The sequence below is a fragment of the Macaca fascicularis genome, chromosome 2 (assembly GCF_037993035.2).
Source record: "Macaca fascicularis isolate 582-1 chromosome 2, T2T-MFA8v1.1".
NCBI lineage: Eukaryota > Metazoa > Chordata > Mammalia > Primates > Cercopithecidae > Macaca > Macaca fascicularis.
This window is the reverse complement of record NC_088376.1, coordinates 61,991,495-63,144,927: the sequence shown is the minus strand read 5'-3', so window position 1 is coordinate 63,144,927 and position 1,153,433 is coordinate 61,991,495. Positions and strand designations below refer to the sequence as shown.

Genomic DNA, 1,153,433 nt, shown 5'->3' with positions numbered 1-1,153,433 from the left:
TCCATGTTTAAATGCCAATGGAAGGAAATGCAGCAATTTCTTGTTATTCTGTTTACAGCTCTCATTCTGCCTCCTGACATCTGGATGATGGATTTCTTGCAAGCCTATGTTTCTTCCCAACTGTAGCATGGAAAATTTTTTTCACACACCACATCCCAACTCAAACCTTAACTTGCCAACATCATGATGTCTCCCATTTGAAACGGCCTCCTTTGGAAACATTATCTCCTTTGGATAAGTGTGTAGTCTTTCTGATGACCTCCCTCTTTAAAATATACCTGGGATAAAGCCGGGGATGGTGGCTCATGCCTGTAATCCCAGAACTTTGGGAGGCTGAGGTGGGCGGATCACGAGGTCAGGAGATCGAGACCATCCTGGTCAACACGGTGAAACCCCGTCTCTACTAAAAATATAAAAATATAAAAGTATAAAAGTTAGCTGGTCGTGGTGGTGGGTGCCTGTAATCCCGGCTACTCGAGAGGCTGAGGCGGGAGAATCTCTTGAACCAGGGAGTCAGAAGTTGCAGTGAGCCGAGATCACGCCATTGCACTTCAGCCTGGAGACAGAGCAAGACTCTGTCTCAAAAATAAAATTAAATGTACCTGGGATTTGTTTGATCAGGTATGGTAAGGTGACTGGCTCGGAGACAATTGCCTTGAAAGAATAGCTTATTACACTTCCCCAGAGGAGGAGGGATGCCATGTCATGCAGGGCCCAGTGGGGAAGCACCAGGGTTGGTAAACGGGCAGAAGGAGTGAGATAAAAGCATGGGCCAGAGTCTTTATTGTGTTTTTTGCACACAATAAATATATATGCTGGGAGGATATGATGAGCACATTTAGGACTGGATAGTAGGCTGAGGCTGGCAGATCACCTGAGGTCAGGAATTTGAGAACAGCCCGGCCAACATGGTGAAACCCCCTCTCTACTAAAAATACAAAAAAATTAGCCAGGTGTGGTGGCAGGCACCTGTAGTCCCAGCTACTTGGGCGGCTGAGGCAGGAGAATTGCTTGAACCCAGAAGGCGGAGGTTGCAGTGAGCCAAGACTGCACCATTGCACTCCAGCCTGGGCAACAAGAATGAAACTCTGTCTCAAAAAATAATAATAATAGTAAACAAATAAAATAAAAACAAATAATATAGTTTCCTTCCCCCAACTCCTCTACAAGATGATATCTGGGAATATAGATGATTCTAGATTCATGAGTGTTCTCTACACCCTTAGTGGTCTGTTGCTGATTGTCTGCTCTGGACAGGCCCCTAAGCAGATGCATACACAGATCCCTGAGTGGATGCATGGACGAGCTCCTAAGCTGATGCAGGGTCAGATCCCAGAAAGAAGATGCATGGACAGGCCCCTAAGCTGATGCAGGGTCAGATCCCTGAGCAGATGGATGGACAGGTCCCTAAACAGATGAATAGACAGATCCCTGAGCAGATGCACGGACAGGCCTCCAAGCTGATGCAGGGTCAGATGCCAGAGAGGAGATGCATGGACAGGCCCCTAAGCAGATGAATAGACAGATCCCTGAGCAGATGCATGGACAGGCCCCTAAGCTGATGCAGGGTCAGATGCCAGAGCAGATGCATGGACAGGCCCCTAAGCTGATACACAGTCAGATCCCTGAACAGATGCATATTCAGAGTTCTGAGCAGATGCATGGACAGGCCCCTAAGCTGATGCAGGGTCAGATCCCAGAGAGGAGATGCATGGACAGGCCCCTAAGCAGATGAATAGACAGATCCCTGAGCAGATGCATGGACAGGCCCCTAAGCTGATGCAGGGTCAGATGCCGGAGCAGATGCATGGACAGGCCCCTAAGCAGATGAATAGAGAGATTCCTGAGCAGATGCATGGATAGACCCCTAAGCTGATACACAGTCAGATCCCTGAACAGATGCATATACAGATGCCTGAGCAGACGCATGGACAGGCCCCGAAGCTGATGCATGCAGAGGGGCAGCTGGCCCCATTGGGTCTTCTAGAGCATCTGCTGGCACACATTTGAAGTCTCTAGACCAGCCATTTGCCTCTGGCTGTGGAGGCCCCAAATGTGGTGGCTTTTGTCTGAATTCCAGCCTCTATCAGAGACTATGGAAAATCTCTATGCTCTGCGTCAATCAAGTGTGCCAAGCAGAGATGATGGAGAAAGAATATATTGGTTTGATATTTCAGAGTATTATTTGCCTTTGGGTCCCCCCTTCAGGTGTGTGTGTACTCAAAGGCAGGCATATGCAGTCAGAAAGGGTGAACTGGGTTTACTTCATGAGGATCAAATGACTTATTGCCTTGATTTGCAAAAGGAAGGTACTAACATGGATATTAGTTGTGAAAAGACATCATCTAAAGCTTCTGGAGAGATGACTGCCAAAAAGAACGAGAAGATACATTACCTGAGATGGTTTTTAATAGAGCAAGGTATTAATTTGGTCCAACTGAAGTTCTCAAAGTCAAAATGAAATTATAGCCAGGCCACATTGATTGGCCCCTAGCCAAATCCACACCTCGGAAGGAACCCTGCTGTTCCAGAAGACAGCAGTTTGCTAAGGTCACCTGTTTCAGTAGAAAGCAGGAAAAGGATGTGGTAGCAGCATATCAGAACCTCATCTTACGAGCTTCAGGTTTAAATCCCTGACAGGGAAGAAAGTATATTTATTGTTGTTGCAGCTGTTAACATATTTTAAAAAGAAATAAATGGAAAGGGAATGATTTATCTTCTGTTTACAGCTTGTGAAATGGACTTCTGTTTTTACTGACCTCCTCAGCTTTCATTCCCTCTCCATTTCCTCTTGAACCCTCACCCTCCGTCGAGCACATCCTCAGAGACACTGGAAATGGAGGTGTCCAATTCTTCCTGGCCAAGGTGGCGGCGGCAGGGGCAGTGTAGGCAGACTCTCCTTTATCCATGCTGTAGATAAAAATACTGCAGGGAGAGGGATGCAGAGAGCTGGGGTGGGAGTATAATTTCAAAGATGGTGGTCAAGAAGGGCCTCACTGAGATTTAGGATTTACCTGAGGCTCTTCCCTAAAATAAATATTGCTCTACCCACAATCTTCCTCATCTCAGTCTATGGTTTCACCACCCTTTCAGTTATGTTAGTGAAAAAGTAAACAAATAAAAATGAACAACATGGAATAATCACTCCCATTCTCTCACATCCCACATCGAATCAGTCATCATTACATCCTGTTTACCTTCTAAATAGATTCAGCATCAGACCATCCCTTCCCTGCACAGCTATCAGACTGACCAAAGCCCCCACTTCTAAACGGTCTCTCTGCTCCTGCCCTTACATCCTGTCATCTATTCTCAGCACCACAGCCAGAGGAACCTCTACAGGTAGAAGTCAGTTGATGTCACTCTTTTCAAAACCTTCTAAAGCTCCCCATCTCACTCAGAGAGAAAGCAGTCTTTATCATGACCTGCAAAACCCTAACTGATCTGGCTTCCTATTCAATTACTTCTACGACCACATTTTCGGTTATGTTCCCCTTTGCTCATTCTTCTCAGCTGCCTGGCCTTCTGTTAATCCTCAATGTCCCTGTGCAATCTTATGTCCCAGGGCCTTTGCACATGCTGTTCATAGTTTCAGATATTGAATGGCTCACCCATTCAATTCCTTGAAGCCTGTGTGTTTTCTCTGGACTTCTTCAGCCGTGTGGGCACAGGCAGAGTAGGCAGAGAGCTGAGGTTGACCATGGGAGTTAAACTGGATAAAGAGAGCAGTGAGGAGAAGAGGGGCTGAGAGACAGTTAAAAGGCAGTAGAATGGATGAATTATCAGCTCAGTGAGGTACTGGAAAGAATGAGATGTGTTGGGGCTCAGATTGTGATACCCCTAAGTATGGCACCTTAGCATGCTGAGTATTTTGAACTGAAAGAGACTGTAGCGCTTCAGCAGCAAGGTCCCTCTGCCCTTCTCCTGCCCTCCTGTGTCTCACCCCTCTCTCTCTCCCTAATTGAGTCGTAGAAACCAGAACTCCTGTTCTCTAAAGCTGACCATAGCAACTAGAATCCCTATCTCCAAAATCAAGCCATACGACCTAAAAGGTGTATACTTGCAGCCTGCAGCTCAGCCGTTTGCCTCTGACTGTGAAGGCCCCAAGTGGTGTGGCTTTTGTCCCAATTCCAGCCTCTACCAGAGACTATGGAAAACCTTTATGCTCTGTGTCAACCAAGTGTGCTATGCAGAGGTGATGGAGAATAAGAATATATTGGTCACTCTCTCCCTTCTCCCTTGAAGACCTTCATGTAAGAAGTATTCTGTCCTACTCCATAGAGGAGGAAATGCTACACAGAGAGACCAAGAATCTGAACACACAGGCCTTGCTGGGTTTTCCTCTCAGTCTATTACCGTTAGATCATACCTTTTTGTCTCATCACACTTTTACATGGCTATCCATTCTTCATAGAATCTAAGCTTAAAAACAGAATGTTTTTCCTGGGTCTTTGAGTCTTCATTTCTGAAGTGTCCTTTGTCACATAAAAATGTGATTAAATAAGTTTGTTATGCATTTCTCTTGATAACCTGTCTTTTGTTATAGCAGCGTTGGCCATGTCCCTTATGATGAGTGAGGAAAGGTATCACTCCTTACTGCCCCTACAGATAGAAAGATAGGAGATGGTGTTGGAGGACAGAATGCTTGGGATTAAGATTAGGGAGAGGTTGTTGTTGAAAATGCAAAATTGGGATATGACTCTGAAAGTGAGTAGCTGAGGTCAGGTTGGGAACAGGATCCTGGAAGAGAAGACAGGAACTGAGAAGCCAAGAGTTTGAGAGGATCATCTTTGTGGATGTTGAAATCCCCAAGAATTAAGGCAAGAGTAGGGTTGGAGAGAGTGATAGCGAGCTAGCAGCTAGAATCACCTGGTGGGGTGTGTTCCAAGAGCTGGGGAAAACTGCAAGCAGTAGAGGTGTGGAAGGGCCTGCCAGAAGACCTGAGATTCAAAGATGCTGGAGGGTGCAGCAAGTCAGAAAGGAGATGAGGCCAGAGGATCTCCCACTCCCAGCCTCAGGGCCAGTGGCGTGAGGCCTGGTGGGGGCTGTAGGGGAGCTGTTAGAGCAGGAAGGCAAGGACTGCATTTACAGAAGAGGCTGGGGATAGAGAGAGTTTTGCTGATGACTGTGAGTTTCCAGGGGATGGCTTTGGGAGTTTGGGAATGGTGAGGAAAAGGTCAGGAAGGGATGTGATTTTGAGGTTCAGAGTGTGGGAAAGGGAGGTGATCTGAGTCCTAGGATAAAAGGCAAAATGAGATGAGTAACAGTGGTAAAACCCAAATTCCTTCTGCAGCTGCCGTGACTCAGCAAATCAACTAGTCGCCGGTTATTATGAGCAAAAATAACATTCAAAAGTATAAAAGAAATACATGCTCCTGGAAGAAAAATCCAAATAATTTAGAGAGGCATACATTGGAAAATGAAAATCCACCTCTCCCTCCCAGTCCTACACCCAGAAGTAACCACTGTTAACAGTTTCTTGGGTATCCTTGCATCCATTTTTTATGCATGTACAAGCAAAAACAGTAGGTTTTTTATGGAATAATTTTATACAGCTTGGTCTTATCCATTAAAAATACACTTGCTGTACTTTGTCATACATATATAAATTCCTCCATTCTGCTGCATAGTATTTTCTTATATACAATATATTTCCCCAGTCTTCTGTTGTTGGCCATGTATGTGATTTCCAATTTTTTGCCTTACAAACAGTGCTTCAGGGAACACTGTTGAGAATAAATCTTTATTTTATTTCTCATTTTATTTATTTGTGCTCACTGGTTAATATTCATATTGTTACAACTATTAACCAATGAGCACATATATACATATACAGTGTTACATATTGTTGATATTGTTGCATTGTAACATATTCATCCTGACAAAATAAGAAAACATTTCTAACATTAAAAGTACAGGACAGATATAATACATAACTACACACACACTACTGGGATTGAATATGTGTTAATGTTTTACCATAATTGCTTTAAGTCTTTAACTTTACTAGGTGTGGCTACCTTGCTTTTCCAGGCAGTTGTACTAATGTATGGTCCCACCAGCAATTATAAGTGTTCACATTTTCCCACATCTCTGACAACACATAATGTTGTTAAGCTTTTGTTTTGCCAGGCTGCTGGGTAGAGAAAATCATACTGCATTACTTCAGTTTCATTCTCCTGTTTCAAAAACTATTCAAATGTTTCTTGGCCATTTGAGTTTCCACCTTTATGAATAATCTGTCCTTCACATTTTCCTGGTTCTTCCTGGCAATATGCTCTTCCAAAAGGATACAGGATTAGTTTGCCAAGTTCTATGAAAAACCATTGTTTTAGCTATAGCTCTTTGCATATTTTTCCATTTGTTTTAGTTATGTCAGCAGTAGCCTTTTTTTTTTTTTTTTTGAGATGGAGTTTTGCTCTTGTTGCCCAGGCTGGAGTGCAGTGGCACGATCTCAGCTCACCACAACCTCCACCTCCTGGGTTCAAGTGATTCTCCTGCCTCAGTCTCCCAAGTAGCTGGGATTACAGGCATGTGCCAACACGCCCGGCTAATTTTGTATTTTTAGTAGAGATGGGGGTTTCTCCATGTTGGTCAGGCTGGTCTCGAACTCTTGACTTCAGGTGTTCCACCCGCCTCAGCCTCCCAGAGTTCTGGGATTACAGGCGTGAGCCACCGTGCCTGGCCGGTACCCAACTTTTTTGGCACCAGGGACTGGGATGGTTCCAGGATAAAACTGTTCCACCTCAGACTATCAGGCATTAGTTAGATTATCATAAGGAGCGCGTCACCTAGATCCCTTACATATGTAGTTCACAATAGGGTTCATGCTCCTATGAGAATCTAATGCCATTGCTGATCTGATAGGAGGCAGAGCTCAGGCAGTAACGCTCCCTTGCCACTCACCTCCTGCTGTGCAGCCTAGTTCCTAACAGGTCACGGACCAGTACCAGTCCACGGCCTGGGGGCTGGGGACCCCTGCTCTACACCCTTTACTTTGCACAGTCTTTTTAGAGTTGACATTGTATCATTTTGTGTGTAAATATTGTTAAAAAGAAATATAAAAATTTTACAGTCATAGAAGTCTATTTACTCCCCTCCATGCTTTTGCACTAGTTCCTATATGTAACACATATAAACCCATAAATGTTATAATTTTTGCTTGAAGTATTACTGTGTATTTTTAAGGAACTAAGAGGAAAAAGTAGTCATTTATATATATCCACATCTAGTTACTATTTCATTGCTTTTTTTTTTTTTTTTTTTTTTTTGAGGCAGAATCTTACTTTCTTGCCCAGGTTAAAGTACAGTGGTGTGATCACAGCTCACCGTAACCTGGAGCTATTGGGCACAAATGATCCTCCAACCTCAGCCTCCTGAGTAGTTGGGGCTACAAACACATGCTACCACATCTAGCTAACCTGTTACTTACTTACTTACTTACTTATTTTTGAGAGAGTCTTGATCTGTCGCCCAGGTTGGAGTGCAATGGCATGATCTCAGCTCACTGCAATCTTCACCTCCTAGGTTCAAGAGATTTTCATATTTTTAATAGAGGTGGGGTTTTGCCATTTTGGCCAGGCTGGTCTTGAATTCCTGGCTTCAAGTGATCCTCCTGCCTTTGCCTCCTAAAGTGCTAAGATTACAGGCGTGAGCCACCTCGCCCAGCCTAACTTTTTTTTCTTTAGATATGGAGTCTTGCTATATTGCCCAGACTGGTCTTGAATTCTTGGCGTCAAGTGGTCCTCTCACCTCAGCCTCCCAAAGTACTGGGATTACAGGCATTAGCTACCGTGTCTGGCCTTTATTTCATTGTGCTTTATTCCTTCCTAGAGATTCTCATTTCCATCTGGTACCATTTTCCTTTAGTTAGAAGAAATTCCTTTAGCCTTTCTTGTAGTGCAAGTCTACTGGGGACAAATTATCTTGTGTGTTTTGTTTTTTTAACCTGAAACTATATTTTGCTTTCTTTCTTGGAGGATATTTTTCTTGGATGTAGAATTCTAGGTTGATAGGTTTCATTTTTTCAACACTCTAAAAGTATTTTCCACTGTCTTCTGGACCTCGTAAGTTACTTTTCAAATCATCAGGAACTTTACCCATTGTTCTCCTGTAATGTGCTGCTTTTATATTTGGTTTTCAGCAGTTTCACCATGATGTGCCTAGGTGTGGTTTTCTTCATATTTATATTGTATGGGATTTACTGAAATAATTGAATCTGTTAATTTATGTTTTTCACCAAATCAGGAACTTTTTCATCCATCGTATCTTCAAATAATTTTCTGCCTCAGTCTCACCTTTCCTTTTGGGACTCCCAGGGCATGTTTCTTTAACTTTTTGATATTGTCCTTTAGAGCCCTAAGAGTTTGTTAATTTTCTGCATTTTTTTTCTGTTCTTAAGATTGGATGATTTCTATTGATTTATATCCAAGTTAATTGACTTTTTATCGTCATCAGTATTCTGCTGTAGAATTTTAATTTTAATTTAAACTTTTATTTCTGCTTGTGATTTTTAAATGTCAGAATATTATTGTGTTTGAATTTTCAGTGATTCTTTTTGAAGTTTTTATTACTCTGTTGGGTTTTTTTTCCCATTTATTGGGAAGATATACCCTTCTATTTTGTTGAGCATAATTAATATAGATGCTTTAGATGCTTTAAAATCCTTGTCTGTTAATGCCAAACTTTGGATAACACTGGGATTGGTCTCCATTGATTGTCTTTTCTCCTGACACTAGATCACATCTTTTTCTTTTCTGCTCTTCATACGTCAAATCTTGAATTGTGTCTTGTACGTTGTGATATGTTGTGTAAATTCTGACATTTGTTATATCCTTCCAAACTTTTGCTGTTTTTGTGTTTGGAGGCAAGTAACTAGATTGGACTCAAGCTGCAAACCATCTTTTGCTTGGCAGCTCAAGTTTCAGTTCAATTCTGTCTTTCTGTGAGTTGCCCTGAGTCTGCCCCATGAATGCTGAGAATTGGATATAAAATAGGCTCAGGATCTGGGGGTTCCCCTACTCAGATTCTTTCCTTTCTGGGATTCTCCCTTCATTTTCTAGTGTATGCAGCTGCTCGAAACTCTTTCCTCTGGTTTTCCAGCCCACAAAAACTATGCTTTTTTCTATCATACTTTTAGTACTCTGTGTAACACTGACCTCAGGCTAAAAGCATTAAAAAAAGGTAAATCACATTTTATTATTTCCTTCTTTTATAACTTCCTTTCAGAATAGATTAACTCTCTTGTTCACTGTTCAGTGTCTTCAGATCATTCTGTGTGGGTGTCCACATATGTATTACGTGTGATATTTTCTCCAGAGGTTATAGTTGCCTGTGGAAGTCATATCCAGGGAAAGCTTACTTGTTTACTTGGGCACACTGGAAGCAGAAGCATTCATTCTTTTTTTTTTTTTTTTTTTTTTTTTGCATCTTTAAAATTAGAATATGGTGGAACATCTTTTTATGTGTTTGTTTATATTTGCATTCCTTTATAAAATCAATTATCTGTTCATGTCCTTTGGCTATTTTTTCATTGTTTTTTTTCCTTTGGTCTTTTGATGTGTAGAAGCTCACAATTACCTTTCCCAGATTGTTATTTTCTTTTGACTGTTCACTTTTAACTATTAGGAAGCTTAAATTTTTTATGTAGTCAAATTTATGAATCTTGCCTTTAATGATTTCTGGAGTTTTGGGTCATGCTTAGAAAACTTTTCTCCACCAAATACTAAAATAACTACTTTTAAATATTTTAACACTCACCTATTTAATCTATTTATAATTTGTCTTAGTGTAAGTATTTAGAAACTGAACCAGCTTATTTTTCCAAATATGTAACTAATTATGCCAATTTGATTTATTAGATAATTTATCTTTTCCTCACTGATTTTATACTGCCAACTATTTTACTTTTATATTTCTATTATCTTCCTGCATTTTCTCTTAAAATTTATATTTCTGACTCTTTTCATCAGTGTATATTCTACTTCTTGCTTTTTTTTTTGATGGCGTTTCATTCTTGTTGCCCAGGCTGGAGTGAGTGGTACGATCTCGGCTCATTGCAGCCTCTGCTTCCCGGTTTCAAACAATTCTCCTGCCTCAGCCTCCTGAGTAGCTGGGATTATAGGTGCACACCACCACGCCTGGCTAATTTCTGTACTTTTAGTAGAGACGGAGTTTTGACATGTTGGCCAGTCTGGTCTCGAACTCCTGACCTCAGGTGATCCACCCGCCTCAGCCTCCTAAAACGCTGGGATTACAGGCGTGAGCCACCGTGCCTGGCCCTCTTGCTCCTTTTAGGATGGCTTTCATTTTTGTAACGTTTATATCTTTATTTTCTTTTTATTGTCCTAAGACTCTGCCATCTCACTCTTCAACGATTTTGTCATCTTATATGATCTTATTTGATCTCTCGAATTTCTTCTTTGAGTTTTATTTCTTTCAGAGTTCATATCTATTCCAGTTTCTTTGAGGGCATAAAGAAGCATTTGTCTGACATTTTCTTCTGTTTCTGAAGTGATTCTTCTCCTGTTTCTGAAGTGATTCTTCTTCTGCTGTGAACCATTAATCTGTGTTTTGCTTATTCTTTTCCTTCCCCCAGCTTCTGCCAGTTTTGAACCACATTAATTTATCTGACATTACATCCCAAGTTGCACTGATGCAGGATATAATATAAGGGGTGAGAGTGTAGACCCTGGAGCTGTAAAGGCTGGGATAAAATCCCAGCTCCACCACTTACCAGTTCTGTGACATTGGACAACTGAGTTGGTGTCATATTATCTGTCTTACAGGGCTGTTGTTAGGATTAAAATGTTTAATACAGTGTGTGGTACATAGTACTCAATAAATACTAGGGAAAGATAATTCTGGTTATTATTTTAGCAAGAAAGCTATAATACTTATATAATTTTGGTGTTATCTAATTAATATATGGACACAAGAATGCTAATTTAGTTTTACTTTTTGGTTAATCCAAAAAAATTACAAAATAGATTATTTGTGATATTTGTTATTATCCACCAATAAAGAACTATCCCCATCTGCTGGCCACACTCAAGAATTAAAAATCAAAAGCTGTTCAAATACGGTTGTTGGAATATTTCATTGTGTAGCCACTGTGACTTGGAGCTGTCTTTGTAGCAAACAGCCTCTCTCTCTCTCACCTACACAGTCAAACAGATTAGCATCTTGTCACACAGTGCTGGGTAATTGTTGATACACTTATTTAGTTGGAGGCAAACATTTATTTTCATTTGGGAATTTAGATTTGTCTTAGGTACAGGCTATATAGGTTTCCCTTCTTGCTTAGCTTGGCTATTTCATAGGTTTAGCTTTCCAAATCTTGAATCTTTGTCCCAAGAAAGGAATTTCCCCTAATGTCTTTTTTATTTTTTCCCTTCTTAAGACTCACTGCAGTTAACACACAGAATATTCCTAACTACCATCAGTGTTTCACTGAAAAAAAAAAATCTCTTAACTGGTCATTCTCTCTCTCTCTCTCTTTTATGAAGATGTAAGAATTGCTGATAAATGAACTGTTGGGGAGAGTTCTATTTAAGTTCTACCTGCAGTCATTTCAGACTGAATAATGAAGGTCAATAGGTCTTGACCTTTGAGTTTTGACCTTTCTGAGATCCATACATTTCATCAGAGCTTTCTTTGGGGTACAGAAAAGTGGCAATCCAGACCTGGCTCTTTGGGGAACTTCCATTGCTGTGGGTCGCAGGGATTGGCTCAGGGCAGTGACTCAGGTCGGTGTAGCAGGAGGGAAAGTTGAAGCAGCACCAGCTGTGGATGCTGAGAAAGACCCCAGACCTGCCTGTGGCATTTCTGCATAATTGGTGTCAGCCTGTTTGCTCTTCTGGCCTTCTTGTTACCAGGCAACAGTGGGCCTATTCTGAGCTGACTGAGAGGTTGCTACCCTCCTCTGCCTTCCACCTTCACATTCATCGTGGCCTCCTCGCTGTGTGCCTGCTCCCAATGGCCTCCAGCTCTTTCTCTATCTGGATTCCCAGGGATTCTTTCCTGAGCCCAGCCAGAAGACAAAGGGACTCTCTTACTCTTTATTCCAAAGGATACACCTCTTACTACTTCACTTTCACTCCCTACCCCATACACAGCCTTCTGATGCTACTGCAAACCCTTTCCACCATCTTCTCTCCAACTCCTCCCAAGCCCATCTGCTGTTCCTTCACCAACTCTCTGCATCTCTTCCCACTCTGCCCCAGCCTCTATGCCTTCCCAACCGCTCTCCTGGTCCCTCACTCTACCTTCACAGGGCCTTTCTTTTCTGCACTTTTGTAATGTCTTAGGCTGTTTTGTGCCTACCGATGACACACCCTAGTTTTTTACTACTTTTTTTCCCTCCGTGTTCCTGTGACACCTCATTTGCTTCTCAGATAACCCCTCAACACAGCATCCTATCATTTTTGTGTCTGGATCCTTCTAGTCCAGACTCAGGCCTCACAGATATCAGGGACTGTCTTCTTCCTGGTTGTATCCTCACTTCTAAGAACAGCCCCTGGCATACAGTAGACCCTTTTTATTGAGCAAATGAATATTTCTGTCATTCCAAATCTTCATTTGTTGATTAAATTTCTCTGATGTTTATTTTCTCTGATTTTATTGTCCAAGTTTTAAAATAACTTTCATTTTGAAGTACTTTTAGACTTTTTAAAAACTTACAAAAATACTGCAAGAAATTCCCATACACTCTTCAGCCAGATTCCCCACATGTTAACATCTAAAATATCTACAGTATGATGATCAAAACCAGGAAGTTAACACTGATGCAATACTATTAACATCTCTAGATATTACTCAAATTTTCTCAATTTTCCCATTAATGTCCTTTTTCTGACCCAGGATGCAAATCCAGGGTCACACATAGTATTCAGTTTCCACACCTCCTTAATCCCCTTTAATCTGGTACAGTTCCTTCATTTTTCTTTGTCTTTCATGATCTTCTAACTTTTGAAGGATACTTGCCTTGCCAATCATTTTGTAGACTGTCTCTCAAATTCATTTTGTGTAATGTTTTCTTATTATAATAATCAAGTTTTACATTTTTTCCCAGGAATCTCCTTCACAGTGCATCATATCAGAGGGTATATGATGTCTATTTGTCTTATTACTGATGATATTAATGTTGATCTCTTGGGTAAAGTGGTTCTAGCAGTTTTCTTCAATCTGAAAGCATTATTTTTCCTTTGTAATTAACAAGTATCATGCAGGAATATGTAACTATACTGGTTCTCATCATACCACTGACTTTAGTATCCTTTGATGATTCCGTATTGCGTGATTATTATTATGGTGTTTTCCAAATGGTGGTTTTCTATTTCCAAGATTTTAAATGGGGCTGGGGAAATGATTTTCCCATGGTGAACTGTCAGGGTCTAATGCCAGGCATGACCCTAAAGCATTCTCTAAATGAGACTTGAGCATTTCAAGTAGCACTCTGGGTCACAGATCTCTGTAAACGACTTCAGTGTATGGACTGCTCCCTTGCTCTTTTCTCCCCCAACCCCCAAATCTCCTATTTGTGGACACAAATAGGCTCTCCTGATGGGATGGTAGTGTTCCTGATGAGACACCAAGAAGGGCTATCACAAGTAAATTGATCATGACTTAATTATTAATTCATGCCCTTAAAGTACATACTGTGGAGATTAATGCTCCTAGCCAAAAGATCCTTGGCTCACATTTTTAGAACCACTGTCTTAAAGGACAGCTGCATAGGCTAAGATCAAGGTAGCATATAATAAACCAAGACTTAATGTCTTTAGGGAATACGCTTCACAATCCATTATGAGCTATGTCATGAAATCAATGACCTTGGGATCTTTTCTAAAACATTCAAGCACAGAGTTAATGAGTTTAGGGAAGGAGTTGGAGGTGGCATGACATTTTAAAATGCTTAAGACACTGGATCCTTGACGGAATGCTTGTTAGATTCTGTTATTTCCTGAAGTATAGGGTATTTATGATCTACAAAAAGTTTCAAATCCATAGACAGTGTCAGAAAAGAAAATCTTTTCTTTTATCATGTTTGCAGTAGCTAGTTTTCAGTGTGACCAAGTCTGGGTTAATTATTCCCTGATTAGGAGGTCAAAGTGGTACAATTCTGAACTGTGTTTAGGGGACTGCAAAGCAGTCCACCAGAATTCCTAGCTGTAGGAGGACTCCTTGGGAAAATCAGGTAAGTGTATACTGGGATTCATAGTCAAGACTGAAATGAAGAAAAAGTAGCCTGCCTTTGACCCTGTGCTGGGATCAGTAGGCTGCTGAGGCAATTGGTGTCACCAAAGCAAGAGAGAATCCAAGTCATGGGCCTGGTTCTAGATTGAGTTTCAGTGCTGGAGGAGTAGCTCAACAACTGCCCTTCACCACATTACCTGCCCAGAAACCTGGGAATTATAGAGATGAATGAAAAAGAACAAAAGGCCTCAGTTTGGCTGAGAAACACGTGACACTTGGGGGACCAATCACTGCCCTGGCTTTCTCCTGTGTGAGAACACTGTAGGCAGAAGCTGAGGATGGTGTGTGCTACAGGGATGTGGCGAGGGCTGGCAGCAGCCCCAGGGTGACAGTTACGAAGGCAAAGAGAGTTCCTGCCATCATTAGAACCCCTGCCTGCGACTCCTCCGACCCATGGCTGGTATAGTCCAAGAAACAATGGTTACCTTCATGAATAAATTAGAAGCAAACATTATTTCCTCTTTTTGTGAAATTCCTTAATGCTGATTATTATATCTTCTGAAATCTATAAGAAAAGGTAGTCTTCCCTTGAGTTGGAACAGAGAAATCTTTATGCTCAAGTGACAGTGCTAAGTGAATTGTTCAAAATCTTTTAGGAATTAAACAGCCTAACTACTCAAAAGCTGTTTGTCATGAGAACCATATTCTCAACAAAGGCCTTCTTTGGAGCCGTAGACTTTGGACTGAGTTTAGCCTTTGGTAACTCATAAATTCTGGTCAGCCGTTGAAGAGGCCCTTTCTGAGGGTAGCTCTGCCCAAAGGGATAGCACTATCTAGGGAGGACTTCTCTCTCTTGTTTCTCAATAGCATCTCAGGGACAAAGATCTCACTTCACAGCTCTGAACTTCAAGATGACAGGCTCCTTTTAAGGCCTGGCTTCATCCAGCTGGATTCTCTGAAAGAATGACCACAGAAAGCACTCAAACATATACATCACCACTGTGCACAATAATTTGAAATAACCAATGCGCAAATGGGACACCAGGCTGGGTACTTGTCATGGGGGAGGAGGACGAAGTTAGGTCCTCGTCTATCACTGAGCAGTGAGCTAGGTGATGCTGAGACATGTTTTGCTTAAGACCTGTGTGAATTCTATCAGTCAGATCCGTCAGTCAACCTGGCCTCTCTTTGGCACAGCTTGATTTGGAAAGACCTTGAAGAGGCCTGAGAGACCCAGGCTGGAGGGAGGGGTAGTGACTGATCCCCTGCCAAGGCTATTTTCATTAGGAATATTAGTATTGTTTCCAGCATAGAAACCATTAGATACACAATAAGCGTCCTTCCTCTCCTAGAATACCCTGGGAACATACCAAAAAGAGAAGATCTGGTAAAATAACCTTTCACTGAATGTATTCATTCATTTAACTAATCACACTGCTGTTCCGCGAATATTTATTGAGTGTCTAGTAAGTGGCAGGCACAGTACCAGGTGCCAGGAATGACAGCAGTGAACAAGACAGACACAGTCCCACAGTCCCTGCCCTTGGGGAATTTGCTTTCTAGATGAGGGAGACATCATCAATACATTAATCAGATATATTGTGGATAACAGTGCTATAAAGGAAATAAGGCGGGTTAATGCAATGGAAATGGTTGGGGTCTAGAGGGCCCCCGATCTGAATGGCACGACAGATCCTGTTGTGCGAACACCTGAGGCATGTGAATTCCAAGCAGTGGGAGTATCCCAGGCACAGCCCGGTGGTAGGACCATGATGGAACTGTGTTTGAAGAGCAGAGAGAAGGCCAGTGGAACAGAGCTCAGAGAGCAGACGTGAGGGGGGCTGGAAGGTGAGGGTGAGATGGTGAATCTAGACAAGACCAGAGAGACAGGGAGAGACTGGATTGTGCAGGGCCTTGCAGGCCACGCGAAGTCTCCTCAAAGAAAACTAGGAAGTTATTCAGGTCAGTCTTTAAAAACTGTCTTCTCTAGGGACCTCTGTTTTATCTGAAGTCCAAGGGAGCAGCAGAAGGAGCAAGGCTCTGCCCCTCCCCCGGAGCCCCCACGTCCAGCTAATATGCCTCCCTCCCCGTTATCAGTTTTGCACAAATTCTGTGTAAGATTAGCCTCTCAAAGGTTTCAAAGTTGTGATAGGTTAAAGATGGACAGAAATTCTTTCACTCCCCCATCAAAAGGTGGAGTTTTTATTTACCCTGCCTTTGAAACTGGGCTGATTCTGTGACTGCTTTAACCAAAGACTGTGGTGGAAGTGATGCTGCACAGCCTTGAAGAGGACTGGCACTTTCCACGCCCTCCTTGACTGATGGGCTCTCAGAGCCTTCACTGCCGTAGACTAAGGTCTATTCTACTGAAGAGGCCATGTAGCAGACAGCCAAGCAACCAGCAGACAAGGAGACCTGCGGCACTGCCCCACGCCCTCCACTGGACCATTCCAGCCAGCCCCCATAGCCCCCATCCATCTGTGCCCTCTCGGCAGATGTGAAGAAGCGTGGGCATTCCGTCTCCAGCAGGCATCATCTGGGGCAGAGACGAGCAGATCCTGGTTGCCTTGCCACGGACCCCAGAACTGTGTTCAACATAAAATGGTTGCTGCTTTAATCCACTTTGCTTAGGGGCAGTTTATTACACAGCAATAGATAACTGAAGGAAAAGTTTAAACAAAGAGGTTGAAAACCACTTCTCCATACTGTTTTCCATAATGGTTGAACTAGTTTACAATCCCACCAACAGTGTAAAAGTGTTCCTATTTCTCCACATCCTCTCCAGCACCTGTTGTTTCCTGACTTTTTAATGATCGCCATTCTAACTGGTGTGAGATGGTATCTCATTGTGGTTTTGATTTGCATTTCTCTGATGGCCAGTGATGATGAGCATTTTTTCATGTGTCTGTTGGCTGTATGAATGTCTTCTTTTGAGAAATGTCTGTTCATATCCTTTGCCCACTTTTTGATGGGGTTGTTTGTTTTTTTCTTGTAAATTTGTTTGAGTTCTTTGTAGGTTCTGGATATTAGCCCTTTGTCAGATGAGTAGATTGCAAAAATTTTCTCCCATTCTGTAGGTTGCCTGTTCACTCTGATGGTAGTTTCTTTTGCTGTGCAGAAGCTCTTTAGTTTAATTAGATCCCATTTGTCAATTTTGGCTTTTGCTGCCGTTGCTTTTGGTGTTTTAGACATGAAGTCTTTGCCCATTATATGGAAAACAGTATGGCGATTCCTCAAGGATCTAGAACTAGATGTACCATATGACCCAGCCATCCCATTACTGGGTATATACCCAAAGGATTATAAATTATGCTGCTATAAAGACACATGCACACGTATGTTTATTGCAGCACTATTCACAATAGCAAAGACTTGGAATCAACCCAAATGTACATCAGTGACAGATTGGATTAAGAAAATGTGGCACATATACACCATGGAATACTATGCAGCCATCAAAAAGGATGAGTTTGTGTCCTTTGTAGGGACATGGATGCAGCTGGAAACCATCATTCTTAGCAAACTATCACAAGAACAGAAAACCAAACACCACATGTTCTCACTCATAGGTGGGAACTGAACAATGAGATCACTTGGACTCAGGAAGGGGAACATCACACACCGGGGCCTATCATGGGGAGGGGGGAGGGGGGAGGGATTGCATTGGGAGTTATACCTGATGTAAATGACGAGTTGATGGGTGCAGCACACCAACATGGCACAAGTATACATATGTAACAAACCTGCACGTTATGCACATGTACCCTACAACTTAAAGTATAATAATAATAAATAAATTAAAAAAAAATAAAATAAAAAAAATAAAAAAAAAGGGCAAATGCATTAAAAAATAAAAATAAAAAAGAAAACCACTTCTCTGAGCAAAATCAATGGTTTTACAAAGACCTCAGAGAACTCTGCTCTCACAGCTGGGAAGGCAGTGGAGTATGATGGAGAGGGCAAGGACTCGAGAGTAAGATGGTCCTGAGGCTGAGTCATGGCATAACCTTGAGATTCTTTGCCGCTTTGTTTCTGAGACACACAGAACGATATGTACTGTGAAGGGTTAATGTGAGACTTAAAATCAGACATGGTGTGTGAAGACCTTGGTACATACTAAGAACTTGACATGTTGTAACTATCGTGTGGTCATCAGGGCCCTTCCAGGGCTCCCAGCCACCTGGGTTAGGAGCCCACCTGGTGGGCCAGGCCCTGTCACTGCCAGAACCCAGGTGAAATCACAGGTGTGGGAAGTGGCAGGAGGAAATCTGTTACCCAGACTTACTGTTGAGTTTCCTTATGTGTTAATGTGTTTCATGAAGACGGTATTTCATAATGTTGAATTAGGATTGAGAATGGTTTTCCCTATTCAATTCTCTTTCAATCCTGATAAAATCTAAGCAAAATTGCTACTACAGCTTTAACATCTCTCTAGCCCTTGATGATCTCTCTTCCCTCCTTCCTTTTTTTTTTTTTTCATTTTGACAGAGAGAGTATAACCTCAGGTTTAGAGTGTTTGGCAGGCAACAGTATATAACTAGACTAATATAGATATCATTTAGTTTTCACTGTATTTGTGTTTTTTTATATTACTAGTTTCCTTTTTTTTTTGGACTTGATATAAAGATTTTCCTGAAAATGAAGGAAGAAAAGTGAGTCAATTTAAAGAAGACTATTAGATAAGAAATACACAGGTACGATGTGACAAAGATTGTGATGAAGGTATGCGGTTGACTGATGCAAATGTTGCTCCGTTGAATAGCCCCCAAGCTTTGTCTATGGGCCTACTTTGGGTTGTCATGTGGGGAAAAGCTGACAAAGCCACTGTGTGTGTGAACTTTCCCTCTGCCTCCTCTGAGGCCCATGCACCCTACAGTCCCCCACAACCCAGAGTGGTCCAGCAGAGGTGACAGGAGAGGGCAGTAGAAGGGAACAACAGCTTCATGCTTAAGATCCTAACACACAGTTGTTAAGACTCTTTCAGCCAGCCCCAGGCATTTGGCCTCTTGGTCTCTAAGTTCTTTTCAGAGCCAGGCTGGCCCATGAGCCATGCACCTGGCCCGGGACTCCTTCCCCGGGCAGTTCTGTCGGCTCAGCTCTCCCTGACCTTCTCCTTGTCTGCAGCTCTTCCCTCCCTAATGCGCTCAGCACTTTTAGCTGTTCTGTGATAGTCTCAAAGGGCGTGGGGATGAGAGCTTTGCTGAAAATGTGCATCTTCTGCAGAAAAGGGCCATGGAACACTTAGAGAGGAAAAGGACAAAAAGATCAAAGTGGTTTTGGAACAGAAGACGGAATGAGGAGCTATAAAATTTGAATGAAGAGGCTGGAAAAAAGAAGCAGGGGAAGGGAAATGGCTTTGTTTGGTAGTTAGAGCTAAGAAAGGAGAAATGATAAGAACAAGGATGGAAGCCCTTTAAACTAAGGGGCTGCTTTAAAACTAAAAATATCAATATGATAGTGATTAAGCTATCACAAACTACTATGGCGTGGATCTCAAGCACTGAAATCAAGTATAGCATTTCCATCTATCTATAATACAGTGTTTCTATGGTCCTTTATCCTCCCAGGTATCTGCTGTTATGTCACCTCCTCCGTGAGGTCTTCCTGGACCACATCATCTGAAATAGCAATCTCCTTTTCTGATCCCTGATCCCACTGTGGTTTTCTTCATCACATCCCTACATGGAATTTTGTTTGATCATGTATTTGTTATTCTATCCCCATTAGATAGTAACTCCATGAAAGCAGGGACTTTGCCCTGTCACTTTCTATCTCCAGTTCCTCTGGCACACAGAAGGGATTCAATTAAAAAAAAAAGTCAGAGGAATGAATTCAAATAGTTAATGTAGGCTGGGCACAGTGGCTCACACCTGTAATCTCAGCAATTTGGGAGGCTGAGGTTAGCGGATCACTTGAGACCAGGAATTTGAGACCAGCCTGGCCAACATGGCAAAATCCTGTCTCTACTAAAAATACAAAAATTAGCCGGGCATGGTGGCATGCACCTGTAGACCCAGCTACTTGAGAGGCTGAGGCAGGAGAATTGCTTGAACCTGGGAGGCGTAGGTTGTAATGAGCCGAGATTGTGCCATTGCACTCCAGTCTGAGCGACAGAGCAAGACTCCATCTCAGAAAACAACAATGACAACGACAAAAAAAAAAAAAAAGTTTTTGTATATAAAGCCCCTAATATTCTATGGAAAATACTAAGAGCAAAAGACAAGTCAGATATGAATTTTGCCCTCAACACATGGTCTAATAATTATGATAATCACTGTACATTTTAGAGGGCTTCTATGTGCTAGGCACTTTATACACATTATGTTATCTTTAATAACTAGTAGCGATGTTCAATGTAAACATATTTAACAAGTATTATAGAAACTGACCTATCAGTACCATGAACTGGCACTCCGACATATTAAATAATATTGCCAAGATCTGAGAACCAGAAAATGACAGGGTCAAAATCTGAATGAAGGTGTGCCTGACTCCAATGTGCATTCTTCTAGGTGTACTACTGCCCTTCTTGGAAATACATGTGAGCACATGTATTGAGACTCACAGTTCTTTGATGCTGGAGAACATTGTTTTATGTGTGTCATAAATAGTTGTCAAAAGACAGATTTTATGTGTGCACAGAAATAGTATCTTTCCAGCATCAGAGAACTGTAAGTCTCATTGAAGAGCTAAGGACTTTGGACCAGTTAGGAGCTGGGGAGCCAGCCAGCTCCTTCTCTCACAGCCATCTTAGCTTCAAGAGGTGCTAGGTTCAATGTCTATACAAAGAGAGATAGGAGAGAAGGGCAAGAGGAGTGGGGGAGAGCTGAGCAAGCAGATAACTTTGAGGAAGTTTATAGAAACTGGGAGAATAGGCAGAGAGAGCCCAGATCCTTGGATAGTTTGCTGGTTCCCACAGGGCTGTGTTCCTCCTCACCTCTTCTAAGTGACCTCCGTCATGAGGGAGTCCAGCCCAAGGAAGCGGCAGCAGGCTGAGCTCTCTAGGATAGGCTTTTCTCAGGCCTGGCAGTGCAATTGGAATTTTCATCCCAGATGATACCTAATAGAAACAGTATCACCACAATCAAGGAGAATTGGAACCTGGCCTTCTCACCGTCTGCAGAGCCTGTGCCTTTGGTAGTAACAGTTAGTGCACACCAAATGTCCATGTGCTCCCTCTGTTTCCCAGCCTTTCTTGCAGTTCACGGGTGGCAGAAGAGATGTGCCACTTTCAGTCTTAATGCCTCTCTTCCGCTGCTATGGCGTTAGAGTCACCTTTTCCAAATTCATAGTTACAAGGTGGCGGTCAGCCTCCTGACTCGTGACCAGCAACCATAACAAACTTGTATTGTGTTAAACCATTGAGCATTCGGGTTTGTCTGTTGCAGAAGCTAGAGTTAATTACCTCAGACTAGTATGTCTCCCTAAATGCGCTCTGCACTTCCTAATGAATCTGTAATGATCACTGCTAACAACAGATGTATCATACACTTTCATATTAACAGTGCTTGACTTAAAATTACATGGGCTTGGCATATGGCACAATTTTATCTGGTCATATGCCAGAGAAAGTAACAATGATGGAATTAAATCTGTGCTTGTGCCTCTACAGTGCTGTGGCACTATACGATAGCTTCCTAAGACATACCTATAGATTTTATACATCATCTGGGTAGGCAGACATTTTTGTATTTAACCTGCTAGGGAGATACTGTTCCCACCATGTTACAGAAGGAGAATGAACCTCAGAAAGGCCAATTAACCTGCCCTCAGTTGCATGGCTACTGAGCAGTGGAACTGGGCTTCTAACCAGGGAGCACTGATTCCAGAGCCCATTCCACAGTGCCATGCTTCCTTGACTGACAAGTTGCCTCTATTTAATTCACAAATAAGACTTGGATATTAACCTCAAAAAGAATAGAAGCCAGATGAGGCAACTAGCTGAACCCAGGTAAGATAGAAGGCAATATTAAAAAACACCAGTGTGAATGAAACAGATTTGAAATACTACAGGTACCCAGATAAGGGGAGAGAGAGAGAGAGAGGAATGCATGAGTGGGAACTCAAGGCTTCCCAAAGCTTAGAGAGCTGAGGGATGCCAAGAAGGATGGAGAAGGTAGGGGCAAGAGGAAGGAGGAATGTGTCCTACATGAGGGAGAGCATCCCTTCAGGGCCTGGGGACAGGGAGGGGGAACCAGCCAGGGGCATCAGGTGACAGGGAGAAAACTGATGTGGCAAAATGAAGGCTTTGTATGGAGATGAGTGGGATGGAGGCCGCAGAACAGGAAGCTGTGGAAAGCCTGGCTGGGGAGTTTGGAGTTGACCCTGAGGCAGGGCAGAGCCGAGAAAGTGAAAATAAAGGAATCAGTTGTTTGGAGGAGACAGTCTAAGAAAGATTTTGCCGAGAAAGTGAAAATAAAGGAATCAGTTGTTTGGAGGAGACAGTCTAAGAAAGATTTTGAGTATGTACTTCTTTTAAAAATGGAATTGATTTGCAGGCAGTTAAAGGTAAAGGGATTTGACTCAGGAAAAATGAAGATCCAGGATGTCAATTTAGAAGATATTCCGTGGTTGCAGTTGGCACCAAAGTGAACCCTGTTTTCCTTCCTGAAGACCAGTCGACCCCTCCAATGACTTACCCTCTCCTAACGTGGAATGGAAAATGACCGAGGATCAACAGCTGTCCTTGGCCTTTATTTCAAATCACTTTATCTCCCTGGCCTCAGTTGCTTCACTTATGAGTTGGCAGCATTGGACCTGGCAGTCTCCGGGTGGTGGCTGGCCATGGTGATGGCAAGCTCTTCATTTATGTCTACCTTGTTCTGCTTCTTTTCATCAAGCCCTTGCTCCCCCTCCTTTTTCCCCCTTTGGAGGGTGTCTTGGGATATATGATCAGATTTCCTCTTTGAGGTCTTTGGTTAGGTGGGAACATAGCGCTCGGGTCCTGACTGCCTATTCTTAGGTTTGGGCCAAAGCTTAGAGTCTCAGGAAATATAGTTCTCTTCAGCTGCAGCCTGTGAGGAATTGCTCCCATGCTGAGATTTGGGAGACCCTAGAAGAGATAAATGTTCAAAAACTACCTCTGTGAGTACACACTGAAATATTTATGGATAAAATGATACAATATCTGGGGGAGTGGGTCATGTATGAATGAAACCAGATTGGCCATGACCTGGTAATTGCTGAAGCTGGGTGATGCTACATGGGGTTTAACTGAACTGTCCTGATGACTTTTGTATATATTTAACATTTTTCCATAATGAAAAGTTGAAAAAGACACAAAAACACACTTTTTTTTTCATGTTGTGGTATTCAGAAAACTGGACAATTGAGTCTCCAGAGAGCACAAGTTGAATACCCACAAGGCAGTATCCATAAAGCACCCCGATATGTGGGACAACAGTAAACTTGATACAGCTAAATAATTGACTGTACATGGTAGGGTGTCTCTGAGCACACTGGCCTTGGATGCCTTGTTGATGGCCTTGGATGCCTTGTTGACCAGAGTATCTCCCTTTATTGTGCGCTATTTTCCTGTCTGACGACTCCACCTTCCACTTCTTTCTCTTTCCATTTCTTCATTGGCAAGTTAACTTTCTCCCATAGGCAGAGGGAGCTTCTCTTTGAGGAACCATAGAGGAAGGATGAGAGAGCCCTCCAAAGCTGCAGTTTTCAATTTTTTTGACCACAACCCAGTGTAAAAGATATATATTTTTATCATCATAGACAACCATAACTAAAATGTAAGTTTCACAAAATAACACCCTTTACCAAATGGGATACATTCTGATATTTTCTCTTCTATTCTAGACTAGTCTATTCTATTCCATATTTTAAAAGACTGTCATGATCCACTAAATGTAAATCACTAATAAATTCAGGATTCCTAATGGGTTGCCACCTGCATTTTAAAAACAAAATTGGTTAGTGGAAAAGAGATGTTGGGCAGGAAACTTACCATTTAACTCATCTGGCCTGGGGTTGAAGTCACAGGCAGCTGGATTTCATTTGCATCTGACAGTGGAGAAGCCCTCCATACTTTGTGTGGGTGTTAAGGTCAGATCTACAGTGCTAGCCAAGGATTGACTAGAGTATTAAATTTCAGCAGATGTGTTAATTGATGTGCTCATCAATAGGGAGAGATCACAAGTCACAGGCTTAAGATGGGAACTTTGTTGAACTGGGCTGTCACATGCCATCTTGTAGTTTTAAGGCAGGAAAAAAAAAACAGGAAAAAAAAAGAAATACCTCTGTTATACACACCACCACTATGACTGTTGCTCAGAGAAGACACCAGGCAACAGGGTAAGGCAGTACCTTCAGAACTAGGTAGATCTGAATTTGGACCCCATAAACTACTAACCATGTGACTTCAGAAAGATTACTTAATCTCTCTGAATCTCAATTTTTCTCATCAGAATAGGAGAATGATAATACTTCATTAAGTGAGAGCATTCTGTATAGCATCTGGCCCAGAACCTGACCTGAGGGCAGACCCTCAAATGTTAACCCCTTCTTCTCCTTGCACAGAGGCTCTTTAAGGTTTCTTTCAAAGGTTGTCAATCTAGTACACTATATGACAAATCTATCACTCTACTTTGCTCAGAGATTTACTGGAGGGGGAAGAGAGCCAGGAGAAAACCCAAACAGAAACAAGTGAAGTGCCAGGAGAGAAGCCACATTTTCAGACTAAGTGACCTAGGCAGAGCCATTCACCAACTTTAGCTCTCCAGTTCTCAGTCATGAAATGAAGATGGGGGAAATCCAGTTCTCAGTCATGAAATGAAGATGGAGGAAATGCTATGTTCTCCAAGAACTCTTGACTCATATTTCCTAAAGATAGTTGGCTTCCTGGGCACCAACTCAGACCCAGTGAATCATAATCATTCTAAGCCAATGTCCAGTAATTTACCAAGTCCTTTCCAGCCTGCTTCCTAACCATATCTCAAGACAGCTCATTCTCTCCTCCCCACCGCCCCTACTTCTGTACCCTTCCCACTCCTGCTTGCCCTTTTCTCCTGTTGACTGCATTCCTGGCTTTCAGACTTGCTTGTTCTTCACCCAGTCTTCACTCTGCAACCAGAGAGACAGTTTTATCATGCAAATACGACACCGAGACTGCTGTCCAAAGCGTCTAGTGATTCCTCTTTCTCCTTAAAATAAAGTCTAAACTCTTAACCTGTCCCCAGGGCTCATCTTGATCTTCTCAACACCAAACCTTGCTCTTTCTTTTTTGATCATCTGTCCCCACCCCTGGACTGTCAAGTCTGGGATAGTGGCAGCAGTGTCTCTCCTGCTGTTGATGTAGGCCCAATGCCCAGGACATGGCCTGATGCAAGTCAGGCACTGAATGAAAAAGCAGTTGCTGAACTCCAACTAATCTTTTTCCATAAAACGATAGCAAGTGACCTATTTTCTGGATAAAATAAATTCCACGTGCTATGGCAAACTGTCTCTTAAAGTCCTTATTGTGTTCTCTGCTGGCTGTGTAGAGACTAAATCAATTGTACTATAATGTCCATTATTTTATATTTTGGTACAAGGATGCTTTCAAGGATTTTTGGGGGGGTTTTGAAGAACAAATATGATTTGGGTGCCGTTTCCATACTCCTCAAATACTCTAAGTGGATAGTGAAGCTGTTCTTTATTTCTAAATCCTCATCTCGCGCAGACATAATGGCCAGAGATTTCCCTTAGCAGGAGGAATGTCACGCATTATGGTTTTCACTTCCATTTAACTGGATTAAGTCTTTGTTGAAGAGCTTTATGCTGATTAGAGATGTCTGAATATGAAGTGCTCCTTGAACAAAAGTTATGGGTAGTCACATCAATTTAATTGAAAAATGTTCCATAATTAAGGCAAAACCACTTCACTTAAATAATTAGCTTGAAGTGGTCATAGTAACAGAGATCATAGATTTGCTTTTATTTCCTCTGTGTCACTGGTGCCTGCCTGACAAAAGAACACTGGTGACATGGTATTCTATAGAAAATTTTGGGCTTAGCAATTTAGGGTTCTGTGCCATATAAGTACTGTCCAACTCTCTTCCTAAGAAGGCACCTAAAGAGGTGTCAAAGTGCAATAATCACCAGATCATGATTTATTCATAAAGTTGAGTAAGCATTCAGAACACAGTGTTCTGGAGAGAATATGGGCGGTTCCACCACACTTAGTAGTGCACACTGGAAGAATTATTTCCAGAGTTTTCTAGAGTAGTGATCTTCCCATCACTACTGATTTAGGATGCTGCAAAATCTTTGGGGTGTCAATTGCAGGTGATTCACTGTAGGCAAAGGATTAGTAAATTATCAGTTAGATATGTGTTCAGAAGCTCATAGCAGAAAACCCAATTTATAATAGCTTAAACAATTTCCCTTTGACATCATCAAATGTCCAGAAGTAGATGGTTATTTGTCTTGGTTCAGCAGGTCCAAGATCCAGGTGTTTTCTCTTTCCATCTGCCGTCTTGTGATGTTGCCTTCACCCTTGGGCTCCTCCCGCCCTGGTCACAAGCTGCAGTACCAGCCATACATCATCAATCCAGGTGACAAGAGGGGAAAAGGCAGGTAAGCCACAGATAGCATCCTTTATCAAGAGAAAACAAGGGTTTCTTAGACCCCTCTACCTTGCTTAGATCTCACTGCATGGCCACTCAGGTCAGGAAATACAGGACAGTGGAGGACAGGAGTTTCATATTTGCTTTAGACCTAGTCTTATTGTAGGATAAATACAATGGACAGCAAAAATTTAAGGATACCCTTAGAATGACCCTGTAAGGCAGATGCACCTGAATGTGTGTACCATGCTAGGGAATCCGGGAGTGGCCAACTCAGAGACTTGCTCCTTTTCTATGAGGAACATCTGAGTGCCTGGCACATCCTATAGAACATGCACTGTGCAGGGTATTGAGGCTCTGGGTTTTGGATTAAATGAAGATTACCAGGCAGAAGTCATTAGGGGAGAGTGTTAAGTGAAAAGGCAATATCAACTGCATGATGTGTGTAGGTGGTTGCAGTTTTCCTGCCCAGCCCATCACCACTGGGCCATGACGTTATTTTGTCCAGCCCATGGCCCCGGACTGTAGGCAGGTAGATATCTTGCCTAGCCCACTGCCACTGGACTCTCTGCTTTGTATGTAAGCCCCTGGATTTAATAAAACCCTATGTCTTGTTTGCTGGCTCTGAGTCTCTTCATCGGCCTCTAGAACCTGGTGTCTCTTCTCTATCAAGGTTAATAGGGGTTCAGCACAACAACTATCAAGACAGGTCTTCCCTTTTATTCCCTCTTTTTAAAAAACAAATATTTCTTTGTAAACTATGCATTCAACAAAGGACGAATCTCCAGAACCTATAAGGAACTTAAACAAATCAGCAAGGAAAAAACAACCTCATTAAAAAGTAGGCAAAGGACATGAACAGACACTTCTCAAGAGAAGACATACACGTGGCCAACAAGCATGAAGAAATGCTCCATTAATATCAGAAAAATGCCTGTTAAAAAACACAATGAGCTATCATCTCACATCAGTCAGAATGGCTATTATGAAAAGGTAAAAAAAATAACAGATGTTGGTGAGAATGTGGTGAAAAGGGAACACTTATACACTGTTGGTGGGAATGTAAGTTCGTTTAGCCCCTCTGGAAAACAATATGGAGATTTCTCAAAGAACTAAAAATAGAACTACCACATGATCCAGCAATCCCACTACTGGGTATCTACCCAAAGGAAAGTAAATCATTTGATCAATAAGACATCTGTACTTGAATGTTTATTGCAGCACTATTTGCAATAGCATTCAGGGAATCAACCTAAGTGTCCATCAATGGTAGCTTGGATAAAGAAAATGTCTGAGGCAGGAGAATGGCTTGAGGTTAGGAGTTCAGGACTGGCCTGGGCAACATAGCGAGACCCCCTGTCTGTATGAAAAAATTAAAAATTAGCTGGGCACGGTGTTATATGCCTGTAGTTCCAGCTACTTGGCAGACTGGGGTGGGAGGATGACTTGAGCCCAAGATATCAAGGCTGTAGTGACCTATGATCACATCAGGCTGGGTGACAGTGGGAGAGAGAAAGAACGAGAAAGAAAGTAAGTAAGAAAGAAAGAGAGAGAGAGAAGGAGAGAAGGAGAGAAAGAGGAAAAGAAAAGAAAGAAAGGAAGAAAAGAAGGAATGAAGAAAGGAAGAAAGCAAGAAAGCAGAAAATATGGTATATATACACTCTGGAATACTATGTAACCATAAAAAAGAATGAAATCATGACCTTTGCAGCAATATGGATGCAACCAGAGACCATTATCCTAACTGAATTAATACAGAAACAGAAAATCAAACACCATATGTTCTCACTTATAAGTGGGAGCTAAACAATGAGTACACTTGGACATGAAGATAGGAACAATGGACACTGGGAACTCCAAAAGGGGAGAAAAAAGGATGGAGGAAGGGAGGGAGAAAAGGGTTGAAAAACTACCTATTGTGTACGATGTTCACTATTTGAGTGATGGGTTTCATGGAAGCTCAAACTCCAGCATTATTCAATACACTAGTGTAACAAACCTGCAAACGTACCCCCTGAATTTATAATTTAAAAAAATTTTTAAATAGAAAACAAATATTTTGTAATATTCTTTTATCCTTAAAGGCAATGAATAAATCATATAACCCATTTAAATTCATAATTTCAAAGTAATGCCCTAACTGTAACATAGGAATTAGAGGAAAGTAGCCCAAGCAGGACCTACCCTCACAAGACCTCTTATCTTGGAGGAGGAGAAGGTGGAGAGATGAGCATCCATGGGGAAGTCAAAGTGGGTGACAGGAGGACTCAAGGCAAGGTGTTAAATCTCAGTCCCACCAGTGTCAGAGCCTGGCACAGGGAGAAGCCGTCCGTGACACTCACTCCCAGCTCCCAGCAGAAGCAGACGGCATCTCCAAATAAGAAGCAGATTCCTAACCAGGGCGGTCATGGCTGAGGAAGGGTTAGATGCCCCAAGAACCTTGGGGTACACAGGAAACTCAGAAAAGAAACATCTGCAAAGCTTCCTCCAGCTGCCAGGCCCCTACTTCCTTCTTGAAACAAGAACTCTAATCTGGAAAAGCAGGATTAGAGAAAATCTAAACCGTTTATGTCAACAGTCCTACGAGATTTGATCAGGGATCCTCACAGTTGTTGCTAGAATCTATCTCACCTTCCAACGTTGGACACATAGAGACCGATCCTTTATATGGAGAAAAACCACTGGACATATTAATAGATATTTTTAAAGACACAAGAGGAGCCTAACCTGAAAAATCAGAACAACAATGTTCCCTTCTGAAAGTACTACTTCAAGCCCATTAGGAAGCCTTAAGCTAGCCCTAATTCGTATCCAATAGGGAGTCAAGGGCACATTGCGCTCAAGACACAGGAGCAGGCAGACAGGAAATGGGGAATGATTGGGGCAGGAAAATTGTTTACATGTTGCAGTGGATTGAATGTGTCCCCCCAAAATCCATATGTTGAGATCCTAACCCCCTCAATATGATAGAAGTGGGAGGTGGGGCGTTTGGGAGGTGACTAGGTCATGAGGTTGGAGCTTGCACGAATGGGATTAGTGTCTATATATAAAGGACATCAGAGAGCTCCCTCACCCTCTTTCTCGAATGTGAGGACATAGCGAGAAGATGGCAGTCAGCAACCCAGAAGAGGGCCCTCATCAGAACCTGACCCTGCTGGCACCCTGATCTCTGCTGGCCTCCAGAACTGTGAGCAATAAATTCCTGTTACTTAAGTGCTATTCAGTCTATGGCATCGTGTTACAACAGCCTGAACTAACTAAGGTACATGTGAAAGACACAATGTCATGGCTGGAAATATAGTGGAGACAGTCAGTGGAGATACAGCTGATGCTAAATAGGGCAAGAAGACAAATCAGACATTTTCCCAGAGTTGAATAGAGGCAAAAATGACATGGAGAAGAGAGAATCCATGATGCACAAGTCCAAGAAATCCAAATCTATAAAACAGGGAGGGACTTCCAAAATGAGAAAACAGGGCAGATGCTGTGATTACATCCAAGTGGAAAGTTACTGTTATTTTCTTCTTCATACTTTTTGCTTTGCTTTCTTCTCCTTCAAATTATCATGGAATGTGCTACTTATAAACTCAGAAAACTACAAACTACAAAAAGCATACAACTCGGACAAGAAAATCTGTATAGAGGCCATATTTTCTCTGCCTTTTGAAAGAGAAAATATTCTTTTTAAATTTTTACTTTTTAGAGACAGGGTCTTCCTCTGTCACCCAGGCCGGAGTGCAGTGGCATGACCATAGCTCACTGCAGTCTCAAACTACTAGGCTAAAGTCATCCTTCCTCTTCAGCCTCCCAAGTAGCTGGGGCTACAGGTGTACACCACCATGCCTGGCTAATATTTTATTTTTTGTAGAGAGGTGGTCTCACTGTGTTGCCAAGGCTGTTCTTGAACTTCTGGCCTTGAGTGACTCTCCCACCTTGGCCCCCCAAAAGTGCTGGGATTACAGGCATGAACCATCGCACCCCACCTGAAAGAGAAAATCTCATAGAACTACGGGAGGATCCCAGGCTAAAGCCCAGAAATTAACACGTATGACTGTAATTTTCAATCAAAGGTGAACATCAGCTGCAAGAGAAATGCCCTGATAGGTTTACTCACTTGCTCCTAGGTCCCTTTCACATCTGGGGAAGGCTGAAGCAGTTTGGCTGACTGTAGTCCTCCTTTTGAGCAGGCCACATGCAACCTCCCTCATCTCATTGACTGGGGCACCCACCATGGATTGGGGCTCCCTCCTCTAGAACCCTCTGGCATAACCACAGTTATTGCCTGCAGTCTGGGGCTAGCATGCTGCTAGTGAGGAAATGGTCAGAGGTTAAATGCCAGAGTGAATCTGTGAGTTTTATGCAATGGAAGCTGCAGACCTTCTGTGCCAGAGAAGCCCTAACTTCGGTGGCTCAGGTCACACTCAGAGTCAAGGGCACCAGATGAGGACTCATTGCAACTCTTACAACTGGAAAAATAGCTCATATCACTGCTCTGTTAATGGTGTCTAAATGAAAGGAAGGGTTTCTCACTGCATGGACTTTGCAGTGGTCCACAGTTTTCTTTTAAGCAGAGTTAGGCAGACATTTAATTTTTTCATGGCCATCAATGAAAACAGCATTCCACTCTTAAGTCATTCATTGCACTTCCCAGGTTAGTATTTGCTCTGTGACACATTGCCCCTTAGAGGAAGCAGAGGCATTGCTCTTTTAAAGTGAATAACATGGACTGTTTTTTTCATACTCAAATGTGAAATGAATGAAACATGTGGCTAACAAGCAATTACAATTTCAGTCTTTCTCTTCAGCATAAACCTTAGGCATATCTTAACAGGATTGAAAATGCCAGCATGTGGTAAATAAAAGAATTCATCATGTCCTCACTCTTAATGATAATTCAGCTGAGTGTAAAATTCTGTCCAACTCATGAGTGGATAAACAAAATGTGGTATGCCCATGAAATGGAATATTATTCACTAATAAAAAGAAATGAAGTACTGATACATGCTGCAACATTGGATGAACCTTGAAAACATTATGTTAAGTGAAAGAAGATAGATCCAAAAGGTCACATAGCATATGATTCAATTTATATGAAATAGCTAAGATTGGCAAATCTATAGACATAGAAAGTAGGATAATGGTTGCCTAGGGTTGACAGTGGGGTGGGGAGATTGAGGAATGGTAGCTAGGGTGTGGGTTATCTTCTTGGGCTAATGAAATATTATAAAATGGGTCAGTGATGGATGCATAACTGCGACTATAATAAAAGCCATTGAATTGAATTATACACTTCAAATGGTTGCATTGTATGTGAATTATATCTCTATAAGCCTGTTTGTTTGTTTTTAAGTAGCCATGGGCAGTCATTCTTTTCTGGGCATGTGCTTATATTTAGGACACTGTTTTTGGTCTCCTCTTTGTGGCCGTAATATTCCGAGCTTGTTTTTAATGCCTTCCTTTCATTGCCCTATTTGAAATCCCCTTTTCGTTTTATTGTACTGAGCTTTTCATTTGCCTTTCAGCTCTGCTTGCTCTCCTAATTTTGGTGAGTCTGTCAACCTCTTCTTTCTCCAGCCCCTGGCAGTCCTATCGATAGGCTTCCTCCATGATCTTGCGTAACAGATGAGACAGACCCACGTTCTCCTCCATAGCAGCTTTTCCTTGGACCATCAGAGGAGCTTGGTTATTTATCGGTACTGTAACTACCTTTTGTGAGTACAGTTCTTTCACAGGGCAGCTTTCTCAGTCACTATTATCCTTGCTTTTCACAGTAATCCTGTGAAGTGAATACAATAAGGGTTATCCTCCTTGTTTTACATGTGAGGAAACTGAGCTCAAAGAGGTTAGCTGGGCTCCAAGTCACACACAGGATCATACAACTCAGATCTTCTATTATTCTTTCCACTGATTCAGGATTTCCCAACATAAAATTCTAGGATTAATCCTTTACTCTAAATAAATTGTTTTCTTTAATCTCTGTTCTTATCTCATGTTTATTGAGCAACTACTATGAGTCAGACACTGCTAGGTGCTGGAGATATGTTTGAGAAAAAAGATAGGGTCCCAGCCCTACAAACTATCAGAGAAAGTAGACATGCATCTCTCCTTACCTTTGCCCAAATAGTATCTCCACCGCCACCCAAGACCCCCACCTCCCATCTCGCACTACCACCCACCATCTGACGTGACTTCTATCTCCTCTCTAAAGGTTAATGTCTAACTTTGAAGGTTCTCCCACCTAGCATAACATACTTTTCTGAGAATACACAATATCCAGGGGTTTTTCTCTACTTTCTCTTGTTGTTACATACAGGTTTTAAGTGAAGGCAACCATGAGCTAAGTGCTGTTCCCTGCCACTTTCAGAAAAAAAGAAATAAATGATCCTCTGAGCCTGAAAGGGCTCAGAGCAGAGATATGCAAAGTCATCTTAAAGAGAGAGAGTGGCTCCCAAGTTTACTGCTGGTAACTTGATTGAATGTACTAAAGTGTCCAAAGAAGGAAACTATCATGAAGAGGGGTTGGTTAGCCAGGGAAATTAGAAAAGGGACAGTCCCTGAAGCAAATGTTACTGGTGCCATTCAAACGTCACTTAGGGAAGGGGGTGCCCAGCCAGCATGCAGGATAGGAATGGCTATTGTAGAAATGGTCCAGTGGCTACCAAAATCTTCTGGGACCAAGCCCCCGATTCATATAACTCCCATCTGTTGCTCTGAAACCATGCTGACCAGATAACCACCAGTTAAACTGGCTTCCCCTGCTTGCCTTTGGGGAAGAAGGAGATGTTCAAGCTGGCATATTATCTGACCTACCCATCAGTTCCTTTCTCTCTGGAAGTTAATAAATGAGCAATGGCTTTGTGCATCAGCATGGGAGTCTTTGGGAGGTGGTTAGGTCATGAGAGTAGATTCCTTATGAATGGAATTAGTACCGTTATAAAAGAGGCCCCAGAAAACTGCCTTGCCCCTTTGATCATGTAAGGACACAGCAAGAAGATGCCATGTGTATTAGTCAGGGTTCTCTAGAGGGAAACAAATATATATATATTTGAAGGCTCTCCCACCTTCAATATATATAAAAATATATATATTTTATATATAGGGAGGGGGAGTTTATTAAGTATTAACTTACATGATCACAAGGTCCCACAATAGGCTGCCTGCAGGCCAAGGAGCAAGGAGAGCCAGTCTGAGTCTCAAAACTGAAGAACTTGGAGTCAAATGTTTGAGGGCAGGAAGCATCCAGCACAGGAGAAAGACGTAGGCTAGGAGGCTAGGCCAGTCTCTCTTTTCACACTTTTCTGCCTGCTTATATTCTAGCTGTGCTGGCAGCTGATTAGATTGTGCCCACCCAGATTAAGGGTGGATCTGCCTTTCCCAGTCCACTGACTCAAATGTTAATCTCCTTTGGCAACACCCTCATAGACACACACAGGATCAATACTTTGTATCCTTCAATCCAGTCAAGTTGACACTCAGTATTAACCATCACACCATATATGGACCCGAAAGCAGTCCCTCAGCAGACACCAAATGTGAAGGTGCCCTGAGCTTGTACTTCCCACCCTCCAGAACTGTGAGAAATAAATTTCTGTTGTTTATAAGTCCATCAGTCTATGGACTGAGACACACGAGTCAGCCTTCAGTCAAATCTAGAACAGATGAAGTGACTTATCTCACTAAAACCTCACAAAAGCTGGTGTTTATCTCACCAAGGCCAATGACAGAACCCTGCACCACCCTAAATCATCAATGAAAATAGCACTTTATGTGGCTGAGTAGGTGATACACCCACTTCCTTCAAACCCTAAACGTAACAACAAATGCTAATTGATTGATGCATTATCCTAGAGGGAAGACTTGAAGAAAACTCAGGCCTGACCCTTGCTTGCCTGAGGCTTAAGCCCTTCCATAATTTTGGTTGCTGTTATTAATGTTGCTCTTGTAGTAAAGCCAAATTATCAAGGCTATGGCATTTGTCAAGGGAAACCTGGGAAGAATGATCATTTGAACAAAAAGGTATTTTTATTTTTATTTTTATTTTTATTTGAGACGAAGTCTATCACTCTGTCACCCAGGCTGGAGTGCAGTGGCGCAATCTCAGCTCACTGCAACCTCCACGTCCTGGGTTCAAGTGATTCTCATGCCTCAGCCTCCTGAGTAGCTGGGACTACAGGCGCACACCACCACACCTGGTAAATTTTTGTATTTTTAGGAGAGACTGGGTTTCACCATGTTGGCCAGGTTGATCTTAAACTCCTCACCTCAGGTGATCGCCCTTCTTGGCCTCTCAAAGTGCTGGATTACAGGAGTGAGCCACCACACTCTGCCAAAAATGCATTTTAAAATATATTTAGTTGTGACTATATTTAATAGACAATATCTTTACTCAGTATTTAATGTAATTTTCAAAAGCTGAATCCATTTTAAAGCTATACAATTTGGAACTTCAACAAGAGTCCATCTGTGGAGGTGGACCATCCACATAAGTCCCTGTGTCATTGCATATGGCTCCACTGTACAGAGGAAGGGTAAATGGCTTGTTTAAACAAATTTTTGTGTGTGTGTGGTGGTGTATCTAAATTTTATTATTTGACCTTGTATGTGTTATAGAAGTTCATTTAAATACTGAAACATCATTTATTGGAAGAAGAAGTAACTATTTTAGTCCATAGAGACTGTCCTGAGTCACCTTGACAAGCAAATTGGCCTCGATGACAGAGCTCTGCACAGATGCAGGAAGGTATACTCTGGTGGCTAGCTGGTAATGATAAATAACGAGTTCCTTACATTAAGGTCTCTTCTAATTTAAGAAAGAAAAATAACATTTGGTGACACAATAATTCAGGGGTATCTGTGTTTTCAGGCACAGACAAAATTGGAAAGATCTGTGAAGATTAAAGGAAATTTTAGAATTTTCTATAATGTACACTGTCTTCTAGGAGGAAAAAATAGTATCAGGTTGAGATAAATTAGCCTAATTCTGTTACCTGAATGTGTTCACTGGTAGATTCTTTCTTCTATTTGTTGACTAATTGAATGTAAATTCCATAAAGGGCATTGGATTCATTTTTCATTTGAATAAAAGGAGCTCAATTTCCTACAAGAATTGGCTTGCTGAGAATTCTTAACACACTGCTAAAAGTGCTCTAAATTTGCAATTCAAACCCCAAGGGATGCCAAGCCTCACGTGATGAACACACACACACATACACACATAGACGCACACATACACACATAGGCACACACACACACACACGACGAGTTAAATTTAAGAATATTTACATCATGAAATAAATTAGTTGTCAGATTATTGTGAATTACAGATCCCCAACAAGAAAGGTAATTCAGAGCTTCCTTTTCCCTCTTAACAAGTAGGTTAGCTTTATGAAGAACATACGAAGAAAATAAACAGTCTAAGGAGTAATCATTACATTTCCAATGGCTGGAAGCTTTTGGCAAAATGAGGAGGAAATTTAAAAACACATCATAATGTGGGAGAAAATTTGTAGTTTTAATTGGGAATGTACTTGAACAAGTAAATTTTAGTTTAGACATCGGTAAACTTGAATTTTAATCTGAAATTAAATCCTTATGGAATTACACTATCACATCCATGGTTTTTTTTTGTTGTTTTTGAGACAGAGTCTTGCTCTGTTGCTCAGGCTGGAGTGCAGTGGCGTGATGTCGGCTCACTGCAACCTCCACCTCCTGGGTTCAAGCGATTCTTCTGCCTCAGTGTCCCAGGTAGCTGGGATTACAGGTGCCTGCCACCATGCCTGGCTAATTTTGAAAATATTTTTAGCACAGATGGGATTTCACCATGTTGGTCAGGCTGTTCTCGAACTCCTGGCCTCCAGTGATCCACCTGCCTTGGCCTCCCAAAATGTTGGCATTACAGGCGTTAGCCACTGCACCCAGCCTCTCCTATGTCATTTAATCATCTATTTTTATGTAGGGTTTACATTACGGCAAAAGAAAAAAAATAGATATGGCTCCTTCATTCTTCCATGACAGCTAAATGAATGTCTTTTTTATTTGAATTCTTTAAAATTTTACTCTAAGTTCCACGATACATGTGCTGAACGTGTAGGTTTGTTACATAGGTATACATGTGCCATGGTGGTTTGCTGCACCTATCAACCCATCATCTAGGTTTTAAGCCCCACATGCATTAGGTATTTGTGCTAATGCTGTCCCTCTCCTTGACCCCCACCCCCCAACACAGGCCCCGGTGTGTGATGTTCCCCTCCCTGTGTTCATGTGCTCTCTTTCTTCAACTCCTACTTTTGAGTGAGAACATGCGGTGTTTGGTTTTCTGTTCCTGTGTTAGTTTGCTGAGAAGTCTCTGTTGGACATACAATTATCTAAGGCCTTCTCCCATGTAAAGGCCTCCCAGTTACCCTCTAGTCAAACAGATGAGTGTCAACTCTACACTGCTTGCTGGGACCTCATGTCATTCCACAGTCCTGTTCTTGTTTCTAGGTGAATCATACAAGTCAGTATACTCAGGGTGAAGAATCTCTGGGTATCATATACAGCAAGTCAGCAGAATCACCAAATTTAGCTTGGCAGGATAATGCATTAGTCTGAACTGTTTCACCCAGTGTCTTAGCCCTAACCTGTAGGGAAGCCAGGTCTTTTAACCTGAGACTTGCTTGGCAACTTGAGCTGCAAATCCTAAGTGCTCCTCTGTAACCTCCTGACATCCATGCCATTTGTCCCATGCCTGGTCTATCTTGAACTCCTAGGTCTTCAGGGTCTCTCCAGCCTGAACCTTTACCTCCATCAGTTCTTGGACTTCTTATTCTAGTTCTTTTGAAGTTTTTGCTCTTCTTGCTCCCTTTTTTCTCAGTCTTCACAAATAAGATCTTGGGACCCATACTATCTGTTAAGATGGGGAAAAGAGAGGCTAGCTGCCTCTGGGCTCAGAAGTGCTAGTGACTGGATCCTTCCTTCCTAGCCTCTCTCCAGAAGAGGGGGAGGAAAGGGTTTGATAGGTGGGTGGGATTTTACCTGTGGAAAAGTAAAGACATTATGAAAGCTAGTGAAGCCTTTTTGGTGAACTTTTAAAATCAAAGAGTTTATCAAAGAATCATGGGAAATTTGACTGGGGAGCTCTGGGTTGGTGTCTCTGATTGGTGGCTCAGGTAGGAAGAAGCCAAGAGCAGACTTTTTAGGCCCTAGGCTCCAGAAATAAAGAGAGCCTCCTGGTTTCCTTCTCAATGGTCTCACCTACTTCCTAAGCCTGGAGGAGGGGCAGGGACTCTGGTAAAACCTGGCCGTAAATCTTCCTGTCGGTTTTGGTTTTCAGGATCCTGACCCATTATATGTGGTGCTAGAGAGCAAGAAATTCTAAGCAGTAAAGACTTCCACCGCCCAATGGTATGGGAGGATATTCATTCTTGTCCTAAAGCCCACTGTGTTTTCCCATCTTGTAATGGGGTGGTCATCTAAATAAAGTTCCACCAAGCATTATGACCTGGCATAGTCCCATTGTCCCAAACCACTGTCACCACCCAAATGTTTGTGTCTTGCCTACAAATGTCAACCAAGTCTGTTGGTCACCTATCCTAGCATGCCACCTGTACTGAGTCCAGCAGAATTCCATAAGAGCCATTTATGTATTTTTTTTTTTTTTGCCACAGGCAGAGGAAAAGCTGGCCCTTGATGTTCCTAAAGCCAGCCCCTGCTATCCACAAGCTCCCTCGAACCCCCTGACCTTCCCAGGAGACCTTATCTTGGACTTGTCACTTCCATTCATTAAGGACAATATAAACTTGAGAGCTGTTGGGAAAGGCTATTTTAGTAGATCCCAAGTTCTGTGTGACCATGGCTATACAAGGCTGTGGGGTGGGGCCTGTCACTTCATTCCAGTTGTTCTCACTAAGCCTCGGCCATTAGAGACTCCTCTAGGAGGAAAGCTGTCTTCTTCTGTGTAGATGCTTCATCTACAAAAAGCACGATCTCATGTTTGTGGGGCCCCTTCTGCACCCTTGAAGTTGTCAAGACACACATGTGAGTCATCTGGGGGCACTCCGTCATGACAACTCTTCACCCAGTTCTCACCTCACTGAGCAGGCAAATTAGTTTTATGTTAGGGTTGATAGCATTTATGCTTCAGTTCCTTTCGATGCATGTATAACTGCTGAGCCACCAGAGATCTAATAGGTACCACATTCCAACACACAAGCTTCCAGAAGACTTAGCAGAAAAGTGCTTACAGACTCTCGAACTCTTCACCTATGTCAAGGGCACATGAAACATTGACGAGAGTAGGGACAGAAAGTTGGTGAAGTGAATTTTTGGAAAGCGTTGTTGGTGCATGAAGAGTCTGATCCCCAATAAAGAGCAAGGACTCCTCCCATCTCAAACCCAATGAAAGGGGCTTCAAGACAACCTTGGGGGAAAGGGGCCTCCCAGAGCTGGGTCATGGCAGTCTGGGGTCAACTTTGAGAAGTGAAACTAAATGTTGAAGAGTGGGCTGGCCAACAGTTTTGGTTGTGAGCAAAGGAGTGAGACCCGGATAGGACCAGATGGCACTCACAGACTTTGTGAACACATGTTTCGTGTGCTCCAAATGTAGGTCACAGCATGAGAGAGAGCTGGGGGCAAACAGAGCTGAGAGGATGTGAAGGTCTGGCTGGATTCCTAGAGGCTGGTATCCGAAGTCAGGTGCCAGCAGATTAGAGATGAATTCACCTGGGGCATGATAGCTGCCAGCTGGATAACCTATGTTCTTGTTTTGGGGAGTCAGGTGGGGGTGAGCACAGCTCTCCAAAGAATCCACAAAATACCCACAGGAGGAAGCCTGCACTTTAAACACCTACCAGACCTAGAAAGCTTGGAGCCAGAAGATGACAGAACAAGTCAATTCAGAACCTTTCTGTGACCCTCTGACCCTGGAGAGATCAGAAGCTACTGCAGCAAAAGGGCGGGGCCAGAAATTAGCAAGGCTGGGGCCAGAGAGACCAGCACAGGCTTTCCTCAAATTGAGGTTTCCTGTCAGCAGCGAGCCCCGGGTGGGCACAGACCCAAGAGGGACAGCTTCAACTTTAAGTCACAGTTGGAGTGTTTAATTTGATCCTGGCCAGATATATTAAGAACAGTATTGATGTGAGAGGGGATTTGTGACTTAAGAAGTGAACAGAGAAGTTGTAAGACCCACCTGATCTTTTATGCAGGGCATGGGGAGAAGGAGTACCAGTGACATTTTAAAGGGACAGTGGCAGGCAAACTTAAGTTGCTATGTGCCAATATTCCAGACGATTCACTTCTTCAATGTGCCTGTAACATATCTTTATAGTTTGCTTCATATAGTCAGCATACATTTATTGATTTATACCCAACACTGAGAACACAAAAGTGAAACATAGTCAGGATTCCTGTCCTTGAGGAATTCATGGTCTTGTCAGGGAAGTGGACATTTTCTCTACAATGAGTCTGAGTCTGAGTCATTTACAACTGTGTCTGCTATAGTGGTCTTGCGTAAGGTTGAATTGAATTGCATAATGCCAAACCCACAGAGCCTCTCTCTCTCTCCAAAGTTCTTTATTTTTTATTTATTTATTTTTTTAGAGATGGGGGTCTCACTGTGTTGTCCAGGCTGGAGTGCAGGGGCCCAGTCATAGCTCACTGTAATCTTGACCTCCGGGGCTCAAGTGGGCCTCCTGCCTCAGCTTTCCAAGTAGCTGGGACTGTAACATATGCCACCATGCCTGGCTAATTTTTTATTTTTATTTTTTGTAGAGACAGGGGCTGGTCTAAAACTCACGGGCTCAAACGAGCCTCCTACCTTGGCCTCCCAAAGTGCTGGGGTTACAGGTATGAGCCTCTGTGTGCCTGACCACTGTCCCCAGAGTTCTAATCTAAGGCACACCAACTCAGGAAAGGTCAGGTGCCTCCCAGCTAGTCATGCCTTAATGCTGTGGCTCATTGTAAGTGGTCCTTGCTATTTGCAGGCGATGCACTCGCCCAGTAGGAGGACACTGTGTCTATGTGTTTCCTCCCAGGTGAAATGCAGGGACCTTGGTCACCACCCACTGAGAGTTATTCCTATGAATTGCAGGTGTGAAAGCTGAGCAGTAGCAATATCTGGACATGGAGAGAGCCACGCTTACTGTCCTGAGAGTCACAGGGATGATAAAGAAAGAGGTTCATGTAGAGCTTTCTTATGCAGCAGAGAGGAGAGAAAAGAGCACTGGGTGTGAGTAAGAAGACTGACCAGAGGAAAGGGATGGAACAGGCCAATGTGTTTGGGACAGTCTCTCCTCTTTACAGACTGAAGTTGTCAGGGGCTCTGCTGAGCTGCCAGGAGTTAGAGCAGCCAATGAAAGCAACAAGCCAAAAATGAGAGTCACAGTCAAGCCCTTAGTCACTTACTGTGATTGTATAAGCAAGAGCTAAGACCAGAGAAAGCGCCAGCTCCCCTGTGTTCCATCTTCCCCGTGGAACAGTGTATCAGTGGAGGCTCAGGTAGATCAGCATGGACGTAAAGGAGTGGAGGATCATCTCACCCCCAAAAGCTCTGGCAGCTTTATGGAGGAGCTGGGGGTGGTGTGCGATAGGGGGCATAGCAGGTAAGGGCTCAGAATGGAGAAGCGCTGAGTCAGAGCAGAGAAAAGTGGCTTGGACGTTCCCTGATAAGGAGCCCTCCAAATGGAGGCACCTGGGCTAGGAATCAGTGATGCATAACAGCGCGGGCAGCTTCCCCATGAGGCCTGCCAGGCTAAGCCTTGTCATTGCTCATAGACAGGCCTGAAAAATCACCCACAGGATTTTGGCCTGGAGGTGGACTTCACAAGAGTGACTTGATGATGCTGCTAACACAGATCTTTATGACAAAAAGCCTGTAGCTTCTACAAAGAGTGAGAAACAGACAGGCTCCTAAGGACTGAGACCTTTCCCCCACTTTTTTTAAAATTAAAAAAAAAAATTGAGACGGAATTTCACCATGATGCCTAGGCTGGTCTTGAACTTGAAGCTCGGGTAATCCATCTGCATTGGCCTCCCAAAGTGCTAGGATTACAGGTGTGAGCCACCACACCAGGCCAGGGCTGAGATCTTAAATCTGAAACACTTTCTTCCCGCAGTGTCACTAGGAAAACGAATCCCCTCTTGGATCTGGCTTTATCCAGGAGGGTTTGGGTCATCCCCTCTATGGGGACTCAGGGAGCCAGGAAAGCCTTTGTGGAAACCTGTGCCTTCCTTCCCTTGACCAGCTCCCCTCCCTCCTGAGGAGCTGAAGTTCCCTGCCCAGTGCTCCAGAGTTCATGCCACCCTGTTGGGGTTACAGGAGGGACACTGAACCCAAGGTAATGCCTGTGTTATATTAAGTGAAGGTGAGGGTCATTTTAATCAAGCAATTGCCAACTCTGGGGATTTCTGGGTTATGGAGTAGGGTTCGGATCTGGAGTCAGAGTGTCAGGTTTAGAATCCCAGCTCTGCATCCTACTGGCCATGTATCTTGGGTTAATTATATAAATTCACTGAGCCTCAGTTTTCTCATCTGTAGAATAAGCATCTCGCCAATACCAGCCTTATGCAGTTGTTAGAGAGAATTAAATGAGTTAATGCACATGAAGTGCCTAGCCTATGCCCAGCACACAATGTGTGTCCAAAGGCAGTCATTGATTTGGGCTTATTTGACTATCTGGGGGAGAGGAGCAGCCGAGACGGAAGAAAAGTTGAGGGTGCAAGTGATGGGCATTTTGCTGCTTCATAGCTCCATGGAGGACGTTACTCTTGAATCTAGAAGCTCAATTCCCAGAGAGAGAAGAACTTTTCCTCAATCAAGGGTAATAGAGTAATTTCAGCTCCCTGCTTGAGTCTTCTTTTTCAAGGTAAAGAGTTGTGCCATAGAGTGCTGTATGATAAACACACATGGTAGCAATAACTTAAGCATACCCTGATAATGACCCTGTAGGGCAGGTGCACCAGAGTGTATGTTCCCAGCTAGGGAATCCTGGAGTGGCCAACCTGGAGATTCATTCCTTGTCCATGAGGAGCATCTGGGCCTGCAGCCCATCCCATGGAACATGGGCCTTACAGGGGATCAAGGCCCCGAGCTTTGGCTTGAATGAAGGTTGCCAGGTGGAGATTGTTAGGGAAGCAGTGCTAAGTGAAAACGCTACATAAACTGCATGCCTTTTGCAGTTGGGTTCTTCTGCCCAGCTCACTGTCACTGGACTCTCTGCCCTGTATGTAAGTTCCCAGTAAAAGTCTATACCTCATTTGCTGGCTCTGGGTCTCTTCTTTAGCCCCCTGAAACTGGTGCCTTTCCCACTGGAGTTGATTGGGATTTGGCACATCAGGCACGTGGGCAGAAGAACTCGTTTAAACCTAGAAGGGATTTCCCACTTGCCTACGAGTAAAGTCCATCTAAGAGTGGCTGATACTAGATGGCTTCAAGGAAGAAAACCAGCCTGGTTTTGACAGTCCTTATTTGCTACTATTCATAGTAGTGAAAGCATAAATGATTTAGGATTAACTCTGGAGACATCTTCTAAAAAAAGAAAAAGATTTTCTGCTCTCTACAATAGTGATTATTCTTTACATTGGCCCATAATACTTTATTAATAAATTAAAATTATGTTCTGAATGAATGTTTAATCAACGCAAGTTGAACAATATGGTCAAAATATCCATGACCACACAAAACAACAACTGAGAACTCCCTTCTCCAGATTGCCAACATGCCTTACCTGTTCATGCTGCTTTGCCGACTCGATGGCTACTAACACTGCCATTTCAAGTTCCACATATATCGTGAGTTACTCTTCACCATTCTTGCCACATATCTACATTACATTGGCTTGCCTATTAATGAAACTATATGCTATTTTATTAATTTCACACATGGGTTGCACACATATTCTCTTCAAGTTGGGAATTTGTATTTGCAGTTGAGATGGGGTTTCACCATGTTGGCCAGTCTGGTTTCGAACTCCTGACCTCAAGTGATTTGCCCACCTTCGCCTCCCAAAGTACTGGGATTACAGGCGTGAGCCACTGCCCCTGGCTCAGAATCTGCTTTAAGTTCCAGAATTCTATAATCAGATTTTATTTCATTTTTGTTTTTAGGATGCATGATTATAGATGAGATGGAGGGAGTTGGGAAAGGTAGGAAATGATTACAGAAACATTTCTTTAGTTTGAAATTGTAATTTTATGCTCTAGGGGCCTTCTATTAGTTCTTGGCACTGCTTTTGCTAGAGTCTTGGGTGTGATTACTCACCACCATGCTCAAGAGGAAAACCAAACAGCCAAGGGATCAAGAGCAAACTAAACAGCCAAGGGATCAAGGATACTCAGCCAGGCTGCACTCAGGGAACAAAAGCCCAGCTAAGCCCCTGAAGGGTCCAGGGAAGGAAGCAGGACAATTGAGGCACTCCTAGGAAAAAACAAGCTGAAAGAAATTGAGAGGCTTCCTAAGAAAAATTATTAAGGGAGAAAGGTATGAGTTATATGAACAGTAGAAACTTGATAAATATGACTGAAATGGAGCTTACTTATTTTGATAATTATAATGTATTGTCAACCAAGTGTTGGCAAGATTATGCATTCCAGGCTGGGTGTGGTGGCTCACGCCTGTAATCCCAGCACTTTGGGAGGCCGAGGCAGGCGGATCACGAGGTCAAGAGTTCGAGACGAGCCTGGCCAATATGGTGAAACCCCATCTCTACTAAAAATATAAAAAATTAGCCAAGCATGGTGGCATGTGCCTGTAGTCCTTGTTACTCTGGGGGCTGAGGCAGAAGAATCGCTTGAATCCAGGAGGCGGAGGTTGCAGTGATCCGAGATCACACCATTGCATTCTAGCCTGGAAGACAGAGTGAGACTCTGTCTAAAAAAAAGATTATGCATTCCAAATAGTTACAGATTAACATTATGGAGGGGAAAAGGAGTGTTTATCATAATTGTGTGTGAATAGATAGAGGGCTGAGCAAAGTAGGCATAAGGAAATGTAAGGGGAATATCAGGATAGGAAGAAAAACACTTCCAAACTTGATTGGCTGTGAACTAGCCTTGCAAGGATAGCAGTGGTGATGACTCTGGAATTCAACAGTTATGTACCTTCTCTTGGGACCACTGATGACTACAGACATGATGTATGACAATCACCCTGGTGATCTCAGAGAGCTTTTGGACCTCTAGGTTTTGGCCAGCCCAGCATCCAGAGTGTCCTTCAGGGAACTAGCCCTCCTCCAAAATATGCAGCCTGAGGGAATGTCAACCATGTCTCCTCACCTCCACCACAAGAGGTGTGCATGTGTGCAACGCAACTTTTACATCAGTTAGACTCCTGGTCGCAATTACTGTGGACTTGCTGTGTGCCAGGAACTGTTCTTCAAGCTTTACATATATGAACTCATCTAATCCTCAGAACAACTCTATGAGGCAGTTACATTTTTCAGATGATCTAAGTGAGGTAAAGAGACGTTAAATGACTTCCTCAAGGTCACACAGCTCATAAGAGGAAAAGCCAGATTTGAACCTGAGCAATCTAGTTCCTTCTGGCTGCAGGGAAGACAGCGAAAGAAACTATTTTAATTTTTCCAGCCTTTAAAGCAGAGTAAGGCAAGCAAAGTTGGGAGATACTGAATGAGTCAACTGTGATGTCTGCCAAATCTGTCTGGTCAGTTTCCTCTTCCCCTGTTGTTAATTATTTCCTCCTGTCTGTTGTGGCTTTGTATGTGATTCAAATAATTCTCCAATGTCACACTCATTGCTTCATGAACCACATCTTTTATGAGACTTGCAATTTCACTTTGCAATTGATTGCACTGTAGTCTTTGTAGTCATGAATATCATCTGAAATTGGCAGGTACATTTACAGTATCTGACAGCCGATGAGAGACTGACCCCAGATCTTTGACTGATAGCTGGTATGGGTACTAGTGTGTTTGAGCAGGGATGTTTCAGTAGGGGATGATTTAAATAAATGGACAGCTCAGGAGGACATTTTAATAACATATTTACTTTCCTACATAATCTGGTAACCCAAGTTCTTATATAATGAATACTAGGATCATGATTTGAAATTTGCAGATAGCAGGATGAAATCACTTTTGTCAGACCCAGACAAAATAGGGCCAGAAAAACCTGAAAGAGAGGAGGTCCATGCTTTCATGTATGAGATAAGAAAGTCCCAGGATTTTCAGCTGGCACGGTGGCTCATGCCTGTAATCCTAGCACTTTGGGAGGTCGAGGTGGGTAGATCACCCAAGGTCAGGAGTTTCAGACCAGCCTGGCCAACATGGTGAAACCCCATCTCTACTAAAAATACAAAAATTATCTGGGCATGATGGCACGTTCCTGTAATCGCAGCTACTCGGGAGGCTAAGACAGGAGAATCACTTGAACCTGGGAGGTGGAGGTTGCAGTGAGCCGAGACTGCACCATTGCACTCCAGCCTGGGGGACAAGAGCAAAACTCCATCTCAAAAAAAAAAAAAAAAAAATGTCCAAAGACTTTCTAGAAGCCCTTTTACACCTCCTGCTTTGATAAGGCTTATCATTAGATATGCTTTAGAATTGGCAGTAATTCAGACAAGATGTTCTCAGAAGAATGCTTGCCCAGTAGTGGAATCTCCACCAATAACTGACAACAACTCTGGCTTTGAAACTCTGGAGTCAATGAACTCTGTTCTAAGCAACTTATGTAATTCTCTTTTTGCTAGTAAAAGCTCCCCTTATCCTTCTCTCACCAAACGGGCTGGTGGCTTGCCATTCTGTGCATTCCAGATTATAATCCTGAGTAAATGCAACATATTTAGACATAATTTTCTGTCTTTATTTAAGTTGACAATAAGAACTTCTTGAATGTGGTACACAGTAACCTAATTCTTAATTCCCCTCAGCCCCATATCTGCCTTAAGGAGGATATTCAAAGAATGTGGATGCCATTAATAATGACAACAAGAAAGATCTGTAGGCTTGAGGCCCCCTCGGCTCAGCCTCATGCATTCTTCAGTCCTTCAGGTTACCCCTCTGTCCATAGCTGGGTTTGATGTCCATCAGAATTCTTCAGTGTCAGCTGTAGATACAGCTCTCCTTGAGCCACTCCTGCTGCCTTAGGTCCCTCTGTGGCTGACCACAGAACCTGACTGCAGTTGCAGTCTTGCTTGTGACTTGCCTGGAGACCCTCTATCTGTTGTTCACCAAGGAGTGTCTGTTGAGCAGCTGATGCTGCTGTCTTTATGTGGAAGAAGATCTCTTCAACGAATGTTTCACAATTCTTTTTTAAGTCCTGCAATGGTGTCATTATTCCCTCAGTCTTCTGTGATTACATGAAGACCCTTAGACCATGAAGAAATTTGGAAGGAAGCAGGCAGTGTCTTACTTACCCTCCGTGAAAATTAAAATGATCACTGTCATATATCTATCTATCTATACATATATATATACATGTTGAAGATTTTATTCATTGATCAGTGAAGGGATTGAATCAGGCATACATTACAACCTGAAGAATAGACATTTATAGATCAAGAATAGTGAAATGGGCCAGGTATGGTAGCTCACATCTATAATTCCAGAACTTTGGGAGGCTGAGGCAGTAGGATTGCTTGAGGCCAGGAGTTTGAGACCAGGCTAAGCAACACAGTGAGATAAAAAAATTTTTAAAAATAGTTTTAATTAGCTGGGCATGGTGGCACACCTATAGTGCCAGCTACTTGGGAGGCTGAGGCAGGAGGATCACTTGAGCCCAGGAGTTCAAGGTTGTAGTGAAGCACCACTCACCGCACTCCAGCCTGGGTGACAGAGCGAGAGAGGGAGACCCTATAACAACAACAACAACAACAACAACAATAACAAAAACGGAAATGAATATATATGAATGTATAAATGAAGACAAACTAGTTTTCCTGTAGAGGTAGGAGAATCAAGTGGACCTCTACCAGAAAGGACAGATTTGCATGTGGAAGTGAATCATTTTGCATTGCTATCAATGAATTACAACTTAAAAGGTTGTAAAATAATTCAAATGCAATAAAAGATTAGAATCCTATAAACTGGAGGGCTACCTTTTAGACAGTGTCTAATTTTCCATTGAAATACAATTCCTTTTCTCTAAGTTCCAAAGCATCCCTTTCCTTTGACAGTCAAGCAAGGCATCCTGGGGCCCCATCGTCATTGGGATAACCTTGATGTCAGGGTTCCTGAGGTTACCACTAAATGTTCTTTTTTCCTTGTTTCTCTCAGGATGATTTGGTCCTTATGTAAACTGAGGGCTCCTGGTGTCCTGCATTGGGGCTCAGAAAATGACACCCCCAATATGGAACTTTGACATGTTGAACTAAAGAAACAGACTCTCTGTTCACCCCTCAACCCCCACCCCCCCAACCATCCTCTCTCCCAAAGCACAGAACGAGGCTGTTCTCTGGAGTTTCCTTATCAGCCTAGAAACTGGAATCACCAAAGGGGAGCATAATTGCCTTCAATCACCTCTCTGAAATGTCATAACCAGAGAATATTAAAATTCATCGCACCAAGGAAGAAGCTGAAAATTATACATCATACCTAGAGCCCAGATGAACTTCAATCCCAACGATTGTCAATTCTCTGATCCCATTCAATTTCTAAAGGGAATTATTTGCTAGCCATTGTCTGAGCATTGGGCCCATTCATTTTTCCTTTTTTATTTTTGAGATGGAGTCTCACTCTATCACCCAGGCTGGAGTGCAGTGGTGTGATCTCGGCTCACTGCAGCTTCTGCCTCCTGGATTCAAGCGATTTTCCTGACTCAGCCTCTTAAGTAGCTAGGACTACAGGTGCCCGCCACCATGCCCAGCTACATTTTTGTAATTTTGGTAGAGACGGGATTTCACCATGTTGGCCAGGTTGGTCTTGAACTCCTGACCTCGTGATTTGCCTTCCTCGGCCTCCCAAAGTACTGGGATTACAGGTGTGAGCCACTACACCCAGCCCATTTTTTCCTAATGATCATTTACCACTCAAAAGAATTGTCCACGTCCCTCCCCATGTCTTCCTCCCCTATGAAGAAGGGTGTATAGGCACCCGTACCATGTTGGGTTATTGGGTAATCATTCTCCTCTGAGTCCCCGTACTATGCGTGTTAAATAAATTTTGTATACCTTTTCCCCCCAATTTATCCATTATTGGTTCATTTTTGTGAACCTTCAGAGTGTGGAAGGGAAACTTTCTCTTGTCTCCTACACTTGCCATAACCTGCCAGAGTTCCTATATGGGGCACATAGGTCAGGCCTCCCCGGGACCCTCACTGTAATGACAGATGCTTCATTCGTATTTTTGTATGATGTTTGGATGGGGTGCATGGCTCATTGGTTGCAGTGGGGGAGGCTGCAGGGAAGACATGATGGGACCAAATTGTGAGGCGCCTTCTGTGCCATGCTAAGCTGTTTGTTCTTGACCTCAAAGGCAAGGGAGAGCAACTGCAGGCTTTTGGATAGGTCAGTTAAGTGAGCAGACTGGATTTGAACCAGGTAACTGGAGGTGGTGTGAAGGACACATCCCAGTAAGGAAACTGAAGATTTTTTAGGGGGTGGGAGGGGTGAAGTAGAATGCAGGGGTATTGGCTTGTGGAATTGTCTTGAGTAAATGGAAATACCTTTTGTTTTGTTTTATTTTATTTTATTTTATTTTATTTTGAAACAGAGTTTCATTCTTGCTGCCCAGGCTGGAGTGCAATGGCACAGCCTCAGCTCACTGCAACCTCCACCTCCAGGGTTCAAGTGATTCTCCTGCCTCAACCTTCCAAGTACTTGAGATTACAGGTACCCACCACCTCGCCTGGCTAATTTTTGTATTTTTGGTAGAGACAGGGTTTCACCATGTTGGCCAGGCTGGTCTTGAACTCTTGACCTCAGGTGATCTGCCCGCCTCGGTGAGAGCCACCACACCTGGCCGGAAATGCCTTTTAAAGAATATTCGCACACCTTTCACTCTTCTCTTTAAAATATCTCCAGATTTGCTGCCCACTATTCCTCCCTGCCTTCTTAGGGCTTCTCTCTAACAGTTCCTAAGCAAGGAGAACATTCAGCCACCATCCTCAGTCCAGTGCTGTGACTCAGTTGCACCTGAAATGTTTGAAAGGGCTCATGCTCCATGTAAAGACTGTATATGTCTTCAGGAAGAGGGCCAGGGGATGCCAAAGGCAAAAAGTCGGAAAAAGTAAGGAAATTATTTCTATTCAGGCTATTGGAATAGACAGAATACTCCAGGTGTAAAGATCAGAGGGTCTTAGCAGGGTTATCTCTTCTTAGACTTTGATAGGAAGGAGTAGACAAGTTATAGGGATGGCGATCTGGCAGGAGGGGTTGTTTTGTCATCAGGGGAAGTCCCTGTCTATCAGTTGAACAAGAAACATTTATCTCTCTGTGTTTAGCTAGTTTTAAAATTTTGTTTCTGGGCGAAACAACAGGAGACAATTCAGTTAATCATTTCTAAGAAGGAGAATAGGAATTGGGAGAGTCTGTATCTGGCCCTTTCATAGGTAAACAATGGGGTGCAAATTTTATCTAAGTCATATTAGAAAGGATGGAGGATTTCAGAAAACAAAAGGTCCAGGACTGGGCGTGGTAGCTCACCTCTGTAATCCCAACACTTTGGGAGGCCAAGGTGGGAGGATGGTTTGAGGTCAGGAGTTTGAGACCAGCATGGGCAACATAGTGAGACCCCATCTCTACACAAAGTAAAAAAATTAGCCAGGCATGGTAGCACATGCTTCTAGTCCCAGTTACTTGGGAGACTGAGGAGAGAGGATGGTCTGAGCCCAGGAGTTCACAGTTACAGTGAGCTATGATCGTACCAGTGCACTCCAGCCTGAGCAACAGAACAAGACCCTGACTATTGGGGCTGGCGGGGAAGAGAGAAAATAAAAAGTCCAACAAATTAATCCTCCCTGTTTTCCAGAAGCACTGGACTCAGGAAAGTTCAATATTGTCAATTATTATGGATTTATAGATCCAAACCCAGTGTGAAGAAAAGAAGCCAAATGTTCAGTGTTGATGAAGAGTCAAATTCTATAAAATACTTGAAGAGATTTATTCTGAGCCAAATATGAGTGACTATGGCCCCTAACAGCCCTCAGGAGGTCCTGAGATCATGTGTCCAAGGTGGTTGGGCTATGCTTGGTTTTGTACATTTTTGAAAGACTTAAGACATCAGTCAATACATTTAAGATGCACATTGGGCCGGGCGCGGTGGCTCAAGCCTGTAATCCCAGCACTTTGGGAGGCCGAGACGGGCGGATCACGAGGTCAGGAGATCGAGACCATCCTGGCTGACACGGTGAAACCCCGTCTCTACTTTAAAAATACAAAAAACTAGCCGGGCGAGGTGGCGGCGCCTGTAGTCCCAGCTACTCGGGAGGCTGAGGCAGGAGAATGGCGTGAACCCGGGAGGCGGAGCTTGCAGTGAGCTGAGATCCGGCCACTGCACTCCAGCCTGGGCGGCAGAGCGAGACTCCGTCTCAAAAAAAAAAAAAAAAAAAAAAAAAGATGCACATTGGTTCCATCCAGAAAGATGAGACAACTGGAAGCGGGGGTTGGAGTGGGATGGGGTGGGCTTCCAAGTCATAGGCAGATTCAAAGATTTTCTGATTGGCAATTAGTTGAAAGAGTTTATCCGAAGACCTGGAATCAATAGAAGGGAGTGTTTGGGTTAAGATAAGGGGTTTGGAGACCAAGGTTCTTATTATGCAGATGAAGCCTCCAAGTAGCAGGCTTCAGAGAGAATAGACTATAAATGTTTCTAACCAGACTTAGAGTCTATTCTATCAGTCCTAAGGTCTCTGTTTTAATGCTAATGTTGGTCAGCTGTGCCTGAATTCCAAAGGGAGGAGGGTATAATGAGGCATGTCTGACCCTCACTTCCATCATGGTCTGAACTAGCTTTTCAGGTTTACTTTGGAATCCCCTTGGCTGACAGGAGGGTCAAGAGGCGAGGTCCATTTAGTTGGTTGGCAGTGCTTAGAATTTTATTTTTGGTTCGCACTAGGAAGAAGCTGGAAGGCAGATAACCCTGCTCCCAATATTGCAACTCTCTCCTTTACAGGGATGAAGACATCAAATGCCTGTCTGCACCAGGCAGGTTCCATTAATGAATGGGTAGTGCTGGGCACCAGGGTAACAGGGAAAGCAAGTGCCCTATTGAAAGTGGGGAAATGAAGCTGGGGATGGTGGCTCACACCTGTAATCCCAGCACTTTGGGAGGCCAAGGCAGGCAGATCACTTGAGATCAAGAGTTGGGGACCAGCATGGCCAACAGGGCAAAATCCCATCTCTACTAAAAATACAAAAATTAGCCAGGCATGGTGGAACACACCTGTAATCCCAGCTACTTGGGAGGCTGAGGCACGAGAATCGCTTGAGCCCAGGAAGCTGAGGTTGCAGTGAGCCAAGATTGCACCACTGCACTCCAGCCTGGGTAACAGAGTGAGACCCTGTCTTAAAAAAAAGAAAGTTGGGAAATGCTCCTCACTTCCATATGTGAGAATGTGAGCCCAATATTGAAAGGACTTACTTCCAGTTTTTTTTTTTTTCCAGAAAAGATGGAAAATCAGATTTTTTAGCAAAATCTCCTAATTAAAACATTGAAGCTAAAATGGCTGGGTGTTGTGGCTCATGCCTGTAATCCCAGCACTTTGGGAGGCAGAGGCAGGAGGATGGCAGAGCCCAGGAGTTTGAGACTAACTTGGGCAACATAGGGAGACTCTATCTCTACAAAAAATTTTTAAAAATTAGATGGGTGTGGTAGCATGTGACTGTATTCTAAGCTACTAGGGAGGCTGACAGAGGAGGATCACTTCAGCCTAGGAGGTGGAGGCCACAGTGAGCTGTGATCGTGCCACTGCATTCCAACCTGGGTAACAGAGCAAGACTTTGTCTCAAACAAACAAACAAATACCCAAAATACAATCAAAGCCAAACAACAACAAGAAAACATCAAAACTAAACAAGAAAACATCAAAACTAAAGTAAATTTTAGGAAATCATGTCAAAAGAATGACAAGCCACTGTCAGGCTCAGAAAATGCTATCCCAAAGTATTTTGAATGGAAGGGGACCGGAAGGCCTCAGAAACAAGATCTCTTCAACATCTTGATCTCCTCCCATTCTCCTGTCTTCCCAACTACCCTCTGCAAAATTAGTTATAGAAACCAGAATTCTTCTTCACCAAGTTGGGTCACAGAAACTAAAAGTCCTCTTCCCCAAAGCAAGTCATAAAACATAGAAAGGTAACTTTGTCCCTTCTCTCTTGAAGACCTTCATGTAACAGGTGTCCTAACCTCTACTGGAGAGGAAAGGAATGCTACGCAGAGAGACCAAGAAGAACCTGAACAGACAGGCCTTGAGGGGTTTCCCCCTCAGTCTATTACCATTAGATCATAACCTTCTGTCCAATCACAGTTCTACACGGCTATCCGTTCTTTATCCAACCTAAACATAAAAACAGTTTCCCCTGGATCTTTAGACCTTCACTTCTGAAGGCTCTTGTGTCACACACAAGTTTGATTAAATAGATTTGTTATGCTTTTCTCTTGTTCACTTGTCTTGTGCTTTAAGAGTGGTAGCTGTCCCCCTTCTATGGGAAGGGAAGATATCACACTTTTCTACCCTTATACCACCAAGTTCAACCTCCCATCATGATGTTTTCCAGATACAAACTCATTTGATCGTACTTAACTTTTTTCAACATCCCATAAGGGGGGCACAGCAGCAATTGTTACATTTCGCAGGGGGAGACACGGTTGCAGAGAAGTTGAAGTAACTGCTAGGGTCACATAGCTGATACACTGCCTTGCCTGTATTGGAAACCAGCTCTGCCTGACAGCAGCTGCTGTTGCTCGGTACCACACAGCCTCCCTAGAGGCTGGTTCCCAAGTCTTCTCTTCTGTTAATAGAAAAATGGGATAGTCATCATTTTATTTTTCAATTCTAAGATTCTGGGCAGCTTCTCTAGTTTCATTTGCAATTCCACAGGGGAATCTAGCAGGTTTGTAAGTTACATCCTCGCTTACTCATTTTAGAAAATGGGTGATTATATTCACTCTCAAGCTGGTTGGCTGACTTTTCAAAAACCGTAGTCTCCCACAGTGAAGAATCTAAAATGACAATCAGGACCTTAAGAGACGCGAAGGTGAAGAAAAGACAAAATAATAATTCTAATTGTTCTATTGATCTCTTGGCCAAGGAGCAAGATAAAAATCAATTATAAATAGCAATAGCTTTTAACTCATTGAGCTATCTTTTCTCTTAAAATCAAGATAAAAGCCAAATTGTAGATAGCTAGAGATAGAATAAATGTTGATTTCCAGAAAGTCCCCTTCCGCAGTCATATGAGTAACAAATAGATTCTATCAGGGCTCAGAACACAGTGTCCCAAAATATGGCACCTTGTCATGCTGAGTACTTTGAACTGAAGGAGATTGCAAAGACTCAGAAGCAATGTTTCTCTGACCTTCTCCTGCCCTCCTGTCTCCCACGCCTCATTCTTCCCTGAATTAAGTCATAGAATCTAGAGTTCCTCTTCCCCAGGGCTGATCATAGAAACTAGAATTCTTCTCCCCACGAACAAGCCATAAAACCTAGAAAGGTCACTCTCCTCCTTCTCTCTTGAAGATTCTCATTCCAGAGGGATCCTGCCCCATACCCGGGAGGAAAGAAATGCTACACAGAGAGGCCAAGAAGAATCTGAACAGACAAGCCTTGCTGGATTTTCCCCTCAGTCTATTACCATTAGATCATAACCTTCTGGGTTTCACCCTCAGTCTATTACCGTTAGATTATAACCTTCTGTCCAATCACATTTATACATGGCTATTCATTCTTCATTGAATCTAAGCTTAAAAATGCAGTTTTCCCTGGGTCTTTGGGTATTTATATTTCTCAAGGCTCCTGTGTCACATAAAACTTTGATTAAATAAATTAGTTTTGCATCTCCCTCATTAACCTGTCTTTACAGAATGTTGGCTGTACCCCTTAATATGGGGAGGAAAGGCACACTTCTCTTATTTACCTGGGCTCTCGTTATCTTATTTACCTGGGCTCTTAAAAATATCAGCTACAATCAGAGGTTGTAAGAGAGCCTCAAGAAAGATGGCCTTTCCAAAAGCATATTTCATCTAGTGGGAGCTTGTTGTATTTTCTTGCCCTCTGTTGAAACTTTTATAGTTAAATGATGTGACAAAATAATGACACTAGCTTCCGTTTTGATGATGTGACAAGATAATTATATTAACTTCTGTTTTTCCTTTCTCCTTGCCTTACTAAGGGAATTTTATTTTTCTATAGTTTGGGAATAAAAGCCTAGAATTTTCAGAATCTGGGAAGGCAGCTAATAAATGTCACCCTCTGAAAACAAAAATCATCAGAATAAAAAAAGGATGACATTAACTGACTTCTGAGGAAATAACACATTGACGCAATGATTGGTAAGTGGGAGGCAGTTTAGATCAGAACATTTCTCAAAGTGAATTGTCACTAGAAACCTTCCTGAAAGAAAGAGTTCCATGGTCAAATATTTTCTCAAATGCTGAGTTAAATAATGTTCAAACACGTTTGTTTATTGTAGTACTTCTCAAAACCTTTAATATGCTCATGTACACTATTCTAAGAGAACCTATGGTATACAGTATTTTCCAAATGTATGTTACCAGAGAATTAATTTTTGTAGACAAACCTACTTTGAGAAACTTCTTACTAGAGTATTTTCTTAATTTCACATTAAGGGATTCACATTATCTACCTGTTTATATTTCTATAAATAATTTATACAAATAAATTTCTGTTATTAAGTTGATACGAAAAGATTATTTATACAAATGAATTGCCACATGTCTCAGTATGTGCTGTAATTCCACTCTGAGAAGCAGGGTTGACAAGGAGAGTGAGAGAGTAGGAAGAATTTGAGCCAGGCTCCCTAGGTGTTTCTCTATAGCAGTGTATTAGTCTGCTCGGGCTATCAATCTAAGTGGCTTGAACAACAGAAATCGTTCTCTCAAGTTCTGGAGGCTGGAAGGCCAGGATGAAGATATTGGCAGGACCGGTTTCTTCTGAGGCCTCTCTCCTTGGCTTGCAAGTGGCTGCCTTCCCCTTGTATCTTCCTGTGGTCTTTCTTCTGCACACATCTGTGTTCTAGTGTCTTCCTTTTAAAAGGACACCAGTCATATTGGATTAGGGCCTACTCTAATGACTTCATTTAAACTTAATTGATCTGCGAATGCAATTCTATTCTGAGGCACTGAGGAATCAGGACTTCAGCATGTGAATTTTGGGTTGACTCAATTTAGCTCACAACAGTGAAACCACCTTTGCAAAAATATGACTGAGATTGTGAAAGAGATCTAACCTAATCAACTCCATCTTGGTTCTAACCTTTAAATTGTCCTTGTTCCTTCCTGGGTGTAGGCTGAACTAACTTTGGGAGGAACTTAGTTTGTAGTTTAAACAAAGATGATAACAGCCCTTTTCCAAAACAAACCTCCTTCTTGCGTGGGGACTAGACTGCCTTTGTAGGACTAACAAATTAGCCACAAGATCAGAAATTATGGTTTAGGAGTCATGCAGCTGGAGGCTACGAGATTCTGACCCTACTTAAACTGCTCCTAAGATCAGTGCTTCAGATATTTTGCAGACCCTGCACTGGATGGATCAGCTGGCACCACCCAGATCAATAAACTGGCTCATCTGATCTTGTGGCCCCCACCCAGGAACTGACTCAGTGCAAGAAAACAGCTTCAACTTCCCATGATTTCATCTCCTACCTGACCAATCAACACTCCTGGCTCACCGGCTTCCCTCCACCCACCAAGTTGTCCATAAAAACTCTCTGAATGCTTGGGGATACTAATTTGAATAAAAGTAAAACCCCCGTCTCCCGCACAGTGGGCTCTGTTTGAATTACTCTTTCTCTATTGCAATTTCTCTGTCTTGGTAAAATGGCTCTGTCTAGGCAGTGGGCAAGGTGAACTCATTGGGTGGTCACAACAGTGGGCTAGGGCCATAAAATACCAAAAGCGGCTACACATTCCATGGAGACCCGAACATTTCTGCACTCCATCCTGGTCCTTCTTGAGCAGGCTCTGAGCCTGAATTGGTTTTTCATGAGGATGTTTCAACTAGGAGGAACCAGCTTCACAGCCAGACACAATCTCTTGAACTGTTCTATTTCCCCAAGAAAATAAAACAGTTAATGCCTGAGCCTGCTCTGTGAGATAATCTCTTGAAAATTTGGCTAAGTTGATTCAGTTTGCTGGCCCTGATACACTAACTGCCCTTACCTGGGAGTCGAGGGGAACGACTTTAAGGATCGGTGATGTGGCAGGGGCTATTAACAATAATGGCTCCTATGTCCTGAATTGTGTTGGGCATTCTGCATCAGTGTTGTCTCGTCTGTTGCATGTAACATCTCTGAGATAAAGGTGCTATTATTGCCTCTAGATTACGGATGAGGAAACTGAATCCTACAAAATGTAACTGCCATAGTATAACAAATAGGAAAAAATTTGAAGTTTCCTATGCTCTGAGCTACAATGTTACATACAGTTTAAATGATCTCAGTTGGTTTTGTAGGGGAGGAAAAACTCCTTCTATCGTTTTGGGATGTGTGGCTGGGAACTATGAATCGAACTGACAGAAAACAGATTAACAGGAGCAAAGGCATACAACTTTTATGAACGTTTTTACATGCACGAGAGGTTCACAAACTCAGGGGCGTGTATATCGTCCTAACAAAACATAATAAGTTGTGAAGGAACTAGATAAAGGAAAAGAGGGTTAAACCTCCTAGGCACAGTGAATTTTGGGAAGGCGATGAGGAAATGTATGGCATATAAGGATTGTTTAGTAGGGCTTGTTATGCAGACTCATTTTGGTGCGAACAGTCAGGCTCCTCTCCCTGGTATGGTACAGGGGGATACCTTAACAAATGGAAATCTATGCTTTACTTTTAGGCAAAAACGGGGAGGGCAGAGAGGCCTTCCCACATCTGCTGTTTTGCAGCTGCCTTCAGCTAAAAGTAATTTTTATGCCAAAGTGGCATATTTTGGGGCAACAGTCATATTCCCTTCAGTTTCTACAACACTTTGAGGCAGGTCTGATTAGCCCCATTTTTTCCTTCGGCAACTTAATGTTAATTTTTCATTTTTGTGAGGACACAGTAGGTATATATGTTTATGGGGTACATGAGATGCTCTGATAAAGGCAGGCAATATGAAATGATCACATCCATGGGGAATGGGACATCCATCCCCTCAAGCGTTTATCCTTGGTGTTACAAACAATTCAATTATACTCTTTTAGTTATTTAAAAATATATAATTACTATTGACTATAGTCACTCTGTTGTGCTATGAAATAGTAGGTCTTATTCATTCTTTCTAAGTGTTTTTTTGTACCCATTAATCACCCCCACCTCCAGCCCAGCCCCCTCACCAGCCTCTGGTAGCAATCCTTCTACTCTCTATCCCCATGAGTTCAACTGTTTTAATTTTTAGCTTTCACAAATAAGTGAGAACATGAGAAGTTTTACTTTCTCTGCTTGGCCTATTACACTTAACATAATGACCTCCAGTTCCATTCATGTTGTTGCAAATGACAGATCTCATTCTTTTTTATGGCTGAATGGTATCCATTGTGTATATATACCACATTTTCTTTTATTATTATTATACTTTAAGTTCTGGGGTACCTGTGCAGAGCATGCAGTTTTGTTACATAAGTGTACAAGTGCCATGGTGGTTTGCTGCACCCATCAACCCATCACCCACATAAGGTATTTCTCCTAGTGCTGTCCCTTCCCTAGCCCCCAATCCCCAGTAGGCCCCAGTGTGTGATGTTTCCCTCCCTGTATCCATGTATTCTCATTGTTCAGCTCCCACTTATGAGTGAGAACATGTAGTGTTTGGTTTTCTGTTCTTGTGTTAGTTTGCTGAGAATGATGGTTTCCAGCTTCATCCATGTCCTTGCAAAGGACATGAACTCATCCTTTTTTATGGCTGCATGGCCTTCCATGGTGTATATATGCCACATTTTCTTTATCCAGTCTATCAATGATGGACATTTGAGTTGGTTCCAAGTCTTTGCTATTGTAAATAGTGCCACAATGAACATACATGTGCATGTGTCTTTATAGTAGAATGATTTATAATCCTTTGGGTATATACCCAGTAATGGGATGGCTGGGTCAAATGGTTTTTCTAGTTCTAGATCCTTGAGGAATCGTCAGACTGTCTTCCACAATGGTTGAACTAATTTAAACTCCCACCAACAGTGTAAAAGCTTTCCTATTTCTCCACACCCTCTCCAACATCTGTTGTTTCCCGACTTTTTAATGATCGCCATTCTAACTGACGTGAGATGATATCTCACTGTGGTTTTGATTTACATTTCTCTAATGACCAGTGATGATGAGCTTTTTTTCATGTTTGTTGGCTGCATGAATGTCTTCTTTTTACAAGTGTCTGCTCATATCCTTCACCCATTTTTTGATGGGATTGTTTGCTTTTTCTTGTAAATTTGTTTAAATTCTTTGTAGATTCTGGATTTAGCCCTTTGTCAGATGGATAGATTGCAAAAAATTTCTGTAGGTTGCCTGTTCACTCTGATGATAGTTTCTTTTGCTGTGCAGAAGCTCTTTGTTTGAATGGTATTGCCTAGGTTTTCTTCTAGGGTTTTTATAGTTTTAGGTCTTATGTTTAAGTGTTTAATCCATCTTGAGTTAATTTTTGTATAAGGTGTAAGGAAAGGGTACAGTTTCAGTTTCTGCAAATGGCTAGCCAGTTTTCCCAACACCATTTATTAAATAGAGAATCCTTTCCCCACTGCTTGTTTTTGTTGGGTTTGTCAAAGATCAGATGGTTGTAGATGTGTGGTGTTATTTCTGAGGCCTCTGTTCTGTTCTATTGGTCTATATATCTGTTTTGGTACCAGTACCAAGCTGTTTTGGTTACTATCGCCTTGTAATATAATTTGAAGGCAGGTAATGTGATGCCTTCAGCTTTGTTCTTTTTGCTTAGGATTGCCTTGACTATAAGGGCTCTTTTTTGGTTCCATATGAACTTTAAAGTAGTTTTTTCCAATTCTGTGAAGAAAGTCAATGGTAGCCTGAGGAAGATAGCATTGAATCTATAAATTACTTTGGGCAGTATGGCCATTTTCATGATATTGATTCTTCCTATCCATGAGTATGGAAGGTTTTCCATTTATGTGTGTCCTCTCTTATTTCCTTGAGCAGTGGTTTGTGTAGTTCTTCCTTGAAGAGGTCCTTCACATCCCTTGTAAGTTGTATTCTTTGGTATTTTATTCTCTTTGTAGTAATTGTGAATGGGAGTTCACTCATGATTTGGCTCTCTGTTTGTCTGTTATTGGTGTATAGGAATGCTTGTGATTTTGGCACATCGATTTTGTATCCTGAGACTTTGTTGAAGTTGTTTATTAGCTTAAGAAGATTTTGGGCTGAGTTGGTGGGGTTTTCTAAATATACAACCATGTCATCAGCAAACAGAGACAATTTGACTTCCTCTTTTCCTATTTGAATACAGTTTATTTCTTTCTCTTGCCTGATTGCCCTGGCTAGAACTTCCAGTACTGTGTTGAATAGGAGTGGTGAGAGAGGGCATCCTTGTCTTGTGCCGGTTTTCAAAGGGAATGCTTCCAGTTTTTGCCCATTCAGTATGATATTGACTGTGGGTTTGTCATAAATAGCTCTTATTATTTTGAAATACATTCCATTGATATTTGGTTTATTGAAAGTTTTTAGCATAAAAGGGTGCTGACTGGCGAAAGCATTCTCTGCATCTATTGACATAATCATGTGTTTTTTGTCATTGGCTCTGTTTGTGATGGATTACATTTATTGATTTGCGTATGTTGAACCAGCCTTGCATCGCAGGGATGAAGCTGACTTAGTCATGGTGGATGAGCTTTTCATGTGCTGCTGGATTCAGTTTGCCAGTATTTTATTGAGGATTTTCACATCAATGTTTATCAGGGATATTGGCCTAAATTTTCTTTTTTTGTTGTGTCTCTGTCAGGTTTTGGTATCAGGATGATGCTGGCCTCATAAAATGAGTTAGGGAGGATTCCCTCTTTTTCTATAGTTTGGAATAGTTTCAGAAGGAATGTTACCAGCTCCTCTTTGTACCTCTGGTAGAATTTGGCAGTGAATCCATCTGGTCCTGAACTTTTTTTGTTTGGTAGGCTATTAATTACTGTTATTGGCCTATTCAGGGATTCGACTTCTTCCTGGTTTAGACTTGGGAGGGTGTATGTGTCCAGGAATTTATCCATTTCTTCTAGATTTTCGAGTTTATTTGCGTAGAGGTGTTTATAATATTCTGTGGTAGTAGTTTGTATTTCTGTGGGATCGACGGTGATATCTCCTTTATCTTTTTTTTATTGTTTCTATTTTATTCTTCTTTATTAGTCTGGCCTGCACTCTATTTTGTTGATCTTTTCAAAAAACCAGCTCTTAGATTCGTTGATTTTTTGAAGGGTTTTTCGTGTCTCTATCTCCTTCAGTTCTGCTCTGATCTTAGTTATTTCTTGTCTTCTGCTAGCTTTTGAATTTGTTTGCTCTTTCTTCTCTAGTGCTTTCAATTGTGATGTTAGGGTGTCAATTTTAGATTTTTCCTGCTTTCTGTTGTGGGCATTTAGTGCTATAAATTTCCCTCTACATACTGCTTTAAATGTGTCCCAGAGATTCTGGTACGTTGTGTCTTTGTTCTCATTGGTTTCAAAGAACACCTTTATTTCTGCCTTCGTTTCGTTATTTACCCAGTAGTTACTCAGGAGCAGGTTGTTCAGTTTCCATGTAGTTGTGCGGTTTTGAGTGAGTTTCTTAATCCTGAGTTCTAATTTGATTGCACTGTGGTCTGAGAGACAGTTTGTTGTGATTTCTGTTCTTTTGTATTTGCTGAGGAGTGTTTTACTTCCAATTATGTTATACCACATTTTCTTTACCCATTCATCTGTTAATGGACTCTGAGGTTGCTTCCAAATCTTAGCTATTGTGAACAATGCTATAACAAACATGGGAGTGCAGATAGCTTTTCAAAATACACATTTCCTTTCTTTTGGGTATATAACCAGCAGTGGAATTGCTGGATCAAATGATAGCTCTATTTTTACTTCTTTGAGGAGGCTGTAAACTGTTTTCCACAGTGGTTGCACTAATTTACATTCCCACCAACAGTGTACGAGGGTTCCCTTTTCTCCACATCCTTGACAGCATTTATTATTGCCTGTCTTTTGGACATAAGCCATTTTAACATTTTATCTGGGGTGAGGTGATATCTCACTGTAGTTTTGATTTGCATTTCTCTGATGATCAGTGACATTGAGCACCTTTTCACATGCATGTTTACTATTTGTATGTCCTCTTTTGAGAAATGTCTATTCAAATCTTTTGCCCATTTTTTGATCAGATTATTAGATTTCTTCCTATACAGTTGTCTGAGCTCCTTATATAGTCTGGTTATTAATTCCTTGTCAGATGGATAGTTTGCAGATATTTTCTCCCATTCTGTGGGTTGTCTCTTCACTTTGTTGATTCTTTCCTTTGCTGAGCAGAAGCTTTTTAACTTGATGTGATCCCATTTGTCCATTTTTGCTTTGGTTGCCTGTGCTTGTGGGGTATTACTCAAGAAATTTTTGCACAGACCGATATCCTGGAGATTTTCTCCAATGTTTTCTTGTAGTAGTTTCATAGGTTGAGGCCTTATATTTAAGTCTTCAATACATTTTGATTTGAGTTTTGTATATGGCAAGAGATGAAGGGCTAGTTTCATTCTTCTCCATATGGATCTTCAGTTTTCCTAGCACCATTTATTAATGTCTTTTCTTCAGTGTATGTTCTTGGCATCATTGTCAAAAATGAGTTCACTGTGGAGAAATGAGTTCACTGTGGAATTATTTCTGGGTTCTCTATTCTGTTGCACTGGCATATGTGTCTGTTTTTATGCCAGCACCATGCTGTTTGGGTTACTATAGCTCTGTAGTATAATGTGAAGTCAGGTAATGTGACTTTTGTTTTGTTCTTTTTGCTTAGGACCGCTTTGGCTATTCTGAGTCTTTTTTGGTTCAATATAAATTTTAGAATTGTTTTCTTTATTTCTGTGAAGAATGTCATTGGTTTTTTGGTAGAAATTGCATTGAATCTGTAGATTGCTTTGGGTAGTATGGACATTTTAATAATATTGAGTCTTTCAATACATGAACATGGAATATTTTTTCATTTTTTGGTATCCTGTTCAATTGTTTTCATCAGTGTTTTATAGTTTTCATTACAGAGATCTTTCAGTTCTTTGGTTAATTCCTAAGTATTCAATTTTATTTGTGACTATTGTAAATGAGATTGTGGTTTTTATTTTCAGATTGTTCACTGTTGGCATACAGTGATTTTTGTATGTCGATTTTTGTATCCTGCAACTTTACTGAATTTATCAGTTCTAATAGTTTTTTTGCAGAGTCTTTAGGTTTTTCCAAATATAAGATCATATCATCTGCAAACAAGGATGACTTGACTTCTTCCATTTCAGTTTGGATACCTTTTATTTCTTTATCTTGTCTATTTTTGCTATGACTTCCAGTACTCTGTTGAGTAACAGTGGTAAAAGTAAGCATCCTTGTCATGTTGCCATTATTAGAGGAAAGGCTTTCAGTTTTTCCACATTCTGTATGATACTAGCTGTGGGTCTGTCATGTATGGCTTTTATTACATTGAGGTGTGTTCCTTCTACACTCAGTTTATTAAGGATTTTTATCATGAAGGGATGTTGAATTTTATCACCTGCTTTTTCAGCACCAATTGAAATAATCATATGGTTTTTATCCTTCATTCTGTTGATATGATGTATCACATTGGTTGATTTGCATATGTTGAACCAGCCTTGCATCCCAGAGATAAATGTCCTTGGTCATGACAAATGATGAATGATTTTTCTAATGTATTGATGAATTTGGTTTGCTAGTATTTCGTTGAAGGTTTTTGCATCAATATTCATCAGAGATATTGGCCTGTAGTTTTCATTTTTTTCATGTGTCTTTGTCTGGTTTAGGTATCAGGGTAAAACTGGCAATATATAATGAGTTTTGAAGTATTCTCTCCTTCTCTGTTTTATGGAATAGCTTGATAGGATTGGTATTAGTTCTTTAAATGTTTGGTAGAATTCAGCATGAAGCCATTGGGTCCTAGGTTTTTCTTTATTGGGAGAATTTTTATTATGGCTTTGATCTAGTTACTTGATATTTGTCTGTTTAGATTTTGGGTTTTTCCTGGTTCAATCTTGGTAGGTTGTATGTGTCTAGGAATGTCCATTTCTTCTATATTTTTGAATTAATTGACATATAGTTGCTCATGGTAGCCACTAATGATCTTTGAATTTCTGTTGTAGTGTCCATTGTAGTGTCTCCTTTCTCATTTCTGATTTTACTTATTTGGATCTCCTTCTTTTCTCTTTTTTTTTCTTTTGTTACCCTACTTAAAGACTTGTCAATTTACTAAAACTGTTCAAAAACCAACTTTTTATTTCATGATCATTTGTGCTATTTTCTTCATTTCAATTTCATTTATTTCTGCTCAGATTTTTATCATTTTTTTCTTCTATTAATTTTGGGTTTGGTTTGCTCTTGCTTTTCTAGTTTGTTAAGATGCATTATTAGATTGTTTAAAGTTTTTCCTCTTATTTTATGTAGGCATTTATAGCTATAAACTTTCCTCTTAGTACTATTTTTGCTGTATCCCATAAGTTTTGGTATATTGTGTTTCCATTTTCATTTGTTTCAATAAATTTTTTAATTTCCTTCTTAATCTATTTATTAACCCACTGGTCATTCAGGAGTGTATTGTTTAATTTCCCTGTATTTGTATAGTTTCCAAAATTATTCTTGTTATTATTTTCCAGTTTTATTCTATTGTAGTCAGAGAAGATGCTTGATATTATTTTATTTTTTGAATGTTTTAAGACTTGTTTTGTGATCTAACACATGGTCTATCCTTGTGAATGATCCATGTGTCAACAAAAAGAATGTATATTCTGCAGCTGTTACATGAAATGTTCCATAAATGTCTACTAGATCTATTTGGTCTATAATGCAGTTTAATGACTTTCTGTCTGGAAGCTATGTCCAATGCTGAAAGTGGGGTGTTGAAGTTCCCAGCTATTATTGCTTTGGGGTCTATCTCTCTCTTTAGCTCTAACAATATTTGCTTGGTATATTCAGTGTTGGATGCATATATATTTAAAATCATATCCTCTTGCTGCATTGACCCCTTTATCATTATACAGTGAGTTTTGTCTCTCTTATAGTTTTTGTCTTGGAATCTATTTTGTTTGATATAAGCATAGTGACTCCTGCTCTTTTTTAGTTTCCATTGGCATGGAGTCTCTTTTTCCATCCCTGTATTTTCAGTCCATGTGTGTCTCTATAGGTGAAGTGTGTTTCTTGTAGGTAACAGATCAATGGGTCTTGTTTTTTTTTATCCATTCAGCAACTCTGTCTTTTGATTGGAGAATCGAATCTATTTACATTCATTGTTACTACTGATAAGTAAGGACTTCTGCATTTTGTAATTTGTCTTTTTTTAAAATTTTTTTTGTGTGTGTGTGTGTGTGTGTGGTTTTCTCTTCCTTCTTTCTTTCCTTTCTGTCTTCCTATAGTTAAGGTGATTTTTCTCTGGTGATATGATTTAGTTTCTTACTTTTTATTTTTTGTGCTTCCAATGTGTGTTTTCTGGTTTGAGGTTACCATGAGGCTGGCAAATACTATCCAATATATGAGCATTTTAACCTGACAACAACTTAACACTATTTGCATAAACAAACAAACCAGCAAAAAGAAAGTAAAAACTCTATGCCTTAACTTCGTCTCTCTACTTTTTAACTTTTATAAATAGTTTCTATTTATATTTTATGGCACTGTGTATGTCTTGAAAAGTTTTTGTAGCTATTATTTTTGGATTGTTCATCATTTAATCTTTCTACTTAGGATAAAAGTAGTTTACACACTACAGTTACAGGGTTATAATACTCTGTGTATTTCTTTGTACTTATTATTGCCAGTGAGTTTTCTACCTTCAGGTGATTACTTATTGCAGATTAACATCCTTTTCTTTCTGATTGAAGTACTCCCCACTTAAGCATTTCTTGTAGGACAGGTCTGGTGTTGATGAAGTCGTTCAGCTTTTGTTTGTCTGGGAAAGTCTTTATTTCTACTTCATGTTTGAAGGACGTTTTTGCCAGATATACTATTCTAGGGTAAACTTTTTTCTCCTTCAGTACTTTAAATATGTCATGCTACTCTCTCCTGGCCCATAGGGTTTCCACTGAAAAGTCTGCTGCCAGACATACTGGAGCTCCATTGTGTGTTATTCATTTCTCTTCTCTTACTGCTTTTGTGGTCCATTTTTATCCTTGATCTTTGCGAGTTTGATTATTAAATGCCTTGAGGTAGTCTTTTTTGGTTTAAATCTGCTTGGTGTTCCATAACCTTCTTTTACTTGGATGTTGATATTTTTCTTTAGGTTTGAGAAGTTCTCTGTTATTATTCCTTTGAATAAATTTTCTACACCTATCTCTTTCCTTACTTCCTCTATAAGGCCGGTATGTCATAGATTTTCATGAGGAGGGCAGATAACTTGAAGTCAGGAGTTCGAGACCAGCCTGGTCAACATAGTGAAACACCGTCTCTACTGAAAATACAAAAATTAGCTGGGCGTGGTGGTGCACACCTGTAATCCCAGCTACTCAGGAGGCTGAGGCAGGAAACTTGAACCTGGGAGGTGGAGATTGCAGTGAGCTGAGATCACACCACTGCACTCCAGATTGAGTGACAGAGCCAGACTCCATCTCAAAAAACAGAAACAAAAACAAAAACAGAAAACACCAGGTGCAGTGGCTCACATCTGTAATCCCAGCACTTTCGGAGGCCGAGGTGGGTGGATCATGAGGTCAGGAGATCGAGACTATCCTGGCTAACACAGTGAAACCCTGTCTCTAATAAAAATACAAAAATTAGCCAGGCTTGGTGGCAGGTGCCTGTAGTCCCAGCTACTCAGGAGGCTGAGGCAGGAGAATGACATGAACCTGGGAGATGGAGCTTGCAGTGAGCTGAGATAGAGCCACTGCACTCCAGCCTGGGCGACAGAGCGAGACTCCATCTCAAAAAAAAAAAAAAAAAAAGTCTTAGATTTTCCCTCTTGAGGCTATTATCTAGATCCTGTAGGTATGCCTCATCATTTCTTATTCTTTTTTTTATTTTGTCTCCTCTACTTTCAAATAGTCTGTCTTCAAGTTTGCTAATTCTTTCTTCTGCTTGATGAATTCGGCTATAAAAAGACTCTTACGCATTCTTAAGTATGTCATTTGCATTTCTCAGCTCCAGAATTTCTGCTTGATTCCCTTTAATTATTTCAATCTCTTTCTTATATTTGTCTGAGAGAATTCTGGGTTCCTTCTCCGTGTTGTCTTGAATTTCTTTGAGGTTCTTCAACACAGATACTTTGAAATCTGTGTCTGAAAGGTCACATATCTCTGTTTCTCGAGGATTGGTCCATGGCGGCTTATTTAGTTCATTTGGTGAGGTCATGTTTTCTTGGATGTTGTTGATGCTAATAGTTGTTCTTTGGTGTCTAGGCATTGAAGAATTAGGTATTCATTATAGTTGGCACTGTCTAGGCTTGTTTGTACTCATTTATCTTAGGGAGACTTCCTAATATTTGCAAGGACTTAGGTGTTGTGATCTACGCTGTATCTGCTTTAGAGGGGTCCCCAAACTTAGTAATACTGTGGTTCTTGAAGACTTGTGGAAGTACTGCCTTGACAGGCTTGGACAGGATCCAAGAGAATTTTCTGGATTACCAGGCAGAGACTCTTTTTCTCTTTCCTTACTTTCTCCCAAACAAATGAAGCCTCCTGTTCTGAGCCACCTAAAACTTGGGGAAAAGTGACATAAGCAGTCCTGTTGCCACCACCGCTAGTCTGACCCTGAAGTGGTCAGACCTAGTGCCAGCACAGCACTGGGTCTTGCCCAAAGCCTACTGTAACCACTCCCTAGCAACTGCCTATGTTTGCTCAAGGTCCAGTGGCCCTACAATCAGCAGGTGGCAACCCAGCCAGGACTGTGTCCTTCCCTTCAGAGCAGTGGGTTCCCCCAGAACCTGGGTAGGTTCAGAGGTGCCAACCAGGAGTCCGGCACTAGAATCAAAAACCTTAGGAGTCTAGCTGGTATTCTATTGTACTGCAGCTAAGCTGCACTCAAACCACAATACATAGTCCTTTCCACTCTTCCCTCCTTTTTTTTAAAGGCAGAGGGGCCTCATCCCAAGTACACCACCACAGGCCATGGTACTGCCAGACTATCATTGATAGTCCCTCAAGGCCTAAGGGCTCTTATGTCAGCTTGTGAATGCTGCCTGGCCTGGGACTCACCCTTCAGGGCAGCGGGCTTCCTTCTGGCCCAGGGCAGGTGCAGAGATGCCATCCAAGTTAAGCCCTGGAATTGAGGTCCCCAAGAGCCTCCTTGGTGCTCTCCCACACTGTGGCTGTGCTGGTACCTAAGGTGCAAGATAAAGTCCTCTTTACTTTTCTCTCTGCTTTTCTCAAGCTGAAGGAGTTTCACCTTGCAGCCACCAAAGCTGATAAAGTGCTGAGTCTCACCTGAAGCCGACAAGTCTCAGAGGCTCTCTCAAGACACTTGACGTAGTACTTGGGTATCACTGCTTGTTATTTAGCACCCAAGGGCTCTTCAGTTAGCAGGTGATAAATGCTGCCAAGACTGGGTCCTTCCCTTCAGGGCTGCAGATTCTCTTCTGGGCCAGGGTGTCTAAAAATGTTATCTAAGAACTAGCATCTGAAATGGGGACCTCAAAACTTTGACTGATTCCCTATCGTGCTGTTGCTGAGCTGATATCCAAGATGGAAGACAAAGTCCTCACTCCTCTTTCTCCTCTCCTCAAGCAGAAGTAAGGAGTCTCTTTTGGAGCCACAAGCTGTGCAGCCTGTGGTAGGGGAGGGGTGATGCCACTCCCTTAGCCACCCCAGCTGGTGTCTCAGTATGTCATGTGCCTTCCACACCCCAGGTCCACTGTCTCTGGGCCCAGTTCAGCACTAGGACTTGCCTAAAATTTGCAGTCCTCATGGCCAAGACTGCCTTTTCAGTTTACTTAGAAACCCAGGGCAGTTTAGTCCTTGGTGGTGAGGTTTGTGGGAATTCAAGTTCGGACTGCTGGAATCAGCGATTCCCCTCTGGCTAGGGCTGGTTTAAATATTCCCTTCATGGGTGGGCAGCTGAGTTTGGTCCAGTTAAACAGGGAAGCGCTGAGTTCAATGCCTCAGAATTACTATGTTCTTATTCTCCCTGCACAAAGAAATGCTGTCTGCCTCATCTGCTGCTGTGGAGTGGGGAGGGGTAGCACTGGCCATTCAAGACGTTTTTCTATCTCTTCAGTGCTACTTTCAGAGATATGAAGATAAAACCCGTTACTATGAGGGTTAACCTGAGAGTTGGTTCTTATGCAAGCGATTTCCCTGTGTAGATAGTTGTTAAATTGGTGTTTTTGTTGGGGAGACGATCGGTGGTACCTTCTATTTCACCATCTTGCTCCACCTCTCTGCTTCAGCCTCATTTTAGAGATGAGAAAAGTAAAGCTAAGGGTTACAAGGTTTATAAACAGAAACTAAATTATAAGCCGGTGTCTATGACTTCAAAACCACTAGCATGTGTACCATGTAAATAAAATTTTCTTTAAAATTACCATTTTATTGCATAACAGTTTTAGATATATAGAAAAACTGTAGAGATAGCTCAGAAAATTCCTATATCCTCTGCACCTAAGTTCCCCTCTTATTAACATCTCACATTACTATGGCACGTTTGTTACAAATAATGAACCAATACTGACACATTATTATTAACTGAAATCCATACTTTATTTCAATTTCCTTAGTCTTTATTGAATATTCCTTTTCTGTTCAATGATCCCATCCAAGATGCCACGTTACATTTCCCTTCTGTGTCTCTTTAGCTTCCTCTTGGTTGTGACAGTTTATCAGACTTTCCTCAGTTCTGATGGCAGTTTTGAGGAGTACTGGTCAAGTAGTTTATAGAACGCTCCTCAATTGGAATTTATCTAATGTTTTCTCATGATAGGACTGGGATTATGTGTTTTGAATGGAAGACCACGGAGTAAAGTGCCATTTTCATCACATTATACCAAGGATACACACTATTACCATGAGTTACCACTGTTGATGTTGGCTTTTGATCATCTGGCTAAGATACTGTTTGCAGGTTTCTTCACTGTGAATACATATAATTATTTTGTCTGCCTATTTTCTCCTTGGTCTTACTTCATTTTCACATTTCTAGATAGTAGCAATCTCTGAACTTGTCCTTTTACAATAATTTCACATCATCCCATTGTCAACTTATCATGTGTACTAGCTGCTTGTCATTCTGCTATTTCAGTGAGAGGTTTGTTCTTGCCTTTGTCTTGTGTGTGTGTGTGTGTGTGTGTGTGTGTGTGTGTTTTGTGTGTATGTGTGGGTGCACATGTGTAAAAGGGAGTAGGTAGCTTGTCGCGAACCTTTTATTCTGTCTAAGGATTATGCTGACCAAAAGTATAGAGTCTAACAGGGCTCCAGCACTGTGTCCAAGCAACAGCAATCAGAGGGCACTTGGGAGGTACCTAGACTGAGGCATTGAGGGGAGATGAAGTTTAGAAAAAGCTCCCTGAGTTGCAGTTTTCTCAATGGTAAAATAGTAAGATTGTGAATGCTAAGGTCCCTTCCCACTCTGGAACGAGGAATCTGGGGTCTGTAGGTTGGAAAATAAGCCTGGTTCTCTTCCTGTACCAACTTTATTTCTTCAGCAGTTCATTACAAGCTAAAGCATTAGCAAGAATCCCAGCTCATAGTCCCTGGGGGTATTTCCTTGGCTAGAGTCTCTGATTTAATGAAGAGATAAACATTTCTTGTGGAAACAGATCTCAGCTGATTGCTTTGCCCACACTTGCTTCCTTGAAGCAGCTCTGCCCTGTTTCCTCTTGTCCCTGTTGTGTTTCCTACTATCTTCCTTATGCCTTACCATCAGTAAGACACAGTAAGACTTGTAAGACTTCTTATTTATCCTCTGGGAGCACTTTTGTAAACCCAGGTGGGAGCTCACTCAGATTAGGCATGTATGGTATTTAATTTGGCCATTTTGGTTCAAGGCTCTTCCCATTTCTGTAATTATTTAAGGTAAAAGTCAGAGTATAAAAATTTTCATTTCTGCTTTGTGAACTTGAGAAAATTGCAGTTAATTTTTCTCTATCCTTGGCCATTTGCCACACAAATGAAACTTTCTTGTGAAATTTATGCCTGCTGATAACTACTTTTTGTTTCTTTAATTAAATCTTATATGTTAACTAAGTACCAGTAAACATTTACTGTATAAGCCTGTTGCAATCTTTCTGTTTTTGGCAAAGTACCCTTGCACTCTGCTATGTAACAATTAACTTTTTGCAAGCTAGCAACTTGTCCATTTACAATGCACACTGAATATGCTAATAATGATTGCTTCTGGATAGAAAAGGAAAAGTCTAGGAAGGTGTCGTCTTGTCCCACTTTGTCTTGCACTCATTTCTAATCTTCGGCAACTGAAAATTGAAGTTCTTTTTCCATCATTCTTTTTCCCTCATTTTCTCATAGCCCCATTTAAGACAAAAACTTTCACTTTGTGCGTTGTCAATTCCTCTGGGTTCACTTACATCAGCTTTGGCTGGATTCATGTTTAAAACATTTTCAGAGGACTAAATAATTTATTTGAAAGCTAGCGGCAAAAGACACTTAAAAAATTAAACCAAGAGAATAGGTTTGAAGGAAAAAATGTTGCTGAGAACCAAGATGTGTTCTCTAAAGGAGAGATCCCCATTTCCAAAGCAAAAGTAAATGTCATTTAAGTGTGACCTTCATACATATGATTTCATGAATCTTGTTTGAATGTATAAATATGGGTCAAAATATGCCTGAATAATTAAATATTTCTTTAAAATATTGGCTTAAAAATCCTCTAAGTTTTGATACTATCTTGTTACTTATGTTTGTATCACATTGCAGTTGTGAAAAGATTCACTAGCTCTTTGAATAATAATTAAATACTCTTCATGCCCAATGTCAACAAATTCAGATTTTGTAAAACTGTATTGGATTTTTTCTACTTTATTTTTTATTACAGATTCATCGTATCTTACTCTACTCTGATGTTATCTAGAATTAATTCTGCTTATACTTAACAAAGTTTTCCTTTTTCTAGCAAATTTTATTTAGGGGGACTAGTCTCAAAGTTTTCCCCCCAAAATTCGTGTTGGTTTGCCAGAAAAAAACTGAGGCCTTGAATGAACAGGCGCTGGCTTTTCAGGAGCAAAGCTAGAAATAAAAAACCAGGAGGTAGCTGGGCGCAGTGACTCATGCCTGTAATCCCAGCATTTTGGGAGGCTGAGCTGGGCAGATCACCTAACTTCAGGGGTTCGAGACCAGCCTGGCCAATATGGTAAGACCCTGTCTCTACCAAAAATACAAAAATTAGCCAGGCATTGTGGTGCATGCCTGTAGTCCCAGCTACTCAGGAGGGAGGCAGGAGAATCACTTGAACCTGGGAGGTAGAGGTTGTAGTGAGCCAAGACCATGCCATTGCACTCCAGCCTGGGCAACAGAGCAAAACTTTGTCTCAAAAAAAAAAAAAAAAAAAAAAAAAAGAAAAGAAAAAAGAAAAAAAAGAAAAACAAACAAAAAAAACACACAAAAACCCAGGAGGTTCATTGGACTTTTCATGGGCAACTGACCTCCACTGGGCATCTGCCAGACCCTCAGTAGGAACAACTGAAACTGGGAAATTAGAACACCAACCCGATTTGCCCTTAAAAATTTGCAATTTAGTATGCTCTGCCTCTCATTATAATGTCATGCTATTTACATACATTATTTATTTGAAAACAGTCCCAAAGTCCAAAATGGTTGGAGGACAACTGAGTTTATTGTATTTTATAATTTGGGAGTCCGTGAAAGGAGAAAAGATGTGGTACATAGGATCTATGTATATACATAATTTGCAATCATATATTCATGCCACTTGCAAATTAAACTGTTTTTATAATAATTTTTCCTTTTTTCGACACAGGCTCTCTGTCACCCAGGTGGGAGTACAGTGGCACAATCATGGTTCACTGCAGCCTCGACCTCACTAGAAGGATCCTCCCACCTCAGCCTCTCGAGTAGCTGAGACTACATTTGTGCACCACTATAACCGGCTAATTTTTTAATTTTTTATAGAAAGGAGGTCTCCCTATGTTGTCTGGGCTGGTCTTGAACTCCTAGGCCCAAGTGATCCTCTTGCCTTGACCTCAGTGCAAAGAGCTGGGATTACAGGTGTGAGCAACAGTGCCCAGCCTATGATAATAATAATACATCCACATGTTTAAAAAAAAATCAAAACATACATTTGGATATAAAATGAAGATAACTTCCCCATTCTAGCTATGGCTGTTAGGAACATGTCTATTCTATGCAAGACAGCGATTCTCATTCCTGACTGCAATCTATGAAGGTATGAAATAATACAGATACGTGGTTCTTTACCCAGAACTACCGAATCACAGTACCTAAGATTGGGAGCAACTGTGTTTTAAAATCTGTAGAGGTGATTCTGATGTGTGCCTAGATTCGAGATCCAATGGTTCATCTGCTACTTTAACTTTTTACTTATTTATGAAGTTATCAAGTGTTTGGGTTTTCCTGGGAGTCCTTATCTTTACCTTAGGATCCCTTAAAATTCTGGGCTCCTATTTTGGTCTCTAAAAGAAATACACACAAATCAGAGGGAGGACATACTTGCCCTCAAGAAAACTCCCCCTTGACCCTAGAGGAAGCACTGTGCAGGAAATATTGGTGAAAATGTAGTAGTAAAACTGTGTCCGCAATTGGTGGGTTCTTGGTCTCAACTGACTTCAAGAATGAAGCCGGGTACCCTCGTGGTTGAGTGTTACAGTTCTTAAAGATGGTGTGTCCAGTTCGTTCCTTCAGACATTCACATTTGTCTGGAGCTTTTTCCTTCTCGTGGGTTTGTGGTCTCGCTGTCAGGAGTGAAGCTACAGACCTTCGTGGTGAGTGTTACAGCTCTTAAAGGCAGCACATCTGGAGTTGTTCATTCTTCCGGGTGGGTTTGTGGTCTCGCTGGCTTCAGGAGTGAAGCTGCAGACCTTCGCGGTATTACAGCTCATAAGGTCTGCCTGGCTTCAGGAGTGAAGCTGCAGAGCTTCGCAGTGAGTGTTACAGCTCATAAGGACAGCGTGGACCCAAAGAGTCAGCAACAGCAAGATTTATTGCAAAGAGCGAAAAAACGAACATTCCACACTGTGGAACGGGACCCCAGGACGCTGCCGCTGGCTGGCTCAGGCTTTTATTCCCTTATCTGGCCCCACCCACATCCTGCTGATTGGTCCATTTTGACAGAGTGCTGACTGGTGCGTTTACAATCCTTGAGCTAGACACAGAGTCACAGAGTGCTAGTACTCCCAGTCTCCACAATTGTATTCACAAACCCTGAGCTAGACACAGAGTGCTGATTGGTGTATTTACAATCCTTTGGCTAGATATAAAAGTTCTCCAAGTCCCCATCCGGTTCAGGAACCCAGCTGGCTTCACCCAGTGGATCCTGTGCCAGGGCTGCAGGCGGAGCTGCCCACCAGTCCCAAGCCGCGCCTGCACTCCTCAGCCCTTGGGCTGTGGATGGGACCTCGCGCCACGGAGCAGGGGGCGGCGCCCGTCGGGGAACTTCAGGCCGCGCTGGAGCCCACTGCAGGGGGCGGCGCTCAGACATGGCGGGTTGCAGGTCCAGAGCCCTGCCCCGCGGGGAAGCAGCTAAGGCCCGGCGAGAATTTGAGTGCGGAGCCGGCTGGCCGGCTCTGCTGGGGGACCCCGGGCAACCTCAGCAGCTGCTGGCCCGGGTGCTAAGCCCCTCACTGCCCTGGGCCGGCGGTGTGTGGGGTCCGCTGAGCCCACACCCGCCGCAACTCACACGCGAGCGCAGCCCCATTTCCCACCCGCGCCTTTCCCTCCACCCGCGTCTCTCCCTCCTCACCTCCCCACAAGCAGAGGGAGGCTTCTTTGGCCTCAGCCAGCCCAGAGAGGGGCTTCCACGGTGCCGTGGCGGGCTGAAGGGTTCCTCAAGCGCTGCCAGAGTGGGCGCGGAGGCCGAGGAGGCGCTGAGAGTGAGGGCTGGTAGCACATTGTCACCTCTCAAAACCACGATAATAGGCCGGGCGTGGTGGCTCACGCCTGTAATCTCAGCACTTTGGGAGGCCGAGGTGGGCGGATCCCGAGGTCAGGAGATGGAGACCATCCTGGCTAATATGGTGAAACCCCGTCTCTACTAATAATACAGAAACAGTACCCGGGCATGGTGGCGGGCGCCTGTAGTCCCAGCTACTCGGGAGGCTGAGGCAGAACAGCCTGAACCCGGGAGGCGGAGCTTGCAGTGAGCCAAGACTGTGCCAGTGCACTCCAGCCTGGGCTACAGAGTGAGACTCCATATCAAAAAACAAAAACAAAAAAACGAAACAAAAGCAAAAAAAACCCCACGATAATGGTAGCAACATTAACATCAATCAGAAAACAACAACAAAAAACTGTCCATAAACCCTTTATTCATCCCAGTAAATCAGACTACTTTCTTTTGCTGTCGAAGTTTGTATACATAAACAAAGGAAACATTGATGAAACCTTCCAGCGTATGTTTGCTTCTCTCTCAGATCAAACCAAAATACGGAAAGAGTTGGTATTACCAGATGCTTAATCAATTACCCAAAACCATTGGGCTTTGAACTTTCTAAAGAAATAAGAATGCTTTTCAAATTCCCTTTACCAGGAACTAAATGTGACAATGCTTTATCCTCAACTCAGCTACTTAAAATCACCAACGAATGCATTTTAATTTCTTTCAAGGTACTATGTTCTTCAAAAGATGATCTCAAATCTATCCTTTTTCTTTTATCAGAAGCTTATAGGCTTCAAAACAACAATGATATATTTGAGGCTATGTGTTATAGTGTGCAGTTCTGAGTTTGGATTTTTTTAGGTATTTATTTTCAAATCTAAATATTTTAAAAAATTATCTGCCTATAGCTCCTGACATGTCAAAGTGGCAACATTTAAAATCAAGGATTTGATTTTTTTTAAAATCATTTGAAAGACTTAGCATCTCTCATAATTGGAGTTTGTGTAGTTTATTTGTGTTTTATTACTCTTAGACATATGGCTAAGCAATTTTATAAGATCCACAGGGCTATTGAGAAATGTGAGCCCTCTGCAATTCCCTCAGGTTCTTTTTGGCGCCATCAATATTTTATTGTTTACCATTTACTTCATGGTTTGGAACTCTTCCTGTCTTCCTCTCAACCCAATAAAACTCTGTAGTTTAAGCAGCTCAGGAAATGAGGGGGATGAGGTTGGTTTGGATCTTCTGAAATAGAGGGACTGCATAAGAGCCTAATGCCTAATATAAGAGGAACCTTTCTGACTCCTGAGCCCATGATGAAGAGATTTGGGGCTGGAGTTGAAATACAGGAGACTGTGCCTTTTATGAAAGAAATCTTCTCTGGTTTGTGTAGAACTTTAGTGTTTTGGACATAAAAACATGATCCAGAAAATCAAATGGCACACAAATATGTTCCAGAATTTATAAGGAATGTTCTGGACTCAGACTCTTAAAAACAGTGAGTTTAATTGGGGACCCATTTTATCAATTTACAGGGTGCCTTTCCTTGACTGCTTGCCCAATAAAAAGTGGGATTTTAATTTTGAAGTTGCCTTCAGCGTCTAATGAAAATATGTCTCTAATTAACAGTGACTTGGATGACTTTTGTCACTGCACTACACAATAAACCTTTGTAGTGCTACCTTGCATGCTAGTGGTAAGAAAACTATCATGCATCTGCCTGTATGTACTTCACTTCAGACTTGTGACTGGAAGCATTCTTTAGATAAAATAGTATTATCTTATAAAGTTACATGTCAGTCTCTTTGAGATTAACATTCACAAACTATGTAAGAGTGAAGCATATTTTTGTAAAGCATTCATACTATAAAGATTTCCAATATCTACCATATCCCAAGTGCTGCCCCAGAAACTATAGAAGCAGAGATAAGAGACGATCCCTATTCTCAAGGACCTCAGTGTTTCTGGAGAAGCCATTGGGTGGAGAGAAAACCGCTGATGATCCTGCTGTGTAGTGACTTCCATGGTCTGGGGCTCTCCAAGGGTCTGTGGGAGTGAGGGAGGCCCTCCTACCTGCTTCCTCATAGGTCCGTTAATCTTAAAGTTAAAAATCCTTTTATTGATGTGACTTTAACTTGGACTCATGGGACTCAAAAAAGCTGTTATACTCATGGTTGTAGTTTACTAAATATATATAGTTTGTGAAACATGTTTTAGTACAGTGAAAGAATATACATTAAAATCAGCAAAGGGAAAAGGTACATGGAGCCATCCCCTCCCAGTGAAGTTGCGCAAGAATGTGCTTAACTCTTCCAGCAACAATATGTGGCAACATGTGGGAAATGTTGTCAACCAGGGAAGCACATCCAGACATTGGACTGGGGTTTTTATTGCGAATCAGCCATGTAGCCCTTGTGTGACTGGTCTCAGATACAAGACACTAGCTCTTTTCCCAGAGTAAAAATAAGCATTCCCTATATATAACATTATTAGAATAAACCTATGTGGTTAAATGAGTCTTGCATGGCCCAAGACCTCAGCCATATGAAAGTACTCTCATCAAGCAGAATATTCTAAGGGCTCAGAGGTTGGCTCCTAGGAGCTGGCCGATGGCCAGTTCTGACGGTAAGCTAACTGTACTAACAGTCCTTGCTAAGTATTCCACATGATATGTCTTATTCTGATCTATTCTTGGGGTGAATGTAGTAATACTGTATCTGTTTAAGTTACAAGTGTCCCTAGAGAATGCTCTTAAGACTGGAGGTCCATAAGGTTACTATAAACAAATCTCCCCAGTGGCCCAGCAGGATGTAGTTATGAAAATTCCTAACTTAATTATCTCTTTTGTAGGAGAGGTAACCTGAAAAATAAAAGTCAAAGAACTGGAACATTACTAGAGTTCCACTCAGTCACTAACAATTCATTCAGTTTATCTGATGGCTAAAGTGTCTCCCAGAGCAATGCCACTCAGGTATGCAGATTTCTGTTTGACCTTGTAGGGTTCCAAAAGGAGGGGTAATCTTGGCAAATATATAGCTTTTCTTTTTCTGGCATCTAGTATAATTGTTCTAAGAGACAGGATCTTTCTATTGTGCTAAGCCTCTCTAGAGGCACAGTTGTAATATTGAATTTCCCTTGCTGCATAACCCACTTTTTTATTCTCTTCCTTCCAACAATAGTGTTGCTCCTTCTCTCCACTTGCCATTGATTTTTACCCAGACTTTTCCACCTGTAGAAGAGATATTAGGTTCAACAACTGTGCTGGTCCAGACTGCAGGCAGCAACACCACTCTAGCAAGTACCTACCTCTTAGACCACTAGTATTCATATAACGTAGGAGTACATAGGTACAGACCAGTGGGCTCTCTCAACCACCATGCAATATAGCTGCATTCACTGTCAACCAATTATGCCAGATAAGGTGAAGGCACCATCCAAACCATTAGGCCCTCTGGAATTCTGGCATAGATATTTAAAGGCTTAGTTACACTTTTTGCTTAGAAATCATCCCTACTTCATTCCTGTTTCTGGCACTAGAGTTGCAGCCCTGCTGGCAGGAACACTGTATCAGTTAGGAAAAGAGGAAGTTAAGGTGATGTGGGAATAACTGTACAGTCAAGGTAGCATTCTAGTCACCCACTTTCTCCCAAATCCACCAGAAAAGCAGAGGAATCTACTGACTGGAGACCCTCCCCTGGCCCCAATCAGGTTGAATCTGAGCACCCAAGAATGAAAGTGTGTAAGCCAGCCCTGCATGCCTTTTCTCCTCATGTTTGGGACAATAAATGTTTCCAGTGCCCCTGCCAGTTCTCTATCAAGCTATTCCTCTGAGGCTGATAAGCAACATGATGTATCCACTTGGTGTGATACCTCTTTTTCCACTGTTGGACATTATGGGCAGTAGAGTATATTCTTTGGTTTAAAGAAATGTAACTCAGTGGTTTTACGTGGTGTAGTATTTTTGCTCCATTCCTTTTATGGTGCGTCCACCCCTGGGTATGCAAAGTGTGGTCTGGAGTGTCTATTCCTGTCAGGCCCCATTCCAAGGCAACTGGCACTGAATGGCATAATAAAGTCTCTTGGTCAGCTCTGCACCAGGGACCTACCCTGAGGAAATGTGCCCCATTACCTCCTGCAGTGTCTGTCTTTCCTGCTGACAGACAGGCCAGTTCTTGGCATTTTGTGCCTCTGAGGGTGCAGAGGAATATGTGTCTATGATTACCCCTCTCTGTATTGCTGCCACTCCTGCACGTCCACTCACTTCATGGACCCAGTTGGCCACCTCAAGTAAGTGCATCAAGATTTTGACTTAAAGTTGCAGTCACCTTTCAGTCTAGGAAAGAGGTTCTTCTCATGAGCATTGATTTCTCTTAATTAATGCATCCCTTAACTTCTTTATTTTGAGAAAAAGTCTCGCTCTGTCACCAGGCTGGAGTGCAATGGCGCGATCTCGGCTCACCACAACCTCCGCCTCCTGGCTTCAAGTGATTCTCCTGCCTCAGCCTCCTGAATAGCTGGGATTACAGGCTCCCACCACCATGCCCAGCTAATTTTTATATTTTTAGTAGAGATGGGGTTTCACCATGTTGGCCAGGCTGGTCTCAAACTCCTGACCTCAAGCAATCCGCATGCCTTGGCCTCCCAAAGTGCTGGGATTACAGGCGTGAGCCACTGCGCCCGGTTGCATTCCTTAACTTCTTATTGATGTTCATAGGGCCATGATCCATATGGACATTTCTTTAAGAATTCAGTTTTCCATTGCCCATCTTCCTGACCGTGTAGCCATCCATTAGCCAATGCCCATGAGGTGGAATGCACCCAGACTTTGGGGAATTGTTCAATTCTTCCATCACCGTGAGGAAACCAGGAGGCAATCAAGCCACTGAACTTATTTGTTCTCAACTTCTTCAATTAGAATTTTTGCATTATTTGTTTATAGTGCAGAGCCTTCCAAACAGGATGCTGACCATCCACTGTGAAACTGTTATCTGTAAACCAAGCAGCTTTTCTTGACCAATCAAGGACTGTTTATAAGGACCCCACCCCCCCCCCCACCAGGTGGTTATACAATTTGGTATTTTCTCAGAGGGTTCCAAAGTGTGTCCTAGAGGAAATGAGGCTACCCATTCCTGCATACGATGAGAACCTCCTGGTATTCTTCCAGTAGTATGCTCCTGTATAAACCATTTCCATTTTATTACAGAGTCAGCTCTTCTGGTCAATGGCTTCCTCATCAGAATTTTTCTCTGACATCACCCAAGACATCATAGGTATATCAGATTTTAAGATTATCATATGTCTTTCAGTTATTGGAGCAGTTTCAATTAATGCCCAAAAAATCACAACACAACAGCAACACAAGAATTGCACAATAATGACACGTACTATACTGCCACATCTGGAAACTTTCTAGTTCCCAATTCCAGTGGTCACCATCAGGCAGCACGTATGCGCTTTTTTTTTTGTTTGTTTTTGAGACAGACTCTCACTCTGTCACCCAGGCTGGAGTGCACTGGCACGATCTTGGCTCACTGCAACCTCCACCTGCTGGGTTCAAGCGATTCTCATGCCTCAACCTCCCGAGTAGCTGGGATTATAGGCACGTGCCACCGTGCCCGGCTTATTTCAGTTTTTTTTTTTTTAATTAAGTAGAGACAGGGTTTCACCATGTTAGCCAGGCTGGTCTCAAACTCCTGACCTCAGGTGATCCACCCACCTCTACCTCCCAAAGTGTTGGGATTACAAGTGTGAGCCACTGCATCTGGCCCACTTATGCACATTTTATTTATTTATTTATTTATTTATTTATTTATTTATTTATTTATTTATTTTTTGAGATGGAGTCTAGCTCTGTCGCCCAGGCTGGAGTGCAGTGGCCAGATCTCAGCTCACTGCAAGCTCCGCTTCCCGGGTTTATGCCATTCTCCTGGCTCAGCCTCCCGAGTAGCTGGGACTACAGGCGCCTGCCACCTCGCCCGGCTAGTTTTTTGTATTTTTTAGTAGAGACAGGGTTTCACCGTGTTAACCAGGATGGTCTCGATCTGCTGACCTTGTGATCCGCCCGTCTCGGCCTCCCAAAGTGCTAGGATTACAGGCTTGAGCCACCGCGCCCGGCCCACTTATGCACATTTTAACTTCAGTCTGTAGAAATGTAAGTTGCAGATATTTCCAAAGTCAGAATATGGATTTTTTAAGGGCCTAATATTCATTCAGCCATCACTTCTTACAATTCAGACAGTTGGCTATTGTGAAGAGTTCCATTCAAATACAGCCTTCCTTCAGAGACTCTTTATTCTTTTTATTTTTTGAGACAGGGTCTTGCTCTGTTGCCCAGGCTGGAGTGCAGTGGTGCGATCACAGCTTACTGTAGCCTCAATCTCTTAGGTACAAATGATCCTTCCACCTCAGCCTCTGGAGTATCTGACACAACAGACACATGACACCGTGTCTGCTTAATTTTTGGATTTTTTGTAGAGATAGGATTTCACCATGTTGTCCAGGCTGGTCTCCAACTCCCAGGCTCAGGCAATCCACCTGCGTGGGCCTTCTAAGGTGCTGGGACTACAGGCATGAAACTATTTTGCACAGGTCAAAACTGAAGCTCAGACAAGATCAGAAACTTGTTCAAGGTCACAGAGTACCAAAACTCAGGGAGGAAAAGACTCCTGGTTTCCTGGTTGTCCAATATCTATTCTTCCCTTTATTTATTAGTAAAATCTGTAAATTTTAGCTGAGCACATGACTGCCTAGTTTAAAATCAGCATTCCCAAGCCTCCCCAGGATAATCTGCAAAACTAAGTTCTGACAAAAGGGGTGGGAACAGAAATCATTCATGCTCTTATAAAAAAGGGGCATGTGCTTTTATTCTTTTCTCCTCTTCCCACTGGCTACAAAGACGACTAGCTTGTGGGAACAGGAGAAACCCTGTTGATGGTAATTGTCAAACAGATCCACTAGGATTTGAAGCCACGTTTGTCAGGTGCTAGAGCCTATGCTGTATTAGGGTTTCAAAGGAAAGAGTGTTTGAAGAATTTACCAAAACTTAGAGGTAACCTGTTCTAGGGATGCCAACAGGCTTTGGCAATGAACCTACATGAGGTTGGACATAGGCTCCAATACTTGCTAATTAAGGAACCATGGGCAAGTTTCTTAATCTCTCTTTTTTCTTATCTGGAAAATGAGAATGACAATAGTAGCTACATCATAAGGAAGATGTTAGGGCAAACAAGATAGTACATGTGAATCAGCTTAGCTAGCACTATTGCTGGCTACCTTGTACAAAGTAGTAAGTATTATTATTATTATTATTATTATTATTATTATTATAGCTATTCATCCACTGTAAAATGTTCATAACACCAAAGAGGATTTAAGATACTGTATTTAAAATGCTTACCACAGTACTTCTTATATGGTAAAGACTCCATAAATGGTTAAATATGTACCAACATTTATATATTTAAAATAGAAAGGATTTCTTTCCCTGCAAAAGAGTCAAATAAAATGAACATGAATAAAATTATTCCAGTTGAGATTTCACTGTAGTAATATTTACCATCATTTACTTGCAAAGCAGAGATGGCCTAACAGTAAAAAAAAGAAAAAAAAAAAAGCACTCATTCTTTTTTCACTGCTTCAGCTGACAACTTATTTCATTGGGCAGGATTTGCCAACCATATTTGATCTGAGACGTGAATTTAAAATTGTGTTGAAAAGTCTTTCACTTTATGTCATAACAATAACAGAAAACTAGAGACTGAGGATTCATGACAGATGATTTAAAAAAAATGAAACCCATAGGGGGTGTGACCTCTTATTAGAAGACAGAGAAGAGGAAACAAAATTTGTATATCTTTCTAGAGAAAAAAGCAGAAGAGACTCATTATTTAAGAAACTCAAGGCCAGGTGCAGTGACTCGCGCCTGTAATACCAGCACTTTGGGAGGCTGGAGTCCAGGAGTCCAGAAGTTCGAGACCAGCCTTGGCAACATGGCAAAACCCTGTCTCTACAAAACATACAAAAATTAGCCAGGCACAGTGGTGTGCAATGTAGTCCTAGCTACTTGGAAGGCTGAGGTGGGAGGATCACTTGAGCCCAGGAGGCACAGGTTGTTACACTGAGCCGAGATTATGCCACTGCTCTGCAGCCTGGGTTAAAGAGCCAGACCCTATCTCAAACAACAACAACAACAACAACAACAAGTCCTCAAAATAAACACTGATCTTGAGAAGAGAAGACCTGAAATCTGGTCTTGTCATTGTCCTTCTCCTTTAGCTACCATTTACCTCCTAGAACTGGATGAAGAATTTTGTAGAACTTAAGAAGTTCATTTAAATGATCGTCATTTTATTTCCTCCGAAGAGTGCAAAAGAAACACGTGAGATTCTCTCAATTACTTTCTAGAGAAGACTCTTAATAAGGAAACTATTTTAATCAATTCCTTCCATCTGGGTTTCTGTGGCATTAATATGCACCTCACCACTGACATTAATTATTAACTTTTCCTAGTAATAGTTTTACGATGCCACTAAAAGGGAAAGGGGATTACTTTACTGATTCTGGGTCAACATCTTGGTGGCTGAATCAATTAAGTTAGGTATGTATTTATAGAGCATTACTAGGGCAGTAGGCAACACCTTTTCAGGGGAATGACACATTACAGTGTTTAACTTACTTTCACACACATTAACTACTTGACTGTGGTTACAGGACTGCATTGTGAAGAGCCTGAAGACTTGGAGTTTCTTAGACTGGTCACTCCCAGCCTCTCTCTCTTCCCATCTGTAAAATGGAGATCACACTACGTTCCTTCTTTATCACAAAGAGTTGTACTGTGGCTCAAATGAAAACACATGCAAGGGAATGCTTTGCAAATTGTAAAGCCTTGTGTATAAAGCAAGCATCATATTTAAATACTGTAATATTAAAGATGAGGAAACAGGGGGTATAAAATATTCCTGTCCTTGGTAAAGGTAACTGGGCAGGTAGTGGCACAGCTGGACTCCCCAACTCTTCTGCCCCCAAAATATGCAGGAAGTGGAGTCTGTTACGTCTTTGGCCACACAGCAGCTGAACTCCCTTGCTTGTGTTTTGAAGCCTCCCCTCCTTCCTTAGGCACACCTCTGCTCTCATTGCTTAAACTGAAAATGCCACTCCCTCTCCTGGTCTCCCCTAAGCTGAGGGACAGGCTGTGGCCTGGGTCACAACAACCTTCTGTATCTGCCTTGGATTGAAAGCTAGAGAATGAAGAAAGGGCAGGCCCACATGGGCTGCAGGGTAAGGGAGGAGGAGATGGCAGCTCTGCTGTGAAAGCAGCTCTCCACTGTTAGTGGTGCAGCCTTCTGTTCTTGCCTGCCACCTGCTGACCCAGGCACTGGGCTTGTCCCCTCTGTGGAGTGATGTGGGTGTTGTACCTGATGGCAATATTCCCAGATCTGGCTCTCTGGCTTTCTGGAGAGTCTGTGAGCTACCCAGTGGCTTTAAAATGACTTCTTCTCACTCAAACATGAATCATACAAATCCCTGGAGGGTTGTGTTGAAATGTAGATTCAGATTCAGTAGGTCTGGGTGGGCATAAAACTCTGCATTTCTTTTTTTTAAATTAGTTTTTGTCTTTAGGCACTAGTCCACTATGAGAGATTCTGCATTTTTTTTTCTTTCTTTTTTTCTTTTTTTTGAGACAGGGTCTTGCTCTGTTACCCAGGCTGGAGTGCAGTGGCATGATATCGACTCACTGCAACCTCCGCCTCCCAAGTTCAAGCAATTTTCCCTCCTCAGCCTTCTGAGTAGCTGGGACTACAGGCATGCACCACCACACCCCAGTTAACTTCTGTGTGTGTGTGTGTATTTTTAGTAGATATGCGGTTTTGTCATATTGGCCAGGCTAGTCTTGAACTTCTGGCCTCAAACGATCCACCCACCTTGGCCTCCCAAAATGCTGAAATTATAGGTGTGAGCCACTGTGCCCAGCTGAGACTCTGCATTTCTTTTTTGTTGTTGTGTTTGAGACAGAGTCTTGCTCTTGTCACCCAGGCTGGAGTGCAGTGGTGCGATCTTGAGCCACTGCAACCTCTGCCTCCTGGGTTCAAGCGATTCTCCTGCGTTAGCCTCCCCAGTAGCTGGATTATAGTCACGCGCCACCACGCCCCGCTAATTTTTGTATTTTTAGGAGAGACATTTTGTATTTTTAGGAGAGACATCATCATGTTGGCCAGGCTGGTCTCAAACTCCTGACATCAAGTGATCGGCCCAACTTGGCGTCCCAAAGTGTTGGGATTACAGAAATGAGCCTCCGCACCCGGCTGAGAGTCTGCATTTCTAACAGGCTCCCAGTTGATGCCACCGCTGGCCTGACGTCCCCCACTTTGCACAGCAAGGTTTCACTCAATTTGTTTTTGGCTTAAACTAACACTCTGACTGATAGCTATAGATTCCAGCATCTAAAAACTTACAATGTATGGGGAGGCAGCATTTACACATACATTACCAAAGCACACTAAAGGACATTATCCAGTTTTTCTGGACTTGTAACACCCTATGTCATCTTTGGAAAAAAAGTTAAGATGGTATTTAATTTGTAAAATCAAAACAAGTTAGAGGCCTGGTGGGGAGCTCATGTTTGTAGTTCCGGCACTTCAGGAGGCAGAGGCGGGCAGATTGCCTGAGCCCTGGAGTTGGAGACCAGCCTGGGCAACATAGCTGGACCTCATTTCTACAAAAAATAAAAAAATTACGGCTGGGTGAGATGGTTCACTCTTGTAATCCCAGCACTTTGGGAGGCTGAGGCAGGTGGATCACTTGAGGTTGGGAGTTCGAGACCAGCCTGGCCAACATGGTGAAACCATGTCCCTACTACAAATACAAAAATTAGCTGGGCATGGTGGCAGGAGCCTATAATCCCAGCTACTCAGGAGATCAAGGCACAAGAATTGCTTGAACCTGGTAGGCAGAAGTTGTACTGAGCTGAGATCATGCCACTGCACTCCAGCCTGGGTGACAGAGTGAGACTCGGTCTCAAAAAATAAATAAGTAAATAAAATAAAAGTAAATACATATAATAAAATAAAATAGGCTGGGTGTGGTGGCTCACACCTGTAATCCCAGCACATTGGGAGGCCAAGGTGGGCAGATCATGAGGTCAAGAGATCAAGACCATCCTGGCTAACACGGTGAAACCCTGTCTCTGCTAAAAATACAAAAAATTAGCTGGGCGTGATGGCATGCACCTGTAGTGCCAGCTATTCGAGGTAGACTGAGACTGAGGTAGGAGAATCACTTGAACCCAGGAGGCGGAGGTTGCAGTGAGCCGAGATGGCGCCACTGCACTCCAGCCTGGGTGACAGAGATTCCATCTCAAAATAAATAAATAAATAAATAAATAAATAAATAAATAAATAAAATAAAAAATAAAAAAATTAGCTGAGCATGGTGGCACGTGCCTGTACTCCCAGCTACTTAGGAGGCGGCAGTGAGAGGATCACCTTGAGCCCCAGAGGTCAAGTCTGCAGTGAGCTGAGATCATGCCACTGTCCTTCAATCTGAGTGACAGTGCGAGACCTTGTCCAAACAAGCAAACAAACAAACAAACAAAAAGAAGTTAAAGTGTGCTGATGGATATTTTATTATTCTGTAAGAGCCCTCGAGTTAATTGGAGACACAGTGTCAAAGAAGATCTGGCAATCACTGTATAATGTAGTCACATCTTGAGATGCATGATTATATGGGGATATAAGGGTGTAAGTGGCAGGAATGATGACTCCCTGGCTAAAACTACTTTCCTGAAATCTCTTAGTCACACACTCCCAGTCTCTTTAAGTAACTGAGGCAAAGTGATAAAGTTTAGCCAGATAGAAGGCAGAAGCAGAACGAATGTATCCCTTACGTGTGTTGATTGATGTCTTATGTCTCTCTAAAGTGTATAAACCCAAGCTGTAACCTGCCCACCTTGAGCACATGTTCTTAGGATCTGCTGAGGCTGTGTCACGGGCCATTGGTCACTCATATTTCACGCAGAATCTTTTCAAACATTTTACAGAGTTTGACTCTTTTCATCAAAAACTGGCAAGATTCATTCACAATGTAAGTTTAGTGTCTTAAGTAATCTGGGGCTGCCATGAAAACATACCACCAGGACCAGGTGCCTTAAATGACAGCAGTTTATTTCTCATAGTTGTGGATGTTGGTAAGTCCAAGATCAATGTAGGGACAGATTTGGTTCTTGCTCAGGGTTCCCTTCCTGGTCTGCAGATGGCCTTTGCCATCTGTTTGTGTGTTCGTGACTTCTTGTGGGATAGAGAGCTCTGATCTTTATTCTTCTTATAACAACACTAATCTCATTGTGAGGGTTCCATCCACAAGACCTCATCTAAACCCCATTACCTGCCAAAGGACTTACCTCCCGATCCATCACATTGGGGATTAGGGCTATAAACAAAAAATAAAATTCTAAGCCTTCTGACTAACTGAATGAACTCCTTCTCAGAGCCAAGGGCACCCAAAGTCAACCTGAAAAACTAGTTCAGGTCATGATGAGAGGTGGGGATTGGACTTCCTTCATTACACCCTCCTCTGGTTGGAATTCAGGCACAGATGACAAGTATTAACATTAAAACAGAGATCTTAAGCCTGACCAAACAGACTTTTTTTAGCAACAAGACACCAAATTTCAGCCTGACTCTAGTATAGCATCACATGACATAGCAGGGCCAGAAAGAAATCTGAGTATTTTATCTCAAAATATGTTTCTTTGATGTATTTTGAAATGGTCCTGCAAGCTGTCTCTTGTGGGGAGATCTACATTCTGTAGAGAATCCCCATTCCTTTCCATATCTTTTCCCTAATCCAGTAGAGAATTAACTGAGAGTCTGACATCTTTTTAGGTCTGGTAAGAGCCTGAAGCCTGCTACCTGGAGGCTTCATCTCTCCAATAAAACCTTGGTGTCCACAACCCCTTAACTTAGACATTCCTTTTGATTGATTCCAGGCCTGTAGATGGTAAGTAACTCTTTTAACCCATTGCCACTAAAAAAATCATTGAATGCACCTGTGACCATGAAGCCCACCATCCCAAGTTGTCCTGCCTTTCTAGACAGAACGAATGTATCCCTTACTTGTGTTGATTGATGTCTTATGTCTCTCTAAAGTGTATAAACCCAAGCTGTAACCTGCCCACCTTGAGCACATGTTCTTAGGATCTGCTGAGGCTGTGTCACGGGCCATTGGTCACTCATATTTCATGCAGAATCTCTTCAAACGTTTTACAGAGCTTGACTCTTTCAGCAACAGGTTTTCCACATAAGAATTTTTTGGGGGGTACAAACACTGGGTCCATAACAACTAAGCTAAAGATTCTTTGATATGAACATTTTGGTTTCAGTGTTAGGAGTCTGTCAGTTCTGGATACAAACCTCTGTTGCCAGCAGTAGTGTGATTTATAAACCTGGAATAGAATTTTAGTTGGTTTACAGATCCCAAGAAGTAAATGAAGGTGTCCTTGTTGGTGGGGGGTCTCATGGTCTGCAGGTGAAAAATCCACCCATACAGGAGTATCTAATCCCAATCAGTGGGGAGAGGAGTTCTCTGCCTCTCCAGAATGGCAGCGGCCTTTTCTCTTCAAGTCCTTTCTTTTTTTTTTTCCTGTGGTAAGAAAATACTGGAGACTGGGTAATTATTAAAACACAGAAACGTATTTTCCAGTTTTTGAAGACTGGAAATTCAATATTCGCGTGAAGTTTAGGTATCCTCACATGCACAAAAGAGACCAAATCCGTCCTCTAAGTGCTTTTGAGGAGGACGCTGGTGCAGCACTGAGAACCTCCCAGCCCTCAGACCTCATCTCCTCCAGGCCCCACTCCTAATGCTGTTGCACTGGTGATTATTTTCACTGGGGTGTTGGCAGGGACACAAACATTCAAACCAAAGCGTCTTTCCACCTCATGGAAGATCCAGGGTAAGTGACTCTAAGCCGGGTTCTGCAGAGTCAAGACACTCACAAGGCACACAGCGTGGGTAATGTGGGCTTGCCCAGCAGGCAGGCGTTTCTAATCCGGGATCACTGGTGGCCCCAGCGGGCACTAACCTGCAGCCACCGCCCAGCACCCGCCCCAGTCGTCTTCCGGGCAGCGTTAGCCTCAGGGTGCCCAGCGCAGCGCCCCGCATGCAATCTCTCCTGCAGCCATCCTGGGCAGAGAGCGCCAAGGCTCCCTGGGAGCCCTTCCCTGGGTCAAGGAGAGCAGGTGAGCACAGCCTGAGGACTCCAGGCAGAGAAAAGGTGGACGGCGTTGAGAGCAGAGGGCAGCTGGGCTCTATGTCCCATGGGCAGCACATGCTGTGCCCTGTCAGTATCCCCAACCTCGGGCTCTGATTCTAGTGTATTCCCAAAAAGTCCTCAGTGTTTGAAATGAATATTGGTCCAAATTACAAAAGGTTAAAACATTAAAATTCAGATGCTTCCTTGGTGCAAAATAATTATACATGCTTATAATAGGGAAACAGTTCAAATTTCACATAGGTCTTAATTGACTCCAAATAAATCTCTATGGTTAGAGTATTAATATGTCTATGCTTCAGAAACAACACCACAGCTTTGCGTGAGAATCCCGTTTACTTCCCAGTAGGTTTCAGATGTCTTAAAAACACGATCCTAGACTACTGCTTCAAGAGACCCAAGTAATCACATCCGCTGACTTCCAGGTTGCCCTCCTAGAAGCAGGTCAGGTGCCTGGAGGGCCCCTCAGCATCCCCTTAAAATACTCTCTCCCCCAATGAGCCCCCACCGCCGGAGCAGCCCCACTTTTGAATGCTTTACTAATCCAGATGTAAGGTGACATTTCTTTTCACAAATGGCTTCCATGGCTAAGGACTGAACTGGTCCAAGCCCCTCTCTATGGTGGTTTTTATAAAGTAACAGGACCTTATTGTGGATATTCAAGTTTCTTTCAAAATAAAACACTGCTATAAATCCATAGAATGTCCTCCCCTCTGAAAACTTGTGCCAAATGGGGAAAGCAAACAGCAAGAACGCGATTGTGCTGAATAAATGTGGCTGAACAGCTAGGCTTCCTAACTGTAGACTTACATCAGCATTGGAACAAATTAGATCTAAATCTACAGTGGGCTCCAGGGTAGAGCTGAGGTCCCAGCTAAGAAGCAGGAGGAACCATGGAACTCAGAGCCTGGAATCCAACCCCAGGGACTCTGTGTTAGCATCAGTGGCTGCAGAGCCATTGTCAGGACTTTTCAAACCCAGGCAAGTAGGCAGGAAGGTCAGGAACCCCTGTCACCTGAAAACACACAATCCCAGCAGTGAATCCCTTATCCACCTGGGATCAAGCTCTTCAGCAAGCAGTCTCCTGTATCACCCCAAGGACACCCAGAAAATGGGTAATGGGCTAACCCAATTTCTGGAAACCACCGCCCTAATGGAAACACATTTAAAAAACCAGCGGCCGGGTGCCCTGGCTCACGCCTGTAATCCCAGCACTTTGGGAGGCCGAGGCGGGTGGATCACGAGGTCAGGAGATCGAGATCATCCTGGCTAACGTGGTGAAATCCTGTCTCTACTAAAAATACAAAAAATTAGTTGGGCGTGGTGGCGGGCGCCTGTAGTCCTAACTACTTGGGAGGCTGAGGCAGGAGAATGGCGTGAACCCTGGAGGCGGAGCTTGCAGTGAGCTGAGATTGTGCCACTGCACTCCAGCCTGGGTGACAGAGCGAGACTCCGTCTCAAAAAAAAAAAAAAAAAAAAATCAATTGTTGTGTTCTCTAGAGAGAATGGAGTGAAGCGAGCTTCAGCATGAAAAAGCAGGAAGAAACTTTTCCCCTAAAGCAGTAGAGCAAAAGAACCCCGACATGTGCAGAAAATAACACTTCCAAGAGAGATGCACAGGCAAGGAACAAATAGGAATCTGTCTGGCTTTAAATAAAAACAAGCTTTCCCACCCATGCAGGGGAGAAAACTGTAATCATTTATGTGGCAAAAGAGGAAGGGGGTTATGCAGGTTGACCTAGTGAACGGACTTACCCTGGTTTATTCTCACTCAGCCTCAGACTAAAACCCAAGTATCACAATCAACTTTTGGCAAAAAGCCAAAGGAATAATAACCAAGGATAGGATGCTTTAAAATATGGCCTGTAAGTAAGTAATAATACAAAGACACATGAGAGGTGTCAAAAGGCAAATTTACTTTCCTTCAATTCATCCATAATTTAGGAATTCTTCCAATAACTTAGAGAAGATATAGCCAAGTTATGAATTACTACACACACAATGCCAGGATAGTGGCAGTGTATATACAGACCAATAAAACCATTTCACCAGCTAATAAAAGCCAATGTGGCCCATTATTCCCTGGGTCAAGTACTCTTCAAGACAGCATGATCACTTTAGAAAAACCAAGGGAAAACAATTTCTGAGTAGCATTCTTCCCCCAAAAGTACATGATCCCAGAGTGAAAGTTAATAACTGTGTCCTTTGGCCTAGTGATTTCTGGAAGGTGGCTGAAACTTGAAGAGACTCATTGAAGATGGAGTGGCTTCTCCAGTGCGATAAGGAAATCACCTGTGAGCTTGCAGACCAACATTACAAGGTGGGGGAGAATTGCATTCATTTCTAATCTCTTGAGGCTTCAGCATCCAAAGACCAGAGAGTAGGAAAGGAAACTTCAGTGGCCTTCCTGGCAAAGTGGTCCCAGGGAGTTCGAAACGCTTGGCCAGCATGTTTGAAAAGTATCCAGAGAGATCATAATATTGACTTCTGATACAATCTTCTGGGGATGTTTTCACACTTTTACATGATTTAAGGAATAAAAAATTTAATAGAATTTTAAATAAAACCTCTCCAAATTTCTGAGGATTCTCAGAAGGAACATGACATTTGTTAACCGTGGTAACAATGTATAACCAAAGTTTTGAATTGATTTGAGCTCAGTTTTAACAATGTACTAAGTCCAGCCACAAAAAGAGAAGTGCTTGAAAACCAAGATAGGAACCCTGTTGTTTTCTGGATCAAGACCAGAACGACTCCCTCCAGCCCTCCCTGGGCTCTGCTTTCTCCCTTCCCCTTTGCCGGTTGAGCATCACTGGCACCACCCAGTGGCCCCCATGACTCCTACTTCAGTGCCACGGAAGGCTCAGAAGGCTCAATGCTACCAACCCAGTCTCAAGTACCAGAGTGACATGATGGACCCCTTACTGAGCTTGACCACCTGCCTTGTCTCCTTTCACTCTCATCGCAGCTCAAGATACAGGGGGTTTTGCATCCATTTGGCAGATAGGAACACAGAGGCTTCAAGTTGTGTTAAGACTTTGCTTATAGTCGGAAAGCTAGCCGGCACTGGGGCTGGGCATTCAACCCTTCCTCTGACCCAGGTGCACACATTGTCCTTATGAAGAGGATGGCAGTACTTTGCTTGTTGTTTTATTTGCATAACTCTCGGAACCCAAGCTTATAAATAACCAAGCAACACATTCTATATTACACATTTGCTATTCCCAAAGACATAGCTTAATTCCAAATAAATGACCAATACAATTTTCTAAATGTATTACAGACTTAAATCTAAGACATCAAACTATGAAACTACTACAAGAAAACACTGGAGAACTCGTCTAGGATATTGGTCTGGGCAAAGAATTCTTGAGTAATGCCCCACAAGCACATGCGACCAAAGCAAAAAATGGACAAATGGAGTCACATAAGGTAAAAAGAGACGAAGGTGGGAGGATCGCCTGAACCTAAGAGTTTAAGGTTGCAGTGAGCTATGGTTGCGTCACCGTACTCCAGCCTGGGTGACAGAGGGAGACCTTATCTATTGTGTGCAAGTGCCACAAAGAAGTTTATGTAACTGCTGATCCAGGCTCCCTTGGTAAAGGTGAACTTGAAATTTAGGTTTCCTGAAGTCAAGACCCAAGAAAATATTTTTCTACATAGGAAAAAAAAATCAATCAAAGAAGAAAGGTATAAAAGTAAATTATCAGCCAAGAAAGATGGCCAGCCTTTGCCATGCCAGTGTCCCTGCAGTTCGTGGTCAGGGAAGTCCGCAGAAGCTAATGTGATCACCTCTTCCAGATTCCCAGCAAGTATGCATGAGGCCCTTCTAGTGAATTTACTTTGAACAATGTAAACCTCATTAAATAATAGCACTTCTTCTGAAATTGTGGTAATTACACTTCATTGGTATTATTTTTATACCAAGTTGAAGATGATTTTCCAACTGAAAGTATTATGTGAATGAGATTACAGGAATCATGCTTTACCTTCTTAGGAACAAACTAAAAACTTACTATTTAAAAAAAGTTAAACTTTCATATATATTGCTAATTACAAGGATAACTTATTTGAAAAGCACTAGAAATAATACAAGCTAGAAATATTAGGAGTACTTTGAGTTATAGAATTGACACCAAACTATAATTAATCAAGAATAATTATTATAGATCGAATACTTCTTTAAAACCAGACATTCTTTTTGAATCTGAACGTGTGATTTTCAGTGACCATTGAATCTGTCTGCTTTGCTTCTTTCAGTTCACCATCCACTGCTGCAAACATTACGATTATACTGGTGATCAGTACAAGTATGAAAGGAGTTTCAAAAACCCCTAGGCTGATTTACACAAAAGTTTGGAAAATGTGCTGAAACAGTGAAGCTTTCTTCCATATTCTGGAAAACTGGTTCCATTTTGGAGTATCCAAACCATCGCCACTCAGGCCACACTGCCTTGCGCAAAAGAGGTGCTTCATAAATATTTACTGTGACAAGATCCAGAATGTTGAACCCATGAGCCCTAGGTGATTTTTAACTTAAAAAACTAGTATAAAATGGGTTAACCTGGGAGGGCTGTCTTATTTGAGGAGCTCTAAACTACGGAGAAACCTCAAATCACTCTGTATTTGACCCAAACACCTCAAATGGCTTCCCAGTGTATTCTAGGGCACTTGCTTCTCGAATCTTCAAGAAGCAAAGGAGTCACGTGGGATTCCTGCCTAGTGTAGGTTCTGATTCTGCAGGTCTGGGGTAGGGCTATGATTTTGCTTTTTGACAAGCTCCCAGTTGATGCTGATCCTCTGGTCTCCTAGTTTGTAGATCCTGCATTTTGAGTAGCAAAGATGCAGAAAAGAGGTGGCCTAGGCTGAATGTGGGGCACCCAGTTCCATGGCCAAACCTGCTTGCCGGGATTCACCCCACCTCTGGATAACTCTTCCTCATCTGTTATTTTCTTTTCACGTGTAGAAAAAAACCCTGCTCCATAGATTTGAGGATGTGGCACATGGGATTTTCTGTAGCAAGCTCCAAGTTAGACCCCCCACAGTGGTGGCACCCACCTGCAGTCTTAGCTACTGGGAGGGGAACTTAAACAAGACCCACTTCAATGAACAGGTATGCTTGACCACAAAGTCTTCAACATTTATTATTCATTTCCACTGGCATTACCTTGTTAAAGGGCTCGTTATTGGTTGTTGCATACACATGAAGAGTCAAAAATGGCTAAAGGTAGATAACATCGTACGGAATCAGGAGCCCATGGAGGCGCAGTGTTTCTTCACCTAGACTATCCAGTACTGCAGGAGAAAGAGAGCTCATGTACCAGTTGATATGGGTTGCAGAGTGAACCACAGTATCTTCAACTTTTCGAAATGGGAGACATTGAACACTACATTGGCAACATGGTCTGTTAAAATATGATAATTGGCTGGGCATGGTGGCTCACGCCTGTAATCCCAGCACTTTGGGAGGCCGAGGCAGGTGGATCACTTGAGGTCAGGAGTTCAAGACCAGACTGGGCAACATGGTGAAACCCTGTCGCTACTGAAAATACAAATGATTAGCAGGGCGTGGTGTTGGGCACCTATAGGCCCATCTACTCAGGAGGCTGAGGCATGAGAATTGCTTGAACCCGGGAGGCGGAGGTTGCAGTGAGCCAAGATCATGACCCTGTACTCCATTCTGGGTGACAGAGTGAGACTCCTTAAAAAAGAAAAAAAATGAAGATAATTAAGTGTTAGAGGTTTTGTATTGGGTGTAGACGGTGTGGGTGCATGTACTCACGTGCATGCACATGCCCACAAATTAAACCTTAGCAGGTAAGGCGCGGTGGCATACACCTATAATCCCAGCACTTTGGAAAGCTGAGGCTGGTGGATTGCCTCTGGAGCTCAAGACCAGCCTGGGCAACATGGTTAAACCCCGTCTGCCAAAAGAATACAAAAAGTAGCCAGGTATGGTTGCCTGTGCCTGTAGTCCTGGCTGCCATCAGCCCTCCAGGCTCCTTATGCAGTTCAGACATGTGTTTGGAGGTAAGAAAGGCACTGACAACTGGTTTCAGGTGACTTTAAAAGAGAACTATTCTAAGAGTCTCCATCTCGCAGGAGCTTCTTTCAGTGTGGCCAGGGCCCTCTAGGCTCTCACTGTCCTTCTTCCATCTCCTCCCAGCCTCCCTGCACTTGCTGTCCTCCAGCCACTCCTACCCATTTCTCCTTGAAGGCATGCTCCTGCCTCAGGGCCTTTGTACTTACTGTCTTCCCCCACAAATAGCCCTGTGGCTCACTCCCTCATATCTTCTGGTCTCTGCTCAGATGTTGCCCTATCAGAGAGACTCTCCTGACACAGCCACTCTCCCCTTTCCTTTCTTTCAGGGAATGGGCCCCTCCTGGCATCCTGCACATTTTAGCATTTGTCTCCTGTCTCTCCCCACTAGAATGCAAGCTGCAGAGGAACTGTACCCCTGGGGCCTGGTAAGTGCTCAATGACCACTTTTTCAAGGACCACATTTCCATAATATTAAAATGTACTGTGAAAGGGAACAGCAGTGAATTTTCCTGTTGTCTGCACTGGCCACGTGTTGCATGAGCATGTGCCTCTACGTGTGTAATTGAGCCTCTCTGTGCCTCACTTTCCTTATCTGTTAAATGGGAGTTACAATATTATTACCTCCACAAAGTTATAGAAATTAAATCACAGGTACGGATTGTGCCTGGCAGGCAGCAAGCACTCGGTGAGTGTTAGCTATCTGATATTAACTATTATTTTGCTATGGAAATGGGTGGGGACCATGTAAAAATGCAAGACTTCAAAAGTAGACAACAACCCTCTCACTTGGGGTTCACACCTCATGTGTCACGAGATGGGCTTTGGACCTTCCAGATCTCAGCCACCTTTGGGAGGGTCACCTGAAGGGAAGCTAGGCACTCCTGCTCAGCATGATTGGCAAGGTCCTTATGCCAGCACTAGTGCCCAGAAGGTGCAGGCAGTTCCAGCCGTTGCCACATATGGTGTCTAGACTACTGATCTATCAGGGCAGTGTCTGGGGTACCAGGGGATGGCAAGAGAACCAGCTTTTTTTTTTTTTTTTTTTTTTTTTGTATTTTTAGTAGAGATGAGGTTTCACCTTGTTGGACAGGCTGGTCTCGAACTCTTGACCTCTGGTGATCTGCCTGCCCCAGCCTCCCAAAATGCTGGGATTACAGGTGTCAGCCACCGCGCCCAGCCTTTAATACTAACTTCATTTTGTGCTACCGAAGTCCTACCCAGCCTTGACTTGGCCCTTCTCCACCAGTCTTACCCCTGTGCCTGCACATCTAGAAGGCTCACATGCACAAGTTCAATGATACAACAGTGCAGAAAGCTGCACTGGGAATGCCATTTCTCCATTGCCCTACTTGCTCCTTTCTGTTAACCCATCTCCAACCATTCCAGGCTCCACTGCCCACTACCAGTCTCCTTTCCACCTTGAGAACCCAGGGAGGGCATCTAACCTACTCCCCAGTCTGTGAGTAGGACCTCCACCTCAAGAAGGACCCGAGATTTCTCTAGCCAACCTCACAGATGCACCCCAGGTATACTGCTGTCCAGCACAAGCTCATGGCCTCACTCCCACACCTCCCAGTTTTACTGACATGACCTCACTCTCAACTCAGGCTCAGGATTAAGTGAGGAAATATAAGGAAGACATTAGCACTATTCTCAAATCTTTCCCTCCCTCCACATAACTATAGACAACCAGAACCAAGGATCAGCAGGAGACACATGGAAGAACAAAAGGATTTTAGTATAATGATGACAATAGTAATAATCGCAACTAATAGTAACTTTTAAAAAAGAGAGGGCCGGGTGGGGTGGCTCACACCTGTAATCCCAGCACTTTGGGAGGCCGAGGAAGGTGGATCATGAGGTCAAGAGATCGAGACCATCCTGGCCAACAGGGTGAAACCCTGTCTCTACCAAAAATACAAAAATTATCTGTGTGTGGTAGCACACACCTGTAGTCCCAGCTACTCAGGAGGCTGAGGCAGGAGAATCGCTTGAACCCGGGAGGTAGAGGTTGCAGTTAGCTGAGATCGTGCCACTGGACTCCAGCCTGGCAATAAAGTGAGACTCTGACTCAAAAAAAAAAAAAAAAGATAGGAGATGGGATCTCAGCTGGGCACAGCCCTCATGCCTGTAATTCCAGCACTTTGGGAGGCTGAGGTGTGTGGATCACTTGAGGACAGGAGTTCAAGACCAGACTGGCCAACAAGATGAAACTCTGTTTCTACTAAAAATACAAAAATTAGCTGGGAGTGGTAGCACACGCCTGTAATCCCAGCTGCTTGGGAGGCTGAGGCAGAGATTTGATTGAATCTGGGAGGCGGGGGCTGTAGTGAGCCAAAATTGCACTACTGCCCTCCAGCCTGGGAGACAGAGTGAAACTCCATCTCAAAAAAAAAAAAAAAAAAAAAAAAAAAAGGAAATAGAGTCTCATTATGTTGCCCAGGCTGGACTCGAACACCTGGGATCAAGCGATCCTCCCTCCTCAGCATCCCAAGTAACTGGGAATATTGGCAGAAACCACTCCGTAAGCATATAGCAGATTTTTTGATTGCCCACTATGTGCTAGGCACTGATTATATATTTATCCTTTTACATATATTTACTAGTTTACATATAAGTAATTTCACATGTATTTGTATGTGTGTATACAGATGTATAGATAAACACACCTCACATTATCTCAATAATGTCAGTGTGGCTCGCCTAACCAGTTGAAGATTTTAAGAACAAAAACAGGTTTCCGGAACAAGGAATTCTGCTTTAAGACGTTAGCACCAAGATTTGAGACATGCCAGCCCCACCCAATCACACAGACAATTTTTTGATACAGATCTCTTATTAATATTACATATCTCTCACTGGCTCTGTTTCTTTGGAGAACCCTGATAGACACAGGAGAACTGGAGATGGACCATTCACAGGAGCAGCAGGAGGAGGAAGACAGACACAATAGTCCCTAAGCTAAACATGGTTCTGGGAGGCTGTGATGTGGAAAAAAATTAGGAGAACCAGGTCTAGGACCCAGAAAGGGCAAGACCAGCCCAAGTTCCCAGCAGGAGCAGAAAAGGACCCAGTTTCCCAGGAATCCTAGAGAAGGGACAAGGCGGGCAGTTCTGGCATCTTCCTAGCAGAGCCACTGCTCTCAGATGAAGGCAGCATGGTGATGTCATGCTGGTTTTTTGGGTACTGAACTCTTCCTGGAATTCTCCTGAGGAATTCTGAATGCATCAGTCCTGAGGGCCGGAAAGCAACACCGAAGGTACCTTATGGAGGAGACAGAAGGACAGAAAGCAACGCGCTGTGAGTCCCCGCTCCAAGCCAGTCCTGTCCCTGGGCTCCAGTCTTACTCTGGCCTATGCTTTCCCCACCTTTTCCACCTGGACAGCTTCTGTTCGACCTTTAAAATTTCACTCAAGAGGTGCCTCTCCAGCTTTTCGAGCTTTGCTTACCAATCCTGGGTACCCAGGGCAGATGGTGATGATGGCCAGGGTCCTGTGCACTGTGCACAAAGTGCTGCTTAGGAAGTACTTCTGAGCATGAGACAGCTCCATCAAAGGACACTCCAATGTGGACAACCAGCAGGAGGCCACTGGACCCTTCCATCTAAGGAAATGCTAATAAATAACCAAAGTGAGCAGCTCACAGGAGCTAGAACACCGCCTGAAGTCACCCTCAAAACTCCTGGGCTAGAAATAAAAGGAATCTGCTGATGAAGTCAGCACAGGAGGGTGAAACAAGCCCAGGCACAGCCCAAGCTCATGTGCCTGAGGACAAGGGGGCAGAAGAGCCCGCAGGGTAGAGGGCACCCGGAGCCAGAACATAAGGAGAAGCTATAACTTCTCATTAGGAAACGGGATGGCTCCTGAGGCTCGTGGCAGGCAGTGGCTGTGCTGACAACAGCACCTCAGTGCCCAGTGGGAGCCACACCTCGAGGCATCGTCAGGTTCACACACAGAGGGCCCTCGGGGCTGAGACGCTTCCTCTGACACCCACGACCCTATTGCCCAGAACAGCATCTGCTGGGGAAGTGAGGACTGTACACTCAACCAACACAGACACTCTCGCATTTGTTAAAAATAATCCTCTAGAATGAACATACCAAAGTAACAGTGGTGCTCACCTGCTCGGGTAGGAGAGAACGGGGAATGGAGCTGAGGGGGGACATCACTGTGCACCTTTTCAAACTTCAAAATGTTCAACCGACATGAGCGTGTCACTTACTGTTTTAAAATAAGTTTAACATAGCAGCTTCTGAGCTGGAAGTCAGAGGAGAAGGAGTGTGTGGGTATGGGTGCTGGTGCCTGGCAAGAAGCAAGAGGGCACAGCGAGGTGAGCCGCAGGGGGTGAGGCGGTCGGCTGCCCACTGACCTCAGGAGCACGACTGACCAGTCCTGAAGCTCAGGTGGAAGCAGAACAGCCATGACCCACAACTGAGGCTGCAGAAACACTCTGGATAAGCAAAAAGGGAGGTGAGATATGGAGAACAGAAGATTTTCTACGATGCAAGGAATTCATGCCAGAGGATTTTATTTCCTAATCCCTCCATTTCAACTCTGGTTCACAATTGAATTCAGTTTAGGTTTAAGCACAGATTTGTTAGTAAGAATTTCGAAGGAGATAATCAGTTTGTGATCATAAGAAAGCTTACTTGGATAGATCTAGGTAACAGGGGAATTCAAAATCAACACCAAATTAGACTGTCATTTCCAAGGAAACGCAGTGGCGATCTTTTTCATTATTATTTCATCTTCATGACTTGAATAGAAAATGTTGTTCGAAATTTCTGAAAATGTTAACTGTTCAATTAGTTACACTGAAATAGAATTTCTCTCAGGCAATCTGTGAAAGCTACAGATCAAGATGAAAAGCTCAAAAATATTGTACTTCATCCCAAGAGGGCTCTTTAAATGTAATCTCTATCCTTGGAAAACAAGCAGTGAAAGATCAAGGATCAGCCCCAGCAGAAAAACAGGACCCACCACGCTACCCCCTCCCCCCCATGAAGGAGCACACAGGGAGGGCTGCCCACAACCTGGAGATTAGAGTCCAGAGGGGCAAAGCGGCCAGAGAGAGCTGTGCTGTGCGGTGGACGGTGCTCTGCCGGGCCTGCAGCACCTGACCTCTGCAAGGCACCAGAAGATCCTGGAAGGGCATGACCTTGCTCAGGTCATGGAGTCAAGTCCTCTAAGGCTCTCTTCTCTGCCCGAGGGAAGAGATGCGACCAGGACACGAGAAAGGGCCCAAGGAAGCATGTGCACCTGATCTCATGTGGACAGTCATGGCTGGAGGTACATACCAAGCTTTGCTTTCCACACTAGTGCCAGGCACAAAAGAACAGATAAGCAGGGGCATAGACATGGCAGAAGACCAGGTGGGGCACCTGGTCATAACTTTGAACCTGCCCAAAGTTATAGTAAGCATCGAGAAACCACTTAGGAGTGGCTACTGTTCATAGTAAAAAGACACTATGTACACAAATAGTTAGAAAAATCAGAAATAATAATGTGTAAACAGAGCTTAAAACTGTAATACTTCAAGGCCTTTGGACTCCTAGTTTGCCTAACCCATGTGAGGTGGATGAAATGGCTCAGACCACTCACAATGATTTCACCTGGCGTTCTGCAAGCCAATTCTTCTTAGGAAAGTTAGGGTTGTCCACAGGCTGATCTTTTACCAATATTATAGCAGAGTGCAATACAGTTAGGTCGTGCAAATCATCGCAGCTTGATACCAACGCAGTCTTACAATGGGCGAGGCACTGCATATCAGTGCTTCCAACATGTGTGTCCTTTCGATCTGGCAATTCTCTCTAAGGATTGACCTGAGGAAGCAAGCAAGAGCACAAACACATGCATCAACAGATACTCACGGCAGTGTCACAATCAGGTCTAAAATGAAAATTCTGCAAATTATAGGATCATTGACGAGCTGTGACTTTAACCTCTCCACCTCACTTCCTCCTCAAGGAAAAGAAAAACATCAACTCCTCAAGATCTATTACATAAGATTCATTGACACCGAAGATACTCACTTTGAATGAGCTGTGCACCGAGGCCCACTGTGGATCCTTCTTTCATTTTAAATAGCATTGCTGTTGCTGGTCACACAAGACCCTCCTGAAAGAGTCCACAGTATTGGTGAGCTATTTATTATCATTCAGGTGAAGGAAAATAAGTGATCTTTTCTTCTTTACATTTCTCCTCATTTTCTGAACTTTTGCAAATAGTATATAAAACCCTATTAGAAAGAAGAATAAACAAAGCTACGGGTGTGCATCTGCAGGTGTCTTCTAAATGTTAGGAGGTCCCAGCGTCACCCATGAAGGTTCCCAGATTACGCCTATAATCCTGCTACTTTGGGAGGCAGGTGGATAGCTTGAGTTCGAGATCAGCCTGGGCAACATGGCAAAACTCCGTCTCTACCAAAAATACAAAAATTAGCCTGGCAGGGTGGCACATGCCTATGATCCCAGCTAGTCAGGAGACTGAGATGGGAGGATTGTTTGAGCCCAGATGAGCGAGGGAGCCAAGACTGTCCCTGTACTCCAGCCTGGGTGACAGAGCAAGATCTTATCTCAAAAAAAAAAAAAAAAAAAAAAAAGAAAGAAAGAAAGAAAGAAAAAGACTTCTCTATTGCCTTCAATTAGATGAACCTGCAGAAAATAACAATAATAAATACAATATCTAGAAGAATTATAAAGCAAAAGTTTTTACCAAAATTATCCTTGTTAGAGGATTCTACAAAATAGCACCATAAAAAGATAAAAAGGCCACTGTCAGGCAGGGGACTCCAGCAACAACCTAGGTCTTTGGAGCAATGCTGAAGCTGTGGTTACTTCCAGTGACCAAAATGCCAGTCTTCTAAGAAGCGGTTATGACTTCGAGAACTCATGCAATTATTAAATATCAAAAAGGCTTTCATGACAGAGGAAAATGCTGACAATAGAATGTTACATGAAAGGTACATTTAATTATCACATTGAATATAAACACCTAGGTCAACATCTCAAGAAGGGATCTTACCAGAACTATCAGCCTCATCCTGTTTCTCCAAGAAAGCCAGTGGAGACCTTCCATTCTGTCCCTATTCTAAGGGAAATGTCAGTTCCCAGGGGCAGGGCTCTTCCATGGATCTGCAACTCAAGAGGAAGCCTCAGAGGCGCAGGCTCTGGGAGCACCAGGTGGCAGCTACAACCCAGGAGGGCACTCGAGTGCAGTGCACTTAAACACTCCAGGTCAACTGTGGAAGGCCCCCTAGCTCAGGCAGTGGGATAGGAGACAGGAATGGGTTTATTGACTTCATAGAGTATAAAAGTAAAAACAAGTCAAATACACTCTCCCAAAGAACAAATTGAGGTAACAAAATGCTGGCCCATGATGAGATCCCAGATAAACATTAGGGGTCACCAGGGGTGAAGGAAACTGGCAACAAGTCAGGGGGCCAAGACTCAAAGCCTGACAAGACCACTGGGCAATTTCCTGGACTTCCTGAAAATTCCACGTTCCTGTAGAATATGAGGGAAGCAAGAGCTGCCCATGAGCTCTTGACTGTCACAGGATCATACCCAGTTTGGGCTAGAAAGACCCCCATGAGGAATCCACCATGGTGAAACCAGTTAAATTGCCCTTTTCTGAGTCACTCTGTGCTGCAGGCACTGCCCCGCCCCCCTTCCACTAAGACCTGATGGAAGACAGATTAAGGTGGCTTCTTGCTGACCTTGCGGTCACCGGCTACACAGACCAAGAGCAAGCCAGTGCACCGGGCCAGGTAAGTACGCAGGGCACTCGCATGGACACCCAGAAGTTTCAAGATCTGACCTTGGAGAGACCAGGTCCAGGAGGTTGCCGGGAAGTCTCCAGCACACTGGCCTCAGCCGAGTCACAGGAATGTAGGCTCTGCCATGCCCGGGAGCCCGAGATGCAACTTCAAGGACAACTGGAGCCAGAACACTCGGCCTCACGTGGAAGGTGCCTCCTGATCACCAGTATACTTGATGTAGCACCAGCACACGGAGATTAGGTGAGAGTGGGCTCTGGTGCAAAGGTAACAGTGCTGGGGACCTGCAAGCCAGTCACTGACCAGAGGTGGATGCGGCCTGCTGGATAAGGGCAGGGGGAAAGGCCACAAAGTTAAGGGCAGGTATAAGACCAGGTGACTGAGGCCTGGTGGGTGAGGCTAGATGGGTAAGGCACTAGGTTAAGGCACAGAAGATAGGGCAAGGTGTTTAAAACAAAGTGGGCAAGGCCAGAAGAATAAGATTGGTTGAGTATGACCAGGGGACTGGTAAGGCCATGGGGGATCTCTAGGTAAATAAGGCGCGGTGGTATGAACAGAAGCTAATGCCAGGGAGGTAAGGCCAGGAGGTTGCATCCAGGTTCATATGGTCGAAAGGTTGGTGAGACCAGGTGGGTAGGTCCAGATAAGTAAGGCAAAGAGTAATGCTACAGGAGTAAGGTGAGACATATAAACCAAAGGGGTATGGCCTGATGGGGGAGGCCATGTAGATAAGGCCAAGATGGGCAGGTGGATAAGGCCACTAGGTTAATAACTTGAAATTGAGGCCAAGTGGAAAAGGCCAGAGGGGTAAGTCCAGGTGGGCTGAACCAGGTGGGTAAGGCCAGCTATATAAAACTAGGTGGTTAAAACTAGGAGGTTGAGGCAGATTAGTGAGACCAGATATGTAAGACTATGTGGGTGGGGGCACGTGGGCAAGGCCCAAACAGTAAAGCCAAAAAAAAAAGAAAGAAAAGATGGGAGGAGGGAAGGAGGGTAATGCAAAAATGGTAAAGCTCTGGGGATAAGGCCAGGCGGTTATTTAGGGCACAAGATTTAAGGCCAGGAGTCAAAGCCAGGTACATATGTCCAATTAAGTAAGGCTAAAGAGTGAGGCTGGGGTTGGGGGGAGGCTAGAGGAAGAGCATGGCCTGGTGGGTAATACTAGGTGGGTGAGGATAGGAAATTAAGGTCAGGTGGATAAGGTCAGGTGAGTAACACCAGGTGGGTTAGGGTAGTGGCCTAAGGCCAGTGGAGTAAGGATAGGTGGGTAAAGCAAACCAGTTCTAGTCACCTGGCTAACCTTAGTAGATATGGCCCACATGGGTACCACTAGGTGGGTAAGGCCACCAGGCTAATGCCAGGTGAGTAAAGCCAGGAGAATGAGACCAATTGGGTTAAGGCAGGTGAGTACGGCCATAAGGTTAAGATTAAGTTAGTCAAGAGGCTAATATGGCCAGGTGGGCAAGCCAGGTGCATAAGGCCAGTAGATTAATACTGTGTGAAACCAGGAAGTTAATAAGACACGTGTTTGAGGCCGGGGGCAAAACCATGAGTTTAATAACTTATAAGTTTAGTAACTTATAAGTCTACTGGCCTTAAACCAGTTGTTTTAGGCCAGTAGACTTATAAGATCATGTGGGCAAGGACAGCGATAAGACCATGTAGGCAAGGACAGTGAAATAATATCAGGTGGTTAACACCAGGTAATTAAGGCCAAGAGTGTAAGGCCAGGAGGCTAAGGCCAGGTGGATACAATCAGAAGGTAAAGGCCAAATAAAAAGTTGAGTTGGGTAAGGGCCAGTGAGTCAGGCCAGGAGTATAAGGCCAAATCTGATAGTCATATGCAAAGGCCAGGTGTGTAAAGTCTGCTGAAGACCAGGTGAGTAAGCTAGGTGGGTAGACCTGGTCTAAGGCCATGAAGCGAAGGCCAGCAGGCTAAGGCTTACTGAGAAATCCAGGGCAGTAAGGCCAGGAGAGTGAAGCTACAGAGCTAAGGCCAGGTGATAGGTCCAAGGGGCTAAAAGACTAGGGGGTAAGGACTAGAGGATAATGCTAGGTAAGGACAGGGGAGTTAAGTCAGAGGTAAGGCCAGGGTCGTGCCAGGCCCCCAGCTGACTTCCATAAGGGTGACACCATGTTTGAGAGGCCAAAGAGGAGACCTAGAGCCAGTGAAGAAGATACAGGGTTTATCGAGAGGCCTTACATACAGGGTGGTCGAGTGGCATTGGGCTGGACAGGAGAACTGCTACCTTTTGTAAAAAGTATGCTGTTTATGTAGCATTTTCACTTAGCACCCTCTTCCTAGCAATCTCCATCTGGCAAACTTCACTTAACACACCACAGGGTCCGGATCTTCTGCATGATGGGCTAGGAGTTCAGATGTTCCTCGTAGATAAGGAGTAAATCTCTGGGTTGGCCACTGCCAGATTCCTTTGCTGGGAACTCCGAAAGCACATTCTTTTTAGACTGCAGCGTCATTCTCAGGGTATACTTAAGTGAGGTCATTGCTGTCAACTGCATCTGGCGTACAACTGAATGTGTGGGGCCAGATGTGGTGGCTCATAGCTGTAATCCCAGTGCTTTGAGGGTCAGAGGCAGGAGGGTTTCTTAAGCCTAGGAGTTCAAGACCAGCTAAGGCAACATAGCAAGACTATCTCTACAAAAAAACTTTTCTTTTAATTAGCCAGACAAGGTGGCACGTGTTGGTAGTCTAACTACTTGGGAGGCTGGGGCAAGAGGATCACTTGAGCCAAAAGGTTTAAGGCTGAAGTGAGCTGGGATTACACCATTGTACTCCAACCTAGGCGATAGAGCAAGACCGTGTCCCTAAAAAAAAGGTGAGGGTCGGGGGTTTGTGTATAAGGCTAGGAGATTTATTGTGCCAGGTGAGCAGAATCATAAGAATAAAGCTAAGTGTGAAGGCTGTGAGTTCAAGTCCAGGTGTATCAGATAAGAATTTTAAGGTCTTTAGGTAAACACAGGAGACAAGGTCTGGTCCATAAGGCTGGCTAAGGAAAGCTACATGGTTGACACCAGTTGGGTACAATTAGATAGGCAAGGCTACATAGGCATGGGCAGGAAGTGAACCTAAGCTGTGGAAAGCCACTTTTGTTTGTTTTTCAAGACAAGGTCTCACTCTGTTCCCCAGGCTGGAGTGCAGTGGAACAATCAGCTCACTGCTGCCTCAAACTCTTGGGCTCAAGAAATTCTCCTACCTCAGCCTCCTAAGTAGTTAAGATTACTACAGCAGCTGGGCTCAGTGGCACGTGCCTGTAATCCCAGAACTTTGGGAGGCTGAGGCAGGTGGATTACCTGAGGTCAGGAGTTCAAGACCAGCCTGGCCAATGTAGTGATACCCTATCTCCACTAAAAAATACAAAAACTAGCCGGGCATAGTGGCACATACCTGTAGTCCCAGCTACTCAGGAGGCTGAGGCAGGAGAATTGCTTGAGCCCAGGAGACTGGGGTTGCAGTGGGCCAAGATCATGCCACTGCGCTCCATCCTGGCCAACAGAGCAAGACTCTGTCAAAAAAACAAAAAAAGGAGACTACCATGGCTGCCTAATTTTTATATTTTTACCCTTTGTGGACACTGGGTCTCACTATATTGCCAGGGATGCTCTTTAACTGCTGGCCTCAAGTGATCTTCCTGCCTTGGCCTCCCAGAGTGCTGGAATTACAGGTGTGAACCTCTGCTCCCGGCCTTAAGTCTGATTTTATAAGCCAGCTGGGTGAAAGCAAGTGAGTAGGACTAGACAGGCAAGGCTAGCTGGATAAGACCAGGGAGATAATGCAGGAAGGGTAAAGCCATGGGGATTAAGCCAACTAGACTGAGGTCAGCAAATTACAACCAGGTGGGTAAGAACATGCGGAAAATGACAGGAAGTTATGGCCAGTTGGGGAAGGATTTTTAGGCAAGCTCATGAAGACGGGGTGAGTAAGGCCAGGAGGTTACTAAGGTCAGATGGATAACATCAAGTTTGTCATACCGTGAGGATAAAATAAGATGATGAAGGCAATCAGGTTATTAATAAGCTTGGCTGAGCTCAGCCAGGTTGTTAACACCAAGTGTTTAAATCCAGCTGCATAAAAGACTATTTCAGTAGCCCCAGGCTTGGAAATCAACAGGGGAAATACCCAGGAGGATTAAGGCACCAAGCTGGTAAAATAATGACAGGAGGCAAATACTAGGTGGGGAAGACAATGCGGGGACGGTGAGGTGGTGAAGGCCAGCTGAATAAATCAGGTGGTCAACACCAGTAGGGTATGAGGCCAACAGAGGAAGTCATGCTGGCTGAGGCCAGGCTGCTGAAGAGGGTAGGTGAGTATGGCCGTGAGGTTAATGACATGGTTAACCAGAAGGTTAAGGACAGCTGTATATACCAAGTGTGAAGGCCGTGTTTGCTCAGATTAGGTGGGAAAACCTGGTAGCTAATCCAGTTTCTTAAGGCTGTGAGGTTAAGGCTCATAAGATTAAGCCAGGTGAGCGAGGCTAATGGGGTCTCACCAGAGAGAGTGTGGAAAGGCCAGAGTGTAAAGACAGGGAAGTAAGGCCTCATGGGTAAGATCAGGTGGGTCTTGGTGGCAGATTGAGGCCAGCAAATTAAAGCCAGGTTGGTGAGAACAGGCGGATGATGGTAGGAAGTTATGGCCAGGTGGGTAAGGCCTAGGGCCATATGGATGAAGCTTGTTTAACAATGCCATGAAAATAAGGTGATAAAGGCAATAAGGTTGAAAAGGTCTGCTGAGTAAGGAAAGGCTGTTAAAACCAGGTATGTAAATCTGGCTGAATAAAAGACTATTTAGGTAACACCAAGCCAAGTAGGTACACCAGCTAAATCATCACAGGAAGCTAATACTGGCTGGGCAGGATGGTGAGAGGAAGGCTAGGAGGTGAAGGCCAGCTGAACAAAGCTAGGTGATTAACCCCGGATGGGTATGAGGCCAGCAGATTAAGTCATGCTGGCTGAGGCCAGGCAGGTGAATATGGCAGGTGAGAAAGCCTATAAGTTTAATTAAGGCCAGGTGGGTAAGTCCTAGTAAGTAAGATCAGGTGGGTAAGACCAGGTGGGAAAGGCCAATAGGTGAAGGCCAGAAAAGTAAGGCCAGGGGAATGTCCAGTGACTAATGACACCAGCTTAAGGTCAGTGGGGCTGGGACAGGTGAGTAAGACCAGAAGGTTGAGTATAATTGTGAAGGCCAACTGGTGGTTAAGCCTGTTAGTTGGGTAATCGGGTTGGTAAGGATGTGAGGTTAATGCCAGTAGGGTATTAAGTGGGTGCGGGGGTAAATCCAGGGAATAAGGGCAGGAGCATAAGTCCAGGAAAGTAAGCCTATGGAGGTAATTTTAGCAGGGTAAGGCCAGGCGAGTATAGCCTGGTAGATAAAACTAGAAATTAAGGACCAAGTGTGAAGGCCATATGGGTAACCTATGGTAGGTAAGACTAACGTTAAAACTAGGTAGGTAATACAGGTTGTTAAGCCCATTAGGTTACGGTCCATAAGGTTTGCCCAGGTAGATGAGGCTGATGGGGTCTGGCTAGGGCAGTAAAAAGAGGTGGTAAGGCCAGTGAATTAGGGAAGGAGAGTATGGTCCCATGCGTAAGATCAGGTGGGTCTTGATGGCAGATTGAAGCCAGCAAATTAAATCCAGGTGGGTAAAAACAGGTGAATAATGGTGGGGAGTTATGGCCAGGTGGGTAAGGCCAGGACGTTTAAGCCAGGAAATGAAGCCTGGGTCAGTAAGGCCAAGAGTTTCATAGGGCCACATGGATGAAGCTTGTTTAAGAATACCATCAAGATAAAGTGATTAACATAATGAGGTTAATCATGTCTGTTGAGTAAGGCCACGTTGTTAAAACAAGCTGCATAAATCCACCTGAATAAAAGACTATCTGGGTAATAACAGGCCTGTCAATCAAAGGGAAACAACCAGGAGCATTAAATCCAGGTCGGTAAGCCAGCCAATAATAACAGGAGGCTAATACCCGGTGGTGAGGGGAAGGCTAGGAGGTGAAGGCCAGTTGAGCAAAGTTAGGTGATTAACTTCACCTGGGCCAGCAAATTAAGTCATGCTGGCTGAAGCCAGGCAGGTGAATACAGCTGATAAGTATGGTCCTAAGTTTACTAAGGCCAGGTGGATAAGGCCAATAGAAGAAGCTCAGAAAGTAAGGCCGGGAAGGATGATCAGAGGATAATGACAGTAGGCTAAGGCCAGTAGGACTGAGAGAGCTGAATAAGACCAGAAGTTAGTTATGAAGACCAACTGGTTAATGTTGGGTAGGTAAGATCAGTTGGGTAATTCCTGTTGGTGAGAACATGAGGTTAATGCCAGTAGGGAAAGGTCAGAAGGGTAAGGCAGGTGCATGAAGCCTGGGGCGTAATACTGGATGAGGAAGGCCAGGAGGCTAATAAGGCAGGTGAGTAAATCGACGTAGGTAAAACCATGAGGTTAAGACCAGGCCAGGAAGCCAAGCCATTTAAAAGGCCAGGTGGATAAGGCCAGCAAGTTAAGGCCTCCTGAATAGACCTAGGAGGCCAACTCCTACTGGGTAATGCTAAGAGGTTAAAGCTATGCAGATTAGACCAAAAGGTTAAGGCCATGTGAGTAAGAACAAAAAGTTAAGGCCAGGTGGAAAAGCCAGGTTGACAAGCTATATTGGCGTTCCAGGTTGGCAAAGCCATGAGGTTAAGGCCACTTGGATAAGTCTGTTGTTAATGGGAGGTGTTTTAATCCAAAAGCAACGGGGAAGCCAGCATGTACATATAGGAAATAAGGCAGGGGAGTAAACCTACGGCTATACATCCAGGGTTACTACCTGGTAGATAAAACCAGAAGGTTAAGGATAGTTGTGTCAACCAAGTGTGAAGGCCATCTGGGTAACCTATGTTCTTTAAGACTAGGTAGGAAAACTAGGTGGCTAATACAAGTTGTTAAGGCCATGAGGTTAAGGCACTTAGGGTTAGGACATGTGGGGAAAGCTAATAGGGTCTGTCCAGGGCCCTAAGATGAGGTGAGTAAGGCCAGGTGTGAGGGGCAGGGGAGTAAGGCCCCATGGGCAAGATCAGGTGGGTCATGACCAGTGATTGAGGCCAGCAAATTAAAGCCAGGTGGGTAAGTACAGGTGGCCAATGGCAGGAAGTTATGACCAGGTGGTTAAGGCCAGGACTTTTAGGCCAGGAAATTAAGACTGGGTGAGTAAGGTCAGGAGTTTAATAAGGCCAGATAATGCCAGGTTCATAATACCATGAGGGCAAGATAAGGTGATGAAGGCAATGAGCTTATAAGTTCTGCTGAGTGCAGTCAGGTTGTTAAAACCAGGTGTTTAAATCCAGCTGAAGAAAAGACTGTTTGAGCAACCCCAGGCCAGGATATCAATGGGGGAACTGCCCAGTAGGATTAAGGGCAAGTTGCAAAACCAGCCAAATGATGACCTGAAGCTAATGTAGGTGGGTAAGACAGTGCAGGGAAGGCAAGGAGGTAAAGACCAGCTGGATAAAACCAGGTGGTCAACACCAGAAGGGCTTGAGGCCAGCCGATTAAGTCATACTGGCTGATGCCAGGCAGTTGAATACAGCATGTGAGTTTGGCTGTAGGGTTAACGAAGTCAGGTAGGGGAGACATAGTGGGTAAGACCAGAAGGTGAGCAAGGCCAAGTGGGAAAGCCCAGGTAAATAAGGCCATGTGATAACATCAAAAGGTGAATGATGTGAAAGTAAAGCCAAGGGTCAGGACAGAGGATAATGACATTAGGTTAAGGCCAGTAGGGCTAGGAGAGGTGAGCAAGACCAGAAGTTTAAGAGTAATTGTGGGCAGGGCACAGTGACTTGTGCCTGTAATCCCAGCACTTTGGGAGGCTGAGGTGGGTGGATCACTTGAGGTCAGGAGTTCAAGACCAGCCTGGCCAACCTGGTGAAATCCTGTCTCTACTAAAAATAAAAAAATTAGCCATAAATGGTGGTACATGCCTTTAATCCTGGCTACTTGGGAGGCTGAGGCATGAGAATTGCTTCAACATGGGAGGAGGAGGTTGCAATGAGCTGAGATTGTGCCACTGCACTTCAGTCTAGGTGACAGAGCAAGACTCCATCTAAAAAAAAAAAAAAAAAAAAAAAAAGACTGAAGGCCACTGGGTAAGGCTCGGTTGGTAAGATCAGTTTGGCAAGTTTGGTTGTTACGAACATGAGGGTAAGGCCAGGTGGGTAAGCCAGGTGCAGGGGATTGATACTGAATAAGTCCAGCAGGTTCATAAGGCATTTGGGTGAACCTAAGTTGGCTAAACACTGAGGTTAAGACCAGGTCAGGAAGCCAAGCAAATGAAAAACCTGGGTGGGTAATGCCAATAAGTTAAGGCCTCCTGAATAGAGCTAGGTGCCTACTCCACATGGGTAATGTTAAGAGGTTAAAGCTAGGTAGATTAGGATAGGAGCTTAAGGCTATGTGAGTTAGAATGGAAGGTTAAGGCCAGGTGGGAATGCCAGGTTGGTAGCTATATTGGTCATCTAGGTTGGTAAGGCCATGAGGTTAAGGCCAGGTGAGTAAGTCCAGCTGGCTAATGAAAGGATTCTAAATCCAGGGGTTGGGGAGCAGTGGTAAATTCAGAGAATAAGGGCAGGGGGATAAGGCCCGGGAAGTAAACCTAGGGAGGTAAATCCAGTGGTTTAAGGCCTGGTAGATAAAGTCGAAAGGCTAAGGACAATTGTGTAAACCAAGTGTGAAGGCCATGTGGGTCATGTATAGCTGGTAAGACTAGGTGGGAAAGCTGGGTGGCTAATCCATGAGGTTAAGGCTCATAGGGTTAGACCAGGTGGGGAAGGCTAATGGGGTATGGCCATGGCCCTACAATGAAGTGGATAAGACCAGAGAGTAATGGCAGCCAAGTAAGTCCTCATGGGCAAGATCATGTGGGTCTTGACCAGAGATCAAGGCCAGCAAATTAAAGCCAGGTGGGTAAGAACAAGTGATTTATGGTGGACGGGAAGTTATGGCCAGGTAGGTGAAGCCAGGACTTTTAATCCAGGAAATTAAGACTCGGAGAGAATGGCCAGGAGGTTAATAAAGCCAGATAGATAATGCCAGGTTCATAATGTCGAGAGGATAAGACAAGGTGATGAAGCCAATGAGCTTAATAAGTTCTGCTGAGTGCAGCTGGGTTATTAAAACCAGGTATTTAAACCCAGCGAAATAGAAAACTATTCCTAGGCTGGGGAAACACCCAGGTGGATTAAGGGTAATTCTCCAAACCAGTCAAATGATGACCTAAGGCTAATATTAGGTGGGCGAGACAGTGTGGGGAAGGTGACAAGGTGAAGGCCAGAGGAATAAAACTAGGTGGTAAACACCAGAAAAGTATGAGGCCAGCAGATTAAGTCATGCTGGCTAAGGTCAAGCAGGTGAAGAGGGCAGGTGAGTATGGCCCTAAGGTTAATGAGTTCATGTGGGGAAGCCCTAGTGGGTAAGGCCAAGTAAATACGGCCACCGGGAATGCCACCAGGTGAAGGCCAGGAAAGAAAAGCCAAAGGCTGGGACAGGGGATAATGACACCAGGTTAAGGCCAGTAGGGGGGGCAGGTGAGGAAGTCTAAAAGGTTGAGACTAATTGGGAAGGCCAACTGGGTAAGGCTGGGGAGGTAAGATCAGCTGAGTGATTTGGGTTGGTAAAAATGGGATGTTAATGGCACTAGGGTGAGGTCAGGTGGGTATGGTAGGTGTGTAAGGTCAGGAGATTCATACTGGATGAGTAAGGCCAGGAGGTTCATAAGGCAGGTGGGTAAATCTAAGTTGTCAAAACCATGAGGTTAATACCAGGTCAGGAAGCCAAGCAATTGAAAAGTCCAGTTGGCTTAAACCAGTAAGTTAAGGCCTTCCTGAATAGAACTAGGTGGCTAACTCCACCTGGGTAATGCCGAGAGGTTACTACTAGGCAGACTAGGTCAGGAGGTTAACACCATGTGAGAGTTAGAATGACAAGGCCAGATGGGAATGCCAGGTTGGTAAGCTATGTTGATCATTCAGGTTGGGAAGGTCATGAGGTTAAGGCCAGGTGGGTAATATAAGATGTCTAAGTATGGGGCTGGGGCTGGGGCATGGAATTGAGGGTGAAGTTAGGGGAAAAGGGCAGGGGGTGATAAAACCAGGGGAGAAAACCTAGGGAGGTAAATCCAGGGGGCTAATCCCTGGTAGATTAAAAACAGAAGGCTAAGGACAGTTATGTAAACCAAATGTGGAGGCCATGTGGGTCACATATAATCAGTAAGACTAGTTAGGAAAACTAGGTGACTAATCCAGGTTGTTAAGACTATGAGGTTAAGGCCCATAGGGTTACACCAGGTTTGGAAGGCTAATGGGGTATGGCCAGGACTGTAACATGAAGTGGAAAAGGTCAGAGAGCAAGGGCAGGGGAGCAATGGCAGGAATTTCATAAGGCAGGTGGGTAAATCTTAGTGGGTAAAATCAGGTAGATTTTGATGGAATATTGAGGCAAGCGAATTACAATCAGGTGAGTAAGAACACGTGGACACAGCAGGAACTTATGGCCAGTTGGGTAAGGCCAGGATTTTTAGGCAAAGTCATGAAGACTGGACAAGAAGGGCCAGGAGGTTAATAAGGCCAGATGGCTAATGTCAAGTTTGTCATACCATGAGGATAAAATAAGGTGAGGAAGGCAATCAGATTAATAAGGTTGGCTGAGTTTGGCCAGGTTGTTAAAACCAGGTGTCTAAATCCAGCTCACTAAAGGACTATTTCAGTAACCCCAGGATGTGAAATCAACGGAGTAAATACCTAGTAGGATTCACGGCAAGTCACCAAGCCAGTCAAATGATGACTGGAGGCAAATACTAGGTATGTAAGACAGTGCAGCTAAGGTGAGGAGGTGAAGGCCAGCTGAATAAACCATGTGGTAAACACCAGGAGGATAGGAAGCCAGCAGATTAAGTCATGCTGGCTGAGGTCAGGCAGCTGAAGAGGGTGAGTGAGTATGGCCTTAAGGTTGATGACATAGTTAACCAAAGGTTAAGGACAGTTGTATATAACAAGTGTGAAGGCCATGTTTGGTAAGACTAGGTGGCAAACCCTGGCAGCTAATCCAATTTGTTAAGGCTATGAGATTAAAGCCCATAAGGTTAAGCCAGGTGAGTGAGGCTAATGGGGTCTCACCAGAGAGGGGAATAAGGCCTCATGGGTAAGATCAGGTTGTTCGTGGCGGCAGATTGAGGCCAGCAAATTAAAGGGCGACATAGATGAAGCTTGTTTAATAATCTTGTGAGGATAAGGATGATTAAGGCAAGAAGGTTAATAAGGTCTGCTGAATAAGGCAAGGTTGCTAAAACCAGGTGTATAAATCCAGGCGAATAAAAGACTATTTTGGTAACACCAGGCCTGTCAATCTAGGGGAAACAGCCAAGAGCACTAAAGCAAAGTCAGTAAGCCAGCTAAATAATAACAGGAGGGTAGTACTGGATGGGATGACAGTGAGAGGAACACTGGGAGGTGAAGGCCAGCTGAATGGAGCAAGGTGGTCAACATCAGATGGGTGTGAGACCAGCAGATTAAATCATGCTGGCTGAGGCCTGGCAGGTGAATACAGTAGGTGAGTAAGCCCAGACTGCTTGAGACCCGCCTGGCCAACATGGTAAAACCACGTCTCTACTACAAATACAAAAACTAGATGAGAGTGGTAGCACACGCCTGTAATCCCAGCTACTTGAGAGGCTGAAGCAGGAAAATCTCTTGAACCCGGCAGTCTGAGGTTAACAATGAGCCAAGATGGTGCCACTACACTCCAGCCTGAGTAAGAGAGCAAGATTCCGCCTAAAAACAACAACAAAAAGACTAATTGTGAATACAACTGGGTAAGGCTTGAATGGTAAAATTAATTTGGGGCTGAGCGCAGTGACTCATGTCTATAATCCCGGCACATTGGGAGGCTGAGGCAGGCAGATCACCTGAGGTCAAGAGTTTGAGACTAGCCTGGCCAACATGGTCAATATCCATCTCTACTAAAACTACAATAATTAGCCAGGCGTGGTGGCAGGCCCCTGTAATCCCAGCTTCTAAGGAGGCATAGGCAGGAGAATGGCTTGAACTCGCGAGACAGAGGCACAGTGAGCTGAAATCACGCCATTGTACTCCAGCTGGGCGACAAAAGGGAAACTCTATATCAAAAACAAAACAAAACAAAACAAAACAAAAAAGAATTGGGCAACTGTGTTTGGCAAGGACATGAGGTTAATGACAGTAGGGTAAGGCTAGGTGGGTAAACCAGGTGAATAAGTCCAGGGGATTCCTAATGAATGAGGAAGGCCCAGAGGTTCATAAGGCAAATGGGTAAATTTAAGTTGGCTAAACTATGAGGTTAAGATTGGGTCAGGAAACCAAGCAATTTAAAAGGCCAGGTGGCTAAAGCCAGTAAGTTAAGGCCTCCCTGAATAGAGCTAGGTGGCTAACTTCAAATGGGTAATGCCATAAGGTTAAGCCTAGGCAGATTAATCCAGAAGAATGAGGCCATGAGAGTAAGGATGAAACGTAAAAGCCAGGTGGGAAGGCCAGGTTGGTAAGCTATGTTGGTCATCTCGGTTGGTGAAGCCATGAGGTTCAGGCCATCTAGGTAAGTCCAGGTGGCTAATGCAAGGTTTCTAAGTCCGAGGGTGGGGGGTAAATCTAGGGAATAAGGGCAGGTTATTATTCTAGGGGAGTAAACATAGGGAGGTATATCCCAGGGTTAAGGACTGGCAGATAAAACCAGAAGAATAAGGAAGGATGTATAAACCAATGTGAAGGTCATTTGGGTCATGTATGATCAGTAAGACCAGGTGGGAAAACATGCTGGCTAATCCAGGTTGTTGAGGCCATGAGGTTAAGGCCCATAGGGTTAGGTCTGGTGAGGAAGACTAATGGGTTCCGGCCAGGGTGGTAAAATGAGGGGGGCAAGGACAAGGAGTCAAGGCAGGGGACTAATCATGGGCAAGATCAGGTGGGTCATGACCAGAGATTGAGGCCAGCAAATTAAACCTAGGTGGGTAAGAACAGGTGGATAATGATGGGTGTGAACTTATGACCAGCTGTGTAAGATCAGGACTTTTAGGCCAAGAAATTAAGTCAGAATGAGTAATGTCAGGGGGTTAATAAGGACAGAAGGATAATGCCAGGGTCCTAAGACCATGTGGACAAGATAAGATGATGAAAGCAAGAAGATTAGCAAATTTGGCTGAGTGTGGCCAGGTTGTTAAAATCAGGTTTATAAATCCAGCTGAATAAAAGACTATTTGGGTAACAGCAGGCTGGTAAATTAATAGGAGACACATGCAGGAGAATTAAGGCAATGTCAGCCAAATGACAGGAGGCTAATACTAGGTGGGTAAGACAGGTGAAGGGAAAATAAGGAGGTTAAGGCAAGCTGAACAAAACTAAGGGGTAGACATCAGATGGGCATGAGGCCAGCAGATTAAGTCATGCTTTCTGAGATCAAGCAGGTGAATATGAGTGGTGAATATGGCCCTAAGGTTAATAAGGTGTGCTGGGGAAGCCCTAGTGAGTAAATCTAGATAAATAAGGCCACATGGGAAGGTTAATAGGTGAGGTCTGGGAAGGTAAGGTCAAGGGTCAGGACTAAGGATAATGCCACCAACTTAATGCCAGTAGGGCTGGGAGATGTAACATCAGAAGTGGGGACTAATTGTGAAGGTCAAGTGGGTAAGGCTGGGTAGATAAAATTGGTTGGGTGATTCAGGTTTGTAAAGACATGAGGTTAATGACAGTAGGGTAAGGCCAGGGGGGTAAGGCCAGGGGGCTAAGCCAGGTGAATAATTCCAGGGGCTTCATACTCAATGAGGAAGGCCCAGAGGTTCATAAGGCAGATGGGTAAATCTCAGTTGGCTAAAGTATGACATTAAGACAGGGTCAGGAAACCAAGCAATTTAAAAGGCCACGTGGCTAAGGCCAGTAAGCTAAGACCTCCCTGAGTACAGCTAGGTGGCTAACTCCATGTGGGTAATGCCATGAGGTTAAAGCTAGACACATTAATCCAGGAGGATGAGGCTATGAGAGTAAAAATAAAAGGTAAAGGCCGGGAGAGAAAGCTAGGTTGGTAAGCTATGTTGGTCATCTACGTTGGTGAAGCCATGAGGTTAAGGCCAGGTGGGTAAGTCCATGTGGCTAATGCAAGGTTTCTAAGTCTAGGCGTGGGGAATAAATCTAGGAAATAAGGACAGGAGTATTAGTCTAGGGGAGTAAACCTAGGGAGGTAAATGCAGGAGTTAAGGGCTCGCAGAAAAAACAGGTGATTAAGGACGGTTGTATAAGCCAACATGAAGGCCATTTGGGTCATGTATGGTCAGTAAAACCAGGTGGGAAAACATGGTGGCTAATCCAGGTTGTTGAGGCCTGAGGTTAAGGGCCATAGGGTTAGATCTGGTGAGGAAGACTAATGGGGTCTGACCAAAGTGGTAAAATAACAGGGGCGAAGCCAGGGAGTAAAGTCAGGGGACAAAAGCCTCATGGGCAAGATCAGGTGGGTCATGACCAGAGATTGAGGCCAGCAAATTAAACCTAGGTGGGTAAGAACAGGTGGATAATCATGGGTGGGAACTCATGGCCAGGTGTGTAAGACCAGGAATTTTAGGCCATAAAATTAAGTCTGGGTGAGTCAGTCCAGGAGGTTAATATGGACAGAAGGATAATGCCAGGTTCCTAAGACCATGTGGACGAGATAAACTGATGAAGGCAAGAAGGTAGTAAGTTTGGCTGAGTGAGGTCAGGTTGCTGAAACCAGGTTTTAAATCCAGCCGAATAAAAGACTATTTGGGTAACACCAGGCTAGTAAATTAATAGGAGAAACATGCAAGATAATTAAGCCAAGTCAGCAAGCCAGTCAAATAATGATAGGAGGTGCGGTGGGTAAGACAGGTGAAGGGAAGGCAAGGAGGTTGAGGCAAGATGAATAAAACTAGGGGTAGACACCAGATGGGCATGAGGCAGGCAGATTAAGTTATTCTGTCTGAGAGGTGAATACGGCCGGTGAGTATGGCTTTACGGTAAGGTTGGCTGGGGAAGCCCTAGTGGGTAAGGCCAGATAAATAAGGCCACATGGGAAGGTCAACAGATGAGGGCTGGAGAAGTAAGGCCAAGGGTCAGGACTAAGGATAATGCCACTAAGTTAAGGCCAGTAGGTCTGGGAGATGTGAGTAACACTAGAAGTTGGGACTAATTGTGAAGGCTAAATGGGTAAGGCTGAGTAGATAAAATCAGTTGGGTGATTCGGGTTTGTAAGGACAAGAGGTTAAGACCAAGTGGGTAAGCCAGGTGCATAAGGCCAGCAGATTATTGCTGAATGAGTAAGGTCAGGAGGTTAATAAGGCTGGTGGGAAAATTTATTTTGGCAAAACTATGAGGTTAACACCGGGTCAGGAAGCCAAGCGACTGAAAAAGCCAGATGACTAAAGTTAGTAAAGTTAAGGCTACCGAGTACAGTTAGGTGGATAACTCCAACTGGGTAACACTGAGAAGTTAATGCTAGGCAGATTAGTCTGGGAGGGTGAGGTCATGTGACTAAGTATAAAAGGCTAAGGCCAGGTGAGGAGCCCGTTTGGTAAGCTATTGAGGGCATGAGGATAAGGTGGGATGGGTAAAGTCCAAATGGGAAATGTAAGGTGTGTTAAGTCCGGGTGTGGGGGTACAATGAGGTAATAAGGGCAGGTAAATAAGTCCAGGGGAGGAAACGTAGGGAGGTAAGTTTAGGAGAATTAGACCAGGCGCTAAGTTCCGGAAAATAAAACTAGAAGGTTAAGGAAAGCTGTGTAAACTAAGCATGAAACCCATGATGGGTAAGTCTAGGTGGAAAAACTAGGTTAGTAATCCAGGTTGTTGAGACTGAGGTGAAGGTCCATAGGTTTAGGCCAGGTTTGGAAAGCTAACAGGTTCTGGCAAGGGTAATAAAAAGCGGTGGGTTGGCCAGGCGCGACGGCTCACGCCTGTAATCCCAGCACTTTGGAGGCCAAGGCAGGCAAATCACAAGGTCAGGAGATTGAGACGATCCTGGCCAACATGGTGAAACCTCATGTCTACTAAAGATAGAAAAATTAGGTGGGAGTGGTGGCATGTGCCTATAATCCCAGCTACTTGTGGGGAGAATTGCTTGAACCAGGGAGTCGGAGGTTGCAGTAAGCTGAGATTACACCATTGCACTCCAACGGGGCAACTTAGCGAGACTCTGCCTCAAACAAAAACTAATAATTAAATAAATAAATAAGTAAATAGGCTGAGCACGGTGGCTCATGCCTGTAATCCCAGCACTTTGGGAGGCCAAGGCAGGCGGATCACAAGGTCAGGAGATCAAGACCATCCTGGCTAACACACTGAAAACTGTCTCTACTAAAAATATATATATATAAAATTAGCCGAGTGTGGTGGCAGGTTCCTATAGTTCCAGCTACTCGGGAGGCTGAGGCAGGAGAATGGTGGAAACCCGGAAGGCGAAGCTTGCAGTGAGTGGAGATTGCGCCACTGCACTCCAGCCTGGGCGACAGAGAGACTCTGTCTCAAAATAAATAAATAAATAAATAAATAAATTAATTAATTAATTAAATGAGGTGGGTAAGGCCAGGGAGTAAAGAAAGGGCATTAAGGTGCTTGGGCAAGAGAGGGTAGGTTTTGACAGCAGATTGAAACCAGCAAATTAAAGCCAGGTGGGTAAGAACAGGAGAATAATGGTGAAAATTATGGCCAGGTAGATGAGGCCAAAACTGTTAGTAAGGCCAGGAAATTAAGGCCAGGTCAGTAAGGCCACGAGTTTCATAGGGCCACAAGGATGAAGTTTGTTTAATAATGCCATGAGGGTAAGGTGATTAAGGAAATGAGGTTAATAATGTCTGGTGAGTAAGGTCAGGTTGTTAAAACCAAGTGTTTAAATTTAGCTGAAGAAAAGACTATTTGGGTAACCCCAGGCCAGTAAATCAATGGAGATATTCCCAGTAGGATAAATGCCAAGTGGTCAAGCCAGCTAAATACTGACAGGAAACTAATACTAGGTGGGCAAGACAGTGTGGGGAAGGTGAGGAGGTGAAGGCCAGATGAATAAAACCCGGTAGTCAAGACCAGATGGGTGGGAGGCCTGCAGATTACATCACACTATGCTTACTGAGGCCAGGCAGGTTAATATGGCAGGTGAGTATGGCTTTCAGGTTAATCATGTTGGTTGCAGAATGTCTAATGGATGAGGCGAGTAGTTGGAGAAGGCCAAGTGGGTAAGGCCAAGAAAATATAGCCATGTCAAAAGGCCAATAGGTGAAAGCCGGGAAAGTAAAGCCAGGGACTGGGACAGCAGATAATGACACTAGGTTAAGGCCAGTAGGGCTGGGACAGCTAAGTAAGACCAGAAGGTTGAGACTAGCTGTGAAGTCCAATGGAGTAAGGCCAAGTAGGTAAAATTAGCTGTGTCATTCTGGTTAGTAAGGACGTGATGTTAAGGCCAGTAGGGTAAGGCCAGGTAAGTAAGCAAGGTGCATAAGACCAGGGGATTAATACTGAATGAGTGAGACCAGGAGGTTAATAAGGTAGGTAGGTAAATCTAAACTGGCAAAACCATGAGGTTCTAGCAAGGGTGATAAAATGAGGTGGGGAGATTGAGGCCAGCAAAGTAAACATAGGCGTTTAAGAAGAGGTGGATAATGATGGGCAGGAACTCATGGCCAGGTGTGTAAGATCAGGACTTTTAGACCATGAAATTAAGTCTGGGTGGGTGAGTCAGGCCAGGAGATCACTAAGGACAGATGTATAATGCCAGGCATCTAATACCGTGTGGACAGGATGATGTGATGAAGGCAAGAAGGTTAGTAAGCTTGGCTGAGTGTGGCCAGGCTGTTAAAACCAGGTTTATAAATCCAGCTGAATAAAAGGCTATTTAGGTAACACCAGGGCTGGTAAAATAACCAGAAATTGCAAGAGAATTAAGGCCAAGTCAGCAAACCAGCCAAATAATGACAGGAGGCTTATACCACATGGGTAAGACAGGTAAAGGCAAAGCAAGGAGATTAAGGCAAGCTGAATAAAACTCGGGAGTAGACACCAGATGGGCATGAGGCCAGCAGATTAAGTTATGCTCTCTGAGACAAGGCACCTGCCAAATAATGACAGGAGGCTTATACCACGTGGGTAAGACAGGTGAAGGGAAAGTGAGGAGATTAAGGCAAGCTGAATAAAACTAGGGAGTAGACACTAGATGGGCATGAGGCCAGCAGATTAAGCCATGCTCTCTGAGACGAGGCAGATGAGTATGGCCCTAAGGTTAATAAGGTTGGCTGGGGAAGCCCTAGTGGGTAAGGTGAGATAAATAAATCCACATGGGAAGGTTAATAGGTGAGGTCCGGGAAAGTAAGGCCTAGGGTCAGGACTAAAGATAATGCCACTAGGTTAAGGCCAGTACGACTGGGAGATGTGAGTAAGACCAGAAGTTGGGACTAATTGTGAAGGTCAAATGGATAAGGCTGGGTAGATAAAATCAGTTGGGTGATTCGGGTTGCTAAGGACATGAGGTTAACGACAGCAGGGTAAGGCCAGATGGGTAAGCCAGGTGGGTAAGTCCAGGGGCTTCATACTGAATGAGGAAGGCCCAGAGATTCATAAGGCAGATGGATAAATCTAAGTTGGCTAAAATACGAGATTAAGACTGGGTCAGAAAACCAAGCAATTTAAAAGGCCAGGTGGCTCAGGCCAGTAAGTTAAGGCCTCCCTGAATAGAGCTATGTGGTTAACTCCAAGTTGGTAATGCCCTGAGGTTAAGCCTAGGCAGATTAATCCAGGAGAATGAGGCCATGAGAGTAAGAATGAAAAATAAAGGCCAGGTGGGAAGGCCAGTTTGGTAAGCTATGTTGGTCATCTAGGTTGGTGAAGCCTTGAGGTTAAGGCCAGTTGGGTAAGTCCAGGTGGTTAATTCAAGGTTTCTAAGTCCAGGGGTAGGGGGTAAAACTAGAGAATAAGGGTAGGGTACTAGTGTAGGGGAATAAACACAGGGAGGTAAATCCAGAGGTTAAGTCCTAGCAGATAAAACCAGAAGATTAAGGACGGTTATGTAAACCAACATGAAGACCATTTGAGTCCTGTATGGTCAGTAAGACTAGGTGGGAAAACATGGTGGCTAATTCAGGTTGTTGAGGTTATGAGGTTAAGGCCCATAGGGTTAGGTCTGGTGAGGAAGACTAATGGGGTCTGGCCAGGGTGGTAAAATGAGGGGGGCAAGGCCAGGTAGTAAAGGCAGGGGACTAAGGCTTCATGGACAAGATTAGGTGGGTCATGACCAGAGACTGAGGCCAGCAAATGAAACCTAGGTTGGTAAGAACAGGTGAATAATGATGGGCAGGAACTTATGACCAGGCGTGTAAGATCACGACTTTTAGGCCATGAAATTAAGTCTGGGTGAGTAAGGCCAGGAGTATGAACAGAAGGGTAATGCCAGGCTCCTAATAACATGTGGACAAGAGAAGGTGATGAAGGCAAGAAGATTAGAAAGTTAGGCTGAGTGCTAGCCAGGCTGTTAAAACCAGGTTTATAAATCCAGCTGAATAAAAGACTATTTGGGTAACACCTGGCTGCTAAATTAATAGGAGAAACATACAGGAGAACTAAGGCCAAGTCAGCAAGGCAGCAAAATAATTACAGGAGGCTAATACTAGATGGGTAAGACAGGTGAAGGGAAGGTGAGAAAGTTAAGGCAAGCTGAATAAAACTAGGGGGTAGACACCAGATGGGCATGAGGCAGGCAGATTAAGTTATTCTGTCTGAGACCAGGCAGGTGAATACGGCCGGTGAGTACGGCTTTAAGGTTAATAAGGGTGGCTGGGGAAGCCCTAGTGGGTAAGGCTGGATAAATAAGGCTACATGGAAAGGTCAATAGATGAGGGCTGGGAAAGTAAGACCAAGGGTCAGGACTAAGGATAATGCCACTAGGTTATGGCATGTAGGTCTGGGAGATGTGAGTAAGACCAGAAGTTGGGACTAATTGTGAAGGCTAAATGGGTAAGGCTGGGTAGATAAAATCAGTTGGGTGATTTGGATTGGTAAGGACATGTGGTTAAGGCCAGTAGTGTAAGGCCAGGTGGGTAAGCCAAGTGCATAAGGCTGCAGATTATTGCTAATGAGTAAGGTCAAGAGGTTAATAAGGCCAGTGGATGAAATTATTTTGGCAAAACCATAAGGTTAACACCGTGTCAGGAAGCCAAGCAATTGAAAAAGCCAAGTGGCTAAAGCTAGTAAAGTTAAGGCCACCGAGTACAGTTAGGTGGATAACTCCGACTGGGTAATGCTGAGAGATTAACACTAGGCAGATTGGACTGGGAGGTTGAGGTCATGTGACTAAGAATAAAAGGTTAAGGCCAGGTGAGAAGCCCGTTTGGTAAGCTATTGACATGAGGACAAGGCAGGATGGGTAAAGTTGAAATGAGAAATGTAAGGGGTGTTAAGTCCAGGTGCGTGGGGACATTTAGGTAATAAGGGCAGGGAAGTAAATCCAGGGAAGGAAACCTAGGGAGGTAAGTTTAGGAAAATTAGACCAGTCGCTAAGTCCTGGAAAATAAAACTAGAAGGTTAAGGAAAGCTGTGTGAACTAAGCATGAAACCCATAATGGGTAAGTCTAGGTGGGAAAACTAGGTATGTAATCCAGGTTTTTGAGACTGAGGCGAAGGTCCATAGGTTTAGGCCAGGTTTGGAAAGCTGATGGGTTCTGGGAAGGGTGATAAAATGTGGTGGCTCACGCCTGTAATCTCAGCACTTTGGAGGCCGAGGCGGGCGAATCTGGAGGTCAGGAGATCGAGACTATCCTGGCCAACATGGTGAAAACTCATGTTTACTAAAAATACAAAAATTTGGTGGGCGTGGTGGTGCATGCCTGTAATCCCAGCTAGTGTGAGTCTGAGGCAGTAGAATCACCTGAACCAGGGAATCGGAGGTGGCAGTGAACCGAGATCATACCCCTAAATAAAGACAGGAAATAAAGACAGGAAAATAAAGCCAGTGAAATAAAGACAGGAAAATAATACTAGGTAGGCAAGACAGTGCGGGGAAGGTGAAGAGCTGAAGGCCAGATGAATAAAACCAGGTACTCCACACCAGATGGGTGTGAGGCCAGCAGATTATGTCATGCTATGCTTACTGAGACCAGGCAGGTGAATATGGCAGGTAAGTATGGCTGTCAGGTTAATAACGTTGGTTGCAGATGGTCTACTTAGTGAGGCCAGTAGTTGAACGAGGCCAAGTGGGTAAGGCCAAGAAAATACAGCCATGTGAAAAGGTCAATAGGTGAAGACTGGGAAAGTAAAGGCAGGGTCTGGGACAGCAGATAATGACACAAGGTTAGGGCCACTGTGGCTGGGACAGCTAAGTCAGACCAGAAGGTTGAGATTAATTGTTAGGGCAAACTGGGTAAGGCTGGGTAGGTAAAATCAGCTGTGTCATTCTGGTTGGTAAGGACATGATGTTAAGGCCAGTAGGGTAAGGCCAGGTAAGTAAGCAAGGTGCATAAGGCCAGGGGATTAATACTGAATGAGTGAGGCCAGAATTATAAGGTAGGTGGATAAATCAAAGTTGGCAAAACCATAAGGTTAAGGCTGGGTCAGGAAGCCAAGCTATTTAAAAAGTCAGATGGATAAGACTAGTAAGTTACAGCCTCCCTGAATACAACTAGGTGGCTGAGTTTAAGTGGGTACAACTAAGAGGTTAAACCTAGGCACATTATGCCAGAAGGTTAAGGTCATGTGAGTGAGAGTAGAACATTAAGGCCAGGTAGGAAGGCCAAGAAGGTAAGTTGGTAATCCTGGATGGTAAGGCCATGAAGTTGAGGCCAGGTGGGTAAATCCAGATGGGTAATGCAAGGTTTCTACATTCAGGGAGAGGATATCTAAGGAATAAGTAAAGGGGGATAAGTCTAGGTGAGTGAACCTAAGGAGGTGAATCCAGGGGGTTAAGGCCTGGTATATACAACTAGAAGGTTAAAGCTTCATACTGGATGAGTAAGGCTCATCCAGGTTAATAAGGCAGGTGGGTAAATCTAAGTTGACAAAAACATTAGGTTAGGACAGGGTTAGGGGGCCAAGTGATTGAATAGTCTGGGTGGCTTCAGCCAGTAAGTTAAGGCATTCCTGAATAGAGGTAGGTGGCTAACGCCACCTGGGTAATGCCAAGAGGTTAGTACTAGGCAGACTAGGTCAGGAGGTTAAGGCCATGTGAGTTAGAATGAAAGGTTAAGGCCAGATGGGAATGCCAGGTTGGTAAGCTATGTTTGTCATCCAGGTCAGGAAGGTCATGAGTTTAAGGCCAGGTGGATAGTAAAAGATGTTTAAATAAAAGGCTGGGGCTGGGGCTGGGGCTGAGACTGGGGCATGGGGTTGGGGGTAAGCTAGGGTAAAAGGGCAGAGGGATGATAAAACCAGGGAAGAAAACCTAGCGAGGTGAATCCAGGGGCTTAAGTCCTGCTAGATAAAAGCAGAAGGCTAAGGACAGTTGCGAACACCAAGTGTGGAGGACATGTGGGGCACGTATGATCAGTAAGACTAGGTGGGAAAACTAGGCGGCTAATCCAGGTTGTTAAGGCCATGAGGTTAAGACCCATAGGGTTCGGCCAGGTGGGGAAGGCTAATTGGTCTGGCCAGGATCATAAAATGAGGTGGATGTGGCCAGAGAGCAAGGGCAGGGGAGCATGGCAGGAGCTCATAAGGCAGGTGGGTAAATCCTAGTGGGTAAAATCAACTGGGTCTTGATGGGAGATTAAAGCCAGCGAATCACAACCAGGTGAGTAAGAACATGTGGATGTTGGCAGTAAGTTATGGCTAGTCTGGCAAGGCCAGAATGTTTAGCCAAAGTCATGAAGACTAGGTGAGAAGGGCCAGGAAGTTAATAAGATCAGATGGATAACATCAAGTTTGTGATACCATGAGGATAAAATAAGGTAATGAAGGCAATCATGTTAATAAGGTTGGCTGAGTTCGGCCAGGTTGTTAAAACCACGTATTAAATCTAGCTCAATAAAGGACTATTTCAGTAACCCCAGGCTGTGAAATCAACAGGGGAAACACCCAGTATGATTCACAGCAAGTGTCCAAGCCAGTCAAATGATGACTGAAGGAAAATACTAGGTGGGTAAGACTGTGGGTGAGGAGGCAAAGGCCAGCTGAATAAACCATGTGGTAAAGATCAGTAGGGTATGAAGCCAGCAGATTAATTCATGCTGGCTGAGGCCAGGCAGCTGAAGAGGGCAGGTGAGTATGGCCATAAGGTTAATGACATGGTTGACCAAAGCTTAAGGACCACTGTATACACCAAGTGTGAAGGCCATGTTTGGTAAAACTAGGTGGGAAAATCTGGCAGCTAATCCAATTTGTTAAGGCCAAGTATGTTTGTTAACCTTACAGCCCATAAGGTTAAGCTAGGTGAACGAGGCTAATGGGGTCTCACCAGAGAGGTGGTAAGGCCAGGGTTTTTTTTTTTCCCCAATATTTAAAGTTTTGTACTTTGTAACTTTATCATTATTTGGAGGAGGAGGTGTTTGGCATAGAAAATGCATTATTTGGTATGATGCTTAAGTTTCACATACAATTATTTCTTGATTATCTATTTCCAAACTGAAAAATAATGTATATTTCACTTAAATGGGGAAAACTCCTGGGCATATTTATGTATATTTTCAATATCTTTGTTGGTGGAAATTCTATTTTCCTGAAAATCTTAGCAGGTAAGAACAGATATGTCATGAAAAACTTTGACATTTCTGTAAGCTCCTTTCATTTTGCTCAGGTCAGAAGTGATGGTGCAGTCATAGAGATGGAGAATCTTCAATCATCTATAATTTTTGCAGAGTTTTTCAACTGCATCCAGGGTGACATTCTAACAGAAACTGAATTTTACACATTCCAAACCAGTATAACAATAATTAGCCACTGAACAACCTGTTTATTTCAGAGTCAAAAAGGCCTCTTCTGGGATAAGGGATCTCTGTATAATCTAAATCACTAGTTCTCAAAGGTAGATGAAACCAGAAGGCTGAGGACAGTTGTGTCAACCAAGTGTGAAGGCCATGTGAGTCATGTATGGTTGGTAAGACTAAGTGGGAAGGCTGGGTGGCTAATCCAGGTTGTTAGGGCTGTGAAGTTAAGACCCGTAGGGTTAGGCCAGGTGGGGAAGGCTAATGGGTTATGTCCAGGGCCCTAAAATGAGGTGGGTAAGACCAGGAATTAATGGCAGCACAGTAAGGCATCACAGGCAAGATCATATGGGTCTTGACTAGAGATCGAGGCCAGCAAATTGAAACCAGGTGGGTAAGAACAAGTGGTTAATGGAGAGTGGGAAGTAATGGCCAGGTGGGTAAGAGAAGGACTTTTAGACCAAGAAATTAAAACTTGTTGAGAATGGCCAGGAGGTTAATAAAGGCAAACAGATAAACGCCAAGTTCAAAATTCCATGAAGATAAGAAAAGGTGATGAAGCCAATGAGCTTAGGAAGTTCTGCTGAGTGCAGTCAGGTTGTTAAAACCAGGTGTTTCAATCCAGCTGGATGAAGACTATTCCCAAGCTGGGAAATCAATGAGGGAATCACCCAGTCGGATTAAGGGCAATTCCATGAAGATAAGAATTCCATGAAGATAAGAAAAGGTGATGAAGCCAATGAGCTTAGGAAGTTCTGCTGAGTGCAGTCAGGTTGTTAAAACCAGGTGTTTCAATCCAGCTGGATGAAGACTATTCCCAAGCTGGGAAATCAATGAGGGAATCACCCAGTCGGATTAAGGGCAATTCTCCAAGCCAGCCAAATGATGACCCAAAGGCAATATTAGGTGGGCAAAACATTGTGGGGAAGGTGACAAGGTGAAGGCCAGCAGAATAAAACTAGGTGGTAAACACCATATAACCATGAGGCCAGCAGATTACATCTTGCTGGCTGAAGCCAAGCAGGTGAAGAGACTAGGTGAGTATGGCCCTACGGTTAATTAGGTCGGGTGGGGAAGGCCTACAGGGTAAGGCCAGGTAAATATGGCCACTGGGAGTGCCACCAGGTGAAGACCAGGAAAGGAAAGCCAAAACCCGGGACAGAGGATGACACCAGGTTAAGACCAGTAGGGCTGGGACAGTTGAGGAAGACTAGAAGGTTGACACTAATTGTCAAGGCCAACTGGGTAAGCTGGGGAGGTGAGATCAGCCTGGTGATTTGGGTTGATAAAGATGGGTCATTAACGACCCAAGGGTGAGGTCAGGTGGGTATGCTAGGTGCATAAGGCCAGGAGATTCATACTGGATGAATAAGGCCAGCAGGTTAATGAGAAAGGTGGGTAAATCTAAGTTGGCAAAACCATGAGGTTACGGCCGGGTCAGGAAGCCAAGAGATTGAAAAGTCTGGGTGGCATAGGCCAGTAAGTTAAGGCCTTCCTGAATAGAGGTAGGTGGCTAACTCTAACCTGGGTAATGCCAATACATTAATTCTAGGCAGACTAGGCCAGGTTAAGGCCATGTGAGTTAGAATAAAAGGTTAAGGCCAGGTGGGAATGCCAGGTTGGTGAGCTAAGTTGGTCATCCAGGTTGGGAAGGTATGAGTTTAAGGCCAGGTGGGTAATGCGAGATGTCTAAATATGGGGCTGGGGCTGGAACTGGGCGTGGAGATGAGGGTAAAGCTAGGGGAAAAGGGCAAGGCGATGATAAAACCAGGGAAGAGGCCGGGTGCGGTGGCTCACGCCTGTAATCCCAGCACTTTGGGAGGCCGAGGCGGGCGGATCACAAGGTCAGGAGATTGAGACCACGGTGAAACCCCGTCTCTACTAAAAATACAAAAAATTAGCCGGGCGCGGTTGTGGGCGCCTGTAGTCCCAGCTACTCGGGAGGCTGAGGCAGGAGAATGGCGTGAACCCGGGAGGCGGAGCTTACAGTGAGCCGAGATCGCGCCACTGCACTCCAGCCTGGGCGACAGAGTGAGACTCCGTTTCAAAAAAAAAAAAAAAAAAAAAAAACCAGGGAAGAAAACCTAGGGAGCGGAATCCAGGGGCTTAAGACCTGTTAGATAAAACCAGAAGGCTAAGGACAGTTGTGTAAACCAAATGTGGAGGCCATGTGGGTCACATACGATCAGTAAGACTAGTTGGGAAAACTAGGTGGCTAATCCAGATTGTTAAGGTCATGAGGTTAAGACCCATAGAGAGGCTATGGTGGGGATGGCTAATGGGGTCTGGCCAGGGCTATAACATAAGGGGGATAAGACCAGAGAGCAAGGGCAGGGGAGTAATGGGAGGAGCTTTATAAGGCAGGTGGGTAAATCTCAGTGGGTAAAATCAGGTGGGCCTTGACAGGAGATTGAGGCAAGCAAATTGCAACCAGGTGAGTAAGAATACGTGGACATGGCAGGAACTTATGGCCAGCTGGGTAACACCAGGATTTGTAGGCAAAGTCATGAAAACTGGGCGAGAAGGGCCAGGAGGTTAATAAGGCCAGATGGATAATGTAAAGTTTGTCATACTGTGAGGATGACATAGGTGATGATGGCAATCAAATTAATAAGGTTGGCTGAGTTTGGCTAGTTTGCTAAAACCAGGTGTCTAAACCAACTCAAAAAAGGACTATTTCAGTAAACCCGGGCTGTAAAATCAACAGGGGAAATGCCCAGTAGAATTAAGGACAAGTCGCCAAACCAGTCAAATGATGACTGAAGGCAAATACTAGGGGGGTAAGACAGTGTAGGGAAGGCGAGGAGGTGAAGGCCAGCTGAATAAACCAGGTGGTAAACACCAGTAGGGTATGAAGCCAGCAGATTAAGTCATGCTGGCTGAGGCCAGGCAGCTGAAGAGGGTGAGTGAGTATGGCTATAAGGTTAATGCCATGGTTAACCAAAGGTTAAGGACAGTTGTATACACCAAGTGTGAAGGTCATGTTTGGTAAGACTAGGTGGCAAACCCTGGCAGCTAATCCAATTTTTAAGGCTATGAGGTTAAACCCCATAAGGTTAAGCCAGGCGAGCAAGGCTAATGGCATCTCACCAGAGAGGGGAATAAGGCCAGAGTATAAGGACAGGGAGTAGGGCCTTATGGGTAAGATCAGGTGGGTTGTGGTTGCAGCAATTTAAAGCCAGGTGGGTGAGAATAGGTGGATGATGGCAGGAAGTTATGGCCAGGTGGGTAAGACCAGGAATTTTAGGCTAGGAAATTAAGCCTGGATCAGTAACGCCAGGAGTTTCAAAGGGTTACATGGATAAAGCTTGTTTAATAACGCCATGAGAATAAGGATGATTAAGACAATGAGGTTAATAAGGTCTGCTGAGTAAGGCAAGGTTGCTAAAACCAGGTGTATAAATTGGTTGAATAAGACTATTTGGGTAACACCAGGCCAGTCATTCAAGGGAAAACAGTCAAACGCAACAAAGCAAAGTCACTAAGCCAACTAAATATTAACAGCAGGGTAATACTGGATAGGGATGACAGTGAGAGGAATGCTGGGAGGTGAAGTCCAGCTGAATAAAGCAAGGTGGTCAACACCAGATGGGTGTGAGACCAGCAGATTAAATCATGCTGGCTGAGTCCTGGTGAATACGGTAGTGAGTAAGCCCAGGCTGATTGAGACCTGCCTGGCCAATATGGTGAAACCATATCTCTACTACAAATACAAAAATTAGCCGGGTGTGGTGACACACACCTGTAATCCCAGCTACTTGAGAGGCTGAAGCAGAAGAATCGCTGGAACCCAGGAGTCCGAGTTTGCAGTGAGCCAAGATGGCACCACTGCACTCCAGCCTGGGTGACAGAGCAAGACTCCACCTCAAAACAACAAAAAGACTAATTTGTAATACAACTGGGTTAGGCTCAGTTGGTAAAATCAATTGGGGGCTGGGTGCAGTGGCTCACACCTATAATCCCAGCACTTTGGGAGGCTGAGGCAGGCAGATTACCTGAGGTCAGGAGTTTGAGACTAGCCTGGCCAACATGGTGAAACTTTGTCTCTGTTAAAATATAAAAATTAGCCGGGTATGGTGGCAGATGCCTGTGATCCCAGCTACTCTGGAGGCTTAGGCAGAAGAATCGCATGAACCTGGGAGGCGGAGATTGCAGTGAGCTGAGATCGTGCCATTGAACTCCACCCTGGGTGACAAGAGGGAAATTCCATCTTTAAAAAAGAAAAAAAAAATCAACTGGGCATTCTGTTTGATAAGGACATGAGGTTAATGCTAGTGGGCTAAGGTCAGGTCAGCCGAGTGAGTAAGTCCAAGGGATTCATACTGAATGAGTAAGGTCCAGAAGTTCATAAGGCAGACGGGTGAATCTAAGCTGGCTAAACCATGAGGTTAAGACTGGGTCAGGAGACCAAGCAATTGAAAAGGCCAGGTGGCCAAGGTCAGTAAATTAAGGCCTCCCTGAGTAGAGCTAGGTGGCTAACTCCAAATGGGTAATGCCATGAGGTTAAGTCCAGGCAGATTAATACAGGAGAGTAAGGCCATGAGAGTAAGAATGAAAGGTAAAGGCCGGATAGGTAGGCCAGGTTGGTAAGCTATGTTGGTCAACTAGGTTGGTGAAGCCACGAGGTTAGGGCCAGGTGGGTAAGTCCAGGTGGCTAATTCAAGGTTTCTAAGTTCAGGGGTGTGGGGTAACCTAGGGAATAAGGACAGGGTTATTAGTCTAGGGGAGTAAACCCAGGGGTTAAGTCCTGGCAGATAAAACCAGAAGATTAAGGACAGTTGTGTAAATCACGTGAAGGCCATTTGGGTCACGTATGGACGGTAAGACCAGGTGGGAAAATATGGTGGCTAATCCAGGGTATTGAGGCCATGAGGTTAAGGCCCATAGGGTTAGGTCTGGTGAGGAAGACTAATGGGGTCTGGCCAGGATGGCAAAATGGGGAGGCAAGGACACGGAGTAAAGGCTGGGAAATATGGCCTCATGGGCAAGATCAGGTGGGTCATGACCAGAAATTGAGGCCAGCAAGTTAAACCTAGGTGGGTAAAAACAGGTGGATAAAGATGGATGGGAACTTATGGCCAGGTGTTTAAGATCAGGACTTTTAGGCCATGAAATTAAGTCTGGGTGAGTAAACCAGGAGGTTAATAAGGACGGAAGGATAATGCCAGGCTCCTAACATCATGTGTACCAAATAAGGTGATGAAGGCAAGAAGGTTAATAAGTTTGGCTGTGTGCAACCAGTTTGTTAAAACCAGGTTTATAATTCCACCTGAATGAAAGACTATTTGAGTAACACCATGTTGGTAAATTAATAGAAGAAACATGCAGGAGAATTAAGGCCCAATCAGTAAGCCATCCAAATAATGACAGGAGGCTAATACTTGGTAGGTACACAGGTGAAGGGAAAACGAGGAGGTTAAGGCAAGCTGAATAAAAGCAGGGGGTAGACACCAGATGGGCATGAGGCTAGCAGATTAAGTCATGCTGTCTGAGACCAGGCAGGTGAATATGGCTGGTGAGTATGTCCCTAAGGTTAATAAAGTTGGCTAGGGAAGCCCTAGTGGGTAAGGCTAGATAAATAAGGCAATATGGGAAGGATAACAGGTCAGGTTTTGGAAAGTAAGGCCAAGGGTCAGGACTAAGGATAATGCCACTAGGTTTAGGCCAGTAGGGCTGGGAGATGTGAGTAAGACCAGAAGTTGGGACTAATTGTGAAGACCAAATGGGTAAGGCTGGGTAAATAATATCAGTTGGTGATTCGGGTTGGTGAGGACTTGAGGTTAACAACAGTAGGGTAAGGCCAGGGGGGTAAGCCAGGTGAATAATTCCAGGGACTTCACACTGAATGAGTAAGGCCCAGAGGTTCATAAGGCAGTTCGGTAAATCTTAGTTAGCTTAACCATGAGGTTAAGACTGGGTCGTGAAACCAAGCAATTTAAAAGGTCACATGGCTAAGGCCAGTAAGCTAGGACCTCCCTGAATAGAGCTAGGTGGCTAACTCCAAGTGGGTAATGGCATGAGGTTAAGGCTAGGCAGATTAATCCAGAAGGGTAAGGCCATGAGAGTAAGAATGAAAGGTAAAGGCTGGGTGAAAAGGACAGGTTAATAAGCTATGTTGGTCATCTTGGTTGGTGAAGCCATGAGGTTAAGGCCAAATGCATAAGTCCAGGTGGCTAATGCAAGGTTTCTAAGTCCAGGGATGGAGTGTAAATCTAGGGAGTAGGGCAGGGGTATTAGTCTACGTTAGTAAACCTAGGAAGGTAAATCCAGGGGTTAAGACCTGGCAGATAAAACCAGAAGATTAAGGACGGATGTGTAAACCAACGTGAAGGCCATTTGAGTGATGCATGGTCAGTAAGACCAGGTGGGAAAACATGGTGGCCAATCCAGGTTGTTGAGGCCATGAGGTTAAGGCCCATAAAGTTAGGTCTGGTGAGGAAGACTAATGGGGTCTGGACAGGGTGGTAAAATGAGGTGGAAGAGGCCAGAGAGTTAAGGCAGGGGACTAAGGCCTGAGGGGCAAGATCAAGTGGGTCATGACCAGAGATTGAGGCCAGCAGATTAAAGCCAGGTGGGTAAGAACAGGTGGATAAAGATGGGTGGATACTCATGGCCAGGTGTGTAAGATCAGGACTTTTAGACCATGAAATTAAGTCTGGGTGAGCAAGGCCAGGAGTTTAGTAAGGACAGAAGGATAATGCCAGGCTCCTAATACCCTGTGGACAAGATAAAGTGACGAAGGCAAGAAGGTAGTAAGTTTGGCTGAGTTCGGCCAGGTTGTTAAAACCAGGTGTATAAATCCAGCCGAATAAAAGACTATTTAGGTAACACCAGGCTGGTAAATTAATAGAAGAAACATGTGAGATAATTAAGCCAAGTCTGCAAGCCAGCCGAATAATGATAGGAGGCACGGTGGGTAAGACAGGTGAAGGGAAGGCAAGGCGGTTGAGGCAAGATGAATAAAACTAGGGAGTAGACACCAGATGGGCATAAGGCAAGCAGATTAAGTCATGCTATCTGAAACCAGGCAGGTGAATACGGCTGGTAAGTATGGCCCTAAGGTTAATAAGGTTGGCTGGGGAAGCCCTACTGGGTAAGTCTATATAAATAAGGCCACATGGGAAGGTCAATAGGTGAGGTCCATGAAAGTAAGGCCAAAGGTCAGGACTTAACCACTAGGTTAAGGCCAATAGGGCTGGGAGATATAAGACCTGATGTTGGGAATAATTGTGAAGTCCAAATGGGTAAGGCTGGTAAAAGCAGTTGTGTGATTCGGGTTGGTAAGGATGTGAGGTTAACAACAGTGGTTAAGGCTAGATGGGTAAGCCAGGTGGGTAAGTCCAGGGGCTTCATACTGAATGAGGAAGGCCCAGAGATTCATAAGGCAGATGGGTAAATCTAAGTTGGCTAAACTATGAGGCCAGGACACCAAGCAATTTAAAAGGCCAAGTAGTTAAGGCCAGTAAGTTAAGGCCTCCCTGAATAGAGCTACATGGCTAACTCCAAGTGGGTAATGCCCTGAGGTTAAGGCTAGGCAGATTAATCTAGGAGAATGAGGCCATGGGAGTAAGAATGAAAGGTAAAGGCCAGGAGGGAAGGCCAGGTTGGTAAGCTATGTTGGTCATCTAGGGTGGTGAAGCCATGAGGTTAAGGCCAGGTGGGCAAGTCCAGGTGGCTAATGCAAGGTTTCTAAGTCCAAGGGTGGGGGGTAAAACTAGGGAATAAGGGTAGGGTACTAGTGTAGGGAAGTAAACATAGGGAGGTAAATCCAGGGGTTAAGACCTGGCAGATAAAACCAGAAGATTAAGGACGGATGTGTAAACCAACGTGAAGGTCATTTGAGTGATGTATGGTCAGTAAGACCAGGTAGGAAAACATAGTGGCTAATTCATGTTCTTGATACCACGACCTTAAGGCCCATATCATTACATCTCGTGAGGAAGACTACTGGGGTCTGGCCAGGGTGGTAAAATGAGGGGAGCAAGGTCAAGGCATAAAGACAGGGGACTAAGGCCTCTTTGGCAAGATCAGGTGGGTCATGACCAGAGATTGAGGCCAGAAAATTAAACCTAGGTGGGTAAGAACAGGTGGATAATGATGGGTGGGAACTTATGACCAGGCGTGTAAGATCAGGACTTTTAGGCTATAAAATTAAGTCTGGGTGAGTAAGGCCAGGAGGTTAATAAGGACAGAAGGATGATGCCAGCTCCTAATACCATGTGGACAGGATAAGGTGATGAAGGCAACAAGGTTAGTAAGTTAGGTTGAGTGTGGCCAGGTTGTAAAACCAGGTTTATAAATCCAGCTGAATAAAAGACCATTTGGGTAATACCAGGCTGGTAAATTAATAGTAGGAACATACAGTGGAACTAAGGCCAAGTCAGCAAGGCAGCCAAATAATTACAGGAGGCTAATGCTAGGTAGGTAAGATAGGCAAAGGGAAGGCCAGGAGGTTAAGACAAGCTGAATAAAACTAGGGGGTAGACACCAGATGGGCATGAGGCCAGCAGATTAAGTTATTCTGTCTGAGATCAGGCAGGTGAATACAGCTGGTGAGTATGGGAGTATGGCTTTAAAGTTAGTAACATTGGCTGGGGAAGCCCTAGTGGGAAGGCTATATAAATAAGGGAAGGTCAATAGGTGAGGTCTGGGAAAGTAAGGCCGAGGGTCAGGACTAAGCATAATGCCACTAGGTTAAGGCCAGTAGGGCTGGGAGATGTAAGACAAGAAGCTGGGACGAATTGTGAAGGCTAAATGGAGAAGGCTGGGTAGATAAAATCAGTTGGGTGATTTGGGTTGGTAAAGACATGAGGTTAAGGCCAGTAGTGTAAGGCCAGGTGGGTAAGCCAGGTGCATAGCTGCGGATTAATACTGAATAAGTAAGGTCAGGAAGTTAATAAGGCCAGTGGGTAAATTTATTTTGGCAAAACTATAAGGTTAACACCGGGTCAGGAAGCGAAGCCACTGAAAAACCCAGATGGCTAAAGGTAGTAAAGTTAAGGCCACTGAGTACGCTAGGTGGGTAACTCCAACTGGGTAATACTGAGAGGTTAACACTAGGCAGATCAGGCTGGGAGGGTGAGGTTATGTGACTAAGAATAAAACACTAAAGCCAGGGGAGAAGGCCAGTTTGGTAAGCTATTGAGGACATCAGGATAAGGTGGGATGGGTAAGTCCAAATTGAAAATGTAAGGTGTGTTAAGTCTGGGTGTTGGGGGACATTTAGGTAATCAGGGCAGGGAAGTAAGTCCAGGGGAGGAAAGCTAGGGAGGTAAGTTTAGGAAAATTAGACCAGTCACTAAGTCCTGGTAAATAAAACTAGAAGGTTAAAGAAAGCTGTGTGAACTAAGCATGAAACCCATAATGGATAAGTCTAGGTGGGAAAACTAGGTACGTAATGCAGGTTGTTGAGACTGAGGTGAAGGTCCATAGGTTTAGGCCAGGTTTGGAAAGCTAATGGGTTCTGGCAACGGTGATAAAATGAGGTGGGTTGGCTAGGCATGGTGGCTCACGCCTGTAATCCCAGCACTTTGGAGGCCGAGGCAGGCAAATCACGAGGTCAGGAGATAGAGACCATCCTGGCCAATATGGTGAAACCTCATGTCTACTAAAAATACAAAAATTAGGTGGGTGTGTTGGCGCGTGCCTGTAATCCCAGCTACTTGTCAGGCTGAGACAGCAGAATCACTTGAACCAGGGAGTCAGAGGTTGCGGTGAGCTGAGATCACACCACTGCAGTCCAACCTGGCAACACAGCAAGACTCCATCTTAAAAAAACAATAATAAAATAAATAAATAAAATGAAGTAGGTAAGGCCAGGGAGTAAAGAAAGGGCAGGAAGGCGCCATGGGCCAGAGTGGTAGGTTTTGACAGCATTTTGAAACCAGCAAATTAAAGCCAGGTGGGTAAGAACAGGAGGATAATGGCGAAAAGTTATGGCCAGGTAGATGAGACCAAGACAGTTAGTAAGGCCAGGAAATTAAGGCTAGGTCAGTAAGGCCACGAGTTTCATAGGGCCACGTGGATGAAGTTTGTTTAATAATGCCACGTGGGTAAGGTGATTAAGGAAACGAGGTTAATAATGTCTGCTGAGTAAGGCCAGGTTGTTAAAACCAGGCATTTAAATTTAGCTGAAGAAAAGACTGTTTGGGTAACCCCAGGCCAGTAAATCAATGGAGACATTCCCAGTAGGATAAAAGCCAAGTTGTCAAGCCAGCTAAATAATGACAGGAAACTAATGCTAGGTGGACAAGACAGTGTGGGGAAGGTGAAGAGCTGAAGGCCAGATGAATTAAGCCAGGTACTCCACACCAGATGGGTGTGAGGCCAGCAGATTACATCATGCTATGCTTACTGAGGCCAGGCAGATGAATATGGCAGGTGAGTATGGCTGTCCGGTTAATAATGTTGGTTTCAGAAGGCCTACTGGGTGAGGCCAGTAGTAGAATGAGGCCAAGTGGGTAAGGCCAAGAAAATACAGCCATGTGAAAAGGCCAATAGGTGAAGGCCAGGAAAGTGAAGCTAGGGCCTGGGACAGCAGACAATGACACTAGCTTAAGGTCAGTAGGGTTGGGACAGCTAAGTAAGATCAAAAAGTTGAGGCTAATTGTGAAGGTGAACTGGGTAAGGCTGGGTAGGTAAAATCAGCTGTGTCATTCTGGTTGGTAAGGACATGATGTTAAGGCTAGCAGGGTAAGGCCAAGTAAGTAAGCCAGGCGCATAAGACCAGGGGATTAATACTGAATGAGTGAGGCCAGGAGGTTAATAAGGTAAGTGGGAAATTTACGTTGGCAAAACCATGAGGTTAAGGGTGGGTCAGGTAGCCAAGTTACTTAAAAAGCCAGATGGTTAAAACCAGTAAGTTAAGGCCTCCCTGAATACAACTAGGTGGCTGAGTTTAAGTGGGTAAAGCTAAGAGGTTAAAGCCAGGCATGTTATGCCAGAAAGTTAAGGCCATGTGAGTGAGAGTAGAACATTAAGGCCAGGTAAGAAGGTCAGGGAGGTAAGTTGGTAATCCTGGATGGTAAGGCTGTGAGGTTGAGGCCAGGTGGACAAATCCAGATGGATAATGCAAGGTGTCTGCATCCAGGGAGGGGATATCTAAGGAATAAGTAAAGGGGGATAAGTCTAGGTTGAATGTACCTAGGGAGGTAAATCCGGGGGTTAAGTCCTGTTAGAAACAACTAGAAGGTTAAAGCTAGGAGGTTCATACTGGATGAGTAAGGCCAGTAGGTTCATGAGACAGTGGGTAAATCTAAGTTGGCAAAAACGTGAGGTTAAGACCGGTTGGGAAGCCAACTGATTGAATAGTCTGAGTGGCTTCGGCCAGTAAGTTAAGGCCTTCCTGAATACAGCTAGGTGGCTAACTCCACTTGGATAATGCCAGGAGGTTACTACTAGGCAGACTAGGTCAGGAGTTTAAGGCCATGTGAGTTAGAATAAAAGGTTAAGGCCAGGTGGGAATGCCAGGTTGGTGAGCTATGTTGATCATCCAGGTTGGGAAGGTCATGAGGTCAAGGCCGGGGTGGTGATGCACAATGTCTAAATATGGGGCGGGGCTGGGGCATGGAGCTAGGGATGAAGCTAGAGAAAAAGGGCAGGGTTTGGAAGATAAAAGCAAAGGAAAAAAATCTAGGGAGGTAACTTCGGGACCTTAAGCCCTGTTAGATAAAACCAGAAGGCTAAGGACAGTTACATAAACCAAGTGTGGAGGCCATTTGATCACATATGATCACATATGATTAGTAAGACTAGTTGGGAAAACTAGGTAGCTAATCCAGTTGGCTAATCCTTAATCCTTAATCCAGGTGGCTAATCCTAAAATCATGAGGTTAAGACCCATACAGTTAGGCCAGGTGAGGAAGGCTAATGGGGTCTGGCCAGGGCCTTAACATGAGGTAGATAAGGCCAGAGAGAAAGGGGAGGGGAGCATGGCAGGCGCTTCATAAAGCAGGTGAGTAAATCTTAGCTGATAAAATCAGCTGGCTCTTGATAGGAGACTGAGGCCAGCAAATTACAACCAGATGAGTAAGAACGTGTGAACAATGGCGGGAGGTTATGGCCAGTCGGGTAAGGCCAGGGTTTTCAGGCAGTCATGAAGACTGGGTGAGAAGGGCCAGGAAGTTAATAAGGCCAGATGGATAATATCAAGTTTGTGATACCATGAGGATAAAATAAGGCGAGGAAGGCAACAAGGTTAATAACGTTGGCTGAGTTCAACCAGGTTGTTAAAACCAGGTGTCTAAATCCACCTCAATAAAGGACTATTTCAGTAACCCCAGGTTGTGAAATCAAGAGGGGAAACACCCATTAGGATTCACAGCAAGCTGCCAAGCCAGGCGAATGGTGACTGAAGGAAAATACCAGGTGAGTAACTGTGGGGAAGGCGAGGTGAAGGCAAGCTGAATAAGCCACGTGGTAAAGATCAGTAGGGTATGAAGCCAGCAGATTAAGTCATGTTGGCTGAGGCCAGGCAGCTGGAGAGGGCAGGTGAGTATGGCCATGAGGTGAATGACATGGTTAATCAAAGCTTAAGGACAGCTGTATACAACAAGTGTTAAGGCCATGTTTGGTAAAACTAGGTGGGAAAACCTGGCAGCTAATTCAATTTGTTAAGGTTATGAGTTACAGCCCATAGGGTTAAGCCAGGCGGGTGAGGCTAATGGGGTCTCACCAGAGAGGGGTTAAGGCCAGGGTTTTTTTTTCCCCCAATATTTAAAGTTTTATACTTTATAACTTTATTGTTATTTGGAGGAGGAGATGTTTGGCATAGAAAAATGCATTATTTGGTATGATGCTGAAGTTTCACATACAATTATTTCTTGATTATCTATTTGCAAACTAAAAAATAATGTACATTTCACTTTAATGGGGAAAACTTGGCATATTTATGTATATTTTCAATATCTTTGTTGGTGGAAATTCTATTTTCCTGAAAATCTTAGCAGATAAGGGCAGATATGTCATGAAATACTTTGACACTTTTGTAAGTCCTTTTATTTTGCTCAGGTCAGAAGCGATGATGCAGTCATAGAAATGGAAAATCTTTAATCGTCTACAATTTTTGCAGAGTTTTTCAACTGCATCCAGGGTGACATTCTAACAGAAACTGAGTTTTACACATTCCAAACTAATATGACAATAATTAGCCACTGAACAACCTCTTTATTTCAGAGTCAAAAAGGCCTCTTCTTGGATGAGGATCTCTGTATAACCTAAATCACTAGTTCTCAAAGGTAGATGAAACCAGACGGCTAAGGACAGTCGTGTTAACCAAGTGTAAAGGCCATGTGGGTCATGTAGGGTTGGTAAGACTAGTTGGGAAGGCTGGGTAGCTAATCCAGGTTGTTAGGGCCATGAAGTTAAGGCCCATAGGGTTAGGCCAGGTGGGGAAGGCTAATGTGTTATGGCCCAAGGCCATAAAATGAGGTCGGTAAGACCAGGGATTAACGACAGTGGAGTAAGGCCTCACAGGCAAGATCATATGGGTCTTGACCAGAGATTGAGGCCAGCAAATTGAAGCTTGGTGGGTAAGAACAGGTGGATAATGGTGAGTGGGAAGTAATGGCCAGGTGGGTAAGGGAAGGACTTTTAGACCAGGAAATTAAGACTTGGTGAGAATGGCCAGGAGGTTAATAAAGCCAAATAGATAAAATGCCAGGTTCGTAATACCATGAAGATGAGATAAGGTGATGAAGCCAATGAGCTTAGCAAGTTCTGCTGAGTGCAGTAAGGTTGCTAAAACCAGGTGGTTCAATCCAGCTGAAGAGAAGACTATTCTCAGGCCTGGAAATCAATGAGGGAAACAGCCAGTCAGATTATGGGCAATTCTCCAAGCCAGCCAAATGATGACTCAAGGGTAACATTAGGTGGGCAAGACAGTGTGGGGAAGGCAACAAGGCGAAGGCCAGCAGTATAAAACTAGGTGGTAAACACCAGGTAAATATGAGACCAGGAGATTAAGTCTTGCTGGCTAAAGCCAAGCAGGTGAAGAGGGTAGGTAAGTATGGCCCTACGGTTAATGAGGTTAGGTGGGGAAGGCCTACAGGGTAAGGCCAGGTAAATATGGCCACTGGGAGTGCCACCAGGTGAAGACCAGGGAAGGAAAGCCAAAACCCAGGACAGAGGATAATGACAGCAGGTTAAGACCAGTAGGGCTGGGACAATTGAGGAAGACTAGAAGGTTGACACTAATTGTGAAGGCCAACTGGGTAAGCTGGGAGGTAAAATCAGCTAGGTGATTTGGGTTGGTAAGGATGGGTCATTGACGGCACAAGGGTAAGGACAGGTGGGTATGGTAGGTGCATAAGGCCAGGAGATTCATACTGGATGAGTAAGGCCAGCAGGTTCATAAGACAGGTCGGTAAATCTAAGTTGGCAAAACCATGAGGTTAAGACTGGGTCAGGAAGCTGAGTGACTGAAAAGAACCTAATGGCTTAGGCCAGTAAGTTAAGGCCTTCCTGAATAAATGTAGGTGACTAACTCCACCTGGGTAATGGCAAGAGGTTACCACGAGGCAGACTAGGTCAGGAAGTTAAGGCCAGGTGAGTTAGAATGAAAGGTTAACCTGGGAATGCCAGGTTGTAAGCTATGTTGGTCATCCAGGTTAGGCAGGTCATGAGGTTAAGGCCAGTTGGGTAATGCAAGATGTCTAAATATGGGCCTGGGGCTGGGGCATGGAGTTGGGGGTAAAGTTAGGGAAAAGGGCAGGGGGATGATAAAAGCAGGGAATAAAACCTAAGGAGCTGAATCCAGGAGCTTAAGGCCTGTTAGATAAAAGCAGAAGGCTAAGGACAGTTGCGAACACCAAGTGTGGAGGACGTGTGCGTCTGAGCCTGGGCGTCTAAGCAAGACTCTGCCTCAAAACAACAACAAAAGACTAATTGTGCATACCACTGAGTTAGGCTCGGTAGGTAAAATCAATTGGGGGCCGGGCACAGTGGCTCACACGTATAATTCCAGCACTTTGGGAGGCCAAGGCAGGCAGATTACCTGAGGTCTGGAGTTTGAGACTAGCCTGGCCAACATGGTGAAACTTCATCTCTACTACAAATACAAAAATTAGCCGGGTTTGGTGGCAGGCACCTGTAATCCGAGCTACTCTAGAGGCTTAGGCAGAGAATCGCTTGAACTTGGGAGACGGAGGTTGCAGTGAGCCAAGATCGTGCCATTGCACTCCAGCCTGGGTTACAAGATGGAAATTCCATCTCAAAAAAAAAAAAAAAAAATCAATTTGGGCAATTCTGGTTTGTAAGGACATGAGCTTAATGCCAGTAGGGTTAGGCCAGGTTAGTAAGCCAGGTGAATAAGTCCAGGGGATTCATACTGAATGAATAAGGTCCAGAGGTTCATAAGGCAGATGGGTAAATCTAAGTTAGCTAAACCATGAGGTTAAGACTGTGTCAGGAAACCAAGCAATTTAAAAGGCCAGGTGGCCAAGGTCAGTATGTTAAGGCCTCCCTGAGTAGAGCTAGGTGGCTAACTCCAAGTGGGTAATGCCATGAGTTTAAGGCTAGGCCAATTAATCCAGGAGAATAAGGCCATGAGAGTAAGAATGAAAGGTAAAGGCCGGGTAGGAAGGCCAGGTTGGTAAGCTATGTTGGTCATCTTGGCTGGTGAAGCCATGAGGTTAAGGCCAGGTGGGTAAGTACAGGTGGTTAATGCAAGGTTTCTAAGTTCAGGGGTGAAGGGTAAACCTAGAGAATAAGGGCAGGAGTATTAATCTAGGGGAGTAAACCTAGGGAGGTTAAGACCTGGGTTAAGGGTTAAGACCAAGGGTTAAGACCTGGCAGATAAAACCAGAAGATTAAGGACAGTTGTGTAAACCAACATGAAGGCCATTTGGGTCATGTATGGTCAGTAAAACCAGGTGGGAAAACATGGTGGCTAATCCAGGTTGTTGAGGCCATGAGGTTAAGGCCCATAGGGTTAGGTCTGGTGAGGAAGATTAATGGGGTCTTGCCAGGGGGGTAAAATGAGGGGGGAGAGGCCAGGGAGTAAAGGCAGGGAACTAAGGCCTCATGGGCAACATCAGGTGGGTCATGACCAGAGATTGAGGCCAGCAAATTAAACCTAGGTGGGTAAGAACAGGTGGATAATGATGGGTGGGAACTTATGGCCAGGTGTGTAAAATCAGAACTTTTAGGCCATGAAGTTAAGTCTGGGTGAGTAAGGCCAGGAGGTTAATAAGGAGAGAAGGATAATGCCAGGCTCCTAATACCATGTGGACAAGATAAGGTGATGAAAGCAAGAAGGTTAGTAAGTTTGGCTGAGTGCAGCCAGGCTTTTAAAACCAGGTTTATAAATCCAGCTGAATGAAAGACTATTTGGGTAATACCAGGCTGGTAAATTAATAGGAGAAACATGCAGGAGAATTAAGGCCAAGTCAGCAAGCCAGCCAAATAATGACTGGAGGCGAATACTAGGTGGGTAAGACAGGTGAAGGGAAGGTAAAGAGGTTAAGGCAAGCTGAATAAAACTAGGGGGTAGACACCAGATGGGCATGAGGCCAGCAGATTAAGTCATGCTCTCTGAGACCAGACAGGTGAATACGGTTGGTGAGTATGGCCCTAAAGTTAAGCAGGTCGGGTGGGGAAGGCCTACTGGGTAAGGCCAGATGAATAAGGCCACATGGGAAGGTCAATAGGTGAGGGCTGGGAAAGTAAGGCCAAGGGTCAGGACTAAGCATAATGCCACTAGGTTAAGGCCAGTAGGGCTGGGAGATGTGAGTAAGACCAGAAGTTGGTACTAATTGTGAAGGCCAAATGGGTAACGCTGGTTAGATAAAATCAGTTGGGTGATTTGGGTTGGTAAGGACATGAGGTTAAGGCCAGTAGGGTAAAGCCAGGTGGGTAAGCCAGGTGCATAAGGTCAGCAGATTAATACTCAATGAGTAAGGTCAGGAGGTTAATAAGGCCAGTGGGTAAATTTATTTTGGCAAAACCATGAGGTTAACACCAGGTCAGGAAGCCAAGTGACTGAAAAAGCCAGGTGGCTAAAACTAGTAAATTTAAGGCCAGCAAGTACAGCCAGGTGGATAACTCCAACTGGGTAAGGCTGAGAACTTAACGCTAGGCAGATTCTGCTAGGAGGCTGAGGCCATGTGACTAAGAATGAAAGGCTAAGGCCAGTGAGAAGGCCAGGTTGGTAAGCTATGGAGGCCATGAGTTTCAGGCCAGATGGGGAAATCCAAATAGGAAATGTAAGGTGTGTTAAGGTTGGGTGCAGGAGGAAATCTAGGTAAGAAGGGCAGGGAAATAAGTCCAAGGGAGGAAACCTAGGGAGGTAAGTTTTGGAAAGTAAGACTGAGGGCTAAGTCTTGGTAAATAAAACCAGAAGGTTAAGGACAGCTGTGTAAACTAAACATGAAACTCACAATGGGGAAGACTAGGTGGGAAAACTAGGTAGGTAATCCAGGTTGTTGAGACCACATGGTTAAGGCCCACAGGTTTAGGCCAGGTGTGGAAAACTAAAGGGTTCTGGCAAGGGTGATAAAATGAGGTGGGTAAGGCCAAGTAATAAAGAAAGGGCAGTAAGGTGCCATGGGCAAGACCAGGTAGGTCTTGACGGCAGATTGAGGCCAGCAAATTAAAGCCAGGTGGGTAAGAATAGGTGGATAATGGCAAGAAGTTGTGGCCAGGTAGGTAAGACCAAGATCATTAGTTAGGCCAGGAAATTAAGCCTGGATCAGTACAGCCAGGAGTTTCATAGGGTCACATGGATGAAACTTGTTTAATAATGCCATGAGGGTAAGGTGATTAAGGAAGTGAGGTTAATAATGTCTGGTGAGTAAGGCCAGATTGTTAAAACAAGGCATTTAAATTTAGCCAAAGAAAAGACTATTTGGGTAACCCCAGGCCAGTAAATCAATGGAGACATTCCTTGTAGGATTATGCCAAGTTGCCAAGCCAGCTGAATAATGACAGGAAACTAATACTAGGTGGGCAAAACAGTGAGGGGAAGGTGAGGAGGTGAAGGTCAGATGAATTAAACCAGGTAGTCAGCATCAGATGAGTATGGGGCCAGCAGATTAAGTCATGTTATGCTGGCTGAGGCCAGGCAGGTGAATATGGCAGGTGAGTATGGCTATCACGTTGATAATGTTGGTTGCAGAATGCCTACTGGGTGAGTAGGCATTCAACAAGGCCAAGTGGGTAGAGCCAAGAAAATACAGCCATGTGGGAAGGCCAATAGGTGAAGTCCAGGAAAGTAAAGCCAGGGGCTGGGACAGCAAATAATGACACTAGGTTAAGGTCAGTAGGGCTGGGACAGCTAAGTAAGGTCAGAAGGTTGAGACTAATTGTGAAGGCCAACTGGGTGAGGCTGAGTAGGTAAGATCAGTTGGGTAACTCTGGTTGGTAAATATATGATGTTAAAGCCAGTAGTGTAAAGCCAGGTGGGTAAACCAGATGCACAAGGCCAGGGGATTAATACTGCATGAGTGAGGCCAGGAGGTTAATAAGGTAGGTGGGTAAATCTAAGTTGGCAAAACCATGAGGTTAAGGCCAGGTCAGGAAGCCAAGCTATTTAAAAGGCCAGATGGGGAAGGCCAGTAAGTTAAAGCCTCCCTGAATACAACTAGGTGGCTGAGTTTAAGTGGGTAAAGAGGATGTCCATGTGAGTAAGAATGGAAGGATAAGGCCAGGTTGGTAAGCTCAGTTGGTAATCCAGATTGGTAAAGCCATGAGTTTAATGCCAGTTGGGCAACTCCATATGGGTTTAGAAGGGTATCCAAGTCTGGGGAGGGGAAATATAGAGAATAATGAAAGGTGGACAAGTCCAGAGGAGTCAACCTAGGCAGATAAATCCAATGGGGTAAGGCCCGGAGATTAAGGCCTGTAGATAAAACCAGAAGGTTAAGGACATTTGGGTAAGGCCCATAGGGTTAAGCCAGGTAGGGAAGTCTAATGGGGTGTGCCCAGTGTAGTAAAATGAGGTGGGTGAGGCCAGGGTGTAAGACCTCATGGGTAAGATCAGTTCGATACTGACCAGAGAATGAGGCCAGCAAATTAAATAGCTGGTTATAAACAGGTGGATAATGGCAGGATGTTATGACCAGGCTGGTAAGCCCAGTTCTTCTAGGCCAGAAAATTAAGACTGGGTAAATAAGGCCAGGAATTTAATAAGGCCAAGTGGATAAAGCCAGATTATGAGGATAAGATAAGGTGATTAAGGCCATCAAGTTAATAACATCTGGTGAGTAAATCCAGGTTGTTAAAACCAGGTGTTTAAATCCAGCTGAATAAAAAACTATTTAGTTAACACACCAGGCAGGTAAATCAATGGGGAAACTTCTCAGAGGATCAAGGCCAAGTCAGTAAGCCAGCTAAATGACAGGAGGCTAATTATACATGAATGGGACACAGAGGGTACCGTTTAGAGATGAAGTCTCTCTGAGTCAAGGTAGGTGGTTAACAACAGATGGGTATAAGACCAGAAGATTAAGTCATGCTGGGTGAGGCCGGGCAGGTGAGTATGGTCATATGTTTAAGAAGGTCGGCCGGTCACGGTGGCTCACGCCTGTAATCCCAGCACTTTGGGAGGCTGAGGCGGGTGGATCATGAGGTCAGGAGATCGAGACCATCCTAGCTAACATGGTGAAACCCTGTCTCTACTAAAAATACAAAAAATTAGCTGGGTGTGGTGGCGGGCGCCTGTAGTCCCAGGAGGCTGAGGCAGGAGAATGGCGTGAACCTGTGAGGCAGAGCTTGCAGTGAGCCGAGATTGCACCACTGCACTCCAACCTGGGTGACAGAGCGAGACTCTGTCTCAAAAAAAAAAAGAATGCCACATGGGTAAGGCCTAGTGGGTCAGGCCAGAAGGTGAATAATGCCAAGTGGTTAAGGCCAGGTAGATAAGGCCAGGAAGTGAAGGCCAGCTCTATAAAGCTATGTGGTTAACATCAGGTGTGTAAATTGAAGAGGTTAAGGTAGGTGGGTAAAATTCAGTTTGTAAGGACAGGAGATTAAGGCCAAAAGATTAAGGTCACATGGGTAAGGCCAGAGGTTAAGACCAGGAATCTATAGCCGTGTGGGTCAGACTGGAATGTTAAAGGACAGCTGTGAAGCCTCTGTGAATGGGGTTGGGAGGTTCAAACCAGAAGGTTAACATCAGGTGAATAACATCAGCTGTTTGAGGTCGAGTGGGGATGTCTGAGAATTTAAGGCCAACTGGGCAATGCCAGGAAGTTAATGTCAGGTAGGCATGTCCTGGAAGTTGAGTTTTTGGCCAGGTCTAAGCCATACCTGGGTTCCACGTTCAGCAATTGTAGTATTCCTTGCTTATCTGCAGTTTTGCCTTTTATGGTTTCAGTTTCACACGGCCGAGCGTCTCCAAAAATATTCAATGGAAAATTCCAGAAGTAAAGAATTCATAACTTTTAAATTGCAGGCAATTCTGAGTAGCGTAATGAAAATTACACCATTTCTAGCTATCGTGCTCTGTCCTGTCAGGGACATCAATTATCCATTTGTCCACCATAATTGGACAAAGATAGATGTGTTCGAGTAACCTTTATTTTGGTTAATAATGGCCCCTGGCCAGGCATGATGGCTTTAGCCTGTATTCCCAGCACTTTAGGAGGCAAAAATGAGCCCAGGATCAGTTGGAACATACGAGTTTCAGACCAGCCTGGGCGACATAGCATGAGTCCATCTCCACAAAAAATTATTTTTTTAAATTAGCCAGGCTGGGCACGTAATCCCAGCACTTTGGGAGGCTGAGATGGGCAGATCACGAGGTCAGGAGTTCGAGACCAGCCTGGCCAACATGGTGAAACCCCATATCTACTAAAAAATACAAAAATTAGCCAGGCACGGTGGCGCATGCCTGTAGTCCCAGCTACTCAGGAGGCTGAGGCAGGAGAATCGCTTGAACCTGGGAGACGGGGGCAGAGGTTGCAGGGAGCCAAGATCATGCCACTGCACTCTAGCCCTCTAGCCTGGGCAACAGAGTGACACTCTGTCTCAAAAAAAAAAAAAAAAAAAAAAAATTACCCAGGCATGGTGGTACATGCCTGTGGCCCCAGCTACTTTGGAGGCTCAGGCGGGAGTATTGCTTGTGCCAGGATATCAAGGCTGCAGCGAGCCATGAGTATGCCACTGCATTCCAGCCTGAAAGACAGAATGAGATCCTGCCTCATAAATAAATAAATAAATAATGCTCCAAAGCAAATGAGTAGCGATGCTGACATATTGTCCTAATTCTTCTACTTTACTCTTGTTGATCTGTCACTGTGCTTAATTTCATAATTAAACTTTAACATAGGTATGTATGTATAGAAAAAGAGCAGTATATCTAGAAGTCAGCATTAGCTGTGGCTTCAGACATCCTCTGGGGTCTTGGAACACATCTCGGAGGATGAGAGGGGACCACTTACTGTACAGTATGAGGGGATCAGCTCCTCATCTTCAGCTTCCCCTACTTCTCATGGGCATGTCCCTGTCTCTGAACATTGGTCTGGGTATCTGTGAGGCTCTTAGTGCAGCACATGTAAGGCCACTATTTCAAGTTAGTGAATCTCTTGCACAATCACCGTCATGGTCTACTGGAGTCACTGGGACTAACTTACCTGCACACTGGACAAACAGTAGCTGTCAAAGGACAGCTGCCTTCTCACTTGATCAGTGTCAAGGCCATGCCAGCCCGCAGGTCCCTTGCAGATCATTGTTCTCCATGACAACCCCATTTCATAACTCCATAAGAGGATCATTTTGCTACTGACTTCTTTCTTCACCATGACAACTTACAAATGAAGGGACACTGTGTAAACTGCACAGGATCAGGGACTGCAGGTGGGAGGTGGTGGCATTCCCTGCCTTTGGTAGGAAACTGGGTTTACACATTGGTGGAGATGAGTGGAGCGGAGGCTGCTCCTCATCCCCGTGGCAGCAGAACATGCAGAAGACACCTCGGAAACGGGATCTGTTCACTGCCTAGTGCTGAGTCCTGCCTCAGTGGAACTCCGGCAAGTTGGGCCCCATCACAGAGGGACAATGCCCGAGGATGCAGCACGCTCACACACATTGTTGTTGCTCAAAGAAATCAGTTTCTAATAGAGGAGGTCCTCTGCATCCTGGGATTCAAACAACCTTGGATCAAATAATTCGGAAAAATGAACACAAAATAACAAAACAAAACAAAAATACAAGCAAAAACACTGTAATATCTATTTACACAGCAAAAAATTGCCTCTACCTTGCTCCTGACAATGTTGTATGAGCCTCGCGGAATCTGAGACCCTAGTTTGTAACCTCCCATGTCCTATCCTATGTGAGTCTCTTCTCCACTGTCACTTTAGACATTAAAATGGTCCAAGGTCATCCAACAACTTAATCGATGAACGCCATTATCAGTACAAGAATATACATCCAATTATAGCCTCATTATGATTTAATATTAAGTTAGTCTTACAGGTCAATGTTTAGTCAATCATACAACCACAAAGATGGACTTGAAAAAATTATTTGTTACACCACCCGAAACATACCATTCACAGGAGTCTTTCTTCCTTACATTTCATAGCACATAGGCTCTCGCCTACAAGAACTTGATAATGAGTATCAAAACACAAATTGTTATATTTTTTAAATATGGTGCTGAAATTGCTATTTTTTTTAAGATAAATGCTCTCGACTTATTTTCCTATGAAGAATTTATACTCAAGATGCAAACCCACCAAGAGGTCAAGCTGCCAAAGAAATCAATGCATAAACTGATGGCAAATGTAGTCAGCTACAACTATCCTTAATTTCTCTTAGAAAAACCATGCTTAACCATTTGTGTTTGTAGTTACTGGAAATAAAAGTTAACTATTCTCTTCTATCTTTTATTAAACTATACCATTAGTAGCGGCAATAAAAGTAAAACACGTGTTCCCAAAACACATCACTGCTGGAAAAAGCCAAAGCAATTAAATATAAGAACTAAAAATTTGTTTTTTTCTTTTTTCTTTTTGAGATGGAGTTTCATTCTTGTTGCCCAGGCTGGAGTGCAGTGGTGTGACCTCGGCTCACTGCAACTTCTGCCTCCTGGGTTCAAGCGATTCTCCTGTGTCAGCCTTCCAAGTAGCTGGGATTACAGGCATCTGCCACCAGCTAATTTTTGTATTTTGTATTTTGATAGAGATGGGGTTTTGCCATGTGGGCCAGGCTGGTTTCGAACTTCTGACCTCAAGTGATCTGCCCACCTCAGCCTCCCAAAGTGCTGGGATTACAGGCATGAGCCACCATGCCTGGCCGAGAACTACAAATTTGAATACAATGACTTTGCTTCATTTAGCACATCTTTCTAGTGCTCATGGAGTGCCAGGCTTTACAAATGCCACTGATTTAAGCTCAGGCACAACCATGGAAGGGGGTCCTATTACTGCCATCTTTTAAAAGAAATGCACAAGTGACCACAATTCTTGTAACCTGAAGTTGCACTCGTTGCCCACACAACAGATGCAAACTCCTCAGCAAGAAAGAGGCTGTGCAGAAAGGAGATGGTGCCCCGCCCACCCTTCCCCCACTACTGCTCCTCCAGTTTCCCCTCCCAGCCACTCAACACCCTGGCCACATGGCCCTGTGGTGACTGTGTCTTGTGCTCAGTCCAGGAGACTCTTCCTCTGGAGATCCATAGGACCCCCAGGAGGGGACTGATGAAAGGAGGTGTGAAGACATTCCGGTTACTCTGGAAGGTCCCTGTGTGGAAGGAACGTGGGGTCAGCACACCGGTGGAAGAGCAGCCAGGCTGGGCACAAACCCACAACCTCAGTGCGGCCTGTGCACACCTCCCACTTCCGCTCACCCCTCCTGGCTTGACTCTTCTCGCACTTTCTAATTTACTGTACACTTTACTTATTTTTTATTGCCTATTATTCCCCAACTGAAGTATAAACTCTGTAAGGGCAGGAATTTTGCCAGGTAAGAAAAGTGCTGAAGCAAGTGCCCTGTAGTCTGGACAGAACAGGCCCAGGAGGGGTCAGGGAGATGCAAGCAGAGGGTCAAAAACTTCTTAAAGGGCTGCCTCATAAATAATTTGGGCTTGAGGACCCTCGGGTCCTCATCACAAATTCTGATCTATGCCACTGTGGCAGGAAAGCATCCAAAGATGATTGTAAACAAATCATCGTGGTTGAGTTCTAATAAAACGATGTTCCAATAAAAAACTACTGACAAGAACAGGCGGTGAGCGGGATCTGGCCCCAGGCAGTGGCTTCCTAGCTGAAATGCAGGTGATGTTCCAGCACAGAAGAAAGAAAACACCAAGATGGGGGCCAAATAACAGTATGGAAGAGGAGAGATTTTAGTAAGTATAATAATGACACAAAAATCTGAAAATGAGGCCACAGAACAAGAACATTGCAACCAATCTCATTTGTAGATATTTATTACCAGGCACATTGAAAACATCCACTAATGGGGAACTGGAGACAAAGCCACACATGGACACATTAGCAATCTGCACATATTACTGGCCACACTGCCTCAGGAACGCACATGGTAAGGTTAGCGCCCACTCTGACCAAGTTTTTCCCCACACATACATCTCAGCTCCATAACCAGCATCATGATTAGTCAAAGGTCAGAAGCAAAGGACAGGCAGGAATACTGATGCCACCTGATGGTAGCTGCACCAGTTCCACAAGGTAACAGAAAGACACAGACAAATTCATCACTCTTTGCCTCCATGAACATCAATAGAAAAAATATATCAGTAGCTTTCCTGTACATGACCAATAACATGGTAGAAAAAATAAAAAATTAGGCCGGGCGCGGTGGCTCAAGCCTGTAATCCCAGCACTTTGGGAGGCCGAGACGGGCGGATCACGAGGCCAGGAGATCGAGACCATCCTGGCTAACACGGTGAAACCCCGTCTCTACTAAAAAATACAAAAAACTAGCCGGGCGCGGTGGCAGGCGCCTGTGGTCCCAACTACTCGGGAGGCTGAGGCAGGAGAATGGCATGAACCCGGGAGGCGGAGCTTGCAGTGAGCTGAGATCTGGCCACTGCACTCCAGCCTGGGCAGCAGAGCGAGACTCCGTCTCAAAAAAAAAAAAAAAAAAAAAAAAAGAAAAAATAAAAAATTAAATCCTTTTCACAATAGCCATCCAAACACAAATTACCCAGGAATAATTGTAATATTAAAAACGTAGGTAGAGCCAAGAAGAAAGCTCCCTAACTTCACTGCGGGATACATTTAATGACTGGAAGAAACATATCCCATGTTATAAAGCAGAAAACACTAATGCTGCAAATTAAAATGCATAGTACAAGCACTTTTAATCAATACCACAAATGTTGGGTGTGATTTTAAGGAGCTGAGAAACAGATTTAGGGCCGGGTGCAGTGGCTCACACCTGTAATCCCAGCACTTTGGAAGGCCAAGGCAGGCAGATCATTTGAGGTCAGGAGTTTGAGACTAGCCTGGCCAATATGGTGAAACCCTGTCTCTACTAAAAATACAAAAATTAGCCAGTGTGGTGGCGGGCACCTCTAATCCCAGCTACTCGGGAGACTGAGGCAGGAGAATCGCTTGAACCCAGGAGGCGGAGTTTGCAGTGAGCCAAGATCGTGTCACTGCACTCCAGCCTGGGCGACAGAGCAAGACTCTGTCTCAAAAAAATGAAATAAAATAAAATATCCAACAGACAATGAAAAAATACCCAAGCAGACAGGAAGGAAAAGTTATGACCAAAAAGCACAACCACAAAAACAGACACACAGGGATCAGGATGATGAAATCGCCAGGAGTAAACCCTAAAAAATCTATCATTAATATGTCCAATATATTAAAGATCAAGGTTGAGAATTTCAACAAAGGAACTAAAAACCATAAAAGACATCAAAAGGAAGTTCCAGAGCAAAAAAATACATTAATTGTACAGTAACTCCTCACTTAATAGAACCTGTGTCTTTAAGCAAACCTACAAATAACAAAAGGAATCTTAGCATAGGCTAATTAATATAAACCAGAGTTAAATTCCTCCAGCATATTTCCGGTCACAAAAATGTCACCAAACTTCTAAAGAAAGATTAAAAACATTTCTAACATTATACATTAAAATAAATATGAGCTATATATCCACTGAAGATTAATTAAAACAAGACAATTACTGAATTTTTGGTGAATGAGTGCGTGATGGTGATTGTAGAGGTGGTAGGTTAAAATCAAGAATAGGCTGGGTACGGCGGCTCAGGCCTATAGTCCCAACACTTTGGGAGGCTGAGGTGGGTGGATCACCTGAGGTCAGGAGTTTGAGACCAGCCTGGTGAATATGGTGAAATTCCGTCTGTACTAAAAATACAAAAATTAGCCAGGTGTGGTGGAACGTGCCTGTAGTCCCAGCTACTCGGGAGGCTGAGACAGGAGAATTGCTTGAACCTGGGAGGCAGAGGCTGCAGTGAGCTGAGATTGTACCACTGCAGTCTGGCCTGGGCAACAAAGAGAGACTCCATCTCAAAAAATAAATAAATAAATAAAAATAAAATAAATGTTTGCAAAGCCACAGATGGAGGGAGCACCTCCTACCACACCACGCAGTCATGATCACAGATATGGTGACTGGATGCTTTCAGAGCACATTGTTTATTGTCATGCATTTGTAAAATTATCTTATGTTTTAGGAATTTTTATTTCATGATAATTTGCATTTATTCGTTTTCCAACCTGCTTATTGTATTTCAGGGTCTCGGGTAGTCGGAGCCTATCCCAGCAGCTCATGGCACAAGGCGCAAACCGATCCTGGCCAAGACGCCATCCCATATCAGGGAGCTCTCACATATGCCCACTCTCACTCACTGAGACTGTGACCAGAGACCCAGATTCACCTCAGGGGTGCAGCTTAGGATATGGGAGGAAACCTGAGTACCAAAAGAAAACTCACAGACAAGAGGAGAACATGCAAACAAAACCCAGACAGCAGCCGTAGCCCTGGCTGACAGCTTTGTTTTCTCATCAGTGTTATAACAAAATGAAGTTATTTGAGGACCTGCTGTAGATGAGATGAAGCTAGAGAAAATATCGAGGTTTCAGGAGTTCAAATTCAGCCTAGGCAACAGAATGAGATGCAGTCTCTGTAAAAATAATTTTTTAGGCTGGGTGTGGTGGCTCACGCTTGTAATCCCAGCGCTTTGGCAGGCTAAGGTGGGCAGATCACCTGTGATCAGGAATTCAAACCAGCCTGGCCAACATGGTGAAACCCTGTCTCTACTATAAACCAAAATTAGCCAGGCGTGGTGGCGGGCACCTGTTATCCCAGCTACTCAGGAGGCTGAGGCAGGAGAATTGCTTGAACCCGGGAGGCAGAGGTTGCTGTGAGCTGAGATCGTTCAGCTGCACTCTAGCCTGGGCGAAAGAGCAAGACTCTGTCTCAAAAACAAACAAACAAGCAAACAAACAAAAACGAAGGCACACAAAATGATGTAAAAACCCCTAACAAATGTGTAATTTGAATGGAAGAAGGAAAAAGAGACTAACGCAGAAGCAATATTCCAAAAGAAATAGGCAGAATAATCAATCAATAACCTCTTCATCAAAAGAAACCCTTACAAATTTTAAAAAAGCAAGTCAGAGACAGGGACATGAGCAATTTTTGCATACTTGTTTGCATACAAACATATTTGCAATACATAGACATGAGCTAGTTGTATGTCCAAAATAGACAAAGAAGCCCTACAAATCACCACACAAAGCAAATAGCCCCCTCTTTTTTAAGAGATGGGATCTTTTGCCCAGGCTATGAGCAACACAGGGTCTATGCTGTGTTGCCCAGGCTGGTCATGAACTCCTGGCCTCAAGCTATCATCCCATCTTGGCTTCCCAAAGTGCTGGGATTATAGGCGTGAGCCACCGCGCCCAGCCAAACAACACATTCTTTCAAGTGGACAAGAGATTCTAACAGGCATCTGATGATAAAGGTCATCTGAAAGCCAGCAAGCACAAGAAAAAGTGCTCAACATGCTTAATCACCATGAAACACAAATCGAAACCCCAATGCTAACCAACACACACCAAACAAAATGGCTAAAAACTGTTGTATAGTGACATCACATGCTGTTAACCAAGGAACAGGAGAAGGCTCCCATGTGCTGTGCATTCTGGAAAACTGTTGGGCAGGAGAGGAAGACCCCAAGGGCTCACCACCTGCCCTACCACCCCGCCGTGCCGCCCTGTTTAAACACTCAACAGGAGCACACACAGATGTACACCAAAGCTTTGGCAAGATGCTCAAAATTAGTTTGTCATTATTGCCAAAAACAGGAAATAATAAAATTCCTTTAACAGTAGAAGAACAGATAAAGGAGGTGCATTCAGGAAACAAAGTATTGCTGTTGGAAGCCTAGCTGACTTCTCATACGCTTAACATTGAGCATGAGAAGCGAACTCCCCAGAGGGAGGGCACTGCCCAGGAGGATCCTGTATGGCTTGTAGCGTCTCCTGGGTGGTAGTGACACAAGTGTACAAGGTTTTAAAAAATCACTGTATTTTTTTAAAAAGCTCTATACTTAAGAGCTGTGCATTCTATAGTATGTGATCATTCACATTCAGGTTTTTTTCAGTCATAAGAATCCTTGAGAAAAATGGACAAATACCCATAAAAACAGTAATAACCAATGCAAAAATACAGTGGGGAAAAACTCACTGATAACAGCACTTAAAAATATATATAATAACCTATAAACTTATATGCAAGGTCAACATTTATAAAATGTTAAACTTTCCTGAATATCATCATTTTTAAAACTAAAGAAAAACTTTACCCAAATGGACAGTCAGACCATGCTTTGGATAAGAACTGTTAAGTCAATTAAAGCACAAACACCTCCTGAGAAAATACATTAAAGACCCTAAGCTGGGAAAACATAAGCCACTGCATTCCATCCCATTCACACTGAGAGAAATGCAAAGGTAAACCTCCGCTGCTGGACTGTCAGAGATGTGAACAGACAAAAACTTGGCTCTGGTGGCCGGTTCCTGCCCACCCCCACCAGTCCTCCCTCTGTGATTCCACCACCAAGAACCCGGCAAAAGGAGATGTCCCCCAGTTCTCTCACTTTCTCTCCCGTCATGACCAAGAGACACCAGGTGCTTTGACTGCTCTGTGAGCTGGGCAGCTGCATTTCTCTCGCAGCCTTGAACCCAAGCTGGGGCCGTGAATATTCCCAGGCACAAACCAAGATGTTTGGATTGTTACCAAAATGCGGAAAGAAACTGGCACCAGCCCTGAACCAAATTCCTGAACCTTTCCTATAAACTCCATACCGTGACACCCTTGACAGGGACATACCTAAGCAGAACATCCATTTCTCTGGGTGTCTATCCGGGCATACGCTACAGCACCTGGTAAGTTCCCCTAATGAACACTTTGGACCAATCGCCCTGGAGCTTGGTGCTTCCTTCTTTGGAGTCCCAGCAAGTCCCATTTCCACATGGACTGGGGCACTCCCTTGTGGGAATTCCTCTGCCAACAAATTTAGGGCAACTCCAGCTGGAGGTTCAGCCTGAGGAAATGAGAGCCAAACTCAATTCTAGTATATTAATCACAGATATGATTAAATAATGACAAACGATTGCAAACAACCTAGATGTCTCTTCGGGTTGCTATACCAAAGCACCAAAGCCATGGTGCCTTACAAATAATGGATTATTTCTCACAGTTCTGGAGGGTAGAAGTCAGTGATCAGGGCCCACTTTCTGGTTGCTGAGTCCAGTTCCTCGCTGAGTCCTCACAAGGTGGAAAGAGAACAACCTCATGATGGGGCCTTCTTTAAGAGACTGTATCTTATTGCAAGGGCTCTGCCCTCAGGACCTTGTCCATCCCTAATCACCTCCCAAAGGCCCCACCTCCTAACACCATTGCTTTAGAAGGATAGGGTTTCATCATGTAAATGACATTCAGTTCGCAGTCCATCAACGGGATGGATTAAATGAGGGTACATCCAAATAGCATACCCACACAGCCATAGAAAAATAATCTAGACGCTTATACAAACAAGCTCTTCCAATGTTGAGACAACCGGGGAACTCCAAACACTGCCTAGGTGACAATAATAATGAATTATTGTTAAATGTTTCAGTTATTTTTTAAAAGTTCTCTTTGAGGCCAGGTGTGATGGCTCATGCCTGTAATCTCAGCACTTTAGAAGGCCGAGTTGAGTGGATCACCTGAGGTCAGGAGATCGAGACCAGCCTGGTCAACATGGCAAAACCCCATCTCTACTAAAAATACCAAAACTTAGCTGGGCAGGGTGGTGGGTGCCTGTAATCCCAGCTACCTGGGAGGCTGAGGCAGGAGAATTGCTTGAACCTGGGAAGTGGAGGTTGCAGTGAGCTGAGATCTCACCATTGCACTCTAGCCTGGGTGACACAGTGAGACTCTGTCTCAAAAAATTTAAAAAATAAAAATAAAAAAAGTTATCTTTGAAAGATACAAACTAAAATATGTAATGACTATTTAGTGAAATGATTACCCTAGCCATGCACAGACAGTTATCTAAGACAGTGATGGGGATGAAGGGCATCAACATAAACTCTCTTCTTTTGTGTTCCTCTGAATGGTTCCACAAAGTTTCTCCAGCCCCCTTCCCCACCCACCCAGACGGAGCCTCGCTCTGTCCCCTAGGCTGGAGTGCAGTGGCACAATATCAGCTTACTGCAACCTCTGCCTCCTGAGTTCAAGTGATTCTCCTGCCTCAGCCTCCTAAGTAGCTGAGATTACAGGAATGCACCACCACGCCCGGCTTTTTTTTTTTTTTTTAAGTGGTGGTGGGGTTTTACCATGTTGGCCAGGCTGGTCTCGAAGTCCTGACCTCAAATGATCCACCCAAATCGGCCTCCAAAAGGGCTGGGATTACAGGTATGAGCCACCACGCCCAGGTTTTTTTTTGTTTTAAATTAGAGACTGAGTCTCAATCTTGCCTAGGCTGGAGTGCAGTGGCACTATCTCGGCTCACTGCAACCTCCGCCTCCCGGGTTCAAGTGATTCTCCTGTCTCAGCCTCCTAAGTAGCTGGGCTTACAGGTGCCCACCCTCGTGCCTGGCTAATTTTTGTATTTTTAGTAGAGATGGGGTTTCACTATGTTGGCTAGGGCAGTCTCAGACTCCTGACACAAAAGCTTTTTTTTTTTTTTCCCCTGGCTGAAGGAGAATTTGTACTATTGTAATTATTTTTAGGTACAGAAAACAGTGTACATTTAAGCCAGTTAGTGGCAAGTTTTTTAGCCTTCGCCTTTTTGAGCTTGGTGATGTGGGCCACAGACTTGGGACTCAGGACATTGCCTCCCCAGTGATGGCGGATCTCATCGTGTCTGTCATTGTAATTAGTCCTGTTAGCTTCCACCAGCTTAGCCAAAGTACCTTTTTCTTCTGAGATAACCTGTGTGAAGGTGACAGTGGTGCAGGTCTTCCTGTGGACCAGACGTCCCAGTCTTGCCTTCCCCTTCATAATGCAGTAAGGGACTCCCATTTTACAATAAAAGGCAGGCAAGAAGACAACGAGTTGGAAGAAAGCATTAGCTGAAGAATGTATTTTGACCAAAAGCGGTAAATTTCAAAACTAGCTTGGTAGCAATTGCTCAGGGTTAAAAAGTTCACGGATTTGCACTTCAAGGTTGAATTCAGTGAGAGATTCACATCATTACAAAAAAGCTTTTTAAAACCACGTGTTTATATTTACTGACATAAAAATCCAGGACAAATTGTTGAGTAAAAGAGCAGAAAAGATAATAAACTAAATTACATGTAAAATTGTGTAATCCATGTGAGAATTTCATCACACACCTGGAATGTTTTCCTCCCAGTCACCAAAACGTTGAGTTGAGCCACCTTGCCTGTGATTTCAGGAAACTGTTTACTTCTTCTTTTTTTTTTTTTTTTCTTTTAGACAGAGTTTTGCTCTTGTTGCCCAGCCTGGAGTGCAATGGTGTGATCTCAGCTCACTGCAACCTCCGCCTGCCAGTTTCAAGCGATTCTCCTGCCTCAGCCTCCCAAGTAGCTGGGATTACAGGCATGCACCACCACACCCAGTTAACTTTGTATTTTTAGGAGACAGGGTTTCTCCATGTTGGTCAGGCTGCTCTTGAACTCCTCGCCTCAACTGATCCTCCTGTCTCAGCCTCCCAAACTGTTGAGATTATAGGCATGAGCCACCACACCTGGCCTAGCCTGGAAAAATTTGCACATGATCTAGGAGGTTGCATTAAGTGTCTTTAAAGGTATTTTACATTGTAAGCCATTGCAGCACTTTGGGAGGCTGAGGCAGGCAAATCACCTAAGGTCAGGAATTTGAGACCAGCCTGGCCAACATGGTGAAACCCTGTCTCTACTGAAAATACAAAAAATAGCAAGGCATGGTGGTGGGGGCCTGGAATCCCAGCTACTTAGGAGGCTGAGGCAGGAGAACCCAAGAGGCAGAGGTTGTGCAGTGAGCCGAGATCTCTCACCATTGCACTCCAACCTGGGCAACAAGAGCAAAACTCCATCTTAAAAAACAAACAAACAAACAAAAAACGTATTTTACATTCTGGATCCATTCATCCATTCGACAGAAATCAAAACTGGATATTTCAGATACGATTTAGACAAGAAACTGGAATAAGTGGACTGACTCTCCAAGAATAAGTTTTATGCCTGTAGACAAAAGATTGCAAAGTAAAGCTAGGTGCCATGGCTCATGCCTATCATTCCAGCACTTTTGGAGGCTGAGGCGGGCAGATCACTTCAGTCCAGGACTTCGAGACCAGCCTGGGCAACATGACAAAACCCTGTTGAGAGGTGACAACACGCTAGCAGCCCTTGCTCTCGGCCCCTCCTCAGCCTCGGCGTCCACTCTGGCAGTGATTGAGGAGCCCTTCAGCCCGCCACTGCACTGAGGGAGCCCCTCTCTGGGATGGCGGAGGCGGCTCCCTCTGCTTGCCTGGAGGTGTGGAGGGAGAGGTGCGGGTGGGAACCCAAGCTGCGCCGCAGGCTCACAAGCCAGCACGAGTTCCAGCGGGCGCAGGCGTGGGCTCAGCGGCCCCGCACTCGGAGCTACCGGCCGGCGCGTGGGCCCAGGGCAGTGAGGGGCTTAGCACCAGGGCCAGCAGCTGCGGAGGTTGCACCGGGTCCCCCAGCACTGCAGGGCTACATGCACAGCGCTGGAATTCACGCAGGGCCTCAGCTGCCTCCCTACGGGACAGGGCTCGGGACCTGCAGCCTGCCATGTCTGAGCCCCCCACCTCCGCAGTGGGCTCCCAGGCAGCCCCAGCCTCCCCGACGGGCACTGCCCCCTGCTCCGTGGCACTGGGTCCCATCAACCACCCGAGGGCTGAGGAGTGCAGGCACTGGGGACTGGCGGGCAGCTCTGCCTGCAGCCCCTATGCTGGATCCACTAGGTGAAGCCAGCTGGGCTCCTGAGTCTAGTGGGGACTTGGAGAACTTTTATGTCTAGCTAAAGGATGGTAAAGGCACCAATCAGCACTCTGTGTCTAGCTCAGGGTTTGTAAATACAATGATCAGTATTCTGTATCTAGCTAACCTAGTGGGGACTTGGAGAACTTTCCTGTCTAGCACTCTGTGACTAGCTAAAGGACTGTGAACGCATCAATCAGCACTCTGTGTCCAGCTCAGGGTTTGTAAATACACCAATCAGTACTCTGTGTCTAGCTCAAGGTTTGTAAATACACCAATCAGCACTCTGTATCTAGCTAACCTAGTGGGGACTTGGAGAATTTTTCTGTCTAGCACTCTGTGTCTAGCTCAGGGATTGTAAATGCACCAATCAGCACCCTATCAAAACAGTCCAATCAGCGCTCTGTAAAATGGACCAATCAGCAGGATGTGGGTGGGGCCAGAAAAGGGAATAAGATCAGGCGGCCCTAGCTAGCCTGCAGCAACATGCTCGGGTACCTTTTCACAGTGTGGAAGCTTTGTTATTTCACTCTAAAATAAATCTTACTGCTCCTCACTCTTTGGATCCACGCTGCCTTTAAGAGCTATAACACCCACTGCAAAGGTCTGCAGCGTCTCTCCTGAAGTCAGCGAGACCACGAACCCACCAGAATGATAAAACTGTGGACACATCTGAACATCTGAAGGAACGAACTATGGACACACCATCTTTAAGAACTATAACACTCACCGCGAGGGTCTGCAGCTTCATTCTTCAAGTCAGCGAGACCAAAAACCCACCAATTCCAGACACACCAAGTATACAAAATATATACAAAAATGGACCTGTAGTCCCATCTTGGGAGGCTGAGGTGGGAGGATCATTCTAGCCCAGGAGGTTGAGGATACATTCACCTGAGACTGTGACATTGCACTCCACACACTCCAGCATGAATGACAGAGCTACACTCTTATCTAAAAAATAAATAAATAAATAAATAAAAATTGCAAAATAAGTATACCGTTGTTTAAATTTTAAATGAGGTGTTTCAATGTATATCATATTTTGTTATTTTCCATATGAACTCATTTCTTCAATAGCTAAACATTTACGATTCCCTAACATGTAAAATAAATATACACAGCTTCTAAAAACATGGTAGAAGGCCAGGCACAGTGACTCACCTGTAATCCCAGCACTTGGGGAAGCCAAGGTGGAAGCATTACTTGACCCCAAGAGTTTGAGACCAACCTGGGCCACACAGGAGGACCCTGACTCTACAAAACAATTCTTAAATACGCTTAGCATGGCGGCATACACCTGTAGTCCCAGCTACTTGGGAGGCTGAAGTGAAAGGATCACTTGAGCCCAGGAGTTCGAGGCTGCAGTGAGCTATGATTATGCCACTGCACTCTAGCCTGGGTGACAGAGTGAGATCCTGTCTCAAAAAAAAAAAAAATAAAATAAATAAAAAATAAAAAAAATGGCAGGAAAAATGATTGATATGGTAAAATACTGATAATACATTCAAGTGAAAAGGAAGATTAGAACAAAATGTCCAGTACATTCACATCTTAGAAAAGTATGCCTTTGTTACATATGGCTAAATAGAAATCCAACAGGAGTATACTACAAAATCCTAACAATTCTTCCCAGACATGAACTAAGAAAATTTTATTTTCTTCCTTTTGTTTTCCTAGGATTTTCCAAATCTTCTAAAACTAAGATTACTTTTATTTCTTCCTTCTTTTTCTCCCCCCCGAAACACAATCTCACTCACTGTTACCCAGGCTTAAGTGCAGTGGTGCGATCTCGGCTCACTGCAACCTTTGCCTCCCAGGATCAAGTGATTCTTCTGCCTCAACCTCCAAAGTAGCTGGGATTACAGACATGCACCACCACGCCCAACTAATTTTTATATTTTTGGTAGAGACGAGGTTTCACCATGTTGGCTAGGCTGGTCTTGAACTCCTGGTCTCAAGTGATCCGCCTGCCTCAGCCTCCCCAAGTGCTGGGATTACAGGCATGAGCCGCTATGTCTGGCCTAAGACCCTTTTTATAATCAGAAGAAATATTGCTTAAGTTTTTGTTAGTCTTTCAAATTCTTGTGGAAATGCCACTAAATGGATAATCAAAAAATGATTGTGTCAGAAAAGGCCTTTGAGGCTACATGAGCCCATGGAGGTCACTCAGTGAGACGAAAACTCAGTTTCTGTGGTGAATAGACTACAATGACACAGAATAAACCTGGACATGACTAAATTTCTGCTGCAGGGTAAACCACAGAGGAGCGCACAGCACCCCTGTCACCCAGGGGTGGAAGGACACCAAGGAGGAAGGGAGGCAGGGCAGAGCTGGGGGGAAGCTCTGGTAAGGTCAAAGCCTGGGTTGATCCTGTTCAGATTTCTGACTTCTTTCTGCTCATTCTCTATCAGAGCTGCTCACACTGTCTCCTTTTCTCAGACCCTAGGGCCTAGGCGACAAAATGTTATTTAACGAGAGATCAGGGTGCACAGGACAAGCAACTGTGTTAAAAGGTGCTGTATCCTAGAACCACAGGGGACTCACAGTGGTTTCATTCCATCAAATACATTCTTTTTGGCTGGTGTAAATATAGGATTTGATGAAAAGGGTCCTAAGTTCAAATGACAGAATTTGATAAGAAGACATAGATACAACAGTTAATTTAGTTTCTGAGATAGGGTATCCCTCTGTTCCCAGACTGGAGTGCAGTGGCACCATCACGGCTCACTGCAATCTCGACCTCCCAGGTTCAAGTGATCCTCCCACCTTAGCTTTCTGAGTAGCTGGGACTACAGGCGCTATCGTCACACCCGGCTGTGTGTGTGTGTGTGTGTGTGCGTGTGTGTGTGTGGAGATGGGATCTCTCTATGTTGCCCAGGCTAGTCTTGAACTACTGGACTCAAAACGATCTTCTTGCTTGGATCTCCCAAAATGCTGGAATTGCAGGTATGAGCCATCATGCGCGGTCTTGAATTCTTAAAGTTACCTGTACCACATGTGAATAGAGTTTGTGATCTCTGCAGGAACTTTTAAGTCATAATCAGCATCCACCTGAGAACCTCATAGCAGAGTAAGGCTTTTGCAGGAATCTCAGCCAGCCTAGTAAATATTCACGAAACGCTCACTCTTTTCCAGGCCCTGTGCTGTGTACAAAGATGCAGATTCCTTAGTAGTTGTCGATATCCCACTAACTATGATCATTTGAGTAGAAGGTGCTTGGAGATGAGGGGTCATCAACTCCAATATCTAATTCAGACAATGTCCACCCCCAGCCCATCTGGCACCAACCCCCTAGGCACTCTAAGACATTGTTGCCAATTCTCTCTGAGCAACACTTGAGAAACATAGTCCCTGATAAACAACAGCAGAAAGCTACACTGCAAGCCAAGCTAAATCAATTCCAATTGTAAATTTTCTAATTGTTTGACAACGAAAAAATACACAATTTAAATAATACCAGGAACAGGCTGGGCAGTGGCTCATGCCTGTAACCCGCAGCATCTTGGAAGGCAGAGGTGGGCAGATGACTTGAGGTCAGGAGGTCGAGACCAGCCTGGCTAACATGGCAAAACCTGGTCTCTACTAAAAAAAATACAAAAATTAGCTGAGGGTGGTGGCATGCGCCTGTAATCCTGGTTACTCAGGGGGCTGAGGCCTGAGAATCACTTGAAACCAGGAAGCGGAGGTTTCAGTGAACTGAGATTGTGCTGCTGCACTCCAGCCTGGGTGACAGAGTGAGACCCTGTCTCCAATAAATAAATAAATAAATAATACCTAGAGTGAAGAGCTTTAAAAACAGATGTATGTAAGGCTGGGCACAGTGGCTGATGCCTGTAGTTTCAGCAATTTCGGAGGCTGAGGTGGGCGGACCACCTGAGCTCAGGAGTTTGAGATCAGCCTGCCCAACATTGTGAAACCCCATCTCCACTAAAAACAGAAAAATTAGCTGGGCGTGGTGGTGGGCGCCTGTAATCCCAGTTATTCAGGAGGCTGAGGCAGAGAATCGCTTGAGTCCGGGAGGCGGAGGTTGCAGTGAGCTGAGATTGTGCCATTGCACTCCAGCCTGGGCCTTAAGAGTGAAACTCCATCTCAAAAAAAAAAAAAAAAAAAAGAAAAGAAAAAGAAAAAAAAAAAAGCGCCAGGAATGATGGCTCACTCCTGTACTCCCGGCACTTTGGGAGGCCAAGGTGGGCAGGCAGATCACGAGGTCAGGAGTTTGAGATCAGCCTGGCCAACATGGTGAAACCCCAGAAGGCTGAGGCAGGAGAATCACTTCAATCCAGGCGGCAGAGCTTGTGCACTAAGCCGAGATCTCTTGCCATTGTGAGAGGTGACAATGTGCTAGCAGCCCTCACTCTCAGTGCCTCCTTGTCCTCTGGCCTCGGCATCCACTCTGGTGGCGACTGGGAAGCCCTTCAGCCCGTCACAGCACCATGGGAGCCCCTCTCTGGGCTGGCTGACGCCGGAGCCTCCTCCCTCTGCTTGCAGGGAAGTGTGGAGGGAGAGGCGCAGGCGGGAACCAGGGCTGTGCTCATGGGCCGGTGGGAGTTCCGGTGGGCGTGAGCGTGGGCTCGGCGGGCCCCACACACAGAGCGGTGGGCGCACCACTGGCCCAGGGCAGTGAGGTGCTTAGCACCTGGGCCAGCAGCTGCGGAGGTTGCACCGGGTTTCCCAGCAGTGCCAGCCGGCAGGTGCCGCGCTCAAATTCTGGCTGGGCCTTAGATGCCTCCTGGCGGGGCAGGACTCGGGACCTGCAGCCCGCCATGTCTGAGCTCCTCCCCCTGCGGTTGGCTCCCTGGCAGCCTGAGCCTCCTAGATGGGCGCCGGTCTCATCGACAGCCCACGGGCTGAGGAGTGCAGGCGCGGCTCAGGACTGGCCGGCAGCTCCGCCTGCAGCCCCAGTGCAGGATCCACTGGGTGAAGTCAGCTGGGCTCCTGAACCGGATGGGGACTTGGAGAACTTTTATATCAAGCTCCAGGTTTGTGAATACACCAATTGTTACTCTGTATCTAGCTAACCTAGTGGAGACTTGGAGGACTAGCACTCTGTGACTCTGTGTCTAGCTCAAGGATTGTAAATGCACCAATCAGCACTCTGTGTCTAGCTCAGGGTTTGTAAATACACCAACCAGTACTCTGTGTCTGTCTCACGGTTTGTGAATACACCCATTGGTACTCTGTATCTAGCTAACTCTGCATCTAGCTAACTAGCACTCTGTGACTCTCTGTCTAGCTCAAGGATTGTAAATGCAACAATCAGCACTCTGTCAAAACGGACCAATCAGCTCTCTGTGAAATAGACCAACCAGCTCTCTGTAAAATGGACCAATCAGCAGGATGTGGGTGGGGCCAGATAAGGGAATAAAAGCAGGCTGCCTGAGCCAGGCAGCTGCAACCCGCTGGGGTCTCCTTCCACACGGTGGATTCTTTGTTCTTTTGTTTTTTGCAATAAATTTTGCTACTGCGCACTCTTTGGGTCCATGTTGCCATTATGAGCTGTAACGCTCACCATGAAGGTCTGCAGTTTCACTCCTGACAGCAAGACCGCGAACCCAACAGGAGGAAGAAGTTCCTTCCAGACACATCTGAACATCTGAAGAAACAAACTCCGAACACCCCATCTTTAAGAACTGTAACACACCGTGAGGATCTGCTGCTTCATTCTTGAAGTCGGCGAGACCAAGAACCCACCAATTCCGGACACAATTGCACTGTTGCACTCCAGCCTGGGTGACAAGAGTGAAACTCCATCTCAAAAAAAAAACAAAAACAAAAACAAAAGACCAGGTGAGCCAGGTGTGGTGGCTCATGCCTGTAATCTCAGCACTTTGGGAGGGCAAGGCAGGCGGATTATGAGGTCAGTAGTTCAAGACCTGCGTGACCAATATGGTGAACCCCATGTCTGCTGAAAATTCAAAAATTAGCTGGGCATGGTTGTGCTCGCCTGTAATCCCAGCTACTCAGAAGGCTGAGGCAGAAGAGTCGCTTGAACCCAGTAGGTGGAGGTTGCAGTGAGCCAAGATCGAGCCACTGTACTCCAGCCCAGGTAACAGAGCGAGACTCCATCTCAAAACAAAAACAAAACAGATACATGTGGAAAAAGTCACCAAAAGCGCATTGAATTAAAAATGAAATGATTGTCCTTATTTCCCATATTACCTCAGTTCGTCAGTAAGTATCAGGCTGGGTGTGATGTGTCATGCCTGTAATTACAGCACCTTGGGAGGCCGAGGCGGAAGGAGTGTTTAAGCTCAGGAGTCTGAGACCAGTCTAGGCAGCAGGGCAAGAGTTCATCTCTGCAAAACATAAAAATAAAAAAAAATTAGCGAGGTGTGGTGGCGTGCACCTGTAGTCCCAGCTACTTAGGAGGCAAGATAGGAGGACACTTGAGCCGGGGAGGTCAAGGCTGCAGTGAGCTGTGGTGGTATCACTGCCTGGGCCACAGAGTGAAACCTTGTTTCAAAAACAACAAACAGAAACCAACCATGTGCAATTCTTCACCATGTCAAACATATTGGGAACAAGAAACAAAGAAGTGGAAGTCTCAATTCAGGGGTAGCTATTCCTAGCATCTTGCTAGACTTTTAAAGGTACTCAGTAATACACTATAGCTGAAGAGCGAAGCATGTTTTGTTGTTGTTGTTGTTGTGTTCCAAGACAGAGTCTTGCTCTGTTGTGCAGGCTGGAGTGCAGTGGTGCCATCTCAGCTCATTGCAACCTCTGCCTCCCAGGTTCAAGTGATCCTCCTGCCTCAACCTCCCGAGTAGCTGGGACCACAAGCTCACACAACCCCGCCCAGCTAATTTTTTTGTATTTTTAGTAGAGATGGGTTTTCAACATGTTAGTCAGGATGGTCTCAATCTCCTGACCTCATGATCTTCCCGCCTTGGCCTCCCAAAGTGTTGGGATTATAGGTGTGAGCAACCGCACCTGGCCGCTACTCCCAGCTACTTTTAACATTTTTTTTGGCCAGGCTCAGTGGCTTACCCCTGTAATCCCAGTACTCTGGGAGGCCAAGGCGGGTGGATCACAAGGTCAAGAGTTCAAGACCAGCCTGGCCAATATGGTGAAACCCCATTTCTACTAAAAAAAAAAAAAATTATCCAGGCTTGGTGGCAGGCCCCTGTAGTTCCAGCTACTTGGGAAGTTGAGGCAGGAGGATTGCTTGAACCCAGGAGGCGGAGGTTGCACTGAGCTGAGATCGCGCCACTGCACTCCAGCCTGGGTGACAGAGCGAGACTCCCTCTCAAAAAAAAAAAAAAAATTCTTTTTTCTTAGAGACAAGATCTCACTATGTCGCCCAGGCTGGTCTTGAACTCTTGGCCTCAAGGCATCCTCCTGCCTTGGCCTCTCAAAGTGCTGCAAGTACAGGCATGAGCCACCCTGCCCAGCCAAGACAATCATTTTTTAAATGAAATGTTACCTACTAGTCACCAAGGAGTTAGAATTATTTTCATATGTGGCTGGAAAATATGGTATTTATTTTTAAAAACTTATAGTGTTTTCCTTAGATATCTTTTATAAAAATATTCAAACGTTTATGTGTGTTTTAGAAACAGAATAGTGGACATAAGATTTACAATTGATGCCAGAGCCCACACATGCCAGCTGACAACCACCTGACTTTCTCTGAAACTGACCCAATAGTCCCAATGGCATTTTTTTTTGAAATTAGAAACTTACCCTTCTGATCTAAAAGCTAGAAATCTACACTTGTTTTATCTGAGCTCCTTCCTCAGCAAAAGACCTCCAGACCTCTCAAAAAGTACCAAAGACCTCAGACTTAGCAGCTCATCGGCTCCAGACAGTGAGACGTCTGGCCCCTCATTCTTCATGACTGCTTCCTTATTAACCACCTGAGTTCCCGTTTTCCCACACATGGTTGCATTTCTCCCCCACTATTTAAACCCCTAATTTTAGTTGGTGAGGGGTGCAAATTTGAGATTGGTCTTTTACTTCCATAGCTGCAGCACCCGATTAAAGCCTTCTTCTCTGGCAATACTCACCTCTCAGTGATTGGCTTTCTGTGCTGTGAGCATCAGGACTCAGGCCAAAGCCCTGGTGGTGTGGTAACAGCTGCACATCTGCATACATGTCTCTGCTGCTCTTCGGCCTTCCTGCTGCACTTCACACCTCCCTATTCTGGCATCTCCTAATGACCTGCTCTTCCTGACCTGGCCCCCCGTGCCACCTAGTGACTGCCATGAGCAGGTCAGACCATGCCATTGGTCACCAACTGGCCCTGCCTGGCACATAGGCACCCTGTGAAAGTTAAGAAAATGGATGTGAGAAAGAATGCAGTGAGGCTATCGTTATATCAGGTGTTTCTACTTTGTTCACACAGTCAGGAATCTGCTCACGGGCCCATATAATATTATAAACAAAAATACATATACCAGCCAGGTGTGGTGGCTCACGCCTATAATCCCAGCACTTTGGGAGGCCAAGGCGGGTGGATTACCTGAGGTCAGGAGTTCGAGACCAATCTGGCCAACATGGTGAAACCCCATCTCTACTAAAAATACAAAAATTTGCTGGGCGTGTTGGTGTGCACCTGTAATCTTAGCTACTTGGGATGCTGAGGCGGGGGAATCGCTTGAACCTGTGAGGTGGAGCTTGCAGTGAGCCAAAATCTCACCATTGTACTCTAACCTGGGCAGCAAGAGTGAAACTCCATCTCAAAAAGCAAAAACAAAAACAAAATGCATCTACCACAGGATGCACTAAAAGTGTCAAGTTCTTTTAGAAGGCATCTTAGCAGAAAGAATCCCTGAAGCACACTAGTGAGGTCCAGCATTTTAAGTAGAACCTCCATACTGCTCACTCCCCTTCCCACTCCCCACCAACCCCACTCACATCCCTACTCACTCCCCACCACGCAAGCTCACTCTCCCATTTGGTGTCCCTTTTGTGTGATATCTTTTCCCACTGTTGCACACTATGGACTGTAGAGTGTGTTTCTTCGTCTAAAAAAAGATAAGCCAGTGGTTCTGCATGGTACACTATTTTTGTTCCATTCCTTTTATGGTGTTTTAAGCATTTGCGTCTATTACTGGATGTGCGAAGTACAATCGGGAGCAAGTGTCTCTTCGTATCAGGACCATTTTATAGTCTTCCAAGGTGACCAGCACTGAATGGGCACCTGCAGGAAATCTGCCCTGTAATCATCCACAGTCTTCTGTCTTTCCTGCTGGCAGACAGGACAGCTCTTGTTGGCATTTTATGCTTCTGAGGGTGCAGAAGAGTATGTGTCTGTGATCACCCCTCTCTGCATGGCTGCTGCTCCCCAATGTCCACTCATTTCATGGGCCCAATTGGCCACCTTGGGTGTACCGTGATACCCACTTGGGGTTCCAATCACTTTCCAGTCTGGGAAAAAGGTTTTTCTGATGGACATTAACATGTCCTATTTAATGCATCCCTTAAATTCCCATATGATTTCCATAAGGCCATGTTCCATATGGACGCCCCTTTAACAATCCAGTTTTCCACTGTTTCTCTTCCTGACCACATTGCCAGCTATTGGGCTATTCCCATGAGTTGGAATGCACCTAGATTTCAGGGCTTTAATTGTTCAGTTCTTCCATCACTGCAAGAAAATAGCATGCAATTCAGCTCACTGAGCTTTACTTGTTCTCAACCTCTTCAATTCGTTTTACCATCAGTTGGTTACAGTGGCGAGCTTTCCAAACAGGATGCCGACCATCTACTTTAGAAGTGTTAATGTAAACCAAGGAGATTTTTATTGGTCAGTGGAGAGGTGTTCATGAGACATCATCAGCCACATGTCAATAGGATCTGGCAGCTCCTCAGATGGTTCCAAAGTTGGTCCTAGAGGTAATGAGCCTACCTGCTTGTGAATATGATGCAAACGTCTTTGCATTCCTCCAGTATCATGTTCCTGTATAAACCATTTCCATTTTATTACAGAGTCAGCTCTTCTGGGCAGTAACTTCCTCATTAGTGTTTCTCTGACATCACCCAAGACATCGTGGGTATTTCAGATCTTAAGAATATTTTATTCTTCAGTCATAGACTGCTTCAGTCATAGGAGCAGTTTCAATTAATGCCCCCCAAAATAGCAACCCAATAATTGTCTCTGAAATGAGACATACCATATTGTCCCATCTGGAAATTTTCTGGTCCAAAATTCAAGTGCTCACCATTAGGCAGCACTCTTGGGCTTTTACCATAGACTCTAGTCTGTGGAAATGCAATTTCGGATACAGGTGACCCTGGCTATCTGTGGGGAATTAGTTCCAGGACTCCTCCCTAAGGGGATACTAAAATCACAAGGAACTGAAGTATCTTTTTAAAAATGACATAGCATTTGCATATAACTCATGTACATCCTTCCCCATACTTTAAATAATCACTAGATTACTCAATAACTAACATAGAGAAAATGCTATGGAAATAGTTGTTCTATTATTTTAAAATTTGTATTATTTTTATTGTTGTTTTGAAAACATTTTCCAAATATTTCATATATATACACATATGTGTATATGTGTATCTCCCAGGTTCAAGCAATCCTCCCACCTCAGCCTCCTGAGTAGCTGGGGCTACAGATGCATGCCACTACGTCAGACTCATTTTTGAATTTTTTTCTTTTTGAAACAGGGTCTCATTATGTTTCCCAAGCTAGTCTTGAACTCCTGGGCTTAAGCAATCCACTCTACTTGGCCTCCCAAAGTGCTAAAATTTCAGGTGTGAGCTACCACATGCAGCAGCAAATATTTTACACCTGAGGTTTCTTCAATCTCCAGATATGAAGCCTACAGATAAGAGTGCTGACTGAGGCCAAGTAAGGTGGCTTACGCCTGTAATCCCAGCACTTTGGGGAGGCCCAGGCAGGTGGATCACCTGAGGTCAGGAATTCAAGACCAGCCTGGCCAACATGGTGCAACCCCGTCTCCACTAAAAACACAAAAATTAGCTGGGCATGATGGTGGGCACCTGCAATCCCAGCTATTTGGGAGGCTGAGGCAGGAGAATTGCTGGAACCCAGGAGACGGAGGTTGCAGTGAGCCAAGACCGCACCATTGTACTCCAGCCTGGACAACAAAAGCGTAACTCTGTCTCAAAAGAGAAAAAAAAAGAGTCCTGACTAAACTTCCAAAATCGTATCAGAGTGGACCATAAGGGCCTAATATATATCCAGACATCACTTCTTGAAATTCAGTCATAGACTGCTATTGTGATGGCTCCCATTCAAATACAGGCTTCCTTCAGACAATCTTAATGGATAGGAGCTCACACTCTTTCCAGATGCAGAATGTGTCTTCCAAATCCAAACAACCCACCCGACACTGCTTCTCACAGAGTTCCAGTGGTAGGTAACAAAAGCAATCTATTTTAGCTGTCTGTGGGATGTGATAGCTCCTGCCCAGGTTATGCCTGAGAATTTCATTGTTGATATGGACTCTGGGATCTTTGCTGGATTGGTCAGCTAGCCTGTGCTAGTCATGACTGTCACTACTGCATTAAAGTCAACCCTGGCTTATTTTTCAGTTTCTGATGTGATCGCAGCATTAGCGATGTAGCGTATCGACACAGCAGTAAACTGTGAAAACGATTGAAGCCATATCAGTAACTGCTAGTGCTGTAGGCAGGACTACTTTATTTTTATTTATTTATTTTTTATTTTTTTGAGACAGAGTCTCAATCTGTCGCCCAAACTGGAGTGCAGTGGCACGATCTTGGCTCACCGCAAGCTCCGCCTCTCAGGTTCAAGCGAAGCTCCTGCCTCAGCCTCCATAGAGTAGCTGGGACTACTGACGTGCACCACCATGTCTGGCTTATTTGTTTGTTTGTTTGTTTTGTTTTTGAAATGGAGTTTTACTCTGTCACCCAGACTGGAGTGCAGTGGTGCAATCTCAGGTCACTGCAATTTCCACCTCCCAGGTTCAAGCAATTCTACTGCCTCAGCCTCCCGAGTAGCTGGGACTACAGGCGCAAGCCACCACGCCCAGCTAATAGTAGTGGTGGGGTTTCACCATGTTGGCCAGGCTGGTCTTGAACTCCTGACCTCAGGGTGATCCACCCGCCTTAGCCTCCCAAAGTGCTGGAATTACAAGTGTGAGTCACCGTGCCCGGCCAGGACTACTTTATTCAAGTCTGGAAAAATCTACTGTAGTCTTGATGAACCACTTCCCTTTTCATGGGCCACACAGGACATTTGCACAGAAAATTTGTTAGTACCAGCACTCCAACTTCTAACATGTCAGCAATTAAAGTGGTATTCTCTTTTTGTCTGCTAGGATTCATCCGACACTGGGTCAAATTAACAAGCTATGTGGGCTCAGACAATTCTACAGGTTCCCATTTAGTATGCCCAGTTAATGATTGCAGAAGGGCAAACTTATATACCTTTGATTTTATAATACTAGGAGTGGGAAGTGCTCCCAGTCAGATGTAATTCCATCTAATAATACACTTAGGTAGAGGAGACACAAGCACTTCACTGAAGTCCGTTCTAACTTTCCAATTTTTATCTGAACTTTCACCTTCATCTCATCAATCTTTATACCCCCAGATACTTCCTAGAAAACTGTCACTCAATTAGGACCTCACCAACAGGTTTTGATAACATAATGCATTGGGATCCTGTGGGAAGGACTCCCAAAAGTTTTTCTCCACTCCGTGTCCACTATCCTCACACATATGCACAAGCCCTGGGTCTGCTGTTGAGGATCAGGCCAAGGGACTCTGACCCCTGCATCAGTCTTTGTCCTGATTAATGTGTCTGATCCCTAGCCCCATGATTTGAGGTCACATTTGTCTCTTTTTTTTTTTTTTTGAGATGGAGTCTTGCTCTGTCGCCCAGGCTGGAGTGCAGTGGTGCAACCTTGGCTCACTGCAAGCTCTGCCTCCCGGGTTCACGCCATTCTCCTGCCTCAGCCTCCCGAGTAGCTGGGACTACAGGTGCCCGCCACCACGCCCGGCTAATTTTTTTTTTTTTTTTGTATTTTTAGTAGAGACGGGGTTTCACCGTGTTCTCCAGGATGGTCTTGATCTCCTGACCTCGTGATCTGCCCGCCTCGGCCTCCCAAAGTGCAGGGATTACAGGCGTGAGCCACCACGCCCAGCCTTTTTTTTTTTTTTTTTTTTAGACGAAGCCTCACTCTATCGCCCAGGCTGGAATGCAGTGACCCGATCTTGGCTCACTACAACCTCTGCCGCCCGGATTCGAGCAATTCTCCTGCTTCAGCCTCCTGAGTAGCTGGGATTACAGGCGCCTGTCACCGCAACCGGCTAATTTTTGTATTTTTAGTAGAGACAGGGTTTCACCATCTTGGCCAGGCTGGTCTTGAACTCCTGACCTCGTGATCCAGCCACCTTGGCCTCCCAAAGTGCTAGGATTACAGGAGTGAGCCACCGCGCCCAGCCGGATTTCTCATTTTCATCTTTGCCTTCAGTCTTTTCAAATTCCTGCAAACTCAGGTAAATAGGGTGAATCTGTTTAGGGCCCTTCAATGTTAGAACACCAGCAGGGGCGCCTGTGAGTCCCCTGAACCTTCCATAGGGCTGCAGTATTTCTTTTGAATCATCAATATTCAGCTTTTTCATCCCAGTTCTTTTTTTTTTTTTTTTTTTGTCGGGGGGTGGGGTAGGGGATGGAGTCTCGCTCTGTCACCCAGGCTGGAGTGCAATGGTGAGATCTCGGCTCACTGCAACCTCCACCTCCCGTGTTCAAGTGATTCTCCTGTTTCAGCCTGCTGAGTAGCTGGGACTACAGGCATGTGCCACCATGCCCAGCTAATTTTTGTATTTTTAGTGGAGACGGGGTTTCACCATGTTGGCCAGGCTGGTCTTGAACTCCTGACCTTAAGTGATCTACCCACCTCAGCCTCCCAAAGTGCTGGGATTACAGGCGTGAGCCACCATGCCTGGCCCATTCCAGTTGTTAGTTAATATTTGAAAATTTCTACCCTGCTGGGATAAGTGTCTTGACTATTTCCTTTGACTTTGCCCATTCTTTTGTGACTGGGCATCATTTTCTTGGCATCTGTAAGACCCATGAGGGGAAACTGAGATAACAAATCTGCTATGATTTCTTGAACTGGGCTTGATTTGCAGCAGTAAGTTTCCATGGGATTCCTGTGCAAAAGGAGCTCTCGTAATCACACTGAGGCAGGAGATCAGCAGGACTTGTTTTTTGAGCACTGGTCACAACCCAGCTGATTGAAACAGGATCCGGTCAAAAAGGATGCAGTAAAGAAACTGGCCAACACCACCTAAAACCAAGATGGCAACAAAAGCAACCTCTAGTTGCCTTCACTGCTCATTACAGGCTAACTGTAATGCATTTGCATGCTAAAAGACACTCCCACCAGCAAGTGACAGTTTACAAATGTCATGGCAATGCTCTGGGAAGTTACTTTACACGGTTTAAAAGGGCAGGAACCTCAGTCTCTGGAACTCCCAACCTCTTTTGTAGAAAATTTGTGAATAACCTGCCCCTTATTTAGCTTATGATGAAGGAGTAGCTATAAACACAGCTCCCCAGCAATACCCAAGTGCTGCTCTGCCTATGGGGTACCCTGCGCTGTCTATGGAACAGCCATTTTCTTGTACTCTCTTGTTCTAATAAACTTGCTTTGCTTTCACTTTACTCTGTCAGTTTGCTCAGAAATTCTTTTCTGTGTGAAGTCAAGAACTTTACTGGGCTGAGCTCCAATTTGGGGGTTCACCTGCTCAATATCTAGGTGCTATGACCTGGTTAAGGGACATATGAGGGGATGAACATCCCAATCATTATAAAGTAAGTCCAGCCAGGATTGGATATGTGGCAAATCAGCTGCCTCTTCTGGGGAGGCCACTTAGCATGTAAAGGAGGGAAATGTCGATTTACCTTCTCAGGGTAAACAAACTACAGTGGCGTTTCTCCATTCCAGCAGGCTAGCTGACTCCTCAGGGACAACCTGCCATGTGTTGGGATCACATACAGGCATCTTTTATTGTTCCATAATAAGCTTGTGAGTCCTGCAGCAATCCAGACATGCTCTTCTACTCCGCAGCATTCAAAATCTAGAAGGCTGCTCCTCAGTTAGCCACTCTCACAATCCATTTTGGTAAAACTTCCTCAGGAAGTTGCAGATACCTATCAACAAATGAGACATTCCTTCACATTTTATCCTCTGCTTTAGTAGCTTCTTGGGTTTGCACAGCCTTGCCATCCTGACTTTGCAACAGTGTTATCTGTTGTTCAGGCACAATTTTTCCCTTAGAGAGTGGTCCTGAGACTAATAACCATAGCTCTGACCAGCTGAAATGCAAGCGTAGCACAGCACCGGAATCTGTCCCAGCACTCTCCTTTACTGTCATTTTAGCTATTACAGATAAAAACCACTGAAGGAGGCCAGGCATGGTGGCTCACGCATTTAATCCTAGCACTTTAGGCGGCCAACTGAGGTGGGTGAATCATTTGAGGTCAGGAGTTTGAGACCAGCCTGGACAACATGTCGAAACCTCATCTCTACTAAAAATACAAAAAAATTAGCCCGGTGTGGTGGTGCATGCCTGTAGTCCCAGCTACTCGGGAGGCTGAGGCAGGAGAATGCTTGAACCTGGAAGGTGGAGGTTGCAGTGAGCCAAGATTGCACCACTGCACTGTAGCCTGGGTGACAGAGTGAGACTTTGTCCAAAAAAAAAAAAAAAAAAAAAAAAATCACTGAAGGATTTACACTTTACTTTGTTTCTCATTGTTTTCCATTTATTTATGTATCTGAAGAGTCAACACCTTGGGAGTTGGGGTCATCATTTCTCAGTCCCATTGACAACTACGCCTTCAGTAACAGACATCAGGGCAGCTGCTGTCTTGTTCCTGTTTTGAGAGACAAGACAATTAAATTGTGGAGAGGTTATGTAGCTCGTTCAAGGTCACACAGCAAGAAAATGACAGAGGTGGTATTTGAAACCACACTTATCTGACTTCAAGGGCTTCTCCTTAAGCTTTAGCAACACTTTCTCCTGTGAACAGATTCTAAACCTTAAAAACTAGAAGCTGCTCATGCCTGTAATCCCAGCACTTTGGGAGGCTGAGGTGGGAGGATCTATTGAGCCCACCAGCTTGAGACCAGCCTGGGCAACATCACGAGACCCCCAGCTCTTAAAAGAAACCTAGCTGAGTGTAGTGGCATGCTCCTCCTGTTCCAGCTACTCAGGAGGCTGAGGTGGGAGGATTGCTTGAGCCCAGGAGTTTGAGGCTGCAGTGAGCCCTGATCATGTCACTACACCTCAGCCTAGGTGACAGAGGAGAACTTGACCCCTCAAAAACCACAAAGAAACAAACAAAAACCCTAGAAGCTTCTCCCATCCCACTGAGCATTCCTTACATCATTCCATGGGGATTCTACTTTTGAGGCATAGCCCTCTTTTCTCTTTGGGAAGGCGCAGTCCTCTTGATCTCTTTCAGTTTTGCATGTGTTTGGGGGCCAGAACATCCTTTGGTCTCTCTTTTGGGCTTCTTGTCTGTTTGTACCCAGGACCTCTGCTGGGCACAACATGGCAGTTCAAGTAGACCAATGATTCTCAGCCTTGGCTGAACCTTGGAATCACCCAACGACCTTTAAAAAATACGAATGCTGCTCCGGACAGGTGTGGTGGCTCACGCCTGTAATCTCAGCACTTTGGGAGGCCAAGGCAGGTGGATCACGAGGTCAGGAGTTCAAGACCAGCCTGACCAAGATAGTGAAACCCGTCTCTATTAAAAATATAAAAATTACCTGTGCGTGGTGGCAGGCACCTGTAATGCCAGCTACTTGGGAGGCTGAGGCAGGAGAATCGCTTGAACCCCAGGGGGTGAAGGTTGCAGTCAGCCAAGATCGTGCCACTGCACTCCAGCCTGGGTGACAGAGCGAGACTCCATCTCAAAAAAAAAAAAAAAAAAAGGATGCTGGTGGGCCGTGGTGGCTCATACCTAGAATCCCAGCATTTTGGCAGGCTGAGGTGGGAGGATCACTTGAACCCAGGAGGTCAAGGCTGCAGTGAGCTGTGTTTGCACTCCAGCCTGGACAACAGAGGGAGACCGTGTATTTAAAAAAAAAAAAAAAAAGCAAATGCTCAGGTTTCACCCTAAAGACTCTGATTTACTTGGTTATATGTAGTGGGTTGAGCAGTCATTCCTATAAAGGTATGTTCATATCCTATAAGCTGTGAAATTTAACTTGTTTGGAAAAAGGCTATTTGCAGATATAATTAAAGACCTCAGATGAGATTATCACGGCTTAGTCAGTGAGCCCTAAATCCAACTACACGTGTCCTTGTAAGAGATACCCAGAGAAAAGTCCCATGAAGAAGAGGAAGAGGTCACGTGAAGATGGAGGCAGAAATCACAACTATGCAGTCAGAAGGCAAGGAACATCGGAATAATCAGAAGCTGGAAGAGACAAGGCAGAGTTCTTCCTTACAGCTTGTGAGGAACTCGGCCCTGCCGACATCTTGATTTTAGACTTCTAGGCTCCAGAATTGTGACAGAAGAAGTGAGTGTGGTTTCAGCCAACACTTTTTTTTTTTTTTTTTGTAATTTGGTTATTTGTTGTGACAGACACAGGAAACTAATACAGTTGGTGGGCGGGGGCAGGGCCTGGGCCTTTGTACATTTTTTATTTTTTATTTTTTTTGAGACAGGGTCATCCATGTTGTCACGTGGATCAGTCCTTTCTATCTGTTTGTCTGAAGAAGCAGAGTATGGTAGAAAAGGCTCAGGCTTCAGAGACTATCAGACTTGGGTTGCAACCAGCCACCTAGAAAAGCTCAGAATGTCAGTTCGGTTACTCCACAGTCGCACAGAGGAGGAACAGAATTCCTTTACCTGGAATACAGATGCCTCCTCAATACTCTCTGGCATCTGCTCCCCCAGGGCTAGATTGAAAGGAAACTAGACATCAGAAACAGCGTCTCCCTGTTCAGGGACACAGATACAGGGCAAAACATCAGAACCTCACTGCGGCCCTCTGCTCCTGTCCTACTCGACACTTCATCAGCCCTGATGACAAAGCAGCCACAGGTGTCCATCTGGAACCATTCTTTGTCCTTCCTCAGCCCAGTGTTTCCGGAGGTGCTAGTGAGCCCTGGGATAAACTCCCCCAACACAGGCATGTGGAGGGAGATGGGAAGGCAGGAGAGGAAAGCAGCAGGATAATTTATAAATTAAACAGAGAAGCAGAAGCAACACTACAGTTATAGCCCAAACAGCCTTAGAGACACAAACTACTTAAGATATAGATACCTATATGCAGGCCCACAGAGCTTTTTATTTTCTTACCATCAGGTTTATTTATCCTGGCTGTTTTCATAGTGTATCAAATATTTACTCTGCTAAAAAATGATAAAAATACAATTAAGAAAACATTATGATAGCCAGGCACACGTGTGTGCTTGTAATCCCAGCTACTCAGGAGGCTGAGACAGGAGGGTCATTTGAGGCCAGGAGATCCAGTCTAGCTTGGGCAACATAGCAATACCCTGTATTAAAAAAAAATTAAAATTAAAAATTAAAAAGAAGACATTTTGATATTGCAGAAGCATTTATACCCTAAGCTGAGGAAAACTGCCAGAGGGAGATGCTTCTGACATGCCCTATTCCAGTGGTCCCCAATCCTGGATGCACATTAGAAGTGCCTAGGAAGCTGTTAAAAAGGTACAAATGTGGGCCGGGAACTGTGGCTCACACCTGTAATCCCAGCACTCTGGGAGGCCGAGGCAGGCAGATTACCTGAGGTAAGGAGTTCAAGACCAGCCTGAGAAACATGGTGAAACCCCATCTCTAATAAAAATACAAAAAATTAGCCAGGCATGGTGGTGTGCACCTATAATCCCAGCTACTCAGGAGGCTGAGGCAGGAGAATCACTTGAACCCGGGAGGCAGAGGTTGCAGTGAGCCAAGATCGTGCCACTGCACTTCAGCCTGGGTGACAGAGCGAGACTCTGTCTTGGAAAAAAAAAAAAAAGGTGTACAAATGTGGCCAGGTGTGATGGCTCAGTCTATAATTCTAACACTATGGGAGACCGAGGCAGGAGAATCACTTAAGCCTGGGAGTTTGAGACCAACCTGGACAACATAGTGAGACCCCCGTCTCTGAACCATCTCTGAAAAAAAAAATGTGTAATTAGCTGGGTGTGGTGGGGTGTGCCTGTAGTCTCAGCTCCACCAGCTTCAGAGTCTGAGGTGGGAAGATCACTTGAACCCCGAAGGTCAAGGCTGTAGTGAGCTGTTATCATGCTACTGCACTCCAGCTTGGGTGACAGTGAGAACCTGTCTCAAAAAAATAAAAAATAAAAAAAGTACAAAGGCCCAGGCCCACTCCCCGCCCCCACTAACTGTATTAGTTTCCTGTGTCTGTCACAACAAAAGACCAAATTACAAAAAAAAAAAAAAAAAGCTTGTTGGCTGAAACAATACTCACTTCTTCTGTCGCAATTCTGGAGCCTAGAAGTCTAAAATCAAGGCGTCGGCAGGGCTGAGTTCCTCACAGGCTGTAAGGAAGAAGTCTGCCTTGTCTCTTCCAGCTTCTGATTGTTCTGGTGTTCCTTGCCTTGTGACTGCATAGTTGCAATTTCTGCCTCCATCTTCACGTGACCTCTTCCTCTTCTTCATGGGACTCTTCTCTGGCGGCTCTGCTGTGAAGTCAGCTGCCCACTGTTAGCAGTGCAGCAGTGCAGTGCCTGGTGACCCGGGCACTGGGCTCGTTCCCTCTGTGGAGTGATATGGGTGTCGTACCTGATGGCAACATTACCAAATCGGGCTCTCTAGCCTCTGGAGAGTCTGTGAGCTATCCAATAGATTTTTTTTTTCTGTAATTGTTTTTTTGAGATAGGGACTCACTCTGTCACCCAGGTTGAAATGCAGTGACAAGATCATGGCTCACCGAGTCTCAATCTTCCAGGCTCAAGCAATCCTCCCACCTCAGCCTCCCAAGTCACTGGGACCACAGGTATATGCCACCACACCTGGCTAATTATTTTATTTTTTGTAGAGACAGTACCTCCCTATGGTGCGCAGGCTGGCCTTGAACACCTGGGCTCAAGGGATTCTCCTGCCTCAGCCTCCCAAAGTGTTAGGATGACACGTGTGAGCCACCACGCCCAGTGCCCAGTAGCTTTTGCATAACTGTTTCTCAAACAGTAATCAAACAAATCGCTGGGGGAGTGTGTTGAAATGTAGACTCAGGGCTGGGCACGGTGACTCACCCCTGTAACTTTGAGAGGCTGAGGCGGGTGGATCATGAGGTCATGAGATCGAGACCATCCTGGCCAACATGGTGAAACCCCGTGTCTACTAAAAATACAAAAATTAGCTGGGCATGGTGGTGCATGCCTGTAGTCCCAGCTACTTGGGAGGCTGAGGCAGGAGAATTGCTTGAACTCAGGAGGCAGAGGTTGCAGTGAGCCGAGATCACACCACTGAACTCCAGCCTGGGTGGCAGAGCAAGACTCTGTCCCCCCTCCCCCGCAAAAAAAATGTAGACTCAGATTCAGTAGGTCTGGTTGGGCATGAGCCTCTGCATTTCTTTTTTTTTCTTTTTCTTTTTCTTTTTTTTTTTTTGTGTGTGTGTGTGACATTGTCTCGCTCTGTCACCCAGGCTGATGTGCAGTGGCATGATCTCAGCTTACTGCAACCTCCGCCTCCCAGGTTCAAGCGATTCTCCTGCCTCAGCCTGCTGAGTAGCTGGGACTACAGGCATGCAGCACCATGCCCAGCTAATTCTGTATTTTTAGAAGAGATGGGGTTTCACTATGTTGGCCAGGCTGGTCTCAAACTCCTGACCTCAAGTGATCTGCTGGCCTTGGCCTCCCAAATGGCCTTTAGGGAGAAAACCAAGATTTGCTTAAATATACCACTAAAGATTTCCACCAACTAATATCAGCATCCAAAAAGAACTTCTTAGTGTTGATTTCTTGGCTTCACCTGCCTTTTCAGGTGTGATAACAGAAGACAGGAGTCTATGATACAGAGAAAACAGACATGGAGAGAAAACTGAGTAGCATTTGTCATATCAAATTTCAACAATGGGGCCGGGTGTGGTGGCTCACACCTGTAATCCCAGCACTTTGGGAGGCTGAGATGGGTGAATCACTTGAGGTCAAAAGTTCGAGACTAGCTTGACCAACATGGTGAAAACCTATCTACTAAAAATACAAAATTAGCCTGGCATGGTGGTGCATGCCTGTAATCACAGCTACTTGGGAGGCTGAGGCAGGAGAATCACTTGAATCCGGGAGGCGGAAGTTGCAGTAAGCTGAGATCGTGTTATTGCACTCCAGCCTGGGCAATAAGATAGAAATTCCATCTCAAAAAAAAAAAAGAAAAAAGAAAAAAAGAAAAAGGAAAAAAAAAGAAAGGAAAATTCAAGCATGGGCTTTGCTGACCGGGATCCCCAAGTACCCCTACTTGGCCAGGCGTGGTGGCTCACGCCTGTAATCCCAGCACTTTGAGAGGCTGAGGCTGAGGCAGGCAGATCACCAGAGGTCAGGAGTTCAAGACTAGCCTGGCCAACATGGTGAAACCCCGTCACTACTTAAAATACAAAAATTAGCCAGGCGTGGTGGCAGGCACCTGTAATCCCAGGTACTTGGGAGGCTGAGGCAGGAGAATTACTTGAACCTGGAAGGCGGAGGTTGCAGTGAGCCGAGATGGCGCCACTGCACTCCAGCCTGGGGGACAAGAGCAAGACTTCATCAGGAAAAAAAAAAAAAAAATAGAACTACTCCTACTTGGATCTCAGCTAAAGGAAAAACACCACCTGTATAATTTTATACCTTCATGGGTTTAACCAAACATGTTGGGAAAAACAGTAAACAAATATATTTTTAAACCCCATCTCTACCAAAAATACAAAAATTAGCTAGGCATGGTGGTGCACACCTGTAGTCCCAGCTACTCGGGAGGCTGAGGCAGGAGAATCACTTGAACATTTAGATAAGGAAGTTGAGAAATGTTACAGGATTTCCTCAAGTTCCTACAGCCAGAAAAGGGCAGTGCTGGGTTGGAACTCCACTTAGCAGTTAAAGTTCATGTAAGTAAGCAAAATGCTAGCTTGTCGTCCAACAAAACTATGTGAAAATGAACCCTAGCTCTTCACTTAAAACCCAGCAGCCCTGTGTGAGCTATGTAATCTAAAAGAACCTCAGTTAGCTCATGTGGGAAGCGGGGCATAATATTTTTCTTGCACTGTTATTGGGATGTGTAAATAATATAATTTGTTGATGCTCTCCAGCCAGAAACCACTAGGAACACATCTATAGTTAAGAAAGTTGGGTTTAATTCTCACTGCAAAGAGGGAAAATGCAAACAATGGGAAATCCTGGGGGTGTCTCAGTGAGAGGATGTTAGAAAATGTTATTAAAGGATTTAGGCTTTGGTTAGCTGCTTTGGGAGAAGTTGAAGAAAGCATAGCTTTTCTCTGGGTTGGATAGGGTCAGGAAACTGGGGTAATTTTATGAATGTGTATCATCATAAATCTTACCCATAGGGAAAGCAGACTACACCAAGTCTGAAGCTGTAATTGGGGCTGAGTGTGGTGGCCCACATCTGTAATCTCAGCACTTTGGCAGACTGAGGTGGGAGAATTGCTTGAGCCCAGGAGTTTGAGACCTGCCTGGGCAATGTGGCAAGACTCTGTCTCCACAAAAAATTTTTAAAAATTAGCCAGGTGTTGTGGCATGTGCTGTGATCCCAGCTACTCAGGAGGCTGGGGTAGGAGGATTGCTTGAGCCCAAAAAGCTGAGGTTGCAGTAAGTCATTGTACCACTGCACTCCAGCCTGGGTGACAGAGCGAGACTCTGTCTCAAAATAAAAGCTATAACTGGCAATGAAGCAGCAGCCAGTTCTATTAGCCAATACAACTGCTATATTTGTGTGTACGTGTGTGTTTTTTTGTGGCTTGAACAATGTTTATACTTTGTCTGTTTTCAGATACGACGTTGCAGTGGTCTTATTCTGGTCTAGATCCATCCTGGTCACAGAGGAGTCTTGTCTAACGGTGCTGTGGGAAATTGTTTTTGTTCATGTTCAACAGGAGAACATGGCCCAGGATAGTGCCAGGCCAGATCTATTTCAGAATATACGGTATTCATCCCGGTGCTGGACTCACAGGTGTTGGAACCACAGGGGTTATGACTCTAATGGTGTATACCCAAATGCCATCCCAGACCTCTGAACCACAGTAACACAGGCAGGTGCATTCTGGAGAGGCTAAAAGACAGATGTCCCATCAGGGAGTAATGACTCATTTTCTTCCTTAGCTTCAAACATTACATGAAGCCATTTCCATGAAGTCAGTGGTATTTCAGCCCAGCGAGAATTTTGGACACAGCAAAGAGGGGCCTGCAAGTTAGATGACCTATCTTGTGCTCTGCCGTTGCCTCCTTCATGCAGCAAATATGTAGGGTGTGTCTCAGAGCTGGGCTAGATACTGCGACACCCACCACCTCACGAAAAAGGCAGAGAAGCAAACAATCTAGCTGAAAAAAAACGTAAAAGCACATAGTGTTCAGTGAGGGCAGTGGTGCTCACTCTTTCCTATGTAATGGAATCACCTGTGAATCTTTTAAAACACTAATGGCTGGGGTCCCATCCTACTGAGTGAAGTGATCTGGGCTTCCACTCGGGGCTTCCAGCTTTTAAAAACTCCCTGGGTGATTAGTGTGCAGCCAAGTTTGGGTACTATTGGTTTAATCCATCATTTTTACAGGTTTGGAGAGGGGTTTTGGGTGGAGGTGGGAAGTGGGCAATAGGGGGTGTCACAGATGTCAAATTGGATAAAAACTTTTGTCCCTCAATCCAGGCACTTGCATTTAGATGTAAAACCTGGCATAGTATTTCAGGGTATTTACAGATCCCAGGAAGTGAACCAGGGAATGCCTGTGAGCCGTGTGGTCCCCAAGTGAGAAAAGTCCAGCTGCAGGAGTGTCCACCTCCAATCGGGGTGACAAGAGCTCTCTTGTCCTATCCAGAATGGTGCTGGCCCTTTGTCTCAGTCTTTTTGTGCTGTAATAACAAAGTACCCAAGACTGGGTAATTTGTAAAAAGCAAAACAACAACAACAAACCAGGAATTTATTTCCCACAGCTTCTGAAGTCTGGGAAGTCCAAGCTCAAGGTGAAGTCTCCTCAGGTGGCAGAGAGCAGAAGCACACAAGAGACCAAACTCCCTCCCTCAAGCTTTTTTACAAGAACACTCAGACATTCACAAGAGCTGAACCCTCAAGCCTACTCACCTCCTGAAGGCTACACCTCTAATACGGATTGAACTTTCGCATGAGTTTTGAGGGAGAGCCATTCAAAGCCTAGCACCCTTCGACTTCAGAGAAGCTCCGGCCCTGCTCTCACCAAGCCGGTTCCCCCTAGGCAGAGCGCCAAGAAGCAGCCCAGGCGATCCCAAGGCTCACAAGTGCTCTCATCAGGCTGCGCGCTGGCCGGTCAGTGCACCAGGGCAGGGCCGCCGCCCACGCGCGCTTGGTTCAGGCAGTCCAGGCTGCCCCCACTGGCGGCTACAAAAGCGCGCCGAGTCTTCCTGTCCACCCAGTCGCCCCACATGTCAGCGGTTGGTCGCCTCGCGGTGCAGCGCTGGGCACGCAAGCCCCTCCCGCAGCCATTCGCAGCACAAGCACCACCCGCAGCGACAGAGCTAAGAGCCCCCACGCCGCAGAGGTCGCGCGGAGCAGGTAAGCGCAGCCTCCTGGGTGGGGAGCCACGGAGGAGAAAGGGCGGCTGGGTCCCACGGTCCCGCCAAAGGACAGGCTATGCCCTTTCAGTACCCCCTCATCCCCGGCTCTGTTTCTAATCTAGGAATAAACAAGAAAGTCCTTAGTCTTTGAAAAGAAAATGATTCCCAAATACAAAACAACAACAACAACAACAACAAAGTTAAAAAGTGAAATATCACATGTTTGTTTGGCTTAAAATAATTATACATGCTTGTAATGAGGGAAATCAAAAATTCACAAGCCTCTTGATTTAAAATAGTTTAAATATCTTTGGCTTGGGATTATGTGGTTACTACCCTTCAGAAACAATGTGCCAACAAAACATACCACAGCTGATGGGAAAGTGGTTTACTTCCCATTAGGTTGCAAATGCCTTAGAAACACACTCCTGGACCACAGCTTCAAGAGACACAAGCAGTCACCTCATCTGCTGGTTTCCAAACTGCCCTGCCAGGAGCAGGTCAGGGACCCCACAGGGCTCCTCAGTAACCCCTCAAAATCCTCTCCCATCAATGGCCCCACCAGAGCATCCCTACTTTTGAATGCTTGTCTAACGCAGGTTCCAGGTAAGATTTCCTTTCACAAGCGACTTCCATGGCTAAGGAGAAATTTAACACTCTAGAACTAGTCCAAGCCCCTCTCTGCAGCGGTTTTTATAAGCAGTGGAGCCATCTTGTAGATTTCTAAGCTTGCTGGAAAATAAAACACTGCTATAAATGCATAGAGCCTTCTCCCTTGTGAAAAGGAAACTCCTGCCAGAGGTAAAAGCAACAGCAAGAATAGCATTGCTCAGAGTAAGGATGGCTAACACCAGTCTTCCTCCTGGGGATTTACATCAGGATTGTAACATATTAGATGTAAATCCACGTGTGGGCTCCAGGGTGGAGCTGGAGTCAAACCCAACTGTTGCTAAAAGCCAAGGGAATTACAACTAAGGAACAAGATGCTTTAAAATATGACTTGTGGCTGGGCGCAGTGGTTCACACCTGTAATCCCAACATTTTGGGAGGCCAAGGTAGGCAGATCACCTGAGGTCAGGAGCTCGAGACCAGCCTGGCCAACATGGCGAAACCCCCTCTCTACTAAAAATACAAAAATTAGCCAGGCGTGGTGGTACATGCCTGTAATCCTAGCTACTAGGGAGGCTGAGGCAGGAGAATCGCTTGAACCCAGGAGGCGGGGGTTGCAGTGAGCCAAGATCACACCACTGCACTCCAGCCTGGGAGACAGAGCAAGACTATGTCTCAAAAAAAAAAAAAGGCTTGTAAGTAAATAATGATACAAAGAAGATACATGAGCAGTATCAAAAGGCAGGTTTTTTTTTCTTCCCTTTATCCATAATTTAGGGATTCTTAAAATAGCTTAAGCAAAATATATCCAAGTTGTTAATCACCACATGCATGATGCTGGGTGGTTAATTTAATTGGTGAAATGGTTTTGTTGCCTCCGTAGAGTAGCAGTATCTATATGGACCAACAAAATCATTTCACCAATTAACAAAAGCCAGTGTGGCCCATTGTTCTCTGTGGCAAGTCTCCTTTAAGAAGTGACATGCACCTGTACTCCTAGCTGCTTGGGAGGCTTGAGGACTCCTTGAGCCCAGGAGTTCCAGGGTACAGTGAGTATAATTTGCCACTGTGCTGCAACCTGGAGGGCAAAAACCCCGTCTCTACTAAAAGAAAAAAAGAAGAAAAAGGAGAAGAAGAAGAGAAGAGAAGGAAGTTTTTCCTTGGTTCTTTGAAAGCTCTTTCTGAGTAGCATTCCTCCCCCACTACAAGTGTAAATGATTCCATGGTGAAAGACAAGAAAAGAACTTCTCCAATAGGATGAGGTGGTCTCATACCAACCAAAGCAACCAAGGTTTGCATACCAACATTGCCAGGTGGGGGAGGATTGCATTCATTCCTAACCTCTTGAGGCTTCAGCATCCCAAGACTAGATGGTAGAAAATCTCAGTAGCTCTCCAGGCAAAGCTGGCCGGGGGCGGGTGTTCAGACTCGCCTACCATGTCTGAAAAGCATCCAGAGAGATCATAATGCTTTGACTTCCGATATAACCTTTTGGGGTGTTTATGTACTTTTACATGCTTCAAGGAATAAAAAGTCTAAATAGAATTCTAAGTGCAAAACCTCTCTCTGTACTACTGAGGATTCTCAGACAGAAGAATACATTTGTTAACCACGGTAACAACATATATAATCAAAGTTTTGTATTGTTTTGAGCTTGGTTATAACAATGTGCTACATCCATACACACACACACAGAAGGAAGTGGTTGAAAACCAAGACAAGGAACCCTGTGGTTTTCTGGATCAAGACCAGGATCGACCCGCTCCAGTCCTGCCTGGGCTCTGCTTTCTCCCTTCCCCTCTTTGCCGGTTGAACATCTCTGGCGCCACTTAGTGGTCCCCATGATCCATGCTTCAGTGCCCCAGAGGGCCCAGAAGGCTTAATGTTACCAGCCCGGTCTCAAGTACTAGAGTGACATGACCGCTCCCTTACGGAGCCTGACCAACCGCCTGGATCTTGACGTGCATGGCCTCCTTTCACTCTCACCACAGCCCAGATCATGGGGGGTTTGTACCCATTTCACAGATGGGAACAGAGAGGCTTCAAGTTAGATTGAGACTTTGCTTACACTCCCAAAGCTAGCCAGCACTGGGACTGGGCTTCCAACCCTTCCTGTGACTCAGCTGCACACACCATCCTTACTAAGAGGATGGCAACCCCTTGCTTACTGTGCATTTGCATTAACTCTCTGAACCCAAGCTTTTAAATAACCAAGCAACACATTCTGTACTATGCATTTGTTATTCCCAAAAGACACAGCTTGATTCCAAATAAAATGACTAAGTTTATTTCCTGCTCACCTTCCAGCACATCTTGGACTTCAAGAGAGATGACGTCATTCAAGCACTTACATAAATTCTGTGTTGCGGCAAGGCTCTGATCCTTTTCTTGTCACTTCTTCAGCATCCTAAACTTGCACATGATAACATCTGTTGTCCTCCATCGGATATCATCAGTATTGCTAATCTACAGTGCCACATTGGCAGTAGTGATTTTTTTTTTTTTTTTGAGACAGAGTCTCGCTCTGTAGCCCAGGCTGGAGTGCAGTGGCACGATCTTGGCTCACCGCAAGCTCTGCCTTCCGGGTTCATGCCATTCTCCTACCTCAGCCTCCCAAGTAGCTGGGACTACAGGCACCCGCCAGCATGCCTGGCTAAGTTTTTGTATTTTTAATAGAGACGGGGTTTCACTGTGTTAGCCAGGGTCATCTCAGTCTCCTGACCTCGTGATCCGCCCACCTAGGCTTCCCAAAGTGCTGGGATTATAGGCGTGAGCTACCGTGCCCTACCTGGCAATAGTGATTTTTATCCACTTTTTCTCCAGGTTCCCAGAAAGAATATTCAACTTAATATCTATTTGGGTGGGAGGGCAGGGTGTTAGTCTTTGCTTCATCTAAAAGTAAATGAGGAATTCAGTATCTCCTCTGACCACTTCAATCACTTATAGACATGTATAATGAAAATATATTCTTCTTACTTAAAAAAGATTACCTGACGTCAGGAGTTTGAGACCAACCTGACCAACATGGTGAAACTCCATCTCTACTAAAAATACAAAAATTAGCTGGGCCTGATGGTACATGCCTGTAATCCCAGCTACTTGGGAGGCTGAGGCAGGAGAATCACTTGAACCTGGGAGGCAGAGGTTGCAGTGAGCCAAGATTGCACCACTGCACTCCAGCCTGGCTAACAGAGCGAGACTGTCTCAAAAAATAAGTAAATAGGGTGGGAGTGATGGCTCATGCCTATAATCCCAGGACTTTGGGAGGCTGAGACAGACAGATCACCTGAGGTCATGAGATCAAGACCAGCCTGGCCAACATGATGAAACCCCATCTCTACTAAAAATATAAAAAACTAGCCGGGCATGGTGGCAGGTGCCTGTAATCCTAGCTACTCAGGAGGCTGAGGCACAAGAATCGCTTAAACCCGGGAGGCGGAGGTTGCAGTGAGCCAAGATTGCGTCGTGGAACTCTAGCCTAGATGACAAGAGTGAGACTCTGTCTCAAAAAAATTAAAAAATAAATAAATAAATAAAACAAAATAAAAAACTATGCCATGATTGGTTACTTTAACCACATTTATTTACTTATTTTTTTTTAGACGGGGTCTCGCTCTGGAGTGCAGTGCCATGATCATGGCTTACTGTAACCTCTGCCTCCCGGGTTCAAGCGATTCTCCTGAGTAGCTGGGATTACAGGCATGCACCACCATGCCCAGCTAATTTTTGCATTTTTAGTAGAGACGGTGTTCGACCATGTTGGGCAGGCTGGTCTCGAACTCCTGACCTCAGGTGATCCACCCGCCTTGGCCTCCCAAAGTGCTGGGATTACAGGCGTGAGCCACAGCGCCCAGCCTAACCACTTTTAAAATATATTTAAGTGCCCCCAATATCACTGCTTTCTAAACTATTTCAAAAACTGAAGGGTAATATTTGTATAATAATAAATTGTTAGAGTGTAATATTCACAGTGGTAATTCAGGTAATGAGTATTTTACAAGGCAGAACTAATTAGGTTGGAATAAAACAAAATCAGACACCAACAATAACTCATGTGTCTCAAATAGTGCCCTTGCCCACCTGTCTTTATCGAAATATTAGCTCTACACACTGACACCACCTTAGGAGCCACTAAACAGAACAGCAAGCACTCTGAATTTTAGTCTCTGTTACACCATTTCCTGGCATTTGGAGGAAAAGCACATTCCACAGAAAAGTCATGGGATGGTACTATGTGTTTCGTATCTGATTTTAACATGTGTTATCTCTTAGGTACAGGGTCATACACTTGGACGGTATGATATTGTGAAATATGTATTTGGTCTTCCTCATCTTTTCCCGACACATATGTCCTTCAATCCTTGGAATCTTCTGTGCTAATGAGGTGACTGGAGGCTGAGGGCCTCTAGATAGCCTCAGGGTGGGAGCTCGTTGTGGGAAAAATCAAGGTCTGATTAGAGGGTTAAGATTTTCAGCCCCAGCCCCCAACCTCCAGGGAAGGAAGGGGGGCTGAAAATTGAGTTGATCATTAATGGCTAATGATATAATCAGTCATGCCTACAAATGGAAGCTTCCATAAAAATTCAAAAAGAGGCTGGGTGCGGTGGCTCACGCCAGTAATCCCAGCACTTTGGGAGGCCAGGGTGGGCGAACCACGAGATCAAGAGATCCAGACCATTCTGGCCAACGTGGTAAAACTCTGTCTCTACTAAAAATATAAAAGTTAGCTGGGATTGGTGGCGCAGCTTGTAGTCCCAGCTACTTGGGAGGCTGAGGCAGGAAAATCAGTTGAATCCAGGAGGTGGAGTTTGCAGTGAGCTGAGATTGCGCCACTGCACTCCAGCCTGGTGACAGAGCGAGATTCTGTCGGAAAAAAAAAAAAAGAAAAATTCAAAAGGACTGGGTTTGGAGACCTCCTGGGTTGGTGAACACATCTATGTGCTGGGAGGGTGGTGTACCCCAACTCCATGGGGACAAGCTCCTAGGATCGGGACCCTTGCCAACTTCACCCCATGGATCTCTTCATCTGTATCTTTTATCATATTCTTTATTTTTTAGGCTAGTCAGGTGAAGCTTTATTATATTCTTTAGTAATAAACTGGTAAATGTGTTTCCCTGAGTTCTTGTGAACTGCTCCAGCAAATTAATTGAACCTGGGGAGGGGCATGTGGTAACCTTAATTTGTAGCTGGTGGCTCAGAAGTTCTAGAAGCTCAGATCTGCAACTGGTATCTGAACTTGGGGTCAGTTTTGTGAGACTAGTCCTGAACCTGTGAGATCTAACACTATCTTTAGGTAGGGAGTGTCAACATTGAGTTGACTTAGAGGACATCCAGCTAGTGTCCACTGGAGACCCTGCTGGAAAATAGATTGTTTGGTGTCTGGGGTAAACCTTCCTCACATTTGGTCACAGAAGTATTCTGTGTTGATTGAGTGAGAGCAGAAAAAAAAAAAGGAGAAGAAAAAAAAAAGCTTTGGTTTGGGTTTTTCCTCTCTATCTCCTGTATTGCACAAAAGGGCACATATGCCAATAAAATGTCTGCCAATAAAAGCCATTGACCCCATATAAATACTAGCCCTATCATTGAGCTGGTTTTTTCCTTAGCTGGTTGTGCTACAGGGTAGCACAGCTCCCTGGTTGCAGAGTTTTAGTTAAGGATCCTTGAATTATTTCAAATACTGGAGGGGAGCAAGAGGTGAAAGAAACTCTTCTTGCCCTTTCATCTGCAGCAACTATTTATTAAAGTGCATTTAACGTGTTTGCTTGGACTCTTCACCACTTCACAGGTTTCCTCTCTGACCACTTTCTATACTGAAGAATGGGCTCCAAGGGATGGCCCCTGCCACCTAGTGGCTTCCTGATGTATGGCAGATTGCTCCTGGCTTTCAAATTTCCACACTATGAAAGATGTCCAGGGAGCCTATGAAAAGTCCAAAATATGGCCGGGCACAGTGGCTCAGGCCTGTAATCCCAGCACTTTGGAAGACCGAGGCGGGTGGATCACCTGAGGTCAGGAGTTCAAGACCAGCCTGGCCAACATGGCAAAACCCCGTCTCTACTAAAAAATACAAAAAAAATTAACTGGGTGTGGTGGCAGGTGCCTGTAATCCCAGCTACTCGGGAGCCTGAGGCAGGAGAATGGCTTGAACCTGGGAGGCAGAGGTTGCAGTGAGCTGAGGTTGCGCCACTGCATTCCAGCCTGGCGACAGAGCAAGACTCCCCACAAAGAAAAAGAAAGAAAGAAAAGAGAAAAGAAAAGCCCAAGACCTCAGGGCCATCCCCAAACCTACTGTTATCAGATTTTGAATCTATCTTTTTTTCTCTTAAGGGACAGGCACTCACTCTGTTGCCCAGGCTGGAGTGCAGTGGCATGGTCATGGCTCACTGCAGCCTTGAACTCCTGGGCTGAACTCCCGAGTGGCTGGGACCACAAGTGTGTGCCACTATGCCTGGCTAATTAATTAGTATTTATTTATTTTTATATAGACAGAGGTCTCCCTGTGTTGCCCACGCTGGTCTTGAACTCCTGGGCTCAAGCAATCCTCCTGCCTCAGCTTTCCAAAGTGCTGAGATTACAAGCGTGAGCCACTGCACCTGGCTGAGTTTGGGATTTTAACTTGCTTTCCAATATATCTTCTGAGTCAAATGTTTCCCAAACTTAAGTCATTTGCCTTCCATTGTCATGATTTTTCCCATACTCATATGCTAGGTGAAATGTGATTTCCTCAATATTTCTTCAAATTCATAACTAATATAAATGGAACATTGGTATCATTTGCCATATGAAAAGGAGGTCAAAAAAGAAACATTTAAAAATTTATTTTCAGGAATTCCACCTAAAACAATTTTCTATATCATTCTGTACTTTGGAAAACAGTACTTCAGGAGTTCCTTCTGGACACTTCTCTGTGATTGAACACCACATTCTCTGTTTGAAATTTAGCTCCTTTTCTAACAGGTTTCTATGTTTCATGCAGAACTTCCATAGTTCCTTTTGGTGAAGATGCCTTAATAGTGATGCATGGCCTCAATTAGCCATTGGTGTAGGCCTGAAAAAAGAGTGGAGACCAGAAACATCTTACAGTGCTAATAATTATTAAAGAAGATTCTAAGGCCGGGCACAGTGTCTTATGCCTATAATCCCAGCGCTTTGGGAGGCTAAAGCGGGTGGATCACAAGGTCAAGAGATCGAGACTATCCTGGCCAACGTGGTGAAACCCCATCTCTACTAAAAATACAACAATTAGCTGGGTGTGGTGGTGGGCGCCTGTAGTCTCAGCTACTCAGGAGGCTGAGGCAGGAGAATCACTTGAACCCTGAAGGGGGAGGTTGCAGTGAGCCGAGATCACGCCACTGCACTACAGCCTGGCGACAGAGTGAGACTCTATCTCAAAAATAAAAATAAAAATAAAAATAACGCAATGTCCCAACTAGGACTCTTTATGGATCAGAAATTTTAGCTCGAATAAATAGGCCTGGGTTTTTTTTTTTGGGGGGGGGGCGGGTGGAGGGTGTTGTTTGTTTTGTTTTTAAGACGGAGTTTTGCTCTTGTTGCCCAGGCTGGAGTGCAGTGGTACCATCTTGGCTCACTGCAACTTCCAGCCCCCTGGGTTCAAGCGATTCTCCTGCCTTAGCCTCCCAAGTAGCTGGGATTACAGGTATGTGCCACCATGCCCAGCTAATTTTGTATTTTTATTAGAGATGGGGTTTCTCCATGTTGGTCAGGCTGGTTTCGAACTCCTGACCTCAGGTGATCCGCGCCTCAGCCTCACAAAGTGCTGGAATTACAGGCCTATTTTAAAGTGGCTAATTGAAGGGTAAAATATCGAGAGCAAAAAATCAGTCACATCCATAGGAAAGGCTGAATTCCAAAACAACTGAGAATCAAAAACCATTTCCTTTTGAAAGATAAAGACATGATGGGAAATAATGATCTGTAATGATCATAATTCTGTGTCTTGGAAAACAGTCATCAATGGATGACTGGTGCAGAGCACTCCTTCTGCATCATCATCAGTACTTACCAGATCATCTGTCCACATATAACCTGATGAATACCACAGAAACAAGTTAAAAAATGATTCAAAAGTTATTCAGATAACTAGATGTATGGAATACCTAACAGATCCCTTATATCATTACATTTATGCAGCAAAATAAAAATTCTGGAGGACAGAGGCTGGGCACGGTGGCTCATGTCTGTAATCCCAGAACTTAGGAGGCTGAGGTGTGTGGATCACTTGAGGCCAGGAGTTCGAGACCTGCCTGGCCAACATGGTGAAACCCCATCTCTACTACAAATACAAAAATTAGCTGGGAGTTGGGGCACGAGCCAGTAATCCCAGCTACTTGAGAAGCTGAGGCATAACAATCACTTGAACCTGGGAGGCGAAGGTTGCAGTCAACTAAGATTGTGCCACTGTAATCCAGCCTGGGCGACAGAGTAAGACTCTGTCTCAAAACAAAAACAAAAAAAAAAGTAGGGGGGCGGTGCTGGGCTCGGTGGCTCATGCCTGTAATCCTAGTACTTTGGGAGGCCGAGGTGGGCAGATTGCCTGAGCTCAGGAGTTCAAGACCAGCCTGGGCAACATGGTGAAACTCTGTCTCTACTAAAATACAAGAAATTAGCCGGGTGTGGTGGCACATGCCTGTAGTCCCAGCTACTCAGGAGGTTGAGGCAGGAGAATTGCCTGAACCCGGGAGACGGAAGTTGCAGTGAGTCAAGATCACACCACTGCACTCCAGCCTGGGCGACAGAGCAAGACTCCATCTCCAAAAAACAAACAAACAAACAAACAAATTTTGGAGGACAGAAGAAAGAGAAGAGTGGGTTAAAACTCCTTTGATGTCCAGCTACTAAGCCCCTTGTGATGCTTTTCAGAATGATATGATAACCACCACTGGGCTGTGTGTGTTACTTACTGGGAAAGATGTGAAATATGATCCAAAATGTAAAGGATGCAGAAATCAAATCAATCAAGCTTCTGTACTGCTAAAACAGACAAACCAAACCGGTTCCACACCTGGCTGAGCACACTGACTATTTGAAGTGTTCCCACACTAGCTGTGCACCCCACTGACCTCCAGGGATTTGGGCTGTGGGTGCCTGTGGAACCAGAGCTGGCACCTCTGCTCCAGCAGCTGGGGCTTTTGTTTTGCTTAGTCAAATCTTTAAATGTTATAATGATGGGACAATTATGTTTTTTACTCCTCTGTCCCCAGCTCTACCCACCCCACCCCACAAATCAGAGTTTATTTATTTATTTAAAATTTTTTTTAGAGATGGGGGTCTCTCTATATTGCCCAGGCTGGTCTTGAACTCCTGGGCTCAAGTGATCCTCCCGTCTCAGCCTCCCAAAGTTCTGAGATTACAGGTGTAAGTGACCATACCCGGCCAAAATCAGAGTTCTTATTCAAGATACAACTTACATTATCTCAGTTTTCTGTCCATATAATTTCCTCAGAATCCATTTCAACCAAAAGTAATTTAAATTCCACTGGTTTCTCTGGATACACTTCAATATAACTATTTTATGTTGTTAAGTTTTTGAGACATGGTCTCACTCTGTTGCCCAGGCTGGAGTGCAGTGGTGCAATCATAGCTCACTGCAGCCTTAAACTCCTGGGCCCAAGAGATCCTCTTGCCTCAGCCTTCCAAGTAGCTGGCTACAAGTACACACCACCACACCAGGCTAATTTTTATTTTTTGTAGAGATGGAGGTCTTGCTAGAGGGCCCAGGCTATTCCTGAATCTTGGTATGAAGCCATCCTGCTGCCTCTGTCTCCCAAAGTGCTAGGATTACAGGTGTGAGCCACTGCACCTGGCAAACGTCATAATTTTAAAAGTGAATCATTAATATCAGTTTCCTTTAAGAAAACTTTTTAAATTAAAAAGTTGTATTAATTCAAAATATACAGTATCAAGATATAAAATGATGACAATTAGAAGGGTTAGATTGCTTGAGTGGTAACTGAAACTTCGACCTTGGGAATCCTCATCTGGAATCACACATCTTCTTTTCTTTTGCTACCAGCCCCACCTTCCAGACCCTGTTTTACTACTTCATTGAGGCTTCTAGCCCCTCACCTCCATTTTTCCAAAGTCTTATTTTTCTGCCCTCTCATAGTTTCACAGTGCTTCATGTTTCAAACTGGGACATGAGCTTACTTACCATCAACAACCATTGCCTAAGAGCTTTCTAATCTCCTCACCATCTTTGCCTAAATCATTCTCCAATCTGGAATTGACTCAGCATTTACACAACTAAGCTAGGGGTTTAACTGCCTCTCCTAATAACATGTTTCCCTAACAAACCCTCTTATTGAGAGGTGACAACATGCTAGCAGCCCTCACTCTTGGTGCCTCCTCGGCCTCGGCATCCACTCTGGCGGTGCTTGAGGAGCCCTGCAGCCTGCCACGGCACTGTGGGAGCCCCTCTCTGGGCTGGGCGAGGCCCAGAGGGAGGAGGTGTGGGCAAGAACCGGGGCTGTGGGGGGCACTGGCAGGCCAGCATGAGTTCCAGGTGGGCACAGGCTTGGCAGGCCCTGCACTCGGAGTGGTCGGCAGCCGCTGCTGGCCCTGGGCAGTGAGGGGCTTAGCACCCAGGCCAGCAGCTGCAGAGGGTGCACTGGGTCGCCCAGCAGTGCTGGCCTGCCAGCTCTGTGCTCAAATTCTTGCTGGGTCTCAGCTGCCTCCCAGCAGGGCAGGGCTCCCAACCTGCAGCCCACCATGCCTGAGCCTCCCCAAGGAGCGCTGCCCCCTGTGCTGGCGCCCAGCCTGATCGACTGCCCAGGGGCTGAAGAGTGCGGGTGCATGGCGCAGGACTGGCAGGCAGCTCCACTTGCAGCCCTGGCGCAGGATGCACTAGGTGAAGCCAGCTGGGCTCTAGAATCTAGTAGGGAGTTGGAGAACCTTTATGTCTAGCTAAGGGATTGTAAATACACCAATCAGCACCCTGTGTCTATCTCAAGGTTTGTAAATACACCAATCAGTACTCTGTATCTAACTAACCTAGTGGGGACTTGGAGAACTTTTCTATCTAGCACTCTATGTCTAGCTAAAGGATTGTGAATGCACCAGTCAGCATTCTGTCAAAATGGGCCAATTAGCGCTCTCTAAAATAGACCAATCAGCTCTCTGCAAAATGGACCAATCACCAGGATGTGGGTGGGGTCAGATAAGGGAATAAACGCAGGCTGTCCGAGCCAGGCAACGGCAACGTGGTGGGGGTCCTCTTCTATGTTGTGCAAGGTTCGTTTTTTCTCTTTTCATAATAAATTTTGCTGCTGGTCACTCTTTGGGTCCATGCCACTTTTATGAGCTGTAACAATCATCGCAATAATCTGTAGCTCCACTCCTGAAGCCAGCAAGACCATGAACCCACCGGGAGGAATGAACAACTCCAGATGCGCCGCCTTTAAGAGCTGTAGCACTCACCGCTAAGGTCTGCAGCTTCACTCCTGAAGTCAGCGAGACCACTAACCCACCAGAAGGAAAAAACTGCGGACACATCTGAACATCTGAAGGAACAAACTACGGACACACCATCTTTAAGAACTGTAACACTCACCACGAGGGTCGGCAGCTTCATTCTTCAAGTCAGCGAGACCGAGAACCCACCAATTCTGGACACATTATCGCTGTCGGGTTGCTGTTGTTGTTAGAGATGGAGTTTTACTATGTTGCTCAGGTTGGTCTCAACTTTTGGGCTCAAATGATCTGCTCACCTTGGCCTCCCAAAGCACTGAGATTACAGGTATAAGCCACCGCACCCGGCCTTATCACTATGTGATGGACAAAGAACCTCTGAGAAGCTACTCTACTTGCTCAAATCGTCATCTAGGAAAGGGTGAAACTAAAATCTGAGCCCAACCTTCTGGCTCTAAAGTGTGATCTCTGACTCTCACTACACAGATTGGGCTTTCCCTACTGGCCGTATGCGCATGGCTTCACCGACTTACATTATCCTCCTAGTTTACTTACCTGGTCTTATTCATCATACTTTACACACCTGACCTTTACATCTGGCCTTCAGACTTAGCTTACCACTTCTGGTTGTACCTGCTGGTCCTTACCCAACTACTGGCCTTAAGCTTCTGGTTTTACCAATCTGGCCATACCTTCCTGACCTTGTCCCCCTGGTCTTACCCCCCTGGTCTTACCTACCTGTTCTTACTCACCAGGCCTTAAACTCCTTGCCTTACCAGCCTGTTTCTATTAACCTTCTGGTGTTACTCACCTGGTCTTAACCTCATGGTCTTACCCACTGTGCTTACCCACCTGGTATTATCCACCTGGCTTTGATCTCTTGGCCTTAGTGATTTGGCCTTACCTGGCATTAGCTTTTGGCCATACCACGTTGCCTTAACCTAGAGTTCCTACTTAGCCTTATCAGCCCCTTAGTCATACTCACCCAGTCTTACTCTGCTGACCTTGCCCACTTTGCTTTAACCACCTCACCTTAACCTGGTGCTCTGTCCATCTAGCTTCACCCACCAGGTCTCACTCACCTGGTCTTACTGCCTGCTCTTAACCTTGTGGCCTTTCCCTCCAGCTTTTCCCGCTGCCCTTATCCAGCAGGCTGCATCCACCTCTAGTCAGTGTCTGGCTTACAGGTCCCCAGCACTGTTACCTTTACACCAGAGCCCACTCTCACCTAATCTCCGTGTGCTGGTGCTATGTCAAGTATACTGGTGATCAGGAGGCACCTTCCATGTGAGGCCGAGTGTTCTGGCTCCGGTTGTCCTTGAAGTTGCGTCTCAGGCTCCTGGGCATGGCAGAGCCTGCATTCCCGTGACTCGACTGAGGCCAGTGTGATGGAGACTTCCCGGCAGCCTCCTGGACCTGGTCTCTCCAAGGTCAGATCTTGAGACTTTTGGGCACCCATGCAGGTGCCTGACCTGGTGTGCCAACTTGCCGTTGGTCTGCGTAGCCGGTGGACACATGGTCAACATGAAACCACCTTAACCCGCTTCCCATCAGGTCTGGTGGGAGGGATGGGGCAGTGCCTGGAGCACAGAGAGGCTCAGTAAAGGGCAGTTAAACTGGTTTCGCTGTGGCGGATCCCTCATGGGGGTCTTTCTAGCCCAAACTGGGTGTGATCCTGCGATAGTCAGGAGCTCACGGGCAACTCTGGTTTTTCTCATATTTTATAGGAACGTGGAGTTTTCAGGAAGTCCAGAAAACTGCTCAGTGGCCTTCTCAGGCTCAGTCTTGGCCACCTGACTTGTTGCCAGTTCCCTTCACCGCTGGTGACCCCTAACGTTTATCTGGGGTCTCATCATGGGGTCAGAATTTGTTACTTTAGTTTATTTTATGAAAGAGTGCATTTGGGTGTATTGGAATTGTTTGTTTTATACTCTATGAAGTCAATAAACCCATTCCTGTCTCCGATCCCACTGCCTGAGCTAAGGGGCCTTCCACAGTTGACCTGGAGTGTTCAAGTGCACTGCACTCAAGTACACTCCTGGGTTGAAGCTGCCACCTGGTGTTCCCAGAGCCTGCGCCTCTGAGGCTGCCTCTTGGGTTGTGGATGCATGGAAGAGCCCTGCCCCTGGGAACTGACATTTCCCTTAGAATAGGGAGATAATGGAAGGTCTTGACTGGCATTTCTGGAGATGCCAGATAAGGCTGACAGTTCCTCTAAGATTCCTTCTTAGGATGCTTGCCTATGTGTTCATAGTCTATATTATAAACCTATGGTACTTTTCATTTAACATTCTATTTTTGAAAATTTTCCTCTGTTATGAAAACTTTCTTGATGTTTAATGGATTCTCCACTATTTTCTGGGAGACTGTGGCATTTTGGTAACTGGAAGTAACCACAGTTTCAGCATTGCTCCAAAGACTTAGGCGTTCTTCTGGTTGTTGGTGGAGTTTGCATGTCAGTCATGTATCTGCTTCTGATATTTTATAGAAATGTTTGACAAGGATGATTTTGCTAACTTCTGCCTTGCAGTTCTTCTAGATATTGTACTTATGATTATTATTCTTTTCTGCAGGTTGGTCTAATTGAAGGCAATGGAGAAGTAAGTCTTTATAGATAAAAAATCTTAGTTCTAGAAAAGGTGAGGGAGGCTGTTTTGGAAATACATCCATTCATAAATATATTGTTTGATGTATTTATGAATTTGATGATATTTAAGCCTCTCAGTACTCTCAGTTACCCTTATGGGTAATCTTAGGGCTTACAACATTTAGGAGACACCTGCAGATGCACAACAATAACTTTGTTTATTGTGGTTTCTAAGTTATTTATATGATTTGCAAAAATTCAGGAAATGTGGAATAATGTAAGAAGAAAAGAAAGATCACATGTATTTCTTCTGCCCGTAGATAATGAACACCTCACAATGCTGTAGACTCTTCCAGGTTCCTGTGTGGCCAGCCACAGTAATGCTGTTTATTTATTATTTTATTATTATTATTACTATTATTTGAGATGGAGTTTTGCTCTTCTTGCCCAGGTTGGAGTGCAGTGGTGCCATCTCCACTCACTGCAACCTCCACCTCCCAGGTTCAAGCAATTCTGCTGCCTCAGCCTCCCCAGTAGCTGGGATTACAGGCATGCACCACCATGCCCGGCTAACTTTTTGTATTTTTTTTTTTTTTTTTTTTGAGACAGAGTCTTGGTCTGTCACCCAGGCTGGAGTGCAGTGACGGGATTTTGGCTCACTGCAAGCTCCGCCTCCCAGGTTCACGCCACTCTCCTACCTCAGCCTCCCGAGTAGCTGGGACTACAGGCACCCACCACCACGCCCGGCTAATTTTTTTGTATTTTTAGTAGAGACGGGGTTTCACGGTGTTAACCAGGATGCTCTCCATCTCCTGACCTCGTGATCCACCTGCCTTGGCCTCCCAAAGTGCTGGGATTACAGGTATGAGCTACTGTGCCCGGCTAGTAATGCTGTTTAAAATGAAAGAAGGCTCTACAATGGGGCCATGGTGCACACCTCATATGAAGTGAACATCTTCCGTGTCTGTAAGTTTTATGTATGTATTCTAATAATTCTTGAGGAACCTGTATTTTTCTGTTCCTAGAGGAATCTAGGGAGGAAGTAAGGTGGAGAGGTTAAAGTCACAGCTCTTCAATGATCTTATAATTCACAGTTTCTGTTTAAGTCCTTAAAGTGACACTGTGATGAGCATCTGTGAATGTATTTGTGCTCTCCTGGCCACTTCCTCAGATGAACTTCTAGGCAGAATTGCCAGGTCGAAAGGGTACACATCTTGGAAACATTGATGTGGGATGCCTTTCTCTCTCTCTTTTTTTTTTTTTTTTTGAGACGGAGTTTTACTCTTGTTGCCCAGGCTGGAGTGCAATGGCATGATCTTGGCTCACTGCAACCTCTGCTTCCTGGGCTCAAGCGATTCTCCTGCCTCTGCCTCCTGAGTAGCTGGAATTATAGGCATGCACCACCATGCTTGGCTAATTTTGTATTTTTAGTAGAGATGGGGTTTCTCCATTTTGGTCAGGCTGGTCTCAAACTCCCAACCTCAGGTGATCCGCCCACCTCGGCCTCCCAAAGTGCTGGGATGACAGGCGTGAGCCACCGGCCAGTCTCATTTTAAGACTGCATTGGTGTGGAGCTATGATAATTTGTGCAAGACAATTGAAGTGCAATTTATTGTAATATTGCTAAAGGTCAACTTGTGGAAAAGTCCACTTTGTCCTGAGAAGAACTGGCTTGCAGGAGGTCAGGTGAGGTCCTTGGCATGCTCTGAGCCATCGTGTCCACTTCTATGTGTCAGGCAGACTATGAGCCCAAAGGTCTTGAAGTATTACAGTTTTAGGTTTTGTTTAAACATAAGTTATTTCTGATTTTTCTAATTATTTGCATATACAATCTCTTTTTACTCTTAACAGTGAGACCCTAGTAAGTGGTCTCTTAATGCTTACTATAACTTTGGGAATGTTTGAAAGTGGTGACCGAGTCCCCCACCTGGTCTTCTGCCATGTCACTTGGCCCTGCTGGTCCATTTGTTTTTGGCCAGTGCCAGTTCGGGAGCCAAACCTTGTCACCTACCTCCAGTCCACCTTGCCCTGGGGAGTCAGGTGCAGATGCTTCTCTGGGCCCTTCCCAGTGTCCTGTTCTGATCTTTTACCTGGTGCAGGGCAGAGGGGCTTAGAGGACTTGACCTCATTAACTGAGCAAGCACATGTTCTCCCTGAAGCCTCCTGGTGCCTGGCAGGGGTCAGGCACTGTACGCCAGTCAAGCCAACACATAATATTAACCATCACAGGGCCACTTGTGCCTCTCTTCTTCTTCCTCCTGCTGCTGCAGATAATTCATTTCCAGATTTCCCCTGTATGTATCAGGGTTCTCTAGAGAAACATATGCATTTATATGGAAGATATAGAAAAGATTCATTTCAAGGAATTGCCCTGTGTGATTGTGGGGACCGGCAAGTCTGAAATGTGCAGGACAGGCAGGAAGTGGGCAAGAATTGATGCTAAAGTCGAGGCAGAATTCCTTCCCTCTAAAACCTCAATTTTTTTCTTAAAGCCTTCAGCTGGTTAGTTGAGCCCCACCCCCATCATTGAGATATATGTGAAGTGTTTGTGCTTATGTAGACCCACATAAATATATGCATATTAGTCATATATGTAAATGAGAATATATGGACAGTGCCTAGCACACAGTGGGCACTCACAAAAATCTGCTACTAGCCGTGTGCAGTGTTGCCCACCTGTAGTTCCAGCTACTTCTGAGGCTAAGTCAGGAGGATCTCTTCAGCCTAGGAGTTCTTTGAGTTCAGCCTGGGCAACATAGTGAGATCTTGTCTCAAAAAAGAAAAAATATGCTGCTATTAGCTGCTATTGTTATTGTTCTCTTTGTTAGTTCAAATCTTTTTCCTTCCTCCATGTAACAATTGCCGATCCTTGGTTCTGGTTGTCTATAGTTATATGGAAGGAGGGAAAGATTTGAGAATAGTGCTCATATCTTTCCCTATATTTCCTCATTTAATCCTGAGCCTGAGTGGAGGGTGAGGCTGTGTCAGGGAAATAAGGAGGCTTGGGAGTGAGGCCATGCGCTTGTGCTGGGCAGGCCTGTGCATGGGCGCACCTGTGAGATCGAGTAGGAGAGATGTCGGGTGCTTCTGGAGGTGGAGATGAGACTTGCAGATTGGGGAGTAGATTAGATGCCCTCCCTGGGCTCTCAACATGGAAAGGAGGCTGGGAGTGGGCAGTGGGGCCTGGGGCATTAGCAGTGGGAGGTGGGATGACAGAGAAGAACGAGAAGGCCAGTGGAGAAATGGCATTCCCACTCCAGCTTTCTGCAAGGTTGAATCATTGCAGTTGTGCATGTGAGCCTTCTAGATGTGCGGATAGAGGAGTAAGACTGGAGAAGCAGGGCCGAGTCGAGGCTGGGTAGGACTTGGGTGACACAAAACGAAATTAGTATTAAAGCCAGACTTGTGATTTGAGCTCAAATTCAAACAATTAAATTCTCTGTTATCCATTTTCAAAGAAGAACAGGCTCCTTTGATGTGAAACAGACTGGCTGTGGACTCAGTGAGAATTTAGAAAAGAAATTGAGTTTGGATCTGTTTTACAAAATGTATGATTTTTTAAATAAATCATTTGTACTCTTTATTCAGTGTGTGCATTTCCTGACCTTTGTTTTCATTTAAGAGAGGACAACAGTTCTGACAGCAGTTCTGGAAGTGAGTCTGTTAAGTAAGATATAAATTTCCTTAATTACAGAAATTACATAGAAACCTTTATTTTTATTTTAAATTGATACACCCATCACTTATTAATTATTGTTTCCAGATGTATTAATTACAAGCATGGTTTTAGACAGCATTGGTAAAGTAGTTATATGGCAAATAAAATAACTTCTAGTTGGCAAGGAAAGTGAAAAACAGGATAAGTTCAAGCAAGACAAGACTCGTGTCTGTGTTTTAGAACCTTCAGATCAGCCTAGAACCTTCTGAGACAAGGATTCTGAAAACTTTTAGTCTTTATTTGCCATTTTATCTTCAATGCTGTTTTTAAAAGCTGGTTCTCTTGCAACCCCTGGTCCCCCAACACTGCCCTGATAGGCTAAAAGTCTAGGCAGCAGTTGTGGCAACAGGTGGAACTGCCTGCACCTTCTGGGCACTAGTGCTGGCATAAGGACCTTGCCAATCATGCTGAGCAGGAGTGCCTAGCTTCCCTTCAGGTGACCCTCCCAAAGGTGGCTGAGATCTGGAAGGTCCAAAGCCCATCTCGTGACACATGAGGTGTGAACCCCAAGTGAGAGGGTTGTTGTCTACTTTTGAAGTCTTGCATTTTTACATGGTCCCCACCCATCTCCATAGCAAAATAATAGTTAATATCAGATAGCTAACACTCACCGAGTGCTTGCTGCCTGCCAGGCACAATCCGCACCTGTGATTTAATTTCCATAACTTTGCGGAAGTGATAATATTGTAACTCCCATTTAACAGATAAGGAAAGTGAGGCACAGAGAGACTCAATTACACACGTAGAGATGCTCATGCAACACGTGGCCAGTGCAGACAACAGAAAAATTCACTGCTGTTCCCTTTCACAATACATTTTAATATTATGGAAATGTGGTCCTTGAAAAAGTGGTCATTGAGCACTTACCAGGCCCCAGGGGTACAGTTCCTCTGCAGCTTGCATTCTAGTGGGGAGGGACAGGAAACAAATGCTAAAATGTGCAGGATGCCAGGAGGGGCCCATTCCCTGAAAGAAAGGAAAGGGGAGAGTGGCTGTGTCAGGAGAGTCTCTCTGACAGGGCAGCGTCTGAGCAGAGACCAGAAGATATGAGGGAGTGAGCCACAGGGCTATTTGTAGGGGAAGATAGTAAGTGCAAAGGCCCTGAGGCAGGAGCATGCCTTCAAAAAGAAATGGCAAGGAGTGGCTGGAGGACAGCAAGAGCGGGGAGGCTGGGAGGAGACAAAGGAAAGGGCAATGAGATCCTAGAGGGCCATGGCCACACTGAAAGAAGGTCCTGTGAGACAGAGACTCTCAGAATAGTTCCCTTTTAAAGTCATATGACCAGGTGTCAGTGTCTTTCTTTCTTTTCTTTCTTTTTTTTTTTTTTTTTTTTCTTTTTTTGAGACGAAGTCTTGCCCTGTTGCCCAGACTGGAGGGCAGTGGCACAATCTTGGTTTACTGCAACCTCTGCCTCCCGGATTCAAGTGATTTTCCTGCCTCAGCCTCCTGAGTAGCTGGGACTACAGGTGCCCAGCACCACACCCAGCTAATTTTTACATTTTTAGTACAGACGGGTGTCATGAGCATCAGGCAAGGAATGGCCATTTTCACTTCTTTTGTGGTGGAATGTCATCAGTTAAGGCAGGGCAGGGCATTTTCACTTCTTTTGTGATTCTTCAGTTACTTCAGGCCATCTGAGCGTATACGTGCAAGAGACAGGGGATGCGATGGCTTGGCTTGGGCTCAGAGGCCTGACAATGGGGTTTCACCACGTTGGCCAGGCTGGTCTCAAACTCCTGACCTCGTGATCCACCCGCCTCAGCCTCCCAAAGTGTTGGGATTACAAGCTTGAGCCACCATGCCCGGCCCTAGTGCCTTTCTTACTTCCAAACACGTGTTTCTGAACTGCATAAGGAGCTGGAGGGCTGATGGTAGCCAAGTGTCATCGTGAGCACTGTGAGACTCTAGCAGAGTTCTGGGGTCCTGGTCACCCCAGATGACTCTCGAATGGGAGCAGCTGCCCTCCAGTTGCGATGCAGGTCTCCGAGATGAGTGACTGTAATGAAGAGATTGATGATGACCCCATGTCCTCAGACCTTCATTGTTTCCGCAGAAGGGAACTGGGAGAGTCTTCCACCAAGGAAGCTTTTGTGAAGCAGTGAGCTGCCTTCCTGTTTTCTGTAATTCCCCCCATTCTCCGGTGTGCTCGTGGTGAGAGGACAGGAGGATTGTGCTGAAGGGTGATGAGAGAGCAGGAGTGGTTGCAGTTCTGGAAAAAGATAATAAAACACTTACCTGCCTTAAGGCAGTGCACTAAAATGAAGAGGCACGTTCAACAGCATTGTCATGCATTGGACCTCTGAGGGGTGTCATTGAATTGACCACTTGGGATGTGTAAATGTTTATTTAAAGTTGCCCTTGGCTGTAAAGCCTGAGGTGGATGCTGGAGTAGTCAATGACTAACCCAGGATGGATCTGTGCCAATACACAAGTGACAACATCTTTCACAGCTAAAGAGTGGGAGGATAAAGCCTTGCCCACAGATCGCTGTCACACAGGTGCAACCTTACATTTTCCAAAATAGTCTTTGAAGAGCCAGCATTGTTGAGTGGCATGCACTTTTTGAATTATGTAATCTGGGCATATTGTATACATTTATTTTAAAAATTTTGTTTAAAAATGCCAATCACATTTATTTTACTTTATACATATAAGTAACATTTTTTTTCTATCACATATAATTTAATAAAATCCAATCTCACTGTGAACACTGGACTGCTGAAAATGCATTTTTACTATAAAATAGGATTCTGTAAATTGCTTTAAGAAAGCATTTGTTGGCTGGGCACGGTGACTCACGCTTGTAATCCCAGTACTTTGGGAGGCTGAGGCGGGCAGATCAGGTCAGGAGATGGAGACCATCCTGGCTAACATGGTGAAGCCCTGTCTCTACTAAAAATACAAAAAATTAGCTGGGCGTGGTGGTGGGCACCTGTAATCCCAGCTACTTGGGAGGCTGAGGCAGGAGGATGGCGTGAACCGGAGAGGCAGAGCTTGCAGTGAGCCGAGATCATGCCACTGCACTCCAGCCTGGGCGACAGAACGAGACTGCATTTCAAAAAAAAAAAAAAAAAGAAAGCATTTATTGATATAGTACTTCTATATTGTCTATGTACTTTTTCCCGGACACACACAGTGAACAAGTGATCACTGGGCTCCTTTCCTGGGCACAGTTTTTGTAAGTAATTGTGAAAGCAGGATACCTAATATCTTTGATCATTTAAGTTTTTACATAAAACTAACTCTAGTGGGAGAAGAACAAAGGCGCATAAGTCACGTTCACACATCTTATGTAATCACTTTGATTGTTCCCTTGGGTAATGATGCTTTGACAGAGTGCTATTGAGTTCTCTTCCTTCCTTCCTTCCTTTCTCTCTCTCTCTCTCTTTTCTGTCTCTCTCTCTCTCTCTTTCTCTTTCTCTCTCTTTCTCTCTCTCTCCCCCTCCTAAGCTGGAGTGCAGTGGCATGATCTTGGCTCACTGCAACCTCTGCCTCCCGGGTTCAAGCAGTCCTCCTGCCTCAGCCTCCCAAGTAACTGGGATTATAGGTGTGCACCACCACGCCTGGCTAATTTTTGTATTTTTAGTAGAGACGGGGTTTCACCATGTTGGCCAGGCTGGTCTCAAACTCCTGGCCTCAAGTGACCCACCCGCCTCAGCCTCCAAAAGTTCCGGGATTACAGGCGTGAGCCACCGCACCCGGCCTCTTAGTGCTTTTGAATGAAATAAAAACCCATAATAATTGGAAGACATCTTCTTCTATGTAAAAATTAGAACTAGGCTGGGCGCAGTGACTCATGCCTGTAATCCCAACACTTTGGGAGGCTGAGGTGGGTGGATCATCAGGTGTTTGAGACCAGCCTGGTCAACATGGCAAAACCCCATCTCTACAAAAAATACAAAAACTAGCTGGGCATGGTGGCATGTGCCTGTAGTCCCAGCTACTCAGGAGATTGAGTCAGGAGAATCACTTGAACCTGGGAGGTGGAGGTTGCAGCGAGCCAAGATGGCGCCAATGCACTCCAACCTGGACAACAAGAGTGAAACTCCATCTCAGAAGAAAAAAAAAAAAAAAAGAAAACAAAAAAAATTAGAACTAAACATGTAATCTTATTTGTCCAACATAGACTGGTAGACTCGGAGGGAGTATTCCACTGTTCAGAAACTGAAAACTTTATTTGAGGTCAACAGAAAAGAAGTTGAGATCAAGTATCATGTTTTGTCCTGCAGCCAAATATGTAGACTTTGTTGTTAAGCCTGGCTTGACACTGGACCTTTGATTGATGTTAACTGTGACTCACCCTTTCTTGCCTCCTTTCAGTTTCCATATTCTCTCTGCGTGTGTCAAAAGTGGTTGTTTGCCAAAAGTTTAATTGTGTGCATTGTGTGTTTGTGCATGCCAATATGTATGCAACCCATACAACGCCTATAACACCAATTTAGCTTCATATTTTAACAGACCACGATTCCAGCATCATGTCAAAGTCTCACAGGTTAAAAGTTCTGTGTCCACATTAGAAGGTACTGTGGATCGCTGTGTAGCCCATGCCAAATGGCACATGAGCTGTCTTTTTCCTCTGGGTCCTGGTATTGTAAACAAAGAAACAGTGTGCCATTATGGGCCCTTGATTCTGTGTAAAGTCATTGATCTTTACCCATCTTTGACTTGTTTTTTTGTTTTGTTTTGTTTTTTTTTTTTTTTTGAGGCAGTCTTGCTCTGTTGCCCAGGCTGGAATGCAATGGTGCGATCTCGGCTCACTGCAACCTCTGCCTCCTGGGTTCAAGTGATTCTCCTCCCTCAGCCTCCCGAGTAGCTGGGATTACAGGCACCTGCCACCATGCCTGGCTAATTTTTGTATTTTTAGTAGAGACAAGGTTTCATCATGTTGGCCAGGCTGGTCTTGAATTCCTGACCTCGTGATCCACCTGCCTCCGCCTCCCAAAGTGCTGGGATTACAGGCGTGAACCACTGCACCTGGCCTCATCCTTGACTTTTAACACGTACAGAGCAACCAATAACGAGTCCTTCCTCAAAGTAAAGTCAGTGAAAATGAAGAATAAATGTCTAAGACTTTGTGGTTAAACGTAACTCCACACTGAGGTGAGTCCTGTCTCTGTTTATTTAAATTTTCTTCCACTGGGGGCTCTAATTTGGAGCTTCCTTGCAGAGGATTGTGTGCTGCATCCTCAGATCCATGGTACCAGGTTTTTTCCACAAGTGAAAAGAAGATAACAGATGGGAAAGAGCTGTCCAGAATTGGTGTGGGTGCTGGCACCACGCCTGACCATGGAGAGGACTCCCCCATATGTAACCTAGGCCATCTATTTTCTGCAGGCTTGCTACTTAAAATGGGGTCTGGAAACCAAGGTACCATGAGGATCAGCATCAACTGAGAGCAGCTTGTTAAGATGTAAAATCTCAGCCCCTCTCCAGCCCCGCAGCATTGGAACCTGCAGCAGGCAGAATTCCAAGGCAACTCTTACTCACATCAGAGTTTGAGAAGCAACTGCTCTAGAATACACTAGGGAGCCATGTGAGATCTCGGGGTCAAGTGTAGAGTGACTTGAGGTTTCCCCTTGGTTGAGAGCTCCTCAAATAAGACAGGTTAGCTAATTTCAGAGCAATTTTTTAGATTTAGAAAGTTGGGGTCAGGCGCAGTGGCTCACGCCTGTAATCCTAGCACTTTGGGAGGCCAAGGCAGGCGCATCACCTGAGGTCAGGATTTCAAGACCAGCCTGGACAAAATGGTGAAACCTCTTCTCTACTAAAAATGCAAAAATTAACCAGGAGTAGTGGTGTGCACCTCTAGTCCCAGCTACCTGGGAGGCTGAGGCACAAGAATTGCTTGAACCTGGGAGGAGGAGGCTGCAGTAAGCTGAGATTGTGCCACTGCACTTCATCCTGGGTGACAGAGTGAGACTCTGTCTCAAAAAAAAAAAAAAAAAAAAAAAAAAAAAAAGAAAAGAAAGAAAGAAAGGAAAGAAAAAAATGAAAATTGGGTTCATTTTGGGTTTTGTTGCACAAATATATATATTTAAGCAGCTGTTAGGTGCAAGGCATTATGGCCTGAGGGGAGGTTGTTTGGATATTCATAATGGAACGAGATTCCTAGAATATAGAACAAAGCTGCAATGTTTAAACCATTTTTCTAAACTTTTGTGTAATTCAGCATGGAGGTCATTGAATCTCCTTTCTCATCTGTGCCTATTATAAGTCCAGTTAGAATGAGGGTAGACGTGGAGGGTGAACTGAATGTAGCAAAGTAGACAGATGCAATGGTGACTACAAATCACACTTTCAGATTTGAAATGTGGGGTTGACAGCAGTTGAAAAATAAGGATTAGGTCTATAATAAACTGTCTTTATTAATGAGCTATAGTTTGAGTAATTAACACAAATTCAGAATAAGTAGTATATTTAATGAGTTTATGTTTTTAACAAGTACATTAGGTTAGTTAGAAAGGCCTCATGCACACTTCTGGGAAGCTAGAATAGCTGACCATGTTCAGCTAATGTGGAGGGAGGTTCCCCCAGGAACAACAGGGACAATGACATGGGAAAGGCTGGATTTCCTTCCTGGCTGATGCTTTACACCTTTCTTCTTGAGTTGATTATTTTTTTCCTATGTAGAAGATTTCTTGGACTTGGCTTTCAGAAATTCAGAAAACCTAAATTTAAAGTTCAGCTTTATCAAGGGAGCCTGGATGAATGGTTACGTTAACCTCTATGTGGTCTTTGAACAATACATAGAAAATATCAAGGGATAGTTGTAAAAATGAGGATAGAAACATCTAAAGTGCTAAGTAGAAAGTAACTGAGTAGAACGGAAGCCTGTAGAGTAGAAAAGTTAGATTGAGGGTTGAGTGTGGTGGTTTATGCCTGTAATCCCAGAAATTTGGGAGGCCAAGGTGGGAGGATTGCTTGAGCCCAGGAGTTCAAGACCAGCCCGGGCAATTAGCAAGACCGTGTCTCTATAAAAAATTAAAAATTAGCTGGGTGTGGTGGCGTGCGCCTGTAGTCCCAGCAAATTGGGAGGCTGAAGAGAGAGGATAGCTTGAGCCCAGGAAGCTGAGGCTGCAATGAGCCACATCACTCCAGCCAAGGTGACAGATGGAGATGCTGCCTCAAAAAAATGGAGTTAGATTGTATTTGCATGAAGGGCATGTAGTTAGCCTACAGGTATGATGCTAGTGCTTATTTAATTTTCTGAAATCTTTTAGAAGAAGGTTGCTGGTGCCACATGGAGTACCTGTGTTCTTTTTACTGTGGAGTTTGTGCAGGAAGAGGTTTGGAGATCCAGGAGCCTAAAGTCAGATGACAGGTGCCTTGGCCTCTGTGGCATGTCTCTTTGGACTCTGTGAAAGTTATTTCATTGCTGTGGCTTTCTAGAATAATATGAAGATAACTGTAAGGTGCCACATGCACTGCTTGGACTCTTACAGTTCTGACAGTTATTCCTGACAAATTTCAAAACCAGAGTCTGTTTCTACTTGTAGGATATTTCAAAAATATCCCCTAAGAAATTAATGACAATGGAGAAGCCTCTTGTTTGCAAGAATTTATTGTAGAATGGAAATAAATACAGAGTGATAAGTGAACCAGAAGCTATAATTACCCTAGAAATACACTTTTTTTTTTTTTTTTTTTTTTTTTTTTTGAGACAGAGTCTTGCTCTATGGCCTAGGCTGGAGTGCAGTGGCAGATCTTGGCTTACTGCAACCTCCGCCTCCTGGGTTCAAGTGATTCTTCTGCCTCAGCCTCCTGAGTAGCTGGGATTACAGGCATGCACCACCATGCCTGGCTTATTTTTGTATGTTTAGTAGAAATGGGGTTTCACCGTGTTGGCCAGGCTGGTCTCGAACTCCTGACCTCAAGTGATCTGCCAGCTTCGGCCTCCCAAAATGCTGGGATTACAGGCGTAAGTCACCACGCCTCGCCCAGAGACACATATTCTAAAAACCAACTTGAATTAGCAGCAGAGATGTATATCCCTTAGATATGGTATTTTTCCTTCCTTCCTTCCTTCCTTCCTTCCTTCCTTCCTTCCTTCCTTCCTTCCTTCCTTCCTTCCTTCCTCTCTCTTTCTCTCTTTCTCTCTTTCTCTCTTTCTTTCTTTCTTTCTTTCTTTCTTTCTTTCTTTCTTTCTTTCTTTCTTTCTTTCTTTCTTTCTTTCTGTCTCTCTCTCTTTCTTTCTTTCTTTCTTTCCCTCTTTCTTTCCCTCTTTCTTTCTTTCTTTCTTTCTTTCTTTCTTTCTTTCTTTCTTTCTTTCTTTCTTTCTTTCTCTTTTCTCTCTCTCTTCTTTTTTTTTTTTTTTTTTTTTTTGACAGAGTCATGCTACGATGCCCAGGCTGGAGTACAATGCCATGATCTTGGCTCACTGCAACCTCCGCCTCCTGGGTTCAAGCGATTCTTCTGTCTCAGCCTCCCGAATAGCTGGGACTACAAGTGTGCGCCACCATGCCTGGCTAATTTTTGTATTTTTAGTAGAGACAGGGTCTTACCATATTGGCCAGGCTGGTCTCGAACTCCTGACCTCAAGTGATCTGCCCGCCTTGGCTTCCCAAAGTGCTGGGATTACAGGAGTGAGCCACCATGTCGGGCCAGATATGGTATTTTCAATGTTTCAAAATAGTGTATTGTGTTCTCACATTTTATAACCCTATTTCTGAGAAAACCATTGTTTGCTAACCTTGTAGTTTATTCCAAAGAAGCAGTTTTGGAGGATTTTGCAGAAGTGGCATCATGGGAGGGCATTTTCTGAATTCTATCGGCCCTGGTGATTGTCAGAGACTCAGATGATCCTTTCAAAGTTTCTAGGACTAGGAATGGAATGAGAGAGGAGTCAGGTTAAGGCAATCAAGTGGCGATGGCAATGCCCAGTGCAGTTAAGTGCTTTGTTCCTGTATTTCCACCAGACTTGCTGTCGAACCTGGAGAGGAGCTGAGGAGGTGGGAGGCAAGGGCCAGTGCATGTAATGGGGTTCAAATTCCAGTTCCACACCTTCCTAGAGGAGGACTTGGGCAAATGGAGTAGCTCCTCTGAGGTTCTCTGTCCATAATATAGTGATAAGAGGGTTTTCTGGGGGAAGGTGGTATTCAGTGAGGGGAGACAGCTAAACTGTTAGCTTAGTTCTGTAAATGTTCTCCAATTCCAGGTTGGAGAATGATTCAAGCAAGCAAAAATTATGAGGAGGTTGGAAAGCTCCAATGAAACCATGGTCAGTAGGTGGTAAGCGTGTGTTGCAGTTTGATAACATGAAAGACTGAAACAGAGGGAGCTGAAAAATAAGTCTTTAGAAAAACAGAGTTTAGGGACTGGAAGCCTCAATGAGGTAGAAAACCAGGGTGGAGAAAGGAGGGACTGGAAGCAAAAGAAAAGCACGTGTGTGACTTGAAAGTGAGATTTCCAAGGTCATGGTTTCAGTTACCGCCCAAGCAATCACTGACCCTTCTAAATTGTCATTATATCATATATTGATGTTGTATTTTATTAATTAATACACTTTTTTTTTTCAAGACAGAGCCTTGCTGTGTCACCTAGGTTGAAGTGCAATACCGTGATTATGGCTTACTACAGCCTCAACTTCCCAAACGATCCTTCTAACCTCAGCCTCCTGTGTAGCTGGGACCACAGGCATGTGCCACCTTGCCTGTCTAATTTAAAAAAATGTATTTTTTTAGACATGGAGTCTCACTATTTTGCCCAGGCTGGTCTCGAACTCCTGGGCTCAAGGAATTTACTCGTTTTGACCTTCTAAATCCTCTCAGATTATAGGTATGAGCCACTGTGCCCAGTCTAAGTAAAATTTTAAAAATCTCCTTTTCTAAAGAAAATTGAATTTGTTGATAGTAAAGTTTTAAAATTAGGAAGTTATATTGAAATGTATCTGGTGCAACCAGTGGATTTTAATTTATCCACTGGTTGCATTTGATCAAAATGGATTCTGAGGAAATCGTACGGATAGAAAACAAAGAATATTAAGTTTTATCTTCAGTAAAAACTCTAGTTTTCAGGGTGGAGTGGGTGGAGCTGAGGGTAGAGAAGGGCGAGAAAACAAATATAATAATTGTCTCATCTCTATCACGTTTGGAGATTTGATGGAGTGAAACAGAGCCCAGCTGCTGGAGCAGAGGCACCTGCTCGAGTCCCACGGACACCCGCAGCCCAATCCCCAGAGGCCAGTGGGGCTCACGGTGAGTGTGGGGCTGCTTCAAACAGTGGGCGTGCTCAGCTGGGAGTGGGTTTGGTTTGGCTTCGCTTGGTTTGGTTCAAAGGGGCAGAGGTCTGCATCTCAGCTGTCTTAATGTGAATGTGGGGTCTTGTGACAGGGTCTCTTCTGTATCATGGGGGTGGATCTGCACCCTGCCTGATGGCCCGACTGCTTTGCCAGACCCTGCCTGCTTGGTCTTTACCAGCTTGCTCCCGCTGTGTATGATTACAGCGTTGGCATGGGACCGCCTTTCCCCTGTTTCATGTTGGTACTGGGAAGCCCTTTTGCAACCACTCCTTTAATATCCTCCTCTCTCCTGGGAGAAGCTGGAGAGAGCTACAGGTCGTGGGGACCTCCTCTGGGAGAAGGAGATGGAGAAAAACACCAGATCCCCTCCATCTTCTGCAGCTGTTTTGAGTTTGATTTCTTATTCTATTTCAAGGAAGTTTTTTAGAATAACAGACACATGTATAATAAACACATTTTCAAACCTAAAGAGGTGCAGTGGAAGTGAGACCACTGAAATTCACTGGCTCCATGTGGGGGTTCAGGGCCGTAGTGTCATCATCTACAAATGTCACTGAGGTTTCTCCTGCCATTGATACAAGTTTGGAGTAGATATTATTTCTGCATCATTTACATTTTCAGTTATGATACTTCACCTCTTTGTCAGCATCACACACAATTCAGTGTTGACTATGATATTCTGAAAAGCACACAGGCCGGGCATGGTGGCTCATGTAATCCCAGTGCTTTTGGAGGTAGAAGTGGGTGGATCCTTGGTGCCAGGAGGTTGACACCAGCCTGGGTAACAAAGTGAGACCCCCATTTCTTTTTTTCTTTTCTTTTCTTTTTTTTTTTTTGAGATGGAGTCTCTGTCTGTTGTCCAGGCTGGGGTGCAGTGGTGCTATCTCGGCTCACTGCAACCTCTGCCTCCCAGGTTCAAGCCATTCTCCTGCCTCAGCCTCCCGAGTAGCTGGGATTATAGGCTTGCACCACCATGCCTGGCTAATTTTTTTTTGTATTTTTAGTAGAGACAGGGTTTCACCATGTTGGTTAGGCTGGTCTCAACTCCTGACCTCATGATCTGCCTGCCTCAGCCTCCGAAAGTGCTGGGATTATAGGCATGAGCCACCACACCTGGGCAAGACCCCATTTCTATAAAAATATTTAAAAATTAGCCAGGCATGGTGGCATGTGCCTGTGGTCTCAGCTGCTTGGGAGGCTGAGGTGGGAGGATAGCTTGAGCCTGGGAGGTCAAGGCTGTCATTAGCCATGATGGCTGCAGTGAGCCATGATGGTGCCAGTGCACTCCAACCTGAATGACAGAGTGAGATCCTGTCTCAAAAGAAAAGAAAAGAAAAGGAAAGAAAGAAAGAAAGAAAGAAAGAAGAAAGAAGAAAGAAAGCAAAGCAAAGCAAAGCAAAGAAAGAAAGAAAAAGAAAGAAAGAAAGAAAGAAAGAAAGAAAGAAAGAAAGAAAGAAAGAAAGCAAAGCAAAGCAAAGAAAGAAAAAGAAAGAAAGAAAGAAAGAAAGAAAGAAAGAAAGAAAGAGAAAGAGAGGAAGAAAGAACACAAATGATTTTAGTAGTTGGACATTAAAGGAGTTTTAACTAACTCTTTCATTTCTTCTCTCTCTTAAAAAACTATATGTTGCCTACAAGAAATTCTATTTCTTCTGTCATGTGGAATTTTTATTTTGCTCCATAAATGTAATGACATCGGGATATCATGGATCTGTTTTCTGTACATCTACTTATCATTTAAATAACTTTTGAATCGTTTTTCAACTTCCTTCTATTATATCCATCAGGTTATATGTGGACAGATGATTTGGTAACAACCAATGCTGACACAGAATGAGTGCTATGCACAGGTCATCCATTGATGTCTGTCTCCTATCATGTCTTTGTCTCTCACAAGAAAACTGTTTTGGCACTCAGTCATGTTTGGAATTCTCAGTTTAAGCATAAGCCTCTCCTATGGATGTGGCTGATTTTTGCTCTAGATGCTATCCCATTCAATTAGCCAGTTTAACACAGGCCAGTTTATTAAAAGCTAAAATTACGGCCCTGTAAAGAGGTCGTTTGGACTCTGTATTTCAGGAATTGGGTTGTTTTTCATGGTATTCATTGCCATGTTCAAATAAATGAACCTGAAAGATGTGACTACTTTTTCATCACTGCAGATGCCACAGTAATAGAGATATTTAACTGGTAGCAACCAGAATAACAGATATTCTTCTATACTGAGTTTCTTGGCTGTTTAAAAAACTGCTTTATAATACCTCTGGTTTATTTGTTTAGAATCTATTTTAATAATATTTTGCATTGTAAGATGCTTCTGGTCTCTGCTCTTTTTTCAGGCCTAAGGCAATAGCTAATTGAGACTATGCATCAATATTCAGGCATCGTCACTAAAGGGCACTGCGGAAGCGCTGCGTGAGATGCGGCACCTGTCAGAAAGGGGGCTGCATTTCAAATGAGGAATATCGTATTGTATCACAATAAAGTTAGTGTCCAGAGGGAACTTCCGCAGTACTGTGTTTTCTAATGTGCTGAGTGATATTGTAGATTTTTTTTTTTTGGCTGGAATTTCTATGAATACATTTGAAGTAAAAGTGTTTTTTTAATATTTAATTTTGTGGCTGGGTGCAGTGGTTCATGCCTGTAATCCCAGCACTTTGGGAGGCTGAGGCAGGCAGATCACGAGGTCAAGAGATCTAGACCATCCTGGCCAACATGGTGAAACCCCGTCTCTACTAAAAATACTGGGCGTGGTGGCGCGCATCTGTAGTCCCAGCTCCTTGGGAGGCTGAGGCAGGAGAATGGCTTGAACCCGAGAGGCGCATGTTGCAATGAGCCAAGATTGCTCCACTGCACTCCAGCCTGGCGACGGAGCAAGACTACATCTCAAAAAAAAAAAAATTAATTTTTTTGGTACATAGTAGGTGTATGTATTTATGGGATACATGAGATATTATGATATAGAAATGCAATGTGAAATAAGCACCTCATGGAGAATGGGGTGTCCTTCCCCTCAAGCATTTATCCATCGAGTTACAAACAATCCAATTACACTCTTCAAGTTACTTTAACATGTACCATTATTATTGACTGTGGTTACCTTGTTGTGCTATCAAATAGTTGGTCTCAGTCATTCTTTCTTATTATTTACTTGGTACTCAAAATACAGTGTTTATTTTTATACTTCCTTCTCCATATACCTTTGATAGCAGTATAGCAGTGTTTTATTTACAGTAATTACAGGTTTTTTTTTTTTTAAACAGAGTTTCACTCTTGTTGCCCAGGCTGGAGTGCAATGGTGTGATCTGCAATGGTGTGATCACTGCAACCTCCGCCTCCCGGGTTCAAGTGATTCTGCTGCCTCAGTCTCCCCAGGAGCTGGAATTACAGAGGTGCCCACCACCATGCCTGGCTAATTTTTTGTACTTTTAGTAGAGACGGGGTTTCATTATGTTGGCCAGGCTAGTCTCGAACTCCTGACCTCAAGTAATCTGCCGACCTCGGCCTCCCAAAATGTTGGAATTACAGGTGTGAGCCACCGTGCCCACCCTCAAACTCATATTGGAAATTTAGAGAGATTGCCAAGACCCTAGAATTTTGCATGTTTTCGCAAATTGATTTCATTAGTTCAAATCTCATACCACTTTTTCTAATTGATGGTTCTTACAACTTGACAGGTGACTGAGTTCAATATGATCAGAATTGAACCATTTCAAAAAGCAGCGCAAGTGGCAACTGCTAGAAACCAGACTAACTGAGTTTGATCCCCCTCTTCTGCTCCTTCCCTCTGATGGAATTCTCATTTTCCCTGGCCTCCCGCATTGACATTCATCCAATGCCCATGCTGCTGGATCAGCCTTCCTGGAGCCACATCCAGCTTAGAAAGATGAAGGGTTTCCAACCTTTTTGGAGATGACAATGTGTTATCAAAATCAACAAATTAATAGATTTGCTTCCTTTGTGTATTTTTTGCAATGTTCTGTGAGATATCAAGCCACTTTCCTGGTAGTTTCTTATTCAGTATTTCACCGAACTGCTTTAATAAAAGATGGTCAGGCCTCAACCCTAACAGTCACTTTCAGATCTTGTTAATAAGTTGGGTTTATAATCTGATACAGGTTTTGAGATGGCCCTGAGAACTTAGGTTTTTCGTAGGCTCTCTGGGCAACTTTCATGGGGCAGAGGTTTAGAAAGCTGGGAACAATCTGCCAGGCATCGAGAAGCCACTAGATGGCAGGGCCATCCCTTAGAGCCCATTCTTCAATCTAGAAAGTGGTCAGAGAGGAAACCTGTGGAGTGGGGAAGAGTCCAAGTAGACACGTTAAATGCAAGTTAATAAGTGGATGGTGGGGCCGGGCATGGTGGCTCAGGCGTGTAATCCCAGCACTTTGGGAGGCAGAGGTGGGCGAATCACTGGGGACAGGAGATTGAGACCATCCTGGTTAATGCGGTGAAAACTCATCTCTACCAAAAATACAAAAATTAGCCGGGCATGGTGGCGGATGCCTGTAGTCCCAGCTACTCAGGAGGCTGAGGCAGGAGAATGGTGTGAACCCAGGAGGTAGAGCTTACAGTGGGTTGAGATTGCGCCACTGCACTCCAGCCTGGGCGACAGAGCAAGACTCCATCTCAAAAAAAAAAAAAAAAAAGTAGATGGTGAAGATGAGCTTAGGCGTTGCATCCTAGTGGGAGAGTGGGAAGGATTCCTGTCACTTCTCACCTCTTTCTAGCTTTACCGCCAGTATTTGAAATGCGTGGAAGGTCCTTAACTGAAACTCTGCAGCAGTCAACTGTGCTGTACTATAGCACTACCACTTTAAAAAGGTGAAAGTAGGAAAACTAGCTCAATGAGAGGGCTAATATTTTTATGGGGCAAATGATTTGAGTTGGTAGACATATATGCCCTCCTACATGATATAGGAGATAGAGTGCAAAAACCAAACCAAGTGTTTTTTCCTACCCTCACTCACCACACGCTACTCCTCACTCCTCACATGCCAACCAAGCAAGCAATTTTTCTGCAGATTCTGCAGTGCACACCAGCTGGGTGTCCTCTAATTCAACTCAATTCTGACACTAGCCATCTGGAGATACTGTCAGGTCCCACAAGACTGTCCCCCACTTCAGAGCCAGTTATAAGACTGAACTGCCAGAACTTCTGATCTACCGGCTACACATTGGGGCTCCCAAGACTCTCCCCAGGGGTTCGATTAATTTGTTACAGTGGCTCAAAGAGCTCAGGGCAACACTTTACTTACATTTACTGGTTTATTAGTTAGATGTATAATAAAGAATACAGGTGAACAGCCAGATGACAAGATACTCAGGGAGCTATCTGGAATGGTCCCAGCACTGGAGCTCCTGTCCCTGTGGAGTTGGGGTGCACACACTCCCTGCATGTGGATGTATTTGCAAACCTGGAACTTCTCTGAACCCAGTCCTTTTGGTTTTGTAGAAGCTTTAATTTGTAGGCATGATTGATTTCATTACTGGCCATTGGTGATCAACTCGATTTTCAGCCCCTCCTCCCTCTCTGCATGGGGTGGAGCTGAAAATCCTAACCTTCTAATCCAGCCTTGGTTTTTACTGTGACCCGCTGCCATCCTGAAGCTATCCAGGGGCCCTCAGCTACCAGTCACCTCATTAACATATAAAGGTGTATATGCTAATTACATAGCATATATTATTATGTTATATAATTATACTAATATATAATTACATCTATAATTACATGCTATATTATGTATGCTATCTAATAATATAATTAGCATACAATCCTTTATATGCTAATATGTAATTTTGCTATATAATTAGCATATACACTGCAAACACTCCTTAGATTCTACGGATTTCAGGAGTTTTATGCCAGGAAAAGATAAGGAAGACCAAATGTATATTTCACAAAAATCACACCTCCTAAGTGTATGACACTTCCTAAGAAATTAGCAGGTATTACAAATCAGATACAAAACAGATATAACTATCCCCTGAGGTTTTTTTTTGAAATGTGCATTTCCTCCTAAAACCAGGAAATGGCATAATGGAGATGAGAATTCAGATCTCTTGCTTTTCTCTTCAGTGGTCACTGAGGTCACTAAGTGTCTCAATGTGCTGCTAACATTCTGATAAAGACAGATGGGTAAGACCAAAGCTGTATTTCTTTTTAAGCCACTTGAATTATTTTTGGTGTCTGAATTTTTCAAAATTCCAACCTAAGTTGTGCTGCCTTCAAAACAGTCTTATTATTGGAATTATCACTGTGAATGAACATTATACTCTAACAGTGTAATATTATATGAAATAATACCGTTTAGTCCTTAAGATTGGTTGGAAAACAGTGATTGGGGGGCATTTAAATCTACTTTAAAAGTGATTAAAGTAACAATGCTACACTTTTTTTAAACTAAGGAGAGTATATTTTCATTGTAAGTATCTATTAATGATTGAAGTGTTCAGAGGAACTCCTGAATTCATCATCTGTGTTTAGATGAAGCAAAGACTAAATTTCCTTAACAGTTACTCAGTTGATTACCCTTGCTGGTGACTTGAGGAAAGAGTGGATAAAAACTGCCACTGCCAGCCAGGCGCGGTGGCTCCCTCCGGTAATCCCAGCACTTTAGGAGGCTGAGGTGGGCGGATCATAAGGTCAGGAGTTCGAGACCAGCCTGGTCAGTATGGTGAAACCCTGTCTCTATTAAAAATACAAAAATTAGCTGGGCATGGTGGCACATGCCTGTAATCCCAGCTACTCGGGAGGTTGAGGCAGGAGAATTGCTTGAACCCGGGAGGCAGAGGTTGCAGTGAGCCGAGACTGTGCTATTGCAAACAAAACAAAACAAAAAAACTGCCACTGCCAATCTGGAGTTGGATGTTATCAAAACCGGTGATATCTGGGAGAGGGCAGAAGATGTTACCATCTGCAAGTTTAGGATGCTGAAGAAGTGTCAAGAAAATGATCAGAGGCTTGCCCCAGCCCAGAATTTATGTAAGTGCTTGAAAGACATCATCTCTATCTCTCTTGAAGTCTAAGATATGATGGAAGGTGAGCAGAAAATCAACTTAGTTATTTGTTTGGAATCAAGCTGTGTCTTTGGAAATAGTTATAGAACGTGTTGCTTGGTTATTTATAAGCTTGGGTTCAGGGAGTTAATGCAACTGCAAAAACAAGCAAGGGGCCGCTGTCCTCTTAGTAAGGATGGTATGTGCAGCTGAGTCAGAGGAAGGGTTGGAAGCCCAGCCCCAGTGCTGCCCTAGCTTTGGGACTGTAAGCAAAGTCTCAACCTAACTTGAATCCTCTCTGTTCCCATCTGTGAAATGGGTGCAAACCCTCCTTTGTCCTGGGCTGTGGTGAGAATGAAAGGAGACCATGCATGTCAAGATCCAGGCAGTTGGTCTGGCTCAGTAAGGGAATGGTCATGTCACCCTGGTACTTAACACAGGGCTGGTAGCATTGAGCCTTCTGGACCTTCTGTGGCACTGAAGCAGGGGTCATGGGGGCCACTGGGTGGCGCCAGCAATGTTCAACCGGCAAAGAGGGGAAGGGAGAAAGCAGAGCTCAGGGAGGGCTGGAGGAGGTCGTTCCTGGTCTTGATCCGGAAAACCACAGGGTTCTTTGTCTTGGTTTTCAACCACTTCTCTTTCTGTGTGTGTGTATGGATGTAGCACATTGTTATAATTGAGTTCAAATCAATTCAAGACTTTGATTATTATATGTTGTTACCACAACAAATATAGTGTTTTTTTCTAAGAATCCTCAGTAATTCAGAGAGAGGTTTTAACATTCGATTTAGATTTTTTATTCCTTGCCAGGCGCGGTGGCTCATGCCTATAATCCTAGCACTTTGGGAGGCTGAGGCAGGCAGACCACGAGGTCAGGAAATCAAGACCATCCTGGCCAACGTGGTAAAACCCCGTCTCTACTAAAAATACAAAAATTAGCTGGGCATGGTGGCGCATGCCTCTAATCCCAGCTACTCAGGAGGCTGAGGCAGGAGAATCACTTGAACCAAGGAGTTGGAGGTTGCAATGAGTCGATATCGCGCCACCACACTCCAAACTGACGACAGAGCCGGGCTCCATCTCCAAAAAAAAAAAAAAAAAAAAGTATGTAAACACCCCAGAAGGTTTATATCAGAAGTCAAAGCATTATGATCTGTCTGCATACTTTTCAGACATGGTGAGCGAGCATTCTGAATCCCCGGACCCACTTTGCCTGGTGGACCACTGAGGTTTTCTGCTCTCTAGTCTTGGGGTGCTGAAGCCCCAAGAGATTAGAAACAAATGCAATTCTCTCCCACCTAGCAATCTGGGATGCAAGCTGAAATGTGAGCTCCTCATCCTCTGGAGAAGTTCAGCTGGCCAAACACTACTTTTCTTGGACTTTCATGGTGGAATCATTTACTTTTCGTGGGGAAGAATGCTACTCAGAGATAGCTTTCACAGAACCAAGGGAATAATCTTTTCTTGAAAAAGACTTGCCTCAGGAAATAATGGGTCTCATTGGCTCTTGTTAATTGGTGAAATAGTTGTTTTGGTCTGTGTAGATATTGTCAGTACCTCAGCATCATGAGTGTGGTGGGTGATTAATATTCTGGATATATTTTACATTATTTGATCCATAAATTCATAAATCATGGATGATGGGAAGAAAAGGAAATCTGCTTTTTGACACTGCTCTTCTTTGTATTATTTACTTACAAGTCCTGTTTTAAAGCATCCTATTGCTTGGTTGTCATTCCTTTGGCTCTTTGGCAACAGTTAGTTTTGATCCCAGCTCTCTGGCTCCTAGGCCCAGGCTGAGTGAGTGCCAGCCAGGGTAAACTAGTTCACCAGGTGTTCACACAGGTTCAGGACAACCTGCATTGTCCCCACAGCCCTTTCGCCACAGGAATAATTATGGTTTTCTCTCTTCCAAGGATGGGAAGGTGTGTTTTTATTTAAAACCAGGAAGATTCCTATTACTTCCTCATCTGTGCATTTCTCTTGACCAGGGATTTTTCTGCACATGATGGCTCTCGTTTGGTCCTTTTGCTGTATTCCTTTAGGGGAAAAGTTTCCTCGCTGCTTTTTCATGAGAAAGCATGCTTCACGCCGTTCTCTAAAGAGAACACAGCAGTTGCTGAATTTTTAATGTGTTCCCATGAGAATGGTGGTTTCCAGCGGTCAACCTAGCCCACTGCCCGTTTTCTGGAAGTCCTTCTTGGGGTGAACCAGCACATGGCTTGCTGAAGAGCTTGATCCCAGGGATTCACTGCTAGAATCATGTGTTTTTAGGTGACAGGTGTTCTCAGCCTCTCTGCCTACATGCCAGGGTTTGAGAGGTCCTGATAATGGCTCTGCAGCCACTGATGCTAACACGGAGGCCCTGGGGTTGAATTCCAGGCTCTGAGTTTTGAGATTTCTCCTGCTTCTTAACTGAGACCTCCATTTCCACCCTGGAGCCCACCGTAGATTTAGACCTAATTTGTTCCAATCCTGATGTAAGTCTTCAGTTAGGAAGTCTAGAGTTAGTCAGCCACCTTTATTCCTTGCAATCCCATTCTTGCTGTTTGCTCTAACCTCTAACCTAGCACAAGTGTCCTTTTCAGAAAGGAAGACGCTCTATGCATTCATAGCAGTGTTTTCTTTTTGAGCAAGCCTGGGAATCAACAGGTGGTTCTGTTATAAAAACAACTGCAGAGAGGGGCTTAGAGAATTCAGCAAGTTTTCATTTTTCCTTACCTATGAAAACGTTTTCTGAAAGGAAATCTTACCTGAAAATATTCAAAAGTGGAGCTGCTGTGGTGGGGCCATTGAAGGGAAAGGGATTTCAAGGGCTTACCGAGGAGCCCTGCAGGGCCTCTGACTTGTTCGTGGCAGGGCAGCTTGGAGATCAGATCAGGTCATTATTTGAATTTCTTGAAGCTGTGGTGCAGGAGTGTGTTTCTAAGACATCTGCAACCTAACGGGAAGTAAAACACTTTCCCGTTCATAGGTGTGGTATATTTATTGGCACATTGTTTCTGAAGCATAGGCATATACTCAGACCATAGGTATTTAAATTATGTTAACTAAATCAAAAGGTTTATGAATTCAGATTTTTCTCTATTATGAACATGTATAATTATTTTAAACTAAGTAAGCATATGCATTTTCAATTTTTAACTCTGTTTTCGTAATTGTGAATAAGTTTCTTTCAAAGACTAGAGACTTCTCTTTTTAATTTTATTTTTATTTATTTATTTCTTTATTCTGAGGTGAAGTCTTGCTCTGTCACCCAGGCTGGAGTGCAGTGGCATGATCTCAGCTCACTGCAACCTCTGCCTCCCGGGTTCAAGCAATTCTCTGCCTCAGCCTCCTGAGTAGCTGGGACTACAGGTGCACACCACCACACCCGGCTAATTTTTGTATTTTTAGTAGAGACAGTGTTTCACCATGTTGGCCAGGCTGGTCTCAAACTTGTGACCTCAGGTGATCTGCCCACCTCGGCCTCCCAAAGTGCTGGGATTTCAGGCATGAGCCACTGCACCCGATTGAGACTTCTTTATTTCTATCTAGATTAGGAAAAGACATGAGAATCATGGGGGCTCATGAAGATTCCCTTTGTCTCTGTATCATTTTTAAGTTCCTGGGGCTGGGAACACAAATACGTGGGTAATACTACATTGCCTAAATCTGAAGTTCTCACAGTTGAGCAAGAGGGAGAAGGGAGATACATAAATAATTGGGATGATAGTTATATGGTTATGGGGAAAGCGTTCCCTTGACTTACAGTGACTTTAACATGAGCGTAGCTGCTGGCACAGGCTGAGACCCCACCACTTAAGATGTTAATGATGTGAGCTGACATAATCTTATTGTTTATTATTTTTATTTTTTGTAGAGATGGGGATTTTGCCATGTTGCCCAGGCTGATCTTGAACTCTTGGGCTCAAGCAATCCTCTGTCTCGGCCTTCCAAAGTGCTGGGTTTACAGGCATGAGCCACTGCACCCGACCAACTTAAATAATCTTCTTCACTTTCCACATCCATAAAAAGAGTTATTAGAATGATTATGTTTATTTGTGGTAAACTCTTAGGAACATGCCTGGCATTTAGGAAGCACAATTGAGCAGTTGCTACTACTTTTTTTTTTTTTGTCTAAAACAGAGTCCATAAATATACTGTTTTTGATATTACATAGATTTAATTCATACTCATATTTTAATGTAAAATTGAAAGATCCATAAGTATAACTAAAGTTTTTGTGCTTGTTCTCACCACATACATTTCACAACGTTTATACACATCCTACTTTACTTTTTAAAATAAAATATTTCAAGTACATGAATTCAAGTTTTGGAAAATGAAGCCAGATTTTTTTCCTTACTTATCATATTGTAATGCAATTTGCTTTAAACTAGGAAGCCGAATTATGCTTCCAGAACCAAAAGTGTTTTTTAATTTTTAATTTTTTTTTTTAGATGGAATCTCGCTCTGTCGCCAGACTGGAGTGCAGTGGTGCGATATCGGCCCACTGCAACCTTCACCTCCTGAGTTCAAGCAATTCTCCTGCCTCAGCTTCCTGAGTAGCTGGGACTACAGGCACACACCACTATGCCCAACTAATTTTTGTACTTTTAGTAGAGACGGGGTTTCACCATGTTGGCCAGGATAGTCTTGACCTCTTGACCTCGTGATCTGCCGGCTTTGGCCTCCCAGAGTGCTGGGATTACAGGTGTGAGCCACCGCGCCTGGCCCAAGATGTTTAGTCCTCAAATAAGGATAATAACCGAATGGTCCAGTGTGACACAGGGAAGAGGACTTATGATGGCTGTGGGTGCTGGTCCCCAACAAAGCTAGTGTTCTTTTCTTTTTGTCTGTAGTTTCTTATCCTCCTTTGGGTGTCTAAGGGTCTTTTACATCTCTTGAGTTTTTCAATACTCACCTTTGGATGTCTGGCCAGACCGTGTCCTAGAACTGTTCTGTCTCCTCAAAGTCCTGGACCTTCAATGGGGCAGCTGGCAACTCAGTATGTTTCATGTTAATTCTCTGATGTGGCCATTCTGAGGTGTCAGATACACTTTCAAGGTTTAGTTTCTTTTGAATAAAGTAATTTGCTAATCAAACGAATCTCCAATTGACTGGGGAGTATTTTTTTTTGAGGGGGAGTTCCTTGGTTTTGCTCCTGGCTGGGCTCAGTGGCTCACGCTGTAATCCCAGCGCTTTGAGAGGCTGAGGTGGGCGGATCACCTGAGGCCAGGAGTTTGAGACCAGCTTAGCCAACATGGTGAAACCCCGTCTCTAAAAATAAAAAAATTATCTAGGCATGTGGTGGGTGCCTGTCATCCCAGCTACTCAAGAGGTGGAGGCAGGAGAATCGCTTGAACCTGGGGGATGGAGGTTGCAGTGAGCCGAGATCACGCCACTGCACTCTAGCCTGGGGTAACAAGTGAAACTTGGTCTCAAAAAAAAAAAAAAAGTTACTGTGCTCTCCACCCTTTGTTCTTGGAAGGCAGAGACCCTACCTTTTGCCCTCATACTTCACACCGGGCAACTGCTTGTCCTGACCACACTTAATACGCTGAGTGCCATGGGGGCACAGTGTATCAGCGGGTTTTCTGATGTCTTGTGAGAGCTTTAACAAATTTATGTTGAGTAATAACTAGGTGCTGGCACTGTGTTGTGTCATTTAATCTTCAGAATAACACAGTTAATTAGGTCCCACAGTTTTCTGAATTTCATCAATGAGGAAATAGCAGCAAAGAGGAGGTAACCAATTTGGTACAGGTGCCTAGCCCGAAGACTAATAATACATTTCAAAATGTGCTTACATTTATTGCGCACTTACTATGTGCCAGGTGCAATGCTAGCCCTTTGCACGAGTTGTTCCATTTTACCCTTTCTCTGATCCTTTGAGGTAGGTCCTAGTATTACCTTCCTTTTTCAGAAGAGGAAACCAGTGGGGAGCATTGGGATGATTTGGTTGCAAGCGTATTACACAACTTGTAAATTGCAGACACGGGCTTAAAAAAAAGTGAAAAACTAACCATGTAATAAAGACTGGAATGAATTGTGAAGCTGTTACTGCATCCCATCATGTTTTTGAAGCATATCCCATGTTAATTTCTAGAACAGAAGAAACACACGTGTTCTTGTGTATAAACCCAGTTCATAGAAGAGACAGTCCGCTTGTCCCTCCTGATTTCTGGGCCCAGACAACCAGTAGTCACCATTCCAAGTAACAGGTGGCCGCAACTCTACAGCCTGTTTGTCTCTTCTCACTGTCAAAGCTGCTGAGACCCCAGACTCGACACTTGAAAGAAACCCATGTCTGTGAAGCACTTGTGGACCATTCAAGAGAAGGAGATAGGTGATGGGATCTAGCTTCTGATGGTTTCTATTTTATTAAATGTCTAATAGGGCAAGAATCTGAAAAACGAGAAATTTGTCATGCAAGAGGACCTGGGAAGGAGATAAAACATTTACAGGGGTAAAGATTGGGATTCAGTTGGGAGGAGTAACTGAGGAAATGGGTCACTCAAAATATTTTATGTTTTAGGTCCTTTATCTATTAAGGAAGAATGGATTGTCAAAGCCTTAACATTGCATTGTATTGTGTCAGGTGAATTGCTATGGTTTGAATGTGGTTTGCCCTCTCCCAAACTCACGTTGAATTTTTTTCTTTTTCTTTTTTTGAGATGGAGTCTCGCTCTGTTGCCCAGGCTGGAGTGCAGTGGCGCAGTCTCGGCTAACTGCAAGCTCCTCCTCTCCCAGGTTCAAGAGATTCTCCTGCCTCAGCCTCTCGAGTAGCTGGGATTACAGATGTTCATCACCACGCCTGGCTAATTTTTGTATTTTTAATAGAGATGGGGTTTCACTATGTTGGCTAGGCTGCTGTCAAACTCCTGACCTCAGGTGATCCATCTGCTTCAGCCTCCCAAAGTACTGGGATTTGAGGCATGATTCACTGCGACTAGCCTCACATTGAAATTTAATTGCCATTGTAACAGAATAAAGATGTGAGACCTTTACGAGGTGATTAGGCAATGAGGACTCTGCCCTTATGAATGGATTAATGCTGTCATCATGGGAGTGGTTATAAAAGGACACGTCAGCACCCCTTTGCTCACTCTCTCACCTTCCGCCATATGATGACATGGCACAAAGGCCATTGATGCTGGCCCGTTGTTCTTGGACTTTCCAACCTCCAGAGCAGTACAAAAATAAATCCGTGTTCTTTACAAATGGCCCAGTCTCAGATATTCTGTTACAGCAGTACAAAGTGGACTAAGTCATGAAGCCTAAAGATTTACATGGTTTACAGTGGTGGTCCCCAACCTTTTTGGCAGCAGGGGCTGGTTTTGTGGAAGACAGTTTTTCCATAGACCCAGGGGGCAGGGGGCAAGGATAGTTTCGGGACAAAACTGTTCCACCTCGGATTATTAGGCATTACTTAGATTCTTATAAGGAGCACACAGCCTAGATCCCTTGCATGTACAGTTCACAATAGGGTTCATGCTCCTGTGAGAATCTAATGCTGCCACTGATCTGAGAGGAGGCAGAGTTCAGGCGGTAATGCTTGCTCACCTGCCACTCACCTCCTGCTGTGGGGCCCACTTCCCAACAGGCCATGGACCAGTATCAGTCCATGGCCTGGGGATTGGGGACCCCTGGTTTAGAGAATTGAAAAGATGGAATTTAACATTTAGCTCATCAAGAGCACATCTCTTAAGCCAAAGTAAGGCAATCATCCATGTGGTTCAGGTAAAAGTTCTATACAATTTTAGACAAATGGAGAGATTTTCTGGTTGTAAATTAGGGACAACTTTTCTCTCAGCGACCAAAGGGTCACAAAAATTAGAATAATTAGGCTAGAAGGCCTCTTAGTGACATTTTTTTCTGGTTGAAGAATATTATGATGTATTTGTCTAATGCACAGCACACTTTTAGACTCATGTTGAACAAAAATAATAAACCCTCAAAAACCATGACTCACTTGGCTCCCTTAGTAGTAAAGCATATCTTGTCTTACTAGGATCCCTTTAAAATGAGATGAAAGGAACTAGGAAAGGAATAAGAAGAATATTGTGGCATTCTTTCCAGAGTAATTTTGTTGAAGTCTCATCAGAGTTTTCAATTTTCCCACAATGTGTATTTTAACACTTAAAAGTACATTAGAAAAATAGGAGAATCACTTTAATTCAATAATTTTATTTTTAGAACACTTAAAAAATATTTTTCAAATCCACTTGATAAATAATTTAATAAATATAACATAAATAAATATAAGTTAGTTCAGATGCTTTCATGATCACAAAGTTATATAAATAAATAATTTAAAATAAATTATGCTTACATGTTTGTTTCTACAAACACTTTGGTACAGAAATAGCTTATAAGTTCTTGCCCTTCTATTAAAGTGAATGTAAAACGCCTTCAGGATGGACATTTTCCCTTCTTGGCAATTCATTCATGAAAACTGAAAAGCAATTTATCCACAGTAAATGTCAAAAATACTTGATCAGAGGTATCATGTGGATGTAATAGTCTCATCCTTCTTTCCCCCTCCCTAGTTCTTAATCCACATCCTATCAAAATTTCTTCATTTCAAATTTTTATAAAAATGACAACGGTTTGGAGAGACCTTGCTTTTTAGGAAGCATTCAGATAGCTCATCACTCTATCAATAGTCACTGCCCGAATTCTGAAAGCATGAAGAAGTATGCAGAGCTTGATTTTAGTTTTATAAAAATCCGGTTCTTCAAGGGAGGATTTTTGTGGCACAGTCTCGCTGTTGAAATTCAGGGCCTAGGAGAATGAACAGTAAGCATGACTTACATCGTATTCCAAAATTCAAATATTCATTCATAAAAATGAGTGAAGCCAGTACATGTGTCAGAGCCTGCAACTCAGTCCCTTATGCCACTCCTAACCCAACCCACATCTACTCTCAGCCAGATTACCAGGCAGAACCTGAGAAAAGAAATACTCATTTTCCAAGCACAGCCATCTTCAATGAGCTCAGAAAAGACCCTTGAAACTATTTAGAAAAAAAACATCAGTGGGAGTTGTGTCTTAGAAAGAAACAGTTCCTTTAAAATGACATCTGCTGCAATATCTAATTAATTTTGTATATGTTACATTAAAAAGCCCACTTCTGTTTAGCACAGGGAGGTGATAGATTGCTATCGATCAGAACTCGCTATCAGTAACAGGCCTGTTTACTGAAGACATGCCATTTGTGTCAGATAAACCTGGCAATGAATTTCCCAAGTTTAGCACTTGGATTTGATAACACAATATAATTTGCACCCTTGATGAATAAATACTTTCATATCTTCCTCACAAAAAGTCTAAAAGAAAGCTAGAATAAAGTCACCCCATTTTATACCAGAGGAAACTGAGGCACAGAGGGGTTAAGTGGCTTGGGAATAGTTGTCTGGTTACTGGTAGAATTGATTCTAGCACCCAAATCACCCAACTCTTGGTCCTAAAAACAAAACAGCAACTACAGCTCTCTAGATGGTAACGTTTTTTGATACTTGGATAAAGCTCATTGCCTTTCAAACAAGTAATCTGGCACATGCACGCGCGTACACACACACACACACACACACACTCACACACGAAAAGAATAAAAGTAAATCAATTACTTTTCAGACAATGATTTCTGCAACCATATTTTTATCCTGTGTCCTAGTCACCAAAGCAATCACCCTCGCTTATATAAATATTTGCTTTATATTAGCATCTGTGTTATGGTGATTCGGAACATTACAAAGCAAGTTCTTGCCTATGAATAACATTATAGACGCCCCAGATGATAGGTCATTCTTTTATTTGGTTCACATTTTGGTTCACAATGGGTCATAATCAGGCACCAATCTTGCTTGTTTTTCCAGCAATATTTGCAGATACGCAAGCTGGCCCCTTGTATGCACATCCGGGAGCACATCCTGGAGCCTTTAGAGTTGAGTGAGAAGGTAAGTGTAGTGAAATCCTCTTGAAGGATTTTAAGAGGCAGAGCCTCAGACAAGTGGTTTAACTCTCCTAAGGTTTGGTTCCCTCCTTTGTGCAGATCCCATATGGTTGTTTTGAGGCTGACATAAGAAAATGCACAAAAACATTTGCAGAGTGTGGGGGATACCACAGAGTGAATACTTTGGAGTCTGCTTTTCATAATGTCATCCGCTCACATTTGTGCTCCCTATAGGGGGCACCCTCAAGGCTGTCTCCTTGAAAATGTAGGTCTGTCAGGCCTTTAAAAGGCCTCCACCAATCCAGGAAGAGCTGATTTTATACCTCTTTATTGAGGACCCTGGCTAGGTATCTTTAGCATGAAAAAGGTGCTCTCACTGATAGAATGAAGTCTTACCTGCATCAGCTCATCAATAACTCCCAGTATGTTTTGATCTAGAAAGATCTGCCTCTTAGGATCCCTCAGAAGCTTTGCATTCATGGTCTTGAACTCCACTTGGTACATCTTCAAGTCTTCATAAATACTCCTAAGGCACAGGGCCTGGGTGACATGACAAGATGGGGAAGTATCCTTTGAGATGGGCTAAAAACATTTCTCCCATTGCATTTGAGGAAAGAGCTGTGTGTCTTACCATCATAAAAGAGGTCTTTCTGGAGGCCAGGCAACTCCCATTCTAGAAGAAAAAATAAACAGACATCAGCGATATGAATTCATCATACAGGCTGAAACTTTTCATTTTTTTGACTTACAGTTATGAAAGAAGTCTCTCTGGAATTTAGGCAACTCTCATTCTAGAGGGAAAAACATCATATATCAAAGTATTAAATCTTAGTATAAATCTGTCTGACTTTTCAGGTCAAACTTTTTTTATTATGGTGAAAACACATATCATAATATTTACCATGTTAACTATTTTTAAGTGTTAAGTATATTCATATTATTGCAAAAAAACCATTTATTTTTATAATTTTTCTCCCAAATCTAACTTCGGAAGTAGGACCAGTTAAAGTCCCATAATGATGGATACCAGAAACGTGAGTTTTTAGAAGCAGGTGAGATTTGATGCACAGCTTTTAACCACACTGCAAGTTTTGGGAGGAAAATCCTCTATACCTTGATTAATTCCAATGGTAAACAGGCCTCTACTGTGCTGGTTTTATCTTTTGTGATATCTTCATGATCAATCTCTTCAGAAGTGCAAGGGTAAAATTCTAGAATTTGTCTGGCCTATGAAAAATGAAAGAGAAACTCAGTTTATAACATTGATAAGGCACCTGGCACCCCACAAGGCTGGTACGCCAGGGTGCCAGGCAGGCTCTGGCTGGCTGCCCTTGACCTCTGTTGCTTTGACCTGCAGGAAATTCTGGTTCTTCATAACACAAAAGGAAACAGATTCCTTACATTCTGTCTCTCACCCTCCTCTCCCTATGCTTGGGGCATGTTTCTCTGGATGACATATTTTTTCATTATGTAAACACAATAAATCATGTCATCAACCTGTGCTAACCAGCCTCCACACTTCACTGTGACACTTGCTTCTGGTGAAAACTGTTTCTTCTTTTGCTAAAGTGACTGTATTCTATGAATACCTATTTCAAGTATAACTTCTAAAGGGGCAACTATTAAGGTCACAGCTTGATGGGTATAACAAACATGCAAACCCTTAAGACAAGCGAGATTTAATTTGCAGTGCACACATGCGCACACATACGCGGAGATGTCATCTTAGTGTGTTGGAAAGCACCGCTGGGTAAAATTATGAAATGTATCTTAGGAAGTAAAGGACTGTATGATTGAAGATGACGATCATTTTTCCATTCAACAGCCTGATGGGTGCCAGGCGCTCCATTAGGTACTAAGAACATGACAGAGAAGAGGACCATGTATACCCTCCTGGATTGCAAGTTTAGCTGCTGAGACAGACAAGTGCCCAGATGGACCAGGAGGCATCAGTAGGTGAGACATGGTGAAAAGGGCATGAAGCTTCTGAGGAGGGGCAGGAAGGGAAGCGAAGCTTCCTAGAGATGGGACACCTGCATTAAGAGGAGTAAAATGTCATCAATGGAGGAGGGAAATTTCAGACAGAGGTAACAGCATGAGCCAAGAAGCAAGGCCTGAAAATTCAGAATATGTTTGGACACAAGTAGTAAAATCCCTTTCTGTGGTAGCTAGACCAATGCTCCGCCTCCAAAGACATCCACCTCCCAATCCCTGGAACCTGGTAATGTGCTATGTGACCTGCCAAAGAGGAATGAAGGTGTAGATGACATTCAATTTGCTAATCAGCTGATCTAAGAGTAGAGAGATGATCCTGGAGTATCTGGGTGAATCCAGTGTAAGCAGTGTCCTCAAAAGTAGAAGCGGGTAGAAGGTCAGTCCAGAGGGAGCAGCATGAGAAAGACTCAACCAGACATTGCTGGTATGGACAACGGAAGGGGCCACAAGTCAAGGAATGTGGACAGCCTTTAGACCTGACAAAGCAAAGCAACACATTCTCACCAAGAGCCTCCAGAAAGGGCTACAGCTTTGCTGACACATTGATTTTAGCCCAGTAGGACCCATTTTGGACTTCTGATGCCCAGAGCTGTAAGATAATAAACTTGTGTCATTTAAACCCACTACATTTGTGACAGCAGCAGGAGGACATGAATACACCATTCCTGGAGGTGTTTAAATAGACCTAGGCAATGCCACTATTCTGAGCAGGTTCTAAAGAGTTAGATTTGGAAGTGTGAGTCCAGTGTTGTTCTTGAGGTCTTTTCAAGAGAAGCTAGAAATTTGAAATCTCAATTGAAAGGTTCAGTTTTTGAATAGCATCAAACTAAAAAATAAACATATAGCCCAAACTCTACAAAACTGTGGACTGGATATGGCCAGTGAATCACTTGCATCTACCTCCTTTGTTTCCTACTGCAGCAAATTTGACAAATGATGTACAAAACATTACACTGATTTCTATAATCTTTTGACTGTACTGGGAGTAGAGGCGTCAGCTTTTGCACAAAAAACACCCATATGAATTGGAGCACCTACAAGTTATCCATTTTGAACCTTTCTTCAGGAAACAAAGCAGTTCTCACTTGAGCCCCCTGTCTAATGAAGATTCATTGAATTGTGAGGAGCAATGCACAGCACATTATGAAAGACTGAAAGGGGAAAAGAGCCCTTTTGGAAGGCTTGGTGGCATTGAGCTTATTTTAAGATATTCATAAGGCAACAAGCTAGAAAATACGCAAGAAAAATTTCCTAGAGATCAAAAAGGCAGAGGACATCTTTTAAAACACTAGCCTTTAGCCTTTGCAGCAATAGCCACTGGAGCAGTTTTTAACGGCAATGGTTTTTACATTAAAATATGAAACCTAAAAGAACAAAGCTGTAAATAAAATTAGGTAACTCTTCCCTAGAAAATGAAGGCCGCATGTGCACTGTCATAGTCCTCCCTGAGAAGTGTTGCTCTGAGAAGGAACTGTGTCACCAAGTAGAAGCTGGTGGGCAGCAGGAGGGACAAGGCTATTTCATCTTTGTACCCCTGCCCCCCAACACAGAGTATGCACCCAAGTAACTATTTCCGGGTTTGATCAGTGATGCAGAGAAACCATGTGGACCTGACACAATTCTATCTCTGTTGGCAGGCTACAGGAACACTGCAAATATCCACTTTACTCTGTGTAGACAGAGCCAAAACCAACATCATTATAATTTATTATTACTCTTGCTTTCTCTGGAGACACAATTTCACTAGGACTCTTTAACACTTGGGCCATTTGTAAAGTTCCCTCTCCTGCTGTTGACAGCTACTAATGAACCTCCACAATTTCTCTGCAGTTCCATCAGGTACCAGAGGGTAGGATGAGAGGCCCCTTCCTCAGGGAGGGTACAGGTGCACAGCGGAGAAGACAGGAAGAGCTCACCTTCTGAAGCGTATTGCTGGCGGCCTTCAGCAGGTTTTGGGAGTGGTGAAGGCACGGGAACATTTCTGGGCCTGGGGTGGCCACGGAGAGGTTTCTGGCCAAACTGAGGTAGTCCAGGAGGACTAGGGTGGCCACAAGGAGGAGGCCTGGAAGGGAAGTGAGGAGCAGGTGGAGGAACTTCAGCCTGGATGGCCTGCCTGCACCACCTTCCCTCCATTCTAGCCACCTTCACCCATCCATTTCTGCTTGGCACCCACCTCCCTCCACCCATTTCCAACACTTTTCCCTCAACACCTGAGAGATGACTCAAGTTATTACAAAGCGCCACTCTATTCTAGGACTAGAAGCCAGCTCCTTGTGAGGGTTTAGGGATGAGCTTGGACAAGGGTGTCGAACCCAAAAATCACCCAGAGAAAGCCTTCATGTTTTTGATGAGGGAAACCCAGACCAGGTGGTGAAGTGGCTGAGTCAGACTTGGGACCCAGTGTTTTAAAAACAGTGGAGTGAGAAAGCCTGACTTGTTTGTTTTTTTAAGACGGAGTCTCACTCTGTGGCCCAGGCTGGAGTGCAGTGACACAATCTAGGCTCACTGCAACCTCTACTTCCGGGTTCAAGTCATTTTCCCGGCCTTAGACTCCCCAGTAGATGGGATTACAGGCACCCACCACCACACTCGGCTAATTTGTGTATTTTTTAGTAGAGACGGGTCAGGCTGGTCTTGAACTCCTGACCTCGGGTGATCTGCCCGCCTTGGCCTCCCAAAGTGCTGGGATTACAGGCGTGAACCATTGCACCCTGCCAATCCTGACTTTACAACTAGCTAGGATCTGGATCTGCCTTCTGTTTGTAGCTGAGGGATCCTAGGCAGGAAAGCAGGAAATCTCCCATGCTGGGCCTCAGTTTCTCCTCTACGAAGTGGGCATAATGATAGTTCATCAGGCTGTTTCGAGATGAAAAGAGACATGCCCTATTTAGAGCATGGTGAGACCCCTATTCTTATTCCTCTTTGCAGGAGAGGGCTGCTGCTATTCCAGTCTCTCCTTAGGCAGACTTGAGTTTCCACCCCCTCTTCCCAAGCAGCCGCCCCTCCGCACTCGAGCAAACCAGAGCCCTGGCGAGCTGGGTACTCACTGCGCGCTGGACACATGCTGAGCCGGCACTGCAGGGGCTCTGGGCGAGCCGCTGGATGCAGACCTGTGGCCGTGGCAGGTGAGGGCGGTGGCTGCGAGGCTGACCCAGGGGGCCACATTTTTATAATTGTCTCGAGGCGCGGCAGGACTTTCCCGGGACACTGGTCTCTTGCTTTCTGTCTCTTTCTCTGTCTCTCTCTACATCAGCTTTTCGGTGACACGTGCGGTCCCGCCGGCCCGCGGGGCTTGCGGCGCTTTCGGATTAACTCCCGGGGTGCCCGGCCGCAGCCGTTCCGGGACGGCCCCGCCGCCTCCAGCTCGGCCCAAAATGAAAGCGAAATGTTCGCAGTTACTTCGCGGGGTCCACAGGCGGGCGAGACACCCCGCCCACCACCCTGGGTCCCCGGCCTTAGCCGGACGCCCCTTGTCTCAGCCTCCCCGCCCCGCAGCTGTGCAGCGCCCCCTGCCGACGTAGGGAGAGGAGTGCCTCCCACTTTCCATGTCCTGCATAGGGATGGGCCCTAACCACAACCTCCAGCCTACTACTGGAAGGGGTAGGCAAATCATTCACTCATCATCGTTCCTTCAGATGGCTCACTAGATGCCAGGTCGACGTTGCACTAGGTGCAGGACACCCAGGGAGAACAGGACCCTCGGGGCATTGCCACACTAAATCAGACTCAATGCCTTTTGTTCACAGGTCTTTTCTGAAACCTGAAAAGGGATGAGAACTGACTGACTATGCAATTACTACTCTTGTAGAGAATCCAGTTTACCGATGGGATGAATGCACAGAGTCCTGGGAGGAAAGACCTAGAGAAAGAGTCCACGCTCAGCCGGAGCAACGGGGTCCAGGAGTCAGCAAAGACTCCCGGGAGCTGGGGCCCCAACCTGAGTGTTAAAAACAAGTAGGCATTAGACCGCGTCCAGCGGGAGGGCACGCAGGGTTTAGCCAGGGGAAACAGGGATCAGAAGCGCAGTCATGAAGGGTTGAGGGAGGTGGGGGTCTAGGTGTCCTTGCAGGTTGTGAGGCTGGAGAGCTGGATGGGGCCGTGCCATGAGGGCAGGGGATGCCATACTAAGGAGTGTACCTTCTGTGCTGGGAGTAGTGGGGAGTCTTCCTGGGTTTTAGGCAGGGAGATGTGGCAGAATTTGCATGATGGGAGGATCCCTTCAGCCACATCGTGACGGATGGATCCAGGGGTCAGGAGTGGAGCAGAGGAAAGAGTTGACAAGGTGTGGCCAAGTCCTTATTCAGTATGGAGAACACAGGGTGATCAGGAGGGACTCTCAGAGGGCCTGTGGGCCAAGGCTTGGTAGCTCCTCAGGTGAGAGGGACAGGAAGGCCCTGAGAATGGGGAATGGAGATTGTTCTCGCTTTACAGGGATTACTGTATAAGAGGACTGAGTTTGGAGGAGATGGTGAGAAGTTCCATTTTGGATGTGCTGGGTTTGAGGTTCCTGTGGGACTTTTTAGTTCAGTTGTTCTTCCCACAGGCATTAGTCACCCTAGGCGTGGGTAACGGGAGGATGTGTTTGGTCTCTGACTTGGAGCTTCCAAAGGGCCTGACTATGCCCAGGCCCCAGGGCCTAATAATTGGAGCTGCCTTCTGGTTGGCTCATCCGCTCTCAAAGCTGATGAAGCACCGCTGTGGGGAGTTTTAGGTGTGTGTAAGAGAGATGGTTGATCTCTAAGGCCCCTTCTAATGCTGCTGTGTGTGAATTCCCCCGGGGATACAGAGTAATCCATTGTCAGAAACAATTGCATTTAGCAGTTTGTGTGAAGCAAATGACAGGCGCAGAGCTGTGTTGTGGCTACAGGGGTTTAGTGTGGAGTTAAATGTACTTAAAGTCAGGATGAACACAAGTGTATCACAACTGAGCTGTTTCTCCCCTGGAAGGGACATCTCCTATATAAAAGTAATTTCCATTGCTTAGATGAGCACAGGGCTCATCTGTTAAAAATGGATTCTTGGCTACCGGACACAGTTTCTAACTTATATTTTTGTGAAACAGTTTCTTGATGCGCTCCATGTACTCTAGCTAAGATAAAATGAAAACCTTCTTCTAGGAATACATGATTTTTCTGTAAGCGACAGTCTTTGCTCACAATCACCACTTTACAGTGTGTAGCATTGTCATGGAGGTCTTGGCCAACACTATAAGGAAAGAAAAGGAAATGAGAGATTTAAACTTGGAAAAGAAAAGGTAAAACTGTCACTTTTTACAGTTGATATACAAAAAGAAAAAATTAATAGACTATTAGAACTAAGAAGATAATTTAACAACATCGCACAATACACATACTAACTTTAAAAAAATCAACCAATTTCTGCAACAATCCGTCAGAAAATATAATAAAAACAAGATGACATGCATAGAAGCAGCCAAACTATAAAGTAACTGACTGTAGATACAGAAGCAATACAATGGCTAAGAGTATGGACTAAACTATGTTAATCCAGGTTCTGCTACTTACTTGCTGTGTGTTCTTAGGCGAGTTATTTATGTCTCTGGGCTCAGTTTACTCATCTGTTAAATGATGATAATAAAAGTACCTACAGTATAGAGTTATTATGATTATTACATGAGCTGGGATAACTACAGAATAGTGTTTGGAGAAAAATTATAAAGTTCAGTCAAGAATATAGGGTGATTTAATTAAATAATTCTATACACTTGGGTGGAAGGTTTCTCTATATAGAAAGCTTAAGTCTCTTATCATTAATTCACATGCTCAATGTAATTCCAATATAAGCTACAAACAAATTTTCTCAGAAACTTAATAATAAATCTACTCTAAAATACAGATGTAATAACAAAATCTATGACTAAGTTAAATAAAATTTTTGGGAGACATGGTTTTGCTGTATCACCCAGGCTGGAGTATAGTGGTGGCACAGTCACATCTCACTGCAGCCTTGACCTCCTGGGCTAAAGTGATCCTCCCACTTCAGCCTCCTGAGTAGCTTGGACCACAGGCAACACCATCATATCCAGCTAATTTTTATTTTTATATTTTGTAGAGACAGAATCTAGTTTTATTGCCTAGGCTGGTCTCAAACTCCTGGGCTCAAGTGATCCACCCACCTTGGCCTCCCAAAGTGCTGAGATTACAGGTGTGAGCCACTGTGCCTGGCCTTAAATTAAAATACTAAAGGAATAATGAAAAGGGGGACTAACCCTATCACATGTAGACATAATTTAAAGCCATAGAAATTAAAGTAGTGATATTGGCAACAGATCAGGCATATGGACCATTGAAACAGAGTAGAGAAATTATAGATAGATTTGTATATTTGGGTATTAAGTATAAGGTAATATGTATGATTCCCTGATTAATGAGGAAAACATGCAATATTTAGTAGAAAATACTCAAAGGGCTGGGCATAATGGCTCACACCTGTAATCCCAGCACTTTGGAAGGTCAAGGCAGGAGAATTGCTTGAGGTCAGTAGTTCAAGGCCAGCCTAGGCAAAAACTCCCTATAAAAATTTTTTTGAAAAAGAGAACATGTACAATGTATGATGAAAAATAAAACTGGACTCCAATCTAAAACAACAGAGGTGAATCCATTTGGAAGTGAATTAAAGACCAAATGTGAAAAGTAAAATTGTTACAGTAGTAGAAGAAAATATAGAGGACTATCTTTGTCCTTTATCTCTTAGGACACTTAGAAGTGGGAAGGACTTTTTTAAACTTAGAAGTGGGGAGGACTTTTTTAAAACTTCTAAAGTTCCAAACCATATGGCAAAATACTGATCAATTGGATTACATAAAAATTAAGATTTCTGTTGTACCCATTTCTGCTATGCATGAACCAAATGAACAGACAGCTGACAGGTTGGAAGAAGATATTTTTCAGTGTCTAAAGCCAATCTTTTCAATGTCTAAAAACAAGGAACTCTTGTAAATCAGCAAGAAAAAGACAGAAACATTAGTGAAAAATGGGTAAAGCTCATGAATAAGCAATTTAAAGAGAAGAAACCCCAAAGACTAATGAGCATACCTGGAGGCTCAGTTATATCTGAAAATGCAAATGAAAACAAGAATGAGATATCTCTTTACATCTCTTAGACTGACAAGTGGAGAACACTGGATACTGGTAAGTGTTGGGAAAATGGGGGACTACAGGATCTATTATACCACACCATGCCAGTAGATGGACATGGCTGTTTTGAAGGGTATTCTGGCATTCCTTGGCCAGATTAAGTATATTCACACCCATGACCCAGCTGTTAACCCTGGGTGTATATCCCGTGGAGATTCTCATACAGGTCCACAAAGGAACATGTATGAGGATGTTCATGAAGTCATTGTAGTGATGGGGAACTGGAGGTAATGTAGCTGCTCATTACTGGGGGAGTGAGTGAGTGGAATGTAGGACTCCACTTCATGGAGTATTCTACAGCAGTTAGAAGTAATAGACTAGATGTACATGCTGTAACATGAATATGTATTAAAAATATAATACTGAGTAAAAACAGGAAAACAGAGTAAGATCTCTCTATATAATGTATAAGTAGACAATTAAAACCCTTTGGGGCTGGGCACAGTGGCTCACGCCTATAATCCAAGCACTTTGGGAAACCAAGGAAAGTGGATTGCTTGAACCCAGGAGTTTGAGACCAGCCTGGGCAACATAGGGAGACCCCATCTCTACAAAAAATACAAAAATTAGTCAGGCATGGTGGCAATGCCTGTAGTCCCAGCTACCAAGGAGGCTGAGGTGGGAGGATCACTTGAGCCCGGGAGGTCGAGGCTGAGTGAGCCATGATTGTGCCACTGCACTCTAACCTGGGGAACAGAGTGAGACCCTGTCTCAATTAAAAGAAAAGAAAAAGGAAAGAAAGAAAAAGAAAAAAATGGGGGGCTCAGATTTGTTTTTGGAATTCAAAATACTTGGAATTTAGAAAAGGAAGAGGTGGCATCGCATAATCAAGCACAATAGTTCTGCAGCAAAATGTAGGAATAGTTACATCGAGTGGCTAAAGAACCCCAAGTAACCCCTTGTTGCTTCAGTCAGATTTCGCTGTTAAATGAGTTAAGAGAAAACTTCTGGTGTCCAGAGCTGTGTAAGTTTAAGAATTGTGAGTAAGTAATTGTGGAACTCTATTGACTTAAATGAGAATGATATATTCAAAATAGTATACATTATACAAAGACACAAACAAAAGGATATATGTTAAAGACATTAGGATAGATCCCACTGGGGAGTGAGGGGAATGAGAATGAGGACTAGTGATAATGAAAATATATAAATACATTTAGATGTTTGTATTTGATGAGGACAAATAATGTCATGGATTAAAGAATATGGTCCACTCCATCCTCTTCATCAGAAGTCCTTTGTTCAAAAGAGAGATAGACACCCTTTGTAAGCAGATGACTCAAGGTAGTTGTTTGCAAACTTCAAATTCAGGTAGTTTTCTTTCTTTTTTTTTGAGATGGAGTCTCGCCATGTCACCCAGGCTGGAGTGCAGTGGTGTGATCTTGGTTCACTGCAAGCTCTGCCTCCCGGGTTCATGCCATTCTCCTGCCTCAGCCTCCTGAGTGTCTGGGACTACAAGCACCTGCCACCACATCCAACTAATTTTATTGTATTTTTAGTAGAGACAGGGTTTCACCATGTTACCCAGGCTGGTCTCGATCTCCTGACCTCGTGATCCGCCCGCCTCGGCCTCCCAAAGTGCTGGGAATTCAGGTAGCTTTTATTGTTAGTTATTCCCTTCCCATTCGGTTTGAGCTATGAGTCAGTCACGCATCCTTATCACTGAGAGACAAGGGTCTTTGCAAAAACTTGACAGCGGCCGGGCGCGGTGGCTCACGCCTGTAATCCCAGCACTTTGGGAGGCCGAGGCGGGCAGATCACAAGGTCAGGAGATCGAGACCACGGTGAAACCCCGTCTCTACTAAAAATACAAAAAATTAGCTGGGCGCGGTTGTGGGCGCCTGTAGTCCCAGCTACTCGGGAGGCTGAGGCAGGAGAATGGCGTGAACCCGGGAGGCGGAGCTTGCAGTGAGCCGAGATCGCGCCACTGCACTCCAGCCTGGGCGACAGAGCGAGACTCCGTCTCAAAAAAAAAAAACAAAACAAAACAAAAAAAAAAACAACAAAAAAAAACTTGACAGCATATATTAAAGGTCTATTTCTGTGGTTCTCTGTTGGAGATCTTGCTCTCCAGGGGACACTTGGCAACGTATGGAGACATTTTGAGTTGTCATAATTGGAGGAAGGGGGTTGCTACTGGCATCTAGTGGGTAGAAGAATGTTGCTAAATGCTGCTGAACATCCTACAGTACACAGAATAGCCCCTCACCCGCCATCCACCCCCCCAAACAAAGAATTTTGTGATTCAAAATATCAGTAGTGCTGGAAGAGAAACCGTGGCTGATGTGAGTAGATAGCTCAGTATGCCTGCCTTCATTGTTATTTTCCCTGACAAGTAGACAAGGTCAGAGTCATAGGCCCTGAGCAGAAGATTTGGGACTATATCTTTGGTGCCATAATTTAGGGTGGCAGCTCATCCTCAGATGAAGTGAGATCCCAAAGAGACTTGTGATCAGTTGACACTGTAAATTTGCATGTGTAGGTCAGCACTGTAAATGTGAGTTTCCTTCATAAAGTAGCAAGGTCTCTGCTGTCACTTTTCCTGCAGTTGTTGTCTGTAAATGTCTTTCAACTTGAGCATAAATCAGCTGGTGCCCACATGGCATCAATCTGGGCTCCAATTCTGAGCTTCAATCCTGAAAGGTGGCCTGTCAGGGTAAGAAGCAGAGCTCTGTGTTCCTTGTTGAACACCAGCCCGCAGTATTACATGCTGAGGAGCCTGGTTCTGTGGAGCTCTTTCTTCTTTGCTGAAATATCTGAGCAGGAGGGGGAGAAATAGTGAGTAAGCTGAGCTAGAAAGGCTACAGCACTAAAGGAACTTTGGGCCTACAATCAAAAGACCTAAGTTCTAGCCTCTTTCTGCTACTTGGTACCTATGTAAGCCGGGGCAATCCACTGCCTTTTCTAATTTTCATATCAGCAAAATGGAGATGGTAAACTTTTGTTGTGCTAGTTTTGTCATGTAGATCAATTATACAGTGAAGAGGTAAGAATTTTGTAAAGTAGTAGAATGTCATCAATATTAGATATCATTCTACAGTGAGTGAGAGTGAAGTATGGTTATTAATTTTGGATTAAGACACACATACAGTTTCTTCCAAAACTACTTCTTTGCTCTCTTTGAAATATTAAGTGGCAGCTTCTCAATAGCGGTGGAGGGGAGTCCTAAATATTCACAAGACAGTGTCTATAGGTGAGCTATCTATATTGTTTTTGAAAGACTTCAAAAATCTTGACAACAGGCTTCAAGAAAAAAAAAAATCCAGAAAGGTGTCATTTATTACTTATTGATGCTCCGGAAGAAAGATTTTATGAATACTTTTGCAAACTTTTCTGCATCTTGGGACAGTTTAACAACTTCTCTGAATATGATACAACACCCAGGCATTGTAGTCTCGTGAATAATTAAGATCATCTGATGCCCAGACATTATAAAGAAAAAAAAAGGAGAAATTTGACTATAAAAATCAAACACTTCTGCTAGGAATATTATAGACAACTTTTAAAGAGAAATCATAACCCAGAAAAAACATTTACATGAACGTGTAACAAACCAAGACCTAATGTCAGTATGTAAATGCAAAAGTCAATAAGAAAAAGGCCAATAATTCAATTCAAAACTGTGCATAGGATATGAACAGACTGTTCAGAGAAGAAGATACACAAGTTACTTATAAACATATGAAAAATACTCAGCTGCACTGATAATTGAAGAAACGCAAATAAAAATAATAGATATAATTTTTAACCTGTAGTTTGCAAAGCTAAAAGTTTGATAGTTTGTAAAGTGTGTAAGGGTATGTGGAAATGTGTAATCTAGTGAAATCTATTTGGAGGGATAGTTGGCAATAGCTATCAAAATTAAAAATGCACATACACTTGTTCAGCAAATCTACTTCTAGTAATTTATCCTATAAAACTATTTGCATGTATGCACAAAGACTTATTTCCATTAAAAGTATCATTTTTAGTATCAAAAAACTTGAAATGCTTCAAATGTCTCATTAGCAGGAACCTGTTTAAATAAAACATGACTCATCTTTTCAAGGGACTATTATGCAACTATTAAAAAGATTGAGGCAGATTTATATATATGACAGGAAAAATCTTCATTACTTGAAAAGTCATGCAAAATCAAGGTTCAGACTAGTTATAATATGCTTCTATTTGTACAGAGAAAAAGTATATCAATGTACAGACATATGTAGATACAGGTGTAGTATAGATATAAATCTATGCTTATAAGAGTAGTGACCATTGCCTCTAAAGAAGTAGATTGAGTCTTTGAAGTAGGAGGAAAACCTGACTTTTATTGAATATGCTCTGTACTTTTTGAATTATTTACCATACAAATATATTATAGCTTCATTTATTTTTGTTTTGTTTTTATTTGTATTTTAACTGCTAAGACAGCTGCTGCAGCCATTCTGACGGCTTTTAGCAGAGAATTTCCTCTATGTAGCAGCATTCTTGCAGGGTTTACCATGTGAACATCAAACATTGAGTCTGTAAGTAGATTAACTCTCTACTCTCAAGTCAGGGGCTTTGTGTCTGACTCTAGCTATCCATCCATCTTTTCATCTATCTTTTCATCCATCCATCTATTCATCCATCTATCCATCCATCCATCCACCCACCCACCCATTTGTCTTCTCACTCTGTTTTGTAAGTATTCTGCATGTGTACTATGCACATTTAAATTTAGAATACCATTTTAACTCTATTATATGTACTAATATAATCTAACTGGCTAGAATTTTTCTGCCCTGTGGCCTTGTAAAGTGGAAAGACTATGGGCTTTGCAGTTCAGGCTAAAATCAGTTTCCATCCCTTTCTAGCTGTGTGATCTTGGTCATTTCCTTAATGTTTCTAAACTTCTATAAAATAGGGAGAAATACACCTGCCTGGTGGGGTTGTTGGAAGGAGCTATTGAGATACTGTGTACACAGTGAGACAGAAGGTAGAGCACTGTAACACAAGCATCATTGCCCTGAGCAGGCTGCCAGTTTCCTTTCATGGCATTGATCTCTAAACAGTGACTAACAGGGCTTTAAATACTCCCTCAAGGGTTCATCACATGCCCTCTTTGGTGAGTATTAGTAATACTATGATGATATTTGGGCTCCTAATGTGGAAGAAAAAAGAGTATTCCTAGTCAAGGTCATCTTTTTTTTCTCTTTATGATATGAAAATTTCTCAACATGAGACTTGCAAAGCAGGCTGCTGGCACTAGCTTTTTAAACTTCCCAAACAGCCATTTTTATTGTTTTATACAGTCATTATTCATGTTTAGCTTCCAGTGTTTATCTCTTTTTTTCTTTTTCTTTTCCTTTTCTTTTTAGAGACTTTTCACTCTGTTGCCCAGGATGGAGTGCAATGGTGTGATCATAGCTCACTATAGTCTGAAACTCCTGGGCTCAAGCTATCCTCCCACCTTTAGCCTCCTGATAGCTGGGACTACAGGTGTGTGCCATCATGCGTGGATAATTAAAAAAAAAAATGTAGATATAGGATCTCACTATGTTGCCAAGTCTGGTCTCAAATTCCTGGGCTCAAGTGATTTTCCCACCTCAGCCTCCCAACAGTGTTTTTCACTCATTTCACTTGTATATGCTTTTCCATCAGTGATAATGTTTCTTCTGCCTCAAGAACAAATGCCTTTAGACTTTTTAAAAGCAAAAGCCTGCTGACAACAAATTCCCTCACCTTTTGTTTGTCTGAAAATATTTTTACTTTGCCTTAATTTTTGAAATATATTTTTGTTTGGCAGTTATTATCTTTCATCACTTTAAAGATGATGTCACAATGCTTTCTGGCTTCCATTGTTTCTGTTAAGAAGTTAGCTGTCAGTCTTACTGTTGCTTCTTTGAGGTAATTTGTTTGGGACGATTATCTGACTGCTTTCAGAATTTTCTTTTTGTCTGTTTTTCCCTTCTGGCAATTTACTTACTACCTTTCTATGTGTATTTTTTTTTGTATTTATCCTGCTTGAGATTTGTAGCATTTATTGAATCTATAACTTGATACCTTTAACTCAGCTTTGGAAAATTCTTTGTCATTACCTCTTCAAATGTTGGACCTATTGCTCCCAACTCAATTTCACTTTCCTACCCTTCTGGAGCTCTGATTACATGTCAGACCTTCTCCTGGTTTTATGGTATTGCCTACATATTTTTTTCTTTTTAAAAATTCTTGGGTGCTTCCATAGGGATATTTTCTACCAACCAATCTTCTAGGTCACTAATACTTTCTTCACCTGTGTTTAAACTATTGTCAAATTTATTTATTGAAGTTTTAATTTCAGGTATTGTATTTTACAGTTTTATAATTTTCACCTTTTTAAAAAAAACATATAGATTTCGGTTCCCTAGTGAAATTATTTGTCATCTGTTTTCTTAAACATAGTAATCAGTGTTATTTTATATTCTGTATCTGACAGTTTTAGCATCTGGATAATCTGTGTGTCTGTTTCTATTGTGTTTTTTTTTTTTTTTAATCTCTTGTTCCTGTCTTTGTATGCCTGTAATTTTAAATTGAATTCTGGACATTCCATAGGAAAAACTGTAGAGGCTCTCTATGATGTTAGTTTGTCAGGCATCAGAATGAAGCAGAACACTTTAAAACAATCAGTAAAAAAGCTGATTTGAACCTGAGTTACAATGCTTATGAAGGCTGATTTATGTCTGTGTAGTGTTATTTTTAGGATGTAATTCTATTAGTTCCTGCTAGAAGCAGGAGGTGATTACCATGGTCCTTCTGCTTTGGTGGACTCTGAACTCCAATGTTTATTTACTGAGCACTATGAGACAACCTCTAGCTCTGCTTCATTTCTCAATCTCTTAGCAGTCACTTTTTGTTTTGCCTCTCTAACTCTTGGCCTGCTCTGGGTGTGCTCACAGTTCCAGTTGCAAAGTTGAGCCCTCAGAGTGATTATGACAACCAATGATCTCCTCCTCCTCCTTTCAGACATAATATACTGCCCTTCATACTAGATGGGCTGTGAGGGACCTAGAGTAATAATAATAATAATAATAATAATAATAACCTGTGGCATAGGCTTTGCAATTATCATCCCCATTTTTATGGCTAAGGAAACCGAGGAACAGAGAATCTAAGTCAGTCACTGAAAGTCATATAGCTAGTAAATAGCAGTGCTGGGATTTGAATCCATGTGGTCTGAGTCTTGAAGCTATTTTCTTAACAGAAAGGTAGACCTTCAAACAAGTTTTTATTGTTGAGAAGGCTAGATGGCATCTTTCTTTCCCCTCTCCCTCCAAATCTGTAACAAACAATGACAAATATGAGAAACAAAAACAAGAGCCTTTTATACCATAGCATCCTTCAGGAACCCATGGAAGTATTCTTCATTTGTGTACCCTGCACATCTTGCATAGAACTAGGCACATGGAGATTCATAATACAATGTTTTGATTGGCCAGGCCCGGTGGCTGACACCTGTAATCCCAGCACTTTGGGAGGGTGAGGTGGGCAGATCACGAGGTCAGGAGATTGAAACCATTCTGGCTAACACAGTGAAACCCTGCCTTTACTAAAAATACAAAAAATTAGCCAAGCGTGGTGGTAGATGCCTGTAGTCCCAGCTACTTGGGAGGCTGAGGCAGGAGAATGGCTTGAACCCGGGAGGCGGAGCTTGCCGTGAGCAAAGATCGCATCACTGCACTCCAGCCTGGGCGACAGAGCGAGACTCCATCTTAAAAAAACAAAAACCAGGCCGGGCGCGGTGGCTCAAGCCTGTAATCCCAGCACTTTGGGAGGCCGAGGCGGGCGGATCACAAGGTCAGGAGATCGAGACCACAGTGAAACCCCGTCTCTACTAAAAATACAAAAAATTAGCCAGGCGCGGTGGCGGGCGCCTGTAGTCCTAGCTACTCAGGAGGCTGAGGCAGGAGAATGGCGTGAACCCAGGAGGCGGAGCTTGCAGTGAGCCGAGATCGCGCCACTGCACTCCAGCCTGGGCAACAGCGTGAGACTCCGTCTCAAAAAAAAAAAAAAAAAACCAAAAAAAACAAAAACCAAACAACAACAAAAAAAGTTTTGATTTCCAGAGCTTAGATCTGAAGTTGTATTTTACTACTTGTCCCTGGTGCTTTTCCTGTGTTACTGCAAGAATTAAGCAAAACGTATGTGAAAATAAAATGTAGGATTGCATAGTACAGACTAAAGAGGTAGTCTGGGGCAAAGTCTAGCCTGTGCCTTGTTTGTCAAACTGTGATCCTTACTGCAGAATGAAGGAGGGGGTACCTTTTTCTTATTCAGGTTCTAGGCAACTCTAAGATAGAATTTTTCCCTAATCCATCTCACTGGGCTAGTTTCCTATCCTTTCAGGCAGAAAAAATTGGCTGAGAAGACAGTCTAAGCCCAACTGTTTATTATCACATATCTCGGCTAATTTGGTGACCCGCATGGGAAATTTACAGATCTGATGACACTGAACTTAGAGTAAAGAGAAGGAAAATAGGACAGGAAAACACTGGATATATTTGTATTTCTTACAGGTGCAAATCTGTTGAATCAGTTTTCTGTTCCCAAATACTTCATTCAGTGTCAGACTGAAGCTTTTTTTATTTAGTAGATTCCCAGAGAAGAAACTCCAGATGAAAGCAGCAGCTAGGACCTCTTATAATATCCTACAATTTCATTTCCCCTGTTGTTTTCACATCATGAAATGCCCCAGTATTTAAAGACACGAAGTTACCCAATGTCAAAAAACTCCAAAGAGTTTAGAAGAACAAATTCTGAATATTTATCCCCCTGGTAGTAATATCCTTTTAGGCAATGGACACTGAACAGTTTTGAGTGGTTTCTCTCCAGAAGCTGAATACTAATGTTCCCACGCCTAATAAATATGTAGTTTATAAAAAGATTAAGCAAATGTATGCCCATAAAGCAATATAAAATAATCTACTTTGTATTTAAATAGAGCTAAACCAATTTCATGCAATTGTTTCAGGGCATCCGTCTGACAAACAGCTTTTTCCAAGTGATTCTGTTTATCTTGGGATCATCTCAACCAAAAATTGTGGGAACCACCAAACAAAAAATTGACTGAATTTACACAAAATTCCAGAAAGACTTCCAAATTAATTGGAATGGCTTTTCTTAGTTAAACTTCTCAAGGACATTTTTAAAAGGCTTATAACATAGAACTCTTTTGGGGTGCTGAGGACCAGACTGTGGCAGATTGATGCCTGTGAGGTCTGCTTATGATGATTAATAATGAAACTATTTATGTGGACTTCACCTTTTTCTGAAAAAAACTTATTTTCCAGGTTGAAGCCATTTCCCCTTAAATAAATTTGTTTCTTTTGGAATAATAAGGAAATATATGCCATTGTTAAAATAATATGTAGAGGGCAGAAAACACCTTTCTGAAGAGCCTTTTGCTTCCAGTGGTAACAGGCTATTATTTTTAGAATACTGAGATCTCTTGTGTGGATAGAGTAGTTGAGTGACTTCAGCTATTAAACAGTTTTATTAAACAGGGAAACTTGGTACTTTTTCCAACTGTGTTTAGGGGATTTTGTACCCAAATATTACCCTGGCCAGGAGTGATCTGGGGAAGAGTGATATTACTGGTTACTGGTAACAGTTGCTAACATTTATTGACTATATATGTTATAATGTTATTATAGACAATTTTACATTATTGCTTTATTAAATTCTCATAGGAACCCTGTGAGCTGGATATTATTACTACCCCTGTATTATAGACAAGGAAACTGGACATTGGCAAGGTTAAATAACTTTCCTAAGATAGTAAAGCTGGGATATGAACCCAGCATATTTTTGCTGCCCTCTTAAAATATAATGGGGTGAGAGGGCTGCTTGAGGGTAGGAAAGTATAAATTAATACGACATTTTTGAAAAGCAGTTTTGGAGTACTTATCAAAATTCTGTAAAATTAGCATACATTTTCATCAACTAATTCCACTTCTAGGGCTCCAGTTTCAGGCATTAATCAGAGATTTGGACAATGATTATGTACAAGAATGTTCACTGCAACGTTATTTACAAGACTTTACAATAGAGGAAAAAAAACATACTGTTTTCCTTTTTCCTCTCACAGTCAACAGAGAACACTTCTGTGACCACATTTATGATTCCCCCCACTCCCCTGCCAAAACCAAGGGATTCTCCAACAGATGCCAACTGGGTATGCTATAATTCAATTCTGAGGCTATCTACCTGGAGACAGTGTCAGATCCTACAGGTCTAGGGCTGAGTCCAATAAGATTGCCCCCACTCCAGGTGCCAAACACAAGTCCAGGCCACCCCTACTTCAAACTGACTGGCTGCAAATTGAGGTTCCCATCATCTGCTCCTTGGATTCCATAATTTGCTGGACCAGCTCACAGAACCCAGGGAAATGCTTTATTGTATTTACTGGTTTATTATAAAGATATGACAAAGGATACAGGTGAACAGCCAGGTGAAGGGATGGATAGGGTAAGGTTTAGTGGGGCATGGAGCTTCCATGCCCTCTCTGGTTATGCACCCTCCCAGCACCTCCACATGTACAGCTCATCAAATCTTATTGTCCAAGAGTTTTTATAGAACTTGATCTCCACTAACCCTATCTTTCCTAGAGGTTGTTGGTAGGCCTGAAAGACCAACTTTTGGAGAAGTAGGGTAGATATGGGGAAGCCTTGATTGTAATGCTCAGGACTTTCATTTGTTTGATAACCAGTTGCCCTCTGCCTTTGGAAGCTGACTGTTAGAGGGGAGAATCTGAGGGCAAGGACCAGAGAGCCGGCTTTAACCCATTTATGCTGGAGGTTACAAATTTTCTTGGTGAAAATCAGACCTTGGCAATGACCTTGAGCAGTAGGATATAAATCACTCACACAAGTTTAGGGTTCCAATAATGGAACACTAGGCATAAATAAAAGATTGGCTAGACAGGATCAAAGAGAGGGGCTTTGGTCAGGAGGTATCTTTAGGCTTGGCATTGGACTGGATATTTACAGGTGTGTGAGTGGGGACGAAATGCACAAACGCAAAGGAAACTCTGAGGCTTTAAGCCTGAGTGATCGGGAGAGTGATGATGCCATTTAGTGGTTTAGGGAAGAAAAGGAGGAAAAAAGTAGTGCATAGACACTACTCGTTGTCTACCCAACAGTCATGTCCCCGTTCTTCACAGAGCCTAGATTTTGTCAAATGGTTAACCCATCCTGAGCCCCTGAGGAGTGTCCTAGTTGGTGTAAGCCAATCAGCTCAGGGCATCCCTTTGCTGACTGTTCTTGGTCCAGGTGTAGACATGGCACTTAAATTGGCTGTTTCATATTGAGTGCATATTTTGTGGTTGGGGATGCATACAACGTATGTTGGGAAGTACACAGAAGAGTAGGGTAACTAAATACCCAGAATGAAAAGGGAAGCCATAGTGAATTGGAGAGAATCAGGGAGATCTTGGAGAGAGAAAGGCTCAGAAAGCCCATCCCATAGAGTTGTTTCTGAACCCCAGGGCTCACCCTTGACCTGCATTTGTGTACCTCTGACTATAGATAGAATACCAGACACTATGAGAAGATAACTATGGGATGGGGTGGCACATGAGACAGATCCAAGTAGCTTTGCAAAGGCTTTGTAAACTGAACTGTCATTAAAACTATAACCCACAGAAGTTGGTCAGGCTTTTGATCTGAACCCAACTAGGTCAGTTGCCTGCTAAAACAAAAATATCAAAATTTTCCATAGGATTTAAACAAGACTCTGAGTCTCATAATGTAACATTCAGAATGGCAAGAACACAATCCAAAATTGCTCAGTGTACAAAGAACCAGGGAAAATGTCGACTTCCATGAGAAAAGATAGACAACAGATGCTAACACTAAGGTGACAAAATTTTGAAATTATAGACTTTAAATGTTATATAAATGCATCACAAAATAAGCACAGTCTTTAAATGAATGGAAAGGTAAAAAGTCTCAGCAAATAATAGAAAATATAAAAAGAACCAGATGGAAAATTTAAAACTAAAAAATACAATAACCAAAATAAAAACCTTTTCAGATAGTCTGAGTAGCAGAATAAAGATAACAAAGAATCAGTACATTTGAAAAAAGATCAATAGGAATTATCCAATCTGAACAACATAAAACAGGACTTGGCAGAGGTGGGAAGGGGAGAAGCACTCTCTCTCCTGTGGGAGAACATCAAAAAGTCTAAATTTATACCATCAGAGTCCCAGAAAGAGAGTAGAAGGAGTAAACTTCAGAAAAAAATATTTGAAGACTAATGAGTGAAAATTTCCTAAATTTTGAAAATGAGCAACAGAGATACAGGACAAGAATAAGGCAAAAAATAAATGTCATAGAAGACATATAAGAATTGGAAAGTTTTCAAGACACCTGAATGCCTAATACTGTCCGTTTACTCATTGTGTAACCTTGGAGAATTTTATTTATCTTTCCTCATCTGTAAAATGGATAGAATAAGGCTAAAGATAAGAGTGTCATGAAGACTGAATGAGATAATCTAAATAAAGCACTTAACACCAATTCCTGACTCACAGTAAGTGCTGGATAAATAACAGTTTGTTTTTTTAAAGGGGATGGAAGGAGATCAGCAAAGGTTTTAGGAATGAAAAGGACTCTAAAGAGAACCCAGAGTTTTGCAAGGTGAAGATGATCCTCCGAGACTGTTTTGGTAGCATGGTCAGACTACCTTGAATTGAAAAGTAATTAAGAGCAGTGGAAAGGGAGAAAGTTGGCATAAACTTTTGGACAAAGTTTGATGGTAAGACTTGCCTGAGAATGCAAATCTGATAGAATATACCCAAATCTGATAGAATATAGCTGGGCATGGTGGCGGGCACCTGTAATCCCAGCTACTTGAGAGGCTGAGGAAGGAGAATCGCTTGAATCCGGGAGGTGGAGGTTGCAGTGAGCTGAGACCATGCCACTGCACTCCAGCCTGGGCAACAAGAATGAAACTGTCTCAGGGGAAAAAAAAGAAAGAAAGAAAGAAAAAGAAAACAACATCTACCTACATTATATGTTTATCTCTTAATTGGTTTCTAACTCATGAGAGGGAGGGGCTGTTATTTGCTGGTCCAGTTAAAACTCCAAAACTGGAGTAATTGGTTGGAGAAAAATTTATGTCCTAACACATGCAATATATGAAGAATGACCTCTATAAATGTTTAACTAATACAAATTAAAATTAAGACACATGATCAAATTTTTGGATTGAGGAAGACTGTCTAAGATTAAAAGCAAAGACAAATATCCCTAGGCAAAGACACACAGTAGCTCTAACAAGATTTTCTCGTAGTGTGTAGGCCAGGCACAGTGGCTCATGCCTGCAATCCCAACACTTAAGGAGGCTGGAGTGGAGGATCACCTGGGTCCAGGAGTTTGAGGCCATCCTGGACAATATAATTGGGTCCTCATCTCTACAGGAAAAAATCAAAAATTAACCTGGCATGGTGGTGTGTGCCTGTAGTCCCAGCTACTTGGGAGGCTGAGGTGGGAAGATCAACTGGCCTCTGGAGGTCCAGGCAGCAGTGAGCAGTGATTGCTCCACTGCATTCCAGCCTGGACGGCAGAGCAAAATCCTGTCTCAAAAAATAAGTAAAATAGGCCGCGTGCGGTGGCTCATGCCTGTTATCCCAGCACTTTGGGAGACTGAGGCAGGTGGATCACTTGAGGTCAGGAGTTCAAGGCAAGCCTGACCAACATGGTAAAACCCCATCCCTACTAAAAATACAAAAATTAGCGGGGTGTGATGGTGCATGCCTGTAATCCTAGCTTCTCAGGGGGCTGAGGCAGGAGAATCACTTGAATCCAGGAGGCAGAGGTTATAGTGAGCTGAGGTCAGGCCATGGTGCTCCAGCCTGGGTGACAAAGCAAGACTCTGCCTCAAATAAATAAATAAATAAATAAATAAAATAGTGTGTATATACATTAATAAAAAAGCAAAAACAACAAAAAGGCAGTTATTATTGTTAGTAAATGTTATACGTAATTACTACATGACATTTAATAATAACATAGACAAAATAATCAAGAAAATGAACATTTCAGTAGATGGATAGAAAAAATATTAAGAAGGAATTCATAAAAAGAAAAATACAAATAGCTAATGAATATGTTTAAAAAGTCATATACACAAAAGAGCAAAGAGATGCAATTAAAATGAAACACCATTCTTTGTCTATCCAGCTAGAAAATAATTATAAAATGAGAATTTGTAGTCCTGGTGAAGGTATAATGAAATGGTCACTGTGAGTAGTAGGAACAAATCAGAGCAACTTTTCTGAAAAGAAATTTGGCAACATTCACTATGAGTCTTAAAATGTTTATACCTTTTAACTCCAGTAAATCTGGTAGTCTACCCTAAGGAATTTGCAGAAATGCAAAATAACAGCTATGTCCTCAGATTTTTGTAATAACGAAATAAATGGAAAAATATGTGTTAATATTAGTGAAGATTAAGTACATTATCACCTAATGGAATATTATGCAGCCATTAAAATTAGGCTTACAAAGAGCTTTTAAATATCACCTAAGGACATTAAAAAATAAAACTGTGTAACCTCTCTGTTTAAAAAGAATAATAATTTAAGGCAGCTTATGAGCAGACTTGAAATTTAGCAAGATTACCTAAATTAGAAGCAGATGAGAAAAAGAGAAGACAAAAAGAGTAGGAACAAAAGACAAGCTGCGAAGAACCTATTACAAAAATGAAAACAATTGCTGGAGTCTGAACATTGGCTATGAGTGAGTTGAAAATCCCACTCTATGCAAATCCAAAAAGGAAAGGTGTTTTAGAACATCACAGCATGGAGTTTGCTGGGGAGGTAACATAAGATAAATACACAAGGTTTGTCAGGCATGACTGAGGCGCATGTTTGGTTTAGCAGTACGATTTTACCGTGGATCCACTAGGCAGATGTCTGTGATTTTCTACGGTAACTCTCAACAGCCTGAAAATAGCAGAAGCCACAGCATCAGAGGCTGAGAAAATGATGATGGATAAATTCAAGTTTGAAAGTTGAAACAATAAAGTGGGAGGACGCTGGGGTGGTGAAGGCATCTGGGGTGCTTTCTGAGCAATCATTTATTCATTCAACAAAAAGTTATTGAACAAATACTGTCTACCAGGCATTGTCCTAGTCATTCTGATGATACATCAGTGAACATAACAAAGATCTCTAAACTTTGTTAACAGATAAAGTGGGATGAGGAATATATAATAAACAGAATACATCATGAATACAATAAAATTGTGTGCTTGAGAACAAAGGAAACTAAGGAGCAGGGGAGAGGGAATTGGGAGTATAGTGTGTGTGTGTGTGTGTGTGTGTGTGTGTGTGTGTGTGAGAGAGAGAGAGAGAGAGAGAGAGAGAGAGAGAGAGAGAGAGGGAGAGACAGAGGCTGGGCAATAAAGACCTAAAGGAGGTGAGGGAGTGAGTCATGAAGATATCTTGGGGGAAAAGGTCAAGGAGTGAGAGCATCTGGACCACTAGGATCTAGAATAGGCAGCGCAGAAAGAAAGGTGAGTCGAGGACCTGCCTTATATGGAGAAAACAGAGATTGGGTAGGTACAATTTATTAGGGAAAGAGAGAGCAGTCAGGTGGTCATCAGCCAGAGTGGGGAACTCCTGAGCCTGGAGTCAGAACTTTACAACTCTCATCTTAAATCTACTCCCTTTGCTCACAGAACTACTGTTAAATGTTCCGGTGACACAGTCTGCAGTGGTGCACCCCTCTCCCTGCTTTGAGTTCAGAACAACTGCTAGGTGGGCATACTGAAAATTAAAATTTCACAGGAGAGAGTTTTTTGGTCAAAAATTGTATAAAAAGAATTGAGTGACTCCCACATTCAAATATGCCTTCTTTAGAGGTTTAAAAACAAAGATAGAGGCCAGGCATGGTGGCTCACACCTGTAATTCCAGCATTTTGGGAGGTCGAAGCAGGTGAATCACTTGAGGTCAGGAGCTCAAGACTAGCCTGGCCAACATGGAGAAACCCCGCCTCTACTAAAAATATTTTTAAAAAATTAGCTGGGTGTGGTGGCAGGCTCCTGTAATCCCAGCTACTCAGGAGGCTGAGGCAGGAGAATTGCTTGAACCCGGGAGGCGGAGGTTGCAGTGAGCCGAGATCACTCCACTGCACTCCAGCCTGGGTGACAGAGGGAGACTCCGTCTCAAAATAAATAAATTAAATAAATTTAATTAAATTAATTTAATTTAATTAAATACATAAATAGATAAATAGAATTGTGAGGCATGTAATTGTACCAGTAAGATGATCCCAACATTGTTAGATAACACCATCCAAAATCATATGCATAGAAAAAAAGGATAGAAGAAAACACCAAAATATCTACTGTAGCTGGACATCGTTGGGTAGTGGGATTACACAAACTGTTTTCTTTATTTGTTTCTACTTGTTTTACTTTTAATAATGGCTGAATAATTTTTACTTAGAAGTAGGCTGTTTTTAGCAATGTTGGTTTAAGTATAGTCCTACTAGACAAGAAGAAAATGCAATAAACAGTACAAACAGATAACTAACATAGGAAATAAAAATAGTAAAGACATGGAAATATACTCAACATCATTAATTACCAAAGAAATGAAAATTGAAACTTTAAACATTTTTATTTTTTGCTCATTAAATTGGTAATTTAAAGAAGATTTATAATGTGGAACTAAAAAAAAATGGAGGCGAAATAATCAATGAAATCATTTGACAAAATTTCCCAGAACTAAAGGAAATTGAAGGAGTCTACCGAGTGGCCATCAACATAGATGAAAATAGACTCTGCTGGGCACGGTGGCTCATGCCTGTAATCCCAGCACTTTGGGAGGCCGAGGCGAGCAGATCATGGGGTCAAGAGATGGAGACCATCCTAGCCAACGTAGTGAAACCCTATCTCTACTAAAAATACAAAACTTAGCCGGGTGTGGTGGCTGGTGGCTGTAGTCTCAGCTACTTGGAAGGCTGAGGCAGGAGAATCTCTTGAACCCAGGAGGTGGAGGTTGCAGTGAGCCGAGGTGGCGCCACAGAGCTCCAGCTTGTGTGACAGAGCAAGACTCTGACTCAAAAAAAAAAAAAAAAAAAAAGAAAGAAAGAAAAGAAAATAGACTCATACATATTCTCACAAAATCTCACAACACATGGGACATAGATAAGATCCTACAAATGTCTAGGGAGAAAAGAAAACAACTTATGTAGAAAGGGCTTATGAATCAGAACGGTTCTGGATTGTCCAACAGCAAAACTGGAAACTAAAAGAAAAATGAAGAAATGTCTTCAAAATATAGGAACAGAATAATTTCCAGCCTTTAGTTTTCAACCTACCAAGTTACTAATCAAATGAGGATAGGCATTTTCAAAATATCATAAATTTACCTCTGATTCATTCTTTCTCAGGAAGGCTATTGGTGGGTGTGTCCACAAAACTGGGGCATCAACTAAGAAAGAGAAGAGCTGAAGGAAGAGGCAGGGAAAGAGCATATCTAGACTGATGTTAAAGAAAGACCTTAGGCCAGGTGCAGTGGCTCTCACCTGTAATCCCACCACTTTGGGAGGCCAAGGTGAGAGGATGGCTTGAACCCAGGAGTTCAAAACCAGCCTGGGCAACATAGCCCCATCTCTACAAAAAATAAAAAAATTAAAATAAAAAATTAAATAAAAATAAAAATAAAAAATTAGCGGGGAGTGGCCTCGGCTACTCAGGAGGCTGAAGTGGGAGGATCACTTGAGCCCAGGGTGTTGAGTCTGCGGTGAATTGTGACTGCGCCACTGCACTCCTGACTGGGCAACAGAGTGGGACCCTGTCTCGAAAAGAAAAGAAAAAGAAAAAGAATAAAAGAAAGACCTGCAAATGCCAGTTTAGACCAGAGGTCGGAAGTCTCCAAGAGAAAATTCTTCAGGGCTCTGATTTTATAAATACCTGATGCTTCTAAGCACCTTAAGAGGAATTAAGATGAGCCATAGAGACTTTGTGATTGATGCAATAGAAAGTACGTTTGAAAATAAAATTAGTAATTATTAACTTTAAAAAAACCCCACAAAGCTGTACAGGAAAGGAAATATAAATCCTAGTATCGCCTCTGACTCATTTCTGACTAATGTCTAAGATGTCATTGGAATGTAAATACTGAGTATGTCTCTAGTCGAATTGTGATATGACTCTGTTGGGAAGGTAGGGTACTGAGAAGGGCTATGTGTATGGTGGAGAGAAGAAAGTGAAATCCTTTCCTTTTATGGAAGCAAATTTAGAAAGAACACCTAAGCCAGTTACCCCTTCTCTTTCTGGACATTCTCATGTTTGGATGGGGAGTTATTAGAAAGGCAAACAGCCTGAGGATAAAGGTGACACACTGAGGATAGCAGAATGGAAAGCAGAAACTGGGCCCTTGATGATCTGTGACTGAATTAATGAATCCCAGAATTGGTCTACCTCCAATCTATTTGTGTAAGGTCCTCTGATGATACTGTGAGCCTCTATGGCTTCCACATTCAAGTACTTTGCACGGCTATCTCTGCAAATTGGCACAACTTCTAGACAAGGCATATAAAACTCCAGAGGCCATCAAAAAGGTCAATGTTAATGATAAGATACTATTAAGCACTGACAATATGTATGTCCTTCAGGTTACCTGAAGATTGATAACCCTTTCCGACTATGAGTTTTACTGCCTATGATCTTAAATCTTTGCATCCACAGAATTATTAAAAGAAAAATATGACTTTACTGAAAATAGCCACGCTAATGTTTATGTACAAGTTTATACTTTCGAAAAATAATTTTGACACATGGCAAGTAACTATTCTAAAGAAACACCTTGTTACGTGCTACCTACTTCAAAATGATAAACTAAGGAAGTGAGTAAGACCATATATAAATTTCTACAAGAACTTTTAAATACAGTTGACCCTTGAACAACATCAGTTCGAACTGTAAGCGTCCACCTATATGCGAATTTTACAAATATATTTAAAAACTTTTTGGAGATGTGCAACAATTTGTAAAAATTTGCAGATGAACTGTGTAGCCTAGAAGTATTTCTAAAATTAAGAAAAAGATATGTCATAAATGCATAAAATATACATAGACACTAGTCTATCATTTACTACCGTAAAATATTCAGAAATCTATTATAAAAAGTTAAAACGGGACTATGCCCGGCTAATTTTTTATTTTTTGTGGAGACAAAGTCTCACTCTGCCAGCCTGGGCAACATAGTGAGGCTCTGTCTCTACCAAAAATAAAAAATTAGTCAGGCACAGTCCCAGCTACTCAGGAGGCTGAGGGGGGAGGATGGCTCTGAGCCCAGGAGTTCTAGTCTACAGTGAGCCATGATTCTGCCACTGCATTCCAGCCTGGGTGACAGAGCAAGACCCCGTCTCAAAAGAAAAAAAAAAAAGAAAAGAAAATCACCCACACAAACACAGACTGTACATGGCACTATTTGCAGTTGAGAGAAATGTAAACAAATGTAAAGATGCAATATTCAATAATAACTGCATAAACTAACAGCAACAATACTCTAATCCTATACTACAGTAACAATTTTGTAGCCGCCTCTTATTGCTATTGCAGCGAGCTCAAGTATTGCAAGTATCTGCTTAAAATGCCATTGTGACGCTAATCATCTCCAAGTGAGCAGTTCATTTCTCCAGTAAATTGTGGATTGCAGTAGAAAGTGATCTCTCCCAGTTCTGCTGTATTTTTCATGTGTAGTGCAATAATGTAAACCTGGAATAACACCATGAGATGCACATGAAGTGCCACTAGTGATGCTGAAAGTGCTCCCAAGAAGTGGAGAAAAGCCATGATGTTGCAAAGAAAAGTTGAATTGTTTGATCTGAACCACAGATTGAGGTCTGCAGCTGTGGCTGCCTGCATTTCAGGCAGATCATTCACCTTATATACAGACAAGGTAAATCTATGGTGTCAATAGAGTACACTGTTGTACATGTATTTTTTCTTCCATATGATTTTGATTCTCTTTCTTTCTTTCTTTCTTTCTTTCTTTCTTTCTTTCTTTCTTTCTTTCTTTCTTTCTTTCTTTCTTTCTTTCTTTCTTTCTTTTAAATTTATTTATTGTTATTATTATACTTTAAGTTCTAGGGTACATGTGCATAACGTGCAGGTTTGTTACATATGTATACTTGTGCCATGTTGCTGTGCTGCACCCATCAACTCGTCAGCACCCATCAACTCGTCATTTACATCAGGTATAACTCCCAATGCAATCCCTCCCCCCTCCCCCCTCCCCATGATAGGCCCCGGTGTGTGATGTTCCCCTTCCCGAGTCCAAGTGATCTCATTGTTCAGTTCCCACCTATGAGTGAGAACATGCGGTGTTTGGTTTTCTGTTCTTGTGATAGTTTGCTAAGAATTATGGTTTCCAGCTGCATCCATGTCCCTACAAAGGACACAAACTCATCCTTTTTTATGGCTGCATAGTATTCCGTGGTGTATATGTGCCACATTTTCTTAATCCAGTCTGTCACTGATGGACATTTGGGTTGATTCCAAGTCTTTGCTATTGTGAATAGTGCTGCAATAAACATACGTGTGCATGTGTCTTTATAGCAGCATGATTTATAATCCTTTGGGTATATACCCAGTAATGGGATGGCTGGGTCATATGGTACATCTAGTTCTAGATCCTTGAGGAATCGCCATACTGTTTTCCATAATGGTTGAACTAGTTTACAATCCCACCAACAGTGTAAAAGTGTTCCTATTTCTCCACATCCTCTGTAGCACCTGTTGTTTCCTGACTTTTTAATGATCGCCATTCTAACTGGTGTGAGATGGTATCTCATTGTGGTTTTGATTTGCATTTCTCTGATGGCCAGTGATGATGAGCATTTTTTCATGTGTCTGTTGGCTGTATGAATGTCTTCTTTTGAGAAATGTCTGTTCATATCCTTTGCCCACTTTTTGATGGGGTTGTTTGTTTTTTTTCTTGTAAATTTGTTTGAGTTCTTTGTAGGTTCTGGATATTAGCCCTTTGTCAGATGAGTAGATTGCAAAAATTTTCTCCCATTCTGTAGGTTGCCTGTTCACTCTGATGGTAGTTTCTTTTGCTGTGCAGAAGCTCTTTAGTTTAATTAGATCCCATTTGTCAATTTTGGCTTTTGCTGCCGTTGCTTTTGGTGTTTTAGACATGAAGTCTTTGCCCATGCCTATGTCCTGAATGGTACTACCTAGGTTTTCTTCTAGGATAGAAAAGAGAGAAGAATCAAATAGACGCAATAAAAAATGATAAAGGGGATATCACCACCGACCCCACAGAAATACAAACTACCATCAGAGAATACTATAAACACCTCTACGCAAATAAACTAGAAAATCTAGAAGAAATGGATAATTTCCTGGACACTTACACTCTTTCAAGACTAAACCAGGAAGAAGTTGAATCCCTGAATAGACCAATAGCAGGCTCTGAAATTGAGGCAATAATTAATAGCCTACCAACCAAAAAAAGTCCAGGACCAGATGGATTCACAGCTGAATTCTACCAGAGGTACAAGGAGGAGCTGGTACCATTCCTTCTGAAACTATTCCAATCAACAGAAAAAGAGGGAATCCTCCCTAACTCATTTTATGAGGCCAACATCATCCTGATACCAAAGCCTGGCAGAGACACAACAAAAAAAGAGAATTTTAGACCAATATCCCTGATGAACATCGATGCAAAAATCCTCAATAAAATACTGGCAAACCGGATTCAGCAGCACATCAAAAAGCTTATCCACCATGATCAAGTGGGCTTCATCCCTGGGATGCAAGGCTGGTTCAACATTCGCAAATCAATAAACATAATCCAGCATATAAACAGAACCAAAGACAAGAACCACATGATTATCTCAATAGATGCAGAAAAGGCCTTTGACAAAATTGAACAGCCCTTCATGCTAAAAACGCTCAATAAATTCGGTATTGATGGAACATATCTCAAAATAATAAGAGCTATTTATGACAAACCCACAGCCAGTATCATACTGAATGGGCAAAAACTGGAAAAATTCCCTTTGAAAACCGGCACAAGACAGGGATGCCCTCTCTCACCACTCCTATTCAACATAGTGTTGGAAGTTCTGGCTAGGGCAATCAGGCAAGAGAAAGAAATCAAGGGTATTCAGTTAGGAAAAGAAGAAGTCAAATTGTCCCTCTTTGAAGATGACATGATCGTATATTTAGAAAACCCCATTGTCTCAGCCCAAAATCTCCTTAAGCTGATAAGCAACTTCAGCAAAGTCTCAGGATACAAAATTAATGTGCAAAAATCACAAGCATTCTTATACACCAGTAACAGACAAACAGAGAGCCAAATCATGAATGAACTTCCATTCACAATTGCTTCAAAGAGAATAAAATATCTAGGAATCCAACTTACAAGGGATGTAAAGGACCTCTTCAAGGAGAACTACAAACCACTGCTCAGTGAACTAAAAGAGGACACAAACAAATGGAAGAACATACCATGCTCATGGATAGGAAGAATCAATATCGTGAAAATGGCCATACTGCCCAAGGTTATTTATAGATTCAATGCCATCCCCATCAAGCTACCAATGAGTTTCTTCACAGAATTGGAAAAAACTGCTTTAAAGTTCATATGGAACCAAAAAAGAGCCCGCATCTCCAAGACAATCCTAAGTCAAAAGAACAAAGCTGGAGGCATCACACTACCTGACTTTAAACTATACTATAAGGCTACAGTAACCAAAACAGCATGGTACTGGTACCAAAACAGAGATATAGACCAATGAGAACAGAGTCCTCAGAAATAATACCACACATCTACAGCCATCTGATCTTTGACAAACCTGAGAGAAACAAGAAATGGGGAAAGGATTCCCTATTTAATAAATGGTGCTGGGAAAATTGGCTAGCCATAAGTAAAAAACTGAAACTGGATCCTTTCCTTACTCCTTATACGAAAATTAATTCAAGATGGATTAGAGTCTTCCTTCCTTCCTTCTTTCCTTCCTTCCTTCCTTCCTTCCTTCCTTCCTTCCTTCCTTCCTTCCTTCCTTCCTTCCTTCCCTCCCTCCCTCCCTCCCTCCCTCCTCTTTCTTTCTTTCTTTCTTTCTTTCTTTCTTTCTTGCTTGCTTGCTTGCTTGCTTGCCTGCCTGCCTGCCTGCCTGCCTTCTTTCTTTTTTTTTGAGACAAGGTCTCAGTCTGTAGCCCAGGATGAAGTGCAGTGGTGGGGTCATGGCTCACTGCAGCCTTGGCTTCCCCAGGCTCAGGTGATTCTCCTACCTCAGCCTCCTGAGTAGCTGGGACTACAGGTGCATGTCACTATGCCTGCTACTTTTTCTATTTTTTGTAGAGACAGTGTTTCCCCATGGTTAGTCTCAAACTCCTGAGTTCAAGAGATTCATCCACCTCAGCCTCCTAAAGTACTGGGATTACAGGTGTGACCCACTGTGCTTGGCCTCCATATGATTTTCTTTTTTTTTTTTTTTTTTTTTTTTTTTAAGACAGAGTCTTGCTCTGTCGCCCAGGCTGGGGTGCAGTGGCCGGATCTCAGCTCACTGCAAGCTCCGCCTCCCGGGTTTAGACCATTCTCCTGCCTCAGCCTCCCGAGTAGCTGGGACTACAGGTGCCCGCCACCTCGCCCGGCTAGTTTTTTGTATTTTTTAGTAGAGACGGGGTTTCACCGTGTTAGCCAGGATGTTCTCGATCTCCTGACCTCGTGATCCGCCCGTCTCGGCCTCCCAAAGTGCTGGGATTACAGGCTTGAGCCACCGCGCCCGGCCTATGATTTTCTTAATAACATTTTCTTTCTTTTTCTTTTTTTTTTTTTTTGGAGATGGGTCTTGCTCTGTTGCCCAGACTGGAGTGCAGTGGTGTGACTATAGCTAATTGTAACCTTGAACTCCTGGGCTCAAGTGATCCTCCCACCTCAGCCTCCAGAGTAGCTAAGACTAGACTATAGGCCCACACCACTATACCTGGCTAATTAAATTTTTTTTTTTTTTTTTTTTGGTAGAAACAGAGTCTTGCTATGTTGCTCAGGCTGGTCTTGAACTCCTGGCCTCAAGACAGTACTTCCTGGGATTATAGACATGAGCCACCACACCTGGCCAACATTTTCTTTCCTCTAGCTTATGTTAAGAATATATAATACATATAACATACAAAATATATGTCCAGTGATTGTTTCATGTTTTCAGTACACCTTCCAGTCAACAGTAGGCTATTAGTAGCTAAGTTTTTGGGGAGTTATATGCAAAAGTTATGTGCAGATTTTCGACCGAGAAAGAGATCCATGTACACATTGTTCAAGGGTCAATTGTGCTGTATATAGAATTAAAAAAGAATTTGTAACCTCACAGGACAAAATAATGAAAATAAAAATAAAGATGAAAATAGGTAGAAATTTTTAAAATTATGAAACTCACCTTTATAATAAACAATAATAATGTTGAACAATAATAATGTTGAAAGTAATCTTATAAATATGTTTGTTGGATGGGTGGAAATCCAAGGAAGCTTCAATCTCTAAACCTTTATCCTTAGCTGAAAAGGAATTCATTTATAACCAAATACACAATAGTGATAATGTTTATAACTAGTAAGTTTCCTGGATATGCTAGGCACTATATTCAGTATTTTATTTGCAGTTTTATCATTTAATTTTCACATTTATCTCAGGAAGGGGGTATTGTTATTCTCCCCATTAGGCTTGAGAAAAGTGTAGTTCATAGAGGTAAGATTTGTGCTTAATTCCAGAGCCTGGGTTCTTAACCCCTGTGCTGTATGCTCTTTCATTAACTATGAAGAAATCTGAAATCAAATACAATAATAATACCTCATCCATTTTCTAATAGATTTCTACATTACCTATTTCAGTGTAGGTTAATATGGGCCCGACACTCTGATTGCAGGTGCACACATTCTAGAGGCCCCACACCTCATATTCCCACAGCTCCTATCTCTCTTCATGCACAAATGTACTTGACCCTGGGCTGGAAGTACTGTATAAAGGCTGCTTCATATTTGCTTGGGATTTTAGTATTCTGTCTGAAGGTCTTTCACTTATTCACCATGTGGTGTGTGATGTCTGCTTTTGAATGCATGTGCCCAGCGACCACGGAGTGTGTCTGTCTCCATGCTTGTTACAGAGTTGTCACAGTCATCAGCTTTGCCAATCATTCATTCAACCTATGGGTAAAGAAAAAATGAGTGGGTTGGAGGGCCTCAGTAAGGGGAAGACAGTGTTCATACCCGCCTCATGTACGGAGCCTGGGAGCTGTCTGAACCAAGTACCCAGGGAAGCATTGGCCCTCCCCACACCAAGCACAGAGACACACAGAGTCTGAATTCTCCTGATATGGCCAGTGCTGACCCGCCACCCTCCAAAGGTGTTTCATTTGCTTATCGAGGAATCAGAATAAAATGGCTTGTGAATAATGTCCCAGCATGCTCCTGATGAACCCCAAAATGAGATTCAAAAGCATTAAACAGGATTGGATTGTCAATAAATGATATGTAAGAACATTAACATAAAAAGCTTTTTTATCTGCCTCAGTTATTTAATCTCTGCCCAGTTCAGATGTGCATTTCCCCTGCCCTGCTGTTAATACATACTGACATCTGAAGTGAAGCGGAGGTTTCCATATCCTTTGGAAATGGAAATGGAGGTATGAAGGGAGCACAGAAAATAGAAATGATGAAATGCTGTTCATCATAGTAGTGCTAATTAAAAATGCGCAACAGTACCACAAGGGCCATGAATTTATACAGTGGGTCTTCTGGATGATAAAATGTTAGTCCACCCTTTTGTCCAACAGAGGAGGGAATACAACCCAGAGAGAGGAGACAACTTGCTAAGGTCAAAGTGATGATTTATGTCAGGGTCCAGAACAGAACCCAGGCCTTCTGGGAGTTCTTTCCCCTGCTCTGCAAGGCCTTCCCTAGCAAAATACTCTGTTGTCTGTTAATTCATCTGCAAGAGACATTCTCACACGGTGCCAACAAGTGCATGGTTTGGTTGACAGGCACATCCATCTTGTGATAGACTGGTCTAATCTTTCTGCCATGCACCCCAACTCCTGGCATCATACTTGCTCAGCCATGTTCTATTATTTCTGAAGGGTGGATCATGGGTGAGTTTATTTTTTTCCCTTTTTCTTGTTTTTTAATTTTTAAAAAAATTTTTGTGGGTACATAGTAGATACATACATTTATGGGCTACATGAGATGTTCTAACACAGACATGCAATGTGAAATATTGTTCCTTTCTTTTTTAAAAAGTTAGTATTTACATTGTTTCTCCTATAACTAGTCGGTATTTTTTGTGTGCTTTAAAATATAATATTTTAAAAAGGATTTCAAGGTCCAAATAGGATCATGAGAATAGGTGGTTGCATCAGAGTAGAGTGTTGAAGCTGGGGGAGAGGAGGTGTAAATACTTTAAGGCCAGGTTGTCAGCTGATTTGGCCATGTAGGTGTTGAAGTGATGATGGTGTGAGATGGATCAGAGTCAGAGAGAAAACTGGGCGTCAGGTGCCAATGTCTTCAATAAAGGGGCAGGGGTGTAGGGGGTAGAAATCAAGAAGGACAGTGGGTACCTTAGCAAGGCAGCATAGACTTCAATGGAAAATAGAAGAGTTATACTCTTGAAGCAGCACTGATGCACTGAAAGCGGGGGAGAGATGTGGATGAGAGTCAGAGTTCCACCAAGAAAAGGGGATTGAGTGACTATTTTGTTTGGAGTTTGAAGGTATAGGGAAGATTAGTTTCTCATTTTCTATTCTTTTTATTATAAAATATAACACACATAGAAAAAAGTACGTTAATACCTAAATGTACAGTATAACAAATAATTATAAAGCATATAGCCATGTAACTGCTGCCCTGTTAAAGAAATAGCTTATTGTTGACACCTCAGAAGCACTCTGTGTATATTCTCTCTTTATCATATCCCCTTCCCTCTGGAATTAACCACTATCCTGACTTTTAAGGCAATTATGTCCTTCTTTTACATTTATTGAGGGTTTTTAAAAATTCCACTTTTCCTGTCTACTCATTTGGAAGTTATACATTACTTTTGATATGAAAACCTGTATCCTTAATATATTAAAGCCTAGCGTTATCCTCCTTAAGAGCAATAAAAAAATTAGGATACGTTTTCCTGGTATATATGTTATTATCATCATATATTTTAATTCTGTATATTTTAAAAGCACACATTATTATCATTGTTGTTTTATACTGTCAGTGTTCATTTAGCTTTATACACATACTTCCTACTTTCTTTGCTCTTTTTTCCTTCTTACAGTTCAGAACTCTTTTTGCAATCATTCTCCTACTCTGAAGGGTGTCTTTCAGAATTTTCTTTCACATGGGGGTGATGATGGCAACATTGCTGTTTTGTTAGTTTGAAATGTCTTTATTTTATTCTCTTGTGGGGTATATTTGATGAGTATAAAATTGTAGGTGGCAGTAATCTTTTAGCATAGTGGAAATAATCATTCTATTGTCTTCTTGTTTCCAGTATTGCTGTTGAGAAATTATATGCCAGTTTAACAGATACCCTTTTGAAGTTAATCTGTCTTTTTTACTCCTCTGAATGCTTTTTGAGGTGTTATCTTTGCATCCAGTTTTCTGTAATCGCTGTTAATAAAGACATACCTGAGGCTGGGTAATTTCTAAGGAAAGAGGTTTAATTGACTCACTGTTCTTCATGACTGGGGTGGCCTTACAATCATGGCAGAAAGTGAAGTAGGAGCAAAGTCGTGTCTTACATGGTGGGAGGCAAGAGAATGTGTGCAGGGGAACTCCCCTTTATAAAACCATCTGATCTTTTTTTTTTTTTTTTTTTTTTTTTTTTGAGACAGAGTCTCGCTCTGTCGCCCAGGCTGGAGTGCAGTGGCCGGATCTCAGCTCACTGCAACCTCTGCCTCCTGGGTTCACGCCATTCTCCTGCCTCAGCCTCCCAAGTAGCTGGGACTACAGGCGCCCACCACCTTGCCCGGCTAGTTTTTTGTATTTTTTTAGTAGAGACGGGGTTTCACTGTGTTAGCCAGGATGGTCTCGATCTCCTGACCTCGTGATCCGCCCGTCTCGGCCTCCCAAAGTGCAGGGATTACAGGCTTGAGCCACCGCGCCCGGCCAAAACCATCAGATCTTATACACTTATTCACTAACATGAGAACAACATGGGAAAGACCTGCCCCCATGATTCAATTACTTCCCACTGGGAATTATGGGACCTACAATTCAAAATGAGATTTGGGTGGGGACAGAGCCAACCCATATCACTCATTATGATGTGTGTCATTTTAGTTATATTGCTTAAGAGTTGTAGTGATTCTTGAATCTGTGGATTGATAGCTTTCTCGAATTCTAGAATATTCTTAACCATTATCTCTTCAACTTTAATCTCTGCCCCATTATATCTAGCTTCTTCTGATACCAATTACATGTACAGTAGACTTTTCGGTCTATCCTCAATGTTTCTTTTCTTCTCTTCTGTGATTCCCATTTTTATGTCTCTCTTCACTACACTGTGGATACTTTTTCTGGCTTATATTCCAGTTCACCAATTTTCTCTTTGGCTATGTCTGGACAGCTGAAGAGAAAGCTGGATGCCATCTGGAGGCTGAATGAGCCTGTATTTATTCACTAAATTTTTCTTTGTGGATTGCATTTTTCTTTCACAGAAGTTCTATTTGGTTCTTTTGAAATGTGTTATTTTGTGTTTTATGGTTTTTTTGTTCCTTCAGATATTTTCAAGCTTGTCTTTGTAACTTTAAACACCATAAGCATATGGTTTTTGTCTGACAATTTCAATATATGAAGTCTTGCATGTGATTTTTATTTATTCTGGTGCATATTGCTCTCAAGTTGTTAACTAGGATTGTGTGCTTACCATTGTATTTGGAAAAAATTATAGTTTACAATTGAAGGCTTAGGATGACTCTCCAGAGAGAATTTTCTGTGTTTGGGATCTTTGTCCACTAATAGTCAAGGACCACATTATATCAAATTTAAGAATTGTAGTTCCCAGAATAAGCCAGGTCAGCCTTATTCTGAGTCTGTAGTCCTTTGAGGTTCTAGCTTACTGTGGGCATGTTTGTGTGTCTCCTGTCAGATCCTTTGTCTTGTGCAGGTCTTGGGATTGATAAATGTTCCTTTTGCCCCACAAGGACATCAATACCAAAGTTTATACTTTTCAGAATAAGGCAAATGCCCTCAGTTGCTTTTCTGCTTATTTAACTCACTAGGTTCTCATTTTCTCTTCAGTTTTGGAGTTCCTTGCTGTCTTCTCAGCTTTTGGATGTTTTTAAGAGTCTTAAATGTAAATTTAGCTTTAAAAAAAAGTCATTTCTAGTGGAATGTTGTTCCAAATAACCTATGATCTTATCATAAATAAAAGATTTAGACATTTTCTTACATAAAGTGAGAACTCTAAAGGGAATTGTAGGAAGTTTTCTTAGGAAACAAGGGTCATAGTAGAAGGAGGTGGAGAAAGAAGCTTTAAGAAATATAGAATTAATGATATATGAGATACTAGAAATCCAGAGAGGCTTACCATTTGAACTATGAAATATGAGGAATTACGGTTTAACCGGTCTCTAAGATCCCATTCGTATCAGTCCCATAACTGGCCAGACATGGAGACTGGGGCTATGAGCACCAGCTTTGCTGGGAATGCAGACAGGCACTGAAAAGGCATTGTTCTAGTGATCCTGAAGATTTCTCTCCCTGGTAGTTTGGGAAGGGAATTCTTTAGTTCCAAGAATGCTCACCTCGTGAAAAAAATTAACAGCAGCACTAGGCGGCTTGGAAACCTCTGTGTCCTCACTATAATTTTGGATAACATCTGCAGTAGAAATTATGAACATTACTCATGTTAAAGGACCAACTATTCATTTTATAATTTTCAAAGATTATAGAAGTTTGTAGTTGTGGCAGTATTTTACGGTACATCATTTGTGGCCTCTGCAATGTATAAAATGCTGAAATCCAAATCAGAAGACAATCCCAATTATAACATTGTTTCTATGGGAAAATAGAACATGCTTCTTAATGTTATAATTACAGATATATTCACATATGTACAGAAAAAAATTCCCTAAGAAAACATATCAAATTTTGACAGGAAATTTGTTTTCTAAAATTTATCAATAAGTATGTATTATTTGAATAATCAAAAAATAATAGAGGTTATTTTGGAACAGAAGCAAGGTGCCGTCTACCCCACAGCTGAATCAGAACAATCCACAAATCTTCTGTAATGTGGAATTGGAATGCAATGACACCATCATTTAGAATTAGAACATACCAAAGAGTAAGTATTAGGAATATGGGGGAATGTATCTTATGTTCTCTGGTTTAGGGAATAAAGTCAAAAGCTTATTGAGGACAGGCTCCAGGGTTGTCTTGTTATCCCCAGTGCTTAACACTGAACTGGGCACAGAGTAAGGAAGGATGATAACAAGATTAACTCACCTTCAAAGGATTAGGGAATGTTTTAAACATGTGCTGCAGACTATGAAGGCAGTAAGCATTTGTTCATTAAATGCATGCTACCTTAGGCACTAGGCTTACTGTGGTGACTCAGAAATGCAGAGGACCTAGTCCTTATACCCGAAGAGGTACAGACTAAAGGAGGAGACAGAAGGGAATCTGGAAATCAGGTGACAGCAGGACATGTTGTGGAAGAGCTGAGGAGGAAGGAAGCTAGCATGAGAATGGCGCCTTATGAGGTGATTTCATTGATCACTGATTTGGGTGACAAATGCTGGCCCTATTGTTAAAACAGCAGTCTAATGAGATAGGGTTTTATTTTTATTTATTTGTCTTTTTGGAGACGGAGTCTCACTCTGTCACCCAGGCTGGGGTGCAGTGGCGCAATCTTGGCTCACTGCAACCTCCACCTCCCAGGTTCAAGCGATTCTCCTGCCTTAGCCTCACTCTGCCACCCAGGCTGGGGTGCAGTGGCACAATCTTGGCTCTCTGCAACCTCTGCCTCCCAGGTTCAAGCGATTCTCCTGCTTTAGCCTCCCAAGTAGCTGGGATTACAGACGCGCATACCACACTCAGCTAATTTTTTTGAGTGATTTTAGTAGAGATGGGGTTTCACCATTGTTGGCCAGGCCGGTCTTGAACTCCTGACCTCAGGTGATCCATCCGCCTCGGCCTCCCAAAGGGCTGGGATTATAGGCGTGAGCTACCATGCCCAGCTGAGATAGGGTTTTGAAGGACCCATCTAGGTTTGGCTTGGCCTCAGATAAAGTTCTCTCACTGCCTGTCCTCCATTGCCTGACATTCCCATTATAGCCTACCCCTTTAGTGAATTGCATTATTTGCTCCAGAGTTGTTAAAATATGCATGTGTCTTGTTGAGATGATCTAAGAGTACCTCATATCCCCCAGACACCCCAGGATGATGGAGGTCATCCTGACTCCTCCATCTCCCTTGCCTCACACCTCTGCTCACTCTTCACGTCCTGGAGATTCTTCTTCCTCAGTGTCTTTCACATCTGGCACTTCTTCTAACTCTCATGGCCACCATTTTAGTTCAGGCAACAGCCCCCGGAATTATCTTCTTGACTTCAGGCTCTCCTCACTGTGCTCCATTCCGTTGCCTGATTGATTCATCTACTGAAAATAGTATTCAAAAATCTTCAGTGGTTTGTCCAAGCTTTTAATTTAGCATTCAGGACCCTTTGTGAGCTGATTCCAGCTGGCTTTTCTAATTTTGTGTGGCAAATTAGTAGTTTCATTAGGAGATAGATTAGGCAGATGTAAGAAAAAGACTCCAAGTATGCTAGCATAAACATGATAGGTGTTTATTTTTTTCAAAAGCAAAAATCTGAGTAGATGGTCCAGGGCTAATATGTGGTTTAATAGTGACAGGGCAGTGGTAACCTGCCTTCAAGATGGTCCCCAATAATTCCTGCCTCCTTCTGTTCATACATTTGCAGAGCCCGTCTCACGATGTACAAAGGCAAATACAGACAAATATCTTTATTTATATTGTGTGATGATTGATTTTATGTGTCAAGTTGGACTAAGGGATGCCTAGATAGCTGGTGAAACATTATTTCTAGGTGAGTTTGTGAGGCTGCTTCTGGGAGGGATTATCACTGAATCAGCAGATTGAGTGAGGAAGCTTGCCCTCCCCAATGCAGGCAGCCATCATCCAGTTCACTGAGGGTCCACTGGGATAGAGAAAAATGGGGGAGCAATGGTGGATTCTCTCTCATTTCTGAGCTGATATATTCATCTTTTTCTCCCCTCAGACATTGGAGCAGCTCCAGGTTCTTAAGCTTTCAGACTCTGGGACTTACACTAGCACCCCCTGCCCTCCCACACCTACTCCCCCACCCCAGTTCACAGGTCTTTGGAGTCAAACTGAATTACACCACCAGCTTGCCTGCTTCTCCAGGTAACAGATGGCATATTGTGGGACTTCTTGTGAAATGAATGAAATCAAACATTTTCTATCTATTCAGATGGTTACTCACAGCGTTAAGCAGTGCCCTCACAACCAGAGGTAATATACAGTCACATTTATGCTTCAAAATTATTTTCAGTTAAATACATTAATAAATGATGAGTAACATCAAGAGGGGTGTGTACCCCCCATTTCCTCCTTCATCTTTTTAATTAATCACCCCATCCCATTTTCTGTTGGCTCAGAGATAGAAAGATTTGCATAATATCCTGGTGCCGTGGCTGATAACGTCCTCTTTGTTAGTTAACTCTTAAAGGAAGAGTCATGTAAAAGCCTGTAAATGACCATATGAATTATGCATAAAGGACTCAACTCAAGCCTTGCATATAAAATGGGCATTAAGAACGCAACCTTGACTCTCCTATTCTTTTATAAATAGACTCTCACAGGGCTTGCTAGCCTAATTTGTACCCCTCTCCTAAGCACAAAATGGAGTTTGCTTTGTTGGTTTGAACTAATTTACAAAATTACTACTAAGAAAATAAAATTGTATAAATGCAGTGGCATCTGGTTAATAATAGTGTCTTTAAAATATTTTATGTATCAGGTTGGTGCAAATGAAAAACCACAATTAAGTTTGCACCAACCTAATATCTTGCACAACATTATATAACATTCCACACACAGTGACTGATGAAAGCTAACTTCGTCTTTTCTCGTGGAGACAAGAAGAACCAGTTTTAGACTGGTGAGAGACTGGCTGAAGAGCCCAGAGGGAACCAGAGGCAATCCATACTTGTATTAATCAGGGGATGCCAAAGAAATGGAACCAATAGGAGGTGGGTGGGGAGCCTGTGGTGGAAGTCCTAGCCCAAAAACCAGGAGTCTCAATGTCTGAGGGCAGAAGAAGATGATATCCCAGCTGAAACAGAAGAAAATTCACCTTTCCTCTGCCTTTTGTTCTGTTCAGGCCCTCAATGGATTGGATAATGCCAATCCACATTGATGAGAGTGGATCTTATTTATTCAGTTTACAGATTCAAATACTAACCTCTTCTAGACACACCCTCAGAGACACACCCAGAAATAAAGTTTTACTAATGATTTGGGCATCCCTTAGCTAGTCAAGTTGTTGCATAACATTAACTATTGCAATGCTTAAATTCTGTCTCCTGTTCTCCAACCATCCTTCCTATGACCCCTTTAAGATCAAAACTGCATCTCCACAGCCTGTGACATGGCCTTGCCTAGCTTATCTAACTAATTTTGTGCCACCCTCTCCCTTGCCCATCGCTTTCCACCCTTTAGCTTCTTTCTACTTCTTGAGCACATGAAGCTTATATCTACCTTAGACCCTTTGCATTTGTTCCTTTTGCCTGGAATGATCCCACCATCCTATCTTGACCTTTCTAATTCCTTTTTTTGGCATTTATGTTTCTTGTTAAATGTCATTTTCCCAGAGAATCCATTCCTGATCACCCAATCTGAATTAATAGTTCTAATACATAACTTGGTTTTATTTTCATCCTATCTGTTCCTGATATATCCTTGTTATTTAATCTTTTTGTTGTCTATCTTTCCCCTACCAAACTGTAAGCTCCACAGGCAGGAACTTGTGTGTCTTATTCTCCATTGTGCCTCCAGTGCCTACAACATTGACTAGCACTAGCAGACACTCAATGTTTGTTGATTGAACAAATGCCTTTGTTTTAGTTTGAATCAGTCATATTGGAAAAATACGTTGGTTTATTTCCATTTAAATTGATTTAGTCATTTTATAAAAACAAGTCTTTTCCAGTTAAGGTCAATTTATAGCTTAATAAGAATTAATAAGTGAACCAACCTAAGCTTCAGCAATTAATGTGCCATACCCCTTACATGAACAATTCAGATTCCTGACTCGGATACCCAAAATGTCATTTGAGTTACAATTGTTAGTTCTGGGACTGTCTTACCTTTTTCTGAGATCCAAGACCCAACTCAAGCCCCATGTCCTCTGTAAAGTGTTCTTTGACCACCCCAGACCACAGAATTGCTCTCCTCCTCTTCCTCTTCCCGTTTACAGCATTTAATATACCAGGTGCTCATAAAGCCTTGGATAGAGGTGACTCTTAGATAGTCTTGCTCTATGGAGAGGTATTTGCAGGTAGGTTGTTAACACTTTGAGGGCATGGTGAGGATCTATGTATGTCCTTTATTTGTCCTGGGTTTCTTGCTTTGACACCTTCCCACAGTGTTTGTCCTTCGGATATTCTTTAAATATTCAACTTCAGTGGTTTATTCCTCCAGTTTTGTTTGTTTTAAAATAAGTGTCTTCTGCTGGCAGGAATGGGGTTCCAGAATGGACTGGTCCTAACTTTGGCCATGGTCAGTGGTAGTGGGCAGGGCAGAGTTAAAAGCTGTGGCTCTTTCCGGGATGTCAGAAGCATGCAGGGCACTTCACCTTTTCTTTGCAGTTGAGATCATCCAGTGACATCATTCTTAGCCAGAAACTGGTTGTAAAAAGACAAGAACTAGATCCCTTTACTTCCCATAATAGCTTTCTACAAAGGAAGGAGATCCTGCCAGCTGAGATAATGCCTAATTTTAGCTGATGCTGCTGGACAGACTCATGATGGTTTCTCCTCTCCATGGCCAGAATCCAACTTAGCACCCCTTTACCAGATAAATAATGACACATTAGCAAGAGACTCCCGGTGTCTTCTTGCCCTGAAAAGGGGTTTGGACCTTAGGAAAAATCGTGTTGTAAGTATAAAGATGTGGTAAAGATCCTACTTTTCTCAACAGCAAACAAGTCTTCTCCTTCCCTTGGAGAAACCTGTTACTACTGAGTGATTCTTTTAATAAGATACTTGGCCTGAGGATGGGGGCATTTGAATTACAAACATGGGTCCTAGGACCGATTTCTAATGAGAGTGAATTCAGATGATTGAAATGCGAGAGGAAAATCCCTGCCCTCAAATCTTTATTACTGGTAAGAAGCTTCTACCCTATGGATGAATTCCTTTTCATCTTGAAAGTCTTTCTCTCTTTTAGCATTTTTGTTAAAACACAACTCTCCCAGATAGGGGTAAACTCTGAGGCATTCATCAGGTGATGAATTATGGGCATAGACCCTGTATATTCCCTGGAGTCCTATAATAATATAACTGTCCTATATTGGCAGAACTTATTACATTGTTTTTTTCTCATGTCTGTGACCTCACCAGGCAGACAGGTATCCTGGAGAGCAGATCATATATCTTATCCATCTTATCACTCCCAGGTCCCAGCACAGCACCTGGCACATGAGAGGTCCTTGATACATATTTCTGAATGAATGACTGACATTACCTGATGCATCCAAATCTAAAAGTCAACTTAACTGAGAATAGAACACAGATGCTGGAGTATTTGTGGAGAAAGGGTCTCTGTAGTGAATGGTATAATGAGCCGCAGACTTCTGAATCTTCCGTTCTTGGCCACGGGAAACACAGATGGAGATAAGGATATCTGCCTCACCAGGGAGGAAGTGAAAGTTCCCTGGGAGCTCTATCTATATCTTTAAAAAAAAAAAAAAAAAAAAAAACATGTATTTTCTCTTTCCTACCGACAAGCCAAGGCTCCTCCTTCTATGACTGTGATGACTAAGAGAAGTAGTTTCATCTCATTGCTAATCAATAAAATTCTCTTCTTGCTAAAGCATTTGGAGTGGGAATTCTAAAGATACCCCTGGGAACAGCTGCTTCAATAAACGGGGGGGGGGGGGGGGGGAATTGATATAGTCTTCAGGGTTGCCTGTGCCTGAGATAATGGCAACTTGATTTTCTCAGGTCATGTCTCCTCCTGCAAGAAGCAAGCAGTGTTTCCTTGCCGACCACATGCTAAGGGCCAGGGTTGTGGCTGACTGTATAACTGAGGAATATTTCCATAGTGCACGCTGTGACAGAACTGGAGGCCCCAGCCCCAGGCAGCCCTCAGCCCTGGACAGCCCCCATGGCTTTCCAAGCCTGGGGTGAGGCAGGACTGTAGCTGGTGGAATTCTGGTGCCTTGGCTGAAATGGCCCATCTCCTAAAGCAGGAGGAATCAGTTCAGCAGAATGCTTTTTGAGAATTGCCAGCATGCTGTCAAGATGCATATTTGTCACTGAGGGGTGTGTGGGTTCCTGTGGCACTTCTTTTCTTGGAGCTGTTGTGGCTTCTGTTTAGGTTTAGAAACAACAGCAACAACAATAATCTTTGTTAAGCATTTACTACATGCTAAGCAGAGTTCTAAGTGTTTATAAATGTATGAGTTCACCGAGTGCTTACAATAGCCCTATGAGAAAGAAAGGCACAGTTTAAGGGCCACACCTTAGCAGTTCTCTCCTCATTTGAGAGTGATGTTTTATAAAAAGGTCTCAGCTTTTATGTTTTCCATCTCAGAGGGTCTCCATGGTCCTGGCCCTGTCGTCTGATTTGCCTCCCTCTTCATGGCTTCCTCCTCCTGGCCCTTCATTTCCACTGTAGCAGATCTGACTGTTGATGTGACCTTTGTCTGTCTGAGTGCCCTGGGCTCTGGACTTACAGCACACAAACCAGCCTCGCCTCATCCTAGCACCCAGCTGGTCTCTGAAACCCCTACCTGGGGCCAGATGAGTGGTTCCACAGGCTTCCAGGGTCTGGAATTAGAGAATATGGTTGGGTGGAAACATCAGGTCCTCTTGCTAAAGCGGATACTTAGCAATGGGCAGGTCTCCCAGTGCTAAGTATTAACGTGCTTAGGAAGCACATTAATACTTCATTTTCATCATCTGGGGGTTCTCTCCATTTTCTGAGATGTTAGAGAGTAAAATGCAGCCATAGGTAATAGAGTCGTTTCTTCTTTGAAGAGTCATTATTATCACTCAAAATTCATAGTTTATATTAGGGTTCACTCTTTGTGTTGAACATTCTGTGGGTACAATGCATCTTGACATGTATCTACCATTACAGTATCACACAGAATAGTTTCACTGCCCTAAAAATCCTCTGTGCTCTACCTCCTTCTCCCATAACCCCTGGCAACCACTGATCTTTGTACTGTATCCATAGTTTTGCCATTTCCAGAATGTCATAGAGTTGGAACCATTAAGTATGTAACCTCATTTTAAATTCAACCTCCTACTTTTCATCTGTTAATTGTCTTCTTTGCTAGACCCTTTTCAAATACAATGTTTGGCTCCTGAGGTATCTTAAGTAATCACATTGTGAGCAAAACCTATAGGCTTCCCCCAGATTGAGTGATCCAAGAGAGAGCAGGGATGAGGCCACAATGCCACTCAGGACCTAACCATTTCTATCATATTTTATTTGTTAGAAGTGAGTCACTAAATCCGGTCCATGCTGACAGGAAGAGGAATTGGGTTTCACATTTAAAGGGATGGATATTGAAGAATTTGTGGACATATTTTAAAACCACTGAACTTACGTTGTATGTTCTTGTGCAGTCTGGACTCTTGGGAAAGTGGAGATTGAGAGAAAATGATAGATAGATTGAGAGAGAGAGAGAGAGAGGTGATTGTCTGTTTCCTGTTGTTTATAACCTTGCTGGTGGGGATTCTGCAGAGTCCCAAAGCAGCGCAGGATATCACATGGCAAGGGGGCTGAGCGTGCTAATTTGCAAAAGTGCTTACTCAGGTCTCTCTTCCTCTTTTATAAAGACACCCATTTCCCTCCCATGATAACCCATTAATCCATTAACCCATTAATTAATCAATAAATGGATTTATTCATTCATGAGGGCAGAGCCCTCATGATCCAGTCACCTCTTAAAAGCCCTATCTCTCAGTACTGCCATAGTACATTGGGGATTAAGTTTCAACATGAGTATTGGAGGAGACATTCAAACCATAGCAGTGGTGTAGTGGAGAGAATAATCTATGTAGCAGCAGAAGACCTGGCTTGGTCACTGCTCACCAGTTGGCAAACTGCAACTGCTCTGAATCTTAGTTTTTTTTATCAGAATTATATAGTCAATCATGCCTCCCTACAAGCTGCCAAGAACCTAATAGAGGGCTAAAGATTACGTTTGTGAGCCCTATTTGCGCACCACAAAATACTATGCAAACTCAAGCTACTTTTATTTTACTTAAGTGGGCTATACATGTGGCCGAGGGAAATATTCATAGCAAAATTTTTCTGCACACAAATGTCCCCTATTCTCCTATCCAGTCACCCACCCTTTTTTCACCAGACAGTACAGGTCTCAGAGCTCCTGCCCAGGTTAATTTCAGGATCAAATGCCAGGGAGAAATTTGTAGAATCAGGTCTTTTTGTTACATATCCTTTCCCAACCTCATCCCAAAAGCCTGGGTGGAACATTCTATGCAAACTGTAACCCCTTTTCTTGTAGAAACAAGTTGGAAACATCTCTAAGGTCAGATAGACTTGAATTCAGAGAGCAGATTCAGCATTTTGTTTTTTTGTGCTAACAGATCATTTCATATGTAGCCATGTCTCCCTATTGTTAAGCCTTATTTGATTTTCTGTTTTATTCACTCACACAGTAGCAAATTTTCAGCTCAAACATCAAAATGATATAAGGCCAGACTTGTGTTGTGGGGATGCTATAATTTTCTTCCCTTTAAACTCACCCACCCAGTTTCTAGGGGATGGGAGACAGACTCCAACTCTTCATAGGGAAGTGACAAGTTTCTCAAAGAGCATGAATGATTGGAAATTATTTTTAGCCAATTTTGGAAAACAGAGTCTGTCACACTCCTAAAGCTTCTGGTTCCTCATCTGCAAATGAAGATAACCATATCTACTCCACAGGCAAGGGTGACATTAGAGGTATTTAGCCACAAGTACAGGATGGTCACTGACCAATCACAACAGTCGCTGGCATTAACACTTTAGTCCTGGATCATGCAACAGTCCTGGAAGAGGAAAGGTAATGGTAGAGTGTGTATGCATGAGTGGGAGGGGGCTGTTACTCAGTGGGGTCAGGGCAGTGTGTATATACCAACCAGTAAACAAATACTTATGTAGTTTAACCATTTACTGTTGTGTAGTAGCTGAGTGTCAGCTTTGCTGCTAGGATGATTTTGAGGATTAAATAAGATATTGCATATAAGGCACTTGGCTCATGGTAAATACAGAATACATGGCAGGTATTATAGCTGTTTTTGGTAATTTTCCATTCTAATCTGCAGCATAGAAATTAAAATCTTAAAAACATAAGGCCCTAATGTTTTCTCTTTCTTTTAACATAAGGACAGACTCCACTTCCCAAGAGCTAATACATTATGCAGCATCAAAGGTCTTTAACAGAACAAGTAGATGACATTTCAATGGACAGATTATTCTTAAGAAATAAGGAGTCTTGGTTTTTATCCCTCTTATTGGAAACCATGAGTCAATGGCAGTATTGCTTCGTGTAAGTCTCTTTCAACACTTATACAATGCTTAAAAAATTCCTAGAAGTTTTGATATAAGTTTTCAGTTAATTAATGTGATACAGAAGAGAAACAAAAGAGTATTACCCAACTAAAATTTCAGAAGGGATTTCTGTGACTTCATACAGAAGTGTGAGTTGCACAATGGAACCCCATATCCTAAAATTAAAATAGGCCAAGAGGTACAGAGTCCAGATCTATAGTTCCTCATAGAATAGCAACATTTTCTAATAATGAAATTATGCTTATAGGACCTGACTCACGAACACATTTCCTGGACATAAACGAGCTCCCCAGAGTTGGACTGGCAGATATCTGAATTATCTTGAAAAAGGCTGATTTATGCTGAAGGATTTTCCACTGTGCTGGGAGGCCCTATTTTTGGCCATGCCACATCAGTTGGGAAAGGTCAGACAGTGGGTTCACTGATAATGGTGATAGGAATGAAAGCTAACTTCAGTTTTCCACAGCTTCCCAATGATGGGACTCAGAAAGTGATACGTCAAAGACTGGTGCTTTGACATACTGAGAGGCCTTAGAAGCTGCCTCAGAACCAAGGTCCCTCTAGCCTTGCCTTGTTCTTTCACCTGAAGTGCAGGAAGGGGCTCTCTCTGGAATTCTCTTATCTGACTGAGAAAAACTTCAGAAAGAATTGGCCAGAGGCAGTGGCTCACACATGTCATCCCACCACTTTGGGAGGCTGAGGCAGGTGGATCACCTGAGGTCAGGAGTTCAAGACCAGTCTGGCCAACATGATGAAATCCCATCTCTACTAAAAATACAAAAATTAGCTGGGTGGCACATGCCTGTAATCCCAGCTACTTGGGAGGCTGAGGCAGGAGAATTGCTTTGAACCAGGGAGGTGGAGGTTGCAGTGAGCCGAGATCGAGTCACTGCACTCCAGCCTGTGAGACAGAGCAAGACTCTGTCTCGAAAGAAAATAAAAAAAAAGAATTGCAGTTGTCTTAAACCCCTCCCCAGGAATCTCATCAAATAACCGGGAGAGATTAACCACCAGAGAAGAGAAGAAACCGGAAGTATCACCACACCCAGACAGACTTTTCTTCTATTCTTCTAAGGGCAGCTCTGAGAGGTAACTTGGGGGTCTTTTTCTGCATAATAAAATAACCTTTGTTCCCGTGCAATTTTTCCCCTCAACTTCCCAAAGAGAATTATTTACTAGCTATTGTCCTAGCATTGGGTCTATTCATTGCCCCATTTTCCTCTCTCCTGTGAAGAGGGAATTTAAGTTTCAACCATACAGCCCCTCTTTGAGTTCATATTTTGTATGACTCCTATGCACACATGTGCATATAATACATTGGTTATGCTTTTCTTGTTAACCTGTTTTTGTTGTCGTCGTTGCTATGGGGTGTTGGCTGTGAGCCTCTGTGATAGGGAGGAAAGGGATCACTTCCTTTCTGCCCCTATAGCAAGAGTTTGGACCAGAATTCATCTCAGGATTCTTCTTTCCTCAAAGTCTCTGAGAGTCTCCATCACTCTTCTTGATGCCTTTTCGAGTATTTCTGTGGCTGCTGTAGGCTCCATACTCCATCTCTGCAGGGTCTGAATGGAAGCTGCTACTGCCATGGTCTCCTCTGTCCTAAGGATTAACCTTAAAGCTATCTCAGTGAGGACATTATTGCTGGGGAAGTTCACACTTAGTGGACTAAGAGGACATAGGCCCTCCCCTCCAGTGTTACATCTCCTGAATTAGCACAGAAAGGATGCTGTGTAGTCTCAATTTTTAACCACTCTCTCTCTCAACGATTGGTACTAATTCCACTTGGAGCAAAGTTGGGGTACAGCTGAGAGGCATCAAGCAGTTGTCCCCTAGAAATGTCTCTCCTCATCAACTTTCAACTGGTTTCCAGTATGGCATCCCAGCATCTTCTCTGGCTTTTGGGTGTGTTCCTGATCCCCCTAGGGATGTTCTCTCTGAGAAACTGGGCTTGACCCCTTTCTCCCTTGCTCAGGAGTCTGTCCCAAATATAATTCTTCTTTCTCTCCCAAGTGTTCTTTGTGTTCTAATGCAAGTAATTGTCCTATGGGCAACTCTCACTGGTGGCTGTAAATATGGGATGGGAGCACACATCTCCCAGATCCTTCACTGTAACTTGAAGACCTTCACTTAATCCTGGTAATTGCAAGAGAAGGAATTCTAATTTCAAAGCCAGACATGCACTATGCAAGCAAATCTCATTAACCCCCTGGTTAATGAAATAACTTAGCAAATTTAAATGTGGTACATCACCTGTGGTGGATCTTAAAAAATAGCAGATTTGCTCATTTTTTAATTCACCAAACATTTAGAAAGTGCTCAAAACTACATATAAGGCACCAAATTGTGGGAACGCAGGGGTACATAGTTCCAGGCACAAGGGACTCACGATTTGACGAGAGACAAATAATGAGATTGTGACATCTCTGCATGGTCAAGTTTCAATGGGAGCACAGATTGGGGCCACTTGCTCAGCATAGGTTCACCAGGAGTCTGCACCCAAAACTCAGTGCACAACCCTAAAATAAGCAGAAATTTAAAATTTGAAGCCTTTTTAGGTGGTTAAGAAAAAGCATTTTGTAAGTGATCACTCATGTTTTTCCTGTCTCCTCCTTGAATTGAGGATCAAAGATTGGGAGAGAACCTTCAGACACATTGAGAAATCTGAGAGGCTATTCTCAAACTTGTACAGTGAGCTGTTAGGTTGGTAGAAAGTAAAACTTTGGAAGTGTTTCCAACTTAGCCCAACAATTGTGGAAATTTGATAGTCTGTGTTTTAAATAACTTTTTACTTTGAAGATCAAGGCCAGTGTTATTTCAACCAAAAGTTGCTGCACAAAACAGTACTTACTCATACTGTATGAAATGCACTTTATTTTGTCTTTCTCTTTCCCTCTTCCTCCTTCCTCCCTCTTTCCCTCCCTCCTTGCTTCCTTTCCCCCTCCTTCCTTCGCTTCCTTTCCCTTCCCTTCCCTTCCTTCTCTTCTGTTCCCTTCCCTTTCCCTCCCTTTCCTTCCCTTCCCTTGCTCTACCCCTCTTCTTTTTCTTTCCCTATTTCTTTTTTCTTTCTGTCATGTTGGTTACTACTCAGTAAATTGATCTAACAGATAACTAATGTTTTAGAAACATTGCTGTAGAATACTAAGCCAAAACTTCGAGTTGACAGTCAACCCCTTCCAGCAGGTGAATGACTCATAATGAGATGCTATCTTCATATCTTCAGTCCCGCTCATCATGTCTACAGTAAAGGCAATTAGAGCTCAGAAGTCAAGGTTAGATCACTGGCTGGGTCACAATGGCTCACCTGGAGCACTGCTCTGCTCTGTTCTGCCCAATTGAATCAATTAATTTTTCTGCCTGTGGTTGATGAGGCTTGCAGGATTGGCCAAAGCAGACAGTTGGTGTTGCCGTGTCATATAATAATTTTATTTTGTAATTCTCAGAGCTTACTTGGACATAATAAGCCTAAATACTTGGGAAGTACTTTAAAATGTATTTGGAGCCATTTTTAGGAAAATTAGCTTCTGAATCAATTCATGATTATAAAGAATACTCTGGTCATGGTGAATATATTTTCATTTCTTGGGCTGAGCTTCAGTAGTGGTTAGCAAAGTCCTACTCAGTGTGCTGCAGTGGTGGGGTTAACAAGGTCTGAAGTCAGGCTTTGGTGTCACTAAGCAGTTTGAGCCCCTGTTGGCTCATCTGTTAAATGGGGATAATGATAATCCTGCTGGCATGGGAGTGTTGTGAGGATTAGATGATGGCATGACTATAATGTGATGTACTTGGTGGCTCATGGTATGCACACAGTGGCAGCTGAGGTTCATTGTTGTTATCATGCTGCACTTCTGCAAATTCATTTCCTTACTTACTTTGCTCAGGTCAGCCGTCCTTGCTATGACTATGGAGACTCAGTTCAGCTGAATGTAGATACTTGAGATGTTGAGACTTCCTTGTTTAGATTCTTCTTGGTTCCTCCTTCAGGACCACCATCCTTAATTTGTTGAATGACAGGAGAGAACCTTACATTAATAAGGAAGAGAAACTCCCCACTGCTCTTCAGGAGGACACGTAAGGGAAAGTGCCAAGTTCAAACTTCCCACAAATATCTTTATTCAAATTTTTTGGGGGATGCCCTCCACCTAGTAGACTTGCCCCTAAGTGAGAGGTACTGAGAGAAGACTCTTGGATCTACCTGAATTTGGATTAAAGGCTAATGGTAATGATTGTGATTTGAGGAGGAGGAAAATGAGGAGAGGTGAGGAGTTCTATGAATAACGGAAATACTGACAGTTTTTACAAACATTTATTGTACACCTACTGTTCATGTTGCCCTGCACTAAAAAACACGGATGCAGACCTCCAGGAACTGGTCTTCTAACTGGGGGTTAAAATATAATGATGTATATTGACATTTAAGAGCAGGCTGGGTGCAGTGGCTCACACCAGTAATCCCTCCACTTTGGGAGGCCATAGTTGGGGAATTGTTTGAGGCCAGAAGTCTGGGACCAGCCTGGGCAACATAATGAGATCCTGTCTCTATTTAAAATCTAAAAGTAAAATAAAATAAACGTTTAAGAGTAATCCAAGAGAATTCATGGGCCATTGGATAATGTACTCCATGTCTGATACTTGATGCAATATGCTATGAGTTCTAGACATTCTCCAAACAGGCCCTGTTCAGGAGGAGGGACTGAAGCTGAGTCTTCCTAAATTGTAGACTCTAGATAAGTGAACAGGATGGTGAGGGAAGTGTATAGGGTGTAGAGGAGTGATCTTGGGAGAAAGGGAGTATAAACTGGGGTGGACCACAGGGTGGATACTTGAAAGAAAAAAAAACTGAGCAGGTAGACTGAGGCCAGATTGCACAAGGTAACCAAGATGTCTGTTTTTAAAGACCAGATTTGTTATGTTCCTGCAACAAACCTTTCACTAGTGTTACTAATAAGCAATGAAAGGACCAGGGCTGGATTAAGATCAACTGATGCCCTAAGCACAGCACGATAATGGTGCCCTTGCCTCTTCTATTGCTTAAAACAAAGGATCTGTTACACAACTCAGCTGATGAGTTAAATGCTAGTCAGACCCAGTACTTGTGTTTATATTGGATGGAAGTGAAACTCTCACACCATGAGATGGAAACAATGAGATATCTGATGACAGCTTCATGCCAAACTTTTAAACTTTAGTCACTTGCCATGCCAAAGAAAATATTTTTTAAACAATGCAGATTAAAGGCGAGGATGGCAGATAAAGACAATTACAAAAACATTCTACTGAAATCAAGAGTGGTAGTGAAAGAGTGAAGGGCATGAAACCCACGGGAAAACTCCATGGGCGGAAAAGAACAAGGAAAAGAAGGGGACATGAATACTTTCTAGGCTTATATAATGAGTCTGGGATAACTGGGAGTGGATAATTGTGAGCTTCTTGAAGGCCAGGTCATTGTCTCATTCATCTTTTTATCCTCAGTGTTTGAACCAGGATCTGTCACATAGAATTCAAATTAATAAGCATGTATTGAATGTCTACTATATGCCATCAGTCAGAGCTGGGAATAAAAATATGAATAAGACCTGGGCCTTGCCTTTAAGATTCTCATTGTCTGGTATGGGAGACAGGTATGTGAAAAAGCAAAACACAGTGTGATCAATTTATATAATTATATAATAATGTATTTTGTTATATATAATATATAAGTATAAATTGAGTAATGCTACATGTATAAAAGTTGAATTTTTATAGGAGAAATATAAAAACTCTTATCCTGCCCTATTCTTCCCAAGGTGGATTGTTTCCAGAATTGAGAGATCACTCACACTTGTAGGTAAAGCGATTGTCTTAGGAAAGGATCAGAATGAATGTAGCCAGGCTCATACAAACGAGTACACTTGCTTTCTTCTATTACCATCTATTTCACTTGACTTTCTCTCCTCAGGGGTGGTAGGGTGAGCAGAGTTCTAGGACCAGAAGCAGAAAAGGATAGGTTGAGTCTCTCTTGCATCCCACCAGGGTGCCTTTCTTTGGCTTTAAGGACTAGGCAGGCCTGGACTTCAGAGGCTTCCTGGGAATCTTTACCACTCATGTCCTGACCACATTTACACCATGGTGCTTAGCTTGAATCCCTGTCCCATTGTTGATAATATGCTTTTAGCTTTATAGTCCCTCTCAGAGCACTTGCATGCACATTATTTCATTTGAAACTGACAGGAGCCCTTGCTCTGTGCTTTGTTTTTACAGATGAGGCAAATGTAGCTCAGATCCCCAGACTATAAAAGGCCTCTGAGCTGAACCAGCCTGTTTGATTTGACTCAGAAGCCACAGTTGTTCCTCCCCTGAGAAGGGGGCATATATGCCTATAAGCATAGAAATGGACTACTTTCAATTTTTTTCATAAAGAAAATAGCCTTCATTTTTTTCTAGTGCTATAAAATCCAAAATGCCCAAGCAAGTTTGTGTGTGTATGTGTGTGTGTGGTGTGTGTGTGTGTGTTCTACAAACTGTTTATTAGGTAACAAAACCCCTCAGGAAATGTTAAAAGTAGAAATATTAAAGACCATTTTTCTTAAAAGGCAGTAACATCAGACATTAACAATAATGAAAAGAGAAAAATAACCCACCACTAAACCAGGAATTTAAAAACATTATCTTTGAAACTACAGAGCAAATAACTGAAATTGTAATAATATCAAGAAAATAACAACAATGAAAAGTCTTTATTTCCCTAGTCTATGATTTAGCCTTTGCCAAATCATTACTCAGAGAAAAATTAGAAATCAATCCAGTGTTATATTAGGTAGCTGTTGATACAAGTTTGATAGTTAATATGGAGAAATAAAACAAAAAGATGTAAAAATGCATATTGATTTAGTCCTAACTGAGGGTCACTTGTAGTAGAAATATTTTTTCTGATTGTGTTAGGTCTTTTCTCTAAGGATTACCAACAGCTCTACAGAAGCAAACAAGTTTTCATATACAAAAATATCCCCATAGCATAGAGAAATAAAGTTAATTCAGTAAACAAATATGAATGCTTATAGGTAATGGAATAAAGGTGGTCACATAACTCAGATTTTTAAAGAAAATTCTAACTTATAATGATTAAAAATCACATAGCTGATGATATATACATGTATAGCTAAATCTATTTTTTACATGAATTTTTGCTTCAATAAAATACTTTGTTAAGCATACCACTGAATGTGACTCATAGGTCAGAAGATGATTTGTCATTAGACTTTATGTACTAATTTTTAGTTTCGAAAAATATAGTCATCATATGTAAAAGAAAAGATATATTAGCTTTTGAATTAGAGTGTCCTTAAGGTAGACTGGCCCAAAATTGACTTCAAGTGGACCAGATTGGTACAATGCAGGGCTATATCTGCAGAATGTGGCAGAACTCAGATGGTGAACAACTAGGGTGCTACTGTCAGGGCAGGACTCTGTAAAATCAGCATGATGCTGGCCATTGAGTCATTCCTTTCTGCCTGTCCTTGCCAAGGTAGATTGCTTCCAGATTGGAGAGATCGGTCAGACTTACAGGTGTAAAGTGATAGTGACCACAGCAATAAAACCAAAAGTAGTGCCAGGACAAGGAGTTAAATAGATCATTACAATAGGGACATTTATCCATCATGCTGAAGAGCCCCAAGCTGCTAGTTTTTTTTTTGTTTGTTTGTTTTTTGTTTTAACTCTTAGAATTTTAAACTTGTTTTTATACTTTTACGCAAGTTCTTAAAATTTTGAGAATTATGCGTGATATAAAAATAAATTGGTGCTGGGCACAGTAGCTCACACCTGTAATCCCAGCACTTTGGGAGCCTGAGGCAGGCAGATTACGAGGTCAGGAGTTCAAGACCGGCCTGACCAACATGGTGAAACCCCGTCTCTACTAAAAATACCAAAAAACTTAGCTGGTCATGGTGGTGCGTGGGCCTGTAATCCCAGCTACTCAGGAGGCAGAGGCAGGATAATCGCTTGTACCTGGGAGGTAGAGGTTGCAGTGAGCTGAGATCTTACCACTGCACTTTAGCCCGGGCAACAGAGGGAGACTCTGTCTCAAAAAAAAAAAAAAAAAAAAAAAAAAGTAAATTGGTTCTTAGTGATGGTATAGAAGTTACTTACAATGAGGAAGATTGTAAATTTCAAGGCACAAACCACAGAATGTCTCTTCTAGGCATTGTGAGGGCATTTCAACTTAACATTTCCTTTCTGCTTTTGATAAGTTATTTCTGAGTAGATACAATATTATTATAAATAATAGTAAATACATATGGGGCACAGGATGCATGGAAAGCTTCAGGTTTTTTTTAATATCTATTGGTTGATGCATTTTCTTGGCATCCACAGAAGGCAGGAGGAGGCAGATGTCTCACAGATGCATGGGACACTGAGGCACAGCTATGTTAAATGTTATCTGGTACTAAAGCCTCTAGAATAGATGCCCCTTGAAGCAAAACTACTGCATAAAAACCATACTGTTATTAAAAACTATGTGATATGGTTTGGCTATGTCCCCACTCAAATCTCATCTTGAATTGTAGCTCCCATAATTCCCATGTGTTGTCGGAAGGAGCTGGTGGGAGGTAATTTTACCATGGGGGCAGGTTTTTCCAATGCTGTTCTCACACGATAGTGCATAAGACTCATGAGATCTGATGGTTTTATAAAGGAGAGTTCCCCTGCATATGCCCTCTTACCTGCTGCCATGTAAGAAGTCCCTTAACTCCTCCTTCCTCTTCCACCATGATTGTGAGGCCTCCCCAGCCATGTGGAACTGTGAGTCTACTAAAACCTCTTTTTCTTTATAAATTACCCAGTCTCAGATATGTCTTTACTAGTAGCATGAGAATGGACTAATACAGTAAGTTGGTATTGGGTATTGGGACGCTGCTGTAAAGATACCTGAAAATGTTGAAGCAACTATGGAACAGACAGAGGTTGGAACAGTTTGGAGGACTCAGAAGAGAGGAAGATGCAGAAAAGTCTGGAACTTCCTAGAGACTTGTTGAATGGCTTTGACCAAAATGCTGATAGTGATATGGACAATAAAGTCCAGGCTGTGGTGGTCTCAGATGGAGATGAGAAACTTGCTGGGAATTGGAATAAAGGTGACTCTTGCAATGTTTTAGCAAAGAGACTGGCAACATTTTGCACCTGCCCTAGAGATTTGTGGAACTTTGAGCTTGAGAGACATGATTTAAGGCATCTGCTGGAAGAAATTTCTAAGCAGCAAAGTGTTCAAGAGGTGACTTGGGTGCTGTTAAAAGCATTCAGTTTTATGTATTCCCAAAGATATGGTTTGGAATTGGAGCATATGTTTAAAAGGGAAGCAGAGCTTAAAGTTTGGAAAATTTGCAGCCTGACAATGTGATAGAAAAGAAAAACTCATTTTCTGAGGAAAAATTCAAGCTGACTGCAGAAGTTTGCATAAGTAACAAGGAGCCAAGTATTGATTGCCAAGACAATGGGGAAAATGTCTCCAGGCCATGTCAGAGATCTTATCGTGGCAGCCTCTCCCATCACAGGCTCAGAGGTCTAGGAGGAAAAAATAGTTTTGTGGGCTTGGTCCAGCACCCTTCTGCTCTGTGCAGCCTAGGGACTTGGTGCCCTGAATACCAGTTGCTCCAGTCATGACTAAAAGGGGCCAAGATACAGCTTGGGCCGTGGCTTCACAGGGTGTAAGCCTCAAGCCTTGACAGCTTCCACGTGGTGTTGAGTCTGTGGGTGCACAGAAGTCAAGAGTTGAGGTTTGGGAACCTCCACCTAGATTTCAGAGGATGTATGGACATGCCTGGATGTCCAGGTAGAGGTTTGCTGCAGGGGCAGGGCCCTCATGCAGAACCTCTGGTAGGACAGTGCAGAAGGGAAATATGGGGTGTGAGCACTGCCTAGTGGAACTATGAGAAGAGGGGCACCATTCTCCAGACCCCAGAATGGTATATCTACTGACAGCTTGCATCATGCGTGTGGAAAAGCTGCGGACAATGCCAGCTTGTGAAAGCAGCCAGGAGGGAGGCTGTACCCTGCAAAGCCACAGGAGCAAAGCTGCCCACAACCATGGGAGCCCACCTCTTGCATCAACTTGACCTGGATGTGAGACATGGAGTCAAAGGAGATCATTTCAGAGCTCTAAGATTTGGCTGCCCTGCTGGATTTCAGACTTGCATGGGGCCTGTAGCCCCTTCATTTTAGCCAATTTCTTCCATTTGGAATGGGTGTATTTACCTAATGCCTGTACCCCACATTGTATCTGGGAAGTAACTAACTTGCTTTTGATTTTACAGGTTCATAGGCAGAAGGGACTTGCCTTGTCTGTGGATTTTTGAGTTAATGCTGAAATGAGTTAAAACTTTAGGGAACTGTTGGGAAAGCATGATTGGTTTTGAAATGTGAGGAGATGAAATTGGGGAGGGGCCAGGGTGGGATGATATGGTTTGGCTGTGTCCCTATCCAAATCTCGTCTTGAATTGTAGCTCCCATAATTCTCATGTGTCATGGGAAGGACCTAGTGGGAGGTAATTAAATCATGGGGGCAGGTTTTTCTCATGCAGTTCCCATGATAGTGAATAAGTCTCGTGAGATCTGATGGTTTTATAAAGGGGAGTTCCCCTGCACATGCCCTCCTGCCTGCCGCCATGTAAGATGTGACTTGCTCCTCTTTCACCTTCCGCCATGATTGTGAGGCCTCCCCAGTCATGTGGAACTATGAGTCCATTAAACCTCTTTTTCTTTATAAATTACCCAGTCTCAGGTATGCGTTTATTAGCAGCATGAGAACAGAGTAATACACTATGGATACCAAATTTTATTTGATTCAGGTATTTTGGGCCAGAAAACAAGACAGCAAATGACCAAAGAGCTTCTATTTTGTGAGACTCAACCAATCAGTCAAGGTCTTCTGTGCATATGACTTCTCTAAAGAGCCAATAATCCTCTTGTATTGGAATCTTTTGGAGAGTTCTGTGGAAAGGTGTATGCACAGGTGGGAAGCTCTCTTTCATGATTTGGATGAAAATATGCTTGATTATAATAAATAGTTTAAAATATTTTAGCCAGGTGTGGTGGCTCATGCTTGTAATCCCAGCACTTTGGGAGGCTGAGGTGGGTAGATCACTTGAGGTCAGGAGATCGAGACCAGCCTGTCCTACATGTTGAAACACTGTCTCTACTAAAAACAAAAAACACTAGCCAGGTGTGGTGGCATGCACATGTAATCCCAGCTACTTGGGAGACTGAGAGGCAGGAGAATTGCTTGAACCTGGGAGGTGAAGGTTGCAGTAAGCGATGATCGTGCCACTATACTCCAGCCTGGGTGACAGAGCAGGACTCCATCTTAAAAAAAAAATAATTTTAAGTAGCTTTGGGTCAAAAGATATAACTGGCTAGAGTATAGTGAATATATGACTTGGGAGGTGAAGGAACTAGATCAGCATTTCTCACACTAAGTTCCTCTGCATAACAGTGTTCCATGAGATAATACCTGGCGTTCACCGAAAAATAAGAGTGGGATCCCTTGGGCAGATTTTGAGAAAATAATTACTCTCTTAGAGATTTATAGTGCACACCAAAACAGTAAAGTTTCTGAGAAGTCCTGCAGATTTGTATTTAGTTCATGCATTCAATCAACAATACTTACTGTATACCTGTTATGTACCAGGCACTGTTTTAGGTATGATAAACTTAAACATAGCATTTGTGCCACTTTCTTGACCATGAAATCCTGGTTTTTGTAATATGCTGACATGACTTGTTGCAAAGAGTGGCATTTGGGAGATGTTGGCTAGGACTTCCTCATATTTTGTTAGCATTTGGCAGTCTAAGATAGATGCCCCTTAAAGTAAAGCCACTGCATGAAAACCACACCAATATTAAAAACTATGGGTACCAACTTTTATTTGATTCATGTATTTGGGGCCATAAAACAACACAACACATGGCCAAAAAGCTGATTTTCTCCTCCCAGAGAAGAGGAGCCTTCTTTAGGGAGCTGAGTTGTGGTGTTGGAGCTGATCAGTAACACTGGGTAGGATTTGCCCATAGGCTATAAAATATGAAATTGAAGATGAGACAGCAAATGAACTAGGGCTGAAACAAAAAACAAAACCTGCATCTCAGGACAACTGAGTAATCCACCCAGAGACTGTGGGAAAACTCTAGGTTTGGGGGAACAGAATGGCATTTTTGGAAACAGAGCTAGAGAGAGAGGGGGCTCAAATCAAATGTGATGTGAGAGAAGCCTAGAAAATTCTCAAAATCTTTGATGCCTGGTTATCAGCATTTTTACAGGGTGATGGTGACCTTAGCCATGGTGGCTAGGGGACTATCAAGGACAGATGTGATAGCTAAGATAATGTGTCCACTCATATGAACTTGTGTATTTTACCAGTGATCTTAATTCTATTAAGCAGTGGCCAATCGCTGCATGGCAGCCATTTTGAAAAATGACAACTACAGAGAAAGTCCTAGAATGAGTTTTACATAGTTTTGAAGCACAAGCAAGCTTCACAATTCTTCAAATAGCTTTTGAAACAGAGGATAGTAGTTGAAGGAAGGGAGTGTGCAAAATGGGTTAAGGCAGGGGTCCTCAGGGCAGGGGCCCCCACCACTGGGCTGTGGGCTGGTACTGATCCATGGCCTGTTTGTAACCAGGATGCACAGGAGGCGGTGAGCAGTGCCAGTGAGCATTACCGCCTGAGCTCTGCCTCCTGTCAGATCAGCAGATCACAGGAGTGCGAACTCTACTGTGCAATGCATATGCAAGGGATCTAGGCTGTGCACTCCTTATGAGAATCTAACTTATGCCTGATGATCTTCAGTGGAACAGTTTCCTCCCGAAATCATCCCCTCCTGCCACCCCTGTGGAAAAATTGTCACCACAAATTTGGCACCAATCCCTGGTGCCAGAAAGGTTGGGGGCCACTAGGTTAGGTGACCGAGTGGCTAGTTAAGTACATTTTCTCATTTTTCCTCTGCGGATTTTAAAAGATCTTGCTCACCATTTTTCACATAACTTTTTATATATTTAATGACACTTAACAAGTCATCTCCTCCCCAAAGTCCCGTCAGCATCTGCGGGCTTTTCTTCTTCAACCCGTTTCTCCAAATGAAAAAAGAATTCAATTACTGTAGCTTTCCTACTTAATGGTCAATTTCTCAGCCCATTTATCATTTTCATTGATTACCAAAAGAGACTCTTGGTTTATGAACTCATTTTTAGGAGCCAGACTTAGTCAAGGCTGGTCCATGCTAGTGCATGCTAGTCTCACATGCATCAATCAATACTCTTCTCCTAACTGGGCACAGTGGCTCACACCTGTAATCCTAACACTTTGAGAAACTGAGGCAGGAGGATCACTTGAGCCCAGGAGTTCAAGAGCAGCATGGAAAACATAGCAAGACCCTGACTCTACTAAACAATTAGCCAGGTGTGGTGGTGTGTGCCTCTAGTCCCAGCTACTCAGGAGGTTGAGGTAGGAGGATTGCTTGAGCCCAGGAATTTGATGCTGCGTTGAACTGATTATTGTGTCACTGCACTCCAGCCTGAGCAACAGTGAGACCCTGTCTTTAGAAAATAAACAAAAATAAAAATAAACGCTGTCTTCTCAAAGCCCAGTGCCTGGGTAAACCTTAAACCTAGATACTTGAGTTGTGGTATTCAGAGATGGGGAGATATGCTTCCATGGAAGGATTTTTACTGTATACATGGTTTGTAAAATAACTCCTTGTTTCTTGCTTGAGATGTGCTCATCATTCCTGTGTGTATCATTCAAGACATGGTTAATATTTACACGTGTCAAGTTTTCATCAGTCTTTTCAAAATGGCCTTTGAAAGGTAAAGACTAATGGGAACTTTTGAACACTCAAGCCTCATTTCTTCCTGAAGCCCCTCTGAGGATGAAGCCGCATGCAGGCAGAAACAGAGGGCTCTGTCTGGCCCAGAGGCCTGCCTCATGAAACCCTTGTTCCTGAACAGCAAGAGGAAATCCCGCTCCCCCTGGCTCCACTCACAGAGCCACAGTTCACATTTGTGGTAGTTTTAGTTTCCTTCTTTGTGAGGTAAGCAGCTTTCTCCCAGCCAAACCCGTGTCAGCACCCCTTCTTTATTTTGGCTTCCAGAATGAGTGTTGGAGTCCTGCTGTCACTGAGGGCAAGGCCTGGACTTCCTACAGGCCCCTCCCCACACAAGATGAGCTCACGGGCCTTCCCCTGTCCTGTTTCCCTCACTGTTACTGCTGAACCTTGTGGGGTTCACACCATTCTTTTAAAACCATTCTTTTTGAGGAATGAGACTCTATCAGGGTGAGTTGTTTGCGGGAAGTAATGCTGTTTCAATGTTTTAGTGTTTTGGCTGACACCTGCCTGGAGGCCAAGAGAAAGTGAAAGTTCATGTTTACTCTTTTATGGGAAACATCCACCTCCCTCCTCATACTTCTTCCTCAAAGGCCTGGCTTTGGTTCCCTCTAATGTTCACTATAGCAAGTGGGCCAGATGGAGCTTCTGTTGGTTGACTATGAAATGGAAGGCTTGGTTTTTTGCAAGACGTGTGATCGACGGAGCCCTGTTGAAGCCTTTAAAACATAACCCAGCTGGATCCCCTAACTTACTAATCACAGCCAGGACAATCACAATTTCCAGCATCCATTTACATCGAAGCTCTGTCGCTCCTCCCCAGGCAAGCTAGAGTGCTCAGAGGAGGCCTATCTGAGGAGGTGACGGCAATCTCAAGGGCCAGCTCTTTTTTTTTTTTTTCTTTTTTTTTCTGAGATGGAGTCCTACTCTGTAGACCAAGCTGGAGTGCAGTGGTGCGATCTTGGCTCACTGCAACCTCTGCCTCCAGGGCTCAAGCGATTCTCATGCTTCAGCATCCCTAGTAACTGGGACTACAGGTACGCACTACCACATCTGGCTAATTTTTTTGTATTTTAGTAGAGACAGGGTTTCATCATGTCGCCCAGGGTGGTCTCAAACTTCTGAGCTCAGATGATCTGCCCACCTTGGCCTCCCAAAGTGCTGGGACTACAGGCATGAGCCACTGCACCCGGCCAGGCCAGTTCATTTTTATACTTGAATCATGGCCATGGAATGCTGAGTCAGACACACTTTTGCTTACATAAAACCCAACACTGGCTTCTGCTGTCCTCATAAGCACAACTTCTAACTTGGTTTACAAGCCCTTGGTGACCTTGCCCATCCTTGTCCCACCAGCCTCCTTTCTCCGCATTCCATTGCCATCCTATCCCTCACATTTTTCACAGCATTCCCTATTTAAAAGCTGAGGATTTCTTCACAAACCAAGACCTCTGCATGTGTTCCTCTCTCTGCCTCAAATCCTCTTTCGCCCAGTTCTCCTTCCTCTAAAGTCTGCTTGTTTAAACTCCATTCATGTTTTAAATCTCAGATTTCCTTCAGAAAGTCTTTCCTAGTCCCCCCCAGACTAGGCTAGGCTTCCTAGCCCTATAATCATTAGTCTTTGTTGTGATTGCCTCTGTCCCCATTGGACCATCAATTCTGTAAAGCAGGGGACCGTATTTGCCTTATTTACCACTTGATCTCTGGTACTGAGCACAATGCCTGGCACATATCGTCTGCTTAATAAATCTGGGATGAATGATGGTTTTAAACTGGCTGTGGGTCCCTGAAAGCAGTAGCAGAGTTAGAAGGCTTTTCAGACCAGGTTCCTTGTATTGCAGGGATATGAAATAGGCTGATGCTGACATGGTTGGGACCTAGAAACATCAGCACAAAGGAGACGAGCCTGTCTTGTTCTTCTCTGACAGCAGGAAATAGCTGCAAAAATGTGCTGAAAGGCGAGGAGTGGTGTGTGTGCAACCCAGGCTCAGAGCTGGCAGGCTTGAGGCCTCTGTCCACATTCCACAGGCCTGCCTTGTTCAGGGCCAGCTGGAGTGGTTCGCCTGAGAGACCCCAGAGGGGACTTTTGACTTGACATTTCATGAGGGCCCTGGATCTAATCCGCAGATCTGTCTCAACCCATCTGTTGAAGTTTCTCCACTCAAATGTCAGTCCTAATTGGAGATTGATGATTTGTTTCCTCAAAGTCAGGCAAAGGCCAAAAGAGGCTACAGGACTTGGTGAGAGAGGAGTGGAGAGGGCTCAGCTGGAGGATGGGGGCTATTTGCTTGACCTCCATTGTGTCTCCAAGGGCTTTTCTGTGTGACATGGGAGATGCCGTGAAATCACTCTCCCAGGCTGACTGAAGGCTGGGAGAAAACAGCAGAGAACAAACTCCTCTCTCGTTTGTTGGCTGGGCTGCCACTGACCCCATTTCTGCTCTCTGCCTCAAGACCAGGCCTTGTCTGGCATGCTGGGTGGTGAAGAGGGTATCCTGACAGGTATGTGGGAGAAGGGCTGGTGCCTTGCAGCGGACCAGAGGCCTGGCAGCTCCCAGTGGGCTCACGTCCTATTCCCCATTTAGTAAGACAGACAGGTTAGTGGTCAACAGTGTGGACTCAGAAGCTGGGCCATCAGGGTTTGAATCTCAGCCCTGACATTTATGCCTGGCTATGCAATCCTAGGCAAGTTACTTAAAAGTTCTTTGCCTCTGTTTCTTCCTTTGTACCTACCTCATAGTTTCAAAGTCCTTAGAATACTGTAAATATTTAGAATACTGAAGCAGCATTTTCATCTATAAAACGAGAGGATTGGACTCAGTGAACTCGAAGAACCCTTTTGATGTAAAACTCACAACCTGCCTGGCTTCAAATCCTGACTACACCACAGACCAGCTGGCATTCTCAAGGGTAGGGACTGTACCTGTACCTGGTTCAACTCTGGTGTGACCAAAGTACCTGAGACAGCACCTGGCACATAATAGGTACTCAGAAAATGTTGCTATTGTTGGTTGTTTTTTAGAAATGGGGTCTCACCCTGTTGCCCAGGCTAGAGTCCAGTGATGTGATCATAGTTTACTGGAACCTCAAACCCCTGGGCTCAGGGGATCATCCCGCTTCAGTTTCCTGAGTAGCTGGGACTACAGGCACACACCACCATGCTTGGCTAATTTTTATTTTTATTTTTGTAGAGACAGGGTCTTGCTATGCTGCCTAGGCTTATCTCAAACTCCTGACCTGAAGTGGTCTTCCTGCCTTGGCCTTCCGAAGCGCTGGGATTACAGGTGTGAACCACCACTACTGGCTGGTCTATAATCAGGGAATTTTGAATGGGTGGTGCATGGATGAGAATCCCAGGAAGAGGTATAAATAACTGTTATGAAGCAATGAATACTGGCTTGCCTTGGCCCAGGGGCCAAAGACTTCAGGAAGAAGAAAAGGCCTTCTCCACCTTAACAGATGGATTTATGGTCTTGAGGAGCACCGAAGCCCTGAAGAAAAGGGGGGGAAACTAGGGTTTTGGAGACCAAGAGTAGAAGAATATGCAGAGGAATCCACCATACACTATGGCCTGCCCTCCTGAGCCAGAAGGCTTCCTTCCTGCTGACCTGGAAACCAGCTGTCCAGCAGAATGGAAAAACAGGTGGACTTAGACCCAGAGACCTGAATTTGAATCCAGCCCTGCTCTTCTCTACTATTGTGCCATGGCACGGAGCACACACATGCCATGCCAGGCAATTGATTTTAATCAACTAGACAATGATATTTAAAGCACTTCATATAATATTGAGAGAATGAATGGGAGCATCACTAAATACCTTCTCAGGATGCCAAATTTTGTCTTTGACATGAAAATATTTAGTTTTCAAAGTCGTTGTAACATACCTTCCCATACACAGAACACCCCTGCAGGGCAGGAACCTTTCTTATGCCCATTTTGGAGATTTGATTCAGAGTGATCGCTCAAGATCTGCAAGCTATTTTGAACTCAGGTCTTTGGACTGCAAATTTTTCTTTCCCCTCTGCCTCCCAGTATGCGCATGAATCTCTAGACTGATGGGAGACCTTTTAGATGATTGAATAAGGAAGAAACCTTGAGAACATATATGTGGGTTAGAAGTCATTATGGCTCTGAAATCTCAGGCTGATGCCATTGTTAGTGGGTAATGGAGACAGAGCTGAAGGACCCACGGAACTGGCCGGCCCAGCTATTAACACCTCAAGAAGCTCAGCTTGTGCATGGATGAGGCATCCAGGAAGGCAAGACAAGGTAGATGCCAGGCTCATAGGAGGGAGATTCTTCTAAAAAAGGGAAAGCACTGGAGGGAAATAAGTATAATTGCTTCTCATTTGAGATATTCAGCAATGTCTGATGTGTATCTCCAGAGAGGATACTTTCAGTTTAGGGGAGGATTTGAGAACTTGGTTTGAGGATTCTCAGCCTAGCATGAACAGTGAAGAAAATCTTTCATGCCTCTGTACAGAATCTTCACCAAGCAACATTCATTCATTCTCAACTCCAAGTACCTACTATGTGCCAAGCACAGTCCCGGGCCCTTTCGGGTGGTACAAAGTTGATTCAGCTGTTGTCTCTGACCTTGAGGAACTCCTGGAGGCTTAGTCATGTAGTCAGGATTTGAACCCAGACAATCTGACCCTGTGCTGCAAATTAGCACCGTGCTACCTCTGTTAGAAAACACACCCAACTCGGCCTGGAGGAATCCGGGAAGGCTTCTAAGAAGGAGTATCAGCTTTGAGTTGAGTTGAATTGAATTCAGCAAATGGATGAAAAGGGAAGGACGTTCTAGGGTAGGACAATGTGTTGAAAGGCTAAAAGGTATAAGGAGAGGAAGGCATATTCAAGGAAATGCAAATAATGTGGAATGACATAAGAATAATGATAACAATAGAAAGAGGTTAGATTGTGTGTAGGAAGTAGAAGGAGAGGAGGCTGGGGACTCGAGATGGGCACAAACCACAAAGCACTTTAAACTCCATGCTCGGTATTTTGTCTCAATGGTATTGAAAAGTGATAGATATGTTTTGGGCAGAGCAGTGACATGGCCAGCACTGTGACATGGGGCATTGTGTGTGGGAGCTTCCTCTAGGGCAGCGGGTCCCAAGCCCAGTCATTTACTTCCTGGAGTAACCATTTTTTCTTTTTTGGACCCACTTCTTCTCCAGCCTTCCTCATCTCAGTAAATGTTACCCACAAATGTCTGTGTCTCAGGTGAAAAATCTAAGGGTCATCCTTGATTCCTGCTTTTCCTGTACCATGTACATCCAATCCATCAGCGTGGTCTGTCAGATGGCTCCTGAGCCCATTCGCTTCTCTCCATATCCATCATTTCTGGCCTGGACAACTGTGTCTGCTTCCTACTCAGGAAGGAGGCTTCCTGCCTCCTTGCAATCTAATCTCCACATAGAAGCCAGGGGATCTTTGGAAAAATCTGATACTGTCTGTGATAAAGAATAACTTGAGGAGGTATACAGGGGACATAGCACAGAGCCAGATTGTCTGGGTTGAAATCCTGATGACACCATTAAGAAGCCAGGAGTTCCTTTTTAAAAACAAAACCTTTTTTTTTTTTTTTTTCCCTGAGACAAGGTTTTGCTCTGCTGCTCAGGTTGAAGTACAGCGGCGTGATCTTAGTTCACTGAAGCCTCGGCTTCTTGGGCTCAAATGATCCTCCCACTGCAGCCTTCTGAGTATTTGGGACTACAGGCATGCACCACCAAACCTGGCTACTTTTTAAATCTTTTGTAGAGAAGAGGTCTTACTAGGTTGCCCAGGCTGGCCTCCAGTGAACCTTCTGCCTAGGTCTCCCAAGGTGCTAGGATTATACATGTAGGCACTGCACCTGGCTGTCCCCCTCTTAAACCCTTTTCAGCAGCTCTTGGAATTTCATTGCCCATGGAATACAATCCAAACTCCTTTTGATGGCTATGGGAGTCCTGGCTGCCTCTTCAGCCATCTCAGGCCAGTCCGCTCACTCCCTTGTCAGCAGGCTCTGGCCAACTGGCCTTCTGACCCTTTCTAGAACTTGCCAAGCTCTTTGTGACTCAAGACTTTGCACTTCCTATTTCCAATCCTTCCCTGAACAGTTCTATGACCTGCTTCTTCTCCACTTTCCAGCTTAAATATCGTTTTCAGGGAGGCTATCTGCATACCTCCTCAAGTTATTCCTTATCACAGCACCCTGTGACTTTCCTTCATAGCTTATTTTATACAAATCTTTTCATTTTATTTTTTTTTTTAGATGGAGTCTTTCTTTGGTTGCCCAGCCTAGAGTGCAATGTCATGATTTTGGCTCACTGCAACCTCTGCCTCCTGTGTTCAAGAGATTCTCCTGCCTCAGCCTCCTGAGTAGCTAAGATTACAGGAGCCCACTACCATGCCCAGCTAATTTTTGTTTTTTTTTTTTTAGTAGAGACGGGTTTTCACCTTATTGGCCAGGGTGGTCTTGAACTCCTGACCTCAGGTGATCCACCCTGCCTCAGCCTCCCAAAGTGCTGGGATTATAGGCGTGAGCCACTGCGTCCAGCCTGAAAAAAATATTTATAATCTTAATTTGATCTTTCTGCTTAGCTATTTGATGTCTGTCTTTTCCTGGGAGAATGTCATCCTGCCAGTCTTTCCACTATAGTGCCCCGAAGCCTAGAACAGGGGCTGGAGTGTGTAGGCATTCAAGAAATATTTGTTGAATGAATGAATACGTGAGTGCAACTTAATACTCCAGAGCACAAGTTTTTTTCTTAAGTTATCCCTCTCATTTTAATAAGGGAAGAGATGCTGAGTGGAAGAAAAAACCCACACAACGATGGTTTTTCCCCTTTAGTCTTGTCTTTCTCCTTTGCGAGCCTTCACTTCCTAGTTATGAAGATGAATGTCTGACACCTTTTTTTTTCAATTTTCCCCAAGATGCTCTTTCAGAGTGTTGACTGGTTGAAACCTGTGGCGACAGCTTTCATCAAGTCCAAGAGGTGTTGCTTGCTCCTGCTGGTCAGAAAACAGCACTGTGTCATAGCAGGGGAACAGAAACGAAACCAGACCATGCTTGAGTGCAAGCTGCAGAGTGGAAGGGACTTAAGAGAGCCTTTCAGGCCCAGCCCCGTTGCGGTATAAATGAGGAAACTGAAGCTTTGAGAGGCCAAGGAAACAGAACCCATTTTCTTTTTCCTGACTCCCCTCACCCACCACACCCCACCCCTTACCTTCCCACTCCCAGTGAGATCCTGGATCTGAGTTGACTGGTGACACTGTCACCCTCTTGTCCATTCCTCATCAAGATTTGTTCTGATGGGGCCATGAAAGACTGTGTTGTCAATAGCCTGTGTGACCTTCTTGAGCACTTAGGGATGTGTCTTACATCTCTGAATACCCTCAGCAACTCTAATTTTGGTTATGCCTTCCATGAATTTAGTGAAACTTTAGGGAACGCTTATTTTTATTCTTACCCCTAATTGTGCCCTATGGGTTAATGAGGTTCCTCATTTTACTACTTATTTTGTAGCAATAGAACTTTACTTATCTTCAATTAACTTCTTGTAAAATCTAAGGCAGGAACCACCACAAGCAACTTGAGAGTCTTATTTAGCTCAACTGTCTCAGGGCAAGTGTCCTTTGTTGAACTCCCACAACTAATTTGAACTAATTGGCAACACTAACAATTGGGCAGTTTTGCATAACAATTTGAGATTATGTCTTCTCTTGGGAAATAAGAAAACCTGGCAATTCTGGGACCATGATCCTTCGTGGTAACAGTTAGCTGGAACTGAGTAGAGGCTGCCCCATTTAGACCTGGGGAACACCCAGTTTAACACAATCATCACCACTCCTCATTGCTTTACATGCAGCTGCATCCACTCAGTTACTTTACTTGCCCAGCTCCTGAAAATATTTTGAGTTTTTATCCCTGAAATATCCTTCCAAAGCATTCTGGAACTTGAGATCTGTGATCAATGACCACATTCATGATCTATGGATTTTTAGTATGGTGTTCTTCAGATTTGGCCTTCCTCATGTGACACCCAGCTTCAGAGACTAGGGCTGGCTGCTCTCCACTGGGGGCATGACCATCAAGTGCTTCCTCTAGAACAACTGCGAAATTTAAAACAAAGTTAGTCCAGAGGGATTTTGGAAGCAGGATGCAGAATGCAGAAGAAACTCAAGAGAAGGAGTAACAACCAAGTTAGGAAGGGTGCAGGTGAAAGTTCAGAGAATCCTAGTCTTTAACTAATATCTATTAAGGTTTTACTATATTCTAGGCACAAAGTGCTAAAAATAAAGGTGGCTACTGCCACCCATTCCCTATCATTACTATCTGTTTCTGCTCCTCCTACTCTTCTGAAGTTGCTGTCTCAACGGTCTCTAACAATCTCTGCTGTGGACTGAATTTCTCCCCTCTCCCAAATTTATATGTTGAAACCCTAACCTCGAATGTGATGACATTTGAAGATGGGGGCTAGGAAACAATTAAATTTACATGAGGTCATGAGGAAGAGGCACTCGTGATGATATTAGTGCCCATATAAGAAGAGAAACTAGAGAGCTTACTCTCTGCACCATGTGTGGACACAGCAAAAAGATGGCTGTCTTCCTGTGAAGCTGCGAAGAGGGCCTTCACTAGAACTTGACCATGCTGGCACCCTGATTTTAGACTTTCAGCTTCCAGAGCTGTGGGAAAATAAATTTCTGTTGTTTAAGCCACCCAGCCAATGGCATTTTGTTATGGAAGTTCAAGCAGACTAATACAGTCTCCTAATTGACAGATCCTGTGGTCTTTATCATATGTGGATTCTCTGAAAGGGAAGATATACTCTACTGCTTCACTCACATTTCTTAGCATTAATGGGACATTCTCCTCTTATATCTTAGGCTGCTTCTAAACTTCCTTAACTTAATCATGTCTCCTAAGTCATGTTATTCAAACAAAGTAACATTTGGTTCCAAGGATTTGGACCTGGTATCTTTTTGGAGACATTATTCAGTCTACTACAGACTGCTATTGATTTTAGTGTGCTAACCTTGAATTCAGCAACATTTATCTGAAGAGTCAACTTTATATAGACAATTATTTCATAAGCAAATTACAATTTTGTGTTTACTGACTCAAAACATTTCTATTCATTCTCCTTTTCCTTCTGTCTCTCCTCTCCCTTCTTTAGATCCTCTTCCCCTTCCTCCTCCTTCTATTTTTGGTCTAATTTTCTTAATTTTGAATAATTTTTTTTTTGTATTTTTAACAACTTTTTGAGACATAATTCACATACTGTACAATTGACCCATGTCAATTGTAAAACTCAATGTCTTTAGTGTATGTATACAGCTATTCAACCATCATCATGATCAATTTTAGAACATTTTCATCACCCCATAAAAAACTGCATATGCCTTAGGTGTCAAACCTCAGTGCTTCTTCTCCAAGCCCTAAGCAATCACTAATCTGTTTTTTTGTCTTTATAGATTTGCCTATTCTGGAATTTCATATAAATGAGATTATATAATATGTGGCCTTTTGTGTCTGGCCTCTTTCACTTCTTGTGTTTTCAGGCTTCATCCATGTTGTTGCATGCATCAGCATTTCATTTCTTTTTTATTGTGGTAAAATATAAATAACCTAATGTTTATCATTTTTAACCATTCGTAAGTGTATAATTCAGAAGCATTAAACACATTCACAATGTTTTATGACTGTTACTGCTATCTATACTCAAAACTTTTTTATTGTCCTCAAAAACTCTGTAGCCATTTTATAAGTCTCTCTTCCCCTACCCTCCAGCCATATAAGTTGAATCATATAGTATTTGTTTTTCTGTGTTTGGTTTATTTAACTAAGTATAATGTTTTCAAGGTCCATCCATGTTGTAGCATATGTCCACATTTCATTCCTCTTTATAGCTGAATGATAGTCCATTGTATATATGTACCACATTTTGTTTAGCTGTTCATCTGTTGATGGATATTTGGGTTGGTTCCACCTTTTGACTGTTACGAATAATGCTGCTATGAACACTGTTATACAAATATCTGAGTCTCTGCTATTTTACTGAGTTATTTTCAGTTCCCCAGGAGTGGAATTGCTGAGTCATGTGGTAGGTCTATATTTACTGTCTTGAAAAATCACCCTGGGCAATATGGTAAAGCCTCATCTCTATAATAGATATGATAAAATATAAAAAGCACCACCACCAAACTGTTGTCTACAGTGACCACACTTTTATATTCCCACCAGCAAAGTACTAGGGTTCCAGTTTCTTCACATTCCCGTCAATATTTGTTACTTGCTGTATTTAAAAAAATTATAGCCATCCTAGTAGATGTGAAGTAGTAACTTATTGTGGTTTTGATTTGCATTTGCTTTTACTTTATGACTAATGATGTTGAGCATCTTTTAATGTGCTTATTGGTCATGTTATGCCCAGACCGTTTATTCCCCGAAGAAGACCACCAGAGTCCAGAGTCAAAGCTAAGCAGCAAGGATCTTTATTACAGGTTCGAACCTGGAACTCTCCCTCGCTCGTGAAATGAGACGGGCAGGAGAGCTCCCCCACTGAGCTCCGAGCAGTGTTATATAGTCTAAGAAAAGTGGGCATAGAGTTATTATACAAATCAGATATATGATTGGCTAGTGTTTGAACAAGGCGATTTGGCTAACTATGATTGGTTCCCGCCATTTCTGATATTTTGGTTCAAACTTTGAGGCGGGAGAGCAGGTTTATGGCAGCAAGAGTTTATCTTACTTAAACACGTCTTGTGACCTTGCCTCAGAACTTACAAAATCTCTGGTATGTGCAAAACAAAATCTCTGGTACGTGCAGAAAACCAGGTACTCACAGAACTTACGAAATCTCTGGTATGTGCAAAGATTAGAGAGCAGAACAAGGGTGTAGCGGGTGGGTGGCGGGTACACATCTATCTTTGTGTCCTTTCATTTCCCCCTTCTCATAAGTAACTGGATGTCCAATCTTGGATTTCCAGAGTCTTATAATATAGCCTCACTTTCTGGGTGCAGGAGAGGCTGGTGATGGCTACGGAGGACCATTAGTTGGATGGTATCAAACCTTTCTCTGACAAATTGTAAAATTTTATTTACCACACAGGGGCTTATAGTGAATAGAAGTAGTAAAGACATTAGGGGGCCTAAAAGGGGTGCCAGAAGGGAAAACATTGAAGAGCTCCACCAATTGTTAGCGGCTGTAGTGAATTGTTGCTTTTTCATTTCTAAGCTTAGTTCGTGTAGGCGTTGGACTCTTTCCTCAACTAACCTTGACTCATTTATATAGAAACAGCATTCTTCTTTGAGGAACATACAGGTACCTCCTTTCTCAGCCGTGAGTAAGTCTAAGGCTCTGTGGTTTTGAAGGGTGACCTGTGCTAGGGAGGTGAGCTGCCGCTGAAGGGAGGCTAGGGAATAGGCGGAGTCTTCCATAGCAACAGAGAACTGTTGTAACAGCTTGTCGTTTTCTATCATGGAGTGTTGTAGGGCCCCTCCTGCTAACCCCGCTGCGACGACAGAGGTGGTTAAGGATATTCCGGCAATTAGTGGTAGAAAAACTACTCGTCTATGTCGCGCAGTTTCAGTTGGGGCGGTCCCTGCCCAGCCTATGAACTCTGCCGGGGTCAGCAGGGTCAGTCGGGGAACTAGTGTAACAGGGATGCACAACTGTCCATCAGAGATGCTTTTGGACAGAGTTTTTAACAGAGTCATATTACACCAGAAGAACACACCAGGGGGAGCACGTATGGGGCTATTAGGGTATGTAGCCGTCTGGTTGCAGAGGCTGCTACTAAATGCTGAATAACAGTAGGGGTATTTCTCTTGGTATGGGTCACGGTACAGGGCTACATCAGGTATTGCAACTGTTGATGAATTAGAATCTGGCATATAGTTTGTGGGTGGGGAGGAAAGGGGAACAGCGGTTAATGATGGTCTTCCTAAGGTTGCACACATAAAGCAAGAGGACAGGTCGCCTAAACCGGTGAGGTTGGCAAATGCTAGCCCTTCTTGTAATAGGGTTAGCCAGGAGAAGGGCTGCAAGTCTTGTGATAGCTTGGTTTCCTGTCTGTGGATTTGTGTATGGATTAAGGGTCGAATCTGGACTAGACTCCGCCACAAGTACAGGTGGCTACTAGGCCAGCTACTACTGGCATCGTAGTAGACTGCCCCATGTTGGGGCGATGTCTACCGGGAGTGCCCTGGATCTGTTATTATCCAAGTGAATATGTTGGGAGTCCCTGTCGGGTAGCGAGTCCTGAGGAGGTTAGACTTTCTCGGGTATTCGTCCTATACCTTGGCTGAGTGCATTTTACAATAGTGGTATGGGCAACCTGCATTCTGGTGCCACCAATAATTCTTACAATTATATTCAGTCTGATCATATTCAAAACAAATCATGGGTATCCCCGGTTGGGCAATTTGGAAATTAGTGAAATTGAGGTAAATTGGAGTATTGCACCCGGAGGGGGGGCAGTCTGCACTAGCTAGCAGTTTACCCGCTTGGGGGGTTTCCCCGGGGTGAGTTTTGTTCTCATAGAGCCAGAACCTCCAGACATAGGGATTAGACGGCGCAGCAGTTAGGAGAGTCAGATGTATAAGGCATAAAAGCATAGGCAAGCTAGACATGGTTACGGCTATGTGGGTGACGGCGCAGGGTTAGCTTTAAGGGATTGTTCTTAGCTTTGTCTACAGTCCATGTAACCGGTGCTCCAGATGGCTCGAGAAGGTCGGATGTTGGGTCCACTGGTTTGACGTGTGTGTAGTGGATCCACGAAGCGATGCCTTCTACTTTGAGAGCGGTGGCAGTAGTCAGGAGTACTTGCAGTGGTCCTTTCCACCTGGGTTGAAGAGTTTCTTGCCGGTGGCGCTTGACTAGGACCCAGTCTCCCGGCTGGAACGGATGAGGCGTCGGCGGAGGTCCTGCCTCGTACAGTTCTCGTAGTCTGGGCCAAATTTCCTGGTGAATTTTCTGTAAGGCTTGTAAGGAGAACAGGAGCTCAGAGACATTTTCAGTTTCAGGTTTGAGTAAGTCATCTTTTAGACTGGGGACCAGGGGTGGGGGTCTGCCATACATGATTTCATATGGTGTGAGGCCCAGTCTGTAAGGGGTATTTCGGGCCCGGAACAGAGCGTAGGGGAGAAGTACTACCTAATTAGCGCCAGTCTCCATGGTCAATTTAGTTAAGGTCTCCTTCAGAGTCCGATTCATCCTTTCTACCTGTCCTGAGCTTTGGGGCCTATAAGCACAATGTAATTTCTAATTTGCCCCAAGAATGGAAGCCAAATCCTGACTTACCTTAGCAACGAAGGCTGGTCCATTGTCTGACCTTATTTGGACGGGAAAGCCATACCTGGGGAGGATTTCTTCCAAAATTTTCTTTGCTACAACCTGAGCAGTTTCTCTCTTAGTTGGGAACACTTCTGTCCATCCTGAAAAAGTATCTCAGTCTCTGACATTACAGCCGCTCCTGCATACCGCTGGCCTTGGTGGACGTAGCTGCTGCCATCAGTGAACCAGGTGAGTTCTGTGTCGGGGAGCAGACGATCTTGCAGGTCCTCCCGCACCCCATGCACCTGAGCCAGTATCTCAGTGCACTCATGGAACGGGGCGTCCAAGTCTGGATTTGGCAGCAGTGAAGCAGGGTTTAAAGAGGTTGGGGGCAGAAAAGTTATTCTGAGGGGGTTTAACAGCAGTCCTTGATAGTGGGTGAGCCGGGCGTTACTCATCCATCGGTCCGGCGGCTGCCGGAGGACGCCTTCAATGGCATGCGGGGTTATAATAACGCGCAACTCTTGCCCTATGATAAGTTTATCAGCGTCTTGGACCATTAGGGCGGTCGCCGCGATTATCCGCAGGCAGGGTGGCCAGCCAGCAGCCACTGAATCTAATTTTTTTGACAAATAGGCAACTGGCCTCTGCCAGGGGCCTAGGTACTGTGTTAACACGGCTTTTGCAACACCCTTACTTTCATCTACGTATAAGTGGAAGGGCTTGGAGACATCAGGGAGCCCCAGCGCGGGGGCTGATAACAAGGCAGTTTTGATTTGTTGAAAGGCCAGCTCAGCCTCTTCCGTCCAATTGAAGGGCTGCCGTTCCTTTGTTGCCTAGTATAGGGGCTTGGCTAACTCAGCAAATCCGGGTATCCATAACCTACAGAACCCTGCCGACCTCAGGAATTCTCTCACTTGCCATGTCGACTGGGGTCTAGGGATGCGTAGGACTGTTTCCTTTCGGGCTTTGGTTAGCCAGCGTTGCCCCCCTTTTAATAGGTACCTCAGATAAGTTACCTCCGACTTGCAGATCTGAGCCTTTGTTGCTGAGGCTCGGTAGCCTAGCTCCCCCAGAGTCTTCAAGAGGTCCTCAGTCCTTTGAACACAAGTTTCCGGGGATCTGGCTGCTATTAAGAGATCATCAACATATTGCAAAAGAGTTATTTCAGGGTGTTGCCGCCGGTACTCACCCAGATCTTCATGAAGGGCTTCATCGAACAGGGTTGGCGAGTTCTTGAACCCTTGTGGCAGCCTGGTCCATGTTAGCTGACCGTTGATGCCCCTCTCAGGATCCGTCCATTGAAATGCAAAGAGTCCTTGACTTTTGGGAGCCAGAGGAAGGCTGAAGAAAGCATCTTTTAGATCAAGAACGGTATACCACTGTTTTTCGGGATGTAAAGCACTCAGAAGGGTGTATGGATTGGGCACAGTGGGATGTATGTCCATGACCCTTTTATTAACTTCTCTTAAATCCTGTACTGGCCTGTAGTCCATACTGTTGGGTTTATGAACAGGTAACAGTGGAGTATTCCAGGATGAGTGGCAAGCCCGTAGGACTCCCTGGTCTAGGAGTCGGCGGATATGGGGCGTAATTCCTTCTTTTGCCTCCAGGGGCATAGGATATTGCCGAACCCGAACCGGGTCCGTCCCTGGCTTAACTTCCACAAATATGGCAGGTCGATGTTTAGCTAGCCCTAAGCCCCCAGTTTCTGCCCACGCTTCAGGGAAACGCTGGAGCCAAGAGTCAATTTCCTGATCGGGGGGCTTTTGCTCTTGATGGAGTCTGTACTCATCTTCTAAGGTGACAGTCAGGATAGATATTGGCCTGTTTTGGGAATCAGTTATCTTGGGCCCTTCTGGCTCAAAGTGGATTTGGGCCCCCATTTTTGTCAGCAAGTCCCTCCCTAGTAGAGGGCAGGGGCTCTCTGGGATGACTAGGAAGGAATGGGAGACTTTTCCCGTTCCTAAGTCTACAGTCCTCTGGGTTGTCCAGGGGTATTTTTTGATGCCTGTGGCCCCGTGCACCCAGGATGTTTTCTTAGACATTTTTCCAATTGGTTTGGTTAGGACTGAGCGTTCCACCCCAGTATCGACCAAGAAGCGAACTGGGGACCCCTCCACTTGCAAAGTTACCCTGGGTTCGGGGAGGGGGTCCGAACCCCGTCTTCCCTAGTCAGAGTCCTGGGTAACGAGTACGGAGGTAGGGTTAGCTGGTCTCCGTTTCTTTGGGCAGTCTTTAATCCAGTGACCACGTTCCTTGCAATAAGCACACTGATCCTTTTCTAATCCTTGCCTAGAGCCTTGCTTTGTCTGCTTTCTGCTTTGGCCATTCCCTGCCTGGGGGAAAGCTGCTACTAAAACTTTGGTCATTTCTTTGGTTGCCTTGAACTGTTTTTCTTCTGGAGTATCCCTATTATTATAAACTCGCTGGGCCATCTGAAGGAGGTCCTGAATCTGCTTTCCTTCTAAACCTTCTAATTTCTGGAGTTTTCTTCTAATATCTGATGCTGCCTGGTTTACAAAGGACATTACTACCGCAGCCTGATTTTCTGGTGCTTCCGGGTCCATAGGGGTATACTGTCTGAAAGCTTCCATTAATCTCTCTAAATACACAACGGGGCTTTCTGTCTTACCTTGTAACACAAAATATACTTTAGCCAAATTGGTGGGCTTGCGAGCTGCAGCCCGGAGACCCGCCATTAGAGTCTGGCGATAAATGAGCAGTCGTCCCCTATCTTCTGCCGTGTTGTAGTCCCATCTGGGCCGGGTCAAAGGAAAAGCCGCGTTAATGAGGTCAGGATTTGCAGTTGGCTGGCCGTCATCTCCTGGAACCAGCTTTCTGGCCTCAACTTGGATTCTTTCCCGCTCCTCCGTTGTGAACAGGATTCGGAGGAGCTGTTGACAGTCATCCTAGGTTGGCTGGTGAGTAAACATGACACTGTCTAACAACCAGGTTAGATCTTTGGGATTATCGGAGAACCGAGCATTTTGGGACTTCCAATTGTATAAATCACTAGTGGAAAAAGGCCAATACATGAGACGGGAGAGCCTGGTATCATCGAGCGATCCTATTTCTCTGAGAGTCAGGGCTACGGTGGAGTCAGGGAGTTGGGAAGCTTGGTCCTGCAGTACGCGGCCTCGCGTTCGGCCGGCCGGCCCCCCCGGGTTACTTTCGCTCTCGGCTGCTTCCGCTTCTCGGTTTCCCTCTACGGAAGCACCACCCTGGGGGACTGGGTCCTGCGGGATAAGGTGCGGATATGGTGGGGGAAGTGTGGGTTCTAACGTTAGGGGGTCCTGGCTGTCTGGCAGCACAGGGGCCGAGGGAGCAGAGGGAGTCCTTTGTCTTGTAGGTCGCATTACTAGGACCTTGCAAGGCTCAAGGATGAATGGAGTTATCCAGGGCGGTGGGTCTTCCACAAGATTTTGCCACACTAGAATATAAGGAATTTGATCAGGATGTCCTGACTGCCCTGGCAGGAAAATCTTAGTTTTTACCTTCGTAATAATAGAGAGACAGAAAGTTCCTTCGGAGGGCCACCCTACGCCGAAAGAGGGCCACTCCGAATGGCAGAAAGTAACTAGCTTTCCCTTCTTTAGTTCTACGCTTAAGTTACGCCCCCGAGCCTTCACATCCTTAAAATTGGTAACAAGGAGTGAGAGCGGCGTGCTCTGGTTGTTGCCCATCTTTGGACTGCTCCTACAAAGAGAAGGAGGGACGAAAATGAGTGTGAAGCAGAGGGGAGTATCCGACAGGTCCGGTCCTGGAAGGGGAAGAAAAGGTTTTATGTTTCGTTTTGGACTTACACTTAACACTTAACAATAATGGACAGACAGTGAGAAACGATGAGCCTTCGCGAGCGCGTGTCGGACTTCCGACCTGAGTCAGACGGGGCAACCAAGGATGGAGGCCCCCAGATGGGCACTGGGGGACGTCTCCCACCAGTCCCGAGTGGCTGTCTTTTAGTGCGTCCGCCAAGACCATGCCACTTATAAAACAGACCAATACAGATTACAGATTACGGATTTCGCGAAATTTCAGGGAGACAGACAGAGACAAAGACAGAGACAGTGACAAAGCCGGCTTACCTACAGATTAAGATCCATTGACTTGGGGGTCTGGTGGGCTTGGGGGAAATCCCAGACGAGCCCCCATTTGTTATGCCTAGACCGTTTATTCCCCGAAGAAGACCACCAGAGTCCAGAGTCAAAGCTAAGCAGCAAGGATCTTTATTACAGGTTCGAACCTGGAACTCTCCCTTGCTCGTGAAACGAGACGGGCAGGAGAGCTCCCCCACTGAGCTCCGAGCAGTGTTATATAGTCTAAGAAAAGTGGGCATAGAGTTATTATACAAATCAGATATATGATTGGCTAGTGTTTGAACAAGGCGATTTGGCTAACTATGATTGGTTCCCGCCATTTCTGATATTTTGGTTCAAACTTTGAGGCGGGAGAGCAGGTTTATGGCAGCAAGAGTTTATCTTACTTAAACACGTCTTGTGACCTTGCCTCAGAACTTACAAAATCTCTGGTATGTGCAAAACAAAATCTCTGGTACGTGCAGAAAACCAGGTACTCACAGAACTTACGAAATCTCTGGTATGTGCAAAGATTAGAGAGCAGAACAAGGGTGTAGCGGGTGGGGGGCGGGTACACATCTATCTTTGTGTCCTTTCATTCATTTGGAGAAAGCAGTTTTAGGAGTTCCTTGTATATTCTGGCTAGAAATCTCTTATCGGATCTATTATTTGCAAATATTTTCTCCCATTCTGTAAATTGTCTTTTCACTTTCTTCGATGCACAAAAGTTCTTAATTTTGATGAAGATCAATTCATAGTTTTTTATTTTGTTGTCTATGCTTTTGGTATTATATCCATGAAGTTGTGGCCGAGGCATGTCATCTTATTGCCAAATAACACTCTATTAAACAGATACACCACATTTTATTTATCAATTTATCACTTTATGGACATTTGGGTGTTTCTACCTTTTGGTTATTTTGAATAATGCTGTTATAAACACTCGTGCATTCATGTTGTTATATGGACATATGTTTTTATTTCTCTTGGATATATACCTAAAATAAAATTACTGGGTCATATGGTAACTGTCTGAGGAACTGCTAGGCTGTTTTCCAAAGTGACTGCATCACTTCACATTCTCATCATCCGTGTATGAGGGTTCCCACTTCTCTACATTCTCACTAACAATTGTCACTATCTGACCTTTGATCATAGCCATCCTAGTGAGTCTGAAGTAGTGACTCATTGTACTCATATTTATGTGCATATGTTTTATTTTGTTTATTAATACACAAGAGGTTAGCTTGTATTTACAGGCCTTTATTTACATTTCCTTAGTGACTAACGATGTTAAGTGTCTTTTCATTTGCTTATTGGCTATATCTTATTTGAAGAAATATCTATTCAGATCCTTTACACATTTTTAAATTGGGTTGTCTTTTTGTTATTGAGTAGTAATAGTTCTTTATATATGTGAAAATAAGTAACCCAAAATCTAAGCTATTGGAACTCTAAATTATTTTAAGCCTGAAAGGAATGTGATTATGAAGCCTGAGTCCCATGACAGGCAGCTATAACCTTGGCAGCTATATCCCAGGAAGCTATAACCTTTGCTTCTCTGATTATAGATTAGCCTTCTTCCTTACCTGCATTGTTTTGCAAAGTATTGTAAGTGACTGAAAGGTGCCGGGAAGGCCTCTTCTCTCATCACTGTGGATCTTCATTATAAATTAACTTCCTTTTTCTCACACACAGAGTTCATAGCTATCACACTGCATTAAGATGGAATGTTAAATATACTCTTTTAAATTGGAAAGAAAATCAAAACAAGCCATACAGAAAGAAAACAGACTGTAACTGATTAAATTGTTGTAACTCACAAACCAGCTTTGTATAGAAAATGCTATAATCTTGTTAAATTTCTTTGTGTCATGCCTATATAAGCAAGAACTTAACTTTTAACTTTGGAACATTAACCCCATTTCTCTGGAATCTGTGTCATCTGCATGGCCATTCCAGCTTTTTGCTTGAATAAACTCTTCAAAACTGAATTCTGATCCTTTCAATTATATCAGGTTGACATATATTTTAGATACAACTTTCTTATTAGATGTACAATTTGCCAATATTTTTGTGAAAGTCTTTTTTAATGTATTTGTTTTGCTTCTTGAATTTTCAATAATTTCTTCATTGACCATGGATTTTATTTTAAAATTTAAAAATCTGTTTATTAATTTTTAAATATATATTTCCTTGTAAAAATAATGCTTGTTCAAAAGCTTTTAAAAATAAGGAAATGTAGACATTTTAGAAAGTTCTTGCCCAACTTCTCTAAGTATACAGAACATACATTTATTAATTTAAAAAATAGTATTATATAAAAATGTATATAGGTGTGATTTATATATATATATGTATGTATACTTAAACACATGATTGTATGATTTACACACCTACCCTGCTCAAATCTCACTGAAACAACAGCACAGATATAGCTCCAAAGAGATCAAAATATGAAAACAAATCCTGAAAAAGGTAATGAATGATAAAACACAAAGAGAGAAAACCCTATCAAGTTCTTAAGAAATGATGGGGCCGGGCGCGGTGGCTCAAGCCTGTAATCCCAGCACTTTGGGAGGCCGAGACAGGCGGATCACGAGGTCAGGAGATCGAGACCATCCTGGCTAACCCGGTGAAACCCTGTCTCTACTAAAAAATACAAAAAACTAGGTGGGCGTGGTGGCGGGCGCCTGTAGTCCCAGCTACTCGGGAGGCTGAGGCAGGAGAATGGCGGGAACCCGGGAGGCGGAGCTTGCAGTGAGCTGAGATCCGGCCACTGCACTCCAGCCTGGGCGACAGCGAGACTCCGTCTCAAAATCAAAAAAAAAAAAAAAAAAAAAAAAAAAAAAAAAAAAAGAAACGATGGTACCAGTTACCCAGGAAGGTGACGGTATAAAGCAGCTGTGTTGAAAGAGCTAACCATCTCTGCTTCCTTCCTGGCTTCAGTCAAGAGTTAATTCTTCTGAGAAATGAACCAGGGAGGCTCCAAACTTGGAAATACCAGACAAGGAAATTTCTCCAGGATATATTGGTAAGTGAAACAAACAAACATGTTATGGATACATACGAGCAAATCTCTTGTATATTAACCAAACAAAACATATGTACATAAATATAACAGAGAAAGTGTGGAAAGATACACCCAAAATCTGTAGCCACATTAGAGTTTTTCAGGACTTGGTTCTAGGGCTCTTCTGTTCTCTAAATTCTCTCCCTGGATGATTTGATCCAATTCTGTGGCTTTAAATGCTGAAGACTCCCCAATGTTTTTCTTCTTTGGGTGCAGCTCCAACTCTGACTCAGCATAAACCAGTCAGGGGACTGCATTCTGCAACCACAGTGGTTGGTTTAGGGATGGGGATCTGACCCAGGGATATCAGTCCATGGACTGGATGGGGATATGAGCCAACGACCCAGTGGATATGAGCCCTGCACCCATCTGAGTATGAGCCCATGGACCAGATGGAACTTTGAGGTAGATCCTTTCAGGTAGCTTTGAACCTGAGAGGAAGACAGGTCTTGTAGCATTCTTGCTATTGACTGCATCAGTTCACATTGCCACCAACTGTTACTAATCCTGGGTGTCAACAATTATCCCAATGTGTTAGAAGAATATACACTAGTTTACATTTTGTTTGTTGTTGGTGAGATTAAGCATCTTTTTATACTATATAACCATTTGTATTTCTTTTATAAATTGTCTATTCACTTTGTTTTGTTATTTATAAACTGAATTGTTGATCAGTTTCTAATTGATACCTAAGAGGTTTTAAGACATTGTGAATAAAATACCTTTGTTATATGTGCTACAAATATATGTAACATGTGGTTTTAAATAACTTTTTTCTAATTATTTTAATGCTATTATTGATACTGAATGTGTCCTGGGACAGTCACTAATCTAATAACCAATAAATTTATATGGGAATAAAAGAGCGTAATAGGCTCTTTCCTAGTGTTTATTCCCCTAGCAGCATTTCCCAATGCTGGCTTAGTGTATATCAGTAAAATATGAAAATTCTCCTCCACTGACCATTAAAAGTATGAAAGCACAGACTAAATTCTTATTAACATTTTAAACAAATGGAGCAAAATATTTATACACTTCTTTCCTCTATTTTTCACTGAAAACACAAATTGCATTGAAAACAGTGACTTACTATATAATTTACCGTATTAAGAATAATGTGAGTTCATATCTTAAAAATCCATTTAGTGCTAAGTTTTTGTGGTCTTTTTGAGTTCCATGGACCAGCAGTTAGGATGTGTAGATTCATCTGACTAGCAAATAGTATAATAAGAATGAGTAGAAAACTAGCCAACTTTTATAAGCATCGATATAAAGTGTGAGGCATCATTCTAAGTGTGCTACACACATTATGCCCTTTATTTCTTAAAATAACCCCATGAGGCAACTACTATCATTATCCCTATTTTCCAGATGAAGGAGCAGGCACAGTGAGGTTAATTAGCTTATTCAAGCTCACATGGCTACTTGAACTTAGATAATCTGTGTTCACTAGCACTTTAAACAACGCATTCTTAGTGCTTTCTTTTCTCTTCTTTTGATTTGTTTGTCTTAACCTTGATTTTATCATTTAGCCCTATATGGTGTATATCTGAGTTTGTGTTAGATAGCAAGACAGTGGGAAAGTATATTGGGTTCTCCAAATGGGGTTGGCCCATCTTTCTATCTTTTTAAGATACTAAGAATCATTTAAAATTCTCTGTGGAGCCTTCTGCAGCCCTTGAAAGAACTGAAGTCGAATTCTGGAATAATTGTAATTTTGACCTATACTTAGAATATGGTATTCACTGAGTTTGTCTTTATCAAACTGGTGGTTGGTTGGTTCAGATGATCAGAAAGGCAGATCCAAGCAGTCTTGGCAAGTTTATGGGGCTCCAAAGTGTCACTTTAGGGAACGTTGGCCATTGCCTGGAGTCAGGTTGAGCTAGTAGGCTGGCCTGGGCAATAAGGGCTTACAAGGACCTGGCTACAAGAGCTGAAGGGAAGCACTAGGAGAATCCAGGTCAAGGGCCCTCTGATTCTTGGATGCCCAGCTGGGGTAGAGTGGTGCTTTGTCACTAGGCCTGTGGTCCAGCACAGTGGGGGCACGATAGCTCAGGAGGTAGAGGTAAGATGGGCCTGAGGAGCTCCCAGACATGTATTTGAGAAGCATGGTGGCCACTGGATCATTCTGAGTAGATCTGTGATTATTTCATAGGGCACAATTCTACATCTGGAAGAAACACGACTCTCAATCTGCTGCTTTCACTCCCTAGCTCCACCATAGTGCTAGTAAGAAAATTTCCTGGCCAATAGGGAACCCCAAAACAATCATGTTTTAAAATATTAATAAAAACTGACATCTACTGAGCTCATAATATGGAACAGGCATGATTATAATGCCTTTCACATGTACCAATTTTCTGAGACAGGTATTGTAATCCTCTTCTGCATTGTACAAGTAGGGCAGGTGAGGCAAAAGATGCTTGTGAAAATTGCCCAAGGTCATACAGCATGTAAAAGGGGTAAGGGTTGGTGGGGAAAGAATTCGATCCACGAGAATTTGGCTCCAGATGCTGCATATCAAGCTATTCTGCTATATTGCCTTCTTACTATTTTAGTAAAATGAATTTTCTCTCTGGGTTTAAGAGGAGCACTAAATACTAAATTTACTACATTCCTTTTTTTTTTTTTGAGACAGTCTCCTTCTATCACCCAGCCTGGAGTGCAATGGGGGGATCTCGACTCATTGCAACCTCTGCTTCCTGGGTTCAAGTGATTCTCCTGCCTTAGCCTCCCGAGTAGCTGGGATTACAGGTGCCTGCCACCATGCCCAGCTAATTTAGCAGAGACAGTTTCACCAGGTTGTCCAGGCTGGTCTCGAACTTCTGACCACAGGTGATCCACCCACCTCGACCTCCCAAAGTGCTGGGATTATAGGCTTGAGCCACCGCACCCAGCCTATATCTGCTACATTCCTTAGAATAAAATGTCAGTCTCAAAACAGTAGTTGCTTTCAGCCCCACAGATTTGTCTCAGAAGTCTAATTGTACACATTCCTATGTGAGGCTGTCATTTGTCTGAAGGTCTTCAACTTTAGATTTTCTTGGGCTGAGGAAGGGCTTAGGTCTCAGCTTTTAATCCACAGGAGGAGATTTTATTTATCCTGTGGATAATTAATACATATTTTTCATTGCTGCTTCCCTTGTCCAGTTGGGCTTATCTTGCCCATGAAGTTGCCCCTGAAGAACCAAGTCCGACTGTGTACGCTGAGAGATGTCTGGCTACTTCCTGATTGACGGTTCTGGCAAGGTGGCATTGGGCCCTGGCTTTTCCTCTGAAGGTGTCATCACTTATAGGAAAATGTCCCCTGAAGTCCAAGGATCAACGCTGCTGGAACACTGACAAGCTGAACAAAGGACAGCTGCTTTTCATCAAACCCAGACTTCCAGACTTCCAATAGGGTAGAATAAGCAAGTCAGCAAGTCATCTTCCTTGGAAAAATGATAAAACTAGGTGATACTGTCAACAACAGTCATTTCAGAAATCTAGAAATTGACCAAAGGCAAACAACAAACTGAGAAGCATTTTTTTTTTTTCATGAAAAACGGCTCTATTTCTGCAAAAATAGTGGTAGTCTATGGCTTCTCACCCAGGACTGCTTCCCTCCCCACCCCAGCTCAGTCAGTACAAAAGTACTGGCAGCATGAGGCAGATTGAACAGACCTGAAGTTTCATCGCTGGAAGAAACTCACTCCAGGTTTGGCAGAGGGTGAGAAACGTACTCCCAGCCATGTTGTCAGGTGACATGGTGATCTTAGGGCAAGTGAATAGGGAAGGCCAATGATTCATTAACCAGAGGTTGCAGTCCTGGTTGGGGAAAGCATCAGAATGGCAGACAAGCTAGAAATTTAGTAGGGATATGCTGGAAATGAGACAACCCCAAAGGGTCTTGACCCCAAAGTTGTCCACACACCTCGGCTGCCTTCTGAGCAGGTATAGGAAGAGACTAGAGAAGACCTAGGCTATCCACACATCCCTGGCTAACCCAGGCTGTAAACCTACGGAGGAGACATAAAAGGTGGATTGATTGCTAATGGGCACATGGGGGATCTCACTGGGTTGATAGGAACGTTCTGAAATTGGATTGTGGTGATGCTTGCACAACTCTAAATTTATCCCAAATTGCTAAATTTAACACTAAAAAGGGGTGAACTTTAGGGTATATAAATGATACATCAATAAAGTTGCCATAAAGCATTCATATTGTAATAAATGGCTCTAAGAAATATTGTTTTGAAATTTTTCCTTTGGTGTATTATGGCACTCCAAAATCAACTTCTGTCAGAACAATAATTAACTATTTCTGGTAATAGATATTGGTCATCTACAATGATTTCTTCAGTCTTTTATGTCCTGCATAAAAGCTTAGAATGCTTTAAATTTCTAAGACCATCAATAGCCAGGACTCACCTGAAAACTATATATATATTTAAAAGGATGTATGCTCTGGGACACCATATGCCAACATTTGTTGAGCCCACAGTTTGCTACAGAGGTTGGGAGATGTACTATTTAAATCTAACTTCCTCAAGGGTCTCACACTATTACAATAGTAAGCTAAAGAGATAGAAGAAGTTTATATATAAAATCTCAGTACTGGGATGGGCTTGGTAACAAATAAGATGCTGCCACTTACATTTGATAAATTAGAAAATATCTATTGCATTCATTATTGGAGGCTGACCCTTATAAAAACCTTGTGGGTACTGCAAAGACAGGGAAACTGAGGCTCAGAGTAGTTCAGCAACTTGTGTGAGGTCACATGCCTCATGTCAAAGCCCAGACTTAAATGTGTGTGGCTAGGCTGGACATGGTGGCTCACACCTGTAATCCCAGCACCCTGGGAGGCCGAGGTGGAACACACTCCTTGCTTGTGTCCAGGAGTTCAAGACCAGCCTGGACAACATAATGAGATCTCATCTCTACAAAAAATAAAAAATTAGCTGGGTGTGGTGCCACACCCCCCAAGTCCTCAGGAGGCTGAGGCGGGAGGATTGCTTGAAATCAGGAGGTTGAGGCTGCAGTGAGCCGAGATCACGCCACTGCACTCTGCCTGGGTGACAGAGTGAGACCCTGTCTCAAAAAATAAAAATAAAAACAAATAAGTGTGTGTGGCTGATTCTCATGCAAATATTGGTGAAGATCCGGTAGTGATGTAAATTGGTAGAACTTCAACGGGAGATAACTGCAATATCTGTCAAATGAAAATTGTGTATATTCTTTGTTTCAGGAATTTCACCTCTAAGATGTTTTTAATATAGCAGAAATGGTTATCCATAAAGAATTAGTTCAATAAAGTTTTATCTGTAAAATTGAATGCAATGCAGCCATTAAAAAGGAGGCATATCTGAGTATACTAATATAGAATGGTCTGCAAGATATGTTAAGTTTTTTACAAAAGCTGTTCCTCACACTTCCTTGTGTTGTTTGAAAAGACATGAAGGCTCAGACAGGCCTTCATTGTGACTTGCCCAGGATGAGTAGCAGGGCTGGAATTCCTACTCAGGAGTCTAGATTTATAGTCTTCCTCTTTGCTTTATCTTATTTCATAGATGCCTCTGTTGCCAGAGCCATGGAAGGGCTTTAAGGAGTGGAAAGACAGGTAATTGGGTTTTCCTTTTTGAAAGACTATGAGGAACAATGTGGAGGATGGACTGGAGTTGACCTAAGTGAAGTTTCGGACTCTGGGTAGGAGGTTTTTATAGCCATCCTTATGAGAATTGATTACTCCACTAGGGCATTGGCCCTAGAACTTCTGAGGAGGAGAAGGGTGTGGATTTACTTAGAAGGCAACAATGACAGGACCTGGTAATGATTATATTTGAGGTGGTACAAGACAAGGAGTCAACAATAAGTCCCAAGTTTCGAACTTGGATACCTGGACAGATGGTAGGGCTGTTTGCTGAACAAGAGGAAAGAGGAGAAAGAGCAGTTTTAGGGGAAACAATCATGGGAATAGATCTGAAGTGTCTTCCAGAAGCAAGTGGAAAATGCCGGCTTAGAATGCAGAAGAGCTCAGGGATGGAGCTAAATACCAGGAAGTCATCATCTGAGGTTGAAAGATTGCTATGAAAGGATCCCTTCTTTTGGGTTCCTTGGCCCCTAACCCTGAGTGTGATTTCCAGGGTTTCTTATTCGAAGGCCATGAGCAGAAACTTCCCACGGCATGTCACCTCATCCAAATGCCACAGAAATGAAAAGTGAAACCACCAGGGACAGACTCAGAAATCAAAACAAAACAAATTCTCCTCTCAGAGGCTTGGTTTCCATTTGTGCCAGTGTAATTAAACAATTCTTTCTTTCTTTTACTTGGAACTCTTCATTTGACCACCAGGAACTTCCCTCTGGCAAGGGCAACAGCCACTCCAAGGACTTACCCCAGAGATTTCAGAGCAGAAGCAACTGCGTTTCCTCTTGAACTGTTATTTCTCTGCCCAGTGAATCTTCTTGACTATCATTCCTCTAACCCTTCATGGGAAATTTGACCTCTGGGCTCTATAACAGATCTCAAATTCATAGTGAAACTGTAGAAGACTCCCATTCATTAAAAATTCCATTCATACTTTGCATGTGAAGTCAAGAAACCACATTTTGGGTTGTAGAGGCAGCCACTCAAAATGATCCTCCTGACCAGTTGTTCCTGTTACAATGTACATTTCCTGTGAATTCCAAGGAATTCATGAATAGTGGAAAAAAGAAGCATTTTCTTATTTCACTTTTTATACAGACACTAAAGCTTTGTTGGGAGGTTACATGGGCATGGGCCAGGGACATTTTCTCAGTGGCAGCTATCAAACTGGGGCTATGATAAAGTATCATGGATGCAGAATTTGTCTGGATTCAAGGTATCTAGAGATTGTTTACTTGCTACAAACAGGATCTAATGCTGACTAGATTGGTGATCTTGGCAAGCCACTTCATCTTTCCAGACTTCATTTTTTTTTTTCTCTAAGTAAAAGAGAAATGGGATCAAGTGGTTACTAAGTTCCCTTCTGGGCCTAAAAATGTTATGATTTTATAAATGACACTAAACTAATTAGACAAATACGTTTTGAGAGCTTATTATGTGCCTGTCACTCTGCTTTGTCCTGGGGAAACTTAGGACAAAGGCCACAGTACATTGCCCTGGTGGGTTACAAGATGATGTGTTCCAGGAGCAGCAACGGCCTGAGCTTTCTATTTCTCTCTGTCACGTCCTTAGTTTGCTCAGTGTAAAATGGAATCAAATTCCAACTCTTTATTTCTATCTCCTCCACTCTTGTGGAGGGCAGCAATTTTGTCTCTTTTATTCTTTGCTGTGTCTCCAATACTTGGAAAAATGCCCAAAATATTTTTGGTGATTGATGTACATGGTGCAATGAGGTACAAGTTTGAAGGATACATCTAAATGTCGTGGAAGAATGAGCTACAGGAATGGTTTTTACACTGCAGTATGCTTATCTCAGAAGAGTTTACAAAGACTTTCCATGCATGTGTGTGCATGGATAGCTTTGGGGGAATCAATTTCCAGATCCTGAACTTCCACATGAACCATTTCCCAAAGCTGATCTGTCTGAGTGTCCACTGACAGAGTTGTCTTGCCGTCTTCTTTCCCCTCTTAACTTTCTACACTTGCTCTCCTCTCAGTCAAAGAACTAATGAATTTTTGTTTTCTAGTCTTACTGAGATGCATTCTCTCAGGTGGTAAAAAGAAACAGAAGAAACCTTTGGCAGTATAGGTACAGGCTTGGGTCAGTAAATGGCTGTAATGACTGGCTAATAAGTTTTTGCAAGTCAGAAGGTCTCTAATTCTTTGTTGCCAAGAAAATTCAAGTAGAATCTAATGGAGTTTTCAGCTGATAGATCATTAAAAATAATTTTTGATGCATCCAGGTGTCGTGGCTCACACCTGTAATCCCAGCATTTTGGGAGACCAAGGCAGGTGAATCACTTGAGGTCAGGAGTTTGAGACCAGACTGGGCAACACAGGGAAACCTTGTCTCTACAAAAAATACAAAAATTAGCCAGGCATAGTGGCATGCACCTGTGGTCCCAGCTGAGGTAGGAGGGTTTTGTTTTGTTTTGTTTTGTTTTGTTTTTGAGACTGAGTTTCACTCTTGTTGCCTAGGCTGGAGTGCAGTGGCATGATTTCGGCTCACTGCAACCTCCGCCTCCTGGGTTCAAGCAATTCTCCTGCCTCAGCCTCCTGAGTAGCTGGGATTACAGGCATCTGCCACCATGCGCAGCTAGTTTTTGTATTTTTAGTACAGACGGGGTTTTGCCATGTTGGCCAGACTGGTCTTGAACCCCTGACCTCAGGTGATCCACTTACCCCAGCCTCCCAAAGTGCTGGGATTACAGGCATGGGCCACTGTGCCCAGCTGTGGGAGTATCTTGAGGCCTAGAGATGGAGGTTGCAATGAGCCAAGATCCTGCCACTGCACTCCAGCCTAGGTGACAGACCGAGACTCTGTTGCACAAGAAAAACAACAAGAAAACCCAGTAATTTTTGATAATAGATCACAATGTGATTTTGGTGTATAATTCAAACGAAACTCAAAGAATTGATTGACATTGCCGTAGCAAGACGTTTCCCATTTTCACCTACATATTTATAAAGTTTTCTCAAGGTTTACATCTATAAAAACAAATAATAGAAATGGAATTGATGGAGAATTCTGTCTCAGTCTGTCAATAAATGTTCATCAACACATACATGAGTGAACTGGAAAAGAAAATAGGCTTCTCTTTCAACAAAAGGCACATTTTCAATACAGTTTTCCTATTTATTCTACAATTTTTATCAAAGTTTATAACATGTTATTTTAATCAAGTGATGATTAGTAATTATAATAATAACTCAATATAGAAGAATTTTATTACTTATAACTTTGTGGTCACAGAAAATGTGAAAAAATTTAGGTTGATGTTTATATACATATTCTGGTGCAACAAAGTTTGATAGGATGATCAATAAAACATTTCTAAAAATGAAATAAAATTAAATTAGGACTAAATTCTGAGGGAGAATTAGGGATGGAAATAAATATAAATTCAAGAATAAAGGATAAAAAACTTCCAACAGTTAAATAAGAGCTCATTTATTCATTTTTTTAAAAAATTGGATATAATGGTCAAATTGCTCTGGTTTATATTCCATTGACTATATTTAAAAGATACATTATATTGGATATATCAGATATCTTTAAAAATTTTCATATTGAGAGTGATCTGGAAATATTTTTGCAGTTCTTTAAACATATGATAAATATTTTGAGATCAACGTAGAAATATGTGAGTATTACGTGGCTCTTTTTTTTTTTTGAGACAGCGTCCAGCAGCTGTGTCACCCAGGTTGCAGTGCAGTGGCATGATCATCGCTGCCTGCAGCCACAAACTCCTGGGCTCAAGCGATCCTCCTGTGTTAGCCTCCTAACATATGGCTTTAAACATTTTTCTTTTTTCTTTTTTTTTTTTTGAGACCGCCTCTCACTCTGTTGCCCATGCTGGAGTGCAGTGGCATGATGTCAGCTCACTGCAACCTCTGCCTCCCAGGTTCAAGCGATTCTCCTGCTTCAGCCACGCAAGGTGCTGGGACTACAGGCACATTCCACCAAGCCTGGCTAATTTTTGTATGTTTAGTAGAGATGGGGTTTCACCATGTTGGCCAGGCTGGCCACGAACTCTTGGCCTCAAGTGATCCTCCCACGTCGGCCTCCCAAAGTGCTGAGATTACAGGCATGAGCCATCGTGCCCGGCGGGCTTTAAACATTTTTCTGGGGGCTTTGCAAGCAGCAAAGCTTAAAGACCATCAGGCTAATAGTATAAGTGCAGAATTCTAATCCTGACCCAATTGTCGAGCCCTGGGAAATGCCCTTCTTAACCCCTCTGCATCCATTTCTCTTTCTGTAAAATAAAAATCACACCTCCTTGCTTTTCCTTATTCTTAGGAAACTTCTGAGATCATAAGAGATAATGAAATAATGTGAAAAGGTCTAAATTATTTCCCGGGGGCAAGTTGAACACCTCTGGGAAATTGCAATAACTTTTTCAGGCCAACAGGATACTGGTTAGTTCCTCAAAGAGTGTAAATAAAAGGTATTCTTATTACTACTTCTACTTTACCACTTCCCATGTTCCCCAGCTTTGATTCAGCCATTGGCCATCCAACCTTGTAGAGTTAGTCTCTGCATCTCTGTGCCATAAGGTTAGCAAGAAGGAATCTAACTCTATTTCAGGGCTAAGTCCAAGATTCTACCCTGATGTTCAGTAAGTTAAACCACAGACATATGCAACAGGAAAGCCAAAAACCTAAACTCCCTTCCTAAACGGCAGTGGGAGCACATATTTCTTAGCACAGAAAATACTGATAGAAGTTCTGCATATTGCCACCTATTCAGATAACCGGGAATGGTCAGCCCATACCACATGGACCTTTTTCAGCTTGCGAGGCCATCTGTCATCTGTCTTGTACTCAATCCCTTTCCTCTTAAAAAGATGCTTATAATTTTGTAAATAATTAATGGACAGTTATAACTTGAGCCTGTCATTTCAGTTTATAAAGCATATTAGATTCTGATATCTAGCAGGCTTAATATGCTTCAGAACTGGCTCTGTTAGAGACCTTATTTGAACACTGAATCTCAAGTGGGGGCTTTTAAGACACTTGCCGTCTTGAAAAGACATGGAGTTTTAAGTTGTTGCATAAGGTCTTAGAACTGGTGGAGAAACAGATTGGTGAGGAACTGCGTGGGTAGTGAGAAGCTAGGAGTAGGATTTCTCTATGAGATGGTATTGAACACTTATTCATTCGCCTCTTCAACATGTTTATGAGTGTTTATTTACGTCCTATTAAGTACAATTTTCTGGGCTGGGCATGAAGAAACACAGATAAATGACCTTCCCTGCCCTCAGGGGGTTTATAGCAAACAGGATAATGACACGATCAGCCAAATAATTTACAATGATAATCAGAGAAACTTGACTATTATTGGTATTGACATCTGAAAGGAATAGCTCCCTCAGTGCTCATAAAGTTGCCATTGTGTAATGTAGTAAATATCAGTCTGTCAGTAAACATAACAATGAATTTTGTGGGGCTCTTTCTTAAAAGGATTTTCAGTGTTGAACAATGTCATATAGATAAAACATTGGTTAATAGAAGTAATGTGTTTTATATAATAAATCCAGATATTTTGAAATCTTAGAAAAACTAGGTCAGCCTAGGCCAGACAAGTTGTCAGTATTTACTTAGCAGTGAATCCCTTTAGTCGGGGCATTTGTTCCTCATCACTCCTTGTAGTCTTGCATTCAGCTTGCTTCAGTTATGTGTTTGTCTTATCAGTCTGTCCCCTATATGCATTTATATTTGTGACCCGTGGAAAGATGTGCATGACCAGGGTCTGTCTGGCTCTTTCCCTCTCTACACTTTTCAGCTTCCATATATGTTAGTGCACAGTGATTTCTTTTCCTCTTCCCAGTTGCCTCTGACAGCAGTTTTCTCAAATATTTATCCAATTCTCTTTCAGTCTTCTTTGAGGAAGGAGTGCTCACATTCACTCTTCTGCTCTTGGCTTCAGAACCTGGAAGGTAAAGTCACTGACTTCCTGAAAACCCAGCAGCTCCACCTGCAGTGGGGTGTAAGGTCTGTATTTATGGATGACTTGCATGACTGGCCTGGAAACTGATGCCAAAGGAATTCCCATGAAAATGCTTTTGTCTTGAGCCAAGGAGCCTGGGGTAAATTTGAGTAAAGAATGACCATGACTACTTGTTTCAGAAATTGTAAGTAGCCCCAAGATTTGGCTTTCATTTTCTGGTGTGATGTGAAAGAAATGTTGCTTGCCCAGTTAATTGGTAGTAGAGGAAAATCCACGCAAGCACCTGAAATGAGAGTCATTTGTATGTGAACTTCCTACTTTCTTTAAAATTCAGAATTCTCAGAAGGACAAGTGAGTGCATTTGGCCCCAGGTAGCAAGTGCCGATGCTCTAAAAGCATCATGTGAAGTCAGGTCAATTGGGATGTTTTACAGGAGCAGTTTACTATCTCTAAAACAACTCTTTGATGATTTTACAGCCAAGAATTCTTGACAATGAGCAGAATTTAGGAAGTGATACACATGTGTGTACTTTTAAAAGAAGGAAGTGGGCTTTTGACTTTTTATTTCAGTGGATTGGAGAGGGCATTATTAATACAATATTGGCACACTGTCTGTCTATGTAAATTAGTGGACTGAACTGAAAGAAATGATAGATTTTGCATGTTCTCACTCATATGTGGCAGCTAAAAATTTAAAACATTGAATTTATAGAGATAGAGTAGAATGAGGTTACCAGAGGCTGGGAAGGGTAGTGGGGAGTGGGGGACAAAGTGAGGATGGCTAATGGGTACAAAAACATGGTTAGAATGAATAAGATCTAGTATGCGGTAGCACAATAGGGTGACTACAATAAACAATAATCTATTGTTTATTTTTAAATGATTAAGAGTGGAGTTGGAATGTTCTTAACACAAAGAAATGATAAATGCTTGAGGTGATGGATACCCCAATTACCCTGGTTTGATCATTACATATTAAATGCCATACAAAATCATTACATATATCTCATAAAGATATACAACTATTATGTACTTATAATAATTAAAATAAAAATAAATAAGAAGGAAGTAAGAATGAGAGCGAGAAGACCGAAAATACAATTTAGATTCAAAACCAAGATGAATTAGCTAGGACTCTTTCTTGTAAGGAGCAAGTGAACAACACATTTCAAATGTGGCCAAAAAAGTATAATTCAAAACTTTTCGTGTTTTATTGTTTATTGTTGGCTGTGCCCCTTCCCTCCAAACCACATTCATTTATTTATACTTTTTGAGTTATTCTTGCTTACATGTTTGTGGGAAGGTAGCCCCCCAGATCAGCTTGGGAAGTAAGGGAACCTAAAAAGAAGTTTGTAGGTTGGGCTCAGCGGCTTATGCCTATAATCCCAGCACTTTGGGAGGTTGAGGCAGGAGGATCGCTTGAAGCCTGGATATCAGCCTTGGCTACAAAGTGAGACCTAACTCTACAAAAAATTAAGAAAAAACTTAGCCAAGCATAGTGGCATGTGCCTATAGTCCTGGCTACCTGGGAGGCTGAGGCAAGAGAATCACTCAAGCCCAGGAGTTCGAAGCTGCAGTGAGCCGTGATTATACCACTGCATTCCAGCCTAGGTGACAGAGCAAGACACTGTATCTTAAAAAAAAAAAAAAAAGTTTTTATATATTCACGTATTGCCCCCCGATTCATTAAATCTCAGGTATTTAGCCCCTTCAAAGCTGCCGCTGACAAATGCCCTGTAAGCCTTAGCACACATGGGGTGGGCCTGGCTCTGAGCTTCACTGGGTCTCACTGTAGTGCCTGAAGAATGTCGTCACAGGAAACTGCAGATTGGTGACAGACAGGCCTGGCAGTGGCTCTAGTTTTTACTCTCATAGAAGCAAAACCCACCAGGCACTTTTTTGGCTAATGGGTTCAAGGCACCAAAATGCATTTGGAGGTGTTGGCCGTGGCAAGGCCTGCAGTGGCGCTGCCAAGGTCTGAAGATGCGGTCCCGGGTCCCCTGGCCTCTCACTGAGCAGCTATCCCATTCCCCAGTCCTCATGTTCAGCCAGGTTTCTTCTCCTGCTCTTATGCTGTCGCCCTGAAGGCCCAGCACTCTCACTTGCAGTGTGGTGAGACTGGTTTGCAAACTCCAAAAAGCCCCATGTCTGTCTTACTCCCACTCTTAGTTTAGCCAGAACTGCAGGGAGACAGATTTATTACTCCCATACAAACATTCCCCCACCTAATTATTCTTCCTGAGGCATTCATTACTTTCCCCAAAAAATTACTTAGAGCACCCGCCTGGTGTTCTATTCTCAATCTGATTTGCATCAGAGACAATGACACATTCTCTTTTTTTTTTTTTTTTTTAATTTATTTATTATTATTGTACTTTAAGTTGTAGGGTACATGTGCATAACGTGCAGGTTTGTTACATATGTATACTTGTGCCATGTTGGTGTGCTGCACCCATCAACTCATCATTTACATCAGGTATAACTCCCAATGCAATCCCTCCCCCCTACCCCCTCCCCATGATAGGCCCCTGTGTGTGATGTTCCCCTTTCTGAGTCCAAGTGATCTCATTGTTCAATTCCCACCTATGAGTGAGAACATGCGGTGTTTGGTTTTCTGTTCTTGTGATAGTTTGCTAAGAATGATGGTTTCCAGCTGCATCCATGTCCCTACAAAGGACGCAAACTCATCCTTTTTGATGGCTGCATAGTATTCCATGGTGTATATGTGCCACATTTTCTTAATCCAATCTGTCACTGATGGACATTTGGGTTGATTCCAAGTCTTTGCTATTGTGAATAGTGCTGCAATAAACATACGTGTGCATGTGTCTTTATAGCAGCATAATTTATAATCCTTTGGGTATATACCCAGTAATGGGATGGCTGGGTCATATGGTACATCTAGTTCTAGATCCTTGAGGAATCGCCATACTGTTTTCCATAATGGTTGAACTAGTTTACAATCCCACCAACAGTGTAAAAGTGTTCCTATTTCTCCACATCCTCTCCAGCACCTGTTGTTTCCTGACTTTTTAATGATCGCCATTCTAACTGGTGTGAGATGGTATCTCATTGTGGTTTTGATTTGCATTTCTCTGATGGCCAGTGATGATGAGCATTTTTTCATGTGTCTGTTGGCTGTATGAATGTCTTCTTTTGAGAAATGTCTGTTCATATCCTTTGCCCACTTTTTGATGGGGTTGTTTGTTTTTTTCTTGTAAATTTGTTTGAGTTCTTTGTAGGTTCTGGATATTAGCCCTTTGTCAGATGAGTAGATTGCAAAAATTTTCTCCCATTCTGTAGGTTGCCTGTTCACTCTGATGGTAGTTTCTTTTGCTGTGCAGAAGCTCTTTAATTTAATGAGATCCCATTTGTCAATTTTGGCTTTTGCTGCTGTTGCTTTTGGTGTTTTAGACATGAAGTCTTTGCCCATGCGTATGTCCTGAATGGTACTACCTAGGTTTTCCTCTAGGATTTTTATGGTATTAGGTCTAACATTTAAGTCTCTAATCTATCTTGAATTAATTTTCGTATAAGGAGTAAGGAAAGGATCCAGTTTCAGCTTTCTACTTATGGCTAGCCAATTTTCCCAGCACCATTTATTAAATAGGGAATCCTTTCCCCATTTCTTGTTTCTCTCAGGTTTGTCAAAGATCAGATGGCTGTAGATGCGTGGTATTATTTCTGAGGACTCTGTTCTGTTCCATTGGTCTATATCTCTGTTTTGGTACCAGTACCATGCTGTTTTGGTTACTGTAGCCTTGTAGTATAGTTTGAAGTCAGGTAGCATGATGCCTCCAGCTTTGTTCTTTTGACTTAGGATTGTCTTGGAGATGCGGGCTCTTTTTTGGTTCCATATGAACTTTAAAGCAGTTTTTTCCAATTCTGTGAAGAAACTCATTGGTAGCTTGATGGGGATGGCATTGAATCTATAAATTACCTTGGGCAGTATGGCCATTTTCACGATATTGATTCTTCCTATCCATGAGCATGGTATGTTCTTCCATTTGTTTGTGTCCTCTTTTATTTCACTGAGCAGTGGTTTGTAGTTCTCCTTGAAGAGGTCCTTTACATCCCTTGTAAGTTGGATTCCTAGGTATTTTATTCTCTTTGAAGCAATTGTGAATGGAAGTTCATTCCTGATTTGGCTCTCTGTTTGTCTGTTACTGGTGTATAAGAATGCTTGTGATTTTTGCACATTAATTTTGTATCCTGAGACTTTGCTGAAGTTGCTTATCAGCTTAAGGAGATTTTGGGCTGAGACAATGGGGTTTTCTAAATATACAATCATGTCATCTGCAAACAGGGACAGTTTGACTCTTCTTTTCCTAACTGAATACCCTTGATTTCTTTCTCTTGCCTGATTGCCCTAGCCAGAACTTCCAACACTATGTTGAATAGGAGTGGTGAGAGAGGGCATCCCTGTCTTGTGCCAGTTTTCAAAGGGAATTTTTCCAGTTTTTGCCCATTCAGTATGATATTGGCTGTGGGTTTGTCATAAATAGCTCTTATTATTTTGAGGTACGTTCCATCAATACCGAATTTATTGAACGTTTTTAGCATGAAGGGCTGTTGAATTTTGTCAAAAGCCTTTTCTTCTCAAATCAGCCTTCTGAGCAGCAGGGACAGGAGTCCTTCACTTTGATGGAAGGAGGAAGTGGATGCTTTGTGAGAAATAGTAAAGCCCTTTCTCCCCAGTGCCTGTAAAATTCAACATCATTTTCACCTTGAACCCTCACATCGAAATTGCTCTCAAGGTGAAGTATGGATCCCTGGCTGACTTTCACATGCCCTTTCTAAACCTGGGGATGTTATGTGACCTAAAAAGCTCCTGCACAAAGTGAGATGACACGTCATTACAGACTGTAATTTCTACTGAGAACTAACACACATCTGGAAGGAAGTAACTTTATGAGGCAGAAAATTAAAGCACTCACTTCCAGCCTTGCCTATGCTTTACCACAGTCAGGATATACACCACTATTTTCTGAAAAGCCAAAAAAGAAAATAAGGTATTGATTGAATATAAAAGAAAAGAGAATCTGGTAGTAAATAATAAACAAGAAAGTCTGAATGCCTAGTCTGGAGGGTGAAAATAAAATCACTTTCCTCATAAGTATCACTTTACTACCTTGTACTCTTGTACTGGGGTGCAGGGAAGTGGATTCAGTCGTTTTTAAAACAAGGACTGTGTTACAACCGTAGGCAGAACATTGTTCTAGAACCGAGAAATGTACAGAAAGAAATTTGCTGCAAAAAAGAATTTCTTATGATCAATTAGTCTTGGTGAATCATTTCTTACCAAAGCTACCAAATGAAATGGCTTTAGGATATTCACTCAGAAATTAAAAGGACATTTTCATTTTGCACAGCCAGGCCATTAATTCATGAATTATTTAATATAATGTTAATTTATACTGACAACTGACTATAAGCCTCAATTAAAATATCCTGAAAAACTCATTACCCATCAACCTATCTCATAATGAATGTGTCATATCCTATTTAGAAAAAATAAATGAACACCAGTGCAAATGGTAATTGTATATTGTATTTTGTGAGCATCAGAATTCAGCTGGGGTGGCAATAATCAAAGTGTGTCTTAAAGATCATAGAAACCTAAGACTTTTCCAGCTAGACACCAAATAGGTCTCCTGTTGTCACTTAACAATATTTGTGTTTCTGGCATCATCATAAATTCCATATTCTTGTTTCTGGCATGAATTGTTTGTTCATGACAAATCTCATTTTGATCAACTTCTGATTTCTGTCCTAATGGCTAAAGGAAAAGATGGAGCAGGGGAAAAGATTTAAACTAAACCGAAGAGGTCCGCTAACTGACAAAAGGGTCAATCTCTGACCTAGAGATGATTTTCTATAGAAAAGAAGCAGTGTAACGTGGTGGTTAAGAGCACAAGGTTTGTCTAACTGGGTCTGAGTTTCAGCTCTTTCTTAAACGATTATGGCTGTCCTCGTTAAGGACTTGCATTACTTAGTGTAATGCTAGCTGTTGTAACAGATTCAATGCAGTATAAAGGCACACATGTAATCATAGTTTATTTTTCACTTTTTTTTTTTTCCAATTTGAGGTGAATCCTATTGGATGGCAGGTAACTCTCTCCATGCAGTTTTTCCAGATGGAAAAACCCAGATTTTTTCCATCTGGTGGCTCTGCATCCCTCTAGGTTCTTGTGATTATAGCTGGTACAAGGAGAAAGAGAATGGAGAGGGCAAGCCCTTTCTTCCAAGCCTTGGCTAGAATTAAGGCACATCACATCCACTGACATTCCATTGGTAAAAATGTGTCATGGGATCACATCTAGGGCCAACGGGCAGAGGGCTGGGAATGTCTCTGTCTCTCTAGCCATTTCCCAATAACAATTCCAAAACTATAAACATGGTGGAAAGGTATGAATTTTAGCAGATTGGTAGCTAAAAGGGCTGTTTATCAGAGATGACAAATTCTGAGGAAGGAAATTTTTCAGATCTTAGATTAGATTTGAGGGTAACTGAGGGATTAAAAAAAAAATCAACCAGTCAGGGAGGATTAAACTGGAGAACAGTGAGATTAAATCTGAAGGAAAGTCAGTCCCAGGGGCTCATCCCTAGGCTAAGAGGAGAGGCGTCATACATCAGAAGAGTAGAGTGACGTCAGTTAACAGAGGCGTCAAAAGGCAGAGTCCTAATAATTAGAGCTTCTCATTCGGCCAGTCTTCAAGGGAGGACTGTCTGCTTGGTTCTGTGCTGGGGGCTACAGTTACAAGGGTGGCTGAAGTTTGCCTCTACCCTTAAAGAGGAAATAGAGAAAAATCTGTACTCAGGAGGTAGAGGAGAGCTTTTGGAGGCTAAAAGCGTGTGTGTGTGTGTGTGTGTGTGTGTGAGAGAGAGAGAGAGAGGCGCTCTAGTTGTATCTTGGAAGATGAGAATGTGTTGGTGTGGTCAAATTTCATTGCAAGGAATCAAACTTCTCTGCAATTGCCCCTCCTGGTCTTCCCTACCTTAATTAGCTCTCTGTACTCTGAAGTATTTAAGCAGTACCAAGGAATGGTTAAAGAAAAAGTGAGGTAATCACAGAAAAAAAGGTAAAAATAGATGTTAAGTACAAGCATAATTATTGGATCACTGTTTCTGGTGGCAGAAATCTGAAAAGATATAAGGTATGTTCCACCAACACTGGGGATTACTACAAAGGTATTAAAAAGAATGACTTTGGGCCGGTCACGGTGGCTCATGCCTGTAATCTCAGCACTTTGGGAGGCCAAGGTGGGCAGATTACCTACGGTCAGGAGTTCAAGACCAGCCTGGCTAACATGGTGAAACCCCATCTCTACTAAAAATACAAAATTAGCCAGGTGTGGTGGTACACACCTGTAATCCCAGTCACTCGGGAGGTTGAGGCAGGAGAATTGCTTGAACCTGGGAGGTGGAGGTTGCACTAAGCTGAGATTGTGCCACTGCACTCCAGCCTAGGCAACACAGCGAGACTCTGGCTCAAAAAAAAAAAAAAAAAAAGAAAAAAGAAAAAAAGAAAACAGTAACTTTGATCTGTATGTCCTGACCTGGAAGGATGTCTATGGATAAAGCAAGCTACAGAGATCCTACCTTTGTAAAGACAAATGGAAATATAAAACCCCATGCGTGTGTATCTATATAAGCATAGAGAAATGTGTTAGAATGCATTCCAAGTTTTTGCACTGGTATTTGGAGGAGGGAGTGGGACTTGCAATTATTAACCTTTCCCTTAAGCATCACTGTTTTGTAAGTTAATAATTAATAAACAGGAAACAAAGCTACAAGGATGCCTTAAATCTCAGAAACTGGTAAAATTCAGAATGTTCCCACCACCTGAGCTCTGATCATTTACTTTTTATTCAACATTTATTTATTCAGTATTTCCTGGGTGTCAGGTACCTTCATAAACATTATTCAGTCTTTATAATAATCTGAGGAGATAGTATTTACAGGTGATGCGATAAGACACAGACAGCTTTAGGAACTTGCTCAGGGTCAAATCCGTGGGAAGATGGAGTCAGCATTTGTGGTCAGTCCCTTCTGGCCTCAGAACCTGCACACTCTCATCTATGCCTCACTCTCTAAAAATGGGGAAGAGAAGCAGAACTTGATTTTTGAGGTTGGTTAGTCTAGCATTCTAAGCCGGTAAAGGTCCTAGTTTACATGTGGAAGGACGATCTAGAGCAGGTAAGAATCCTGTTGGATATAATCCCAGTCCTTGCTGATAAGCGAAAGCAAAATTACTGGAAAGACTCAGTCTCAAAAGAATCCCCTTAGAGAGTGACATTTCTACCATGGGCAGAGAAGGCTGAAAGGAGCACCAGTAAATTGAATGTAATTCTCCTCTGAGTATCTCAAGGCATGGTGGGAAGAACAATTGTATTATCAGCTAGGCTTTGACCCAGAGGTATTCTGAGAGGCCCTCTGTGGGTATAATCTCATTTTCTCTCTTTTCTTCTCCAGTTGGGAGCTATTCGGTTATGATTATGGGCTTCAAACAATTAGAAGAACTTAGAAGCCATGAATTTCTTTACAACATGCATTTCTAGCCAGAGATTGCATGGCTTAAGACACAGAGAAAATGCATTTCTAAATTTTTACTGGAACTGGCAGTTCTGGCAAGGATTTTAAAATGTAAGTCTTTTGTGGTGGGCTAAGTTTTAGCCCCAGGGCTCCAGGTTGTGAGTGCCACCACAGGAGGTTCAGAAGGCCACACTACCTTCTCTTGCTTGGACACAGGCATTTTCCATAGCACTCTTTCCAGCTCTGCTCTCCCCACAGATTGCAAACTAATAGGAATATAATATTTTTTAATTAGAAAAAAACTAGATACTTAGAAAACATGGTTTAACAAAGCTAAAGAAAAGAAGAAAGTGGAAGTCAATGGTTCTCAACATGAGAATCTTCTGGAGACCTTTAAATGCCTCAGTGCCCAGGCTATACCCCAGACCATTTAAGTCAGTCCATGGGGGCGGGACCCAGGCACCAGTGGTTTCTAAGGCTCTCCAGGTGGTTCCACTGTGCAGCTAAAGACGAGAGTCACTGGCTCACTGACCAACATTCTCACCCAGTAGAAGCAGCAACGACGGTCCAGCAGCTGTGCTTGGATTCACAGGGCTGGGATCACCCCAGGAGATCCCTGACAGCTGGTGTGGGAATTCAGGGCCCAGTCAGAGACCTTTGGGCAGCCTAGGGCCCCACTCTTAAGCTCAGTAGCGAGCAGCAACCTGTCCTCCTCAACAGCCAACTCACAAAAACCAAAATATATTTATGAACTGTGTTCTTTTTCTATTCTAAATGGAAATAACTTGTTTGAGGCCCATAAAAAATGACTAGTGTTACAATTTAAGATTACCTATTTTGCGAAACAGAAGGCTGTCTAGGAACATTGGCAAATCTTGTTAATTCCTTACAATACTTAGGATCTGAGTATTTTTGAGAAAGGAAAATGGAGACAGTTGTCTAAAGTTCTATCTTCAGATTACATCATGGACCTTGGAGTGAAACCAGGTGGTCCGTGGGTGGTTCTGGAATGTTGAATTGTTCATCTTTGCTTTAGTTTATGGGTCCCTAATCGCTACATGAATATTAGCTAATTAAATCTATTTTCTGAAACTCTCCACTTATTAAGAAACAGTCTGTAACTGCTTTAGACTTCGAATCTTCTTTCATGAGACCAACAGAATGGTTAAAAATTTGAAAATAGCAACAACGGGCCTTGGAGAAAGAGTTCACGTGGTGAATTTAGTAAATGGAGTTTGATACAGTCATAGTGCCCTAACAAGACCAGCAGCTATTAAATACTAACGTGCTACAATTCCAGATGGATCACTTAAGCAATAACAGAAGTGCAGGCTCTGATGCTACTGACCTTTGGTATTCTTCGGATCACTCTCTCACACACACATACTCACAGACACGCACTCACACTCATAATTTTCTGGGCAATTTGCCACCTTGTGTGTCCTCTAGAGCAATTAGTTTTTTCACTGACAAAAGTTTCCTGGTGGGGAATTTAGTTGGAGAGGGGTTAAGCCATTATAAGGCTTGCTAGTGAGCAAAAAGACATATCATATGAAACAAAGTTTTAATTTTTATTTTACATATTTATACATAAAACTTTCAAGGAACCCTCTGAATCCAACAGAATGTTAATAGCACATCTAAAAAGGAACTTCAGGTAGTCAACATTCACAAAATGTTGAAAACTGAGTAAAATATACATATTACGGAGAGCTACAACTTCACTACGAGGCAGGCATGTATTTTTTGACTTGTATAGCACCGTCATTTACAGTTCTTCTTTAAAACTACAGTGAAGAATGAAAAGTAGTCAATGGGAAAATACTGTTCCAACTTAAAATCTCTAAACAAATAAAAATAAAGTTAAAACTACTCTCTTTTATTAACCGTGATTTGTGGTGGTGTCAGTACTGTACATTTTTTTGTAACAATATTTTATTAAAATGCCTGATATTAAGTGGCACAAGTAAAAAATTAAAATAAATTAAGAAGCAAAGGCCAATCACTGGACATTAAGCTTCAGACATTATCAATGACTAACACTGATATTTGTTTGTTTCTGCACCACCTTTAGCAACAGCATTTTTACAACCACAGAAGCAAAATAAATTCTAGCTTGTTCTCTGGTTGAATGGCTTCTTTTCACTTTGCAGGCATTTTCTCTGCCATGTGCTTCTGCTGACTTTCAGCATGTCTGTAAAATAATTAATACAATTATTTAGCATTATGTAGAAAGATCCAAACTGCTTTTCAATCAATAGCTATAGCATCCTGCAAACTGAAGCTCAGAGTTACTGACAGTGAAATAGATGAGAATCAAGAAAAAGTACGTTATTCAAACTCTTTGAACTCTGATTTGAACTCCTTAATTTTTACATTTTGTGTATGATTCCTTTTATTTAGTAAGCCACTGGATGAACCTGAGACTTATAGACATTACTACTTTTAAGAAGAAAAGTTATGTTTGAAAATGAAAAGAAATAAACATCTGGGATACTTTTACCAACAAATATTAAATATGTCTTCCACGGGTCCTGATGCTGGGGATTTGATGGTAAGCAAGAAAATGAGGTCTTTGTTCTCATGGGGAATATGTTCCAATGGAGAGAGACAGGAAAGGAATAAATAGCAAACAAGGAAATAACAGATGGAAATAAGCATGAAGCCAAAAGTCGAAACAAGGTGTTCTGATGAGAGTAACTGAGTGACTACTTATATCTAAGGACACATGCAGACACAGACCTAGATGTTAACTAAGACTCCTGACAGAAACTTGGAGCCAAAAATCTAATTCATTCCTGCAAAAGCCAATGTCTAACAAATGGCAGGTCTTCGTGGATGTAAAGATATTCCATGTTTGCATGTTTTTTCCCCCAATTAATCCTAAGGGCATGGTCTTGGCAGTGAGGATAGGGTGAGTCTTCTTATTTACCAAGCTCTATTATGGGCCAGGTCTGGTGGCTCACGCCTATAATTCCAGCACCCTGGGAGGCGAGGCTGGTGGATCACGCGAGGTCAGGAGTTTGAGACCAGCCTGACCAACGTGGCAAAACCCTGTCTTTACTGAAAATACAAAAATTAGCTGGGCATGGTGGTGTGTGCCTGTAATCCCAGCTATTCAGGAGGCTGAGGCAGGAAAATTGCTTGAACTCGGGAGGCTGTGGTTCCAGTGAGCCGAGACCGTGCCATTGCACTCCAGCCTGGGTGACAAGAGTGAAACTCCGTCTCAAAAACCAAACAAACAAAACCAAAACAAGCTTTATTATGACCTGTGAACCCAAAAATAGGCCAGTGAAGCAGCTAGACAGTGGGACAGAGTTAGACAGTGGGGCAGAGGGGGAGGAGTGTGACCAAGCTGTTTACATCACTTGAATGGTCACTTCTCAGAGAACGATGGGGTTTGAAGGCTGCAAAAGACAATGGTTTTAAAGTACGATTTTAGGAAATGATAAATTTGGCAAGAGAAAAACATCTAGGGCTGTGGTTTTCAGCTATAATCAAAGGTTTAGGCATAGTTTGTGTGCTGCCTGGACTTCAGTAGTCAGTGATGTCAAGTTGAACTCACTGGTTTTATGCAGAGTGTGTCATATCAGGGAAGACAAACTATAAATACTTTCAGAAACAGGGGAGTGACAACAGTGTCCTTGCTACACTCAGCAGCCCATCAATAAATGGCACTATTCAACTAACATTAAAGGTACTCCAGGAAAAAGTACCTTATCAATAGCTCTCCATTCCTTAAAAAATCTGTCCCCTTTAGCAGAACATCTCATGGCCCTGTTGATGTGTAACAAGAATCAAATATTTTCATAACTAACTCATATGCCTCACTTAAGCAAATCCAGATCAAGATATTTTGATGCCTAGTGAACTTGATTCCACTGTAGCTAATTACATTACAGTTCTCACAGCAATTTTTAAATATACTACTCTGTACATGTACATGCACACACACTCCTGTGTACATGCACACACATACATCAAAATGTTTTCCAAGAAGGAAAGCAGAACAGATGGCACACAACTTCAGAAAATATTGAAAATTGGGTAATTTTTTGAGACATAAATAAAATAGTGAATTTCATTAAAATTTTAAACAAAGGAGGGAAAGAGTTTCAGTCCATAAAACTAAAAGGTTCTTATCAGCAAGTTATATAAGAGTCCCTATTAGGATTTGTTTCACTGAAGCCCCACCAAAACTCTTTTTTTTTTTAATCAACAATTGCTATTGAGGGCTTACTATGTGCCCAGCAGGCCCTGTGCTAGGCTCTGGGGACGCAGTAATGAATGAAAATGACCTCACCTCTGTTTTCAGGGAATTCATAGTCAGGTGGGGAGAGACAGCAAAGGAAACACAGTGCCATAAGGCTCCACATGACAGAGATGAGATGCTGTTAGGAACACTGAGGAGAAGGTCTTAACACAGTCTTATGATCAAAAGCAGGTCATATAATTGCTGGTGCTGTTTTGTAGACCCACCACATGGCTGTTCATGTGCTGGAAACATGCCAGCATGGAATGACCCTGACATGCCAGGGTCAACTCCCCTGGGAATAGTCCTGATTTACATGGAGGTGTAATAAGTTTAATGCACTGACAATCCATACGAGAGGAGAATGAATGCTAAAGAGCCAAGTGTTTGGAGGTCAGGGAGGGCTTCTCCAAAGAAGCATCATCCAAACCTGTGGTTCTCAAATTTGGCTATGCATGAGAATTATCTAGGAGCTTTAAAAAAATTCTCATGCCCAGGCTAGCCCACAAGAATAATTAAATAAGAATATCTGGGGTAGGATCCAGGCATCACTATTTCATAAGCCTCCCCACATGGTTGTGTTGTGCAACCCAAATTGAGAACTACTGATGAATGGACATCTGGAATAGTAGGAGTTCTATAGGTAAAGGGAAGAGGTGGATCACATGTCCCAGCAGGACCCACAGCTACTCCTTCCGCCTTCTGAGATCTGGCTGTAGGACTCTGGGGCTGCTGCCTTTAGGGATGTTTAAGTATCCTCAGGTCCCTCCAATGAGGAAAGTTACTTTTCTGCAGCCAGGAGCAGATGTAGAAGCTTCTTCTCACCAAGAGAAAGGCTAGGCAAGGACATCATGCCCCTGGGGCCTATGGTAGGACTGCCCCAATTCAAAGGATGCCACAACACCTTTAAATTAGTGACTCCTCTCCTTTTAACTCCATGGTTTTGCCTGCCCTGTTTCCGATGGTCACACCATCTGAAAGTCATAAAAACATACGCTGCAAACCTAAGTATTAGCCTAACACTTAGAAGAGGCGGGGACTCTCACCATCCTCCTTGCCAAAAAGAAATGCCAATACTATTTTGAGAAACAGAGAAAAGATCTCTGCTGTCACAGGTAACTCATAGTTTGCAAGACTTTATATATTTTTCAAAAAAAATGTAGGTCCTGATTGTATATTTCACCATTGATTTCCCATAATCTTAACACCTGCATGCAAACTTCTTGAACTAACAAAAAAGGGATGTTTTATAATTGCTGGTGGTGTAGTGCCTGAATACATCTTTAGATGGCAATAATATTATTTGAGTGTTATTGTGATATTTCAGATGCAGGCAAATACGTTCAAAGAGTATGAGAAGGCTTACTGTTTTGTTTTGTTTTTGGCTAGGGATAAGGCAATATAATACGTAAAACATACAAAACAGTGCTGCTCGTAACTCTTAAAAAAGAAAGCTTAAACATATTTTTCCAGCATTTTGCTACTAAAACCATTTTTTATATCATTGCATCACTAGACAATTATTTTACCCAGCATTACACATTGAGATGAGGTCCTATGGTAGGTGCTGGGAGCATTATTATCACTACATATGTTTTCAAGCTTCTCTGGGATTGTTGTAGATCATGTGGTTAACTCCTTACATCATTGTGACAAGAGGTGTTCCTTCTTTGCAGAGCCTTCTACTCTCTAAATACTATTTCTGGGATTAATAGCAATTACTCTCTCTTGGTTTAAAGATTCCATATGGACCGTCTCAGAAAAGATGCCATAGTAAATATGTGCTCATAGGAATGTTTACAGCATTCCATGTACTTTATATGCTTACAGTGATATGCTTTACTGCAAGGAAATCTGCAAAGAAATGCAACATTTTGACCAGCATTAGCCTAGTTTCCTTGTCCCTTAGGAAGGGAAGCATTCTTTTTACCTCTTTAAAAAGAGGAAGTTGGAGCAAAGCCCAGCTAAAAACTCAAGTCCTGGAGTTTCCCCACGGTGAGAACAATCTGGTGGCACTGTGGCTGCAGAGATGCCAGTGTCCCTGCCTTCTGGGCATGGCAGAGGCGATCAAGAACTGGATCATATAAGAGCTTGTGCTTTGGAGAACTCGTCACATGGATGCTTGTCTGGAAACATGCCAACATGACACGGCTTATGCCCAGCTTCCCAGGGGACAGTCCTTCAAGGTAAAGTCCTCCAAGACCAGAACTACTGACCTGATTTAGGTGGAGATGTGAGAAGTAATGCACTGACAATTCGTCACAAGTGGGTTGTTACCAGACGGTTGCTAACAAGCACGCATTTGGTAGGGACAATGGAATTCTGCTTCTCCTCCATCTGAACAGCTGGCACCAGCAAAGGCAAGGTGAGTTATTCATGGAAGTAGAGGAAGAAGTTCTCTAGAACTAGTTTTTGCCTAATGCTTAGATTTCAGACCACCCTGGGCTTCATTTCTTCTTTGGCAAGAGTGAAGCCACACTGACCTGGTCAAGTCTTCGATGTCCACCAGCATGGCATCCTGCTCTGTGTGCAGCTCATCTCGGATGAGAAGCAGCTGGACCAACTCTTCATTCAAGCCTGTGGCAAATAAAAGAGCATTTAAAAACAGATAAAACTGCCTCCAAGTCAGAATGTGTAACTATTTACAAACCAGTATACCCACAAACAGCTACACATAATAGGAAAGATATTTTTGTAAAAGGTTAGACTTCTTATGTTGCAGAAACATGTCTAATTTGCATAATTATAGAGGTGTGGGAAGAAAAGGAGTCAAGTAGGAACTATTTCCAATTACCTTCATATTAAGGTGGGAAAATAAATGTTAGCTGTTAGGAGACTAGCTTGTTAGAAAAAGCAGGTTTTGTTTTGAAGAAATGTGAACAACAAAGCCTGGAGCACATTAAGTTTTCCATCCTTCAGCTTCAGGACTCTCCCCTCACACTGACAGTCAGGAGGGCCTTGAGGCCTGACTACTACATCAGATGCCGGCTGAAAGGAAGGTATGCCAGGCGTGCTCAAAGCCTTCACACGGCCCTAGGAAAGGAGAAGCCCTAGGTGCAGGTTGTTTTAGGAGAAAGTATTATCTGAAGATATTGAAAAGTCAGATTTGTAATATAGTTAGATATGTAAGACCTGAAGAAATAACCCCTGAAATTTCTAAACAACAGGGTGCCAAGGAAAATATTACTTAAGACTTACTCTTTCTTTTCTTATCTTCTTTCTTTCCTTTCCTTTTTTCTTTTTTTTCTTTTCTTTTTTCTTTTCTTTCTTTCCTTCCTTCTTTCCTTCCTTCCTTCCTTCCTTCCTTCCTTCCTTCCTTCCCTTCCTTCCTTCCTTCCTTCCTTCCTTCCTTCCTTCCTTTCTTTCTTTCTTTTCTTTCTTTCCTTTCTCTCTCTCTTTCCCTCCCTCCCCTCCTCCCTCCCTCCTTCCTCCTTCCTTCCTTCCTTCCTTCCTTCCTTCCTTCCTTCCTTCCTTCCTTCCTTCCTTCCTTCCTTCATTCATTCTCTTTCTCTCCTCTCTTTCTCTCTCCCTCTCTCTTTCTCTCTTTCTTTCTGTTTGAAATGGAGTCTCACTGTGCCGGCTAGGCTGGAGTGCAGTGGCGCGATCTCAGCTCATTGCAACCTCCACCTCTCTCTCTCTCTCTCTCTCTTTCTTTTTGAAATGGAGTCTCACTCTGCCGCCCAGGCTGGAGTGCAGTGACGTGATCTTGGCTCATTGCAAACTCCACCTCTCTCTCTTTCCTTCTTTCCTTCCTTCCTTCCTTCCTTCCTTCCTTCCTTCTTTCCTTCCTTCCTTCAAAGACAGGGTTTTGCCTTGTTAGCCAGGATGGTCTTGATCTCCTGACCTCGTGATTTGTCCGCCTCGGTCTCCCAAAGTGCTGGGATTACAGGTGTGAGCCATTGCACTTGGGCCCAAAATATTTCTAATCTCCCTGAAATCAGTGCACTGGGTTAATTGGGCTCCTGCCACTGAAAAACATGAACAAGCCAAAGCTCTCTCTTGCTTTTTCCCTCAGAGAAGCTAAGCATTACAGCTGCTAGTCCCAGACACATGGAAGACAGTACCCATCTAGCAAGAGCTCTAGGCAGGAAAACAAAAGATAGAATGGGGGTGATCAGACAGGTCCCCCTCGGAAATGCTTTTAGATATCCTGACTTCAAATGATGCATTTATCTGCCTTTAGGTCAAACTAGTTTCCAATTTTAAAAAGAGAGCCAAAAAAAAAAAAAAAAAAATCACACAAAGAGGTCTAAAATTTCATCTGTTCCTGAAAAGGACTAGATGGCAATTTTAGTGTTTAAAAGTCTAAGGAAGATGTTTTAGTGGTAAAACATCAGAAAGCATTTTCAGTACTTGAAAGAATAACAACTCTAGTAAGTAATTTTCAACTAAAATTAAAATGTAGTTGTAGAATTTTTAAAAAATCCTGTGAATCTATGGTTTCTTAATCAAAATGTTTGACTCTTTCTCTTAATTTTAGAACAATATTCCATGTGTTAACTTGGCACTGAATATATCCAATTTTTTATCTGGATCTTGTGGAAAAATTTCATTTTTTCCAGTGTGCACTTGGGTAGCCTTTTATACTATCACTTAGTAGAGTATCTACATATCTGAACCCTTAATGCATAGAATTTTTTTTCCAATATGAAGTTTTAAGCTTTTTATTATGGAAAATTTTCAAACTGTTACGAAAGCAGAGAAAACAGTTTAATGAATTTCCATGTATCTAACTAGCTTTAACAATTTTCAACTCATGGCCAAGCTTGGATCATTTCTCCGACTTCTACTGGATTATTTTAAAGCAAATTCCAGTTATCATATTATTTTATCTGTAAATGCTTTAGTATGTATGTCTAAAAGACAGGGGTTTTCTTTTCTTTTCTTTTTTAGAGATGGAGTCTCGCTGTGTTACCCAGGCTGGAATGCAGTGGCACAATCTCGGCTTACTGCAAGCTCCACCTCCTAGGTTCATGCCATTCTCCTGCCTCAGCCTCCTGAGTAGCTGGGACTACAGACATCCACCACCATGCCCAGCTAATTTTTTGTATTTTTAATAGAGATGGGGTTTCATCGTGTTAGCCAGGATGGTCTCGATCTCCTGACCTCATGATCCGCCCGCCTCGGCCTCCCAAAGTGCTGGGATTATAGGCGTGAGCCACCGTGCCTGGCCGGCTTTTCTTTTTTAAATTCACATAACTGCAACACCTTTATCACACCTAAAATAAATCAATCTTTACTAAAACATTCAGTTAGTATTCAAATTTCCCTGTTTGGCTCATAAATGCTCTTTTCTTTTTATAGTTGGTTTACTTGAATGCATTTGGTTGGCATATCTCTTGAATTTCTTTTAATCTGTAATATCATATAATTATACAGACTCATTCCTCCCTGGGGCTGAAGAGATTGTGAATTTATCTGGCTTAACCAAACTGCCTAAGTGAGAATGTTCTCTCTTCCATCAGGCCAAGCAAACTGCCTATTCTCTGCATGACCAATCACCTTGAGTGAGCACCACTCACCACTCCCTGTGGCCACTTCTGTTAAAGGTCTTTCTTTATTCTGGGGAGAAAAGTCCATATTTTGTCACCCTGTAATTTTCACATATTGGTTCCACACACTTCTACCATCTGGAGTCCCAGGAAATGTGTCTAATTTAATTTTATTGATGATGATGATACCTATGATGAATGTGTATACAACTAAAGTAGAAAGTATACTTGTACAGCAAATGACTTGTAACTACTGAATTGTGTTCCAGAAACAGGTGTTGTAAGTCAGGTACATGCACTGTGCTAGGAGCTGGGGATTTAAAATAAATAAAAGGGACCTGTAACTATTGTGAATCTTTAAAAATTCTTAAAGCTTCTGAACATTTTACAGCTAAAACAAATAACAACAACAAAAAAGAGCCTTGTAATTCTCTTATTTTCCTTGCAATCACACAGGAACCCAATGAAATGTTGTATGAAAAAATTGGACCAAAGAAGTAGCATTATTCCATGATGTTTTACATTGAATATCCTATTTTCAAGCATATCTTACACTTACTTTCTATCTGGGAATGGAGATCATTGACTATCACTTGTAGCTGCCCAATAGTCATGTCTCTCAGGTCGGTGGGTTTTAAACTTCTTTTCATCAAGCATTCACTTATATGAGGCATGTGTGGCAGCTGAAGATACAAAGGGGAAGAAATGGAGGAGTGAATAGAGCCACAAACACACTGAATGTAAGACTCAGTTTTCTCTTAAAAGATCCACTCATCCACCCACTGCAATTCAGTGATTAAAAGCTTTCCCAGGCTGTGTCTTTCCCAGTGTGGGGCCCTACATCCACACTACATTACCTAATATGCAATTGGCATCAAAGCACAACACTCCCAGCATCAAAAGCTTTTTGACTGGTTGTGAGTCAATCTTATAGCCACAAATGAATTACCAAGGAATATCAATAATATTGATAACAAGGAAAAAATTAGTATCAGCTACTATTTAATAATTTATACCATGCTACAAGTACTGTGCTATGTGCTTTGAATACTTTATCTCACCGAATCCTCACAATCATACTCTGACACAGGCATTATCATCCCCATTTTATAGAGAGAAAACTGAGAAGTAACTTGCTTAGAACTTCATAACAGGTCAATGGCAGAGCTAGACTTAAACTCCAAAGTCCAGGACTCCTGTTCACTATGCTATATTGTTTTCATTGAAACATGAGAATGAGAATTATAGCAATAGTAAGTTTGCCAGGACCAGTAGGTTCTTAGACTGAGATTGCTTTAAAGGAATTTAAATATTCCCATGACAGCTAATATTGTTCCTAAGAAATAGTAGATATCAATCAAGAGCAAGCTTTACTTTTGTGAAATCTATTGCTTATGTATTTTTCAGCGCTACAGTAGGAAGGAAAAGGAAACAAACTTAATCATTTCTCAATGACAGGACTTTTTACAAACTGCCTTAGAGAAACCCAAGTTTGCATAATTCTGGGAAAGGACTGGGACAGTGTCAACCATTTCTGGCCCCCAAACTCTTTCTTGCATTTCAGCTTTTGCTGCTTACAAGATCAGCGACGGGAGACTTTTTCCTGTTCTGTTTCTCCACTTCTACTTGCATTTTGGCCATTGGTTTGGCCATGGCAAGGGCCATTTTGGCCTCAGCTTGCAATTTCTTTTGCCTTGTAAGGAAGTCCATGTCATCCAAGGATTCAGACTCCTCTTCAGTAGTGTCTCTATCAGAATAGGAAGAACTCTGTTTGCTCTGCAAAGGGAAAAAGAGCAGCCTGAGCCTTCCATGCATGCCAGCTAGCATCCACTTAGACATGGGCTAACATACCCTCTGAGCCTTCTCCCAGAGCAGCTCAGAGTTTCCTCCATCAATGTGACTTGCTGCTTGAGTTGATAAATCTCAAGTAACATAAAAAGGGTCTAGTTTAAAATAGATTTTAGCATAAACAGAAAGAGCAGTATAGTTAATAATGGGAAATATATTTATAACAACCTTGAAATATGTCTTTGATTCTTGGTCTCAAAACTTTCCTGAAGTGACCAGACATAACAAAATATTGACTCAGAGCCAAGGCCCTACGTAGGTTCTTTGAGTGGACAGGATCTCAGGTATCCAATGATGTTCTGATGTCGCATTGCACTCAATGACAACAGTTTCCTCTTTGTTGGTCTTTGGTAAAAAAGGCTATAGACAGACCTCACAGAGAGGAAATAATTCCAGCAACAGGCACCCAAGATTATTCAGCCAACTTCTGTAATGTGAAGGAAAGACATGAGCTCATATTTCTAAGCCCAATAGGGAAGAACTGGATTTAGCTTATTTTCTCTTTATAATTTTTAGAGCATATCTAATTTCTCTCTCTCTCTGATACGGTTTGGCTGTGTACCCACCCAAATCTCATCCTGAATTGTAACTCCCACAATTCCCATGTCTCGTGGTAGGAACCCAGTGGGAGGTAATTGAATTATGGGGGTGAGTCTTTCCTGCACTGTTCTTGTGATAGTGAATGAGTCTCACTAGATCTGATGGTTTTAAAAAGTAACATGTGACTTGCTCCTCCTTGCCTTCCACCATGATTGCAAGGCCTCATTAGCCATATGGAACTGGCTAAGTCCATTAAACCTCTTTCTTTTGTAAATTGCCCAGTCTCGGATATGTCTTTATCAGCAACTTGAAAATGAACTACACCCTCTCTCTCGTTAGAGACAGGATCTCACTATGTTGCCCAGGCTGGAGTGCAGTGGTGTCATCATAGCTCACTGCAGCCTTGAACTCCTGGGCTCAGGTGATCCTCCCGCCTCAGCCTCCTGAGTAGCTGGGACTATAGGCACCATGATCAGCTAATGTTTGTATCTTTTATAGAGACAGGGTTTTGCCATGTTGCCCAGGCTGGTGATTTCCCTAATGGTTTAATATGAAAATAGTTATTAGCTTTAAGAAAGCTTATATATCTCTATTTTATTACAACTTTGACTTTTTAATCATTGTCAAATTTTAGAAGCATGCAATTCTAAGAAACTTTTCTTTTTTAATCTCTGAAATGTTTGTTCCTGATTCACAACAGAAAAGAAGCTAAATGGCCAGGAAATCACAACACCGAGCTTCAGCTGGTGCTGTTTGGACTCACCATGGGAGACAAGGGGGTGTCCAAGCTGGTTTCAGTCTTACTGTCATCAGCATCACTGTCCTTATCACTGCCACTGTCGTTGACAAAGCATATCTGCAAGTTCATCCCACTCTGCAGTCTGGGCAGAAACAAACAGGACACTAGTTCTAGTTAGCTATTGGTTATTTGGCTTCAGCCAATAGAACTGTCTGATTTTGCTAAAAGAAAGTAGTCTTATGTGCTCTTCACATGTAGGAGTGAGCAACCAATATTACTCTCCACGTATGAATAACTCTTAGTAGAGGATTTTCCAATGTTCTGTGAGTTTTTTCCTCGCCAGTTTCATGGTAAGTGAAAAATAATTTAAGGCCAAATGTTAGGGCACCCAGCACAATACCAAATAGATAGTTGGCACACAATAAAAATGTGTTGAGTCTTTGAGTTTACAGTCCTGTCAATCAAGATGAATGGGGTCCTCAGGCAAATAAGGCTGTGTGGTGTCATCTAGAGTCCCGTCCCAGGGGACAATCAAAGACTCTCTCACTGGAGCCAGCATCCCAAGGCCACAACTCTCCGAAGAAAGACTCCTTTTCTCCCAAATAGACAGAATAGGGTCATCTGAAGGAAATCTTTAAGGCAGTTGCCAAAAGCCAACCGAGGGAGCTCATTTATATCATTAAGAAAGAAAAACACCACACGTTCACACTTAAAAACATGTAAGGAAGCCCCAAACCCAGGCAGGAAGGTGCAGCCTTAGAACACAGCAAGGTTCTGCAGACCGCCTCCTGCACACAGAACCTCAGGGACAGAGACCTCTGGGAAGCCATTATATGTGTGGTGAATCCTGAAGCTCCAGGGCTGATGTTGTTGGAAGCACAGTCACAAAGGGTAACCTCACCATGTAGCTGCCACTCGCAGGCCAGACTGCAAAGCCAACTTTTTGTCCTAACCTTCTTTTGAAGTTGAACACATTTCAATACTGTTTGGCGATAAAGCGTTTTTAAAGAAATAGTCTTCCTAGCATCTCTAGTAGCCCCAGTCTCTGTTTAAGCTTAGGGAAAGAAAAGGCAAAGGAGGTTCCTACACAAGAAGAGATCCCAAGGAAGGTGAGGTTTAGGGCAGAGGACACTGCCAGGTTTAGGTCAGAGGACGCTGAATTTCTCTGGCATTATTACTGCCATAGGGAGAAATGTCAAGAACAACTTACCTGAGATTTGACTTTTCAATTCCAATGGTAGGAATGCTTTGTAGAAATTGCTCAGATCACTCATTTAAAGTGCTTCTTTTATTGAACATAACACAGAACCCAGAAAAAGAAAATCTGATTTAACACGGGAACCATAATTGTTATGGGTATGCGCTGCCACCTATTGTTAAATTCTATAATTACTGAAAATCCCAGCTTACAAACCCTGTTAAGAAAATGCAGCCATTCCCTCAGTCTGCCCAGCTCTATTCGCTCCCTACCCTCAAGGCACAGGCAAGGGGAGCCAGGCACAGAGCTAGGGGTTAGAAAGCAACACACCCCACTCTGAACATCTAAAGGTGTTTGGAGTGAGCTGAACTTAGGTTCTGAATCCTTACTTCTTTCTCCAGGCACATTACAAAAGCTCTATGACCCTCAGTTTCCTCATCTGTAAAATGGCTTGAATAGTAGCAAACCCAGTGTTATGCAGGAAGGATTAAAATAGTTCATTCAGAGCTTAGTGCAGGGCAAGTGACCTGCACATGTGAGTTGGTCTCCATTCTCTATTTGTTGAAAGTCTAAACAAAAGTAACAGAATTTTAGAGGTGAAGTGATTCTCTAAAGTCACTTACTCTAATACTGCTTGTCCTGTCACAATAATCCCTGATGTAGAATCAACTCTCTGAGATGACACATTGTCTATTAGGCAGTTTGTTCTTCTATTGAGCTAGGATTTGCCGCCTTTTTACTTTCATCCATTGGATATACATACATACCTACATAAACACACACACACACACACACACACACATATATATATATTTTTTTTTCCTGGAGAAATCTAATATGTTCAGGTTACCCTTTGATTCCATGCAGGTTTAGAAATTTTAATGTCTGTTAGTCTAAAAAAATAAAATCAACTCCCTTTTAATAATAATACCCAAGATCTATGGGTTGGAAGATGGTGGGAAAAAAACTGTTAGCAAATTAAAAACAGACACATTTTAAAGACAAATCCTAATTTGAATCTAGGATTACGTAGCATTTTCTATTTATTGAATAAAGTCTTGAGAAGAAGGGTCTCGCTACTGGATACACAGATTATAAACATATAAAATAACCCACAATACAAAATACAAAGCAAAATAAAGTTTACAATGTCCAGAGATATATATTTTCACTCACAAGAAGTTTGATCATAAGTTCTGTTGTTCTGCTGCTATGCTGACTTCTTTTTGAAGGATTAATCCAGACTAAAACATCCCATACAGTCTAACTCAGGAAAGAAAAAAAAAAAAAGTTGGGGGAGATTTAGTAGTCTGTGTAAAATTAAAAAAAATGCCGCAGGTAGAAATTCAGAAAATCGCCTTAGTACCACATTATCCCCATGGGAAACTGAAGAGAGCTTCTTATAGGGTGAGACATAATTCCTTACAGTGGTAATCACCAAGAATGTTACTCTCAGGAAAAGGAAATTATATGACATAACAGCTAATGGTTCAGAGGGGATTTTAGTAAAGACATCTTAAAACGAGCTCAGGTTTCAAGAAGGATTTGTTTGCCTTTAGCTTTTAAGCGGGTTTTAAGAAGAAGTCAGCTCTCAGTGAAACTCAACCACAGCTCCCAAGCAGCCTGAATGGATGAGTGGGGCCACCTGGTGCTGCTGAAGGCCTCTGTGCCCAGGGTGGAAGAACAGATAACCCCTGTTCCAGGACCCTGTCCACCCTGGGAGACGTGGCTGTTCTTGAGGCTCACATCTGAAAACCGAAGTTCCCCGGGCCTCTGTCCCTCACACTGCAGTGCATCTGGCTGCCCTCACAACCAGTCTTGCAAAATTCAGGCTGCAGGGGGCCTAATTTACCTAGATTTCTCAAGCACAGTCTGAGGTGAAAACAAAACACCATCCTCATCTTGTTAATTAGAGATACAATTTCAAGGTATCCAATTCAAGGTTACTTGATGTTTCAAGTGGCATTTACCAGAGCACTGTGCAAAGACTGCTGGAAGTCAGCCTTGCCTGTCGATTTCATTTCTAAAAGGTCTGTCTTGGTTATCCCAGAAAGCTCTTCTCCCTTACATACCACAAAACAATCAAAACCAATGCTGCTGCCCAGAGCTACTGACAGGGAGCACCAGGGGTCTGGAAAGAGGGTGTCCTCGATGGAGAATGCCCAGAAACATGAAGAGCTAAAGACTAAGTATGTCTTCTGGACATCTCAGTGTGAGCAGGAGTGGCCTCTGTGTGACAGTGCCTACTGGCCAGGAGCAGGAGGGCACTTGGTCGGGAGGCTGCACAGCAACCTCATCTGCTTGGCATTTACAGTGAGGAAGGCTGATATTTAGAAAACACTGGTGCTGACTTCCAACTACTGTTACCAGGGATACTATTAAAATATGCACAGGAATTGAGAGGATGGCAGAGATGAAAAGTTTTTAACTACGAAGAGAATATCTCGAAAACTCAGCCAAGTGGTAATATGATTTTGTATAAAGGTAACTTTTATTTCAAAATACAGGGACAAGAGCAGTTTATTCCCTAAGAGAAACAATGCCGTGGCCCTGAAGTTTGCTGGTGACTTCTAGAGGAGCAGTGGTCATTGTGAATCGGGACTTTGTTCTTGGCTTTGGGTTGTAGTGACCGGGATTGGGCTGGTCTGAGACCAGCTCTGAAGCCTGGAACTACTTGCTTTTTTTCTGATTTTAGGAAGGGGAATCTCCCAGCACCTGCTTAGACCACTAGTATCTATGTATAAATGTTCAAGATTCATTAGTAAGATTTTTATCCCCCTGTCCACAGCACCTTGGTTCACTTCACTTTGAACTGTTGCACTGAATTTTAAAGTATGTTCACTTACATTCTCTCCTGGGGCTGTGGATTACAGGCAAGATATACTTACTCAGAGAAGTCAAATGACTTGCCCCAGACCTGTGACAACCTCTTTATAAAAATGGTCTCAATTCTTCCTCTCCTTATACCCATCTCCTCTGTAATGTGACTCTGCAGCTTCTCCCATTGAGAAGTGGAGTCTACTTCCCTAGCCCTGGGCTGGCCTTGGAACTCATCTTTGCCAGTAGAATGCAGAGGAAGTTCCAGTTTCCCCCTCAGGGAGCCCTGCCACCACCCTCAGAACAGGTCCAGGCTAGCCTGCTGGCAGTGTAACTTTGTAGCACAGAGCCCACTTTGTAGCACAGAGCTCAACCGGCAGTTGTCTCAACTGAAGCCCTAGACAGGTGTGAGAGCCCAGCCAAGAGCAGTAAATACACCTTGCCAACGTGTAGCTGACCGGAGATGATTGAGTAAGCCTGTCCAAGCTCAGGTCAGATCAGAACCACCCAGCTGACCTATAGGATCCTAAGGAAAAATAAAGGTTGATCATTGTATGCTACTGATATGGGTGGCTTTTTAAAAAAATTATGCATCATCATTGTGGCAATAGGTAACTGGTACAGGTTCACAAAGCAAAAGGCTACAGGCTGGACTTCTGATTTCAGAATCCGGTGGCCTTTCCCTTATACTACACTTAGCCTCAGGTTTGAATTTATTAGATCCTTTCCGTATCTGGCAATATAATTTTAAAGGAAATATGCCTCCTATACTTGCTTATAATTTCAAGGCAATTGTATGGTTTTCCTTAGGAAACAGAGTGAAAGGGAACGCCCCATAGGCCAGGGATTTCAAACATGCATTGCTCATTATCTGCCTACAACCAGTGTGGCTTGAGAGCCTTTGGTCCTGCTATGCCATTCATTACTCAGTATCCCCAACTAGTTTGTGGCTGGGTCATTAAAATATATTATTTCCATTTATTTTGAAGGATCTTTGATGTATGATTTCAAGATTTTATATATAATGAAAAATTGCCCATAGTTTTATAGGATATCTTTTTCTGTTTCATGAGAATTTCAAAAGTGATGAAACATAAAATATGGATTGCAACTACTCAAGTAGCTATAAACACATTTCATTTTTCCGAGAATCTGTCATGAAGAAAGAATGTGAGAACAATTGAGGTTTGGGTAAGCTTTAGACATACTGCACGTGTGATGGTGTCTCTATAAAATGTGTTCAGTTAGGTTAAAATGACGTACTGCTACTCCTTGTAAATTGTGAAATAGTCTTCCTGTCCTGCAAACTCTGCCCCTTTCCCTTCTTTTCCCTACTGACTGTTCTATGTTGATATTTACCTTGAGTTACAGAAATGCCTATTACTACTCAAAAACACAAAAAAGAAAGAAAGGCAAAATTTCTGCCTCACAATATTTGTTACGAAAATACAATGCTATATTTTAGCAAATATTGCTGGTCCAACAAAAATCATCACACACACAAAATGACTATAAATGATTTTTATAACTATATAATGCAGAGAAAAAAGAGTTACATGTTCATGCATGCATGCATGCATTCATTCATTTGATGATCAGGCCACAATAGTTCTGTAAATTTCAAGGCACCAATAGGCTGGTGTCCCTGTCAGTCAGGGCACGTTCTAGTTTACTGCAGTCCCCAGTATTCTCTATTGCTTTTTATCTGTGCTACTTCACTCACTTATGTATCTTTTCGGCTCCTGAGGGCATTTTATGGTTCGTGGCCCCTACATTAAACGGATGCAAATAAAAACTAGGTCTTCTAACAGATAACAAGCGCTTGGATCATTAAGTTACAATGTATAGATAGAAATGTGAAATACACAGAACACAGAGCGTATGTTTTCTCATATGTGAAACAGGGACCTCAAGAAACACTTAGTGGAATCTCCCTGTCTTACATATGGGAAAATACTTTTGCTACCTGGACATTAACAAGGTGTTAACCAGAAGACTGAAAAAGCAGAGAACTACAGAAGGAAGGAGGTCTTGGGGAACTGAGGTTGAGTGGAATGAATACAGGAGAGAGAGAGAAAAGCTGACCCTCCGGTAGTTATGTGCCCAGAGGAGTAATGGGTAGTTTCTAACTATATGCCAAAGAGAGGACTGGGGAGGACATTATGTCTCTTTATATCCTGTCCTGATCCCCATCTTACAGGACTCAGGCGTTTGGCTTCCTCAGCAGAAGTTCATGAAGGCAGCTCCAAAGGTAGCTGGAGTGTGAATGGCCCTCTCTGGGTTTTCTCCTCCTAATCTTATGCATAACTCTCTTTTTTTCCACTTGCTCTTCTAAGACTAGTTCTGGACCCTTCCATCTGTACATGTTCACATGATAGCTGGTAAGCACACCAGCCATTCTGTGGCACAACATGGCCACAGAATCTCCTCACTGACTTAGGCAACTAATAGAAAAGGGAAATTACCACTTACCAGCTTTTCTTTGGAGAAATATTGCCCCTGTATCCTAACCTGAATCTCCAGAGAGCTATAAATACTTGCATTCCTCAGACGGCTGTTGGTTCTAATTCTACATCTAATTCTACAGTGTCCATTTCCTTCACTAATGACCATTCTCATGTAATTAAATTTGGAATTACAGAATCTTAATGTTGGGAAAATGCATTTTCTACTGAAATGTTCTCTAGCATGAATGAAAGACCAGAACAAGGCCTCTTCTGATGCTAGGAATAAAACTGCCATCTCTCATAGGCACCAAATGTTATCTACTTCCATCTTAAATAAGGCCAAGTAATTTCCAAGTAATCTGTATTCTGAAATTAAAAGTTACTATTTTTGAGCATCTACTATGTGCCAGGCATTTTGCTATTTTACGTGTAACCCTCAGATACACATGAAGTAGCACTGTGAACCCTGTTTCACATATGAGAAAACAACGGCTCAGAGAGGTTAAATTACACACTATCACAACACTGATACTTCAGGAAAGTCTGTCTTGAAATGTCAGAGCACTTTAAAAAGGATGAAACAAACTCATTAATGGTAGGAAAAAAGAGAAGAAAGATTAAAAAAAAAGAAAGAAAGCAAAACCAAACCAAAACCAAAACAAAAAGCTGGCAACAACTTAAATGCCTAACAATAAAGATTGATAAAGTATATTATGGTGAAATATATGATGGGCTATTCTGCAGCTAGTAGAAATACTAACCTTATGAATAAGATTAGTCCAATATTATTATATTAGATGAATCTTATGAATAAGAATAGTCCAATATTATTAGATTGGATGAAAGTTTCCAACTATTAAGTAAAAGAAAGTAGGCTAAAAACAGTACCTATGCTATAATTTCAATTTTACAAACAAAAATATGCAGATATATGCATAGAAAAAAATGTCAGGAAATATACTTTTTTGTTGTTGTTGTTAGTGAAAGAGATTCAGTTGGCTTTGGATTTTCCTCTTTTGAGCACCTCTGAGGTGCTACATATGGGCATTTGGCAGGGATTTATTTATTTTTCTTTTTATTTTTTTGAGACAGAGTCTCACTCTGTTGCCCAGGCTGGAGTGCAGTGGTACAATCTTGGCTCACTGCAACCTCTGCCTCCTGGGTTCAAGTGATTCTCCTGCCTCAGCCTCCCGAGTAGCTCGGACTACAAGCACCCGCCACCACACCCGGCTTTTGTATTTTTAGTAGAGACAGGGTTTCAGCATGTTGGCCAGGCTGGTCCCAAACTCCTGACCTCACGTGATCGACCTGCCTTGGCCTCCCAAAGTGCTGGGATTACAGGCATGAGCCACTGCGCTCAGCCTTGGCAGGAATTTAAAAAAGAAAAGGAAAGAACATGACTGAGTTGATGATTAGCATTTGTGTGTTGGAGAAAAGGTGAGTAGATCAGTGTTTGATAGCTGGAAGAGGATGGCTGTGTGTCTGACTCAGCCACGTCTATGCAGGGACTGACTCACACATGAGTCAGGCCGGGTTTTTGTTTTTGGCAGAGTGCTAGGGGTCGTGGGAGATCCGTAGGCAGCAAGAAACATTTTCTTATAAGTGAACATTTCTGTGGATGGACTGTGATTCAACTGTTGACATTCCTCCTCAATTCAGTCTCGATTTCATTCTCCTCCTTGGATCTGCAGTAAATTATAGACTCTAACGTAATTGATATAAATTTAACTGTATTTTTAAAGCCAGGCTGCCTATTTATTCTGCTCAGCCCAGACAGAGTTTAAATATCTATCTACCCCACCTGCTGATGAGTTTCGGCTGTTGAGGCAATGAAGGTTAGAGAAGAAATACTTTTCCCCTTCCAGACCTTTGAAAATGTTCATGCGGACTGGGTAAAAATATGACAGCGGAAAGTCAGTGCCTGTGTGTGTTTCTGAGGCATATTCCTGAAGTAGGTGAAAATCTCAATTGCCAATTCTTTTATTCTTTTGACCACTAAAGCACTGCTTTACCACTTTTTATGTTCATGTTTAGAAACATTTTGGGGACACTATTTAGGCTTGGTTCCATGGTAAGCTTCATCTCAAAAACATTGGCTTTCATGATTTAGTTTGTGACTGTTTGAATTCTAAGCAGTTGTGAAAAAGAACGCAGTGGATCGATAAGACTGCATTGATTCTATGAAGCGTGGTTATTTACCTTTTGCAGTCTTTATTTATTTTTTATTTTTTGAGACGGAGTTTCGCTCTTGTCACCCAGGCTGGAGTGCAATGGCATGATCTCGGCTCACCGCAGCCTCCGCCTCCAGGGTTCAAACGATTCTCCTGCCTCAGCCTCCTGAGCAGCTGGGATTACAGGCGCCCGCCACCACACCTGGCTAATTTTTGTATTTTTAGTAGAGATGGGGGTTTCATCATGTTGACTGTGCTGATCTTGAACTCCTGACCTCAGGTGATCCACCTGCCTCGGCCTCCCAAAGGGCTGGGATTTCAGGCAAGAGCCACCACACCCGGCCTAAGATAGGGATGTATCTCAGCTGCTGTACCTCAGGTAGGTGGTGGCATGATTGCAGTACTTAACCCTATCAGCCCACAAACCAGGTAATAATCCCCAAGGAAGAGGTGGGCACTGGTTGTCCACTCATGCCTTCTGATAAGAACAACAAAGCTCCAGCATCAAACCTTGCAGATGGGGGTACAATGGCTTGGAAGGTGATGTACTCCATCTCCCGATGGCCCAAAAGCTGAGACATGACAGCTCTCAGGTAAAGTGGTTAAGTGGAGAGTTGGACTGTAAATGTGAAAAAGTTTTAGAACTACATTTGCCAACGTGTTTCACCTTTTTTTCTTCTTTTGTGTGCACAAGAGACATATGATAAAAGCGTATATCCAAAAAAGTCTAAAATGACTCTTTCAATAACTAAAATAAAAATTATAAGTGTTAAGAAGGCATGTGTCACCGTTTGAATGGCAGTGGCTTTTCGTTTTTACTGGTACATAAAATAACTATTTGTCTTTCAATCAATGGTGTCTAAGAGTAAATACAAAGGATAATGAAATATTGTAGCAGCACCTACTAATGCAGCACTGACTCTCGTCCAGGCACTCTTCTGAGTGCTTTACTGGTCTTCCTCACAGTAACCCCATGAAGTAGGCACAATTATTACCCCATTTTACAGATGAGGAAACTAAGCCACAAATGAAGTCATTAGTAAGTGCTAGTAAGTGTCAGAGTCAAGATTTCAAGTCAGACCCTCTAGTTCCCAACACCCTGCTTGTACCCACCACACTACACTGCCTGCCTAGTGAACAGGCAGGCAGTGTTGAAACATGTTGATGAGTGAAAAAGCATGGTGAGTAACAGAACATGTGGATACACCACCTCATGATCGATGGTGGAAGAACAAATACAAATCCTGGAACAGTGATTGTCTCTGGTGAGAGAAACAGGGAGACTGGAAGAATGGGGGACAAATATGGCAGGATCTAAGCTTTTTATAGTGTTTTCAATGACACTGATTTTCTAACGCCATACATAAATATTCTGTCTACTTAGAAAGCATTTCACAAATTATAGCCATTGGATCTTGTTTTCTTCTTTGTAATCTGTTGATTGCACTAATGGTTTCTGTTCTCATCAGAAATCTCTTCCATGGTTTGTTTGTTTTGTTTTTTTAAGAGACAGGGTCTCGCTGTGTTGCCTAAACTATCCTCAAGCTCCTGGACTCAAGGGATCCTCCCATCTCAGTGTCCTGAGTAGCTGTTACTACAGGCACATGCCACTGTGCCTGGCCTTCCATGGGTTTTTAATGTGTACAATAATCTGAATGAGAACAATCCAAGCAGGACAGAAAATTTTACAACAGGATTGAATAAAAGGATGGCATTAAACCTTAGATGCCATGGCTCACCTGCAGTCAGTGAGAATGTTTTCTAGCAGCTTTGTGCACTCTCAATGGAGCCTTGTCACGTGAACTGTGTGTGTCTAGACACATGTGTGGGACCACTGTCCAAAGAGAATGCAAACTAGAGTAATAAAGTCATCATAGCTTGTCAAAGATGATGCACCAATGAAAAATAATTCCTTGAAGCTCTTTTAATTAAACATTCAGCTGTCCACTAGAGCCATTTTTAAATATAAAATGCAGCCCTGTGGCCTTTTTCTTCCTGCCTCCCCCTCTTTTGCAATAGCTCAGGCAATTGAATTCTCATTGGTGATAAAAAAAATTCATAAGACAGGGTACAGCTGGTTGTGCCTCTAGCAAGATGTCAAATTCAGCTTGCACAAAATTAATTGCACCTAATTAAACCAGGGTCATTGGTGTTATTGTAAAGTGAGGCTATTTATTAGACAAAGAAAATTTCACAAATACCAATTTGCTTTTCTTTTAGGTTTGTGAAGGAGAAGAATTGCTTACATAATTAAATTTGTTTTGCCATTTTAATCTTATTACTCCTCAAAAGATCCACTTCAAATCTTGTTTCACTTTTGAAATTGTGTAATATTTTAGAATATTGGAAGTAATCCTTGGAGGAGGACATAAAAACAGATAGTTTTTTGTTTTTTGTTTTTTGTTTTTTTAGATTACCCAGTGGCTTTTCAAAGAGTGTAAAAAAAGAGGTCATAAGCTACCATTTGCAAAGACACACACCTTGGAAATACTTATATGAAGGGTTTTTAAAGCAAATCTTTAGTATATGTATGAGATTAATATGAAATGTAAAAGATATGTTGCATGTTATAAATAGGTTGCTAGAGTATGCATCTATTATTTCAAGAAAGATGCCACAGACAGGCAATTTCACTGAGTTGGAACTAGACAACCTCTTTCCTCGCTAACGCTGAGCAGATACAACCATTCTGCTTACTTCTTCCAGAAAATCATACAAAAGTTATTACTGTTAGAGACAAAAGGATGATTGACTTTCTTGGCAAAATGATGCTGGTTCGACCTGTGATTCTGTGGCACGTCGTATATACGGATTCCCAATTCCTCACTTTTAAAGTCCCTGTGAATCCTATGTCTTTGAAGTCTCTCTGGATTCACTGTTATTGGTCCAGTTGATAACAGCTCCCTGATTAGGGTGCCCCCCACTCCTTGCCCTCTAGCCCAAATACAAAAGGAGATGGCAGGTGTCCATTATTGGCCTTGTCTCAGCCATTTACCAATAAACCTATAAGGCCAAGAAAGAAATGAGTTTTGATTGGGTGATGTTGGAATGGTTGAGTTAAGTAAACAGTAATCATTATTCAAAGCAGCTGCTCAAAAGTTCTCTGGGGAATTTCTGTCTTTCATAATATTCAGCATTTGGAGAAAATGGTATAGCGTATTTTAGGTTACATCATCCCATTGTACACTTTATGAAAAAGACTATTTATATTTATATGTATGTAAATAAGATCTCTCTTGGGGTAAGGTAAGAAGAGAGGTGAGAATCAAATTTATTTCATGGTTACTGTGAGAAAAGGTAAAAGGAGAAGGCAGAGAAAGCTTCCTTCACAATGTTAGGTCAGTTTGTAATGTTTAAAAAATAAAAGATTTCCTAGATATCTACCAATAAAGACTACTCTATCTTGTGTTCCCACAGCAGCTAAGCCTTTTCTATTCCTTTAATTACACTAAGCTACATAAGCTCATCATCTGAAACATAATGCTAACTGATCATTAGTTTGGCCAATGAAAACATTTTTTATAGGAAAGTATTATACTAGTAATAATAGACAAAATGTTTCTTCAAGAATATGACTAACCCTAATATTTCTTAGAAACCTTATTTCAAAAATAGATAATTCATTTTTCTCATTTCATTTTAAGCTTTAAAAAACCTTTTTACAGAAACACTTTTAAATAGAAAAAATGACAAAGGTTGTACAGTTTCAGTTTGTAAAGGGCTGATACTGTGTGGATTAGCAAATTTTGAAGAAAAAAATGACACTCCCTCTACTTGTCACATTTCAGTATAAGCCAAATTTAATTAGTTGAGTTATGAAGCAACATCAAATATTATTTTGCTGCAGTATTAGGCATGAAATGTCTTTATGGGATTATTGTAAGCCTAGCTTTCATTTAACAGCTTGTCACTCTTAAGATGTGCTTTAGGAGATAGCAACATCTAGAAAAATCCAGTGGGGCTAAAACCCAACAGACAACTAAGAGGAACTCATGCTCACAGGAACAGTTGAAACTCCAGTCTTCCCAGACCCTCATGTTACTTAATAATTTCTCACATTCTGTTCATGAAGTTAGTTTTTACAGGCAAATATACAGCCTTTAAAGAAACATAAACAGAACTCCATTAGTTTGCCAAAGATCCCACTCACCTCAGTAGGCCCTGCCTTAAAAAGTAAGCTTGCCATTTAGGAATCCACTGCTTGGTCAATTAATTTTAAATCTCCGGCCTCATGTAAAATTGGGCATTGAGCTCTTCAGAGTAGTAGATTGGTATCAGGTTTACCTGGTTTTAATCTTATTACTCCTCGAAAGATCCATTTAAAATCTTATTTCACCATTGAAATTGCATAATATTTTAGAATACTAGAGGTAATCCTTGGAGGAGGGCATAAAAAATGATAGGTTTTCTGTAAGTTACCTAATGGTTTTTCAAATACTGTTATGTGCTCTGGTACATTTTGGAGTACCATACTGGTGAACTCAATGTTCTGACATCCCTCAAGTATTTTTGTAAGTAAGAGGTAAGGTATTTCCAGTTCAATGAAGAATTTCAGGGATAGTGATGCAGTAGAAACAAATTCTAACAGGGATAGGGAGTATGGGTTACACAATTGCAACTGAACGTTCTAAAGGCTTTTCTCCTACATTATTACTGATGAGGAGGATGACAGTCAGTCTTTGCAAACTTTAAATTTACAGGGAGAAAGTGATACTTCTTAGAAACATTTAGTCTCATTATTAACCATCATTCTGAGAGAGATCCGAAACACTCATCATGTTCTCAGAGGATGATCTCATCCCAGAACACGAAGATGAAAGTATCAGAAAAAACGGGATATAAATAATCTTCCTTATGGTGAGTCAACAAATGTAGCTTGTTATGAGCTACTGTGAAATACATTTGTGTTTAGATAGCCCTGTCTCTGCAGGGGGCAGATGACTCAGTGATTTTCAAATTCTGCTCTGCCAGAAGAGTTTCAAGTAGGCTTCAGGGGCTTGTAGGGGAAGGATGGAGAGAGGTGCCAAACGAGAGGCATGGAAAGGGGCAATTAGGATGGGGGACACATTTTCTGGGCAGAGGTATTCCAGTCTCTCTCCTTCAGTCCTCCTGAACAAAAGGAGGACTGCCAAACTGGGTTTCCACACAGGGTTTTATTCAACATATTTCTGCTATTAAAAATAGTGAAAACCTTCTAGTTAACTATGGCATATTGAGCACAAGTATCTACTCTCACTTCTGAAATCCTACGAAAATAATATTAAAGAAAAAAAGAAGGTATAAATCTACATGGACAAAGAAAAAGGAAACAGAAACAACAGCACACAAGAGATTTTGATGAAATTTTAGAAGATAATATGCAGATGGGTGGGGAGTATTTGATGTAACTACCTCAATCTACCATGTGCCCACACGGGAGGCTGGTAGAGGAAGCACATGCATTTCCACTGCAGAATCCTGGGAATGCTCAGATACAGCTGAAAGTAGGGGAGTGAAGTAGGACTGAACACAAAGGAAGACTGATTTAACACCTGAAAGGACCCTCTTGCCCTGCTATCTGCCCTGACCACCTGTGGCCTGGCAGAATCAGAAAACTTACTGTCTTAAGAGGTTGAGACTGGAGCACGCTCAGGCACAGCTGAGGTGGCAAACAGGTGCTTTACTGAAATCAAGGAAATTAAGTAAAATTTTACATGCTACGGTTCCCATCCTTCCCCTGCTAGAGTCTTAAAACATTGGCAGCCAGGTTTAAAATGACTGAAGATGAGGTTGGAGGGTTTCTCAGTCACAATTCATAGCCCAAGAGAAAAGACCCCCAGATACTCTTAATTAGATGCATCCCAATGAAAGAACTGTGTCCTTATTCGGCCATTCTATAGTGAAGTTCACCATTCATTTGTTCAATAAATATTTAGTGATTATGTATTAGACACTATTTTAGGCATTAGTTACAGTGGTGAACAAAATAGAGATGAAGACCTGCTCTCTTAGAGCTTATATTTTAGAGCTAGAGAAAGACAGAACAAAGTATACACACTACAATGTCAGGTAGTAATAAGCACCCCCCTTCTCTCCCACGCCCCACACATACCAACAAATCAGGATAAGAAGATAAGCAGGATAAGACAGGACAAAGTGATGGGTATGAGAATGTTTACTTTTAACAGGGTGGTCAGGGAGGAGCTCTCTAAGCAGATGACGGATGCCAACTAGCGCCAACCACAGCTTATAAACAGCTTTTAGTGTCTTATACTTAGTTATTGGTGGGCAGAAAGCAAAACAAACAAAAAATAAACTCAGAAAGTCATGATGGACAACAGATCAGAAGAAAACATTTTAAACAATTTAATTAAAATTAATATTTTTAGTGAAATGAGAAAATATGCCAACAATTTTGAAAATAAACAAAATGGATATATTCCTAGAAAAATAAAACTCATCAGACTGATCTGAGGAAATAAAAAGTATGTATAATATTATAACCACTTAAGAAATGGAAGCTGTTGTTAAAGCAAATACACAAAGTAAACACCAGGCCCAGAGAGAAATGAGTCCTACCAAACTTTATAGAAACAGATCATAAAAATATTATGTAAACTTTTCTTAGACAATATGAAAGAGAATAGTTCCCAATCCGTTTTTAAGCCAGCAGGACCCTGATACTAAAACCAAACAAAAATATCAGAAGAAAAGAATACAATACATCCATGTCAATCATGAATATAAACCTAACAATACTAAACAAAATGTTATAAATAAAATATTAATTTTATTTATAATTTATTTACTCAGATTTTATTTATAATATTAGTATCTGAAAAAATATAATACTCCCTAACCAGTTTAGGTTTAGACTGGGTATGCTAGCACAGTTTAATATTTTGAAAATCTATAAATGTAATTCGTTAATTCATACAATAGCTTAACAGAATGAAATTGTACTTTTTCTTCACCTCAACAGATGAAGAAAAAGCATGTGATAAAGTTAAATACCCATTCATGATAAAAATTCTTTGTAAGTTATAACTGGAAGGAATATCATCTCATAAAGAGAATCATTAAAGAAAACATAAAATTAACATAATCTGAAATGGGAAAACAGTAGAAACATTTCATTTAATATGAGAAATTACCTAAGGATTCCAACTACTACTATTTCTAATTCTCACTGTGTTAGGGTACCTACCTAATCCAATAAGACAAAGAAAGAAACCAGGAGCATGAGAATTGGAAATGAATAAATAAAGCTGCCATTATTTGTAGATGATATCATTGTTCAAAAATCTCAGGGAATCTACAGACAACTTTATTAGAAATAATAGGAGAGTGGAGAAGTAATAGAAGCAATAACAAAGTGGCTGGATATAACACTAGTATACAAAGTTCATTGCATTTCTGTTCACCAGCAGCAAATGAGAAAGCATTACTGAAGAGAATTTAAGATGTCAGAATAGCAAGTATCTAGAAATAAATATAACAGGGGATGTGTAATATGTCTAAATGGGAAATTATAAAACCTTATTAAGAAATATCTAATAAGATCTAAATAAATGGAAAGACAGACCATATTCATGGATAGAAAGACAATGTGAAAATGTAATGCTTCCTAAATTGGTCTATAGAATCAACGCAATTACATTCAAAATTCCAAGAGAGTATTTTATTAAACTTGATTATATTATTTAAAGTTTATGTAGAGGAATAAAAAAAGCCATAACGGGCAGCATACTTCTGAAGAAAAAGAATAACAAAAAGAACTTTCCTGTCCAGATATCAGGACTTATTTTGAAGCTATTGTAATTAAGACTATATTTTGCTGCTGAGATAGAAACAATAATGAAACAGAATATATTTCCATTAATATGCAGTATCCATGGGAGTAGTCTATAAGATCAGTGAGTAAAAGAGTGATTGTTCAATAAATATGATAAAGAAATGGTCATCTATAAGGAAAACGATCAAATTTGACTTCTTCATCCCATATTAAGAAATCAATTTTTGATTGAATGCAGACTTTTAAAAACTCAACACTTTCAACTCTTGGTAGGAAGTCTAATGAATGTCTATTGGATCTTGGGGGAGAAGAAAATTTTTTACACAAGATACAGAAAGCCATTAAAGTTTGATAAAATTCAGTATAAAATTAACCCATAAAATTAATAACTTATGGTCATAAAACACATATTAAAAAAGTGAAAAACAAGTTACAACTTGGGAGATGATATATGCAATACATACAATGTATTAAGCATTAGTATCATGACTGAAGAACTGCGATAAGTCGATGAGAGAAGCATAAGGAATCCAACAGCAATTTGGCATAGGACCCAAACAGATACTTCACAGAAGAGAAAACAAATATGGCTAATATATGCAATAAAAATAATTTTATACCTATTCAATTCACAAAAACTTAAAAGAAATTGGCAATATCAAATGTTAGCAACGTTATGGACCCACAGGATCTCTGAAACATTGATGGCAGGAGTATAACTTGTTGCAACCATGTTGGAAAACAGTTTGACATTATATTCTAAGTGTAAACATTCATGTATTTTCCTAGTAATTCCACCCCTAGGTATGCCCCAAAGAGAAACGCTTGCATATGTACAGCAGAAGACATGTACAAGAATGTTTGTAAGTAGCATTGTTCACAAGAGCAAAACCTTTGAAACAATCCAGTGCCCATTATCAGGAGAGTGGCCAAATAAATTGTGGTATATTCACACACTGGAATACAAATGCAGTACATGGGGAAAAAGCAGGCAATTCTAATTTCAGGACAAAAAAAATAAAATTTCTCAAGTAACCATAGTTTACTACATGGTTCAGTGAGAATAATGCATAATCTACACTTGATCTTAGCTAAAAGGCCAAGAAGCGATGAATAATGCATAATCTTAATAATGTAAACATTAAATAGCTATTTGACTCTAAATTATGAAATTACTCTAAAGGAAGAATAGAAGAGATGAGAGTCTTTGGGAGGGCTATAAAAAAAGCTAAATCACTGTTTTTTTAATAGTAGATAGTCTGATGGTTAAAATAAAAACTAAGAAGATAAGCATTTTATTTAGAGATATGTAGGTAAATACCAGAAGAAACAGTTAAGAAGTAAAAAGTTATTACTTCTGGAGAGTGCGACAAGGATAATATAAATATACCTGGAGTATACATATATACACACACACGGAAACACATATATATATGTATACATCCATATATACCTATGTACATATACATGTATATGGGTTATATATATGCACATAGGTATATATATGTGTGTGTGTGTGTGTGTGTGTATATCATTGATTTTCAAAACCAAAACCTCTCATTTGTAACAGGGATATGATATTGTTGAACAGACAGATTGGGCTTCTAAAAGAAGAAATTTTGGCACTCTGGGAAATATCAGAGTGCAGCGGCAGAGATCTATTAAGATGATATGGTCCAATGCTCTCATTTCACAAAAATGAAGAAAATGAGACATGGTAAAACTAAGTAAATTGTTAAAGTCTCAAAATTAGAAATGTACTAGGACTAATCCTCAGACCTCCAGGTTCCTAGGCCAAAGCATCTTCTGCCACATCTAACTGGGAGGGGAAAGAGGTGCTCCCAAGGGAAAGGGGAGGGCTGACCATCCAGTTCTGGAGGGATGTGTAGGAATACAAGGGAATGTTCTGAGACAGAACTGGCACCCTGCTGAGGAAGAGATGCTGGAACACTGCCTGGTGAAACTGGCGTTCTTGTCTTGATGTACTGATCTGCCTGCAGTGCCTCACAAATAGGTGTATATGTGAGTATGTGTCTGCTTTCTGATTGTTGCTGATTTAGAATCTCTCAGGATAAGACAGTAGTACAAGCCTTACTGAAAGCCATATGGAATACAGATAGATATTTTAAAAATGCCTAGTTCCAGGCCTCACACGAAGACATGGAAGAAATATGTTGGTTAAATGGATGCATAAATACTATAATTTGTTTCCAATGCCTAGCTGATGATGGTAAAATAACTGAGTATTTTAACAGAGTATATTTGCTTTTAGCCCAAAGGAAGACTGAGAGGAAACAGACATTTGAGGAGTGAGGTGGAGACCATGAGAATGCCGATAGGTCATCAGTTACTATATCTTAGTAAAAACGTTCTACGTGCTTTCATCACTTGGAATACCCGTATTTGTAATGCCTAACTTTGCAGACTGTCTGTACTTTCACTAATCAAAGTAACCTATGGAATGGCAGCATGAATATCACAGCTGAGGCTTCACAGAAATGGAGGATCTTGAGCCTCACCTAGATCTACTGAATCAGAGTCTTCATTTTAACAAAATCCCCAGATGATTCATAAGCACATTAAAGTTTGAGAAACTCTGGCCTATAGCACTGTTTTTTGGATAAAATTATAATTTAAATATGTCTTACTTGGAATTAGAAGCTATGCAAATGACCAATAATATCCTGAAATAAATTATGATAAAGAGTAATGATATCCTGAAATAAATTAAGATAAAGAAAAACCACCTGGAGGACAGGTTAAGAACTGTAATAAACATTGAATGATCAAAGCGGGAATTGCATTTCTCAGTTACGAGTATTTATTGCAATCAAATGTGTCAGGGGGGTGATTCTGGGTGATCTGTGACTGCTTAATGGGAAATTTGGTAGTCTGCCACATGTCTCTAATCATAAGTCAGCTTGCTTAGGAGTGTGGCTTGATTCCTCTATCAGTGTACAACATCAGTATTGTGTCTAGAAAAAAAATGGAATATAAAAATCTGACCTCAAGTAGCTGGGCAATGAGCCAATAACAACAATAATAACAACAAAGAAACGAACAAACAAGTGGGGAAGGGTCTAAAACCCATTATGCGAGGGGAAAAAAAAAAAACTACGGAAGATTTAAAAGCCATTTTTTATTAGAATAATCAAGTGACAAAATCCACTGTGTACATATCAGAAATTCAACTCAAAAGAACACTCACCGGGAAGAAAGGCTTGGCTTCCCACTTTTGCTACAGCTGGTATAAATTCCTGGGCCATCATCAAAGAAGCTTCCAAGTGCCAACTTCTGTCTGATAGACTCTCTCTCATTTTTCTGTGCCTAAAATTTCAAGAAAACAAAAAATGCTGATAAGTGGGCAGATATAGCACAACCACAGGCAGTCTAACTTGTTAAGTTTCTTAGAACTGTAACATTAGATGAAAAACAAATAAATAGGCTGCAGCACAAGAGCATTTGAATTATTAAAAGCTGAAATTTTACCAGTCTCTCTGGCTTGAATTTCAATTCTTCAGAGCTCATTCTAATCTCTAGTCTACGTAATCACCATCATGGTACTCAATGATTTTCACCAGGATAGAACTACATTATTTGTCACTACAATCTTTCTTCTTCTTACCTGCTAGGTATAGGTAAAGTTGTGGAGGGCAAGTACTTTCTCCTGAATCAAATCACTTCGATCCCAAATGTGCCCTTTCCCTGATCTTGTCTTCTCTCTGCTTTACATGTCCCTTTAGCCAGCCCATTTTCTCTATGGCAAGAACAGTAATTCACTTCACCAACATGCAGCCTCTGGGATCTGGCAGGTGCCAAAATAAGGCCAGAAGAGAACCCAGGACAAGACAGACATAGCACCTGCCTCCATGCAGCTTACAGTCTTGTCAGGGACTCTTGGTTCCATTCAAGGGCAAGCCTCATCTCACCAGGTTTTAGAATGTGAGAAACCTTGACAATAATGTCTGGAATAGCTGGAGAATTCTAACTGGGCCCATCTGTTTCATATTTTGAAGGGAGGTCAGGTCAGTGTGCATAGGAAAAGGATTTGGTAAACTACACTACTGTGATCCTTTGGATATGTTTACAATGCTTGGCTTCTCATTAAATGCCCCATAAAAACTCACCATGCTGAACTTTTAAACCCTTTAAACAACAGGGGAGAAGATTAAAAATGATTTCCTTGGTTAAAAATGAAACTACTACAAAAAAACAAACAACATGAGTCAAAAATCCTGGGCTGAGGATGAAATTTTAGTTTTGTGAGATGACAAAGGCTTTGAGAAGTAACATTTCATGCACTGAGCGAGGGCTTGAAGACCACACTGAGCAAATTATATTACAAAATGCAGGTCATGTGACTGGGTGTGGCTACTAAAGGCTTGGTGATGCCTTCATTCTCCCAGAAGGAGGTTCTGGAGCATCACTGTGTCACAATGACAAAAGGCACAGCCTGTTGGAAGGGCGCACTGAAAATAACTTCATTCCCAAGTGAAGGACAGTATACAATAGGTTAAGGCTGCTCTGTCTAATATGGTAGTTATTAGTCTCATGTGGCTATTTGCATTTCAACTTAAGAATTAATTAATTAATATTAAAAATTCAGCTCCTCAGGCACACTACCTCATTTCAAGAGCTCAACCATCACAGATGGTTGGTGGATATTGTACTAGACAGCACAGAATAAAATACATGACAGCAAAGTACAGCTAAGACAGTGGTTCCGAAGATCCAGCTTCTACAGGCTTCATTAGAATGCCTCAGGCTCTAGTGCCAGATATTTAATTTCAACAGGTTTGAGAACTAGTTCGAAGAAACCTCATCTCTACTCTCCTTTTCTCTCACACTTTTTAATCCTTGGACACCATAAGCATTCTTTCAACTGTACACACTTAGCGATTATCTCTGTCTATATATATAGCACCCCATTTTAGCGTGTATCAATGAAACTGCATCATACTAGGAGCTAGCGTGTGTGTGTGTGTGTGTGTGTGTGTGTGTGTTTGTAGTACAGTCATAAAGTGAAAGACTACTTTTATACCGATTTTTTTTTTTTTTTTTACAGATGTGAAAGACTGCTTTCATAGTTCTTATTTTTTGCTGGGCTAGCATAAAACCGAGCCTTAAGAAAGCAACCATAAGGTTATAGAGGGAAGCAAGAATACCTTTTATTTCACAAACCACTTGCAACTGTACTGCTTGGAACCTTAATTAGGGCAAACCACCTTTCCGAATATGCAAGGCTGGCACTTGGGATGGTCCAGCCAAAACAGAATCACATCACTTGACACCTTTATTTAAAACAAGTTCATTTCAAATCCCCGTATCTGCCAGGCAGATTTTGTACAGTCAGTGAACCTATTTCTCAATCCATATCACAGACAAAAGAGATTCTCACCAAAGTCTTCAACAGGCAGAAGACTGTTGAGTATAGCTGAATATCCAAATATAAAATCAGTAGATAGCAACATGAATGTTAAGGATTAATGTTCAACACACGCTGGCCCGACATTAGCCTAGGGTCTAAAACAGGCTTTAAAGAAAACACTTATCCCAGGGTATGAATGTGTGAAGATACCCTTGATTCCTTGTCTATCTTTCTTGATAAACTAGAGCTACAGATATTGGGAGAGGCCTTACAAATATTTCCATTTACATTAATTGCAGTTCTTTACACCTGAATACTTCATTAACAGTTTAAAGAGGACTGTTGTATAATACACTCTTTCCCCCTCTCTCCTTCTCTTTCTGTCTCTGGATACCACTGAACAAATCAAGAAAAGCATAAAGAATATAAACATCACCCATAATCCCACCACTTAGAGAGAGATGATTGCTAACATTTTAGTATATTTCCTCCTAGTTTTTATCATATGTGTGTATTATTTTCCTTTTTATAAAGTTGAGATCATATTGTTTATTATATTTTCAGAATTGCCCTTGTATCACTTCAAATTCTTTAAAAACATAATTTTAAAATCTTTAAAAAATTTTTCCTCCAGAAAAGCCAGAAAGGAATAAAAATACAATCTTTAATGGTTGCATATCATTCCATCCTATGGAGTTACCCTCTATGGTTAGCCATTTGGGTTGTGTTAAATTAAAAATAACATGGAAGTTAGCCTCTTTTTTTTTTTTGGTGAGATGCAGTCTCGCTCTGTCGCCAGGCTGGAGTGCAGTGGCGCCATTTTGGCTCACTGCAACCTTCACCTCCCAGGTTCAAGCAATTCTCCTGCCTTAGCCTCCCAAGCAGCTGGGACTACAGGCTCGCGTCACTATGCTCAGCTAATTTTTGTATTTTTAGTAGAGACGGGGTTTCACCATGTCGGCCAGGATGGTCTCAGTCTCTTGACCTGATGATCCGCCTGCCTCAGCCTCCCAAAGTGCTGGGATTACAAGCGTGAGCCACTGTGCCCGGCCAGAAATTAGCCTCTTTACATAAATGCCTGCCCACATGTCTGATTATTTCCTCAGGATTAGTTCCTGGAAGTGGAATTAGCAGATCAGCTGAGTGTGAACATTTGTTGAGGCTCTTGACACATTTTGTCACACTGCTCTCAAAAAAAGCTGTTCCAATCCACATGCCCGCCAGCAATGTAAGAGGGTGCAGCTTTCACTACATCCTGGCTAACACTGAAATTTTCACTTAAAAAAAAAAGGTTTTAAAAAATTTGATAGGCAAAAAGTAATGTTTTTATATTTTAATTTCTTTGATTACTAGTTAGAGTAAATATTTAAATGTTTTAGTGACTGTACTTTCTTTTGTCTGAATTACTTATTCCTAGCTTTGCTTATTTTTCTACTAAGGTCTGAGAATTTTAAACATTTTATAGTAGAGTATTTGTCCTTTTGAGTTTCAACCGTAAATGTTATGTAGTTAAGTCAATAGCTTGCTTCCTCTGTCATGCTGTCAGTGGCTTTTGTGCTTGGAAAACTCTTCCCAGTCCAGAGGCAAAGGATCTCACTAGATGCTGGAAGATTAAATGAGAAAACTTAGGTAAATTACTTAGCAGCTGTACCCGACCTGTGGTAATGTAAATCTGTGATAGATGGTAGCATTATGGTTCATACTCCAATTTCTGCTTTGAATATGAGGAAACTGCGGGAGATGAAAGGTTACCATACTGTTAGGCAGGAGCAGTAGGATCCAAGTCCATGCTTTCTAATCCCAGATCTTTCTGCTTTTTCACATCACTTTTCCACGTGAAAGAGTAAGGTGTTCAGACTAATAATAATGGTAGGTACCATGTAGGGGATAAAATGTGGCACAGAGAGTTATGGGTCTACTTCTTCCCTGAGATGGATGTGACGTTTTCTCACAAAAAGAGAAAACACTGGCAAAGCATACATACCACAGGCTAAATCATAACCACAGATATCCACAATACAAATATCTTCTCATCAGGACCACTCTCCTTACCATCACTGCTCAATGTTAAAAAGTAACAATGAGAACCTAATTTTCTTTCAGTTGCCCACACGTGTAAAATATATGTGTGTGTGGTTTCAAAGACGGTTTATTCTCTGAGGAATTATACCTGCAAGGCAAATACGTCTTCCACCAGCCCCCTCAATCCAGCAAAGCCCAAGACGCTCCAGGGTGAGAAACAGCCAAGGGTACAGGAAAAGGAAGAGGCTGACTCAAAACACCACTGTCAGGTTGCACTTATGACAAGCAGAGCCTTGTCCACTCCTAAAACAGCCTTGGGAAATACCCTCATAAAACAAAAGTACAACATCTAAAATTGGTATTGCTAGCAAAAGCAAAGGGCAACTGAGGAATAGGGCTCATCACTATCAGGCAGAAAAGCTATTCAAGCCCCAGATGAAAGCAAAAATATGATTAGAAACTCACCGCTATTCAGCCCCAGGAAGATTTTGTCCTCATCTGTCGCTAAATTCCCTACTGCCACCCGCTGTGCCTGAGCAGATAAGGCTCACAATGACTTTCAATGACACCATGCAAGCCACCATGATCTTAGAACACAGATCACTGAGCACTTGTAGACTCTGAACACCAACGCTCAGCCTTTCCTGATGTGCTCTGTTCTACTGCAATTCCCCAATCTGGACAAGAACAAAGAGGGGCATTCAGTAATGAAATAAAAAGCAAAATGTTCCGCATGGGTAGGTATCATCTCTCTTCAAATCTAATATGTCCCCAGGACCTTTCCATACTTTTTTTTCGGCATATGGCATGGCCCCATCCCTTACACACCAAGATCATTCCTGCATCCCCTCCCCAGGTTCTGCCTTCCTGCCTCTGGCCCAGCCCACCTTACTAGCAGCATTGTGGTGTCTCTGAAGCAAGAAGCCTTCAGCATGCTAATCTGCACGGAAATTTACAAGTGGAAAATTGGGTGTTTTCTGCATTTTCAAAATCTATTTAATTGACAAACTGTATTTTTTGTGGGAAAATCGGCGGGGGTGGGGGGGGGTGGGCTCTAGGGCTCTCAGGAACACACTTCAGGAAATAACAGCCTAAACCTGAACCTAAAGCCATCTGGTGCTTAGGACACAACAAGCAGCTGCTTCCTTCTGAGTCCTGCACAGATGATAAAACCCACAGAGGCGGAAAGGGCCTGTCAGACCAAGAGGAAAGGGCTCCTCAAACTCCCCTGAGGACGAATGGATTTAAGGAAACCTGGCCTAGGGAATCAGGGGATCCAGTAGATGAGAAAGGCACAGAGGTGGGAATAAAAGCAGATGTAAGATTTGGAGCAGGAACAGTTGTAGGCCTGGACAAAATTCAGTTGTGGGAAGGAGGAGTGGGAGAAAGAAAAGTGTTTCCCCCAATTTTCTGTCTTTCTGCTCTTCCCTGCATTGAGCTTCCCGTCCTCCCAGATGCATTTGTTTCTTACTTTTCACTCTTTGCCACGGGAACTGAAATAGACTTTTAAAAATTATTGGATGTACTTGTTTTATAATGCTCATTGTCTCAGTACTAATTCACTAATAACCCCTACAGATACCACGTCTAGCATCCTCTTTTTCACACTGCTAAGTTGTTACCTGGTGCAATGCTTCTCAGGCTTCAGGGTACTTATGAGTCACCTCAAGATCTTGCTAAGATGCATGTTCTAAATCAGAGACAGGGCCGGAGACTCTGCGTTTCTAATAAGCCCCAGGAATTGCAAAAGGTTAGAGGTTTTGCAGATCTTCTCTAAGGTTAAGAGGCCTCACAGGCCTTGACTGCTCTTTCTCTGTCTTCTACACTGATGTTACCTGCAGGCCTCAGGAAATGCTTGTTAAAGCAACGAAGTAAATACTTGCCACCAATGGTAAAAAGGTAAAAAGTTTTTTGCCATTGACAAAAAACTTCCTAAGGATTATGGGCTGCATCATCCCAGAAGCTGATGAATACACTGGTCCCCCGTGGCCCAGAAAGGAACTCAGGATGCCAGGGGCTGCTGGGACACTGGTCGGCCAAGTGGAGACCAGGGAGGAGCATGCATGTGCGCATGCACAGACACACACACACACACACACACACACACACACACACACACCCTCTCTGTCACACATTTCTTTAAGCCAATAGCTCTCAAACTTGATTGACTGTGCAAGAGGATTACCTGGAGGGCTTGTAAATACACAGTCTATTTTTCTTTTTCAAGAAACTCTGGGGTGGAGGTGAGAATGTGCATTTCTAACAAGTTCCCAGATGCTGCTGATGATGCTAGCATAGGCACTTTGAGAACCACAGCTTTAAACAAATTGAGCAGATCAAATAGCTAGATGAAACACAGGGTTGGTTCTTCTGTAATTGAGCATACATCTGTTCCATGTGGCATGGCCAGACTCTGGAGCCAGGTGGATTTCATTTGTAGCAGCCTGGCCTCTGCCAAGGCCTTACCAGGATGCTTGTTTTGAAGCAATTAATGATCCCCTTGCTTCAGTGCAATCTATTGCCTAGTGATATCTGGCATCATCACCATTAGGAGCATCCGCCAGGGAATGTAACTGGGATTCTGAGGCTCTCTCTTCCTTTAGGAAAGTGGTAGTCACTCTTCTTTCTTTCCCCAGCTTGAAAGACAGCTTTATTCTAACATTTATAGGCAGCATTACAGTGTGAGGAGTCTGAAGCTCTTAAACATTATGAACCAGAAGTAGAGAACTTGTTTGTTATGTAAATGTTATTAATTTTCTTTGAAACGAAAAGGCCAAAAGAAAACCAAAATACACTGACAGTACTTTCTAATTATTTTCTCACTGAGACAAATCATGAATTTGTCACTAGACCAGAATATAAAAAGAGCATTCCACAAGAAAAGAAATTGTATGCTATTGAATGTCAAGTGCATAAATGCTTGCACCATGCAGGTTATTTTAAATTCTTGAATCTTATTTTATCCCCTGGGTAGTGCTTTTTAATTGGTAGTGGAAATATAAGTTAAAAAATAGTATCTTTCAATTGCATCACTGAATGGATAGTAAGTCAGGACACTTTCTTTTCATTGTGTGTTTCTGACATTTTCCATTTCAGTCACTTACACTAAACATCCAGAAAGGTCAAGATGAGCTGCCAAATACAGGTTTCCTGAAAAGGTGTTGAAATTTCTTATCTTTGCATCCTCGTACCAACCTGCCTGAACACATTTCCTTAAATAAGTGATAGCCTGGGCTGCTGGGCAACGTTAAGGCTTTTGGGCGTAAACTGCTCAGGACCTGTACCCATGAGAGAGCTGGCCTCGGATATCTAAAGCCCAGGATGGGGACACAAGGGGAAGGACTCTGGGGCCCTGCGTCTTCTGACACCTATTTTACTTGAGTATTGGCTGACATCAAAAGAACTGGGATGCCAGTCCAGAGAATGCAGATATTTATTTACAATTAGTCTAACTGTGAGGATGGTTTTGCCTAGTGTTGACTGCATTCCTTCTTATGCTATAGGGAAGCGACATACGCAGAAGCAGGCAGATAGAAGTGCCACTGCACAAGAGTCCATAGCACTTGAATATTTTGATTGTGAAGGTAAGCAAAGGTATTTAACCAACACCTACGGTAAAGTTCAGTAGCCACTTAGAATGGGAACCTTGCTGAAAGTAAAGGAGTCTAAGGTGCAGTCTACAAAGATGGCTACTGTAGAGAAGGTGTTTCAACATTAACTCCTCAAGGGATACGGTGGAAAACTGAATGATTTTCCTCCCCTGCGAGCACCATATCCAAAACACAAACTGCTGGGAATGAACCTGAGCTCATTCTACTTCTCACGATTGCCTACCAGAGAATACTTTTTAGCCCAAGACAGTGTTATCTGGCAAACCTATTTTTAACAGGTGCCATTTTAGAAGCCTGGAAACCCATCACAGTCATTCAGTATCACTGTCAGGAACACAACAGTCCCAAACACTTACTGCATGGTTATGAAACAGCCAAGCCTTAATCAGCAGCCAGGAAGCTGGTGTCCTCAACCTTCTGCGTCAGAATGGACCTAGGATCCAGGGGAGGTAGACACAGACTCATGGCCAGAAAGAAGGTGGGGAGGAGGATTTAGAGTCACGAAGACCCTGCTTAACATGTTGACTCTGACATGACTATGAGTTACTGAGACTCTTTGAGCCTCAGTTTCTTCTTCTGCAAAAAGAAATAATACCTATTTTTAGGTTATTTTAATAATTAAATGAAATACTATATAGAAAGTGCTTGGCGCTGTGCCTGGCACAGAGAGAAAATTTATAAAGTAGTAGCTGTTATTAATATTAAAAGGAAGGGGTGGGGAAGGTAGTGAGAAGAATGGAGAAAGGGAGAGAAAAGGAGCCTGAAATATCTGGAACAGGTCCATTTACAAATACATAAAGTGAATTAGTGATTGTCAGAGGCTGAGAGAAGAAAGGATTTGGGAGTGACTCCTGATGGGTACAGGGTTTCTTTGTGGGGTGACGAAAAATTCTGGAATTAGACGATGGTGTGCACAGCCTTATGAATATACTAAAAACCATCAAAGTGTACACTTTAAAATGGTGGCTTTTATGTGTGTGAATCATATCTCAATTTTTTAAAAAGCCATACACATACACGAAAATGAGGAGAACTGGAAGCCTAAGGAGACTAGCGAGGAGAAGGGAAAGAGACAAAGTAGAGAGTGCTGCAGAAGACGACCATGACATGGAAAGGGGCGTGTGTATGCATATGTGTGTTCACGTTTGTGCGCATGTGTGTGTGACAACAAATACATTTAACACAATTGCATTTCACTGGAAATTCTAGTTACCTGAAACAACCCACTCCCTGACCAGGCTGGCTAACCGAGCTGTGCCAACAGGGTGATTTGATAAGAAACCTGAACCACGAGCCAGGGATCTTCACATTTATAACATCTAAGACCGATCAGGCTAATTCTTTCCTTTTAAGAAAAGGAGACCCTGGCCCACAAAGCGGAAGAGATTTTTCCCAGGTGGCTGAGGTGGGGCTAGGTCCCAGCCTTCGGTAACTTAACATGGTTCTTCAAGCGTATTCAGCCCTCGCAGGCAAGAAAACGTGAGGGTTAATGGAGGTCGACGGCTGCTTTTCCTCAGTAATTGTGTGGGGAGGGCAGAGCGCTTGTCTGGAATGGCAGCTGGCATTCTGTGTTCCTGTTTATTGCAGTTTATCTCAAGCAGTCATTTCCATTCACCTTTTAAAAAAAACATGAGGCGCAGCTGTGGCTTCACTTTAAATATTGTTCCTTCCAGCCTTTTAATTTTTTCACAGGGTCCTCCCTAATCTTTCACCATAATTGGATGCACAACACTCGAGACGGCACCCCTGAGGAACAAAGCGAAGCGAGCGGCTGGCCCGGCCCTGGGCCCACTCACCGCCCTGCTGTCAGCTCCCTGATTCTGTGCATAGTGGCCTAGGAACAGAAGGCAATACCAGCTTCCCTGCATTTTCTCTGCTCTGGGACAAAGTTGGAGCCAGTCTTCTGCCATATTCTACATTAAATTTTCCCGATTTCCTTTTCTCTCTCTCCATTAGTGTCATTAAGATCTTTCCCTGCCCCAAGAATGTACACATGAACAACTCTCGTGTTTAAGGTACACATTCCTGGGGCAGGAAAAGATCTAAATGGCTGCACACTTTAGAAGTCCACACCAGCTATCTGGACACTCCAGGCAGCATCAGTTCCATGTGGTTTGCTCCTTTATGTGCCTCCTACACTGGGGCTGTCAGCTCCTGGAGGGAAAGCTCAGTCCCCCACTGGTGATCCTAGCGCCACGCACAGTGCCAGGAATATGAGAGGGCTCTTGGTAAGTGATGGTGGAATGGATGAGGACACTGACTCAGATGCTGCGTACCATGTTGGTCCTGAAGACAATCAGCTCTGTGGTTCTTTATCAGGGGATCAGAAGTTGCTCACAGCAGGGCAGGGAAATAATGGGCTGAACGCATACACCTCGGATTCTGCTAAGGTCTGCACTTTTCTTCTTAAACACTAAGATCTGTTTTCTGTTGAGTGCAGTTTTACTATTACTACTGAATAAACCAGAGGTCCTTAATGAAACATTTTTCTTACAATCAAAACCTTCCCCACGGAAAAGGAACAGATGCATAATCTTTTTCTTCCTTTGCTTTGGTGGAATCTAATTTTAGTCATCAGAAAGTGACCTTTCCCCTTGAAGGCTGTTTGTCTGACTTCAAAACAACTCTGTAAAATAATCCCTATACACATGTGGTATTTATTAGTGCGACTGGTTCAGGGAATTCTATGGTACCTAAGCAGGGGTGTATCAAATTTTTAATTGTTTTTGACAACTGACCTCAAAATGGGGTGAAAGTACCACACAATATAAAAAAAATTACAACTTTTACTTATATTTATATTTTAAACATTTTATTCTTTAAAATGTCTATTCATATGTATATCTTTTATATATACATATTATATTTTATAGTAGTCGGTGCTATTTCTGAATAAAATATATGTATATTACAGGCATGGACTCAAAACCATCTTACTGATAAATGCAAGGTCAAAAAAGCCTGCAGAGCCCCACTTTATGGCATCTAATTTAATTTTCTACTTAGCCAACAAAACAGCAAAAACATTAGAGAAAATAATTAGAAAAGGAAGATTCTAATAGGGAAAGTCATTTTTATACTAGGTAACTATTTTCTTATTCCTCATATTTTTAAAAAAGCATATGTTGCCCTGTTTCACTAGAAGCTCATAGTAAAATTATAAAGAGTGGGTTTAAAGAAGGATAATTATAATGAAGTCTTCATAATAATCACGATACATATAAAAATTTGAAAGCACTTTGCCTGAGAAAGGTATTTAAAAGGCTGCAATGAGAAGAGAACAATGTTTAAGGTCTGGAACACAATGAACTGATCTCTGAGCACGCCACACATCTAGAAGGTTTATCTCGCAGTTTTTTTGTACTAACCTATCAGATACTGAAATCATATGTGGCATTCTACTGCCTTTGTTAGATAATGGGTTACACAGTGCAATTCTGTTTTGTTGTTGTTGATGTTATAAAGCTCCTTGAGCCTTACATGTCTGTAGCTTTAGTCAGCCCTGTCTCAGGTTGCTGGTGTATCATTGCTCACTTATTCCAGGCATCTGGGTTCTCTCTCTGTTTCTAAGTAGAAGAAAACTACAGCGGTGATGACTTCATTGTTAATGCATTAATAATGGTATGTCTTTCATTTTTCCTAAGTGCAAACTGACCTATACTTTTCTATTCGAGAAATAGTTTGACAGAGGAAACCATGACCAGTTCTTTGACACTGAAAACAGCAGAAGTATGATATAGCTACACTTGTTCTGCAGAGTTAGATAAGCAATCTGACTCTTACGGCAGAGTGTCCCAAGCATCTTTTGCACACCACTTCCGGTAGAAGCGGACAGCTGAGAAGCGTTACGGTTATAAGACTCAGCGAACTATCACCTTGGGTTCTCATTCCTGTCTTGGGGATCACAAGGGATGAAAAACACAAAGGGCAACATGGCAGGTCACTGAAACCTCTTTTACATATTTAAGTTTCAGCTTCTGGAGAAAGAACATAAGCTGTTGTGAACTGCTCTAGGAAGTACAGAATATACTTAAAACAGTCCCTACACTCACACACACACACACACACACACACACACGTATGTATATAAGATATAAACTACTATATTTTACATTACTATATGTAAGGCTCTATCATGACAGAAGCTTCTTTCTATATCTCGCTCCAGGGAAAAAAGTTAGTGATGTATTTGATCAAATTAAAAATCAAGTAGCAAGTTTTACTGTTCTATCATTAACTGATATTTGCCTCTGAGGTAAAGGGGTCTTCATTTTCAGGCCCATGATGCAAGAGCTTTTATTCTTCACGTTATGCCATGTTGTGAACTACACTTGACTTATGGCAAATAATGAAGAGGGAAGGACATAGTGTGTGTTTTAGGCTTCTGTGGACAGATAAGCATATACTCGTAGTTTAATTTCATGACCTCACCCATATAACTAAAGCTATTTTTACTCGGGCCTGTGATTACCAGAACATTACCATATAAAACATTCTTAAAATATATTTACTGACTTTCAAAAAAAAGGCAGGCAAAAGATGAACAGATACTGTATCAACTTCTAAAAACCCCAAACATGTTAACTGAAACTTGATAGTTTTCATTGTCAATAAAATCAAACAAAAAATTGGAAAAATAGGTTAAACATTCTAGTAATTATTTTTTGTCAGAGAACCGTAAATACGTCAGTAATTTTTAAAAAATTCCTTCACATAAACAGCCTGCCTAGCAGTTAAATGCATAATAGAATTTTTTCAACTTCAGAATAACAACATGTGTGTTTTAGTTACTGCTGTAACATATTAATGAATATAAGCTGGGAAAAGCAGAAAGAACTTTCCTAGTTTAATGCATTTGATTCTGTGCATTTAGTTTTTCCTGACTATATTATGACAATAGCCACTGAATGTGGAATTTGGCCACTCCTCAAGGGTGATTTTTCTTCCAGTTAGAAAAATGGTCCAATTGTTTATAAACAAAAGAGCTCTCCCCCCTTACCTTTTTATAATTCCCCTCCATATCCAATGAGGATTCTTGACTGATGATGTCATCCATTCCATCACTGTCCAAATTCATCCTTTAACTCTTTAGAATTTCACTTAAGAAATAACCTCCCATGAATTCTGATAGGCTGATATGCCAATTGCCCAGTTCCCTGGTTACTGCTCATGCTGACATGGAGAGCTGGCTAAGAGGCTGTGCCCAGCCGTGTGTGTTCTTGCCCTGCTCTGCCCCAGAGACACCGCCCCGCCCAGCTCCCCGGCCTTTCCTTGCTCTGGCACCGGGCAGCTGCTGTTCTCTGAGGCTCACTCTACCCCTGACACTTGGCTTGCTGACTCCGGCCTTCCAACCATCTGCTGTCACCTTCCCCTGAATGATCCCGCCCCAATTCCTCTCCACAGCACCTTTCCTGTTCCCAAGAAAGGAAAAGAGAGGCACTCAGCTTCAGCCACGCTGATTCAACTCCCCTGTTCAGGGCCGAGTGTGGACTGGAGCTCTGTGAGGAAACTAGCAATCTGAACCAGGGGTAGATTGTGTGGGATAAAAATAGATGTGAAAACTTCCAGCCCAGCCGACTTCACTACTGAGTTAAAAGCTGGGTATCCCATGACAAAATGAAAACAGTATAATTTAAAGGCTGACCTGTAACACAGATGTTTGCTTTTTTCCCCCTAAACTGATCATTTCTTAAAATCACGTGTAAAAGTCTCATCTGGTAGGATCTCCAGGACGAGACTGAAACTCACTTCCAACAAGAGGAGGCCCTTTCTGCCCAGGAGCAGCGCTTTGTTCTATTAATATAGGCAACAGAAAAAGATCCATCAACTTTTCTTTAAAATTCAACCAGTGGCGGGCTTTTTCACAAAAGCAAATGTTCTTTTCTGCTGCTCTCTTTACACTTTTCCCATGGCTTCTGGTTTTGTTTACAGGCTTTACTAAAGAGAGGGAAAAGGCCCACAGCTGGAGGATGTTTTGGTGCAAGACGCAGACAAGCAGAAGTGCACACACAAACACACGCTCATCAGGATCAGCTTACTACTGTCATAAACTACAAATTATGCCCTCTATTTATTTCCAAAAAATAAAGCTACTGTTTGCAGGAGAAATAGGTCAGAAAAGAATTCAAAGGGCAAGCCTTCATTTAGCAACACCATCTTACACTGTGACAAGCTTAGATAGAAAGCAGCAAGTATATCAGTCAATAAATTTTCCAATATAGATTCTTGCGCAACCACAACACTGTTAAGAACAGAGTTCTAAAAGCAAAAAGGCCATTCAAGATAACCTTTTGGCATCTGAACCTCTGCTGACATGCTCACCTTCAGTGTCTACTTATTTCTCTCCACATTTTTTTAAATTCAATTTGTAGAAGACTTGTGGCATAAATGTGTCTCAAGGTAGTTTATAATAGCCCTACTTCTATAAAGGAAATACTTCCCTCTGTAGCCCCGAGCCAAAGTGAAATCTTCCCTTTACTCCATTCTCATTGCCCCACCTCAGTTCCGAAAAGAATTAATTGCATGTTTGTCAGATGTTACAGTAACAAGTTGTCTCTCATGAACCACATCTGCATTTGGGCAGGGTTTTCCCTGGAAAAGATCTCCCTTGTCTTACTCTCCTCCAAACCCCAGGACCCTCACTTCAGATGGGGGGCCCGCTGTCTGCATGCAGGCAGCCCAGAATGCTTCCCGGGGCTGTGGCAATGCTGGCCACAGACTGCTGCTCCCAGTGCCCAGTGCAGGTACTCAAAATACAGCAGAATTCACCAAGGCTAAGACTTTGGGGTTAAAGTATGCTCTTGTTTGAAGGACCCTGTATATGTTAAATCCTGCCAAAGGAGGTTAGTTAAAATGAAGGAAGCAGGCATCTTCTTACCTGGCATATATTAACATAACAATAGCTACCCTTTATTGAGGGAGGCGTTGCTATGTGCCAGGCACTTTATATGCACCTCCTACATATGTCTTTAATCCTCTCAATAATCTTTTGGAGTAGATATTACTATCCGTTGTGTTTTACAGCAAGATGAAAGAGCTCAGCGAGGTTAAGGAAGATGAACATGGGCTCTCTGCCTCTGCAGCTCACACTCTAAATGGGTGTGCCAGACCATCCCACACTGGTCGCCTCTGCAAGAAATAATTGTGCCCAATAAAATAATCAAGTATAGCTTTTATTTATTTATTTATTTATTGAGACAGGGTCTTGCTCTGTTGCCCAAGCTGGAGTGCAGTGGCATGATCATGGCTCACTGCCACCTTGACCTCCCACGGTCAAGTGATACTCCCATCAGCTTTCTGAGTAGCTGGGACTATAGGTGTGCACCACTATGCATGGATAATTTTTAATTTTTTTTGTAGGGACAGGATCTCACTATGTTGTCCAGGCTGGTCTTGAGCTCCTGGGCTCAGGTGATCCTCCTATCTCGGCCTCCCAAAGTATTGAGATTACAGGTATGAAGCACCACGCCCATCCAAGTGTAGCTTTTAAAGATGAGAGTTCAACACAGACAAATCTAGCAGAGCTCCAGATATATGGTTTGGATCTGTGTCCTCACCAAAATCTCATGTTCAATTGTAATCACCAATGTTGGAGGTAGGGCCTGGTGGGAGGCGATTGGATCATGGGGGTGGTTTCTAATGGTTTAGCACCATCCCCCTAATGCTGCTCTGGTGATAAGAGTTCTCATGAGATCTGGTTGTTTAAAAGTGTGTAGCACCTCTCCCCTCTTTCCCTTCCTCCTGCTCTGGCCATGTGAAGATGTACCTGCTTCCCTTTCACCTTCTGCTGTGATTGTAAGTTTCCTGAGGCCTCCCCCACCATGCTTCCTGTACTGCCAGCAGAACCATGAGCCAATTAAACCTCTTTTATTTATAAATTATCCAGTCTCAGGTATTTCCTTTTTTTTTTTTTTGAGATAGAATCTCCAGCCTGGAGTGCAGTGGCACAATCTTGGCTCACTGCAACATCTGCCTCCCAGGTTCAAGCGATTCTCCCACTTCGCCTCTCAAGTAGCTGAGATTACAGGCGCCCACCACCACACCCAGCTAATTTTTGTATTTTTAGTAGAAACGGGGCTTCACCATGTTGACTAGGCTGGTCTCGAACTCCTGACTTCAGGTGATCCACCCGCCTCGGCCTCCCAAAATGCTGCGATTACAGGCGTGAGTCACCACGCCTGGCCAGGTATTTCTTTATAGCAGTGTAAGAATGGACTAATACATCTCCCTGTATAACAATATCAAGAGCTGAATCAACATTTTCCAAATCATACATCTGGAACACCCAGCACGTATTGTCGCATATCTCTTCCTGATGAAGCCTCAAGAAATGAAACGGAAGCTACTTCACTGATGTCAGGACCTAGTACGCTATATGATGAATTTTCCTTTCCAGTTTACCTGGTGTCTTTTAGCGCCACCGTTGCTTCTTTCCAACAGCCACTGTGGTTTCAAGCTCTTTTCTAAGGGGACAGGGATTTGTGTTTATTCATCTTGTTTACCCCATAGCATGTAGAACACTGCCTTGCACACAATAAGCGCACAATGAAGAGCTGTTGACTAAGTACATGAACAGAGGAAATATGACCGCGCTGCTTAAAATGTTTCCTCTAAATGCTGTCCACAGTAGGAAACATTAATAGTGCTTTTCAACTGAAATCTTCTGTGGAACTCACATATGTTCAAAAGGAAAAAAGGGTCTGCTTTGATTGAATGAGGAGGGCTACCACGCCCCACCTGGATGCTCTATTCTCCTATTATCCCAGCCCCAGCACAGCCTCTCAGGAAAGCTCTGTGGAAAGGAAGCCCTAGGACCCTGCAGACCCCACTCACTCTGCAGACCAGAGTTTGAAAAGCTCTAAAGACCGTAAAAATGGCTTTCACAGTAGCAGCAAAGCAGTATTCTGCTCCTGGTTCCATGACTGTACTGATTTCCAGACCTCAGTCCACTCCACTTGGGGTTCAGCTGCTACGTGAATTCATTCTTATCTGGGTTAATATCCTAGTCCACTTAGCAACCTACAATCGATAGCTAACATGGATGAAATTATAAAAATTTAGAGGCTGCAAGACTCAGTAAGATACATAAAATGATATGCCTAATGACTAATATCTTTTTACTTTAACAGAGTGGGCTTAAATATATAATTAAAATGAGAAAAACTGAACTCTCACGATTATGTATATATACATACAAATTAATATATTTGTACTAGTAATATAGTAATGATATACATACATATGTATATACACATACATTGATAATATATTATCTTTTGGAGAAAGGCACCTCAAAATTCAAGATAGAAATTTCCCAACGAAACAACAGCAACAAGGAATAGTACTGAGAATACTAAAAGACCATTCCACTCCTCTATCTGCTAGCTCCTTTTTTGTCATAAATGATTCTCTAACAAGCACTATACAGAGACAAGTGATAGAACATCTGCTCCTGAAACATGAATGCAAGAGGTTGAGCGCAGTTCTCAGTGGTGGTGACATCACTGTGCACCCTCCCTAAAGAAGCTCAGCACATAGATAGGCTCACAGCCCAAACCCTTTCCAGATCGAGCTGTGCCACCATTTTCAGGATAGCTTATGCCAGCTTAAAATATCTGAGAGTTTCCTATTATGTGTGGCATCACTGATCTGTGAAACTTTCTAGAGTTTTGCTACTCAAAGTGTGTTCTCTAACCAGATTATCAACAGCACTGGGAACTTTCTAGAAATGTAAGCCCTCCAGTCCCACTCCAGAACCACTGAATCAGAAATTGCATTTAAAAAAAAAGAGATCCCTAGGATTTTTGAATACACCTTAAAGTATAGAAGGGTTGCTCTAGAACTTGCAAAAAAAAAAAAATCATTATAAGCCATTATCCCTCTATTTCAAACCACATTTACAGGCAGGGTGGCAAGACCTTGACACATGCTTGGGATCAACACTGTAATTAATTTCACTTCCATGTGGTCCAGATGAATACAGGCAAGGAAAACACAAAACCAAACACCACCTTGGCAGAGACTTGAGCTGAATGTAATGCCTGATGGTTTGGCAGTAGCTTGCAAATGGGAAGACAGCCACTCCTATCTTTCTATGGGGATGGTCTCTGGTACCTCTTCTGCTGCTGCCCTCTCTAGAATGAACTGTCCAGGCATAAGATGGGCCCAGTTACTAGTGCTCTCCCTCAGAAAACCTACGCACAGTCACTTAGAATCCCTGAGGTTGAAAAAGCCTCTTCCCACTCCTGCTCTGAATTTCAAGGACTAGCATGAAGAGCTTCGGTTTCCTGTTGAGCCATGATCTGAATTGCAAGTCACATTGCTCACGTGAGTTAATGCTTTTAAATGATCATTATCAGCCACTGGTGGAAATTATTGACTCTGAGAACACTGACCACATTACTGGGAGATCACTTATGCACTGTCAAAAGATTTTCCTATTCATACATGGAAACTTGATTTCATCCTGATTAACCCTTCATCTCCCACTGCCTTCTCCTCGGCCTTAACATCCATATTCCATGTACTAGATTTATAACTTCTTTTCAAATAATTTTTTTCTTCTGTGCAAAGTTCATCTAAATTTGGTTTGCTTTTCAATTAAAGTATTCTGACAGCTAGAAAAGCCATGAAAATATGCAGGCCATTTAAAGGACTTTGCTGCATAGATTTTTAAAAAATCAAAATAATGGTATTAAAAGTATGGGGTGGGGATGTGGCAATGTTGGGAGTAGACAGAGTGTCACACGTTTTCCCACATCTAAAAGATCATGGGCCATAGTTGTAAATCTTCCTGTTCAATTAAAACTGAGCACGAGAAACTCAACTACGGTCACTCTGATGACCATCGTACAGCTTCCAAGTGGAACCAATTATAATGTCCTCATTATGTTTATCTGTGTGTTCTTTCCCCATTAATGGCTTTCCTACACTGATTGTCACTTAGGCCTCTCTGATAGTTGTTTTCTTCTGAATTCAAGCAGTTTTGTCAAATTACTTTCTATTTCAGGAAGCTTGGTAGTTTCTGATGCTCCTATATAATAGGGCACAGGGGAATACTAAGTCCAATATTTCAAACTTTCCCTTGGTATAGAGAATATAAATAAATAATGGGATATGACTCCAGTGGGATATGGCTCTATTAATGTTGGGCTTCTGTATGTAAAATTGCGATTAGTTGCCCAATATTTTATATATTTGTGTGTATGTATGTGCATGAACAGGGAGTCTCTACTTTCAAGCAAACATCAATGCAATGTGATATTTTCCACAGAGATGCCCCATTTCCTTCCCATCCCCCATCACCACCATCCTTTCCAAGAATAAATACTAGACCTTTGTATTAAAATATGTTTCACATATGTACTTCTTAAAATCACTCGAAGTCTGAATCATGAAGTTTGAGGCCCACGTGCTACTTTAAATAGAAATGATGTGCTTGTACTAAATTTCTATTTCAGATCAGGCCCACAGTGAAGCCCTGCTAATTTTTTTTTTTCCATGTGGGGCTCTTATCATTGTGCTCCTTTTGTGGTAAAGCATATAAATTAGATTTCCAGTCATCTAAGCTAAAAAAAAAATGCATATAAATTTATCGCCAAAATTATTTTATCGATTTCAAAGGTTACTACCTCTTTGGAAAAACAGAACTATATCTCAACAAGGCAGAACATAATTATATTTTAAACAAGCAAAACAATGAAGACCAAGTACTCTTCAGCACTGTTAACTATAGAAAAAAAATTCCCCATAAAAAAATCTATAGACTAAAACAGAAAATTGTCTTATTGAACTTATATTTAAAAGCCTCCATCGCATAGAGCACTAAAATGCTTTGAAATTCCCTTTTCCATTCTAATATCTTTTTCCCTGCTGTGGATGAAACCAGGCTTAAATTGGGTGGAATCTTGAACTCAAATTTGATACCTTGTTTTCTCAGTCACAGGAAGAAGGGATTGAGAGACTAGTCCTCACTTGTCCTGGTGTCAATAGGGATAGAATATATTTGCTCTCCTTTGTTAACCATTAAATGACCCACTAGAATCTGGGCATAAAAGGCTGTTTACTACTTTCTCCAACAAGAATTTTAAGAATATCTTGATGTACTACTTAAACTGATATACTCCCTAGTTTTATCATTTAAGAGCAACATAGGGTGTCTTTTACTTTACGTGCTGGGTATGATACCTCAATTGGGCTGAAACATTTGGCCACAGAAAACTTTGGTATTCCATGCGGTAGTAAAATTATCCCTTTATAAGGCAGATGGATGTATTAAAACTTTGCAAAATCATTATAGTAAGAAAGGCAGCTTGGAAATGAGTATTTGCAAAGCACTTGGGGATAGACCATGAGGTTCATCTTGGGAAAATTCTCTGGATGAATAAGTAGGCATAGAGGTATTTTCTTAATGCATTGTCTCTGGGAAGGCTGGAATGTCTATGCATCCCAGTGATTCATTTATTTTGTGCCTTGCACTGCATCCCCCATTCTGGCACAAGAAATGTTTAAAGTGCTGGCAACTGGCCAAGAGGCTGAGAGGCCAGGTACATGGACTTCTGAGGTCAGCTTCACCAACTCCTTGTTACAACATACGGATCTGAGCTTATCTCTGGGGTTACGATGGGAAACCTTGATCCTAGGGACTCAGAACAGCAACAATTGCATAAAGTGCCATTCAATCCAACAAACATTTATTGAACGCATACTCTGTGTACAAGGCAGAGACTTGTGAAAATTTAAAGAAGGTCGCTTGTCTTCAAGAAGCCTGTTGTCAGCCAGGCGCGGTGGCTCACGCCTGTGATGCCAGGACTTTGGGAGGCCGAGGTGGGCAGATCACCTGAGGTCAAGAGTTTGAGACCAGCCTGGCCAACATGGTGAAAACTGGTTTCTACTAAAAATACAAAAAATTAGCTGGGCGTGGAGTCTTTATGGGCAAGACTCCGTTAAAAAAAAAAAAAAAAAAAAAAGGCACTTGTCATCTAATGGAGGAGACAGACCTATATGTAAATAGTTGTAAATGGGTTCTAATACAAGTAAAAACAAAATGTACTGAGAAGGAGAAATTTGGACTGAGAAATAAGTGGGAAAAGTTTCCTGAAGGAGGTGGCATTTGAGCCTTGAAAGCTGCATTAGCCTGCAGTGGGTGGGAGCAGGTGGTGTGTGGGTAGGTGACATCTCAGCCTGAGGCATTGCAGCTAAGAACTGATGGCAGTGTGAAGGCAGGAGTAAAGGGTCTGGAGCAAGAAGCATTTCTGCCCAGGGTTCAGAAACAAATGTCCGGTCTTGAAGGCCATGCAGAGGAGTCTGAAATGTATCCTAAGGAACACAGGGAGGCATTAAAGATTTCTGACCGTGCTTCTCATGACCTGGCATGTGTTTGAAGAAGGGACTCTTTATGCTCCCAAGGGAGGAAAAAGATGAGTGTTATTCACACACTATTTTACTTTTTCTTCTTCAAGTCTCCATTCCCACAGCAGCTAAGAATGTCAGAGTGTGATCTATATCTGGGGCGGTCATAAGGGAATTTAAGCAATGGCAAGAAAGGTATGAAAGCACGTCATTGTTTTTATATACACACTTATCCCAAAACCCCACTCCAGGAAAGAGGGAAAAAATATTTAAGAGCTTTTAAGCAAAACGGAACCTTCAACCTAAACTTGTGCATTCAAGTTTACAATATTTCTAAGCTGTCTATCAAAAACCATTTAGAAAAATTTGGCCTCTTGAAGGCTGCCAGGCCTGAAGTTGTGGGCGAATTTCTTTCCTGAAGAGATTGGCTTCCTCCCAAGACTGGAAAATGGAGGTCAATAGCTCTATCTTTTAACAGGGCTATGACCAAAAATGACAACACATGCCTCAGTAACCTCTTTGCTAAAATAAATCCTGTGAGGAAGAAAAGTATATGAAGATGACGACAATGTGAGCACCTTTAAAAACGAAACAAAACCACCATGAAAAATTCTGTAGGAGAATTCCTTCTGTTTATTCCTCCTTGGTTTAAGTTGTTCAAAGAACAGTGCATACAAACCCTTGCTCAAACAGGGGTGTTCGGGCTCTTGGCAGCAGCGAAGCTCTCTTTTTCAAAACAGCCATCCATTTAGAAAAGCAATGTATAAGAATCCATTGTATTTCTACATATTAGCAAGATACAACTGGGAAATGAAGTGAGACACGGTTTCCCTGGGCCGCTGAACAATCCTCACTGAACCCGATGTGCTCAGAAGAAATGACACAAGAAGAAGGGAGCTCTTAATTCATGATAACTGACTTGTTTATGCAGAAAGGCAGCCTCTGGCAGAGAACCTGGCAACAATCATGCCAGGAAGTTAACTGGGAAAGTCTCCATTTCACAGATGAGAAAACTAACAAGAAATAAGGGGAGAGATAATCAGCCCACACACAATGAAAACAGTGCAGGTTAATGGTGGAAGAGGGGAAGGCGTAGGACTGAAAGTCATAAAATAAGAAACCACAGTGCCATAGAATGTTGACAATGCCTTTTTTCTTTTTTTTTTTTTGTTTTTGAGACGGAGTCTTGCTCTGTCACCCAGGTTGGAGTGCAGTGGCGCGATCTCGACTGCAAACTCCGCCTTCCCGGCTCCCGCCATTCTCAGCCTACCGAGTAGCTGGGACTACAGGCGCCCGCCACCACGCCCGGCTGATTTTTTGTATTTTTTAAACAGAGACGGGGTTTCATTGTGTTAAGCAGGATAGTTTCTCCTGACCTCGTGATCCGCCCGCCTCGGCTTCCCAAAGTGCTGGGATTACAGGCGTGAGCCACCGCGCCCGGCCTTACAATGCCTTTTTTGTTAGTCAATTTTACAAATAGTAGACATATCCATCCGTATTACTTGAGGACCTATTCTAAGCACTGGGAAAGCAGATAGAACAAAGATAAAATCCCTGCCCTCATGATGTGAGTGAGGGAGCTAGAAAATAGACAAATAATTAAGTAAAATATGTACTATGATAAATGGTGATAAATGATAAGTAAAAAAATAGAGAAGCATGATAGAAATATTGGGATAGGACAGGCGCGGTGGCTCATGCCTGTAATCCCAGCACTTTGGGAGGCCAAAGTGGGGGGATCACGTGAGGTCAGGAGTTTGAGACCAGCCTGGCCAACATGGTGAAACCCCGTCTCTACTAAAAATACAAAAATTAGCTGGGTGTGGTGGCGGGCGCCTGTAATCCCAGCTATTTGGGAGGCTGAGGTAGGAGAACTGCTTGAACCCAGCAGAGGGAGGGTGCAGAAAACCAAGATCGCACTGCTGCACTCCAGCCTGGGCAACAGAGCGAGACTCCGTCTCAAAAAATAAAGACAGACAGACAGACAGACAGAAAGAAAGAAAGAAAGAAAAAGAAATATTGGGATAGAACTGGAGAGCTGGAAGTTTACAGATTATATCCAGATAAGGCTTCACCTAGAAGTGACATCTGAGCAAACACTCGCAGAAAGTGAGAGAGTAATGGATGGGGGTAGAGGTGACAATATAAGGTAAATATGTATAAGATGTAAAATATAAGATGCCTGGTTGAATGTGAATTTCAGATAAACAGTGAACAATATTTTAGTCTATGTCCCAAACGCTGTAGGTTATTTGCTAAATCTGGCAACCCTACACAGTGAGGCGGGGAGGGGGGTGGGTAGGGGAGGTAGGGGTGCACGCCAGGCAGAAGGAATAGCAGGTGCAGGGCCAGCCCAGCATGGTGGGAAGGTAGTGGAGGAAATCAGGAATATAGGAGAGGAGTCCAAGAGGAAGCAGAGATGAGCTGATATAAAGCCCTGTGAGGACTTGGATTTTTACTCTGAGCAGGATGATAAACTAAAATTTTTGAGATACGGGACATGATCTGTCTTCAGTTTTAAAAGCTCATTTTGGAAACTGTGTTGAAAATAGACTATGGAGTGTGGGCAAGGGCAGGGGTAGGTAAAGCACATAGAAGGCTATTATTGCTGTAATTATGATGACAATAACAACCACAACAACAATGATGAACATCTATACAAAAGCACCAAAATGTGCATGCAATTTTCAGGGGAATGGTCCCTGAAGCCCCCATTCATGAACTATCCATTAAGAAATCTTGGTGTATATCATTTATGGGAGAAAAGGAATCAATATTTCAAATAAATTCTATCAACTGACTAAAAATGCTAACCTAAGAAATTTGCTTTTAACCACTGTAATATCATCCTCAAAAAATAAGTAAGTCCTTGTAAAATGGTGGGGAAGTTTCTGAAAGCCATTCAACTGCAGATATCATCAGTGACTACAAACATCAAGCTAAGGACTTAGAGAAAGCACCTTTTCTGAATCCAATTGCATGTGGTGCCAGCTGGGTTCTAAAATGAAGGTTTCTAAGTGGGATTAAGATTTGGCTTCAAGGTTAATGTTTCTGTTTTGTTGAACTATGTATAAAGATAGAGCGCTTCAAAAGAACACACACATGTAGGTAGTTCTACTATAAAATCCCATGCAGATGCAGAATCTATTGACCATTATTACCCAACCAATACACTTAATTTTATTGTGGAAAAGCAATAAATACTTCAAAACTATTAAACACATAATGACACTGTTATATATTGCAGCTCATGTAAAATAAAATCAATTTATCTTCCTTTGGAAGAAGCAGAATGCTAACATAACCCCTTTTCTCCAGATGAGATTGCTGATATTTGACCAATTTTCAACCTACGAACACAATGCTTTTATGTTAAACCTAATGAAAAGACATAGAGAATAATCTTATAGTAGCTTGCCCTTCAAAAATGAAGTAAATAGCTTCTTTGAAAAGAGAAAGTTATTTTAATTATTATAGTAATTCAATCACCTGGAGCCATGCCATGTGTAGATTAGGCTCTCCATACATACTTGACATCCCCTACCCTCAAGTTCTATATTATGTGTAAGTGACATGTTGGTTGTTTTCTCAGCATCTCTGACCCCTTTCTCGTGGAAAGAATTACTGTGAAGCATGAAGCTGGATATTTAGGATCTATGGCCCTAAATGTACCATAAAATGAAAATACTATAAAATAAATCTGTAAGTACAAATTTCTAGTTATTAAGCAAGACAAAGTATATAAATACATTTTATAGGCACATGTTACTTAGCTGAGAAACCACTGCCTTGAGTTTTGTGAAATGCACTATTTCGCCTGCACATATTTACCACTGTGAAATCTGACCTTATGAGAAACATTTGCTTGTCTCAGGTAACCTACCTCACACAAGGAAGAGGCATTGTTAAGTTAGAGAATTGGTCTCTCAGAGCTTCTAAACTCAGTCAGTTGTGTAATATCCCAATATTAACTCTCCAGGATTTGGACCAGCCGTGCCTGCTGCTGCAAAGAGCAATTTCTCTGAGAACATTCTTGCTGTCTGTTTTCAACAAAGATACTTTCAATGTTGCCTCAACAGTCCAAGTCCTAACAAGGAGTTACTAAACACTCTAGAGCCGATCTTTTGCAATCGTCTAAGTGTCTAATTCATAACTCCAGTAGAAAATTACCATACAAATGAATATGCATTACTAAGATTTTTCTATTTGGAGTTTTTGATGCATGTTGATACTTTAATGCTTATTTACCAACCAATTAAAACAACATACTAGTAAAAATAAGTTCAGAAAGACACACAAGTGCAACTTTAAACATCAAGTGCATACTGGGTGATTTTTGAAAATTTCTAAGATTATCAATCGCGACTATCTATTTACATAATTTCTTAAAGACAGTCCTAAAAGCTGGATGTGAAGCAACTCACATCCTATGCAACGAGCAAAAATTACGTTTTCCAATGTTATCGATGTGAGATTCCAAACAGATTTTCCTCTGAAATTCCCTTAAATTCAAATTACAGTCCAAAGCAATTCCTCTTATTTGCAGACATACAGAATATGCAAAGCACAAATCACCTCCGTGAATTTCACGAATGCTTTAAAGGCCAAGGAAGCAGTGTTTTCTGCCCCATTACTCCCCAGAAAACCTAATTACAATTCAGATACTGTATGTGATGAAGGCCAGGCGCAGAGGATGGCAAAATCCCTTGAATATCCGGAAAGAGGCAACCTGCTGCTTTGGAAGAGGAAGGCCTCCTCTCCCAAAGGATGCCGGCCTCAGAATCAGGCTTTAAATTTTACCTGATACGAGCAGTTATCCTGATGTACCATCTCAGTGCATCCTAGGGCGCAGACCCCAACGCAGGACTGCTGAGCGAGGCTGCGGAGGGCAGGCGCGGAGCATCCACTGGCGGGCGGAGAGAACGCCCTGGTAAGGCAGGGGCTCCCCGCAGATTAAAATGGATGCTGTTTCGCTGATCAACCTGCGCAGTGGCACTGCCTGTGCCGGGAAGCGCGCAGCTAGAGAGCTGAGCTGCTCTCCAGTCCTCCGAAACCAGTGAGGCAGGCTTAGGAACATGGAGCTGGGACCGGGCTGGGGGAGGGGGCGCTCATCACCCGCACAATCAGCCAATTATATTATAGGCACAAAGAAAAGGATCAGTCTGGAGCTGGTGTGACCTTCTGGTGCTTTATGAAGGCAGTTAACTGATGTGGAAACATTCTAGTCCTCATTAACGAGAAAAAGGCCAGCAAGGGAGAGGGAGAGAGACAGACACAAATCAATGTTGCAGTTGAACATTTCTAACCTCAGGCATCATCCTTCCTGCCCACTAATGCTGCTTGGCTGGTGCTTATCAAAAAAAAAAAAAAAAAAAAAAAAAAAAAAAAAAAAAAAAAAGGCCTTAAAGATAATTTTAGAACTTTTAACATGCTAAACAGAGAGCAATCCATTCTGAATACCAACAATGAAAGGATGTTTGTCTATGTTGAGTTTTTGAAGTGTTTGTCAACTTTATAACTAAAAGGTCTTTACTCTTTAAAAGGATTATTTGTAATTCTTTAAATTCCATGCTTCTTTTTGGCTCCTAGCTTCTTTTTAAGTCAAATAGTAATAAGATGGAATAATTGCTGTTATAAGTTTTTTTAGGGAGACAGCTTATTAAAATATTAAAGTCACTATAGTTTATTTCATGAAAACTAAAGTCTTAATTGGAAGGTTTTTTTTTTTAAATGTAAGGCTTTGTACATATATTACTAACCAATGCTGTGACTTGAAAATATGGACACCGCCAATGTAGCATATAAAATTCTTGGAACAGACCGACCCTCCCTGAGAGCGAGTAATTCTGGACTTGCGAACAATACTCAAAGGAAATACAAGTCAGACAATGCATGTTTCTGGGAAAAAAACTGGGGCCAATTTCTGAGTGGCTTCAGGGCCACTTTAGGACTTGAGGATATACAAAAAGAAAAAACTGGGCTGTAAATTCTTCAAGCTAATGTAATGAGAAAATTAAGGGGGAAAAGTTAAATAAAATTTTCTTATCTATATTCCTCAGTTGCCACAGGCAATTAGTTTTGTTGTTTCTTTTTTTTTTTTGTTTTGAGACAGAGTCTCACTCTCTTGCCCAGGCTAGAGTGCAGTGGCAAGATCTCAACTCACTGCAAACTCTGCCTCCCGGGTTCACGTCATTCTCCTGCCTCATTCTCCTGCCTCAGCCTCCCGAGTAGCTGGGACTACAGGCGCCCGCCACCAGGCCCGGCTAATTTTTTTTGTATTTTTTTAGTAGAGATGGGGTTTCACCGTGTTAGCCAGCATGGTCTCGATCTTCTGACCTTGTGATCTGCCCGCTTCGGCCTCCCAAAGTGCTGGGATTACAGGTGTGAGCCACCACGCCCAGCCCATGTCGTTTCTTAATAAAATAGCTCTGAGTACCTCAATGGTACTTAACAAAAACATGACTGAATTTAAACCATCAAATTAAAAAAATCAATAGGGACATTATTTTTAAGCTATTTTAGTATATATCTGTCCTATGTTCTACTTATGTAGCCGTCTCAAAAACTCTTCCTCTTCCCATTAACCACGCTGTTTCACTGTGCTACTGACAGAGAAAATAAGTACTTTTTGTGTGTGAAATAGAATTGACATGTTTGACAAGTTTTCATATCAGGCACTCTCTTAAAAAACGGTTTGTGTTAGGATTATTTGCTAATGTACTTTTAATAACTTATCTGTTTTGTGGAATGACAAAAACCTACTTTTATAAAAATTCTTAATTTTTACTATTTGAGATTCAAGCAGGAGCAAAATCTGCTATCTCAATTCGACTCCCTTGATGCACTCACAAGCACACTCATTTCAGCCTTCCTAGTGAGGAGAATAAAAAGATGGCCGTGAAAACTCAACTGGTATCCTCAGAGGCTTCAATTTCAGCAGCAGGTTGAAAGGAAAAATACTCTGGAGACTCACCCTGCAGAAGCTCACTGCCCTTATCCTTCCTAGTCCAGGAGAGAGGTGGGCCACATAACATGTGCAGGACTTTCTAGGCCTACTCACTGGCTGCACAACGAAAGCTTGATGAATGAAGCAGAAGCCTGGGCATAGGGAATGAACCAAGATCAAGAAAAGAAGATGGAAACTTTTCAGGGATAAGAAACAATAAACAATACACCCCCATCCTAAAACTCCATTCTTCTCTCAGAGACAGAGACTTCTGTGTAGAGTGCCGTGCAATACAACCACCCAATGAGGTTCTGGAATTCCTTTTTTTTGGGGGGGTGGGGGGAAGGGGGATGGAGTCTCACTCTGTCACCCAGACTGGAGTGGCGTGATTGGCTCACTGCAACCTCTGCCTCCCAGGTTCAAGCAATTCTTCTGCCTCAGTCTCCCGAGTAGCCAGGACTACAGGCACGCGCCACCACGCCCAGCTAATTTTTGTATTTTTAGTTGAGACACAGTTTCACCATGTTGGCCAGGCTGGTCTCGAACTTCTGATCTCAGGTGATCCACCCGCCTTGGCCTCCCAAAGTGCTGGGATTTCAGGCCTAAGCCACCATGCCCGGCCAAGGTTCTGGAATTCTAAATATGAGCAAAGAAGAGCAGGCCCAAGGAAAAAAGTTCATTTTGCAAGGTAGCAGATAAGATGAAGTGGAAATCTTATGTTTAATATAAAAAACACTTTCCAGGACAGAACAGCTCTAACTTCAAAGGCAGTTAAAACCTTACTCAAGTTACTCCCTTGACAATCTACGATCCTAAGACTCAGGAACATGTTTCCAAGCTGTGCAAAGGTTAAAAAGCTGCTTCCTGGACTCTGTCTCTTCTGAAAACTGAAGACACTGGAATATATTACATAAGCTCCCAAAGACATTTATCATGTGTTGTTAAAAAAAAAAAGTCTAAACATGATTCCACTCTTCACAGTTGCTGTTCCGTAAATAGTGGAAGTGACTCAGAGGTGGCTCTAGGGAGAACAGATTTCTGACAATTGTATCCCAAATCCTGTCAAAAAAAACTCTCCCAAGAGGTATAAACAAGATGAAAAAAAAATGAATATATTAGACAGGCTTCTCTTTATAGTCATTCATTGGAAACAACTTTGTGTTATAATTTGAAGTATGATTTGCTAGTGCAAAAAACTTTAAACAGAAACCAGCTGTTCCAAGAACACTTAAGCTAGAATAATTTACCAAACTGCAGTAACATTTGTTATCTTTAACTAAAAAATATCGATGAGCTCTTTATGTGAAGCATAGTCTTTGTAGCATAGAGATTATTTTTTTTCTTCTCAGATCTTCACAGCTTCTCTTCCCATAAAAAGTATTGCGTTTCAAATTTAGATGAGACCTCAAGAGATCATTTCGCCTAACCCTGTTACTGTTCAGATATGGAAACCAAGGTCTAAGAAAGTTGTGGCATGTCCAACAACAAAAAGGCATCAAAGCAAGGAAACCAAAGAAACAAACCTGATTTTCTGGGTTCATACCAAATGAGTATGTTTCATATGGGTTCATACTAAATGAGTATGGTGAATGTGTGTGTCCTCAAACTTTGTATGTTGAAACCTAATCACCAGTATGATGGTATTCAAAGGTGGAGCCACTAGGGGGTGATTAGGTCATGAGGGTGAAGTCCTCACAAATGGGATCCATGCCCTTTTTAAAAGAGGCCCAAGAGAGCTGCCTTGCCCCTTCTGCTGTGTGAGGACACAGTGAGAAGATGCCATTGCCATCAGGAAACTGGGCCTCATGAGATACCAAATCTGCTGGTGCCTTAATCCTGGACTTCTCAGTCTTCAGAACTCTAAGAAATACATTTCTGTTGTTTATAAGCTACCCAGTTTATGATATTTTATTATAGCAGCCCTAACAGACTAAGACGAATACTAAGTGAGGACCCACTAGACTTGGAGAAATAAACCCCTTTTGACTGAGCCAAATGAGGCTGCCCTTGAAATCAAAATCTATCATAAAGTAAGAGTGAGGCTGCAGTGTGGGTCTACCTAAAACTCAATTCAAGATATGTTTTAAGGGAAGAAAATTTAGATTATTTCCTTATTAAAATATTGTTTCTGCCACCTACAAACTATTGTGTCTTTAAATCCAGAAAAACATTTTTTTTTTCAATTGTGGCAATTAGCAACAACAGAATGAAAGGGGGTTTTGGACAATAAATATAATAGTAAAAAGTTACATCCTCAGGCCATCGAGCATACAGTTTTGAAAGTGAATAGCATGGGTCAGGAACTGACCCGGAAGGGTAGTAGGAAACTGTCTGGCATAAGCTGTGTGAGTTGTTTAAGTGTTTGGCTATACAGGTGTGTATTTGTCGATACACATTGAATAAAACATTAAGATATGTGCATTTCTTTGTACATAAAATTTACCCCAAAAGAATAAACAAGAATAAACATGAACTCAAGTTGATGATATGCAGGCTAAAGTATTTAGGGCACTTACTGATGTCTGCAACTTACTTTGAAGCACATGAAGTAAATGAGAGGAATTGATGGATGGGTAGATGGATAGGTCAGTGGAAAGCTGTGACAAAGCAAGTTTATTAAACATCAGTTGTTGAATCTAAGTGGTGCAGCAATGGGTATTTGTGGAAAAAAGTCCACTGGAAAGTCAACTCTTGCACTTAACTCACACGGCTTATGCCAGAAAGTTTCGTATGCCCCTTCCAGTCAGTTCCTGACCCCAGTTACTCACTTTTGAAACTTATGCTCAGATGGCCTGAGGATATGACTTTATGTCACTATCTTTGTTGTCCAAAACCCCTTCCATTCTGTTCTTATTATGTTGTTATTATTCTGTTCAAATTGAAATGTTAGAAAAAATGAAATATTGGGGGTGGGAAAGATGAGCAGGGAAGTCACCATCTTAAGTAATAACTTTTAAGCTTCTCCTCAGGAAATTGGGGAGAGTAAGTACACATATAGCTTAAGTGGTACTTCTTTACTGGGCAATGAAAGAAAAGGAATGATGAAAAAATTAATATATGGACATCAGGGGAAACTAGGTCCTTGAATACCCCACCCAAAGAAGAATTACTTGTCACTACAGGTTGAGTAAACTTTATCCACAGTGCTTGAGACCAGAAATGTCCTGGATTTTGGAATATCTGCATATACATAATGAAATATCTTATGGATGGCACCCAGGTCTAAACACAAGATTCATTTTTGTTTCATATGCACCTCATACACATAACCTGAAGGTAATTTTATACAATATTTCAAAATAATTTTGTACATGAAACAAAATTTTGACTTCATTTTGACTGCAACCTGTCACATGAGGTCAGGTGTGGAATTTTCCACTTGTGGCATCATGTCAGTACTCAAAAAGTTTGGGACTTTGCAGCATTTCAGATTTCAGATTTTGGGGTTGGGGAATGCTCAACCTGTATTGTTGCCACCAACAAAACTGGCATCATCTACAGACAATAAACCTTTAAAAATGCTTTGCAGAAACACAAAGTGTTTTCCTCAACATCTTCCTTGATTTTTGTAGTTGAAACAAGCTCCTGTCATGTGCCATGTGAAGTAGTGTTTCTGCCCTCAATAAGTTTGGTAAGAGAAATGAGGCAGTACACAAATGACTAGGTATGATAAAGATGAGTTAAATACCTCTAAATAATTTGTTTGCTCACTAGAAATTCAAGAGAAGAAGAGAACACTCAGCTAGAGTGAACCAGGAGACTGCAACAATCTTGTTCATTTGGTTATTCACTTATTTAATGTCTGTCTTTTGTAGATCTAGATTAATGTGAATTTCCTTAGAACTTGCATCTTGGTTGGTTTACTCAGTGCTATATCCCCAACATCTGAAATAGTACCTGGTTCTCAATAAATACTTTGAAACAATTGAATAAATGAATATGACCCTCAGAGAGCTACCATATTTCTCTTTGCCTTAGTTTCCTCATCTATAACTAAGAATGTTTATTCCTTGCTCACTGGGTTGGTAACATGATGAAATGAGAGTAAATGTAAAACAGCTCTTAAGTATTCAGGAAAGGAAGAGAAATGGATGTTTTCTTCTCCTAATTAAGAACAACATCAACTGTTCAAGGAATAGAGTCCCTTGGATGATAGAGGAGATCATGGGAATGGAAGGGCAAAGACAGAGGGATGCATCCCAAGACACCGAAAAAGGAACCGATGGCACTTAGGCAGTGATCTACATGAGGGAGTGAGCAAGATAAGGAATTGTGAGGTTTTGAGACCATTACTGGAGTAAAATTGGTGCTGTGAAAATAAACAGGGAAGTTAGCAGAAGGAACTGGTTCTGAGGGGGTTGGGGTACAGTAAGGAGGTTTAAATTTTCATAAAATTTGCAGTTGAAGGTGTAAGAGGCAGCTGGGGCTCAAGAGAGATTGGGCTGACAGGTAGAATTTGGGGGTCTTTTACACAGAGAGGATAGTTGAAGCTGTAAGAATGAATTAGATTAAGGGAGAGATTGTAGAGACAGAACTAAAGAGAAACAAAGACATTACTGTGGAAGGCACAATAATGTCCCATCTCCTGGGCCGACTGTTTACAACCTAATCCCCAAGCGACAAAGTAAAATTATGATAAGCAGCTGCCTTTGAGATGGGGAAGTAGTCTGGTTATCCAGATGAGCTCAATGTAATAATCACAAGGGTCTTACGAAGTAGAAGTGGGGGAGGCATAAGAGGAAGAACCAGAGAGACGGCAGTATGAGAAAGGCTTGGTCCAATGTTGTTGTTGGCTTTGAAGATGGAAGAAGAGGCCACAAGCCAAGGAAGGTGGGCTGTCCCTAGAAGATGGAAAAGGCAAGGAAACTGATTTTCCTCTAGAGCCTCCAGAAAGAATGTAGCTCAGTGGACACCTTGATTTTAGTCCAGTGAGGCCCATTTAGGACTTGTGACTTTTGGTATTATAATACCAATAAATTTGTGTTGATTTAAGCCACTAAATTTGGGAGACTCTTATAGCAGAAATAGAAAACTAATACAGTAGTCCCTCCTTATCCATGGGGGATCACATTCCAAGACCCCTAGTGGATGCCTGAAACTGAAGATAGTACTGAACCTTATATATACTATGTTTTTCCCATACGTACATATCTGTGATAAAGTTTAATTTATAACTTAGGCACAGTAAGAGATTAACAACGATAACGGGTAACAAAATAGAACAATGATAACAATATACTGTAGTAACAGTTATGTAAATGTGGTCTCTCTCTCAAAATAGCTTAATATTTTCAGACCACAGTTGACCGATGGTAACTGAAACTAAGGAAAATGAGACCGCAGATAAATTGGGTAGGAAGCCCACATTTAGAGGGCAAGGCCATGCAAAGGAGACATGGTCAACAAAGTAAGAGGAGAATGAAAACGAACACAGTGAGGAGTCAGAAAAAGAGAGGGAATGCTGTCAGAGCCTAGTTTCTTCAGATACTGCAGGGAAGTGGAGGAGGAAAACAACCAGAAGCCATTAATTTGGACTATTAGGAAGTCATGAGTTATGCTGAGGGAATAATTTCAGTAGTCGTGCATTAGGGGTGGAAGCTGGGTGGTTGTGGCTAAAAAGTTGAGAGGCTGAGTTGAGAGTTCGTGAACAGGTTTGTTAATAAATCAGAGCATTAGGGTGGTAGCATGGAGAGGTTGCCGATGTAGCTGATGTTTAAGATGTGGGAGACCCAAATGTCTAGGTAGGCAGCAGGAAAGGAGCCAGCAAAGGGAGAAACTGATGATGGTGAATAGAAAATAAGGGCCAGGTTCTGGAAGAACTGGGCCAGGAGTGTCTGGCAGGCATTCATTCAGTCTTGGGACAGAAGATATGGTGAGTAGAGTTACAAAGAAATGTTGAGTAAAGAGGAAGTTGTGGTGATAGGGGAAGATATAGGAGCACAGATGGCTGGGTAGCCTTGATCTGGTCCCTAAAGCTGCTTGGTTGGAGCTGCTGCAGGTTAAAACCCCTAGGGCAAGGACGTGGAATCAGAGGCTGCACCAGTAAGAAGAAAGCATTTCCAAGAGATTTTGTAGGGGCTTTGTTGTATTTTTTGACAACAGTCAATTCTGGTACAGACGAACAAGAAGATGGATGAAACTCATAAACATATGTTAAGTATAGATAATGACTACATAATAGCTTATAAGACACAAGTGAAATGTATGTGTTAGATTTAGATAATGAGCAAGTAAGTAGACATACAGTCATTCCCCCTTATCTGTGGTTTTGCTTTTCAAGGTTTTAATTACCTGTAGTCAACCATAGTTTGAAAATATTAAATGGAAAATTCCAGAAATAAACAATTCGTAAGTTTTAAATTCTGTGCCATTCTTCTGATGAACTCTCATGCCATCCTACCCAGGATGTGAATCCTCTCTTTGTCCAGCATATCCATGCTGTGGACACTCTACACCCATGAGTCACTAAGTAGCTGGCTCAGTATCAGCTGGACTGTCTTGACATCATAGTGCTTGTATTCAAGTAACCCTTACTTTACTTAATAACGACCTTAAAGTGCAAGAGCCATGATGCTGACATATTGTTATAATTATTCTATTTCATGATTATTATTGTGAATCTCTTCCTGTACCTAATTTATAAATTAAACTTTATAATAGGTATGTATAGGAAAAAAACCATAATATATTGGGTTTGGGACTATCCATGGTTTCAGGCATCCTCCGAGGGTCCTGGAAAGTATCCCTGGCAGACCAAGGGGGAGACTACTATAGTCAGAATTCATGAGATGTGTAAAATATCAATAAGTAAGTTAGTAACAGATTTGTTAGGCCTAGATCAAGTGTGTAGGTGCCAAGCATAGAAAGGGATGAAAAGACTAAAGAATCGCCTAATATTCATGACACACTAAATAAGCTGAGGCACATGAGGCCCTCATTCATTAGATCTTACATTGATTTCCCATTGGTGACACCCATTCTGGTCCTATATGTCCTCTGCCCAAGAAATGTAAATGCAATCCCCAGCTTCTCATCAGGCTAAGAGGCAAGCTACAGAGGAAGCCAGAGGGAATTGGCTCTGTCTCTTACAAAGCAAGTCGTGTGTCACTGGCAGATACCTTATGTCTAAGTGGAACGGGAATCCTTTCTCAAACTTCAACTGTGGTTCATAACCATATTCTCAATAGGAAAGGCTGTCATGGCAGAGAGGCTGGACATATAAATATTGCTTAACTCAAGGTCCTGCCATACTCCTGTGCCATATCCTAAGTATGTCAGCTCATCCCATCTCTTTCCCTTGCTTCTTGCCTTGCATTTTAAATAGAGGTAATGAACTGTGTGATCTGAACATCTTAATTTGGCCTGTGGCTTCTGGGAGAAATGTCTGGTAGTGTACTTGTAGGCTACTATTGCATCAAGGTCATTTCCCACACTACAGATATGGAACAGGAGCCCCAGAAGAGGACAGCTGGTGTCAGGATACTTCTCCACTTCTAACAATACTCTGAGGCCCAAAAATAGAAAGTGAGGGAAGAATAAAAATGAGATAGGTTATAATTTTTTAGCCTTATAATTATAAATAAGAAATTTACCTGAGAGTCTTATAACCTATGTAAATTAATTTACTTAGAAGTTTGGACTATTCTGACCTTGGTTATATTTATGTTTATTATTTCATATTATAAGAAAAAAATGGTTTCCTGAGAAAATTATTAGTGTGAATCACTAATTGGTTGTCACTTTGTTTCTATTTTCTTAAATACTAGAATTTGCTTTAAATGAAAATCAATATGAAAACCAACATACAAAACCATCAAATGTTTCTATCGGGATAAAATTATTCTGAGGTCAAATCTATATTTATGTGTCTCTCAATGAGAACATGATGCTGTTTTGTGATACAAAAAAAGAGAAAGCAGAATTTATAGAGGTCAGTTACAATGTTATTCCAGATATAGCTTTAACATATAACTAAATGTAAAGCTACATCTGGAATAAGATTTTGTTTGGTTGTGCCACATCAAAAGAATCCTGTTTCACACAAGTAAGTAGTTGTAAATGGTAACCGTTCTTTTAATGGATTATGCTGCAATCTCTGCGTATTCTTCACTAAACATGTCCAGAATCTTAAAAGCAAAGTAGCAAGAAACTTATTCAAAATTGGTTTACTGGCTGGGCGCGGTGGCTCAAGCCTGTAGTCCCAGCACTTTGGGAGGCCGAGACGGGCGGATCACAAGGTCAGGAGATCGAGACCATCCTGGCGAACACGGTGAAACCCCGTCTCTACTAAAAAAATACAAAAAACTAGCCGGGCGAGGTGGCGGGCGCCTGTAGTCCCAGCTACACAGGAGGCTGAGGCAGGAGAATGGCGTAAACCCGGGAGGCAGAGCTTGCAGTGAGCTGAGATCCGGCCACTGCGCTCCAGCCCCGGCAACAGAGCGAAACTCCGTCTCAAAAAAAAAAAAAAAAACAAAATTGGTTTACTAACAATATATAGCAATTACTCATATTTCTGATTATGAACAAGATAAGACAGAGTACCCAAACTTACAATAGGCCATTAATCTACAACAGGACCTTCTCATTTGATATACTGGGTGTTTGCTTGTCATTGCACAACCGACTGTTAGGCTTGATGAGAGACTATGCCAAACAGATGTGCCTGATCCTAACCTGGTACTGAACCAAGCTGGGCCTCTGGGCAACTTGTGTAATTTTATTGCTTGGGCATGCACAGCCATGAATTTTTTAGAAAGGCCAGTACAGAGCTACCACCTTCATGGTCGATGACACATATTTATAAGTTCGTTGATTTTTAAGGACTGTGAAAGACTACTTCACCTGGCAGGATAAATTAAATATGCTGATGTTGAAAAATTGGGTTGAGAGAAATACTTTGCACAGATAATGAGGGAATTAAATCACTACAGTTTGGGCTGAAATGTTATATTCTTCTTACCACAGCTTTACAGGACTTTTCTCCAAAGTCCCACAGACTATCTCGTTTGTAGTTGTATTCTGAATTATTTTCACATTTCAGAACTCTTTAATTTCCAGTTTGATTTTTTTTTTTCCAGGGTTGGGGATGAGGTGTTTAGCCACTCATAATATAGGTACAAATTAATCTCTAAAAATACCTCCAGCAACCCTGGGTTTCTACAGACACAGTTTGAAATGTAATGCATTAGGCAGTGCTCTAGCAGGCAGCCTCCCTTTGCCTCTAGAATAATGAGATGGTTTTATATTTCAATAGAATCTGCCAGAGTACTTGTTTATTGGACACAATCCTATTCTTTTCCCCGTAGTATTTTATGCCCAACACTAACTGAAATTCACATGCTGTAGAAAAACAGCAACTGATGGATAGGTAAATCTGGGTGAAGTCTACATCATTTCGTCCAAAATTTATGTCAACATTTAAAGACCATCTCTTTTACTCTCTGTTTTCCAGCATTTGGAGTCAGAGAACGCAGTGGCAGAAAAAGTGAAAAGTAGTATAAATTTGCCAGGGCTAAAGCAAGACTTTCCAAATAAAAATAAGTTAGGTTATCATGTCAAGAAGGGCTAAGCCCAAACTAACACAAAGTTTGTGTGCATGCATGTATGTGTATAGCGGAAGAAGGGTCATGCTTCCCTGCATCCTTCCAGGTATCTTAGCAGCACAGATAGCCTTGCCTACCAATATATATGCATTTTGCTAAAGCAATACATGGAATCTCTGACAATAAAAAAACTTTTCTATGCTCCGAGGCGATAGTGGCTGATTGAAACCAGGTTAATAGAGTACTGGGGAAGGGAACTGACCCTGATGTTGAAGAAAGGTGCCCTCTAGTGGACTATTGTGTTTTTTAATCTGTTTGGAATAGGATTATGAAACAAAAATAATGTTAAAAGTACGATACATTGTTTTACTAACATTTCAATAATATATTTAATGACTGTAATATAAATACATAGGTCTTCAGCTACATTAGTAAATGTATGTATATATAAAGGTTACACAAATGCGAATTCATCCAAAGTTGCAATCTAGGCCATCTTTGAAGGTTCTAGAGTTGAGAAAACTTTGGATCAAATCAAAGACCTGGTTCTGGGCTTGACTGCACTTCTTATTAGGTGTGTTTCCTTGGGCTACTGCTTCAGAGCTGTCAGCCTTTATTTCCTAATCTACAATATGAATTGAGTTATAAACTGCCCCTGGCCCCCACTTTCAGGCTGTCAGACGGCTGTCTTTTTATAATAATTTCATTTTATATCATGAGGTTTCCACATCAGCAATACAAAATAATATAACAATAATATATTATATACAGCATTGGGTGAGTCAACAAAAAAAATTAGATTTCAATTGAAGGTCTTCCTTATAGAAATTTAATGACAGTAAAGGTGATGAGTTTGTTTTTTCTTTTGACATTGATCATGGACATTTCAAAAACTAAACACACTAGATCATGAGTTCATTATAAAAACTGAATTTAATATGAAAATCATAGTTACTATTTAAAAAATATTTCTAGTGTTTCTATTTTTTAAAAAATGATTTTGTAGGATAAAGTAAAATATTAATGAAAAGAAACAATTTACATAGCATAACTTTTCTGAAAATGTGTTTTCCTGGTATGCCACCCTACAGTTTGGGCTGAAATGTTATATTCTTCTTACCACAGCTTTTTATGTTTCTTACCACAGAAACATAAAATTTATGACTAAACCGTTAACATCATCTCTAAGGAGCTATTAAATTTGTCAATGGTCACTAAATCTTTTTTTCTTTTTTAAATACAGAGGTAGTGTTGAAATGCAATTGCTATTAGTTATAAAGAAATTTTGTACTTAGGAGTTTCCTTAGGTCTGTTCTCTGACCAGCTTTTCTAGGGCGAGTTAAGCAGCAACATGGACTGTTCTTATATCCTTTCTCATTTTCATTCTCTCAGAAGAGAGATTCAAATTATTTTAGTCATTTGAATAGTAGAACAAACACTGTTCTAAAAAGTTTTCTGAAGTATAATAAAAATGCCAGAAAAACATTTAATGAGCTACTTAACTTGCTTTATCCTAAAGCTGTTGAATTAAGAAAGCTTCTCATCTTTTAGAAGCAAGTTATTTCAGAATTATAAAGGTACTGATCAGGAAATTATGCTACTCCCAACACATGACAACAGGTAAACTCATTCTCAGTGAGAAAGGTTAAAGTCAGTCACAGATGATTCCTACGCAGTAAAATTAGTCTGCACATTAATCCCAACTCTTCTAAAACCCTCCAATTTAAACCAGTTTTCCTTGGTGAATAGCAAAGGTAGCCTCTTTCAGACACATAAGTTGGGCCCAAATGTTCACTTATTGAAAATGCTGGGGCTTTTTTATTATTTACCAAGAATGTCAGGATAAAAATGAGCAGTCCTTTTGAGTTTCAGCGTCTTAGATAAACCTACCTCATTCCAACATCTCTCTTCTCCCCTTATCTGAGATGATGCTAAGGGACTTTAGGGTTGGTTTGTTTTCACTCTTGACATTCAATCAAATTTTTTAAATCTAGGAAAATGAACACCATCTACCATACCCAAATACCCACACTTGCTGTCTTCTCACGGCCTCTGATTTCCAGCATAACTGTGAGGAAGAGCAACCGGCTGAAGAAGTACACATTTGCATGGCAGATGTCAGTGGAAACTTGTACTGATGGTTGAAGCTACTTGGGCTGTGTTTGGAGGTTTTTAAAATCAAATTTATTTTCCAAAGGACAGAAGGGATTTCTGCAGCAGAACTGTCACTACAACCGAAGCCATCAGAACTTTGACCTCAATTTCAGATGCCCCACTCACTCACCCAGCTGCCCCTGATTCAATCATTTTGATGGTTTCATGCTCCTTGATTTAGTTCCCAAAGTGATACAAAAAATTAAGGGCTTGCCCTTAATTAAACCTTACCCTTCGTGAATTAAAAATACTTCTAAAAACATAATCAGATTTTGTCACATCTTGGTTTAAAACTTCTCAGTTTTCCACAACATTTAGGATAAAATCCTAAATCTCTAATGCTGTTATCCAGCATTATGTTATTGGCCCTGATCTACCCTCCTGACTTCTTTGCACCTCTCAAAAAACCTTGCTCACACAGCTCTAGGTACACTGGTGGCCTTTGAGTTTTCTGGAAAAGCCAAGCTCATGCCTGCAACTGCCCCAGGGCCCTCACACAAGCTGTTTCTCAACCTGTACACCCTCTGCCTTCATCTGAGTCACCTCTCTTGCTTAAAGTTGGAGGCTTTTCCTTAGCCCCCTGTCTAAATAAGGTCCTGCTTTAAATTCACTTAGCATACTGTTTTTTTCCCTCTAATTTGTGGGATGTGTAATGTTGATTTGCTCCACTAGATTGCATGCTCCGTGAGAGAGCAAGGGCCATATGTATCAAGTCGACCACTGCCCACCTAGCATCTGGCACAGTGCCAGGCATATAGTAGGTGTCCAAAAAATATTGGAATAAATGAAATTCTCGAGAAGTTCTCTCACTTTAGGGCCTTGGGATTGAGAGCAGGAGTGTGCCTGTGACCAGCTGTCATTAGTTCTATTGACTACCTATGGGAAAGCTGGTCAAGTGGCCACTTGCTCACCTCAAGACAATGAAGCTCTCCTGGATGCTAAGTGACTGCCAGCTTGTGAGCTAAGCCTGGCAAGGCCTTTGGGCTGCACTTCCGTCCTCACTGTGAGCTGTGGCTTGGGCAGGCTCAAAGGGCCCACTCACTCTGCAGATGTGCCTCAGGGACAGGGCTGACTGTGCCAGCTGAACTTGAGGGCAAAAGAATCATTTACAGCTACCCAGGTAAGGCTAACACTTACTCAACTGCAGTAACTAGATGCCCCCCCCCGCCCCCCAAAAAAAAGCCTAGATTTTTTTTTTTTCCTTTTCTCAATTTGCCACCTTATGTGATAAATTTGTAGTTCTGGGGATAGCCCAGCAAAACAAGGAAATAACTTAATATTGCCAACTTATACACTCCAAAAAAGTCTGTTGATAAGTGTAAAAAGTCAGAATTCTTATATCTAAAGAAGAATAAAGTATCTCAATTAGCTTTTCAATCAGAGAATAGAAGGCAAAATGGCCAGTAGGAAGACAAATTGGGTTTTTGAAAGACATACTTTTAAATTTGCCTGTCTACTATTAAGGTTTAGGTGAGAGAAAAAAGTAAATAAAAAAGAAAAGAAAAGAAAAAAGAAGCATATTTGTTTTCTTAGAGGAAAACAAACAAATAAAAATGACAGTTAAAACCAAGAAACAACATACAATTTAAGCTGTGGTTTTCCAAAAAGTATTCTAATGTCTGAAGAAGAAATTGTGGATGTGGTGTGAGTCTCTCTCTAATCCAAATGCTGTCCCTCTAGGAAATATTTGCTGTTTTATATTACAGCATCATTACTGTGATTCCCACATTAAATAACTACTAAACTTTCAGTACTCCAGGTACTTGGTTGCCTGTCAAGGTGATAAATTAATTCTGAATCCAGGTCAAGAGTACGAAGAGTACAGGTCTGGCCCTGCTGAACCTGGAAAACCTGTGTGGACTCTTCATTTAGCATTAGTCACCATAATCTAAGTTTGATGGCTATATCTGTATAGGGAGTTTGTTCTTCCCAGCTGGTGAGTGGAATGAGGCCAGTATGCCCTCTGTCCAGATAAATGACAAATGACGATCCAGTCTGGTATGCATGCCTGCCCTGCCCATGTTCTTTCTTTCCTCATCTCAAGGCTACAGTTCTTGGACGTACACATTGGAGGAAACAGATGTCTCCTGTAAAATTAACAAGAGCACTTCTACATCCAGGTAAGAAATGCTCTAAAGAAAGAACTCAATGCTCTGTTTGGCATGAATAATAATAATTCAGTCAAGCTTCACTTGAAATTAAAATAACTTTCAGATTTTCAATGTATTAATATGGGGGGTAATGACAATAAATGAACAATCTTTCTGAAGAGATGATGTTTTTACATGCTGAAAAAATATGATTAAAAATTAGGCGTTCATAGGGGTTTAGATGTACTCAATTATTTTCTTGTTTACAAAGGATATGGTTAAGGTGTTTTCCATTACTTTCAAAATATCCTTCATCCTAAATGTTGACACATGAATGGGATGATAAATCAAATTACGTGACTGTCCTGTGGTCATGTTTTACCAGTTACTTAGTTTTTAGGGGTTAGAATGGGCACTTTGCAGGGCTCTGTGCAAAATGAAAATGGGGAACCATTGTTAAAAAATTAAGAATTTTAGGGTGGCAACAGCAGAACATTAAGCCAAGAGCAGGGCCTTTCAAAGCCTACAGAGGTCACATACCCATGAAGCCTGTCAAAGGTGGGCAGATGGAAGTAGAGAGAAACCAGACATATAGTCATTTATGTCGAGAATTACATAGGTTCTCAGTCTGGGAAGGAAAAGGCATCTGTGACTTTTGGCATGCAAATACCACTGGAAAGACAACTTCCCTTCATAGGAGGGGAAATTCAAGAGGGAGCTGAGGGAGGAGAGGAGGAAACTGACCTGTACCAAGCACCACCGCTAGGCCCCACGCTGGCCCTGACATTGTCATTATTTGTCCTTGCTCCAACACTAAGCTCTACCATAGGATTAACTCCACACTATAGAAGAGGAAGCTAACTGAGGTCGTTGATGAGTTTAAGCCTAATTGCTTCAAGTTTAGAAAAAGCAGGTTAAGAGATGCAGGCACTGTAGGACACCTGGGGGGTATTCTGTAATTTTCAAGGAGGTTTCCCTTATGACCCTCATCCTCTTCATAAGACCACCTACCACCTATTGCTGTCAGTCCAAAGATCCAGAGATCTTGTTCTGATTAAGAACTCTTCTCTTGCCTCCCATACTAGCAGCCTCAACTCTACTGTCTTAGAGACCCCATCAAGCTTCAACTTAAGGTACTTCTTACTCCAATTTATACTCCTCAACTCCTCATTCACCTTATTCACTCTCCTTCCCATATGGCTCTGTCCAACCCTCTCTGGCCAACTCCTATTCCTCCCCAAGTCCATCATAAATCCTTTCTGTGGGCCCTCTCTTATAAGCATTCTTTTCACTGTCTTGCTCCAACAGAGCCTGAAGGCACTGCCTTCTCCTATGGCTCTCAAGTGGTGGCTGCTTTCTCTCCCACCTCCCTCTTGCCAAACGGCCTGTTGGATGAGTAGGTGCCTTCCTATCTACTCTCTTGCTTGCAAACAATTAATTGTCTGTCCTTCCTAACACCCTGCTCTGAATCTCCTACCTGCAGACTGCTGATACCAACACCAGTTAGCCCTCCCAGTTGCAGTTACCTATTCCTCCCCAGATTACTCTGCCTCATGCCTTGAAGAGTCATTTTCCAATGTTAGTTCTGTTACTAGGTTGGTGCAAAAGTAGTTGCGGTTTTTGCCATTGGAAGTAATGGCAAAAACCGCAACTACTTTTGCACCAACCTATATAATTCCTGGAAATTTCCACGTCTGTTAGATGGTCCCTGCAAAATTTTGGCCTGGAAATTCCATCTTCTTCCATTCCATCTCAGCTATACCTGTTCCCATGGCCATATCCTACTTTGCCATTACCAACAACTTCATGCCCTCCATAATTTCGTCTTCAAGCCTCCCATTCTCCAACAGTCTTCATTGTCATTCCAGCTCATTCTTTCTAACTACTCTTAATCCAATAATTCTTCCGTTGCACTAGGCCTTATACCCCACGTACTGTCCACTTTCACCATTCTGTACTCTCAGGGTGTCCTTTCTTCTCTCTCTGTGTCTTAGATTCCCTGACCTATCATTGCAACCCCTAACTCAATCACTTCATCTCACTTGCCCCCTCACTTCATACTCACTTGGCTAAATCCCACCTGTGGATAAATTCAGCTGTTTGCTACTCTGTGCCTGCTCTTAGCTGACATATGTGGCTGGAGAAAAATATACAGTATCTCCCCTTATTTGCCATTTTGATTACCCACAATCAACAAAGTTCCAAAAATATTAAATGGAAAATTCCAGAAGTAAACAGTTTATAAAATTTAAATTGAGTGCCATTCTAAATAGCATGATGAAATCTCACACTATCCCGCTCTGTCCCATCCAGGGCTGAATCATCTCTTTGTCCAGCACATCCACACTGTCTACAGTCCCTGCCTGTGAGTCACTGAGTAGCTGGCTTGGTGATCAGATGAACTGTCGCAGTATCACAGTGCTGTGTCCAAGTGACCCTTATTTTACCTAATAATGGCCCCAAATGAAAGAGTAGTGATGCTGGTGATTCGGATATGCCAAAGAGAAGCTGTAAAGTGCTTCCTTTAAGTGAAAAGGTAAAAGTTCTTGACTTAATAAGGAAAGAAAAAAAATGAATGCTGAAGTTGCTATGATCTACAATAAATCCAAATCTTTTATCTGTGAAATTGTGAAAAAGGAAAAATAAATTTGTGCTAGTTTCACTGTCATGCTTCGAACTGCAGAAGTTACAGCACAGTGCGTAAGCTCTTAGTTAAGATGGAAAGGCATTAAATTTATGGGTTGAAGACATAAACAGAAACATGTTTCAGTTGATGGCAATTGCGTTCAGTACTATCCATGGTTTCAGGCATCCACTGGGGGTCATGGAATGTGCCTTGGTGGATAAGTGGGGATGACTGTAGGATCACACTAACTGATCTCATTTAAATTCATGACCACTAACTTCAAGCGTGCCCTCGGCACTGCCTGGCCTCTCTACATTTTCCCAGTCTGTTTACTCCCACACTCTCCTAGACAACCACAAAACTCCTTGAAAGACTTGTCCAGACTTGCTGTCTACGATTTCTCTCTCCCCTTTATTCTCCTTTGAACACCTTCCAATCAGGCTTTTGTCTTCACCATGCTACATCATCCTAAATCTTCCTCATACTAGATCTACGAGCAACATTCAACATAGCTGGCTTCCAAGACAATGTTCTCTTCTGGTTCTTTTCCTTCATTAAAGGCCTCTCCTCTGCTCATCCCCCATTTCTTCTACTTTTACCCACTGGAGCTGTAGTCACTAACTGCATGTGGCTAATTAAACTGAATAAAATAAAAAATTCCATTTCTTAGTTGCACTAGCCATGTTTTAAGTGCTCAACAGCCACATGTGTCTAGCGGCTGTTGCATTGGACAGTGACGATAGAGAACATTTCCATCTTGGAAGAAAGTTCTATTGTATAACACTACACTACAATATTCAAGGCTCAGTCCTTGGAGTTCTTCTCAATCTAAACTCACTTTCTGGGTAATGTCATCCATTCTCTTGGCTAGTCACTCATACCTCTAGCCTGGACCTTCTTCTGAACTCCAGACTCCTTTATCCAACCACCTACTCCTCATTTCCACTTGCAAATTAAACAGGTATCTTAAAGGTATCATGCCTAAAAAATAAACTCCTGATGTCTCCCAACCCTGACCTCCTAACACTCTTGCACCCACAATCTTCTTTTCTTACTTTTCTTCAGATTTCAGTTACTTTACTTCCCACTCCTAGAAACTAAAATTCATTCCATTTCAGACAGAATGAAAGTTAAATATTTTAAAATATTCTATACCATATTGATAAACTCATTTTAAAATATATACATATATATTTTTCTTTAAGGATTTGTGTGTAATCATAATTTGTAGAAATTTTAATCATTTCATCTCACAGGAAGAAATTATAATTTCAAGTGTTTAGGCTTGGTGTCTGATTTATCTTTAAGTGGAATAAGTTCCTAATACTTATTTTGATTTAAGGTAGGGTTGTGGGGGTTGGGGGGTGGGTTGTAAAAACACCTTTATTCTAGAATTGGTTTTGCTCCTTTATCCCCCAAATCACTTTAAATTACAGAATTAACTTTAGGGTTGTTCTTTTGGGGTCATGGAAGTCTTTTTTTCAGAATGTTCACCAGGTGTTTGGTCAGAGGGGTTCGAAGAGCCAACAGCAGAGTTCTCCTGGTTGCCAGGTGCGTGAGCCTGGTAACCTTGTACAGCTTTCATTCAAGTCTATGTGATCCCCCCCCACAAAACTGCCAGAAATATCTGGCCAATCCCAACCAAGATCAACTCTGGCTCTGGGAGACATGGCTCCCAGGATCTGGTTACCTGAGCCATCTGGCCTGTGGCTGGGAATATCATGCAGGAATGAGCTGAGGGCTAACTCTCATCCTCTGAGGGCTACACCTCACCTAAGGGTGACAGGAAGGCAAAAGCACCTGCAGAAGAATCTGTGGAAGGTCCCAGGTACCAGCTCAGCCACCTGGTGGCTTCCCTTAGGCTTCTGGCCTGCAGTACAAAGAATGGAAGTCAGATCCTAGATAGACTGCCTGGTCTAGAGTCAGGGCTTAATCAAGAGGACAAACTATTATTATCTCTACACTTTCCAGTCCCCATAAATTCCTTTGAAAATTAAAGATTTCTCTGCTATGAAAACATTCCCTGTGAAGCAGTTTAGGGAAGGGGAAATGTTTTTTTAACTGGAGCCACTGGTGACCAGAACATGCAAGTGACAGTCAAACAGATAAAGAGCAGAGCCATTTACTTTTTTTTTTTTTTTTTTGAGGCGGAGTCTCGCTCTGTCGCCCAGGCTGGAGTGCAGTGGCGCGATCTCGGCTCACTGCAAGCTCCGCCTCCCGGGTTCACGCCATTCTCCTGCCTCAGTCTCCCAAGTAGCTGGGACTACAGGCGCCGCCACCACGCCCGGCTAATTTTTTTGTATTTTTAGTGGAGACGGGATTTCATTGTGTTAGCCAGGATGGTCTCGATCTCCTGACCTCGTGATCCGCCCGTCTCGGCCTCCCAAAGTGCTGGGATTACAGGCTTGAGCCACCGCGCCCGGCCCATTTACTTTTAGTAGTGATGCTGGGCTTTTTTCTTTCTATTTTTGTTTTGTTTTGTTTGCCTTAGAAGATTTACATATATGGGTTGGGGAAGGTACGTGGTTTTAAAATATGTGCCTAAATTCTTTGATACTCTTCCCTTGAAAAGAAGAGCTTAATGCCCTTCCCCTTAAGTGTAGGCTGGATATAGTGACTTTGTTCTACAGACACAAAAAGCAGAAGTGACATACCTGCTACCATAGAGGCTAGGTCAAAAGAAGCACAGCAGCTTCATTCATCCATCTCTTTCTCCCTCTCTCCCTCTCCCCCAAGCCCCCACACTCTTCCTTTCTCTCTGATCACCAGCACTGGGGGAAGTTATCTGCCATGTCATGAAAACACACAAACAGCCCATGGAGAAGGCCACGTGGTGAGGAATTGAGGGCTCCAACCTCCAGCCATGTGAATGAGGAGGACCCTCCAGCAGCCCCAGTCAAGCTTTCAGATGACTGCAGCCCCAATGCACATTCTGCCTAAACTGTCATGAGAAATTCCGTGCCACAAACACCAGCTAAGCAGCTCTGGGATTCCTGATGATCAGAAATTGTGAGACAGTAAATGTTTGTTGTGTTAAACTGTAGTAAACTATTATTTATACAGCAATAGACAACTAAGACAGAGGGTAAGGATCATATAGTTAATTTTTGTCAACTAATATTAAGAACCTGCAACATATAATTTTGTTAACGTACAAAAGCCAAATGCTGTCAAAAAGGAAAAGGAAAAGGACCTGTGATGTGACCATGGCTACAGCAGGGTCTCCATGCTGGACACAGCTGACCCGTGCTCTGTGACCTTGGGCAGGCTGCTCCAGCAAGTGCTGCTTGCAGAATGAAGGCTGCAGGAGGTCAGGAGTGCAAAACCCCTGGCACAGCTCCTGGTGCTGATAACAGATAGCAGTGCTGGTGGCAGGGGCAGTGGTTCCTTGCCCCAGGCTTCCCTGTGGTCACACAAAGGCTCTGCTGCTGGCAGGTGGCCCCACTGACCCTGCAGATTCCCAGGCAGTGCTCTACCATGGCTCCACAGTGCCCCTTCCTGGGGAAGATGATACGAAGCTGAGGTGTTTAGTAAATCCCAGAGGGGAGGTAGGGGAGAGAAGCTGGTGACAACATGTCAGGAGGTTTCCAAGTGATCAATGCTGCACTTTGCCTGCTCTTTTCTACTTTGAATCTCAGAGTGTTATTGTCCCCACTTTAAAGTCTACCCAACTATTGTTAACAGCTTTTCAACCACTTTCTCTCCCCAGAACTTTCGCATTAGGCACAGCACTCTGGGGCCAGATGAGAAGAGCATAGAAGGTGCTACCTTGGTGTAGAACGCCTTCTTCATGTACATCATTTGAGGATGCATGAAATTTCCACACCACTGCAGCATACGCGTCGATCCACACTCCGGTCCTGCTTGGGTGTAAGATATGCGGGCTTTGTGAATGCTCCCTGGCTGATTATTGTGGAGGGGGCTGGGCTGCTGTCTGACTTGAGGGTCTACCTCTAGGCTTCAGTCTACTGCAGCTGCTGATGGCCTGTCTCACCACTGGATAAATGAAAGAGGACTGCATGTTTATTTTTAAGTTTGGGTTTTGGGCTGTACCACACTGTAGGTGGATATGTGTAAAAAGGAAAATCAAAACAATGAGGGTCCTAGGGAGGGTCTGGGAAACCTACTTTATTCCCAAGGCCGCTCAAACCAAGGTCGCTCAAGCCAAGGCTTAGACTTAGAGCCTGTGACTGGCAGGTCTTGCACACAGTAAGAATACAGCGACAAAAGCACAATGAGGAATTTCACCAGAAGGTAACAGGCGACACTCCATTCCTTCTCTGTTGTCAAAAAAAGAAAAACCTCTAGCTGAAAAGAAGTATTGATCTAGTCAGTACTTTGCCAAAGGGTCCCATTGGTTAACTTTAATGTAATCTAATTAGTAGAAGAAGGTATTCTTTTTTTTTAGTAATCCATGAAGAAAAACAAACCAAAGTTCAGGCATTTTAAAAAGTCAGCTACAGAGGTACAGATATGGGCAAACACCCAGAGTGGCCACACAAAAGTGAGGAAATTACTTTAAACCCAGCTAAGCGCTCAAAGTGGTTCTCTTTCACTGGAAACCAGATGCAATTCAGTGTTCAGGTTGCTTTATACCACACTGAAGTCATTAGAATCTGCTCAGTGCTGCTTTCATGGACAATGCACCTCCCCTCAACCCCACCACCTGCAGCCCGCCACCCCGCCCCATTGCTTGCTTTTCTCCTTCAGACTTCACCAGCCATGCAAAGCAATCATTCTTAGTGTGCAAAAGAAAATTCTCTACCTAAGTATTGGTTATAGTTCTGATGTTGATGGGTTGCTATTAGCTTAGTTTTATTCATCATAGGTATTTAATTCCTTCATTTAATCCATGCATATTTATTAAGCACTTGAGATAAATGCAGGTATGGTAACAGGCGCAAGGAATACAGAGGTAAGACACATTCCCAGCCTTAAGGCAAAAATAGACACATAAACAAAGAATTATACTATATATCATATTTATATTATTTATTTATAGCCCAACATACGTAATTGGTTAGGGCTCTAATCAAGCCTGGGGGTCAGGAAAGATTTTCTGAGTTCTGCGTTTCAGTGATAAGTAGAAATTAACTGAGCAAGAAAGAGAGAGTGGACAAAACATTTCAGGCAAAGGGTACCACAAAAACAAAGGCATGGAAGCTAGAGACAGCATGAGTTAGGCAGGTCAGCAGACTGGTTTTGTTAGAGTACAAGGAAGTGACGAGAAATGAGACCAGAGGTCAGCAGGGCTGATACGGGAGTTATTTAATGCTGAATTTAGGTTAGGCTTTACCCTAAGGAAGTCATTACAGTATTTGAGAAGGAGACACACTTGAATAGGCAGTCAGGTAGGTAGACTAGGGCAGGGGCTTAAAGAGTACAGGATCACAGGCAGAGGCCGGGCTGGCTCCACTCTGTAATCCCAGCACTTTGGGAGGCTGAGGCAGGAGGATCACTTGAAGTCAAGAGTTTGAGACAAGCCTGGGCAACAAAGCGAGACCCCCGTCTCTATGAAAATTAATTTGTAAAAAGCCAGGTGCTGTGGTGTTTTCCTGTAGTCTTAGCTACTTTGGAAGCTGAAGCAAGGGGATCCCTTGAGTCCAGGAGTTTGAGGCTGCAGTGAGCCATGACTGCACCACTGCACTTCAGCTGGGGTGTCAGGGCATGATCTGTCTCAAAAATGGGTAAGTAAAATACATTTTTAAAAAGGACCAGAGGCAGGCCGCACAGTGGCTCTCACCTGTAATCCCAGTACTTTGAGAAGCCAAGGCAGGTAGATCACTTGAAGTCAGGAGTTCAAGACCAGCCTGGCCGACATGATGAAACCCTGTCTCTACTAAAAGTACAAAAATTAGCCTGGTGTGGTGGCATGTACCTGTAATCCCAACTACTTGGGAGGCTGAAGCAGGAGAATCACCTGAACCTGGGAGGCAGAGGTTGCAGTGAGCTGAGATTGCACCATTGCACTCCAGCCTGGGCGACAGAGCGAGATGCTGTCTCAAATAAATAAATAAATAAATAAATAAATAAATAAATAAATAGGACCAAGGCAGAGAGACTATGTTGAGGTTGAGGTGAGAGTTAATAGCATTTGCAGAATGGGGGTGGCATCTGGGATGGGAAGGGGAGTGATTTGAGACACATTTGGAAGGTAAATTGATAAGATTTGGTGACTGATGGGTTATGGGAAATGAAGACCAGGTAGGAATCATGGGTGTGTTCCTGGAGACCACCACCATCATCTGAGGTGGAGAGAATTGGCATAGAAGGGGAGAAGATGATAATGAGTTACTTTTGAACACACTGCACTTGAGAGGGTTTAAATGCTCTGTCTTCAAAAGGTAAAGGAGTATATATGGTAAACTTAACTGTGGTCTAAAGCAAAGGTGGAGAATGCTGTTGTTAATGGTGACATCACTAATGCATCATAGCACTCCTATTCCCACAGTCCAGACACACCTTCTGCGTCCTTTTCAACATATTGTTTTATCCCCACAAGGTGTCAACTATAAGTTCCAACACATGATGGCTACTACTGTTCGAATGGAGAGTGTATGCCTTGGAAAGCCACATTTCTCCCCAGTCTAAAAGCTTGACTGAATAACATTCTTTAAAACATACATGTCTTGAACACAGATTTGGATGTATCCTTGAAGTAAATTATAGCTTACCAAATGTAAATAACCAAAAACACATCGATCATGAGCGCCAGCCTCATTGGGAACTCTTGTGATATTTCTGAGACTGCTAACTTGGTTTAAGGTTAGGGCAGGGCAGACCATGGTAATCAATAGAGTTTAATTTGACATTTATTAATTGTCCATTATGGGATGGGACAGGGCTTCTCCATATGACTCAAGCAAGATCCAGGCTTATTAACGCTCCATGGAGGGTGTTGGCAGCAAGAAGTCTTCCTGATGGGTTGAGATGATTTGGATTATACCCCCTCCTTAAGGAACTTAGAAGGAAGAGCAACATACAAAAGACTGAGAAATCCTCAGAAATCAATTTAACTTAGTTTGGCCTAGTGTCACCCAGACTTACTTGGCCATGAAATCCTCCTGTCACATGACACTCATGAAAAGCCTCAGAAATTAGGATCATTTCAATCCTCAAAGCATACCCATTTTTCAAACGAGAAATACAAGCTCTAGAATCACAAAGCCACAAAATTGTCAAGGGAGATCTAAAATCAGATCTTCCGGTTCTAGCCTCTGGGCCAAATTCATAGGACTGCAGCTGAAGAGGACAGTAAGCAGTGAAGATCAGAGCTGATACCTGGGCTACACACCCACTTTACAAAGCGAACATCGGGTCCCGGCAGTATCCCTACTCGGCAATATGTGCGGTACATGGGCCAGCTACAGCTTTCTGAGGGGTCCCCATCAGGGCTGACAGCTCATCCTGTCTTTCAAAATCCACCACCATTGCCCTTTTCTTTTGTAGCCACTATAAAACACTACTCTGTTTACTTTCTGCTACACCCATGAGAGGAATTCTGGCCTTTGGGCATTTCCTGTTGCCTAGAAACCTTATAGATCATTGGGTGCAGGAAGCTGACCCTCTGGTAGAGATTCACAGGCAGGAAGTTTATTCAGCGTGCTCTGGAGCAACACCTGTAAGGGAATACAGGCAGTAAGACAGGGCAGAGGGAGAGGCTGGATTCTGATGCAGCTGCAAACAGAGGCCTGACTGATCCAGGAGGATGCTCTGCAATGGGGATGGGCCTTCAAAGTGGATCCACGAAGGGCCAGGCCTTCATGTCCCAGCATTAACCTGTCTTTGGATATGGGTTGCTCCTGCTCCTACCTTGGGCATCCTAGTTCTCCTCAACCACAGGCAATCCCAAAGAGGGTCTCAGCTGAGCACTGTCAGTTGCCAACATTACCAGCAGCTGAGAAGGAAGTCCTTCCCTCCTGGAAGCGGGTGGAGGGAGTGCTGCAGATCTGGGCTGCCTGACAGCATCTTCTGCATTGCTCAGGGCATGCTTCCCACTCAACTGTCAGGTCTGGATAGTTGTCTGCTTTCTATAGACGCTACTAGAATCTAGAGTCTGGGCTGTGGCCTCCATTATATTAACCCTAACTTTACTATGCTTCATATTAGTTTTATCTTGGTACCTATAAAGCTTTCCAAAAGTTTTATATTTCTCTGTATCCTAGCAGGGTTTCAGGAAGTGATCAATAATCAGTACGGATGTAGAGGAAAGAGTAAGAGATTTGGAGCCTGAACTCCTAATTTTATTTCTTTTTCTTTTCTTTTCTTTTCTTTTCTTTTTTTTTTTTGAGATAAGATCTCACTCTGTTGCCCAGGCTGGAGTGCAGTGGCGTGATCGGTCCTCATTGCAGCCTCAAACTCCTGGCCTCAAGTGATCCTCCCACCTCAGCCTCCTGAGTAGCTGGGACCACAGGTGCACACCACACCTGGCTAATTTTTAAACCTTTTGAAGAGACAGGGTCTCCCCAGGTTGCCCAGGCTGGTCTCAAATTCCTGGGCTTAGGAGAGCCTCCTGCCTCCTGGGCTGAAGAGTTCCTTCCAAAGTGCTGGGGTTACAGGTGTGAGCTACTGCACTCAGCAATCACAGAACTGCCACTTATGGATGTATACAATTACACACATCACTTAATTTCTGTGAATCTTAGTTTCGTGATTTATAATATGGGAATTTTAAAAAGCCCTATTTTACCCAAGCTCCAGTGTTACTGTGAGAATAACAAGATGGTGAATTGAAAATGCTTTGTAAAGTAAAAAAAACTAGAGCCAGCGTTTCACAATAGTGAGTACAAAATAGATAGCTGCTATGGTTTGAATATGGTCAGCTCCCTCCAAAACTCATGTTGAAGCTTAGACCCCAACGTAATGGTGTTGAGAGGTGGTGGAACCTTTAAGAGGCATTTGGTTGAGGAATCCACCCTCAGAAAGGGATTAATCTATCTCTTAGTCACTGAGAGAGCAGGCTGTTATAAAGCAAGGCTGCCTCTCATTTTTGTCCCTTTCTGCACACTCCTGCTTTCCCTTCTGGTTCTCAGCCTTTCTCTGCCATGTTGTGATACAGCACAAGGCCCTCACCTGAAGCTGAGAAGATCGCCACGCCATGCTTCTTGGACTTCCCAGCCTCCGGAATTGTGAACCAGACAAACCTCTTTTCCTTATAAATTACCCAGTCTCTCAGGTATTCTGTTATGGCAACAGAAAATGAGCTAAGATAACACCTATTAAAGGAAAAAAATATTGAGCCAATCCATGTGAAACTAGGTGTAAATTCCTTTTGCTAATAACGCTTATAAAAATCCAAGTGAATTTACAAAATATAAACAAAAATAGAATACAATTAATTTCTTTTTTTTTTTTTTTTGAGACGGAGTCTTCCTCTGTTGCCCAGGTTGAAGTGCAGTGGCACCATCTCGGCTCACTGCAAGCTCCGCCTCCCAGGTTCATGTCATTCTCCTGCCTCCGTCTCCCGGTAGCTGGGACTACAGGCGCCAGGCACCCGCCACCATGCCCGGCTAATTTTTTTTTTTGTATTTTTAGTAGAGACAGGGTTTCACCATGTTAGCCAGGATGATCTCGATCTCCTGACCTTGTGATCCACCCTCCTCGGCCTCCCAAAGTGCTGGGATTACAGGCTTGAGCCACCACGCCTGGCCAAATGCAATTAATTTCAATTAACAATACTGATTATTGCGCCAGATGACATTGTTTTATTGGCTTATACACATACGGTACTGACTGTAAGGACAAAGTTCATTTGGACTGGATATGCATGCCATGTAATAATTTGGTTTTCTCCATTCTTTCCACTGTGAAACTGTTCATTTACACAATGCACCATTTGGCCTTCACATAGGAATATCATTTACATATATTAAGTACGCCTCCACTTGTTTAAATTTTCCATTTTATTTGGTCATAAGAATATGTATCATGATTTCAATTTGGCCTTATGTATCAGAAAGTCCGTATAACAGTGACTTGAAAAATTAGGAGCAAAAGAAGTGCAAGACTTATACACGGAAAACTACAGGCCGGGCGCAATGGCTCAAATCTGTAATCCCAGCACTTTCGGAGGCCAAGGTGGGTGGATCACTTGAGGCCAGGAGTTTGAGACCAGCCTGGCCAACATGGTGAAATCCCGTCTCTACTAAAAATACAAAAATTAGCCAGGCATGGTAGCATATGCCTGTAATCCCAGCTACTCAGGAGGCTGAGGCACGAGAATCACTTGAGCCTGGGAGGCAGAGGTTACAGTGAGCTGAGATCACACCACTGCACTTCAGCCTGGGTGACAGAGCGAGACTGCCAAAAAAACCCCCAACGACCTACAAAACATTGCTAAGAGAAATTAAAGAAGATTTTTTTTTTTTTTTTTTTTTTTTTTTGAGACGGAGTCTTGCTCTGTAACCCGGGCTGGAGTGCAGTGGCTGGATCTCAGCTCACTGCAAGCTCCGCCTCCTGGGTTTTAGGCCATTCTCCTGCCTCAGCCTCCGGAGTAGCTGGGACTACAGGCGCCCGCCACCTCGCCCGGCTAGTTTTTTGTATTTTTAGTAGAGACGGGGTTTCACGGTGTTAGCCAGGATGGTCTCGATCTCCTGACCTCGTGATCTGCCCGTCTCGGCCTCCCAAAGTACTGGGATTACAGGCTTGAGCCACCGCGCCCGGCCTAAAGAAGATTTAAATAAAGGAATTGGAAGACTCAGTATTATTAAAATAGCAATGCCCCTCAACGTGATCTATAGATTAAACATAATTCCTATAAAAATTCCAACAGGCTTCTGGGCAGGAATTGACAAGCTGATCCTAAAATGTATATGGAAATGCAAAGGACCTAGAAAAGCCAAAACAATCTTAAAAAAGAACAAAGTTGGAAAACTTAGACTTCCCAATTTTAAAACTTACTATAAAGCTACATTAATTAAGACTGTGTGGTACTGGCATAAGGGTAGACATATAGATCAATGGAACAGAATTGAGAGTCTAGAAATAAAACTTTACATTTATAGTCCATTGATTTTTCACAAAGGTGCCAAGGTAATTCAATGGGGAAAGGACAGTCTTTTCAACAGATGGTGCTGGGACAACTGGATATCTGCGTGCAGAAAGATGAATTTAGATACCTCACACTATACATAAAAATGAACTTAAAATGAATCATATGCCAAGTGTAAAAGCTAAAACTATAAAACTTGTAGAAGAAAGTAGAAGATCTTTGCAACCTTAAGTTACACAAAGAGTTCTTAAACACAACATCAAAAGCATAATCCATGAAAGGAAAAATTGAAAAAACTGACTTCATCAAAATTAAAAACTTTTATGCTTCAAGAAACATCAGTAAGAAAATGAAAAGTAAGCCACAGTCTGGGAGAAAGTATACACAAATACTTTTTCTGGTAAAGGATTTGTATCCAGAATATATAAAAATCACTTGTAAGTTAATAATAAGACAAGCCAATTAAAAATGGGCAACAGCTGCATAGATATTTCACCAAAGAAATATGAATGGCTAATAAGCATTTGAAAAGGTGCTCAACATCATTAGTCATAAGGGAAATGAACATTAAAAATACAATGAGATGCTATTATACTTCATGCCCAGTAGAAGGAATATAATAAAAAGACAAAATAATTTTTGATAGGAATATGAAAAAACCGTAAGCCTCATACATTGCTGATGGGAATATAAGATAGTATGCTTACTTTGGAAAACAGTTTGGCAGTTACTTATAAAATGAAACATAAATTTACCATATGATCTTGCAATTCCTCTCCTGAGAATCTACCCAAGACAAATGGAAACATACATCTGTCCAAAGATGTATATGTATTCATGCAACATTATTCATAAGGTCTAAAAAGAGAAAACAATCCACATGTCCATCAACTGGAAAACAGACAACCAAAATATAATACAGTGATACAACAGAATATTATTCAGCAACAAGAAGAAACTACTGATGTGTGCTACAGCATGGAAGACTATCAAAAACAGTATGTTAAGTGAAAGAAGCCAGATGTAAAAGACTGCATGTTCTATGATCCCATTTATATGAAATGTTCAGAAAAGGCAGATTTATAAAGACAGTGGATCAGTAGTTGCCTTGGCCTGAGGAATGAGGATAGATTGTCAATGAGCAAGAGGAATGTTTTGGGGATAACAGAAAGGTTCTAGGTTTGGTTGCGGGGATATCTACACAAAACTATGCTTACTAAAAATCACTACACATTTAAAACAGGTGAATTTGAGGCCGGGCGCGGTGGCTCACGCCTCTAATCCCAGCACTTTGGGAGGCTGAGGTGGGCAGATCATGAGGTCAAGAGATCAAGACTAGCCTGGCCAACATAGTGAAACCACCTGTATTAAAAATACAAAAAATTAGCTGGGCGTGGTGGCACGCACCTGTAATCCCACTTACTCGGGAGGCTGAGGCAGGAGAATCGCTTGAACCTGGGAGGCAGAGGTTGCAGTGAGCTGAGATTGCACTACTGCACTCCAGCCTGGGTGACAGTGCAAGACTCCGTCTCAAAACAACAACAACAACAAAAACAGGTGAATTTTACGGTATGTAAATTATATCCCTTTGGTTTATTTTTTTGAGACAGGGTTTCATTCTGCCACCCAGGCTGGAGCTCAGTGGCGTGATCTCGGCTGACTGCAACCTACGCCTTCTGGGCTCAAAGGATACTCCTGCTTCAGCCTCCCAAATAGCCGGGACTACATTTGCGTGCCGCCATGCCCCAGCTAATTTTTGTATGTTTTGTAGAGACAGGGTTTTGCCATGTTGCCCAGGCTGGTCTCGAACTCCTGGGCTCAAATGATCCACCTGCCCCAGCTTCCCAAAGTGCTACGATTACAGGCATGAGCCACTGTACCTGGCCATAAATCATATGTTAATAAAGCTATTTTAAAAATTAGCTTTTCTTTCTTTTTTTTGAGATGGAGTTTTGCTCTTGTTGCCCAGGCTGGAGTGCAATGGCACCATCTTGGCTCACCTGATGGTAGGAGTGTAAATTAGTTCAACCACTGTGGAAGACAGTGTGGCGATTCCTCAAGGATCTAGAACTAGAAATACCATATGACCCAGCGATCCCATTACTCGGTATATATCCAAAGGATTATAAATCTTGCTATTATAAATGCACATGTATTTATATGTGTTTATTGTGGCACTATTCACAATAGCAAAGACTTGGAACCAACCCAGATGTCCATCAATGATAGACTGGATTAAGAAAATGTGGCACATACACACCATGGAATACCATGCAGCCATAAAAAAGGATGAGTTCATGTCCTTTGCAGGGACATGGATGAAGCTGGAAACCATCATTCTCAGCAAACTATCACAAGGACAGAAAACCAAACACTGCTTGTTCTCACTCATCAGTGGGAGGTGAACAATGAGAACACATGGACACAGGGTGGGGAACATCACACACTGGGGCCTGTCGGGGGGTGGGAGGCTGGGGGAGGGATAGCATTAGGAGAAATACCTAATGTAAATGACGAGTTGATGGATGCAGAAAACCAACATGGCACATGTATACCTATGTAACAAACCTGCATGTTGTGCACATGCACCCTAGAACTTAAAGTATAATAAAAAAAAGAAAGAATGAAGAAAAAAAAACAGCTTTTTTTTTTTTTTTTTTTTTTTTGAGAAGGAGTTTCACTCTTGTTGCCCAGGCTAGAGTGCAATGGCACCATCTCGGCTCGCTGCAACCTCTGTCTCCCAGATTCATGCGATTCTCCTGCCTCAGCCTCCCGAGTAGCTGGAATTACAGGCATGTGCCAATACGCCCAGCTAATTTTGTATTTTTAGTAGAGACGGGGTAATTAGCTTAATTTTTATACATAATGAAGTGTCTGAAGACAGTCACATCCTGGGCTGGTACAATGAGGGTTTTTTGGTAGTCATTAGAGACCCAGACTGCTTATATCTTTGCTTCCACCACTGCTAGTATGTGTTCTTGCCCTCATGGTCATATCTCAACTTCCTTCCTGGCTAGATGAGGAGAAAGACTGGAGAGTGAGAAAGACACTGACCATTGCTTTTTGAACTTTTGTCTGAGATCAAATGTAGCACCTGCTCGTATCAGCTTAATACCTGATTATGTCCTCTATTGATCTTAAAAGTCAGCCACTTTTAAGGATCTTTCTGGGAAGCCCCTATCTAATAGCTCAGACATCATGAGCTCAAACCTTGCCACATGAACATTCGTAACTGCAAGGAAGTCTGAGAACCATAGGACCATTGCTGATTCCAGTAGGTTCTGTTAGTAAGGTAGAGGGGAGGAATGGATATTGGGTAAAGTAGTTTGAAATCTCTGGGGGCTGAGAAACACTTTTTGGTGTCAATGTATACACAGACAGAACCAGCATTACTTGTATCATAGAGCAGTCCTTGCTTTTAAGGTGATGAACCAGAATATGCTTAACATTAATGGGTTATTATAAAAATAAAAACAAAACAATTAAATATTTAGTGAAAGCATAAGGGCTTCAGAGAAGCTATCTGTCACTCTGTTGAGAAACACTAAGCTGAACAAATGTTCCTTGTTGTTTATATTTTTATTTCTAAGACAACAACTTGAGGACTGAGACATTTGGTATAGTAAGAAGAACAGGGCTCTTGAGTTAGAACTGTCTGGATTTTAAAATTGGCCACACTGTTAACTATGCTTTGGACACACTGCATAATTTAGCTAAGCCTCAATTTCCTCCTCTGTACAAGAGAAGTAGTACCTGCCTTACAGGGTTATTGGGAGGACTTAAGAAGACAGCAGGTGTAAACACCTGCTTGTGCATTTGCTTCTCTCCTTCACAACTCACACTGCAGTGACACAGCCCTGCCTCACGCACCAGCAAAGAACAAGTCCTCATTTTTTTCTTGGCAAAATTAAACGCTGTCCAGCTGTATTTTCCCCACATTTCTCATGCTGAGAATTTTTCCCAAGAGAATTTACCTACTTAGAGATCATCTATTCAGCGCGCGCGCGCACACACACACACACACACACACACACACACACACACAAATTATGATGTGGGGCAGAGGAAGCAAAATGAACAAAAACCCACTACAGATAAAATTAACACATGGAGAACAAAATTCTAAAAATACTCTTATTTTTGTACCCAAAGTTTTGTAATCTTCCTAATAGCTAATCTTTTTACAGAATCGGAGAGATTATGTACTTGGTACATTAAGAAAGGTAGGTGCCTTGTCAAGTGCTTGTGAAAGCAGGTGTGCAGGTGGGTTGGCTGGCATGAACCCCAGGTCATCCATTACTTGCCCGTTTATTCATACATCAGTGTGACGAAGCCAGCATGGAGCCTCTTCCATCACTTTCTCCTCGAAGCACAAATACAGGTTAAAACAGGGGACTGTTCAAATTGGTGGACTGTGATAGACTTACAACTCTTAAGTAGTTTGCAACTTTAGTAGCTTCTAAAAGTCTCTGTTAAACACTGACTGGACAAAATCCATATTTCTGCAAGAATGAGATGTATCCCAAAGAAGGACTCTGAAGCAAAATTGCGAAATTTCTCAAAATGTAGAACCAGTATTTAGTATCTACCTTTATTCTCTACAAAGTAACAGAATTGTAATAATGACAATTTTGATAACACACAGCATTTAGTTTACTTAATTAAGAGACAAGTGCAGGCTGGCAAAACTGATACTTTAGGACACAATGTTACCGTGTGGTTTTCCAGTCACTCTTTCTCTCAATGTTTGATTTTTTTTTCCCTATCCCATGACCTACCTGACTGCTATGATACTCATCTGCCCATTTTTCTCCTCCCCTGTGAAAAGGGGAAAAGAAAGATGGTGCAGGCCTCCACCCAGAGCAGGTCTTACAAGCACTACGCGAGCGGAGGGCCCTGCCCAGGAAGCACTGCAGCTTCTCCAGTGAGCAGCAGCCCTGCCTGCCAAGACTGAACAACTGTCAGGATTTCTACAGCTGTGGCTGCCACTGTTCCCCAGAACTCGCCCTCAGCTCCCAGATTGAGAAATCCTCTCTATCCTTTGGTGCCCTCCACAGCTAATGGCAGTTAAATTCTAATATTGGGTTTGTGCAAAGCTTCTCCAATCCTGACAGCTGCCACATTTCACGCTTGAATTACAAGTCAATTAAGAGCAAAACAAAACAAAAACCTATTCTTTCTTGTCTTGAGTCATTCTATATTATAATTACCATGTTGTTGCCTTTCCTCTTTCTTCCTAACCCAAATCATGAAGCACAGGAGAAGTCTTGTTACCTGCCATGCACAGACCAAAGAAGAACCCCTTCTAACACAGCTTTGCCTACTGCTCAAAGAATTCACAGTAGCAATGTTGATCTGCTTATAATAAAAAATTCTGCTTTCTCTGCTGACCAGATAGTGGGTATTCCACAACACAAAAGCAGTTGCTTAGATGTGTATTTGGGGTTGGAATATTTTCCCATTTGTATAACATGCAGTTTCAAAACACAATTGATTGCTTAGTTGTCTTATTAGGAATACAATTGGATGGGCACGGTGGCTCACGCCTGTAATCCAGCACTTTGGGAGGCAGAGGCGGGTGGATCACCCGAGGTCAGGAGTTTGAGACTAGCCTGGCCAACTTGGTGAAACCCTATCTGTACTAAAAATACAAAAATTACCTGGGTGTGGGTGGCGGGCGCCTATAGTCCCAGCTACTCGGGACGCTGAGGCAGAAGAATCGCTTGAACCTGGGAGGCGGAGGTTGCAGTGAGCCAAGATCGCTCCACTGCATTCCAGCCTGGGTGACAGAGTGAGACTCTGTCTCAAAAAAAAAAGAGTACAATTAGGCTGGTAGAGCTGATATTTATAAGAGAAAGCCATGGCTATGGAAGGGCAGAGGAGAGCTGAACAACGGCCGGGTCTTTCATTTACTCATACAAGTGTTCACTAAGCATGCAGGAGTTCAAGGTGAGGAGCTGGGTGTTTTGCACTCAGCCACCCTCAAAAAGCACACCCTCTGTCTAGAGAGAAAGACACTGTGGATGACAATTTACAGTTGCGAAAAGGACTAGAGAGTGTTCTGAAGTTGCTGATCAGCAAGGTCAGGGAAGCCTAAATCTTATAGTGTCTTTGGAAGACTTTCAATTAAACTCACTTATTCATTAAAGTATTTCCAGAAGTTTTAATTTGCTTACAACCTCTGTGTGTGTGAGAGGGTGTCACAGCCACTGTGATTCTCATGAGAGGTAAACCCATGCCTCTGGATTCTAGAGCCAATGCTTTCCTCAGACACTAGGGGTCAGCAGCTTCCAAGAATTGTGAGCCAGGCTAAGCGCCCCAGTTCCTTGGGTGCTGCTAGGAGTGGGTTGGAGCTGATTCTCAGAACAGCGGGTGTCTAATAGGCACTGTAGTTGCTCTTCCAACACTATTCTCCTTCTTTCAGTAACTACCTTAACTTTTATTTGAGCACCTTCAATTCCTCCTGCAAAGCCCAGGTGCTTGGGGGAAGCTGATCAGGTGGTGGGGCTTGTGGCTCATTATCCCACCCCCTGGCTCCACATATGGGTTCAAGGATAAACATAACACCCTATTTGGAACAATGAGATTGAGGAGAAATCTGCTGAGGATGACTAAGAAAATAGTTCCTGGCTCTTCTGAGAGAGTTCCCGGAAGTGACCTTTTCTTTTTCTCCCTCTCCCTAGATAGTGATGAACAAACTGAAAGCCCTGGAAAGGAAAATCACTTGGCAACCGGAAGCTGTGTGGGGACAGCTGTAAATGAAACTGACTGCAAAAAACAGAGCAGAGAGGTTTAAAGAAAAAAGAAAAAATACCAGGGTTCCTGGTGATGCCCCATTGAGTCAATGAAACAAACACATTCTGAAGCCTTTCCTAACCAGGAGCCAACCAATCTCATCACTGTGAAGCCAGGTTAGTTTGGTTTTCCATGATTTTCATCTGACTGAAGGCATCTCAAGTATACACCGAGGGGACAAAGGCAGCAACTACCAGCAAGCTTTGGAAAATGTGGTAGCAAGTGATCTGTAAGCTACTACTTATTAAACTTTATGCCAGCTCACCCTACCCTGCTGACACCACAGCAGCAAATAAATGAGAGGGAGGGGACCCAGAACGCTTAACTGGTTAAGAAAAAGTGAGTGAGGAAGACGTTGGATACCCATGGCCTGCCTCTTTTCCAGTTGGCTGAGAAGCCCTTTTTATTCATTTGTTCCATTTCCTTACCATGTCCTTAGTAGTGGAGATATATTTTTTGGAAATGTACTGATCACAATTATATTTCCCTACACTGGAAGGACAAGGAGACTCCCTGCAACAGACCTTTGAAAGTAATGAACTGACAGAGAACAGGCCTCCAGTTCCAGCTCTCTGCTACCAATCTCCCTCACCTGCTCAGCCCAAATCAGGCTCTAAATCCTCAGAGCTCTAAAAGAGTGGGATTTTCTATAGTTCATTGTGGGGTTTTACCTGTAACTCAGTAAAGAATCATCGAGAGGGTGAAGGGAGCCCTATTACAACTGTAGGGACCAGGGAACATTGACTCGACCTCTCTACTTCCCTTAGGTCATTATACAAAAAAGAAACATCAAAGGGGTCATTGTACTACTTTTCAAAGGTGTGAGGCCATTGTGATGCAGGGTATGGATTTGGGAGTCCAACAGACCTAAGTTTAAATCTTGGCACATCTCCTTACTAGTCGTGTGACTTTGTTTCCGAGCTTCTACGTCTGTAAAATGGGAATGGATAAAGCCCACCTTCAGGTTGCTCTGAAGCTTAAGTGAAATATACATGTAATTCGTTTGGCATTTTAAAAAGTTGCTAGAATTATTATTTCAGTATTCCTCTGGACGAAGAAACACTGACAGAAGAAAACTAAGAAGTATTCAGCTCCCTAAACATTACCAATGTATACATATACTTCCCTGGGTGCATGCCGATGAAAGCAGTACAAGAAATTGGAAACTCATGCCCCCCATGCAGGTTCTGTATCTATGTTAGGGAGTTCAGCCTTTTAATGGAAGTCACAAGCTTCTGAAGTAACTGCAATTTTCGACTTAGTGAAAGATCTAATTCCTTAGGTAGGTCTTATTTGTAGTGAAGCAGTGTGCAAAGGAGCTGCTCAAAAAAATAAAGGTTATGGTTATCTTTGCCTTTCTTTTTAAAGATGTGGGCTCCTAAAAATTTTTACCATTCACTCAAAAACAAGTGCTCAGAGGAAAAGTTTAGGACTTACACCCATACATCTGTTCTAGAATTCCTATCCTAGGCAAAGGACTTGGTAGGTGTTCTGGAACAGAGGCTGGCATGGAGGTGATCTTTCTATGTTGCATGGCTAACTCGTTTTCATTGATTCTTTCTATGGGAGACTTTATTAGTTTTTCCCCAGTATGTTTTCTCCTTTTTCCTTATTTATAGAACTCCCTCACCCTTTGCAACACACACACACACACACACGCACACCCCTTGTAGCTGGGCATATGGATGCTTAGGACAAAAATACATTCTCCAGCCTCTCTTGCAGCATGTATGTGAGGTCACAACCATGTGACTAAATTCTGGCTAATTGAATTTAAGCAGAGGTGTCACGTGTGACTTCTGGGAAGTGTCCTTAAAGGAAAGGAGATGTGTTCTTCTTCTTCCCTTTCTCCTTCCTACAGTCAATTACAACACAATAGCAGGTGTTTAAGCAGCCAACTTGGACCATGAGGCAGAAAGCCATGTATGGAGGATGAGCAGGATTGAAGAAAGAAAAAACCTTCAGTCATCTTGAACCTGCCTTAGACTCCTGACCTCCACACTTATTTTATATGCATGAGAAATAAACTCCTATCCTTTCTGAGGTTCTGGCATTTTAGGTTTTTTGTCACTTACACCTAAACCTAATCCAAACTGATACTTTGCTATATCCACTGTTTATGTTTTCTCTATTCATCATCATATGACAAGCCACTTATAAATGGAGTATGGATTCATCAGTCATTCCCATCATACTCCCAAAATCCCACTCACATCCTCCAGAATTAATTCCACCCACAGTATAACATCAGAAAGGTCACCTCTCACACATGGAAAGAAATAGAACTTTTTTTTTTTTAAACCAGGCACAAAACCCTTTTGTTTATTTTACAGAAAACCCTATCTATTAAAGATGACTGCTTTCTTCTCCTTTAGCTGGCAACTTTATGAAGTGAAGAAAATTTGCTCTAGTTGCAAGTGACAGACACCTCTTAAATGCCTACTATCAATTAAAAATAAAATACTTGTTACTTGCAACTATCCATTAGATACAATATACTCTGGAAGGAGATCAGGGGCCTTGGCATTCAGACATAGGAGCATTTTTTTGGCTTTGCCACTTACTTGCAATGTGACCTTGGTAAGTGACTTAACCTCTTTTTCAGTTTCTTTATCTATAAAATGAGACCTCATACAGTACCTGCCAAAAAAATAAAAATAAATAAGCTAATATGGACAAGGCACCCAGCACATAAAGGTGTTAAGATAACAAAAGGCCCTCTTTGTTCTTTTTATTTTTTATTGGTATAAGTGAAAGGTTATGGATTTTAAGTCCATAGACCTGTGAGTTAATAAGTTTTAGTTTTTAAACTTTCCTAATTTTATAACCGTAGTGGCCTTAGCTTCCTTACTTAGTTTTATACTTACTTACCTAGCTTACCTTACTTACTTGCTTACCTTACTTACTTAGTTTCTTCAACTGTCAATCAGGCTTAAAACAACAATAGTGATATCATTAATTGTAGCAATAACAACTGTAAACACATTGTATGGTTAGCAGGTGTTGGGGGCTGCGTCAAGTTCTTTGTTTTTATGATTTCATTAAAATCTGGGTTTTTTTCTACCTCCTAGGGATGTTTTTAAGGATATAAATGGAATGAAAAAGTGATTATAAGGATACTGTATGGAACAGAATTTTACAAAATTGTAAGGTATATAGAAACATAGAATTATTTTTGATTGAATAGATAACTCCCTTTAAAAGAAGATATCCTGATTTTTAGAAAGTGAAAGATTTCGATTATAACAGGAGGTTAATTTTTTTTCCTTTTCGAAACTTGCACTTAATTTAAGAAGTAATGTAAAATTATATAATGCCAAAACAGAGGCCCATGCTTATGGAACTGCTTACCATAAAAGTGATAACAAAATGTCCATGCAGAATAGACTGGTTTTCTCTCTTTTCTACTTTAAATAGTCTTCATCATTTGATCCAGGAAAAAAATCTGATAATTCCCAGGAAAAGTATATTATGTACTCATATGTACTGGGTGTAAATATGGATTTAATGCATCCGCATGTACCTTCTTTCTTTTACTTACAAACAAATGTTTATGTTCCAGGACACAGGTTTGGAAATTGACTAGAAATCAGAAATTTCTCCCCTTAGAGAAACAACATTTATGACCGTATCTTACTTACAGTAACTGTCACCATCCCCAACTGAAAGTTCTTCCTGATATAAAATCCTTGTATTCAGAAACCTTCTTTTGTATATAGCTTTTCCATAAACTCAAGAAAATTTTGGCTAAATTTCAGTCACCCCTAAATTTGATATAATAAGAGACTAAAGGACTCAGGATTGGGGAGTGAAAAGAAAGAAAAGCAGATGCCAGCAGTGGAGGTTTTTACAGGGCAGCCTTGGAAAAGATAAAGGAAGAATCCAGCCCACAGATGATTAAAAACTGCATATAAAAAAAAAAAAAAAACAGGCCGGGCGCGGTGGCTCACGCCTGTAATCCCAGCACTTTGGGAGGCCGAGGCGGGCGGATCACAAGGTCAGGAGATCGAGACCACGGTGAAACCCTGTCTCTACTAAAAATACAAAAAATTAGCCGGGCGCGGTTGTGGGCGCCTGTAGTCCCAGCTACTCGGGAGGCTGAGGCAGGAGAATGGCGTGAACCCGGGAGGCGGAGCTTGCAGTGAGCCGAGATCGCGCCACTGCACTCCAGCCTGGGCTGGGCGACAGAGCGAGACTCCGTCTCAAAAAAAAAAAACAAAAAACAAAAAACAAAAAACAAAACAAAACAAAACAAAAAACAGACTTAGTTGCCAACATTTAAATACAGAAATTTTCACATAAAAATCCTATGGCCTGCATTTTTGGTACAGCCACAAACAGCTGGCCATGCACAGTGCTGTTGAGGTCCTTTTAGACTGGCCCACTTTCACTCTCCATTTGTGGGGAAGCATCCCTCATTTAGACATCTGCCTGGATTATATTAAAGGCATATGAATTTAAGGTATCTGAGCTTGCACACATACCTCTGCCCTGTATAAAAATGAAAGTCAGTGAAACTGCAGGTCATGGACCCTTAAAAACAAAAGAAAGATCTGGCATGGTTAGCTTTTCCTTATGTCACTAGAACCCTCACGGACCACCAGTCAGTAACGTCTACATGTGGAGAATCACTGTCATGCAGCCACAGAGCAGCAATTGCTATTGAGGTCAGTGTTCTTCAGACCCAATGGTCTTACAAAGTTCACCTTCTTGCACCAGATAGCATCTGTGTAACATAAAGTTCATAACAATATTCTGCCCCTTTAAGTGTCTGAGTTTCCGACCCTGGCTTTGAATCAGTTCCCTTCCTGTATCTGTTAGTGAGGGAGGGGGCAGCCCCAAGAAGGGCTCCTGGAGCAGGTATGACATTATCCTGGTCAGAGATATCCCCAGAGATCTCTGTGCATTGGAGAGGTAGGTCTGAGTAACACCTGCTCAATTACACTTGACTTCTCCTTCTAAAGGTAGGTTCAGGGAGGTGAGTATCAACGTGGTCATAAAATCAGAGTGTTACCTATGTTTTGTTTATATTCATTTACTCATAGACTCATCTGTGTTTTATGTTGAATGTAGCTCCACTGAGGTAGGGGCTTTGTTTTGTTCACTACCATACCGTTGGAAGTTAGTGCACGGCACATAATAGACACTCAATTAATATGTGGGGAATAAGTGAATGAATGAAAGCGCTACTTTCTTCTTCCTGGAAGTCTTCCAAGATCAGTCCTCCATCATTTCTCATATGGAGGACTTCAACTGGGGGTCCCGACTGAACTAGACCCCAGGCATTGGTGTAGCTACCCCTCAAATCTAACCTCTACCTTGAGTTATCTTTCTAGAATCCAAATCTGTTGTATCACTTCTTCACTTAAAATGTTACAATACGTTTCTCACTATTGTTAGGATAAAGTCCAAATTTTAAAATGAGGCTGAGAAGGCCCTTTTAATCTGGCCCCAACCTATCCCTCCCATCCTAGGCAGCCTTATGAAACTTCTCTGTGTGCCTGGCTCTCTCTTGCACTCCCACCAGACTGTGTGGCAAGCTCCTAACTTACTCATCAGGTCTCAGCTTAAGTCTTCCGTACGTTCTCACCACTACCACTTATTCCCTTATTATCACACTTACACCTGTTGAATTGTCTGTTGGTTGGCCAGCAGGCTTGTCCGTCTTGTGACAAGACACCTGTATCCCTGGCACCTCCTCAAGAAGGCAGCAAGGATACTTCTATTGAACAAACATATTTTATTTTGTGCCAGGTTAGAAGTTGAGGCTCAGCGAGGTGAAGTAATTTGCCCAGGGTTAGGATTCAAACGTGAGTCCAGGGACCCTGCAGTTTGCTTCTTTTCACCACGCTGCCTAGTGGCCTTAGCCTTTTCTTTCTAACAGAGAAGCTAAGGCAGCATACCTGTGTCTCAGTGCCCCAATGGCGTGCACATCTATTACCTCAGGAAGAAAGAATGTCTGTGGAGATGGAATTTGCAACCGGTTACAAAGGACTGCACACACAAATGTGAATAAAGCCTCTTGAACACCAGAGTAAAGGAATGCAGGTCAAATAATTGCCCTGCCCAGGGTCTCCCTCTCCCTCTATTACCCAGCTCCTCTCATTTGCATACATGAGGCCCCAAGTAGAAGATAACTTAGTGGAAAATTCCAGGAGCTTTGCAACTATCATTAAAAGCAAAAGCTCAAGAAATAAGGAAAGAATTTTAAATTCACTTTGTTTTAACTCATGATTATTCTAATTTAAAAGCTCAGATTTAGTAATGTGTTGACGGCCAACTAGGCATAGAAAACTGTAGCAAGTCTCTGGAAAAATAAGTCTTGTTTGGCTGTTTTGTTGTTGTTGTTGTTGTTTTGTTTTTGTTTTTGTTTTTTGAGACAAAGTCTCACTTTGTCGCCTAGGCTGAAGTGCAGTGGTGTGATATCAGCTCATTGCAACCTCCGCCTCCTGGGTTCAAGCAATTCTCATGCCTCAGCCTCCCGAGAAGCTGAGATTACAGGTGTGCACCACCACACCCAACTAATTTTTGCATTTTTAGTAGAGAAGGGGTTTCACCATGTTGGCCAGACTGGTCTCGAACTCCTGACCTTAAGTGATCCACCCACTTCAGCCTTCGAAAATGCTGGGATTACAGGCGTGAACCACTGCGCCTGGCCTTGTTTGGCTGTTATGAAAACAAAGTAAATCATGATAAGGAAGAAGAAAAAGATGAGGAAAAATAACTAACATTAATTATGAGCCAGGTACACACATTGCCATTTAATCCTCCTAAAAAGCCTGTGAAGTTAGGCAGTATTCGTACTTCCATTTTACGATGTCAAAATCATGGCACAGAGATGTCAAGTAATTTGTTCAAGGTCACATGACTAGGAGAAACACAAAAGATTAGGATCCAGTCCCGCTGTTTCCAAAACCTGCTCTTATTCCGCAATGCCAACTTTCCAGTTTGTGTAATACTAATTGTTGAATAAAATTTATAGGAGGCCATTGGTTTGAACTGAGCTTCTGTATTAGGCCCAACAGACCAAAACCAAAATAGAGTTATTCATGCTGAAGTTCCATGCCACCAAGTTGAAACTAAGCTGTTCATCTGACCTTTCAAGAAACCAGCAGAGAAAGATAACAGCCAAACTACCAAACAGGCCAGTTTTAGCTGGCATGATAAGGAAGCCCCCTCTGCTTTAACCTTTGCAAAGAAAGTAACGGAAATAATTCATTTTCTGCTCCCTCTTCCTACTTTCCTCAGCCCTTTCCTGTCTATAAAGTCAGCTTCCTCTGCTCAGCTTATTGGAATACTCATTCTGTTCTATAGAATGAGGTGTTGCCTAATTCTAGAATTGCAAGTAAAAACTAAAGATCTTACCCCGTCTCTACTAAAAATACAAAAAATTAGCTGGGTGTGGTGGCGCAGGAGAATGGCGTCAATCCGGGAGGTGGAGCTTGCAGTGAGCCGAGATCAAGCCACTGCACTCCAGGAGCCTGGGCAACAGAGCGAGACATTGTCTCAAAAAAAAAAAAAAAAAAAAAAAGAGAGATCTTTAAATTTGTTTGTAAGTTTGTTTTCTGAGAAATGTAAATGACATTTTCCAATCATTAGATTTACATTTGTTCCAGAAGATTTTATTTCAAAATATAGCACAGAATTAGACTAATAACATTTCAATCTTACCAATGTGTTCTTCACAATGTGAATCTGCATGAAGCTGGTATCATGCTTAATTCGTTTTAAAGTAAAAATGTAAAGGAAGAAAGAAAAATCCTTTGGGGGAAGAATCTGAAGGTAAGACTGAGGAAATTACAAGTGACTGTAGAAGTTCCACATTTTAACCTAAGAGAAACTAAAGGATCTCCAATAAAATCAAGTTTTACAATGATGTACTAGATACTGTTACCAAGAGGGACAATATAAATATTCAAGTTCAAAAGCATGCAACAACCTTACCAACTTATAAATAGTATGCTGCAGAAATGAGTGGTACTATTGTCTCCTATTAATCTAGAGGATTTTTACAAAACAAAACAAAACAAACAACAAACACAGCCCTTTATGTAAAAAATAATTGTGAAGGGTTTGAGGTTGAACATGTAGATGTGGATCTCCCGGGCAACAGAAAGCCTAAGACCAAACATAACAGGAAAAGTCAGTTAGTCATGGAAAACTGTAATAATTCAGTAGCTGGTTAAGTCCTTGTTCTAACTAAATGACATCATCTGGAAGAAAGACACTGTAGTGCTTGTCCAGAAAATTTCAGTCATTTCCCTTCCTGTCATACAGAGTATATGGTTTTAGTTTTACCTCCCTTTCATATCTTTTGCCTTGATACTCTCCAAGGGTGATTATTACTTCACTTCCCCATGGTCAATGTCACGTCTGTCTGTCACCAAAGTATTTAATAGGTCAGTACTTTGCCGTAAGACAATGGTTCCCAATTCTTTGCATTGCATCTCATGTCCCAAATCAAAACTCCAAATTTTTTTTTACAGTCATGATCATGAACTAGTAAGTGTCACAGGAGAGGGGGGCTGTAGCTCAGCAGATGGCTTTCTCCCTGTCACCTGCAGATGTCATTGCTCCAGTCATGCTGTGTTCACATTTTACATCTCTGCTTTCCTCTGGGAAATCTGGGAAGGCTGGGTGCATGATCACTCCTCCCTGGCAGGTCTCCCTTGCAAGTAGTACATCAAAGCCTCACTGAGTTCTAAGCAGTCACTTTGCCAGCCCAACAACCAAGACTCCTCAGAGCTCCCTCCTCCCCTCTCCCCCTAGCTTCTGATGATTCAACATGCTTTATTATGGCTTGTATTTCTGCTATTCTCTCTTCCACTGCCCCCACCTTGTCTTAGTTCAGGAGTCCTTTTCTTAAAACTAGTATCTCCCCACTAGAATGCATTCTCACCACCATCAGACACCACTCCCCAGCAAACCTCTTTTATTCCATCTTCTACACTGTGTCCAGTGATCTATCTGACCTGCAGTGGCTCTGCACAAATCCGAGCACCTTAGCACACATAAGGCCTGCTATGATCTACTTTTTGCCTCCATCCTTGTCTGTGGTTCACCAAATCTTAGTTCTTACACATTCACATGGCTTGCTTCCTTTAAAATGCATTGCCAAACTCTAACCTCAGTGATTTTGATTCATTATGCCTGGGGAGAGGCCCAGAATCTGCACATCAAATGCTACTAATATATATCTGATGCAGCAAAACCCTGGAGAAAAACTGCTCCACAGCCTCTCTCTTACTATTGGCTTCTGTCAACACAACCTACTCCATGGCCATACAGTACCCAGTGCAAACTGCTCTTCCTTGTCTCCATAATTTTACATACACTGTTCCCTCTGCCTGGAATATCTCCTTCCACATCCTCCTGGCAAATTCTAATTATTTTTCAGGACCCAGCTCAAGATTCTCCTCCTCTAACCTACCCAAATGAAGTGAACACTTTCTTCGGACCACCACTGTGTCTATAGCATAGTTTTACCACATTTATTACTCAGTCCAGGGACTGCTTGCATGTCAGGCACCCCTGTCCGGGTATCAGAGGTATAGTCCCAGCTCTGACCCCTTACTGGCTCTGATGTCTTGGGCAAGTTACTTAGCATCTGTAAGTCTCATCTGTAAATCAAGCCAACAGAAGTACCTATCCCATTCATCCCATTCACCTGTTGGTACTATCCTGGGAAGTACTACTACTAGTGAGGAAACTGAGGCAGAGAGATTAAGTAAATTTCCAAAGATCACATAGCCAGTGAGTGGAAGAGCTGGGATTATTAGCCTTGAAGCAGTCTGGCTCATGCCCACATTCTTAACCACCAGAGACTTATCTTCCCTACTAGGAACTAGGCTGGCTAGAGAAGGTTAGTTGTGCTGCCAAATGTCTAAGTTTGGTTCTATCCTGCTCTAAGGTCACAGATAGTCTTTAGCAGACCGTGTTTAGCAGAAGAATTGGAGCAGAAACAGGGAGGGCTAAGGGACTTATTAACCATATCTATATTGCAGCTCTTTAGTACAGTTTACTGCTCCTTTACTGAGTCCCTGATTTCTGTCTGGCTTTCTTAGGTCTTCCCATTCTACCTCACATCTACAAGACCAAACACGACATCACTTCTTCTGTGACAGAGGTCAGAGTCCCCAGGCCAATCAAATCAGACTCTCTAGGAGCAGGTCCCAGATGCTCACGCTTTTTTAAGAGGACATCACCCTGCTTCCACCCATCATCCCAGCAAGCAGCTAGAGTTGGAAACCACTGCCAGGAGCCTTTCCCCTCCCTTGGGCAGCTTCTTGCATCTGGAGATCATCACTGTGGTGAGACCTACCATTTTATTATAATACTATTTTTTGGCCTCTCCTAGGGGCTCCTAATCATTTTTGTGCCATGGAGGGCCCCTTTGGCACTCTGGCGAAGCCCGTGGACCCTTTCTCAGAATGATATCTTTACATGCATATAGTAAAAAACAGGATCACAAAGAAAACCAATTATATTGAAATACAAGTATATTGACCACTAGAGGTGAGTTCTTTGGCCTTGACCTTCAGGTTCGGAATCTAGTCTTTTTGTGTGTAGGGGTCTAACACAGAAAATTCTTGCTGGAAGAAAAAATTCAAGAATAAGCCACACCTACTCCCTGTTAAGAATCACTGTATTAGTAGCAGAAAAGTTCTCTACCTGAGGGAGACTTCAGCAATGCACCATTTCAGCATGATGAGACCCAACTGTTATGCAATCTGCTTCTGAAACAAGCTATTAAAGCACCTGAAAATCTGAAAATTGGCAGCCTGTTAAAGAAGTCATAAAATTAAAATTCTGAACATGGTATTATCACTTAGAGACTTTGCAAAATCTTTCTCTTACCCATCAGAAACCGTAGAGGACGGAAGCTGTGGCTGACTCAGAGGTTTCTGTACTCAAATGAGAAAAAGTAGAGATTTCAATTTAATTCTTGCTCTGGTAGGCAGAATAATGCCCCCATCCTCCCATATGATTATGTTCTGATCCCCAGAACCTGTGAATATGCTACTTTACATGGCAAAAGGGACTCTGTAGATGTGATGACGTTGCTATGGGGAGACTATCCTGGATTACCTGGGTGGGCCCAATGTAGTTAGACGGGTCCTCGTAAGAGAGAGGAAGGAGAGTCATAGAGGAGATAGGATGACAGAAGCGGAAGTCAGAATGATGTGGGGCCATGACCCAAGCAATGCAGGCAGCCTCTAGAAATTGGAAAAGGCAAGAAAACAGGTCGGGTGCAGGGGCTCACACCTGTAATCCCAGCACTTTGGGAGACTGAGGCAAGTCACCTGAGGCCAGGAGTTTGAGACCAGCCTGGGCAACATGGTGAAACCCCGTCTCTACTAAAAATACAAAAATTAGCCAGGCATGGTGGCACACGCCTGTAATCCCAGCTACTTGGGAGGCTGAGACATGAGAATCACTTGAACCTGGAAGGCAGAAGTTGCAGTGAGATGAGACGGCACCACTGCACTCCAGCCTGGGCAACAGAGTGAGACTCAGATTCTCCGCTAGAGCCTGCAGAAGGAATCAGCTTTGCCAATAACCTGATTTTAGCCCTGTAAGACCATTTCAGACTTCTGGCCTTCAGAAGTATAAAATAATAAATACGTGTTGTTTTAACCCGCCGAGTTTGTGGTAATTTGCTAATGGGGCAATAGATAACTAACAACTAATACATCTGCCTATATCAAATAGGCAAGAAAATGGCCAACAGACACAATATAAGAGAAAGAACCAACCACAAAGGTTAGATTTATCCTTTGTGCCAGTGGTTTTCAATCCTGACTGCATGTGAAAACCGCCTAGGAAGCTGAGAGAGACAGAGAGAGAGAGCATGCACAAGAGTGCACTCACTAATGCTAGGATCCTAAATGAATCAGAATCTTAGGGTGAGGGGTGCGATTTCTTGGGTCTGAACATGTTAAACGTGCTCAAGGATTATGATGCATGGAGAGGGCTAAGAATCCTGCCACATATTAACAAAAGTAGGGTAAGTTACAGTTTGTACACAGCTCTTTTCATCCGAGATAAAAATACACTTGGTTGTAAACATTTTCATTAACTCTTATAAGACCATTGTGAGTCAAGGAGATGGCAAACACATAGTGAAAACAAGCAGAGAGAAGAAAACAGGTTGCTCAAGGCTATGGACAAATTCCTGACTCAGTTCAAAACTGCATCCAAATTCTTTCTAAAATTTTAATTCAGTACTCTAGCCACTAGAACAGAACACATCTCCACACCCAACCCCACATAAAATCTCCATTCCAATGAACAAACTATCAACTTGTAAATAAATATGAAAACCAAAGGCCTGAAAAATGGTTAAAGCATTTGAATTTTTAAAAATTCTCTTGTTAAAACCTTATAAATGACAAGCCAGCCACTTCAAATCCTTAGTAGAGATGAGCAAGGGAACTGTAGCCATTTCCTTCTACGCCAATGACTGAAAACTAATAAACAACTAAAATGACAACTAATTGTGTGAATGAAATACAGATATCTAAGCAAACAAACATTCTACCATTAAATTTTACGGTGTCTGAAAAGTCTGTACCCAAACCACAGATGATTATCAAAATAATAACAACATGTTACCATTTATGAAGCCTTTATTGTGTTCCAGACAATTGTCAAGTGCTTTACCACATACAATCCTGTAACAGCCTTGCAGTACCAGTGTTCATCCTCACATCCAGGATGAAGCAACTGAGCTCCACAGGGTGAGACTCTTAAGTGGTAGAGCTGGAACTCAAAGCCAAGTCTGTCCTATGCTCCGGGCCATGCTCTTCCACACGGCCTGAGTCTCCTCTGCCTCCATATCTTTGGGGCACAGCCTGGCACTTGACAGGCCCCCTAATAAAGGCTCATTGAACTGAGCTGAATACAATACAAGGAGGGCACTATCAGTACCAACTCCATCATCTCCAGAAATGAACAAACAAAGGAATTGTACCAAAAAGAGATGCCCATGGAATTCTAATCTTTAGAAGAAAATGAGTCATTTTATTTTCTAGGCCCAAGATAGACACACACAGATAAAAATAATTATGGGCACACACGTTCATACCCCAAACAGAACATGACTTTTTAAAAAATGTCAAAAGTTAAATAAGAATATTACCCAGCATTCCATTTTCCAGGATTTTAAAAATAAATTGATATTTTTCCTCATTAAGATAAAAGTATTTTCCAATAATCACTGGGGAATAATCTGTATGATAATCAAAAGGGATTAATAGATTCCCTCCTTGTTCTTTATCAATAACAGATTTCTGTCTCACTAATACTACCCTGTTTTGTAGTCAGATAAGTGAATACAACTGATAATAAAGGCCAACAAGGAAGGGAGAAAGCAAAGGAAGCCACAGGCTTCTGCTCTGATGACTGTGAGAAGGATGTTTCCCAGGCTCCTTTCTCACCCAGCTCCCTGCTAGATCCTGCCAATGGGAGGCACGGGAGAATGGCCAGTGAGAGGAGGGCCCAACTCCTGTGGGACACCCCTCCAGCAGCTGCAGAGAAAGCTGGCCCTTGGGCACCCCTGCTGTGATTTGACTGAGGCTGCCAGATGCCCCAAGCAGGACTCTTGTCTCCCCTCCCTGAGGGCTATGCCTGAGCAACAGCAGGCACCTCCCAGGAAGGTTCTGGTAACACCGCCTCTTCCCTTTTGTTGTCTTGGTCCCAGGGGTGGTGGCTGCTTCTTGCAGTTATTAGTCTCTGGGTTATCTTGGTTTCCACATTTTGCTCTTTCTGTGTTTTTTTACTTGTTTAACTGATTCTTTGCATTAAATCTGCTCCCTGAAATTCTTAGAATGGTTTCTATTTGCTGATGGGCCCCTGGGCCAATATGACAATGAAACTGAGAGAGGTTAAACATGAGACTGCACCTCCCTGCACTGAATGGTTGGATCTATTTCTTATCTGCACTATTCCTTTGAGGCAGTTCCAGGGCCACCTTATCCCCTTGCCTTAGGCTATCTATTCAATTGTCTTTCACAAGAAGTCCAAGGCAGGCAAGGTGTGAGGGGTCTGCCCAGACTCAGCCCACGTTCTGATTGCTCAGAAGCGGTTTTAGGGCCAAAGTTTCCATGCTGAGGATAATTGCAGGATTCTAAAAAAAGAATATTAAAATAAATAACATAAAGCTTTTTCACAACACAATTTGGTTCAAAGGATTAAGAAACAAATCCCATTTTTAATGTAAAAATCTTAAAATAGCATGATAAAGGCAGAAAGCCAAAGCTTAGGGGAAAAAAATTGCTTCTAAGTAGACATGAAAAATTTTGAAAACATGAAATGTGTAAGTATTTTTTCAAAGTGAGGGCCTCTCAATGTGCAGAGAAAAATGGAAATAGCCTTTTTGTTTTCTTTTTGAGACAGTCTCACTGTGTCACCCAGGCTGGAATGCAGGGGCTCAATCTCAGCTCACTGCAACCTCCACCTCCTGGGTTCAAGCGATTCTCCTGCCCCAGCTTCCTGAGTAGCTGGGACCACAGGTACATACCACCATGCCCAGCTAAATTTTTGTATTTTTAGTAGAGACGGGTTTTCACCATGTTGGCCAGGCTGTTCTAGAACTCCTGACCTCAAGTGATCCACCCACCTTTCAAAGTGCTGGGATTACAGGCGTGAGCCACCGCACCCGCCGGAAATAGTCTTTTAAAGGAAGATTGTAACTTCACTCAAATTATTACCAAGAAAGGAAACTGAGCATATGAAGGACATACATTAACACATTCTAATGCTGCCCAAGTTCCTCTTTCATAAAAACAGCATAAGTTATATCTAATAAAAAGTTTCTATAAAAGGTAACATTTTAATGATTCACTAAAAGCATTTCCAATTTCTATGAACTTTCAGCCCAGCTGCTGAGTAGAGTCAGAGGAGTAGAGAGGAGCACTCTTTCAGACCAGTAAATACCAAAGCTTTCTGCTGAAAACATCCATTCCCCGAAAGTTGCCCCTGTCTTAATCCAAGTACAAAGTCCAGGGAGAGGGGGCCCTGGTCAGGGGCTGAGAATATGACCCTTCTGGTGGTGGGGGCGGTTGCAGCAAACAATCAAATCACCTGTTTTGGATGATTGGCTGGGATCTCCAGCTCCTTCTGATCACTGACTGCTCACCTTTCAGTGGAGCTGCCCACAGGATGGACTGCCCCTTCCAGGCTGACAGGATTGTTCTGCTCACCACTGTAGGTTTAGTGCTTATCATAAATCAATAAATTGGAATTGCTGTTTTACACATCAGGTTTGGAATCTTGGTTTACTGGGTACATCCCTGATAAATAAAATGATCTTTCTTATGATAACAAAATCAGTTTCTGGTCCACGAGGCTAACGGTCACACCCTGAATTATGTAATCTTATCATTCTCAAAGTATGATCCCCGGACCAGCAGGATCAGCATTACCCGGGACTTGTTTGAAATACAAATTTTGGGACCCAACCCTAGACCTCCTGAATCAGGAGTGTGGAGCCCAGCAATTGTGTTTCAAACAAGTGTTCCAGGGGATTCTGATTCCTGCTCAAGTTTGAGAGCCACTAAATTGAAATGACAGTTATTTGGAGGTGGGGGATTATGGTTAATTTTGTGTCAACTTTGTTAGGCCATGGTGCACAGTTGTTTGTCAATACCAGGTGAGATGCTGCTGTGAAGGTTTGCTTTTGATGTGATTAACATTTAAATCAGTCAATTTTGAGTAAAGCAGATTACTCTCCATAAAGTGGGTCAGTCTCATCTAATCGGTTGATGACATTAAGAGAAAAGAGAGGTCCCCTGAAAAGGAAGAAATTCTGCCTCCAGACAGCCTTTAGACTCAAGATTGCAACATCAACTTTCGCTGGAATTTCCAGCCTGCTGGCCTGGACTTGCCAGACCTCACAACTGCAGGAGCTAGTTCTTTAAAATCAGTCTCTCTCTCTCTCTCTCTCTCTCTCTCTCTCTCTCTTTCTCTCTTTGTGTGTATATATATATACACTACCAGTCAATATATATATACATATATATACACACACCCACTTATATATATACACACACACACACAGCTTGTATACATACACATATACAGGTTGAGTATCTCTTATCTGAAATGCTTGGGACTAGAAGTTTCTCAAATGTTGGATTTTGTTGGATTTTGGAATATTTGCATTATGCTTACTGGTGAGGCATCCCTAATCTGAAAATCTGAAATACTCCAAAGCATTTCCTATAAGCATCATGTCAGCCCTCAAAAAGTTTAGAATTTTGGAGCATTTTAGATTTCAGATTTTTTAATTACAGATGCTCAATTTTATATATATAGGGTACAATATATATTTTATATATATTACATATAATATATGTAACATATATTGCATATATAACATACATATATATTATATATGTGTTATATACACACACACACACACCAATAGGGTGTAATATATATAAGTACAACATATATACATATATAATATATATGTACAACATATATATATTACACCCTATTGGGGGTGTGTGTATGTATATGTATATTACACACATATATAATTACACCCTATTGGTTATGTTTCTCTGAAGAACCCTGACAAATACAGGGTTCATATGTTCATATGTTTAATGCATGTATCCTACATTAGGACTAGGATTTTATCATTTTTTATTTTTAGCACTATATGCTCAGTGCCTAGTATGTAGTAGTTAGGCTCTTCATGCATATTTTTGGTGAATGGATGAACTGTGGTGAACTCACTGAGAAAGGGAATTGGATAATTTGGCCCTGAGAGGGGGCTCCTGGAACTCAGCCAACCCTGAAAATACCCCCACTGAATTCCTCTGGGCAATAAACCTCTCCTCAGGAATCTTCTAGAGTGTGTAGATGAACCAACAGGAAATCACATCCAGGAATTGTGTTAAGTGTCTCTATATTTAATTTCTTACAAGTGAAAGAACACTCTACACTCAGCAGGCCACTCTTCAGCTTTGTTTCTATCCAGGGGCCATGACTGCATTTGGCACTTCTGTAACGCCTTGTATTTAAAACCAGCTTTTAGAGTAGATCCCTATCAGTACTTTGTTTTTCTGGAAAGAGTGAAATTGAAAACTCAGCCTCAAATATCATCTATTTTAGTGTCAGCCCCAGTACGGTAATCTAAATAAGGTGCTTTCCTGAGAGATGGGAACAGACTTTGAGGCCGACACTCATCTCTACTCCCACGTCACACCCTCTGTGGGGCCAGCTCACTCAGAACAGCAGCAGAGCTTAGTCTCCAGGCTGCGGGGATTGTTGTAATACTATTGAAGATGGGTCAAAAGTCATCTCGATAAGATTATTTTGAAACCTCCAGGATAGCAATTCCATCTACTATATGAAATCAGAAAAAGTAAACATTCCTTGGTTAACCTTCATCATTCCCCTACATAAGTCTCAATCACATTTCTTTGAAACCATGCTGGATTTTCAGTGCTGGCTAATGGGATTCAGGCTCAGAGGAGGGAAGTTGGTCCAAATGTGTGAAGTGGACCAAAGTGGCCAGAGGGGAGGACTTAAAGCCCAACTAATGCTTCTTCAACTCAGTAGCCAGTCCTCAGTTTGAAACTTTGAAAGTGCTGTTAAACTGCAAAGTGTTCCTTCCCTTGGAAGAGGAAAAAAACTAAGACTTAGTTTGGTGAATTTGCTCTCCACTTACCTGGCAATTTGCTCTCTACAAATCTGGCATGGTTTCAAAGAAATGTGATTGAGGTTTATGTAGGGGAATGACGAAGGTTAACCAAGGAATGTTTACTTTTTCTGATTTCATATAGCAGATGGAATTGCTATCCTGGAGATTTCAAACACAGAGTACAAGGAAAGACATTCATTATTTCACTAGGAATCCATTCCGCTCACTAAGCTCCTACCAGATGCTGGGGCAGCCTCTGGGGCAGGGCCCAGGTAAGGCTGACAGTCATCTAGTGTCCACAGAAGGAACCAAGAAGCCTGAGTCAAGTGTGTATGAGTGTATGTGGGGTAAAGAGTGATGGAAAAAGTAGAGGGAGATGACACAGCAGCATCCAGTGTTTACAAAGACAATGGACACCTAAACCAAACAAAAAGGACTGGAGGCTAGGCAGAGGCTCATATCCTATATTCAGCCCATATGGGAGCTACTTTGAAGTCAATTTTAAATTAAATCTCACATGAGAGTTGGAATTCTAACTCAACCACTTACTAGCTACATGGAAGTTACTAAATCTTCCTAGGTCTTAATGTTCTCATTTTTTACTTTATAAAAAGGGGTACAAAGTTTGTTAAGAGGACAAAAATAAGATTACATAGGTCAAATCCCTGGTATCTAATCAGACCCAAAGTCAACCCTCAACAAGTTTTCTCCTTGCCAGTGAATACCAAAGCTGGCCAGTCACGCACCTACTCAACTCACTTACTGTGAGTTCTTCTTTGTCTTCAAAACTCTGTTCAGTGTTCACTTTAAGTTTTACAAAAATATCGGGCTTTTTAAAGGGGGAAAGGGTTACTCTAAACTATCTGTCTTGAAAACTGAGGTCCCAGGGAAGGATTCTACATGCTGTGGCTGGTCCAGCTATGATGCTTCATTTCTATTAACCATCTCCCCACTACACACAGACCACAATCACACCACAAAACACATGCACACGCACATACATACACACACACACTTTGATTCAGAGTCGCTTCACTGCTTATCTGACTAAAGGTGAAAAACTAAACTATGATTCATGACCATTCCTTCTCATTTCAGTTTCAGCAACACGAAATCCATTTCTCAGTACATTTCAAGGAAGAATAGTCATTGATATTTAAGAAACACTAATCTTTTTGAATAGACATATGCCAATACCTCTAATAGGAATTAATAACAACCCAAATCCATATGAATCCATTTTGGCTCAATTTGAATAATTTGAGAACTATAATAATCTTTAAAAGTATCTTTTAATTTCATTATACCTTGAAGATAGTGATGTTGATGTCCAGATGACCATCACAATAAGGGTATTATAGATGATTTAGAGGTTAGGAAATGTCTATTAAAACTTGCTGGAATAAAAAGCAGACATTTTAGATTACTATATTTGCTGAAAAGGAGACCTATGTTTAAATCATTCTAACCAATAAAGAATAAACAGATTTTGCTTCACGGCACTACAAAAACTGTTGAGTAAGTCTTCCAGGTATTTCCTGCAGGGTTTAAAAGTCTTCAGATAAAAATAATAAGATCTTATAATGAAACTTATGAACAGAAAGAAATGGAATAAAAATTATAATTGATTTTCCCCATAGAGGGAAGGAAAATATCAATAGCATATTTTAAATAGATGTTTAAAACAACAAAAAAGAAAATATACATAGAACAAAAATAAGAAAGAAGATGTTTTAAAATTTTCCAAACATATATTCATGTCCCCAAAATAAATCTGATGTTTCAACCAGTTTGTTTCATGTAAACCAAACAATCGTTGTCTGTGAAAGTATAAGCCGCCCCAGTGATGGACAGCTCTTTTGTTTCCACAAGCAGCAGCATTCAGTGGGTACACTGGATGTTTTGCTAAAACGTCTAACTAGCATTCTGCCTATTATTCAGATTGATTCGAAAAATATATTTTTCTTTTGACAGTTGGGTGGCTTTTTAAAGAATTACTTGTTTCAAATTACACCCTTCTACTGCAACACTTGAATCTGACACCTGAAGCATAACCTACAACTTGCTGGCTCCCCATCTCGCAACAGAAAAAAAAACCCAAAAAACTATGGTCCTGAGAGGATGGCTCTGTATTTACATTCAGCATCATATATCAGCATTTACCAGGGTGAAGCCAATGGCTGTCAACTCCTGGCTCTTAGTCAATATTTAATCACTGTGCAGTTATGTAGGAAGAAGGAAACATTCCACCTCCCAATAACATGCCTTTAATATGAAAAAAGCTTTCGTTACATTTATGGAAGCCTGGTTATGCTTTTCAGAAAAGCTATCAAATTGAGAAGTTGCACAACTGTTCTGATATGGCATTGTAAGTGCATTGCCATTGGTAGCTGTATAAAACGAATAATACTTAATCATGATTTTTTAAAAGTATTACTGAATTTTGGGTTCACCCTGCAACCTTTTCATTTTATTCATCTGTTTATTTATTAATGGAGAAAGGTGGCTGGAGAAAAAAAATGTATGATATTCTTGTCTAGTTCATAACCTCTAGCTCTGGTTCAGTCTCTGGGCTATGAAGCAAAGCAGCCATACTAAGCAAAAATTTCAAATTGCTTTTTGACTGTTACTTAATTTAAAAGATTCCAGTTTTGTTTTTTGGTAGAGCTTTGTAAATAATTTCCCCAGACCTAGCACCATGATTTAAAACCATTTACTTGGGCCAGGTGCGGCGGCTCATGCCTATAATCCTAGCGCTTTGGGAGCAGAAGCAGGTGGATCACTTGAGGTCAGGAGTTTGAGACCAGCCTGGCCAATATGGTGAAACCCTGTCTCTATTAAAAATACAAATATCAGCTGGTCATGGTGGCACGTATCTGTAGTCCCAGCTATTCAGGAGGCTGGGGCAGGAGAATCGCTTGAACCTGAAAGGTGGAGGTTACAGTGAGCTGAGATCACGCCACTGCACTCCAGCCTGGGCATCACGAGACTCCATCTCAAAAATAAAATAAAATAAAACCATTTACTTTTCCATTTATTCTACAGGGTAACTAAAGCAGCACAAGGCTTAAGTTAAGGGAAAAGAACAAAGAAAACTGAAGGGAAAGCCCACATCACCGGGATTCCTTAGATTCCTACCTGACAAAATATTTCATGTTTCTTGTGAAGCACACAGCTATTCCAATGAACTGGTCAGCTGAGCTGGAGATATTTTTACCATTTAAAATGAGATCTACAATGTTCCATAGGGAAAGATCATGCATTCCTTACAGTGTCAAGATGAAAGAAAAACTGCAGAGAAGGTGAAAGTAGGAAAGTAAAACAGACTAATAAATACTGAAAAATGTCTTCGCTCAAAGGCACAGAGTTTCTCTCTTTCATTCTTTCTGCTAACCCATGACCAGATGAACAGGTGTAGACTTGCTCAATGGGATGACATGTGGCAGAAAACATTTTCACTTCAAAGGTACAAACCATATTTGACATTCAACAGCTTTTCATTGTGGTAGGTAGAAGAGGAAATTAAGCTTTACCTCAGCTCGTTACAATTCATTGGTCGTGCTCGGATATAGTAATCATCCTTCGCTCCTAACCAAGACTCCCCAGTCCAATCATCACATATGGGATGGAAGGGGGACTGCAGGGGTTTCTCTAACCTCCTTAGACCTGCCTGCAAAGCACAGAAGTGTTTTAGAAAGAAGCGCCGGGGTGGAGTGCTCATGTGGCTGGCATGAGAATACCTGACTTTCTGTTGGCAGCTGGCATTACAATGCCTTTACTTCATCTTGGGTTAGTGTGCCTAAAGCTTCAGGTAAATAACAAATAACTAATTAGGAAAAAGGCTGGGACCTCTGTTTTACTATATTCCCAGCTCACAGCTTCCAGTAGTCCTGGGAGAAAAATCCACAAATATGCCAACTACTTTAAATCAAAATACTCAAGAAGTTCCTGGAGGCTGAGAAGTTTAAGACTAATTCATTCCTGGATTCAAACAGCTTCTTCCCACTTATTTCCCTAAAAGGCTCCATCCTCCACTCTACTCCAGTTCTCCAAATATAAGGAACTGACATTTCAAGTATTGTGCCTGTTGTTAAACTCCTTGCAGCAAAAGAATATTTCAAATCAACTATAGGAAATTTGCAAGATTATTTTATTGGGCACAAGATGGCTTTTAGGACTGGTGGAAATTTCCACAAGTGAAGTACAGACTCAGATGCCTGGGATGTGTTTGTGAGGTAAGGGAGTGATTTTCCACGAAAACTTTCCAAACTCCCTCTTGCCCCGAGCCGGGCAGCTCTTGCCATCCCTCCTTTCACCTGGCTCCCAGAAGCTCTTCAGGTCTCCATTCAGCTGTGAATTCCTCAGCACTGTATCTGCCTCAGCAGCTGTCCAAGTCAGTCTCCAAAGTCAACTGAATCACTTATCTCGGATGTTAAATAACCAACCTCGGTGTTTGTTTGATGTCCCTCTCCCTCAACAAAATAAATAGACCACTTGGGAAAAAATCCTAGCTAGGTTGACTCCCGAGTGTCTAGCAGAGTGCAGCTACTGAGAAAATAAATGACTATTAAGTGAATGAGTAAACGAACGGGAAAAACATTGCAGAAGGTAGTGGATTTCCCTGTAGCTTGTGCACCGTCAGCTTCCCCCTACCCAACCTTGTCTCTCCTCCTGGTCTTTCGGTGAGAGTCTCTTTGCTGGACATGCTGCCACAGAAGAAATTATTGCTGGATGTGATTTCAGGACTTATGGGAGGAGAGCTCTCCGGATGCGCTGCCACCAGGTGGCAAGGGCTCCCAAGTCATGCCCATCACAGCAAGGCTGCCCGTAACCTTAGGGACCTATAGTCCTATTCCATATATAAATCAATTTACAAGGAGCAGCTAGCTTGACATCAGATGTCAAGAGAGCAGCGCACATTGAATGCATCCTTTAACCTCTCAGACCCTCTGCTAAACCTGAGGATCATTACAATCACTTCCAGCAAATATACAGAACGAGTTTCTAACTGCGCCTTAAGACTGGATGGATTTGATAATAAGAAGTAAGCACAGAGTGGTGGTGGGGACCTTCAAGGCAGAAAGAAGGGCATAAAGCCATGCATTTATGTTTAAATGATTTTTCTGCAAATTAAAAAAAAGTTTCCATTTATGAAAAAATCTTATATAGAAGTATATAGACATAAGAGGGTATTACATACCAAGAGATAACAGATATTCAGATGTGGCCCTACTATTAGCAAAGAGAAACAGCTATTGTGTGATGAAGGTTACAGAGACTAACCTCCAACTATTTGGTATAGTAGTTTATAACTGAAAGTGGAAAGCACACGTACTCTCTCTGTGGTTCCACCATAAGCTTCAGTTTCCCTGTCTGTAAAATGGAATGAATAGTATTCACCTGCCCCAGTATGAGTATCTGATGAAAAGTAGGTGGCTCAGCACTCTGCCATAGCTTGAGCACCCTCAGCTTCCCCTACCCAACCTTGTCTCCCTTCCTTGTCCTTCGGTGAGAGTCTCTTTGCTGGACATGCTGCCGCAGATGAAGCTATTGCTGGATGTGATTTCAGGACTTCTGGGAGGAGAGCTCTACGGCTGTGTTGCCACCTGGTGGCAAGGGTTCCCAAGTCATGCCCATCACAGCAAGGCTGCCCGTAACCTCAGGGAACCATAGTCCTATTCTACAAATAAATTCAATACATAATAGCTATTATTATTAAATACGACACAATGTGAACATGCTTGCTTTTTTAATAATTTCTGGATGTTTTCTAGATTTTTAGTGCAAGGGTATGAAGGCTAGTGGTCCTGTGCCACAGAGAAGCCCTGTCCTGGGAATGGATGACAAGTGATTCCTTAGGTCAGGTTTAGTGTGTGTCTGTCCACTTCTTCCTGCATTGTCGCCCTCCTGGGATGCACCCACCACATTTGTGTGTTGATGTGATTTCTGTCACTCTTCCCTGTATGACCGCAAGCTCCATGACATGACAGCTCCCGGTCAATTTCCACTCCTCTCTGTCCTCCATACCTAACACATAGTGGGCATTCAATCAATATTCACTCACTGAATCAAGTTATGAAGAAAAAATAATGGCATATATTAAGAAAATTCTTGGCAGACATCATTTTGTGTGCTACGCTTTGCTGAAAAGCTTCACATAAGCAATTTAAAAATATAACTATTGACTGGGCACAGTGGCTCACACCTATAATCCTAGCACTTTGGGAGGCCAAGGTAGATGGATCACCTGAGATCAGGAGTTTGAGACCAGCCTGGCCAACATGGTGAAACCCCATCTCTAATAAAAACACAAAAATTAGCCAGGTGTGGTGGCATGCACCTGTAATCCCAGCTACTTAGGAGGCTAAGGCAGGTAAATCGCTTGAACCTGGGAGGCAGAGGTTGCAGTGAGCTGAGATCATGCCATTGCATTCCAGCCTGGGCAACAAGAGCAAAACTCTGTCTCAATAAATAAATAAATAAATAACTCTTGCTCCAAAATGGATTCAGAACATTTATGCCCGCAGAATTCAGAGACTTGCTTGCTACACTTAGAACACACAAAAACAGTTTCTACAAGATAAGGAACGGTTAGAAAGCAATCTTTAATTTACATTAAAAATATAAAATTTATGCTGTAAAACTAGTTGTTTTTATCCCCAATAATCATAAGGAGATGACGATCTGATTCCTGGGGCTGCTGATAGCCACCTCCTCATGCACAGTCTCCACCTCATCAAGTGGACGCGTCTGAGCTGGCATCAGAGCACACAGGCACACCTGGGGCTGCAGCTAGATGCTGACATTTCAGCTCAGTGTCTGAATCTTGGTATTAACACCACCAGAGTAACAGGTCGAATCCCTACGGGGGCTAGTTACCTGTGACCCTTTCCAAGTCACTGGTGCCACCGTAGGTTCTGCCCTGTCATCACATCCCATAAGTGGACACTATGGGTCACAGAGGTAAAGGAGTATGGTGAGGGTGTGTGGACAAGATGCCAAGACCAGTGAGCCCTGATGTCTCTATGTAGGATGCCGACTTGGCATGTTACATTTATGACACTTTGAACATCTCTTTCACTTGGTGTCTTTATTTCCTCACCACTGGAGGAAAATATAGGGGATTGGGCCAGATGAGCTCTAAGGTCCATTACACCTTTGATATTTAATGACTGGGCAAGAGAAATGTATTTATTAATACTGGGTCTTCACCTGTCATGGTTTGAACTTGAGTCCTAAGTCAAGAGACTGCCTGCTGTTATTAATGAGGGTTCCTGACTTGCAAGCAATAAAACCAACACTGGCTAACAAACCCATGGAATCAACAGGAGGCAGACAGTGGAGCGGCACTTTGGAAACAAGTAGAAACAAGGTCAGGAAGCAGAAGTCACAGCCATGGTCCCTTCATGGCATGGGTTTGGCAACAGTCAACACTGCGAGGGCCTCCGACTGTCCCTGAGGACCTTGCTGCAAATGCTCTAGACATAAAGTCCCTGGGAGCTCTTCCACCTGCAGCAGAGCCAGGGGAGGAGGAGGAGGAGCTCGAGCTGAGATTCCCAGAACATGAGTCAGCCACTTGTAATTACTCTTCCACCAAAATCACATATGACGCGGAAGAGGTAATTCCTCAAAAGGAAGCTGGGAGCTCTTAGGAAGGGTAACTCATGCTGGGTACCAAAACCCATGAACATCCATCATAGGAGGAAGAACCTAAGAAATTAGAGGAGGGTATTTCCAATATGTCCCATCTTCCAACACAGCATGTAATGAACTTCAAAAGAATATCTAAGTTGAAGGAGCTATTCAAATCACTGTGGTCCAGAAAACACAATTTTCCTGAAAGAAATGTTGAGTTAGTGCTATCATAATCCACAATATATTGAACATATAATTAGTTTAAAACAATTTAACAAGAGGAAATTACTGAGCCTGTTGACAAAATCAGATGCCAGATGCTCTATGGGAATTCACTGAGTCACAGGGACATCCTTGTTTTCTTTTCTTTTCTTTCTTTTTTTTTTTTTTTTTTTTTGAGATGGAGCCCATGGAGTTTCATGGACTGGAGTGCCATGGTGTGATCTTGGCTCACTGCAACCTCCACCTCCTGGGTTCAAGCAATTCTCCTACCTTAGCCTCTCAAATAGCTGGGATTACAGGTGTGTGCCACCAAGCCCAGCTAACTCGGTTTTTGTTTGTTTGTTTGTTTGTTTGCTTTTGTTTTTTTGGTAGAGACAGGGTTTCACCATGTTGGCCAGGCTGGTCTCAAACTCCTGATGTCACGGTGTTCTGCCCACCCAGGCCTCCCAAAGTATTGGGATTACAGGCATGAGCCACTGCACCTGACCGGGGACATCCTTCTATGGGCAACAAAACTATGCCTGGTGCCCATTAGTGCTTTAGTTTTTGAAATTCTGACCATTCAATCAGTGAACAAATATTGAACATCCTGACGTGCCAATTTCCCTTTCCTTTTCCACTTCTGCAAGAGTCCCAAACCCTTTTCTATACCATTTCTAATCTGTTCCTCATGACTTAACCCAGTCCTTTCACATCCTGAGTGGCATTTGTTCCACAGGTCACTTACACCTCTGTGGGTTGCCTGTAATGTACCCTCTCCCAAGACTTTCACCAGACACTCATAGAGCCTTCACAATTCCACCAGAAACTTAACTTTAAAGAAGTAAATTCCCAAGCTGAAAAGTTGTTTTCTACTGTAAAACAATAAAAAAATTGGGTATCAGGGAGCAAATAACAAGTGAGAACTTGTGGCTGTCCACAGCCCAGATGGAAAGCAGACTGTGGTCAAGTTTATTTCTACACTTCAGAACTCACAACACAGCCCCCTCACTCCTTCCTCCCTCCCTGTGGAGATTCACCCTCCACAGGCCGTGTGTGCACGTATTTCTCTCTTTATCTGCCCCTTCACTCCATCTGTCTTCTCCAGAGGCAGCCCCAGAGTTCTACCGAGGAGGGATAGAGGCAAGGCAACCTGATTGGAAGAAGAGGCTTGTCTTCAAAAGCATTTACATAGCAAATATATTAGCACCATATTTACTTAAATTTCATGCCTGTTTGGGATGGCTTTGTGGAGGGGCAGTGTAGAATGTGGAGGAACCTAACTCTCCCCTCCCTCCTCAAGTCACAGCCTATGAGGATATATTATCACAGTTGTCTAATAGTTTTAGTATACCCTTTTTAATTTCAAAAGCCAATATAAATCTCAATAAAGTTTGTAGGTGAGGTGATAGTATTGGGTAAATGTTCATTTCTTGAAAAATGAATAGCTTGAAAAACATCCTAGTTATATAAGACACTAACAAAGGGGAAGCTGCTGAAGGATGTTTGAGAACTCTGTGTACTATCTTTGTAATTTATTTGTAAATCTAAAATTATTTCAAAATAAGTTTAAAAAATATATAAAAAATGTTTTCTATTTTTCTAAAGAAAAGTGAATAAACATCCCAAAATTGTTTAATTTATTTGGAATCTATGTTAACTTTGTACTTATAGCCAATAGTTCCAAAGAGGAAAAAAAAGTCCCAACTTTTACATTTTCAACAGGTCCTCCACCATATTATGTATGACAACTGCAATTAAATAAAGTCTCAATATGACTGAGCAATATTGAAGTTTCTTTAGATTCTATATAACAAGAAATTTTATAAAGACTCACCACCACCCCTTGGAATTAAATGGTTTCAGATGAATTTCTAGCAGATGAAACAGCTGAGGCCACATATGTGTATGTGTTTACATTTCAGATACCCTGTTCTTAAAGAGTTCTTTCCTTTTTATTATTCATAAATAATAAAAAATAAATCATGATACATTTCCCTGACTACAAATAACAAATCAATTTTTGAACTGCTTTGAAGATGAAAGAGAAAAGTAAATGCTAAGTAATGGGATGTGTATAAAAATTAAGTGAACTAGAGGTGTGTAGTGGGTCTTGTTTTTTCCTTTGGATGTTATTATTTCTAATTATTTTAAGCATTGAAAGGAGAAAAAAAGAGCTACTCTGGTGTCAATAAATAAGAACAACACTCCTTCATGGGTTTTCCTCCTTAAGATCTCTTCTACAATCTCACCAGACCTCTTGGCAAATGGTCCCACCTTGCCCCAACTCATCCTCATTTCAGGTAAGACATTTAGCCTCTTTGGATCTCAGTTTTCTCCTATGAAAAGTGAGGAGGTTGGATTAGGAGCGAGATGGGTAACTGGTAGCCTAGAGACAGTATTCCGGACAGCAGATATTTGTTAGTCTCACAAATGTGTATGTATATTTAAAGTTATTTGCCAATGTGTAATAGTCAAGATAGTGCTCATAACATCTCAGGCTTGGATCTTGGGCTGCTCCTGACACATCAGAACACTGAGACCATGTTCTGGTATGGCACAAAGTCAGGCGGCAACTGACAGCAGCTGCCCCTTTACCCCGGGACACATCCTCCAGGACACCACGGTCCTCTCCCACTGGGCCCACTGCTCCTATGGGTTATTACCTATGTGACCTCTAGAAGCATCCGAGTTTGCCACCCTTGCTCTGGAGTCCCTCTTGGCTCTAATATTCTCATTCCCAGTGTGATTGTTTACTAAAAAAGAGAGCTTTAATTTGACTTTCAGCACACTGGAACTCTACAGGGGCTTTAGTCATATGTTAATACAGACACAACTGTTCATCTGCTTTGTTTAGAGTTTCTATATGAGACACAAGAAAAATAAATCTAATATTTAGATCACTATACCACAGTAGAGCAGGTATTCAAAATGTTTTAAATTTACTGCTGCCTAAAGTTGTTCTTCTAGAATGAGCTCTTATTTTAAAGGCTATTTGGGTTAGATGATGGGGTCACTGTAGGAAGGATAACAACTCTAACAGATTACTGGTTATACAATTTAAGTGTTCAAAAATAAAATCCCAATGGTCTACTCTCTTACTCCTTGCAGAACCAATTTTAGAGTGGAAACAAAAAGGACAGAGCACTTAAGATGTAGTTGTTCAAAATAAAATGTCAGACTAGGTCAAAATGGACCAAAAATTATGTAAGACTACATAAAGAAAAAAAATCGTCTGTAATTTTCATTAAGTAGGGTAATTTTTAGCTACTGGTGTCATGAAGAGAAAAACAGTAGACTGAACTGGTTCTGAAACTATTTGAAAACATGTTATTTTTATGAGTGTAGATTAGCCTTTAGGTTCTTTTCTAAGATGATACTGTACCAGTTTCCTAGAGGTTCAGACTCCTTTTATTTTGGAAATAAGTTTAACACTACTCTTTCTTTAGGTGGGGAAAAGAGGTAAAAACTATTATGCTGCTGGATTTGACATTAAAAATACCCTGGCATTTCACAGCACAGCAGCTTTTCTGCTTTTGTTTTTATTTTTTAGTACTCTAACCTCGAATCTATATTTACAACACTGCCGGAGATCTTAGGAATTATGAGGAAATTACCTCATTCCCTTTAAACTTTTTCAGAAAGCAAAGTTCTCTCCATATATGGCAAATCAAGAAGGAAGCAGAATCAAGTTACATTCATTTAGGAGCTGCCAAGACTTACCAATTGTTTTGTTCTAGGCATGACTACAACCCACGTGTGAGCAGGCCGACCCTGGCACAGCTGGGTGGCTAGGGAGTGCCTGTCCTCATCTGTCCAACATCAGGCAGTATGAGAGTGGGCCTGGCAAGGGGTCCTGGCCACCACAGGCACCCTGTGCTAGATAAGCCACTTTCTTAGGGACTTTGAATTGGTAACCTGCACAGGAGAGAAAGGCGAAACAGGTAGGCTGAGGACTACAGTGGGGAGATCTTAGAAGAGGAAGCAAGGGGCGTGTGCTGCTGAGGGAAAACAGCATGACCCAATCAGCTGGGGTATGCCCAGGGAGGCACAGTCAGACCATCTGCTGTCTGAAGTCCTGGCTGGGAGGCTGCAGAGATGGTTTCTGCCCTTTCCCAAGCATCCCGAAAAGTAGCCCCATCAACCTGTGGCAAATGGAGAATCACCTGCCCCTGCACCTCGAAAAGCCCAACCCCACATACTTTCTTGATAGAAGTTTTTTGCAATATGTTGTAAAACAAAAACAAAAACCAACTCTGTGAATAACTAAGACATTTTTTCTATAAGGCAGAGTTTTGTAGGGATCAATCATCTCGGACATGGGCAATAAAACCCTCTTGAATTGATGAACTTGCAGAAATCAGGAGCAGACTAATGCAGTGCTTCTTGTAACCCATAAAAACTGAAGCTTTTTGTTTGGGTCTACTATGCTAATATCCCAAGCAAGAAAGATTCACAGTCACTTTCATGAACCGTAAATACTAAGAAGAGACTTTGAGAAACGGAAGAAAAAAAAAGAAAGAAAATTATTAATGTGATATTGCTGATGATGGATGAGCCAAAGAGGTTATTAGGTTACACATAAATATGAAATGTTTGGGTGGAGATACAGAGGCATCAGTAAAATGTACAGATACAAGTGGCAATAATTAGAAAACCTGATACACAAAATCCAACTAAAAAAGTTGGTAACTCTTTAGCTTTCAGTAAGTTTGGCTTTAATACAACCACACGTTGGTTAGAGATAGCAAAAAAAGTGGGTTTACAAGTACCTTTTAAAAAACTATCAACCTGGGGCTGAACAAAACACTGGTTGGGATCATTCCTACCACCTGGGCTTTTCCTAGCCTAAACATCATCTTTTGAACTGCCTACGCTTTACGGGAAATAAACCACTAGAGTAGGGAAAAAGTGAAAATAACATAAAATGATGCAAATATTGAAAAATCAGTCAATGGAGAGAAAAAAATAGATTAAGTATACGCATAAATGAGAACAGACAAAGACAAGTGACAAGGATCGGTGACAGAACATGATTGACATAATTATTTAACAGATACATACAAAGGGCAACAATTACTTTTTTTTTTTATCTTCCATTTTCAGAAGACAGGAAGATAATTATTCACAAAACGGAAGTAGTAGCCAAAACTAAGACAAAATAAATACACAAACAACAAAAAGAAGCAAGAGCATCTGAGAAACAAGGAGAGCTCTTACAGATTTGGAGACTTGGTAAGTGAAGGAGAATGATCCTGGATGTAAGACAAATAATTAAGGACAGTTCAGTCCTACAAATTTAACTGGGGAAATACACAAATAAAAACTCAAATGTATTTCCCTTTCCTTATATTCATTTTTCTATTTCTTGCTCTCACCAGGGGACACTCAAAAACACTAAAAATCAGCAAGCCTTTTAAATTCTAAGTACAAATAAGTGGCATACAAGTGGAATAAGAAGTTCTCGCACATATTCTAACTATGCCAGGCATCCTAATCTAGACGATTTTATGGGCTGCTTCTGAACCCCACAAATATCTTTCCTACTAGCCCTTTCTTGGTTTTGTTATTTCTCCTTTTGGAGGGTACTTTTTAAGACAGAACAAAATCTGTCTTCACGTGTGGGGTGAGCCACACAGAGATCTTCTCTCCCCTAGCTTTCTGTCATCCAGGGAGAGCACTGTTCTGTTGCTAGAAACATACACAGTGATGAGCTGAAGTCTAAAAGGAAGAAAGCAGTCTTGTAATTGTTCTGACAACGTAGGTTTAAAAAAGGAAAAAAATCAATGAAATGAAATCTTTTCTACGAAATCATAAAAATTAGAATCTAATTCCAGTTTTGGAAGCTCTTAAATTATGAAACTGGATCTGTACTCCAAATTAAATTTGGGGAACACCTATTCTTTAAAAAAAAAAAAAATTTAAAGGTGGCATCCACTGAAGCACTGAAGTGGGCCACAGGACATTAAAAGTGGGAATTAGGAGTCGGGTGACTTGAGGCTGGGTCAGACTTGGGCTGAGGAAGTTGGGTGAAGATGTGTAATCTTCATAGACCTCAGTTTCCTCTTTTGAAAATAGTGAGCGTTTGATGAGATGATCTCCCAGAATCCCTTTCTATCTCTAAAATCCTATGACCCTTCTATTGAAAATGCTCAATTTCACAATTGACACTTGAATTTCTACAAAAGTTTAGTGCAAAATAGTCTCCCTGTAAGTGACAGAGAAAGTGCATTTGTGCTGAGAACACAGGGAGCATCTAGCAGCTAAGGAAAAGCATCAGAAAACGCCCTTTTCATTAAAACACTAAGGGACCGATTTTCAAAAGTAAGAAAACAACACCATTCATCTCTTCAGTGACAGAGGTCCAGAAATAAAAACAAATTTCTATTTTAAAATGCAAATATAGGCCGGGCACAGTGGCTCACGCCTGTAATCCCAGCACTTTGGAAGGCTGAGCCAGGCAGATCACCTGAGGTCAGGAGTTCGAGACCAGCCTGGCCAACATAGAGAAATCCTGTCTCTAGTAAAAAATATAAAAATTAGCTGGGCATGGTGGCTGGCACCTGTAGTCCCAGCTACTCAGGAGGTTGAGGCAGGAGAATCACTTGAACCCAGGAGGCGGAGGTTGCAGTGAGCCGAGATTGTGCCACAATACTCCAGCCTAGGCAACAAAGCAAGATTCCGTCTCAAAAAATAAATAAATAAAATGCAAATGTAATATCACAGCATTTGGATAAGCTTTTAAGAAAGGACTTGGAATTACTACTTTAGCACTAATAAGAAAGTTTATAGTGTAGCAACTTTGAGTAAATTAAAGAACTAAAGAGAAAGGCTGGCACAAAATACATTAACCAACTAGATAACAACTGTACATAAAATGTCTACACTTCAGGGAATGTGTAATATGTGCTTAAGGGGGAGGGGGAATTTAAGATAGTTGGACTGTTAAGAGACATACCCATAAGAAGACAAGAGAGAATTCAAGATAAAAGTAGTTATGGGCTGGGCGTGGTGGCTCATGCCTATAATCCCAGCACTTGGGAGGCCAAGGCGGGCAGATCACTTGAGGTCAGGAGTTCGAGACCAGTCTGGTCAACATGGAGAAACCCCATCCCTAAAAAATTAGCTGGGCGTGGTGGTGGGCACCTGTAGTACTACCAGCAACTCCGGAGGCTGAGGCATGAGAATTGCTTGAAACTGGGAGGTGGGGCTTGCAGTGACTCAAGATTGTGCCACTGTACTGCAGCCTGGGAGACAGAGTGAGACTGTCTGAAAAAAAAAAAAAAAGTAGTTATGATGTCACCAAAAGAGCCAGGAATCAAAATCAGAAATTGATGAGTCTGGCCTGATGTTTGTCAGGTGTGAGATTTCTGTCAGGAATGCCAGCAAGGAGTCTGGAACTGGAAATGCAGGCGGAGCGGGAAGGGATGGAGGGAGGTGAGGTGTTCATGAAGCTCTGCAAGTGTGTGATAAGAATATCTGCCTCTGTTTTTCAGATGTGCATCCTGAAAATTTTCCGGAGGATAACTTAAAGGTCCACTATGTGCAAACTAATTGGTAGGCAAAGATTTCTTTTAATCAAACTACATTTTCAAAGACTGTTCTACAATACAATGATCCATCCAATAATAATTGTACACACACATAGCCCCAGAACTAATGGTATATTTTCAAAATTTTAAGAATTGTTTAAATTAGGAATTGTTTAAATTAAGAATTGTGGTTTACCTGCAACCTAATTTCTTTTTAAAAAAGACAAAAACCTAACCATATTTCTTTGAAGTCTAGAGTACATGCCAGTAGACGGAGCAGCCTTTGTAGCTCTTAAGCAAAAATTATCATAAATAAGAAAGTAGGCAAAGAACTTTTCATTATAGTACAAGATATTTCAAGGAAAAAGGTTGAAGCACAATACATTTCACCCTGGTAATTTCCAGTTATAGTTAAAAAAAAAAATTAACACTGTCATGTCATGCTCTCCAAGTAACAGGAATAAGTGATAGCTGCATTCCACACAGAATGCTTTCAATGCTGTGCCCCAGGCTGCAGAATCACACAACTTATTAAACTTATAAACTTTACTATTTTTGTAGGAATACTAAAGACATCTTAATTCAGTCTACAAAACAGATAAACATAGCCCAAGTAACTAAGGAAATAAACTACTCAGCCATTTAAGCTACTTTAGTAGCGTCATTGATGGGGAAGGAGTAACTGGGCTATAATTCTTACAGAATAATACATTGAAAATAACCTATAATTAGTACCATTCTAGGAAAAAATGTAGGCAATTAAAAAAGTGTGCTACTAGCTAATAGTATAAACAAATAAAAAGACAAATTATTTTCAAGTACTTTGGAAATAACTTCGTCAGAAGAATTTGCTTTCAATTAACGTGTCAATTAAAATTGTTCTTATCTTCTCATTAAATGAGGAAAATGCACCTGTCATAGGCACTAAAAAATAATAAAACTGCACTTAAAATGTGTTGAGTCTACAACTAGAGCTCTTCTTTAATTTAAAAACGATTCCTTTTTTAAACAACGGGAGTAAAGACTGGTTGGATGTGACAAGTGATCTCCTTGCTCTCTTCTTGTTTTCTCTTAAGAGGGAGGAAGCAGCCACCCAGCCACCTGAAGGGAGGTGTCCTGGAAAGCAGGATGCAGATGGAATAGAGCAATGGGAAAGAGGGGAAACCTCGTTCATTGCTTTAAGCATCATGTGATGGCAAAGTAAAATAATACTTCCTTGGAAGACAGTTAGGCAGCTTCTTATACAGGTAAACATACACCTACTACATGATGAAGCCATTTTTACTTCTAATTATTCACCCAAGAAAAATGAAAGTGTATATTCAGGCCAGGCACAGTGGCTCACACCTGTAATCCCAGCACTTTGGGAGGCTGAGGCAGGTGGATTACCTGAGGTCAGGAGTTCGAGATCAGCTTGACCAACATGGTGAAACCTCATCTCTACAAAAATACAAAAATTAGCCAGGCATGATGGTGGGTGCCTGTAATCCCAGCTACTCAGGAGGATGAGGTGGGAGAATCACTTGAACCCGGGAGGCGGAGGTTGCAGTGAGCTAAGATAGCACCATTGCATTCCAGCCTGTGTGACAAGAGCAAAACTTCGTCCCAAAAATAAATAAATAAAGTGTATATCTGTAAAACAACTTGTACATGAGTGTCCATAGCAATTTTATTTGTAATAGCCAAAACCTAGAAACAATGCACGTGTCTGTCAACAGATGAAAATGGTATATCCACAAAATGGAATACTACTCAGCAAGTATTGGAACGAACTACTGATATATACAATAACATGGATGAATCTCAAAATAATCACTTTTTGAGTGAAAGAAGCCAGACAAAAATCCACACATATTGTGTGATTCCATTTTCGTATGTTAATTTTAGAAGACATAAACTAATCTATAACATAGAAATCAGATCAGTTGGTTGCCTAGGGATAAGATGGTGATATTATAAAGGAGTGCAAGGATACTTTTGGGGATGCTAAATATGTTCGTTATCTTGATTTTCATGATGGTTTCACAGGTGTGTCAAAACACATACATATGCCATACATATGTCAAAACTCATCAAATTGTACATTTTAACTATGTACAGCTGATGTATGTCAATCATACTGCAATAAAGCTATTTTTATTTTATTTATTTATTTTTTTTATTTTATTTTTGAGACAAATTTTCACTCTTGTCACCTAGGCTGGAGTGCAATGGTGCGATCTCAGCTCACTACAACCTCTGCCTCCCAGGTTCAAGCGATTCTCCTGCCTCAGCCTCCTGAGTAGCTGGGACTACAGGTACCCACCACCACACCCGGCTAATTTTTGCGTTTTTAGTAGAGACGGGGTTTCACCATGTTGGCCAGGCCAGTCTTGAGCACCTGACCTCAGGTGATCCTCCCGCCTCGGCCTCCCAAAGTGCTGGGATTACAGGCCTGAGCCACCATGCTTGGCCAATAAAGCTATTTTTAAAGAAAAAAGTCAAAATGGGCTGAGTCTTCAGAGACAGAAAGCAGGCTAGACATGGAGGAACACACGTCCCCTGAAGGAGAGGAAGCCTCAGGGAAAAACACAGAGAAAAAGATGTGTAATTATATTCCATTTAGGAGGAAGAGTACACTGAGGCAGTGGCCCTCCCACCCTACTTGGCGACAGGTCCACAGAGTCTTTTGAACAGGAGCAAGAGGGCTACAGTGATGCACTAAGGTCCTGGAGAAGCAGAAGAGAGAAAGCCGACTATTTGTGGCCTGCTGTCATAAGAGAGAAAACTGTTCAATCCTACACACCAGAGTCACAGTAGGCAAGAAGATAAGAATTTAAGAGAAACATGAACTTCCGCAAGCAGGACTCCTAATCTGAAATCAAAGGCACCAACCCCAGACCCTTTCTTTACTGTGTCTATGGTCCTTGAATTTAATAAGAGGGTTCACCCACAAGAAGGAATACAAGCCCAGGGCAGGACTGTGAGAAGCACACTGACACCAGATGAGTAGGGGCTGCCCATGGAAGGGGTACTTCTGGGAGTAGTTCCGGTTTTTGGGTAGAGCCCCTCACCCTCTCTGCATGTGTCAGGCATTTATTTGTGCCAGGCACAATGCAAACTACAGGGGATGTGGCTGCCCCAGGTGCTGACATCACAGTGGAGGGCTTGGCCAGGTGCTGGAGGTCTGTCTTGAGCCCCCAGCTCTGAGACGGAGCAAGGATCCAGTCACCAGAGTGTTTCCATCAGGACTCCTCAGGCCCCTTGCAGGCTCTGACACCAAAGACAGTTCCTGACAGCATCCAAGCTCATCACCCTCCACAGATACCAAGAGACAGAGATTAGTTGTTTAAACCCATCAGAAAGTGAAGGTCAGTGCTAGGTTTTAAATCCCACCTAAACATTGTGTGTTTTTAAATTTGCCTCTCAATCTTTCCTGAATTAGGGACAGCTGATTGTCATCCCATTTTTGAGGCTTCAGTCATCCTTCTGTGTGCATCGCCGCAACTGAGAGGAAGGAAAGAGCAATGGATATGGAGTGAGGAGACCTGAATTCTGTCACTATTCTGTTCTGCAGAACCCAACAGTATGTCATTAAAACAAAACAACACAAAAACCTGTCTGTGAAAGGAGACTCATAAGTAAGGGAGTTTTGATGATTTCCCAGTTTACTTATGTCCTTAATTCTAAGGAAGTGCAATAAGGGACTTGTCAATAGGAAACCCTTTAAGTTTCAGGGAGATGGGAGCTGCTTCCTTTCCTTTTATTTCAAATTATTTTAAGCATTAAAAAGAGCGGGGAAAAACTAGACTGGTGTCAGAAGAAAGAACAAAACCCTGTTCATGAGTTTCTCACTGGGCCTGAGGCAAATCACTTAACCTCTCTGGGCCTCAATTTTCTCAACTGTAAAATGGGAGTTGGATTAGGTGTGGGCTGTGTTGCTGTTATAAACATTCATTCATTCATTCATTCATTCATTCATTCATTCATTCATTCACTCATTCAATATTTGAGAACCTATTCCATCCCAGGAATGTCCCAAGCAATAGGTTATAGAGTTAAAAAACAGACAAGAACCTTGCACTCCCACCTACATTTCAGAAGAACCAAAAATAGAGAACTAAATAAGATAATGTCAGACAGTGACAAGCACTAAGAAAACAATACACCAGGAGTGCTTGAGTTGGGGTGGAGTGTTGTTACTTTACTTTAGAAAGGGTGGTGGGGGACAGCTTCTCTGAACTGGTGAGACTTGAGCTGAGTCTGGAATGATGAGAAGGAACCAGACACTTGCCTCCAAGCAGAGGTAACAGAAGGGCAAAAGCCCAGAAGTAGGAATAGGCTTACTTGGTGAAGAGAAGCTATCCCCTTTTCATTGTATACCCCACTCCTAGTGGTGTGTATTAATGCCACTTAAATATATTCATACAAGACACTTTAAAGAGGAGTAAAATATCATTGGATTTGAACAGTTCCCTCAAGGCAGGCCTTCTCTTCCACACGGCTCCTTTGTTGTTCTCAGGTGTCTGTCCTCATGGTCATAAATTCCCTTACCCCAGGCAGCACTAAACAGGATTTAAATCAGTGCTTTTCAATCTTTTATAACAGCGACCCATAGTGAGAAGTAAACTTTATGTTGCAACCCAGCATACATATAAAACTAAACAAAAGTTTTAAAAATCACCAACTTTACTATGACTCCCTGCAATACACTATCAAACATTCTATTTTATTTCATTTTTTTAAAATGCTAAGGTGATTTCATGGGTAACTTACTGTTTGTAAAACACTATTCTAAACCAACATTGACTAGTAATTTTGTTCAAACACAAACCAAAACATGAAAAAATACAGCATTAACCTCCAATGCCACCTCCTCCCTTTTTTCTGTACACATCCTTGCTTTGACACATGAAATCTAAATTTCTCTGTGTAACTTGTAGAGGAAATGACCAGAAGAGGCATTTCCAGGAAAGCTGGAAGTGAAGGAAAGAAACCCAAATATGCAAATATGCAAACTGTTCACTAGGTGAGGATACACCATTGGTTTCAAAGACTGCCCAAGAAGAAAAGATTCATAGTCTTCACAATAACCAGAAGAGGTGTGTATGTGTTGGGGGTGGGGGCATGAGGTGGTGCTAGGTAAGCCATCAAATTTTAAGTTCCTGGAGGGAAGGCAGTCTGTATCCCTACCTTCCCTCACCAGAATTTCAGCCCCGTGTGGACTGATGTGTAACCACAGCACTCAGAACCATCCCTGGCACACAGCACATACATGGGAGCTCGAAAACAATTTGTTTCACAACTTTAGAATAATGGAGCTCACTGTCACCATCAAACCCTAACTTTGCACGTATGCCCAATTATTAAATGTTCCTGGAATGTATAAATGTCATGCAATAGTAAACTAACCTCTTGTTTATTTCCCAGTCATTGTTCAAGCCCGGGTATTAATGAGGTATTTTTCTCAAGCACAAAGTGGGAAAAGGATATTTTCTATTGCAAGGTACAAGAGACAGTATTGGCTGTAATGGAAAGATTCCACCTCTGTTAGTGGCTATGGTAAACTCCTAAACAGCTGGGATTAAAATAAGTATGTTAATTTCATAAGTAGTTTCCCAAGGGAAACTAACCAGCAGGCTGTCAGCCAAGGGTTCTCTCTGATAGAACCACGGAAATTTCTCTGTGAAACAGTTACCATCCTCACCCCTGAAGTCAGAAGTGCATGCACCCAATTTTTAGGAGCCCCGGGGTCCTAGTGTCGCAAAAATTACACCTGCAAGGCAAGCATTTTCCCACCTGCCACACAGCTGCCACACACAGAAAGCAGCTCCTTTCAACTATGCCCTTCAGCCCTAATTAGGATAATTACTAATGATTTCAAATTACAACTGTTGCTTTATCTCAAAACAGTGCTAAACAGGGGAGCTACATTCATGACGGTTTTCTTTTAAGTCATTTATCTGCTCGTCTCTCAGGGGCAAAAAAGATGTTGAGACAAGTGTGAACCTGCCAGAGCTTCTTATTATAGATGCAGCCCTCCTCTCCTCCCTCCCTCTTTTCCACTCCAGCACCCCTCCCGGTCTGGCTTTCCTGAATTGAGGCAGTAGCCTCCGGTAAGAAACTGTAAGTGGCTCCGTTATCAAAACAAGGAGGGATTCACAGCAGAGGGAGTGAGTCAGGCGACCGAGGGAAGAACCCCTCCCTTATCCTGACAGATCCATTTACCCCGTTCCCCCAGGTCAACAATAATTCGGGTTTCATAAAGGAAGAAAGTCTTAGAGGAGGAAAAACAACCTATCCAAATACAGGAGCATCTGCTTAACGCAAGACGGAACGAACCCCGCTGCCAGACCGGTGGTGTGGGCAGGAGAATGTGTGCGCGTGCATAGGGACAAGCCTATATACGGATGAGACATTAGTGGCAACGAGAGGAGAGCCACCACCATTGACAAAGCCACAACTATTACGTTTTGAAATACCCCCGCAGGCACTGACTTTTGGTGCCAGAATCTCCCCAGATTTATTTTCAGGCAAGTGACTCACAACCTGGTCTCCATAAGTAATTCCATTAAAATGAGTCGCCGGTTCCACTAACCCGACTTTCCGCTGCCCTCTAGCTGCTCCTCCTTCCTCTCCGCCCATCCTGCAAACCCAGACAGCTCACAGACCGAGAAACCTTATCCCCAGGGGAGCAGACGGCAGGCTCTCCGGCCTGGCCCCTACCCTCAAGGAAGAATGAATGGGGCCGCGGGCGGGCGGGAGCGCAGGGAGGGGGCGTGCGGGCTGTGCGCGGGGTGTGTACGCGTGTGTGCGCGCGTGGGCACGCACCCCGGCCAACTTACGGAGGTGGAGTTGGTCCTCGCCTGGCCCTGGTTCCGTACCTCCTGCTCCCGGAACTGCAGCCCAGCCAGATGCTTCTCCAGAGCCTCCCAATCCATAGGTGGCACCGGGGGCTCTTCGGGGACGCACGTCCCGCCGTCTGGGGGCTGAAGGCAGAGCCCCCCAGCCGCCGGGCCGAGGCCACTGCGCCGGCCCCCAGCCGGCTGGGGCTTTTGGATCGCCCGGCGGGGGCCCCGGGAACTGCTCGGCCGGCCAGCCACCACCACGTTGCCATTGTGCCTAAGGTCCTGGGGGTCGTGCTGGTGGAGGTTGCCGTTGGGCACCGGGGGCGGCATGGCGGTGGTGGCGCTCCTGCCCCCGCCCCCGCCGCCGCCGCTGCGGGTCCTGGCGCTTACGTCCCCCGGCTCCCGGGCCGGACAGCGGTCATCCCGGTACCCTCGCTGGTTGCTCTCGTCCTCCTCTTCTTCCTCCTCGCCGTCCTCCTCCGGCGCCCACTCATCAATCACCTTCTTCTGGTAGACCGGGAAGGGCTCCTCATAGTCCTCCAGGGCAGACACCAAGTCCAGGCTGCCCCCCGGCGACGATGAAGATTTGCACTCGGAGCAAGGGGTCACTTTGGTGGAGTTGGACTGTGAACTGGCGCGGCTGCTGCTGCTGCTGCTGCCGGCGTCACTGCCTAGATCCATCCCATCCTCTCGGTAATCCTGCGGGGAGGAGGTAGAGAGAGTGAACCGCTGGGCCGAGCCTGCTCCAGCCTCCCGCCGCCCGCCGCGAACGCCCCGGCCCAGTGCCCCGCACCCTGCGCCCGCTGGGTCCGAGGTGCGTCCCCCAAGGAGGCTTGGGGGCGGGTGCCAGCACCAGCCTGAGGCTTCCCTCCTGCCCGCCTTTCCTCTCGCACAGCCAGACTTCCTGCCGGTAACTAACCCTCAAATTAGCAAAGGGGTGCCCAGCCACCAGCGCGTACACTTTTCATACGAGGGGCCCCGCGGCGCGTGCAGACTTTGTATTAACCATTTTGCGCCGGGCGCGCCCCTTTACCCCGCCCCAAGGATTCTCCGAGAACCAGACACTTTCCCAGGAAATTATAATTCCCTGGGGGCGGGAACTGCGAAGAGGGTGGGCGGCTACTAATTTCGCACCTCGCTCTAGGCGCTGAGACCACCCCCCGCCTGGCCCCGCCCCGCCCCGCCCCTTCCCCGCCCGCGGCTGGGAGCCCCGGTCCGCGCGGGAGCTGAGCTTTACTTTCTAAGGAACCGCTGGCAGTCGGAGGTCTCACTCCCGCCTCCGCGCGTCTCTGGCCGGCCCCTCCTCCCACCCACCGGAACTTTCGGGGTAGGGAGCGCCCTCGGCCCGCGCCGGGCAGGGTGGTCCCCCGCCTCCCCAAAAGGTGTTCCTGGCCGGGGCGCGGCGGCAAGTCGCTGCAGGCGCCGCCACCGCCCTAGGGGAGGGAGGACGCGCCCTCCTGGCGGCGGAGCCGGTCCCGCCACCGAGCATGCCCAGAGGCTGCCGGGCGCGGCGCAGTCCGCAGTCCGGGTTTCCGCGGCAGCGGCGGGAGCGGGAGGCAGGCTGGGATGGGGTTGGAGGGGCCCAGGATAGGCCCAAAAGAAGGGGGCACTGGGCGTTAGGGGCGCAGATCTAGCCAGTTAGCAAGGGCGGCGCGCTGGGGAAAGTGGTGTATTTTTTCGCCGACACCCGTATTTTCTTGGCGTGCCTCAAGCCGTCTCTGCGTGACTCGTTACCCCGCCGAGGCCACCCAGCACCCCAGAACACGAGCCTGGCACCTCCTATTCCACGCGGAAATGCCCGAGTGACCCTGTGAAGGACCTCCCTCCCCTCACACACGCATATACACAAGCCCATGTGGGAGCCCGAGTGACGTGTGCTCGGTGGTCATGCACCATCATTTCCCTTCCACCTTCCTCCTCGCCGCTTCCTCTCCCTCCACTGCACAGCTCCAGCCGCCCTGCCGCCGCCGCATCCCCTTCCAAGTTCAGGCTGTGGGTGGAACCTGTTGCTTTAGCTCACGTTTCCTTTCCCCTCCGGGCTGCACGCTGAGGATGACCTCAGCGAGGTGTGTGTATGGGGAATGGAGGGTAAGTGCGAGAAAGGACTCCTGTCTGGCAAGGAGACGGAGGAAGCGGGTGGGGGCGAATGTTCTAAAGGGTTGGGCAAGCCACCAGAGACTCTTTCCGCCACCTCCAATCAAGGGGACCTTAAAGGAGGGGAAGAGGTAGATATCAAGTGAGGGTGCCCCTGGCACATCCGCTGCCTTTGCTTCCTTAGATATTTCAGGTACCTGAGTCAAACCTATGCTGGCGTTTTCAAAAATGTACGGGCTGCCTGAGTCTGGCAGCTAATCTCCTTTGGAATAAGGTTCTGTGAAATGAAAAATACCAACACTTGGAAAAACATAGATGCGTCACAGAGCACCTACTAAGAATTTCCTGTGAACCAACCATTCTGACCTGTAAGAACTGGGAAACTAGGAAATGCTGTTTTCTCTGTGGTGATTGTGAAAAATATTACTTAATTTTATAACAAATTGGAGAGAACCAATTTCTCTGAACTTCCAGATTTGGGCCTGTTGCTAATTATTCCCAGTGAATTCTAGCCTGGACCAAATGACTTCCCTGGCGTGGCACAGTCCAGATGGAAGAACAGGGGAATGCATGGGATTCCTAAGTAGGGAGTGGCTGCCACCCTGAGGATTCTTCTAAGCCCTAGTGGAATGTGGTGCTGAGACCCTTTTTGAAGTGATTTCTGTGAGGCACGACTCTCCTGTCCTAGGTAGACCTGAGCCAGGGAAGATCATCTAACCTTTCAACTCCTCTGGAAGCAGCAATCTTAGGAATAACTGGAAAACGGGACTTCTGGTCTGGCCAGTTCTTTTGTAAAACGGTACTGATGGTTATTTAAATTGTCTTTTATGGTAACATCTGTAAACAGCCTTTCTTGTGCTCCAAATATGGTTTGATTTTGAGATTGCTCTGGAGCCCTGCCTGCCACTCCAGCGGGTGGAGGTGGCCCTGTGAGTAGGAAGATGTGAGTAGGAAATATTTGATGTGCTGGGAATTAGATAGCTGTTTTTCAGTTCACCCTATGACCTGGCATGGCTTAGATCACAAAAAGCTCCCTGCTTTGTGGCAGGACACAGATAGACAGATAAGTACTGATCACCTGGGGTGTGATCATCACCTGGGGTGATGAGAGAGAGCTGTGGTTTCATTCCAGGTTTTGAACATTAGGACCTCCTCAGCCACCCACCCAGACTCTCTCTGAGCTCTGGGCTCATCCCCCTGTTGCCCAGATGGTCCATGTTCAGGGAATGCAAAATAAGGCCTAAGAAAAATGTTTGGCAAAGAAAGTCTACTGCCAAAAATGCATGGCATTTCAAAGCCAAATATAAACATCTTTGAATTACCTGTACTTTTAAACTATTTTCCGACCAGATATTTCTGGATCAGATGGGAAAGTACCAGGTTTCCCTTCTTTTCTCTTCACGCAAGGTGCCTGGCTAGCCCAGTTTCCTTTCTGTTTCCAGCCTTCCATCTCCTGCCAGGAACCCTCCCACTTTGGAACAGGAAGCTCTGCCAACTCCTAGGCCCAGCAACAGCCTGCAGATATGTCCAGCAGGATAGGGAGATGATTTGCAAAGTGATTGAAAGATTCTGTCTTCCTGTTTACAGGAACATTTTTTCAAGTTAGGGGCTTGGAGCTTTCAGACTTAGATTTGTCTCCTGAAACCTTTGTAAATTAGACATCAGAGGTGTGGGATAAGCACCTTCATGCTCTGGCTCCAGCACCTTTCCCCATCAATCAACAAGTCCTGTCAATCTACCTAAGTACAAGGTCCCTCTCAAATACCCACTGCCCCCACCCTATGGGCTGCTGTGTCCTGAAATTACTAAATAGTTTCCCAACTGATTCCTGCCCATTCTCTTCATGCAGCCAGAGTGGCCTTACTAAAATGCAAATCTGAACAAGTTTCTCCCTTGCTTCATTAACTACTCCCCTACCCACCCGGGTCTACTCACTGCTCTTAAAGGAACTATTTCTCCTCCTCCACCCCACTTCTTTTGGTAAATTTTTACTCATCCTTCAAGTCTCAGCTTAAATGTTACTTCCTCAGGGAAAGCTTGCCTGATTCTCTACACCTGCCCTTACTGGGTCAGGTGACATTCGCATGTGCCCATGACACTCACTGCATATTGAGGTTGCTGTTTAATTGCTAATATTCTCTACTAGACTCATGATAGGAAATACATTTTATATCAAGACACAGGCCACACATTCATATAAAAGTATATGCAAGGGAAAGAAAGTTTCATAAAACTCTTATTTTGTAAAATCATATCGAATTCATGTAAAACTAAATCTGGTCACACCTTACTGCATTGACTTCCCAACCCTTAGATGGGTCAGGGCTTCTAATGTGAAAAAAATACTCTAAATTCCATGAAGTGGGGGACAATTTCTCTCATTCACGGTAATTGGAATGGAATAGGAGCTTAATAGGTATTTGTTGCTGGAATTATTAATGATAATATCTAATTCATATCATCCTCAAAGATCCTATGAAGAAACTACTATTATCCCTACTTACAGATGAGGAGGCTGAAGACAGTGAGATTAAGTAACTTGCCCAGTGTCAAAAAGCTGGTAAGGTAGATGGCAGAGTCAGGATTTGAACCTGAGTAGTTTGCATTCAGAATTCTCGTCCTAGTCACTCAGCTCAGTATCCTCTGGTCAAGGTGCATATGAATGAATTTACCAAGCAAAAATGTCAGAAAGGGTCTCCTTGCAGCAACTTCAAACTAGATCTCAGCCTGCCTTGCAGAGGCTCCTTGGGCAGTATTTATGTCTGTGCAGTGAAGAAGGCATCTGGCAAGAACAGCTGTTCCCCTTTGCTCACATGTGCTCAACCTCCTTAACCACCAAGTCCAGCAATATTTAGCAAGTAGGGAGATTTAATTGTGTAAAGGAAGAGTATAGATACTTCCAGAAATGCAATTTCACATTGTTATGAACTATGTGCTGTATGTCCCCCCACCCCCCCAAAACAAATCCTTTAAAAAGAAAGCCATCATGAGATTGGGGTATTTATTTTGGGGTATATCAATAGGAAACTGTCTAGATTAATACTCAAAGATAGGGGTAAGAAGATCGTGTTCCTCAGGGGTCAGTGCTATTTATAGGATTTTAATCTGTAAAGGCAACATTTGAGAAAGGACATGATTGAAATATTTGAATCAAAGAGTATGAATAGACAGGAAAATATTTATTTGCAGAATTTCCAGACTAATCCTTATATTATTAGCCCTGATGCTGAACCTTAAGTTGTGGCATTTAGAGTAATAAAGATATGGCTGGCAAAGGGTTTGTATTTCATCTTTATTACATGAATTACATGCAGGTCACATGCAGTACACAGATGTTCTCCTATTTCATCACCTGAATATAACTACATGGAGATATTTAACAGCCCTGTGGGGTAAAGTGTCCTGGATACAGAACATCTGGGGTTTGTTTCTGGCCCTATCTCTAACCAACTTTATGACCACAGTTTCCTCATGAAGGAGCCCAGACACATGATCACAGTGTTTGGCAAATAGTAACAATTAATTAAATGAATAAATAATGAGTGAACTAAAAAGCTACTTCCAGCTTGAAGACTATGGATTGCATTCTAGAAACCATGAGGAATATAGTATAAAAATGTCTCTGAATCTTTTCATCACCTCTCTTGTTGGTGATATAAAGTTGGTTCCTCCACTAATTAAAAATCAAGGTCTATCTCTGTTAGGCAGGTTGGCCTTCTTGGATGCATAGTAGTTCTCTTTTATTTCTGTAGAGCCAATGGGTTAATCTTAACTTACTAGTCTATACGTGTAGATACTTTGGAGATGGATTCTATGTACATCTAAAATTATTTTCTTCTCACTTTCACTTACAGAGCTATATTTTAATGAAAATATTTCCTTTAAAAAATTAACATATTAAATGTTTTCATTTTCTAGCAAACCATGAGATTATATTTGTTTTCTACGTTTTCCTAAATTAAAAAAAAAAAATGAAATGGCAAAATGTAGGCAAAATCGCACTTAAAAGATATCTCCAACGACCTACTTTCCAAACTTGAAACCGGGACACATGGCTTGACAAACACTATAGTGCTTACAGAAAGTAGGTGAATGTATGTTTGAAATGAAGATTATCCTGAACCATCCGTAGACATTGGCAAATGAAGCAAACCTAACTGCAGCAGGGGGATGGTATCTTTATCAGAGAAAAGTCACACAGAGGGTGTCAGTCAGGACCTCAGCACGTGGCTGCACAGATTGTGCCCTGTATAGCGCGAGGATTGTGAACTATACAACAGGTCTCTGCCAGGAGGGACCATTTGGCACCATTCACATAGATGGCAATGTGAATGGTGCCCTCTGGAGTTATGCAGTGCACAATCTGCACAACAGTACACAGAATCTCTCCAATAATTCCATTGGTAGGAAATGTGCTCTCTTGACAAGATTGGAAAAGGCAGCCTGCTGTTCTTTTTTAAATAAAATCATTCCTCAGATTGGATGGCAATGACAAAAATTCAAATAAATTATTGTGTTTTTTCCTTTTCCAGAAGTTTTCTGCCACTATATTCTACTTTCCTTAAGTTCCTAGCAATTCTTAAAAATGCAAGTCTGGGCCAGGCACGGTGGCTCATGTCTGTAATCCTAGCACTTTGGGAGGCTGAGGAGGGCGGATCACGAGGTCAGGAGTTCGAGACCAACCTGGCCAACACGGTGAAACCCCGCCTCTACTAAAAATACAAAAATTAGCCAGGCATGGTGGTGGGCACCTAGAATCCCAGCTACTCAGGAGGCTGAGGCAGGAGAATCGCTTGAACTCAGGAGGCGGAGGTTGCAGTGAGCCAAGATCGCGCCACTACACTCCAGCCTGGGTGACAGAGCAAGACTCTGTCTAGAAAAAAAAAATGCAAGTCTGTAAGTAACTCTGAACTTAGTTTTTGAGCTTCATTGAAGAGAATAAATTGAACAAAAGGGCATTTAGGAAAAGCTGGGGAAGTTTGTAGACAACTGCAAGGGTCAGGGAAGCATTGTAAGTCATAGGCATGGAAGCCCATATATACATGACTGTAATATAAGATGAAATGTCTCCAAAACTGCATGCCCTCTACTTTAAAGTGTTTAGCTTATCAAAGAGGAACATTTTCACAAGATACTCTAGGAAGTAAAAACCCTGTTTTGGTCATGTCTTGACATAATTCTGGAAACCTTATAAAGTCAGAAAATAGCTACTGGCATTGTCAGTGCAACACAGCAGTAGGCATGGAGGTAGCTTGGTGGGACAGGGAGAACTCTTCAGGATACTTGGCTCTGCCTCTGACTAGCTCTGTGTTTATGGGCAAGACCATCCCTGCAGCTAGCTTTCTGGGCCACTGACTTCCTCATGAAAGCAGAGTTGTATGAAATTGTCTGAGGCTTAGAAACTGCCAGAATTTCATGGGCTGTAACTTAGGTGCCTCCAGGGGCCAGGCAGGTGAGGTAAATGAGTGAAGGGGGCACCAGGGGTGACAGGGAGTTCCAGATCTGAGTCATTAAGTCAGTGAACCACACAGCACAAAGGTATCTGATATGGTTTAGCTGTGTCCCCACCCAAGTCTCATCTTGTAGCTCCCATAATTCCCATGTGTTGTAGGAGGGACCTGGTGGGAGATGATTGAATCATGGGGGCGGGTCTTTCCTGTGCTGTTCTGGTGATAGTCTCACTAGATCTGATGGTTTTAAAAATGGGAGTTTCTCTGCACAAGCTCTCTTTTTGCCTGCTGGCATCCACACAATATGTGACTTCCTCCTTCTCGCCTTCCACCATGATTGTGAGGCCTCCCCAGCCATATGGACTTATAGGTCCAATAAACCTCTTTCTTTTGTAAATTGCCCAGTCTTGGGTATGTCTTTATCAGCAGCATGAAAATGGTATTAGTATATGGTAAATTACCGTATTAGTATACGGTAAATTTGTACCAATAGAATGGGGCGCTGCTGAAAAGATACCTGAAAATGTGGAAGCGACTTTGGAACTAGGGAACAGGCAGAGGTTGGAACTGTTTGGAGGGCTCAGAAGAAAACAGGAAAATGTGGAAAAGTTTGGAACTTTCTAGAGATTTGTTGAATGGCTTTGCCCAAAATTCTGATAGCAATATGGACATTAAGTCCAGGCTGACTGAAGTGGTCTCAGTTGGAGATGAGGAACTTGTTGGGAACTGGAACAAAGGTGACTCTTACTATGTTTTAGCAAAGAGACTGGTGGCATTTTGCCCCTGCCCTAGAGATTTGTGGAACTTTGAACTTGAGAGAGATTATCTAGGGTATCTGGCAGAAGAAATGTTAAGCAGCCAAGCATTCCAGAGGTGACTTAGGTGCTGTTAAAAGCATTACATTTTAAAAGGGAAACAGATCATAAAAGTTTGGAAAATATGTAGCCTGACAATGCAGTAGAAAAGAAAAACCCATTTTCTGAGAAGAAATTCAAGCTGGCTGCAGAAATTTGCATAAGTAACAATGAGCCAAATGTTAATCCTGAAAACAATGGGGAAAAATGTCTCCAGGGCATGTCATAGGTCTTCATGGCAGCCCCTTTCCTCACAGACCCTGAAGCCTATGGGGTGAAAGTGGTTTTGTGGGCCGTGGGCCAGGCCCAGGGTCCCTGTGCTGTGTGCAGCCTAGATACTTGGTGCCCTATGTTCCAGCAGCGCCAGCCATGGCTGAAAAGGGCCAACATAGAGCTCAGGCTGTGTCTTCAAAGGGTACAAACCCCAAGCCTTGGCAGCTTCCATGTGATGTTGAGCCTGTGAGTACACAGAAGTCAAGAACTGGGGTTTGGGAACCTCCACCTAGATTTCGAAAGATGTGTGGAAATGCCTGGATGCCCAGGCAGATGTTTGCTGCAAGGGTGGGGCCCTCATGGAGAATCTCTGCTATGGCAGTGTGGTAGGAAAATGTGGGGTCTGAGCCCCCACACAGAGCCCCCACTGAGGTACCATCTAGTAGATCTGTGAGAAGAGGACCACCATCTTCCCGACCCCAGAATGGTAGATCCACCAACAGCTTTCACTGTGCACCTGGAAAAGCCACAGACACTCAGCAACAGCCCATGAAAGCAGCCAGGAGGGAGGCTATAGCTTGCAAAGCCACGGGAGCAGAGTTGCCCAGGACCATGGGAACCCACCTCTTGCATCGGAGTGACTTGGATGTGACATGGATTCAAAGGAAATCATTTTGTAGCTTTAAGATTTGACTGCCCTGCCAGATTTCAGACTTGAATGGGGCCTGTAGCCCCTTTGTTTTGACCAATGTCTCCCATTTGGAATGGCTGTATTTACCCAATGCCTGTACCCCCATTGTATTTAGGAAGTAACTAACTTGCTTTTGATTTTACAGGCTCATAGGTGGAAGGGACTTGCCTTATCTCAGACGAGACTTTGGACTATGGACTTATGAGTTAATGCTGAAATGAGTTGAGACTTTGGGGGACTGCTGGGAAGGCGTGATTCATTTTGAAATGTGAAGATACGAGATTTGGGAGGGGCTGGGGCAGAATGATATTGTTTGTTTCTGTGTCCCCACCCAAGTCTCATCTTGTAGCTCCCATAATTCCATGTGTTATAGGCAGGACCCAGTGGGAGATGATGGAAACATGGGGCAGGTCTTTCCCCTGCTTTTCTCATGATAGTGAATGGGTCTCACAAGATCTGATGGTTTCAAAAACAGGAGTTTCTCTGCACAAGCTCTCTTTTTGCCTGCTGTCATCCACATAAGATGTGACTTGCTCCTCCTTCCCTGCTGCCATGATTGCGAGGTCTCCCCAGCCATGTGGAACTGTAAGTCCAATAAACCTCTTTCTTTTGTAAATTGCCCCGTCTCTGGTATGTCTTTATCAGCAGCGTGAAAATGGACTAATACAGCATCCAAATTAAAATTCGGAATGAAAAGCAGGTTTCATCCTCAACTCATCCCTAGATCACCACTTGGACCTCTGCTCTTAGCTCCAGATTTCTAGAGTTCCAAGTCTACATGAACATGAAAGAGTCAGGGAGGCTGTACATCTTGGCTTGGGCTGGATGGTCCTGCTTTAAACCTGTTGTCCTGGCATAACTACAATGGCACCCTCCTTCACTCTCAAAAGTGTCCTAGTTTACATGAGAAGTCATACAGCCATCCAAAGTAAGGGGGAATCAGCAGTGACCTAACACAAACTTTTGGGAGCAAGTTCATTTATTCGAATTTGTGCAAGCCTTCAGATGAAGCTAAGTAGGTTTGGCATTGTTTTGTAAGTATAAAGATAATTAAATAAACTTCCAAAATATCCCAACAGAATGGTTCAATAAAAGCAGTATGTAATGAATTTTAAAATCATAGACAATATAGGAAAGGCTATCAATATGTGAAAAATGTTGAAATTCACTAATAATCAAGAAAGAAATTTCAATAAAAGTGAGGTAACATTTTGCCTGCCAGAGTATTTAAAAATTATTTAAAACTCTAATATCCAGTGTCAGGATAGGTGATCAAAGGAACTCTCATATACTGCTGATAGGTTTATAAATTGGCTAATACAAACCTTCTGGAATGATATTTGATAACATGTTTTAAACATCTTTATGAAGTTTATGTCCCATAACCTGTTATTAATTCAACAAATACTATTGAGCACCTACTATGTGTCAGGCACTGAGGGATAAAGTAGTAAGAGAGACAGATGCTGTTTTCTCCAACTAGGATTTCAGTCTAGTGGAGGAGCAGACATTCCAGGGAAAAAATACACAACAATTTAAATTACGATTTGCAATAAATACCCAAAAAGTAGACTCAAATGATGCTAAGAGAGCATGTGGTTAGTACATGCATTGGGGGAGGTATCAGGAAATGGGTTGAACAGCTGAAGACGGAGGGAAAGGTGAATAAAGTCTTGAATAAAGCCTTGAATAAAGGTTTTGAGGATGGAAGAAGCTTACCACATTGGAGTAATGGGAAGGAACCACTAGGTTGGAGTAAGAAAGGAAGGGGAAAAGTGGCAAGTTGATGGTGAAGAGTGAGGAGGGGTTGCAACTAAGATCTTCATCCTAACAGCCACTCAATGATTGTGAAAGCAGATTGGTATTTTTGAAACTCTCTACATGGTGGAGAACTGAGAAATGAAAAGGTCAGAACAAGGCTGGGTGCAGAGAGACTAATTAGGAAATATGTATAGCAGTCCAGGAAGGAGATGATGGTGGATTCAATGAGGATTGGGAACACAGAGAGAAATAGAAATACTAAAGATATTTAGGAAGTAGAATCAACAGGATCTAGTGACTAAATAGATGGGGGTGGTGAGGGAGAGAAATGTCACTGATGGGTTCCAATTTTGTATCATAAGCAACTTGGTGGAAAGATGGTGTCACTTTACTGAAATGGGTAATAGGAGGAGAAGGTTTTGGTAGGGGAGAAGAAACAGGGAAGATAGTGAATCCTTTTTGGACGTTCTATATCTAAGATGTTATAAGACATACAAGTGGAGATGACAAGTAGATATTTAGCTATGTAAGTTTGGAGCTTAGCAGAGAGATCTGGGGCTGAAGATATAAAGATGGGAATCATAGCATATGGATGGTATTTGAAAGCTTGGGTTTGGGTGACATGATCTTGAGACAAATATGGAGTGAGAAGAGAAGGCCAAGTTTCTAGTCCTAATGGACTCTAGCACTTATAGAACTAGGAGAAGAAGCATGAATTTGTAAGGAAGACAGGGAGCAGAAACGGGGAAGGGCCAATAGTTACTGTTCTAATAATATAGCCTAGGGATACAGAAATGAGGATCTAGATTTATGCACGAAGAGGCTCATTGTGGCATTTACAGTAGTGAAAATTTCAAATGTCAAAAAATAGATGTTTACCTACATTGTGACACATTAATTCTGGGTAATAAATGCAGTCAAATAAGATGCTTTTGAAAATTATAACATTAACTGAAATTATATGGTTTGGATCTGCATCCCTACCAAACCTCATGTTGAATTGTAGTCTCCAGCTTTGGAGGCGGGGCCTGCTGGGAGTTGGTTGGATCATGGGGGTGGATATCTCAGGAATGGGTTAGCACCATCCCCTTGGTGCTGTTCTCGTAATAGTGAATTCTCAAGAGAGCTGGTTGTTTAAAGGTGTGCAGCACTTCCCTCCAGCCTGCTCTCTCTTGCTCCTGCTTCCACCATGTGAGACACATCACTCCCACTTTACCTTCTGTCATAAGTAAAAACTCCCTGAAGCCTCCCCAGAAGCAGATGCTGTGAGCCAATTAAACCTCTTTTCTTATAAATTACACAGTCTCAGGTATTTCTTTATAGCAATACAAGAACAGACTAATACAGTGAATAAAAGAGGGTATAAATTATACATACCACATGATCACATTAAAAAAATTAAATGGTTATATGCCTAGAAAAAAAAGGTAGTAGAATGTTAACAGAAGTTAACTATGGATGGTAAGATTGCAAATGATTTCTTACCTTCGTATCTATTTGTATTTTTTAGTTTCTTTGCAATAATCACAAGATTGGTGGTGTTTTAGTCTATTCTTTCACCACTATAAAGAAAAGAGGTTTATTTGGCTCACAGTTCTGTAGGCTGTACAGAAGGGGAGGCCTCAGGAAACTTACAATCATAACAGAAGGTGAAGGGGAAACAGGCACATTTTACATGGCCAAAACAGGAGGAAGAAATAGAGCTGGGCCTGGGTTGGGGGTGGGTTGGGGAGGGTGCTACACACTTTTGAATAACCAGATCTTGTGACAGCTCACTCACCATCACAAGAATAGCCCTGAGGGGATGATGCTAAACCATGCATGAAGTATCTACGAAGTATCCACCTCTATGATTCAATCACCTCCCACTAGGCCTCACCTCCAACATTGGGGATTACAATTCAACATGAGATTTGAGGCCAGGCATGGTGTCTCACGCCTGTAATCCCAGCACTTTGGGAGGCTGAGGCAGGCAGATCACGAGGTTAGGAGATTGAGACCATCCTGGCTAACACGGTGAAACCCCGTCTCTACTAAAAAATACAAAAAAATTAGCTGGGTGTGGTGGCAGGCGCCTGTAGTCCCAGCTACTCTGGAGGCTGAGGCAGGAGAATGGCGTGAACCTGGGAGGTGGAGCTTGCAGTGAGCCCAGATCACGCCACTGCACTCCAGCCTGCGGGACAGAGCAAGACCTCGTCTCAAAAATAAAAGAAATAATTGTTCAGAAGAGCTGGAATTACTTTCTATAAATTCTGTGGTGAATTGCTTTATAAAACAATAATTTTATAGTTATATAAATCACCCACTAATTTCAAGTTTGTTTTTTTTTTGTTTTTGTTTTTGTTTTTTTTTTGAGATGGAGTCTTGCTCTGCCGCCCAGGCTGGAGTGCAGTGGCCGGATCTCAGCTCACTGCAAGCTCCGCCTCCCGGGTTCCCGCCATTCTCCTGCCTCAGCCTCCCGAGTAGCTGGGACTACAGGCGCCGCCATCTCGCCCGGCTAGTTTTTTGTATTTTTTTTAGTAGAGACGGGGTTTCACCGTGTTAGCCAGGATGGTCTCGATCTCCTGACCTCGTGATCCGCCCGTCTCGGCCTCCCAAAGTGCTGGGATTACAGGCTTGAGCCACCGCGCCCGGCCTTGAAGTTTTTGAATATCAGATTTTCTTTCCAAATATAGACTGCATCAGCACACTATGGGGTCATAAGACTGAAGGATGGATTGGCAAACTTTTTCCGTAAAGGATTAAATAGTAAATATTTTTGGCTTTGTGAGTCATATGGTCTCTGTTGCATATTCTTTTTCGTTTTTTTAAAGCAATCTTTTAAAAATGTAAAAACTTTTAACTCCCAGGCCATAAAGAATAGATGACAGGATGGATTTGGCCCACTGGCCACAGTATGCTGACCCTTGGACTAAAGGATGAATTCACAACAATGCATACGTACTTTTTAAATAAAAAGCTAACATGATATTGGAATTGTAGGTGAATCTTCTATCATTAGAGTACTAGAACCAGTTTGTATCTATTTTCAACAGGAAGCAGACTAAATGGAAAAAGTCTAAAAAAGCAATACTTAAAAAAAAAAAGTTTATGTGTTTTTAATGGGAAATTGATCCCATGCAATTATGTCAAAGAGTTGTTATTTTTAACCTAGAAAAGTAAAAGCAAAGGGGATTTTTTTTTTTTTTTTGTAAAATGAAGAGTCTTTTAGTATTTCTTCTAAAATCTTAGGTTTTTGGTATTATGAGGGGAGTGTTGCTGTTATATACAAGAAGCTATTCAGTTGTTTATATCACAAATTTGGGAGCCATCCTTGTCACCCTCCACCCGCTGCCCCATCACCAAATGTGGTTAATGCTGGTAGTGTTCCAAGCAGATCCCTGTTCCTGGCTGCTGTGTACACCCGACCCTACCCCTAGCTGCTGTGAGTGTTTAGCTGTGAAGGACACACAGCTGTCCTTTATGGTGAAATTTATTCCTCTGCTTTCATCAGGCCAAGGATAGACTATCTGATTCCACATCCTACCTGGCATTTTATCCCTGTCTATCCTGCTTCTCTCACTTTCTCACAAGTTTCTCGCTCAATAAAGCATCAGCACCCAAATCCCTATCTCAGGGTCTGCTTCTAGGGGACCTGATATAAGACACTAAGTCCTAATGATTCCACCTTCTAATTATATTTGGCTATACACCTACTGTGTACCCACAAAAATTAAAATTGAAAAGTAAAGATATAAATTATATATATGCATATATATGTATATATGTGTGTATATGTGTGTATATATGTGTGTATGTGTACATATATATGTACACACATATATACACACATATATACACACACGTGTGTGTGTGTGTATATATATATATACATATGTGTGTGTGTGTATATATATATGTTTGGCTTTTTGACCAGTGCCTCTGCTTGGACAAAGGGTATTGAAGTAATCTTATAACTTTATTCTTCTCTATGAATAAACTTCTAAATTTAGTATATGATATCAATACTTTTTATGAATATAAGGAAATGGTTTCAGTGAAGTGATGCCCCAATGATCTGATAAACAAGAACTCCCATAAGGATAAACAAAGAACTTAGAAGAGGGTTAGTTTTCAACTGATATTACTATATAGAATTATTGCTAGTATTACTAGTACTAGTGAGTGGAAACCACCGTATATCCAGTATTATCAATTTTGCTAATTGTTACTGATTATGTTTTAAAATTACACTGATAACTAACAGCCTACAAATAATCTTCTAAGACCTTTCCACTTTATTATACTATAATACGTTCATTGATGCTTAATAGGATGTGAATATTTGCTGACTCTAAAGAATACCTTTATTAGGATTTGCATATGTGTTCAATTTATCTTTTCAATTACACCTACATTAAAACCTTCAAAATTAAGTTTGCAAAAACAGGCTATGTGCAAGCTGCAGAGCCTCTATGACTTGTGACCTTCTGCTCTGTTGCATTTGGGTTAATGATTCACAATAACCTTCAAGAATAAGCACCGAGTAAATCAAAGGGTTCTGCATGGCTCTCCGGGAATGTTGCACACAATGCCCAGCAATCGAAAGCGCGACCTACTGCAAGATGGGAGCTGGGAGCATGATGAACACAAATCCACAGCAATGGCCAAGGAGATGGTGTTTTCCCAATGGAAACTTCACAGCTTTCCCCAACTCCACCTAAAATGGTTCTGTCTTCATTTTTCTTATTCTGGAAGTAGGAAATTAGTTGCTATTGCTCCTTCTTTTTTTTTTTTCTTTAATTCTCTTTCAAGATGGGGGTCTCACTTTGCTCACTCTGTTGCCCAGGCTGAGTGCAGTGGCACAATCTCAGCTCACTGCAGCCTTGACCTTCTCAGACTCAGGTGATCCTCCCACCTCAGCTGCCCTTGTCCCCTCACCCACCCCCACCCCACCAGTAGCTGGGACTACAGTTGCACACATTTCCCCTCCCCAGGTAGTTGGGACTACAGTAGTGCACCACCATGCCTGGCTAATTTTTTGTATTTTTTTAATGGAGATGGGGTTTTATCATGTTGCTTAGGCTGGTCTTGAACTCCTGGGTTCAAGCAATCTGTCCACCTCAGCCTCCCAAAGTGCTGGGATTATAGGCGAGAGACACTGTACCCAGCTTCTTCTTGTACTTTCCCAGTGAAACACATTTTGTTTCAAGTTATTCTTAATCATTTTCAATGGTAACTCCATGGTAAAAAATAAAGTAGACCATTCTTTGGTTTCATAATCACTGAACTGCTTAGTGTTTGGTTACCCATTTTTAGTATATATATTATCCAGCAACAGAAACTAAAATGCTCTTTTTCCCTTCTTTACTTCTTGAAGAACAGGGTCAAAACAGAAACCTCTGAGTATCTTGTTATTTAAATAGAGGCAAGTCCAGATTATTCCAATACTGGAAACGAGTCTATTACCTAGGAATTCCTTTTGACTCTCATAAAATGGCTTTGGTGAGTTATAGCCACATTCTTCATTCTAAGCATCGGTATGATTGCCCAAACCCTGCTCCCATGCTTGGTGGTCCAGGTAGGAGCTGGGCACAGTGCTGGAGGGTGGCAGGGGTTGGCATGAGCTGACACATGGGGCCAAAGGGCAATATCTGGACCTAGGCAGTTAGGCCAAGTCACTATCATGCTGGTACCACCTCCATGATTTTGCCATATTATACTCCATCTCTACTTCTTCTTATATAATTCTTTTATTTGAATCAACTCATTTTTAAATTTAATTTATTCAAAATAGAAACTTTACATTACTACTATCAATGAAATATAAGTATCACTTGCTAACGTAGAAGAGTTATGTTACACAATAAACACATATACTGTGTTTCATCAATTTTGAGACACACTTTAAAAAATAATTGTGATATCTCTGAAATTGGGGTGTAACTTACAATCGATGGCATCTAGCAATTATAATTGGCAACATTTCTCTCGTTCTTAGTGGCATATAAAATAATGTGCTTTACACATAAATGGCATATTAGATCTGATGAGACAAACTATAAAAATGATGTATTAAACTTTTAAAAACAAAAGGTAAAAATAGTAAAAAAAAAAAAATGGAATAAATAAAACTGACTTACAAAATGTATGGCTGAAGATATTTCTTATTAGAAGGATGGAACTTTTTGATCAAAGTAGTTGGATATTCTACTTTATAGTTTCAGACAAAGTGGAGGATCCACATTAATGAGACAAATCTGTCCATTTTTATATTAACCTACATTAAAAATCTGAACTTGCATGGGGATGTGGTTGGAAAGCTCAAAAGATATTTGACTATTTTATGTGTTATTATTATTATTTTATTTTATTTTTTCCTGGGAGAGAAGGAAAGAAAACGGGGGTGCCGGATTTAGAAATCGGTCACTTCCAGCCTCAAGAACTGCCGTGGGCGACCCTGGCCACATGTGCATCAGTGGTTCCTTTGTTATGTGTTATAATTAAGTATACATGTATGTACTCTGCAACTTCAGGGAGTGACATTTCAGCATATCACTGAATAAAACACACAGATGCCTGTGAAATTCAGTGTATGGGAGTCTCGCCCTGTTAGTGGTCTTGGCTGTCTCTGCTTCTCACGGCCATGAGTACTGAACCGTGATCATGCCTTGCCCCTGCTTTATTAAGTTAGGGTAAGGTTGATTACTTGGTCCTACCTATGTTTGTCTCATCCTAAACAACGTTCTGCATGAAATCACAGGTCTTATGTGCTAAGTTTTCCCCCAAATGTAAATGAATGTAAATACAAGACTGCCAAAAGACATTTAGCTGAGTATCACTTAAAAATTACCCTCTCCCACGCTCTGGGAAACATTTGTCTAGATAAAGCATTAAATAGGAAGGACTCACAGAGACAAGGAAGATTGGGTTATATAGCTGGAGCCAGATGCATCAGGTGGGTTAAAGAGAGGAGTTAAGAGGCAAAGACTGCAGGAGCTTCTCAGGTCCAAGACTGTTGGCCCAGACTTCTAGAGAAGGCCGTTGGCAAGGAGGTGCTACCTTAAGGACATGACATAGTATTCATTTATCCATTTCTCTGTTGACACAGTTACTCTTTCATCCAAATATCTACTATGTGCCAGGTACTGGGTTGGGTGTCTGGGGAAAGAAAGCTGAAAGAGTTCGAAGAGTTCGTGGCTCAGAAAGGAAACAAAGAATACTCATGGTTAACAGTTGGGTTTCAAAGTATTAGGGTGGACATAGACAAAGAGTGCTATGGAAAAGGTACTGGAGAGGTGTTTAACTCAATGTGGGCGGCTTAAAAAAGCCTTCCCAAAGGAATCACGCTTGAATTGGGTGTTGAGGTATAAACAAAAGTTGCTCAAGTTCCCCAAAGGCTGAAAGACAGAAGGATATTCCAATTTTGGGGAACAGTATGGTCAAAAGCTTGGAGATGTAAGAAACCATGGTCCGTCTCCCACAAATGAAGGCAGCTTGGTATAGAATAGCTGGAAAGAGAATGAATATTGCAGGATATAGGGAAAGAGGCCGGAAATGGTAGGAAAAGCAAGAGTGGATGTGAAGGATATTGAACTTTACTTTCAACCTGAAATTGATACAGAGATCTGAAGAATTTTAAGACAGAAATGGCTAGATTATAAGTATTTTGTGTGTTGACTGATGTTGAGAAAAACTAAATTTTATATCAAAACATAACCTAAAGGCCTTAGCCAGAGTGCCAGACAGTCAGCAGTATAGATCTGCACCATTTATAAAATGATTTAGAGTCTAATCAAGGAGTAGTGGTGACTGGAAGGGAGTGAGAGTGCAGATGATTAGTGTTGTGGATATAAAGCACTGGATAAGCCACACATCAAGACAATGTAATCTCCCACGTGAGAACTAGAGTATTGAAGGAAAGGAAGAGAAGAAGCAAGTGCTAAACTTCTCAATGAATGTAAGGAAATGGCTGGACCACTGATAAATGATAAGACAATGATAGGATGAGGTAGAGAAGGATGAAGGAATTACCCTTCTGTAAATCCTAAGGGAAGAATTCACAGGGCTAATTTTATATCTATAGTTCTATATTTTTTGCTTTTTTAAAAATAATTTTTCATTATGGAAACATTCCAAGCATTTACATAATTGCATAGTACTATGAACCCCATGTCCCTATCACCTCACTCTAGAGATTATCACCCCATGGCAATCTTATTTCACCTCTTTGCTCCTCTTACCCCCACTAGATTATTCTGAAGCAAGTCCCAGATATCATATCATTTGAAGACAGTGGTCTTCATTCTTCTCAGCCCAAGCCTGTATCAGAATCAGAGGATATGATAAATCTTGCACTGTGACTAATTAGACAAACACCGAAAATTAACAAATATAGAGGCAAAATCTACTCTCTAATAAAGAGAAATAAAAAATAAGACAACATTAACATGACTATGAGTCATTTGGAGAAGAGGATAAAATAGAATAATTTCTAAATAATAGTAATCTGCTAAACAAGGTTACCAGCAAAATCCCACAACATGAATTAAACTAATATGGTTAAATATATGAGCAGGGAATTAAAGGAAATTCAGTTTCAAAATGTGTAAACTAAAGCATCAATGAAATAAGCTATGAAATAAACTACTAGATTGCAGTGAAAAACCTGAAAGCAGAAAGAGACTAGGGCTGAGGGTGGAATGGGAAAGCAAATGAAGTGCAAGTTAGAACATGGCCTAACCCATTTAAAACAGATCCCAATTACTTCCTCCATTTGGTGATTATTACTATGCATCTGCTATAGTAGAACACTGTCTGGGCTCTGGAATTTTTAGTAAACCATCTCTTCCGCTTAAAGAAGAGGCAACACTCTACCTGGGAGCACGCAGGGGCGTTTACCTGATTCGGCCTGACTCTTACCCAGATTCTTTATTAAACACCTGGCTCCTTAAGAAATGGAGGCAAGTGGAAGAGGTTCAAAGAAGTGGAACAGAAGATAATTAGAGGAAGAGATTGGTTTTAGCAGAAAGATCAAAGGAACCAAATGCAGGGAACTTGGCTAAGCAAGAGCTCAGGAAAAATGAGCTATTTGAGGCATGTAAAGAGTGAAGCAAATAAGAAATATGGAGCGGGTGCACAGAGCATAATGAACAGCCGTGTGATAGACATACACATAGGAAAAGGCAGGCCGAGGGCAGAAAAAACTGCTCACCTGGCACAGGATTACACAGCAGTCCCATTGAACACTTTCTCCTTCTTTTTTTTTTTTTTTTTTTTTTTGAGACAGAGTCTCGCTCTGTTGCCCAGACTGGAGTGCAGTGGTGCTATCTCGGCTCACTGCAATATCCACCTCCTGGGTTCACACCATTCTCCTGTCTTAGCCTCCCAAGCAGCTGGGACTGCAGGCGCCTGCCACCATGTCCAGCTAATTATTATTATTATTTTTTAGTAGAGATGGGGTTTCACTGTGTTAGCCAGGACGGTCTGGATCTCCTGACCTTGTGATCCACCCGCCTTGGCCTCCCGAAGTGCTGGGATACAGGTGTGAGCCACCATGCCCGGCCCCATTGAACACTTTCTGACATTCAACAGGCTTCTGTTCAATGGCTACCTTGAACACCAAGCTGTTAGAATGCCAGCTTTCAAAGAGGTAGGCATCATTTTTAACCTTTCAACTTTGGACAGGAAAATGTGCTTAATCAGTACTGCTTTGGCAGGCAGGATGGGCAGAGGAAAAACTATTTCTCTGAAATGTAATTTATAGATAAGTTCTAGTGCTCCTCACTCCTACAGAATTTTTTCTAGTCAGCAAAATTTTTACCAGTGAAGGCAGACAGAGAGAGAGAGAAAGAAAGAGATTGATTCTGTCTGTACTGGTTCTAATGGGTTATATTTAAAGTTTTTGCCTAAGGTCTTATTGACTTGATTTTGGCAACATTTTAAAGTTCTTTGATCAGTTTCTTTCAGACACTGGGTCTTTATGTTTTATGGAGAGTTAAAATTTATCCTTTTATTTTTAAATATATCATACATACAAAGCAAAATATAAAAACATGTATGTGCAGTTTAAAGAATAATGCTTAAATGAATGCCTGCATTTCTCACCTCCCACTGTAAGTCAGAATATTTTGTTTGGCACCTTTGAGGCCCTCTGGGTGTCTCACCTTGATGACGTTTCCTTTTCTACCTCTTCCCTCTCAATACTATCCTAAAATTCACCTTAATTCCTTGCTTTTCCTTATAGTTTTACTATACGGTACAGTATATATACTGTTTAAAAATTTGGGGGGTGCTTCTTCTTTTGAGACTGTGAGTTAGGGGTTCATCTATGTTCATTCATTTAACTAGTTATTTTTTAAATTAAACTCTTAATTTTGATATTATTGTACATTCATATGCAGTTTTAAGAAATAATATAGAGAAAAATCCCTTGTGCCCTTTACCCAGTTTCCTGCCAATGGTAACATCTTGCAAAACCACAGTAGAGTATCAAACCAGGGTACTGACACTGACACAGTCAAGATATAAGACATTATACACAGTAGAGTATTAAACCAGGGTACTGACACTGACACAGTCAAGATATAAGACATTCTCTTCACAGCAAGGACCCATTATGCTGCCGTTCATGGTCACACCAGTTCTCTTCTGTCCCCATTCTCTAACTACTAATCCGTTCTCCAGCTCTTTACAACTTGATTCAAACTAATGAGGTCAAGTATATGAGCAGGAAATAAAAGGAAATTCAATTTTAAAATGTGTGAACTCAAGTAACCATTAATCTGTTCTCTAACTCTGTAATTTTGCCATTTCAAGCATATTATATAAATGTAGTCATACAGTATGTAACATTTTGGGATTATTTTCTTCACTCTGTCATTCTCTGGAGATTTATCCAGGTTGTTCTTAAGTGTCAATAGCTCATTCCTCTTTGTTGCGGACTAGTATTCCATGGTATGGATGTACCACAGTTTGTTGTACTGTTCACCCACTCAAGAACATCTGTGTTGTTTCCAGATTTTGGCAGGCTCTTTATTTTTTAAAACAGAGAGATATTTTTAATGTGTATGGATATTTTTAATGTCTTAATGTTCTGTTTCTAATCCAGATTCAGAAAAACCAACTAAAATGACAAAGACCAAAGCAACTACCCCTTAGGAAAAGATTAAGAATCCATTCAGCCTATGAGAGAGGCTCAGAAGGGATTGATTGAAGCCTAAAGGAAGAATATTAGCTTGTTCTTCATCTCTTACAGTTATAACAGTTAGAAAGAAGATAGTCAGTTTTAGGAGGAATACACTCGAATTCACTAGTCCTCTAAAGAGTATATCCAAGGCCGGGCGCGTTGCCTCACTCCTGTCATCCCAGCACTTTGGGAGGCCGAGGTGGGTGGATCACCTGAGGTCAGGAGTTTGAGACCAGGCTGGCCAACATGGCAAAAACCCATCTCTACTAAAAATACAAAAAAAAAAAAAAAAAAAAAAAGATTAGCTTGGTGTGGTGGTGGGCACCTGTAATCCCAGCTACTTGGGAGGCTGAAGCAGGAGAATTGCTTGACCCTGGGAGGTGGAGGTTGCAGTGAGCCGAGATCGGACCATTGCATTCCAGCCTAGGTGACAGAGTGAGACTCTGTCTCAAAAAAAGAAAAAAAAAAAAAAAGAGTGTATCCAAAATGAATCAGAACAAGGTTAATTATTGCCATTAACCCCATACTTATACCATGGTCTCATGGTGGTCCCTTCCCTCACTACCAGGACAGCATGAAGAAGAGTTCAAAAGACTTGCTTCTGTAAACAGTGGGCAGAAAAAATAAAAATAAGTGAGTTCCTAACACTTGCTACTTGAGTTGCAAACAGAGCTCAGAAGAATGGATGTACTAGCCTTATATGGCACATCATGATGATGAAGTTAGAGGCATTTGTTATTCCTTGCTTCATGGACAATATTTTGAAGAAATCCCCAGGGGATACCACTGGAGATTCCACACTTTTGGGGGCAGTGTCTTCTTGTCCCAGTCCTGCGATAACTCCCAATGGCAGCATCTGCTCAGCCCTAGTGCAGGAAGAGGCACAATTAACTGCATTGCTTTTCTTTTCTTTCTTTCCTTTTTTTTTTTTTTTTTTAAGACAGAATCTCATTCTGTCACCAGGTTGGAGTGCAGTGGCACAATCTCGGCTCACTGCAACCTCCGCCTCCTGGGTTCAAGCTATTCTCCTGCCTCAGCCTCCCCAGTAGCTGGGACTACAGGTGTGTGCCACCATGCCCAGCTAATTTTTGTATGTTTAGTAGAGACGGGGTTTCACCATGTTGGCCAAGCTGGTCTCAAACTCCTGATCTCAAGTGATCCACCTGCCTCAGCCTCTCCAAGTGCTGGGATTAAGGTGTGAGCCACTGTGCCTGGCCTCCTTTTTCTTTTTGACTCTTTTTCTGAGGCTGGAATCCCTCATGCATGGTGCTCCCTGGTTAGTCTAAGACTGATCAAACATCTGGCCACTACCCAAAAGTTCTGATACTGCACCCTATCTCAGTCCCCTCAAATCCATACTCCTGGAACTGGACCTTGTTTGGGGTTGCCACCTCTGCTGCCCTCTGGGTTTCCTCCCTTGTTCTCAGCACCACATCAGCAAGACTTTGCCATTTTTGGTAACTTGGCTAGACAGGCCAGAAGTTTGATCCCATATGGCCTTTCCTATGTCCTTTAGCAATTCTAATGAGGCCTTGATGGTTACATATTTTAAATAAATGAAAGGATCAAAGCTTATGAAGAAAAGATGAAGGCAGCTTTAAACTTTTCGATTTGTTATGTTTTTTTTTTCTTTTTTTCTGGAAAGAGCTTAAATAGGCATGCAGTTTGAGAGTAAGGAATCTAGAAACGTCTGCTCAGCAAGTTTATACTAGCTCTTTATAACTGTAAGACATTCCATAAAAGCTCGGTAAAACTCTAGTATTTCTAAAATCCTGTGAAACTGGTACATCTCAGTGGAGACACAGGGTATTAGAAACTGTGATGTCTGAAAATTACTGCTATAATATCTGAAATCCCTCTTTCCTCTCTCTCCTTTTTTAATTTTAAGAAGTCCAGAATCTTATGGGCAGAATATATGGTTTTAAGCAAAGCTTGCTCTTGAGCTTTGGATTAGCCTGGGCTCATTCTTCTCTATTTTTATGTTCACATTATCCATTCATTCAACAATAAACATTTATTGAACATCTAATGAGTGTCTGGTACTCTCCAGACACTGGAGATTCAAAGAAAAGGCCATGATACCAATACCTCTCTTCACGGAGTTGAAGAGCTAGTGGAGGGAAAGGGATATTCAAAGAAAAAAGGAAATACAGTGTTGGGAAGGGGGAGTTGGGTGAGGTGGATGGCTTGGTTTGGTTTGCAAGAGGCTTTAGGGGAGTGTTGAAGATCTTGAGCCAAATTATAAATCCACTCAGAGCAAATCAGGGTCTGAAAAAACTTGATTCAACTCCTTATTTCTGAAGCCCAAGAAGGTGACCTGGTCCAAATGTGTGTGCCTAATTAATAGCTAAGATAGGATATCTTAATGCAAGGTATTTGGTCTTCCCCCCCCCCCCCCAAATATACAATTCTGGTTTCCTCCCTTTTTTGGCTACACAACGAAGTGGCCTGTCTCTCTTAGGGGCATACCTACGGACCAGAGATGAAGGCAGAGATTCCTCTTTATAGTAAAGTAAGACCACTTGCTTTTTAAATTCTTGGAATCTTGGCTTACGTAGCTTGTATGATGGATTTAAAGAAGATTTCATTGGATTTTTGGGGGGTAGGGGGATGACCCTATCTTCTTTCTGTCTCTCTTCTCCAGTTTAATCCAGAAACTAGAAGACAGGCTATGGGTTGGCAAGCACCTGCTTCCCTCAGTTTAGTTGGAAGCTGTGGTCTGTTGTTCCACCTGCCCAGCACCCATTCTCCAGTGTTCCTGAGGTGACTCTCCTCTCAGGACACAACAATCTTTTGGGAAAGACCCTCATCCTGACTGCAGAGGCACCTACCACTCAGTAGAACCATTCACCAGTATGGGGATAGCCTGCAGCCAGCTTTTCCCCTCTCTTTTCTTGCCACCCACTTCAGCTCAGCCTGGGGACAGGATGCTCCTCCCCTCAAATGAGAATTGAGTTGTTCTCCAAGTGAACTGACAAGTTTCCACATTGCTGCTTTGTGAATCTCTGCATTTGCAGAGACACACTGAGGTCAGTATGGGGGCCACTTGCTGTGGAGGTGCAGAAAGAAGAGTTGGCTATGAGACAAGAGGACAACAGTAAGAATTTTCTGAAGTCTTGGAAGCTGAGTTGCCTTTGTCAGGGAGGAGCCAATGCACCTGGAAAGTATTTGTGAGGCTTTAATGCCTAAGTAAAATTAGTACTGAAATACCTGAATCTCTGCAAGAGATTCTGATGTTGAATGTTACTCTTTCAACAGAATAAATGTAGACTTGGTCCCAGTTATAAAATGATATATGTAGGCTAATTCATATTGACCCTCAGAGAAAAAAAAATCACCTATTGTTATTCAAGAAGCACAAGTAATTTTATCTCTTTTTACAAGCCCAAATCAAATAGATTACCTTTCTGAGCAATGAACAACTTGAAATGCAGATAGATATGCAAGGTTAAAGAGCAAGAGGATAAGGACTTGCATTTGAAAGAGCAAGGTCTTCTATAATTTGGTACCACAAAATTCTCTTAAATGAATGTAGAGGAAACCAGGGGATTCTGAAACTGAAACAAATATCTCAAGGAAAAAGAAAAAGATAACATACAGGTGTCATGGGAAACAGCATTTTATATGTATTTAGCAACTTTCCTCTTGAAGGAAAAACACTTCTCAAAACCTTCACCAATACTCCTCTTGTCCAGGCCACCGTCATCTCTGTTGTGGACACTGAAAGAGCTGCCTAGTGAATGTCCCTGTTTCACCTTTGTCCCTTACAATTCACTCTCCACTCAGTAGCCAAAGTGATCTTTGAAAGATTGTCTTTTGAAGCTTGCAATTCTCCAATAGCTTCCCACTGTACTTAGGATAAAATTCAAACTTCTTAGCCTGGCTTTAAAGGCTCTTCAGGATTTCTCAATAGAGACATTTTTTTTCAGGACAATATGAGCAAGACAAATCTTGTGTGAATCAAGAGCAGTGCAAGATGTTTATCATCCCTGGTCCTTGCCCACTAGAAGCCAATAGTGTCCTGCCCTCAACTCTAGCATTGTATATGCAAATTGCCACCTGTGCATCTTCAAACATCCTCTAGGCGGAAATAGAGATGTTGCAGCACCTCCAGCTGAAACCCCCTACTAGCCTATGCAATCTGGCTCCTACCGACTTTTAACGTCAGGATCTTTGCATTGGCTATTTTCTCTGCCTAGAATGCTCCATTCCCAGACCGACCCATGTTTGGCTTCTTTTCCATATTCGATCTTACCTCCTCAATCAGGCCTTCCCTGACCACCTATAAAATAGCAAAACACACGCACACTTGGGCACACAAATACACACAGAGTTTCTCTCTCTCACTGAACACGCTTTATCACTATTTACAATTTCCTTCTTTGTTTACTCATTTATTGTCTCTCTCTTGCCTCTCTAGAATGTAAGTTCCATGAGAACAATATATTTTGTTTGTTGTTATATCCCCAGTGCCTGGGGATACATTTTTGTAAATATTTGTTGATCAAATAAAATAGATGCCATTACGTTATATGCCATTTAATCACATTTATAATAAATGTTAGGATGCAACAGAAAAACATTATTTAATTAATTGTTCATATAAAGCACGGAGACACTAAAAATAACAAGTCCCACAGTGAATATGAACATGGAGACAGAAACTAAACTAGAAATGTCATTACCTTCCTACTAAGTCACACTGGATTATTTCAATATAAGGCAATCCATTAGATAGGTCACATTGAAAGACATAAATATGCAAAGACTATAATTAACATAACTCTCTTGTCCCAGCCACTTTAGGACAACATGCTTATGTTGGTTACTATCTATATACCGGCTGCATTTTTTTTTTTTTGAAATTTAAAGAAAAAATTTATTGAAGATCTGAAAAACAATTCCGAAAAGATGGACTTTTCCAGAAAACTAGCTACACAATGCATTGTGTCAATTGTGTTAAAATGTGCATTAGACACAAATACAAAAACCATGAATATTTCATTTCACTTTATAGTTTATTACACCTTCTCAAATATAGGCTCAAAAATTTCACCTTTCAGAGAAAGGAAGAGACAAGGAAATAAATTTACTGTTTCCTCTGGAACAAACTTAAATACATGTCTTTCAACTGATTCTAGATCCTAATCAAATTGATCAATGAACAAGGCAAAGCATCATGTGGGGACGGCAAACACAACACATACCCACTGCCACTTTCCACTCCCACTCCCGTGCAGTTTGGCTTAGCAGTTCTAGAGCTCTCTCCTACCGAGCACCCATCCCACCTGGGACTCCTCAATCCAGTGCTCCAGGAAGCTGCTGCCAATGAATTGGAGTTGACAGATAAGTTAAAAATCTATTTGCCAGCCCTGGAATCATGGAAAGAGCAAACACTGTTCACATCAGTCTGAGTATGATATCTTCTCTTTATCACTTGTGAGATCTTGGTTACTTAACCTCTTTCTGTTTAATGATACCAAATTTGTATTTGAAATAATATATGTCTTTAGCACAGTGCCTGTTACAATTAGAATTCAATAATAGTAACACATAACTGTAGTGAGATGGCTGTACTTCACCTCCAAAAATAGAAGAAGTATTATATAGAAAGGCGAGAGTAAGTGCAAGTTACTGGGAACACTAGAGTGAGATTTACTATTGGACTAGAGGAGCAGTTCCCAAAGTATAGCCCCAGATCACCTGTAAACTTGTTAGAAATTGCAAACATTCAGGCCCCAGCCGAGACCTACAGATCAGAGACTCTGGGGATAGAACCTGGCAATCTGTGTTTTAACAAATCTTCTAGGTAATTCTGATGTATGCTTTCTAGTTTGGGAGACACTGCACCAGAGGGGCAAGCAGGAGTGGAGAATAGAAGTGATGAAGTCAGGGGAGAAGGATGTCTACTCACCTGATGATTAATCAGGCCGAAAACAAGGAAGTGCTGCCCCTCACAGAGGCTATGACCATATCAGTACTCCCCACTTTAGTGGAAATTTCCCATAGACAGGATATGAATTTGCCGTAAACACAAAGGACAGACCCGGAGCACACTAAAAGAATATGGGCTTCAGCCGGGCGTGGTAATCCCAGCACTTTGGGAGGCCGAGGCCCGCGGATTATGAGATCAGGAGATCGAGACCATCCTGGCTAACATGGTGAAACCCTGTCTCTACTAGAAATACAAAAAATTAGCCAGACGCGGTGGCGGACACCTGTAGTCCCAGCTACTTGGGAGGCTGAGGCAGGCGAATGACGTGAACCTGGGAGGCGGCACTTGCAGTGAGCCGAGATGGCGCCACTACACTCTAGCCTTGGCGACAGAAGGAGACTCCATCTCAAAAAAAAAAAAGAGAAAAAAACGAATATGGGCTTGTATTACAAGGGTAGGTGTGAGGGGAATGTCCCCAGTGCAGCCCCGGTGCAGGCATGCAATAGACTGAACTTCAGTCTCTCTCCCTTGGAAGGGTAGGCAGCCGTGGTTCCTGATTGTTTCAAGTGCAGCTTTGACTGAAGGCAAGAAGCTGGCATAGACTTCTTCAAGCTTCCCCAGCTTGGTGGTTTCATGAATGAATTACATCTGAAAAGCTTAAGGAGAATAGTTGGGGAGTTGGGGAAGAAGGGAGTCAAAGATGTATCAAGAGATTCAACTTCACTAGGATCTCTCATTTCCATCTGTTTAATGCTTTCCCCCGTTCTAACTCCTGCCAGTGTACCAGACACAGAAATACTTGCCTTGGGGTAAAAAGTTAAAAAATATTTTTAAGGAGCACAGCCAATCCAAAACTCTTTGAGACCCAGCAGCTTTTAAGCCACACCTGCATTTGTAGGCTGTTTCCACAGTTAACCCCTGTAGCAGGTTGATGGTCGCCTCAGCATCTACTTCTTTTTGATCCACCTAATTAGAAACATAACTTACATTTTTATTAAAAATTGAATTTACACATCCTTAGAAACATATCCATACTTGCAGATTGTCTAAAGCGTGTAGATAAGATCTGGGGCCATTACCTTATTATTAAGGTACAAGACTTTGTTAGAGACTATTAGGCATTCAGATCCAACATAATTACTGAGCACCTGTCCTGGCACATTTCATGCGTTCCCTGAACCACGTGCATAGGTATTATTATCATTCTCATTATGCAGGCCATAGATCGAGGCTCAGACACATGTAGGAACTAGCCCAGAGTTTCAAAGCTACTTTAAGTGGACAAGTGTGGACTCTCAACACCAGTCTCCTGACAGAGGCGGTGTTAATCCATGACTAGAAGATAGGCTGTGTGTGTGACCTGTTCTTAGTTTAGTTAAAAATGGCATACTCGGTTCCCAGCTTATGTACATGCTGGGATGTGCACTTCCAGTGGAATGTTTCTGCTACTGAAATTTGTCACCACCTTCCTAAACTGGTGAGAGAATTTGTTTGGGTCATACACAGACTCATTGCAAGTAAGGCAAACCTACTCTTAAAGTGACCTAAACAATGAAAATGCTGAAGTAAGGATAATCATGTTCTTAAAGACCCCTGTGTGAATAGGCTAGGAATTTTTATAGAAAAGTAGCAATTGGGGCCAGGCGTGGTGGCTCACGTCTGTAATCCCAGAACTTTGGGAGGCTGAGGTGGGCAGATCACCCGAGGTCAGGAGTTCAAGACCAGCCTGGCCAACATGGTAAAATTCCCATCTCTACAAAAATATAAAAATTAGCCAGGCATGATGGTGGGTGCCAGCTACTTGGGAGGCTGAGGCAGGAGAATCACTTGAACCCGGGAGGCAGAGGTTGCAGTGAGCTGAGATCACATCACTGCACTCCAGCCTGGGTGACAGAGCAAGACTCTGCTAAAAAAAAAAAAAAAAAAAAAAGTAGCAATTTTTGAAATACTTCTAAGAGGTGCCTTATAAGAACCAAAAAAGTTCCTTTTAAAATACTTTTTTAGCTTATTATTGGAATAGACCACCTTTATAGAGATGCTAAGATAACTTACTATTGTTCTTTAAGAATATGGAGTAATTTTATATTAAAAGAAAACAATCAACAATTCTTCACATCTCTGAACACAAAATAAGTGGAAGTGGGTTTGCTTAAGAAGAGCTTCCAAACAGTGAGGTGGCTGATGATTAGGAATGGGTTTCCCAGTGAGTTGGGCATCCTTCTATGAAGGGAATGGACACAGGGGATGGAATAACTGTAGTTCTAAAGCTGAGCTACAGAGCTGGTTTCCATTTTCAAAACTTATTCCTCTGCCAAGGAACAGTATAGTTTCCCAAGTAATAGAAAAAGAAAAAGAAAAAGAAAAAGAAAAAAAAAGGAGAAATAGCATTTATGGAGCCTATGCTGAGTTCTGGGGTCTTCTGATCCTAATTAACATTCATTCTCTTTACAAATAAGAAAGCTAAAGTTTAGACTGGCTGAGTAATTTGCCTATGGTTATGGAAATAAATGAAGAAACTAGAAATATAACTCAGATCTGCTCAATTCTAGGTCAGAAACTGAGGCACAGATAAAGTAAGCGGCCTGTGTGAAGTTGTAAGATCCATATGTGACTGAGGGCCGCGAGAGTCACTGTGTGAAATGTTTGGGAAGACACATCATTTTTTGCCTTTGAAATGCCTTGATTTATCTTATAAGAGATAACAGTATGGGCTGGGCATGGTGGCTCACGCCTGTAATCACAGCACTTTGGGAGGCCAAGGCAGCAAATCAGGAATTCGAGACCAGTCTGACCAACATGGTAAAACCGTCTCCACTAAAAATACAAAAATTAGCTGATGTGGTGGCGCACGCCTGTAATCCCAGCTATTCGGGAGGCTGAGGCAGGAGAATCACTTGAACTTGGGAGGCGGAGGTTGAAGTGAGCCGAGATCGCGCCACTGCACTCCAGCCTGGGCGACAGGGCAAGACTCCCTCTCACAAAAAAAAAAAAAAAAGTAAATAATAATAATAATAATAACAGTATGGGACTTTTAGAGATTTTTCAGCTTTAAGGACAGAATTTTGTTTTTCTCAGTGGCATCTATATTTGAAAGCAATGTATTTGACACTGCTTTCTGGATTTAGCTTGGTACAAAATGAAGCAAAACTATACCCATGCACTCTGCTCTCTTCCACATTGTGAATGCAGAAATTAACTTTTTGCTTGGGACACCAATGTTTCTGAATGAGAAAGGTCCAAAGTAAAGCCCTTTGTGATTTTAAAGTCAAGAACAGATCTTTCTTTTCAGTAACCAATAATCACCACTTTGCCCATCCATCAGAAGTCAGAGGAGAAGAGAGGAACCCTTACACTAACAAATCCCTCTTGATAAAATCTTTTTTCATGAACATTCTGTCTTTAGAAAGCACTAACAAGTGGATAGAACACTTGTTAGTTAATAATAAGAAGAATTCTTCAGTGAATACTCAGATGAATGAATATTCTTAAAAGGCATGCAGTATGTAAGGAATTTTAATCCAGCCTTCTTGTTCACTCCCCCACACAACAACTGTAGAGAAACCACTGCCTCTGAATGATGAATGGACCTAGACTCAATTAGGAGGGAAGAGGACCCCCAGCCCTGTAATTTAGCATCTCTCCTTTTAAATTCCCGGGTGGACTCCTTTTTTGGCTGTAGGCTCAGTTAAACGGCTTTGATATTATGTAAAATGACCATCAAGTGTTTCTCCTTCTATACCACACCCATCTCTTTTCAAGCTCTCAATAAAATCCCAACCCCAGCTGTATATACTTCTCAATCTTAGAGAGAAACACACTTCTGCTAGCAAATCTTTAGCTATTAAAAAGTTTTATTACCTAATTTCAAATTAATATTGTACAAGGCTCCAGACCATGGAAGAAAAAAAATCAAGAAGCTGAATTAGTAAATGACGGAGCAGTAATTAGCTTAAATGAGATTTCTTCCAGCCCTTTGCTGAAAATCCCTCTTCTCTGCACGTGATACTAAGAGGATGCCAGAGATGCATTTCCACAGTCATAGTCTTGTTTATTTATTTAGTCTCCTACTGCAGTACTTCACACATGCACCCCCACCTTCTGCTCTGTGGCAGCCAAACCCTAATGGTTAAAAAGCCAGGCTGCATAAAGGGTTAAGGCTGCAGCCTTCCAGGCGTATAGACATTGCAAACATTGGCATGTAACTTTCTCCTCTGCAGTCAGTCCTGTAGCTTGAGCTCCTGGAAAGCCTTCAGCACTTGCAGAAGCAGTATTTCCTACCAGCTATGTTTGGTTTTAACTTGCAGTTCACCAGATTATATAGCTCAAGAGTCTAAACTTATCCCTCCACGGTCTTATCTAGAATTTGTCCCTCTTCCCGTGCTGAATTTGTTTCCCCCGCCCTGCCCTGGAAATGCCTCAGGGCCTTCTGTAACCTTGCTGCCTTCTCCCCACAGGAAGTTAGATGCATCCTCACTGGCTGCATTACTGCACATTTCCCTTGTAACCTTGTTTTTTCCTTCGACTCAAACTTCCCCAAACAGCACCATCTCTGCTGACCCTGAAATTCTCTAGCTCTTTCATTCCAATATTTCTAACCCGCCATGAGAACGATTATAGAGGGCAAACTGGGGAGAGAAGGTTTGGGAACTCACCTGCACAGCAGCAAGGATCAGACACAGGATGGGGCTGCCCGCAAACTTCCCAGGGACTGTCTGCAGCCAAGTCTCTTGGCCTTAAAGGGATAGGGCGCTTTTCACCATATAAGGAAGACAATTTCACTTGACTGCTTTGGAACCTGTTTGGGCAAAGCAGCTCCTTCTCTTGACATTGCCTGCCAGGCTTCAGCCTTTTGAGGAAATTTGGAGCCTGACAATTCACAAGGATCTGCACATAGTAGGCAATTTAATAATTCCTAAATAAGGGGCCAGGCGTGGTGGCTCTTGCCTGTAATTCCAACACTTTGGAAGGCCGAGGCAGGTGAATCACCTGAGCTCAGGAGTTCGAGACCAGCCTGGCCAACATGTGAAACCCAGTACCCAGTCTTTACTAAAAATACAAAAATTAACCAGGTGTGTTGGCGGCCTTCCAGCTACTCAGGAGGCTGAGGCAGGAGAATGCTTGAACCCAGAGGCAGAGGTTGCAATGAGCCAAGATCGTGCCATTGCACTCCAGCCAGGGCAGCAGAAAAAAAAAAAAAAGAAAAAAATCCTAGATAAGGCACAAGAAAGATATTTGGTGGGGTATTTTTAAAGGCCAGAAAACCCTTTATGTGGGGCTTATTCTCTTACAAAAAGGGTTTCTGGCAACTGTGAAGTCTTCCTCAATTATATGAAAGGGCTTCTGCTTCTATTTCAGGTTTGGCTTCCTTGAAACAAATAATCTTGCTCACCTCAGAGAGGAGCGGCAGTTTGCCCCCTTCCTCCTGACTCGGAGACAAAAGAGAGACGACTGAAGAGTGGTAAAGCCTGTGCTGTGAGATTCGGATTGTAGCACTGCACGCTGAAAACAGCGAAGTGGAGATGATTTTGCTCTTTCAGCGGGTAGAGAGCCCTTCCGAAACCGATAAACACGCACAGTCCTCAATGGAGGCTCTCTACCAGCCTTGTCTACTTCTGAGCACACCTCTTGGACTCCCTTGGCTAAAGCCCACAGCTGAAGTTTGAGGGTTCCTTTTACCTTTCCAGCTGGCAGGGAAGAGGATGTGCTTTAGCAACAGCAAACATTTGCTACTGATAATATTCAAATGCAAAGCTGTCCTGTTGATTGGGGGTGGATTAAAAGTAATTATAAAATGTTAGATTCTAAGAAGACAGTAGAGCCTAATTTGGTCATCACTTGTGTGGTAACATACTTCTTTCTTTGCTGCCAACTGGATGTTGTCTTTGAAAATGCTTTGACGTCTGCCAGGTGGCTCCAGCCAGCACCTACTCTTTTTTGCTTAGCTTACTATGCCTGATATCCAGTGTCTGAATCACAGATTTGGGATCTTTTAAAAATGGAATTTGGCAGTTGATTATAGAGTCTCATACTATCTTCACATCTTACTTTCTTGCATAAATTTTGAGTTTTAAGGAAAAAGACCACTCCATATTCCTCCATATTCTGATTAACACCCAGCATGGAATAAGCATGTAGTAGACTGGGAAACCCTTGTTGGATTTAATCAACTGAATAGAATCCTGGGTTTTTGTATGATGTCTAGATAGTTTTATGAATAAAGTAGGTGTTTACTAAATAATTGTTTAGTAAATGGCTAACCCATCCCAGCCTCACTGGGAAAGAGAGGGAAAGGGGAGCTCGTCTTCATTTTGCTGTGGTCAAATAAATACATGGTTTCTTTGCTTTGCTCTCTCTTTTATATCAACTAGTAATTTTCATGTCATTAAATTTTCTTTAAGGGAAGAGGTCAAAGGAATATCTTTAAAAGGTAATTATTGTGATTACTGTTTGATCCAGTAATCTGATTTCTAGGAATTTAAGCTAATAAAATAATTAAACAGAAGCAAAACATTATATTAATAGAGCTACTCATTGTATTACTATCTATAATAGCCATAACGAGAAATTACTTAAAGGCTCTAAGGTTATTTCATACAGCAATAATAATAGCTCATGCTGATTGATTGCTCATTATGTATCAGGCACTGCTCTAAAAGCTTTATGCAGATTAACCCACTTAATCTGTAATCTCACTTAATCTGTCTCAATTCTCATGACAAACCTATGAGGTAAAAATGTTCATCATCCTCATTTTACAGGCTGGAAGACTAAGGCACAGAGGTTAAACAATTCCCATTTGGACTGAGGTATTTTGGCACCAGCACTTATAGTCTTAGCATCATTCTTTGCTCTCATTAGGACTTCCTGAACATTATAATAGGCACTAGGAACAGACAGATTTATGAAAAAGAAAGGACTCCACTTCATATAGTCATTAAATATAACAATTATGAAAACTATGTACAAATGAGGAAACATCCTAATTTATATGGACATACATATTTATAGGTATATTATGATGCCATTTATTTTATATAGATAGATATAGTGTAGATATAAATTGTGACCCTTTTATTTAACAACATAACTTGGATATTATTCCATATCCAGGCCTACAGATCTCCTTTACTTTTTAAATGGCAGAATACAAGGCTGTCTTCTGGGAATATACCGTAATTTAACCAATGTCCTATTGATGTACGTTCAGACTGTTTCTAGTCTATTACAGCTAAAGTAATTGTGTAATGAATATCTTTATTTGCCATATGTGATTTCAACAATAGCCAAAAAAATCTTATTTTTATTGATATTACATTCAATTAATAATTTGATTTTGGGAAAGTTGACTTCTTTATGATATTTAGTCTTTTTATCTAAACATGGGGAATGTCATTTCATTTTATCAAGATTCAGTTACATATATTCTGCATGTTTATTGTTATTTTTATTCTAATGTATTTTATTATTCTAGAAGCTATTTTAAATGGGAACTTTTTCATTATGTTTCCTAACTTGTTTTTGTACAGAGAAGTTATTGATTATTGCATTTAATAACCAGCTTTTGTACTGAATTATCTTATTGTTTCCAATAATTTTCTATGTGACTCTCTTTTAGCTATGCGATTATATCATCTGTAAATAATTATCACTTTGGCTCATCCTTTTCATTGTTTTATACATTTATTTCCTCTTATTTAATTGGGTAGTACTTAAACAATATTAATTAAATACGTTAAACAAGGTCACCATTTCCTCACATTATTGGGAAGGCTTTTTGCATTTCATCATTAAACAACATGCTGCCTTGGAAAAAATAGGTAATTTTTTTACCACTGCCACAATATTATAAAGAAAGTGTTACCTGGAACACATCTATTTTCTTTTCTTTTTTCTTTTTTTTAGATGGAGTCTCACCTGTCTCCTAAGCTGGAGTGCAGTGGTATGATCTCAGCTCACTGCAACCTCTGCCTCCCAGGTTCAAGTGATTCTCCTGCCTCAGCCTCCCAGGTAGCTGGGACTACAGGGGTGCACCACCATGCCCAGATGATTTTATACTTTTAGTAGAGATGGGGTTTCACTATGTTGGCCAGGCTGGTCTTGACCTCCTGACCTCAGGTGATCTGCCTGCCTTGGCCTCCCAAAGTGGTGGTATTACAGGCAAGAGCCACTGCGCCTGGCCAGAACACATCTATTTTTAATGACTGAACTTGATAGCTCCAAAATCCCCTGGCCTGACAGACAGGAATAATTCTGCTTCTAACTGTCCCCCACTATTTCTCCAGGGATCCAGGGCCTCTCAGAGTTCACCTGAGCTTTCCCAAGGCATGTTTGTTCTCTCTACTCTGCTGTTACTACTGCAAGTGACTTTCACAAGATGCTTCTGAGCCTAGCATTGCTCTGCTGGTGACCACTGCAGCTAACCCATCCCAGCCTCACTGGGAGAGAGAGGGAAAGGGCAGCTCCTCTTCCTTTTGTTTTTCAGACTAATGTGAGACAGATTCTTCCCTTTATCTCATAAGACAGCTGATGCCAGGAACCAATTTAACAAGACATTACTGGAAGTTGACAGTGAGTGGGGGAGAATTAGTATAGCACACTCTAGACTGGCCTTAGGGTCCCCTGTGAAGCTGGTTAGCTGCCTCATTCTCCATCCTCTTTCAGATGTCGAGAGAATTTCTGCCTTTTGGAGCTTGGACAATATTGGTCACCTACCCAGAGAGAGGAGAAAGATAATCGCGATATAAATGTAAGGCCGACTTCTTTAGTCTTTGTTGCCTGCCTAGGTGTGATCAACTCCCAGAATGATAGTGAAAAGATCCATTTCCTTCTAAGAGGTACTCAACTACCCACCCACTGGCATATGGTCTGTCCCTAAGGCATTAGCAAGACAATCACAGCATAATCTGACATCATGCAGCTTACATATTTTAAATGTGCCCTGGGGAGCTAACAATGGGCCCAGATTTATTGAAGTTACTCTTAAATTACAGATTGCCTTTTTTTTAAAGACAGGATTTTTAAATTTGATGATGACATGGCTGTGACCAAAAAACAAACAAACAAACACAACAACAACAACAAAAGTTTTTTGGGGCCTGAAAGAGCAGAACCAGGAATCATCTGGACACCCATTTAGGGGAAGGACTGACCAGTGCATGAGGCAGCCTAGATATACTGAACAGGGGCTTATTAATTTGTTGACTATCATGAAGGCTTTGCTAGCAGCCCTTTGTTTCATATAAAAATATAGGCATGAAACCAAACATATATTCCCTGTGTGTTGGCCATACTTTACTTTGCTCCCTAGACCCACACTAGGTGAGGAAATCAAAGTTCACCCTAATCACTTCCTCTAGGAAATTTGATTCATCCTATAAGATAACATCCCTCAATCCTCCAAGCCCTTTATTGCTATGCTTAAGCACTTTTTTAAAAAGTAAATAAATATATTAACGAATATTATTGATATTTGGGGCTTCATTTTCCAATCCTTGCAAGTTTATGCACCTTCTTATGGTGGGAATTTATGCAGTCATTTGAGAAGATTTGTTAAAAGTCTATAACATGCTGGGCGCTTCAGAACCCCAGGGATACAGCAGTGGAAAAAAATAGGCAAAATCATGATACTCATGGAGCTTATGTTCTTGTGGGGAGGCAGACCAGTAAATAAATAGAAACAAAAATGTCAGGTAGTAATAAATTCTGTGATGAAGATAAAATAGGATACATGAAAAGGTGACTGGGTGTTGATTAGGAAAAAACTCAGAATTCTTGAATTTGAAGCTGCTCACATCTTTCTTTTTAGAAAAGATTCTGCAGCATCTACGAGCCAGTTCACCTTGCAAATGATTGGTGTTCAATAAGCATTATAGGATGGTTTAAAAAATTTAGTTTGGAGCCTGACCAAAGTTTCTTTTTCATGGCTTTAACTACATTAGTTCATAGAGGATTTGTTTTTTGATGTCTAAATCAGGTGGTATCCTCAATGGGCTTTTAATGCAAGCTTCCTCTCCTATGTTTCCGTCATATTGCCAATTGCCGCTTATACAGGTTACATAAAAGCAAATGCAAAAAATAAAGTTATCTCAAATTCCGGTCAAGAAACACCTGCTAAATAGTTGGCATTATCCTTAGATAATCTTCTCTTCGAGCAATTTTGGAAACTCCCTAGTTGTACTTCTGTAAAGCTTTGCACCTGGGAAATGGCACAGAGGCTTTTATGAGAAATGCTATTATAAGCCTCTCGGTAGAGCTGAGAGACAGGAGAGGCTGCGGGAGCCCTATTTTATAGTACAGTAAGGTTAGCCATTTACTGTTCCCATAGGCTATTTCACTTGCAATAAAGGTCAATGGGCCTTTTTAGGGAGGAGAGCTAGACCCCTGTCTAAAACTGCCATCTTCAGCAGTCAAAAAGACAGCCTGCTTTAGATTCTTCTGGAAAGTGGTAGGATTTTTATTTCACTGGGAGAGTGGTTCAATATGATCAGCTGATGAGCATGGCAATAAGAATTCACAGACTTCAGAGCAGAAGACTTAAACCCTAAGGTAGCTTGACCACAAAGCTAAGCAAGGGTGTGTCAGTCTGTGGCTCTGCTTGTTACCTTCATTTATGAACTCTGCCAAAAAATGCAACATTTCTGTACCTGGAATTCTTTGTCCCTAGACTTCCTGAGAGATTGGTGTCCTAAAAGACAGTGGTTTGCAACCCATGGAGCTGCAAATCCAGTACAGCAGAAGTCGTCCTACTAACAGTTGAATGAAATCAAACTGAGTATTTCCTTAAAGACACTGGGCTTCAACATTTTTGTTCAATATCTTCTAAAGGAATTTTGAAAATCTATATACGTTCCTTCAGTTTTATGTTATAATCTAAAAGTTTTCATCAAAACTTAAATGGTTGCAAAGGGTGTAATATATGGTCTGTTGTAAATATTGGCTTTCAAAAGTAATACTATTACTCAGCTTGTTATAATATATCTAATGGAATATAAGTAGTATAGCACCATGACACCCACCATCATCCATTTAGTAAGCGATAGGAATTTTACATCATTTCTTTTTCCCTTTGAATTCTTATTTCCATTCTTTTACAAAATTTTATTATAATAAAAGATCTTTCTGTGCTTAGGAGTATTTAAATTTTACCTTAGTATAATTACACCTTAGTTTTCTATAATAAATATAAAGTGAAATTACAATTTGTTTCTTTCCTGTGACCTTTGGCTCTGTTAAAAGACAATGCATCTGGATGGAGCTGTCATTGCGATTATTGCCAGTAGTACCTGTGGCAGAGACAGTACTCTGTGCTCACCACACCCTTTTTCTTCTTGAAAGTCCAAGAAGTTTTTATTTCGTAGTCTTCCACTGGGAGAGTGGGCAGAACTGAAATCTTGTTTCCTATCCTAGACAGTTAAAAGTGTATTGAGACCAGGTGTGGTGGCTCACACCTGTAATCCCAGCATTTTGGGAGGCTGAGGCAGGTGGATCCCTTGAGGCCAGGAGTTCGAGACCTGACCAAGATGATGAAACCCCATCTCTACTAAAAATACAAAAATTAGCTGGGTGCAGTGGTGTGTGCCTGTAGTCCCAGCAACGTGGAGGCTGAGGCAGGAGAATTTCTTGAACCCAGGAGGCAGAGGTTGCAGTGAGCTGAGATCGTGCCACTGCACTCCAGCCTGGGTGATAGAGGGAGATTCTGTCTCAGAAAGAAAGAAAGAGAGAGAGAAGAAAGAAAGAAAGAAAGAAAGAAAGAAAGAAAGAAAGAAAGAAAGAAAGAAAGGAAGGAAGGAAGGAAGGAAGGAAGGAAGGAACGAAGGAAGGAAGGAAGGAAGGAAGGAAGGAAGGAAGGAAAGAAAGAAAAGAAAGAAAGAAAGAAAGAAAAAAGAAAGAAAGAGAGAGAGAGAAAGAAAAAGTGAATTGAATTTCTCTGTCTCTCTCTCTCTCTCATCTTCCCAAGTGGAACTAGAAACTCTGGTGGCAGAGATACAAGATGGAAGCAGAGCTATCTGGGTCACCCTTGGAAGAGAGTCCCCAAGAAGGGCTCCTCATCTGCATCAAACTGTGCGATGAATGAGCAATCAAGTTTGTTGTGTTAAACCATTGAAGTTTTAGGTTTACTTATTACAGTTAGGGAGTTTATACTGTCCTGATGATTATGGGGTATAACTGATGAAAACAACATGAATATATTATAACTTTAGACAGGTAATTATTAAGATTAGAAAATCAAACTCTTAAAATGCATCTCAATGAAAACATTGAGAAATCTTGTTTGTGTAGATGGGAATGAAGACAGCCGTGGCAATGTCTCTCAATTCCCATTGAGTTATATGCACAAGGTGATCTATAAGAAAAAATTTTTAATAATCTGTCAATTTAGCAACCGCTTGACTTGCAAAGGAATTTTTTTTTTACCCAGGGATTCGAGTCACTCATTTTCTTGACATCCTCCCCAATATTTCAAATTACCATTTTTTTGGAGCTCCAGAGTACTTTGTATCCCATTGCAAATCACCATAGCAAGATTTTGTGAAATGGGAGAAAACTACTGGAAAAGGGAGGTGGGTAAAGATTTCTCAGACAGTCAATTTTATGAACAAGTTATATGCAATTTGAAAATCCGTATATTAATTCCCTAAAAACTATCTATATCAATATACTCTTTGACGGTCTCTATGAATGCCCTGGGGAAAAAGATGCTGGTTAGGGAAGAGGGAGAGGAGTCAGGAGCTGCAGTGTCTCCTGACCTAATCCTCCTTTGGCTGCAGAGCTTTACCCAACCCTTGGTCCATCTTTCCCTGAGCTTCCTCCTAACCCACATTAGCTCCCAGTAAAAAAGGTCCTGATCAGGATTAAAATCTGTAACACATAAGGAGTTATTTTAAATCAATGAGAAAAGTATGATTACTCTAACAAAAAAGATGAGCAAATGATATGAAAAGACAATCAACAAGAGAAGAAATACAAATGGTTAATCCCTATAGAAAATCTTAAAACTCACTCAGAAATCATAGATATGCAACTTAAGATAATGAAATACCATTTTGGAAATCAAATTGGAAAGAATACATGAACCTCTAGTGGTGGTTAGGAGGAAAATAAACTGGTTCAACTCTTCCAGGTAGCAATTTGGCAATGTGCATCAAAAGTCTTAAAACGTATAAAATTGAGCTAGCAATCCCAACTCTAAGAATTATTCTAACAAATTATGAATATGGAAAATGAAGATTCAGCCTCAAGTTTTATCACAGTGTTCTGGTCAAGGTTCTTTTGGTTGTAAGTATTAGGTTGCAAAGTATCTTTCATTTGAAATGCCTCTCCTCTACTGTTTTTGCTGGATCTCTTAGTTAAAATTCTTGGTTGATTTAGTCTGATTGCTTGCTGAGTGCCAATAGATTAGCCTCATCCTAGCAGCTGTTTGGGAGAAGAGGTGTCATGATGTATAGGGTTGCTTCTTCCAGGTACTATATGGGGTTAGAGTTGGGTTCTTCATATCAAACAGGAAATGAAATAAACATAGCATATCTAAAATGATGAAGAACAGAACCAATTTAAAATTCTGACCTAGTATGTGAAGCAAACTCTGACATCATGCAATAAGATAGTTATTAAAAATGTTCTTATGGAAGAACACTGACATCATGCAATGAGATAGTCACTAAAAATGTTCTTATAGAAGACTACTTAATAACATGGGACTAGACTTGTGATACTTTTCTATTTTTAGAGAAAACATAGAAACACTGCAAAAAAGAGTGTAACTTCATTTTAAAATTCGTATATTTGTAAAGAAACAATATGCAGCAAAACTGTAGTAATAGAAATATGTGGATGGTGGGACTACCAGCTATTATTAATTTCTTTTCTTTATGAAATCATTATTTTCTAAATTAATTACAGTTAACATGTATAAGTATTTTGATAAGAAAAACAACATTACGATCCAGCAAGAATTCTTCAATCTCCAAGAGGACTGAAAAGAAACAAAGTGAATCTCAAATTTTGGATGAACTATTAATAATTAGGTTCTTCTTGGGGATTCAGACAACAGGCTGCAAAACACCTACCCAGCTCCTGGAAGCGCTGAGCATACATGGGCTCTGCTCAGCAGCAACAGCAGGTTCCAATTGCTATAGCCAGGGGAGGAAGAGATGCCACGGAGAGGAGTCCCCACATCTGTTCTTCCTGCTCCCCACTTTCCTCCAGGAATTCTAAAGCCCTTCAGCTATATTTTATGATTTCTATATGAAGACATGTAGTTTAGGGCAAAGAAAATTGGACTCAGAAACAGAGGGTTCAAATCTGTTCTGATACTTTACTAGTTAATCATCATTAAGCCACTAAACCTCTATGAGCCACAGTAAAATGGAGAAAATAATAGGCAACCTGTTTATTCATATGGTTGTTTCAACACTTTAACGAGACAATATGTGAAAGTACTTGAAAAAATGATATGCATACAAGCACACATACATGCTTCTCTCTCACACACACCCTCTCTATACACACAAATACACATACACACACATGCACACACACAAAAATACTGTATCTCAAATGTATACATTAAACAACTGGGGAAATACAAATTAGAAACCTAAATCCTTGATTAGACCTTGGCTAAACGTAAATGAAATTATAGATCCTGTGGATTCGATGAGATGCCTCGAGAAGAAAATGTCTTGTTGACGCAAATACTTTGAGAAGTGCTGATTATTATTCTCTCTATAAGATAGAAAGAAAGACTTTCTGTTGGTGCCAGGCCAACTCAGAGTCAGAAGAGAATAAGCAGGATTCAGAGGAGGTTTGATTCAAACTGGAAGAGACAAGAGGGTGCAGAACTTGAGGAACAGGCCCAATAGGCTGAGTGCTGTGGCCCTGCTGGTGGAAGAGAAGGTACAAGAAGAGACCACTCTAGTGGATGATCCCTTTCAGATGAAAACAGGTGGTATGGTATCCACCATAGTTTCCTAAAGAAACTAAACAAAAGGCACAAAAATAAAATCAGTGAAGAGGAAAACCCTGGGGACACTGTTTTCTGCAGAAACCAACTGAAGGGATGCAGACATAATAAAGTGCGTTGAGACAGAGCTGAAGAAGAGGAAAGAGATTATGGAAGACAAGGAATAGAAAGTCAAACTGAAGAACACAGAGGACTGCCTTTATGAACTTCAAGAAAACATTTGTGTTTCCTCAGCAAAGAAGACAGAGGAGATGCTTTCTAGCCAGATGCTGAGTGGCATCCCCAAGGTGGACCTCAGCATCAATGCTAAAATAAAAAATAATATCATTGCCATGGAGGATGCCAAGGCCCATCTGGGAAAGAGCAGCAGAACAAAAAGAAAGACAGTGAGACGTCCTTTGTGCCTACCAACGTGGCTGTGAGTATGTGCTGAACAACCAATTTTTATCATGAGGAGCTCAACAGCCTCATACACAGAAACAAAGAGCCTTGAAAGCAGGTGACAGGGAGAAGCCAGAGCCTGAGTGGTCCTTTCCAAATGGCAAGCATCCTGTTAATGAGAAGGCCCCTGATGACTATCACTATGAGAAGTTCAAGAAGATGAACAGGCGGTACTGAGATGTGTAGAATGGAATGTAAATACCAGTTCTTTCTCCCTCCATCCCTTTCACTGAAAAATGCTTCCTGGATAGAACCATGCTCATTTGCCATTAAACAGTTCCAAAAATAGACTTTCTTACTCCTGCTGCTTACCTGCTGGATTTTTCAAGCACTAAATTCGTAACTTTTTGAAATAAAGCAATGCATAGATTTCCTATTTAAAAGCAAACTCTATTCTTGTGGGCACTAAATCTTGTTTGTAAAGGTATTGGCTTTCTCTTAACATTTGTTCTTGGTCGGGAGGAAGCAACTATGTGTCCATGGTATGCTATTAACAATACCCTTTAGACTGTGCTTTTATCATTATATATGCAATCTTGTCTTCTACTTTCACATATTTGAAATGGGTTCAGAAATCCATCCTTCATTGTTTAGAGTGGGTCTAGCTGACAGCAGAAAAATACTAGAATATCAGAGGAATACTGGTATATTCTAACTTTTACAAAGTTTTTTATTAAGAAAGAAAAGGCAACACTATATATATTTTTATCACTTTCAGAATTTAATTATTAAATACAAAATGAATTTAAAAAATGAAAGATAATCCTCCTGCCATCGCCACCATCCTGGCCTCGGGGGCGTCGGCCTCCAGGTCCCCGGGAGGAGAACTCCCAGAGCTACTAAATCCTCACTGGAGGCAGTGGTTTCTTATGCGAGGGGACGTTGCGGAGGGCCCAACTTTGGGAGCCGGGCCGGTCGGTCTTTGAGGTCCGCAGAGGGACGTGATGGGCGGGAATGTGACGACCCGGCTCCTCCACTGGTGGGGCCGCCTGTGGTGCTTACGGACTCGGCAGATCCAGTGTCCAGTGGTAATCTGTGAAAATGGTTCGCTATTCACTTGACCCGGAGAACCCCACGAAATCATGCAAATCAAGAGGTTCCAATCTTCGTGTTCACTTTAAGAACACTCGTGAAACTGCCCAGGCCATCAAGGGTGTGCATATTCGAAAAGCCACGAAGTATCTGAAAGATATCTCTTTACAGAAACAGTGCGTACCATTCCGACATTACAATGGTGGAGTTGGCAGGTGTGCCCAGGCCAAGCAGTGGGGCTGGACACAAGGTCGGTGGGCCAAAAAGAGTGCAGAATTTTTGCTGCACATGCTTAAAAACGCAGAGAGTAATGCTGAACTGAAGGGTTTAGATGTAGATTCTCTGGGCATCGAGCATATCCAAGTGAACAAAGCACCTAAGATGCTCCGACGAACCTACAGAGCTCATGGTCGGATTAACCCATACATGAGCTCTCCCTGCTACATTGAGATGATCCTTACTGAAAAGGAACAGATTGTTCCTAAACCAGAAGAGGAGGTTGCCCAGAAGAAAAAGATATCCCAGAAGAAACTGAAGAAACAAAAACTTATGGCACGGGAGTAAATTCAGCATTAAAATAAATGTAATTAAAAGGAAAAAAAAAGATAAAGAATGTTTACTTTCTTCTGAAAACAGGAGCTAAATAGGCCAGGTGTGGTGGCTCACACCTGTAATCCCAGCATTTTGGGAGGCCGAGGCAGGCAGATCACCTGAGGTCAGGAGTTCACAACCAGTCTGGCCAACATGGCAAAACCCCATCTCTACTAAAAATACAAAAATTAGCTGGGCCGGCTGGCTGGTGCCTGTAAACCTAGCTACTTGGGAGACTAAGGCGGGAGGATCGCTTGAACCCAGGAGGCAGAGGTTGCAGTGAGCCGAGATGGTGCCACTGCACTCCAGCCTGGACAGCAGGGTAAGACTCTGCCTCAAAAAGAGAAAAAAGAAAAAAAAGAAAACAAGAGCAAAATAAACAAGAAACATTGCTGAAAGATAAGCTAGGGGAGCAAAGGTCTTATTTAAATTGAAATATTTTACTGTAGTGTTTAGAATATAATAAATTATAACCCCTTTCTTCTAACGTTTACTGAGAAAGGCAACATGTTCTCTAAGTTACTCAATTTTTTTTTTTTTTGAGACAGGATCTTGCTCTGTCACCCAGACTGGAGTGCAATGGCGCAATCTCAGCTCACTGCAACCTCTGCCTCCTGGGTTCAAGCGATTCTCCCGCTTCAGCCTCCCAAGTAGCTGGGACTATAGGAACCTCCCACCACGCTTGGCTACTTTTTGTATTTTTAGTAGAGATGAGGTTTCGCTACGTTGGCCAAGCTGGCCTCAAACTCCTGACTTCAAGTGATCCACCCGCCTCAGCCTCCGAAAGTGTTGGGATTACAGGCATGAGCCACTGTGCCCACCCAGTTATTCAAATATTAACAATAATTTGACCATTAACCATAAAATCTGAGATTACCACAAAGCTGGTAAAACATCTCTGATACAGAACGTTGTATTTGTTTGCTTCGCTATGTGTAGAATATATTATAAGAAATTCCCTTTGTTCTCAGCTGAGTATGAGCTATCCATTTTGGAGAGGCCACCTATTCCTCAGTCACTAAACTCACCAGCCAAATTAAACCCCCACCATACGTACTGGCTAGGTTCTCTTATTAGTCCAACACCTTGGCTCTAGCTTTCTCTGTATAGACCCCCTGAATCAAAGGATGCTTCTAGCAGATTCAGCTTCCAATACAGAGAAGTCTGACTTATTTCACGTTATTCCAGGTTACATGTGGGCAGTGGGCAGTAAAAGAAGATAAACTAAATTTTACTATATGCATTTATGTGTTGTTGAAATATGATTTTATCAATAATTTACTGTCTTTGTAATAATAAATACCTTTGTAAGTGCTTTGAATATAGCACACTATAGACACTATTATTCATATATAAACTGGAGTGAGGGGTTGGGGCTTCACATCTTCCTCCATGCACTGAAGTGAACCAAAAACTACCCTCCAGTTACTTGTCCTGAAGCTGGATCTGTTCACAGATGCATTTCCTTTCTTCTTTCTTTTCTTTTATTTTCCTTCCTTCCTTCCTTCCTTCCTTCCTTCCTTCCTTCCTTCCTTCCTTCCTTCCTTCCTTCCCTTCTTTCCTTCTCTTTCTCACTCTTTTCTTTCTTTGTTTTTCTTTCTTCTCTCTCTCTTCCTTTCTTCTTTCTTCCTTCCTTCCTTCCACTCCCTCTCCCTCCCCCCTCCCCCTCCCCTCCCCTCCCCTTCCCTTCCTTTCCTTTTTCTTTTTCCATCACTCAAGCTAGAAAGTGGTGGCATGATCATAGTTTAATGCAGTCTTCAGCTCCTGGGCTCAAGTGGTCCTCCCACCTCAGCCTCCCAAATAGCTGGGACCACAGGTGTGCCACCATGACCTGCTAATTATTATTATTATTATTGTAGTGACAAGTGTCTCTCTATGTTATTCAGGCTGGTCTTGAACTCCCGGTCTCAAGCGATCCTCCTGCCTCAGCCTCCCAAACTGTTGGGATTACAGGCATGAGCCACCAGACTGGATCACAGATGCCTTTTCTTGACATCTATGTTACTGGCCTGCCCATCCATTAATTTAAAAAAAATTGAATTGCCAGCATTAAAAAGCTCAGGTGATCTTTGCATAAAAATACAATATGGTGAATAAAGTGGATTTTTAGTTTGCATACATTCTACATATTGTCACTCCCCGCCCCCAGAGGCTGGGCAACTGAAAGGGACATTTCTAAGCTGGGCAGTCAGATGTGATTTAACTTAAACTTTGACCAACGAGATTCATTCAAGTAAGATTTAAAAGGCAGGCGTCCTGGCTGCTCCTGGTGGTTGGCATGATCAGTTCAAGCCCGCTTTGGGGTTTTTTGTAGCAGCGTTACTGCTACAAAAAACCCTTTGTAAGGGTCAAAAGGTGGATGGTGTCAGCAGCATCTTTACGCTGTTGTTATTTTTGTTGGTAGTGTGGCCCTGGACGGGTGAAGCATGGCTCTGGAACCAGCAGCAGCAGCAGCAGCAGCAGCAGCAGCAGCAGCAATATCTTCCCATTTCCTATGTTGTTCCCGGAGCAAACCGTTCAGGGGGAAGCTTACTGATTTCCGGTCCTCTGACTCAGGCAGGGTTAGCAGCTTCCTTTAGGGGCAATTTTTCCTTGTTCCCTGTCAGCAAGTCCTGGAGGCCTGGCCTTAACACGTTCTAAGCACCTAATTCCCTGTGTTGAAGCCCTTTGCCCTTTATGCTTAAAATAGCTAGAGTGGTTTCTGTTTTCTGTAATAGAACTCTAATACACAGGAAAAATAAGAGACCTAGCAACATCTGGCTCCTATTTCAGTTCTGATAACAATAAGCTGGTCATGAGCAGTCAGCTCTAGGTTGCATATTCTCTACCACACCTTATTGTAACCCCCAAATGGATATCACTTGTCAAATGCTATTTTATCATTGTATTTTTTAGTGTTTGTTTTTAACAGACATCCATTTCTCTTCATTGTTTTACCTTCTTGCACTGTGTAGGGATTTGAGTTTGAAAACTTACTAATACCTACCCAAAGCTTGGTGGAAAACATTTTTTTAAAAAATTTCTTAAAGAATGTAATTCTTTCATTTTGAACATACTCCAAAATGTCCCCTAATTAAAGCCAGAAAACTGGACACCTGAACTGCATTATTTAGGTCCCAGTTAGAACTATTTTTACTGAACAATGAAACCAGCGTTATTAATCCTAGATGTGTTATTGAGGAAACTGTAATGTCACCTCTACAGGGACACAACAAACAGATTTCTTTCAAGTCAAGTTTTATCTTATAATCACGTAATAGGTCACGTTTGTTTTTTGCATTGGCTGTTAGAAAGGTAGGGCCAGAGGCTACTTGAAGGGCTGACTTCTCACACTGTACATGGCTTTATTTAGGCTTTTATGCTGTGTACTAGCCCTACTCCTGACTGAGTCTCATGGTTACTATCCTGTTTTTCTCTTCAGCAGATTTATTCCTATTTTTAAAAACATTTCATTGTGCTTTTTTCTTTTAGTTTTATAGTTTCAGATCTTACATTTAAGACTTTAACCCATTTTGAGTTGATTTATTTAAATTTAATTTTTATTTCTTATTGACAAATAATTACATATTTATGGGGCAAAATATGATGTCTTAGTGCACATATACATTGTGGAATAAACAAATTAGACGAATTAACATATCTGTCCCCTCACATACTTATCATTTCTTTGTGGTAAGAACATTTTAAATCCACTTTTAGGAATTTTGAAATATACAATACATTATTTTAACTATAGTCACCTTGTGCAATAGATCATCAGAACTCGTCCCTCCATCTAACTGAAACTTTGTACCCTTTGACTAACATTTCCCCTTGCTCTGCCTGCTGCCTTCCCCTCCCCCACCAGCCTCTGGTTCCAGAGAGATCATGCGGTGTTTGTCTTTCTGCGCCTGGCTTATTTCGCTTAGCAGAATGTTCTCTGGATTCCGCTATGTTGTCACAAATGACAAATTTTTGTTCTTTTTTTAAGGCTGCATGTTATTTCATTGGGTATATATATAGCATATTTTAAAAAAAGCAGTTCATCTGAGAATGGTCACTTACGTTGGTTCCATATCTTGGCTGTTGTGAGTAGAACTGCAATGAACATGGAAGTACGAATATCCCTTCAACATACAGATTTGTTCTTTTGGATGTATACCCAGAAGTGAGACTGCTGGATCATATGGTAATACTATTTTTAGTTTTTGGAGGAATCTCCATATTGTTTTCCAAAATGACTGTACTACTAATTTACATCCCCACCAATAGTGTGCAAGGGTTCCCTTTTCTCCACATCTTTGCCAATACTTATATCTCATCTTTTTGATAATAGCTACTCTACCAGGTGTGCGGTTTTTATTGTACTATGTTTAATATCCCTATTAAATCTTCTTGTAACAAGATGGAGAATGAATATTTTAGTGAACTGCCTTCACTTCCCCTGCTCTACTCCTTTGATTATTTCTAATACACATCTGTTCCTTAGTTCTCTCTGTGCTCAAGTATGCATTTCCTCCAGTGTCTTAACAGACCAAGGCTATTCATGGGTGTGTTTGGGGTTTTGCAATCTAACAAATATTCTAAAGATATGGTCAAGTCAAACAGTGAGAAACTTTTAGAAAAAATCAATTTGTTCAATGATTATTGCTTAAGAATTGCAGGAGCTACAGATTTCTGTGTAAATCAAATGGAAGACTCAGTTTTTTGAGGAAGCAAATAATTATACTTCTTTTGATGACATAAGACTGAGAAATATCCAACATCTGATCCCAAGTAACTTGTTTTTTCCTTTTTTTAAATTAAATATTTTATTTTGAGATATTTATATTTCACGTGCTATTGTAAGAATAATATAAGACCTCTTGTATACCTTTTACCCAGTTTCCCCTAAGGAAATATCTTACAAAACTAGAACAACATCACAGCTAAGATATTTACAGAGATACAGTCAAGACACAGAATATGTTCATCGTCACAAGAATCCTTCATGTTGCTCTTTTATAGCTATATCCCCTTCCCCACCAACCCCACCCCCTCTTCAATCCCTGGCAACCACTAATATTTCCTTCATGTGTATACTTTTTAAATTTCAAGAATGAGCCAATCTCTGTGGCTGGCCTAAATGTTCCTCATTAGTAAATACACTACACTTACCAGCACCCTTCCCTCACGTTGATCCATTATTTGCTCTTCTCTAACCTACCGTATGCCTAAGAAGGCTGACCTTTGAGGATCACATGACCCAGGCTCCCTGTTCTCTGGTTTCCAATTGGGTTCAGCTGTTGGAGGAACTTTCAGAAAATGGAGGGAGTGGGAGAAGACAGATTAAGAGTATTCATCACTCTGTGTACCTCTCCACTCCAATTCCTTATCATGATTAGGGCACTGGCTATATTAGCTGTGCTGGAAGATTGCATCTCCAGTTAGGTGGTCCTACTTCCATGGCTTGAGGTTCTCTGTAGATTCTGGTAACTTGGTTCATTGCCTTTTAGGCCTAAGAGTGACAGCTCTCCACTCTTGCTAGTTCCTGCAGTACCTCACATGTTGAGAGGTGACAACATGCTAGCAGCCCTAGCTCTAGGTGCCTCCTCTGCCTTGGCGTCCACTCTGGTGGCGCTTGAGGAGCCCTTCAGCCCACCAGGGCACTGTGGGAGCCCCTCTCTGGGCTGGTTGAGGCCAGAGGCCGCTCCCTCTGCTTGCCGGGAGGTGTGGAGGGAGAGGAGCGAACGAGAACCGGGGCTGTGGGCGGGGCTCACAGGCCAGGGCGAGTTCTGGCAGGTGCGGGCACGGGCTCCGCGGCCCGCACTCGGAGCAGCTGGCTGGTGCCACCTGCTGGGGGCAGAGAGTGGCTTAGCACCCGGGCCAGCAGCTGTGGTGGGTGCGCTGGGTCCCCCAGCAGTGCCGGCCTGCGGGGGGGGGGGGGGTGGCTCAAGTTCTCACTGGGCCTCAGTTGCCTCCCCACGGGGCAGGGCTCGGGACCTGCAGCGTGCCATGCCCAAACCCCCGCCTTCCACCGCAGTGGGCTCCCCCGCCGCCGGAGCCTCCCCAACTAGCACCGCCCCCTGCTCCACGGTGATCGGGACCATCAACCGCCCAGGGGTTGAGGAGTGTGAGCACATGGCAGGGGACCCGCGGGCAGCTTGGCCTGCAGCCCAGCTGTGGGATATACTAGGTGAAGCCTGATAAGCTCCTGAGTCTAATAGGGACTTGGAGAACCTTTATGTCTAGCTAAGGGATTGTAAATGCACCAATCAGAACTCTGTGTCTAGCTCAAGGTTTGTAAATACACCAATCAGTCTGTATCTACCTAACCTAGTGGGGACTTGGAGAACTTTTATGTCTAGCTAAAGGATTGTAAATGCACCAATCAGCACTCTGTGTCTAGCTCAGGGATTATAAATGCACCAATCAGCACTCTGTCAAGATGGACCAATCAGCTCTCTGTAAAACAGACCAATCAGCTCTCTGTAAAATGGCCCAATCAGTAGGATGTGGGTGGGGCCAGATAAGGGAATAAAAGCAGGCTTGTGTCAGGCACTGCTATAGCCCAGGCTATCAAAGACACTTGCTTCATGTTCTGGAAGATAGGGAGAGACAGAGATTTTTTTGAAAAGAGGGAAGAAGAATAGAAGGAGAAAAAGAAGTGGGAGGGAGAGAGTTAAGGAGGAAGAAGAGAAGAAATACTAGAGAGGAGAGATTGCTTCAGATGAGAAAAGGGACAGAAACCTTGGTCAAGTGAGTTGCCTGCTGTCAAGGAGTGAAGTTATCTTGGAAAATGAATTTATTAGGCACCACCTTGATGAACTGAAAATTAGGAGGGACAAAGGAATCCAATAATAATTGAGATTGCATTCCTCGATCTAGAACAATTCTTTACGAAAAAAGTTTCCTGATCTAGGCAAGAGTAATATTTAATTAGGTTTGAAGAAAAATGAAGAATTATGGGATATTGTTCACAACAGATTTGTGGATTATGGTTCACACTACCTACTTAATGATTTGATGATTCCAGCCTTAATGCTGAGATTTTCAGGATCCGAGAATGGACTGTTTTGTAGTTTAAAAGGTTCTTGCTCTATCTTCAATAAATAATTTGTCATTGTCATTTCATGTCAATTTATGGATTATCACCAAAGTTTAATAAACACTACACATTGGCTTAGTCTAATCATTTTGCATCTCTTATTTCATTTGTCTTAACCCTGTGAAATATATATTTTCCTAATTTTGCAGATAAGAACCCTTAAGTGCTGAGAGCTTAAATAACTTTCCTAAGGACACACAACTCATATGTGGAAGGTACGGAATTCAGCTTTATCTTTTAATGACTATGCCATATTGCCTTTTGATGAGGCATATTTTATTCAATGGTCTTGACCGCTCTTCCTTGCAGGGGAGGGAGGTAGCTCCTACACATCCTTTGCATCCCTGATCAAGAGTCATATACTTAAAGAGCTATCCTCACGTTCCTGTCCAGGTATACCCCAAATAAAAGTTATGATAGCACTGTGCATTCCTCCTTTGTAACACTTACCACCATCGAAATTTTATTTGCTTGTGTGATTTTGTCTGCCTTCTCTCCTCTAGACTGTAAGCCGCATGAGAGAGGCCATGTCTCGTTTTGTTCCGTTACATCTCCAGCACTTAACACAGTGCCTGACACATAACGAGTGCTCAATAAATGTTTGTTAATTGATTAAATGAACCCTTTGTCTTTATTTCATAGAATTAAAATTAGAGTCAGAAGTAATCCGAGCTACTCACCATCCCACTCACCCTTTAGAGGTCCTTTGGCACCATTCTAACAAACTGGTCAACTAACTGATCTTGAACACTCCAGTTTTGGATCGGTCTGACTGCTAGTGGCAGTCACAGTTCAGGGAAGTATAGTAATGAGCTCCAGTGCTCTCCCTTACCCTACAGCTCATGAAAGACTTCACCCAAGTTTTGTCTTCTTTAGACTGTGTGTGCCCAGTGCTTTAGACTACTCTCCTATGATCATCCTGTCTGTATTCTTCTGAATGTGTGCTCCTCATGTTTGGTATTCAAGGAAAACATCTCAACATTGGATATAGTCTGACCAGATTTATTAGATTCTGAACCGACATTCTGCTAATTTAATCTCGCCACTAATTTACACAGAGTTTGCAATTTCAACTTCCATTTAAAATATGTGTAATGGAGGTAGTTTGATCACTGTCCAGTGTTTCCTAAGTTCCTGTGCTGTGCCTCTCTCTTCCACACCACCCTGTTCCCCTTGACACACTAGAAGCCAGGAATTCTCATCCACCATATTTAAGGGACTGGCAAGAGGCTTAAGAGTATCCTGGACAATTGAGAAATGTGGGGATATTCATATGGGGCAGTATAGATGGAGTTCAAAAAAGTCTTGGGACACAGGTGAATGTTCTTAGGCTAAAAAAACCACAGGTGTCATGAGAACACCCATTAATAGAAGGGATAGCAAAATAGCCCCTCCCCCCATGCTGTGTGTAGTGCTCTTTCAAGCTATAATTAGTTATCTCAGCTTCCCGTGAAAGCTCCTACGTAGCTCCTACACATCCTTTGGATCCCTGGTCAAGAGTCATGTCCTTAGAGAGGCATTCTCATATCCATCCTGCTACCGAATTCCAACAGTTCTGCATGGTCTTCTGATGTTGACCATCTTCACCTCCACCAAACCTCTTCCCTGAGTGACTCCAAGTCAGGTTCTCCTCTCCCCTATCCCTGACTCCAGGTGCTGTTCTGTCTCTATATCTGCCAGCTCTCCTTGAGGGGAGGCTGAGGTCTTGGTCCTTCATCTAATCTCTTTCTGTTTCTATGTCATGATCTCTGGAGTCCCTCAGGATGGTGCTTTGGTTCTCAAAAGCATGCTTCAGAGTCACAAAGCCAAACATGTACTATTTATTCCCTTTTATTCTCAATGTAACCATTCTACTTTCCTTGAGACAATGTGGTCACATAAAAGGAAGCTGGGAAAGAAAAACCCAAAATTAATTTTTGAAAATATTGTATTGTTGGCCGGGCATGGTGGCTCATGCCTGTAATCTCAGCACTTTGGTAGGCTGAGGCAGGTGGATCACCTGAGGTCAGGAGTTCAAGACCAGCCTGGCCAACAAAGTGAAACCCTGTCTTTACTAAACATACAAAAATTAGCCGGGCGTGGTGGTGCATGCCTGTAATCCCAACTACTGAGGAGGCTGAGGCAGGAGAATTGCTTGAACCCAGGAGGCAGAGGTTGCAGTGAGCTGAGATTGTGCCATTGCACTCCAGCCTGGGAAATAAGAGGGAGACTCCCTCTCAAAAAAAAGAGAAAGAAAGAAAGAAGAAAGAAAGAGAGAGAGAGAGAGAGACAGAGAGAGAGAAAGGAAGGAAGGAAGGAAGGAAGGAAGGAAGGAAGGAAGAAAGAAGGAAAGAAAGAAAGGAAGGAAGAAAATATTGTATTGTTACAATCGTGTTGCTGCTAAGCTATATTGGTATTTGTGCCATGAATTCTTTTGGCTTCAATAACATGATCTGAACACTTTTGAATGGAGGTTTTTTGGTGTTGATGAGATTATTTTGTCTAAAGGAAATTCCCATTTTAATTTTCAATGGAATTGCCTAATATAAGATATTCTTTCATTAGAAATGCTCATTTATTCAAGAACCGTTTATTGAGTGACTACTAAATGCCAGGATGTTTGCTTTTCTACTTTCCTTATTTAAAGAGCATATGCCTCGGAATTATCAGAATTGATACACTCTGATAATGAACAAGCTAGTCTTTGTTCTAATGGGCTAAACTTCTAGTACAATTTTTTTTTCTTTTTTAGAAAAAATTGCTGGAGTGCAATGATGCAATCTTAGCTCACTACAACCCCTGCTTCCCAGGTTCAAACAATTCCCCTGTCTCAGCCTCCTGAGCAGCTGGGACTACAGGTGCGCACCACCACACCCATCTAATTTTTTGTATTTTAGTAGAGACAGGATTTCATCATGTTTCCCAGGCTGGTCTCGAACTCCTGAGCTCAGACAATTCATCCGCCTTTGCCTCCCAAAGTGTTAGGATTACAGGCGTGAGCCACCGCGCCTGGCCTAGTGCAATTTTAGTATGGATATATTCATGTATTCATTCAACATGTTTTCTGAGTCCCAGATTAACCTTTAGCACTCAGTGTAGGAAAGACATGGCACCTGTACTCAACTGTAGTGGATAAAATAGATAAATAAGACAATAATTTCTTTAAAGAGTCTTTAAGGTTATTTGATGCAGACAAGGAAGGTCCTTGAGTCAGGGAGGACTTCTCAGAGGATGTGAGCCTTGGACTTTAATTGGGGGGATGAGAGGAAGCTCACCAAGTGAGGAAATATGAGATAGAGGCTTCAGAACTTGCAAAACACAGAGGCAAGAGGAAGAAGAGTATGTTTGGAGAATGACAACCTGTAGACCAAGCAGAATGACTTTTGTCCAAATATAGTTCATCATGTAAGAAAGAACTTAATTTCTCTGAATCCCTGTGTTTCTTGTTTTTTTTTTTTTTTTTTTTTTTTTTTTTTTTTTTGTTGTTGTTGTTGTTGTTGTTTTTTCTTTTGAGATGGAGTCTCACTCTGTTGCCCAGGCAGGAGTGCAGTGGTGCTATCTCGGCTTACAGCAAGCTCCGCCTCCCGGGTTCATGCCATTCTCCTGCCTCAGCCTCTCGAGTAGCTGGGATTACAGGCGCCCGCCACCTCTCTTGGCTAATTTTTTTTTTGCATTTCAGTAGAGACAGGGTTTCACTGTGTTAGCCAGGATGGTCTCGATCTCCTGATCTGGTGATCCCCCCGTCTCGGCCTCGCAAAGTGCTGGGATTACAGGCAGTGAGCCACCGCGTCCGGCCTCCTGTGTTTCTTCTTTCTTAACAAGAATAAAAACTTGACAGCCTAAGTGGAAGCCATCCACATGCTTGCTGGTATGAATGAACTGTATCATGCTGAGAGACACTGGTGCCTCAGGATACTTCAGTGCACGAGAAAGCAGAGAAGTGTCAGGGTTGGCTCCAGAAGTAAGATTGCTTGGGAATCTGTTTTTTTTTTTTTTTTTTTTGTCCTAAAATATTATGGTATGTCCTGCTGTGGGACCTCTAGTTCAATTCTGCAGTTTTTTGTGACACAATTTACATTGTGATTTGTATATCAGCTACAAATCCTGGGAAAAATCCATACCAGGCTTTGGTAGACGTCACTTACTGTCAAGCATGACTTCAACTTTTCCTCTACCACGTGCTCTCAGGTTAATAAGAGGAAAATGCTTTTGAAAGGTGAATATTTATGGAAGACAGTTTGGAAACACAATTTTCTTCAATGTAAATGGTTGATGGAGTTTTTATTTATTCAATCTATAAGTGCCCTGAGATGCTCCTTAGTACCGCAAATGAAGTTCCTAAATCATTTCTTTGTGACTGACCCTTCTTACCTGCTTCAGTCTAAACAGAAAGGTACCACATTGGATTCTAATCACTTGGCTGAATTAAGATCAATGCTATGAATTCAGCTCAAGATCCCTAATAACAGCCTCCTCCTTTATACCTCAGCACTCAGAGGATGACAAGTAGATAAAGAACCAATGTATGTATTATGTCAATTATGCTCACAATTGTTTAAGGAAGAATTGCCAATTTTATAAATGGAAATGCAAGTAAAAGGCTATCATTGACCTTTTAACTGATAGGTCTACTTGTTTCAAAGGTCGTCACAAACTTTTGCTATATCTTGGTCTTGAAAATAGCCCTTTTATTGGACTGGAAAAAATGTTTTAAAGTTTTGAAATGTGCAAACCTTGTATAATAAAGTTGGTATAGTTGAACCTCGGAAAATTAAACGCATGAGTACAATTGCACTTTCTGTTTCAAATGCTTCACTCATTTTCTGAAAATTTCAATGAGAAACTAATATCAGATCCTAAATTAACCTGCTAGGAGGAATCTGGACAAGTTATTTTCAGAGCGCATTTTTTTCTTTTCCGAATTCATCTTAGCTTCTTGCTCTTAGCTTAGACTTTGAAGCTCACTTCTTCACATGTATTTTGTCAGGAGAAGATTAGGCTTGGCTTTATGAACTGTCATGGAAAAAGAGATGGCCAGAGGGTCTTAATTTACATACGAAAGTGAAAGGAACAGGCATTGAGTAAAATTCTGTTATCATTTTGACAATTAGTAGTTTCTTGGGGTATTAGGAATATTATGAGTGACTTAATAGATTACTTTGGTTTAGTCAAAATTTACTCACAAAATGATAACTGAGGAGAGATTTCCTTCTGCCTCTGAAACACGTAATGAAATGAGGAATTTGGGGGATTTCTTCTTTATCTCCATCTCATTTAGTGCCTCTGAAAACTGGGGTGATGAAGCAGTGATTCAGGAACAATGACCAATTACACTATGCCAACTGGAGATTTTATTCTAGCTAGAAAAGTTTTAAAAATAATTCCCTTGTAGGCATTTAGTGCTATAAATTTCCCTCTACACAGTGCTTTAAATGTGTCCCAGAGATTCTGGTATGTTGTATCTTTATTCTCATTGGTTTCAAAGAACATCTTTATTTCTGCCTTCATTTCATTATGTACCCAGTAGTCATTCAGGAGCCGGTTGTTCAGTTTCCATGTAGTTGTGCGATTTTGAGTGAGTTTCTTAATCCTGAGTTCTAGTTTGATTGCACTGTGGTCTGAAAGACAGTTTGTTATAATTTCCATTCTTTTACATTTTCTGAGGAGTGCTTTACTTCCACTATGTGGTCAATAAATGCAATCCTCCATATAAACAGAACCAATGATAAAAACCACATGATTATCTCAATAGATGCAGAGAAGGCCTTTGACAAAATTCAACAGCCTTTCATGCTAAAAACTCTCAATAAATTTGGTATTGATGGAACATATCTCAAAATAATAAGAGCTATTTATGACAAACCCACAGCCAATATCATACTGAATGGGCAAAAACTGGAAGCATTCCCTTTGAAAACTGGCACAAGACAGGGATGCCCTCTCTCACCACTCCTATTCAACAGAGTGTTGGAAGTTCTGGCCAGGGCAATCAGGCAAGAGAAAGAAATAAAGGGTATTCAATAAGGAAAAGGGGAAGTCAAATTGTCCCTGTTTGCAGATGACATGATTGTATATTTAGAAAACTCCGTCTTCTCAGCCCAAAATCTCCTTAAGCTGATAAGCAACTTCAGCAAAGTATCAGGATACAAAATCAATGTGCAAAAATCATAAGCATTCTTATACACCAATAACAGACAAACAGAGAGCCAAATCATGGGTGAACTCCCATTCACAATTGCTTCAAATAGAATAAAATACCTAGGAATCCAGCTTACAAGGGAGGTGAAGGACCTCTTCTAGGAGAACTACAAACCACTGCTCAATGAAATAAAAGAGGACACAAACAAATGGAAGAACATACCATGCTCATGGATAGGAAGAGTCAATATTGTGAAAATGGCCATACTGCCCAAGGTAATTTATAGATTCAATGCCATCCCCATTAAACTACCAATGACTTTCTTCACAGAATTGGAAAAAACTGCTTTAAAGTTCATATGGAACCAAAAAAGACCCTGCATTGCCAAGACAATCCTAAGCCAAAAGAACAAAGCTGGAGACATCACACTACCTCACTTCAAACTATACTATAAGGCTACAGTAACCAAAACAGCATGGTACTGGTACCAAAACAGAGATATAGACCGATGGAACAGAACAGAGCCCTCAGAAATAATACCACACATCTACAACCATCTGATCTTTGAAAAACCTGACAAACACAAGAAATGGGGAAAGGATTCCCTATTTAATAAATGGTGCTGGGAAAATTGGCTAGCCATAAGTAGAAAACTGAAACTGGATCCTTTCCTTACTCCTTCTATGAAAATTAATTCAAGATGGATTAGAGACTTAAATGTTAGACCTAAAACCATAAAAACCCTAGAAGAAAACCTAGGCAATACCATTCAGGACATAGGCATGGGCAAGGACTTCATGTCTAAAACACCAAAAGCAATGGCCACAAAAGCCAAACTTGATAAATGGGATCTAATTAAACTAAAGAGCTTCTGCACAGCAAAGGAAACTACCATCAGCATGAACAGGCAACCTACAGAATGGGAGAAAATTTTTGCAATCTACTCATCTGACAAAGGGCTAATATCCAGAACCTACAAAGAACTCAAACAAACTTACCAGAAAAAAACAAACAACCCCATCAAAAAGTGGGCAAAGGATATGAACAGACACTTCTCAAAAGAAGACATTTATGCCGTCAACAGACACATGAAAAAATGCTCATCATCACTTGCCATCAGAGAAATGCAAATCAAAACCACAATGAGATACCATCTCACACCAGTTAGAATGACGATCATTAAAAAGTCAGGAAACAACAGGTGCTGGAGAGGATGTGGAGAAATAGGAACACTTTTACACTGTTGGTGGGACTGTAAACTAGTTCAACCATTGTGGAAGGCAGTGTGATGATTCCTCAAGGATCTAGAACTAGAAATACCATTTTACCCAGCCATCCCATTACTGGGTATATACCCAAAGGATTATAAATCATGCTGCTATAAAGACACATGCACACGTATGTTTATTGTTTTGGCACTATTCACAATAGCAAAGACTTGGAACAAACCCAAATGTCCATCAATGACAGACTGGATTAAGAAAATGTGGCATATATACACCATGGAATACTATGCAGCCATAAAGAAGGATGAGTTCATGTCCTTTGTAGGGACATGGATGTAGCTGAAAACCATCATTATCAGCAAACTATTGCAAGAACAGATAACCAAACACAGCATGTTCTCACTCATAGGTGGGAATTGAACAACGAGAACACTTGGACACAGGAAGGGGAACATCACACACCGGGGCCTGTTGTGGGGTGGGGAAGAGGGGAGGGATAGCATTAGGAGATATACCTAATGTAAATGACGAGTTAATGGGTGCAGCACAAGAACATGGCACATGTATACATATGTAACAAATCTGCATGTTGTGCACATATACCCTAGAACATAAAGTATAATAAAAAAATAAAAAATAAAAATAATTCCCTTTTCATTACTACACGTAAGTAAACTCTCTCAAGCTCGTGTATTTTTCATTGTCAAAATGGATTTATTTCCCTGTTAGAACTTTCAGGAAATTTGTCAAGATCCTGCAATACCCTAACCTATACCCCAGGGTACCTCGAAAGTATAGATTTGTTTTGGGGTAGGTACAATGATCATCAGCTACATTTTACAGATGAGTAAATTGAGAGCAAGCTTTGGAGCTTGGACTTCAATCCAGATCAGTCTTCATTCAAAGAACATGCTAGTAACCACTACACTATTCTGACTCATATTGCTTGAAGTCTGCCCAATCGCTCCTGTTACTCTTTCCCTCATGGTGCCTTTTTCTCTCATGTAAACTATTTGCATGAGAAAATAGAATATAAGGAAAAGAAGAAAAAGGTCACTGAGGATTAAGAGGGCCACTACATAGCCTTGAAAATCTAAGAAAATGATAAGACAAATCACAAGAAAAATGGACAAATACATGATCGTGATCCAATATTTAAAAGTATATATAAAAAATAATAGATCACACAGAAAATATGTAGGACCCAGTATATAGAAAATATACTGTCTTTTTACATATTTACCATGTATTACATTATAAAGGAAAAGAAAAGTTTAAATATTAGTTCTTAAAGCATCAAGATCATACAAACCATCTTCTTTGATGACTTTGCAATTACATATCAAATTAGCAGTTAAAAGTACCTATTTCTTTGAAAATTTAAAATCACACCTAAAAACTCAAGGTTTAAAAAGGATACACTGTTGATAGTAGGGAAGGTTGTGCCTGTAGTGGGTAGGGGGTATATAGGAACTCTGTACTTTGTGCTCAGTTTTGCTATGAACAGAAAACTGCTCTAAAAAATAAAGTTTATTAACTACAAAAAAGGATGCACATACACTCATAATGAAAATGACAAAAATGTTAGAATTGAATGACAATGAAAGGCAATTTAAAACAGAAAGGGTAAAAAAGTTCACCATAGTTCCTTCTGTAGATAGAGATGATCATTCTCGAGAGTCTGGTGTATATTCTGGAAGGATATATTGAATGTTTATTCTGCCAGGCCTTGTGCTTAATATTATCCTATTTAATCTCATAACGTCTCTATCAGATAGGAACTTTAATCATCCTCATTTTAAGATGAGGAAACTGAGTCTTAGAGAGGTTAATTTGCCCAAGCATGTTAAAATCTAGGTTTTCTGATTACCACACCATATCACATCACACCATGCCATGACATGACATACCATACCTACTGCCTGTAACTTGTGTTCCCCCAACCTTAATTTATTTTTCTGTCTCAGAACTGCATCTCTCTTTTTTTTTTCTTTTTTTTGAGATGAAGTCTCGCTCTGTCACTCCAGGCTGGAGTGCAGTGGCACGATCTTGGCTCACTGCAACCTCTGCCTCCTGGGTTCAAGCAATTCTCCTGTCTTAGTTGCCCAAGTAGCTGGGACTACAGACACATGCCATCATGCCTAACTAATTTTCATATTTTTAGTAAAGACGGGGTTTCACCATATTGGTCAGGCTGGTCTCAAACCCCTGACCTTGGGTGATCCACTAGCCTTGGCCTCCCAAAGTTCTGGGATTACAGGCACGAGCCACCACACCCAGCCCAAACTGCATCTTTTTCTACCACTACAAACAATAAAGCAGTGAACACTCACCTACATACATCTGTACTTGCTTCTCTAATTGTTTACTTAGGAGAAATTACTAGAAGTTTTATTATTACACCAACTATTGATATTTACGTTAATATCTATTAAGTGTATTTCATTCTATAATCTATCTGCCCTTATTTCATGCCATTAATTTGCTGGAGAAACTGGGTAGTTTATTTTTGGAGAAACTGCATCACTTGTCCTATAGAATATAGGATTTGCCCAAGTGCTTCATTTGCGTGTCATTTAGCTTGTTTCTCTATCGCCTGTGTATACTGTAAACTGATCATTATGTGGAGGTTAGATTAGGTTTAGATTCAATCTTTTAAGCAAGAAGACTTTATAAGAGCCGATTGTGTCTGGTGAAAGCAATTCATATACTTCTGATGTGATAACATCCCATTTTATTAAGGTAGAAAACTTTCTAAATGGTAGGTATGGTTACCTCTGAGGTCTGCACCCTGTGAAATGAGATGGCCTGGTATTATAGAACATTAGCACCAATTGCACCCATTGTATCTTCCTAGTTATAATTTTCAGGCACATGAGGTTTCTTCCTAATATACCTTCTCCATCTCTCCTTTCCTTCTTTGCCTAACTTGGAAAGCCTTTCTATTGTGCCTTGCATGAGTCACTGGGAGAAGCTCTAGCACAAACTACTTGCCACCTGTTTCTTAAAGAGTATCTTAAAGATACTCTCACTGTATTTTCTTATGCCATCACTAGATAATGTTTGAAGGAGAATTTTCACATAATCCTGTCATACCTCACCTTAGTGATGAAGACTTGGAGAGAATTCTGCTAAGATCCAGTTCTAAGAAGCTAAGATTCTCCAGGCTACCAATGTCACTGCTCATCTTCCCATGTCTATCCTTGCCTCTCCCTGTGTGGATGTGATACTTCCGGCAGCCTTACAACCACAGTTCGTGCAGCTCTCCAGCATAATCTTGGTTCTCCCTTCCTTGATCACCTCTCAGATCTGTATTTTGTGGATAAACATCCTGGATGACTTCACTCAACACTCCTTCCTGGATGTTACCTGTGTCTACTGGGTTCGCTCCAACCCTCGGAGAGAGATCCAGCCAGAAATCCAGATATAACATAATGGTTAAAAGCACAGGCTCTGGAGCTGGCAGATCTAGGGTTGAAATTCACCAAGAACACTTTCTGTCAAGTTACCAACACACACAGGTCCCAATTTCATAGTTTGTAAAATGGGGATATAAATATTTATTATATAAGGTTGTTGTGAAGATTAAATGTGGTAGAGCAAATGCCTTGGTCAATGACTGATGTGTAGTAAATGCCCAAAGAATAGAAACATTATTATGAGTGCTAGCATATTCTCATGTTGTGTTCCTAGATCTTTAGCTTCCACTGGGCACAGACACAGTACATAAATCTTGGTAATTAATAGAGAACATAAAATAATAAAGCAAAGTCAAATTTAATAAAGTCTACATAAAGTAATAAAATGTTTTCGAGGATAGAATAAGATCATAGAGCTAGAAGTGGTCTTAGAAGTAACTAAATCCCAGTATTTTGGAAGACCGAGGCAGGCAGATCACTTGAGGCGGGAAGTTTGAGACCAGCCTTGCCAACATGGAGAAACCCCGTCTCTACCAAAAACACAAAAATTAGCCAGGCATGGTGGTGCATCCCTGTAGCTTGTAATCCCAGCTACTCGGGAGACTGAAGCATGAGAATTGCTTGAACTCAGGAGGTGGAGGATGCAGTGAGCCAAGACCATGCCACTGCACTCCAGCCTGGGTGACTCAGCAAAACTCTGCCTCAAGGAAAAAAATAAAAATAAAAAGTAACTAAATTCAATTCCTCATTTTACAGTTGAGACCAATAAGACCTAGAGAGGTTGAGGGATCTTCTGTACGTATGAAGCAAGTGCATTGCAATGTGAACCCATGTCTGCCTTTGGCCAGGATGTTTTCTGCCACAATGCACTGGTAGTAATGACTCACTTGAAATTTATCTTTCGGCCATGCACAAATGATGGATTACATGCCAAAATTCAAAAGAACAATTTCTGAGTGGTACTTGTACTTTGTAGGTATTTTGATGAAATGAAAGAATCAACAAAAATTTATTCAAGAGAGGGGAAAAAAGACATGCTTGAAAAGTACTGGGGAACATATCCTTTCTTTGAAGAGTGGAACTGATATTTATTACCATTGCTGGCAGACACTGTTTGGTCTCAGGGAATGTATTCCCGCATTTAAATGTTATTTCCAATAAAAGAATAAAAAGATTCAAAGAATTTCCTTTCAATATAATTATAAAATTACCATGATAATACACATGAAGAGTTTTGTTTCATCCCCACATATAAGCTCTGTGAGGGGAACTAGTGGAAAATGAAAAGCAAGTCACCATGATAGGCTGTTGCTGAAAGCAGATGTGTGTGGTGCCAAATGCATGGCTGAAAGGTTGCTCATTTTTGGTTTTTCTTTAACTATCCTTCTAATCTCTTTATCTCTTGCTAATTATTATGCATAGACAAATACATATATCACATTTTAATTGCTCCATCACACTGTACAAATGATGATAAAATAGCACTTGCAATCTGCTTTGGTAATTTTTGGTCTGTAACTATGCTTTAATTTGTACAAGTGAAATGCATTTCATTTGTCTTCAAAGTAGTTATTATTCTGCCCAACATTTTTTTTAGATTATCCAGTTCAATATCACTTTTCTGAAAACTACCTATCATCCATTATTGTTACTTCTCAATTGTTGATGCATATCAATACCACACAATTTTTGTATTCTAATATTTTATATTAAGGAAGATTTTCAAATTAAATGTGATTGTATTTCACACTGTTAATTAGTTAATATTCATTAAAGTCAATAAAATTACCAAAGCACCTACTCTGTTCCAGAAATAGTATTAGAACCTGGAGATGCAGAGGTAAATAATGTATGGTCCTTGCCTCACTAGACCTATAGTTTAATGGGATTATATCCATCCACTTAATTACAATCTATATGATAACGAGTTTCAGATTTCCAGACCTGTGTCTACTGTGTCCTTTGGCCCTAGATCCATGCACATTCAGATACCTACTGGACAACTAACTCTACTTGTTTTAAAAGGCACTTCAGAATCAATATGTCCTAAACCGAGCTTATCATCTTTCTCTCAAAACTGCCCCCTCTCCATCCAAAAATTCCCAGTTACAGGAATGGCACCCAAAACTACCTAAATCTAAATATTCTGGATTATCCTTTAGTCTTTCTTCTCCCTCCTGTCTTTTTTCCTGGTAAGTCAACAAATCCTGTTAATTCTACCTTGTAGGCAGCTCTAAAGTTTGTCTACATTTCTTCTTTCCTACTGGTGCTATCTAGTCCAGCCCACTAGCATCTCTCACTTGGATTAGTAACAGTGTCCCAATCAGCCTCCCTGCATCTCCAACAGGCAGCCACAGTGGCCACTCTAAAAGGCAAGTATGACCATGTCACTACCCTTCTTAAAATCGTTCAATGGCCTTTCCATTGTTTCAGGGATAAACAAATCTGACTTCTTAGACAAGGCTTTTACAGCCTTCCACTAGCCAGCACTGCTGTGACTGCTCCATCTTGCCATCTTGCCGGTGCCCTGCCTTTCTCCATTCATAATGAACTTATTTCAGTTACCTGAAGAGAGGCCCCATGCATGTGCTCTCTCATTTCTAGGCCTTTAATGGGCTGATCTCTTTTCCTGGTACATACGTCAGGCTCAACTGAAGGATGGCTCCCTTAGGAAGCCTTTCCTGACCTCCTGGATTGTATTAAGAACCCTGACACCCACAGAATCTTCTACTTTACCACCTATGATCCATTATTGTTACTTCTCAGTTGTCTTTCTCCCTGCTAGCCTGTAAGAACCAGAAAGTAGAAAAACTATCTAAGTTGCCCACTATTGTAGGACACATAGTAATAAATATTTGTTGAATGAATAAATGAAACTGACAAAGTAAATATATGATTTATGGCAGATGCTCTAGTAGAGGTATTTAGAGAGCTATGGAACCCAAATGAAGGGCACCTAAGTTGGAGTTGGAATTCAAGGAATACATGTACTGCTCTCAGCACAGTGCGTGACACATGGCAAACTGAGTTTGAGGGACTAATAAGAGCAGTAAGAGTTAACTTCACTATTCACAGAAAGAAGGGCATTCCAAGTAGAGAAAACAGTCAGTGTATGGGAAATAATGGAGGTGTGTATCAGCAGCAGGGGTTACAGGAGCTACACACTGTTCTATATGGGTGACATAGAGATTGCATGGATGGATGGTAGGGTGGTGGAAAAGGAAGCCACAAATGTGGGTAGGACCTGACTGTAAACCATTTGTTATAAACCAAGGAGTTTGAACATTATTCTGAAAGCTAAGGGGATTCAGAATATGAAGTGATGTATGTTTTGGAAAAAATATGTGACAAGTTGTATAGGGAGAGATGAATTTGATGGGTACCAGTGGCAGCAGCAATGTGATGTTTGGTGATGGGTGTTGGTAGGTTTGACTACTCAACGAGGTGGCAGGGGATGGGGTAGGGCAATATGTCAGGCCAGAAGTGATAAGAACCTACATAAGGCAGTGATAGTGAGGACAGACCCATACGGCTTGGTGAAGGAGTGGATGAAGAAGGTTAGTGAGCAGGAAGGGCCTTGGATCAACTCTAGGTTTCTGGTTCAGGTGATTATATGGATAGTGATCTCTTCACTGAGAATTCAGGCTGGCTTAGGGTGAAAATGAAGAAAGTAAATGGTCTGTAAGGAACATGGAAACATTTACCACTAGAAGCAATGGGACAAATAGTGACTAGATCCTAACAGCAGTACTACAAAGCTTTTTTAACCAGTATGTAGCCAAGGTGCAAATCCAAGTCCCAAATTAATTTATTGTACCCTATTAAGCCCTGAACTGTTCAAAGACAAAAGCCATATGGTGCCTTGATTCTCCCTGAGTCTTGATCTCCTCAAAATCGTCAGTGAGAAGAGAGATGAAGGTGGAGAAAAAAGTAACTAGATATGGGATGGAGCAGCTAAGTGGTTCTAGGAGTCAGAAGGAAGAACGGAGGATCAGAGTGAGAGTGGGGATCAAGTGGCAATTTATATGCTAACAGCAATGCGAGGAGAGAGTAGGGAAGACACAGGAGGAAGGGTCAATCGTAGGGCAGGACCATGTGAGGAAGCCTGTAATGGAAGAGGAAAAGCTGGCGGTGGGCATTTGATAGCCATTTTAAGGGTTTTGGTCACTGAGAATGGCCTGATTGAAAATCTTCTCTAACACTGTTCACTAGGCTATGGGTCCTTATTAGAAGTCATTCAAGGTGTTTAGTTACAGGGTCAGCATAGGACCTCTAGTGACAGCACAGTCCCCTGCACATGGTAGGCACTCTGTAAATATTCGTTGGATCTATTAACAAATGAACACCAAACATGCAGATGATGATTTCATTTAGAAGAAAATCTTGCCATAGAAAACAGTGGAGCAAGAAGCTCTAGAGTAGTTGGGGTGGAGCTTGTCTTCCATGGTGGGGACAAGTCTTCTAAATAACTCAGCCTGTTAATTGCACTACTCAGCAATCAGTCAAGCATTGGGACCTGGTATGACAGATAGATACAATGAGCCCAATCAACCAATTTATTGAGAATCATAAGGTAATTGAGACACTCAGTTGGAAGGGACTGAAGTGCTGCTTCAGGAACCCCAGATATGTAGTTTTAAGGCAAATTGAACTGAAATATTTCCTTATTCTATTAGCCCAGTTTCTGGAATTAATGGGCCCAAGAGAAGACTTTTCTCAAATCAGTGATAGAGTTGCTGCTCAGTTGTAAACTTAGGGGATTTGGATTATTCCAATATGCAATCCTTTAATTTTTTAAAATATGCCATTGGTCATAATTTCTTTTTTTTTTTTTGGCAGAGTTTTGCTCTTGTCAGCCAGGCTGAAGTATAGTGGCACAATCTCGGCTCACTGCAACCTCTGCTTCCTGGTTCAAGTGACTCTCCTGCCTTGGTCTCCCGAGTGGCTGGGATTACAGGAACCCGCCACCATGCCCTCTTAATTTTTGTATTTTTGGTAGAAATCATGTTGGCCAGGCTGGTCTTGAACTCCTGACCTCAGGTGATCTGCCCGCCTCGGCCTCCCAAAGTGCTGGGATTACAGGCATGAGCCACCGCACCTGGCCTACAATCTCTATTACAAAAATATTTTAGTATCTCATGGGATTTGAAAGCCCTGTTAAGGCTGTGTTTATTCCAAGCTTAAATGTTAAGTAGATCTTGACATGATAAGAAGGAAACCTTAGTTCTTATGAGAAATACCCTATCACAGATAGGTGAGTGCACACTTATATTCACCTACAGGTGTTCATCATGGGCCTAAATTTACTAGCACAGGCTGAATAAAGTACAAAGCAAGGATTCAAGCAGACAGAGCAGAGCTGTAGTTGCTGTGGAAACCACAGCACTGATCTTCACAACACACGTACTCTCAGCTCTACCATTCTATAAATGACTTAATAATGGATATTTACTTTTTGAAACAATTTCTAAAACTTATTAACTGAAATCTTAGAAAATAAGAAGACTCTATAGTTTTGCTTTTGTAAATTTCAGCTCTAGGTGAATTTTTCTACATACTTAAATCCTGGAAATTGGAGGATTTTCATTGTTGTTTGCTTCCCACCTAGGTGTACAAAATAAATGCTGATTTCATAGAACTGATGTGAACTCTACCTACAGTCACAATCAGGAATGTGCAAATAAAACCATGGGTGTTTTGGTGTTTTCTTAATGCTTTCTCCAGTTTGTCTGATAGACATTTCAATTCTAGCTGAAAGAGACACTATTGTCTCCCATCTAAAACATTAATAGCCAGTGTACCAAAGTGGCAGCTCAATTACATATGGATCAGGATCCAATTAATCCTTTCTGATAACTTTATCTGCTTGGTCTACACCCAAGACTGCTGGCAGGAAAATCGTCTCTGAATTTCCTTCCAAATATAAAGTCGGCAGATTTCATTTACTCTCCTTGCATATATACATATATGTTGTATTTTATCCTTGAAAAAAAGAGAGATCTCAGAATTTCCATTCTTTTGTGTGAAAACAGTTTCTGCATCAATGAAACTAAAACTATTCTTAATAATATTAGATATTGTACTATTTTTAGATGCTGAGTCATTTTTGAATTGTGAATTTATAGCATCAATTCTCATTAAAAACAGCCCCTTCCTACTGATATTCGGGTGTGATACAATCACTCTTGCTGGTGTCAGTAGAGTACTCTTAATTTTGAGATTTGAAAAGGTTTCATTCTATCTTTATAGCTACTAGTCAAGGTAAATATGTCTTTATTCAAAATCTACAGTTATTGCAATAACACTATTTCTGACCTGTGAGAAGTGCATGGTAAATTAATTTAGTTTGCCAGAGACCTGCTCTTGAAACCCATGAACTGATGAAATCCTTACATAACAAAACTCTATGGGTCTCATATTTTTTTTGGTCTCAGGATGATTTTGTTACAACAAATATTTTTGTTAAACATGTTTTCTTTTTGTAGGAACTAGATAAAAAGTTGTTCATGCAGCAGAAAAATATTTTGAAATATTATTGGACGTATTTTTCCTTCTTAGTAGTCTCCCTTTGCCATCAGCCTGAGAGAAATACAAACAGAACAGTGAGAACAGTCAGACTCTTAGCTTTGAGTTTAAAAAGGCTTTCCAATACAAGGAAGCTAAGTACTTGATAAAAGGTTAGAGGAATTGCTAACTAGAATAAGCAGTTTAGAGAAGAACATAAATGACCTGATGTAGCTGAAAAACACAGCATGAGAAGTTCATGAAACATACACAAGTATCAATAGCCAAACTGAGCAAGCAGAATAAAAGATATCAGAGATTGAAGATTAACTTAATGAAATAAAGTGTGAAGACAAGATTAGAGAAAAAATAATGAGAAGGAATGAACAAAGCCTCCAAGAAATATGGGACTATGTGAAAAGACCAAATCTACGTTTGATTGGTGTACCTGAAAGTGATAGGGAGAATGGAACCAAGTTGGAAACACACTTCTGGATATTATCCAGCAGAACTTCCCCAACCTAGCAAGACAGGCCAACATTCAAATTCAGGAAATACAGGGAACACCACAAACATACTCCTCAAGAAGAGCAACCCCAAGACACATAATCATCAGATTCACCAAGGTTGAAATGAAGGAAAAAATGTTAAGGGCAGCCAGAGAGAAAGGTTGGGTCACACACAAAGGGAAGCCTATCAGACTAACAGCAGATCTCTCTGCAGAAACCCTACAAGCCAGAAGAGAGTGGGGGCCAATATTCAACATTCTTAAAGAAAAGAATTTTCAACCCAGAATTTCAAATCCAGCTAAACTAAGCTTCGTAAATGAAGGAGAGATAAAATTCTTTATAGACAAGCAAATGCTGAGGGATTTTGTCACCACCAGGCCTGCCTTACAAGAGCTCCTGAAGGAAGCACTAAACATGGAAAGGAAAAACTGGTACCAGTCACTGCAAAAACAAACCAAAATGTAAAGACCATTGACACTATGAAGAAACTGCAGCAACTACTGGGCAAAATAACCAGCTAGAATCATAATGACAGGATCAAATTCACACATAACAATATTACTATTAAATGTAAATGGGCTAAACTACCCAATTAAATGACACGGACTCGTGAATTGAAAAGAGTTAAGACCTATCAGTGTGCTGTTTTCAGGAGACCCATCTCACGTGCAAAGATACACATAGGCTCAAAATAAAGGGATGGAGGAATATTTACCAAGCAAATGGAGAGCAAAAAAAAAAAAAAAAAAAAAAAAGCAGGGGTTGCAATCCTAGTCTCTGATGAAACAGACTTTAAACCAACAAAGATCAAAAAAGACAAAGAAGGGCATTACATAACAGTAAAGGGATTGATGCAACAAGAAGAGCTTACTATCCCAAATATATATGCACCAATTACAGGAGCATCCAGATTTATAAAGCAAGTTCTTAGAAAACTACAAAAAGACTTAGACTCCCACACAATAATAATGGGAGACTTTAACACTCCACTGTCAATATTAGACCAATAAGACAGAAAATTTACAATGATATTCAGGATTTGAACTCAGCTCTGGACCAAGCAGACCTAATAGACATCTACAGAACTCTTCACCCGAAATCAACAGAATATACATTCTTCTCGGCACCACATAGTGCTTATTCTAAAATCAACCACATAATTGGAAGTAAAACACTCCTCAGCAAATGCAAAAGAATGTAAATCATAACAGTCTCTCAGACTACAGTGCAATCAAATTAGAACTCAGGATTAAGAAACTCACACAAAACTGCACAACTAAATGGAAACTGAACAACCTGCTCCTGAATGACTACTGGGTAAATAATGAAATTAAGGCAGAAATAAATAAGTTCTTTGAAGCCAATGAGAACAAAGACACAGCGTATCAGAATCTCTGGGACACAGCTACAGCAGTGCTTAGAGGGAAATTTACAGCACTAAACACCCACACGAGAAAGTGGGAGAGATCTAAAACTGACACACTAACATCACAATTAAATGAATTAGAGATGCAAGAGCAAACAAATTCAAAACCTAGTAGAAGACAAGAAATAACTAAAATCAGAGCAGAACTGAAGGATGTAGAGATACTAAAAACCCTTCAAAAAATAAATGAATCCAGGAGTTGGTTTTTTGAAAAGATTAACAAAATAGGCCACTAGCCAGACTAATAAAGAAGAAAAGAGAGAAGAATCAAATAGACAATAAAAAATGATAAAGGGGAGATCACCACTGATCCCACAGAAATACAAACTACCATCAGAGAATACTATAAACACCTCTGTGTAAATAAACTAGAAAATCTAGAAGAAATGGATAAATTCCTGGACACATATGCCCTCCCAAGACTGAACCAGGAAGATGTCGAATCCCTGAACAGATCAATAACAAGTTCTGAAATTGAGGCAGTAATTAATAGCCTACCAACCAAAAAAAGTCCAGGACCATACAGATTCACAGCCGAATTCTACCAGAGGTACAAAAAGGAGCTGGTACCATTTCTTCTGAAAATATTCCAAACAATAGAAAAAGAAGGTTTCTTCCCTAACTCATTGTTTGAGGCCAGCATCATCCTGATACCAAAACCTGGCAGAGACACAACAAAAAAGAAAACTTCATGCCAATATCCCTGATGAACATTGATGTGAAAATCCTCAAAATACTAGCAAACCAAATCCAGCAGCACATCAAAAAGCTTATCCACCACGATCAAGTCAGTTTCATTCCTGGGATGCAAGGCTGGTTAAACATATGCAAATTAATAAACGTAATCCATCACATAAACAGAACCAATGACAGAAACCACATGATTATCTCAATAGACGCAGAAAAGTCCTTCAGTAAAATTCAACACCCCTTCATGCTAAAAACACTAAATAAACTAGGTATCGATGGAACATAGCTCAAAATAATAAGAGGTATTTATGACAAATTCACAGCCAATATCATACTGAATGGGCAAAAGTTGGAAGCATTCTCTTTGAAAACTGGCACAAGACAAGGATGCCCTCTCTCACCACTCCTATTGAACATAGTATTGGAAGTTCTGGCCAGGGCAATCAGGCAAGAGGAAGAAATAAAGGGTATTCAGATAGGAAGAGAGGATGTCAAATTATCTCTGTTTGCAGATGACATGATTGTATATTTAGAAAACCCCATCATCTCAGCCCCAAAACTCCTTAAGCCGATAAGCAACTTCAGCAAAGTATCAGGATACAAAATCAATGTGCAAAAATCACAAGCATTCCTATACACCAATAATAGACAAATGGAGAGCCAAATCATGAGAAAACACCCATTCACAATAGCTACAAAGAGAATAAAATACATAGGAATACAACTTACAAGGGATGTGAACACCTCTTCAAAGAGAACTACAAACCACTGTTCAGGGAAATAAGAGAGGACACAAACAAATGGAAAAACATTCCATGCTCATGATTAGGAAGAATCAATATTGTGAAAATGGCCATACTGCCCAAAGTAATTTGTAGATTCAATGGCATTCCCAGCAAGCTTCCACTGACTTTCTGCACAGAATTAGAAAATACTACTTTAAATTTCATTTGGAACCAAAAAAGAGCCCATACAGCCAAGAAAATCCTAAGCAGAAAGAAGAAAGCTGGAGGCACCACATTACCTGCCTTCAAACTATACTACAAGGCTACAGCAACCAAAACAGCATAGTACTGGTACCAAAACAGATATATAGACCAATGGAACAGAATGGAGGTCTCGGAAATAACACCACACATCTACAACTTCTGATCTTTGACAAACCTGACAAATACAAACAATGAAGAAAGGATTCCCTATTTAATAAATGGTGTTGGGAAAACAGGCTAGCCATATGCAAAAAACTCAACTGGATCCCTTCCTTACATCTTATACAAAAATTAACTCAAGATGGATTAAAGAGTTTAATGTAAGACCTAAAACCATAAAAATCCTGGAAGAAAACCTAGACAATACCATTCAGGACATAGGCATGGGCAAAGACTTCATGTCTAAAACACCAAAAGCAATGGCGACAAAAGCCAAAATTGACAAATGGGATCTAATTAAACAAAAGAACTTCCACATAGCAAAAGAAACTGTCATCAGAGTGAACAGGCAACCTACAGAATGGGAGACAATTTTTGCAATCTATCCATCTGACAAAGGGCTAATATCCAGAATCTACAAGGAACTTAAAGAAATTTACAAGAAAAAAAAACATCAAAAAGTCGGCAAAGGATATGAACAGACACTTTTCAAAAGAAGACATTTATGTGGCCAACAAACCTATGAAAAAAAAGCTCGTCATCACTGCTCATTAGAGAAATGCAAATCAAAACCACAATGAGATACCAACTCATGCCAGTTAGAATAGTGATCATTAAAAAGTCAGGAAACAACTGATGCTGGAGAGGATGTGGAGAAATAGGAATGCTTTTACACTGTTGGTGGGAGTATAAGTTAGTTCAACCATTGTGGTTGACAGTGTGGCAATTCCTCAAGGAACTAGAAATACCATTTGACCCAGCAATCCCATTACTGGGATTATACCCAAAGGATTATAAATCATTCTACTATAAAGACACATGCACACGTATATTTACTGCAGCACTATTCACAATAGCAAAGACTTGGAACCAATCAAAATGCCCACCAATGTTAGACTGAATAAAGAAAATGTGGCACATATACACCGTGGAATACTATGCAGCCATTAAAAAAAAGAATGAGTTCATGTCCTTGCAGGGACATGGATGAAGCTGGAAACCGTCATTCTCAGCAAACTGACACAGAAACAGAAAACCAAACACTGCATGTTCTCACTCATAAGTGGAAGTTGAACAATGAGAACAGTGGGCACAGGGAGGGGAACATAACGCACCGGGGAGTGAGGGGCAAGGGGAGGGATAGCACTAGGAGACATATCTAATGTAACTGATGGGTTGATGGGTGCAGCAAGCCACAATGGCACCTGTATACCTGTGTAACAAACCTGCATGTTCTGCACATGTATCCCAGAACTTAAAGTATATAAAAAATAGACAAAAAAGAGAGGGTTTTCAGAGTAAGATCTTTCAACTCTGAGAGCAAAGTTCTGAATGAGAGAAATTTTTTTTGTGGGGGTGGGGAGGTTATTATTTGTTTGTTTTTTGTTCAAAAATCTTGAATATCAAAACAAAGCCTGCAGGTCTCCAAGCATAGAGTTTATACAATGAACATAAAACAGAAAGAATTATTCAATAAACATATAATATTTTCTTGCCATTCAGAGACGGGACAGAATCATTTCGGAGATGGGTAAGAAATTTGACAGAGAGAGAAAAGAGAAGAAAAAGAGCTCTTTTTTCCTATTTTGGTTGAGTCTCGGTGGGGAGAGGAGTGGGATTGTGAAAGAGAAAACACACAGATAAGTTTGTGGAACTGATTATAGACAGAATTTTTCTCCCACTTTCTGTCTGAGAAAATATAGCTTCCTAGATAGGGCTTTATAATCAGAGGCCATAAAGAAGTCTTATAGTTGAGATTGACAGGAGTTATCAAGGGAGTGTGGGCACTTCTGTAGTGGGTGCAGTGAGGAAAGAGGCCAATAAATGCCTAAGAATGAAAGAAAGCAGGGTTCGTACAGAGCGGAGAACAGAAGACCTCCCAAACCAAACTGCCCTCCAAGGATGTGCTAGACCCTGGAACTTAGATTAGTTCTAAGTTACTGCCTACTAAGTTATCATTTACCCAAAAGAGACAGAGTTTAATCTGGAGGTGACTGAGTTACCTTTAATCATGAACACATTTGTCATTTCCATTATCAGCAGAAATAAGGACTCAGGAGCTAAGTTCAATTATAGAAAAAAAAATGTATCATATGGATTATTATGTTTTTAGTTTCTAGAGCTATTTGCCTCTTTTTAAGAATTGCTTTGACAATTTTTATAGATTCTTGTGCCTTTCTGTATCTTCAAGCTTTAAAAATTCCTTTCAATATAATAAACATTTTTCTTTAATAATATGTGTGTGGTAATTCCAATATCTTAAGTCTGCAGATGTCTGATTTTGCTGTCTGCTGGTTCTTGCCCATGGTGCCTTGTTTGTTTGTGTGCTTGGCTATCTTTGATTCTGTGTCACTTGTAGCACTCGAAAATGTATTTCTGAGGATTCTCAAAGACCTACTAATAGGAAGATACCTTCCTCTGGAAGAGGTTTGTATTTTCTTCTTTTAGAGAATTAGGTATAATGTCATTCTGGTACTCTAAACTAGATTTTTGGCAGTAGTACAAATTTGAGGCTGCATATCTGGGCTTCAAATATTCCTATGGTTATAGCCCCTCAGGGCTGGATTTCCTTTTTCTTTTTCTTCTGCCCTGCTTTGTGCTGAGCTAAAACAATTCTTTCTGTAGTTGTCTGAGCATGAAGGGAGGGAATGGGTTTACCTCTGGTGTGGCCTTTTGTGTTCCAGTTTAATATGGGATTGTCCTGTCATATTCTCCACTTTTGGTGGGCCTTGGGATGTGATTTCCATCTGCCTCACCCCAGGAATCCATTGTAGCCATAGCTCAGTTTCAGAGTCCAAATAGGCAAATGCCTTTGGAATAGAAACAGCTTCTAGTGGTTGGGCTACTTTTCTATGCTCTCATTTATTCTTGGTTTTGGCCTGATAGTGCCTTACTTATGTTTTAGCATATTGATGTTTTAAATAAAGACTAAAACGTATTTTATTCAGTATTTTTATTAATTTTCAGTGAGAGAATTGGTCTGAATAAGTTAGCTCATCATTGCTGGACATCAGAAGTCATATCTGAGTTATATGTGGGTAAAATTCATGTTTAGTACATTGACAGTGAGGTAAGAAAGAAAAGTGTTCTGAACTTGAGAGGAGGAAGAGGGAAACTGAGAGAGTCACATTTCCCCCTTTTAAAGCTCTCTGTGCTTTTTGCAAGTAAAATGAATTGTTGGGTAAATTTGGGAATTTAGGCACACTCTTCTTATAAGGGTAGTAGAGATACTTAAGAAGAAAATATGAGAAAAATGTAATTACATCATTTTGATTACAGAATTAAACAGTAAATAATTGTTGTTTATTCTGTCTCTCTAAATTTTGGGTCTTTGATTCTAAACAGAATCTCAGATATGGGCAGGAAGCAGTGACAGAAAGTGTTATTTATAATTGTTTTTTAAATAGCCAGAAAATAAAAACCTTGTACTCTGAGTTTTGACAATCAGACATGAAATGGCTTTGTCATAAATGTATGTTATGCTTTCTGTAATGAATGTAATTAGTTACTTTAATAAGTCCTATGGGAAAATGCAAAACAAGTAGGGGAACAACTTCCTATTGTGGAATTTACAATCTCTTTGGGGAAGTCATGCACACAAAGATATAAGTTCCTTGGGGGGCAGGGATTTTTGTCTATTTTGTTCAAGACCGTGTTTCTGGGGCCAAATGCAGGTTCCGGTACATAGTGGTGGGTCAATAAATATTTGTTGAATAAATGAAATAAATAACTGAGACAAGTGTAATTTAAGAATTTAGGGCTGAGCTTGCAGTGAGGTCACCTGAGCTCAGGATGTTAAAGACAACCTGGAGGCTGGCAGGTTAAGCAGCATCCAGCTGCATCTCGAGGAAGGTTTTGAAGTTTGACTGGCAATTATTGATTGTTGACAAGGAAGCCTTAAATGTGAGAGAGGATTTTTTTTTTTTTTGCAATGGAGTCTCACTTTGCCGCTCAGGCCAGAGTACAGTGGCACAATCTCTGCTCACTGCAACCTCCGCCTCCCGGGTTCAAGCAATTCTCCTGCCTCAACCTCCTGAGTAGCTGGGATTACAGTCGCACGCCACTGCACCTGGCTAATTTTAGTAGCGATGGGGTTTCACCATGTTGGCCAGAATGGTCTCAATCTCTTGACCTCGTGATCCATCCGCCTGTGCCTCCCGAAGTGCTGGGATTACAGGTGTGAGCCAATGAGCCCGGCCGAGGATTTTTTAAAATCTACCTGAGACTTAATTTATAGAGGTATGACTGACTGTAACATGGAAAGGCTGATGCCATTGAAAGAAGAATGTGTTATTCACATTTCCCAAGAGAAGGGGGCAAACACACGACACCTGGCCGCAGTGAGAAAACACCAATGTTGTCAGGAGACAGCAAGGAGTAAGGAGAAAGCATAAGCCAGAGCCCTTATTAGGGGTTTTGAAGGAAAGGCAAGGCAGGGCAGAGTGAACAGAAGTCAGTGTGGAGTGAACAGTTTAGGACTGGCTAGTTTGAATAACATCAGTGAGACCTGGGATATAGGGGTGGTTTCTAGTCTGCTACCTGGCTGCTGGGCTGCTTTAGAGCAAGAGAAATATTGGCTCGATCAGTGACAGTTAGATTAAGAGGTGTAGGTTTGGGGGTGTAGACTCAGATTGGTTGGTTTTATATATACAAGGTGTCCTCAAAGCCCAGCAGAGCCCTTTATTATCTCTAAGAGCTTCACAGACCTGGAAGAGGCAGTCTCTCCCTGGCCAGCAAGATTTTTAACATATCAAAACATCTTTAAGATACAGAAAATTAAAACCATGATTAATACAGAAAGAGAGAAGTTTTACACAAAGGAAATAAAGTCTTTGCAGACAGGAAAGGGGCATACTAAATTTAATCTAAGATGATGCTTTGTAGAAGATTGTTCTATACACCAGAGTCTTATCTTCAAATAAACTTTGTGTGGAAGCACAAGTGGAGCTCTGGTTGGAATGGAAATAGAGGGTCCTAAAAACTCCATTTCCCACCCTGTCTCCCACAGTAGCAGCCCTGATGGTCCTCTATGGAAACTCCAAAGCTCTGCTGAGTACACTTTGAGGGCATCTTATGTTGACCCAAGTAGACAACTGATGAGTTGGGAACAGGCCTAGTGAGATAGCGAGATGGCACTGGAAAGACAGATGGAAGGCCTTTCACCATGAAGGGATAGGTCTAAACAGAATGAGGTGATCCAAAGGAGCCATACCAGGTTCTCACTGAAAGAATGGCATGAAAAATCTAGAACCTGAGAAAGAATATTACAAAAACGATTGGAAAAAACACAATGGAGCAAGAACACCAGCTAAGGATCTGAACTTTAGTGCTCATGTGAAATATCTAGATAGCACATTTAAAATTCAGATTCCTGGGCCAGGTGCAGTGGCTCAGGCTTTTATCCCAGCACTTTGGGAGGTCGAGGTGGGCAGATTACTTGAGGTCAGGAGTTTGAGGCCAGCCTGGCCAACAGGTGAAACCCCATCTCTACTAAAAAATACAAAAATTAGCCGGGCCTGGTGGTGCGCGCCTATAATCCCAGCTACTCAGGGGTGCTGAGGCAGGAGAATTGCTTGAACCTGGGAGGTGGCGGTTGCACTCCAGCCTGGGCAACAGAGTGAGACTCCGTCTCAAAAACAAAATAAAATAAAACAAAATGCAGATTCCTAAATCCTGCTCCCAGAAATTCTGAGTCAATAGGTTTGAGATGGGGCTTAGGAATCTGAATTTTTAACACCATCCCTAATAATTCTGATGTAAGTGGTCTGAAGCTCTTATAGCTGAATATTTCTCACTTTTATCCTCCTTATCAAGGTCACTGTTAAAAGTTTATAAGGAATAAGGAAAAACTACTTAATTCAACACTACATTACATTGAAGGCATCAGTGGAATATACAAATGAAACAATGGTTTGAATGTCAGTTGTGAAATTTGAGCCCAAATAAAATTTTGTTATTTCTATATGTTGGTAGAAATAACCCCAGCTGCCAAGGGACGTAGATCAAGCAGGGCCAAGCTCAGATTCTACACTTCATCTTGTGTACTTTGGTCACCAGATAGTCTGTCAATTCCAGTAATTTTTCTGTAATAATGTGCTCAGGAGACTTCAAGGAGAAGTACACAGTCTCCCTCTAGATTTAGAGTTTTCAAAGATTTAGCAGGCACCTCAATCATTTCCCATTTTGGACTTATCATCTACTCATTCAAGCTTTTTCGAAATTTATAGTTCACTGATATCACTGTGCCCAATATGTAAATAGGTATGATATAATAAAGCAGCCAAACTTTGAGTGGGTGTACCAGCCACCTTCCCATGCTACTTTGTTGAAGCTGAGTCCTTTTCTCAAATTATTTTATGCTCAGTTGGCTTTTCTGGCAGCAATTATTGAGCCTTAACAGTTGTCTCCTTTAGACACTTGATATTTACTTAACATAGGAAAGAAAAAGGGAAAAGGGAGAAACTAATATTTATTGAGTGCCTACTATATGTTAGACCTTCTAAATATGTTATCTCATTTGGGGGGAAGATGAGGATATTAAATCTCAGAAAGGATAAGTAATAAAAGATAAGTAAGATGTGTGCATTAAATACTCCCCAAATACATTTGAGGACAGGGATTCTCCTGTATCATCCCTCCTGTACATATCACATAGCACCTGTTAGTATCTCATGGGAAGGTCTGTGGAATGTGGTTTGGGTAACATTGGGTTAATCCAAGTTAGTTGAGTTAACCTAAGTTAACCTAAGTTAACATTGAGTTAACACAAGTTAATCTACATTGGAAGATTTTGGTCAAAGTCCAACTGATAAGAGGTCCAATGAAAAGAAAAGATCAGGGAAATAGCCCAGGAAAAGGGGAAACTGCTTCTGAACAAGTAAACTCTGTAGTACATCAGTGACTCCATGGACTATTATTCAGGCACAAAAATATAATTTTGAAAATGCTAAGGTAATATGGGTAATGTTTATAGAATATAATTATTCAGGGAACAAACCCTAAGGATACAAAACTTTTATCCATGCTATGATTGCAATGATATGAAAAATTACAAATGCATGTGAGCAGGAAATGGAGGGACATATATAATAATGAAAACAAATCTTGATTAGGGTCATAGTCTCAGCAAAGACTTTAAAGAATTCTATTACTTGTGATGATGTTAGTTTTACAATCAAAAGTAAAAATAAAGGAACGTTGCTTGAGAATTTAATTCTGCCTTCTTTTCCGTTAGTCTTTTTTTTTTTTTTCTTCCCATTTCTCCTCTTCTGGGAATCCAAATCTTCCACAGGATAATAAGTTCTGGAAACTGCTGCCGTGCTCACTCACTACCACCTCTTATCCCTTCCCACCAAAGAACTCTCTGAATACATTGCGTATCCCTCACTTGCTGCAGAGAGATTAACAGCCACATACCAAGACCAAGTATGGCATATGATTAAAACATGTCACCCGTAGTTCACAGAGGAGCCAGTCAGTAGCCAGTTCTTGATATACACAATATTCTGCTGCCTTCTTTCAGATAAATCAAAGATAAGTAAATTACAAAGCCAAGTTTCCAAAAGTTGATATTTGAAGCATATGTAGCAATATACCGGCTGTAGGATTTTCAGTCATATTGATAGAAAATAAAAGTTTAAAAATTTATATTTTTAGACTAAACATTCAAAAAATAACCAGGCATACTATTCCTCACAGATCATGCTATTTATGCTATTTTGTGTAAAACCCCAAAGAATATTAACTATTATAGTAAATAACTTTACCATAGTTGAGGAGGCAAAGCATATATTATATATTTTATATATATATATATAGATATAGATAGATAGATAGATAGATAGATATATTTTGAGACAAGGTCTCACTCTGTTGCAGTCTGGAGTGCAGTGGCATGATCTCGGCTCACTGCAACCTCAACCTCCCGGCTTCAAGCAATTCTCCTGCCTCAGCCTCCTGAGTAGCTGGGTTTACAGGCATGCGCCCCCACACCCAGCTAATTTTTGTATTTTTAGTAGAGAAGAGGTTTCACCATGTAGCCAGGATGGTCTCCATCTCTTGACCTCGTGATCCGCCCGCCTCAGCCTCCCAAAGTGCTGGGATTACAGGCGTGAGCCACCGTGCCCGGCCCCACATATACTATTAATAAATGTGTTAACATACTTATTTAGAAACATTTTTTTTGCATGCCTATTGTGTTCCAGGTGCTGGGGATATGGTGGTGAAAACTCCCTGTCCTCACAGAGGTTATATTCTAATGGGAAGAGACCTATTGAACTGGGTAAGAAGTAACACATGTAGTGTGTTTCCCAGTGAGAAGTACTGAGGAGAAAAATAAAGCACAGCAGGGAGCTTAGCAATGCAGCAGGGACAGTCTCACAGAAAAGGGAGCATTTGAGTGAAATATCTGAAGGAAGGTGGCTCTTGGATATCTGGAGTGGAACACTCCAGGCAGAGGGACCAAGGAGGGCAAAAGCCCTGGGCTGAATGTGTCTGTTGTAATGGTAGATGAGTGCAGAGAGAGTGCAGAGGCCAGTGACAGTGATGAGGGGCATTGAGCAGGGGATGGTGAGCACAGTACTGCTCTAAGGAATGTGGAGGGGACAGCAGTAGGTGTGCCAGCGGGCACACTTTCTACCCGGGGGCTACCGTGGAGAGCTTCCCCAGAGCCTTGTGCTCCTGGGAAACTGGCAGTTAAAAAATCCCCTTCCTTTTTTGTGTTATGACACAGGTGACTATAAAGAATCACTCTTCTCTATGTAATTTAGGTAAGACTCGAGGATGATACCTCTGTTTACCCATGACAAGGCCAGATATGGATCCTCCAAATCTCCCTTTGTCTGAAAAATGATTAACTAAACTATTTGTCCTGCTGAAATTAGCTAGATGTTGCCTGTGTATGATGGATAGAAATTCCCACTGTAAAATTACTTCATCTACAACTTGTTTACTCTTCCCCACAAGTCTGAGGTGAAACAACCCGTCGAGATGCTCTCAACTTCAGATCTGTGATCTCCTGAATGCAATTGGGAGAATAAAATTAATTTCCTTCCTTGTTCCATTTTTGTGTTTGAACATGGTAGTAGCTGTATTATAAACCCATTTGAGGGAGATTTGTTTTTCTTCATAACACGTTTGACAACAAGCCCTCTCTAAACTTTAAAGTAACTCTCTTGGGTTGAAATCACCTCCAAATGGGCTTGAAGATTCAAATTTAATTACTAAATTCTAAAGTCATGCTTTGTGAGAATTAAATTGGGAGGTAGAGGAGATAGTTCATCAATCAAATCCTTTGGGCATTATTCAATATTGAGAAAGTAAGTGATGTGGTTTGGCTCTAGGTCCCCACTCAAATCTCACCTTGAATTGTAATAATCTCCACGTGTCAAGTGTGGGACCAGGTAGAGATAATTGAATCAAAGGGTGATATTCCCTATACTGTTCTTGTGATAGTCAGTGAGTTCTCACGAGATCTAATGGTTTTATAAGGGGCTTCCCCCGCCATCCCTCATACTCATTTTCTCTTCTGCCACCCTGTGAAGACTATAAGTTTTCTGAGGCCTCCCCAGCCATGTGGAACTGTAAGTCAATTAAACCTCTTTCCTTTATAAATTTCTCAGGCAGTTCCTTAGAGCAGTGTGAGAATGGACTAATACAGTAAGTTTCCCTTCTACTTTTCCAGCCAGTGCCACTGATCCAATACATAACCAATTAAGTTTGGTTTACATTCTTTTGAGATATTTATTGTACGGAATATTTTATTATATTAGTCTTAGTTATAAATAAATTGTAAAATTAAAAGTATATTTTATCAATGTCAACAAGTTTTTGCTCTAAAAACTTTACCAATAAAAGTAAAAATTAACACCTGCCTTGTTCCCAAAATGTGTCTACTAGAGCTGGCAGCTGAAATTACTCACTTTGTTTAACCAGAGCTTTTTGAAATAGTCAGTTGTACTTGAAATAGTAAGAAGAGGACTATCAGTGATTCATTTCTCAGTGTGAATTAGTCTCTGAAGACTGCTTTTCTTTCACTTGGATGAAATAATCTTCAATGAGGAAATGGGACTTGTAACAGACTTGTAAGGAAAGTGAAAAATAGGACAATTTAAGGGAGTTCAGACCTGGGCAAGTGGAAATGTTGGATAGCTTGAGAATAGCACAAAAACTATGGATTCAAAAGAGGAGATGAATTAAACACGACAGACAGATAAGATTTATTTGGAATATTCCTGCCCCAATTACTAGAGCTTTCACAGGTTTGTGAAATAACTAGATTAATGGACACAGATCTGATAAAAGTTCTTTTGAAGATGGGCCTGAGGCCAAGCTTGTACAATGGCTCATGCCTGTAATTCCAGCACTTTGGGGAGGCTGAGGTGGGAGGACTGCTTGAGGCCATGACTTCGAGGTTAGAGTGAGCTATGATCACACCACTGCACCCCAGCCTGTGTGACAGAGTGAGACCCTGTCTCCAAAACAAAAAAGATGAGCAACTTTAGATGTGCATAGTGAGAATTCTCTGTGTTCATTAAAACTGTTGAACTGAGGTGTAATCAAGAGGGGGCTCAGCTAGTCTTGCAGAGCCAGGTGATACCAGAAAAAAAGGATTTCACCAGAACTAGAGATCTCCCTGGCCACTTCCGTTTCCCTAACATTGGTGGACCCCAGGACAGGGGTACAGATGGAGGCTCATCTGCCATGTGTAAATATTTAGAAATTGTCAAGCTGGTAAATTATTAAAATGATCAATCCTCTTAACCTAACAAATATACCTTCATACCTACCTGGAAGATTAGGTTTAAATTTATGATCCTCAGACTTTTGGGGTCCACATCAGAACATGGCAGTGCAGGAAGCACTGGCTCCCTGATTCTCAGCCTGCCGTCCAACTCCCTTCTCTTCCTATCCCTGAAGCATGGGGCCTTGTCTGCATGTACGGAAACACCTCCAACCCATTACTACATGTCCAAGTTCCATTCATACTCAACATCAACATCCCCCCTCCACTGGCCACTCCTTGGGCTTCTGAGTGTGCATACTAGTGGCACAGTCTCTCCTTGGAAGAGAAGATGTGAGGTAGAAGGCTGGGTAGGTCAGGGTTGTAGGCTTGCAATCAAATTCCCTCAAATGAGTAGGGAATTCTAGGGTCTTCGGTACCTGGATCATTGCCTAGAAGGGTAGGCTTGGGTTCCAGGTGGGCAAGACCTTTTGGCCGCTTGAACTCTTTGCTATGGGGGATGGAAAATGTGAGAATGTGGCTCTAGGATGACCAGAGATGGTTCTGTAAAACGTGGCTTTTACTTGCAGGGGTCTAAGGGCAGTGTTGTTAGTAGGCATAACCCCACAGTAGTTCTGCCTCTACTGTGTGTAATGTGTTTGCTTTAGACATAACAGTTTACTAAATACATTTCACTGCATAATGTGGATTTATTTCTTTTCAAGGAACTATTGTCTCTATAAAATCCTGAGTAGAAAGACTTCCTCTGAGTTGCAGGGAGGTTGGGTGGTGGGATGATCACGGAGCCTGGAGCATGCAGCCCAGGTGGCAGCCCTCTTGGGAAGTGCTGCTCAGTCGTAGACTACTCCAGCTGGCAGGGGCAGCAGTCTGTTCTACTTCTCCTCTCCTATCCTCCAGACACGTGGGTTTTGACGGTTGGTCCACAGCTAGAGAGACTGCTCAAGGTCTGTTTACCCTGGAAACTCCGTGTGCTGAAGGAATGTAGAAGACCTGAAGTTTCAAAGATGCTTTGTGTTTTTTAAGGGGTCTTGAAAAAAACTTCTTTATCCCATATTCAGGCCAACTCAGTATTCTATGTAATGAAAGGAAAGCTCCTCACAACAGGGGATTCCTAAGGCATTCGTTGTGACAGTGAAATAGACATTTTTGAAGTACTCAATGAGTTTAATTTGCCAAATAATAATTAGCTGTGATTTAAATGGAAGATTATTTCAAGAACTGAACAGAATAACACTGTTTATGTTCAGCATAATCTGAGTAATTGACTGCTCTCGAACTTTGATGTAGATAGAGGAAGCTACCTACCATCTGTTTCCTTAGGAAGAATATTTTTGAAAAGAAGAACTATAAAGTATAAACCCTTCTGGAGCCCAGTACCCCCTCCATATCTGAAAAAGTCCATAGATTTCATATGTAAATTTTTTTTTTTTTTGAGAGGGAGTCTTGCACTGTTGCCCGGGCTGGAGTGCAGGAGTGCAATCTCAGCTCACTGCAACCTCTGCCTCCCAGGTTCAAACAATTATCCTGCTTCAGAGTAGCTGGGATTACAGACACCTGCCACCATGCCTGGTTAATTTTGTGTTTTTAATAGAGATGGAGTTTTTCCATGTTGATCAGGCTAATCTTGAACTCCCGACCTCAGGCAATCTGCCCACCTCAGCCTCCCAAAGTGCTGGGATTACAGGTGTGAGCCACTATGCCTGGCCTCATATGTAAATATTAACACACTTCTGAGCCCAGACATGACTCCAAGTTTTCTGCCCTGGACAAAGATGGGGAGACACCACTTTTCTTTACATAGATTTCAATTTCCAAGCAGGAGGGATTTTTGTGAAAGCAAAACTCGCCTAATAAGTCAAGTTGCTTAGGGCTGTCAGCGTTCCTGAACTACCCTCAGCAGAGTTTCTTAAACACATAATTCTCTCTAAACACTTGTGCAGACCAAGCTCATGTGGGCCTGGAAGGCAGTTTCCTGGCCTTTTGGTGGAACCATCCCCAAAGATTTCATAGTGATGCACATTGTGTTCTTTCTACTTAAGGTGACTATTTTTAGAGTGTGAAAAACAAAGACATTCAATTAAGTTAATTTTCATCATGCATAGTTGGGGATGGTGTCAACCTTCATGACTCATCTATATGTGTGTTTCAGAGAAGCATTGGAATACATCTGTAGTTATATTTTTTCTTAATTTGCAGGGACTGTGTAATTTAATATATGCATTTCCTCTTCACAAGCATCAGCCATAGCAAACGTGGGATTTTCCAAAGTATAGAGAAGTTGTGCCTATAAACTAAAAGACCTTTCAGACTTGTACAGGAGATTCACTGGCATGTCAAACCAACAAGTTCAATGTTTTTGCCTCTGAATGTCTAAAACCATACAAACCAGCTACCTAGCTGCTGTTTTCTCCTCCTCTACTTCTGCCTTTGTCAAGCCCTGAAGCTAGACTCTGAAGCACAGAAAACAGAGAGCACAAACCAGTCTGTGGTCTGGGCTCCTTTCTGAGCCTTCCTGGTCCAATGTAAAGTGTACACCAATGGCATCCTCATCCCTGCTGCTGGGGTTGGTACAAAGTTGCTCCCAACCTTGAGCTCTGTAGATCCTGTGGCCATTGTAGGGCTCTTCACCATCTCTCCCTGATCCCTGTTTCTATTTCACAAGTTATGGTTTCCAAGGAGACATGTGCCCAGATATTCAAGAGGTGTGCCCAGTGGGTCCAGGTACTGAGTCATATCCTAATTGGAACTGGCCTAGCCTTTGGGATTGCATTTTTTCTAGGTTCTCACTTAATGAGCAGTGGCCTTGCTTATATAAACCTTGCCTCCCTTATTATCCTACTTTTAATTCAAATCTATTTTTCTAGGGCTAGCTTTTCCCAGATTTTTTTTTTTTTTTTTTTTTTTTTTAAATTTAAATCCTGACCCTATATGTAAGAATAGTGGATCAAAATCCTGCTATGCATGGACAGGTTTCCTCCAAAGACCGCCGCCACATGTCTGACCTTGATCTTTCAAAGACTGCCTGGACTCCCAGTTTTTGTATCTGGTTTACCTGCTGGATATGCTAGCAGCAGACACTGGAAATTAGGGCCCTGGGCACTCTGCATGGGCTGCCCAGATGCCCTCTCAGGGGCACTTTCTGTAACTGGGCCAGTCCTCTCCAGGCCCTCTTCAACCAGTGCTGGGGACTTAGCTTGGTGCCCCTCTCCCTGACCCGTCTAGCCACAGTTTGTTGGGGATCAATGGTTATGACTCGTGCTTAATTAATGTCACAAATAGGCTCAATTTAAAAAAGAATTTGTAAGTTATATTATAAATATATGAAGGAGATGGCAAGGGATTGATGAAGAGAGTGAAAGTTTGTGGGATAAATGGAGCGTGCCCATTACCTGGTGCAGGTTTTGCAGATGAGTTAGATTTGGAAATAACTTTGAAGAACAAAGGAAGTATTCTGATAAAAAAATACGTAAAGAGAGAGTTTCAGGTAGGTTGTATAAGCTCCTTGGAAAGGAATGGGTAAACACTTGCACAACAAGGGGTACCAGGGTAGAGGGAATTGCAAGAGGAGAGAGCAGCACACTGGGAACATCCAGATGGCAGTGACTGGCTTGTTCATTTTTGTATCCTGGGCCCAGCACAGTGTCTCAAACATGGTTGGCATTTGGTAAACATACTGTCCTTGAATGAATGTTAAATGAGGCTGAGGCTGCACATGGTTTTTTTTTTTTTTAATAAACCATTAAGCCATTTGCTGGTGGGAAACAACATATTAGACAGCAAGTAACTTTCTCCCTCAGCTCTCCCCTCTGACAAAGGGTAAGCTGGCTTACGCATTTCTAGAGATAAATGGGGACCTCTCTTCAGGGGACTTAGGATTTGCAGTAAGGCTCATTTGCATCCCAGAGGAAAACTCCAACCACTGGGCCTGTATAGCTGCTCACATGAGAACTTTCTGAAGTTCTTTCCTCCAGGAACCTGTTGTTTGATATTACTGACAAGAGATACAGAATCAGGTGACAGATTGCCAAATCAGCCTCAGCTATGCCTTTTTGATCAATTTAATCAACACATTCCAAAGCAACGATATCTGAATACTGAAGAAATAGTCTATAGCAGCAGAAGTCATAGACATACATGGCTCTAGTTAAGCATAATGCAGGAACAGTGCATTTTCTTTGAAGTGCTGGAGAAGTAACCCCAGAGCAGGGCCACACAGACTGCTCACCAGGCTCAGCACAGCTGAAACTTTGCACCTTACTGTTGCACATTTTTTTCTGTGAAGAAATTAAGGCAGAGACCCAGTGTCGATGATAACCAAGTAACAGAACAGAAACAGTGTTTCAAGGCTGTGTCACTGGACAACTGGGATTTTTGTGTATTGGAGGAGGCAGGAAACATTGAGCCTTTTTGGAAATCTCTAAATGGCCATTACAAGAAACAAAAGAAGAAAACAGATTTCTGTTACTTTTTTTCTTATTTGGATAACAAAAAGCCTACATGGTTTCAGAGACTCTCTCGTTCCTGTGGTGTGAATAGGGAGGGGCATGTTGTATTAAAACTGCAGTACTCGCCACCACCACTTCTATTATTACAGGTGTGTTTACTGTGCCAGAGACTCCACTGGGCACTTTTCATTTACCTTTACTTCTATTTTATTTACAACAAGCTTTCAAGTAGGATGTTATTTCTTCTCCTTTCTAGAGATGAGTCTGAGGACCAGTGAGATTAAATGTTCCAACAAGGTCTCTCATGGAGCAGAAATTCTCAACCTTGACAGTAATGACACTTGGGATGAAGTGGTTGTTTTTGTTGTGAGGTGAGGGGTTGTCCTGTGCATTGTAGGATGTTTAGAATCCCTGGCTTCAGTCTATGCTAGTAGAATACCCATCAAGTATGACAACCAAAAATATCTCAAGACATTGCCAAATGTCCTAGGTAGGGACACAATTGATCCAGTTAAGGATCATTACTCATTGTAGAGTAAGTGGCTGACCTGGGCTTTACATTCCAATCTTTTTTCTTGGCTTAGCTAGAAACTAAAGTAACATGTAGATGGTGTAAATAGCAGCACCGATATGAACAGCCTGCCTTGCATGGCAGCAGAATGACCCTGATCTACTTTAGTTGTCACAGTAGTTAACGTCATTTCAAAATAAGGGAATACATAGTTATAAGTGCTAACATTTATTGAGTGCTTACTATGTTCCAAGAACTGTGCAAAGCACTTACTATACTCATTTGCTCATTTAATTATCTCCATACCTTGTGAAGAATGATAAGCCAGCAGGCTCAGCAGATAATAAAATATTCAGAAAAGAAAATTTTGCCACTGCAGTAGCAGGAGGATATTCTGTAATGACTAATAGTTTTTCAAAGTTCAACTATGGAGTCCTTGTGAGATATCAGATTTTAGTGACATTTGAGGTTCCAATTATCCCCAACTTCCTCTGTCAAAGGATTGTTTTGAACAATTTTCATGGAGTATATCAATTAGTTAATATGATCACACATTCTTTTTAGTACCAAGTGCTCTCCTGGTGTGGAACTGCAGGTCACTCCCTGTTTGGGGAAATACATGGAGGCTTCTGGAAAAATGGGATTCATTCAGAAATGGGTTCTCACACTTCTCAGACTCTTCGTTCCTTAACCCTGTCTCCCCTAAAATGCCATGGGTTTTGAAAGTGTTTTCTAAATCAAAGTCACAGTCTCAGGAAAAAAATATAATCGTGAACTCGTTAGTTTGAGTTAAACCAATGACTTCATAGTGATCATTTTAGGGGAGAAATTAAAGAATATTGCCAGCAGAAGACAGCTTAGGCATCTGCACCACACTGCCAATAAATGACAGGCTGGCCCAGAAGCTGGTCTAATAACTTGACAATAAACTGATCCATATTATGGTTCACATAGAGAAGACTTCTAACTTACAGATCAAGCAATCGTGATAAAAATCTTTATTGAGTGCACTGTTGGGTTTATGAGATACAACGATTTGAACAAGGGATGGGGAGAAAGAGCCTTGGGAGTGAGGCAAAGATGCTAATTCTGAAGCAGAAGACACCTGGACTGAGAAGGAGGACAAAAGTGACCAGAGAGAGGAATCAATGAAGAAAAGCTGACACTGTCCAGGGCTCAGAGTGGGGACTATGTCACCCAGATCCATGTCAGGAGATCACCTGAGGCTTCACTATGCTCACAAGGGACTTGCCCTGCCTTTCACAAGACACAATAGATTGCTTGAGTATATGTAGAATAAGTTGTTCAAAAATGTATGGTGTGACTTAGCTGGGGGATGGTATTGAGGAAAGCTGAAGTATCAGTGAGGGAGGGCTTCTGGAGCATATGAGGACTTGTGTGGCATTTGAAGCTCAGGACCACCTGCTCTGTTCAGAAGCAGCGGGGCCAGGCCTATGGGTATGTGACCTGTGCAGCTGCACAGAGCTCTGTGCTCAGAAGAGCCCTATACTTGGTTTAATTGCTCTGTTGCTATCTTGAAATCCTTAATTTTTGAACAAGGGTCCTACATTTTCATTTTGCATTGGGCTTTGCAAATTATATAACTGATCCCGATCACTTACACACCCACCTACCCACAGAGAGAAAGAGAAAGCAAGAGAGGGAGAACACTATTTGGATATACCTTTGTGATGTGCCACATCTACATTATTCCAGGACCCCAGGGAGGATGGGGTTGTTTGGGAGGAAGCTCAGTAGTAATGCACAGGACATTGTATTGAGAGTTCTTAGAGGAAAGCAATGAAGTATCTTCTTAAAACAATTCTAAGATATCTAGGAACACTTTTACACTGTTGGTGGGATTGTAAACTAGTTCAACCATTATGGAAAACAGTATGGCGATTCCTCAAGGATGTAGAACTAGATGTACCATATGACCCAGCCATCCCATTACTGGGTATATACCCAAAGGATTATAAATCATGCTGCTATAAAGACACATGCACATGTATGTTTATTGTGGCGGCACTATTCACAATAGCAAAGACTTGGAATCAACCCAAATGTCCATCAGTGACAGACTGGATTAAGAAAATGTGGCACATATACACCATGGAATACTATGCAGCCATAAAAAAGGATGAGTTTGTGTCCTTTGTAGGGACATGGATGCAGCTGGAAACCATCATTCTCAGCAAACTATCGCAAGAACAGAAAACCAAACACCGCATGTTCTCACTCATAGGTGGGAACTGAACAATGAGATCACTTGGACACAGGAAGGGGAACATCACACACCGGGGCCTATCACATGGAGTGGGGAGGGGGGAGGGATTGCATTGTGAGTTATACCTGATGTAAATGACGAGTTGATGGGTCCTGACGAGTTGATGGGTATAGCACACCAACATGGCACAAATATACATATGTAACAAACCTGCACGTTATGCACATGTACCCTAGAACTTAAAGTATAATAAAAAAAAAATTCTAAGATATCATCAAACATTACTCTCATTGGCTTGGTGACAGCCTTTTTTTTTTCAATAGAAAAGTAAACACATTAACTGTCCATATAGAATATGTGACCTATACTGATTTAGTAAACATTGCATTGTGCAACAAAAGGAAAAGTGTGTATTAGAATGGCAAAAATACAGTTCTTGATGAGTTTTCATATACCCTCAGATTGAATTATGGACAGAAAAAGGAAGCACTCACCTTGCCTGGCTGGTCTGTTTTCAGTTCAGAGAATTTTTCTGGGCTGTTTAAATTCAACTGAACATTGATATACTTTGTAAAAGCGCAATGAAAGAGCTCTTTTTTACTTGTGATTAGTTGGAAGATAACTAATTGAAAACAACTAGATACACAGGCTCTGAGATTTAACTTTGATGACATTGAACATTAGTGAGAAGAAGCCATTTGAATATTTATTCCTGATGGGTTTGTTTATTCTGCTTATCTTAAGTCAAACTTTACAATCTCAGCGCCTTGAATGGTCTAATCCAGCCAAAAAGCAAACAGATACATTTATATAACCAAGATTTTGCCTGCAAGCAGAACATAAAGTCCCTTTTCAGGATACAAATGTTCCCTACAACAGATCATTTTCTTAGAGTTTTGGTTGACATCATCCCTCAGGGTGGATTCTTCTTTAGCTGTCCAGAAATGGTGGCCTGGCAAATCTCATCTCATTAGACAGCCCCTTACCAAGGAGCTTGTCGCTCACAGTAGACACTGACTCGTGCAGCTCCCTGACAACAGGCTCAGGCCCTGTCTTCCTCACATATGCCTCCCACCAGCTCTGACTTGAAAAACGATTCATCACATAGCTTCCTCCTAGGGCTTGTGGGCAGAACACAGTGGGTTGTCTCTGAAAAGGGCCTTGGCATTTGCTCCTTATCCCGAATCACCAACAATGAATTCGAAAGCATAACCTGGTTTTCGAATTCAGTGTCACAGAATGGTCTAATATTTATCCACCTAGGAAAGTTTTGCTAAATATTAATACCTCCTAAGTACAGGGAGCAGAGTAAGTTGAGGGGTTAGGGAGAACTTGAAGACAAGTGAAAAGAGTCTGTGACCTGGAGTGAGGTGGGAGTGCTCTTAATCTAGTAGAACAGAAAAGATCTGTGCATAGAATCTGTACCAGTGAAGCCAGTTGCCCAGATCCCACTTCGTGCAAACTGCTAATTTTACCTTTTCACACAGAATGCTATCACGTCACATCCACGTTATCCATCTTAAAGGCCTTCCTATTGGATAGGCACTGGGTCTAATATTGTTTATATAGTGATGTGAACAGTAGATTGCCTAACAAATACTTAATGATGACGACAATCATGATCCATTTCCTATTTGGTTGCTGTTGAAATGAGCTGGGCTTTCTTTGGGTCTACCTAAAAGGAAACTTAGGACTATGACAACTCCTCCTTTTCCTCTGATGACTTTTCAGTATCTTCATGTGCCTGGCCCTCTCCTTTGCTTTACGTACATTGTTCCTTACCTTTACAATACCACCACAATTTACTTATTAATATCCTTTTCCAGGAAAAGAAATGGAATGTCAGAAAGTTGAGTAACTTGACCCAGGGGGTGGAGCTAGAGTTCAGGCATGGCTTGCTCCTAAACACCCCATGCAGCCCTTCCTTAAATGAAAACTCTGGTCTTTTGTAGCCCCTACTCTGGCAGCACTAGGGAAAAAGGGCCTGAGGGAAAAAGACTACTTTGCTTCAAATGAAAATTGCACGTGTGAGGTAGAACCGTCTGACAATTTTTTTTTTTTTTCCTTTCAGGTAAGCATTAGTATTCTGGAATAGCCAGAGCACTTACTTGCTTGTGAAAACAATTCCTTCACACTTTTATTTGAAAAGTCTAATGGCATAAAGGAGGAAAAGGAAGAAAGTTCTATACTACAGAAAGAGGAGTGTTGAAGGGAAAGCATTTCTAGAAAATTCATGTAATGTCTGAACAATTGATAGTTGTTCAGCTCTCTCCAGCTGATGGGAACCTGGACTCTGAACATCCTTAGAATATCTTCAGAGAGGCCCAGTGTGTCAGGCCTCAATAGAGCATGTGACCTTGACTCTGTTAAGAACCTGCGAAAGCCCAGGTGAAGATGATGAGAGACACCATCCACCTGGTCCTCCAGGTTTCCTTTTTTTATTTTTAAAAATTTTTAATTGTGGGTACATAGTAGGTATACACCTCCAGGTTTCTTGAATGCCTACTGTGTATAAGGCATGAGGGACTCGAGTCCTTCATGGGACTCACTCTTTAACCTAATTTGCAGTCACACTACAGGGTGAGGCCCTTGGCTGTTACTGTCTGTTTTAATGAAACTACTCATTCACTGACTTGGACCCAGGGTTCCCTAAAATGGTTCTTTCTCCAACTTTTTCCTTAAGACAGTATTTTCAAAAGTGAACTGAAACAGCATTAAAAAAATAGAATGGGTATGATAATGTCAGAATGCAGCATCCGTGGTGAGACTAAGAACTGCTGGAACTCTTATTTAGTTCTATGTGTATGTGTGTACTGGGATGTGATGTAGAATATATTTCTCATTACAGATTATGGGCTGAAAAGTTGGACCAATACTTGAGAGAGCTCTCTGTCCTCTATTTCCTGACTTCTTTCCTTGTCAGGCCCCATAAAAGACATTTCCCTGTGGGGATTGTTCTGGCTTTGTGCCTACTTCTTGGACTCAGTGTTTCAAACACTCTTTCCTTCCAGAGGCCAGCTGATTTAGGACTAGGACTATGGCTCCTGTGCACCCCATGCCCCCTACCTGTGTCAGCCTCCCTCATCCTGCCAACCACCTTGCACACCAGGCTGTGGCCTGAGTCTCTGGCCTGGCTAGATCACTGGATGCCCTGATCATCCCTCAGGAATGACTCAAGAACCCACAACATGTACGGGTTCCTTCAACATTTGTAGCAAAACTATTGCTAATCTAATAGTTATTTCTTTTCCATGTCACCCACTGGTTGCAAAGTGATGCTTTAAAGAAAAGCAAAGGCTTGCCTGAGGGGTAGAACCGGGGCCTTATTGAAAGTATTGTGTACAAAGACTGGTCATCTCAGGATTCCTCCAAAAGTCTCCTCACTCTGGCTTCCTTGCCCTGTCATCTCATGTGTCCTTTGATTTTAAACCATTCCTATCTGCTTTGGGCATCTTGGTGTATAACTCTAGCATCTGATCTGAGCTATAATCTCTCACTCCCCCTCTACTATCCCAAACTTCAGCAATGAGAACAAACATATACTGAGGGCTTACTGTGGAACAGATGGTGTGTTAACACACATCATTGCCATTATTTCATGCACTCTCTCACAGGCAGACCTAAGGTGGGTAACATTTTACCTCCATTTTACAGGCCAGAAAACTGAAGCCATGCTAAGCAGCTGGTCCAACGTCAGCTGGGATTTGAGCCTAACTGGCTGGCTTAAATGCCTGAAACCTTGACATCCACATCAGGCAGGTTTGGTAGACATAGGTATCAAAGTTCTACCCTCCCACCCAGTCTCACCATTGCTACCTGGCCAAGATGGTAAAGTACATTAGCTTCATGATGATACATTTCTTTAATGATAGTCAGGAAAAGGAGTTATGCTCTTAAAGTTTTGGTATGTTTTCATCTATTACCTATGAATTATGTAATTATGGTATTTCTCTATTTTTCCTTTGCTTCCAGAAGACTTAATTAAACTTAAACATAATGTTTATAGTAAGTGTTAATTCCATGGTTAGCATAATTTCTTTATCCTTTTCACTGCTTCAATCTTTCAACTCTATTTGAACATATGTACATATATAAATATAACTATAAACCACCTCAGACTTGTAACAAGGAAGGAAATAAACAAGCATTCTATTTATTCAGAAAGAATCTGATTTTCTTGAGCAGATGATAATTTGAATAACTTAAAAGAAGTTTTGATAGCATCATTATAGAATATTTTGTATAGCAGGGTCTTCTATTCCTACTCTGTCTTGGACAAAGTGAATATACAGTATTACCTTTTATTATTTGCCTGAGCAAAGCCTCAGGGTTAGTTGGCAGGGCTGTCACATATAGCTGTGCAGATTACGTGCTGCACAACTTCAAGGGGTGCTATTCACTTTGCAATCTATGGAGTTGCTCAGTGTGCAACCTGTACAACTATGTGCAGGAGCTCTAAGGGTTTAACTGGGCTCCTACCACTCTGCTTTTCATTAACTACAGACTGAGATTGGAGTTAGTTATTTGGAGGGGAGGTGGCTGTAAAGCAGGAAAGTATTCCATTGCTCCTTTTCCCAGGCAAACATATTCCTCTTTGCTCTGGATTAAAGTCCCAGGAAATGTAGGCGATAACGAGAGCTTTTCCCTCTGCAGAATAGCATGGAGGCTGGGAGGCAGGAGGAGGAGGGGAAGAAGCTCAAGGAGACGCTAAACTGAGCAGGCAATCAATCATCTGAAAACCTCTCCTGCATTTCTTCTGGCTTTATTTTGGGCACTAATTGGAAATGCCTGCCCCTTCAGAGTCTGTTTTCTCTCTAGAAAGGAAAGAATGTTCCAGCTAAGCCCGGGGATGCTGAAAAGAAGTGAGACAGCTTTTCACACTATGGGCATCCTCCGCTGCTTCTTCCTCCAGAACCTCACTTTGGGGTGCTTGCATGTGTGGGCTGTCAGTGGCAAGGGAAGTCCTGTGCCTACTGGGCTCCCCTATCTGGAGACCACTGGGCAGGGGATGGAGGGGATTTTATAAAGTGTGTTGAATGTATGGCCTTAAACACACACATGCACAACCCCCCCCCCCAAGAAAAAAAACAAAAAAAATGACAACAAAAACCAAAAAGAATATAGAGTATGTTTGACCAGTGTGAAATGGGAACAAGGGCTCGTCTGAGTGCTGCTATTGGAAAAGGGTGTGGGGGTCCATACTCGAAGAGAAGAGACCAAGTTCTGCTTGATCTCATAGCAGTGGTCTCAACAATCTTGCTGGGTTCATAATTGCTGAGAAAAGGCTTATTACTGGAAATGAAATGAAGGTAAAATGACCCCACTGAAGAAAAATCATTTGAAAATTGGCTCCAGTTTTGGGAAACAGTGGGTCTGAGTGCCATTTTTGCACACACTATATCGCAATCGTGTTACAGATTATGAAACTTTAGTCTGAACCAGTGGTTCTAAGCCTGGTCGTAAATTGAAATTATCTAGTGAACTTTCAGAAAATACCAATGATAGAACCCATCTCTCAGATTTAACTGGCTTGGGTGGAGCTCAGATGTCTGTATTCAAAGTCTCCCCAGTGATTCTAATGTGCAGGAGAAATCTTTCAGCTTGGTCTACACTCCTGGTTTTCAGGTGTTTGGAACCAAAGCATTAGAATCACCTGGAGGGCTTGTTAAAGCACAAATTGCTGGGCCTTCCTCCAGAGTTTTTCATTCAGTAGATCTGAGATGGGGCAGAGAATCTGCATTTCTCAAAAGTTCTCAGATGGTGCTGGCACGGCTGGTTCTAGGTCACATTTTAAGGGCCACTTGTACACAGAGTGACTGACCATCAAGATAGGTGTTCTCTCCAGCCTCAGTTCTTGCCTCCTGCCTTTTTCATACTCAGTTCAGTCCATCCAGAATGTCTTATATGCCTTTTATAAATGCATGGTGCTTTCTCTACCCTATAGGCCTCTGAACACTTTCCTTCTGCCTGCAACACCTTCCCATGTGACAACACATGTTTCATTAAGACCCCATCATTTAATTTTTACTAATTGGCATTAGAGTTCCTGCAGTAACATAAATTAGGAAAATTCTATTGAACTTACAATGTTAATATGTACACTTTTACAACTTTTTTTTATTAAATAAGCTTTTATTTCCTAAAATGAAGTAAATTAAAAAAACTATGGGTGTTCATTTTTAAAAAACACTTGAGATGCTTTAATACATTTTAAAATATGCCACTATATGCTTTTTAAAAATCCATAATTTTAAAGGAATGAATAAAGGAATATAACTGCTATATTATTAATAACAGAATCACAGATGTGACATTGAGTGAGTATATATCGGTGTAAATATAAAGTAGATTCTAAGTCTCTCCACCCTCCACCCACACCAGGCAGAGATTCATTTCTCTTACAGTGACTTTGCCTCTGGGGAAAGGGCACTGTGCCGAGTGGGGAGAGATGAATGAAATGCCTGACCTTTGCTCCTACAATTTTCTGTGCAAGTTTCCCTGGTCAGCTAATGCCTTATGACCCTTCTTGGCTTCCATTGCTTCCATTAAATCCTGTCAAAAGGACCAAATAAAAAGAGAGAAACCTCAAATAAACGAATATGAGATAGTGTTCAATTGAAACTTTGTTTTTATTTTTCACACCAAGTTAGTGATTTTAAAAGTAAGATTCTTATAAGGTCTGTCAAAATTGAGGCCCAAAGTAGTTATTTTATACCCTATATCCTATATTGTGTTGACATGAACAATTTTGATGTGCTTTTTGTGAGCGAGGAACTGCTGGAAAAATGCAATAAATGTATATCATATATACCCCACCTGTTACAATACAACTGGCTTTAATTTTTCTGTCCTGGGGCTTGTCCATCTAGGAAAAACAATTTGAAATAAATACTACTGGAAAGACTTTGTCTAAACAATGTAACTAGCTTCTGCATATAGCAGTTATTAATGAGTCATTTTTCTAAGTGATATGTGTATGTATCATACACACATACATATATATTCCCTCATTTAAGCTTCACAAAACACTGAGGTAGGTACTGTTATTATCCCCGTTTTACACATGAGGAAATTGAAGGTCTGCTTTCTGGAGCAGACACTAAATTGGAACTTAAGGGCTGCTGAGCAGTTAGACATACAATGGATCCTAGAGACCCCATCCAGGTGCAGGATGTGTTTCCTCAACCAGGTGAAAAAGCAGATTCTTCTCACTGAGCCACTCTGTCAGTCATCTGTCATCTGCTTATTGTAGGAGCTCACCTCAGAACTTCACCCGGAACCCTCCCAACCTGTCCTACCAACAGGCACACTTAGGTACACACTCACTCCAAGGGTTACTCAGGCTTTTCAAAGTCCTGCCTCAGACCTGAGTTACATTAACTGAATGGCCTCGAGGACATTGATTTACACTCATACCAGGAGTGGACCATCTCTATGGATTAGGTCCTGAGCTATACATATCCCTGGAGACCCAGAATTCTTGAAGGTTAGATAAGGTCTTTCTGACCAAGAATACCAGAGTAACAAAACCTACTTCCCATTCCAACCTTCCAAGAGATCTGAGGAGAATGTCATCTGAAAGCGATTAAGATTTTCTACCCAAGACACACATCCCGCCGAACGAAGCTCCAACGCTGTTGATGGCAGAAAGGATACCCACTGATGCTACATCTAGATCAAAGCAACACAATTCAATGAAAAGTGAACATTCTATTGTCTAGGCCATTTCACCTTTTTAAAAAAATTGACCATTTGACTAATCAGACTAAGATACCCAAAGAGGCCATTTAGAATAACTTAACACAGACTCTAAAGTGGAGCTGAGTTCATATCTTGGCTCTGTCTCTTACAAGCTGTATGATCTTGGGTGTATTGCAGAGGAATACATAATAATTATTAATGGGTTTGGCCTAGAGGATAAGAGACTAGGAATTTTGATTATATACCCCTTTGAGTGGTATGATTCTTCTAAAATGTGCATATGTTCTTGTTCTTTCCCCCCAAAAAAGCAGAGTTTTAAAAGCATATACACAGAAAACAACTAATTAAGCAAAAGCAGCTTAGTTGATTTTGATGTGACCAGGTGTAGTTGATTCGTAGTTGATTCTTAGTTGATTCTGATGTGGCTGGGTGTAGAACCCAATAGGGCTGCCTCATGTGGCATTTGGAGTGGTTCACATGAGTTAAATTGTCTCTATGTTGTTAGAAATGCTCGTTTCTCAATGTGGCAATGAAATAGCACTCAAACATAAATTTAATTTTCTCAGCAAGGCAATTTTACTTCTATAAAAGGTTGCAGCTTACGGATGGAGCAATAGCAAGAGCACACCTGAACATGGGAGGGGAAGGGGTTCTTATTCCAGACACAGGTAGCCCCTACTGCTGTGTCATTCCCCTATTGGCTAGGGTTGGACCATGTAGTCTAATCTAATTCTGATTGGCTAAAGAGTGCAGGGGTATGAGCCAGGGTGGCGGGGTGAGCAGTTTGGCAAGAAAGACGGTTATGGAACAGCTAACTAGGGGTGACTCAGGTCAAAGAAGGTGACCATGATGAGTCAGGATGGTGCAGGTGACCAGGGGAACAGATGTGAACTACTGCTTAAAACTGGTGGAAAAGATTGTTTACTGAAACTATGAGGAAGTTAAACTTTAAAATGGAGGACAAAGAACTGAACATACTGACATACTGATTCTCTGAAGAGAAATCTAGAACCACTGTATCCAACAACGTCTAGATGCCAAAGTCCTGGAGGACAAGGACCACTAAGCACTGACTGTGGGAAGTGAATTAATTTCCCCCAGCCTCCTTTTCCTCACTTGCAAAAGGAAGAGCTTGCACCAGGATTCAGGGATTATTAACTCAGTCTTCAGACAAGGCTATGAGAGGGTGCCCTGGAAAACACTAGAGGTGAAGCCTTAACCCCACCCTCCCCATACACATCTAAAATAAACATTCAAATTAAACTAAGCAAAACACTATGTGTTTTGAGCACATTTCACTTGCAGGCCACCATGAATTAGACACTCTTTATTTCTAGGCTAACCCTACTGATCATGTGTCATATGTTGCATGATATTAGTAGATAAAATGTATGTATTTGTAGTATACATTGTGAGGGTAAGATAGTTTCCTGGCACAAAGGTTGGCACATGGTAGGGGCTCAAATAAAAATCTGCAAATATTATTTGACTATGGGAATGGTCTATACATAGCTGTGATTGAGCAGTAAAGTCATTTATGTCAGTTCTTAGTATATGGAGAGTTACATAGAAAATGCCTCTAAAACATTATAAATGATTATATAAGTTATATAGTGTAAATAAACAAAATAAGAAATTCAGCTTTCATGTAGCTTAATCTTCACAGAAAGGAGTTGCTTTCTGACTCCTGAAAGTCTGGAATCTTAGATAGCTTTGTGATGAATAATTATTGCCCCCTCTTTGCATACCCAGAGCCTGCTACTCCCTTCTTATCATAGCTCCACATATGATAATCAAATTCCGGGTTTCCTTGTTTCTCTCACCCACTGGGCTGAGGGCTCAGTGAAGTGAGGGGTTCTGGTTTTTTATTTCATATCCACAGTACCTTGCATAGTGCCTGGCATTCGTATAATTCAGTATATAAACAGATGGACAGGTGCGTGGATGGGTGGATGGATGGATAGATGGATGGACTGTCCTTTTCCCAGCTGCAGACTGCTGCCTGATTCTGTGGGCTGATTTCTTTACTTTTCCCTTTGTCCTAATCCCTTTGGGCCAACTTCTAAAAGATAACCTACAGCAGATAATTTATGGATTGACTCAAGTACCTATTGATTTATCTTCTCTGCTGAACCTCTGAAAGAGAACTTTAAATTCATAGTGTTCCTGAGGTTTAGTCTTGTCCTAATCACTTAAATCCTCATTCTTTATTAATTTGAGCCTTGAGCACACTCATGGTAGTTTTTTTAAAAAACATTCTTTGCTGCACTGTTCAAATATATTCATCGCATGTGTGCATGTTATATGTATATGTGTATGCGTGTGTATAAAATATACCCACACATATATACACACACAGATCTACATTATGTGCATCTGATAGAAATTCATTCTTACTCATAAATATTAACCTATGACAATCTATGCACAGCTAAAATAAACTCTGCTTTCATTTGGAACACTAGAGCTATGCTTTTAAAAGTAGTTTCAGGGGAAAAGACTGTGAGGAAAAGGTATTAAAGCAAAAAGGTAGCTCTATTGGCTTTTATTTGTGGCCTACTCATAGACATCATCTATACTTGAAGCTTCCTTTCAGGCCATTTCATATCGGACTCCCATCATCATTTGCATGGTAGAGATAAGGAGAAAGAGCACTAAACCAACTGCCCCCAGCGCTCTTTCCTGCTTTCCTTTCTTCTCAGTGGCCATTCCTTCAGGATTTGGAGATTTGAGTTCAAAAATAGACTCTAATTCACTGGGCATCAAACATTCAGTCTTAACTCTCCTCAGCAGCTGCCCGAGTCAGAAGGAACTAAATATGGTGTCAAAAGATTTCAATATAATCGCCTCAAAATGACTCGATGGTGTCCTATGTTGCTTGAACTTCTGTTAACCCTCCAAATGCAAGGAGATCACCAGAATGCAAAATAGATCTGCCTGTCTTTCCAGAAGCCCCCCTCCCCTATATTTCATGCTTTAACCTTTTGCAAGAAGGGGAAAAAAATCGGTGTCTTATTTGAATTATTCATGCCACTTTCTGTTCTGCCAATTCCAGGACACATTTGAAATCATTAATATGTCATGACTTTCCTTTATCTAGCTTTTTCAGGTTTTTTTAAACTGAAGAATCACCACAAAAAAGGTATTATGATTCATTAACAAGGATATTATATTTATAGTTTTAGTTCACTATTCTCAGTCTTATTTAGCACTTCTAAAATTGTGCTAAGGTTTGATGAGGTGACACTGAAGATTGTACACCTTCAGGGAGCTTTGTAAGCAATCCTGCCAGACTCACAGTGGCACTTGGAAATGAAGCTGCATGGTTGATGGTTCTTGTAGCAGTGCCATGCAGGTAAGTATCTCATCCACTCCTGACATTACCATTTAGAGATGCTGAGGGCTCATTCTCATCCCAGTGATTCTCACACATTCACAAGCAATCTTCCTTTTCTGGTGAGCCTTGTACCTGGCCACCTTGTGCTGGGCCTTGTGCCGGCACAACAGAGAGCACAGTAGGCATGATCTCTGTCCTCTTGGAGATTTCATGATCAGTCCGATCACCACAGCATCAAAGGTCCTGAAACCAAGTCCAAGGACGTGCCAACTAGGAACAATAACAAAGAGGTGGCTAAGGGCTTCTCTGAAGCTTTTCAAAAATACTCCAGATAAATGTGAGTCTGATCAACAAAATGCAGATTCAAATCCAGCCAATATTTTCAAGTATGTACTATGTGCTGGGTCCCAAACAGCACTCACAAATATAATCTCAGTTAATCCACAACACAACAAATGTACCTACTAATATTCGTTAAGTGAGAGAGGCATATGTCTAGGGGAATGAATTGTTGAGCCGACAGGTACACATGTTGGTGTATTTTGGGGAAACAGAGTAAACAATGTTTGTTGGATTAGATGTGGGGCATAAGAATTGAGAATGACTCCAAGGTTTTTGGCTCCTACAACTAAAATGGAATTATTTAGTGAGATGTAGAAGACTGGAAGAACCGGATTGTAGGGGGAAATATTAGAGATTCAGTTTTGGGCTTGCCTGATATGGCAGGTAGACATCCAAATGGAGGTATTGAATAGAGAGTTGGATATATAAATCTGGTATTTGGGTGGCATGTCCAGGCTAAAGATGCCTATTTAAAAGTGGTGAGGATGTGAATGGGTTTTGGACAGACTTAAGGCTGTGAGACTTGATTAGATTGCCCAAGGGAGTGAGTATAAGCAGATGAGAACTGAGGCTTAGCGTCTGAGCCAGGGACAGTCCTGGCTCAGGATTGCAGAGATGAGAAGGAGCCAGCAGGGGCATTGGGAATAGGATATCCTGCACACAAGTAAAAGTAGGACACATTCCTTTCTTTAATTTTTCTCAGGTTCTCAAACTTTAGTATGCGTAAGAATAGCTGAACAGTATGTAAAAAACTGGGTGTATTGTATCTGACTTGCAAATTCAGGGGTTTCCCACCATTATTTTAAATATCTGCCATTGTTCCCTTTCTCACTGACTTAAGAATCTAAAGCCTGCTCCCCAGCTTCAGATTTGGAAGTGACTCCATGATACTGTCACCTGGATATCATAAACATAGAATGGGGACTGGTGAAAAAGCCAGATATCATGTTTTGTCTTTGAATTGGGAAGAACATCAGTTCTTCTGATGTATGTTCTGATTAGTGTTCAGAATGAATTTTATGAAATGAATTCATACGTCTCATCACAACGTCAGGGCTCCTGTTCACCCATTCTTCCTCTCCATACACACAGGCAATTTGCTGCTCTTTCTAGTACCTAACAGAGGGAGAAGCTGGGCTAGGCACCACTCCTGGAACATTTGCCGGACATCAATGGCATTAGCCCACAAGCTGCTGCTTCTGCCAAGGCACTGCTGGAAGCAAAACCACCTTTGGTGGGACCCTGGAAGCTTCATAGCTGTAAATCAGGGTGGGCTTCATGTGGACAATGATGTCCTAGTTCCAAGCATCCTGTGTTCCAGCTTCTGTCTCCTGGAGAACAAACCCATCACCATAGCAACTGCATCCACAGAATGTACCTCCAAGGACCCCTCGAATCCTATCAGTTGCTTCTCCACCATTGATGGCACTTATTAATTTAAAATTGGGTCTAACAATTAGCTTATCTTCAGGAGGCTAACATCTCTTTTAATCCCCACTGTTGCACTTACACCTGGAAGGTTCAGGGCCCTCATCGCTGTTCCCTCAAGAGTTAAATGACATTTAGGCAGCAGGAAACTTGTGCCAATAAGACCAAAATCTAAACCGGTTGCCTTTTATTATCACTTAAATTATTCTCTCCACTTGACATGGATTTATTGGTCAGTTTAGACTCTGTGACAGATTTGGTTGTAGTCACATGGAGTGTGACTAACAGCCTTCACTACAAGCCTGTAAACGGAGTGTGATGTACATGTACGTTATCGCCATCTAATAATATCTGTGGGCTAATTATATAAGGGCTAAAGTAAATGAACACAACAGTGACTGCCATGCACGAGTCCAGAGAGAGCCACAAATGTGCTTTGGCAGCTGACTTGGATTTTTCAGGTGGAGCTGGGGTAATTGTCGAGGTCACTGATCTGTGTCTCACATCATTTATTAGCACCATCTCTGTTGGAAGATGGTCACTTGCATCTATTTCTTGGTGATTTCATCTCTCCTGGAAGCTTATTTTAAACAAAATAATTAATATAATACTTCTGGCTATTTTAGTGTGTGTAGGCTTAGAGTAGCACATGTGATAGTACAGGGAAACCCATTACGCTTCTAGCCATTTATTTGGTGTGTGCATTCGAGATTGGCAGTGTGCATGAGGAGGGACCCCTCCTCATCAAACACTCTGAACACAGGTATGTGACCTCAAATGCCCCTGGATGTCACTTGAGGGAAGTAGGTGAACAGGTAGATATACACTATTACAACAGAAGAGGATAGGTGGAGGGGAGACAGAAGACATGGCTTGGAATCCTTTCCTTATCACTCTGAAGCAGTGTGTCTGGGCAGTTTACAAACTTCTCTGAGCCTCAGTGTTTTCATCTGTAGAATGGAGAAAGTACCTTATATATAAAACCTGAATGAGCTGCTGAAACTAGTGGCAACTCTGGAACCAACATTTACAGAACTATGTTCAGGTGTTTTCTAAGCACTTTATTCTTATGACTTAATTTTTTCTCATGGAAACCACATAAGGTGGATACCATGTAATTCAGATGAGAAAACTGAGGCACAGGGTAGATGAATAACTTGCCCAAAGCCACACACCAAAAATAATTTGTAGTTTACAGAATACCATGCCCTTGTATAGTATAGTTAAGATTGCTAACATTATTATCAATAGATTAGTCAGTTGCCACCTGGGCAGAGCAGGAGAAGCCAAGTGGGCTTGCCTTTCTTTGGGAACTCTCTAAGGTACAAGAAGAGGTTGTGGGGGCAGCAAGAAGAACATAGGCTTAAGAGTCAGGAACATCGAAGGGTCTAATGCCAGTTCTGCGCTAAGTAACCGTGAGATTCTGGAAATGTCAACTTTTATTGAACTTGGATTCCCTATCTGTGAGAGAGAATGATTTCTACTCATAGGATATTGAGATTACTGAGTTCATGCATGTGAAGTACCCAGAGCACCTGAGAGATTGCAGCTACTCATTTAATGTAAATTCCATCCCCTTCCCATTTGCTTACCATAGAAGATTCTTCTTACCAGTTCTGTCCTCATGTCTCTGAAATCTATGCCACACAATGAAACATCTGGTCTTCCCTGAATAGCTAGGCCATCCACAGCTTTTTGCCTTGGGACTGCTGCTCTCTTTGCTGGAAATACTGTTACCCCATCTTTCCTTCTGGAAAACTCTTCTTTGAAGAGTTGAAGAACTAGTCCATTAACTGTCAAAGCACCCACACTAAAGCTTTGCAGTTTCGTTTCTTTCTTTCTTTTCTTTTTTTTTTTTTTCCTTCTGAGACAGAGTCTCGCTCTGCCGCCCAGGCTAGAGTGCAGTGGCACAATCTCAGCTCACTGCAACCTCTGCCTCCCTGGTTCAAGGGATTCTCCTGCCTCAGCCTCCTGACTAGCTGGGATTACAGGTGCCTGCCACTATGCCTAGCTAATTTTTTGTATTTTTAGTAGAGATGTGGTTTCACCACGTTGGCCAGGCTGGTCTTGAACACCTGACCTCATGATTCTCCTGCCTCGGCCTCCCAAAATGCTGGGATTACAGTCATGAGCCTCTGTGCTTGGCCTACTGTTTCTTTCTCATTGGTTCTATGTCCCCTTCTCTCTTAGTAATGTTCCTATCTCCAGCTTCTGATACATCACCGAGCACTGAGAAGGACCAGGGACTTAAGTGTGCTCCTACCCGAGAGAGCTAAGCATTCCAGCCAGCCCCATAGTGCCTGGCCCCTTGTTAGTTCTTAATAAGTGGTAGCTATCATCATCATCATCCATCATCACTACTACTACTACTACCATTGTTGCATGTTTCAGAATCTTCTGCCCCAAAATGTCTTTCCACCTACTTGTTGACATCTGAAACTTGTTCAGACTTTCATTTCATACTTAGAGATGGAAATGCAAGTTAATTAACACCAAAGTCTTACCAACTATACAATAGGTAGTAACTGGTAGCATATTAAACACTTACTATATGCCAGATATTTTATATTCAATTTTTATAAAACCTATGAGGTAAGTTTAGAGAGTTCAAGTGACTTGGTTGAGGTCATACAACAAATAAATGGTAGAGCTGGGAGTCGAACCCAGACTCATCCTCTTAATGACTATACTGTGCTGAACAGGGACTCTAAGTGACTAGCAGCACAGCCTTCCTGTTTTATGAACGGAGGCAGTTCGTGGGCAGCAGACACTAAGGTGACATGAAGGGCCTCAGGGTAGCCAGTCCCATCGCTTCTGGTCAGCACTGCTCACTGTCAACGAGCTTGTTACAAATCAGTGTGTCACTTTGAATGTGTACAGATAGTCTTTGCATGATTTGTGAGGATTTTTTTTTTTTTTTTACTTAAAGTCATAGATCATGTTGTAAAGTAGTTTCATTTTTCAAGGAGGTAGTAATTGAAATTGAAGTGTCCCGTAACTCCATCCATACTGACACCCCAATTCTGCATGGGCCCCTACTGACTCCTCACTGCCCGGCCACCTCTGTGGAATGCATGTACACTCAACACCCTCCATCCACCTGTTTTCATCACCTTCTTCACACACTCACGTCGTCAGATTACAGGCACCAGACACATGCAGGCCAATGCACTCAGGGAGTAAGGAGGTGGAGAGATGACTGATAATATATGTAAGTAGGGGGTTTGTAGATAGTGAATTGTAAACCAGAAAAACGTTAGACTTGAAAAAGACTGTATAGATAATCTAGGCCAGCCACATAATTTTATAGGTGCAGAAACTGAGGTCCAAGGTGACTCAGCAAATTAAATGGGTCTGCAGAGTCAAATGGTAAATAAAAAATGAGTGCCAAATCTGATAGAGAGTAGGGAAAAATGAACTAGTGATGAGTAGGAGAGAGAATGAATGAGGCTGCAAGGGGGAAAGAGCATGGTGCCAGAGAGTAAAAAGTGGTTCATTTTTAAATAGTGTTAAAATTCTGCAACTCATGAAAAGTGTCTTGGAGGAAGCTGGATTAGGGAGTTTCTCTGACATCTTTACATGATTTGCATGTGAATATCTTCCTAATTATTTGTAAGTAAGCAATTAAAAGAAAATCTGTATTTAAAAAGATAAGCAGGAAATAGTGACCGACACCAACTACTAAAGGCAATTTCCCCAGAATGTATGATGGTATATTTTAGATAGCAAAATCTGAGATTAGATTCTTAAACTGATCATTTTTGGGGGGTACATGAGATAATTTAATACAGTCATATAATTTGTAAAGATGAGATTAGTGTATTTGGGATATCCATCACCTTAAATACTTTTATTTATGCTAGAAACCTTCAAATTATTCTCTTCTATGTCTTTTGAAATATACAGTAGATGAATATAAACTAGATTCACCTACTGATCTATCAAATCTTTTTTTTTTTTTTTTTTTAAGTTCTGGGATACATGTGCAGAATGTGCAGGTTTGTTGCATAGATATACATGTGCCTTGGTGGTTTGCCACACCTATCAACCCATCATCTAGGTTTTAAGCCCTTCATGCATTAGGTATTTGTCCTAATGCTCTCCCTTCCCTTACCCCCCACCCCCCAACAGGCCCCCGTATGTGATGTTTCCCTCCCTGTGTCCATGTGTTCTCATTGTTCACCTCCCACTTAATGAGTGAGAACATGTGGTGTTTGGTTTTCTGTTCCTGTGTTAGTTTGCTGAGAATGATGGCTTCCAGCTTCAGCCATGTCTCTGCAAAGGACATGAACTCATTATATTTTATGGCTGTATAGTATTCCATGGTGTATATGTGCCACATTTTCTTTAGTCTATCATTGATAGGCATTTGGGTTGGTTCCAAGTCTTTGCTATTGTAAATAGTCCTGCAATAAACATAGGTGTGTATGTCTTTATAGTAGAATGATTTATAATCCTTTGGGTATATATCCAGTAATGGGATTGCTGGGTCAAATGGTATTTCTGGTTCTAGATCCTTGAGGAATTGCCACACTGTCTTTCCACAATGGTTGAACTAATTTACACTCCCACCAACAGTGTGAAAGTGTTCCTATTTCTCCATGGCCTTGCTAGAATCCAAACAGTAGATCTTATTTCTTCTCAAACTGTATATTTGTACCCTTGATCAAACTCTCTTCATCCCCTCCTTCACCATACTGGCCCTGGCCTCTGACGACCACCAATCTATTCTCTAATTTTAAAAGATCCACTTTTTTTTTTTTTAGCTCCCAGAGATGACTGAGAACACAGGATTTTTGTCTTTTTGTGCTTGACTTATTTTATTTAACACAGTGATCTCCAGTTCCATCCATGTTGCTGCAGAAATAGATCATTTTTAAAGAAAAATGTATCATTAGAAAATAGTCCTAAATGGTTAATCTTAAAGATCGCCTCATCCTTGCTTTTCTCATTGTGCCTCCAATGCCTCACCCTCTTATGTGGCTTATTTCACTCCTGCCCTTCAGGTTTCAGCTCAGATGTCATTTCAACAGTCATCATTGCACACCCCTCCCCACCCATCCTATCCATGAGGTCACTTTCCTTTATAACCACTCTTAGTAGGTCCTTCATGGCATTTATTGGCTGCAATTGTCTTGTTTACATATCTGCTTCCTTGTTTGTCTCCCGTTAGGACATGAGCTCCACTGAACCAGGGACCACCCCAGCTTACCACCTGGCAGAGTAGCTACTCAAGGAAAACACAGGGCAGGTCAGGGGCCCCCACTGGCTTAGGTAGAGACAATTTTTCAAAACCTAAAAATTTGTAGTGACTGTTGGTTTTATTCACTTCTACTTTATGTACTTAACAGTGTCTAACACTACATTAGATATGTTAACCACCAATCACTATTTTAGCAAAAAATAATAAATGTAGCAAAAAATGCCTTACCAAAAATAAAAATAATTTTCCTCCAATAATGTTCAAAAAGAAATATTGAAGGTGTTCTAACAAATCCTAATGAAGTTGGTAGCCTGAATAATGAATAAACTGCTTATAGACCGTAAACATGAGCTAAATATAAAAAAAAGTAGCAAAAGCACATTGTACCTATTCTTCTTCTTATTATTATTATTTTGAAATGGAGTCTCACTCCATCAGCCAGGCTAGAGTGCAGTGGTACAACCTGGGCCCACTGCAACCTCCTCCTCCTGGGTTCAAACGATTCTCCTGCCTCAGCCTCCTGAGTAGCTGGGACTACAGGCGCGTGCCACCACGCCCGGCTAATTTTTCGTATTTTTAATAGACATGGGGTTTCACCATGTTATCCAGAATGGTCTCGATCTCCTGACCTCATGATCCACCCACCTCAGTCTCCCGAAGTGTACCTATTCTTTTAAAGTTAAATTGTAATGTATAATTTTACTATACTTATGGTAATAGTTTGTGTAGTTCAACAATAAAATGCTTTAGGCTTCCAAACTTACTAGAGTTTTCAGTAAAATAAGTTTGCTTACTAAAAAGTAATAGAAAATGGTAAGAAAAGTTGGGTATAATACTTTCATAATTATACAATTTGCCTTTTATCTTGCAACTGCTCTCTACAGAGGTGCTAGTGGAAATTGCCAAACCTTTGGTGCACTTACAGAAACAAAAATGCATTTTAATGTGATTGAGGCAATAACCAAACAACTATATTGTTAGTGATAATGGTAGTAAAACTGCTTAAGATGTTGTGCTCTTACAAAAGGGAGAAGGATAGACACAGTCTTTGTCATAAAAAGGCTTCCAGGAGCTTGGCTGTCCACACTGCTCATCTATGAGAGATTCAAGTACTGGGGACACTTCTAAATTTACCTGATAAACTTTACTTAAAAAATCTTCCCTGCTGTTTATCTTAAAAGTTTCAGTCATCTGAATTGCAAAAGTAACACACATTTGTTGCAAGAGTTCAAACAAAAGCAAAGTATCTATATAAAATTCATTAATTTTTGCTTCCTCCTCTAATTCCACTCATTTCAAATAACTGATGCAAGATATTTAGGTAATGAATTCTATATTTTCTCTTTTGCTAGTATAAACATAAGTAATAACAAAATGACAGCAAATAACACTTATGTAATGCTTAGGATATGTCAGGTTTTTTAAGGACTTTACATATAGTATGCTATTCATATCCTATGAGATAGTACAAATATTCATCTTACTGTATAGATTAGAAAGATGAGGCACAGAGAGGTAACATTACTTGCCTAAGGTCACACTGCTAGTGTGTAGCAGACACAACATTCAAATGCAGGTAGTTCTAATTACTAAGCTATAGTGTCGCTCACACTCAGCTTTTTTGGTTGGTTTATGTAAAGAAGGTAGTAGCACATGTTTCCCATAAATTTTTCACACACCTAACAAAATATCATTAACCTTGTTCCAGTGCAATGGAGATAGATTGAAGATACTCTTGACTTTCAGTCACCTGGATGTATCATACTTTGTCCCACTACTCTCTTGTTATGAACATGTAGATGGGTTCCACTTTTTTGCTGTTATAAACACTAATGCAGTAAACAGCTTTGTACATAAATTCCTATGCACTAGCACTTTGCACTTTTATTTTTCTCAGAATCGGACTTCATTGGGGGAGCGTTCAAAGGATATATACATTTAAGCTCCTAACACTGCCAATTAATCTTCCCCAAATATTGTGGACATTTATAGCTGTACCAGTAGTGTATCAGGTTACTTCTTCTCTATACCCACTCTACATCTTTTCTCACTACCTAATATTTTTAAAAAAACAAATTTTGTGAATATCTTTTATAACAATTCTATTTTGCAGTTATTGATATTCTGTACTATTTCTAGAAAATATGTGTAGGCTAGTCAAAATAATTAGCACAAGTAAATTAATGGTGAAATTATAAATAGCAGTTTGGAATTTTCCCTTTTTTCGTTATTTCAAATATAGAGCTTTATGTTTTTCCCTGCCAGCAGTGTTCATTTCTTATTCATTCTCCTCCATCTCTCTTGTGCTCCAGGGAGAACAAAGAGGGGACAGAATACCATCTGTCCTGGATAGTTTATACCAGATGATCTCTCAAAGTCCCTTCCAGCTCAATGATTCTTTGAGAGTATGAATTAAAAAATAAAAATAAAACTACAGGCTCTAGGAGGCTGGCTTGTGATTTCACAAGGCTGTGTGTGGTTCTATGAAAAAGTGTAGCTCTGCTATTAAAACAAATAGAATATACCTATGTCTTGGGAAAATAGAATTTTTGAAAATATGGCAGCAACCAGAACTTTCTGGAGGTCACATATTCAGGATTGTGTTAGGGGCACAGGATATTTGCATCCCCCTCCAGTTTGGTCCTACTATTTTGATGCAAAGGACACTTTAAATACATTTATTTTAATCTGAACTATAACAACGTTGACAAACTTTCACTGAGAACACAATTCCTGAAAGGCACTTCACCAAGTCAATGGAAATCTCTCCATCAATCTTCCATCTGATGTAGTCCACAACATACCTATTTTGTTCAATTTATATTTTTATTTTGCTGAAATCATTTGCATTGGCCTAAGTTCTTTTCCATTTAAATTTTACAGACTTGATTTCTCAATTAGTTTTTTATCTATATACAATTGTTCCAATTTTTGTATTCTGACTTTTTTTGATGGCCAATATTTCTCAGTTCATTTTTTGAGCCTACTTTTGCAGGTCTAAATTTTGTGATGATTTGGTTCTTTTGCTATTTTTATTCAATGTTGACTTCACTTTTACATTTTTAGCCATTGTCAGTTTTGTGTTTATTTTCAACCCTCCACATTCATTGTTTATTATAAATTTGAATAAAAGACTGATGGCTTGCATTTATCTCCTAGCTAATTCCTGATAAAATTGTGAGCACTTTCGTGGTAGAGAGAGGACAATGGCAAATGGAGACTGACAGAGACAGGCCCAAGGGGAAATGACTGTAGTTCTGAGACATCATTGCTAAGTGAATGCACGCAGGCCCAAACATCTACAAGTACAAAGCAACGGAAGCAAATGACATTGGGCAAATTACCTTCCGTCAAAATGGCAGGGCCCAGACCTCTTGTTTTATTGTTGTTGAACAAAAGTCAGATATCTAATCTCTAGCTTCTCTCCCTGAAATCCTTCCATCTGGGTTCTTTACCAGGATAGCCAAGTCCCATTGTGTGTATCTTCCATCTCCAAGAAGTCAGGAAAATGGAGATGGGTATGTTAAGTAGGATTAGTTTCAGGTCCTAGTGACAAGAAATACAAATTAACCATAGCTTAAGATAGAACATTCTCTTTCTCTCTCTCTCTCTTCTCCCCCACTCCCCTCCCCCATACAGAAAATCCAGAGAGAGTCAGTGAACAGTGTTACTTGTACCACTGAGAGCTAGAACTATGGAACCCGTGCTACCTAAAAGAGGGGACCAGCCACAGCTAGAGTCAGGCTGCTGGTATGTTCTGTTAGTGGAATCTTGGTGTAAGTAAGATAACAAGGACGCCTGGCTAAAGCTGTCCACTGGGGTCAACTCCTAGGGCACAGACAAGGGCAGGGAGTAGATTTTGCGGGGGGGGGGGGGGGCGGTGCGCAAATGGAGATTATCCAGCATAAAAGGGAAAGATGATGAGGCAATGTTCAATAAATATCATGAGTAGCAGTTTCTATAATAATACTATTAGCTACCATTGGTTGAACGGTTGTTATGTGTCTAGCACTGTGCTAAACATATTCCAGGCAGTATTTTGCTTAGTCCTCACGACCATCTGTTAAGGTAGGCATTATTGTCCTTATTTAAGGAATAGGAAACTAAGACTGAGAGTTGGACAGAAACTCACTGAAGTTTATACAACAGGTGGTAGAGACAGGGCTCTAAACAAAGTCAGCCTGACCCCATGGTCATGCTGTCAATCATGATGCTATTTCCTGCCTGAATGTCAGGCAGATGTGCATGACGTCAGGGCAGAGGTGGGTGTGCAGCTGCCTCACCCTAACTTTCTGTCAAGGGCAAGGCCAACACTCTTTCCTCTCACTTTCAGAGAAGGTAAGTTGAGGCTGGGAGTGAAGAGGAGTGAGCCTGGGATAGACAATTTCAGTCTTCCACTTTCTATTTCTGTTCCTTTCAGGAAGCTCTTGCAGCCTCCTTCATCAGTGCTGGCTTGGTAGCCAGTTTCTGAAAAAAAACCTGGGCCATGGGTAGGTTCAGTTCATTTGTTTAGTGGGATTTAGAGGAAGAAGTGGTTTGCCTCTTTCCTGTCTTATGAACTTACTTCTGGACCAAGATCTCCAGAAAAATCAGTTTCTCCATGACCCTCTGGAATAACGAAGCCTATTTTTGGGAGGGAGCTTCTTAAAGAAATGTAATGTTTCTAAAATTTTCAAATCTTTTCTGCCTCCTAAAGAAACTAAATGGGAAGAAATATGTATTTAGTTCCCATGGCTTTCCATTTTTGTTTCTGTCAGCAATTGACACAAGCTTCTAGACAGGACAAAGGAAAATGAACAGTGTTGAACAATTGTTTTATCTTGGACCAGTCCAGTGGGTAAAAGTAGTAAAAAGCATCAGAATATTAGCGATAATGGCCTTGTAGGACAAAGTGCAATGACAGTGAAGGCACACAATGAGCAGAGTCATTTCTTCTGACAGACACTGCTGGTACAGGGACAGAGCTGTCATGAGGACTTGCTTCCCCATATGAAGTTTACTGTTATTATTGGAAATTCTCACAAGCACATTTTGTCCCTCTAACCCCAAAGGACCTGAGAAGGATCTACAGTCCCCTTCCCCGCAGCCTTGTCTTTCTCCTTCAATCCAGTAACAAGATTCTTGAAAGAGCATTGGAGACTTTGGGTCACTACTTCATTCCCTGTTCAACCCTCTCCTCCTCCCACTTCACCATGCTCTCCACTGAACTCATTTCACTCATGGCCTTGCTTGGACTTGGAAGCATTTTTCGTTGCCTACCACTTCCTTATTTTTGGATTTCTCTCTCCTCTTGGCTTTTTCGACGACACTCTTTTGATTTTCCTTTTGCCTTTCTACCTTTCCACTTTGCGCTAACGTCTTCTCTCCTCTGTCTTCCCTCAAATGGTGATTTACTTTCTGGCTCTTCCCTTGGCTGTTTTCTCTCTTCCTTTAACACTCTTTATGTATTCCATCTCGGTTACCTTATCTCCTAGTCTTAACCTGACAACCACACACCATTATCTTCCAATCCGTAGCCCCTATCTCTGTCCTGTGTCCCAGATCTACATGGATATCCAGCGCCCTTACTAGATGGGGCAGATAGTGCTGGTGCACTGCCTAGGCACCCCTGGGTCCCTTTTAGTATTCCTGGTTACTTTCCTCCTCAGCCATGAGGCCCGCCTTTTCAGCTCTTTGTCAGAAGTCTGTCCTTGGATTACCGGAGCAGTTTTGCCTATGTGCCTGGAGAGTTGTAGCTTTCTGGGAGTTTATGTGCCACCCCCCAACTTCCCCATCTGTCCCATTGTTAGCTCTTAGCCAGCGACTGTTGGGTACAAGGTATGACAGACCAGCTCCCTTGTATTCAGTGTTGTGTTGGGTCTGCCAGAAAGCAGATGCCAAGATGGAGTTTGAAGTTACCTTATTACTGTCTTACTGAAGGTAAGACCTGTGAAAGGTTAAGGGGAGAGGGAGCAAAAGTAGGGAGAGAAAGACTTTAAACCATGATGATGAGCTGATTCCTGTAAAGGAGAGGATGAAGGAAGGAGGAGCGTGAGATAGAATAAGCCTCAGACTGCAGTGCAGCTCTGAGAAAGCCTGTCAGTCCAATGGGGTGTTCCTGTGCAAAGACTGCATGTAGAGAGCCAGAAGTGGTAAGGCATTACACTGCCCCTGTGCTAAGCTGCTCACTAGAGGCTGCCTGGAAGGCATGTAGTCTAAGCTAGAAGCTGAGGCTGAAAACACCAACAGCTAAGTGATAATAGCTAATTGTACCTTCTGGAAGATTTTCTCTTGAGAGGCATTCTGAGCTGCTCCCATCCATGGCTCCATAGGTGGAGAGTGGTGAGATGCATCTTCCCCCATGAGAATTCCCCCATGGATCAGAGTAAAGCTTGTGCTCCGTAGAGTTTTTGCTTCAGATCAAGGCCTTGTTTGGCTTGCTCCTCTTTCCTGTCTCGCTTTGCCCACTCTCTGACTAATCTCCCCTGGGAGCAATTTTTAAATAACTTGCACATGACATCTTGACTCACAGTATGTTTTGGAGGACCCAATTTAAGACAGGGACAAATTCATTTTGATATTCCACAGAATCTTTAAACACAATGGTATCAAAATTGAATGTGTTTTCTTTCCATTTAGACTTTCCCTTTGCCACAGCAAGCAGCAACTCCACTCACCCAGTCACCCAAGCCTGAAATTTGGGCACCACCCTTTGATTTTTTTCCTATGGTTATTCACCACATCCGATACATGACCAAGTCCTATTTCTTTTTGCTCATTGGTATTTCTCTATTTTTCCTCTCCAACTCTAAGGACATGGACACAATGGACATCATCTTTTTCCTGAATGCCCTAGATAGCAATGGCTCCCTCACTGGTTCTGGCCTTTAGGGTACCCTGCACAATTCATTCTCCACACTCCTGCCAGAGGAGATACCAACACAGGCAGAGAGTGTCTGGTGAAGGCAGAATATGTAGATGATTGAAAGACTACAATGGTCATTCTGAAGGTTGCAAGCAGTCTATCCACTCTAGCATGTAAAACAGAATTTGTTCTGAGAGTAACCTATCACTTTGTTCTAGGAAGAACCTTTTGAGTTGTCTTTTTTGTAGATATAAGGCAAGATTCTACCCACTGTTCTTGTAGGAGTCGATGTGATGAGCACTTTTTGGCTCCTTGGCTTCCCAAGGAGCTTGGATATGTTGGTGAGTGTAATAGGCAGCCTGCCTTGTTTCAGATAAGCCTGATCAGAGGGTCAAGCTTGGGCGAAGAGGTGTTCTTAATTGAAGGAGGGTTTTTCTCAGGTTTGTGCCACAGCCGTGGCTTCTCCAACTCTTGTTTACATGGATTGTCTTGCCTTCTTAAGAATTTCTAAAAGTGAAAACAACTACATTGACCTTTTCTTCCCACTGGAACAATGATTTATTAGATAAAATAGGAAATAAAATCCAGGCAACTTGTTTGTATGCGTTTGGTTAAAGCAGATGTTCTCTGCCTCAGACTTTTGGGGGATGGTTGCATAGCTGTGTTTCAGGGATCAGTTAGAGGGGTATCAAGGTGTATCAAGATTTAGTTAAATATTTTCATTCCAGCCTTTGTTCCCTCAAATGAGAACGTTAGATCCTTGGAGGCAGGATTTTTGTCTACTTTAGTTTTCATTCCCCAAAATTTCAATATTTTTGTCTGACTGATAACCTCTTTCCCATGTTGCAGAATGCTTATACGTTAAATGCCAAAAGATAAACATAGTACTTGAAAAAGTAAGGAAAATGGATAATCTTGTGATTTTTTAAATAATGAAGTTAGCTTTTAATTTGAATTTAATGGGCATTATTCAATATGCAGAGTCGTGTTCCACCTTGTCTACTTTTGGAATAACAAGTACTTTTATGGCCCTGCTTATTGATCAACATGAGATGAGCATTTTAGCTAATTGTGTTTCAATCTTGTGGTCACCAATGTAAAAGAAAAGTGACTCATAAAAAACTTCAAATGAGGCCGGGCATGGTGGCTCACGCCGGTAATCCCAGCACTTTGGGAGGCCGAGGCAGGTGGATCACTAGGTCAGGAGATCAAGACCATCCTGGCTAACACAGTGAAACCCCGTCTGTACGAAAAATCTAAAAAAAAAAAATTAGCTGGACGTGGTGACAGGCGCCTGTAGTCCCAGCTACTCAGGAGGCTGAGGCAGGAGAATGGCGGGAACCCGGGAGGCGGAGCTTGCAGTGAGCCGAGATCGCGCCACTGCACTCCAGCCTGGGCGACAGAGTGAGACTCTGTCTCAAAAAAACAAAAACAAAAACAAAACAAAAAAACAAATTCAAATGAATAAAGAGAAAAAGATCAAGAAGAAATGTGGTTGATGCATTTACATCACACTAGAATTACAGACCGCCTGGACAAGGTCAAGAAAACAATCACTTTTTGTAGAAATTCATTCTGTCATAGGTACCCAAATGTTTACATAGTTCCTGATCAGTGATAAACCAATTTTAACATGTTTGATAGTCTGTAATAATGGGTCAAAGCAAGAAAAAGGAAATTTAATAGAGGTAAATAAAAAATACTACTCAAAAGCTAGAGATATTTAGTTTAATTTAAAAAGACAATTTAAGATATTTAGTTTATTTAAAGCTCGAGGTAAATCAGCAATGCAGTATTGCTGCTGATTTAGTTAATGAATTCTCTATTAGAGTACATTACTGGAAGTATAGCACCTGAGGAAAATGGGTGGGCAGGTTGCAGTGTCTGTGAGGCCCTCAAAACATACCTGGAACATTGTGTTAACTTCCAGGTATGGCTTTTTAAGATGGACATTGACAACCTAGAAATGTTCCTATGTTGAGTGGGGAAAAGCAAAGAGCATGTTCAAATTCACTGTATCTGTTATCAGTAAATAGGGTTGATAATGAGAGGTGCTTGCTGTCCTGTCCACCCACCTCTGGCCCTAGATAGAGAAACTATGGAAATAAAATGGACTTCCCAGAGTCAAAACATCAAAGTCAACATATATTAGATGAGAAGAGAGAGAGTTTAGGCCAGGTGAATTATGCACTAAACAAATCTAAGGAAGAAAACATCAATTATTGAGGTGGATCACAGGAAAAATATGAGTCAGAGAAAATGATCAACCATTTTCCAGCCTAGTCCAGGGCAGAAGAGAGAAAAAGTTACAGAATTTTGCAAACAGTCAAGGACTTTTCTATTATGATTAATGAATACAACCTTCTGTTGTAGTTTGATGCCATTAAACATTCAAATCATCTCTTTCCTCATGCCATGATTCCGTGTCCACCAAACTACCCTCTGGTTACAAATTGACTTCCCACATAGGCTTGCTACAGGGAGAGAATGTGCTGGTTGTGCCATGTCAGTATTCTGGGATGTGTGACAGTAATGGCTCCTGTTGTAAATGAGTCTGTTGGCAATCTGTCTCTCATGGGCTTGGCTACTGCAAATCTGTCCTGCAGGGTCAGAGTCACTATTGATGTGCTTACAGAATCCAGTTTTAAAAATTGCAAAGCTGAGCCACAGACTCTGGATCATGGTAAATTCACCAAAGTAACAAATTCTCCCTCATTGAGAATTCTTGGGAAACAGCCAGCATTGTACTTGGACAATTTCACTCTGTTTTCTGGAAATCAGAACAATAACCTTCTTGTGAACACCTGTAGCAGACATGTCATTTGATTCTTAGGTGTTTCTTCATTAAATCTTCTTGGAGGAACTGAGTTTGATTCCTTTTTGTGTAGTTTACAATACCCAGCACATAGATGTTTCACCAACCAACCAGTAGGGCTTTCCTGACCACCCTAGATCTGACTACCACTCTTCTTTATGCTCAGTGCTTACTCACCTTTACCTCCCACCATCCCACTAAAACAAGCAGGAATAGCCACATCCCCAGCAATCTCCTCTCATTCCCCAAGAACAGTCTAAATTCTATAGAATAGCATATTCTATTCTCATAACATATTATGTTCTCTCCCTATGCCACAGACCTAATACTTTCCTTTGTTTCTGTCTCTGAGTCCTTGTACTCAGTCTCTCCTATCTGGCAAGCATCCTTGGCTTGCTGACTACTATAAGATGGTTCAAAACACCATTTTTCCTATTGGCTTCACAATCTGCAACCCATGAGCATGTGGTGCTCTGTCCCTGTGTCCAACCCAATATTTTATATCCTCAGATGTTGCATTTGATTTTTATTTTTTGCCTATGCCTTAGAGCTTTTGAACCTCAGCTTATCTGGGAGAGGTGGTCTGGCAGTGCCCTTCACAGAACCCTCCACATAATAACCCTTAATCAAGTGTTTGTTCATGGAATGAATAAATTAACCATATCATTTGAATAATGTGTGAACATATTAGAGGAAGCTAAACAGAGATGAGAAGCCACAGGAGTATGTAGTTGAAGTCTTCACATATTGGGTGTTATGCCATGTGAATAAGGAATCATATTCGTTATTCCTTGAACCTGAAGGAGGTGCAGATAGAAGTTTCCTGGAGGCAGAGGTGGTTGTCCATGTAGGGATAGGGGATTTGGACTGGATAATAGGGTCATACATACTTAGACCAAGGCAACACAAAAATCTCGGTATCAATATGACTCTTATCACTACTCATACTAATATTACTACACTGAAATTAAAGTGTATTTAGCACTTCACAGTATATTGAGGGCTATTTATATGTATTATCTCTTTATTAATCCTCCTAATGTTGGGGTAATTTTTGTGGCGCTTTGCCATTTTACATATGGGGAAACAGTCTCCAAAAAGTTAATCACTGATCATAGAGTTCAGTAAGTGGCAAAAGTGAGCAGGATTCAAAACCAGGTCGTCTGGCTCTAAATCTCCTCCTCCACATTTTCTCTCAGCTGCACTGCCTACACAGCAAGGCTACGAAAACAAACTCTGAAGATCTAGTTCAAGTTGAGATCACAAGTGATGAAAATCATTTAATGTATTAGTATAACAAAATCATTTCGTTCTTCTGCTTTAATGTGGACTTCCTTTGTGCTACAATAAACTGTCCATAAAGAATTCAGCACCAATATTTTATTTCTTAGAGACTATCATTTGTTTTTCTTTCTTGGTAAGTTATCCACTGTGAAGAGTGGGCCTTTGAGGATTTCCAAGTGTGCTGTAAACTGCACATGTGCCACCCATTTGGGTGAATTACACTCACTTAGGAGCCAAGGCAAATATCAGACATTCGTTCTGTAATCTATGCTTGTAATTTTTCTGAATTTCCTTTGAAACACTGCCCTATTTGAGTGTCATTTCTCAGTAGGTTATAAGATATGTTGCCATTTTCAAATGAACATTTGAAAATAAAAAGCCCTATTCGTATCCAGCCACAGAAAACCATTTAAACTCATCTCCATGAAATTGATGTTAAAATTTAAGAGCATAACTGTACTAACTTTTGAACAAATGAGAAAATAGGAACGCCTTTTGCAGAGCATAGCTCTATGCAAATACAATTAAAATTCACACAGAGGTAAATCTTTAAAACCTATCTTTGATGCAGTAAAATAATTAATACTGAATTATCTAAAAGAACACAAATCCAAATCAATGATAAATGGTTCTAAAAGCAGAATTTATTTATTTATTTTTTTGGTCAAATTTCCATGTTGGAGGGATGAGATAGAGGAATATAAACCCGAACAAGAAACTTCATTTCATTATTTAACGCAGATTCAACAACACCTATTGAATGGCTATTATGTACCAGGTATGGTCTAGATAATTGTTAACTTCTGTTCTTTCAATCAGTTTTCCCCCCAAAAATTTATGAGCACGTTGGATACCCTAATTTAGGCTTCTTTTTCAAGCTCACATAAATACTAAATGAAATGACCAGAATTCCAACTAAGGTCATTTGATTCTATGTCAAAAATGTGTGTCCACCATGACATGCCACATGCCAGATTATGCAAATGTAACCATTGTCTTTCTAATGTTGGCAAGAACTGCTTCAGAGCTGATTAACCTTATATGCATTTCTGCTCATGGGGGACTATCAGCTAGAGAAGCTGATCTTTCCACAGCATCTATCAGTCCCCATGGTGGCATGCAGTGTGGGCTTTCCTGGCCATTCAATGGTAATGAAACCAACAGAAAAGTTGGGGCTGTGTTTTGGGGAGACAGCTTCTCTGCATATCTGATTGTGACACTGTGCCTTCTCATGGCCTGGCCCTTTAGAGTAACCTGCTTTCTTGTTTTGGGGCGAATGATTAAAATTCAGGCCCAGTTTCTCATAAATTAAGGCAGAGAGTTGTAGAAGATGAAGTTGACTCTCTCTGCCTTTTTTGTGTGTACACGTATACACGCTCATACTGAATCTAATCTGGCCATATATGGATAGAAAAACCAACATTCCCTGCTTCCCTTGAGAAATAAGATAAGGTTTATCCCCAAAGATGCAGGCTAGAGGATTACACAAGTCACCAATTGGAGAGGATTAGATTTGACCGCCCGCGCTCAGAGACCTGCATTGTGGAATTGACCCTGAGAAAGGATTTGCAGATCTATCATACACAGTTGCTGGTAGAATCAGGATTAGAGCACCTCAATTTCTCATTTGTACCTCAGAGCTCAGATAACTTCATACCCTGGGAATCAATGTTCCGTATGCTGGAAGAGCAGACAGGCCTACATGAACAGACTTTTTTGTTGTTACTGTTATATTGTCAAACTATTTTATCTTTAATCTCTAAAATATAACAGGCCTTCAGAACAACATTTACTTCTATGAAGTTAAATAAAATTATCAAAGTGTCAGATTACCTGTATTAGTCAATAGAAAAATTCTAAACATTAACTCCAGATAGGAGATTTGCTTTGTACTAAATGGGAAAAAAAGATACAAATCATAATCTTTGAGGATTTAAAAGAATAGCAAAAATACTTGCCACTTAATAATCTGCTCTTTTCTGGCACAGAACTAAGAGCTTTATAAACACACAGTCTTTACAACCAGGTTAAGATGTAGTGTCCTATTTTGCAGAATAAGAAACTGAGACTAGGAGGTTAAGCAATTCAGTTGCCCAGCATCACATAATTAATGATGAACTCTGGTTAAAAGTCCTCCAAAGCCTCTGTCTGTATACCACATTACCTTCCAAACTAGGTGGAGAGGCTAACATCTACAGTGGGGTCTATGAAGAAATAAAATAGATTATTACAAACCATAGACTCATATATTTCCTTTAATGTATAAATTGTTTATACACTGATGATATATTTTGGATTTACTGCTGGAACTCTAGCACATATTGTTTTAAATAGCCCCAAGGATGCTAAATATTTGCCGTTATTTAGCCATAAAACACACCTTTTCTGTGGGTCTGAGTTTTGGAAATGGTTAAAAATCATTAATGGCTTAAACAAGTATCGAGTAATTAAGATGGGTCACAGAATTAAAAAGAAAACCAAAAAAAGGAAATAAAGTATGATTATAAAATAATACAAATGCAATTCTATACTTCCTGGAGTGTTTGTTACCAAACTGGCATTACTATCTTATCATGCCTCACATGCACGTAAAAAAAATTACTGTCATATCAACATGCCTCACATGCACTTCCAATAAGAAGAAAAACATATTCGAGATCCAATAAATGGTACAGAAAAATGAGGACTAAGGGTGAGATTTTGGAGGGCTGAGATGAATCAGTAATTTTAATGATGATGATTTGATCTGATATTATGTGCCTGCTAAACTTGACCTTCATTTACCTCTTTTATTCACAGAAAAAGGCAAAACTGACTGCCTCTCACAAAAATAACAAAACTTGGGGATTTTAAGAAATTTAAATATTTTACAATTTTGAATAAGCAGTTATTGAGAATTTCAAAAGATTGAAGAATAGAAAAATGATGTAAATGTCTGGATCATTCAGAAGAGTACTTTAAATCAATTGTCTCAAAGTAGGGCACTCGAGATAATCCACAAGAGTTCAGAAGGAATATTGGAACTTCAACTTGTATTTTTAAAAATCTCATACTTTAAAGAGTCTATTTCTGTTTGTTTTATTATCTGCACGATTTAATAGTTCAATATTATGTGAATATTCATAAATATGCATATGTAATTATAAATGAATATAAGTATTTATCTATATATTGATGAAGTGGTATGTGATCAAAAAACCCTGGGACCACTGCTTTAGACTCTTTCAGGAAAGACTAAGTGGGACAGGTTCAATGGATACATTATAATGCTATCAAATGGCAGAGGCAGCACCCCCTCTAGCTGTTTTGTGTTTTTTCCCCCCCTCTATAATAGGGCCATAGAAGGTTGTCTGGAGAAAGGTTTTTTAATGCTTTGGGTGTTTACCACCTTGAAGTCTTTCATATTCTTTGTGCACTCTGACTTGGGCTTAGGGTGATGTAGTTGAAAGAGCAGCCCTTGCTAGGTGAAAGCCTAAAAGAAGAGCATTGGTCTAACGTGCTCCGCTTAGGGGTGGAGAAATACAATTATGACTCAGGTGAGACAAGCCAAGCCACAGTTAATAAGACCCTTGATCTCCATAGCTGGGACTCTTGCCAAAGAAGTGGTTTCATTGACTGGTGTTGGGAAACCCATTAGGATGTGAAACATGAAATGAAAATCTTGTAGAGGGACTGTTAGAGCTGAGAGACCTTAGGGGTTATCCAGTCTACCATCTCATTAAAAAACTGAGGTACACGGAAATTGTGTGGGTACATTGCATTAATGCAGGAGGCATGGACAGTCTATATCTTCTAGGCCAGTCCAAATCTTAGCTGGGCTCAGAAGGAGGACTTGCTACTTGAGAACATGAGACTATTTTACTTTATAACGAATGAACATTTCACATGACTCATGTTAGCTTTTTAATTCTCCATTTATATAGGGAAAACTATGTTATGGAGAGAAAATTTTGAAGAGCTCACATTGTGATACATAGATGGACTACATGTAACTCTTCTAAAAATATTCAAACATAGCACATTTCAGTCTTAATTCTATGGGCATAAGCATTTAGTATTTACCTTCTCAGGGACAGAAATTTTAAATATTATAGAAATATCTTGTAATGGCCAATGCTGGCATTTTCCCAAGCATTTTTATAGCTAATCCTTGGGAAGTTTTCCATATATGTTTTATTGAAAGCAACAGAGAATATAATGCAATGATAACTCTCAAAAGGAAAATGTTAATTATTTCACTCTGTATGACTTTTTCTAGGAGGAGATTTTGAGCCTCTGTGTGTCTCATTAATTTAAACACTAGATTTTCTCTAAAGAATTCCAGTCTGAGTTTATGCTTGTGCAATTCCGCATGCATTCCCTGAGTTTTCATTCCCTCTTTCTGGCATGTCTTTCCTGCCTGGCTAATGTCTCTATTTCCTTACAAACTTTCTTAACAAGCTCAGGCTGGGTTGCTTAAGAGACTACTTGGTTACTCCTATCTCCCACCCTTACCAGAGAGGAGAGTCAGGTTTGTGTGTGTGTGTGTGTGTGTGTGTGTGTGTGTGTGTGTGTTTGGCTGGGGCCGGGGTTTCTTTTGTTGTTAAATTTCTCAGGCTTTGCTGAAATTGTCTGTGGAATTGTCTGTTCCCCGCACTAAGTCTTGAGTTCCAAAACGACAGATTGTTTTTTATGTCTGCATTTTCAGTGTGGTGAGAGTGTAGCACATGGTAGCTCCTGAAGCATGTTATTAGAGAAATACAAATCATTTTCAGAATCTTATTAAAGAACAATGAAAAATATCCTGGAATCTAACAGATACTAGTTACAGTGTTTTGCTATTTACTTCAAATGATCAACTGTTCTTACATTAAATAAACCATTCAGTTGCTTGGAAAGAAACAGCCTTCATTTGATTCATATCAGTAGTGTCATATCAATAAGTTAACTCCCTTCAGTTTCAGATTGAGCTGAGAGAATTCTAGGCAATTATGTTTTGAGAACATGAGTAGCTAAAACTACAACTAATAAAGTATTGGAGAGGCAAGATAATACTTTGGCCTCAGTCTCTTCTTTGAAAATTGTTTATTTTGGTCTATTTCTATCATCTTACATTAATAGCTATAGTTCAAAAGGAATTATTACTTTAATATACTAGAATTATCTTTTTGTCCTAGGCAGTCATGCAATGCATGCTTTAAAAGCGTAGTCCCTTGATAAATTTATTTCATGCCAATTTCTCTCTGGATGAAAAAATAAATGTTTTAACCTATGAATTCATGTTTCAGATCCTGCTGGGTTGGCACATTATAGATGCCTCTCACTTCTACATTTAAATTAAGAAAGGAAAACAGCTGTAAATTTTATGACCTAGATAAAAATCATATTCCTTTACAATTCCTTATCCTTATAGCTTGATAACTTTTTAGGTCCTGAAATTGATTAAAAAAAAAACCCTAATTTCCTCCTTACAATTTATGGATTTCTCTCCTTCTCTGTTCTTCAACTGGCTTCAGCAGAGAAAACAGTTGCCAGTGTAGTGCTTATGGTTTGATGCTCTTGTATTAATTTAAATGTAAAATATTGCAAAATTAGGCCGGGTGCAGTAGCTCATGCCTGTAATCCCAGCACTTTGGGAGGCCAAGGGAGGTGGATCACTTCATGCCAGGAGTTCGAGACTAGCCTGGCCATCATGGTGAAACTCCGTCTCCACTAAAACTACAAAAACTGGGCGGGCATGGTGGCACATGTCTGTAGTCCCACCTACTCTGGAGGCTGAGGCGGGAGAATCACTTGAACCCAAAAGGCAAAGGCCTCAGTGAGCTGAGATTGTGCCACTGCACTCCAGCCTGGGCAACAGAGCAGGACTCTGTCTCCAAAAATAATAAAATAAAATAATAAAATATTGCAAAATTAAAACACTGCCAGTAAAATCTCCATTTTTTAAAAAGAAAAATTGTTAGCATGAGATCTTTTCCATTGCATCCCATGCCTGCCTACAAAATTAACAAAGTACAAGGTGTATACTTTCCTCTTTCTCCCAAGTATCTATTATGACAATAATAGATACTTTTCTTTTCAAGAAAAGAGCATAGTTTGATTCCTGCATGTTTATTTCTAAGTCTCTTGTCCTCACAAAGAACTGTGTTTATGATTATGAAATGTCCTTCTTTACCTAAGTTTTGGCATGTTTTCAAATGAAAAGCTTTCAAATAAGAGTAAGCTGAAATGTTGAAATGAGAGTAAGCTGAAACATTTAAATGTTTGCAAATGAGAGTAAGGAAGCTAGACTCAGAAAGGAGAATAAATAATTTGTCATTCATCCCTCATTTACTCATTCATACACTCATCCAGAGGAAGCATGGTGTCACACAGAAGAATCTGAGTCTCAATATCACCTCGAGGAACTTACAAACTAGAAGGAAGAAGAATTTATAATTATATTACAGGCAGGATGGGAATCACACAGGAATGGTATTTCACTACACATAGATACTGCTCTATGGGTGGTCAAAACACTAGAATACTTCCATGTTGATTAGTTATAGCTACTGTTCTGGCCTCCCAAGCACCACTGTTGCCCCTCAGGTCCCTGACTAGAGACCTCTCCCGCTATTCCTACCACCTCTCCCATGGGCCAGCAACTGAAAGTAGAAGGCTTGTGCTGGCTAGGAGCTCCCACCCGACTGCTCCTCTGCTTGCTTGGCTAATGCCTGGGCAGTTGTGGTTTGGAAATATTCGACTTATCACTCATGGATAAATTATACAAAGAGAGCAGATTCAGTGGGAAACAGCCTCCAACTGGATTTCAACTATCTGCAAAGTTAGAATTGTAAAAAACAGAGTAAGAGGAATTGAGATTCCATTTTAGAGCCTAGGTTTGCAGAATATCGTCAGAAAATTCTGATTCTTCTTATAATACAAAGACCAAGGTTGTAAGCAGGGCTGGCTGCTAAAACATGTGTGCATTTATAGATCAGGTGGAGCTCTCAAAAAACACAGGCATGGAAGTTTAGTTGCTTTGTTTGCCACCCATGATTTTCAGCTTGTATTGTCAAATTTGCATTTGAAGGCGCTATTAAACCATGGCATCAAAATAATGATGACAGTTGCTGCAAAATATAAGAAATCAAAAGAAAAAAGGGGGAGAAACTTCGTAAGAGAAGAATGGCTCCAAATGCAGTAATTATGCAGAGCTGTGACGAGCCTCATTCCCATATAATATATACTTTGGGCAAGCGAGGAAGTGCTGTACAAACAAATCTGAGAGCAACCTGCAATTCCCATCAGCCACACACCGTGCAGGGGCTGCTCTTGCGGGCTAGACAAGAGTGACTCAGAAAAATAAGTAATTTGTAGTGGAGCACAGGCACTAAGGGAAATTTGTCAAAATCAGTGTGGAAGTCATAACAAAAGGAAGATAAATTTGGTTTCTTTGCCTTTGTTAAACCAATGACTAAACTGAGAGGTGGGCCTCTAACTGTTCAGCATCTCCTATTTGTTTATTCTGGCTGGAAAAAACTTGAATTCTTATAGATTTTGATGAAATCTGATACACTGGTTTAAAAATAAATATTTGTTAACCAAAGTAATACGTTTAACAGTTTTTTTCTTTTTTCCTTATTTTTACGGTACGAAACATTACTAAAAGTAAACTAATCCTCTTCTATTCTTCATTTCTACCTCCCAGAGGCAATCCATTGCAACTCTTAATGACTTTTTATTTTAAAGTATACACTCTCTCTGCATTTCTAACTAGCATCTTAATATTACTATTGCTTATTTAACCAATTTTAAACATAATCTCTTTATTTTCTGTTACTAAGCTCTCTAATTTACCCCCTAAAATCCTTGAAAAACAAATCCCCCAAACTTCCCCATATCCCATCCCTTCATATGTCACAATCTTTGGTTAAATCTATAGTCAGTCTTTATATTTTTGTCACTAAATATTACTACTAAGTTGACTTGTGTTCTAAGATGACAGTTTTTCTCTTGAATTAGTTATTGCTTTTTCTCCTGTTATGAGTAGGTCCATGTATGTATTATTTCCCCCTCTCCAAATAGTTCAAAAAACCCTCCAATGCCTATCACTAATATTTTCCAAATATTTCATCACATCAGATATCTGACTGCTCTAACCCTTCTTTAGTGGAAACTCTTTTTTGGTTTGTTGTCTTGTTTTGCTAAAAATGAATTCTCAATGTACTTCCTAATTAAGAGTGTATAGGATATACATTTCTTGAGCCACATATATGGAAAAATATATTTTTTCTTGGGTACTTGAGTTTTGATATGTCTGGTAGAAAATTTCATATTAAAATTACTTCCTTCTGAATTCCCAGGGCACTACTCCATTCTTTTCATGCTTCCAGTGTTGCTGTTGAGGTGTCTGATGTCTTTTAATTTTCGAATTTTGTATGTGATTTATTTTTCTTCTCTAAAAGCTGTTAGGACTGTTTCTTTACTCCCGGTGTTCTGCAGTCCCATTGAGATGGTGTGCCCTGTGGGTGGGGCCCTTTCTCTCTCTCCCACCTCCATTTATTGTGCCAGGCATTGGTGGCACCTTTAAATTTGGAGACGTGTGCTTTTCAGGTTTGCCGCACTTTTACATATTACATCTTTAATACATTTCACCATCTGGCTTTTCTGTTGTCCCTTGTGGGATGAGCTTTCTTAGAGAATAAATTCAAGGTTTATTATATGTGTATAGATAGCTGCAGTAGAGAGTGTGATATCTCAAAGGAGAAAAACACATGGAAAATGAAGATTTTGTGTGAAAAATCTGTGTCCCAACCCTTAGTTCAATTCTGAAATTATGACACTGCAGAGTTTAAAAGCAAAAGAATGAAATTCCAAGGCATGGAATTTCAGGGTGTGGCCATAAGTTTTCTCAGACATAGGAGAAGGTTTTCACTGTTGGTGCTTATTCCCTGGGGCTATCACTGACCTAAATCTAGAGTCAACCTTCTGATACAACCCCAGAAGAAAAGGCAGCTGCATCTTCAGCACCTTATTTAGAAGTCTCACACATGTGCCCCTTAACAGTGAAGGAGCTTTCAAGCTAGGGGTCCACATCTCCCCACCTTAAGGTTTAAACCTATCTTCTTTTGAAATATCCTGAGTATCATCAACATAAGGGACAGATTTCCTGGGAGCTCATCATATTCCATCCTCCCCTGGCAGTTCAGTTGCCCTTCAGTCAGACCAGCTCAAGACACAACCCTGAGCAAACTAGCAGTGCCCCAGGTCTTTGCTTGATGATCCAATTCCATGGCAGGGCCCAGTTCTAAAACTATTTGTTCCAAGTTTGAAATACATGGCTACAGTATCATTTGCACTTTCTTTCTGACAAAGGGAAGGAGAGCAGGGGCCAGAAGCCAGTTGCTAATACAACAAAATTAGTTTCCCTCCGTTCCCCAAAATGGGAAAAGCCTTGGTGCTGGATGTTTGGTCCTACACAGCCAAAGGCCTCGCCCTCAGGGAGAGGGAGTCCCAGGAAGAAACTAGCTGATGTTTGCATCCCACCTCCTATTCAGTGGAAAGTTGTTATCTGACTCTTCTAATCTCTGCAGAGTCCTTCAGGTCAGCTGGGAAGCTGCATTCCAAGGGAGAGGTGTCTCTTTGAAGTTGGAGCCTATAGACGTCTTGCCCTGTATGGGGCTGCAGCGCAGAGCTAAAGCTTTGCAGAATGCTCCCAATAATCAGGATTCAAGAGAGGTTTTCTAGGGCAAGATGACCCATAGCCACATTTTTCTAGTCATAAAACGAGCTGGTTGCAAGGTTGTTGCCAGCCCTCGTAAAATCTGGATGATGTCCTCCCCATTCCCAAGGTACCACCTGGATGATGTCCACTCCATTCCCAAGGCACTTCGTACATAGATAAAACATATATTTAAAAAGCCTTACCATATTTGTTTTGTTCTTTCTTTTTTGAAAAGTAAAATTTAGAGTTTTAAAAACATAGAATAGGTGTTCATTAAGGAAAAAAGAATACAAATTAAGCGGAGAAAGAAAGAGATGAGGTGGGGGGCTCATATCACACAGAGAAACCATTGTTAACATTTAGAGATATTTTTCCATTTTTGTTCCTCTGCTTATTAAAATTTTTTTGTGGTAAAACATAAAATTTGCTATTTTAACCATGTTTAAGTATAAGTTTCAGTGGCATTAAGTATATTCACAATCTTGTATAACCATCACAACTATCTATTCTAGAGTTTTCATTATCTCAACTAGAAATTCTGTAACTATTAAGCAATAACTCCCTATTCCCCACTCCCTACAGCCCCTGGTAACCTCTATTCTAATTTCTGTCTCTGTTGATTTGCCTACTCGAAATAGCTCATATTAGTAGAACCATACGATATTGGCCCTTTTGTTTCTGGCTTATTTCAGTTAGCATAATATTTTCAAAGTTTATTGACAGGGTAGCATGTGTCATAACTTAATCACTTTTTCTCCTTGAATAATATTTTATTGTATATCTTTACTTTGTTCATCGGCTGGTCACCACTTGTTTCTACCTTTTGGCTCATACCTAGTGACTCATGCCACTATCAACACTGATCTTCAAGTATCTGTTTGAATTCTTGTTTTACATTCTTTTGAGTATGTACTTAGAAATGGAGTTATTGGGCCATATAGTAATTCTATGTTTAAGTTTTTGAGAAACCATCAAACTGTTTTCCACAGTAGTCACACCATTTTACATTCCCAGCTGCAATACATGAGGGTTTTGATTTCTCCATATTGTTGCCAACACTTGCTATTTTCTGATTTTTTTTTTTTTTAATTTTTAGTAATAGCCATCCTAGTGTGTGTTAAGTAGTATCTCATTGTGGTTTTTATTTGCATTTCCCTAATTACTAATGATGTTGAACACCTTTTCATATGCTTATTTCCTCTGTTTCCTTTGGATAAATATCTTTTCAACTTCTTTGCCCAAATTTTTAACTTTTTTTAAACTACTTTCCTTGCAATTCAACTTTGGGTGATAATGCACCACTACCCAAATCAGGTTTGAATACCACATCTGATTTTAACACTATTCTTTTTAAAATTTTTATTTAATTTTACTTTTATTTCAATAGGCTTTTGGGGAACAGGTGGTGTTTGGTTACACAAATAATTTATTTAGTGGTGATTTCTGAGATTTTGGTGCACCTATCACCCAAGCAGTGTACACCATACCTAATTTGTAGTCTTTTATCCCTCCCCTCACCCTTTCCCTGGAGTACCCGAAGTCCAATGTATCATTCTTATGCCTTTGTGTCCTCATAGCTTAGCTCCACTTATGAGTGAGAAGGTATGATGTTTGGTTTTCCATTCCTGAGTTACTTCACTTAGAATAAGGGTCTCCAATTCCATCCAAGCTGCTGCAAATCTCATTATTTAGTTCCTTTTTATGGCTGAGTAGTATTCCATGGTATATATATTTATATAACACATTTTCTTTATCCACATACACTTGATTGATTGATGGGCATTTGGGCTGGTTCCACAGTGTTGCAATTGTGAATTGTGCTGCTATAAACATCTTTGCCCATTTAAAAATTGGATTATCTCTCTTTCGTTTCTAGTCATTTTTATACATAGTTAAAAAAAATTCTATAGATGAGATCATACAGCATGGAATGTTTTTATTTTTCCACATAACCATTAAGATTAATCATATGTGTTTTTATCTTTCATCAGATTGAGCCCCTGAAGGTCAGTGATCAAGATTATGTCTCTGCTTCATTTTATGTATTCTCAATGTGCATCTCATATTTTAGTAAAGGGGAAATTGAAACTTTACAGTTTCATAAATGTGTAATGCTCTTCCATGCTTCTGGGTCTTTGCACATTCCCTTTGGCTGCCACTGTCTTTCCAATTTCCTTCATCTGCCTCATCTCCTTCTTACCGCCCAAATCCCAGCCTTCCCTGACTTTTAGAACAGAGTTGATAACTTGCTGTTTTGTTCTACCACTTATCATAGTGTCTTGCAATACTTTATTTACTTGTCCATCTTCCCCCCTGGGCTGTGAGGTCCTTGACTGCAGAGTGCATGCCTTATTGGTCTTTGTATTCTCAGTGCCTGCCAGGGATTCTGGAACACAGCAGATATTTAATAAATGTGTGTTGAGTGAAGGAAATGTGGAAATTTGTTTTTTAAAATACAGGATTTGTCTATACACATAAATAAGGCCCAGGGCTTTCACATGGTCCATTTTGTTTAATCTCTACAACAGCCTTGTGAAGGAGGTGGAATTGAGCCCACTTTACAGACGCAGAGGCTCAGGGAGGCTGCGACTTGCCCCAGGTCACATGCTGGTAAGTGTCGTCCTGCAACAAGTCACTTTCATTCTGGACATCACACTTTGCTGCTGACTGCAACTGCCAGGCCTGCCGATTGGCATGATTCATCCTTTAAGCCAACTGCCTGACTCCTGAACAATAAGATTTGGTAGGAATAAAGTGTTAACTCAGAAGCTCAAATATAAAATGAAAGGTTTTGTACCAAAATGGGACAGGGTGAACTCATCTTTGGAAAAGCAAATTTCTGAAATAAGCAAATACAGAAGATTTAGCGAGAAAAAGAAAATTCAATTAAAAAAAATTTTTTTTTAAAGACAGGGTCTTTTTCTGTTACCCAGAGTGGAGTGGAGTGGCTTGATCACAGCTCACTGCAGCCTGTACCTCTTGGGGTCTCCATGTCTTCTTAAGAGAATAAATTAATCAAGTTGTGTGTGTGTGTGTGTGTGTGTGTGTGTTTGTTTAACCTTAAGTAACTTGATGAGCTATAGATACAGTAATGACAATGCACAATATGTTCTGTATTTTTAGCATGTATAATTGATAGAATGTGCTCTTTTGAGTTTATTATTTTTAGGATAGTGTCTAAATAAAGGAAGATTTACCATTTTTACCCCATCTTTTGTGAATTTTATAGAGACAATTTTTCTTAAAGAGTAGGCCTTGTCCATTCTCTACCAACTGTGTGTTTTATGATTTTTTAAAATTTTCACGCATAAAAAATCTTTAAAACATTATCAGGTGCTGCTTTGATATCTTTAATATTTGAGATTTTATGGCCATGCTATAAGGTCATTTTGTGATTTGTTATTTCTGATATTGTTTGATTGCCCTCGTTTTACACATAGAAAATGCCTGCTAATAGCTATGTGTCTATGTGTATTGTTGGCTTTTCCTAAATTCTGGGTTTAAATAAACAGGTATACCTTTGGGTTCTTATATATCTTTTACTTTCAATTCTTGTACTTTTTTCCATTTCTAGATTGTTTGTGTAATTCTTTCTTACAGATTCCAGGTCTTTGATGAAATTCTACATCTTGTTTTGCATTTTCTTGAACCTAATAATCATAGTTATTTTGAAGTATGTGTCTTAAAAAATCCAAAATCTGCATCACTTGTGTGTCAGCTTCCATTTTCGTTTTTCTTCTTCTCTTGGTCCTAGTTCTTGGTACACATGGTAACTTTAGATGAATGTTGGACGCTGTGCATGAAGTATTGTAGAAGCTATGGATGATGTTAACTATTTTCCCAAATATCCTATATTCTGTCAGGCAGGAGCAAACCTCCACCATTCAATCACTCACAGCTCGTTTCAAGGTTTGTAAGTTGTTTCTTCTTCTGTTCACCTACATTTCTTGAGTGTAGGTCTCTAGTGTTAAGTCCCTGAGTGCTTAGAGGGCTTCTCCTCTTTGGTGAGCCTTGAACTCCAACTTTGATCTCACAGCTCTATAAGACTGCTAAAAACTCCACTCCTCAGTTACTTTGGCTTCTTAGCCTCTTGCTCTTCAAAACTTAAGAATTAGCGAATATCCTGAGATGAAAACTTGGTTAAAATGATGGGTTCACTTTTCTGCATTAATTTATTTCTTAGGATCTTGGCTCCCGAAGTTCTGACTGCTTTAGTAAGACCAACCCTTTTCTCCAGCCAAATGAGGTTATGGAAAGCTCTCTGGGTTTTATCTACCTTTCAGCAGCTGCCTTCTGTTCAAAACCATGTAAAAGTCAGCAAACACTTTTACAAGCATAGCAAAGTACACAATATTGACATGGTCTCAATAAATTTCTCATCTCTTCAGGATCTTGGCCTCAAGTCCCGGCAGCCTCAGAAGTCCTCCAGTAGATTTTAAAAATAATTTGACTCATCCTATTGGGTTCTTCAGATGAATGTTCTTCTTCATCATAGGCTCAACCTGGCTAGGCCATCTCACTAGGCGACGAACTCCCAGATAAGCAACATAGCACAACTTAGTGGGAAGAATATGCCAGATAGACTTAGGTGCAAATCCTGGCTTAACCAGTTTATAGCTCTTGGGCAATTATTTTGCATCTTTGATTCTTCATTTGTGTATCTGTAAAATGGGAATTATAATAGTACTTCCCTCATAGAGTGAGGATTAAATGAAGTACTTTGCTGAGAATAGTGTCTGGCAGACAGCCAGTGCCAAGTAAATGTTGTTTTCCTGTACTTTCTCTTCCTAGCACCATTCCTGTGGATAAAATATATTTGCCTCACCATGCAGTTTGAGATAAAATATTTAAATAAATCTTTAAAGAATAACTTAGAAGATTCTTTGTTCCCATAGTGGCGCTGAGAAGCCCATGGTCTGTAATTTCACTAATAATTACAAAAATGCCACAGTCTTTGTGGGGACATGGATGAAGCTGAAAACCATCATTCTCAGCAAACTAACACAGGAACAGAAAACCAAACAGCACATGTTCTCATGCATAAGTGGGAGTTGAACAATGAGAACACATGGACACAGGGAGTGGAACAACACATACCGGGGCCTGTCAGGCGGTGGGGGACAAAGGGAGGAGAGCACTAGAACAAATACCTAATGCATGTGGGGTTTAAAACCTGGATGATGGTTGATAGGTGCAGCAAACCACCATGGCACATGTATAGCTATGTAACAAACCTGCACATTCTGCACATGTATCCCAGAACTTAAAAGCTACAGTCAAATGGCAGCTGACTGGCAATATAATACTGTCTTGTCTAGGACACTTGCCAATCCCAATGCATATACAAAAGGGAGGGCAGGAATGCAATCTAGGAGACCAGCTCCTTCAGGGACTGCATCAGGGGACAACAAAACACACAACAGCCTGTAGAATACTCACATGAGAAGGATACTTCTTACAACTGAATGGTCTTGTTAGTTTGGCCTAAATGTGAAAAAGCAAACTACTATCTATACCAGGCAGACTGTTATGTTTGCTAAGCTTTGTTTGGTGGATAAATTTTTTAGCCTCTTGAGTTTACTATCACGTTGTATAATATGATGTGTCATTCATGCCCCAGATGATCCTTGGTGGACCACTGATAGAGAGCCACTAGTATAGAAACTGGTGACATCATGTCTGATTAGATCCTTCAGGAAACATGGGCAGGAAAAACAGACTCCAGGTACCATCTGAGACAGTGGCTGAAAGTGACATAGCCCCTGAGGTGAAGGAAGGAAGATTCAACAAGCCCTCATTCCCAAAGTAAATACCTTGCTTCCTTTTATTTTGTTCTTTGGTTAAGGTTAAAAAAAAAAAAATACATGAGCTGGACTCTAGAGTGGGGAGCCCTTCAGTCTTAGTTTTAGAAGGTGCCACAAGTTTAGTATAGAACAACTACCATCGTTGTTCATGTCAAATCCTCCTGAGGGGAAAGCTACTGTTGACCCAGTAGTGGCTTAACAGCCTCTTTTTCCTATTCCACCAGACAGCCCTGCATTTGCTAGCTGGGTTCTTCTCTGTCCTCTACATGTAGAGAAAAGCACAGTTGATGTATGTATTAACTTGCTGAGACATAGGGAGGGTAACACAGAAGGGAGGGAAGCTGTGAAGCTTCAGAGTGAAGGATGAGTTTATTCTAGAGGCAGGTGGGTGGGGATAAGTTGGGAGTTAAGAAGAAAGGCTTTGGAGAAGCTGTGGGTTGGAACGGTGGTGTGCAGATAAACCAGCTTTCTGGAAACAAAAAGCCCATTTGTAGCATTTGCCCACTGCCATGGTGTAAGAATTCCCACTACAGCTGATTGCAAACTACCAACGTGAAGCAAACTCACTAGAAAAATTCAGTGCAATGTTAGGTAGGAGGGAAATAAAGAGAGAAAAAAAAGAGATTTAGTATTGTAAGCACTTTAATGTGCTTTGAGAAAGAGGACTGAACAATCCTGTTAATTTGGGCTCTTGAACTATGTATTTGAAATGTAATGCTTCAAACTGGTCCCCATAAGTTTCCTGGTTAATAAGAGTGACTCTCAGACAAAAAAAGAGAAAGAGGACTTAAGTAGCTGAAAACTTATTATGTGTTGGCTGTTTCACAAGCTTTATGCCATTTACGCCTCCCAAAACCCCTAGGAGGAAGGTGTGATTGGGTTTATTTTACAGATGAGGAAATGCGGATTCAGAGATTCAAATGAGGCCATAGGGTTAGGAAGTGGGAGATTTAGGAGATGGACCTGGTTTCTCTAGCTCCAAGGACCAAGGTTCTATCAGTACACTGCGCTGCACAGACCCCTGGTTCCACAGGCCCAAGGCAAAGGACATTGAGTTGTCTTAAGTTTCTTGTTTGCTGCTGCTTCTCAAAGGACCCCTGTTCCCATGTTCTTGCTTTCTCTAACTGCCTCTGCCTTTCCTGTAGTGGCTCCTTTTATTCCAAAATCCAATATATAATGCTGACTCAAGTATATTACAAACTTTCAGTGTGAGGGTTTTAGAGGGTATAAACCTTGTATACAAGGGAAGCTACAAGTTTAGGCTCAGGCTATCCAGGGAGCTTTGCCAAAGCCAGAAATCCCAAACAAGTCCCTCAGGTGCTGAGACTCACAACCTTTTTTGGAAGGCTCTTCTAGTTCTTCCCTGGGGCCCTGGATCTCTGGGTCGTGGTGGTTCTTATTAGCTTAGCTCAAGATTGCTTCCTTGGTCCCAACTGAGCTATTTGTAGCTGTCCTTTCCATCTCCAGCCAAGTAGATGCCTTGGGGGTGGAAGGCACATATCTCCATGGCCTTAGATGTCACTTGTTAAGTGGGTGAGTCAGTCCATGAATTTTGGGCAAAACACACATCTCTAGAGTCAGTTATTATTCTGTCTTCTAGCTTCTTGTTCTCTGCATGGTTTCTCCCTAATTACCCTGCAATTCTCCACCTCTAGGATTTGTCTGTCCTGGGTACAGGTCGCCTCCATGCTGAGAGAATATTATACCTTTGCCAGTTAAAGGCAATCACTGAGTTGTCCAGAAACAGCCTGATAGGCTTTAATGTAAAAATGTTAGAAGTACCTGGATAAGTACTTGGTAAGCTGGAAAGTATAGGTCTATTAAAGCATGGTCTTGGCGTCACAGGTTACTTTGGTTCCATTTAACAGAGAATTTATTTTCAAATCCCATGTTCTTGATCTGGAATATGGAACTATTAATGGAACATATTTTAGAGGGTTGCTGTGAGGATTGAATGTGATAATGCATATCTAATGCTTAGCAAAATTCCTGGGCCAATAAATAGTAACCATTATGTATTTTTTTCTTAGAATGTAGCACTATACATAATACTTCACAAGATGCCTTTGGCATATGAAATAGTAACAATTTGTGCTTTGATTGACTGGTTACACATTAACTTGGAAACATCAGATTTCTGCCTCATAGGAGAATCTTGTTCCTCCTATAATCAAGAGGCTTAGACTCAGGTGGAAGGCAGTGGGAGTAGAGAACGCCTTTTATCATGGACCTAGCATTCCCAGGTTGTCTACTTTTGTGAGAGAGAGAACGTGGGGTATGGGCAAAATAGAGATTCCTTTTAGATCAAGGCAGAGCTTAAATGTGATCCCAGTAGGGTTTTGTGGGGGTACAGTACATTCTCTCTGCAGGATTCTTTTACCCAAAATCTTCCAAATTTTATACAAGTACCCTACAGCCTGCATCTGAACATTTACTTTTCCCACTAAAGGTAATGTAGGAAGCAGTTTCCATGTAAAGTGGAAAACTGTTTGTTTGTTTATTTAGAGATGGAGTCTCACTCTGTTACTTATGTTGGAGTGCAGTGGCAAGGTCTCAGCTCACTGCAACCTGTGCCTCCCAGGTTCAAGCAAATCTCTTGCCTCAGCCTCCCTGGTAGCTGGGATTACAGGCATGTGCCACCATGCTCAGCTAATTTTTGTGTTTTTAGTACAGATGGGGTTTCACCATGTTGGCCAGGCTGTTCTCGAGCTCCTAACCTCAGGTGATCCGCCCACCTCAGCCTCGCAAGGAAAATTGTTTATTACTTCTCTTGTTACTCAAACAACATTATAACAACTTTAAATACACAAGAGGTATATACTTCTCAAGTTTCCCATTCCTATGAAAATTTTTCTCCCCACTTTAAAAATATTTCCTTTCAGGTCTTGTCTATATGCATTTATTATTTTTTCCACAATTATATCCATAGTATAAATATAATTTTACAGTTTACTTTTTAAAACACTTATACCCACTTCATGAGCATTTTCAAGTCTATTATGGCTTTAAAGTCTATTTCTGTTGCCTGAGGATCATTCATTTAAGAGAATTAACTATGGTTCAATCAATGTTTTTCTAAAAGAAGGTATTCAGTCTGTTGACAATCCTACAGACGACACTACAACAAACATTTTTGAATATATATTACATATTTGTGTATGCACACCTATCTATGTACATGTTTCCTGCATGTAAATTATTTCTTTGCAAAAAATTATTGTAATTTGGATTATTAAGGAGAACATTTGTATAGAGGCCAATATTTTTGAGCATTCGCTTGTAAGGATTAATGAAATTGCAAAGGTCCTTACGATCTTGAGATAAAAAGAACTCTAGTGATACTATAAACCTAGTATATTACTCCATGAAATTAAGCTATGCTCAGCTTCCAGGAAAATTCATCAGAAACAAATAGCATTTCTTTTCAGATCATGTATCTCTTATGCCTACAGATGCTATTTGTTTATATAATTATCTTAGTTGAAATTGGCAGAGCCCTTTAACCCAGAGTGTAACTATTCCTGGCAGTCAGATGTGTTGACATTGCCATCTTGGACTTGCACCTCACATGTCCCCATTCGTTCCTGGTCAGCTGTGCCCCTGCCTGTGTATTCTGGTGGCACCTTGCCTGCTTAGGAAACATGATGTCAGCTTGCTAGGTCCAAGCCTGAAGCAAAGTAGGTTCTGGGAAGGCTGACTGAAAACAGAGCTGCTTTGGGATTATCTTGTGGATCTCTGGAACTATTTACTCCTTCACTTCTATGATAAAAAGGGATGCTGCTGTGTTGAAGGGAAAGGGTTAGAGGTTCTGCCAGGGGCCTTGCAGCTTGGAAACAGATGCCTTATTAAAACACACATGCAGGGCTGGGCACGGTGGCTCATGCCTGTAATCCCAGCACTTTGGGAGGCCGAGGCAGGCGGATCACCTAAGGTCAGGAGTTTGAGATCAGCCTGGCCAACATGGTGAAACCCCGACTCCACTAAAAATATAAAAATTAGCCAGGCATGATGATGGGAGCCTGTAATCCCAGCTACTAGGGAGGCTGAGGCAGGAGAATCACTTGAAGCCAGGAGGTGGAGATTGCAGTGGGCTGAGATCATGCCATTGTACTCCAACCTGGGTGACAAGAGTAAAACTATGTCTCAAAACAAAACAAAAAAACCCACACACATATGCACACCCATTCTACTTCAGCTGCCTTTAAAAAAAGAAGCATATGTAGTTGTTAAAGTTATTAGAAAATGAAAGGATTAGCAGCCTCCTTGCGGAACACAATGGTTTCACTCCAAGTTGGCTTTACTGTAGGCACTGGAGATGCAAATGAATACTGTGAGCTAGAGAGTTGGAGATATTTGAGTTACATCAGAATTGCAGAGATTAAAAACTGTTAGTGGCTATGAAGAACTTTTCTGCCTTTCAGAAGCCCTGAGTTTCTTCAGCTAAGTACTCAGAAAACAAAGCAGTCTTTAATGTTAGCTTGAAATTGTAGAATTTCCTTCCATTATGGTACTTATAGTACACTTGGCATATGCAGAGTTGGTGCTTCTTTGAAACATGTACAACTCTTGCAGACTCCTGTCCGCTCATCGCCTTACTATTCTTCCCAGCTTTCTGCATCCCAGGAACCTGCAGGCTTTTAGGTGAAAACGGGAGCACATCTGACAGTGATATGATACCACATCAACAGTGTTTCTCATCACATAGTCTGCCGCTGATTTCCTTCCCATCATAGTGAGTAATAGATGACTCAGTCGGGATGTCAGAAAGGTGTTGCACATTTGCTTACTTATAAAAGGCATGTTGAAATATGATATTTTTATATGCTTAACATATTTGTGCAAATACCAGAAAATACAAACTTAAAGCTATAATCTGATTGTCAGGCTAATTCCATGATTAGGTAGTTTAAGGGATGCCATGATAAGAATAATTAAAACAATTAAAAAAAAAAACCCCACAAAGTCTGAAGCTACATTCAAGGAAAAGAAAAGACTTTGCTCATGATCCTCCATGGTTCTGTTAGTTTCCTGACGTGGTCAACTGATCTCTACACCCAACAAGCCAAACACAGGCACCACACACCCATGGTCACACAGAATGTGCCCGGCACTGCACCAGGTGTGAAGACATAGCTGAGTGGGACCCAGTCCACAGCATCTGGTCTGCCTCCAATGGTGCCTTCTTACAATGTTCTGCAAAGTGCATTATTTCCCAAGAATTACAGGGTCAGTTCACTTGAAGAGTCTGGGCATGAAAAGAAAGAAGAGACATGGTTGCTATGTTACTTTACTAGACTTCTTTCCAGTCACCACAAAACTCGGATGAATGCCATTGTCTATTTCTTTCTCCAGTTGAAATTGAGCTTTATACATGTCATAGCTTCCAGATGAATTAAATCTTCAAAGGAACATGCGGTTCCACAGAAGTATGCATGGCCTATCATGTAGTTCTTAATGCCATTTTTCTTATCCTCTCTGTTACTCATTTTCCATTTTGGACCAAAACAAAAGCGCTAATAAATATGCAACACTCAGTGGCATCAGAGATACATTTTAGTATTATAAAATTAATAGGGCCTTGTCACAATTTTTTATAGGACCTTCACATGAAGTGTTATGCTTCAAAATTAAATGAATCTCTTATATTCTGCAAGGCAGGGGCAAGCACAGAGGGTAAGAACTCTGGGACAGTGACAGAGGCACTGGTCTATCTCCAGCTGATTCTGTGTTTCTATGGTGAATGACCTTAGAATGGGATGGGTCCTAGACTGAGTCAGTATACCTATCCATAAAATGAGATAAACGTATTTTTCACTCACCTAGATACACTGTTGTTATGAAGGTAAATTTGATTTTATTGATGCTTTTACTACTTGGCAAAGAATTGCTTTATATACCATGGACTTAATGTTTTAGCATCCCCCTTTCTAAGATTCTGTTTTGAAAATGATAAGGCAAATACCAAGCACTAGAAACCTCTAATATATGATGTTACACGAAGCACTGCCATTTGTTTTCTTTTTCTAGGCCAAATAAAACTAGAAAGCAAACCACAACAGTTCACTCATGCTGCAAACTCTTGGATTGCAGCCTAGATTAAAAACAATAACAACAAACAAAAAGGGTACAGTTTCCCCAGCTACAGAAATTTGTTTTATGGACTCCAATAAATTCTTGGCAAATAAATAGAAACAATCTGCAGCCTTTGTCTGGCAGAGGCCGAAGGTTATCCATTTACAGGGATGTTAAGACAGTTTTCCTCAAAAGAGATGGGTGCTGAGGTTTGAAAGGATTCTGGCTGGCAGTAGGAAAAAGCATGTAAGCCCACTGATGCTGGTGGCTCAGTGGGGTTTCTCTTTCAGTGTCTGCTAATCCCTCTGTTTTCATAAGCAAGGGGGAACCAATGGCAATGGCTCCAGTTGCACTCCAGAGGTACAGGCTGTCAGGCATGCACGTCTGCAGCTGAAAGCACAGGGTTGGTGAGAAGCAATGGTTGGTGACACTGAAGATTTCTCTTTATTTCCAGGCATTACCAGAGAGGTTTATGAACCAGGCTGTTGAAATGCTTCAGTCAGTTGCTCTTCATGGATGTTTTCTTTTTTTCTTTTCCATTAAAAAAGAGGAGAAAAGAAATACTTTCACTTATTAAAATTCAAAGATAAATGCTGACGGGAACTTTATTTTTTTGTATTTTCTTCTTTTTTAATTGAAGGGCTTTCCATGGTTGACCTGGTACAAACTTATAGCCCAGGCTACCAGTCCCGAAGTAAATCTACATACATATTTTATTGGAAGTCACCTTTAAAATTGCTGAAATGGCGCTGTTTACCATGCCAAGGAATGCTGCTAAGGGAAAGAGAGGAGGAGTACTGAAGCGAGATGATGTGATTTATTTGGCCAATCAGAGAGAAAAACAGCCTAGGCCATGTGGCTTCTGGGGTGCAATCAATAGCCTACCAGGAGCAGGCTCCCACACTCCTATCCCAAGCAGGACTCATGAAACAAGGGTTTCAGGTCAAGGACTGATGGCCAGCACTCAGAGGGTTGGAAGACTTGCTGCCAGGGCCACAGTTTCCCCAAATCTATATGGAAAACAATGTTTCTGTTCCAGTGCCAACAAATAAGCAAGAACCGTGCACTGACAGTCTTAAGTTTTTTTTTGTTTGTTTTGCATCTAAGAAGATGAAAAGTTTGTAGAACTACTTCAAGAAAACAAAAGAGCAAGACAAATGCCGCATACTTAATAGTCTCTTCATCATAGTTGAGCACTTTGCACAAATTTTCTTAGATTTTCAGGGTTTCCAAGGAGCTTAATCACCCAGATCAGTTTCATAAACATACATGTGAACATACATATGTTTTCTAAGCAGTTCAGCATATGAAATAGACTCATTTCTTATCTGTGTGCTCATGGTTGTTCATGCCTACGAAGGCTTTTAAATGAATAGTTTTGTAACTAAGCCAAAAATACCTACCCCGCTTCTTTAAGGCCTTTCTGTAGAATTAGAAGTTAGAATTTGATATCATGGAACTGAAGGGTAAAAATTAAAAAACCTGGGAAATAATATTTTCCTTCTCCATATAGAGCATCTCCAGTGCTTTGAGATCAGGTAGGCCTCTGTTGGTCAAGTCACTTAACCACTCTGAGTCTGTTTCCCCATATTTAAGGTGGAAAGTACAGCACACCTACACAGGGTCATTTTGAAGATACAATAAGATAGGATGCATAATGCAGATGCTGAGCCCAGGGAAATGTCTTTTCATTCTGAGTTCACAACTTCCTTGTGATATGTTGGAGCAAAACACTAAATTACTTTTTTTTTTTTTCTGTTCTGCTTTTCACATGCCCAAATTACAAGTTCTTTTCTCCCTGTTCACATCCTGGATTATAATAAAGGTAAGGGGAAGGGTGAACTCTTGAAGTCACAAATGGGTATGTAGGGATGAAGGTCAGGTTTCCCCTCTGCCCACTAAATGTTCATTGAAATGAACTGAAAGTAGACAGATCAATGGGAAGAAAATGCATAGAAAATTTATTAATGTTCATAAGTACAGCAGCTGTATAAAACATGAGGGTCAAAGAAAGGCCTGATGGTTGAAGCTTATATACCCTCTTCCTAGGGGCTAGTAAATGGTTTTCAGGAGAAATGAGTGAGCCTAAGAAGAATCACCAGGGACAAAGTTCTTCTGAGCTCTGGCGAAGATGGTGGGAAGGTCAGGGCTGGAACTTGACTGTGAACAAAGATTGTCTTATTGTGCAGATAAAATCTCCCAGGTAGTCTGTCAGAACTGCCCACAAAAGAACAGATGAAAAGTCTATCTGAGTATGATGAAGACTGTAAGTTTCTTCCCTTCTCTGGTGGTCAATCTTTCCTGGTTATTTAATGAGATTGTTAGGGAGGGAGTTTTAAGACCATTGCATTTCTCCTAGAAAAACCTTGCTTAATCAGATAAGGAAAGATAGAAAAAGTCCCTTCTGGTTGCTTGCAGAAAGAAAGGGGATCAGAGAGACAGGGAGGCAGGGAAAGATCAGAAAAAGACCTTAGTTCTAAGGCTTACTTCTGAGGTCTTTAAATTCAAAACATTCAACATGCCAAAGCACCATACTTTGGGGTCTCTTTCTTTGTACCTCAACAGGTAGTTGTTAATGTTGCTTACCAGATATCTCCAGCTCTGTTTTCAGAGCACAGGAAAGAATTGCACTTTTTAGACCCTAGTGGTTGGATGGGACCACACGATATTTAATTGTTGGTACAAGAACCCAAAAGCCCCAATGCTCTTACCATGTCTAGTAGAACTTTCTGTAATGATGGAAATATTCCCCATCTATATTTTCCAGTAGAGTACCCATTGGCTACATGTGGCATTGAGCACTTGCAATGTGGCTAGGATAACTGAAAAATTAAATGTTTAATTTTATTGAATTATAATTAAAATGTAAGTGGTTACATGTGGCTAGGGACCACACATATTGGACAGTGCAGATCTAGATGGTGACTGTCCCATTAGCCTGAATCCAGGAGTAAGGACAATGATGAGGTAAGGGAGAGCCCCAACCAACCTGCGAGGGACATGTGGCAGGCATGAGAAACAAGCTTATGTTGCTCTAATCTATTAAGGTTTTGGGGTATTTGTGACCACAGCATAGCCTAGCCTAGCCTTTCTGATATACTGTCTGAAGGAAGATATTATTACATTGACAGGAGTCTTATATCAACCAATAAGAAATGATTTCTCTTCTATGTGGCACTGTGTCTAGTCCTGGAGGTCCTGAAAGAAATCACCCATGTTCCCAGCCCTCATATGGTTGATCATTTCCTTGGTAATTTCTGATATGGTTATGCTCTCAGAAGAAGGAATAGGTCCTCTCTTCTTTCCCAGTTGGATACAAGGGAAAGCCTCAGAATGCCATCTTGTGGCCGGGCGTGGTGGCTCACGCCTGTAATCCCAGCACTTTGGGAGGCTGAGATGGGCAGATCTCTTGAGTTCAGGAGTTCAAGACCAGCCTGGCCAACATGGTGAGGCCCCGTCTCTACTAGAAATACAGAAAAAAATTAGCTGGGCGTGGTGGCATGTGCCTGTAATCCCAGCCACTCAGGAGGCTGAGGCAAAAAAAAAAAAAAAAAAAAAAAAAAAAAAAAAAAAAAATGCTATCTTGCCCCAGAGCTTGCAAGCCCCAAACTCTACTCATAGTATTCCAGGTCAGCTCTCAGGAAAGGCAGAATGTGCACTTGGCTCTCTGAGAGGACTTGTGCCCCACATTCCCATCACTGAGACAGGGAAAAGAGAAGCAACTCTAGTGGGGGATGGGGTGCAGGCCTGAGAGAGACTCTCCGGAGCCATAGGGCAACTGTACAGGGCACAGAGAACGCTACATCCTAGTAGAATTAGGCACTGCCGATCATCAAGCGGCTTCTCTGGATAGACAAATATATTTTGATTCTCCAGCATGTGTACATTGAAAGCATTCATTTTGACATAGTTCTCTGTTCTTTAAAAAAAAAAATTTTGTTATCACATTTTCTTTCTTTGTAAATAGTACTGTCATTCACCCAAATCAGAAATCTGGGAGTCATTCTAGACTCATCGTTTCTGCATCTCCCATGTTCCATTCGGTTCTGTCAGGTGAACCTTATTCTTCTTCACCTCCACAGCATCTGCCAAGGCCATGACATGCTGCATGTGCTGACCAGTTTGTACCCACACAAAGGCGCCTGGCTGAGGCAGGTGAGGCTCATCTTCATCCAAGTCAATGGGACTTCTCAGCCCGAGGTGATGAGGTGTCTTTTTCTAAATCCCATGAAGGTGCCAGGTAGGCCAACTGTAGCTCTGTCAATTGCCTTAGTATACGCTCAACGTCTTTCACTGTAACAAAATAATCTCCTAATTAGCCACCTTGCTCTGTCTTTTCCTCTACTGTTCAAGCTACAACCAGAGTGATAATTCATAAACACAAATCTGATATGACCACTCTCCACTCTCTTGCTTAAAATCCCAAATGGCTTCCCACTCCTGTCAGAAAGTACAAACTCGTTTAAGTGTGGCCTCCAGGGCCTCGTTACCTGTCCAGCTCTTCCCTCTTCCTCACAACACTGAACATGATCTGAATGCCTTGTAGAACCCTGAATGGGACCTGTGGTTTTGGGTCTGTAGATATTTGTCCCTCTGTACGTTCTTCCTGGAATGCCCCTACCTCTACCCCGTTCTCAGGCTGGCTGCCTTGGAAACTTTTCTTTTGAGAGTTAACCAAGCATTGTACATTTTGAGGAAATTTTCTTGACCGCCACCAAGGAGAATTTATGCTTTCTCTTTCACATCCTCACTGAACCCACTATCACGGCACCTGTGCATTTTTAATTCTCACGTTTGTCTTCCTGTCTGAATCTCCTGGCTGTCCTGTGCCCTCCTTGAGGACAGTCTGTCATGCCTTATTTCATTCCGTGTCCCTTGCATGCACCTAGCGCAATGCCTGGCCGATAGCAGGCTCTTCTTAAATATCCATTAAATAAATGAACAAAAGTCAGTTCCATTTTATTTTTCGGGATCAGGTGCATAGTTTGCCAGTGAAAGTAAACAGAAATCGAAGTTATTTTAAATTTAAGCTTCCTTCTCACCTTTTCATTTAAACACCGTGGTTTAAACTATGCAGTTGCCTTTCTGAACATGGTCACTTTCACGGTCTTACCAGAATTGAGAAGGGTTGAGATAGGAGGAGTTGGGGATTAAGAAAACATAACTGAGTATGCTGGTATTATTCCATCACTCCTTCACTTGATCTTCCCCAAATGCAAATGGAAAAAAACCAACACCTTGGTTAGGTTTAAAAAGATAAGGCAGCTGTGACCCACACATGGGGTGAACAAAATAAGACAAGGACATTAACCTAGAATTCTTACAGTACCCTGAATTCTAAATGGCTATTAAATTGTAGTCAAAAAAGAAAGAGAAACTTTAAGATGGGAAAATAAAATCCATATTAGAAAGGACACAGTATAATTTTGCCAAAGAAATTATGGTCTTTAGATTTATAGTTGCAAAGGAGTTGCCTTCCACATTAAAGGGAAAATGTATATCTAAAGTTCTCAATTGGTTACTGTAGAAAATTAATTTAAATTCTGTATGCAATCATTTTCTTTCCAAAACCTACACTATTCTGGGGAGGCTAAACTCCATAGGCTTTGGAACCATACTACTTGTATTCAAATCCTAGATCTGACATTTCCTAGCTGACTTTAAGCAAGTTATAGGATCTCTCTGAACTCGATTCCTCATCTGTAAAGTGTAGATAATAATGGCACCTACCCCATAAGGTTTTAGTACAGGTTAAATACATATGCGTTTAGAACAGCGAGTGCTTCAGTGAATGTTAATATACATTATTATTGTTATTAATTTAAGGCTGTAATAATTTATATATGCCAAGGAACACAACCTCGATGATCTGAGACAAATGATTCTGAATGAAACCCAAGTTTTTGTTGGAATGCTTTGTTTTATATAATAAAATATATACATAGATAAATGAGCAAAAATGGCCACATTTGCATGTTAAAGGTCTTTTTGAGGACCTGTAGTTCCTCCAGCCTGGGAATGGGAGGACTAGCCAGTAGCTATCTGAACCAAGATCACAATCCTTTTGTAGGAGATCTTGTTGGCTTCTCTAGCCAGATGGTTTGCTGCACAACAGTGGCTTTTGAATGAGTGCCCTGCATATTCTGCTACAGGCTGTCAGGATGCATCTTAAGTTCAAGCTGTAGGTCATACAATCACCTTAACAGGAAATTGTAATTAGTGAAAATGCCTTCAAACAGGAATATTTTAAATAATGTTTAAAGTTTTAGTGAAATCAGATACACATAGCAAAATTAGAGGAAACAAATTTTGACAAAATAAATTCATAAACCTATTGATTATTTACTTGACTCAATTTTACATTGGTTGATTGTTTTTAAATTGCCATAATGTGCTTTATTATCTTATGATTGCTCTGAATGAAGTATCTACTTCAATATTTAAATTTTCTGTCTGGCCAGTAGCATAAGACATAAAAAAATCAGATTTTGAGGACTTAACCTCAGATTCCGTTATTCATATAGATTCAATTGTGTCCCTCATATTCTATCTTGCAGAATTTCAGAAATGAAAAATGAAGATTTTTGTCTCAGTTTATACAGTAAATCAATTTTTTGTTATTTATCAAAGTGACAAAGTGTTTTCATTGCTTTAACTCTGTCATTTATATAAGTAATTGTCTAACTCTTCATATTATGTGACCAAAAACAACATTTTGCCTGGGTTTATTTCTGACTGACGTTCATGATCTGTTTCCATTTATAATGACTTGGAAGTTAGTTTTAAAAATTGTAAAAGAATTTAATACTTATTTTTTTTTTTTTTTGAGACGGATCTTGCTCTGTCCCCCAGGCTGGAGTGCAGTGGTGCGATCTCGGCTCACTGAAAGCTCCGCCTCCCGGGTTCACGCCATTCCTGCCTCAGCCTCCCGAGTAACCGGGACTACAGGCGCCCCCCACCTCGCTCGGCTAATTTTTTTGTATTTTTAGTAGAGATGGGGTTTCACCATGTTAGCCAGGATGGTCTCGATCTCCTGACCTCGTGATCCGCCCGTCTCGGCCTCCCAAAGTGCTGGGATTACAGGCGTGAGCCACCGCGCCCGGCCGATACTTATCTACTTCATCATATAATTATAGAAACAAAATAAACTATATCTGGCTAAACATGTGATTAAATAACAGAAAAATAATCTATCTCAACATCATCTGAAAGAGATGAAAACTCCAGTCCAAGGAAGAGATTTTCCTGGCTAAGGAAGTAATTTTTAGACTTTCAGATATCTGAAGTCATTGGTAAAGGATTTTTAGTGTCGAGACAGTCTCGCTCTTGTCACCCAGGCTGGAGTGCAATGGCGCCATCTTGGCTCACTGCAACCTCCACCGCCCGGGTTCAAGCAATTCTCCTGCCTCAGCCTCCTGAGTAGCTGGGATTACAGGTGCCTGCCACCACACCCGGCTAATTTTTGTACTTTTAGTAGAGATGGGGTTTTGCCATGTTAGTCATGCTGGTCTCCAACTCCTGACCTCAGGTAATCTGCCCACCTCGGCCTCCCAAAGTGCTGAGATTACAGGAGTGAGCCACCGCGCATGTCCGGACGTTCTTAGTATAAACATTTCAGTCAGAATTATGCCAACGTTGAATAATTTGGTTCAACAAAGTATTTTTTGGAGTGAAAAACCTCTAGGCCAATTTAATTTCCTGATTAATTTTCTATAGAGTGCGTTTAATGGTTTTTAATATTTTTCCCTTACCATTTTTATTTTACTAAAATTATTTTCACCAGGATCAATTCTTTTCATTTAAATTTTATGTCAGTATTCATTTTTGTCATTGATAAGTTATCTTAAACAATGATTATGGCTTTGATCATAATGAGTTTTTCTCTTATGGCCATTATTTCTACAAAGCACAGTTTTTATGAGTCAGTTTTTTCCTAACTAAATTTTCTCAAGAATATTTTATATTTTCACTAATTTTTAGTTAATAAGTTTTATTTGGTACAGTTTTAATGCCTGTAAAGTTTTGATTTTAACAGCAATATTAATCATTCTTACCTGGAATAATTAATAATGAATTTTATAAATAATTTATAATTTCCACTTATGAGAAAAATTACATGGAATTTTATAAGAGAGAGGGAGATTGAGAAATACACAGAGGGTCAAGGAGAAAGACACTGAGGAGAGGAGTAGAGTGGAGTGAATGACAGTGAAACCCAGCAATACTGGTGGGGTCAGAAGCAGAGGGTCTTCTAGTGTATTTGATTGGCATCTTCTTCAGTTCACTGCAGTTCACTGTTGGGGTCAATTTACTCATATGTAAAAAACTAGAGTGAGTTTGCCGATGCTATTTTGCAAAATACTGGCAGAGCTCTTTTTTTTTTTTTTAACTTTAAGTTCTGGGATACATGTGCAGGACGTGCAGGTTTGTTACATGGGTATATATGTGCCATGGTGGTTTGCTGCACCCATCAACCCGTCATCTAGATTTTAAGCCCCACATAAATTAGGTGTTTGTCCTGATGTTCTCCCTCCCCTTGCCCCCCACCCCCAACAGTCCCTGGTGTGTGATGTTGCCCTCTCTGTGACCATGTGTTCTCAGTGTTCAACTCCCACTTATGAGTGAGAACAGACAGTGTTTGGTCTTCTGTTCCTGTGTTAGTCTGCTGAGAATGATGGTTTCCAGCTTCATTCATGTCCCTACAAAGGACATGACTTCATTGTTTTTTGTGGCTGCATAGTATTCCAAGAGCTCATATTTTCAATCAGCTGTACCGTTGAGTGTGTCCTACAACTTCTCAGCTATCTCATCTCTGACATTCCTTAGAACGAGAATTGTAAGCCTGGTTCCCTGGACTTGACTGCTAAAGGAGTTGAGTTAATTTTCTAGAAGTTCATGAAATTATCTACACAGAGTTTGTAATAGGAAGAAGCGTTTTTCTTCTGAATTATATTTCTGCCCTGCCTGTATTGGCTTTATACCACAGAGCCCATGGCCAAGTTGCCTAACTGCTTGAGCCTATTTCTTCTTCTGTATCTGGAGATAATACTTCTTACTTTGCCTGCTTCTTAGAGTTATTAAGAGGGTAAAATGTCATAGTAAATATGGAATTATTTTTAAATCTGTGAACTGCTAGATAAAAATAAGATTATCATGTGTGAAGGTTGAGTTTTGAAACACAAATACACCTGTCATGGAAGGTTAATCTGATTTTCAAACTCTTCCTCTGGATGTTTCATTGAGATTTTCACTGAAAAATAACCAGAATTTTATGTCTCAATGTTACAGCACAATTAAACCATCTTCCATGCAAGCTCTGAAGAGCAATAGAGATTTTTTAATGCCATTCTATACCAGATCTCTGGTTCAAGCAAAAGATGATTTCACGCTAATGATAGCAGGGAGCAATATAACCAGTTTTCTAGCTTTACAAGAATGTTGTCAATAGATTTTGTTTCAAACTCCAAAGGGTAGGTGTTTGATGTGGAAAAGGAAACAGATACCCTAATGAAAACAGAGGGAGATAGGAAGTCTTTGGAGACTTCCACTGCAAGGGTCTTTGAACCACATTTGGCATTCAAAGTGAGAAAACAAACTGAGCTTTGAAAAGAACAAGACAAATATAATACTGAATCCAACTTGGGAAAAAACAAAGAGGTCAGAACATCACCCCCTGCTCCCCCTCCCCCACAAAATCTTGGATTCATGCCTGGAAAATGAATAGGTGAATAGGTAGGTAACTCCTTATTTTCCAGGGCTGTCAGTCCTCAGTTCCTATCAGTTCCACCTCTGAAATGTATTTTATAATGTTTGCTGCTATTTACCACTGACTCCACCTCCATCCCATGTCATCTGTCATCTAGGGGGAAGTTGGGTGCAGAGGAGAGAACACTAGCTTTAGAGACAGATAAACTTAGATTTGAATTCCAACTTTGCCACTCAACCAGATGTGAGACCCTGGGCAGGCCTATCAAACCTGTCTGAGCATGGGATTCCTCATCTGTAAAATGGGAATAATATAATCTTTACAAGTTATGAGGATTAAATGAGACAATGCTTAGCAAAATGTCCAGTATAATATGTGGCATAGGGCAGGCAGTCCCTCGTAGCATAGGTCCTTCCACTCCTGTCTCTCCATTTCATTGTTTCCCATCAATTCTTGCTTTCCATAATGCATGTCTGATTAGGTCATTTCCCTCTCTGCTTGCTGTGGTTTTCCATCATTTAGCAAATAAATTATAAATTCCAGAATGTAGTCATATCAGTGCTGTAACAAAAGTACCTAAAATACAGTTACTTAAATAGGACAGATGTTTACCTCTCACATAACATTCAGAGGCTAGTCGTCCAGGGCTTGTAAGGCAACTCTGCTATCTCTAGGTTTTAAGTGGCTGCTTCTGTTGGTTCCATCTCCCAGCTAGTGGGAAGGGACAGGGCCGGAGGAACTCATGCCAGGCTTTTTAGGGGACACACTCTGAAAGTGGCACTTATCACTTACAATCTTTTTGGCTGAACCTTAGTCACGAGGCCACATCAAGCTGCCAGGAAGGCCAATGGGAAATATTTCAGCTAAGTGGCCATACACTCAGCTAAAACATGGTAGTTATTTCATTAAAGAAAAGGACCCTGGATATTTACAAACAACTAATAGCCTCTGCCATTAGCTGAGACATAAAGTGACAGAGCATTTTTCTAACTTTATTTCATTTTTCTTCCCTTCTACATACCTCATGGCTTATGAACACTGGACTACTCACCACTTCAAACATACAACCTGCTTGCTCACTCCAGTTCCTTTGCACATGTGGGCTTCCCCCTACCCACCTACTGGGTTCCTCCTTATTGCTAAAGGATCAACTAGAATAGCTCTTCCTTTGTGGAATCTTTGTTGATGCCCTACCTCCACTGGAAAATTTAGCCACTGCACTTGTCTTCTCTTGAAATTTCAATATAACTTGATTGGAGAACTTTGTTTATGGATCCATCTTGTCTCTAGGTTGGAAGCTCCTCAAGAGTAGGGGTTATATTTTATTCTTATTTTGAATCCCTAGAAATTAGTATTTGCTTGGTTTATAGTTATCTAGGTATGATGAATGGATGGAGTTTAAATAAAAGTAGAAAAATCAAGCCAGTGATTCCACATTAATTGCTACAAAAGTGATGGCTGACCACTTGTAAACTGAGAGAGTGCATGGAAGCAGAAGTAACAAGGAGACTTAATTGGAGTGGTTCATTGACTTGTTTAGGATACCAGCTATCTTTTGCTCACAGAGCCTTAACCAAATACTTATTCTGTTCGTTTTAAGATGGGGACTAAGGCCCAGAAAGGCAAGAAATTTATCTGTGGTCATTCAGGTCCTAAAAGCAGATTTAGACTCTTGCTGAGGTCTCCAAACTTTCTTTGTAGAGCTACTTCCATTATATCTCACTGCTCTAAAAAGAATTTTATGTGCGATTGCAAATATTGAAGTACTTAACTGGCTGACTGATGTTGGATGGATTTATTTTACAGCATTTTGAAAAATCTCTGTTAAGTTAGACTGTAAAACTCGACCACAGTCTGACACATTACTGCCTGAAAGAGTAAAAGGGAACAGTCAGAGTGTTGTTTGCAGCAAAACAGTAACTGTCCTAGTCCAAAATTGCAATAGTTTGTGGCCTAGTAAAGAATGAAATATGTCACTTTTTTTTTACTCATGACAATTTCCATGTATATATTTTGAGAATAATTTCTGAGAATATACATTTTAAATGATGTGCTTATAAAATGTGGAGTATCAGTATTGGAGACAGCATGAAACTCTCAATCTGTGAATTGAGATTTTACTTCAATTCCATAAAGGTAGCAAGTTGAATCACTGAGGTCTCCTTGACCAATAGCAGATAGTCATCATGGCTTTCTGGAATTTAGTGTTTAATTCAGATGTCCATAACGATCACATTGTCTTGCTGAGCTTTAAATAACATTGCCTTGAGCCCACCTCTGACTTTCTGAGGGCAGCCCAATGGCTCCCCCAAGAGTCCTGTGAATTCCTGCAGCTCATGTTCTCTTGGTTCCTCACAGCTCTCAGGGTCCACTGCCTCTGGATTCTCAATCATGCTAGGGGCTGTCCTCCCACACTGCTGACTTCCCCTGCTTCATGCTAAGCCACAAGTGGCACTCAGCTTTTTTTCCTTCCCTCAGACTGTCCATATGAGGCATTTATATGTATGTCAAACTTGACTGAAGTTTGAGTCTATGGAGAAAGCATTACGTTATAGAACACAAAACCACTTGACATCAGATATCCCTTGTTCTTCACAGCTCTGTCCCAGCTACCTCGCAGGGGGCTCCTGTTCTCCTCAAGCTCCGGCTGCACGTCATGTTGCTCAGTCCTCCTACACTCAGGTTTCCTACCTCTTTCTTCCTGTTTTCTGACTCTTGACAACTTCTGGAAACTCAGTTTCATTCATATTTTTGTGCTGCTTGGTTTTACAGCCATTCTCTGTGGCCCTGGTTCTCCCTTGGATACTTTCTTAGAGAAAGAAAGGGCTTCCTCATTTTACCGGCAAGAACAACTGACAGAGGCTTAGACAGTTGAATGTCTTCTTTATACCTCCCTTATCGATCTGTTATAATTTTGGAATTTAGGTTTCTACTGATATAAATATGCTACCTACCTCTTTCCTCAACAGAAGTAGCTAAAATCAGGTGCAGTTTTAAGCAAAAAAATTCTGCCAGATTGTTATATATCATTTAAGAACAAAATTAAGAAGATAAAGTGTATAAACAATTATTGGAACTGAATGACTAATGGTAGTAAATCCCAAACTTATTCAGGACAGGAAAGTTTTAGAGAGCAAAGTGTATGTATATATAGAATTTAATTCATACATCAGCACTGAACTCTTCAATAGGAAAATGGCACTAGAAAGAAAATGGTAGTAAAAGAAGGATGGGCATATGAAAACGTTCTCAAGACTGTTCTTTTGCAGTTTAGCCCATGAAAAGGGTTTTAAGTTTCTAAGAACTGAAGTGTTCAAAAGTAGAATGACCACCTATTATAATTCTGAAATTTGTTTTGTGTGAGTCTTCTCCATTCCGCTCCTTCCTCCTGTCACCAGATCCATTCTTCACTTTGCTTTAGGCCCAGGAGGTTAAGTGCTTGTGGATCACATTATCTGGGCTCTCATCTCCTGGCTTCCAGTTGAATTCAGCCAATGGAAGGTCCAGCAGGAATCTGGAGGACAGGAGAAGTCAAGATATACCTTTTCTGCTCCTTCCCTACCCTGGGTAGTGTTTTCTGCAGCTAACTGTATTATCGCATGATTACATTGTTTACCTGGTGGTTTCAACTCTCCTGGCTAGCCTGCTTCCTCCTCGAGTCCCTCAGGCCTGGGTGGTAACAGCTTCCTGCCCATGTTTGACATGGGTGTCCTGCCATCCTTCTTGTTCCCTGAACTCTGCCTATACCTCTTAAGTAGCCCCTTCACTGAAATTTCTCAAACTATCTTAGTTGGAATCTGTTTCTTCTTAAAGCTGTTAGTAGATATTCTGAATAAATGTTTGTGGTGGTAAAGATATTTTCTGATGCAGTAAGATCATGGTTTCCAAATGCTGTCTACGGACTGGTTGGAGATAACCCTGACAAAGGTGTCACTGGTCCAGTATGAAATGAAACTTTAAAAAGAAGGGCAGTATAGATTTTGAACTAGTATTGTATTTTTTTTTTCATTATACATCTCCTTCCTACTTCTTTGAGGTTAAAATGATCCTTCCTTTATGATACAAATGTATACTTAAAAAATGTTCTTGCTTGGCAAAGTAGAAAGCTACCAGTGAGCACTGGGAATTTATTTGAAAATGTACTAGTCCGTAAAATCTGAGCATTGAGGGACCACTGGACTCTGTTTATGAATCAATTCCCCCAGAAAGACATTTACAGAGAATGCCAATTCTGCAGTATTTTATGAACAGAACTACCTGGGGGAGATTCATGTAAGAACACTCTGCCCTAGATGTCACAGTTCGAGTGCTTTCTGCTATGTGAGGCAGCTGTATTGTAGATTTAAGATTTCCACTGCAGAGTCCTCTGAGGTAGTTCTTGTATCTGAGTTTCTCACAAGCCTGTGGTAGGGACGTGGGGTGGAATTACTCTTATTTTTCCACATGAGAGTGAGTCTCCAATACCTTAGGAAGTAGAGTACTCTAGTTTGTCCCCACTGGGATCCTGTAGCTACCCACTCACCCAAGATAATTTCTTTATATGATCAGAGTTGACAAGAATTGTTGTCCTCAATTAAAGGACTCTAATTAATTATTTAAATAAGCCTTAACTTTGATTCATCAGTTTGATTATCTGTACTATCTCAAACTTTAACATAGTTGTTTTTTTCTACCCATTTGATTGCATTTTTAGGTCAGCTGTCATTTCATTTACTGACAGGTCAAGATTTTGTGTGTGTTCTCAAGTGCAGACTGTTTTGTAGACCTCCCACTGCCATTAACTATCTGGGTGACCTTGCCTAAGTCTCTTAACCCCTCAGATACTCAGTTTCCTAACGTAGAAGTTGATGGGATTGGTCAGGAAGATCTCTACATTTCTTTCCAATTCTAAAAGTCGACGATCTAAGCCTCAATTATTTCCCAGCACTGAGTTCACTCAGGAGTTCAAAACCAGTTCAAACCCATAAATTAATTACTGGGATTTTAATTAAGTTTTGCCGGTATTATAATGCATGTCTGTGCATGTGGCACTGTGAAATTTAATTTGGCAAATTAGTAACATATATGATTAACATTCTTGTCAAAATATATGCTCCCTGAAGCCCTACATTTATTGTTTCCTAGCCCACTCTCCTAATACTTCACCCTTTTAAATCTTGTCTCTGATTATGAACCACAGGTTTCAGCCTCATCTAAATTTCAAGTCTACTAACTTGGGCTTTCCTGCTTGTCATTTTGGATCGGCCCTGTAGGTGCATGTTTTGTTCATCTCATGTCCCTTGATTGTTTTTCTCTGGTGGAAGAAAAGTAATATTTCAAATTAAATCAGTAGCTCTGTTAGCAAATGTCATTGAAAATTTCCTGGGTCAATTAGTAGCTGCTTCTTGTTTCACAATTTGGTCATTTTAGTGGCTCAAGGTTATTGCTGATCATCTATGAGAACTTAGTTTCTTGGGCTGTGTCTATACTATTTTCCAGTGACTTCATGAAACATTTTAAATGTAAAAACTCTGATTACCTGTTGGATACATGTCATGCCAAGTATTCTTATGAGCAACACATGAACTGCCAATAACTTAGGCAAAATGTGCTGACAAAGTCTGAAATTTTTACCTTTAAATTGTGTTTAGATAACGAAACAACTTCAAATGTAGATCTAATTTATTTGCCTGTTTTTAGTTCATAGTGGAAAGGTCACAGTGGCCCTCAATTGCTGGTTTACTTGAATAACTTCCCTATTAAGCTGTGAATGAGCTGGGGCAGGCCACTGTCATCTTTCTTGACGTATCTCAGTATTTCCAGCCCCTGGCACAGAGAAGCCACTCAGCAATGCCAGTTAAATGAGCAATCTCACGGTGGCCACCCGTATCACGCTTTGCCCACTCGTGACCAAGTTCTTGGCATGAGGAGATAGCAAGGAAAGGGAGATGTGAGCCAAGTTCATCTAAATGATTCTCTTGGGTCTGCAGACTTACTCAAGGGAAGGTACTATAATTGGCATCAAAGAGTGTGCCTAGAATTCTCAGGCTGCTTATGACTTCATTAGGAAATTGGGGATAGGCACACAGCACAGAAAAGACAAAGATGGATGTTGGTTTATTCTTACATTTCATTCAAATGTATCTGGAAAATTGCCAGAAAATGAGTCACATTTACATTTTAGGTAAATTTCTCTCCTTCAACCCTGTACTACATCATGGGGTGCTGTAGTTTCAATGTGTCCCCCTGAAATTCATGTGTTGAAAACTTGATCTCCAATGCAGCAGTGTTGAAAAGTAAGACCTTTAGGGGGTGATTTGGTTATGAGGACTCATTCATCCATTCATGGCTTCATGGGTTATCAAGGGATGGGTTTTCAAGGGAGTGGATTAGTGATGGCAAGAGTGGGTCTGTTATAAAAGGCAGTTTAGCCATCCTTGTGAGTCCCTTACCATGTGATATCCTGTGCTCTCTCAGGACTCTGCAGAGTCCTCACCAGCTGCAAGCCTCTCACCAGATATAGCCCCTAGATGTTGAACTTCCCAGTCTTAAGAACGGTAAAAAATAAATTTCTTTTCTTTATAAATTACCCAATCCTAGGTATTCAGTTACAGCAACAGAAAATGGATTAAGACTTGGGACTACAGGTATTGGATAGGGTTAGAAATGATTCAATAATCAAGAAATTCCTTAAAATAAGATAGAGACTTTTCCTAATCATTGATACTGCAAAATATATGTTTGGTTTTCCTCCCCAGTTTCCTGGCATAGCACTCTAAAATCCTTAAAACATTCAAAGTTATGTGTCATTTTGTATGTTAATGAGTTCACTGCTGGCTGGCAGCCCCTAGATAGCTTCAGGATGGAGGCTCGTCACTGGAAACAACAAGGCAGGAGTAGAGTTGGGACTTTCAGCCTCACCCCACCGCCAACATCCAGGTAGGGAAGAGAGTTTGAAGGTTAAGCTGATCACCAGTAGCCAGTGACTTAATCATGTCTATGTAATGAAGCTTCCATAAATCCTTCAAAAGGACAGGGTTCAGTGAGCTTCTGGATAGCCAAATACATGCAAGTTCCTGGAGGGTGGCATACCTAGGGAAGGCATGGAAGGAAACTCTGTGTCGTTTCCCCCTGTAACTCATCCTTTATATATTTTTTTAATCTGTACTTGTATTTTTTGTAATACCCTTTATAATAAATGGATAAACATAAGTGTTTCCTTGAATTATGTGAGCCAGTCTAGCAAATAAACTGAACCCAAGGATAGCATTTTTGTAAGGACCCTGATTTATATCCAGTAAGTCAGAAGCACAGGTAAAAAAAACCCTGGGGCTTATGATTGGCATCGAAAGTGGGGGACAGTCTTATGGGACTGAGTCCTCATTCTGTGAGATATCATGCTATCCCCAGGTGGAGAGTGTCAGAGTTGAATCGGGGAACACCCAGGTGGTGTCTGTGGAAGTGTTGCTTGCTTGGTATGGGGAAAAATACCCCACACATTTGGTCACGGAAGTCTTCTGTGTTGATTGTTGAGTGAGTATAGGAAAATAATTTTGGTTTGTTTATTATTGTATTTTCAGAAAATCCAAACCTTGGGCTGATGTTTTCTTTCTTTCTTTTTTTTCTTTCTTTCTTTCTGCCCACCACCACACCCAGCTATTTTTTGTATTTTTAGTTGAGATGGGGTTTTACTATGTTGGCCAGGCTGGTCTCGAACTCCTGACCTCATGATCTGCCTGTCTTGGCCTCCCAAAGTGCTGGGATTACAAGTGTGAGCCACTGTGCCTGGCCCGGCCTAATGTTTTCTTTTAAATTTTAAATAAGATCTGGATTCTGGTTCAAGATGGCTGACTAGGGATATCAGGCACCTGCTGTCTCCAGGAAGAAGAGCCAAAATTATAGACTGTCACACCTCAAATAGAACATCTAGGTGAGAACACTAGAGTACAACAAAAAACTCGTGGGAAACACCCGATATACAGATGAGAAGGAAACAAGTGGCCAGCTAAGCCAAGATCAGCCAGGAGCCTGGAGGAATGTGGTATTGAGGGGAAAGAAAAGATTGAGAGGGCTTCAGCGGTCCACATTTCTACCATAGACTGCTGCGATGTGAACCATGGGAGAGCTCCTCTATCCACATGAAACCCTGATACTAGATGAGTGGCTATTTGGAGACCCCATGAGGTTATTGCACCAGACAAGGAACTTGTTCTGGGTTACTCACCCTCCTCTATGAGACCTAAATGGTATGGCAGGGTATACTTTTGGAGCACAGCCAACAGGAACAGCATCCTGCTCTGGGAACAATAGCCCCTGTATCTCCCCATCCCAGGAGCTCTTGCTGACATTACCCACTGACCACTTGGAGGTCTGCAGCAGCATACCACTGGCTAGAGCCAAAAGTGCTGCAAAGTCCCCAGTACTCTAGTCCACAGGGAGTACTACACTGTGGGAAAAGGATTGTGCAATGCACCAAAAGGCATCCCCTGGGGAAAAGAAAACCAAAGTGTTTGCTTTCCAGAGTCCAAGAACTCCCTGTCTGGGGCTGTGGGAAATGACTCCATCCGTAGCAGCAGCACAAACTCTGGTGCCCAGCTTTGCAAATGAAGAGTGAAATCCTTTGCCACTGGCAAAGCAGCCTCTGTGCTTAAGCTCTCATATAGAGAATATGACCCCTTCTCCCCCTCTCCACACCTGATCCTACTGCCACTAAGGGCTAGGGTGGGTGGGCCAGAGGGCTACCTGTCTGAGGTGGTGAGTAACAACAACTACAACCTAACTGGCAGTATGTTCTCTGTGCTGAGAATTCGTGCTGAGGCAGGGCTTCTCTCCCCTTCTGTGTGGTGTTGTGTTGCTGCTTCCATAGAGGGCAGAAAAGACTGATAATAGTGTATGTGGGGTTGTTGGGGGTGATTCCATACCACAGCTACTGTCAACACCAGCCCATACCACTCAAGACCCAGGGGGTAGTCCCACCATTGCTACTGCCATCACCCACACTTTGCAGGCTGCCCAGAGACCCAAGTGGGCCCACTGCTGGGCAGATGAGCAAGGCACCTGGAGGCTCAAGAATCATCCCACTGGTAGCTACCTGCACAATTGCCAGTGTGCACCACCCTGGGGCACAAAGACAGGTATGGTCAGACCACCACTGCTACTCTTGGGACCTGAAGACTGGCCCACCTGGCTTTCCAGACTTCAACACAATTTCATCACAGCTTACACTAATAGCCACACACTAACCCTCTGAGGAAATCACAGAAAGCACTAATACTGTTTATAGTTAAATAAACCATGCAGAGAATATACTATTGCATGCACCCAGAATCAAAGCCAAAGGGCCCTACTCAACCAACATCACAGATATATCTTCAGGAAAAAGTTTTTTCCTACTAAAGTAGATTCAGAAATAGGAGATATGATTGTTACACCAGATGTGCAGATGTCAATGTAAGAGCATAGGAAACATGAAAAAAGCAAGGAAATATGACACCTTCAAAGAAACACAATAATTCTCCAGCAATAAATCTTAAAACTTCAAAATTCCCAATAAAGCATTCAGAATATTGATTTTTTTTTTCTTTTGAGATGGTGTCTCACTCTGTTGCTCAGGTTGGAGTGCAGTGGTGTGATCTTGGCTCACTGCAACCTCCATCTCCCAGGTTCATGCAATTCTCCTGCCTCAGCCTCCCGAGTTGCTGGGACTACAGGTGCTTGCTACCATGCCTGGCTAATTTTTTTTTTTTTTTTGTATTTTTAGTAGAGACAGGGTTTCACTGTTAGCCAGGATGGTCTCGATCTCCTGACCTCATGATCTGCCCACCTCGGCCTCCCAAAGTGCTGGGATTATAGGTGTGAGCCACTGCACCTGGCCCAGAATATTGATTTTTAAAGAAGCTTAGTGAGATACAAAAGAATTCTGAAAAAAATTCAAAAAATTGGGGATATGAGAAATTTACTAAAGTGATAAATATTTTCTAAAATAAACCAAATAGTTCTTAGAACTGAAGAATTCATTGAAGGAAATGCAAAATACATTTGAAAGCTTCAACAATACACTAGAAGAAAGAATCTCAGAACTTGAAGACAGGTCTTTTGAAACAACCCATCTGGACAAAAAATAAAATGGTGAAAAAGTATGAGCAAAGCCTTCATGACAAATTGGACAATGTAAAGCATCTGAATATAAAGATTATCACTGAAAATAAAGAGAAAATTAAAGGATTAGGAAATACAATGAAATAATAGATGAAAACGTACATTTGGCAAGATAAGTAGACATTCATATACAGAAGTTTCAACAATCCCCAGGTAGATACAATGCAAGAAGGTCTTCTCTATGGTATGTTATAATCAGAATCCCTAAAGTCAAAGATAAAATGCGAGTCCTAAAAACATGAAAAAGGTGCCTAGTCATCTATAAAGGAAACCTCATCAGACTAACCACAGATTTCTCAGCAGAAACCTTACAGGCCAGAAGAGAATGTGATGATAGATTCAAAGTACTGAAAGAAAACTATCAACCAAGGATACTACCTCCAGCAAAATTATCCTTCATAAATGAAGGAGAAATAGTCTTCCAGACAAGAAAATGCTAAGGAAATTTGTTATGAATAGATTGACCCTACGTGAACTGCTTAAGAAGTCCCTACATTGGAAGTCAAAGGATGACATCTACCATCATGAAAAAAAACTCGCTGATGAAGCGATCACTCAAAGGAGTATGAGAAAAGGCTCAAACAGTACCAATACCAAAATCCACCAGACCATAATGACAAACAATAGGATAAAAAGATACTTGCATATGCATTTTGATAGAAGCACAATTCGTACTGCAAAAATATGGAAACAGCCCAAATGCCCATCAATGAGTGGAAAAAGCAAATGTGGTATATGTACATTCCATGAAATACTTCTCAGCCATAAAAAGGAACAAAATAATGGCATTTGAAGCAACATACATGGAACTGGAGATCCTTATTCTAAGTAATATAACTCAGGAATGGAAAGCCAAATATTGTATATTCTCACTCATAAATGGGAGCTAAGCTATGAGGGTGCAAAGGCATAAGAATGATACTTTAGGGACTCTGGGGAAAGGGCAGGAGGTGGGTGAGGGATAAAACACCACCACATTGGGTACAATGTACACTGCTTGAATGATGGGTGCACCAAAATCTCAGAAATCACCACTAAAGAACTTATTCATGTAACCAAACCACTTGTTCCCAAAAAAACCTATTGAAATAAAAAATTTTTTTTAAAGAATATATAAAACAACCAGAAAACAACAATATTAAACAAAGTCTCACATATCAATAATAACCCTGAATGTAGAATAATTAAATTCTCCACTTAAAAGATATAGAATGGCTGAATGGACCAAAATCAAAAACCAAAAACCCCTCAGCTTCTCAGTAAACTATAGACTGAAAGTAAAATAATAGGATAAGATATTTTACTTAAATAGAAACCAAAAGCCAACAGGAGTAGTTATACTTACATTACATAAACTTTAAGTCAAGAAGAGTGAAAAAAGCAAAGAATGTCATTTATTTCTGTAAGCATGTCATTATATAATGAAAAAGCAACCCGGGAAGATATAAAAATTTGAAATATATATGACCCAATGTTGGAGCATCCAGATTCATGAAGCAAATATTACTAGACCTAAAGAGATCTAGTAAATCTTTCACTACATGACTGCTGGAATCTCTCTGAATCTGCTGTGATTCTGGGGGCTACCTGATTCATGAGTCGTTTATTGCTTAATTAAACTTCTTTCAATTTAATTCGTCTGAGCCTTTTCTTTTAACAGGTAGATCCACTGATAGTTTGCACTTTGCTCCTGGAAAAGCTGCAGGCACTCAACACCAGTCTGAAGGCAGCTGCAGGGGCTGTACCCTCTAGAGCCACAGAGGCAGAGCTCCCCAAGGCCATGGGAGCCCACTTCTTACATTAGGTGTCCTGGATGTGAGACATAGAGTCAAAGGAGATCATTTTTGCACTTTAAGATTTTATGACTGTCCCACTGGATTTTGGATATGCATGGAGCCAACAGCTTCTTTGTTTTGGCCAACTTCTCCCATTTGGAACAGAAGCATTTATCCAATGCCTGCACATCCATTGTATCTTTCAAGTAACTAACTTGTTTTTGATATTACAGGCTCATAGGCTTATGTTTGTACCCTTTAGGGTAACAAACATAAATCCAATGTTTAATTGGATGTAGAGTGACTATACTTAACAAAATTGTATTGTACTCAGGTGATGGACACCCTAAATAACCTCAGTTTATCATTACATGTTATATATACATTACAAAATTTCACATGTACCCCATAAGTTTGTACAAATAAAAAATAAGATCTATATAATTGGCCGGGCGCGGTGGCTCAAGCCTGTAATCCCAGCACTTTGGGAGGCCGAGGCGGGCGGATCACAAGGTCAGGAGATCGAGACCACAGTGAAACCCCCTCTCTACTAAAAATACAAAAAATTAGCCGGGCGCGGTGGCGGGCGCCTGTAGTCCCAGCTACTCAGGAGGCTGAGGCAGGAGAATGGCGGGAATCCGGGAGGCGGAGCTTGCAGTGAGCCGAGATCGCGCCACTGCACTCCAGCCTGGGCAACAGCGTGAGACTCCGTCTCAAAAAAAAAAAAAAAAAAAAAGATCTATATAATTAGTTTATAGTTTCCATATCTCATATTTTACAACCTTATGCCATTTGATTTTCACAATCAATTTATATGGTATGCATGCCCTGGGCTGTTTCCCCCATTTTCTAGAGTAGGAAACTGAGTTGATGGTGTTAAGAGAAGTCAGTTGATTAGAAAATGACCTATCAAGATTTAAATTCAAGTTCTGGAATTCAAGCCTAGGGCTCATTTCTACTCTGCTATGAAACCTAACTGGGTTTCTGATTTCTCAGTTGTGTTGTGTTTGGTTTGTTTTGAGGACAGATGAGTTCAGTTCGGTGAACAACAACTGAATGCCAGGCATTTTCATGGTACGTATCGACCTTACTACAAAAGTACTCATAAATATTCCTCTTTTGGCTAGGATCAAAGCAGTTTATCTTTTTATGTTTAAGTTCTGGTATTCTTTTTTTTAAAATAGTGGTGATTTAGGGGAATCATATCTAGTCTTAAAAATCTAAAGTTTTCATCTCAAGGGTACTGTTGACCATGTGTCTGATGGTGGAACTCTGACCATTGTCTTGTGTTTTGGGATCCAGGTTTGTACAGCTCCTGAAGGGCAGAGATCTCTTCAGAGGCAGGTCTTGGTCACCTACTTTCCCATGTTCTTGGGTCTCCCCTTTTATATCCTTTCCTAGCCTCCATGGCACCAACTTCCTTGATCTTGTGATTTCTTTCTCCCCTCCCCTCCCCTCCCCTCCTCTCCCCTGGCTGCTGCTGCTGCTTCTCCTTCACCATTGAAGCAGGAATAACCTTCACTGAATGATTAGAGAACATCTCTGGACAGTTATATAGGCCCTCTTCCTCCAGTTCCTTGATTTGAGAGCTATAGATACCTGTTCCTCTGTTTTGAGGACAGTTGAAGAAGCAGGGGCTCAGTAGGCATGACAGTTGCTCTGTGTTTGCTAGCAGAAGCACATATAGTCAGCAGTGTGGGGTCTACCCTTCCTGGACCAGTCTTTATAGATGTTCTTACATGGATGCAATTTTCACCACTAGCAGAACATGCCTCAGCCAGTGACTAATTGAATCTCATTTGCTTTGTCACTTGCTGGGTGATTGCGGGCTTTCCCTTGAATTTATGACAGATTCTGGCCAAAGAGCTCTTTAGAAATTGGGGGACTTGGGGAATTTTAAGAGAATTAGGCTCTGGGTCTACACAAGGTTGGAAACCTGACATCCTTCCCATTTTTCTTCTCTTCAGATCTAACAAAACAATAGTCAATTAAGTGAACAACCAGGCTTCCTGCTTTACTGGGCACTGTTTCCATCATTGAAGGACTTAGCAGATTGAATAATTTGTGTATTTGCGGCAAACATATTTCAGAAATGAATGCACCCAGCCATCTGAGTTTATATTCAGAAATAAAATTATAATTAAATATAGAAACAATCAGCTTGCCTCTATGCTGAAGATGTTGTTAATGGATTTTCTAGAGGTGAGCACCATCACTTTCTGTATTCCAATGATGTTCAAGATTCATGGTTTATAGGTTCCTGCATCATTTGTGATGGGCACAGAACCCTGGAAAACCCATGACTGGTTTATTGGAAGCCAAGCTCTTAGACATTATGTGCAAATTTAGGAGTCACTGTGGCTATAATTTCAAGTGTCATATGTTACCTGGAATGGACTGAGTCCAATATTTTCATTACTAACTTCCTTCAATTAACTTTTCTTTATCTTAGCAGGCAAACATGTCGTATTGTCACTCAGTGTGCGAAGGCAATTAACCAACTGACATAACATTTTTAAAAAGTTCAAAGATAAAGCACATTTGCTCAGGAAAAATTACTTGGTGATTTTCTCTTGTTAATTAATTTCCCAGTCATCAGTGCTGGCCTCCAGCTTTTGTCTGGCCACTTTCCTTTTTCACCAAGTTGCCATTTCTTCAGCCTTGTAAACACAGGAAGCTAGTGAATTGATCTAGCCATACTTTGACAAAGAGATGAAGGCAGCTGCATCCTGGGCATCTGTTGCCTTCTGGAAATATGTCAAGGTTCCTTTCCCTACACAGGGGAAACCAGGGGTCAGCAGAGGGCAATGCTGTGAGCAGCTCCAGAGTGAATTTGTGAATAATCTTGGTGTTTTCTACTCTGTGCAGGTGGGGGATGGGGCCAGTAGCAGAGGTGATCACAGAGGCAATTAGGAGAGAATCACATCTACCTAGCTGAGCCTGGAGCTCTGGATGCAGCCAGAGGGCTTTTGCCCTACAGTACTTCAGAGACAAACATTTTAGAAACAAACGGCATTTGCAGTAGCACAATCTATACACGTTCTCCAATACAAACTGTCTGCTTTTTCCATTTGGACACTTGTTGAGAAGGGCCCAGCATTCCAAACATGGTCCCCTCCTTCTTCTTCAGATCTCTTCTTCTACAATGGGTGGCAGGGGCAGAGAGTTAGGTTCCTTCTGTCCAGGAGAGACCTCATTTATCTTTGCTTTACTTGGGTCAGCTGATGTTTTGAGGGCAGCCTCTTGAGGACTTCTCATCACTCCACTCTCTCTCCCCAGAAGGGGCGTTACAGACGAGGCCGTGGAGGCCCAAGAGGTTCGGCTACTTTCCTACGTTCACATGGCTGCTTGGTGATGGAGGCAGCTTCTTCCAGAATTCCCACTCTTGCTCAGGGACTGTGATATTCTGGACTGGAGCAGCAGACCTCTGCCAAGTGGAGCCTAAACCAGATGAGTCCTCCAGTCAGGCTGGGTCAGGGTGAGGTACCCCATACAGAGGGCAGCCTGTTGTTCAGGAGGGGCGCCTCTCTGAGGCTCCTCGGGTGTGTCATTCCTTAACTCCAGAGTTGGGCTAAATGCCTCTTTCTGATTCCACTTAAGTACTTACTCTTGTATATTGAATTTGTCTTCTCTGATTATTATTAATGGCTAATTTTTATTAAATATTTACTAAGGGCCAGGATCTCTTCTACATGCCCTAAAATAGTGTCTTTTTAAATTATCACGACAATTGTATAAGGAGATTTCCGTTATCCTCATCCTGCAGATGAGGAAACTGGGACTCACAGAAGGTAAAACTGTTGCTGGAAGGCACACAAAAAGTGATAGAATTTGGGCCTCCCTCTCCCTACTCCAGGGCAGAGCTTTCTGCATAACAGATGCTCAATAACTGTTAATTTGTGTCATCTGTTTTTATTTTTGTAAGGTCAGGCAAGATCTTCCACTCCGGAAGAGCAGAGGGGCCAGTAGAGACTACTTTTGCTACTTAGATGAGCAAGATCCCATCCTCAAGCACCGACCTATTGTTTCCTCTCTATTCACTTAGTCCAGTGTGTATTGTGCATGGCACAAGGACAACAGGCCATGACTTGTGTTTTGAGGACTTGTCTGTACAAAGTGTTATGTAAACCAAGTAGAGGGAGTCATAAACTGCTGGGGGAGCAAGAAAAGATTTCACAGAGAAAGAAACACTGGATTTGGGTACTGCAGGATGTGCAGGAGTCCTCCAAGTACAGGCAAGCAGAGGGCATGCACAGAGAGGAACAGCATGTGCAAAGAAAAGGTGGCAGGAAGGGGCCTGATGTGTTCACAGAAAGGAGAGGTTTGGTGTTACTGCAGGGTAGGGGATACATGGTAGAGATTTTAAGGACAGGATGGGGAAAGAAGGGAAAAAAATCTAGCTGTGAAAAGGCCTTATGCTGTGTTAAGTTTGGAAGGCTTATCCAATCTATAATTTATAGTGCAGGATAGAATTGTTATTTGAATAGGAGGTAGGGAAAAACTCTGGCAAATGTACATTCAGAGGTACTTTCCCTAATAAAGTAGAGAAGGAGGGAGAGCCTTGGCAGCACAACACCTTGGAGATTACAGATTTTCATAGATCCCTTCTGTTCAGCAAGTCAAAAAAGAATGGGAAATGGGGGATAAAAGATCCCATTTCAGTTCAGAAGAACCCATACAAGGCAACAATTCTGTTTTAAAGGCTATGAGGATAGAAGCTGAGTACATCAACTTGAGTTTGCTGCAGATGTGAGACAAGGATTTGACCAGACCCCAAGCTGACTAAAAGCAGCTGGGCCAAAGATAATCCACACTCAATTTCTTTCTTTCCCTTGCCTTCCCTTGCCTTCCCTTGCTTTCCCTTGCCTTCCCTTTCTTTTTTGAGGGCCCTCTACATTTAGTTTTAATTTTAATTTTTTTAAGTTCCGGGATACATGTGCAGAACGTGCAAGTTTGTTACATAGGTATACATGTGCCATGGTGGTTTGCTGCACCCATCAACCCGTCATCTAGGTTTTAAGGCCTTTATGCATTAGGTGTTTGTCCTAATGCTCTCCCTCCCCTTGCCCCCAACCCCTCCACAGGCCCTGGTGTGTGGTATTCCCCTCCCTGTGTCCATGTGTTCTCATTGTTCAACTCCCACTTATGAGTGAGAACATGTGGTGGTTGGTTTTCTGTTCCTGTGTTAGTTTGCTGAGAATGATGGCTTCCAATTTCATCCATGTCCCTGTTTGCAGGACATGAACTCATTGTTTTTTATGGTTATACAGTATTCCGTGGTGTATAAGTGCCACATTTTCTGTATCCAGTCTATCACTGATGGGCATTTGGGTTGGTTCCATGTCTTTGCTATTGTAAATAGTGCTGCAATAAAAATACGTGTGCATGTGTCTTTATAGTAGAATGATTTATAATCCTTTGGGTATATACCCAATAATGGGATTGCTGGGTCAAATGGTATTTCTGGTTCTAGATCCTTGAGGAATTGCCATACTGTCTTTCCACAATGGTTGAACTAATTTACACTCCCACCAACAGTGTGAAAGCATAGTATTGGAAGTTCTGGCCAGGGCAATCAGGCAAGAGAAAGAAATAAAGGGCATTGAAATAGGAAGAGAGGAAGTCAAATTGTCTGTTTGCAGATTACATGACTGTATATTTAGAAAACACACTCAATTTCTATTGGCAAATACAAGATCAGGCTCTAGGAACCAAAAGGAAGTTCAGAATATCATTTGGGGGTCTTTAGTAGGGTGCAAAAAGTTATATCCTCTAACAAACAAGAGCAGAAACCATAAGGAGAGGCTTTGTTTTAAAAGAAAACAGGAGGCCGGGCGCGGTGGCTCAAGCCTGTAATCCCAGCACTTTGGGAGGCCGAGACGGGCGGATCACGAGGTCAGGAGATCGAGACCATCCTGGCTAACATGGTGAAACCCCGTCTCTGCTAAAAAATACAAAAAACTAGCTGGGCGAGGTGGCGGGCGCCTGTAGTCCCAGCTACACGGGAGGCTGAGGCAGGAGAATGGTAAACCTGGGAGGCGGAGCTTGCAGTGAGCTGAGATCTGGCCACTGCACTCCAGCCCGGGGAACAGAGCAAGACTCCATCTCAAAAAAAATAAATAAATAAATAAAATAAATAAAAATAAAAGAAAACAGGATGATGAGGGTTAAAAAGGGCTATGAGTAAAAGAAGCCAAGAATGCAAGGAAAGTAAGAATGGGAGGCAGAATAAAAATTCATATTGAAGACAGTAACATCTGAGTTCAAATGATAAAATCAAGTCCTGGACAAACTTAGGAAGTTTCCCCAGGATGCAGAAGAAAGGAAAAAGAAATAAAAATGAGGTCAAGAAAACTGTAAATATGGAGGACAATAAATGGAACTCTAACCTAAATCTCTGTTTACAAGTAAACGGTAAGAGTTAGAAATAAAAGAGTAATCAAAGTCATCATTACAGGAAACTTTCCTGAGCTAAACCCTTTTTTCAGCTGATTGAGATATGCAGCTGAAAAGGCTACATGGGGAGAGGGTTTAACATACTGTGCATAGAGATGGAGTTGAGTGCAGGTAAGGATCGTGACTGCTTTATTTTTATTTGTTTTTTTTTTTTTCAAGATGGTGTCTCACTGTTGCCCAGGCTGGAGTGCAGTGGCACAATCTAGGCTCACTGCAACCCCTGTCTCCTGGGTTCAAGCGATTCTTCTGCATCAGCTTCCCAAGTAGCTGGGACTACAGGTGTGTGCCACCATGCCCGGCTGACTTTTTGTATTCGAATTCCTGACCTCAAGTGATCCTCCCACCTTGGCCTCTGAAAGTTCTGGGACTGTGACTGCTTTAGATGAATGAAACGCTCTACTGGTTTGGTTCTTTCATGCACTGGGCTGGAGTGGGTTAGGGTTTGACTTTGAAATGTGGCAGAGCTGTTCCAGATTCTGAGACATGTCAGAGCTGTTGAAGCTTTGCCTTGACCTTGTTCTTGACCTGGAGTCTGATCATGTATCTGCCCATCCTCTGCTTCTACCCTGAGCCAACTCTTTTCAGCAAAGCATGGGGCCCCTCCTCCCAGGGCTGCCAGATTTAGTAAAGAAAAGCACAGGATTCCTAACTAAACTTGAATTTCAGATAAACAAATTGGGGCATATATTCAAAAATTATGTGAAATTAAATTTGAAATCTGTATTTTATCTAGCAACCCTACTCTTTCACTTGCTCACTTTTTCCTAACACTTGCCTTCATTTCCTTCCATTCTCAGACTCTTGTATACATATTTGAAGGTTTTTGGTTCACTTGCCAATATTTGGGCTAGCACTAACTTGAAAAATTCTAACATCTAATGAGATAGAATATTGCTCAGTAAACATAAACATTTCTTCACAGTATAGTCCCTTTTGTATCAGGTCCTATGGAAGCTTTTATACAATTTCTAATTTTGTCATGAAATTTCTGCCAAAGCCTGTCCTCAGAATCCATACCCTTAGTTAACAGAATGATTAGTACACATGTGTAAAGTTAAGCTAAGGAAATGGACATCTATTTAAAATTATATATTCACGTCATTGTTTGAAAAAATTTCTCCAAAATATTAGCAGTGATTTCCTCTGAGTAACAAGATTTTTAAAAAGCGATAGTTTTTTATTCATCTTGTTCTAGATTTTTGAAGTGTTAACACGAGAATAAAACATTTCATAATAAATAATAAAGATACTTTCATTTAAAAAAGAAAATTGTATTTCAAGATGATCCATAATTCAAAAGTCTTGCCAGTAACTCTTAAACTTGATTGTGCTTCAGAATCACATGAGGAGCTCTTAAAAATTACAAACTACTTCCTGGGTTTTACCTCTTACTTAATGAATCAATCTCTATCACTAGATCCAGGAGTCAGTGTTTTGGAAAAGCTTCCCAGGTGGATCTGATGGAGTCTGAGTGGCATCTACCCTTGGACTGGCATTCAGGAGCCAGAGACTTAGAAACAAATAGCACGTGCAGTTTTAGATTTCCCAGGTGTGGAGAGAAGTTTCCTCTCTCTGCTGACACATGTATGATAGCCTTAATGAGGATAAATAACTGTCTTTCTAAAGTTACCTGCTGCCAAGTAAATTTCCTAATTGCCATGGAACCTTTAGTTGGGCCACTTGTTTATTTTGACATGAGTTGCTGAAGTATTTTAAAAGGAATACTTGGAATCTGTGATGGAAGGACTTCAGGCCTTGTTATCCCAGCAGAGGGCAGCAGCCATGGGGTCTGCAGAGAAAGGCCTTGGACCATCCTCAGGCCTAGCGTGGAAATTGAATCTTTCCTTTTTCTAGCCAACCCAGGAGCAGAGGCAGGAGATGAGATAAACAAGTTAAAACCATTCTGGGTGACAAGGAGACTGAGACTTATAGCATCCTCAGGGATCTGCTGTGATGCCATCCATTTGTAAGATGGTATATTTAAACATTAGAAAATGTCTTCTGGATACAGCATTTAATACAATGAGACAGAAGCAGGAGGAAAGAATAGGGTTAAAGGATTCACTAGGATGGTCAGGCAGCCATAAGGCAATCTGCATTCTTTCTGCATTCTTTCAATTCTAAGCATAGCATTTTTAAAAATTTACTTTTATTATTGGGTGCTGATTGCATACAAAAATAAGGATCCAGTCACTGAGGCGAAGCTGATTCATCCTTCCAGCCTCACACAGAGGAAGGGGGCATAGCCCAGCAACCTTTGCTCCCCTGCTGGTGCTGCTCTTTATCTTTTGGGGAGGGGAGCAGGACAGTTGGAGAAATAGACATCCCTGTGGCCAAAACCACCTGGGAACAAATGTCCTTATCATTCAGTTTCCCTTATCTGATCCCTTACACATTTTTTTTTTTTCCTGGGTTTTACCTCTTACTTAATGAATTGCAAATCCTCAGGCTTATCTGGCAGATTTAAGTTGAGGAAAAACCAAAGCTTATTAATTTATTTCTGGAGTTTCAAGGGACTCTTTAGTTATCTTAGAGCTGAATGTAACAGCCAGCCTGAAACTTACATCCTTCCACATCCATCCATCCATCCATCCATCCAATAACATTATGCTAGGCACTAGGTAGGTAGGGATGATGAACAAGAAAGGATTCCCCCTCACATTTTTTTCTAGCCTAGCAGGGAAGATGTAACTATAAAAATTATGATAAAACATTCTAAATGCTAATACACAGGTAAGACATTAATTTTGAAATGGTTTTATTAGATATAGTCTAGCTGTTAAGAGTTATACTATAGGGTCAGATTGCTAAGTTCAAGTCCTATCTCTTTCATATACCTTCTGTGTTAATCTGGGCAAATATTAATCTTTCTGTGCCCCAGTTCCTCATTTATAAAAGAAGGATAAGTGTGGTATCTAGTAAGTTTCTAAGGAGATTTAAATTAGTTAGTATGTATTTATTTGAAAAACTCAGAAATCACAACCTGAAAGGCAAAAATATAACAGGGAGTTTATACAAACAGTTCTAACTTGTGCCCAACATCATTCTTGAACATTTTCTCTACCTTTTATCTCCATCCTTCCAAGTAGCACATGGAACAACATGAAAATGGAACAACATGAAAATAATAGTAGGTGAATTGGCTCTAAGAAAGGAATCTCCTGTGAAAGAAAATTACCAAGTTGTCTCTGGAATAGTGTTTTTAATCCCTTTTAGAGTCATGGATTCCTTTGAGTATTCATTCACTGATTCAATAATTACTTTAGTGAGTACCTACTCTGTGCTAAATGTTATTCCACGCACTCAAAGCAAAGACTGTTGCCCTTCTGGAGCTAATATTCTGAGATGCAGGTAGTTAGACAAGCAAAAACCATAATATAGAAGTCAATTATCTAATAGACAGGAGGTGACATGTTTGCGAAAAACAAAAGCAGCAGGAGAGAGAGGGTCAGAAGTGCTGGTAGATGTGGTGGGGCATGGTGTAATTTAAAACAGGGTGGCCGGGGTAGAACTCATTGAGAAGGTAACATTTGAGCAAGGATATAAAGAAAGTAAGGGAATTGGCAGCACACATATCTGAGGGAAGAGTGTTTGAAGTTTGGGAGGTGCTAGTGCAAAGGTCTTGAGGCAGGGAGTGCCTGGCGTGTTACAAGGAGGTCAGTGTGGCTGTGGCTGAGTGAGGCAGGAAAGTGGAAGGAGATGAGAGCAGACTACCTAGGAAAGCCATCCATCCTTTCTTTGGAGCAGTGATTCCCATACTTCAGCATGCATCAGGGCTTATTGAAACACAGGCTGTGGTGGTCCCATCCCAGAGTTTCTAACATTTCTAACAAATTCCCAGGTGATACTGAGGTTGCTGGTTAGGGGACCACACATTGAGAACCTCTCATCTAATACATAGTTACACGATGATACATATGTTTTGATGGTATTTCTGGGCCCCTAAAGTCTGTCCTGGACTGCAATTTAGGAATCCTCTAGTAAAAAGCATGATATTTGACCTGTAACTCAGGTTAGGCTAGAAAAATTCCTGATAATGTTCCTGATTAAACTTCTTAACTACAATGGTGGCTCTTTAGCTCTGCTATATGTATGTTTTGTTCTACTCACTGAATAAGAATTTGTGGAGTACTTTGTTACAAACACAAATTTGAGCTTCTTGAAAGATAACATTAAAAAGCACTAAAAGCCTTTCTACAGGGCACATAATTGGCTTGACGTATTGCCTTCTAAAATAGCACGTGACTCTGTCAATGTCTCGAGGGGAAGATTAAAGGCCTGGAGTTCCGCAGTGTATCCTCATCAGGATGGTACCCATAAATTGAGAAGGAGCCAACAAATTCCCTAGACTTCTAAATAACAAAAGGTTTTTTTTTGACTGTTTTTAAAGAGAAGCTGAAGCAGCACTCAGAGAACCAAAATGACCTGGCAATTATCTGTTGTGAAGAGATAGTGGGGAGAATATTAAGTGAAAAGAGGGAAATGTGAAAGCTAGAATCAGATAGCTTAATCAGTGCAAGATGAGGTCTGAATTATGTGCAACCTACTTTGTATTTACTTGGTTTTGCAAGTTAGATTGGAGTTTGATCTATAGGCTGGACAAGAGCAATTGTGCATTTCTGGGATACCTCAGAGAATAAGTACTCAGCGAGAGACTAAAGAGCTGATTGGCATGTTAAGAATGCAAATGATGAGAACACAGAAATGCTCCAAGGAGCAAGAGAGGACAACTGGGCAGTGAATAAAAACATGCACAAAACTAACGTAATCATTGCCTTATGACACTTACCGTTCCTACCACGGAGAAGGCTAAGCAACCAAAAGATTCATTGACTCAATGATACTGATTTCCAAAGATGACTAAGGCATATCTGGCCTTCGAGGGACTTAAATTATGAAGCAGTGGCTCATATTTTGAAGCAATTACCACGTCATTTTCAGACACATGTTTCTCTTCAGTTTTCTGTGCTTTCTTATGCTCTGGGTTTGGAGATAGTGTCTCTTTTCCAGTTGAAGTTAAAGTGAATACATACTATGCATTTCAGTTGAACCTACATCTCAAATAAATGTCTATAATGTTTAGCTGATACTCTCCTTCTCAAAATAAATAGTGGAGCGCTTCTTTTAAAATAGGATTGTCTTTTGTAATAGTATCGTAGGAGTATAATTTTCTAGTTAAAGCAGTATTTAATAAATTCGGCTGCTTTGTGAGTCTCAAATATTCACCCACAGGAAGTCAGATTGGTGATAGGGAAAAGTTGCTAAACTTGGTGCTATGACATGTGAGTTAGTCTTTGTTGGGTTTCATGGGTTGTGTTGCCTTAGAAAAGTCACTTATCGGAGGGGCGGAGCAAGATGGCCGAATAGGAACAGCTCCAGTCTCCAACTCCCAGCGCGAGTGACACAGAAGACCGGTGATTTCTGCATTTTCAACTGAGGTACTGGGTTCATCTCACTAGGGAGTGCCGGACAATCGGTGCTGGTCAGCTGCTGCAGCCCGACCAGTGAGAGCTGAAGCAGGGTGAGGCATTGCGTCACCTGGGAAGTGCAAGGGGAAAGGGAATCCCTTTTCCTAGCCAGGGGAACTGAGACACACAACACCTGGAAAATTGGGTAACTCCCACCCCAATACTGCGCTTTCCCAAGGATCTTAGCAAACAGGCACACCAGGAGATTATATCCCACACCTGGCCAGGAGGGTCCCACGCCCACGGAGCCTCCCTCATTGCTAGCACAGCAGTCTGCGATCTAACCGCAAGGCAGCAGCGAGGCTGGGGGGGGGGGCGCCCGCCATTGCTGAGGCTTAAGTAGGTAAACAAAGCCACTGGGAAGCTCGAACTGGGTGGAGCTCACAGCAGCTCAAGGAAACCTGCCTGTCTCTGTAGATTCCACCTCTGGGGACAGGGCACAGTAAACAACAAAAGCAGCAGAAAACTCTGCAGATGCAAACGACTCTGTCTGACAGCTTTGAAGAGAGCAGTGGATCTCCCAACATGGAGGTTGAGATCTGAGAAGGGACAGACTGCCTGCTCAAGTGGGTCCCTGACCCCGGAGTAGCCTAACTGGGAGACATCCCCCACTAGGGGCAGTCTGACACCCCACACCTCACAGGGTGGAGTACACCCCTGAGAGGAAGCCTCCAAAGCAAGAATCAGACAGGGACACTGGCTGTTCAGCAATATTCTATCTTCTGCAGCCTCTGCTGCTGATACTCAGGCAAACAGGGTCTGGAGTGGACCTCAAGCAATCGCCAACAGACCTACAGCTGAGGGTCCTGACTGTTAGAAGGAAAACTATCAAACAGGAAGGACACCTACACCAAAACCCCATCAGTACGTCACCATCATCATCAAAGACCAGAGGCAGATAAAACCACAAAGATGGGGAAAAAGCAGGGCAGAAAAGCTGGAAATTCAAAAAATAAGAGCGCATCTCCTCCGGCAAAGGAGTGCAGCTCATCGCCAGCAACAGATCAAAGCTTGACGGAGAATGACTTTGACGAGATGAGAGAAGGCTTCAGTCCATCAAACTTCTCAGAGCTAAAGGAGGAATTACGTACCCAGTGCAAAGAAACTAAAAATCTTGAAAAAAAAAGTGGAAGAATTGATGGCTAGAGTAATTAATGCAGAGAAGGTCATAAACGAAATGAAAGAGATGAAAACCATGACACGAGAAATACGTGACAAATGCACAAGCTTCAGTAACTGACTCGATCAACTGGAAGAAAGAGTATCAGCGATTGAGGATCAAATGAATGAAATGAAGCGAGAAGAGAAACCAATAGAAAAAAGAAGAAAAAGAAATGAACAAAGCCTGCAAGAAGTATGGGATTATGTAAAAAGACCAAATCTACGTCTGATTGGGGTGCCTGAAAGTGAGGGGGAAAATGGAACCAAGTTGGAAAACACTCTTCAGGATATCATCCAGGAGAACTTCCCCAACCTAGTAGGGCAGGCCAACATTCAAATCCAGGAAATACAGAGAACACCACAAAGATACTCCTCGAGAAGAGCAACTCCAAGACACATAATTGCCAGATTCACCAAAGTTGAAATGAAGGAAAAAATCTTAAGGGCAGCCAGAGAGAAAGGTCGGGTTACCCACAAAGGGAAGCCCATCAGACTAACAGCAGATCTCTCGGCAGAAACTCTACAAGCCAGAAGAGAGTGGGGGCCAATATTCAACATTCTTAAAGGAAAGAATTTTCAACCCAGAATTTCATATCCAGCCAAACTAAGTTTCATAAGTGAAGGAGAAATAAAATCCTTTACAGATAAGCAAATGCTTAGAGATTTTGTCACCACTAGGCCTGCCTTACAAGAGACCCTGAAGGAAGCACTAAACATGGAAAGGAACAACCGGTACCAGCCATTGCAAAAACATGCCAAAATGTAAAGACCATCGAGGCTAGGAAGAAACTGCATCAACTAACGAGCAAAATAACCAGTTAATATAATAATGGCAGGATCAAGTTCACACATAACAATATTAACCTTAAATGTAAATGGACTAAATGCTCCAATTAAAAGACACAGACTGGCAAACTGGATAAAGAGTCAAGACCCATCAGTCTGCTGTATTCAGGAGACCCATCTCACACGCAGAGACATACATAGGCTCAAAATAAAGGGATGGAGGAAGATCTACCAAGCAAATGGAGAACAAAAAAAAGCAGGGGTTGCAATAGTAGTCTCTGATAAAACAGACTTTAAACCATCAAAGATCAAAAGAGACAAAGAAGGCCATTACATAATGGTAAAAGGATCAATTCAACAGGAAGAGCTAACTATCCTAAATATATATGCACCCAATACAGGAGCACCCAGATTCATAAAGCAAGTCCTTAGAGACTTACAAAGAGACTTAGACTCCCATACAATAATAATGGGAGACTTCAACACTCCACTGTCAACATTAGACAGATCAACGAGACAGAAAGTTAACAAGGATATCCAGGAATTGAACTCATCTCTACAGTAAGCAGACCTAATAGACATCTATAGAACTTTCCACCCCAAATCAACAGAATATACATTCTTCTTAGCACCACATCACACTTATTCCAAAATTGACCACATAATTGGAAGTAAAGCACTCCTCAGCAAATGTACAAGAACAGAAATTATAACAAACTGTCTCTCAGACCACAGTGCAATCAAACTAGAACTCAGGACTAAGAAACTCAATCAAAACCACTCAATTACATGGAAACTGAACAACCTGCTCCTGAATGACTACGGGGTACATAACGAAATGAAGGCAGAAATAAAGATGTTCTTTGAAACCAATGAGAACAAAGATACAACATACCAGAATCTCTGGGACACATTTAAAGCAGTGTGTAGAGGGAAATTTATAGCACTAAATGCCCACAAGAGAAAGCTGGAAAGATCTAAAATTGACACTCTAACATCGCAATTAAAAGAACTAGAGAAGCAAGAGCAAACGCATTCAAAAGCTAGCAGAAGGCAAGAAATAACTAAGATCAGAGCAGAACTGAAGGAGATAGAGACACAAAAAATCCTCCAAAAAATCAATGAATCCAGGAGTTGGTTTTTTGAAAAGATCAACAAAATTGACAGACTGCTAGCAAGACTAATAAAGAAGAAAAGAGAGAAGAATCAAATAGACGCAATAAAAAATGATAAAGGGAATATCACCGCCGACCCCACAGAAATACAAACTACCATCAGAGAATACTATAAACACCTCTATGCAAATAAACTAGAAAATCTAGAAGAAATGGATAATTTCCTGGACACTTACACTCTTCCAAGACTAAACCAGGAAGAAGTTGAATCCCTGAATAGACCAAAGCAGGCTCTAAATTGAGGCAATAATTAATAGCCTACCAACCAAAAAAAGTCCAGGACCAGATGGATTCACAGCTGAATTCTACCAGAGGTACAAGGAGAAGCTGGTACCATTCCTTCTGAAACTATTCCAATCAATAGAAAAAGAGGGAATCCTCCCTAACTCATTTTATGAGGCCAACATCATCCTGATACCAAAGCCTGGCAGAGACACAACAAAAAAAGAGAATTTTAGACCAATATCCCTGATGAACATCGATGCAAAAATCCTCAATAAAATACTGGCAAACCGGATTCAGCAGCACATCAAAAAGCTTATCCACCATGATCAAGTGGGCTTCATCCCTGGGATGCAAGGCTGGTTCAACATTCGCAAATCAATAAACATAATCCAGCATATAAACAGAACCAAAGACAAGAACCACATGATTATCTCAATAGATGCAGAAAAGGCTTTTGACAAAATTCAACAGCCCTTCATACTAAAAACGCTCAATAAATTCGGTATTGATGCAACGTACCTCAAAATAATAAGAGCTATTTATGACAAACCCACAGCCAATATCATACTGAATGGGCAAAAATTGGAAAAATTCACTTTGAAAACTGGCACAAGACAGGGATGCCCTCTCTCACCACTCCTATTCAACATAGTGTTGGAAGTTCTGGCTAGGGCAATCAGGCAAGAGAAAGAAATCAAGGGTATTCAGTTAGGAAAAGAAGAAGTCAAATTGTCACTCTTTGCAGATGACATGATTGTATATTTAGAAAACCCCATTGTCTCAGCCCAAAATCTCCTTAAGCTGATAAGCAACTTCAGCAAAGTCTCAGGATACAAAATTAATGTGCAAAAATCACAAACATTCGTATACACCAGTAATAGACAAACAGAGAGCCAAATCATGAATGAACTTCCATTCACAATTGCTTCAAAGAGAATAAAATACCTAGGAATCCAACTTACAAGGGATGTAAAGGACCTCTTCAAGGAGAACTACAAACCACTGCTCAGTGAAATAAAAGAGGACACAAACAAATGGAAGAACATACCATGCTCATGGATAGGAAGAATCAATATCGTGAAAATGGCCATACTGCCCAAGGTAATTTATAGATTCAATGCCATCCCCATCAAGCTACCAATGAGTTTCTTCACAGAATTGGAAAAAACTGCTTTAAAGTTCATATGGAACCAAAAAAGAGCCCGCATCTCCAAGACAATCCTAAGTCAAAAGAACAAAGCTGGAGGCATCACGCTACCGACTTCAAACTATACTACAAGGCTACAGTAACCAAAACAGCATGGTACTGGTACCAAAACAGAGATATAGACCAATGGAACAGAACAGAGTCCTCAGAAATAATACCACACATCTACAGCCATCTGATCTTTGACAAACCTGACAAAAACAAGAAATGGGGAAAGGATTCGCTGTTTAATAAATGGTGCTGGAAAAATTGGCTAGCCATAAGTAGAAAGCTAAAACTGGATCCTTTCCTTACTCCTTATACGAAAATTAATTCAAGATGGATTAGAGACTTAAATGTTAGACCTACTACCATAAAAACCCTAGAGGAAAACCTAGGTAGTACCATTCAGGACATAGGCATGGGCAAAGACTTCATGTCTAAAACACCAAAAGCAATGGCAGCAAAAGCCAAAATTGACAAATGGGATCTAATTAAACTAAAGAGCTTCTGCACAGCAAAAGAAACTACCATCAGAGTGAACAGGCAACCTACAGAATGGGAGAACATTTTTGCAATCTACTCATCTGACAAAGCGCTAATATCCAGAACCTACAAAGAACTCAAACAAATTTACAAGAAAAAAACAAACAACCCCATCAAAAAGTGGGCAAAGGATATGAACAGACACTTCTCAAAAGAAGACATTCATACAGCCAACAGACACATGAAAAAATGCTCATCATCACTGGCCATCAGAGAAATGCAAATCAAAACCAAAATGAGATACCATCTCACACCAGTTAGAATGGCGATCATTAAAAAGTCAGGAAACAACAGGTGCTGGAGAGGATGTGGAGAAATAGGAACACTTTTACACTGTTGGTGGGATGGTAAACTAGTTCAACCATTATGGAAAACAGTATGGTGATTCCTCAAGGATCTAGAACTAGATGTACCATATGACCCAGCCATCCCATTACTGGGTATATACCCAAAGGATTATATATCATGCTGCTATAAAGACACATGCACATGTATGTTTATTGCGGCACTATTCACAATAGCCAAGACTTGGAATCAACCCAAATGTCCATTAGTGACAGACTGGATTAAGAAAATGTGGCACATATACACCATGGAATACTATGCAGCCATAAAAAAGGATGAGTTTGTGTCCTTTGTAGGGACATGGATGCAGCTGGAAACCATCATTCTTAGCAAACTATCACAAGAACAGAAAACCAAACACTGCATGTTCTCACTCATAGGTGGGAACTGAACAATGAGATCACTTGGACTTGGGAAGGGGAACATCACACACCGGGGCCTATCATGGGGAGAGGGCAGTGGGGAGGGATTGCATTGGGAGTTATACCTGATGTAAATGACGAGTTAATGGGTGCTGACGAGTTGATGGGTGCAGCACAGCAACATGGCACAAGTATACATATGTAACAAACCTGCATGTTATGCACATGTACCCTAGAACTTAAAGTATAATAATAATAAAAAAAAAAAGAAAAGAAAAGTCACTTATCACACCCTAGAAAATCCGTGCAGTGATTGCAGTTAAGGGGTTGTTGGAAGGTCAAATGTGATAGAGTGTGTAAATTTAATTTTAAATCCTAACGTGTGGTACAACTGTTTGATATTAGTATTATCTATATTTGAGGATTGAAATTTACATCATTTTTCAGAAATGTTGCTGGAAGATACAAAAGCTTTTAAATAAATGAACTATTTACAGATCAACAAAATATTGTATTAAGAGTAAAACTGATTTAACCAATTTTTGTGCTTATTGATAAAAATTGAACATAGGCCCTTGTATCAGAAAAGAACAACTACCAACTATATTAATTAGCACTAATTTGCATTTAGTGGGGTGTCCTGAATTAATTTCCATAAGTTAAGAATAATGGATATTTCTGAGTGTATGTGTATTATGTATGTGTCTGTTTGTATGTATGTGTATATATATATGTATTTCAGTTGTGTGTCTTATATTTACAGGCATACCTCAGAGAGATTGAATTTGGTTCCAGACCACTGCAATAAAATAAATATCACAATTAAGCTAATCGTATATATATATTTTTGGTCTCCCAGTGCATATAAAAGTTATGTTTATACTGCAGTCTATTAAGTGTGCAATAGCATTATATCTTTAAAAAAACCTCAATGTACGTATCTTAATTTCAAAACACTTTATTGCTTAGAAGCAGGCTGCCTGGCAAAAGTAAAATTATTTAAAAAAAATACTTTATTGCTAAAAAATGCTAACAATCCTCTGAGCCTTCAGATGGCTGGGTGTGGTGGCTCATTCCATCCTAACACTTTGGGAGGCCGAGGCAGGAGGATCACTTGAGTCCAGGAATTCAAGACCAGCCCTGGCAACATAGTAAGACATCATTTCTATTAAAAATAAAAAAATAAATCAGGCAGACATGGTGGCACAAGCCTGTAGTCCCAGCTACTCAGGAGGTGGGAGGATTGCTTGAGCCCGGAAGACTGAGGCTATAGTGAGCTATGATCGTGCCTGCACTTCAGCCTGGGGAACAGAGTGAGACCCTGTCTCAAAAACAAGACAAAACAAAAACAAAAAACCCAACAACAAACAAAAAACCAACAACATAAAAAAAAAACCTATCTAGATCATAGACTGAATTTTGGCTTTGGATCTGGATTTTGACTTCACAAATAACGCTCAAAGTATTTTAAAATATAAGGCTAAGTATTATGTAAATATATCTCGTGATTTAGTTTTAATTATACACTAAAATTATTTCTACAATTGTCAAGATTTTGTGTAGGGAAAAGACCCCTCAACTCTTCAGCAATATTTTCTGTATAGACACAGCTTCATAAAAAGAAAAAAAGAGACCTGTATGAATATATTATTTATAGAATAAATTTTTTTTATTAAAACTTTCATTTTGCGATAAGTGGAGATTCACATTCATTGATCTATATGTTTATCCCTCTGCCAACATCACAATATCCTTATTACTGTAGCCTTGAAATCAGGTAGACTTTACTTGTAGTCTTGAAATCAGGTAGACTTTCCTTTTAAAAATGGGTTTAGGTATTTGAGTTCATTTCCCTTTCCATATATATTTTAGACTGCTCTGCCCTCCTCTGGAGAGGGGTAGATAGTCCAGGCTTTTCACATGGTGTCCTCTGATATCATGGGGGAAGGGTGTGCTATTTACCTGTTAGCAAAAATGAGAATTACTGCATCTCATTTGGCTTCCTCTAATACCACCCTGACGTTTGGCTTCCCACTTGGTCTTTGCTGGTGTGGGTGGGTGTAGTATTAGGCTGAAGTAGAATGGTTATTATCTAAAGTTTTCTCTTATAGGCTACTGTTTGCTGTTCTTTTGGCTAGAGAAAACAAGCTTTTGTTGAGCCTTTTCTGTGCCCACACCCATTGGTGGTTTTTGGTTGCCAGCTTCTTCAGCTCCAAGTTTGAAATGTATGAGACAAAAAATCCAGGAAACTCAACACTGTCATTCTGTGAGTCCTGAAGTCCCTAGTTATTTTGCCTTATTTTCTCTGTTTTACATATAATGCCTAGGATTTTTAGTTGCACTTATAGAGAGGAATAGGGATAATACATCTATTCCATATTCTTAGAAGCAGAAGTCGTCTTCCCCAAATTTTACTATTTTCTACAAGAAAGTACAATCAACACTGTTTATTTTCCAATGTGACTTGTAAAATGGGGTAATAAAGATGGGGTGAGGCATTACACCAAGACAAGTTTTTCAGAGCAGTAGTAGGCTGAAGTTCTAAAAAAAGACAATTTTTCAGAATGCCCTGCCACCTTACTCATGAATGCTAAATTGTTCCACATCCCTGAGAAGTAGGATGGATCATGGAAAGTGCATGGGAAGGAGTCTTGGCTTTGACTCTCTTTCTGCCACTAATTCTGATTCTAGAAGAGACAACCATCTCTTAGAGAGGTCCAACTAATGCTAAAGCATTGCTGAAGCCACGTGAGAGCACTGGACACTTACAACTTCTGTCTCAGTTCTTTGAAAAGGGGGCCAAATTCTGCTGGTCTCAGAAAAATGAAAAAGGGTACTGTCTGCTGAGGCTCTGTCTTGACCAAACTGAATGTTCATGAAAGCAGGCATCTTTTTTCTAGCCTCATTTTATTTTTGCTATAAAATATTTGCTATCATTTGTGGGAAATTCTGTATTTCATCCAATAAATATTTTATGAGACATTTCAATCTTGTAAAGAGATGGTAAGTTACTCTGTTCTGGATTGTCGGAAGCAGCCACCTCTCTCTGTCTGCCTTCATCATGCTTCTTGCATGTACTGGCCTCACCTGCTTCTTCCTCTGGTTGAAGCAAATTGCTGTCCAGTCCTATGTGAGCTCCAGTAGTAACCAAACTGTGAGGCCCTGTGTCTGTGCAGGCTCTGGAAATGCCTGGCACTTAGACATGCTTAATTAATAACCATGACAAAATAGGGCCTTGGATTTTCAGGCTGCTCCCTGCAGATTCCTCAAATTGGAATCCTGGTAGAGCCCTCAGGATAAAGTTGCTATTTAATAGATGGATGGATGAATACATAGATAGAAGGATAATGTAGGTCTATGTATAATTTATAAACATGGAAGTTTTCTGCAGTGGTTGTATATTTAGACCATAACAGAATCTTAAATGTTTTGAAATGTATAGTAAGTTAGAGCATGCACCTACAATATCCTGAAAATAAGCTGGTTTGTATTATTTTGAAAAACTAGTTTATGGCTATATTTTTGAAATCTGAACACAGGTTATTTTGTATTGAAGATAGGAAGTGTGGCGAGAAAACTGCAATAATTTTCATTTTTAAAAATTTTTTTCCTTTGCCCTCATTTTCTGTGTCCTTCGCTTCCTCTACTGATCTAACTTCCAAGGTTAATGTTTAAGAAATAAAAAAAGAGGAAAACTCAATACTGCCAACATCAGTATTTATTACAAAATGTGCCTCTTAAACAAAATAGAAAACTTACAGAATTGTTGAACTCAATTCTTAAGGTATCCAGATTGAATTTATTTCCATTCTTGAAAATTCAGATCAAAGTCCACTTTTTCCAAGCAATCTTCCTAGATCATTTTGAGCTAAGACCTTGCCACACTGCAGTTATTCCTTCCTCTCAAGTCCTTAGTATCACTACCACCCAGGTGATATTTTTCATCGCCTATCTGGGCCATCTGCCATTGGTGTTCATGTCTTATTTTGCTGCTAGGTTGTGAGCAACTAGAGTCCAGAAACATTTCCGCTCTCTCAAATGTCTTCATATAGGAGTACCCCAAAATATTTTTTCAATAAATTTATAAACAATGTACTAGAAGAATCAGCTCTGAAAGTTATGCTGTCTTTTAGGCACATTATGCTGTAAGCAGATTTTGACTCTTCTGTCCAGACTTTATCCTTTATGTTTATTAATCATTTAAATTCATTACCCCTCATCTACCAACTAATAGCAGGAATTGAGGGCCATAAAAATATCTTACATTAGCAAGTGAATCCAGTATTCTGCGTTATTTTCAATACTTCCCACAAAACCTGTTTATATTACATTGAATCTATTCAGAAATTGAACTCCATTCAAAAATACATTTAGCTTTTTATAACCCTATATTTGGCATTGTGATACTCTAATAAAATACTTTATTTCATATTCCTGACTCCATTTGTAGAGTGATTAGAGTACACAGCTAGCTATGGCATAATGAAAAATGGATGAATTATGTAGATCAGTGCTGATCTACATAAGACATAAGATTTTGTCTACAGAGGTAGACAAAATCCCCACCAGGATGTCCACGTCCTAATCCCTGAAACCTGTGAATATGCTATTTCACATGGCAAAGGGAATTTGTAGATAAGATTAAGGATCTCAAGATGGGGAGATTATCCTGAATTATTCTCCCTTCCTCTTATAAGGTAATCACCAGGGTCCTTAGAAGAGGAAGGGAGAATCAGAGTAAGAGAAGGAGATATGATAACAGAAGGAGAGAGGGAGAGAGAGAGAGACAGAGAGACGGAGACTTGAAGATACTATGCTGCTGCTGACTTTGAAGATAGAAAAAGGGGCCATAGCCAAAGAATACAAAGGTAGCTTCTAAGAAAAGGTAAGGAAACAGTCCTTGTTTCCTGCTGAACCTTGATGTTAGGATTTCTGATCTCTAGAACTAATTGTAAGATGGTAAATTTGTGTTGCTTTAAGGCACTGATTCTGTAGTAATTTGTTATAGCAGCAATAGGAAACTAATAGAGAAACAAAATTTGAGCCACATATGGAATTTTACATTTTCTAGTCGTCACATTAAACACATTAACATATAAAGTGACATAAATTTAATAATCAATTTTGTTTAACCCGATATGCCGATAATATGATTTCAACATATAGTCAGATTAAAAGATGGCTTATTTTATATACTTTTTTCTTAAGTAAATCTTCAAAATTCAGTGTGCACTTTACAGTTACAGTGCCTCACAATCTGGATTAGCACATTTTGAGTGCACAATTGTCATATATGGCTGGTGGCTACTGTATTGGATAGCTTAAAATGCAGATTATTCGAGTATAACCCATTTTGCCTGAGTCTTTCACGACCTTGTCACTCAAAATGAGGTTCATCAACAGCAACATTGTCACCTGTGAGTTCATCAGTTAAGGTTGCAGCACTCCCCCCTTTCCCTCCATCTATGGGCAGAATTTTCATTTTAACAAGAATGCTGGCAGTGACTCAAATGCCCATTAACCTTTGAGAAGCACTGCTCTAGATATTGGATAAAACTTTTTTTTTTTGCTTGCATTATCCATATGAAAAGTTGCTTAAATATTTTGTTTAAATCACCTCTTTCTCAAAATGATCAGTATTTTCTGGTGATTGCTTTGAAAAATGTTAAGCATTGCTGGGAAAATCCAGGATTTTCTATGGAGAATTCTGCATTTTTTATCTGTTCCTTCACAGTGAAGAACTGTGAATGCTATAATCACCTGCAAAGGGATTAAATTTGATCTCTCTTCTAGCTGCCTTCAAGGTAAAATAGTGAATGAGTCTATTCAAAAAGTGCTACCACCCACTGAATAGACCTGCAGTCATGCATGAGAACAAATTGCCTGATGATTTTTCACAATGGTGTGGACAGGTAGTCCATGGGAAATCTGTGGTACAGTTGCATCACTCCCACCCTGCTGTTCATTCATACACATAAAAAGGAATTGTCAATGATGTGAAGGCTAAAGCAGGTGTACTTTCTCTAAGTTCCTTACAATAACCAGCATCTTTTCTCTGGAATTTTGTGACACTCACGCTTTGAGATGGATCGCTCATCAGCAAAATGAACACAATACGTTTGGGTGCTCAGAAAATGTTAATTGACAAAATTAATGCCATTTAAAACCACAGATGAACTTCAGCAACTGCAAGATAAAGCACAGAGTGTAAATTCCCACACTTCATCCTTTGCTTGGTGATTTGCCTTCTTGTTTTGCTTTGTTATTTTCTCCTTTGGTTCAGGAGGATTTGACAAATGAATCTTTAGCTAAAGTAGGGAAGAGCAAGTTCCTAACATTTTTTTAATACCTGAAAAGGACCTTAGGATAATGAAAATTACGTTCTTTAATGATCTAAGCAGGACAATGGAAAAGCCTGAGTCATTTAAATATTATAACAAAAATACAGACTGCTTTTGGCAATACAGCAGTCTAGATTTTATGTGTGTACCTTTAAGCTACAAAGCACTTAGATAAGTTGATAAAATGCAAGAAATATCTTCTCAAATGTGTATTTGAGATCATGGGAGTATAAGGGAAATACAGAGGCAGAACCAAAATATAAATAGTAAGTGGATAGAGGCAGCTGCTCTCAGGATAGTCGCCTGTCTTAGTAAACCTAAGTGTGTATTTCAACAGATGCATGCAGGAGGTTAGTAAACCTAAGTGTGTGTTTCAACAGATGCATGCAGGAGGTGGGCATAAGTTGGAGAGTTGAAACTGGGATCTCTTCACAAAGCCAGGATCATAGGAGAGTCACACTTCAATGAAAGGGGTAGACTAAAACTTCTGTCTACAACCAAATGGTGGTAACAAAGTCGCTAATGGAAACACAAGATGAAGAAAATAAAGAGAATGGGGGAGAATTATTAAAAAAGAGACTGACCGACAATTTTGCAGAATTGATAAATGACTAGAGGCTCAGAATTAAGCACAAATCCCAAGCACATAAATAACAATAAATCCATAGGTAGATACATTAAAGGGTAACTACATAACACAAAAGACAAAATATCAAAAGAGCAGCCACAGAGAAAAGATGGATTATTTCAAAGGAATAACAATTAGATTGATAGCAGAATTCTCTACAGTAAATATAGGAGTCAGAAGACTGTGCTCAGAGTGTTAAGATAAAATATCAACCCCATTATTCAATAAAAATGGCAAATAGTCTTTTAAAAATTTTTAGTTGACATGTAAGAATTGTACATGTTTATGGGATATGAAGTGATATTTCAAAATGTGCATATGATGTGTAATCAAATCAGGATAATTAGCATATCCATCACCTCAAACATTTATCATTTCTTTATGTTACAAACATTCAAAATCCTCTCATCTAGCTTTTTGAAAATATACAATACATTTCATGGAAAAAAAAATCAGTGAGTTTATCATAGTCAATTACTGAATGAACTTCCAAAGGTTGTTCTTTCTAAAAATTAAATTGAGCCTAGAACAAACTGAAATATGGAAAAGACTAATGAACAGAGTAATTAGAATATACGATGTAAAATATAAGCAAATACTAATTGCAAAAATCAATAACAAAATGATATTAACTAATCTGGTGGGGAAAAATAGTGGAAAATATTGGAAATCAATAAAGTGAAAAGGAAGGAGGAGGATCAAAGTTTTTAGGAGTGTAGAATTACTGATCAACTTTGACTTTAAAAGTAAACATTTTGAAGGTAACTAAAAAAATAAACAGTGGCTGGGCACAGTGACTCATACCTGTAATCCCAGAGCTTTGGGAGGCTGAGGTGGGAGGATCACTTGAGCCCAAGAGTTTCAGATCAGCCTGGGAAAGAGCAAGACCCTGTCTGTACAAAAAGTTTAAAAAATTAGCCAAGCATGGTGACACACACCAGTAACCTAACTGGGAGACATCTCCCAGTAGGGGCCGACAGACACCTCATACAGGCAGCTGCCCCTCTGGGACGAAGTTTCCAGAAGAACGACCAGGCAGCAATATTTGCTGTTCTGCAATATTTGCTGTTCTGCAGCCCCTGCTGGTGACACCTAGGCAAACAGGTCTGGAGTGGACCTCCAGCAAACTCCAACAAACCTGCAACTGAGGGACCTGACTGTTAGAAGGAAAACTAACAAACAGAAAGGAATAGCATCAACATCAACAAAAAGTTCTTCTACACCAAAACCTCATCTCTAGGTCACCACCATCAAAGACCAAAGGAAGATAAAACCACAAAGATGGGGAGAAATCAGAGCAGAAAAGCTGAAACTTCTAAAAACCAGAGTGCCTCTTCTCCTCCAAAGGATCGCAGCTCCCTGCCAGCAATGGAACAAAGCTGGACGGAGAATGACTTTGATGAGTTGACAGAAGTAGGCTTCAGAAGGCTGGCAATAACAAACTTCTCTGAGCTAAAGGAGGATGTTTGAATCCATTGCAAGGAGGCTAAAAACCTTGAAAAAAGATTAGGTGAAAGGCTAACTAGAATAAACAGTGTAGAAGAGCTTCAATGACCTGATGGAGCTGAAAACCATGGCACGAGAACTTCATGATGCATGCACAAGCTTCAATAGCCAATTCGATCAAGTGAAAGAAAGGGTATCCATGATTAAGATCAAATGAATGAAATAAAGTGAGAAAAGGTTAGAGAAAAAAGAGTAAAAAGGAAAGAACAAAGCCTCCAAGAAATATGGGACTACGTGAAAAGACCAAATCTATGTTTGATTGGTGTATCTGAAAGTGACAGGGAGAATGGAATCAAGTTGGAAAACACTCTTCAGGATATTATCCAGCAGAACTTCCCCAACCTAGAAAGGCAGGCCAATGTTCAAATTCAGGAAATACAGAGAAGGCCACAAAGATACTCCTTGAGAAGAGCAACCCCTAGATACCTAATTGTCAGATTCATCAAGGATGAAATGAAGGAAAAAGTGATAAGGGCAGCCAGAGAGAAAGGTTGAGTTACCCACAAAGGGAAGCCCATCAGACTAAGAGCGGATCTCTCAGCAGTAAATCCTACAAGCCAGAAGAGAGTGGGGGCCAATATTCAACATTCTTAAAAGAATTTTCAACCCAGAATTTCATAACCTGCCAAACTAAGCTTCATAAGTGAAGGAGAAATAAAATCCTTTACACAAGCAAATGCTGAGAGATTTTGTCACCATCAGGCCTGCCCTACAAGAGCTCCTGAAGGAAGCACTAAACATGGAAAAAAACAACCAGTATCAGTCACTGCAAAAACATGCCAAAATGTAAAGACCATTGATGCTATGAATAAACTGCATCAATTAATGGGCAAAATAACCAGTGAACATTATAATGACAGGATCAAATTCACACATAATAATATTAACCTTAAATGTAAATGGGCTATGTGCCCCAATTAAAAGACAGACTGGCAAATTGGATAGTCAAGACCCATCAGTGTACTGTATTCAGGAGACCCATCTCATGTGCAAAGACGCAAATGGGCTCAAAATAAAGGGATAGAGGAAGGTCTACCAAGCAAATGGAAACCAAAAAAAAAAAAAAAAAAAAAAAAGCGGGAGTTGCAATCCTAGTCTCTGATAAAACAGACTTTAAACCAACAAAGATCAAAAGAGACAAAGAAGGCCATTACATAATGGTAAAGGGATCCATTCAACAAGAAGAGCTAACTATCCTAAATATATATGCACCCAATTCAGAAGCACCCAGATTCATAAAGCAAGTCCTTAGAGACCTACAAAGAGACTTAGACTCCCACACAATAATAATGGGAGACTTTAACACCCCACTGTCAATATTAGATCAAGACAGAAGGTTAACAAGGATATCTAGGACTTGAACTCAGCTCTGCAGCAAGCAGACCTAATAGATATCTACCGAACTTTCCATCCCAAATCAACAGAATATACATTCTTCTCAGCACCACATGGCACTTATTCTAAAATTGATCACATAATTGGAAGTAAAGCACTCTTCAGCAAATGTAAAAGAACAGAAGTCATAGCAAACTGTCTCTCAGACCACAGTGCAATCAAATTAGAACTCAGGATTAAGAAACTCACTCAAAACCACACAACTCACTCCAACAACTTGCTCCTGAATGACTACTGGGTAAATAATGAAATGAAGGCAGAAATAAAGATGTTCTTTGAAACCAATGAGAACAAAGACACAACATACCAGAGTCTCTGGGACACAGCAAAAGCAGTGTTTAGAGGGAAATTCATGGCACTAAATGCCCACAAGAGAAAGCAGGAAAGATCTAAAATTGACACCCTAATATCACAATTAAAAGAACTAGAGAAGCAAGAGCAAACACATTCAAAAGCTAGCAGAAGGGAAGAAATAACTAAGATCAGAGCAGAACTGAAGGAGATAGATACATAAAAAAAAAAAAACCCTTTAAAAAAATCAATCCAGGAGCTGATTTTTTGAAAAGATCAACAAAATTGATAGAGTGTTAGCAAGACTAATAAAGAAGAAAAGAGAGAAGAATCAAATAGATGCAATAATGATAGAGACGCAAAAAAATGATAAAGGGGATATCACCACCGACCCCACAGAAATACAAACTACCATCAGAGAATACTATAAACACTTCTACACAAATAAACTAGAAAATCTAGAAGAAATGGATAAATTTCTGGACACATACACCTTCCCAAGACTAAACCAGGAAGAACTTGAATCTCTGAATAGACCAATAACAGGCTCTGAAATTGAGGCAATAATTAATAGCCTACCAACCAAAAAAAGTACAGGACCAGATGCATTCACAGCCAAATTCCACCAGAAGTACAAAGAGAACTGGTACCATTCCTTCTGAAGCTATTCCAATCAATAGAAAAAGAGGGAATCCTCCCTAACTCATTTTATGAGGCCAACATCATCCTGATACCAAAGCCTGGCAGAGATACAACAAAAAAGAATTTTAACTATATCCCTGGTGAACATTGATGCTAAAATCCTCAATAAATCTGGCAAACCAAATCCAGCAGCACATCAAAAGTTTATCAACAAGATAAAGTTGGCTTCATCCCTGGGATGCAAGGCTGGTTCAACATATGCAAATCAATAAATGTAATCCTTCATATAAACAGAAACAATGATAAAAACCACATGATTATCTCAATAGATGCAGAAAAGGCCTTTAACAAAATTCAACAGCCCCTCATGCTAAAAACTCTCAATAAACTAGGTATTGATGGAACATATCTCAAAACAATAAGAGCTATTTATGACAAACCCACAGCCAATATACTTAATGGGCAAAAACTGGAAGCATTCCCTTTGAAAACTGGCACAAGACAGGGATGCCCTCTCTCACCACTCCTATTCAACATAGTGTTGAAAGTTCTGGCCAGGGAAAACAGGCAAGAGAAAGAAAGGGTATTCAATTAGGAAATGAGGAAGTCCAATTGTCCCTGTTTGCAGAAGACATGATTGTATATTTAGAAAACCCCATTGTCTCAGCCCCAAATCTCCTTAAGCTGATAAGCAACTTCAGCAAAATCTCAGGATACAAAATCAATGTACAAAAATCTCTAGCATTCATACACACCATTAACAGAAAAACAGCCAAATCATGAGTGAACTCCCATTCACAATTGCTACAAAGAGAATAAAATATGTAGGAATCCAATTTACAAGGGATGTAAAGGACCTCTTCAAGGAGAACTACAAACCACTGCTCAACTAAATAAAAGAGGACATAAACAGATGGAAGAATATTCCATGCTCATGGATAGGAAGAATCAATGTCATGAAAATGGTCATACTGCCCAAAGTAATTCATAGATTCAATGCCATCCCCATCAAGCTACCAATGACTTTCTTCACAGAATTGGAAAAAACTACTTTAAAGTTCATATGGAACCAAAAAAGAGCCTGCATTGCTAAGACTATCCTAAGCAAAAAGAACAAAGCTGGAGGTATCACACTACCTGACTTCAAACTATACTACAAGGCTTCAGTAACCAAAACAGCATGGTACTAGTACCACAACAGAGATATAGACCAATAGAACAGAACTGAGGCCTCAGAAATAACACCACACATCTATAACCATCTGATCTTTGACAAGCCTGAGAGAAACAAGAAATGGGGAAAGGATTCCCTATTTAATAAATGGTCCTGGGAAAACTGGCTAGCCACATGTAGAAAGCTGAAACTGGATTCCTTCCTTACACCTTATACAAAAATTAATTCAAGATGGATTAGAGACTTAAATGTTAGACCTAAAACCATAAAAACCCTAGAAGAAAACCTAGGTAATACCATTCAGGACATAGGCACGGGCAAGGACTTCATGACTAAAACACCAAAAGCAATGGCAACAAAAGCCAGAACAGACAAATAGGATCTAGTTAAACTAAAGAGCTTCTGCACAGCAAAGGAAACTACCATCAGAGTGAACAGGCAACCTACAGAATGGGAGAACATTTTTGCAATTTACCTATCTGACAAATGGCTAATATCCAGAATCTACAAATAACTCAAACAAATTTACAAGAAAAAAACCCATCCAAAAGTGGGCAAAGGATATGAACAGACACTTCTCAAAAGAAGACATCTATGCTGCCAACAGACACATGAAAAATTGCTCATTTTCACGGGTCATCAGAGAAATGCAAATCACAACCACAATGAGATACTATCTCATGCCAGATAGAATGGCAATCATTAAAAAGTCAGGAAACAACAGATGCTGGAGAGGATATGGAGAAATAGGAACGTTTTTACACTGTTGGTGGGAGTGAAAATTCGTTCAACCATTGTGGAAGACAGTGTGGCAATTCCTCAGGGATCTAGAACTAGAATTACCATTTGACCCAGCAATCCCATTACTGGGTATATAACCAAAGGATTATAAATCATGCTACTATAAAGACATGTGCACATGTATGTTTATCGCAGCACTATTCACAATAGCAAAGACTTGGAACCAACCCAAACATCCATCAACGATAGACTGGATTAAGAAAATGTGGCACATATGCACCATGGAACACTAGCCGTAAAAAAAGATGAGTTCATGTCCTTTGCAGGGACATGGATGAAGCCAGAAACCATCATTCTCAGCAAACTATCACAAGGACAGACAACCAAACACTGCATGTTCTCACATACAGGTGGGAATTGAACAATGTGATCACTTGGACACAGAGTGGGGAACATCACACACTGGGGCCTGTCGGGGTTTGGGGGGCTGGGGGAGGGATAGCATTAGGAGAAATACTTAATGTAAATGATGAGTTGATGGGTGCAGCAAGCCAACATGGTACATGTATACCTATGTGTCAAATCTGCACGTTGTGCACATGTACCCTCAAACTTAAAGTGTATATATATATGTCATTGGATTATAGGAAACCCAAATCTAGTCTGCTTATGAGGGACACATTTAAAACAGGGACTCAGGAAGGTTGAAAGGAAAAAATGCAAAACAATACATTGGGTAGATTTCAACCAAAAGGAAGCTTTTTTTGGTAAATTATTAGGCAAAATAGTTTGTAGGGCAGAAAGAATTTTCAGAGTTAAAGAGATAAAATGGTCTTTCTCTACCTGCATAATAAAAGTCTCACTTCACTAGAAAGAGACAACGTTTCTAACCTGTATATGTCTACTAACAAAATATTCAGAGATAAAATTTACACGCTAATGAGAAATTGACAAATCCACAATTGTTGAGGGAGATCTGAATGTAATCTCAGTAATTGATAGATGAAGAAAACAAAAATTCATTAAGGATATAGAAAATTACAACATAATTAACAGTCGATCTATTGGAGACACACACACACACACATGCACACACACAGACTTGCACTCACCAATTAGAAAATACATATCTTTTCTCAAACAACATGGAATATTGAAAAGAAAATTGACCCAAAGTATTAACCAATTCCAGCAATCCATTAGAAAGTGCATCATGACAGTTAAATGAAAGTTATCTTGATAAATTTAGGAAGTAAGACTGTATGAGCATCTCAATAAAAGCAGAGGCATCTGATAAAATTCAGTATCCATGATAAAAATTCTCAGTGAACTAGGAATAGAAAGAATTTTATTAAGTTTGTGAAATATATTGATAAAAAGCTTTTATAGTAAGCACATAATGGTGAAACATTAGACATTCCTTTTAAAATTAGAAATGAGAAAAAAATGCTCTCTGTCTTAAGATTGTACAGAGGGCCTAATCAATGGATTAAAATGAGATAAAGAAATATTATGTTTATGAATCACAGAGGAAGAAATGATATTGTTGTTATTCTCAGATGATATGTTTTACAGCATAGAAAACCCAAGAGCATCTATAGTAAAGTTATTAGAGTTAATAAGAGCTCAGCAAGCTTACTGGCTATTAGATCAATATAAAAAATTGCATTCCTTATTCATCAGGAACAGACAGTGACAATCTATAAAAATATGAAAGGTGCCCTTTACAATGTAGCGGCAGCAAAAATGGCTCCTAGAAATAAGTCTAACAAAATTTGTATATGAAGTGTATGGTAAAAATTACAAAACTTTAATGAATGACATTAAAAAAAACCTAAACAAATGAAAAGATATACCACATTTGTAAATAAGTACACTCAATATCATAAAGATATTAACATTCCTAAATTCAAGGCAATTTCAATAAAAATTCCAAAATGTTTTCCTATGGTACTTGAAAACAAGGATTATAAAATATTCATAGGGGAGCAAAGGATCAAGAATAACCAAGACAATTTTGAAGAACAAAGTGGGGGAAATCATCTACTTGTCCGAATTGTTCAAGTTTCGAATATATATTTGTGTATGTACACATATCTATCTATCAAGACTTATTATAAAGCTATAGCAATTAAGATGCTGTAGTACTATTGTAGAGAAAAAAATTTGACTAACAAGAGAGGCTAAAGAATCCAGGAAACACATATGTGGAGATTAACAAATTACAGAGCTGCCGTTTTGCTAAAGAGGAAGGAGGTACTGAGACAGTTGGTTAGCCATGTAGAAAAAAAATCTGTCTCACATCATTCCGGGGAGACAGAATTCTTAAGTATAAAAACTAAAATGTTAGGCCATCAGGGGAAATAATAGAGATGGTGAATATCTTGTGTATATAAGAAAGTATTTCTCAAGACAAAAAGGATGAACCATAAAGGAAAAGATTAACAAATTTAATACATTAAAGTTTAAAACTTCAATACATCAGTAAACACTGTAGGAACAAAGTAGACAAGCCACAAGCTTGGATAATAGAGTAGTATGTTTAACAAAGCAGTAATATTTAGGACATGTAAAAATTCCACATCAACAGGAAAAAAAAGAAACAATGTAATAGAAAAATTAGAATATAAACAAAATTCATAAAAGGAGAAATCTGGAATAGCCAATAAGCAGATGAAAAGATCTTTAAGCTCACTAGTATTTGAGGAAATATCCCAAATACTGCAATACAAAGCATTCAAGAAATACCTCAAAATGCAATAGATAACCATTTCATATCTATCAGATGTCTAAAAATTTAAAAGTATGAAAATGTCAAGAATCAGATGTGAAACAACAGGAATTCAAAAGCTGATAAAAGTGTGAAAATGTATGCTTAAGAGCAATTTGGCAATATCTAGCAAAACTGCAGATGTTCTTGTCTTACAACCCAGCAGTGCCACTCCAGGGTACACATCCTGAAGAAACTAGCACATGTACTTAGGGAGGTACAGTGCTCTGTGGTTTCCTCTTGGTTACCTCCCTGATGCCACTGTCTGCCACTCTTTCTCCCAGTCTGTTTTAGCCACACTGGCCTCCTTGTTTCTAGGACACACTGGGCACATTTCTACCTCTGGGCCTTTGCACTGGCTGTTTCTTCTGCCTGGAATGCTCTTCCTTAAGGTGCCCCTAGGCATCTTCTTATTCCTTTCCAGTTTTTACTTGAACGTCAACTGTCATTGAGGTCTTCCTTGTTCCTTTATTCTCTATTGCCTTCCCAATTTCATTTTCTTTTACATTAGCACTTATTAACATAATGTACATTCTATTTATTTTCTTATTTATGTATGTAAATTTATGTATATAAATGAAGTTACACATAAAGGCAGGGTTTTGGTTTGTTTTGGTTTACTGCTGTGTACTGGTACCTAGAACAATACCTGGTCCATAGTATTTGCTCATTAAATATTTGTTATAAGAATAAATGTGCATAAAATGTTTCTTACAGCATTGTTTGTAATCTTTTCACCTGTGTGAAATAAAGCAGGACAAATAACATTCTTATTTGTGCCCTGAGAGGAAACTGAGACACAGAGAGGTGAGGAGCTTGCCTAAATTCACAGGACAGGTGACCAGCTGAGTGTCAAGTATATAAGGCAGCCCTGTCTCTGACTTGAATAAATTCTACATTGCTGTGTTTTAGTTAAAACATGTTAAAATGGAAAATCAGTTTATTCTCTTAAATATTATATAATCTCCTAGAACATGTATTACTTTGGAGATGATTTTTCCATTTATTTCATAAATAAGAATTACTTCAAGCCAATTTGAATGCAAAAGCTTCTCAGTCATGTTTGCCCTGACGTATATAGGGTAAGTGATTATCCTACTGTGAATTTTACTAGTGAGAATTTAAGTAGTAAGATGTTCACTATATGAGGCATGTAAAGAATGCTGAGAATATGAATGTTGTACATTACATGCATTTACTGTAATCACGTAATATATAATTTTATCTAAAAGGACCTTCTATTCCACTTTGTTTAAAGCCTAAAATGAAGGAAAGAAAAAATGCATTTAAGAGGATACAATTCAGCTTTTCCCTACAAAATGCAGAGGCCTGCCTATTCCACAAAAAACATCTCCTGGCTATTAGTGTTAATGGAACTTACGAGCACATGTAAACATAAAGAAGTTTCCTTAGTGCAAAAACATTTAAGAACAGTCCATCTTGTATCCATGACTGTTCTCTCTCCTTGTGGTGAAGAGAAGTGTAGAGAGAAAAACAGAACTGACATCCTGCCACTAGGGCAGGAAATAGAAACAGAGATGGATAGAAACATAGGAGATGTGCCAATACCCCAGGCAGAAGTCCAGAGTCAGGTGTTCATGTCATTACAAACATCTAAAGCTGTAGTCTTCAAGGAAGGTGGAAAATGGGGCTGATGAGTTGAAGAGAAATGCTCAAGACTTAGTATAATGTTCTTGTTTACAAGAGACTTATGATTGATTGTAAGCACATCATGTAGACAAATAAAAATGACTTTCCTGTTCACTAGATGGGGTTAATGGGATAAAGTAAGCTGTGCTAATCAGGTTTTAGGATTTGGAGTGGGTGGCTCCCTACCTATGAGCTGAGAGTCAGGTGTGACGTGGCTGTCCACCAGGCTTGGCGTCAACATTGACTGCCTTATGATTGACCATCAAAGAACTCCAGCTTGAGATAATTAAAAAAACCAACATTGCATGTTTGAAAACTATTTGAAATGATCTGCTAAAGCTAAACACATGCACATACATAATCCAGCAATTCTACTCCTAGATATATACTGAAGAGGAAAATGTCCTTCTGTTCTCCAAAAGACATATGAGAAAGTATTCATGTCAGCACTATTCACGATAGCCCCAAACGGAAATAAACCAAACGTCCATCAAAATTCAAAGGAACAGGAATAATCATTCAATGGGATATTACACAGCAGTGAAAATGAACAAAGCACTGCCATATGAAACAACAATGGATTAATCTTAAAATCACAATGTTGAGTAAAAGAAGCCAGATATAAAAGAGTATACACTGCACAGGGAAAAATAATCTATGGTGTTAAAATTCAAGATAATGGTTTGGGCACGGTGGCTCATACCTGCAATCCCAGCACTTTGGGAGGCCAAGGTGAGTGGATTATCTGAGGTTGGGAGTTTGAGACCAGCTGGTCAACACGGAGAAACCCTGTCTCTACTAAAAATACAAAATTAGCCAGGTGTGGTGGCACATGTCTGTAATACTCCGGAGGCTGAGGTGGGAGAATCACTTGAACCTAGAAGGTGGAGGGTGCAGTGAGCTGAGATTGCGTCATTGCACTCCAGCTTGGGCAACAAAAGTGAAACTCCATCCTCCCCCCATCAAAAAAAAAAAAAAAAAATTCAAGATAATGGTTCCTCTTGGTAGAGGTGGGAGGAAAGTACCGAAAATGGAGCGTTGTGAGAGCTGCTGGGTTGCTGGTCGTGCTCTTGATCTGGATTTTGCTTTGTGAAAATTCATCTAGCTGTACAGTTAGGATTTATGCATTTGTCTGTGTGTGCATTATACCCCAATAAAATATTTACATTCAAAATGCAACATATAGGCAAGTATATGTGAGTGCAGGGTACAGAAGTTTGACAAAATGAATTTTAGGATGGGACTGATAAAAGAAAATTTGTTGAAGAAAGTAAAGTTTTAGTTCAGCATTGAGATTAGGAAGGTGCATGATTTGGCTGAGAAATGTGAGTGGCTTAAAGGAGATAAAAGTGTCTTGTATGTTAGGAATGGGGGAGAATAGGACAGGCAGAAGGCAGTAAGTGCTTTGCTGAGGCAGAAATCCACTGAAGATACATAAAGAGAAGGTATGTTCTCATGTAAGAGATATATAAGAGGACATTTAGATTTTGATATGCAATAGAGGACTGCTGTTTTTCCTTCCACTTTTTTTTTTTTTTTTTTTTTTGAGACAGGGTCTTGCTCTGTCACTCAGGCTGGAGTGCAGGATGCTATCATAGCTCACTATAACCTCAAAGTCATTGGCTAAAGTGATTCTGTTGCCTTAGCCTCAGAGTACTGGGACTGCAGGTGTGAACCACCATGCCTGGCTGTTTTTACTTTTTGTAGAGACAAGCTTTAACTATGCTGCTCAGGATAGTCTCGAACTCTGGAGCTCACATGATCCTCCTGCATCGGCCTTCCAAAGTGCTGGGATTACAGGCATGGGCCACCACACCTGGCCTCATTTAGTAATTTTTAATTTAAGTAGATAATTATATATGTAACATATATTACCTGTATTTATACATAAATTTAAGTATAAAAAATACATATAGATCTAAGTATATCTAGGTATTTTATGTATTATATTTGTACATAAACATATGTATAATTATAGCTTATATAAACAGTATCTGTTCTCTCATTATGGAGCGTTTTTTAAAATAGTAAAGTGTATAAAAAGAAAATGACTTTTAACTCCATTCCTCTTATATAACATTGTGGCAGCCTCCGAGTGTCTATATTGAGAATTGTGGAGATATAATTGAGGATTAATCACATGGAGGGATAATATTAAAGAAATATAAGTATTAAATTCATAGGGGTCTGATTTTCAAGCTTTGTATGCTTCCTAACTCCAATTTGCTGCCAGGGAGCTGACATTCTCTGAAGAATGGCATCTGCAGGTACAGTCCTCTTTTTCTTTTTCCTCTCACCTGACTGAGTTGTAATACCTCTGCTAAAACAAACATACCTAAAGATGTCAAATACAGTTATAATCCCCACCCTTTCAAAATAAGTTTCCATGAGAAAGGTAAAGAATGTTTGTCCTTTCCTATATGTTTTGTCAAATCTAGAATTTAGGATTTTAGAAGTTTGCCATGGAGAGCAAAGGATTTTGGCCACAATTTAGCTGAAATATCAAAGATTGGGTTGAGGTCACAGAACAAGGTAAGACAAGAGACCTCCTAGAAAATAAAAGCTAAAAACTGCACCAATTGTAGCACCCAGTTCATTAATTTTATCTCCTCAAGTATAATTTTCGTATTTGTCTTCCGTGTGGTTGCATCTGGGAGAGGATGAATTGGGAAAAGACTTATGAAGTCACTGAGAGTTGGCAACTTACACAAACTTTATGCAAGTCCCTCCTGAACACGGACTAAAGGGCATTACTTAACTCTCATAGCTTGGGATACAGCTCAATGTAGCCAACAAAATCTGGACACTTAAAGGTCTCTGTCTTGATCGATTTTGCCACAGAAACCAGAAGGCGTAGCGTCAAAGGATCCTGGTAGCTGAGACAAATTTACTTCACCCTCAGCTGTTTCTGCACTCAGCTGATGGGTAGCCAGTGGGTGCCTCCCTCCCTGAAGAACATTAGCTCTAAAGTTCTCGAGGCTGGCTCCTTGGAAAGGACATTAACCTACAGTGGAGATGGGACAATCTTCTGGAACATAATTTGGTTACAACCTATACTTTCCTCAGCAATGAGTATTTTAGAAATACCTTGCTCATCAAGGATAATTGTTTATTAGTTAGATATAAATTCTTCAATGAAAGTGGAATTTGGTACAGGTTGATGAAAACAGAGGAAGTAAGTAATCCAAGGCGCATGGTGGTAGTTTGTCCATGAACTGAAAACGAGAGCAAAGGATTGAGGGAATTTAGGGTTGGTTCAAAGGGCATAAATTAGGAATTGCAAAGCCTGCTTAAGGAGCGTTCAGAGACTTAGAGGTAACATTCTGAACTATCTCAGGAAATGCAAGGAAAGCACTTGTATATCCTTGTATGCTTAGTTCAAGGGTATTTGATGCACATGTGACTTGTTGAAAATAATTCCTTCTGCTTTTCACAAATATAAAGCTCAAGTTTACTCTAAGGAAACAATTACTGGGAAAGGTAAAACCACTGTGGGAGAAGGGAAAGGACCTCCTATTCTCATATCAACTCATATTAAGAATAATAGCAGAGTTCTATTGCTCCAGAGGGACTAATTTGTCCCTTTGTTTCACTGAACACTTGCTGCGATCCCCTGGGTGGTTCAGCAAAGTGTGTCTTAAACCACCATCTACATAAGTCCATTAAAATTGATGTGTCCTCCACACAAACTCATGCCTAGAGCCCTAAATTTACAAATAAAATGTGGATTATTTGCATCATGAAAGAATTCTTTAAGCAAGATAAAACACAAGATTTCTTTAAATAGAAAATTACGTGGTATGTTTTACAACACAGTTGCATGTACAACAATTTGATCTACATACAATTTTTCTAGGTGCACATCTTTAAGGTCAAGAGCAGAATGTCTGTATATTCGTGACAGTTACTGATGTGGCTAACTGTCCCAGCACACAATGTATTGGCATCTGGTGAATTATTGGAATAGCAACTTCTTGACCACTGCAAGGTGTTTAAGAAAGATCCCAGTCTCATGGGAAAGCTTTTATTTTAACTGTTGATTCAGTACAGGAAAACCCAGTGGGGAGGGGGAAAAGCAAATTTTTCATTAGCCTCTTATAAAAGAGGTATTCTCCTGATTAGCTTCTGTACTGACTGGCTAAGCTGGTTATTCTGAGATTCTCCCTCGCTGTAATCCTTGTGGACATTCTTCACTTAAAAGTGATAATCATAAAAATAATGACCCTACTCTGATAATCATTAATATTATAATCAAATTAGACACTGTGTAAGAATACACTTTACAAAGAATAGAGCTATACAAATATCATAAAAAACACTGAATCTGGTGTGCTGTTTGTATAAACATCAGGATTATTTGTTTCTGAAATATGGCACCACAAATAAGTCTTCAACAGAAAAATGCTTTCCAGAGTATCAAACTCCAATTTAATAATAAAAAAAGGGAAGCATATAGTTTCATTAACGAAAAAGCTGATGGAATGTTACAAGATTCACACACCATCACAGAGCTGTCCTGTGATGAGCATGACTGAATTCTACTTCCATCTGCTCGGAGCACCCCATGAGCAAGTGACAAGCCCAGTGGTGCTGCAGGCCTCTCAGTATTGTAAGCACAGCTCATCAGCAGGAAAAATCATTAAGCGGCAGGAAAGAGAAAAAGGATAATAAGTGAAGGGGGGCAACTTGAGAGAGATGGGGGAGAATGGAAGGGGTGGGAATTTACATGAAGAAATGGCAAGTCCAATGATGGGAATAAAACATAAAATGATGTGTGGAAAAAGAGACATGGGGAGGGGCTGTAGGGGACTTAGCAAAGAGAATCCAGAAAGAAACTTAATGGGATATAGAGGATATAGAGGAAGAATGATACCAGCTATTAGAAAACCCAAACAAAGACCAGTGCAAAGACGTAAAGATGGACGTAAAGATGCCACAGAGGTTAAAAACTTTCCATTTAATTTGCAAAACAATGGGCCGGAAAGCCACATCCTGCAGGCAGTTGCTATTTTAATAGTTGATTCATCCTCATAAGCCATTAGGTACCATTCCTGAGCACAATTCAACAGTAACTCCCTACTCAGCTTCCCATTGACTTACAAGAATTGTAAGCCTTCCATAATTCTTAACTTACACACAGGAGTGGCAAGATGTAGTTATTATATTTGTATTTTTTTCTAGGACCCTAATATTATTGATAAGGAAGAATAATTGGCCAAGAAGAGCTTGTTAGTAGTATCAAAATCTGTTCTCTTTTGTTCTGTGTTCTGAGACCAGTAATCATATGACTATATTCAGAAATTGAAGAACTTCCTTGACCCTTCATTATGAGACAAATGAAATTGCTGATTTATCAGGCAGAGACAATGTGTACTTTATTTCTTGTCTGGGCTATTAGATATGAATGAGCAGGAGAGGAAGATGACTTATGCACTAGAATAATTCTCCTTTTACTCATTTATCTACAGTAATCAGTCATTTAAGACTGTTAACTTTTTGTTGGGTTGAAGCCAAATGTCCCTAAAGTTTGGCCAACTGCAAAGGTTCATCACTAAAGCCATTATTTGTACAACTCTGTCAAGCATGAAAATACTCTCATCTAGGAAAAAAAATCAGAGTTGATGACTCCGGCAGAGATTGAAGGGTGGGAATTGACTGCAAAGGGCATGAGGGAACTCTCTGGGGCTATGATAATACTAGAGAGAATCCAATATAAGATATAATACTGTTTTAGTAGGAGTTAGGATCACACAGATTATATATTTCTCAGAACTCAGCAGACGAAAGAAACTTAGCAGATAGACACTTAAGATTTGTATATTTTATTACATGTAAATGTTGCATTAAAATCTGTAAGCAAATGTTCTAGCTAATATACGTACTGAATTATTTCAGGGGAAGTTATGATGTTTGGATTTTGAAATGCATACAACAATGACTTGTTGATGGCTAGACAGATTTGTGGCAAAGCAAGCATAGTAATATACTGATGACATAATTCAGATGGTGGATACATGTTGTATATTTAAAATTTTTCATAAAAAATGTTGGGATAAAAAAGTGAAAAAATCGCTCACCTTGAAAATGACTTTGTACTGAAGATAACTCTGTATGCTAACATGAAAGAAATTTGAGCTAAAACCTGGATTTTGAATGCAAATTAGAGACCCAAGCAGCCTTCCTCTATCTGTGCAGAGTTGGGTCTCTAACTCTTGAGAAGTCACTTCTGTTATGAGAGAAGTTCCTTTTTTAAAAATGTACCAAGCACTTGGCTGTACCAATCCATCTTGTCCCCATTCCATTCTGTTCCTTTGGGACATTCCTTTGTTCATTCCTTCTGGGAATGGCACTGAGCTGAAGGGGCAACATAAGACATATCATTACTATATTTGTAAAAAGTGTGTGGGTGTCATAGACAACACAGAGTCATAAGGAAAGGATGGGGCAGTTTCTGCTCTTAATGGGATTATAATGGAGACAGGGGAGGTGGGGTAGCAAACAAGATTGAAAGACCTAATAACCAACTAGCTGATAGAAAATGCTTTCTCATATACACTCGGCTGCTATTATAGCGTTTGTGGAGTCAAGGAGCTTGGAAAGTGAGTTAGTAAGGGGCTACCGATGAGACTCTGCTGTGAGCAAAGGTGCCCACTTCCAGATCAATCTTCTGGGCTCCTTCTCTTTCCCAAGTCCTTAGTCCATAACTCCCCTTCTTGGCACTTTTCCTCCAGCTCCACGGATTTATTATTTTTCTTTCCTCCATAATCCTCAGAATTCTTCTCTCACCAACTAGGACACCAAGTTAGATGTACTCTCCCCAGATTCTCTTATTGTCCTGGAAAATCCAGGGTAAATCTCTCTTGGATTCCCTTATTGTCCTGGAAGAAGCAGGTTGCTGCGTCTTGTTTCCCTGCTTCTCTTTTTTCCAGGACAATAAGAAAGAGAATATCTTATCTATTGTCAGAAATGCAAATAAAAATAGGTAATAGACATGAAAAAGCTACAAAAGTTTAAGAAGTCACACATCTTCTTTAAGCCAAAGTTCCTGAGGCATATTTTGTGTTTTTCTGTCTGGCTGGTTTTTAGGAACCATGGAGAAGTACCTTCCAGTTTTATTCTTGAAAGAGTTCCTCAAACCCCCTTATGGCTTTTGATGCTTGTCTTCTGACTCTTGATACCTGGTTCCACCAGCACCTTCCTACATGAGCATCCCAGATGAAGATTCAGAGCTTACAATGAGCATCCCATTTAGGCTCAACATTGTTCTTGAATGGGGTAGGGAATTTATATCTTACAGATCCTTGTGGCCAGTGATTCCCTTCGTAAAAGGCTTCGTATGTTATCCAGGAACTGCCTCCTTACACTTTTTCACTTGGAAAACTCATTTGCACAAAAGACCTGGATGGGATTTGCCTTATTTTTCTACACTGATTTTAATCTTGTTTTGAGGAAAGTTTAATTTATGCCTTTTTTCCTAGAGATGAGACTATTTGATATGATTTAATTTTCTTCTTAACTCTTAGAAGCATATTACTGCAGCTCAGAACAAAGGGGACATATTAACGGGGCTATTTTCAGGGATCATATTTTCAGCTTCAAGTTTAATCTGCATGTGAATTTTGATTCTTTTTTTTAAAAAAAAAGTTTACAGATAGGGTCTCACTATGTTGTCCAGGCTCATCTTGAACTCCTGGGCTCAAACAGTCCTCCCACCTTGACTTCCCAATGTGATGGGATTACAAGCGCGAGCCAGCATGCCCAGCCAAAATTTTGATTGTTAAATACTCACTATTCCAGTGTTATAACTAAGTATTCCATTTTTTCCTAGTCCTTCTGTGGATTATTAAATAAGGCCAACAAATAGGATCATTTCTTGGAAGAATGAGAAGACATAGTAGGAATCAATATCATGGGTTTTCTAAGACTAATTCTTATTTACAAACATTTTTCTTTTTAAAAGTACAATTATAAAATGAGCATGAAATGTAATAGAATTTTTATACCCTTATAAGAATGATTACATAAGTACAATTTCAGAATCTTTTCAAAAAAATTATACTTTAAGTTCTGGGATACGTGTGCAGAACATGCAGGTTCGTTACATAGGTATGTACGTGCCATGGTGGTGTGCTGCACCCATCAACCCATCATCTACATTAGGTATTTCTCCTAATTCTATCCCTCCCCTAGCCTTCCACCCCACAACAGGCCTTGGTGTGTGATGTTCCCCTCCCTGTGTTCATGTGTTAAGAACAATTTTAAAGGAAATTCTTTGCCATAACACATGTCCTAAATTTTGGTTTGGAAAATATAGTCACCATAGAGATAGAAACATGTGTTCAAGATTATAGCAACATGCTCTTAGTTTCCTAATTTGAATTACAACAAAGTTTTTAGTACACTTATTTCTTATTATAAAGGTGGTTATGAATGTCTGGTGAATTCATGTCCTTTAACAGAGAATGAAAGTCAAATTTAAAAAATCATATCCGATTCCCACTCCCAGTATATTCATACAAGCAAAACACACACACATACACAAGACAGAGAGAATTTGCTCATCAAGAAAGAGCAGTTAGATTGGTTGTAAATTACCCAATATAATTTGTATCAAATGACATTTAGCTTTGCAGAATGCTCAGTTCCCACATACTGTGACCATTAGAAAACCACGCAGTAGTTTTAAGAAGTAGATGCTTTCAGCTCTGAACTCTGTATAACAAAAGCCAAAAGTAAAAAGAAAATGTATTTAGGGCCAAACAGCAGTAAGTCTAATGACCACAAAGACCATTAGGAAATGAGCAAACAAAATTAATTCTCAGTGGGAGTTTTGGGCTCTCCAAGCACATATTCAAGTTTCATTAACCTCCTACCACAACCAGGGCCAGAGTCACTATTCATACTGGATCCTCCTTGTATCTTTTGGTAGCCAGAGAGGGGAATTAGCCCTACCCATGAACCTAGATAGAAAGACGGTAGTATAATACAATCCGGAATCCATCTGTTTGAGCTTTTGACTTAAAGCAAGTGTCAGGAAAGACCAATTATGCAGAGATTAAATGCTAATTTTAAAAAAATTAATATGTGTATGTGGTGCTGGTATCAGTTTCACTTTTATTCTCCCTTTTCATAAAACAATGTATCCATGTCATTTTGGGTGTCTTCCCTTTCCTCTCCCATCCTAAGACTGCAATCTCCTTTTGGTTTATTAAACAAACTGGAGCTGGTAGTAGTATTTGCCACAGCAACTTGGGAAATAACTGGATATGCCCTAGCTACAAAGGTGCTAGAGGAACTAAAAGAGCAAGCAAGAAAGAGAAGGCAGCCCAGAGATGAGCAACTTCAGGAAGCCACAGCCACTCCTAGGGTTAGAGACACAAAGGAAAGAAGAGGCATCAAAGCCTGGAGCAGCGACCACTCAGAAGCAGCTAGAACCGTGGTGAATCCACCTAGAGAAAGCTGGAGCCACGGAGGGCAGAAGCTGTTGATAAAAAAGCTATCAAAGCATGGCGAAAGGAGGAGAAATATCATGGCTTCTTACTTCCTTTTGCATCCTGTCTCCTTCCAGTATCTCCCATTGACTAAACTTAGCTAGAAGCCAGTTGGCAAAGGAGCTTTGTTAATAGGATTTTTCAGTGTCGGCACCCTAGCAAATCAAGGGAAGGTAGGAATGTATCTAAGACCATAAACACAAACAGCACAAAAGTGCTGGTGAGTCCCGTTTCTCTTTCCATTGCCCTCACTTAAAGCCCCACCTTACATAAAATTCTCCCATGCATAGATATGTTAGGGGAGACAGGTAGAGTAAATGAAATTTCATGGCTAACTTTCTGCATTTCTATGGTATCCAGTTTTCATTCAGAACAGCACAATCAGGATACGGTAGATGTGATCAATTCTAGGAAACCAAATTGCTTTAAAAATATTGGCCGGGCGAGGTGGCTCACGCCTGTAATCCCAGCACTTTGGGAGGCCACGGCTGGCGGATCATGAGGTCAGGAGATCGAGACCACCCTGGCTAACATGGTGACACCTCGTCTCTACTAAAAATACGAAAAAAAAAAAAAAAAAAAAAAAAAAAAAGCCGGGCGTGGTGGCGGGAGCTACTCCTGAGGCTGAGGCAGGAGAATGGTGTGAACCCAGGAGGCGGAGCTTGCAGTGAGCCGAGATCTCACCACTGCACTCCAGCCTAGGCGACAGAGTGAGACTCCATCTCAGAAAACAAACAAACAAACAAAAATATATATAAATAATTACTGGCTGGGCGCAGTGGCTTACACCTGTAATCCCAACACAGTGGGAAAGACCAAAGTGGGAGGATCTCTTGAGCCCAAATTTGAGGTTGCAGTGAGCTATGACCACACCACTGCACTCCAGCTTGGGCAACAGAGCAAGACCCTGTTTCTATTTATGAGATAAATGTATATAAAATTGCTATTACATAAGGTTGAGAGCAGGAAAAAAGTTTAAGTAAAACACACAGAAAAGGTTAAATACCCTGTTATTAAAATAAAGTTCTATTTATCAACATTTCTATTTGTTTTTCTTCTACAGTAACTTAATAATGAGCAGACATTCAAAATATCAATAAAGGCCATACATTGAATATCTAGACAACAGCATCCGTTTTGGCAAGAAGAAACTCCAAAGTTATCTCGTTACTGAATCTGTGTAAAACGTTTGCATAAAAAATTGAAATAGAAATAACACTTTTCTCTCACCCCTCATAAAACAAATGAGTCAATTTTTTTCTTTTCCATGTCTTTTTTTTTTTTAACCTTTTCCACTCGAATGAGTACTTTTTCATAAATACATCCATTTTGTTTGCTCATATTAATCTAGTTGTGCTTTCAAAATCTGGCTAAAGTACATACCCAAATTTATATTTATCTAAAAATATTTGTAATTAGAAATATTGCCTGATTAGAAAGGAAAATTATTTGGTTTCACAATATCAAACTTAATAGGTATTGTCAGCCATGCACTGTCTTTCAGTTTTCTAATTTGTAATGTGATAAGATGGCACTTTTTGACAGTAACTCATATGATCTATAGCCATAAAGATACAGTCTCTTGCTTATAAGAAAGATTTATGATTCTGGTTATAAAAGATATTTTACTCCTCAGCAACATTATAGGCATGGCTGAAAGCTCAACAAAATCGAAATAAATGTACAGAATGAGCAAGCTTGTCAGGTAATAAAGGAAGTTCTTCAAATCAATGGTAAGGTTACATAAGGAGCTCGGGTTTGATTGTAGGTATAATTTTAATACTATGTTATAATTTCATGTCAAATATTTCTAGACCTGTGTCTGCTTATGTTTAGAAAAGTAATTTTCCTTGAAAAACTGAAAAGCAAGAAGGATGGATTAAGTGTTTTTAAAAACACTGATCACAATATTCTGTGTCTTAGCATTTCTTTTCAGGGACATGGTGACTATATGTAAAGAATGTTTCTAGAAATTTCCTCTATTCAAATTCCTTATTCTGTAAAATAGTCTTTTAAAGCTGAATGTACTGCAGTTGAACATGGAAGCAATGTCACCTTTAGATTCAGGCTTGGAAACTTAAACATTTTTTTTTTTTTGTCAATTCATTCATTTCTAGAGAATAATTAAGAAACTGAAGGTCAGAGTAATTATTCTGTGGTCATTGTCCAAAAACTAAAGGACTCTAATTAAAATGCAATATGGGCCAGGTGCAGTGGCTCATGTCTGTAATCCCAGCACTTTGGGAGGCTGAGGCTGTTGGATCACCTGGGGTCGGGAGTTGGAGACCAGTCTGGCCAACATAGTGAAACCCCATTTCTACTAAAAATACAAAAATTAGCTGGGCGTGGTGGCAGGCACCTGTAATCCCAGCCACTTGGGAGGGTGAGGGCTGAGGCAGGAGAACCCCTTGAACCTGGGAGGCAGAGGCTGCAGTGAGCTGAGATCATGCCAGTGCACTCCAGCCTGGGGAACACAGTGAGACTCTGTTTCAAAAAAAAAAAAAAAAGAAAAAAAAAAGCAACATGGCAGCTTAAAGTAATATCTGTTCACGTGAAATTACCATACCACAAGCAAATGCAAATAAGGTAATTTCACATTTCTCCTTTTGTAAGTATCACAAAACATTTAGTCAACAGTTGATTTTGCAAATCTTAATCCCATATACTAGTAACATCAACTGGGGATAACTTGCCTCCAATCTGAATTCTGGCATCCCTAATGTGGTTTCATGTTCTAACATAATGCAAATCAATTTGATCTCATAATTACTTTTTAGCCAATTTTATTGAAATTTGTTAAATCTTTTTTTTTTTTTTTTTTTTTTTAATGAAAAAGAATTAGAAAAGCACAAACAACACTTTAAAATAGCAGTATAAAGACCAAATCTCCATGGTGGTAAAACTTAACATTTGCCATATTTGAAAAATATATAAGCTTTAAACATTTTTATTGAGCAACCCATAAGCTTTAAAATGAAAGTATTTTACAGTTCATTATTATTTCAAACGTTACCAGTGAAATAATAATTTTATAGATATTGATTCTACTGGAAGAAATCTGTTTTTCCTTTATAATCACAATCTCCCAATCCTGATTTTTTTTCTCAGTGCACTAAAGCTGGTGATAAAGGGGAGGAAAAGAACCCAAGTTTATAGAAAACTGCTACACAGCAGGCCATTTTAGGCCATTTGTTTGAGATAACAGTTCAGATGGGATTTGGTGTGGTGCATATTATTATATTCTATTATGTAGTTTGGCATACTCTTTTAAAAGTAAACCTTGTCAAAGCAGGATTCTGTAAAGGAATTGCTTTCCCTGTTTTATTTACTCTGGGGACCTGAATTCAGATACTGATGGGATACCAGGGGTCCTTAAATTTGGGGGGATCATAGACTCTTTCAAGAAACAGATCAAAGCTTTAGAACCTCTCCCCAGAAAAATGTTTAGCCATCCATCTGTACAGAATTTGGTACCCATGGCTACCAAAGCAGGATCTGTAGACCAGACTTCACATTAATATCCCTGGTGTATTAGATAATTTATAGTGGTTCTTTATTTTAGGATTTTAAGGAACATAAAAATATCTCATTGAGAATAAATTTATGAAATAATATAAAGTTAACTCACAATAATTATTTACAATAAATAAAAATATTGCTTGATGAGGTTGACATTAATTTCTCATGATTTACTGGTCTGGTCTATGGTGCCATTTTGTTGTAGCAATTTTTCTGGCAATAGTTAAATCTGCCTCTACAACTGTGATTATTTATAGTTCACCCTAAATACAGAATTGAGTTCCATTGATTTTGCTGTAATTTTGCCTTAGTATGCCAATCAATTAGGGGATGAAGATAGGTTGGATACAAATTTTGATAAATATATAAATATAAAAATATAACTTTATCTTATTTTAAAAAGACTTAAATATAAGAAAACAGAACACTTTTACTTTCTATATGGAAATAAAATTAATGCCATGCAAACACTAAGCAAAAGAAACCTGGGTTAATCAACAAGAATGTTAAACAATATAGTCCTTAAAGCAAAAATTCTTAGTAGAGATAAAGAGGTGTATTTTATACCATTAAAAGAACTATTCTCTAGACTATAGAAAAAGTAAATCTAATAACATACACTTAAAATATATATAGCAAAAAATCAGAACTAAAAGGAGAAATAGGCATTTTTATAAGCATAGTGTGACATCTTAATAACTTCATTCAGTAAATAATAGAATAAACATCAAAAAATTTAATACAGAGGATTAGAAAAGCATAACTAATAGTACTATTCATGTGTTAAAAAGAAGGCTAAAAAATCAATGATTTAAGTACATTTCAGCAGGTTGGGAATGCAAACTTAGTAAATGAAGCCTCCCACACACATAAGAAAGATGATTAAGATAATTAATTTTCTTAAGAAGTCTTAAAATAATTAAGAGAAAAATAGAAATTAATGGAACAGAAAAATATATAGTGGAGGGAATAAACAAAGAGATGGTTTATTGAAAATACAAATAAAATTGATAAAAATGTATTCTACTTCTATCACCAAATAAGCTCCTACCAGACATGACTCTTCCCCAGATAATAAGTATAAACTTTGGACAAAATACAAAAGCAACAACCTAAAGTTGGAGAATGAACAAAAACAAGCAGATTCTGGAGGGAAGTTGACATTGGGGAAAGGAATGATGCAGTGTGAGTTGCCTGGTTTTATGGCTTTTAACCTGAGAATAGGCCAAATCAGGACTCCATGGGTGTATGAGTTTTCTCAGGCTGCCATAACATAATATCATAGATTGCGTGGCTTATACAACAGAAATTAATTTCCTCACAGTTATGGAGACTGGAAGTCCAGTGTCAAAGTGTCAGAAGGGTTGGCATCTGGTGAGACATTCTCCTTAAACTGGAGATGGCTGTTATCTCACTATGTGCTCCTATGACCTATTCTTTGTTCATGTGTGAGGGAAGAGCAAGCTCTGTGGTATTTCTTCTTAAAAGGACACTAATCCTATCAGATAAGGGCCTCACCCTTATGATCTCTTTTAACCTTAATTACTTCCTTAGAGGTCCCATCTCCAAATAAAGTCACATAAGGAGGTTAGGTCTTCAACATATAAATTTTGTGGGGGGACACAAACATTTAGAACATAACAATGGGGTAGCTATAATTCTGATAGAAAACTCACAGCCCTTTGCCTGAAGAATCAGAGAACAGAGTTAAGGACAACCAGACTTACTAGAAATTAAATGGAAAATCCCAGAAAGGAGAATGCTGAATGGGGAAGTCTCAAATTCTATGTATAATCTTGACCCAAATTTCTAGCTGACTACTGGGTCATGCATTGCATGGGTCAGACTACAGCTAATGATAAAAGGGTTAAACTAAGCTTTGAACTGCTACTCAAGAGATAGAGTTTGCAATTTCAGTTCAACTAAGCTAAAGGTCTGCTAAAACAAAAACATTAATATTCTTCTGAGGAGCATAGCAGATTCCAGGGTCTTACAGTACAACAATCACAATGTCCAGGATATAATTCAAATTTCTTCAACATATAAAGACAGGAGAATATGATCCATTCTCAATAGAAAAGAAAATCAATGGTGACTAAACCTGAGATAACTCAGATGTCGAAATTAGCAACATCTAATTTTAAAGCAGCCATGATATCTATGCTCAAAGATGAAAAGGAAACATATTCACAATGACTAAACAGATTAGAAATTTTAGTAGAGAAATAGAAACTAAATAATTTAATGGAATTCTAGAACTAAAAAAATTTTTAATTTAAAAAATAGATATACTTAGTAGAAGGGAAATGACAGGTGAAAGTATAAATGAACTTAAGAGAGATCAATAGAAATAATCCAGTAGAAAGAACTATAAAAAATTAAATATAAACAGAGCTTCAGAGATCTATGAGACAATATCAAAAGGTTAAGATATATATCATTGGAGTTCTAAAAGAAGATAGAGATTGAGGTAAAGAAAAAAATGATTTTTGGTAGGGGAGAATGAGAGAGAGAGAGAGCCACTATGAGCAAGAAAGTAGTTTATTAATATAGATTCTATAGCTCTTAGAAAAAGAATAAGCTCATATTATAAGACACTCATGACAATAATTTTGAAAAAAGGCAAATTCCTAAAAATAACTTACCAAAACTAACTCAAGAAGACATAACAAATGTGTATAATACTACATAAAATTCTAACTACTAAAGAAATTAAATGCATAAATAAATATGTAAATAAAAATCTTTAGAAAGCTTCAGGCTAAAATGGCTTCTCTTAACATTGTCACAAACATTCAAGTTAGTTGTAATAGTAACACCTTACAAGAATATTACAACAAAAAAATGTAATTTCTGGCCAAACTTACTCATGAACATAAATCTAAAAATCCCAAACAAAATATTAGAAAATTACATGGAGTGATTTATAAAAGGGAAAAAGATATAAAATGGAAAAGGTAAGTTTATTTAAGAAATGCAAGATTGGTTCAACATTAAACAATTGATGTAATTCTTCACTTTAATAGAATACTAGAGAAAACCATATGATTATTTCAATAGATAAATGAGAAGCATTTCTTAAACTCAACATCTGTATAGCCAAGACAATCCTAAGCAAAAAGAACAAATCTGGAGGCATCACGCTACCTGACTTCAAACTATACAAGAGTACAGTAACCAAAACAGCATGATACTTGTACCAAAACAGATATATAGACCGATGGAACAGAACAGAGGCCTCAGAAATAACACCACACATCTACAACCATCTGAGCTTCGACAAAGCTTCCCCAGAAATGGGGAAAGGATCAGCGCTGGTCTTCCCCAGCAGGGGGGAAAGGATTCCCTACTTAATAAATGGTGCTGGGAAAACTGGCTAGCCATATGCAGAAAACTGAAACTGGACCCCTTCCTTACATCTTATATAAAAATTAACTCAAGATGGCTTAAAGGCTTAAATATAAAACTAAAACTATAAAAACCCTAGAAGAAAACCTAGGCAATACCATTCAGGACATAGGCATGGGCAAAGACTTCATGACTAAAACACCAAAAGCAATTGCAAAAAAGCCAAAATTGACAAATTAGGATCTAATTAAACTAAAGAGCTTCTGTGCAGCAAAATAAACTATCATCAGAGTGAACAGGCAACCTACAGAATGGGAGAAAATTTTTGCAATCTATCTGTCTGACAAAGATCTAATATTCGGAATCTACAAGGAACTTAAATTTACAAGAAGAAAACAACCCCATCAACAAGTGGGCAAAGGATATGAACAGACACTTTTCAAAAGAAGGCATTTATGCAGTCAACAAACATGAAATAAAGCTTATCACTGGTCATTAGAGAAATGCAAATCAAAACCACAATGAGATACCATCTTATGCCAGTTAGAATGGCAACCATTAAAAAGTCAGGAAACAACAGATGCTGGTGAGGATGTGGAGAAATAGGAATGCTTTTACACTGCTGGTGGGAGTGTAAATTAGTTCAACCATTGTGGAAGACAGTGTGGCGATTTCTCAAGGATCTAGAACCAGCAATATCATTTGACCCAGCAATCCCACTACTGGGTATATACCCAAAGGATTATAAATCATTTTACTATAAAGACAGATGCACAGGTGTGTTTATTGCAGCACTATTTACAATAGCAAAGACTTGGAACCAACCCAAATGTCCATCAATGATAGCCTGGATAAAGGAAACGTGGCACATATATATCATGGAATACTATGCAGTCAAAAAAAAAGAATAAGTTCATGTCCTTTGAAGGAACATGGATGAAGCTGGAAACCATCATTCTCAGCAAATTAACACAGGAATAGAAAACCAAACACCCCATGTTCTCACTCAGAAGTGGAAGTTGAACAATGAAAACACATAGACACAGGGAGGGGAACATCACACACTGGGGCCTGTCAGGAGGTGGGTAGGGAGGGGAGGGATAGCATTAGGACAACTACCTAATGCATGTGGGGCTTAAAACCTAGATGATGGGTTGAGAGGTGCAGCAAACCACCATGGCACATGTATACCTGTGCAATACACCTGCACATGTGTCCCTGAACTTAAAAAAAATCTTAGCAAACTAGGAATAAAAGGTATTTTCTTAGCCTAATAAAAGTTATCTATAAAAATGTACAGAAAATGCAACAGTTAATGCTAACATATTATGTCTGCTCTCTTTTAGCTACTCCTTTCCCCAGAAATTGGATTAAGAAAATTATGCCTACCATTACCACTCGATTCAATATTTTGCTGGAGGTAGAACAAGACAATAAAAATAAAACGTACAAGGTTTGGAAAGGAAGAAATAAAACTACGGTTATAAACAGATAATATGGTTGTATATGAAGAAAACGCAAATAATTTTGATTAACCACTAGAATTAAATAGTGATTTTATCAAGGTTACCATGTAAATAAATATATATGCAATGAACGTAAGATAAAACAAGTAAAAATGTCTTTCACAATAGAATACAAACAATAAATATTTATAAATACATCTTATAAAATATGTAATACCTCTACACAAAAATATTCAAAATATTTTTGAAAAATATTTTTAAAAGGCTTAAAGAAGTGGACGTATGTCCTCAGTCCCCAGATTGGAAAGTTTAATGTTGTCATGATGTTAACTATTTTTAAACTGATGTATACACTTGTGTCAGTTCTCTAGAGGGACAGAACTAATGGAAGTGCAGAACCAACAGAGGAACAGGACTAATATATATATTATATATATATAGTGTGTGTATATATATGTACACACAGTATATATGTACATAATATATATTATAATAAAGACCTAAATGTAAAAAATGTAAAATATATATATAATATATATTTAAGTATAGACATTGTATATAGGTATATTGTATATATTTTGTGTTTATGTATATACACACACACTATATATATAATATACATATATATGAAAGGGAGTTTATTAAGTATTAACTCACATGGTCACAAGGCCCCACAATAGGCCATCTGCAAGCTGAGGAGCAAGGAGAGCCAGTCCAAGTTCCAAAACTGAAAGAACATGGAGTCTGACGTTCGAGGGCACGAAGCATCCAGCACTGGAGAAAGACGTAGGCTGGGAGGCTAGGCCTGTCTCTTTTTTCACATTTTTCTGCCTGCTTATATTCTAGCCTCTATGGCAACTGATTAGATTGTGCCCACTCAAATTAAGGTTGGGTCTGCCTTTCCCAGCCCACTGAAATGTTAATCTCCTCTGTCAACACCCTCACAGACACACCAAGGATCAATACTTTGTATCCTTCAATCCAATCAAGTTGACACTCGGTATTAACCATCACAAGACTTAAAGCAATTCTGATAACCCAACAAATCTACACATGTTTGGACATTTATGACAGAGGAGGCATTGCCTGGCACTATGTAAAACAATCTCTTCAATCCATGGTGTTAGGCCAATTATATATCCATATCCAATTGGGAAACATGTCTCTTGATCATCCACAAATATCACCTACAAATACCAGTTTCAGGTGGATTACTTGTTTAAATATGAAAGTGAAATTTAACAAGTGAAAAGGCAATCTAATCTACATTACGGGAGAAGGTATCTGCAATACATATAGCTAACAAAGGATATATATATATATATGTATGTATATATATAAAATATATAATGAATTCCTACACATCAGTAAGAAAAAGAAAATGCAAATAAGAAATATTGACAAGGAACTTATCAGGGACTACATAAAAGATAATATTGAAATTTTAAGAAAACATGAAACGATGCTTAACTTCATCAGTCTTCAGGGAAAATAAATGGATGAAATGTTATTACAGACCTACCAGAATGGTCAAACTTAAACAACCTGACTGTACAATGATGTTAAGCAACAGGAATTCATATGTTGACAGTATGCTGATAGAACTGTGAGTTGGTACTACTCGCGTTGGAAAACTGGCTTTGTCTACCAAAGCTGAAGGTATGCATACCCTACCACTCAGCAGTTCCACTCCTCCACTCCTAGGTATATGTCCAATATGTGAAAGAATGCTCTTGAAACATTGTTCATAATACCCTAACACTGGTAATCTCTCAAATATCCTTGAACATATAAGCGCATACGTAAATTGTAGAAACTCATTCAATGAAATTTAACATAAAAATTTTAAAAAGATTGCAGGGAGTAATCTCATTAATAAAATGTGGACTAAAATAGTTCATATATATATACACACACACATGTATTTTATATATATGTATGTATATATAATGCACGATGCTACATATATAAAAATCGAAAACAAAACTAATCTATTGTGATAGAAGTCAGGCTGGTGTTTACCTCTGTGGATGAAGGTGAGGATAATGACTGGAAAGTGACCTGGTAGAGCTTCTTAAATACCAGTAGGGTTCTATTTCTAGATCTAATTGGGGTTGCTTGGTTGTGCTCATTTTATCCATCAAGCTATTCACTTGTGATTTATGAGTTTTCTGTATGTATGATTTGTTTTAAAAGTGCCATTCTACTAAATGACATTAAATGGAATGAGTTATATATATATATACATGTATATATGTGTGTATACACAAACATGTATGTGTATATACATGTGTGTATATATGCGTTTGTGTATATATATACATACACACACAATCAATGTAATTTTTTAAGTATCCTAGTTCCTGGCACTTGGAATAATAATCCTTTAAATACATTCAAACTAACAGAATTTGGAAAAGATCCCCAGACACCTGGGTCCATAGCTTTTATTAATTTTGTTGCAGAAACAACTACTTTGCAATCTGCACTATTTATGTTAATTTCTTTATTTTGGTCTCAGTTCTGAAAGGTCCAACAGATCACTCAGTGGGAGGCATAACTCCATTCCCTCAATTATAGGAATCATAACTCAGTGGCGTGCTCTCAAATGGCAGGTTCAGAAATTCCTTTGTGGGAGGATGTAACTTATTAAGCATCCCATCATGCCTCATGCTGAATGGACCTGGAGGTGGCAGGATTCCTGTTACCACCAACTCAGTTCCTAGACTCCTTTCAATAGAGGGCCCAGCATCACCTAGCGCTTTGTATATCCATACAATGGAATACTGCTCAGCAATAAAAAGGAATGAATATGGGTATGTGAAACCACAAGGGTGAATCTCTAAATGATTATGCTCAGTGAAAGGGCCAGACCCGCCAGACCACATACTGTAGAATCCCACTTACATAAAACTCTATTAATGGAAAATGCAATTTAATATGTAGTGATGAAAAGCATATTAGTAGTTGCTGGGGATTAGGGGGAGATACTCAACAAGCAAGTGCAGATTTTTGGTGGCAATGAAAATGTGCATTATCTTGATTGTGATATCAGGTTCACACTGTATACATATGTCAAAAGTATCCAATTGTACATCTTATATACATTGTTGTATGTCAATTACACCTCAACAATGCTGTTTAAAAATAATAATGTGAAAAAAGAAAGGCTATTTAAATGATCTAACAGAGGATTTCTGCATTTCATTTGCTGTGTTTAGAGCTTCAATTTACTAATACAATATTAACAAAGCATTGATACACTGTGTTTTCGTTTATAAGGGAAAATACAAAGAAAGTAGAATTCAGTAAGATAAATGAAATCCCAAATATCCCATCCCCAAAGGTTCCTGGAAGCCACTTTCATGCTAGAGCATCATAGAGATCTGAACTTCATCCATAAATTGTAGCTGGGCAAAGCTGCAGCCTTGACAATGTGTGCGACATATTTCAAAGCAATTTTACAGCTCCCTTAAACTTTATTATTTCTGATTTTTTCTCCCTGGGTAAACCTTGAGTTTATCAGTTTAGGTAAAAGAGAACATATTTCCTCATACAAGGCAAACTGCATGGAATATTTTAACATTTGAAAAGATTTTGATGCTAGGTCTAACACATTTGTGATCAAAAAATCATTAAAATTGCCTACAAAACAGGAATGCAGCCTTGTCTCAATTAATTTTGTTCAATTAAGGAATAACACAAATTTTACATGCACAGTTATTCCCATCCACTTTCTCTCCTCATCCTTCCCACTGCCTGCCACTTTTCCAGGCTGAGATTTGGTCTGCAAAGATACCCATAAATCTATCAGCCACAAGGGAAATATGTCACCTTTTCATAGGATTTGCTACAGGGGATCTATGAAAGCCTATTTAAGTAACTGCTCTCTGGGAGGTAAATTAATCAGAAGAAAAAGGGAAGAACTAGTTATAACGTCCTCACTTTTAATCCTTTCCCAGATCCAACCGCACGTCTCCCATAAAAAGCTCCCTTTTTAAAAACCATTTTAGAATGTTTATGCCCCTGTAGCCATCTGCTCTAACTTTCTTTGTATCATTTTAGTTTATGAGCCTCCAAAACACATATTGCCCGTTTTCTGAATGGGCTTGCTGATACTCTTTGCTGTCAATTTCATCTAACTCCCAAGTCCTCTGTATTTGTGATTCACAAGGGCAATCGATGTGCCCATCATTTCGAACTGCATCAGCAGTTCAATCCTTAGGCTTAACCTTCTGTTGAGTGTCTTTATTACTCAGCTCCTCAAGAATATGGCTGAGGAGCGGGTATGCCGGTTCATCTGTAGCCTGTTACACTAATGAGTTTCCAGGCAGTATTTTATCAAACAATGTGTCAGAGTCTTTCTGTTATTGCTCCTTGTTTTGATGGGTTAGTGTTAGTTATTAAAGAAGAACACACATTTTTTTTCTTTCCCTTGACAGGCAAGTTGAGGGCTCTCAGTAATAGGTGCCAGAACAGGAACATCTGGTATACATTTAATGATGCATTGTTGCATTGTTAACATAAAGCTGTTGCGTGCCTCGATAAACACATAATGGGCCTCAAGAAATTAAGAGAAAATTAAAATGTAAATGTTTACCCAAATTATACTTCCCCTTTATTTCCATTCAGTTGTCTACGCCTGCACCTTATATATAAATAAAAGGTTAGTGCAAAAATTCTCTTCTAACCCTCTTCGGGTCATGTTGTCAGGAACCAAAGGAAAGTTTTATCTCTTCTGCATGGGAGATATAGGTGAGGACTAAAGGCGCCATGGTGGTCTTGGTAAGTTATTTGAAGGCTATATGTGTTTCTGAAAATAAGATAGATCATTTAAAAAGTGACTCCCCTTGGAGGCAGATTTGCTCCCCTCGGGGCCAAGATTCATATGGGGTTAAAAGTACTGTAAATATGTTGAAAATATTTTTATCACATCACTAGTTTTCAGCTCCAAATTTTGGTCATGGTTAAATGTTTAAAATGCATTAGCCTCTTTTTGGCTACATTGCTGGATAAGTGCACTAAACAGCCTTTCCTATAGTGAAAACGTACAGATGCAAGGAAAGAAAGTACCTTTCTACACCCTTAGCAATGACTGGGGTTATTTGAGATAAATAACTTTTTTAAAAAAACATCAGGCCTAGAAATTGTACAAAAGGTGGGCCTCTTTTCTTTGATGAAGGATATGATGTAATGCAACGGAATGGTCAAGGAGATGTAAAAGGGAAGTGGGGAGGAGGAAGGGAAGGCAGAAGGGATGAAGGGAGAGAAGGAGTAAGGGAGCAGTAATAGAGGGAGAAAGGAAAAGCAGGGACAAAATAATAAAATAAAAAAAAAAACCTGAGTTCATAGAACTTTTTACAAAATAAAACACTCTTATAGTTCTGTTAACAAAACTCATAACAAGGTTTGAGCAGATTTTGAATAAAAAAACTATGTCCCCGGGAAATTGTTAGAACTTGACATATGGACTTACCTTTGACTCACAGCTATTTAATTTTATATAAACTGCCTAATATAGTTATTTGCGTATTTCCAGGGTTTCATTTTACATGTTTAAAAATACTCAATTCTGCAGAAATAGCTTGATAGGGTTAGGGGGAGGATTCCACTGTTCAGTTCCCTGCTTAAAGTTAGTTTTTATCTAAGAATTCAATTTTAAGGAAACTCTGTAGTTAGAGGTAGTGAGTGACTGCCCATGTGTGACACTAGGCATACAATGAGCAGTGCAAATCAAATGGGAACTCCTTAAAAAGATTCATTTTTTAAAAACAACCAGACCATCTGAGTTAAAACAATGAAAACGGTTTACAGACGTAGATACAACTGGAGTCACTTGCAGGACTATGGAAAGCTTTTATCAAGAAATTAGAGCAAATAAAGTGATTTTTCTAGTTTGAGCTTATAGAATCTGCACAGCCAACATTAGAAAGTGGCTAAGATAGCTTACAGAGTTTCTTCGATCTGCTTCCATCAATCCTAAAAGATACTCAGGCATCTTCTGGCCACTCACTATATTAAAAGCAAAAATTGGATATTCAAGCCATTTACACCAAGGCATTAAAACAGGGACCATTTCACGTTCTTGGCCTTTTCCCCCCATTATTTAGTTGAAAAAGTAACTCTTTCATTTGCATTTGAACTTCCCTTTGGAAAAGATAGTACAGACTTTCTCCTTTAAAGGTTTCTGAAAATGGGATTGCTGACAACTTACTTCCCCTGGTTGCAATTTTAAGAGAGGCCCAGCATTTTAGGGACTTGAAATGAACTCAAGATAGCCGCCCAGAGGGGGCAAAATGGAAGAGGGACTAAATTTGGAAACTGAGTGTGAAACCAATTTTCAGAGAGTTTAAAGATCCCTCAACAGTGCTCCTATGAGAGCCTAACCCTTAATTACCTTATTTCAGGTAGCAAGTAGGAATATTCCTGTGGGTAAGAAGACTTCTCATGCATTCCTAAAATGAAAGGAAGGAAAGATGGCCAAAGCACTGACAATTCTTGGAGAGAAATGTGTTATATTCTGTGCTCTTTTGAAAAATATTTTATTTTATAGCACAGACACCATTAAAATTCAAGAGATGGAAAAGCTAGAGGTGACATTAGTAAAAACAGTGAATATGCTACTATTAAGAGCTGCTTTTTTGAAATAGAATTTGATTTATATCCTTCAGAGATCCTGATGGGAAAAGGAGAGAAGAGAAAGATTATACCTATATCTATATAAAAATTAGACTTTCGAACTTCAGGGAGGGAAAACAGAGAACAACATGTCTTTCCTAACTTTAAAGAAACTCTCATGTCTCTAAAATAACATGATATGACTATGTTTCCTACAGAGAAATCATCTCTTTATTTCTTTTTTTTCCTTTTTTTAAATTATTATACTTTAAGTTCTAGGGTACATGTGCACAATGTGCAGGTTTGTTACATATGTATACATGCGCCATGTTGGTGTGCTACACCCATTAACTCATCAGTTACATTAGCATTACATTAATGCTATCCCTCCACCCCCGCTCCCCATAATAGGATTCGGTGTGTGATGTTCCCCTTCCTGTGTCCAAATGATCTCATTGTTCAGTTCCCACCTATGAGTGAGAACATGCGGTGTTTGGTTTTCTGTTCTTGCGATAATTTGCTGAGAATGATAGTTTCCACCTGCATCCATGTCCCTACAAAGGACACGAACTCATCCTTTTTTATAACTGCATAGTATTCCATGGTGTATATGTGCCACATTTTCTTAATCCAGTCTGTCACTGATGGACAACTGGGCTGATTCCAAGTCTTTGCTATTGTGAATAGTGCCACAATAAACATACATGTGCATGTGTCTTTATAGCAGCATGACTTATAATTCTTTGGGTATATCCCCAGTAGTGGGATGGCTGGGTCAAATGGTATTTCTAGTTCTAGATCCTTGAGGAATCGCCACACTGTTTTCCACAATGGTGGAACTAGTTTACAGTCCCACCAACAGTGTAAAAATGTTACTATTTCTCCACATCCTCTCCAGCACCTGTTGTTTCCTGATTTTTTAATGACTGCCATTCTAACTAGTGAGATGGTATCTCATTGTGGTTTTGATTTGCATTTCTCTGATGGCCAGTGATGATGAGCATTTTTTCATGTGTCTGCTGGCTGAATGAATGTCTTCTTTTGAGAAGTGTCTGTTCATATTCTTTGCCCACTTTTGGATGGGGTTGTTTTTTTTTTTTCTTGTAAATTTGATTGAGTTCCTTACAACTTCTTGATATTAGCCCTTTGTCAGATGAGTAGATTGCAAAAATGTTCTCCCATTCTGTAGGTTGCCTGTTCACTCTGATGGTAGTTTCTTTTGCTGTGCAGAAGCTCTTTAGTTTAATTAGATCCCATTTGTCAATTTTGGCTTTTGTTGCTGTTGCTTTTGGTGTTTTAAACATGAAGTCCTTGCCCATGCCTATGTCCTGAATGATATTACCTAGGTTTTCATCTAGGGTTTTTATGGTTTTAGGTCTAACATTTAAGTCTCTAATCCATCTTGAATTAATTTTCATATAAGGAGTAAGGAAAGGATCCAGTTTCAGCTTTCTACTTATGGCTAGCCAATTTTCCCAGCACCACTTATTAAATAGGGAATCCTTTCCCTATTTCTTGTTTTTGTCAGGTTTGTCAAAGATCAGATGACTGTAGATGTGTGGTATTATTTCTGAGGGCTCTGTTCTGTCCCATTGGTCTATATCTCTGTTTTGGTACCAGTACTATGCTGTTTTGGTACCAGTACCATGCTGTTTTGGTTACTGTAGCCTTGTAGTATAGTTTGAAGTCAGGTAGTATGATGCCTCCAGCTTTGTTCTTTTGGCTTAGGATTGTCTTGATAATGCGGGGTCTTTTTTGGTTCCATATGAACTTTAAAGCAGTTTTTTCCAATTCTGTGAAGAAAGTCATTGGTAGCTTAATGGGGATGGCTTTGAATTTATAAATTACCTTGGGCAGTATGGCCATTTTCACAATATTGATTCTTCCCATCCATGAGCATGAAATATTCTTCCATTTGTTTGTGTCCTCTTTGATTTCACAGAGCAGTGGTTTCTAGTCCTCCTTGAAGAGGTCCTTTACATCCCTTGTAAGTTGGATTCCTAGGTATTTTATTCTCTTTGAAGCTATTGTGAATGGGAGTTCATTCATGATTTGGCTCTCTATTTGTCTGTTACTGGTGTATAAGAATGCTTGTGCTTGTGATTTTTGCACATTGATTGTGTATCCTGAGACTTTGCTGAAGTTTCTTATCAGCTTAAGGAGATTTTGGGCTGAGATGATGGGGTTTTCTAAATATACAATCATGTCATCTGCAAAGGGGGACAATTTGACTTCTTTTCCTAACTGAATACCCTTTATTTATTTCTCTTGCCTGATTGCCCTGGCCAGAACTTCCAACACTCTGTTGAATAGGAGTGGTGAGAGAGGGCATCCCTGTCTTGTGCCAGTTTTCAAAGGGAATGCTTCCAGTTTTTGTCCATTCAATATGATATTGGCTGTGGGTTTGTCATAAATAGCTCTTATTATTTTGAGATACATTCCATCAATACTGAATTTATTGAGCGTTTTTAGCATGAAGGGCTGTTGAATTTTGTCAAAGGCCTTTTCTGCCTCTATGGAGATAATCATGTGGTTTTTGTCTTTGGTTCTGTTTATATGCTGGATTACATTTATTGATTAGCATATGTTGAACCAGCCTTGCATCCCAGGGATGAAGCCCACTTGATCATGGTGGATCAGCTTTTTGGTGAGCTGCTGGATTCAGTTTGTCAGTATTTTATTTAGGATTTCTGCATCAATGTTCATCAGCAATATTGGTCTAAAATTATCTTTTTTTGTTGTATCTCTGTCAGGCTTTGGTATCAGGATGATGTTGGCCTTGTAAAATGAGTTGGGGAGGATTCCCTCTTTTTCTATTGATTGGAAGAGTTTCAGAAGGAATGGTACCAACTCCTCCTTGTGCCTCTGGTAGAATTTGGCTGTGAATCCGTCTGGTCCTGGACATTTTTGGTTGGTAGGCTATTAATTATTCCCTCATTTTCAGAGCCTGCTATTGGTGTATTCAGGGATTCAACTTCTTCCTGGTTTAGTCTTGGGAGAGTGTAAGTGTTCAGAAAATTATCCATTTCTTCTAGATTTTCTAGTTTATTTGCATCGAGGTGTTTATAGTATTCTCTGATGGTAGTTTGTATTTCTGTGGGGTTGGTGGTGATATCCCCTTTATCATTTTTTATTGCATCTATTTGATTCTTCTCTCTTTTCTTCTTTATTAGTCTTGCTAGCAGCCTATCAATTTTGTTGATCTTTTCAAAAAACCAGTTCCTGGAGTCATCGAGTTTTTGGAGGGTTTTTTGTGTCTCTATCTCCTTCACTTCTGCTCTGATCTTAGTTATTTCTTGCCTTTTGCTAGCTTTTGAATGTGTTTGCTTTTGCTTCTCTAGTTCTTTTAATTGTGATGTTAGGGCATCAATTTTAGATCTTTCCTGCTTTCTCTTGTGAGCATTTAGTGCTATAAATTTCCCTCTACACACTGCTTTAAATGTGTCCCAGAGATTCTGGTATGCTGTATCTTTGTTCTCATTGGTTTCAAAGAACATCTTTATTTCTGCCTTCATTTCGTTATGTACCCAGTAGTCATTCAGGAGCAGGTTGTGCAGTTTCCATGTAGTTGAGCGGTTTTGATTGAGTTTCTTCGTCCTGAGTTCTAGTTTGATTGCACTGTGGTCTGAGAGACAGTTTGTTATAATTTCTGTTCTTGTACATTTGCTGAGGAGTGCTTTACTTCCAATTATGTGGTCAATTTTGGAATAAGTGCGATGTGGTGCTAAGAAGAATGTATATTCTGTTGATTTGGGGTGGAGAGTTCTATAGATGTCTATTAGGTCTGCTTACTGTAGAGATGAGTTCAATTCCTGGATATCCTTGTTAACTTTCTGTCTCGTTGATCTGTCTAATGTTGACAGTGGAGTGTTGAAGTCTCCCATTATTATTGTATGGGAGTCTAAGTCTCTTTGTAAGTCTCTAAGGACTTGCTTTATGAATCTGGGTGCTCCTGTATTGGGTGCATATATATTTAGGATAGTTAGCTCTTCCTGTTGAATTGATCCTTTTAGAGTTTCTGCCGAGAGATCTGCTGTTAGTGATGGGCTTCCCTTTGTGTGTAACCTGACCTTTCTCTCTGGCTGCCCTTAACATTTTTTCCTTCATTTCAACTTTGGTGAATCTGACAATTATGTGTCTTGGAGTTGCTCTTCTCATGGAGTATCTTTGTGGTGTTCTCTGTATTTCCTGAATTTGAATGTTGGCCTGCCTTACTAGGTTGGGGAAGTTCTCCTGGATGATATCCTGCAGAGTGTTTTCCAACTTGGTTCCATTTTCCCAGTCACTTTCAGGCACACCAATCAGATGTAGATTTGGTCTTTTCACATAATCCCAAATTTCTTGGAGGCTTTGTTCATTTCTTTTTACTCTTTTTTCTCTACACTTCTCACTTCATTTCATTCATTTGATATTCAATCGCTGATACTCTTTCTTCCAGTTGATCGAGTCAGTTACTGAAGCTTGTGCATTTGTCAGGTAGTTCTCATGTTATGGTTTGCATCTCTATCAGTTCTTTTAAGGTCTTCTCTGCATTGATTATTCTAGTTATCCATTCTTCCATTCTCTTTTCAAGGTTTTTAGTTCCTTTGCGCTGGTTATGTAGTTCCTCCTTAAGCTCTGAGAAGTTTGATCGACTGAAGCCTTCTTCTCTCAACTCGTCAAAGTCATTCTCTGTCCAGCTTTGTTCAGTTGCTGGCGATGAGCTGCGTTCCTTTGGAGGGGGAGATGTGCTCTGATTGTTTGAATTTCCAGCTTTTCTGCCCTGGTTTTTCCCCATCTTTGTGGTTTTATCTGCCTTTGGTCTTTGATGATGGTGACGTACTGATGGGGTTTTGGTGTGGGTGTCCTTTCTGTTTGTTAGTTTTCCTTCTAACAGTCAGGACCCTCAGCTGTAGGTCTGTTGGAGTTTGCTTGAAGTCCACTCCAGACCCTGTTGGCCTCAGTCTCAGCAGCAGTGGCTGCAGAAGATAGAATATTGCTGAACAGCGAATGTTGCTGTCTGATTATTGCTCTGGAAGCTTTGTCTCAGAGGTGTACCCCACCGTGTGAGGTGTTGGTCTGCACCTAGTGTGGGATGTCTCCCAGTTAGGCTACTCAGGGGTCAGGGTCCCACTTGAACAGGCAGTCTGTCCATTCTCAGACCTCACCCTCCATGCTGGGAGATCCACTGCTCTCTTCAAAGCAGTCAGACAGGGGCATTTACCTCTGCCGAGGTTTCTGCTGCTTTTTGTTTAGATATGCCCTGTCCCCAGAGGAGGAGTCTACAGAGGCAGTCTGGCCTCCTTGAGCTGTGTTGGGCTCCACCTAATTCGAGCTTCCCGGCAGCTTTGTTTACCTACTTAAGCCTCAGCAATTGTGGGTGCCCCTCCCCCAGCCTTGCTGCCGCCTTGCAGTTAGATTTCAGACTGCTGTGCTAGCAATGAGGGAGGCTCTGTGGGCGTGGGACCCTCTGGGCCAGGTGTGGGATATAATCTCCTGGTGTGCCATTTGCTAAAACCCTTGGTAAAGCACAGTATGAGGGTGGGAGTTTCCCGATTTTCCAGGTGTTGTGTGTCTCAATTTCCTTTGACTAGGAAAAGGAATTCCCTTCCCCCTTGCACTTCCCAGGTGAGGCGATGCCTCGCCCTGCTTCAGCTCTCACTGGTTGGGCTGCACCCACGGACCAGTGCCAACTGTCCGACATGCCCCAGTGAGATGAACCCGGTACCTCAGTTGAAAATGCAGAAATCACCCGTCTTCTGTGTGCCTCACGCTGGGAGCTGAAGGCTGGAGCTCTTCCTGTTTGGCCATCTTGGGTGTCCCCCCTCCCCATCTCTTTATTTCTTTAGAGTGTCCATAGTTCTTACTGTAAGATTTTTAGCCAAAATAGGTACATATTTGTTTTCTTATCTGGTTCAGGGTAAGTGCTGTAATAGTGTCCATGTTTGTTTTATTATCTAGAGCATCTAGTAATGATTAAAATGGGGGGAAAGCACTCAGAGGAGAAAATAATGTACAAAGGAAGTAGATACAGTAGATACCATCAAAATGAAGAGTGACGTCCTGTTGTGAGATCATTACTGAGTCATGCTCACATGGTCAGGACGTAGTATAGATATTCCACAGATACACAAGGACTGTATATCTAGCCTCAAGGATCTACCATTGTGGTGAAGATTCATGAAGGGGGAAGGGACAGGAAAATGTGTGTCAAACATACCCACAACATTCTGCACTAACATCCAGCGGTTCATTGCTCATCCCTTCCCTCACTCCCCACCCATTCCTTAACCCCATCTCAAGTCCATTTGAGGTTATTAAACTTTATATACTAAATTAATTATGACATATATATTATTTTCTCTTTTTTCTCTTTTCTTTGTTTTTCAGATTTACTTTTGTTCCAATATTTATGCTGTCTTTCATAAATCTGTGTGTGAATCTAAATCCCATCTGAATCAAAGATTGTTATAAATAAATAATTATAACCATAAGTTCTTTGAAAATTGATCCATATTATTGACTACCAAAAAAGTTACAAAGAAAGGTATATTTAGAGTGTACACAGACTCACATAGATTTTAACTTTCAATGGGCACTGTGTTCTCTAATATGACATCTTTTTGGGTTCATATTGCATTATAAGATAAAAATTTTTATACTAAAGTCTGAACCCAAGGCTATTCTTACTATTAGGCATTTGTAGGAATAGATACTGTTTGGAGGGAGGGTACACTCACTTATGTAAGCATCCATGGGTGAGAGGGGGAAGGCAGACAGAGGATCTTATCTGTAAGATTACTTTGTTTGGATATAGCATGTTCTTATAGAGCATTGATAGTATATATGCAAAAGATTATTTTAAAAGAAAGACAAATATAATATGAAGCATCCAATAAGCCATTCCAAGTTAGACAAAGAGCACCCAAGAACAGCAAAAATAATGTTGAGTTTTTGCTTAATAATCTGGTCAATGAATGCAACTGTAAGCAGTTATATAAAATGTTTGCTTTCAGTGTGATGACAAAACCCAATATTTAAAGACAGTGGCTTGGTAGGTACAGGCAAACAAAACCAGCGCTTCCTAAAACTTAACTACCTCAGGCTACTGTCATGCTCCTTTTATCTTTTTGTGGCTGTGCTTTCACTATGTCAAGGTTGAAGCTATGAAATATTTCTTTAGCTTCTTGGCTAATGCAAGGTATTATGCACAGTAAATTACTGCTACTGTCACGCAAGAGGAGATGGTAAGTGTTTAGGAAAAAAAATAGTATTCCTTAAAGTTCCCAAGTCCCAGTTCTACACAAAGGATTTGAAAGGGATCATTAAAATACCTTTTCATTTAGCTATTGAATATTTTTAAAACATTTCATAAGAAGGAAAATAACAAGGGGAATAAAAGTCAATTCCTCAAGTCACAAGTGGACAAAAACAGTATAATATTTAGTCAAATATTGCTTTCTCATCATCAAATTGTTATGGCAGTTGTTTTTTACTACTTGAGTTATTTGTGGCTGTATCCTAAAACTTCTCCCTCACTTTTCTTAGCAATTTTGGTAATGCTTAGATTACCTTCTTTAACATAGCAACTTCTTGTATTACATAATTTTTCTTTTTAAGTCTAAGGGCTCTCACTGTAATCATTATAATTACACGTAAGTGATGTGCTCTGCTTTTGTGGTTTCCTTCCTCACTCTGGCAACATGGCTAATCTCCCTTGATCCACCACAGTGTACAGATCAGGTCACAAAAAAAGATGACGTTTAACAATTTGTGTCAAGAGTTAAATGAGTTTGTGCCTATTGGCTTCTGGACTATGTATCATCTTAATTTGATCTTCTGTGAATTGCCTTTAATACTATATATATATATATATATATTTTTTCTACTGTTTAGATTAGGTTGTTTAAAACTTCTAACAGTTAATTTCTTCTAAGCCCCTTGAAAATGACATTCTATTTTTTATAAAAATACTTTTTAACAAATGTAAATGTAGCCATAACAGTTAATCTTGTACTCGCCCTTCCCTTCCATGGAAGCCATGTTTATGGCTCTATGGTTGGGTAGCTGTATCCATGTAGTAGATTAAAAGAGGGCATCAGCAGGGTTATTCAGACGAGAAAGTTTAGGGACTGAGCTCTCAGACAAGTGGGGTACAGCGTGACAAGGTGATGATTAGTACAGGAATAGCAAAAATTTATAATCAGAAAGAAACTGAAAGGAGATTAATCCAGGGGAGGGAAGACTGGAGGGAGACAAACATTGTTAGCTGTGATTGAAACAGGTTCATCATCTGTGATATCAAACTAATGATGGGACAGGAAATCAAGGGAAGTTGAGAGGGCAAGTAATTCTCAGAGGCCCTGAGACAGGTGTTTGATATTCAAGAAGCCTGGCAACAGGTATCTGGTAGAAAAGCCACTGAGGCAGGATAGTTCAAGGTGTTGGGGCAATTCTACTTGGGGTGATGCTCCCTCAGAACTGGGGTGAACTGCAATCAGCATTCAGCTGCAGAAGCAGGGGTCCAGAGTCAGCAGAAATTTCATCCCTCCTTGGTCTGAATTCCTTTGTCTTGCCCTTCGGTGATGATGGTTTATAGCTGCCTAATATCCTGCATTCTTTTTTCTCTGGCTTGTACAGGAGCAGTGGTATTCTGGTAAATGTTTAACAACTGGCTGTCTGGGTAAAAGCAAAACAAAACAAACCATCATGGCCAATTTTAAACTACCAACATGACACTATAGAACATGGAGTTGGGAGGAGATGTGCAGCAACAAACCACAATATAATATTTCTACCACACATATACCATAGGCATAAATAGCCTCAAGAGCTAGATGATAGTAAAATGTAGTGAAATAATTAGGAAGAGATGAGTTTTATGCATTTATCACCTTTGTTTTTAATATAATTTACTTAGCTGTGTATTTATATGATTTAAAGGATTCCTGAAAATGTAACAGTTGGTTCTCATGAGCCAGTAGGGGCTGGCTCCAGCTTGCCCTGAACTGTCCTCCCTATTTTGTCTTCTTTCCCTTCTCCCCTTGCTCCTTAGGTGATACCTCTAGAGGGACAAAGTCTTCTCTAACATTCTGCTTTCCCTTCTCCTTAGAACTTTCACAGTCTCTTTTGGGGTTGGGTGGATTAGGATATTGGTAGATATTCAGAGCTGGGGTTCGTCACATTCTTCTATTTGCTGTAGGAGATAGAGTGTATCTTGGTTCTTCCTCTAACCATGGATTTAGAAGTTGGTAAGAGCATAAATAGGACCAAGAAATGTAAGACTGCTCTAGAAGCCTTTCAAAAGCTAACTGGCTAATTTCCATTAGGAAACAAATAACTTGGGATGAAAGTCAAGTTTGCAAGCTCACTACTTCATTTCTCTTGATCACAGTCCCCACTACATATAGGGGCATGGCATGGATTGTTATAGTAATGAGAGGTGATATAACTGGGAGGAAAATGGAATAGATATGGGGGAGGGGATTGCAGTGTGAACAGGGAATTAATCTAAAGAAAACGCTGTGAAAAACTTGCTAATTTGAACCAGGCTTTAGACCTGTGTTGTATAATTGAATTTTCTGTGATGTTGGAAGTGTTCTATGTCTTTGCTGTTCAACATAGTAGCCAATAGCTCCATGTGACTATTGAGCAATTGAAATATGGCTATTGAGCTAGCACAACCAAGGAATCAAATTTTATATAACTTTAAATAATTTAATTTTAAATTTAAATAGTCACATGTGGCCAATAGCTACCATACCGCATAGGGCAGCTCTAGACCGGAAGTCTGCAAAGTATGGCTCACAGGTCAAATCCAGTCTGTCATCTGTTTTTCTATAGCCCATGAGCTAAGAATGGATTTTACATTTATAAACAATTGAAGAATACACACACACACACACATACACATACATACAGACACACACATACACACACACAAATAATATGAGTGACTGGATGTGACCTGCGAAGTCTAAAATGTTTACTATGTGGCCTTTGGTAGACAATGTTTGCCGACCCTTCTTCTAAATATTGTAATTAACTACTTCTGTAATGACAGTGGTTATGATGAGGCCAATAAATTTTCCTAAGAGTCTACAATCCAACTAGTCTATGTCTTCACTCTATTACCCTCAGGTCCTGAGAAAGCCAAAGCTAACTTAGAGGAGTCCTGGTGTTGGTAATACAAGGCAAGAACTAAGCAGGGAGAAGCTAGGTACAAGACAGAAGCCAAACGGCTGGGTACCAGAGAGGCAGGTTTGAGCAGAACAAGGAGGAAGCAGGACCTGAGGACCAGCCCTCAAGGCTGATGCTCAGGGTCACTTTGGGCCAGAATGGCTGCTAGGCTGAGTTCACAGGCAGGAGTCAAGCTGGCCCAGTTTCCAGGATTAGGATAGTGACCTGAGAGATCTTTTGAACAGTAACAAAACCCTCCATATACCTGTAGAAGAAATGATGGGCTGGTGAATGAGTGGAGAAAATGAGAGATGAAAGAGAAATCACCAAGAGTCATTGGATATCATAATGTATGCTAAACGCTGTCATGGGTGTTTGCAAAAATATTATGCAATTTTGTTTGCCTCAATCATAATACTATGCTGTCACTGTCTGTCTCACAATAGGGTGCCTGTTTCAGCTATGAATCCTGGCATATCAAGGGTGCTCAATGTGTTAAATTAAATATTATACTCATTTCATAGTTGAGGGAACAGGGACTCAGAACAGCAGACAGCAATTGCCTTTTCTTCTGTATGTATCTGAAAGGATGTGCTGTTACTAAAAGGGAGAACTGGGAGACCTGCGAAATGTTTGTCAGATTTTGGGTAGGGGGAGGGTGGATAAATAGAGAAACCTTCATAGATACATAAACTTGGATTTAATGTCAAAGTGTGGATTACATTTTCTTCATAGCTCAAATTATCCACCGAATACAAGGTTTAGAAAAGAAAGCAGAATTCTCCTAAATCCGTCCTGTACAGAAACTGACTACTTGATTCCCAGTCTGTTTCCCTCACCTCTGTGGCTTACAGTGAAACCATGTGACCATAGGTGGGTGTGACTGTGTTGCTGAATTCTGGTCAATGGAATGTGTCAGAAAGTCACATACACCACTCCGGGGCCTGGCCACAGAACCCACACACCCTTCTGTTTTCTCTCTTTCCCCACCTGCTTGTTGGATGTTAACACCCAAGGCAACTTGAGAAGCACACACTGAAGATGGCAGAGCCTCCATCATCCTGGGTCTCTGAATGATGCATGGAATCATCAGCTCCACCTCCCGCTACTGCCAGGATTTTGAGAGCAAGAAGTTAACTTCTATTGAGTCAAAACACTGAGATTTCAGATTTTATCTGCTATAGCAATCAATATTGTCTTACCAAAGCCACTTGTCCACCCCAGCCTCCACCCAGTCCACTTCGATATCAGTACCATAAACATTTGCTTAGTTCATCTGTTGGCAAGAATAAATATAGCTCTTTCATTTTGGAAAAGGGTAAAAAGTAGAAGTAGAGAATTTTATCTTGGCAAGAGGCTGACCCTTGATTGAATTCTACTGTAATCCAGAGATGTCTAGAAAAGGTGAAATATTAAAAGGATAGAGTAAATGAAATAAACAGAATGTACATTATTAAAAACAATATTTTAGATTGTTGTCCAGTTGTCTTTTACCCCCATGGAACTTGCAGTTGACTGTGGTCTGCAAGGAATGAAGATGACCAAACTATTTGCAATCACAAGGAGGAGGAGCAGGGTTGGCTTCTTCACTTGAAGCTGTGGTTGGACTTTCCAAGTCCAGGCTTAGCACTATTGCTAATCACAAAGTGTTGTTTAAAAAAGTATTCCAGTGTATTTTCTCTGGCTAATTCTTGACTTAGATCCTAAAAATTAAAAGTTCCCTCCTTTCTTCTCTGCTTAGCTAGCAAACCCCAGAATTAGGGATACATTTTAATTGGCCTTGACTATGTTTACTGAAAATCATGTGATTAGAACTGCAGGGTTAAGAATCCATTGCTGAACTGAAGGAAGAGTCTTGGATGTTTCCTTGGAAGTATGACCAAATCGATCCCCTCACTACCTCTGTATTAAAGAACAGAGAACAGAGATGGTGGGGTTGGGGGGGGGGTGGGGGCAGACAGAGCAGTGAGATGGCTTGTGCAGGAGTCAGGACATCTAAGTTATGAATTATTTCTCTGCCACATATTATGAATTTGAAAAGGTTCCCTTAATACCTAGAATGGAAAAATGTCAGCCTCATTGGTCGCTGTGAGAGAAAAAAAAATATATTAAAGCACCTTTCCAATTAAAACTCAGAGCCAACACCTTCTAGAACACTGCCAACCCTGCAAGGTTGGGATGGTGTGCTTTTGCCTACTGCCTTCCTCACTTTGTCCTTTGCTCCCCTTCACCTATGTGTTCTTGTGACATCTACCTTCCTTTGCTTCCCTCTGTTCTCTCTCACGAGGAGATTGCACGCCTGCTGTGCCCTGTCCCTTTCTCCAACCCCTTGCCTTGGCCCCACCTACTGTCAAGTCTCTTCCTCTGACCCACCAGCCTTGATCAGCTTCCTTGGCCATGGGCTCTTTTTCCTTTACACAATTTCTCTCAGTTTGTAGTTTGCACCCTCATCTGTGGCATTATTTGGAAAATGTCCATTTTACCCAGTGGATTATGACTCCATAAGACAGGCATAATCAACTACTAAACTAACTAGTAATGTAGTTAATGTGTGGCTTATTTTTTATATGGTGTAACACTTTGTATTGTCTTTTCAACTTAATTTTATAACATAATTGTTGGTCATACTCATACATAATTAAAAGTACCTTTTGTGACTTAAAGTTTGTCTCACTCAACAAACTCAATACACTCAATACACAACTCTGCTTCATTTTCACTTGAAGTGTAAGCACATGGCAGCTGCTTAGCAGAGCTCTCCCGTCAGTTCTAGTAATGTCATCAACAAAGTCTGGTATCCTGTTCAGACCACAGGAGGCATTTCCTATAGGCAGCATAGACCGAAGTAAGCACTGTAGCTAGAATTTGGTCATGACATTGGAACAACACACCTCACCCCAAGAAAGCCTAGAGTATTACTTTTCTGGCGCATCTATTGCCTTGTTTTTTAGATATTTTTTCCTTTATGAAACTCCATTATATTTACTTTCTTTCTGTATTTTTTCCTGCAATTGAACAAAAAAAATTAAGGATAAAGATAAAAACACATTTTTGAATACTAAATATGTTTATAGCATAGAAAATTATGACAGAGCTCAGATAATTCACTGTTTTGCATTTGCAGGGCACACATGAGTGAACCAAATGATGTTTAGATTTTTCTTGGTTCTTTCTCGATAATGGGTCAGATAAATCATCGTCTGATTGCCTATTACGTTCTTGAGATTGCATTGGGAATGACAGGCACTAAAAGGCCCCAATTCAGACTCACTTGTATGCAAACAATAAACATTGTTTACCATTTTTATATTTATGTCAATGATTATAAAATACTCAACAGGTAAAAGATACTTAGATAAAAAGCAGCATCTTGCCTACAGAAAGAAATATTAGACAAAATTTTTTTTTCCATTTCCACTTGATTGTTACTCCACAACACGGTAATCATGTGAGATATGCAACAATCCCCAAAGCCATTTATAGCTTTGCTATCAATTATAAAATAATAAGCTAGAGAATACAAACATGCTGAATATTAAGGAAAAACAATACCTCTGTGTGGTCGAAATGTTCTGTTTCTAAGTGCATATTTCAGAATCTCCGGATTGACTCAGTTTACTGTACAGATTTTCCCCTGGGCCTGATTTTCCCCTCTTTCATTGAAATAATCGTGGTAATTACTAACATTTACATCATTTATGAGGCTTTTGCTCATTCGTTCTCTCTTTGGTTTGGTATTATGCTTAAAAAGTGAGGCAAACAATTTCTAAGACCTATAAAATAACTTATCTAATGTTTGGTTAAATAGCCAAACAGAGCTTGAACTCATATAGCATTACCCCAAATCTGAATCTTTACTTTTAGGCAAGGATAATACTGTTTGGTAAACTTAAGCTCAGGGCATGACTTTCTGGATCAGGTTTCTAGACTGACATACTTTTGCATTGATTGATTAACTGATAGAATCATTTTCTTGATCATTTAGTCATCAGCCTATCAGTTTTTGTAGGTATGGGATCTTGTACTCTGCAGAGAGTTTGGTCTTGTATGTAAGCTATCTTACTAAGTTTCATGAAGAAAACAAAGGATAAAAAACATAGTGCTAACTTAAAAAGAACTTAAACAGTTACAAAGCAACCTCTGTTCAGGTGTGTGATAGTGGGACTGGAAGGAAAGGATTCCTTGTAAAAGGTGAGACTCGAGTCTTGCAAGGAATGATGGACTTACATTATCAGGGAGAAAGCAGACAGGCATCCCAGGTGGTGGAGAATGCAAGAAACATCTCTAGGAATCATTTGAATGGCTATAGTGAGTAATTAATGTGGTTATCCCCTAGTATGTCTGCACACTGTATTTTAAATGATAATCTATGATTATAGGTAGTGTCTGATTCTCATGAGTGTCAGTTAAAATTATTCCATAAAGGTTTCATTAATTGAAAAATATCCAACCTCCATTATCATAAAATTTTGAAATGTTTTAGGGTCTCTTGAGATGAATGCAAGTGCCATATGTCCGCAAACTAACAGATAGGTTCAATTGTGATGAGGCTCTGGACCATGGCAGTGAACTGTCAGAAGAGAGTTTTACTTCTGGGGATTTTGATAGGCAGAAATGTGGCTGATGCTATCACATTAAAAATCATAATTCCCTGGGCAACACAGAAGGGTATTCTTGACTCCTTGCATTTGGATTTCAACCTCTTGGTAATGTGTATTTTGTAAGCAGAACCTGATAATATTCTGAGCAGGGTAGTGCCTGCAGGGGACAGGGACAGAGACAATAAGGCCTGCTTGTCAGGGCATACATATGAAAGGGCGGCAGGAGATTCCGTGCAGGCTGGATGTATTTGAGAGTGCAGGAAATGGGTTTTCTGTTAACATCTTCTGCCAACTCGTTACTCTTACTTCCATGGAGCACTCCAAGGACACAGGGTAGAGCGAAGGTCAAAGTGAAATCCAAGGGCGAATCTGCTCAGTACATACCATAGTGAAGTGGGAGCCTGAATGAGCAAAGGAGACGGATATTCCCAGGAATCAGGAGGCTGCTAGTGGAAGAAATTATAGAAGTAAGGAAAAGGCCAGCCATCTGCTGGAGTATAGGGAAGGGAGAAAGAGGGGCTGACACCCAACCTTGAATGAGGGTGGGGAGAAGGCTGTTGGTGCCATATGGTGGTCAAGCAAGTGAGAGCTCTTTCAGCAGCTCTTCCTCAGGACTGAACTTGAGGATACTGGTCCAGGTTCTGTGAAGAGAGAGTTGGGAAGGGAAGGATACTAAGGATACTGGGTCATCAGATGACTGAGAGCAGCTTCCAGACTGGAAGACCAAGAGAGTAGGTGGATGAGTGCTTCCCTGTTGGTGGGAATGTAAACTAGAAGAGCCACTATGGAAAACAGTATGGAGGTTCCTCAAAAAACTGAAAATAGAACTACCATATGATCCAATAATCCCACTGCTGGGTATTTATTCAAAAGAAAGGAAATCAGTATATTGAAGAAATATCTGCATTACCATGTTTAATGCAGCACTATTCACGATAGCCAAGATATGGAATTGACCTAAGTGTCTGTCAGTGGATTTTTAAAAACATGGTATATATTCAGAATAGAATACTATTCAGCCACAAAGAGAATGACATCTTGTCATTTGCAGCAATATGGATAGAACTGGAGGACATTATGTTACGTGAAACAAGTCAGGCACGGAAAGACAAATATTGCATGCTCTCACTCATATGTAGGATCTAAAACGATCTCATGGAAGGAGGGAATAGAATGGTGGTTACCAGAGGATGGGAAGGTGGGGAGATGGAGGTGAACAGAGGTTGGCTAATGGGTACAAAAATACAGTCAGAAGGAGTAAGTTCTAGTGTTTGATAGCAAAATAGAGCGACTATAGTTAACAATAATTTATTCTACATTTCAAAATAGCTAGAATAGAAAATGTGGAAAGTTCCCAATACAAAGAAATAATAAATGTTTGAGCTCCTCAGAATCCCAGTTACCCAGATTTGGTCATTCCACATTGTATGCTTATATCAAAGTATTACATGTAACCCATAAATATGTATAACTATTATGTATCCATAATTTAAAAAAAATTAAAAAGGGACCAGGTAGGAGCCAGCAAAAGTGAATGGCTTTTTAAATAGCTCAGATATCACATCCTGACTTGCAACTTGGCTTCTAATTTATGCCTTGGGACTCCTCCCTGGCTAGTAAAATTTGTTTTTGTTTTTTTTTAACTTAACATTTTTTCAATATTTGTTCAAAATTTGTTTAATGAGTGAAGAAGTTATTTTCTATCAATAAAACTAGTATATATGCAATGAAAGATTTATTATGTGCCCTGAAGTTACCATTTTTACCCATTTGGATTTCCCTTTACTTCTACGGTTTTTCCATCACACATGCCTGAATAGTGTCTGGCATCACACTCTAAAATAAGTGCAGAAATGTATATAGATATGGTTACTAAGACTTATTACTGGCAAACAGCAATATTCAGTGTCTGAATTTTAATTGACTTTGATGGCTGACATCAGAGGCTGTCAGGTAGCTGTTCTTAAGTTGGTGATCTTCCCTGAATATATAAATTGTCATGTGCACATAGAAAAAAATTATTTAACAGAGATTGGAGTGTTCTGGTGAGGATTTTTATTGCAGGTTCTACTTTTCATTTCTCTCTTCTTCTGCCAACCAAATTAGCAGAACCAAATTAGATTTTGCAGATTACAGAGTTGTGTGTGAAAAATGTGTCAGATGTTTTCCCGTGGTGATCCATCCTTTTCCCATTATGGTTCGGGGATGCAGGCAGCTGCCCAAACCTCTTGTGTTTGATTCAGCTTAGGGTATGGGACATTCTGAGGCTAATATGGTCCAAGAAACCAACTGTTCTCCAAAACGTGGGAAGGAAACTTTGAGGGGGAGATTTCAAGAGAGAGAGGTCTGGGCTATGTGTGTGGTGGGGAGGAGAAGATGCAGGAAACGACACAATTAAGCCAGGAGTGAGTAAATGAGAGAAGCAGAGAAAGAATGGAGTACAAGTAGAGTCGCCACTGCCAGCAGGTCTCTCCCCATCATAGCAGGGAGGCAGCAGCTGGCCCTTTTTCCTTCATGAAGGGAAGGGATCAGGAGTAGCATCTTGATGGTGGTGTATTTCTCCTCTTTTCCCTTCATGTCAGGCTACTGGCTGTTACAGCTTCACTGATCTAGATTTATATATCCTCAGCAAGGCTATTTTACCACTGCTGATCTGCCTAAGAATGTAAATGAGTACATTTAAATATCCTGTTCTCAACAATTTTATGTTTTGTTCTAAGCTCAAAATAAAGTTACCCAGGTGTTCTTTTATAAATAGGACTGCATGAATTTAAACAAACCTTTGCATTATTCATTGCAACAAAGGAATTGGAGTTCCTTCTCTAGCTATAACTAATTTTAACATTTTTTAAAGTAAGAAAAGACTGAAGGTAATTAGCACATCATTAGGCATTTTCTATAAGAGACATACAAAATTTAACTTGGAAACCATTTTTTTGGATGAACAGTCATTCTGAAATTCACTAAAAGTTGTCTGTCATCACTTTTTGGCCAAGCTAACTTTATATTATAGATTGTTTTTAATTCAAGCCTTTGGCAAACAATTTAAATGAGATTTGCAACGTAACACTGCTAACCTCATGGTTGAAATATTAAGGCTTAATGCATGAAAGATTTATCCTTTTAATAAGATCAATCACACTGGACATCACTTACCCTCCCCAATTAAAACCCACTTAATTTGCAAACAGTTTATTTAAAATACTACCTACTCCAAATGCAAATTAGCATAATAGATTTTCAGATCCATTTAAGATGGGCAACAATTGGCCATATATAAACTCAAGTACTTCTATCAAAAATTCTTTATTATAACACTTTAAGTCAAAAAACAAAGCTTCTAATAGTTTTATAAAATAGTACACCAAAGAGCATGCAGTAATGAACAATTTAATTCAGTGGGACTTTCCAGTTCTTAATCCATCAATGCTTACAACTAAGAGAGTTTGGTTGTTTAGTCAATTGTTTCTTAGTGTCCCCTTGGCGCAGAGATCTTCTCTGCTGAATGAGTCCTTTCAGTGGTCCCTCTTAGCTCTGGATATATAAAGCGAGTGTTGCTTTCCTGGGAAGGGCATAACTGGACATTTGTTGGCCTGCCAGAGGTCCTGTTTTTCCATCCTCCTTGGTTGTGAAAATAAAACTTTGATGAGAAGAGAACAGGGTATATTTGCATGGGTATAAGGGATCCTTTGGAAGGAGAGGGGTTAAGATTTTGATACACTGTTATGAGGTTGATCGTTTCTCTTACACCAAGGTGTCCCTGAGAGAGATCAACTGTCAAGAGAAGATCTCAGAAAGTTGTGAAAGGGATTTTTGCCTAAGGATGAGGGCATCTGAACCAAAGGGCTGGTTCTGACCACATTTTCCAGGCAAGACTAGAAACCTAGCACTAGGAAAATATGACGTGTGTATGTCATAGTAGATGGGACCCAGGAGCATGGCGACTTGAGATGATTAAGGTAGTTTAACACTGGAAAAGAGACCTTTTATTCCCTTTTCTTCCCTGACAAACACTAGGCAGGGACAGTATCAGATTGTCCTGGACCGCCAGTTTACACTGAGCAGCAGTGCTTGCAGCAGTGTCAGCAGGGAAAGAGACCAGGGCTGCTCAGAATGTCCACTTTTCTCCACAAGGTGATTGACTGTAGTGCCGGCTAATGCAGATTGCCACAAGCTTCACCTTCAGATATGGCAAGATGTCAACTGGTCCAGCATCAGTTGAATAACTCTATTAAAAAACAATAACAACAAAAACAAACAGGAGATACTACCCCTCCGCAGGAACCTATATCTCTTGTGCATGTTAGAGACCTAGGCCTGCATCTCTAATTTTATAACCTATCATTTGATGGACACAAGTCAGCGTTGGAGTTAGCAGAAACAGAAACCAAATAAAGACCTAGGAACAAATGATTTATGCTACTCACTCAACTTTAAACCCTTTAATACATGGCTCAATAAGTTGTCTCAGGCCAGGTATGGTGGCTCATTCCTGTAATCCCAACACTTTAGGAGGCTGAGGTGGGAGGATCACTTGACCCCAGAGTTTGAGACCAGCCTGGGCAATATAGGATGAAATCTGTCTCTACAAAAAATAAAAAAAATCAGCTGGGCGCAGTGGTGCACCCCTGTAGTCCCGGCTACTTGGGAGGCTGAGGTGGGAGGATCACTTGAGCCCAGGAGGTCGAGGCTGCAGTAAGCCATCAGGCAAATCAGCTTGGGCAATAAAGCAAAACCCTATCTCAATAAAAATAAAATAAAATCAAAAGTTGTCTCATTTGAGGAAAAAAATGTAAACATCGAAGAGAGAAAAGTGGGAAGTATTTTGCCAACATGAAGGACAGAAGAAAAGACAATTTAAATATATTTTGAACATACTAATGTAAGGGAAGTTTGTTTTCAGTGAGTTTCATGACTAACTCGAGTTATGAGTGACAGAAAAACTGTAAAGTGAAGAATTCCGAATACATTAAAATATGGTGTTACTACAAGGAATTAAATAAATACCTCACATTGAATTTAAACAAAAAGTTTGCAATTTTATTAATAGAACATTTCTTTTCATGTGCTTATTAAATGAATGTTGAATGAATATGTGTAAAATAAGCATTTAAGGAGCATCAGCTCACTAGCCTGTCCAGGCTGTCCAATTGTTCTGCCTCCCCCTCGGCCTACCCATTAGGAAATCTGGACTGACTTTAATGACTGTTGCTGCCCTGAGGTCCTAGATCTACTTCAGTCCGTGAATATTTTAAATCAAAGGAAAATGCAAATGGTATATAATGACGTAGCCTTTCTCTCCAGCATCTTCTCCTCATCACTCTGTGTCTGGGCACCCTTAGCACATTAAACATTTTAGCTGAATGGTGCTCTCTCAATCCACCAAGCACCTTCCCACACACTAACATTTCAAATTTAGTTCAATAACTATATTAGATATGGGTTTGCTATCACCATTCAAGTATTGTGTGCTTCAGCACCTCAAAGGCAATAGTTATGTCTAACTTGGTGTCACACAAAGGGATCCCTAATATTTTGGGAGAAGTTACCCCTCCCTCCCTCCCTTCCTCCCTCCATCCCTCCCTTCTGCAAATATTTACGAAGCACTTACTACGTGCTAGGTTCTGTTTTAGGCACTAAAGGTACAGCAGTGGACAAAATTGACAAAATCTTTGTCCTTGTAGAACTCACATTCTAGTGAGGAAATGAGAAAGAGACAATGAACAAATAAGGAGAAATATCATGTATTACAAATTGGAGAAAAATAAACTAAGAAAATGACATTGGAACAACTGGTATTACTGTACGTGTGTTATAATTTTAAGTGGGGGGTCAGGGAAAGTTTCACTAATAATGTGACATTTGAACATGCACCTGAAGAAGATGGGGAGTGAACACCAAGGACGGAATTTCCTTGGGAAGTTCCAAGGGGAAGAACTTCCCAGTAGAGAAAAGAAACTGGGAATGCAAAGGCCTGGAGGTGGGAAGGCGTCTGGTGTGGAAGCAGGGAGACCAGCCAGGAGGCCATGTCACTCATCTACGTGAGACATGATGGTGGCTATGGGTGGGGTGTACAGGGGTCATGAGCAGCGCTCAGATTCTGGAAATGCACTGAAGGAGGGGCCTGCAGGATTTGTAATTGATACAGACTGTGAAAAGAGGAATAGCTTTGAGCAGAATGGCTAATGAGCTTACTGAGCTTCCCTGTTCTGTACATCTCTTCACTGCTCCACATCTGCCCTTTCCTCTTCGGGTCATCTGAGACCTAACCCTTTTCTTAGGTACAACAGTCTCTTCTTTACACAATCCCTAACATCATATGTTTCAGAGGCTTATTCCAGACTCCCACTATCTCTTACAAAGCTTGGCTTATATGTCTATGGGGTAGAATGCACAAGGAAGGCAGCAATTTATAGGGCTTCTGGAGGAGAATACTGCAAGTCTTTGGATCTACTGAGATGGGTTTGAATGTTTAAGCAGAGGCTGAAGAAAGAATTTTCACTGACCACAGATTCCCTTGATTGGAGCGATACAGCAATCTGGGCAAGATGAAGTCTGAGCAAGTTTGAGAGGGGACCTGGCTACAAGGCATTCTTGGCTTGATAAGAATGCATCAAAATTAGGTGTGAGTTGTAGAAAAGGATTACACACAGTTCTAGGCTAGACCCAGGAAGGGAGAAGAGACCTTTCATATTTAATGAAGAAATAAGCACTCACTGTGAAACCAGTCTTTTGTTCTAAGAGGATGGCAGAATATCTGCCAAGAGCACGGACAAGTACAGGCTGACTCATGCCCACCTCGTGCAGCAGCTGGACATTTCTACACGGTGCATAGTAAACCGGATTTCAATGAATCCTTGACGGACGTGGGAGTTAATTGATGAGGGCTATTATGTATGCAGGTGCACACTGAGACCAGGATCTGTGCCTTCAGGAATCAAAAGTTGTGTAATAAGAGGATGCTGTTATTTCTGCATCAGGAAATGCTGAGTGGGGGCTGGAAATAATCACCAAAGCTTAGAATGCCTGTGTTGACTCAGATTATTGGGGAATTCAGCAATTAAGCTGATTCAGAAACGCAGTTCTGAATCTGAGGGGGCAATTCTTTCTTTCCTGTGCGATTGAGCTGTAGGAATAATTGGAATGTGTGTCACATTGTTTTTGTTTCTAGATCTGACTCCTAAGTGAGCAAGCAACAAGAGGGCAGAGATCAGTGTTTTATTTTACCTGGTAGGCCCTACTGGTTGGAGGATTGCTGGCAAATAGAGTGCTCAAAGTGTTAGTGAGTGGATGAGTGGATGATGGGATGGATAGATGGATGCGTAAATAAATGAATGCATGCATGGAATTCCACTGTTGCTAAATGTTCCTAAAAATGATACTATATCACACACACACACGCACACATCTACACATTTACAGACATACACTGTCAGACATTGATTCCTCTTTCCCTATTTTAATCAGATACTCACTTTTTAAAAGACAAAAACCTTCTTTGAACTTTATTTCCAATCATTTACATAATTTAAAACCCAATATTCTTTAAGAAATAAACTTCAAGAAAAAGAAAAGATGATGGAGGAGGAATCTATCACATTAATGCAACATAAATGAAAAAGTAACAATTATAATGTACCTTATTCGAAACTTGATTCTTAAAAACAAGCTATTTAAACTATAACATTTATGAGACAATTGGAAGTTTGAACACTAACAGGATATCTGAAAATATTGAGAATTTTTTTTTTCCAGTGTTATAATGGGAGTATGGTTATGTTCAAGAAAAAAAAAGGTTTTATTTGATTTTTTAGAGATATATTCTGTAACATGTTTGGGTGAAATATGATATCTGAGATTTGCTTCAAGTTAATACAGAAGGGGTGAAGGTGGTTGAGAGTATGGATATAGCAGTACTGGCCAATATGTGACAGTTGTTGAGGCCAGATAATGGGTATACGGAGGTTCCTTATATTACTCGGCCTATTTTTGAGTATGTTTGAAATTCTCTTTGATAAATAAAAAATGAAAAACTAAAGTGGGTATTAAGATCTAGAAAACTGATATAGCAGACTCAGTGGTGTGTGTGTGTGTATGTGTGTGTGTGTGTTTTGTTTTTTGAGACAGAGTCTCCCTCGGTCGCCAGACTGGAGTGCAGTGGCAGGATCTTGACTCACTGCAACCTCTGCCTCCCAGGTTCAAGCGATTCTCTTGCCTCAGTTTCCCACGTAGCTGGGACTACAGGCTTGCATCACCATGCCCAGCTAACTTTTGTATTTTTAGTAGAGATACGGTTTCATCATGTTTGCCAGGATGGCTCAATCTCTTGACCTTGTGATCTGTCTGCCTCTGCCTCCCAAAGTGCTGGGAGTACAGGTGTGAGCCACCATGCCCGGCCCACAGTGGTGTTTTACGTTAACCACAGTAGACAGGCTTCTAAATTCTTTATTCATCTAATCTATTGCTGCTGTACATGCATATTCATAGGGCAATAGATGCCTTGGTGAAGAAACCGTTTATTTTTATCTTGCAAGTCATTTAAATAAAACAAACCTTGGAAACCTTCTCTTTCTTACTTGTCATGTAATTCACTTTATATAGGACATCTTGAGACCAATGCCTTGTGCTTTACAAGAACTCTGTATTACTTGCAAACCTTAGCATAAATTCTCTTGCTATGTTTAACTAAGATTTACCAAAATAAAACCTTAGGCCCATTTCTTCTGACAAAGGTATGTGTTTATACTCTATCATTTGTTCTGTTTTCTCCTAAGGGCTTTGCCAACTTTATTCTGCATGACTGTATTTATGTTGCAATTGAAAAAAACTTCATAACACTTATTTCACAGGCTTTAATTTCTACGTGGTCTTGCATAACTGCCTGCAGAATTCTGACACCATGCACAGATATATGTCTAATTACACTTTTGAACTTAATGAAATGAATATAATTCTGTCCTCTGATCACAGGCTAGATATTTAAAATTTTTAATTGGTTATTATTTTTCCAAGTAAGCTTATTGCAGTTTGAGGTTGAATTAAATTGGAAAGTACGTGTGAACAAAATTCTTGTATTTTAATGTTTGCAATCTATTGTTGCACATATTTCTAATAATAGACTAGCAATTATTTTTAGCTATGCATATTTCACACATGAATTATGTATAGATATATGTAAATATATTATGGTAAAATTTCTTTATAATGTAGAACTGGATATAACTCACCAACTCAGAGGCACAACACACTGTTATATTTCAGAGGTTATGGTTTGATTTTCACTATATCTAAATTTGTGTTATAATTCTGCTTCAGCATAATTTACTGTTTTTCCGGCGAAGAAGCAGTACTTAGAGTATTCAAACTGTCAAACTCAAATGCTGACAATGGCCAGGCAGGTAATACAAATGAGTGAAAGCATCTGGGTGAAATATATAATCACCTGGAGGTAACTTCCTGTCTAAAGCGGCAACTCCTCTCAGCTCTAGTCAGTAGTACCTCTCATGCATAGTGTTTCCAGATGTTCCAATATTTCTAAAGAAGCCATAAATCCAGATTTTTTCTTCTGATTTTAAAATGTGAGCCAAAGAAATGATACCTGCTATTTACATGGAACAAATAGTAATCCAGGATAAACAGCAGTAGAAGGATTTTTGCCTCTGATGCTTGGCTTGCTACTGTAGAATTTCTACAACTTGCTTACCTGCTCAATACATGCATTTATTTCTTCTGATCAGAATAAGAGTACTTATCCATTAACCATCTCTGAATGCTGACTGTACGTGTCCAAGAAAGACATGAGGTCACTTTGCAGATTCAGCTCAGCATTATGGACTGAAAATAACTAGGAAGGTGGGGAAACAGGCACTCTCCTCGCAGGATAGTAAATGGGAATAACTTTTACAGAGAGCAAGTTGGCAATATGTTCAAAAGATTTTCTTTTAATGCTCTCTTTGACTCGACACTTCGACTTCTATAAATTTATTCTTAGGAGAAAATTACAGACATTAAACCACATGGGTTTAAAATCACATAGCTCATCCAAGGTTTGTCATCTCAGTATTACCCATGGTAGTAAATACTGAAATAACCAAAATGTCTATAGCAAATTGGTAAACCAAATTATGATGAAATCACTTCTGTGTGATGTAATAATTTCTGTAATTAGATAAACACAAATATTATTTTAGATCAAAAAATAAGTTGTAGATTGATGGCATGTTTTAAAACATAAGGAAGCCCTAGGTCTAATTCATTAGGATGGAGAATTAGTTGAAAGCTGTCAATGGCACTTGATACAGGGAAATACAGGTAAACCGAGAAACAGAAAGCAATCAGTAGAACAAATGTATCTAATGGAATGCACACTAGAAGACAAAAGTGATTGTATGCAAATGATCAGGCTGTAGTTTAATTTTGTAGAGTACATATGGAAGTCAGAACTTTACAGATTTGGGCTCTTCCAAAGTGGATGGTTGTATCTGCTCTTGTAATGCTAGACTTCACACAAGTCAGATCGGCTTTTTGAGCAGTCACATATTTGTTGCCCGATACCTTGCTTTGTAGAGTCCTGACCCCGAGACTGCTCACAGCTTTATGGATACACTAGGCCATTTCTTGTCACTACCTTAGTCATTGCTGCTCATCTGCCAGGGAAGCTCCCATCCTGCCTTCTCTCCATTAGCTGCTACTCACACTTTCCGGTCCAATTCAGGCTTCCTCACCTCATAAATCATTACCTGAGTTTCTTCCTCCATGCAGTGTCAGGTTCTCACCTTCTGTGCCTACCTCTGTCTTTGCATTCTCACCTTGTTTCTTTTTTTTTTTTTTTTTTTTTTTTGAGACAGAGTCTCGCTCTGTCGCCCAGGCTAGAGTGGAGTGCAGTGGCATGATCTCGGTTCACTGCAAGCTCCGCCTCCCAGGTTCATGCCATTCTCCTGCCTCAGCCTCCTGAGTAGCTGGGACTACAGGCACCCACCACCACGCCCGGCTAATCTTTTGTATTTTTGGTGGAAACAGGTTTTCACTGTGTTAGCCAGGATGGTCTCTATCTCCTGACCTCGTGATCCACCCGCCTCGGTCTCCCAAAGTGCTGGGATTACAGGGGTGAGCCACCGCGCCCGGCCTCTCACCTTGTTTTATAAGTTTATCTGTTTATGTTTCTGCCTTCTCCACTAGCTAGGAGTATTTTTTATTTACTTATTTTTTTTGAGGAGGAAGATTGTGTCTTACTGATATTTATATCCTAGCTATAGCATAGTGTCTGGAACCCAATACAAGTGAATCCAACTCTGTACTTGCCCTGTCATGGTCTCTGTGAACTTTGCCACTGAGGGTTGTGCTGTGCCCCAATTGTACAACTATATGTGGTGGCCCTGTATCCCAAGGGCTTTCAGTTCCACATACATACGTACATACATACATATTTTTTTCATGACTGATAATGCCTTGAGTGCCTGCTGTCTATCTTTACAGAGTAAATATCCATTACCCTTCTCCTAACCCCCAACAGCTAGTGCTCAAGATATTGTTTTGTACAATCTTGAGACTCATATTTTTAATGATAACGTATTTTTATAATTTTCTTAAACCTGAAACATCCTATGCTTTCATAATTTTACTTTAAAAAAAGAAAAGGGGAGCCATTAATGGAAATATGCTGTTGTTTACAACAAAAAAAAATTTTTTTTAAAGTTTTTATGTATTCAAAGTGAATCTTCTGCAATCTTTACCCTAAATAATTTGGAAATGAGTGCAGCAGTTTGGAAAATGACAATGGGTTCTTGTTGGGATCTTGTGAAATTCTTATGTTGGAATCTTTTAGACATTTAGAGTAAACTGGCATTTTAAAAAAATCAATTACCAGTATACAATAATGAGTCACGTATTTTCTTCTTTCACTAGATCCTCAAAATAATCTTATTTTCATTTTACAAATGAGGAAAGTGAAGCTATAAAAATTTATAATGACTTGGCCAAATCAAGCCTGTAGTTGGATTCTTCTGACCACAATCTTCTCCTCAACACCATACCCTAAAGCTTTCTTTAATTGCTTCTTCTCTTTTAATTAAAAGGGACTAACTTGGCTACTTCAATATACTTTAAATCTATTTAAAAAAAATTTTTTTTTTTACCTCATCATTTGATTGGAGATTCAGTTATAAGCCTTTAAACTTGGACCACCTCTGGTAAGTCGGTAATGCTTTATTAACTATTACTTTTTTTGAGTTCTAAGACATACATTATTATAGAGCTTGGTTTCTTAAATGGAAGTTGTCATCTATTAAATAAATTAAGAAATATTTCCTCAAGTTAAATGAGTATAAATATTTACTTATTTTGGCTTCGATGTGTAGATTTTCTACCTAACTTTTATTTGGGTTTCTAGGAAAAATCTAATCTGAAATCATCCTTGACAGAATTTAATGAGAATAAATTATTTTATCTTTCTTAATGCATTTTTGTTTGATTTTCTTATGCATGGGAAGATATTTTCATACTAGAAATTGTTGGAGGAATATGGAAAGATGCCTAAAGTCCAAAGATGAGAATACAGTACTGACCTGCTTCCACCTCTGACCCCTACATTTATATCTGCTTTTAGATTCTAGAGATTATATCTCTCTAGGTTGTTCAGCCATTCAGTATTTTATGTTTAACACTCTGAGAAAGTGTCCTTAATGGGTAGAAAAACATAGCACACACTTTCAGAAATCTAGTCGTTCCATGCCAGCTTTCTAAAATTAATAGAGCATCTCAGAATGTTTTTGTCATGGACATAAGTCTACGAATTTTTCATTGTAATTTCTTCAGAGGGATTTAAAAAAAATATTCAGTAGTGAACATTTTTTTATTATGAAATAATTCAGGTGCACATAAAAGCACAGAAGATAATAAAATAAAAACCTATGTAGCCACCATCCAGTGTAAGTAATCAAACATAAAAATAACGATTAAAATCTTTTCAATGGCCGCCCAAACCCCATTCTTCCTCCACTCTTCCAAATGCAATCATTTTCTAAATTCACTGTGTCTCACTTTTATAGATGTGTTTTTATTTTTATTACATATGGATGTATTTAAAACAATAAATTCAAGATTTTATATTGTTTCATATGTTCCAAAATGACAAATAAATAGTCTCAACCTTTATATATCCATCTGCAACTTATTTCTTCTGTTTTTGCTCAAAAATGTTTTTGAAAATTATATTGCATGTAGCTGTGGTTTCTCATTTTTGCAGTTGTATACAATTACATTATATGAATAGACCTTTTTTTTTTTTTTGCCATTTCCATAGTGATGGATATTTAGGTTAATTCTCCTTTTGTGTTATTATCAGTAATACCCCATTGAATATTTGCTTGAAGCTGTGTAGTTCCAAATGGAAAAAGTGCATTGATGGCTACACTTACTAAGTCTTTTTAAAATCTCTTCCACTAGTTATGCTAAAGCTGTTTGTTTTGTCTTTTAAAAATATTGGCTTCCTTTCCCTGAATATGTAGCTTCACTAAATGTCAATCATTTTGTTTTGGAAACCATTAAGAAGGTTTTAGGGTGTACTGTCAATATAAATACATAAAGAAATAGGTCGATATATACAATATATATTATATACACACATACACACAAAGAGATTTTTAAAACAATGAAAAATAGTTTTTTAGAAAATTTTTAAGCAGATTAGAAAATTTAATTCCAAGTTATTTAAGCATATAGCTTGGGTATTGTAATAGGTGACACACACCATATCAGTACTTACACCTTAACAATGAAAGCATTTCTACACTTACTGTCTTAAAATGCTCACTTTATCACAAAATCTATTTGAAAAAACAGTTAATTTTTCATCCACGATCCAAATGTCACCTTATTTTGAAGGCATGTATTTATCTTTGTATTTTAAAATATGTACTGGGTAGCAGGGTCCCAACAGTCATTTTTTTCTCACAGAAAAGGCCAGAGATTTGGAAATACTTATCTTCCTTGAAAGAAAAAACTGCCAACTCAGCTTTAAGTTTGCCAACTCTTTTTACCAAACTTTTGTCTGACAAAAAGAGTTTGTAATTACTGCTCATCTCAGTATAATAATATTTTTTTCTGATAATCCATGAAACCACTTAACCAGAATTTTAGAGTAAAATTTGCCACAGTGTGCTGGAACACGAAGGGGTGAGAGTAGCCCAATACTCGTTGTTCTGGGGAACGTCTTCTCACCTTCAGAATACCTGCTGTCTGAGAAAGGCATTTCACACACCGGTATTCATGTCAGCATCAGTTTGCAAATTACATATTCGTAAAGCTCAGCAAAAAAAAAAAAAAATAGAATTTTCTATTCTACTTCTGCCCCCAAATGGATTATCTTGTGCAGTTCCTGTAGTGCATACACCTTACTTTGAGGATCAGTGGCTAAAATGACGAGTGGGTTTTGGACAGACTAAAGGTAGGGGTGAGGGTTTTTCTAGTGGTAGCAATTGTGAGCAGAAGCTCAGGCCGGAATGAATGATACGTGTAGTAGAGACGATAACAGGAGGAGTCTAAGCAGTGGGTAGGAGTGTGCACTGGTGAGATAAAGATGGAAAAAAAGATTCGTGTCAGACTATAGAGAGTGTTTATTGCCAGGATTAGGAATTATGTCAAGGGCCAAAGGAGGAGATCTTGGGATAGGTGAGGGATATAATCAAAGCTCCACTTTTAAGAAATCCATCTAGCTGCAGAATGGAAGGAGGAGTTGGAGAGCGGAGAAGATAGGAAAAGGTTTTTAGAGGGCAATTTCATACTGAGTTAGTAGACATGAGAAATGATGAAAGGAGGAGAAGGATTTGAGGAATTTTTATGAACATGAGTCTGACAGGCTATATGTCTGATTCTCCAAGGCTGGAGAGGCAGAGGGAGGAGTCAAAGTACACTGAGGTGTCAATCTTCAGAGGCCTCTTAGATGACAGTGTCCCCACTAATGGGGCAGAGTCAGGAGGAGACTTGGCCGAAGGGAGTGGAGGAAGGAGTTCATTCCAGACACACGGACTTTTGATGTCTATGTAGGCAGGTTCGGGAGCAAAGGGAATGGGAGTCTGCCCTGGTAAGGTGAAGATTTGGGAGCTTACCACTTAGAAGAAATAAATGAAGCCATCAAAGTATGGCCTGAAATCACCCACTGAGAGTTCAGAGAACAGGAGAAGAGGGCTGCTGATGTTTAAGATCTAGGAAGAAGGAGAGGAGTCACCAAAGGGACCCAGAAATGATCTGAGAGGTAGAAGATATGGTCATTCCTCACTCCCCTATCCAAAATTTCCCTCCCCAATTCTTTATCTTCCCCTTTCTTGCTTTGTATTTTTCACTTGGCACTTATCTGCAAATACTATGTATTTTTCTCATTTATGTTATTTATTTTCTGTTGCTTTGCACTAACATTCAAGCTTTGTGAGACCAGGAGTTTTTGTCTATTTTATTCACTACCGTATCTCTCCTGTGCCTGGTACACAGTATGTATTCAGTAAATGCTTTCCAATAAAGAATAAAGAAATCAGTGAACTAACAAAGTGTATTGTATCCCAAAACCCAAGAGCTTTATGAGGAGTGAAATGTTCAACAGGTTCCCTGCTGCTGTTTAAAGAGTTTCAAGTAGTTACTGCACTACATATGCCTTAGAACCATGCTATGATAAGTATTTTTCCATTAAAACAGGTACTAATAAAAGCAGCTCCGTTGATCACAAAATGTATGGCAAGCAATCTATATATTTTATTTTATAATCATTGTATGCATTATTTCCATTTTACAAATGAAGAAATCAAGAAATTCAGTAATTCGGCTAAACCATGAAGTGACTGAGCTGGATTTTAAACCAGAAGTGGTGCTCTTCCCACAGGACCATGCTGACTTTGAGACCCAAAAATACAGCAAATTACTCCTTTCTTCCTTTATTCATGAATTTATTCAAGGAGGCTAGCAAAAGGACAAACGGAAATAGATGAGGTTAAGTAGGTAATGGGGGTCCATATCTGCTTGTGTGCTGAATGGGATGAAAAATTATTAAAGGATTGTGAGCAGAGGAGTTCTGGATCCATCTTAGGTTTTTTTTTTTTTTTTTCCAGACTGCTTTGCTGTGTTGAGAACAAACTAAAGGGGAGCAAGACAGAAGGAGAGAGAGAAGTTTTGAGACTAAAATAATCCCAGCCAGGGGTTATGGTGGATTAAAACAGGGTCACAGTATTGAAGGTGCTGAGATGTGATCATTTTCTTGATGTGTTTTGAAAATAGATATGAGAGGATTTCCTGATATACTGGATATAAGGGTATGTGGCTGTGATGTGAGGGAAAAAAGGAATCTAGGAGAGCTCTGAAGTCTTGGCCTAAGCAACGAAAGGTTGAGGCTGTCATTACCGCTAGGGTGAAGATAACTAAAGAAGCAGTTTTGGGGTAAAAGTGGGCAGATCTGTTTTGGAAACAGTAAGGTTGAGACGCTAATTGCACATCCTAATGGAGATGCTGGGAAGCAGCTGGATACCAACGTCTGGAGTTCAGAGAGAGGCCCAACATACTGGTTGTATTTGAAGTGATAGAGTGGGTTGAGATTCCAATTACATTTAGAAACAAGAAATAGTTTAGTTTTCAATAAAAAGAGTGTTCAATGTAAAATATTCTGGCTACCCTCATTTTTACTCACAATAGAAGGTTGGCAACTAAAGAAACTTGGAAAAGTCAAATAAGAAAAGTGAGCCACACCTTGATTGCACTTCTTCATCAGCAATGAAGCTGACACATTCATTCATTCAATATGGTAGGACTGTCAGGTATAGCCATGCTGACTCTGTTCATGAAGGACAAACTCAATTTGTTCATAAATCATGTATGCACTGAACTGAAGCTTGTTAGTAATTCATTATAAGGTACTTTATAAACAAATAGATAATTTCTTTCAGGAATTTATTTGAACCAGCTGAATGCACTATAGTGACAAATTCCACAAGCCTAATAGTTGTGAAAATGTATCAGCAAACAAGAATTGTAGTGTATCATCAGTTGATTTTTTTTGCATGTTTCTTTGCTAAACAAAAATAGACCTTTCTGATGCACATTTATAGTTTTCCATGATGGTGGTGGTTTTCCATTCTTTGTGTTCTGAACCTACCTGTGAGGGAAGACAGTTTGCCTGTAGAAAGTGCTTGGGCTGAAAAAAAGGGCTGCTTTCCAGATGTCCGTAAGTTAATTCCACTTTAAAACAATTATTGTGTCTTTCTGCCTAATGCCAGGTTCATTTCACATCTTGCACCTGAATTACTATCAAGTCTGCCTAATTTGTTTTTATAGGATGCTACTGTCCAACAGACACGACATTTCACACCTAAAGAGACCGATCTTTAATCATGCTCTGAGAGGGGATTTGGAACATTGCACTAGTGGCAAGGACTGTTGCAATTAGTGCCTTGAAATGTGAAAAGAGGGAGGCTGATCAGGCTCCTGCCCCCTTATCAATGCATTTCTGCAGTCACTTGATTGGGCGGCATGCAGTCTCATCCCACTGACCCTCAGCATCAGCTGTGGAAATAGGCTTTCTGTGCTGCTGTCTGGGGACTGCTATTTGGAGCAATTTGGAGCCCCTTTCTGCCTTCAATCAAGCCACTTCAGACCGTCTCCATGGCACCAATTTTTTCCCTGACACTGAGTGGCAGCCAGCCTGGAGGAAGTCATGTGAGGGCCAACCAGCTGGTTTCAGTCTTGGTTCTGTCATTCAATTAAGTTGGCTCAGGAAAGACACTTAATCTGAGTCTCAGCTTTGTCCCCTATCTAAAATAATATGCTACTAAAAAGACAAAAAGAAAAAAAAAAAAACCAGAAATGTGAAATTCCTTCTTATATTAAATGCGAATAATTATGGTTAAGTAACCTATGATTCAAATAGAAGAATACCTGAATCAAGCTTATCCAGGTTCTTAAACAAAGGTAACAAGGTATTTGAGGCATATAGAAAGGTATAAGAATAATATAACAAACATCTGTGTACTCCCCACATCAAATCTCCCCTCTCTCTACCCTGCATTAGAGTAACCATAATTGTGAATTTAGAGTTTATCCATTCAATATTTAAAAATGTAGTTATGTATATAAGTACTTCTAAATAGCATCAATAAATAACATACAATAATTTTGCATACTTTAAAACAAATACCTTATTGTATGATTCTGAAACTTTGTTCAATATTCAATAATATATTTTTGAGAGTTATCCAGTTTGATACCTGTATTAAATCCACTTACCTGCTGTATTTTAAGTGAAATAAACCAGGCACAGAAAGATAAACATCACATGTTCTCACTTATTTGTGGGATCTAAGAAACAATTGAACTCACAGAGAGTAGAAGGATGGTTACCAGAGGCTTGGAAGTGTCGTAGGGGGCAGGGGTGGGGAGGTGAGGATGGTTAATGAGTACAAAAAATAGAATAAGTAGGACTTACTATTTGATAGTACAACAGGGTGACTGTAGTCAATAATAACTTAATTGTACAGTTTCAAAGAAAGAGTATGATTCGATTGTTTGTAACTCAAAGGATAAATGCTTGAGGGTATGTCCCATTCTCCATGATGTGCTTGTTTCACCTTGTATGTATCAAAACATCTCATGTACCCCATAAATATATATACCTACTATGTACCCAAAGAAATTAAAAATTACAAAGTTTAAAAAGTGCTGTATTCCACTGTATGACTAAACCACAATGTATATATTCTATTCTTTCTATGACAAACAATACTTCATTCACAAACTTGTTCGTGTGGGATAGGTTCTCCTGGGGCACTTAGTGACCAAATTGCTGGGGTATGAAATATTCATATTAAGAAATTTGCTTTTTATTGTCAAATTGTCCTCCAAAGTGGTTGTGAGACTTTATATTACCTATAGCAATGTTTAGGTACCCCACATTTTCAAGAACACTTGGTATTGTCAGAATTCTAAATTACTGCCAGTCTAATGGGTATAAAGTGCTATCTCATTGCAGTTTTTAATTCGCACATCCCTGATGAATGAAGTTAGTGTTTTAAAATGCTTATTGTCTATTTAGACTTTCTATTCTTGTCATTTCCCCTCTCTCCTTCCCTCTCGTTCTCCCTCTCACTTTCCTTCTTTCCCTCTTTGTCTCCCACTATTTTTCTGTATATCTTGTTGATTTGTAAGAGTTCTTTTTATGTTCTGGACACTAATTATTTGTTGGATATGTTGCTTACATTTTCATTTTTCTAGTGATGCTTTTTGAAGCCCACAATTATCACATTAAATGTTGTCAAATTTATCATTTTTTTCCTTTGTAGTTTGTATTCTTTTGGTGTGTTAAGAAATTCTTCTCTAGCCCTAATTCATAAATATATTCAACTACACTTTCTTAATAAAAGATTTAAAGTTTTGTTTTTCACGTTTTGGTTTTTAATTCATGTATAATTGATTTTGTATGTATGGTAAGAGATAAAGTTACATTTTTGTTTCTTGAAAATCAATAGTCTCAAAAATTTATTGGAATATCCTTTCTTCTGATCTGCAAAGCAGATTTTGTCAAATGCTGTGTCCACATACAAGCGTACTTCTGCATTGGGATTTTCTATTTTGTTCAGCTGATCTATCTGTCTATCCTTGTACTGAAACCACACTGTTAAAAGTATAATGGCCTAACAATAAGTTTTGATTTCAGATATCACATGTCCCCCAACCTTGTTCTCCTTCATAATTGTTTTGGCTAGTATGCTTCCTTTTCCTTTCTGTATAAATTTTCCAATTATCTTGCCAAATTATTTGGAAAATCATGTTGAGATTTCCATTGGATTGCATTGAATTCATAGATTAATTTTGGTATAGATAAAATGTTAAAGCAGGTTGACGTACATTGACTTATTCAATAATTTTGAGTGTTTACTTTGTGCCAGGCCCTGTGCTGAAGTTACACAGGAAACTTTATGATCCAGGCTTGGTTTATCATGCCCTCCCACTCTACATCTCATGCGGCTATCTGCACTTCAGTTATCAGGAACCTCTTTCCTATGAGCAGACGCACCTTGCCACCTTGCTCTCTTCTGTCTTTCTGGTCTTTGCAGATGCTCTTTCTTTCGCCTGGAGAACTCTTTGCTCTCTCCTCACCTTGCTAACTCCTACTGGCTTTTAAATCTTCCTTCTTTGAGAAGTTTTCTTCGTCCCTTAAGTTAAGTGTTATGCTATGGGCATCCCTGGCATCCTCCATGCCTGTCCTGGCGTAAGCTGCCTAACATGGTATGAAAATTTCTCATATCCCCTATGGACTGTCAGCTCAGTGAAAACGGGTGTTATTATACGTTGTTCATAGAGTTATCTCTAGCACTAATGGGTTTCTAGTATCTGGCACCTGATTGGTACTCAATAAAAAAAATTGTTGAAAATATGAATATTGATTGTCTACATAAAGCTAGTCCTTGTGATAGGCAATTTGTGAGGAGGGGTACAAAAAATAAACAAGCTCTCAGGGAAGGAGCTTAGAGTCTAATGGGCTAATCAGACTTGTATGTATAAATTATAATACAAAGCTAAATATAAGAATTATTGGATTGGAGATAACCATAAGCAATGCTGGTGTGTTAAACTGCCTTCCCAGACTTACTGGAATTAGTTTCCTGTTGAATGTATGAAGATTTACTATCATTTCTGGTGTTTTAAGTCATTTTAAATGTAAATATACTTTAAAATTCCACTGATATTTTCAGCAACCACCATGATCTGTTAAAATTACAAAAACCTCTAATTCTATGGCAGGTTGAAATTGGTTCTGGCTTCATATGCAAGATATTCTGGGAGAAGAATTTTGACAAAATAATTTCTGGTTAGCTCCTGACATCATTTCTTCATGACACTTCTAATCTCTAGTACAGAACTTAATGTTTCCTATAACAGGATTTTAAAAGAAAAGAAGTGACAATTTCATCTTTTCACTGCCTGAGTTTGGGATCCTATCATCTTTCCTCCAGAGGGTGCTCTGTCCTCTATCCTCTGTTAATTGTCCTCCACAACCTGAGAGATAGAGTTCCAAAAAACCAGATCTGAATAGTCATTTTTATCCTTAACAGCTTCTGGCCAAAGGATCAAGTCTAAACTTCTGGTGCAGCATAGAAGGTGTTTTACTTCTTGCACAAACTTAATTTCCCTTCCTCATCTCCTGTTCTGTATCATAATTACTGACTTTCACGGTTCTCTTTCTAGACTCTGAGTCCCTTAAAGGTAGGAACCTGTTATTCCCCCTTTTATCTATGATTCCTGGCACCCAAATGTTACTCAGTAAATGTTAGGTTAATTACTTTTATGTGACTCCGGAGGCTTCTCTAAATTCTGAATGATTGTTGGCGACATCAAATTGAGAATGTCATGTTTCTTAATTGAATGTTGAAAGGGTGTAATTGTTGTCACTTGGTCAAAGGAAGTTCATTTGGTAGAATTCTCAATTATCCTTTTTACCTGAGAGCCGTGTCATTAATAGCCACTCATGTGGCTAAACACTCTGAATAGCATATGAAAGGTGTGGGCTATGGCTAAGCCAGAAGAACTGAGTCCAGGAGACCAGAGAGATCCCCTCATGGCTTTTACTATCAGGTTCCTAGTATGATGATAGCCATCCCTGACATTTTGTCATATTGCCAGAGGGATATGCACATGTACTGAAGAAAATGGTATGTATAAATATTTCCTTCCACTGCTTGAAGTCTGTATTATTATTTACCATGTGTAGTAAGAGTGATGAAAGGAAAACAAAGACTATTTCATGTAAACAAACTGGGAAGAGGCCATAGTTTGATATTGTCTCATTTATCTTGGACTTGGTCAAAGAAAAGGAAAAGAACAAACAGTCTATGAGCTGTCAAAAGAGACATGTCACCATGCCTCCCAAATGAAGTGAGGCACCTTCAGATAGTACTAAGCTGGGGGGAGCCACCTGTAAGGGATACTATTTACCTGTCTTCAGATCTTGATTAATGTCAACGAGACACACTTTACCACTACCATTTCTCCCTGTCTCCACAGAACAAATGTCAAAGTCTGCCCCTCAGAAAGGGAAAGTATGGGAACACTTCAAGTGTCTCCTGGGGAGAGAAGGCATCATTTATCTGATTGGTGGGTCTGGAGAAAGAACTGACCATGTTCAATCTATCCCCTTACAGATGCTACAGCATCTTTTTTTATAGGTATTTGCTTGTGTCTTCTGCCCTTCCTTGCTTAATCCTGCAGGGGCCAGTCTGCCCCTGTGTGGGAACCTGTGGTTATTGAAATATGCCTGCATTTGGCCAAGCAAATCTGTCTAATTAAGAGGTAGATGTTAGAAAGGCCATTGTGGCCGCACATTTCAGGCTTGTGTACCTACCCAGACCTTGTCAGTAATGAAGCTGATTTTGGTCACTATATGTGGGTCTGCCCTGTAGGACTCGATTGGATTTGGAAGCAAAATAAAAGGGTGTCCTTCTCCACATTCCCAAAACCACAATCACCCATTAGCCCATCCATGTAAACAATGCGCCAGACACCCATTCAGTGGCCTCTCTCAGGTCCCCAACACATGCAGATAACACACACAATATGGTCACACTAAATCCTGCATCTCATTTGTTTTCCCTCCCCACTCAGAAGCAATCAGTATGAGGAGGTTAGTATGTCTTTGTCCCAAGCAAACTTGAGACCAGGTTTATAGTAGGTTAGGAGATTTCTTTTTCCCTTTTATAATTACATGTTAACACCTTTATTCAATTTGTTTCTTAAATTCATATTCATTGACTTTCTACAAACTGAAATTTCTCTATGTTTGAGTTTGTCAGTGGAACTAACTAGTGGAAGGTTCACTGCCCTGACTTGCAGTTAATGATGACTGCTGAAGTTTGAGAAATCATAGGATTAATGATCAGAAGATCTGAGTCAAAACTTGCTGTATGACTATGTCAGACTAGGTCAGATTCTCATTCAGTTTCCTCATCTGTAAAATGGGAACTCATGTATCCAAATGCAACATTTGGTTTGTATGAGAACCAAATAATCATGTATATGAAAATACTTTAAATGACATAAAGTACTAGTCATTAGTGATGCTATTAGGTTTTCAAATAAATTAATATATCTAGGAAAAATAGTAGGTACTGTACTATTCATTATAGGTGACTATTAAGTTTTAGAAATGCTATGTATGAAATTGAGTAACCATAATTTGAGAAAAAAGTATTACTTTGCTATAACACATGGTTTACTAGTAGAATCTTCCAAGCCCTTGTCAGTAGTGTATGGGATTTACATATACTATGAGAATACCATGTAAGTTATTCATACATAAATGGAAGTCCATAGTTTTATGCCATATTTTTAATTCCTGATGCCGTTTATCTGGTTATCCTGGTCAAGTAGGTAATTAGGCAAGTCTCCATTATGTTCTTTACCAGCAATAAAATGTAAATTTGCTTTTGGGGAAAATTAAAAGGTTTGGAAATGGCAGGAGTTGTAAAGCAATTAAATCTGTCACTAAATTAGTGAAGCTACATAATTCCTTTTGTTTCCAAACTTTAGAATTAGGCAACTGTTTACCATCCTTTTTAATAGATGAGGAAATAAATGTCCCCAACTGGGGACCAGTAAGTGGTGAGAAGTCACAGCAATAGATAAGAACACAGCCAGAATTGGATGTCATAGTTCATGAGTTTCTAGTTTGAAAACCAAATAAACAACTCAGCTTCTTTCCCAGCTCAAGTGTAAAATATCACTTTGTCCTAGCCCCAGTTGTCTGAAATTTTCCAGAAAAGCATTGAGTACTTCCAAAACTTTATTATAATAACTGTTTGTGTATATGTCTACATACAAGTGTACAGTACAGCATCACTAATACATTGATTAAAGCAATTTGTTAAAAAGAATGAAGGCCTAATTTGTGAGTAGGAACTAGAATAATCTGCATAAGCTAAGTAGCTTTTAATTGGTAAGTAGACAATTCAATATACAAGTATAATATAAAATTATGAAAAATGTGGTTAGGGAAAATTCCAGAATAACAGTTTGGTTCTTAGGCAAATATCCTAATATTAAAAGGGTACCAAGAATTTGTAACACATTAGCATATAGGGGGCCGATAACGTTTTTGGTTTCTTCTTTTAAGGGCATGAAATAATACCTGTTGTCAAGTAAACGAGAAATTTGTGATACAGTAACTAAGCTAACTATTTAAGGAATGTCAACAATATAAATCTTAAGAGCCCATGGGTAAGAACAATTTGAAATGCCCTGGCACATATCTGAGATTCATGAGTATTCAGGGGAAAACTGTTTTCTCCAGGAATCAAACACACATCCTGAGAGTGACATTTCGTGGATATACATTGTTATTTTAAAATCAGAGTTTCCTTCAATTAAAAAAAAAAAACAAAACTGAACTTAGTGGCAGTGTAGTGTGATGGAAATAGCCCAGAGTGAAAGCTTCAATGTCTCAGTTCTACTTCAGGCTCTTCCATTGACTATTTGAGTCTTGGCAAGTCCCTTTCCTTCTCCGGGAGTCACTTTTTAAAAAAATGTATAAAATGAGGGAATAAACTAATCGAGGCTGATAAGCATGTGACTGGCCCAGTAATTGAACCTGTGATTTATTACACTCATGTTTCAAAATGAGAAACTGGACTACAGAATAAACCTAAGCTCTTTAGCTTCTTTGAGCCTCAGTTTCCTCATTTATAAAGTGGGTTTAGTGAGGCCTGATTGGGGTATGGTGATAGTTAAGTAATATGAGGTATGTAAAACAACTAGCATAATGCCTTTCACTTGTTACATATTTAGAAATTGGCAGCTATGATTATTACTATGCACTAGATGTTTTGAATACTTTATCTCAGTAGTTCATGAATTTGAGCATGTATCAAAGTCACCTGGAGGTGGGGCTAGATAATTGGCATTTCTAACAAATTCCCAGGTGATGCTGATAATAAAATAGTTATGAATACCTGAGACTATGTGATCCTAAGAGTAGAAAGTGTCAGTCTATTTGATTATCATCTCAGTCGACTTGGCAATACCAAATATGTTTGACTTTTAACATAAATGTGGATCCCTAATGACTACTTAACGTCTTCAAAAAGATCACAGCATGATGGGGCTTTGAAAGGTAAAGTTATGGTGTTACGGTGTATGCAGAAGGAAGCCTACCATACACTAGGCAGTGGAATTAAAGGCAGTAGAAATGGCCAGCTTCTTTAGAGTAGATCGTAGTATTTTCAGCTAGGAGAATAGATGTGACTGATCATGAATTGTGATGGCCCATCACTCAGGCACTAAACATCTCTGTCAAAAACTTCCAGACTGCTTTGAAGAGAAACTATGTAATATATGGTACAAGTAATTCAGGAGAGGAAAGAACTATGAGTTTAACCAATGCAGAAATGCAGACAGAACTTTGATATTCTTTCAAGTGCCTCAAAATTAAATGGTTAATCCCAAAGGTGTTAATGGGGTGCAATTGAAATCAAGGCCTGGGTTAGAAAAGCAGCATATCTGTCCTGAGCTATAGAAGCTGCCCAGCGTCAATGTACTCAGAGGAGACTTTCTACTAGAAGAGCCAGTGAAGACTCCACTGTTGACTGAAAGAATGTATAATTGCTCAGATAAATGGCAGTATTGGTTAAAAATATTTGGTGAATATTTCATATATGATGTATTTTTTCCCCAAAGAAGCCTGTAAAATAAGATTGCTACTTGCAATCAATGACATCTAAGGATCAAAGAAATATGGCATATGTTTATACCATAATTTAGTTATTCTCTTTTTGTTAGTAATTTCTAGTGGTTGTTATCATAAATAGGACTGCTATGAGCATTTTTGTACCTATATATTTTTCTATAACTGATTTTTTTTTTTTTTTTAGGCAAAGTGTGACTTAGTCTTGAGGAAAAGAGATTTTGAAGATATATAGGTGGGAGCACAATTGTCCCTTTCCCTAATGTTGAAGAATGGACATTCCTAAACTTCCATGTAAAGAATCCACCTTAAGGCAGACTTCCTCCACTCAGCTGTGTTGGTGATTGCTTAAGTCAAGGAGAAAACAGAGACGACCAGTTCTATTCCTTTCCCTTTGACATTTATCCACAAAAATGATTAGACTATTTTTAGTTAATTTGCCTAACCTTTTCATTTTCTTGCAGCCTAGAACAATTTTCTCTTACAGGAATTACTGGTTGTTCTTCTTTTGCATCTTTTTCATATTCATGGATAAAATTGCTGCTCTTTGAACAAGACAATTATTCCTTAAAAGATAGAAATGAGTTTACTTCCCCTTTGGTTCTGAAGTAATTATATAAACAAAATTTTAGAATGCAAGTGAGAATAACGAAATAGAAAGAGCTGTTGGCAGAGTTAATTGGCTGATCTTTTTATGTAGATCTAATTGGGGATGTCAATTGAATTTTTGGAAATCATTGCTTATTTCCTTTGAGAATTATTTATTGCTCTATGTAATCTGAATGTATAATACATAGTTTGTTCACTTCTGCATTACGGCTTGATTGAGAAAAACTATTTCTATTAGGGAGAGATAAAAAAAAATTTGAGTAAGTTTTCTGCCCTTCCAGTAATGGTTTAGGGAAAATATACAGATGTAAAATGAACACATAATGAATCATTAGATTTGTCATGGTCTAGTTATTTCTTGACATCGGAGAGCTGGCAGTGGCATAGTAGGGAGGGTATTTGTGTAATGTGAGCTTTGTTCTGGATTTTGCTACTTACTATTTGTGACCTTGGCAATCTGAAATAACTTCTGCAGTACTCAATTTTAAATGTGTAAAACAATGTAATCAATAATAGTGTTTCCTTCTTCCCTCCCTCCCTGCCTCCTTTTCTTCCATTCTTCCCTCCCTCCCTCTTTTTCTTCCATTTTTCCTCTTTCCCTCTTCCCTCTCTCTCTTCCTTCCTGCCTTCTTTCGGCTTCTGTTTCTTGTTCTTCTTATCTTCTTTTAGGAGACAACGCACTGGCTTCAAAATTAGATAAACATTGGCATCTTAATTCTGCCATGTGGTGACACTGGCAGTTTGCCTAGCCCTTCTGGGCCCCAGTTTCTACCCTTGTAATGTGATAATAATACATACTTGTGGGTGGTTTTGAAGATTAAGTGAGATGGTCCATATAAAGCAGCAGGCATGGCATAGACACATCTCAGGCCCTCAATAAACACTGTTATAATGCAGCTGTGAAGAACATGTGATAGAACGTTTATCAAGGTCCTTTATTGATATAGAGTGGTATCACCTTGAATGTGAAGGAGTTAGCATGCGCTCACCTTGGTAAGTCTGACTCAGTCTTGAATGTGTGGCAGCTGAAGCTCAGCACTGGTGTTGCTCTCTTCCTGCCTGCCCAGAATTTGCAAAAGGTCTACGTCCAAACTACTAATTTTAATGAGTTCATAAACATGTAAATTAAATGGGACATCTTATTATTGAATGACCCTTTAAAGGTGAAAGCCAGGATCTTACTTGGTAAAGTTGAGAAGTATCTTAAAAATCAGATTCTAAGCTTCTTGGTGTAGAGCCATACCCACTGAATCAATTCTCCTTCCCTTCTTGGCATCTCTCTGTATAAAGTAATCATTTTTCCAGTTATCTTACAAGTGAAAATCTAAAGATTAATTCCTTCACTCTACCCTAGGACAACCCAAAGCTTCTTTCTGTGGAGTTTGCAGTGTAAATCTTAGAATTTATCTCCTCCCCATACATGAGGGCTCCATTTTATATCCACAGCTTTGGTACACCTTAATAGCAAATCAATTAATTCAATCTTAGATTTCTCATTTCTCCACTGTATGTTTGTGTGCATGCACTTGGGCATTTATCTTAGCACTTGACAAGTGTAGGCACTCAATAAATATTTCTTGGATAACTGAATGAAGTTGAGTGTTTCTGTGTGTTTGGTAACGACACATCTAGCTATAAAAATTCATCGAGCTACTCTTGTTTTCTTTTCCTGATATCCTTTCTTCTTTGTACATCAAGTCATGGCACTCACAGAACCTGGTTATTTGAAAGTAAAAATTTGCACATTGTTATATTTTTAAACCTGAAGAAGGTGAGATCTAAGAAAAAATTGGCCTCAACATTCCACAGCAGTGTGGTGACAATAGTTAGCAACAATGCCTTGTACATTTCAAAGTAACTAAAAGAGAAGACTTGAAATGTTACTAACATGTAGAAATGATAAATACTCAAGATGATAGATATTCCAAATACTCCGACTTGATCATTTCACATTCTATGCATGTAAAAACTACTCACATGTACTTCATACATTTGTAAAATATTTGTGTAAATTACAAAACAACATAAAAACAAAAACAAAAATTACCCAGCAACTACATGAATACATTCTCATTGTGAAAAACTCAAATTATATAAAATTATGTCAGCAAAATACTGAGCACCTTCTTCATACTCAACCCCTCTTCTCTCCAGAAGTAACTAGCTCTGATAATTTGGTATATATTGTTCCAATCTGCCTTCTACAAAATTACATACATATAAAAATATACAAATATATAGTTTTTTACATAAAAGACACCAGAACGTATGCATTGTTTAACCACCACCTTGTTTATCAACATGCCTTAGAATTCTTTCTATTATCTCTGTACAAATATATCATCTTTTAAAATGTTATAGAATTAAATATAACCATATTTAATTAAATACGTGTCTGTCTTGTTTATTTGACCACTTTGCTCATAATAAACACATGCATTTTCCCACAGTTTTTGGCTGTTTTAATCCACACCGCAGTATTGAACATTCATTGTAATTCTTATGTACAAATATTTCAGTAGGACAGATTACTAGGCATGAATGCTGGTCAAAGAGCATACATACTTAAAATGTTGGCATATATTGTTTTATCAGTTATTTACAGTCTCACAAATAATGTTTTAGAAAGCCCAGAATGAAGCATTTGTACTCTAAATTAAAAGATGGTTTTTATCTTCTCATCACAAGCATTACTAGAAAAATTCAGGGATAGTGGGTGTATGTAATGAAATGAGTTAGCACAAGATGTTGACTCCTTTCTATCAGGCTAATAGTGAAAGTCTTCTTAAATAAACAAATGTTTCTGGCTCAGTGGTCTCATTTAGTAGAACATAAATTCACAGAGACAGAGTGAGTCAACATGGGCAGAATGGAAGAATAGGACAAATATTTTACTAATCAAAAAATGAGTATCAGCACCTAATTTTAAAGCCAAATTTAAAAAGAAGATATACAAAACTGTTGCATGATTAAAAGATGAAAAGGACTTTCATATCACTTAATCAAAATTTGAAATTAATCAGTGCTATGACTTGCATTCTATCATTGCATACAGAGGAGCAAGAACAATTAAAACATTACATTAGCTCAACACTTACGAATTTGGGCAATAAGCATGTACTAAAAAAAGACCCTAGAGAAACACAGAGGCTCAGAGTTATCTTCCTATTCAACATGTGCTCCATTATCTTGGGAATTCCAGAATCAGGAGCAGAATTCTCACAGCTAGGCTAATTACTTTAATAAGATCTGCTTTATTTAAAAATAAATCTGAAGCAGATGCCAGAACTGGACCTGGTGACGAATATTTATCCTCTCCATAGTGTTCTTCTTTTCCTATGACATTGCACAGTTGCTTCCTGATCTCCACTTTGATGGTGCCAAGGGGCAGCGTAACTTTTGTCAAATGCACAAGACAGAATGCCTGTGTTTTATGGGCTGCTCTGGCCTTCTTTCTGTGCTATTTCTCCCCAGATGTCTAGTTTCTTCTTGGCAGCCAGTGCTCACCCCTGTCCCCTAAGAGAGCCATCTGCCTCTCAGCTCTGCCCTTCTCAGACCTTCCCCTCTGTCTCCATGTCCCATCCCCTTTGTCAACTTCAGCCAATATTTCTTTTTGTAAACACATTACATTTAATTTTTTGGGTACATAGTAGATGTACATATTTATGGGGTACATGAGATATATTGATACAGGGATACAATGTGTAACAATCATGATCATCAGGGTAAATGGAGTATCCATTACCTCAAGCATTTATCCTTTCTTTGTGTCACAAATGATTCATTTATACTCTTCATTATTTTAAAATGTACAATAAATTATTGACTGTAGTCACTCTGTGGTACTATCAAATACTAGATCTTATTCATTCCAGCTACTTTTTGCGCGTCCATTAACCATCCCCACTCCTCCCACACCACTACCCTTCCCAGCCTCTGATAACCATCATTCTACCCTCTTGAGTTCATTTGTTTTGATTTTTTGCTCCCACATATGAGTGAGAACATGTAAAGTTTGTCTTTCTGTGCCCATTGAGAGAGCATTCCTTGATGCCTGATCTGTGCCCAGCATCATGCCGGTCCTTGGATGCTGGAAGAAAGCACAATTCCTGCTCCCAGGAAAATTGTGACTTAGAGGAATTTTCTTTTTTTTTTTTTTTTTTTTTGAGACGGAGTCTCGCTCTGTCGCCCAGGCTGGAGTGCAGTGGCGCGATCTCGGCTCACTGCAAGCTCCGCCTCCCGGGTTCACGCCATTCTCCTGCCTCAGCCTCCCAAGTAGCTGGGACTACAGGCGCCCACAACCGCGCCCGGCTAATTTTTTGTATTTTTAGTAGAGACGGGGTTTCACCGTGGTCTCGATCTCCTGACCTTGTGATCTGCCCGCCTCGGCCTCCCAAAGTGCTGGGATTACAGGCGTGAGCCACCGCGCCCGGCCCATGAAGAATTTTCTAGAGTTAATTTGATAAATGTATTTAAGATCATGTTTTATGGAAGATAAAATCTAATTATGTCACTTATCATAAATAGCATCTGTAATTTAATGGAGACTTGAGAAGACTCACATAAAAGCTTCAGTCACTGGGTTGAAAGGAGTGCAGAACAACTTTTATTTTCGCTTGTGGTAAGGGGAACTTTCATACTAAGAAGGTGATTCTGCCTCCCTTTAAGATCCCCTGTAGGTGGGCTTATATCACACAGGCCTGCTATGGACATTAATATTTATTTTTTGTATTTATGGCTCCAATCTCAGTTTTATGTGTTTGATTTATCTTCCCTTCTCAGAGCATTCATAGCAACACCTCAGGCCTGTGTGGAGTTGGGCCAAGCTTATTTGGATAGAATTTATATTTCAGTTGAGTGTTCCCTTCTTCACATGGAAAAAAGCAGCTCCAACTGTGAAATGTGGGTGGCTGCTCCTGCACTGCTGTGCTGTGCCTGGCAGGGTGTCTGCCAATTAAAAGGAGGGTCCGGACCAATGTGGGGAACATCCAAAAAGTACCTGAGGGAGACCAATCTCCAGTCACAAACCATGGGATACAGGAGTGTGTCTGCCTGGACACCTGAGGCAGTTGCAAACTATAGAAAAATGAAGACAATGAAACTGAAGCAAACCAAAATCAATCACATCACAACAAAACAACCACCACAGATATGAACTACTTCTCTCAATTGCACACCCACATGCCCTGAAAGTAAAGTAGGAAAAGCAACATTGCTCCATATAATAGAAGACAGCCTGAATCTTAGAATTCTTAGTGCAAAGCATCTTCTGAAGCAACCTGAGGAGACCTCTGCTCTGTTGAAGGTGGCACCAGCTCATTGTCACCAGTCTATTCTCCAGAAGTTCAGACTACTGGAGACATTGCTAGCTGGGAGAAAATATCTACTCTCCCCTTCTCTTGTGCTCCTAGAATCCTAATTTTATTTGAGGCAACAATATAGCCAATTAAATATTTCTTTCAGACTCCCTTGCAGCTAGAGGTGGCTATGTGACCTAGATCTGCCCTATGAGATATGGAATGTGTTTGCAGCCATGGAGACAAAAGCTACAGACTGAAAAAGAAACACCAGGTAGATGGAAGGAGCCCATGCCTATGGTGGCACTGCTGAGCCGCTGAAGCAGTTTCAAATTGCCTTCCCTGCATCTTCTCCTGTGTGATTCCCATGTATTGAGTCTGGATTTCTGATATCTGCTGCAGAAAGCATATCACAAATGAGGCCACTTTCCTGAGGGAGTGCCTTCTTTTGGCATCAGAAGACATGGTGATTCTGAGACTTTAAAAGTCACGAGACCTGAAATCACAAAACCCCTAGAAGAAAACGTACAGATCAAGGAATGTTCCCTATTACCAATGAAATATTAATCTTAAAAGGAAGGATATCCTGCCATTTGTGACAACATGGATGAACCTAGAGGCTAAGTGAAATAGCCAGTCACAGAAGAAAAATACTGCATGGTTTCATTTACAACTGGAATCTGAAAACCTTGAATTCATAGAAGCAGGGAATAGGATGGTGTTTACCAGGACATGGGGAGATGGGGAAATGTTATCAAAGGATACAGTTTCAGTTACTTAGAGAGAATGGGTTCCGGAGATCTAATGTGCAGCATGAGGTCTATAGTTAACAATACTGTATCGTATACTTGAAATTTGCTGAGAGAATAGATCTTAAGTGTTCTTACCATACTCACAAAGGTAACCGTGTACAGAGATGGATGTGCTAATTAGCTTAACTGTAACAATAAACATCACACGTATACCTTAAATATGTATAATTTCAATAAAAATTCAAACAAAAGTCATGAGACTTTTAAGTTCCAAAGTTTGTGGTACATACACCTGGCACCTGGGAGGTAGGAACTGGTAAAGATTTCTGCAGGTTGTAAGTGGGGGTTGGAAGAAAGAGCTTACTGGCTCAACTTCCAGAACGGCAAAATAATAGTGGTGAGGTTGGTAAGTAGTATCTACATAGTGTGATATGGACAAGAAAATAGTTCACAAACAATGCACCTGCCATTTATCAAGTCCCTACTATGCATTAGGAACTTTATAGAAATTAAATTATCTTGGTAACTCTGCAATGGAGGTATTATGCGGCCTGTTTTACAAGTAAGGAAACAGACAATTTGCTCAAGATTATAGAGCTAATAAGAGGAAGAGCCAGAATTCAAACCCTCCATTGGAAGCCAAAGTCCATGCTCTTTCACTAATATTTCCCACAAGCATGTTACTTTAATTTTCTCCTCACAAACACCCATAAAGTGATTATATTCTCCTATTTTACTAGGAGAAACTAAGTGCTAAGAGGTGGCCCAATATCTCACAGCCAATCAGTTTAATTTCCAAAAGCACAGCTCTTTCTACTCCACCAAAATGTTGCCCTTCAGAGATTTCCAGAATGTTTTTCTCCCATCGACATTTGCCACGTGCTTACTTAATAAGCCTGGTAGTATGTGTGGTGTTCTTATTTTATAGATGTTATTCTTATTTTACTGATCATCAGAGATGAAGTAATTATTCAAAGTCACTCAGAGAAGTAAGTGGGCCACTGCAGACCTGACCCCAGGCAGGCTGGCTCCTGAGCCTGTCTCATCCTCTCCTTGCCTCTTAGACGTAGTAAAGCCATTCTGAGATGATTCTGGGAAAGTGTGGCTATCCAGGAAGTATGAGGGAGCAGGGGAGAAAGTATTTCCTGAAATTTCCTTAGGACAAAACTTTGATTTTGAGAATTCTGCTCCTGTTTGGCCAAGAGAAGTCTGGCGCTTGTTGTGTTCCTCAAAGTCAAATATATAAGGTAATAAAGACAGAGTTATGAAATTACTATCCATGTCCTGAATGTAAAATGTCCATTTACTCTTTAAAAACCAAAAAGGAGAGGAGAATCCAACATGCTGAAAAACTAAACGTTCTCTTTCTTAATAACCCAGCTTGGAAATTAATGAGCTTTAGGAACCAAAAGAGTCATTTTGCTTTAGCTCAGACAGAAAACACTGATGGGATTCTGTGCCAATGCATTGTGGAGCTTTGTAATTGTTCTCCTAAATGGTCAATAGTTTTAATTTGTATATAATACGTGATTTTAATCAGCCTAGGCAACTGTTTATGTAGGGTTTTTTTTTTCCTCACAGAAGTTGCAACATAATTGATATTTGATTTTTCAAAGAAGATAAACACCTGCATTTAAGAAGACAGAAACTTTTCTTTGGGTTATGACAAAATATAGAGGAGGTCCTCTCCTGCCACATAATGACATTCCCACTTGATTCTGATTCTGGGTTAGAAAAACTTTTGGTGTCAACAGGCCTTTCCCATTCATACCATGGAGATTTTTGTGGACCCTAAACTACTATGAGAAACTCAACTCTGGCTATAATTATCTAAGCAATAATAGTTCCAACTGCACGGATTGCCTGAAAATATCATATTTTCTCTTAATTGAGTTTTTCACTTTTCAGTTAGTTTCAATGATGTCATATTGATGTAGCCTAAGGAACACAAACTAGAATATACTTTCAATAAAATCATAGCAACGTTTTCATTTGTATTAAATGTTTGAGAAATGAGGCAACTGGTACAGTTGAATGTCCTGGTTTACCAGCTACCATGTAACATGCATGTTCATAATTTTCAACTAATCAGAGTACAGTATAAACTCCTATGATCATGCCTGTTCACATGTGGTGGCTCTGGTACCCTCCCCACTCTCATTTTTAAATGCAGGAGAAAGCAATGCCTCTTTGGAACTCTCTTAGTTCGCACTGTGGTCTGTAAATACCTCTTTTTATTATTATTTTTATACTTTAAGTTCTAGGGTACATGTGCATAATGTGCAGGTTTGTTACATATGTATACTTGTGCCATGTTGCTGTGCTGCACCCATCAACTCGTCAGCACCCATCAACTCGTCATTTACATCAGGTATAACTCCCAATGCAATCCCTTCCACCTTCCCCCTCCCCATGATAGGCCCCGGTGTGTGATGTTCCCCTTCCTGAGTCCAAGTGATCTCATTGTTCAGCTCCCACCTATGAGTGAGAACATGCAGTGTTTGGTTTTCTGTTCTTGCGATAGTTTGCTGAGAATGATGGTTTCCAGCTGCATCCATGTCCCTACAAAGGACACAAACTCATCCTTTTTTATGGCTGCATAGTATTCCATGGTGTATATGTGCCACATTTTCTTAATCCAGTCTGTCACTGATGGACATCTGGGTTGATTCCAAGTCTTTGCTATTGTGAATAGTGCCACAATAAACATACGTGTGCATGTGTCTTTATAGCAGCATGATTTATAATCCTTTGGGTATATACTCAGTAATGGGATGGCTGGGTCATATGGTACATCTAGTTCTAGATCCTTGAGGAATCGCCATACTGTTTTCCATAATGGTTGAACTAGTTTACAATCCCACCAACAGTGTAAAAGTGTTCCTATTTCTCCACATCCTCTCCAGCACCTGTTGTTTCCTGACTTTTTAATGATCGCCATTCTAGCTGGTGTGAGATGGTATCTCATTGTGGTTTTGATTTGCATTTCTCTGATGGCCAGTGATGATGAGCATTTTTTCATGTGTCTGTTGGCTGTATGAATGTCTTCTTTTGAGAAATGTCTGTTCATATCCTTTGCCCACTTTTTGATGAGGTTGTTTGTTTTTTTCTTGTAAATTTGTTTGAGTTCTTTGTAGGTTCTGGATATTAGCCCTTTGTCAGATGAGTAGAATGCAAAAATTTTCTCCCATTCTGTAGGTTGGCTGTTCAGTCTGATGGTAGTTTCTTTTGCTGTGCAGAAGCTCTTTAGTTTAATTAGATCCCATTTGTCAATTTTGGCTTCTGTTGCCATTGCTTTTAGTGTTTTAGACATGAAGTCCTTGCCCATGCCTATGTCCTGAATGGTATTACCTAGGTTTTCTTCTAGGGTTTTTATGGTATTAGGTCTAACATTTAAGTCTCTAATCCATCTTGAATTAATTTTCATATAAAGAGTAAGGAAAGGATCCAGTTTCAGCTTTCTACTTATGGCTAGCCAATTTTCCCAACACCATTTATTAAATAGGGAATCCTTTCCCCATTTCTTGTTCTTGTCAGGTTTGTCAAAGATCAGATGACTGTAGATGTGTGGTATTATTTCTGAGGGCTCTATTCTGTTCCATTGGTCTATATCTCTGTTTTGGTACCAGTACCATGCTGTTTTGGTTACTGTAGCCTTGTAGTATAGTTTGAAGTCAGGTAGCGTGATGCCTCCAGCTTTGTTCTTTTGGCTTAGGATTGTCTTGGCGATGCAGGGTCTTTTTTGGTTCCATATGAACTTTAAAGCAGTTTTTTCCAATTCTGTGAAGAAACTCATTGGTAGCTTAATGCAGATGGCATTGAATCTACAAATTACCTTGGGCAGTATGGCCATTTTCACAATATTGATTCTTCCTATCCATGAGCATGGTATGTTCTTCCATTTGTTTGTGCCCTCTTTTATTTCACTGAGCAGTGGTTTGTAGTTCTCCTTGAAGAGGTCCTTTACATCCCTTGTAAGTTGGATTCCTAGGTATTTTATTTTCTTTAAAGCAATTGTGAATGGAAGTTCATTCATGATTTGGCTCTCTGTTTTTCTGTTACTGGTGTATAAGAATGCTTGTGATTTTTGCTCATTAATTTTGTATCTTGAGACTTTGCTGAAGTTGCTTGTCAGCTTAAGGAGATTTTGGGCTGAGATGATGGGGTTTTCTAAATATACAATCATGTCATCTGCAAACAGGGACAATTTGACTTCTTCTTTTCCTAACTGAATACCCTTGATTTCTTTCTCTTGCCTGATTGCCCTAGCCAGAACTTCCAACACTATGTTGAATAGGAGTGGTGAGAGAGGGCATCCCTGTCTTGTGCCAGTTTTCAAAGGGAATTTTTCCAGTTTTTGCCCATTCAGTATGATATTGGCTCTTGGTTTGTCATAAATAGCTCTTATTATTTTAAAATACGTTCCATCAATAACGAATTTATTGAGCGTTTTTAGCATGAAGGGCTGTTGAATTTTGTCAAAGGCCTTTTCTGCATCTATTGAGATAATCATGTGGTTTTTGTCTTTGGTTCTGTTTATATGCTGGATTACACTTATTGGTTTGCATATGTTGAACCAGCCTTGCATCCTAGGAATGAAGCCCACTTGATCATAGTGGATAAGCTTTTTGATGTGCTGCTGGATTTGGTTTGCCAGTATTTTATTGAGGATTTTTGCATCGATGTTCATCAGGGATATTGGTCTAAAATTCTCTTTTTTTGTTGTGTCTCTGCCAGGCTTTGGTGTCAGGATGATGTTGGCCTCATAAAATGAGTTAGGGAGGATTCCCTCTTTTTCTATTGATTGGAAGAGTTTCAGAAGGAATGGTACCAGCTCCTCCTTGTACCTCTGGTAGAATTCAGCTGTGAATCCATCTGGTCCTGGACTTTTTTTGGTTGGTAGGCTATTAACTATTGCCTCAATTTCAGAGCCTGCTATTGGTCTATTCAGGGATTCAACTTCTTCCTGGTTTAGTCTTGGGAGAGTGTAAGTGTTCAGGAAATTATCCATTTCTTCTAGATTTTCTAGTTTATTTGCATAGAGGTGTTTATAGTATTCTCTGATGGTAGTTTGTATTTCTGTGGGGTCAGTGGTAATATCCCCTTTATCGTTTTTTATTGCGTCTATTTGATTCTTCTCTCTTTTCTTCTTTATTAGTCTTGCTAACACTTTATCAATTTTGTTGATCTTTTCAAAAAACCAGCTCCTGGATTCATTGATTTTTTGGAGGGTTTTTTGTGCCTCTATCTCCTTCAGTTCTGCTCTGATCTTAGTTATTTCTGGCCTTCTGCTAGCTTTTGAATGTGTTTGCTCTTGCTTCTCTAGTTCTTTTAATTGTGATGTTAGAGTGTCAATTTTAGATCTTTCCAGTTTTTTCCTCTACACACTGCTTTACATGCGTCCCAGAGATTCTGGTATGTTGTATCTTTGTTCTCATTGGTTTCAAAGAACATCTTTATTTCTGCCTTCATTTCGTTATGTACCCAGTAGTCATTCAGGAGCAGGTATTATTGAATACAGTTTCCATGTAGTTGAGCCGTTTTGATTGAGTTTCTTAGTCCTGAGTTCTAGTTTGATTGCACTGTGGTCTGAGAATTTGTTATAATTTCTGTTCTTGTACGTTTACTGAGGAGTGCTTTACTTCCAATTATGTGGTCAATTTTGGAATAAGTGTGATGTGGTGCTGAGAAGAATGTATATTCTGTTGATTTGTGGTGAAGAGTTCTGTAGATGTCTATTAGGTCTGCTTGCTGCAGTGATGAGTTCAATTCCTGGATATCCTTGTTAACTTTCTGTCTCGTTGATCTGTCTAATGTTGACAGTGGGGTGTTGAAGTCTCCCATTATTATTGTATGGGAGTCTAAGTCTCTTTGTAGGTCTCTAAGGACTTGCTTTATGAATCTGGGTGCTCCTGTATTGGGCGCATATATATTTAGGATAGTTAGCTCTTCCTGTTGAATTGATCCCTTTACCATTATGTAATGGCCTTCTTTGTCTCTTTTGATCTTTGATGGTTTAAAGTCTGTTTTATCAGAGACTAGGATTGCAACCCTTGCTTTTTTTTTGTTCTCCATTTGCTTGGTAGATCTTCCTCCATCCCTTTATTTTGAGCCTATGTATGTCTCTGAATGTGAGATGAGTCTCCTGAATACAGCAAACTGATGGGTCTAGACTCTTTATCCAGTTTGCCAGTCTGTGTCTTTTAATTGGAGCATTTAGTCCATTTACATTTAAGGTTAATATTGTTATATGTGAACTTGATCCTGCCATTATGATATTAACTGGTTATTTTGCTCGTTAGTTAATGTAGTTTCTTCCTAGCCTCGATGGTCTTTACATTTTGGCATGTTTTTGCAATGGCTGGTATTGGTTGTTCCTTTCCATGTTTAGTGCTTCCTTCAGGGTCTCTTGTAAGGCAGGCCTGGTGGTGAAAAAATCTCTAAGCATATGCTTGTCTGTAAAGGATTTTATTTCTCCTTCACTTATGAAACTTTGACTGGATATGAAATTCTGGGTTGAAAATTCTTTTATTTAAGAATGTTGCATATTGGCCCCCACTCTCTTCTGGCTTGTAGAGTTTCTGCCGAGAGATCTGCTGTTAGTCTGATGGGCTTCCCTTTGTGTGTAACCCGACCTTTCTCTCTGGCTGCCCTTAACATTTTTTCCTTCATTTCAACTTTGGTGAATCTGGCAATTATGTGTCTTGGAGTTGCTCTTCTCGAGGAGTATCTTTGTGGCGTTCTCTGTATTTCCTGAATTTGAATGTTGGTCTGTCCTACTAGGTTGGGGAAGTTCTCCTGGATGATATCCTGAAGAGTGTTTTCCAACTTGGTTCCATTTTCCCCCTCACTTTTAGGCACCCAAATCAGACGTAGATTTGTCTTTTTACATAATTCCATACTTCTTGCAGGCTTTGTTCATTTCTTTTTCTTCTTTTTTCTTTAGGTTTGTCTTCTCGCTTCATTTGATTCATTTGATCCTCAATCGCTGATACTCTTTCTTCCAGTTGATCGAGTCGGTTACTGAAGCTTGTGCATTTGTCACGTATTTCTCGTGTCATGGTTTTCGTCTCTCTCAGTTCGTTTATGGCCTTCTCTGCATTAATTATTCTAGTTATCAATTCTTCTACTCTTTTTTCAAGATTTTTAGTTTCTTTGCACTGGGTATGTAATTCCTCCTTTAGCTCTGAGAAGTTTGATGGACTGAAGCCTTCTTCTCTCATCTCGTCAAAGTCATTCTCCATCCAGCTTTGATCCATTGCTGGTGATAAGCTGCGTTCCTTTGCAGGGGGAGATGCACTCTTATTTTTTGAATTTCCAGCTTTTCTGCCCTGGTTTTTCCCCATCTTTGTGGTTTTATCTGCCTCTAGTCTTTGATGATGGTGACGTACTGATGGGGTTTTGGTGTGGGTGTCCTTCCTGTTTGTTAGTTTTCCTTCTAACAGTTAGGACCCTCAGCTGTAGGTCTGTTGGAGATTGCTTGAGGTGCACTGCAGACCCTGTTTGCCTGGGTATCAGCAGCAGAGGCTGCAGAAGGTAGAATATTGCTGAACAGCGAGTGTACCTGTCTGATTCTTGCTTTGGAAGCTTCCTCTCAGGGGTGTACTCCACCGTGTGAGGTGTGGGGTGTCGGTCTGCCCCTAGTGGGAGATGTCTCCCAGTTAGGCTACTCAGGGGTCAGGGACCCACTTGAACAGGCAGTGTGTCCCTTCTCAGATCTCAACCTCCGTGTTGGGAGATCCACTGCTCTCTTCAAAGCTGTCAGACAAAAGTCATTTCCATTTGCAGAGGTTTCTGCTGCTTTTGTTGTTGTTGTTGTTGTTGTTTAGCTGTGCCCTGTCCCCAGAGGTGGAGTCTACAGAGACAGGCAGGCCTCCTTGAGCTGCTGTGAGTGCCACCCTGTTCAAGCTTCCCAGCAACTTTGTTTACCTACTTAAGCCTCAGCAATGGCGGGCGCCCCTCCCCCAGTCTCGCTGCTGCCTTGCCATTAGATCACAGACTGCTGTGCTAGCAATGAGGGAGGCTCCCTGGGTGTGGGACCCTCCCTGTCAGTTGTGGGATATAATCTCCTGGTGTGCCTGTTTGCTAAGATCCTTGGGAAAGCGCAGTATTGGGGTGGGAGTTACCCAATTTTCCAAGTGTTGTGTGTCTCAGTTCCCCTGGCTAGGAAAAGGGATTCCCTTCCCCCTTGTGCTTCCCAGGTGAGGCGATGCCTCGCCCTGCTTCAGCTCTGGCTGGTCAGGCTGCAGCAGCTGACCAGCACCGATTGTCCGGCACTCCGTAGTGAGATGAACCCAGTACCTCAGTTGAAAATGCAGAAATCACCTGTATTCTGTGTCACTCACGCTGGGAGCTGGAGACTGGAGCTGTTCCTATTTGGCCATCTTGCTCCGCCCCCTGTAAATACCTCTTTTAAATGTATATTGTAGGCTTTTGAGGGATTATAGACTAGATGAAAATATTGTTTTTTTAAACTCACTGCACAACAAAGTAACTCCACATTTGGATTTTTGTTTTACTTCCACTTATCACATCATCATGTGGGTTTGCCGTACTTGGTAATAATAATGTTTACTGTCTGTTGAGCAACTACAATGTGCCAGAACACTGCAAAATATATGCATACATATTTACATGCATTTATATACGCATACAAATCTGTATATAGCCATGCATATATATAGTAGTTCAAGGCTGTCATTGATACAGAAAACAAATATCTAAAGATTAAAAATGATCAATTTTATCACAAATTTCATTTCCATTTAATTCTGTTGATTTAATAAAATGCAAGAAGTTAAAAAGTAAGTTATATTTTATAACCTTTCTGGAAACTGAGTTTATGGAAAATCTCCAAATCAAAGTAAGTTTTTTTTTTTTTTTTTTTTTGGTCACTGATGTTGGCATGCATATCCTGCTGTATTTTATCAGGGGCTACTTAGCACCACGTTTCAGCACCTGGCTTAACAAAGCACGTAATAAGCATCTGTTAAATAACTGTGAATGCCTGCAGAGTTCAAATGTCATGTGCCAATGTTTAGTATCTACACTATTGGATAGACATACTTTCCTGTCCTTTAGATTGTTCTTGCTTCTCCCACTGCTTTCTGTGGATTAAATGAAATTCTGTGTAGACCCAGTGAAGCAAATGAAATAATTATGTCAAGCAATCCCTTGTCTTTGGAATAAAAATCACAAAACCAGCATCTTTGATCGCAAAGGAGAAATAAGAGCAATTTGAGTGCCTATAAAAGTGATTCCTAAATTTGAATTCGTTTAGAAAAAAAATCTCCCAAAACAGCTGCTTGGTTAATGGCTCATGAAAACCAGTGGGAGCTACTTCAGCGATCCCCAAGTTGCAGCTAAACTAATTGGTCGGGAGGCTGCTTTGAAGAGTGCTAAGATACACTGCTTTAAATTTTATGGAAAGTTACAAATAGTTTTAGGAATTTTGACCTGCCCTTCCTTAAATCCAGTTCAGACCCCTGGGGCCCACTCTCTCTTCTTTACTCCTTTCTGTTCTCCCACTGCCCTGATCCCACTGCCTGGCCATTTGCTCATTTGTTATTCAATGAAAATGTACTACTCACTCTTGGGCATTGCCAGAAATGAGACTGCAGGCTTTTCTCCACTATCAGGCTTACCCCGAGGTGGTAGTTGGAGAGTATAAGGGACCATTTGGTTTGTGTTGACCTATAATTACTCTCCCATCTGAAATCCTCTTACATTTCAGTGGTAGGAGATGGGAGGGATGTTTGGATGTCTCTCTCCTTAATCCTTAAGAGCTAAAGTGTACATATACTAGAAAAACAAAATTGAGACACGAACTATTTCTATTTTTGGTTAAGAAATACAAATTTATATAAACTAGTTAATAAAAATGCAGTTGTCATCATTTTCACAGTGTTTCATCACTAGTGCCTGTAGATCAGGGTACTCAACAGGATGATTAAATTTGTGAACCACATTCAGCTGAGTCTCTCTGGAAATGTGTTACATCTCAGTGAATCATTCAATGCTTCCATAGCCGCTTGTTAGAAGATTTCTCCTCCGGGCAACCTCAGAATTTAACTCCTTGCAGTTTAGGACATATTTTCCCTCTCTTCTAAAATTATTCATAAGTCCTTGAAGGGAAGGCATGCGCAATGAATATAAATAGGTGTCTTCTTTTACCTATTCAGGCAAAGCGGAGGTAATGGCTTCTTGGAGAAGCACACATAGCACTGGAGGGGCAATATTGACGTCTGTGCTAAGCTACCTTGTCTCTAACATACCTTTCTCAAGGAATGTTTCTGAAATAACATCAAGATGAAATACATCATATGCAAAGCACCATGCACAATGCCTGACACCAGTAGAAATTCAGTAATATTAGTTTTCTAATCTTGTATACCCCATCCATGCATGCACCCATGCATATACAGATATGCACATACCACCTCCCCCAACACACAAATGGACCAAAAAATTAGCCTCAGTTTACTGACTGCCATTCTATTATTTTTCTAATCAACACACAACCTCTGTTTCATTTTGTCCACTCTGCCCAATTTTCTGAAATTCTCTGGAGGAAGACAGCTTGTGTTTTCTTATTAAGGTTAAAATGGAGAAAAGACATTCTCTTTTTCCGTGATACAAAATAAACAAGTAATGTTAAGTATAGTAATTACCGTTTTCTCAAATCACAGCATGCAGCAAAGGGCTTATAAAAGGCACAGGCAGGAATTACGTAGTGTTTCCTACCAGCTTGCCCTACTGTACAGTCAAAACAAGAAAAGTCACCTGGTCCCTTCAAACTGGCAGTTACTCCTACCTCTCAGAACTCACTTACAGAAAAATGGGTTGGTGATCAGGTTGCCAGATTTAACAAATAAAAATGCAGAATACCTAGTAAAATTGGAATTTCCAACAAACAACAACTTTTTTTAGTGTAAGTCCCAAATATCTTATGGGAGATACCAACATTTTATTTGTATATCTGAAATTTCAATTCAACTGGACATCTTGTATTTTATCTGCCAACCCTAGTAAGTGTATAGTCAATAAATAGAACACTTAAATCACTCTGTCTTCGTGATCTTTTCAGAGCTGTAGACTATATCACCTAAAACTTTTTTTTTTTTTAAAGAAAATCATTTATATGGACATGGTTTTCATGCTTATGGTACATCAAGATCATCTGCAGGGCTTTAAAAACACAGATGGCTGGGTCCACATCTCTAGAATTTCTGATTTAGTAGGTCTGGGCTAGAGCATGATAATTTACATTTCTAGTAAGACCCCAGTGTCAGGCCACTGAGCCCAAGCCTGCATGTATACATCCAGATGGCCTGAAGTAACTGAAGAATCACAAAAGTGAAAATGGCCAGTTCCTGCCTTAACTGATGACATTACCTTGTGAGATTCCTTCTCCTGGCTCAGAAGCTCTGGCACTGAGCACTTTGTGACCCCCGCCCCTGTCCACCAGAGAACAACCCCCTTTGACTATAATTTTCCACTACCTACCCAAATCCTATAAAACAGCCCCACCCCTATCTCCCTTTGCTGACTCCCTTTTCGGACACAGCCCACCTGCACCCAGGTAAAATAGACAGGCTTGTTGCTCACACAAAGCCTGTCTGGTGGACTCTGTTCACACGGATGCACATGACACCCAGGTGTTGCTGATGCTGCTGTTCATAAGAGACACCAAAGTGACCTTGCTTTGCCTAAGTTACCATGAGTCAAACCTTCATAATGAAAAATCTTGGTTTAGTCAAAGAGGAGGTGAGAAGGAAGGAGAGAGTGATGTTTAAAGCAGTTTCTGTTAAAAGAGAGCGACATTAGTGTTCTTCTGTTTTGAGAGAAGGGATTTATAATAAATGCTGAGAGAATAAGCAGTAAGAAAAGAAAAAAACTACAAAATTCCTAAAGAAATTGTATTTTATATAGAGGTAAGATTAAATTATTCCAAGTCATCATCATTTTACGGTCTTTCATCAAGCCACGATTCAAATCGACATCAACCTAGAAACAGAGTGAGAAAATTGGATTTGTCTGTGTTTTGGTACAGAGGGAACATGTGGAACAACTACTGGGCAACTTCCCAGGATCAACTACCAGTGATGGCATCTTCTGAGGGAGAAGTTTCTAAAAACTTGTGAGAACAGTGGGGCAAGAGATGATTACTATAACCATGTAGTCATACACTGTGCCAAACAGGAAGTATCTTTCACCTTTATCCCTTTCAAAAGCATTATTTATATCTAACACCAAAGAAAAATGAATTCAGACCATGACTCACTCAAGTAGCTACAAGTAGAGGCAGGTAGCAAATATGCCATATCCAAGGATATTGAAGATGGAAAGCCATGATCTTAGACAATAAAACCTGTTGTTTTCTATGTATTAAAAGGCTGGTGGGCTTCAGAGTCAAATGGTCTACATGAGAATTCCAGTTTGGCTGCTTACTAGCTGAGTGATCCTGAGAAACTCTCATGACCTCTGAGCCTAACAATTTTCCCCAACTCCAAAGTATGGATAGAAATAGCATCTTCATTACTGTGAGGTTATGGGGGTTCCACAGGATGATGTAAGGAAAAGAGCTTTGGATAGAGTTGCACATTATAGAGGCTCCATGCGTGCATAATTAGTTCACAACAAATCCATTGGGAATACTTTGGACCTGAATCTTGAATGCTTGTAATCATTTTTCTCTCCTACATATCTCCTTGGTGTCAGTTTTCTCATATGTAAATGTGGGTGGAGTAGAGGTGGAGAGTTAACCTTCCATTCAGGGAAATCCTTTTTTTAAGATACAGCTTATATGTCTAAATATCCAGTGCAAAATGAAATTGAATTAAAACTAGCCAATTAGTTGCCTACTATTAGGAAAAATAAATGTCTTTGTTATTTAAAAGCTAAATCAACTTGTCTATATAAAGTTTTGATCTGACCATATGTGAAAAAATTGACAGTATTCAAAAAATTGAATACTGCAAAACTCATGACATAAAGGCTATTCTACTTCCTGAAGACAGAATCATGTTTTCTTATCCTTCTTGCATATGTTCCATCATATACAATGACATCTGGGAATTTCAGCTTTCTCAGACCTGGCTTTTAGATTTTTTCTGAACTTTATTTTAGTGAATGTGTGAAGTTTTTTCTGAATTAAGAAAGTATACACAAGAAAATTGGAGAAAATTCAGAAACATAAAAAACATAATACTCATTAGTAATCTCACTCTCTAGAGATAATCATTGCCAAAATTTTAATCTTTATTCTGAACTTTTTCTGATACTAACATTGCATGATACACAAAATTTGGCATTCTATTTTTCTGGCTTAATACTATGTTAATTTCCTCATGCTTTTTTAAACCTTTGTAAACATCATTTAAAAAATTGATGCATATTAGGCAAGAGAAACAAAAGACATTTTTATAGGAAAGGAAGAAGTAAAATGGTTTCTATTTGCTGATGACATGATTTTATATAGAGAAAACCCTAAAGACTCCACCAGAAAAACCTATTAAAACTGAGAAACAAATATAGTAAAGTTGCAGGATACAAAATCGTCATACAAAAACTCAGTAGCATTTCTGCGTACTAGTAATAAACTATCAAAATATAAAATTAAGAAAACCATCCCATTTACAATAGGAACAACAACAAAATAGGTGTAAATTTAACCAATGAGGTGAAAGACCTGTAAAATGCTGATGAAAGAAAATGAAGAAAACACAATAAAAAGATATTTCATGCACATGGATAGGAAAAATTAATATTGTGAAAATGTCCATAGTACCCAAAGTGATCTAAAATTCAATGTTATCTCTATTAAAATTTCAATGCCATTTTTTTCACAGAAATAGAAAGTAAAACTCTTCACATGAAAACACAAAAGACCCTGAATGGCCAAAACGATCTTGAGCAAAAGGAACAAACCTGGAGGCATTGCACTCCATGATTTCAAAACATAGAGCAATTGTAATCCAAACAGCATGGTACTGGCATAAAAACAGATACATAGACCAAAGGAACAAGATAGAAGGCCCACAAACGAAGGCCACACATTTGCAGTGAATTGCTTTTTGACAAAGGTGCCAAGAATATCCAATGAAGAAAGAACAGTCTCTTCAACAAATGGTGTTGGGAAAACTGGTTATCCATGTGCAGAAAAATAAGAGTGGATCATTATTTTACACCATATTAAAAATCAACTCAAAATAGATTAAAGATTAAAGGCTGGGCATGGTGGCTCATGCCTGTAATCCCAGCACTTTGGGAGGCTGAGGCAGGTGGACCACCTGAGGTCAAGAGTTCGAGACCATCTTGGCCAACGTGGTGAAACCCCATCTCTACTAAAAATACAAAAATTAGCTGGGCATGGTGGTGTGTGCCTATAATCCCAGCTACTCTGGAGGCTGAGGCAGGAGAATGACTTGAACCCAGGAGACAGAGGTTGCAGTGAGCTGAGATCCCGCCATTGCACTCCAGCCTAGGTGACAGAGCGAGACTCTATCTCAAAGAAAAAAAAAGATTTAAAATGAGACCTCAAACTGTAAAACGACTAGAAGAAAACACAAATAAAAAGTTCCACGATGTAAATCTGGACAATAATTTTTTGAATATGACCCTGGAAGCATAGATGACAAAGGCAAAAATAGACAAATGAGATTATGTCAAGCTAAAAAGTTTTTGCACAGCAAAGGAAATAATTAACAAAGTGAGGGACAACCCACGGAATGGGAAAAGTTGTTTGCAAACCATACATTTGATAAGTGGTTAACATCTAAAATATATAAAGAACTCAATAGCACGAAGAAAACACAGTTAAAGAGTGGGCAAAGGACTTGAACAGACAATTCTCAAAAAAGACATGCAAGTGGCCAAAAAGTACATGGACAAAATGCTCAACATCACTAATCATTAGCAAAGTGCAAATTAAAACCACTAGGAGATACAATCTCACACCTGTTAGAATAGCTTTTATCAAAAAGATGAAGGATAGTAAGTGTTGGTGAAAGTGCAGAGAAAAGGAAACTTGTATGTTGCCAGTGGGAATGTAAATTAGTACAGCTATTATGGAAAATGGTATGGGGGTTCCTCAGAAAACTAAAAATATCATATGATTCAGCAATCTTACTACTTGTTATGTATCCAAAAGAATTGAAATCAATAAGTCAAAGGGATACATGCACTCTGATGTTCATAGCAGCATTGTTCACAATAGCCAAGGCATAAACTCAACCTACGTGTCCACCAGTGAATGAATAAAGAAAATGTGGAATATATACACTATGGAACACTATTTAGCCTTAACAAAGGATAAAATTCTGTCATTTGTGACAATGTGGATGAATCTGGAGGACATTATGCAAAGTAAAATAAGCAAGGCACAGAGAGATGAATCCTACATGATCTCACTTATATGTGGAATCTAAAAAAGTCAAGCTCACAGAAGTAGAGTAGAATGATGGTTACCAGAGGCTGGGGAAGAGGAAAGGAAGGAATGGAATTGTTGGGCAAAAGGTATAAAGTTTCAGATACAATAAGTTTTGAGATCTATTTCACAGCACGGTGACAATAATCAATAAAAATATATTACATTTTTCAAACTAAGTAAATTTCAAATGTCTTTCTGTACAAAATGGTAGATACGTGAAGGTATATATATGTTAATTAGCTTGATTTTATTCCACATTGTATGTATCTATCAAAACATCATATCGTAGCCCATAAATATATAAAATTATGATTTGCCAATTAAAAATAATAAAAATAACATTTAGAAATTGCTGCACATCACATTATATAAATTTACCGTAATTTGCATTTCCATTTTTTAATGATCTAGTTTTTATTTTGCTTTGTTTTGTGTTTAGTTGCATATTCTATTCATAGTGCACATTGATAGCTTAAATAAAAATTTTACTGAGTCTACTCTTACGAAAGTTTGGTGTACCTGTTTTGAACTTCTTAAACCAAATGCAACAGCTCACCTCTTCAACCACAAATGAAAATTCTTTCACAAGATAATCTGAAGTTGAAGAATTTAAGATATTATAGAAAAAATAAGGCTGGAAATGCAGATTAAAGGTGTTATAAACATTGTGGGCAATAAACTCAACCCACTATTATCTCAAGATCATATCAATGGCATACTATATATCATAAATTAATGCTGGTGAGTACAATACAATGGATTTTGCCTTATCAGCTCTTAACTAACTTTAAACATTTTGGACTCTCCCTTGAAGCCTCATTAAGATGCCTGTAAAGTCATTTTGAATGGTCACAGAGGAGCTGCTCACTAAGATATGTAGTTGTTCTTCTGTGACCGGCCCTTCCAACGAAGATTCTTTTCAGTTTTTCCAACTCTGAGCTGTCAACTTTCAGAGGCTTCTACATCCTAACCAGGCCCAAGTGGCAGCTTCGAGGCACAGACCCCTGGTTTCTGGTTTACATAGCTCAGCATTTGCCTTCTTGCAGACACAGAAATGTGGATTCTTGTCTAAACTGAGGATTACTTACCCACAGTTTCCTCTCTTTTTCCCAAGACCTCGTTATAAAAGCTTCAACTCCTGCCATGACTTTTCCCTTAATTCCTGTTTCTACTCCCAGCTCTCAAATGCTTCTTTTCCTAATTATATCCAACTGGAGTGACTCCTAGCTAATGGAAGAAAATTTTTGAAGTTGCCAAAAAGAGACACAGAATTGAGATCATATATATGAAAAATTTAAGTACAAGAAACTCCAAAATTAGTAGTGGGTTGGGGGTTAAATGGGGAGCTCTATGTTTTCAGCATGAAGCTAAAAGTAAAATTAGTAAATAAACTCATACGAAGCCTTTACTTTTATTGGAATACAATTTAAATACAATAAAATTCACTCTTTTAAAGCATACAGTTCAGTAGTGTTTAGTGTAGTCTCAGAGTTGCAACCATCAACACTATCTAATTCCAATCATTCTTCACTCCCTGCCAAAAAACCCTATACCTATTAGCAGTCATTTCCCATTTCTCCCTTTCTCCAGCCCCTGACAACCACTAACCTACATTTTGTCTTTATGGATTTGTCTATTCTAGATGTTTCATATAAATTGAATTATACAATATGTGGTCTTCTGTGTCCAGCTTCTTTCATTTAGCATAATTTTCAAGGTTCATCCACATTGTAATATGTATCAGTACTTCATTCCTGTTTTGGAATATGGCTGAATGATACTTCATTGTATGGATATACCACAATTTGTTTATCCATTCGTCAGTTGATGCACATTTGGGTTTTTTCAACTTTCTGTCCATGAGTAATGCTGCTGTGAACATTCATGTGCAAGTTTTTATATAGATGTATGTTTTTGGTTCTCTTGGATATATACTTAGGAGTGGAGTTGCTAGATGATGTGATAAATCTATGTTTAATTTTTCGAGGAACTGCCACTGCTTGCCAAAGCAATGGCATCATTTTACATTTCCACCTGTAATGCATGAGGGTTCTAATTTCTCTACATGTTCACCAACACTTGTTGTTGTCCATCTTTTTCATAATAGCTATCCTACCAGGTGTTAAGTGGTATCTCATTGTTGTCAAAACTTACTTTTTAAAGTAGTTGTCAAAAACATCCAAGGATGGATACAGGACATATTTATTTTATCTGCACTGGAGGTCTCTGGTGGTTCCCCAAGAGCCAAATTTGACCAGTGAATGTGTTTTGTTTGGCTATTAGGTGGGATATGAATTCTTTAGTTCTTCATGTGCCTTTAAGCTCCCTTCCCACCTAATCTTACATCTGGCTGGACTCACTCCTTTATGTTACCTATCTGGCTCCTGTGGACATGTGTTTGGGATCCCTATCTATATGTTCTGTTTCTGTATTTAGATATCTTTGTTCTATTATTAATAAGAATAATGGATCTGGATACAGTTGAGAGAGATTTTGAAATAATGAGTTTTGGGGATTAAACTTTCTGAAATGTGAAACTTAAATTAGCCAATATACTTATTCATAAGATACTCAATTTAATCAGGACCTTAAAATTGCTTTGGCAGTTTAGCAAGTTTTGGCACACCATTTTAGAAATTGTCAAAGCTTTCAGAACAAAGACCAACAGTAACACACCTTGCAGACACAGTCCATCATCCCTAATTGTGTTGTTTTCAGAAATCTTGAAGTTTGCTTAACATGTTCGTGGTTCGACAGATTCTGTGAAATGGTCAAAAACAAGGCAAAGCTGAAACCATGTTCATAAAACCAAATAACTATTTGAAGCATTACAGGTTGTTTATAAGCTGGGATATTTTGGTCTCTTATCTGTAATAACGGGACTCGAGGACATCAAACAGATAGTGGAGAATAATGATTGTTGAAAAATGCTTCAAAGGAGATCAATACATTTAATAAAAAGAAAAGAAATAGCCTGTTTTCAGAGTGAGTAAGTGTCTATCAGAAACCAGACACTTTTTATTTAGAGACAATTTAACCTGCATTTTGGAATAAAAAACTATCCTCACTGAAGACTGAAAGACAATTGGGGTGGGAGAAAAAAGGTGATCAAATTATTTGCAAAGTTAATCTTTTCAAGATGTGTTATGTAAACTATCTAGCACTTAAAATATTAGCCATACCTGTTTCCTCTTGATTTCAAGAATTTATTTTTGAAATTCAGTGTGAAAAATCAAAAGTAAAATTGTTATAAATCTATCCAAATATTGTCCATCCAATATTTATAAACTTAGATTGCCAATGTTTTGGTTGTTTTTTCCTTTTTTTTTTAAATTGTAGTTACATTTCCTGTAGGGTAGATTTCAGGGCATTAGAAATCCTTCTTTCCCAAATTCAATAAAAATAGATTTTAGCATCAGACATTCTGCAACAATTGTACAGGGTGTAGCAAATTTTCTTTTAAGAATTAATAGGATTTCCCAAAGGATATATTTTCCTGTCAAATATAATCCTCATGATCAACAACTATAGCTCCAAGTAATTCTTTACGATTTCTTTTATTCACATTTTTCTAAGCTTACTCTTACATATCCTCTAGGGTAACTTTTATTACAGGAATTGCTGGCTTTTCTGCCAAATAAGAAACATACTTTATATTTAGATGACAAAGTAACAGAGCCAATGCTTTTTTTTTCCCCATAGTGATATTTTTAAAAATATGGGCTATTTTTATAATTTTTATTTTTCCCCAATTGCAGCCTAAAGCATCGACAGCAAATTGTCTCTTCTGTTTCAAAAACTAGAGATAAATTATACAACTTTTTAGTCAATATTGTTCCAATGGACTTTAATAAGTAATTTAGCCTATAGCTATATAGCTTTATATACAACTGTTATAACTGTTTCATATGGATCTGGGTAGTATGTACTTTTTAAAAACTGAGTTCATTGACAAAACAAACACATCCAGCATTGTTTTTATTTTTCTATATAATGCAAAATAATGATCACTCACTGGGACTAGTAAATCAGGGTTCTTGCTACCTAATGTGTTGGTATAGATGAGCCCAGGTGAATTAGAGAACAAACATTTGACTCAACTGCATCACAACCCACTGTGTGACTCCACATATATGATTCTTCCACTGAATCTTAACTACAGGAAGCCCTTCCAGTTCCCTCACCCCACATACACTCATACAGGGCACACAGTAGCTTCTCAGCTGGTTAGGCTGGGACTGGTGGCTCCTTAAGTTTTATAGCATCTGGGCAACACATGGGCCAATTTCCTTTGGCATAGATGGGTGCTTGTGATTCCTTCATTATGCTTCACACTTTTTATCTCTCCCCCTAGGGCCTTTAAATGTCTTCTACTTAAACATTTTTGAAGCATGTGTTTAAATAAGAATATTACAGAAAGATTGAAAATAAAAGTTACAGGTTGTATTAACACACCACAGCTTAACATAATTACATTAACTTCTCTGCTTCAGGGAGCACAGCTGACTCAGGCAACACAGCGTAAGAGGTAAAAGGCTGCTGCACAAAAATACCAGCAATTGCACTGTGTGACCTTGGGCAAGTTACTTAACCTCTCTGTAGCTCAAATTCCTAATTGACAAAATGGAAGTTGTGAGGTTGTGAGTATTCAATATTTAATAAACTATCACACAACAGGGTCTTAGGATAGCGCGTGGCACAGTGTGAGTTGTATAAGCTTTTACCGTTGTCCTTAAGTGGTATTTTCTGTCTTTTTCTCTTCACATAACTCTTTAAAAACACAGTTGAATAGATAATATGCATACAATTTTGTATTACACTTGTTTCATTTAAGATCATAACAATTTCTTCTCATGCCATTTTATAGTTTGTATAATTAAAATAGTAATGACTGTATACTATTCTATCCAGTACAAGAGTTAACATTCAAGTTGATCTCACTTTCCCACAGCTATAAGGCTTCAATGAATATCTTTATGTAAATATTGTCTTTCTTTATTTGAAATAATAAAGGTAAAAAAATGACCACAGAAGGGAATACTTTTATACTGCATATATGTCTTTCTAAATGTTCAATTTTTTACTATCAGCAGCAAGAAAAGAGTTCATCAGTGTCACAGTACACATAACAGGATAGCATGCTGTGGTTCAAAATAACATGCATCTTAATATTTACCATATTAAAATAGTTCCATAAGTTGAGTTCACTAGTTACATTTACTTCTTTATGGTTAGTGAGATTAAGTCCTTTGCTCAATTAGTATATTATAGAGTTTTAATGTTTTCTTGTTAATTACATTGCATTGTATACCAGTAAACATAGCTCTTTTTGCAGTTTTTGCTGGGAATATCGTCTGCTCATTGTTTTTATTTTTCTCTTTGGATTTTGTATGGTAATGTATATTTTAGATGGTTGGATTTATTTTTGTCATTTATTTATAATATCTCTAAATTTATTAGAGCTCTGGCAAATGATTTAATTTTTAAGATTTGATACTGATTATCTAAAGTCGATATGAAATTATTTTATTTTATGGTGTGAGTCATAAATCTAAATGGAAAAGCCATTCACTAGTTAGTATTCTATGACAATTTACTGAAGGATCTTTCTCTTCCTCATTTTGGTGAGGCCGCTTTTTACTGCATATTTAATTATGTAGAATGAGGTTGATTTTGTGCTCACATCTTCTATTCCAGTGATCTGTTTATCCTCTTGTGAATAAGCCACTGCTTTATTTCTTTTGCTTTGAAATACATTTAAATCTTTTGTAGGAGTAAAGGCAAACAACTCCTTTCCAGGAAGGACTTTTAGTGGTTCATTTTTTATTTTTAGGGGGTGTGGGTATTGTTTATTGTTCATTTAGGTATAATACACATACAGTAAAATTTACCTTTCTATAAATTAGGACAAACTTACAGAATCATATAACCACCACCATCCCCAAAATGTTCTCTTGTCCCCTTTTGTAGCCATTTTTCCCCTCTCCTCCAACCCAGTCAACCACCAGTTTGATTTTTTCCCCCTATACTTTTGCATTTTCCAGCATGTCAAATAAATAGAATCATACATTAGATAGTCTTTTGAGTCTGGTTTCTTTATCTTAGTATAATGCTTTTGAAGTGCATCCATGTCATTATATGTATATCAATACTTCATTCCTTTGTATTGATAAGTAGTTGTCGCAGTTTGTAGATGTACCACAGTTGGTGTTTTGGTTCGACAGTTGATGGAATACTGTTGCTACAGTGTTCCATCCAGTGCCCTGTGTTCTGTGTAGACAGAGAAACAGATTTGAGGGGCAAGGAAATGACATGGTTTGGTATTTTAGTCTTCTTAACCTGGAAAATAAATCGTTCATGGTTCTTTTATTTTATCATGTGTGTATATGTGTGTGTGCCTGTACAGTTTTCTTCAAATAGGACATGCATTTTCAATGTGAGATTATTACTGGGCCCATTATAGCTCTGTTGTTAATGTGAACAAAATCTTTTAAAATAATATTCTAAAACAGTTATAGAATACAGAAATATCATTGATTTTTGTATATTCATCTTGCATTCAGCTATTTGTCTGAATCATTTATTATGCCAGATGTTTTTTTCTTATACCTTTGAGTGTTGGTGTATACGCTCATGCCACCTCTCTCTCCTTCTCCATGTGTTAAACTATTTATGTTTCATGTCTTTGATTTAATATTACTTTGGAAATTATGTTCAATGCAATAATGACCATATCATTTTTGTTTTCTTTCTGATTTCAGTAAAAATGATACCAGTAGTTCATGATGAAATATAATATTATCTGGTAGTATGTAATAACACCATTTAAGTTAAGCGTCTTTTTATTATTTTTAATGTTTTCAGGAAGACTCGTGTTAAATTTTATCAAAATCATTTTTTGCATCTATTGATAATCATGTGGGTTTTCATGTCTAACAGGCTGGTGAAGTATTATATATAAATATTTCATTGCATTGAACTATCCTTACATTACTAGAATGAAACATATTTGGTTATGTTCATTATTTAACTATATGTTGAATTCTCTTGGCTAGTATTTAACATTCTAACATTTATATTAATAAGGGGAATTGACTTTTTGGGACACATCTTTGGGTTATCCAGTTATATTTGCTTCATCATTTGTACTGGGTAGCTTTTTCATGTGATTTGTTCTGGAACTGCTTATGACAAAAGTAGCCATCACTAGTTCTTTGAATAAATGAAATAACTCGTCAGGGATTCATTTAGAAGTTTTTTCAGGATTGATCTGAGGGAGAGAAAATTGTTTGATAAAACTTCTAGCTTTTTAAAAACACCGTTCTCCCCAATATCCCTGTTCCCCAGTGCTCATGGTGGTCTTCCACCAAGGCCCGCCTGCTCCTGCACATTTCTGTACCCGAGAAAGGAAATAAATGAATACTTGTTGAATGAGTACTATCCATTTTTTTGCTATTAACTATCTCATTATATTCTCACAGCTACCTTCTCAGGAGAGTATTATTGTACTCCTATGAAATGGAAGCTCAGAGGATATTTAAGAAATTTCCCAATTTCACTTTGAATTCAGCTGGTAATTATGTTTAAATTAGGATGAAGGTCTAGTTTTAGCTTGGCAGTGTCAGCACTAGAATTCCAATCCAGGTTGCTTTTTCTATTATGCCATACTCCATCATTACTTAAAAACACATGGGATTGAAAATTCCCCTCTTTCACCTTCTTATTTGTGTTTTTTGTAGGTAATACTTTATATTTTCACATTTAGGCTTAATATTAAATGTCTTTCCAATAATGTTAGCTCCCAAGGGTTGCAAAGTCCTAAAATTGGTCTTGTGTGTGTATGAATAGACCACAGTTGTTGATAATTCTGTTTCCTTAATAAAAATACTTGTGATTGGGTGGCACGGTGGCTCACACCTGTAATCCCAGCACTTTGGTAGGCCAAGGCAGGCAGATCATGAGGTCAGGAGATCAAGACCATACAGGCTAACACAGTGAAACCCCGTCTCTACTAAAAACACAAAAAAGTAGCTGGGTGTGGTGGCGGGCGCCTGTAGTCCCAGCTACTTGGGAGTCTGAGGCAGGAGAATGGCGTGAACCTGGGAGGTGGAGCTTGCAGTGAGCCAAGATGGCACCACTGCAATGCAGTCTGGGTGACAGAGCGAGACTCCGTCTCAAAAAAAAAAAAAAGTTCGTGATTTCCCTATTGATTGGCAGTTCATATTCAACATGTAATAACTCACCATGAAGCCAATTTAGAATAATTTTATTATTTTATTTAAAAATAAATAGTTTATTTTTCTTTAGAATATTGACATTGTTTAATCTTTCTCAATATTCACTCATATGTAGAATGAGGAGATTGGATTAAATATGTGCTTATCTAACTAGTGACACAAATAATACTGTTTTAATGAGTACTTTATAAAAATTGTGAGGTCAGACCACTCTGAATGGTTGCATGTAATATAGGATTTTGGCACATATAGGTTCATGAAAGTCTTTCAGTAGAAAAACCTACTGTTTATCTGTTTCGCAAATTTACTTATATCTGCTCACTTATATATACATTTTTGGATAACACATATGACATTATTATCTGGGGACATATATACCTTGAGGGCTAAACTTTGGGAAATAATGAACCATAATTTTTCTAGTTCTAAAACTTTCATAATGATTTAAGGAAATTACAAGGTTCAATAATTAGTCTGTTATACACAGAAACATATTCAACAGGACAGAATCATTAAATCCAGCCTACTATGATAAATCTGAGAATTACATCAAGAAAATAATATAGACTTTGACAAATAAACCAAATTTTCCAAAATTAACTAGCACTAATAGGTCAAGAAATCAAGAAGCCACACTTGGAACAATCAGGTCACATTGACTGGAGGCTTCATACGCAAATGTAAAAACAAGACAACCCATGATTAAATGAAAGTAAATTTCTCTATTATATATTCTTTCTTTTTTTTGAGAGACGGAATCTCGCTCTGTCACCCAGGCTGGAGTGCAGTGTGCAGTGGCTGGATCTCAGCTCACTGCAAGCTCCACCTCCCGGGTTTACACCATTCTCCTGCCTCAGCCTCCTGAGTAGCTGGGACTACAGGCGCCCACTACCTTCCCCGGCTAGTTTTTTGTATTTTTTAGTAGAGACGGGGTTTCACCGTGTTAGCCAGGATGGTCTCGATCCCCTGACCTCGTGATCCACCAGTCTGGACCTCCCAAAGTGCTGGGATTACAGGCTTGAGCCACCGCGCCCAGCCAAATTACTCTATATATTCTAAGAAGAAATGAGAGGAAAGGAGAACTGCATAGAAGGGATTAAATTAGTACTAGTTCACAGGTCCTCTATACAAGAGATTTACAATCACTCAATTTAGTTCAACATTCTATAATAACTCATCAAACTGTCAGACAATTGCGCTGGAAAATCAATTAATTTAATTGTGTAGTTAGACATTTAAATTAAAAAGTTTGGTTAGTTTAATTGGCAAGACTTTCTACAATAAAAACACCTCAATTTGATCATTTGTTCTCTCATTTTTTTCTATTGTTAAGACATTGCTTTACATAGAATTACACAGAATAACTATTTCTAATTATGTACTCCTATTTTTCATGTTTTGGTTTCAAACATTAATTTTAAAAGAGTGGCTGTTTTATTTATTCATGAAAGTTAAGAGTGGCCAGTTCTTTTTATTTTTTTTTAAAGTCTTCTAAGATTAAAATGTGGTGATTTTTACTTGTCATTTCTGGTTCTAAATACCAAAATTGTAAATGTGCATTTGGTCCCTCTATTCTATCTCCAGTTATTTTTCTTAAGGGGATAACCATAATCATGTAAGTGGGCCAAAATGAACGTACAAGGATGGTCACTGTAGCACAATGGCACGTTTTTCCTAATAGAGAAAAACTGGAAACAACTAAAACACCCATTAAAGAGTTTATTAAATTGTTATATATATATATTTTTTAATATATATGTGTAATCAAATGTGATATACTCATTTAAGTGTAATGAAGTTTTTCTTTGGCGTGAAAAGATATTTACGGCATATTGCATATTTTTGAAGTAAGAAATGAGAGTAGACAAGTGTGTGTGTGTATGTGCAGAGAGAGACACACACACACAGAGACAGAGGTACAGAAAGCTTTTTAAGGACCTTCAGGAAAGTATTAATGGGAGGTTTTATATTAACAGGAAAGTGATTTTTTTGTTATTTTCATTTTTCTTATTTTATTTTTAAGGTCTATTTTTTATTGAAAGTGGTTTTTCATTTGGGGGGGACTAAAACAAAACAGGAAGAAACAAAGGAGACCCAGAAGAAATAATTTTAAAAATACTTTTAAACCCTGGAGCCAATGTTGGTGTTAACCTAGGAGAGAACATTTAGAAGGAGGATGTGCTCAAGCCCAGGCTGAAGAGATGACTCCTCTTTTATTGGCAGTTGTAAGGCTCATTACTCCTCTTTTACAACTAATAAAACCCTATTCCTCAGTCAGCCTCTAGTTCAAATCCCACCTCTTTTTTGAAGTGTTGACGAACCATGAAATACAATTGTAAGAGCTCTTGTCTCTGGAATTAAGCTAAAAGTAGTGTTTTATTCCAAATGCAATCATCATGTACATCCTTGAGTTACCCCCATAAAAGTTACCTTCATCTGTCACTATAGCAATACATCTTTAAAACAGCTACCACTTATGGAGTGTTCTCTTTTTGATAGGTACCTTTTCAGGGCTTTCCAGACCTTTCGTTCTTACTGTTATCCTATGAAATCAATTGTATTATCCCCTTTGTACACATTCGGAAATCAAGGCTCAGAAAACATTGTCAGAAGTCATAGTACCAGAGCTAGAATTTATACTCATTAAAATTCCAAATCTCATGTTCTTTTTTTTCTTTCTCTCTTGAGACAGGGTCTCTCTCTGTCACCCAGTCTGCAGTGCAGTAGCGCAATCACGGTCTTCCCACCTCCCCTGTAGTCCCAGGTAGCTGGGACTACAAAATCTCATGTTTTTAACAACTACACAATTCTGTATTTGCATGTTTCTGCTCTTCTCCTCAGTTAGATTGTCATCTTCTTGAAGATACATTTCTATATTGCTTACTCCCTAGCTAAATGATACTCAAATGTTTTATACTTACTATGATATAGTTCTTTTTTGAAAGAAATATTTTTCAAAAAAATCCTTTCTATGAATTATTTCTCCAAAATTACATAACACAGCACATGACATAAATGTGTAGGAGGAAAAATAATTAGCTCATTCACTAAATAGGATCATATTCAAACTTTGGTTAAGATTAATTGTTCATTTTATTTAAGTCAATAATGTTTAATGTGTATTATATTTATGTACGTTGAGCTTTCCATAAATGAATCTTTTCATCTTCTATTTAACAATAAGGACTCAGGCTTAGCCAACACTTAGGCCAATATCTACCATCAGATCTGAATTAAGCCAAAAGTGATTATCCTTTGTAGCATTGTGCATGAAAGAAAGATGCCTTAGAATTCACTTGATAATAATATTTTCTGGTGTGGCTTTGGATAATGTTTAATCATTAGCTATAACATAAAATCTTATTTAAGTGTATAGAAATATTTATTGCAGCTCAAAGGAAATACTGACCTTTGCTTTGCCTTAGTCAGTATTTATCCCCCAGGTAAATATATTTCAGTATTTACCTGAGCAGAAGTCAAGATCTATTTACTAGAAGCCTAGAACATATCATTTAATCCTCCACCACATAGCCACATATTATCCAGTGACTAGCACAACAATTCAGTAAACATTGTTAAAACGCTTTTCATCTCCAAAATTCTAACATGGATTAAAATAAATAGTGTATCTTTCTAATTTCTACACACACACACATGATCATACACGTTAAGCTAGGAATGTAGAACAAGAGCATTACAATGTACATTAAAAGTATTATTTGCCCTATTGGATACTTCCTTTTGTTCAGATTTTCAGTTTGATACCTGGTCAAAGAAATAAGGAGTATTTCTGTAGAAAGCAGCAGTGGAAAACTTAGCTCCCTGACAGTAAGCACAAATTTGCACTTAGAAGAACCACTGTATAGGCAACACTCCTCTACCTGTGGGGAGGAGGACAGCATCCTTGGACTGAGCTCTCTGGGAGCTGGAAGAGTAGGAGGTGACTGCTTTCATGCAGGAAGAAAGGCTATAGTGTCTTGCTTTAGGCTACATTCTTTCTGACATGAGAACAAGATCCAGGCTCTTATATCACCCATAAAAAACTGTAGTTCTAGTGAATATTCTGCAATTTTTATACTGATGCCTGTCATATGTCTATTCTAGTATTAAATGCTTAGGGGAAAAAGCAACACCATGGAGAAGATTAGCTGTGCCCTGTTCTCATGTATGAGCATGCGGCAAAGCAAACAGATGAGTTTGGATAAATGAAAATCAATACACTTGAAAAGGCCTCTTTCATTCAATTGATTCAAGCTCAGTGGGTAATAGCACAGCAGAATGTGAAATGGTGTTAACCTGGCCCTGGCGTAAATCCCATTTACAGGAAATACAGTAACTGAAGTGGATAAAAGCATGAAGGGATTTAATGAACCATAATGAACTCTTTACCATGAACCTTTTATAAATGCTTTTAATATGGTCTTATCACCATACCATTGGAACCTTCAATGAGGCAAGATAACCCTTTACAGTATGCATACATTTTTCAAAATCTAAGAAGTCAGAGGAGCAAAATGTAATCCTTGTCTTTAGAGTTAAGAAACATTTAGTGCCAGATCTAGAAAAGTCTTATTTTACAGGAAAAGAAATGGAAGTCAACTGTGGCATCGTTTATTGCACGAGGGTGAATAGCAACTTGTTGGCCAAGAGTTCACCAGAACTCACACAATTCATACCCCAGTTACCTTTTTCTACAAATCAACTTGGAGATGTTGGAATGACAAATGTGCAGGCAGTTGCCAATGCTGGTGAGGCTGTGAGTAGGAAACGAGGCCACAAAAGAATATAAGCAGCTGGTTCCTGAATCACATTCTCTCACTGCTGCTAAAATTTTCAGAAATTCTGATACAGGAAAAGGCCTATGTTTTTTTGACCTAGTAATTCTATTTCTGGAAATCCATCTTCTTGCAAAAGACAGTCTCATATGTGAACAGTGAACAGACATAGAGTTAGGCAAAGATGTTCATTCTGGTATTGTTTATAATAGCAAAATATACAAATGACATGATCATCTATGGGGGACTGGTTAAATGATGATAGCACATCTACACAATAGATTATTATGAAACTGTTAAATACATTGAGCATGATCAATATGTACAGACAAGGAAAGACATATAGGATGTACATTTTAAGTGTAAACCAATTCATAGAATAATGTAATATGTAAAATAATGTTGTTTATATTTTAAGAATCTTTATTTGTGCTATGTGTGTCTATCTTATATGTATCTCTCATTTTGTTCTCTTCCATGGTTGCCATACTTGGGGATATGGGGACAAGGGAAGGTTTGGGGGAGAAGAGCAATTAAGCGCAGCTGTGTAAGACAGGGAGCACATATTTTATTAGCTTGTATTTTTGGAAAAATGATACTTCAGTATTATGTAACAATGCCTAAGAGGTGCTTTGGAACCAGAAAAACAGGTTTGAATCCCATCTCTGCCTCTCACTAGTGGTATGACCCCGGAAACACTTCTTCACTTCCCTGACACTCAGAACTAAATGAATTACCATAGATAAAACATCAAACAGAGTACTTGGCAAGTAGCCCACAATAAATGGTAACATCTATCATTGTGGTTGTGTTTAAATAAATTCAAATTAAATAGAAAATACTAAAAATAAAGTAAATATCAACTAAATTCTACTACCTATAATTTACCTCTATTATAATTTGATGATGTCTTTCCCAAAAGCTCTGCAAATACATGCACTTTTACAACATATTTACAAAAAAATTACAAAACCCACTGTTTGAATTGATGATATTCTACAGACTTTTCCCCATGTCTATATAATAAATGCAATGTATATATATATACTATACACTACATACTGTATATATAGTATATATATATAGATTGACAGGATTCTATAAACTTTCCCGTGTCTACATATTGATTGACAATATTCTATAGACTTTTCCCTGTGTCTATATAATAAATACAATGTGTATATATATATGTATGTACACAGGTATGTCATTTTAACAGCTGAACTGTATTCCATTGAACAACTGCATGTACCATACTTACCTAATTAGTTGCTTTCTGGTAAACATTTAAGTTGGCCTTAATTTTCCCCTATTATAGACTTGACAGTAATGAACATTTCATTCTAGTGCAAATGTTTTTTCATACCTGTTAAATTATCTAAAAAGGGGGAATTCTAATGGATGAAAATGCTTAGATAAAATGGTATTTCTCTTGGAGAAAATAATATGAACAAGAACTGAGAGGAGGAAAAGTTCCCAAGGGAACAATGAAAAGTTTAGTTTTAGTCCAGATCATGGAGTCTGACACTTTTTATCGATGATGGGGAGTCGCTGAAGGTTTTTGAACAAGGAAATAACATGATCAGAGCTAGGCTTTAGGATGATTAATCTGGAGGCTGTGGGGTGATTGGATGCAAGGAGGGAGAGGGAAAATAAGTGAGAGTCAGATAGGAGGCGACTGCCACAGAGCAGGGGAGAGAGAATGAGAGACTTGACAAGGGTGATGGTAATGAAAATAGACTGACAGATACCAGAGGCCCTGCAAGTGCTGAGGCAAATGGGAGGGCTTTGCAACTTGCTAAGGGTCACCTTCAGTAAGGAGGATGGCAGGGCAGGCTGGGGAGATCTATTTGGTCAGTCTTTGTATCTCCATCAGCAATGGTGCCCAGGGAAGGACTGGCAGGCCGCTCCCCACACTGCTAACAGTGGTACCTCTGGTGGTGACATTTCAGATAGTTTTGTTTTATTTATTTTATTTATTTATTTATTTTGATATGGAGTCTTGCTCTGTTGCACCGGCTGGAGTGTGGTGGTGCGATCTTGGCTTACTGTAACCTCGCCTCCTGGGTTCAAGTGATTCTCCTGCCTCAGCCTCCCAAGTAGCTGGGATTACAGGTGCGCACCACCATGCCCAAATAATTTTTGTATTTGTATTTAAAAATACAAAAAAAATTTTGTATTTTTGTATTTTAGATGGGGTTTCGCCATGTTGGCCAGGCCAGACTCAAACCCCTGACCTCAGGTGATCGGCCCACCTTGGCCTTTCAAAGGGTTAGGATTACAGGTGTGAGCCATCATACCCAGCCTTCAGATGGTTTTATGTTGCTCTTTATGTTTATCTGCAATTTAAATTTTTTGCAGTGATCATGTACTATCAATTTAATTTTTCCACAATGAACATGTATTATCTTTGCTTGGAAAATAGTTACATATGTTTATTCTTTAAAAATTTAAACAGAGATGTATATAAAGTAAAAAAATAAAAGGATCCCCGTTCTGTTTCCCATCAGACGCTCTCAAAATAGTAACTGTTAAAAGTTTGGTATACCGAGAACTGCTTGAACCAGGGAGGCGGAGGTTGCAGTGAGCCGAGATTGCACCACTGCACTCCAGCCTGGGTGACAGAGTGAGACTCCATCTCAACAACAACAACAGCAACAACAAAAAACTTCCAGATGATTTTTCCTATATGTTTGTGTTAATATATATCTGAAAGTACCTATATGTAATCTGTATGAGTATGAGAGCATTCTAAATATCCATTGTTTGCAACTTTGTTTTCTTCAGCCACTTGTTTTCAGTGGCTGCAGTGTATTCTGCAGCATGGGGATGGGTGACTGGAGAACGGCAGCATACTCAACAGACAGAAAGCAGTAGGTGGAAGAGGTAATGTTGGGGGGAAGGTGAGCAGTTAAGTGGTAGGTATGGTGGGTTTGAAGCCCCTGGTTGGCAATTGGAAATGAAGGCATGAAAAGGTAGAAAGAGAAAAAGAGACACAGCTTTTAGAGGAAGATATGCAGAGAGGATAGTTGAAGATGAAGAGGCAATTCCACTTACTAAGGGAAGCTTATTAACCAAGAATCAACTAGTATTTGTGGGGCCTTGCGATGTGCCCAGCAGAATGCTGACCCTTGACCCCAGGGATCAGTGTCTCTGAGTTCGAAGAGTTGGCCTGGAACTTTTTGCTGCTCCCAAATGCTATATAGCCCTCAAGTTCCACGAACTTCCTGAAGCAGGTCAAGTTGCAAAATGTCCATGGCATTTGTATGATTAACACACAGTTCCTCTACCCTCCATAGAGTAATGTCCTACTAACTTACTTTGCAACATGGCAAAAGAACACTACAGATCTTTTTCTCTACTTCAAACTAAGGTCATGAAAGGTCCTTTCCAATTAGTTTCAGCCAGTCTTTCCAATTTTATCTCCAGCCAATTTGCTTCATAAACCTTGCTCATAATTCCCCCAACCTAGAGTGACCAACCACCCAAGTTTGTCCAAGACTAAAGGGGTCTTGGGATGTGGGACTTCCATTTAAAATAGATACAGTTCCAGGCAAACTATATCTGCCAGGAACAAAGAGAATTCTCAGGATGTAGGACTTCCAGGGCTAAAACTGGAAATTTCCAGGTAGACAGGGACATACTGATTACCTTACCAGATACAACAGGCTCTTTTGTGCCTTCTGTGCCCTCATATATGCTGCTTCCTTTGTGTGTATTATTTTTTGAGTCCTTCTCTACAGAACACCTATTTATTCTCCAAGACCCACCTTAATTCCCCTCAGGGTTACTTTTGCTCAGCTTTTCCAAGTAGATTTATTTGATCACTTTCTTTGGGTCTTTGTAGGTTATCCCATGCTATGCTCTACAAATATACCTTGACCTTCCTTTGGGGACCTCACCTTATGTGGTTTGGATGGAACTGACCTCACCTACCCTCAGGGCGTGTCCTGGACGGCTGAAGCCGGTCCACAGATTGCATTCCCTAAGCCACAGCAACTGTTCAAACAAAGGCATGGTAAAGAGTAGGAATTCTAAAACTAGAAGAGCTACTAGAAGCTTCCTCTTGCTGCCCTTAGATAATATAGTGAGAAATCGTAAAGTGCGGAACAGCTGATGCTATTTTGTAGTCCAAAGGGTGATGGTAAGAACTGAAGAGAAGCCGCTATGGAGCCTGTGACTATACCCAGTATTAGTTTGCTAGGGCAGCCATAACACAGGACCACAGACTGACTTAAAGAGGAGGTATTTATTTTCTTATAATTCTGGAGGCCAGAAGTATGAGATCAAGGTGTTGACAGGGTTGTTTTCTTCTGAGGCCTCTCTCCTTGGCTTGTGGATGTTCCTGTTCTCCCTGTGTCTTCATGTGCACTTCCTTCTGTGTATGCCTGTATCTGAATCTCCTCTTCTTATAAGGACACAGTCATATTGGATTAGGTGTCACCCTAACGACCCCGTTTTAACTCAGTAACATTTTAAAAGATCTACCTCTAAATACAATTACATTCTAGGTACTGGAGGTGCCTAGGAACTTTTTTGTTTGGGCTACCCTGAGTTTTAGTCTTACTTTGTGTCTTTGCATTGAAATATTTCTATCTGATACAGCTGCATCACATTTTTTTTGTTGTTGTTATATAGCATTCTTCACAGAGTACTATAATTTGTTCAGCTGTTGCTCTACTACAGTTATGTGTAGACTTTTTCAGGTGAGGACCTTTATTCACATTTCTGTATCTCCAGCCCCTTAGATTTGGGCACCTAGTAGGTACTCAGTGATATTTGTCAAATGAATAAAGGCTGATTAGCATTATGAGCAAGAAGCCTGGAAAAGCAAGTCTTCCCTCAATCTTTTTTATTAAATTTTTTGATTAGTATTTTCTGGGCCATAATCTTAAAATGGCTGCAATTAAATCTCTGAGCTATGATCCCAGCATTATAAAACCACCATGGGGCCCAGGAGACCATACCTGGGATAGCAGCAGTCGGAGCATGAGGACTTCTAAGAAGGTGAAGAATGTGAATGAACAGCAAGCATTATTGAGTACTGAGGATGCAGAGAGAGTAAATGTGCCCTCATTATATTTTGCATAATCAAAAAGAGAGAGAAACTTAATAATTATCTTCTTTGAATCATCAAAATATACATGCAATTTTTGATGCCAAAGTTTAGAACAATGAAGAATAATATACTTACAGAAATGAAGGTATTCAGTGAAAACAAGTCCACACGAAGATGCACGTTAAAGTGCATTAAGAACAAAACCTCTTAGCTCAGGAAAGACCCTGTACTTTCTAGCAAATAAGTAGCTCCCTCAGGATTTTGTTTTTTCATTTAAAGCAGATAAAAGAATACGTTTTCTCTCCTTTAACTTTCTAGCTCCATGGATAAAAGATTAATTCCCTAATGAGATTTCACCATCATTTATCGTGTTAAAATGTCATGAACTGTTCTTCTCTTCAGTGTGCAAGTTCTCTAAGCAATTACCTTCATGTGTTTTTCACTGAAGGTAAGTTGGGCTTCAATCCAGAAAACTCTTTACTACCTATTACAAGGAGCTATTACAACCAGCCCAAACCATTAGCTCCTTTTTTTAAAAAAAAAAAAATAAAGTCAGTTCATCTGTTATGAGGCTGAACTAAATGTACAACTTTTAAAAATTGCCCACACTGAGTCCACTTCTTCCCTTATTCTTAGTTTCCGGGAGCCAAACAAGAAAAGAAGCTCAGAGGCCACTCTTGTGTCCTGAATACTTTGGCTGCTGAGATCACCCTCCTGGGCTTGCAGGTTTTCTTTGGGGAGGATGTAGTTAAACACATCCTCCAGGGAGTGCCCTCAGCAGTTAGAGCGAATTCCTGGACAGTGGACTTTTCTCGGGTGAGGGATGAATGTGATTAGGCAGGTGTGGCCACCTGTTCCTGAGAAAGGACAACTACTGCGGAGGACAGAAGGGTTGTCACTGGATCAGTGCCATGAGTCACACAGACACATTTGCGTGAAGATAACTCATGATGATTTCATGTTACAATTAGGTTTAAAGTTTCTTTTGGATTATTTCCTCAGAGTTCTGCATCACTTTGCAAGTATATGCATGATAAAGTGCTTAAAATTCCTTGCATAGAAGACATTCTCAAAAGTTTTAACAATTGCTAAGCCAGTTTTGAGATTTAATATATTTTTGCCAACATTCTTTAAAAATACAGCAGTGCTCCTTCATCTGTGGTTTTGCCTTCCATAATTCCAGTTACCTGCAGTCAACTAAAGCCCAAAACTGCATGAGTAGAGAAGGGTAAGATATTTTGGGGGGCACATTTATATAACTTTTATTACATATATTGTTATAATTATTCTATTTTATTGTTAATCTCTTACTGTGCCTAATTTATAAATTCAACTTTATCATAGGAATGCATGTATAGGAAATAATATAGGATATACAGGGTTCAGTACTATTCACAGCTTCAGTCAGCCACTGGGGGTCTTGGAACATATCCTCTGAGGATAAGGGAACACTACTGTATATATTTCTCTTTGACATGTCATATTTTCCTGAATGATATAACTCTGTCGAATTAGCATCTAATACATGATATTTTAAATCAGATATTAATACAACTAAACATTCTCTTTATAGCTTCCTTCCTTCCCTTCAAAAAGGACTTCTCTTACTCTTCCAATCCAACTCATACCTGCCCAGTAAATGAATTGTCCCAAAGCACAGCACCAATTTTGCAACTTCCCTACTTCCAAAATGTCATACACATTAAAAAATACAAAACAAACAAACAAAAAAAAGCAGAAAAAGCACAAACATAATAGAAATGATAATTACAAAGAATGGTAAAGACAAAGATATTCACTATAATTCTACAGCAGGATATCACTTTATGCATCATTAGCATAACTCATAAATACATCCTAATTTGTTTATAATGATCTTCAATTAGATGAGCTATTATTCTTGGAAATCTCCTACTTTTTAAATGAGGAAGTTGGAGCTAATTATAGGCATGGTCATCAGTAAACACATCCAGAATTTCTCACCATCTCTCATTTTAAAAATACCATGTGTAAATGAATACGTTTAATTTTTACAGAGACAAAAGAAATGGCGTCTGCAAGCTTTTGTAATTTGAGGAAAAAATTCTTACAGTACAAAAATTCCAAATTATAATTATAGTAAGGGTTTTATTTTGCCAGTCTAATTAGATAAAATTAACTTGAAAAATACCATGTGAATACAATGTTATGTTTTAATAACCCTTTCTGATATTGTGTGCTCCTATAAAATCTTGTATTAAAATCATGATCTTTAAAATTTTCTGTATATTTTTATGAGGATACACACCTATTAATGATGTGTGTATGTGACTACATGTGACTTTCTCACTCTTTGATACTTCTAAAGTCAGGTCAGGGTGACCAAGAGGTTTGGGAAGAAAAACGCCCATCAAGATCTTAACGGATTATTTTGTGAAGTGGAAGCCTGTTACCCTGTTAAACTCTAATCTCTCATCCTGAACATCTATTAACAACTTCTTTACACTTCCAAGTGCTCTTCTGTTCTCTTCCTTCTGTCCCCCAAATCATCTAGAGGAGCATTTATAAATGGGCATATATGTATCTCTTACTATGTATCTCATGTATCATTTAAAATGTGAGAAAAGATCTCTAACCTTCACAGGATAGAGAAAGTGAGGTATAGATTTCTTATAAGATCTCTTTTTCATGGAGGAAAATTTTCTGGGGTATACATAAGGCATTTAGTTGGGTAAGAATTTTGTTTATCTTTCCAAACCAAAGTACGAAAGCTCTCAATATCCACACAGATGAAAAGATCGATATATCTGATTTTCTCTAAAATGAAGTCCATTATTCCATCATTCCCTCAACATAGAGAAAAGACACAGAAATGCTTCTATTCTTTATATTAAACAATTTATTTAAGTTCCACAATATTCATTCGAGTTAAACAGAGACAAAAACCATAAGGCAACATCACTCAAATCCTATCACTAGCCAACCCAGCAAGCTCCAGCGAAGGGAGGATGACAGAGCGGCTCAGGGAATGTGATCAGTCATCCTAAACTGGGCCTGAAACCATCTGATCAGAGTGAAAAAATCCATTAAGTTATTTTATTAGGTCGAGGCGATATCTGAGTGGTCATTTGAGAGACAGACTTAATACTGCTCAGCCGGCTCAGATGGTCTTCAGTGCGGATACAACCTGGGCACATAGACATTCCAGAAACACTCATTAACTATGTCAGCATCTCTTCCTTCATCAAGGTAGACAGCAGTCCCAGGCCTCTGCCCTAAGTCCAACCACCTACTTACCACTCACCAGCCCAGGATGTCTCACACCCAGTCCTAGATCTGGGCTCACCAAACCCGCTTCTTGCTGCTGTTCCTCCTGACTGTGGCATCCTGGCCTCTCAACGCTGCCTGCATTTCTTTTACTTGAGGCGTCTGTGGTATGATAGTAAAATAGACTCTGAATGTGAAATAAGAACCTTGATCATTAGGATTGGGCCTATCATTATTTTCATGTCAGCTTGACAAGTCACATAATCTTGCTGAATTTAGTTGCGCCACCTATGAAATAGTTTTCTTCAAATCATGATGCATTCCTACAGTGATTTTTCTCCCCAGCTTCTTAAAATAGCTTAAGTTGTTTCAACTTATTTTGTGACACTTGCTTGACTTGTATACTTTTCTGAGACATGGCTACAACAGTGCCTTAAAGTGTTTTGTAAACTGTAAAGTGTAATGCTGCATATTACTGTTATTGCCATGCTTGTCTTCTCTGGCCATCTGGGTCTGTCGGTAGATTCCATCAGACTTAGCCCCAATTAGCTGAAGTCATCCAGGGATATGAGACTTTTAGCGGCTCTCTCCTGGCCTAACATTCACATGCACTTGGTATCTGACTATATTATGAGTCCTTAGAGGAATCAATACCCTGGCTCTAGGTAAAAAATGCATCCCAGCCAGGTGATTGCCCTCCCCAAGAAATTACAGAGCAAATATATTAGATAATCTTTTTTTAAATTCTACTTTAAGTTCTCGGGTACATGTGCACAACGTGCAGTTTTGTTACATATGCATACATGTGCCATGTTGGTGTGCTGCACCCGTTAACTCATCATTTACATTAGGTATATCTCCTAATGCTATTCCTCCCCGCTCCGCCAACCCCTTACCCCCTGGCAGGCCCCGGTGTGTGATGTTCCCCACCCTGTGTCCATGAGTTCTCATTTTTCAATTCCCACCTATGAGTGAGAACTTGTGGTGTTTGCTTTTCTGTTCTTGCAATACTTTGCTCAGAATGATGGCTTCCAGCTTCATCCATGTCCCTATAAAGGACATGAGCTCATCCTTTTTTATGGCTGCATAGTATTCCATGGTATATATGTGGCACATTTTTTTTAATTCAGTCTATCACTGATGGACATTTGGGTTAGTTCCAAGTCTTTGCTATTGTGAATAGTGCCACAATAAACATACATGTGCATGTGTCTTTATAGCAGTATGATTTATAATCCTTTGGGTATATGCCCAGTAATGGGATGGCTGGGTCAAATGGTATTTCTAGTTCTAGATCCTCGAGGAATTGCCACACTGTCTTCCACAATGGTTGAACTAGTTTACAGTCCCATCAACAGTGTAAAAGCATTCCTATTTCTCCACATGCTCTCCAGCACCTGTTGTTTCCTGACTTTTTAATGATCACCATTCTAAATGGCATGAGATGGTATCTCATTGTGGTTTTGATTTGCATTTCTCTGATGGCCAGTGATGAGCATTTTTTCATGTGTCTATTGGCTGCATAAATGTCTTCTTTTGAGAAGTGTCTGTTCATATCCTTCACCCACTTTTTGAGGGGGTTGATTTTTTCTTGTAAATTTGTTTAAGTTCTTTGTAGATTCTGGATATTAGCCCTTTGTCAGATGGGTAGATTGTAAAAATGTTCTCCCATTCTGTAGGTTGCCTATTCACTCTGATGGTAGTTTCTTTTTGATGTGCAGAAGCTCTTTATTTGATTAGATCTCATTTGTCAATTTTGGCTTTTGTTGCCATTGCTTTTGGTGTTTTAGTCATGAAGTTCTTGCCCATGCCTATGTCCTGAATGGTATTACCTAGGTTTTCCTCTAGAGTTTTTATGGTTTTAGGTCTAACATTTAAGTCTCTAATCCATCTTGAATTAATTTTCATATAAGGAGTAAGGAAAGGATCCAGTTTCAGCTTTCTACTTATGGCTAGCCAATTTTCCCAGCACCATTTATTAAATAGGGAATCCTTTCCCCATTTCTTGTTTTTGTCAGGTTTGTCAAAGATCAGATGGCTATAGATGTGTGGTATTATTTCTGAGGGCTCTGTTTTGTTCCATTGGTCTATATTTTTGTTTTGGTACCAGTACCATACTCTTTTGGTTACTGTAGCCGTGTAGTACAGTTTGAATTGAGGTAGTGTGATGCCTCCAGCTTTGTTCTTTTGGCTTAGGATTGTCTTGGCAATGCGGGGTCTTTTTTGATTCCAATATGAACTTTAAAGCAGTTTTTTCCAATTCTGTGAAGAAAGTCATTGGTAGCTTAATGGGGATGGCATTGAATCTACAAATTACCTTGGGCAGTATGGCCATTTTCACAATATTGATTCTTCCTATCCATGAGCATGAAATATTCTTCCATTTGTTTGTGTCCTCTTTGATTTTACTGAGCAGTGGTTTGTAGTTCTCCTTTAAGAGGTCCTTTACATCCCTTGTAAGTTGGATTCCTAGGTATTTTATTGTCTTTGAAGCAATTGTGAATGGGAGTTCATTGATGATTTGGCTCTTTGTCTGTTACAGGTGTATAAGAATGCTTGTGCTTGTGATTTTTGCACATTGATTTTATATCCTGAGACTTTGCTGAAGTTTCTTATCAGCTTAAGGAGATTTTGGGCTGAGACAATGGGGTTTTCTAAATATACAATCATGTCATCTGCAAAGAGGGACAATTTGACTTCTACAGAGTCCTCAGAAATAATACCACACATCTACAGCCATCTGATCTTTGACAAACCTGACAAAAACAAGAAATGGGGAAAGGATTCCCTATTAATAAATGGTGCTGGGAAAATTGGCTAGCCATAAGTAGAAAGCTGAAACTGGATCCTTTCCTTACTCCTTATACGAAAATTAATTCAAGATGGATTAGAGACTTAAATGTTAGACCTAATACCATAAAAACCCTAGAGGAAAACCTAGGTAGTACCATTCAGGACATAGGCATGGGCAAAGACTTCATGTCTAAAACACCAAAAGCAACAGCAGCAAAAACCAAAATTGACAAATGGGATCTAATTAAACTAAAAAGCTTCTGCACAGCAAAAGAAACTACCATCAGAGTGAACAGGCAACCTACAGAATGGGAGAACATTTTTGCATTCTACTCATCTGACAAAGGGCTAATATCCAGAACCTACAAAGAACTCAAACAAATTTACAAGAAAAAAACAAACAACCCCATCAAAAAGTGGGCAAAGGATATGAACAGACATTTCTCAAAAGAAGACATTCATACAGCCAACAGACACATGAAAAAATGCTCATCATCACTGGCCATCAGAGAAATGCAAATCAAAACCACAATGAGATACCATCTCACACCAGTTAGAATGGCAATCATTAAAAAGTCAGGAAACAACAGGTGCTGGAGAGGATGTGGAGAAATAGGAACACTTTTACACTGTTGGTGGGATTGTAAACTAGTTCAACCATTATGGAAAACAGTATGGCGATTCCTCAAGGATCTAGAACTAGATGTACCATATGACCCAGCCATCCCATTACTGGGGATATACCCAAAGGATTCTAAATCATGCTGCTATAAAGACACATGCACACGTATGTTTATTGCGGCACTATTCACAATAGCAAAGACTTGGAATCAACCCCAATGTCCATCAGTGACAGACTGGATTAAGAAAATGTGGCACATATACACCATGGAATACTATGCAGCCATAAAAAAGGATGAGTTTGTGTCCTTTGTAGGGACATGGATGCAGCTGGAAACCATCATTCTTAGCAAACTATCACAAGAACAGAAAATCAAACGCCGCATGTTCTCACTCATAGGTGGGAACTGAACAATGAGATCACTTGGACTCGGGAAGGGGGACATCACACACCGGGGCCTATCATGGGGAGGGGGGAGGGGGGAGGTGGGAGGGATTGCATTGGGAGTTATACCTGATGTAAATGACGAGTAGTTGGGTGCTGACGAGTTGATGGTTGCAGCACAGCAACATGGCACAAGTATACATATGTAACAAACCTGCTCGTTATGCACATGTACCCTAGAACTTAAAGTATAATAATAAAAATAAAATAAAATAAAATAAAAAGAAATAGGTGAATGGTGGTGATTCTCACGTGGTTTATCCATATGCTCTCCCTTTTATTTTGACCACAGTGTCTTTGTCTAACACTCTCTTGCCCATTGGCATAAAAAGACATGTGTCATCAGGGTTAAGAGGGTTGTATAAACATTAACATAAAAACAAATGACCACCCACGTGTACTTTAACATGCGCCCTTCAGATAAAGAATGGTGTTCCTAACGGTATGCTTATAACAAAATCTTAGCTTATTACAGTAAATTAGTAGTGGTTTTAAATCTCATAGTCATTACAACAATACTAAGTGTGGAAACTTAGGTATTTTGAACATTTTCAACTGTCATAATTTTGTTCTTGTAAAAGTGTCAAAATTTTCCTATAGGATGGGCTTGGGGGAGGCCATAGAATTGAAGAGGAGAAAGGCACTTGGCTTGAAGCTGTATTTGCACAGCAAGTGCCATGCTCCTGCTCTGATTATATGTTTATTTGAAGAAGCTTTAGGGGCAGAGCTGAAGGAACTTATGAGAGGCTGTTTCATCACCATATAAACCCAATGTTTATGCTTTGTATTAGATATGTTATCAAATGTGCTTCTTGTCCTGAATCTGACTTGACTTCCAAAAGCCTTAGTTACCACGAGTGACATTAAAGGCACCACTTATGAGTGGAGCATTGCTTATTGAAACTATGGATTTAGAAGCATGTAGCTAAAGTCTTCTATCAATATAACAAGCAATTCCAAAGGCATCCTGGAGTTAGGGGCATTTTGTTGATGCTTATAAGCAGGCAATAGAACTTATGGATGAAATGTTGTTCATTTTATATGCCTCATAGCATCACTTAATTGTGAATTTATGGAATGAATCCCTTTCTGTGATTTTACTGTCCACCAAAAACATGGGCATGTAGAACATTATTGAATATGAGACAATATTTTAGCATAGGAAGAGTGAAAACACTTCTAAATTAAGTAGACCAATTTGTTGAACTTGAAGCCTTGAACTCTCTTTATTAGAAATAAGTCTGATTTTGCCAATAAGAAAGATAAATAGCTTACTGAGAAACTGATTCTTTCAGCTCACTGAAAGTAATTTCTCCCCTCTCCTCCTCTCCCCTCTTCTTCCTTCTTCTCTTCCCTCTCTTCTCTTTCTTTTTCTTTCTGTTCTTTTTCTTTCCTTTCTTTTCCTTCCCTTCTTTATTTCTTCCTTCATGCTTCAAGCTTACTTAATTTATCATTTCCTTTCCACAGACAGCAATTTATTTTCCAGACTCAGAAATTGAAGTTCAACCTGTTTAAAGAAAATTAAGCTAAGATTTCCATTTCTAATTTGAAATTAATCTAAATGGCATTGGGCAAATCATTTTGAACCAGGGGCACTTTGAATAGTAACCATAGATTTCAGTTTCTACATAATGATGAAATATTTAGGTTTAAGTTGCATTCAGTATCCCTGTGTTTATTATTTTATGATATGAAAAAGGCATATATAAGGCCTTTTCTTATCCAAATAATGAAAATATTCTCTGAAGTATTATGATGTATGACTGAAAAGAATTCCTACTATTTTGTTAGGGTATTTTTCTTCATTATTGTTAATGTCTTTGGGCCTATTGGAGTCCTGAGCCTCACTTGCAACAAGGCATGATTAAAGCACTATTGTCTTTAATAGTGTTTTAATAAAAAGGGAGGAGGGCAAGAAAATACACTGCTCCATGTCAAGGAGGACTTCCCTCTTCTGCATTTATTGCCATGCCTCCCTCTTGAGTTTGCTGCCTTGCAAATGGCTTTGATTCAGCTTGCAGGCTTGTGTTCTTATCCAAGATCTACACACCATTTTACAAATGGAGTCAAGAGAGTACATTAGATTAAATATTGATTTAAGTGTAAATCCATTCTTTCTAGCATTTGAGCAAAGCAGAAGGGCATCAGGTTAGCTGCAGGTAAGGCCATGACGGCACAGTGATTCAATCTGGGCATGATTATGCAAGCCAAGGGCAACCAAAGCCTAGCAGTGCCATTCTGGTATCCAGCTAAAGACATGGACAGGAATAGCAGTGCTTTAACTTCTTTTTTATTTCCTCTTCCCATCATCCTCTAGAAAGCTTAGTTGAACAATATTTTTATGTAGGAGTAGACATGAAAATTGACAGTGTTATATAAAAGGTCAGAAAACCCATATTCAATTCCTGGCTGTCGTGTTGGCCAGGCATGAGTAACTTCCCAAGGGCATCCATCCCCTCGTGGACTACCTCATGATGCTGTTGTGAGCACCATATGAGTTCATGAGTGTGTTAGGGTACATTAAGATGACAGAGGCTAGAGAGGAGAAAGTTCCATGTCTGTAGCACAGGATGACACAATCTACAAAATGATAGTTTTGTTTATTTTACTTCTGTTCTTTGAGATTATTGTCACCAAACATGGAGTCTTGCAGAGAAAGTTCTCTTGGTTTCCTGGACACTCTTAACACATATTTTATGGCAAATCTTAAAATTACACAACTTAATCAGTACACAGCAGCCCAGCAGTCTCATCAGACATACTCTACCAACCCACTCCCCACAATTCCCTTACAACAGAACAATACTTTTTTTCTTTCTTTGAGACGGAGTCTCACTCTGTCGTCATTCTGGAGTGCAGTGGTGTGATCTCAGCTGATTGCAACTTCCGCCTCCCAGGTTCAAGCGATTCTCCTGCCTCAGCCTCCTGAGTAGCTGGGATTACAGGCATGCACCACCACACCTGGCTAATTTTTGTATTTTTAGTAGAGACAGGGTTTCACTGTGTTAGCCAGGATGGTCTCGATCTTTTGACCTCATGATCCACCCGCCTCAGCCTCCCAAAGTACTGGGATCACAGGCGTGAAGAACAATAATGTTAAAAGACTTTTAGTTTGCCAAACTCTTACACACTAATGAACTTATTTGATCCTCACAGTTATATAATCAGGTGGTCAAGAAAGGGATTATAATCCTGACTGGAAGCTAAGCAAAGACTCAGAGTGGTAGAGCCGGGCATTGTTTTCTCAAGTTCCTAAATAAGCCTATTTTCCTGTCTACCCTTGCCAGGATCCCTAGGCTCCTTGTTCCTTAGCACACTGTGAGACCCTGCTTCCCTTAAGGGAAGGGTAACCTTATAACCCCAAGGCCTGAATAGTGCAGACTTGATACCTATTTTAAAATGAATGCAAAAGGAAAAAAATTAATTGTGGACAGTTGGGAGTTAGGAGAAGGTACTGATAAACTGCACATTTGTACAAGAAATACTACCCCCTTCACTCATATGTTAAAGTATTTTTGAAAATATGTTCAAAGTAACTTGTTGTAACGATCATATTGAGCTTGGGAAGCAGGATGGGAGAAGAATCAATAAACTAAAGCTCACAATGTATCATAATGAGAAGAATTCTCAGGGCTCATCTAGGCTCAGTAAAAAAGTGATTTGTTTGATTGGTAATACCTGTCAATCATATGGCACAGCAATGGGAGCCCAGATAATGATCTAGAACAGTGGCTGAACACTAGGATCTGGCAAGCAGAACTTGGTTGGGCAACATATTTTGTTTGGAAAGCCCAGACTCGTGTATTTTAAAATTTGAAGACCTTTTTACTCTCTAGTTCCCCACAGTGTCCATCACTCTATTTCCTACTCTTGGCCACCTCAAATTTTTACTGGCTCCTGAAGGCATTTTGGATCATGATTTTGATCTATTGGCCAAATTACTTAGTCTGACTCCTTCTGTAGCCTGAATCCTACCAAGAGCCAAGATTTTGGTAAGTTACATTATTCAATCATCACAATTATTTTTCAAGGTTGATCTTTTTACCTCCATTTTATCAATGAGCACACTGACACTAGGATGAGTAACTTACTAAGGTCACATATCAGTAAGTGTCTTTCTGACCTGGCATTTAAAAGGTCTCTTGTGTTCAGCTGAAGTCAGTACATAGTTGTCAAATGCATACTGATAAAAGTTCACGTGGGAGACTAGGTTTTTCCTTTTACACTTAAATCAGAAAGAGTTGTCTCTAGTCCCAGAATGTTCCATTCAGTTTCCCATTTTGCCACACGCATAAGTTGTATTGCAATTTGCCCAAACACATATTTTTATTACAGAAAACCCCTCATCTATAGGGAACCGTGGAGAACCCATGTCACTGTTCATGCTCTTAATAACAGGTCACCTTACTTTTCTGCAAAAAAACCTTGAGATGGTTCTCCATTGCTTTAAGTTGATTAACAACCCTTTTGGTTTCTTGGCATACTTCTAAATATTAAAATTGGGCAGGGACAGGTTCCCAGTTGACAGTATTGAGAGGATTTGACCCCTAATCACTGAACTATTGGTTGCCTTTTGCATTTGAGGTATGTTGAGATCTCCTTGTTGCCCTGCCTGTGCCTGTTTATATACACACAAGGCAGTATTTTCTGTATTGTTGTAAACATTGTCTCATTATTCTCTTCCACCTCTTTCTACTTGTTTCTTGCAAGTTGTATCCTGTTGCACACTATGACATATGACCCAGTAATATATGTTTATTGCCTGAGAGGTACCATCATAACAATATTAATGGGCGTGTGTGTGTGTGTGTGTGTGTGTGTGTGTTTGCATGTATATGTCTCTCTGCTGCAGAAAATAAAAAAAAGTGATATCACACCTGAAAGAGTTGGTAGCATTCCATATGCCTGGTACACCATTGCAAACCACTGGCCTAAACGGTAAAGGCTGACATCCTGAGCCTGGTATTGAAGACTTTTCACAATTTGGGCTCAGCTGAATTTTCTAATCTTCCCCCAACTCACCTTCACTCCCTCAACAACAGGTTCAATGGATGCAAACCTTGTCCTTTGCTTCCCATCCTGTGTCTGTAATGATTCCGCTTCATTGCATGGAAGGTTCACCCTCTTCATCTGAGTGTGAAAGCCAAGTACTGCCTTCTCCGAGAAGTTGTTCTTGAGTCCTTCCTACCTAGAGGTTGTCCCTGCCACCTCTCATTCTGCGAATGATTTGCCATATCTCATCACTTTGTCTCATGTATTAGACTTATTTGTAAATGTATCTTAACTCCTTTATGAGATTATAAGCTCTTTCAGAGTATGATCCATGGCTGAGTATCTCCTCTGAATGGGTCCCTCAGAGAAATTCAATTCACCACCTTTAACATCATGGCAAATTCTTTAAGGATGCTTGTGCCTTTTTTTTTTTTAAGGTACAGCAATTAATTTTTTCCCATTCATTTTGTATCAGCTGCTGATTGTGCTCTGCCATTTCTCCAGGGACCATCCTGAAGGTTGCCCGCAGATGGTTCTTGTGTATACAAATGGCTTCTTGGGGGCATTCTCTAACTGCAGGTGCATGTGTCACTTGCGTTTGGGTGGAGAGTAGGCTGGGAGTACTGAAGATGTAGCCCCACCCTTGAAGTGACCTTCAGATGAGAAGCTGATGGTTAAATGCTTCCTCTCCTCTCAGTGGGACAATCCTGAAGTGTGTCCCACACAGTCTCCCTGAGGGTCCTCCATGGGATTGCGCTCCTCTTGCTCACAGCTGTACTGCTCAATGATGCACACTTCATTGCCTTTTCTCTCTTCCTATCTTGCTTCACCACCCCCTCTCAGTGCTCCCTAAGTAAACTAGCTGCTCTCAGATTCTTGTCTCAGGGTCTGCAGTTGGGGGATGCAAACTGAAACAAATTCTACTCTTTCCCTACAGTCCTCTGGTAGTCAGAAGCAAATGTTTCCTAACTGGTGTCTGGGATTACACTATGGAACCTGGTGAACCTAATTTGTAGTTCCAGAAACTGGCCTCATCCTCTCAAGCAGATTCTTCAAGGTGGGACTCATACAGAGAATCCAAAAAGGGTATTAGTGTTGTAAGAATAAGTTCACTGTAGGTTGGGCGTGGTGGCTCACGCCTATAATCCCAGCACTTTGGGAAGCCAAGCTGGGCAGATCACGAGGTCAACAGATCGAGACCACCCTGGCCAACATGGTGAAACCCTGTCTCTACTAAAAATACAAAAATTAGCTGGGCATGGTGGTGTATGCCTGTAGTCCCATCAGGAGACTGAGGCAGAAGAATCGCTTGAACTCCGGAGGCAGAGGTTGCAATGAGCCGAGATGGCACCACTGCACTCCAGCCTGGTGACAGAGTGAGACTCCGTCTCAAAAAAAAAAAAAAAAAAGAAGAAATAGGTTAACTGGAACCATCAGGGCCAGGTGGAACGGAGGCCAGAGTTTTACCACAATGATTTCACCTTGAAATTACTGCTGTTTCCGGGGTTGAGAAAAGTGATTGGCTCCACTGAATAACTTGAAAAAAATACTTCTATTACTGTTTGGATAATAAAATAAAACCAGTTATCATATATTTAGGGGTTCTCAAACATGCTTGCTTATAACGCCGAGGATTTCAGAACCAGAATCTCAGCTGAAGATAGAATACCTGATCAGTAAGATTAATGTTCCTCACAGTAATGACATTTTTACCAGTACAAAAAGAGCAATTTACTTTTCCAACATCCTCTTCTTTCTACCCCAGACTGTCAGAAAGAATCGCAGTCTCACACATGAAATATTTTCAAACTAGAGGTGGCAGGTTTATGGAAACTTACTCTGAATGTATTTGGGTTCCGACCAACTCTCTCAGCTCTATATTATTCATGATAAGCATGACTTCCAAGCCTTGGCTTTGTCAGATTTTCCTATTAATTGTTAATGTAACAGCTAAGTCTCCCTGGAGTGTGTGTTATTTTCTCATTTATAAAATCGTAAGCCTTGGGATAATCCTTCATTAGATCAATAATATTCTCATCAAATGAATGAAACGCTGTCTAAGCGAGGGATATTATAGTAAACTGTGGCAGTGGAGTGCTATTTCTACTACCCTGTGAGCCTGTCTCCTCACCTCCATCCCCATGATCACTCTGAAGACTAAGGAGTTCTCACCTGGACCAAAGCAGTAGCCTCTTAGCAAGACCACTGCCTCTCCCACAAATGTCTGCAAACCTCCCTCCATGTTGTCAGGAGCAGCCAGCTCATGGATCTGACCATGTGGGTACCCAGTTCTGAAAGTATAGATAGTTTCTAAAGAGGAATTTTTAAAAAATCCACCCTGCACCCATTCTCCCAGCCTAGCAGAGCCCCTCTCCTTTATTTCTGGTAAATTACTCTTCCCTTTCATGTAAAAAGCTGAAAAAAAAACCAAAAAAACAAAAAAAAAAAACCACTGGATGCTTTTCCCACAGCCTTATTCCCTAAGGCCTGGGAGGATAGGGGACCTGAGCTCAGCCAGCTGGGTGTTATCCTGCTAGACTCTAGATCTCCAACACGTGATAGGAGACAGAAACAAAGGTTGCAGCACTCCTATCCTGACCAGACCCTTCCTGCTTGGGACCATTCCCGATATTCCTCTTTCCTGCCTCTCTGGAGGTGCTATTCTCTAAACAATTCCTGCCAGTCTCAAAGGCCAGCTCTCCAACTGACTTTGTAAGCTCCCGGTGTACTTCCTGTGAATTTACTTTAGCTCAACCTGGAGTCTGTTTCTGTTGCATACATGCAAGCAGCCCTGGCTGATACAGCTCAAAATAAAGACCCATTTACAGTCTCAGTTCTTGCCAGTTCTCCCATTTTCACACTCTAGCCACATCAGCCTAATCTCTACTCTCTGGACACAACCTATAGCCATACAATTGTTCATGCTATTTCTTACAAAGATTTTTTTTCTCCTTCTCAATAAGTTTTTCACTCCTGCTTATAATCCCAGCTGCTTGGGAGGCTGAGGCAGTAGGATTGCTTGAGCCCAGGAGTTCAAGACCAGCCTGGGTAATATAGAGAAACCCTATCTCTAAATAATAAATAAATAAATAATAATAATAATAATAATAATAATAATAATAAAAGATTCCTTGCCTACCATTCAAGGACAAGATGAAAGGACTTCCTCTGCAAAACTCTCCTTGATCTCTGCCTCTGCCCTGTTCCCTCCAGGCAGACTCAATTCTTCCCTGGCCCAGGACCCTACGTTTTAATGTTCTATGTAGCACCTATCACTCCTCATCAGATTTCTGTATCGGTGTGTTTGAGGGTCCCAAAGCCAGGTCTATGACTTAGTGGTTCTTAACCATGTAAATCCCATCAGATAGAGGCACTTCACATGGTGGTTGAGAGTGCTGGTTTGAACTCTCACATAATACTTGGCTTCAAATCCCAGCTCTCTACTTCTCCTACCCCTTCCCCACCCCTGCCACCCCGCCAAAAAAAAAAAAAAAAAAAAAAAAAAAAAGAAACCTGGCTGCTTGGCTTGTGCAAATTACTTTAGCTTTCTAAGTTCTCTCACCTATAAAATGAGGATAACAGTGCTTAATTTATATGATGTTTGTGAATGTAAAATAGAGTCTGAAGACAGTATTCATCACCACTAAGTACTCAATAAATGTTTGTTGAAAGAATAACAGGCCCAGGCTACCTCTGGAATCCTGATAAAAATAATCTACAAATGAAACATGTAACATGTAGAATCACCTAAGGGTAATGAAAAGCACATATTACAAGGAATGTAAATATGTGTGTGTGTATGTGCGCATGTGTGTGCATGCATATGCACACAGAGACGTATTGTTTCAAGGCCTCTCTTTTGGTCAGAGTCTAGCAAACTAATGCAAAAGACAGATTTTTGGGGATAATCCACATGCTTTTGCATGTAACAAGGAAGCTGGAAGTGCCTCTTCTATCACTGTGATGATTATAGTTCTCTGAACTCAGCCATACAAAGATAACAATCTTATTGTCTCTTGAGAAAATAGTCTGTACAGCTCTACAGTGTGTAGCTGGTCAGAAGGGTTGTGCTCTAGAAAACAAAGATATATTATTTTCCCCATCAGAGTGAGCTTTAGTTACTAATACAGGAGCTGTTGAGTTGAGTGAGGATAATAACCTGCTCTGAATATCTATGCTGAGTCAACCAAGTAAGCAATGGTAACTACAGCAAAAGCTAGGTTGGTTTACCGGTGTGTCTATTTATATAATAATACAAACATTCTGATTAAATTACAGTGTAGACGTGGAAAGTATAGCCATAGCCTACTCGGGACAATGTAAATGCTCAAATGGGAGCAAATTAGGAGTAAAAAATATGGCTAGTAATGAATTAAAATTGGGGCAATTTTTTTTTCTTTTTCTTTTTCTTTGTTTGTTTTGTCTGAGACAGAGCCTTGCTCTGTCACCCAGACTGGAGTGCAGTGGTGCAATCTCAGCTCACTGCAAGCTCCACCTCCTGGGTTCACACCATTCTCCTGTCTCAGCCTCCCGAGTAGCTGGGACTACAGGCACCTGCCACCAACCCCAACTAATTTTTTGTATTTTTAGTAGAGACGGGGTTTCACCATGTTAGGATGGTCTCAATCTCCTGACCTTGTGATCTGCCTGCCTCGGCCTTCCAAAGTGCTGGGATTACAGGCGTGAGCCACCGCACCTGGCTGGCAATTCTTAAAATATTTGGCAAGAGAGCGAACCTCAGTTCTAATCTTACCAAACAGAACAGGGCAAGTTGCACAGTAAAAATCACATCTTCATTTCTTGTCCTCTTTTCTTCAGACTCTAAAAAGTAAATCTTGGAGTCTGCAGAAGCACACTTCCACCAGGCAGAAAACAATGAGGTGCAGCCATATCATTAAGCAAACTTTTTGAGGGGGCACTCAAAAATGACTGCAGGAAAAAGAACAAGGCTAGAGGCATCATGTTACCTGACTTCCAACTATATTATAAGGCTACAGTAACCAAAACAGCATGGTACTGGCACAAGAACAGACATGTAGAGAATACAGAGCCCAGAAATAAGACTGCATACCTATGAACAATCTGATCTTTGACAAATCTGACCAAAATAAGCAATGGGAAAAGGATTCCCTGTTTAATAAATGGTGCAGGGAGAACTAGCTAGCCATATGCAGAAAATTGAAACTGGACCCCTTCCTTACACCATATACAAAAACCAACTCAAGATAGATAAAGTCTTAAATGTAAAACCCAAAAGTATAAAAAACTCTAAAAGAAAACCTAAGCAATGCCATTCAGGATATAGGCACGGGCAAAGATTTCATGACAAAGACACCAAAAGCAATTGCAACAAAAGCAAAAATTGACAAATAGGATCTAGTTACATTATGGGATGTAATTAAGAAACTAATGAGCTTCTGCACAGCAAAACAAACTATCAACAGAGTAAACAGGCAACCTACAGATTGGGAGGAAACTTGCAAACTATGCATCTGACAAAGGTCTAATATCCACCATCTATTAGGAGCTTAAACGAATTTACAAGAAAAAAACAACCCTATTAAAAAGTAGGGAAAGGACATGAATAGGCATTTCTCAAAAGAAGACATACATGTAGCCAACAAATATGTGAAAAAATGTTCGACATCACTGATCATTAGAGAAATGCAAATCAAACCCACATAATCAGATACTGATATGGTTAGGCTTTGTGTTCCCACCCAAATCTCTTCTTGAATTGTTATTCCCATAATCCCCATAATCCTCATGTGTCAAGGAAGAGACCATTTGGAGGTAACTGAATCATGGGGAGGTTTTCCCCATGCTGTTCTTGTGATAGTGAGTTCTCATGAGATCTAATGGTTTTATAAGGGGCTCTTCCACCCTTCACTTGGCACTTCTCTTTCCTGCCAGCTTTTGAAGAAAATGTCTTGCTTCCCCTTTGCCTTCTGCCATGATTGTAAGTTTTCTGAAGCCTCCCCAACCATGCTGAACTGTGAGTCAATTAAACCTCCTTCCTTTATAAATTACAGAGTCTCAGGCAATTCTTTATAGCAGTATGAAAATGGACTAATACAGATAGCATCTCACACCAGTCAGAATGGCTATTACTAAAAATTCAAAAAAAACCAACAGATACTGGTGAGGTTGTGCAGAAAAAGTAACACTTTTACACAGTTGGTGGGAGTGTAAATTAGTTCAACCATTGTGGAAGACAGTGCAATGATTCTTCAAAGACCTAGGGGCAGAAATACCATATGACCCAGCAGTCTCATTACTGGGTATATACCCAAAGGAATATTAATCAGTCTATTATAAAAATACATGCATGCATATGTTGATTGTAGCACTATTCACAATAGCAAAGACATGGAATCAATCTAAATGCCCATCAGTGATAGACTGGATAGAGAAAATGTGGTACATATACACCATGGCATACTGTGCAGCCATAAAAAGGAATGAGATCACGTCATTTGCAGGGACATGGATGGAGCTAGAGGCCATTATCCTTAGCAAACTAATGTAGGAACAGAAAACCAAATATCATGTGTTCACACTTATAAGTGGGAGATGAATGATGAGACAGCATGGACACATAGGGGGAAACAACACACACTGGGGTTTGTCAAAGGGTGGGAGGTAGAAGGAAGGAGAACATCAGGAAGAATAGCTAATGGATGCTGGGCTTAATACCTGGGTGATGGGATGATCTGTGCAGAAAATCACCATGGCATGCATTAAGCTATGTAATAAACCTGCACATCCTTCACATGTATCCCTGAACTTTAAAAGCTGGAAAAAAATGACTGCAGAAAGAGGAGCAGAACTCAATTCCTTCTGTCCAGTCCATCCTAATCCTGTGTTCTTTGCAGGGGACGGGGATAGAAGAGATGGGTCTTCGAAGGAGCTTGCTCTGGATTGAGGGGATTGAGGGATCAGGTGACATTAGTCTTCCCAGAAAATGTGGGCTTTATGATGTGATCAGAGCTTCTCAACCAGGCTTCTATAGTCTTAAGTGCTCCAAGGAACCCCTCAGGCATGGTCAGGGAGGAGCTCTGGGCTTAATCCCAGCCCCATCCCCCATTTCAACAAGACAGATCTGCATTTATGTTTTATATGTGAACTTCTGGACATTAATAAAGAAGAAGAACTCAAAAATCCTTGGTTCTGAGTCAAGAAAAAAAAATCCTAGAGGAGGAACCTTTACGTATTAGAGGACGATCGCAGAAGGATTTACCCAGAGAGACAAAATGGGGGAGGCCAACTTTGGTTAGGGTAGAACATATTCAAAAGCATAATGTGAGACAGCCCAGGATCCTTGGAGCCCCTCAAATATCAATAGTTGGCATGGCTGGCAGCTAGCACGTATCACAGGCAGCAGTGAAGATGGCTCAAAAGAACAAGGACTTGATAAGGGAAAACTTTATACACTAAGGAGCTTGAATTTTATCCTTAGACAGTGGAGAGTCTCACATATTATAGTATGGACATAACAAAGGCCAGCAGGAGTTAGAAGTGGAAAGGATGAACAATATTTATATTCCCAATTAATCATCAGTAATTAGGCATCTATAATTCAAAGCTAAGAATTAGAAGGAGTTGATCACCCTCACCATGACTCGCTTTCCATGACAGTGCCTTAGAACTTCCTAAAGGACAAATAAAGGACCCTAGAGACTGATGGAACCATGAAGGTGTAGACTCCTGGCATATACCATATACACAGACCAGGAGGCAAACTGACATCCAGGCCAAGAAAACCTCACTCTCACTAAAGCCCAATGGTACCTAACACCTAAGCCATTACTGTTCATATAAGGAATATGTCACTGGCCCTCTCAGTATTTAATTCCCTTTGAAGATACCTTTCAAGTAAACTTGAGTCTTGACCTTTCATTATTTTCTATATTGCGGTCTAAATAGACTCTACCCTCCAAATTTAAGGCCCAATTAAATAACTGGGGCGTTCATTAGCTTTGCCAAAAATTAATTATTTCAGCCATTAATATTTGGAAAAAGATGAATGCAGCCAAGGAAAGGTACAAAGCTCCTCTAGTACCAGTGAGAAGGGAAAGGAAGGGACTATTATTGATCGCTTTACATGGAGATAAATTCCCTGCTAGATTCTGTCTAGGAGTTAATTTCCCTTAATCCTCAAAGCAATCTGCTGAGGCAGGTATTTTCTCATTTTACAAATGAGAAAACTGAGACACAAAAATGTAAATATCCTCCATGAATAGGAGCTGAAAAGATCCAAGCCCAACTCTGCTTGACTGCAAAGACTACACTACTACTTTTCTTTTTTTTTTTTTTTTTTTGAGACGGAGTCTCGCTCTGTCGCCCAGCCTGGAGTGCAGTGGCGCGATCTCGGCTCACTGCAAGCTCCGCCTCCCGGGTTCACGCCATTCTCCTGCCTCAGCCTCCCGAGTAGCTGGGACCACAGGCGCCCACAACCGCGCCCGGCTAATTTTTTGTATTTTTAGTAGAGACGGGGTTTCACCGTGGTCTCGATCTCCTGACCTTGTGATCCGCCCGCCTCGGCCTCCCAAAGTGCTGGGATTACAGGCGTGAGCCACCGCGCCCGGCCTACACTACTACTTTTCATGCACAGCTTATCCTAAACGATTGGAAAAGATAAATGATTACATGATTGTGTGCAAGAGTGTGCATGGATGTGTGGAAAATTCCAGCATGATTTTTTGGATACCAATGCTGATTAAATCACTAGCAATATTGTGGGGTTACTTTGGGTGACCACACCTGTAGAGCATTTTTAGCAGCTTTTTGTTCATGATCACTTTCCAGCTGAAGCTTTCAGGCTGAGCTGTCAGATCTCATCATTTAAGACACACACTTAGGAGGTTCTTATCATGCAAACAGGATTAATCTGCTTTTCTTCCCTTTGGCCTGGCTGTCTATGTCTCTTGCTGGGTGATAAGATTCAATAAGCTTGACTCTGAAAGAAATCGAGTTAGATTTTAGGAAATTATTACCCACCCACCTTCCCTCAAATATCTCCAAGGATTTGAGTCTGGTGTGAGAGAAACTCTCACCTGCTTTGTGTGAGGAGCATCACACACTCAGCCTGGGGAGATGACACCATGCAGAGGGTGGCATTTCCACGAGCACAACTGAACACAAACATGGTCTTCTTATTAACATGTTTCAAATATTTAGCAAGATTAATTAAGAACTACATTTACATGCATAATGTCTGCAAGAATGTACCTTCTGTTATGAATGAACCTTGAAATTGCGAGGCACCAAAGGCAAAGTTCTTCACTTGCCTTTACTGGTTCACATTCAATCATTTTGAAGATCCCAGAAACCCAAGGGGACACACTAAAACAAAAGCTCATGTGCTGGAACCTATGGGGAGAAAACTGACAACTCTGATAGCAGTGATTCCAGGATTCAATATGAGCGCTAGAGCTTATCCCTGTAGGTGCAGGAGGAAGTGTTTGGGGCTTGTTTTGAATGTTCTGTTACTTTGATATGATTGATTGGATAGCAGAATTGTGTAAAGAGGTAATAATAGCTACAGCTTACAAAGAACATTCACCTCAAATCCTCTTGTGAAACTAACCAGGTTATAAACAAAATGCAAATTACATGGAATATCTCATTTAACCCACATAGCAACCTTGCTGTTGGGCATAATTATCTCCATTTAAATGATGAGAACTCTGAAGCTTGGAGAAGACATGTGACTTGTCAAAATCCAAGGCTCTGACTAGAGCCCAGACATATTGACTCCTAATATTCTGTTCAAATGAGTGTAAAGTGTGCACAGTATCTGAATGAAATGAAATGAAAGCTGGTTGTGATCAAGTCTTGCTGCCCATGGTCTATGGTCATAGATAACTGACTTTAAAAAGCGAAAGTGAATGGACCCTCAAGGACTACCCATTCTATCTCATCATTTTACAGGTGGAGAACAGGGTGAGGTTGAGTGCAGAGAATCACACAATGCCTGCTCACACTGTCTTGTCCTTTTAGGTCATGGGAAACAAGAAGAGTAAGAGTAGCCAGACAGTGTAACACACTACTGTTTGACTACCCCAAAGCCATTCCTGCTACTTTTTCCTCTTCCAACTTATTGTTACAGGCTGAACAAAATAAAAACTCAATTTCCCAGCCTTCTTTGAAGGTGAGAATGCCATATGATCCCATCTTAGATGATCTAAAGTAGATCTACTGGAGAGATTTGGGAAAAGATATTCCTCCTATTAAAAGGAAACAGGAACATGGAAATTCCTCATGCTTCCTCCTTTTGGAGATGATGGGGATGAGGACATGCCTGGAGCTTTGGTAACCAACTTGCTACCTTTAGGGGAAACCCATGGAATTGCTGATACACTAACCTATCACCCTGACACCCTGACAACAGAGAACTAATGAACCATCTTCAGAACCATCTGACACCAGACTTTTTTAAACTAGAACCGTATGTGTCTTAAGGTTTAAGTCACTATTAGTTGAGCTTTCTGCTATCTGCTGTCTTAGACATCCTAATTGATATGGAGTAGGATCAGCAAACATTATGTATTGCCTTCTTCCTCTCTCTCTCAGTGTCCTGAAGGGACTCAGGGTTCTGCAAACAGCTCTACAACATGGTAAACTCCATTAGAGCAAGGATAGTGTTTGTCTAGGTCATTGCTGTATTCTTGCAACTAGCAATGTGCCTGGCACATTGTAGGTGCCTAATGAATGTTTGCTGATTAATTTTAATTAATCACTCCACAAACATTTACTGTTCACTGAGATAGATGCTGATGAAAAAGAGCTAAATAAGACATGCACTCTACCCTTAAAATGTTTGTAGTTCAAGTGGAGGAGACAGATGTGGACCACAATTATGATTCAGTGTGACAAGTACTATAACTACAACAAAGTGTCACTAGAGCATGGAGGTTGGGAGCAGTGGATGGAGTAGCTAATGCTGTAATGGGGACAGGTGAAGATGAAAGAGTAACCTCTCCCAACAGACTCTGCTATATTTATCAGTCTTAGTGTTCAGTTCAAATAGCAAATATTTATTCAGCACCTACTTGGTGCACAACTATTCTTAGTAATAATTAAGAGTCATCATAAAAAAGCTAACCTTTGCAGTTCTTAAAATGCCCTAGTCACTGTTTTTGTGACTTACATGTATTATCTACTTCTTCACAGCAGCCCTTTGGAGTAGGTACTGTTATTTTCCCCATTTTACAGACAAGAAAACTGAGATAGAGAAAGAGGAAGTTAATTTCAGTTGTGTCAAATCACACAGCTATTAAATGGCAGAGCCAGAACTGAATCCAGGAAATCTGGCTCCAAAGACCATATTTTAATCAGTATATGAAAGACATGATCATTGTTCTGTAGGTATTTCCAATCATTTGAGAAGAATGGAAATAGATATCTTCATCATTGCCCTGATTTCTATATTTGATCTAGACAGATATTTTGCTGGATTTTAATTCTAGTCAGGAACCTGGCATCAGCCCTGCTCTTAAGTGGTCACCCCTTTCTTGCAGAGCATACAAATAATCTAAAACATGACTACATTGATTTCTACCTTCATTTAAAATGTGGTCCACAAAGGACCAATCCCAGGGTTGGGCTTAGAAAGCCTTTTCTGTCCGTGGAAAATGAGTTTAAAGACATTTTCCACTAAATACATTTTTTTCCCTTACAAAATGTGAGAAATGTGAAGTCTAATTACTTAGCTGTGCCAGATATGCTTTTTCAGCTTCTGCTAGACTTAGCTCAACACAAACTGTGCTTACCCTTGCATACACAATGAGCCTCATTAATTCCTTCTTCCTTCCAAGTGCATTGAAGGAAAATGGTAACAAAACTAGGGGCAAATTCTTCTCTTTTTATTGTGCTGTGTTAGAAGCTTCACCTCAAATCTGGCTCTTTTTACTTTACAAGGGCTGCCCTGCTCTAAGCAGCTGGACAAGGGAGGTCAGAACTTACAGGAACTCTGTAACTCACATCATTGTTTCTCCTGCGAAATACTACATCAAAGAGGACTCACTGAGGAAATCTGCAAAGAAATGGAGTAACACATGGAGCCACTGATGCATCCGCTCCCTCCCTTTCCCATTCTATTATCAATGCAAGCATGGCCCTGTACTGTCTGAGGCCACAGCAGATAGGATTGAGCGATAATATGCTCTGAATATTATACCTTCCCAGGCATGTATATACAGAACTATATATACACTTCATTATTTCACACCTAACGAATCTCAGATCATTTAACTACATCAAACATCTCCAGTGTGAGATTCCCCAAATTTCTTCATTTATCCACCTCAAGACCTAGTTGCCAGTGGTAGTTTTAAAAGACGTCCACAAGTTCCTTGATACTACTTATTTCAAGTGGTAGAGCCTGGTTCCCTTTCCCTTGAATGTTTCTCTACATAGGGAAGTACTTCTCACTAACAGAATGCAGTAGAAGTGAACATGTATGACTTCCACAAAAGAATTTGTGACTTTCTTCAAGTCTAGGTGATTAAAGGATTTGAGATCTATCTCTTCTCTTTCTCTCTCGTATCACCTACTCTGGAGGAAGGCAGCTGCCATGTTGTGAGGGCTCTCAAGCAGCCGTATAGAGAGGTCCATGCAGAGTTCCCAACACCTCCCGCCAACAACCAGCAGTAACTTCTCTTGTGTGAGAGTGATTTATCTTGGATCCTCCAGCCTCAGTCAAACGTTTAGCTCCAGTCAGCATCTTAACTATAACCTCATGTGAGAGTCCGAGGCAGACCACCCATCCAAGCTACTTCTAGGTTCCTGATCCACAGCAACTGTGTGAGAGAATAAATACTTATAGTTTTATACTACTGCATTTTAGAATCATTTGTTAAGCAAAACTCATTAACATAATGCCAAGATAAAAAGGTAAATGACCTAAAAGTAATGACATCTCATTTTGCAGACTTCCATCAGCAATAGTAATGCCCAAACATAATAAAATACCATGAATGATAAATAAGAAAATCATTGCTTTTACCTACTTTTTTGTTTGTTTGTTTGAGATGGAGTCTCGCTCTGTCATCAGTCTGGAGTGCAGTGGCCCGATCTCGGCTCACTGCAAGCACCGCCTCCCAAGTTCAATTGATTCTGTTGTCTCAGCCTCCCGAGTAGCTGGGATTACAGGTGCGTGCCCCACCATGCCCAGTTAATTTTTGTATTTCTAGTAGAGACAGGGTTTCACCATCTTGGCCAGGATACCTACTCTTTTTCATTGTTACCCCCACCTGCTTTTTGAGTCCACTTTTCTGTTTCCTCCTGGTTTTTGCTCTATTATGGTAATTTAGATTTCAACCTCTCACTCCCCACCCCGCACTTTGACTTTTTGCTTACAAACATATAAACATGTCTTTTATCCTCAAACAACAAAAACAACCATCAAAAAATGAAAGCCTATTTAGGCTGGCTACTCCTTCATTTTTCTGCATTTTTTTCCCTCACCTTTTATACCTCCTCTGCCTCAGCTACCTCTACTCCCTCATAGCTACTTCATGTGAGCACTCCTCCACCACACCCTCCCACACACGCGTCATCAAGGAGACTTCCGATGGCCTCTCAGACTGCTTCTCCCTTGACCTTTAAGGCCTCTTTTCCTGGCTTTGCCCACTTCACTTCCGGTCCTCTCCTAGCTCCTCTGTGGTTCTACCTCCTTTGGCTGTTTTGTGTTGTTTTTCTCCTCGCTGAATTAAATGCTCTACTACTCCAACTCTCTTTAAAAGCCTAAGAGCCCTTTTCCATAGGACATGCTCACTGTGTACCTCAAACTGGTATATTGAAGGTCCTGGTCCCAAGGTCAGTTTCACTCCTTGGACCTGTTGGCTTCAACTCCAGCTTTTTATTCCAGTTTTGAGTCCCTCTTCATTTCCGGGTCTCAAGATATCCCTTGCCTGCTTGGAGCACTGCTCTGTATTTTGGTAAATGTGGTACTATTGAGGGGCATTTCTATACACCATGGGGGATGGGGATGTGGGCCCCCCTGAGCAGCTCAGTCCATTCTTTTGCAGAAGACCTGCTTTATCTCATACTTTAGACATATGCCTACTTGACTTATCCCTGCCCCTATCTGCAGAGTCCCTGAGGGCAGTGGCTCTGTTTTATTTTTCTTTAGTAGTTTTTCACATGGGGCTTTCACCCTAGGAGTGTCTAGACAGATAGAAAAAATCAAATATTAAGCATCTTAATTTATCTTTTGAAAAATTCTATCAAGCCTAATAACCACTTATTTCCTCTCTCTCTCTCTCTCTCTCTCTCTCTCTCTCTCTCTCTCTCTTTTCTATTCAATGCCCCAAGGAACCTCCAGTGCCCTCAATATGCACAAAAATGTTCTGGGAAACCAGAGTAAGTGGAGAGCATAGAACCAGAGCAGAACGTAGCCTCAGGAGGAATTCTTTTTTGTCTGGTATAATCACTAGTTCTGATTACTTTTCTGGTTCCTGATTTTAAAAATGTAGGTTGTATCTAAAATTAAAAGTAGATTACTCCATTTTTGTGCATCATAAATATAAAATGAGAGAAATTTTCCACAGGCCTAGGCTTTTTTTCCATTAGAAAATAATAAACCACATTTAATTAGTGGTTAATATCTAAATAAAGACAACCAGGGCTTACATGAAATCTGATTATTTTTTTTAAAATCAGAAGAAATTCATAATCAGATGCCCATTTCTAATCACAAACACACGCAGGAACAGACATCACTTTTTCTCTATATTTACAAATCTAAGTGTCCTTTCACCTATGCATCCTTTTCTAAGCAATTTTTCAAATTTTCTGTTTGGATTGTAGTGGAATGGGGGGAACTGAGAGTAATCACTTTAGTCGTCTTTGCTCAGTGCCATGTTCAAAAACATTTAGCAATTCTTCCCTCTTAAGGTTCTTCCACAGCTTCCCCAGGAGCTATCACATCATTGATATTCATGAGCAACCACTGTGACAGTTTAGTAAATAAATCCAACAACAAATCCATCTCTCCTGTCATATGTGACAAAAATTCTTCAGAGGCTTTATTTGTGCAATTTAGACCTCCAGGCTCAAAGTATGTGGTAATTTTATTTCATGAAGGCCCCAGGCAGTGAAGTATTTATTTTACACTCTTGGACCTCATAAATGATATGGCATAACCTGTTCTTGTGTTTATCTTTTTGCAAATGAGTGACACAATATGGGGATGCCACCTGCTTCATGGTGGGGAGAAAAGGTGGGGGAACAGGAGGAAAGAAGTGAAGGATTAATTAGTTAATATCCATAAAATACTTTACAGATGGAGGGTGATTTGCAAGCATGAATTTTCATTATGGTTCCCTGCTCTCCTTGATGCCTGCTAGAAAGGCAGATACAAATAGGATAATTTCTTGGAATGAGAAGCAACAGTCTAAGTTATCACTTAGATGCTTTGATTTTGGAAAGTAAAGTTCTCTGTGTTTTTTTTTTTTTTTTTGGTGATGGTAATATTTACCCCCACCTCATCTCTCTGTGGGAGAGATAAGGAATTTGTATTCCTCATAGCACCAAGTAGGGGACCCTATGAAAACCTTGTAGTCTCTTACGAAATCATCAAGAGCTTGACTATCACTGGATTCTATTGCCATGACATATTCTTTACTCATCTACGCATATTTCTATGTTTTTCTTTGGGGAGAACAATCAGTTCACTTACAGAAAGGTGTTGGAACCTGAAATTCTACTCCTGAGTATGTAACTAATAGAATTTCCTGTGTGTTTCCACCATAATTCCATGCACTAGAATGTTCATGGCAGCATTATTTGCAATAGCCCCTCATTAGAAACTGTTCAAATGCCCACTGAGTGTTGAAAAGACAAGTAAATTTTGGTATACCCACACAATGGAATACTGTACAGCAATGAGAATAAGTGACCTCTAACTTTATAAATCCAATGCAAAATATATATCTCACTGATGTGAGAAAAATGAAGCCAAACACAAAGGAGTACACATAAGGTATGATTCCATTTACATAAACAACAAAAAAGAAGGGAGAACTAATCCATACTGTACTGGTGAGGTTAGTGGTTCACCTTGGAGGGTGGGCAGTGATTGGAAGGGCTTTTGAACTGCTGACATTGTTCTGTTTCTTGATCTGGGTGTTGTTACATAGGTGTATTCAGGTTGTGGGAATTCACTGAGCTGCATGCTTGGGATCTGTGCACTTTTAAACAACAAATGTCAATAAAAGATTTAATTAAAAAACAGTATTAATTGATTCATTAATATTCATTTAGCTGGATTTCAAGGTGCTAGATATCCCTTATTTCTGGTCTACAACTTGCTTAGCAAAGCCTTTGCTAGATATATTTGGCAAAAATGATATAAACTGGGAGTTTTTCATGAAATTCAAGGAGTTTTTTAAAAAACCTAAGTTAGTGGATAAGTAGGTAATATGCTTCCACTCTTTTCATTTCCTACCTAGCAATCCATTGATGAAATTAAAGAAGTCACCCTCAGATTTCTGCCTAGCACACAATATATTGAAAGCCACACCAGACAAAAGATCTACAGAATGTTTTCCTTTCTGGAGAAAATGCTGAAAATGACCATTGGAATTTAAATTCAGCAACTAAATAACAAAACTTAATGCAATTCTCACATAAATATATGCCATTCACTTTCAGAAGATAACACTGGAAAATCTTGCCTTTATTTTTTTTTCACTTAACTTACTTTCTTTCCCCGACCTCTCTTTGAAGTATCATGGTGCTAAAAAATTGCAACATGACTCAACTGTGTTCTTGAGGGGCTTAAGAGAAACATATAGTGGGCTCAGTATGAATTTAATTAACGAGGATGGGTGGTGGAGGGTTAGGAACTACTTGTAAAAGTTGAAATTCAGCAGATGAACTGATGTGTCTAATTTGATTACTTTGCCAGAATATATAGTCCCAATCCCAAACTCCAGTGGTCAAGAGCAATAGAGTCACTTTTGTAAATCAAAGACATAAGAATATGCTTACATCAATTTCCGTCAGCTTTTTTAAATGAAAACTCCATCCAGGCTATTTATCAAGCGAAAAGACCTATCCTGGCATTAGTCATATCTGTAAAACGTTGCTACACACATGTTGCACCTCAACAAATGTTAAGCATATTTTAACTTTATTTGTTCTCCTTTTTCATAGTATAAAGTCATAGATTCCTAGAGTAAAGAAAAAGCAAAGCCACAGAACCAGATATGGAACTTATCCCAGGAGTATATGATAGTCTCCTCCACAACATCCCAAGCTTCCTCTTGATGAAAGCACTCATCCAAGTGACAGTTCCTCAAATATTTGAAGTTTGTAAACTTCAGGCACTGTTCTAGACTCCCATGATACAGCAATACACAGAGCAGACTAAAACTCCTGCCCTTGTGAAATATACGTTCCAGCTAGGTAAGAAAATAATGAACAATAAATTTAGTAAATATGTATATTATATAGTATATCAAAAGGTGACAAATTCTGTGTAACAGAACCAACACCACAGCAGGTAAAGGTGTCTAGAGAGTGCAGGATCCTGGGGGGAATGGGACCAGGTTGCAACTTTCAGTAGCTTGATCATGGTCTTAGTTCTCACTGTAAAGATCAGTCTCATCCTTGATGAACATCTGAAGACTTTAATGAGGTGAAACTTTCAATTGGATGGGTTCTCCTTCTCAGCATCAGGCAGGTTTGTCTTAAGAAATTGCCTGGATCTACTCCATAAACAAATAATGCTTATGTCTTAAAAGTTGTACACCATATGGCCAGGGTAATACTGGCTTGGTGTGATCCTCAAAACAGGTGTTACCAATTGCCCACTGTGGCCATAAAAATGTCTCAGTAAAGCTTCTCAGTAACCAAATAAATCGACTCGCTTCCTGGGGTTATGAAATTGAACCAATTACATTTAAAAGGCATCTGCCAAAAATAATGCTCTCCATTTCTGAGTGGTTGATAATTATGCCATTGTTTCCAGTAATAATCAGATAGCAGGACAAATTGTCTTTTGAGACCTCTTCTAGTTCTGAACAATCAGATCAAATCATCCATGAAGAAGAAATTTCCCTCCTATTCTCAATGGCCTAAATGGCAATCATCCACAAGCATTCACATCATTAACTTATGAATTAAAAATAAGGAGGGACATCCAAGGTGACTTTAAGGTCATAGTCTAGCCTGTACCTAACTGTTGCTTTATTTACCACCCTATTCCCTTCACCTGGTGAACCTGATGCATCAATCTAAAGAGGGTGCTTCTATTTTTTAATACTCTTCAGGTATTTTTCCCCCTGCTCCATTGTTCCAACCATCCTCCATCCCAGAAAGACCGCCCTTTTCCCCTAAGTCCAATCCTCATTTCAAAGCCTCCTGATGTTTTTTCTCTTTTGTGAGGCTGTCTCTGAATCTTCACCCTCCCAGTCATTTCTCTTGTCTTTGCCCCCTGAAGCATTTATATAGTGTCTGCACTATTGCTTGGCACCAGCCACAGACTACTTCATGGAGTTAATTACATTTTAAATCTATGCCCTGTTTCCCTGGTGATATTTAAGACTCTCAAGGGCTTTATATTTCTGGGTCTTATCCAAGATTCCTTCACCTGTTAGGCTCTTAACTGATGGTCATGAAAATAGCTGTGGTGGAAATAACAAGTTTTCAGACAATAGGCAGAAATTTTAGACCTTCCTCAAATGGTCCTTAAATAGTCTTTAAAGTGAGACATGGAAAGGTTCCAGTTGTCCAGTCATGCCACCAAGTTTTTGCATGCACAGGCAATGGCAGTTACATTATGACTGTGACCTGGCTGTCCACAATTATAAGATATCATCATTTTTTTTTCTTAAGATAGAGTTTAGCATTTGCTACCCAGGCTGGAGTGCAATGGCGTGATCTTGGCTCACTGCAACCTCTGCCTCCTGGGTTCAAGCAATTCTCCTGCTTCAGCCTCCCTTGTAGGTGGGATTATGGGTATCCGCGACCATGCTTAGCTAATTTTTGCATTTTCAGTAGAGATGGGGTTTCACCATGTTGGCCAGGCTGGTCCTGAACTCCTGACCTCAGGTGATCTACCCGCCTCATACTCCCAAAGTACTGGGATTACAAGTGTGAGCCAACATGCTCAGCCAGATATAATCAATTTTAAGCCACAGACTTTCCAGAGATGTGAAAATGTGGAGAAAGAATGTGCTCCCTAAATTAAATTAAATACTGCGGGGGGGTGGGGAAGAGTGAGGTAAAATGACAACCACTCATTTATGGTCAGGAGAGCCACACAAATAAAAGTACTAAGTACCACTATTGAGAGTCCTCTGTGTGTCAAACCTTGTGCTAGGAGCTTCACACACAGCACCTCTAGTCCTCCCTCCAGCCCTGCAAGATAGATTTCATATCCCCATTCATAATGGAGGAAACAAAGTGCAGAGAGACCAACTGACCACACATAAAGTCACTCAGGAAGGTCCTCAGGAAGACACACTGTGAACCTTTAAACACAGGTTCGTGGTGCTCTTTTCACTTCAATATGCTTCCTCATTCCTGAGATGTGAGTTGTCCCTGTGGCTGCCTCATGTTTTTGTTTGTTTGCAAGGAGCAACAGATACGAGACGTGGACTAGATTTCACAAAACAGTAAATATCACCATTTTCTTGCGTGGGCAAGAAAACTGAGGAGAATTTCTATAACATACCTAAACCCACACAGTACATAAGAGGCAACATACTGATCAAACTAAATTCTGGGGAACCCCAAAGTCTTCATTCTTTTCATTACCTAACATCAAAGAGTTGAGAATCTTATGAAGCGAGAGGTAGTTTGGTGGCTACCGAGTTCTGCCATCTGTTCCCCCTGAGGCTTCAGGCTATCACCAAGTCTTAGAGCTGAAGCCCTGCACTTCCAGTCCTTTATGGAAATTTCCCAAGCCAGACCTGCAGAGCTAATGAAGTCTGACCTTGAGGATATAACTTCTTGTATTCAGAAATGAACAAAGAAAGAAAGAAAAGGCTCTGTATATCAAAACATAGTGATGACAATAGTCAATATTTTGTATACTTTGAAGACAACATTATAAGGTTAATAAAATTTGGAAGTTAATAAATATCAAATTCCTGTAACATTCTTTCAAAAAGATGCATTATTTTTAGAAGAGGCTAGCAGCCTTTCTCATCCTTAAAATTAGATGATGACCTGCAATGACAGTTTAGAAGCAAGTTTTTATGACAATAGTTAGCAAAATTTGAAATGTGCATCTTTTGATCTAGCATTTCTACCTCTAGAAATTTATCCTTTGGATCAGCTTGCCAAGTCTACAAAGATATCTATCTGCGATATGTCCTTGGCAGTGTTGCTTGGCTAGCAAAAACCTGGAAACAACCTAAATGCCTGTCAATACAGGATGAATTAACTAAATCAGAGTACTTACACACAATGGAATATTTTGCAATTAGTGAAAACAAAAGGGACTTTTTGTGCCAATATGGAAAAATCTCTAAGACATATGTATTAGTTACCTACTGTCACAATAATGCTGCTTAACAAATAACTACCAACCTCAGTGGACGTACAACAATGTGTTCATTCCCCAAGCATCTGGGGTCAAATGTGGGTGGAGTAGTTAGTAGTCTTTTTTGATCTTTTATGATGAACTCATATATCTGAATGTTGTTGGCAGGCTGTTGGCTGATCCAGGCTGGTGTGGGCTGGGGTGACTGGGATCACTCAGCCCTGCTCCATGTGCCTCATATACCCTGGAAGGCGAGCTGAGACAAATTCTTAATATGGCGGCAGAGGTTTGAGAGAGCAGCCCCAATGTACAACACTATTTTAAACTGCTGCTCTTTCAAATCTGCTAACATCCCATTAGCCAAAGCAAGTGACGTGGCTGAGCTCAATGTCAAATGATGGAACAGGTCAATTACCCATGGCAGGAGAGCACTGCAAAGTTACAGGAAGGAGTGAAGAATTAGGGCCATGATTGCAGAGTGCCATGCTCTGTAAGTTGAGGAATTGTATTCTTTGATTGGTCTGATCACTATCCGTCTATCTATTTACCTATGTATGAGCACACATATCTAGAAAATGTTTAGAAGGATGCCAAGAAAACTTATAATAGTGGTTATCTCTTGAGAATGTGCTTTTGTGGAGGTGGGTGGGATTGGTTTTTAAATCTATTTTCCCATCTCCAAGACTGTATAATTTGCATGCTTATCATGGATGAAGATTAATTTTAAAATTTAAGAAATACTTTTTCTATCGGTGTTTCAAACTTATGAGATTCCGAGTGATTGCATGACTGTTTACAATTGACTGATTTGGAACCCCAAATTTCTTCTGCCAATTCAGTCTCCTAAGCTCTGAGCAGTCCTCCAGATCCTTCTGCTAATGACTTGGACCCCAGGTTGGGAGGAACTTCTCTGATGGAGGAAGAGCTCGTTAGTAAACAGGATGAATCACTCCAGACTTGTCTTGAACAAATCCTGTCAAGCGAAGTGAACCAAAGGGACTGAAATATGACACATGTAATAGCCAGTGCTGAGGAAGCTTTCTTAGCCTGAAATTGAACACCCAACCTCTGTTCATTTTCAGCCACATTACAGATTGAGGTTGGCCAGAATCATCACAGAGTTTATTTTTCTTAAAATGTGATAGTGTCTAACTGCAGCTTTCTGTCAGGGATCCACACTGGCCTTCACAAAGCTAAAGGCTGCTTTTCCTTGATGGAGCAACAGAACTAATCACACACAAACAGATCATCCTGTCTGATGCAGCCTCAGGTGTGTTATTGGTATTCTGTTATTGTCACATAATTTAATGCCCTGCCCACAATCCCTACAAAGCCATGCCATATTCATGCATCAGATGCTGAGAAGTTACACAATTAATAGCTTCCTACTTTCACTGAATTCTTTTACTAAAAATACTAAATCCAGATTTTAAATGTAGAAATCAATCCAAATTTAAATTTACTCAAGGATGTTGATGAATTATTGAATGTTTGAGGGATTAGAAAGTAGAAAAAATCCAATTAAATGAACAAAAATATTTATGGATTTCCTTCCAGTAGAATAAAGCAATTCAAGAAAGTGTGAACAACAAAATGAAACTTTGCTTATGTAGTCAGCAAGAATTTAAAAGTCTGTTATATGCCAGACACTGTTGTAGACTCTGTAGGAAAAAGATGTCTACATCGTAGAACTGACATTTTACCAGGTGAAAATGGACAATAAACAAGAAACAAAATACAAATATAAATAAAATAATTTCAGATAATGATAAATGCTGTGAATAAAATTAGTAAGGTAGATGGTAATGGATGGAGGTGGGGCCAGGACCTAAGATGCATAGTCAGGGAGGCTTCTGTAGAGAGATCACATTTGCTCTGAGACCCAAATAATGAGAAAGCACCAGCTTTGTGAAGATTCTGGGGAAGAAGGTACACTGATGCGAAGATCATAGGATCAGAGAATTGGGGGAAATATTAAAAATGCCCAAGAATAGTAAATAAAGGGGCACTGGTGTGAAATAAGGTCAGAGAGATAGGAGGGGCTAGATTATGTGAAATCCTGGAGGCCATCAGTTTGACTCTGTTTGCCATCAAATGGGTTTTATCCCATTATACTCTTATTAGCACCTTTTACTAAAAAGAACATAGTTGTAAAGCAAAGCAAAACCAAAGTAGATCTTTGGCATGTGCACTGAAAGTATCACTGTTCTTTCTTTTCTATAACATTTTTTTACTGAAGTATGTGTTACCTTAAATTAGTAATAACAATATTGACTACTTACTATGTGCCAGGCACTGTATTAGGGGATTAGTATATTTTCATTTCAATGTTTAATTTGTATATTTTTATTTAATCTTCAAAAAATCTAGCAATTGTTCACAATAGCAAAGACATTGGAATTAACCTAAATGCCCATCGATGACAGATTGGATAAAGAAAAATATGGTACCTATTCACCATAGAATACTACACAGCCATAAAAAACAAGATCATGTCTTTTGTGGGAACATGGATGGAGCTGGATACTATTATCCTTGGCAGACTAACACAGGAAGAGAAAACCAAATACCACATTCTCACTTATAAAAGGGAATTCAATGATGAGAACTCATGAACACAAAGAAGGGAACAACAGACACTGGGGTCTACTTGAGGGTAGAGGGTGGCAGGAGGGAGAAGAGCAGAAAGGATGACTATTGGGTACTAGGCTTAATACCTGGATGATGAAACAATCTGTACAACAGACCCCCATGATATGAGGTTATCTATATAACAAACCCTCACATGTATTCCCGAGCCTAAAATAAAAGTTAAATAAAATATCCAGCAATGTACTATTTACCTTGTTTTACAGTGAATAATACAGACACTCAGTTGGAGTAATTTGCCAAAAGTCATGTTGCTATTAAGTGCCTAAACTAATATTCAGTACATACATAATTTAGTTTCTGAATCCACAGACTGTTCATTCTTCATGAACATGCTGGTGCTAAATCAACTGTTTCCTCATTCATTTGGTTTAGCTGCTGGTCTGATCTCAAAACAAATTAATCTTCAATAATATTAATTAGCCTAGTTAGGAAAACATAGGCTATAACCATTTAAGGCAGTCTGCAACCCCTGGGCTGCAGACCAGTACTGATCAGTGGCCTGTTATGATCACCTAACAGCAGGAGGTGAGTGGCAGGTGCACAAGCATTACTGCCTGAACTCAGCTCCTGTCAGATCAGTGGCAGCATTAGAATCTCATAGGATCATAAACCCTATCAGGAACTGCACATGTGAGATCTAGGTTGCATGCTTCTTATGAGAATCTAATGCCTGACGATCTGAGGTTGAACAGTTTCAGCCCCAAACCATCCCTGCCCTCCAACCCCATACTATTCCATTGTCTTCCATAAAAACAGTCCCTGGTGACAGAAATGTTGGGGAACACTGATTTTAGGAGAATAGTTAGTATATTTGAGGACTATAGAGGGGATATAATTTTCATGACTTGGAAAAACATTGTTTATATACATTTTTAAAAGTGTCATTTTCCATAAAAGCCTTCAGACATACTCAGTAATGTGGTCAGAGAATTTGTCGTGTTCACCACTCATCCCCAGCTCCTGGAAGACTTCCTGGAACACTTAATGGGCCCTCAAGAAATATTTGTTGAATGAATGTAGAAATCTTAAACTCCTAGAGATTAAGTGCTATGCCTTATGATGGTTTCAAAGAATATTGGAGTACAAAGGTTTTAAATGTTCATTTTTCAGTTAATAAAAGTTATAAAAATATCAGTATCTGAAGGGAATCTGCATAACCACCATTGAGGATAGCTCTTCTTAGCTCTGCAGCCTCATTTTGCTCTGTTCTCTCCCATTAAACCTTTATGACTAATATGGTTTGGCTCTGTGTCCCCACTCAAATATCACCTTGAATTCTAATAATCCACATGTATCAAGGGCAGAACCAGGTGAAGATAATTGAATAATGGGGGCAGTTTCCCCATATTGTTCTCATGATAGTGACTTAGTTCTCATGGGATCTGATGGTTTTATAAGGAACTTTCCATCTTTTGCTCAGCACTTCTCTCTCCCGCTGCCATGGGAAGAAGGACGTGTTTGCTTCCCCTTTCATCATGATTGTAAGTTTCCTGAGGCCTCTCCAGCCATGCGGAACTGTGAGCCAATTAAACCTCTTTCCTTTATAAATTATTCAGTCTCAGGCAGTTCTTTATAGCAGTTTGAGAATGGACTAATACAATGTCTCTACCACTCATCTCTTGCCTCTAGACCTTCTCTGACATCCTAGTTCAGCCTGGACCCAGGCTACAGATCCAGTGCTGCTGATGTGTCTGTCACCTGTTCAGTAGAACTGCTTTCCTGCAGGGCCAGGGACACTGGGAACTGGTTTTGTAAAGAGGTACCAGCCTTTTTTCATTGACATAAATGTTCTTGCCTCTGTTAAATTTCACAGTGCAAACTTGCTCCACATAGCCCCAAAACACCACTTTGGACCCATAGAATTGATTGGTCCCTTTCAAGCCAGGAAAATAGATTTTCTTCTAGTGCACTAGAGGTCTGTTAACACATCACTATATATCGCAATGGTTACCCTGCAGGTGTTTGTAGTACACAATCTAACTTGTACACCCAATTACAGTTACAAACTGGTGTTAAAATTCTTGCTGTGTATGTGTCATGCCAGGATGTAGATTGGAAAGTTATTAAATAGGATTACATATATCCTTGTTTGCCTGGGACAGTCCTTGTGAATGCCCAACAAAATTATTGATCATGCCTCCTTCTACTGACAAAAGGATCTCAGTTTGATAATAATCCTCATAATAAAAGATGCAGTCTAATCTGTGATAGGACATTAACTAATAGTACATTGAACATGGAATACAATGATGGAATACAGTTATTAAGAGCATGGACTTTGGGTTCAAAGTCTTGTTTCACTACTTATTGGCTAAGCGGTATTGAAAGGAGTTGCTTATCCTTTCTAAGCCTCAGTTTCTCAGCTGTAAACTGGGTATGGATAACAGTAACTACCTTGTTGGTTTGTTTTGAAGTTTATACAAGACAATATATGCAAAGCAGCAGAATTCCGGGTATAAAATAGGCACTTCATAATTGTTACCTTTAGTAATAAAAACATATTGATAGTTGCATTAAGAGATAAGTGCCTAATTTCATGGCCTGATTTTTCTCTTCTCTTTCAAGTCTAGGCTTTTCTTGGTGACCTCACCATGTTTTCCTTATGATAAAATGTATCACAATCTTGGTCTTCATGCCTCCTGAATGTTGTCTGGTTTAAGAACTCAAAGCGACTTTTGGATCAGATGATACAGACTTCAATTTTGATCACTGTTACAAGGTTACGTGAAAGCAATTCTCAATGTATGATTTGTGGCTCAGTGCCAAGCTATGAAAGTCCAGATAATGGCCAGATAACTGATTCAAACATACAAGTGCTTTGTTTTACTGTTACAGATAAATGACATGTGACTTCACAGATTTCAGTTTAATAAAGAATTAAGAGTTCCTTATAAGTACTTTTAAGATTTATTTTTTATTTATTTCTTGGATTACTTAATCATTCCGTGTATATTGGTGCATTAACATAATTTTTTATTTATTTTCGAATCGATACTGAACACATATGTGCTGCAGTTCAAGTAGAAATCATCCATATACTTTTTTCAATTTTTAATTTTTAGCATTTGTGGTCACATAGTAGGTATACATATTTATGGGGTACATGAGATATTTTGTTACAGGCATACAATGCGTAACAATCACATCAAGATAAATGGGGTATCCATCACATCAAACATTTATCCTTTCTTTGTGTTACAAACAACTCAGCTATAGTCTTTTAGTTATTTTTAAATGTCCAATAAATTACTGTTAATTGTACTTGCCCCATTGTCCTATCAAATGCTAGATCTTATTCTAGCTAACAATATTTTTGAACCTACTAATTATTCCTAATTCCTGCTGCCCCCTCCCCCACCACAATACCCTTCTAAGCCTATGGTAACTATTATTCTATCCTCTATCTCCATGAGTTCAATTGTTCTAATTTTACTTCCCACAAATAAGTGAGAACATGCAAAGTTTGTATTTCAGTGCCTGGATTATTTCACTTAACATAATAACCTCTAGTTCTATCCATGTTGTTGAAGATGATAGAATCTCATTCTTCTTCATGGCTGTATAGTACTCCATGGTGCATATGTACCACATTTTCTTTATCCATTCATCTAGTGATGGAAATTTATGTCGCTTCCAAATCTTAGCTATTGTGAAGAGTGCTGCAATTAACATGGGAGTGAAGATATCTCTTCATATACTGATTTCCTTTCTTTGATGTATATACCTAGCAGTGGGATTGCTGGATCATATGGTAGCTCTATTTTTAGTTTTCTGAGGAATCTCCAAACTGTTCTTCATAATGGTTGTACTAACTTACTTTCCTATCAACAGTGTACAAGGATTTTTTTCTCCATATCCTCCCCAGCATTTGTATTGCCTATCTTTGGATAAAAGACTTTGGATAACTGAGGTGAGATGATCTCATTGTAGTTTTGATTTGCATTTTCTGATGATCAGTGATGTTGAGCACTTTTTCATAGGCCTGTTTGCCATTTGTATGTCTTCTCTGGAGAAATATCTATTCAGATCTTTTGCCCATTTTTATTGGATTATTAGATTTTTTTTCTATAGAGTTGCTTGAGCTCCTTATATATTATGGTTATTAATCCCTTGTCACATTGGTAATTTGCAAATATTTTCTGCTATTCTGTGGGTTGTCTCTTCACTTTGTTGATTGTTTCCTTTGCCATGTGGAAGCTTTTTAACTTGATGCAATCTCAGTTGTCCATTTTTGCTTTGGTTGTTTGTGCTTGTAGTGTATTACTCAAGAAATTTTTGCTCAGTCTAATGTCTTGGAGCGTTTCCCCTATGTTTTCTTATAGTAGTTGCATAGTTTGAGGTTTTAGATTTAAACATTTAGTCAATTTTGATTTGATTTTTATATATGGTGAGAGATAGGGATATAGTTTTATTCTTCTGATATGGATATCCAATTTTCCCAGCACCGTTTATTGAAGAGACTGTCTTTTCTCCAACATACTTTTTGGGCACCTTCATCAAAAATGAGTTCACTGTAGATGTATGGATTTGTTTCTGGGTTCTCTAGTCTAGATATTTTTCATTGGTCTATGTGTCTGTTTTATGCCAATGCCATGCTGTTTTGGTTACTATAGCTTTGTAGTATAATTTGAAGTCAGGTAATGTGATTCCTCCAGTTTTGTTCTTTTTGTTCAGGATAGCTTTGACTATTCTGGGTGTTTTGTGGATCCATATAAATTTTAATATTTTCTATTTCTGCAAAGAATGTCATTGGTATTTTGATTGGGGTGGCATTGAATCTGTAAATTTCTTTTTGAAATATGGACATTTTAACAATATTGATTCTTCTATTCCATGAACATGGAATGTCTTTCCATATTTCTGTGTCCTCTTCAATTTCTTTCATCATTTTTTTATAGTTTTCATTGCAAAGACATTTTACTTCTTTGGTTAAGTTCATTCCTAGGTATTTTATTTTATTCATAGCTATTATAAATGAGACTACTTTTTAAATTTCTTTTTCAGATTGTTCACTGTTGGCATATAGAAATGCTATTATTTTTGAATGTTAATTTTGTATCCTGCAATTTTACTAAATGTGTTGATCAGTTCTAATAGGTTTTTGGTGGAATCTTTATATTTTTACAAATATAAAATCATATAATTTGCTAACTAGGATAATTTGCCTTCTCCCATTCTAATTTGGATGTTTTTTTTTTCTATTGTCTGATTGCTCTAGCTAGGAATTCCAGCATTATATTGAATAATGGTGGTGAAATGGGCATCCTTGTCATGTTCCATATCTTAAAGAAAAGACTTTTAGTTGTTCCCCATTCAGTATGATACTAGCTGTGGGTTCGTCATACATGGCTTTTATTCTGTTGAGGTATGTTACCTCTATACCCTGTTTTTTGAGGGTTTTTATCATGAAGGGATGTTGAATTTTATCAAATGCTTTTTCAGCATCAATTGAAATGATCATATGGTTTTTGTCTTTCATTCTGTTGATATGATGTATCACGTTGACTGATTTGCCTATGTTAAATTGTCCTTGCATCTCTGGGATAAATCCCACCTGGTTATAATGAATGAACTTTCTAATGTATTGTTGAATTTGGTTTGCTAGTATTGTGCTGAGGATTTTTGCATCAATGTTCATCAGGGATATTGGCTTATACTTTTCTTTCTTTGATGTGTCTTTGTCTGGTTTTGGTATCAGGATAATACTGGCCTTATTAAATGAGTTTGAAAGTATTCCTCCATACTCTATTTTTTGGAAGAGTTTGAGTAGGATTGGTGTTAGTTCTTTTTTAAATATTTGGTAAAATTCAGCAGTGAAGCCATTGGGTCCTGGGCTTTCTTTTGCTGGGAGACTTTTTATTATGGCTTTGATCTTGTCACTTGCTATTGGTCTGCTCAGTTTGTATGTGTCTAAGAATGTATCCATTTGTTCTAGGTTTTCCAATTTATTGGCATATAGTTGCTCATAGTAGCCTCTAAGGATTTTTTGCATTCTGCAGTATCAGTTGTAATGTCTCCTTTTTCATCTCTGGTTTTTAAAAATTTATTTGGATCTTCTCTCTTTTTCTTAGTGTGGCTAAGGGTTTGTCCTTTATTTTTTATCATTGCAAAATACCAACTTTTTGTTTCATTAATGTTCTGTGTTATTTTCTTTATTTTAATTTATTTCTGCTCTTATTATTTATTATGTTTTTCTTCTACTAATTTTGGGATTGCTTTGCTCTTGCTTTTCTAGTTCTTTGATACACCGTTAAGTTGTTTATTTGAAGTTTTTCTTCTTTGATGTAGGCACTCAAAGTCAAAACTTCTCTTAGTACCACTTTCACTGTATTCCATAGGTCTTGGTATGTTTTGTTTTCATTATCATTCATTTCAAGAAATTTTTCCATTTCCTTATTAATTTCTTCATTGACCAACTGGTCATTCAGGAGCATATTGTTTGATTTCAATGTGTTTGTATACTTTCCAGGCTTCTTCTTGTTATTGATTTCTGGTTTTATTCCATTGTGGTCAGAGAAGATATTATTTCAATTTTTTGAATGTTTTATGACTTGTTTTGTGATCTAACATATGATCTATCCTTGAAAATGATCCATGTGCTGAGGATAAGAATGTGTATTTTGCAGCCATTGGATTAAATGTTCTGTAAATATCTATTGGGTCCATTTGGTCTATACTGCAGATTAAGTCCAATGTTTCTTTGTCTATATTCTGTCTGGATGATCTGTCCAATTCTGAAAGTGAGACACTGAAGTCCTCAGCTAATGTATTGGGGCCCATCTCTCTCTTTACTTCTAATAATATTTGCTTTATATATCTGGGTGTTCCCATGTTGATTGCATATATATTTAAAATTGATATATCCTCTTGCTGAATTGACCCTTTTATCATTATACAATGACATTTTTTGTCCCTTTTTATAGTCTTTGTCTCAAAATCCATTTTGTCTGGTATAAGTATAGCTACTACTGCTCTTTTTGGTTTCCACTGACATAGAACGTATTTTTTCATTCCTTTATTTTTGGTTTAAGTATATCTTTATACATGAATGTGTTTCTTGTAGGCAACAGAGAGTTAATTCTTGCTTTTTAAAAAATCCAGTCAGTCACTCAATGTCTTTTCATTGGAGAGTTTAATGAATTTATATTCAGTGTTATTATTGATAGGTAGGGACCTCCTCCTGCCATTTCGTTATTTGTTTTCTAGTTGTTTTGTGGTCTTTCCTTTTTTCCTTTCTGTCCTCCTTTTAGTGAAACTGATTTTCTCTGGCAATATTATTTTACCTTCTTGATTTTCACTTCTTGTGTATCTGCTGTATGCATTTCGATTTGGGATTACCATGAGTATTGCAAATAATAGAACCCAATATTTTAAACTGATGACAACTTAACACTGTGTAAACAAGCAAGCAAAGAGAAAACTAATAAAAAATTTACACTTTAACTTTGTCCCCCTACTTTTTAACTTTTTGTTGTTTCTATTTATATCTTATTGCACTGTCTATGTCTTGAAAAGTTGTTGTAATTATTATTTTTGATTGGTTCATCCTTTAGTCTTTGTACTGAAGATGTGATTAGTTTACACATCACAATTACAGTATTAGAATATTCTGTGTTTTTGTGTGTACTTACTATTGCCAGTGCATTTTATACTTTCAGATGCTTACTTATTGCTCATTAATGCCCTTTTCTTTCATACTACAAGCACTTCTTGCAGGACAGATCCGGTGTTGATGAAATCCCTCAGCTTTTGTTTGTCTGGGGAAGTCTTTATTTCTCCTTCATGTTTGAAGAATATTTTTTGCCAGATATACTATTCTAGGATAAAAGTTTTTGTTGTTTCCTTCAGCACTTTAAATATGTCATGCCACCTTCTCCTGGCCTGTAAGGTTTCCACTGAAAAGTCTGCTGTCAAACACATTGGAGCTCATTGTATGTTATTTGTTTCTTGTCTCTTGCTGCTTTTAGGATCCTTTCTTTATCCTTGATCTTTGGGAGTTTAATTACTAAATGCCTTCAGGGAGTCTCTTTGGGTTAAATCTGCTTGGTGTTCTATAGCCTTCTTCTACTTGAATTTTGATATCTTCCTCAAGGTTTAGGAAGTTGTCTGTTATCCCTTTGAATAAACTTTGTACCTCATCTCTCTGTACACCTCTTCTTAGGTGTATTTAAATCTAAATAACTCTTAGACTTGCCCTCTTGGGGCTATTTTCTAGATTTTGTAGGTATGTTTTATTCTTTTAAATTATTTTTTCTTTTGTCTTCTCTATGCATTTCTTTTTCTTTTTTTTTTTTTTTTGAGACACAGTCTCACTCTGTTTTCCAGACTGAAGTGCAGTGGTGCAATCTCGGCTCACTGCAAACTCCGCCTCCTTGTTCAAGTGATTCTCCTGGTTCAACCTCCTGAGTAGCTGGGATTACAGGTGCGCACCACCATGCCCAGCTAATTTATTTATTTTTGTTTTTAGTAGAGACCGGGTTTCACTATGTTGGCCAGGCTGGTCTCGAATTCCTGACCTCATGATCTGCCCTCCTTGGCCTCCCAAAGTGCTAGGATTACAGGTGTGTGACACCACACCTGGCCTCTGTGCATTTTCAAATAACTTGTCTTCAAGCTCATTAATGCTTTCCTCTGCTTGACCAATTCTGCTATTAAGAGACTCTGATACGTTCTTCATTGTGTCTATTGCATTTTTCAACTCCAGAATTTCTGCTGAATTCTTTTTAATATTCAATTTATTTGTTAAATTTATCGGAAATAATTTGTAATTCCTTCTCTATGTTATCTTGAATTGAGGAAACTAGTTGAGTTTCCTCAAAACAACTAGTTTGAATTCTTTGTCTGAAAGGCCACAAATCTCTATCTCTCCAGGATTGGTCCCTGGTACCTTATTTAGTTTATTTGGTGAGGTCATATTTGGATGATCTTGATCTTGATGCTTATAGACGTTCATCAGTGTCTGGGTATTGAAGAGTTAGGTATTTGCTGTAGTCCTTGCAGACTGGGCTTGTTTGTACCTGTTTTTCTTGGGAAAGTTTTTCGGGTGTTCAAAGACACTTGAGTGTTTAAGATTTTGGCCAGTGCACCCATGTCTGCATTAAGGGACATTACAATCCCAGTAATGGAGTGGCTCTTACAGACTCATAGAGGTACCACCTTGGTCTTGGATAAGATGTGGAGGAATCATCTGGATTACCAAACAGAGACTCTTCTCTTCCCTTACTTTCTCCCAAACAAATAGAGTCTTTCCCTCTGTGCTGAATTTCCTGGAGTTGGGGGAGGAGTGACATAAACACCTATGTCACTACCATCACTGGGACTGTGGTAAGACCTGAAGCCAGCACAGCACTGGGTCTCACCCAAGCCCTGCAGTAACCACTGCCTGGTTACCATCTACTTTTGCTCAAGGCCCTAGGGCTCTACAATCAGCAGGTGGCAAAGCCAGCCAGGCTTGCGTCTTTCCCTTCAGAGAAGTGAGATCCCACTAGTCCTGGGTGGGTTCCAAGATGCTGTCTGGGAACTAGAGCCTGGATTCTGAAACCTTAGGACTCTACCTAGTGCATTATTGTACTGTGGGTAAGCTAGCACTCAGGCCACAAGACAAAGGTCTTTCCCACTCTTCCCTCCATTTTTCACAAGCAAAGGAGTAACTCTTCATGGCCACCACCATCCCATACCTGTGACAAGTACTTCCTGGCTACCACTGAAGTTCATTCAAGGTCCCCGGGCTCTTCAGTCAGCTTGTGGTAGATGTTTCTAGGCCTAGGACACTCCCTTCAGGGCAGTGGGCTCCTCTCTGACTCAAGGCAGGAACAGAAATGCCATCGAAGAGCCACGACCTGAAATCAGACACCCCAAGAGTCCACTTGGTCCTCTACCCCACTGTGGCCTAGCTAGTACCTAAGCTGCAAGACAGGGTCCCCTTTACTCTTCCCTCTGCTGTTCTCAAGCAGAAGGATTCCTCTCCTGTAGCCACTAAAGCTAGGAATGTGCTGGGTCGCACATGAAGCCAGCACATCTCTGAGTCTTACCCAAGGCCCACAGCAAGTACTGCCTGAGTATTGCTACTAATTATTCAGGGCCCAAGGGCTCTTTAGTCAGTAGGTTATGGATCCTGCAAGGACTAGGTTCTTCTCTTCAAGGTAGCAGGTTTCCTTCTGGCTCAGGGTGTGTCTAAAAATGTTGTCCAGGAACTAGGACCTGGAATGAAGGCCTCGGGAATCTGACTGGTGCCCTATTCTACTGCGGCTGAGCTGGTAGGCAAATCGCAAAACAAAGTCCTCTACCCTTCCCTCTCCTCTCCTTAAGCTGAAGGAAGGAGTTTCTCCCGAAGCTGCAAGCTGTGCTGCTTAGGGTTGAGAGAGGGGTGGCGCCACCTTCACTCATGTCTAACTGTGCCATGTGTCCCCCAATTCCACTGGCTTCAAGCCTAGAACATCATCAGGACATGCCCAGGAATTGTAGTTTTTGTGACCTAGACTGTCTTTCAAGTTTATTTAAGGCACCAGAGAATTTTAGCTCATGATGGTGAGGTTTGCTGGAGCTCAGATTCTGACTGCTGGGATGGGCGATTCCTCTTGATTAGGTCTGGCCTAAATGTTCCCTCTGTGGGCACCAGCTGAGTTCTTCTCAGTGTTGCTTTCCACTGTGACAGGGCAGCACACAGTTCCAATGCAAAGTCTCACAATCGCTGCACTCTCTCTCCCTCTATTGCACAAATTCTCTCTCTGTGCCATACAGCCACTGCCAGAGGATTGGTGTGAGGTGGTGTTGACAATCCAAGACTGTTTTCTCTGTCCTCTTCAGTGCCTCTTTACTTGATACAATGTTAAAACCAGGTAGTGTGGTTGCTTATCTGATTTTTTGTTCATATGAAGGTGATATTTGGTGTGGATACTTGTTCATTGTGGTATTTCTGTGGAGAGAGTTAAAAATCTCCAGAAAAATTCATCCATACTCTTGTTGGTACAGTAGGTGTATATTTAATACTCCACCCTCCTCATTTTTTGCTTTTGTAAATACATTTCTTGATTATCCCTACATTTTATTTGTCCATTAAAAGAATGGATAAAGTATGTGGGCTGTGAGATCTTTACTTTTGTAAATGAGCTTTTGTCAGTTTGACAGTCCCTGACCCATGGTCTTCCATGATGCTACAGTTTAGATACAATATTAGCCATATTTGTGGGAGGCTCTCACGTTCATAAGTACTTAGATTGGGGAGATGCTTCTATAAGTAAGTCAAAATATGTATAGAGAGGACAATGAAAAGAGTACGAGTCTTGGAGTCACATTTTCCTGGATTTAAGTACTGGTTATATTACTTTTTAACTGATTGTATTTGAACAAGTTGCTTGACCTTATGAGATATTACTTTTATTTTAAATAAGGATGAAAATAGTACCTATCACATAAGGTTGGTATGAGGGTAAAATAAAATTATGCATGTGCCAGGCATATAACGAGAGGGTAAAAAACTGGTAGCTATTTTTATTACTACCTAAAATTATTTAATTCAACAAATAGATATCACTCAACCTTGTTTACATTACAACTACATCCCACTTAGTCTAGATGCCTCAAAGATAGAGTTTGTATATTTTCAAATTTGCACATCCTCTCACCACTAAATGCAAGCTCAGCATTTACTAGAAACCTGGATATTTACTGGACTTAGTGGAATAATGGTCAGTTCACTTATCATTACAAAGCATGTATTTATTTGTGTAATATTATTGGGTATGGAGATAGGAGAATGAATATCTTACACTTGAGGCCTTCAAGTTGCTCACTGTTGGTGAAGGAACAGATAAAATCCTGTAGGATGTGCTATTATCATTTGCATTCATTGAGTCCTTATTATGTGTCAGGTACAGGGTTAGGAGATTTATATACACAATCCCTTCTGATCCTCATAACAGCCCTATTAGGCAGATGAAATTATTATGTTCATTAATAAATGAGGCTACTGAGCTTTACAGAGATTAAGTAACTAGTCCAAAGAAACAGGTATAACAGAAGATAGGGAAGACCTGGAAGTCTAGAGCCTGCTGTCATCACTTAGGCCCAAGAGATGGATATTATGTGCTTATGTCTCAACATGGGAGCCCCACATGAAAGGGGAGTTAGAGTGTAACTGAGGAAAGATGAGAAGTGGAGAATAAAGCAACAATCCATCAATTGTTTATTGTTTCCAGAGCCCATGATAGGTTCACTCCAAATTATTCAGAGGTTGGAGGAACCTGAGGATTTCTGGTAAGCAGAGGACACCACAGTCAGACTCATTCACTTCTTAAAAGCATGATACTGTAGTAGTAGAAAGAAAAGGAGCTTTGATGTTCAACACACCCAATAACAAACCATTACTAGCTGTGTACTCAGTCCAGCTATTTAACTCTTCTCCTTCATCAAAAGGAGATAATACAATTTTACAGACTGAAGGGGAGATTAGGATAATAAACATAAAGTACCTGGCATATAACAGGTACTGAATTTGTTTGAAATATTATTTAATGAATATTCAATACCTCACTCTGTTCTTTGATAATAACTAAACATTTCTTAACCACTTGTCTCTCAACCAATTATCATAGGTGAGTACTCACCCCTACAACTTTGACGTCCCCTTTCCTCAATTCTCATAAGTAACAGTCGTGTGCATCATTTCTTCTGGCACTTAATTGTCTTAATGTATTGTTACCTAATTCATATTACTATATATTTATTTCCTTCATAGAAATGACAATCTACTAACATACAGAAAAGCATCTGTGACTTTTAGCAGGTATTAACCAGTGGTTGGATGTTCTCTTAAGTTCTTGCTATCAACATGTGGTCCACAGACCAGTAGCATTGGCATTAGTGGAAGCTTGATAAGCATGCAGAATCTCTGGCTTCACATTCACTGATCAGTCCTAACCTGCATTTTTAAAAGATGCCCAGGTGAAGCCTGTAATCTCAGCACTTTGGAAGGCCAAGGCAGGATGATCACCGGAGGTCAGGAGATCAATACCAGCCTGGGCAACATAGTGAGACCTTGCCTCTACAAAAAATTTTTAAAAATTAGTTGGGCATGGTGGTGTGTGCCTATAATCCTAGCTCGCCAAGAGGCTGAAGAAATAAGATTGCTTGAGCCCAGGATTTTAAGGCTACAGTGAGCTGTAACTGCCATTGCACTCCTGCCTGGGTGACAGAGCAAGACTTTATCTCACATATATATATATATGAGATATATATATATTCATTCATATTCTCAGGTGATTCATCAGTGTGTCTAAATTTGAGAATCACTAAACTAAGGATCTGTTGCATTGGGTTAATGCAGTGGAGGGAGTGATGGAAATAGGGGCTCCCACATGGAGATTCTGGTGCTTCAGTAAGTCAATAAAATGGAGCACTTATGTGCTAAGCAAACATTAATGTAGACAACAAATATTTATTGAGCACTCACTGTGTCCCAAGCACTGTTCTGGGCACTTGGGATACATCAGTGAACAGACAAAGATCCTTACCCATATGGACCTTCCTTTCCTGCAGTGGGAGAGACATAATAAGCAATAAACATCATGAATAAATACATGATCTAATACAATACAAGATGATAAGAACTATGAAATAAAAAGTAGAGCTAAAAAAGATCAGTAATATGTCAGGGAGGGGGCTGTGATTACAACTTTAAACAGCGTGATCTTGTTAAGGCCACATTGAGAAGGAGATTGAGCAAAGCCTTGAAGGAGATAATAAAATTGGCTGTGCAGATTTGGGGAAAAGAACATTCCAAGCAGACAAAATAGCCACTGCCAAGGCCTCCAATCTGGAGTGTGCCCGGTGTTTTGGAGACTCACCAATGAAACCAGTGTAGCTGGAGGGGAGTGAGGGTTTGGGGTGGGCACTAGAATATGAGGTTAGAGTGGGAACAGTTCTCTGGGCTGGGCTGTAGACTGGGCAAATTGCCCAAACTTGTTTGAATAATCCTCTTCAAATCTAAGTTCCATATAGTATATCTGACTGTCTATAGGACGTTTCTACTCGAGTGTCCTAAGGTATTCAAACTCAACATGAACAAAAACTCAACATATTCGCCTCCAAACCTGTCTTTTCTCCAGACTTCTCATTCTTATGAATGGGACATGTACCCACCCAGTCAGCCAAGCCAGAAACCTGGGAATCGTTTTTGAGTCTCCTAATCTCTCACCCTCCTCTCCATCAGATTCAATGAATTACCAAGTCCTGACTATTCTACCGTTAAAATACCTCTCAAGTCCTTTCACTTTTCTGCAATTCTATGACCTCTGAGATCAAATCACCTGCAAAGACCACCAGGATGATAGCTACTGCCTCCTAATTGTTTCCCCTGAATCCAGTCTTACTCTGATGCTAACAAGCTGCTGCCATAGTTACTTTTCTAAGGTTACTTTTACAAGGGTCAATTGAATATTTCATTTCCTAAATTAAAACCCGTCCGTCCGTGACAACCCCTGACCTACCAGAACCTTCATCATGGCGCTCAAGTCCTTTGCCAACCCGCTGTAATGGTAGAACTCCTTAAGAAGAGTGCTGGCAAGGACATTTTCTTAAATCTCAGCCATGTTTACATGTAATCATAGAACCGTACCTTGGACTCTGGTCTGATTGTGTTGACAGTAGCACTGCTTTGTGGAAAGTTCAGAAATGACTCTGCTTGTGTGAATGAAATAGGTAAAGCTGATGACAGGCAACTAAGGGGATGTTTGCCAGCTCTGAGGTGCTTCCAAAGATGTGGGCAGTTAAAGAAAAATAACAAACACCAAAAGGTCTTTTAGGACCTTTCTCGTTTCCCTCCAGAAAGAAAAAAAGCCAAAGACCTGGACAGGTTGCCAGAGTCTCGCTCTACCCTTTGCTGATGTTATGGAAACACACCCAACCCAAAAGACAGTCTGACATAATGAGGGTCATTGGATTGACAGCTGGAAGGCGTGGATTTGCATCTGGATTTTATGCCATTAACTTGCTGTGTAGACATGGGTAAGCCCCTTCAAAACTCCAAGCCTCAGATGCTCCATCTGTAAATTATAGAAATTGACTTTAATGGTTGTTAAGATCCAGCTATGTTATTGTATAAATTCATGATTTGGGGGTAAGTAGGCAAAGAAGGGCAAAGAGAAATAAAAAGATAATTTAACTTTGTTCTCCCATTGATAGAATAGAATAATGCATAATGTTTTGTCTGTGCTAACTGATTCAATAAATTCTTACGCAGCTATTATGAACAGGCTCTGAGGCTAGGACCTTGACCTAAGAACTAGACTGAAACAAAAGTACACTGAGTTGCAGGAATGGTTTTTATACAGATATACATTGTATAACTTAATTGCTTTCAGGCAAATGCCCCACTGCGCCTAGATATCTAAAGGTTTTCCTTAGAGAATATATCATCTTTTTAAACTCAAAATGTCTTTAGTATTATGTGTTAAGTCCCTGTAATATAAGAAAAGGAAACGCTGAACTGCCACCTTGAAATCTAACATTTGGATGAAATAATTTTAATTCATGAATTCATCAGGATTGCTTTCAAAATGATTGAAAGCAGTAAAAAAAATTCTAGGAGAACTGGATCTTTAAGAACTGATTTTTTGTTGGCAGTGGAAACATGTCCACTATAATGGAACAATTTAAATGCATAACTGTTAAAACAAACTCCTTAAACTATTCCCTGCATGTCGCAACATTCATCATGTTGACTACCAAGACATCAATTTTTCATAAAATATTGTATAACTGAAAAGGAGACATTTAAAGGAGAGAAAAAAATTGAACTCACTGTTTCAGCTCAGGCTCTGATGATTTCAGCATTTTATAGGGTGATTAACTGATTGTATGAAGGGAAAAAGCAAGTGGTACTTCACTGAGCTGTACAGATTGAGTTCTCTTCTGTTTTTTTTTTTGTTGTTGTTGTTGTTGTTCTTTTTTTTTTTCCTTAAGCACCTTAATTTTTTTTCTCTCCCTGAGACATTGCTTATGTGGCAAGAAGAATAAATTGGCTGCATGACAAAGTCTGTACTATTGTGCCTTCACTTCTGCCTCAACAAATACCAATGTTGATAACCCACATGTGGCCAAATGTATAGAAAAGGGCAAGAGTCTGTTTTGTTGAAATTTAATACTGATGATGCGTTTTACCTTGGTAAAGGGGAAAAAATGTAAGAATTTTAAAAATTAAAAAATATTTCCATTCTTAATATGTTAATTTTCACAGAAGCTGAGGTTTTTTTGGTTTTGTTTTTTTAAAATAAGTTCACTAGAATGCCTCAGTTTTTTTGGTGTCCATAATCCCCTTCTCTTTTAGCACAAATGTTATCTTAGATCTGTGTTGAAGGATCTTGAGATGAGGTGACACAGAACCTCCAGAAAACGTTTCTTGTTTTCATGTATAACTGATAAGCCTTATGATTATCCCAACCTAGAGTTCAACAGTATCACTAAATAGAATCTAATTCTTGTCCAGGGCATAATAAAATCCATTTTGATTTTAAATAAGAAAAAATGGTTAAAGCCATAGCAAAGACCATGCAATAAAGAACTTCTTGTCTCATAAAAGTTAACTGCTTTAGTATTGCACTGATCTATAATTTTCACAAAAATATAATCCTGACTCTCATGCAAATATAATCACATCAAAGACTGTTTTAAATTCATAAATTAATGAGGGAGTCAATAATATGTTAAATAATGGTTAAATAACAAGTTCAAAGGACAACCTGAAGAACAGACATTACATATATATGCAGTCAGGATTGTGAAATATAATTTGTTAATAAATGTAAAACTGCTTAATATTCCATGGAGCGATTAAATTTTATATTTGAGATTATCATTTTCTATAGGGCCCAAGTCAATTGTATTAATATGGAGTAATTCATTTGCATTGCCATGAACAGGAATCATTTGCATTAATATCTGTTTTCCAAAACTTCTGCCAATTCAGTTACAAAATAGCTTACTTAATGTAAAAGTTGTACCCTCCTTATGGAATCAGATCATTCATGGGGAGTCACCATGGACAACTATACTCCATTGGAAGAATATCCAGTAACCTCTTTTGCCGGTTTCCAACTCTTGGGCAATTTTTTTCAAACAATTTATGGTAAAAGAGTAATCACATTTCTCTGTCTTATTCTTAGTTTGTAACAGTAATACACTGCAACATTTTTGTTCCATTTTTTTCCTATCAGAAACAATACTTCTCTAATTATCCTTGTGCACGTATTTTAATACATATATGCAAGTATTTATGCAGGAGAATTTTCTATAAGTAGAATTGCTAGATCAAAAGCCATGATCATTTTAAAGAGTGACCGAGCAGCCAAATTGTCCTCCAAAAATTCTGTGCTCATTCCCCCTAAGTATATGAGGGTAATCTTATCCCCAAACCTTGCTAACACTTCATATTATAAGTCTTTAAAATTTTCATCAATCAGATAGAGGAACATTTTTAACATGTCTTTCTATAATGATTAGTAATGTTTGGAAAAAATTTTTGTGAGGATTAAATAAAGCACTTTAAACCCCTTGCCATGTAAGAAAATATCAAATATATGTAGACTTTGTTCACTTTTTAGGAAAAAATACACTTTCTAATTTCAATGAATTTTAGAAGCCTTTTCTATATTGGAGATATTAAGCCTTTGTCCAAAATATGTATTGCTGCATATTATATATTGTGTCTATACACACACGCCCACCCACATACCCATACACCGCATTCAGATAATATATCTCAGTATTTTCCTTCTTGGGTCCAGGATTATATGGTGTTCTGTGAAGATATTCCTAGCCTGAACTTGTAAAATATTTTCTAATGCTTTAATAAATTTGTATATATTTAGATTGTTAGGCCATCTGGAATTTATTTTATGAATGGCGTGAGGAAAGGATGAAGATTTATGCTTGTTTTCATATGAATAAAATGATTGTTTCAAGGTACTTTATGAAATAGTTTATCCATTTCCCAAGTTGAACTATTATCTTTATTACAAATTTCTTTTTATATGAGTTTACTTGTGAAGTCCATATTCTGTATCATTGATCTATCATTTATTTTTCAAAACTACAGACCACTTTAAATTACAGTGACCTTGTAGAAATTCTGACATTTGGAAAGGCAAGTGTCCTTCAATGTTCCTCTTTTTCACATTTTGCTTAATTCTGTCTTCACATTTTATCTTCCCATAGAATTTTAAAATCAATTGTCCACTTCCACAAAATACTTGTAGGAATTTTGAGTGGCTTACATTAAATTCGTAAATAAATATATATAAGGAAAATTGACATTTTAAAATTACTAAATCTTGTATCTAGAAACTCAACAACCACTTCATTATTCTTGGTATTATTTTATGTCCTTTAGAAAAATTTTGTGGTCCCTTCATTTAGGTTTTACATGTTTCTTAATTTACTCCTTGGCGTTGTAAATTTCTGGCTTATTGTTAGTAAAATCTTTACTATTACATTTTCTAAGTGCAATTGGTGGTATATAGCAAACCAATTGTTTTTTAATGTTTACCTTATTGTTGATTTTCTAATTTTACAAGTTTTCAGTTGAATGTTTTAGATATTCCAGGTAGAGTTTCATACTCCTTATACAAAATATAATTTGCTTTCCTTCTTTCCAATATGTATTCCACATTGTTTGCTTTTTTATTCCATTGCCTGGAATTCCCAAAACATCACTGAATAATGAATGTGTGTCAGGTGTTCTTTTCATGTTCTTTACTTCAAGCTTAGTGGAAATTACCTTAATATTTTGTCATTAACTGAATACTTTCTTTTTTCTTTTTTTTTTTTAATTATACTTTAAGTTCTAGGGTACATGTGCATTACGTGCAGGTTTGTTACATGTGTATACTTGTGCCATGCTGGTGTGCTGCACCCATCAACTCGTCAGCACCCATCAACTCATCATTTACATCAGGGATAACTCCCAATGCAATGCCTCCCACCTCCCCCCTCGCCATGACAGGCCCCGGTGTGTGATGTTCCCCTTCCCGAGTCCAAGTGATCTCATTGTTCAGTTCCCACCTATGAATGAGAACATGCGGTGTTTGGTTTTCTGTTCTTGTGATAGTTTGCTAAGAATGATGGTTTCCAGCTGCATCCATGTCCCTACAAAGGACACAAACTCATCCTTTTTTATGGCTGCATAGTATTCCATGGTGTATATGTGCCACATTTTCTTAATCCAGTCTGCCACTGATGGACATTTGGGTTGATTCCAAGTCTTTGCTATTGTGAATAGTGCTGCAATAAACATACGTGTGCATGTGTCTTTATAGCAGCATGATTTAGAATCCTTTGGGTATATCCCCAGTAATGGGATGGCTGGGTCATATGGTACATCTAGTTCTAGATCCTTGAGGAATCGCCATACTGTTTTCCATAATGGTTGAACTAGTTTACAATCCCACCAACAGTGTAAAAGTGTTCCTATTTCTCCACATGCTCTCCAGCACCTGTTGTTTCCTGACTTTTTAATGATTGCCATTCTAACTGGTGTGTGATGGTATCTCATTGTGGTTTTGATTTGCATTTCTCTGATGGCCAGTGATGATGAGCATTTTTTCATGTGTCTGTTGGCTGTATGAATGTCTTCTTTTGAGAAATGTCTGTTCATATCCTTTGCCCACTTTTTGATGGGGTTGTTTGTTTTTTTCTTGTAAATTTGTTTGAGTTCTTTATAGGTTCTGGATATTAGCCCTTTGTCAGATGAGTAGATTGCAAAAATGTTCTCCCATTCTGTAGGTTGCCTGTTCACTCTGATGGTAGTTTCTTTTGCTGTGCAGAAGCTCTTTAGTTTAATGAGATCCCATTTGTCAATTTTGGCTTTTGCTGCCGTTGCTTTTGGTGTTTTAGACATGAAGTCTTTGCCCATGCCTATGTCCTGAATGGTACTACCTAGGTTTTCTTCTAGGGTTTTTATGGTATTAGGTCTAACATTTAAGTCTCTAATCCATCTTGAATTAATTTTCGTATAAGGAGTAAGGAGAGGATCCAGTTTCAGCTTTCTACTTATGGCTAGCCAATTTTCCCAGCACCATTTATTAAATAGGGAATCATTTCCCCATTTCTTGTTTCTCTCAGGTTTGTCAAAGATCAGATGGCTGTAGATGTGTGGTGTTATTTCTGAGGACTCTGTTCTGTTCCATTGGTCTATATCTCTGTTTTGGTACCAGTACCATGCTGTTTTGGTTACTGTAGCCTTGTAGTGTAGTTTGAAGTCAGGTAGCGTGATGCCTCCAGCTTTGTTCTTTTGACTTAGGATTGTCTTGGCAATGCGGGCTCTTTTTTAAAGCAGTTTTTTCCAATTCTGTGAAGAAAATCATTGGTAGCTTGATGGGGATGGCATTGAATCTATGAATAACCTTGGGCAGTATGGCCATTTTCACAATATTGATTCTTCCTATCCATGAGCATGGTATGTTCTTCCATTTGTTTGTGTCCTCTTCCATACAATAATAATGGGAGACTTCAACACTCCACTGTCAACATTAGACAGATCAACGAGACAGAAAGTTAACAAGGATATCCAGGAATTGAACTCATCTCTGCAGCAAGCAGACCTAATAGACATCTATAGAACACTCCACCCCAAATCAACAGAATATACATTCTTCTCAGCACCACATCACACTTATTCCAAAATTGACCACATAATTGGAAGTAAAGCACTCCTCAGCAAACGTACAAGAACAGAAATTATAACAAACTGTCTCTCAGACCACAGTGCAATCAAACTAGAACTCAGCACTAAGAAACTCAATCAAAACCACTCAACTACATGGAAACTGAACAACCTGCTCCTGAATGACTACTGGGTACATAACGAAATGAAGGCAGAAATAAAGATGTTCTTTGAAACCAATGAGAACAAAGATACAACATACCAGAATCTCTGGGACACATTTAAAGCAGTGTGTAGAGGGAAATTTATAGCACTAAATGCCCACAAGAGAAAGCTGGAAAGATCTAAAATTGACACTCTAACATCATAATTAAAAGAACTAGAGAAGCAAGAGCAAACACATTCAAAAGCTAGCAGAAGGCAAGAAATAACTAAGATCAGAGCAGAACTGAAGGAGATAGAGACACAAAAAAACCTCCAAAAAATCAATGAATCCAGGAGTTGGTTTTTTTGAAAAGATCAACAAAATTGACAGACTGCTAGCAAGACTAATAAAGAAGAAAAGAGAGAAGAATCAAATAGATGCAATAAAAAATGATAAAGGGGATATCACCACCGACCCCACAGAAATAAAAACTACCATCAGAGAATACTATAAACACCTCTACGCAAATAAACTAGAAAATCTAGAAGAAATGGATAATTTCCTGGACACTTACACTCTTCCAAGACTAAACCAGGAAGAAGTTGATTCCCTGAATAGACCAATAGCAGGCTCTGAAATTGAGGCAATAATTAATAGCCTACCAACCAAAAAAAGTCCAGGACCAGATGGATTCACAGCTGAATTCTGCCAGAGGTACAAGGAGGAGCTGGTACCATTCCTTCTGAAACTATTCCAATCAATAGAAAAAGAGGAAATCCTCCCTAACTCATTTTATGAGGCCAACATCATCCTGATACCAAAGCCTGGCAGAGACACAACAAAAAAAGAGAATTTTAGACCAATATCCCTGATGAACATCGATGCAAAAATCCTCAATAAAATACTGGCAAACCGGATTCAGCAGCACATCAAAAAGCTTATCCACTATGATCAAGTGGGCTTCATCCCTGGGATGCAAGGCTGGTTCAACATTCGCAAATCAATAAACATAATCCAGCATATAAACAGAACCAAAGACAAGAACCACATGATTATCTCAATAGATGCAGAAAAGGCTTTTGACAAAATTCAACAACGCTTCATGCTAAAAACGTTCAATAAATTCGGTATTGATGGAACGTACCTCAAAATAATAAGAGCCATTTATGACAAACCCACAGCCAATATCATACTGAATGGGCAAAAACTGGAAAAATTCCCTTTGAAAACTGGCACAAGACAGGGGTACCCTCTCTCACCACTGCTATTCAACATAGTGTTGGAAGTTCTGGCTAGGGCAATCAGGCAAGAGAAAGAAATCAAGGGTATTCAGTTAGGAAAAGAAGAAGTCAAATTGTCCCTGTTTGCAGATGACATGATTGTATATTTAGAAAACCCCATTGTCTCAGCCCAAAATCTCCTTAAGCTGATAAGCAACTTCAGCAAAGTCTCAGGATACAAAATTAATGTGCAAAAATCACAAGCATTCTTATACACCAGTAACAGACAAACAGAGAGCCAAATTATGAATGAACTTCCATTCACAATTGCTTCAAAGAGAATAAAATACCTAGGAATCCAACTTACAAGGGATGTAAAGGACCTCTTCAAGGAGAACTGAATACTTTCTTATGTTTCTAATTAGCTCTTCTTTTTTTCAGAAATAAATTTATATGGCAAAAGTTGGCAACTGTTGAGATAACTGAATTTTCTATCCATTCCCTTTACAGTCTATACTGATATCACTTGATATTACTTAGAGCAAGCACTGCTATGTGGATGGTATATTACAGAGATCAGCAAACTACAGCTCAGCCCATGGTCCAGTTTAAGCTTACCACTATTTTTGTGTATGTGTGTGTCTGTCTGTGTGGTGTGTGTCTAAGAACACATGCTCAATTATTGTATGGTGTTTGACTGTTTTGTACTACAATGGCAGAGTTGTATAGTCACTAGCGAGACCATACAGCCTTCAAAGCCTAAACTATTTTACTATATGGACTTTTAAAGAAAAAGTGTGACAATTCTTGATGTATTGGATAATTCAATAGTGCCCTTAAGAAGCATTTGAATTCATTGGTCAAGAATATGCTAAAGAGCTGCCTGTCTGATAAAACACCAAAGGGCAAATGACACCAGGACTGCGGGAGGGCCTGGGAGCCTGCAGAGCTCACAGAAGCAAGACAGAGGTGAGTGGCTCCCAGTCACCAAGTTGGGCTTCCTGGTCAAGGACATAAAGATCAAGTCCGTGGAAGAGATCTGTCTCTTCTCCCTGCGCATAAAAAATGCTGAGATAATTGACTTTTTCCTGGGGGCATCCCTCAAGGATGAAAATTTAAAGATCATGCCCTTGCAAAAGCAGACTCTTGCTAGCCAGTGGAGCAGGTAAAATGGCCACATCATCTGGGTGATAAATGCTTCAGGGAGGTAGCCACTGCCGTCTGAGGGTCCATCACCCTGGCCAAGCTCTCCATTTTCCCCATGCAGAGGCTATTGGGGAATAAGATCAGTATGCTCCACATCATTGTGGAGTGACTGACCACTTTGGCCCTGTGCTGGTCACCTCTGCTCCTTTGCCTAAGAAGCTACTGATGATGGCCAGTATTGATGACTGCTACACCTTGATCAGGGCTGCACTGCTGCCCTAGGCAACTTTACCAAGGCCACCTTTGATGGCATCTCCAAGACCTACAGCTATCTGATCTCTGACCTCCGGAAAGAGACTGTTGCTAAGTCTCTCCATGAAGAATTCACTGACCATCTAGTAAAGACCACACAAGAATTTCCACACAGAGGACCCAAGTTCTAGCTGTGGCCATTACATAGTGTTTTTATACAAGAAAAGTAAAGTGAACTAACTAAGCCCATTTTAAAAAATGCTCTATATATTTGTTTTAGTACCAGTACCATGCTGTTTTGGTTACTGTAGCCTTGTAGTATAGTTTGAAATCAGGTAGTATGATGTCTCCAGCTTTGTTCGTTTTGCTTAGGATTGTCTCGGCTACATGGGCTCTTTTTTGGTTCCGTATGAGATTTAAAGTAATTTTTTCCAATACTGTGAAGAAAGTCAAAGGTAGTTTGATGGGGATAGCATTAAATCTGTAAGTTACTTCAGGCAGTATGTTCATTTTCACAATATTGATTCTTCCTATCTATGAGCATAGAATGTTTTTCCATTTGTTTGTGTCCTCTCTTATTTCCTTGAGCAGTGGTTTGTAGTTTCCCTTGAAGAGGTCCTTCACATCTCTTATAAGTTGTATTCCTAGGTATTTTATTCTCTTTGTAGAAATTGTGACAGTGTGGCAATTCCTCAAGGATCTACAACCAGAAATACCATTTGACCCAGCAATCCCATTACTTGGGTATATACCCAAAGGATTATAAATCATGCTACTATAAAGACACATGCACACGTAAGTTTATTGTGGCACTTCTCACAATAGCAAAGACTTGGAACCAACCCAGATGCCCATCAGTGATAGACTGGATAAAGAAAATGTAGCACATATACACCATGGAATACTGTGCAGTTACAAAAAAGGATGAGTTCATATCCTTTGCAGGGACATGGATGAAGCTGGAAACCATCATTCTCAGCAAAGTTACCCAAGAACAGAAATCCGAACACTGCATGTTCTCACTCGTAAGTGGGAGTTGAATAACGAGAACATATGGACACAGGGAGGGGAACATGACACACCAGGGCCTGTTGGGGAGTTGGGAGCTAGGGGAGGGATGGCATTAGGAGAAATACCTAATGTAGCTGATGGGTTGATGGGTGCAGCAAACCACCATGGCACATGTATACCTATGTAACAAACCTGCACATTCTGCACATGTACTCCAGAACTTAAAGTATAATTTTAAAAATGCTCTAAAATACCCTACAATAAGAAAGTATTCATTTTTGAACAAGTGTTTCGTTTTTGGCAAGTGTTTGTTGGCTGGATTACATAACGTTGATTATTTCTGTGTGTGTGTGTGTGTGTGTGTGTGTGTGTGTGTGTGTTTTGTTTGTTTGTTTGTTTTTTTTGTGTTTTTTTGGCAGAGTCTTGCTCTTGATCTGTCTCCCAGGCTGAAGTACAGTAGTGCAATCTTGGCTCACTGCAACCTCTGCCTCTCAGGTTCAAGCAATTCTCATATCTCAGCCTCCTGAGTAGCTGGAACTATAGGCATGCACCACCATACCTGGCTAATTTTTATATTTTTAGTAGAGACTGGATTTTGCCATGTTGGCCAGGCTGGTCTCGAACTCCTGGCCTCAAGTGATCTGCCCATCTCAGCCTCCCAAAGTGCTGGGATTACAGGCATAAGCCACCATGCCCGGCTGTTCAACTGTTGTTTATTATGCAAGATGTGGTAAAAGTTTTCCTCTCTTATGAACTGGTGTGATCTTATTAGGCAGAGAGAGCAATTTAAACTTTCACTTTTTGCTTTCATCGCCAAGTGGCTTAGATCTAAGTTGTGGTATCATTACTTATGTTTACCCCTATCTAGTTCTCTATTTCTGATAAACAGAAGATTACTATTCCCTGCTCCTTTGAAAGTAAGTGTGGCTATGTGACTTATTCTAGTCAAATGAAAAAAAGAATGAGTAGAAGTGATACGAGTCCCTTTTAGGCCAAAGCATTTATGGCTACGGCTCAACTATCCAGCTCTCTTTTTCCCATGCTATAGCAACCAAGAAAGCTGTGAAGCAAGGAGACCGGTTCAAAGGGTATTACAGAAATCCAGGCAAATGGCTGAACGTGGTGGCTCACGCCTGTAATCTCAGCACTTTGGGAAGCTGAGGTGGGCAGATCACTTGAGACCAAGAGTTCGAGACCAGCCTGGCCAACATAGTGAAACCCTGTCTCTACTAAAAATACAAAAAATCAGCCAGGCATGGTGGTGCACGCCTGTGATCACAGCTGCTTGGGAGGCTGAGGCACAAGAATGTCTTGAACCCAGGAGGTGGAGGTTGCAGTGAGCCAAGATCACACCACTGCACTCCAGCCTTGGTAATGGAGTGTTAAAAAAAAAGGAAAGAAATCCAGGTGAGAAATGATGATAGCTGAGACTAGGGTGTAACTGTAGAGCTGGGAAGAAGTGTTCATAATCTCCATAAATCTTTAAGGGCCAGCATCAAGCGTTTTTGGATGGATTGATTAGATATGCGGTATAAGACCAAAGGTGTCGAGGATGACTCCAAGTTTTTTGGCCTAAACTAAATATGCTAAAAACTTTTTTTTTTTTGAAGAATGCAAATCTATTGTAAATAAGATTCAATTCAGACTTTTTAAAAGAGAAACCTTCCCATTTACTGAAAAATCGATACTGTGAAATACAAACCAGTGATCTGGGCATCAGGGTTACAAACAGGAATCAAGACTCTTTAAGTTCAAAGTTTTATCCTCAGCCCTCTTAGTACACTATGTCTACCTTGTGTTTCAAGCTAAATTTGCTTGACATTCTTGTTTTAGCGGGTATTTTATTAATCCACTCCTTGTGTAACTCTAAAAATAAACTGCCCTAAATGATTCACCTCACACAAGAGCACTCATAAACAAACTGTAGTAAATTAAGCATCTCCTTGTAAATGTAGTTCATGAGGTAGTTAAAATTTGCCCACATGAAGGTGACACTTATTTGGCACATTTATAGCATTAGCAGAGACTAAAATAGCAACCACTCTTTAAGCTCTGTTATGAGCTGTTGCAGACTGTGTTTTTCCATGTACAGCACATCTTTTACTAGAGCGTGGTCCACTGCGTGAGAAAGAGGTGCAGTAGGATATGATAGAAACTACTTGAGTTTTGGAGTCAGACCATATGGTATTTGAATATTAGCTGTGTTAATTACTAGCTATGTGGCACTGAAAAAGTTGCTAAATCTCTCTGGGCCTCACTTTTTTTCTGCATCTGTAACCCTGGGACAATAATTTCCATCTTGTTTGGATGCTGTGAAGATTTTAAACAATGTATATAAAGCCTGGCACTTGGTAGGTGCTAAGCAAATAGAGATATTATTATAAATGCAATATACTAGTATTAATGACCATCATATATTAGTGTATAAAGCTATATTTTAACATTACCATTAATATATTAATAAGTTTTATGTTAATAAAAATGGTAATAGTAAAATAATGACATAAGGAAGATTAAAAGCAGAATTAATCTTATTTCTTTTATGAAAAGAAATAAAGTTCTATCTGGCCATGTCACGTCTAGAATTTGGGTGGCCTATATATCACTAGTGACTCTTATGGAAAGAAAACACATAAATTGAAACTATGTCAGCCTTAAACACATCAACAATTGATGGAAAACAAAGCAACTGACAGCTGTTTCCTGATGTGGTGGTGATTCTGATAGAGCTAGAAGAGGGAGAAAGATTGTACAACCCGATGTTCACCAATGAATGGGATTTCTGCTGTCAACCACCTTCTTGGGATTGTAGGACTGCCTATCTTTAAAATTCAAGCTTTTTCAATGAAAGAACTTAACAAACATTTCCAGGAACTTTTGGACACTCAAGGCAACTTGACTCAGCATTACAAACTAGACATAGTTTTGAAATTTTTCCTTTCTGCCATATTTTCTCTAACATCGACAGTCACATTTCGATTTTAGTGAAAATTAAATCCACATCTTAGGCATCAAACTAGGGCTCTGCAATGCAAAATTGTATTTGTGACTCCCTGCTAGAAAACAAAAGGAAAATACAGTTGAGTACTTCAAATGGGCCACAGCCTTCTTGATTTCTTTCATGCATAGTACATGGTAGAGCTAGGTGAGAACACAGACCTCTCTCATTTTCCCAGAGAGTCTTCTCTCCACATTTCTTCTCAGAGATGAAGGCACTGACCTATCTCTTTTCCCATCCAATTGTTTCCCCAGGAAGCCAGGCAGCTTTTCTTTTTGTCGTCTGTTTGAAATCAACATTGCCACTATGGTGTGCATATCTCTGAGTTAGAAAAATCTATTGTAAATAAGATTCAACTCGACTTTTTAAAAGAGAAAGCTTCCCATTTACTGAAAAATCGATTAAAGGCTGAGGAAAAAGCCTATGGAACTTCCCAGTGTGCAGTGGGTGTTGCACACTAATAGGGGACTATCAGTGCACTACATGAATCTTCAGAATCACGTGAAAGCCCTAAATATCTGTTGGGGGAATTAAAACTAGTAATTGGCTGGGCACAGTGGCTCACGCCTGTTATCCCAGCAGTTTGGGAGGCCAAGGCAGGCAGATCTTCTGAGGTCAGGAGTTTGAGACCAGCCTGGCCAACATGGTGAAACCCTGTCTCCACTAAAAATACAAAAAAGTAGCCAGGTATGGTGGCGGGCGCCTGTAATACCAGCTGCTCAGGAAGCTGAGGCAGGAGAATCCCTTGAACCCAGAAGGCGGAGGTTGTAGTGAACCAAGGTTGCGCCATTGCACTCCAGCCTGGGTGTTGCAGTGAGACTTTATCTCAAAAAACAAACAAACAAACAAACAAACAAAACCCCACTAGTTATTCTAGTTATTTCCAGTAATTACAAATTATATTACTCCATTTTATGCATGGATGGTTAAAAAGCCACCGCAGACTATAAAATCATTGGCTAATGAAAAGAACATCCTAAGGTTTTGATTTATTGTCCCTGCTATCAGAGACGACCACAACCACCGTTACAAATGTGTAAACAACCTCAATGAAGGTTTAATGTGCTTTTATCACAAGCCTCCATTGTCCGCTGGCCGGGAGATGAAGCTTTGTGCTGCTGTGCATTGTGTAATTAAAATCCTTTCACTCAACAGAGAAGCAGAGACAGTTATCAACTAATTTGTGAAAGAAACAGGAAGAATCTTATATTACCAGCAAAAGCAGCAGTAGGGATTTTGATTTAGATGTGGGCATTATTAATTGCCACCGTGACTTTAGAGGCAGACTTCTCAGATACAAAGCCTTTACAAGAGGCTGTGTCTTCATGATAATAACAGGTGATGATGAACAGATCCAACTTCCAGAGTTGCTTTCAGTTACTTGCTTTTCTGCCTGAGAGAGCTAAGAGGCTTCCTGAGAGTGCTATACCAGGAGTTCAGAGAGTGTAGTGTGAGTCTGACATAAAAACAAGGGAGTCAGGAGCCTATAGCTTGACACCAATTAAGCAATAACATAACAGATGCATATTTACTACCTCTTCCTCTTTAGAGAGTTTTTGTCTGTGCGGTTGGTCAGAGATGAGATTTAACAGATCCCAAATATTCTGAAAGTTAACAACAACAACAAAACAACATCAACAAAAACAACCATCCAAGAGTCAGTGATCTGTTTGATATTATATCTCTATGAAAAGACCTTTAAAAATCAACGCAGCCTCATAAAGAAATTATTATTTTTGTCCAGATACCTCTACATGCCACCTTATTGTGTCTGGAACTGATTGATGCATTAAACCTGAGTGGAAGATCCGGCTCTACAGAGTGAATTACTGACGCCACATTAATACTGAGATTAGCCTGGGCTGCTCCACCACGTGCTACAAATTAGGTAATGAGAATACAGATATGTGGGGCTACTGAAGATAGCTTTCATTTCAGCCTGAAGTCACTTAAGAAAATACTTTTGCGTTTGAAGAGCTTTTATTATTGTTAGGACTATATCCTGTTCTCCAGGGAGAGTTATCGATTCTGCCTTCATATGCTGTGAATCATTCCAAAAGTCTATCCTATTTTCTGGCTCCACACTGCTCGCACACTACAGGGCCTTGCAGCAAATTTACCAAAGGCAGTGCCTGATCATGAGGAACAGAAAATGTACATACCCATCTTCCTGAGTCTGGATGGTCACGTCTGCTGTTCCTCTCTTACACTCTTTTTGTGGTTGTGCACCCCTTCTTTTGGTTTATAAATTCTAAATCAGTAAGATTTCTCCTAAGAAGCAGGCTTATTAATAACACAGTTTTAAAAAAGTGTTTAAATACCACAGGATGATGAAGAGATAAAAATATGCAATTAATTTTGCATTATTTAGTTCCAGATGAAAAAATTAAAATTACTCAAATGTAAAGGATTCACAATCCCCAGGAGAAGTGCTTGTCTTTCATTACCCAAAAACCACCACTTCCTGGAGTCACTCAGCGTCTCAAATGACTACCCAAAGTAGATGACTGAAACAGCCACCTTCAGCCAAAGTCTGAAAAATGCAATAGATTTTCCATGGCCTCTTCTTCCTATTTAATTTTATTTTCCACAAGATTACAGGACATAGGTCTGTAGGCCACAACAAATCATTTGCAAAAGAAAAGCAGATCCAGTCCTCCACTGGAGTAAACCTATAAAACTCAAAGTATGTCCATGAAGCACTTGGAAGAAAATGATTCCGGCTGTTGCTCTTTGGTAAATGAGACCCAGGATCAGACACTGGGCTCCTTGGTGACTGGCTAAAGTTGTCTACCCAGTCTTGATTGGAAACTAAGCAAGTTAATAGATATGTAAGGAGAATAGGGTATTTGTATGAAAGGAAATGGTGCTTGGCTTTTAGCACTATTCATTCCATTTTTCCACAATCTAGCTAAATGGTTAATCTACCTCCAACCCCTGGCAATCAAGGCTACTTTTTGGTTCAAAAAAATCAAAGAACTGAGAAAGAATGAAGTGAAAATGGAAGCATTCAGACACTCTTGAAGATTCAACTTCAGTATTACAATGGGTCAATTAGCCTGTGAAGAGAAAATCCAAGCTCATAAAATTAATCAGATAGCACATTTAAAAACTATAATAGTGAGGGTTAAAAATAGCCTTTTCAACAGAAGTCACAATTTCTCCTGACTTCTTATCAAGTGTGCTTTTCTCAGTGAGTGTTTTCAATATGGAGCCCAAAATGGGGGCGCTGATGTAGAAGTAGGGGTGTCCAGGCCCATAAACTGTGGTACACTGGCCAGGAGGTAGGCAAGGGCCAGAATCACAGTTTGCTTACTGGAGTAGGACAGGCCTGAGAGGTAGAAAGAAGGGAGAAGGCCTGGCCAAGAATATGAAACACAGCACTTGGCAGATGTGATGAAAGAGAATGACAGGTGCCCATTCAGGTGAGTTTCAAAGTAAAGTGCTTTTCCGAAGCCTAGTTATCAGACCTGGAATTTGAGGTAAGAACAAATATGAAGTGATATCAAGCCAAATAATATGCTAAATTAGGGGTCCTTAAAGTGTTCCTTACTTAGGAATCAACTGGCTCCAGGATGAAGGGTAAAGTTGAAGTTTTTGTGGGGAGGCAGGTGGCCACAGCTGTTGGCAGAAGAGTATTCTACAGGCAAAAGCCAAGCAATGGTTGTGCCAGGTTGACCAGCTTCCAGTGCAGAACTGGCCCAGAAACATGATTTATTTACAAAGTCCTTGAGGTTATGGTCATTTGTCTCTTTCTCGTGAAGACTGCATAAAGCATGAAAAGTTGTATGCTGGATGGTAGAATACAGCTTCCTTTTTGCATAAATAATTAGTGAATTACAAGCTGAAGTAAGTAGCCTTTTTCTAATGGTTGCATCCTCCTGAAAACTGTTTGTTTCCCTGTTACCTAACAGGGCTTTTTGACTTTTCATCACCTTTCTAAGCGTTATTTATATTTCATACACCACACAACAATACTATTGGGCACTCCTCTGTTTGAATAGCCATAAGTTAGTTGATTCATGAAACAATTGCAAACGAACAATCAATATCATTTCTAGAATTCACATTAGGCTGTTTTGGAGAAGGTTCATTCCAAAGCTTGTAAGTACTTCTTCAACATTATTGGAAAAGGGCACATTTTAAGATATGATCAGGTCTAAATTTCCTCCAAGTTTTCCTTAGTGCCTGACTTCCAAATCCTTTCATTGATGATTCCTGTCTGTCTAGCTTTACTTTTCCCATCTCCAAAAACCCACCCTAGTTTTAAATGTATCAAGCAATTTTTTTTTTCTTTGAGATGGAGTTTTGCTCTTTTTGCCCAGGCTGGAGTGCAACGGTGTGATCTCAGCTCACTGCAACCTCCGCCTCCTGGGTTCAAGCGATTCTCCTGCCTCAGCCTCTGGAGTAGCTGGGACTACAGGTGCCCACCACCATGCCCAGTTAATATTTTGTATTTTTAGTACAGATGGGGTTTCATCATGTTGGCCAGGATGGTCTCGATCTCTGGACCTCATGATCCACCCACCTCAGTCTCCCAAAGTGCTGGGATTACAGGCATGAGCCACCACGCCCGGTCATTATATCAAACTATTAATAGTTTTCCAAATATGAGAAGCTATTTCAAACTGCTGTGTCATTGCACATGCTCTATTCTCTACCTGGAATATTCTCCATCTTACTAAAGGTTTCCTCCTGCGCATCTGTGAAAATTCAGCCCAGGCATCACCTCTCACTCCAGGTTCCCCCTGATCCTCCTGGGCTCATCTGAGCATCCTGTCTGGATGCTGTCAAAGCAGCTCATGTTTACCTGATGGTCATCTGTCATTGCTTGCTTACTTATTGATCTGACTAAAATGTGAGTTTCCTGGAGGACACTCTCTTTTATTTCAGCGTTGTCCAGTGGAAATACAATGCTATGTGTGTAATTTGGAATTTTTTACTAGTCACATTATAAAAGGTAAAAAGAAACAGGAAAAATTAATTTTAATGACATTTAATATGACCCAATACATCTAAAATATTATTTTCAAAATGTAATAAATATAAAAACTTATAGTTTATAACAAAAAAGTCTACATTCTTTTTTTTTCATAGTAAGTCTTGGAAATTTGGTGTACATTTTATGCTTAGAATACACGGCAGTTTTGACCAGCCACAACTGAAGTGCTCTATAGCCACATATGGCTAATGGCCACCAGACTGGACTGCTTATTTCTATTACTTTAGTCCACAGTTCTAGTGTAGTATCTGGAACCAAACAGACAGTTAATTGTACAAATGAGTCTCAGGCACAGGCAATATTAAGTAATACATCTATTAAGTAATATAATCATAAGGTTGAAAGTTCCCTGGAAGGTCATTATGATAGATAACAGTGAAATTAAATATTTCTGTAACTTCTAAATTCTTAATTTTTGGTGCATGAATTGATTTTGTCATGTCTCATCATTAAGTAACAGTATGACTAATAACCTTACCGTGCTTCACCCTGTTTCTTCGTGATATGTGGAGTGACGGAGGAAAAAGAAAGCTTTTCCTATAACTAATCTACTTATTAGTGCCCACAGATTCCCACAGGTCACAGAGATGTGTGTGCCTCTTTGACCCTAATTCGCTCAATTTCTTTTTTTTTTTTAAGTGTCTTCTGTTAAATCAGTGCTTTGCCATCACCCTGCTCACCTCTTCCGCCCTTCCTGCTTATCCCTGTTTCCTCTTTTTCTCAGCTCCACTAACATTGCTGAGTCCAGAGCAAAGTACGAATGGAGCCCCATCTACCTTATGTCTAAATACTTAAAGCTGTAAATCAAGTCAACAAACTATTGGACATGTTTTAACATATTCATTCCTCCTCCATTATGAAACATGCAGTCGGAATATAAAAATTTTTCAAAATGTGTAAAGCTATGATTTTACATTCATGGGTCAGTGATATTTAGAAGAGTAACAAAATTTAAAAATATTTCAGTGGGAATGTAAATTAGTGTAGCCATTATAGAAAACTGGAGATTTCTCAAAAATTAAAAATAGAATTATCATATGATCTTACTTCTGGGTGTTAACCCAAAAAGATATGTAGTATGTGGAAGAAGTGTCTGTACGCTCCTGTTCATTGCAACAGTGTTCATAGTAGCCAAGTTATGAAGTCAACCTAAATGTCCATCAACAAATGAATAACTTTTTTAAATGTGGTTTGTATATATATATATATACACAATGTACTATTCAGCCTTAAAAAAGAAAGGAATTTTGTAATTTGTGACAACATGGATGGACTTGGAGAACATTATGCTAAGTGAAATAAGCCAGACATAGAAAGACAAATACTGAATGTTCTCATTTACATGTAGAATCTGAAACAAACCCAAAGAAGTAGAGAGTAGAATGGGTACCAGAGGCTAGGAATTTGAGGGAAATAGGAAGATGATGGTCAAAGATACAAAGTCTTAAACAGGAGAAATAAGGCTGTATTTTCTTGGAGATACACTGCACAGCTTCATTTAATTATTCCGCATTATATTCATAAATTATAACTTCACTTTGTATCCCATAAATACATACAATAATATGTATATAGTATAATTGTATTAACTGTATAATATGAAAAATATATATACATTCATATACATATGTAACTGTATAATATGTATTATAATTTGTCAATTTATAACAAAAGTTATGTAGAGGATATTAAGAGAGCTATATTCATATGCAAATTCAAATATTTGCATATTTTACCTTTTTTATTTCAAAATAAGATATGTTTCTGTGGCCTTGTGTTTTTCTGTTTTAGAGCAAATACCTTTTTTTCAGAAAAATTAAAAATAAATTTAAGTGGATAAGTGATTTGCTTATAAAAGTTATTTTTTGTGCTCTATTGACAGTAATCTAAAGCGGGAATCAGCAAACTTTTTCTATAAAAGATATGTAGTAAATATTCTCAACATTTTAGACTATAAGGTTTCTGTTGCCACTACTCACCTTTGCTGTTGTAATGAAAGCAGCTGTAAACAACATGTAATTGCACAAATGATTGTGGTTGTGTTTGAATAAAGTTTTATTTATCGACATTAAAATCAGAATTTCATGTAAATTTTACGTGCAAAAAATATTATTACTCTTTTGATTTTTCCCAATACTATTTAAAAATGTTTTAAAGACAAAAACCCTCAAACCCATTCTTAGCTTTTGTAGACTATATAAAAACAGGTGACAGGCCGGATTTGGTCTGCAAAGCATAATTTTCTGAACTCCAATCTAAATTACTGAAATCAAAATGCAATTGATTTCAAAGTGTACAAAGTTTAAATACGTTATAAAATGTAAAGTAAATGTGAAAATATAAAAATAATTTCATTTAAAAATATTTTATTCAAAATTTAAAATCCTACTAAAAAACAAAATGCACATTTCAATCAAGTATAAAAACTTTAAATCAAAATTATTTAAATATTTTTAAAATTACCTATTTCTACTTCAGCCTCCATAAATCTTAGCTCTTTATTAACGCCAGTGCCAAACATGGGTCCATTTTCAGTTTTAATTTGAAATTGAAGGTCTTTATTTTAAGCTCCTTCTGTTCACTTCCCAATTCTAATTAACAATTTGTACACTTGAGAAATATAGTATGGCTTATTTTAAGACTAATTTTTTTTCACAGTGTCCTACTTAATTTGTACTCAGCCTGAGAAATTAGAGATAACAGCTTTTAATTACTGAAAAACAGGTTTTAAAATGCTGAGGCATGCTATTTCATATGTTCATTGACCAATATGAATATTTCAATTCTGAGAAGCTATTTCAATAAAATTCAAATGCATATTATTGTTTTTTGTCATAAAGTTGCATTATGAAATGTCTTATGAGATGATGCCATTGGGAAAAGAAAAAAATTAACATGGGTAAATAATGATAGTACATATACAATTGGCCTTCTGTATCTGTGGGTTCTGCACCCATTAATTCAACAAATTGCAAGTCAAAAATACATTTTTAAAAATTGCATCTGTATTGAACATGTACAGACTTTTTTCTTGTATTTCCTAAATAATACAGTATAATAAATATCTACATAGCATTTACATTGTGCTAGGTATTATAAATAATCTGCAGATGGTTTAAACTATATGAGAGAATGTGCATAGGCTATGTGCAAATACTACCCAGTTTATATTGGGGTCCTCAGCATCTGTGAATTTTGGTATCCTTGGGAGGTCCAGGAACCAATCCCCAACAGATACCAAGTGATGAACTGTACTCTATTATTGCATTACTTTTCAAAGCACTTCCATATACACTATTTCTTTTTAACTTTTAAAACCCTGTGATGTAGGGAATGCCCTTATACATGACCCCTCCCTCTCTTTATACAGATCTCTTTCTAGTCTCATCCAATTGATAAATTGCTATATAACTCAGCCCGAACATTCTTTCTTCCATGAAATCTTCCTCAGTCCCTTCTGTAGGAGAGTTAGGTAACTACAACGTGGAGGCTGGAACATCTGTCTTATTAAACTCGCCCAGCTGTTTAGGTAAGGGCTGGCTTACACCAACAGTCTGTGACCTCCCCTAGGGTTAGGATTCCAATTTATTCACCTCTGGATTTTCAGCAACCATCATGATGTATGGCAAGCTACACATGTTTAGGACATACATGATCAATTCAGCTACTCATTCAACAAATATATGTTGAGTGTCTTTTATGTTCCAAGTGTGGTTCAAGGTGCTGAGGAAACAATAGTGAATAAAATAGATAAAAATCTCTGCCCTTGTGGAGCTCTCATTCTAATCAGGAAAGACAGACAATAAACAAGCCAGTATATTATTCTGGGTTCTCCACAGAAACAGAACCTAAAAGAAGATTATGAGACTCGGTTCATGTGATTATGGAGGTCTAGATATCCTGCCATATGCCATCTGCAAGTTGGAAAACCAAGAAAACTGGTTGTATAATTCAGTCTGAAGGCCTGAGAACTAAGGGAGCCAATGGTATAACTCCCAGTCTGATTCTGAAGGCCTGAGAACTGGGGAGGTGGGAGGACAAGATAGGGCACTGATGTAATTCTGGAGTCCAGGGGACTAAGAACCAGGAACTCTCATGTCAGGTGGCAGGAGAAGACGAATGTCTCAGCTCAAGAAGAGAGAGAGGATTCATCCATTTCTCCACTTTTTTGTTCTTTCTGGGCCCCAACGACTGGATGATTCTCACCTACATTGACGAGGTTGGATCTTTTTCACTCAGTCTACTCACTTAGAAAGATTCAAATGCTTTCTTCTGGAAATGCTCTCACAGACTCAACCACAATGTTTTACCAGCTATCTGGGCATCCCTTAGCTCAGTCAAGTTGACACATTAAAATTAACCATCAAAGCCTATAAATGTATAGTATGTTTGATGGTTATTAGTACCAGGGAGGAAAATTGAGCTGGAAAGGGCATAAGAAATATTGGGATAGGGCTGTCCCATTTCAAATGTGACATTTAAGTAAGGAATTAAGCAAGTATAGAAATGAACCATACCCATGAATACCTAGGGGAGAAAAGGAGAGAGTGTGCATGGTCTGTTGGAGGCCAGCATAGCTGAGATAGAGTGAGCAAGTAAGAATCAGGGAGATGAGAGGAGGAGGAGAAATGGGGAGCCAGATCTACAGTCTCAATGGCTATTGCAAGGACTGGTCTTTACTCCATTTGGAAGCCATTGGAGGGTTTCCAGCAGAGTAGTGACATATTCAATTTAGGTTTTAACAAGATTACATTCATTTATAAATGTGCATGCGTAGAAATTGATGCCTAAACAAGAAAGAATTTTACCTAAGGTCACACAGTTGGTACTTGGAAAATTGGGACCAGAATTCACGCTTCCTGGCCTAAGTCAAATTCCTTTTCTATCATTGCTCACGCAGAAACAGTTCTCAGAAATGTGAATATGGTTGAAGAGAATGATTTAGTTTCCTTTTAAATTGTTCATTGATTATGTCTAGGACCAGTTGATTGCCCTCAAGAAAAATAAAAAGAAATCAATCAATCCTAATATTTTAACAAGATAACCTCAATATTCTACATATGTTGAATATTTAAAATGTCCACTTGTCTGTCATTGTTCAGACAAAACATTTGGATATGAGGCTGAATTGTTCCCTTTACATTTGGCTGCCCTTGGGTTATTTATGTACCAAATTGACTTCTTCAATGTTATTTATATTCATGACAAGTATCACTTGGGGGCAGTTATTCATGAATTTAAAAGCTATATGGCATTCCTTTCTTTCAGAAGAACCAATATATCTTTGCATATAAGTAATATCAAATAAATTTATTTTCCCCCCAAATTGAGATCCTTTTGCTATAGATGATCAATCTGATGTTAAAGGTATATAGATATAATGTTGATTGCATATCTCTCTGAAATACTATCTCTATTCTTGAGAAAGAATACTCACTTATACAGCTGACAAAGAATACATACTACAATGAAGTATTACCAATATTACAATATTGCTAAATTGACATTATTGAAATCAAATTCCTCAACAGTACATTTATGTTATTATTTCATTGAAAAAGGATTTTATGGTTGCTAAATTATTAAAATAAATAAAAGTGATGCGGGACCAGAAATTTGAACAGAGGAAGAGATGTGAATAGTTAACAGGTTGTTACTGAAGATAATGGACTAAAAAACTGAAAATTGTCATTGATGTCACACAATTTTTGAAACAAGAGAAAAAAACTCTCTGTTTTCAGGTAAAAATACAAAGTCCCAGAGAGCAGAAGCCCTCCATGGGGTAGGGACAGGCTGTGACCTAGCCCCAGATACCATCGCTTCTCTTCCATTGCTTGTCCAAAAGCACCGAGTACCCAAGTGTAACATCAGTAGGATTTAATCAGCTGCAGAATAGTGGTTGTCCTGACTTATTTACATAGTGCAGTCATACACATCATCTCATTTGTTGATGTATTAATTTGCTTACACTCAATAACTTACCTATTATTATAATCAGTAGTTTGTGTCAAGACACGTCTCTCCAGGATTAAGCACTTGCTGACTTCCAAACTCATCTCTCACAAGCTCCAAGCCCTACTGGGCCTAAAGTTGGCAAAACCTGAGCCGCATCATTTCTCTACCTGTATCTCTCACCATGTCCACTAACGTAGGAATTGTCAGACATGTAGTTTGCATGTCCTAGCAACGCTTCCAAAAGTAGTTTTTAATGTTATTGTTAGGGGCAAAGGCTACCTTAAAGGGTTGTCAAATTTTTATTTCATGAAGTAATAAAATTTTTAATAGTACCAATGTCTAGTACCACCATTTTAATGCTGTGGTCATAACTGATTCAGTGATTTGTTCAACATTAGCCAATATGAGACTCTTCAGGACTTAAGCGTAGGTCTTCTGATTGCTAGGCCAGTGCTAAAAACTGCAGTTTGATTCTATAAAATTCACAGGGCTGGTAACTAAGTTAGTATGGTTAGATGTGTGCAATAAGAGAATAAATGTGGTGGAGGTGGAGAAAGCATGCGGTGGGGAGCTAGGAGATGGAACGTGACTACCCAAGAACTGTTTAGTCAAGGAAGAAGAGAGAAGCAGCATCTTATAGTAGCACAAAACAAGGTAGGAAGGGGCTGTTAGGTAAGCTAGTAATTGGGAGCCCATGAAAACTTGTAGAGGATACAGAGAATATGGTAAACAAAAGGAGGTACTTACTGGCAATAATTGCATTGGGTGCACTTAAGAAGTGGAGAGGTTTGATCAGAGGAGTTGGGAGGACTCAAGACAGGTAAAAAAGGAAAGATGTTTGACGTGGAGGTTAGAAAGACTCCTCCTAAGATCAGGAGTTAGGCAATAATTAGAAAGTTGGAATATAGAAATAAAGAGAGATATTGGAGAAATATATGAAAACAGTAATGTGCTATCTTATGAACAAGTTAATACAGACATTAAAGGTATCCACTAATTCTGAGTTACTGAAGCATGGATTTTTAATGCCATTCATTTGACAATGATATGCTATCTTGTGACATTCTTTATATTGTTGTTTGAATAATTATTATTTCTTGCATTATTCAACTTTTTATCTAGTAATGTCTTACCTCTTCAGGATATCCTAGGGTGAGGGCATTTTGGATGAAGCTAGCTGGTGGGAGCAAAGTTTCACAACTCTGTGTGAGAAAGGAAAAAATCTGATGTACGGATAAATTGTGTTAGGAATATCCAGGAATGCCCATATGTCCTAACTCTACACAGGCTATATAAGCAAAGTGTCTGATAAGCAGCTATGCATCTATTATTTGACTGGCAGTGAGGCTATACTAAAGTTAATTAAAACAAATCACAAGCTACAACATGTGGGTCACGGAATTTCACAGAAGAATTAAGTTTCTGACAGAGAGTAGGATTGACCATTAGAAAGTATGGTTTAAAGGAGACTACAGAATTTTTCCTGGAGACTTTTTTTTTTTTTTGAGACGGAGTTTCGCTCTTGTTGCCGAGGCTGAGAGGGCAATGGTGTGATCTCGGCTCACGGCAACCTCTGCCTCCCGGGTTCAAGCAATTCTCCCGCATCAGCCTCCTGAGTAGCTGGGATTACAGGCATGCACCACCACACTTGACTAATTTTGTATTTTTAGTAGAGATGGGGTTTCTCCATGTTGGTCAGGCTGGTCTCAAACTCCCCACCTCAAGTGATCTGCCTACCTCGGCCTCCCAACCTGGAGGCTCTTAGAGTTTGAGATAGGTTGAGTATGGCAAAGAAGAGCTTTCAAATGCCAGCCTGCGGGCCAGTGTTTATCTGTACTACATTTTCGTAGGTCTTCAGTGAGATGAGAAAAACATAGATGGCATGGCTCAGATATTGTTGCTAGATCTTCATTTTTAGGAGGGCTATTAATCTACATTTTTTCTAGTTTTCAGGGGCATTGAAATACTTTTTATTGAAATCATGGTGATAGCACAGATTGGTATTTCTAAATGTCATTTGTTAAATAACAATAGCATTCCTGTGATGTAGACTTTTTTTTTTCCTATCAAAAGCATCTTTTGAAGTGTTGCTGTCCCATGCAATCTACATGCAGGACTCCTCTAGGTTAACAGGCATAGTGGGAGGTGTGGGCAGGGAGATGATGTGGGTGAGTTTTACTGGATGATTCTTAACTCCAAATCCAGTGGTGCCTATGAGAGACGGGTCTGGAGAGTCAGCGAGTGATTAAGCCTGGAGGGACAAATCTAGATACAAATTATTAGTGATAGCAACAGGCAATGTTTATTGAATACTTTATGCCACCATGTGAAGTGGATATTAACTAATTTTTACAGCTTAGGGAACTGAATGGTAGGGAGTTTAAGTAAAGGGTGCTGACACAAGGATTTGAACCCAGGCTTGCTTGAATTCAGTGCCCAAGTTCTTATTCACTGTTCTACACTAATAATATGTTTGAATATTTGTCTCTGCCCAAATCTCATGTTGAAATGTAATCCCCAATATTGACGGTGGCACCTGGCAGGTGGTGTTTGGATCATTGGGGCAGATCCCTCATGAATGGTTGGGGCCATTCTCTTGGTGGTAAGTGAGCACTCACTCCAAGTTCATACCAGATCTGGTCATTTAAAAGTGTGTGGTGCCTCCCAGCCCACTCTCTTTCTCTCTTGCTCATACTTTTGCCATGTGACATGCCTGCTCCCTCTTTGCCTCCTGCCATGATTGGAAGCTTCCTGAGGCCTTCCTAGAAGCCAAGCAGATACCAGACCATGCTTCCTGTAAAGCCTGTAAAGCCATGGGCCAATTAAACTTCTCTCCTTTATAAACAACCCAGTGTTGGGTGTTTCTTTATACCAATACAAGAATGGTCTAATACAACTGATTTTCATTTGTATTTAAGTAGTTGTTGAGAACCCTAAGTACAGAAAAGTCTGCCAAGAGGATCAGTGTAGGATAAATTAAAAACCAAGAGAGGGGTTCTTAAGGGTGATAGCAAGACACAATGATAATTCACTGTATCCAATGTGTGAAGTAGCTAAAGCAAAGGAGCTGTTGCTTTGGGGCCACACTGAGGTCACTAGAGGTGAGGGCCACGCATTCTCTATGAAGTTACTCAGCCAGAAGTCATCCTGGAAGGGACAGAGGGCTACTGACTCAGACAAACTGCACCACTGGATTCCAAGAGAAGACTCTAGATCAGGACAATCAACTCAACCATTTAATGTAGTGCATAGAAAAGGAACTTAAACAAAATATCCATGCCAGGTACTGTTCTTGACACCAGGGTATAGCACTAAACAGGCAGACAAACTCCCTGCCCTCATGGTGCTTACATTTATATAAATAGAATACGTACATTTTATATATATGGTATGAGAGAGTGATCAAGACAAAGGGATAAAGAGTAATAGAATGGGTGCTATTTTAGACACTTAGTGATGATACACATCATATGCCCCTGACAGTCAATTTCTACTTCCCAGAAAAAAGCACATTTCAATATACCACTCCATAACAAAGCAATATCATGTAATAACCTGTGACATATAATTTCTGTTACAGAATATTCTGAAAGTGGAAAATCTGTCTCTGGAGCAATATCAATAGAGGCAGGCCAATAATACTATACTTCATATCAGGAGACATCCCTGTCAAGACTGCCGTCTCTCTGGTACCCGCCCCAACACTTCTCTTTTCAGGGTATGGAGATGATAATGAATTCAGCATGATCCAGGCATTGCTCCATGGCATCACTGTCAGGCTCAATTCTTGCCATGAAATGAAATACCAGATTTAAGAGCTAGTGTGTGGAGGATGCCTTAACTCCAAGCCTATTAGGTGCTTCATTTTGCACTGAAACAATTTTGAAACATAGTCAACAAACCAAGAGCATCCAAGGGAATGAATGAACAGCCCTCCAACAATCCTGAGCACACACAGGCATTAGCTATGAAAGTATCTGATGACATAAATTTGCTAAGGACTACCTCAATTCTATTCCATCCTGAAGGGAAAGGGCCACATTAACTCCCACATAATGTAGGGATGAATTAGTCAAGTGGAGGATTTTTGCTGAGCTTTGAACCCATGCGTCACTTTCACATTGCTCTTCCCAACTCTTTGCAATGGGAGCTGTTTCCCCCATTTCTGCTGCCCAAACTTGCAGAGGTGGCATTCAATCAAAACACAAAGCATTTCTAAATCTCTAACAGTACAGTAGAGGTAATTGAGAGTTGTGCCTCTGGGGTAGCCACAGGGAGAATATTATAAATATTTTCTGCTATAAATTCATTTAACAAATGTTCATGGAACACCTACTTTGTGCCACACACAAGTCCTAACATGCAAACTTCTCTTTTGACATGCAAGAAGCAGAAATAAAGATTTATTTCTCTGTGGGTCTTGATTTTGTTGCTATTGATCATTTATAGGCTATTTTAATTCCCAGATCCGTAGTTCTAGAAAATCCATACATTCTAGGCCACAGTCCTCCCTAATAACTGCATAAATCAAGAAGTATTTTTATTGAGTGTCTACTATGTGCTCACTTCTAAAAGTAACATTCTCATATATTATTTTTATTGGCCATTTAGAAGGCTGCATCAAACTCCAAATCCCTGTTTCCCAGCTTCCCTAATATGCAGTTCTTGAAACAAGCTGACAGTAGTCAAAGTGATAAGATGTGCTGCCAACAAAAAAACGGTAAAAATGTTCTTCCTTTGAAAAGTTATCAAAATCTGTATTATACTATTATTGCATTATTGGAACCAGTAACATGGAAACTAGAAGTGCAACACTGTGAGAAAAAAAAGAGAAAGTTTGCTATTTTAGAATTGCTTTGTCCAAAGAAATACAGTTTTCATCTTAAAAATATTGAAGAGTTTCTGTATATTTTTCCTATTTGAATTCAGATACATTCTGATTTTCTCTTTTATTCTTCCCCAAGTACCAGGTAAAAATAGAACTGGTTATCAATATCAAAAAGTATACTTTTATTTTTCTGTCAAAATAGGGATAACTGACACCAAACAAATGGCTTTCACATGACAATGTCAGTTGCAATTCCAAACACCATGCTTGGAATGAATTGGTATTACCTGACTAAATGTTAGGGGTCTATGGAGCAGAGATGTCAGATAATCATCTTGTACTGTAAAAATAGTTGTTTGGAGAGTGATTGGGTTGGTGGGTGTTTTGTTGGGGTCTCACCGAATCCAAGATAATAAAGCATGACGATTTCATCCACCAAAGCGTGCCAGATGGGTACCTGCACAGATGTGTATCTGTCTGGTGGGGAGGGGCAATGGCTATCATATTTATTCAATATTTTATTATTGGACAACCTGTGAAAGCCCATTGGGTTCATCCTTTGGGCTCCTTACTATTATTGCATTACTAGCTTTCAAATCAATGTAGCAGCTGCTGTACTCATTTATCATCTTTTTGTATTTCACTCTGCTCTTTACAAAAGAGGAAATTTTACTTACTACCTAAGGACATGGTCCTTGGTTATTTTTTATTTTTTTACATACAACATAAAATAACTATTGCTTATTAAAATGATTTACTTATTAGGCCAATTTTTACTTTTTGAATCACTTTATGCTACTTTTTACACTTTTTAATTAACATAATTCTATTGCGTCTGTTTGTTTTTGTTAACCGCTCCGAAACCAGACCTACACACTCAAGGGAGAGTAAGAAGAGTAAGTATACATTTGATTTCAAAAGAGTTGCCATTGGGAATATTTGGAAGTAGAAAACTGAGAAAAGAGAGAGGGAAATGGGGTAAGTGGCTGTTACTGAGGCTCTTTGAACCACCCTTCCTTGTTCATACAGCTTTGTTCGTAAGGGCCCAGTTACCCCAGGACACGAGAAGGCAATGGCATTGCTGATCCAGGGGTGGGGATTGCTTTAGCAGGCAAAAGCAGAATTACTGGGGAGTGTTTTCCTAAAATGACCAGTCTTCAGGGGCCACCTGTGTAGAGACAGCAGTATATAGAGAGGAAATGGATAGGGATAAAGCAAAAAGGTCATGATCCCTTCTGCCTGAAGCACATGCTCAATGTTAGGAATGACAGGCTCATGGCCAGAGGGGGGGAATTCCTAGGCCGTACTCTATGAGAGGCAGCTGTTCCTGGGCCTGACCAGTTTTCCTGCAGGCAATTGAGGAGGAGTGGAGGGAAACAGTTATTTGAGAATGGCGTGTACAGGAACATATAATGCCCAACTGAACAATGAGGATGGTTTGGTTCCCTAGGGAGAAAAAGCAGCTCTTGGTAAAATGTATCTAATCATGTACCACATGAAAGATCTGACTTATTCCAGAATCGTGACCCTACTGGGCAACTTAATAATCCAAACACTTGAGAATTTGGAGGTGCAGCTGAAATAAGCAATTGTCTCCCATGCTGTGCAGAAGTTCTTAAGTAAATCTCACTGGCTGCCTTCTCCTTCACAGCCAAGACTACAAAATTCTGCACCATCCTTTTCAGTAAAATTTGGGTGATTCCTAACTCTAAATCCAGTAAATCCTCACCTTACTTACATTCACCATTTGACAGAGTTGGCCACTCTCTCCTTCATACGCATCCTTCACTGGTTTCCAGAAAACCTCATTGTCTTGGATTTTTTTTTTCCTGCATTTACTGTCATCCTTCCAGGTGTCTTCAGCTGGTACTTTTAATGTTGGAAGGCTCCAGGCTAATCGTTGACCCTCTTATTTTTTCTATCTACAGTGACATGATAGATGATCTGATCCAGTCAAATGACTTTACCAACTATATACCAAGAAGTCTCAAGTGTCCCTAGCTCATACCTCTCTTCCAAACTCCAGATATAACCCAAATGTCACGTGTCTAATATCTCTCTTACATTCAACATGTCCTGATCTTCTTCCCTCAAATCTGATAAATTCATGTCTTTCTATTTCATTTGATGGGATTTCCAAACTTCCAGTTCTTTGGGCCAAAAATAAATGGAGTCATTTTTGAATATACTTTTTTTAAAAATCACAACCCACACCCAAACTCTTAGAGAATCATGTTGAATCTACCTTAAAAATATATCCAGAATCCAACTCTTCCCCTCCCACTGTGAATAGCATGGTCTGTACCACCCTGGTCTCTCTCCTGGATTACTGCAATTGATTCCCTGCATCTACATTGCCCCCTACCATCTATTCTCCGAACACTTGCTGGAAAGATCCTTCTAAATGTAAGTCATATCAAGCATTTTGTCTTCTCAAAACCCTGCAGTCATTCCAATTTCCCTCAGAGCAAGAGCCAGATTCTTTACAATGGTCTACTGTGGTCCCAGGTGATCTCATTCTCCATCCCCTAATTATTTTCTAATGGCATCTACTAGCCCCTTGCTCTCTCTGCTCCAGCCAAAGTGACCTTCTTGCTCTTCCTTAAACTCTGGGCATGCTCCCACCTCAGGATCTTGGCACTCTCGGTGTCCTACGTGGGATACTCTTTCCCAAGGTAACTTTATAACTAATTGCCTTTCTATCAAATATTTGCTAAAATGTCACTTTCCCTAAAAATGTACACTGCCAATTATTTAGTAACCATATCATCCTATAGCACTCTTATTTATTTCTACTTTATCTTTTTGCATATCAATCATCCTTCACTTTCTAATGTACCATGCAATTTATTTATTCTGTCTATGGTTTATTATTTGTCTTCACAAGCTGGGCTGTCAAGTCCATGAGGACAAGAATTTTGGTCTGTTCTGTTTCGCTGGTTTTATCCCAAGGTGTCAAGAATGGTGTCTGGCACATTGTACATGTTCAAATGTTGAATATATAAAGATAAAAATAACCCCGATATTGTCTGAGGAGAATGGAGAATTCCATAGCAGACATCTGGCACCAGAAAGCAGCTGATGGAGCACTTCTTGCCTCTTGAGAGCAGAGACAAGGGCCTCTTACTTACAAATTTCCAGCATTGTGCACCATAGCCTATTTTAAAAACAAACAGTCAGTAACTGATTATGGAATAAAGCTTAGTTCCATTGATGAAATAAAGCTACTGATGCCCTTGAGAAGAAAGGGCTATTAAAAAAAAAAGCATTTATTAGAACATAATCTTGTAAACCTCATGTCACAAAGAATGAACAGAAAGCATATGGTTGGCCAAAACTAATCCTGTCTCCAACTGAATCTGAGCTTAGCTTACTTTTGATAGCATAGTCTGGATGCACTTTTACAATAACTTGTCATAGCTCGAAACCTAAACCAGCAAATGACTACATAACTGAACAATTCCCTTTATATGACATTTTGGACAAGGCAACACTATAGGAACAGAGAACAGACACCAGTAATTGCCAGGAGTTAGAGATAGGGGAAGAGTCTAACAACAATGGACAGACACAAGGAAATTCTTTGGGATATTTGAATTGTTCTATTTCCTGTTTGTAGTGGTAGTTACAGGAATCTATGCACATTTTAAACAAAATTCATGCAACTGTACACCAGAAAAAGTGAATACTACTATATGTAGTATACCAAATGCAAATTTTTAAAAATGACATTCCCCATTTAGAAGATACTGCTGATGCCCTGCTAAAATCCAAGCTGTAAGACTACATGCTCATAAATTTGAAAGAAAGTGAAAGCTTAATGGTCCCTGGGCTCCTTATGATGTTTGCATCGAACATCTTTAGACAAGCAGGGAGGGGTCCTCTGGGTCCAGATATTTACATTTGTCCAGTCATGCACTATTTGGCAGTGAAAAGTTCTGTATACATGTTTGCTCTAAGGTGTCATTTATTAAACCCACCCTGCCCTGTCACCTCTGTGTTTGTGCTATCAGCTAACAAACAAGGGAAAGCACACAAAACTTATACCTATGGGTCTCTGTTTTCACAAGAGGCCTGCTGTTTGCAATAACTGCATGAGACTAAACCTGCTTTCTCTTCATAAGACTTGCCTACTCAGGTATTTTATGAGTTGCTTTTTAAAGGAGGATCTTTTCTTAGAGTAGCATTCAGCCCTTTGATTATTGGCTTAAAGCATAAGCTTCCTTCTGCTTTTATTTGATTATTGATTATTGGCATTCAGTCCTTTCATTATTGGTTTGAAGCAGAAGTTCCTTCTTCTTTTACTATCCCCACTTTACCCCACCTGACATTTTTGTTCTATTCTAATTCCCAGTTCATAGAATATATTATACATTTAGAAATAAACTCCATTTTGGAAATTTTAAAGTTATAAAATTGACTACTTTGATAACACTTATCTTTAACATGTATCTTATAATTTACCAAACACTTTTATCTGTGTGACATCTTTTAATTCTCACATTAATTAATTAAGTAGACACGCAAGTAAGTATCATTTTCATTTTTAAAATAAAGACTCAGGGATCCAAAGTGGTTACGAAACTTTCTCAAGGTCACATGACCCATCAGAAAGGCAGGGCAAAGACTAGATTCCCATTAAATGTAAGGGGTCAGTAATCCACACTTCTTTTATGAAAAATTAATTTTCACACCATTTTATGTGACTGTGAAATCTTTCAGCATATAATTGTATTTTTCTTTGCCTTGTCCTTTAAAAATCAATGAATGCGGCTGGGCACAGTGACTCACGCCTGTAATCCCAGCACTTTGGGAGGCCATGGTGGGCGGATCATGAGGTTGGGAGATCGAGATCATCCTGGTCAACATGGTGAAACCCTGTCTCTACTAAAATATAAAATATTAGCCGGGCATGGTGGTGTGCGCCTATAGTCCCAGCTACTCGAAAGGCTGAGGCAGGAGAATCATCGCTTGAACCAGACAGGCAGAGTTCTCGGTGAACCGAGACTGGGACACTGCACTCCAGCCTGGCAACAGAGCAAGACTCCATCTCAACAAAAAAAAATAAAAGGGGGGGGGGATGTTAATACTGTATGATATTCCACGGGCACTTTAGCTCACAATACCATGCTTCCATTTTTATTTCCACTATCAAGGGAGTCTCTCATAAGTGCAGCCTAAGCATGTCCCGGTCATCTACATCTCACCTACTCTCTAGGTTGCTTTGTGGATTTTTCACAGATTATATAATTTTAAGCCTATGTGACATACAAACTGTAGTTAGGTCCAGTTTTTAGGCACCTGTTTTTTTGGCACATATCTTTGAAACTCTCTGAAGTCTTTGGTTGAAAAGCTTTAGAGTCAACCAAGTTCTCATTGAAGCAGTTTTATCAACAGCAGCGTGGCTCTTTTGGGAAGTGCAGAGACTGTGTCAAGGCCTTGGCCTTCCCACCCGTCCCTGCAGCACCTGCTGTGCAGAGTAGGTAATCCTGTCAGAGGCATAATCTCCCAACAGGCGAGGCCATGGTATTATATTTCATGCTCATGCTTCACACTCAAGCCACAAATACCTCTTGCCATTTCCCAATTATACTGCAGAATTTAGCCTTAACTTAGGCTATTTTCTCTGCCTGGATTGCCTTTTCCTGCTATGGTTCTGGGAAGTGGCCAGATACCCCCATCTACCTTTATGAGAGTCCCTGGGGTTGGGAATGATTACAGTAGATGCTGGGGATAATCGAAGACACTGGAGCAGCCAGGCATGTCCAGCAGAAATTTCTCATCTGACCCTGTGACTGCTGGCCTTCCCCATCTTTCTTACATCCCTCTCTTTAGGGCATTGAGTTTGCTTCCATGATAGCCGTTGCTGGCTCCTGGTTTGGCACTAAACCAAGTGCCTTCTAATTTTGTCTTTTGACTGCTATTCACATACCAACATTCCCCAGATGCCAAGTCTTATCCTTCAAAGTTTGGTTTAAATATCACCACCCTTACCTTCTCATCTCTATAGCTTTCCTCTCTGTGTGCCCCTTAGGAGCAGAATCAGCTGTTCTTTAGCCTGAGCTCCCAGGACTTTCTGTATATCATCCCTCATGGCACTTCTCGCATTTATTCCCCAGTTGATCATATCTTGTAGTCCTGCTAGATGGTAAGACTCCAAGGGGAGTGGTTGTGTTACATTTATCCATGTTCTCATCAGATATCCTGGATAGAACCTGGTGCTTCATAAATTCTCAATAAACGTTTCTTGCTTCAATACATAACTGAGTACTATTTTACTCCTTCTTGTGAGGATTTGTACATATTGATATGATGAAGAAAAAACCTCCAATGAAGTAAATACGGTTACTCTAAAAACAGGATGAATAAAGGACCTTTGTTTCAGAAAATCCCCTATCAGAATTCATTCATGATCTTTGATTAGGTATTTGAGTCATTCTAACCGACACAGTAATTTTTCCTCTGAAACAATCTATTCAAAGGGGCAAGAGTTCCTGTCCTCTCATTGATAGAACTTACCTGAGTCATCTTCACTGATTTTCCAGTCTGTGCGCATTTGTACATGTGTGTGTCTGTGTGCCCAGGCTGATTTTGTGCCACGCTCATTAGTTGAAAAATACATATCACCAAAGAATTTCAATTATTACCTTGAAATATATCAGAAAATAGCACTTTCTCCTTAGTCTCTTCTGTGTCTCTGTATTTGTATATATGTAAATCCTAGTAAGTTCCATAGGGTCTCTCTCCTGAACTTAGATTCTCTTCGGTTTATTTTAATAACAAAAACCCCACATTGCTAGACAGTGAAACATCATGAATACAAGTGATATTCAATTACAGGAACGCTATCTCACCATCCTGAAACAAGTCACTTTCTCTCTCTTAAAAACTCATTCTACAAATTCGTGTTAAGGTGTTTTATCTTAAATTTGATCTAACCAAATTCAAATAACGGGAGTGTAGTGAAATTACGGGAATGGAACACATAAAACGAGGTTGGTTGTTCGGATTTATTTTCCTTTGGATATTCAATTTAGTTTAAAAGAATTGAATTCATTTGCCATATTCTCTTTGGGAAGCATTGTGAGAAGTATAATTTAGAACTGCTCTCTCTTTTGCATGGCCTCTGCAAGGCATCAAAGGGGCTCACAGTGCATGCTTCTGCTATAATGAAAGCTCTGTTCTATCTGTCTGCCTCCATGTGAATTGCTCCTTCAGATAGAAAGTTAAAACTAGAATGAGTCAAAAACCACCCAGGGCCTAAATTACTCTTAGAGAGTAAATTAGGCATCTTTGGATGCTTAACTCTTTCAGACCCTGACGCACATTTTTAAAAGTTGTTAATGGTTCAAGATATTTGATTCCACCGTCAGAAATGTTTAATTAGCTAATTAGGAGTAGTTAAGCTCAGGATGTTCTCATGACTATTTTCTTCCATACTAAAATGGGTAATTCAGATGCTAACAACAAAATCAAAGTTTTTTCCAGGTTTCTCTCTCTACCACCCTTACTATAGACGTAGCAATAGGGACTTGCTAAATAACACACTACCGCCCTCCAAAACAAAACAAAAATCCCCATCAAAGCCTGAACACAACCTATCATTCTGAGGAAATATATGGTCTCATTACAGAGAGAAGACAGGCATGGCCAAAATGGGCACATGTGACACTAGAATATGTTTGATATTTTCCTTGCCTAAAATAGCATATTCAAGGTATAGCATAGGATTAAACGATAACACAACTTAACCCTAAGAAGAATTTTTCTTATGAACAGAATCAGCCTTTATTAAAGATTTTTGAATTAAACTACTTCTAATTTCTAAAATAAAGCAGTGAAAAAAATGACTCTATAATTACTTTAGTAAAAAGAGTAGTATCCTAACTCATAGAGTATATAACCCTGTAAGGAAATTTCAATTTAAATTGTCCAGGTCAAATTTAGCCTTTCCAATAGTAACGTAGAAAATGGCAGAGTTGCGGATCACAAGGTGGGCGGATCACAGGGTCAAGAGATGAGATCATCCTGGCTAACACGGTGAAACCTCGTCTCTACTAAAAATGCAAAAGATTAGCTGGGTGTGGTGGTGGGTGCCTGTAGTCCCAGCAACTCGGGAGGCTGAGGCAGGAGAATGGTGTGAACCCAGAAGGAGGAGCTTGCAGTGAGACCAGATTGCGCCACTGCACTCCAGCCTGGGCGACAGAGCGAGACTCCATCTCAAATAATAATAATAATAATAATAATAATAATAATAATAATAATGAAGAAGAAGGAGGAGGAGGAGGAGGAGGAGGAGGAGGAGGAGGAGAAGAAAATGGCAGAGACTTGGTAACCACAGGGTGGGGGTTTTGATGGGGTGGGGTGAAGGGGTGAAGACAGGAGGGGCCAGGAGGAATCAATATTATTAAAGGAAGAAACTCTTTCTCCAAGAAACTGAATATAATTTTGAATCCAGGATAAATACATAGTACCAGAACCACAATAGATGCTTATCAAGTTTCTATTTTATGCATCTGAAGAAATCAATTTTCAGATTTCTGAGTACATATAGCTATCTGATCTTATATGATGTCACCTTCTTGTGCACTAAATATTTAGATAAATGCCCTCAGCCCTGGCTGTTTTGATCTAGTCATTTCCTTGTTTTTGCTCTGACACAGTAATAGCGTTGGGGGGATTCAGCACAAGAGAGATGCTGGATTGGGATGAGCATCATTGATTTATGCCCTCCAAGAGACTTTCAGGGAGTAAATTATTAGGTACCTTTTATCCTTTTGGAAGTTTTTCTCAGTTTCCATAAACTCTTTTTTGGTATATTTGGTGGTGTAGGGGGAGGGAGGTTTGTATGTGTGTGTTCATGTGTGCCTGTGTATGTAAAAGAAGCATCTAGCTGTCCTATCCAGCCTGAATTGTTGTAATGTCTGCAAGGTATGACAACTCCAGAGGGCTGTTGATGTGGCTCAAAGTCTCTTTACCTATAAGCTGAGTACAACTGTGGCAAATCTAGCCACCCTGGAAAATGCTTTGTCAATAAATACAGCCAAAAGCTTAGTACATCTGTGGGAGGCAATGGATTCAGACTTGTCAATATGTGTACACTTAGCATCTTAACAGGATGGAAAAGGCAAGAAATCTTTCCAATATAATCATTGCTTTCTGGGTTCTTTTAATACTGCCATGAAGAATCAAAATACAGTGTTATTTGCATTTTTCTGTCTAACATAGATCTAGTCCTCTATGTGAAATAAATGCTATGTTTCTTTCTTATTAGTAGCTATTATACTTACCACGCATAAAGTTTAAAAAATGCTAACCTTCCTAGTTCTCTTAGTGTAGTTTCTCTCCTTTTCCTGCCTGTCAGATTTGGAAATAAGAGTTACTCAGGCATCATCAGTTCTTCTTCGATGTAATTTTAAATCTCCAACCAGCCATTTTCACCCATACTCTTTCCTCAGGAGAATAATCACTCTGCATTCTTCAAAATCCCAATAAGAAGAATGTTATAGAAATCTAGTTTATAAAATTTAAAGCATGAAATGAAGCTTTCTTCTTTCCCAAAATAACCATTGAGAAACTTCAGACACATTTTTCTAAAAGAATATGCACTGCCTCTCTTCATAATATTCAGGGGGAAATTCCTATGAATTAATGCAGTGATAAATATTACAGATATAGCTTCTAGATATATAGTATCATGATGTTTCTAATTAAGATGCAGTAAGATTCTCAAACACGAAATTGTTCTTTTATATTAAGAGCCAGAATTAGAATAACTTGTGTTAAAGATTACGCTAAGTCTAGCACAAGCCATTTCCATTGTGCATTTTCAGTAAAAGCTGACTAAATTTATTTCTTAGAATGTAATGAAATTATGGAGTGAATCTAGCTGAAATAACAGATTTGTTTTTAGTCTTATAAGTCAGTGAGTAACAATTTTTCATTCAATTTTGTTATTGTTTAGAACTTCATGGGAAATGAAAACAAAAATTTAAAATAACTCTAGTGGTAACAGTTAGTTTTCATGAAATGCAATTTGCACTTCACTAGGAAATGAAACAATTTGTAACTTTTGAATTCACTGTTAAACTAGTAAAATTTATCCTAAATTAAATAAATGAAGTAGCTAACAAAGAATTATTGAATCCTAAGTTGTTTACAATAGGATAGAAGGTGGTGTTTGATGGAACTGATGTTGCATTTCAATTGAAACAAAACTTACTTTGGATTTTCCATTCTAGTTTACCAGACAGAAGATAAATATTAATAAATACATCTGGGTTGAAAAATTTATTCTTATTACTACTACAAGAGCTACCTTGGCAAAGTAAATTTTAAAATACCTGTACTTAAGCTCTTTTTAAAAATTGTATTTTCTTTAGTATCACACTTACAGGATGAATGAAACAAACAATAATATATTAGACATAAGAGTCATGTATTTTTAGCCCTGATTCTTATTTATTTATTTATTTTTGTATATGACAGACAAGTAAGTTTTGTAGACTTGTACAAATTCCTCAAGAACAAGCAGGTTTTATTTTATGCCTTGTGGTATAACTTAAAATCTCTTAGGTATTCTAATTCTACCTCATTTTTCCCCTTGATTCAGTAAGAACTAATTACAAGTAGAAAACCAAAACTTTTTCAATGAAAATGTTCAGGGTTTAGACTCTGCCTGTCACCTGGTAATTTTCTATTCCGCTAGAGAGTCAGCCGGGGTGTTGGTAAACTCTTTTGTGCTTGATCCGCCATGCTTGCTCAATGTATGTGGGCAACTAGCTGGTTTTATAACTAAGCCCTAAAAACTGAACTGGAAGTGAAATGCCTAGCCACATTTAAAAGTTACTTTTAGCATGAAAAAGGGTTGAACAAGTGGTCTTCCTCGCCCTAACCATTTATTCCATCCTGTTCAAATGTTCTGTCCCCCACATGCATCATCTACTACCTTCATAATTTTCATCAAAGCTGTGTACCACCTGAATTATTGTTTACTTACTTCTTTAAATTGCTACTTTTTAAAAACTTGCATATTCAGTTAGAATGGCGATCATTAAAAAGTCAGGAAACAACAGGTGCTGGAGAGGATGTGGAGAAATAGGAACACTTTTACACTGTTGGTGGGATTGTAAACTAGTTCAACCATTATGGAAAACAGTATGGCGATTCCTCAAGGATCTAGAACTAGATGTACCATATGACCCAGCCATCCCATTACTGGGTATATACCCAAAGGATTATAAATCATGCTGCTATAAAGACACACGCACACGTATGTTTATTGCAGCACTATTCACAATAGCAAAGACTTGGAATCAACCCAAATGTCCATCAGTGACAGACTGGATTAAGAAAATGTGGCACATATACACCATGGAATACTATGCAGCCATAAAAAAGGATGAGTTTGTGTCCTTTGTAGGGACATGGATGCAGCTGGAAACCATCATTCTTAGCAAACTATCACAAGAACAGAAAACCAAACACTGCATGTTCTCACTCATAGGTGGGAACTGAACAATGAGATCACTTGGGTTCGGGAAGGGGAACATCACACACCGGGGCCTATCATGGGGAGGGGGGAGGGGGGAGGGATTGCATTGGGAGTTATACCTGATGTAAATGACGAGCTGATGGGTGCTGACGAGTTGATGGGTGCAGCACAGCAACATGGCACAAGTATACACATGTAACAAACCTGCACGTTATGCACATGCACCCTAGAACTTAAAGTATAATAATAATAAAAAAAAAAAACTTGCATATCCAAGTTACTTTGATCCCAAGCAATATCTCTTAAATTATGGTTTTAGAGGGCTAATTTTTCCCAATACAAGTAAAAAAAAAAAAAAAAAAAAAAAAAAAAAAAGCTATTACAATATTCATCTCCTAACAAAATTATAGAAATAGGGAAAAGATTTGTGGTTCCAGGCTTTTGGGAGGGAGAAAAGCGGGGACGTGACTATAACTACAAAGAGTAGCATGAGAAAACCTTGTCATGGAATGGTTCTGTACTTTTACTGTGGTGGTTATACAAGTCTACATGATAAAATTGCATCACGCACACATACAGAGTTTGTAAAATTGGTGAAATCCGATGAAAGTTGATGGATTATACTGCTGTCAGTTTCCTGGTTGTGATTTTGTGCTATAGTTATGCAAGATGTTACCACTGAAGGAAATTAGGTAAAGGATATGCAAGATTTCTCTATCACTTATTTCTTACAGCTGCATGTGAATCTACAATTATGTCAAAATAAGAAGTTAGAAGAACCTACCTATGTAAGAGGATTACAGGCAGTGAAAATCGCATATGCAGAGGGCCTGGGGCAAGAGAACACTTGGTATATTTAAGGAGCTGAATGAAACCTGTGAGCATGGTGGGAAATGGAGCAGATAAGGAGCTGTAAGAACCTGGGACTCCTGAGTATGCCCCAAAACATATTAGAGGTGTGATCATCATGATGCCTGCTACAGCTCCACACCCCAGTGCTGAAGCACAAGGTCCCATAATGACCCCATAAGCAACGGGGCTGCCAAAACCCAGATGAAGCAGGGTTTGGCCAACTATGAAAAACATCTTTTATTCTTCCATGTGTTTTTCTACAGTAAGAATTTTTAAAAATGCATAAATATACCAGTACATTAAAAAAATTATCATCTTAGTAGCATCCCAAATTGTCCAATATACTGGTGGTGATCTGTATTTTCCACACTGTTAGGGATAACGAATGAGTTCTTGCCTCACTTTAGACAAGCTGTGTAACCTGTCACCTCTTCCTTCATATCTGAGGTCTCAGTTTCCTACTTTTTTATGGCAAGGGATTTGACAAACTAAGGTTCCTCCAGCTCCTATGGTCTATGATTTATCTACCCATCTTGCTGTGCACTCACTGTACCATAAACTAGGACTAACCCAGTGAGAAATATTAAAACAAAATTGATGCAAGAACTTATCTTGCAATTTGATCTTGTACTTACTAGTGTATGCCATGGAATGCATTGATTCCTACAGAAGCAGCACTAAAATAAAATTTTTAAAATAAGATAAAAATTTTAAATAGAAATATTAAAATAAAAAGACTGGTAGCACTAAAAAATCCTGCAGTTACTATGTGGTGACTGTGCTATTAAGGACACGCAATGTTGACCATTTTCCCCCAACTCATTGAAAACACAGAAACATAAGTAATTATGTGTTGGATTATTGTAAGAATAAGTGGGAGGTATTGGAAAATGATTGGAGTTGACTTTGAGAGACCTGAGTCTGATTCCAGCCCCAAGAATTTGAATAAGTCACTTCACCTCTCTGAACACTGACTTCCTCATTTGCAAAACAGGCATATTCATACCTGCACAGCTGATATACTGGGACACTGCAATGTTGCCTGGGAAACCATAGGCAAATGGAAAGCATAACCATCACAAATCTGTATATCCTCAGCTCTACAGAACAGTAAGAGCATGAAGGTGTCAGGGACTGTTCAAGGCAAAAATTGATACATCAGTTCCTCCATTGGTTTTCTGAGAATCTTGGGTCTCTAAAGCGCTGACGTGATGTTTTTCTTACCCAGAGAATGAATTTCAAAATAGTGTGCAGATATATTTTTTAAATTTTTATATATTTATATTAGGTAATTTAATCTCTATTGAGAGTAGTACAGTTTACAGATTTTTTTTTTAATGAAAAATTCTTAGAAGTATTCATCAATTTTTTCCCAACAGATTCCAGCTTAAAAACATCAGGATGAATAAGTCAAAAGATGCAATGTACTACAGGAGGGCTATAGTTAATAATAGTGCATTGTATTCAGGATTTTTGCTAAATGGGTATATTATTGCTGCTCTTGCCACCAGGGGAAAAAATGAGTAACTATATAAGATGATGGATACCTTAATTTGTTCCTCTATAGTAACCATTTTGCTATATATTTGTATCTTATAACATCATTTTGTATACCTTAAATATACACAATAAAATTTATTTAAAAAAAGCATCAGGTAGCCTTGCTATCCCTTTTTGAAAATAAGTATTAAAAATATAAAGTTCATTGAAAGGAAAATACCAGTTTACTCCAATTCCTATTTTATCATCATCATTTCTAATTAAAACCGAGGAAAAAAATCAAAAGATTTTCTGATGATTTTCAGCCTGCCACGTTTAATAGCCTCAATTTCAAATTTTAGCATATTTACAACACAAACCCTTTTTTACTATACAATCTCTTATTTTTTGCATAAAAATTTTCACCAAAATGTTCAAAAATTCATTTAAATAACCAAGAATTAAGCCTATGCCATATGAGATACTGTACAGTGATGGAATGAATGTGGGTTTTGAGGTGAAAAGGAGCTGGGTTTTTAACTCAACTTTCCCACTTTCTTGTTTCTCTGAGTTCCAGTTTTCTAACTGCAGAGTTATTGTGAAACTAAAGTCAGATGATATTAAGTACAATAATATGTGTAAAAAATCTAGGAGCTAAACACAAAGTGCTTAATATCAGCTATTGAGCCACCATGAAATGTACCCAGCATTCCTGTGGATTTTCAGCAATCTGAAAATCTCCTTACACCTTGAGAGCTAAGCCCTATTTCATAGAATTATTTACACAATGACAGAGATAGAACCAGTGCTCACCAAATACTGACCCACCTCACAGAGTTGAAAAGGTAAGGTGGCTAAAATGTTTTGGTAGAGCTTAGAAGTTTAAGCTTCCAACATCACTGTTCAGCTATGGAAGAATTCATTTTCTAGAAAGTTCAAACTGGAAGGAATTTTGACTAGTATTATTATTATTATTATTATTTTTTTTTTTTTTGAGGCGGAGTCTCGCTCTGTCGCCCAGGCTGGAGTGCAGTGGCGCGATCTCAGCTCACTGCAAGCTCCGCCTCCCGGGTTCCCGCCATTCTCCTGCCTCAGCCTCCCGAGTAGCTGGGACTACAGGCGCCGCCACCACGCCCGGCTAATTTTTTTGTATTTTTAGTGGAGATGGGGTTTCATTGTGTTAGCCAGGATGGTCTCGATCTCCTGACCTCGTGATCCGACCGTCTCGGCCTTGACTATTATTTTTAAGCTTAATCCTCTATTTAAACATAAGGAACATGAGGTTCAGAGATGCAAACCTTGACCCGAAAACCCTAGAGGTGATGAACCTGAGACACAATCCAGGTGCTCTGACTTCCAGGTTGTCACTTTCTCTATCATGTCACACATAAGAACTGTACTTGATAGAAGTTATTTAGTAAAGTTTGGGCAGATTAGTAATCACAATGATAATAAAAATAAGAACAGATTTTAGTAGGAACACCTTATGTTTTCTGAAACTTTACCTATGTTAGGCAGTGGGGTGAGTTTTTGACATACATTTTCTCCCTCAATTCAGAGAATAATGATTGTCATGATTGCTACCACTCTTCTAAGATATGTAAATGGATTAAAACGGTTTTAAGAAAATTGCACGCAGAATTAATAAGAGGCAGAGCCAAATTCAAATCCTGTTCTAACTCCATTGTGGAACTCTAAGCTACTTATTAATGTATAATAATATTTGCAGAGTTAGCTATCAAATAAAGTAGCATATAAAGTACCTCTCTAATATCTATCCTCACATACAAGTGAAACTATGAACATCCCTTGCATGACATGGGTGAAAATAAAGGTGCTGTCTCATATCACTGGTAAAAAAGTCAATGGGCTTCTGGAAATTTGGTTAGCACACCAATCATGACCAATCTTGAAAACTGTAGCTCTGAGGATGAATGTTATCTTTGCACTAAAAAAGATGGCATTCATTTAAATAAAATGAAGATTCTTGCTCTATAATATCCCGATTCTATGACAGTCACCTGTCATTAACTCAGCACATAGCTCTTTCATTCAAGCTGAATAATGTTCTGGAAAACTCAGCCAGTCTACTTAAACATTCATACCTATATTGAGTAGAAATTCATTTTTTCAACCACTGAATACTCATTCCTTATGGACATAAACAGTAAGATATGAGTAAAATATGTATTGAAGAAAGAACTATTTCCCCAGGACAGTTCAAAATAGGTGGAAAGCACTATAGTAATTTCCTTGCAATTGCATAGTTCCTTTGCTTATTAAATTTTGAAGAGGTTATCAATTTGGAATATAACCTGAAGAGTTTATGTTTCATAATTTTATTTTATTGCTGAAATATTTATGCAAATATTCAGTGTAGGAAGATGCTGCCAGATGGAAATGCAATAGTTGTGGAATTCTTCCTGGCATTTCCAACAGAATATATAATATCGAATCACTTTATGCTAATGTTTTGCAATGGAATACATATTTTATAGCTACTTTGAAATGCAAATTTAAAAGATCTAAACACTTTAGAAATCATGCCGATGCAAAGTAAACTAATATAAAAAGTAGGAGTTAGATAGATAAATTACAGCAGTGTCATATCAACTGCATTTTGGTAAAGTAATGAGCCATGTCTTTATACTCTTTGTGTAAATATGCTTTAATATTTAGAAGTAAAACTGTGTTTGGTAAGATTAACATTAACTAACCTCAAGATTTATATGACATCTGTCAAATATCTGACTTCTAAAGATACTTAACTTTCTTATTACACTTCCTCACTTTAATTTCCATCATTGATAAATTCTCTGATGGCAGGTATGTGGTATCTTTGCTACATTCAATACTGAATGAAAAATACAAGGTGACTGTCACAAATAAGTTTGAGTTACAAGAGGATTAAAGTTTTATTATTATTAAAGAACATTGCGTCTAAAATTTGTTAAGTTTTTACAACTTGTCAAATCAATTTCATTTCACTACATTACAAAAACTTCTAAAAATGAATATTGTATGCTAAGCCTGTCATAAACTTGTGGTCAGAAACTCAGTGTTTAAACAGTGAAACATTCTTAAAAGACACCATAAAGCATAATCTTCTCACTGAATCCGTTGAATAATTCCCTCTTTTCAAATTGGGATATATTTCACACCAGGATTGTGAATAAAATGACATCTTTTTTTGAAAGGCATGATTGTTCTTGACAATGCCTTCTCTCCTTTGTAGGGATATTTTAACACCAGTCATAACTCAGGAATTGAATCTGGACCAAAAAAAGGAAATTGTGAGCTTCTTGTAAATGATTAAAATTATAGACCCCAAAGCTTGATTAAAAATAACTACCTTGGCTCATTAGAGGTCAAAAAAACCTGGAATATTTTCTCTTTTGCCTCATCTCTCCTGAGTTTCAGAAAAGATATTTTAAAACATCAATGCCACTGTCTTTTATTCAGACTGTAGAATGTTCAAATCCAGTAGAACTAAAAAAAAGTTTCTGAATTCACTATTAATATTTTACATTCTGACCATTACAAAATGCTTTAGTAGCCCTTATTCCATTCATTCCTTACAACTAGTGTGGTAGACAGGTATTATCATTTCTTTCCACAGTTGGACAAATTAACTCATAGAGGTTAAGTAGTTCACCCAAGTCACACATCCAGGGAATACTAGTTTGCTTTTTTCTCTGAAATGTAAGACTTGGATAATTAAAGTTGGGTTTAAATACTGCTGAGATTATGATCTGGAATACTTCAGTGTCAGTTTCACTCTGCTGAACAAGGAGAAACTCTTCTGAACAACTGCTACTCTCTGGTGCACCTTGTTTTCTCCTGCTGTGGTCTATAACTGTAGAACCATACTTACCAGTGTAGTTCCTATAGTACTATGGTATGGTACAATGCACACTTACTATCATCTATAGATGTGGAATATATGAGGCATATGTATTTGTGGAGGACAGAGTTTGTGAGAAATTCAGGTCTGGTCATGAAGCCAGTGAGATGTGAAGCTGCAGAAAAAAAAATAAGGGAGCCACAGTGTAATTCGTACCACTCAGATTCATTGGAAGTCATGACTGCCACTATGAGTGGACTCTTTTCTGGCAGTATTTCTTGGCCCTGACACCTGGCACTCAAATGTCGTTTTGCATTTGCAAACCTGAAACTGATATCCCCCAGATTTTATTTATTAACGAGGAAACACTGGTCTATTTCTTTTTTGAGAGTACATGCATTAAAGTTTTACAAAAAAGTCTTGTTTATGCCATTAGAATTCCCCGCTGAATATCTGTAAGACACACCCACTAACGCCACTGACCACACCCCCACACACCTATTTCCCTCACCTTAAGGGGTGCTGTGGGTAATTATTTTTCATAATAAAATTATTATTCTCTATGATGCACTAAGTCAGGCTAATCCAAAATGAATCATGTGGCTCCCAACACATTTGAGGTAAATTAGGAATCACCATCTGGCAGAAAGCTTCTCTTCTTAAAATTGCTCTCTTTTTTTAATTAAAATGTGTTTTAATTAAAAATAGGCATGTCAAGCAGCACTGTATATCAATTATATGACTGACAATATGCTTTCATTTTTTTCCTAAACCATATGAACCAGAAATGGGATGTCATGATTTCTCTCAAGAGAAACAGTAAAATATAGGACAGAGAAAGGGAGGATTGCTACTGGGAGCCGTTTTGGCTGTAGCAAAATCCTACCAAATCTTTCATTGAATGTTGTATTGCTTTTTTTTTTTTTTTTTTTTTTTTAAAGAAGAAAAAAAAACCTGAAAGGGTGTTTATTCCTCATTGTTTCTATGCAAATAATGGAGTTTTTCTTTATTCTTTTTTCTCTTTATTTTTCTGAGACGGAGTCTCATTCTCTTGCCCAGGGTGGAGTGCAGTGGCACAATCTTGACACAACCTCCTCTCCCAGGTTCACGCAATTCTTCTGCCTCAGCCTCCCGAGTAGCTGGGACTACAGGTGCATGCCACTATGCCCAGCTAATTTTTGTATTTTTAGTAGGCACAGGGTTTCCCTCTGTTGTCCAGGCTGGTCTCGAACTCCTGACCTCGAGTGATATGCCCCCTTCAGCCTCCCAAAGTGCTGGGATTACAGGCATGAGCAAACATGCCTAGCCAAATAATAGAGTTTTTCATTCATTCCATACCAGCAATGATTTTGGAGCAGTTGTCACATGTTCTTAGCCAACTTTTTCTTAGTGACCTTGGGATGTTCCAAGACACATCCTCAGGCCCAGACCCTCCTCTTAGCCCTTCCCTGTCTTCACTCCTGTCTGAGAAGCACAAAGTAATACACACAGATGTCTTTTGCCAGAAGTGCCATCAGGGAGAATGAAGTAGGTGAGGGTGAGATATAAGGACTCAGAAGCAATAAGAGAGAACAGAAACCACAGTGAGGATGGTTGGTACCTCACAAATGCGCGTGAGGGTGTGAGTGAGAGAGAGAGAGAGAGAGAGAGAGAAAGAGAGACACTGCTGTCAAAAAAAACTGAGCTTCTCTTCCGTTAAGACTAACATTTGAACCTTCCTGGCTCTGCCTTGCAGAGTCCTAGGGCAATTCCCTCAGGATGCCCAGCTCTGAATGTTTAAAGGTCAAATATTAATGATCACAATGAGACTTAGATAACAACAGTCATATCATTTTTAGCATTGATTGGTTTCCCCAAGTGCCACAAATATTTACTATCAATGCAATTTTCTTTCTTAAAATTTTTTTTTCCTAGTATTTGGCTTTGGCTTTTAATTTCTTTATGTCACTGCAATTTAGCACTTTCTTTTTTCTTTTTGTTTTTTGAGACAGTCTCGCTCTGTTGCCCAGGCTGGAGTGCAGTGGCACGATCTTGGCTCACTGCAACCTCTGCCTCCCAGGTTCAAGCAATTCTCTGCCTCAGCCTCCCCAGTAGCTGAGATTACTGGCATCCACCACCATGCCCAGCTAATTTTTGAATTTTTAGTAGAGATGGGGTTTCACCATCTTGGCCAGGCTGGTCTTGAACCCACCTCAGCCTCCCAAAGTGCTGGGATTACAGGCGTGTGCCACTATGCCCGGCCAGCATTTTTCTTAAGTAAAACTTTTATTTTAGAATAGTTCTATATTTACAGAAGAAGTGTAAAGACAGAGTTCCCATAACTCCCATACCCAGTTTCCCTACTGTTAACATCTTAATATTAGTATGATATGTTTGTCACAGTTTACAAACCAGTAAGGACACATTCCTATTAGCTATAGTATATACTTCATTCAGATGTTCTTAGCTTTTAGTTAATGGACTTTTTCTATTCCAGAATTCCATCCAAGATACCAGTTTACATTTAGTTACCATGTTAATTTAGGCTCCTCTTGGCTGTGACAGTTTCTTAGACTTTCCTTGCTATTGAGGACCTTGACAGATTTGAAAAGTGCTAGTCAGGTATTTTGTCAAATGTCCCTCAATTGATATGTGTCTGATGTTTATCTCATGATTAGACTGGGATTGTGTGTTTGGGGAGAAAGATCAACAGACATGAAATGCCACTTTGTCTCATCATGTTAAGAGTAAATACCCCCAATATGACTCATCGCTGTTTATATTAACTTTGATCAACTAGTTGAGGTAGTGTTTGTCAGGTTTCTCTACTGTTTTCATACTTTTCTCCTTTATTGGGGAATGGTATTAGAAACCAAGATACAACTTAATTTCTTTCTTTCTTTCTTTCTTTTCTTTTCTTTTTTTTTTTTTTTTTTTTTTTTTTTTTTTTGAGATGGAGTTTCGCTCTTGTCACCCAGGCTGGAGTACAATGGCACAATCTCAGCTCACCGCAACCTCCGCCCCACTGGGTTCAAGCGATTCTTCTGCCTCAGCCTTCCAAGTAGCTGGGATTACAGGCATGCACCATCATGCCTGGCTAATTTTGTATTTTTAGTAGAGACAGGGTTTCTCCATGTTGGTCAGGCTGGTCTCGAACTCCCAACCTCAAGTGATCTGCCAGCCTTGGCCTCCCAAGTGCTAGGATTACAGGCATGAGCCACTGTGCGTAGCCAATACAATTTAATTTTTATAATTCCGTATGTTTGTTACTAAGTAACCTATCTTGTTTTAAAATGATTTTAAGCCTTATTAGAGTTATTCCTCCAAATAATAGAAACTCGTTTTTTAATTTAAAAATTACTATCAACATTCAAATATTATCCATAAAAACAGAAACACTACTTGACAATTTATAATTTGCCTGTTTCTAGATAGATCTGAGACATGTATACACACTGACATTGTGCAGATTAAGCATGTGCAATATTGATAACAAAGAACACATTCATTCTAGGGCATTGTCCAAATGATATGTGATAGATTGAATTTGTGTTAGAAATATTCTCTTCATTCTCCCTTCTTTCTCTCCCAGATGACATATACTTCCCTGCCCAAGTGACTTGGGACTTGGTCCTGTGATTTCCTTCGGTTAATGGACTGTGATACAAGGAATATTAAACAAGACTGCATGGGTTGGATTGTCCGCTTGCCCTCTTGTGATCTGCCATCAGAAGAACATGCCTTAGGGAGATGTTGGTGACAAGAAGAGCATGGTGACACATAGAACAGATGTGAACCCAGTTCTAAGCCTGAAACCAAGCCCAGCTGACCAGCAACTTGAAACAGGGTCTCTCTGGCTTTCCCACACTCCTATGATCAAGAAAAATAGAAGCTGATTGTTGAAAGCATTGAGTTTTGGAGTGTTTTGTTATATGGCATTGCAAAAATAACTAATTAAAATGTATGTATGTCAAGAACAACATTTAATACTAGGTGTCTTAGAATGTGACTACTCAATACATAAAATACACTGGGGAAGAAGTATGATTAAGTATCTTGAAATTAGGTCTGAGTTTAAACCCTTGCTATGCAACTTACTAATTATGTTTTAGACAAGTTGCCTGACCCCTCTAAACTCAGCCTTCTCGTCTCCAGAATGTAGATAATAGGAAGCGTATTTTATAGGGTGTTATGAGGGTCAACTAAGAGATCTTATAAAGGGCCTGGCACAGGGGTTGGCATAGAATAACTTGCTTTACTGAAAAAAACAAGACATTTATAGTTAGGCATTCTAATTGTTTGTCTGCTTACCTCTAAAGTGTTTGAGGATTAAAAACTATTTCATTTAAGTTAGTTTTTAGTTCTCCATTAAATATGGTTACATAACTAATTTACTTTATAAACAACTGGTAGTAAAAAAAGAAAAATTTTATTCTATTTTCATCCCAAACAATTATGTCTTGAATTAATAAAGACTAAAAAAGTAATAACTTTTTCTACTGTGGACTGCCTAGTCATTTGGCACCATGTGAAGCATTCTAAAAAAACAATAAACAATATAGCCAAAATTTACTTTCAAATAATTCTGCTAAATTGCTGTTCGTTATCAAATGGCAAAGTCAGCAACCTTTCTAAAAGTTATTACCTTTCTTCTTTGAGTAATAAAAGGAGGTTTTATAACCTTTAAAGTTTGGTTGCATTAAATGTTATGTAATAAAAACTTTGGTTTTAAAAAAAGAAAACTGAGTAAATATTGTATTATAGGTGATATACTAGAAATGTATAGATATTTCCTGCACTATATGTCAGACAGTGTTTATTTTGGATCAGAATATTTCATACTGCTGACTTAGTAAAGCAAAATTTGCTGTAACAATTTCTTTTTCCCAGGAGCAATTCTGAATTCTAAAATGGATTATATTTGAGTTAGACATTGAAACTCAGCTTTATCTAAATCAGGGATATCGAAAATTATACATATTTAAGATAAAAATTACAAAATTAATGTGTTAGCTTCTAAGATCTGTTTTGAAAGAGTTCTAGATTAGTCTAAACTCCTGCAATTTCTGTCTAGTGAGAAGCTGACAAGGTCTTGAACCCCCTGTTCCACTCCAGCCTGCAGAAAGGGGATTGGAGCTGAGCCCAGAAGACCCACAGCCTGAAGCAAAGCAAAGCCAGTCACCCACACTGCCCTAATCAAGAAAGAATAAAAAGATTACCTTTACTATTATTCCTGAGCTCAGACATGTACTCCCAATAGAATAATGAAGAACTATATATTCCCTTACATATTTTTAAGTTGACATCTAAAATTTTTCGTCATAAGCTTAAATAGTTCTGAGGCATATAATTCTTGACATAGTGTTTTTATAAATATTTTAAAAGCAAATCGAAATATCATTTTTAGGTGAAACTAACGCAATCTAAATGCCAAATAATTTGATAACTGCAATCATCAGTTTTAATACATATTTGAACAGAACTTTTGGTTTGGATGCAGAAAGTAGCAAAAGATCATCACTCCCACCCTAACAAGCAAAATGTTAAAATAAATAAATAGATAATAAAATAGGCTACAAAAAAGCCAGATCAGTTATAAAGATGTCTAGGTAAACAAAACTCGAGAAAGTGGCAAACCCTTCAGGGAAGAGGAACTATCTATGGCTCCTCCCACAGATGGGGATAGAAAGAAGCTAGCCAAACACTTAACAACTATTGAACAGCCCTGTGTGAGCTGGCTTGATGGATGGCATCCCCAGGAATCCCATGACCCTGTGACCACGCATCTACCTGCCAACTTTCACTCACAGGTCTTACGTAGGTCACAGTATGAGGGGTAATTTGCCCAAAGGAAGGGAACCAGAGAAGAAAAGCTGAGAGAGAGTTTTTCTTTAAGGTATTCACCCAAAGTCAAATCCCCTTCAAAAGGTGAGGAGTGTTGGGGGGCACACAGCAGGAGAGTTGAGAGAGGCACGCTAAGCTTTCAACTGCTAAGAGAAACCCTTCCAGGACATTCCAGGTCTTCAGAGAGCATAGGGCAGTAAGGCAGCAGCACTTCAAAAGCTAGGAAAGGGACCATTAGGTTGAAAGATGTCACCCCAAGTGCAGAAAGCAAGAGGCGGGTGAGATAGCAAAGAAAACACTCCAGGGACTCAAAATCACGCCAGCTGGGCCGTAAGCGGGCAGATATCACCCACAGTTCCAAAATTTGGCAGCTGAACTCTAAAACTCAGGAAAGTTTCTGGAATCTTTCCAATGCTCTGATACCAGGCTATGTTGAAAGAAAAGTTGATCATATCCTCAAAATATTTGAAAACAGTGGTGAACCAAGTAAAACTACCAGTGCAAAAAAGCCCTGAGTATTCAAATATGGTTCAGATTGACTAGGTTCTCACTCTAGAAAAAGGAATGTCTTACTTTTTGGAAGAAATTTTATTTTCTTCAGTTTTTACTGATCTCTTACACAAAACATTCTCCCCTCCCCCAAAATTATAATGCACACAGAAAAGCAAAAAAAAGTGACTCATGACCAAGAGAGGAAACAATCAATAGAAACAGACTCCAGGATGGCCCGGAGGCTGGAATTTTCCAAGAGAGAGGTGAAAATAACTGATAAAAATGCTGAATGATTTAGAATAAAGTTGGACATATGAGTGAAGTGAACAGGTGACAAACTTGACATTTTACTTTATAGAATTCTATCTGAATTTATTGTCATTTTTATTTTAAAAGTCTTTTATTGATTACTCAATTTTATTTATCTATATAAAATGTGAATGCATTTTTAGAATTTATTTCTTATGGCTATAAGCTTTCAGTATTTAAAATTCTTCTAGTTTTAATAATCATAATTATAGGTAGTACATAAAATTGATTCTTGAAACAATATTAATTCACTACAAATTTTGATAGATAATTATTAGAGATAAAATTATTTTTATTGGAATTGCATCATTTAATGCAATAAATCACATCATTTTTCTGTTAGTTCATCTATCTTTGAATGAGTATTACCTCTTAAAATGAGAGAGGGTTTTTCCATCTATTCTATTCTTATTTATCATTTTTAGTAAGCCCAAGAAAACTTATTTATATACATATGTATATGAGATTGAACAGTAGTAATGTTGCTCAAGTCTCTAAAATCCTTCCAAGTTATCCTGTTAAAGTCATTGTCTGTCATCAAACAGTATATTTAATGATCTAGCAACTGAGAGTTGATTAGGTCCTCTTCAACTTTATTAAAAACTAATAATTGAAAACTATCTGACTTGCAAAATAATTTGTTTCCTGGTTATTAGAATTAGTACCTTTTTCAAAATCATCATCATATTTTATATCTTAGAGGTTTTGCACTTTGGGAAATGCAGCATATTAAATTTTGAGTGGACGAGAGCTTTATCTTCTTTTCAGTGGACAAAAGCAATAATGAAAGAATAAGTGAAAAAGGAGAAATAATATGAAATGCATTCTCAGGCAGATTACTTCTAGAGAAAAGTTTAACACGAAGCTGAAATTTTAAGAATTTTTATCCGTTAAATTCCAACATGCCCTCACATTCCTTGAAAAATTGTTGTATGCCATAATTTTGAATACCATGGACTTAAAACATCTGTTAAATAAGTCAATGCATGAAGGCATGTCTATCAAACTATTACCCAAGGGAACTTTGTTCTTAACTGAAGCTGCTGCCTGAAATGCAGAAATGCAGTTACATGTTTCAAGACGTTTGGTAGAAAATTAGAGATCTTCTATGCAAGGAGAAACACTTCACATTCTGTTCCCACTTCTTAATGAAACTTCTTATAAAAGTGGTTCTGAAGAGAAGGTGATGCTTGTGACCTTGGACAAGATTTCTTTTTCTTTTTTTTTAGATATAGAGATGATCATGGATGTTATTAATCATTAGTATAAACATTATTAATCATTAGCTTTTAACATTACTCTTTGTTGTATTACTAATATAACCAAGGAATAACCGGCGGGTAATAGGGTCAGGTGCTGGAGGGACATTGTGAGAAGTGACCTAGAAGGCAAGAGGTGAACCCTCTGTCATGCCTGCATAAGGGCCACTTGAGGGTTCCTTGGTCAAGCAGTAACACCAGTGCCTGGGAGGGCACCCATTACTTAGCAGACTATGAAAGGGAGTCTCCTTTCCTTGGAGGAGTCAGGGAACACTCTGCTCCATCAGCTTCTTGTGGGCAGCTGGATATTATCCAGGCCTGCCTATGATGCTGTGCTTCAATGGTCACACTCCTTGTCCACTTCCATGTTCCTCCCATACTCCTGATTCTTCTTTGAAGTTCTTAGTAGATAGCGGTAGAAGAAATAGTGAAAGTCTTAAAGTCTTTGATCTTTCTTATAACAGCATAGAAGAAAACGCTGCGATATGCTTTGGCTACCTAAAAGGGAAGGACCCTCGTCCCATGATCATGTGACTTGCTTGACCTTATCAAGTCTTTCAAGCCTGCTGGCAGGAACTAACACCAGTGCTTGCTGATGTGAAAACAAGGAGTTTCTTTATTGACCAAAATAGCAAAACTCAGATGTGTGATCAAGCATCACAGTGCTGCCATCTGAGTAAAGAACACCAAGGTTTATTGTTTTTGTTTTTGTTTTTTTTTCTTCTAATGATGTTTGGCTTGGCAAAGACAATTTTCATCATTTGAACATGTCAGAGGCCTTTGTAGTTTCTGAAAGGGGCTCATAATATAGCAATTCTTTGATGGAATAGCCATGCACAAAACAGAAGAAAACCTGGAGATGGCTTCATTTGGTTGTTTCATTAGTCTGCTGTGAATGGCCATGGAACCTATGAATATTTACATTATAGACTACAAAATGTTAGGAGAAACGTCCTCAGTAATGGTGATGAATTGTGTCATCTGAGACCTGAGGCACTATATTTTAGGTTTCTTCCTCAGTTATAAGCTATAGATGTCACATTTTCCAGCGTATGTGAATTCAAAATTCTATTAATGACATAGCTTCTTTCACTAAGAATTTCGGCATGCATGATATAGATTCCTCAAGCACAGCCTTTTGTGTTTGATGAAATCCAAACATTGGTAATATTCCAGCATGTGGAAAATAAGTCTTAAAAACAACCATAGCATCCAATATATTATCAGAATGTTCACATAAAAGGTACTTGTTCAGCTTGGCTGGATTCATGTTTCCATTGGGTACCAGCCTGATTCAAGTCACCATTATCTCTTGCTTGAATTACCATAATAGTCTCTAAACTAGTCTTTCTGAATCTACCCTTGACCCCAGGTCTATGCACCGCATAGAAGACAGAGTAAGTCCTATCACATCACTTCTCTTCTCAAGGCCTTCCAATGGTTTCCTGTCTAGAACAAAACCCAAAATCATTAAAGTGGCTTATAAGGTCCTACACAATATAGTCCTAACCTCATCTTATACCATGTTCTTATTTGCCCTCTCCACCAGCCACCCTGGTGCTTTACTGCTCTTCACTCATGACATAGACGGTCCTGCATCAAAGCCTGTACACTTGTTTCCTCTGCCTGCAACACAGTTACAGAGGTTTCTTCAGGATTTGCCATCAACTTTTACTCAAGCATCACTTTCTCACTGAAGCTTTCCCTGTACCCACTATTTAAGGTTGTAACCTCCCTGCTTTATTGTTTATAACATTTTGCATTTAAAATATTACCTATTTCAATTATTTATTTTCTATTGCCTGATCCACCCCCAAATTTTTAGGATTGTAAAGGCAAGCATTTATGTCTGCTTTGTTCATTGCTGTATCCCCAGCATCTACAAAAGTTCCTGGCACAAAGGGAACTCAGTAAGTATTTATTGAATGCAAGATTGCTAGAAGGAACCATGCTCTTGCTTCATCACAAGTGATAATGAAGATAAGATTAAAGGACATGGAAAGTTTTATTGAGTGTTCTTTGACATTTTTCAGGCTGACTCATGGTAAACAAAAATTAAAGCTCATTTACACAGTGGCAGGGCTTGTTCTGGATGTCTTCAGATGAAGAAGATAATGATTTTACAAGGCTTGATAGTCTTCAGGAGTATCTCATGCCACCACACACTATTTTGGATTGAAATAAGGCTAATGGTATAAATTGGAGAATGTGTTCCAAGATTTCTTGATGGAAAAATTTGGGTGGAAAGTTGCCACTGGTGGTCCCTAGTGGTACAGAGGACAGAAACATGGTTAGAAGACAGGGCATCTATTAGAATGACTAAACCAAAAGAGACTGGTCATGCCAAGTGCAGGGACGTGGCAGAACTGGATCTCTCATATGCTGCTGGTGGGAGTACATGGTTCAATCACTCTGGAAAATGGTTTGGCAGTTTCCAGAGTGCCCCAAAGGTAAATAACTTAGTTATTTAGAAATGAAAACATTTGGGAGGCCAGGACAGGCAGATCACTTTAGGTCAGGAGTTCAAGACCAGTCTGGCCAACATGGTGAAGCCCTGGCTCTACTAAAAATACAAAAATTAGCCGGGTGTGGTGGCACGCACCTATAATCCCAGCTATTCAGAAGGCTGAGGCAGGAGAATTGCTTTAACCCGGAGGCGGAAGTTGTCATGAGCCAAGATTGCACCACAGACCACCGCACTCCAGCCTGGGTGACGGAGCATTATTTGGTCTCAAAAAAAAAAAAAAAAAAAAAAAAAGTCTACATAAAAACCTGTACATGAATGTCTACACATGTAGTTAAATGCTGGAAACAACTAAAATATCCTTAAATTGGAGAATAGATTAACAAATCTATTGAAATTGTATGGTACAACCATACAATGGAATACGACACTGTAAAGGCACAAACAAATGATGTATGCAACCATGTGAATGACTCTCAAAAGCATTATTCTAAGTGAAACAAGCCAGTCTCAAAAAGTTACATGCTGAATAATTTTATTTATATGTCTTTTCTTAGAAGGCATTGGGGTTAGGGGATGATTTGACTGTTAGGGGCAGCAAGAGGGAATTTTGGAGAGTGTATGGAATTGTTCTATAAACCTGTTGTAGTAGTGGTTACCTGAATCTAAGTATGTGTCAAAACTCGTAGATGTGTGTACCAAAATAATAATGGTAGTAATACTGCTTCTAATTTTTAAAAAATCACCAGTGGTTTTTTTTTAAGGGCAGGATTTTCCAGCACTGATATGGGAGCAAGCTTGAAGGCCTAAGATGTGCATATCAAACCAAATATATAACTATCTCTTATACAAAATCTCTATAGGTTATCTTCATTGCCTCTCCCTTGTGTCATGAGTTGACGAGCAAAACCAACTGGTCAGTCTCACCAACAACCTCTTCATACACTTTCAGATGATCTGTCAGGCCAATTTGAAATGAGCAGATATCATCAAGCAGTATTTCCATATGATAAAGATGATTCTCTAATGATATATTCTCTTGTGGCTTTACACATTTAGGGGTATGTAATATTGTTTTGTTTTTCTTTTCCCCCAAAAACATGATCTTTGGCAATATATTTGACTAAGATATTGAGCTATATGTTTTAAAACTGGTAGGTATGTGTTATTGCTTGCTTTATTTTCTATTAATTATCTTTTTTGGCTCAACAGGGAGATACTGTTCATTCTTAGAACTTAGAATTAAATATTTGAACTACAGGTCCAGCCCATTAGGACTAAAGATTAATTAATCACCTCCTAAATTCCAATGTGTATTTCAGAAATCACAGGAATGTTAGCACTTCAGTCTCCAATTTAATATGAATTTAATATGAAAATTTTTTTTCACAGACAAAGCTGGTTAACAGAAAGGATCCTATGATATTTTGTTGATATCAGACTAATGCAAAGATTTAAACTAAAGGATGACTTCAAGCAAGTACCTCTGAAACAAGTCTTGTAAGAAGGCCCATATGTGTAGGAATAGTCTTTGCTATATTCTACTTGTCAGTTGTATCTGCTGTGTTCGTTGAGGATGGTACCGTATCTGATAAATCACGAATTTTAATTTCAGCCTCATAGAAAGAGTCAGTGGAGTGTGTGTGTGTGTGTGTATGTATGTTTGTGTATGTGTGTGAAATTGCTAATAGCCGAACACTGATTAATATCAGCATGACAGAAGAACAAGACCTCATTCAGTAATTGTATTTCTTATAATAATATGAATAATAATCATAGCAAACATTTATTGACTATTTACTATATCCCAGATACTACACTAAGTGTCTCACATTTATTTTGTCATTTATTCTTCCCCTGAATTCTTATTTGAATTTTCCAATTCTTATATTTTGTATCAGGGATCCAACGGACCCAGAACTTATAAGGATGTAAAGAAATGTACTTTGCAACTTTGAATTTATAAACAACTTAATAACTTTTTAATATAAGCAAATTTAATGTTACACAACACTAAAAAATAACCTTTTGTTAGACTGATATGGTTTTATTTGGGGGAAATATTTTCCTTATAATTTCCCAGGTACACGATTTATTTGAAAAGTAACATTCTTTCAGTATCATCTCTTCTTTTTGCCTTTTATTTGTTCCTAAATCCAATAGCCTCTCTGTGTCTCCAACAGGCACTGAAAGTGATGCAGGCTGTCCAGCATGGACTGTGGTACAGGAGCAGCTCTTCCAGGAGACCCGGATACATAAATAGTGCAGTAAAAACCAAGAAACATATCTACTTAACTGCTTTGTAATTGATGGATAATCATTTCACTGTCACAATCAGTGATGTATGAAAATTTACTGCTTATATTTCCAAATTGCTTCACCCTGCCCAGCCCCGAGGCCCTCATATATATCCTTTTGACTGTCAAACTGATGGATGCTTATTGAGATTCCACAGCTTAGACGCATCACAAACTAACCATGGATATTCATTCCCATGATCTAACCCAAAGCATAAAAATTCCACTACACAATCATAGGCTCTTCTCAGCGAGCTCTACAAGGTTTGTAGCACAAACCTTCCAGGGCTCATATTCCTGGGGACTAAATATTTATTGCATTTCTAGATGCCACCTGTGAAGACATTTATTTCTAGAAAAATAAAAAGATTAAGGCAATTTAATTTCATAAACAGTAAAATAGAAGAAATGTTTAGAGCATTACAAAGTAAAACTTAACATGATTTAATGGAAAGAATATGGACTTGGGAGACAGATTTGAGTTGAAATCCTGATTTGATCATTTATTAGGTTTGTGATCTTGAGCAAGATGTTTGGCCTATCTGACCTCAATATTTTTGCCTGTAAAACCAGTAATACCTATCTTATAGGACTGTTTTAAAGATTAAAGAGACTCATATAGACAAATTAATTCAGCAACTATTTATTGAGCACCTATTATGAACAGGTATTGTGCTAGGTGCTAAAAATTTGAGATGAATATAGAGTCACTGCCCTTAGAGAACTTAAACAGCTGAGTTCAAGAGATAGTCAAAGGAGGCAATAACACTGTGGTATGCTAAGAAATGTGAGCAAGCAAGGCCACATCTGGGGCAGCTGCACAGCTTGGGAGGGGGAAGGTGAGGAGTCAGAAAAGGACACCCTCAGGAGGTGACACCTGAGCTATGGTGATGAGCCAGGACCAGGTAGAGCCTATGCAAAGACCCAGGGCGGCATACACAGTATATGGTGAGGTGAGAATAGTGACATGGGATGATATAAAATCATGAAGGGCCTCACATGCAGTACCCTGAACTATCATCAATGACTTTAAGCAGAGAATGAACATGGTCAGATTTTCAGTTTGGAACCCTCACTCTGGCTATAGGAAATACTACAGGTTGGTGTGACTCAAGGCAGAGAGACAGTCAAGAGGCTAATACAGAAAAGTGTGGGGAAAATAATGGATTTCCAGTGTGGTGAGAGAAAAAAGTGGACAGAGTAAGGATCTTTGAATAGATGGAATTGATAGAATTTTACCCATGAGAGGAAGTAGGGAGATGGAGAGGGGTTCCTGCCTGGATCAAGGAGTACACTGTAGCACATTCCCCAGGATACAGACGAAAAACACGTTTGGAGAGCTAGGGTTGGATATGTGGAACTTGATGAATCTGTGTACACTCAGGTAGAAATGTCACTCTCAGACACTGCAGTGCCCTGTCCTCACCTATATCCCTTTGGCCTCACCTTGTCAGTACATACACCTGTGACTTTCCACCTGAAGGCTTTTGCTCCTTCTTGTGGGAGGGACATCCGAAGGAAAGAGTGACCATTTAACATCTGCAAAAGGAGCCTTCAGGCAAGGACAGATGGAGCTGAAGGATCAATGACCCCGCTCCCCAGCCCTCTGGAGGATCCCTCTGGGGGAGGTTAATTCTAAGGTGTCTTGTGTCCTGTCTCCCAGAGCTCCCCATCAGGAGTGAACTTCAGTGGCCCCCAGTGGAAATCTGCCTCATGATGAACTCTTGATTCCTATATCACTTCTTCACTTCCCTACCAGGGCCTATGGGACATCTTCCCAAATTAAATACTTGCACTCAAACCTTTGTTTCAAGGTCTGGTTGTGGGAAAGTCCCATCCAAGACATACCTAATAGGCATGGAGGCATTGAATCTATGTATTGGAAGAGACGTCTGGGGAGGAGACATAAATTTAGAAACTCCTATATATAGGAGGTAGTTGAAGCCCAAGGAGGAAACGAACTCACCTTGAGGAAGGAAGTAGAGGGGAGCTACGGGGATGTAAAGTAAAAGAAAAAACTCAAGCACAGTGTCCAAAACTGGACAGACTTAATAGGGACCAGTTCCTTTTCAAACAGTGATCTGTGGCAGGGAAGTTCTTCTAAAAAGTTGTCTGGAAATACTAGACTAATTATTTTATAGTTATGTAATCAATTTAATTTATAGTTCTTCGGCTGTACCTTGAAAATTGAGTATTTACTGGTTCTTTATGAGCTGTAACATTTTATGACCTGCCAGGGCATTGATTGATACAGTGCACTGAAAAATAATCATATAAGATTACCTTAAAATACGTATCAGTATCTATCATTTTGACAGTGGAATCGCAATACTATAAATCTACAAAGATTAAAAATTTTAAGTGGAATGCTCTAAGCCAAATATTTATAAGAATACCTCACCTGCACCAAAAGAAGAAACAGACACAAAATACTAATTTGACTTGAGAAAATTTAGCTCTGGAATTCTAGGACTACAACAGGTCTCATATTTTTTATGGACCTTAAAGTTATCCATTATTCTTAATACATTGCTCATGACAAATAATTGCCAGACTAGTATGCAATCTTAGAGGATGCCATCTCTCCAATTACATTTCTAAGAAACACATAGAAATAGAAAAATAAATTACTGATCTATACATACTTTGATGTCTACGTTAAAAATCAAGAGAAAATGTTTATGATTGTGACTGCCTCTTGACAGTCTTAAAGAAAAGGTGATGTGGTTGGTTTTACCCTTCCACATATCACAATAGTCCTGATAGGAGCCAGTGATAAACAGTGTGTTCACCTCCTAGTGTCCTTCTTAACTCATTTTCAATGGATCAGGTATTTTGAAGGATTATGCATCAAACGGCACATATTGACAATTAGTTTTCCAGTGTTTTATTAACAGGAGATAAATGCTACTTGGAGCTTTAGATCAATAGGACATAACCATTGTCACCACTCTAACTTAACAGAACTTAAGTCAAAGTTTGTTTTTGAAAAAAAAAAAAATACTGAGGGTGCTGTGCCTTTCACTTTTGATTTCCACCTGCCATGTTCTAGTTGAGAGTTTTCAATTGGGAAACAGTGCCATAGATTTACAATGAGAACTAGACTTCTAGTGTACTACATACAATTTTCAATTGTTAACAGAAAATAGGAAATGTTGGAAGCTAAAAATGGAAGGAAGATAATGGCTATACAAAAGAAGCAGGATTTGGTATAAAATCTGAATACAGACGGCTTTTTATATCGATAAATAGGAAATCTAACGAACTCCACAGCCAGTGCTCCATATCTTAGACTTAGTCCTCATGCCCTTACTCTGAACCCCATCCCACTGTGACCTCTCTTTATGTTACCTCCCAGCCAGGGAGTACCAGGGCAGCCTGTTGGAGAGGAGGGAGGTTGAGGGGTGGTTCCCTATAGGCCCCATCTCTTGCTACTTCATGACCACACCAGAGACCGTCTTTTCTTTCCTGCCCTGTGGCAACATCATCTTCTCCATGGTTCCATCAATTCTCTGCTTTTAAGCACTCATTCTTTTACTGAAAATGAAGCAGGAACAAACCATCCCACCGGTTAGTTGATGCCAGATTCCTCACTCATAGCTTAAACTATCTCCTTGGGCAGGAGAAATTATGTGTGTGTGTGTGTGTGTGTGTGTGCACGCGCATCTGTTAGGCATTGGTATGGTTGTGTGTGTGTATGTTTGGGGTGTGTCGGGGGTGTGGACATAGTTACTTGTGTCCTTGTTTTACTCATCCACACAGGTCCACTCCCTGCTCTAAGCTCCCCGAGGGCACAGATGGACCTCACTCATTTTGTTTCCCTTGCCACAGTAAGTCCAAAAGGAAAGGATCTAAGATTTTTTGGCCACCTACTATGTGCCAGGAACTGTACTGGCTGCTTTACCTACATTGTTATTTTATCCTCATATCATTCCTATGAGATGGAGATAAGTCTCATTTTATAGATGAGAAAACTGAGAATCACAGGGGTTAAATAATATGACCGAATGTCAAAATGTGCACTGTTCAAAAGAGCATCCCATTGGAAACAAACTCCTAGCTTTTTCCATTCCCATTCATAGAAATCTGATCACAAAATGCATTCTCCTGTTTAAAACCATTCACTGACTTCTCACAGCCCAGAAGACAAGTCTTGACCCCCGGTGTGGCGCCCAAACACCCCAACCTGGCCCGCCTGCCTCTCCTGGCCTAGCTCTGGCAGCACACTCCAGCCAGGCTACGATAGGGGTGTTTCTCTCCACTCCACACTGTATCTCCCTTCTTGGTTCTCACTTCCACTTTGGCTTATAATGCCTTTTTCCACCCTTTTCCACCTGAGGAAAATCTACATATCTTTTAAGACTCTGATCATGTTCCACCCTCTACATAGTCTTTTTGAAAAGCTGTTCTTCCTTTATCCTACTGTATTTGACCACTGTCTCTGTTAGGCCTCATCACCCTATCCCCAGTTCCCACAACAGTGTGCTGACATACTTCCGTCACAACCCTACTAACTTATTTCCTTCTTTACATGTTCCTCTGCCTTCCAAGACCATAAATTCCTCAAGGGCAGGAGTCAAATATTGGCCATCCACATACCTCTGGGGCACCATTGTCCAATAGAACTTTCTGTCATTTAAAAAAATACTCCTCTGTGCCATCTAATATAGTAGTCACTACACACATGTTTTGTGTCTTGGGAACTTGAGAAATAGAACAACTGAGGAATTGAGTTTTTAATTTTATTTAATTTTAAATAATGTAAATTCCAATAGGCACATGTGGCTAATGACTACCATATTGGATGGTGCAGCTGTATGGCTATAAAGGGTCTGGGACATAGTAGGTATTAGTAAGTATTTGCTGAATTGGACAGAACTCATTTAGTTCAGGTCACTCAGGGTTTCCTCCTAACCAAATTCAAGAATCTTTGCTATAGTTTTAATTCTGTTCAACTACTTCACTGATGGAGGCTTTCTGGACCACCCTTTATCATCCTCATATACCCTCCAGGCCTGGCTTGAAGAACACACATTTCTGTCTTGGAACCCTTTCTGACCACTAATTTGCTTCCTTTGCTTTTCTTCTCTGCCTCTCATTTCTACAAAGACTATAAAATGGGACTGTATTTCCACCAGAGTCTCATTCTACAACATGTAACCATAAAACATAGGAGCAGAGTTATTAGAGCCTTGAGGGAAAATGTATGAAGAAAATATCAGCCTGATTAACTATGAACAGTTATTATAAACAGTGGGCCTGCTAGCAAATGACTGGAAAACTAATTTGCATTTGCGACAAATTTATGTCACACACATCTGCCATAGCTCCCATCCCCCTAACCAACACATTCCTGGGATTCTTTAATTAAAGAAACCCTGCTAACTCCAAAAGTTTTGGGGTCTGTGACTTGTGTTCTTGAGGGCTTGACTTGAAATCTTTATTAATAATCTCAGTATTGCCTAGATTTCCAGTCCTCAAAATACTCAAGAGGAGAACCTGGGCAAAGAATCACTAGGCACTTGGAACATTCTAGACACTGTGCTAAAGATTCCCTCTCGCCTCACCACCACCCAATAACTTCTGAGTAGGTATTAATATTTCTATTTGACCAATGAGGAAGAGGAGGATGGGACAAGTTACTACTTGCCCCACGATCTGACAGTGCAATCCTGGTTGCCCAGCTCCAAAGTCCATGCCCTTCCCGGTCTACCTCTCTGTCCCATGAAAATTTTAAGCCAATAGTCTAGCAGTTAACGGGTTCTAGAAAAGGTCATTTTCTTTACTAGGGAAATTTTAAATGTATTTATTTTTTCCTCCATATAAAAACCTTCATGATTATAAATCACATTTTTAAGACTATCATTTAGATTCTTTATCCTCATATATATATAATATATATTTTTTTTATTATTATACTTTAAGTTCTAGGGTACATGTGCACAACATGCAGGTTTGTTACATATGTATACGTGTGCCATGTTGGTGTGCTGCACCCATTTACATTAGGTATATCTCCTAATGCTATCCCTCCCCCCTCCCCACTCCCCACAATAGGACCCAGTGTTTGATGTTCCCCTTCCTAGGTCCAAGTGATCTGATTGTTCACTTCCCACCTATGAGTGAGAACATGCGGTGTTTGGTTTTCTGTTCTTGCGATAGTTTGCTGAGAATGATGGTTTCCAGCTGCATCCATGTCCCTACAAAGGACACAAACTCATCCTTTTTTATGGCTGCATAGTATTCCATGGTGTATATGTGCCACATTTTCTTAATCCAGTCTGTCACTGATGGACATCTGGGTTCATTCCAAATCTTTGCTATTGTGAATAGTGCCACAATAAACATATGTGTGCATGTGTCTTTATAGCAGCATGATTTAGAATCCTTTCAGTATATCCCCAGTAATGGGGTGGCTGGGTCAAATGGTATTTCTACTTCTAGATCCTTGAAGAATCGCCACACTGTTTTCCACAATGGTTGAACTAGTTTACAGTCCCACCAACAGTGTAAAAGTGTTCCTATTTCTCCACATCCTCTCCAGCACCTGTTGTTTCCTGATTTTTTAATGATTGCCATTCTAACCAGTGTAAGATAGTATCTCATTGTGGTTTTGATTTGCATTTCTCTGATGGCGAGTGATGATGAGCATTTTTTCATGTGTCTGTTGGCTGTATGAATGTCTTCTTTTGAGAAGTGTCTGTTCATATCCTTTGCCCACTTTTTCATGGTTTTTTTTTTTTTTTTTTTTTCTTGTAAATTTGATTGAGTTCTTTATAGGTTCTGGATATTAGCCCTTTGTCAGATGAGTAGATTGCAAAAATGTTCTCCCATTCTGTAAGTTGCCTGTTCACTCTGATGGTAGTTTCTTTTGCTGTGCAGAAGCTCTTTAGTTTAATTAGATCCCATTTATCAAGTTTGGCTTTTGTTGCCATTGCTTTTGGTGTTTTAGACATGAAGTCCTTGCCCATGCCTATGTCCTGAATGGTATTACCTAGGTTTTCTTCTAGAGTTTTTATGGTTTTAGGTCTAACATTTAAGTCTCTATTCCATCTTGAATTAATTTTCATATAAGGAGTAAGGAGAGGATCCAGTTTCAGCTTTCTACTTATGGCTAGCCAATTTTCCCAGCACCATTTATTAAATAGGGAATCCTTTCCCCATTTTTTGTTTTTGTCAGATTTGTCAAAGATCAGATGGCTGTAGATATGTGGTATTCTTTCTGAGGGCTCTGTTCTGTTCCATTGGTCTATATCTCTGTTTTGGTACCAGTACCATGCTGTTTTGGTTCCTGTAGACTTGTAGTATAGTTTGAAGTCACATAGTGTGATGCCTCCAGCTTTGTTCTTTTGGCTTATGTGGGGGTGTTTTTTGGTTTCATATGAACTTTAAAGCAGTTTTTTCCAATTCTGTGAAGAAAGTCATTGGTAGCTTAATGGGGATGGCATTGAATCTATAAATTACCTTGGGCAGTATGGCCATTTTCACTATATTGATTCTTCCTATCCATGAGCATGGTATGTTCTTCCATTTGTTTGTGTCCTCTTTTATTTCACTGAGCAGTGGTTTGTAGTTCTCCTTGAAGAGGTCCTTTGCATCCCTTGTAAGTTGGATTCCTAGGTATTTTATTCTCTTTGAAGCTATTGTGAATGGGAGTTCATTCATGATTTGGCTCTCTGTTTGTCTGTTACTGGTGTATAAGAATGCTTGTGGCCGGGCACGGTGGCTCAAGCCTGTAATCCCAGCACTTTGGGAGATCGAGATGGGCGGATCACGAGGTCAGGAGATCGAGACCATCCTGGCTAACACGGTGAAACCCCGTCTCTACTAAGAAATACAAAAAATAGCCGGGCGAGGTGGCAGCGCCTGTAGTCCCAGCTACTCGGGAGGCTGAGGCCGGAGAATGGCGTGAACCCGGGAGGTGGAGCTTGCAGTGAGCTGAGATCCGGCCACTGCACTCCAGCCTGGGCTACAGAGCGAGACTCCGTCTCCAAAAAAAAAAAAAAAAAAAAGAATGCTTGTGATTTTTGCACATTGATTTTGTATCCTGAGACTTTGCTGAAGTTACTTATCAGCTTAAGGAGATTTTCTGCTGAGACAATAGGGTTTTCTAAATAATCAATCATGTTATCTGCAAACAGGGACAATTTGACTTTTTCTTTTCCTAACCGTATACCCTTTATTTCTTTCTCTTGCCTGATTGCCCTAGCCAGAACTTCCAGCACTATGTTGAATAGGAGTGGTGAGAGAGGGCATCCTTGTCTTGTGCCAGTTTTCAAGGGGAATGTTTCCAGTTTTTGCCCATTCAGTATGATATTGGCTGTGGGTTTGTCATAAATAGCTCTTATTATTTTGAGGTACGTTCCATCAATACCGAATTTATTGAGCGTTTTTAGCATGAAGGGCTGTTGAATTTTGTCAAAGGACTTTTCTGCATCTATTGAGATAATCATGTGGTTTTTGTCTTTGGTTCTGTTTATATGCTGGATTACGTTTATTGGTTTGCATATGTTGAACCAGCCTTGCATCCCAGGGATGAAGCCCACTTGATCATGGTGGATAAGCTTTTTGATGTGCTGCTGGATTTGGTTTGCCAGTATTTTATTGAGGATTTCTGCATCAATGTTCATCAGGGATATTAGTCTAAAATTCTTTTTGTTGTATCTCTGTCAGGCTTTGGTATCAGGATGATGTTGTCCTCATAAAATGAGTTAGGGAGGATTCCCTCTTTTTCTATTGATTGGAATAGTTTCAGAAGGAATGGCACCAACTCCTCATTGTATCTCTGGTAAAATTCGGCTGTGAATCCATCTGGTCCTGGACTTTTTTTGGTTGGTAGGCTATTAATTATTGCCTCAGTTTCAGAGCCTGCTATTGGTCTATTCAGGGATTCCACTTCTTCCTGGTTTAGTCTTGGGAGAGTGTAAGTGTTCAGGAAATTATCCATTTCTTCTAGGTTTTCTAGTTTATTTGCGTAGAGGTGTTTATAGTATTCTCTGATGGTAGTTTGTATTTCTGTGGGGTTGGTGGTGATATCCCCTTTATCATTTTTTATTGTGTCTATTTGATTCTTCTCCATTTTCTTCTTTATTAGTCTTGCTAGTGGTCTATCAATTTTGTTGATCTTTTCAAAAAACCATCTCCTGGATTCATTGATTTTTTGGAGGGATTTTTGTGTCTCTATCTCCTTTAGTTCTGCTTGATCTTAGTTATTTCTTGCTTTCTGCTAGGTTTTGAATGTGTTTGCTCTTGCTTCTCTAGTTCTTTTAATTGTGATGTTAGGGTGCCAATTTTAGATCTTTCCTGCTTTCTCTTGTGGGCATTTAGTGTTATAAATTTCCCTTTACACACTGCTTTAAATGTGTCCCAGAGATTCTGGTATGTTGTATCTTTGTTCTCATTGGTTTCAAAGAACATCTTTATTTCTGCCTGCATTTCGTTATGTACCCTGTAGTCATTCAGGAGCAGATTGTTCAGTTTCCATGTAGTTGAGCCGTTTTGATTGAGTTTCTTAGTCCTGAGTTCTAGTTTGATTGCACTGTGGTCTGAGAGACAGTTTGTTATAATTTCTGTTCTTTTACATTTGCTGAGGAGTGCTTTACTTCCAACTATGTGGTCAATTTTGGAATAAGTGCGATGTGGTGCTGAGAAGAATGTATATTCTGTTGATTTGGGGTGGAGAGTTCTGTAGATGTCTATTAGGTCTGCTTGGTGCAGAGTTGAGTTCAATTCCTGGATATCCTTGTTAACTTTCTGCCTCGTTGATCTGTCTAATGTTGACAGTGGGGTGTTAAAGTCTCCCATTATTATTGTATGGGAGTTGAAGTCTCTTTGTAAGTCTCTAAGGACTTGCTTTATGAATCTGGGTGCTCCTGTATTGGTGCATATATATTTAGGATAGTTATCTCTTCCTGTTGAATCGATCCCTTTACCATTATGTAATGGCCTTCTTTGTCTCTTTTGATCTTTGATGGTTTAAAGTCTGTTTTATCAGAGACTAGAATTGCAACCTCTGTTTTTTTTTTCTCCATTTGCTTGGTAGATCTTCCTCCATCCCTTTATTTTGAGCCTATGTGTGCCTCTGCATGTGAGATGGGTCTCCTGAGCCCAGCAAACTGATGGGTCTTGACTCTTTATCCAATTTGCCAGTCTGTGTCTTTCAATTGGACCATTACGTCCATTTACATTTAAGGTTAATATTGTTATGTGTGAACTTGATCCTGTCATTATGATATTAGCTGGTTATTTTGCTCGCTAGTTGATGCAGTTTCTTCCTAGCATTGATGGACTTTACATTTTGACATGTTTTTGCAGTGGCTGGTACCTGTTGTTCCTTTCCATGTTTAGTACTTCCTTCAGGATCTCTTGTAGGGCAGGCCTGGTAGTGACAAAATCTCTAAGCATTTGCTTGTCTGTAAAGGATTTTATTTCTCTTTCAGTTATGAAACTTAGTTTGGCTGGATATGAAATTCTGGGTTTAAAATTCTTTTCTTTAAGAATGTTGAATATTGGTCCCCACTCTCTTCTGGCTTGTAGAGTTTCTGCCGAGAGATCTGCTGTTAGTCTGATGGGCTTCCCTTTGTGTGTAACCTGACCTTTCTCTCTGGCCGCCCTTAACATTTTTTCCTTCATTTCAACTTTGGTGAATCTGACAATTATGTGTCTTGGAGTTGCTCTTCTCATGGAGTATCTTTGTGGTGTTCTCTGTATTTCCTGAATTTGAATGTTGGCCTGCCTTACTAGGTTGGGGAAGTTCTCCTGGATGATATCCTGCAGAGTGTTTTCCAACTTGGTTCCATTTTCCCTGTCACTTTCAGGCACATCAGTCAGACGTAGATTTGGTCTTTTCACATAATCCCATGTTTCTTGGAGGCTTTGTTCATTTCTTTTTACTCTTTTTTCTCTACACTTCTCTTCTCACTTCATTTCATTCATTTGATCTTCAATCATGGATACTCTTTCTTCCAGTTGATCGAGTTGGTTAGTGAGGCTTGTGCATTTGTCACATAGTTCTCGTGTTATGGTTTCATCTCTATCAGTTCTTTTAAGGTCTTCTCTGCATTGATTATTCTAGTTATCCATTCATCCATTCTTTTTTCATGGTTTTTAGTTTCTTTTCGCTGGTTACCTAGTTCCTCCTTTAGCTCTGAGAAGTTTGATCGACTGAAGCCTTCTTCTCTCCATTCGTCAAAGTCATTCTCCATCCAGCTTTGTTCTGTTGCCTGCAACGAGCTGTGTTCCTTTGGAGGGGGAGATGCACTCTGATTGTTTGAATTTCCAGCTTTTCTGCACGGCTTTTTCCCCATCTTTGTGGTTTTATCTGCCTTTGATCTTTGATGATGGTGACATACTGATGGGGTTTTGGTGTGGGTGTCCTGTCCTTTCTGTTTTTTTCCTTCTAACAGTCAGGACCCTCAGCTGTAGGTCTGTTGGAGTTTGCTTGAGGTCCACTCCAGACCCTGTTGGCCTTCTGCAGCAGAGGCTGCAGAAGATAGAATATTGCTGAACAGCGAGTGTTGCTGTCTGATTCTTGCTCTGGAAGCTTCGTCTTAGGGGTGTACCCCGCCGTGTGAGGTGTGATGTGTAGGTCTACACCTAGTGGGGGATGTCTCCCAGTTAGGCTACTCAGGGGTCAGGGACCCACTTGAGCAGGCAGTCTGTCCATTCTCAGATCTCAGCCTCCATGCTGGGAGATCCACTGCTCTCTTCAAAACTGTCAGACAGGGGCATTTACTTCTGCCGAGGTTTCTGCTGCTTTTTGTTTAGCTGTGTCCTGTCCCCAGAGGAGGAGTCTACAGAGGCATGCTGGCCTCCTTGAGCTGTGGTGGGTTCCACCCAATTCGAGCTTCCTGGCAGCTTTGTTTACCTACTTAAGCCTCAGCAATGGCAGGCGCCCCTCCCCCAGTCACACTGCTGCCTTACACTTAGATCTCTGACTGCTCTGCTAGCAATGAGGGAGGCTCTGTGGGCGTGGGACCCTCTGGGCCAGGTGTGGGATATAATCTCCTGGTGTGCCATTTGCTAAGACCCTTGGTAAAGCGCAGTATTCGGGTGGGAGTTACCCAATTTTCCAGGTGTTGTGTGTCTCAATTTCCTTTGGTTAGGAAAAGGAATTCCCTTCCCTCTTGTGCTTCCCAGGTGAGGCAATGCCTTGCCCTGCTTCAGCTCTCACTGGTTGGGCTGCACCCATGGACCAGCACCAACTGTCTGACACGCCCCAGTGAGATGAACCTGATACCTCAGTTGAAAATGCAAAAATCACCCATCTTCTGTGTCACTCACCCTGGCAGCTCCAGGCTAGAGCTGTTCCTATTCGACCATCTATCCTCATATTAAATGATCCTATCTATTGCCAGTTTTTAAAAGTTTCTTATTATGTAAAGTCACCCAATATCTCCAAATCATCATAAAAGATGAAACTCTGGAACAGGATAATGCTATCTGGATCTGCTTGGTGCATAATACAATTGGGTTTATAGTTTTACTCCAGCCAAGTAATGCTTTTGTGGAAATGACCCAGAACTAGCTATTAAAGTACCCAGTGCAAATCTATACTTAGCTAAATACTAGTTTGGGGCACATCACTCTCCTCCTTGTTTCTCAGCTCCTTCACTCACAAAGTGATCAAGATCATAACTGGGACCATAGGAGAGGTTTGCAAGAATACCAAATGAGTATAGTATACATAGGAAAATAGTAAAATATTAAACAAACCTAACCTTAATATCATCTTCATAATTTTATTATTGGTATGTATAAATCATAATTAGCATGCATTCTTACTAAATTAATAAAAGAACTGGACCTTTAAAATGGGCTATCTTTGACAAGGGTAGGGCAGAGATGGGAAAAGAGATAACTCACTCTATCACATAATATTTGGACATAATTGTAATGGTTAAACATATGAAGAGATAAATTATGTAGAATAGAAATGAGTTTCACAGCTTCTTAGCTGATGTACTTTTGGAATACTTATTTTAGCCAATAGAATAAGGTAATAATACAATAATACTGAGCCCAGGTTCAATATTCAGTAGATGGTATTTAACTTACTATACCTCTGAGGTCTAGATAAGAAATATTCATCAAATTAAGCTGCATTTTCACAAGAAGGAATGGGCAATTCAAGAAATAGAGTAGAGTTGTAGTCAAGAACCAGTCTGTGGATTTTAATATAATCCTAATTCCCCTATTTGCTTACGGTCTTGGGCAGGTAACTTAGCCTCTCTGTGTCTCAGTGACATTATCTTTAAAATGGGAATAATATTACCTAACCGATAAGGTTACTATGATGAGTAAAGGAATTAATACGTGTAAACCTCTTAAAACAATGTGTGGCACATTACAAGTGTCCAATCATGTTATCTGTCATAAACATTAAAGAAGAACCAATATAGGCATTTCAGTTGTAAAAAACCATGACTACAGTAATGCAAACTTTTCAACATATAAAGCTATTATTATGAGCATTTTAGGAGGAGGATAGTTCTTCATCTCAAAATCAGAAACACTAAGAGAAAAAAATATAAACAGTAAATACATCAGTATCAGAGGATGTGTGCTATGTTTTTTGAGTAGGAGAGCAATTCAACCTTCCTATGACCAGATCCAGGTGCTTTTAGAGTAAATTAGCAATAAAAGAAAGATAGAAATTTTCGAGTAGTGATGGTGACAAGGAAAGGAAGAAATAATAAATATGAAAAAAAGGTATCCCACATAAATTAGTGTATTTATTACAAACACATAGATGGAGATGATAGAGAGGCTTAGATTAAAAGGCCATTTGGATTCAGAATCACATCCAAGCAATTCCAGCTTTCATTATGCCCACAGAAGCCAACTTCCCCACACTGGGTAAGACAAATTTTGTTTTAACATTTTCCAGGAAAGACATCTGATTGCATGTGTGTATGTGTATGTATAACCTCTCTTCAAATATCAAAGATTGTGGTGTAAATTTACAGATGAATGATTTATGATTTACTTCTGGCTTACAAGTATGTTGCTTCAACTATCAAACTGAAGACGTTAAAACAATATTTTTCTGGAAAGAAAATCTTCAGAAATATCAAAACAGAGTTGAGGAGAAGGTGTAAAATCCATGAAAAAATACTGCTAATTCTTATCTTAAAAATTACAGTGACTTGAACAGGTGAGGATAAGGTCTCATTTCTTTTTAAAACCTAGCATAGAGGCAGAGATACTGTCTACAATATGGGACATATGGAATTGATGCATAAAGAAGCCACCAGACTCAGTACGATCTTAATTAGTGAACACTATTTGGTCTCTGTTATGAACACTAATGCATACAACTTTATGAAGACAGAAACATTTTTCAAAAGCAAACACATACTTGGTCAGGACTATTTGAGATTACACTGTATGGAAAAAGTGTCTAAGATAATATTCATTGTTTTATTATTGCTATTTTTAGATCACTCAGATAAGTAATAATTCTATTTCTGATGTCATAGTTGAATATCTCAAGATTTACATAGAAAAATTGAAAGCAAAAATGAATTAGAATTCCAGATTAAAACTCTGCCTCTATCACCAATACCTTTAGTACCTCTATTATTAATCCTCCATAAGAGAAAAAGATAGATGCTAGTTACAGGTGTTTAAAAAGAAGTTAACTTTTCTAATAATCTATTATCTATTCTATTCCCCAATATTTTAGACATTCCCAGGCCTGATTCCAAATTGAACGTTTTAAGGTAATAATTCCAGAGACTTACTCTGTTATCAATAACTTCCCTGGTCTGGGAGCACTTACAAATATGCTAATAACAGAGACATGAATAAATATTTCACAAAGAAGAAAAAAAAACATTATTTAACACATGAAAAAACATTCTCAACCTCAAGTATAAATTAAACTACAGTGAGATACGTTTTTTTTAACCCATCAGAGAGGCAAAGATTAAAAAGTTTGGTAATATACCCTGTTATATCCCCAGAAAAGTACAGGAATTATAAATTTATCAAATTTTGTAATTGGTCAAGACACACATAAATGTCATAAATCTTTGACTCAACAATTCAACTTTCAGGAATGTATTTCTAAAATAAATATTTTATTTATAGTAAGTATATTACCATATTAAATATATACAAATATATTCACATATATGTTGAGAGACTGAATAGACAAATGGACAATAGCTGGACCATATATAAAATGCAGCTCTGACTCACAAGCTGTAGTAACCTGCCCAGGAAATTTCTCCCCCCTTATCTATAATAAATAACCTGTTATAAGTCAGACTTGTAGGAAGCCAGGTTGCTATCTCTAGTAAAATCCAGGAAGGTAAACACTAACTCTGTAGCAATCACCCAAAAAGGGCCAGTTATTGATTAATGACTGACAGTTTCTCTATTTTTTGGTCCCTGCTTCCAACTCAGCATGAACCAAAGAAAGCTAAATATGCATTGCTAACCAATTCCATAGGATGTCCCACTTCTGGTTAGCTCACCAATAGCATTCCCAGGCCAACAGCCTCCAGTCAGCCTTTATACTTGAAGCTTTCACTTTTTTCTACTTTAAAGCTTCCCTTTTCCTCTGACAGCCTTTCATACTCTGCCAAACGAAGTGACAGTGGCTGATTCCTTACTATAGCAAGCTTTGAATACATAGCCTTTGCTTTTCTCATTTGGTTGGACTTTATTTCCGCAGTGTTCAAAGATGTATGTGGAAAGATATTTATTACAGCATTGCTTAATAGAGTAAAAGACTGAAGACAACTCAAACGTTCATCAATAGGAGACAGGTAAAATAAATTATGGCCCATGCATAGACAGACTACTGTGCAACTATTAACAAGAAAAAGGTATATAAATATGTGTGTGCACAGACCAATCACCAGGACATATCATTAGAAAAAACTCACAAATTTTAAAAAAGGATGCAAAGCAACGTGTATGGTATACAACCATACATGCCTACGTATCTCTAAATTGGTACAAATTGTTATTCAGAGAGACAAAGTGGAAGACTAAGAAATAAAGCTAGTATGCAAAATTCCTATGCACCTATATCATTTATTTATCTTGACTTTGGTATTATCTGTATAATTACCTATTTAAATATAATCTATTATTTAAAAATCTAAATTTGCAACATTTGGAATAATGGGAGAACAGTCATTTCCCCATTAAGATATCTGAATTAGTGTATAATTTTCAGGCTTAAAAATATGGCAACATATTACAAAAATAATTTTAATGGCAATCTTTTGAGTAGAGAAACCAAGCTAATCAAATACCACACATCTTCCCAGTCCTCCACTATCAAGAATGCTGCCCTTGCAACAGAGTAGTTACAGATGGAGCTGTGGTTGACAAAGAGGATACTGCCCATTAACTCTGGTGGTCACTGAGGTGTCACAGACAGAAATCTCTGGTATTCCTAACTTTTGTTACTCTTTCAGAACAGAGTTCCATAGCCTCATATCTGTCCAATAACAACCACATTATTATGAGATTATTTTGTTGCTCTGCCAGCCTTTTCTTTTTCCCATCTCAGGAAAAGCCAGACACCCTGCATCACGATTACTAGAGCAAGGAAGGACTAGGGAGGGTGTTAAAAGGGCAGATTCCTGCCCTGAGTCAGGTTTAACAAGCATCCTGGAACATTTATGTGCCTAGCGAAGAAGGCAACCCCACCCCACCTCACACTCCAGATTAAATTATCTAGTGATATTCCTTTCGAAGGAATGGGATCAGCTGGGGACAGGCCAGATCTTAAGCCGAATGTTTTTTCACTAGGCCATAGACTCAGTTGCGCCCCCTGGTGACCCTGAGGTGGTGAGTGGCATTCAGCACTCTGGGTGGGTGGTGAAGTGGGAGATTGACTCCTTGTACTTCGACAGCAAAGTTGGATTATCAGAAAGTCAGCAAAATAGGCCAGAGATCCCATAGCTTTCAGTAAATTTCAAGAAGTCAGAGAGACATTAAGACAATAGTATGGTCTCTCTGTTTCCATCTGATAATTTTGAGTGTATGCTGTTTTCACAGCCCCCACACCAAAAAATAGGCTGTGCAGAAAATAAATTTGGCTCTGTTTTGTTGACTGACATTGCTGAAACACCAAAATGGGGTCTTCCACACAGTGGATGCTCACTTAGACAATTCAGGAGCACTAGTGTCTCACACTCAAGGTTAGGAAGCTGGACTTAGCTTCTGTTAGCTAATCAGTCAAACCTAGTTCTTTAATTCTGCTCCCAATGCTATCCAACTTTAGTATCTCCTGCTTGGACAAAGTGATAGGAACTACTGGCAAAGATGTAGCCTGGAATACTGCTTTCCACACAGATAAAATGCATTTAAAGCAAAAGATATGTATTCTCTGACTAAAATACTGCTTAGAAAAAGGAACTCATGAAATATATATTCCTACTAACAGAGTTAGTAATATAATTTTGAAATAACACTGTTGTAAGTCAAGAGGTTTATTAAAAGAAATTCAAAATCTTCTTTATTTTATAACAATGTTTAGGATGCATGCCATTATCTAGAAAACATTAAAGATGTTCCTTTTACTTTACCTGAGTAGGTGATGACTTTATCTTTTTTAAATAGTACGGATTTATTTAAAAAGAAAACTAAAAGCCAATACAAATAATCATTTTAAAAAATAAATATCCACTGTTTTATACTTCAATTCTTGCCTGAAAGAGTAAATCATTGGTGTAATTTCTTAATATTCAAATATTTATCTTAACAGAATCTGCTTCATTAAAAAGAAGCAGATTATGTTCAACCTTCTCTGGAATATCAGACGTCTTTAATTCTCAGATTTCTAGCTATTTATCCAGCTGAAATGCAAAGATTTTATCATTGTAGAAAGGAGAAACTTCTCATTGAGGACACAATGAATGCATAAGGGAGAGGAGGTATTTCTTGTTATTAAAATAACCACCAAGGCCAGGCATGGTGGCTCACGTCTATAATCCCAGCACTTTGGAAGGCCAAGGCAGGCGGACTGAGGTCAGGAGTTCGAGACCAGCCTAGCCAACATGGTGAAACCCCGTCTCTACTAAAAATGCAAACATTAGCTGGGCGTGGTGGCGGGCGCCTATAATTCCAGCTACTTGGGAGGCTGAGTCAGGAGAATTGCTTGAACCCAGGAGACAGAGGTTGCAGTGAGCCGAGATCACGTCACTGTACTCCAGCCAGAGTGACAGACAGAGACTCTGTCTCAAAAAAAGTAAAATAAATAAAAATAACCACCGAGTATTAAGTACTCACTCCATGCCAAGTACTTTAAATTTATTACATCTAAATGTGCATAGTCCCCTAGGTAGATGATACCATCTTTTTTTTTGGATGACAGAATGAGATTAAATGAATTTCCAAAGGCTACATGGCTAAGAAATAAGAGAGCTGTTATTGGAAGTGCATCTATGATACTGCATGGCGCGCACTTGTTTCATGTGTCCCTTGTACATTTTTGGAAATTGTAGAAATTAAGAAATTACCCTATAAACAAAAATGTACTTCACAAATAGGAATGCCCAGGATTTAACCAGCCAAGGTTTTACTATTCCTAACGGGGAAAAAAAAAGACACACACACACACACACACACACACACACACACACCCCCAAAAAAAAAAAAAAAAAAAAAAAAAAAAACTTACCACCATATGTCAGAAATAAATGGCTCTAAAGTACAAAATGCCAAGATCTGAGCCTGAATTTGACTGATGGTCAGAGCTGAACCACCATAACCAGATAGCCAAAGTATCTTAGTCAGTTTAGGCTGCTATAATGAACTACCATAGACCAGGTGGCTTATAAACAATGGAAATTTGTTTCTCACAGTTCTGGAGGCTGGAAGTCTGAGATCAGGGTGCCTCCATGGTCAGGTTCTGGTGAGGACCTTCTTCTGGGCTACAGACAGCTAACTTCTCACTGTGTCCTCACAAGGTGGAAAGGGGCAAGGCAGCTCTCTGGGGCCTCTTTAATAAGGGCACTACACATGTTTTTTCAGTCTCTATCAATTATAATTATTTGGGCAGAAAATAGAATGAAATTTTTCTTTAATATCAGTTCCTTATAATGCAAGTTAATTATGTAACCATAATTAATGGAGAACTAAAAACTAAGTTAAATGAGATAGTTTTTAATCCTCAAACACTGGGAGTAACCAGACAAACAATCAAAATGCTCTGTCTTTGTGACCCGATCACCTCCCAAAGGTCCCAACTTCTAATGCCATCACATTACTGATTAGGTTTCAACACATGGATTTCGGGGCACACAAAGGTTTTGAGCATAGCACCAAGCAAACCTATGTCTCATTATCTGTGCCATGATGTGATACTATTAGAATATCAACAGAGCAGATCTGTGAAATGCTAAAACACTTAATTGGCCCACACTAAATATTGCTTGACAGATTCAAACGAGGAGTAAACCATGATTATAAAAGAGGAGGAAATGCTTTTATCATTAATTATACTTGAAAACTAGAAAGCAACATGTGGATAGATGTTTTCCAGAAAAAAAAAAAAAAAGAGCAACAAATTTCAAAGCAAACAGAAAATGAAGACTTAATGCCAGAGAAAATATCTGCTTATTCAACCAAACTTTAAATATTAACATCACTGCCCAAGAAAATGTTGCTCCCATTGACATTTTAATAGAACTTTAACATATCCATTGAATAAATTGTCTGGTCCAGGTCTCAGTCACAATCCATGATCTTAAAGGCTCACCCTAAATAAACATGGAGACTTGCACAGACATTTGTAACAGATATTTAAGTTACCAATGTGCAGATATGTTTCTGTCAGAAGTTTTTGGGTCCAAATAGTCATTTGTCTTAGAATTATCTCTCTCTTTTCAAAACCAACAATGGAGCTTCTCATACCCCAACCTTTGTTACACTGACCTTTATTGCTGCTCACAAGTATGAGTTTCAGCCTAAGGAGAAAATGAACCCTTTTCTCCAGAGAAGTGTCCATATCGCATATCACCAATGCTCAAATTCAGATGTTGATTGGGGTCCAGAAGAGGAGAAGGCTCTGCAATAGGTCCAGGCTGCTATGCAAGCTGCTCTGCCACTTGGGCCATATGACCACTGGGCACTATACATTTTTTTTTGTCTCTATCAATTGTAATTGTCTGGAAAGAAAATAGAATGAAATTCTATTTTCATTCAGATTCAATGGTGCCTGAGGTGTCAGTGGCAGATAGCGATGCTGTTTGGAGCCTTTGGCAGGCTCCTATATATGAATCGCAGCAGAGGTCTCTAGGATTTTGGAGCAAGGCCCTGCCATCTTCTGCAGATAACTTCCTTTTGAGAAACAGCTCATGGCCTGTTACTGGGCTTTGGTGGAAACTGAATGTTTGACTGGGTCATCAAGTCACCACGGGACCAGAACTGCCTATCATGAACTGGGTGCTTTATGACCCATCTAGCCATAAAGTGGGTCATGCTCAGCAGCATTCCATCATCAAATGGAAGTGGTATATACATGATCAGGCTAGAGCAGGCCCTGAAGGCACAAGTAAGTTACATGACAAGTGGCTCAAATGCCCATGGTCTCCACTCCTGCCACCCTGCCTTCTCTTTCCCAGTCTGCACTGATGGCCTCAGGGGGAGTTTCCTATTGTCAGTTGACAGAGGAGAAAACTAGGGCCTGGTTCACAGATGGTTCTGCACGATATACAGGCACCACCCGGAAGTGGACAGCTGCAGCACTACAGCCCCTTTCCAGGACATCCCTGAAGGACAGCAGTGAAGGGAAATCTTCCCAGTGGGCAAAGCTTTGAGCAATGCACCTGGCTGTGCACTTTACATGGAAGAAGAAATGTCCAGACATGTGATTATATACTGATTCATGGGCTGCAGCCAATGGGTTAGTTGGATGGTCAGGGACTTGGAAGAAGCATGGTTGGAAGATTGGTGACAAAGAAATTTGGGGAAGAGGTATGTGGATGGACCTCTCTGAATAGTCAAAAACTGTGAAAATATTTGTACCCCATGTGAATGCCCATCAGCAGGCGACCTCAGTGGAGGAGGAGTTTAATAATCAGGTAGATAGGATGACCCGTTCTGTGAACACCACTGAGCCTCTTTCACCAGCCACTCCTGTCATGACCCAATGGGTCCATGAACAAAGTGGCCATATTGGCAGGGATGGAGGTTACACATGGACTCAGCAACATAGACTTCCACTTGCCAAGGATGATCTGGCTACAGCCACTGCTGAGTGCCCAATTTGCCAGGAGCAAAGACCAACACTGAACCCTCGATATGGCACAATTCCTTGGGGTGACTAGCCAGCTACCTGGTGGCAGGCTGATTATACTGGACCTGTTCCATCATGGAAAGGGCAGAGGTCTTTCCTCACTGGAATAGACACTTACTCCAGATACGGGTTTGCCTATCCTGCACATAATGCTTCTGCCAAGACTACTATCTGTAGACTCATGGAATGCCTTATCCACTGTCATAGTATTCCACACAGCATTTTCTCTGACCAAGGCACTCACTTTACAGCTAAAGAAGTGCAGCAGTGGGCTTGTGCTCATGGAATTCACTGGTTTTACCATGTTCCCCATCATCCTGAAGCAGCTAGATTGACAGAACAGTGGAATGGCCTTTTGAAGTCACAATTACAATGCCAACTAGGTGACAATACTTTGCAGGGCGGGGGCAAAATTCTCCAGGAGGCCATGTATGCTCTGAGCCAGTATCCAATATATGGTACTGTTTCTTCCATAACCAGGATTCATGGGTCCAGGAATCAAGGGGTGGAAGTGGAAGTGGCACCACTCACCATTACCCCTAGTGATCCACTGGCAAAATTTTTGCTTCCTGTTCCCATGGCATTACATTCTGCGGGCCTAGAGGTCTTAGTTCCAGAGGGAGGAACACTGCAACCAGGAGACACAACAACGATTCCATTAAACTGGAAGTTAAGATTGCCACCTGGACAGTTTGGGCTCCTCCTACCTTTAAGTCAACAGGCTGAGAAGGAAGTTACAGTGTTGGCTGGGGTGATTTACCCAGACTATCAAGACAAAATCAGCCTATTACTCCACAATGGAGGTAAGAAAGAGTATGCATGGAATACAAGAGATCCATTAGGGCATCTCTGAGTATTATCATGCCCTGTGATTAAGGTCAATGGGAAACTACAACAGTCCAATCCAGGCAGGACTACAAATGACCCAGACTTTTCAGGAATGAAGGTTTGGGTTACTCCACCAGGAAAAACCCTCACAACCTGCTGAAGTGCTTGCTGAAGGCAAAGGGAATACAGAATGGGTAGTAGAAGAAGGTAGTCATAAATACCAGCTACAGCCACGTGACCAGCTGCAGAAATGAGGACTGTAACTGTCATGAGTATTTCTTCCTTCTTTTGTTAAAAACATGTTTGTGCATGTATACACTTGTACTAAGAAAATATCTTCATTTTATTTTCTTTTCCTTTATCACGTGACATAAGATTTTTTGACTTCATATGAGCATTTAAGTATTGTTAACTTTATGTAATAGTATTTGGGTTGGGGATTGGTGCATTTCCGGTTATACAAAGGATAGTTGTATTATGTTAGGTGTAATTATGACCTCATTATTGTCTTTATTTGAAGATTATGTATGATCTCAGGAGATGTATACTGGTTCAAGTTGACAAGGGATGGACTTGTGATGGTTAATACTGAGTGTCAACTTGATTGGATTGAGGGATACAAAGTATTAATCCTGGCTATGTCTGTGTGAGTATTGCCAACAAAGATTGACATTTGAGTCAGTGGGCTGGGGAAGGCAGATCCACTGTTAGTCTGGTGGGCACAATCTAATCAGCTTCCAGCGAATATAAGCAGGCAGAAGAACATGAAAGAGAGAGATGGACCTAGTCTCCCACCCTACATCTTTCTCCCTTGCTGGATGTTTCCTGCCCTCGAACATCAAACTCCAGTTCTTCAGTTTTGAGACTCGAACTGGCTCTCCTTGCTCCTCAGCTTGCAGACAGCCTATGGTGGAACCTTGTGATCGTGTAAGTTAATACTTAATAGGCTTCCCTTTATAGATATACATCCTATTAGTTCTGTCCCTCTAAGAGAACCCTGACTAATACAGATTTGAACCAAAGAACCAAAGAAATTCTGTCTAGGTACCTGATCTCCAGGGATCATAGGCAATGATTTGAGCCTCAGGAGCCCTCCTTGCCTCAGACTTAGTCTCAGGGTCTGATGTGGATGACAAGCAATATTTACATTAAAAGAATATGAAGAAAGTAGGAAAATCTTCTAACTCCATTTCATCACTTTACAGATAAGCTCCCCATCCCCAACCCCCAAAAAAATAAGTGATTTGATGAAGACCCATCTTTCCACTGTGCCTTTTTATGTCTCTCCTACTGGTGAGTATGTTTTATTTCTAACATGTCATAAGTTGGAGCAGTTTCTGTCTTTTGTTTTAATCTTGCTGTTCTACTCTACAAAACAAAACCTACCCTTAGAAATAGACTAGTGCTTATTTATAGAACAACATACACAAGTTTAATATCTCTCCCTTCTTACCCTCTTACCTTCAAGTTAAGTTTGCATGACTATTATCTGTCTTCTAATGGTTTCCCAACAATTTATACTTAGGTTATGGTTCCAAAATGATAAAGTGTATAGACATTACTTTAGAACTGGTATAAATATAATTATGAATATGTATATAAAAATCATTAGTCACAATGTGATACTGCTATACATATACAAGCATTAGAAGTCCTAAACACTTTGGGAGGCTGAGGCGGGCAGATCACGAGGTCAGGAGATTGAGACCATCCTGGCTAACACGGTGAAACTCTGTCTCCACTAAAAAAATAAAATAAAATAAAAAAATTAGCCAGGAATGGTAATGGGCGTCCCAGCTATTCAGGAGGCTGAGGCAGGAGAACGGCATGAACCCGGGAGGCGGAGCTTGCAGTGAGCCAAGATCATGCCACTGAACTCCAGCCTGGGCAACAGAGTAAGACTCCATCTCAAAAAAAGAAAAAAAAAGAAATCCTAAACAAAAAGACTGATAGTACCAAGTGTTGACAAGGACATGGAACAACTATAACTCTCATACATTTCTAGTACGAGTGTAAATTAATATAAACCCTTTAGAAAAACTTTTGGCAATAGCAACTAAAACCTAACATGAACATTGTTTATAACTGAGCAATTTCATTCTTGGCTATATGTACATGCAAAAGAAATGTGGACATTCCAACAAAAGACATATATTAGAATGTTCACAGCAGCACTGTTCCTAAACAATAAAACTGGAAACAATCCAAATGCCCATTAACAATAGAACAGAGAAATAGGCTGTAATATATTTGCACAAAAATCATACTTTCCTTAAAGTGGTGATATCAGTTACAAGCCATTGGGATCCAAGTAATTGAAACACCAAGACTCAAATTGGCTTAAACAATAAAGAAATCTACTATTGCTCATAACTAGAAATCCATAGGTAGGTTCAGTTACATGGTTGATTGGAACGACAGCTTAGTAATATGATCAAGGATCCAGGTTCTTTCCAACTTTTGTTTTGCTATTTTCAGTGTTGGCCTCATTTTCATATTGGAAACAAAATGGTAGCCAGAGTTTTAAGCAATATATCCAGACATACCTACGTCCAGAGGTAGAAGGTGAACTATCTTTTATTTATTTTCCCCTGTTAAGAGAAAATAATTTTTCCTTGGGAGAACAGGAGCATGCTTCCCCTCATCTCATTGGCAACAAGTCAATCACATACTGATTCCAAAGTACATCACTAGCAGAAGAAATGGGATGATGAAATTTGACTAAGAGTGATCTTCTAGAATGAAAAGGAGTATTGATCTCCTGACAACTAACAATAACACTTAATACGAAGAGCACTATTTGAACTCCAAATACTGGATTTCCAGTTTCTGCTTAGAGATGGAAACAGTGCTATTCTCAAGCTTACAACAAAATTACTGACAAACAGTAAGTTTACAAACTTCTACCCATCAGAGTGCTGAGGTTGTAGGGCCATCAACTACTCAGAATCCAGGGAAAAGCAGGTGTCTGCAGTGAAAGATAAAATGCAAGCACTGACCCAAAGTATCTCCCTGAAAATATCTATTAATTAGAAAAAGAAAAATGGTACATTTACCATAAAGAAACCTGACAGATATCATTTATACAAGTGAACAAAGATAACATCACTAGTGAAAAGTCAGGGTAATATCATGTGACTCCTTGTATGACACAGCAAAGCATGCACTTTACCTCTGTGGTGTTCTCCCAAATTCATAACCTCAGTCTAACCTTGAGAAAACATCAGACAAACCAAAATTGTGGGACATTCTACAAAATACCTGACAGTATTCTTCAAAGGAGTTAAGGTAATAGAAAACAAGCCAATAATGAGGACCAGTTGCAGATTAGAGGAGATTAAGGAGACATGCCAGCAAAATATAATGTGAGATCCTGGATCAGATGCCAGAAAAGAAAAAATAATTAGTGGGAAAAATAATGATCTAAATGAAGTCTGTGGTTTGGTCAGTTATATTAGGCCAGTTTAAGTTTCTTACTTTGATAACTGTACCTGGCTACGTTAGATGTTAACATGAGGAGAAACTGGATGCAGGGTATACAGAAACTCTGGACTAGGATTGCAACTTTTTTGTGAATCTAAAATTAGTTTGAAATTTAAAATGTTTGCATATAACTACTTCTGTTCTTATTTCAGGACTTAAAATCTTCAATAAATATTATCAAAGTTTCAAATATTTTCTCAGTTCTCTACAGCAGTGGCATTTGTGCCAACAAAATGTAGTGGCTGTCATTATGGTCCTTAGGCACTAAACAGAAAAAGAAACAGAAAGTGTCCAAGTTTAGGGAGGTACAGACAGATATACGCCAGTTAACAATAATTTAAATGTCATGAAGCCAAATAACTTTGTTTTTGTACTATTTCTTTCTTTCCTGTGTATCTTGCTTCAGAAGTAATTTCCTCAACTCTTCTAGAGCTCATACATCTTCTTCCATAATCCTTATAAATCACCAATAAAGAAGCTTTTTTGTTGTTGTTAACTCCATTATATACTTTAAATAATAAGGACTATAGAGGATTTTACTAAGTAGCTTCATCGTTGCTAATCTGAGCTACAAGAGACCAAACAGATTTAATAGGTTCTTAATATGATACAAATACTTTGGCGATTTCTCAAGATGAATAATAGCAAAAAGAAAAGGAGATGACATTTGTGATTGAAATTAAAGAACAATGCAAGGATCTGCAAAAGTAAAGGTGACAAAAATGCTTTCTAGTTGACTATTGATTATCTGTTTTTCCCTGTTGAAAAATGCCAGTCATAGTGTTTATCCTTGTTCCGCTATGGTTTGCTGAAGGTACAGAGGAGGGTGAGAGGTGATAATTTGCCTTTTTAATTCATAGGTCAGCAGATGATAAGGAACCACCTCTGAAGCTGTTAAATTGGACCAGGCACCTCTCAGAGATTCTAGACTCTGAAGTCCATGCAAGGGTTCAGAATTCCTCATTCTACCTAAAGGATGAAGTGTGAAATGAGTGTTTGATGACCAAAATGGGGAGAGAGAAAGATTGATAGGTGCTCACCAAACCCATTTCCACTTCATCCTGAGTAGACAGTCAGAACGTGGTTCCCAGTTCCCCTTGCAGTTAGATGGGATCATAAAATTGAGTTTTGGACCTAGTATGTGGGAGGAGGTGATGCATGTCACTTGCGAAATTGGCACAAAAGTTCCATGCAATCCTCCACACCCTCTCTCTTCTGCCATTTTTTGGCTGAATGTTTATAACCTAAGGTTTCCTTCCTTGTGCCAAGTTCAAAAGAAGGAAACCCTTGTCTGTGTAAGTTACCGAGCTATAGCCCATCGATCACTACTTTCTCCCCAGTCTGTGATGAACATTGATGTGAGTGAGAAATGAACACTTATTGTCTTATGACACTGAGATTGTAGAGTTCCTTATTATAGCAGCTAGCCTACCCTAACTAATATGGATTCCTTATGACTTAGAAAATAGTAACATAGGAGATCCCTGGCTCATAACCTTCTAAGTGATATACTGTATGTTATATCTGTATGATATATATCATATATACTGTATGATATACTGTGTCTGGAAAGATCAAAACCAGGCAGGCATGCTTGAATGTCTTTCCAGACACAACATACAATACTCCTTCTTATAACTTCTTTGCCCTTTTATGTTATGTTGTCTAGGCTATGGTTTTATTGTATTTGAGATTTTTGGTATGACTATATCTTCTAGCTTTCCTGAGATAGTGCTAGCTTATGTCTTTTGCCCCAGCATGATGATTAAATTAAACTTTCACTCTCAAAAGTTTGGAAGATAAATTATATGGTCGCTCTAACTATAAGCCACCTTATCTCCTTGGGAGTGAATGAGACATAAATGAGAAAATAAATAAAACAGATTTATCATGAAGAGTATTATAATTTATGAGTATTTGAAGTTGCATTTTCCCTACTATTTTTTAGATAGTCAAAATACGGTACTTTCCAGTGCATTGCACAATATTATTTCTTTACAAGTGTATAAATCACAATAATTAGAAAAAGATTAAACGAGAAGCTCATAGAATACAGAAATTCTTTCAATGATTTATAACAAATATTTTGGTGCATATTATATAACATTATTGAAATATTGAGTGTTGCATTTGATTATTAAATTTAATAATTATAATTAGCCATAATCATTTTGAATGAAGAAATCCTACACAAAAACTTAGGATTCTCAAGAGAAATACAACTGGAAAAGTGATCTGGATCACATATCACACCTGGGTAGCTAGGAATTTAAGTTTGTATCAAAAATTATGCATAAAAATTAATTCCATTTGAATTTTTCCATTAAAGAGAATTTCAAACTGATGCAAAATATTCTTCATTGGTGAACTGGGGGTAATTCTTGATTTTCTGCATCATTAATTGCAAATAGACGTTTTTTCATACTCCTTAGAGATAGCTTTAAGAAATCACTTTCGTTTAGAACATTTTTTCCAAGACAGATTTAAAACAGAAACAACAAAAAGGAAGCTCTAATGACTATGATTCACTTAGGGTTAATTATAAATTAACCTTAAAATAGCTTCATTTAAACAATTGCAGTGAAGAAACTTCCCTTTAGGAAAGGAGAGCATGGAAATAGGGGAATGTGCTCTAGTAAAGATGGCATTATAAAATCATAAAAACTATCATGTGACATGGGAAGGACTATGAATAGGTAAGTAGAAGATTCACCTTTGCTATATCTTCCACAATCATCCAAACCCTTGTCATTCTGAAGATGGATCATATCTCTATTTTAATTCTGGCATGCAAATCTTATCGATTTTATTCAGGTCACCACCTGAACCTATATTACCGAAATCTCCCTCACCTTAGCTCTAATTTATTGTAAAAAAAAGTCATTAACCTTTCATGAAAATTAATCACAAAAGATGCTGAAATTTTGTGTGATAGTCTGTACCTGCAAACCTATTTGAAACATGCTCTACCACATTGAGTTTCTGTCTGAAATAGCTGATTTAAGCCCTTGATATAGTAGAGCTGGTACCCCATTCATTGTGTTATCATTTTATACAGTCTGTCCATAAAAACCCCAAGAGAAGAATGCACTGTCTGTTCATGAAAAATAACCCACCGTCTGTGGCTTATGGAAACAACGATAGAATTTTAAATACTTTGGAAAAGCCAGGCACAGTCATTTACTTGATTTTTGCCAGCCTTCCTCTAGTTGAATGGCAACAGTCAAATACAATGAAGAGAGGAACACAATTAAATATGCACCCTAATGAGGAATAAAGAACAGATCTTTGTCATATTTTTAAAAAACAAAGCTTCTAAAATTTAAAATAATGAAGTAACATGGCTGTGAGAGAGAAGTAAGGGATGCATTATTAGACACAGCAGTAAATGTCAAATATAATATACTACAGCAATATTCTTCAGTTTGACTGTGGCTCTTTTATTTCTTGTTCCCATGTATCTCCTGCTGTTAACTGTTCATCTCCCATCAATTTTATTCTCATTGGTAGTTGCCCTGGTCAGGCAGAAAGACTGTGTTGGTTTAATTAAATGCCCCCACTAATAAGAGGACGCATGCCTCTTGGCAGACTTGGGCATGCCTAAAGCACCAGCTCTCACATTTGAGCAGGTAGTGACAAGCCCTGAGCTTACACTGAACCCTGGATTTTATATTTGCTTGAGTTGAAGACTCAGAAAACTATTCTCTCTAAAAATTTCTTTGAGTCTTGAGGCTTTCCCTAAAGAATGAAAATAATTTAAACCAAGATAATTATTATTGATTCTTGCTACATGGAACTCTATCATAATGACTTCAGATATATTAAACACTCAATAATTTTCCTCTCAGTAAAATTGTGATTCAAATATTGCACTGTGGACCCTGCAAAGTCTTCACCCAAATAAAGTTTATTAGAACTGAAGTATAGGTTTTGAAACATTCCAAGAAGTTATTGGTTGTTTGCAGGTCAAGGGATAAATAATGCAGGCATCTTTAATTCATCTTTACCAATTTTAGTCTGATAAGAGAAAGATGAACAAGGAGTAAGAAGGAAAACAGTAGTGTATGATCTGATAACCTGGAAGGTTACAAGATACCTTCCACACGTGAGCAGGAATCCAAAGGACCAGGCAACAGCATTGTTATCATCAGATGGTCATGACTCTGCATACCCATATAGCATGAAAATGAGTCTAACTCCACATTTGTCTGCAGAAATTGTGTGAACCAGTGAATGGTGGCAGAGTCTCAATAGTTTATGAGCAGCAGGAAACACAGAAGCAGCAGTCCTGCACAGGACTACTCTGAGAGAAATCACCATGGTCCATTTGGCTGACTTCACGTGTTTGGAGTGACAGGAGTCTAAATAAGAGATAAACTTAATGTATTTTAAACGTGGCCAACCTTAGTATTTTAAACATGATTTTATTTTTCCATTAGTTGTTATTTATTGCATATGTCATGTAATACAAATTTTTTTTCCTGTTTAAATATTTGGAAGTATATTTATGTTATTTTTTCCACTATAATTGTTTTTTAAATTTTAACTTTTATTTTAGATAAGGAGGGTACATGTGCAGATTTGTCACATGGGAATATTGCAATCCCATCACCCTGATAGTGAGCATAGCCCTCGATAGGTAGTTTTTGAACCCACCTCCCTGCTACCCTCTCATAGTCCACAGTCTCTACTGTTCCCATATTTATGTCTATGTGTGCTCAATGTTTACCTCCCGCTTATAAGTGAAAACATGGTGCATGTAACTGCTTTCTGTTTCTGCATGAATTTGCTTAGGATTATCGCCTCCAGCTCCATTCATGTTGCTGCAAAGGACATGATTTTATTCATTTTTATGGCTGTATAGTATTCCAGGGTGTATATGTACCACATTTTCTTTATCCAATCTACCATTGCTGGGTACCTTGGTTGTTTCCATGTCTTTGCTAGTGTAAATAGCACAACAATAAACATACAAGTGCATATGTCTTTTTGGTAGAATGATTTATTTTCTTTTGGGTATATACCCAGTAATGGGATTGCTGGGGCAAATGGTAGCCCTGTTTTAAGTTCTTTGAGAAATCTCCAGACAGCTTCCCATAGTGGCTAAACTAATTTACATTCCAACCAACAGTGTATAAGCATTCCCTTTTCTCCATAGTCTCACCAGCATCTGTTTAATAATGACTATTCTGACTAGTCTAAGATGGTATCTCTTTGTGGTTTTGATTTGCATTTCTCCGATGATTAGCAATGCTGAGCGTTTTTTCATATGTTTGTTAGCCACTTGTATGTGTTCTTTTGAGAAGTGTCTGTTCATGTCCTTTATCCATATGTTGATGGGGTTATTTGATTTTTGCTTGTTGATTTAAGTTTCCTATTGATTCTGGATATTAGGCCTTTTTCTGATGCATAGTTTGTGAGTATCTTCTCCCATTCTGTAGGCTGTAAATGACACAAATAAATGGAAAAATATGCCATGCTCACGGACTGAAAGAATCAAAATCAGAAAAAAATGGCCATACTGCTGAAAGCAATTTACAGATTCAATGCTATTCCTACCAAACTCCCAAAGTCATTCTTCACAGAATAAAAACTATTCTAAAATTCATATGAGACCAAAAAAAAAAAAGAACCTAAATAACCAAAGCACTCCTAAACAAAAAGAACAAAACTGGAGGCATCATACTACCTGACATCAAAATATATATACTGCAAAGCCACCGTAACCAAAACAGCTTGGTACTGGTACAAAAACAGACACATAGGTTAGTGGAATAGAAGAGGAAACTCAGAAACAAACCTACACACCCACACCATCTGATCTTTAACAAAGCCAACAAAAACAAGCAATGGAGAAAGGAATCCCTAATCAATAAATGGTGCTGGGTTAACTGGCTGGCTATATGCAGAAGATTGAAGCTAGACCCCTAACTTTCACCATATACAAAAATTAACTCAAAATAAATAAAAAACTTAAATGCAAGACCTCGAACTATAAAAATCCTGGAAGACAGACAACCTAGGAAGTACTCTTCTTAACACTGGCTTTGGCAAAGAATTTTTGGCTAAGTCCTCAGAAGCAATTGCAACAAAAACAAAAATAGACAAGTGGAACCTTATCAAACTAAAGAGCTTTTGCACAGCAAAGGAAACTATCAAAAATTTTTAAATTAAGCCACAGTTTTTCTACCCAAAGGCATCAATTATTTTTTTCTTTGTCCATATTCCCTACTAGCCCTTGCTCCTATGCATATGTAATAGATCTGTGTGCCTGATGCTGTCCTAGGCACTGTCCATATTTGCTCATTTAGTCCCTGCAATGACTCTGAGAGTGTTGTCCTCATTTTAAAGGGGAGAATGAGACTTAAGAAAGTTAAGCAACTTGCCCTAGGTGGCATGACAAGTTAAAAGATCCTGGAATCGAGTCCAGGTCCAAATCTAAACCCTGTACTCTTGGCCCTTGAGTAACATGTTCCCACTCAAGTTGTGAATAGACTTTTATGTCCTGCTTTAATTTTTTCATCTTGTAAATGAAATTCTTATCATTTTTATTGGCTACCTGAAAGTCACATGAAGAAATGTATTGTAATTTAACCTTTTCCCTATTTTTGGATATTTACTTATATCTCATTTATCTGCTTCTGTAGCTAGCACTGCAACAAACATTTTATCTCTTTGTATAATTTGTTTTTTCTCTTCCTTCTATTGAATTAGTTCCTAAGGATTAAATCCCAAGAGTAGTATTATTTTGTCAAGAGATATAAACATAAAATCTTTAATTATTTGAAATACATTTACATACCTCATAAAGGTTTTAGGAGACTTTCAAGGAAGGGATAAGAATTACCATATGACATTGTTTCAGCACTTTTTATGAGTTTTTGCTACCTGCTGTACACTAAGCTAAATGTTAGATATACAGAATCATCAGAAGATCAGACCCCTGCCTTCTTGGTACTTACTTCTCAGAACTAAGGTAGAAAATTACATATATATTTTAAATATACATCTTCTCCATAAATCATATGATGTCAAAATATGAACCAGATCCTTAAAACTATTAGAAATAAAGAAGGCTAAAGTAATGAGGTGTTTGTATATTTTTTTCATAAAGGAAAATAGCATTTTTAGGTGCTCAGTATAATTCTAGATCCCACACATGATGGCATGACCTTGGCCAGTTTACTTAATCTCTCAGTTTCTTCATCTGTGAAATGGATAAAAATGTATTGCAGAATTAAGTGGGATAATACTTCTTGGCATTTAGAATGCTGAAAACACTGAACACATGCTCAATAACTGTTAGCTAATACAATGGTATACTGGAACCAGCTCAGAAAGGCTTGTGATTGTTAAATTTTTAGGATTTTGCAAGAAAGTTATTAAACATAGGCATTATTAAATACTCCTCATGGTGGGAGTATTTCACTATAGAAATTGGCAAACACTACTAATCAAAGATCTTTCTTCAGAGAGCAGTTGTTAAACATTCATCATCATACCACAGACTGTTATTATTCATGTATATACTATTATCCTTTCTGTGAAAGTTACTGCAGATGGTGATTAATATCCACAAGTCAAGTGGGTAGCCAAAGAAACCACGGTCAGCAAGGTTTCTTCCTGCCTTGCTGACCAATCAAAGTGTTATCTAGGTTGGGTAAGAAGTTCCTGGTTGCATATTCAATGTGTAGATACATCTTAAACAATCCCACAGAGACAACTCATTAGCAAATCAGGTTGAAGTAGAACTTAAGTGATTTGTTACTCTATTAATAAATATGATTGTGAGGGGAAAGACAAGTGAAATTGGAGTGGGCTAATGGAGGCAGCATTCATGGTTTTGCCATTAGACCAAGTCAGTTTCAATCCTGGCTCTGCCACTTACTAACTTAAAACTTTGGTCCATTTAAGCTCCCTGAATCTTGGTTTTCTTATCTAAATCAAAGAATAAAGATAATAACGCCTAACTCATAAACCTGTTATGAGGATTATATAAGATAATATATTCTCAAGTAACCAACATATAGTAGGCACTTACTATAACTCTGTCTTCCTTTCTCCCTTTAGATGGGAGAGTCTTAAGTGTATCTCCATGTTGAAAGAAGGAACCAGTGGAAATGAAAGAGAACTTATTATTGATGGGACATGGTCTCAGAGGAATCTGAATGGGATGATATCAGTGGAAAGTAAAAGGATTAGCTTTAGACAGAAAGAGGAACAATACTTTCTATGAGAAAAAGAAGGAGAAAGAAAGGCAGGATTTAAAGGAAGACAAATTTACAGGCATGGAGTGGGAAGATCAAGAAGTTCACACCAGTCGGCCTCTGTTTTCTCTGACATAACAAAGGAGTTACTGTTCAAGAACCAAGAGCTGAAGAATACAGGTAGTCAGGGACATGGGAGACTGGAGAAGTCCCTGAGAGGGAAAGGCTGCTGAGAAGCCTGAGGACACAGTTTGGATGGGAGGCCAATTTGTGAGGTATCCCCGCTACTGGACCCAGCAGGGCTCTGGGCCAGGTGTGGGGGAGGAGACTGCATGCAGGTGAACTGGCCCAGGGTCAGCATTGGTAGGACAGGGCAGTAGAAAGGTAAGGCAGGAGAGGGGGTTGCTGGAAGAGGGGATGAAGGAAGTCACAGGCATGAGAGGGAAAAGCTGGGAAGTTAAGAGCTGGTTTAAAGATTTGAAAAAATGGGAACAAGAGATGTCTATGAACTCCATCAGCAGCAGGGAGGGATCCGGGTTTGAGAGAGACATGAGGGTGTGTATGGGCTGTTGTCAGAAGCTGGGAACAGAGGCAGGGATTTCTGAGGTGAAAGTCTGGGTGGTAACAAAGGTTTTAGTCAAACCCAGTGTTATTTAATACTAAGTCCTCTAAGGCAGGAAGGGGTGTGGCTAAATAATGAGAATTGAGGATATAGACAAGACATAGGCCAATATTCCAGGTGGCAAATATATATCTGAAGGAATTACAAAGAAGAAAACAGATCCAAACATTCAAAGTCTTTAAAAATTCCAGCAAGATAAGTAAATGCTTCTCCGAGGAAACACTTTTTGCTCCTTTAAAGGAGACAACACACGCTTGGATATGTTAGCATGTGTATGTTTATGTGAAAAATGAATCTTATTGCTTCATAGCCACATGGAAGCTAAGAAAAGACAAGTTATAAGACCCATATTGGAGCTTGTTAAATTGTGGGAAAAAATGTAAGCATGAAGATGTCATTCTAGCTTCATTTATGGAAGGAAAACATTAGAAATATTAATGAAGTATAACGATTAAGGAAATTGTGGACTATACCCAGGATAGATACCTTAGATAGATAGATATAAACCTTCTGTAATGGTTTAATCATCCTTGGAGAGCTGTAAAGTTTTAAAACTCTTGTCCAAATTCTGAATCTTAAAACCACAGATAATGTATTAACTGGTTGTTAAAGTGATGGTTATAAAGACTACGCAATAACATGGGAAATACTTATGGTAATAAATTAAGTAAAAAACAAATGCATGATTTGGATCTATTAAGTACACTGTGATTTTAGGTGTGAAAGAAACAAACATATGGTAAAAATCTAAAATTATAGCATACTTTATGGAAGATTTCTCCTTTTATTTTCCAGAGTTTCTTATAATATGGCTGTGTTATTTTTGAATTAAAAATTATTACTGTGCAATTTCAACTCCCTCCTACTGCCCAGGAATCCTCTTGTTGGACACCTGTGGATTTCCTAAAACAGCTCAAGAAAGGAGCTTGTAAACCTTCATACCGTTCCCTAGCTCTCAATCTACCACTCAGTAGGTGACCTTGTCTGTGACCCAAGAGGTTAAATCTCTCCTAGGAAAGCTTCTCCCTCCCTTCCTCCCTCCCTCCCTCCCTTCCCTCCTTCCCTCCATCCTTCACTCTCCCTATTCTTTTCTTTTCTTCCCTCTTTCTTTTCTTTTGTTTGTTCTTTCTTTCTTTCTCTCTCTCTCTCTCTCTCTTTCTCTATCTCTCGTTACATTCATTTGTCTCAGTACCCCCCTATTAGGGAGAAGGGCTCCATCCTTTTCCCTAAAACTTACTCCTTTCTGCCTCTGGAAAAAGAAGCTTCAGCCCATTCTTCCTTCCAGTCCATGCTGTGTGATCTTCACTCCAGACCCCTGCTTGTGTGATTTTCCCATTTATAAATGATATTTTCATCTCCTTTCTAACTCTCTTACTTTTGCTCACTTTTTGAAGCCAAGATGTAGTCGTTCAGCCCCTCCATGATGTCCTCCCCAGCGCTCCTGTCTCTGCCTGTCTCTGCTCTTAGAGAACTTTCCATACAGTGCTGATTATGGTGTGTGTTCTAAAACTAAACTTTCTGGGTTTAAATTCTGGTGCCTTCACTAACTAACTTCTTTACCCTTGTGTATCTCAGTTTGCTCATCTTTAAAATGGAGATAATAGTATAATACTTACTTCATAAGCGCTCAATAATGCAAGGTTTTATTGTTTGTGCTCCTTGATTATTAGGGTGTTCAACTTGTGTTCCTAGCCACAATGAAAGTGTTTGGACCTAAGTTTAGTCTTACTTGGTTTTCTCTTTGTATGGTAACCACGGGTCTCAGTGTGCCCAGGACTGAGGGGTTTCCCAGGATGTGAGATTTTTCAATACCAAAACTGGGGTAGCCCCAAGCAAGTTGGGACGGTTGATCACTCAGCATTCCCACCTAAGACAATGTTTTACTTGTAGCAGGTGCTTAAGGAATTTTTAATCAGTTTGAATATAAATTCCAGGCAACATTATGCACACACAAATATTTTCTGTATAAACATGAATCTACAAACCTACTTTCATAGTGGGATAATTTCAAAAATAGTGAAGTCTCTTTTCCAGTGTTGACATGGCAACTGATATTTAATAAATCCCCTTTTGGACAGATAACATATTTAAATAAATCCTCTTTTGGACAGATAACATACCTTGGCATTAAAGGCAGGTTTCCCTTTTCTCATTTTACACCACTGATATTTACTTTCTGTAACGGTTTAATCATCTTTTGGGGGAGATGTAAACTTTTAAAAACTGTTGTCCAAATTCTGAATCCTAAAATCCCAGGCACTATCTGAGTTTCTTTACTTTCTGAGTTTATTCTACCCTTGGAAAACTACTAGATTACAATGAGTTATCTCTGCAATACGAGTTATTTCTGCAAGTTGAAGCCAAGTACTTTGCTAATTGCTCAGGACTGAGAATTCCTCATCTCAGAAAAATCCTAGCCAATAGAACATGGGGTTGAAGCAACTTGTCATCTTGACATCACAGGCTTAATTCTCTCACTACCCCTAGCAACCAATATGCAAGCATAGCAACAGCAGCTGGTGCACCGGAACAGCATTGTTTAAAATAAACACTCTTCCCAGTTGGCATTTGCAAGTGATCTTTTTCTTTCCATCGTTTAAAATATAAGTGTGAACATATCTTAAGAAAATGTAAAACAAATGAAAATGAAAACTACTTGGAAAGGTATGCAAGAGAAGAAGAATCATGAGAAAATGCCAACTTCCAATATGGATTTATGCTTTGCCCTTTACCATCACCAGAAATTTCAGTCTCAGATATACTGAAGTTTTTCCCTAAGGGTTCCTGTAGTAGTCCATTCTAATACTGCTATAAAAACTTACCTAGGACTGGGTCATTTTTAAAGCAAAGAGGTTTAATTGACTTACAGTTTCACATGACCGGGGAGGCCTCGAAAACTTACAAACATGGCAGAAGGTGAAGGGGAAGCAAGGCACATCTTGCATGGCAACAGGAGAGAGAGATTGAAAGGGGGAAGTGTCACACTTTTAAACCATCAGATTTCATGAGAACTCACTCACTATCATGAGAAGAGCAAGGGGGAAATTCACCCCCAAAATCTAATCACCTCCCATTAGGCCCCTCTTCTGACATGTGGGGATTACAATTCAAGATGAGATTTGGGTGGGGACACAGAGCCAAATCATGTCAGTTCCCAAACGTGAGAATTCTATGACCTCCTAAAAAATATCACCCCATGTAGTTTAACTCAAGTGCTTGAAGAGTGCTCACCATGTTCCAGGAGCCACAGGATGCCAAGATGGAAGAAAAAAAAAGTCAGAAGTACATAAACTCCAAATGTACAGAGGAGCTATGTAGAGTAACAGTTAGGAACATGGTCTGTAGAGCCAGACTAACCAGGTTTGAACTATGGCCTAGCCACTTAGCAGTGGTGTGACTTTGTAAGTCACTTAGGCTTTCTGTTTTTAATTTCTTCACCTGCAAAATGGGGGGCAATAGTGACACTTACTTCCAAAAGTTGATATGAGGCTTAAATGTTTTAATTATGAAAAGTGCTTAGAATAGGGTCTGACACATATCAAGTGCTATATATATATATGTATACACACATATATGTACTATGTTCTATCAATATGTACTATTAATTTTATTAGTAGTACTACATAATAGTACATTACATAATTAGTACAGTATTAGCAGTACATGTTATTAATATGTACGATTAATTTTAAGATAGAATGTGACAGGTGACATAAGGCAGGTTAAGAAAACATGTCATGGATATTTAAGAAACAGCATATCTCACGAAATCTGGAAAAACTTTAAGGAGGTGGTGATTTGGTTTTCCCACTGAGTATGATAAGGACAGTGAGAAGTGTAAGCCAATTAACCCCACAGAGGGAGAGAGGAGGAATTATGGTTTGAGAAAGAAGACAGAGGGGCCACAAAAGGCAGGAAGGGAGCCATGGGGCATTATCAGATAAAGTGGCTCCACACTGCCTCTTTCAGAATAAGCAGGTCTTTGCAAGGCCTGAAGATGAAAATAGGCCATTGTAGTCAGTACAAAAGCTCTGAATTTTGATGTAGCTCCATGTGTTCAGAAAATGTTAAGAGTTCAGTTTTGGCCAAATGTTAACTGCAGGGAGTTGTGGGTTAAGTGAAGTGGGTGCAGGAGAGGAGCAGAAGAGGGAGCTGGAAAAATTCACCAATACCACGCTAAGGGACTGGGCTTTGTTATGTAGACTGGTGCTTTTCGAACGTAGCAGGCGGTCTCCTTTAAGTCTCTGCGTTAGAACCTATTGAAGTGTTGGTTAAAAATGCAGATTTCTGCTTGAGAACAGGAATTACAGATGAGTCTGGGCAACATAGTGAGATCTCATCTCTACAAAAAAAAAAATCTTTTAAAAATTAGCAGGGTGTGGTGGTACTTGCCTGTAGTCCCAGCTACTTAGTAGATTGAGATAGGAGGATTCCTTGAGTCCAGGAGTTTGAGGCTGCAGTGAGCTACAATTATGTCACTGCACTCCAGCCTGGGTGATGGGGTGAGACCCTATGTAAAAAAAAAAAAAAAAAAAAAAAGGAGCTTTCCCTGGGGGTCACAATATTGAGATTAAAGTGAGAGGGCTATAGACAAAGGAGGCAAATAGAGGTACCTCAGGGAAACAGGACACTCCACAGTCACCTTCTGAGGCCCCTGCTTCTAACCTCTACCTCCTCAAGGTCTTGCTTTGCTATGCAGTACGAGGGAATGACATAGACAGACAGGACAATTTATAGTCTCCTACTGTCCCCCATGGTTTGGCAATTATCACAGGAATGCCTAAGTGTATGTTTGAACCTTCTTTGAGGTCCAATGTGTGGGACCTCACTCCCCAACATGGTAGACAAGGCTACATCAGGGAAGAAACCAGTCCATGGCCATTTGTAGGCATCAGAAATACATTGTGGAAGATCAAGAGAGGCCTGTAGACAGTGTGCGATCATTGTGAGGATCCTTGTTCCACACCATAGCAACCCATCCAGACAGCCGCAAAGTAATGCAATGGCAACAGGAACCCTAACAAAGATGTTGAAAATATAAGCTGCAGAGCCAGGGGAATGAGGAACACACATTTTTCTTTTTTTATGTTCTGGCAACAAATCTAAACAACCTTTCTTTTTGGTATAGTAAATGCCTACAGGGAGCTGTCACCTTGGTTTCATGAGTGTCCCTTCAAATTCTACTCTTTTGCCTTGATTTTTTTGTTGTTGTATTCAAAGAGCCATCTGTATCCTTTTCTAAATTTGACAGAACAGAGGCTGGGGCTGTTATAAATTCCATTACTCAAACCAGCACCTGTATAGGCTTCCTATTCACATTCACATGGGTAAGAGGATAGAACAGTCCCTGTTGAAGCTCAGACTGTTAGAGGTAAAGGGCCCTTGAATGACTGAAACATAAGGGGTGTATCTTCCTGTGCAGACCAATTTGACAGTTTTGAGAGCGCAAAGTACACACACCCATACACTCAGTCAGCCAAATAATCTTGTTTGTAAAATCAATAAAGAATTCAGTAAACCATATGTTCTAAAATTAAATAATGATTTAATGCTCTTTCTGTTAGAAGGCTTGGAAAGTTTCTGACTCATTATAAAGCTTTGAGAATTTGTATTATGAGAAGGTAAATCCTAGAACTTTCAACAAAAAGCTTTTTGTTGAAGACACTCATGCACTGAATGGTGAAGCAAAAGGTACAGAGAGGAGAGGCTTTACAGAGATGCAAGGGGGCTGGAGTAGGTGAACTGGGGCCAAAAACAAAAAACTCTCCAGAATGAACTTTCACAAAATGCCCATCTAGCTTAATTCCAGAAAAGATGCGGCATGGGCCAACACTGTTTCATTTAAAAATTTGAAACTTTTTATTTTATTTTCTATGCTTTCAGTCCCCTTTACTATTTCTGATGATTGCCTTGCAATGTTATTGCTCCTTTACAAACACTTGTACATTGTGCTTCACAGAGGCTTCTGCAGCACTTCGCTTTGGGTGTGAAGTGTTTGAACGGCTTCAGGTGCAGATCTGATCTGCAAAACTAGGACTGAGAGCTCTGCAGGCAATATAAGAGTGTCCATGTATTATATTATTCCATCAGCATCTGACTTAAAGGGCCCTTAATAAATGCTCCAAACATAAGCTATCAGAGTAGTCAAGTTTGGTGATGTGAAGAAATCAGCAATACAAGTTTTTATTTTTAATCTGTAAGTTGTGTGCTGAATTGTGTGTAGTACTACAAAGATGCTGGGGAGCCCGTAGGTGACACGTATGATTTGCTGCAAGAAATTTCACAACAATTAATAACAACTGTAGGTCTATGTGGGTGATTTGTGATAAAAGTCACCTATGGCAAAAGCAAGAGAGAAGTTGTGGGGAGTAGTTTGGGAAGTAGTAAGGTGAGCAAAGGCAGGAATTTTCTGGACACCAGGAAGGTAAATTGGAGGAAGAAAAATATTCCAAATTTTCTAGTCATAGAGGAACTACCAGGAGCACTAATTATGAATCAGCTATGTGAGCTGTAGAATGGTCTTTTCTGTGTTTGTTCATCCATTCAATAAATACATACTGGGGGTGTCCAGGCACTCTCTGGACACTGAGGATACATCAGTGAACAAACAGAGCAAAGTCCCTACTCTCATAGAGCTTGCTTACATTCTAGTGAGCAGAAGACTGGCGTCACACAAATAGACAAATATCTCATGATGTGTCAGATGGGAATGCACACTCTGAGGAAAAACACAGTATGTTGAGCCAGAAAACTTGGTGGGCAGGGACGGGGCTGCAGATTTACACAGGATGGTCAGAGAAAGTCTTCCTGACAGATGCCATTTGAGCAAAGCCCTGGTGGAGTGAGAGGATAAGGGTACAGTTACTAAGAGGGAAGATGGTTGTAGGTAGACAGAAGTTGAAAGACCTCAGGGTGACCCTAAATTGATTGGAACTTACAAATCCTGCCCTTTTCTGATTGACAGTGTATTAGTGGCATCTGGAATATGGAAGCAAAGTTGTAAAAGAAAACTGGGCTTTTTTTGACAGTGGTGTGTCTGTATATCATTTTTTTAAAAAACATTTTACCATCATCATTGCTTAGGAAGGCAGTACAGCACATTAGAAGAGCTAGGCCTTTGGCATCCCACACTCCTGAGTCCAGATTCTGATTTCAGCTCTATTGACTGTGACAGGCTGTGCAGTGACTCAACCTCCCTGAAAAATGAGAATAGCAATGCCTTTCTTAAAGTACCAAGTGCAACTGTTAGTAGAAATGTAAATTGGTATAGCCATTATAGAAAACAGTATGGAGGTTCCTTGAAAAATTAAAAAAAGAACTATCATATGACCCATCAATCCCACTTCTGGGTTTATATCCACAGCAAATGAAATCAGTGTGTCAAAGAGGTATCTGCTCTCTCATGTTCACTGCAGCATTATTCGCAACAGCCACACTATGGAAGCAACCTAAGAGACCATCGATGGATAAATGGATAAAGAAAAGGTGATTATGTACATACACACACAAACACACACATGCGCCCTCACAATGGAATATTACTCAGCCTTAAAAAAGGAAGTCACATCACTTACAACAACAATCGATCAACCTGCAGAACAATTATGCTAAGTGAAATAAGCCGGACACAGAAAGACAAGGCATGATCTCATTTAGACGTAATGTCTAAAAAAATCAAACCCATCTAAGCAGAGAATAGAATGATAGTTGCCAGGGGCTAGGGAGTGAAGGAAATAGGAAGATGTTAGTCAAAGAGTATAAATATTTAGTTTATAAGATAATAAATTATAGGTATCTAATGTACAGTGTAGTAACTATGGTTAATAATACTGCACTGTTTACTTGAAATTTGATGAGAGAGCATAATTTTTTTTTTCTTTTTGAGACAGAGTTTCACTCTTGTTGCCCAGGCTGGAGTGCAATGGTGCGATCTTGGCTCACTGCAACCTCCGCCTCCTGGGTTCAAGCAATTCTTCTGCCTCAGCCTCCCGAGTAGCTGGGATTACAGGTATCCCCCACCATACCCAGCTAATCTTCCGTATCTTTAGTAGAGACGTTGTTTCACCATGTTGGCCAGGCTGGTCTTGAACTCCTGACCTCAGGTGATCCACCCGCCTCAGCCTCCCAAAATGCTGGGATTACAGGTGTGAGCTACCACACCCAGCCTGAGAGAGCAGATTTTAAGTGTCCTTCCCACACACACATATAAATACACAAAATGGTAACTATGGGTGGTAATGTGTTAATTAACTTGACTGTGGTAATTGGTACACAATATATATGTATATCAAATCACCATGTTGTACACCTTAAATATATGCAATTCTTGTCAATTAAACATATTAAAATTAAAAAGTACTCCCTCTATAGGTTCTGGGGTACTTGGGAAATTCAGAGCAAATTCTGCTAAATGGAGAATAGTCTTAATTCTATTATTTTGTTCACATGTGAAATAATTTTGGCTCAAATATTTTTACAAGTAAACATATTTTACTTCCAAAAAAAGAAAAAACCAGCAAGCATAATCCCTGCCTCCTCAAATTTTGGTTGTTTTCCTCTTTCCTCCTCTCTCAGGAATGACATTATTTATTATTGGAAATTGAGGTTTGAGGCAATGAAACCTAACTGTGCATCCTACTGAAAAAAATGAACATTGATAATCTCTGAAGTTTCTACTCTTGTTTCCTCTTTACATTTAACCTTCATTTTATTTTGTTTTCCCTTATCATCGACATATATGTGTACATTATTAACTATACATTAAGAAAGACTAAATATGAGTGAATTTAATTCAAAAAATTTATGGAATATCCATTATGTAGCATATCATGCAATAAATACAAGGGTTAACATCAACTACATCTGTCTTCAAGTTTACAGTCTAGAAGAAAACACATAAGCATGTATAGTTCTAACACAGGGCAGGGGCAACATGAACAGAGATCTATACAGTAAATGCCACAAGGGCTGGCAGGAGTTAAAGCCCTGTTTCTCAGAGGCTGAGAGATGGGACCTGGAAGCAGGCCATGCTTGATGGGAGGAAGGACTCTATAGGTGGATATGTAAGCAGGGATGAGAGAGGATGCTTCTGGAGGCAGAAAGAAAAAAAAATGAAGGAGCCTGAGGAATAATGTGAGGGAAGCAAGAGAGAAGAGAGTGCTGAGGATAATATTTTAAGATGGGCAAATCATCTTATTGATTGATTGATTGATTTTTGTGAGACAGAGTCTCACTCTGTCACCCAGGCTGGAGTGCAGCGGTGTGATCTCGGCTCACTGCAACCTCCACCTCCCAGGTTCAAGTGATTCTCCTGCCTCAGCCTCCCAAGTAGCTGGGACTACAGGCGCACACCACCGTGCTGGCTAGCTTTTTTTATTTTTAGTAGAGATGGAGTTTCACCATATTGGCCAGGCTGGTCTCGAACTCCTGACCTCGTCATGATCCATCCACCTCAGCCTCCCAAAGTGCTGGGATTATTAAATTAAATGAGAAGAGCAATTCTGGGGAATGTTGTAAACTTCCTCATTGGACTCTTCTTTTATGTGAGGTTTGACCTTTATATTGAATCATTTTGGCTAATGTGCTGTCGGATACAAGCCATTTCTATCTGCAAAGTCTAAATTTGGGTCAGTTGATTGAAAAAAAAAAAAAAACTTTGTAATAAGGTAAAGATTCAGGACAAAACTACCTTTCCTTTTCTGGTAATGATCTGGTTCTGATCCACTCTAAGATGCTTATGAAGAGTTTTCCTAATTCTTATGAGCCAGTCAGACACAGGTCTGAAACATCGATGGAGACTGAGTAGTTCAAGTTGCAAGTAGAGATTTATTGCCAACCCAGCCCTTCAACGTAATTTAAGACTCTAAAATCTACTTCACCGTTCTCTGAGAAAAGACAAAAACTTGATCTCTCTCATTTACTTTTTCCCTTCTCTGAAAAGTCCAATCTTGATTCTATATGGAGACTTTAAAATGTTTTGAAGGAGGGAATCTGAGTAGCAGAAATATAACTGTAAATACATTTGGCAGGATTTGAATAATTTTTCAACTTTCTGCAGCATAGGCAGACAATAGCCAAATAAAATTATAAATCATGGTGTGCCACTTGAGAGTTTTGTTGAAAGAAAAATGTCATCTCAAATCTCAGCCAAAAGGTGGGCTATACATAAATACCCATATACTCTCAAGTTACAATTTCCAAAGTTGTTTCACTATACAAAGGCGAATATTTTTAAAGCATCTCGTTAGCAGTTCCAGCTTGTGAGAGCTTATTGAGAACCCCAAATCAACTTGATTATATTAGTATTTGTCATTTACTATTGAGGCTGAGCTGGAACCACATAGACATTCTGCTACTATTAAATAGTAAGATGAAAATAATCCACATTTTTCTTCTTCTGCTAAAACAAATATTTGTGAGTTTCAGAATCAGGCCACTTGCCCTAGCACATGAAGCCATCATACTAGAATAGCAGTTCCCAAAGATCCAAATGAGCAACTAATCCGCCCTTCTTATCATGTCTGGGTAAAAGCAGAGTCCTAGAGTGGTTAACTTGTCCACACTGTCCAGCACAGGCAATCCACTCAAGATGGATAGTCACACAGCACCTAAGACATGATACTCACAGATTACTGTCTTTGGATAGTATTGGGAACCATAATCATCTTGCCCTGTAGTATCTGGCCTGGATTTCTAGCATGAATATAACACCAATTTGTGGGCCCCTTGGTTCTTGGAAGTCCCCTATGTTACTTTAATTATCTTCTAAAGAAAAACATTATCTGAAAGAAGTTGTGTGTGCTCTGTTTCCCTTCCCATTCCACCTCCAAGAGAAAGAATTATTTTTCGCCCTATGACTATTGAGTTAAATTGTCTGAAAGACATCCTGAGAATAATAGGCTTTTAAGCTCCAGCAGCTAATTTGATGTCAGGACAATAAACAGAGGAAAGGAAGTATGGAAGAAAGACTTACGCCTCCTATTTGTCTGAGATTCCTTCTGCATTAACCACCTGCTCTTTGGCTCATTTATAATTCTTCCTGACAGATTGCTACTTGGCATTGTTAATAGTGCCCTATCAGAATTGTGGTGTAGCTTCAGGCCACAGATTAGAGCAGGTGAAGACCAGAGCAAGAAATAAAATTGTGACCTCCATACCACCTTCTCACCTCTATACCACTATACAAACACTCTATACAAACACTGATGCTCCTCAAGATGAATGAATGGAGCAAATTTGGTGGCCTGTATATGTTCACAAATGCCTCAAGGACAGTTTTCCTTGGGTTGACCAGCCCTTTTTGAAAATAGATGTTTTCCCTTCAGATTTTGTACCCATATCCACATGGGAACACGGCTGGGCAGATCTTGGGCCATTCTTACTGTTAGAGGACATAGTGAATATTCAAACAAAGAACTTCAAAGATAATGCTAGAATTTGTTCTAGCATCTCTATTGCATCCATTTACCATAAGTAATGTATGCAAATATCAAAACAGCCAACCAAACTGAAAAAAATTGTTTTAATTATTGGTTATCATGTGACCCTGATGAAATGTTGCTTAACAGCTATTATTTTTAATCCACACAAAGTAATGTTGATTATGGTCATCATTATATGGTGTTGAGACGACCATCAGATAACATTGTCATTGCGAAGATGCCCTGTATTGACAATCAACTCCAGAAAAAATACAAGGGGGTAGCTATAAACAGGATGAGAAAAATCTGCCCAGCCCAAGAAAGACTAGTGCTTTCAGAATAGAAACCCAATATACGGGAGGCTGAGGCGGGTGGATCACGAGGTCAGGAGATCGAGACCATCCTGGCTAACACGGTGAAACCCCACCTCTACTAAGAATACAAAAAAATTAGCCGGGCGTGGTGGCGGGCACCTGTAGTCCTAGCTACTCGGGAGGCTGAGGCAGAAGAATGGCGTGAACCTGGGAGGCGGAGCTTGCAGTGAGCCGAGATTGTGCCACTGCACTCTAGCCTGGGCGACAGAGCAAGACTCTGTCTCAAAAAGAAAAAAAAAAAAAAAGAAACCCTATATACATCCCATGATTCCCTAAAACAAAACCAAAAAAGTATGATGTCGATATCCAGAAATCTTTGTACATTGTATGATGATATATCAAATAAAAAGAAATTGAAAATAAAGCAAAACTGAAATATGGATAATGTAGTAGGGAAACTGATTACATATTAAATTTATTTTAGTTATTTAACTAGCATGCACATTCCAGTCATTGCTGCAAGCACTTGACAATCACTAACCTCTCAAGTCCTCATGACATTCTTATGAGGGATGTACTACCTCGAATGCTGAGTTCTACTTTCTGGGTTCCCCTCCTCTCCTAGATCTCAGCAAAGTAATTGCTCCCTTTCTTGATAGTTATTTCATGCCCCCTTTTAAAGCATTATCATCCTAATGTCTTTATATTAAATAACTTGCAACACAAAGAACACATATCACTTATAATGAGGAATAAAGTATTTGTCTCATTTAACTAGCCAACTAACCAAGACTGTTTACTTCACCAAGCTATAAATTCAACATTCTTATTTCTTTGAAAAAAATTAAATATACAAAATAGAACGTTGCAATGAGCCCTCATGTATCCATTACGCAGATTTTAGCTATTAAGATTTTCTTATACTTGACATCTTATTCTCTGCCTTCCCTCCTCTCTCTTTACCTGTCTTCCTCCTGTCTCTTTTTCTTTCTCTTCCTCCTTCTCAACTATTTTTAAAATAAATGCCAGATATCAGGTTATTTTACCCCTAGAATTTCAATATCTATCTCTAAAATAACATGGAAGTTTTCTTCAATTATTACGGCCTATGTTGTCATCAATACAAGTAAGAAAAGGATTAATGGTATTTTGTTACTATCTAATACTAAACTTTTTCTAATTGTCTCAGTCTCTTTGAGTCAGAAGCCAAACAAAGCCCACATACTGTATTTGGTTGTTACATCCTTAAAATCTCATTTAATGTAGAGTAGCTTCCTCTTTCTTCTTTTTTAAAAATAATTTTAGTTTTCATCCCATTGATTTTTTGAAGAACCCAAGTCAATTGTCTCACAGAATATGACACATTCAGTTTTCCAGTTGGCTTCTTTAAGTTGTCATTTAACTTGATCCTTCACCTGCCATATTTCCTATAGTGGAAGTTAGCTACAAAGACTTGATTAGATTTGGATTCTATTATTTTTACAGGGATACGTCCTGTGGTGATGCTGTGTACTTTGGGTTGAATTACAGCAAGAAGATACACTCTTACTGATGCTGAGATTGATAAATAGGTGGGTTCAGGTGATGACGACCTGATGCGTCCTTGGTATAATTTCCCATCAACCTTTCATCTTGTGGCTTCATCCATTCATGATTGTCTTAGATCATAATCTATTATTTCATTGGGGTTGCAAAATTGTGATTTTCTAATCATTTCACTTTTCCTTTATTTATTGCCTGGAAGTTTGTAAAGCAGAAATTTATCTTATTAGCTAGGTTTATCTGGTTGCCCAAAATATAGTTCATGCTGGAGAAACTTAATATACGCTTAATTTTTTCATATTAATCACATATTTTTAGAGTAATTAGTGTTGCTCTACTTATTACCGTCATGTCCAATAATTTCTCTCTTTTTATAGTTTTATTATAAACACAAAGGCTTTTACATATTCTGTTTCCAATAATTGCATTCATTATCTTTTTATGCCCAAATAATCTCATCTTTGGCCAGAAAAGCCTCTGTGTACTTTCACACAACTCTATTGGTCTGTGGAATCTTCCTTGTGTATTTTGTATATTTTTTGTCTGAAACCTGGAATCAGCCGCCCGTCTAAGTAATTCTGGTTTTTACAGACTGGAATAGTATTTGGAGACCACAAACTAGGCGCACTCATTTCTGTTGTGTTATTTCTTTTATGCTTTTTCACGGAAAATAACTAAGAATATACATTTTTAAAATAAAAATAAAATTTTATGCTTATATTTCTATTTTATATTTAATAATGCAGAATTTTACATAATTTTTTGGCTTTATACTGAATTTCTTTTCTCATATCTAAAAATCTTAATTCCTCACAACAGTAAGATAATTACTTGCATTATGTAAATTATAAATTAAAACACTGTAAAATAATTACAATGTAGTAATACCAATATCACTATTGAGTAAAGTTTAAGATTTCCTTGTAGTTCTGTATTCCCTTACATAATATTCTTTTAAAGAATGTTTTTCTTTAAAATATTTTACAAGTAGACAGAATATTATGTCCCAAAGTCACCTGAAATAATTTTTTTCTTTTTGTGGTTATGGCACAAACAACTAGATTAATTTGTTTTCATTATTTTTTTGTTTTTAGAGATGGCCTTATTTTGTTTTTTATTTGGTTTTCTTCTATGAATATATTTACCTTGTTCCAAGTTCAAAACTTTAAAACCAGGTATATTCAAAGAGGTTTAATTTTCATCACTGCCCACTTTGCTATGCTTCCTCTGTCCACATATAGGTAAACATTTTCTGTTAGTTTTGTTAGTTTGTTAAGTTTTCCTTTTGTTGTTTCTTTTTTTGGCAAACAAAAACATGCAAGTACAGACACTTATTACCACCTCCTTCCTGCCATTCTTACACGAAAAGTAGAATACTGTATATACCTTTCTGACTCTTTCTTTTGTTCTTTCAATAATACATCCCAAAGATCACTTTGTATGAGTAAATTAAGATATTCTTCACTCCTTTTTATAGCTATATAATATTGTGTTATGTGTTATCCACCTTTTTTTAGTTGTCTTCAATAGAAAGGCTATTCTAAATAATTACTTAGTTCCCCATTACCAATGTCATCTTCTTAGGTCTGTAGATAAAAAGTTTGTTTGACAAACATAGCCTCATGCCCCATATTTGGTGTTAGGAGGCAATTGCTTAGTATAGCTTCATTGGGTGCAGCAGGATCTTTTCTTACCCGCTGGTCCTCTGGCATTCTACTCTAGTGGAGTATAAAAAAGACCACAGTGCTATTTGTGAATGTTCCCAAGATTTTCCCTCTCTCTTACCCTTCCCGTGTAAGCATGTTGAAACGTGCCACCACGTTGAAATATGCCACCACCATTTATTTCCTCTCCTGTTGTTTCCTGAGGACTGCAGCATCTGGTGGATCCTCTGATTCATTTGTTAAATAAATGTTTATGGACTATCAATCCTTTGGCAGACCCTGAGCATTCACAGAAACTAGGTATGGTTCTTGCCCTCATAGAGTTTTAATGGAAAGACAAACAATATAAACAAGTACAATAATTTAATTAAGGAATGATAAATTGTGATAAACCAGATAAAGGAAAAACACTAGGGTGCACTTTGAGAGAATAATGGTAGTTGTGAAGAACTTCTACAAGGAGCTGCCACTTAATACTCAAATCATGAGGAAGAGGTTGCCAGGTGAAGAAGAAGGAAAACATTCCAAACACAAGGACTGCGATATGCAAACCTCTAAGGCAAGAAATAATAAATAAATAAATAAATAAATAAATAAATAAATAAGAGCTTTATGTGTTCAATGAACTGATAGGCTGGTGTGGCTGAGGCAATATGAAGAGACAATGACCAGATCACATAGGACTTTGGAGTTAGGATACGGCAAGGAATTTGGATTTTACATAAAGGGAAATTTGATGCTACTGAAATAAGCAGGTAATATTAATGCAGTTTAAGTTTTAATAAGTCCATACTGGGTGCTTTATGGAGACTGGATTAGAGCAGGCAGGAAACTCAGCGTAGGAGGCTATGGTAGTGATGAAGGTGAGAGATGATGGTGGCTTAGGCCAGGGTGTTGGCAATAGTGATGAGGTAAAGTTACATATTTAAGATACATTCTTGAAGATAAACTCAACAAGACTTGGTGGTTGATTAGATGTAAATGGAAAAGATGGAATGGTGGTAAAGAAAGGAAGGAAAGAAGAATGAGTTCCAGCATTTCTCTTGATCAGCTCAGTGTTGACTTGCTGACATAGGGAAGACAGAGGGGAAGAAAGTTATTAATGTGACTAAAGAAAGCTGGTGTGGTGTGTGGAGCATGGGGAGGGAGCAAAAAAAATCTGACTACCCTCACCACAATCAGAACATTCCCATTTGCCTTGCCAGTTTAGATTTTGAGGTTGCTTTGTTCATGAGCTAAAGCATGTGTTCTCAATGTTGTCCACCTTTGTTGATTCTTTCTTTCTTTTCTTTTCTTTTTTTTTTTTTTTTTGAGACCGAGTTTCACTCTTATTGCCCAGGCTGGCTCAATCTCGGCTCAACGCAACCTCCACCTCCGAGGTTCAAGTGATTCTCCTGCCTCCGCCTTCCTGAGTAGCTGGGATTACAGGCAAGTGCCACCATGCCCGGCTAATATTGTATTTTTAGTGAAGATGGGTTTTCCCCATGTTGGTCAGGCTGGTCTCGAACTCCCAACCCCAGATGATCTGCATGCCTTGGTCTCCCAAAGTGCTGGGATTACAGGCACCTTCATTGATTCTATTGTCAGTGCACATCCCTCGAAGATCCTAGCAAAAGGTTGTCAGTCATCTGTGATTTCGGTGGTAATATTCATTTTCATTTTTTACTGTGGCCTCATAGGTATGCTAATGGAGAATTAGAAGCAGTTGCATGAGGGGATACTAGCTAGGCATCATTTTCAATTAGAAATATGTTATTTATTTTTAAAAAATTATATTGCTAAAAGTAACTTTATTCATGTGTAGGAGTATAGCTGAGAGTGTGGTTGTCTTTGATTTCTTCTTTATAGCCTGCACATAGACTGTCCTTCAGACTCACAGTGCAGAGGGAATAACACTGGACTTGAACTTGTATGACATGATTTTACAGTTTTATTTCATGTAGTATATCTCAAAGTGGTATTGAGAAGATCAAGTCAGACACCATATGTCACCTCTGGCACATCAATACGTTTCTTCTCTTTCTCATCTTTTCCCTACTTTTATCAAGCAAGTATATTATGTTCTGAAAGAAATCAAGAAAAATATCAAGAAATTGATATCATACGTGAAGCTCTGTTTTGAACCCTACAGAAAACAATTTAATATTTTCATTTATTTTCCTATTTTAATTTGAAAAACATTTGTTTATTAATAGCACAGGCATCAGAGCATGGAAGTTAAGATCCAGCATGCTGAGCTGGCTGCCTTTTAGCTTCACTTGCTACTCTCCAATAGTCAGAAACAGTTACTTAGCATCTCTGTGACCCAGATTCTTCACCTGTAAAATGAGAAAAATTACAGTTCCTATTTTATAGGATTGCTATGATGATAAAAGGACTTAAAGGAGTTAGCATATGTAAGATACTTAGAAGAACACTTAACATATAGCAATGTAGTACAAATTTTAGCTATTATAATTATCGTGTGCTAGACAGTCATTTAAAATAGAATGTTGTTTATTCTCCAATCATAATATAAAAATAAAAACTATATTGTCATTAAAATGTTCTTCAACACAAATTACTAAAAGATAATAAAGCAATAATTATAGAATACTACAATGAACAGTTAAGAGTCAACAATTTTATACCCAGCCCAACTAAAATTCAGGCACAAGTGCCCAAAAAACACATTATCTGATATGCAAGTATATAAAGTATTTTTGTCTGTCTCAGAAATTGAAATAAAAATAAATATAAGACTAGAAAAAGTATAGTATAAAAATAGTTAAAAATCCTTATACTATATATAAGAATCAATTCAAAATGGATTAAAAACTTAAGTATAAAACTTAAAACTATTAAAACAAGGGAAGACAACCTAGGAGATATCATCTGAACCTAGGACCTGGCAAAAATTTCATGATGAAGATGCCAAAAACAATTGCAACAAAAAGAAAAATTGACAAATGAGACCTAATTAAACTAAAGAGCTTTGGCACAGCAAAAGAAACTATCACCAGAGTAAACAGACAACCTACAGAATGGGAGAAAATATCTGCAAAGTATGCATCCAACAAAGATTGATTCTAATATACAGAATCTATAAAGAATTTAAACAAACCATCGTGCAGAAAAGAACCCCATTAAAAAGTGGGCAAAGGACATGAACAGGCACTTTTCAAAAGAAGACATATGTGGTCAACAAGCATATGAAAAAATGTTGCATCACTAATCATTAGAGCAATGTAAATCAAAACCACAATAAGATACCATCTCATACCAGTCTAAATTATCATTATTAAAAAGTCAAAAAATAGCAGGTGCTCGTAAGGTTGCAGAGAAAAGGGAACACTTACACACTGCTGGTAGAAATGTACATTAGTTCAGCCATTATGGAAATCAGTTTGGCCATTTCTCAAAGAACTCTAAGCAGAATTACCATTCTACCCGACAATCCTATTATTAGGTATATACCCAAAGGAATACAAATCATTCTGCCATAAAGATACATGCACATATATGTTAATCACAGCACTATTCACAACAGCAAAAACATAGAGTCAATCTAAATGCCTGTCAATGGTAGACTGGATAAAGAAAATGTGGTACATGTACACCATGGAATTCTAAACAGCCCTAAAAAAGAATGAAATCATGTCTTTTGCAGCAACATGGATATAGCTAGAAGCCATTATCCTCTATTACTATCCTCTATCTACTTCACTTCATTATTGAAGTGAAGTAACACAGGAACAGAAAACCAAATACCACATGTTCTCACTTATAAGTGGGAGCTAAATAATGAGAACACACAGACACAAAGAAAGGAACAACAGACACCAGGGCCTACTTGAAACTGGAGGAAGGAAGGAGGATGAGCATCAAGAAACTAACTTATCAAGTACTGTGCTTATTACCTGGGTGGCAAAATAGTTTATATACCAAACCCCCATGACATGCAATTTACCTATATTACAACAAACCTGCACATTTACCCCGGAACTTAAAAGTAAAAAATGCATGAATAAACACAATGAATAAAATATACACTAAATCTAAGTAATTGTTCTTAAAAGATCACAAAACAATGTATATATCAAAAAATAGTTCTTGAAAGACAAGTATTAAATATAAATAAAAGAGATATAGAAACAACAAACTGAGAAGTGAAAAGGAGAATAATGAGATAGGGGAGAAATCAAAGAGAATAGGAAATACATCTATCCTGGTTTCTATTGTATTCCCAATGCTAGGTCAATGCCCAGCAAGGAGTAGGTCCTCAACAAATGTTTATTGAATGAGTGAACATTCACTCAAAATATTGCAGAAGGATAAATTAACAGGAAATTTTAGTTTTTATTATTAAAACCAGATACACACATTACTATTACACATCTGTAATTAACTACCAACAGAGTAAAAATTGAATGTTTATATTCCAATTTGAGACGATAAATAAAATATAATTGATAAGAGAAAAAAACAGCAATGAAATATGAGAAACACAAAACAAAAAACAAGAGAAGATCAAACTTAATAATAGTTTGTTCGTATGTTATTAAAATGAGCTCTTGATTAGTGAAAACAACTTGTGTTTATGTTTAAAACAAAATTCAGCTACATACTGCTTATGAAATGATCAGTTAAAATAACTCAGAAATGTTGAGAATAAGTTTTGTAACTGTTATCTATCAGTTATCTGTTATCTATCAGGGAATAGATATCTATCTATCTGTTATCTATCAGGGAATCACTACTATCTACCAGGAAAACAAAAAATAAAGTAGGGATAAAGAATGTGAATATTTGACTAATTAATTAACATAGGAACTCTTTGTACCTTAAAAAGAAAGATCAGAAACTCTTTTCAAGGATCAGTGGAATGTAGGATTGATTATATTTGTATATGAAACTAAAAAACAATCCCTACGCAAATACCCCAAAATAAAAATTGTAAAGGCCATCTTTGATGGCTTCTATCTAACAAAATAATAAATTATTGTCTATTTCACATTTTTAGAATTGTCACTAAATAAAAATTTTAAATGCTTTTATAATAGTTGAGTCATAGGAAAAAATATGTAATTATAAAATCTTTACAATATAAAGAAAATGCGGATACTGCTTATTAGATTGATAACACAATTGAATTAGAACAAATTCAAAAACCTAACTTTGTTATTAAAATATTAATTCATCAAAACAAATAAATTATGCATTAAACTGAAGAAAAAATAAATGGAACAATAAAAATACACCTAAAGTTGGCCAGGCGTGGTGGCTCAAGCCTATAATCCCAACACTTTGGGAGGCTGAGGCAAGCAGATCATCTGAGGTCACGAGTTTGAGACTAGCCTGGCCAACATGATGAAAACCCATCTCTACTAAAGAAAAAAACAAAAAACACAAAAATTATCTGAGTGTGGTGGTGTACACTTGTAATCCCAGCTACCTAGAAGGCTGAGGTAGGAGAATCGCTTTAACCCAGGAAGCAGAGGTTGCAGTGAGCTGAGATCGCACCACTGCACTCCATTCTGAGCAACAGAGTGAGACTCCATCTCAACAAAACAAAACAAAACAAAACACCTAAAGTTAACAGGCAAAGTAAATATTACATTAAAATACCAAAATATATTAATTATAAAATACAGAATTGATTAACACAATAGCTGATTGTTACAAAATTTCAGTTAACAAAATTATAAATATTAAAAGTAATAAAGGAGTAGGCAGAGAAAAATTTTAAACAAAATATGATAGTTAATCTCAAGATATTCACTGATATATCTTGGAAAGTAAGTACCAGAATTTACTTATGATATTGTGGAAAACCTGAATATCTAACAACCATGGAAGAAATGAAAATGTTATTTTAAAATATGTATAAGAAAAGACATGGTGGCTGAACGGTTTTATTAAGAATTTTTTTCAAACTTTCAAGGAACATGTAATTACTATGCTATATAAAATTAGAGACCAAAGGAAAATCTAGGAAGCTTTTCATTTTATGAAGCTTGCATAGCCCTGATTCAAATTTGAGAGAAATACAAACTACAGGTGAATTTCATTTTATAAGCAGAGATGTAAAAACTTAAATAACATACCATAAAACAGAAATTAAAAGCAACATATAAAGAACTACACGTTAAAACCAAACAGCAATATCACAATGCAAGAACAGACCATAACTCATTGCATCAGCTATGGATAATAAGACAACCTCTGTTGCTTAGGTTGAATTTTCTAATCAATACAATAGGACTTTTGGAAAGGAAGAGGCAATTTAGTACTATTTGCAGTTGAGAAAATTACATGGTTAACAACCTCGAAAGAATCAACTAAAAAAATTCTGAAGTGCTATTAAGAGATTTTAATAAGTTGAAAAGATACAAATCAATATGACAAAAAGCTATTGCTTCCTATATTCTAGTAATAACCAGTTAGAGGTGGAATAAAAGGAAAGAAATAGCCAGGCACGGTGACTCATGCCGAGACTGCACCACTGCACTCCAGCCTGGGCAACAAGAGCAAAACTCCATCTCAAAAAAAAAAAAAAAAAAAAAAAAAAAAGAAGGAAATAATCCATAATCCATTTGTATAGGAATAATCATAGCAAGTAAAGTGAAAAAAATATGCCGGGCATGGTGGTTCATGCCTGTAATCCCAGCACTTTGGGAGGCCAAGGAGGGCGGCAGATCACCTGAGGTCAGGAGTTCGAGACCATCCTGGCCAACATGGTGAAACCTCATCTCTACTGAAAATACAAAAATTAGCCGGGCATGGTGGCATGGGCCTGTAATCCCAGCTACTCAGGAAGCTGAGGCAGGAGAATCACTTGAACCCAGGAAGCAGAGGTTGCAGTGAGCTGAGATCATACCACTGCACTACAGCCTGAGCAACAGAGTAAGACTCCATCCCCAAAAAAATAAAAAAACATAAAACATATAAAATGAAATTTCAAATCTTTCCTGATATCTATATCTACTCATGTTCTTATGCGTATTTATGTCAATATTTATTTATCTACACAGTGTTCCTAGATGGTAAGAACAAATTTGCAAAGGTGTCAGTTCTTATATTAGTTTACAGATTTGATGCAATTGTTATTAAAGTCTCTAAATGATTTCATAAGTATACAATTGTAAAGTTTATCTGGAATGAGTCTGACCAATGAAAAAATATGAAGTGGAGAATTCTCTACTAAATATTAAAATTCATCATATAAATGTAATATTTAAGACAGTAGAATACAGGTACTAGAAGAGACATGTGAAACCAGGAAGGTAGTTCAGAAAGAGATTCTAATGGATTTATTTTTAACATATGGTAAAGATTCCTGAGCACCATTTACTGAGTCCTTTGTTCTCTCTTACAAACTGGTAGTGGTGTTCAGTACTAGTACTAGTACTAGTACTCAGTAATGGTGTTCTCTACTAGTTTGTAGCAGAGAGCAAAGGACTCAGTAAATGGTGCTCAAGTAAAGAGTTAACTACTTGGAATAAAGTAAGACTATTATTTCTCACTATGCCATACACGAAAATTTCAATGAACTTAAGACAAATGATAAAGTTGAAACCAGTTTTCAAAAAACACAAAAATATATAGGTGAATGGGATACTTGGTTTTGTTTCCAAAAATATATCTAAAATTCTAAAGATTGAAATATGCAATCTAGGAAAATATATCTCACATATATAAATGGAAAAAATAATGTATACATAATATTTAACACATAAAATCTCAGTGAAACAATAGACAATTCACAGAATAAGTCAACATGGCCACAAAATGTGAAAATGTTAAACCTCAACAATTAAAAATAAATTCAGGTTTTAAACACAGACCACTTTCAATCTATTAAATTAACAGAACTATCACAACAGTTTTAGGAATGTAAGAATATATATCAATATCCTTAAAATTTTTATATAAATTTTTATTATACTTATAGTAATCTCTTGTAAGGAAACAAAAATGTGAAAATATATAAACACCCTCAATGTTGACATTGATAACAATAGAGGCATAATTCAATAAGTTATATGTCTATGTGATTTAATCTTACTCATTCACAGTGTACTATAAAACTTTGAGAAATTTTAATGACAGAGAAATTAAAATGTTGAGTTTTTAAAAGCACAGTTAAAAATGTTGCAAATATGTTTAAGAGGTATATTTTTATATATTCATATTCATATCTAGTGTATACACATTGAGGAAACTCCAAGGAAATTCACTGAAATGTTAATAGTGGTCTTTGTTCGATTAATGGTGAGATATATTTTCTAACATTTCATATTTTCTAAAACGAACATAGATATATATTACAATGATAAATGAATAAGCATTGCTATAAAATGAGACAGAGAATATTACAATGTAGTTTAGAAACAAAGTCATTCAAAATGTTTCTACTGAAAAAAAAGTAACCGTCCATTATTGATAGATTTCATTTATACAGAAGCCTCATTTCCTATCAGTTTTTGATAAATTAGTGATCATTGTACTTTGCTCTAAAATATAAATAGCTCCCTTCTTCCACTGACAAAGCACAGATTTGTTGGTCTTCATGAAAATATAAAACGTATATACATTAAGAAGTATAAGCATATTCATTCAAAACTATACTTTTCAGCTCTTGACACTGAAAATTTATCATCTTTTAATATATGAAGCATATTATTTTAAAAATATATGTGCATATGTGTTTTAGGCACATATGTGGAATCCTATGTATTTGAAAATAATTCTTGTCCAAATAAAGTAAACCATTTAGAATCTTTCAGTGTAATTATGATCACATAGCTTAAACATCAATTACAGGGAATGAATAAATGTTTCCCCAGATTCTAGCAGGTTTTCCCGCCTTTCTCTTCCTTCCAAAATCCCAAAATGAAGTTCCAAGAGGATGTATTTCTCTTTCCTAGCTTCTAATTAGCCCAGTCTTTGGTTTAGTTGGCAAAGGTGACTTTTGCATAACCAATAGCTCTCTTTCAAAAAAGACTGATGTGGGAGATTGTGAAAGACCTACAAAGGTCCCATCATCTTCAGTAGGGTCCATCCGAGCACCCAAACAGAAGCCTCCAAGCCATGATTGCCCCACGTGTCACATAGGGAATGTATTTAACACATGCAATTGTGGATTACTCCCTTCCCATCATCCCTTTTCTACTGGCACAAGTCAGAGGTGCTGTTCCAAGTGGAAAATGTGGGTTCACACAGCAATTTAGAGTGTGCATTGCTTTTTTGTTTGTGGGACACTGGAAGATAGGCCTGGCACAGTTCATCCTTCGCAAGTGCTTAATGCCATCCCTGGGGACAGGAATATCACGAGCCTACAAAAACACAGCTTTTAGCCGTGTGGTGTTGAAAATTTCAGGCAAAATTCCAAAAGCCCTCAAAGCTAATGCTGAGTTGACAAAGTGCCAAAACCTCTCTGGCATTAAACTTCCACTCTTTATTTTCCCCCTTCAGGTTAACAGCTTGTGAAAATAATAATGTGATAATGCCACCCTGTGTTCCAAATATCTCAAAGCAAGATCTTGTTAAGCTTTGGTGTCCCTTTGAGACTAATGGGAACTGAGCCGACTTATTCATTTTACAGATGAGAAAACCCCCCAGGAGATGAGTCAAATGTCTGAGTGATGGCCCTGCAGACTTACCATGTAGGTCCCAGGTCTAAATTAAATTCTCCAAACAAGGCCAAGTGTTGTAGGAAAGGACTTGAAAAGCTCAGCTAACATCAAAAAGGGCCAAAGAAAGATTCATAGAGGTTACTAGGCAGGCTACGGCAATAAACTGGTGAAAGTGGTGAAAACACATATTCCAGGAGGGGCAACAAGGCATAGTCTAAGCATAGCAATAAAGCACAGGCTAAGCGTGTGGCCAACTGGGATCAACAAGAATCACCATGGTCATCAGTAGATCTAATGTGACATCAGGGGCAGCTTACAACATCAGGGACACTGGATTTTGGCTTTTTTTAGTTTATCTGAGACCCTCTCATAATTACAGAATACACTGCTTTGCATATTACAGTAAGGAACAGGACTCTATCCCCCATTATAGAAGTAATTCCCTTCCCTGAACTCTAGCAATCAGGCCTGAATGCATAATCTAAACCAGTCAATGGCATGGCCCAGTTCAGGACTTTGAATCTGGAAGAAGTGTCTCAGAAAAGTGAGGGGTATTTTTGAACTGTGTAGCCATTGCATCCAGTGTACTGTGAGGCCAACAGCATTCCAATAATGTTGTCTCTTGTGTGTGCCTTTCCATGGGTTTCTTCTTTTTCTGAGCCTGATTCTCTAGCCTTCCTGTCAATTTAATGAGCTATCTGTTGTGTTTCTAATAAATTATTTTTCAGCTTAAATTACCTAGGGTCAAGTTTGCAACCTGGAAGACTGAAATTAGCAATGGTCGAGGCCGCAGTAAAATTAACATCAAGCATACCTAGCAGGCTATACCAGGTTTAGAGCAACAGGAACTGTGGGTTTGGAGAAAGAAGTCTTCCCATAGTAGAACAGAAGTCCAGGTATGGCAGAAAGTACTCGGTGCTCTAAAATCTATTTTATTTTCTTACTTCTATGTAACCTGTAGGATATTTCCCAGTCTCCCCTACAGTTAGGTATGGCATGTGTATTAGTCCATTTTCATACTGCTATGAAGAAGTATCTGAGACTGGGCAATTTATAAAGAAAAAGAGGTTTAATGAAATAACAGTTTCACCTGGTTGGGGAGGCCTCATGATCATAGCAGAAGGTGAAGGAGGAGCAAAGGCACGTCTTACATGGTGGCAGGCAAGAGCATGTGTGCAGGGAAATTGCCCTTTATAAAACCATCAGATCTTATGAGATTTGTTCACTATCATGAGAACAGCACAGGAAAAACCTGCTCCTATGATTCAATTACCCCCCATTGGGTCCTTCTCATGACACGTGGGGATTATAGGAGCTGCAATTCAAGGTGAGATTTGGGTGGGGACACAGCCCAACCATATCAGCATGTGACTGGGTTCAGTCAAAAGAATGTTAGTTGAGTGAGGTGTGCCTCTTTCAGAATGGGCCCACTAGAACCTCCCACATGTGCCCTTTTTCCTTTCTATTTTGCTAGAAGGGAGACAACTGGAGGGTGGTCTTGAAAGCCACGTGTTGAAGATGGCATAGCTCCCACCATCCTGGGTTCTCTGAATGACTATATGAAGAAGGCTCACCCCACTGTATTGCTTTGCCTTTCGCTACTGATGCCTAATCAGGAAATAAAAACTGCTGTTTGGGAGCTATTATACTTTGGGGGATCCCTTTGTTACAGCATAGCCTAGATTCACCATGTATGATAAATTAATCAAGCAAAGATTCAAGTTCAGAGCAGGGCCAGTAGCTATGCTGACTTGATGTTGACCCCTTGAATTGATGGTCTACAGCTTCAGGATTTCTCCCAATTTATAAAAGAACAGACGACAATTGGAACGGAATCTTTAAAGGTATATGATGCAGCTATAGCTACACAGGTTGAAAGGATACAGGCAAAAGAGCAAAAAAGCTCATTAGGGATTTGACAGTCCTAAATAGAATCCTAGAATTGATTAGGGATCAATAAATTCTAAATTTTTCATTTCTTTTTTATGCATTGTAGTATCTCTATGCTAGGGATAATGAAAAGATAAATTATAACTCCAGTTCTGCTTTTTTCTCCTTTAACCTAGTTTTCCCTTTTCAAATAGATCCAAGTGATGCATCTTACTCTCCCTCCTGGGATTTTTCCAACTCCTGAGGTTTAAAATAAAACCCACCTGGGGTTTTATTTCCCAGTTTTCCCCTTTCTTACTCCTTTTCAACTGGGTGGTTTCTCAAGGAGCGCAGGGAGGATTAATCATCTCAGTTCTTTTAATCACAAGGGTATGTACCCAATACATATTTGTTGAATGAATAAATTATTGTTTTCTTTTTTAAATGAGACAACACTGCACTGATGACTCTTATCCATGTCTAAGTTGGAAAAGACCTTAGAGATCACGTAGACCTTCTGCTACATATGCACACACACCATTAGGGAGTCCCCTTCTATAGCATCTTTTATGTGGGTCATCCAGTGTGACTCATATTTCTGGTGATGAGAAGCTCAATGCTTTATTCCTATACCATTGAAAAACAGCTCCATCCTTTTTTTGTTTTTGTTTCTTTTGAGGCGGAGTCACTCTTATCGTCCAGGCTAGAGTGCAATGGCATGATCTCGGCTATTGCAACCTCCACCTAGAGGGTTCAAGCGATTCGCCTGCCTCAGTCTGTAGCTGGGACTACAGGCACCTGGCTAATTTTTGTATTTTTAGTAGGGACAGGGTTTCATCACTTTGGCCAGGCTGGTCTCAAACTTCTGACCTCAGGTGATCCGCCCACCTCGGCCTCCCAAAGTGCTGGGATTACAGTCATGAGCCACTGCACCAGCCTGTAATTATTTTTTAAAAATTTCTCCATAAATCTTCCACTGATTGGTCAATGTTGAGGTCCCTTACAAGTCACATATTCTGACAGAAATTCCCTTGCCCAGGGGTCAGTAAATTGGTTGCTATCTCCAAATTATCAATCCATTCACAAGTCTTTATCTTCTCCACCAAGACATCAGAAAAAAATCTTCAAAAGTCCAGATATAATGCTTGTATTTATATTTCTAGGAATCTCAATGAAAATTAAACATAAGAAAATTAGTAAGAATTGCTCTAAGGCACTGAAGCTTTATATTCTTTCATATCTACTGTCACATCATTAGACTGAGTCTGTCTTTGACTGCTTTTAAAAATAGATATTTACTATGTCATGGGCAGTCAATGTACATGCTTTCTATACCAACATTGTATTCTACACAGTACAGTTCCATCAGTTTCAAAGCACACAAAATGAAACCTAAGGTGGAGAAGTGGGGTCTTATTTCCTGCCATTGTTGTGCACAGGAGTCAGAGATCGAGCACTAAAACAGCATTCTAGAGAAGCATGCTACTTAGGTCAATCCAGAATGTTGGATTCAAAATGTGTATTGCATCAAGATGGGTCTTATTAATGGAGTCAGGGACTGTGTGATGTAGCATGTCAACTCCAAAAGTGTAGATGAGATGGTGTCAAAAATCCAAGAAGAGAGTCAGAATTACAGGACAAATTAGGCAAGATGGAAGTGGCCTGACTTCACCCTAGGACTGGCTGCCTGGATGTGTACTTGTTCTTTACATGCTCCAACTTAAGTTTACTTATGGGGGAGAGTAAAATCCAGAGGGACTGGAATTTGAAAGATTAGTTAAAGTGAGAAAAGCATCATATCCAGACATTTCTATTTGCATAATATTCTCGGACTTTCAGCTATGTGTATATCTTCCATGAAAAGTCCCTAAGCTCTTTTCAGTTCTCTGGAAAATGTAAGATTATTCCATCATTTCTTGTAATATTTAATGTAAATCTCAAATCAGTCAGGTCATATCTAGTTAGATCCATCAAGTAATATAAAGTAGGAATGTGCCTTGCAAATAAAATTGGGAGAGAGAAAGGAACAACAGTAAAACGTAGTAACTGAGGACAAAAATCACTTGATAGAAAGTTTTATGCTGAATCATGATTCTATAATGATTCTCTTGGATGCTAGGGTACCTCTCTTGAGCCTCTAATGTCCACTGAGCCCCTTAGAGTGTTAGAACCATACTAAAACAAGCCTAGAACCCATTTGGAATCAATCAGCATCCTGCTCACTGAAATAACCCCAAGGATCCCTATGTCCCTCTAAGAAGCTACCATTTAGGATCTTCTTGCAACACATTCCAGTTTCAGGCTCTTCCCTACTGGAACTGCTCCTATTGGGACCATAGCTAGAGGAGCTGCTTCTACAGGAATATGTGATGGAGACTGATGCAACAGAGATGAGTCTGAATACCTTGGATATAAGAACTATTTCCGAGATCAACTAATCTTTCTTAGTGCCAAAAAGGGTTAAAATCAGCAGTAAAAACCACACCTGCCAATTAACTGCCTCTATATTCAGCCACCCTGTAAAGCATCCTAACTAGGGTGGCTTTCATAAATAAATATGCCCCTACATTCTTTGTAGCCAAAGGTTATAAATCCGTTGCAAGGGTGGGTGGACCACAGTAAAGAGATCTGGGAGCATATTTTTACATTGGCAAGAAAAGCAAAATGTCACTCAACTAAATTTAAGATTGTTCACATACATCTGCTACCACCAGAATGTTATTCAAAAGGAAAGAAAGAAAGAAAAAGAAATGTGAATATCTAATAGTTTAGCTCTGAACATTTTTCTACTATTCAGGTGACTGTTTCAATAATGATTGAAAGGCTATCAAAACAGAAGCAAACATGTGCTTGTAGTTTGTCATACAGCAACAATTTCTGGTTAAATAAATACATAGGCAATGATATCTCAACTACAGAAAAGTGTGTGTGCTGGATAACTGTAGTTATAAATATATCACTAAAATGTTTGCAAAAAAGCAGCAAATATAAAATGTTACACTTCTGACAATATCATAAATGAATTACATCCTTCAGAGAGACAGAGACAAAGATCAAATAAATTTCTGAATCAGGTACATCTCCTCCTGACACCATTTCAGAGCAAGCAGATGCATTTTATGACATGAGTCTTGGATTCTTCTGGATTAGAATGTACAATTTAATAAACCAGAATAATTTGTCCAAAGTTCATCAGGGTCTGGAAATGGATACAGTTTACTGTAGGGAACAATTTAAGTTTAAAATCACAGAGGTACATGCAATGGTGTGTGAAAAGTCCTACTTACCTATTAACGAAAGCAGAATAATAAAATTCGGGGAAATGAAACTTAAAAAAACTGAAATCATAAATCTACCTTTCATTCTTTTCAAAAACTAAGGCCTTTTAAATACTGACATCAATTACAGAAATTATCAGTGGATCTATTGAGGAAAGATGACAAAACTGTATACCAAGGTCTCCTTTACATAAAATTGTTACATCCTCTAAAAGTCTGAACTTCATACACTGTCAAAATGTAAGTACCATTTATCCCAAAATCAAATACCAAATTACCGAAGAGTTAAGAAGCAACAGTAATTCACTTGGAAATTATCCATAACAGAAATAATCCATTATATTTGAATTAGAGATAGAGCTGAGTAAATTGCATTTACCACTGGTTTTTAAAAATGAAGAAAACTACTAAGGGAAATACATTTTATAATACAATAATATAAATATATATGTTTATTAGGTTTTAAAATAAATGATTCTGCATAAATAAATGTTCCAAACCGCATTTAAGTGGTCTGAGAAAAGACTCATGATTTATTAAAGTTACTTTTTAATGACAATATGTTCTCTTAGAAAAAAAATTCAATAGTTAATCAAAATATCTGTTGGGGTCATTCTGGGTAGTAACTCAAAGTATTATTTCTTTGTTGGTTGTGTCATATCATAATATCATGGAACTACACCTTTGATAGTCTTAAAGATGGAGTTAAAAGATGTTTTTGAAGAAACCATATTTTTTAATTTCTGGTTTGAACATTTAAATTGAACATTTTGAAACTAATTATTTTCAATAATGCTAAAAGTACTATTTCAATGGCCCATATATAATTTTATAAATTTACTTATTATTTCTACTTATAATAAACTGCCACTCTATACATTTCATACCAATAAATTTGAAATGTTTAAGTCATCAAATATCTCCCATGTACTGACATTAGAATACCTAGACATTCGTTCTTTTGGTAACTGAAAGTATAATCTAAAGTGAAAAAGTTTAACACTGACCTTCCCAAACTGTACAAATCAGGAACTACTTTCCAAAGGAGGCTTGTGCATACAAAGGGCAACAGATTGTACATTTGGAACTATTTATATGTGTCTATTAAAATGCTATTTCTAAAGCCATTGTTTTGTCCACTGCAATGCAATTAGTTTTGGTGTACTAAAAAAAAAAGAACACCCAAACATAGATTCACAAAATTCAAAGCATCAAATATCCACATACTAATTATGCAATGAGAAAGTATTTTTTTCAAATGAATACTCTGATATATTTTAAATGCTTAATTCTGAATTTAAAAATGTAATGAAGGCCATCAGCTTTTATAGCTTAAATTTAACCTGACTCAGTTCGACTTTGAAGTTTTCTCTCTTCATATGTAAAAATATGATACACCTAAAATAGATGGCAGACATTTGTAAAACTTACACTGTCAGAGTGCTTGCCCTGGTCACAGTCCCACGTTGTAGCACGCTGCGCGGACCTCTCCATGGTGCTGAAGAGTTACTCTTGCCCATTTGAGAGGGAAGAGTTGTTTATTCAAATTGGCTTTGAAAGAAATCCGTAAAGGGTCACCTGGGTTAGCTAGTAAAGTTATCTAAAAAATTTCTATAACACACACTAAATAGGTGATGCTTTTGCCTTTCAGTTATCAACCACCATGCTCAAGCAGCTCAAAGTAGATTTTGGAGCAGAAATCTTCAAGTACTGGCAAAAAAGAGCGAGAGCTTTTTGGGAGATGAAGTTTGCTGATTTTTGCCAGTGTTCTTCAGATTGATAAAACACACAGAGAAGACAAGGCTACTCGGAGAACAGAGGATTCCAGAAAAGTTCTTGATCTTAATGCAGAAAAGAAGATCCCATTAGTCCAAAGCAGCCAATTCACTTCATGCTATCATCCGATCTACTTTTTGATTAAATATAATACAATAAAATAGAGTTAAGAATTCCACAAGGCACTGCACACACCATATAAACAGGTCTGCCTCGTTCTAGCCCCAGCCTCGGTCTGCTGAAGATTATCACAGCAGAAATCAGGCTCTGTGGCTTTCACAGATTATCTCTTTCTGAGGCTGAAACATATAAAGAGCCACATGACACCCAATGATGTCATCTCTAAAGCAGGTCACAGTTGCTGCTATATGTAGATAAAGTCCTTCTACTGAAGTATTTAGCATAGTGATTTTCTTGAAAATCTACTTGCATTAGATAGCATGGTCTTCTATGAAAATACTTAACCCTATCAATACAGTGCCATGAAGAGAAAATAAATTTGCTGCTCATATGTGAGATGAGTCTCCCTTTAAGCTAAGATCAGCTTCTAGTGCTGCTTTAAAAAATGAATAACTGCAACTAATTTGTGGTGAATATAGTGAAAAAGGGCTTTTCCCTGGAGAAGCTGCTGTGGGAACTAGAGGGTCTCTAAGGATACAGAATCTACTTCTAAAACACCTCTCAGAATATTTAGCATGTCCAAAAATTATTTTTAATTCAATCCATAAAGATTGCAAAATAAAAATTAAGGCAACCGTCTTCAACTTCTAACAACAGTTTATGTAATAAAATTTAAAAGCTACATAAACAGAAAAACACCTTACTATCTCTGAAATGATTGGAGCATATTTTCAAGTGTTGATTAAAGAAAAACTTTCTTTAACTCACTATTTTTAGATGTTTTTCAGCTCTGAATAAAGTAAAAATAGAAAATTAGCTCTATTGTTACTAATCTGTACACCTAACTGGTAATTGATAGTACACATATTCTTTTAAAGAATGTTTAAATGAGCAAAGTCCATGACCATTCTTTGCAACACATTTTTCTCTTTCTATTTAGTCACATGCCATAATTTACGATTTTCAGTCATAATTGTCATTTCTGCCAGTTAATAAATTATCTAATCCCCTTTCATGCCAACTAAATAATTCTTATAGCCCAAGTGAAGAATAACTTGAAATTAATCTAATCAGTGCTTATTAAATGTATTCCTCCCTTAAGGCCAAATAGATCAAACAAAAGCAGCTTTCCTTGAAGAGCATAGTATTCTGTCATATTTTTGAGAAAGAACCATAAATCTGAGGAGAAAACAATTTTCCACACAACCAGTGCCACTGAACAAATTCTATTAAAGCAATGGTGATTGTTCTGGCATCTCATCAGGAAAATATTGCCTCACCAGCTTCTCACAGCATATCTATACAATGCTAAAATATCCAAATAAAAATTGAGAAAAAAAATGGATCACCTAAATGTTCTGATCCACTTAGGTTTCCTAAATAAATTAGATAATTTTGTTCAATTTCTACAGCTTAGTGTTTTCTACACTTTAATAACGATGAAGATTATCTGGGGCATTTTTAAAAATTAAAAGTCCCTGTAATCCCAGCACTTTGGAAGGTCAAGGCAGGTGGATCACAAGGTCAGGAGTTCAAGACCAGCCTGGCCAAGATGGTGAAACCCCATCTCTACTAAAAATACAAAAATTGGCCAGGCGTGATGGTGAGTGCCTGTAATCCCAGCTTCTCAGGAGGCTGAGGCAGAAGAATCGCTTGAACCCGGGAGGCGGAGGTTGCAGTGAGCTGAGATCACACCATCAGCCTGGGCAACAGAGTGAGACTTCGTCTCAAAAAAAAAAAAAAAAAAAAAAAAAAAAAAAAAAATTAACAGTCCCAGACTGCTTCTCAGATATTCTGACATGATAGATCTGTTGTGGTTCTGGAATCTGCATTTAAAAAAAAAAAAAAGTTCCAAAGTAATTATTATTTGGAAAACACTAATTAATATATAAAACTGAATAAAAAGTATTTGTGATTCTTAAAATTATTTAAAAAAAAAAGCCCAATTTTTGCTCCCCGAAGTATCCAGTGTTGGGCACCCCCTTCTCATTTTCTCAGGTTTCTATAAGAAAGCATTTTTCTAAAGACTCCCAGCCTCTGATTTCCATCCTTTTCTCCTCTCTACAAAGGTGGAAGGAGTTACGCTGATTGGAGGATTAGGCAAAGGAACTGGGCTTCTACAGCTCAGGATCGCCCTCCCTCCGTCTCTGTGTGGGATCCAGCTCTCTGCAGAGGATTCACTCTGGCTTGCCCTGTAGGTGAGACTGGTAAGTTTCTCTCATTCCAAAGTTCAACAGTAAGAGGTCAAATGTTGCCACAGTCAGAGTTACACCCTCAAATCCAGCTTTGACAGGAATAAAGTTGAGATTTTGATCTCCCTCTGCCTAAATCTCTTATTTCTGAAAATAAGTTTCTAAATCAAGAAGGGACATTGAGTTATTTATTGACTTTCTAAAACTCCATCTTCTAGTACTATTGTTTTGTTGACTACATTTGTTTTTTATATAAACCCTATGAGCCAGTTAATGCAACAAGTTTTATCTGTGAACTAACTTAATAAAATTTTCATTTGCATAATACAGCTGTATAGATACAGACCTACAAAAAGGACATGTTGTGTGTAAAACTTTCATTGGAAGTTTTATGAAATGCATTGTTCAACTCATTAATTGAATTATTGAGCCACTTAGAGGAAAATTCGAGCTATTGGAATTTTTCTTTAACACCTAGTAACTCTAGGATAATGTTTCCCAAAATGTGTTCCATGGATCCATTAAGTCCAGTAAGATGTGACTCATTTCAGGTTACATGCTCAAAGAAGCATAGAAAATGTGAAAACAATACAGCCTTCCTACAGAATCAAAATGTGTATAAACTTTAAAAGTCTCAAAGAAGTCGTAAAGTAAATAAATTGAGTCATTTTACCTCTCTTCCAATTAATATTTACCAATGTCCTATAAAAATAATATTTCAGGTGCCACATTCAGAGAAATTCTGCTCTAGAAGATGTTTCAGCAGTAAGATTTTTGTTAATAATAGCACCTAAACCTTCTATATAATTAATCAATTAATAGTTATTATTGCCTGAAGTTATCAACAGCTCTGTTACAAGAATTGTCAACCATGACTGAGGAATTTATAAATTCCGCAAGGGCAGAGGTTGTGTTTCTTTTGGTGATCATTGTATCCCTGGCAAAGGTATTACTTGGCAAAGGTCTGGCACACAGTAGACATTCAAATAGTTGTGGAATGAGTGAATGAATGTAGACCTAATCCACGGATGTGAATAATTATCCCCCACCCACAAAGATGTCTTATTTACAAAAAGACCCTTAGGCTAATGAGCTTTCCAGAAGAAATGAAACACAATGTTATATCACACTCCAGTTTCACCACATCTAATTTCTCCTTGGACCCTAAACCATCTTTTATACCCATTCAATGAGTGGAATGTTGGTTTGTTGTTAATATTTTATATATTAGGTGCATATATTTATGGGGTACATGAGATGTTTTGATAGAGGTATGCGATGTAAAATAATCACATTATTATCCATTAAGTAATCATGGAGAATGGGGTATCCATCCAAGCATTTATCCTTGTGTTACAAACAATTCAATTATACTTACAGTTATTTTAAAATGTACAATTAAGCTATTACTGACTATAGTCACCCTGTTGTGCTATCAAAGAGTATGTCTTATTCATTCATTCATTTTTTTTTTTGTACCCATTACATTAACCATTCCCAGTTGCCCCACTCCAGGCTCCCACTCCCTTTCCCAGGCTCTAGGAACCATCCTTCTGTTCTCTCTTCCAATTAGTTCAATTGTTTTGGATTTTTAGATTTCATAAATATGTGAGAACATGCAATGCTTGTCTTTCTGTGCTTTGGAATGTTTATTTGTAATAATAAAACTGGATTTATTATGTAGGTGCACTCTGTGTCTCAATTAGAGATCTAACAATTTATCTCACCTAAGCTGTAGAATAAAGACAGAGTTTATGTGAGGACAAATGCCAAGAGCAGACTTAAGATAAACTACAAAGAAAACAAGTTATTTCTCAACTATCTTTATCAAAGGTGACATACTTGATGTCTAGGTTTTTGCATTTATACTCATAGGTCATTAAGTGTGGAGACTGCTAAGGAAGATTTATTATGTTACTATGGATGAATGAATCAGTGATCAATTCACTGTCAATTTTGCATATCATTCTGAACTCATGCAATGTTTAATATTAGCAGTCCTTCTGAAAAAATTTTAAATCCCCAAACCAAAACAACATGTTTGTTTTTAAACCTATCAAGAAAAATTACCCTCAAATCATAATGTTAAAAAATAATTTGGGAAAAGGAGTCTATATTATCAGTCAATATTTAGAGACATAAAAGGGAGTGGATGTTTGTGGTATAAATATACTATTTTATATAAAAATATATTTATGCATACTGTCATATATGTTTATATATTATATAATTTATAAAACTTTGGAAAATGAAATACTCTCTCAGGCTCTGGTTTGAAAAAAGAGAAATGTATCTACTTCTAATACTAAGAAGACTTCTCTTTTTATATATGGTTAATATATTCTTAGAACCAAAATTTGGAACAAATAGACAAAGAATTTGTGCTATTTAGGGGTCTGAAAGGAAGGATGAAAGATAATGTTTGGATACTAAAACATTAGAATTCATGGGACCTAAATTTATAACAGCTGAGCTTAATACTGTAACCTGTCCCTGACCTGGAAAATCTAGGTTATTAAATTGTTAAGTAGCACAAAGCTTATATTCTCTATAGTTTTGTGTTGTTGTTGTTGTTGTTTTTGTTGTTGTTTTTGAGACAGAGTCTTGCTCTGTCACCCAGGCTGGAGTGCAGTGGCACGATCTCGGCTCACTGCAGCCTCTGCCTCCCAGGTTCCAGTGATTCTCCTGCCTCAGCCTCCTGGGTAGCTGGGATTACAGGCACACGCCATCACACCCTGCTAATTTTTGTATTTTTAGTAAAGACGGGGTTTCACTACGTTGGTCAGGCTGGTCTCGACCTCCTGACCTCAGGTGATCTGCCCACCTCCGCCTCCCAAAGTGCTGGGATTACAGGCATGAGCCACCGTGCCTGGCCTACATTCTCTAGTTTTAAATCTCTCAAAATTGTATTAGAAGGGGTCCCAGAAATCCTCTTTTAGGGCTGAGTTTTCCCCCAACCAAGTGTGACTTTGTAACAGGATGTTCTCCCTAATTAGTCACCAGAGTTTTCTTGATGTATTTAAAGCTTGGAGGTTGTAAATCTAAAAAGGGGAGTAAAGCTTGAGGGTAATGAAGCAGTCTGAATGTTAGTGAATATTCTGTGTTCAACAGCAAAGGTAAGACTGACTTTTAGAAGTATATTTGGAAAGGTTTGGTGGGTCATCTGTTGAATATCCAGACACTCTTGCTAAAAGCCGGGACACTTAAGCAGTGCTGTTAACCTGTGCATCCCACAGCCTTCACTCTAGAACACTTGAGGTAACAGAGACTATAATTCCTCTTGACCAGGAGTGAGGCAAGGTCTGCTGGTAGAAGTTGGGCAGCTGCAGGAATGGCACGTAATTCTGCTTTCCCCAGTGTCCTAAGAATCTGCCTGTTCCTTATTCATCGGGTCTTGGAAGGAAGGAGAGCGGTCTGTGCTTGCTTTTACTCTGAGTGTGGGGGTGGTCTCTTAGAGGAGGTCTACTCATTTAGATGCAAAAAGACCCAGTTCATTTTCAGAACTGGAAAATCAATCTTTAGTAAGAGCAGCACTAAAATAAATGCTTAATTTATTACCTTTGTAATGTACAGTTCCCATATATATATTCATATTCATTCTGGGACATGAGTTGATTCTCATGGATTCACTTGGGGAATCACAAACAAGTACTGTGCCCCTCAATCAGTGTCTAAAAATTCCATCTCTGCTCTCCACAATTTTTCCAAAGCATTTTGAATAAACTCACTGAATGTTTTCAAGAGCAGACTCAAAATCAACTAACAATTAGTGAGAGCCTTCAGAGTCCCAGGTTCTGTGCTGTAGTTTACATGGGTAGTGCCGTTTAACCTTCACAGCAATCCCAATCCATTTCTGAGGTGGGTATTATTTCCAGTTGTAGATGAAGAATGTCCTCTCAAATGATATATCTTGGACACATAGAAATAGTGGCAGAGCTGCTATTTTAAGTCACAACCTCTTACCCAGGCAGCGCCTCATTCCATGAGCCACAGTGCCCCCTATAGGCCAGATCATAATAATATGGGAACCAATGGGAGAGAGTAGGCGTGACCACAAAGCAAGGCCCACGCAGGAGGAAACAATTCTAAGCCAAAAGAGATTGAGAATGTCTCTAAATAATCCCAAAGATTTTTCTGGACTTATTTGTAAGGGCATGCTAATAATTTCTGAAAAGGTTATCAATCTCGGAGTTTAGAAAATACCATACTATAGTTTCTTTCCATGATAATCCTATTAGACAAGCTACAGCTCTCTGGGAGCTGGAAACGAAAAGCAGTAAATATTTTATGATATGAAATTGATTAATAAAAAATACACAAGGAATTTCCTACTGTTGTCATTTGTGCAATAACTAATATTTTTTAAGGAGAAAAGATTACTCTTTTTAAAAATCATTTTGATATCCACAAGCTCCATCCCCTAACAGTTGCTATTCAAAATTCCTATTTCTAAAACAAATTTTTCTGTTACCACATGATACATTGTGGTATAAGGGCACTTAATATGCAAATTGCTAACATAACTTAATATTATCTTCCCTCTTGTTGCTCTTTAATTTGGCATTGAACAGCTGAGGTTTGAGATTTTAATCAAGGAGCATTGAATGAAGCAATTTATAAAATCAATGAGGATTTTGAAAATATTGTTTCATTCACTGTTTATGACTACCAAATTGTAAAACAGTCTTAGAAATGCATGAACTGATTGCTACCCCTACAGCTTGACCGTGTCTAAATGCAGCCTTCTTTTAAAATAATATAGTGGAAGAATAAAACATGGAGCTCCAGCCCAATGGGTGGCCCAAGAAAAGGTATTTATCTCTTTAAGTCTCATTTTCATCATCTGTAAAATGGAGATAATAATAGTGCCTTTCTTTGTATGATCATTGAGAGGATTAAACAAGATAATAGCAGAGTGCCTGGCACATAACAAGTGCTCAGTTCTTATTAAGATAATGAATTTGAGCACTCATACCTAAACATTACTGTCGTTATATATTTTAAGGCAGAAATGTTCTAAGAACTATATTAAACACTATGCTTAGCCAGAACAATCAGAGCAGAAGCATGCAGAAGCATCATTCTCAGCTGCACACAGGAACTCAACCAGATTAGTGAGCTGATTTCCCATGTAGTACATGTCTGGGTAAGACAGTTGAGATAGGCAATAATTGCAGTTTATTATCGGCTCACTGCAACCTCTGCACTGCAACCTCATGCAGTATATTACAGCTGGCAATGTCCAGAAGTTAGGTAAGGGCATGTTGGCCTCCATTAAGGTTGTGCTAGAGGTTAGTAGCAGGAAGGCAGGGACTTGGGACAATACAGCAGTTGATCAGATTTAAGAAGATAGAAAATTGTCTAGGCAGCAACAGCAATAGATTAAACCCAGAGAAAGAGAACTGAGGTTCAACAACCTGGAAAAGATCAAGCAAGAGGCAGGGCCTAAAGAACTCCCCAGGGACACAGCTCACTGACAACATTTGACTTGGACTGAGGCTTTTAACACAGAAGTTCCAAATGGACTCATGGATGTTAGAGGAAGCTCATTTCTTGATGACAGGCTTAGTCAGTGTAGGCCAGGGGTCATCCTATTCCCTCCATAAACTTGAGGTCAATTCACTGGAGGGTGAGAAAACCAAGTCTTCCTATCTGGGGCTCCCTGAGAGTGTGTATGAACCCAGTGGGTCTGGCAGGCTGGTCAAGGTAGAGCAGAATCACCTTCCTTCCACCAGGCAACTTGTCCGCGGGTGACTGCAACCCCCAAGAGAGCTAAGGATGAATCTTCCCAAAAGGGCCCTAGCAAACTGATGATCATGGCAGATAAAAAAAAGCTTAGCTCACTAAACTCCAAACAACTACACATAAAGTTTTCTTTTAAATTATGACTTGGATATTTTACCTAAGTGACAAACTAGAGACTTGGAAACATCCCAACATCTTATATTTTCATATTTTATTTTTTACATTTAGTGTCACATCACTGTCATCATCAATATTTAAGTCATTTGTTATAATCAGTAACTTCTATTTGTATTCCGGGCAGGGCCTGCTTGCTTTCTGACAGCTAATTCTTTTTGAAAATCTGTTCTAACTTTTTTTTTTTTTTTTTTTTTTTTGAGAAGGAGAGTTTCCCTCTGTCACCCAGGCTGGAGTGCAGTGGCATGATCTCGGCTCACTGCAACCTCTGCCTCCTGGGTTCAAGCCATTCATTCTCCTGCCTCAGTCTTCCAAGTAAGTGGGATTACAGGTGCATGCCAGCACACCCAGCTGATTTTTGTATTTTTAGTAGAGACAGGGTTCGCTATGTTAGACAGGCTGGTCTCAAACTCCTGACCTCAAGCGATCTTCCCACCTTGGCCTCCCAAAGTGCTAGGATTACAGGCATTGATTCTCACTTTTTATAGGCAGTCATGGGTAAGCCAGACTGCCATTCACTGAATATAGTCGTCCTTATCCCATGAGCACAGAGCTAAAGGATGATGATATGGTGGGGCTACAGGATGCACTCTCAAGTCCGTCTGATATACCTTATGGGAGACCAAATTGCTGGGAATATTTGAGGGAGGAAATATCTTCTACTAAAAACCAACAAGGAACCAGGAGGCTAAGCCAAATTAAATAAGGTAGAACTGTTAGTGAAGCTGTGCAGAGATATAAATGAACTTGATGACTCATGAACAGGGAAGAACATGCATTTATGCACAAAACACTTATGCTAGAATCGAAGCAGTACAGCAGTACAAATATAAAACAAACATATATTCTCATAGGAGTCCAATAAAACCAAAAGGTTAAACACCCTAAAGCAACACTAAAACTTTTAGATATCACTGGATTCAGCAGCAATTGAGAATTATCTTGAATTAGGCTGTGAGAAGGTACAAAAATAGTAAATCCAAACATTTAACTCACAAAGTGATTTCTAATATTGAGTTTCCATCATTCAAATAAAATCCTAAATTCATCTAATTTGCACTTTCTATTGGCATTCACAGCAAAGACATCCTAAACACTCAATTCTCACTTTATTTTTTATTCACAAATCATGAGTTAGACACAAGCGAGAAGCCCTGGCATTTTCCAGTGTGGTTCACGAGTGCCCTCTAGTGATAGTGAGGTCAGTTAGGATAAGCCATTCCCCCAAATAATTGTTTTAAAAAGTGAGGATTCACTAAATGTTCAATTTCTGCTGTCAATTAAAAATAGATCTTCTGCCACTTTTATTTGCATTGCTATAAACTCAACTTATTCTCTCTCTTCAAATCCATATCTAAGCAAAACCGTTTACTAAAGAATATGCAATGCAACCATCTGAAAACATTTCCAATACAGTAACTTTTACCTGATCCCAAAAAGAATACATTGTTTTGAGTGTTGGGAAACCTTTTTACCACATAATAAACATGATAACCAATAGTAAAGGAAAATTTTTGGAAGTAATATACTTGTGTAATTACTTCATTTCTCTAACTTTTCAGCATTTCAGTGACTGGTTACAAATGATCACAATGCTTAAATCCACAAAACCCTGGTTCATAAATCCCTCATCACTGATTTCTTCCCACTTTTGGAGTTTTTTAAAAATAAATACTTCCAGCAGTTTCCCTTATTCCTTAACTCTCTATCTCAGATTTCTTAAACTGGTGGCCTGTAGGTCAATTGTGGTCGGTAGGCAGGGTTGCTTTACCTTTTAAATTTTATTACTGGATGCTAACACTTAAAAAATACAGATTTCTGACATCTCCTAAAGAAAGAAAATCACATTTGGCCATGCTTGCCTGTATTGCCACAGGTTGACACATTCTCAGGAGCCAAGTGCGCTGCCCTTCGGGTGAGGCCTATGTTCTCCATGTAGCCAGGGGCTCAGGTCAGCCACCTCAGTTATGAGGGTGACTTACCTGGTCCCTGGAGGCATTTGAATTGCAACCCCTGAGTGTGTGACCACTTTCGATTCTTCCTGTAAAAGTTCTCTTTCTACTCCTTATAACCAATCTTATCTTCTATCATATTAGCACCACACAATAAAAGAAACACACAGCACATACCAAAAGAAATATGCTATTATAAAGAAAAGGAAAAAAGACACCTCCGTAATAGAGAAAGGAGAACACATAAATGCAATCTATTTTCTCCAGACTTGATAAAGTTCACTTTGTGCTTATGAATTGTGTCTTCATTTTGAGGTGACAAAACTCTCACCATGGGTTCCTGTGTAGCAAATAAGCAACATAGATCCTCACTGTCACAAACCACCTGCTCACATCCCAAGATTTCTCTTAGAACCAAAGTCTAGGCTTTCAGCTGAATGTCAAGTCAGGACATAGAAAAAGAAACATGACACTCACGGGTGTGCTGCTGTCAGAGAAGGTGTTCATGCTGACAGAGCTGCTCAGCTTCTCTGAGGAGAGGGAGGGTGGGGATGGGCTCCTCTTCTCCAGAGGCTCCTGCCGCTGCAGGTACTCTCGCCATGCTCGCTGAATGCTGAAACAAAACAAAACAAAACAAAACAGCACACACATGATTACTGCTGGATCATAGCCCACAGACTCAGAAATTCACTGAAGACTCCTCAGAAAGGAGTCTGAAGGAATTGGCTTTGGTGACAAGGGAACTAGAACACACAGAATGTGATGTAGTTAACCAGGAGACCTGAACTTTAACTTCAATTCGGCCACTGAGACTGTCTCCTTGCCTTACTGGTTTGACTTTCACAGACTTGACTGCCCTCAACTGGCCTAAAAGAGTCAACTTAATAATAAAATTCATTGGTCAAAACAAACTAGTTTGCACAAGTCAATGTACTTTGATTTATGGGACACAAAACTCTTTCAATTTTTCATCTTATATTTTAAATGAGAATAATAAATAGGCTGACTACTACTTCTGCATTCACTCAGTGTGTGATTTCTGAGGGGCCATTCTGTGCCAGGGTCAGCCGTAGACTCTGAACAGGGACTCTGCCATGCACAGCTCCAGAGCTGTCCTTTGCATGACCGCAAGGTGAAGGGTGTCAGTGATGTGCCACACAGTCTGCATGGCCAAATGCAGTGACCCTGATGTGGGGCACAAGGCAGGCAAGAGTACCGCACCATGGGTTTTATATACTGTGGAAGGGAATAGGAAAAGGACAAAGATTGTAAAGAAAGAAATGGACAAAGATTATTCAAGTGTTATGTACTACCCAGAGAATTAATGTAATGTGATCAGGCAGCTATTTCAGGTTTCACCTAAGGAAGTTATTTTCTGTGATTAGTATCAGAAGAAATAAATTATCTTCTGCTTAGGATAATAGAAACCTCTTCTTAGTATAAGCTAACGGACTCCCCCATGGACAGACTGTGTATTAGTCTGTTTTCATGTTGCTATGAAGAAATACCTGAGACTCGGTAATTTAGAAAGAAAAGAGGTTTAATTGACTCACAGTTCTGCATGGCTGGGGAGGCCTCAGGAAACTCACAATCATGGTAGAAGGCACCTCTTCACAGAGTGGCAGGAGAGAGAATGAGTGCTGAGTAAAGGGGGAAGCCCTTTGTAAAACCACCAGACCTCCTGAGAACTCACTATCAACAGAACAGCATGGAGGAAATTGCCCCCATGATTCAATTATCTACATCTGGTCACACCCTTGACATGTGGGGATCATTACAATTCAAGGTGAGATTTGGGTAGGGACACAGAGCCAAACCATATCAGACTGGCTTCTGATCTTTGAGATTAACATCTAGGTTTTCATAGGGGGTCACTGAACACAATCTAACCTCTTCTGGGAGTCAGCAGTACATGCAGACCAGTTGTTAGGATTCAGCCTTTTAAAGTAATTTAAGATAGCTGTATTAATTCCATCACTATCTTTTCTAAACTCCTGGAAGCATCTGATCTTCTGTAATTCTTCCATGCACAACCTAAGTCGTTAAAGTTGTTTCTGAATAAACAAACTGATTTATTTTCATTTGACTGGAATAGTTCAAAGATCATCATCAATTCTCAATAGTCACAGGATATAAATAACACAAAAATGCTACCACATGATCGAATCTGTATGTTTTCCCTAATTTATTAAAGGTCTGAGAATTATAATGCTCAAGGAAAAGTCCAGAAACTGTAGTGAAAACAATACTTTTGGATCAGTGGCCAATTCCCTGAAGCTAGGAAACTTAAGCTTTAGGGGTTCTTCCTTAAAGGCCAGCAGCCTATTCCAAGACCCTGATGAAGGGCTCTTCATGATTTGTATAGAATTGTAAAAATACGATATTTTTAGAGTTTTGTTTGTTTGTTGGTTGGTTTTTTTTGTTTTTGTTTTTGTTTTTTTTTTTTTTTCAGGGACCCTTCAGAGTATACATACTTCAAGCCCCACTAAAGCAGAATCTGGCCCAAATTTGAATTATATTTGGTCACTGTTTTATTATGAAATCTTGCTCAAAGTGCATTTTTATTTCTGTTTTTCTTTGGCTTAAAGATTTTAAGCAGAATGGGAAAGGGAGTCCTGTAAGATTGCCTGCCTGAGTTTAGTGGTCTTATTGCTTCTTCAGGACCCATTATATCAGGGAAGAGTGAACTTAAGGAAGCTGTCAGTGATTTTCAGATCCTCTGAGTTGCCTGGGGTATCCCAGAGCCCAGCTAACAAGTTCTGCTACTTGCAGGTGCCTCAAGTCTCTAAACCTGCCCATCAAAAGCTCAAAATGTGTAACATTTTAAAGGCAGTTTAAACATTAGAAAATGTTGACAACCCATAGATCACCCACAACTTTCTAGGACTTTGCGGTATTCGACACGGTCTTTTTTATTCCCCCCTTTAAATCGTCTTCATTACTCAGAAAATATAAAAACAAAATATAGTGACCATTTGAGATATTACATTTTAGCTTGTTGAACACCAGAGGGCGGTGTGACACCTATAAAGAACCAAATAACATTGGGCAAAGTTGAGATGAGCGGTTTGCAAAGGAGTTTGCACTTAAAACATCCTCTTCTCCCTCTTGGTTTTATGGAATTTGGAAATTAACATACCAGTTCTCCTTAAGTCAGATATTAAGGAGACAATATTATTTTATTCCTAATTAATGGATGTCCTTTTTTTAATTTATAAGGTGACAATATTAAGTACTTTTAAAATATGTATTTAAAACATCTATACACCCACTGACTTTCTTAATACAGCAGCTATTTTATTTTGTAACATTTACTTTATAGTCATCAACATATGTAAAAACAATGTATTACATGATCTTATTATTTTTAAAACATGCTATAACATGATATATATATTTCTCGTTACTACTTGTCCTTCATAATTACAGTTTTAAGGACTAGATAAGCTGGACGAGTCTTTAAATTAGCATTTGTGGTTAAAAAATGACAGGGCCCTCATGTCACACCAGACTATTACCCAAAATTGCTACACTGTTTTTTAACGATGGAGCTATGCTATGTTACTCTCTGTATCATAGAAAAGTGTTTACGTCACATGTTATTTACTCCCCTTGGCCATTCCTACAACATGACCTTCAAAGATTAAATTGTTCCAATATTAAGCTGTCTTAATACCATCTCCAGATGCTATTTTACTGTAAGAGGGAACTAAAATAAAATGTAGAAGCACCTCATCTCTCAATCATAATGAATCACTTTCAGACTTCTTCTCCTAGATGTACCATAATTGCTGCTCACAAGTCTCCTTTGTGTCTACAGAGTAAATTATACACTACCTTGACATATTTATTTCTGAAACTAGACAATGCTATTCATATAATTCTTTAAAGACTTGTTGAAGTAAGAAAGCACATGTTGTGTGTTCCTATATTTTGAATTATAGATAAAGTATAAGGGTTTACATCTAAACAGATGACAAATACATTTTCAATAATTTTTTTTGCTAGGTCAATTCCTATCTATCTTTTCTCATAGCAGGGGTGGCACAATCTGCCTGCCTCTGCCCTTTTTCTGTATATCCCTGTTTGTTTTACAGTGCAGTTGGCTCTCTCATGCACTCACAGCCATTTGGGGGACTCACATTCTGTGCAGTCCTGGTTGCCAAGGGATGTGTTTATCTAGAAGAGGAGAGGAGAGGAGAGGAGAGGAGAGGGCTCTCAGAGAGCTAGGGTGCTTAGAGAAAGCTTGAGGGACTCCTAGGATTTTAATTAGTCCTAAAGCATGGATAGGATTGAGATTGATGGGGAGGAAGAAGATCTTTGGGCAAAGGCACAGAAGTGAAGACACCAGGCAGGAAGCAGGAGGATCCCAGAGAAGAGCAGTAAGTCTGAGGCTACAAAGTTGGGAAGAGGATCTCAGAAGCCACCTGAGGTCAGGCTGGGGGCAGACTGGGCAGTTGGGTGTAGACTGGGCAGTGTGGGCAACTCTGCTTTGGTGCAGTTGATAATTGACAGATGTTTCAACTTTTCAAGAACAGCCAGAAATGTTGATTTTTTTAACGAGAAAGTACTATTTCTTATATGTTACCAAACAATTATAAAAAATTCAAAATACATTATAACTCAAGTAGGCTGAATTTAGGGATGGACGAAAGAGGACACAATGAGAGAGGATACACTGAATCTGAGTATCTTGGAAACAATAGCTGATATACATAGAGCTCTTGTTTGTGTGCATTCTCCCATTCAATCCTTACCACAAGTGAGCTGTGAGGGAGGCACCATGATTATCACATGGGTAGATTTTGTGTGCCCAATATTAATTTCTCCTTTTCATTAGTTTTGCAGATCCACCAACTCTCTACTAGTGAGCTTTGGATGAAACAGATTCTACCCTATCACTGTAGACAGTGGCCCATTCCCCTGGGCTGACCAGCCAGAGGGCAGTGGTTGGTTCATTTTGGAGATGCACACATGGTTCAAGCCAGGTCTATTAAAGGCTGCTCTGGGGATTGTACTGAGACTACTGAGAAAAAAGCCCTCTTTTTCATCTAAAGTTTCAGCAAGCAGAGCTGTAACTACCTGCAAGCCTAGAGCTGGCAGTGGCCACTCTGTTGCAATGTTGGGAGAGCCCACATGAGAATGAATCATGGGAAGAGCAGAGTTTACAGAAGAGGAAAGACAGATGCCTGATGACCTTGCCCAGCCACCTGGGTTTCACTGTGCTTAAAGCACGTTAGACCATGGGTGTTTCTGTTATGTGATTCAATATAATCTTGTTTACATCTATAAATTAGTTTGAGTTGAGTTTCTGATACTGACAACCAAAGAGTCCTGGCCGGTCTCAGGGAACAAGATGGGAACTGATCATCATTCCCAACACTTGGAGCAGATGCCTGGCCCCCATTACATGTGCTCCCTCCTTACAGGTCAGCAAAAGGCAGAAATAGAGAAGCAGGGTGGGTTTGGCTTGTCATATACTGACTGTGAGTGGAGAAGGAGAACTCCTACTTGTTTCAGTCTGTTTGCTGATTTTTCTATGTGCAGCTAGCTAAAAGCTATCCTAACAGATACATCATATTTTCATCATTTGTTATCTATCCCAACCCTGTATCCTGATGCAAACTTGCTCAAATGTCAATACGGGGCCACTGCATGCAATAGGCAGGTTTCCCACAGAAACTGCCCTCTCTCTCCAGCCTGCTTCCCCTCCACTCCAGCATCTGCCCGGTTTGTAGCTCTCGACTTCACTGCCACACTGATGGATGATGCTTCCTATGCACCAGGGCCTATGCCGTCTTGGCTCTTTCCACAGGTCTCTTCTCAAATACCCATGACTCTGCAGACTGTCAAGAATGCCAATGTTCTCACACATGAGAATTGGGGCAATTTGGGTCCTGGATCTATAACACTCTTTTCTTTATGAGGACTGAGGAGGTTATAATGCGCTCAGGGTTACTGAGTCTAAGAAAGAGAATAGTGGTCCTGCAATGCTATTAAACACCCAAAAAGAAGAGTATCAGATTAGGCCAATCCAATTGCCTCTTTTCAAACAAGTCCTCTTCCCCCACTAGAATGTACAATCCTTGAGGGCAGTGACCACTCCACAGTTCTGGGACATATATTACAGGTGATTAACAAATGTAATTCTTCTAACATTGCATCCCAGAAATAGCTCAAAAAAGAAAAAGTTTCATCTCATGAGAAAGCGTGCTTAGAGTCATAGAGGTTCTTGCCTAGTTTACCTCTCATGAGCTGTAGCTTTAGACAAAATACTAAACATGCTGGCCTCACTCTTGCTTATCCATAAAATAGGAGTAAGAATAACATCTTTGTAACCCCTGCAAGAAGTCAAAGATAATGTATGTAAGTTACTTAGCCCAAACCTGACAAATAGAACTCCTAGATAAACTATTATAATTACTTAAGGAAAGGACATATCAAACACTTTCAAATACTTTGAAGTCACCATTGCAAGTCATCTAAGGATCCCTCCTGGCAATGTTTTATTAGCCCAAGTGGAAATAAAAATATGTTTGAAAAAAGTATGTTTGCATGGAAAAAATACACTAGACTAAATGTCTAGTCTTGAATTTTCTCATTGAAAGCTGACTACAATTTAATAAGATACGTTAGCATTCTCATTTTACAGAGAAGTGCAGCTGAGGTCCAGAGAGGCCATTGGTGTTCCCAAGGTCACACAGCAGGTAAAAAGCAGAGCTGGGATTTGAACCTAAGTTACTCAAATTCCAAAGTCTGTGCTCTCAACCACTCTTCTCTCATATCTTCTTTTAATTAAATTTTTGACTAAAGTAGATATGTATTACTCTCAAATGCAATTTAATAAGGGTTTACTAAACATCTTTAAAGTTCTTTAGGAAATGCTCTCTGTGTGTGTGTGTGTGTGTGTGTGTGTGTGTGTGTGTGTGTGTACCCCTTCTCTCCTTTATAAAACCTAAATGTTGTTTCATTGCAAAATCAAATATAATAATAAAAATTAAGAGAACAATTGAGCATATTTATTGAGCTGACTTTCAAAAAAGCAATTTGTATTCAATACATCTCTATGTTTTTCCATCACAAAGTAAATATATTGTTAAAATGTAAGGAAGGGGATTGGGGGATTACACAGAGCTAATGAACAACTTTTACACAAGGGTTTGTATTGGGAAGATCTGTTTTAGATCTTGCTACAACATGTAAAGAGTGACTTACAAGATGGAGGGCAGCAGCTTGCTGGGGCTTGGGGAGCCCACCTCTTCCTGTGCTGTGAGTGCGTCTCACTAAGCCTGCATTCCTTTGCTGTGCACCTTCATCCCCCAAAGCTTGTTCCAGCCTTAAGGCTCTTGGGAACACATTCATCTTTAGCCTTAGAGTTGCTCAGAGAGCCTTCCTTTTGGTGTTTTCACTATTACTTTTACTTTCACAAATTTTCTGACTTGAGAGGCTTGCCTTTGTTTGATCTTCGGAGAACTTGCCTTTTACCTCCCCCAAATGCCTTTTCATTAATAGCCATGTGATCTTGATTGCTTTTGCCCTTTTGACGCACTCTTTTGATCCTCTGGTCTAATACTCAAAATTACCTCTTAACAGTTGCATTCATGAACCAGGTAATGGACCCTTTCTGACACTCCCTTCAACTTTGATACACACACCCTCCCCGACACTCACACATTTTTTCACTGAGCCACACTTTCTGACAGGCCTCTGCCTCCCGCCACTGATACTTTGCACTGCCACACGCAGGTTTACACTTTCTTATAAATTCTTTCCTTTTCACGATGTCCTGAGTATGAGGAACCATCCGAACCCTTTCCTGCTATTCTGACTCCCATCCTGGGATTCCCACAGGTAGACAGTGAAGGCAGCCTACACCTGAGAACAGGTCTCATCTTTCCTCTCTTTAACATTCAGAGATTGCCTTGCCACAGCACCTCCATCCCCCTCAGGGCTTGCAGGCACTAGTCTAGCCAGACACCCTGTATGGGAACTGTTTAATCTCTTCTCATCAGGGAGGGGAAAGGAGAGCCTTCAGGGGAGGGGATTTTATGATGGAGTGATCCTCACTTCCCTCTACCTCTGGGAGAAGACAGACTCTCAGTTGGTCCCCACCAAAAGAAGTCAAAAGGCCCTAAAAGAAAGCCTGTGATAATAGAGGGTAACTGTGGCACCTTGGACAAGGCCCCAGTTTTTAGACCCAATGCTCTGCAGGACTAAAAAACTTCTCTTGGAAAGCAGGAATGAGAATATCCCAAGATTGTCCCTGTTGAAGATGCCACGGTCGGCAGAGGAAGGCACTGTTTGGTGCATCATGGGGTAAAGCCCCCACAGAGCAAGAGGCACAAACCCAGTGAGGATGAGCAGCCTATACCATTAGGGGGGGCTTAGAGGAGACCCAATGACCCCTTCCCTCAGAGTCCCCAAACATAGGACAGTTGTTAAAGGGAACAACTGCTGAGAGTGAAAGTGTCTGCCATCTATTCACAGGAAACCCGGGGCAGTCTAGGTGTTTAGCACAGGTGGGTGGGAGAGATAACACTGATAAAGGAAGGCAGAAGGAGGGAGGAGAGAAGGGGAGATAAGTAAGAGGAGAGTGAAAGGAAGGAAGCAGAATACAGAGCTGTAGAAAGGTCTCCTGTAAGCAGAGGGGAGATTTTCAACCTGCCATGAGAGTTAAGAATTTAATAACCAGATTAGACAAAAGTCACTGAACTAGACTAAGCTCTCCAACGGGAGTCAAGTTCCATTATTCGGCAAGATTAAGTATTCTCTCCCTTCTTTCTCTCCAGTGAACAGACATGGGATTCAGAATTATTAGAAGAGATAAGAGCCATTCTGTTTGTACCTCATTGAGCTGAGACTCCTCCATCAAATCAACAAATATAAAATCTCAGGCTCTCTTAGCTGGCTGGAATCTGAAGCACAGAGATTTTGTCTTTGCCTAATCCTTCTCCTGGTACCTATCCCGCAGCCCCTACATATTGAAGATGATGAAAACTAAAAAAGACCCAGGAGTTTTTCTAACTTTATTTCAGCATTCACATTAAACACTCTAATTTTTCATACACCAACTTTTCTTTCACCAGCACATTTCATTTAAAAGAGCCTTATCTTAATGAGAAAATTCCTAATGATAAAGCAACCTATGTTGGCAAACTAAAGTCCTGTGTAGTGAGGCTGACACACTGCTTACACAAAATGATTCGATAGCCTGATTCATTATGTATTTAGTAAGTGTGTGACGCAGAACTTTCTAGCTGAGCACCCAACTGGTTCAGAAGTCTTGTTTGGACTTTATCTTGAGGGGTAACCTTACATGCTCATGTAGAGGCAAGCTTTTTACTGATGACCAAGGTTAACATAGATTTACAGGGGTATGTATTAGTATTTGCTTTTATCCAGCAGGATATTACGTATTTGTGTCATTTCTGCTTTAGTTCCTAAGTCCAGCAACAACTTGTTGTTGTTCAAAGTTGTACACACCTCAAGGTGCCCTTTTTTAAGGTGATTTCTTTTCTAAAAGGTTCCTCCTTGCACTTTAAAAAAATGATCAGTGATTCTGGCCAAGCTCAGATATGTTAACATTCTTGTTTAAATTCTCATGCTTCTCGGAGTGTTAAACTGAGAGAGAGAGAGAGTTTGTGAGGGAGGGGGTGGGGAGAGAGATTAAATATACACTCACTGGCATTTCTCATATATGCTTCTGAAGGAAAATCAGAACAGGAAAAGATCTCAGAAAACAGTCATAAATATTTTTGAAATTGCTTCCAATTATAATAGGCCCCTTCTCTACTTAAAAATGGTTTGAGAAGATTAATATTTTGCTCTATAATAAAGTCTTTCTCACTTTGGATATTGTTAGTTTCATTTTGTTAATATTGAAATGTTTTTAGCACTATTTTAAGGTAATAGTCATTTATAATAGGGGGAGTAGACTTACATTTGGGTGTCTTAAGAGAGAATAAGAAGAAAAGGATAGGAAGTGAGAAAAAAGAAGAGAAGAAACATTTTCCCAAAATAATTGAACAGAAGCTGAAATAGATTTTTGAAAGGGTATGTGTTTGTGTGTGTGTGTCTAATAAATAAATGGCTTGAGGTAGAAATAACCAAATTATTCTAAGACAGAATTAACCAAGTTACTAAGATGAAAGGCAAAGGAAAATGCTAGTGGAAGTTAAAGGATTGTACTAGACCAGAAATGGAAAAACCAAGAGGTGGTAAAAGCAGTGGCAAGCAAATAATTCCCTGTACTACCCAGTAGATGGCGCTGTGCACCCAAAGTAGCTGTGTTCCGGCTTAGAAGAGGGAGGAAATAATGTGCAGCACATGAATGTAAAATAAAGATGCATAACTGTTGTACCCGAAAATTCTAGATTTATTCAGTAATTCATAAAACAAGAACTGTAGAACTAATTGCTTAATTTATACTTTGAAATAACTTACATTTTCACCTTTGATTCCAAGGGCTGTACATTGAGGGGATATTTTTCAATATTATTCTCCGTATCCATGGCCAGCTGGTGACTAGAAACAGAAATAATATCTCAATATCTCTCAATCCAGAAGCTTAACATTTATAGCAATAATACTGCTAATTTATACTTATTTGTAAAATAAGATATAATTTTGTTCATTTTAATTTATTAAAGTTCCTGTTGATGGACGATGGATAAGTAACCATATCATGAAAAAAAAATGTGACTTTGACTTTTTTTTCTGTTGTCCTTTTGCTGTTCTCAACTCAACATTCATAGCTATGGTATGAAAATCATTTCCTTTAAGAGAAAAGAAAAGGAGCACATTGGACAATTTCAGGGGGAGAAAAAACACAAGGAGAGGGTTATAAATTCCATGCTACTGGCCAACTAGTAAGATGTAGAGAAGACCTTACTCATCCCCAGCAGTACCACTGCCACTGGACCTTCCCTCCTTTCATTTTTAAGCTGTTTCAGGGCTTCCACTGGGAACAAAGCATGGATCTTTGACCTGTAGAAAGGCAGAGGATTATAGAGAAATGATCACTGCTTTCAGTGAGCTTACAGAACTCTTAGTGCTACAACAATCAAGAAGGGCTTCACGGAGAAGGCAGCTCTTGGGATGAATTTTGAAGAATGGATAGGAAGTAGGTAAGCTGAGAGTGAAAAGCAACATATGAGGAAGACTACAAAACAAATAGTAGAGGTGAAAACATTCAAAGGATAATTTTAGAAAATAAAGAGAAATTTGGTGGAAGTAGGTGAAAAAAATAGGAGAACAAAAGGAAATAAGCTTTCATAAGCAGAAAGCTAATAGTTACTGATCCCATAATGTGTATAAAACACTGTCATAGACATTTTATATTCATTATCTTATTTATCACAGTAACTTCCATTAACTAAGTATCACTTTCCCCACTGTAGAGCTGAAAAATCTGAAGCTTGCAGAGATTATGTTAAATTTACTGTACAGGAGGAACTACATTAAAACTCACATCTCACTCCTCTGTCCACCAGAAGGCACTGGTTGGAGTATTTTAATATCAGGATTATTATACTTAATCCCACTGACTGAAGTTTTCATAGGTAATATATTCAACATCCCAATTCAATACTCATGCATGTGGTAAGGTAGGGGCACGTGTGTGTGTGTGTGTGTGTGTGTGTGTGTGTGTGTGTGTGTGTGTGTAACAAAAATTTCAAGAAACATTACTTCCCCAACTACATGTGATGTACTTTGATTTCTGATTTATATTTGAAACTTTTTTAAAAGGCCAGTGTGACCCACCAAATTTATTGAACAAACCATCAATAGATTATGATCTACAGTGTGAAAAACTTTACAAAATTTTTCACGCTGTAGATCACAATCTATTGCAGCAGGGAGCTCCATGCATTTGGAGCAGGGAAATATGATCAATGGAGGGTTTAAGGATGATTTGTGGTGGGAGTGAGCAAGGAGAGTGAAATAAAATAGTTAGAAAGCTATTCAAATAGTCCAGGTTATGAGGACTAAGATTGCACTGGTAATAAAGAAAAGGAAAAAAAAAAAAAAGAAAGAAAGAAAGAAAAAAATTGTGCCGGAGAGATCCCTTAGAATCACAAATGTATTTTTTTCTTTTTAGAAAGGAATGATCAAGCGGTAGGAAAAACACAGGAGAGCACATAAATTCCTACATGGCAAGTAGGTGGTGTCAGCACCCCAAGATAGTTTGGGGTTCCTCAGCCTGGTTGTTGAGGGGCAAGGAAGCACTCTTGTTTACTCTGTGCCATTGGTATTCAGGGTGCATTACTAATTCATTGTTAATCATTTATTCTACACATATATTTAATGTCTCCTGTGTGCCAGGAATGATGCAAAGCATGGAGGATAAAATGGTGAAAACACTAGACATGGTCCCTGTTCCTGTGGTACCACAATCTAGGAGAACATGAACATTACATAAGTATTTGCAAGTGTGACAGATATCATTAAAGGAGAAGCACACAGGAACCTAATCCTGGGTAGGTAGGCATAGAAAGTGATATGATCTGGCTGTGTCCCCAACCCAAATCTCACCTTGAATTATAATAATCCCCACATGTCAAGGATGAGACCAGGTGGAGATAATTGAATCATGGGGGCAGTTTCTCCCATGCTGTTCTCATGATAGTGAGTTCTCACAAGATATGACGGTTTTATAAGGGGCTTCCCCCGATTGCTGGGCACTCATTCTCTCTCCTGCTGCTCTGTGAAGAGGTGCCTTCTGCCAAGATTGCAAGTCTCCTGAGGCCTCCCCAGCCATGTGGAAATATGAGTTAATTAAATCTCTTTTCTTTATAAATTACCCAGTCTCAGGTATTTCTTCAAAGCAGTGTGAGAATGGACTAACACAGAGAGTCTTATTTTTATTATTGTATGGTCTTGTAGAAATAGCAGACTTATGACAAGGATACTTTAAGACTCTGTTACTTATTAATTACAAATTAAGCAATAAAGTTATACATTGTAGGGCCTGTAGATACGTAACAAACAAAGACAGAGCCAATGTTTTCATAAAGAAAATAAAACTTTCACAATATTAACACATTTGCTAATTTGAGGATATAATTTATATATCCTCACCAAACTATAAACTACCAATACCTGTTGGTTTAAATCTGATAGCTTTAGTTCATTCCATCAATAATTGTCTATGGGTAATAAAGTGATTATGCCTCAGTACAATGTGTGACTTGCAATCACACATCTTCTACCAGAAACCCAGGCTGATTTAATAATTACAAAAATATGGCAGTCAGCCTAAGGTCTTACTTAAGTTAATAAGTGATTTTCATAAACAATGGAGTTCTAAGTAGCATTCCAATTAATGGCCTTACCAATTGCTCTTCTCTGCTTATTGGCACATGCCAAGATTTGCTAAGCTCGTGTGTGTGTGTGTGTGTGTGTGTGTGTACACAAATGCACTTGATTGGCTCTGCCAATGGTCTCAGATAGTATGGAGCTGCAGCTTCCCTCCCCTTCACACTAACTCTCTACCACAAAACCCTGTTGAGCATTCAGAATAAATGTAATGTTCCAAGGGGGAATAACTGATCAACTGTTCTGACACCACTATCACTTAACTTATGGTCATTTCAAGTAGCTGAGATGATTTACATCAGCACCTAAGTCAGCTGCAGCTATAACGAAATGCCTAATCTGCTCACTCAAAGTACACCAATTTTTCAATCAAATTTGACAGCTTTCAAGGACATAGTCCTGACCTGAAACAGACCAAAAAAATCTCCAGGATTCCAGGCAAATGGGTATAGTTGTTAGGGCTGGCGGTCACTGCTTATTTTCTCTCTGTCCTGGATAAGCATAAAAGGAAAGTTTACCCCCATGGGCCCAAGTGCTTTGAAGGAAGTATTTAATTCCCATTGCTGGAATTTCTCAATCGGGATTGAAAAAAAATAGGCACACAAAACAGACTGGTTATTTCCAGAAGGTTTTAGCTTTCTCAGGCCTCTGAATAATAAAATGGAAAGAGTAGGGTAGGGCAGATGGAAGCCCACATATATACCATTAATTTTCAAATATCGTCCTGAGAGCAGACAGCTGAGAAAGATACACACTGGTGTTAGTGAGAGGTTTAATATAGAATTGTGGTCAATTAGCAGAACAAAAAAAACTTCATTTCCTACATCAAAATCAATAATGGGAGGCGCAGTAGCTTATGTCTGTAATCCCAGCACTTTGAGGGGCCAAGGCGGGTGGATTACCTAAGGTCAGGAGTTCGAGACCAGCCTGGCTAACATGGTTAAACTCTGTCTCTACTAAAAATACAAAAATTTGCTGGGTGTGGTGGCAGGTGCCTATAATCCCAGCTACTCGGGAGGCTGAGGCAGGAGAATTGCTTGAACCCAGGAGGTGGAGGTTACAGTGAGCCGAGATTGCACCACTGCACTCCAGCCTGGGCGACAGAGCAAGACCCCATCTCAAAAAAAAAAAAAAAAAATCAATAATGAAAAACCATCATGGTCAGGTTTAATAAATAAATGGGCCAAACATCATAGAGAAAGTGTGTCCTCGGAGAATTAAGCTGCATGAGGAGATTACTGAATAAGTGAAATGAATCTAAAATATATTTACACTACTGGTTCTCAATCCCAGCTCCTTGTTAGAGCTACATGAAGGAAGATGTTAAGAAATACTGATTCCAGGGCCTCATCTCCTGAGAATCTAATTCAATTTGTCTAGAGTGGAGCTTAAGCCAGGGCATTTTTATTAAGCTCCCCAGCCGATTCAAAGTGCAGCCAAGGTGAAAAATAACTGATTTAGCCTAATGTCATTACAACACTAATCTCTATAAAAGAAAAGTCTTCATTCTAGAGTCAGCAAAAAACTCTTTAGGTATTGTTTACATATAGCTAGTGATGGTGATGGTGGAGGGAAATTCTACCATTTTATTCTTATTTATTCATATTAACGAGAGTAGGCGTAATAAAAATATATGAACAGAAACTTCATTTGTCCAAAGGGCTGAAACTGCCTTTCAATGTGATGACATGGCAGATTCTTAGGATCGTGCAGATGTAATGAACCTTTGAGACTGTCTTGTCCAAACCCTTGCCCAGATGGAAAGGAAAGGAGCCAGCATTGAAGGCATCAGGCTATTATGGGCTGTCTCATTTAATGCTCTCAATAAGACAGTCAAGTCAAGACTACTATTATCATTTTTAAAGATGAGTATAGTGGGGCTCAAGGTGGTTAAAATTTTTGTCTAGACTGACAAAGCTTAGAAAAAGTAGAAAGAGGCATCAAACCCAAAGTTTTCCATTTTCTAGGATATTTTTTAGCAACATTTCAGATGTATGGTCATTTACACTCTTCTTGGGCACTTCCAGTATCTTATCAGCTAGTGGGGCTCAGCACGTACTGTAAAGTATGGTGTTTGGCATGCTCAGTTCTTTGAACTGAAGGAGAAGAGGCCTCAGAAGCAAAGTCTCTTTCTCTCTGACCTTCTCTTGCCCTTCTGTCCCTGCCCCTCTTTCTTCCATGATGCAAGCCATAAAAACCAGAATTCCTCTTCTACAAGGCCGGTCATGGAAACTAGAACCCTTCTCCCACAAACAAGCTACAAAATCTAAAAATATTCCTCTAAAGTTACCCTGCCTTTCTGTATAAAATCTGGTCATAAAGAAATTCTCTGACCTACCTAGTCTGATGGAAAGTCCTAAGACCCTCATTCCAGAGGTTCTTGCCCCATGCCCAAGAGGAAGGAATGCTGCACAGAGAGGCCAAGAAGAATGTGAATAGACAGCCTTGCTGGGTTTTCCCACCTCATATATTAGATCCTTCCTTTTTGTCCCATGACATTTCTACAGGGCTGTCCATTCTTCATCAAAATTAAGTATAAAAGTGAACAATTTTCCCCAGGTTTTCATTTCTGAAGGCTCCCAAGTCACATAGAATCCTGATTAAATAGACTGGGCGCAGTGGCTCACACCTGTAATCCCAACACTTTGGTAGGCTGAGGTGGGCAGATCACTTGAGGTCAGGAGTTTGAGACCAGCCTGGTAACACAGTGAAACCCTGACTCTATTAAAAATACAAAAATTAACCCGGTGTGGTGGTACGTGCCTGTAATCCCAGCTTCTCAGGAGGCTGAGGCAGAAGAATCACTTGAACCCAGGAGATGGAGGTTGCAGTGAGCTGAGATAGTGCCACTGCACTCCAGCCTGGGTGACAGAGTGAGACTCCATCTCAAAAAAATAAAATAAAATAAAGAACCCTGATTAAATAAGCTTGTTGTGCTTTTCTTTTGTTAACCTGTCTTTTGTTACAGGAGTGTTGGCTGTGCTCCTTACAATGAGTGAGGAAAGGTGTGATGCCTTCCTGCCCCTACATGGCTCACTTCTTAACAAAGTTCATTCTGTTTGGGGGTAGGCTGAACTTTTACAGAATCTTTTCCTTATCTGAGTCACAACGCTGTTTCTCCATATATCCTACTCATTGACTCTTGTTCTATTTTCTGGAGCAGGAAGAGCAACTTAGCCTCTCTTTTATAGGAGCATCCTTCAAATGTTTGAGGATAGCTATTACGTTTCTTCTGAGACTTCTTTTCTCCAAGCTACACATCCTCAGCTCCTTGTAATAGTTTCACATGGTTCCAGAACTCTCACAATTTTAATTGACCTCTTTCTAATACTCTTGGGAATGTCAATGTAATTCTTAAATGTAGTGTCCAGAGCCAAGCATGACACCCAACTGGCTTGACTGGTCCTGAGTACATTGGGGCTCAGCCAGTGATTGAGAGCAAGGATTCTGGAGGCAACAAAACCTGGGTTTATTTCCCATTCTCACCACTCACTAGCTGAGTATACATGGAGTTGCTGAAACCTCTCTGAGCCTGTTTTTCCTCATCTGTGAAATGGAAATAATAATGCCTATATCAAAAGGCTATAATCAGAATTTGATGAGGAGTGTCTGTGAGCGTTCAACAGTACAGGGTACATTATAAATGTTTACTTTTATCTCTGTTCAATTTCATCTCTTCTTTTTGCTTTATCTTAGCTCAATTTTGTCCCATTCTGTAGTGTTAATCTGAATGTTCAGTCTATTAGTCTTAGTGTTAGCTTTGTACTTTTCACAAATTTTGTACCTGCCTTCTATAAATGTCCCTGATTAAAAGACTAAGACAGGTCAGAGTTAAGTTTCAGCCCTCAGACATACCACCAGAAACAAATTCCAGGCATCGTATTACTCTGTTAAGCAGTAGAGCTTGCGTATCATTGCTCAACCAGTCATACATTTATCTACCCCTATCTCAAATGAGCCACCTTTCTGGGCTCTGACCACAATGATAACAAGAAACTGTCCAATTTACTTATTTTTACCAGAAAGATTTTCATTTTACTCAAGCTTTCCAACCATGCAAATGATTTAACTTAATGCTTTTTACTTACTTTTCAAATAAATATTTTCCATCATTAACTTGTTCTAGAGGATTCTGCAATCTTTTCAGTTCTTCCTGTGAAAAAGAAAAGATATATCTTACAAATTATCACCAGCTACTTCTGAGCAATACTATTCAAGCATACTTGTTAGCAAAATTGATACAACACAACATTAAGAGTTCTGGACTGCACTTTGGTAGGCCGAGGTGGGCGGATCACGAGGTCAGGAGATCGAGACCATCCTGGCTAACATGGTGAAACCCCATCTCTACTAAATATACAAAAAATTAGACGAGCGTGGTGGTGGGCACCTGTAGTCCCAGCTACTCGGGGGCTGAGGCAGGAGAACGGTGTGAACCCGGGAGGCGGAGTTGGCAGTGAGCCGAGATTGTGCCCCTACACTCCAGCCTGGGTGACAGAGCAAGACTCCGTCTCAAAAAAAAAAAAAAAAAAAAAAAAAGAGTTCTGGACTTTGTGCTGGTTAAGTGTTTAAACACACAAAAATACACCATGATCCTTGATCAAATTAGAATATTGTCACTCAAATTGTGCGATTTTTTTTTTTTTTTTACTCAAGATAATATTTCCTATTTTTTTTTTTTCAGAGTTTGGATATGTTTACATAGATCCACCCACACTCTTTCCAAATTCACTTTCTCAACAGTAATGTCATTGCTGATTGCTGGGTAAGAGACACTAATGACTGCATGCTGCATTTGGCCATTCAGCAATCATCCTCTCTTGTCTCTTAGTAACTCTTGGCAACCTCTTCTCCATAGCCCACATGCTCAGACACACACACAAACACACACACACACACACACACACACACCCCTTCCCTGAATTCCAGGCATTTGTTGTCTCTGTAATCTCATTTCTCTGACCACAGAGGTGTGACAGGATTTGACCCACGTTCCTGGTAAGACTCCCTTCTTCAGTCTTACCATGGCAGGATTTAAGGAAGACTCACAGAACTCTGTTCCTGGGAAGACCACCATTCCCTGAGGCCACACTACCTACCATACCATTCACCACACCACTTACCCCCCACCAGAAACTGTCAAAGTGACTAGTCCCAAGGGGAAGCCGCAGTTAGAAATAATTATTCAATTACATCCAAAAGACCATCAGGACTAGTCTCTCTACATGCTTATAACCCACCAGACACCCAAGTCGCCTAGATCACCTCTCCCACTACGCAATCTCTTAAACCCATACTGCATTCCAGAATGTGGCCTAATCACCCACCTCTCCCCAGTCCTTCCAACCTTTCCAATGGGTCCTTTACAGTCTGTCATCAGCAAAATCCTGTATCTCCCCAACTTCTTTGAATATGCCCTTAATTATGTTGTTCTAACTAAACTATGCCTCACTGTTCTGGGACAGCTAAGTTTTTGTTAGAGCAAGAAGAGCAAATAATTGTTCAGAAAAGAGGTCTAGTATATAGAGGATTTTGCATATGAAAAAGTTGGCTGAGTACCTGAGCACACCCTCTCCCCTGCAGTCTTCTTAAGAGGTGGCCATTTCTTCCCCACATGCTACATACTACATGGTGTGGAGGTCAGGTGGGACCCTCTTTGCTCCTCAGATCTTCGCCACTCCTACAAAACCTCTGGAAACATACCAGCTGCCAGTCTCAGTCATCTGTCCTCTTCTCTATCTATCTTAACTCCTCAGGGGATCTCAGCCGGTCTCACAGCTTCTATTTTATATTTGTACCTGACCTCTTCTCTAACTTCACTCTTCTGTATCCACCCTGCCTACTTGACAGTTCTATGTACATGTTTGACAAGCATCTCAAGCTCAAAAGCAAAATGTTGATATCCCTGCTTATACCCTCCTACCCAAACCTCCTTCTTCACTGCTTCTTCCTCATTTTAGCAAATGGCATCACTATTCACCAAGCTATGAAGAGTTAAACCTAAGAACCAGACTTTACTCATTTCTTCCTCTCACCATCTATAGTCAATCAATGAGCTACTCTTATTGACCCCACTTTCAAAATATATTTGGGACTTGGCCACCTCTCAGTCTGGTCTAAGCCAACCATGGTAATCTTCTAATTATTGCCCTGCTTCCTATGTTAGGCTGCATCAGTCACTTCTTACATCAGCCTGAGTGGTCTTGTAGTACCTGGGTTTTCTTTTGTAATTGGAGTATAATTTACAAAGTATGAAATGCACCTTATAAGTACACAATACAGTGATTTTTATCAAACACTTCCATTGGTAGAGCCACAGCCAAAACAATATATAGAACATTTATCATTCCCAGGAAGTTCCTTTGTGCCCCTGTACAATCAATTTTCCTATCCCAAAGGCACCCCTGTTCAGATTTCTATCTGTGTAGATTAGTTTTGCCTGTTCTAGACTTTTGTATAAATTTATCTATTGTGTCCAGCTTAATTAACTCAACATTGTATTTTGACATTTGTCCATGCTGTCCGTTGCATATATCAGTAGCTCATTTCTTTTTATTGCTGAGTAGTTTTCTATTGTATACATACACAATAATCCATTCTCCTGTTAATGGGCATTCTAATTGTTTTCATATCCATATGGCCTAGTATGAATAAAGCTGCTATTATCATTGTTGTGCAAATCTGTTTGTGCAAGTCTGCTGTGCAAGTGTGTTTGTGGATGTGTTTTCATTTTTCTTCAGTAAATATCTAGGAATGAAATTGCTACCTTATGAGGTAAATACATGTTTAACTTTTATTTTTATTTATTTATTTATTTATTTTTGAGATGGAGTCTCGCTCTGTTGCCCAGGCTGGAGTACAGTGGCGCAATCGTGGCTCACTGCAAGCTCCGCTTCCCAGGTTCACACCATTCTCCTGCCTCAGCCTCCCGAGTAGTTGGGACTACAGGGGCCCACCACCACACCCACCTAATTGTGGTATTTTTAGTGCAGACGGGATTTCACCATGTTAGCCAGGATGGTCTCGATCTCCTGACCTCGTGATCCGCCTGCCTCGGCCTCCCAAAGTGCTGGGATTACTGGCATGAGCCACCGCACCCAGTCACGTTTAATTTTAAAGAAACTTCCAAAGTTTTCTAAAGCGGTTGTACTATTTTATATTCCAACCAGCAATGTAGGAGAAGTCTAGCTGCTGTACATTCCCACCAACGTTCAATGTCAGTCTTTTTCACTTTATTCTCCTGGATTTGTGATATCTTATTGTGACTTCAACCTGCATTTCTCTGATAACTAATAATGTTGAGTATTTTTTGCATGTGTTTTTAACTGAGTTATATGTCTTATTTTTCAAGCAGTAGAAGTTCTTTATATATTACAGGGTACAACTCTTTTGTCAGATGCATGTGTTGCTAATATTTCTTCCCAATCAATATATTTTGACAAGCAAATCTTTTCATTTTGATGCAATGCAATTTATTATTTTATTTTTGTTATTTAGTATTTTCTGCATCCTAAGAAATATTTTCCTGCCCCAATGTTGCAAATATAGTCTCCTATATTTCCTCTTAGAAAATGTATAGTTCATTTACATTTAGGAGTACAGTAAATTAATTTTTGTGTATGGTGTGTGGTAAGAATTGAGATCAATTTTTCTTCATATGAATATGAGCGTAAGTCTACTAAATGGGGCTTCTGTATAAACTATTGTTTTCTGATACCAAAAAAAAAAAAAAAAAAAAAAAGAGTCAGCTGGCATGTGGCTTTTAATGTTTGGTCTTCCTTCTTCCTGCCGGGATCATAGTAATGAAATCCAGAGTGCAAAAGCTATTGTGCCTATAAGGAGGAAAACCACACATTAAAGTTAATAAAATAGAAAGACAGAAGGTGCGTGGGACCCTGATGAAACCATGGAGCTGCTACTTCAACTCTGATCTACCAACATCTGAACATACTTGTCATGCAAGAAGACCAACCTACTAATTTATTGATTCATCATAGTTAAACAAATGTAGATAAGTGATATATTCCTCTTCATAATTCAGTGGTTTTCCATCACTTTTGGAATAAAATCCAAACTCATCACCATGGCCTATAGAACCCTATGTAATACGAACCCCCACCTATCTCTCTGACCTCATTTCCTACCACCCTCTATACATACAACTCACACTTATCTAGCCATATTGGTCTTGGGGTGTTTCAGAAATAGCCATGGTTGCTCCCTTTTAGATCACATATCTTCGCTGTTCCTCGTACAGAGAATATTAATTCTGTGCACAATTACAATCAACATTACCCTCACATGGCTTCCTCACTTCATCCAGGTGTTTGCTCATATATTGCCTTCTCAAAAAAGCCTTCCTTGATTGAACTCTCTAAGACGTCACCCATTACTTACTGTATATTTACCGTGCTTTATGCTCTGATTCACTTCTTTATGATCTTCATCACTTCCTAACATATTTGTGTTTCATTGTCTCCATTCACCAGATTGTAGGCACCATGGAAGTAGATTTTTCATCACATCCACCATTATATTTTCAGTGCATAGAATAGTGCCCAGCACATAGCAATTGCTCAACCAATGTTAATTATTTAAACTTTACCTCAAGATTTGGAGAAGAACTTCAGTTTATTCCTCTGGATTTTGGAGTGTTAGGATTTTGAAGTGTGAGGGACACTGGAACTGTGACAGAAGTATTTGCATTTGTGACAGGTACTAACTGAAGGAAAAATATAACACAGCAAAGGGGATGGAGACAAAGGAAAAAGAGCCAAGAGGCCAGAGCCAGGGTGATGTTGTGAACATCTGTTTCAAACTGGAGCTTGAAACCAGCACATTGATGGACTTTTCAGTTTTGTCAATAGATTCTATAGATTCTTTTTTTTTTTTTTTTTTTTTTTTTTTTTGAGACAGAGTGTCACTCTATCACCCAGACTGGAGTACAGTGGTGCGATCTCGGCTCACTGCAACTTCTGCCTCCCAGGTTCACGCGATTCTCCTGCCTCAGTCCCCCGAGTAGCTGGGATTAGAGGCACCTGCCACCACACCCAGCTAATTGTTTATATTTTTACTAGAGATGGGGTTTCACCATGTTGGCCAGGCTGGTCTTGAACTCCTGACTTCATGATCTGCCTGTCTTGGCCTCCCAAAGTGCTGGTATTACAGGCATGAGCCACTGTACCCAGCCAGATTCTCTCTCTTTTAAAAAACACTTTCAGTTGAGGTTTCTGTTTTGTTTTGTTGTTTTTATACAACTAAAAGAATCCTGAGAAGTTACCATGTGAGCCATAACCTAGGACTAGAATACAAAATTCGAAGATGAGCGATAGCATTATAGAAGTTCAGAACTGAACTGTTGTTTGCTTTGTTTTGGTCATGTCTTTTAAAATGTCTTATTCAGAACACTAACGGGGCCAGGTGTGGTGGCTCACGCCTGTAATTCCAACACTTTGGGAGGCCAAGGTGGGTGGATCACTTGAAGTCCAGAGTTCAAGACCAGCCTGGCCAACATGGTGAAACCCCATCTCTACTAAAAAATACAAAAAAATTGCCGGGTATAGTGGTGTACTCCTGTTGTGCTGGGCCTTGGCCTCCCAAAGTGCTGGGATTACAGGCGTGACCCATGGTGCCTGGCCGTGAATTACTTTTTATGTATGTTGTGGTGAGGTAGGGATTGAGATCTATTATACAGGGTGTATATAAAACATTGTCTATTTTGCTACTGGATCTCTTTTTATATAATGGAATGAAAGAGAAATACAATTTAGAATTTAGAAGTAGGGTATATTTGCCCCTTTTGATGTAATAGTACACTACTTTTCATCAACAATAACAACTTGTAAGTCTTAATGAAGTCATTTGTTTTGCTTTGGCTGGTAGAAGCTTAAGCAAAATTAAATATTTAATTGCCACAAGGATTCTTTTTAGGCAGTTAGAACGATCATTCCTCACCTCTTTAACTACCTAATTTATAAACATCTTTATATTTGTTTTACCTCTGTTATTACATTTGTAATATTTATAGTAAGCGAAAGAGTAATTATACTAGGTAGAAAGATAGAGATGATAGATAGATTATCCTTTGCAATCTTTAACATGACATTTTATTTTTGGGATAAAACTTACTCTTTAGCCCTCTCGACTCTGGTTCCATATTCTAAGAATAAGCCTCCACATTTATCCTCTATTTTCCCCTACACCTCCTACCTAATTTTTAAAAATCATATCACACCTCACCTTCAATGACATAAGTAACAAATCGAGGTCATATATTGTCATGTGTTGCTTAATAACAAGGATATGTCCTGAGAAATTTGTCATTAGGAGATTTCATCACTGTGTGAACATCATAGAGTATGCTTACACAAACCTAGATGGTATAGCCTACTACACACCTGGGCTATGTGATACAGCCTATTGCTCCTGGGCTACAAACCTATAAAGCATATGTTACTGTAAGAAAATTATAACACAATGGTAAATATTTGTATATCTAAACATATCCAAATCTAGAAAAAGTACAGTAAAAATATTGTATTGCAACCTTTGTAATGTTTTGTTGTTATGGGTTGTATATGTGATCAGTATTGATCAAATGTCATTATGTGGTGCAGGACTGGAAATGGTCAGACTTGAAGTTGCTTTGATATAGCAAGGAAATAGTTTGAATGAGAAATCTTAACTATTCTTAAAAACCAAAAGTGAATTTTTATGTTGTAATTTTTTCCCCCCTGCATCATGATTAGAAAAGAGATGGAGCTACTGCCAGTCCTGGCACTTTCTTCTCCAAGATGTGGCTGTGGCACGCTTTCTTCTATTCTTTTTTCTCTGGGGACTTAGCAGGCATAAAGAAAAGCCTTTTTGCAATTTGTGCCAGCCACTCTCCTTTCCTTGAATATTTCATTGCAGAAAGCTTGCTGGGTGGTGAGGGCTTTGATGCAGTACTTTATTCAATATCTGACTATCCCCATTCTAGGAAATCATATTAAACATAAGGTCAATGACTAACAAGAGCTTTCTGAGCAGCTGCTCTGCTGACAATTTGGAGGATTGATTTCATCATTTGGTTATTTAAGCTAACTATACAAAAACACTTCAATTCAATTGGCCTGGAAGTTCCAAACCACATCCTCATTTTCTCAGAGATGGATAAGCAAGTCAAATTACTCCACAGATCTTCACTCAGAGTTTAATCCTTTGAGAAAGCTTTGTTTTATTTTACTATTAAAAGCATATACAAATAGATCTATCCCATCTTTGGTTTCTCTTACTAGTCCCATTTGTCTCTGATTTTATATCTGGCAATACCATTTTCTTACTAGAAACCAATGCCATTTTTCTACTAGCTCCCTATTGCTGTCAGGATAGATTCCAAACTCCTCAGCCAAGGTCTGTGTGACAGGGCCCAGCCCGCCTCTCCCCACTCCACCTCACTGACCCCTACACACACTTCTTCTCTGAGTCCAGTCAAATGATTCATCACAAAATCCCAGAAATCACATGCCCACTGGACATTTCAGTGACAGCATGCCTCTAACTCTTCTACTGATGCACACCATTCTTTTTTCAGGAAGACCCCAATTTTCCTCTCCTCCAAGCAGATATTTCTAACCCAACAAGAAAGTTGAGTACTCCACCCTCCTTCCTCTGCAACCTCTGGTGATCACCGATTTTAGTATTTAATCTTTACCTGCCTCCCCCACTCAGCTCTTCAAGGTCAGGGATGGTAACTTATTCACTCTGATGTGCCTGTTCCCAAAATGAGTTATTGAAGAGGTGCTTGATATTGTCTGTTGAATAAATGAATGTGTTATTCTGACTAACATGAAAAGAAACTTTAGTAGCTTAATGGTCCAAAAAATCCCAAGTAATTTTATATCCTCTGCTGACCATTGTCTGCCTGTCAGATACAGTCTTTACTCTTCTCCATTCTTTACTGTGGCCTGAGAGGCTCATAATTTTGGACTTTATCTATTAGGCCCTTTATTCTATGGCCTTGGGGAATGTTTGAGCAGAAGCAGGCACTCGCATGAGCCCAGAGGATAGCAGAAGAAAGAAGTTGGAACATTTTTTCTCTTTGTTCTCCTCTCTTGCTGGAGCATAGGTTGGACATAACTAATGGCCATAGTTTCCACAGAGTGGCCTTTCCCACAGGATAGTGCATATTCCCATAACTGCTCCATTTTCTCATCCCTCCAAGACCTACCCTTCCTTCCTCTCCCTTCCTTTGCCCCCTCCAACTACTTATAACCCCAGATGCTTCCTTCTTCCTTGTGGCTTCTCCTCTACTCTGCCACATCTACGTGAACAGTCACTTCATTAAACTCTCAGTCGCCCTTTTACATGAGTTGTCCCTGAATCCAGGTTGATATGCTTCAAGAATCCTAAGTTGCTTTGGTTTGTCCTGTCTTTGCAATTCTTTTTCTATAAACCAATAAACTTAACTAATTACATTAATTAATCATATTATTTACCAGTAGAACCTGTGTGTTTGATGACTAATCTTTATAGGAGAAGCTGTCACTATCAAGGACCTGAACCCAGCTTTCTGGTTCAGTTTGACTCACCAAATAACAGGACAATTTCTACTATGCTCTATTTACTTCTTTTCTTTTAAATGTAGGCTAGACCTCTCTACAAAATACAAGTTAAATTATTCAAGTACAATCCAGACACACAGCATTCCAGAATCCTTAATCCCATTTCTCCAAATGAAGTCTGTGTTATGAGTGGCAAAGGAATCTAGGCTACTTTGTTACAGTGAAAAATTATTGACTACTTTCCAGGCTTCCCACTGCTGTAAAAGTTGTTCTAAAGTAACTTGGGTGTGAACTATTAGAATGAATGGTGGATATTGAATTTTGTTCTTTTGTGTCTGGCTTTACCCTCCTGTCTCAATCCTGGAGGTTTTTCTTGTGTCACAGACAGTGGAATAGCTAAGAGGTTAGATAAGCCCATCTCTGTGGCTGCTTAGTCAGCTTCTTGACCTGCCCAATAATAAAACACTGTTCTGGTTTGTTTTTTGTTTTTCCTCCTTTTTCAATCTCTACCACTTCCATTGTCTAAACAAGCAGCGTATGTTCTTTGGACAGGTTTAAAACAAGAAATCCAATCAAAATTGCTTTTTCTCTAAAGTACACTTGTTCACTTGTTTCTAAATGCCAACCTTTTAACTTTTCTGACTTACATCATGACCATTTAATCCTAGCATATCCCAGAGCATTTAAGTTAACTTAAAATGTGAAAACAATCTGCAATTTTCTTCACTGTGTAGCTATAGGTGACAAAACCTGTGCCACTTGCATAAATCAGGGTTTTTTTTGTATTGGAAATAATTATATATTAACCTAAGGGCAACTATTTAACAAAAATTAAAAACCAGAATCACTTTTGATGCTTTTGACTATTCAATAATTTCATTATATATTACCAGGCTTCCTCACCCGCTCCCCTCCATCTGTTTTTTAATGGAAGTGTAATAAGGGCACTAAAAAAGGGGTTACTAATGTTTGCATAATTTGGAAAAGTAGAAGACATAAAATCTATAGTAATTTTAGCTCTGCATCATTAAACATGAAATATTGATTATTGCTCTTTGCAAGAGAATTTATGAAGCTAGCTAGGCTGCTGTGTCCACATTAAGTGATTCTGATGCTTTGCCCTCAGACCTCAGTGGCTGTAAATGATGCTCCTTGGTGACAGCTGGGAGGCTGGCATTCTGATCCACAGCCTTAAGAGATACATTTCCCAGATTAGAACAGGAATGACCCAGCTGCACAGCCCAACTTCAGAAAATTAAATTGGAGGGAGTCCAAACCTCTGTTGAAATAACTGTGTGAATTACAGTGCTTCCACAGGCCTTGTTATAATGTAAATGTGCTTTACAATTTACTGCCATTTCCCTTCTATCCCTGCTGTGAATATAGGCATTAATAGTCATCTCATATATTTAAAGGCAAAAAGGCATCAAAAATAAAAATGCAAGATTCATGTATTCTCCCTTTGGAAAGCAAGGACTAAATTCCTTGTTTTCCTTTTGCCATTTTTTTTGCAAAAGGAGTATACATTTTGTTTATATATTATGCATTAATGTTTTCTATGGCTGGCAAACCTGTAAATTTCACACAGGGAAGTTACCTTGCAGCTAAATATGAATTTCTTTGGGAGGAAAAAAATTGCAAATAGGACATCAACAGCTCATTTAAAGGATTCATTCAGTTAAGTTATGAGCACATGAAGCATACATGAGGTACTAGATTTAAAAAAAGATTTGCCTGTTTCTAACACTTTAAGGACATTTTGAATGTCCAACGAGATTCAGAGGGACTGTGATTTTACAGCAGTAATGACTGAGTGAGATAGTCCTGTGCCTTACTACACTTGTTGACAGTGTACTTATTATTAATATTAGCTGCCTCATATATTGTAAACTTAGAAACATAAGATATGCCTATGAAAATTGAAAATTGTTGTGATAGCTCATTCTTTATTCTTGTTTGACCAACCAGGCTATGTTCATAAACATTAGGACATAAAAGCTTTTGCCTGCCATGTATGAAAATGTCAAACACTCAATCTAAGTGGAAACATAGCAAGTACAAATCTAATTTTAACTGGTTAAGTCATTGTCCCTGGTAACCTTGAATCTGAGATAATTTCAGTCCCTGAGATCCTCCAAGAGTAGATGGGTACTTCTGGAAGGGTACACTTACAGCCAGATCATTCAAGCCAGCTCTTTGCCCTAACCTGAATAAGCAGCAGCAAACTGCAATCCACTCGCACTGCATCCAGGATTGTTAGACAGGATAAACCAGCCCAGTGCTATTTTGGAAAATAACCTTCAGGCTTCAATATTCCCCTCTCCTTTCCATAAGTAGTACATGGTCTCAAAACTTTTGCTAGTTTTAGATCATGACATTCGAAAACTATCATTATAGAATGAAGAACCAGCTCATTACAAAATGTCTAACCACTTCCACTAAATCTAGGATACAAGAAATTGAAACACTACTAGTAAAATTTTTTAAGTGGTCTCTTTGCTCAATGTTAATTCAGCTTAACAGCAGGACAACTATAAAAATTCAGCTGAGATCAAAATATAGGTATAGGCACAAGGGTGTAGATATTTTTACATTTCATATGTTTCTGCCTTCTGAGAAAATTATCCTAGAGACCATGCTTCAAGATGAGAACACAATTACAAATAAGCACAGAAGCCAATAAATAAACACCCTCTTAGAATGCAGACAGAACAACAAATGTGGATACGTGAATCCATACACCAACTCTGGGTTTCTTGCACCAAAGGACAAGAACAAAGTGCAGGCAATCAGAACATGTAACTCCCAAATTGTTTATACCTGATTCTGGAATGCATTTTGTTGTAGTGTAGCAAACACCATCCAGATTAGATTTTTTTGCTTAGCCAGGTTGAAAATGAGTTTGCATTTCTTATGTATTTACCAAGTGATGTTGTGAGGAAGCAATCCAAATGCATGCTGGGAAGAGCTCCCAAAATGCCCTGCAGCCCCTCATACCAATCTATCTCCCCCTTTCTATCCCCTCCACTACCACCCTTCTTCAGGGCCCTGATTCTTCTCTCTGGGACTATTTCATTGTGCCTCCTAATTGCTTTTCTTTAAGTATATATTCAACTATTTAAAACATTATTATTATTATTATTATTGTAGAGACAGGGTTGTACAGGCTGATCTCAATCTCCTGGCCTCAAGCAATCTTTTTGCCTTGGCCTCCCAAAGTGCTGGGATTACAGGCATGAATCACTGTGCCTGGCCCATCTCCAATAATTTAACTCTTCTGCTCATAAACCCTACTGCTAACTTAAACAAAAACAATCTTCAGAATTAAAAACATTCTTAACTCCCTAGCCATAGGATTGCTTCTCTTATACCTTCTGAAATTCTTCAAAATTCATTTGAAATGTGATTTTATATATTTTAGTATTTCCTTCTGCAACTAATTCTATGTCATTTCTTTGAACTATTTTTATTACTACTAACATTAATTGACTTTTACTAGGCTCCAGGCATGTTGCATGAATTATCTCTTAAAAATTATCACTGAAGCCTTATAAAAATAGAAAAATATGGCATTATTATTCCCATTTCTTGGACAAGAAAACATATTTAGGAGATTAAGTAACTTGTCCAAGGTCTTATAGCAGAAATGAGGTGCCAATATAATAAGAAGTCTGATCCCAGAATCTAAACTGTGTCATCTGCACTCTTTTCCCATGAATGACTTGGGACTTACACCAGTGTGAGTAGTAGCAGTATCTCATCCATGGTATTTGTAAAGAAGTTGTAATGTTCTGCAAAGTGCTCAGATTTATCATTTAAATTAAATGTGTCACCTAATTACTATCTGATCTTAGAAAGCAACTCCTTCCCTTTAGATCTCAGTTTCATCATGTGTAAGATGATGATGGCAAAACCTACTACACACTACTATGTGGGGATTAACTAAAATAACATATTTAAAAGTGTTTTGTGTACTCTAAAGTGCTGAGCATCCATAGACAGATTCCTTAAGTGTCATACTGAGGATAGCAATTATGTCTTACTTGTCTTTTCATTCCTGTGGTGCCCAGCTTGGCTTCATTCCTGTGTAATCTTGGGTGGTGTGACTCAGTTTTATCATCTGTAAAATGGGGACACTAATTGTACCAAATTTCAAAGCTTGATGATTAAAAATTCAGTCTTGCACCAGGCAAATAGCAGGTGCTTGATGACATTAGTCAGTGTAACTATCACATAGATTTTTATTATTATGTATCTCAGTCTCTTCAAAACATGGATGTTAACCTAAGTATCTTCTCTTGGTTCACTCTCAACCCATTTCCCGTTAGTTACCCAGTTTTGCCAAATGGCCTCTGGAACACTATCTATTTGTACCGTCCATATTTGAAGACTTATTACCTGCCAGAAGGAGAAACCTGAAATGCTAAACTCATCAGGACAGTCAACTCCTTGGAATCTTTCTTGACCCCCCGCACCCTCCCCTGCCTAGCAGATAGAGCCTAAGCCCCTGGGCCTGGCAGAACTTCATACCAAGTTCTGTGTGACGTGCCCTCTCTTTCCATCCCCAACCTACTTATTTCTCTTGGAACATAAACGTGTCATCAAAATCCAGAATAAGATCATGAACTCAAAAACTTGGGATGAATCAGTCCAGATGTGGGTTTAAATAAATCAATAAGAGAATCTTTTGAAGAAGAAAGAAAAGGGTAGAATATATTGCAGTGTCTATATTATCATTAAATAGCACAGCATTACCTCAATTATCTGGAGAGCAGTCCCTAGGAGAGCATTATATATTGGAACAAATCTCTCTACCTGGATATTAAGTCCTACCTGTCTCAAAAGATCCGTCACACAGCTCTCAGCCAAACCCCACCTATTTGACCTGAAAGTTTTCATTTAAAGCCCTCTTTAGGAATGATTCTTTCCCACACATTAATAGTGGGAGACTTTAACACCCTACTGTCAATATTAGATCAACAAGACAGAAAATTAACAAGGATATTCAGGACTTGATCTCAGCTCTGGACCAAGCAGACCTAACAGACATCTACAGAACTCTCCACCGCAAATCAACAGAATATACATTCTTCTCAGCACCACATAGCACTTGCTCTAAAACTGATCACATAATTGGAAGTAAAACACTCCTCAGCAAATGCAAAAGAATGGAAATCATAACAAACAGTCTCTCAGACCACAGTGCAATCAAATTAGAACTCAGGATTAAGAAACTCACTCAATGAGCTGAGATCACACCACTGCACTCCAGTCTGGGTGACACAGTGAGACTCCATCTCAAAAAAAAAAAAAAAAAAAGAAAAGAAAGAAAGAAAGAAAGAAAGAAACTCTCTTAAAACCACACAAATACACGGAAACTGAACAACTTGCTCCTGAATGACTACTGGGTAAATAAGGAAATTAAGGCAGAAATAAATAGGTTGTTTGAAACCAATGAGAACAAAGACACAACATACCAGAATCTCTGGGACACAGCTAAAGTAGTATTTGGAGGGAAATTTATAGTACTAAATGCCCACAGGAGAAAGCAGGAAAGATCTAAAATCGACACCCTAACATCACAATTAAAAAAGAAAAGCAAGAGCAAACAAATTCAAAAGCTAGCAGAAGACAAGAAATAACTAAGATCAGAGCAGAACTGAAAGAGTTAGAGACACAAAAAAATCCTTCAAAAAAATCAATGAATCTAGGAGCTGGTTTTTTGAAAAGATCAACAAAATAGATAAACCGCTAGCCAGACTAATAAAGAAGAAAAGAGAGAAGAATCAAATAAACACAATAAAAAATGATAAAGGGGACATCACCACTGATTCCACAGAAATACAAGCTACCATGAAAGAATATTAAAAACACCTCTATGCAAATAAACTAGAAAATCTTGATGAAATGAATAAATTCCTGGACACATACACCCTCCCAAGACTAAATCAGGAAGAAGTCGCATCCCTGAATAGACCAATAACAAGTTCTGAAATTGAGGCAGTAATTAATAGCCTACCAACCAATAAAAGCCCAGGACCAGACAGATTCACAGCCGAATTCTGCCAGAGGTACAAAGAGGAGCTGGTACCATTTCTTCTGAAACTATTCCAGACAAATAGAAAAAGAGGGACTCCTCCCTAACCCATTTTATGAGGACAGCATCATCCTGATACCAAAACCTGGCAAAGACACAACAAAAAAAAGAAAATTTCAGGCCAATATTCCTGATGCACATCGACGCAAAAATCCTCAAAAAAACACTGGCAAACTGAATCCAGCAGCACATCAAAAGGAACGATTCTTAAACAAGCTTAATTTTATTATTTCCTAGCTTGCAGGAAATAAAAGAATTCATAAGAATGTGATTATCAGAAAACATGAATGAGATAAGGTGATCACAGATTAGATGTGGGGGGAAGAAACAAGAAACTGAAAACCAGATCCTAAACTATATTTTCACTGAAGACATATATAAATGTTTCTACTGCCTGGAATATCGTCTCCTCTTGAAACTTCTGGAAGTTTTCTCATTTGATGTAAGCTTTCACTCCCCAGACTCTTACAGCTGGATGTGGCTATGCTGGGTATAGCCTTTATGTTGCCCATATACGATGTCTGATCCTCCTTACTATAGCCTAAATGTTGGGAGCAGAATCTTTTTTCCCATTAATTCTAAATATCTTTCTAACTTACAAACCCTAGTTTGGCCAACTGGGGCGTGCAAGCTACAAACTAGGGGTATGTGGAGCTTGTGGTCAGGCATATATCTTCCCAGAATATCAAGTGTACTCCATGAACAGCAAAAGCATGATTTCAAAATGTAGTACAAAGTCTGAATTAATTTTAGAGCTAAAACAGGAGGCCTCAAATAATGTTTAGGTTTGAATATGGCTATTTTTCCTACACACCCCCAATAATAATACACACAGTCGCTATTTTCTGCCTTTGAGATTTCTGGGTAGAGAATTTGACAAACACTACCCTAGAGAAGACAGGAAGTGAGTATCATGTGTTTTTAAAATTAATATGGCTAGAAAGTATGTAATAGTGTGAGTTCTATTAACAATGGATAAAGTTTTTTAAAAAGTACTTGTGAAGGCAGCATTCTTCTTTTAAATGCCATAGGCCTTTATTATATTTCCTCATTGCTTGTCAGGGAGGAAGGTGAAATCCATGTATGTCTAATGCCTTCTTTCTATGTGAGATTGTACGAAGCAGGCATCACTGTACTTAGGAAAGGGAAAGTTCACTTCTACACTTGATTGCTTATCAGACCCAGTAGATGCTGGGTTTTCTGAGCTTGTATTATGATCTCCTGGATACACCAAGTGTCATAAATTTTAGCATTCAGTATAATTCTTAAGTGCACACAACAATAACTTAAGTGTTAAGAGGAATATCCAATAGATATTCATTCACAATATCAAAAAAGACACATGCACTTGTATGTTCATTGCCATGCTATTCACAATAGAAATGACATGGAATTAACCTAGCTGCCCATCAGTGACAGATTGGATAAAGCAAATGTGTTGTATACACATTATGGAATACTACACAACCATAAAAAAGAATGAAATCATGTCCTTTGCAGAAACCTAGATGCAGTTGAGGCCATAATCCTAAGAGAATTAATGTAGGAATAGAAAACCAAACACTGCATGTTCTCACTTGTAAGTGGGAGCTAAACATTAAGCATACCTGGACATAAATAGATACAATAGACACTGCAGATTATAAGAGGGTAGAGGGAAAGAGGAAAGGGACATGGGATGAAAAAGTACCTGTTGGGTACTATGCTTACTACCTGGGTCCAATATACCCATGTAACAATCCTACACATGCACCCCCTGTATCTAAAAGCTGAATTTTTAAAAAAATTAACAAAACTGTGGTTGAGGTGGCAAGCAACTTTAACCCGGAAAAAGGAAAAGAAAAAGAGGAGGAGGGGGAGGAGAAGGGGAAGGGAGAGGAGGAAGGAGGAAGGAGAGGAGGAGAGGGAGGAGAAGGAGGAGAGGGAGGAGGAGGAAACTGTGGAGTTGAGTAGAAGCCACAACACAGAAAGCATGACATTGAAAACAGAAGTTGAGAAAGAATATGAAAAAAAGGGGCACAAGCAAGAAAACTTTTAGTCATTTAATCATTGTTCCATTCATTATTTAACAAAAATGTAATCACGTGTTAGACACTGTGCTACGGATGGGTCTACGATGGCGGCGGAAGGGGAAGCTAATAAGAAGACACAGCCCCTATCTTCCTGCAGCCTGAAAGGCCCAATATAACCAGAGAGAAGGAAAGGAGTTGTTGAAGACTGTTTCTATGCAAAAACTGACTTAAACATTTTGACATTCAGGACAGAATGAGATCAAATAAGCCTAACTGTTGTATGCATGACAAAGGAGCTTGAAAAAGCTCCATTCTAGAGAGGGCCAAGAAAAGGCTAAGAGTAGACCCATGTGCTCACTGCTGGGGAATTGCTCCTTATTGGCCGAATGAAATGGCATGCCTGTGTGCAGAATGTGGAAAGAGTGATGGAAATGCCACCAAAGTTAAAATGTAAAATTCCAGGGTGTGGATTAGAGGCTTATTCAGTAAAAATGGCATTCACTGTCAGAGACAGACAAGGCAGGCAGACAGATAAGAAAACAAAAGACAGTGTGGCCAAATCTGCTTTGTCATGTGATGAGGCTATAACAGCATTGTGGATTAGAGGATCCATTTACCCCCTGCATATTATAATCTATTAACAACAATTGAGTACCTCATCATGTCTAGTAACATCAAAGGTAGATTATGCAGAAGATTAAGTCTTTCTTCTATAGATTTATCCATTCTAAACCACATATTAATTTTCTTATATAGATACCAACACCAAAGGGAAAATATTAGGTTTATGTAAACAGACCATCACTTTTTAAAGTCAACAAGAAATTCCCAATGACTTTATTCTGCTCATATGTGAAATTCCCCATTAGTGCACCATTATGTTTCATAATCTTAGTGATTGCCCCAAATTGCTTCATAACAAGTGGGTGAACAACACTGATAAGGAGAGGTATTCTATTCTAAACTGAGATATGTCAGAATTGGTATGTTTTTCTTCAGACAGCTACAGCAGCATGTTCAGAAAGAATGCCTACATCCCAAAGAGGAAATTAAATCTCAGCTGAGCTTTCTGCTATTAAAACTACTATTACATCTTTTAGACATGTGATCTCCATGTGCTCAAGATATTGATACAACTGTTATCTAAAAATCAAGTGGAAATAACCAGGGGGAAAATACTTGATTTTCTAAAGGTAGAGGATGAGGAGGGAAAGAGATGGAGTAGATTATTGGAACAGAACATGGAATGGAGTCTCTACTATTCAGAATTGCCTAGAATCATGGTGCTAACTCCGCAGTACACAGCTCACTAAAGCTCTCATCCCCAGCCTGATGACTACTCTTCTCTCTTCTCCCTATTTACATTAAATTGTCTTGCTGACCATTCTTTACTCCTCTCTCTTCAATGCGAATTGTCATGCTTAATATCTGTAAAGTCTTCAAATTGAGGATTGCATCCTGTATTCTCTGCAACATCCATGTTCTCACCTGTATTGGAAACGCTCTTCTGAAAATGCATTCCTTCTTTGATAAAACATTTACAACATAGTCTTTGGTAAAGGTTCTCCTCTGCTATGTAGATCTCTGGAATAATCCTCTTTGAGGAATGTTCCAGCCAGAATTAGCAAGGGAAACCTGATGCATACAATAGGCTCCGTCTAGCTAATATTTTTTGAGAGTCCATTCCAGACCTAGCTATTTTCTGCCATCAGCAGCTTTGAAGTTCTGAGGTGTGGAGACAGTCATTGAATCCATAATGTCACATTTGGAGTCCATTATAGTAACTTCCAGCATTTACCCAGATGTAACTTGAATGAAGCCAAATGCATTCTTGGATATCCCCTTAAGGGAAAAAATCTTGATATTTTACCCCACCATCTCGTACATAAAATAATAAAGATGCTTACTCGAGGTAAACAGGTCTCAAAAATATCAATATAAGTAGTTATAAGCTTTAATAGACCTTAGAATCCAATTATCTACAATTTCATGGTGGCTAAATAATTTATAATAATTGCAAATTCGTAAGATTATAATTTGCCACAGCCAAACCTATGAATTTCCTGATATCTTTAAAAACATGCATTCTCAAGGTGAAACATGGCATTTTCTGTGTTTGTTGCTACCAAAATTATCTAATTATAACAATTTAGAAAGCATCCCATTACTTAAACCTGGATCATTTGGAGGTTTTCCCTGTTAATGCAAAGACATAAACCTAAGAGCATTGCACCATCTCATTAAGCCTCCTGATTTCAGCAGCTGTCTGGTATTAGCTGAAAGCAATCTACTGTGTGTGCTAAAACAGTGTCCTGTTCACCTCTGCTCCACAAACAAAAGCAAATTTAGAGAATGTACACATACATGCACATGGACACAACACACACAATACAACATACAACACTTACATAAAACACATATAGCTTGGTAAGTCATAAGGTAAACTCCTGTGACCATCACCCAAGTCAAAAAATAGAACTTTGCCAAATATGTCACAAGCCGCTTCATGTGCCCTATCCTGATTACACTTGCCTCCCTTTCTCCAGAACTAATCAGAAACACAACTTACAAAGCAACCACTTTCTTACATTTCTCTATACTTTTCTCGCCCAACTGGGCATCCTGAAATGTTATTATTTAGTCTTACCCATTTCTAAAACTTTTTATTTAAAAGTATAGATTCGCAGAAGTTCCAGAAACTTACAGGATGGTCCCACACACCTTTTACTCCTCCTTCCCCAATATTAGCATCTTGCATAACTGTAGTTGTGATATAATTAGAAATACATATTTGGTCTCTTCCTGTGGTTCCTGACACAGAGCTCCTAAAACCCTTATCGTTTCCTGAGTGATAGGGGTGATAAGAGCATCTTTCGTTATAATATTTGGTATTAGTTCCTGGCTCCATACATAAGAACTTCTAAGATGCTTGGAATCTTCACAGTGATGAGTGTGTCTTTCAGTATTCTAATGAGATGACTGGCACCTGGGGCCCTACATAGCTTCATGATGAGGGCTGGTTGCCAGAGGAACCAACCATGTGAGTAGAGGATTAAAACTTTCAGCCCCATCCCCGACCTCTGGAGATGGGAGAGGGACTGGATATTGAGTTCAATCACCAGTGGTCAATAACTTAATCCATCATGCCTAGATAATGTAACCTCCATAAAACCCCTAAAAAATGGCATGTGAAGGGCTGGTGAACACTTGGAGGTGCCTGGAGGGTGGAATGCCTGGATAGGACATGGTAGCTCCACATCCCTTCCCACATACCTTGCCCTATGCATCTCTTCTATTTGGCTATTTCTGAATTGTATTCTTTATAGTAAACCAATCATAGTAAGTAAAGTGTTTCTCTGAATTCTGTGAGCTGTTACGGCAAATATCAAACATGAGGAGGGAATCGTGGGAATCCCCGGTTTGTGGCTGGTCAGGCAGAAGTAGAGATGGCAACCTGGGATTTATGAATGGCATCTGAAGTTGGGGTAGTGTTGGACTGAGCCCTCTAACTTGTGGTATCTATTGCTAACACTAGGTAAATAGCAGTAGAATTGAATTGACTGCACCCAGTCGGTGAATTGAATGAACCCAGTTGCTGTCTACAGAGAATTGGAGAATTTCTTGGTGGTGGAAAAAACACCATATTTGGTGTCAGAAGTGTTGTGACTAAGAGACAAATTTTTTTCTTTAATAGTATACCATGAAATCCACGAAATTGACATTGATGCGATTCACAAAGTATATTTAAATTTTACTAATTATATATTCACTCATTTGTGTGTGTTTATAATGCTATGAAATTTACATCACATACATAGCTTTGGCTAGCAACTACTACAATCAAGATACGTAACTGTTCCATTACCACAAGGCTCCTCTGCTCCCCCGTTATAGCCATAACCACCCCTCCTTTCCCAAATCCTTACATCTAGTAAGTATACTCTTTTTTTCCATCTCTATGATTTCATTATTTTAAGAATATTCGAGTGAATTTATACATCATGTAACCTTTTGAGGGTGGCTCTTTTCTCACATAACATAATTTTCTGGAGGTCCATTCACTTTGTGTGTATGAACAGTACATTTTTTATTGCTGAGTTATATTCCATGGTATGGATGTGTCACAGTTTGCTTGATCATTCAACCATTGAAGAACATTTAGGTTGTTTCCAATTTTTGGCTATTATAATAAAGCTTCTATCAATATATATAGTTTTATTATAAATCTATCAGGTACATATTTTTGTTTGAACACAACTTTCTATTTTTCGAGATAAACGCCAAATTTTATGGGTTATATGTTTTAATTTTAGAATAAATTGTTAAAATGTTTTCTAGAGTGACTTTACCTATTTTTTTTCCCACGAGCAATACATGGGTTATCCTGTTTCTCTGCATCCTTGCCAGTGTTGTGTGTTTACCATTTAAAAAAGGATTTGTTATATATTTAATGCTCCCTTTATCTTTCTTTTCCTTATAATTTGTTTGCTGCAGAACTCAGGCAGGTTGACCTGTAGAGTTTCCCGGTCTGGATTTTACTGAGTATATGCTCATGGTGAAGTTAAACAAGAAACTAGGTTCAAAAGCTTGATTAGATTCTACTTTGATCTTTTTGTGGAGGCATTAGGTGGTAGTGTATACTTCCATCAGGAAGTTCATAGTGATCTACTGATCTTCTATCTCTGTTGATAGCAGCTTTTGAAGCTCGGCACCTAAATCCATTAATTTATGCCAGATTGAAAAACGGTTCTATGTTAATTATATGATTATATTACATGAAACAAATTTATAAAAAAACTTTTCTTTATCTACTGTTTGCTTACTCAGTAGTATATTCACACAGAAGAAGGACAAATCTTATTTTCTTTTACCAATTTTCAGGATGAAGTGATTCTTTGTTATTCTGCAAAGGTGGCCAGTTCTCTTTTTAACATCACTAGGAGTTCATGAATGCAAACAAATTTGATAGTTTTATCTTATTAAATATTGGGTATTTCTAATTACTATTATTTCTCCTATTACTATAACTCAAATTGTTCTACTTTGGGGCAGTGGGAGCCTCTCCAAATTGTCTCCTGAGTTCTTTTGACACAACCCTTGCAGCCTCAGCTAACTTTGTGGCTATTTGCTCTGACACAATGGTCCAGGCTTATATACTTCCTGTCACATACCCAGAGCCAGCCATTTCTTTTTTGTTTTGTTGTTGTTGTTGTTTTGTTTTGTTTTTGGTGGGAAATGATATTTTAATATTATAATCTGGGGTGTATAAGTGATTATTACAGGTTGAGCATCCATTATCTGAAATGCTTGGGACCAGAAATGCTTTTAATTTCTGATATTTTAAATTTTAGAATATTTGCACATACATAATGAGCTATCTTGGGGATGGGACTCACATCTAAACACAAATTCGTTTGTGTTTCATACACACCTTATGTACATAGCCTGAGGTACTTTTATACAATATTTTAAATAACTTTGTGCACTCATCACATGAAGCGTAGAATTTTCCACTTGTGGCATCATGTTGGTGCTCAGGAAGTTTTGAATTCTGAAGCATTTTGAATTTTGGATTTTCAGATTACAGATACTCAACATGTATTACTGCACTAGTCATTAGTTCTAAGACTTTTTGGTAGACAGAGCTGGAACACATATGGTAAAATGCCTCATAGGTGCATTCTGATATTTCTAATTCAATTTCAGGACAGCAGGGTTTTAACTAAACCTTTTTTTATGGCATGTCTGTATCTCCATCTTCCAAACCAGTCTTAGTTCTCAAAGATACATGAGGTGATAGAATTAGAATATTACTTACTTATTCTGCAATTATGTCATACACATAAGAACTTACACATGTAACATTACTAATACTGCTACCACTGACTGTGATTAATAAAAACAGTCACATTTTTACATATGTTATACTCCTTTTTATTCCCCATTTCTTCAAATAGTTTTATTATGTCTATATCATTGCATATGGCCACTGCCTATTATATCGCTTCCTTTTTGACACTTATTTCATCTGAACTTTTTAGTGAGTATATATTTAACACTTGCCATCACTTCATAGGCTCACATCTCTCTCATCATTTTGGTTGTCTGAAGCTTAGTCTCTGGCAAATTCCTCAAGGACTCTTAGAAGCAAAATCCCTAAAGTTCTTAGATGTTTATAATAATTTGTGCTCTCTATATTTGGAAGTTTTGTTTTCAAGTATATAAAATCTTTGGCAAATATGTTCTTTCCTTGAGTAGTATAAATATGTTGCTCCATTTTCTTCTGGCATAATGAAAATTTGATGATAATCTAACTTTTCCCCCTAAGTCACATGTACTTTTTGCACAGGTTTCTAGTGGGTATTTTTCTTTTTCTTTAGAGTTGAATAACTTTACTAGAATATGTCTTGGCATTTATTATTCTGGGTTGGTAATCTCAGGTACATAGCAAGGTTGCTGTTTATAGATAATTTTTTATTGTATAAACTTAAGATATACAATATGAACTTTTGATTTACATATCCATAGTGAAATGATTACTATAGGTAAGCAATTTAATATATGCATTGCCTTCCGTACTCTTTGCTTTTGCTTTTTTATTTTTATGGCAAGAGTACCTAAAACCTACTCTCTTAGCAAATTTTCAAAATACAAGTATAGTCCTCTTGCTGTACATTAGATCTCTAGACCTATTTATCCTACATAACTGCAAGTTTGTAACCTTTGATCTTCATCTGTCAATTTCCTCCCTCTCTCCACCCCTGGTAACCAGCATTCTATTCTGCTTCTATGAATTTGACTTTTTTTTATTCCACATAGAAGTGACATTTGCAATATTTTTCTTTCTGTGACTGGCATATTTCACTTAGCGTGATATCCTCCAGGTTCATCCATAGTGTCACAAATGGCAATATCTCCTTGTAATTTGTCACAAATGACGATATCTGCTTCTTTTTAAAGGCTGAATAATATTTCGTGTGTGTGTGTGTATAACACGCACAATTTCTTTATCCATTCATCCATTGACAGACACTTGTTTCTGTATCTTGGCTACTGTGAATAATGCTGCAAGGAACATGGGAGTGCAAATGTCTTTGAGGCACTGATTTCATTTACTTTGGATATCTACTCAGAAGAGGGATTGCTGGATCATATAGGAGTTCTATTTTGATCATTTTTTATTTCAGGAAAGTTTCTTGCATTATAATTTTAGTATTTGGTTCCCTTGCTTTGACTTTTTTCTATAGGGATTGAATATGTTGGATCTTCCTGGCATGTTTTTCAATATTAGTCAGATTCTCCCAAATCTCTGTTTCATCTTTGTTTTTTAGTTTAAAAATTTTTTGTTTTTTAACCTTTTATTTCTCTTAAAGCACTATCTGTGTGTTTATTCACTCTTGTGTGTCTTCCAGTTTACTGTTCAATTCTAATAAATTTTTTTTCTCTCTTTTTTTTTTATTCTTTCTTGGTTCTGCCACTTCCCTGGCAGAGAGGCTGACTCTAGGTTAAGCCCACCACGTCGGAAGAGAGCGGATGGAGTTAAAACTGCTTTTTAAAACTGCACTGGTAAGGCTTAAGGGGTTGAGACAGCAGGGCCTTTTCTTTTAACTTGGAAGAATTTGGACCAAGGGGGAAAAATGTAGAAAGTGACAGGTGATCCCTATTCACATCTCCAAGATGTCTCTGAGATGGTGAGCAGAATATTATGTGCTTTTAAAGCGCTAGTGTTTGCCTCTACTTAGAGAAAATTGTAGCAATTTATAATGACCTCGTTCTCTGCAGGAAAATACTCAAGGGCAACTACCTTCAGGCCCTTCCCTTCAGAATTCTAGGACTGCAGCAGAGACCATTTTAAAAAGAAGTTTTCAGAAAAGCCTTACTTAACCCTTTAAGATCTCATATGAAGCATCTGTGTTGTCAACGAATGAGGCCTGGAACTTCTGTAGCATCTACTTCATGTCAGGCACCTTATATTGATTATATTTTTAAATTCTCCCCCACTATTTTAATAATCACCATTTTAAATGAGAAGAAATGTAAACTCCAAGAGGTTAAGCCCTTGTCTAGGATTACACAAAATGGTGAACATTTGAATTCTGGCCTTTTCTAACTCCATGATCATAAACTACATTGTCTTCTGTTTGAAATTTGAAGGAAACAAAGTAAAACAAAACAATGAAACAGGTGTTGTTTTTCTGACTTCCTAAATTACCTGATCTCTGCTGCCTTATTCTATTTCTCAAATGCTGTCAACCTTACTTTTATTCTCTCCATAGCACATGTATTCCCTTGTAGTGTTAGGTTTCTTCTCTCAGCTCAAATTCTGAAATAACCCAGCATGTAAATGACAGTGGTATGGGAGCAGCATAGGTCTGTAATGGAAGCTTTAGTCCGGAGGACAGAAAACTTTGGGCAAGTCACCCAAACTGTAACTTTGTTTTCTTGTTTCTAAGAAAGAAATAACAAGCCCATAGTTAGTGGCTAGGCTGTGCAGCTCCCAAATGTCAGTTTCTAAAACCACAAGGTTAATGTTTTCTCATGGTCCTGTTCATCGGGGATCCTCCATTAGGGTGTGGTATTTTTGTTGTGCTGATGCTGGATCCCAGGACAACAGAACAGCCACTTTCTGGAGTGTCTCCAGTCCCCATGACAGGAGAAAGAAGAAATTCCATTAGTTTGCTAGAGCTGCCATAACAAAATACAACAGACTGGGGGCTGAAACAATAGAAAAGTATTTGCTTACAGTTCTAGAGGCTGGAAGTCCAAGGTAAAGCACAGGTGCAGGATTGGTTTCTTCTGAGGCCTCTCTTGTTGACCTGCAAATGACAGCTCTGTAGCTGACCCTTCCTCAGTGCCCACACTTCGGTGCTTCCTCCTCTTATTAGGACACCACTCTTACTAAATTAGAGCCCCATTGTATCACCTCATTTAACCTTAATTACCTATTTAAAGGTTCTATCTCCAAATACAGTCACATTCTAAGGTACTGGAGATTAGGGCTTCAACATATGAATTGGGGGTGGCAGGGACACAATTCAGTCCCTAACAGAGGCCATGGAGAGCTGTGTGCTTGACTGTATCTCCATAACGCTTTTCCCATTTTTAACCTGCTGCAGAAGATGCCTTTTAAAATCTGACAAAGTGAGAGTAAAATGGATTATCAAAGACTCTTCAGGGAGCCCATGTCATAGAAATCTGAGATATCGAAAGAATGGAAGCACGCTACTTGTAGACTTGCCCCTCATCCATTAGGTTTTTTCATGCCTCATCAGAGAAAAATTTCGAAAACATACAAGGCAAAGGGAAACCTGTCAAACTCCTCCAGAGACACCACTGAGTGCAGAGGAAAGCATCCCACTTAAGTCAACTTTCTCCTTCACGCACCAGGGCCTTCTCCGGTGGGACTGACACTGAGAGAGCATTGCAGGCTTGGATGTGAAGTGGAAGTTATGAGGTCTTTCCAGCTGAGACTACAAGTCATTTCCCAACTATAGAATATGGGTCCACTAACATGTATCTCCCAATGAGACTAGCCCCTCCATATTGTTAAGACAGGCCTGCAAGTCAATACAGTCAGAAAAAAATCAAAATCTCTAGCAAAGGAGAGATCTTTAATATTTTCTCTATAAAACCATTGTGATCCTTTTGAAAGATCTGGAATTGACTCTTTTCAAGTAACCTTTTTGAAGCTTGCTAATTTATAACTACAAAATTTACCTTCTCCTCCTCTGCTGAACATCAAATGGTGTTGTTTCTCCTGAGTGTCAAAAGGTCATGTCCTCTGCTGACCACAGGCCAGTACCCAGAGTGGACGCTAAAGTATCCCCATATAGAGAAGGTGACCAGTAATTTTTACGTGTCATAGAATTGAAATGTGGTATTTTCTAGCCTCTGGCTGAAGACTTCTCTCCATCCTTCCTGTGACATAATTCTTATAAAGAACGGGTTTTTTGTATTTTTTTTTTTTAATTCTAAGTTTGAAAAAATTCTGAGTCTGTCATTTTATATTCCTTCAGTACCTCCAGACAGACAGAATGAATGGGGGAGTCCTTTGATCAGACATGCTTCTCCTAGAGATTTTTGATGTAAGATTCTAGTAAACAGAGTAATGGTCCCTAGAGATGCCACCTAGAACTGTGAATTTGGTACTTTACATGGCAAAAAAGATCTTTGCAGATGTAAGTCAAGGATTTTGAGATTGAGAGATTATTTTGGATTATCCAGAGGGGCTTAATGTAATCACAAGGGTTCTAAGAGGAAGGCAGAGGGCTGAGAATAAGGGAGAGAGATTTGAAGGTGCTGTGCTGCTGGCTTTGAAGATGGAAGAAAAGATCATAAACCAAGACATGCTGAGAAAAACGAGTGAATTCATTCTCTCCTAGAGCCTCCACAAGGAACAACGTCCTGCATACACCTTGATGTTAACTTATCAAAACCTGTTTCACACTTCTGACTTTCAGGACTGTGAGATCATAAATCTGTGTTGGTTTAAGCCAGAAAGTTTGTTATAATTTGTTATAGCAGCAATAGAAAACTAATACAAAGGTTCACTCCAAACAGCCCCCAAATGCAATTTGAAGTACAAAATTCTTCCTGCTTTATATTCACCCTCACTGATAATATAAACACTTATTCAACTAAAAAACTCTCAAATCTTCTCCAGGCCTGGTCATCTACGGAGTTCCAAATGGTCCAATTAAATCACAGGCATATTCTGACATTACTTCTTGTCCTTTCTTCTTATATAAAAGACAAACTGGTTCAAAAAACTTATGACACAGTATTGTAGTATTTTTACCTTTCTCACCTGACCTCTAGACCCATCCCAAACATGTCATTGACTGACTTATGATCTTGCATCTATCTGTATGTTTGAACTTCCGACGATATGTTTCTTTTACACACACACACACACACACACACACACACACACACGTTCTCTTGGGAAACCGTATCCCACTGTCCCTAAATGTCAGCATAATCCCTGGGGTACCCTAAGTGGGACTCACACACCATATCCCCAGGTATGCATGTGTGTAAGAGGGACTCTGCACTCCTTCTTATATAGTTGTTTATTCAACAATATTTATTAAGAACTTGTGGACTCTGGGGCCAGAATGTCTGGGTTCAAATCCCAGCAACTCCCCTTGCTAGCTGTGTGACCTTGAATATTCAATTTAATAAACATTTTTAAAACTTCATTTCATCACATTTAAAATGGGAATAATAGCAATAACTACTACATAGGACTGTTTATGAGATTTGTATGAAAAGATAATATTCATACTTAGGACAGTGACTACCATGTACATAAATGTTTGCTATTATTATTGTATATAATATTATTATATATTATTGTTATTACCACCATGTGCCAACCACCAAAGCTGTAATACTGAAGAGAATGCAGCCGCTGTCCTCAAGGAGCTGTCTTTCTTTTTTTTTTTTTTTTTTTTTTTTTTTTTTTTGAGACGGAGTCTCACGCTGTTGCCCAGGCTGGAGTGCAGTGGCGCGATCTCGGCTCACTGCAAGCTCCGCCTCCTGGGTTCACGCCATTCTCCTGCCTCAGCCTCCTGAGTAGCTAGGACTACAGGCGCCCACCACCGCGCCCAGCTAATTTTTTGTATTTTTAGTAGAGACGGGGTTTCACTGTGGTCTCGATCTCCTGACCTTGTGATCCGCCCGCCTCGGCCTCCCAAAGTGCTGGGATTACAGGCTTGAGCCACCGCGCCCGGCCAAGGAGCTGTCTTTCTAGTGGGAGATTCAGGTAAGAAAAGAGGCCAGTGTGATTCAGGGCAAATATCAAGAAGGAAGAACAGGTTCTGGGAGCACATGGGTCACTGCAGAACCCACTGGGAGTGGAGAGGGGGACAGTCAGGTAAGGCTACTTAAGCAGGTAATCCTGCAGGGAAGACCCAGGAAATGAAAAGAGTCTGCTAGGTAAATGGAGAAACTGGGGAGGAGGGATTTTAATGTGGAGTAGACATAAAAAAGGACAAGAATATCTTAGCAGTGGAAACAAAATAGAAGAATGTTCCCTGAAGGACGGACAAGATATGTACAGGAAGGAGAGTACCTCCAGTAAGAAGTAACACCACCTTGATTTATTAGAGCTGTGCAGGTTGAATTTTGTTTTGAGTACAATACACACATTCAAGATTATTATTGCCAAATAATAAAGACTGAGTGGAAATCAACATTTCTGATTCTTATATGGCGGAAATTATATATCTTACAAACTCTCATGCCACTATGATTAAGTGCAGCCAAGCATGTGATAACACTCAACCAACACAAAAGATATACTTCCATTTTTTAAAAGAAAAATATCTTGAAGGACTACCTCGAAATCTGGATGACAACTCAGTCACCCAATAAGAAAACAACAATTTAATGTTATTTATAAGTGCTATAGTGCAACATTTCTACAGAGGTTTTCAACACTGATTGGACATTAGAATTACGTAGCGAGAAAATTACCTGTTCTCAGGCCTCATCCCAAACCAATTAAATATTAACATCGACAGATTGGACTTGTCCAACAGCATTTTTTAAAACTTCCTAGGTGGTGATAATGTGCGACCTGTGCAGCCAGGGATAAGAATGACTGACTTAGCATTATCTATAAGATTTTAAGATTTTTGAAATATTTCAAACTTTCTGATTAAATGATCTATTTCAATTCAGAGTACTCAAATTTGTTGGACAACAAAAAGGGAGAGATAACTGAGCTATTAAGTTGGTACAATGGGAGCTGCTATTTCAATGATTTAATTGATTTTGCAGTTTGGATTGTCTTTTTGCCTTCATATATACTCACAAGTCTAGTTATTGACTTCTATTGTTTTAAGTCACTTTGTTTTGTTTTTAAAGATAACTTCAAAGGTTGTTTTGGTAACACCCTTCTGACATTTTATTGTATTGCCAACTGAACACTCCATTAATGGGAAAGGACCATGCGTTTCTACAAACTCATTTATTTTGGGGGAAAAAAAATGCATGCATGTCAGTCAGTCAAGAAACAAGTCACAGGCTGCAGAAAAATGTCCTGCTGAACAGAAAATGAGGCAATGGGCAGGAAACAAAGGGCACCATAATGGAAATCTTTCAAGCTTGAATTAAGTTACCGACTAATGAGGATCCTGCAGGGAACAGTGATAAGGGGGCTGGATGTTTATTAAATAACTATTCTTGCAAATTACCTGACTGATGGTGTTGCTGGCAATGCCCTGAAGATCCCCCTGATAAGGCAGGACCTAAGGGGCAGCAGCCATTAAGCAATTTACATGCAGAAGCATCTGAAAAGAAAGTAATTATGAATTTTCTTTATGTGTATTCCAGGAGGAGAAATAGCATTATTTATCAAAAGAAAGATACTTCAGCAAATATGCCTTAAGAAATCAGACCTGGTTGACAGACAATTTAAAAAGAAGGATCTCTCATTTGCTATTCACCTACATCTGTGTGATGCATTGATGATATGTTGACACTAGACAATCGGTAGCAAGCCCGATGGATGCCTGGAGTTAACAGGAGGGAAGAGGGGGAAGCAGAAGAGCCTCAATTCTTTCTCTCTCTCTCTCCATCCACCGCACAACCCCCGCAACACACACGCTTTCTTTTTTCTCAAAACTTCCCCCTCTTCAAGAGAAGGAAGAAAAATCTTACAGTTTGAGAGACATTTATGCATTAATTTATTCAATATGCACTTAGTGAGACATTTCCTAATATAACATAAGTAGTTCTAGGCCCTGGGTGTACAATGGTGACTTGAACACAGCCCCTATTCCTGAAAGACACTTGATCTTGTAGGGGAAACAAACATGAAACAAATAATTACAGTGTCATGTAGGAGAAAATTGTGCTTCACTAAAAAATAATGTATTGTTAACATCCAGCACATCCTTCTGAACTGAGTACAGCTGTTCATCGCCTTTGAGCTATTTTTCAAGTCTGCAAATTGTAGATAACTGATAGCAGTGCAGAATAATTCTTGCCTACAGATATACAAACACTGTCCTGTCTGGTGGAAGTCCAATTGACTTCTCTCTCCCACTATGGAAGTTCATTTTACCTCCATTTGCACACTCATTTAAATATTCCTGATTTATAAATGTGTCTGGTTTTCTACTTCTTTGAAACAGTTGTAACACCTTTGCTGGTTTTCTCATTGTAGGTTGGTTTTTAAATCTGTATGAGAGTTATGATTTTACTCTTAATAGGGCTGAGAACACAGTATCCCAAAATATGGCACCTTGGCATTTGAATATTTTAAGCTGAAGAAATACGAGAAACAACATATAGAAAGGATTTTCTGACCTTCACCTGAGCAGGTCATAAAACCTTCGTGGGAGAGGTGTCCTCCCTAGTCCTGGAGGAAAGAAGCTTCTGAAGAGGAAGAGAGGAATCTGAAAAACAGGCCTTGATACATTTGGTCTTTCCCCTAGTTCATTATGTTTACTTCATACTTCCTTTGTCTCAGCCACATTTCTCCATGACTTTCCATTTCTCATCAAGCCTAGCATAAAAACACTCAGGTATAACCACTTCTTTGGGTCTTCATTTCCTTGTGAAGGCTCCCATGTAGTGTAAAATTTACACTATGTAAATTTGTATGCTTTTCTCTCGTTCATCTGTCTTTACTATAGGGGTCCCAGTCAATAACTTAGAAGGATAGTGGAAAAAAGATTTGTTTTCTCCCCAATATCTTCTTTTGAAATGACCTTTAAACAGCAGACTTCCCATTAAGGTGGCAGACTGAAAGGGGGTAGCAATATCCCCTGTGGCTCCAAACACACAGACTTGCTGGATACAGTTTTAAAATAATAGATACATAGCCAAACTCAAAAATAAGAAAGAAAAACCTCCAGCTGCCAGAAACAAAGAAAGAACCAATAGTCATAGATATGAGCCAGAGCTGAAATCCTGTAGCTCACAGGAAAGGTAGATTGGACGCATACTTCACCTTATGTCTCTGCAGGCCCCACACTGGTGCTAAGATGGAAAGAGCCTATTTCATAGGGCTGGGAGCTAGAAGGAAGTTACAACATATGTGAATGGGTGGAGGAAAATCATTGCCAGCATCCTGCCCTGGGCCACATGTAGAAATTGAGTCATTGAAAGATAGGGATCTAAAGCCTATGCTATGTAGGTGAAAAGCCTGAATTGAAACATTCATTTGATTAGAAACCTCAAGCCAAAAAACTAAATTAAAAAACCAGTGAATCCTGTAGGACCTGAATAGGAAGGTTTTTGGAGTAGTTCCAGCAAGATATGGAACTAAGAAACTAAGGCAATGACAGTGAGGATCTAGAGAAGGTGGGGTGAAGTCAAGAGATCATCAGGAGGCTGAACAGCTGGAGCTACCCCCAGGTTGTATCAGGGAAAAAGGGAAAGTTGTCTACAATAATTCTCAACTTCTTTACTCCATTAACAGAGAGAATAATGGTGTCATTTATAAGAATGGAAGGAGGGATAGTGAACAGAATGAGCTGGGAATGGAGTTGATAATGTTTTGTGTTTGGGTCATGTTGAGTTTAAGGTCTAGATGGACATGTCCAGCAAACAGGTCTGCAACTCAGGGGACGGTCCAGGTTAGGGACAGAAATTTAGGAATCAGCAGGTAGTAATAGGAATGAATAGGATTTCCCAGGGAAAGTGTGCCAAGTAAGAACTAAAAAGGAAGAAAGACAAAACTTTGAGGAATATGAACATTTAAGGGGCAGGTTAAAGAAAGGAAGCTCACAAAGTAGACTGAATATCAGCAACCAGTTAAGTAGGAGGAGAAAATGGGGTCACAGAAGTCAACTTAGGAGTTTCCAAAAAGAGGCCACAAATGATAAAGAAGAATGGAAAACTGTGATGGCATGAAACTGATTTGAGGAATTTGAAAGAAGATGATTGAATCTAAGATTTAGGAAGTCATTTTGGAGAATTTTAAGTGAATATTTGGGGTCCATTGCTTTAAAAACTCATTCATAAGCTATGCAGCAAAATAGGATTATGACTAGTGACGGAGCTAAGATTCAAGGAAGGTGTTTTGTGTATTTTTTTTCCCAGAAGGTGGAAGACATGAGAATAAAAATTTCCCATACCAATGTGAAACATAAACAAGTTCAATTGTTGACACAGACACAAACAGTAATAATTCTTTATATAGTACTTTGCAATTTTGAAACACTTCAATATATATCATCTCCTTTAAAAGTTGAAACTCCTTAAAATGCACCTTAAGACCCATTTCATCTCTGGAAACAGGAATGAGAAAGGCCAAACACCTTGTCCAAAGTCATGCAGCTTGTGATTGGTGGCAACTAGAATAAAACCAGATGGTTTGACCTACTTCAGTGTCAGCACCTCTGGAGACAAAAGTGGCTCCACCTTGAATGCGAATCTGCTATGCTGACTTCTGATTAACTTCATGAATGCCTCCTGGTTTTTACTTTATTGACTGTCAACTAGCGTAAGAACAGAGCAAACTTGATGCTGTCCACAAATTACGGGCTGCAACACACATGGCATTCTTACCTGTTCTGGAGGGTTCCCTTTAACCATCTTGCTGGAGCAGGGATGCCCTTTCCCTGTGCGATAGAAGCCTTGGGTCTGAGGAGCAGCAGTGTGGAAATCTACCTGCCTTGCTGCTGCCTAAGACTACGTTTCTGTCTGTAAGTGCTCTCAATAAATCACCCAATACCAACAAAAGGAAAAAAGAAAGAAAGAAAAGAAAACTCTTTACTGGTTTTTTGTTTGTTTGTTTGTTTTTGAGACGGAGTCTTGCTCTGTCGCCCAGGCTGGTGTGCAGTGGCCGGATCTCAGCTCACTGCAACCTCCGCCTCCCGGGTTCAGGCCATTCTCCTGCCTCAGCCTCCCAAGTAGCTGGGACTACAGGCGCCAGTCACCTCGCCCGGCTACTTTTTTTGTATTTTTTTTAGTAGAGACGGGGTTTCACCGTGTTAGCCAGGATGGTCTTCATCTCCTGACCTCGTGATCCGCCCATCTCGGCCTCCCAAAGTGCTGGGATTACAGGCTTGAGCCACTGCGCCCGGCCTACTGGTCTTTACTATAGAAGGATGTTTATGGTGACGGCAAAATTTGCTCCTCCAGTCTAGTCATATACTGAGTGAGGCTGTGAACCCAAAGGAAGGAACAGTTGGGTGGCCTGGAGAGGGCTGCCATGACCTGAAGGTATCAGAGCCCAACCAAGAGTGGCCAATGGGAATGATCTTCCCAGTGCAGACAAAAAGGGGTGCCTTGTCTGTAGGGAATGTAAGAGAAAATAAAATCAGCCAAAAATCACTCTGCTTTTTATTTTTTATCACCAAGGGCCAACAATTTGAAACAATGTCAATAATAAAATGATCCTCCCCACAAATTTTTCATTTGTATAAGTTTTAAACAATTGCTGCACTACTGCTGAGTTTTATTACTATATATGTAAACCTCCAATTAACCCATTTTTGTCACTTAGCCTTTCATAAACATTGTACTCTACATAGAAGTTAATTTGAGCTATACAGTTGGCCCCTGAAATGTGCTTGTTTTGAGATTAAGTGTATAATGGTAAGGAATGGTTTGAGGTCATTTTGGGTGATGTTTATGTCTCTGACTCCTGTGATACTCATATCCCTGTGTGTGAATAAGAGATTCATAAGAAGCAACAATCACACATGGATTCTAAAGACAAGGAAACAGCTTCAGTTACTAGTTACTTCAATTGTATCACTCATTTTGAATTTTTATTTGTGATTGATCACTTTTTTTTTTTTTTTTTTTTGAGACTGAGTTTCACTCTTGTTGCCCAGGCTGGAGTATAGTAGCCTGATGTAGGCTCACCGCAACCTCCATCTCCCAGGTTCCAGCGATTCTCCTGCCTCAGCCTCCCGAGTAACTGGGATTACAGGCATCTGCCACCACATTCTGCTAATTATTTTTGGATTTTTAGTAGAGTTGGGGTATCTCCATGTTGGTCATACTCCCTGGTCTTGAACTCCCGACCTCAGGTGATCCGCCCACCTCTGCCTCCCAAAGTGCTGAGATTACAGGCATGAGCCACCACGCCCTGCCTCAAATTTTAAAAGTATGAAATAGAGTGCAAATTTCAAGGAGTACTATTTTTGTTAGGTAAGTGCAAATTTAACTCATATGTAAAATATTTTACTGAATTTGGATATCTTTAAAAATGAAATGAATTATTTTAAATCAATTGAAAACTACAGAGCAAATAAGTATGATTAGTACTGATTATTAATGGCCATTTCTGAAAATAACTTTATTGTATTGGAGGAAGTATTAAAAAATGATCCTCTCTGGGTATCAAATATGTGAAATACACTATTGTGGATGAGGAAGGCCAGGAAGTAGATAAATGTTGGTTCACTCCTCCAAATTTAAATATGTTGCTTAAAATTATCCTGGCCAACTTGAATAGCATTTTAACAAAACTTTTGCAGCGAACAAGGAGGTTATGTAGATTATTAGGGTGACTGTATATTCTGGTTTGCTGAGGAAAGCTTCAGTTTAAGTGGTTGCCCCCTGTCACCATTAATAAAACTTCTTTTCCCTCTCAAAGGTGTTCCTCACATTGGTCACTCTGTAGATGATGGACAAGTTGTGCCCACACAGAACAAAGTTTAGAATCTGAAATACTGTTTTTGTTCTAAAGAGATGAATGTTAAGGACCGCCTAGTAGTAAGAATGGCAATTGACAACTTTACTTTCAATTGCAAATTAATATTAAATAACCAGTGAGTAGTGAAGGGAGATCATGAGTCTGTTTAAATGGCAATAAGGTGCAGCTCTTTTCATTGGTTGGACTTGCAGATGAGTAGTGTAGAAGAAAAGCACTGGTGTGGATCATCAAGTTTCTATTTCTTTGCTTGACAGTTTTGAAAGGAATGCCAGAGTGATGATATACAATGTAGACAGAAGAGGAGTTTGAGAGTGAAATTTGAAAATTATCAAAGCTGGGGTCAAATCAAGGAGAATGGAAAGGGAGGCCATGCCAAGTATTTGAGGAGGCAGAGAAATGTATGTGGTGGACAGTGTGGGTGAGAGCGGCTGAGTTCAGTAGAAAAATGTCTAACTGCTGAGAGAAGAAATCTATATTCTGAGTTTAAAATAAAATCTCAGTGTGACTCAGACACTAGATAAGACCAAATGATGCAAGCCCTGGGAGAATATTTTTCCACAGGGTAGTTGTGAATGGAAGCCACCATAACTGTGCTGTGTTCTTCTGTGTTTCTTTGTCTTTGTGTGTGCCCTTTTTGGATAGGAACACTCATTTCCCTGCATTTGCTGAATAAATTCTGAGCTATCTTTTAAAAGGCAGTGTAGTGTGGTGGCTTTAAGCATGAACTTTGGAAGTAGAGTACTTGTGTTTGAGTCCTACCACTATCACTTTGTAGCTGTGTGGTCCCATGCCAGTCAATCTCTGCACCTTAGTCTTGTTATCTGTAAAATGGAGGTCATGATATTGCTTACCCTGGGCAGTGGTTGCGAAGATGAAATGAATTAAATGTTTGGTACTTAGGATGAAACCTGGATCCTGATAAATACTACATGAATGTGAGCAATTGCTTAAGACTAGACTAAGAAATTACTTCCTCTTGGGAACATTTTCCAGCTCCGCTTCCAGGCTGTCATGGGGCATCCTCCAATAAGGCCCTGTGTATAGCAGGCCAACACTGTAATGATTTGTTTTATTTTATTTTACCACTCATATTAAACTCCTTCCACTAAAGATTGGGTCTCACGGATTTCTACAGCCCACTGTCTAGCTGAGTTCTTCATAGCAGTAGGTGCTCAATAAATGTGGATTAAATGGATGAATGAATGAATGCTGGCAATTCATCTCTTCAGGTCTCTATCTTTGAAAGGGAAAATACTTGAAGGGAAAATATTAAGCCAACTTTTGTGGCAGAAGGCTGAGAAAAGAGGAATTTACTCCTCAACCACTAAAACCTGACTTTTAAAAAGCAGAGCAATTTTTAGCTGATTTTATTGTTCTCTTACATTCCCTACAGACAAGGCACCCCTTTTTGTCTGCACTGGGAAGATCATTCCCATTAGCCACTCTTGGTTGGGCTCTGATACCTTCAGGTCATGGCAGCCCCTCCAGGCCACCCAACTGTCCCTTTCTCTGGGTTCACAGCCTCACTTTTTCTTAGCTTTATCAGTTTATTTTGATATGCCTTGTGTTTGTCCTCACAGTTAGTTTCTGTAATAACATGACATTTAAAAAATGTATTTAGGCCCTGTGCTAGCAACTAAAATACAACATAAACTACTCCAGGGTGGAGGCAGACCCAACCCTTCTGAACCTCAGAGTAATGTCAGCAGGGTTGCATCCCTGCAAACGCTCTACTGGAGGATCTTTGCCTCTTCTGATGGCTCTGAGATGGGAGAGTTCCCTGACCCCCTTACAGGACTTGAAATAGGGGTGGCTTGTTTTGCTCGGCTTCCAGTTCAAATCCCTTGTGGGAAGGAGAGCATGCAGGTGAGTGGGGGCAGGAGCTGGGGTGAGTGCTGTTAGGTGCTGGCAGGAACAAACCCCCGTGCCTGCCCACAGCAGTGTCTAGCAGTTTCCCATGACCTCTGGAGTCCCAGAGGATATGTATGACAAGCAGTACCCTTTTAGCGGTTGCTGTTGTGGATGGCTAAGTGTTAACGAGCTCAGTGGAGAGTCAGAGTGACAGACACCCTGCCCTTTTGGTACCTGGCTTCTCCTCCAGCTTCTCTGGCATCTGTCTGTCCAGGAAGAACCAGGTCACATGGACTTGAAGGGTGGTGAATGGGGAGACTTCATTAAGCAGTGGAAGTGACTGTCAGCAGAAGGGGAGCTGGAAGGGGGATGGTGCGAAAAGGAAGTGATCTTTCCCTGAAGCCCAGCATCTCTGGCTGGGTTCCTCACCAAAGTCGTGCCATCTGAAGTTAAGCTGCATCTATTGTAGTCTCTGATACTCAGTTGCTGCTTCTCCTCCAGACATTCAGCCACTTGTTCTCTTCTCTGCCACACCACTCTGCTTCTCTGCCAGTGGAGTTTGGGGTTTTTATGGGAACAGGATCAGGGGGTGTGGCAAATCAGGGTGGTCTTGGAAAAGGCGACATTTGAGTGGGAAAACAAGGATGTAAAGTTCTCATTTGGGGCCACGGGTTTAGGCTTGTGAGTGAAACCCTTGCCAGGGACTCCGCCCTCTTCTACCCAGTATTTCCCTGTCTTCTGTCCTTATCAGCTCCAGGTGTTTCTTGGCATGTGTTGACATCATTCCAATTTATTTATTTCTCCTCACATGGCCTTCTCTCTGTGTTTCTTCTTGTGTCTCTCTTCTCATCTAAGAACACCTGCCATTGGATTTAGAATACTCCCTAATCCAGGATCGTCTCATCTCAAAAGATCTTGAGATCCTCAATTATGTCTGCAAAGATTCTTTTTCCAAATAAGGTCATATTCACAGGATCCAAGGGTTAGGACATGAAAATATCTTTTGGAGAGCCATTATTCAACCCACTACACAGAGTAACAGTGTTCAGTTAATCCAAAGACCCCTCACAAATAAGAAGTTGGAGAGAAAAAAAATTCCCCTTTGCAAAATGAGGATTGTTAGGAATTGAGTAGATCCCAGTCTGTTATTTAAGAATCCTTGATGGGGACAAGTACCCTGGAAAGAGGCTGAAAAATATCAGGATCCCAAGATGCCAACAAAGAGGCTTCAGTTTACACCGATCTCATCTCAGAGAACAGTAGGAGCCAAAAATATCACAGAGAATACTGTCAGTGGGCAGAGTGTGGGCAGAACAATCTGTGGACTCTGCAGGCACATCAGTTGGGGTAGGTGATGGCTGACCTGGTCTCTCTCTTGACAGAGGGAGAGAGTAGAGCAGCTTGGAAACTGCAAAGCATTCCACAGGACTGGCTGGGCTGGGATGAGATTGGGAGCAAAGACTGAGCATTGTGCAGTTGTTCTTAGGATGGATTTTCCTTGAGAAATAGTCTGGGCCCTTTCTATCATCTGTCAGGAGCTCCCCAGAGGCACTAACAAAGGACTCTTTCACACTGAAAGGTCTCTGGACTTGATGGTCCATGAAGACTCAATGAGCTCATTTTTTTTCTCCCTTCTAAGTTGCTGCACTCCCATACCGGCAAATGCACATTCATTATCTTGTCACAACTCTGCTAAAGGATAAATTTTAAAATAATGGTGCTCTGTACCACAGCAATAATTGCCTCCAAACTATCGTGTATTTGCTTTCTTCGAATGTGCACAAATGAAGTCAGAAGATCTGCCTGCATTTGTTTTCCAGCTTGTTCAGCTGGGAATGCAAACTGGAAAAATCAGCGTAATTTCTAAGTGCCCCAAAGATTTGAGATGAAGTTCGTTACTACCCCTCCCAACGCCAACCAGATGGAGCTAGATTTCTAATAACTACCACAAATGTTTTCAAAAAAATCTTTTTAAAACAACTTTCTAGCCTTGTTTTGCTATATTCCCAAAACACTGAACTTCCCTTTTTATCAGCTTTTGATGAATGATCAGAAATCTTATTTCCAACTTCTATGAGTGAATATGACTCCATTAGGCCTGCTTACCCCCATGACACCAGAACTGCAATGGTTTTGAAACCCATCAAGGCAACAACAGACAAGTGAGTTTCAAAGTCATCTATTTATTTTTTTCAAAATAGTATATTGGACATTTATTCTTTGCTTTGATCATTTTATGGTATCTTGAATTTCCCCATAGCTCTTCATTTTGAAATGTCATAGCTTTTAACTTTCATATTTTATTAATAGGCTAAAAATCTGGCAGAAAGTAAAACAATAAAGCCTTTTTCTACAGTTTTTCATTACTACATACAGTTGAATGCTGTGGCCACTAGGGTTTTGAAGCAAGGTTTTGAAGCAAGAAGAAATTATAGAATGTTAACTATGAAAGTAATTGTTTGGCTTTATGGCATGAAAACAAAAGGAAGTTACAAAATAGGGGCTGTAAATAGACGGTATGTGTAATGATGCCTTCCACTAGTATTGCATGTAGAACAAAGGCTGCTGGGCTCAGAAGTTTTGTATAGTAACTCTAGCTTTCAGTAGGAGTCTATTTGGATATTGGCTACTGAGTAATAATATCCCAGAATCTTAAAGGAGGGAAAGATACAGAAACCAAATTAGTAGGGCTCAAGAATGGAGAGGAGCCTAGATTAGGGAGTCAGCAAACACAAATATCTCAAGAAATTTGGAAGTGATAAAACAATACAAGACTTTAGAAAAGGTACAGAACCTTTCAAACTTCAAATTTACTTGAAAGATCTAAACTAGAAAATTTCAGTAAATATTAGTTTCACTTATCTCCTGTACTTTATATGCAACTAATGAAGAATCAGACAAAAGGAGCTATCAGAGTTCTTTGGTTGCTAGCAACAGAAGCTGACTGACTGACTTAGAGGAAAGGGAAGAATGTGTCAAAAGGATATGGGGTAGTTTATAGAATTAAAAGAAAAGCTGAAGAATTAGTTCTTGGGAAAAGACATGAACAAAGGCAAGGTTAGAGGATGTGGTAGTAGCATCTAATGTGTGGCCTGTTCTATCAGAATCACAAAGATGAACACACATTAGTTATTTACAATCTTAATTCCTCGGCTAAGACTCCAGTTCCAAGGAGAGTCCCTGAATGATCAGCCAGTGTCACACAGCAAGATCAAGGTGAACATCTTGATTGACAGTTCCAGCAAGATTATTAGTCCCAAATTGGACAATGCTTCTTTGCAAAATTGGGCTGTTGTTACCTAAAGAAAGGGGAACAGATACTAGGTACACTAGGTACACAAAAACAAGAGATCCCACCGTGGCATTCTACAGTGTTTGGTAATCTATTCAGCAGCACATAAATACCAGTTGCAATCATTGTGATTCTATTGGTGGAGAGGGCTAGAAAAAAAAGGAAAAGGAAGAAATTGCTTAGTTTAAAAATGGAAGATAGTGAAATACTGAAAATGGTGGCTAGAAGAAGAGTTTGTGGGTTTCAGCAAGTTACACTAAAAAGGGAGAAACTGAATCTGAAAACAAGGAATAACTGAAGAAGAAAGATTCAGAGAAGTGAGTGGAAGAAGAAATTTTGAGGATGGAGGCATTGGCCCAGGCCAACACTCCCATCTCTACCCAGTCAGGAAGCAAAGAATAGAGATGATAAAGAAAAGAAGAAAAATCTGTGGCAGAGAGAAGTTAAGGCACTGCCTACTCAGTGGCATGCTCTTAATGTTTCTGAAAAGTGAAAGGTGGTGTCCAGGGTTGGGTAGGGGGCTGCAGATAACGCTGAAAAGAAGAAACAGGAGAAGCAGAAGGAGAAGGAAAAGCAACCTGAAGCATTTTATAATTTGGAAGCAGAAACAGTCAAGTTGCCAGAATTTGCCTGCCAACCAGAGAAACATGTAATCCTAATTCCTGGATGTCACAGAGTACTTACATGAAGCAAACCCCTCCACCCAGCTTGCTGCCTTCTCTTTATCAGACTGTGTAGTAAAGGATTTAACCCTACCGAAAAAAGACGTCTGGCCTTTGCCCTCCACTGCTGTGAGGTAATCTTTATTTGGCTGAGATCCTTGAATTAGTCAAATTAGTAACAATATTATTGGGTTTGGAGCTGGACACACCAGAAAGACCATCAGTGTAATTTAGGATGGGGCTCTGGGTCACACAGTGTTAGTTGACCTGAAGACTGAGATCAATCACATAGACAATTAATCAATCATGCCAACATAATAGAACCCAACAAAAACTCTGAACATTGAGGCTTGGATACAGTCTTCTGGTTGGCAGTACTCCGAGTATGTTGTCACACACTGATGCTGGGAAACTAACATGTCCTGACTTTACAGGGAGAGGACACAGAAGCTCCATATTTGGTACTTCCCTTACTCTGTCCTGTGTTTCCTCTCTTGGCTTATTTTAGTCTGTATCCTTTCCTTGTAATACACCATAATCATGAGTGTAACTTCTTTCAGTGAATTCTGTGAATCCTTCTAGCAAATTCTGAAATCTGAGGGTAGTTTTTGGAAGCCCCCAAACTTGCGGTAGGTGTCAGAAGTGAGACTGTCTTGGGAATTCTTCCTTCTGTCTTTGCAGTTGGCCAAATTCCTTGCAGAGAGACTTTGCATGGTGCAGAATTACTTGCTTCTGGTCAACCTGGAAACAAACAAGTGAGACTAGGAAGAATAGGTCCAGAGTGGAAGGTAAGGAAGACCTGCCACCTCACGATGTACAATCTGACATCCATAGCAGGACATCCCTGGCCTGCTACCCCTTCAAAGCATCAAGGACACAGGAGACAACAGATGCAGAAAGTACAGTGCAGACTGCAGAGGCACATATTATTTTAGTCCCATTCAGAAACTTCCCTGTTTTGTCAATTCTCCTACCTTCATTCCCACTCACATTCAGATGCTGTCCTCTCAAATACCTGGCCCTGTTATTTACAAGAAGACTCATCCATCATTATGGCAGATTGAAGATAGCCATAAATTCTTTGACACTTCTCTCATTAAAAGAAGAAATCTACGGTCCATCTCCTAGAACCTGGGCCAATTGTGACTGCTTTAACCAATAGAATATAGCTGAAGTGATGCTGCATATTTTCTGGGCTCAGGTCTTGATAAACTAACAGCTTCTACTTCTTGTCTTTTGGAGCATTGGCTCTGGGGGAAGCCAGAGACCATATAAGAAATTCAAAGTAGCCACTTGAAAAGATGACTGGCCAACCTCAACTGTTCTTGCCATCTGAGCCCAGGTGCCAGACATGGGAGAGGAAGCCCCCTAAGTATTCCAGCCTCAGCAGGTGCAATCTAGAGAAGAACCAGGAAACAGCCAGAGCTGAGAAGACAGATATATGGCCCTACTAAAACCATTCAATCATCTATGGTTATTTGAGTCATTGCAGATGAGGCTGCAGTCAAGAAGGAGCAGAGACAAGCTATCCCCAACTGTGCCCTGCCCAGTTTCCTAGCGACAAAACTGTGAGATAAAATTAAAGAGTCATTGCTTTATATCACTAACTTTTAGGAAGTTTGTTATGCAGCAGTAGATAACTATTTCATTGCCTCATAAATGGAGCCCAGCCTTTCATAGGTGGAGACTCGGCTCTTTTGTACCCATGGGTCTTTTCTTTCTTATGCTTACTGGGGCCTAGTTCTCTCTCATACACAGAGCCATGACCTTCTGATCACTGACAGCTATAGAGAACTGACCCTGTTAAACATACAAGAATTCAACCCTCTCACTTGAGGACCTGCCCTCTTACCACACAGGGACGCAACCTTCTCATAGCCACAGAAAACTGCTCTTGACATACACACAAGGACTGAATATCCTCCCATCTGGGGACTCAGACCTCTCACACACCTGGTATACCATCTTATAATCTTACACCCACTTGGAGAGTGGTGCTCGTTTGGGTGACCTGCCCTCAGAGGTGCATCTGTCTCGCATCTGTCTCTCACAAGCAAGGCTTAGCCTTGCTCAATCCCTCTGTCTCCTCTCCCACCTCCCCGCTTCTCTCTCTCACACACACACACTGATACAGCACCCACCTCCTCCCCTGCCTTTCTCTTTTCAGCTACAACGCACACTTAACAGTGCCTTGTGGAGACTATGAGGCTACCTTTAGAGTTTGATGCATTGAGTTACTTCTAATGACAGAAATTGCAAACTCTTAGGAGGGGAAGGTTGTGATAGGGTAGATGGCTAGGCAAGGGAGTGGAATTGAGTGTGATGTTTGGGGCCATGCTGTCACAAAAGGAGCACACACTAAACCAGAAAACCTAAGACCCAGAATATCCAGTCCCCAATACCGCTGTAAACTTTAATTCTCATCACTCTTCCACTTACTGAGCTGCAATTTCCTCATCTTTAAAGGGAGCACAATCACCTCACAGACCACACTCTCCATACCTGCCGCTGACATGCTCAAATCCAAGCCCTGAGTCCCTTCGGTAAACAACTCCATACTAGATGACCCAAGAAAAGGAGAACTCCCTCCCTAACTCCTCCAATGACACCAGGAGCTTACATCTTGAATGAAGGAGGAAAAGGAGTTATTTAATTTCTGGGTAGGAAAAATCAGCCAGCAGAAAGAGATTTTGTTAATGACACATTTCCAAGAATGCTAGATCCACTAACAGTTATCAGGTACGGGTCAAAAAGCAGTTATAAATGTAACAGTCAATTAAAAACCCATTGTAACTTATCAAAAAGAATCTGTGTCACTTCTCTATGGGCTCAGCTGAGATCATTGAGCTGAAAAGAAAGCTGACTGAAGTGGCTCCCTCCTTTCCTCAAAAGGCACAGCCAGCAATCTGTGAAATTATGTTCTACAGCCCCAAAACAAGGGTGGTGATTTGGTATTTAAAACTTGCTTGGCTTAAGTTGGGCACAGTGGCTCACTCCTATAGTCCCAGCTACTCAGGAGGCTGAGGCAAGGTGGGAGGATCTCTTAAGCCTGGGAGTTTGAAACTAGCCTGGGCAACATAGCAAGACCATGTCTCTAAAATATATATAAAAAATAAAATAAAAATTGATTAGCTTGTCACTATAGAACATTCCCCAGGCTTTGGCAATGGAGGTGCAGATTAGGAAAAGCCAACAGGACCAAGAGGAACCACGAAGGAACAGCTACCACTATTTCCTTATCTGCTTCAAGAGAGAACCCACTTGGGCACCGAGAACAAGAATGTGAAAGGATCCACAGGAAGCACCTGAGAAACTGAGACAAATGGATGGAAATGTCTCCAGAGGACAGAAACTGAGGAACCTGCTATTAAATCGCATCTTTATGTTTCTATTTGCTTCTGTTTTGATAAACCATCTGGCCCTGAGTTTTCTATTTAGAAAAGGATGCTGATTCACCAAATTATCTTCACCTTCTTTCCAGGTCTCAGGCTGGCAACGGTTCTTTTTTGGGACATTTCAAAACAGGAACTGGGATTTAAAACTCCAAACAAGTTGTAGCCACTAGAATCTTAAAGAGTCTTTAAAGTTACAAATGGATCTTTGAGAGGCTGATGGAACTATGGACACCCTCCCCCAAATAATACATACATGCATGTACACATGAGTTTGCATACAATTTCAGGTAACCTGAGTCAATTGGATCTCAACCAATAAGAAGTAAAATGACTTGCCCAAGATCACATACTAGTTAGAGGAAACCAGCATAGAGCCCACCCATGTCTTCTGTCTTCCAGTGTAGTATATTTTATGCTCCACATTCTGTGCATTGGAAAACAGGTCTTCCAAACTTTAAGCTCCATGAGGGCAAGTCTTATTCACCAACCTAGCATCTAAGTGCCCAATAAATAAGTGACTCATTCACTTACTGATGGAGAAGAGTAAACAACAACAACAGAGGACTTCCAAATCAACAACAAAAAAAACAGATTAAGAATCATTATCAACAGTTTTGTTTCTAATGTTTCCAACTCTCAGCAGATTTGAACTTCTATTCAACTCATTCCAAAATAAATGGTTTTTACACACACACACACACACACACACACACAAAGAATCACCCATGGGTGCTTACATAGATGCACTGATAAAAAATACCATAAAATCATATTTTGGTAATATTGATAATGTTTTCTCTAAATCCCTTTTCTCCACTAACATGCTTAATTGTTTACAAAATACCTTTGTTTGGCATTTTCTAAATCACACTACTATATAAAACCCAAATCTTCACTTTTCAAAAGAATTACAGAGTAGCATCTGTTGTATGTAGCACTACTAAATCAGGCTACAATTAATTTTAACTCATGTGGGTATATGTACATGGTAAGTACAGTTTCTTATACAATTATTAAATGTAATCAGCCTGTTACTCTTCAGTTTCAATCCTAGTGCCTTTTATTCTTGAGAAAGCACACTCCCTAACTCTCTTACTTCATGCCCCAGTAAGGTCAGTTTCAAGCCCTCCGTGTGATTACTGATGAATTTCTCTTAGCTTTTACTACATATACTTCTTCACTTCTTTCTTATACTTGTGTCTTTCCAGTCTTAGTTCTACAAATATCATTAATCTATATAGGGAAGCTTCTCATCAGAACACAGAATTCCCTGTATTTGTTTCTTTAATCACCTCCACTAAGGACACACTTCTATCTCACTCAGCTCAGCCACAGGTGGGACTCCGCCCCCAGCCTGAGGCCAACACTAGCCTTCTCCCCTCATCTGTCCAGGAGGCTTTTTTAGAAATCAGTAAAGATGTGATGTAGTCTTGAGTATAGTCTTGATATGTCAGGGATGCCAGAAGCCATATCCTTTTCCTCTCTGCCCCAGTACAGCCAGAAGAAAGGCATATGACTGGAGCTCAATGAATTAGATGTTCTCTTCCAGGACTTTGAATCTTGAGCAACGGACACAAGGACCACTCAGATTATTTAACCTAACCTAACCTGTCCCTTCCTGCTGGAGGATGGTGACTGGGGCTTCTGCTTCCTAGGTCTCCAGGCTTCCCATTAATTCTGCAAGTCCCCTCCCTGCGTTAACGCCACCCAAGCTTATCAAGTTCTCTTTCATTTAAGTTAGCTCAAGAAATTCCTGTGCTTGCAGCAGAATAACCCTGACTGATTAATGAAGAAATCCAGGGAGCAGGCTAAACCAGACCATTCCCCTTCCTCTTTGATGCCACAGTCATGATCATACCACTAGAAGGTGGTTAACTGCTTCTCCTCCACCAGCTATTTTAGAAGGTCACTCCATCAGCAGGGAAACAGGCCCCCTAATTAAGAAGTAAGACATCTGGATACTGGCTCTGGCTGTGCCAATAACCAGCTATGAATCTCAATGTTATCCATTCACTCTCAATGTGGCAAGTAGTAGTGGCAGCTTATACTTATTGAGGACTTAATATGTGCTAGGCACTGTTCAAAGTGATACACACATATATATTTATGTATAAACACACATACATACATATGTACACACATATATAACACATATATAACTACATATAGTCATTTATTCCTTATAACAATCTTATGAATAAATTACAGTTTTCCCTATTTTTCAGAAGGAAAACTGAGGCATGGGGAGGTTAAGTATCTTACTCAAAGTTACACGGCTAGGAAGTAGCTTGAACCCGGAAAAGCTAGCTCAAGCATATGTACTCTTAGCCACTACACTATGCTGCTCCTGTGGGTCTTGGTGTCCTTTTCTCTAAGTTGTAATTAGACTACTTTGAAGATACTGAGATTTATACTCTAATCATAAGACCATTGTGACCCAGTATCATGGGTCCAGGACTGCTCCACACATAATGGTTTAAAGTTTTAGCTCTTTCAGAAAAGCCTTGGTTCCTCCTGTCAGCTCCAGATGAATGTTTCTTCTGAGTAGTACCGTCATACCCCGTCTAATCAAGACAGACCAGCTTTCCTCCTGCCACATCAGTGATTGTCGCTTTAACTGTCTGTATTTTCTCCTATCGCTGCTATAATAAACTGCCACAAACTTAGTAGTTTAAAACAACACAAATTTATTCTTTTGCAGTTCTGGAGCTCAGAAGTCTAAAATGGGTCTCACTGAGCTAAAATGAAGGTATTAAAGGTCTCTGTTTCTCCCAGAGGCCTTAGGAGAGAATCTGTTTCCTTTCCAGTGTATAGTGGCTGTCTGCATTCCTTGGCTTGTGGCCCCTTCCTCCAACTTTAAAGCTAATAGCGCATCATCTTCAACTTTTTCTCTAATTATGACATCTGCTTTGGTCATTACATTTTTTCTGACTCCTTTAAGGAACCTTGTTATTACATTTAGGGCCAACCTAGATCATGCAGAATAATCCCCTGGTCTTATGGTTCTTAATCAAATCTGCAGTCTGTTTTGTCATATAACATATTCACTGCCTGGGAAGATTAAGATATCAAAACCATTGAGGGGCTATTATTCTGCCTACTACAACTATCTGAATACACAACAGTTATACTTACCACCACAATGTTTCCTGTTTTAGACATTGAAATCCAGAAATAGGAGAATTCCACATTTCTTTAAATATTCCAAGTGAATATTTCTTAAAGGGTCTAATCCTTCTTCTGGCTGTGGCAGGTAAATGGAGGCAGATACCCAAAAAAAGGGAAGATCATGAATTGGAAATCTATCTGATCAAACTGCAAAGATTTTCCAAGACTTTATTGTTCAACGTATTCTTCAGTCTCTCTTTTATCACTTAAATTCAGAAGCAGTTGGCTTTTAAAGCCCAGTGAAGCCCCCCATTCCTGGATTCTAAATTTCTACATTTCTTTCCATTTTAAATCTCAAACCAGCCAATTTTTGCTTGATTATCTTGTCTAAGAGAACAAGAAGAAGCCAAGACACACTAATAGGCTCTTTCCAGCCAATACCTTTCATGCGACAGTCCTAACAGGCAAGTGGTCTAACTCATCCCCTTCCTAGCTATGTGGTCTCTGATTAGTTACTTTATTTCATTGAACTCCCTTTTTTGATGACAGAAATTATTCTCTTTTCCATTTACCTAACAGTCTAACTACTGGTATCTCAATGGCAAAGATAACAGCTTTTCATCATTGTCTTCACATCCTAATGTCAGCCTATTGCTTATATGAAGAATACACTGAGGAAGTAAATGCTCCCTCAGGAACATTTCTAAAAACCGTATTTATTGTACCAACCAGCATGCTTTGCATATACTAGACACTCAGTAATGTTAGGTACCATTATTTTCTCCCTTCTTCTTTTCCAGTTGTTCAGAATCAGAGAAACTTGCCTCTGCAAGGAAATGGTGGTACAGAAAAAAACATAGTACATATGCTTTTCTACTTGATTAAAATTTCACAGTCCATCTAGTTACCCTATAACCATTGAGGAAACTTCTCAATTTCTGCCACACGTTCTTTGTTTAATAGGATAAAGGCTCATTTCAGAGATCGCTGGAAAGCACTTTTCATTAGGACCTACTTTTAAAATTCATGGCCTTAGGGTATTTATAAGTCAACCAGAGAGTCAGAGTACATGGAGGAGAAAACAACCTTCCTTCGACCACTGGTTGCAAACTGGAGGCCACAGAACACATCAGCCCATGGGCATAGTTTGTTTGTGTGTGCTATAATAGCAAAAAAAAAAAAAAAAAAAAAAAAAAATTGATTTGGTTTCTAACATTTAAAAACCAAAAGATATCATATTAAATTTGAATTTCTTGCTTCTGATAAAAAAATGGGTAAAGCTGACCACATTGGGTCCACAGTACCACAAGGTAACAATGTGCTTGAGAGCAGCTGCTCCCTTTGCACAGGGCTGTAACTCTGCAGTTTGTCTCAGTTCCCTCATTTCCCTTAACTCCCATACTTTCCTACTTGGCCCTGTAAGCAACTGAGTTTGTGACCCTTTGTTCTGGATCCTATGATCTGCAAGGTATAACTAGACTTTTTATTTGTATAGTCTATTCCTTCAGGAGAAAATCTGTTGGATCAATGCACACTATTTTCTGTTTTCTAATATTCTATGCAAATTATCCCTGCATTTGGAAATGTTCCTCTCACCAGCTGATCCAGGGAAGGCTTGGATGCCATGGCCAGACCTGTGTTTCAGCCAGCTTTAACTGGATCAAAGACAGATTGAAAGGAGGAGAGAATAGTTAAAAACGAGAGCAATAGCTTAGGAGAGAGGGAATGGAGGTTTGAATTAGAGCAATGGCAGTGACAATGGAGAAATGACAGATGTGGGAAATTTTGAAGAAGCAGAATCAATAGGAGGTAACAACTGATTAGATTTTAGTATTTAATTACTCTTCACTTCCTCTATGAAGCTCTTACTGGACTTTCTACACCCACTTCCTCACTTCAGTCAGACTCTACTGCTCATTCAGAAAAGCCTTGGTCCCTCCTGTCAGCTCATATTTTCAGCTCATAGTTTCATCTCTGCCTAATGTTCTGATAGATTGCTTGCATACAAGTGGCAAAGGAAGTAGAAGAAATCAGGATCAATCTTAAATTTTAGGTGGGAAGACCAACCAGGTGCCTTTAATGAAGACAAAGAGTGCAGAAACTGGTCAACATTTGTTTTCATCTTTAGGGGGTGGGTGGGACACAGAAGGCTGGATATAAGGGAAATTAGAGTTTAGTTTGGCACGTAAAATTCAAGCAATGGATGGAGATATCTATGTCTAGTAAGTAGTGGTTTTGTTTAATGGTCAATCACATGAACTAGAATCAGAATGCCTAGGTTTGAATCCTAGCTCTACTAGTTCCTAGCTCTGTGACCCTGGGTAAGTTACATAACATCTCAGCGCCTTGATTTCTCTGAAACATGGGAATTAATAATGTGTCTACTTCATAGGGGTAGTCTTATTACTGGGACCTAAGAAAGAGTCATGAGCCATTACAGTTGTAGACAATGAATGTGCTCCCTTGGGAAGACCCTGTGGAGAGGGAAGAAAGCCAAGTGCAGAGCCCAGCTGTGAGGCAGAGTGGCAGATGGGGCCCAGAACATCAGTTCTCAAATGTGACTGCATACTGTAATCACCTGGAGAACTTCCAAAAAATACTGATGTTTGGGTCTTACTCCCAGAGATTCTGACTAAATTGTTCTGGCATGTGGCCTGAGTGTTGGGAGTTTTAAAAGGTACCCGGGCGATTCTAATAGACACCAATTTGGGGAGCCATATCCCTAAAGAAAGACACTAAAGACCTAGGATTTCTCATTTTAAAATGGGTTCCATCCATTAAAATGTAGATTCAAATGTAAATTCTAACAAAGTCCTTTCTTATAACATTATTATATATCAGAGACTTGTTAGAAGATATAGTAAAAATAATAGCTACCATTTGCTAGCAATTGGAGTGAAATACTGTACTGATTGTGAGCATGGGCTCTGAAATTAGGCATAGGTTTAAATCACAGCTCCAATACTTGCTTAGCTGTGTGGACTTGAGAAATTTACTTATGTCACTGTATTTTACTTTCCTCATCTAAAAAATAGGGATTATATCACTATTTGCCACACAGGGCTAATTGTAGGGTAAGTACATTAATTTTTGAAAATAACTTAGAATAGTGTTTGGCACAGAGAAAACACTTAATAAAGGTTTGATATTACTATCCTGATTGTCACCATTTGGTGTTTATCCTATGCAAGACACTGTAATGTCCACTTAACAAGCAACAGGGTGAATTACTGAGATATTACTGGTATCTTGTCTTTCTGCTACTGAGGACCCATCAACAAAAATAAAGACTGATTTTCCTTTTCTTCTCAAGAGATGGTCCGATAGACCTTCAAGTCTCAATTCAACTACGGAGGTGATAGCTTTTATGTTTCAGGCTCAACTAGGAAGATTAAGCGGTCTATACCAGGTGTACTGGATGCTGAAGAACCCCAGGCGAGTACTTAATCATAAGGATAGCTGTGTTCAGAGAAGGCTGAATTCACTAACCTAGCAAGTTCTCAACTAAATAGTAAGGTACTGTTTGGAAAGAAATAAGACCCTGAGACTTATACCAGGGACATCAGGTCTGGCATATTTGAAAATCTTGGAACCCCAGATCCCACCGAACCATTTCAGCTTATAAAATAGGCCCACTCCTCCCTGTTAAAGGCTGCCACTCCTCCATTGCTTGACGATAATACTGCTGAGACTATTTACTTGAACAACAACATGTGCTTCCTCAGTGTCTACCCACATCTCCCTTCTTGACCACCAAACCAATAACCAGGGTCAAGCACTAACATAACCAGCTGGGGAAGTGCTGGGTCTCCTAAGAGAGGAAAGGCACTATGCCCTGAAAGAGCACAGGAACTAGCAATATGTACCAGCAGAGTCAGCACGATAGGTAGGACTAGATCCTCAGGTTGCTGGATCAAGGAGAACAAATGAGGTTGAATAAGGAAGAATTTATAGATATGGAAATGTGCTTCAGTGATACAGAATTTTTTTTTTTTTTTTTTTTTTTTGAGACAGTCTTGCTCTGTTGCCCAGGCTAGAGTGCACTGGTGTCATCTCGGCTCACTGCAACCTCTGCCTCCCAGGTTCAGATGATTCTCCTGCCTCAGCCTCTTAAGTAGCTGGGATACAGTTGCACACTGCCATGCCCAGCTAATGTTTGTATTTTTAGTAGATATAGCATTTCACCATGTTGGCCAGGCTGGTCTCAAACTCCTAACCTCGTGATCCACCCACTTCGGCCTCCCAAAGTGCTGGGATTAGAGGTGTAAGCCACCATACCTGCACTCGGTTGTGATACAGAATTTAAATCCTGCCAAGGACTTTGGGGGATGGTAATAATATGCTGGTAGGCTGACTCTAGGAAACTTACATGGTTCACAATAAGTCATGCTGTAATTGCCACAGCAGAAGATGGAAGAAAAGATCAAACGGCTCAAAGAAGTAGGATGATAAAATAGATACATTATTCAAGGCTAGAAAACCCATCAGTCAACTATGTTTAGCGAACCCAGAGGGATCAGAGGACATTCTGAGCATCTAAAATAAGAAATGTGCTGCTGATCAAGCTGCAAGCGCATCAAGAAGCTTGACAGTGGCCACCTTCTCTAGTCTAGGGCTAATTGTAGGAGATGTTGTTATAGAACAACAGTGTTGGGCTCCCTTACAGCAATTGATCTGACAGTATCCCAACATAGAGACATGGTGATGCCACTGAATCATCAGAAACAAGGTGGGTACAATTATCATAGCAAATGGTGAAGTCAGAATGGCTACCAGCGGCACTTAACATACAGAGAGCTATCAACATGGTTAATAGAATGCAGTGTCTCCAGGGCAAGATAGATGGCAGCCAACCAGGATATTGCATAGCCAAGTAATCAAGAGAAATTAAGGATGGATTATCAGTAGGTCAAGGGTAATTCTTCAATAAAAATCCCTCACACAGTTTTCATCAATTTTCATATCTGCAAGTTTTCAGACTAGAGCCCAATGACTGAAAAAGAGGCTGAGTTACTGGGCAAAAGGATTTTGGACCACAGCAAGTGTTTGTGGTAATGACTTCCTCAGTTCTTCCCCCAAAAGACCTATGGCCATTTACTCAAGTAACCATACACAGAGGGAAGAGAAATATCAAAATGTCTGAAGGATTTCTGGACATGTATACCCCTTGAAAATCAAGTAGACAGGATTTGATGTAAGCCAGCCTCTGTCATCAGCCATACTAGTTTTGGCACAACAGTCACAAAACAAAATATCCTTGGTGGTAGAGTTGGAGAGTACACATAAGCAAGACATCATGAGGTCCCTTGTACTAAGTCTTACCTAGCTTTCACTGCGGACCAATGTCCCGCCTGCTGGTGAAAAGGACCAGTGATCCTCTGTAAAGCACCATTCCTTGAGAAGACCAAATATCCCCCTGGTGGCAAGTTGATTACATTCTAATAGAAAGGGGTAGTGAATCATTTTGACTAGAATTAACACATATTTTGGGTATAGATTTTCTTCCTTTGCTCATAAGTTCTTAGCCTGTACTACTATACAAGATCTTACAGCATCTTTGATCCACCAACATGGAATCAAAGTAACATCACATTAAACCAAGTAAACCACTTCAGAGTGAAGAAGGTCCAGCAGCAGGCATACTCATATGGGTATACTCAAATGAATATGGGACTACTGCTCCTATCACATATCAAACATCCCAAAAGCTTCTGGACTTAACTGATCTTTGGAAGACTCCCTGGGGTATCACCTTGGACATAACACCTTTCGAGGCCAGTGCACCAATACTTGGAATTTATGGATCTGGAACCAATAGGTAGATGGAGAATTGGTCCCACTATCACCACTGTTAGTAACCCACTTGGAGAAATTGTGTCTCATCTTCACAACTCTAAGCTCTTTAGGTCTGTAGCTCTTGGTTTGCAGAGAGAGATATTTTCTTCTGATCATGTTTCTACTAGGATATCTGTCAGTACTCTCCTACCCAATTTTGAAGGTCAAATGCAGCAGTTACAGACTGAAAAGGATGGTGGCCAGTGTTTAAGACCCCTTAGAGCTGACAGTCTGGGTTGCCTCACAACATAAGCCACTTTAACTTACAAAAGTGCTAGCTGAGGATGAGAGGAAACTAGAATGGATAGTAGAGGAGGTAAATGGTGAGAGTCAGCTGTGACTCTAAGACCAGCTGAGGTTCTTCTTCTAACCTTCTTCTTGTAAGTTTCCCCTTGAGAGAGGCTAATCAGAATTTTTTAGGACCTGTTCCCAGATGAGGTAACTTTATATTTCAAGACAGTGGACCCAAGCATGCAAGGAATAACCTGTAGTACCTGCTGTGGTGTGTTGTCCAGGCCACCCTTCAGGACCAAGACACACATTTCCCCAGATGCCAGGCACTGGCCACTGATAATGCACAATAGAATTTCTCTCAGGACTTGCTCTTGGCTGAAGAGGGCCTCTTTGCCTAAGGTTCTCCCCCCTTCTACAGGCAATCAACTCCAATGGCTGATCAAAAACCAGGTCCTTTAATCTCAACTCCAAATAACTCTGAAGGGCCATGCTAGCTCCAGAGTTCCTCGTAGGACTAGCTGAGATCTTTGTCACAATTGCTTCACAGTTCAATATCTACCTCTCCCCAGCTCTGTTTCCTTCACTCTTTTATATATGTGGTTCATAAAACCACTCCTCAATAAGTTCCCTGCATGCAAATATCCATCTCAGAGTCTGTGGGACTGGTCCTAGAGCACCAGAATATAAGTTTTGTATGTAATGGACCAAGAGAAACTGCCCCCCACCCCAAATTGCCCTTGATGGGAGTAGCAATGCCTGGATTATAAAAGAGGTTTGTCTGTCTCCAAAGCACATAAATTATTAATAAAATTTGAAAAGAGAGAGATACCAGGGAGGGTATGCATAAAAGAGCCAAAATTCTGATTTTACCAACGAGATCATCTACAAAGACACCTTGGACAGCAAAGTCCCACTAAAGCTTTTGGCATAAAGTCATGCATGAAATTTGCTAAGAGCATAGATTTTGCTCTCACCTCTTGGACTTACAAGACTGTCACTTCTTTGAGGAGGAAAGGTCAGTTTCCTAAGGGAAATCATTTTCTGATGAAAATGTATGGAAGGGTTTCAGTGGCTTCACTGGTCTCCTTTATGGAGGAATGTACCAAAGATACCAACAAGAAAATCATCATAATGATAAAATACAGATTTCTATATAGTTCCTAATGGGAAGAATGGGAAACAGAGCTTGTGTCCAACTGCCTCTGTTTCTCGAATAGAATTTTTAACCTTGGCCAGAATATTTCCAGAACGGATTTATACTAACTTGTACCAGAGATAAAATCTCCCTGTTAAAATAGCTATAATATTAGTCACCTTAGGGGGATGCTGTCAGGCTTTGTAAAGTACTTTGCAGCTCTTCAGATAAAAGCAGAGATAAAACTGCAGTGTTGTTATTTCTCAACTTGGAGGGCTATTTGGCTAACCCTCTGCATGAACTCACTCTAGTAAACTGACTCAAAGGCTTATATAGGCTATAAATCCCATCGCCCACTTCATTTCAGCAATGACAGGGAAAACACGATGACCACTTGTTCTGTCGGCCTTAGGAAGTATCACACTCCCACCCTGAAGAAAAATAAAAACTGAGCAATGAATTTCAGATGGTGTCTAATGAGATATACCATTTCTGTCCCCCAAACCCTAATGTCTTTAGACAAAATCATCTTAGATCCTCAGTCTGTAAACCAAGATGCTCCATGATCCAACCCCAGCCTCCTCCTCCTCCTCTTCATCATCTTAACTAACAGAGGTAGGGATAGCTAACTGTACACCTAAACCCATGCTCCTCCATCCTGAGCCTACAGTTGGTGCTGGGAAGCCACCATCTAGCCAGGAACTATGTTTCTCACTATCTACTGCATCCAACTAGGGCCGTGGAACCTGTTTCCACCAAAAAATATGTTATTTTCAGGCCTGGGTAAAGGCTGAGAGGAGTTGCATTTTCCCCATTCCAACCTGTTGACTACATGTTAAGGGCACTGAGATTCCTTGGGGCAGTAAAGTCATTGAATTGAAGAATCCCTGAGAATAGGAACATCTGCATAAGACTGAAATATGAGTAAAAATAGTGATTGTGTTAAGCACTGCAATGTGGAGATTTATTTGGTACAATTTGGAATGTTCCCCTAACTATACATGAACGCCTTTTGAGCCACTGCTATGTGCTAGGAACTTTTCCAAGAACTTATCCTAAATATCTCTTTTACTCCTGACATTAAGCCAACAAGGTAGCTACTATTATTATCCACATTTCTCATATTGGAAAATGAGGCATGGAAAATTCAGCAAAATGTCCAAGGTAGCAGTGAAGCTAGAACCAGGACACAGGTCCATCTGAGTTCAGTGCTGCATCCTTAATGACCCCAGGATGCTGACTCCAATGACCTCCCTTTGGCTATAGCTTCACCCAAGCATGCACCTCATAGCTAGTCTTACTGCCAGGAATGACTTTCCTTTCATCCATCAATTCCTGTCTATTCCAACAAGGCACCGCTAAACTTCCAGCTGCCTCTGAAGCAGTCCTTCCTACTTATGATTCATACCCCTCTCCTCAGCTTCACCTTAACACTCATGTGTCCTTCCATTACCAGAGAAGAATGCATTCCCTAATGAGACTGTAAGTCTCGGAAGTCAGCACTACCAAATCTAGCCCAGAGCTTTAAACATGCCCTGGCAGAAGTAGGTGCTCAGGAAATGTTTGTTGAGTTGAAAACTTGCATTTGAAACACAGGGCAGTGAGACAGATGGCTGTTTTTCTTGATTATATGCTGAGAGAACTGCAAGATCCCAGGATCAAATGATGGCACAAATCCAGAAGAGTCTTAATTGAGAAAGGAGAGGTTTTTCCGCCCACTGCAGCTGAGCAGGGTGCTAATCCTCTGGTCACACACAGGGAACTGGTCCTTAGGGCCAGCTACACATCAGGAACACTGGGATGGAAGGGATCCTGCCTAAAACTGTATCTATCCTCCATGCCCGAGACACAGTCCACTGAGGCCTGAATCTTTATGATTAAGGGTTCACTTCTTGATAAAGGTTGAATATTTTCAGGCATTCCTATCTTGATACAAATGGGTGTGTTAGGCCCTTTCCTGAGTGAGTTTTGAAGAACCCTAGCATAAGTGCTGACTTGAGGATGCAGAGATCAGAATTCAGCAATGAGGGAAAAGAACAACTAGGACTTGGAAGACCAGGTTTGCCTGCTTCACAGGTGTGCTCATGGTTTGTCTGAGCTTCAGATTGGATCCACAGAAGATCAGATGCCTCTTTTTAGAATGGGAACGACTAGTGACAGCCTCTGCCTTATTCAAACATGAGTCTTCTTGAAAGAGGACTAAAAATTCCTACTCTTGGCAAAGACTAAACACTAATGTTATTTGGCAAAGATGCTGTGGTGGGTGGGAGTATATCAGCCACTAAAACGACCCTAGAGCAGCAAAATACACACAGTGAGTTTCTAGAGCTTCATTGCTTACTCCAATCAGTTTCAGGAATCACCTGTCACTATCTCCCTCTAGTGCCAGAGGATGAAGTTTGTGCAGAGTAAAATGATGAAAGAGCCAAAATTTGCTAGAACAATACTGGTCTTGAACGTTCCAGTGCTAAAGGTTATAGGTGCTGTTAGCAAACTGTAAAGGACTAAACGTTGATTTGTTAATTATAGATAGCTAAACCGAAATAAAAAATATTAGCAATCCTTGTCTCCTTGTCCCTAGCCTCAAAGGCTATGAAAAATACAAATATATCTCTATAACTTTTTCTCATGTACTTGAATCGCACCCTCTGTTTCCAAATTTACCTTTCCTTTGACAGGATGAAGCAAGTTACCTGTAATCACTGTTATATTTTTGGCTAGTAATTTTCCCTCCCAAACATACCACCATAGTTGCTATCTTCTGCATTCTATCCTCTACCACGTCAAAGTTCTGCCCCATGATGTGGAACCTTACAGAGGCTTGCATCTATAGTATGAATTCAGATGTGCCATGAAGTCCCCAAAGACTAAATACAATATTCCCTCTCCCAACCCCATCACTACCTCCTCCCCCACAACTGAACCTGTAATTTCATGCTCCGAGCATTGTCCCCTCTGGCTTCAATCAGATTCTAGTTTAAGGTATAAATCCCCATGGAGGGAACATTCCTAAAACCATTAAAAGAACTGAGAATATAAAAGTTAGCTTTTATTATTCAACAAATAATTTCCCCAACTCCTACCATGAGCTGGGCACATTGATTTAGTAAAGTTAACCCTCGATTTTAAGTCACAAGGAGAAGGGAGAAATACCAAGGCAAGTAAAAGAACTGCCACAGCCAAGACAGGATGACTAGATGTAATGAAGTATCCTGAATGGAAGCCTCGAAAAGAAAAAGACATTAGGCAAAAATAAAATCTGCTCAGCGTATAGGCCGTACTTAATAATAATGTCTTAATATTGGTTCAGTAATTGTAACAAAAGTACCACAAAATGTAAAATGTTAATAATAGGGGAAATTGGGACTGGGAATATGGGAAATATGGGAACTCTCTGTGCTCTCACCAATCTTTTACGTAAATCTGAAAATCTAGAGTTGTTCTTAAAACTTTTTTTTTTTTTTTTTTTTTTTTTTTTTGAGATAGCGTTTCACTCTTGTTGCCCAGGTTGGAGTGTAATGGCGTGATCTCGGCTCACTGCAACCTCCACCTCCCAGGTTCAAGCAATTCTCCTGCCTCAGCCTTCCAAGTAGCTGGGATTACAGGCATGCGCCACCACGCCCGGATAATTTTGTATTTTTAGTAGAGACGGGGTTTCACCATGTTGGCAAGGCTGATCTCGAACTCCTAACCTCAGGTGATTCACCCACTTCGGCGTCCCAAAGTGCTGGCATTACAGGCATGAGCCGCAGCGCCCGGACAAAGTATTTTTTAAAGAGAAAGAAAGAAAAAAGCTGGAGCACCAACGATGGTGGCAGAGGCATCCATAACTATTCCTGTTCAAATGGTGCACATTTCCTTTTAAAAAATCACCTCTCCCTCTGCCTTGGTCGGTAGTTTGGATGGACTGACTCACGCCCAGCTCCGGTGGAAGAGTTCTCATTGGCTTAAGCTTAATAGTGTCCCACCCACCCGGCCACAGTGATTGGTTTAAAACAGGGCATGTAGCCAATCAGAGCAGTGGGATTCTAGGTCCTGCTTGCTGAAGCCTTAGGGAGGAAAAGCTTTCACTCAGGACAAGAATGTGAGAATTATGAGGCGTCAGACGCTGCAGCTCGTTTGTGACCATGAAGAGAAGGACACCGACGGACACTGTGAGACAGAGCTCACATCCAAAGGGAACCATGCTGAGAAACGGACCCTGGTGCCATCCTTTGAGCTTCCCTGATAAAGTCTGCCGTTAAGAACAGAGCGACCTCTAGGTTCCCGCCACCTACAGCATGGACAATTCCAACTCATCCTATGGACTGACAGTTACAGTATGGCCTGTGGCCGCCTGACCGCGCGGAGCGTGGTGCACCAAGAGCAAAGCCCTGCCGTGTTGGTCACAGGGCCTGTAGCAGGGACAAGTTCATTGAAAAGGACGTGTAGTCACAGCTTTCACAGTGCTTGCTTATGAATTTGAAAGCAGAGCAACAAGTCGAATGAGGTAGCTTTAGGCAATAGCCCCCTTGGTTTCATACCAAAGAGTCTATCAGAAGCAAGTTATCTTCCAGTTCTGTGCCAGACCAAGTAGAGCTCAAAAGTCCAAGGCCTTATTTGGGTTCTGTATTGGGTTTTCAGTCAAGAATAAAAAGCTGGCCCTTTATGAGCCACAGAGGCAATAGCCTTTTCTTTCTGTTACCCTGTATTCATTCTCAGGGCTTAGCACATCAGCAAGTTTCTAATAAGAGCTCAGTAAATACATGCTGAATAAAATAAATGCTGGAAATGCTTTTATTTAGCTGTATAATACAATATCTAGATTTTTACAAATTCTGTTATAATAGCTTGTCTAATCCAGTGTCTTCAAAGCAGAAACTTTGAGGCAAATCACAAGACCTGATGCCCAATGCCAGCATTTTAATGGGGAGCTCAATGAAGTTCTCAGAACTCATCACCAGAGCTACAGAATGCCCTCACCTTGAGGCTTGTTTTTCCCTCTTCAGAAACCTAGCCATGTGATTCAAGAAAGCCTTTCAAAGATGACCAGTCTGACATCTCGTTTTCTCTCACCAACAGCACGTTCAAAAGTGCTGTGCTGGTTTAGACCTGCTAGTTCAGATTGATGAGTGAGAAATTTGCTGCTCTGTCATTAACTGCATCTTGCTAGACAGGAAGCAACTTTTCAAAAATAGCAATTCAGTCTGTTGAAGAAAAAAGTAAGATAGAACAGTAACAGTCACCTTTCCTCCCATCTGAATTTGCTGAGCCAAGAGCATGAGCACATTTTCTGCTGCTCAAAAGTAATGGCTGTCTCCTTAATAACATCTAGAGCATGTGGGGTGATTGACCTGCGCTTGACTGGGGCTTCGATTTGCTGATTCTGAATAACAGATGCATGGGGGTTTCAAATTAGTCTTCCACAATATTTGGAGTGTTTGAAATGCTTGTCTTGTTAAGGAAACAACCCACAGACCTAAATGTAACCAGATGGGCCATGTGAAACACCATATTTGAAGGATTAGTTTAATTATGATTTAGGATCCTAAAAATTAGAATGTATTCATCCAGCCATCACCTATTCAAAAAGTCCTTCACTCCTTCCTTTATTCATTCACTAGTCTTAAGCATTTATGTCATGCTAGGTGCTGGGGATATACAATTACTCTGGCTGACATAGACCAGTAAGACTCATCCTGTACCCTAAAGTTCACCCCTCACTAAGTCAACCTTCACTGTAGCATTTATTTGCTTATCTGTTTACTGTCTCTCTCTGCTTCTCCATTAAAATTTCCATCCTAATCTCTATCGCTGTGCACTGTCAACCCTTGATAGGTAAAGGTAACCATGGTGGTTTTTAAACATGTCCACAAATTCTGTAATACTCTTCTGTTCAAAAGGTGGAGTCTAATTCCCCTTCTGTTAAAAATGGTCTAGAGTTAGTGACTTCCTTCTATCAAATAAAATATAGCAGAAGTGAGAGTCTGTGACTTCCCCAAGATGAGGTTTTAAAATGCTGTGGCCTCCTCCTGGTTCTCTCTCTTAGAACTCCTGCTCTGGGAAAGCCAGATATCATGTTTTGAGGACAATCAAGCAGCTTTATGGAGAAGCCTATAAAGATGAAGAACTGAAGCACCCCAGCAAGTGAAGAACTGAAGTCTCTTGCTAAAAGCCAGCAAGGCTCCTGCAAATAATCATGTGAGTGTCATTTTGAAAGTGGATCTTCGAGCCTCAGTCAAGCAATTTCATTGGGGATGCTGAGTCAGAACCACTGGCTAGCATATTCTTGAGTTTCTGGCCCTGAGAACCCATAAGATAATAATAGTTTTCTGTTTTGAATTAAGTTTTAAAATAATTTGTTATGCAGTAATAGAAAACTAGTATGACAATGGCCTGACAACCATAGCTTTGATGAATATAGTAGATTGACCCTCAGGATCCTTTCTATCCGTCTTTTAGAGTGCCCACCATACTACAGAAACTAGAATGCTGAAAAACACATTATTATTACATTTTAGAAACTCCCTTGCAGCTAGGATTCAAAGAGTGTTTAGATTCCACCAATCAGAATGCCCTCCTATGAAATATAGAAGGGGCAGGCAAGGAAAGTCTTATTTCTGTTGCCTCCATTAGTAGGCACATTTGCAGAGGGTTGTTTTGTGGCAGCTCTGACAGAGGTCCCAGCATTCTAGTTTTCTGAGTACCAAGAATCAGGATTCAGAGTATTCATTTTTCTGTTATGGATTATAATGGGCCTGATATGGCTCTGGAGCTGACAGAAGTAGGGGCAAAGGATTTAAGATTATGAAAGGTTACTGATGTTGGATGCTTCCTGCTTGTGGCTATGGGGCCATGATTTTGAAACCAGCAGCTAAAGTGGAAGTTTCTGAATTCAGTAAGTAACTTCTTGTCACACAAAAATTAGTGGTTCTTTTGGTGACATGGTTCCAGAGTGGAAATTTTGGAGATGCTCTTGCAAATTCAATCCAGAGCCTATTTCCTCAGCCCTCTTAAATTTAGTAAACCTGTACTACCCTTTAATAAGCTCCCTTCTAATTGTACTAGCTAGACTAGATGCTGTTCTCTACAACAGAAACTGGATCAATATACCAGATCAGTCTTAAGATTCATCCAAATATGTCTACCTGATTTAAGAAGCAAATAAAATGATGGACTCAGTCCTCAAGAACCATGGAATGTAACAGAAGTAGACATGTAAGAAATGTGCAAAAATAGTTGTGGATGTTGTTTATTCACATTCATGGATATTTAGTAAGTCTCCTGTGTGTTGGACTACTGTAGGTTTGGGGAATACACCAGCTAAAAAATAAATAAGCAAACAAAAAGACACTGTTCTTCTAAAGTTTATACTTTAATTGAGGGAGGGAGAGAGAGACAATAAACAGACAAGCAAATAAATACCTCAATAAGTTTAGACATTGAGAAGAGCTATAAGTTATCAGGAAATGATTCAGGGGTGACTTTAGAATGAATAATCATATAAGGCTTTTCTGAGGAGGTGACATTTAAGCTGAGATCCAAATAATATGATGGTACCAACCACAAGAAGATCTGGAGACAGAGTGTTTCAGATAGGGTGAAGAATGAGCTTAAAGGGCCCAAGGTAAAAACAAGGGTATCTTATTTTAGTAATATAAAGAAGGCAAGCATAACCTAAGTATAGTAAGTTTGGGGGAGAATGATGTAAGATGAAGATGGAGAGGTAAGTGGGGGTGAATCACACAAACTTTTGTAGAACATAGCAAAGAGTTTTTATTTTATTCAAAGTTTAATGAAAAATCAATGAAATATTTTAAGCAAGTGTGGGAAAGGGCCTGATTTAGGTTTTAAAAAGATCTCTGGCTGCTGCATGGGCAACTAGATTGTAGAGAGGCAGAGAAAAGGCAGGAAATTCTATGGTCATCTGGGCAAGCAATGGTAGGGTCTTGAATTAAACAGGAATAGGGATGATAATAAAGATGGATTCAAGAAACATTTTGGAAGAATAGTTAATGGCAGGGCATAGTGGATATGGAGATGGCGATAAATCAAAGATTACTGTGAGATATTTGATGAAGCAACTCAGCAGACAGTAGTGTCATGTCTCACTTGATCACCCACACTGCCTTTTATATGTATTATGACAGCATAAAAAGATGGGAGAAGCTTGGATCCTTAAGTTACATCTTGGAGGAGAGCTACTCAACTAGCATTGAACTCAGACATGATCAAGAAATAAAACTTTATTGCAACAAGTCTTTGATATTTCAAGGCTTATTTGTTACTGTCAAGCCTAGCTAACCTTGACAGTTGGCTATGAGAGTCTGGAACTCAGAAGAGAGGTCTTGTCTGGAAAAACAAAATGTGTAAGTTGTTGGCAAATATGTGGAATTTAAAATTTGGGCCTGAAATAAGATCACATAGATAGAAAGGAGCATAACAGACAAAGTATAGAGGGGGCGTAAAGTAGGGAGACATCACTCCTAGGTATAGTGGTAAGATGCCGGGAAATCAGTCCAAAAAAGACTTCGTAATGAAATAAAAACCTATATAAAGTATGAAGAGCTATGCAAATACTCATAATTATTTAAAACAATCTCAAAATGAACCAGATATGTGAATGAGACATATGCATTAGAAAAATAAATATTTCCCTGCAATGTCCTTTCATCCTTTTCTAACTCTGAACCACCTCCTCTTGACTTTGACTTTGCCCTGCAGTGGCTGTATGTGATGTCTATCCTGTGCCAAATCAAAGGAGTCCCATGAATACCTACTCATCCAGACATGAACTAGAACTTTCCCTACTCCTATCACCTTCATGAAATACTTGCTGTACATACCAAACACTCAGAGGCCTCCATTGTTCCTACTTAGACAGACATTTAATTCATTAAATATTTGCTGAGTTCTTGCCATGAACCAAGTGAGGTGCAGAACTCCACATGCAAAGGTGAATGAGATCGATTTCCTAGCTTCAGAACTCCCATGTGGAGGAAGAGACAGGCTTTGAAAACAAATCACTTCCACCCACCATGGTGAGGAAAGAGTGCTGTTGGGGCACAGCCGTCATTGGGGGTATAGAGAGGCTTTCCTGTTTTGTTTTTTTTTTTTAAGTATAATTTTGTTGGTAAGAATTAGTAGGAATAGCCAAGCCAAGAAGTAGGGAAAGAGTATTTTTAAAAAGGAAAAAGCAGCAAGGAAACTGAGGTAAGGCATTTGTTGAGCTACATGCATGAATATAATGAGGGGTACAGTTAAAGCAAATGTAGAGGAAACAAGGCCAGTGTACAGGGGTCAAGTCACATAAAGCTTGGTGATGCATGTTAAGAGGCTGGGACTTTGTCTTATAAGAAAGGTAAGAGTGACACTTTAAAGGAATTTAAGAGGGGAATGCTATGATTGAATTCTTATTAAATTGTTTAGTGGCTGCAAGACAACAGACAAGGCAGAAGTAAGGAACATCAGTTTGGAGATGGTGCAAGAATTCAGAAAGAGTTGATGAGAGCCTAAGGCAGGGCAGTCGCAATAGGAACACAGAATTGGACAGATTAGAGAGGTGGAAAAGAGAAAATCAATAGAACTTGGTTTTTATTCGATGTGGAAGGATTCTAGAAGGATTCTATGCTTTCAGCTCAGGAATCTGGGTAGATGAAGCAATTCACTGTGATAGGTAACTCAGGGAAGCAAGGGTGGCGGAGTGGAATGGGGAAGCTGAGAAGGAGATGGCAATGATGAGTTCAGTTGATGCATTTTGCCTTGAGAGGACTGTGGAAATCCCTGGTGGATTTCCCAGTCAGCCATGAGATTCTGAGCCCAAAGTTCAGTTCAGGTGAGAACTCAGGGATAAAGAGGTAGATTCTGAAGTCATTCTTACTGGGCAGGAAGTCTAGTCACTCACTTGGTTTTAACAAGTTAACAAGTTAAAACTAAGTGAGTGGCTAGACTTCCTGCCCAGTGAGAATGCCAGCAAAAGTAGAGCACAAACCAAGAACAGAGCACTGAGGAGTATAGTGCTCCTTTCTCTCTATGTGATCTTATTTCAGGCCCAGATTTTAAATTCCACATATTTACCAACGACTTACACATTTTGTTTTTCCAGACAAGACCTCTCTTCTGAGCTCCAAACTCTCACAGCCAAGTGTCAAGGTTAGCTAGGCTTGACAGTAACAAATAAGCCTTGAAATATCAAAGACTTGTTACTCTTAAGGAGTGTGTGTGTGTGTGTGTGTGTGTGTGTGTGTGTGAGAGAGAGAGAGAGAGAGAGAGACAGAGACAGAGACAGAGACAGAGACAGAAAGAGAAAGAAATGTCTTGAGTTTTGACCCATGAGTCAGGAAATGATTTCAAATAAAACCTCAAGAGCTAAAATTTGCATGTGTTGTTCTCTGCTGATAATGCAGAATCAATGTTCCATTTAAGCATATTTATATTTATAGGCTACAGATAAACTTCCCTGTCTATTACAGGAATCCTACCTTTCCTTCCAAGCCCACCTCAGGTCCCACTGCCTTCACAAAGCCTCTTCTGCTCTAGCCCCTTTTACCAGGTGAAAGCTTTGCTTCTTCTCAAATCTAAAAGCACATCTGCTCACCCTCCTCTTGTGGCTCCCGTTTCACCTGCCATGAACTGCTATTTCTCCACATGCTTAGTTTTTTCTCAGGGCCCCTCGTATTTTTTAATCTGCTTGGGAAAAAGGTCTTGGTCACAGAGTCATGGCCATGGCAGATCTGAATTTGAACTGGGCTCTTCCACTTTTTGGCTGAATGTTACTTAACCTCTAAGTCACAGTGTCTCATTCAGAACTTCCTCAGAAGGTTGTTGTGGAGTAAAGAAAATAATGTATTAAAGGTTCTTATTAAATGATTAATAAATGGTAGTTATTTTTATAGCTATTGTCAGTCTCTTTACATAGAAATGTGCTTAAGTAAAACTGATACTGGCCTAATGTCTCACATTTTCCCCCACATCTATGATAGATATTTTAATCCAAGAAGAAAAAATATAAGACATAATAGATTCCAGTGAGAAGATGATTCACACTTTTGAGAGCCTTTTTTATTTTCCCTGAAGTAACTGCATCATGATAACTACTACTTACATTGGTAAGATCAATATTGCTACCAGTCCATCAACCCTTTACCAGTTTGATACGTTCCTGGAAAGTCTTTGAAATCAAGAAGAATCAGGGTGGATATAAAGCTTCTCAGGTCACTGCTGCTGTAAGTAGACGCAGAGGTGAGAACCTCTGACCATGAAAAAACAGTTCAAAACCAACAGTTCCAAACTATTAAATGGAACTGTTAAATGGCCCCAAACTATTAACCTCTTCAACACAGAAGACCAGGGAGCTCCCATCCTACTGTCCCTGGTTCCATGTCTAGCAACAGAACTGCATATTAAAAAATCAAATGACATGAGGGCAACGATTAGCATTTGAATAAAAGAAGGAAGGATTCCCTGATTTAACACCAGTTTGCATAACTCCTATTCATGGACATTGTGCTAGAGACTGTGGTGTCTGTTGCCTGTCCTCCAGTGTGGAGGACAGATAACATGTAGGTTTATTCCAAAATATATTTTTTCTAGCATAATTATATGCATGTGCACACACACACAAAGATATGTCAGCACCCACAGCATCTGAAATCAAAATCAATAATGAGGCATCATCGTACGGGGTAAGTGCCCTGATCAGAAGACTCAAACTTGAGAACTGATTGTATCTTTTTCCTGTTGGGCAACTTGGACAACTTACAACCCCTCTGGATCTCCTGTTTTCTCCTACAACTGAGATAATGAGACTTCCCCTGTCCACTGTATAGAGCTGTTTGAGGGTTAATGTACTCTAAAGCTATTAAATGCTATGCAAACATAGCTGCTATTATCTACCTGGGTATCTAATAAGCCCGCTTCCTTCCAATAGAGTAGAACACAGTGAAAAGGTGAGAAAGCATACAATGCAAGGGTGCAACATAAGGGGCATGGAAAGAAAAAAGTGTTGGTATAGTGTGTATGTGTATAAGCTCAAGCTACACAGAGGATGTTGCATTCTGAGAAAATAACACTTTTGCAGCTGTCTGAATATTCACCTATACCAAGATTCCCACTGTATTCCCACCAGGAATGACTTCTGGGCTGATTGAAGGACTGCAATGTCTTCAGTTGTCAGAGTAAGTGGTTTCATTACCAGGTAACAAGTCATTCACCCAAGATTAAGTGGTTGTCAGTCAAGTTGAAGCCTATACGGAACCATCAACACCAAGATGTGCAATATATCTTAGGACGTCCTCATCCCATGATAGTTTCCTTTCTATTGCTCCTAGTAGCAAGCCATTCTTTTACTTCATGTCACCTACCTTTCAGGGAATTCGCTCTGAGAGTAATGACATCCCAGATATGAGAGGATATAGAAATAAAGAAATCTTTAAAAGTTTCCACTATGTGGTGTTCTTCTGAACAACATTCTTGGATTTGCTTTCAAGCAGCAAACATTCTTAGAACTATATTTGCTTTGCTTCAGAGGAGAGCGAGTTATAAAAATGTTCATCATATGCCTGCATATGTCTCACAAAAAAGAACATTGCTTCTTGAAGTTAGCAGCCAGCTGTGTCTTTCACTATCTATCCCTGACACAGGATAGGCACCCAAATATGAATTTACTGAGTCGAACTAAATTGAGGCAACACTGATTTTCAGGTCAAATCCCATTACTTGTATAAATTGGTATTGTATTTATTTTCATACTTTCTCCCTACCCTCTTTCGGTCCTAGCATTTACTAATTATCCAATACATTTTTAAAACTTCTTTAAAAGTTGAATAACATCTACAATAACAGTTATTCTTTTCAGCGTACAGATGTATGCATTTTGACAAATGCTGCAATCATGCAACCACCAGTGCAATCAAGGTAGAGTTCTATCACCTGAAAAAATTCCCCTGTGCTTCTTCATAGTCAATGCTTCCCACCAGCTCCAGTCCTTAGCAATCCCTGAGCTGTGTGAATTTCAGTTTTCATTTCACCTCAGGAAATACCTAAGAGTGGGATTGTTGGGTCACTTAATAAATGTATGTTTAACATATTAACTTTTTAACTTTGTTTCTTTATAAGAAACTGCCACACTTTTCCAGAGTGGCTGTGCCATTTTCTATTTCCATACCAGCAAAGAGTCTCAATTGCATCAAGTCCTTGTCAGTACATGGCGTTGCCAGTTATTGTTTGTCGTCAGACATTCTAATAGGCATGCAGTCATCCAGGAAATCTTCATATATGAGGATTGTTGAACAGGGTGAGGAAAGAAGAGGGAACACCCAGTTTATTATATTGTGTGGGAATTTTGTGATAAACCAATGAAGGCAATTCAAAAAGAGCCCCATTGATATGGATTATTAAACAATAATATTGTTCAACTATTAATTCTTTGGTCTGGAAAAAGAAACTTGGATGTGGAGTTTCCAGCCCAAGCCTCCTCACTGCTTTCTGTTCAATGATAAAAGTGTTATTGTCACTAGCAGGATCTTTGGGGATCAACATCCACTTTCCAGCATGTAACAATCGAACACAGCTTTACTGAACTACCCAATAGTGTTTCCAGGAAACCTTCAAAGATGAAATTAGCTTTTTATATTCTCCTGACTACACAGTTGAATCTCATATATTTTATTGCCACTTTGTACAGTATTGTGGATGCCGTAGGAGCTTATTCAATTGAAATAAAGTTTGCCTTTTCTCTAGAACGTCCCTGGCCAATAGGGTACCCTACCCTAGCTATATGTGCTACTGAACACTTGAAATGCGGCTAGTGCCACATTAAAAATTTTTTAACTGGAGTATATGAAAGAAATAAAGTATCTCATTAATTTTTATATTGAGTACATGTTGAAATCATAGCTTTTTTTTATATGTCATGTTAAATAAAATATATTACTTAAATCAATTTTACCTGATTAATTTTTTAGTGTAGCTACTAGGAAATTTAAAATTGTATGTGCGGCTTGTGTTCTATTTCTACTAGAAAACATTGTCCTAGAAAATAGTGCTGTTGCTGAAGAGTTAAATTTTACTTTCACCTCCAAGATCCACAAACCATTTCAAAATCTAGTGTTGCTTTTAAATATATATCATTGTTAAGTGTAGTAAGATATGTATTTAATAATTAAATATTGGATTTTAAAAACCTGTTCATTCTATATCAGTATTCTAAAATGGGTATATCAATTTCTAAGGGAAAAGGTATTTTAAAAAATAAAATAGACAAAAAAACAGTAAAATAATAACTAAAACTAGAAAAATTAAAAACAACTTTAGCTTTTAAAAAAGGTACTGTAAACAAGTGAAAAAGCAAACCAGAGACTGGGAGGAGATATTTGCAAAATATGTATCTTATTAAGGACTTTTGTGCATAATATATAAAGAACTTCTACAACTGAATATTAAGAAGACAAGCAGTTTGGTTAAACATGGACAAAAGATTTGAAAAGAAACTTCACCAAAGAGCTTATATTAAGGCAAATAAGCACATGAAAAGATGTTCAACATCATCATTTGTTAGCGGAATACACCAACTAAAATTGCTAAAATTAAGAAGACTGACAATTTCAAGTGTTGACAAAGATGTGAAACAACTGGAACTCCCATACATTGATGGTAGGCACGTAAAATGGTAGAGCCATAACAGTAAATAGCTTGGCAGTTTCTGATAAACTAAATACTCACCATACAACTTAGTAGTTCCAGCTCAAAACATTTATCTAGACCATACAGACTTGTAAGGTAAATAGAAGCTCTATTCATAATAGCCCCAAACTGGAACCAAACCAAATTTCCATCAATGTTGATAAATATATTATAGAGTATCTATATGAAATACTGATTAGCAATAAAAAGAAACAAACTATTGATATATGAAACAACTTGAATGAATCTCAAGAGCATTATGTTAAGCAAAATTCCAAAAAAGGGAAAACTCTGATGACTGAAGCAGACCAGTGGTTGCTAGGGTTCACGAATGGGAAAGGGAATTGAACACGAAAAGACATGAGGAGAACTTACTGGAGTGATAGAAAATGTTCTGCTTGTTTTGTTTTGTTTCTGAGACAGGGTCTTGCTCTGTTGCCCAGGCTGCAGTGAAGTTTTGTAATCACAGCTCACTGCAGCCTTGACTTCCTGGGCTCAAGTGATCCTCCCACTTCAGCTTCCAGAGTAGCTGAGACTATAAGCACGTACCACCATGCCTAGCTAATTTTTTTTGCTTTTGTTTTTGTAGAGATGGGATTTCACCATGTTGCCAGGCTGGTCTTGAATGCCTGGGCTCAAGTGATCGACCGGCTTCAGCCTCCTAAAGTGCTGGGATTATGGGCATGAGTCACTGTGCCCGGCCTGTTTTCTATCTTAATTGTGGTGGTGGTTACATGACTGTATACATTTGTTAAAACTCATAGTATCGTACATTAAAATTAGTGAATTTTATTGTATGTAAATTGTTCTTCAATAAAGCTGATAAAACTAAAATCAGCAATGCAAGTATCAATGACAACATAAATAATGGCAATTCTATTTTGCTGGTGGCAGAGGGTATAAATTGGAACAATCACTTGGCTAACAACTTGCCAGTATCTAGCAAAGCTGACAATGTTCATTGCTTATGACTCAGCAATTCTATTTCAAATATGTTGTCTTGAGAGAGTCTCAGACATATTTATGGTGAGATACGTACAAGAATGTATGACTTATATGTATTATCATAGATCTCAATAACATGGCTAAGACAAAAAGAAATACTACAAATAATGTATACAATATATCACATTTGTAAATTTTGAGAAACAAAATTATGAATAAATTTCTGTGTAATATATGTGCACAAATTTGGATAAATGTGGATAAGAAATATTATCCCCAACTGTAGGATAAAGATCAGCCTTTCTAAGAAAGTTGCTATCTTCTTGATTTTGTTAGAGATTTTAAACAATTTTTGATTGATCAAATATGTGAAGCAAAAAGAATGAAGTTAAAGATAAATAAAAGTATATTTTAGATATATTCTTAATGATCTACTGCTCTAAAAAATAATTTGAAATATTTATGACAAAATTTTAACATTATTTTTAGTGATGGGAAGATGAGTATTTGTATTTACCTCTGTGTTCCTGTGTACATTACTTTTTTAAGTGGAGAATAATGTTTTTAATCCACCCATTTGTGCCTTGAGAGAATAATTTTCAAAGCTGTTTTTAATCATATAATATAGGTTAAAAACTCTAACCAAAAGGAAATTTTACATTCAAGGGTAGAGAAATATTTGAGCAATCAGAAAATTGCTTAAAATCTTTAGAGAAATCTGGAAGATAGCAACTATAAAACAAGCATAAGAGCTTATGAAACAAAAACAAGAGAATATAAAACTAGAATTGGCCTATATTAAAAAACAAGCATTATAAGTTTTAAAAATGAAAAAGGATAGTCATAGAAATTTTTTAAAAATTCTCAGAGGAGTTGATTGAACATAAATGTTATGAGATAACATTTTAATGAGTTAAAAGCTACAGTTGAGAAATTCTCAGATCATGGAGTAAAGAAGTATAGACGGAGGAAAATTATGAAAGAATTAAGATACATACAGGATTTAATGAGAAGTTTCCAGATATGTCTAATAGAACTTTCAGAAGGAATAACAACTAAGGATTCTTTTAGAATTAGAGAAAAACTAAGTCTTCAGATGGAAAAAGACATGCAACAAGAAAAAAAGACAGAATGTAATATGCTTTCATACATTCTGTAGTAAAATTGAAGAATATCAAGAAAAAAGAGCTACAGAAGGAAAGAAAGATTATCCATAAGGAATGACAATCAGTTGGCAGCAAACTTCGCAGCAGCAGCAAGGGAATCAAAAGACAGTAGAGAATATCTTCAAAGTACGAAGGGAAAAGCTAGAATTCTCTACCCTAATTAATTAGAAAGGGTGGAAATAATGACATTTTCAGGTGCATAAGATAATTAATATCCACAGATATCTTCAGCAAGAAGACAAATTATTCTGAAAGGGTAACGTAAAATTATCCTGTGACAGTCAGCAAGGAAATTGGTAAAATTTGTTTATAAATCAAAATATGTTTCTATTAAAAACAATAATAGAAAATATACCCTCCAAAATACAGAAAACATTTTGAAGATGTACAAAAACCATCTGAGTTCCAAGGACAACCTATTTCTGAACATTGTATCAGTGTCAATAGCTTAGAAAATAACCTATAAAAATGATTGGTACAATGAAAAGAACCTAGCATTAAGGAATGCTTAAAGACCAAGTGTGGTATTATACACGTTTTTGACAATTTAAGCTCTGTGCAATATCCAAGAGCTGCTCACGGTCTACTCCTAAAGATGGCATGGTCAAAGCTGAAGAGGGTGTTCATGGCAGGCAATCTAGTAATAAAAAGGTCTGCTAAGCAAGGTTGCCCCAGGCCATCTAAGTCTTAGATCTATTTTACTTACATTGAGCAATCTCCTGAAATAATATTTCCAAGTCATTTGATTTCCAGTCATTGGGATTCAATCGTTATATATTGTCTTACACAGTGACTTAGGAAAGTAACTCTCAAAACCTCTGGTGAAACAGTACAGAATGAGGGTATAAATGGAGTTTCTTACAAATCCTTTAGATATTGAAGGCATAGTGAATAGAGATGAGTTTCATTGTATGCTCTATCATTCATCATAAAACCAAAAAATCAACATCTCCCCCTCCCCCACCTTCGGTTGCTTCCTGCCTAATAGGAACTTTAAAGCTCTTTCTTCGTCACCTCTGAGTAATTAGCATCACTCAGAAAATATCTCAGCAGGAGCCATAGTAGAGAGGGCCTATGCTGTCACTCAGGAAAAGTTGCAATTAGGATCTGCAGGCAAATGCAGGATTCTTAGAAATTTTATTTCAAACCAAGATAAAGCCACATTATCACAAAGAGAAATGGTAATGAGTAATTTGATGACAACTATATATATAATGTTATATATCATATATGGCACTGTTATATAGTTGCAATTATAGTTACAAAATTGATAAACACAAAGAAAATTTGGCAGAAAAAAATAATTCCATCATCTTAGCATGACTTTTATTGCTTTAGTTTCTTTCCTTCTGATATTTTTTCTATGTATACTTTTTCACGGTTGTAAGTCACGACATTTATACATTTTTTATTCAGATTTAAATCACAAATGCTTTTCCATGTTGCTAACTTTCACAGCTATCATTTTTAATGACTATTCCATTATGGGGATATCCCATGATTTATTAAACCAATCACCTACTTACTGACATTTTTAGCTTTATAATATTTTGACCATTATAAAAATCGATTCTGTGAACATCAAGCTTATAACTGTTTTCCATATCTATTTTCTTCAGATAGATTCTCCAAAGCAGAATTACTAGATCAACAGACATGAAGGTGTTTATGATTCTTAATATATATATTGCTACAATATTTTCCCCAAATATGACATTTGCAGTGACACCATGGAAGTGCTATGATTTAGTCAGCCATCACACATCATGAGAGTCTAAATTTTAAAGCAGCATCTCTCAAAATGTTGTCCTTGGACCAGAAGTATCAACATCACCTGGGAACTTGTTAGAAGTGCAAGGTCGCTGGTCAATCACACGTCTACTAAATCAGACCCTCTGGGGGTGGGGCCCAGAAATTTCTGTTGAGCAAACCCTCCAGGAGATTCTCATTCACACCCACGTCTGAGACTCACTGGTGTAAAAGCAATGGCTTTCAACTTTAACTGTACTTAAGAATCACCTGTGAAGCTTCTAAAACCTACTGAAGCCCGAGAAATAGTCTCAGAAGTGCTGATTTAATTGTCTAGAGTGCAACAAAGGTATCAGTAATTTTTTAAAGGTCTCCTGTGGTGATTCTAATGTGCGGCAGGCCTGAGAATGACTCATCTGAAGCAGGGCTGATTGACACATGATTCTTGAATCTGCAGCATCAGCATTACCTGGGAGCCTGTTAGAAGTACAAATTCTCAGGCTCTACACCAGAATCTTTAGGGTGGGTTCCAGGAACCTGTGTTTAACAAGCTGATAGCGGGTTAATCTTTTACAAGCACTCATGGGCTCTTTGGATAAGGACAGTGTCTCTGATGCACAAATGCCTATATACCCTGCTATCTATAATGTCTAAATATGTATACCTGCATTCTATACTCCTACATTCATGTATGTAAACAAATGGAAAAGTACATCAATAACACTGATGTGGACAGATAAATATAGATTTAGATAGAAAGAGATGTTGGCTAATTTCATGGGGGAGTGCTGTTTAATAGTACCTCATTGCTGGTTTTGTTATTTTTTTAATAACTAGTGCAACTAAACATTGGCCATATTTGTGTACCTACTGGTTTCTGAGAATAATGACTTTAAAGATGGGGTTTGGATGTTTTAGTCCATGCAATTTTTAAAAAATTGGCCGATTACTAAATTGCTAGCTTATAAAGAGAAAAGGAGAAAATTTTCCACAAGTACATGAAGAAACTGGAGAAGTTATTTAAATACAATCATGCCTAGGAGAATGACTAAAGAAAATATTGCACCTTAATTAGCTGGGAATGGAAAGCTAATATTAGATGAAACTAAAATGACAGATGACTTCACCGTTCTTTTTTAACTTGGGCTATGAGAAAGGAATCCACAGCTGAGGCTTTAGGGCTGGTTGCCACCACGCATGGGATTTCTGAGGAGCTGAAGTTTCCCACCTTTGTTGCCCGTGGCAAGGACTGGCCATAGCACATTACCCCAGCTAAGGTAATCTTTGACTCTGACCATCACAAAGCCAAGCGAAAACAAGGAAAAAAAAAGGGGGGCGAGGAGCCGGAAATGGCTGAAAGAACCATAGGCTGAGTCAGGAGGAATGTGTGGCTTCTCATCTTCTAAAGATCTTAAAGTTACTAAAGTTTAGTTTAGTATAAAAAATGTTCATTAAGGGCTTGTTGGCTGCAGTCTCCTCTCAAAATAGCAAACCGGACAAAATTGAATGTTAGTGTCCATCCTACTTTTTAGAACTGCCCCAATTAGACAAATCTTCAAAAATTATTTACATAAATTGTTATTCTAGCTGGAGGAGAAGCGGTGGTGGAGGGTGTTGATATTGTTTGACATTTCATGTCTTCTTTTCTTCCTTTCCTTTCTCTCCCTTCCTTCCCTACCTTGCTTGCTTTCAATATGCTTTATAATCTTGAAAAAAATACTGAAAAACATTTGTCTATGACACTGAATATCCCCGAAGATTTCTTCCTGAGTTCCTTGACCGCTCAGTGGAAGCATGGATGGGCTTTAGGAAGTCTCCAAATCCTTTAAAATTATAAATAATGAGTTGTATGCAAATGTGTTGTGCATCTTTTTCTGAGTGAGATCACAGCTTCTATCAGATGATCAAAGACATCTGTGCAGGGAGAAAATTTACTAACCACTTACTATGGGAAAGTAAACTTCCTTCTAGGACTGAGTCACCAGAGTACATACAAAAGGTCAGTTCTAGAAACAGGTGGAAGACAATTGCTTGCAAGTTCTGAACTGAAGTGATGAGGGGCGGAGGTCTGAAGTTGGATGGGTACAAGTCAGGTCTGGGTTTTTCAAACTTCACCCCTCTAAACCACCCAGGAACTACAATCAAAGGCAGGTAAAGTCCTCAGGGCGCTTCCCATCCTCTTGCAGTGCTGCCTCCACACACTCCCAGAATCTGACCTTCAAAATTACCCTCAAGTTCAAGGAGTACCATTGGGTCTAACTGATCTAAGCTGGAGTCAGGAACTCTGAAGGTGGGTGAAGCAACAAGCCCGAAGTTCTCAAATGCCCCTCTTTTTCATTTTTATTCTGGCAACTTGCTAGAGCTATGCTGTGATTAGGAACATGGGCTTTGGCTGGGTGCAGTGGCTCATGCCAGCACTTTGGGAGGCCAAGGTGGGTGGATTACCTGAGGTCACTAGTTCGAGACCAGCCTGACCAACATGGTGAAGCCCCCCCTCTCTGCTAAAAAATACAAAAATTAGCTGGGCATTGTGGTGTGTGCCTGTAATCCCAGCTACTCAGGAGGCTGAGGGAGGAGAATTGTTTGAACTCTGGAGGCAGAGGTTGCAGTGAGAGATCACACTACTGCACTCCAGCCTGGACAATAAAAGTGAAACTGCATCTAAAAAAAAAAAAAAAAAAAGAAAGAAGAAAGAAAGAAAAGAAAAGAAAAAAAGAACATGGGCTTTGTAGTCATTTAGGCTCACCTTCAACATTTATTTCCAAATTATACATTCTTCGGCAAGTTATGGCAAGTTACTTAACCATCTGAGTATTGGTTTCTTCAGTTATAAGAAAGGAATACCAATAGTATCTCCCTTATAGAGTCAAAATGACAATTAAATGAGATAATGTATTAAACAGATCAGAACAGTGCCACAGTGTTCTTCAGAGAGTATGTGCTAAAATAAATGGCAGGCATTTATCATCATCGTCATCATCATCATCATGTCTTCATCATCATGAGAATGATGGCCTGGCATCATAAGAATTGTTCTCTCTGCTGCCAAGCCAACAGAGAGAACAATTTCCATGGAAGAGTAACTTCAGGTATGTGGGTCCATCAACTCTACGTTAAACTAAGTTTTTGTTTTTTGAGTTTTTTTTTTTTTAACATATGGCTTAAAAGTGTTTTGTTTCAAGAGTAGTAACCAATGAATGTTATGGAATATTTCATGAAGATAAATCAACTATTAGCTATACTAGTACTCATCATCACTGTTAGAAATAAGCTGTTTCATTAAACAATGGAGGGTAGACATGCAGAGTCCTTTACTACTAATCTCGTGGATGAAATGACATACACTGGAGTCAGTGAAAAAGTCAGACACTTACATGCCAAGTCAAATACAGTAGTTGATTTTGTAACATGAGTGTTTAATCAGGTATGACCATTGGTACCATTTATAAGATCACTTCATTGTAGTGGTTATGATAGAGGAAGAACCACAATTATATTTGACTGAATTTTTAATATAAAAATTTATATTGCAGGTATAACCGACAAAATGTTTTAAAACCATTGATCACTAGTCATTTTACAAGTCACAAGATTTACACAGTATTTTTGCTGCAGGAGGACAGTCTCTGCCTGTTAAGCATTCCTGTTTTAAAAGATTTTTTTCGAGAAGCTTCTTCAGTCACTAGGAGACTCAAGTTCATCCCCAGCCTAGTCCCTTTCTAGGGACTCCCCACTGGCCTTCAAGCACTTAGCTCACAGCAAAAGGAGACTGGTAAAGGCCGGATCCCTAGCAGTGAGAACTTCTGCAGATGTACTTCAAAACAGGACTGGTTGTTCTCACATCCAGTCTACTCAACACCATCAGTGCCCTCTCACCACACACTGTGGCCCCCTCTCTGAGGCCACAGACGGTCCTAGAATTGGGGGGAAAAGGCCAGCTCACCTGGGCAAGAATTTTACTGCCAGCATCTACCAATCTTCCTTACCTTCACTGCCTCTGCGGGCCCATCTAGGTGGTACAAAACTTCTCTGAAAAGAAGTGACAAAGAATAGTTTGTAAACCTATGGAATTAAGTTTTATCTCTTGTCTTCTCTTCTCTTCTTCCTCTATCATGGCCAGCATTTGATAGTCTTGCCTTCACAGCAGAGGCAACCTTAGATATAGACAAAGTATATTTATTTTGTGGATAGAAATGAGCTACCTGGGATGTAAAATACATGAGGGTAGGGATTATGTCTGTTTTGTTTCCTTCTGTAACACCAGGGCTGGTAACCTGGTAGAAATTCGTTCAATATTGACTTACTAATTAATTCAAGAATTCTGCCTGAAAATACTTTCTTCCATCTTCAAAACAATTCATGACATTTTAAATGCCCACTTAAATATGGCATTATATTCCGGATTGAGATTCAAATGTTATCTGTAAAGGACAACACTTTAAGCTAAGACAAGCCAATGAGAATTTAACTTACTTTATTTTAAAGTATTAATTAATCAATCATTTAGCAGGGTGCACTAAAAAAGAGATGCAAAACAGAAATTATGAGCTGCAATGTTATGACTAGAGCTCTAAACTGAAAATAGAAAGTTCTGGGTTCCAATTTCAGTTCCATGACATGGATGACCAATTTTCCTTGTCAGAAAATGGAAATCAATTATTCTGCTTTGCTTTATTGAATAGTGTTGCTATAGGAAGCAAATAAGGACTATGAAAACTCACGTTATAAAAAGCTATAGAAGCACAAGAATTTCACAGTAGCTGAATCCAGTAGATTTGCATGTTCAAATGGCAAGAAATACCTGTGCTGGGATCGATTTCTGGGCAACAGGAATGTTGGATGAGTCCCCAGCAGAATAAATAAGTAGGGGTAAAAGGCAAACCTTGCCAATTTTTAGTTTGATCAAAGGCAGCCTTGTATATGCAAGTCCACCAGTCAGACTAGGAAATACCAGGGTTGCCTCCTACAGAATTTAATTTTATGATATAGGCAGGATTAAGTTTCCAGTGTCCCTAGTATTTGCAGATGCATTAGACACATGCCCCGTAACAACAGGATCTGCCCCAGCTCACCAGCGGTCACTCCCAACAGCCGCTTGGAAGACTTGCTGAGGGAGCACACCTCGAATACTAAAATATTCTTTAATATTTCCTCTAGGAAGAATTCTGAGCCTTTGTCTTGAAATCAGCTACTGACTGATTAGAGGGATCATTCAATTTTTCCTTTGCATAAAATACTCCTGTAACCTGAGGAAACCAGCCTCCACGCAGAAGAAAATCTGATAAATATATTAAAATGCTCCCGATTGCACATTGCTGCACTTGGTGCTAGGAAGGGTAATATTCCCAAATTCTTGAACTAATTCTTTTATATTACATCACTTAATTTATTTCGGGGAGTAAAGGAGCTAGTGTTAAAGTTTAATTACAATCCAGCGCCCACAAAGAATCCACTTTTCTGAAGGACCCAACACTTGTCCCAACATAATTTTAACTCCAAGGACATCAAAGACAGATTATAAGAATTCTCATGTCAGTGGATGTCAGGTTGGCAAAGCCATAATTGAGAGTACAGCAGGATTTCTAACTGTACGTGTTATGTTCCACGGTTAGCTTGACCCAGATCTAAAACTGCATCTTTGAAGATTGTGCCATTGTTGATGAAAGTTACAAAAGAGTAGGAAACAGAAATGGATATAATTTTTGTAAATTATATAAGTTTGCTCAAAGTTAGATGAAGAGTTATCTAATTTTTCACATGTTGCTGGTATTTAAAAGGAAGGTTTGTTTGGATTTTTTTTTTAACAGTGAAAACGGTTGCTTAGCAACTCCTTCCTGCGTTGCATGAATCTGTTAGGATTTCCACCTGCTGGAGAAAAACATCAATAAAATTATTTCTTTGAAATCAGAAAAGTAGGAAAATGAGCCAATGACTCAAATGTATGATGCATTTGCAAGATTCCAAAGACTTCCAAAGACACGTATTTATTTACTTCAAAACAAAAAACGGATGCTTTGGCCAGGCGCGGTGGCTCATGCCTGTAATCCCGGCACTTTGGGAGGCCAAGGTGCGCAGATCACAAGGTCAAGAGATGGCGACCATCCTGGCCAACATGGGGAAACCCTGTCTTTACTTAAAAAAAAAAAAAATTAGCTGGGCATGGTGGCACATGCCTGTAGTCCCAGCTGCTTAGGAGGCAGAGGCAGGAGAATTGCTTGGACCCGGGAGGCAGAGGTTGCAGTGAACTGAGATTGAGCTATTGCACTCCAGCCTGGCAACAGAGTGAGAATCTGTCTCCAAAAAAAAAAAAAAAAAAAAAATGCTTTAACATTTTATAAAATGTACTTTAACAAAATTTAACAATAGCCCCAGCTTCACAAAATGAGGCTTGTTTCAGTATAGTTTCTGTTGTAATTGAAAATACAGACATAGCTTATGTTCACAGAGAATACACAATTGCCTGTGTAATGTAATCTGAGGGATAAACCAAAGTCCTGCCATCCCCCACATCTGTCTTTCTCTGGCATATAGTACCTGAAGTTACCACTCTTGGAGTCAGTCCCTGAGTTGAGCATTCGTATTCAGAAGACCCTGTTAACATGATGTGCCATCTGGGCAGGCTAACACCTTAGCACCTTGTGATATGTGCTATCATCACAGTATATATTTGGACATGCAAATATAACATTCAAGACATTTATTTGCCTCATGAGACAATTGAGCTTAGGATATGTGTCCCTAGTGATGCTTCAATCATAATTAAGGTAACTAAGTAGTTTGTGTAGCAAAGGCTGCTAACTACAGGCCTACATCCATTTCACCTTTCTTTCATAGCAGTAAAACTCCTACTTTTTAGTTTGGTACATTTATCAGTTTCCCTTGTCTACATGTAACCATGTGCCTAATTTTGGTGAATAAGATGTAAATACAAATACTGTATAGCATCGAACCCCCGGAAATAAAGATGTGGTTGATGGAGCTCTAGCAGCCACATTAGACCATGAAGTCAAGGATGAAATGTGAGAATAGTGGAACTAAGATCTGGAAAATGCTTAATCATGGTATACCTTCCAAAAGAACTCTAGAGAAAAATAAGACTTTCTGGTATTTAATGCACTATTATTTTGGGCTTTCTGTCACATACAGCTGAACCTCTTTTCTTGGGGACATGGGGCAGGATGGAGTCTCTCTCTGTCACCCAGGCTGGAGTGCAATAGGGTGATCTCAGCTCACCGCAGCCTCTGCCTCCCAGGTTCAAGCAATTCTCCTGCCTCAGCCTCCTGAGTAGCTGGGATTACAGGCATGTGCCACCACGCCCAGCTAATTTTTGTATTTTTACTAGAGACAAGGTTTCACCATGTTGACTAGGCTGGTCTCGAACTCCTGACCTCAGGTGATCCACCTGCCTCAGCCTTACAAAGTGCTGGGATTACAGGCGTGAGCCACTGCACCCGGCCAGCTGAACCTAATTCTAATTATAGTAGGCTTACACAATAAAGCAAAGCTTGACTGAGAGTTTAGTAAGCATTTTAAAAATACTTCTAAAAACAGTAAGACAAAGCAATATACCTGAAATTCAGTAGCAAGGAAAATATGGCCACTCCCTACTTTGTGAACATCTGATTTGTACATACCTAGTACTGTAAAAGGCAGGTCAGTGAGGAAGCAGGAAGTATAACCTGAGACTTTCTTATTGTAGCAAAAAGGCCAGTAGTGATCACGGCTCTGGCAGAGAACCTAGGGATAAGCTTTTGATAAGACTCATTTACTTTGGGGTTTTATGATCCCTTAGAAAATTTATAAAGTAAGTTTAAAGGGGTTACCACTTGGGCGAATTTAACTTGCCAAGCTATTAACAAATATAGCACAATTATACCTTGAATTCATTTCTAGATTCTTTTTCTAAATTACTTTGCATATTTAACCTAAAGATTAAAGACTCCCAGATTTGCACTCAGATGGATTTCTAAGCTTTTGTAAGTTAAGGCAGTTAATATATGCACATATGCAGTACACATATGCAGAGAATGAGGCCAGATCTGCTCATATCTCAAGCATAGTGTATTCAGTGTTCAGGTGTGGGCTTTGAAGCCAGACTTCCCAAACTCCAGTATAGTTCTGCCACTAGTGTATGACCTTGGGCAGATAATAAACACTCTTCACCTCAGTTTCCTCCTGCAAAAGGGGAGTGATAATTGCACCCTACTTTCCAGGATTGTTATAACAATCAAGTGAGATAATACATGAAAAATGAGGCTGGGCATGGTGGCTCACACCTGTAATCCCAGCACTTTGCGAGGCCTAAGTGGGAGGCTTACCTGAGCTCAGAAGTTCAAGACTAGCCTGTCCAACATGGCGAAAACCCGTCTCTATTAAAAATACAAAAATTAGCCGGGCGTGATGGCATGCATCTATAATCCCAGATACTCAGAAGGCTGAGGCAGAAGAATGGCTTGAACTCCAGAGGCAGAGGTTGCAGTGAGCTGAGATCACACCACTGCACTCCAGTCTAGGTGACAGAGCAAGACTCCATCTCAAAAAAGAAAGAAAAAAAAATTAAGAATAGAATTATGTTGGGTATATGGTAAGTGCTCAATAAATTACAGCCATAATGAGTGCCTCCTCTCCCAGGTGAATGTGTGAGTGTTGGTGATGGAAACAGGGCAGCATCTCTTGCAGTATCTTGCTTCTGTCCTAAGTTTTGCTAAACCTCAGTCGACAATAAAGAAAAATAGAAAATACAGAAGAGTTAATCAAGCAAGAAACTATCTCTCTTGATAGCTTTATATCATTTGAGCCATTTGATGAAGACTATGGTATCTCTGTTAGTCAGATTTGCAAAGGAATTCCTGAGGCTGGGTAATTTATAGAGAAAAGAGGTTTATTTGGCTCACGGTTCTGCAGGCTGTATATGAAGCATAGGGTCAGCATCTGCTTCTAGTGAGGGCCTCAGAAAGTTTACAATAATGGTGGAAAGTGAGGAGGAGCAGTGTGTCACATAGTGAGAGAGAGAGAGAGTAAGATAGAAGGGGGGAAAGTTGTAGGCTCTTTCAAACAACCAGCTCTTGTGTGAACTACTAGAGCAAGAACTCACTCATAACCATGGGGATGGCACCAAGCCATTTATGAGGGATCCACCCTCATGATCCAAACACCTCCTCTAGGCTCATGGCCAACACTGGAGGTCACATTTCAACATAAAATTTGGAGGTAACAAAACATCCACACCTCAGCAGTATCCTTCTCAGGATAATGTTTTTGAAGACAGAAAATAAATTACATGGGTTTACAAAGGAAGCTAATAAGATTGGAATATAGTTATTAAAATACTTTTAAAGCACAACTATGATTATGTAGTACCTGTGCTTATTTATCAACACATAAAATAACTATCTAGCTGTATTGATGATTTTTAAAATTTTCTCTGTGCTTGATGCACTGGTATTTGAAGCCTTGATCATGGAAAGACTGTCCCTCCCAGAGCTAGCTAATTCCTAGAAAACGCAAATTACCCTCCTGCAAACACATCTTTGATATACGGACCATTCAATTCAGAGCCCACAGCCCCACTCCTCTCCTTTATCAAGCTCTCACTCACCCAGTCAATAGTTTCCCTGTCCTGAGTTACCCCATAGCCAGGTACCAGACAAGGAGGGACCACCTCTATAGCCCAGAGTCCACCAAAATCATTCAGACTATCTAATCTTACCTTATTCAGCATACCCATGCTTCTTCACCTCTTTCTTCCTATTAAAACTTGTTGTAACCCCTTTGTTGTAAGAGGTTTTCCTTTAATGGTCCATGCTCTCCCCACTTTCTCTCCTGCCTACTGACCAACCCCAGTGCTTCCCATGTGGCTCTGTGTGGTCTGCTGGGCCTCCAGTTTCTAGAGACCTGTGGGTATAAACCTCTTCCTTCATGAAAATCGTGTCTGTGTCTGCCTATCTTACCATACCTGATTAAAACATATCCCAAGTATAAATTTTAGGACACTAGGAGTGGGTCTAATAACCTCACCACTTGACATGATGATGAATGTAAATGATGTTTTAGAATATTTGCAATGACTATAGTGTGACATGGCTACATCCTTCATTTATTTTAGTGACAAAGTCATAGGTACTGCCAATTCTACTCTGATTTTACTTACAGTTGTTATTGAAGAAAATGCTTCATTTCAGATAGAGGTTAGTAAAAACAAAAATGCATTTTTTCCCACCCAAGTTCACCAGTTCTTGACTTCAACAGTCCATGAATCCCAGATTAAGAGCTCCTGTATATGAAAATAACTAGCACTGTACTAATCATAATGCTGGCAGCTCTCCAAAATTGGGTTCTGAGAATTCCTGAAACCCCTTTCAATCAACCACCAAGGAAGGAAGACCAATGACCAAGAAGCTTCACCATCTGAACTCACAAAACTTCTGAGTAATTGTTCTTCATCAGAAGGGAGACACTTTCTACTTTCTCAAGGAAGTATTGTTCTGCCTCCTACAGGGCTTCCAGCATCATCACTGCAGCTGTCACTGGCCTCTAATACAATGGCCTTGTAAGATACACCAGCCCTGCAGCTGCTACAACTGCTGCTTGTAAGGGAACATCTCAAAATTAATCTTAAAGAGATTTGTAGTTTTTCCACAAAACAATACCTTTAAAACATTTTATAACAGAAAAAAACTGGTTTAAAAGAAAATTGCATGTATAAATATAAGGCAATTTGTATTAAAATTACAAATAAATATTCTCTTTGATCCAGTAATTCTACTTCCGGAAATTTATATACATCCCTACTTGCACAGGTGCACAAAAAATATTCATCGTTGCATTGTTTGTGATAGAAAAGAATTGGAAACAGCCCAAATGTCTCTCAGTAGGGAACTGGTTAAATAAACTGCTGCCCAACCATACGGGAAAATTATTTGGATCTACACAAAGAATAAAAGAGCTCTCTCTGTACTGAAGTGGAAACGTTTTTAAGATGTGTTATATGAGAAAATAACATGCACAATAACGTAGGCATAGTATGCAACCTCATGTGTAAATAAGAGAAAATGAATATATATTTGTATGTGCATAAAGTGGAAGGATATATGAATTATTCCAATAATTATTCTAATAATAGTGGTTATTTGTATGCCAGGCCATGAGAATCATGTAGATGTTAGACAAAGGCAGGAGGGAAATTGTTCACTTTTACCTTCACACATTCCTGTATCTGTATCTATACCTAGAGGCACATATTTAAACTGAGACCATATACATGTAACATCTATTCAAAACATGTTTAAGAGAATGGTTTTACCTTAGACCTAATTGTAGGCTACAGTGAGTTCACTGCTCATCATATAAATGTTTGCTTATCCATCAACATTGCCTAAGGCTTCCACTGACCAGAAACATTGTCAAATGTTTGTTTTTGTTAAGAAGATAAAGACAATCATGAGAAAAAAGGATATGGAGGGAAGAGGCGAGAAATGAAAAGTGAGCCACTTATAAATACATTTATTTTAGCAGACTGACCACAAGGTGAAAAGCGATTCTGGCCAATTGACCATACCATAGTTGGTTGTAATTACCTGTGAGGAGATGTCCACAGACCAAAGATGTGTGACAAATGCCAAAGCCTGAGCCAGCTTCCCTGGACAACAACCCTTCTCCCTTACTTTTTCTTCTCAGACTCCTCCTCCTCTCCACAACTATCCAGCCATTGTGTGCCTGGGAAATGCAAATTAATTTCAACATAGACTAAGAAAAACACAATTAAGAAGATAAGTCTGCCACTGGAAAGATCAGGCCACGCAGCACAAACTCAAATATAACTGACTTTTGGATTATCTGTTGCTTTGAAATGCCAGGTCCATTGGTGAAAACAGCCAGGTGTAGGTTATAAAGACTTAAAAAATTGAAAACAGTCTAGTAAGCCCTCTGGCTGGCCTCCTTCTCATAACTGAATTGGAAGATGAGTCTTTATATGTTATTAATTATTGGATGGGCTCAAATACATTTAATGTCTTTTTATTTTTGGGGGCACTGGTTTTTGCACTTTTATTTTAGTACTACAACCCTTCTTCTAAAGAAAACTTTATGCATGAACTTAAGGGTATGCAAAAGTGGAACACTTGGAGCTGTGTCTACTTATACCTCTTCCACCTGCACTCCTTCCCCAAGATAAGACCAGAGTCATCTCCAGAAATGCCTTAGTGTTGAAAGAAGTTTTTTGGAAAATACCAATCAGGTTCAATCTGCTTAGCCTCGCATTCAAGGTCCTCTAGAATCAGAATCTCATCTGCTCATTTCTCCAACGTTCTGACCCATTCTCTTCTACAGGAACACTCCACTCCAGCAAAACTTGTCTGTTTATCTCTCTTGGAACATACCACACAGCCTCTTCTTTCTATTCTGCTTATTCTGCACCCAGAAGGCCCATGTGCCTCCCTCCTCAGGAGTCATACATGGCCTTCTAAACCAGCACAGGGCCCCCGTCAATGCTCACCTCCTTCAGGAAGTCTTCCTAGTTATCTCTTGCTTCTCCATACTGCATTTTATCCACCTCTTTCTAAATATATTCAATCTTCCCAGTAAAATTAGAAACTCCTCCAGAACAGGATCTGGTTTTGTCTTAGACTTCTCTCGTCTCCCAGATCTAGCATAGCACATAGCAGGGCTTAAGAAATATTTGATGAAAACATGTAGGGAATAGACAAAATCGGGAGGCTATATAAAATGCATACAGAGTGCTAAATGTGTATATATTTAGAAGTGAGATGGCATGTGTTTAGTGTCTCTGCCATTCCTTTCAGGTATATATGTTATAACTACAGTTCAATTTTCAAAATAGGTTGGCTAATTTTAACACTAGCAAGAAAAGTCAAATTTCACTACCTCAGAAATGATCTACAACCACTTAATAAATGTACACTGAATGCCCATCTGCTGTTTGCTATGTCATTGTTTGCTACATAATATGGCAATATGCATTATTTTTAAAAGCCACAAGTCCAGGATTGCTTTATTTTGCCAAAAATATTAGCTTTTTTCTAGAATTCCAAGTGATTTGTATGTACATTTTTAATCCCTATGACATTTAGTTTCTATAATCCTTTAAAAAGGTTAATTGAAATTGGCATACTAAAATCATCCTGAATGACTGGAAATTCATCATTGGTATTTGTCTTCTCATGTCAGAATGTGAAGTAAAAATTACTTTGTTTAAAATTTTCCTGTAATCAAATATATTTTTGTTTGATATTATAAAGGACTAGATAATGACTTAATATTTTAGAAGCATATTGTATAGTCTTCTGTAAAGTTCTTAAGGTTATGCAAGTGGGATCCATGTTAGCTAACTGTTAGGCAAAAGTAAATGACTGAGGCCAGGCACGGTGGCTCACACCTGTAATCCCAACACTTTGGGAGGCCGAGGCAAGTGGATCACTTGAGGTCAGGAGTTTGAGACCAACCTGGCCAACATGGTGAAACCCTGTCTCTACTAAAATTATAAAAGTTAGTCAGGTATGATGGCATGTGCCTGTAGTCCCAGCTACTCAGGAGACTGAGGCAGGAGAATCTCTTGAACCCAGGAGGCGGAGGTTGCAATGAGCTGAGATCATGCCACTGCACTCCAGCCTTGGTGACAGAGCAAAACTCTGTCCCAAATAAATAAATAAATAAATAAATAACTGGTTGCTGCCCTTCATTAACGATCAGCCAGAAACCTTATTTAACAAAGATCACTGAAGAAAGGGGAGCCTGTGCTCAGTGTAGGCAATTTCTGCTTCATTTCATACCAGGGTCTCAGTCTCCCTGGGCCTGAAGGAAGGATAGAAATGGGGATGGCGAAGGATGGAGACGACGAAAGCAGGGGTGGGAAATACAAATGTGAAGGAGAAAGAATAAGATGGAAGACAGGGAGTAAAGGGGAGGGAGAGAAAGGAGAGGCAAGAAAAAAGCAGGAAAAGCTGTGAGGAAATCAGAAAAGTAGCTGATGTATTATAAGACAGTAGTGTTGAGCATGGCCATTGGCTACAGGTATGACACTAGACATCGTGACTACAGTGCTCAATAACACTGACTAGAGACAGCCTGAATTCACAGTAACCTCAGAGAGAGATTCCAACCAAAGAGGTTTGCTTGGAGCTCCCAGAAGCAACAGGCTTGAAATGACATCTTTGAGTTTGAAAAGGCTTTGCTTGAAGAAGTGCGTAGAGCAAACCTCTAGACCCACCTGAGGTAGAGGAAATCCAGAGAAGCCAAGGGTGGGCATGAAGAGAAGGCCCCCTTGTAGAGGTACCTGCCAAGTTCAGAGGTCTCACATGGTATTCGAGAAGTCTTTTCACCCAAAACCAGGCAGAGCTGATACAAAGTTGGTGAATAAAAGTGATTAAAATTAAGAATCTTAAAAAAGGATTCATAAATAATTTAAATATTTTATTCTAAAGAAAAACATATCAGTGTGCATTCATCCTCTCATCTCTTGATAAATCAAGGCCTCTCTGTGTTTGGGTCCATGGACTGGGGCTTCATCATTCTGTGTCCATGCCTACAGTGCCACAGCGCTGATTTCCAATTTGGATTTCTTTAAAGTGAAGCAAAAATTAATGTGAAAAAATTATGAAGCAATCTAAGTGTGAAACCTAATTATTTTTATTGTCCCCTCAGTGTGCACAATTGTATTACCAACACAAAACGTGACCATTTGGGGGTTTGGATTTTTTGGGAACTTTTTAAGGAACCTTTAAGGCCTTTCCAGAGGGTTTTTTTGTGTGTGTTTTTTTTTTTTGGGTTTTTTTTTTTTTTTTTTTTTTTGAGACAGAGTCTCCCTCTGTCACCCAGGCTGGAGTGCAGTGGCTCAATCTTGGCTCACTGCAAGCTCCGCCTCCCGAGTTCACGCCATTCTCCTGCCTCAGCCTCCCGAGTAGCTGGGACTACAGGCACCCGCCACCATGCCTGGCTAAATTTTTTGTATTTTTAGTAGAGACGGGGTTTCGCTGTGTTAACCAGGTCTCGATCTCCTGACCTCCTGATCCGCCTGTCTTGGCCTCCCAAAGTGCTGGGATTACAGGCTTGAGCCACCGCGCCCGGACTCCAGAGAATTTTCAATAGTTGGGCTTCCTAGCGGCAAACAAAAGGATTTATTATCACTAATTCATTAAGAAAAGGAATTTATTAAGAACTATTTGAGACTTACAGAATTTGGGGAGGAAGATGTAGAAGTAGGCTGAGACTAAGCTTCCAAGAGTTACACCACGGAACCAGTCTTCTGAGGGAACTGCCGCCATAGCCAACTCCACAACCACAGCACTAGGATTTTCTCCGCCACCACCTACTTAGCAAAACGAGTATACTCAGCCCCATGTACATTAGTTACAGGGGCATCTGACTGGTAGAACCTATGTCACAAGGGAAATGGAAACTTGAGACAGAGAAGAAATTTAAAAGATCTCAGGTAGTCACAAAGGACAGATGCCCGCTATAGCTTTTCACTTAATCTTCATGCAAATCAACAGTTGGCCTTTCACATTTATTCTTCATTAGTTGATGGAATATTCAGTTTACATAATTGCAAAAGTAAATACAACTAGAATACAAGGAACGTTGGTCATTGCCATATCTCTAATCCCTAAAGCAATGTCTAACATAAAGTATAAAAAAATTTGTTGAATAAAAAATGAACTGGAATTAATAGCTATGATAACCAGCACCCTTGACAAGCACACAACTCCACTGGTTGTGGAAGACATTCACAGGTGCTATAACCCAGAGCCTTCATTGTGCTGTGGGTATCCATTAGAATATTTTATAGAGGAAATAGAGGGTTTCAGTTATCTGGGGGAGTTGATTAAGGGAAAGTTGACTAACAGAGCTCCTACAGGAAAGTTTCTTAATCTGCCATTAAAGGATACATTGTAAGGACGCATGGTAAAATTTTGATTTCATTTCTTCCTCAAAGTTTATATATTAATATAATTCTACATAATTTTTATAACTCCATCAGTATGCCAAATATTATCTTAAAAAATAAAAATTTTAAAAAATTTAATGTTTTGATATATAAACTGTCCTAAATATGTTAAATACTTCTCTGACTCTTAAACTCAGGATTATCCTATGACTTATTAAGGAACTCAAAATAACTTTTTCAGTTATGAAGTATGAGTGATATTTGCCTTTGTGCAAAATGGCCCTGACAGCTCTCCAGAGGTGGGTCACCCACCTACGGTGTACTACCTTATCTCATCTTTTTGCAGATTCTTTGCTACTTAGGTAGGAGAAGCAAAATAAATTTTATTGAAAACTGCATATGCTGTTTCTGAGGAAATTATCGATTCACTGAATCTATTGTTACATTTATCAGATTATTTTGTAATAAATTTTTCTCTCTCCCTTACTAGAATGTGAACTAGAGATAGGAGCAAAGATAATGTCTAATTTCTCTGTGTGGCCCCCCCACCAAGTTTAACACAATAACCTAGGCATAGTAAGAACTCAATGATTGTTCATGGAATTAATTCTCAAAAAATACACCAAAGCAAGGGCTATCCACTTGTTTCAGGTGATAAAAGTAAGCTGCAGAGAGGTAAAAATCACACATTTAGTGAGTGGCTGAGCTAGTATTTAACCCCAGGTCTTTAGTCTGACTTTATTAACCCATGGTCTCTCCTAGTCCAGACACATGGTAACGTACATTGGAGGGTCCTGAGGAGCCACAAACCACCTCCCTCATGCCATCAAAGGGCCCCAGAGAACCTGATGGTGGATGCTGGGATCTCAGAGAAGGGAAACCATGACCTCATGTAGCCAGAATTAACAGCCTTTTCCAGCTCAATATTGACTTCCAAGCACGAAAGAAACTCCCCCTGACGCCGCAGTGACCTGATTTCACAGCCATCATTACCTTACGGAATAGCTCTTAGGAACAGTTCTTCACCGCTTCTAGCATGGGGACCTACTTGATGACCATTTTCCCCCAATCAGATGGTGGGTCCTGGAGGCGGCAATCCTTGCTGTGCCCACCTCACCACCCCCACCACCGCCCCATCCAGTGGAGGGCTTTGTAGCATTCAGAATTCACCAAATTGAGCACGGATCGCAAACCTGGAAATTAGGTATCTGTGGCTGGGAAGGGTAGTGGGAACAACCTTGGATCACAGAATTTGAATCTGATATTTAGAAGTAGTCTTAAAAATAATCTAGTCTGGGCTGGGTACAGTGGCTCACGCCTGTAATCCCAGCATTTTGGGAGGCCAGGGCAGGTGGATCATGGGGTCAGGAGATCAAGATCATCCTGGCCAACACGGTGAAACCCCATCTCTACTAAAAATACAAAAAATTAGCCAAGCGTGGTGGCAAGCGCCTGTAGTCCCAGCTACTTGAGAGGCTGAGGCAGAAGGATGGCATGAACCCGGGAGGTGGAGCTTGCAGTGAGCCAAGATTGTGCCACTGCACTCCAGTCTGGGTGACAAAGCGAGACTCTGTCAAAAAAAAAAAAAAAGAAATCTAGTCTGACTCTCCTTAAATTTTGTTTGTTTTTGTTTTTGTTTTGTTTTGGGGGAAGGAAACTGAGACCAGTGCAGGTAAATAACTTGACTGAGTTCTCCTAGGGCCATCGCCACAGGAGGGGCAGCTCCACAGAGGACAGGCTGGGGAGACAGCAGGCCAGAGCAGCAGGTGGAAGGTTGGAAAGAAAGACAGTCTGTCCAGCATGCTGAAGAACTCAGTCGGAGAGAATAGCAGTGCTGAGGACACAGCCAAGCCAGTCAGCCAAACTAGTAGACACAGGCCAAGTAAGCTGGATCCTAGATGCTCTGGCAGGAAGCGTTGGCCTCCAAAGCACAGGGCTGGCTGGCATTCAGGGAAGGAACACACAAGGAAGGTGTGGGCTGAGAGAGCACAGTGGTTCCCCATGCCACCAGGCTAAGATTATTGTTTCCAGGAAAGGGCTCTCTACCCATTGCCTTGGATTTGGGAAGCTTCCTAGTGGAAGAGATGTTCTGCTTCTTCCAAAGAGCCAGGCTCTGGGGACATCTGCCACCCAATACAGTGTGTTGGAGGAGGAAGGTAGAAGGTGACCCAGGGGCTAAAAGCTTGACATTGATTCTACTCCCACCACCTTCCTACCTGCAGTTCCACACAGCTCCCAACATTAACTACCTCCACCTGAAAAAGCCTGATAGAGCAGCGCGCAGGACCAGGGAATGGCACGGGCTGCAATATTTATCCATTCATGGAAAATCAAAGCACCCGGGTAGTCGTTCAGAAGCATGGATATGACGCTCTGAACCATGAGAGCTGAGTAGAGGTGGATGAACGTGCCTCAATAATTGGCAGAATGTGCTTATGAGGAAGCACTGGAAATCAAAACTCAGGATGGGGCAGCCTAACAGAGGCAATCAATCATTCTACACTCGCCACTTCAACAAATGTTCACTGAATAGTTGCTGTGTGCTGAGTACTACATTAGGGCACAAAGGGTACAGAAATGGAGAAGCAGTTTCTTACCCTCAACCTACAGAAGCACAGCCCCCAGAATGCGTGCGTGTGTGTGTGTGTGTGTTGGGGACAATGCAACATATGCTATTGGTGCCTGATACACACCCTCCATGGCTCTCACTGCTCCAGTTTATGCCTATGCATCCTACTGAGCCCATCTGCAATTCTCCACCGGTCGTTTTCACAGCATAGCACAGGCCAGACTCACAGGGATTCATACAACGCTTCCAGGAGCAGCCCTCAGCCCTCAGTCAATGGCAAATGGAAACTAGAAGACATACTTCAGCTTGCTTCTCCCTGGATGGCCCTAACTCTACACTGTCTCCCAGAGCTGCCCTGCAGGGTGAGCCTCAGTTGCTCACAGTGGCAACTGCTTATGATACAATACACTTTCTATCGGTTTCCATCCCTTCCCTCTCTCACTTACCCACTACCCTACCAGTATTTCCTGGAATCACTTTCCAAGAGACAACTTGCATTCAAATCCCTGTTCAGAGTTGGTTTCTGGGGAAACCCTCCAACCCAGGCAATCAACAACCATTTTGGGAGTGGGGGAGATGAGCACTAACATAAGTTTAAAGGATAAAGAAGTTGATAAAAGCAGGGAGAATAGGGTGTTGGTGGGAGGGAAGTGCTAGGCATTTTAGGCAAATGAGACAGTGCAAAGAAGAGACAAAGAATATTCCTGGTGGATGGGAGAACTTAAAGGACTTTGGCATGCTGGCAGGTAAAGTGAGAGAAGGAGGCGGGGAGAGATGAGTCAGGGGAGAGATGGAGGAACCACATCTCCCTGCCCTTGGAGGCCTCCCTAAAGAGCCTTGTTTTTCTCCTGAAGGCTGAAAACAGATTCAATGCTTGGTGTCAAATGGGGTATAAGAACAATAGGATCAGCCAAGTAAATCCCTCAAATCCAATTTACTTGTAGTTTAGACTGCAGTGAATGAGAATAAATGTTAACTCGAGTCTCCTAAACAATGCTTACACCAGGAGACTATGCTGAGATTTTCAAAAGCTGCTTCAAAATGAAGGCTTTCCCAGGAATATTATATTCCCATTATATTTCTCCATTCTCTTCTCTTTTACCTGGAGAAGTCTTAGCAGTAGCCCCCAAACAGCCTCTTAATGTTTAACGTTTTGTTAATACAACCCCACTCAGAACTACCCAAGAGCAATTTGGAACAGGAAAAAAAAGTTCTATTTTTAAAACGCCAGCAAAAAAGACGCTGCCTGTGAAACCGTACGATAGAAGCTGTTCACATCCAATATCTGAAAGAGCTACCGTTTGTATGAATAATTCAAAAACAGCTCCAGACAAATGATCCTGGGATTATATGGAAATAGAAAAAACCTCCGGAGTCTGCTGCTCCTTTTATTAAAGACTCGTTCACATTGAACACTGTTTTCTCTGGGGTTATTTCGACTACAAATGAGTAGTCAATAAGGCAGAATCTGTTCACGATTGTACCCATGTGAGCCTCAGAAGAAAAGTCATTTTTATCTACTATTCATTTTTACCTTGCAAATTATTAATTAATGTAGATTGGGTAAAAATTAAAAGTAAGCAAATTAGCCTTCATTTGTTTATTTTAATTATTTAGTGGGCTCACAAGCTTCATTACAAAACATACAGGAAGATGCATCTCCCCCTAAATATTTCTGCTTGCTGCATAGATCTGACACAATTAAAAGGTGATAGAGGTGCCATCCGTAAGTTAAATAAAACATAGCTTTGGTGGCCCAGATCATATTGTTGATGTTATGCTTCATCCTAACTTTCTTAATTATGGTATTGTTGCCAAAATGTGTCAGAGGCACCTGAAGGAGTGGATGCTGCATGTTTGAATTTTCCTGAAAGCTGAAATTTCATATAACCTTTGACCTTATCCATCTTAAATTAAAGCACTTGTTTTAAAAATCCATCTTTTACAATTACATTTGGCTGTCAATGTGTTTAAAAAAACCATTAGGCAGAGGTGATTTTGCAATGTCAGAAGGGATGACTTTGATGGCAAAGGAATCTTTGATGAAAAATTTCACTGCCATTAGGAAAAGATGGTACCTATAACAGGTAAATAGGACTTCTCAGTTTCAATATATTTAAGTTAATGGATCACTTCATACTAGAAAGATGTCAGTATGTGGGAGCTATCAGATGAAATGAGCTTGGATATCTAAACACATATCTTACAGATTCTTTTGAGAATAACCCAAATGAACTTTTTACTTTGTGAATAAAATAAACATATTGAGAACTGACAACAGGAAATCCTGTCAGGGATGTTCACTTACTACTCATGCCAATGAACAAGTTTGTTTACTTAATACATCATCTTTCAAAACGGTTCACATGAGATAATTAAGTGGGGGAAATTAGGGCAAAGGGAAAAATAGCAAGGAAAACAAAAACAGACATAGGAAGGAGGCTAGAAGATCTGTATAAGCCTTCAAATTTGGCTGTGGGATTCCTAACAGCCAAAACTAAAGAGGAAAACATGACTAGTTATAAGAGTCACAGAATCCATAGGAAACAAAAACAGTAAGTGAGGAATAAAGTACATGTATCAGTACAGCCAGGTAATCTACTTTCCTAGAGTAAGGTGCTATCCCATTTGAGTTCAATAATGCACACACTAAAATGCATAGCTTATTGGGTCCCACCCGCAGAGATTCTGATTCAACAGTTCTGGGGTGGGACCCAAGGATTTGCATTTTGCACAAATGCCTAGGTGCTGTTGATGCTGCTGGTCTGGGGACCACACATTGAGAACTACTTTTATAAATGAATTTCTTAGCAGAAAGATGTATAGACAAATTCACAATACCACGATTCTCTCACTGTAGTTAGCATCCTTGAAAACTTTATATCATTCCTCTTTTAGTAAGTTTCAAAGAGAGATTCAGTTGTAAAATTATGTAGACAAGATAACCATGAAGTATGTTGACAAGATGACCATGCAGAGTTCATATAGTGGTTATCTTGGAATAAACTGAGATGATTGATAAAAAAGTTCGGTACCAGTAATTGCTTTGTAATATTAATTATTTTGTTACTTCCATATCCTTAATTCCCCTACCCCAACCTAAACTTCTTCAGAAAGAAAGGAAATTGTTGGTCTCACTGAGATTTGCTTAAGGTCATAATCAGTTCACAGGATGTTTCAGGATCTAGGTCAATCTCTGTCCTCTATTGAGAGTATAAAGTTCTGAGAAAGAAGACAAATATTCACAGAAATTGATATTTGTTCTTCAGAGGTCTCATGTTCTCTGTCTTAATGTGAAAACATAACCTATTATTCTGTTTCATGATAGAGATTATGAGGAAGAGGAGAAGCAAAGGCTGCGATTGAAAAGGGAAGTGCTCAGCATCAGCAGGTCACATTTCTTACGACCTGCTGAAAATGATAGTCTTTATGCCTGAATGAATATTTTAATCTCAGCCTGAATTCCAGGAACAAATAAATAAATCATTTCCCTTTGCACTAAACAAATGCTTCTGTCTATTCTCCCATCCTTAAATTAAAGGAGCTCAAATGGAACCTCATTTTGATATGAAAGCATGACTTTAGTAAAAATTAGCATAAATTCTACATTGGCATATTAAAGGGAAATTACACAAATGTGAAAAATGAATAGAATGTTCTCAAGGCCAAATCCTGGCAGAGAATGAGGAGAGTGACTTAATTCATAGATGCTGAAAACCTCTGTGTGAAAAAGAGGGATACAGCCTTTGTTCATTTATTTTAATAACTGACATTGATTTTAATTATTTATAATTCTTCAAAGTATATTTTTAATAGTAATGAAGTCTTAGGAAGCTGAGCCCACCTGACAGCCCTTGACTATCTAATCTGGGCTGAAATATGTGATGGAATCACAAAGTTCTCATCAGTGAGGTGATACAGCTGATGAATTAATAAAGTGAGAATTATCATATTTCCTTTATGTCTGGACCTTTTATTTACATATTTGAAAATATATGTTAAATTATTATGGTCCTTTCCAATTATAATATTGTCGTCTTATGGAATGTTTCAGCTTATAGGTTGTTTTGCCCTGACAGATGGGAACTCTAAGGTTCCTGGAAGTTAAATGACTTGTCTGAAGTTAAACACAGTGTCAAGGCCAGGCTTAAGACATGAACACACCCTTGATTCTTGCCCCTCACCATCCATGCAACAAATCCCATGTGAAGACAGGGTTAAAAGAAGCATACATTGTGAAGTGAAGCAATGGAATACCCCTCTCCTCCTTCTTTCATGTGGCTGAAATCTAAAGTAAGCTTCAAAGGGACACAGGAGGCAAGAAAGGCCCAGAAAATAGTGCCTGTGACTGCACTCCACTTGGTTTCCATTCTGTTGTATTTACACTGCCTCCTTTTTTTTTGTACTTTGATTTAGAGCAGCTCTAAATGTTTATTTCCAAAGCCTTCTTACCCTCACCTCCACTCAAACAAATGGCATCAATTCGCCACATCTTCAAACTAGAGCTAACGCCATGTGCCGAGTTCAGCTCCTGCCTTTCAAAGGCCAATGATGTGAGTGAATAGTGGATGGTCTCTACACATGTTGTTAATCTTCAATCTGTAAAGGAGGCCAATGTAATTGCCCCTTTCCAATCACAATTGAATGCACTTCCCACAGGTTCTCTTCCTCTCCATTCTACTTCAATGTACCTATCAAAATCCTGTATGTCCTTTAGTTTTCTCCCCAAATCTACTTCACGTAGCCTTCCTTGAAGAAATAGGTACTTGTTGGCTCTGATAGTTTTGGTACAATAATAATGGTTCTTCATGTTGATGGATGTGGGTCCAAACTTTCCATCCTATTCCAGGTTATGATCACTTTGAGGACAGAGACTGTACTCAGTTCTGCATCTCACTTTGACCTATATGTTTTCTTGCATGTTTAATGCCCAATACATATTTGTTAAATTTAGTAATATTCATTGAATATATCAATGTATAGCTGGAGCCTGGAATAAAGGATCAGTAAGTATTTTTTGAATGGAAGAATGGAAAGTTGGAGAGATGGAAAAATGAGTGATTGGTTAAAATTTATGGATACATTCACTTTGTCTCCAGAAAAGTCTTTCTCCTATGATATCAAGAAATATATTTAGGGAAAAAAAAAGTATAATCAAGGGAAACTATTTCAAGAATCAAAATGTTTCTGTTAACAAACACTTTTTTACAATTCACATTATTCCTGTGAAAAAAAATCTCTGGAAATTTTAAGGTTACTTATGATACAGCTAGCTACCTATGTGATAAAAACATTTCATTGCTTCTTAAAATGCAAATAGATTGTTTGTGATCACTATGGATGAATTAACAGTAAACATAAGAAGACATTTGACTCTATGCATGGGTAGATGGGGCAGAAATGCCTTCCACAGTTCATGTCTTTTTCCTGGTTTGACCCTTTCTCCACCATTCTTTTCAACACACTCTTTTCTCTCCCTCATTTTCTGTCTATATCAGTAGGGAAATCACCATAGCAACAATGTGAAATAAATCAATTCAGCTACTATTTTCTGGATGTTACAGCCTTGTTCAGAGGTCAGATTTCAAAGAAAGCAAAAGACTGAAACTCCTGACAGATGAAGGAGGCAGAATTTTCTGCTAACCTGAATAACACCAATGAAAGGAAACAGAGGTGATCTCATTGCTTCAAGCTCAGTGAGACAGCAGCAAAACCAAAAAAAAAAAAAAAAAAAAAAAAAAAAGAAAGAAAGAAAAGGGAAAAGAAGAATATGATCACTCAGATGTTTGCTTTCCTTCTGAGGAGACTTTTAACCATGTGTGAACAGTACTGGAAGAAACAGTGGAAAGAATTCAAGCAAATTAATAGAGGATGAAAATTTTCTTTATTAGAAATGAGGCCATTTCTTCATATCTGATTCTTTAAGGTTAAAAAATTTCATTTAATGATGAATCATTGCTTTATTTCCTCCTACAGGTACTGAGGTTATCTTTTCTACCCAAAGAAGATACCAAGATCTTACAACTCCCTATGTTACACAATGATTTGAAATGCAGCAGGAACTGTGTGTGTGTGTGTGTGTGTGTGTAGATAGAATATGGCAGTAAGACTGAAAAATAGACCAGAAGTCAGAAGTCAGGTGATCTGGGAATTTATTGTGGCTCAATCCTTCAGCCAGCAATGTTGCCATGAACAGGTTACTTAACCCTGCTGATTCTCAGTTTTTTCATTAGCAATAATATCTATCTGTTCACCTTAGAGGGTTTATGAGGACTGGTGAGAAAGGAATTGTCAACTACATGTTTGTTCAGTGTAAGGTTGGTATCAGAGATACTTATGATCCTTAAATCATGCCAAAGATGTGCTAGCTATCTGTGCTTGAACACACACAACCTTCAAGTCTAGTGTTCCTGCACACAACTGAAGACTCTTTAGACAACTATATTGCATAAGGTTAGTAAGAGCAAAGGTTCAAGAGGCTTGGGTTCAGTCCTGGATCTGCAACTGAATAAATGTTCAAGCTTGTTTGGGTCACTTCATCCATCAGAACATCAATTTCCTTCTTGGTTTCTAGTATGCTTTGCTGTGGTTTGAATGTTCGTGCCCCCTCCACAATTCATGTTGAAACTTAATTCCCAGTTCAACAGAATTAACAAACAAGTCGTTTTGGAAAGTGATTACAGCATAAGGGCTCCACCCTCATGAATGGATTAGTATGCTTATAAAAGGACTTGAGGGCACAGCGTTTGTCCCTTTTGCCTTCCACCATGTGATGATACAACACTGAACCCCTCAGAAGGATACAGCATTCCAAATGCCATCTTGGAAGCTGAGACCACGCCCTCAAGAGACACCAAACTTGCCAGTGCTTTGATCTTGGTCTTGTAGCCTCCAGAACCATGAGAAATAAATCTCTTTTCTTTATAAATTGCCCAATCTCAAATTTTTTGTTACAACAGCACAAATGGACTAAGACGTACCTCCTGGCTCCAATAATCTTGTGAAGCACAGAAGGAGTTGACTGGTTATAATTATGAAGTAAACACTCCCATTTATTTTAGAGATAATTATTGACACATGGAGATTCATGACCTTCTCTCCTTCCTCCAACTTGTCAAGACCACTCAGGAAACTAATGTTTAACTTCCCCTGCCCAGTTCTTGTCTGCTTCTCTGAGAAGAACAATGACCCGTGTTCTGGGTTTAAGGCAACAGGAGAATAATACAGTGTCTATGGAGCTTACGTGTTGAAGAGAGAATGTAATGTGATATGAGACCATGAAGAAAAGAGCAATGAAGGGATGAGGAACTAAAGATAAAGAAAACAGTCAACAGAAATGGGAAAAAATATTCTTCTAGGGTAGTGGGGTAAGGAACGATTGAGAGATTCAGGCTGTTCGAGAATAGAAAGAACCCTGAGAATTTGTATGGAACTTGGCCCATACTTGAGAGAAATACTAATAAAGATGTGATTTAGGCCCTGAATCTTTAAATGTGGTCCTGCTGTGGACTATGTGAGTTTTATAAGCATTGCTGCCAAAGATGCTGTGAGTGATTTCCTCACACTTCATCATTGGCTATGTGATGCTGAGATGGTGACTTCAGTGTTTTGTTCCAAAAACATGAATTTTCTTTCTTAAGAGCTGATGTATGGATATGACTCTATACACTTGATGGTTAAAAAATGCAGCAACATACACAAAGCAGTTTGCCCAAATGTGATTGAATTTTGTGTTTTCACAGAAATTATTTTGGGCATGATAATGAAGAACAAATGACCATTTAAATTATCAAGACCTAACATATATTAATTATAGGAATATATGCCGAAGGTTTACATGTATATCAATTATAGCATGCTCTCAGGCTGTTTCTCTATCACTTAAAAATTGTAATAATCGAAGTATTAAGACCATAAAAAGACTCAGTGGGATGTGAGAAAGCCAATATTATGTATTTGGGGCGATAATTTGGCATTACAAAAATAAAATTTTATTTTACAAAAATAAAATAAAAGACCTGCCCCCAGGCTAGGCACGGTGGCTCAACGCCTGTAATCCCAGCATTTTGGGAGGCTGAGACAGCTGGATCACCTGATGTCAGGAGTTCAAGACCAGCCTGGCCAACATGGTGAAACCCCGTCTCTACTAAAAATATAAAAAATTAGCCAGGTGTGGTGGTGGGTACCTGTAATCCCAGCAACTCGAGAGGCTGAGGTAGGAGAATCACTTGAACCTGGGAGGTGGAGGTTGCAGTGGGCCAAGATCGCACCACTGCACTCCAGCCTGGGTGACAGAGCAAGACTCCACCTAAGGAAAAAGAAAAAAAAAAAAAAGACCTGCCACTCAGTGCACTTACCATGATGGATATTTGAACAATGCAGTTTCTCATGGACAAAGCCCATGGGGCCTTGGAGACCAGCTATGAAGAATACAAGATCTTATACTCTCTTGGGGTACACACATAAGGCAGTTTTTGCCTCTGAACAATCCTTGGGAACCCTCAGGAAATAGATTTACCATGATCAGTTCAGGATACAGTAACAGGTTTTTGACTGTGACTGCAGACTAAAAAACAAAATCAAATCAGATATTTATGCTTCATTTCAAGGAACTGTCACAACTAGCTGTTCAAATAGAAGAAACAGAACAGTAATGTAATTAGTCTACAGAGGCAGGACTGGTGAGGGCTCTGAGAAATGCAAGGTAAGTGATTACTCCATGCCTCAAGATATTCAAAACAACTTAAGAACAGATAGACTAATGCTAATCTTTTATCTTCATTTCCTTTAGCAACAACAAAAAGGTACAACTGGAGGTGATGAAGTTGCAAGTACAGTAATCATTGGGCAATGGATGATATTCTAATATGTTATCATAAATAATTTGTTCCATAAAAGTAGATAAATAAGACAATATAATTAATATAATTAATGCTCAAGTGTATGGAATGTCTTAAAATAATTCTAGCAGGATTTATCAGAGTACCTTGCATATAGTAAGTGCTCACATAATTTAGAAGAAAAATATGGCTTTAGTTAGTAATTTACTTATCAAAATCATACATCTAACTTGTAAAGAAAATTTATTCAAATGCTAACTATAGATATTAATTAACAGAAGATTTGTGTTGTATTAACAATATTTGAAGAGAATTTCTACTACTCTCTTAGCTAATCAGAAACTTATCGCAAACATGGACTGTTTTGTAAATGATGTAAGCTGCTTTTGCCTTATTTGTAGTCACAGTTACAGGTGGAAAATTCTTCTTGATTGTCAAAATTCTAAAGAGACTGTTATTATTCTAATAAGTCTCACCTCCACTGCTTAAAACTCTCCAATGGCTTCCCACAAATCTTAGTATAATCATTAAAACCCTTAATACAGCCTACTGGGTCCTGTGTGATCCATCTTTGCTTACCTGTTCAATCTTACCATTCACCTCCACCTCCTCATTTAATGCCCCCCAGCCTCCCTGGACCTCAAGATTTCCTAGCCTGACAATGCTCATGCTCTCACCTCTGCATATGATCTTCTCTTCCAAATTCCTCTTTGCCTGGATAACTTCTATGCATTTTTTTAAAACGCACTCTCCAATACAATTTCCCCAAGGAAGCTTTTCTGGAACCTGAATGAGATCTAGTCCTTCTTGGGAAACAGTTGTTTTTCCTGGCCTCTTGTTCTCCTGTGTCTTGCTGAATAGGTCAACATTGCATGGTCCTGTTTACCCTTTCACTCTTTAACCAGGCCATTTCTCAGGATTGTTTATACATTCAGCAGTCTTGAGAGGTGAAATAGTATATTATGGACAGAAAGCAAGCTTGCTTACTGCTTGCTATGAAAAGTGCAGGGCTCTTTACCCTGATTTTCTCAGTTGTGGCACAAACCCACTGCGTGCGTAGCATGCATCTGTGAGACAATACATTTCTGCAGTTTTAAGCAGCCTAGTTTGGCAGCCTCATTTGTTGTAGCAGCCTTAACAAACTGATACGGGTAGGTACCATCATTCTCATTTTACAGATGAAGAAATAGAGGGACAGAGCAGTAGAACGACATACCTAATGATTCACAGTTGCTGTGTAGCAAATTCACAAGACAAACTGAAGCACTTTCATTCCAGACCCTGCACTCAGAATCCTATTTAACCCTGCCTCTGTGTCATACTCTTTCTTTCATGTTTCATGTTTGCTCTTGGGTATCCCCGTGAAAACCATCTAATGACTTCACACTGTGGACTAGCACAAAATTTATATCGTGATATTTTACATATAGTACTATTCAAAAACTGGAAGACACTAGAGGCTTGCAACCAGCAGGGTGACCCACAGACCTGAACACACATCCTCTCTATTATGCTGCATCCACAACTACTCATCTCTGGACCTTCCTTTCCTTCTCCAGGGGTTACTGGAGCAGCTGAACTCACATGGAAGAGTCACTAGATTTGGAGTCAGAAGGCCCTTTTCATTGCTATTTAAAAATTTAATGCAACTATTCTGTATGATACTCTAATGGTAGGTACATATCATTACATATTTGTCAAAACGCATAGACTGTACAACACCAATCGTGAACCCTAATGTAAACTATGGACTTTGTGTGCTAATGATATGTCAATGTAGCTTCATTAACTGACAAATGTACCATTCAGGTGTGGGATGTTGATAATGGGCTGCATAGGGGGGTGAGCAGGGAGAACATGGGAACTCTCTACTTTCTGCTCAATTTTGCTGTGAATCTAAAACTTCTATAAAAAAAATCTATTTAAAAAATTTTTTAAAATTATATCCTATCTCTTTTTTTAAATGACATTAGAGTGCTCCATCAGAAGATCTGGGTTTAGATCCTGGCCTTGTTCATGGCTAAATGTAGAACATTTAGCAACATTTCTTTATTAGGCAAATGGGCATATAATACCACATCTTACATCTAATCCTCACTGAAAAACACTGAGTGCAGGGCCTTGGAGAGATGGGCAGTTCTCAACAACTATTTGCTCAAGGCCCACCTCCTTGCCCGTTGCTTCAAATGAAGGTGAATGCATGAAGAGAATCTGTTGAGCAGCACCCTGGCAGGTGTCCCAGCCCATTGCTCCTGGGCTCCTTAGCAAGCCCACAGGACATTTCTCCTGCTGGTCTTCACAGTAATAGCCCCAACAGTTGGCAACCTGTTACCACCTCTGGCTGCTGAACAGGGTCAGCCTAGCCAGGCAGAACTTTGGCAAGTAGACTTCAGCTGGGGGAAAGTGCAGTGAGCCAGACCTCATGAGAGAGGATCATTGGGTGACTTGACAGTAAAGATATATGTAAATAATACCAGGGAAAAGAAACTAACCACGACCAGGAGTGAGAAGTTGGGGTGCAACGAAGTCACACAGTCACACAGCAAACAGGCTAACAATGTGCTGTCACACAGAATACATTTTTCCAAGTAAAGCTGTTTTCAAATATAGTTCTATTAAAAAAAAAAACAGAAATAACCAATTTATTTCTTTTAAATTTTGTTACTTCTGGACCAAAGTGTTGACAGAACTTAGGATTCACTTTTCATCACTATGTCAATGCACAGATGTAAATAAAATCTAACATCCTTACAACACAGAATCCAAGAAAGAAATAAAATAGTCCTTGATTTCATCTTTTACTCAGGAAAATCCATTTTATAAAAATATGAATATGAAGGCATAGATTTAGTCTGGCTTCTTTAGGAAATAAAGTCATTAGTTTCCAAGCACCAGAGAAAAGAAAATTGTTCGATTTTAGGCTGAGTGACAAATTGTCCCTAGGTCTTGTCCTCAGTATTTCATTGTTGTAGGCAAATAACTGTTTTTCATATAAAAGTCAATCACTACTTTATGACAAAATCCTCAAATTGCCTCTCATTAAATAGCTCCACAAATAAATATGCATAGAAAACTAAGTATGAAATACCAGGTTAAGTGTCTCAACCCCAAATACAAAAGGGAACAGTCTCATCTGAAAGCACTAGAACATACTTACCAGGTGAGCTCAGATACCAGGAGTGAAGAAAGATTGAACATGAACATGACCATTAACACAAACGTATTCACTCAATCAGTAATGCACACAACCACCACACAAGACCCAGAGTGATGGCCAATTTCTCCTTACTTTACGTATTGTCCAAACCAGTACAGGTGTTTACTTAAGATTCACTGTTTAACATAATACAGGTATGTCTAAACACACACAGAGTATTCAGAAATAACTTTTTACTTTGAAATAAATATTTTTAAAGCACAGAATTGTGATCTAGAAGAACAGAGGCTTGAATTCAAATTTTATGGTATTAACCATGAACTCTCGGAGAAGTCTCATAGTCTCTCAAAATTTTATGTTTTTTTCCTCCCCGCCCCCGCCATAAAAAGGAGGATAGTAACATGAACTCCAAAGGATTATTATGAGAATGAAGTGTTTAGGAAGAAGGTCAAGTTTCAGCAGATTTCTGGGAACATGTAGAAGGCTCTTCCTTCATTCAAGGACTCTGACTGCCACGGTTTTAGTGGAAATATTCCTACTAACGTTTGGTCAGCAGAAAGAGTCAGGAGAAACCAGATTGTCAGTCTTTGTGAAAAGAACATGCCTCAAACTGTCCCGTCTGAGCTGTGGGGCAGGAACATGTCACTGTGCATCTCAGGGCCTCTGTTCCTTTATGTGTAAACTGAAGACAAGTAAATGTAGTTACATTTACTTCCAAGAAATGTGGTTAATATATTACATAAAATGATGTATATGAAATTATTCTATAAATTTCAAAGTAATCTATAAACATTGGAATTTGCATTTTATATATAAAGACAAAAGGGAGATATACAGATATACAGAAATATAAAGGGTTATGTTGGAATGGTAAAAATCCCTTTCCTATTGGTTTTGCTTTAAAATTTTATTTTACAAATCTAAATTTAACAAAAACCTTGGGGTTTTTTGTTTGTGTGTTTTAGAGATTCATTGCACTTTTGTAGTGAGAGCATTAGAGATGAAAAATAGGTTTCTTAAAGCAGAGTCATTTGTTATTGATGCTAGAATCATGACATTCATAAAATGGCACTAATAAGCTCATGGTGTAATCCAAAGAGATCAGGTATATGGTCATGATACTTAAATAAGAAGGTCAATAAATCAAAAATAAAGAATAAAGTTATACAGCTATTTGCTAAATGTAACTAAAAGGCTGAAACAGAGATACTGTCCCAATTTTTTTGTTTTATGTTTTTAAGGGATCATTGTCTTATGATGAATCTGATAAAAATCTGAAAATTCAAGGGAAGAATTTAAAAGGCAGATCTTTAAGTATTTTTCATACTGAAACATGAAGTATAAAGGTCAAATCACTGTGATATATTCTTTAGTACTCTTTGTAGCCTTCACTCAAAGAAGTGTGAAGGTCACATCAATAGTTTTATGCATTATTTTTCAACAATAAGTAAACATGAATCATGTGCAGGATTTTCTAAAGCTTACTGTATTTCTTTCTTTCTTTTATTTTTTTAAGATGGTGTCTTACTCTGTTGCCTAGGCTGGAGTGCAGGGGCGCAATCTTGGCTCACTGCAACCTCCGCCTCCCGGGTTCAAGCAATTCTCCTGCCTCAGTCTCCCGAGTAGCTGGGATTACAGGTGCCCACCACTGCACCCAGCTAATTTTTGTATTTTTAGTAGAGATGGGGTTTCACCACATTATCCAGGCTTATCTCGAATTCCTGACCTAGTGATCCACCTGCTTCGGCCTCCCAAAGTGCTGGGATTATAGGCGTGAGTCACTGCACCTAGCCAACTTACTATACTTCTTAATACCAGTGGTTGCTGGCATCACCCAACACAGAAACCTTTGTATTTGTGCTGTCAATTTATACCATACTTAAGATCTCATGAAACCTTGAAGGTAGCAACATTTGCGCTTCCTTTCTTGGATTAAATGAGTTGCTATAGTTTGAATGTTTGTGTCTCTGCAAAAATCATATGTTGAAATCCTAACTTCCAGGGTGATGGTATTAGGAGGTGAGACCTTCTGGAGATTACCAGGTCCTGAGGGCAAAGCCCTTGTTGAATAATTTTAGTGGCCTTATAAAAGAGACCCCAGAAAGACCCTCGCCCCTTCCACCAGTGAGGACCCAGCTGTCAGGGAAGTGGACCATCATCAGACACTGAATATGCGGGCACCTTAATCTTAGACTTCCCAGCCTCCAGAACTCTGAGAAATAAATTTCTACTATTCATAAGCCACCCAGTTTTATGGCATTGTTGTAGCAGCCCAAATGAACTAAGACATCAGTCTTTTGCCTTAGATATAATACTCACATTTTGGCCTATAAAAGTAGCGCCAAAATGGTCTCTAAGGGGAACACACTCAAATCACCATCAAGAAAAACCAGATGTGGCCTGAGGAACGTCGAATTCAATTCAAAGTGAAATTCTTCCCAAAGGCCATGGCAATTTACTGCTTCTGGTTGTGTGATTTGGGGAGGTCCATTAACTTCTGTGAACTGTACTACATAATCTATAAAATGGGGATAATATTGTTTTATTTCAGGGGGCTGTACTAAAATATCCAATTTTCTTACAAATAAAAAGGTTTTATTCTGATAAGAGTCACAGTACTGATAAAGAATCAGCATAGTTATGCAGCACATACTCTGAAGTCAGGATGCCTGAATTCAAATTCTCACTCCAGCCATTTACTGGAGCTGTTGTCTTGAGCAATCTACGTAAGCACTCTGTGCCATCATGATCCCTTCTGTAAATGAGGATAGTGACAGTACTTACTTTATTGGGTGGTATAAGGATTAAATGAATTATTATTTAAAAAGCACTTAGAGTAGTATCTTTAACATATTAAGTTCTGCATACCTGTTTAATACATAAATAATTGGTTACTGTCCCTTTCCTTAAAGGTGCCACCCACTAAGTTTGCCCAACATGAATGCGGGTATAACTTCATGGTTGCCTAAAGATTCCATGGGGCAGAAACTGCTGCTAAGTTTCCCCTTCTTCCTGGCCACGTAATTATACTACATTTCCCAGACTCCCTTGCATTTGGTATGGCCAGCAAAAGAAGTGATGGGTATTACTCCACGCTTAACCCATAAAACCTTCCACACACACGCTGCCATTGTCTTTCCCTCTCCACGTCTTGATACAGATGTACAAAGTGATGGAGGAAGTCATGTGTTAAAGATGGCAGGGCCACAGGTAGAAGGAGCCTGGGTCCCAGCATCACTGTATTTTGAGAGAGTTGCCTGACCAGGAACATCTGCCTTATCCTTAGGGGTCTATAAGCAATAAACTCTGATTGTTTATTAAGCCTCTGAGGTTTTGTTACAGCAGTTAGTGATGCTGTCTTAACCACACAGTCCAGTATTTCTTACATGAGGCTTCATACTGAGGTAAAGTCACTACAACCTTCAGTGCCTAGAGGGAATGGCTGGGTCAAAATTGTGATTGGGCTGGGATTAGATGCCAGGAAAGCATGGATGATATAGAAAAGCCTTATCCAGAAAAGAAAGCAGAGTTATGGGTAGCACAGAGGTAGAGACCAAGTAAGCCTTGCAAGAAATGTAAAATCCAAAGCTTAAGCACAAAAATCTAGAAGAAACTATGAGTTGAAAGACGGCCACAGTCATCACAGCTGTCAAAATCATAAGAACAAGTACAAGAGTCCAAATGGCTTCACATAATTTCTAGAGGACAGCCTCCCTCTGTTGACCAGACTTCCTATTCCCATCAGCACAAACTGTCCTGGTATATAATTTTCTAGGTCTGACATTTTTAGTGTAATATGCCCAAACATTTTCCAAGTAGACTTGCCTCAGGGACTAAAATTCCCATAATTCTTACAACCCTGAGCTGACATAGTGTTGCATGTTTTATTATCGTGAAAATGCAATTCATATTGGATAATAAATAAGGTCATTATTCACCCTGAATTTATGAGTTTCTATTTCTTTATAAGAGCAGTTTTCCAATTGCTTATAGGGTCCCAGGGAATGGAACACAGTACAGGTAATTATTGATGGTGGAAGTGGGGCTGGTCTTCTGTATGGACAGCTACCAAGAAAGATAAGTTTGGGTATGTCACTTTTGAGAGAAATGCTAGTCATCGGAGTGCTAGAAATCTGTCTGTTGAGAGTCCCAGGAGGACAGAAAAGGCCACTGAAAGAAAGATGTATAAGCTTCTTTGTATAAATGATGTATTCTCTTCTTTGTATAAATGTGGTTCTGATCACTCTTGGGTTTATTCCATGGTCCTCTCTCTACAATCAAAACTATTCTAAATGTATAATCTTAAAAGCTGAGTTAATTCATGCCCTTAGAGTCTATGAATGTTGGACAGGCTTATAGGTGGCTCCCCTGTGATCCCCACTTACTGGTGTTCACGCTGTTGTGTAACCATCTATTCTTGAAGGTAGAAGAGACCTATGACTTGCTTCTAACTTACAGAATGTGGTAAAGGTGATGGGCTATTATTCCCATAATTGTGTTTTAGTATATTAGACTCCATGTTGCTCTCAGACTTACTCTAGAGACTCTTCTTGTTGACTTGTGATCAGCCACAGGGGAAAACCCAGCATGGCAGGGAGCTGCAGGCAGCCTCTAGGAACCACAGGCAGACTCTAGGAATGCCAGACAGCCTCTGAGAACAAAGAGCAGCCTCTATCTGTGACCTAGCAAAGGTGGGACCCTCAGTCTTCTTCTAAGAGTGCAAGAAAAATAATTCCGCCTACAAATCCAGATGAGCTCAGAAGTGATTTTTTCCCAGTTGAGGCTTTGGAGGAGAAAACAGCCTGGTGGATACCCTGATTGCAGACTGGGAGGCCCTAAGCAAAAGTCCCATTTAAGCAGAGCTTTGACTCTTGACTCGCAAAAATTATGAGATAATAAATTGTTGTTTAAAGCTGCTAAGTATGTGGTAATTTGTTACATAGTAATAGATAATAAGTACATTCTATTAACAGAAACAGTGACCATCAGTGCCTTCCACTCTACCAAGGTTGCTCTTGTAATATTATTCATGTAATGTTATTCATGTAACATTAGTGGGGCACTGGTACAGAAGACCATTCTAGCGAATTATAAAATGTTCCTCCCACTTCCCCTGTCATCCTCTGCACAGCTTTAAGCCCCTCAAAGATCCCATGTATTTTGTTCTTGGAGGCATCAGTCCATATGACATAAATAATATTATGTGTACCCACATCACACATTAAATATCATTTTCTCTGCAGGGAAATTAAAATGAAAGGTTTTTATTTGCAATTTTGCCTTGAAAATTAGTTGGCTCAAAAACTCATTTAATTTAAAATGTCAACGATTTCTTGGCAATTATCATGCAGACTTGGGAATTTGTGAAAGAACATCTCACCCTCACATGTTTTCTAAGACAATGAAATGTTTATAGATACTAAATTGAACAAGGAATGAAACTGATATAATGTTATTTTTAGGAGATGTTTAAATACTTATTAATTTCATTTGTAAAGGATTTTCTAAGAATTTTGGAACCAATGATTTCTTATTCAGGTCTTAATCTGTTCTGGTTTTCCCTGAGAACCACATGTGTCCTGGGCTCTGTGCCAATAATACCTGATGAATAAAGGGCCCTGCTTTTCTTACATACCTCTTTTCTTTTCTTATTAAAAATTTATGATTTTTCACACAAGCAAATGTCATGCATGGTTCAAAGAAAGAGAAAAGAAAAATAAAAGTAGAATTCAGACATACATATGTAGAAAAACTGAAATCAAATATTATAGTTCTCAGAGCTTGTTAGCTTAAAACAAAGAAAGAACGCAAAGAAAGCAAGAAAGAAAGAGAGAAAGAGAAAGAAAGCAAGAAAGCAAGAAAACAAGAAAGCAAGCAAGCAAGCACGTGTGCAGGGAGGCAGAGTTCCTTCTTAATTTTAAACTGAGAGTCATATAGATCAGTGTTCTCACATTTTTGCTTTTCTTTCCAAAATAGTCGATGGAAATGGTAACCTTTCTCTACTCAAGGTTCTGAGATCAATAGCAACACTTAGATTATGCTTTCGAATTTATTAGCCATAAAAACTAGATACGACATGTTCCTAAGTGAGCAAGTAAGTTCCTAAATTTGAGCCTCACACAGTGGCCTTATCTGTAAGTAAGAGGAATTGATTGGTGATCAGTAATGCTCTTTCCATTCCTAAAATCCCAGGAGTCTAAAGCATCAAAGGCAGGAAACAGACTTGAATTAGACTCTGAATATTGGCAATCACATTATTCGTCTCTGGTCACACAACTTCATTACTCACCTATCTTTCTCCTACTGGAAATTATATAATAAAAAATCATTTGTGATTACCAGAGGAGATGCTATAAACTTAATTGTGTTAACTCAATCATTTAGGGGAAGAAAAATCCAACCAGAAAGATCTTCAAATGACAGCATCTTAATCCATGCCTGGATATCGTGAGAGAAGAGCAGGGGTTTCTTTTAATTTTTCTCCAAATCACACTTCTCAGCTACCTAGAGCTTCAAAGGATTGGGTTATGGATGAAAAAGAAGCTGAAGGAGACAACCCCAAGGTAACTTCCAATTCTGAGCCTAAATCTTAAAAAACAAACAAACAAGAAACTCCAAGACCTTCTCAACTGAAAACGGCAGGCTGTAAAAATTCCAGGAGAAGCTCTTCTAATTTACACATGATCTTTCTTTAGCATTTAGTACAAAAATACAGATAGTTTCCAAACAGAGGGTGAGGATCTATGGGTCAGCTGGAAAGGCTGAGAGACACAAATTCATGGCAGCATAATCTCTGGATGGGGAAACCAGGCTTGCTCTATTTGTGTGTGTGTGTTCTTAGTGTAAAAGAGTGGATTTGATGTAAGCCATAAGGAATAAAAAGAAGTTACTCTCTGCACAAAAACTAAGCAAAATCATGTAAACAAATGAGAGGCTGAGAATCCCTGTTTACTATTGTGTGCCAGATCCAAGGCTAAATAATGTTTATTTATATTTAAATTTAATCCCTTTCCACCTGTACCAGTTGGGATCTCGGCAGGAATAATTAGCTCAGCTAGTTCAAAGGAACAGACCTTAATGAAAGGAGTGCAGAGGTGCAGAGAGGAAAAAGTGAACTAGTAAGGGATGGTGAGGCATCCAGAGACTTACAAGAGTAGACAGCTGTTATCAACCTCTAGGAAAATACAATGTTACTAAAGCCCAGGGAGGATTGCACCCATGTAGGAGGGGTTATCCTGGAGACTGAGTTCAAGGAGGGGCACAATCCTTGCCAGAGACTAGGCACAGAAGCAGGGAGAGCAAAGAAGTGCCCTGGCTTCTTTCCCGTAACTTTCTGATTTGCCAATGCCTCTCACTGGTCAAATTTAATTGACAGCTAACTGGCCAGGGAGCTGGATGAGGCATTCATAGGTATCAGGCACCCAGAGCACAGAGCAAAGGAGAAAAGCAGAGAGGCATTGGGCTGGGGGTGAGGCGGGGCATGGTGTGTAGTGCCCGGAACACAACGTTAAGAGGGAGACATACTTATGTGTGATGTCATTCTTATTTGACATGTCAAGAAACTGAAGCCCCAAATAGTTGAATTACTTGCTCCAAGTCACACAACTAGCACCGTGTGGCTGATACAAGATTTGAACCCAGGACTTCTACCTCCAGGTGTGTGCTCATTCCTCCATGCTGCTCTTGTGGTACCTCACATTCCCAAGCTCTTTGCTGTTTACCAATTCTTTTACATACTTTGCCTTCTCTGTTCTTCCCAAATTCTTTCCCTAGAATAATCCTAAGAGGTAAGAAAGATGGAGTTAAGTCTTATTTTACAAATAAGGAGTTACAAATGAAGGAGTTAAGGATTAAAGAAACAATTAACACTTTTCTTCTGAAAGGTAGGTGATAATTAACAGCTTGGATCAATAGCAGAAGGGAACAGGCAATAAAGGGTGGGGTCTGCCTGGCACAAAAGTTAGCAAAATAAAAAAGATTAAGCACAGATTTGATGACATTTGAAATTTAAAATGAGAAAGGCACTAAGAGGTATTTATTATAATTCTTATTAAGTTTCCATATGTCTTTCATCATTAGTCTAAATTTTATTTTTCCCTAAGAATGTATAAACAAAGACAAGAATTAACATCTAGCTAATTGAGTGTTGCTATTTGAATGGTGAAACTTCTTTAAAAAATCACCCAGTAAAGCTACAGACTTGATCTCAAAGGTGTGATGCTAAACCTTTTCCTTTTCTCCAGCAGGGTAGGGGCATGGGCTTGCAATCTTTGTTGTTTAACAAAATGGAAGGGGTTGTTAAATTGTAACAAAGGAGAGATAAATTTAATTTATAAAAAAGAACTTGGCTGGGCGCAGTGGCTCACGCCTATAATCCCAGCACTTTGGGAGGCCAAGGCGGGTGGATCACTTGATGTCAGGAGTTCAAGACCAGCCTGGCCAATACGGTGAAACCTCATCTCTACTAAAAACACAAAAATAAGTTGGGTGTGGTGGCGGGGTCTGTAATCCCAGCTACTCAGGAGGCTGAGGCAGGAAAATCACTTGAACCTGGGAGGCGGAGGTTGCAGCGAGCCGAGAATGTGCCACTGCACTCCAGCCTGGGCAAGAGCGAGACTCTGTCTCAAAAACAAAAACAAAACAAAAAAGAACTTAACCAGAAGTATGATTCTACTAAAATAAAAAAACTGTATTTCTATAGAAAAGTAAATCGGACTAAATTATGCTCTAGTCCTGCTTTTGTATGCTTTCTGTAACCATACTCCACTTAACTAAAAGTAGTACATATTTCTTAGAGATTATTCTACTCTTGCTCACCTTTATATCTGACCCTGGTGCTTCCTGGCATATAGGAAATGCTCTACAAATATTTGTGAAATAAATCTATACCTGAGAAGTTACAATGTTTCAAACTGTACATGCCAGGCAAGGTACACAATGTATTTTATTTCATCTTCTCCTCAACCTTATGAGACTGATATCATTATCATCCTCATTTTACAGATGAGGAAACATCTTACACAGTTAGCAAATGATGTGGCCAGAATGCACTCACATCTCTAGTCACTCTATGTCAAATATTATCTAATGCAATGTCACATGTACCTCTTTTGCCCCTTAGAGATCTAGGTACTATGGGCTCACAGTTCCACCAATTCTGTGGTGTTTGAAAGTCAAAGCTCTACCTATAACTTCTGTCAATTCCCAGGAACTTGCATTCCATCACATACTGCCTCTCCATGGCCTAAGTTGTAAAAGCAACAGCAAGCAGCATAGACTATTTTGAAGATGATATTAGAAAGACAGATGAGGTACTTATATCACAAAACTTCCCAACAAATAACTGAAATTTTTATATTAAAAGTTTACTGTATGATTCTATTTATATACAGTACTGTATGATTCTATTTATATACAGTCTTGAAATGATACAATTATAGAGCTGGAGAAAAGATCAGAGGTTCCCAGAGGTTAGGGATGGGGAGGGGAGGGAGGTGGTTTGCTACAGGAGTGCAACACTAGAAATCCTATGGTGAAACTGTTCTGTCCCTTGACTGTGGTGTTGGTCACACCAGTCTACACTTGTGATAAAATTGCATACAGCCAAATACACATCGACATCTGCACACACCCACTTGTGCACACACACACAAGTGCATGTAAAACTGGTGAAATCTGAATAAGGTCAGTGGATTTTATCAATGTCAGTTTCCTGGTTGTGATACTGAGCTGTACTTATCCAAAATAATAAGGGGATACTGGGTGACATGCCTAGGGGATATCTCTGTATTATTTCTAACTGCTGTGTATGAATCTACATTGGGGATAATGTATATTAGTTCAAAATGAAACAATTTTTAAATGTTTCTATATGCTAAAACTGCTCTTTATTATGAGGTTTTTCTTTCAGACCACACCCTTCCTTCTATACAACTGATTTCCCTTTAGTTCTCATTCCTCTCCCCTGAACTTTTCTTCTGGGAACTTTACATCCCTCTCCCCTCTATTACACAGAGAAATTTGGCCTTTTTGAGCTTCTGCCATCACAGATGCTCACCAAGTTTATGATGGTGCTGAGTAAACAAAGAACCCTACCTCTAGTCAACTTGCGCCACATGCTTAGAAGGCAATGAGGTTACAAATAACGGAACATATTTTCAGGTGCAATTAGATTTGCAGGTGTTACTTAAGGGGAAATGGCTAGCTCTATAGGACTAGCCCTCAGTTCTCAAACTATTAAGTGAAGACAAGAGACAGAAATGAAAATTTTTTCCTATTTCACAAATCAGCAGTTTTGGTGTAGACTTGTTATCATCCCATCTTTCTGCTAGTTACAGGATGTGTGGCCCAGGCAAATTATTTAATCTCTTAGGGCCTCTGCTTCCTTATCTACAAGATGAAAATACTAACAATTATTAATACATTAGATACTTGTGATTGTTTTCTCCTCTATGTTCCAAATTATCAATGTTATAGTAATTTTTTCATAAAAGTTGAAAAATTTGTTGTTATTGTTGTTGTTGAACATGTGATGAGTTGGTATGGGTGGTTGTTTTTAGCAATGGATAAGATTTTAGCAAACAGAGATAGGGATAAAAAAAGAAACAGACTTCTGAAGAAACAGGATGAGCAAAGACAGAAACAGGAAAGCAAAGGGTATGTGAGTTCTGAAAACAAGGGGCTACATCGTTTGGATAGAATATGAGCAAGTATTTAAGAACTGTGCAAGACATAGGTAGAAAAACATGAGTCAGATTATATTGTGAAGGAGAAGTTTGTTCTCAAAGCATAGTGGGAAGAAAGGGTGCTTTATAAGCTTTGGGAAAGGGAAGGGTGATGTGTTGGGAGTAGATCTTTAGGGAGACTGATCTGGCCACACCGGCAGGATGGACTGGAATGTTAGTAAGCTGGAAGATGACAGTGGCTGACAGAGTCCATGCAAGATTTCACATAGAGGGGAGGTCAGTCTAGAAACGAGGGGCATGTGTATCAGCACTACAAAAAGTGTGGGATTTGTGGATGAGACACCAAGATTGAGAAGGGGTATTCCAACAGACATTCCTAGAAAAATATTTGTGAATTCTGCTTGTGTATCTTCAGATAATGAGAGAGGAAAAGATGTATTTCTAATATCTATTCCATCACCAGATGGATGAGAAGATTCTTGTCTGCATGAGTGAAATGACATAGCCAGTCTGAAATTAATTCTTAATGTCTGGATTTCTATCCATTCCTCTGGCTCATATACAGACATATCCACAACCAATTATAGTTATTACTAATTTTCAGCCCTAGAGCATATTTGAAATTCATAGCCTCCCAAATTTCTCTTATGAATGTATTCTCTGGTAATCTCAGCCCATTGTCCCATGAATTTTTACATGTACCTTTGCCTGATAATAAAACAGAAGCATCTTGTTAGACTGTGGTTTATTCAAGCAAAATGGAAGAAAAAAATTCCGTGTTTCTTTACAGTATTATGAAGATGGTAACTAGGGAGTGGTGATTTCAGATATTTCTCTCTACAGTCTTTCAAACACACTATAATAAAAGTGACCGAGGCCCCTTTTAAAATAGACAGCAGCAGTAACTTATGAAAGATCAATGATAATCGTTTATCACATAAATAAGCACTGTGGAGTAACAGAACTCCCAGATTAAATGAGAAGCATTTATTACACTTCTGCACTGCAGCAAAATCTTTGGTACACGTTGTACCAAAAAACCCAAAGGCAGCCCCCGACTGATTTTTAATTAAGTGTCATTCCCACTGAGTTAATAAGCATACTATCAATAATATGACTTTCTTCAAAGTTTTGATAATAATAGTTCATGCTATATTTTGTAATTACTGATAATAGATTTGATAAAATTCTCTTAATTGCCACTTCTTCTCAGTCAACATGACTAAATGCACTATGCTTTCTGTGTCCAGGAACAGTCATTCCTAGAGCCTTAATAAACATAAATCATGTGAAATTGATGTGCATCTTGAGAATAATATACAACTAGGAGGTTCAATCTTGAAACACAAATAGATGCTTTATGGCTAAAAAATAAGTGCTGCCAGGATTAAAAACAACTAGAGTTTCCTGAGCTCTTATTTTGTACCAGGATACATTGTCAGCATTTCATGAGCGCTCACTGCAACTAGGAATCAAATACAACATACAGGGGTGTAAACTGGGATGCAGAAAGATTAGGTTTCTGGCCCAAGTTCCCACAGCTGGTCAGTGGAGCCAGAATCCCAAAGCCTGTGCCCTTGCCAAACCCCCTCAACTCCCTCTGCCTGGTGGAAACTTTGTCCTCTCAATGACAAATGAAGAAGGAGGTAATGGGCTCCAAATGAACTATGGCTTGGTTAGTATCACATTCACTTGGCTATGATGGTGCTCTGCCAACAACCTTCAAAATATGTTTGTTAATTGCATGGAATTCCTTGTTACTAAATTAATAGAAACCTGTCAGCATCATGCCCATTTGTTTCACCTCTGTGCTCCCTTATCTGTGCCACACAGGAGCCAAAAGCAGCGCCAGGGCCCACTGTGGCTAATGGCCAAACAAATCTGCCCAAGGCTTCCAGCAAGGGGAGGTCAACCACCGGCCGACCCACCTGTGTCAGTCACTGGTGTTTGGCTTGCCCTCATTTTCTGCCATTCAAGCAAGATCAGCCGAGGCTGAAAACAGGTGCACTATAGTGGGAAGTTGATTTCAGTTAACTTGGAAGCATTGTATCAACAGCTGATGACCAAAGTTCTTTATCAACAAATGAAAAAAAAAAAAAAAAAAGTCAGTGTGCTCCTGGAAAGATTGCTTCCACCAACATTGACAGAAAGCCTAGGGTGCTCTCAGAAGTCACTGGGTGTGCTCTTATCCACTTCTGTCAAATTCCCTAAGAGGAAACACTGTTTGAAAAACACCCAGCTTTTTCAATTCAGCTTAATTCAGTTCAGTTAAATTGATGATTTATTCAGAACCTACCCTGTTCTGTTTCAGGCACTGGAAACACAAAGATGATTTAAACATAGCCTGTTTCTTCAAGAAGTTTGTGGTCTTGTGGGGACACAGTCATGTTTGTAATTAATAGGAAAGACTGAAGCAAGTACTTAATAATGGCATAAGAAATGTGCTGACTCCAGAGAGAGGAAATTAGGAAGGAGACACACAGAACTCACTCTTACTTAGCATTCATTTTGTGTTGAGCTGGGTACTTAAATATTCACCTTTCTCTGTCGTCCTTCACAACCCTAAGAGGTAAGAATTTCTATCCCTGTTGTTTAGATGAGGAAATTGAGTCTCTAAGAAGTTGAAGAGCTAGCCTGGGGTCACACGCCCAGGACTGGCAGAGGCAAGATGCTCACCCATCCATTTTAAAGCACATGCTCCTCCACTCTGACTTCACTCTGCCAGAGTTTGCTTTTTCCTGGGAGGATCAGAGAGTTTCATAGATGATAGGGATACTGGAGCTTATACATGGAATTTCAACAGAAGTTAAAGGAAAATCCATGCGATGCCAGCAATGAGCCCTGCCCTGCTCTCAGCATAACTTTCTGGGGGAAGCTGCTGTACTTGCCACCTCAGACCAGCCCAAGTCTGAGTGTAGGGATTATCTTCACTTCTCATTAGCCATTGCTTACAACCTTCCCCAACCTGGTTGGAATACCGATCCCACAGCACACCTGTGACTCTCCTCCTACTGGAGATGCCCAGGTTGGTCCCCTGTAGGGGTCAAGGCTGCCATATTTGGACTGATTAGCCTGAATTTGAACTTGAAATTTGAAATGTTGTCATATTTTCCAAGGACAGCCCTAGGGAAAACCTCACCAGTTAAGAGCAAGGAATCTGGTCAGATGACAGGGCAGTGAATTTTAACTATATCCACTACCAGCTCTGTGACCTTGCCTTTTTAAAAAAATAAATTTCAGCTTTTAGAACAGTTTTAGAATTACCAGGAAAAATATAAAGGTAGTACAGAGACTTCCCATATACCCCACATCCAGTTTCCCTTCTTATTGGCAACTTACATTAGTATGGTACATTTGTTGCACTGTATTGCAAACCAATATTGAGACATCCGTATCAACAAAAGCCCATGCTTTATTCAGATTTTCTTAGTCTTTACCTAAAGTCCATTTTCTGCTCTAAGATTTCACCTGGCATGCCACATTCCTTGAAGCCATCATGTCTCCTTAGGTTCCTCTTGGCCATGATAGTTCCTCAGACTTTGCTTGTTTTGGATGACCTTGATGGTTTTGAGAAGTGCTGGTCAGGTATTTTGTAGCATGTCTCTGAATTGGGATTTGATATTTCTCTCCTGATTAGTGTTTTGTGGAGGAAGATCACAGAGGTAAAGCACCATTTTCATCACATCATGTCAAGGATATGCACTGTCAACATAATGATCTTGATCACCTGGCTAAGGTGGTGTTTGTCAGGTTTCTACACTATCAAATTACTCTTTTTCCCCCTTTTCATATGACAATATTTAGAAAGTAGTCACTATGTGCATCCCACACTAAAGGAGTGGGTACCTTGCCTTTTTGGGCCTTAACTTTCTCATATGTAAAGTTGGGGATAAGAATAGAATGTACCTTGCGAGTATGTTGTGCTTCTTGAGGTAATCAATGTAAAGCACTTAGCATGGTGTCTGGAACAGCATAAACTATAAGTATTAACCACTCTTATTATCATTTTCCTTATACACTATCTTCTTTGTGGAAAAGCACATTGAGTCATTTTTTGACTGTTTTGAGTCATCAAAACATTCAACAAACATGTTTTGAGCATCTACTCCGTGCCAGACGCCATGCTAAATCCTGGTGTTGCAATGGTTGCAAAAATAAATACAGCAACTGACCTTACAGAACATAGCAAGGTCCACAAGAAGAGAGAAATATTAAAGAGATAATCATGCAAATGAACATATACATCCGAACAGTGAGAAGTGCAGTCAAGTCACAGGATGCTATGACGGCATGTGTCAGGTGAACCTGCTTATTTTTTCCCTGAAAAGGTGAGAGTTGAGCTGACAGCTGAAGGATGGGGCCCTGGGAAGCACATGACTAAGGAAACAACTGTGAGGAGGGCAGTACAACAGGATTGAGAGAGCGAGGAGGACAGTGATCTAAGCCTGGGGGCCACATTTTTGGTATTTATTCATAGTAACCATTGCAGTCAAGCAAGAAGATACCTGATTCAATATTGGTTTTAAAGACATTACTGTGGCTACAAAGTGGACCAGCATTGGATAAGGTCCAAGTAGATGTAGGAAGACCAAAAGCTCCTGCAGTAATCTATGTGGAGATGATGATAGCCTGCACCAGACAGGTGACCAGGAAGAAAGAAGAAATGGAAGGAGTCCAGAGCACCTAGTGGCTGACTGTAAATGAGGGCAGAGGGAGCTGGAACTAGGAAAGATGACTCTGCCTCTCTGCCTTGGGGTGATTAGATGGCAGGTGGTGATATTTAAGGCAAGTGAGGCACTGAAATGAGATAGATAGGTATGACACACAAGGTGCATGAAAGGATGTTGCAAGAATGTAAAGAGGTTGAGGGTAGGCAGTGATGGACCCTGAAAACCACTGAAAGAGTTTGGACTTCATACAGTAGAACCTAGGGAGGAGAGAAACATTTAAGTGGGTCTGTCTCCAATATTCCCATAGCTCAGGGCAAAAATCTAGATGAAGTTCCTAATTTCATGTGTCTTGAAGCTTTTCCTCACCCCACTAAATCACAGTCAGGCAACCTCTATCTTCAGGGAAGCCCAAGGTCCTCACTCCTGACAGCATTGTTTCCTCAAGTTCTTTAAGAGCTTGGAGCTGGAAAATCAAAATGTAGAATTTTAAGACCTTGTGGAGTTTCATACTTAAATATGGAAGTGTGGAGTGGTTCAGCCCTGATCGCCTAGCCCCCAGCCCCTGTCCTGCCTACCCCTTCTGTTTCCACCCCATAACCCATTCTGTGCCATGAGGGGCCTCAAGTGCAAGTCAGTAGATACCCCAACCCACCCAGTCAAGCTCCAAACCACCCACTATTATCACCCTTAGGAAAAACAGCTGTCCCTTGACCACCTCCACACAGATCTTAGAAGCTGACTGGGTAGGCGGTGTCCAGGATCCTAAACATCTGCAGCAAGGTTTCTAAGAGGAGCATGTATGTCAGGTGGGCAGTGTGAATTCTTCTACTATGGGGAGGGCCATGACCGTAGCAGGGTCTGAGCAGGCTTTCTAGAAAAGGAGACAGAGAGGCCACACTACCTAGATCTAAGGGCAGAACTGACTTTAGGTGGTTATTTTGAATAGAGATGTGGGTCATTCATATTTTAGATATCAAGTCAAATATACAGCCATTGAGTAGAATTATACTGAAATAGAAAAGTGTCCATCCCAGTGCTTATTTTATGTCAATTACATTAACACCATTGTTGTGTTACCTCAAGCATAACTTATTTACTGCCTGTCACATTTAAAATTTGCTATTTTGAAAGAAGGGAAACATCTAGTTCCCCTATCTTTCCAAATTCTAAGGCTGACCGAGATAAATGCTGCTTCCCTCTGGAAGTTCAAATAAGAGAAAAACCATCATAATAATATCATCACCATTCATCTCGGTAGCAATTACCCATTAATGCCAACCCCTCTCAAGATTTAAACTCTAGTTAAAATGCAGAAAGATGAACAGATTGAAGAATGTAGCTTATTTGTTTACTTCCAAAGTGAAAGTGCCATTTTACCACCCAAAGACTGTAAGACAAATCTGACAGCGTAAATTACTCCCTACCAAAAGAAATGGCTTTTACAGAATAAGACATTAATAAACAATCTGGATTTTTCTCTTTTATTTTCACTTTATTCACTTATCATTTTATTCTATATTTCAAAAGGTAGCTTAAGATAAAAATCATATACAATAGAAGATAGTCAAAAGTGAAGTTAAGAAAAGGAAACTTTTTGAAGAAAAAAGGAAATGATATTATCAGGAATCTGAAATAAGAAATGTCTTATTCATTTGAGCACTAAATTGGCTCTGAGTTTCCCAGCAGCCAAGACAAAGAAAAAAAAAATGTGCGACCGGAGTCAAATATCTCTCAAAGCCTTCTAAGGGACATTTCTCAGTTCATTAAAATAGATACATCTTCACTTGTCAATGAAGTCTCATATCAAACAGTTCCTCCAAGTGACAATGTTGAGTGTTACAAAAAGTCTTCATTTAATCTGCATGTAATCTGTTATGAACTAAATATTTTTGTCCCCCTACTAAACTTATATGCTGAAATCCTAACCTTCAATGTTATGGTATTGGGATGTGAGGCCTTTGAAAGGTAATTAGGTCATGAGAATGGAGCCCTCATGAATGGGATTAATGCCCTTTATAACAGGGTCCCCAGATAACTCTCCATCTTTCCACAGCACAATGAACCAACAAAAAGCCAATAAATTTTAAGACCGCCCAACCCAGAAGAGAGTCCTCACCAGAACCCAACCATGCTGGCACCCTGATCTTGGACTTTCACACTCCAAAGCTGGGAGAAATAAATTTCTGTTGTTTATAAGCCATCCAGTCTATGGCACTCTGTGATAGCAGTCTGAACTGAGTAAGACATAATCTAAATGTATAATAAGAAATGTTGTCTGTGGATAATAAGCTAATGTCAAGTACATTCTTTTTGAAGAACCAGATTGTCGCAGGGTTCAATATTAGGGAATCCAGAATATGGAAGTCAGTCTATCACTTCTGCTCTCTTCAAATAGCAGTTGCCCCAGGTGCATCTGGTAACCAATACAAGACTGAGTTTTAAATGCTAGCTCTCTTGTTTACTTTGAAAATGTGTTTCAAAAGGCTTCTATGATAGTTAACTAAGAGTAAATAACACGTAAAGAATTTCACCCTCGAGGAAAATATGGCTTAATTTTTAGGCCAGTTATAAATGATCCCAGCAGCCAACTGGAGCTTAGACAAAAAATTGAAAAGGCATGCATACCAAACTCCTTTCACCAGGATGGACTTATGCAGAGACTGAAATTTCTGGATTATCAAATGGCTGCAGACAGTAATTTCCCCCTTCTTTCCCTCTGCTTTGTTCAAGTTGATAACATGCTCAGCTTAAGCTGGACGCAGCAGCTCATACCTGTAATCCTAACACTTTGGGAGGCTGAGGTGGGAAATTGCTTGAGCCTAGGAGTTAGAGATCAGCCTGGGCAACATGGCAAGACCCAGTCTCTAAATAAAATTTTTTTTTGATTAGCAGGGCATGGTAGTGCATGCCTGTGGTCCCAGCTATTCAGGAAGCTGGGGTGAGACAATCACTTGAGCCCAGGAGGTGGAGTCTGCAGTGAGCCATGATCATGCCACTGAACTTCAGCCTGGGCAACAGTGCAAGACCCTAATTTAAAAATGAAGAAGAAAAAACAAAAATGCTCAGCTTAAAGACTCCCTTGCAGCATAGGCTGGGTATGTTGGTCTTGGGATAGTTATGGCCAAGGAGATTGGAGTGAAGGTCTACCAGAAGGGACTTCAGAGCTACTTGTTAAGTGAGACAGGCTCAACTAACATTTGTATTTGCATTTTGCCTTTTACTGTTCACCCCTCATCTTATTTGAATAAAAAAAAAAAGTCTGAAGAAAGAGCAGCCATCTGGGGACAATAAATATAAATCCAGAAATAGGCACAATGAAAAGGGAGCTAGAAGGAGCTTGGGTGCTTGATGCCTCTAGCAGCTGCGACAGTTGTAGACTTCCTACTGCCGTACTCCATGACCTAAGAAAACTAAAACGCTTTACCGTTAGCCACTTTAGATGAGTTTTTGTTATAATCAGCAGAACATATTACCTACCTATAAACAGTCACATACCCACCTCTCTAAATGCCACATTCAACAAACTTCAAGGCCAGTGATACTGGAAGGAAGACAGTCTCTTCTTCGGTACAGCATCGATTTATGTGGCAGAAAGGATGCTATATGTTCACCAAGTCCTGTTTTCCTAAACTTCTGGGCTTCCAGCTTTCCCCAGATATGGCTATAACGGCTGAGTTCTAGCCAATGGAAAAGAGAAGGAAGTTATGTATGCTATTTTCAGGTTTCATGCATAAAACCCTTCCCCCAGATTCACCACGCTAGTTTATTTCCCATCTTCCAGCTGACTGTGTAGGAAGAAAACTTCTGGAAAGTGACAGAACCATACAAAAGGAGAAGCCTAGGTCCCTGAACTACGGAGCAGAGCTCTGCAACAGTTGGAACTGGATAGGCATACACACAAGAAGAAATGTTTAGTATGTTAAGCAAGCAGCATTTTGAGGTTGCTGTTACAGTAGCCAGCCTACTATAAATGTAGCTCTAGGACTCTCTCCAAAGTGGAGGGCTAGCACTGTGGGGGGTATGCATGATGATCCCCTGGGGTACAGGGAGAAAATACTGCAACTTCTACTTAACTGCACTTTTAACTAATTTAACTAATTTTTGACCATGTAGTAATGCACATATTAATAAAATACTACATGTTTATAACAAATAAATATATTGAAGGCATGCACAAAATCATTTTTTACTAATGAAATATACAATTCTAAAAAATAATGGATCTCATACTAGAGTAGGGTTTTTTAGATATTTTTAAGCCACAAAACTCATTCTTCAAATGAGAACTTCCATACAAGGTGAATACAGAAAACAGGTGATGGTAGTACTTCTCTGGTCAATGAAGGTGGGGAAGCCCAAAGCCCCATTCATCAATTCCCCAACCCATACGGAATGGGGATATATGGGGAAAAGAGAGCCTCAGTATTGAAGTATTGCATGAGAGTTTGATCAAAAAGGAGATACACTGCTTATTTTTCAAAAATCACACTTTATAGAATCTGTGGAGCAAAGCAATGTTGACAACATTCTGAAGATCCTTACAGTTGACATATCTCTAGTCTCCTTTCTCTTGGCTTTAATTTTCCAAAGTGCTCTCTATATACAACTTTACTACTTCATGGAATGTTTTTTCTGATGTTTTACTAGTAAACATCTTCAAATGTTCTGTGAAAAAGCAAGAAATTTATATAATTTTTCATCTTAAAAAAGGCATGGGCCTAATATCACATTCAACATTTGTGGACCATTTAAAACTGATACTCATTCTGCATCTTTGATTTTAAGTTTTGGTAGTTTGCCCCACGTTCAGGGATCAGGGAAAAGTGATTAGTTTTATAAGACTGAAGATGGCAATGCACACAGTTCAGAACAGATCCTCAGCACCCAACTAAAATGTCCTCTACCATTTACAAGGAGTTATGTCCACTTTGAGCAACCTCCTAGGCTAATTGGTTATTCTAAGGTCTTGGCTTTGAAATGCTGAGCTTCTGGAACCAGGGGACATTGCAGTAGGGTGGCCAATCCTCTGCCACAGCAGCAAACAAGAGCATACCCCGGCGTAAGCAGGAATGGGCTCCCATGGAAAGCCCTTGGATATAGCCAAAACAGATTGCCAAGGCTCAGTTCTCAGAGTTGTGATCTATTTTGTGGAAAGCATGAGTAAATGTAGCCATCAAGTCTCTGATATCCTGGAAACTTTCTGCAATTCATCTCTCCTCCTCAACCTCAAACTCCATTCTAAGAATATACTCCAGAGTGGTTAGTGAGAAGAAAGACTGTTGTCTGGTAGCTTTTCCTGATAAGGATCATTTTATCAAGAGCTATGCATGAACATTCCTTCGGTACTGTAGATTAGGCATAGACTCTGCTTTCAAGGAGTTTCCAATATAAGGAGAAGATGCCAAAGATGTTACTGTAACAAGACATTCCAGGATTACCTAAGTTGAGACCATAGATATGGTGTTCAGTATGTGTATGGTTTATATTCATAGACCAACACGGAAGCTTAGATTGGGGTAAGAGCAGTATAGTTCATTATTAAAAACCTAGGCTTGGGAGTCAACTGGTTGAATTCAAATTCTGGATCTGCCACTGACTAGCTGTAACCTTGAGCTAGTCACTTCACATCTCTGATACTTGTTTTCCAAACTATGAAATGTGACTGATAACTTTTACCTCTTTAGGTTTTTGGAGATTTTATGTGCCGATACATGTAAGATGTTTATAATAGTATCTGGAAAGTCATAAGCTTTCATAAATATTGATTGGGGTCATGGTTGTTTTTGCCATTATTTGAGAAGTTCCCTGGAGATAGAGGTCAGAAAGCCTTCAATAGATTCCTTCTGATCAAGGGGAAGTCTGCTGGGAGCATCTACCAACTAGTTCTGCTTTCTGTTGTGCCCAGGATTTCTTCCTGTTCTTCTGTGAGGAGCCTTGCAAGCCATCTCCCTTCTCCCCTCCAACAAGCCTTATCACTTCCCCATTTCTCTCTTTTAAGCTCACACCTACATCATTCGAGTTTAGTACCTTAAAATTCCATTTTATAATTGCTGCTTTTATGAAACTAAAGACATAGAAGGTTTACTATTTTGCTTCAGGAAAAAATTAATACACTTTAGCAATGCTTTCAAATATATTTTGAGTAAATGAATAAAATTACTCTTTACCATTTTTATGGAATTATTTTTTAAACTACTTTGCACCTCAGTTTGATCATCTTAAGGCAGAGCTGGGGGATACGGTGCATCATGGAGTAATTATGAAAATTAAGTGAAATGATGCATGTGGAAGCTCCTAGGACAGTAGCTGGTAAATCTGATGCCAGGTAAGTTATAAACAGTGTAAAAACTGTGTCATTCTTTTAAATAAGCTGGCAATATTATTGCGTCTTCTCTGATAGATTGTAAGCTCCCTGAAGGCAGAAACTGTCTCTTCTATTCAGCACTGTGTCTCCAGGCCTAGCAGGGTACCTATCACATAGAAGACACTCAATAACTATTTGTTGAGTGAATGAACTGTTGAGTGGCTTTCTGGTGTCCCACAGTTTATCAATGGAAGATCCAGAACCAGAACCCAAGCCAAGAGCTCCTTCCACTATGTTCTATGACTCTTTACTATTCAGCTTTTACAAAATTTTAATCACTTTGCTATGCCTGGAGTTCCTAGCATATGCTTTGTACATGCAATAAACTCAACATTTTATTAAATGATTAAATAAGTGAAAGGACTAAACAAGAAATAAGGCCAAAAAGGATCAGGCAGAGAATCACAGAATCTAGAGCCTGGAATTGGAAGGGATCTAAAAGGTCCTGGGTCAGAAGCACAGCCCTTTCCTGACACATGAATTGTCCCCATACTATCACAACTAGTAGTTGCCCGGCTTCCTCCTAAGCCATCTTCAGCAACAGAAATAGTGGAGGAGAACCTGGACAGAGGAAGGAAGAAGAGAGCTTCAACAATCTGTAGGTTTGGGAGGAAAAGGCTACAGAATGCAGTGACTAAGGGGATTAGTGATATTCATGTGGGCTTTAGTTGGGGGTTGTGCTAAGGATTAAAGAATTAGGGGAAAGCAAGGTGGCAAAGGCAGCGACTAGACACTACTCTTTCAAAATGTTTTACAGAAGAGTAGTAGAACAAAAAGATAATTAATTAACAAGAAATAATTCCTTAATGTTAACTAAAGTATTTTCAGGATGCTGAAACTTCTATTTTTCTTTCCTTCCTACCTCCACTCACCCCAGGTCTCCTATTTCTGCTCATTCTTTCTCCGGGGCTGGTAGCAAACAGCGATCCTTCTCAGGAACATCTCAACTTAAACAGAAAGCTCAAGAAGAGACTTTTAAGACTCAGACTATTTCCAAGTTGTGTGCTTGTGTGGTTTGGTTCTTATTTTTACCCTTTTTCAATTCCACAAAAGATCTGTGAAGGTTTACAGAGATGTTTAGATATGCAAATGTTCAAGATGTTCAAAATAAAATAAAAGAGAGCAGATGAGAAAATCTAGATGAAGGGTATATATAAGAGCAGGATGCTAAAATAGAACAAGAGGTATAGTTCCTTCATAGAAATGCATGTTAACAGATGCTACAGGTGGCCTGAGATGGAATGTTAACTCAACTTCAAAGTGGCAATGGTGCAAAGGGAAACAGATTAACTTAAGAGATCCACAATTTTCTTGAACTGAAAATAGAGTCACTGCTGAGGAGAAGATTAAATTTCTTCCAAAGATCTTTTAAAAAGAGACACTGTTGGAGAAAGTGGTCAAAGCCTTCTATATATCCCTGAACCAGATCCACTGAGAATTTTGAAAGATTTTTCTTCTTCGTCTTCGTCTTCCTCTTCCTCCTCTTATTCCTCTTCTCCTTCTCATTCTTCTCTTTTTTTGAGACAGAGTCTTTCTCTGTTGTCCAGGTTGGAGTGCAGTGGCACTAACATGGCTCACTACAACCTGACCTCCCATGCTTGAGGGATCCTTCAATCTCAGCCTCCTGAGTAGCTGGAACCACAGTTGTGCCCCACCCATGCCCAGCTATGTTTTTTAATTATTATACTTTAAGTTCTGGGGTATATGTGCAGAACGTGCAGGTTTGTTACATAAGTATACACATGCCATGGTGGTTTGCTGCATCCATCAACCCATTATCTACATTAGGTATTTCTCCTAATGCCATCCCTCCCCTAACCCCCCACCCATTGACAGGCCCTGGTGTGTGATACCCATGTCCCCCAACCCAAGTAGTGTCCATGTGTTCTCATTGTTCAACTCCTACTTATGAGTGAGAACATGTGGTGTTTGTTTTTTCTGTTCTTGTGTTAGTTTGCTGAGAATGCCAGCCATTTAAAAAAAAAAAAATTTTGTAGAGATGGGGACTCCCTATGTTTCCCAGGCTAAAAGATTACCTCTTGTAGCATCCCCAAATACAAGACGATTGCATGAGACAAACACGAATTGCAGAAAAATTAATTCTAGAAGAACTAAACAACAAGACAAAGAACTTGCTATGTTGATCAGAAAAAAGGCAAATGAAGTATTTTTCACCATGGCTTCCAATCACTCCTAATCTTCCTCACTAGGATGAATAAGACAGAAGGCAAATTTTACTATTTGTGACAGAGAAAGTGTTATGTGTTCACTACAACTTACACTCTTTCTGGGTACACAGCTTGGCTCCCAGCCTTCCCTACAGTTAGAGGCTCTCAAACCAAATTTTGACCCATGGAAATTGGGCATTAATTATATATACCACTTCTAGGACTTGCCTCTAAATTCACCCATGCAATCCTCAAGGCTCTCACTTTTTTTCACCATCCATGTGTTAATGGGGGTGGAGGTGTTGAAGGGATGAGGCCTAGCCTAGAAGATGACAGAGCCATGGAGGACAGGAAGCCTGTCTCCACTCCTTCATAAATCCAAAATGGAGAGTGGACAAGAAATAAACTTTCATTATATGAAACCACTGAGATTTGGGGATTGCTTGTCAACAAGCAACTTTCCTACTCAAACTACTACACTACCTCATGAAGGTGGTTGAAAAGCCCCTTCTAGATAGGGTGAACCATATTATGTGCTTTCTAGTTAAGGGACTAGAAATATAGAAAATCTTGAAGTACTGCTTGAGCTAACTATTCCAGATTTGATGTGCTATTTTTAAAGCATGAATTACACACTAGCCCTTCCTCACTAGCCCAGGGTGCAGGGGGGCAGGAAAACTGACTAATAAAATTTGCATGATTTTACTGACAAATCTCTTCAGCTTTATTTGAGCTTCTGGAGCAGATCAAGAGAAATAGAGGAGAGAAAATGGCAAAGCTAAGAGAAGGGTGTATTGTTTCAGCAGTTTGGAAATGATGAGCAGCTTTGAAGTCTCAAGCTTCTTGTGGCAGACCCACAGAGCACTCCAGAGCAGAGGCTGTGGCTCCCCAGCTTACCAGTTCCCCTTTCATTAGGTTGAAAGTGCAAAGGAGTTCAGAATTTAGCCCAAAGAGACCATTAAAACCACTTAAGGCTGGGCACAGTGGCTCACGTCTGTAATCCCAGCACTTTGGGAGGCCAACGCGGGGGGTGGATCCCTGGAGGTCAGGAGTTCGGGAGCAGCCGAAACCCCTTCTCTACTAAAAATACAAAAATTAGCCAGGCATGGTGGCGCGGGTCTGTAGTCCCAGCTACGAGGAGGGGGCGGCGCTGAGGCATGAGGATCGCTTGAACCTGGGAGACGGAGGTTGCAGTGAGCTGAGATCATGCCACTGCACTCCAGCCTGGGCAACATAGCAAGACTCCATCTCAAAAAAAAAAAAAACATTTAGAAACAAGAAGTCTTGCATGAAATTAAACCTGTGTTACTCATAAGTGTGAAATACAAAAGATTATTCACACAACAAAGGAGCCTAGAAAATACAGTGTACTGTTCCTATGGGAAGACTGCCCAGATACCCAGTGTGTCCAGACAATGTGAGGTCAGCTTCCATCCTTCCTCAACTCAGAAAAATGAGGTCAGCAAATTAGCAAGTGCCAATTTCACACTAAATTACCAGAAATTGCCTCTGACTAATTTCTTCTTTGGCTTCAGGGTGGGGAGAAAGAGCAGAAAATAATAACAAAATCACCCTTGGCAGCCAAGTATAGAGCTGAAAGGAATAATCCACTAGAAATGTTCTTTGACTTTCTGTTGTCTGATGTTCTCAAATCTTTGCATCTGTTCTTAAACTATCACTGCCTCCTCTTTCTTCAATATATAAAAAGAAATGTTTTGGGGTCTTTCCCCTTATTATGGTATCATTCATCTTACTATTTTAGGCTCCATAGAGTTTGTACAATTTATATGGTCAGAGATCATTGAGTAAGCAGTAGTTAGAGTTATGAGTCTTCCATTACTAAATGCTTTCTCCACTCTGCCTCTGCATTTGCCTGCCCCAGCATCTGACAGATACCGATGATGTAATTACTATCTCAGCCCATTATACTGAGGTGCCAGGAATATCACTTCCCATTGTAAGTGTTGTAAGGGCAGACCTACCTTTGAACTCAGTATAGCTTATTAAATGAACATAAAGCAACTCAAAGGACAATAAAAAGCAATTCTTTAAACGGAATGTCCCTGTAAGAATATTCATTTGCTTCTCTGTGACAGACGCTGTCACAAGGCTCATATGTAACTTCTCTTTCTTTTCCTCCTCCTAAATACGTTTGCTGTCCTGATGATAAATCTGCAGTCTACGCTGAGCAGAAGAAAAACGGCCAGGGCTTTTCTGTATGCCAAGGCTGCAGGTCACATCTATCATCCTCTTGCTTCTGTTTTTCTTTTAATTATCTCACTTCAGTCAGAAACTTGACTTCAAATCATAAACCTAAGGAGAAACTAGATTTTAATTTACAGAAGCACAGCTAAATATTTTTATTCTAAGACTATTTCACAATAAAGATGTGAGGCCCAGGGCTGTTTAAACCAAATGGCAACCATAAACATTTTTCTTCATGGCATGGTTTTTCACTTCAACTCAAACCTGAGTTCACCTACAGCCCATCGACCAAAAAGTTATTACAAGATTACATTCCCCTTTTCCAACATGCCACCCAGCACACAGCAGCCTGAATTAATCACACATTAGAGAGAAATTTTCTTAAGTGTACCATTTCTTTGGGAACTTCTGAAGTTATTTAGGCCTCTAGTTGGGGCTAGTTGACCATGTCAGAGGCTGGTAGTCTCTACTCCATTGGGAAAGCACCCTCTCTTTCCATTTCTTTCCATTTTTCTCCAGGTCTGCTGGTCCCACCCAAAGAAACTAAGGAAGCTTGTAATCTAAACTACATTAGAATTGTTCAAACTAGCTCACTGATTCATTAAGCATAAGGACTGTCCTGAGGCACCCCAGCTTGTGTCTCCCATAGCTGAGCAGTTCCTGCTCCCCAAAGCCCCAACAAAACGGTGTGCAAGGCTGCAGTCAGCGTCCAGGTCTGTCACACTGCAGAGGCAAGAGAACTAATGGCCTCAGGATCAGAGCCAGGGAGGGGACTGCTACCATTCTTCAGCCTCTGTCCAGCAGCCTTTGTCAGAGATATTAAAGTTCTTTCCAAAGGGATGTATGAGTTCTATATGTCCAAAGGTCTAGGTTAAGTGCTTTCCTTTTATTTCTTTTCTTTCAAGGAAAATAAAAAGACTACAACTTCCAACAAGAAAGGTGAGTTTGTGTTTCAAGAAAACTGATTGAATGTACTCAAATATGGCATTGTTGTTGCTGATGTCTAAGAAGTTGAAAAAAATCCAATTTTATGGGTCAGGCTAGGTGGCACAGTGAGGCAGAAAAGTAAACAAATGGCAGAAATGTCTGGGGTTTGTTGACTCAAATTTTAGAGATGGAAGGAGCTAAAAGAGATCCTTCAATCCAAGCACTTACTTGGTCATATCAGCCAGAGACTTGCTCACAAGCATGTGGCAGAATGAGGACAAGACCCAAGAGCTGTCCTCATATCATGAGGATTTATTGAGTGCCTATGGCATACAGTGGGCCATACAAGAGGCTATTTGGTCACTGACAAACTTTTCCAGAAAAGTCAGCAGCATAAATGGAACCCATTGCAGCATTTCTCAAAATGGACTGGTTATATGATTAGCTTTCAGACAATTGAGGGAAAAAAAACCCATGACACAATGTCACATTACATTATGTTATTTATGTATAAATGTAAAACCCCTTATACTTATTGCTCTTTCAAGCAACCATCAAACTGAAACAAATTTTCAAATTCAATGCAAATAAAACTACAAAACCAGTAAAGTCCAACTAATAGTATTACTTTAATGTGACAAATTTATGTGCTCTTGCTGAAACTGAATCACCTCTGGGAATGTGAACGCAGTGCTGACTGCTAAGGTGCAGGTTCTTTGGGGTCAAGCAGATGAATTCCACCGTGTGAGCAGTGATGTCATTTGGCCCCTCCTGGGTCTTTCTCCTTAGACTATGAAGTTGTGATCCTTTGGCACCCACAGGAGCAGAATGCAAACCCTGTATTCAGTTACAGGATGGTCCAGAAGATGCTTAGATTAGCTGCAGACTATCATCAGAACAAAAGCCCTAACCTTCAAGATTCTCCCAGAACACACGTGTAACCCCAAGAATATAGACCCAGATCAGTTTGAGAAACACTGGTCAACTTATTTATTTCAAGATTTTTTTTTCATCATTTTCCATTTAAAATCATATAATCAAAGAGAAGAGAGCTAATTCAAATATAAATATGTTCAATATGATATGATTTAAGACAAAAGAGTTTTTACTGGATAGTTTTATCACTTCAAATTAGAGAATCATTTCGATACTGGAACTCCTTTGTCTACAACAAATGTACTTCATCCATTTCCTGGTAAAAGATTAGAAGACACCCTTTGTATTCATAAAGGTTTTGTTCTAGAGCTTTCTGAGAATATTAAAATTATAAATGTACATAAAACTGTGTGACGGTTACATAAAATGTGGGAGCATCAGCAGCAGGAGGCCTGCAGCCAGAGCAGTGAGGCCTAGGGCAAACATCTGAAACTATTACTTGCAAAGCCACATCAATAAGGTTTGCTGAAAGCCTCTTCTGTTATCATAAAGGATCTAGTCATATGCAGGTCATTTTCTTTTCATCTCTATTGTCTACAATGTTGCACTAAAATCCCTTTAACCACAATTTCAGATTGGATTTTGTTTTGTTTGCTTTTGTTTTTTAAGCATAACAGATCTCAACTTGATGCAGCGGGTGGAGAGAAGGACATGTTTATTGTTAAACATCCCCGATTCTCAGATTCAGAATCCTTGGGCCCATTTATGCCAGATTCAGAACAACTTGTGTCCGTTAGAAATTCAATTGAGTAACCATCCATGGAGCACCCTGTCTGCCAGGTACTGCGCTGGGTGCTGGGGATACAATGATGAGTAAGAAAGATGGCCCCTCCTAACAGTCACAGTCTACAAGAGGAGACCGGTCCTGTAAACAACTATCATGGCAGGGTGTGTAAGGCCACAGAAGAATCAAGTAAAAGGAGAAGGAGGAGGACTAAAGAGGAACAAATCATTTTGCTGGGTTGGACATGAAGAAAGCCTTCCTGGAGGAAGCGACATTCTTTAAATAAATGAAAAGGAGTTTGCTGGAAGGAAGACGAAGTGGGGAAAGATGCAGAGGAAACAGATGCAAAGGTACAAAGTATAAAACAGTATCAGGTGTTGATAATGCTGATGATAATCATAATAGCTAATCTTCATTGAGTGGTTCTGTGTGCCAGGCACTGTGCTAAAACTAAGCACTTTGGGTGCACTGTTTCATTCAATCTTCACAAGAGATTCATCCCCATTTTATTGATAAGAAATGTAAACCTTAGATAAATTAATCTGTCCAAGATCCTATAGCTATTAAGCCACAGAGTTCAGGCCAAACTAGGAATGAAGTTTTTGCAGCCCACATTGTCCACCTCTCCACTCTAGCATTCAAAAAGCTTTAGGAAGCTATAAATAGTCTGATATTGCTAAAGCATGAAGTTGAAGGCACAGAGAAAAATCACATCTGACTGCTAAAATACTACATTTTTATCAACACTGATCTGTGTGACTATTAAATATAGTAAAACCTCCAATGTCACAAAGGTTAGGAGTGATGCTCCATACACAAACCACACATTAGTGTATATAGGTATTAGTGACCCTTGCTGTACACCAATCCCTGATTTCATTCTTGTCAGAACAGGTAGGACTTTGTGTGTTTATTTATCATTTTAAATACTGAAGTGGAACATCTTAAGATGTTCACCTGTAAATAAATTCACAAATCACACAAAATCCTTTTGCAGTCTATGTGTCCCAATCCCATGTTCGGAAATCACGACACACACAGAGGCATTTCCACATGAAGGTGCAGGCCACACACACACACACACACACACACACACCCCTACACCAAATATAATCCCAAGGCTGTCTCTAGAAACCAGTAAAGATGATGATTATTTCTTGCTGGACAAGTGGAACATTTAATTGCAAAGCAAAACAAAATGACAACTTTTTTTTTTTTTTTTAGTTAATACAAGTAAGAATACTCTACAGCCTTATGTGCTTTCTTAGCTTTTGAGAAATTTTATTTGCTGTTTTTTTTAAATGTGGCTATTTGTGAGTTAAAACGCAGTTGTCTCCCAAGTCAAGAGAATGTGAGATCATTAACTTAAGGCTCCAAGTAACTCTTGTGGGCTGTGTGATCATTTCCTTATAAATGTCTTGCCCTCCTCAAGTAAGCCTGACAGAAAGGTGGATTTACATATTCAAATTGCCCCAATTGGAGAAAGATCTTGTATGGGAGCTAATCCCTTCTTTACTACAAAAGGAAAACCATAACAAAAGCAGCACACATGGAAACAACTTTCCATCAACCTACTCAGTAAGTACTGGGTGCAAGATTTATTCAACCTGGGTTCCATGCAGCTTAAGCCGCCATAAACCTGGAGATCTCATGTCTAGAGCTCTCAGTTCAGGGCTTGTCATTGGTAAATTAAGAGCAATTATACCTACCTCTATATGTTATTGGAAGAATTAAATTAGATAACGTGTTTAAAATATCTAGTACAGTCCTGGGACCCAGGAGGCATTGGCTGCTGGTTGGCCCCATCCTCTTTCCCACATAAATCCCACTCTCTCCTCTACCATCTGGTCATGAGTGTCATTTTTTTTTTTTTTTTTTTTTTTTTGAGACAGACTCTCACTCTGTCGCCCAGGCTGGAGTGCAGTGGCATGATCTCGCCTCACTGCAAACTCTGCCTCCTGGGTTCACACCATTCTCCTGCCTCAGCCTCTTGAGTAACTGGGACTACAGGCGCCTGCCACCACGCACGGCTAATTTTTTTTTTTTTTTTTGTATTTTTAGTGGAGACGGGGTTTCACCATGTTAGCCAGGATGATCTCAATCTTCTGACCTCGTGATCCACCTGCCTCGGCCTCCCAAAGTGCTGGGATTACAGGCATGAGCCACTGAGCTGGCCATGAGTACCATTTTTTATTACAGTAGTTTCTTAGACAGGTAAAGACAAAAATAAAAACAATAAAGCACAAGGAGTTGATGGCATAATCTTTTGATGTTTTTGGTGATTTCAAATAGTTGCTTCTGTGACCAAGTGGTAGGCATACGAAAGTATCAAGATGATGGGAATTTACTGCAGAGCCCAGTCTTGGGGGATGAAATTTACCAATAAATTATTGCCACAGAGTTTCACAGCTAATACAGGTCTGTGAATCATTCTATTAGTTTCACAACTAATACATCTATGCAAATAACTGAGAATCTTTTTCTTAAGAAAGGCTCAATGTAAGTAACTAATAGAGTACAAGGTGTTTTTACAAACAAACCAAAAATAATTTTTCTCTTATCACCTGTTTTATGTAAGGAAGAGGAAACTCCCCTTCAATCCAAGAAATTAAATACCTAAGATGACAAAACACTGCCTTTACTTTTGAATAAGTGGAAACTAGTATAGATTTAAGCTTTTATCTCTTTCAGTGTTGTTGCTATCTTTGCTTTATTTTCTGAGATAAGAAAATATTCCAGTTTATAAGGAATGAGTGATTAACAACATACATGAAAATGAAGTAATTTTAACCAGATCTTCAGTGTCATTATTGCTGACAGGAAAGGGGAGCTAGGAAATTTAATTGCAATTTGTCAATATTTACAATCTCTAAATAAAATAGCAATCGCGATGGTAGCTTCTTGGGACCTTTGGCAGGCCACTTACATTGTACAAATTCTCTTTTCACTAACTTGAACTAGAGAGTACTATCCTCTCTCCTCTCTGCCAACCCTGTTAAAGTTCTTTTCATGCCCATTGGTCATTTTCTAGAATTTTTTTTTTTTTTAAAGAAAACAACAGATGCAACATGCACAATCTCAATTCACACAGCTAGGCTAGGGAAGCCTGCAAGCATGAGCAGAGTGTGGCAGTGAGTTCTTCAGGGGAGAAGCTGCCTGTTATGCCTGTCTGTCACCAATGCTCAACTTGTCCAGGACATCTAGTGAACAAATAAAAACAACCTTGTTGGTTAGAAAGCTCAGACTTTGCATGCTCAGGTCCCCCACTTACTAGATGCTTGAGTTTTGGTAATGCGCTTACCCTCTCTGTATGTCAATTTCTTCGTCCATAAAATGGAGTAACAACTGAACTTAGCTCATTGCTTGCCCTTAGGATTAGTTAATAAATGTAAAGCCCTTAGAGCAATGCCTGGCAAATGGTAAATGCTAAATAAATTATTATTAATAGTATTATCAGACTCAGCCACACCGTTCTTAAATGAATTGGACAGAAGCTTCATTATCTGTTAGACTGTCATTTCTCAGAAAATAAATGTAAAGGCTTTAAGCCCCTTAAGCAGTTAGGTAGTGTCTCAGTCTGCTTGGGCTCCTGTAACAAAATACTATAAACTGGAGAGCTGATAAAAAAAAAATTATTTTTCACAGTTTGGGAACTGGAAAGTCCAAGATTAAGGTACCACCAGATTTGCTGTCTGGTGAGGTCAACCTCTTGGTTACTGGAAGTTATCTTCAAGCTGTGTCCACAAACGGCAAAAGGGACCAGCCAGCTCTCTGTGGTCTTTTTTATAAGGGCACTAATCCCATTCATAAGGGCCCTGCCCTTATCATTTAATCACCTTTCCAAAGGCCCTACCTCCTAATACTACAGCCTTGGGAATTAGGATTTTTAACATATGAAGTTTGGGGTAGAGAAGACACAAACATTCAAACCACAGCAGGTGGGGCAGATAAAGGAATGAGAGTTTTACTGGAGAAAGAAAGGACCTCTTGAATATGAATAACAACTCTAAGAAAAAAAAAGTGAGGGTTATAATTTGCAGAACAACAGAATATTTGACTTCACAAAAGTAATCCTTCTGTAAAGTCAAAGTAATAGGACCTGTGGCTCCTATAAAGCAGACTTGATTTATAAAATTATAAATAAAAATTAAAAAGCATATACATTAGCTTTAAGTAAACTATTTTCTGTGAAATAGAACGGTTCTGCGAGCCATTAACAAATTCTCAAACCCAAAGAAGAGGTCATGGGAACCCCAATTTATAGCTGGTCAGTCAGAAATATGGGTGACCCAAACTCGTGATTGGTGTCTCAAATGGGGGCAGTCTTATGGAAGTGAGCCCCTAACTTGTGGGATATGACGCTAACTCCATGTAGATAGTGTTAGAATTGAATTTAATTGTAGGACACCTAGTTAGTGTATGGACAATTACAGGCTTTGTTGGTGGTAAAAGGAAAAACCCCAAGCATTTGGTGTTCAGTGGGTGAAATAAAGATTCTGAGAGTAGTAAATACATCTCTCTCTCCCCACCTTCCCCACCCCACCCTCCTACCTCACTGGCCATTCCTTCAATCTTTCTTGCTGGTTGCTCCTCAAATTCCTAACTTCTAAGTGGTAAGGTATTTTGAGGCTAAGCCCTCCACTCTTTTCTCTAGCTTCCCTCACTCCTTGAATGATCTCCTCCAGGGGTCTGGCTTTAGCACCATCTATACACAGATGACTCTCATGTTTACATCTCAAGATCTAACCTCTCCTCTGAGCTCTGGGCTATTATTCTAACTTCCTGCTTGACAAGGTCTCTGAATGTCTAGCAGATATCTCAAACCAAGCATGTCCAAAACAGAGCTCCCAGCTTTCCACTTGAAACCTGCTCCATTGTCAGCCTTTCCCATCTCAGTTAATGGCTCTGTCATTTCCCTATAGTCAATTCACCTTAGTTCCTTTCTCTCACATCCCCAACTCCATTCTCCTCCTCTCCTCCATACCCATATTCAATGAACTAGCAAATGCTATTTGCTCTACTTTTGAAATGTATCCAGATCTGAACACTTCTCACCATTCTCACAGCCACAACTTCAGGCTATTGCAATAATCTCCTAACTGGTCACTCTCCTCCTACTTTTTTCCCCCTTATCATCAGCCAAACTGATCCTTTTGAAAACATAGATCACATAACTCCCTGGCTTAAAAACCTTCAGATGGCTTCCTGCTACACTCACGATGATATCCCAAGTCCTCATTATGTCCTATATGGCTGTGTGTGATGTGTCACTCCCCTATCTAGCCACCTGATCTCCTCTATGCCCACACGTGTTCACCAAGCTGCAATCCCAGGGGCCTCTTTGCTCTTCCTTATAACACCAGACGTGTTTTCCCACCCTCCACCCCAGCCTCAGTGTTTTCTCTGGATCACGCTTGCCTTGGATTTTTTCATGGCTGGCTCCTCCTCATTCACATCTTTATTCAAATGTCCTGACCAACCAGTCTAAATATCCACTACCAGCACAGATTCACTCTCAGTCCTCTTAACATCATCTATAACTCTACCTTTACTTGCTCCTTGTGTCCCCCATGAGAGTGTAAGCTCCATTGAGAGAGATGTTGCCTGTTACCCCTACCATTGTGTTCTAAGCGAATACCCAGAATGTAATAGATGCTCAACAAATTGTCTTAATGAATTTGTCTGTTATCTTCCCCTTCAGCCTACAGCTCCAGAAGACGTAGGCTAAGCAATAGTAGATATCCACAGGTAGGAGGGTGGTAATTGTAACAAATTCATCCATGAGAAAAAGCCATACTTGAGTACCCAAAGGCCTCTGAGTCTAAAATATGACCATACAGAGTCAGATAAACATGTGCTCAAATCCCAACTCCGTAACTTATGTATATGTGACTTTAGCAATTTACCTTTCAGCGCTTCAGTTTGCTTCTCAGTAGGATGGAAATGCTACTACTTACTGGTTGTGTCATTGGGTGCACTAAGAACTTCTTGGATATAGTAGCCATGTCTTGATTTCATTCACACATTTGTTTATTCAATCAACAAAACATTTTTATCAAGAATCCACTACATTCTAGTCATTGGGCTAATTACTGAGAAGTCAACCATTCAACAGTGAGGAAGGCAGACATGAGCCAGGCCCTTGGGAGCTTATTGATTAGTAGACTATTATAAGAATGTGTGACTTTGGTTTCAATAAGGGAAGCACAGGGTAAAATAAGCACAGAACAGAGGGCTAAACATATTCTGAAGGGGAGATCAGAAACGGTTTCCTAAATTAAATTACATCTAAGGATGCATAATAATAAGTGCTACTTAGGAGGTGGTCACAAGGGCACACAGGAGTTGCAAAGATCTTCTGCTTTAGAGGAATGTAGGGAAGACACCATGGCTAGAATGGCAGGCTGCGGAAAAATGGTGGGCGAGGAGGCCACTAAGGTAGGCATGAGCTCTAAGAGAAGAGGTAAATAATGCATGGGGGATTTATTCCAAAACAACCATGTAGTAGTAGAAGCAATGAACTAGCTACACATGCATGAATAGATATTTAAAATGTATTAAAGGGAAAAGGTAAGAAAGAATGAGAACTATAGCACATTAACACATAAAATTACACAAAGTGATTACATATTTTATAAAGAATCACACATCACTGTACTCATACCGAACACAATCTAGTGGATACTTTAGGGAGGAGGGATGAGTGTGATCATTAGGAGCTACGAGGAAAATAAATTCACAAGAGAGGGACCTTGCACGGACTGTCAGTGAAAGTGTTCAAAGAACTAAGGAGTGAGTTAGCTCAGTTCTAAATCCAGGTCCGAAGTGAAGGAACAACTGGAGGGGTGAAGTGGGAGAAGGCCAAAGACTGGATCACCAGCAGTCCTAGGAAATAATATTTATAGGACATTTAGGGAAGAGTAAATGGCCCTTTATGGCTTGATATCCCCATGAGGCCACAGCCCATATCTGCTTTGCTCATTTCTGAACTATCCATTCCCCACCAACCAGCCCTGCTGAGGCCTATAGACCAAGAAGCACAGAGACTGGATGAAGCCTCTCTCTGCCTCACTAGATGGGGCCCCCAAAATGAAATGAAGCAAAGAAACCCACATAGGTGTATGCAGTTTGAATATACATTAAATTAAATCAATGTAGTATTTCCATTTCAAAATGGAGAAAACTACCTAGCATTATTACTTCTCAAAACAATGTACCTATTCCAGATTTAAGCTTCAGCAGCTGCTGGGCATTTAAAGTGTTCCTTTCTGATGTAAAGAGAAGAGAGTGCTGCTTCTGTCCCAGCAAACCAGCAACTTAGATATGAAACACCATGGACAAGAGGGTGATTCAATGTCAGCACTGGAATGATTCCTGGCAAGTTTCTATGAGAAATACCCACATTATGGAATTTTAGACTCGGCCCAGAAAAGGAAAATACGAAACTTGTTTCATAAATATTTCATTTCAAAATGGTGAGCTTTAGTTTGGGCTTTTTGTCCTAAATTGTCCTGTAAAACATGTTTACTCTTTAGATGAGGAGAATGTCGATCCTAAAATACCCTTAATTCAAGCCATAAGCTATTACAACTCCATTTTGTATTTAATTTAGTCACCAAGTACCTCAAGAGTGGAGTATGACATATCCCAGGAAGCTTTATAAGTGTCGATCAAATCATATGACAGTGCCTAAAAGGGGAAAGCGTAAGTCAAGTCAATTTACCTACAAAAGAAGTAATTCTCCAGGTTTTTAAAATGTAAAAGACAGGAAATCCACAGATTTCTTGCAAATATACAAATACTGTGTATATATTTTACAACTGAGAGGATATTTAATAACATTAAACATTAAGTTTATACTAATTTGTAAATAACCTTCAGGTGAAATCTTTGTGAATGAAAGTGGATAATTTTCCATGATGTGAATCAGAGTTATACCTGAACTATACCATTAATTCACAATAGACCTATATAGAAATAAATGAAAAGCCTAGTACTAGAGGCTAGTGTAAGATACAGAGATGCTTGAAAATGCACTTTAATTTGAAGCAAAAACATGCAGAGGAAGGCCTGTGGAAATGGCAAATCATTTTATGTAGCTTTTATATCAATGAAGTTAGATCAATACAGGATGATCATATCAGGAATAAATAAAATCTACCACCCTTGGTTCATCTGAGTAGCGAAGTTGGAGATCCCCTCACTCAGGGCAAAAATGTCAGAAGTCACCAGGAATTTTAATTGCTCATACAAAATGAAGAGAAGAAAGCACAATATCTATACCAACTAAAAGTTCGGGCACTAGCTATTGTTCTCAGCAGTCAATTCATTAATTATGGTTCTGATTGCACATCTCCTATCAAAGCTAATTATTTATTTTTTAAAATGGTGTTGCAACTTCAAAGTCATTAGTGCCAATAAACAGTAATGTATTAGAAACGCCACAGGTGAATATCAGTGCTCAAGAAATTCAGTTTCGCCAGCATTCACCCATGCAGACCCATGGGATTGGTATTGGACATTTCAGTAGGAAAATTACTACCTTTCCCATTCAGAGTCTAAATAGAAGCCTAATTCATGAATTAATGCTTACTCTTTCCTGCTACAGATATTAGTTGTTATTCATTTCTAAGCTTTTACCATACCCATCTCTGCAACTATTTTTTCCTGAAATTTTGAATAGATTTGTCTTTTATCACTCTTCTCCCCAGGTGCTTAGAAGGATAAATACTATTATCAAGGTGTACTGCAAAAGTGAATACATTTTAATAGGATTATGATAACAGAATCTTTATCCAGTGACTATTGCAAAGAGAAGAGAGAAGATTTCTGCTTTCAGATTAGAGTACGGACTTTGAAATGAAAAGCGGATTATCTTATTAGCCTGACAACTGATGTACAGCACTCAAATTCCTGTTTCTTGTTTGTAAAGGGAATCATTTTACGTGAACATGCTTTTGACTGGCTACTAGTATGATATTCATTACAGCGAAAGAGCAAGAGAAAATACAAGGACTGCCATTCTGCACGTCTCACACCAGATGTGATTACTTTTTTCTGAAGCTGAAAAACAGTCAAACACCTCAGTAGCTAAAAATGTGCAGCTGCTGCGTGTAAGTAGTAGATACATGAAATTGTCTACTGAAGCATACGCTCATGGAGATTGGTTAATGTTTTTAATTCAACTATAAAATAATTGAATGAGTCTAGTCTTTCCTACAGTTAAGAAAAACCATGTTTAACTGAACATGAACTAAGGGCTGGGGTCTTGACATTAAGAAATTGTTGATCCCAGAAAGACGTGGGGCTGTATCTGGTGAAATCTGAACACAAAGATCAGTCTGGGACACAGTAGATGGGCTTGAGTTCATGTCCAAAAAGGAGCATTGTTGAGGACAGCTAAAGCCAGCTCCTGTGAGGTCACTACCTAGAGCTCTGTTGGCAAAGATGAGGTGCAGAGAAGATGTCAACAACCAAAGAAGGTTGCCATTATAATGAAACACATGGGGATGATAGCTGATGCCCACTGAATGACTCTCCTCTCCCCATGAAGCAACCTTGCCTCCAACAGGACCAACCACCAGTTTTCACAGATATGCCAGGCTCCCTTCTGCTTGATTTCATTTAAATTTTCCTCTTGATCTGTGGTCTCTATATTCCAAAAATAAGCAGCTCCTCCATCAAGCATACAGGAATAAGAACACTGTCTATACACATTTACTTTTACTATTTTAAATTTAAAAATTAAGATTGTGATTTTTCACTTGATGTCATGGTTTTGAAATAGAGCTTAATAGTCGGTTTGCCAGCTTCTAAGGTATAAGGGTATTTTAGAGAAAGAATTGTGCAATTGATTGGCAAGAAATTAAGAACTACAGTATAATAATAACTAGAGAAAAAGAGATATTCAAAATATGTGACAACCAGTGTCCTTGCTGCGCCAAGCACTAATACTTGGGTTGCTGGATTTGGAAATGGGAATGGGGAAACCAGTCCCAGAGAAGATGCTGAGAGAGCAGAGGTGAATGATCTTGTGAGGCAGCAGTTATTAACAGCTGATGTGGAATAACTTCAATACTGTAACTAATGATACAGGTACATATTAGATAAATATCAACTTGCTTATGATGAGAATGAAGTTACATCAACCAACATGGATAATAAAGAAACTGCCTCTAAAATGTCATTATCTGACCCATCCAAGGTCAAGTCCTATTTCCCAAAACAAAAGTCCATGAAGTTAAGACCTCATAGAGATCAGACATCTTTCAGCAACTCTAATCTCATTTTTCTGTTCTAAGGATTCTAAGGGATTCACAAGGATTCCCTGTATTCTCTGCTTCTAAGTGAACTCATCCCAGGTAACACATTGGCTCTCTCCATTTTGTAGATGTACAAAGAAAGACAACATTGAAGGATGGAATCGTGTAAGGTAGGGTCTGATATCTGTCCTCCTAAAACTTCCCCACTCTAGAATCAAAGAAATCATCATGGATGTATATTTAAAACTTCTAATAGTTAAAAAAAAAATACAGATTCTGTCCAAAAAAACTGCAGAAAACTGCAGAGAATTAAAACAAAAAAGATCCTGAAGACCACTGAGGTGCCTCTGAACAAATTTTCCACCTTCCTTTTCTATAATATCAAATCTCTGCTATCTAATATCTAGTTTCTACGTATCTGTAATATCTAATATCTAGTTCTTTTGAACAAAACATAAGAACCTTGAGGCCAATATTTGTCTTTGTCCCCAGTGTTGGTCCTGGTCTGGACCTATAGCAGCTTCTCAATCCATTATTGTGAATGAAGGAAATGTCACTTTGAAGATGGCTAGGAGCATAGAATTTGAACATTGCCGAGAGAAAACATGTAAAGGAGAAAAAGCTCTCGTCAAAAAGCCAGGAGGCCCAGACCCTGTTCCTTTCACTAACCAACTAATTACCTGTGTGACTGACAAAGGCTCTTTCCTGGCTGATATGATTTGGCTGTGCCCCACCCAAAATCCTTATCTTGAATTGTAATCTGAATTATAATCCCCACGTGTTTGGGGAGGGACCTCATGGGAGGTGATTAGGTCATGGGGGAGGTTCCCCCATGCTGTTCTTGTGATAGTGAGCAAGTTCTCAGGAGATCTAATGGTTTTATAAAGAGCTTCTCCTCCCTTTGCTCTGCACTTCTCTCTCCTGCTGCCATGTGAAGAAGGATGTGTTTGCTTCCTGTTTTGCCATGATTGTATTAATAAGTTTACTGAGGCCTCCCCAGCCATGTGGAACTGTGAGTCAATTAAACCTCTTTCCTTTATAAATTACCCAGTCTCAAGCAGTTCTTTACAGCAGCATGCGAACAGACTAATACACTGGCTTCCCCAGCCTCTACCTCCTCATCATGAAAATGAAGGTAGCCCCTGTCCTGCCAGGCTCCCCAGGTTATGGTGAGGTCAGTTTCGAGGCCAGGGCACAATACAGCTAACTGAGGTCACCACTGAAAGGTGGAGCATTTTATTGGAAGTGTGGGAGCCAAATCTTGACAAAAAGTTGTAAAACCTTTATACACAGAATGTCATCTATTATCGAAGAATTAGTTAGCAAAAGGAGTTGGAAGTGGTGATATAAAAGCCCCTGACTTTTCTCTTTGTAAATGATCAATCTCTAGGAAACTGAGCTAGATTTATTTTCAGGCAAAGGCTAGCTGGAAACAAGGAAAATACTAAATGCTTCTTGCCAAATTGTCACGAGAGTCTAATAAAATGGTAAGAATCCTACAGGCTTATATGCTAACCTACACCTGCTGACTGAGATGTGAGTAGGGGATTCTGAAGGATACAGAAGGTTAATACAAATCCAGGCATTTGCTTCATCATTGCTAAGAAGGTATGGAGGTGAAAAGGAATCAAAAAGCAGATAAAAATGGGAGTCAAAGTTTGAACTACCACAGAGGAATTTAAAATGAACTGTCATAACTTTGAGAAATAAGGAAAGTCCAAATAAGTCACCAATAAATTAACAGCCTAAACCAATTGTATCAGCTCATAAGTCCACTGAAAATTTAGCTATTTGAAAGTACATTGTAGAGATCATGAAACTTCACCCCTAAATACCTCAGCACATGTCTCCTAAGAATAAGAGTATTCTCTCGCATGACCACAATATACTATCCTGGCTTAAAAAAAAAAAAGTTAATTCAGAAATATTATCTTATAAACAGTTAACATTGACATTCCCCCTGTTGTTTCTAAAATGTCCTTTTTTTTTTTTCTTTGAGATGGAGTCTCGCTCTGTCACCCATGTTGGAGTGCAGTGGCACAATCTCAGCTCACTGCAAGCTCCGCCTCCCAGGTTCACACCATTCTCCTGCCTCAGCCTCCCAAGCAGCTGGGACTACAGGCGCCTGTCACTGCGCTCGGCTAATTTTTTTGTATTTTTAGTAGAGACGGGGTTTCACCATGTTAGCCAGTATGGTCTCGATCTCCTGACCTCGTGATCCGCCCGCCTTGGCCTCCCAAAGGGCTGAGATTACAGACATGAGCCACCGCGCAGGGCCTAAAATGTCTTTTATGGTCTTTGTATGGTGTAGAGAGGGAAATCCAGGATCTAGTCAAGGTCCACATAGTGCATTTGCATGCTACGTTTCTGTTTGGTCTTTCCATAGCTAGAACAGTCCCAAAGATACCAGCCACTTGTCTTACAAAATGTCCCACATTCTGGATTTGTCTGACTGTATCCTTGTGAATATATTCTGATTTAACATTTTTGCCAAGAGTGCTATGTAGGTGATATTGTATTCATCTTACTGCAACTCATCAGGAAGCAGATAATGTCAAGTGGTCCCCCTCTTGATGATGCTGGGTTGGGGAAGGTGATGTCCTCCAGATCTGTCCACTGTAGAGGCACATTTTCCCCCTTGTAGTAATTTAAGTCATCTGAAGGGTTAGACTTTGAGAATATGAGAATATTCTGAATCTGTAAAATAATTTTAGCATTCATTGACACTCTTTGCTTAATTTATCAGAAATTTCAAAATAGATATTATTTAATTCCATTATTCCTTCTACATTTATTAGCTGAAATTCTGTGAAGCATAGCTTTCTGCACTACTCTTTCCTCCTTTCTCTTTCTTTTTAGTATCACTATGAACCCATGGGCTTTTAAAGTTTTTATTTAAAAGTTATAATATTTTAGTGCCATTATCATTCTGATATTCAAATTGTCCCAAAAGCCAAATGGAGTCCTTCAAGCTGCAGGGTGTGTGTGTGTGTGTGTGTGTGTAAATACCCATTTCGGTTTTGATAACTGTCTTAATTTCTGACACTGCAGACTCACTGCTATGGTCTGAATGTTTGTGTCCCTCTCAAATTCATCTGTTGAAATCCTAATCCCCAAGGTGATATTAGAAAATGCAGTCTTTGGGAGGTGATTGGGTCATGAAAGTGGAGCCCTTATGAATGAAGGTGGAGCCCTTATGAATGGAATTAGTACCATTAATCCCATTAGGGACCCCAAAGAACTCTCTACAACTCTTTCCACAAGGTGAGAATACAACAAGAAGTTGAGAAGTCAGTAATTGGCAACCTAGAAGAGGGTCCTCACAAGAGCCCAACCATGCTGGCACCCTGATCTTGGACTTCCAGTCTACAAAACCAAGAGAAATAATTTTTGTTAATAAGCCACCCAGTCTATGTTATTTGTTGTTAACTGCCTGAATAGACTAAGATATTGTCTCTGCCCTACACTTGTATTCACACATTTAATCCAGGAGTATTCTTTCTAATCAATGTTATTATAGCAAAAGCTGATGAATTATGAAGATGACAGTACTATTATTCTAAAAAAAAAGTCCTAAGAAAAATTCAAGTTACAGTTTCCATAGGTCAACATTAATTATATTAATATCATTTTGAAACTTCCTCAATTAATGCTTTCCACTATATTTTAGGGATTTTGTTTTTAGCTACATCTGCAGGAATTATGATACAAATCAACTGGGGACATTAAGAAAGAACAAAACTACATTTTATCCCTTATTCCTGAAAGCTAGTAAGGCTTTTATGTTATGTCCATATGAAACTAGACAACTGATCAATTTTGTTGATTCCTTCCAACTGATAAATTTTGTGAAAAGACAAGGTGGGAAGCCCAAGTCTAGGTCATGCAAATGGGCTGAGTCCTAGCTCTGCCCTTCAAGGGAGAGGCCTGGCTGTCCCAGACCTTGTGGGAAGGGTGACCGCTGTACCCTCTCCACAGTCCCAGACTCAACTCATTTCTCCTACTCTCGCCTCAGCTTCCTCACAGCTGACCTTCATTTCATTCCCCTCTCCTAATTCCTCCAATATGACACACCCATATGTGCCTCTGAGTTTTTAGCCCTGGACAAGTCTAACTTCCCTCCCATGGTGCACTGACTCCATGAATAGACCCAGACCAGTCCCACCCACCAACTCCATGGACCATATGCTTCTCAGAACTGACCCAGAATCCAACAATCTTGTACAAACAGAATTTATGCATTTCCCTTGATAACAAGTAACTAGGATGTGCCTCCAAGACCTGAAGGACAGGACTAGAGTAAATCCCCTTCAAGGCTCAGGATATAAAACCTAGGTCTTAATGGGGTTACCTCCTCTGTCATTTTCATGAGCTTTTTTTTCTGGTTTCTGCCAAAACTTGAAATGATCATATTCCCATGCTTTTATTCAGTGCTTTTCTTTCATGCTGGAGGCAAGGTAACCTCTGGAGTCACATAGACTAGCTCCTCTGATTACCAGCTGTGTGACCCTGGCAAGTTGCTTAACCCTTCTAGGCTTTGGTTTCCCTATCTGTAAAGTAGATATAATAATAGTAGCTACATCATAGGTTTGTTGTGAAGAGTGAATAAGGAACATGTCTATAGGATGCACAATGTCTGAAAGTGATAGGTCAATTATGTGAGCTCTTATTATGATTATGGCTTCATTCTCACCTGCTGGGCAATCTCATCAAAGACTTTCCTATTTTTATGCAAACAACTTCCAGATTTACCAATACCCTCTAATTAGTCTTCCATTCTTCCACTCTAAAACTGTCCTACCAACATGCTACTAGACTTTTCTAGCTTCTCAAACTCAACATTTCCAAACCGAATTTATCTTCTTTTAGTACACTCATTTTTATGCCTTTTTTTTTTTTTTTTTTACTTATTTTTAGATAAAGTTTCCCTTTCCTTAACCTCCACATATTTGCACAGTGCTTCAGCCACACAGGACACACAAAGGTCTTTCAGAGATGCTTTACAGATGCCATTTTTCCCCACTACAAAACCATTTTTTCCCCCTGTGTCTCCCGCCTCAACACTAGCTAGAAGGTCACCTTTTCCACATATCTTTCCCCCAAAACACTTGCTCCCGTAACTTCCCAGGAAGAATTGCATCCTCATCCAAATTCCCATGAAACTCTCCTCACGCTTCTTTACTGCCTATGTTTTTTCATCTGTAAAGTAGGCCTAAAAAAAAAAAAACTTATAGAGTTGTTTGGAAACTAAATGAGTTAATACCTGTAAAGCAAATAGAAGCACAATCTAGGCCATAATCAGTGCTCAATACATTTGTTATTGATGTCATAATTTTCATATACCTTTGTTGTATCTTATGTAATAGTTTATTATAGATACTTTTTCTAAGTTGATTATTTATTCTTCTTCTCTACCAGGTTGTGTAAGGTTTTCTATAGCTTCTCTTACTTTCCCACAATGTTAGTACATAATAGATTGTGATAAACATTTGTTGAACTAAATTCTTCAAATTTAATAAGCCAATACAATGAAAAAAAACTGACCTTTCCCCTTGAATCAACAAGTTGTTTTATTGAACTAATTATTTTGGAAATTAATGGACATCCCTCCACTTCAATTTTTGTTTTGTTTGAATACAAGCATGAGGGTTAAATGAATTGCTGAAAGAAAAGATGATCATGTTATTTATTAATGACAGAAAAGTAGGTTTATTCTACTTAATGCTCTCCAGTAAGACAATACTCTTTTTTGTTTAAGGGCAAAAATTATGCTAACTCTAATAGACAGGGAATATTGGGTTCTTCATTTTGCATTAAAATCATACTTTCCCCACATTCTTGGAAGAAGTTGTATCCAGAAGGATTGTGAAGAAGAGTTAGAATAGGTGAACATTTGGGTAAAGAAGAATATAAAATACATTGGAGAAGGTGATGGAAATGGGAAGGATTTGGTCAACCACACTGAAAAAATGACATGCTCATTTCTAGTTGGTAGTTATATAAAAATAAAACTATCTAGAAAAGCAACAGTATACTTTTATACCACTGAAGAATCTCAGAATATATACACAATTAACTACAAAAAGAAATATCAAAATCTCTGGAATGCCGTATTGGCAGTATTTTTGGTGGTTCCTCCTGCCACAAAGCCTGGCTCTGGTGTCAGCATTCACCCTCCCCACCCTCAGGTGAATCTTGGCTTAAGTCATTCCCAATGCCAAGGTGTGGTTTAGGAAGGGGCCTATGGCACAGTCCTGGGCAATGAGGCACAAGAGAGTCTACTGGGAAGTTTGTCTTGCTCTTACAAAAGAAAGAGGATGTGTGAGGAGGAGCCATTTCATTTTCCTGTCTCTGAACATTGTAGTACACATGAAGATGTTGCACTCAGAGCTTCTGAAGTCACCACACAATAAAAGACACTTACAAGATAGCACTGAGAATGGCAGAGCAGCAAGGTGGGGGACTTGAGTCCATGACGAAATCACTGAGCCTCTGAAAAAAAGCAGGAGTCCCTCTGTCTCAGGATATCTTGTTACCTAAGATAATAAACTCTTAATTGTCTGACTAGCTTAGCAGATTTTCTATTTCTGGCCCACAAAAGTTTGTAAACAGACTCAGTATTCTGAGTGCTCTAAGTAAGACTGACATACTGATTTTAAGAGGAAACCTGCAGTTTAGTTGACTAGAAGGGCATTCATACTTATAATGACTATTCTAGAGGAGAGACAGTCAGACTTGTTGTACAACCAGTGAGAAGTAACAGTATAAAGAACACAGACTCGCGAAGCAGGGAGCCCAGGTTCAAATCTCACTTTTGCAGCTCACCAGCTATGGGGCCTTAGGCAAGATACTTTATTTGACTGAATTTCAGTTCCTTCATTGTAAAATGCCTACAGCAATACCTACCTCATAGGTTGATAGGGTGTACTAAATGCCATAATGTAATAATAAAGGGCCTGTCAAATAGGAACCCAAATAAATGTTAATTTCTCTTCCCCTAATTAATCCTTTGCCTAGATGAAACACTAACTCGGCTTATTAGACCATTAATTCAGACGCCTTCTTTCCAGCAGGAATTACTCTGTCAGCGGGGCTGGTGTCATCAAGAGTAATTTCTGCTGAAAAGTTTCCAATCTTCACGTTTCTACTGTGAAGCCTAGTGTGGTGCAGAAGGGATCAGGCAGGGTTACTTCCAACCATAGAGAAAATTGATGTGACGATAACCACAGTGGAAGGGTTTATACGCCCTTGATTGTTTTATTCTCACACCTTAAAAAAGGTATTTGGGTGGAATTAATGGGCTCCAGGGAAGTGTGCTTGTAGTAACTTTTCCTCCAAGTTATTTCTACATTTTCCATTACATTCCACCAAAAGCAAATTGTACTCTACTGATCATGATTACCAAGCTCCTGAATACAATTAATTAACACACTGACTTAATAATATATTGTGTTTGGATTATAAAAACAAAAGTAGCAGTTGGTGTCAGCAAGAAGTCCTCTTTATTTCTGGTATGGTAATACAGGCTATTGTAAAGGTATTCAACTTTTGCAATAAATAAATAGAAGTCATGTTTACCTAAATAGTCATTAGTTACATGCTTGTACTAATAATGAGGGTAAAATTGGCAAATATAACTGGGAGACAATTGGACATCAAAACACTTTAAAATGCATTTACTCTTTGACCTAAAAATTCCACTTTTAGGAATTTATTTTTTATAAAGAAATAAAGACTTGTGCAATAATTTTTCAAGAATTTTTCTTGCAGGAAGAAAACAACCTAAGCATTCAAGATCCAAAGATTAAATTAGGGAATGTCTACCCAATCAAATACTACACAACCATTGAAAATGAAATCATAGGAAAAAAAAATGTATTGACATGGAAAGATGCACATGATATATTCCCAGATTTTGAGAGGTCATAAACTGTACGTTCAGTGCTTTAGAGTTTTCATTAAAACATATTTATTTTTTTAGTTTCAATGGCTATATACCAAAACGATTATGAAATGCTTCTTCTTAAGGATTTTTATTCCATCTTGATTCTGTATTTTTTTTCAGTAAGTATAAACTGTGTAATAAAGCAAAATAATTTTTAAAAACTCAAATGAGAAATTAGTAAAATACTTTTAAGCTAAATAGCTAGTAAATAGACCTTTCATTGTTTATTATCTAGATTCTGAACTCTGGCTTCTCAGATTTCAGCCAAAATCTGATTTTTAAAGTTATAATTTAGGAGGCTGAAGACCAACTCCCCAGGGTAAGAAGATCATCAGGTTGTCCTTTTAGGGGAGGTGACTGCTCCCTCCTCGTCTTACTGATGATCATAAACTAGAAAGGTAGTGAACTCTGTTTTAAACTGGGGGTATTCTCTTCAGTCAGAAATGTCCAAGCCCCTACAATGACATGCAGGGAAGTTTAAAGTAGCTTTCCTGCCCATGCTTAGTTGGTTCTTTGTGTTTCCAGGGAAGGATCCTTCCAAAGAAAAGAAGCCAATTGGCACCCACTCTGGGATGCAGCTCCTGGCTGTCACCTCCAAGGAGACAAAAGTTCTGGCTTCTATCAGAACCCTGCCTGCCATGCTTACCTGGACCCTGATTTAGTTATCATATTATTAATAATTATTATTGCCTTGGGTGTTTATTGACCTTCTGCTGTGTACCATGCACTTTGCCAGGCACTTTTCACACATTATTTCATTTAAAATCTTAACAGCAGCCATGGAAGGTTAAAGCTATCATTAACCTCATTTTATAGATGAAGAAACAGTTTGCCCAAGATTATATGGCTAGTAAGGATGAGAGGCAAAATGAGAAACTAGATCTACCTGGATTTTATTAGAGATTCCTTAACCAATTAAATTTGGATGTTTATAATTCACTTTGGGGAGAAAGTTCAATTTGCCATTCCTGGGTCTTTCTAGACCAGAGTTAAAAGTAATTCCAAGAAAGTACTAAACCACTTCACATTTCACAACCAGAGGAGTGATTCTGCTGTATAGCCACACCCTTGAGTGCTGGTGGCAAAAAAAAAAAAAAAAAAAAAAAAGGCCAAGACACAGCCAAGGGTCCTTCTGTGTTCAGCTCCACGCTGACTTGCTTGTCGCTTAACTTTTCTAAACCTCAGATCCTTATATAGAAAATGAGCTTTATTCTTGTCCTAAATACCTTGTTTGTGAGTATCAAATAAGACAATGTGTGTGTAGGCACTTTTGAAAGTACAAAGAGCAGGAATCTTGATTACTCCTCATGCAAATCACTTCCGCCCTCAAAACTCAAAAGCAATGTAACTTTTATATAGCATTTTGCAAAAGACTGAGTGAGGGGTTTTAGAAATACAGAGAAACCTTAATGTAAAAAAGTCCCCTGTGTAATGTTTCCCCATGTTTAGCGTTAATAAGTCCTGAGGAAAAGTCATTGACTCAATGCTCCCTACCCCCATCTAATGCTTTTGATTTAATGTTTCCTCTCTAAGTGCATGAATTTTTGAAATACAGGAAATTTTGCCACAGGACTTAAGAGTCTCCTGTGACTTGATGTTAGGGTATCTCCTTAGTCATTTTGGTCTGTGCTCCCTGGGAGCAAATTAGAGCTTTGGCCGTGAGTTGATACGCATTCTGTTTTTAACTAAAGATGATAGTTGGCTTCATTACTCAAAAATATTATACCAAGGCTTAGGATTACATTTGCAAGGACTAATTTTTTAAAAAAACTAATATATGGTAGTAGAGGGAACAAAGGAATTTTTTATTGACCATTTTTTAAAACAACTTTAAGTTGTAAAAGCAATATATGCCCATGTTTTAAAATTCAAAGAGGGTACATAAAGTGAAATGGAAAAGTACTCACTCCACATACATTCCACTTCTGATTGGTAAACACTAGTTTCTCATACATGCTTTGAGAATTTTTCTATGATTATACAAGCAAATGGATGTAAATATATAACTATTTTTTAACACAGTATCATTTATGCTATAGACTGCCCCCAGAATGCTTTTTTCCTAAAAGTATGTTTGTGTAGTTTTTAATATTCTCCTGTATTGCTCAAACAGTTTTAAGCTCTCTCCTCTGCAGTATTCCATTGCATGGATATAACAAATTATTTCAATATTTTTCCCTGGGTGAATACTTAGTTGTTTATAGATTTTTAATAACACAAACAATGCTGCAACAAAAACTTCACCACATGTCTTTGCTCAGTTATGTGAGTTCATCTGTAGAAAAATTCTTAGAAGTAAAACTGATAGGTCCGAAGGGAGGTGCTAATCAAGTGTTGATAGATTTTTTTAAATGCAAATTACCATCTAAAGCTGGTTGTCCTAATTTGCTTTTCACCCACCCTTGCTATTGAGAGCCCTGCCTTTGCCAACAATGGGTATAGATGATACAACAATCTATTAAATTAAGATGGATACTATTAATTTTCAGTGGACACTGGATTAAAACAAGTATTTTTTTAGGTCTTAGATAACAAGAAACCGGAAATCCTTGCCCCTAGAGGTACTGTGAATCTCCAGGCCTTGAGCTCTGAGAAGAAATCACATTGAAGTGAAATAAATCTCAAAAGAGGGGCTTAACACTCATGGAGTGTTTATTGTGTGCCAGGCACTGTTCTAAGTACTTCATATACCTTAAGTCTCCTGTAATTCCCAACAACCCTATTACAAAGGTACTTTAGTCATTTCCATTTTACAGACAAAAAAACCTAAGGCACAGGGAACTCAATTCCCCAAGGTAACTCGGCTGATAAATGATAATGCTCAGATTTGAGCCTAGAAGTTTGGGTCCAGGGTCAGGTGCTTTTAATCACTTATGCACTCTGTCTCTGTGCTCCTAACGATATGCTAAACACATTTATTGAATACCTACCCTGTGCCAGGACTGACACAGGCACCGTCTTATCCTCATAGCAATACTAAGTAGTATTATTCCTGTTCCAGAGATATTAAAGTGGCTTTCCAAAGTGACAGCAAGGGGATGTGTACCGGGGCATGTCTGATTCCAAAGCCTGTATTTATTCCACTACAACATGCTTCTTTACAGGAACTAGTTGTCATAATATTCATTTTACAGATAAGAAAATCAATACTTCAGAATGAGACATATAAGGGGCTATAAATGGGGTCATCCTTGCTAACAAAGAGAGCCTACCAGGGAGCTCCATCACATCTAGTTCTTCCTTCATCAGACTGCCATACAGTTGGAATATTCATGTATATTTAATTACATATACATGGTCATAGAGTAGCATATAGTGGCAATTTGCTGTCTCCCATAAAGTATGAGCTCAAATTGTCCAATGTGGACTAAAATTGAAGGCAGAATTAAAGCCTCCCAATTCCAAGTATCAACAAAGCCCATTTTAAAAAAGTGATATAGTTAGGTGAGGATGAGCAGATGGACTCCCACACTGCAGAGACATACATCACTAGAATATGGTAGCAACATATTTTTAAGCTCAGTGAGAAACTCATTATCTGTCCATCAAAAAAATAGGTTTGGTGCTGGTTCCTGAATTTACAACTGTATTTCCTTACAGTATATAGGAAAGTTTGAGAGCCCAGGAAAGGTAAGAAGAGCAGTCCAAGGATGGAGAGCTTCAGAGGAGAGCCTTCTGGGTGGGCAAACCCCACCAGCCAATCACTGCTTCTGCTCACACCCTCCATGCCCAGCTCAATGTCTAAGAGCTCAGGCCCTGGGTCCAAATCCACTCTGCTACTTGACCACTGTGTTACCTTTAACAGGTTATCAAGCCTCTCCAGCAGTTTTCCTCATCTGTGAGATAGGCAGTAACCAACAGTGTCCGCCTCATTGATCTGCCATGAAGATTAAACATCATCCGTATAGATCGCTTCCCTGAAGTTTGGAGTTGGAGCACAGAATTACAAATGTCCACATACACAGACCCCTCCCTTTTATGTTTCAGTGTCTTATTCATTTTTTTAATGAAATCAGGAAAACATACTGTCCTATATCTAAGTCTGAAACAGAAAAGGGAATTTATACTCATTGGCTTACGATAGCTCCATGCTCTGGAGGTCAGAGTATGCAAATCTTGTATTTCTATGTCTGGCAGCCCTAGTTACGAATGAGGCATTAGATCTCTGTTATCACTGTCACAAAACAAACAACATGTTACCAGCTTATCTTTTGATTGTCGCAGCTTGTTAGGCACAAGTCAGTGTAGGCAGTTATTCAGTCAGATTTGGAGGTTAATTTGATTGTCTCTTAAAAAATTTTTTTTGTACACCATGGATGCTAACATAATATTACTACAAGGGGTTTCCTGCACTCTACAGTAAAACAAGTCAGCCTGGAAGAATATGCAAATGTGACTGTTATGTTGTTCAGTTTTCAGGGCAATTAAATATTTGCTTTGAGCTTCTCATATTGCATTGCAAATTCCTATAAAACTTACTACTCATTTCTGCACCTAAAGCTTATTTAGCATCAAGTCTTTGCCATTATTTCCGTTTTATTGAAAATTGAGTTTTTAATTATGTGTCACAATCATATATAATGTGAATCTTTATTTGCAAAGTCTTTTTTCTGTTCATGTTAAATCAATTACCTTTGCCCCTTTGTTAGTTGGGCAGTGGGAGGCAGCAGTTTCAGATTTCCTCTATGAGAAGATGTCTGCAACTCATGATAACAGTGTTGGCTCTTCTACCTACCTCAGGAACAAAGACCTTTAATTAGATGGGCCAGTCTTGTCAGCCTCTGCTGGGCAGGATCAGGCCTATATGAAGCCAATACAACTTCTTAAAAAAATAAAATATAATAATAATTAGTTACTCAAACTGGCTGTTAGAAATTGTGTGGATCCCAAAAAGGTGTTTTTACAGTTGAATTTAGAAAAAAGAACCTAAATGTTGTTAGAATGGTTGGTGTCTGTAAACATAGCTTTTGTCTTTGATGCCTTAATCTTTTGTTTAAAGGATTATTGTGAAAATCTCTAAATGACAGTAAATTTAAAATCAGGCAAAATTTGAGGAGCTGAACAAGCAGTGCCTGAGATGAAGGAAAAATGAAAAATTTGTGTAATATTCATTTGGGGAAATAAATGAGATGGTTAATCTGCAGACACCTCTTAGACTCTTGTCATCTTTCCTCGACAAGATCCTTCTGTCCATTTCTGGTTCCCATATACAAGCCTCCCATCACTCAATTCAAGTGTTCAAGTCCCATTTGAGTACTATCTTCCCCTCACATCTTCTTTTAATGAGCCTTAAAATTCTATTTTTCCTTCATATTTTTTCATGTCTTTTTTTATTTTTTACATTCCTAACTCAAGACCTCATTTCTTCTCACCTGGAATAGCAACACAGCCTTCTTACTGGTCTCCCTGACTCCGATTGCTCTCCATTCAGTGGAGCCTCCACATCGCAGCCTCATTCACCTTCATGCAAGCCTAATTTGATCATGTTACTTCTCTGATCAGATCTCTTCAAAAGAAAAGTTAAACTCCATGACCACAGTTCTTTGGTCAGCTCCAATTTACTTTTCCAGGTATATCTCCCATTAGTTTCCATATATTCTCCAAATATATGGAATTCTATATTCTATATTTAAAAATTCTATTCTATTCTATTCTATAAAATTCTATTCTATAAAATACCTATTCTATATTTAAAATATTTAAAATATTTAAAAATAAACAATTCTAATGTTCCTTAGATACAGCACTGAAATTGCTTCAGCCCTGAATCCAGATTGTCCATACAGTCAGATCATACAGGGTCTTTACATGCCATAGAAAGAACCTTGGAATTCATTCTTTAGGCTACAGGGAACCAATGAAGAGTATTATGCATTGGAATTATAAATCAGAGTTGTATTTCACATAGATGATGCTGTGGCAGTGGAGAGACTGAATTGGATGGGAGCAGAGACTAGTAGGAGGATGTACTGAGCAGTTCTTGGATTTTCCTGAGCAATAAGACTGTAAGAGTACATTTGGAGGGACTATGATGAGATCAATTCTAAGTGTGTTGAATATGAGGTTCTGGGGACTAGGGTGAGACAGGCAAGGTGCCTGAGGGTGCAAAACTTAAGGAGACACTTACTCTGAGGTGCCCACTCAGCACTTGAATGACCCAAAGCATACGTACTTCCTTAAATTCTTCACCCTAGGCACCTAGCTTGCCTTACCGCTAAGTTCCTATGATACATTTTGTAGAGATATCACCTTGACAGCCACGGAGGTACACTGCCCAGCTCTCCCTTCAAGAAAGAACTTGCTATTCAGCTGTAAGAAGTGCAGTTAGCTGACAACATCCAGCTACAGGACCTTCAGGATCTTCCTTGACTTTTAAGCCACAGTCATGCTCTTTCAGAGAACCCCTAGCCAGCGATTGAGCATAGCAGGGGTACTAGGCCTGGTCATTTCTGCCCACTGTGAGACTCCTTTAATGGGCACTCTTCCCTCCAGAGGTTGCCATTGGGTTGGGTGAGATTTTGTGAGATCTGCATTGTGTGGTCAGAAGGCTCTCCCTGCCCAATTTTGCTTCCTTCCCCATTTGTCTTTACTCTCAAATAAACCACTTGCACTAGTAATTCTGTCTCAGAATCTCTTCCCAGAGAACCTAAATGACACAGCCAGTGAACAACTAGTTATACCAGTCTGGACCTGGAACTAGAGATGAAATAAGCTGACGTGATTTTTTTTTGTGTGTAGCTAGAAGGTTGGGCTCTAGAATCTGGGTTCAAATCCCACTCCTCCATTTCTGACCTTATACAAACTTAGACAAGTTACATAAACTTCTCAGTACCTCAGTTTCTTCACCAGTAGAATGTGGATATTAATAGTAAATGAGGACTATATAAGATAATGCATTTAAAGTATTTAGTGTAGTGCCTGGCCCATAGCTGGCCCATAGTAAATGCTCAATAAATAGAAATTAAAATTATTATGTAGACTTTGAAATTTTGTTTACAGAGGTTGTTTGGTATAACAAAATAGGATAAATGTTTACTTAATCAAATTATTTTCCACAGACTATAATAAGGTTAGTGAATACTAATTTTGAAAAATGTAAAGCCCAACTCTATAATTTTTTTAATTTTATTTCCTCTTACTTCTAATATAGCTCCTCTCTCCACACAATGTCATTGCCTTCTCGTCTCCTGCCATGATTTACTTCTCCTTTCTGTTCCATCCACCCCAAATTCTCCTATTCCTCTCCTTTATATCAATTTTTGCTAATAACCTCCTCCCCTGCTTGGTTGAGAACTCATCTTCCCCAGAGAATTTTTCTTGATCAGCATGCCCTCCCCACTCTAACTGTGATTGTTCTTCTCTATTGGCAAATGCTCCCAAGAATTTTGTCCTTTTGAAACTAAGTGGTACAAAAAACAAACAAACAAAAAAAAAGCCAATGCAATTCTCAAACCATATTGAAGGTGTCATGCCTCCATAAATAACAGTCAATAATGAAATAGTAGGAATGGTATCTTTAAACAGGAGCTTCCCTACTTGACACCTCCTTTTGTCCCAAAGCTAGAAGCCAGCTTGGCGATGTGATGCTTAATAAATGCTTACTTAAAGGAAGAATGTTTTCAGCTTTGGATGCGTGGTCAGCCTACAAATTATATTTGTATGTCTTCATTCTATATATGAGCCTTAAAAATAAAATGTTTGTTAGGACAGTCTCAGTCACATAATGGGGAAACTATTGTATGGGGGAAGTGTTTTACATCATTTTAGGTATTTGGGGGTAATATAAATTTGTTTCATAAAATAAAGGCCTGGTCTACAATATGTCTAAAGCCAGTAGGAGGTCATACTTAGAGACAGATGGCAAATGCAGCATTCTTTCCTTTCACTTTTTAGTACATATGATATTCACTACAAAATGGCACAGAATGTTTTCCTGTTACCACACAGTACTACATAAGCTTTGAAAAACAAAACCTCTTTTTACACCTATGAAACTTCAAACAAAATAACTGACTTCAAAAGTAAAGTGAGAGTATTTTGTAATGTGATTGAAGGCAAGGAATATTTTTACATAACTTACTATTTCTATGTATGTATTTATGCATATTGCAATACACATGAAAAAAGGTACTGCTAAATCTTCAGCCATCCTATTCATTCAATTTAAAATCTTCATTAAGATATTTACATTCAAGGCAAGATTCCTACACTGAATAGGACACAATCTTAGGTTCATTTATAACACTGGAAATGAATAGGACCTAAAATAGGAATCAGTTACACACAGAACAATCTATGAGTATAACATCAATAGCCTACACAGATTCTTAATGGCTCCTAATATAATATGCTGTTTCAAGGAGCCATTTCTACACACTGAAATGCATTTTTACTGTACTATTATACTTTAATTATAAATTGAACATGGTTGATAAAATCAGCATTTAGAGTTATATAAATTTTTAAAAATATACATAATCCTCTATAAGTACACAGCTCTATATGTGATAAAATATTAGATCTCGGATGCTAAAAAGTAAAAGCAGCTTTCACACTGACTTTAATAATATTCATTTTTATTGTTACAACTTAGTAAACTATTTTACTAAAGTTTACAATTGTCCACAATGCGAAGTAAATCAAAAGCAATTGTTGCTTTTATAATCATTATCATGAAGCAAAAATAATAGCCAATATAAAATAACCTATTTAGTACCTCATCTTAAATATATTAAGAAACTACAAGATGGCATTAATACTATCCTAATCTGCTCCACTTAAGTTAATATTTAAGATGCTTCCATTTTCAAGTATCACTACTCACTGAACATTTAGAAAACCTACTTGTGAAAATCTATTTAATTTCTTAGAAAACTACTAGTTCAAAGAAAACCTACTTAGTGCATGCTATTTGACTTGCTACCTCATTTTCTCATCTTTACAACAATTAGTTAATATTGATATCAAAAAGCAAGAGCATAATGCAAAGTGAAAGAATTATGATAATCTGAAGGCAAGAAAACAAGTTTCTATTACAAAAGTAAGCAATACTCAAGATCAGTTGTTTTTAAGCAAATAGCACATTATAGTCATAATTAGCTCACCATCAGTTAGAAATATACATACACATTTTTCAGAATAAGTCTTTTAAATATAGTGTTGCAAGTATCTTTCTAGCTTAAGAGTTTGAAATAGCAATTAAGTACGAACCTTAAATCATTCATCTTTACAACTAGAAGAGCAAGTCCCAAGGATGTAAATCTCACCCAATGAGACAAGGGATGCTGACTATATTATTAATTGCTAAGTAATCTCTTAATTTTAGAATCTAGCACCCAACACTAGCAAATAAATAATATGATTTATGAGCCTGCACTCTCACGCTGTTTCACTCGAGTTCAATAAACACATGCAGATCCTAAATGTACAGTGTGAATGTGATTCCCACAAGACAGAAAACATAGCAGGATTTGGCTATAGCAAATCTACCCCATCTACTTATTATTCAAGCACTAGTATTTAGAATACCTAAAATGCCTGCTGAACACTGCGGATCAGCGTTCCCCTGGGGTTACTCCAAAGCAGAACCACATCTTTTCCCCTCAGTGCTTACTGAGTTTTAAGAAGGCAGGTAACATGGGGTAGAAATTCTCGTGCAGCAGCAATACAACTCTTCTCTCCCAGTTTTCAAAAATCAACACCTCCTCCCCATACACATGCACACACACACACACACAAGAAAGGAGGGCTTTTTAAACAAGTGTTTAAAACATACCATTTGCATGGGTTTGAAAATTTTATTTTTCTTCTACTTGCTGTTGTTAAGATGTTTACAGATCTGATTAGAAAATCTGGATGTTCATATAAAGTGTTGCTTTCAATGAGATTCCTTTAGTGAAATCTGTCTGCACAGACACATGAATACATAAATAATACATATTTATGCACACATGCCTACATTAACAAGGACACATGCACACACACCTAGACCAACAATTAAGCCCACACTGTTCTATAAGCTCTTTTTGACATTTTTTGCATGCATTTTAATTCAGATGACAGATTTTTAAAAAATAATAAGCAGCTGCATATAACGCACATCAAAGTGGCACGTTTAGAAAAGCAAATACATTACCAGACGCATTTTGAAGTTTCTGGAACACCCGCAGGTGAAAGGAGACAGGATCGGATGCTGGCACACTGTATTCCTCAGAATTACAGAGCTCAATGTGACTGTGGGGGAATGTGAGGCGAGTGTGAGGCTGGAAACCTTTGAGTTGAGCTCACTCTAGGCATCAGAAAGCCTCAAAGAGGGGAAAGAAAAAGGCAGCCCACAGACAGCCAGATGAGAAACTTCTGGCACCTCTCCAGCTCAGGAATGAATTCTCTGTAATTTGGAGACGTATAGTGATGGAAACGAAGAGAAACTTGGATTTACGGGTGAATTTGCTCAGCCATGCAGAAATAGGCAGGTAACAGCCTCTCAGCTCATTTTAAAACAGTCATTCAGAAACAAGACTGAATCAAAAAATTAAGAGGTATCCTGCTTTTGAAAAAATGGAAAGGCTACTCCAGCCAGCTTCCCTAGATACCTTTACAAACTTCAAATGGATCATTCCATCAGCTATTTGTTGCACATTTTATTAATCCCAGTGCAGAGGTAAACTGGAAAATCTAATTCCTTTTACGTAGAAAACTAGATTTATTGCTTCTTTTTATAATGCACTTTAGACATATAAATACATAGATTTACTTCCAGAGTTCTCGTTTCTCGTGTAAAACCACTACTGTTTGGTCCAGATAAAATGCTAAAAGGCTTGTTCACAGCTTTTCAAGGAAGTAGAGAAAAAATGTTTACTACTCAGAAGCTGAGCTGAGTACTGATATTTAAATGTACAGTTTGAAGCAAAGACAGTATAAAGGAAGAGCCCTGAGCCATTAAGTGGCAGCTAAGAGGTACAATTATATACAAGCATTGAGGAGGCAGGTGGCTTAAGTCTATAAATTTATACATAATTAAGGATAGGAAGAAAAGAGATTTGGCAAATTAAGTGCTTAGAGACAATAGCTATGATTTTGTTTAGGTTTACAAATAGGCTAATAATTTCTGAGGAGCACACATGGACGTCACCTTGTCTGAAGAACTCCTAAACCTCACAAATAGAGAGCGAGGTTGAAGGCATTGCACACTGGCAATCTATATTCAAATGTAATGAGGAGGACGATATTACCATGAAGAATGTTGTCATACTACATTGTGCCTGTGTGGCTTAACTACTCATCCAACCTTGCAAATGGCCATTTGCCTGGACTCAATAGCAAACGTGCTATGATGGGAGGGAGTAGGTGGGAGGCTGATTTTATTTGTTTTACCAGGGACCCTCCTTTGGGAGGTTCGGGGATAAAATGCCTGGGCTGAGCATGGGAGTCATTTTGTTCAAGGCCACACTCGGCAATAGTAAATTTGAAGTGGAGTTAATGATGACCAATTAAGCTATTTATTATTTTAACTCTCGAGGTCAAGGGCAGAACAGTATTTACGTTTATTGATAAAGAGTCAATGGTCAGACTGCTGCAGAAGGCCAGACTCACCTTTAAGCACACTCGATTAACACGTATTGACCAAGGCACCGCCAGTCCCCCTCACATTCCAGTGCTCAGGCCTGTCTGCTCAGATTCTGTTCTTATCTCTCCACTGCCATTTGCTTCATCCGTTGGTTCAACAAATATCCACTGAATTACACATCAGATGCTGTGGAGAACACAATGACCCTTAAGATGAGAACTCCCTCAAGGGTTTACCATTGTCAAATAGTACCACAAGGCACTCAGCAGGGGATGGACACATCAGAATTACTTACAAAACTTGTGCTCACTGCCATCTCTTGCACTGTGGATTACGCTTGGTAGCATGAGGCAAGCAGAGTTTACACGTGTTTTGAAACTCTCTCCAGGAGATTCTGATGAAGTCCGCCCTCTCACCCATAAAAGCAGCTGCCATTCAAGACCGCTGTTACAGAGCCTGGGAGTCATTCAAGGAGGAAGGCATCCCATCCGCCACTACCTCCAGACTCAAGCAACACAGATGCTGGAGCTGACCTGCACTTTTGTGCTCTTGTGGATCCCTCTACCGCAGGAAGGTCTGGACTTCCTCAGTTCACCCATAGCCTGAGTGCACAAGGCTGAAAATGGATTTGGAAGCCAAAGCTGAAGGCAAAAAAACCCCAAATCTTTTGGTTCATTCGTATAACCTCTCTGGGCCTCTGTTTTGTTTTGTTTGATTTTAATCTGTAGAATGAGAAGGCAGGGCAGGCTTTGAGTCTATGTACCCTCTGCCAAAATGTAAGAGGGAGCTAGTTCTGTGGCATCCTGGCTCTATGCAAGAGCACGCCTGAGACAAGAACTCAGAATTTCTGACGTAAAGGCACCCAGGCAGTAAGTCAAATCTGGTCCCTTCTGCCTAAGGAGTGAGAGTCCCAGCATTCTTCTACCCTTCTTCATGGGAGGACCACTGAGGAATTCGCATGAGAAAGCACATTATCTGCCAATTCCCTTCATCCTTTGCTTCAGCGTCTGCCTCAGCTCCAGACCCGAAGGACCTCCTAGTGAGTGGCAGATCCTGTCGTCTTCAAGCAAGGGGCCACATGCTACCAGAAGCCAGGTTACTGCCCAGCTCAACTGCAACAGATCCTCTTCAAATGAGTGTAAGAACCTGAGGAGGGGGTTCGGTGCCCACAAGAATAGCACCCCCCACCACCGGCTCTATTCCTAAATCTCTGGTGGTGGCAGAGTGTCCCATGTCTCTCCTCAGAAACATAAGAGAAGAATATGGCCACAGCACCCTCCACAGCTGATCTGCCTGCCCCCTGCCCAAACCGTCAGCACCAACTGATCTACATCCTGCAAGCTCACCCACAGTAAAAGTAAGAAAAGCTCAGAATAACTCAGAGCACGGGGCTCACTCTGCTTCCCCCACGCCACCTGACTGCCCTGCACTCAGCACCACCTTCACTCACTCAGGAAGAGTCTCACCTTCACAGGTACTGTCTTAGTCTATTTTGTGCTGGTATAACAAAACACCTGAGACTGGATAATTTATAATGAACAGACATTTATGAGCTCATGGTTTAAAGGCTCAGAAGTCCAAGATAAAGCGGCAGACACCTGGTGAGGGTTTCTTTCTGATCATAACATGGTGGAAGGATGAAGAGCAAGAGACAGTGAGAGAGAAATAACTGAACTCACTCTTTTATGACCGTACTCTGGTGATAACAGCATTAATCCATTCATGAGGGCAGAGCCTTCACAGCCTAATCATCTCGTGTTAGGCCCCACCTTCCAATGCTGTTGCATTGGGGATTAGGTTTCCAACACATGCTTTTCGGGGGACACATTCAAACCACAGTATTTCACCCCTAGTCCCCCAAATTTATGTTCCTCTCACAGTGAAAAATATATTCATCCCATCCCAAATGCCCCAAAGTCTTAACTCATTTCAGCACCAGTCTCATCTAAAGTCCAGAGACTCATCTAAATCAAAAACAGGTGAGACTCAAGGCACAACACATCATGAGGCAAATTATTTCCAGCCATGAGCCTATGAAATCAAACAAGTTCTCTACTTCCAAACTACAATGGTGGGACAAGCAGAGGATAGATATTTCCATTCCCATTTTATGAAGACAAAGCTCATCTGACCAAATAAATGTAATGCAAACCATTTAGTAACTTTACTAAAAAAAAAAAAAAAAAAAAAAAATGTGTTTTTCAATCTCCTCTAGTTCTCCATTAAGAACAAGCAGAAAATCTTGACTTTGAAACACTAAGAGATAAATGTTCAAAGGTGATAGCACCATCAAAATTATTAGAGACAGATAGGTCCAAGTTGAAAGACAGCATTCTCTATTTAGTAGACATGTGTCTTTGGGTAAACCATTTAAATTCTCTCATACTGTTTCATGTTCTGGAAAAGAAAAAAAAAAACCCTATCTTATGAAGTTCCTTTGAGAGTTAAAAGTCTGAGAAGTACTTGGCACATCATAAGTCGCTAAAGAAATAGTAACTCCTAATAACCAAAAGTTCTAATTACCTTTGATATACCCAATAGCCTGAGAGCTCTATGAGGGCAAGGACTATGTCTTAGCCTCCTTCATATCTCATCCTTCATATCCAGAACATCAAGGGCCTCCACATCCATTCCAAAAATGTTTACTGCCTACCTACTTTCACTAACACATTCTGAGTCCTGTGCCAGAGATATGGCAGCAAACAAACAGGTGTAGCTCCTGTCCTCGGGTGGTTCACAGCCTATTGAAGAGATCAGTGTTAAGTAGTGCCATAAATGACCAAAAATCATAAATGAATTAACTAATTAGTTAATAATAATCTTCTTAGTTTTTTATTGAAAACAACCTAGACAATGTCAAGGGCACAAATGGAAGAAAATTTGTGACTGCTTCAGACAACTACCTTTAAATCTGGGGGACTGATGGTCCCACATTAAGTGGCAGGTCTCTCCCAGGAGCTGTCTCCTGACACCTCTCAGGCTAGCCCAGGCAGCCCTTTGATCTGTTCTCATAGTCCCTTATCCCACCAGCAAAACATTCTGGTTCCTGGCATCACTGTTTTACATCCAAGCTGTCTGAAATGCAATAACATTTTTTAAAGAGCAACAAGGATTTTAATTAAAGTTCCAGGGATCCAGCCAAGGATATTTTTCTAAAAGAAAAGCAATATCTGCTTTTGGAGACAGGACATTTCATAACAGAGATCTCATATACTGTGATGAATAACAAATAGTGACATGGGCTGTATCCCCACAGAAGCGTGTGTGTATGTGTGTGTATGTGTACTTGTGTGTGTGTTTAAACTTATCCTGCTTAATGAGGACAGAGATAGGGAGACAAATGCACTCTAGTTATTTAAAGCATTCAGATGTTTAAGGCAGACAGTTAATGGAACACCATCAGGGCCTTCTCTTAAGAGTAGGGGATCCCTTTTTGTTCTCTCTGATGATTCCCTTTGATTTAAAAGGCTTTGGCTACAAGATCCCCAGCAAACAGCGTTAGATAAGAATTCAGCTTCTGCAAGTGCTGGTCAGCAGATGACTGCCACACACCTTCATCCAGGGAGGGACCACGGGGATACTGTAATTCCACGCCACTTGCACCTGGGGGTAAATAGATTTAAAATTAAATGAAACCCAGAATATCATAGCTGGCAGTTTGGGTTTTGTTCCACCTATGGGTTTTGTTTTTTGTAAACTCATACTTGCTGCTTGGCAAATTGTTGATAATCCCTGTTCAACGAACCAGTCAGGGGCAATACGAAGTAAACTCCAAAGGCACCCAGTTTCTTCCATTAACCTGAAAAGCCTACACTCATGTCAGCATGGGCAGAGGTACGCTCTTATCCATTTCAGGCTCATCTGGGAGTCCCTTGATACTGTGAGCAGAGGTATTAGAGGGAATTCTGTTAGAAACTGGCAGGCCACGTCAGGCAGAAGGGTTGGAAACTTGGATGTTTCTGGTGTCCAACCATCCCAAGAGGCTTTGGCACTGCCTTGGGGCCACCAATTACAGATGTTTCCCAGACACAGATGGCTGAGGGGCAGACCACCATGGATCTGCTGAGAAGCCTCAGCCAAGGTGCTGGCCGTGGACTTGGAACAGGAAGCTAGATGGGGGTAGTGAATCCTATTTCCCTGACATTATGGATGTTAATTCTCTGGATCCAAAGGACAGAGGATAAAAAGGTGATTTTATGAGAGGGTGATAGCGCCATGTTAGACAGACATCTCAACCCTAAACACTTATTTATCTAAGGGAAAATTATCTGATTCCCCTTCCCCCCAGAAAACCATGAACAAGTAGGCTAAACTGTTACCAGCCTATCTTTTTACATCAATTTTAGCTGGTGGTAACAGATACAAAATCACAAGAAAATATAGTACGTACACATACATATGTATCATCCTATACATATGGCTATACCTTTATATTTAAGCCTCAAAAGGCAAGCCAGGGGACATAAATGAGAGCAATGTGCAAACACCACCCACAGAAACCCAAGGTATGGGAAGTGAGTTACTAGGAGCCAATTACCAACTCAGAATCAAAAAGTAACATATGTGGGTCACTGATTCTCAAATTGTACAGAGCACTGGGGGCCTCCACAGCAGGCACAATTAACCTTCATGACAAGGGAAATGGGTCCATGTGCCACTGGTGTAAGGGATAAGCACTGGTCAGAAGGATTCAACTGTTTTTCTATCACCTGCCACTGTGACCAGAGCCTTAAGTCTCCCATTGCTACAGAGGGACCAGTGTTGGAGGAAGTAGTGCTCTGCCTACTTTACAGTGTTGTTGTGTAAAAACCACATTATGTGTGCCAATTTGCATACCAAGTGAAAAGCAGTATACAGATGTATTGTATCCATACTGCCCAACCTCAGCCCAAGGCGTCAGAGCATCACCAATAAATCACTACTGTTTTATCAGCACAATGACCTAGCAAAAAGGAAAGTGCCTATAAGAACCCCAAGAGGGACTCTGTGTATGGAGGATTAAGCCACATGAAAAAGAAAGCAAAAACATCAAACATCCCCCATGCCTGACAATGCAGCCCAGTCAGGGGTAGTGCACTTCAATTAAGTGCTAGGCTTACAGAGAGCCTTGTAGATTGACTATCAAAGTTCTCTGCTCAGCTGAACTGAAACCTTACAAAGCGGCCACCACTAAGACTCACCAAGGAATTCCTCATATAAACAGTAGTCGATGTCAATTAACCTTTGTGAACATGAAAAATAAATGGAAAGGTTGAGGAATTAACAAGGAGACAAACACAGATGCCAGGCACAAGCATGATGTTACTGTAAATGCTACAATCACATGGTGGTTAATTTTAGTACATTATGAATGGCTCTCATGATAAAAGATATTTTCTAAAAATGGAAGTGAATTAAAAATAAGGACTGAGTCAAATTCATATCTTCCCCTATAGCACTCTGATTTGTCCCACATCTGCAGTGAGAGTGCAAATATTTATTAATACCATAGTGGTGCCTTCTGAATGTTTGAAGAATCAGTAAATATACTGCATTCAGCTGTGTATCATTCAACTTCTTTAATTGAAGATCCAAGCAAAATTAATGACATTCATAAGTTATGAAAATATCTTCCCCCTAAGGGGGAAAAAGATTCATGGAGTATAGAATGGACTGACAACATCACTGAGTCCAATATTAGCCTTAGGGCAATCATGGAGCCTCCCACCACTCCCCGTTAGCCTAGCGCCGTTCTCTTCACATCCCCACCTCCATCCTGCAAAAGCTGCAGCCTCACAGGCATGTGTGTGGACAATCCAGAAGACAAGTCTACCACTCTTCACACCACCATCCAATACCCACAAACACCTTCACTGCACACCCTGTGGGCCGAATATGTGGACACTAGTTATGTACTCACACCCTCAGGATTTTGGACCCAGGCCATAGGAGAGAGGTCTTCACAGATCTTGGAAACAACCAGAGAGTCACTTACATAGGGACTTCTGGTGTCTGAGTTATGGGACCATGTACTAAAAAGGGGGCCAAAGACTCCAAGTGGGTATGTCCTCTTGGTTCCTTGAATCCTTCATACCATAAGGAAGGGCACTGACCAGAGAAAGCCACAAGCCAGGCCCTCTAAGATACAGAGTCAGAGCAGGACAGGGACCCTGGTTGCCTGGGTCTAAGGAGGTACTTACTGAACTCAACACCCTTCCAGGGGAACTCTTTCCCTGCTGTGATTCTCTTAATGGTAAAACTAGAAGAGCAAATAATCTATATCCATGGTTCTATTTATCCATTAACTTTTTTGTTAAAACCTTGATTTTTGCCACCCTCAGATTATAATCTGTGTCTTTTCCATGTAGCAAAACTATTTTCACTAAGAGCATCTAACTTTCTTCATATCAAATTTATTTGCCCCAGTTTAATTTGAGAAGCAAGTTTTGTTTTTTGCTTTTAATTGCTAATGTAATTCTCCATCTAGACCTTATCTAGCCTTGCTCTTTACATATGCACCCTTGATCCTAACCCTATTAGGCTGGTGCAAAAGTAATTGTCATTATTTTTAATGGCAAAGACCACAATTACTTTTGCACCAACCTCGTGGTCTTTGCCATAAAAAGTAATGGCAATTACTTTTGCATTAACCTAGCATTTCCTCTGCACCTACTTTTCTTTTCCTTCCTCCTACATCCATTCTTTGCACGAGGGATTCTTTCAACTTTACACAAAAATGTTCATCTATTTCCATAGTTAGCAGCTCTCAAACTGGGGAAACCAATTTTTTTAAACACTTCTCTATAAAGTATTTCTGGCCGGTCATGGTGGCTCACGCCTGTAATCCCAGCACTTTGGTAGTCCAAGGCGGGCGGATCACGAGGTCAGGAGATCAAGACCATCCTGGCTAACAAGGTGAAATCCCGTCTCTTCTAAAAGTACAAAAAAATTAGCCAGGCATGGTGATGGGCACCTATAGTCCCAGCTACTCAGGAGGCTGAGGCAGGAGAATGGCGTGAACCCAGGAGACAGAGCTTGCAGTGAGCCGAGATTGCGCCACTGCACTCCAGCCTGGGCGACAGAGCAAGACTCCGTCTCAAAAAGATAAAATAAAATAAAATAAAAGTATTTCTACATTAACCCCACTAAGACCTAATCACTCCAGATAATACACAATAATGCTAAGGCTGGGGTTCTATCTTTGTACAAGCAAAATGGAGGAGAACACAGAGATGGTAAAGGGGATTCCTCTTATCTGCCAAACCCACTGACTAGTATTATGTATTCCTAGAGTCATGTTGCACACACTTTTGATGTGCACAGGAATCATCTGGGATCCTGTTAAAATACATATTCCAATACCGTAGGTCTGGGTGGGCCTGAGAACGAGCATTTCCAATAAGCTCTCAGGTGATGTTGATGTTATAGATCAGTGGGTCAGACTTCAAATTCCAAGTGCCTAGAGAACTATATTACAAATTTTTCAGAGTATGAGTTTGGATTTAGTAGTAGAGACTGTCATGATTGATCAGTAATGCCTGTCATGAGCACTGGAAGAGTGAATGCCAACATCAATCAAATTATTCAGTGATTCACTGATTTATTCAACACACACCTATTGATCAACAATGTGTCACACAGTGTACACAGAGTAGAGGCAGAAAAAGTCACTATCTTTGCAGAGTCTACATTATAGTAGGTAGAGAGACAACTGAAAAGCAAACAAGATAATTTTTTGCTGTGATAGGTGTTATGAAGGTGACGTACGCAATAAACAGGTGATGCACAGAGAGTAACTGGAGAAAGCCACTTCCAATCTTCCAACCAAGGGGTCAGGGAAAGCCATTCCACTGAGGTCATGGCTGGACTGAGGCCTGAAGAATAGAAACATCCCAGACATAATGTCCATTAAGGGGACAGCCTTTCACCAGGAAGAACAGAGAAAAGCAACAGCCCAGAATCAGAAAGAGGATCACAATTGCCATTCTCTGATAGTAAAAAAAAAAAAAAAAAAAAAAAAAAAAAAAAAAAAAGCACAGACTTTAGATTCAGGCAAATGTATGTTCTAATGCCAACTGTCTTACCATGGACAAGCAATTTAACCCATTCTTTACTTTTTATTCTTAATATTCTTTATTTCTTGCTGCCTTGTCAGAACTTTGCTAGATGCCAGCGATACAATAGTAAAAAAGATAGACGTGATCCTGCCCTCAAGAAGTTTCCATTCCAGCCCTGGAAATCTCTTTCCTTATCTATAAAATGGGTACAATAATATTGAGTTTGTAGAGTCATCAAATGAAGTAACATTTTGAAAAATTTAATGTATAACACTTGGTAAGTGGCCAGTAATTATTAGAATCTCTTTTCCTTATATATTTAGAAATATGTTAGCAAAGCTCATATGTCTTCTGTGTATTGAAGATTTGTCTTTTGTAATCATTTTATATTTCTCCTTAGATTACAATGTCTTGAAATTAGGAAACATAATCCTTTACAGCTGCTTGTCACCTTGGAGAGCGCTTCACTCATGCAATTGTTCAACAAGTATTTAACGAAGTGCCAAATACACACATAGGTCAGTTGTTTGGTGATTGTGCTATATATATATTTTTAAAACTGGAGCAAGCTAAGAGGAAGAGGGAATGATGAGGAAGGGAGAAATGTTATTATACCTAAGGGTGGCCACAGGAGGTCTCACTGATAAGGTCACATTCAGGCTGAAGACTGAGAGTTGAGGGTGCAGCCCATGTGAGTTTCTGAGGAAGGATTTTTCAGGCAGAGGCAACAGCAAGTGCAGAAGTCCTGACTGTCTAGTGTGTTTGGGGAACAGCAAGAAGGCCCATGTGGCAAATTCCTTCATTTTTTGAAAGAAGAAACTGAGGCCTGCAGAAATATCTTTGGCAGACCCAAGTGTATCAATTAAGTTAAACTTAGCTGCTATAACAGAATTAACAATGACTCAAACTTAAGAGAAGTACATGTCTTGTTGAGGTAAATTATTATGCCAGTGCCCCAGGGCACCACGGGACTCTCCTCTAAGCAGTGATTCAAGGACCCAGGCTCCTTCTTTTATGTGTGCCATCTTCAACATGTGTCTCCCAGGCTCACATGGTCAATCTCTTGTGTCTGATAGGGAGAGATTATGGAGGATCATGTATAGGAGGTTTGTAATAGGGCCAGACTGGTGGATTGTGGGGCACATCACTTCTGCTCACACTGTTGTCCATAATTTAGTCACGTGGCCACCCCCTGCCATAATGGAACCTGGGAAATGCAGTCCAGCCGAAAGATGAGAAAAAGGGATTTGGTAAGCAGCTAGTCAGTCTTTACCAGGCCTGCCCTCTTCCTGCTAGCCCTGTGTTTTCTTGCTTTGCAACACACATGTGCATCACAACAAAACTGCCTATAAAGTGGCCTCTATGTTAATGATAATTGGCACTAGTAACAGGGACAAAATGAGACCAGAAATAGAGAATCCCTAATTATTTGCTGCCAGTCAAAACAATTCCATTGGTCAAAAAGTTTAATGTTACCAAAATGGGAGTCATGGTGAAAGAGAGATGATGAAATGAAGGTATTTATGCAGACTCAAACAGGAGACATGTGATGAGAGGGGAAGCGTGCAGAGACAGAAAATCATATCACAGCCCCTGCATCACCTGCCTCCATAGGTTCACAAGGTCTGCTGCAACTCAATAACCAGTTGCTCTCTGAATTTCCTCATCTCAGCTTCTTACATTAGCAAGATTGTTATGAGACTCATATGGAGATTACATACGCAAAAATAAAATTGAGGCATCATAGTTGTTACAAAATTCAATTATAAATAATGGAAAGAAAATATCAGGTCAGGGAGGCAAGAAATTAGAGTCAGACAATGGAATTGAATTACTCTATGGAAAGTCTTTGTAGATACCAAAAACAGTTTAATTAAAACTTCCAAAAGCAATACACATCTAAGAAGAACATGATTACTAGAGAACAGGTCGGTATGTAAATAGTCTCTAATGAACAAAGTATATGTTTTAAAAATTCTATCCTTTCCTCTTAAACTAACAAGTCAAAAATAGCCTTTTTAAAAATAGCCTTCTACAGTTGTAAATTTCTTAGGATGGGACTTAAGTTATATAACTATAGTCAAATGAGCCCATCCCATATGAACATGTACAATAATAATACCAGTATCATAATTAAATCAAGGTTTCGGGAGAAAGAAAATGGTTCAGATACTTCTTTGACAGAAAATGTTGCTTAAAATGCTATTAGACTGGGTTTTATTTAATACTCATTAATGATTAGAAAACATTATGTTGATTAAATCCACTATTGATTTTAAATTGAGTAATGCAGATAACCTGAAACTCCCTCCCAAAACCAATAAAAGTCATGAAAATATTTGAATAACATATAGCAAAATGTTAGGAAAGTGTCTATCAACTTGGAAAAAATAATAAAAGCTGAGTCAGTATCATTTCATGTTAATAACTGTTTGCTGATTCATTGTGAGTACTTTATGCTGACCACCTCCTGCAAATGGCCCTGTTAACACTGATATCATAATTTCTCCAAATCTGGCCATGAGCTTCTAAGCCTTATTTACATCTGATATCAGATTTTTCGTTTTACAAGGACAGGTTAAGGATGAGATGGAGAACTGCCATAGATTTGGAGCCATGCTTAATGGAGTTAGTTAAGTAGTAATAGATAATACAGGGGCAAGGGGTATACACAACACAAAGAGTTCTCTCTCAGAACTCATTACTCCTATGTCCTGTTGCACTGATTTGCCAATTAATCATTGATCATGTGCTGCCTGTGACATTTCTTGTCTTGTCAATCTGTATTAATACATTATTCTTATGTTGCTTTAATTTCTTCATCTTGCCTTCCTAACACTGAGAACAGAAACCATGTAAAATATACATTTTAACTTCTTTGAAAAGCACTTTTGCACATAGTAGGTGGTAACCTGTAATATCTGTCAGTGCAATTAATGATTCATAATCTGTGAATCATTTTAGATTAGGCCATCCCAAATTAAAATTAGGTGAGGCCAAGGTAGGATATAATCTTATCTCGATAACTGAGGCTCTCAGGCCTCTGTTGGAAGTGTTGAGGTTGACTTGTGTCCATAATTACATGCTGAAAAGCTTTGGGTAGAAGGAAATACAGGGTTGGGGTAGAAATAGACTGGAGGAGAGCAGGAAAGACCAGTGGTTTGAAAAGCACATCACAACCAGACCTCATAAACTCCACCTACTAAAGAGTTCGCTTTGAAGAAAAGAATGAAGTAGGCACAATAATGACCCCGCTAAAGATGTCCACATCCTAATCTCTGGAAACTGAATATCTTGCATTAAATGGCAAAGGAGAAATAAGGTTGTAGATGGAATTAAGTGTGTTAACTGACTTACTTCAAGATAAGAAGTTTTTCTGGAAAAAACAGGTGAGTTCAATGTAATTACAAGGGCTCCTAAAAGTGGAAGAGGGAGGAAGAATTTGTGTCATAGTGCTAAGGTAAGGAAGACTCGACCAGCCATTGCTGGTTTTGAAGATGGAGGTGAAGGGCCACCAGCAACAGAATGCAGGAGGCCTCTGGAAGCTGAAAACAGATTCTCCCCTAGAACCTCTAGAAAGGAATGCAGCCCTAAGGACACCTTGATTTCAGCCAATGAGACCTGTGTTGGATGTATGACCTCCAGAAACAGACCATAATAAATTTGTATTGTTCTAAGACACTAAGTTGTGGTAACACTAAGTTTCGTGGCAACAGAAAATGAATACAGACCAGGTGCTGTGGCTCATGCCTGTAATCCCGACACTTTGAGAGGCCGAGGCAGTTGGATCAACTGAGGTCAGGAGTTCGAGACCAGCCTGGCCCACATGGTGAAACCCTGTCTCTACTAAAAATACAAAATTTTGCCAGGCATGGTGGTGCGTGCCTGTAATTCCAGCTACCTGGGAGGCTGAGGCAGGGGAATCACTTGAACCCAGGAGGTGAAGGAGGTTGCAGTGAGCCAAGACTGCACCACTGCACTCAAGCCTGGGGAACAGAGTGAGACTCAGTCTCAAAAAATACAATACAATAAAATAAAATAACAAAAAATGAAGGCAAAGACCAAACATTTTAAAGCCTTCAGACCACTATTTATTTGACATTAATCACAAATTCACTTACAAAAAAAGGAAATAAAACTGTACAATTAGAAAAAAATAGTTTGTAACATCAATAAAACAAGTGAACCAAAAACAAGAATAATAAAAAAAAAAATAACAAGAAGACCCAAATAGGACAATATGGTTATTTCCAAGGGCAGGGCGGCAGTGGGGAACTGAACTAAAACCCAAAAGCATGTGTGTGATTTTAAACCTGCCCTCTTTGGGCTACTGTGTGGCTCTTTTTCATTCACAATAGGTAAAGTGTAAAACATCTTTTTTTAAATGTGATGAATAGTCTCTGAGAAAAATGATAAGATACCTTAGATCCCCCTCTCCCTAGTGTATTGTTTTGGTATAGTCCTAAACCTTACTGTGGCTTTAATTTTAAACAGCATAAAATAATAGTTGCTTCAGGTTCTCTGATGAGAAGAGGTTCTGTACTAGGAATTGCAAGCAGGTAGACTGTGACAAGGTCAAAATAAGCTGTTCCCAGGGTAACAGCAAAACTCCAGCTGTTCATCACTTCATCACATGCAGTGTCAGGGGGGGAGGAGGGGAATGGTACTTATGGTTATCATTGATTTGCTGAAGTTGAGTTTAATTCAGTCTCTTAATTTCAAGAACCTCCAAAATTCAAATTCAAATTCATATATTATGTTTAACTACAAATAAGACATACAAATGAGCAAGCAGATACGTAAAAGGAATAGTAAATCCACTTAAACAAAAGACAGGAAAGCAGAGATCACTCTATTATCAAGGGCATCATCCATAACTGGCTACAAGAGAGTTCAGATATGCTGCATTCTAAATTGACAGGTTATGTCTAAAAAGCATCCTACTTTTGTGTGTTTTTAATTACGGAGAGAGGGCACAAGGAAGAGATTTGGGATCAGGAGACCCAGCTTTTAGTGCCATCTTGTCCAATATTGATCTCTGTGAATCTAGATTTTCTACTTTGAAAACTAAAGAGACTAAACTAAATTAATGTGTCCCAAAGTATGAGAACTATATTAGCAGAAGTAGTAGATAAGTTGGCAAAAAGTATTAAATACGACTGAATTTCAAAGTAAGAAAATCATTTTCTTTTCAATGTTTTTAACTTTTCTATGAAAGTCAAAAAGAAAGTCTCAGTTTGGTGCTGGTATAGCTTTTACACATCCCTAATAGCAGCAAATCTCCTTTATTAATGAAGAGAGGGCAGACTTCAAGTTTAGGGCCTTCCAAAGGCAAAGTCTCTAGCTAGAATTTAACCACGGTTTTATCTTTGCTGTATTTGATTTTATATTTATAGCATATAAGACTGGTTTCTTTTCATTCATGGTATAATGTGGTTTATTTAAATAAAAAGAAGAAAAATATTAGCTAAATAATATATAGGTGTTAATGACGTAAATATAAGAAACATCTTGAAAAAGCAGTATCAACTGACTTCAAGTTGAGAAACGGTGAATAAAATTATTCCTGGAGTTCCTTCTCACTCTAACATTCTATAAGCCAATAATAAAAAATTTGGCCTCCAATGTTAGAACAATTTTTTGACACACAATCTATTCTATTTAGTTGTTAATGTAACTCCTGGAATTTGTTTTATTATTGAATTAATGTGTAAATGTCTTGTTTTCCAAGATAAACAGTACATTGCCCAAAGACAGGAAAAACAACATGTATGTCTCATTAATGTATACTGAACAAATAAAGGGATCCTTGCTTCTCTTATATATGGATGTTTCTGAACCTAAAAAGAATCTTGAACTTAAAGCCAAAACTGAGTCAGAAGAGCCATATTGTTTTTTTCCTCTTCTTGGTTGTTTTGTTTGGTTAGTTGGTTGAATTTTTTTAGAGATGGGGTCTCACTATGTCGCCCAAGTGTATTAGTTCATTTTCTCGCTGCTGATAAAGACATACTTGAAACTGGGAATAAAAAGTGGTTTAATTGGACTTACAGTTCCACATGGCTGGGGAGGCCTCAGAATCATGGCAGGAGGTGAAAGGCGTTTCTTACATGGTGGCAGCAAGAGAAAAATGAGAAGAACCAAAAGCAGAAATCCCTAATAAACCCATCAGATCTTGTGAGACTTACTCACTATCACAAGAATAGCACTGAGAAAACTGGCCCCCATGATTCAATTACCTCTCCCTGGGACCCTCCTACAACACATGGGAATTCTGGGAGATACAATTCAAGTCAAGATTTGGGTGGCGACACAGTCAAACCATATCATTCTGCCCCTGACTCCTCCAAATCTCATGTCTTCACATATCAAAACCAATCATGCCTTCCCAACAGTTCCCCAAGGTCTTAACACATTTCATCATTAACCTAAAGGTCCATAGTCCAAAGTCTCATCTGAGGCAACTCCCTTCTGCCTATGAACCTGTAAAAGAGAAAGCAATCTAGATACAATGGGGGTACAGGTATGGGGTAAATACAGCCATTCCAAATGGGAGAAATTGGCCAAAACAAAAGGGTTACAGGGCCCATCCAAGTCTGAAATCCAGCGGGGTACTCAAATTTTAAAGCTCCAAAATGATCTCCTTTGACTCCAGGTCTCACATCCAGGTCATGCTGATGCAAGAGGTAAGTTCTCATGGTCTTGGGAAGCTCTGCCCTTGTGGCTTTGCAGGGTATGGCCTCCCTCCTGGCTGTTTTCATGGGCTGGCATTGAGTGTCTGTGGCTTTTCCAGGTGCATAGTACAAGCTGTTGGTGGATCTACCATTATGGGGTCTGGAGGACCTTCTCACAGCTCCACTAGGCACTGCCCCAGTAGGAACTCTGTGTGGGGGCTCCAACCCCATATTTCCCTTCTGCACTGCCCTAGCAGAGGTTCTCCATGAGGGCCCCACCTCTGCAGCAAACTTTTGCCTGGGCATGCAGGCATTTCCATACATCTTCTGAAAGCTAGGTGGAGGTTCCCAAGCCTCAATTCTTAACTTCTGTGCACCCACAGACTTAACGCCACATGGAAGCTGCCAAGGCTTGGGGCTTCCACCCTCTGAAGCCACCGACGGAGCTCTACATTGGCCCCTGTCAGCCATGGCTGGAGCAGCTGGGACACAGGGCACACAGTCTCTAGGCTGCACACAGGACAGGACCCTGGGCCCAGCCTATGAAACCACTTTTTCCTCCTGGGCCTCCAGGCGTGAGATGGGAGGGCCTGCCATGAGGTCTCTGACATGGCCTAGAGACATTTTCCCCTTGGTCTTGGGGATTAACATCAGGCAACTTGCTACTTATGCAAATTTCTGCAGCTGGCTTAAATTTCTCCTCAAAACATGGGTTTTTCTTTTCTACTGCATCATCAGGCTGCAAATTTCTTGAATGTTTATGCTCTATTTCCCTTTTAAAATGGAATGCTTTTAACAGCACCCAAGTCATTTTTTGAATGCTTTGCTGCTTAGAAATTTCTTCCGCCAGACACCCTAAGTCATCTCTCCCAAGTTCAAAGCTTCACAAGTCTCTAGGGCAGGGGCAAAATGCCACCAGTCTCTTTGCAAAAACATAACAAGAGTCACCTTTGCTGCAGTTCCCAACAAGTTCTTCATCTCCATCTGAGACCACTTCAGCCTGGACCTTATTGTTCATATCATTATCAGCATTTCTGTCAAAACCATTCAACAAGCCTCTGGGAAATTCCAAACCTTCTCACATCTTCTTGTCTTCTGAACCCTCCAAACTGTTCCAACCTCTGCCTGTAACCCAGTTCCAAAGTCTCTTCCCCATTTTGGGGTATCTTTTCAGCAACACCCACTCTACTGGTACCAACTTACTATACTGTTCATTTTCACACATACGCAAAACTGGGAACAAAAAGAGGTTTAATTGGACTTACAGTTCCACATGGCTGGGGAGGCCTCCAGATCATGGCGGGAGGCAAAAGGCACTTCTTACATGGCAGCAGCAAGAGAAAATGAAGAGGCAAAAGTGGAAACCCCTAATAAACCCATCAGATCTTGTGAGACTTATTCACTATCACAAGAACAGCATGGAAAAGATTGACCCCCATGATTCAATTACCTCTCCCTGCATCCCTCCCACAACACATGGGAATTCTGGGAGATATAATTCAAGTTGAGATTCTGGTAGGTACGCAGTCAAACCGTATCACCAGGCTAGAGTGCAGCAGTGCAATCCTAGCTCACTGCAGCCTTCAATTCCTGGGGCTCAAGAGATTCTCCCACCTCAGCCTGCTGAGTAGTTGGGACTACATGCATGCACCACTGCACCCATACTCTTGGTTTCTCTAGGCACCTATGTTTCTATCAAGTGATAAGCCTAGCCCAACCCAAATAGTGCATCTAGAGACAATTGTTAAGAATTGTCTAGAGTCTTGGAATTACCTGCATCTCTTTTTGCATTTTCTAGAAGGCCCACAAAGATAACAAAGATAATAGAAAATTCATATGATAAGCAAGATCTTGGAGAGAGTGGATCCCAGGCCAACCACATTTTTGTTTTTGAAGAGGTAGTTCTGAAAGTGAGATTTCTAAATTGGTTGGGAACATGATTCCTATCTTCATAAGACTCTATAAGGAGATATATGTTCAATAATCGAAGTAAATTTTAAACAATACTCAAAAAAATCCAATACTCATTGTGTGCTACATATATACTACACTATATATACACATATACACTATATATACACTATATTACCTTCTAAGTATATACACCTACTATGCACCCACAAAAATAAAAAATAAACTTAAAAAAATTTTAATTCAGATTTCAAAAAATAATAATAGCTACCACTTATTACATTCTAGATCTTATGTTAGAAATTTCATATACTTACAATTCTCAAAAACAAAACAAAGTAAAAGTTTCCCAAGGTAGATGTCATCTCCATTATAAAAAATGAGGGAATGAAGCTCAGAGAAGTTTATAAATTGTCCAAGATCATGCAGCTAGGAAGTAGATCTACAATTGGATGTCAGTCTTCCTGACTCTAAAGCCCATGCTTTTTCCACTATGCCACTTGTGCCTTATAATACTAGTGAGATATATATATATAGATGTGTGTGTGTATATATATATATTTATTTTTTATTTATTTATTTTTTTTGAGACAAAGTTTCACTCTTGTTGCCCAGGCTAGAGTGCAATTGTGTGATCTTGGCTC

At 40.3% G+C, this 1,153,433-nt stretch overlaps 2 protein-coding genes, 1 long non-coding RNA gene, 1 other non-coding gene and 2 pseudogenes across 20 annotated transcripts; 3 read left to right on the top strand and 3 right to left on the bottom strand.

Annotated features, from left to right (window-relative positions):
• Nucleotides 1–158,529: 158,529 nt before the first annotated feature.
• LOC123572031 (small nucleolar RNA SNORD36) lies at nucleotides 158,530–158,602 on the bottom strand. Its single transcript, XR_006696376.1, has one exon. It is a non-coding gene; the product is annotated as a small nucleolar RNA SNORD36 (small nucleolar RNA).
• A 70,153-nt stretch (nucleotides 158,603–228,755) lies between these two features.
• Nucleotides 228,756–236,035, bottom strand: IL12A (interleukin 12A). Its single transcript, XM_005546243.5, has 7 exons — nucleotides 235,582–236,035; nucleotides 234,451–234,596; nucleotides 231,653–231,766; nucleotides 231,289–231,330; nucleotides 231,171–231,212; nucleotides 230,936–231,079; nucleotides 228,756–229,368 (listed from the first exon to the last, which is right to left on the bottom strand). Exons 1-7 carry the CDS (start codon nucleotides 235,697–235,699, stop codon nucleotides 229,213–229,215), a joined length of 762 nt encoding a protein of 253 aa, XP_005546300.2. The 5' UTR covers nucleotides 235,700–236,035; the 3' UTR covers nucleotides 228,756–229,212.
• A 99,410-nt stretch (nucleotides 236,036–335,445) lies between these two features.
• Nucleotides 335,446–1,134,912, bottom strand: SCHIP1 (schwannomin interacting protein 1). 17 transcript variants are annotated; one of them, XM_015445247.3, is made up of 11 exons: nucleotides 1,134,741–1,134,912; nucleotides 974,029–974,093; nucleotides 967,067–967,147; nucleotides 957,101–957,236; nucleotides 468,514–469,215; nucleotides 366,380–366,498; nucleotides 346,789–346,906; nucleotides 345,216–345,413; nucleotides 344,197–344,320; nucleotides 340,629–340,722; nucleotides 335,446–336,087 (listed from the first exon to the last, which is right to left on the bottom strand). In XM_015445247.3, the coding sequence occupies exons 1-11, from the start codon at nucleotides 1,134,747–1,134,749 to the stop codon at nucleotides 336,036–336,038; spliced, it is 1,698 nt and encodes a 565-aa protein (XP_015300733.1). In that variant the 5' UTR covers nucleotides 1,134,750–1,134,912; the 3' UTR covers nucleotides 335,446–336,035. The 17 variants fall into 17 exon arrangements, with proteins under 17 accessions (XP_015300733.1, XP_045241033.1, XP_045241034.1 ...); XM_045385098.2 differs by having other exon boundaries at nucleotides 468,553–469,215; XM_045385099.2 differs by lacking the exon at nucleotides 967,067–967,147.
• LOC135969658 (uncharacterized) lies at nucleotides 457,986–461,715 on the top strand. Its single transcript, XR_010585009.2, has 3 exons — nucleotides 457,986–458,101; nucleotides 459,264–459,392; nucleotides 461,654–461,715. It is a non-coding gene; the product is annotated as an uncharacterized lncRNA (long non-coding RNA).
• Nucleotides 489,115–512,261, top strand: LOC102133880 (splicing factor C9orf78 pseudogene; annotated as a pseudogene).
• Nucleotides 513,112–513,729, top strand: LOC107128822 (large ribosomal subunit protein uL22 pseudogene; annotated as a pseudogene).
• Nucleotides 1,134,913–1,153,433: the final 18,521 nt, after the last annotated feature.

Coding starts and splice junctions, on each gene's coding strand:
- IL12A (XM_005546243.5), bottom strand. CDS start 235,699: ATGTGGCCCCCTGGGTCAGCCTCGCAGCCACCGCCCTCACCTGCCACG. Junction 234,597..235,581: donor CAGCATGTGTCCAGCGCGCA/GTGAGTACCCAG, acceptor CTTCCCTTCCAG/GCCTCCTCCTTGTGGCCACC. Junction 229,369..230,935: donor TTATTGATGAGCTGATGCAG/GTAAGACTTCAT, acceptor TCATTCTCCTAG/GCCCTGAATTTCAACAGCGA.
- SCHIP1 (XM_015445247.3), bottom strand. Junction 469,216..957,100: donor TCTCTGACAGCAGCACACCC/GTGAGTGTCATG, acceptor TCCTCCCCGCAG/GATTACCGAGAGGATGGGAT. Junction 345,414..346,788: donor ACACCCCCTTGTCTCCCATG/GTGAGTCCAAAC, acceptor TTCCCTTTGCAG/AGCAAACAGAGTTCTTCCTA.